Here is a 1021569-nt window from a genome sequence, read left to right on the forward strand (position 1 = left end):
TTAGTAATCTTAATTTATAATTAATTAGTAAGACTTTTTTAATAATTTTAAAAAGTCTAAGTTTTTTATAATCTAATTTATTACTTAGTTATTTCGTTTTAATATTATAATAAAAAAAATAGGCACTATTCCCCTCTTTTAAAAATAGTTCTTTAATCCTTAATCTATCTGCGTTCTTTTTTATATATTATTATATAAACTCGAGGTTTAATAAGGCTTATTTATAAATTTTTTTAAGTTTATTTACGTTTATTATAACTTTTATAACTTATAATCCTTATTATACTTCTTTATATATTATTAATTAAAATCCGTAATTAAAATAAAACAGGGATTCTCTTATACTTTTACTAATTATATTATTATATACGAACTAGGCTATTAATAAAAGTACTACCTAATTATCCTAGTTATAGTTTATATAATAATAAAAGTATATCTCGAGGATCTAGTTAACCCTTTCTATCTATTTATTAGTTTATAAATAAAATAATATTAATAATTTATAGTTTATACTAAGTTACGAAATTAGAGATTTTTAAAATTTTAAAGTAAATAGCTTATTTCTATCCGAGGTAATTTTTTTTAATAAACCGTAGTTCGAAAATATAACCTTAGTAAATATATACACTAGGTCTTTTATAGTACTAGATTCTTTATAGAGAATAAAATATATAAATTTAGTAGGTTAGTCGACTATAACTAAGATACTATTATACTATATTTTAATAAATAGTTCTCTAAATTTTAGTAATTTAATAATAAAGTCCTATATAATTAATTACTATACTTTTATTAGTAGTTATAGTAGTTATAGCTCGCTATAAGGCTTATATAAGCTATTTTTACTTTTTTTATAAGTCGCATAGTCCTTAATTACTTTTATAATTTTAGCGTATATAATAGATTTATTATAGTACTAATAAATCCGTTTTTACGTTTTAGTAACTCCTTAATAACCGTATATTAATATATTATAAATGTTTATAATAAATTTAAGAATTATTTTTTTAATTAGGCTAGTATTAATCTTTTTAGTTATTATAAAAAGCTTCGTAGTTAGTATAAAGCTATTATCCTTCTCTTATTTAAAAATAACTTATATTTTTTTAAAAACCGTAACTTCGTAATTAGGTCTTTTATTAAGAGCGTCTACTCTACTATTTTTTAAGCCTTTTTAATAAACGATTCGGAAATTATATTTAAATAGGAATTCGCTCTATTTAACTTATTATTTATTTAGATTTTTATTTATTATAAAGTCTATAAAATTTTTATAATCTATATAAACCGTTACTTTGTACTTAGTTCTAAATAACTATAGTCTCTATTTTTAAAATACTTCGATAATTATTATTAGTTCTTTATTATAGATTTATTAATTTAATTTTACTCTATAAAATATTTTAAAATAGAAATAATATAAGTAAAGCTTTTTTTATTTGTCTCGTTATTTTAGAACTACTCTTATAATAAAGTCTAAAATATTAATCTCGACTTCGAAAGGTCTTTAAGGGTCTAGTATTATAATAACTAATTTAAAAATAACTATATTCTTAACTTTAATAAATACTTTTTTATACTTAGGGTCCTAAATAAATAGGGTATCCTTTTATATTAAGTTATTAAAAAGTCTAATTATACTAATATAATCCTTAAGGAATTATTAATAAAAGTTAACGAATTTTAAAAATCCTTATACGTTTTTAACGTTTTATAGTATAAGCTAGTCCTTAACTATTTTTATTTTTAATACTTATATATAGATTTATCTTAGTATAATAGTATATTTTAAGAAATTTATTTTTTATATATAGAACTCGTACTTAGAGAGTTTAGTATATAATTTAGTATTTTAAAGTTTTTAAAATACTATATAAATATACTTTTTATATATTTCGAGGTTAAGAGAGAAAATAAGAATATTATTAATATAAATAATAATAAAAATATCGACGTACTCTTAGAGTATATAGTTAATTATTATTTAAAAAGTTATTAAAGTATTAATAAGTCCGAAGGGTATAACGAGATACTTAAAGAGTCCTTTACGAGTTTAAAATACCGTTTTTTATTTATCTCTTTTCTTAATTTAAATTTAGTTAAATACTTTTTTAAAATTTATAATAGTAAACTAGTTAGCTTTATAAAATAGATTTCTAAGCTTAGTAATAAGTAATAAAAATAATAATTCTTTTTTATAATTTTATTAAGTTTTTTATAGTTAATAATAGGTCTTAATTTTTTACCCTTTTTTAGTATAAAGAATAAGGGGAATCTTATAAGAGAATTCGATAGTCGAATATATCCTTTCTCGAGTTTCTTATTAATATATTTATCAAAATATTCCTATTCTTCTTAGTTTATTAAGTATATTAAATAGAACTTAGGTTATATTCCTTTTTTAAGTTCGATTTTTATATCCTAGTTATTATATTTTAATAATCCTATCTCTTTAAGTTCTATAAATAGTTTTATATATATTTAGTACTCCTCGGGTATAGTTTAGAATCGTTACGATCCTCGATCGTTAATACTATATACGAACTTCTTAAAGCTTTTTACCGTCTTAATAAAAACTATATATCGTATTTACTCTCGTTCTTTAGGAATTATTAAAAATCTATTTAAATTCTTTTTCTTTTTAAGTTATTTAATAACTAGATTTTCTTAAAGGACCTAGTTAGTAATTTAATTTATTTATAAGTTATGCTTTTATAATTACGAGATCTTTAAAATAATATTAATATCTCTAATTTTTATAATATTATATTATAGTTATTTTTACTAATTATTAATATATATTAAGAAGTATACGGTCTCTCGATTAATATATTTATAGTTATAATTAACTCGTTCTCTTTTTACTGTTTATAATTAATATAAGTTATCCTTTTATACTTATAATAAGTTAAGTTTATTTACTATTCTTAGTAAAATATAAGTTTTTTATATATTACTATTGATAATAATATTTAGTCCTTATTTATAAATATTAAAGTTAACTCGTAAATATACGTTATTATATTATCTAGTTATATATAAGAACTTTTCTTCTATTTTTATTTTTCGTCGTTCTTTTATAATTAGCTTTCTTAGTTTTTTATTATTTATTTCTTTAAGTAGTTCTTTTATTTATATCTCTCTTAGTACTCTCTCTATACCTTAGCCTTTTTAATATAATAAATTTAATATTAGTTATATCTATAGTCTTTCTATTTTATATACTCGTTATTAAGGCACTTTATAAAAAAACTAGGATTTAGGTTAAATATTACTCTATTACTATTATTAAAACTTAGTAATATCTAACTAAGTAGCTAGTCTTCTATATAAATATTCTTAATAAGTTTATTATTATATCTTTACGAATAAAAATAGCTATCTTATTTATATACGAGGTATTAAAAGTATTTATTATTTAGATATTTTACTTAAAATAATTCTTTATAAAAGGGATTTTTAAAGTTAAATAGAGAGTAGTCTTTATTTATATAGGGGGTTATTACGACCTTCTTATATTCTCTAATTTTATAAAACTAAATAGTTTAGTTATCCTTAAATAAATAAATATATTTATATTATAATTCGTTATTGTCCTTTTTAAAACTAGTATTATTAACGCTAAGTAGTACCCTATAATTAATCTCTATTTAAATACGTCGTTAAGTAACGTTACGAAGTTTATCTAAATTATAAAATAATTCTATTTTATTAAAATAAAAAAAACTAGTTCTTATTTTAATATCTTCTTTTTTTTTTAAATTAAAATTAATTTTTCTTTTTTTTATAACTCCGAAATTAAGAATCGGTCTCTTAATTACTTCGATCTTATTTTTATATAAAAGTTCTTCGAACTATTCTTTAACCTTATAAATAAATTTTCTATTAGTATCTACCCGTCGTATTATATAAATAAATTTAATTAGGATTTAGTCCGAATTAAGTTCTTTTTTAAACTTAGTAAATTATTTTTAATTTATATAGTTTTATTATACTATATAAATAAGGCTATTTATAATTTTTTTTATATTAAGTCCTCTTTTTTTAAATTTAAAAAGTTACTCCCTTATACTAGCTAAGAGTTTTTATTTAATTCGTTTTTTAAAAAAGTAAAATATATCTTTTATAATAGGGTCCGTCTTAGCTTTTTTTTTTATATTTTTATAAGTCTAAGAAAGTATAATAATATACTTAATATTTTTTTTTTAAAAAATATAGGGTTAGTAAGCGGGTATTTTTTCTTTTTTTATTATTATTACTAGCGTTTTAATAAATAGTATAATATTATATTTAGATTATTTTATATTCTTAAGTTATTTTAAGTATTATCCTATTTATTCTTTACTATCTTAGTAAGTAAGGTAGCTATTATCGTAATAGGCTATTTATAAAAGTTATTTATAAGGGGCTTTTTTATTTATAATATTAACTCGTTTTTTTAAAATAAGTTAGTATTAAATACACTTAGGTTATTAATAATCTCTAGCTATATATTTTAGCTTATTATAGTTATAGTATTTAAAATCTTTCTTTTATTACGGTTTTTCGTATTTAATAATATAAAGGTTTATAGGTCCTCCGTATTATTTATAAAACGTACTTCATTACTATTAGTTTCTTAAGTTATTTTAATAATTACTTAGTAGTTTACTATAGTTCTAATATTTTTTATTAAAATTAGCTTAAGGGTATCGTACTTCCCTCTTTTTTTTACGTCGTTTATATAATTAAATATCGATCTTAATAATAAACTCGACGTATTATAAAAATTTTATTAATATTTCTATTTTACTAAGTTTATTCTTAACTTTATTTTTTAATCCTTAATAAAATAAAAAAATACGAGTTTTTTAGTAAAATTAAGTCGTATTATAAGTTTTCTAAACTTAGTAGTATAGTACGAGGTAAACTTAGTTTATTAAAAATTAGCTAGGTCTCTTTTAGCTTATTATTTTTTATTAGGGTTTTAAAATAGGGATTTAAGGGTACTTTAAAATCCTATTATATTATTAAAAATATTTACGGTTTCCTTTTTATAATAAGGTAAATAGCTATTATTACTAAAGAATTCTTTTTAAAAAGGTTCGAATTATTCTAAGGCTCGTTTTCTAAAAAAAGTTATTATATTAATAACTCGTTTAGTCTTATTATAGAAATTAGTAATATAAAATATTTAATAAGTTCTAATTTAAATTAAAAATCTTTTAAAACGTCTAATAATTCTATTAAAAATAGTAAGTACGTTAAGCTTAAGTTTTTCTTATCTATCTATAGGGGTTTTAATAATATTAATAGTAGCTCGGAGGGTTCTAATTTTTTACTTTAAGTTATTTACTTCTCTTTTTTTAATTCCTAAGTTAGTTATAGCCTTATTAACTATATTTTAAAAAGTAGTAATATTTTTATTATTTTTAATTAGAGTTATAGCTATCTAAGTAGAGTTATTATTAAAAAGCTTTATAAATTCCTTATTCTACTTATTACTTTTTTTAATAATATATCGTATTTTTTTATAATTTACTTTTTTAAAAACCGCGTTATTATTAAAGTTATAAATAATATTAAGTATTTCGTCGTCCTCGACCCTAACTAGCTCGCTAATTAAATTAATAAGTTATTTAAAATTAAATAAGGGGGTACTTAAGGTTTTAAAAAATATCGTTATTCGTTTTATTACTTAGTAAGTCTCGTAAAGTTAATTTATTAAATAAGAGTAATTAAAATATTATAGCTAGCTAGTTATAATAAGTATATTAGTAAAAGTTAAGGCTATAAATACTAAGTAAATAGTATTATAATTATAAATAGCTTCCCTAAAGCTATATTTATAAGTCGTAAAATAAGTAAGGCTTTAGTAATTAATTATAGTCTTATTAAAAAGTTTTTTTAATAAAAATAGCTAAAAGCGATTATAAAATTTAATACTAAGTTAATTATTAAAAAAGCTATAAAAAGTTTATTTTTAAGCCCGGCTTAAATCTATCCTATATATAAGTCTCGTTTTTAAATATATTCTTTATTTATATATTACTTTAACGGGCCCCGTATTTTAAATATATAGGCTCTATATTTTAAAAAGACGGAGTACGTATTTTTAATATACGGACTTTCTTATTTCTTATTACTATATAACTTATTTTATAGTTCTTTTATTCTATAAGAGTTACTTTATATTCCCGTATTTTTATATATATAATATACTATAGCCGCTATAAGACTGCGGGGCGGGCCTTAGTTTTAGTTATATATATTAGGTCGTAATATTAGGATAAGATAAGGTAAAAGTAGAGTAATAGATAATTAAGCTTATATAGATTTTTAATAATAGTAGTTTCTAATCGGTAATATACCTATAGGATATAGTATTATTTCGGCACTAGTTGTATTTATTTTCTAGCTACTATTTAAAACTAGCGGATCGGGACCGCTAACTAGGCTTAAGGCCGGACGTAGCGCGTGCACGCGCGGGACGGAGCGAACATCCCTAACAGCAAGTAAACAAAGCTTCCGTTAGGATAAAAGCATCTATACATCACGTTAGTTAGTAATCTACTTCTATTAAGCATCTAACCTCCTAAATACGTTTGCTACTCTAATATAGTTTAGGAAGCGTCTGAGAAGTAAAGTTGCTATCGTGTTTGCTAAAATCATATATGCGTCACTGCTAAGTCCACTGCCTTATCGCTCTTGAGGTCCCTAGGTAAGCCCAGACCACTTAAAGTCCAGCGGGGCTATCACGTACATAACGCGCCTCGACCATCAAAAGACGCGTCGCGCCCGGCACTCCCTAGCATCATTCCATCTCGCATACTCAACTTGTCACAGGCAAATGGAGATATTCCATTCGATCTGATCCCCGTCGGCCTGTACCATCCTTTCCCGACTCTGATACAAATACAACATCGTCAATTCGATCATTCTGCCCCAAATATCTCAGGCAGCACCGAAATTACTGCCTTTTATTTTCCAAGAGTTCTACCTGGATCTTCAGACAAAGATGGCTCACAAGCGCAAGCGCTCCGAATCCGAACTCGTCACCCTCTTCCCCTCGCCAGCTCGCTCCGAATCCAGCATCGAGTCCTTCGAGTCACCAATCTCTCCAAGCCCCATCTATCCTCGCGCACATGCGACGCCATCGCACCTCTCGAGTCGCACAATGAAGCGCTTCCGCGACAACAGGCCCTCGGAGGAGCAAATCCATCGTAAGTCTGGTCCATGGCGTCAATCAAGAAGGGCAACATAGTTGACAGCATACCTCAGAACGTACTCTGAACATGCTTTACTCCGCACAGCAACACAACCAGTACTCAGCCGACGCAGGCCACGAGACGAATCAGTCCGAACCCACACCCGTTCCTGCCGCCCGCAACTCCCAGAAGTCCCTTCACAGCTTCTGGAATATCAAATCGGCCGAGCCCAGGTGCCCCGCCTTGGCCCCGTCTGTGGACCAGAGTGCGCTGTCGCCAATGAGCTGCGACGACTGCGGCGCTGGTCTTGGTGCGTCGGATGGCGCTGCGGACGGGATGGATATCGACGATGGTTACAGCTACGGTGTTGATCACTCTTGCGGTGCGTGCAGTAGGCACGTGTGCTCGCATTGCTCCGTTACAAACCTCGGCGAGCAGCGGCGATGCTTGAGGTGTGTTGGAGTTGCAGCGGGGGCGGCACGAAACGGCTCTGGATGGCCATCCTCTTCGATGTCTATTTTCTAAGTATCCTAGCCTGGCCGCTTCTGGGCATCATTCTTTTCGGTGGCGCATTGGGTTCTACACGTCAACGGCATGCCACGCCATGGCAGTCAGCCGTGTATGGTTCTGGTAAAAGGCGTTTCTGGCTTGCTGTGACATGATTCTCTGGTGTTGGCGTTGGGGTATTTTATCGTTCAGGAGATATCATAGGACATCGTGCATCACAATTCAATTTCAACCTGCGCATTCACTCAATAATCAGCTCATACTCAGCCGCACGAGCAATTGACGATGCTACGTACTGCGTCTAGAGCACCATGCATGATATGGACCGCGACTCTTCAGGGGATGCCACATAAGAGTGGCACTTTGGCAGCGTGATCCAAATCGATCAGCACGAAGGTTCTCAGATAACCAATCACTTTATTATTCAGGTGGAAACGAAGTCGTTCAGTCCAATGATATCCAGTGAAAGGCCAGAAAACCCGGCCAAGGCGCGTGGCTAGGTGCAGCCGCCTGCATACGACGTTCTGAACCAACAGACGACGGCAGCAGCCTATCGCAACAACCTTTGCCGCAGAGATCCGTTCTTTCCCCTCTTCCGAGAAACTCCTAGAAAGCGGCTTAAACCTGCAAAGTTTCCAACATAAGTGACGGACGTTTGCTATTCGATCTCGTGAAGCAACCAGTAGACAGAGCCCTACTTACTTTTGCGCCCAAGGCGCCTGCGTCACTCATATTCAGTTTATACCAACACAAGATGGCCGAAGCGATTGGTCTCGCGACAAGCGTTATCGCCGTTGCCGAAGTCACAGGCAAGGCCATAGGTCTGACTCTCAAAATCAAATCGCTCTGGTGCGAAGTCAAGAACGTCCCAGCCGCTCTTCTCGAAAAGGCTGAAGAACTTCAAGATTTAGACGACTATCTCAAAGATGCCGAAACTCAGACTGCGAGCAGTCCTGTATCTAAGTCGGTCGTCGACGATGAGATTATGCAGAAGTCGCTCCGGCGAGCCCGCGCCGCATTGGCAGATATACAGAACACCATCGATGACCTCAGTCTTCAGATGTCTGATCCGCGGAAGCATCGACGCAAATTGACTGCTGCAAAATTTGTCTTGCAGAAAGATACAATAGAAGACATGGAACGAAAGCTCGATCGAGCTTTGGAACTTTTCAAGGTGGCTCAAGGAATCTATTGCACGTGAGTTGAATACTGGATGTTTCGGTACTGGATTCTTTCTAGAGCTCGGCTGATCTGAGGTGAGCAGAAAATTGACTATGCTTTCCACGGCCATCATATTGGAACGGCTCCCGAATTGTTTGAGTCCTTCGGAAGTCACAGAGAAATCATCCCAAAAAGTCGAGGTGGCAGAATTCTTTCACCAACATAAACCAGCTGTTGCCAACATAGCTGGCAAGGACAACCTTGATATGGCTCAAGGCACAACCGCTATTGGAAGGTTTCGTCTTGGGTTTGGAGACGACGTCTTCCAGATTTCACTCAGATCACCCAGTTGGCTCGGCAGCAAGGTTTATTCCGCCATGTGCCACAAGAGCATACTTGGGTGGCAAATCAATCTTAGAACTTATGTAGTGATCGAGAACTTCTCCAGCTTTGAAGACGCGGTGAAGTCCGATGATCCACAGGCTCTCATGCAACATTTGCGATCAAGATCGCTAACGCCCTTTGTTCAAAACGAGCGCGGAGAAAACTTAATATCCGTACGTGAACCCAAATACCAGATTGAAGAGAGAGAGGCATTTGACACTGATCTGAATGAAGCTTTGCGCCCAAAACCGATGGGTCAACGTTGCGAAATGGCTTCTCACCTTTGGGCTGTGCGCTGATATCTATAGCGGTGACCCAACGCTGAGGTTCATCATCCTCAAAGTCTGTCGTTTCATCGACACTTCAGTGCTGATTTATTACAGGTACCCGGATTCAAGTCAACTCCTTTTCGACGCTGCCAATCAGTGGATGCATCCTCCAACTGCCCGCTCAGATTCTCCATCCGACTTAACTCTCCTTTTCGCCTTACACGCGCTAGATGGAGACGCTAGTATCTCAGTTCACCTCATGGTCTTCATAGCAGGCCTCGCAAACTTTGATAATTTTACGAGACTGCTTCATTCCAAGTCTCGAGTGTCGGATCCAAAATGGTTCTCTCTTAACTCCAGAGTCTCATTTGCATATTCTGGAATCCGGGGCTCTGTCTGGACCTTGAAACAAACATCTTCCGTGGTTCCGGAACTCCGAAGCCTCACTAGAGAGCTCCTGATTTCATGGCGACTCGGAAGACATGACCCAGTTGTGATGACCTTGGCAGCAGTGGGAATCGGGGCTTCGTCTGCTCGAGCACCCCGTGGCGATCCCGCCCAGTCGGAATCCGTCACTGAATATGCGCGACTAGCCGACCAAATTATTGCACTTGATCCTGACAGTCTCATTAAAGCTACCAAAGACCAGTGGAAAACGAGTCCGATGCACATGTTCATGTGGTATATGCTTACCAACATGCAGCCTTGCTCAGCAGATCAGGCGGACAAAATCATACAATCGGCTTTACTTGTCTGGGTGACGACACTATACCGCAACAAGGTGGATCTTATAAATCATGGGCGTCAGTCGCAAATGACATACAGCGTGCGAAGGCGCTTTGTGCTCCCTGGTTGGTCGTTTCGGATGGTTCAAGATCTCTCTGAGCCACGTAAGCGTCATCAGAAACGTGGACGATATTATCGAGCTGAATACGTCGGCATCACTTACGGTTCCTTGCCGAAACATTGGAAGATATGGTGGGCGGTTGAATATGAGTGTTATGCGGGTGATTTTTGGAAAATGCTTGAGGATTCTGCCACCCAGATTCCAGGTAGCTGGGTGGATGAAAGAGTTTTTGACGACCACAAGCTTTTGCCATCGTGGGTGCTTAAAGAGAACCGCCCGTTGATTTGGTCTGAATATCGCAAGACCAGGCCACCTACATAAAAGCATATTGTTCTTGGAAGCGTCATTTGTCACTCTACCTCAGCTTCTTGAGGCATTCACTCAAGCTTCAATTTTATGGCCTCACGACATGCAATAGTTACGTTACTGAAGTCAATGACCTTCTCGCAACGCAAGACCAAACCTCTGACCACGCAAGGGAATTAACACCACTATTAGTTGTAGAGAATGGCGCCTACTAATCAGTTCTAAGTAATCATACAAACGTTCTATTCTAGCAGGGAGAAGATGGAAGTAATTTACTGAGGCATTAGTTCCGCCTCGAGATCGACCACTGGGATCACATTCGCAGTGCTTGGAACAACACTAAGAGCGAATGATCTGAACTTCTCGGCCATACGATCATGGTGTAAATTCCCCTCCTCTCACATTATTTAGTACCTCTTATTATTTATTTTCATATTCTTAGGCACCTGTTGAGATACCTTATATAATACGAGGTGAATACGGAGCAAAGGACTCAAGGACAACACAGGCGCGTGGAGCAGACAAGGTCTTAACGGAGGGGAAGCGAACTACCCTGGCTTACTCAGAAATCTGCCTCTAAAAGACGTGAGGCTCAGCCACATCAAAGAGTTGCCTTATGTCTGCCCAATGCCGGTGCGACCAGGGCGAAGCGATCGAATCAAATATGGAGTGTCTGGACGCACCCATGTGCTTGGCACACCACGCTAAACCAATGAATCCAGCCTTATCTCAAGACACTGTGATTCATAAGGCTCTCGGCTCTGTCCTTCCCCTCTTGTGGAAACGACCCTCTCCCTTCTCTCTTAGGATCTATGTTCCTGAGCTAGACAAAAACCCGAAATAGGCACTCTTCAACCGTCTTCTTCTTATTTTATCCCTCAAACTCATCGTCTCCTCTCTCGCATGGTCTTCGTTAGCAAGAGAGCCCAATACTCAAACTATTGGACCCTTGCCCGAGCTATCAGCCTGTCGCCATGGCGGAAGCTCTAGGCCTGGCTGCCAGCGTCATTGCCGTGGTTGACATCACCACAAAGGTCGGAAGCGCCACCTTCAAGCTCATGAAACTATGGGCTGAAGTCAAGGAAGTACCACAGATGCTTTTGGAGAAGGCAGAACGAATCAAAGACTTAGAAGACTTCCTCCTTGATGCCGAAGACTACATTAAGAACAGTCCGCTACCACAAGCCTTCTGGAACACAAATCACCGCTTGCGACAGCATATCGAAAAGGTCCGCCGCGCACTTGACGACGTTCAAGACATGGTTGACGATCTGCAAACCAAGTTAATTTCTCGGAAACATGGCTTTAGAATCAAGTTACTTTCATCATCCAAGGTGGTGTTCCGGAAAGATGAGTTAAAGGCTCTGGACAGGAAGCTTGAAGCGGCACTCTATCTGTTTTCCATTGCACAGATGCAGTGGATCATGTAAGTGCTGCCTGTGCTGTCCCTGTGTCAAGAACGATTCTGAAACCATATTTAATCTAGGGCAATGTCGGCGTTTCGGACTTCGCTGAGCACCGAAGAGTGGTCAGGTGGAGGCACTGCCTCGAACGCGATGCAGGCGGAAAAGATCAACAATGCGCCAGTTTCCACTCCACCAGTACTCTTCTACATATGTAGCCCAGCTTCGGTAGTTCCTACCTTTCGATTTGTTTTTGGGAAGAATGACAACTTCCAATTCTCCATTCAGGCGCCCAGCTGGCTCACAGGATCTGTCTATTCAGTCATGGCCCAGAAAAGCTATCAGGGGTGGCAATTTAATCTCAGAGCTTATGAGGTAGTCAAATACTTCAGCAATGAGTTATTGGAATGCATTGGCATTGACGACCCTTCCGGGATGTTTCGAGTGTTATCGCAGCATAACATGACTCCCTTTGTACGGAACAGCTGTGGCAAAAGCTTGTTTGAGGTAAGTCTGCTCATTTAGAATAGTTGGTGTTTTATAGCTGACTGGGCCGAATTGCCTTAAGTTCGCTGTCGAATACAGGTCCCTCGACGTAGTGAAAGCTCTGCTTGAGAGAGGGTTTGCCTATCTTCTACGAGACCAGTTGAGCAGCCAAGCTTCGTAAGTCAGATGCAAGATGGAGTGGGTCTGTCTAAAGGAGTACAGAGTTGCCTTCCTCCTATACGAGCTTGGGAGCATGACCATATCACCACGCCGGTACGATCTGGAACCGACATTTCAGAAACTATTCCTGGAAGTTTTCCTTGATGACTACCTTGACGATCCGGCACGAATATTTTGGCTATTCAGTTACGGCATCGGGTATCATTCATTTCAAATGATACTGAAACGTTACTCGATTAAATACGAGTCGTTCCCGCTTGCACAAAGGCTTCAGCATCTCAGGTTCGTCGTAGCTACATGTAGCTGGGAGACGCATGAAGTTTGTTTTATCCTTACTGAAACCAAGAACGATGACACATGGGCATCTACACTCGTATCATCCCGAAGCATGAATGGGCTTGCCCTCTTTCATTCATGTGCCATTGGGATGGCTAGCAACTTCGTAGCAAGGAACCGCCACCCTAACCCTGATCAGTGGGCCGAAACAAGACAGTCATGGGTCAAGCTACTCCGTGACGGCATCAAACTAGACCGTCAGAGTCTATACCACATAGATTCGACTTTGAACTGGTCGGGCAATGGAGCAATGAGCTCACCCCTGTGCAGCATCATCAATTCGATAGTTGACTCCAGGCCCTCGGATCTTAGTACGGCTAGACAAGTATTAGAATCACTTATGGCAGCACTTGCAGAATGGATTTCTATAATTTCTTCTAGCGACGTGGAGCTCCTGGACTACGGACGTGAGGAAAGCCGTATGTACAAGCGAGGGCTTACAAGTGTCTGGCAGCGTTGGGCTCCTTGGCATGGAGATACTATTGGTACAACTCGACTTTCTCTTATCGGTATTACTTATGGTTCTTGCCCAAATCATTGGAGTCTTTGGTGGTCGGATGATTATGAAGATTACGCCGGAGAGTTCTGGACCATGGTCCAAGATGTGGTCGGCAAGGTTCCTGGTGCCTGGGTTGATGAGTCTTGGAGTCCAGTGGAGTATGATCGCGAGGAGTGGGATAGGTGGCAAGCCTGGGAGAAAGAAGAGCCTACACCGTTAATTTGGACCGAGTATCGCAGAACTCAGCCGCCCATCTGAGCTGCCACTCGATTCAAGATTCAATGACCTAACTGTTCAGACACGCAGCAGTTCCCTTCTACTTCCATCGCGGTTCATAGAACTTTGAGTGTTTCTCAGTGCTCATATATTGCTTTTCCCTCTTAAAATCTGGCTAGCCAGACAACCAACGATGTGCCTGGTTCCAGAGCTTCGAAGGTTGAGCATTGCAAGACCTAAATTATGGTGTACCAGTCGATGTTGGCCTACAAAGACTCTGCACACGGCTAATGGGTTCATCTGGCGCCGAAAACGACGGTCTTTGTGACTTTTTACACGATCAGTCCCGATTTCCTTCAATCCAGACTACTACGAGTGAGGTAAGCTAGACATCGAGGGGTCTAGGCAAACAACCGCCGTATAACGGACTGTGGCCTCATTAATTGCATTAACTCACTTAGCTGCTGGAGGCGGAATGCTACATCTGGAAACGCCGTGCTCATTATGTAATTTGGGGAAATGTTTCGCTACTCGGAGCCCCTAAATCCTAAGCTTCCGAACCATTTGAGGATAGTGTTTCTCAATTTGTTGGCTAAGACCAGGTTGAGCTCTGTTACCTTTCTATAGCCGTGGTCATTGCTTTTTCAAGCTATTTTCTAGATTTTCTTGACTTTTTTCTGCGTTCGACCAGTCTAATAAGGCCAAATTTGGAGACAATTTAGCGTCACGTGCAGCTTGTCGGCCTGACGATCGCACCTTCCTTGCTGGGTACCTCACCTCAGGTACCTTCCCTGAGCTAAGGTACTGCCAAATCTTGGAATCGACTTCTCGCTCCTCACATTGTCTCATACAACAAACTCACAACACCATCCGCTCGCTCACGTTTCTTCCCTCCTTTCTCGATACCCACCGACCCGTACTGGCCATTCATCATCCAATTCCGCTCATTTTCCCCCCCTTTGCCCCTGGATTGAAATTGCGGATCCAGGCCACCAGACTCCTCTACCTCAGCTTCTCTCTATCCCTCTGACAGAAGACATCCACAATGCTCGGCTGGTGAGCTTTGCCAACAAAATTTCTTGATGTCTCAAGCATTGTATCGCTAAAAACTTCATCTCTAGGTATCAGGCAAGACTTGCGGCTCGCCCGCTGCTCACCCAGAGCATCACCACCGCCATCCTCTTTGCAACCGGTGACATCACCGCCCAGCAGCTCGTCGATAAGCGCGGCCTCGAGAAGCACGAATGGGCCCGCACAGGCCGCATGGCCCTCTACGGCGGTGGTAAGCTCCACCTCACCTCACCTGCACTCAGAGAACTCACACGCGACGACGCCTTCATGGCCGACCTGAGCTGTGGCCGATGAGTTCAACCTCACTAACGAAATGCTTCAAGTCATCTTCGGCCCCGTTGCCACAACCTGGTTCAAGTTTCTGCAGAACAACATTGTCCTCAAGAACAAAAACGCCGAGATGCTCGCCCGTGTCGCCGTTGACCAGGGTGTCTTTGCCCCTGTTATGATCAGCGTCTTCCTGTCCTCCATGGCCACGCTCGAGGGCGGCTCTATCAAGGAGAAGCTCGACAAGAACTATAAGACTGCGCTCACGTCCAACTACATGCTCTGGCCGTTCGTCCAGGTAGTGAACTTCAAGTTCGTGCCGCTTCACCACCGTGTGCTCTTTGTCAACGTCATCAGCATTGGCTGGAACTCGTACCTCAGTTTCTTGAACAGCCAATAGATGGCTATTGGGGACTGGGTAGTAAGATGAGCTTGAGGTGGTCACCGCCAATTGAGGGAAGCAGTCTAGAGGATGGCTCGAGAGAACTGAGAATTCGCTGTGATTCCAGCGTCGTATAGCGATTTGTGGCTTCAGATTTCGAGCATTAGAAGCAGGATAGACGAGATTGAAGTGATCAAAAAACGGTCATAGGCAGGATCAATGGGAACATACTGCATCATTCTTATTCTATCTCAACGTGAAGAGTTGCTTCAAAGCATGATGATAGGCCTGCAATTGTTGCCCGTTAAGAAGCGAATGTTCCTGCTGGTTCAGATCGACCAAGGTATACAGTAGAACAGTCACATTGGGAAACAAAGTGTGACGTATTAACATTGAACAATAACAGAGGTATTGCCGTGGTTCAAAGACGGCCACAAGCTCAGCCCTGCCAATGAGCGATGGATGCGGGGAAGATGAGGAGCCTCAAGTTTCCTACGCTGTAATTTATATTCGTTCATCTCTTCTTAGTACTCATATGTGTCGGCAACCATATATCTGACTGGATCGTCATTGCATGACAGCCAAGTGGAAACGCTTAGCTCATAGTTCCGCGTTTGCTATCTGGCATCGCACCACTCGCAGCAATAGATAACTGAGCTACTGCCGTCCCCTCATTCTCCCCACCCTTAACCGGGATCCTTCGGCGACGGAGTCGGCCGCTGCAACGTTGCAAGTCAATCTGGCGCCGAACGGCTGAAAAGCACCTGAAAGTGTTGTCGTAAAGTGACAAAATTGAGATAAAAGTCTTCTTGAGACAAGGTATTCGAAGCAATTCCCTCTAGCTCGAAGGCACTCGATCAAAGACACTCACGCAAAGATGACCGCCTCCGGCCTGCTTGATCGCCTCAACCGAGACGGCTTCGTCGTCATCCCTTCAATCCTCACCGAAGACCAACTCAAAGACCTCCGAAGTGCCACTCAAAACGCTACAGCACTGGCCCGCGCCGGAAAATGGCCAAACGTGCGGACGCTGCCCAAGCAGTTCCCGCCGTGGCCGGTCGCCACCCCGGAAGCGCCCCCGGAGGGCATCTGGGGCGTCCAGGGGATGATGCACCCCGACATGCCCAATAACGCCGCATTCATCAAGACGTACTTTTCGGATGCCGTGGTTGAGCCGACGAAACAGCTGCTGCAGTGCACCGATGACGATCTTGTCATGGAGCTGTTCAATTTGCTCATACGGCCTGATGAGGACTTTGAGCTGCGGTGGCATAGAGATGATATCCCCGCTACTGCTACCGCCGAAGAGGAGCTCGATCGGCTCAATAAGCCGGCTTATTCGGCGCAGTGGAACCTGGCTCTCTACGATGACAACAGTCTCATCGTCGTCCCAGGCTCGCATACCAGAGCCAGGACAGACATTGAGCGCAACGCTGATCCTTATGAGAAGGAGATCCCTGAGCAACTATACGTGAAACTCAAGGCAGGCGACATTGTCTTTTACAACAACAATATCCTTCACCGCGGCGCATACGTCGCGAATAAAGAACGCATGACACTGCATGGGAGCGCGGGACATGTCAACGGGAGCACCCTCCGAGCCCGCAATGTATTGCAACATGGGCTCAAGGGCTGGGTGGATAAGGTTGATTTGGGCGTGTTGGATGAGAAGGAGAGGGCGAGGGCTGAGAACATGCGGAGAATGCTGGTTAAGCTGGGCCAGGAAGCGGGGGAAGTGGGATATTCACTCGAGGGGTAGTGAGATAAGGCCGTTATGGATCTTCTTACTAAAGACAAACAAATGCATGCGCGAGTTTACTTCCAAGGACAAGAAGTCTTGGGGTGGTTTTGTTCTGGACCAGTCGAGCGGTGTGTAACAACAACCTGGGCGGTGAATTGGGTGAGTCTGCCCGGACTCTGCCCGCGGTCATGTGTGGTGGGCGCTTAGCTATGTGTTCCCGTGACGGGGCGGAGTGAATCAGACTGGAATCCCATCTCGATGATAATTAAGAGGCGCTACCGGCGTTATATCACGCTGAGGCCTCAAGCAACGTCATTTCTCAAAAAAGAATAACAATAAGCCAACTGACACTTCCTGCACTGAAAGGTTGTTTCATCTCAAGTTTCCGTCTTCCACCTCGAAAGCTCTGGGGAAGGAGTGTCAGTGGTCTGTGCACAATCGGATGCCTAAGTAACAAGGTGTCAGTGGAACCCGTGAGCTTTTCCCGTCCTGCGGCCAAATCCGGGTTTGCCAACCATCAACCGACTCTGTCGGCAACATCTGCGTCAGCCTCAACCACCTCCAAAACCACCCCTCCTCCTCCTTCTCGAACCCGTCCAGATCAATACCCCCAAAGGTCTGCACCCGGCGACAATGCTGCCCTCATCGGTGCGGCGCGTGGTCGCTTCGGCGCCGCAGTCCCCTCTCGTCGCCTCCCTCACCACCTCCGCTCCGAGAGCGGCTACGGCCACCATCACCCTTCAGCAGAGACCCGTCGGTGGCCACCAGAGACGATGGTCCTCCTCGAGCCCCTCGAACCCGAATAACAACGGATCCAAGGACATTCCTGCCCAGGGCCAGTCCGTCCATGCCTCGACATCATCGAGCTCCAGCAGCAGCGGCAAGGCCAACGGCGAGAAGCGGAAACGAAAGACCAAGGACAGCGCCGATAGGGAGGCTGCGCAGAAGCTGCCCAGCGTGCCCAGCACACAACATGTTTCCCAAGAAGGTGTGCAGTCGTGCGGAGTCTGGATCTTGTGGAAGAAATGCTAACTGAACCATGCGCAGCTCTCGGCTTGTCAACCTTTTTCTCGCTGCACCGGCCGATATCTGTGACCCACAGCATGCCCAAGTCAGTGACGGAAGAAGCCTTCGCCGCCATCTTCAAGCCCCGGAGCAGGGCGAACAAGGTCACCGATGTCATCTCAACACTATCGCGGACGACCGACGACCTCGAGGGCGCCATGGCCAAGATGACCATCGGCCACCAGGAGACGGATGCGTCAGGCGAGCCCGTCCAAAAGATCGACTTCAAGAACCCCGACGGCACCGAGTCGAGCGTCTACGTCCAGCTCAACAGCATGGCCGGCCAGTTCGTTCCCTTCCGCCCTCCTCCGGCCCCCGAGGCCATGGGCGAGACTGCCGACGCCGCGACATCCCACGCCGCCGCCGCCGAGTCCGCCGTCGAGGACCTACTCGACGAGACCCCCCACCACCGCGTCTACAAGGCCATGTTCACCATCGAGGAGACGACCGACGCCGACGGCCAGGTTCAGGTCCTCGCCCACAGCCCCAAGATCATGCAGGACGGCGGCGACGCGCCCCGCTCGTTCCTCGAGCGCATGGCCCTGCGCCAGATGAAGTTTGACGAGGCGCAAGGCCACGATACCATGCACGCCCTCAGCGTCAAGCGCCAACGCAAGCTCAAGATGAAGAAGAAGAAGTACAAGAAGTTGATGAAGCGCACGCGCAACCTGCGCCGCAAGCTGGACAGAATCTAAGCTCGGATTTGGGGGGGTCGGTTGTTTGGTTTGTATATAAAACAAACAAAGCCCCGTCGGTCTCTTATTTTCTCACATCCTTGTGTTTTTTTCCCCTTTGGACTCGGCTTCTCCCACTCGAGCATATCTGGGAAAGACGCGGGTGTTTTTTTTCTCCTCATAATTGGTGTTCTCGGCCGGGGCATTCATCGCTGATGGTATTTCATCTCCTTTTCGCGACTGTGCACACATTTCTCGGGCTTCATATAGAGAAGAGAGGGGATAGCTTTGCATCAGATAGCAATCATCCAACTGTTTGCATCCAGAGCAATCACTCATGACCGTGCCGCGATACCTACTGAGAGCGAGAGAGATGCAAGAATCAGGGACGCTAGAAATAAGAAGGAGGAAAAGACAGACAGAGCGATATCATGTACAACAAAAAAGTGTATTACTAGTTCCATCAAACGGAAATAACTCAAGGCCTTTACAGCCCCCTTGAAAATCGTCTTACCATACCTATTCTACAGTATTCATACACCAAACCATTTTCTGAGTGACTGGCAGGCCTTTGATTTTTAGAGATCGTCCGAGGGGGGTGTGGCGTTCCGCCACGGGCGTGGCCATAACGAAAAAGTTGCGGCACCCCACCAAGACGCACCCACCTCGAAAGCCCACCGCCCGGCAGAAAATGTTCTCTCCGCCAAATTTTTGGGAATTTCCTCGACGTCTAAGAGCTGGTTTGCGCCGACCCGACTTCTCAGCAAGCCCGCCTTCTGCCAATTTTCCGCCTTCACTCCCCCTCGTCCCTCCTCCCCTGCGAGCTCTGTTCAAGATGTCGCGCAAGGCAGTGTGAGTTCTCGTTATGATATGAACCCCTACATGTATTTAATTGCTGACTTTAATCCAATACAGAGACCAGCGGATCCCGAGTCTCATTAGCAATGGGTACCAAGAGAAGAAGCGCAGCTTCTTCGTGGTGGTCGGTGACCACTCCAAGGATGTCATTGTCAACCTCCACTACTTGATGGCTAGAAACATCAAGCAGAACAAGTCTGTGTTGTGGGCGTACAAGACCAAGCTCTTGGGCTTCACGAGGTGCGTCTTCCGGCTCGAGCAGGGCTCACTTACACAGCAGACACGGAGAAGCTAACATGCCAACCTCTTCCTCGAAATCCAGTCACCGAAAGAAGCGCGAGAACAAGATCAAGAAGGAAATCAAGCGCGGCACCCGCGAAGCCAACGACTCCGACCCCTTCGAGCTCTTCGTGTCCCTCCACAACATCCGCTACGTCTACTACAAGGAGACGGAAAAGGTCCTCGGACAGACGTTCGGCATGTGCATCCTGCAAGACTTTGAGGCCATGACGCCAAACATCCTCGCGAGGACGATCGAGACGGTCGAGGGCGGCGGCCTGGTGGTCCTCCTGCTCAAGGGCATGTCCTCGCTCAAGCAGCTCTACACAATGTCCATGGACATCCACTCGCGCTACCGCACCGAGGCGCACGACGACGTCGTCGCCCGCTTCAACGAGCGCTTCATCCTCTCCCTGGGCGGCTGCGACTCGTGCCTCGTCATCGACGACGAGATGAACGTCCTGCCCATCTCGGGCGGCAAGGGCGTCGTGAAGCTCCCGCCCACCGACAAGGACCTCAACAAGACCGAGGCAGAGCAGGAGCTCGAGGACATGAAGGAGTCGTTGCAAGATACCCAACCAGTCGGCTCCCTGGTTACCCTCGCCAAGACGACTGATCAGGCCAAGGCGCTGCTGACGTTTGTCGACGCCATTGCCGAGAAGACCCTGCGGAGCACCGTCACGTTGACGGCCGCAAGAGGTCGCGGAAAGTCGGCGGCCATGGGTGTCGCCGTTGCGGCTGCTGTCGCGCACGGTTACAGCAATATCTTCATCACCTCGCCGTCCCCGGAGAATTTGAAGACGCTGTTCGAGTTTGTCTTCAAGGGTTTCGATGCGCTCGGGTACGCCGATCACGCCGACTACTCCATCATCCAATCGACGAACCCCGACTTCAACAAGGCTATTGTCAGAGTCAACATCCACCGGGCGCATCGCCAGACGATCCAGTACATCAGACCCCAGGATGCCCACGTTCTCGGACAGGCAGAGCTGGTCGTCATCGATGAGGCAGCCGCCATTCCCCTGCCTTTGGTGCGCAAGCTCATGGGTCCTTACCTGGTCTTCATGGCCTCCACCATCAACGGTTACGAGGGTACCGGTCGCTCGCTCTCGCTGAAGCTGATCAAGCAGCTCAGGGAGCAGTCAAGGCCTGGAGCCAAGACTGGTGAGGACACAGAGGTTGCCGACAGGACGACGGGCAGAGCCTCCAAGGATCAGGGCTCGAGCCAGTCCAGTCGGTCTCTCCGCGAGATCACCTTGTCTGAGCCCATCAGATACGCCCAAGGCGACTCGGTTGAGAAGTGGCTAAACAAGCTTCTCTGCCTGGATGCCACCCTCCCCAAGGCCAAGGCCAGCGCTCAGGGGTGCCCCGACCCTTCGCAGTGCGAGCTACTCAAGGTCAACAGAGATACCCTCTTCTCCTTCCACCCCATCCCCGAGAAGTTCCTGCAGCAGATGGTCGCCCTCTACGTTGCCAGTCACTACAAGAACTCTCCCGATGATCTCCAGCTGATGAGTGACGCCCCGGCCCACGAGCTCTACGTCCTCATCGCCCCGACATCAGACGGCAAGCTGCCCGAGCCCCTGTGTGTGATCCAGGTCGCACTGGAAGGAAAGATTAGCAGACAAAGCGTCATCAACCAGTTGAGCAGAGGACAGCGCCCCTCCGGTGACTTGATCCCCTGGCTCGTGAGCCAGCAGTACCAGGACGACGAGTTCGTCTCCCTCTCCGGCGCCCGTGTCGTGAGGATAGCGACGAACCCAGAGTACGTGTCCATGGGATACGGCACCAAGGCCCTGCAGCTCCTGACCGACTTTTACGAGCAAAAGTTCACCAACCTCTCCGAGGACGCCGACCTCGCCATGGAGGAGACCCTTCCCAGAGTTACGGACGCCGAGCTGTCAAACACCTCTTTGCTCGCGGACGACGTCCACATTAGAGATATCAAGAAGCTGCCGCCGCTGTTTGCGAGATTCTCCGAGATTAGGCCCGCTGCTCTGGACTACGTCGGTGTCAGCTACGGCTTGACGCAGCCACTCCACAAGTTCTGGAAGCGCGCCTCTTTCGCGCCTGTCTACCTGCGGCAGACGGCCAACGACCTGACGGGCGAGCACACGTGCGTCATGATCCGGCCTTTGGAGAACACCGGCGCCGATCGGTCATGGCTCGGCGCCTTCTCCCGGGACTTCCAGCGTCGTTTCCAGTCGCTGCTGTCGTATCAATTCAGGGAGTTCCAGTCGGTTGTTGCGCTGAGCATCGACGAGTCCGCCAGCATTGGCGCCAAGCTCGACGGTACTGAGCCCACGGCCCTGACAAAGGTGGAGCTGGACAGGTTCCTGACGCCATTCGACTTGAAGCGCCTCGAGTCGTACGCCAACAACATGCTGGACTACCACGTCATCCTTGATCTCGTTCCCACACTCGCTGGCCTGTACTTCACTGGCAAGCTCAAGGGCGACATCAAGTTGACTGGTGTCCAGCAGGCCATCCTGCTCGCCATCGGTCTGCAGAGGAAGGATATGGACGTCATCTCCACTGAGCTGTCCCTGCCGTCATCACAGCTGCTGGCCATGTTTATCAAGATCCTTCGCAAGATCACAACGCATTTTGGATCCCTGGTCAACGCCGCCGTTGAGGCTGAGCTGCCTAGCAATAACACCATTGGTGTCAGCCGGGAGAACGCTTCTGGGGTACATGACGATGAGGTCGTTGACAAGAAGTTTGTTCCCCTCGAGACATCTCTCGAGGACGAGCTTGAGGAGGGAGGCGACGAGGCTCTTGCTAAGCTTCGCAGGAAGCAGCGCGAACTGATCGACTCCCTACCGCTTGACCAGTAAGACCCATTTCTTCAATGCGTACCTTTGAGAGCACTTTACTGACTACAACTCCCAGGTATGAGGTTGACGGTGACGCCCCCGCCTGGGCCGAAGCCGAGCAGGCCGTCAAGGACGGCAAGACTGGCGTAGTCAGCGTGAAGTCGGCCAAGTCGAAGCGCAAGGCCGGCCCTACGGCAGCCGAGATTTACGACGAGGCTCTTGGGGAGAAGAAGCACAAGAAGGCGAAGAAGTCCAAGAAAGACAGGGACTAAGTAAAGATACAGGGAGGGGGGGGGGGAATAAGTGACAGAGGAGGCATAAACAAAAGTGTAAAAGCATCTTTACTTACAGGGTGAAACGGGTATTTGTCCTTGCTTGGGCGGCCTCTATGCGGAGTTGGCTTGGCTTTGTTTTGTTAACAATTTTAAGAAATTTTGAACTTCTTGATTCAAGTACAAATGGACGGTGATGTCCTCCTCTTTCCGGATGGAAGTGTTCAGAGACTGGACGACATCTTAGATCAAGTGACTAGCCGGTCAGTCGTGATGACCCGGCTCTGATGTGATTCTTGTGATTTCAAAAGAAGGAAGGGACGAAGATGATGGAAGACATAGACACCTTCCCTTCCTCTGCCCTCCTTCCATCTTCAACATCAAGATCGTTCTTTCCTGCGTTGTCTGCTGCTCTTCCTCTTCTCAGAGAAGGTACCTTCCACCTCGACAAACTCGTGGCAGCCACCTATTGTCATCTGACGACAACACCTCGACGATTCCCATTCCTACCATTTCAAGGCTTCGACCGGAAATTGCTTTCTCCTTTTCCATACCCTCGAGACCGCAAATCAACCACTCGCCTGCTCTTTTCCCCGCCGTACAATTAATACACATCACCGAAGCACCAAGTCGCAGGTCACGCACACCATCTCTCGCCATCACAACCCCCCGAACTCGAACCGAGAAACAATGTGTACCGAAACCATCGCCCTCTGCGAAAGCTGCGGCCTCCACAGACACATGCACTACCACCGCTGCACAGCCTGGCTCTGGTCCTACCGCCAAATCAAATGGACCTTCACCACCCCTCTCTCCTCGACCCCGAAACCCAAAAACTGCCCCTTCCTCGACGGCGAGGTCAAGACCGAGATCCTCCCGGGCAGGTGTCCCAACGCGGCGTGCCCAGGCCACAAGCTGAAAGACGCCCTGGACTTGCAAGCGGTCGCTGACGGGATGTTGGACAGGAGAACGGACGAGCAGAAAATTGACGCGCAGAGGGTCAAGATGGGGCTTAAGAGGCGGCCTGGGCCGGTGCAGGCGTTTCGGGAGCCGTTGGAGGTCGGGAGGCCGCATCAGAATCAGGTGCCGGTTGTGATCACGGATGGGAGGCCCGATGAGGGACTGGGAGTTGTGAGAGGACGGGGGAAGCGGGTGGAGGGGATGGGGATGGCGGAGATGGAGACGGAGGGTGAAGGGGCTATGGCTGTTCCGTCGCCTGGTCCGGCTGCGAGGGTGCCTGTGAGAAGACATAGGACGTTCCATGGTCCGATGATGAGGCCGCATTGATGGGTGTTGTTGAGACACATGGCGGGCTCATCGATTTGACGGCATGATACTACGAATTACGAGGGATGGGAAACGAATGATGACCAAACGGACTGGGGAGGGACTGATAACGGGGACTGATAATGGGGGGAAGCGTCTATACTATAGCGCTGATCGGAAGAGTTTCTCTTCGCTTTAACAATGAGCGCCGATTTCTCAAGATCATGAGGTTCTCCCAAAGGTGTGAAAGGTGTTGATGGAGTCGTGATATCGTGTAACCGAATTGTCCAATCACAGCCAAGGCCACCGCTAAGAATGTTTCCAACTACTCGATAAGTTGGTTCCTGCATCGCGGCAAACCGGCAAGTCAAGTCCGTAAGCCCAGGCCCCAAACAGCGCGAATCAAAGCCTGTTTTCATCACCCGCTTCCCCCCCTGAACTTTGTATTTTGGAGAAGCCAATCTTGGGCAGTGGGGTTCATTCCCCCTGTCGACGGTCGACCATCCACTGAGAAGCTCGAAGGATTCACGTCTGGCCTCCACGCGACCTGGGGGATCAACCAACTTTTTTATGCTAAAATCCCGCCCCGTTCGTCCCATTTGTGGTTCCTGTGTAAACATTGGACCATTCCCCGTTCTGTCATCCCGTCTCGTCCTCCTTCTCGGTTGTCAACTCAACACCTCTCTCCCACACGTTGAGTCGTTGAATCCATTCATTTGGACGAGAGTTTAGGATTGTCAATTGACTCTCTGTCTCTTCCTTGACGACTAGACATCACCTTCGTTTCTGAGCTCTGACGAAACTCCACGCGCTCGATTGCTTGAACCCACCGGAATCGAACCACTCGCTCGTCCCTTGAAAGCTCGTGAAGCTCTCACCAACTCTCGATCCACCAACCTCTCTCCCGAACCCTCAACATGCACACGTCCAACCTCGCCCCGGTGGTCTTCGCTGCCCTCTCCCTCCTCCTCAATCCCGTCGCCGCCATCCCCGCTCCCGTCCCCGAGCCAACCCTCGTCGCCCGCGCCGATGTCATCGCTCCCACCGCCGCCTGGATCAGCGTCAACAACAAGGGCGTCCCCACGACCGTCACCCCCGTACCAACCACAATCTCCGGCACCGCGACCTACGCCTCCGCCGCCCCCAACGCCTTGACAGGTAGCGTCTTCACCCTGACCGACTGGCACCTCGTCAAGGTCACCACCAGCACGGGCACCCCGCCCGTCGCCACGGCCGACAGCAAGAGCGGCGCGGGTGCCTTTGCGCCGTGCAGTAACACCAAGGGGGACTTTTCGCCCTTTTGCGATCCGAATAAGGGGAGCACGCTTTATACCGATGGCACCTACTATGGTAAGACCTCCCATCTTGGATTCACCTCTCCCTGTACAGGTGATGGACGTGGGATATCGAACACCTAACTGACCATTCCATCTTCCAGTAACCTGGGACCCCACTGTCCTCATCAAAGGCAACAAGACCAACGTCAACGTCCAAATCCAAGGCAAATCCGTAAACGGCACAACGGTAGGCGACATCGTACTCAACGCCGACACAGACACCACGAACCCGGCCTCCTACGGCTACTACGCCTGGACCGTCTCCTCCAGCCTCATCCCCTCAGGCCAAGACAACGCCACAATCGAGCTCCTCATGTCCTACACCATCGACGGCACCGCGCAGGACGCCATCACCGGCCCGCAGGTCCTCGTCGCCAAGCGGCCAGAGTGGCACCCCGAGGCCGCGAAGATGCCCAAGGGCGCGGAGCTGTACATCGCTCTCCCCACCGTGTTTGGGTTCATCATCATTTGCGTCATTGGCGGGTGTATCTGGAACCGGCGGACGCGCAAGATCGGGCTGGGGAATATTATGAGCCGGTCGAGACACGGGTACGGTGTCGGTAAGTCGCGGGCGCAGAGGCTGGGGGCCAAGGTTAGGCAGAGCGTGTTCCATGGCGGGCGCAAGGATCGCGGGATTCAGTTGAGGCAGCGGGAGATTAGCCCCGATGGGTATGTGTACCGCGACGAGCCGCTGCCTGATCAGCAGCAGAGGCAGCATACTGGCGGACTCAACACCAATGGTGGCGGTGGTCTCGGTCATGCGAGGAGGGATAGCGATGCCCTGGGAAGTCTTGCGGGAAGCCCGGTTTCGGCTACGTTCCCGCACCATGAGCCCCAGGGTGGTAACGCTTTCCGGGAGGAGATGAGGAGGCAGGAGAGGGAGAGGTACTGAGAGGGACCATGAACTTTCAGAGGCATGCCATTTGGTGTGCTGCCGACAGGAAGCTGTGTTGTCCGGCGAGGCTACCACAGAGGGTAGGTAGTAGGCGATGACGGAAAACATGAGAATAAGTGTCACGATATAGACGACGCAAGATTCAGAGATGAGCTGATTTGGAGCTCATCTTCGACGTAATATGTAACAATAATGAAACTCATGAAGAATCTCAAGGCCAGTGGCTTGATCCAGTGAGATTGTGACCGGTGTCATGACGTGCTATATTGCTACTAGGGAAGTACAATCAGCCTATGTAGTCAACCGCCTGAGGAGGGGACCGGTGAAAGACATCATAGAGTCACTCTTTCACGTCTAGCAGTCTTGCAACAAATGTCTTCTTTTTTCCAAGCCATGAGATGAAGGTTCTTTTCAAAGCAAAGCTCGAGCTTTCATACATTCCTAAGCCCTACTGAATGCTCAAACGAAGGGCACGATAGGGTCGCACATTCACATCTAGCAGTCTTGTAACATACATCTTTTTTCTTTCATCTCAGGTTGTAAAGCGGACGTTCAATTCTAGGCCAAGTTCGATTCTCTATCCTCTCCTTATCCTTACACTCGGGCGCTATCGCTAGAGATAGCGCTAATAACGAGGACTCCAAGAATGCCCACATCATGCCTTTTTCCTTTATCTCATCACTGCCCATATCTCACATACGCCGTATGGAATATGTTAAAGATGGTAACTATTGTTAGAACCTGCTAGTACCACAAGCATCGTCTTTGGTCTAGAGGTACAGGCATCTTTAGTTGCAAAGGAACGGGCTGTTATTGAATCGTCAGTGACACATACGTCAGTCACGGGAATCAACCAGCACCTTGGCATCCAGGGATGTGGTCTGTCTTGCTTGAGTTCAGAGGTACGCTCTGGATATCTTAGTTTTTATAGGAACCCGTCGTTATCAAGCACATCGTCAGTTACGAATACGTCAGTAACGGAAAATAATCAGTATCTCGGGATCCTATCCGCATGAACCACTTTCTTGTTGTCTCAATTGCTTGGTTCAAAAGCATAAGCATCTTGATTATCTGAGGCAGGGGAACCACTGGCCGCATCCATGTGTGTCACGCGCACACAGGTTCAGTACGACCGCTGGTCCTGCTGTAGGTCATACTCTCGGATCCATATTTTATAGCTGTTACAGCGTTATCTTGGTATCTGGAGATTGAGGATGGGCTCCTATCCAAGTAGACTGTCTTCATCTTATCCTACTTACTTCGAAAGCAGAGGCCCTTAATCCCTATAGGAGCTACCCCGTCGTCACATACATAATTAGTGACGAATACGTCGGTCACGGGAAACGGTCGGTAGTACCTTGATATCCAGGGATCTTGGCTATGGGCTCTCGTCCGAACGAGCTGCTTCAATCTTGATCCAGAAACATATTCATCCTGATTTTATGAGGTAGGATCACAGAACCATTAGCCTCATCCTATGTGCATCACTCGCACATGTGTGGGCGCTACCGCTGACCTTGCTCCCGTCTCAATATTTTATAGTCTTTGCGACGTTATCTTTGAGACCGGCCAGGAAGGCAAAGAGGCATTCTGCTGAAGATCCCGATAAAGCAGGCCCTAAGACCACGTCTCCCTCAACCTCCTGCGTATCACTTCTCAAACGACTAGACAGGCGGGCGAAGGAAAGGTCATATCGGCATGTAAATTCGTAAGGTTTAATGACGCCGTCGCTACTGAACTGAGGCCTCTCGATGTCTCCATACAATTCTGGTCGTCCGACGGGTCCCCATCTACTCCCTTGATACCATCAGAAGCTGTGCAGGTGCCAGCGCTTTACTTCTTGCCAGAGCTACCGGAGCTTCCACTGCCATAGCCGGACGAGCTTCTCTCGCCGCCGGGAGAGGTGTAGGTTGAGCCGCCGTTGCCATCGTTGTAGTAGGTGCTGCCGTTGGGGTTGGAGTAGTAGTAGGATCCGTCACTTGAGATGTGCTGGTCAGCTTTCTTTCCTTGATATCTCGAATAGGAAAGGGCAAGACGAGAGATACTGATTGGAGCACTGAAAATCAGGGGGGGGGGGGAAACCCCCCTCAGACAAGCGATCGTCAACCGGGCAAGGAGGAGGAGCAGCAAGTTGGACTCACGTGTTAGAGTAGTGGTACGAGTTGGAGTTGGAAGCACTGCTACCGTAGTCACGCGCGCAGTAGTGGTTGCCCTGGGTTTGCCGGTCGATATGTCAGTCATGCACATCTCCAGCTCGAAGCTCTTGGCAGCTTCGGGAGTGAGGAATTGATCAGTACCTCGCTGTTGGTGCCGGAGCTCTTGTAATCGTAACCTTGTCCGCTCATCTTGGCTGTTTGCTTGTCGGTCTTGAGACACGAAAGTGGTTGATTGGGATGGTTTTTAATGCGTGGTATTGGAGGAGGATTGTAGAGAGATGAAGAAGAGGGGATAAAAGGGTGAGGTCACCGGGAGTTTATGGGAGATTAAATAGGTAGGTACCCAGGCAAAACACCTTGATTGATCACGCAAGGTCTATGTATGCTTTTCCGCCCCGCATCACGGATTGATTGTTAGCGGGCAGAAACAACTGGAAAGCTTCCTGTCTACCTTAACTTACCTTACTTTGTGTGTTGCTTGTGGCTTGCAAGAAGCTCTCATGTGCCTTCCCGCGGGACCCATGTCAAAGCTCCAAAGTCAAGTCAGGCAAGGACATGTGATTGCATCGTTTCTCCTTCTTATTGCCCGTTATGCGAATACCTGATCACAACCAAGTTTGTAGCGTAGAGAAGCAGCGACGAAGGGCAGCACGATGTTGGTATATTGCTTTTCCCCGACAAGATAAGCGTTTGTCCACTTTCCCCCGCTGCCAACCAAGCTGCCACTTTTGGTGACCTGGTCTGGGATCATCCTGGTACTTGTCGATGTTTGGGTGGATCTCATATCAAATAGGTAAACATCTTAGTTGACAGAAGAGCCTAGCGATCATGTCCAAAGAGACAAAATCAGAGGGACTGCGATTGAGAATTTGGGGATGGCTTCTAGCTTGCAGAGCATATAAGCAGTAGACTACTCCCAAGCGCGTTGTCGATGAATCGATGTGACCGGCAGTCGAGTGGGATGAGAGCCAGAGAACCCCTCACTCGCACAGCTATCCCCCACGTTTCAGGGATCAGCTTGCATGGAAAAAGCAAATGACATCCCTCAAGCACCAACTCACTTGTTGAACTCACGCGCCTCTCATTCCTACACTTCCGAACCGAAACCAGATTTCATATGCTACCGCATCTCGCTACAGGTATCCCAATTGCGCGTAAACCCCTAAACAACATAGTACTCATCCCATTAGAGGCAAAGAAGAAAGAGTCCAGCATCCCAATTCCAACAAATATAATCACCTAATCGCTCCGTCATCACGCATTACAATGTCTCCCTTGTCGTTATTTCATTCCAACACTTGAACCAAGTCAGTCACAAGGCACGCAAGGTGCGGAGTAAACACCCCAACTCAAGGTAAGGTTCCCTCAAAGCTTACTTTTTGCCGTACCCGGAGCATGTTCGGTATCCGCTGGCCGAGGTGTACGGTGAACCGCCGTTGCCGTCGTTTTCATACCTCTCACTCTTGGGGGTTGAGTAGTGAATTGAGCCGCTTCTATCCATCGTTTAGCAGGATTCCGTCAGTCTTTCGGTTTTTGGCCTCCTCTCACGCCCCGCGCAAAACGTACATCCCCAGATCTTGGATCGAAGACTGGGTGAGGATGATCAACAGTAAGAATGATTGACACTCACGCGCTGGGATACTGGTATGAGTTCGGGTTCGCAGAGCTGCTGCTGCTGCTGTTTCCGTAGTCGCGAGCGCAGGAGTAGTTACCCTTTTTATTCCCCCCGCAGTGAGTATTTTGCTACTTTCACGAGAACCTCGGATTGGCTTTGGGTTCTCAAATTACCTGGCTGTTGCTCTTGTACGAATAACCCTTACTGCTTGGCATATTGACGATCTTGGGGAGAAGGGTGGGCGGTGGGTTCTGTTACTTATTTTCCGAATGCTTCTGAGTTGGAGTTGGACCGGGGAGGAGGAAGATGTCGTCGGGCCTTGGTTTTCTGTTTTCGCTTTTGACACAAAGTGGAGACGGGAAGAAGAAGACGAAGAAGGCGAACTTAAGTATAAGAAGAAACTCTCACTCTCTCTCCAGTTCACGGCACATGGTACGAGATACAGATCAAGGTACATAATGGGCTGATCATGGGCGATGCGTGGTTTGAAACGCCTGCGCTACTTCACCTTACCCCGCCCCACGGGAGCTCATTGGAGAAAGCCCATAGTGAGACTTTTTTTACTCTCTAATAATTCCCGTGCCTTTACGAGTCGGGTCCATTGACAAGTTTGGATGGATGGATGGTGGGATGGGGGTGGGAACGGACGATGCGGCCAAAAAAAAGGACCAACGAGTGGATGAAATGGAATGCTTTGGGCAAGGCGTCAAGCGTTCGAGCCGCATACCGCATGGTCCCTCGTGGGTCGAGCGAGGCGACACGCATGCGCTGGCGAACGGAAGTGTCTCTGCATCGTTTCTTTGGGCGCTGGATTTTCTGGGGCATTAGGTATCGGTAGGACCAGTCGTTAGGTATTTTAAGCTTCATGTGGGGGGTCGGTGGGCTTGAAGCCTTGGGGGAGTGGTGAGTTGGAGTCTGCTCTCTGCATGAGCAGACTCTTTGGATGAGAAGGAGTCCGAGATGTGGAGGGGGGCGAAGGGATGACTTGGATTCTGCAACGACGAGCACTCGAGTTAGGTTCTAGGTAGGGACAGAGACGGGGGTACCTGAGCTCAGAAGCTTCATAAAAACTTGGGACGACACACGACCTTGTTCGCATTCCTCGATTTTTGATGAGGGAAACAGCGGCTCTTTGAATAATAACGCTGCCTCCACGCTGACGTCTTAGCTTGGGGTGGTAGTCTAACAAATATCAAGGAAAAGGAAAGGCATAAGAGAGAGCAGCTGTAACCGCAAGGATCGCAGATCCGGGAAAGCCCGGCCATAAGTAGGGGACCGACGGACGCGGTCAGGGGCATATATCTCCGAGATCTGCTTCGGTCGACTCGGATCTGACTCCGAGGCGATGGGAGAATACCACCCTTTTTTGTCTACAATGATTTTAATACGCTTGAATTCAAAAGTCTATTTTTTCGTGCTTTTTGCCGGCATATCTAGTCTAGAGGCTCTTCTATATCATTATGCGGCTCACAAATAGCCCATTCACGACTCTTCTTTTTTTTCTGAGTTTAGAGGTGATGATCTAGTCAGTTGGAAGGGTCCTTGGGGTCACCGTCCTCGAGCTCGGCGAGGTACTTCTCGGCGTCCATGGCAGCCATGCAGCCGGTACCGGCACTGGTAATAGCCTGTCTGTATCTCTTGTCCTGAACGTCACCGGCGGCGAAGACACCCTCAATGTTGGTCAGGGGCGTGCCGGGCTTGGTGACGACGTAGCCCTCCTCGTCGGTCTCGAGCTGTCCCTTGACGAGCGAGGTCGCGGGCTCGTGGCCGATGGCGTAGAAGAGACCGTTGGCCTCGAGCGTCTCCTCTTCGCCCGTGACGGTGTCCTTGACGACGAGGTGGCTCATGAGGCCGTCGTCGCCGCCCTTGATCTCCTTACCGGCCGAGTTCCAGCGGATCGTCACCTTCTCGTGGCCCTTGAGGCGCTTGGCCATGATCTGCGAGGCGCGGAGGACGTCGCGGCGGACGAGGACGGTGACGTGGGAGCCGTACTTTGTGAGGTAGAGGGCCTCCTCGGCGGCCGAGTCGCCGCCGCCAATGACGACGAGGTGCTTGCCCCGGAAGATGGGGACGGCGCCGTCGCAGACGGCGCAGGCGGAGACGCCGTTTTGCCAGTACTTCTCCTCGCCGGGAAGGTTGAGGCGCTTGGCGGAGGCGCCGGTGGCGAGGATGACGGCATCGGCGGTGTGGGTGGTCTCGGGCTCGAACTCGGTCGAGTACTTGAAGGGGCGGGAGGAGAGGTCGAGGTTGGCGACGGTGTCGGAGATGATTGTGGTGCCGAAGCGCTCGGACTGGGCCTTCATGTTGTCCATGAGCTCGCCGCCCATGATGCCCTTGGGGAAACCGGGGAAGTTCTCGACGTCGGTGGTGGTGGTGAGCTGACCGCCGGCGGCGATGCCGTTGGCCATGAAGCCCTCGTAAAGGACGGCTGGAGGGGAGAAGTATCGTCAGTGAGATGGTCCTGGAGTAGGGGGGACGGGAGGAAGTGGGAGGAGGCTTACGCTTCAGCTCAGCGCGCGCCAGGTAGACGGCGGCGGTGTGGGCAGCAGGCCCAGAGCCAATGACTGTAGAATGAGGTTAGCAAGGCGCATTGCAAGATTTGAAGCCATCACGGCTTGAGAGGCATGTTTGTCTCTGCTGTTTGGCAGGAGGGGCAACAATGCAGGAGCGGAGAGTCGTGACATACTGACAACCTTGTTGTGCATTTTGCGGGCACTTGACTTTAAATCAACAGGGTTCGTAGAGTTCTTCTTGAGGGATGTGGTGGCTGCGGCAAAGGATAGACCAGTGGCGCTTGAGCGAAGGATTGTTCGTCTAAAGGTTGAAGAGAACAGTTTGGCGGTGATATGCGCGTTCAGGAACACGCACTATCCTCTCCAAAAAATGGCGGGGTATCAGAAAAAGAGAGATATATGTACAGCAAGAGGGGAGGAGGGGGTGCCACAGGCTCACAGTACGCCAGGGGGCGTGTGAGAGAGAGGAGGGGTGAGGGGCAAAACGAATGGAAGGGGGCAGGACGGCGACGGCGACGGGGTTTGCTTCCAATCAAGACTTGGAAATTCGTGGACCGCTATCGTGACGGCAGACCCGGGATGGTAGTGGTAGCACGGAGTACAGACAGTGGTTCTGCAGCAACAGCACAGCTAAAATGATTTCTAATGGTGGTGGCCGGGATCTGGGAGACTTGATGCGTTGCGCTGCTGGTGGTGGTGGATTCCAGAATTCCAGAAATTTTTAATCGGGGCCTGCCGCACGATTCAGGGTGCATTTGATAGCGTCTTGTCAGACGGCCAAGCCAAACCACATGTGGTCTGGATGCGTGATCGGAGTGCCGTTTCTCTGTCGTGACTGTGTGGATTACCTAAGCACCGAGTCGCCGACTCCCCGTTCCGTCGGTAGCCCCACTTGCCGAGGCTCTTCCGAGTGACGCAACTCGGCTCCGAGCCACAAATCTGCTGCACGGTGTGCCGTGTATCTACCTTAGGTACCTCTCCCTTCGTCTTCTCGTGAATTGTGGACTGAGGTGGTCACCGGTGTCGGGAACTTTATATCTACAAGGGTTCTCATGCTGCTGGGAATCTTATCAATCGCATCAGCTTTGATTTGGAATTGTTGACGTCAATGAAGCTCCTGCCTCATAAGACTAATGTCTGGATTGGAGTCAAGGCCGTTGTAGTCGGCGATATTTCCCCAATCGTTGCGTTCAAGTATTTAAAATTATCGCGCACGCGATCAGAAGGATGAGTCAATATTGCACCATGAATTCTTTCCCCCGAAGATACCTTACTCATTTGCTTCATAACCTCAACCACGTCACATGCTTCTCTGAGTTGTTTTCTCACAGCTACGAGTCTGATGTTTCGCAAGTGCGCTTGCTCGGGGATATTTCTGACTTACTAATCCCTCAGGCCGAGTGAAGTAGAATTATCAAGATCCATAAACACATGCTCAACCTCCCAACCTCCTCCAAGGACGTCTGCAATACCTTCTTTCGGCCAGTGAAGAGCCCTTTCTACGTTGACGAGCAAGGTCTATTTTATTGCCATCTCAACAGCCCAGAAACGGTTAACTCAATCTGGCCGAGGGTTCGATATCCCGGTAAAGAGCGCAAGGCACAATAAGAAAACCGCCTCCAGACGAATCCTCATTCACAATCTCTGGCACACCAGCAAGGCAACTTTGCTTGTCCGCAACTTATCTTCCCTGCCTTGATAGGCAGATATGTCCGTCGCGCCTCTCTTCTTTTATGCAACCACGCCGAACCTCGCTTCTTCCCGCTCTCATCGCACACACCTCAGTCACACCTCCATCGTCCTCGAGCTACTCACTGCCGCTGTGTGTTTGGTGGCGGCTCATGGTCGAAGTCTCAAAACAGAGCCTCAGCTACCGATGATCCAGCCTTGCAGTACATCTGTAGCTTGAGCAAACACCAACAGGTTGACCTTGGATCGGCATTTTGATCATATGTCATAGGGTTCAAAGTATATACATTAAGTGCCGGCAATCAATGATATAGCCGTTCGATAGATGTCATTACTCCAGCCTCTCCCCAAACCCAAAGACTTCAGGCATCCCATTCCCACATACTCAGCCCTACGCATCCGGCAGCCCAGAAATAACAACACCACTAATAAAATCCTTGGCGTGCCCCTGCGTGTCCATCTTACCAGTACCATTCTTCAGGTAACAATACTCCCCCGGCAACTTAATCATAGCAACAGACCGACAATAACCTCCCGCCTTGACATCCCCGCTGGCGAGATTACTCCCATACGCCTGGTTATGCGCCGCACACAGCGCCATACACTCCTCAAACGTCGAGACGTACACCTTGAGGATATCGTACAGAGCCGGATTTCCGTACGCCGCGCCCGAGGGGTAATTCACCTCGCAGAGCTGGCGGAAGGTCTGCGTCGAGTACCCAGAACCGATCTTCATCGCGTTGCCGCCGGCGTCGGTGGGCGTGTAGGTCGTCGTGTTGATACTCGGGCAGCCTCCGTCCGTTGGCGCGGAGCGGATGCCCGTCGGGATTGAGCGCGTGGTGGATGAGGTGGCTGTCGAGCTGGAAGGTTGGGACTCTGTGCCTGAGCTTGCGCTTGAGGTTGTAGGCGCCGATTGCGAGCCTGCTGTTGCTGAGGCCGTTGAAGACGGGTCTCTATATGGACATTAGATTCAGTCAACTATGTTCTCGTCTTGCTCTAGTAAGTGGAAGAAACAGGTGAACTTACACTGACACCGCCGAACTGTTGGCCTTTTGCGCCGCCAAACCCCCCGCCACACCGCCGGCGATACCCCCCGCAAGAACAACCACCAGCGCAATCACCAGGCTCCAGAAGACAGGCACCGTCAGTCCGAGAACGCGCCGTCTCTCTGGCGGCGGCGCGTCTGCCGCCGCGGCGGAAGCATACGCCGGGTGATGGGCCTGCGTGATTGTCGTCCACGTCGACTTTTCCAACGGGCTCTGGAACTCGGAGGGGTCATACGGGATCGGCGCGGTGGAGTACCGGCTCGGTGCCGCTTCGAGGCCCGGCTGGTCTGGCGCCGTCGCCTCCGCGTGGGGACGGTGTTGGATTTGATCGGCCATTCCTAAAATACTCTGTCGTTTTTCCTCCCTTTTTTCTTCTTTTGTTCCGATATCCTGCCAGGAGAGTAGAAAGAGACGAGGCGAAAGGCCAACGCGCACGACGATCACAGATTGAACGGAAAGAATGGCATCAAGATCAAAAGGAATCCAAGAGCAAAAATGAGATCGGGCTGCCAGCCGAGTACTTGAATAAGAGCTCAGCTCGCCAGGGTGAACACACCGTCAGACCCCGGCTACGATGGTACTGTAAGCGGCAACCGAGCTTACCATGCAGCGCGCCACCTGGGGGGTTCACTTTTCACACGATGCCTCATTGAGCTGAGAAACCCATGTACGAACAAGCTTGTTTTGGGGATTGGGGACAGCACGAGCCTTACCTTCCCTTCTCCTGAGACAATTCTCTGTCTGCCTCCCTCGTGGTAAGCGCAAACGCGACCGCCCGGCGACGCCACGTTCCATCCCATGCAATTTAGCCTCAGCCCTAAAGCGCGAACAGTGAGAAGGGGGACGAGAGGAGGGGGGGCCAAGCGTATGATGAACGCTTCAAGTGCAAGCTGTCGCGACGGCAGGAATCCGTCTACGGATACTAACGAACCCTTTTCGAAACGGCGCCCGATGGCGATGGTGGTGAGGGCGGGTGAGCGGTGGTTGGCTGGCCTTGGGGTCGTAGCCGCCGGGGCGCCTGCATGTGCTTCGCCTCGTTGGCGCGTCAACCGAAATAACTCGTGTCTAGCCTGTGTCTGAGCTGAATCGCAACTGCAGCTGTATAGAAGTCTGATTTGGTTGGAAGTGATTCTCGTGGTCGAGTTGTAATTCGCGGTAATTCGGGATTTCCGAGGTTGAAATGACGGGCGACGATGAAGTGATCTAACTTTCCTAAGGGAGTTACAGTGACCCGAGCAGCAGGCATCTCATCTTGAATAATCATCACCCTATATGGAAGCAAGACGACTGATTACAACGACCGCGCCGATTTAGCAACCAACGATGTCCTTGGACATGTGATTGAAGCTTACGATGAAATTCTTTCACAACAGTGTCTTTTGCATCTTCTCAGCGATCTTTAACGGCTTCAGACTTACTTAATAATGGTATAACTTGAGAGTCGCCATGTACCATGGCTCTCAAGAACATATCTTAATTTCCATCCGCCGAACCCTACCAGGTGTCAGATTCGGCAGGACCGGATGACGTGACTGATTTAATCCTGCATCTTGAGCGTTGGTGATCTGGGAATATAGGAGGTGGCCCATTGGCCAACAGGATCTAGTGCACAGTCTTGAAGAGAACTACAGAGTCATGGATTTCATCGCTATGGCTACGTAGATAACCTTCCAGTTTCAGGACCTGCGGAACCCATTTCCACTCGAATATTCACCCTACCAACCCCTCCAGCCACCATCAAGCCTCAAACATCAAGAAAGCTCATGTCTCCTATCATGGTTACTAGACATCTCATTCGGCACAGGCTGTCCATGCATTTCAACCGGCACATATGCCGTCCGCTCGGACTTGGCCCATGGCGACGACGGCCCCGTTCCGGAAGAATCCACCTGGCTCGACAGCGCCGCCCTCGTCTTCCTCTTCTCGCGCAACAACATGACGGTCAGCGCCGCGATCGCCAGCGCCAGCGGGGTGCCGATGCCCACCCCGATTCCCGCCGCCGCGCCCGTCGAGATCCCGTTGCTACTACTGGACTCTGCCGCGGTCGCGGAACACGTGGCGGCGGCCCCGGTGCTTTGTCCTGCTACTGCCGCGGTCGCGGTCACCGTCGTCGTCGCGAGGTCGCCGAGGTCTGATTTCAGATACTCGTTGAGCAGCATCCGGCCCGCGGGAACGCCAAAGGTGTAGTTTGCGCAGTTGCCGGAGTTTTGACATGCGAATTTCTTGTCGCCGCATAACGCGACACCGCAATGCCGGCCGGGGACTATCGTAAAGGTCAGTTCATACTAACCAAAGGCACAGAACTCCCCCAAAACAAGAGAAGAATCTCTTCCCCGTCTTCCTACCAAGAAGTAAGTTTCTTACCTCCGCCGGTAATCTCCTCCTTGTCGCAGTACTTCGGACACCCGCTCCTCGACCAATTCTGATCCGTACACGCGCCGCGGTAGAAGCTCAGCTCCGTCTGCGAGAAGCAGAGGCCGTTGCTCATGCAATAATGATTCTGGAAGCAGCACGCCGCGACCTCGGTACCGCCGGCGACGGGACAGGCTACCGCCTGCGTCGCCTCGACGCCGTTGGGCCAGTAACACCTCTGGCCCGCCACCGCCGTGACCAGCGGCACCGTTGCGAGGAGAAGCCGCCATGGTAGCAGCGGCAGATGCATTGTCAACGATGGGTGCTGCCCCGAGCAATCCTGAAGAAAGGTGAGAGAGAGTTTCGGCACGACGGGGAAGAGAACGCGAGAAAAGCATTGGTTTGGTGCGGGACGGAACGCTGCGATTAATAACTCGCAACTCCATGCAGGCACAATGGCTATGCTTCAATTTCCTATGCCCCAAGCTGGGCATTCAAAGTCACCTTGAAGCCAGGGTTCTAGAGACATGCAGCGCTTGGCGACTGATTTTGGGGGTCGAGGGATTCGAATCCCTGACCAGCCTTAGACGCCTTGAACGAATCACGCCGCACACGGGCTTGACTAGACGGGTTTCGCGCCTCGTGGAAATGACCGCAATACAGGACTCTCACAGCCCAGTTGTCATTGACTTCTATAGTGTAAGGACTGCCCAAACTGTTTCGTAGCAGAGCGCCATAGGTGTCGTCTACTGCGAACACCTGCAGGTCCCTCTCCACCAGCTCCACGGGTGCCAGGGGTTAATTCTGTTGCCTTGCGGCCCTTACCGGGATGGCTGCGATCGTCATCGATCCCCTCATCAGAAAGAGACGCCTCTCACGGGGTCGTCTTTTACGAAACGCAAATTAGGAATAGCTCACAAAAAGCATAGAGATAAGCTTGTTGCAAATCGCGAATGAGCATCTCGCTAGTACGCTAATTGGCATGCTCATTATCATCATCAACCCCTCCTCTATCTCGCCGCCATGACTATCATGCACCTCTCATTCTGTTTACAGATTTCCATTCCATAAAACAAGCCGCAATGGTCGAAACGGCAGCCAACGGAATCGCAACAGTGAGCACCACGCGAAGAGCATCATTGTACACGGAAACCATTATCGGAAGCGTCTCAGCCGGCACAACCGTCCGGAACGCCGTCACCCCGGCCCCGATCACTGCCGGGATATCTACCCCGGGAGCCGAAGCCCGCAGCAAGTGATTCTGAAACAGCGCATTCCCGATAGACACAAAAACGGCTCCGCCCAGCGCCTGCGACGCCACGACCGCCGCCGTCCCGACGGGCACCTCATCCGGCGGCAGGACGGCCTGCACGGCAGTGAACCCTTGCTGTATAGCCATCCCGAAACCCGCCGCGACGAGGATCTCGAAGCCGATCCAGTGAGGCGTCGGCGTCTCGGACGAGAGCGTAAGGAGCTTGCCGCACCCGGCTGTCGCGATGATGCCACCGATTATGGCCGGGGCTGGGGGGTGACCCACGACGGAGACGAAGATGCCTGCCAGGAGGGAGAAGAGGGCTATCGCCGCGACGTAGGGGAGCATGTCCACGCCGGAGGATACGGCGCTCTCGCCGCGGACCGCTTGGAACCAGATTGGGAGGAAGTAGAGGTGGATGAGGAGAGCCCCGTACGTTGCGAAGGCCGCGACGCAGGAGGCGGCTACGGTTCGTCGGGTGATGATGGCTGGCGGGAAGAGCGCGCCGTCCTGTTTCCACCACTGCCATGCCGCGAAGACGATGGCCGTTGCGCCGGTGCCTGAGAGGAGGCCGATGATTTTTGTGCTTGACAAGGCTTCGCCTTGGGTGATGTACTGGAGGGCTAGGAAGAGCATTACGCAGGCTCCGAGGAGGAGTACGTTGCCTATCAGGTCTAGGTCAAGAATCTTGTTGAGGAAGGTTTTTTTGTGTTGCGGTTCCTGCCGAGGGTGGAAGAAAAAGAGAAAGACGACGAGGGTGAAGCCTGCGATGGGGAGGTTGATGAAGAAACACCATCGCCACGTCTGGGAAGGGGGTCAGTCACTTTCTCTTTTTTTTTTTTTTCCTTTTTCTTTTGCGGACATTCGGAACTGCGGGATCACTCACGACAAGGTCAGTGAAGGTACCTCCGAGCAGAGGACCGACCGTGGCGCCGAGGCCGAAGCTGTCGTTGCATAAGCGTCAATACGTCTTGAACTTCCCTCTCTTTGGATGGAGGTTTCTTACATCAATCCGACGATGGCCGTACAAACCGGCCGCACTCTCACGGGGACCGCCGTTGCGATAACGACAAAACTCCCAGTGAGGACCCCAGCGCTTCCAAAGCCAGCCACGGCACGGCCAACGATGAGCGCAAGAGAGTCGGGGGCGAGGCCACAGATGAGCGATCCAGCAAGGAACATGAGTATGGCTAGGACGTATGCCCATTTCACGGAGAAAAGCGAAAAGACTCTGCCAAATACAGGCTGGAAGGCGCAGATCGTGAAGAGCTGAGCTGAGCCGTACCAGCCGATGTCTGCGGTGGATTGAAAATCTGATGTGATCTGCGGTATGGCCTGGTACTGTCAGTTTGGGAGGTTCGTCAAACGAAATGGCCACTTACGGTTGTGAGAAGAGTTCGATCTGCCGAGATGGACAACACCGCGAGACAGATCCCAACTACCAGAACCGCAAGCCGCCATCCTTCTACCCATTGCTCCCCTTCGACCTGGTCGCTCAAAGACGGCGACATCACAGCACCATGCTTCTCCGCCCTCGCCATATCGAGATAAGTCATTTGGCGCTGGTAGTCCCCGCCATCAACATCGTCAATACCCGGCTCAAATTGTCTTGTGAAACGGCTAATCCGAGCATCAGTCTTGCCAGGATGTCTCTGTTCCGTGACAGGCGTGAGACCCTGCTGCCCCATCCCCCGCGGCTCACTACTCGATGTGGACCCGTGGAGAGACGGATGGCTCGCGAGGTGCCGGAGCTGCGGGGCGAAGATGGACGAGATGATTGACACGGACTCGGATTGCGGTGATGAGGAGGCGTTTCGTTCTACGTCGTCTGTTCTAGAGAGCATACGTGAGTCTGAGACGGTGTGTGACGGTACTCTCTTTATGGCGAAGGAGGACGCGCTTTGGATTTGCGTGGGCGAGATCGAGTCTTCGCTAGGGATCATGCGTACGGCGCCAGGTTGTCGTAGAGATGATATCCGTCGCGGGATTGGTGGCGGTCGTGGCCCGTCGGTTAGGGTAACTGAGGATCTGATGGAATCTTGGCGGCGGCATTGGTTTTCATTGTAGAGGCTCTGATATGCCATCGAGAGTTCGCTGTTCCTCTTGCGTGTCTCTTCGTCTGTCACATCCGTCGCCCTCTTCGCCACGGTTCCAGTGGCAGAGGGATGGTCCTGTGATAGGCGAGCCCTCCCTTCCCATTCTTCCGTCACGGATTGTGGCAGAATGTCCTCCCCATCGTTGTCATTCTCCTCTGAGTAGGATGAACGTAGATTGTCGTCGAGGCCAGGTAGTGGAGTAGCGTGGTAGTGTATGACTGAGATTCGCGAGCGCTCCTCGCCGAGGAACTCTGAGGATGGCCTAGATCCGAGTGAGGGCCTTTTTGTCATGGGTGCACCGCTTCCAGCTACGGGCTCTCGCTTTTCGGCATCGTTTTCCATCTTCTTGTCATCTCGCATGCTGGAAGAGCTTTGGAAGCTAGTGTATCGGACGGCACAATTTTCTGTGTACTTGATGTTTGGGTAGGTTCCAAGTTCAGAAAAGAGGTGCTGTTGGGCATCGCAGGTCGTCCACATATCTTAAAGCTGCCGCCTTCTGCTTAAGAGGAGGGGCAAGAAACCACCCACAGTCTCTATTTAGCTTCATCACTAGTTCATACCCTGCAGTTGATTGACTGTCTAGATCATCGGCGGTACCCGAAAACACTGGTAGAACATCCTCAGCTGCGCGCGAATTGTCATTAGCTCGATTTAGGAATAGCCTCGCGTTAAACGCACCTACTACCCAGGCGTTCTACGGAGTAGCTGAACGTCAGACCCCAAAGTGATGGGCTGAGCTAGCAAGCAAGACTGCCCGATGTCGGTAGGTATGGGTCTGTAGAGAGTGTCGGTTGTGAGACAGGAGGCAGCATGCCATGTGGCTCACGGGCAAGACTGGCACCGCTTGCCAGATCAAGGACTAGATCAGCCAAGTTTCAGTGCCATTACTAGCACACCATTTCTGACAGCCATCATCTTTTGATGAACCGCGGGAATCCCCCGTTAGAACCATGGGGCTGGTGAGCTGTTGTTGAGGATCGAACAAAGCACAAAGCAGCAGCCGAGGGGGCGCTAGCACATGGTGAGGGGAAGTGTGGCGGAAGAGGGTGCCATTCGCGGCGCCGTCGCCGTGGAATTTCAAACTAGACGGAATTCCGGGGCCGATGTCTTTGTTTATCGGGACCGAAGACAATGAATTGGGATGGGAACATGAAACATGGAGTCTAGAGAAAGCAGTTGGTGGCCTCGTCATTATCGAAGAGAGATAGGACTCTGCAAATCCATCGCTTTCTTGGCCTATCCGTGCAGTTGCAGTGCTTTTCGTCCACGGAATGAATCATGGGAGTCTTCTGTATCCGTATGTCGTTTCGGGTCAGCAGTGAGGATAGACTTCGATGCAGCCTTGGTGATGGATCAAAGTCGAGGAGAGCAGGTCGGGTGCTCAAAGGATGACATCAGACTTGTCACTGGTGGCTCATAGGAAGCAACTGCCTGACTCTTCGTCAGTTACAGAAACAAAAGGGACTTCGGCCCAGAAGCTTAAGATGATTATACCCCTAATCCCGAAGTGCAGCGCTACCGCTCTCTGTAACTTTGGCCTTCGAATCCCCATGCAGGCATTCTTTTTCTCTAAACTCTTTTCATCTTATCACTCCATTGTTTCTTCATCATCGACATTTACCTTGCTTCAGTCAAGTAGCCGACGGATTCCGCTACGCCGTCCGGTCATTAGTGGCTGGTATTGTCACGATTGCCCATGTCTCATAAGCCATGGTACCTGCTTGTTTCTGCCAGATTACTGGATTATTTATCACGATCTTGGTGCGGGAGGTTGAAAGAAGTTCAGGGTTGAAACAAGGGGAGGCTTGCCCGCGCTTCGTCACTTTGATGCTGTCCACCTAAAGCAAGCCGCCCTGCTGCCGGCACTTAGGCCAAGAGCTTCATCGGTTGAACTCATCGCAAATACAACATACGCGTGGCCAAAATGAAGATACCGTCAGCTTTAATTGCATGTGATTTCCGTCAATTATCTTCCTCCGAACTAAGGCGCACAAACCTCACAACACCACTTTCATGGCTGCGGCATGATGGCATTATGTCAATAGTTCCGGAGGCGCGAGGCAATTGATCATGCCAGTAATACATTTTCCATTCATTCTTAGTGCCACGCATGATCCAAACTGATGGACAGAAATCTAGCAACTCAAGTGCTCGAGAACGCTTGTTGAGTGAGAGGAAAGGAAGAATGGCCTCGAGAGTCAGCATGTTGGATTTTGGTCGTATTCGTACTAGCGCGATCTGCTGACCAGGATTCCCCAGACGATCCGACCATACCTTGAAGGCCCGCAATTCTAAATCCATCGACCCGCCTCACTCCGGCAGACCGCAGGCCGCACCACTTCAGATGTTTCCTCCCCATCTCACCCCATCCCACCATCTTTCACCATCAGACATGGCATTTCACTTTTGCATACAGTCAGACATGGGCACACTCTTGCAATAAACTCATGTCATTTGTTCCACAATCCGGAGTAAACTCCCGCCCTGCTTTCGAACCTCAACCAATACTCAAGCCCACCAACATCACCGTCACCGCCACCAATAGCACCAATAAGGTATCTCGTCTCCTCTCGTCTCCCCCTCACGCCTTGAAGACTCTGGCCCGAGCACCGGGCTCAATTCAAGGACCACCCGACCAACAATGCTTTCGTGTCTATGGTATTCTATGGGTTCATGCTTTGTCCAAAATAAAAACGCAAATGAAGTTAAGCTGAGTTGTGAAACTTTATCAGGTCTCGAGCTCAACCGTGGCGTTTTTACCTCCCAAGGTCACTGCCGCCGCCAAAGTCTGCTTTTCGTTGAAGACGGCGGCCGGGTTGGACTTTTTCGACGCAGGTGCGGCCGCCTTGCTGCGACCGCCCTTCTTGTAAGTTGAAATGTAGAACATGATGAAGAGAATCAAGTACGACGTCAGGATGGCGCCGCCGGTCACGGCTGAGTAGAACTCGCCGCCGCACCGGCCGACGTGGGGGAGAATCTCCTTGAAGTACGTGTCTGCGAAGACGTCGTAGAAGCCAAAATAGACGAAACCTGTCGGCGCAGATTAGCATCGGTATGATCATTGTTTGCGTCAATGGCATGTCGAGTGAGCTGGGGGAAACCGGTTTGACTCACCAAGGTCCAACACGAACTGGGTAATCTGCAAGACGGTGATCCACTGCTTCCACCACACCTTGACGCCCCGCGCGGTCTGGAAGTAATACCAATACATGACAACGTGTACCGTCAGGTTGAGCGTGATGGGCACCCAGGATAGCGGGGTGCCTCCGATCAACTGGCTGAAGCAGAGGAGGGCGGTGGCCGGGTGGTGGTAGCAGTGGAGGAAGGTAAGAGGTTTCTTCTTGAGCATTAAGAAGACGGTATCGATGAGCTCGTAGTACTTTGTGAGGTAATTGATCTGCCAGGAAGAGTTAGCTTATGTCCTTAGTTAGAGGTGGTTTGAAATACTACTCACGTAGTAGAGAACGACCAATTGTTGTGTCCAGCCTGTTGGTCCGCAGATGCATTCGTAGATGCCCTTCTGCCACAGGCTTGGTGCGATCTGTTCGACGAAAAGAACCAGTAGAGCTCCGCTGAGGAGAGACAGGAAAAAGTTGTGGATTTTGAAGAGCGTGTCCAGCTCCAGCGGTTTGCGGTTGCGCATCACCTCCCGGCCGCCAAAAACGACGACGAGATACAGCACCACCAGAGTCATGGCTTCAGTGAAAGTCGAGAGCGGTGTCTGTCCGTAAACGAATTCGAAATCGCTGGCAGGGTAGCCCATAACCGACTTGTAGACCTTGTCGAATGTCGTCCATGGCGAGAGAAGCGCTGCGGATGCATCTTTCACCACCATAAACCCGGAGATGTTGCCGCTGGAGGTGAGATTATCGGGAAACATGATGATAACTGGGGGAGAGAGTTTGAAGAGTCTTGAAGAAAGAAAGAAAAAAAGATTCTCACGTAGAGAGAAGGAGAAGAATTGCAATCGATTTATGCTAATGTGGATGAGTACCTCAATGCATGACCAAGACTTTACCATGGGAAAATGGGGCCGCCGCTCTACGCCCCAAGCTCGACCATCTCGATGCCTCCGTTTCAGACCACCAACTCAATTGCTTTAAGCACACCAGCCTATGACGGCATTTCTTTTCTTTACGGTCCTCGCGGGTACCCAATGCATGATGAGCGCGAGCCGCAATTAGATTGTCCATTCCCCGTAGCTACCCAAGCTTTTGCCAGCTCGGTACCAATGCTCCGAAAGCTCGTACCCAGCTTTACGTGCAGCTACGACGGACCTTGACGGACGTGTCTGATACCCGGGTTCGCTTACATCCCACACGGGTTATGCCTTAGCTTTGAGAGGCGTTACGTGGTCCTCTAGCGTGTACCCGATTTTAACCCCTCATCAGAATCAGGCTTTTTCTATTGAAGTTAAAGATGGTATTTGCTTCTCGCTTTCAGACACTAGGGGCAGTGCAAACTAACCAGTGGAAACGACCTTGTTGGTATAGCTAACACGCCAGATGAGAACAGCGTTGAGAAGGAGATTGAATTGGTACTGCCAGCGGTTGGCCTATGTTAAGTCACCGGCCATCATTCAAGCCAACTCTGCTTTACTCAGCAGTACACTCGATGGGATCTCAACAAAGACATCACTTCAAGATGGAAAGTTGTCTCTCTTCAACCGCTGGCACGAAAATGTTGGAAAACTCCTAGCTCTGAGCTCTAGTCCTCTACGATAATGGCTACAATTGAGGTGGGAACTGCAAAAGTGTGTCGGAGAAACAGCGTCCAGATTAGCATACTTTCTGGTTCCTGCATGGGTTTCTTTCATTTGAGTGGATCTTGGTTCATCTGACTCCCCCTAGTGTCTCAAGAAACGCTTCGTATGCACACCCGTTCACAAGAAACAACGAACATCTCTCTCACGCTATCATAAGTTTTCACATCTAAGACAGAGATGATGATATCGGACTCAACCCAACTGACACTTCACTCTCTGGCTCTGCTTGCTACCCAGTATCCAAGGTCTCTTCAGCTTCGATGACTCAACCCCTGTATCATTGGCCCGCCCCTTCAAATGTTGGGGAGTGGTCTATCCATACACTCTCACCACGCGATTTCTACGTATAATACTCAATATTGAGCTTTCATCATCTAGAATGATCCTCATGCGGCAGTGTTTTCGAAGAGACTTTAGTATTACGCTTCTTCGCAGCTTGTGTGCTCGCCCGCCATCTTTCAAGTCAGTTCAGCATCGCCGTCGCCTTCTCGATCCTTCATATCCGTGCTCGGCATCATCTCTTCTTGACTCATGTATCGGGACTTAATGATGCTGACACCATCAGCGAACTCCTCAGAGACAACTCGAGAGCATAGCCTACAGGCGCTGCGAACTCTGCTATTATTTGGACTGGTAGTACGTCCCTGTACGAAGATGGGATCTCGAAGAAAAGCTGTAGACCTATTTCAGCGCCCGACCAAGCCTTTAGAACCTCCAAGATGCTCAGCATTGACAGTATCGTAAGTTCTCGATGCGGCTGGCTATGCATCAAGATGAGCTGTAGTGTGGATTAGACGCCACATTGCCCAAGCGTGGACTTCGAGGTCTAAGGAGCGATGTGCTGGGTATTTAATAGGCAGAATTTACGACTTACTAGCCCTTCAGATCGTTTACACGTCCCTTCTCTCTTCTTTACACGACAAACCTACCTTATCATGTGGGGCTAAGGGTATATATATCATCCCAACGTCGTTCCTGTCACCATCACAGCGGCGTCCGTTTAGGTCGACGGGTCAGGTCAAGCTGTGTGCCTAGTGTGTTGATCAAACAAATGCATCAATGAAGTCAAAGTTGAGGTTGACTGAGGGGCGCGCTGTTCGAGTCCGGGCAGGGGCGTGTATAACAAGATCAATATAATATAGATCTAGATATACCCCTCCTTCCGTCCCAATTTCTTTTTTCTTGTTTTGCCGGAATTTATGTCTGGCTTTCCGAGGTCTGCACAGACTTTGAGTTTATCAACGCTATATTCACTCTGGCAAAGCCAGTACGTGTTAGATATCCTGAATGGTACTTTTCCTGATAAAGTAGATGGCTCAGGAGCGGACGCTTCTTAGATGCAGAGGTAGCGACTGGGTCAGTGACGGGCTGATCACGTCGAGTTGAGCGCTTGTCCAGAAGGCGGTGCTTTTAAGCAGAGGAAGAATGGGATATTTACACGTCGAGACTAATCTTCTAGCCTATCGAAGTGACTTTTGTTGGTCATAGTAGCCTTCAGGTCGGATTTCACTTGGGCAAATAGGACAAGCAAGAGCGGGCAATATCGGAGTGCAGATTACGTCGAAGGCCCGTCTGGTGGTATATACAAGCAACTCTTCTCCTTCTCTTTGGAGTTATTTCCAAGAGGGAGGAGTCATCGTTATAAGCATCAAGAAGCGACAATACAGACGTGCTGCATGCCTTAAAAGCTACCAGCTCACACGCTTTGTATTCAAGTGGTTTCCGTTCCGGCAGGCAACATAACTTAAAGCCATCGTCAAATCTACTTTTTCTTAACATGTCAGGTGAGAGTAGCCAGCGAGGATCACGAGCTGAGCTTTCCTTCCTACGTGCACCATTGCAGGGAAGCCTTTGCCAAATGCTGTGAAAGTGAACCATAAGATTCAGTTCGCATTGGCATCGTTGGTCTTCGAGAAGCCAGCTTACGTTGCCCTCACGGTCATCGACGACAAAGAAGTTGATGGAACTTTTCGTACGGAGTATGCTGTTGCCAATCTCGACGAAGCGTGGCATGAGCAGACGAAGCGTGACTTAACTAGTCTTCATCGCGGAACGAGTATACATCCCGGAATACTACACAAGACGCTCTAAGCTGGGTAGGACGCCTTTAAACTATTATTATTTTCAGTAAGAGACGGTCCTTCTGCCCATCTAATAAAGCTTATTAGAGACCCCGATGAATACTTTAGATTGTGCGATTGCTTCAATCAACAATACGCCCTCATCCAATGCGAGACACTTCACGACGTTGGAGGAGATTAGACAGTTCTCCGTGTTAATGGACGCTCTTTTATATTGTGAAATTGTGTACTATGCCACTTGGTCAAGACGTTTCTGCTCATAAGTTTCATCAGCAGTCGCATGATACGCAACTTGGTGTTTCAGCAAGACTTTCTGGCTTTGTCCACTCAGCGCCCAAGAATGGTGCCAAAGACGGAGAACAAATTTGGCTTGAGGCCTTCGCTACTCTGCCGTTAGTATGCAAGCGAGCTAGCGGCTCTGCGCCTGAGACAACGTCAGCTGCAGAGCATCCAGCTAGCGCCTGAGAACGCAACGGGTCTCAAAAGCTAGTCTGTGTCACGACTGGCCCTGTCTTTAACGGCGTCGATCTGGCAGATCGTGGCGCCACGAGTTCCCGTGTTAGCCTGGTGGAGGCCATCAAATTTCCACGTGCGAAACGTTCTTCAAGACGAGCGGCGGATTGCAATCTTAGAGAAAACGTCTGCGCATTAGGAAGGGTTTGGGCACATGAAGAGTTGACGATATAAGTCACTCCACCGTGGCATTGAAAGACTCGTCCAGGCTCGGCATTCACTTTGGCATGTTCATTCCGAAGGCGAAGTAGCTAGGGAACCTATCAGAGAAGCAGCTTGTCAGCGAATCGACATCACGTCTAGATATCTCGAGTCCGCTGGTCCCTGATCCGTGCCTAGGGCCTTCTAGCCTTCGCTCCGATGCCCAGGCGTGCCAGGCAAGTCGTCTCTGATGAAGCCAAAGTAAAGAAAGAGGTCAACACTGCGACCAAAGCTCCATGTTGTTCCGCCTCCACCAATCATGCAAATCACGTATCGATGCATGGCTCTCTCGGAATATCATTGGGCGATGGGGATGACATCAGCTAGAAAGCCCGGCAGAGAACAAATTCACATGCGCATGGAGGGAGGCTGCCCCATCTGTTAGGACCAGACCATATCCCATCTACTCATGTCACCCTCCTTGAATCCCAGAGCACTGCCACAGGAGAACACATCGCCAAAAGCCCTGCATAGCTGATCCCGAACTCAAAACTACCCTCCCCAATCACACGAATCCCATAAACCCATGCCTCCGTCACCAGGAATCATAGCTCCAAGAAAGCCGATCTTCAACTTCGGTATGTGTTCCCCAACAAGCTAGAACAATGTCGTCAGCCCCGGACGGCCGCATATCCCTGTCTGAGACGACGTGGTGCCAGCGATGTGTGATGTCAAATCTGACGACGAAAATGTGGAAAGGTGGAAGCTTTGATAGGTGCGATTCACACCCCCGCCTGCCTGATCAGATACCGGTACCTAGGACAGGGGGGGGGTGGTCCCTGAGCTTTCCATCCCGCACCTGCACCTCTGACGTCACACTGGAACAGCCCAGACGGGAGCTCACATCACCTTCCTTAACCACAAAGCGATCCATCAAATCATTCATAAGAAGGGGCCTCAACCACTTCAACCTCGTTTCCCATCTTATTTGATACTTCTTCTTACAATCAGAGGCAGACGAACCAACCGCATGCCAACCTTCAACAAACAACACAACCAAACCAAAATAAAAGACGTTCCCCTCTTAAACAAACTCGCACCCGCCTCCCAACAACACAAACCAATCTTCCCCAAAATGCCCGTCGGAAACAGCGATCAGAATGCAGGCGTCACGGGCGGCGCCAAATTCGTCACCTCGGCCCTAGGCAACACCGTCGGCGGCGTGACCCGCACCGTCGGCAACGTCACCGGCGCCGCGACCCAGGGCGTCGGCGACACCATCACCAGCGCGACCGGGTCCGCTGGCCGCCCTGTAGGCGATGGGCTTGCCAACCTCGGACAGGGATTGTCGGGCGCGCTGAATTCTGTCGGCAAGGGCGCTGAGGATGCTGGGCAGTGGAAGAGATCCTGAAGAACGATTTAGCATCTGGATGGGATGTGATCATGGAAAGGAAAGGAAGACTGAAATAGGATGATGATGACTTGGGAGGTTCTTTTGATTGTGTTATTAGGAGCGTTCACGCCATGGAGTCACCATGATGAATATGGAATACAATAATATCCCCTGATTCAATTGTCCAAATCCTTATAAGTGGTGTTCTATCGCGTCTATCCACACCAGGCGGCCACGGCCGTTAATATTGTTACAATAAGATGATTTTACAAAATAGTACAGTATGTGACAGTGAACGCGTACCGCCGCAAAGTGGAGAAGAGTGAGAGTACCTCAACCTGCTCATTCCTTCTTGCGGAATTGCAGGTTATACGTCAGCAACTGCTCCTTCGTCATCTTGCCCGGCCCGCCAGCAAACTCGTCCACGCCGTTATTATTCTTCGGGAACGCAATCACGTCCCTGACGGAAGACGAGCCGCTCAACACGGCCACGAACCGGTCGAACCCGATGGCGAAGCCCGCGTGCGGCGGACACCCCGCCCTTAGCGCCTTGAGTAGGTGCGAAAACTCTTTAATCTTGTCCTGGCTCATCTTGAGGATGTCGCGGAAGATGAACTCCTGGATCTCGGCAATGTGGATACGCCGGCTGCCGCCGCCGAGCTCCACGCCGTTGAGCACGAGGTCATAATGGTCGGCCTTGGCCCGGAGCGGGTCCTTGAAGAGCAGCTCAAAGTCCTCCTCGGAGTGCGGGGACGTGAAGGGGTGGTGGGTGGCCGAGAAGCCCGAAGCGCCGCCCTGACCGACGTCGCCTTCTTCTTCCGGGGTGAACATAGGGAAGTCGGTCACCCAGAGGAACTTGAAGGTGTCGTCCCTGTCTAGGAGGCCGGCCTCCACGGCAGCGTGGTATAGGGCGATTCTCGCTTCGCCGAGTTTGGTTGAGCCTCCTTGCTGGGGCTGGTTCTTGCGTGCCTGGAGGAGGACGATGTCTCCGTTCTCGAGCGACGAAAAGCCGGCTTCCTCGGGGATAGAGCCTAGGATGCTGTCTAGGCCTTCGGGTCCAAGGGCGGAGAAGCCGTTGAGCGGTTTGCTGCTGTCGAACATCAAGGCTGTGGGAGCGCCGTCTGGGTTTTGTGATAGGCTTTTGGGCAAATTCTCCATGAACTCCGTCACGAACTTCCACACGTCTCGCCTATCAGCGTCTTCGTGTGGGCTGATCTTCCAGACTTCGACGATTGGTGCGTCGAGATCTGTGATCATGCTGACAAAGTCCTTGTTGAGGCTTTCGTCAACGCGACATATCTGGACGCTGTTAGTCTTGTGATGCTTAGGGGCGTCCATGGGACGCAACTGACCCTGTTGGGAATGCGCAGATCCGGCTTGTCGGATCCGTACAAGTCCATGCAGTCGGTGTACTTCATTCTGAGGAACGGCGCAGAAATGGCAGGGTATTCTTGGTAGAGAGGTGCTTTGGCGTCGTCTTTCATACTGTCCTGAACACATTGTTTCCAGTCCTATTCTCTGTCAGCTCTTAACTCTACTTTGCTGCATTAGGAATGGAGAGCGATCGCATACCTCGAGTGATGCCTTCCTGACCGGCGCGAATGAGTCTTCTCCCACTTCCATGACGTACTGCTCTCTCACAGCATCCCACGCACGGCCGACGACATATTCTACGTCCTCCATGATGGTCTTGCCCGTAGCAAATGACTTTTCCATATCCAGCTGTCATCATGTTAGCTACCTGTACTCATTAGCAGCACGAGCCACGCACCTGTGTGAATTCGGGTTGACGGTCTGCACGATGATCTTCATCACGGAAGCACCGCGCAAATTGGTAGTAACCCCCCATTCCAGAAGCCATAAGGACCTGCTTATACTGCTGGGGGCTCTGGGGCAGCGCATAGGCATATCTGGGTCGCCGCGTCGGCACGATGAACTCTCTTGCGCCTTCTGAAGTCGACTTGAAGAGGATGGGCGTCTCGACGTCCATGAACTCCCTGTCCACCATCGCCTGCCCCATGGACGACTTGAGCTGCGCACGGAACCGCAGCCTCTCCTTCAGCTCCTTGTGGAAGCGCAGCTGGAGATGACGTTGCTCTGGCGGGAAAACGGTATCGGGACCAACGATGATGTCCTTCGGGAATGGGTTGAGGTATTGTATCGAATCCATGTCAATTTCGAATCGTGTCGCGCTCGATGCGTCTGTCGTTACGCCTTTTGCCAAAACGGCGCTGAAGGGACGAATCTTTGCTAGTGTAGCCGCATTGTCGCCCTTGGCACAGATTTGACCAATTCGTTCCCCGTTGCGCTCCAGGTGGGCGAATGCCAGGTTCTTGCCGACCTTTCTCGTTCGGCCGATGTGTCCGCTCACGATGATCGAGGAGCCTGGTTTACTCCATGTATCGGGCGACGACATTTGAGGGAGTGCGACTGTTGTTTTCGAAAAATTAGCAGAAGCTTCAGGAGTTACATTGGTATTCTTGAACTTGCTCACAGCACTCCTTGAACTCCTCTGACAGCTGTGTGTGTTTTGACTCGTCTTGCGCCTGCTGAGGTTTCGCCGTTGACAGGTGACGAGCCTGACGGCCAGGAAGACTTGTCTGACTACATATTGAGATTTGAAGAAGAGAGAGACTTCGGCTAAGGGGTTGCGATTGTGATGTGCGCGGACGCAGCGCAGCCAACGCTCTACTGCGACAGCATTGGCGAAGCATCGGGAAGGTCTAGCAGGGCTGATTGAAGACAAGCGACCGCGCAAAAGCTTGGAGTGAAATTTGGAAGGTGCGGCGATCAAATTGAAGCTCCGGCAGGGCACAATGGCGTGATCAGAAGGAATGATGAGTGGGTTGAGATCAGGTATGATTTTGTGACATTTGAAGCTATCACAGCTTAAAGTCCCTAGCTCACTGCAACAAGACGGTGGAACGATGTCGGAGCCCACCCATCCAATGCGACACAGGTGGGCTGCTGCAGCATGGCGCCTTCCTCAGGTCCCCCAGCCGGCGCTTGCTGGCACCTCAGGCAGAAGGTCCCCACCAAAAAAGCGATTAGCGCGGGGCAGATCCTCGCGTCCGTATAAAAATCTTTCAGAGAGCTCCCCAAAATTTCCTTCCTTTCCTCTTTATGATTTCTCCATTTCAAAAAAGTGTATGTTTGGTCTCCCCCCAATCTCTCTCTCAGCGCAACTGCGCATACTCAAAAAAGAAAAAAAAAGACGACGAGAATACTAATTGGATATTTTGCAGGTGATGATAGCCACGTGGATAACATGATGCTGCTGCCTCCGTCTGAAGCATCCAAGCTCTCCCCTTCTGGTGGCTTCAGGGCAAAGGTGTCGAGGGCGGAGGGGGCCATGACATAGGCGTTCGACACGACCTTGTTACTAGTATCGGACGCGATGAAAGGCAAATCTGATTTTTCACGAAATGGAAGAATTCTGTGGGCTTGGCGCCTTTTTGTTTGTTCGACGACAACAGGGAGCATCTAGGCTTCGAGTGAGGCCTAGGGGGGTTCTCTGCCTTGGCGCGAACAATATTTTCCCCTTGTGATGGCGCAGCTTGTGGTCGGATACGTTGATACGTTCTTCCTGACACGGCTACAGCCAGAGAATTTGCGGTCGGCTTGGAGCGAGAAACATCGGACGGGTCTCCCGCGTCGGTGAAGCTTTCGGGGCTTTGCAGGCGCGGTATGAGAATGGACGAAGCTGAATCGCGACTGGCCGCCGTCGGTGGCGGATGGGATACACCAAATCTTGGACAATCTTGTTGTATGGTAGACTTTTTTTTGACCTCGTCAGTGCATACACACTGACGGGGATGGCGCCCTGAGCGGCTCGCCAGCCATTCCCAGACTGGAATGAATCAATCAAGACCCCGATGACGGGCGAAAGAAGAAAATAAAGGGTCCGAGAACTGACCATCGTGCCGCTACGCTCTACTCCGTACATGTGGAGGAGATGGATGTCTCCGTTTGATGATTCAGCGAACCCCATGTTTCCCCAAAGTGTTTCAATAACTCATGGTGCCGTTCAAAGTTTTGAAGTTACGCCGAGCACGAGGGGTGAAGATTGAATCAAGAGCGTTCAGTATAAATCGTTGGATAGGAACGTACTGAGGTACACAGCTGAAGGTAGGCTTACTGATGAAGCTATCAAGAAGATCGGATCAGTGAAGCCCTCATCAGACCAGATCCATCATCAGCAATGGCAGAATACAACCATGCTTGCTTCACCAGGCTCGGTCTCTGTTCCCCACACCCACCCACAGCCTACAGGTCGTAGGAAGATCCCGGCTCATTGGGACTGCCAGTGTTCGTCCGTGTCACGAAGCATGGAGCATCAAGGGGGAAAGACGGGACAACGGCAGCATGCATCTCACAGGTCACACATTTCTATAAGTCACAGGCTTACAGCTGCATAGCCTCGACGCCGGTGGAGGGTTTAAGGGTGAGATGGCTTGGCCCCTAGGTAAGGGCCAAGGCAGATGGTGTTCGGGATCCCGTTCTGCGGTCCACCTCACACACGCCAAAAGAGACGCTAAACTGAATCAACTCGCTTTCTGCTGTCTGGCGTCTGCAAGAGTGATGGAATCGATTGAGTGATATGCAGGAGACTGCCTAGGGAGAATGGAATCTGCCCTTGGAGAATCTCTTTAGCGGTCATGTCGCAGTCCCAATCGCACCCATCAACGCCAAGGCCACCTCACTTTGATACGTACAAGTTATACATTTCATTGTTGCCAGTTGGAACTACCTAGAAGCTGCCACGGGGACGTTTGCCGAGTTGCCAGCAGCATCGTACTTCAATCCGTGCTTCAGTACGAACGCAAGGTTCCAGGATTTCCAAAGTAAGGTATTAACCAAGAGGTATCACCGGCCTAACCGAAGGTACGTACCCTTCACCTGCACTTGAGGTGGCTTCCCGTTGGACCAGCAGAACTAAGGTACCCAAGAACTGAAGGTGTCCCAGCACAACTTCACCAGCATCGCGGGCTGTCAAACGGAACTCGCTAGAGACAAAGCCGGCCACTCACACCCGAACAAGCGCACGTTGAGCCAGCAGCACGGCCAGCACAGCCAGCGGCGGCACCTCCTCTCTCTCTCCCCCCGTCTCTCCATCCTCCCGCCCACCTCCACTACCACGACACCAGTGACCACTGTCCAGCAACCTTACGTAGGCTCAGCCCAGCCCAAGCCCGACCAGCCGACCTCTCCAAATCAAGACCGTGGCCCGTCCTCCTTCGCGGTCCACCCCGTCCATCTATCCCACCACTTCCCGACCAACGTGGCCATCGTCAATACTGACGCTGTCCGTCCTTCATTTCCCGGCCTACCCAACGAAGCCAAATCAGGCCTACGTTACGATAAACGATATCCAATCCTGTATCCTTAATCCGCTTCCCCATCCGCAGGCCCTCCAACACCTTGTCATGGCCATAGGTCCATACTCCGGATCCGAACTATCCCTCTCGCATTGAAGCTTGCTGGGACCCAATTTCGCCCAGTTGAGGGTTTCCCTGGGCTGCAACCAAACGTCGTCGCGCCCCCGTTACCACCGACGCACCCACACATTCCTCCTCGCTGTCGCCAGCGACCCAATATCACCCTTTGTCGAGCTCGTGGTCTCTGCTTGTTGGAATACCCACTGAAGGGGTCAGCTCTATCAAGGACATTTGATCGAGGCCCGTGACGGCCGGACTCTTCCATCGCCGCTTTCCACTTTCGTGCGACTTTCATCCGATCCGACAACCACGACTACCCTCCTCTCTGTCGCCAACCTTATCGACCCTGATTATCACAGAAGTTCGACTTGATTGAACTGTTTAACCGAGCGACAAAATGTCGAGCTCCTTCGAAAAATCCGTCAAAGGGGCCACCAAGATAAAGGTAGGTCAAAGGGATGCTGGAGTCCACGTCGGGCAGCTCAGCGCGTCTCTCCCAGTCATGGTGCTAATCCCATCTCCTAGGCCGCGCCACCCAAGACGAAATATATCGAACACATTCTCGTTGCGACACATGCCGGCGAAGCGGGCGTGGGGGAGGTCTTCCGCGCCCTGCAGTTCCGTCTACGAGACTCAACATGGACCGTCGTCTTCAAGAGCTTGATCACCGTCCACCTGATGATCCGTGAAGGCTCGCCCGATGTCACACTTGCCTATCTGTCGAGGCACCCGAACACGCTTGCTATCAGCAGCTTCACCGACGGTTAGTCATTCCTGCAAAAATCAAGTACTGGCCGAGGTTTGTTGGACTTGTTTTCTGAAGTACCCTACAGCCCAGACACAAGGACGGAACATTCGGCATTACGCCGGCTACCTCGCCGCGAGATCCAAAGCCTACCGAGAAACCAAGTGCGATTGGGTGCGGACGAAGGAATCTAGACTGGAGAAGCTCTCGGTCGACAAGGGCCTCCTGCGAGAGACGGAGATTCTTCAGAGTCAGATTTCGGCCCTTTTGAAATGCGATGTTAGTCCCCGACTCGGTTTTGCGAAGCGTCTCCAAGCGCGACAGTTGCTGACGCCACACAGGTTCTCGAAGGCGAAATCGAAAACGAAATTACAGTCACCGTCTTCAGACTGCTGGTGCTCGATGTGCTGGCTCTCTTCCAGGCATTAAACCAGGGAATGATTAACATTCTCGGTAAGGCGACCCATACGCCGTAGCATGTCCTTGTAACTAACATGAAAAGGCACCTTCTTTGAAATGTCCAAGGTCGATGCCGAAAGAGCCATGGCAATCTACCGCACTTTCACCAAGCAGACCGATTTCGTAGTGCAATACCTCAGCGTCGCACGCCAATACGAGCACCAAACAAGGGTCGAGGTTCCTAAGTTGAAGCATGCGCCGGTTAACTTGGGCCGCCAGCTGGAGGAGTACTTGAGCGACCCGGATTTCGAAGTCAACCGGAGACAATACATTGCTGAGCAGCAGGGCAAGAAGAACAAGGTGGGAGGAGCCTCAAAGCCGACTAGCGCATTCGACTCAAAGCCTGCGGCAAACAATCCTTTCCCGAGCAGCACGTTCCCGAGCACGAATGGCCTGTCGCAGCCGAAGACCGAGACCGCCAAGGGTCCTGCCCCCGATCTTATCGACTTCTTCGAGTCTATCGAACAGAACCAGACGACGATGGCGCCGAACGCACAACAGCACCAGCAACAGCAGCAAATGCCGATGCAGACCGGTTTCGCCAACAACAGTCCCTTCCAACCGCAACCCACTGGATTCCAGCAGAATGGCTTTGCGCCTCAGCCGACAGGATTTGTGCCGCAACAGACAGGCTTCGCTTCTAACCCGTACCAGCCGCAGAGCACAAATCCGTTCGGCCAGCCTCAGCAGCAACAGCAGCCGCCCCAGCAACCACAGCAGCAGCCAGCGGCTCAGCCATTGCAGCCCAGCTTCACCGGAGCTGGGTTCGGAGGCTTCTCGCCTCAGCCGTATCAGCCAGGCACACTTGGTTCAATACCGCAAGACTCTGTGGCAAGCTTCCCGACAGGCAACACAGGCATGTTAAGCCCTCAGGCCGGCCAGCAAATCACCAATCCTTTCCGGGCATCCATGTTGATGGCCCAGCAAACGGGCTTGTCTACGAACACGGCATTTCCGACCCCGGCGAGCCCCAACATGCAGAGGCAGTCTACAAACCCCTTTGCCAGATCCTCACCTCAAGCCCAGCAGCCATTCTCACCGGCTCCTAGTAATTCACCATTCCAGACTCAGCCTCAACCTCAGCAACAAACACAGCAACTTCCCACGATTGCTCCGTTGCAGCCAATGATGACTGGTACCAACCCATTCGCTAAGAACTTCACCGGCTCTCAACTCCAGCAGCAGCGGCCTGCAACCAGCTCTGGAGCCATCGTGCCTCAACCAACAGGCACCACAAACCCCTTCCGCCAGGGCTCCTTTGTCAACCATCAGACCGGCATGGGCTGGCAACATAATCAACAGCCAATGGGTGGCGGACTGGATAATCTCGAGACGACGCCCGTCTTCCCCCGACCCATCCAGCAAAGCCCCTGGCAGACATAATAGCAGTGCTCTCCCAAAAGCTCTGACCAGCTGTTCCCAAATACACCAGCCCAGTCCAACCCCGGGGTCACTATTTCTTCAAATCTCAAATCAAAGCGTGGCGTTCACAAGGGTTTTTTTTCCTGCTTTGTACAATCGAACGATGCTTAAGGTAGACGGGCAACAGGGTTATCACACGAAAACTAAAAGCTCCAAAGTTGGGATGGTGGGACCGGTGGAGGCCGGCGACCGTCGCAGTACGAGTCTGAAAAGATGTATTATTTAGTGAGCCATAACTTAGATGTAATTCTTGCATACAGGTACACACTTTCCCGTGGCCACACAACTTGCTTTGCTACCGATTTTGGGTATTTATTGCCCCTTTAACCCGTCTGTTTCTAAGATGTTTATCCTGTTTTTGCATGTAGTGCCCCAATGAACCCCAAACGCCATCGCTATGCATCCCAATCCGTTCCAAAGCCAGTAGAATAAGAGGTCAAATGACAGAAGAAAAGTGCAGAAGCTGTCTTCGTATTCTTCAAAAGACGTCGTCCACATCCATCTTCTGTGTCGTCTGGCCCGTACTCGCGACCAGAGCCGCCTCGGCAGTAGCCACCTTTTCAGGCCCCTTTTCATCCTCAATAAACACAGCCAACCCGGAAAAGGCTTCGAACATGGCCCGACCGAGGTACTCGTCGGCGCTGTACCCGCCGACCACGATATCGTCCTTTTTCCTCGCCTCGTCGACCCACTGGTTGCGGTACTCCTCCGACGGCCCCATCTTGTACCTCTCCATGTCGAGCCTGAGCCCGCCAAAGGGGTCGTAAGGCTTGTTGTCCTCGACCACGCGCTTCTTTTGCTGCTTGAGGCCGCGAATCGACAGGCCGCCTGCGCCGGTGGAGGTGGCGTCGGAGAGGGATCCCACGGCGGACTGGAGGCGGTTCTGGCCGCGTTTTTTCAGGAGAACGCGATTGAGCGTCTGCTTGGCCTCGCCGGCGTCGCTGCTCGCTAGGCCGTTGAGCATGTCCTCGCGCATCCGCTGCTCGTTGCGCTTCTCAGCCGCGTCTTCCTGCATCGCCTCGGCGCGGCGGAGACGCGCCTCTTCTTTTTCGGCTTCGAAGCGCGCGACGCGGTCTGCTTCGGATTCTTTTGCGAGTCTGCGGTTCCGCTCGATCTCGGCGCGGTGGGCCTGCTCCCAATCCATCAACCTCGCCTCGGCCGCCTTCTTCTCCGCGTCGGTTCCCGAGATGAGGTCAAACGTGAGCGTCTCGACCCATTCTAGGTACTCGTTGTAGTCGGCCAGCGTCTCGAAATCGTCTTCGACCTTGTTGAGGACGGCGGCGACGCGGCGACGGATGTCGACCTCGCGCTCGACGGTGAGGTCGCCGAAGTAGGCCGACTTGAAGCCCTTTTTGCGGAGGGTCTTGTGGCAGCCGGCGTAGGGGCACTGGTTGGGACCGTCGGAGAAGATGCGGGCGACGCAGTTTGCGCACATTGGGTGGTAGCATTCTGGGTTGATGAGGAATTCGAGGTCTTTGTTGAGGTAGCGCATTGTTTTGCAGACGGGGCAGATGTCGTTTGTCGAGGAGGGGGCTGGGGCCGCTGTTGCGGAGGTTGAGGCGCGGCGGGTGGCCATTTTTGGAGGACGGTGGTGATGTGTCGTCTGGGAGGAGGGTTCTTCGTGAACGGTGGCCGGAGAGATGTGGTCTCCTGGGGAGGAGACGGAGGAAGAGAGTCCGGGCAATTGAGGCCTATCTCAAGGTGGCATCGGACATCAAATTCGATTAATCCGATCTTTTCAACAGCAGGAAGGAAGATGTGGCAGGTGTTGAGAAATGGAGCCTCTTGCTCGGGCAAAGACGATGATGCTTTGTCTGCAACCGCGATAAAACTGAACGACAAGTTGACGTGCAAGGCTGACGGGGAAGGATATATTAAGCCGAGGTGATTGGTTGGAGCTTCTAGGTAGACCACAGCAGGGGCGGGAGGGGCAGGGGTCTCACAGCTAGCAGCTACCCCTCCAAATATTCCATCAGCCTTTCTTGCGCTTGCGTTCCATTGCCTTCGACTGTCAACACCACTTCAAAGAACTGCAACAAGATGGCTGACAACGACAAGCCAGGTACGTTTCTGCTTACTAGAACATTTTTTATCAGATATTCAAACTCGAAAACAAATCATCGTTACGAATTCCGTGCTGACAAATGCTGTTCAAACAGAGCCCACACCCGCCGAGGAGGCCGCTGCCCGCGCCAAGGAGACGGAGGAGCAGAATGCGCTGCCGTACAAGTGGCAGCAGACCATTGCCGACGTCGACATCACCTTTAGCGTCCCCGGTAACTACAAGAGCAGAGACCTCGTCATCGACATCAAGAAGACCAAGCTCTCTGCCGGTGTGAAGGGCCAAGAGCCCATCGTCAGCGTACGCCACAGTTCCTTCGTCCTTTCTTCTCTCCATCTTCCCTTGTGCCTACGTAGCTACAGCAAGTACGACGCATGAAAGATAAGTTCGCTTACACAACGATAAAATCACAGGGCGACCTCTCCCACCCCATCCTCGTCGACGACTCAACCTGGACCTTATCCTCGGCGCCCGACGGCACAAAGACGGTCGAGATCCACCTCGACAAGGTCAACAAGATGGAGTGGTGGGCGCACGTCGTCACCGCGGCGCCCAAGATTGACGTCTCCAAGATCACCCCCGACACGAGCAAGCTGTCCGACCTCGATGGCGAGACCCGCGGCATGGTGGAGAAGATGATGTTTGACCAGCGCCAAAAGGAGCAAGGGTTGCCCACCTCGGACGAGCAGAAGAAGTTTGACATTCTCAAGAAGTTTCAGGCTGAGCACCCAGAGATGGACTTCAGCAACGCCAAGATTAGCTAGACGTTGAGAGATCCTGCTTTTTCACGAGAAATGAGTCTAAATCAATAAAAGCACACATGTTCATGACAGATTGATGTAGGGAAAGGTTTATGCTTAGAACCGCCATGATCTTGTATTGAATCCTATCTAAATGCTTCTTCCGAGCTGAAAAGCTATGTCAGGGGTGAAACGAAGAGCCAAAACCACCGAATGGCGAAAGCCATAGGTTACGGCATCAGAGAGCCCATGCGTAGACCATTGCTCTTGGATCCGCTAGTAATGGTGAAGCAGATTAATTGCTGCGACCCATCAATTGTCAGATTGATAAGCGGTCCGTTTCGCAAACTAGACCAATTTCCTCCCAATCGATGCACGCTAGTTGGGGGAAGACGCGCAACAAGTTCGCCCACGACATCACAGGAAACCAACACTGTAAGAATTAGTGGACAGTAGCAAAGTATGAGAAGCAAGACACGACAGGATTCATGAACTACAGAATCGCTGACCGCGTGGGGGAGGCCCAAAGTAAGGTCTCTATCAATCCAATTTGCTATCCGTTCTATCCACCTCTCCGCGTCCGAATGGATGGCGTTGCAGGGTCAGATCTGGACGGGAACAATGGATTGGGGGACAATCAGTAAGTGTGATCACTGGATTCGGGAACTGCAACGTTTCGTTTGTTAGCCGTGACTCTTGACGATGAAGTGAAGTGCAAACAACAAAGTAGCAATAGCATCGAGATCAGAAATTAGAACCATATCCACACATTGGAATTGAGATAGGGATAACTGTATAAAAAATTGTCTTGGTCATCAGGTCGAGGGGGAGGAAATGAAAGCTAGTAAATATTCGTCTTACCTAGCATGATGTGTCACGGCGAGCTGAGCCTGGGACATCCAAGGAGGTACGAATGGTGAAGCTGGCGTATCCTGTGGTAACTTTGCGTCTTGTTAGCCAGATTCCTTGGACAAGATCGTCAAACGTGAGTAGCAGAAAGAAGGAAATCAGAAATTAGAACCGTATCCACATAATATTATTGAGATAGGGATAACTGTATAAATAATTGTCTTGGTCATCATTTTGGGGAGGGAGTTGAGGTTAAGAAAACAATCAGCCACATACCTATTCTTCTGGGTCCGACCAGATCACTGCTTAGAGAGACGTGCAGCTTTGAACTTGCTGATACGCTGACCACCATCAGCTTCATCAAGAGGCCGGACCACGGACGTATCCTCTTGGAGGAAGCCACCCTGTTTCTGGATGAAATTCCGACGTTGTCGGTGATACTCGTCGGCGAGATCCTGGTCGATGAAGTCCTCGTCAAAAGCGTTCTCGTCCTGAGGTTTGCTCTCCTTCTCGACGACTGCGTCTGCCAGTGTCTTCCCCTCAGGTCCCGTCGGGGCGGTGGGCCTGTCTTGGTCGATGAAGCGTGACGGCACATCGCGCGGGCCCATGGGAACGAAGCCATCATCAACGACCGTCGGCGCTGCCTTCTGCTTCTTGAACCGAGACACCTTGCGGGTTGACTTGGCCTCCGCTTGTCTGGCGGGGCCGGTACGCTCTACAATGTCGCTGAGAGGCTCCACGATGGGCTCTGGCGGTGGTTGAGGAACAGTCGGCGGCGCGGCAGCGGTGTCCGAAACGCTATCTGGGGCGACATCCAGGCTCTGTGCGAACCGGACGCTCTTCTTGCTCTCGTCCGCGTCCGTCGGGGAAGAGGTCCTCAGGATGGACGTCGTAGGGACAGGCGACGGCTTGGCAGCTTCGACCGCCTTGCCCTTGTCACCTGAGTTAACGATGATGCGACCAATGCCCTGTTGGTCTTCGTCTGACTCCTGGTCATCTGCTTCTGACTTCTGAGTGAACCGAGACTTGACCCCGAGTCGCTTTTCGAGCTCTAACATCCGCTGATGATACCCGTCGTCTAAGACGCTGGAAGTAGACCGACCAAACTTGTCTTCTTCATCGTCGTCCTCGAGATCAGAGTACTCATACTCCCAGTCCTCGTCATCATCGGCAGAGCCATCGCCATCCTCAAGGTTGAGTTCAGCCACGACTTGGCCCACCTCTTCCATGCCGTATTTCAGCATCTCTCGGCGGAGAAAGGCATCTTCCTCAGACTCGTCTTCGGGAATGACGGGCGCTTCGCGGCTGATATTTTCCTGGCTCCTGGCGGTCTGCATGATCTCTTCCACTCGTTGAGCGTTCCTCGAGACCTGCTGCTCTGCCGAGGGCTTGGTGTCTTCGGCGAATGAGACGGACTTCTTGACTGCCACAGAGTCGTCAACCTCTGCTTCGGGAAGCTGCTCCTTCACAGACTGCGCGGGATTCTGGGCTGCTGATGTTGAGTCGGATGCCTTAGCCAAAGGCTCGTCGGTAACGTCTTCCACGATGGGCCCTGTCTTCTCCGTCTGCGAGGGTTGGCCGGTTGGGATGTCCTTGACGCCTGCCTTCTCCAGGATCTCCCTGATCTGAGCGCTCGAATCGCCAGGCTGCTGCAATCGGCTGGAGAGCACATTACCCTCTTCGTCGAGCTCCTCGATGATCTCCGTTATAGGCAAGCCATCCTCATCCCGCACATCAGGATTGCTGAGAACGCTGGCGGCAGCGTGCTTCTCTTCCGCAGTCTCGAGCTGCTTCTCAAGAGTGGCGATGTTCTTGGAAACATAGTCGATGCGACGCGAAAGCAGGTTGACAATCTGGTCGGCAGGCTTCAGATCAATGCGCCCAAAAAGGTCGTTGATCTCTTTCTTGTCGACAACCTCGCCCTCGAAGTCTCTGCGAATGCGCGCAAGAGCCTCCCGACTGGCAGGCTGGGGAACCGACTCGATTTCCTCTCTCAAGGACTCGTATTCAGCGTCCCATTTTTGCCAGTGCTGCAAAGCCTTCTGCAGCTTAGCAACAGAGTCTTCAAGCTGCAGGCGATGCTTTTCCAGGTCCAGGAAACTGTCTCTGACTGCTGCCATGGTGAAGGAAAAAGAAGGGGAGAGAAAGGGAATTGAGAAGTTCTCGGAAGCAAGATGAGGAAAAGGGAAAAAATTCCCTGTCGGAAGGTAGGGGTTCGGAGCTCTAAGAAAATTAGGTAATCTTCTCAAGTGCAGGTTGTTACGTAAGGCCCACTTAGCTTTCCAGCAACGCGCCCCTGTACATACGCATACCCGTAAGGTACTTTGGATTCACCTCCCCTGCAAAAGGCATTGCTGCAGCTTTCACTGTTACCCGTCGATACTCGACGGCGATAGATACCTCACGATTCACTAACGTATTCAGTTCTTATGAAACAAACACGCTCAGCTATAGGAGAACCTCGCCTTTGTTATACCGTGAACGCGCCAAAAGGTCGAGATTGAAGTCAAAACGGTTCAGACTTTCATTCTCACCTGCTTGCGCCATTCATGATGAGTGGATGGATTCGCGCCTACTGATACCAACCAGGGACTAAGATAAAGAAAATGTGTTACATCAAATGACTATAATATCATCGTTTCGATTCATATCGAAGGCTTTGGTATTCCGAACCAGAATGCTAAGATTTAGGTCTGATGCCAATCATGTACTTTCCCGCTTTCAGATGAAGGACTGTGAAATGAACAAGTTCATGAGACTGATTGGGGATTAGAGACAGGTCGTACCGTCGAAGTAGAGACACAAGGGTGAGCCGCAGCTCCGTCCACGCGAATCTTCTCACTTTATTAGTACCAGGCTGAAAGTGAGAGCCATTGGGCGGCTTACTGTTTTCCAATACAGTTCCGCGATCCCGCAGAAAAGGGGTAGTATGCCGTTCTTTCGTTGGCGGCCGTGCCCTTGTAGTCAGACAGCCATCTCTCGGGAACGAACTTCTCTGCGTCAGGCCACTGCTTCTCATCCCAGTGCAGTACGGTGGTGTTTGCAGTCACTCTAGTCTGTTCGATGTCAGTCAAGCTCCGGGAAAGATGGACTTTGACTTAAGTGTCTCGTAGGAAAGGCGGCTTACCCCAGCTGGGATCAAGTGATCAGACAGAATCGCATCTTCATCAGTCTGTCTTTGAAGCCCTGATAAACTGTCAGTTATTCATACATCAGACTTGAGGAAAGAGGAATCCTACCACCAGTTGCCGGAGGAGCAAGCCTCATTGTCTCTTTCAAAACAGCGTGCAAGAACGGCAAGTCCGTCGTTTGGTCGTCTGAAACCGGCGAATTCGATAACGGAAACCTCCCCCGAATCTCGTTGACAAGTTTTTGGTAGGAAGGGGGGTCATTGAGCAAGAACATCATTGCGAATGTGAGCGTGCTAGCGGTCGTCTCGCTGCCCGCTAGCCAAAAGACGAGCATCTCGGAAAACACCTCGATACGCGACAATGTCTCTGGGTTCTTTTCATGTGTGTCGAGGAGGAGCTGTAGCAGGTCAGGCTTGGCCAGCTTGTCGGTCGACGCTTGCCTCTTTTCGATGATATCACTGATGAGTTGAGCAAGTTCGGGATCCCGGAATTTGGGTAGGAAGGGGATATACTTCAAGAAGGGCAGGAGTTGATACTTTTCCCCGCCAATCGTTAGCCATTTCGTCTCGCCACCAATTGGAGTGACACTTACAATTGTGCCCCTCTTAAAGCTCTCAGAGAACTTCTTGCGGATAGGATGCTCTCCATTCTTCACCAACTCAAACGAGCCCCCAAACGCAGTTGCGCTCATGATGTCGGACGCCAGGCGGCCCATGAGGTTCCAAGCATCAATGACGGTTTCGCCTCCATCCCGGGCGCACTGATTGTCGATGAACTCCTCGAGCGCCTCAATACAACTCAGCTTCAGCGGCTCAAGGCCCTTGAGGTAACTGATGGAGAAGCCATGAGAGAAGAGCCTTCGCCGGGTGCGGTACTGCGCCCGATCTCGCATGGTGAAGAGCGTGACGCCGTCTTCGTTTTGGCTGAACTTTTCATACAGGACGCTCTTTCGGAGGTCCATTCCTACTAGAATCTGGTGGACGGACTTTTCGTCAGAGACGAGAACGAGATCGGGGGCTTTTCAATTAGGTGTCGGCAAAGGTCATCATGTTTAAGAGACGTGTATTACAACTCACCGACTCGGACAATGTCACCGTATTTACGGTTGTAGTTGATTCCCTTCTCAAACGCCTTGCCTCTGACGACTGCCACCATCCAGGGCAGAGCCGTGAACCTATTGAGCCACGGCCCAGGTATCTTGGCCAACGGCCCTGTGAGGCCATTCCATAATGCCTTGAGGACCTTCAATGCTCCGTAGGCAAGTATGAGGAATAGACATGCTGATAAGAGAGTTTTCGCATCCGGGTTGCCCAGCCGCACGACAATCAGTTCGTTTGAAATTCCCATCACAGTGTAGAGCTGGCTTGTAAGGTAGCCGGTGTTGATGTGCAGGAATACCGACAACCTTTCTCTCTTAGTCGACTTTTCGAAGCCAATGCTGACTTCGTTCAGTAATCCATGAAAGTTGTTTGAATGAGTTCTTTTAAAGTTTGCGGTTCCCCATCCCATATATACTTATCGAAGGGTTGCTATTAAAAGGCCGGATCTGCTCATGGCTGTAGCTTTCCGCCGCCCCCGCTCCAGACCGGAGGTTCAACATGAGCTGGAATGTCTACGTCCGTGTAAGACAAGGCCAAAAGCAGAGCCGATTTATCGATCTGCAGGCATCCTTCGTGGCGTAGACTCCGTAAATACTTGGCTTTCCATCAATAAGCACTAAAACCGGCCTACCATATCTTCTTCCTTCTTTCTACACATGACACAAATGAAGTCATCTCGAAGAAACTAACGAATTTGACAAGTCCAATAGCCCCGACCAGTGGAATGTGTATACTCGTTCCTTCGATGCCCCTTGTTTTCGAATATCGCATCATTTTGCAAATCAAGCTGTCGAGCCATGTCTCTGGTTCAATTCACGTCGTACACGATACCCGAGACAAATCTAAAGATGCCTTAATCGAGTCGCCGAGCATACTTCGCGCCCATGAAGTAGATTGTACCCCCGACCGCCAACATAGAGACGGAGACGAGCCACAGATCCCAGTTCCTAGCCTTCCACACCGGCATCCGCATGTCTGCCGTCTGAAGGTGCATCGGTCGCAGCGCTCTTCCGCCTACCAAGCGCAACTCGTGATCAAAGATGACCTCCTCGACTATGTCGACAGCAAGTTCCTTACGTCGGGATGCTACGCGCGCTATCCTCTTCATACGCTCAACGTTCCTGCCAAAGGATCCGTCAACGTCGGATACGATTCGGCCGATCTTTTCTGAGATCTCAGTGGTAGTCAAGTCAGACTTGTCCAGGGCGAGACCGACTCCTGCTTTGACGAGTCAGGCGCTGTTGGCGAGCTGTTCGAAGAAGAAGCCCAGCATCAGAGTGGGAGTTCCGTGAAATAGGGTCTCATTTGCGCTGGAACCGCCTCCGTGAGTAGGATAGAGTCTGGTGTTGGGATGATCGAGAACGGCTCGCTGGGGAGCGAAAGATGGGACTCGGATATTGGCGTGCTTCTCATCCATGATATCACCGACTGGAAGCTTGTCACCGTTGGGTGATTTGACATGTGCTGATCTGTCGAAATTCTGCCTTGCTGACTTCCCAATGGACCATATGACGCCGTTGATATGCCCTGCATCTATAGCCATGACAAGACCGGTGAGTATCTTCAGGAGCTCTGCTGGTGGAAGTACAATATGAGTGCCTAGAGCGACATACACCGTCTTATCATAAGACTCTAGAAACGCTCGGTAGCTTTCATCGAGCGGAGGGTACTCATCCCCCAAGATCGGCCCAACCACTTGCATAAGTGGTGGCAAGTCTTTGGCCGGCTCAAGTCCAAAGAATGAGTTGGCAAACACAAGGTGGTTCGGTTTAGGCGCCACTGGAACCGAATGCTTCACGACTTGTCGTTTCCGCACCTCCCGTGTCCAGCTGGTCCACGCAAAAACATGCGGCAGCGCCCAGAACAAGACCATCTCATTCCTGATACGCAACCAAATCGAAGCCTTCTCCGATGTGGGCGTGAAATCGACCTGGAAGCCCGGCTGGCCGGGAATATAGCTCACAGGCGCCAGGAAAAACGGCATCTGCGGCCACATGATGGCAATGGGGACGCCAAACTCAATCATCATATCCTTGGCCGCGGCCTCGACAAAAAGTCTGCGATAATCATGTCAGGCTTGATTTCTGTGTCGAGCATGAGTTCGCGTAAATGGAACCAAGTGCCCGGCTAGTAGGAGTCAAAGAGATACTTGGATTCCATGATGGATCCGACGCCGTCGCTGGGCCGCCACTGTATCATGTGCACGTAGTGCGCTTCGGCGTCGGCGTCTGGCATGGCTGGACCGAAGCTGTGGACGCGGGTGATGGATGGATAGTCTGACTCCCAGTGCTCCTGGCCGGAGATGGTTCCGAAGTGGACTTCGTGGCCGCGGGCTGCGAGTACAGCGCCGAGCTCGAGGACCGGGGCGGCGTGGGTGAACCCGCCGACAGTCGAGCATAGCAGGATACACCGCTTGAAAGAGCAGTCTGGTCGTTACATGACTGTGGATGTAGTTTCGTTCATATATAGAGAAGTTCATGCTGTTTCTGAATAGACACAGCTTCTGGGTGGCAAAGCGTTTTTCTGAGTCTCGACGAAGTCATTGTAAAGTGGGCTGATTGTTGGTAAGATTGAGCTTATTGTGCCGCAATGCTTCGATATCCCTCTTTCCAATTTGTTATCCCTGGAGCGGCATGGAAAAAGAAAGCTACGTGAGTAGTCAGGATCCATTTCAATTTCAGTTTGAGGTAGGTGTCATTAGCAGCTTGACCAAATTGCTGGTCGATATAGTTGATAGCGAGTCATCATACTGCGCGAGGAGTTATCTCAAGAATTGAAAACCACAGGAGTACACAGAGTCTTCGGTTCCAGGCGAAAGTAGTCTCACTGCTTATGACGTCCATTTAGGCCAAAAAAAGAAAGCATGATTGTGAGACGATCCTGCGGTTTGGTCCAGTTGATGTGACTTATAACCGGTTGTGGTCAAACGCTGTGCCTTAGCTGACACTAGCGATGTCCGCCTTTGGCCAGAATGGAGATCCTTCTTGGTACATCCTACTAACGTGCTGTGTTATGCATCCTCTATTGAAACTTTGCCGAAATTTTAATGTTATTTTCTTACATTATGTCTCAGTTGACATAGCATCCGTTGGCTGCCGGAAGCTGGACTGTGTAAGTAGTCTCCGAATACGGACGGCACTCTCTCTAGGCAACAGTTATTGATACTACCGAGTCGACCTTTTCCGCGTCAATCTTTCACTTCTCTCTTCAACAGATGGTCCAGGGTGACAAGAACCCACTTATTACCACTGAGACAAAGTTGTAGGCTTAGAGTCGTTCATGAGGCTTAATTGACTACCAAGTACCTATTGCACGGCGTCGGCTACTGCTGATTTTATCTAATAACTCGGTCCAACTTTGGCCATGAATGACTATTAACAGCAGATAATCGAGCCAATCGACGACATGAGACCGGTATTCAAGAGATACAGAGCAGTATTCCTCGTCTCGACCGCCTCACAGGAACTCAGCCAAAACAACACCGAAACCGAATTAGCGTTAGGAGAATCACATCTCCCAAGTACCTTACGTACCAATACTCCTCCTTTGGACGGTTTGAAGTAGACTTTCCGTAAGTTGTTGATATCTACGTGACCAGAGTACCAAGTCCAACACCTCTGCGACCCCGAACGAAACGGGGTCTCTTCAAATCTCACGGCGTTTTCGAGGAGGGTCCTGTGCTTCCTCATGACCAGGCCTTGCCTTGATCCCCGTCACAATCTTGTCTCTCTCCCGCTTCAGGCCTCTTGGCTGATCGATGGTGATTTGCTGGCCAACTGAAATCGCGGGGAATATCTGCTGGAGTCCGTGTTGTATGATACCAAGATGCATAGGCACCTGTGTTTGGCCGTTTTCACCGTGGATGTTGAGGTCCAGTACCCTCGGTAAGACTGCCGAAGGCGAAGGAAGCCCTTTTCTTAAATTGGCCATGTCAGATTGTATGTTCCCGGAGATGGCCTGGCCTTGAGTCTGCTGCGCAGCTGAAAGTCCCATATTTGAGGGCTTCAGATTGTGCTCCTGGAGTAACATCTGCGTCAGTCGAGTCTGTTGGGGAGCCTCCTTTCTCCAGAACTGACAGCCCGATGATGTCCACGTTACGCCCAATTCCTGCGGGCATCCCAGGAAATGTCGTGGCCATTTGTACTGATCACCTCCAACTTCGTACGAGAGTACGCCAAGACCCAAGTACAGGGCCCTGTTACCACCGGTTATGCCATATTTAGCCTCCGCCATCTCCTGGAACTCTTTAACTAATCTTGGAGTGTACGCCTCGAATCCAGAGGCCTTGGAGACATTTTGATGCTGACACCAACCCCCTAGTCGAGCGGCTTCCAGGCGTGTGAGAAGCATTACCAGCTTTGGGCTGTCTTCCCATGGCAATAGGGTCTTCTCTTTCCACGCAAAATGCTTGAGATACTCCTCATTCACCCAGTGACAGAGAAATGTGTCCGGCTTGGATGGCTGAATAATGTCAGCGAAGCACTTCGCCACAGCGGCATCGGTGAGCATTGTTTTGAGTGGCCAGGCCAGGAAGACGTAGTGCTTGGGCTCTGCGTATATATCCCGCGTCTCGATTTCGTTGAGAAATTCCAAGTTAGTTTTCGAAGAGCTCGGTTTTGTTTCCATTTTTTCTGGATTTTTTGATAAAGAATAGAATATGACTCAAGTAATGGCTTCCGTTGTTTTTCTTACAGATCTCACTGCTTCTCGATTGCTATTCTGGAGTGTCTGGCACGAAGCATTGCGAGAGCGGATGATCTTTAACCACTGCGCAATGCTTTCTCCGGTAACTCTACGAATGTTCATACCCCAATGGCATTGGAGATACAGATTCCCAGACATTGCTTCTCAAGGTAGCGAAGGTTCATGTCCGAACAACTAGCTAGCTATTTCGACCTCATAACTGCGGTTTCAACCTTGATGTCCCTATACCATTGACTGGCGACCCCATAGTCACGATTCGCCGGCGCATTGTATAGCAAAAGAAAAAAGGCTTTCCAAGGCAGCCGCTAGGCTCCAGATTCATAGTCTTGTAAGAAGCTCATAACACTTTTTGCCGGACTCATATCTCAACTCGTAGACTACTGTCAGTTCCCTGAGTCAACATTACTTCAACGGTTTGTCATTGTATTCAGAAAACAGTGAGTAGCCCGGGGAGTACCCCACAAGCCGGTGAACCCAGCAGTTTCTACTCACCTCCAAGGAGAAGAATCCCTAGCCAGCTAGAAGCCCCAATGGTTTGCTGCAAGTCGATGGAGCTCACAAGGGCAATTTCAGCGACTATTTTATCCAATCAGTATCTGTAGAGGAAGCACATCTAGGTATAAACGTGAGGTCGCGACAAGCAATTCACTTACACGCTGCCGGGCGCTTCTTCGGCGATCGACAACCCCATGGGACGATGCGAGCTGGGGAGAGCCGCGCCGTCTGCGTAAACTCCGCAAGACTCCGCACGTTTCCCCAACTTCTGGCGCCATTCCGTCACCACATACACCAACATTCCACCACGTTAGCTTCCTCTCCCATCCCACATCAACCGCTTCGCGATTAAGTTCGCACAAACTCAGGCCCTACGGCCAACCGTAGCTTCCTCTCTTTACCCCAGAGAACGATCTTTCCTCGGGGCTAACCGTCATTCCATCTCTCTCCCCCATCTTTACCCCCCGGCATTCGTCTCTCCCCTCCGCATTAGTCTGTGCGGGGAAGCTTAAGCTACACCGCAGTCTGGCCGACGATTTTCTTCTCACGATGATGATTCGTTTTCTTTCTTCCTGTAAGACCAATTGAAGCAGGTACTCGTTTGGTAATCAATTGACTGCGACTACAACGCTACACTACTTTCACTATCGGTAGAAAAATGACGCTCATCAACTGGACGGACTGGGGAGGATGGAGGGGTATAAGAACGGCGGCGAACGCCTTTGTCTCGACGACTACACTTTGTTGGATCGCCGCCTTCCTCATCTTCTCTCAGTGTCTCTGGATGCTCTACACCCGCCGCTCAAAGCAATACCCGAGCGAGAAAGGAGAGAAACGACACGACACACAGCGCAACAACGGCAACATGTTCACCCGCGTGCCCTTTCTCCTGTCGGCAGTCGCCATCATGGCGCTCTGTGCGATGGCGAGGGTCGCGGAATTCGGGAAGCCGTTTGCACGGCAGTACCTGGCCTCTACCACGATCAGTAGCGGCCACTCGCAGTTCACCGTCCCCGCGTCGGCAGACGAGGGAGCGCATCTCATTCCCAACATTGAGGACCCGGAGGCCAAGGACCCGCAGAGCGTATGCCCGGGATACACGGCTTCCAACGTCCAGACGACATCACACGGATTCACCGCCAACCTCGACCTCGCCGGCTCAGCTTGCAATTTGTACGGGAACGACGTCGAGGCTTTGACACTCGTTGTCGACTACCTCGCAACGGACCGTCTTCACGTACAGGTGTTGCCGCGGTACCTGGGTGCTGAGAACAACACTTGGTTCATTCTTCCTGAAGAGTTCGTCCCGAAACCCGCTGCAGACGGGAAGGCGAGCTCTGATGGCTCAGACAGCGATTTGGAGTTCAAGTGGGCAAACGAGCCCACTTTCGGCTTCAACGTGTCCAGGAAGAGTACCGGAGATGTTTTGTTCACGACCACAGGAACTAAGCTTGTATTTGAAGATCAATTCTTCGAGTTTGCTTCGCCGCTTCCTGAGAATTACAATCTGTATGGACTTGGTGAAGTTATCCATGGCTTCAAGCTGAACAACAATCTGACTCGTAAGTAACTGCTGTACGGGACCAAGGCGTACCAAAACTCACAGGAATAGGCACACTCTACGCGGCTGATGCCGGTGACCCAATCGATGGAAACATCTATGGCTCTCACCCGGTCTATCTCGATACCCGCTACTACCAAGTCGATGCCGATACCAAGTCGGCCGTCTACGTCGCCAATGCCACGGACAAGAATGCCGACTACAAATCCTACACCCACGGAGTTTTCCTCCGTAACGCTCACGCCCAGGAAATCTTGCTTCGGGAGTCGAACATTACCTGGAGAGGACTGGGTGGCACCATTGACCTATACTTCTACGCTGGACCGACTGCTGACGCCGTGATGAAGTCCTACCAGAAGACCACCGTCGGCTTGCCTGCCATGCAGCAGTACTGGACTTTCGGCTTCCACCAGTGCAGATGGGGCTATACCAGCTGGGACAACCTGCAGGAGATTGCAGATGACTTTGCCAAGTTTGAGATTCCTCTGGAAACTCTCTGGGGTGAGTTAACCCGTCTCAAAGTCGCCCACGATTCAGAACTAATTGCTCCCAGCCGATATTGACTACATGAACCAATACCGCGACTTCGAAGACGACCAAAACTCCTGGGGCTACGAAGACGCTGCCCGTGTCCTCGGTAACCTGCACAAGAACGGCCAACACTTTGTCCCCATCGTCGATTCCGCCATCTACGCCCCCAACCCAGAAAACGCCAGCGACGCCTACCCAACATACGACCGCGGCGTCGAAGCCGACGCCTTCATGCTCAACCCAGACGGATCTCTCTACATCGGCGCTGTCTGGCCCGGCTACACCGTCTTCCCAGACTGGGTCGGCGCCGTCTTCGGCCGCAGTAAGACGTTTGAGTGGTGGACCACCGAAATGGTGACCTGGTTCCAAAAGGTCGCCTTTGACGGCATCTGGATCGACATGTCCGAAGTCTCCTCCTTCTGCGTCGGAAGCTGCGGCAGTGGGAACCTCACCCTCAATCCCGTCCACCCTCCCTTCTCGCTCCCCGGCGAACCGGGCAACGAAGTCCTCCAGTACCCCGAAGGCTTCAACAAGACCAACGGCACCGAGGCCGCCTCCGTCTCCGCCCTCTCTGCCTCACTGGCAGCCGCCCAATCCACCTCCTCAACCGCAGCAACCTCAGCATCTGCCACTCCCACAACGACATCAACAACCTCATACCTCCGCACCAAGCCCACACCAGGCGTCCGCAACGTGAACCACCCCCCCTACGTAATCGACAACATCCAAGGCGACCTCGCCGTCCACGCCGTCTCCCCCAACGCAACCCACCATGGCGGCACCCAAGAATACGACTTCCACAACCTCTTCGGCCACCAGATCCTCAACGCCACCTACAACGCCCTCCTCTCCGTCTTCCCCGGCAAACGCCCCTTCATCATCGGCCGCTCCACCTTCGCCGGCTCCGGCAAATGGGCCGGCCACTGGGGCGGCGATAACGCCTCCCTCTGGGCCTACATGTTCTTCTCCATCCCGCAGGCCCTGTCCTTCAGCATCTTCGGCGTGCCCATGTTCGGCGTCGACACGTGCGGCTTCAACGGCAACACCGACATGGAGCTCTGCGCCCGCTGGATGCAGCTCAGCGCCTTCTTCCCCTTTTACCGCAACCACAACGTCCTCGCCGCCATCCCGCAGGAGCCCTACCGCTGGTCCGCCGTCGCCGAGGCCTCGCGCTCCGCCATGGCCATCCGCTACGCGCTGCTGCCGTACATGTACACGGCGTTCTACAAGGCGCACACCCTCGGCGACACCGTCATGCGCGCGCTGGCGTGGGAGTTCTCCGACGAGCCCTGGCTCGCGGGCGCGGATCGGCAGTTCCTCCTCGGCCCGGCGGTCATGGTCACCCCCTGCCTCGAGCAAGGCGCCAGCACCGTCGGCGGTGTATTCCCTGGCGTTGGCAAGGGCACCGTTTGGTATGACTGGTACAACCAGTCCGCCGTCACCGGCGTCTCACCCGGACAGAACGTGACGATCGATGCGCCGCTGGGTCACATCCCGGTCTATCTCCGTGGGGGATACGTTATCCCGACGCAGGAGCCCGCGCTGACGACGACTGAGAGCCGGGCGAACCCTTGGGGTCTACTTGTTGCGCTGGACGGCGAGGGTGCTGCTGCGGGTAGCCTCTATGTTGACGACGGCGAGAGCTTGGAGCAAGAGGCTACTCTGACTGTAGAGGTAATGATTTTCCCCCTTCCATCACAGTTCAAAAACAAAGAGGTCGAAGTAGACGCTAACATGATGAACAGCTCTCCTCTTCCGACCAGTCGCTCAAGGCCACTCCATCTGGCGAGTTCAAGGACTCGAACCCGCTCGGAAACGTCACCGTTCTGGGAGTCCAGAGCGACGTTTCTTCGGTATCTCTTAATGGAAAGGCCCTGGACGGAGCGAATTGGTCCTTTGACTCGTCTTCTCGTGTTCTCCACGTCACTGGTCTGCAGTCCTTCACATCTGCTGGTGCATGGTCATCTTCGTGGGAGCTTACTTGGTCCTAGAAGCCTTGGGGTAAAATAGAACACACCTCGGGCTCGGATCTTTAGTATGTTGAAGAGTATCTGGATAATGTTGCGGTGCGTGGCAGCGAATGAGCAGTGGATGTCACACCAAAAAAGGGGGTTTAACTGTACCCGAAGACTGTAAATATCAAGAAGTAGCCGAAAAGAAGAAAAGAGATACTCGCCCCTTTAGCAAAATGAAACCATCTCAACGCTCAGAGGTCCTAGATTTACTGTATTGTTTAGTATCAAATGAAACCAAGTCGTGTGCGCTCATGGTAGTCATGACCAGCGCAAATGCAACTGCTACTCAGCGGCATTGAGTGAACAATGCTTAAGATCCCCGAATCTAGAGCAGTATTATCGATGTGAATAATAGAATTTGGTATCATTGAATACGTTACAGCCCAGCATCCGAGCAATGGTGCCACGTTCAGCCAGCTATCCCATAGCGGCCTCCAAGCCCTCGCAGACTTCACTTGACCTCGCGATCCTAGTCGAAGCAGCAAAGTCGCGCGTCCAGACATGCCCCCATCACCTCGTCCATCAAAGCCTCTCTCAGTGGCCACCACGTCCACGGTATCTCTTATTCCCGCCGCCGCGCCACCGGCCTCCACGACCACCATGCCTCCGATCTCCACCGTGCCCCCGATCATCATGCATATCCCGCTGCCTCTCCCCCCGATGTTGCTGAAACATCTCTCCCTCCTCCCTGTCCCCATCCTTCTTGATCTCCCCTTCCTCGCCTTCAACCTTGGCACTCGGCTTCTCCAAATCCGTCCTCCACCGCGGGTGCGCACCGTACTTGCACCCGGGACCCTCGGGACAGAACCCGACGAGGTAATACACACATAACTTTCTCCTCACGTGCTTCTTGCTACACCGCGGACCGAGCGGACAGAAGCCCTTGTCGTAGTGCGGGCACGGCGGCAGCTTGGACTGCGGGTCAATGTGCAGGTACAAGCACTCCTCGCCGTTGGAGCAGTAGCCGTTGCGCATGAAGAAGTTGCACTCGGGCATCTTGCGGAGGTTGTACTCGTGCAGGAACTCGCACGACTCGCCCTTTTTGCAGAGGCCGCGGAGCCAGTGCTTGCAGACCAGGGACGGCCCGCCCGTCGGGTTCGAGGAGCTGGAGGAGGCGTGGCGGTCCGGGCAGGCGGCGCCGAGGGGGCAGTGGCCCGCGAGGAAGGGCTTGCATTGCGGACGGTCCGAGGAGAGCTCGTGGCGGTAGGTTTGGCGGAGGAACGGGGTGAAGGCGAAGGAGGTTGCTGTCGCGGCGTGGGTGAGGATGTGGTTTGTTTCTGGACGGGGGGCGACGGCTGTCATGGTGGGTGGGTTGCTGGGCGCCCCGGAGAGCTGCAGGGTCGGTGATTGAGCTTGAGGATTGTGTCGCTGTCTAGGCTTGTGGAAAGTCGCGAGAAAGTAAGGTGTTCGTTCAAATCGCGTTGTCGTTCAGGTGTGGTTTGCGAATCGGATTGAATTATAAGTGCTGGGTCGTATGGGGGCTCCGTGGAATTATCGCAGCTGGGTGATGTAGCGTAGGTGTTGTGATTGGATAAATGACGAAGAGTTTCAGCAGCTTTGGGAGAGTTGTGCTTGATAGCTTGAATTGAAATGCGACACAATCAAGAGGAAGCTTGCTGGAAGCTTCAATCGATTGAGGACCCATATAATTAGTCAGCTGGCTGTGTGGTGGGGCATGTGTCTTTCGGGTCCGAGTGGGCCCGGCCTCCGGCGAGGTAACTCGGCTTCCCGTCCCGCATGTAGACTCATTCCGTCTTCTGACAACCTCGGAAGTTAACAATCATTTATGCCTGCTTTAGTTTTTTTTTTTTTTTAAAGTGACTGCAGCGATAGTTTTATGCCTATTCTGCAGATACGGAGTCTCGGAGAATGTATGAAAACGATACCTACGCTATCTAGCTTAAGCCAATGACCTCTGGCCTCCTTTAGGTTTACAATCCACCTCGTCACATTGATCCGAATGCAAGCTGGCTACGGTTCATTTGTAGGACTAGTAGTGTTTCCTTTGAAGTCTTCTTCTAATTAAGAGAAGTTGAGCTGCTACATCGGCATCTGGTGCCCTCGAAAATCAAACAGATACGCATAACATATATCAAAGACATGTCGTCAATGCATGCCACCCAATCCTTTCAAGCGTCATCCTCACCCGAAGAGCCTGCGCCAGCATCATGCTCGGGAGCGTCTTCAGGCTTTTGCGCGTACCAGAAGTAAAAGTTGAGGTACCGGTGCTTAGTCCTGTCCTCAAGCTCCTTCTTGGCCGTCGCTTGCCACACTTGACTCTCGACATTCGAGATGCCGTGAGCCTCAAAGGGTTTACCGGCGAAGGCCGGGATAGCATCGGCAACGACGCCCTTCATGTATTGCCCAATGAGCCGCATGGTCTTGTCCTTGGGCCAGGTCCCGACAGGGATCTTCTTCACCTCACAGTGGATATCCTTGAATCCTGCAGCCTCGAGATGGGGCCGCAGGTCTCGTGCAATGTGAAACATGATGCCGAGGCCAGCAAAGGCTTCGACGGTAAGCTCGTAAAATTCCTTGAGCTTGTCATCTTCAGGCATGGTACCGTCGTCGCAGTGGACTTGACCGTGAAGCTCTTGGAACTCGATCCAAGCACCGGGCTTCATGTGCCTGTCATTTCTGTGAATATGATGTCAGGAAGAGTTTTGGTACTAGACTTACTCATATGCCTGGGTCAAGACACGGTCCAGCTTTCTGAGCGCGGGGGCTACAGAACGCAGGTGGACGTAATCAAAGTCATCCCCGTTGAGCCATTCATCCTCGGCATCGTCGACAAGGAATTTTACATTCGGGGGGATCCAAGTAGGTTGAATTGGAGACAAATCGATTCCAAGAACTTCAGCGGCAGGGAAAAGGTCGGCAACTTCAAAGCCCGTATTAGTGGCCATCATTGGTAGTTCAGATAAGAAGGTTCTGGCATACCTTGAATTGCCCAAGTTCCTAAGTAACATATTAGTCAGGATTCGGAGACCGTGGTAACTTGTGGAGCTTACCAGTTCCAGTTCCAATGTCGATGATTTTATGAGGGGTCTCGCCAATGGGTGCGTAGATCAACTTTCCATCCTGGGTATCTATCGTCAGCTATGGGAGGATCACTAGACGAGCGGCAGGGCGTAACTAACGGTCAGTTCGAGCAACATGGTATGTTTCATGTCCTCGCGACTTTGCTCTGTCTCGTCATTGGGCATGGGATAGCGCCCATGGCGATAGCTGTGGTAGCGACGACCATTTTCGTACTCGTGCGCGTAGACGCTGGAGCTGAGCGAGACAGAGTCGACCGAGGACGCATCCCAGTTAACAGGCTCGAATTCACTCTCGTCAGCTGGTCCATCGGCCGCCTCAATAGCAGCAGCGGGGTGCTGGGAAGCTGGATCGTCGTTGCTGGACATGGCTTCAGGTACCTCCACGGATCCACGATTTCTTTCTGGAAGCTAGAAAAACAGGGGAGTTAGCAAGGGGGACCCAGTCGCGAGTCAGAAGGCATCACGAAATCTTACCGCTAATGCACGGCGTAGAGCAATCAGTTCTTGGCTATCTCACTGTAGTGGCCAAAAGTATAGATTTCTTGTAGGATTTTGGCGTCGTCGCAAAATCAAAGTTGTTGTAGCAAGTACACGTGGTCAAAGTGCCAACGCTCGTCTCAACGTGAGAGAAAATGAGACGTCGGAAGGGTGGGAGAGCCGAGAGTATCCTGAAGAATTACATTTGATCGGTTGGTTCCATTTCGCTCGGGTGTGCTCCATTTTACTGCGTGAGGAGACAGCAATGTCAGGCAATGCTCCAACGGACGAAACAACTCAATTGGTTGCTGGCCGAGGTCCTCGAGACCAATTGAGAGCACAGATTGGAAGGGGGAACAAGTCGATAGCAGGGGGTCTTTGCTCCGCTTCGAAAAGCGGCACAGTTCAATGTTTGTCCCAAGTTGACAGGCCTGTTGGCCCGAACCGATATCCATCTGGGCTACATGCCCAGGAATAAGATGGAGTTGGGCTCGCGGCGATCCGGCGAGGTGCAGCTTCCAGCGCTGGAGAAGAGCAGCATACTAACTTCCCTTGCGAACAAAGTGTGTGCAAGGCGACGGTTTCATAGGTTCCAACTCTTTCGATCAGCAGCATTTTGATAGCGTGGAAATGTGTGAAGCGGTCCGCAGGGAACATAATACCCACTTCTGACTGGCCATGTTCTCATTACGGAGACAGTGTTGGCGACGGAGAGTTGTGCAGTGGCTCAGCAGAAAGACATCGATTGTTCTAGGACAAGGAGACAACAACGATCGCCAAGATCTAATCGGCTGCAGGCAATGGAGGGCCAGAATACAATAAATATGCCATTACCCGAGGACATGCCAGAGCCAGAGGATAATGCGATTGGGAGGCGGCATTGCTGTCGTTCACGTTGAAATTACCCCTCCTGTTCTTCAGCAGCCGGCCCGGCGGGATCACGCAATGAGATGGGTGCAACCTTAGGAATTAGGTTTTCTCCTGCTTGAATGGAAGCGGCCGGCAAAGCAACGGTAAGGAACGGATGCTGAGTGAGGTAAACGGCAGCAAACGGCAGTAGGATTGATACCTAAGGATGGACCGTTTTAATGGTGGGATCTAGGCATGGAAAGATCGGAACCTGGTGAGGACCTGCCAAATGCTGATGAAGGAAAAGAGTTTGAAGTGGGATGGAAGGAACGAACAACCTTTGGAACACTTCCAATTTAGTCAAGTAGGGAGGACCCACCTTCTTCGGCCGTCCTTTCCTCCAAAGCCCCAAATGTTCCCAGGCCGGGGTTCAAAATCGATCCATCACGGACGGCTTAGCTCCAGGACGTTGACCCGTGCATAATGACATGCGCCTTCCTTTTTCTCTTCTTCTTCTTTTCTTTCTTCTCTTGCATTCGACTCCATCGCCGGCTCCTCTGTCCCAGTCTGTCCCAGATGGAGGAGGGACTCTGCTTGCCGATGGTTCCTCATTGTATCCAAAAGGTAAAGTACCTTCAGTGAGGTGTATCGAGTTTCTTTCCATCTTTTACCCAATCGCTTGACTTGCTTCAGTATACAAGTATCTTCATTAGGTAACTAAGGTAAGTTGAGGAAGGCGAGGCGAGGCAGGTACCTGCCGGTCCTGCCCACCTGCCCACCTGTCTGAGAACTCGAGACAGAGATGGACCCAGCCTGCGGTACTTACACCTTCCCAACTTTCTTTCCTCCGAAATCCAAACTCCAACCTCCTCCTTCCTGCAGCTGCAGGTGTGGAAAGTCACACCTTACAGGCAGGCGGAGACAAACCGGACCCTTGGTCTCCTTCCACAGTACTCCGTACTTACCTACGGAATACTGTGCCTCCAGGTTCTGGCATTTGGGACATGGAATGAGGTGGGAGCAAATCCTGACCCCGCCCCCTTTGCCCTTTGGCCGATGAAATGTTTGCTCCAACAAAGCCACAAATCCAACGACATCGTTTTTGTCGCTCTCTTCTCTTGCTTCCTTCGGCCACGCTCCCGTCTCTTCTGCCTCCTTTCAAAGGCGATTCCAATCAATAGCTTACCTAGTCACTCTTCAGAGCAATTCTCCCGTCGCCTTACCCCCTCATTTCCACTCACAGGCACCAGTTGTTATAGCGCGCTTCTGCCATGTTTTCATCTGCCATACCGCCAAGTTTAGAGGCGTGCGCCTTGCAATCGTCTAAACCAGGCCAGAATCGTCTTGGCGTCTTCTCAACCTCGAGTCTCTGACATGCTTCGCTCCGATACGGAGGAGACAGAACGCACAATACGATGCCTTCTTCAGGCCCTGACTAGAGTTTGCCCGGGATCCATCGACTTGTGCCCTCATGGCATCCAATGGCTGGAGCCGACTACTGCGACTGACTTACATATGGAGCCCTGCCCGCATATCTTCGTACGTACAGACACCAAAGACAGGGTGCTGCATGGGCACATGGAATGCCTACGGTAGGGTCACGGAACCACATCACGGATCAACGTTTGAGACCTCTATTTCACTCTTGATCTGCATGCCAGAGACAGTATGGGCACACACAATACAGACGTCCTCTTATAGCACTGTGTCTTTCGTGGGCCCATACGACTTGCCCGGCGACGCAACTCGACAAGACACGACCAGTGCGCCGGACGCACATCAAAGACAGCACTTCCATGTCCGCTTCGTCGTCGACTTGCCATTGGCCCCGAATGGCACCAACAATGGGCAAACAAGACAACAATCCGCCCTCGCATATCAGTCACACCATGCAACTGTCACCTATTCATCGATACCCAACTCGGCCATCCCTCATGCAATGACCTCATTTATCCAAATCGTCGGATTTCCCAACAGTCAGGGCCGCTTCCAATGTTCCGTCATGTGCTGCCAGCGTGGCATGCAGTCCTTCTGCACCCATCCTCCACCTCAACCCATCAACTCTGTCGGCTGTTTCCATCGTTTGGTGGGGCACATCACGCAGCCAAGCTGCTGCTACATGTCCCCCTCGACGACCCCTCCCCTGCCCATCAACTCTCGCAACTATGCTACTGGTCAAATCGCACACAGAGACGGCCGTCCTGAGAGACACAATTCCAGTTTGTCACTTATGCTCAAACCTCGACGCAGACGCTCCCTCTGCCCAGCCCGGCTTGCTCGACGCTCGACTTCACCGCCTGAATTTGATTCTCCTTGCGTGTCCGTGTGTGATTCACTGACCAGCCCCCGGCCTACCGGCGCAGGAGCTGGGATCTACCCACTTCAAAAACAACAGACACCGCCGTGCCGCCCGAAGGTTTCAGTGCATAGCGATTCGCCAGTCGATCCACTCTTTGCACGTCAGTGTGATGACCACTGTCTGTAATGGCTCAATTCAGTCCATAGCGAATTCGGCCCTCGCTCATCCGGCCACGGGCAGCAACTGACCCTGGGAGATCGGGAGCGAGTGCGGGATACACTCCTCGGAAACGTCGGTGGGAGCGTGGCACAGCATGCTACTCGGCCCATCGCAGGGAAGCAGGTTGTTTTAGAGTTTTGGTACACCACAGCAGAAATACCGCCTCGCTGTCTTGCCGCACGTCTCGTCGTCTTAGCCTGGCAACGCCTCGTGGATTCTCCAGCCATGCTTTCTTTTTTCCAGGCCGGTTTCCCTGCTTAGTTGCCTACAACTAATACGGTACTCCTAACCATGGATTCGATCAGTTCTACAGCTCGAAGCCACATCCAGGGACTGGGGTATTTTCCCCAGCCTCGGCATCCTGGCTTCGAAGGCTTCTCGCCTTTAAGCGACAATCTCCCCCAGGTTACCAGAAATATCAAATGACCGAGGAATGACCATCGGGTTCCAATGTCGCTTCGTGGCTGACGGTGGCGCTTTCCAGAGCTAGTCGGAAATAACAAGCATGTCTCGAATCTGGTTCCAAGTCTTCTGCCAGTTTCATGCCGAAATTAGTCTTGCTGCAAGTGTTCATTCACATCGCTTCTTTCCGTGGTTCGGCAACCTGATCCGCTTATGGCAATATCAACGTCCGTGTGCAAGAGCCGAACGAACTTCCTACGCAACGAGGCTGGATGGCCGGCCGTGGAGCACTCAAGATCCTCCTAGAGCGTACCTAGTTTGCCGACCAGCCCGACGTCTGATTGTCAGAGAAACAGGCACCACAACTGCTGAGCCCATCATTGCAGCTCGCTAGACCAAAGCTCTCCCCCGCTATTGCCCTGCCGCCCTGCCGTGGGCACAACGGCGATGTTCGCATTGGCGACCGAGAGTAACCACGGCAGGAATGCGGCTGTTCACTACTCTGCTCGCGCCTGAACAATAACACAACAAGGCACGGACATGGGCGTCGAGAACTTTTGGGGCGCTGGCCTGGTTCCCTAGGACCTAGGTACATCACAGCTAAGACCCGCATGCAAGGCCGGGCGAGCGTGGAGAATCCAGCTGGAAGACGCAGAAGAAGTGGACGAACAAAAACGAGGAGGAAGAGGAAGAAGGACCAAAGTAGCGGTGCGATGTGCAGGGATCATTCCTGTTCGTTGCAACCCTGATCGTCAACTGCCGCCAAGGGTCGGTGGTCGTGGCCGAAGGCCGGCTTTGAACTGAGGGAACAGACTCGCGCTGGTGCTAACTCACAGACATAGAGAAGAGAGAGTCAGGACGCCGACGAGCGAGCGAACTAATCAAAACAACGGCGCCAGTGGCCGGGCATGGCCGCCCTACTATTACGATGCCTTGCAATTTGGCTTTGGCAGCCATCTCCTCATCCTTCTCCGCCTCTTCGTCTCTGGTACATGGACGTTTCTCTCACTCGTCCAGATCTCTCATATATGACTTGACAAAAAGTCTCAACACCATCCATCCCCCTGCAAGCGCAAATGCATCCAAGTACTCACTCCCTTCGCACCCCCCCATGATCCATCCTTCACCCCCAACCCAATTATGTCATGCATCATGGCTTCAAAGTATCCTGGACCCTCTTGTAATTTTGATACCCGTCCCTTGGTCTCCACCGCCTCGAACAAGGCCTTATACTACCTTGCCCGTCCCGCGTTCGCTCACCGTCGCATTTGGCTTGTCACTCCCGTGCTGCGGTGTCTAGCTAGATATATAGACACTTCTCCATGCTGTTTGGAGCCACAGAGGTTCGCGCTTGCTGCCTGACCGAACAGCTCATTGCTCAAACATGCAGCTTTGGGTTCAAGTCCTTTTCTTCATATACTGTCCTTACTACCGTTCCCTTGTCACATTGACTGCCAGAGTTGCTTTTCTTTCCGACTTTTCGAACCCTGCCTCTCTTTCTTGAACAGTCTTATGGCAACCAGAGTCAAGATGAGTTCTTCATCGTCTTCGCGCAAGTCGCGCAGAACAACTAGCATCTCCAATGTCATGTACACCAACGCGGTCTACTTCCCCAACGAACGGATATACCAAGGCGACACGCCGGGCGCCATGAACTATGGCTGCATCAACCATGTGTATTACGCCTTTGCCAATATCTCGCCTGATGGAGGTGTTTTCGTGAGTATACCCAGTTCCGCTGTTCGTATGAGTTGACTAACTAACCCTTCGATAAGCTGAGCGACGAGTGGGCCGATGCTCGCGCACCAGTCGATGGCGTCCAGGGTGGCCTAGGGTCTCTCATGCACCTCAAGCAGAAGCATCCCCATTTGCAAGTGATTCTATCCATCGGGGGCGGCAATTCCAGTGCCGTGTTCCCCGTGATAGCTGCGAACACACTCTACAGAGACAACTTTGCCCGGTCTGCGAGAGGCCTGGTCGACGCGTCGGGCTTGGATGGCATTGATAGTGAGTTTGCTCGATTCTTCCTGCCTCTGCATTAGTGTTTCGTTAGCTCACATCGTCGATCAGTTATGTGGGAGTATCCTTGTGATTCTCAGCAGGGCCACCATTTCCTGGCTCTGTTGGCGGCTGTTCGCCTTCATATGCCCGAAAGTCATTATCTCCTTACTGCTGCGTTACCTGCCAGCCGAGCGATCTTGCAATACATCGATCTGCAACGAACGGCCGACTACGTCGACTACCTCAACCTCATGGCGTACGACTTCGCCGGCACGTGGACACACAGAAGCGGCCATCACGCGCAATTGTATGCAATGAGCAAGGACGAAACCTCGGGCGCATCAACCGTGCAGTATCTGGTCTCGCAAGGCTTTCCCTCGCAAAAGATCCTCCTCGGCATTCCCCTCTACGGTCGCAGCTTTCTTCATGCCACTGGGCCGGGACAGAAGTTCAAGGGAAGTGGCGGGAGCAATGGGACATTCGAGTACAACCAACTTCCCCGTCGGGGGACGAAGGAAGTCATTGACAAGAAGTCTATCGGGGCCCAATGCGTCGGAGCAGATGGCGGCTTCGTCACTTATGATAACCCCGATACGGTGAAGATGAAGGCTGCATTTTGCAAACAGAAGAGCCTAGGAGTATGTTTTGCCCCAATCATACCATGCAATGATACATGTGCTAACGAGTTGATAGGGACTATTCTACTGGAGCGGACCAGCAGACGCAAAGGAGAGCTCACGGAGTCTCATAGCCACCGGATTCAGAGCTCTGCATAGTTCCTGATGGGCTAATTTTCCTCAGAATGGATCACCTAGAGTGCGTCCAAGACATTCAGCAACAGTCCGCCGACACGTGTCGGCAAACCTCGGCCTCACGGGCCGGAAGGCAGTGACAGACAGACGATAATTGCATTTGCGCGGAGTAAGGGGATCGACAGCATCTGACAAGGGGGGCGACATGGCGTTCTTTTTTTTCCCTTTCAATTCGGCGACCTGCATCACGGTCTTGTTTCTTACTCGATTTTCGACATTTGCTCAGTTTTTACGAATGATTCCCCCTTGGATCTTTTTGATCGACGCATCACCAGGCGGCGGCGGCATGACTGGATTTTTGGGGGCGGGGAAAGGACACTTAAAAATTTGGGGCGGCTGATGATATCCCACGCGTGGACCAGGGGTGGCGGTGTAGCTGACTTTGCATGGCATCATATGGCTTCTCACGATTTCTCTACCCTCACGACGGTTTTGCATCATGACTCATATTATAGAAGAGAGCGAGATGAGGAGGGTGTGGCATTGGGCGGAAATATCTGGTGGATGGGAAACCAATTTGTATTTCTTGGTAGGCGTCTGGGCGCGTGGGACGCCGTTGACTCGCGTGGGCGACTCTGGTCTCTCAGTCTCTCACGGGCTCTTAGGACGAGAAAGCCGGAGGCCTGGAGCAAATTCAATGGAGCACACAGAGACCTTTTTTTGGTTCAGAATTTCTGCCCCTCCTGTAACCATCGTGAGATTTTTTGTGTGTGGTGGGTTGTGGGTTGCAGTGCTGCAGTATTGCACCCACGCACGGCATTGTAGGCTTGTAGCAGTGGGCGGTCCTCTCTCATGGAGGGGTCTTTGAGGGGCACAAGGGCACCGAGGGGAAGTCCCCCTCGGATGGGTCAAGAAGGAGTGGTGTGGAGGGTCTTGATGTGAGGTGGGTGTGTGGGTAATCATTTTCTTCTGCGGGCAACCATTTTTGCGTGGGTGTGCGAGTGAGGCAACCCACGCAGATCGGCGCGGGGCAATGATATTCTTACTGTACGTCCGCAGTACATACTGTTGCGATGCCTCCAAGTGGGAAAATGGAAGGGCAACAAGGGATACGATACCCATACCGGTACCACTTGGAGGGGGTTGGATCATGGATGGAGGTGAAGGGGGGCGGCAGCAGGGCAGCAGGGCAGACTTCGCAAAAGGGAAACAGCCGGGGTAGGGAAAGCCCGCTGGATCGGAGCCCACTCCGAGATACGGGAGACGGAAGCGATTCGGTAAGCCGTGTCTGGGCTGGGGGTCTGCGCGACCGCAGGCATACTGCGTACCGTTACCGTACCGGGTGAGGTGGGAGGGAAGGGAGGGGGGGGAGAGTGCAAGGGCCAATCCAGGGTTTCTTGTTTGTCGATCAACAACCGGGATATTGTACGGGATGTGTGTGTGTGTGTGTGTGTGTGTGTGTGTGTGTGACCGTGACGGTTGACAGAGTGTGAGAGCCATTGCTATTCTGGAGTTTAAGCGTGGATTTCGCTGTAAGGTAATGGAATTGGAGGACGCTGGCAAGCTGGGTGCTACGGCATGCGATGTACGTTAGGGTGGGGGGACTACCGTGCAGGTATATCCAATGGAGGGTTGTGGTGGTGGGATGGAGAACCATGCAGGTCGACCGATTCGGAATGTGATTCCATCATTGTCAGCCCGTTCGTCGTGCCCGTTTCTGCGACCTCTTGTTGTTTACGGGCGTTGTAAGAACGCTCGCTCACTTCCCTTTTTTGAGATGCAGTGTGTTGCTAACTAAGGTAGTTAGTAGGTCTATTTGTTAGGGGGTTTTTACTCTTTTGGTATCTTTCGTATTCATTCCACGTAACATCCAATCCAATGGAAGTACAGAAAGGTCAGTCAGATATTGTGATACCGAAAGGTGAATGTGAACCAAGTAAAAAAGTGGGTGGTGTGTCTGAGCTGGTAATTCTTCGGTATTTCTTGCTCCCGACTTCATGTGGCTTTTTGTCGTGTTGTGATCACATACACACACCCACACCCAGGCCTGTTTGTTGGCCTAGCTTGACTTGCTGTCACAGATGGCTGAGTTTCTTTTCTAATTGATTCAGCTGTGTTGGTTCGACATGAATTTGGATGGGAATTAGATCAATCGTATTTTTCCTGCACATTCAGGACAAATATGTGGGAGAGAGTCATGGTCCTGCATATGAGGCGCGCATCAACACTTCTTCATTCGACGGGGTGTCAAGAGAGCCCTGCTGTGCTGTAGGATGTGTTGGGATGTTAAATGCGTGCGCATGCGTGTCTTTCGCGGTGATGAATCTGCAATTCCCATTCGGGATCACCCAAATGGGGTTAAATGTGAGAGGTTGGATTTCGGGGGAGAAGAGGGGTGTGGGCGTCGAGTGGTACCCAATGGGAGAATGCAAGCCAGGCTGCTCTGTCGATCGGAAATACAAGAGATTGATAAGATTGGTTGCTATTTGGGGGTTTTCTTTTCCAAGTTTTCGTCTTGTTGTCGTACTTCTGTCCTATTTTGCCCGTAAGGATGGTGTGCTTATTCTATTTGCCCGATTGAGGACGTCGACCAAGTAGGTATGCGTTGTACCTTACCATATGTAGTCGCCGCCAAAGTCACAACCAGGGGTTGGGTTACAACACACTAGAAGAGAAAGTTCCATCAGTATTTTTTCTCAAAAGTGACTTATCCCAATGCTGTTCCAACGCAACAGTTGAAATCTGACCAGAGACACACCATGGTGGGTGATACAAAGACTGCGGGCTGCTGCATCGGGATGGTGTGTAATGGCTTGACAGGGGGCATGGTTCACTTTCAGGTTCGGATTTTGAGTGCACAGCAGGCTCCGGATGGAATTCTTGGAAACGAAGGGGGGGTAGCAGAGATGACGGCAGAAAGTGGGTGTGCTGCACACGTGGGTTCACATCACGGGAACAGGTACGGGGTCGTGCTGAACCAGACAGTCCACGGTCGATGACGATGGACTCTCGCCTAGTGAATTCATGGTCTCGAATAACATGGGTGTCGGTGAAGGGATGAGGTGAGATGAGGTGAGATTCCTCGACGAGAATCAATGTTGCGGTGTGTTTTGCGGTCTGGATCATGCTTCATGTCCAGAGTTGTGGTGTGGTGTATCGGCGACGGAGTAGTCGGGACGCTGGGGCACTTGTGGTGTCGGTGTGTGCTAATTAGTGTGCCTCGTGGGAAAACTTGTTCGTGGCTCGGTTTCTGCTCTTAGTCACGGCTACCATCTTCAGAGGTCTTTCTAGCCTTTTGGGCCGGTCCCAGGCGCAATCGTCTTACGTGCTAGTTTGTCGATGGCGTCGTCTTAGGTCCAGGGGGATTGAGGAGCCGTGACGACGACGGTATGTTTGAGGCCCGATATAGCACTCGGGCTCTGACGCGCGCCTCCGCCCGGAAAACTTGATCAAGGGACGCCTCGTTTCTGTCCGTCGTGCTTTTCAGGCTCATCAACCCGTACTGCCCAGGGTGGCTTCCTTCAGCTCCTGACGCTCTTCTTCTGCGTGAGGCTGCCTGGCTCCTCACTAGCCTCGACGAAAGCAACGCCTCGAATTCATCAAGGGTATGGAAGGCACCCAGCATGCCCGCCTAGCACGAGAGCGGGAAGCCGATGCGGCGCACTGACTCGAGAGAAGGCGGGTTAAGTTAGATGGCCTTGATTGTGTTTTGCTTTTTTCCACGTGGGAGAAGGGCGGGCCGCCTTGGTCTGGCAGCGGTGCAGAATCTCTGGTTTCTTTTTTCTTCCCGAGATGCGACGGCGCCGTGTTGGAGAATGAACGGCGCGCTTTTTTGGTTTGGTAGTATCGAGGTAGAAGTGGAGAGCGTCCGCGTCCGTCATGACCGCCCGGCAGGCAAAGTGCGGTGTGTTGTAGAAAGTGGTTGAGTGGGCATCTTTGGACGTCGGGCGTTGGCCGCCCCGGCCGATTGCGGGATGGCGGGGATGAGAGATGAGAGGAGGGGGGAGACCACAGGATCTACGGTGCTTCTCGGGGTTACGAGGGTATGAGAGGCCCAAGAAAGAATGGGAGGGGGGGCGAGGAGGGGCGGATTTGCCCAGATTTACATGACTCGGTTATCGGGGTCGAGCCTTGACGGGATGATGTGCTTTTTGCTGAAGAATTTCCTCGGGAAGACCAACCCGGAATGCTTAAAACGACGTATGCGTGACGGGGACGTGGCAGGTGATATGGCAGGTGACAATAATGGGGCGATATAGGACAGGGGAAATGCTGACTTGCGGCACAATGGAACCTGTTGGAGCAACAAGTCCATTGTCAGATGTGAGGAGCTAGATGCCTGCAACAAAGGTAACTAGTGCCTGTTTCCATGTTTGCGCCGGCTTGCAAGCAAGCCTGAAAGTGCAGTGAAATGCCTCGTAACCGAGGTACTTTGTGCTGACTGCTGTGTAATTTGTTTCTAGGCTCCCGTTCGCCTCCGGAGTGACGACGCCAGGAGGGTCGGATCGGAAATATCGGGGGTCACGGGGGGCGGCGGGGATGTTGGGTTGTGCCGAGCAGAACCGGGCGTGGGGGCCCTTCTCGAGGATATCGGGAGGCTGGGCTGCTCGGTCTCGAGAGACACGCTTGCCGCAAAGACCGAGATGGTGTCGAAATGAAACGAGTGCATGTGAACGCCTCGCCCTGACAGAGTTCTGACAAGTCAGACAAATGTGTTCGTCACCAGTCGTTCTAGACTGGTGCCATAAGCGGCCGCATGAGCGAGTGTCCCCAAGCATCCTTCCTGGCTGACGACTCTAGCCAGGCGACAAAGTTGACGTTGAATAGGTGGTGGTGTCCGACTGTCATCCGTCGTCTGATGTTAGCCGCCATGGTTGGTCAGTTATCAGATCGAGACATCCCTGAAATGGTGGGCAGAAACTTCGACTATCGGAACATGCGTTGGTCCGTTGTTTGGAGGTCCGTGGCTTGAGTCGGGATATCCAAGCACCAGGCAATACGGCAAATGGTGAGCCGCGTTATCTGCTGGCTGTGGTCTCCAACCGATTTGTGTGGCAAGGAAGGGGTGTTGTGATTTATTGTCTTCCCTGTTGGCTACTCATGCGAGTAGAGAATTGATGCGACACGAGCCTTTGCAAGTGGCTGGAGAGCTCCAATGTGTTGGCAGAGTAGCACCTCATCTCCCAGGACCCCCCACCATGACATGAGCTGGAAGACATGGCGCACCCCAGTCTATAGGTTGTGGCGTTGCTTCCAGCAATGCGGATTTCGGTCGATAGAGTTCCAAATGCCCTTTGTCGCGATGACATGGAGGTACATGCAATGGATTCGACATGGATTGCAGGATGTATTCGAGAAGTTTGCCATATTGGCTCATTTGGCTTCGGAGTCGTCAGCGATTATAGTATCTGTTCCCTCTGTCGAACCTTACCCGTAAGGGTTGGACAGGAATGACGATAAGCCCATGATCAATTTCTTCGACGTGGCAGCGAAACAGTGCGGATGAGTCTCGCTTTAGTTAAGATGAGCTTGACGCACTCTGAAGAAAGCTGTTCGACTGCCTCCTAGGTTAAGCCAACGCAATGGCCCGCTTGGAGGTAGTTCGAATTACCGTCTGACGAGATACCGTATTACGGAAAGCCCTAGAAACATACCAATTCGTCAATGTGGCGTGTTCCTGAAGGTTGGGCCGCTGGTTTGGTGGCACAGAAATTCGTCGCACGCCGAGTTTGTTGTGGATAAATATTCTGTGGTCGTTTGTTTTGACTGTGTGCAGACCAGGGCATATCTTCATTGAAACGGCGTGGAGGTGGCGAGAAGGAGACATAGACTGAGTGCGTAGTACTTCGTTCTCATCTGTCCAGGATAGCAAGTAATGCATGCTCATCGCCAAAGAACCGGTGCACGAGAAGCACGACGGAGAAACCTCGTGGGTCAAAGATTGTAAGAGGAAGTGTGCTTGTTGCAGAAGTGAAGAAGAGAAGTTGCTGCGGCCAGTACGTATTGCACGCGCCAATGGCCAATGTTATCCCAACATGATTACACAGTCAGGTACTACTACATAGGTAGGTAGGTACCTTAGGTAAAGTAAGGCAGGCATCATGCAAGGGGTAAGGTAGGTAGGAGCGATCCGTGTCTACCCGACCTTGGTCCTTTCCGCATCTGAACGTCGTCTTTAGGTTTGTTTGAAGAAGGGAACAAAATTCGACCTTTCTTTCCCCAGACTTTCTCGAGGTGGGCCGATCCAGAAAAAAAGGGACTGCACAGCGTCTGGCGCCTGCCACCTGCTTCCAGAACCTGAGGAGCTTCTCGGAGCGTATTCCGATTGGACGCGGTAGGTCCCGTCGCAGATCCCCCTGCGTCCTGTCCTAACACGTGACGCCATTTCGACTCGGAGCTCCCAAGACACGCAGCTCAACTCTTCAGGGAATCTGACACATGCAGCAAACTGTCCCGTCCAATCCCGCCAGATCACCATCTTCTCACGCAGACCAAGTCAACACGGGTGTTCAGCATGAACGGGACATCAATTAGCGGGAAAACATCACTCGATGCTGGTACGAATTCCACTCCCGCTCTCGCTAGGCGCAGCTCATATCTGACCCTGAGGCAGCCGACTATGATCCTATCGAGCATCTAAACCACCTCTTTCCACATCCCTCAACCGTAACCTCAATCAGTCGCGTTTCCGATACACTACAGACCCATAAAAATGATCTCGCCGTCGAAATCTCCAGCCTTGAGGTCGCCCAGGCATACGGTCCCGATTCGAGCCTCGAGCGCATGCAGTCTGCCCAAGCCGAACTCGCCCAGCTCTTCCGCAAGATCGAGACCGTGCGATCCCGAGCAATCCAAACCGAGCAGAACATCACTTCCATGACGGCCGATATAAAACGATTGGATGGCACGAAACGGAACCTCACATTGAGCATGACCGCGCTGAAACGACTGCAAATGTTGACGACGGCATACGAACAGCTGAGAGGTTTGGCCAGGTCGAGGCAATACCGAGACTGCGCGAGCCTGCTGCAAGCTGTGCTGCAGCTTATGAAGCACTTCAACAGCTACCGGAGCATTGAACAGATCGCCACACTGAGCCGAGGCGTTTCGGAGCTGCAGCGGGAATTGTTGGAGCAGGTCTGCGAAGATTTCGAGATTGCGTTTGCCAAGGGAGAGGTCGCACAGCGCAGGGGTACACTGGTAGAGGCTTGTCTGGTCATGGATGCCTTGGGCGACATGGCTCGGACGCGACTGATGAATTGGTACGTCAATACGGAACTACGCGAGTACCGCCAGGTGTTCAGGGGCAACGACGAGGCCGGGAACCTGGATAATATCGGTCGCAGGTATGCATGGTTTAAACGCATGCTCAAGACTCATGAGGATGAGCACGCTGTTATTTTCCCGGCCCATTGGCGCGCGAACGAATTACTGGCCATGGCTTTCTGTGACGGCACTCGAGACGACTTCAAGGGCATCCTCGAAAGAAGCATGCGCAAGACGGATGGGCAGAAGATTGACGTAAACCTTCTTCTGAGCTGCTTACAGGAGACTTTGGACTTTGAGCATGGCCTAGAGAGGCGGTTTGCCAACGAACCGCGCGCCAGTATCGATACCCTGAGCTCATCCGATGACAGAGCATCGAATTTCCATGGTTCGATATCAACTGCTTTCGAACCGTATTTGAGCTTGTGGGTGGAGTCGCAAGACAAGCAGCTTGCTACAATGATACCAAAATACCGAAATCAGCCTCTGCTTCCGGAAGACGAAGAATTTTCTACGCAAGCCGTCATTTCCTCAGCCATTGAACTGTTCCACTTCTACAAACTCACATTATCACAATGCGCCAAATTGTCTACGAGTGACAGATTATTGGACCTTTCCAAAACGCTGGCAAAGTACCTCGACGAATACGCACAACAAGTTCTTCTGCACATTTTGCAAAGGGCTGGACCTCAAGGTCCGCCAATTCAAGACGTCATTTTGGTGTTGAACACGGCAGATTTCTGGTCGACGAATACTACCCAGTTGGAGGAAAACATCAAAAAGCGCATCGACAATGACCTTGTTGGAAAAGTTGACCTATCATCACAAGCCGACGCCTTTCTTGGCGTGGCCAGCGCTGCTGTGCTGACGTTAGTACGTAACGTTGAGATCGCCTGCGAGGGATCTTGGCGTGAGATGCGTAATACAGGCTGGAGCACCATGGAGACTGTGGGCGATCAAAGCTCATATGTTGGTGAGCTTCTATCTTCCGTGAACGGCAAAGCCGAGGAGATCCTAGGCCTTTTAGTCAAGCAGCAATACGCCAGGGCATTTTGCGATAATCTGGTGGACCATCTCGTCAACGCCTACATTAGCAACATTGTACAATGTCGCCCAGTTTCCGAGGTCGGCGCTGAACAGGTATGCTCCAACCACACACGAGTCCTCACAAACATACTGACCCCCATTTAGATGTTGCTCGACAAGTACGTTTTGACAAAAGCATTCGAAAATCTGCTGTCATATCACAACAAGTCTTCTTCAACACCGCACGCGGCTCCAGCGGGCTACGTAAAACGAGTGAACCAGACAATGAACCGCATAGACCCTCTCCTCAAGACGCTGCAAGTCCGCCCTTCGCCACCAGAGGGCTTGGTCCAAGCATACTTGATCCACATTGCCGATCGCTCCGATACCAACTTTAGAAAGATTCTCGACCTCAAGGGCGTCCGCAAAGCCGATCAGGGCCACCTTGTGGAACTATTCGGCATCCACCGCGAGGGCAACCTCAGCGACAAGCTCGTCCAGCAATCTCCGCTGCTCACGCCGTTGATGGCAACCACAGGACTCGGCAGTTCCGGTCTTGGGGCCATCAACGCGAGTACCGCTCTCACGAGCGCCAGCAGCGCCATGCCGGGGTTGCCGAGCAAGTTTGACGCGACCTCGTTGGGTGAGAAGCTTCTGAGCGCGGCGAGGGACCTGGGGCAGGGAACCGGTCCGGGCGGCATCGCGGGTACGGAGAAGGCGACCATGAATGAGAATCTCAAGAACTTTGGCAAATTCTTCCGGAGGGACATTGGAGGTTTCGGCGCCAGGTTTGGGAAGAGGGACGATAGTGCTGACGGCCAGCGGTGATGTGATTAAGGATCAACGGATAAGCAATCCGAGTCGGATAGATGGTTGAACAGAATGATCCCAACTGCCACAGCCACTGTGAGGTCCTCTTCGTCGTGACATTGGTTCCCCTGATATATCCCACTCTCGTCATCATCACAACCCATCTCATCCGTTCCTTACCCCCCCCCCCTGTCAATGGCCCTCAATCCACCCACCCACCTCATATAAATCCTCCTCAACCTCGCGCAGCCGCTTCAAATACCTCTCAAGGCAACGGTGATTAATGCCATCGACTCCCTCGGCACCTGGAAGAAGCCCTTGGGCTCTGGGGTTCACCCAGCGAACAAACGTCTCCTTGTCTTACCATGTCAGCTTAGGTCCATTACCCAACAAACGGCCTCCGTTCTCTGTCACGTACGTTCATCGTGCAAACATTGTCAACGAATATGAGTAGGCAGGCATGCGATGCTAAGGAACATGGCTGCCTTTAGGTTGTGAAGAACATGAACACCCGGCCCTGTAATCTTGCCACCATGTGGCAGGCAACGGGCGGACAACGAGCCATTCTAGTCTCTTCTACCTTATGCCTTCATTTCTTAGCCCTCCAAAGCATAAGTTCGCTTATCTCCCTGTCTCTGGTTCGTCTTGAAAGTACATGACACTACGTAGTATAAAAACGCCTAGCCTCACGCAGCCGTTTTGAACATTCCCCAAGGTGATTAATGCTATCGACTCCCTCAACCCCTCAGCATGTTCTTGCAAAAGGGTTTAAAAGCTAGGAAGTCCCGTCGAGCAAACAGCTCTTTGTTTTGATAAACGATTCAAGGTCCATAATATGTTAACGCCCATTGTTCTCCGTGACGTACGTTCATCGTGCAAATATCATTGACGAATACGAGCGAGCGGGCGGGAAATGGTCCAGAGGACATGATCCTTCTAATTTCGAGTTTAGTGGACGGCCTTGATGAGACGGTCTTGATGATAATGATCTCTCACTCTGACGAACCCCCTCTTCTCGAACTCCTCAATAGGAATTCAATTGAGGTGGCGTCATGTCGGGCGCGTCGTCTGGTGATGAGAAATCTTTGTCTGATTGCTTGTGTCTCGTCTCTCATGATCACGAGGTAGTTGAGTACGACTGTGGACTATACCAGACCGTTTCCCGATGGCTCGCACAATGCTGTCAGCCCTTAGCCCTTCTCCCGATGGTCCCGAATCTACTAGACCTACCTGGACTGATATAAATACCGCCCAACCTCACGCAAACATTCAAAAGAATTCCCAAGGCAAACCGATGATTAAGGCCATCAACTCCTTTGGTAAAGCCTTGTGATTCCATGACCTGTCTGGCCGATAGTGAGAATTTTCCATCTTCATGCCGCTATTCCCGTAGGCGATTCCAGCAATAACCATCTCTTTATCTCAATATAACGACCGTCATCTCTCAGGCGCGTTCGTCATTTCAGCAATCGTCATTGAATACGAGCGGGGATACAAAGCATGATGAATAGGGAGATCAAGTGTGATGAACGAGAATAAAACGCATAATAAATAGGAATAAAAAGCGTGACAACTGGGGACACAAAGTGTGATGTAAGGATATCAAGCATGACGAACGGGGACGTGAAGCGGAACGAATGGGGTTACGAAGCGTGACAAATGGGGACACAAAGCTTGAAGAGTTTTTATGGTCCCTTCAAGCAATCCACCTCTATTATCTTAATATACAAATGCCTCTCTCATTATCTGTCCTGTATGCCTATCATCATGATCAATGTTAGCAAATATGGGCGGTGACAAAAAGCATAATAAACGGCACGTTTTTTTATCAAAGCTTTCCATCCCCCTTACCCAAACGCTGTGCATAGGCAAGTCATGAGAAAATTATAACAGATACCAAGAGAAGGGGTTTGAAAGGGCCCGCTTCCTAGACTACCCTTCCCTAAGACCAGCCTACCGTGTCTTTACAAGAAGTACGAAAGAACGCCTACTGGGAGGAATGGCGCCTCCAAAAGATGGATAAGCTCATCATCGGTCCGTTCATGAGTAACTAAAAGGAACGTGGTTAATAGAAACCAGCCATGATGAAACGAACTGTCAAAGGTCGGATTTCCTTCTGGCACAGTCGACACAGAAAATAATTACAGAGGGGCTGAGACTTGAAGAGAAATTTGAGAGAAGGGATGTAGCGAGCCGCAGGCCCAACCACGATACGACGTTGAATTACTATCATGATTATGTACGCTGAATCCAACGAGTAGTGATACGGATGTCTTTCCCTTTGGATACGAGTGGAGTTCGTCAATCATAAGCCTTTTGTGAGCTAAGTCTCGGTTTCGCTCGCTGACGCAGGCTAAATAGATTGCTCATAATCCTGTCGCCTAAGCGCGTCTCTCGGTAGCCCGAGTCGTCGGCTATTATCAGCCAGCTAAGGCCGTTGGCCCCTTTGCCTAGTTAAGCATCTTGCCTAGGGTTCATTCCATCGGTTGCTTGCACACCCTCTGTGAAAGTACATCCTGATGTGATGCAAGAGACGCTAGCCAAGACCAAGTCCTTCTAAGACGACTTCCACACGTTGCTATCCAACTTCTCATCAGGCACAGCAACGAAATCCTGGCCCTCGTCGTTATCACTACCGTCGAGAGACCCATCATAGGAGCTCGTCTGCCACGCCGACAGCTCGTCCACGCGGCGGATGCCCATCATCCACGAGACGAGACCGCGGGGCACCCAGCGGCCGACGAAGCCGTAGACGCTGGCGCCGAGACCGACGCGGACGGTGCCGCTGGTGATGGACCCGTCAATGACGTCAAAGACTGCGTTGTGGAGGTGGCGGAGGGAGCTGCCCTTCAGACCGCGGATGCGGCCGGCCGAGATGGCGGAGGTGCTCTGCATGACAAAGTTGCGTCCGTAGGCGTGGCGGGCGTTCTCGGGCCACATGAGGGTTTCTGTGGCGTCGGCGTCGATGCCGGGCCCGCCTTCGAGGAGACCTCTCTGGGAAGGGTGGGTGTGCTTTGCGGGCTGGAAGCCGGTGAAGTCGAAGGTGCCCAGTTGCATGTGGGTCACGGGGATGCCGAGGGGTCGCAGCTCTGCCGTCAAGACCTCGGTGAAGGCTGATAAGGCGGAGGAGACGGTTGCTTCGGGGGCGTGGAAGGGGGGGTTGATGGAGGAGATGATGGACGGCGTGAAGACGAGGACCTTGGGCGGCGTCCATTTTTCTCCGGGCGGGCTTAGGCGAGTCGTCAAGAGCGGCAGAAAGGCTTGGATGGTCAGGATGGGGTGGAGCAGGTGGGTGTTGAAGAGGTCTGCGAAGCTGGAGGGCGGGATAGTGGCGATGGGTGACGTTTGGTAGTTGAGCGATGGGATGAGGATGACGGACTTGAGCTGGAGATGGTTGGGCCTCGTCCGCGGTACCGGGGCGTGTGGTGATTGAAGGTACTGCGCGAAGCTGTCGATGGCAGCGCCAGCTCTGGGAGGCTATTACATACGTCAGTGAAGGCTTAAACTGCATACCGACTCTACTCACATCCGTTGTGTCAATGGTCAAAGGCAGAATGTCGGGCCTTGCCAAGCTGTGCACCATGCTCTCATCCTCCTCGGCGTTGCAGACGATGTAAACAATGAATCCTCTCCTCTCGAAATCGAGTGATAGCGACCTTGTCAAAGGTAGTGTCGGTGAGCCTGCGATAACGACAACCTCGAGACGGCCGCCGTTCCTGGCCCGTTTCGCCCGGCGCGTCTTCTTGCAGAACCTGCTACTCCTGTATGATCGATATGCCACGACTCCCACGACGGCGACGATGGCACCGGTCAACAGTTTGTGTTCCTTTACCCAACCGTGCAGCCTCTCGTACCGGCTCATAGCTATCACCTCGATAGGTATGTGGCGGACGGGGGGCTTCGGCCGCACCGAGTCGGGTAGCCATTCTGAGGAGGAGAGCGTCTCTCGTACGGCCTGTGCAGCCTTATCGACGGTAGGGTTGATGAGGTTGGCGAGGTCGTCGGAGTAGCCCCGGATCTTGTTGGGTAGCGAGGACAGCTGTGGGAATAAGAGGGCGGTGTCAGTAGAGCTCTCGTGATCACAAGCTTGGAGGTGTTGGTGTGGGGGCGGATGATGCTTACAACGTCCAAGAACTGCTGGTCGTCCGCTGACATCTTGTCGGTTTCAACCCAGTTATCAAGCCAAGAAGTACTGCTGGAGAGAGGAGAGTGTTGAAGGTTCCTGATCTTTGACGTCCAACAGCTTCTGGGGAGATGGGGGTCAGATAGCTCGACTCTCAGGACGAGGTAAGGTAGGTCAGAAAGTGGACTCGCGTCGGCGGTAAAGAAAAAAAAGGTCAGCGACAGACCGCAAAGAGGCAAAGCACTCAAGACCAGCGCAGCAGTGCAGCTTCTTTCCACCCAAAAACGACGTGGGGAAAAGCCTCCGCCATGTGTGGATCCATCCGTTGGCGTTTCACTGGCTGCAGCAGCACCGAAGGGTCCGGGCTTGATCCGGCCGTCAGCGGTGATTGGTCGACGTCATCGCCGAGCCCACCCGTTATCCACCGGTACCCGTGTACCGTGTACGTACCTCGAGCTTTGTTTTGTTTCCCGCCGGCTTGCAACGTCACTGCCGATGCCGTCCACACCGGTGCATGAAATCCCATTTTAATATCAATACCCATCTTCAAGCAAACCCCCTTTTGCGCCCCTTTCCACATCGATGTCAGTCTTCGGGGCATAACCACAACATAGCTCCTCATTTTATACTTCCTTACTGAGAAGATTGATTCACGGTTGCAACAGTTGTCCATGTTTTAGGCCAACTCCAATCTATGCATTCATCATTTGCTTCATATATCTATCTCCTCAGCCCCATCTGATGCTCACCAATTTGTTTTCTCGATCAAGCGATACACAGCTCATGGACTGACAGGCCTTCCTGTCGGAGCCCAGATACAGCCGGCTCTTACAACACGAGACCCTTGGTCTGCTTCATCTCCTTCAAGTTGTAATTCTTAATCATGAAAATAGCAATGAACCCAAACACCATCACCGAAGTTCCAGCGGCAAGCATCCGCGTCTGAGCATATCCGTATGCGTTCTGGATAGCGAGTCGCTCATCGCTGCCCACGGGATAGCTCAGCTGCGTATCGAGATCCGCATAGATATCCGCCAGACTCTCCAGCGCAGACTCGGGAAGGTTCCGCTCCAGAGCCTTCTCAAACGTGTTGGTCCAGATGGCCGCAGAGATGGTGTTCCCCACAGAGCCGCCAATGTTGCCGCAGACGCTCAGGAGCGCGAGCGCGGCGGCGACGTGCTGGTGGTCCACGGCCGCCAGGATAGCGACCTGCATGCACAGGATAAAGACGCTGCCACCAATGGACGTGAAGATCTGGCACATGACCAGGTATCCGACGCTCTGACCCGGCTGGCGGAAGTAAATCATGAGCCCCTGGCCAAAGGTATACAGCGGCACGCCGACCATCAGGAGCCAGCGGAAGCGGCCCGTCTTGGAGATGGAGAAGCCGACGATGAAGAGGAGCACGCCCGAGACGACGTCGAAAGTGTTGCCGACGTAGCCCGCGTTGGAGACGGAGAGATCGTTGACGACTTGCAAAAAGGAGGTGAAGTAGCTGTTCCAGCAGTAGTAGGCGACCTGGTACGTGATGTCGAGGACGCAGACGCCGATGACGGTCCTGTCGGAGAAGAACTCGAACTTGAGGAAGGGCTTGGGCGCAAGGTAGAGCTCGTTGAGAAGGAAGAGGGCGAGGACAACGAAGCCCGTGACGATCATGGCGATGATGTAGGCTGATTTCCAGCCGTCTGGGGCAGTGCTCGCGAGGGAAAAGGGGAGCAGGAAGGTGACGAGACCGCAGGCGAAGAGGACAATTCCCAGGACTGAGTGAAGCTAATCAGCAATGTTCTCGGGGCTTGAGCAATGGCAGAGAAGAAGCCCTCGTTCACAGGGGAAGAAAAAACATACCATCAAACTCGATCAGACCCCACCAAACATTCTGCACAAAGCTACGGCCACTAGGCTCGCGCACCAGCGTGCCGCGCTTCTTGGCCTTGTGAATGTTCCACTTCAGGATGCTGTACATGGGCACAGCGACGACGGGCAAGACAATGGAGAAGCAGCCAAAGCCCCAACGCCAGTTGACGTTGTTCAGGAAGCCCTCAGCGGCCTTGGGACCGGCAAACGCCGTGATGATGTAAGGCGAAGAGGTGAAGGCGAACGCCAGCCCTCGGTTCTTGACGTGGGTCGAGTCCGCCGTGATCACGTCGATGCTATACGTGAGACCGGACCAGCCGACTTGCCAAAAGACCTAAAGATTTCCTGCATGAGTATTTTGGTTGTTTTCTCTTTTCTTTGCGCCAATTTGGCGATCAAAGTGCGGGAAGAAGTTTGGAAACTTACGGTAGCGGCACAGTACGTGGCGAGGTTCTGGCTGGCGGCCAACATAATCATACCCAGCGTCGCGAAGAGCACCATGAGCAAGAACCCCTCCGCTCGGCCCCAAAGATCCAGAATCTTGGCCAGCGGGATGTACACCGAAGCCGTCATGGCGCTGGACACAATGTCGATGACGGGGAGGAGCGAGTGCGACTCAAAGTCGCTGGCGGCATACGGCGTCAAGCTAGACAGCACGGAACTCTGGAATCCGTTGGTGAGGTACAGAAACCACATGCTGCACAGGGGATTAAATGACCCTAATATCAGTCATGCCATTCCTCATGATGCGAGTCTCGCCAGGGTATGCGAGAGGTTCGAGGGAAAGAGTCCTTACAAGATGAAGATGGCAATCAGCGATTTCTTGCCCCACGTCAAGGTCAAAGCCTGCGCCAACTTGACACCATGCTGAACCTCCTGGCTGACCCTCTGCTCCTCGCCCGGCTTCTCGTCGTCAGGCGGGATCTCACCCAGTTCCTTATCATCGATGTTGTTGGCGGTTTCCGGCGCCGTGGTGATGGTCATGGGTGAGTCGTCGACCGGGGCCGGCTTGCGGCCGAGGGCCTCACGAAGATGCGAAATCACTGCCATTATGCGCTTTACACCAAAGACAAACAAAGCGGAAAGCGGCAGGAAGAGATTAATGACCAAATCCAGAGTAAGAAGAGAAAAGCGGCCGGTGGTTTGGGGGGTTCGCCTTGTAGTTAAAGACCCTTCCAGAGGAGGGCGCAAATACGTGCCGCCTTTCTAGCGTGCCACTTTTTGCGACCTCGCTAAGTTCTACACCATCCCATCACGAAGTTAGCGGCCGGAAGGATTCACCTTTGACCCACGCACACCACGTCCCCCTTTCAACAGCAGGCTGTGATCTGATAAGATGCGGCTACTCGTCCATACTTGCAGAGATCAGAGTGGAATAACGGGCACACACCACCACCAGCGCGCAGGAGACCGAAGTCGGGGCCGCTTAGTGTGCTTTCTTGCGCCCAGAAACCGAGAGGTCAGGAGGCGACCCATGATGGCGGCGGATGAGGGGCCAGATAGATCACAGGATGGATGGCGTTGGGGTGGGAAGACAAGACGGGACGGAAGAGCCCTGGAGGGGACTTTTTGCGAAGGATCCTGCGAAAAGCACAAAGCAGCTGCGGGCTTGGCGAGAGCAGACCCGTAGTGCCGGGTTCCCGACACCATTTCAGTGGGATGGGTGGGTGAAGGATACTCGGGATGGTGTTATCTGATTGATTAGATTAGATGGGCCAGACTGCAGACTTGGCCGGACTTGGCTTTGCGGGCCGGGGCGCTATCGCGGAAGGGGTCTGGCGCGGGGAGCTATTGGTAAGAGGGTATCCGAGCAGGAGGCAACAGAATTTTTTCTAAAGTCTCATCTTTGGGTTGCGCGGTTGCTTGGCGAGCTGCCTCTAGAGTCTAGAGGGAGCCTGACTGCTGGGTCTTTTCCGAGGTTAGCTCACCGGACGTCTCCCAATAACATCTCTTCTTCTCAGTGATTTAGCAGCTGCCCTCGCACCTGGATGCGTCTGACGACCCGGTCTCGGCCTCACGACTTGGGACTGGGAAACAAAGTCGGCCCCGGAGAAAGGTTTCCGGGAGGAAATAATTGATATCTGATTTCTGACTCGCACGAGATTCTCCCAAGCAGCGCCAACATGCCCCGGTCACATCTTGATGAACTCTTGGCTTCCCAGCCCTACGAGCTTTTGGCCCCCAGTTCTTGCATGGCAAGCCAAAGCTTCTTGGAAGATGGAGTCCTAGGACCACGCGCAGCAACGGCCGTAGAGTGATTGTTCCTCTGAGATAACTCTTCAAAGAAGGCAGGCATGTGAGTCGCGAGTTGGCGGCAGAAAATTCGCCGGAAGATTACGGACTCATAAGGAATGGGCTGCCAGCGGGTCCTGCTCCAAGCGAACGTGATACTTCCCTCTAGTAGACATCCATTACGTGATAAGTCCGGGAGAGCGATCTACTAGTCTCACTCTTTCCTGAGGCCGGCTTTGAAGAGTTTTTGCCTCTGGGGAGCGCCGGTCGGTGTATTCGGTATTGCTTTCCGGTGAAGGCCTCCTAAAGGCGCCAGTACCTGGAGTTAGTATCTTTGGTCTCTAAGCAGCAATATTTGAAATTTCGAAAAAACAATCCGAATCCCAAATCTATTGACTGATTCAACAAGATTTTCGGGTCGTCTTCGGAACGTGGGGTTTGTAGTTCCGCCCAGGTGGCGTGATCTGATCATTTGGTGCTCTGGGATCCCGCTCCTTCAAGAATGTCAGCATTCACCACGTCGAGGTTGGCAAGCTGATTGTTGAGCGCAGGACCGGGGAGATGCTCTTGGTTTCGTTTATTCGTATAATAAATCAAGTAGACAATAAGACGAGGGGCAAGCTATTTCCAGCAGATGTATCTTGGGTGTTTACTGGCTAGGAGTTCGAAGCAATGAGATGATAGGTGGCTACATGTCTCCATGCTCCTCGAGAATGCCATTGTATCCATTCTTCTTCGTCTTATTTACTTCACAAAACTCTGTCAGAGCAACCCTGACTACGGTTCCTTCTCTCTACATAAGCCTGAAAACTTGAGGCAGGCTGAAAAACCCTTCCAGGCTTGAGTGTGGTCCCTTGATCTCGACACCCAGTCGAGGCCATGTCCTAGACGTGTAGTCAATGATGCCGAATCATAGATTTTCAAGACACCCAAGCCCTTTGAGTTTAATTGTGAGAAGGGTAATGTTATCTGGTCCGAGAATGGGCGAATGACCGACTTGGGGTACTATTCTGGGCAGATACTCCGAGATCAGTTATCAACTCGTAAATTACCGTAGGAGTAGGTCACTCAGGGAATCCCAGCGTCTTAGAAGGGACATGAGATGTTGGTGAAGTGGCAAAGGGGTATAGACATTCTGGCTTCTTATCTCTCACGAATCTAGGTCCCCTCGCTTGGTGTATGGGTCGGCTTCCAATTTGCTATAGCTCGTCTTGCGAATAATTTGCGTGGTCTGATACCCAAAAGCTTGACCACCTGAATTCTCATGACCTCCCACCTTTTACATGTACCTTCGTTTGCTTCCATGCCTCTTGGATAGTTTCTCTCTTAAGACCCGTTCTAGTTCGCCCTGAACCTTGTCTCTATTCGATGCGAAACGACGGACCGTCATTTGTACATGAACTACCCAGCATTAAGCTTTAGATCTGAGTCCATGAGGTGTAGTGTGCTTGAAGTTAATAAGTTCTAATCAAATCTCCACAAGTGAGCCTCTTCCGTGTAAATATTTTTCTCATTTGTCTTTGTATGGTCATAGCAAAACGTTGACCTCGGGTCATCTTGATTCTCCAGAATCTGGATTGGGCATTCTCAAAGAAGCATCAAATCGGTCGTTGCAACACTCGCAGAGCTTCCGGTCAAAGTGCTACAACATAGCCTTGCAGATTGTTCGGTGCAATGATACTGGGGATAGTATTGCACTTCTTCAGGCCTACCCGTACATTACAATCACGCTGACATGATCATGTCGGCTAACTATGTTGATCATCTTGGATGCTAGCCTCGTAGAAGCCTCTATGGCTACTTTCTGTGGCATTTGTCACTTAGTACGAAGGTATGCCCCATGGAACCTTTGTAGGTACGCGGCTGCCGTCATTTGTTTGTCTCAAAAGACTCTCTCCAGACACGCGTATCCGAACTCACAAGAGAAGCCGGCAGATCACTCATGATCTAACCAAAACATGCAGCCATGGGCAATCATCACCAAATCTGGGCGCATATCTGGCGGCCAGGGGCATGGGCAGAACCAGACATCTGGCTATTGCCAGGAGATAGGAGCGGCGGTTTGGTCATGTACCCTTCAAGTATGTTTTAGGAAGTTGCGCTGGAACAAGCACTCTGGAGTTAATCATCTGCTGAAGTCTGCTTTCATGCCTCCACGGACATTCGCCTCCCCATATCTAGCATCGAATACCCTCAAGGAAAAGCCATTCCCAAGACACACCTTTGCACCAAGCAGCTTTCTTGGTGTCATATTCTTCTAAGACGACGATCAGGACTAGTTTACGTCTCTTTAGGTATGATCTGGCTACTACGTAGTATCTGTTCCGTCCCGATATCTAGATACGCAAAGAAAGACGTCGTCGCGCTTCAGCGAAGGCAATCTATCGAGTCACCTTCCTGTACTCTGCATTTCTTTGCGCAATGTCAATGCTACGTGATAGTATTTAGCAATCAAGAGCGGCACACCATTGCCTACTCGCAGATATTAAGGTGTCTTCCTTCGGGGTCTGCCGCGGACATCAACAGCGTCTCCTGGTCCTTGACCTTTTACAATCAAACGTCTCCGACAATTCTGAGTATGAGCGTTGAGTCTGAAAGGTTTCTCTCTGGTAACGTGAAGATCTCAACGGCAAACGGGAACGACGGCATAGCACTTTCTCCGAGTGCCATCCCGCCTACTCGAGAGAACCTCAACAAATAGGAGGCCAAACTCGACGAGGCCAATGGCACATCTTCCCAAGTCGAGAATCATCCAGACAGATTGCTTCGCCATATATAATCAACTTGATATTATCAACTTGTCTGAACTGAATTTCACCAATTATCAACGTAGGAGTAATGCTCAAGTGGTCCAACCCGGTCTCGACGTCAAGAAGAAGGGCATGACGTTGACCCACACATCCTCCGTCCTACCGTCTTATCCAAGCATTGATATGCTCTTCTTCTCCGCCCGAGGACACGGAAACAATCGGCGCCAGGACTCGGTCAGGTTCATACCCCAATCGAAGAAAGGCGGCACAAGCAACCCTCCCATCTAAACCCTCCTCAAATACTCTGAAACCTCCTTAACTCTCCAGCTTCACACGATCCATGGGTTTATTGCCCCTTAATCACAGGCCGTTTTCTATTCCACGGATATGAATGCAAGCAAGTACCTACCACCACGAGCGACAGTTTAGAACCTGGTCAGTTTCCTTCCAAAGTAATCACAGGCGACGCTGGTCCATGTCGACGGTAGACCCGTGCATGGTAATGTGCCTTAGCCAGGCACCCTGATAAAACGTGGGACAACGTGAAGAGCGTCCCGTCGAACAGCAAAGTTATCTCTAAAGCGAAAAGGACAAGAGCCTGCAGCTCATAACAAATGCCAGAACCTGATGCTGGCTCGCCATTCGAGCTATGGGCTCCCCTGAACGTAGTCACCATACGCCTTCCCACAGATGCCGTTCCCTCTTTGAAGGCGCAGGCACTCCAATAAGATCAGACGAACGGGGACCGAAACCATGTGGGAAATACGGCATACGACATCGATCATCTCATCTCACGCGCGTTAACCCGTAAAACGGTTCAGCACGGCTCTCCTCCAACAACGAATATCCCCGTCCCGCGAAGCCTCCCGACCTCTCAAGATCCAAGTCCCGAGAAAAAACGACTACATTGAAAAAGACTATCGTCCGGGATCCCCCCAACCCTTCTCGCCGTTACGCTCCAGCCGCCCCGGGTGGATTTTACTTCTGGATCCTCGCATCATGCCTACGATGTCCCGAATGTGACTCACCACCACCATTCAAATCCACCCACATCGCCACACATATTCAAGACGCAAAAACCCAAGCTCTAATTCACAACCAAAAAAAACCAGTCGGTCGTCAATGAAAAGGTCCAGGCCGAAAGACATGGGATTACCCGAAGCGCAACATCCCGCACCACAAGGCCAACGCATCAAACATTCAGAGTTGTCCCTTGCTTCCCCCCCCCCCCCCCCCCCCCCCCCCCCCCCCCCCCAAAAACCCCCCCCCGCCCCCACAAACCCCCCCCCCCCCCCCCCCCCCCCCCCCCCCCCACACCCCCCCCCCCCAAGGCCACCCCCACAACCATCCAAGTTTTCCCCTCCCTCCCCCCCCCCCCCCGACCCCCAACCCCCATTGCATAAAACCCGTCAATGCGCAAACACAATCCCGCCCTCCCCCCTCCATCGTCGCAAGGCAAGCCCAGATGAAGTGAAAGCAAAAAGGAAGGAGGTTGGAAACCTTGGAAGGCTAGAATACCGCAATCCATCAACCGTATCAATAATCGAACCGCTATTCTCTAGTAGGGCTTCATCTGAGTCCAACACTGGCAAGAAGGTAAAAAAAAAACAAAAAAAACCAGTCTCCAGTGATGCTAGAACCGTGAAAACTTCTCAATCATTCGACAATATTTCAATCATCACTCTTATCCCCCCCCCCCCGGCGGACATCCCCTCAAGGGTCTTAATGCTGCCTATTCAATCTTTATTTCAGCAGGCCTCAGCCAAACCCCTTTCAAAAAGAAAACGCTTACCGACAGAAAGAAAAGTCCTCCCTGAGACATGCGCACCTTACAACCGTTACACAAAAGGGAGAGAGAGACAACACCACCACCACCACCACCACTTACCAAACTGACCCTGACAACAAACCCAGCTCGAATCCCACGCATCCCAAATCTCCAACCTCCCCCCTTATCTCTACCTCAAATACCGAACCCAGAATAAGCCATCCAGCAAACAATCTCACAAGACATCAGAAGCCAGCAAAAAACCATGCCCCATGCCCAAATGCACAGCTCACATCCCGGCCCCGGCCCCCATCAAATGGGAAAGTCCACAAGTACCTCCGTACCTTCCCGTTTCCCTGCATTGAACGCCTTAGATAATCCACCAAAAAAATTACGATTATCCACCCCCTAAACAGGCTTAGCCCCGTCCTCCATGTCTCTAGTAATGTCACTCCCAAGCGAAAAATGTATCACTCACACAATTTCAGACGAAGATCAATCAATCAATCAAAGTAAGCTTTCCCAGCTTCAGATGAACCAGAACACGTCGGGTCCGGGAGGAGGGATTCAGGAGCTATTCGCATACCAATTTTTTTTCTTCTCTTCTTTCGTGAGGAAAGCAGAGGAACGATAAAAGTATCTACACAAGGAGGGATGCACCCGCTACGTAAGAATGCGTACTCCAACAAGCCAACACACAAGTGACAAGGAACCCCCCATTTAAAATCACTCGCATAATGAAGTGACTTACCTTATCCAACGCATAAACCTACATCATCACAAGAAAAGTCCAATGGTAGGCCTCCCGCCGCTCCATCCCTCGTCACTAATGCAACAGCTATGATTAGCCCGGGGAGGGAGGGGGGCAGGGGGATGGATGTGGGTGGACAATTCATTTCCCGTGTGGGCTTTCAAGAAGCTCGACCCTCCCCCCTTGTGTGTAACCATCACGGACCATAACACAGAGGCCCAGCACCAGGCTACCAGCCAAACCATATTCATCACTGAGAGACTTCATCACAGGACACAAACACAAAGACATGGCACACAATAATAGAGGGACCAGAAGATATGACGAAAAAGTAGCAGAGAATTTTTACTCTTTTATTGTGCCTTTGTACAACTACCTTACACGTAAGGGAGTCCAAATGCGGGTATACGAAAGTCTCGAGGGCTCTCGCCCCGACTGGGTAGGGAGATACCGTATCATGGTCGTCCCCCCATTTCCTTCTCTCCATCCAGAAATTTCCTTCTGGTCATCGAAAGAGAACGAATCCAGCCTTGTCTCCAAAAGTAACGTGCGGACCAGAAACCGATTCCTTTGGTATCCCTTTGCATCCATTGTCGGCCAATTAGGGGATATCCGGCCTTCAATGATCAAAGAAAAAGGAAACAATCTGTCCACCACTCTCGAAATGGTTGGCTCCAAGGTGCGAAAAAAGTAAACCGGCCAGGAGGTGTTCGTGTGCTCAGTGGCCGCATGTTTTCCTTCCTTGAGCGAGTCCAAGAGTCCTTTTCCCATCGGGTTCAAGTCCATCGAGGTCCCGCCAATCCGTCGAAAAAAATCCACTGTGCTTCTTTTTTTTCCTCCTTCAAGAATTCCCATTCGGGTCGAATCTCATCCTGAGACCCTACAATCTGACCTTCGCTGGTGTCCCTTCATTGGTGTGTTGTGAATGATGGGTCGGGGGTGTCGATATCTCGTCGCCTGGATCCCAACTTCAAATTACCGTGAAGGATGACCGCTGTGATTCCAATCCTTCACCCGTCCTGGGGTGACCATCTCGCGAACGTAAAAACTCTTCGTTGAGGTGTGTTGTGTATGTAATAAAAAGCCGCTGAATGCTGTTGAGAAAAAATAACTCGGGGGTTGTTTGGGGTATGATCCGTATTCCTTTTTTTGGGACACTTCTGCTGAGTGAAAATGGACTTTGTTGCATAAAAATCAAATCGCTCGATGCCATGACGTGTTGATGAAAAAAACCATTCTGTATGCATGCGGCAAACAATCTTTTTTTCCTTTTTAATCCACTTCCTGGGAGATCGCTCAATTGCCCTGCCACGGGTATAATGAGGGGAAAGCTTCGATTGCCCGTATCGTAGCGTTGGTTCGCTGTGTGAGACTCCGCGGGGGGTTCGACCCGTGTCAGTCGACGTTTAGGCCATGTGGTGACCTGTCGTATGTTGGTGTACAAAGGGGGCGTATTGCTGCTGCACTTGTTGTTGCGCGTACGCCGCTGTGTTGGGTTGCGGTGTCGGGGTGACCGGACATCTCGGCGGCATGGGGTATGCGTCCTTGTTCACGGTTCCATATGCGGCGCCATCAGGGGTGATGGGCGGGGTCATGTATCCTTCTACTACTCCTGCGACAGCTCCGTGGCCTTTGTGGGGGGTGCTGTAGATGTTTGAGTGTTTTGAGGCGGACTCAGAAGGCGGACTCGGAGGGACCCCCGACTGGGCTCGCGCGATGCTAGCTTGGTGAGCCATGAAAGACGCAAGCTTCTTGGCGACGCCGGAGAAGTGTGATGATGAGTACTTCCTCGCGAGGGCGACGGAGGGGCTGTGCAGGTGTTGAGAGAGAGTCAGCAGGGTGACATTCTCAACGTGGTCCCACTCTCCATCGTTGATCTCGGGCTCGCCAAGGATCGCTCTTGCCAAGGCGAGAGATGAGCGAGCCATGATGGAAGGCTTGGTGGAGACGAAGTCGCGGTGGTACAGGGCGATCTCGCAGATGTAGGCAGCCATGTGCTCAACCTCAACCTTGTCGTGCTCCTCAGCGACGATGAGCTGGGTGAAGAAGTCGACAGTGGGGTGGCCAATGGTCCACTCGAGGGTGTTGAGGACGTGCATCTCCATCTGGGTGAACATGCCGGCGTCGTACAAGCCACAGCACATGTTGTTGAGTTCGTGGATCTGGGGCACGCGGTCCTTCTTGTCACCATACTTGGCGGCGATCAGGAGAGCGGCACAACCGACGAGCTGGTAGTGTTGCTTGTAGACGACACGCTTTGAGCAGTACCGGTCGAGGAGGTTGACAGTGAGGAAAAGAGTCTCGGGGAGGAGGGCGAAGGCAGCATGGGCTTCGATGAGAAAGTCGATGAGGTAGGGTCTCATGTACCATTGAATCTCTCTTTGCATGTCGATGAGATTGGCATCAGGCATCGTCTCATCCTGAAGTCGGGTGTCAGTAAAGCCGATCCAACTGAGGCCAGTGGCTGCTCCTTCCTCTCATTCTTACCTCCATGTGCCTCATGTGCTTCATGATATCCTCCAAGTACTCGTCACCAGCTATCCGGGAAAGCTCGCTGGCGATAATCTCCTGCCGTTGCCTCGCAATCATCTTGGCGGCGTCCCGAGTGCCCATTCGCGGCCGTTGGGGTTCGTCGTGGTCCTCTGTGAAGAAGGTAGGATCGGAGTGCTGCTGTTGTTGTTGGTAGTACGCCATTTTGAATTGTGATGTAGTGAGTCGAGGGCGGGTATGAGGGGGGTTGGCTGACGGGTCGAAGTTCCGAAACGGGAAAGAATGACGATTAAGTTCTCCAGGAAGCTTTTTTGGTGGTCGGAGACGGAAGGACGTGAAAAAGAAACGGTAAAAAGTCTTCAGAATCGGTGCTGTGAAAGAGTGGAATGGTGCAACCGAGAGATTAGAATATTAGTATTAGAATGAGCGTGTTGAAAGCGAACAGGGTCCGGCAAAAGAGTGACTGTGGCTGGATGAGAAGCCGAAATGGTGCGAGACCGAGTTCCTCGTGTGAGATTGACGGACGGAAAGGTGGCCGGGAAACTGGCCGTTTATGAGAGAGGTCGAGTGGATGGCTCTAAAAGAAGAGAAAAGATTGGGTTAGCTCGCGGTTCGTTTAGACGATTGCAGGCGCTCGAGGGAGCCTAGAGTAGTGGACGAAGTGAGACAAGCAGCTGTTTGAAGGTTGACGACGGGCGCGATGAAGGAGCAACCGGCTTCTGTAAATACCGCTTGGTGCCGATCTAAAGGGGGAAGATCTCGAACTCAGATAGAGTCGCCCTGATTCGACCAGTGGGTGGTGGGGAGACGGATTGGCACGAGGGGAGATGGAGAATCATCTAGACTGGCGTCTCTTGACTGGGGGGCTAGGCAGTGAGAGGACCGTAGGGGCAGAAGGGAGTGAGTAGAGGGCAGAGGCTCAGGAACTGGGAAGGGAAAAGGGCTGGAGTGTGAAGTGATGGCGAGGCTTACCGCCACGGTTGTTGTGCAACTTTGACTGTCAAGACAGACGAAATTGAGACAATTCCTGAGGATGGGATTGGGGGAGCGACGAATGAACGTATCCCCTCAAGCTATCCTAACCTCGGACTGGTGGTGGTTTTGGTTTCTTGGTAAAATGCGGGGGGAAACTTTGTGTACGTGGATCGCCGAGTAGAAATACCACAACGGCACGCAAAAGCTGTGGAGGGAGGGAAGATGTGAAGTTTAGACACCGGGCTCTTAACAGATGCGGTAACGTAAAGGGGATGATGAGTGCTTGTAGTGGAGATGGTGGTGAACGGAGAAAGCTCTGGGCAGGGGAAGGTTTGGAAGATGGAGACGAAGGTTCATCCCGTCATCAGGCTGGACTGGTCAGGGCAGGTGGATTGATGGTGGTGAATAGGTAGGCCAGGCGCACATCTTCATCTGAATTACATTGTTGTAGTAAAGAAAAAACGTACCTTTTCACAGATGGTGCCCGAAGGACAAAAAGGGATGATCTATAATCCTGGTGGGATCATATATGAGGTATTCTCGATGGTCTGACAAGCCTTGAGAGAGAGCAATAGTGAACCAAAAAAAAAGATTCTCCTGTAGTTTTCTTTCCTTGTCGAGGGAACCTGAGATTGGGAATCCACGGGGATGAAGAATCGGGCTTCTGGAGAACGGGGTTGCTCGAGAAGCTTTGGGGCCGACACAATCCAAGATCGCAAAGGGGCTCTTGGAAGGAATGAGGGCGGGATGGCAGGCCGGCGGAACGAAAGGGAGCTTTCGTGGTAGTCGTCGGAGGGCCGAGGATGGGTGTGTGGGTTTTGTTGCGTCGTGGAAGTTGCACGTCTGAGTCGAGTTCCTTTGGTCGTCGTGGAGGCGAGGAATTCTTCAGGGGGTGATGGGTTGGTCGGATTGGTCGTCGCGGGAAGGGCGGACGGTCGGGAGAGGGATGCAAGGAACGGGAGGGACGTGGGAGTCTTTTTTTCTTGTCTTGTCTGATGAAAGAGCAGTGTAGAAAATACCAATCAAGGTCTTCTTCACTATATCTTTAAATCGAGTTCCAGTCTCTTTCTCTTTGTTGCGGTGGTCCTGCTCTCTTGTGGCTTTTCCGGTCACACTCTGCAAGCTCGAAAACCTGGGAATTGGCGAACCGTTTCCAACTGTCGAGGATTGTCGGGGAGTTGATGGGAGAAGAAGGGGGGCGTGTGCAAGATGAAGCTGGTTCGACCTTGACAGCTTTGGGCGTGGTTGGTGGTGGTGGTGAGTTGGGAGTCGAGGGAGACGAGTCGGTTCAGTCAGGGAGGGGACGTCGCCAGATTAAGTCTTCTCTCTTTCTCCTACCTTCCTCTTTTTTCCTATTCTCAATTGGGGGGGTAGAGGATTAGAGAATGGAAAGACCCTTTATTCGTTTTCGGCGAGCAAAGGAGTCAGGAAGGACTGTCTTCGGGGAGAGAGGAAGAGGAGGGAATGAATGGATGGGGAGGGACGAGGAGGAGGAGAGAAGGGGGAGGTGAGGGTAGGTAAAGGGTTGGAGGAGGGCCGAGGAGATGAAAAAGGATTGGAAGAGAACCAAGGTGTTTTAACAGGCCGGCCGGCTCGAGTACTGCGGTACGTCTGGGACTCCTCCTTTGCAGTAAGTTGGGAGGGAAAAAAGGTACTTTGGGGCCCGCTGCTGGATGGGTACAAGGACCAAGTACCTACGTAAAGGTGCAGCTTTGGCCCTTTTTCTGAGGATGTGTGTGTGTGGGCGGGAGGTGCGAATGTCTGGCTGCGGTAGGTGTGTATTTCGTGCCTGCCTAGGTATTCCCTGACGATTATTACCTTCCTGTCTACTGCATAGTATGTGTGGGAGTGAAGGAGCAGGAGAGAGGGTGGGTGGGGCGGATGAACGAGGGAGGCACGGGAAGGAAAGAGAGAGATAGAGAGACAGAGAGACAGAGCGAGAGGAGAAGGGGGAACGGGAAGGGTGAGGTGGAGAGGGAGGACGGAGGGGAGGGGAGGGGTGTGTGAGAGAGCAGGTGCGAATGAGCAGGTGGTCCTGGTGCGAATACTTGGAAAGGTACGAAATACTTGCTGCTGGTGCTGGTGCTGGTGCTGGTGCTGGTTTTGGTGCCGACCAAAGTGCAAGTGCAAAGTCCCCCCCAGGTGGATCCCAAGAAACGGCACGGTACTTTCTATTGCCGCCGCTCTCGCATATACAGCCAAAGTATCTTGTTGTGATATCGACAGGGAAGAGCCCAGGCTAGGCACAGGGAAGGGGAGAGACTGGGGGAAGCGTGAATGACCGAGAGGTAGTTCCGCACCTAATACACAGCATAAAGATACATGGAATCGACGTACCTCTTCTCCAAGACCGCCTGTCCTAGTATGACTTTGTACGTAGTAAGGTAGATAGCTTCCTGCCTGCTGAAGTTACTATTGCTGTTGGGCTGATGCGCCTTTTGTTACTTTTGATGCTGGCTGATGGATACAATCAGGAAATCCAGCAGACGACTACTGTACAAACACCTCAGGTCAGCAATTACCACTCCATACGAAGCACAAAGTCACGAAACTGAGGCTGCCCTATGCGTCTGTTCTGTAGCCCGCGCAGTGGGTGGTATTACTTGCCTGTATGGAATCCGCATACGTTACGGATACCGAGGAACGGACTGGACTGGATGGAGACGCTGGACTCACTTTACTTGCAGTGAGCCGACCCTCTTTCTTCCTTGCAGATGTGCCCTGCAAGTGCAGCTGCGCGAAGCAGGCTGAGTGAGCTAGGTTCCTTGCCGACCAGCAGTAGCACCACAATGCTGTCTCTCTTCTGTCTCTGCTTCGTCTGCCTTTCGCTGTGATGGATGCCTTGGTACGGGGTACCTAATAATGAAGCCCGCAGCGAGGGAAGAAGCGAGGGATGAGGATGACTGCGTCGACGCAGCAGGTATACAATCCAATTGTCGACACCGCTCGCCGCTCGCCTGCCTGCCTGCTTGCTTGTTCTGTCGACTGCCTCTTCTCTGACGATTGTCTGATTGTCTTGTCTGCCTTGTCCAAGCACGTTTAACAAGTACGGTACGGTCTCCTGCTGCTCGCCGTGCCTTTCGTCGTGTCTCCTGTCTTGTCTCCCGGTCGTCTGCGCGCGCCACCCCCAGCAAGCCGAATGCCTGTCGACAGCGCCGCCCGCCGAGAAAGAGCGAGCGCTGAGCAGTACCTTTTTGCTCAAGTGGATCGTCAGAAAGTGTGAAAATGAGCGAACTGGCCTTCGATTGGATCCGTCTGGTGGTGCTTGTGGTGCGCACGAAGTAGTGGTGGTGCGCAGCAGCAGCAGCTCCTGACGAGCTTTGGTCTCAGTTTGGCCTGGCCCACCCGCGAGACCTTTGACACCCTTTCTCTTCCCCGAATAATACAGGGCGACGGGGCAAGCTAGGTACCGTACAGATACAGAGTTCCAGTGGCAGTGGTGGTGGTAATCCGTAACCGTAGGCTGGCTGGCTGGTAGCAATGCCAATCCGAAATATCAAATGTCCGGTTTTGTGCAGCAGCTCCGCGCGCGTTTTCCTTGTTCTCGAATAATGCTTGGGCTTAGCGCAACTCGGTACCAATGTGCCTTTGCTCTATCCTCAACTTGAGTCTTTTCTGTCTCTGCCTCTGTTTCTTTGTGTGTCCGAGAATATGGTACGTTTCCACGTAAGGTATCACCCGTAAGATACGGCCCGCAAGAGGAAGCAGTAGCTTGTACAGGACAAGGTTGGGCAGGAGGCGTCAAGACTTCAAACGAACAAAGCCAACGGATCGAGGTTCTGAAGAGAGAGGGGAAGGGGATTGGGAGGCAATGGGGCAATGTCATTCGACGGCGCCGACCAAGTTCGATCAAAGGAACGGCCTGATGGACGGGGTGGACTGGGCCGGTCGAGGAAACCAACACCAAACAATACCGATGCTGATGCTGATGCTAGTGCTAATTGCTGCGGCAGCTCAGGAGTGAAGCATGCCAATTACAACCAGCGCCCGTCTTTGTTCGTTTCGTAGAAGCCGGTTCTGGGGCCGTTCCGTTGAAGGAACTCTAGAAGCCCGAGATGGAGCCTCGGTAACGTTCTCTTTCAGGGCTTACGGATTACCCAGAGCGAACGGAGTACAAAGCCAATTCGCTGGATGTCAGAGTCAGACTTGGCCCAGGCTGAGGCAGTGGCAGACTGGCAGCAGGGTGGTAGTCGCGCTCGGGACGGATGATTGGTGCGTATGGAATCGCCTGTTGAACAAGGTAGTTGGTTACTGTGTTGTTCCCACTGGACCAGTGGACGTCACGGAATTGAGTTGTGCTGTGCCGTTGTTGGTATGAGGTGGGAGGTTGAGGAGTGAGGACTGTGCCAATGCGTGCCGAGCGGGTGTCAGGTAGTACGATGAAGACCCGTATGAAGTACACCCAAGCAGGGAGAGTTACGTGAGTGGTGTATGGTGTGTGTGGACTGCGGGCGAGTGGACGGACGGTGGCTCTCGGGACCAGGTCCAATTCAGTCTCTTTCTTGGCGTAGAAAGAGATAATCCTGGGATATGAAAAGCAAGACTGGAGCCGCTTCTTCCTCAGATTCTACACCAAGCTTCTGCGTGTAATGGGTCGTGTTTGTGCTAGGCAAGGCGAGGCATGGATAGGTGATGGAGAGCCAGTGATACCACGCAGAGGCGTGTGTGCGTGGTGTTGGGAGCAGGGATTAACGGGAAGGATAGAACGCCCCGCTGGGATTGGCTCACGACGCGGTACGGATTCAGATGGTTTTTGCAGGGTTTCCTGGTTCGTGTGTTCAGTGTGGTGTGGCGTTCGAATTTGCTTTCACGGCGTAACCCGTGGGCTTGGGACCAAGGTACCACGGTATCCGTACACTTTGCAGCGTCGCCGGTGGATAACACGCAGCAATGTTGGGAATACTTCGTGGGACCGCCCCAGCACTGGTTTTTGGCGATATGAAGCGTTGGAAAATGACGACGATATGCCGTCTATGTGGTCCACTTCTCGAAGCCCGGGTGTACGCAGTATGTATGAAGTACTGTGCAATAGTACCAGGCGTGGATCACTTCGTGGGTTTGGTTTAGGTCAACTATTCGGAATCGACAAAGTGGCTTGTGTGTCTCGCTCGTGCATCCGGGATCGTGTCAGGCGTGTCGTGCAACGGGATGCGCAAGGTACGGAGTACGGATGCAGTATTCGTAATGTGCAATAATGAAATGGGTGACATAAGCTTTCGAGGATAATTCGCATGGCATGTCTGGGTCCGATGCCCAGGACGGCGATTGATATAATGTCCGTCATTCCACATAGCCCTTCAACGTGGCCTCCTTTCCCAGGGCCCGGGTCGTGGTCGAGCCGGCCATGCTGTTGTTATCTTCGTGGATCGTGAGACTGTTTGTTGTTTATTATTTGTTATCGACATCTCGGACATTGTGAGAAAAGAAAGCCACATTAGATCCAGGCGGTGTGTGTATGTTTGTTATGCACGTCTGTCAAATCCTCGTGCGTTGTGCATCGTGCGCATAAATTTCAAGCGCGGGCCTTCGTCGGGACGGGCCTCCATCAGAGAGAAATTGATGGGAATTGATTGAAGACATAACTTGGTATCCGTTACGTGAGGTGAGGTGGTCTGCCGTAAGAAACGCGAGATGGACAACGGAGAAGGCAGACCCAATCAAGGCTGCAGTTGTCGTCAAATGTCAACAGCACCCGCACCGGCCGTCATCCACTCAGCGGTCGAGCTTCTAGAAGGAAACACCCAACCCCCCAGCCACACTTTTGCACCTTCCCACAGTTCCCAGTGGTTGGTGGTTTCGGGACGGAGGACGGGCCACGGCGGCCGCGGCCGGGCTGGGAAAGAAGGGATGACGATGTCACGATGTATTTTTCTTTGGTTGTTGCACTTTTTTTCTTTCCTTTTTTTTTTTTTTTTTTTTTTTTTTTTTTTTTTTTTTTTTTTTTTTTTTTTATATTTTTTCCCTCACCAAACCCGGGTTTCTATTTTTTTTGTTAGGTTTATGTGTCCCCGATTGTTTTTTTTTTTTTTTTTTTTTTTTTTTTTTTTTTTTTTTTTTTTTGATTTAATGGATTACGCTGACATATCGTCGCCAACCAAACCAGCGATTGTGCAATCATATTGCGTAGGATTGAGCTGCCTCGACTGCTTCGGACGCACAATACTCTTGTCTCCATTCACTCAGGCAACCCAGCATTTTTCCTCAGATCACTTACCAGAAACGCAGATGAAGAGACGATCAATGCCAACTCACGGCCGAATCTAATCATCTATACCTGTACCCCGTAACGGAATACTTCTACTTCCCACCGGGCTCGTGATGACTACTGTGTAAATTTCACCTGCCTTGTCCCGGTCTTGGGCTTGGCTCTCAAGCTTCAAGTAAAACTTACCGCAACCTCCGACTGTCCACCACCACAAGTCATTGAGGTGCATGCATGCTCTTACTACAAAAACGCGAAAACCACACGTCCGTCACGACACTCGGACGTATCGAGATTCGAAAACGGCCCATCGTAAATGGAGTAGGGGTTCGATTAAATGATGCACGGGATTTCTTGTCTGGTGTGTGTGTGCTGTGTGTGATTCAAGACTACCTAAACCTGGGAAAAGCCAGTGCAAGTGCCAGTGCTGCAGTCTTTCTCACAGTTCAATTACCCATTCTCGGCACGTGCGCCCGGCCTACGCACCCCCAGGAAACTTGATACTTCCGGCCTTTGCAGGAACGGACGCTAAGGGGGCAAAGGGGGGAAGGATTGCTGAGACTTTGCAACTGTGCAAGAGACCTTTTTTCCAAGCTTCCATCCTGCTTCCCCTGCTTCATGTCAACGATTGGAAACCGAAAAAAGGCTAGCAGGAGACTTGTCCGGTGTCATCCAACTACCCTTTGATCGATCCATCGTACGGTCTGATCCTCGTCGCGGTATCCATTTTCGGCGAGCGCGTCTTCGCAATCCAATCTCACCACGCTCACTTTCAGCCTTCCAGACTTCAGGGCGTGGAAAGCTGAAGCTTCCCGCAGCGCGCGTCCGACAGAAACCCAACCAAACGCCTAGAGCCGCCAATTCAATACTTTTTCAATCGCGGTGGTGTGGAGCAAAGCGTTGGCTTACCTCATTAATTGGATATGCTTTGGGTTATCCGGATGCAATGGGCGTTTTTATGTTCCTCCCTAATGGCCCCAAGAGGCGCAACCACTTTACCAAGTTGCATGCACAACGATGGAGACGGTTCAAGGCGTACCGGGGGGTGAGAACACAATTGGTCGCCTTGAAGGTTGCCAATTGGTTCTTCGTTGGAGATTGGCTCTGCAGGTCCAGATCCAGCTACAAGAATTGAGGGCTTCTTGTGACTTGTCATACTTGTCCAAGTTGTCCTGGAACTCTCTGGTCCTCTTCCTTTACGGATGCAGTTGAATGCACCGTTTGCCTGTACGAAAAAGAAGCAAGAAACCAGATGCATCGTGCATATTCTCTCATTACGCGCCTCTCCTTGCCAGTTAAGAGCATGGAACCTCCCGGCCGTTAGGTACATAAGTTGTAGGCATGTCCATCACTCCATCCTATTTGCGAGGCTATCCCCTGTCCATGGACCTGTGAAATCCACACATCCTAATCCTAGGGCTGGGCACGCTTACGTCGGAGTGGAATAGTTCCTGGTTCTTCCAGCTGCTACAGCACGGCGCAGTTATGCCGTGAAAATCCACCCGGCGCTAGATACGTTTTCGGGTACCTTCTCCACCTGGTCCTTCAATGTGAGTATGTGTCCCTTTCCTGCCGAATAGAAAGGTGGAAAATGTTCGAGATGAATATTGGTTGTTCATCAATGCCTCGAGGCCTGGAAGAGTCCCTCAAAGATCTATGCGTTCAGAATCAACGGGTATATCAGAGTAATATCATATTTCCCACATGGAGGGGGTTTTGCGTAGGGAGAGACACGACTCGTCGCGGAGGGAACGGACAGGAAACGCCCGACTTTGCTTTTTTCTGCTTCTGGTTTCTTTTCTCTTCTCGAGTATCGAAAAGTCTCCACGTCGGAGGATCCTCACGCTTGCAAGCTCGCCGGTGCCTTCCACCAAACTCGGCACCACCACACTTTCGTTACCATTGTCCATCGTGATCGCTTTCCTACAGCGTGAGGTAGTTTCCATACCTTACGGCACTCACTTCCTTAGGCTCTTCCCAAAGCCCAGTTCAATATGCTATGTACCACTCTCACCTAATCTCCAAGTCTCAGAAGACGCCCTGCCCCACGCTTCCACTAAACTAAAAAAGACACGCTTTCCTGGCCCTTACAGGGGAAGGTCTTTCGATGTCCAATCAGCTCCCTCCAATTATGCCCCACCACGAACCAAGGAAGGGGAAGAAGGAAAGGGCTTCCCGAGCCCTCGGTGGCTCTCGCACTTGCCCACCAGTCACAGCGCGCCTTCCCTACCCCCAGTCGAGCAAGTGCCCCCCACCCCGAATCCAAATCTCCAAAAAAGACTTTTACCCCACACCGCGACAGTCCAATCAGACATCCCAGAAACGCGGGAGCACGCGAACGTCAAAAAGACGAAAAAGAACGGGCAGACGGGATTTTCTATTAAATATCAATGCGTCGTGTTTCCGTCCAGTCAACGGCCTTCTATCTTTTCTTAGCATCGCCCGTTGAACGCGCGTGGGCACTGACTCTTCTTTTTCTTTTTTCTTTTTTATTATGTGCCTTCCTTTAATGATACAAACTCACTGACTTTCTGCGGGTTGCAAATCTCGCCTCAGAAAAGGGGACCTGACGATCCTAGGCGGTCAGACTTATTGGTGCAAGCGAGATGGAACAATAATTCGTCATGGATGGAAATGGAGAATGGGAACCGAATGTGCCCATATGGAATAATTCCAAAGTTACCGTTGCAGCGAGTGATTCTCCAATTCCATGACTGGGAAAGTCTCAATTCGTAGATAGTACCCGCCATAACGCTACTGAAACCATTCTGGCCAGACAACTGCCCAAAAAAAAAGTCATGATTCCTTAATTGCCCGGTTGGCTCCGCAAAGTCAATGACGAAGATACCATTGGGATGATTGAGTTCCTAACCTCCTAACCACCTCCTAAGCCCCGTCCCAGAACTCAATGGTCTGAACACAATCTCAAAACCGAGGAAAAGAACCCGCTCTCGTGCATCGCGTTTTAGCATTCCAGGTTTTCTTCTTCATCAACCTAGACTTTCCCCGCGCGTCAAGATCGTGTGTCGCCGATGGTGACGGGCGATGGCGTTTCGATCCCGTTTCTCGCGAAGAGGCTCCATATAGACCAGCGGATATCACAAAAAAAAAAAAAACCACTCAGCCTCTTACTCAGTTGCCTGCATACAGCCCGCGCTCAACCGTCAACGTCACCATCGTGTTCTCTTTTACCCCATCTCACCCCCTCTCACACTGACAGACACCCGTACTCCGTACACCATTCAGCCTTGGCACAAACCTATTCCCCTTCTTCACAGCCGCATGGCGTAGTCGCAACTTAGCCTTGGTTCCCCCTTATTAAACAACCCCCCCGCGCCGGTCCAGCCGACATGGAAACGCTTCTCCCGTTTCGGCGGGTTTGGGCTCTTACTCCTCCGTACGCGTGCTACGGTACATGTCCCCCCCCCCCCCACTCACACAATGGCCAGTGCCAGAGTCTCGACAGGTTTGGCAACTAAAAGTCGTAAGACTGTGGCATCTCGGAAGCCAGGAACAGCCCTTCCTACGCGGATAGCCTATGGTTAGGTACCTCCAGGAACCACACAGGCACGACACCAGCCAGCCAGCCAGCCAGCCATCCGCAAGCAATCGAGGCTAGGAGCGGACTTCGTTCGTCAACAGGCTCCCAGACCAGATCCGCACAAGCGCTCAGCGCCAAACGAACCCCAAAAAATCGCCAATCCTTTTGAGCTTTGGCGTCACCTATGCAGCAGAGTAGCGATTGTCTCCGTTTCAAAACCTTCAACCCGCAAGAAAGAAAGACGCCACAAAATCTTTCTTCTCATTGTTCCTCTTTTAGACCATCCATTGATCTTCCCTTTCCCCCTCCCGCGCTTCCCCTGAAATGCCACGAGATCGTCGCTGTTCCTTTCTTTGAGCAACCGTCTCTGTCGGTCCACCGTTCCCCACGCGAGTCGGTCTCTGAGATGGACGTTTCTTCGACTGATTAAGAGGCACCGGACAAGCAGCAGTGACCACCAGGAAGCAGTGACCAGTGCCTCGACCTGCGAAAGTTCCCTTAGTCGTCAACTAAAAAGCCATAGCTTCTCTCTCTCCCGCTGCTATTCTCCCCGTTTTCCCGTCCAAGACGTGGTGGTTGCGGGTCCCTAGATAGCGTTCAACAAACCTCTCTCTTACTTTGCACTTTCTCCCCGTGGATAGTTGAGAATAGCGGAGACCGGTTCTAAACATGCAGACACTATAAGCCGGCCACCCAGCGGACCGTGAGATAAATGCAGTTCCCTTTCGTAAAAAAGACAAGCTATAACTTCCGGCATGCCGCGCGAGACAACCACACGGCTCATAGTACAGAAAACGAAGTGCCAAGTGCCAAGGCGATTCAAAGGAACAGAGACTCGAACCAATGGTACTGATGAAAAGAAACTTTTTGCAAAACCCGATCGCAGCCCGTTCCAGCGGCCAGCATTGGACCATGGAACACACGTACAATAAAGTTGCTTTTTCCATCCTTCTCAGATAACCACTCCATCAGAACTACCGCCCCACGCGGGATCGTCACCGCTCCAGGTCTCAGTCCTCCATCGGCATCAGATTTCCCACTCGTGGAATAGAGAGCAGTCGGTAAAAGAAAAGAGAGAAAACCGGAGCCACTTAGTTTCCCTGCCACTCGTCGCCCAATGTCTCAGCCGAGCAGAAACAACTATTCGAGACCAGCAGCAGCGAGCGAGCGGCCGGGACAAGCAGCCATTTCCGCGCTTAGCTTGCATCCCAAATGCTCTAGATGGTCAGTCAGTCAGGCATTCGTACAGCCAGAACGTGGTGGATGAACATCGTCGTCATCTGAATATCATACCCGCGTCGCCCATCACACCAAACCACATAACCCGGCCCCTCCACTGACTCAGCACAGCCAATGCATATTCCATCATCCCATCCCTATCCCCATCCGCGTCTCATCCCCGGTCTCCCCCCTTCCCCTACCGAGTCCTCATCTCGGCTCCCCTGAAGCCAGCAGGCGCCCGTCCACCCCCGATTCATGCAGCAAGCGTGTCCGGCGTCTAAATATGCCGGGTTACGGCGGCAGTTCCGACACGCGCCTATGGAGCCATCCAAATTCTACAGGCTGGTGATTTCCTTCCATTCCAGAAACATGGAATCATGATACCTATCCCACCTCCTTCCCTTTCCAATGGTTGATTTGATGTCGGTTGGCAAAGGCACGCGCATTCCTCTCTCATCCTTGATGCTGACCATGGAGGGCCCGGTGGGAGCCCTTCTCACCTGCGCGAAGACGAAAGAATCGGCTGATGATCGAGCAATCTGCCCGGGCCGTGCTATATTCCGTGTCTACTAATAGGGGCGGCGGCTGACGAACGTGCCTGTCTCGCAAAGTTGCAACATCTGAAAAACAACATCCACTTTCGCATCCGTCCGATATGAGCATCGTCAAAGCCGTGACCGCAAAAGACTCCAAGTCCGAGATCACTTTCATGTGGCATTCCCCCTTTGACAGTGTCTCGTGATCTAAGAGATTCCAAAATCTCAAATCTACTCTCAATCCTCCCTTTCCCGACTCTCGTTCAAGTTCTAACGCCAACCGCAAAACCCCCCTGACCACCCCCTGAGCCGCGGTTCCGCTTTACCGGCGCCGTTGGAGACGGAGAGCGCACAGAAAAGGCGCCAAGCGTCATCCGCGACTCAGGGCCCGCTCCTCAATCTACGAAGCACCTCCCAGTGACCAAAAAAATGATCTTCAATGATGCAAGTGGCCGCTGGAATCAAAGACCTATCAAGAACGTAAGCAAGATCGGCTTCAAAGCGTTTTGGCTTCAAACCATACCGAAAATACTTCTAGATCGGTTCCCTCCCTCTCACAGTATTCACACCCGCTTTGTCCCTTTAGAGGCCCCCAAAATGTCAAAGAAAAGCAACAGCCACCTGTAACATCAGACGAACAAAGGTCAGTGCAAGGCCCTTGCTTCTCCCCGTGCCCAATGCCTCCCCGAACTAGGTCTGAATCACCTAAGCCTAGCCCCATCCAAGAAAAAGTTGATGATGCTTCTCATGGCGTGGTCTCTGTTGGCGAATGACCACTTTACGCGGTCCTCGAAATACCCCTCGACGCGATGTCTATCGGCCGCGTTCCCCTCCCCCTCCCTCCCTTTCGCCATTGTCACCAAATCTAGATGTCGATCCGCCATCCCCCAGATTCACACTAGGTAGGCTACGCAACCTTCCCGTCGGCAATGACCTCCCCCTTTGGCCAGATTGAGAGACCATCCGCGCCCTGAAGATCCCCCAATTTCTCTGGCAGCCTATTTTCAGAGTTGAAAGGAAGAGAAAGTCATGTGTCCAATCATTTGCCCCCAGGCCGTGCCACACCACCGCGGCCGCAATCCAGTCGTCCTGTTCCCCAGAATCTGGCCGTTCTCGAACCGTTCAAACACGAGCAACCGTTCTGTTCCATGGCCGCCAAATACGGTTTGCGTCGCCTCCAGGTCCATCGCCCAACTGCCAATGGAGCCGTCACATGCACTGCACCCATGAAACCTGCCTTCTATCAACTTGACCGGGCTCTCTGCCAACACAGCAGCAGCAGTGGCATCAGTTAGCGAGCTATTCGGTTGCATCAAGTAGCAATAGGTCCTCCCGATTCGGCCAGGCCCAACCGTGGCCTTGTCAGTTCGCGTAAGGTGGCTGGACGAGTAGAAGCGCGCAGACTCCAAATCCCCAGAGACGATGGCGACAAGGACCCCGGTCCGACAAGGGGGCCTCTGTCCTCGTTTACCCCTCACCCGCAGCACCTCTCCCAACCCTGTTAAAGAGAGGCACACACACTTCTACATCTTCAGCTCAGGAACGTCGCGAACCAGCATCAAGCTCCGTACACCACCTCGAGGAAACCGCAAATCAAGGAAAACATGCAATTATTTCCCCGAACCAGCTCACCACCACCACATGCTAGCATGTCCACTGCAACTGGTGCCACGCACACCGAGGCATACCCGGCCACCTGATAGCCCGATACGCCACAATTGGATCAAACTTTCGTGACCGAATTCTGCAAGAATCCCACCTGCTCGTCTATCGCGAACTCTGGGATATAGCGTCTTGTTGGTCGAGAGATAATGCGCTTCGCTCTGCCGTTCCCACTCCACCACTTCGACTTCCCCAAGCTTCCCCCCTCGCGCCATTGGGGAGCCTGGGAGCTCCTTGTATGGCCTCTTTGGCAATTCGAGTCTATTGGCCTTTGATGATTATTTGATTGTTGCATGCGGCTAAAGCAAGACAGGATGATGTGGTGGATTGCGTGATGTTGGATCCGTCTCTCGTTGATCCCTACAGGATACTCTGTGCAAAACGTCGCGGGGTGTGGCCCGGATTGAACGCGGAGTGAAGACATGTTCGAGGTTAATGGGTCCTCAGATGCAGACGCGCCGATACGCGACATTCAAACCACCCCTACGCGATGGGCGACAGCGATCCTCGGACGAGACCTCGCAAGTTGCCGGAGCACCGGGTCCGTGGAACCCCCCGACCCCTCCCCTCAATCAATTCAACGTGGCGACGCTGTGGTGCCGCCCATTACCAATCTGGAGGGGCAGGTAAATCAAGCATCGGTTTTCTGCACGTCTTCAGCCTGGAGAGTTGACAGGCGAGCTGGCCCCATGGTTAACATGTAGTCTCCGTGGATATCAAGGCACGCAATTGAACAGTGTGTCATTTGTGATCAGCAGGACCGTCATTTTGGGGCTGGTTGGTGAATCCAAGCCTTTGATCTGCAGTTTGCAGAACGTGCCCGCATCCGTGTCGGTCTCCGTGATCTCGCACCGACATAGTTTCGAACCGCCGACGTTGCTACTGCAGCAATAGACCGCGTTTCCAGCCCCAGCAGTTGGTCTTGCAGAAATCTCGCAACTTGCTCCAATGTTCCCCCTCACTTCGCCTCGTCACCATATCTCGCGAATGGGGCTTTTGCTTTCTGTTCTCCTCCCTCTTCCTTGCTTGCATGCGAGCCTTCGATGCATGTACAAGTGGTTGCATGCACCGTCCTCACTGGCGTCAAAATCTTGTCGCCCTGTGTGCCCGCCTCCAAGGTTTCCCGACTCCACGTCCACGGTCATGCAGGTGTGGATCAAGTTCGAAGTTCCAAGGTGTTTGCTAACGCTTGTCCGGGAGCGTTTCTTCTACAATGCGTCCCCGCAGTGGGGCCTGCCAGTATCCATCACGAACTGCAAGTTTTTGAAGCCTCAAACCGGGGCCAAGGACCATGGGCCCGTCGGGAAGGCCTGGACCCTGGATTTTACTTTTGCGGGTTGTTCCAGTATGATGTTGACTTTGAGGCTCTGTCCAAAGAGCTCCATCAATGTATCAATGTGAAGCATGCGTCGTCTTGTCGAGAAAGTCATGGTCTGAGCGAAGTGTCCAACGAAACTATCACGACTCGGGGTAGCAAACGCGGTTGCTCATAAGCCACACATCCCTTCTTCGGCGCCGATCCCCGATTTGCAGGCTGCGATCATCGCGACCCCATTCGAATGTTGGGCAACAACCCCTTCAAACCCTTCTTGGTGCAGAAGTTCCTGAGCCATTTTGGCTTCAATGTTCATCACCGCTGGTTGCCGTAGGCTGCACGTCGTCGGTGACCATGGAAAGAATCTGTTCAGAGACTCCGTTTTTTCAGCCACCCCTCCAGCCCCTCATGGGCTCTTCGCTCTGCTTGGTGCTTCCGCAAGCTTCGGCGATGATCTCGACGCCAACAGGCAATCCCCAGCCTTAACCTCGCAACGACCGGATGCCACCAATAATCATCTGTGATGAACACCGGCGGGATGACTCGTGGAATGACTTGCACCCGCATGATGACCCGGAGCTTCGGAGGTGCCAGAAAGGAACCGGTGCGCTGCTGCACGACGCCAAAAAAGACTGGGGACAACCCGTGCCGCCGTCACGACCCTGGTCCGCCCCGCGATCGCGTACCGAGTCCCGCATCGTGACACTTTTTTAGCTTCTTTGCTCGCCATCTGCTTCAATATGATTTGTCAATGGCTGACAGCCTGCGGCAGCTGCGGCTCAAGTGTACACTCGAGTTTCCATATCAGAAGAAAATTTCTGCAGTTTTCTCCTCAGTGTTGACCCCATCATTCCACCGTCTCGACAGCAACGACATGCAAGCACTCCGCACAGTCTCTCAGAGATCGGGAACGAAATTTTCTTTGCCTCATGCATATGCGGCGGTTTGACCGCCGTTGTGACTCTTGGAAGTGTTGGAAGGCCCGAGGCTTGTCGGTAACTCGGTGGTCCTCCCCAACCACCTGGACCCTGGTTTTGCCGCAAACTTGTCCACTTGGGCGGCGAAAAGGCAAAAGTCTTAAAAGGCTGGAACGTAGCGGTCAGTCCGTGGGGTCTGGTAAGCCAATATTTCCTGCAATGGTATGCGTGAGGTTGCCTCGAACACCGCTGCGACTGGCCCAGAATGGCGGAGAGAACCGTGTATCCGTAGACGTCACGTCATGAGGGCCTCTGGTTTTGGTACGGTACTTCCCGATACCGTGTTAAGACGTCCACTTCTAGTACCGCTCGCTGGCTGAATGACAATACCGTGGCACGTTTCCCAGAATACAGGATTCTCGGTGGATTCAGGTCTTAGCTGGCGGCTTGAAGTGCACTGATGCTTCAAGGTATTTCGCCTAAAATCGTAAATGATAGGTTTGGCGGCAGGCTGCAACTCTCGTTCGAGCTGCCGGCCAAAGTGGGCTGAGACCACAGCAATGTGGCTTGCCGGCTCAATGCCGTGTGGCGCGACGGCCTCGCAGCCCGAAATTGCAGTTTTCTTTTCGCTAGCAATTCGGCGTTGGGCGGTCACGGATATGTATCGGCTGCTCGGAGGAAGGCTTTAGTTGTCAAGGAGGTTTGTTGGGCGATCCGTATCGGGCCCTGGCTCCTAATTCCACTTGGAGCAAAGGGATTGTTGACGTTGAATTCTCACATGGTTTATTGGTGATGGAGCCGGTGTCTTGACTAAGTGCCTTAGACTATGCCCTTGTGGACAGGCAGGTACTGGGTATCCGTAGTACGTAGTATAACGAAATGATGGGTTTGCCTCAGGGCGTCGTCGAATTGACAAGGTTGCTGCATTCGATAGTGTCTGGAGTTTCGACCTTTTGCCCACAAACGAGAGCGGTGGTGATGGGTCTCGGACATGGCGAGGCGGACGAAAAGAGAGAAATTGACAGGTCTGGATGCAGGGGTTGCATTGCTCGTGGAGTCGGCTAGAAGGTTTATGGAAGGATTGAAAGAATTGTGTATGGACAGGAATGCATTTGCATGGAATCAAGACTGACAAGTGAACGCAGCTGTCAAACAGAGACGAAGCCATGTCGTTGATTTTCCGCCATCCCGTCAGCCACACTTTGAGGCTTCGAGCTGCCATTAGGTAAGCCGTGGAGGAAGTGCCCCGGTGCAGATCCACAACTGCACAAAAGACGCGAGGCTGAACGTTAAGGCCTCAGGCGCGCTAAGGAAGGTACAAGTTCCGATTCCCGTCCCCGGTTCCGTCCAATCGGCCGAGCCATCTGTTTACTTTCGGACTAGCGCCAGATCTTGTGCACGTTGTGTCCTTGGATCCCTGGATGTCGTGTCTTAGTAATGCAAACCTTGTCCTTTGCATAGGGAGCTGTGTCTTGTGCAAATAAGACAGCTCTGCACCTGCACAGTAATGTTCTCCACAAAGTACGGATACCAAGCAACCATACGGTCCATCTATCCCATTGAATTCAGCTGTCAAGAACGTTCTCGCCAATGTGAGAATTTCAATTGCTACGGAAACTCTCGTCGTGACAAGCAACTTCCCTACTCTGAACCATTCTCAACTGACCATCATCTGCCCACGGACGTCTACTCCGAGCAGGATCAGCACGGTGTCACTGACAGCTTGTGGTTCATCCCATGACACGCAACACCGAACACCCGACGTCTCCTCTCCCCCTATGCTCTGCTGCGGACCCTGTCCCGGTAGCGCCTCCTCTCGCTGGAGCTCTGACATTGATAGTTGCGTCTCAGGCCAAGAACAGCTTCCATTTCGTTAATCCAGTTGACCCTTCGCGACCCCATCAGAGCAAATCGGATGGCACCGTCACGAAGAGATTTTTGCCCATCGAGCATCCCCTTGCTGCCGTACCGTCTCTCACAATATCCCACACATCCCGTCTCTGCCGGACATGTCTATCCGGGCCATGCTAGGCTCAACAAGATAGGAGAAAAAGCAACGACCATCGGCGAAAAGACACTTGTAGTATTCCAGCTTGGGCCTCAGCAAGCTTGGATCCTTAACAAGGCAGCTATTACTCCGTACTGCCAACGCTCTACCATTACTCCTTCGTCTGGCCTCTCAGCAACCAATCGACAGGCCTGTCATTAACGGAGACTCAATAAAAGTCTAGCTGTACAATCCGCACTTCAAAGTGGTCAGACTTGGAATCAGATTTCTACTATTCCGTAATGAACGACAATCGATACGAGGAAGCAGCAAGGACATACGGATACAGAAACACGCAATTGCGAACTCGTTTGGGCTAGGTAACCGTGGCCGCCGAGATGGACTTCGTCTCAATCTTCTTGCAAGCATCTACCATGCTAGCGACGGTTGGCCCATGAACTCATCGTGCAGAACACTTTCGACAATCAAAGCGTCACACGCTACCACTAGAAATGGGTTCAACGAAACAGCTGCACTTTGACCACCTGCCATCCCATCCATTCGACCCAATGTCAGGTTGTCAACACAACGTAGGAACCATCTCATTGCGCGCTACCCATTTGGAGCAAGCGGCGTATGCATCGTCGCCAGGAACAGGAACAGGAAGAGGAAATGCCCAAAGCTTCTCAGCAATCACCACCACTGTTTCGCCCACGCGAGCCTGTAAGGAGAGCCGTGCAAACTTAATTCACCTGCCATCCACATCCAAGTGCCTTGGTCGTATTCGCCGCTGCAACGCTTGTCTACAATCACAATTACGACTCCATGGCGTTTCAAGTCTGACGGACATTCCAAAACGATTTCGTTGACAGCGAAGAGTTGCACCACCTCCCCCTTTCAGATTCTTCCACGCCGTATCTAGTGTCCATCGGTGCATCAGTTCGCTCATCGACCCATCCATATCACATGCGGAACCCTCCGTCGAGCTCGGCACCACATCAATCAATCCGGGAATTCAACATGACTTGATTCCATGGCAGGGAGCCAGAAGCTTGGACCAAAATCGTTAGCATCAGCGAAATGCGAGCTGTCCGAGATGCCGGGTCTCTCAAGTGTTCGTCATCTTCTGATTGACTTTGGGCCTAAATGATTAGACAGATCTCGCAACTATTTCGCGTGGCTTCTTTGTCTGAATCATCACTTTTGCTTCGGGTGAAGCATCCCAATTTACGGGACCATCACCAACCGCCCAAATAGCGACTTACCAACGAACCCTGTCGAGCCTCCTAAGAAGGCCTCGAATGATTGGCTAGACATTGCGCTCGGGCTTCACCAGCGAAACTTCTGAGTGGGCTAGCACGGATTGTCTCGCGTGTCACTGGTCATTCCAGCCCCAGTGACATATCATCGGCGATGGATGATCAGTTGCCCTTGCAAACTACAATTCGTGATTACTTATGGAAGTACGAACCAAGTACCGGCAGACACGGTTTCCTGGGCTATCTCAAATTTAACAGATTGCAAAATTCCTCCCTTTCCTCACACAAGCGGTAGTAAAGCCTCACATCGGGCCGTCCAGGGTCTACGACGGGCTACATAGGGCCAGGCGAGTTGCATCGAAGTCCATGTAATGACGCGAGCCTGCATAGAATTTCCGCGAGCAACGACCAGCTGCCGAAGCTCTGAGAAAGCTACAATGAGGTTTCAAAGCAGTTCTTGAATGCGGCCATGCGGATACAGATACGGATGACACTGGGCTTGTTGACCCAGACAGGGCAACAGTCAGTCGAACACTTGTTTCGAAGGAGAAACACCTTTGCCTTTGGGGATGCGACACAATTGTACACTTGAGCCACTTGGTCTTCCTTGCTGGACGGCCAACCATGGGGTTCAATCGGGGACGATTGCGAAGCTCCTTAAGCTCCCAAGAGCTATATCCCCAGGACCAGGGCACAGTGGAGAGTTTCCTCGGGGACACCTGCATCCACGCGAGGCGTCAACCCGATTCTTGGCCGACCGGCAAACGTTGATGGCCGACACCGTTGCCCCGTGCCAGCGGAGGCGTCGATAGCGCGCAGCTCTAATATTTCGTACCCATCAATTGCAGCATTTCAAGATGCAGTTCTGACGGTTCGTTATCGCTCCTCGCTTCACCACGGAAACGGTAGATGAGATCTGCATCAAGCTCGCGCGCCGCTCCAGGTGCGGGTGCCGAGCGCACAAACGAACGGCGCCTGATTCAAATCTCCTTCAGCCTTGAGACTCCAGCCACCTTACTTTTTGAAGAACGGACGTCCGTCTCAAAACTTGGTAGTCGCCGTCATCAATCTTGACACCTACCACTTGGCACCTAGCTCAGCCCAAAAGGCATGTGCGGTGACATCTCCAAAATTGTTCAGCATGGGGCCCCCGTAGAACAGTCAGGACTTCTCACCTTTCTAGGAGAAACGATTGTCTAATTATGCCTTGGTCTGGTCGCACACGAATACGCTGTCTCAGGCTCCGTAGCAGGCTGTACGGATAGGTAGGCACGAACAGATACCACATCGTTCGCTATGGACCACGGCCCAGTCACGAGATATAGTCTGTCCGTCGACATAGAAGGTTGGCTACCCCTACTTACTCCACGGGAGTTACGAACTGGCTTGAGTCCTCCGAGACTGCCCTCAGCAGCTGGTTTCCGGCCTTGCTCAGCATACAGGAAGAATTTGAACCATTGATTTGGCTGCCGACTCTGATCGCCAATTCCTACGACCCTCTTACCCTTTGATCCTGCCTGCCTGTAGGCATCACGCAGGAGTTGTTGCATTTTTACATACCCCTCGGTCCGTGATGGATTTCTCAAGGGCCCGAATCCTGCAATGAAGACAAGCTGCATCCCCGTCGCATCCCCACATACGGGGTACCGGATGCGCCGACCGGCCTGCCTATTCCGGGTCCTTGAGGAGGGTGTCAGCCGGGTCTACAGCGCTATTGTGTAGCCAATGCTGGGGTCATCGCCTAGGCGAATTTGCCTCGGCGGCTGCAAGGAGCAATCAGCGGGCTCAGAGCATGTCTAAAGCACCGAGCATTGCGGGTGCTTGAGCAGCTGAATGGCCTCGAAAGGGCATAAGATTCGCGGCTGACGACTTCATTCTGGTTCAACTCTAGGGCACGGATTGCGGCACTAGCCAACAAACCGCGCAACCCCCTATCGCGTTGTCGATTGCTTGTTGTCAGAAAGCATATCATCTCGAAACACAAACACGGCCTCTCGTCAGGTCTTATTATGTTTCTTCACCCGTGGCAAGTCAATCACCACTCGTTCGTTGAGCCAGCCATGTTCCGGTGCACGGGGCTGAGGCATTCTGATGCCATATCGCACAGACCAAAGGGGCAATGGAACACTGCTCGGATTTGTTTGCTAGAGAAGGCTACCACGGGCATCGCTTGAGACTAGGGGCATTACGGTGACGACTTCGGCATCTATCGAAATGGTAATGTTCACGAGTATCCATACAGAGTGATAAAGATCGCTCTGTAGCCTGTGAGGCTGGGGACGTGTCCAGTCAATGCCGTTGCAAACATCGCGACTTTGCTATCTCTGGGTCTGAGAGACACTCACACTAGCTCATGCTTCTACTGCAAGCAGGCAGTTTGATTGCTTATGTCTGCCAGTTGTTCAATATTCCCAGGGGTCTCCCCTCGAGATCTCGGATGGAAATTAGAACTAGTCCAAAAGCCCATTCCATTCCTCGCCCGAGTTGCACACCAACCACACGCTAAGTTGGCGACGAACACCCTCCCACAGGGCCACAGGAAAGGACTCAATAGGGAGAACCAAGAGAACAACAAAACCACTTTACGCGTTCCCCCTCCACATCTCCGCGCGACACGGCTCCCACAAGCCGACTAGGCGGCCCCCTTGGACTGACACTGGACGGGGACGCTGAGCTGGAATTGGCAGATTTGCACTCTCGCATCTGCAAGCCACCACGCATCGTCTGGCTCCCCCACCGTAAGCCTGCACGCAAAACAAGATTTCGCGCGAACGGCATGCCTGGTTATTTGGGATACGGCCATAGGGACGCCTGGGACGGGTGCGAAATGCATTGTCCAAGGCCGCTTATTGGCCACTGGGCCATGAACTCAGAACCAGCCCCAGGCCTAGCTCAAATCGCGTCAATCCCTCTTCGCGGCCTACAATCTCCTGCGTCTGGGGCCCTTGGGGGAAAAGACTCCGCCCTAATTCTCCGATTGCGCGATACTTTGGGTGGCCGGGTCTCGGCGAGTGAGGTTCCTAGGCTTCCAGCTCGTTACTTCGGCGTTGGCGGGCTGGTCCGGAGACCAAAAGACGCATCTACTGATACTGGGGAAATTGGGCGGAGTGACAGGACTCGAGTGGATTGGAGTCCGTTCGGCTTATTCAGTCATTGTTCGATTTTCTGTGATCACTAGACCGGGGAACGACTCAGGAGCAAGCAAGGCGGGCGATTCGTATTCGACCAACAGTGTGCAAGTGGGTTTCTTGGGGGGAGCTTCGAGCGAATCGAGCCTTCGAGGCCGCCTTTCAATTCGGCCGTTGGCGTTGCTGTACTCCCCCCCCGGCAGATCGCGATGGGCAGGCCGCAGAGGCATCGATATTCCCATGTCGAAGCCCAGCCCGCCGCCTCGAAAGAAAGAGAACGTCGGACTCGAATCGGGCTGTCATCTCCGTTCCCCCTTCCGAGTCGCCCTATACTAGGAATCCCGTTCCGAACAGCCACCCGCACGCACGAGCAAGAGGCCTAAGGCAGCCGGACGGCCCCAAAAAGCAATTGGTTCTTTGTTGATGCAAGGAGGCATGGCAGAAAGTGTTTTTTTTTTTCTTTCACTGCTTACTGCGTCTGTTTGTCGGTGGATTACGGATATTATCGATGCTATTGATAGCAGATATAACACGAAGCGAGTGCCTAGCTAGTCACGTTTTGTCAACTCTATTCGTATATCCCTGGAACATCTGTCCCCTGGATTTCTTGACCGCCACGCAGAAGCCTCGTTTTCTTTTCTTTGCCTTACGGACGCATCGAATTATCGATAGACTTGTCATTTTTTGGCATTGCGTTTCCACTTTGTTCATGACACGCGGAACTCACAGAGTCACAATCGAACCCCGTGCAGCAACAGGGCGAGGCGAGATGACGGAATACCTATTCGGGGACCCTTGAGGGCGGATGCTGCCGAGATTTGCATGAGAACAGCATCAGGGGGGTTGTCGACACTCGACAATGCTTTCGGGGTAATGATTTGCGGACCCCCCCTTTTCTGAGTCCTGACAGCTTCACCGCTGGTTGATGTTGACGATGTGTAATGATGGATATATGAGTGTATGAAGAGTAGTTTATGCTATCGGTATCAGCAGATTGCGGACGTGGTACAGAGTACGGGCATCCACGCAAACTGTGTTATTTATGGAAGTTCAATGTGGACTTTTTCTTCCTCGGGTGTTTGATGTCTTTATGCCATTACCTTGGGAGGCTGGAATCATCCAAGTCTTTTGATGAAAGCAAAAGGTTTGGGAAAAGAGAGTTGGCACGCACTGTCATGAGGGAAGTGAACGGCATGTGGGCATAAAGCTATTACTCAGTATTTAATACTCCATAAGCATCTATCTGATCCATCGTTCACTGTCCCGTCGAAGATCCGGATTGTGAGGATATCTGACCTGACGAACCTGACGAGCCTGGTTGCGAAGAGCTCGGTGTTGCTAAATCGAACCAAATTGCAGGTCACAGAATAATGGCGTTGTTCTTTAACCACCTACTGAAATAATCTAACTTTCTTACGTTGCTTCTCTCGCTGCGAATCCAATGTCCTAGGCTCAATGACATGCCTCGCCCTGACGCCATTCTCATCCGTGACTGTGACCTCACTCCGTCCCTTCCATCCCTTCTCCTCAACATCAACCAAGCTTACCCCTTTCTCCCCATAACCAGAGATCGCCGCCGCCTTTTCATGTTCCATACGAAGCACCGCAGGCCTCCCGCCATCATCTCGACAGACTGTCTTCCACACTTCCCTTGGATGACCCGGGTCACACACCTTCCCCGTCCCCGGCGCCCACCGCATCTGGCCGGGCATCCGATGCGCACCCAGCACATCACGCCGGTCCTCACCCATCCAAATCGTCCGGAGCCCAGGCGTGCTCTGCACATAACACACTTTGAACGGCAAAAGCCCAGAGAGCCGGCCATAATCGCGGCCCTCGGCCATATCAACCAAACCTGTCGCCTTTTCAAGAAACGTCGTGCCACCCTCCGCCGTCGTCTTGGCCACAGCGTCCATGCCTCCACGAGGCGACGCAAAAGAACCAGTTCCGGTCTTGGATGAGCCGTTTACCATCACCAGCGTGATCCCGCCTAACATAGGCTCCTCCGCCGGCCAGACGGGCGACGACGCCGAGACGAGGGGCTCGCAGGTGACCGTGTCAACGACGGCGACTTCCATCTCGTACAGCCATGTCGCCACCGTGTCCGAGGCCGTCTCGATCGAGATGCGGGAGACGGCGGCGTAGGAGCCGCGCTCGATGCCCAGGGCGCGTGCGTCGCGGTTGTAGAGCATCGGCAGCGTCGCGCCGCTGTCGAGGAGGGTGCGGAAGTGGAGGGTCGGCGCCGAGGGGTCGCGGGCCATGTGTGGGTGGCGCGACGGGCGGTTTCGGCGGAGGGCGGATGGGGGTTTTATACCTGCTCGAGAGGAAGATGATGGCGTGCGCGATTTGGGATTTCTGGTGTAGCGAGGAGGGAAGCAAGGCAAGTCCGAGTCTGAAGCTGCGTCGAGGTCGTCGTATTCTTCGTTCTCGGCGACGACTGGCCAGTCTTTCAAGTTTGCCATTGCCGCCTCCTCGTCGTTGTCGTTGCACTCCTCGTGCTTCCTTTTCTTGGACACGGCCATGCTTCTCAGTAGCGGCTCCGCGCCGCAGTACGCGAGGGACTTCATCCTGCGGAACGACATGGTGACGCTGTAGTGACCCATGTCGTATGTCGAGTCCGTCTCTGGGAGAAAAGTACTCTTGCGCGCGGAGAAGAAGGGCGAGGGGCCGCCGCCGGCGTCACGGGCCAGAGGCGGCTCGATCCAGAGCCATCCTTCGCCGTGAAGGCGGCTGTAGCGTGCCAGGCGGGTGGCGCGGTCTGCGGTGAAGGAGGCGTAGGTCGGCGCAAAGTCGACGAGGTGGCCCGCGTAGATGAGGGTCCAGTTGGCAGAGTATGGGATGCGGGAGGCGCGGTAGAGGGAGATTGCGGCGGTGATGTTGGCATGCTCCGGGGGATAGGAGGAGTCTTGGAGGGAGTCTGTGAGGAACTTGATTCTGGAGGCGATGGCTTGGTCCTTGTGTGCTTGGAGCGAGTTGAGGGGTGTCGTTACTGGCTCTTGGTCTAGGAGAGGGACGTGTGTGTCTTCTTCTCCGTGATGCTGTTGTTGGTGGGCTGTGAGAGCATCGAGTTGGGCGCGGGCTTGTATCAGTTCTTCGAGGATGGGGCCGGCAGCGTCTGGGGTCGATGAGAGGGTTGACTCGTGGATTGCTTCCCATTGAGCGACAAGGCGACGCGCGGCTTCTACGACGGTGAGATTCTTGCCCAGCGGTGCGCCGATGACGAGAGGTGGTGTTTGGGATGATGCCTGAGAAGTTTGGGGATTGTTGCTGGGACTCTCGGCTTGCACTTGGTGACGCCATATAGCCTCGCGCTCTTGAGCATCTATCTCTATGCGGATTTGCTCGTCGAGCTCTCTTTCGCGAGCTTCGACTTCCAGATGACGGGCAGATTCTTCTGGGCCGCACACATCGGTCTCTTCGTGGATGCCATCTTCGGCATGGGCTGAGTTAGACTCTGGCTGTGATGGAAATTGCGAAACGGCGGCAGGCGGGTCGCGGATGTGAGCATCCACGCCGTCGGAGCCAGAATCATCGGGACTCTGCTGATGAGACATTGTTTTTGCCGTGAAGGGGAAGAGTCTATAGCAGAAGAAGGAACAGGTCTTTGCTGCATTGATCTACTTGCAGAAGTCTGCGAAAGCCCTTTCTACTTTTGCTGGAAGCCCATTGCTTGGAGAGGACAGGATAGAACCAAGGTTTCTCCTGTTCGATCTTTAGTATATGTGACCTGTCAACATCCGAATGTCTGGCCTCAAACCTCATTTCATAGTTGCTGGGGTTCGCGGCTTCGCGACAAGATCAGGTAGCCGCCGTTGCGACAATCGCAAAACCACACGACAAAGAAATAGACCGTGTGCTCTGTCGCAAATAGAAAACCCATTCTAGCGAGAGAGCACGACCGGAACAGGCAATGCAATATCGCGTCCTGAATGCATTGTCGAAACATTGACCGTCTATCCCTATCCTCCCTCCGAAAAAAATACCTTTCTTTGTTGTCGCCGTTGTTGGAGGTCTTTGTGGCCGCATGGAAAAACCGCCATGCCTCCTTATGATGCGCTCTTTGGATTTACCACAATGCGACACAGAAATTCATTGAGAGAATCTATCAGACTCTTTGAAAATCGTAAAATGGAAGTGTTTCGCAAGTCTAGGTGGAAACTTGAGTTCCCTTCAACTTTCTGCTTTCTCAAACTTCCCCGTTCCTTTTGTCAGGTTTTGCTCCCCAATGTCTCTATCTTGCGCAAGGTGACCATTCTTCTCAAACAGTTGCCTGCAGCGTCACAGCTCCTATTTACCTGGGAGCTTGGGCTTTTCCCTCTCAAGTCTGGCGTTCTGTTCTCTCCCCATCCTGGGTTGTTCCCTTACCTTTACCGTTATTGATTTCGCAAGTCTAACAAGAGACCTCTGAGCACAAGCAACAGCAGCCAGGATGGCGCAAGCAAGGATGCGTGAGTGTCACCTTAAGCCAAAATCGTGATGTCCACAGTCTAACCGTACTGAAGCTGAACTGGCCGATATGGTCAGAAGGCAATATCACAGGTTCCCTTCCGATACGTGGGAAGCTACACGTCTCGCACTCGATAACCCAGAACCCCATCGCCTCTTCGAACACATAGAGACACTCATCTCCACACGCAAGATCGATGCGATTCTTCATAGTAATGCGGACTTCCGCGGGCTCATGGCAAGTCTGTACGGTCAACGGTACGAGTGGCTTCAAGATGCGGACCTCGGAGACGCTCGTTGGGGGGTGATCCAAGAAGAGGGCATCGAGGATCTCGCCGCGCAAGCCAAGGCGGCCGAAGACGACGGTCGGAGTTTGGAAAACCGGAAGAGAGATATCATGCTCAGGAAGCTTGTCGAAGGCGGCGACGATCTAGGAAGGTGGGCCAAGGTCCTGGGCTTCGAGGGTACCAGCTTCTCCCGGGCCGAGATCGAAGCCGTCGCAGCAAAGATGAGGACCGAATCTGGATTGGTGGAAGGCGAAGGCCGTCCTGCTTATGGTGTGGGAGAGGAGAGAGAGGGCATCGGCGGCCCGGATACCACTGGGTGTCTGGACGGACCCGAAGGTACGTACGGTCCTTCGACGTACGCAGGTCAGTCGAGCCTCCTCGTCGACGAAGAGCCGGTCCAGCCTGAGTCAGTACCGCGAGCCCCTGCCGAGGGCGGAGAGGCACCCAGGAACCCCTTTACGACGGAGTGGCGTGCCCGCGATAACCCCGGAAACTGGAAGTGGCCGCAGACCCTTGACCCCTATTACAGCAGCAACCATTTCATCAGGAGGTCGACGAAGTGCAAGCATCCTGAACGGAACTCTCCACCAGACGATGACGATGATGGAGAGGAAGACGAGGAGGAAGATAACGAGGATGACTCAGCTCAGGAATGGGAAAGAGATGATTCTGAGGGTGAAAGGATGCCCACGAGTGCGTTAGCTGCCTTGGCCACGACTAGTCGGACTCGGACAAAGTCTAAATTAAAGACAGTAACATCAACTCAAGGCGAGGGTTCTCGCAGCAGTCAAAAAGACAAGGGCCGAAAAGGTTCATGGTTACGTGTAAGTCAGATAGACCCAAGGAGTTGCCCTTGAGAATTAAGCTGACATAGAGAGGTCAGCCACCAAAGACCAGCCGTCCGACTACCACCGAAAGACTGCCTAGAGGCAGTGAAGATGGACGAGCTTCTGTTCGCTTCTCGGGAGTTACGGAGTCGCCTCCAAAGCCTCAAGGTCTTGTGAAATCCCCTTTCGTTTTGGACACCAGGGCAACGCCTCCGCGCGATGATACGACTGCCCCCTATATCACCGTCGCCGACACATCATCATCCACTGGGCATCGTTTACCCGCAAGCCGATCTGGACGCGGCAGTCGTCTCGTGAGAAACTCTGCCCTCGCCCCTCCATCGACACAACCCCCTCGTATCTTCACTCCCGTTAGAGAAATCTATGTTTCCGAATCCGCATCGCCCAGCACCGCATCAGAGGCATCCGACGTCGATATGGTCGACCCCGAACCCGAAGATGCCGATGCTGCTGCTACCACTACCACCAGAAACGATGGCGAGACCTCTGAAGACCTCCGCAGCAGACCCTACGACAGCCAGTGGCTCATCAACTGGTTCAGACAAGACCCCGCCACCACGGAAGAGGACCTGCGCATGATCGACTACAAGGGCTGGCGCGTCCACGCACCCAAACTCCAGCTCGTCCGCATCAAAAACTTCCTCGCGGACGAGGACATTGACCGCACCCTCGACTGGGAGCGCAAGTGTGCCGAGATTGGCGAGTTCTTGCAGTACTGCATCCGCATGGACGGCGTCACCAAAAAGGACTGGTACGTCGACCTCCGCGAGGCGATCAGCATGCTGCGCACCCACGCGCTATTCGAAGAGCACCACTACGGCACGAAGAAGCTCGTCGTCGATTTCCCCAAAATGGGCGCCGTCAGCACGCGACTGCCACCCTTACTCGACGGGCGCGACATCGTCGTCGAGAAGAGGGCTAGGGATCCCGTGCGGCCTCGTTACCTCCTACACCGCGTGCCCGAGTCCGTCCAGGACGTCGACTACCAGATCCCCGGACCGCTGCTACGAATGGCATTTCTCAAGTGGTTCCGCGAGGACGGGAACCTCGTGTGGGCCACGGACCCGAACAGCGACGAGGCGCCCGGCTCGGGAGAGCGCGGGCAGAGGTTCGGGTACGAGCCAGACTTCAACATGGCGCTCACGGAAGACGAGTGGTTCGCAAAATGCATGACGGGAGGGCCCGAGGCGACCTCGGACGAGCTCCACAGCGAGGCCAACTTTTACCTCCTCATGGATGAGTACGTCGGCGGCGAGGTCAACACATACGAGCACGAGGGCAAGACGCGCAAGTTGCAGAAATTCTACCCCGAGGGCGAGACGCAGCAGCGCTTCGCCCGGTTTCGAGGCGCGAAGCGCGCGGCGCTGCAGCAGTGTCTCTCGCATTTCAACAGCGAGGAGAACGTGGCGCTCGCGAGTCCCTTTCGGAAATTGGTGCTGCCGCTGACCAAGAGGGAGAAGGCGGCTGCGCTGGCTGATGCGAAGCGGGATATCGTGTACAAGCCTCACTCCGTCAAGGCGCCGCCGCCGGGGACGAAGCTTGACCCGCTCGGTATCACGTACTGGCATAACCAGATGCAGGCTGCCCACCGCGTCCGCGCGTATACATTGTGGAAGAAAACGGTGCGTAGTCACGAGAAGTTGCTGGAGGACATGGGGGTCGACAAGGACACGGTGAGGCTCCCCGAGCAGCTGTACGGTCCCGTCACACCCTGGCATTTCTTGAGGAAGAGCGAGAGGAGGGTGCTCATCGATTTTCATCACCTGCGCATCCTCCGCGAGAAACTCACGAGTGCGTACAATAAAGATCCGCGGGAGATGCTCGAGGGAGTGATCAAGAACATCGAGTACGGGCTCAAGGGGGCGCCCTCGTGGGACGTGGAGGAGGTCCTGGCTGCCCATCGGGAGAAGAACGGCGGACACTGTCGCCCCCTCAAACAATGGGAGGTGGATTGGCTAAAGTTTGTCTGCGGGCCGTCCACGACGGTCAAGGCCCAGCAGTCGGTGCTCCCGAAGCTGGGGCGCGACTTTGACGTGTTTGTCGCGCGGATGCAGGCGCTGCTGAACGAGCCGAGCCAGGTGTGTCTCTTTGCGGGGCAGGATCGCAAGAACACGCTGCCGCGGGTTGCCGGTGCCCTCAACGACGGGATTCGAACGGGCGATTATTTCTTCACTGATGATTTGGTGAATAAGTACAGTAAGGTGCTGGCCGAATATGGAAGACTCACGTAAATCCATTCCTCATCTGATGAAAGTGTAAAAGAAATGATACTAACAAAACGAAACCTCTCAGCTACGAACGCTCAGAAACTGGCGAGGTCTCCATTAGCCGACCCAAAAACGACTGGCACCCAGAACACCGCATGAACTGGGACATAGGCACCGACTGGGCCCAAGAAACGGACCACAACAAGCTCTTGTACCACCGCCTCAACGTTCCAAACCCATTCGTCACGTGGGAATGGCCCTCGGCTTTCGCAAAGTTGGACGAGATCAACCTGACGCGCACGCTGACAAAGGAGCTCCTCTGGACCCTTGGCTACCGCCTTGGCGTCGAGCTCGCCAGGTGTGTCGTGAACCTTCCCATCATCAGCCAGCGCCTTAATCACGGCAACGACTGGGAGTACCGCAAGACGCAGCTGCAGGACGTCCTGGGCATGTGGGGCAGCAGCTTCTCGCGGAACAGGCCCGGCGAGGAGGACACGGTCACGCCGCGGGTGTCATACAAGAGCGTCGTAAAGGCAGGCGAGCCGCAGACGTGGACGGAGGAGATGACGGAGGAAGAAGCGCGCGAGGTCGTCCGGCGGGGCATCATAGACGAGCTCTCGCGGGGCCACGGGACGCTGTGGCCCAGTCGGCCGCGGTGGTTCCACAGGCGCCGGGACGACAAGCGCTTCATGACGCTGCACCACGAGCGGATCTGGGACTGGGCGTCTCCCGGCGTGTGCGGTAAGAAGAAGCGGCAATTCTTTTCGATGAACCGGTGGCCGGTGCATCTGCAGAGCAGAGAGCGGCAGGAAGAGATCAGGCGGAGCGTGACGGACGAGGGGTTGCGGAAGCAGGCCGAGGCCGACGAGCTGCGGACGAAGATGGCGAGGCTCGCGGAGAGCGTGAGACCTACTGCGGACGAGATTCGGCAGACGCAGATAGCGCAGATGCTTTCTGTGCCGTATCATGTTGGCGACGATCGGAGGACCGATTTTTTCCCTGGTGTGACGGAGTACTGGGGTGGCGATACCGAGTCGCAGAGGCGGGATCTTGAGAGGCGCGCGGAGGCGATGATCAATGGTGAGTCCTCCGAATTGCGCACACACTCATCACCGACACAGAAGTGTGATTTGATTTACTAATTCTTCTGTCTCACAGAAGAGCTATTTCCCAACGACGGCATTGCGCCTCGCGGAGCGGGATGGATCAGTCGTGAGGCGGTCCAGACGCCCGGCGCTGAAATCCCTGAATTGATAGAAATTGATCCGGACCTGGTGCCGAGAAGCGTTCCGGCCTGGGTCCCCTCGGGGCGAAGGACGTCGTCGGTAGCGGGTGGGGCTAGTGCGGAGGAAACTCAGCCGACGCCGGCGACGGGCCGGCAGTCGCTGTTCCCACCACGGCATCCACCGCGGCAGAGACAAGTACGATTTAACGTCGCGGCTCAGGAGGGTAGCGATTCGGAGAAGTAGGCCTCGTTGGTTGGGTTAAGACGAGAGGGTATCTCTTGTTCGTTGTTTGCTTGAGACGTTTTGGGTGGGAGTTGGTTACGTGTGCTTCGTACTTTTAGATCCGGGTTGTCATGAACATATCCCTCGTACTTCATTGAAATGTGCACGTTTCAACTGTGCGCTTTGTGATTGGGTGGTGTCAATGTGAATCAGGTATCGAGCGAGTGTTCGTATGCTGCATTATGTACGCAGGGCCTAGATCTATAAACAGAGCCAGATTATCGTTACCTTCCCTCCTTGTGTGGCTTGTACCTTCTGTCTCGAGAACTTATATTTTGCCGTGCATCCTCAAGGATAGAAAACATGACCAAGTAGGTGTATGTCGAGAAACTCTCCAAGTATCAGCGCAGTAGGAAGAATGATGGTCAATATCTAATGCGCTGTCCCATAGCCCGTCGACGTCCCTATGTCGCTTGATCAAGGATTTTTGAAATGTTTAGTTGCCGGCGATGCTGCTGCCGAATCATTACTTCGACCCATCCTTTTCGAATCCCAAATTGCTCCGCAGAATGGCGCTTCAACATGATATCACTCGGCCGAGGGGACTTTGTCTGGAAGGTATCGTAAAATTCATGCCCGTACTTATTTGTTTTGAAAAACCCGTCGGCTGCATTCAATGTTTGATCTTTATTTTCAGATCCGGAGCTAGTTTGCCCTTAGCCTTAATGTCATGCCCTGGCCAACCAACGATGCAGTGTAACACACGCAACTCCATGAAGAAATCCCGAAGCCGACACTTGTTCTTCTCATCTCCTCGCCGCCGACGTTCTCCCCATCATTCGCACATCCTCTAGTACTTCTTGCCCTCACGCAGGGTGTCCGCGTACTCCTCGAGAGGCGATCTGATGAGCTTGGTCTCCTTCCACAGGTTGGGGGTAAGGAAGCCGTAGGTGTTGGAGACGGCGGTGAAGGTGGCCTTGAGGGTGTTCTCGAGGGTCTTGGTGGAACCGGCGGAGGAGGTGTAGGCGTCCTCGACACCAGCGAGCTGGAGGAGACGCTTGACGGCGGGGGAGGCGACAAGGCCGGTACCGCGGGGGGCGGGAATGAGCTGGAGGATTCCATCTAGTCAGTCTTCCCATCTTCGTTTTATACGCAGAGTCGTTTTCGGGGTGTACATACACGGACGGTGACGGAACCGCACTTTCCAGACTCCTTGGTGGGCAGGGAGTGGGGGGCACCGAGGTTGGTTCCCCAGTAACCGCGACGGACGGGGATGACGCTAAGCTTGGCGATGATGATGGCAGCGCGAATAGCGGTAGCGACTTCCTTGGAGGTCTTGATTCCGAGACCGACGTGTCCCTCAGAGTCACCGATAAGGACGATGGCCTTGAAACGGGTGCGCTGACCGGCACGGGTCTGCTTCTGGACGGGCTTGATCTGCAATTGGGGAAAAGAAACCACGAATTAGCATTTCCCTCCTTCTCCAAAAACCAGCATTGATATCCCAAATGACGCCCGAGAACCCAAATCTTCATCTGCATTGGCGATTGTTGCGTCGTCGTCTGCGAAAATCGATCTCGGTTCCCGGTCGAATTGGAGTGTTGTGTGTGCGCACCTTCATGACCTCATCCTTGAGCTTGGGCAGGAAGAAGTCGACAATCTGGTACTCCTTGATGGGCAGGGAGTGAAGGTAGATCTCCTCCATGGAGCTGATCTTGCCGGCCTTCACGAGACGACCGAGCTTGGTGACGGGCTGCCACTCCTTCTCCTCGCTCTTGCCGCCGCGACGTCCGCGACCACGGCCACGTCCACGGCCACGGTCACCGCCACGAGCTCCGAAACCACCACCTCCACGGGCGGGGGCGCTTGCACCACGGTCAGCCATTTTGTGTCGTCGGGTAAGGTGTGTTGAGCGCGCGAGTGAAAAAGACTGCTGCTGCGGTTAGTCCGGATGCGTGGTGTTTCGAAGGGGGAGGAAGTTATTTCGCGATTCGGGTACAACTTTTTTTTGCGGGGGTCTGTGGTGGCTGTCAGGGCCGGCTGAATATTTTGCGATTGTGCTCAAGGCGGGCTCATTGGACGGGTTTGGCGAGCCCTAAGAAGGTGGCCTGAGCTTCGAGGCAGGAATCCAAGGTGAAGGGTGGGGGTCTCCACCTGGGTGGTTTGCTCACCGAACCACACCGAGTTGAAGCACAGTGTGTCACGCGTGCAAGCTCACTGTATTTGGGTGGTCTCACACTTCAATTGGGTAGGATGTTCTCGGCCATCAAATTGGAGAGAAATTGCAGCTTCGTCAGTTATGAACATATCCATAGTACCGGGACGTACCTTGTCGACACACATTATCTCTCCTCACTCATATGCGCACTGTAAGGCATCCAAACACACAAATTGTCCATAATCGTGATCCATTACCGTGGCCTGCTATGTACACCAGCCACCTGCGTCCCTCCCCTAAACGACCAAAAGGCTGACGAACCTCTTCCATGCGCAATGCAAACTCCAAAGCTGTGATGTGCCGGATATCGTACATGAAAACCAGAGAAAACCAGAAGTGGGGTAGTGAGGGTATCGCAACTAGACGCAACTCGACGCTGCACTCTCTCGCTCCATCTCTTATTCGTTCTTCCTGATGAGTGAGTCAGAAGGCTTGACCCGCTGTGCCCATTCACTATGAAATATGTCAGCTTATCAAAAGTCCAGGTATTGGTAAGAATTAATAGAACTTACGTCCAGCTTCCATCGTAGACTCTGCGCGTCTCAGGAGAGCCCCATCCAGCCTCCTCGAGAGCGGTCTCAATGACACAGGCAGTTACGCCGGTTCCGCAGCTCGAGACGATGGGTTTCTCAGGGTTGACACCCTTCTCCTGAAAAATCTGCTTGAGCTTCTCCGCGGGATAGAACGTCTTGGTCTCGGGATCCAGGACAGCGGTCATCGGGATGTTAATGGAGCCGGGCATGTGGCCAGACGACAGACCAGGCCTGGGTTCCGGATCGGTGCCCGCGAAACGGCCGGGAGACCGCGCATCAAGGATCTGTACACCCTCTGCGCCCTCCTTGTTGTGGTCCAGCGCAATCTCGCGCACCTCCTCGAACTCAGCGACCTTACCCTCATCCAACTTGGGGATGGGGTAGGTACAGCACTCGACATTATAGAGCTCGCCAGACTCGGTAGGAAGACCTTGCTCGACCCAGAGCTTGAAGTTGTTCAGTACGTGGACCTTGGGATGGCCAAAGATCTTGAGGGTCCAGCCGACGCGCGGGGCGCTGAAGATGCCCAGCTCCTTGGTGTCGTAGACGACGACGGTGTCCTCCTTACGGATGCCCAGCTCGCTCATGGCCGCTGCAAAGTCCTTGGCGGAAGGCAGCATATGGGGGTACTCGCTACGGCGGTCAATGACCTTGTCGAGATCGAAGAAACGGGCCTTGGGAATCCGCTGTTGACGGTAGACCTCAATGCCGGTGCGGCCATCGTTGGGAAGGAACCAGGAGGCGCAAAGGGGAATGGTGCGCGGTTCGGGGCTGATCTTGGAGGGGGGATTCTTCTTGAGGGCCTCGTCGAGCTCCTTGGGGGTGACGAGGTAGGAGGAGAAGGAGCGGCGGGCAGCGAAGGCGGCGGTGGCCTGGAGAGAGCGCGCAGTGAATTGCGACAGCTTTGTGCCGCGCGCGGGTCGTAGGATAGCGATGGTAACCATTTTGACTGTGTCTGGATCAACTGGTTCTGGTATGGGCGGGTGATGTCAGATCAGGTTGGGAGGGATTGCCGGGTCGGGAGGAGCGGTGTCGGTCGATATTAGTCGGTGACGACGACAGTGGGCGGGAGCCCGGAACGCTGGGCCCTTTACCTTTCGGAAGGGTTAGAGGGAAAGAGGAAAATCACCACAAATGCTTGAGCCGCAGAGGCATTGCATATGGTGGTTTTCAGTGCGGGGTTGGAGGTAAGGTAATTGGAAGGTAATGTGGAAGAGGGGAAAGCTCTAAATGAGGCTTGCCGTCACTACCGTTTTCTTCCCTTTTGCTGATGGTTGTTTGTTCTGGACGCCGCGGTCGGTGGTCACTACTGGTGGTGGTGGACTGGTGGTTATGGGTGGTGGTGTCGGACGGGATTTTTTGGAGAAGGAGCAATGTAGCCAGGCCGCAAGGATTGGATGGAATGGGAATGGGGTACCCTCTACCTTGGAGGGATTGTCAGAGTCGCAGGAATTCGGGGGGCGTACACTGGTTCCCAGTCAGTGATAAGCGGGCGGAGACAGAGGAGGTCGGGGTCCGGCCGGTCACCAGTGACTCCGTTTAAGTGGAGCATCGCGACAAACCGCCTGGGAAAACGAAGCAAAAAGCGACAAGGTGCGGTGGCCGACTGGCTGTACGTACTCCGGAAGTTGGAACGGTTGGTGTGAATGCGGGGAGCTTGGGCCATGTCGCCATCTGGTTCTGACATGATTGACTGGCTACAGGGCCCTTTTGCCCCGCAGTTTTCACAAGTCCCACCTTCCATGGGCAGTTGCCAGTCCGCCGTGGTCCCGCCTTCCCAACTCCAACAAACAAAAGCCCCAGGGCTAAAATCACGACAACGAGATTACCACTTCATGCAAAGAAACAGAGGGTCTCATTCAAGCATATCACTCTTTCTCGCAACAGTGTTTGTCTGAAAACACTGACGACAAACAAATCATATTCCGCAGATATCAAACCCTAGCGACAACAACATCCCTCATGAAGGTCAAGATCACCCGGTGGAACACCGTCGCGACGTGGCGGTGGGATATCCCAGAAGACGATGTCTGTGGTATCTGCCAAGTCCACTTTGACGGCACATGTCCAACCTGCAAATACCCTGGCGATGACTGCAGCATCCGTATGTTCTTTCCAACCTCCCATAACACCATTGCGTAACTAATAACAACTAGTGTCTGGCAAGTGTGGTCACAACTTCCATATGGTAAGTGTTTGTCTTTGCTTATCACCGTAATGCCTATGCTGACATAACTCAAAGCATTGTATCCTGGAGTGGATCAAGCAGGACTCAGCAAAGGGCCAATGCCCAATGTGCCGTCAAAGTAAGTTTCATCTCATATGTTTGACAAAATTCTCTTTGACTCAACACCCAACTAACATATGCTAGAATTCGAGTTCACTGATCCAAAGAATGAGACAAATGAGAGCTAGGGGTTTCTCATGGAAATGATTTGACATGGTTGGCGTTTGGCGAACTGTTTTTAGCGATACCCAAGACCCTTACGAAGGCTCTTTTGGACTGGCGGACAAACTTTCTGGTCCTGTCAGCCTCCCCATCGCGAGCCAAAGAAAAAGATTCCCACTTAGGGTTCAGAATTCTTCGGATCAAGATTGATCAATATTATAGTGTTAGTGGCAGTGACAAGCAAAGACGCTTTCAACAATCACGTCTCATTCCATTGACCTGAGACCAACGCCTGAGGTGAGAAAAGCATGGCCTTAGCTTGACTGTGCATGCGAAGAAGAAGTCAGAGGATCATGAATTGTCGTAGAATATTCTCCTATATATGTCTCTGACACGAGATCACTGTTGAGGGCAATGCAGTTTCCGGATCTTATACCTCTACTTGTTGAACTGATGTTCAAAGTTGGAGGTTCGCAATCACATGCCAGATCAGGCACCCCGCTGTCACGTGGCGATAGCGATAAGCCGTCCCCAGCAGCCTGGAACCGCTCCACCATGGCGCCCAACAGCTATCCAGCTAGCTCCCGTGCCACCCTGCAGCTCATCTTCGAGACCACCTCCGACCGCAGCTCCCATACTATCCCAGGAAAAGATGACAGTCAGCGCGACGCGAGGGACACTGTCGATACCAACACCTCAACTCCCCGCCGCCCGCCTCGCCGACCCCGACCACCCTGGGAATACATTCCCCCTCGAAAGGATCACGCGACCACGGAGGAACTATACCGTCTGACGATGGCCGACGTCCCGACGTCCCCGCGCCCCGAGGCCGAACAGCCCGCCCAGGCGCCTTTGTCTTCGTCCTTCTCACAAGGCCAGAAGGCCGCCCTTGCCGGCTCACCATCCGACAACAAACTTGGCGCCGATACAACAACGGCCATCGTCCCCACGTTGGAAGCAGATGACGCAGCTGAGAACGAGGCCGTCGACGAAGCCACTCTGCCCAAGCTCGATCCCGCCGGTTTCTTTACCCTCGTCTCCAACTCCACGGCCAACACCACCCATCACCCGACCGTCAAGTACATCTTCCTAGACGATGACCCGGATACCCTCACAACCGCCCTCGCAGCTCATCACTCCTCGAACCAAATCTCGACCCCCTCGGCCTCGACCTCCAAATCCGGGCCCGGGAAGAACCCGAACCCGAACCCGAACCGAGCCGTCCTTCTCGATGTCGTTCCAGGTGAAGACGGCCAATGGAAGGTTTCCTCCGTCGCTAGCCTTAGCGCAGACTTTGCCGTGACCGACGCCAGCATATCTCGTCAGGAGGGCGAGAAGGAGGGCGGACTGGTGCTCAAGATTGAGGGCGTCGAAAGCGAGGGCGCAACAATGATGGCTGACAAGGAGAAGGATCGTGCCGAGAGCTTGCCCAGCTCTAATAGCGGCGTGGCCAAGTCTGGGAGCGAGGAGTACGGACCACTGCTAGAGGATTTCGAGCGCAAGATGAGCGTCCTTCGGCGGGTCGTCAAGGCTGGCGAAGGTCGCGCTGAGAAGGCGCGCGAGACAAGGCCTTCCGATGCTGAGGTTGAACCGGCCGAGGAGTGATGCTGTCATCTGTGCATCTTTTGATCGAATTTGGGCCATTTACTAGTTACACAATTGGGCCTCCGACATGGTCCATGGAGAAGTCGAGACTTGTAATATCAAGGTTTAAAGGTAAGAGCCGTTAGCATACGAGCCCCGATCATGAATGCTGATGGGCTACAGAGAAAGACAGTAGACTGGCCTACTGTCAGCTCAGACTGAGGCGACGGCGGTTGAGTTGTTTTACCTTTGTACGATTCACGAGTCACGAATCATGATGGGAATCTGGAGTCCATGTGCTTTTCTCTACCAACTACCTTCTGATGGCAGCAAATATGCTCCACTTTTGAGACTGAAGCGACCATAGCTTGCAATATGCCCTTGACAGGCGGACCGAATACAAGATATATAATTGAAAGTGAAACCATGTTACACATGTTCTTGTCCAATTGATACCGCAATGGACTTTCTAGAGGCACCGGTATTCCTCCACTCTCCCTATTTTCCAGCTGCTTCCTGATCAAGTCCATGCGTAATCACTTCAGTTTGAATATCAACACGATTGTGATGAAGGAAAAGTGGAAAGCGCAGTTGAAGCGTCAGCTAGCCAGAAAGCAAGGAACGCATCTATGGGTAAGTTGTGCTCCTGGTCTATATAAAAAAGCGACTCATGATGGCCATCGATACTTTGAGATTCTTCTTTTTGGAAAGCTTGCCAGACACATGCGACATTGACTCGTTAGCTGCTTACACTGACGGAGATTCTCCTAAGAGCAAGCGGCGCATGGCTGTTGGCATATGTTTGAATGTTGGGTCGAGCCAAGACGACGGCAACGTGACCATCAGCAGCAGAAGCAGCTATAAATAAATGTAGCAAAGACTAGCAGCCTTTCCAAAGTCTCATGGCTGTTATGCGACCTTCTTTCATGTCTGGTGCTGACTCCTCCTGCGAATTGTTCTTCATCACACCAGTGATATTTGGGAAGGGCATCTTTTTGCCTGCTGTACAGTATCGGTGGCCAAGGTTAAGCACCATCGCACTCAGCCCTCACTGTAACGCATTGCTGTTCGTCGTCTCTGTATTAGCCACAGAGCCTCTAACGCGAGAGTGTGACTAGTAGTGAGGGATTAAAGGTCTAGGATAAAGCCAAAGTGATAGAACAATGCACGTTGAGGTGAATAATGCATAGGATCCAGAGGTTTGATCCCTCTTTCTCCCTCCCAAACCCAGAAGTCTAGCTCGACCTCTCTTGTTTTGAGGCCTTCACTATACACAATGGTCTTTGAATTGATGAATGCTCGTTTGTTCGACTTTTCAATATGCTTCAGTACCTATCATCGATACCTCGGGTCTTGGCTATCAGTAGCTCAAGAGCTACCTACTCCCAGAGAAACCCACCATCCCTCCTCCACAACCCAGTAGGATCATACCGCCTCTGCACCTCCCGCAAAAACCGCCCATTCTCCTCGCCATAACTCGCCTGCACAGGCTGGTTCAAAAGCGCATAATTCATATACCGCGGATTCGTCCTATAAAACGCCGCCTTCTCCGCAGACACCGCCCATTCCCCCTCAACAGCATTCGAGCTCCTCACCCCCGGCGCGAAAGACGTCGCCAGCCGGTCACCGTCCGCACTGATACCCTCGACGAACCCAAACATCCTCTCGTCGTCTTTGGCCTCCGCCCAGGCGAGCGTGTAGTCAACCCACGCGGCGTCCCCGGCGTCCGCATCGAGCCCCATCACGTTCTTGACGCCGCCGCCGGAAGCCACACGATTGCCGGCGCGCGTGACGGCCGCGGGGACGGGAACCAGTGCCATGGAGAATATGCGCGCCTGGTCGCCCGCTGCCGTGGCGTTGGCTTTGTCGCGGAAGTTCTGCCACTGCTGCAGGTAGAGATCCGCGCCCTGCTGCCCCTGGAGGTTGGGAAACGTGTGGCCGCCAATGAGCCAGCGCTTGAGCGGTAGGTTGCCATTGTTGTTGGACGTGATGAGGGCGGAAAAGTTCTGCGTGGCGGTGCTGTCTGCCGTGGGTTTGGCGGCGTAGAAGCCCGCAAAGGGGCTGGCGTCGCCCGCGGGCGGCGAGGAGGCGTTGTAGAATACGTAGACGTTGAGGAAGTCCAGCTGCGGGTTCGCGCCGCCTCCCATGCTGAGGTAGATGTGCGATTGGGGGTCGTATTTGGCGCTGAAGGCTTGCGTGGCGGCAAAGACTTCCTTGGCCTTGTCGAGAGAGAAGGTCAGGATGCCGGCCCAGACCTGGTTGGCGTGCGGGTAGGTCTTGAGGCTGAAGCGCGTGACGATGCCGAACTGGTTCCCGCCGCCCTTGAGGGCGCGGAAGAGGTCCGGCTCGGAGGTCATGTTGGCGTTGACGACCGTGCCGTCGGCGAGGACGACCTCGTAGTTGAGCACGTTGTCGCACGCCATGCCGTGGAGTCCGCTGAAGTAGCTCATGCCGCCGCCGAGGAGCAGGCCGCCGACGCCAATGGATGCGAAGCGGCCCCCGATGACGGTCACGCCTTGGGGTTCGAGAGTCTTGTACACGTCGACCCAGCGGGCTCCGGAGCCGACGAGAGCGTAGCCCTTGTCTGCTACGTTTTGGGTCTCGCTGATGGCGTCCATGGCGACGAGGACGCCACCGTCGGTGCTGGACCAACCCGGGGACGAGCCGTGGCCGCCGCTCTTGATGGCGAGTCGGACATCGTTGCCGCAGGTCGAGAACACTTTGACGATGGACGCCACCTCCTCGGTGGTCCTAGGACGTGTGATGCAGGCCGGGCTCAGGCCTCCGGCGGTTTGGCTCCAGTAGCCGTCCCGAACCGACTGATAGTCTGTCGTGTTCGGTGCCGTGAACACTTCAGGCGGCAGCGTGGAGGCGAGGATCAGGCATGCTTCGGCGGGCGAGGAGCACGAGTAGCCTTCTACTGCGAGGGGGGAGATTGATAAGAGGCCGCCCAATAGGGCCCTGGTGAACTGCTGCATCGAGTAAGAGCTATTCAGCATGACCACGAATCAAATGTTGTGTGTGTATGTATGCGACGAGGAAGATTACGTGAGACAGTGTTGATCGCTCACATGTGTTTACAGTTTGTGCGACTACGGCGAGAAGCTTTTAAGTACTACATCTTCACCGGCTGCCTCGGACGTCCATAAAGACTCCTTTGCTAGAATAGAGTTCAGCATATAAGATTGCCCAGTGTGACGTTGGGTCGGCACTTAATTGGAGGTATCCCACCGGCTTTCTTCAATGGTGTCGCTTACACCCGACAGAGTACGAGGCATTCGCAATGACGTTGACGATTCGGAACAGGACAGCTTCGAAGACCTGTACTATATAAAAGCTTTGTCGCGGCTGAATGAATTGAGTCTGTTTTCAGCGAAGTATCATAATTGTATAGTCGACTTAGCGATGCCCAAATTGTAGGATATCCGGAACTAGTTGGCTATGATGGTCTGCTCGAGAGCCAAAGGCTAGAGCCCCAACTGCTTGTCTAGGTAAGTAGTATAAGGAATTAGAGACATGTAGCCAAGTGAACATCAAAATTAAATTCAACGAGCAAGCTCCGATTGGCCCAGAGTTACCGACATGCAAGCCGTCTTCTATTTTCATATTGCTGAGGTCTTGGTAAACCCCCCCTAGGAACACGTTGAATTGTAGACGTAGTGCTGGAGTAGAAGGTGGCACTTCCCCAGCCCTCCAACCCACCTTACCGACACAATCAGTTACTCGGCTCCGACTATGTGATTGGAGCCCGGATATTTTGTCACCAATGTTATAAACATCAGTTCAATGCTCTAGACACAAGTCAGCGACGTCTGCTGGTAACGATCTGATTCCCTAGGATCAGTCTCTTTGGTGATTTTATGAAGACAGCGGATACTCCATTTATTACCAGTATATTGTCTGCTCCTCTGATACCTATGACTTAGCCTTATGTGCGAATACCAAGCTATGTGGATTCCATCTCGCCGTGAACACAGTCTAGTCTGCCAAACCTCTAGTTCTTGGGCACATCCGCCTCAGCCATCTCAGCCAGGCAACCTCAAATCAACTCCAACGGGTTCGTCCTATTCGCCGGCGGCGCAAACTGCAACGCATCCCAATGCTCAGCAGCACACCCCCCCTCGAACCGCCAGATATCAACAGCAACAGTATACCGCCCCATCCCGGGGCCCTCAACCTTAACATGGCTCCACCCGACGCTATCCGCGAACCCGGTGTTGGTAATAGTCACATTCCACTCGGCAATGAGGGGTGCAACCCAGGCCAGGCTGGCGTCGCGGTCGCCGTTGACGTTGGGGTTGTGGTTGATTGCGTTGGGCAGGATGTGTTCGCGCCCGGCGCGGTAGACGTCCTTTTCGAGATAGAATCTGCGGAGGAAGTTTGTCAAGATTATGGATTGCTCGGCGGAGGAGACGGGGTAACCTGGGTCGCAGGTGGAAATGGGACGGTGGTGGTGGGCGCGGAAACGTTGTTGTTGGTTTGGGCTTGGGCACCGGGGAGGGAGAGGAGCTGGAGGGCTGTGAGGGCGGAGAGCTTGGTGAAGAGCATGTTGGGCGATGAGATTGAGGTTGAGATAGGAGTTTGATTATGGATAGAGAGAAGGAAGATGTGGTGAGAGATGAGATGAACTGTAGACTGACGGTGAAGGTGTTGGTCTGAAGAATGAAACTTCCGAGATGCGAGAATCATGGAGCCTATAACTTGAAGCCTTCTTTGCAACTTACAGGCCTACAAGTCACGATAGCTTCAACTCTTGGCAATTTGTTCAAGTTTGTAAGCAGATTGTAATCCAGTAAAGAGGAACCAACTTTGCTTTGAAATCCAGGTAATTACGGGACAATATGTCTCTAGCGTGAACGTACATTGTGACCCCTATCACGTATCCTCGCAACATAAACATGCCATTCAGCCGTGAGCTTCGCGCTCTGGTCTTGGCGTGTCTACGAGGTAGGCTGGTACAGTAGAGTTGACAAAAGTGGCTTGGCTATTACGGATCTAGCTATTAGATAATCTCTATGTTCAGTGTCTAGTGAACAATATTGCAGTGTTTCCATGGCCTCCAGATCTCTTCAAGGGAAGTAGAGGCTTACAAGTCGTGGCGAAGCAACCGCGCGCGTGACGCAATGTCTAAGAATGTGTTTTTATGGGCCAGCGTCTTTTGAGTGCCAACGTCTAAAAAGTTGAACTCGGTTATGCGACAGTCCATAATTGTTATTGAGAAATTACGGGACTTTCTTTGGGGTTTCCGGAAACATGACCTATCCCCATCCCATTGTTGACTAAGGACGACAACTTGATGGGAAACTAACGTTATACGCTACAAAGACTTAAGGTAAAACCTAGATCACAAGGGATATCTCATACGTACCGCAGATTGAGTAGGTAGTACACTTACTTGTACTCACGGCAAAAAAAACCCCCATCGTCTCAAGTTCCAAGTCATTTGACTACAGAGTACGTCTCTGTGTTCAGAAACTTCCCATGTAGCCCTGGTCAATGAGAAATCAATCCGGGCATCTCTTGCTGGTGCGTGGAGCGTCGAGGACAGCCTTCATCGACTACGGCATCACAGCAGCTCACTTGACTTACACTTCGAAAACATGATGAACCCAAAGGATCTCCAGCCAATGCACGCCCTGAATACTTACACAATACCCGCGCGGCGTGAAAATTGGCAGGGACTACGGATACCTCTACGGATTACCAAACAACTCTGGAGGTAATTATTCTGACTATGGAGGAACAAATACACCTAGTTCTGCGCTAGCTACGGTTTGTCTTTAGAGACCACGCACAGGCTAACAGAGACGAGTGTCGACCAGTCAGCGCAAGCCATTTTGTAAACTATCCCACCGGGCCGCCAACCTCCACTCGCCTTCTAAACTTCTTCGAGTCGAGGGCTGTCGAATTTATTAGCTTGACCGAGCGGCGTTGGACCAACAGTTGGAAGATTTTGTATTTGTGTTCTGTGGTTCAATCAAAGAGCCATTTAAAGAGCGTGTGCCTTTGTAATCTTCTTAAAAATAAGACGGAGACTCGCTGGTTGTACATGAATGCCCTTGGGCCCCCTTCTTCAGCAGTGAAGGCTTTCAAAAAAGGCTTGTTTCCAGTGAAGACCAAGGGCTAGGTAATGGACTCGATTTGGGTTCTCGGTATGGAGGCATGAAATTTGAAAAAGCGTTGAAAATATTAGTACTGAGAAAATAAGTAAGAAGACAAAAGCCACTCATCTATTCGATCCCAAACGCTAATGAACATAACGGTAGGTGGAGGAAGTTGGAACAATAGTCTAGTTCAGATACAACTGGAATCATAAAGCTGGTTTTTCTTGCCTCGTATACAGTGTTCGCGTATCGAGGATCATGAGCACGTCAAATGACTTCGTCCCAAGCACATGTGTCTCATTAGCGACAAGAAAACCGAGAATTAATACAAAAGCCCTCTGGAAAGTGCACATAACTCGGATGCTCCGTCGCTGTGACTCATCTTGAGAAGGGCATCAAACCCTCATTCAGCTCGTACATACGGGCAACCTCACAAATAGCACACTCATAGTTGACCACAGTTTTGCGGAACTACGACAACGACATCCCGTGAAGACATCACTAAATACTCAAGTATTAAAAGCGTCAAGTTTGAAAAGGTGACTATATTTACGAACCACTCATGCCAACGCCCCTGATGCAACAAATAAAACTGTAAAAAAGGAGCACACAACGATCAGAGTCGCAGGCAAAAGGTAAGCTAGCTAGAAAACGCCCGCACAAGTGTGTTCGATAGTTTTTGCCTCCTCTCGAAGAATCCGAAAAAAAGGAGAACCTTTCGAATCCAAGACGCAACACAAGAAAAGAGGAAGCACGGATGGTTTTGGTTGAACAAGTAAAGAAAGTCTGGTTATGGGTATACAAAAACACCCTACGAGATAAGTTTGTGGTCCTTTTTAGCTTTGGGCTCCACAGGACTCTTTTCCCCTCATTTTTCGTGTTTGGTTTGCCCCTTACCCAGCAGCAAAAAGAGATATGAAATTAACCTTCCATATAATCCGTCCGTCTATAAAAAGCGGCGAGAAGCTCTTAATGGGTAATGGTAGTGAGAAATCAATCCAGACGTCGAGTCGGAGGGACGGTATACTGGTGGTGTTGGAGAAGCCTCAAGTGTGTTATGAGGCGGTGGATAAAGGCGGTATGGTATGATGAGTATTTTGTACAGAGTCGGGAATAATACGATGGGCCGTCTAGTTGCGGACAGCAGGCATGTCGACCTTGCCGCCGAAGCGGGCGACGACGGCGGAGTCTTGTACAGTGGCGGTCGGCTCCCAGGTAGCTCCCTGCTGAACCATGCGGCGCATGATGCGGCTCGTCGTCTTCAGAATCTGAGGGTGCGCGGCGCCAGTATCGACAGGGACCGTGTTCGAGAAGTCGGGCAGCTCGAGCATGCCAATGTTGCGCTTCGCGCGGGCGGTGGTGGCGGGAGCCGGAGCAGCCTGACCGGGCTTGATAATAGCGAAGTAAATGGCAACGATGACAGCGATGATAATGATAATAAGGACTGTAGACAATTAGCAAGATATCCCGACCACTCCACAGCAAACGTAGACTTACCACAGATACCCAGGCACCACCACTTCTTCCTCTTGGTTGCCTTGGCGGTGGTAATTGCAGTTCCGATTTCTTGGTTGCCCTTATCAAGGTTCTCAACGACCTCCTCGCCCTTCTGCTCGATCTGCGTAACGGCGGCTTCTTGCTGCACAATCAATGTGTCCATATCCTGGAACAGCTGTGCGAGCTCGTTCAGCTGTTGCTCGATCTTCAGCAGGGCGGCTTGGCGATCTTGCACGGCGTTGAGCACGGCGTTGGCCTGGGCCTGGCGACCGCTCTGCATCACGGCCTGCTGGAAGATCTGGGCACCGGCACCAGCATCCTCAACCGCCTCGCGAACCTCTCGCTCGTCGGCATCAGGGCGAACGATGCGGTACTGGCGGGCCATCTGGTCCTGGGTGCGCTTGCGGAAAGCCGACTCGACCTGCTGGTACTGCTGGATAGCACCCTTCAGGCGGCGATCAATACGGCCGACCTGCGGCGAGTTTCGGGCAGACTGGCCATCGGGCGAGGACTTGACTTGGCGCACGCGATCGGTAAGGCCGCGGTACAGGGTCATCGTCTCGGAGGAGAGGGCGTCGAGCTGGCGGACCGTCGATGAGTTTGCTGATGTGTCGGCATCGGTCAGGGTACGCTCCTGCAGCATGCGCAGCTGGTTCAGGTTGGCCTCAATCTCGTCGATTCCTTGGTCGATGGATCGGCACTCATTCAGGATGGCGTTAGGATCCGATGACTGGCCGAAGCCGCTGGCGTTCTGGGCGAGGGATTCCATCTCGACGTTGGCGCCTGGTCGGACAGACAAATGTCAGCAAAAGAGCGCGTACGACCGTCGCGGTCAGGTCGTACCATATTGGTCCCTACCCATAGCTGGTCCCTGGTTGTATCCTCTGTTTCCACCACCGCCGTAGGGAGAAGGTCCCGAGCCGAAGCCCTGCTGAGGAGGACCTCTGGCAGGAGCTCCTCCTCCGTATCCTCCACCGGGACCATCGTCCCGCTGGTCAAAGGGGTTTTGACGACCACCGTATCTATGCTCGTCTGTCAGTATTCCGCGTTCGGAGAGGTCGTACTCGTCGTCGTGTGTCCCGTCGGCTCCATGGGAGAGAGAAACATACCCGTACTGCGCCATTATGTTAGTTTTCTTCGACGAATATCGGTGGCAGGAAGAACGGTCGGGTCAATTAGGTTAGGGGAGGTAGGATGGATGAAAGGGTAAAAAGAAAGACGTCAATCGTCAACAAGGAAGAGCAGTCGAAATGGGCAAATGCAACGCAACCAGGCTGAAGCAAGTATGATGATGTGCAAAGAAGGTTGGTGATCGCAGGAAGTCAAAGTTTACGATGTTGCGGCTTCGCGAAGAGTGTGCGGACAAGGCAACGGGAACGGGATCGGGAACGGGTGGACTTTCTCGACTTCGAGAAGGGAAGGGCAACGCAGCAACGTGCGATTGACAAGAGGACGACAGGACGTAATGCAACGTTGGTAGGGCAGGGCAGCGTGCAGAGTGAGGGTTGAACAAGGCGAGGACGGGCGGGCGAAACACCGGAAGTGCGAGGGTTGGGGTGAAACACTGACACTCATGTTGCTTCTGCGAAGCGCGAAGGCTTCTTCCTTGCGCGACGATGATGCGAGGTTGGTAGACGCTCAGGGGCGAATGCAATGTATTGTAGTATTGCTTTGTTGGATGAACGTCGTCGTGGTCTCGCGCGCGATGGCTTTGGTAGGTAGGAAGATGTGTAAGGCCTTTTGATTTGATGTTTTGTTGATTGTGGCAGAAAAAGAAGCAAGTTGAGTACGGGTAGAAAGGGCGAAGGAGAAGAAGGGGGGGCGGCGGCGGATGAGATGAATTGGCGTTGTGGTTGTAGCGTCGAAAGTGACGGTGTGGTCCAGGTCCAAGTCCAGGTCCAGGTACGACTTTCACACAGAGTCGCTCTCAGGCTTGGACGACAGAAGTCTCAGGCTCGTTTTTTCTGGGTCAATGGTCGTCGACTGGGGGGCGATGAAGCGAGACGAGGCGAATGGGCCACAATCCACAATTGCACAGGGCCTTGGATGCAGGAACGTGGGCGTTAAGCGTGTGGCTTGAAGCGCTTCTTTGTAGCAGAAATTCGAATTGTCTGTTCGGAACGGGGGCGCGCTGCTTGGGGTGCCCCTGGCTTGCGGAACGATCGCCGTTTAGGTAGCTTTCTGGCTCCAGTAGGAGAGATGATTGGAGGGGCCCCGGCTTATTGGCAACAACCACACTATGGAGTAGAGAGCTTGTGTGCGTGAGTGTGCTCAGTTGTTTTTTTATTTAAACTGGGTTGACGAAAGGGCCGTTCCTTTTTTAGTGTTTTTCTCGCCTGGGGTGAGTGTGTGTCTGTGAGATTATAATTTCCTCGTTCGTCAACGGCGTCGTCGTCTCAGAGTCGGATGAGTAAGCTACAATATACACTCTTCCGAAAGAATGAGTGAGCGATGAGAGTGAGAGTGAGAATGAGATTTGAGTGTGAGTGTATTTGTGGAAGGGCGGGCTTGGCGAGGTACCTGCATGCGACGAAAAAGGTCCCAATCGAGGCAGGGGCCGACGATGCAACGCGAGGGAAAGGGGGGGGACGTCGTTGTCTGTCACTCTCTCTCACCCACTGTTGGCTGTGGTGACACTGGTGAGGTGAGAAAACCTGAAAAAAAACGCTGTTTTCAGGGCTGTGTGAGACTACCTCAATGGCGTGTGAGAATGTGAGAATGTGAGTGAGCCTGGGCTGTCTCGACTCAGGCGGGTGCGGTCAGCGGCAGGTGATTGGTCGAGGAGTGTCGAGGACTGGACCCTGAAGCTTGGACTTTTGCCTTCTCTTCTTCGGGTGCGCTGTAACTGTAACAAGCGGCGGGCGATGAATGGAGGCGAATAAACTTGAGGCGCTGGCGGGAGATGGTCCAATGCCGGCGTCCTAAAATTAATGCGACTTTCTTCAAGATTGTCTGATGTTGGTGGTATTGGCTCGATGGATGCTTCGATCAAGTGTTCGCTGGCCGGTCGGTGCTGCTGACTGAAGCAATACCTCCTTTTTTCACCCTTCTTATTCTGGAATTGGCTTCCAACGTGCAACTTGCTCCCTAATGCTTGCAAAGTGTCGCTGACTGTCCGTTCGTGCCACTGTCGGGACTCTTCAAAAAAGGCTAACCTTGAATTTAGTGAAGAGGGCTGCCTCTTCTGATGATGCGGCGGGCCTCGTCCTGGTGGCTTGTGACGACCCGTTCAGAGGCGATTACGATGGAGGTGTCGAAGGCGAAGAGGTCGACAGGTATGTTGACGACGGGAATCGTGAGCCAATCGAAATGGTTCCCTCAAAGTTCAAGAGAGTCCACACAAATGTGTGTCTTGTCTCCTCTTTCTCTTGATAGTGGTGGTGGCAGTGGTTTCAACTGCACCCAGCTCGACGGCGTTTCGTTGGCTGGTAAGAATAGAAGCAGCCGAAGCCAGATGGGTAGCGGTAGGCTTAGCTACTGTAGCTAAATCTCACAGTCGCTGCTCTTCGTCGTGCGTGGCGACGTCAGTTTGTGAGGTTGCAGCGCAAAGGTTGCGAAATGCCAATCAATCGTTCGACGATCCAGATCTCTCCACTCGTTTGGGAACCGGACACCTCGTGTTTCTTTCGCTGCCGTCTTCCCGTTTCTCGTTTTCCCGCTTTTTCTGTTCAGTCTTCGCGAACACGGGATTTTCTTGTGGGTTGCAGTCGAATAAACCTGCTGGAGCAGCAATGCCGATCAATTCCACAGCAGCCGTTCTGAACCTGTCGCTAGGGTCACAGGCAATCGAGTCTGGCTGGTCGAAGCAATGACGCCGATGATCGAGTTTAGTGGTGTCTAGGTACTTTTTTGGTGCGATGACGCCTGTGAGGAGGTCGATGCGCCTTTCCTACGAATGATAAGGTATCAAAAACAAGCAACACCGAGCAATAGAATTGGAAAATTGCGAGGAAACGTTCACGACCACGACCGCGAACCGGTAAACGGGGACTTCAGCCTCTTAAACAACCAATCCATACAAGCTCCCCAATCATCCCATCGCCCATCAACTCTAGGGAATTATCGATCCTTCCGGCCACTTTCAACACCACCCCGCTCGCTCGCTTCTCAGCTTACGGTCTCGGAAGCGCGAAACTAACACATGCAACTGCAAGCCTCTTTCCCCTCCCTCTCCCCTTCCTGTCTACGGCTGAGCTGTCTAGTCTCGCCTAGCGAGGGAGAAAGGAAAACGGGCTTCGGACTGCCTCGGGCTAGGTACTCATTCACCTCATTTTTGCTTGCGGATCTGCGGCGTGTAATCGTGTCAGGAACACTCACTCAACCCAAAGCTGCACCATCCCCCCGGCAAGGCCTCATCTTCCTTCGCCCCAATTAGACTCGGTTCCATGCAAGCCGTAAGCTCGCCATCAGGCTATCAGCAGGCTGGTTAGTTCAGCTTACAACCAGCCCACTTTCCTCAAAGCCTTCTCATTCCTTCAAGGAATCAAGGAAAACCACTATCGGCGAGCAGTAGGGAAAACATAGCTGCCTAACAGCTTACTATGGAGAATTCCAGCAAGAACAACTTTGGCAAAGTGCCAAGACGCAATCCACCGCCTCAAACAGAGACATGATATCCATGAGTTATAGACACAGAGAAAGAGGGGAATAACAAGCCTCACTCAGCTCGCCAAGGAACCCAGCTGTAGAAAACCCTCCCAAGCAAGCAATCTACTTAGTTTACACTTTTCGGCAAACCCCATCGTGTTGCCATCAACACAGCCTTCTCCTGCGATCCGTAAGCCATCCCGCCGCCGGCTCATTTTCTCTGGGCCAATCCGCATTCTACAGCACCTTCAGCCCCAGGATGACCGTCCTCCGTCCTCCCTTGGTCCTTTTTCGGTTGATCAACCCCCCAACTAGAGTCTAGTCGAGATCTGGCTTCCGCAAGAAACTCTCCTCACCGTCATCAACGGGGAATATCCTTCTCACTCCATCACGGGCCGTCCAGAATATCATAAGGTCAGAAAGCCATTATTTCTTCCAGTCATTTCTTGGCTTCACAAGCAAATAACCATATCGCGCGGGGTTCATATCCAAAGACAAACCTGGACATCACTCGGCAACCTTGCCGAACGACAGCTTGGAATAGAAACCCCCTCCTCAAGTTGAATAAGAAGCTTTAAGCCCTTCACATTCCTGCAGCAACACCGACCTAGCCTGAAGAGTCGCTGCGTTGGCACTTACGGCAAGTAACACAAGCTGCCACGGCTGCCCAAAAGATCCGCAATGCGTTCCGCTTTGGGCGGAAGCTGACACCGTACCCACCCACAAATCCACCGCCTCTGCCTCCCTTAGCGCCGCACCGCCAGCCGGTTCCGTGAAGACCGTAGGGCTGTGCTACCGAACGGCCCCAGGATTGACCCTCTTCTCTTTCTCTCTCTCGCTGGAATCTCAGTATCCGCATCTACATCATCCCGAAGCGGGCGGGGGGGAAAGGAAGGTGGAGGTGGAAGGGGAGTGGGAATCGAGACAAACGGCGGCCCTCCCTTCCGCTTCTTCGGTCCGCTTTGGATTCATGCTTTCGTCCGCAACAGGCCCGTTAGTTCAGTCGTGGCCTGCTCGTCAGCAACATCAGACCTCGAGGATTATGCATACCTACCTACTGATGTCCCCCCCCCCTCCCCAAGCATTACTCATCCAGCACTTGAAGCCATCTGGTCACCTGGCTTCCGGGCCCGTGTCTTTGACCTCCGGCACTTGGGACGGTGTTGTCAATGATCTCAATTCTAGAGCTACCAGAAGCTGAAGAAGCTTCTTTGCCTTATATCTTTCCATCTGCTTTGGGAAATGATGTGAAACTCGTGTCTAAGCCATTAAAACTCCTCTTGTCACGCCCAAACCCTCTTAGCCTTCGCCCGACTGCCATGAAATCGATACAGAAAACGCCCTCTCCTCTTCCCTTGCCCTCCCTTCATTACTGATGCTGTAATCGCCCTTATGCCTTCATACCACTGCGTAGGCGGAAACATAGCTCACACTGGAGTCCCTCGGTCGCGTCACGAGGGTACTGCGATTGTATTGGATGAACGTGAACCGGTGGTCGCCCAGCTCTTCGAGCGCCGCCATTGTCACTCCGATCGGGTGTCTTCCGCACACCGTGTTCTTGGTCTGCTTGAGGTTGTCGTAGAAGCTGCTGTGTTTTCCAGTCTTTATGGCCTCGATCGCCAGGTCATCCACCATCTTGATAGTCTCGTGGATAGGCGGTCCGTCGGGCTTGGGGCCATACTCGTAGAGCCTCTCCTTGCTATCGAGCGTCCCGTCTGGACAGTAGATTGTGTAGTCGAAGTGTCCACCCCAGTGACAAAAGTCGGAGCTGACGATGAAGGCGTTCTCGGGATCCTTGATGTACTCGGCGAGCCACTTGCCCACCTCCTTCTCTTCGGCCTTGTTGTTATCGCCGATGAGGATCGGTACGACGGGCGGGAAATTCTCGGGCGAACCGAATGTCTGCTCTAGGCGGACCCAAAGGTACGGCAAGTGCATCTCTAGCGAGTGTTCCTTTCTATCGTTGGATCTCGGGATACCGGGGATTTCGAGCTCGTCGATGAGACGGCCCGTGACTTCCTCGTCCACCTTGAGATCTCCCCATGGTGTTCCGTAGTTCTGATATGTGCTGACTGCGCAGCCTGCGAGGTAGAAGGTATGAGAGGGTCCAAGAAGGAATACGCGTTTGGCTTTGCTGAGGTCGAGAGCCTTATACGCCCAGGCTGCCGTAGCACCTGAGTATGTGTAGCCGGCATGGCTATAATGGCATTACACTTTAGTAAACATGTCCTCGTAGATTGCAATCCATCGTAGACAGGAAAGACCGGGATGTTGAACTCACGGGGCAATGATGACTCGAGCGCCAGGGACAGGCAAGCCATGATCCTCTATCTGATCGGGCACGTCGGAGAGAAAGTCATCGAGCTGCTCTCTCAGACTTGAAGGGTCGCCCAAGTACCACTCTCCCTGTTTGCCCGGCGGGCGGGTGTCTCCGGACGCCATAGCTTTAGATAAGCTAACGTGGCTAGCAGGGCACGAGAGAATCAGAGCAGAGATCGAGACGGATAATTGGCGGGCTTGATGAGTGATGCCGGATCTTGTGTCTTTGGATAAGGCTGGAGCTAGGAGAGGTTGAAGTGAGCCAATCTGCCCCGCACTGGGACGACTTGGGAGCTTGGAACCTTGGGGTGCACGAGGATGACGAAGACGCGGGGTGAGCTCCTGTCCGCCTGCGCATCTTAGTGGGGTGTTGTGGTGGGGCCGAGCAAGTCCCGGCCGGCAGCCGCGACTGCGGGCCTTTCCGCGCGGCAAATTCCCGGCGACTAAGTGGCCATCGATCCGGTTTGCAGCTTCGAGGAAGCACGTTGAGTATCGATGCGAGTATCAAAAGTGGCAAGTGGATGCATCGAGATCTCGTTGGATCTCTTTAGTCAATCCAACTACCCGGCATAACGACCCGAGGTGACTCCACAACCCTCCAAAACTCACCAGCAAACGCCTCGACCTCAACGACCCAGTGAACCCTCCAATCATCGACGTCTGGACCATAGTCGAGACTGATGATCCGCACTGGTTTCCAATATCGATCACTCCTATCAAAGGTTCTTTCCACCTTCGTCATCCACCCGGGCTCACTACACGCTTGTAGCGGGTTCCTGACCACTTTGCGGGAAAGGTTGATGGCATCGCTGTCAAAAGCCCCCTTCACTTCAGGATGTGTGATCCTCATTGTCTCAGATTCTTGCTCCCCGTACGTAAGTAGATCAACGCCCGCAGATACTAGGTCTCGGAGCCATTGTTTGAGTACAGCTTGGAAGACATCGTCCCATTCTTCCAAAGGTAGGTGAGGCGATACTCGGCATAAGGCGCCACCGAGAAGAGATATTAAGGGAGTGGCTTTCCAAACAGGTACGACGAACCAGTCCCACGGGACGACAGTCTCGACGTGACATAGGCTCATTGTGTTGGGCAAGCTTCGTAAGGTCTTGATGATAACGTCACTCCAGGCGGATGTGTAAGTGCGCGGCCGTAAGATCCGCCGGTCAAACTGCAGTTCGTCCGCGAGTCTTATCCCGGTGGCTATTGCTGCGGAATGCAACAGCGAGAAGCCGTATTCATCGCTCTTCTCAACATCGCTTGGTGAGATGGTGTGATCGGAGGATAGGAGATTTAAATACGTTGTATCCTCGCGGACGATGAAAGCGGCAAGCCTCACTGCCTCGAGACGGTCGCTCAAAGAGAAGCGCATTTGGTAATCGGTGAGAAATTTGGAATAGTATACTCGGATGTACTCATCGCCGTACGTGTACTCCGCCATGAAGGTAAATAGGCGTTCGAGGGTTAGTGTGAGGGTGCTTTGGGCGGCATTGCGGAAAAGGGAAACGATGGCCCGGTGGTTGGCATCATCATCTTTCCGTTCGAAATTGGTTCGAGATCGTACGATGACATCTATTGGGGTTCTTCAGAACATCCAAATTATGGTTAGTTGCAGTTCAAAGTGAAGTGATTATGGATAGGGATGCCGAACCCGCCGTAGCTTTCTCGCTCATCGTCGGCAAGTACGCCTTGCTGTATGAGGACTTGGCAGACCTCAAGTCTCTCGTATTTAGCCGCTACCTGAATTTCTCGTGAGCCACTCGCAACAAAGATCCGGCGGAAAAGTTTGAAGCATTCGGATTGCTTACATATAGAAGTGATTTACCGGATTCGTTCCTATCGAATGGGGTTGCTTCACCCGTCTTGAAAAGGTTTACCAGCCGCCTTAGATCTCCATTTCTAACAGTTTCAAAGACTGCAGATGAGTCTGATCTGATGTTGTAAGAGTGAAAACGATACTGCCACCCTGTCCATCTCAGTTCTCTCACGCACTGAGACCACGGTATCTGCAATGAAGCGGTCCATCCGTCGTTGCTCCTGGAGCGTTGGAATGAGTATCGCCCAAATGCTCCAGACTTCATGACCATGGTTGGTTTTCGCTTTGGGGGCGCAGGAAGCACCTTTCCAGACCCTGCGTCAACGACTTTGGGATCTACTTCCTCCCGAGTCTTGATCATATTGGCGACAGCTTGCGCCGTCTTTTTCACCACATCCTCCTGGCACGCTATGCTATACTCTCTGATTCGATCCGAGGTCTGTTTGATCACAAGCTGCTCAGATATCTCGCTCTTCGCCCTGATTCAAGTAACGATCAGTGGATCATCAGGCAGACACAGGGGAAATATAACTTGCATGTGGAAGTAAGTGATGGCAAGCTGCAAAGATTCCATGGCCCAAGCAAGCTCACTCTCCAGCATGGAAATCTCCTCTTTCTTCAGCGTTATGATCTTCAACGAGTTGACCCGCTTTCTAAAGTTGCTGCTAGGCTTCTGGATCTTCCCCTCGAGTTTCTCTACGTGAGACTTCATGGTAGCTTCGACTTCCATCGCATAAGCGAGACATTGCTGGGCGGTTGGGTGAAAGCGTAGTTCCGGGTACTTTGCAAAGTCGGATTCGATGTGACGCAGCATGGGCTCGAGGGATTCCAGCCTCTTGAGTCGGGCTCTGAGGTCGTTGGGGAGCTGCTTGACCTGCTCCCACATTCGAATGGCTCTGACGATGGCCTTTCCCGTGCCGACGCCAGCCTGAACGAAGGCGATACTGCTTGCTGCGATCTCCATGGCTGTCGATGGCCGAGCATTCCCGAACGTCGACGGCGAAGCGGTCGGAGTAACAGTCTGCAGGCGCTCAGCTCTTAAGTGCAAGCATTACGGCTGCGAGGGAGACCAGTTATACAAGAAACCTACCCTGTCATTGTCTTGCGGCGCAGTCATTAATATGCAGCGGGACGGGCCTGCTGCCTCGGCGGCAAAACTGCATGATTTGACATGGGTGGTAGGTTGCCAGCCAATGCTGGCTTGGAATCCGCAAACCGGCCGGGTCCAGGACCCAACCAACAGAATCTGGAGACTGTTGGAAACCAAACACCAATATCTACCTAGTCAATGATTCGATTACATGCAGAAATCACTCCCTGTATAAAATCGCAATAGCCTCGGGTATCATTTTGCTGTCGAGTGTACGAAAAGAAGAGCGTGAGCTATGTGATGCAGAAGCGAACTGGGCTGAAGTGTTCTCTGCATTTGTCAGTGTATACTTGTACTTAGAAATGTTGCCAGTCCCATATGTCGCTCAGCCCGTCGCATCTTGCTTACAATCCCGCGGTATTTTGCGTGTTGGTCCAAGTCACTCCCTGTTCAGGCACGAACTCAATAGACAATGATGGTATCGTTTAGCTCTCTCATGTGTATGCCGTGCCATGTGATTTCTACTCGGAGCTCGGGCTCATTCGTTTTGATTCCTTAAGCTAGTAAAGTCGGGGAGTTTTCCATTCTCATACTCAGAGCGGTGCTTTTACCTCACGATGTTCAGACCATATCAACGGCATGTGCTCCTCGAGGAACCATAACCCTCTTGGTCTCTCCTCTCGATAGGGACTATAATGATCATAATCGCACTCGTCTACCCAGCTGCCAGGGACTTTCACGTCCAGATCCACCTGATGAACCATTTCCCAAAAGTCGCCTACATAATGCTCATATTCGGCAACCCACCAAAACCTCCAATCATCTTTCGATTTTCCATAAGTAATACCAAGGAGACGTTGCCCATACGACACGTGAGAAAGTTCGTAATACGTATGCTGAAGTATCAGGCCTTCATCATAAAGCCGTCTTTCTTTGCGGCCATATTCTAAGAGATCAGTGCCATTCAAGGTCAAAACATCCAGCCAAACTGACATTATCCTCTGTATACGTTGGAGAAATGAGGGCCATCGACCGCTTGATACAAAATTAATCATAAAATGCGGGGCATATTCAAGTAGAAATGAGAACGGGGTTTGAATTCTGACAGGTGCGTAACAGCAGAATTCGGCTTCTTCAAGATGATAAAGACCAGCGGGGTCAAGTTGGAGGCAGGTTCTGAGAAGTCCGCACCATTGAATCTGTGACATTGGTTCTCGGTCAATCGCGTACGACTTAGCAGTCTGGCGGACTAAGCCATAAGCCAATGAGTGAAAGAGGGAGCAATAACCCGTTGATCGTGATGACACGAGATCATCAATGGTGAGATTCTTAGTCTCTGGCAGTAGGAAATATAACTCATCCAAAGATAACTGACCATCTGGGGCCATCCAGACTATTGTCCGGAAATGTTGCAGCCTTTTTCTGAATGGAAAAGATTGGTAACGACGGCGACCCGCATATTCCAACAAAATTCGAAACCCTGCGATCGCTGGGAACGTTTCGAAATAGATGTCAAAAACTTCAGGGCCCTCTAGAAAATCATCCAGGCCATATTTCGAAAGTTCGACAAGCGCTGTATGTATTCTCCCACAGCCTACTCTTTTAAAATTACAGAGCCATGCCAACGAGTCGATAACCCATGGATAGCTATCAATTGTCAGAGGATTGAAGTGAGATAAAGAGACGGTTGTCTTCACCTGCTATTGTATCTTGAAGACTCTAGCACACACGATCCTAGACCGCACTCTAGTAGCTTTTTGACTATACTCAAAGAGCCCTGTTGAAACGCAAACTGCCAAGAATGTCGGGTCAGAATCTTCGTCTCAATCAGGAGGATGAGAGCAGCAAGAAGCATACCTCGAGCAAAGTTGATCCATTCCCTACTCGAACGAACGGTGACATAGATTGATCATGCAATCGTTTGAACAATGCAGGACAGTCATCATTCCGGATGTCTGTAAATAATTCGCCGTCAAGATCTTCCACGACTTCGTAAGATCTGAGGCTCAGCTGCCAGCCCCATAAGCTTTTCTGCGCCAGGACGGAATATACTGATCCCGTAAGCCAACTAGGTGGCTGCGCGTGCAGTTTGTAGCCGACGTCTGATTTCCAAGATAGGCCGATCCTGCCAATCATGGTTCGTCTGTGGGAAAAGTTCGCCATTGCTGGCGCTTTAAGAAAAAGGGATTGGTTGGTGTTCGTGCCGCAGTCAACCGAGGTGTCCTCAGCTTGACCTCGACTAGCGACTTTTCCAGAGGACATCTGAATAGACCTAATATCAGACGACTGCTGCAATTGAAGCATCACAGAGTATGACATCAGTGATCTTGGTAAAGACAGTCAGCTTCCTAGTAGAGTGATTGGTGAAAGAATTCACATGCGTCAAATACTGCTCGCGAGCCAGCTTGAAAAGCTCCAACGCCAAATTGAGCTTCGAGTCCAAAGCAGAAAGGTCCTCCTTTCGAAGAACGGCCTTTGTCGATGCCAGATTTCTCTTGAACTTTCGTGGATCTGTGACCCGGGCGTACAGCTGATCGACCGTCTCCTGCAGGTCCTTCAACGCAGCCCGGGTTCTGGAGATATACTTTTGCAAGAGAGCACTGTTCCAAGCTCGTTGGGGCATAGGACTATCGGCAGCCTGGCTCTCTGTCTCCAGAAGAAAGTCTTCAAAGTCCCTGAGCCGCTCGGCCTTCTCAAGCAGCGCATCTGGGACATTTTTGATCTCTTTCCACAGGTTGACGAGCTTGATCGAGGCTCCTGCGACTTTCCCTGTCAATTCGACGACAGCGATGACGCTTGAAGCTACCCCGAGGGCTTCAGCCATCGCGAGTGATGCCTCTGTTTCTGAGAAATTTGTTGGTTGTGTGAAACAGGAGCGAGTTTTGGCTGTTGAGTCGTGAGAGGAGAAGAAAGACAAAGATTGGTAAAAAGTCGGGCTGGGGGTGAGAACGCAATGGCAAGAAATGAGGGGAACATCCGAGGGGCTATGATCTTCGTGTTTATGGGGCTGTGCCGTAACTATTGGTTGAAGCTGGGCGGTTATCCTATGCGGCCGGTTGGTCGGGATGCTGCTCATGTTGGTTTGCCCGTTGGTTGCCTGCATGATGGCTAAAGCTGACTGGCGGTGGTTCGGGATACATGCAGAGCATACCTTGTCATGCTATGCGCACGAGAAATCGCCTGCAGTACGGATAATCCAAGACTATGTCTACCGTAGGCAACGTAAGGTCAGGTAGGTTGACGTTACCTTTGGCGTCCGGACCGACTCCCCGTGGAGTGCCGCTTCATCCGAAAGTACCCCGGACTCGGGTGCTCCACAGCGGCCCGGGTGGATACATCCCGCAGGATACTATCGGCGTGAGTCACCCCGCACTTGAGCCCGAAAACGGCATCTCTTCGGCCTTGCCGCGCCAGTTCATTTTCCTCAAATACCTTGGCATCTGACATCCAATATCGTCCGATACCAAGGTCTCATCTTGTAACGAGTACTAATACAGAAGTCAGTTCCTGTGGTAATCAGGCAGAATTCCATTGAATGTCTGTCCCAGCTCAACCATGGAAACCGCAACAGAGAGTTCCCAAATCGACAACCCAATCAACATGCCCTCAAATATAATCGCAACAACATACCACTCTGTAATCGAGTCCACGACATACAACAACCTTCCAGCAGTCATAAAAAGATTCAACTTCCCCGAAACCCCAAGAACCCACCACCGCTGGCGCAAAGAAGTCGAAGCTCTCAACCTCGCCAGAGGTCACGTACGTACCATTTACACCTACCTACCTACTTACCATACACCCATACCTTCCCGCTTCCACCTCCCCAAAACATAGCCTACTTCCACCTAAAGTCACTTCCATTCCAACTTACACTCCCAAACAGCCAAATATATCCCAACTCCTAACCTCAACCCCCTCCCCACCAACGATAACCCTCCGCCATGAAGCCGGCCACAGCCTAGAAAAATACATCAACCCAAAAACCTCAATCTGCACCCTCTCCCACTCCGACGCCCTCGCAATCTGGTCCCAAATCGCGTCAGCCCTATCTCACCTGCACTCAACCTGCAACATAATCCACGACGACGTCAAACCAGAAAACATAATCTTCTTCTCCCCCTCTCTCCATCCTACCCAAAGAGAAGAACACCCACAACCCCACGCAGTCCTCCTCGACTTCGGCGCCGCCATCACCCTCCCCTCTTCATCAACCTCCCCCTCCCCCTCCCTCAACATCTGGTCCCCCTCCGGCACACCCCCCTACGCACCCCCCGAATTCCTCCACCGCCACAAATCCCACGCCTCCGATATCTGGGGACTAGGCGTCACCCTCCTCTTCTGCTTCGGATACATCCCTCTACCCACAGGCTCCTGGATCCTGCCCCACGTATTTGAAGATGAAGCTGTCAAGCAAGAAATGGTGGCGTGGTTAGATAGTATCGAGGAGCTGAGGACGTCGTTGAGCGGTAGTAGGGATGCTGAGAAAGAATTGCTTGGGAGGATGTTGGAGAGGGATCCGGCGGTGAGGATCGGGAGTAGTGAGATTGTGAGGCTTCTTGGGTCGTGATGGTAGGAGGAAGTGAGTCGCGATGAGGGCGAAGAACAAGATCGGACCTATATATATCATCCTCGCGATACATCGATGAACATATCGCCGTAAACCACACAACCCGCTCGAGTCACTCCACGGCACGCACCACCACCCATCTCCCCATCCACACTCACACTCACTCACATCCATCCACCCATCCGCCCACACAAAGCACACCGACCCAACCCTCCGGAACCCTCCATCCCAGAAATCCAAATCCATTCTTTTTATCCCCAACTCTAACCCCCCCCCCCTTCCTACATATTCGCACTCACACACCCCGACTCGAAAAGGCAGGCCCAATCCCAGAGTACCCTTCACGATCCACCCCAGCACAGCCCTGCAAACATCCAAACCTCCCACGCCAAGCCCCAGATCTCGGAAACTCTAATAAACAAAGAGTAAAAAATCACCCGCATACCTACATATGTACACCATACTCTGTTCACCATACAACGCCCAATGCCCCCCCCCCCTGCCGCAGGCGTTGACGAGAACCCCTAATCCATGCTCACCGGATCAGACTCCGAACTTCCCCCCATCCCCCCTCCTCCCAAATTCAACATCCCACCCACGGCACGCTCGGATACCCAACCCTCCGCCATCAACTAAAAAGTCTAGATCTGATCAAACACAAACTCTCACTCGGTTTCGCTTCGTTTCCCTGGGTGGACAGACAATCAGACATCCCATGGGAAAAAAAAACATCGAGACAAAAGAAATAACGACAGCGCTTCCCGAGGACCCTACACCTTCACACCTAGCAAATCCAGGGGACCAACCAAACCCCTCAACACCGTAACACATCTCTAAACCAAAGAAATGATATAGAGGAAAGAATTTCATTTGTATCAAGTTTCGATTTCGATTTCCTGTCATTATCGACTAGAATTGTACTAAGATAAAAGAACAAACCTGGGCTCGTAAGCAGCAGGCAGACAGAATCTCGTCAAGAAACCCCTCGACTCCCGTGACCCCCAATTCTATCGGTTTCCGAATATGTATAGCCACAAACCACGTCGCTCGCATTTTTGTGTTTTCAGCAGTTCCGGTTCTTCCCATTGCTTCGTCAAAATCCAACCCACCCCTATACGCCGATCGAAATGCCAAGATGCAACGTGACCTGTTCGCGTTCCCCTCTCCCTCCCCAATCTTTCGTCCTTCCTGATTTCTCTGTTTCCATATGTACAATCCTCTTGTGTGTTACGTCTGTAAGCATAAAAACAGTGACCGGGCGCGCCATGCACCTCGCTGTGTGGCAGTGAGTGTCTTCCCCCTTGGAAAGCACTTGAAAAAAAAGTAGGATGCTGTGAGAACTCTCCAATGTCTATGACCTCCGCTTGTGTTCCTCCTTTTCCAACTTTTCCACGTTTTCCTCCGTCAAGGAATCCCCGGCCACCACCGTCTGGAAGGATTCTCCCCGTCGCGGAAGCTTCTTTCCGCCGGCGGCCTCCATAAGCTTGCCTTGCTGTGCTTGCAAAGCAAGCTCATCAGTCTCGGAGCGCCTTATTGGCTTGATGGATTCCGCCACGTTTGGGGAGTCGAATGGTGACGGCTCATACGAGTTGTTCCTGGTAAGAGGCCTGGGTGTCACCGGATCGCCCCGACTTTCACGATCCGTCTCCTGGCTTTGCTCTCGTTTGCGGCTCGAAGGCGCCACGGCTTCTGTTGAGTCGGGAGGCGTAGGATCTGGGTGGTCATGTGCTACGCCAGGAATGTCGGCGTTGCTGCAGTGCGCAGCGGTGTCTGAGCAATCAGACATGGACCCATCTGATTCCCTGTATGTTGTTTGTTGCGACCTCTTCATCAAGCTCCATCGGACAAGCATCCTTTCCAGCGTCTTGCTCTTGACTGGCTTGGCGAGATAATCGTCCATTCCTGCTCGGGTGCACTTCTCCTTGTCGCCTTGAATCGCTGATGCCGTCATCGCCACAATTGGTACATCTTGTACGTAGGCCTTGTACGGTAGGTGGTGGCGCAGGAGATGTGTACACTTGTAGCCGTCAATGACTGGCATTTGTACGTCCATCAATATGATATCTGGCTTGCTGTGCTTGCCTTGTTGTGCTGCCGACATGTATTCGAGGGCGTCTTTTCCGTTCCATGCTGCTGTCACCGCAAAGCCAAGTTTCATAATCGTCTTGGTTGCGATTTGCTGGTTAATCGCACTGAGAAATGGTTAGCATATACCGTAACGTGGCCAATAGAAATCAACACTCACTTATCCTCGACGACAAGAACGCGGATTTTGGCACGTTCAGCATGTGGCAACAACTCCTCGTCCGAAGCCGGCGGTGTCCGTACCGAGAGTCGTCGTGATGGGGATTTGTGTTTGTCGGTTAGGAATTGCGAGGACTCTCCAGAGGCGGGCGGCGTGTTCAGAAGCTGTTCAAACTCGGAACTGTGGCAAGAGACGCTCATTTCAGACTGCAGCCTGTCCGGAAGAGAACCAATCTCGACAAGCGGTGCCCTTTGGTTTTGGGGCTTGCTGAAGGGAACCCAGAATGTTGCCACTGTTCCGTTGCCCAGGGCGGATTCTAGCGTCATTTCTCCATGCATCAACTCGAGAAGGTTCTTGCAAATCGTCAGACCCAAGCCCGTGCCACCAAATTTTCTCGCTGTCGAAGCATCCCCCTGGCTGAAGGGTTGAAATAGCTTCTTCCGTACCTCCTCCTCGATTCCGATACCGCTATCCTCAACGATGAATTTGACGACAATGCTGTCCGACGTCTCCTTCTCCTTCTGCACCGAAAACTTGACGTAACCTTGGTTGGTGAATTTGATGCTGTTGGTCAAAAGATTCGTAATGATCTGGCGTACACGACCGGGGTCACCAATAACAACCAGATCCCTCTCGATTTCTTTCGATATGTCGGATCGGAAGTCCAGATTTTTTCGCTCTGCAGCAAAACTCAGCATCTTACTGACATCCGTAACAATGACTGAGAGGGAAAACTGGACTTCTTCGATATCGAGACGTCCGGATTCGACCTTTGAGAAATCGAGAATATCGTTGATGACCGTCAAGAGAGCATTCGCCGACCTCTGGATATTTTCGACGTATTCGGTCTGTTCGCCGTCAAGTTCCATATCCCTCAACAACTCGGCCATTCCGATGACGCCAGTAATGGGAGTTCGGATCTCGTGTGACATCTATCAACTGATTAGTCCCTGCTTTCATGGACTGCCATACCGCATTTCACTTACGTTGGCGAGGAATTGGCTCTTGAGCCTGTTTGCTTCCTTTGCGGCCGCCTCGTTCGCCATCGCCTGCTTCTTCTCACGAGATTCCTCTTCCAAATCTTCAGCCTTTTCCTTTAGCTCACTCACGTCCATAATGACTCCGATGACGCCTTCGATGCGTGTCTCGTTGCTCACGATAGCATCCTTTGTCTTTTTGCCGAGAATAGGCAAGAATCTTGTCCGGTACCAGTGTCCGTCCATGCCGTGCTCCGCCACCTCCTCCGTCTTTCCGCCTGCCAAGATATCTTCAACAGGGCGGAGGAATTTGGGGCGTTCCCCAGTCTTGAGTTGTGGGTTGAGTCGGTTGAAGACCTCGTACATGTTTTGGCCGAGGAACCAAGTCGGTTGGTTAGCGGCAGTGTCATCCCCATTGCTGTCCCACATCAGCGCACCTTCCAACATGGTGAGTTTCAGGTCAGTGTCGACGGTAAAGATGGTGACTTGGGAATGCGCAAGAACGCTCAGTAGCTGCTGTCGGGTACTCCTAGCAGCGAGTTTGGCCTCGATGCTTTCGTTGACATCGGTGCAAGTTCCAAACCACTTTTCTATCTCGCCTGTCTCTTTGTTTCTCTGCGGTAGAGCTCTGCCCAGCATCCACCTCCATTCGCCGGTCTTGCTGCGGCATCGGTACTCCGTCACGTAAGGGTTGCCGGTTTCCAAAGAATGCTTCCATCGCCTAGCACTTTCCGGTATATCGTCCGGGTGAAATGGATGCTTCCATCCCAAGCCCATTGACTCCTCGGGAGTGAGGCCCGTGTATGAGTACCACCGAGTGTTAAAAAAGTCGTGATAACCATCTGGTTTAGCCGTCCAGACGAGTTGGGGCATAGTGTCGCATATCAGCTTGAAGCGTTCCTCGTCCCTCTCTCTGATCTCGACGATTTCTTCCTTCATCTTGGTGATATCTCTAAAAGTGACGACGCCGGCCAAAAATTCGCCGGTGCTGTCATCTCGGATGGCCTCCCCGAGTGCGTCGTAGACAATCTTGTTATTCATATGGTCAATCATACCAACGCGCATGTTGGTGAAAGGCGTCTCTGTTCTGAGGAGTACCGAAATGGGATACTCGCTCACATCCAACTCTCTCTCAAAGTCCTGGTCCCAAATTGTCCAACCCGGTAGCAAATCGAATCCGTCTAATGATTTTTCCAGGTCGCTTTCTTGCCTTAATAGTATTCGAGCGGCGCGATTCGGGAATGTCACGCTTCCATCCTTCCACATCGCAAGGATGGGCATTTCCGTGTTATCGAGCAAAGCATCTTTCATGAGAATCATCTTCTGCAGAATCGAGGGCGAGCTCGCATGGACGGCAGTAGAAGGCGGACCCATCGGCGGAAACGGACTCGACGAGAGCGATACAGCGCTCGGGCTAACGCGGAAAGATGGTGAGCTCGAGTCGTGGCTGGAACTGACGGAGGGTGGGTTCGAATTGGATATCGTCTTGCGGTCTGCTTGCTCCAGCATATTGGGTCGCGCGACCGCTTTGCGGCCCAGTGCTGGCTGAGATGGTGGAGAATTTGTGCTGGTGAAAGTCAGGGTGAAGTAGACTTGGTGATCCTCAATCTCCCATATCGTAACAATCATTTTGGCGTAAACTTGATGATCCGATCCCCAGCCCTTGGCCCGGGGATCGAATCCCGGCTTCCCCAACTCCTTGCGGGAGATAATGACATCCACCACGGCATCTTTAACCAAGCATGGGCCCGTTGGATGGTCCGGTAATGGCGGGGCGAGCGAATCCGGGGTCGGCGTCGCCTCGCCACCCTGACCTTGGCCGAACATATCCGCGGCGTCTTTTGATGTCTGATTTGCGCCCATTTCGAGAACGAGGGAATCCAAAAACGCCTCCCAGCCCACCCAAACTGGACGACCTTCCTGGATCATGTCGATACCAACCTGTGATAAGGACTGCCCTCTCAACCTCTCGGCAATGTATGAGTTGTCTTCGGCCGAATCGTTTGTCATTCCAAGCATCCTCCCCATAGCTTCGTTGGCGAGAACTACAGTCTTGAGATTATTCAGTACCAGTATCGGAACTGGCAAATACTGCATGGCGGAAAATGCGAGCTGCCCGGGCGTGATAAAAGGCATCGATATGCGAAAGGGACTAGCTGAATGTGACCGTTTGCCTTCACCGGACCCCATCTTGAAGTTCTCGCGAAAGAAGCGGCCGCTGCTGGTCGTACTCGGGGCGCCATCGCTGCGTATAGGTCCGGAATCTTCTGGTGGTGACGGTGATGCGTCAAAGTTGAAACCGCTCTCTCCGGTAGAAGGCCGTGATTCCGGAGGACTGGGTTTGTGGGATGGTACTGCAGTTTTGAGAGGTGAAACTACTGGACCGCTGTCTCGAGCATGACTGCTGGTGATAACAGGTTCGGGAGGTGGCATTTCGGCGGTGGCCAACGCATGGGAAGCTGCGGCTCGCAGGTGAACCTCGGTGTAGAAGCGTGGTATAGGTTAGGTTGGGTTAGGTTTACAGAGTTGAAGTTCGGACCGCGGGTGGGTGATGAAGTTGCAACCCTCGTCGTCAGGTGCCCACGGAGCCGGAGTAGTTGGAAACAGATTTGTCGGTGTGAGCAGGTCAGGCAGTGACAAAGACGTAACAAGCGGCGACAGCGGCGGCGGCAGAATGCTAGAGAATCGTGGGGGAGTAGAAGGCGGAGCAAAGCATGGCGCGGCGCCTTGTCTGCGTGGAGGGTGTGCGTTCTGGACCGCCGGAGTAAGGACCCGTCTCCGGCTGTACGCTTCGCTTGGGAATGTGCTCTAATTGTGAGCAGTCGAGGCGCAGTTCGGCACTGGGGGCGGACGAAAGAAAAGCTCAAGCGCCTTGCTTCTTCTTGTTGTCCGTTAGTTCACAAGCCTTCCCAATTTCGTGCGGGAAGAAAAGCGGCAGCTACGAGCAGTAATAGTGGCAGTGGCAATGGGTAGAAGCGACAACGGCGGCTGGGGCTGGTCGGGCTTGACCAAGGCGCAAACAGGGCCAGGAAGCTACCTAGATAACGAGGAACTGGGGCACCGGGCAAGGCGAAGGAAAATAGAATGTTGGGGCGCAGGTGCAGAGATTCCCGCTCGGTTTGAACTCGACTGCAAACGGCGGCTTCGAAAAAGAGGCGGCAGAGATGAAAGTCGGAGGTGGGGAAGAAAGGTGGAAGTGCAACAACAAGCAATAGCGGCCGGGGCTTACTAAGATGGGGCCTGAGATAGAGGGTGTGAGATTGAGTGTACATACGTGTGTGCGTAAGTGTGTGTGTGTGTGTGTCTCGTGTAGTAAGGTAGGTAGTCTCGGATGGATAGATGAGCGGACGAGAGAGACAGAGGATGAGATGGTCGGATGGCGGCTTGGATTCCGGAAGTGGTGTGGGGAGGTCTAGAACATAGCACAGAAGCTGGTGAGAAAGGGCTAAGGAAGCTGCTTTGAAACGCCACAGTGAGATGGGAATGGGAATGGCAAATGAAGATACAAAATGTAAGTAATTAACAAAAGTATGTAGAAAAGCAGGTGCGAAGTGACGACGAGTTGAGGTTGGGGAAGCGAAGCGAGGGGAACAATTGCCGCTCGTCAGCTACAGACGCCAGTGTGCAGTAGTTTGCAGGAGTCGTGTGCGCCCTGGGTCGTCTTGGCTCCGAAGGGGGCACACGGAATTAGAAGAGAGAGAGAGAAAGAGCGAAAGTGAGTACCTTAGGTAGGTGCAGATACTGGATCTAGGGTAGGTATCTGGATGACGGAGGGAGGGGTTCTGGGGAAGGAGAAACAACTAAAGAAGGGTCGGGGGGAAGGGGATTCAAGCTCACTCACAATGGATGGACACTGCTTGGACCGAGAGAACAAATGCGGAGAGACAGAGTAGGTAGGTAGAGCAGAGACAAACCAAAGGGTGGTCAAGTCATGGAAGTCAGGCTAAACAGACCTGAAGAGATCGGATAGACAAACAAACGGTACAGTAGGATGGAAGACAGGAATTCAATGGGAAAAGACAGGAACCGAGCTGACTGTAGGTACGAAATGGGCAGTGAATGGAAGCGTGTGTATCCCGTAGGTAGTACTTCGTAGTCAGGATTGGCAGGAAAGGACAAGGGATGGGGCCGTCATAGTCCAAACTTTGTTTGAGTGAATATGAATGGTTCCCCTTACCCTGCCCAGTGGTGTCGTCGGTGATCAAGCATCAAGACGCAGGAGGAGTGGTGGTCGAACCCATGCAACGTCTGGGGGGGCCTTGTAAGGTAGGTAGCATACGCAGTAGGTAGCTTAACAGTGCTTAGTTGCTTAGGCAGGTATCCGTAAGGTAACTCGGGGGGGAGAACATGGAGGAACATGGGCACCAAAGCTGAGGCCCGGGGGAACAAGCCCGTAAGCTACAGCAAGATGGGACCGCGACCGGGACTGGGGGGATGAAAGGGGAGCATTATCCCAAGAGGTGGCAGCAGTGGGATGAGCGGTGGGACAAATTGGGCCAGAACCGGACTGGACCTGAGTTGTGTGGATCGATGATTGAGCTCGTGGGTTTTGTTCATGAACGGACCGGGACAGTACCTACCTGCCTACCTGCCTACGCTAGACAATGAGGTAGTGACCACCTACTCTACACAGGTACGGATAGAAGCACACGAGGACAGACGAGCAGACCAAAACAGAGGAGGGGAAAGGTTCAAGGACGGGACAAACGTGGAGGCAACTTCGGACTGGGCAATGTTTCTGCTGGATGCGAATCATACCTTACCTTGGAGCCCCCCCCCCCCCCCGCCGCCGCCTCTTCCTCGCTCTCGTCTTCTAGGTACTTAGTCACTGCTGCCGTTGGGCATCCCAAGTCTCGCGAGTTCTGTGCCGGCGGGCGGGGAAGCGGGAGGCGACTAATCAGAAAAACTCTCACTGCCCGTTCCTCTGTTGGACTGATTCCAATGCGCTTGGCCGGCGTTCCAGACAGCGTGCGCGACAAGTTAGGTGCTCAGGGAGAGAAAGCGATCGTCATGCTGTGACAGCGGCGGTGGCCAGACGCCAGAGGGGGGAACGAACGGGACTGTGGGATTGGATGCGAGAAACGGGGTGCACCTTAACATACCTACCTTAGGTACGGACGGGACTTGAACGGTACGAGAACTTGTGCCCTTCTTTGCTGCATATCATGTCACGCATCCTAGGTTACTCTCGGTTTGCTGGATATCCTCGTACCCAGACCCGCCAGGTACAGAGATACTTCTGACCTCCAGCAGGCAGGCTTTTTATTTGGCCACGAGGTGGATGGGAAAGTGGATGGGGGATGCACAAGTTCAATCAGGAAACCATCGAAATCTGATTCCGACAACAGGTACGTATCTCCAGGTATCTTACTTAATCCGGACTACTAAGTACCCGCTAGGTACCTAACCACCGCAATACGCAGTACAAGGCCATCTCGATGAACGGGGACAGGCACATTGAGCGGTCTGCCCACCCATGACGCCCTCCATATCCACTATCCTCCAGTGGGTCGTCTCCAACACCTGCCCGCTGGGATTATGGAAATGGCGGTACCTATCCATCGCATACGGAGTACGCAGTAGTCGAGTGGGTAGGCAAGGCACTTCGCAGGTACAGAGTGGATCGCTCGCTCGCCCTGCGGTCTGCCCACAGCTGAGGCACCAGCCATGGCAGCGATGCTCCTTTCTGCCCAGCCCGTCAAACTCGTCATGCCCTGTCGCTGTGCCTTCTTTTCCCACTTCTTGCTGATTAAAATCGCCCGACATTTCCAACATTCAACTGCTCTCCGTGAGGGATTCCCCTTGGACAAGCAGCTGCTCGAGACACCAGGCACCACGAGCGCCGGCCTGCTTCCATGTTTCAACTCTGTCCAGACCCTTCCCGCGTGGGGATCTTCCCGTTCGTCTCTGCGGCCCAATCCATGCCATTCGTCCGTCAATCACATACCTCATCCGAGTGATGTCGCAGATTGTCATTTTTTTTTTCTTTTTCGTGGTTTGGTACTCCGTGCCCTCCAAGTACTCGCCAACTGTCGGTTTTCGTGTAACATCAGAGTACACCCACATTATGCACTAAACCACCTCACATCTTCTGCACCTCCCCCTTCCATGCGCATGGCACCATCTCCTCCCGTCTTGTTGCCGGCGTACGCCCACAAACATCCACAATGTTAATCAAGCCCGGACGACGGATTGAGGCTCCGGCCAGGTTCGTGTACGGCGTCCTCGATGTGTTGCCCAGCTGCTTCTCCACCGTGGAGGGAGAGGCCAATATCGGACTGTGATGGATATCATAATCCACTGCTGCTCTGCTGTCGTGCTTCCCAAGCCGAGGCCCCCAAATGCGACAGAAGTACGCGCCGGGCCAATATTCGCCTTGCTGCTGCTGCTGTGTGGGCCGTAAAACCACGACGGTGACGGCAGAAGAAGATCCCTCAACGGACGAAGCAAACCTCGAATATGGGACATGATGGGGTCCGGATGGGTCAACTCGAAAGAGCTAGCAAGAATGGAATATTGCCCCAAGTGAAGTAAAGATAGGCGCCCCATGCCGCTGTAGAGAAGGACCCTGACCTACTGTGTAAGAGAGGCACAGCACACACCACCACCACAACCACCTGCTTCCTGGTCGACCTTCGGGACATTCTTTTCTGTGAGCGACATTCTCGTGTGCTGATCCCTTCTTTGTCTTGCTACGATCCGCGTGTCTGGCCGGGTCCGTCAGGTGTGTCGCTCGGCACCCCCAACCGTCGAGAAATTGGTTCAGCCACTGGTTACTTCCGCCAATGTCTCAGTCTTTTCTTAATTGTCGAAACAGAATGTTGCGCTTGTTCCTGTCAGTCCCAGTCTGATTTCTAGAACCGATCCACGGTCATAATCGAGGTATTTCAGGCCCTTCGTCCCTTCGCATTGGGGTTCGACCAGGGACCAGCAGTTGGTGAACAGGCATCGACAGCTGATGGAAAACGTCTGGCGCTAGCTAAAGCCTGGGGATTCATGTCCGTGTACCAATTCGTAGACCCTGAGGGAGACGCAGCTTGGTAGCGAGCTTGCAGTTAAGCGTGGTCTTGCTCATCAACCTTGTCGCAAGCTGATCTCTTTCTCGCCAATAATCGACTGGTGGCAGATCGATTGTCGAGACTGTCGCGCCGTTGAAACTCCTTTCGCTGTTCCCATCTGCCGCAGAAATATGAGGCCATAATGACAGACAAGGAGCTGACTGCCTCAACCCTCTCTATACCCGTCGCGTACCCGGGCGATCCCGTCAGTTCGGTTTGACGCGTGTGACGTTCGCCTGTCCTCGTCCATACATCGAATTGTAGACTGTAGTTGGGTGTCCTCTGTTGAGAAGCGATCATGCTGTGTAGCCGGCGATGCTCTCCAATTGCATATTCGAGGCTATTCGGTCTTCGCTTCGTCCCTCGTGGATGCGGCACAGATCATCGTTCGGTGAGTCTTTTTCCCGCATTGGCTCATCCACTCATAAGCTCTTGATACTTGGAAGTGATGTCTACTACGCTGAATTCGGATAAACGCAAAGACTTGGGCTTTGACTATCTCCGACTGGCGTTGTCGGTGACAAATTTGCCCTGCGTCTAGACCTCACGGTCTCCCCATCGATCGTAGATCTACAGCTCGAACGGGTCTAGCCCGCAGGCACTCAAGACGCCTAGACCGGGATGGCCACAGACTCGACCAGGGCCCTGGTCGTCTTCTCCATATCGGTGCGCCTTCAGTGCCACCAGAGACTCTAAAGCTGCGTGGTACAACGCAGATCATCTGACCCTGCCCTTGGTGGTGAGAACCAATCATCCTGGTGCAGCACCACCCTTGTTTTTGACAGAGCTTCGCTGCCCGAGCGTGTCTGCGTGCTTGCCCTGCCCGTTGTTGACGTCATCCTAGCATAAGCAGTCTTGATTGGTCGTCGGCCTCTCTCCCGAATCCTCAGAACGCAACCAAACGTCGTTCAACCTCGTAGACAGAAGCAGAGTAGCTCGAGTGTAGCTCGAGGGTAGCTCGTTCGTGCCACTGAAAGATTCCATATCATGGCGCATCTTTGTCTTGACATGTGCTGGGTGCATGCCACCCGTGTGCAATCCACACAATGACTCGATTCCTCCCCGTTTACTTTGCTTCTAAGTTGTCAGCCATGTCAGCGTACCTAGCACTGGGTCACAATAGGTTGTGGGTTGCGTCTCGCTTTTCGATGTCGCGGGATATTATGTCATTCCGTCTCGATTTCGTAACGCAGCCTTACATCTGTCGCTCAAAGCAACAGACGACATGATGCAGTACAGGCATAGCAAAATCCCTTCGCTTGCAAGGGTATCATATCGGCCATTTCGTCATTTGGACCCTGAGGATCCAGAGAAAGGGCCCCTTCACGTGCTCATGTGCCCTCCTCGTTACATTGCCGCCGGAGTTCATCCATGTAATTCGCCTCTTCCCCGCTCGCTCAGACTGAATTGTCTTTCATCACTCCACACGTCGAACATGTCCACCACTGCCTTTCCATCATCGTCCCACAATACGAACATTGCCAGGTTAGGGGTTTCACTGGCTCGGGGCGTTGATTGGTGCTACCAGGCTTTCTACTGCTACTGGCTCTGAGCGGGCTACTTGTGAGATCGATAGTGGCAGGCTGTGTCGTGCTCTTCGTCGTTGCGGCCATTGATGCCCTTTGGCGTTCGCGTTCGCGTTCGCGCTTTTCAGCATTTGGTGTCCACACTTGACGCTGAGGATCCTGACCTCGTTCTGTGCCGCACGCATCGCAGCACAAAAAACTTGAAGGATTATGGAGGGTACAGACTCCGCATGTCCAGCCCCGTTGCGGAGCTGGTTGGGGCACCGGCGCAGACACAACTGGTGGCCGAGTCTCTGGCCTTGGTATCGATGGAGGTCTCGTTCCTGGTCCTGGGATCGGCGGAGGAAGACTACTGCTCCTGTTTTCGTTATCTCCCATGACGGATCCTCCACCGTTACCAGTAGGGTTTTGCGCTGTTGGCGGAATAAAGTAACCACCGTACCGTTGGCGCTCTTCTTCTTGTACCAGTTCCCAGAGAGCTTGCGCAATTGCAGCTTCATTAGCCGCGTCTTCTTCGGCCTGCGTACGGAAGCCGTTCTTCGTAGCTGTCTCGGAGATTTGTTGAATCTCCCTATCATTGTGATTCGTATTACCGCATCCCTGCAGCGTGGTGTTTCTGCGCTCTATTGCGCCCACGATGGTTCGCCGGATATCTGAACCGATGCTAGGTCCAGAGCCACCAAGGCGCTGGCCTGACCCCTTTGTCAGGGTGCGACGCTTTTCAGCTGATGCTCTAGCAAGTCGTCTAGCTTCATGCATAGGTATCCGGCCGCCTCCCAGGCGATGTCCATCTGATAAAAATCCTTCACCCGTATATCCCTTTCGAATAAGCGACTCGTGTTCGTCTCGAAGTTGGTTCCATAGCGCATGGAAGTTGCCATCGTGTGGTCCAAATACAATGTGTGAAAGTTCGTGAAGCATCGTATCAACTACGTGCTCTATAGGTAGGAAGAGTGATCGGTCATTGGGATAACGTAGACGGACGAGGATTCTTTGACCTCTGTTAATATTCAAACCTGAATACACCATAATTAGTAGATTGATGGAACTTTTAGGAGATTTACATACCGAGGAGGTTTGCTTGATCTGGATAAAACTCAGCTAGCTCTCGCACCTTCCACCCCCTAACTCGCATGATGGGCTTGACCAAGGAGGCCACCTTCTTCAGCGTTTGGAGAGCATCGGGAGCGCGCGGAAAATCCGGTAAATGTGAGAATGATAGAATAAGAGCATCGTGTTCTGGCATTTTATCGTCGTGTATCGTTGTATGTAGTCATGTAGTCGTTGCGTGGTTATAAATGCGAAAGAGGGAAGTAATCAAGACCCTAAATCATCACTAGGAAGGAAATGAGAGAAACGAAAAAAACGGCAGGAAGTCAACGAGTGACGGGGTATTGAAGAAAATCGCAGGTAGGAGCGACTCATAGATGGAGTTTGGTAGAACAACGTGGAAAGGAAGTCATTCACATCGTAAGCAGTGGCTGACACGTACGAAGACGCGTAAGGGGACCTGATGCCTTTCGGTGATAGGGGGGGCAATGGTCGGGCGGTGAGTCTTTGTGAGTTTTTGGACTGTCACTGCCTCTTGGCAAATTTCAGAAATTCAAGCAGGCAAGTGGGGTAGCGGGGTATGTTGTGGTGACTAAGCAGCATCCTGGCAGTGCCTGGCTCGGGAATCTACTTCCACCTTGAGCTTTCCACCTTTTGCAGATTTGGGCAGCTGTCAAGCCACCATTCATTTCACCTTACCCATGAACACATACACACACGCACATTCTCTCATCGCTTCTTCGATCCCTGAATCATCGGAATTCCGATGAAATGGTATTGGCCAGTCAACCGAGAGCTTGATGATGGATGGCCAATACCTGGCAAGATGAATGTGTCCCAACAGGATCTCGGACGGAAAATCAAGGCAACGACGCCTTGAAGAGATTAGCTTGCAGAGATCGACCTCGCCAAGTGATGGCGCTAATCTTCGCTCGGTTCCTATACCAATACGTTTGACGATGCCTCTTTGATACGCCTTATCAACGGGCTGACTTCTGCAAGTATCTCTAGTCGCAAACTCAAGCCGGGCTTATAAGCCATCGGAACCCGGCTGTCCCGACGTCAAGGAACGGGCAACTTCTCCTACTGTCCGATCAGTATTGCAACGACCGGCTTTTTTCCTTCGGAACAAGCTGATGTCAAATACTCACAACCGTCGCACATGTCCGGGGATTCGGCCGAAGACTCAAGTGGTGTCGTCCAAGTCACAACAGCTGTCAACAGAAGGATGGAGAGCGGTTTCAGTTTTGCATGAATCTCGTCACAGCTATGCCACAACTTCTCTGACTCCCTTGTTCTTCTCGTCTCCGTATTAGACTTTGACCGTCAAGATACGTCGCAATCTATTTCTCCCGCTCTTTTCATCGCATGTCTCTGAGCAACTTCAGATGATTGATCATTAATTTTTTGCTTTCCCACATTACGGATGCCCTCGTTCAACATCACAAGTAAAGTCTTGACCTAGCTGGATGCGTTGCGACTACAAACAGGGGTCTGGGAATCCAACAAATCGTCGCGGGAGTTCGGCATCGCGACTTGGTTGACCTTGCGGACAGGGGTCGCATGCCTGACTTACAGTGTTTCGGAAGCCAAGCATACGGCCATAGAGGCCGCCTCACAACTCCGGCGTACAGTGTCCGCAAGGAACCACGCTTGGAGTTGAGCTGAATGATCGACTGTCGCAGGTCATCTACGGATGCGCCTCTTTGGGAGACTGTCGACTCGTTGATGGCAGGCAGACTCGAACGATTCAGCCCCTGGCGCCTACATCAGGTCCTCGTCGCCAGGCCCGGAAAGTGGAATTTTCTCCTTCTGTCTCGCGATTCGTCATTGCCTGGATGGCGATCCAACTGGTGACTAGGTATTCGAGCATTTCGAAACGGCTGAGAAGGTCGATCTATGCGTTGCTACAATGGGAAGCGAACTTGGCAAAAGCTTGTGTGCTTATCTCTCCAGGACGCTCCGCGCTTCCAAGCCTTTTGTTTTCCTTGTGTCACTATCTCCATACTGTTCTGCTTCTAAGATCGTTATTTGCTGAAAGCTCTGTGAGCTTCTCATCTGGCTTCACTCCTTCGCCAGACCTTTCATCTACCCCAAGTGGCCATGCGTTTCACCAAACCAGCTGCAGTGGCAGCATTCGTTCCCTTTGCTTCTCATCTAGTAGATGCGGCACCTCGAAACTTAGAAATTTCCACTCTAGGCGGCGCGGCCTTCCGAATCGAGCAGGCTCCCAATCCCGACTTTTACTATGGAAACAGGCGAGGGCCCATCGCACTAGCCAGAGCTTATTCCAAGTTCGGGCAGCAGATTCCCGACGATCTATTAGGGCTCATCGATCAAATCCTCGGAGAGCTTGGGTTGCTGAACGGAGGCAAAGGCAATGGCGGTCGTAAAGGGGGTAAGGGTGGCGGCAAAGGAAAGGGTAAGGGAGGGAAAGGAGGCAATGCTGGTGCTGGTGGTTCCAAGGGCAATGGTACAACCACTACTCCCGGAGGTGGAGGTAACAAAGGCAATGGCACGAAGACACCTCCAGGTGGTAAGTTGATATGTCGGCTTCTTAGGATTAAGCTTACAGTCCTGAAGGAGAGGTTGCGGCGATTCCCGCCGAGTTCGACAGCCAGTATCTCTGCCCTGTCCAGATCGGCACACCGCCCCAGACTATCCCGCTCAACTTCGATACCGGGTCCTCGGATCTATGGGTCTTCAGTAGCGAGACACCCATAACCCAAGTCGCGGGGCAGACAGTGTATAACATCAACGCCAGTACAAGTGCCAAAGTCCTCCAGGGTGCTTCTTGGTCGATCTCCTATGGCGACGGTAGCTCGTCCCAAGGTAATGTTTTCATGGACACTGTCACGATCGGCGGCGTGACTGTAGAGAGCCAAGCAGTCGAGTCTGCTACTCAAGTGTCTTCGTCATTTTCCCGAAACAAGAACCAGTCTGGTCTTGTCGGACTTGCCTTTGGCAACATCAACACCGTCAAGCCTGCCAAGCAGAAAACCTTTTTCGAGAATGCAATGAACAATCTCGCCATGCCACTGTTCACAGCAAACCTCAAGAAGGCAGCTGGTAAGTCTCAAATTCTCACGTCAAGGCCCCTTCGGAACTATTCACTAATTTCGCAATCACAAGCTGGAAACTACAACTTTGGCTTCCTCGACTCGACAGAGTACACGGGCGACATCACCTTCGTCCCCGCCAACACGACGCAAGGCTTCTGGCAATTCACAGCCCAAGGCTTCGCCGTCGGCTCCAACGGCAGCGCGCCCACCTCGGCCCCTCACGCCGCCATCGCGGACACGGGCACAACGCTCATGCTGCTGCCCGACGCCATCGTCTCGGCGTACTACCAACGCATCGCGAGCGCAAAGTACGACGCGACCAACGGAGGCTTCGTCTTCAACTGCAAGGACACGATACCGTCCTTCACGGTCGACATGGGCAAGTACCAGGCCGTCGTCCCGGGTGACTTTATGAAGTTTGCTCCCGTCGACGGGCAGACGGTTGAGACTTCGACGACGTGCTTTGGGGGTATACAGAGCTCTGCGGGTTTGCCCTTTGCGATTTACGGGGACGTTTTCCTTAAGTCGCAGTTTGTGGTGTTTCATGGCGGGAATAAGGAGTTGGGGTTCGCGAATAAGCCCCTTTAATGAGTAAAGGTAGACAGACGCTGGACGTTATCTGTTTTTGTGATGATGCTTGAGGTGAAAGGTAGCGCAAGGCTGGATGGCTCCCAGCAGCGGCCATCATAGACGGCATGTTCATTTGCTTATTTGGTAGAACAGATTCGAAAAATAGAAAGTAATTTCTATCCTTTGGTGCCTCGATCCCAGTAACCTGCTCATCAAGAAGGTATCCAGCCGTCTTTCTTGGAACTTCAGGCTCCCCACCCACACATTCACCACTCCCAGTGCCGCCCCCCCCCCTTCTCTTATCCCAACATTCAAGCCACCCTTACCCGGACGGTCAACCCTTCATCTACAACATTCTTCTTCATACGAATACCTGCCCCGGGGGACGCCCCGGGAACGCATTAGCCGAGCGGTAAAAACCAGAGCAGAAAATTCCCCTAGGGGGGTGGGGTTTTCATAGGGTCGGGGTTCAACACCCCTTCTCCGAATTTTTAGGAGAAATTTTCTAGAGATTTTATCTTTTTGGGTGGTCGAATTTTGAGTGCATGGTATCAGGAGTGGATAGAGATGGTATATATGTAGTTATTTTTGTGGTTCGAGAAAGGTTGCTGATGAAGATGGTGGTGATGGTGACGTGTGTTGTTGTTTACTGGGTTGTTGTGGTGGTTGCGAGGGAAGGCGCGCGGCGTGTGAGGTAGGTAAACAATGTCGACTTCGCTCCTGCCTTGAACAGATCTGAGCACGAAGGCGAGGAGAAATATGGGCAAGCATCTTTCGTGTATTCCACCTTTCAGGTAAATGTGGAATTCAGAATGTAAGCGAGGCCTTCTCGCTCCTGGGGACCGCACCCATCTCCTTACGTTTCAACGACCAAGTATACTCGCCCTGTAGATGACCTTGATATTCTCCTAGTAAATACACCAAATATCCGAATGCTTGCGCAAAGGGAGAGATCTCTCATGAGCGATATGGTCTCGCCCCTACCTCCTACTCCGGTTCGAGATCATGAGGGAGAGTACTACTGGTGAAGTGATTGGATACAAACTCGTCCCAATCCCCAGCACCAGCATTCGAAGGACGACTGAACACCGGAAGACAGAAGCCGTTCCCAAAATCGTGATACTCAATCTTTCCGGTTTGTTATAAGAGAGAAAGTAATAGTAATTTATGTGTCTAGAACTGGGTACATTGTTCAGCCGACAAAGGAGACGGGTACTCGACTATTGTAGATCGATTATCCATGTTCAGCATCACGCCCAGCCACTCTTCTAGCCGTTCGATGCCCCCCACCCGGCTCTCCTCCCTTGTGTAGGTCATTTGGGTCAAGGTATTCGGACCGTAGGACTTGGAAGCAATCGCTCAAACCAGCTGTGCCATGCGCACGGGGGCTCGATGGAGACAGAGGACGCTCCTGCTTATCTGTCCATCATGCGATACTTGATCATGGCGACCCTCAAGTCGTACAAATCACCACTGTTTGGTGGATTCTGAGACCCTCTAATGTGTCGTACAAGCCAATCAAATCACTAAGGCGGAGAAGAATTAGACGGAAATCAAGATCGACCTACATGCGTGTGCGAAGACAGCGTTTCGGTAAAAAAAAAAAAAACTCACGATTCTTTACTTCAGGCTCAGTCTTGTATATAACGATGCACGAATAACCCACCAAACGTCCTACATCACGGTTCGCTGGCGTGACGTATCTTGGACCTGTGCTACTACACCACCGCGGCTTCGATGAGTATACACCTGCCATATCAGGGTGTCTGCCTACTACTTTGTCCATTATCCTTCGCCGTCCACTAACAGGCCGACTCGGGGGGATTCGTGCAAAGGGTTTGTAGGGGACTCAACAGAGTCAGAGTGGGATCTCAGTCCCCTCTGCCATTGATCTGACATTTTCGTCTTTGATTTCGACTTCACATGGATGTACCCCCTTTTCCCTCTCCTCCCCCCCCCCCCCTCCTGTGCCAGGTCAGTCTGTCCACGCCCACAGTAATGAAATGCCAAAACCACGGCCGGAATTTCTTAGGCAAGTCTATGTTAGTTTTACCGGAAACGACAGGTCATTCCAAGCCTCCGACGGTAGATACGCTCGTGAAAATCCGGAGCAGTCATCACGAGGAAATAAGTCACAGGATATCATGTCATATATCAAGCCAACTAGCAAGTAAAGCTGCGAGCCATTGCACACGGAGTACTCGGACGAGATTGCCTTCGCATGGAATTCGGACAGATACCCGAGTGAGCAGCTTCGCGCGGGGGGGCTTATTCCAACCTCGTTAACATTCATCTCCCCATCTCAGATACTCTCCCGTCGTCAATCTCACGCCTCTTCAAATCGTCGTGCTTCATGAGACTAAGATGACTCATGCCGTGCTGGAGAATCGCCGTGGCCAGCATCATACAAGAAAGGTCCAAACTACTGGCGCATGAACGCGGTTGATCTTTCATCAACGATGAATAGGGCGACTATCATCAAGAGTAGAAGCGGACCCTGATTGCTACTGTACACTGATATAGCGAGTAGACGTCGCCTGTCCAAGGAGCAAGTATGGAGATTACATTGCCACTACTGTGTTACATCCACGTTACATCAGCTATGGCCACTGAGTGACCAATACGTCGAAACGCACGGCTGTATTATTGATACCCAAGGTAAGGTTGCATCCTGATTATCAAGTTGAACCGTTATATTTGTAGTTTCTCTTACCTTTCGTTGGTTAAGCAGTATCGAGGTAGTACCAACCCGAGACGCATTCAGCTCAGGCAACATGGTATCTTCAAGGACCCTGGTACTTCGCTCACTGCTCACTTGATCTGGTCCATCATTCGAATCAGCAATTCCATCTCATGGTCTACTACTGCCTTGGGACACTTAGAAACTCTAATTATTGTGAACAGCAGGTTATCCGTAGTCACTTTTGAGCTATCGGTGGATACCTGACGAACAAGGATTACTGTAAGGGGTATATCAGTCTGTTGGTATACGATATGATATGTCATGTTTCGGCAAGGGACCCTAAAGAGGGAGATATATGAGGCATGCTGTAAATTTCCATACTATTCCTTGCCCGTCTCACATGCTAATGATCTCAGGGAAATACGAAAACAACCAAGGGCGTTCTCGAGGCTGTGGTTGATAATCACATGTGAAGATGTATCTCGAGGAGATCACATGGTCTATTAGGCTGATGTCCACAAATGATGACCGTGTGAATAGGGACAATTGAGCTATATTCAGGACTAACTCTGGAAGAAGTCAGTCAATATATCACAACCAGCCGATGGTAAACTCTTGTGACTGAGTCAATGTCAAGAGTGGCGTCCGCTCTAAATTAGGTGAGCAATCACCAAGGTCTGGGACCGCAGGCGACTCGGTCAGGTGAGAGTTGAGCCGCAAACTTACTAGGGCTAGTGACAACGATTCACCGGCTACTTGGTACGCGAGCCTGTGTGTCACCTCCGCAATGGTAGCGGGTAACCAGTATAAGAAGTCCCGCATTTTGCAGCAACTGCCGAGGCTTGTCTTACGTCCTGAAGCAACATTCAACATCCACCCCCATTCAAAGTGTGCCAGGTGACTGAGGCTGAGGGCGTGGTCCATCAAGTCGGCTAGACGCCGGGCGCCGACCGCTTCAGAGGCCGTTCGCGCCCGCGTTGCCGCCCATTGTCACACCTCGCTGAAGCGGCTTCGGTCGGCGGGAGGTTCCCGAGTCAGTCCTAAAGCGGAATGGGGCGATATCGGAGGCTGGCCAATCCCACTGGCCGCTGGTGGAACCATCGTCTGGCGTCTGCCATCCGCCAGCCTGCCGTTCCTTTACCGTGCGGGATTTGACATCTTACTTCATCATTGCCCAATCTTCGGCGATGGGCAGATGGGCCTCAAGGTCAGCCAGTGAGCTTCTGGCCCCGGCTCTGGTCCCATCTATTCAATGGCCGGAGGAATGCAGACCGAGATAAGTGATGAGCTCGGAGGGGTGGGGACATTGAGCTCACCGGGTCCCGACGATGAGATGGATGTGGCACCCGCTGCCCGCTCCCGCCACCCTCTTTTTTCATGTTGTGCAAGGACGGCAGGCGCCATGGACAAAGGTGGTTCGGTCCGATCCTGATGATGTGCTGAACAGTCGCGCTGGTTGGACTATTCCAAAAGTCCAAACCGACAATTTGAGAAGGCGAATTTCAATGTCTGGGGCGGTAGAGAATCCATAGCTGAGAGAGGTTCGGCTGTAAATGTTGATGTTGTTTTTCCTGCACATGCCATGCAGGCCGACAAGAACAGACGGCGCGACGGCTATCTGAAGCGCGAATCCCACCAGTATGTACGCACGTCTTTCGTGCATATGCCGCTAATCATGGACACACCTTGACTGTGCCAGGTCGTCGACTCGGCGCAGGAGAGGTCTGGAAGGACGAATACAGGCATACCGTAGAAGTGGATATTTGCCGGCTGAATGGTCAATGGTGTTTTGAGGCCGGCCCTTTGTCGATGGGAATGCCGGAGTTGCAACGTTGATACACACAATAGAGGCATAGCCACGGTGTAACTGGCAAAGGGTGGCTGGCAATTCGAAATGCGACTCTCAATACTGCCGTCTCTGCCAGCCAAGGCATCTCAAGAAGCAACGACGCGATGAACACAGCGTCTTTCACCCGTGATCCTTGCAACTGGCAAACTTAACAAGGGAAAGCATGTTTTGACTTGGGCCGTTGCATCGCATGGCCATCTGAGTAGACAAAAGCATTGCAAAACATGCAGCAAAACGTTGCGGCCTTCATCTCGTTCGAGGGGAAGTGCAGATGCAGCGGGATTGTGAGGTGGATGATGATTCGTGAATCAGGCCAAAAGAAAGAAAGACTCAAGTGCTAGTGTGGGGGGATGAGCGGAGACCTATCGGAAAGGGAGTTGCGGTGAGGCTGGCGGTATTTTCCGGTGAAGTCAGACTCATTGGTTGAACAGGTGGGCGAAAGGAGTGAGAAAGTGAGAGAAAAGATGGACGAGCATTCGGTTCTTGTTCGTGGGGCAAAAATCGGTGGATGTGACCGACTCACAGGCAGCGCGCAGCGGATGGGATATCGTGAGTGAGTAGGAGAGGTATCGACTCTGTCGAGAGACAGCTTCAGGCTGGATTGGGGCAAGTTAGCCTAGCGAGCCCAAGCAAGGTAGATGCCGACCTCAAGTCCAATCTTGCACATCCTTGAGGATAGACCAATGGGTTGTTGAGGTATTGCGTAACGAGATAGTGCTCTGATCTCGAGTCTGTAGGTTTCCAATGAATCATATTGTTCATTGTTCTCTCTGCATTGGGCTGTTGTTGATGTCCGACTAGAGCGCGGATAATTAGAAGAGGAACCGAGCCATTGGCCCAGGGCTGTGGGGGTTGACAGCCCCCGCTTGGATGCATTGGAGGTGCAGTAAAGGGTTTGGTGGTCAGTTGTTAACTTGTTGGAGACTTGCAGTTGCAGGCTTGCAGCCCGAAGCCTGAAGGTGAACCAGCGACTCAGCTAGCCGATCTTGTTACTCGGTGGGCGGAAGAGCAGGGAGCGGGCGGGCGGGACGAGACCTGACCATGAGACGAGGAGGCACAGCGTATCCGTACAGCGAAAAGTGAAGGAGACGGTGACAGGGACAGGACAGGGTCCACGTGGTGCGCATGACATGTCTTTCTCTGCCAGGCCCGGTTGGTGTTGCATCGCCAGAGTTGCTTCCCCATTGTCCTTCTCGTCATGATTTGCTCTATGGATGCGGGTGTTTTGATATCGTTCCTCGCTTCCATCAGTCAGGCAGTGAAGAGGCAGGGTTAGGCAATACGCGCAAAACGGCTGGCTGTATGGAAGGGGATGGAATCTCGTGAAGTGTAGTTTTGCGGCGACAGAGGTCATTGACTTGGGTCTCAGCTGCTGTTTGGTTTCCGAGCTTCTCCGTAGTCAAGCCGCACATGCCAAGCGGACAGGACATGGCTAGACGCCCCCTAGCCGAGACACCGAGGACAGACGTTCACACCATTCCTCGGTCGGTGAGCATATTGGCTCGTTGAAGATCATCGGCCGGGCCGCGCGACTCAATTGATGGGCTGGGCTGGGCTGGGCTTTATTGACTGGGCTGCGAATCCTGCGCGAACGCCTGGATGTCTTTGAATATCGGGCGCATCTGTTGAATCTTCGGGTCTAAGTGAGGCCATGCCAGATCGTAATGCGAGAAGTTGTCCTTGTGAATGTGTGCGTACGGATATGTGTGCATGCCTAAGACAACGGATCTTTCAGTGTCCTGGACATTTCTGCCCTGCCCTCTCCGATCCCATGCAATGGTAGTTCTACCTTGCCTTTTGACTTGGAGCTGAAAGTGTGGACACTGTCGCAGTGATGGCTGGGAGTCTGGGACGCTTCAGCAATGACCCCATAATTCTACTCGATTCAAGCATCTCGTTTAAGATCTAAGGTGGATCGCGGGGGAGAAGGGTGAGCAGACAAGAACTGGCTGGCCAAGGTAACAGGTCAAGGTACGGATGCTCTGTGTGGTGGTGATACCTAGGCTGACGGTTGGTGGTAGACTGGATTAGGTGAGGTGGTCAGGTATTAAGGTAGGCGGACGAGACAAGACGAGAAAACGCCGATGGGAGAAAAAAAAAAGACTAGAGGTTCGGAACAGAGAGCGGCGGTTTAGCGGTTTAGCGGTTTGGCGGCAAGAGCAACCGTCGTATTTCCTCTCTCACCTGCCAACCCGAGACAGGTCTCCCGTCCTCCATGCGTGCCATGGAAGCTCACCGTCGGGCAAAGTCACTTCCCTGCCAAAATGACAGCACGGAGTACCTTGAGGTCTTGGATAGGGAAGGTGTCCCCGCCACGGCGCAGCAAACTGCCCGTGGCCCATCGTTCCATCCCACTTCACACCTCGCACCTTCCCACCTTTTGCAGAATCTGGTGCGTGCGCGTGTGGAGGTGAAAGGTCACCACCCCCCAGTGGCCCCCCTGGACCCTTCCTTTGACGTGCCAGGCGCTGTTTCCCCCTCCTTCCCCTCCAAGGGTTAAGGAAAAAAAATTAAAACGGTGCCGGGTCAAGCGCTCCGCGAAGCCTGACAAGTGAGGTTGTCGACTTTCCATTTGCTACCTTACCTATTCCTGGATGTCAGGTAAGGTAAGGTAGGTAGGTAATGGGAAAGAACGCTGGAACAATAACTACCTCAATATGCAGTGGCTGGTACAAATGCGGGTGCGGCTTCCTTTCCGAGATGTTCCAAGGTCGGGTTAGTTGAGGTGAGTTGGAAAGAGTGCACCTCAGTTCCTTCCTTCCATTAGGTTGAGTGACTGAGTCCAAGTGACTTGAAAGAAATAGCATGAGGCAAAGTACCTGCCTTGGGTATATCAGCAGCCACCACGGAGACGAGGTACTTCATGAGTACATACCTTTCTCTACCTAGGTAGCCCAGAATGCAGATGCAGATGGCGATGTAGACAAACCTGAGGTGCACCATGGGGTAGCAGGTGAGGTGGGCTGGCCAGATCGAATGGAAGCTGACTTGGAGGTTAAGACTGGCACGACTAGGCTCGGCTGGGCTGTGTCGTGCGACTTACTACTGCGCACCTGCCTTTCTCTGCTCCGTACGAATGAATACCCGACGACTGCTTCCTTGAGCCCATTCTTCTCTCTCTCTCGTGCTCTGCCATAGTTTCTTATTCATTTCTTGTTCAACTTGCAAGTGCCTATCATCCTACATCCATCTCCCCGAAAAAAACGATTGAGCCATTCAGACCTCAAAGCTTGCATTGCATTGAATCTCGCATGGACGTAGTCACCTAAGGTGCAACGGAGAGTTGAGGTGAGCGAAAACCTTGTGTGAAGAAGAAAATATGATGATGTTCACACTCATCCACGAATGGAGACTTTGGTGAAGCGTGATGCTGGAAAAGAAGAGGAACCCGGTCCTCTTGTTCTTGAGATATCCACACCTGCCAGTGCAACGACTCAGAAAACTTGAGGAAAGGACCGGGGGCCTCGACTCTGCGGGGATTTCTTTACCTTACCTACCACGCGTCTTGGCTTGTGTACTCTGTCTCTCTGTGTGTCTCGCTCTCTAACTCCCTTTCTTAGCAAGCAGAGAGTAAAGACGGACGAAAACGAAGCAGCAAACATCTTCAGATACCTTGAACCATAAGACCCGGTGAACGGAACATAGAAAGAAGGCCGACTACCTACAGAGCATCATCAAAGAACCAGAGTAAAACCGCTCAGCGTCGGCAAGCAGCAGCAACACAAGAAAAACATCAGACCGAAACCCGGACCCAGACCCGCTCGATAAAAGTCACAACCCTCACCTGGATCAATCACTCAGCACCAAAGCCCAAGCATCGAAACTCTGTGAACCCAAAATCCACAACATCCACGATCCCTGTCGCAGGGTTGTCTCGTTTCTCAGTCTCGTCCCTCTCCTTCCTACCTTGCCTTGTGCTACACCTCTGCAAGTCACTCGGTTCACCTCAGTCGACGATACTCGCTCGTTACCTACCAATAAGGGCTTTTTAACCGCCGTATCTGTTTTCCGTGTATCTCTGACTGCAAGAAACTCGGAGAGAGGTTTAGTTGTACCGGCCCGGTCAACAGATTTCCATCCATCCATCCATCGATCCATCCAGACTGTAAGTATGTATGTCTCTCTTTCCACCTACGTAGGCCCAACTTCCCCCGTCCCCTTCACCCGTTCCCATCCCCATCCCTATCCCGGCCTGAACTGATCGGTACCTTGCCAGAAGTATCCATACCTCGTCGCTTTTTCTCTTCTCCCACCACAACAACAACATCCAAATCCACGCAATCGACATATTGGAGAAGGTTTTGCACCAGCCAGAGGTACCACCAGCGACCAAACCATAGTCCACTACCACCTCCACCACAACCAGCCCACCACCACCACACTACTGCGTACGGGCACTACCAGAGGTTCAGTACCACCTCACCTCCCGATCTCAATTCCCAGTGCCGTACCTTACCGGGGGTCCTGGTCCGTGCTTTCTTCGCTCTTTCCCTCTCCGGTGCTCGGTGCACGTACCCTTAAATCCTGACCGACCGACCTTATTTTTATTCGTGCACCTTGGCCTCGGCCCTCATCCTCCCACCTTCACACACCTCGAATTGAGACGGTCGTCCACCGAAACCAAGTCTGATTGTCCTTCTTTTATTCTCGACCGTCCCTGCGGTGGTTTCTTCCGGTTTCCGGGTCTCAATTGGCATCATTTGCCCTCGGCGCATTCTCTGTTTGGCTGCTCCCCGCCTCCGAGGACCCGTTTCTTTTACCCCTCACTTTTCTCTGGTCGCTCTTTCGCGTCGGTGAATCTCGGTGGGGCACCACCACACAATCTGCCCAACTTCAAAGAAAAGGCGCGACAGCCAGACAGAGCCAAGTGCGTGTGTGTATGAGAAGAGAAGGGGCGCGGGAATTCCACTAGCCACCCTCTCTTCTTCTCGAAACTCTTTTCTTCTTCTCTCTTCTCTCTCATCTTTTCCGCCACATACAATTACACCAACGTACACCGAGGATGGGTCAAGGGTAGTTGCTGCTGTGACAAAGGGAATAAGACAACACAACCTGCAAGCATGCATCCGGCTCCGAGTCTGTTAGAGGCGCCTCCGAAGAATGGCAGCGAGGAGTCTGGAAACAGACCCCAAACTGGCTCACCTTCAATGTCTCATCATGAGCTGCCTCAATCGCAACAGTCTCCGCTCCAACAACAGCAGTCATTGCCAGCGCAGCATCAACCGCAGCAGCAGCAAACGACTCCTCAGCACCAGTCCCAGCAACCTCCTCCCACCCCCGGTCAGTCGGCTTCTCCTCCACTGAGGAAGGACACCAACTCGTCCATATCAACTCAGGCCACGGCGGCATCCGCTGCCACCAATATGTCCGTGGACACAAGCAACACATCGTACAGTGCCGACACCTCTCCTAACTTAACATCCATATTCCATGTAAAGGATGGCTCCGACGTCTCTAACCGGGTCCGCGCGAGCAGGAGGCGAACCGGTCCTTTGTCCCAGCAACAGAGAGAGAAAGCCGCACTCATCAGAAAGCTGGGTGCCTGTAATGACTGCCGCAGAAGGAGAGTTGCAGTAAGTCACCCGTGACCCCTTCACGTCTTTATTATCAAAAAGTGCTCACCCCTGCTGACAATCCTGCCCTTGCCAAGTGCCATCCTAGCCATCACAACATGACATGGGAGGATGCCGTCAGGAAATATCATAGGTCTCACAGTCCCAGCATCCAGGATATCGCCCCGTCTATGGCTGGCCAGCGGCCCCTCAGCCCAGCGCCGGCCCTGAACAACAACAATGTGAAGTCAATGTTCACGCAGGACCCCGAGGAGATGGAGATAGACTCCCCAACGCCTCCTGGTGGTCACCGGCTCAGCGAGTCTCGCATTCGCACGCCACTCCCGACCGGCCCCAGGCTCGACAAGCCTCCAATTTTGCCTGGTATTGATAGTCTTAAATCTGACTTACAGACCAATGTTTCGAGAATTCTGTCTACTCCCAGTCGGAGCCGCTACTCAAGTGCGCAGGCCTTGCTTCTGTACTGGCAGGACGACCCTGATTTCAGCGTTGGAAGCTCCGTCAAAGAACTTGGAGAAGTTTTCGACCAGTATTACCGGTATACGTTTTCGATCACAACTATTCCGTCTGCTTCAGAGGCCTGCAAAAGCCCGTGGAGATGGCTCTCGCGCAAGATTACCGACTTTGTGGAGGACCGTGATCAACGGGACGTTCTAAAGATTGTCTACTACAATGGTCATTCCTACTTAGACGGCAACCGGGAAATGGTGCTCGCCAGGTGAGTACTTCTCAAGTAGCCTTCTCAGGAGGCTTGGAACCTAACGTCTTGCCAGCTCAAAAGACAAGGACAAGGCCGAGACTATCCGGTGGAGTGGTATTCAGCAGGTGCTTGAGGAGGCCTGTTCAGACACTCTGATTGTAATGGACGCCGCATTCTTTCCATCTTCTAAGATGCACCGCCAGCAAGGTGTCTTGGAACTGGTGGCTGCTGCTGTATCCGAGGAGCACTTCGATGCCCTGGATCGATGCACGTTTACCAAAGTTCTCACCGAGCACCTAAAAACACGCGCGTCACAACGATTCACGAGCCCCTTCTCTGCCGCAGAGCTTCACTCAAAACTACTGTCCAATTATCCTTCTCTCGTTCAGGATAGGAACCCTGAAAAGGAAACGATCACCAGCTTTCCGTCTCCGCTCCATATGCAAATGTCCGGAAACGCTCGACTACCCTCAATTCTTCTCGCACCTCTTAACATTGGTCCCTTGAGGACGAGCCTTCCGTTCGGTACAGAAGGTCAGCAACTGGTACTGTCATTCCGGATAGGAGACGAACCGATCGACATTGACAACTGGACCGAATGGCTGAGAATGATGCCCGAGGGTGTCAAGGATGTGAGGGTTGACGGCCCTTTTCGACCATCTAGATAGGTTTCTGGTGGATTGAGACATCCAAGAGACGGGAAGCTGGGTCACTCGAGACGGGCGTCGAAATAACCTGACGGTGCTTTGCCGCCGCATTATACGTTTTATCAATTCTCTTAGTCCTACTTCGACAAAGGACACCATCAGGGGGAAACGACGAGGCTACGGAACAGACCAGACGCTGCGTAGGTTAAAACTTCACTGTCAGGCGCCACAGTTTGAGTTACTCAATGAGTGATCAAACCGACCCGTCTCCGCCGAAACCCCTGTTCCTCTCAGAGCCCTTTGCTGGGCCTGCTTTTACGCGTTAATGACTGATTTTCACGACATTGCATCATTCATACCTCCTCGTTAGGTCTGGGAGGCGAACGGTCGGAGTCGGGAGAGTCATACATATTATTTTTCCACAGCAAACAACCGGGCGTCCTGGTCAATCTACACAGGATTTGGGAGGAGGTCCGGTATTGGGGGCGAGAGATTTCACACAGCCTAGCGAGGAGTAGAGCGTGTGGTATGCTCGGCGTGGGAAATATCACAGGAAAACGGGAGGGGGAGGAGCACAGGAGCCGTGGTTCTTCCAATGGCATTACATGCAGCCTGTTGATGCAGTCATGTTTTACATGGAAGGACGTTTGCATTAGTGGATATCCCCAAATTCGCCTTTTTCAAGACTACGCATCTCTCTCTTCTCTCTCACACACACTCACATTTCTCTAATGAGTCTTGCAAACAGAAGGTCTTGCTTCTTCTCCAGCGTCTCTGGTTTTAACCCCCCCCCCCCCCGTGTAATGAATATGTCCGTGATCCTAATGCTGACCAACTCCAGAGCAGTGTCCTGTTTTCCTGCTCTCAAGGGAGCGACGGTGGTGAAGAAGAGTCCAAACATGCCCTCCTTATCCTCAGAGGAACAATGTAGTTTCAGAAAAAAATGAACCCAATGCCAGCCGTGATGTTCCGTAATGTTGTATCAAAGAAAAGGCCGTTAATGCGCAAAATCTCATGATGAAAACCAAACTCTTAGATCGCCAGCACCAGCACCGCCGCCGCCGCACTCAACACCCCAGTCGCAAAACTGACACCGGTCCTCGCGGCGGGACTATTGGCCTCAATGTTGCCAATCGCAAAGGTGGGGTTATAGTCCACCTCGCGGGTATCGAGCGTACCGTTCCAGCAGTACCGCGAGAAGCACTGCGCGCAGGCGTCGGGCACGGTCTCGCGGGAGCGCGCCATGCTGCGAGAGAGCACGGCGCAGGCTACGCAGACGGGCCACTGGGCGTCGAGGGTCGCGTTGCCCTGGGTGGCCGAGTCGTAGCCGTTTTGGATGATTGCGTCGCGCTGGTCGAGCTCGTAGCTGGGATCGAAAGTCGAGACGTTGGAGTGTGCGACATAGGGAGCGTTGGGGAGGTAAACAACCAAGGGAGGCACGCGCTGGTTGCCCGAGAGGGTGAAGTTTGAGGCGTTGCAGCCAAAGAACGTCGGGCGGCGGTTGAGGCCTAGGTTAATGAAGGTGTTTGCGTCCGGGACGGGGGGGAAGAGGGTGCCGTTTGCGATGGGCTGGGCGACGCGGTCGTAGGTTGCGCGGAGGGCTGTGCCATTGGGCCAGTTGTAGTTTGTGTCGGCGGAGGAGTCGACGGCGAAGATGACGTCGACGGCGCGGTTGGGTTGGATCAGGGGGTGGAGGGGGATGTTTTGGAGGTCTTCGCCGCCGTCGACGAGGGAGAGCTGGGTCTGGTTTGCGTTTACGTTTGTGCGCGGGTTGTAGCCGTAAAAGGGGTTGGGCACGTATTGGGCGATGTCGTTGTTGTCCTGGTCCAGGACGTTGAGGATGGTGGTCAGGGCGGACTGGATGAAATCGGGCAGGCCGGCGGAGGAGAGGTTCTGGAGCATGAACTGGTTGAAGAGGGAGGAAGAGGTGCCCATGACGAAGCCGGCCTGGTCGAAGCCGCGGACGCAGGAGCCGTTGTCCGGGATGCGGCCGGCGGAGAAGTTGGAGGCGAGGTAGCGGAGGGGAGCGAAGCCGTAGGCCGTGTTGTCCCAGGTGCCGAGCTCAAAGGGGTTGAACTCGTAGACGGTAGCGTTGAGAGAGATGATGCGCTCGTTGGGGGCGCGGCCGTCGGCGACGAGGATAGGGAAGGGCTGCTGGCCGGACTGGAAGTCGGGCTCGTCGGCGATGGACGAGAAGGTGTAGGCCGGCCCGCCGTCAGTGGCGTTGATGAGCTGGTAGGAGAGAGCGCGGCCCCAGTAGTCCGTGATGGAAACCTCGAAGCCTTGATCCTTGGTATCGACTTGCTTGGCAACATCTCTCCAGTACTCGGCTGTGTTGAGGATGGAGAGGCCGGATTCTTTGGGGCCCGAGAAGATAGACCGATCGAATTTCCAGACCGCGGATCCCTTTGAGCCGCGCTGCAGGTCGACCACGGAGGAGAAGTTGTTCGTGAAGATGGAGCCGACGAGCCATCCACCACCAGAAAGACCGGCAACGTAAGTGGCGGACTGGAGGAGGCCTCCGATCTGGCCAGCTGATGTCGAGTTGGGGGTCCGGCTGTCTGCGGCAGCAAGGAAGCCGGCGCCGTTCATGAGGGCCCGGTACCCACCACCTGACACGGCAAGGGCGATGTTGGGCAATTGCGATGATGATGAGCTTACACGGTCAATATAGGCACCGGCATCAAAGTTGGGAATGCTGACGCGAGTTAGGAACTCGCGCATGGGTTCGACTGTGGCGTTGCGGCGAAGGGGGAGCCATGCTGTCTCGTTCGGCGACAGGGCCGATGCGGACCGGATTGTAGGACGGGCGGACGGGCAGTCGACGATCGCGGGTGCGTAGCCTCCCGAAGGCGAGTTCGGGAGGGCGCGGGGGTCCAGGGCCTCCATGATGAGCCCGGCCGCCATTGGCTTCACGGGATCAACCGCCCACACCGGGGCAACGGCAGCTGCCACTACCAAAAGGGATGAGAGCATCATTGTATGTGAATCCTCCTTTAGTCCTAGGCCTATTGGAATAGTCGAACCAGAAGCGGTGGTTTTGTAAGTGGGCGAACAGAAGGGAAGCTTGAAAGGGGGTATCAAAAAGAGGATGGGGTTGTGAAAGATATACGAATAACCCAGACTCCAAAATAGAAAAAGGATGGATCGGAAGGGACGGTAGAGATGGGCGACGGATGGACACTACTAGTAATAGGATCCAGCGATTGTCGACCTTGTGGGCATGGCCCAGCGGCTGTGCGGTGCGGCGACTTTGACGGGGATGAGGAAGCTTCGGCCTTTTTCACGGACCCGTCGAGCTAAAGAAGGTTTTCGCCTGGTGTCGGCCGGTATGACGTCGAATTGGAGAGTTTTTGAGTGTGAGCGCGGTCCTTCTTTTTAATCGGACTGAGACGTCGGGATGCCGTGGTCTTTTTTTTTGCTACAAGAGGGCCCCTTGTTGGCCAATGCTTGGTTGCTAATGGAGGAGCGATGCGATTTGACGGGAGGATCAGTTCCTGCGTTATCCAAAGTGGGTGTTGGGATGAGTTGTCAATGGTGAGAGCTAGGATTAGTAGCTGAGCTCCCAATGACCGTTCCCAGACGTGACGACGTTCTGCGAGAACGAAGTGGACTTAAGGTTCGGGAGATAGGCAGATATTCAATCTCAGGGTACTCAAGCGAAAAGAGAGCGTGATCCAGCGGCTATTAAAAGGGATTGCCAACGGCGGAGCATTCCACGATACGACAGTGGAGTCTGAGTCTGTCCGTGAACCTGGACAAGGTCTTTGATTGAGGTGATCTTTGATCTGACCCTGTGTGCCGTATCCGTAAAGTTTCATGTGTGGACTGACGAATAAGAGGGAGATGAGTACTGTGTAACCCGCAGAGCCTGATAAGCTGGGCGTGCTGGGCAGCTGGGGCGGGATGAGATGAGTACGCGGAAATTGTGGCTATGGAGCGAATGGGAAGATCCGGATCACCCGGCTTGGCTAGTGATGATGTGAGGTCAGGATCCAAAGGAGTCTTAGTACTCCGTACAGAGTTGTGGTCTGGTGCCCCAAAGAGGGAATTTGTAAAAGGCAAAAAAGGCGGCCTCTTTTTCTGGGGCGATCAGAAGCTCATTGGAAACAATGTGGAGTCGTAGGGATACGCGGGTGCCGAAGATGAGAGAATATCCGTAAAAGAGTACTACGATAGGGCAGAATTCGGTCCAAGATGCCGACGGGGAGATGAGAAGACAGTGAGCGCCCGGATCCGGATGATGCAAGGAGACGACAAACCCTGTGAGAGATTAGTACAAAACGAGAGAGAAGGGCGAGAGAGCACGGTAGCCCAGGGCGCGATGAGGTCAAGCGCCGCAGTGCTGAAGCGGCGGGTTCCACGGTCTCGGGTGCGGCGTTTTATGAGATGGAACCTGGTCACTCGGTGTGGCATCTCGCATGCCGCATTCTCTGTTCGTACAAATCATGTGCATCCGTAGAGGGAAAAGTACGAATACGTCGCCTTGCTGTCGTGTGCTCGTGCAAGTGTTGTGCTCGTGCCCGAACTGTCAGACTTGAGCACTGCCTTGAGGTGGTTAGCCATCAGTCGCAAGCCTCCTGAGGCGTTTGATGCTGATTCCCCTGCCATCGTCTTCCCCAATCCGGACAATATGTGACATTTCTCCCATCCGTGCTGACCGCAATTCCTCGGCATGCCATCGTATACAATACGGCACTCTGCCTCCTGCCTCCTGCCTCCTTTCAAAGCCCCCGCCATCGAGTAGTGGGCGAATGGCAGCGACAGATTTGTGTGGGTGAGACGAGGCATGCGTCGACACAGCAGGGCCAAGAACGGTGCCTGGAATCGATCGACGGCAACGGAAGAGGCGGAGGCTAACACGGTTGGTGTTGGTGCGATGCGTTGGCCTGCTGTGTGTGTGTGTGTGTGCCTGCGCCATCCCATTGCTGACTCTCATGCTCTGCTGCGGCTGTCATTGCTGCTGCTCGCCGAGGTCGCTGCCCAGCCCTGAGAACACACGGCAACGTAACCCCGATGGAAGTCTGTCGGGAAGTATGGAACGATATCCTACTCATGCGGACCTCTGAGTCTGTCCGAGCCCTTTCCAGGCGGAGCGCGCACTATATACGGAGTTTGTGAGGAGACGGCCTGCTTCGTACAGCCCCAGGTATGCAACTGTGCTTGAGTTTGCCATATTCCTTGAGCCTCGGGTTGCCCTATGGCCTGCATGAGCCTCCCGAGGGTCCAATGAAGGGTCGATCCCGAGCCAGCCACTACCGGAGTTTTGCTTAAGGGCCCCATGGCGTCAGAAGGTGCCGCCGCACCGCATTAGCGAGTGCTGGTGCGGGCAGACAAGCCTGTGTCTAGGGTGTGCCTTGTCAGAAGGGGCAGGCCGGAATAGAGTAGGTTGCAGATTGAGTGCGGGGAGAGAGATGCTCTCTATTGCCTGAGATCTCTTGGATACGTCAAAACGGGACGAGGATGAGTACGCCGTGCTTCGGCCAGGCGCGATTGATGATTCTGCGCGAGGTGGAATGTTTCAGCGTGGCCCAGAAGAGTCCACAGCAAGATCCCCTTTGAGCCACCTCGACGTCAGACGGTCGACACGCCGTTTGCTTGAACCAGGAGCAAGCATGGTGAGCGTTGGATAGGTGTAGGTAACAAAGCGATGCTGGTTCTAACGTCGCGACTAGCCAAATTCCATTCGTTAGAGCCTTATCAAAGAGGTTAGCGGCCTGAGGTCATCGTCACTCGCAAAGTATGTCATTTCTTGTGGATGTCACGGCGAGCGCTCTCTCGGCAGTCTAGGCTTGGCTGTTTGGTGTAGCAGACACGCATCGCTTCTGATGGATGTGGTACAGGTCGCGTGGGAGATGCCGTTGGTAAACGCATGAATTGTATCGTTGTTTATCAACAACACAATCAGGTGTTGATGCACTGCTTGCTAGAGGTCACACTGGCGTGATGGGAGATCCAACATCTTATTCGATGACGCGGTGTAGACTAGGATCGGGCGTGTTCTCGTTGTCAGCGATGTTGTTTTGACGAGCGAACAGAAGAAAAGTAGTAGACGGCTGGCAGATATCGGATCGCCAGGTGTCAAGGGTTTCCAGGGTCGAGCACCTGACATTTTGTGGAGTTTTCCCGGGAAAGGGCTGCAGCGTTCCGAAAGTGGACCCCTTTTGGAGGTTGACATGGCAACGGCAATTACGCGAAGCTCCATATCAACAAAACCCTCCGCCCGCTCTTCCCTGACTTTGAGCTTCCAGTTCAACCATCGCAGCATCATGTAAATAAACGACAACATACTCTCGACAACCACAGTGTACTAATCCAACCAGCAAACACAACCAACATCCGTTCTATCTCATCTTTGTTTTTTTTGCACTCGCCCTCAAACCCCACGCACACACAAGATGGAGCCTCAATCACCCCCTAAGCGTATTACGCGCTCCAGAGCTGCAAAGACTGCCGATACCACGACCAACACTAGAGCTACCAAGATCGTGACCGCTGCGGCCAAGGCGAAAGCCAGCGTTTCTGCCCCGACGCGATCGACCTCAGCGAAGAGAAAGACACGAGCCGATGATGCTGAGGAGGAAGAGCACACCGAAGAAGCACAGCAATCCGAGGACGCACCTCGTGCCACAAGAGCTACCAGAGGCCGCCCCAAGAAGACAGAAGAGCCTGCTATACCGGCAACAGCATCCTCATCATCAAGTGGTGTTCCTGGCCGAGCAACTCGTGCACGAGCTGCTGCGCGCCAGGTTTCTGGCACACTTCCCTCAGCTCCCAAAGATGAGCCAGTAAAGCCCACCCGTGGCCGGCCCAGAAAGGTGGCAGCTGAAGAATCTGCCTCTAAGGCAGCGGAGCCGGTGAAGAAGACGACGACGCGTACTCGCGCCGCACCAGTCACAGCAGCAAAGCCCGCCGTCAAGAAGACGGTAACATTCCAAGAACCCGAAAAGGAAAACATCGCTCCTGACGCAAGCAAGAAGACGACCGAGAAGCCCGCAGCTACCACTGGTCTCAGGGGCAGACCAGTACGAAAGCCTCCCGTTCCCAAGGCACCTCGATCGACCAAGTCCGCCGCCGCCGCCGCCTCCACCGCCACGAAGACGGACAAGACTCCTTTGAGCCCTAAGAAGGTTACTCAGGTCCCAATGCCTCGCGACTTCTCCGATGACGAGTTGGCCGGCCCGGACACACCCCCGCGACCAATGATGAAGAGCCCGACAAAGCCGCCCACTGGTGCCCTCGGATCCTCCAAGAAGCTCAACTTGCTGCCTGCCGATAAGACTTCCGACTCAGAGCAGTTCCATGATGACGAAAACTCCACCAAGCCTACGGAGAAAGAGGATGAAGTCACAAATGCTCTTGCTTCTCCCGCCAAGAGACTTCCCAACTCGCCTTACCGGGACTCGATGAAGTCCCCGGCTAAGCGTGCTGAGGGAGTGTCTCTGAAGCCTGCAGCATCACTACAGGCGAGCGGCGAGAATGGTGCCGCATCCTCATTCAAGTCATCTCTGCTTCAGTCGCCGGCCAAGCGTCCGCAGTCCGCCATCAAGCCCTTTGCTCTGCCCTCGACCAATGAGGGCGAGAAGAAGGTTTCCAACTTCAAGGCTTCTCTGCTTCAGTCACCAGCCAAGCGACCCTTGTCTCCTATCAAGGGTATGACCGCAAAGCCCATGGAGCGACTGGAAGAAATGCAATCTCCCGCCACAAAGCCTCTGTTGCTGTCCACACCCACTGCTCTGCGCCCTGTCAAGCGATCTTCCGAAAAGCTCATGGCTGAAGAGTCGCATGCCGATGCCGAGGATGACGAGGAGCTTGATGAAGTCGCCGAGGCCATGCTCAACGAGTCCATTCATTTGGAAGAGCCGATGCAGTTCCCCGGTCGCCTTTCAGCTGTCTTGCCAAGGCATGCCGACCCCGTTCTCAAGAAAAACATGCCTGTTCTGGAAGCCCCCACTGAAGAACTGAAGCCGGCTAAAGAGATTGACCATGTTCAGCAGTCAGAGGGACCTGCAGAGGATGATGTCTTTGTTGACGGGGCTACTGAGGAGGGTTTGACTTCGGACGGGGAACCTATGATGGTCGACGACGAGCCTTATTTCCAGCCTCAAGCCGCGGCTGCACCTCAGCTCACTCTTCATGCCCCCAGCGGCATTTTCGGCCTCCGCCAGAAGGATATGGACCCGTACGGCAACATGGAGTCTGACTCTGATGATGAGCTCGCCAACAGCCCCAGAGTTTCTTCAGCTCACAACATGGTTCTTGCCACCCCCGCGAACTCTCGACGAAGCATGGCCAAGTCTCGGGTTTCCAGTGTTGGCTTCACTCCCTTGGCGGACCAACTCAACGCTTGGTCTGCTGCTAGCCCTTCCAAGACACCGAGACGCCCCGTCACTCCTGGACGCTCGGGTGCTGCCACTCCTCGCGCCGAGGATTCTCCCCTCCGAAGCACTTACTTTGAGGATGAGATGACTGTGCGCGCCGATATGGACGCTCAGAATGAGATTGAGGCTGCTATTGAGGCCGAGATTTCCGCCTCTGCTGAAGCCGAAGATCCCGAGTTTGACGACCTCATGGTCACTGAGGAGGACATGGCTCTTGCGGCTGAGGCCAACGAAATGTCTCTGATGGAGCCTGAGGAGATTGATGAGATTGTCAACACGTCCAACAGCTTTGATGACACTCTCTCTGAGGCAAGCCAAGAGTATGGCGACGAGAACGACATGCCCGTTGACCCCGCCATGTTCGGCGGCGATGCGTATGTCCCCCCAGTGACTCCTAACCGCATTCTGGCGCGCGAGTTCTCCACTGTCTCCAAGGTTCCTTTGAAACCTGCCGATGAGTCGACTCCTCGTCCCAAGAAGAAGCGTGCTGCCAGCATTTCCCGACTCCCAGTCAGCCGTCCAAGCCTGAACAGGAGTGCTACCGTCATCTCCTACTCGCCTGGCAAGACTCACAAGGATGAGGACGAGCAGAACGATAACGAGCTCGACTCTGCCCCCGTCACTCCGGCCAAGTCTGATGTCTGGTCGAGCCTCGGAACACCGGCGCGTACTCCCCGCCGGGACCTCAACCCAGGTCTCCTCCGTGGTGCCGTCGTTTTTGTGGATGTGCACACCACCGAGGGTGCGGACGCCAGCGGTATCTTTGTCGAGCTTCTCGGTCAGATGGGAGCGCGATGCGTCAAGACCTGGAACTGGAACCCAAGTGCTGCTGGCAACTCGGATGCCTCAAAGATTGGCATCACCCACGTCGTCTACAAGGATGGCGGCAAGCGCACTATGGAGAAGGTCAGAGAGTCCAATGGTGTTGTGCAGTGTGTCGGCGTGAGCTGGGTTCTTGAGTAAGTGTCTTCTAAGTCCTTTTGAATGCTGTCTGGCTAACCCATCGACACAGCTGTGAGCGTGAAAACGAGTGGCTCGAGGAGGCGCCATACTACATCGACACCTCCATGGTTCCCCGCGGAGGCGCGCGCCGTCGCAAGAGCATGGAGCCCACAGCGCTCGCCAACCAGAACGGCATGCTTGTTCCCACGCCCGTCAAGGCTGGTCGCGATGCCAAAACTGCGCCCAACACGCCCATGAACCGACGTGATAGCACGGTGTGGATGCACACCCCTTCAGACGAGGCTGAGGACGACGACGATGACTGGCAGGGCCTGATCTCTCCGGTTCCCGTCACGCCTGCGCCTGAGGCTCTTGCTCGGTATGCTGCAGAGACGCCTTCGGGGATGACTGAGTATGACTCTTCTCCCACCAAGACTCTGCACATGCAGACCTGCCCTCCTAAGCAGAATACCTTTGTCCAGATGGGCGAGGGCATTCTCAACAGAGACAAGGACGAGAGCGTCATGCAGCGCCTGATGGCGGCTCGCAGAAAGAGCTTGCAGTTTGCGCCCAAGATTGGAAGCCCCTTGGCCAAGGCCTGGCGCTAGATGTTGATTATTTTGCAATTGGTTTGTGGTTCTTTGTCCACTCAGGCCTCGGTCCAGATGCGACGGGATTGGTTTTAGACGGCGTTTACACCGGATATGGGATGCGGATTCCCAAGGGACTGGATCAAGGTGTTTAGGTTATTAGATTGGTTGTACATCAGAACATACGCTGCGCTGCGAGGGCAGCGTTGATTGTCTTTGGAACACAATTTGAAAGGACTCTTTGATTGTTCGTCTTTCACTTTCAGATTTAAAGTCCCCTCCCGTTGGCAAGCTTGACGTGATGCTTGTTTGCAGTAGAGGATATCTCAAGTCCCCTGACCCTTGTCCGTATCTGGCAAGGTGACGCATGTTGGCCGCGCGTTCTTTTGATTGGGCCAACCAAAGTCCCGACGTCCCACGTCCTAGAGACCACATGCTTGACTTGACTCGAGGGTGGCATTGACTGATTGATAAGGAAGATCCATCCGACACACATGAGACTCTGAGCTTTGATACCCATTTAGATTGTGGCGAAGATGATAGTCTAGACTTTTTTGCTTCTTTTTCTTTGTTGTGATTGCTCATAGATCTCGATTTGCACTCTACAGAATCTACTCTGAAGAAGATGCGGTCACTGCGAGCCTTGACGGCGTCGCTGCTCGCTGCCCAGTACGTCGCCGCCGACGCCTTCGCGGCCGATGAGGTACAGAAACCCGTGGGTGTATCATCGTCATCATATCCGACATCGCAAGACGGACCCGGCTCTTCATCGCCCAAGAGCAGCGATGACGGTGGCCCATCGTCATGGTATGCCAGACTGAACTACTCGTCACCGGCGCCGCACCTGTTCGCTTCGGCGTACGGTCTGCTCCAGCAGTGGAGCAACACCGTGTTCCCCAACGGGCACACGATGGCGGCGGTGGAGGTTCCCGCGTTTACGCTGTTTTATCACGGGCGGATGGACGAGGAGGATGTGCCGAGTCCGGAGTGGCTTGCTTTTGATATGTGAGATTTTTTTCTTTTTTTGTCGGCAGCACTTTTCCCCATGTCCGTGCGTGGACTCTCATGGCGGTGGTGATTTTGAGTGATGTGGGTTGATGTGTAGTGTGTTCGTGTGGTCATGATGAGAGTCTGATGGGCGAAAGTAACCTCCTTCACCTGGGCTCGGCGAGCTGACACGGGAGGATCCTTGCAGAGAAATGGCCTATGGCATCATGGGCAGCACACGCCAGAGCTTCATGCTCACGTACCAAACCACGCGGCCCGTGAAAGCGCTCTACTTTGACGGTGAGTCCGCGGCGCTGATGGGGCTGGGACAGCTCGACACCCAGATGCTGCATCTCTACGGCAACGTGTCCGGCCCGGGGAGTAATGGAGGAGGTCCGTGGCGCGGGTTGGAGCCCGAGTACGAGAGGGCCATGGGGCTCTGCGACTGGTTGCTGGAGAAGGGACTACGGGGGCCCGGGTGGGGGTTTGAGGGGGTTGTGAGGATGAATACGGGGTTCGAGATGATTTGGTGTGATTTTGGGGGCGGTGGGAGTTTGAGGTTGGTTGGGAGGGGAAATGTTACTGCGCCGCAGTTGAGGAAGGAGGACGACGATGATGATGGGAAGAATAGGACGGAGAGGGATGAGGTTGAGGGATCCGTGAAGAAGGCTGGTGAGAGGTTGCATGGCGAAGAAGGGGTCCCGACGTCGGTGTACCCGCTCCCGCCGCAGCCTACACTAACAGACCGCCCCGTGAGCCCTTCCCGTCCACCGATGCCGCCCAACTGGCGCGGGATCATGGGTCCCGCCGAGCGGGAGCCGTTCCTGCAGACGCAAGGGTGGGGATGGTTCGCCTCGGCGACGTGGCACTACGGGTCCAACGGCCTCGGACAGGGTAAAGGGGAGACGCGGGCGCGGGTGCTGGGGTGCGGGATCACGAGCTGGTACGCGGATCGGTTCTGGGGGTCCGTTGCGGAGGAGGAACGGGCGAGGTTGAATCTTACTGCGGAAGGGTATTGGAGTGATAGAAAGAGTGTTGGCAACCGGAGTGAGGCGTTGGCGAAGCTTGGGAGGCGGAGGAGGATGCATCATTTGGAGAATGTGACGGCGGAGGCGGCGGCGGGGATGAGGTGGGAGACGGAGGTGATGTTGAGGGACGCGCTTGTGGGCGAGGGGGGGTGTAGTGGGATGGAGTGGGTGAGTTCCATGGGGGAGATTGTGCAGCGGACGGCTGGGCATTTGATGGTCATGGAGGAGGGTGCAAGGTTCGGCGGCGATGGCAGTGACTGGAGCAATGTGACGGCGGTGAGAGAGTGGTTATACAAGTTGCGTGGGCAGAGCCACATGTTCCTCGTCTCGTTTCTGGAGTATCCGCGCGAGATTGATCGGCAGACGTGGGATGTCCAGGGCGCGCTGTTTGCGGAGACGTATTCGCGGTGTCGGTACCGGTATACGAGGTTGATGGTTGATCTACCGCTGAGCGTGAGGGAGCGGGATCTGAGGGGCGCCGTGGGGGAGGTCATGGGTGGGATCTGCGGGGTGTTGCTTGAAGTTGGTTTCGGTATCGAGAGGGCGTGGTATGATCTCGAGCGAGTCGAGACGTCGGAGCTGAAGGCTGCGAGCGGCGAGTGGGCGGATGGGGTGAGGCGACTCCGGGCGTGGGTCGGTTGGGAAGGGGAGTTCATCCGGTGTCGGGATGTGTGCGGGTGGGATGAGCGGTGCTATATCCCCATGTGGCCGTTGTTGAGGTCCATGTGGGGTGGCAGGAGACCGAGGCCACCGCCGGAGGGTGGATCAGGGAACGGGACGGAGCCTGGATATGGTCGGCCGCCGCCGCCGCCGTATCGGGGTCGGGGACCTGGGTACGGTGGGAACCATACCGGGCCGCCTGGGCGTGGGATGCCGGGGCGGAGTCCGATATGGATGGGCGATGAGACGGATTTGTGGGAGCCGAAGTGCGTCAAGATGGAGGATATCATGCCCAGGACGAGGGGAGACTAGATTTCGTGTCATCAGTGAGTCAATGTGAATGCTGTTCATGGTTCAGCTTTGTGTATCAATGTCAGTGACGGCAAGAAGCCGACGTTCATCGAGGTGTTAAAGCCGTCAAGGGCGTAGTCTGGTTCAAATCGAATCACGCTGAGCACGCAGTCTTGGTAGAAACGAGGGATGTCCCATGCAGTCCACTTGAGAGGAAGGGCGTCCAATTCTATTTGAAGCTCGAGACTTTGGTCATCTGATCTAAAGACCATAAAAGTTAGCCTTGCCGTGGTAGGGAATTGTGCCGAAAAGCGGACAGAGACGAACCATTGAATAAAATGTGTAATCCTGGGCCTCAACAAACATAACCTAAAACTTTTACTCCGAAGTCTATAACCATGCCAGCCGTCGGCCGCCTCGATCATTCATGAGCGCAAGTACGCTTTCATCGCCTTGACAGCGTCTCCGTCGTTGGCCTTGAGCAGCTCCGTCGCCTTGGGCTTGGTGAGCTCCAATTCGTCAACCTATGTCCTTGTCAGCTTGTATCCCTTTGTCTCATTCCCAACTTTCGTCAAGTCTCAACATCCTCTCATGATGGGGGCTCCCCTCTCTCGACCGTCTTCCATCGCGCGTATCAGGTGGGTAGGTTGACTAACCAGCAGGGCAACATCGGCGGCATCGACCTTAACGTTCTTCACCTCCTTCTTGGCAGCGGTGGCGCCACCAAGACCCTTGATCGCCTTCTGGGCGGCATCGACATCGACCTGGCCGCTTCCCGAATCGTCGCCGCCGGCATCGAGGCTGGCGAGGGCGGACGCCGCCTTGCGGTCCTCGGCTGACTTTGCGGGCTGGACCTCCTCCTCGACATCGCCGGCGGTGGCACCCTCGACGACGGTGGGGGGCTGCTTCTCAGACATTTTGTGCAAGGGATTATACCGGCGATTGGATGTTCGGTCGATTCGGGGGCCTTTGGGTCAGGATTCGAGGGGCGAGACTATGATCGTGTGGTTGAAGAGCTGTGACGTTGTGTGGACAGTCGAGCACCACGCAGCGCAGAGACAGCTCTTTCCCGTTGGAATCGAATTTGTGGTGGGGCAGGTTTAGGTGGGGGCGGGGAGGGGGAGCTACCTTATAGTACGTACCTTACCTTCCGACACCTTTCCGCAGATGAGGGGAGGTGTGCGGCGTGCCGCTTACACCGATGGTGAGCGTTCGAGGTAGGTCGGTACGCCTCGGCATAGCGTTGCCCTGGAGGAGGACAATGTACAACTTTATTTCTCAGGTTTAGCACCAGACGGCGACGCACACCACAAACTCGACACACAAACACGCAGGGTTTGACGGATGGTCTGGTTCCTGAATTTGCTTTGCTCTCTTCGGTTCCGTCCCTCTCGTTTCCATTGGTCAATTTCAAGCAAAGCAAGCACACCGTTGCAGGTGAACAGGCCCTTGCCCGTTATTAAGGATTTTTCTGCTCGCATTCATCCCACTCACCGGTCCAATTCACTTCCTAGTAAGGTAGGTACAGCGGAGTATCCAGATTCGATCACTTACTGTACCATGCGCCTTTGAACCAGTCATCCAGTTTGCTGTTGACTCACCAAGGTACATATGCCAGGACTCTTGCCCTCTTGTCATGACTTTCAAGTTGAATCATTTTGAAAGCCGGTGCGAATTCTTCCCCAAGTTGACTTACCTACTCTTTCTCCAGCTTCCCTCTACGTCAGTTTTGGCGACAAACCAGCCCGGCACCACTTGACTGTCCACAACTCCATCTTGAGTCACCAACACAGTCACCGACACAACACATCACACCATGTCTTCCTCCGCAGAATGGTCGCCCGACTCCTGGCGCTCAAAGCCCATCAAGCAGGCTCCCGCCTACCCAGACGAAGCCGGCTTGAAAAATTCCGTCAAAGAATTGGGACGGCTACCCCCCATTGTCCACCCAAAGGAGATTGTCGCACTCAAACAGCACCTTCGTGATGTGGCACTCGGCGAGGCTTTCCTGCTCCAGGGCGGTGACTGCGCGGAGCTGTTCGACTACTGCGAGCCCAATGCAATCGAGTCAAAGATCAAGCTGCTGCTGCAGATGAGTCTGGTTCTCGTTTGGGGTGCCGACAAGCGCGTGGTGCGCATTGGCCGTATGGCTGGCCAGTATGCCAAGCCCAGATCGAGCCCTACAGAAATGGTTGACGGTGTGGAGATGCCTTCATTCCGCGGTGACATTCTCAACGGCTTCCACGTTGATGAGCGTGAAATTGACCCGCAAAGACTCGTGAAGTGAGTCATGCAATGAAGACAAATCATGTGTCACCACCAGAGCTAACCAACACCAAAGGGCCTACCAGTATTCTTCGGCAACCCTCAACTACATCAGAGCATGCCTCTCATCAGGCATCGCCGATCTCCACAAGCCACTGGACTGGGGCCTGGGCCATGTCCGGGACCCGGAGCTCAAGAGGAAGTACTCCGAGGCCGTCCTCTCCCTCACAGACATGCTCCGCTTCCTCCACACCATCGGCGCCGACCGAAGCGACAAGCTGGACACGGTCGACCTCTTCACCAGCCACGAGGGCCTCCTCCTCGAGTACGAGCAGCCGCTGACCCGCCTCCTGGAGACGCCCGTCCCGCGTCCCACAGCAAACGGCAACGGCCCCCGGAACGACAGCAGCAGCGGCCCCACCGAGACTAAGAAGGAGTACTACGACACCTCGGCCCATTTCCTCTGGATCGGCGACCGCACCCGGCAGATCGACGGCGCCCACGTCGAGTTCTTCCGCGGCATCGCCAACCCGATCGGCATCAAAGTCGGACCCACCACGCCCGTGGACGACCTCCTCGCCCTGCTGCGCGCCCTCAACCCGGACAAGGAGCCCGGCAAGATCACCCTCATCACGCGGTACGGCGCCTCGAAAGTGCGCTCGCTGCTGCCGGCGCACATCCGCGCCGTCGAGGACAGCGAGTACCACCGCTGCGTGGTCTGGCAGTGTGACCCCATGCACGGCAACACGGTCTCGACGGGCGGCGGCATCAAGACGCGGCGCTTCCGCGACATCTTTGAGGAGCTGCAGGAGACGCTGCGCATCCACAAGGAGCAGAAGAGTTACCTCGGTGGCGTCCACCTCGAGCTCACTGGTGATGCCGTGACGGAATGTCTGGGTGGTAGCGAAGGGCTGGACGAGGATGATTTGTCGACCAACTACACGAGTTTCTGCGACCCGAGACTCAATGAGAAGCAGGCGCTCGAGTTGGCATTCTTGATTGCGGATCACTACAGGAACGAGAGAAGACCGGTTTTGTAAAGCGGCGGTCTTGGAGTTAGCAGAAGTACATTTAGCAGCGGCATCTGGACATTCGGGAACAAAAATTGATCATGGAAAGTTCTTCTTTCGCACCTGAGATGAATTCATCTTACATTCAACGTAGCTCATGCCACTAATACCAGGCACGCTTGCCTTAAATGACCTGACAGTCATGGCGTAAATCCCGGGGTAAGCCACAAGCACCACCACTCTTTTACATACCTGCGGAAACCCGTGGGACACATGGACCTCTAAATACCACGAACCCACGGAAGAGGAATCGATTTGATAATGAAACATGCAACCGCAGCTGGACTGCGTCTCAGCTCACCTTGGACCCAACATGCGGGGAGGCCCTGGTGTTGTTGGTTGTGGTCCACCGGCTCACCGACGCGTTCACTTTCCCAGCAGGGAAGTTTCAGGCGGATATCAGCGGGCCAAAGATAAGGTGGCAGGCGAGGTACCTCTCCTCACCTTAAGGTGCCCTACCCTTAGTAGGCTCTAGAGTCTGTACAGCGCGCCTTACGCCCTTTTACCCCAGCGGCCGATAAGGGGAGCGGGGCTTCCCCGCGACTCCGCCGGCTACCCGTGACCGAGCGTGTAAGTACCTTGACCCCAACGCCGGGCTCTTCTCTTTCTCTCCTCTCCCTTGATAAGTCCCAAGCTCTCATCTTGCATCCATCGTCTTTCAACAAACCTTCACACTCTTCTCACTCGACATTGTGGGGTTTCATAGAGTTAAAGCCAGCCTCACCTTTCTCTCATAGTCGTAGTCACAACCTTGCAACACATACCTAGTACTAAGTACGCTACACACATACAAGATGGTCTATCCATTCGACTATCTCCAACACCGTCGTGACTGGTCTGTCATCCCACCCGTGCCTATAACCGCAAAACCCCCGAGGTTCAACTAACACCAAGAAAACAGCAACTTCAAGCAATCCGAACGCGCGGACAGAATCCGCCGCCTCACGGCCTACAAAGGCCCCTTTTCACAACAAGACCGCCAGATCCTGGACAAACCCATCGAGGAACTCGTCCAAGATGTCCACAAGACCGTCCTCCAGCCCATCGACATTCTCAAAACCTACGGTAAAGTAGCCTTAAAGGCCCACGAGCGCACAAACTGCCTCACCGAGGTCATGCTCGAGTCCGCCGAGAAGTGGGTGGCCGACGGCTCCGTCAACCTCAAGGGCCCGCTGGCCGGCATCCCCGTCAGCCTCAAAGACACAATCGTCGTCGGCGGCTACGACACCACCGTCGGCTTCAGCAGCTTCGTGGGCAACAAGACGGCCGCCGACGGGCCCGTCGTCCGCCTCCTCAAGGACGCCGGCGCCGTCCCCTACGTGAAGACCAACCTGCCCATCACCCTTCTCAGCTTCGAGTCCACAAACGACGTCTGGGGCCGCTGCACGAACCCGCACAATAGCCGCTACTCACCCGGCGGCTCCACGGGCGGCGAGTCCGCGCTCCTCGCCATGGGCGGACGCATCGGCATCGGCAGCGACGTCGCGGGCAGCGTGAGGGCGCCGGCGCACTTTTCGGGGTGCTACAGCCTCCGCTGCTCCACGGGCCGGTGGCCGAAGCTGGGCTTCTGCACGAGCATGCCGGGCCAGGAGGGCGTGCCGTCCGTGTACAGCCCCATGACGAGGACGCTCGACGACCTGCGGTATTTCACGCGCGTTGTGGTGGGGATGAAGCCGTGGGAGTACGACTACAGCGTTCACCCGCTGGCGTGGCGTTCCGAGACGGAAATGACGTGGCTGTCCGACAAGAAGAAGCTCCGCGTCGGCGTAATGCGCACCGACGGCGTCGTCGACCCCAGCCCGGCATGCCGGCGCGCGCTGGAGATGGTGGAGAATGCGCTACGCAAGCAGGGCCACGAGATCGTCGAGATTAGCCCGCCCTCACCCTACGAGGGTCTTAAGATCGCCGCCCTCGCGCTCAACGCCGACGGGTGCCAGATGTTCAGCACCTTCTTCCGCACGGGGGAGTGGAACGACCCGGGCGCTGCGCAGATGAAGTTCCTGATGAACCTCGCCAGTCCCTTGCGGTATCTCTACTACCTCTGGGTGAAGTACGTCCGCCGCGACGACGTCTGGGCGGGCCTCGTCCGGGACTGGCGGCCGCAGTCGGCGTTTGAGAACTGGAAGCTCGTCGCGCGGCGGGAGGCGTACCGGAATCAGTGGTTCGAGTGGTGGAACAAGGCGGATGTGGACTTTTTGATCACGCCGCCTAATGCTACGCCTGCTGTGCCTCATGACGGGATGAAGGATGCGTGTAGTAGCTGCGGGTACACGTTCCTCTTCAACCTGGTGAGTTTGTGTGACTCCTTTTCCATCTTTGTGGGGGATTGTGAGTGGCTAATTAACTATCTAGCTCGACTACACCGCCGGCGTTCTCCCCGTGACACATGTGGACAAGGACCTGGATCAGCTTCCCGCGGACTTCAACATTAAGAAGCTCAATGGCGTGGCGTACGGAGCGTATAAGCTGTACGATGCCAAGGACATGCACGGCCTGCCCGTCGGCGTTCAGGTTGTAGGAAGGAGGTTGGAGGAGGAGAAGGTGCTGTCACTGATGCAGAGGGTGGAGGATGCTTTGGGCGATGAAAAGTACAAGCTGTTGGACATTGACTAAGTTTGTGAGATTGGAGCCAATGTGATGAGGCAGACAAATCATCGTAGCTAATGATTGTGTGAATTAAAGACAAGAAGAATAAGTCATTTTCCTACGCCGGTTTCGCAACCGACGTATAATGTAAATCAGATCATTGGATAGAACCCAGTCATGAGCCCCCGAATTGGATTCCGGATATAATTCCATGTCATGTTTGTGAGCTGCAATTTTGAACGTCGGATCCCCGTGCCGTGAAGGTTAGTCGTAGGAGGGAGATGCGGGGCAGTGTGCGGCCGTCGAGCAGGTCCGATCTCGGACGGTCGTCGCATCCTCCCAACTTCACTCATCCCACTTAAACTTCAGATTGCGTGTAAGTCGATATAGACATCGAAAGTTATATAAACCAGCATTTCTCACTCTCGCAGATACCAATTTCATCTCAGGCACACACGCTTTTGGGGAGCTCATCAACACCGGTCTTTCAAATCAACGATGGCTGAACAAAAAGAGGATAAATGGTCATCCGAGGTAACCCTTACCTGCTCACCATCAATGCCTCAAGCATACCGTCCTCAATCGATCTGAGACTAACGTAAACGTTCAGGCCTACCAGCACTCCGCTTCCTTCGTCCCCAAGCTGGCGACCAAGGTGGTGCAGTGGCTCGACGTGCAAAAGGACGATGTCATCCTTGACGTCGGGTGCGGTGGTAAGTCCCTTCCACTTGACGTCCATCCATCGGACCCAATGCCAGTACGGCCGCGTAATGGAACATCAGACTGATGATCAAATAGACGGCGTCCTCGACGTCGAGTTCGGTAAGGTCCTCTCCCAAGGAAAAGGCTCCCTCCACGGCATCGACGCCTCCCCAGGCATGATCTCCGCCGCCAAAAACGCCGTGTCAGCAGCTGGCCTCTCAAACTGCGAATTCGAAGGTACAGCTCTGCTTACTCCCTCCTCTCTTCATCATACTGCCAAGACATACTGGAGCAGCTCGAACGTTGACTAACATATTACCCATACAGTCCTCGACGCAACAAGAATCACAACCTCCTCAACACCAACCCTACACACCCCAACCTTCACAAAAGCCTTCTCCAACGCAGCCCTCCACTGGATCCTCCGCCCCCCAGGCTCCCACATCCCCGTCTTCACCGCCATCCGCGACGCTCTCCTCCCAGGCGCTACCTTCGCCCTCGAAATGGGCGGGCTGGGCAACGTAGCCGAGATGCGCACCGCCATCGTCATGGCCGTCGCGCGGCGCGTGGGCATGGAGAAGGCCGTCGCCGTAGACCCCTGGTTCTTTCCGGACGAAGAGTGGTTGAAGACGGTGCTCGAGAAGGAGGTCGGCGGGTGGGAGGTGTTGAAAGTTGAGCGGGAGTGGAGGCCGACGACGGCTGATAAGGGCGGCGTGGAAGGGTGGGTAAGGTTGATGGGCAAGGAGCTGTTGGATGCGGTGCCGGAGGAGGGCGGACAGAGGGAGGAGACTGTGAAGGAGATTGTGGAGGTGTTGAGACATGTTTGTAAGATTCCGGGGGATGGGGAGATGATTAGCTATGTGAGGTTGAGGTGTCTTGCGAGGAAGCTTTAGACGAGAGGCTGGATGGAAGACATCCAATGTCGCTAGTGAGGGGATGAGACTAGCGAGTATCTACAACTCATAAGATGGCTGATAGCAATCGTTTACCCAGCTATAAAACACGTTCAATTCACTTCAGAGATGATAACGACAGGAACCCATGCGACCACTTGCAATGGTTGTAAGTAGAGCCAGTCTCAGAGGACATCAAAGGTAAGAGACCAGGGGACAAAGGTGCTAACCTCAAACGTCTCTTTCAGTTATCAAAGCTGTCTAAGGACACTCATCATCTCGTTCGCTTTGCCACGCTTTGGCTCGAACGTATTCGTTACTGACAACCACGACTTTAACGAGGGGTACTTACCAAGGCTGCTTAAGGACGCTTGCTACCTTGTTTACTTGACTTTGCTTTGGCTCGAACGTGCTACCTGGATTCGGAAACCTTGCCGGCCGTGATAAACATGGCGCAGTTCGTCGTGTTGCTAGTTAAGGTGACGGCCTCTTCTTCTTATAACAAGTTCGTCTCCTCACCCTCTTGTATATAGAAAACGCGATGTGATTCTTTAGACATGGGCGTATTTTGAGGACACAGTTTCATACGTTCACAGGGACGGAAGTCGTTAAAAGTAATTAGTTAGTATAAAAGTATTCGTTACGGATGATTGCGACCTGATAAGAGCCGCTTGGTAAAGAACTTTTATAGTCTTATTTGCGTCACTTCGCTTCGGCTCGAACGTATTCCCCACGAACATTCACGGCCCAAGTAAGGGTACGTAGCATGGGCGTTGATTGATGCTTGTATCTTTATCGATGGTGCCAAGGCTGCCTCGGTGCCTGCTGGTTCGAATTGGGACCTCCGACAGGAGCCGGTGGCTGAGCTACCACGAGCCCATCTCGGTTGTACTTTATTACTCCGAAATGTTCTGCTTCGTTCGACTCGAATTTATCGAATCCAGGTACGTTTAAACAGAGCTTGCTATTGCAAGTGTTCGCTATAGTCCCCAGGATAGAGATGTATCACTAATTACCATAAGTGGGCTCATAACAGTCTTAATCAGGAATTCTAGCCTGGCCGCACCACTAGTTGGTTCTAGGCGTCAATGCTCGTCTTTCGGGGCTTCATTCTGTATGTGGTTAGTTGCCGTCGGCCCTTATATCTTACCTCTCAACCTTAGCCATCTAACCTATTCCAAGGCAGCATGCAATACCCTGTTTACTAACTCCAGTCTCTATCCCACACATCGACGACATGGATACGTGCGAGAGGAAGTCGAACGATGCAAAAGAGACAAAGACTTAGACATACTCTATCTAATCCACTTGGCTCATTCGCACGACGTCCACCAGCATCCGCTGCTCCCACCGTCCCCGTTTCGGGAGTTGAGTATGACCAACGTGGGCCTCTCCATCACTGACTCTTTTCGAACTTTCAAGAACACTTGGCACTCATCCCATCGATATTTCTTATTCTTACTCCCCTCATTCCATAGTACGTTTAAGAAGTCAGAATGGCCTTTTTGACCTTAGCCGAGTTGGCATAACTCTTCCCAGACTTGTGCGTCGAGGCAGATCAGAAAGGTTATAGTCTGGCTTGAGCGATAGGACACGGCAGAAGACAAGTCTCTATATGGCTCTTGAGAGCCTGAGATTCCAAAGTCATCGTTGGACTTCAGTCTTCCTCCCCAAACAAGGAGTCTTTCTGGGGTGGCAGGACACCTTGAGCTCGGTCGCCTTACTCCCTTCCACCTTACTACTTTGAAGACATTGGAAAACGTATAGGCCTCATGTTGAGGACAGGGTCACATCAGAGAGAAGACTCTATATGGCTCTGAAGAGTCTTCAGCAGTCAGGCTACCAATCACTTTGTTCTTGTTTACCTCAATGGATCCTTTGTAGAGACGAAACAACTTGGTCCAAGCCATATTATTGTCGTCTACCCTTGTGCGTTGAGGCAATCGGCACGGCAAGATTTACGAAAGTGAGCTTCATGGTAGAAGAAGCCTCGTCAAAACCCATGGAACATTCGGTGTGACTAACCACCCCCCCTTCCTTTTCTCTCCCCTCTCTCCTCATGATTTCTACGTTTGAATCAAGTCTTTGTGTCCAGGAGTCAAAACGATCTATACGGCCCAGGCTATGGATTTCGCCGCCAGGGCTCATAAGTCAATTGGGAGGACCGCCTTTAGACAAGCACATGGAACACCAAGACAACTTTCTTCCTCAAAGAAGTCCTACCATCTCCCAGAAGGTATATCATTTTCTTAAAATAAGCTTTGCCTCAATTTCATTGTCGTCCAAATGTAGGTGTCATCACCTTTACGCCCACGGAGCTGTAAACACAACCCCATCGAATTAACCTATTTTACCATAATCACAGCCAGGAGGCATAATAACCTCACTCCCGAAGCGTCGTCCGTACCATCATACACGGCCCCAATCTCCCGCAAACGCAAATTAAGTATCGGTCTACGTCCTTCGCTAAATTTTAACAAGACTCAGTCTTCATTTCATCATCGGGCAAGCTACTCCCCTGGCCGAGGCAGACCAGACCATCCCAGATGAAAGCGGGAAAATGGCTAAAAATACCAACCAACGCAACCACGTAAGCTGTTTCGAACAAATTTCTCACGATGTTGGGACGGAATTTTCTCCATAACCACATTGCAAGACTAAAAGACTTCGCACGGTTACATGATCTAAATCCATCCGTCCCAAGAAGACACCTCGAGAGCACGAGCACTAGCACGAGCCCTCCTGCCTACCTACTCTGTGCCGATGGGATGATAGAAACCACCCGTATCTCTCAAGTGCGAACTCTGAAGGCCATTTATTTATCCTGAGCCTTCTCACTCAAGAGGTGTTGACTACTCAACAGCACGGCAAAGGAAGAAAGTAACAAACAAAAAACCAGAAGTGGAAAGGAACAAGTAAGGGACACGGCTAGCGACACGGAGCCCGTCCGAACTCCACCTAGACCCGGACACGATCCGTATAACCCTCACTTCCACCCGGTCCTTCCGCCCGTCCGTCCGCTCGCCCCACCGTATCCTCCCGAACGACTCGCGGCAGCAATAGTTCTAATCCTATCCATCTCATCTTCCGCTGCCTACCTCGCCCGCCTCAACTCACAGCTAAGTCTCTGCACCCAACCTTCCACGCGACTCACTCGAACCCTCCACCTCCTTCCGGTGGCGACCCCATCGGCCCACGACTGAGCTTCAGTCGAGAAAACACGTCAACGTCAACCAAAAGTGTGCCGTCACATCCTATCTCAACCCGTCATAGCCGCCGTCCCCAGATTTCCCAAACCTTCTCGTGAGCCCCCTATTTCCGCTCTACCAGGAGCTGACTACAACGCAAGTGACCTCATGGGGGACGTAACATACGACCAAAGGCGACGAAAGCAGCCCAAGTACAATTGAACTTCACTCGTATCCATCCCAAGATTAGGGCAGCAGCCCAACCATTCGAACCTTTTGCGATACCACACCACCGTCACACATACATACACAACAAATTATACACTACTACCGATAACAAGTCGGACTTTCCACTAGGTAGCCAGTCGTCCAGTCCCACAACAAAGCCACGCAACCACTCACCAGCAGTCCAAAGGGGAAAAGAAAAAAACTCAAAACATCAACGGTTTGAAATGCAACCACAACCGTCCACACCAAGCCCTGCACGTACCACACCTACCACAACACAGGAAAAGGTAAGCTGCCGTCCCTCCGTCCCTCCCAAGCTTCTCTTCCCCCCCCCCCCCTTGGGTCGAGTCCCCTACCCATTACCCATCTCCACTCGATCATCAGAGAGGGCGACCCAAGTTCTCACTTGATCACACAGACCACGATCAAGCTCATGCATCAACGCAAATATTACTCAACGGCACCAGCCCAGCGAAGACTCCAGGAGTCTAGACTCTCGCTCAACAACAACAACAACAACAACAAGACGGCGTACGGCTTAGCCGGCACCGTGAACGCTGAGGCGAGTCGTGGACCGGACGCACTCCGGTGGGAAGCTTCGCTGGAATGGAATCTCTCCGTCCTAGCTCTTCCCTGCTACTTAATGCCATCTGTATCCTCGTCCCATTGCGAGCATGCCCCCTGCTACGTTGTCACCGCTCAGTAATCGCACCTTTTTCTTGCCAACGGCGTTCACGTCATCTGATGACAGCGGTTCGCACCAGTCAGTGGCAGAGGCTGTGCAAGATCGAATGAAATCGTTATCACTTATCCTATCTACCCCTAGGCCACATGAACACTTCTTTTCCTTCTAGATCATGATAACAAGTTTGAAACCTGGAAAATAGAACAAGTTGCCATAGCTGAAAAAATGTGATATATGGACTTTGTATATATATGAGAGAACATTGACCGCCTGCCAACCCCGCCCATCGTCAAGAATAATAAGGTGAGGGCGCGGATGGCGGCAAAAAGTAATGAGATGATGCACATCGCTGAGGGGGTTTCTTAATGCATTCCAGACAACGCCTTTCCGCTTGCCGTTATTCGGCCAGTTCTCCTCTCGGAGCGCTGCTTCCCGCGGTACCACTGCTGAGAAGCTTCTGGTAGCTGTAGATGTCGTCGTCTCCTGGTATGAGACTCTCCTCCACGTACAGAACTCGAGGCTTTCGCCAAGGCTCCTCGTTTTTTGACTTTTACTTTTCATTATCTCAGCCATCTCCGAGCTTAGAAGTGCTCCTTCCAGAATCGGAAGTTGACTTCGCGGACGTCGGCATCCTTGCAAGCCTGCTTGATATCGCGAGCTACATGATTCGTTAGCAAGAGTATTGAGAGAGATGAGAGTATGATACTTACCAGCTACTGAGGGACCGCAGAAGTAGACACCGACAGTCGTGCGCATACTGCCTTCCAAGCCGTTGAGGTATGTTCTGTCCAGAATGCCATCACGCATGGTTGTGAAAAGCTTGGAGAAGTTGGGTCGACCAAAGTTCGTGCGGGACTTGAGCTCAGTCAGAGGGTCGTGGTCTGATCCAACCGAGTTGAGCACAATGTTCTGGGTGGTATCCATGTCCAGCTTCTGAGTAAGATAGGTGTGAATCTTCAGGAACTCAACGCCAGAGCTGCCAGGAACGCGAGCTGCCTCATTGGACTGCTCTTCAAGTGACGACAGTAGGGTCTGGAACCACTCGAAAGAGCCGGTGTCCTTGCAGACCCAAATGAACTCGACACGGCGAAGACGGGTTGGCGGGTTCGGGCTGTTGCGCAAATGCCAGATGTTCTTGAGAATGGAGGCCCAGGGAGTAACGCCAATACCAGTGCCGATGAGCACAGCGATTTCGTTTTCGAAAACGTCTTCGGCGGGAGCACCGTACGGGCCATCAATGCGGAGATCAGGCATCTGCTGGCCGTTCTGAAGAGCAACCTCGTACATGCCCATGGGATCAACGCCATCGTAAAGCTTTGCCTGTGCGGAACCAGCACCAACAGCGTCACCAAGAGCCCGAGTGAAGTCACCGACCTGGCGAACGTGGACCGAGACATAAGGATCGAACGGGCAAGAGGTAATAGTGAAGGGGTGCCATTGGTAGTTCGAAAGAGAAGGCACTTGGAGGAAGAGCCACTGGCCAGCCTTGTACTTGAACGAGGGCTTATTGAACTGCAGCTCAACGACGTCTGGAAATCATTTAGTATCACGAGTAGTATGAGTGGCACAGCAAAGACTAACCGTAAGGGTGGCGAACAACACGAGTGATCTTGGTGCGGCGGCGAGCGCGGACCTCACGGTAGGTACGCTCCATGAGGTAGAAAGCTCCAGTCCAAAGCTCCCATCTCCAACCGAGGTAACCGATGCAGTGGTCCCAGTAATCCTTTCCGGCAAATGGAGAGTACGGCAAGGCGGTATCGCGCACGAAGCAGCCAGTGGTGTGGGTGTACAGTCCCAAGAAAAAGGGGATGAAGAGGTGGTGAGTGTACCAGAACGTCTCGAATGACTGCTGGCGAATACGAGCGTGTGCAGTGGTGTACATCAGAAGCATGCACAGCAGCATGACATGGCCGGTAACACCACCTGCCTGGGCGTAGTGAATCTGGATAGCCGTGACGGGACGAATCTGAGTTCTCTCGACGTTGAAGAAGCTGCGCACATGTCAGTAAGTGGGTACTGTGCCGTATGAGTTTAGAACCTACTTGATGTAATGCGCAGAGGTGTGCAAGATGGTAAAACCAAGCATGGAATACGCCAATTGTCTGTGCAGCCAGAGGTTCTCGTCGAGAGGCAGGAAGCGAAGCTTAGGTCGAATCCATCGCATGACCGTTCGGCAGACCGGGAGTAGGATAAGCATTCCATCGACACTAAGGACCAAACCAGCACCTCTCGAAATCCAGACCGAGTACTGCAAAGTGTTCAGACCAGCCAGCCTCGCGTCCATTGCCTGCTTCCACCTAGATAGGGGTTAGTGTCTAGTTGTCGACAGAATACGTCGTGCGAATGGAGGCTTACCATCCATAGGCGAAAATGCCAAAGTGAAAGGTCCAGAAGAGGAAGTGGAAGGCCAACTTCTGAGCAGTAAACTGCTTCTTGACCAGAACCCCGAAGGTCAGGTCACCCGCCATTTTGCTTCGATTTCGATTGCCCTCCTATTCGTAGCTGTATTAGGGTGTCGACCTGCGACAGTACCGACGAGTTGGCGGTTGGGGTCGGGCCTTGGGTGTATCGGTAGCGGCTCGTGTGGGCGTCGGGCGATGGTGTAGCAAATAATCCCAGCAAATCCAATAACCACGTTCCTATCGATGCCAAAGTCTGTTGGTTCCAATCTCTTTACTTCTCAGTCCCCGTATTAAAAACGTCTCTTATAATACCTAAAGTGGTGCAGTCGACGAGCAAAAGAAGCGAAAATAAAAGACTCCAGCCAAGCAAAGTTGGAAAGGTTAAAAAGAATGATCTGAGCCAGCAGCGAAGGAAAGGAAGGAATCTCGTTGGTCGCAAGGGCTCGGGAATTGACTCTTGACTCTTCGACCTAAGCGAGACTCAACGAAGAAGAAGAAGAGAGAAATGAGGGTGAAGGAGAAGAGGTGGAGGAAGACGAGACGAAGCTTTCGGCGGGTGGGGGGAAAGTCATAAAGAGATGAGGCGAGTCGGGACGGCAGTCGAAGTTCGAGCGATGGCGTCTGTGGACTTGGCACCGCGTGAGGTTCGATTGACCGGGGTTGCACAGGGCGGGAATCGGTTCTTTGGCAAAGAGAAATGCCCGGGATGAACGGGGGAGCCTGGTGCTGTCGGATGGATAGACTTGGATCCGGCGACGAAAAGTGGTGGAGGGGGCTTGACGATGGTGCGGTTTGGTGCAGGATTGGATGGAGGGGTGGGTGATGATGTCGGGACTAATCTTTCGGATGTCAGGTGTCCATGAAACCTCGTCAATAGCCGTTGAACAGGGTGCCAGTGTTAGTGTTCGTCCCGCGCAGCAATGTGAATTGTGAAAAAAGGGCGATTTGGTGGCGGGGGGGCGAACTGTCGACTGTCGAGGACGGGACAAGGGGTTTGACGATGGTGGACTGGACGATTCGGTAGATCAGACGTTGGAGGGGTTTCGCAGTTGGAGGGAGCTGTATCAGTCCGATCCGAGAGGCGAGACTGATCAGACGGCAGGGCCAGGTGCGACAGGTGGTGGGCGGAGTTGAGACGACTTCTGTTAGAGGCGCTTTGACGAGGGGGCCCCGAGGCTATTCTGACGTTTCGGTTGCAACAGGGGAGGGTCCGTTTTTCCCTTCTCTTGCGCTTTTGTGTGCAGCGTTGCCTGTGTTGTTCCCTTTTGACAATGCGGCTCGAATGCAAAGTGTGGGTATGCGCTATTACGCTACGCTACACAGTGAATGCGATGAACAAGGGTCGTTTCTCTTGATCGGTACGGGTTGGCGTCTGTTAAACAAGAGTTGGGTATGGCGGTTGCGCTTAGCTTTGTCTTGTTGGAAAGTTTGTTGGAACCAACGACATTCAGACCGAAAATGGCAATAGGTTACCAGACTGCTGGGAGGAGGATGGAATGTGGATGGATCATGGAGGGAATGGGAAAACAAAGGGAAGAAAGGAAAAACAACCAAACGAGGATGACGAGTCGACGTCCTCATATCCGCATCCAATCCCCCCCATTCTCCATGCTGGATGGCCTGTCGTCTGGTTCTCCGCTGATGGGCCATTCGGATAGCATGGCATGGCATTGGCAAGGTACTTTAGCTACCTGGCCAGCTGTACGACTACGGAGCAGTATGCACGAATGATGATTTGCGGTCGGGAGGTCGTTGTCCAATTCCTCTCAGCGACGTTGTGTCGGGCACCACAGAAACTCAGATTGACGGTCAAATTGGCCACCACCTGCCTCCTTCTTGCCGCCCGCCTAGAGGAACGGATCTCAAAGTGGACAGATGAGAAGGTGACGGGAGACGCAACGGCGGCCGGTGGTTGGCTGATTTTAATTTTGGAACACGGACGCCAGACCCGTTTCGGCCGGGCCCATGTTGCTGGGCGCTTAACGGTGCTGAGGGAAGTTGCCGACCACCAGGTGAGGCGAGCACCACTCCTTCCTCCGTACACCACACCTCACGGGAGAGCTGCGGTGGCTGGATTTTGGTGACACAGGATTCGCTGGTTGCACAACGATGGGGCATTGAGGGACTATTCTTGAATACCATCACAAGGACAACCCGCAAAAAAGACACTATTAAAAACTCCAATGTGATGGCATCGTGCTACCGAGATGCGCTACAGCTGCATGCCGCTGCACTACCGATGCAATTATAGAGTGATCCGGCCACTGAAGGCGGGCTGTTTTCTATCTGGGGGTCTTTGCCCAGCTGCCCAGCATGTGGCTAGCAGGGAATATTCGATATTGCTTCCCCATCTCGCAAGGAAGACGATAGGGATGTTGCTTTGAATAGGCTCAACCATGATGTGAGGCCAAGCCAAATACATAGTTCTCATTACCCTTTTGCTGCGAATTGCAACTTTGCAACACAACGACGGGAAGCCATTGGCTACGTGAATAATTAGAGCTACCCTCATGAGAAAGCATCACCCTCGAAGCTTCCCTGGAGTTGACCTATCACGCACCCACGGCACAAGTGCACCTTCGAAAGTTGAGTTCAAAGGTCCAAACACTCTTCACCGTCTCTTCCATGCCAGATTGAAGGTTCCTTCCGTACGGTATCGACTGACTCTCTCGCCTAACTCTCTTTTCTCCCTTCAAAGATGATCCGGGGAACCCTTTCCGTTTTCCAACCTAAAATATGCATCGTGCTTTCCCCCGGTTAAGCTCTTGCCCACTCTACCACTCTACGAGACAAGCACGGTAAGGTAAGGTAAGAGCGGTCACCGCACCGCAACAGAAGGCACAGAAAAAATAAAGGACGGAAGGACAGGTGGGAGGAACGGAGGGTGTCAGGGCCCAGGGGTCACCCCCACATTCCCACTAGTCTCTTTCGGGCTTGGCGGCATGGGACAAGAGTTACACATGCGTTGAGGGTGCGGCAGGTCCCCATCAACATCGCTCCTGCGTTTTTGTACGCAGTACGTACACTACGCCTGTTGACCGAAGCGGCAGGGACAGGCCCCCTTCTCTTTCCTCCTTTGGTCGTCTTGGCCCGTGCATCACCCGCAAATCTCCAAACTTGTCATCCCAGCACATCGGCCCTTCATCCACACTTTATCCCCGTCATGAAACCTTCAGCACGCTCGCGGCTCACTCTCTGCCAGCCCGCACTTCACTCTCTCCCTCACAACTTACGCCAGGAACCATAGAACGCCATGCTACCTCTAGCTTGATACACAAGCCCGCCCAAACCCTACTCAACAGCGTCAACACCTGTCAGCCTACGTATCTTGATTCCATCCATGACCCAACCCACCTGTCGCCCGAGCAAGGTTCGCACCCAGGCAGCGTCGTTATCCTGCCATCCGCCCCCGTCTCACCCTTCCCCTGTCTATCCCTGAATCCTTCAGATGGATCATGGCTGCTTGATGGCTGTCGATTGCTCTAGCGGGAAGTCTAAGCCATGTGCAGCGCTCTAGTCCAATGACACTGCGTTCTTGGCCCAGAGTCTCTCTGCTTCCATGTCCTCCCTTCTGCGCAGCGTGTCAGACGCTCACACCTCCCAGCAAAGAAGCATTCCATGAGCCCATCCATGCGGTCTTGCACGTCAAAATCGTACGATTATGTTTACAGATCACCTGTCGTTGATTCATCCTACTCAAAATCCCTAATCAACCATATTTCGCTCCCCAGTTCAAGCTTAAAGAGTTCAAGCATCTCGCATTTATCTTCCCGCCATCAGCCCATCTAAATCTTGGCTCAACGTCCTCCTTCCAGCGAGGCTGACGGTTGAGTTCCTGCCTCGTTCTCGTTCTCTCTGGACCACCCACACACCTCGATGCTCCCGACCCCTGGCCCAACATTTGCCTTCCGGCACTCTCGGCATTCGGCACACAATCTCCAACTCTACTCCTTTTCTCACTCAATGCTGACAGACTCGGCATCTACTTTTCACACTTGGATTGACTCGCCCCCAGTTCGACTCGTTCCGCTTCGAGTATCATCGGCGGTCTGAACCCTCCAAGCCCGTCAGCGCTGTCTGGTATCGATGGGGCCTATTGCGAGACGGAAATGACGTGGGCTATCAGCCAGCTTCGCCCGAACACCCCTCGCTTTGCCTGGGTCTCACGATACCGGTAGCGTCGCCAAGCATATTCGAATTGTTTTGCTCCTCCTCTTTGCTGCAGTGGCTGTCGCTCGGAGTTTGACACTACAATGCCAGGTCCGGGTGAAACGAGCAAAGCTGGACATTGGCACGGGTCTCCGCCCTCAAAACGGCTTTCATGCCCGCATGAAGCACCAACCCTACCCACCTGCATGATCGTCACTGACACAGACATTCCAACAACGCCCAAGTCAGCCTCTTCAAGGATCTCGAGTCAATCTCCACATTTTACGCCAAGCTTTACGCCAAGTGGATTGTTTAAGCTTCCTTCGCCGAGCAGGGGTCAACTGACATCAATAAGACCAGCCAGTGAAGAGGTCGATCGCCTGTGTGTGATGCTCGCAACCGCCGGCAACAGGTATCGTACCTAGCAAACACTGCTTCAAACTCAGTTTGCGATCTAAAGTGCCAGCCTTGAAGCAGTTTGAGATCGACAAGAGGAGGGGTTCGCGAGGGGCTTCCAGGAGCCTTGATGGCTCTTGTCGTCGCGGATCCCCTCACTTCCTGATCTTTTTTCTATCATCTGAATCACCGACTCGTGTCGCACTACTAAGCTTGACAATTAGGTCGCTGTGTGGACCGTGTCAGAACGAACTACCCCCAGCTAACGAGGCATCAAGCACAGGTTTGGCAGAAAAACGCATGTGGCTTACCCTGTCACGGGGGGTCCAGATGTATCTGGGGATACGTCAAGCCTGAGATATGGTACACCGTCGAAGCAGGATATCTCTGATTCATCAGATGTGACACCTGCAGCCCGGGTCGCAAAGAGGACCCCACGATGCTCCGCTCTGACCTAGAGAGGCTGGCTCGGAACCTAGATTCATCTGTTGCAGCACTCATCTTGGTCTGATCTCATTTTATCCAGTGCCCCGCGTCTGTCTGGATTGTCTTCGGACTACGTCCTCCCGCGAGAGTGCTGTTCCTGGATGAAGAGAGATGAAACCAGTGTCCAAGCAGACCCAAGTTTTCGCCTGCATACAGATGCGCAGGAAGCGGATGAATGTCGCAGGACCCTATCGTGTTACTCGTGATGCCGATGCGTACTTACGTTCAGAATGTGAGGGTGCGAGTATGTGAGTGCTGAATTGCACCTCAATCTTGATACCTGCCGATGTCCTTCCTCGGAACTGTGTCAGCGGCTCTGATACAGATCCGAATTCCAGGATTATGCCATGCGGTATCTCCGCTCGACCCGAGCACTGTTCTGCTGGTTAGACTCTACTGCTAGATCTGAGGAATTGGGAGGCAACCTTATGTGGCCCAACATAATGTCAACGCACGGGTTTTCGGAACAAGCTCAACAGCAGCACGCTCACTCGGCGCCAGCGGTCTGGTTTCTTTTCCAACATTGTCCGGTATGATGTGGCGTAAGCTAAGACAATTGCCCAAGAGTATGAGGAAATGAATGATTGTCTTATGAAACTCTCTTAGACAACGTGACGTAGTGACCCAAAAGTAGAGGAGTTTCATGTGATTAAGGGGCATGTCTCTAGGCAGTATTGTGATCAAGGCGATTGTAGGAAGAGCGAAGACCTGCTGACTTACAATTCACGCCTCACTACAACTGTCGCCTTGCTAAAAATCATCGAAAGGTTCAAAAGTGAGACAGTCAGGTGGACATATATCAAGCCTTAGACCCACGACTGCCTAGTGTCTATCACAAAGGCAACACGCACACTGAATGTCCTTTCGATGAGTATTTCTGATTGCTAGACTTCCTCTGTTCTCATGGTGGCGGACTTAACGGCCGCGTAGGGACCACATCCTAAGCGATGTGGTTACCAGGATTGTCATTAACTGTAGCCCGCACATTGCACTAATGGCAAAGCATGCCACCACTGTCCCATAGGAGTGGTTCAAATACCCGGAAATCATAGAACTCGATAGCACTGACATTGTTGCCCCCGTGATCCTCCGCCACTTTATCCCTTTTTCAAATTCGAAACGATGTACATGAAAAATGAAAAAGATGTACATTTGAATTTGAAGTGGTAGAAAAGCAGCAGTGATCAGAACTTTTGCAATGTAATTCTCAAACCCTATGAATGCCGCATTTTCGAGCGTATAGATATTGATGAAGAATGAAGCAAGTATGGAGAATATCGGTGCTGCTATGACGAATAGTAAGGAATCGTTCCATATTTCCTTACGATCGAAATGGGCCTCGTTAAGTAGTTGGGTGATGATGAGTTGCGCTGTAAGGTACGACTGAGCGTTTTCGACCTGGTCAAGGTCATTCTGCCCATGCATGTGGAAAGTAAACGTTTGATTGAAGGGCGGCGGCACGGCATTTGATTCAGCTTGTTCTAAGATTGTTCAGTTTTCATTGCACCTTATGACAAGTTCAAGAATGCGCTTTAACATACGTTGGTCGGACTGAGATATCTCACCAGTTTGGTCGTATACACCATTGCTCTGCGAACCAACATGGCGGATTCTATCGGAGGCCAGTGGGCCACTAGGACGACTTGTAGTTGATGATGCCAACATTTCAACGGCTATCATTGTTATTTTAAGCGTCCCGAGAAGAATTTCGCAGGGGTTCCTACATGAACTAGGGGTCGAGCCAGGAGTGTCTGGACGAGATACGCGGATGCCCGGTGGTGTTTGTCGACGGGAATTCCAGGGGCGGGCGGTCTTGTACGCCACCTCAAATAGTTGGGTTAAGGGACTAGACAAAAGAACGAGTGAAATCACTTGCCCAAAGGCCCAATCATTATCCTCAGGGTTTCCCATATCACGCGTACTAGAAATGTTTAGGGTGCCCCAAATCGCAGATATAGAGATTGAGAAGACCTTGGGGTTACAAATTAGATGTTCCGTTCGCAAGTTGAAAGTACTAAAGAGGCAATATCACTCACCTCTGCTATCATGGAAGTGTATAACTGCAATAATATACACAATGTGTGGTATAAGGAAGCTTGTAGTGGTACGCACAACGAAGCTATCAAAACGGCGTTTGACGGGGATTTTGCTGATAATCTTCTCTTCAATGCGCGAAGAAGAGCTTGGTATCTGTGGTCTAGTCTTTCTTCTCCGAACCAGGAAAATATTTCGGGGATCTTTTCAAAGAGCTTGAATACCCTTATGGTATAACCATAAGTGAGTAAAGTAAGTGACACTACTAGAGAAAAGTACGATTCACTCCTAGTGATCATACCCCCACGGAAGAAGCATATTGCCGGGGATTCGGGAAGAACTCCAGGTGAGCCTGATTTATGTTTTCCGTCTCTTTTAGTCCGAAAGTTAAGTGTTACTTTCTGATCTGTATGTGTAGACTGATCAACAGGTTTACCGTCCACGGTACAAGTGTTCAGCCCAAACGTCACGCATGGGCTGCTGCCATTATGGAAGTTTTGGCTGCGTGACAGCCAGCAATGTAAGTCTTTCGGGGTAGAATTCTTGAAATTATCGCAATCGTCTGGGTATATAATAGTTCCCAGGTCGATGCGATCTGGTGTATCAGGAGATAGCCAAGATGAGAACGTATACTTAGTGATGAAGGTGAAGTGACCTGTAGGGATGAAACCAACTGACAGTGTGGTAGTGAGTAGAGACATGAGCAATATTCGCCATAAACGTGCGGCCGGATGATTGTTAAGGTACGTTCGTAAGAAAGTTAGCGCCGAGAGATGGGTCATGGTTGAGAACCATGCGAGACAAAGCACCATCTGCCAGTGGTAGGCAGAGAGGCCTTGCGTGAGGGCAAAATACCCGCTCAACATGATGGATAAGCCGGTGACCAACTGTGTATCAGCAAGTGTAAGAATACACTAGCATAATAAAAATAATGCATTAGCAAGTGACCTTCAAAAAGATACCATGACAGTGACGGACTTTGTGGAATGCTTGCTCAACACCACTCGTCTCGTCTGGGTGATATCCAAACCAACCCCTGAGACGCTTTGTGTGTTTGTAGATCATTTGATCGGCAGGGTTGGGTTGTCGTGTTGCTATCGGAACTATTTCCTCGCCCTGATTCGTCATCTTGCGATACGGATTCAGGCTTGGATCAAATCCGAACAGATAGTAAGCGATTAATATTAGGATCGTCGACCATGCTGCAATCGTGAAAGCAAGAACAACCTGAAGGAGTCGTAAGAAGCTGCTGACAGACTCATATTAATCTGAAATCATTCACTTACTCCGAGTCCTGTGATGTCGCCGTATGCTTTGAGGGGCTCGGGAATCTGGCTACAACTATAGTTCGGCATGGCTAAGAAGCAACGAAGGACATGAAGGTTGTGGACCGGATTTCGGCTCTAAAAAAAGGAAATTGTGGCTTCTTGTAGGCAGTAGTATTACGGCCATGTGCGATCTACATGCAGTCAGCTCTGGTTCTGCGCCGCATGACTACACGTAGGGTGGTCAGGATCAGGCTGTCACCAGGAAAAAAGGATAAATAAAGTACCGCCTCGAATAAACGTAGGCTAGCAACTCGACTGCACACTATAAAGAAGAACGAAGTGTCCGAACAATGATACCGTAAGCCTCAGACTTATTTTTGGCTCCTTGAACGCACATTAACATCCAGCTTGAGACAAAGGCCAGCATCTGCCTATATTACCTCTGGCTGTCTAAACACAAAGCTTTAGTCTTTTGGGGTCGGGGTTGGCTGTGGACAATCGCTATATCTCGAAGCACTTCAATAGTCATCTGATTCTGTACAACTTATAATTATTATGTCCCTTTCAGCTCGTGAAGTTGCAGATGTGTATAGTTTTGTCTCGCCATATTCGAGTTCTTTTCCTGTGTTCCTGAAATCCCACGCCTTGTCTTGTAGTGGTTATTTTTTGACAAATATATCAAGATCTTTCCAACAGCCTACTAATGAGCCAACGATTACGGTTGAGCTTATAGTGTAACAAGGACTATTACATCGAAAAGAAAAGTGTTGTAAAGACATCAACATGATTGACCATTTAACCCGATTCAATTGATTGGGTTTGTTTTACCTAAACCTTTTGTGTATCCCGATACTGGATATCGATGGGGAGAATAAAACGGTGAGATTTCGATACTTCATTTGTCTGTTCTGGAATTTTGTGTGTGTGCTTATGAGGTAATTGGGCAATCACTTTCAGAAGCACTCTGAATCACCAGAAGGCTTGCGGCATCGGCTGATTGCCAAGCATGTCATGGTTAACATGGGAACGGCTCTCAAGAGCGGGAAGAGATGGGTCTGCAATTGTCCCAGTGTCACAATCCGTTTCACCGGAGACGTGGCTGTGCCGCGTAGAATCCTGCTTGGTCACCGCCTTGATCCTGCAGCTATTGGATCGCTTACGTGAAGCAAACAAGTAGCAGGAGTCTTAAAGGAATCGTTTCGGCCAGGAAACGAAAGCCAGAAGCAGGACAACACCCCACATGTTTTGGGAGCTGCGTAGGTGGAAGCGAGAAACAAAAGAAAAAGAGCCCAAGCAACCCGACTGGCCTGGAGCTTTGACAGGTCAGCCCACTCAAGAGTCCAGGCGTTTCTATCCGGCCCACCCCCGGATCTGCACTAGTCCATGATAGGCTAGAGCACAGGCAATACCCGATAACGATAACGATAGGATCATCCTTCGACCCTCTTCTCCATGGATCCCGTCCGGGCTCCCCTCTATCTCCCCGAAACCCAGCCAGAAGTATAATCAACGAGACTACAGAGTACTCGAGAGTTTCTTTCCCAAAACCCCACGGCACAATGGTGTCGTCGGCGCCCCTGAAGAAGCTGGACGAGCTTCCAGACGAGATCCTGCTGCGCGTTCTTTCCTGTGAGTAAGCCTTTCTTATTCTGCCAAGAGGCAGGCGTGCTACCGGAATTCCTAGCTGATGGCTCGGTGCCCCTCAGTCCTAGAGCCCTACGACTTCCCCGGTTTGCAGCTCGTATGCCGAAAGCTCCAGAAGATTTCTCTCGACAACAATCACTGGCGATCGAGAACCTTTGACGAGTCGCCATTTTTAGAGGCTTTGCAAAGACGGCGGCGCATCACTTCCTTTCGCGACGACGACATCACTGACTACCCTCTCTTCAGCAACGGTGCCGTACAACTGAGTCAGGAAGAAGATGGTGACACAGAACCGGACCCCCTCTTCTACGATGAGGAGACACAGGAACAGCGCAAGCTACAGCGGTACAAGGACATGGCGAATTGGGACCCCTCATTTCCGACAGAGCCGGTCTTTTGGTATAACGAGTACATACAGCGGTATGCGCCGATTGCGACAAGTTGGCTACAGCAGCCCAAAATCCGAGACGGGACCGAGGAGGATACGCTGGATGTCCGAGGGATAGCTCTGTACACACCGAGTCGAGAAACCGACGAATTACTTGTGGTGTCGCCATTGGATGACGGCTCCATGTGCTTGTGGGACGTAAAGGGTACTAGGGGTCAGAAGGGTGCCACCATCGCCAAAAGCTCAGCGGGCATCTTATATCTCGACGGACCACAGACAATGGGTAGATCACGCAAGATCGATACCGGAGTGACAGAATGCGTCAGCGTCGACAACTTCTCCGACAAGGCCTTTGTCGCAGTACAGGGCCACCTGCTAGAGGTGGATCTCAACCGTCTCGAGGTCGTTGGCGAACAAACATTCGAATGGTCCATCACAGCCCTTTCTTCCGCCGCTCCAGGCTTGCCCTTGACCGTAGGAACCTCTTTGGGAATCCATCTCTACGACTACAGGGCGCGAGTCAGGTCGCCGAGTGAGATCATCGACAGGATAGATGTGTTAGCCGTCGATTCGCCAAGTGGGTTCTTCCAACGTAGGCGAGGCAGCGTTTTCGACGATCCGCTGCCGCCTTATGCTCCTTTATCACAACCTACGCCATTGAGCATCCTGCACCTGCCAAATGCTTGCGATGAGTACTCCTTCTCGGACGACATATATGTCGCAGGTCGCTTCTCCAACATCCTGCACTACGACAGACGCACATTCCCTTCAATCATGGGCTCGATTCATTCGGGAGCTCGACTGGCTAGTCTCGCGTCTCTGCCGTACCCATTCTCCACACTCGACAGCGAGACACGTCGTAGGAGCGACTTGACCGTTGAACAAGTAATGGAGTCGAAGACGAGGGAAGGAGGCCGGACTTTGATCGCCGGAGGCGAGTATAACACCAAGGGTTCTTTGGAGTTGTACGGCTTGTGCCCACGGCCAGGAGGTTCGTCTGCAGATCTCATGCAGAACTCCACCATGAAGAATCGTCAAACGTCCTCCCAGTCCAAGATTCTCTCTGTCGCCAACCAGGGTACTCGCATCGTATTTTCGGATGGGTCGGGACTTCTCAAGTGGTTCGAGCGCGATGGCTTCACTGAGGTGAGACGGCACAAGATCGGACATAGCGAGGTGGATGAGCGTCCATCTCTATTCGCCTCTATGCCTGGTTCTGATGACCTCGCGAGGAAGATCCTGTCGACGCAAACGCGTGGCGGACAAGATAATGTTAACGATGATGACATACTATTCTGGACAGGCGAGAAGTTGGGCCTCGTCAGCTTCTCCGGCAAGCCCGGGTTTACCGCAAGCGACTTTGAACAGCCAGAGCCTAAATCGGAGGAAGAGGCAAGAATAGAAGAGGCCGAGAAAGAGTATGGCGAGAGGATGAGGATGGCTCTGGAGCGACAGGCTGACGACGTTCGTTTCGTGCGAGGCTTAGGAATGGGGCTAATGGGGTAATGGTGGGCAATGTAAGATGGCACGTATGACGAGCGTTTTCATGACTGGCAATAGGGATATGGGTTAATGAGGATCCGTTATGAGATCCATTCTGATAAGCCGTAGCGGCTTGACGATAAAGACAGTTAGAGTGGCATCAAGAGACTTTATTCAAGATGTTGCGCAACGCCTAACCCACCAAGCCGCAAAGTAGACTTTTGATTAAGAGTGATGAATATGTGAGTGGACAGCGTGCAGAGCGACTAAGCCGACATCGGCGCGGATCGTCATGATTTCCACGAGGTGCCGGTAGTGTACGGAGTAGTAGGTAGGTAGTCGATTCGATGGCGGCTAGAAAACTCTAAGCGTGAAACAAATACTTCAGCGCAGTATTGAGCACAGTCTGGGACGAACCATGTCCAGGCCTTAAATTGACCTTATGCGCTGTACATAGACTCCAGATTTCTGAGATGGCGGGCACCTAAGATTTTATCTTCAGGCAGGTTATGAGTGGCACACACACAAAGTGACCCCTCTTCCGCCAATGGGCTGGAGGGGTATGAAAAGCTATGACCTCAGAGCCGTTATTCAGAAGAGGGACACACATCCGGATAGTCTTTTTTTGGGTAGAAGGTTCCAAGATAATCTCCCGCTCTTCTGCGGGATGGACAGGGGGGAAGACGGCTCACTGAGGTGGAGGATATGAGGAGTGGAGATTCGCTTAAAGGGCGCTAAAGCAATGTTGGGCATTACGCGGAACCTGGCGCCACCGATTCTCCGGGCTGAGGCTGTGCTTGGTCGTTATGCCGCTTGCGATTGGCTGATTGTACCTTCCAAGCCCCCCTCTAGAACTAACGGAGACTGGTCGTCAGGCACCACTTGGACAGAGCAGTCGGCCAACGTTTGGATTTGGATCTCGGGCAAGAACCAGCCACACTGCACCTGCGTAATCCCTCCGTCCGCACCGCAACGTCACCTTTGGTGCGCGCTCTTTCCAGTCTCTCACTCAGCAAGCAACAAGCCAGACGGAGAAAAAAATCCAGGCAGAGAAGCAAACCTTTCGCTCTTTCATCACCAGCGCGCATTCACGAATTTTCCAAAGCTTGCTTGCGCAAACCATCAACAGATACCGGCATTCCCTCCATTGAGAACTGCCCAGCATGGTGAGACGCTTCATGCCCCGCGCGCGCGCACCGCTCCGATTCGGCTGCAGCGACTCCAAAAATCCACGACCAACGACCACGAGAAGGAGAGAGGACTGACCGTTTACGCTTTCAATATTTCTAGGGTATCTCACGACGTCCCAAGGACAAATCCGCAAAGACTGGCCCCGCCGGACCGTCCGGAGGGGCTGGCGGCGGCAAGCCTAAGAAGGCCACATACGAGGTCACGAAGAAGAAGGAGATTGGCGTTTCGGATCTCACGTTGCTCAGTAAGGTGTCCAACGAAGCCATCAACGACAATCTCAAGAAGCGATTCGAAGGCCAAGAGATCTATACCTACATCGGCCATGTGTTGGTGTCAGTCAACCCCTTCCGGGACCTAGGTATCTACACCGACCAGGTACTCGACAGCTACAAGGGCAAGAACCGTCTCGAGATGCCCCCGCACGTCTTCGCTATTGCCGAATCTGCGTACTACAACATGAAGGCGTATCAAGATAACCAGTGTGTCATCATTTCCGGAGAGTCTGGTGCTGGCAAGACGGAAGCCGCCAAGCGGATCATGCAGTACATCGCCAACGTTTCAGGAGGAGAATCAGGCGACATCAAGCAGATCAAGGACATGGTGCTGGCAACCAACCCCCTACTGGAGTCTTTCGGCAACGCAAAGACTTTGAGGAATAACAACTCGTCTCGTTTCGGCAAGTACCTGCAGATTCACTTCAATGCGCAGGGCGAACCCGTCGGTGCAGACATCACCAATTACCTTCTCGAGAAGTCGAGAGTTGTCGGCCAGATTACCAATGAGCGAAACTTCCACATTTTCTACCAGTTCACCAAGGGAGCTTCCCAGAACTACCGACAGCAGTTCGGCATCCAGACACCCGAGACGTACGTCTATACTAGCAGATCGAAGTGCCTCGAGGTCGACGGAATCGACGATTTGGCCGAGTTCAACGATACGCTCGAGGCTATGAGGATTATTGGTCTTAGCCAAGGCGAACAAGATGAGATCTTCCGCATGCTGTCTGCTATCCTATGGGCTGGCAACATTCAGTTCCACGAAGGCCAGGACGGATACGCCGCTGTTAGCGACCAGTCGGTAGTGGACTTCCTGGCATACCTGTTGGAGGTGACGCCCGAGCAGCTCATCAAGGCTATCACCATTCGCATTCTCACTCCGCGAAACGGCGAGGTCATCGAGTCACCGACGAACCCGGCCCAGGCCGCCGCTACACGAGACGCCCTTTCCAAGGCCATCTACAGCAACTTGTTCGACTGGATCGTTGAGCGTGTCAACAAGTCCCTTAAAGCGAAGCAAGCCACGAGCAACAATATCGGTATTCTCGATATCTACGGCTTCGAGATTTTCGAGAAGAACAGTTTCGAGCAGCTTTGCATCAACTACGTCAACGAGAAGCTGCAACAGATCTTCATTCAGTTGACGCTGAAGGCCGAACAGGACGAATACGCACGCGAACAGATTCAGTGGACACCTATTAAGTACTTCGACAACAAGATCGTGTGTGACCTCATCGAGGGTATCCGCCCTCCTGGCGTCCTCTCCGCCATGAAGGACGCTACCAAGACAGCCCATGCGGATCCTGCTGCATCTGACCGAACCTTCATGCAGAGCATTAACGGCATGTCCAACCCTCACTTGACCCCTCGTCAAGGCAGCTTCATCATCAAGCACTATGCTGGTGACGTAGTTTACACGGTGGACGGAATTACGGACAAGAACAAGGATCTGCTCCTGAAGGGATTGCTCAACCTCTTCTCTGGCAGTAGCAACCGCTTCGTCCACACCATCTTCCCCAACCAAGTCGACCAGGATAACCGCAAGCAGCCTCCTTCCGCCGGTGACCGTATCAGGGCCTCCGCGAATGCGCTGGTTGAAACTCTCATGAAGTGCCAGCCTTCTTATATCCGAACCATCAAGCCTAACGAGAACAAGTCGCCCTCCGAGTACAACGTCCCCAACGTCCTTCACCAAGTCAAGTACCTTGGTCTTCAGGAGAACGTTCGCATTCGTCGTGCTGGATTTGCCTACCGTCAGACATTCGAGAAGTTTGTGGATCGTTTCTTCTTGCTTTCTCCTGCGACTTCATACGCTGGCGAGTACACCTGGCAAGGATCATACCAGGATGCAGCCAAGCAGATTCTCAAGGACACCAGCATTCCCAAGGAAGAATGGCAGATGGGAACGACAAAGGCCTTTATCAAGTCACCCGAGACCCTCTTTGCGCTCGAGCACATGCGAGACCGGTACTGGCACAACATGGCCACCCGTATTCAGCGCATGTGGCGCGCGTACTTGGCCTATAGAGCTGAGTCTGCTACTCGTATCCAGCGTTTCTGGCGTAAGAAGAGAACCGGAGCCGAGTACCTGCAATTGCGTGACCAGGGTCACAGGGTTCTCCAAAACCGCAAGGAGAGAAGGAGATTCAGTCTGCTCGGCTCCCGAAGATTCTTGGGTGATTATATGGGAATCAACGCTTCAATGGGACCTGGCTCGCAAATTCGAAACGCTATCGGCATCTCCAACAACGAGAAGGTTGTCTTCTCTTGCCGCGGAGAGATCCTGGAGGCCAAGTTTGGCCGATCCAGTAAGCCAAGTCCCCGTATCCTGATTGTCACCAGCAGCAAGTTCTATATTGTTGCTCAGATGCTTGTCAATGGCCAGCCTCAAATCTCAGTTGAACGCTCGATGCCTCTTGGTGCCATCAAGTTCATTGGAGCTTCTTCAGCTCGTGATGACTGGTTCTCTCTGGGTGTGGGCTCGCCCCAGGAGGCTGATCCTTTGTTGAATTGTGTCTTGAAGACCGAAATGTTCACGCAAATGCAGCGTGTGATGCCTGGCGGCTTTAATCTCAAGATTGGCGAAGTGATTGAGTACGCAAAGAAGCCCGGCAAGATGCAAACCGTCAAGGTCCTCAAAGACTCCCAGCAGGCCGTGGACTTCTACAAGAGCGGAGGTGTACACACTCAACCGGGCGAGTCTCCATCGTCTGTCTCCAAGCCGACACCCAAGGGCAAGCCTGTTGCCGCTCGACCCATTACCCGTGGCAAGCTCATCAAGCCTGGTGGCCCCAACGGTAGACCCTCTCGGCTGACAAACACCAACCGGACTCCTCAACCCCGACCTGCTGCTTCCTCTGCAAGATCGGTTCCTCAACCTCCTGCTGCCATCAGCTCAGCCAAGACTGGACCATTTGGACGTCAACAACCACAAGCCGCCGCCGCCGCCGCCACTTCAATTCCTTCACATACCAGACAGCAATCATCAACTTCTGCAGCGACCAGAATGCCTCCTCCCCCGCCGCCCGCTGCGCCCCCCGCCAAGGCCAAGATCATGGCCAAGGTCCTGTACGATTTCGCTGGCCAGAAGGAGAACGAGTTGACGGTCAGAGCCGGTGACTTGATCGAGGTCGTCCAGAAGGAGAACAACGGTAAGCAACTATCTCACTTGAAATTCCTCGAAAAAAAACTAAGATTTGTGACAGGTTGGTGGCTCGCGAAGAACGGTGGCGCCCAAGCCTGGGTTCCTGCCGCCTACGTTGAGGAGCAGGCTCCCGCGCCCGTCGTGGCTCCTCGCCCGCCCCCTCCCCCTCCTTCGGCCAATGGAGCGGCCGCCCGTGGCAAGCCGACTCCTCCTCAGCCGCCCATGAAGCGACCTGCTGCTGGACGCAAGCCGGCCGTTGCTCAGCCGCGCGACTCGGGCTTGAGCCTCAACGGAGCTAGCGGCTCCGACAACAGCCGCAGCAACACCCCGACTCCCAGCCTGGGCAACAGCTTGGCGGATGCTCTGCTCGCTCGCAAGAATGCGATGCAGAAGAAGGACGACGATGACGATTGGTAATCGAATTTTCGTGTGGAAGGGTCAGGGATGAGGTTGGGTCGATAGATCTGGACCCTTGGAATGATGCTTCATGATTGCACGACACGATTGCTCTTTGGACTGATGGGGGAGGAAGGACGGCGGATTGCTTTCTAGAGTGGCAAGCGGTTCACGATCAACAAAGCTGTTTTGAAGTTCTTTCAGCATACAGGATCAGGGCAACCCCGGATGGAAAGGCGGATTTGATCCTGTCTTGTGTGCACATTTTTTCTGTTTGGTAGATTCGGGAGTCAAGGGGATTCATGGCCAGCGCAGAAGCCGTCTTTGGATGCCCCCTCTTTGTTGGTTTTAGGGCGATTGAAGGTAGTATAGAACCGTGGGCAATAGTCCCCAAAAAGAGAAAATTTCTGTTTACTTCTTTCTTGATCTTGTCTATGATCAGTGATGCTCATTCCTCTCCGTCTTTTTGGAGGACTTTTCTGCGACGTAATAACTCCGCTAGAGGCACATCTTCATCGTCCGTCATATCCTCATCCTCGTCTACGCCGAAATCCTGTAACCGCTCGCCGTCCGCATTCGTCCAGCCGGGCTCCCCATCCGCGCCCTCCTCATAGCCATCATCTTCAGAGTCGCTGTCAATCATATCGTAGCCCTCCACCTCCTCCAACTCTTCCATCATTCGCGAGCGGTTGCTCTGCCACCGCCGCCGATCCGCGTCCTGCCGCGTCCTAAAAGCATCGAGTTCCTCCTCCTTGCTTCCGTATCTCGGCACCACCATATCCTCGGCGTCCCGAGTCGATGGCCAGCCTCCCTGCGCGGCGCGCCGCACTTTATCCGGGTCCGGCGGTGGCCACATCCCTTCTTTGCGATTCAGCCCGTTCTCGGGCCACTCCCATCCTACGCCGTGACCGGCCTCGCTTATGTATGGGTTGCTTGCAAAGGGGAACAGCCACAGCAGCGGGTTCTTGGTGCCCATGGCCTGTGACAAATTCGCATAAATTCCCACGTCATACGGAAATTCAACCTTTTCGAGCCGAAGCTTCTTCCCGTCCGGTCCCGTCATGGACCAAAATTCGCCAGCGTCCTTGCGGTTCCGGTCGCAGACGGCGGCGTGGCGGTCGACTTCCCAGCCTTCGATCATTGTCTCGTTGAGGACCCAGCCGCGGACGGTGGAGAAGAAGAGGATGCCGAGGGCGAGGGAGCTGAAGAAGCATATCAAGGTGTCGAGGGTCAGGAGGACGAGGATGGGGAGGGAAGGGCCGAGGTAGGAGGGGAGGAGGCGGTTGTCCCAGATGGCGGCGAAGCGGGCGTAGAGGAGGCTGGCGAGGTACCAGAGGGAGAAGTTTGTATAGGCGAGGAAGCGGAGGAAGTGTGGGAATGTCGTGAGGGAGACGCAGTTTCCTGTCCAGGGGCAGTGGTGGTCCATGCCTAGCGGGAAGATTTCGTTTGTTAGTGTACTGCATTCTGCTTAAGTGAGACTAGAAAGGGGATGCTGTTGCTTACGAGGGATGCAGCGCGCGCAGTGCCGGCAGTGATGCGCGCGAGGCGGTTTCGGGGCGGCGCACTTTTTGCACCAGCGCCTCACGAGGCCGTACTCGTCCGGCTCGGGGACCTCGACGACGGCGGCGTCGGGAAAGGGGTAGCGGCCCGGGTCGACAGTGCAGGACTTGTAGTATGTGTACCAGAGGCAGGCGAGGAGGGCGTTGAAGGTGTACGTCTCGGAGCGGGTGAGTCGCCCGGGTGCGAGGGAGTCGTCGGCGACGTAGAAGAGGATCTGGGAGGAGACGGAGAGGAAGCCCATTAGCGCGCAGGAGCCGGGGACGGCGAGGCGTTTGATGAGGGGGGCTTCGTTGATGCCGGCCATTGTTGCGCCATCTGGGGGGGAGTTGTTGTCCTTAGTGTTTCCAGAATTGAGGGGAGGGTTGCTAGGAGGTGTGGCTAGGTGGTTTGTTCGGCAATCGACGTTGCGGAATTTGAGATTGGGCGGAGGATGGTGGTGGTGTGGGATGTCAGCACATGTCGGTGCCGGGACGGACGGCGGAAAGTTGGGTCGGCGGCGGAGGGGTCGGGATTGAAGTGGAGGGTGGGAGCTTGACGCGGTTCAAGGGGGGCGGTGCTAGGGGGTAACGGGCCAGGAAGGACGCGTCTTTTGCCCTGTTAGGGGGGGATGTTTAATTGGATTATGTAAGAATTCGACAACTTGGCAACCCCTGTGAAGGAAGGACGACGACTGCCTGCCGGGAGGCTTTGTCCATCAATTCCTTCAACGACGGTGAGAAATGTATTGAAATTCCCCTGGTCGGTTGAATTGAAGACGATTCGCTTGGTTCACATTGAACGCATGAAAACACTTGAGGCTGCGTTGTAAAGCGAAAACGACCACCCAGGCTTGGGCTGGTGAAAGTCTCCCTCAATGGCACGCGATGCGCAAATACATCTGACGGCGCTGTGGTAAGAAGATCCTCAATTCTTCCCAATACTACGCAATTTCGATTCTGACACAACTACAGTGTTGTTGGTTCCTTTCTTTGGATATCTTCCAACGTTGAGGGACATTCTCTGATCGGTGCGGGCCGAGTCTGCCAAGACTTTTATTTATCCCCGTTCACCACGTGGGAAACAGGAAGAAGCTTCTCCCGCTGACGCAATGGTATTCCAGAGTATCCACGTCTCTCATCCGTTCTAATACTTCTGCTATCGGGAGGTTTGACATGGCTGGCGAGCTATCTCGCCGCATGGCTTCCTGGCGCGGACGGAAGATTCGGTATGTTTCGTCGTATACCTTGTGGGAGGATTCCCTGTAGCCGGTGCTGACATCACTTTTCAGATGAGCGTGCGGGCTCCAAGAGCACCTTTGAGCAGACAATACCTGCTAGACCGCGGCGATATTTTGCCCCGTTGCTCATCTTTTGCATCTTTCTCCGTCTCGAGGTTTTTCATCGTGTGACCGCCCAGCTACAATGCTCTGTGCCGGGAGTGCAGGTGAGTTGCGGATATGCCTCCATCGTCAGGTGAATGACGAGACTGACACGGCCCAATAGTCGTTCTTGTGTATCTATCTAGTCCTCTATCACATTCTATACTATCAAAGAGCCCGACCACCACCCCCTGAGGAAGACCCATGGGCAAGCATTGGCGACGACATTGCAGTATGGGCAAACGGCTCCCGAACGCTGGCGCTTGGAAGTGCCTGCCTCTTCAGCTACGGCACTTTTGTCGCCATCTCGCAAGATCCCAGGTCAACCTTCTTCTGTTCCGCTCTATCGGACAGCCGGATGACCACTCTTGCTTTCCAACTACTCGGACTGTTCTTGGACGCGGTCATCGTCTCCCTGTTTTGGCGCATTCTGGCTTGGACCAAGACAACGAGGCTGCGTTTGAGGACTCTTGGCACCATTCTGGCCCTCTCGGGAGTCTTTATTAAAGTCTTCCAGATCCTCATCTCACCCCTCGTTTCCGCTAGTGAGGGATATCCCACTTCCTTTAGCGGGATTAACTCCCTGTACATCTTTGACATTTTCATCGATAGCTTCGCTTTTGCGGTTCTCGTCACCTCGCTGAGCATCCTTGTCTATGAGACAAATCCCGTAACCCCTACTAGTATCATCACCTTCATTTGCGGCCTCACTGCTGCCACCCAAAACATCATGCACATTGGAAAATGGCAAATGGAATCCAGGCTGAGCGCCATCGGGCCTTTGTACCTTCTGGTCCTCGGCTACAGCATGTTTCTGTACAGCACCAACGTCCGCTCGCTCCTCTTCATACCCAGAGCATTGATCCTCGTGCTCATGGTCTCCATGTTCGTCGGCATGACGATCTACGGGCTCCTCAAGTCGGCAACAGTCAAACAGCACCCACTGAATAGACTCATCTACGATGTTCGAGTGGAATCCGATCGATGGATGCGCCATGCTATGACCAGCGACAACCTGAACGTTGCCGTCGACGTGTATCACGAGCGGCATTACGGGAGAGACCCGCCTCCTAATTTTGATAAATGGTACGAATTCGCAAAGGCTCGGAAATCTGTCATCATCGACCACTTTGAGCAGATGGAGAGCGATATCCTGCCCTTTTGGGGCGTTAAGCCAGAGGCGATCCGGCAAGCCTACAATGAGAGGGTACCAAAAGAGCCTCATATCGCCATGGTTACGATCGAGAACAAGCAGGTTTCCCACAACTACGAGGGCAATGACGCAAACAAGAAGGTTCTGGACGAGCTTGTGGCCATGATCGGGGGCTTTGTCGAGCATCTGTCCGACATGAAGTTGCCCATCAACTTGAGCAACCAGCCTCGGGTCCTGACACCGTGGTCTGAGCTCAATAGATATACACTCACGGGAATGAAGCAGAAGTTCAAGCTTCTATCGTCGCGTTCGATGGAGGATGCTTCGGCTGGAGGTTCTGGTGAAATACCATCCCCTGAAGGCAACGTTGAGAGAAACGCAGAGTCGAAGGCCGTGGGAGGCTCACCGGCGATTCCTCAGTCCAAGCAGGCGATGTACGAATCGACCAAAGCATGGCGGGACATGGAAGCCTCCGTGTGCCCGACCAACACCCCAGGAAGGTCAGGGCTCCACTGGAACGTCCGCGACTTTTGCACCTCGTGCGTAAAGTGGCACGAAGACGAGCAGTTCATGTGGAATTATCCACAGTCCAAGAGCCTCTGCGACCAGCAAGACCTGACCCGTCTCCACAGCTTCCACACGTCGGCGCCCCCTATCAAGCCGGTGCAGGAGCTGCTGCCCATCTTTGGCCGATTCAAAGCCGACGGCTTCAACGACATCCTCTTACCGCTGATGCCCCTGACGGAAGACGAGCCGGAGCACAAAAAGGACTTTCGGCAGCGCAAGGACAGCGTGTACTGGCGGGGCAAGATTGGCGAGAAGCCCATCAGCGACGAGGCGCTGCGCGGGAACCACAAGCACCGGCTGGTCCACCTCGTCAACAACGCGACGGCTGCGGAAGACGTCACGATGATGCTCGGCGCGCCGTCAAAGGGCAGCTGGTACGCGTACGAGATTGTCCGCGCGCGGGAGGCCAACGCCATCCTCCCGTTCGATATAGGCATAGCAGAGTACGCGTGCGACGTCAAGACACCGGGCTGCGGGGCGGCCAGGGCGGAGCTGGGACAGAAGCCCGTCGCCGCCTCCGGGGAAGATCCCCTGGACCACCGCTACGTCATGCTACTGGACGAGGACACGGCGCCGCCGCTGCAGATGCTCCGGACGCTTCGGTCGCCGGGCAGCGTGCCGCTCATGTCTTCGGTGTTTGGGGAGTGGTACTCGGAGCGGCTGATCCCGTGGCTGCACTTTGTGCCCGTGGACACGCGGTTCCACGCCCTCCACAGCACGGTGGCGTACTTTGTCGGGCTCAAGGGCCGCGGCAAGCTCAACGGGCGGGAGGTGGACTTTGAGGCGCGGTGGGAGGACGCCGAGTGGATCGCGACGCAGGGGGCGCGGTGGGTGGACAAGGCTCTGCGAAGGGAGGACATGGAGATTTACCTGTTTCGATTGCTCCTGGAATGGGGACGGGTGGTGAGGGACGATCGGGATAGTATCGGGTTCAAGGTGCAAAAGTCATGATTTGTTTTTTATATGTATTATCCATGTACGCTGTTGGGGGTTGTTTTGTTGATAGATATGGGAAAGGGGTTATTCACACGACTATTGCCGCTCGCTCGCTCACTGTTCATGTGTTCATCCGTTCGATGTGCCGGCCTTGAATCGTGTTTATCCTTTGGTGGCCTGAACCAGGAGCGAGATAACCTAGCATTCTCGGCTGGTCGGTCAGCAAGGCAATATGCAGCCGAAGCTTAGAAACCCAATTCATCGGGGCCCCTTTCGGTTGGGAATCCTTGATACCGTGATACCCTTACCTCCTTCTTCATCTCCACAGAAACCAAACGGGAGCTTCGATCATCCACTTTTTGCTTCGTGCAAGTTTCTCTGGGGCCCCTGACGCGTTTCGGCCGAGAAGAACCTTTTGTCTCCAATTATCTTGTTATCGAGGACATACAGGATTGCATCTTGTGTTATTCTCTCAAAAGTAGGTCTTTTCTATTGAGGCGAGGTGCCCGATAGTCAATATGGGTTGGCCTAGAAGAGGTAGATCGTAAGCAGCGGGCTGGGCTGAACATGATTGAAATTCACGCTTCTCGGATCATTGCGAGGGACAGATTCGGCTACAACCCGAGTGGGCTGCCTATTTCACGACCTCTATAACTCATACAGAAAGTGTGCAGATATTTGTTTTGTCGTTGTTTGCCGAGGCTTTGACAAAACAGGGGGGTGGTCGAGGGGAGCTTGGTTGAGGATGAAGCTCGTTTCAGAATGACAGGCGGGACAAAATGGGGGTGTGGTGGCCTCGCGACTATGAGCTCAAGAGTGAAGAATGAGTGAAAGAAAGAGAAGAAAGGGGGCAAATTTGACCCCTTGCTCGGATTCACAAACAAAAGGGAGCTCCAGAGATGCCGCAGCTTGGGGAGATCCCTCGTTTGTGACTGGTTTGCAGCTTTTTCCTTCGCAAGAACACCTTCATCCTTCATGCCAGCAGAAGCAGTGAAGTAGTACGGAGTACCTTAACTAAGGTAAAAGAAAGGGAAGAGCTCCTGGGGGGGGGGGGACCGATGACAAGTGGGGAAGACATGACGGAATGGGCATCAATTGCCTTACTCCCAGGTCCCCTCCAGCACAGGGCACTATTTCACGCCTTACAACACGCTAGACAGGGCTGCCCCTCCCCCTCCCCCTCACCCAGCTCCGGGTTGCCCCCCCTCCTCCCTCTCTCACAAGTTCCCCCCTCAGACCTAAGGTAGACAACGCAGACATCCAACGCAGCAAGCTGACCGACCTTCCCCCTCCCCCTCCTCTTCCGCTACCTAAGACTGCTAGCTAAGGTTTGTTACTGACCTACCTATGTAAGCATCGTAAGGTACTTTTCCGTACCTGACTAACATTACCTAGAGACACAGACCCCCCGTTGACATCTGCTTACACACGACTTTTTCTGAATCTGCTGGGACCTTGTCACTGGCAGCCGGCATCCACCCGTTGCCATTGTATCCGATTGTTGCTTGTTGCATTGTACTCAACTTTCCACCAACGCCCAAACTGTTCCTCCCGATCACAACCTCTTCTCCTCCCATCTCGGATAGAACCTCTTGCATATCTACAACTCTCACATCAACCCGTTGCTCAAGAGTAGCCGCCCCCCGCATCTCCCATAATCTTCATTCCAATAAACGCCTCGAAATCCTACCCCGCGCGAACGTATCTCAGAAGAAGAAGCATCGTCCCATACACACAGCAACGACTCTCCTGCCTCTCTACATCTTCCCAATCACCCAGCCCACCTTCAACCTCCATACCTTCCGCGACACAGCAGCAAACATGGTCGACCGGCCCAACAAGCCCACCGCCCTGGCCACCACGCCCGGCCTCCCGCCCCAGGCCACCGTCGACATCACCCACAACAACACCCGCGTCTCCGCCACCCTCCCCACCGGCGAGTCCGTCGAGGTCCTCCTCCACGGCGCCACCGTCCTCTCGTGGAAATCCGCCGCCGGCGCAGACCGCCTCTGGCTCTCCGAGTCCACCGTCCTCGACGGCTCCATGCCCGTCCGCGGCGGCATCCCCCTCGTCTTCCCCGTCTTCGGCCCCCCCTCGGACGCCCACCCGCCCACCGCCAAGCTGAGCCAGCACGGCTTCGCGCGCAGCTCGCGCTGGGAGTTCCTCGGGAAATCCACCAGCGAGGGGTCCGCCGGCTCAGAGTCCTCCGTCAAGCTCGACTTTGGCCTGTCCTCGGCCAACCTCGACGCCGAGACCCAGGCCAAGTGGGGGTACAAGTTTGGCGCCATCTACAGCGTGTCGCTCGACCGCGAGACGCTGTCGACGTCGTTGGTCATCACGAACGAGGGCGAGGAGGCCTTTGATTGCCAGGTCCTGATGCACACCTACCTGCGCGTCAACGTACGTCCCACCCCTCCCTTCCTCTATACCAAGCTTCTATCCCCCCAAGTCCAGAAACTAACAGCAACTCGCCCAAAACAAACAGGACATCACAAAGATCTCAGTGCAAGGCCTCGACGGCGCCGCCTACACCGACAAAGTCGACAACGGCGCCTCAAAGTCCCAATCCGGCGACGTCACCATCACCCAAGAGACGGACCGCATCTACACCCCCACCGGCGGCCCCCGGGCCCCTGTCACCGTCCTCGAGAGCGGCAAGCCCGTATTCTCCGTCGTCCGCGACAACCTCGACAACGTCGTCGTCTGGAACCCCTGGGTCGACAAGGCGCAAGGCATCGCCGACTTCGCCCCCAAGGACGGCTACAAGAACATGCTGTGCGTGGAGCCCGGCGCCGTCAAGGAGTGGCAGAAGCTCGAGCCCGGCGACGCGTTCGAGGGCGCCCAGGTCATTACGGCGAGCTCGAACTGATGCCAGGGGATGAAGGGGCGGGGCGGGCTGGTGGAGAGGGGAAAGCTGTGAGAAAGAGAGAGAGGGAGAGAGGGTCCAAGTCACGTCGACTAGGTGGGGTGCCAAAGGGAACGAGAAAGAGAGGCGGCGGGGAGGGGTCAAAGCAACAACTGGAAAAAAGAGTCTCGGGACAAACCTAACCAAAGGAAGAATTCTGAGCTTAGAAGGGATATTTAGACGGCCAGACGTGGAAGCAGTGAAGGCCGAAAGTTATCATGAACCAGCAGGCGCGCGCGTTAAGGGAAAGCAGGCCCGGAAACTACCCCTTTTGAATACATCACGCTTGATGCGCTTGATGCGCTCGATGCGGCAAAAAAAACACACACGCTCTTACACATACAACCCTTGATCACACGTGCGAAGGATACCCAGTATGCTATGACAGCTCATCATTATCTCTTTTTGCTCTCCTTTTCGTCTCTTTTCATTATCCTGGGCGGCGGTGAACCCCCAGATGCGTTTGCAACAATCTGATACGTGATAAAGTCGAGGATGGTATGTCCCCCCTTCCCTCCCCTCCTCGTTCCCTTGCCCCTCCTCCCCAACTTCAATCCAGTTTCATGCCATGAGTTTTCCCTTATACCCAGTTTCCATACAAGAATAAGTTAACGAGGAAAAAACACCAAAACCAAGTAATGTTTTTTTTTCCTTTCCTTCTTCTGCTTTCTTCGTCTTCAACTCATAAAACCAAAGATCTACGCCAACAATGCATGGCGGGTGTTGCTGACACACCCATCGTCGTCGTGAATGTACATGTATACATGGCGTGGCGGAGGCGTATTGACAGTGTCCTCGCGAGGCCAGTAAGCAAGAAACAAAAGGGAAATGATGACAAGCGGTAGCGGGTCGTTGTCGGACTTTTGCATTCCGCGTCAGTGCCGGTAGTAGTAGAACTTTGGTTAAGCTCGCCCACGAGCCTCGGCGGCGTAGAGCTCTCTCTTGATATCCATGAGCATGTCCTCCATCTTGTACACCTCCTCCCGTGACAGTGCTGCGGAGCGAAGACTGGCGAGAACGCCGCTCAGATTGTCAATCATGCTGACATCCTTGGCAGCATCTTCGACAGGAGCCTCGGGGACTGGGGTTACTTCAGCGACAGTGGTGACAACGGCGACATCAACATCCATGGAGTCTTCTGCCGTCTCGTGTGCCATGGTTGTTGTCTGCTCCAGCTCCGGCTCCTCGAATGATTGACTCGCCCGGAAGTCCGCCTCCTCTTGCTCATTAACCAGTTGAGAGTTGACTTCGGCATCCAGATCCACGGAGCGTTTCGAAGGGCTGTCGTTGACATTGATGCGTTGGCTGCGACGACGGCGGGGGGTTTCTTCCCCGAGCACCGGAGACATGGTGATCTGGGACGACTCGACAATTTCTGAGGGGCCAGTAGATTTCCTCTTCTTGTGGCGGGTATCGACGTTGGAAGCACCGCCCCTCTTCCGCTTCCTAGCTGACTTGTCCGGGGATGAAGCAGCTGAACGAGTTACAGGAGTTGAGGGTCGTGCGGGCGAATGGGACTTGCTCTTACGGGCTCTTGTCTGGACCTGTGAAAGAGCAAGCTCCGCTGGCTCGTCTTCCTCCTCTTCTTCGTCGTCCTCCTCTTCGTCATCTTCACCTCGGACTGTGATGCAGTCAAGCACAGGAACCTTTTCTTTCTTGGCGCTGCTGGGACCCTTATTAGATTTTGGAGGAGAAATGGCAGGGCAATCGTTGATCGGGAGTTCGCACCGCCTACGGTCGAGCTCGACGACAAGCCTCAACATGCTGTTTTCGTCTCCGTCACTCATCTCAAAGGAGCGGTCCTTGATGGCAGCTGCGCGCGAGGCGGACCTGGTAAGTACTGTGGGTTGCGGGCTTGAGGGCGCGTCGACAAAGACTTCCTGGCCAGATCTGGGCTCCTCTACGCCAGTCACTCGGTTGTTCTTGGGGGTTGATGGCGCAGGGTCAGGAAGAGTTTCTGCGGACGATTCCGCCATATCATGTTGAGATTGATCGGGCTGCAGCGTCTCCTTTGCGGTCTCGAAGGCAGGCGGTGGGAGCTCCGGCTCCTCCACGGCACTTGAGGGGACCATCTGAAACGAGTCATCTACTGCTGATAGATCCGGGCTACCTGCTCGGGGGACACGTTGAGAGGTTGCGCTGTCGGTCAAGTTGAGATCTGTAGGCTCATCGGTCATGACGGCGGCATCGGGAGATGGAGAGCCAGACACAGGAGAGGAACTAAACTGCCAGTTCTCTAGCTCGCTGCGACTGCTAGAGCGTGACTTGATCTGAGGCAGCAGAGGGAAAGGTCGGGGCTCCAGAGGTGAAGAAGGAGGATCCGTCATCTCCTGATCATTATCTGCCATGGCCATCGTCTGACCTCGGCGAGGTGTCGGGGTCGAGCTGACAAACTCCTCGTACCTAGCGTTGCGCTTAGGTGTCACATCCTTAGGGGTCTCGACAACCATCTTAGGGGCGGTCGACTTCTCAGTGACCTGTGGTTGTTGCTGTTGAGGGCTTGACCGCATTTCTGGGTAAAGGGCCGCGGCATCCTTCTGCCTCTCCCTGATTTCTTTCTGGCGTTCGGTGAGAACTTGAGACTCGGCGTTGACTGCCGGGTTCAAAGGAGACTTCTCAATGGGCGCGAACTGAATCTGAGAGTCGTCATGTCTCAACCGCGCCTTGGCTGCAGCGCTACGCCGGGGCCTTCCACGACCCTTCATAGGTGTAGTGTTGTCCAGCTGCTTCTTTGCAGAGAGCGACAGCTTGACAGAGCTGAGAGGCGATGATTGGTTGGACGTGGCCGGCTTCTGAGCTCTCTTTCGAGATGAGCGTGTGGAGGATACGGTGAGCATCTCAATGTCGTCCTGCGATTCGACGAACGAGCGATTCTGGTCCGTAGACGCCACACTGGCGATCTCCAAGCCTGGAAGAACGAGGGTCACAACCGGTTGAATGCCCAGTAAGACGGCCTTGAGATGTTCAGGGTACTGGATTTGTTCCGCATTCTCGTAAATCCGATTCCACGCCTCTGCGACAGAGTTAAGAATATGGCGGTGTTTGCTTTCAAAGGCAGCGCAGATGAGTTCCTCGAATGTTTCGAGCTGCACTTCTTCTGGCTTGCCGCTAGGCAAAATGATATTGGAAACGGTCTCCCAGAGAAGCTTGACCTGCTGTTGGTCAGTAAAGTAGATTTCCCCGTTAGTAGTAAGACTCACAGCTTCAGATGCAGCAGGGCTCTGTCGGGCATTCAAAATGCCCTGCGAGTCCCGGATCCACACGGCAAGCCCACTCTCCAAGTTCGATACAGTTCTGCAAACAAGCTCCGGGTTGCAGCGAGAAAGGAATGAACCGCTCGCCCTGAGAAGCTGAGTGGCAAGTTCGTCCAGATCTCCACGCTCGCCGGCCTCGTAGAGTCGTTCCATCACCTCGTTGACCAGTTTGTAAAAGTTATCAAACGGATCGAAGGAGGATGACCTAGGTCCCGCAACTGCTGTACCCCATAACCTGCGTCGAGCAGCTTCCAATGCCTGTCTGTCTAATGGGTGGCTAGCAACGGAGAGAAGCTCAGTTGTTGCAAGAAGCGTCTTTGTCGACAGCGGCAAGGCATGGTCGGCAGGGATAGACTCCCGGACGACTTTGGCAAGCGGCTCGATAGTGCCTAAAGCGCGGCCAGCTTCGCCAGTCTCCTGGTAAGACCGGGCCGACAACTTCGCGAAGAGCGAACACCAGGGTTCCCAGGGTAGATTGGAAGTCTCTTTCCATCCTCTTTCCAGGAGACGCACCACGGTGCGGTATTCTTGACCGAGTGACGGCTCAATTATTGAGCTAGTTGTTAGAGTGCTGTTTTGGGGTGAGCTGAAGGTCGCCGACAGGCACTCCGCGGCGAAGACCCATGGTGCATAGGGAAGTTGATTGACCGGGGGCGACCAGATTGGAGTGGCCGACAGCATCTCTTGTGCCAGCTCCAAGCGAGAGTTTGCTGACTTCTGGACTAAGAAAGGTGCAAAGAACGTCTTGAAGAACTCGACGTACTCCTCCCCGTCGGGGACACCCGGGGGAAGCCGAGAGACCAAGCCGATCAAATGCTGTAGCGGAGTCCGGGCGTCACCAGCGTTCTTCGCCGGCTTTTGGGACGGCGTTGACACAGGTGTGAAGGTATGAAGACGACTAAGAGAGATCATCTTCTCGGTGAAAGGCCGAAGACCCAGGGCCTCTACAGCGACTATGATGAGCTCACGAGCGCTGTCCAGGAACTTGGTCGCCATCTCAGGAGTAGGATCTTCAATCTCCGTCAAGCCAGTCTCCCAATGCTTGAGCAAAAGACCGCACACTTGGGAAATGAACGCCGCGGTGTCGACAGAAACTTTGATCTCTTTGGAGGCGGCCGATACAATGGCCCCCACCAAAGTGCGCCACAAGCGATGGATTTGACTGTTCTTGTCCGAGAGCTCGAGAAAGTGTCTATCCATGATAGGTTCCATAGTCTGAAAAACACGAGCAGCGTTGCGTCGGAGCCACTTGGGATCAATAGCTGGCAGCTCGTTCGGCCGGGCAAGAGTTGTCTCTCTAATACGCTCCTCCCTCCAAATCCGAGGTGTTGTCGAGTCAAAAAGACCGGTGAGGATTAGTGTTATCTGCCGCATATGCTCATCAACAGCGTCGGGGTTCCTTGCTTGCGCTTTGGGTGGCTCTATCAAGGGCTTGACGCAAATGTCCCAATAGGTGTCGAGAAGAGCACTGTTCGTTCCCGGCTTGAAGGCGTAGTAAAGGAGGTTGCACACACTGCCAAAAACGACCTCTCGTGTGTGTTTGTTTGTGTACTTTGACTTCAACTGGCTGCCTAGTGGCTGGTAGAGTATGGGGAGAAGCTTGACGAAAGAGTGGCCTTCGGTATGCATAGACCAGACGAAACGGTTCCATGCAAAATTCGCTTCCTGCTTAGTTTGGGGGTGATCGCTATTGTTGAAGCCCATCTGAATGAGCTGCAGCCATTGGTTGAAGAATTGCCATTTGTCAAGAGGACAGCGCAGTAAACCAATGATGACGCTCCAGATCTTGGGGACTGAAGCCGTCAGTTGCCTGTCGTCCTTGTCCTTTGCCATGGTTTTTAGCTGCTGGTGGTAATACTCTGCGAACTTCATCTCTTCAATGGATGTATCAAAGAGCTCCATCACCTTCCGAGACAGTGACTTTTCTTTCCCGAATATGTAGACCGCTTCCAGACCAAGAGATATCGCAGCAGATCGCAGCTCTTTGACTCTGCTCAGCATGTCCGTGAAAAGGTCGTTCAGCCAATCGGAGTGAAGGACCATTAACTGGCGTGACTGTTGAACCAGGCGTTTATAGATGAGAATTCGAGACATCACAATGCTCTTTCCCTTTAGGTTGTCTTCGATGTTGCGGAGGGCATTCATGAGGCGGCGGACGCGATCCGAGGTCAAGACCTTTGCGGAGAAGTCTTGCGTAGCGATAGCTTGCATTAGATGCCGAGCCACATCTTTCGGTGTTGCAGGATCCTCAAAGGATCGAATGCAGTGATCTATAAAGAAAATGCCGAAATCGCTGGGTATCGTCGAGGCAATGGCGGGGAAATGCAAAAAAGTAGCGAGAAGAGAAATAGCGTTGTTGACAAGAGGCGCATCTGGTCCTCCGTTGGTGGCATTCTTGGAGGTGATGTCTCGTTGGATGAACTGCACGAAGAGGCCCATCTTAGACTGAAGGGCGATTCGGTCTGGGAGGTTGTTGGACGTCTTCAGCGTCATGACCAGTGTTGTGTAGGCATCCCGCTTCGAGTCCCTGTCTGCTCCGGCGAGCTGCTTCACCGTTGACTCCAACATGTCTGATATGTTTGCTGATGTCGTCAAGCTATCTGGCTTGAGACTTGAACTTAGGGGACTCGGCGAAGAGGTTTGTTTGAGGATGCCCTTGACAGGTTTGGGCTGAGTCGAGGACGACGCCGATAGGGGCGATGATCGGGATTTGGCAACAGCTCGACCTGGGTAGTTTGGTGCTTCGTTGTATTGCGCCTGGGCAGAAAAGCCCACACGTTTCCTTGCTCTTCGTCCGCTCGGGTTCGTGGAGTCAGCTCCGGAAAGTGGTGAGTATACGCTCGGTGGAGTCTGGAGACTTGATCGAGGGTCTGAGGAAGGAGGGAGGACGAGGAGGTGCTTCGAAGTGGTGGCATCGGCAGCCAGGCTGGTCTCGCGAGGTGGTGTCGGTGGGCGAGGGGGTAACGACTCTAGTCGGCTCGAGACAACCTCAACAGATCCCATGGTTGCGAAGAGGTTCCCTTCGAGTGGGAAGGGATTACCAGACTCGGGCAAGCTCTGCTCTGTGTCGACTGGCGCATAAGTGCGTTGGACTCCAGGCAGGGAAAACGAAGGAAATGACGATGCGTATGCGTAAAACCAAAGGCAATATACAAATCTCGCTCACTATGCAAATGGAAGAGAGTGACGGGAGGAGGTGGGCTTTCCGGCGGAAACGAGAGTGAGGTATGGAGACGGTCGAAGGAGCGAAGCCGTGTACGGACGACTACGGAGTATGACTTGGGACACGGGGCCGGGGTTGTCTGGTCAGGTATCCGTAGCCAGTTCGCGCAAGTACACGACTTTTTGCACATCAGCACGACCTTCTCTTCTCGATATAAGGGTGGAGCGGGTTGGTTAATTGGCTAGCGCTTGAGGATGCTTAAACACGTCCACGATTTCACGTAAAAACGCGAGTTGAGCGCGAAAACCACTTAAACAAGTGGCCCGTGCATGTCGTGTACCCCCGTCGTTGGCGCTGCCTGGTTGCCCGGGGGTTGGGCCGCCGACCGTCGAAGAGTGGGGCAGTGGAATGAATGGCATCCACCGCAGTCTCCAAATTCGCATCCATCGTAGTTTCCCCGTGCCCTCCAAATGGAAGCGTTCCGCACCGTAGCAACATGGAAAGTGCCCCAGAGCTTCGAGCATGATGCTTACTAACGTAAGGTCAGACAGGCACTCCTGCCACAGGTGTGGCTTGCGCACCCCGTACTGCGTAAGTGCACGGTCTGCTCGCTCGCGTCAACTGCCAACTGCCTGGCGGGCCACCGAGTGCCCCTCTTCTTGTGTAACGACGGTGGAGGAACGGAAGGAAGGATTGCTGGTGTCTCACGGTCAGTCTTCCATCTGGCTCATTCCCCTTTCTCAGCCAGATACCTCGACATTCCACTACAGCCACATCTTCACTTTAACAAACGACAACACCAACAAATCAACAATATCTTCTACTTTGCACATTGAACAAGGCCGACTGGGTGTTGGCAAACTTACATCACCTACACGAATCGCAGCTGGACAGATTCAGCTATTTTTGGTGGATGCACTACCGAACCTAAGGTAGGCCGAAATCGTCGAGGTCGGTCAGACATCAAGCCACTTGAATTCGAGATCGAGTGCCACAATCACATCCGTTGAACCGCATATCCTTTTCTCGCCACTGCAGGAAGTGGACATCTTCCATCTTGTGATCCCCAAAAGGTAATCCAATCTTGTCTTTGCATCTCACATTCCTTTCTGAAGTGTGCTGCCCATCATGGCATCCAAGTTGAAGAGAATGCTGAGCGTCAAGGAACGTAGGGTCTGCCGCAAATCAAGTGCCCCTAGCTTTGCTCGGCCGGGCTCGCCCAAGCTCCGCTCCGTTGCCGATCCCGACTACAAGCACAGCTCCGCCCGCCGTACCATGTCACAGCCCCTCGCCATGCAGGCCAACCTGGCCGGCCCTGGTAGGTTGCCCATCCAGACCAGGCCCATGAAGTTGTCTCGCTGACAATTCTTCAGCAAAACTTGAGGCTGTCACTGCTCTTATGAAGAAGTTGGAAGACGACCTGAAAAAACCCACTCTGCTCCCTCATCGTAAGTTTGATCTACGATGCAATACTTCTCTCAGTCATCCAGCTAAAATTACATCTTAGAGCGTGATGCTGCTCTTGAAGAGCTAAAGATCTATGGGCGGGACCCTACCAACGCTGATCCTATCTTTACACCAGAGGTCATCCCATCTGCCTCCTACGAGTGCTGTTGATACTAATAGACTACAGGGTATCGAGATGCTCACAAGACATGCCTTCGTAAGCCCGTCAAACTCTACGGCAAGGGCAGCTTTAAGAGTTTTGGCCAACACGATGCTATTGAATCCTCAGGCTCGCCAAACATTTGTTGACCTTGGCTACGAGGACCAAGCTTGCAGGAGATTGAAGAATGACAGCTTCGACGATGAATTCCTTGTCTCCAGGGTCTTGTTCCTCACCACCTACGGAACCAAAATCGATCTTCTTGCTCTGATTCAGAAACACAGGTTGGCCGATATCGTGATTGAGAATCTTTCCAAGCACCAAAACCGCCTGGGAAGTTCTCAGACCCATGTATCAGCCGATCCCATGGAAGACATGGCGCTCAACGAGACTTTGAAGCTACTTTTCAACGTCTCGCATTTCTGCCCCTCCGAAGTGGCGGCATTTACAGGCGCCATTCCACACATCGTTGCACTACTTTGGAAGCATGATATTCCCTCCAACAAACCGCTCGACCCGCCATTCAATACCCTTGTCAACGCTTTGCTGGATCTCAAGTTAGAGGACAAAGATGTCCAGGGGGCTCTTTATCCGAAGAGTGAACCTGCAAAGGTAGCGGATCGCTTTATTGAGATACTAGACGCGGCTCTAAAGGCATATCCCGATAATGAACTGGAGCAGCTGGTAACGCCCCTGATAGGTGTCTTGCGGCGTGTGCACGATGGCGCTCCTGACGCTGCCAAGACGTCTATTAGGAAGAAACTTCTTCCTACTGAGCAGGATAGAAAGGAGGTTCTTGGCCGCGGTACTTCATTGACATCACGCTTATTGCGCAACTCTACCAACCCCCTGACCCCCCACCTTCGGGAGGCCATCTCCTATCTTCTCTTCGACATGTCAGACCAGGATGCTTCAAAGTTTGTTGAGAACGTTGGTTACGGCTTTGCATCAGGCTTCCTGTTCCAGAAAAACATTCCCATTCCTGCCAGTGCTGCTGAAGCGTTCAGCACGGGCGAGGAGCAGCGGCCTGTCAATCCCATTACGGGACAGTTCATTGACAAGGAAAAACACGTTGAACTTCCGGAGATGACAGAAGAAGAAAAAGAGAGAGAGGCAGAGAGACTATACGTCCTGTTTGAAAGGCAAGATGGCACTTGCCCCACGACTCGGACACATGCTAACAGATGATTAGGCTCAAGAAGACAGGCGTCGTTGATATTCAGAACCCCGTGGAGCAGGCGGCGAGGTCAGGACAACTTCATGATTTTGGAGATAAGCGAGTGGAGGAGCTCGACGATTAAGATGAAGCATAGCATAGGGACAGGCTTAACTTGTCAAAGAATAGCATACGTGCATCAGGCATTGGCGTAGTCATTCAAGGTACCTTAGCTTGAAACAACTTTTGGTGGTCTTGAATCCGCGATGGATTGATATGAGCAAAGGTCCGGCTGGCTTTATTTCTACCTTCTGATGTGACTCCCATCCAACCCTACCTGAGGCTTTCCCAGACCGTTTTCCGCCCCAGCAGGCCTGGCCATGTCAAGTTAAGGTCGCCCCTAGTAGAATTAAAGTTCAGAAGCAAAGGCGCGAGCTGTACTTGATCCCGATTTTCCAGACCTGCGTTGAGAGAGAGGTGAGCACATCTCAGTTGCTTTCGCCCGTTAGTCAGACGACAGTGAGTAGTGAACAGTTGCTCGTGCTCAGTATATTTTCACAAAGATCCCTCAAGATGGTTTCTTTGTTCCCATCCCAGACTTCTTGTTCGCCCTTGCGTCTCGCTCCCGCAGGCAAGGTACCTTCTAGTAATAAACACCTGACCAAGACTGGACGGTTCCGGTGCATTGTTGGCATCCTGGTCCTTTGAAGCACGGTGTTGAGGTAATAAACAATTGTAGGTACGAGTGGAATTGTCTCGAGGCTGGGGTACTACCGATATGCCCGTTCGCCGTGGCTAGTTAGCTTTTGGCTTGAATTATCCAATTTACTGATTTGAATTCCAACTCGAGCACTTACCAGGTGGCTCAACTGGTCAGCTCACCGGACGGACTTACTTTACATTAACTTAGAACCCCAGGCCTGGTGTGAGGAAAAGAAAGAGATGTAGGTATGCGTCCACCTTCCATCAAAATCGCCCGAGAGGATCTTTTTCCCAAGCAACTGCCTTCCTTTTCTGGATTGCCCCCCCCCCCCCCTCGGACCTTCCTCGGCTCAGTCAGGTCGTTGAGGCTCTTTCCTTGGGTAATGGTTTTCCGACTCGGCAACCTCGCCCTACTTCCAACTTGAGTAGACTGGGTGGATAGGTGGGTGGATAGGAGCTTCTTCCTCCTTCCTTCACTACCCAAGCTATCTAACTCAAGATAGACGAAGGTGCACGGGTTTCTCACTCTGACCCTTCCGGACAGCTTCGCTATATTCCACTTTCTTTCTAGACAAGGTATCCTACTCAAGAATCTCGTCACGACCATCCCCATTTACGATGTCGGTGCCACTAGTCTTCAGGGGCCGAGAGGTTGCAATGACCCAGAACGAGCTTGCCGCCTCCTCGGCTGCAGCGTGAGTTTTCGGCGCCTCTGTTGTTTCCCTCACTAACGCCAAGGTCTATACAGCAAAGCGAACGGCGCCGAGAATCAGGACGAAGATGACCTGATCCCGAAGATCGAGTCCGACTTGGTCGAGCCTGTTGGTGCCTCCGAGAAGTCGGCCAGCAGAAAGCGCCAGTCCAGCCAACCCGCCACCAGCAAAGCTAGCAAGAGACGTAAGTTGCTTGAAGGCCAAAAGCCTCTGGATGGGTCTGCTCAGAGTGTCCGAGCCTCGATCGAGAACAGAGCCGCGCCTGCTGCGAAGAAAGGACTTCATCTGGATGCTTCCGACTCTGATGAGGAAGACGGTCCCGACGATCACGGTCCTAGTGATACTGAGAGAGACGATGCTTCCCCTCCGCCGGTGCAAGCTCCTAAAAGGCGCGGTCGTCCCAGAAAGACTACCAACGCTGTCTCGATCAAGTCCAAGAAACCTACTGGTAAACCGATTCCCGCTGGACCAGTCACCAAAGGTAAGTCTAAGAGTGGATTCACTTGCGTTCTGGTGGTCTTCACCTACTTTTACCCGTTTTAACCTCTCTGATACGTTAGCCACTGCTCTTCGTCGGTCTACTCGTGCTTCTACCGTAGAGAAGGCAGTTACTGAGAAAAAGGTAGCAGTACCTTCATGCCTAACTTCAAGACCGCATTGAGATTGACACCCTGACAGGCCATGACGACATACGGCCGAGGCGTCGCTCGCCCCAAGAAAGCTACGAGGAAGATCCCTTTAAAAGGCACCTCGAGTTCTCCTACTTATTCTGAGGAATTCTACGTCGTTGAGAGGATCGTTGGCGCACGCGTTGACCCCAAGACCAAGGTGCAGATGTACATGGTGAAGTGGAAGGGATACAGCTCGAACCAGAATACATGGGAGCCAAAGGGAAACTTAAGCAAGTGCGCTGCTCTCATCAAGAGTTTTAATGCTTCCCAAAAGAAGGAGAAGGGAAAGAAGTGAATAGCTTTCTGTCGTCATCAAGATAGGCGGGTTGTTGCTGGCGTTACTGATACTTATCGGTATTTCGGGTTCATTTGGGTTTCATGGGTTCTAGGCGTTCAGTGGAAACGACATCGGCTTAGAGGAAGCTTTCGACAAGGTATGCAGAGGAATTTCCGACGAAAATCCGACGATTATATCCCAAGTTGGTTCATACGGCGAATTTGGAACTGCTCACTCGCGATTCAATGGGACTTTGACGGACGGACAGTGCTGCGCAGGGATGGCGTGGGGTGGTGTAGCTAGGATTTCACAGGCCTGAGATTGGTCAGCTCCTGCAGCTAAGCTCTCCACTTGAAATTCCCCGACTGGTTTAATTCACTGCCCCCTTACCTCCATCTCAGGGTTCACAGTGACCTCAACCCTTCCTTCAACGTGTCCGCCGGGTGGCTCTCAACATCTGCTGACTTTTTTTTTTGTTTTCTTCACTTCACTGCTCTGCTCTCCCCAGTGAATTTGTCGCAACTTCTGCCATATAGCCTGACGACACGACATTCGAAGACGGCCGACGCATAGATTGAGCCAATACCAAGTACAAGCTTGTCCCGTGTTCCCCGTCGTCAGACACCCCAGCCGCAATCATGGACGCCGTCCGCTCCGCCCTCCAGCCTGTCACCCATAACCTCCCGGCCCCGATCCGCGACCTCGGCGTCTCCATCATCGGCGAGCACTGCTACAAGTCACTCCTCCTGGACATCAACGTTGAGGATGTAGACTGCATCAAGCTCGGCCTATCCAAGGGCATCGGCCTCGGCATCGTCGGCGTCTCGAGCATTGTCAAGCTGCCGCAGATCCGCAAGCTCACCTCGTCGCAGTCGGGCGAGGGCATCTCGGTGCTGTCGTACCTCCTCGAGACGGCCTCTTACCTCGTCTCACTGGCCTACAACTACCGCAACCAGTTCCCCTTTAGCACCTACGGCGAGACGGCGCTCATCATGGGTCAAAATGTCATCATCACCGTCTTGGTGCTCAACTATACCGGCCGCGCGAGCCTGGCTGCCGTGTTTGTGACGGCGTTGGCCGTTGCACTGGGAACGCTGTTTGCCGGGAGCTTGGTCGATATGCAGACGTTGGGATACCTGCAGGCTGGCGCGGGCGTGTTGAGCGTCGCTAGCAAGGTTCCCCAGATCCTGGCGATTTGGTCCGAGGGCGGCACCGGGCAGCTTAGTGCATTCGCTGTAAGTCGATTGCTCCTCGCCCCGTGTGGGAAGCCTCAAAGGATTCAGGTGCTAATACGTGTAATCAACAGGTCTTCAACTACCTCGCCGGCTCCCTCTCCCGCATTTTCACCACACTCCAGGAGGTCGACGACAAGCTCATCCTGTACAACTTCATTGCCGGTTTCCTCCTCAACGCCGTCCTCGCGTCCCAGATGGCGTACTATTGGAACGCGCCCTCCAAGAAGGCCAAGGGCAAACAGAAAGTTCCCATCCCTGCTGCCCCTTCCACCGGTTCCTCGTCGGCTACTTCGACGCCCGCCAAGAAGGGTCCCAGCACCCGCCGTCGCGGTTGAGTGCGTGGTTCTCTCGAAAGGGGTAGGCTTTCCCCTTTGAAGGCGGCTAGAGCGTTTAGATACCATGTTGTTGCTTCTACAATACAGTGAGCACATTTAAGAACTTGTCCCACTTGCGTACCCTTCGTGAACAGCCTCTTTATTGACGTTCTTAACCTCGGGTTCCGGAGGGCTCTGTGCCGTTTGCATGTACTCGACACGTGAGGTTGCCACAGCCTTGCTCAATCGGCTGGACTAAGCAAGGTATCGTCAATGTTGTTCGACTTGGTGCAGCCAGCCCGAAGCATTATCAACTCCAGTAGACCGGGTACCCTCGGAACTTCCGTGATGAGAGAGATAGAGCTGCGTCCAAGGTTTGTGTTCCAACCCAAGCAAGGACCCGGAGCCTCGGCCTTTCTATTAAACAAGAGACCCTTGCCTGTGCAGGTGGTGTCTGGTATGCCAGAGCGCCGCTTTACATACTACAGCCTACAGGCCCACCGAAGATTAATCGATGTTACGATCCAGAGGCTGTATCTCATCGCTCGTTGCGCCGCAGCTGTTGACCTGGCTTGTTAACGTTACCGAACTTCCTTGGTTGAGGCGCTTCATGAGGCTGTTCACGGGCAGATGTGTCACGAAGGGTGTCAAACGAGATATGGGATCGACGGAATGTGTATTACGAGGCCTTCGGTGAGGTACGAGATCGTATGGTATTAATGGTGTCGCCTTCCCCCCTGTAGTCAGGGTTCTTCTTCTCCCCCTCGGCCGCCCACCATCGCCATCACCACACAATCCCCGCCCTCCATCTATCTTTTCTCGCGCCCGCCCAAAAGAAAAAGAAACAAAACCGCAAAAGACGTTGGCAAAACTAGGTATGCCCTTAGGCAGGGACCCCCCACTTCTCGTGGTATCGTAGTCTGCTATCCAAATTAGAATCCTGTTCACGAGGAGATTGAGTGCTAAGAAAAGGGGCAACTTACATGCTCGTACAAACGACAAAAAAGACCGTAGACACACTTCGGCGCTCAACCGCGCAGAGAGAGGAACGCGACCAACCCCCCCACGAAAGCCACAACCCACAGCGCCATGCCGACAAGCAGCATGATGCGCAGGTTGCGTCTCTGGTGGAACGAGAGGCCGGTGCACTCTCCGCCGGTGAGGCCCGCCAACACCCGATCCCACGACCAGACGAGGGTGACAGCCCCCACGAACGGCAGCAACAGGGTCGCCCCCATCACCGCGTAGTAGAAGACCGCCTGGCGGCGGACCGCGCCCCGCGAGAGGGGGCTCTGGTCCCGAACGGTCGCCGCCATGTCCGCGAGCTCGGTATCCGTGCCCCGGCCGCCGAGTTGACGGACGGCCTGGAGGGCACGGTACCTCTCCATCACCTCGGAGGAGTAGAGGTGGGGAGAGGCCCGGCGGCCCGCAGACTGGTCGATGGCGAGGGCCTCCGCCGCAGCTTGGTGGCTGATGTTTGCCATCTTGCTGGGGGTGGAGACTCTCTCCCTCGCCCTCGCCTGGTCGGTGGTGGTTTGGGGCCGCGACACCGACGAGTACTGCGTTGGGAAGTACTCGCGGGTCGGCCGCCCAAACGGGTGCTGTTGGCGATCTAGAAGCAGTTGAGGTTAGTCAGCGAGTTCCTGCGAGCCTAAAATGAAAAGCAAAGGACTTGCTTCGAGCGGGGGGGCTTGCTCCCCCCGAAGTATCTTCGAGCTTTTTTCTTCGAACAAAACTCGAACAGAGATTCGAATGGGATCTTGGAAGGAGGTGGGAGAGGTTTGGAGTCGAGGTCTTTTTTTGGTTGTTTATAGATTGGGTGACCAACCCTCGGTTTGGAGAGTGTTGTTTATGGGAAGAAGAAGAGGAAAGAAGGCAAGAGAGCGAGGGGGAAGGGGAGGGCTTTATGTAGATATTGGGAGGGTAGTAATGCATAGAAATGCGGAGACTGGATACTTACCAATGAAGATGGTACGGCGATCGATGCCTTGGTTCTCGGTGCGGGAGAAGAATGATCTTGTAGAGTTCTTTCTCAAGGCGAGGCGAGGATAGACGTGGCTACCGCCGTTTGAGGAATAAGGCCGGCCGGGGGAGATGATGTGTCCTGAAAGAGTATGGTCCTCGAGGCCGCTTGCGCGACGGAAAGCTTGAAGCTTGGCTGCGTCCTCACGGGGGACCAGGGGAAACGGCAGGTTGGCATACTCGTTGCGGCTGGGCTCGGCTGCCTCTTCATGAACCTGTGCTCGATGGTTCCGGACGCGATCCCAAGAGAAGTCTGGATAGGGAGCTGGCATGGGATCGAGCTCGATCTCCTCCCAGCCGTCTTGTCTTCGCTGTCTATTCTGCAGTGCGCGCGCAGGAGGCGATAGATAGGAAGGAGAGGCAGAACGAGAGGGGATCGACGGTAGAGGGGTCGACGTCTCCCACCATGCTCTCGCTCGGGTGGTGGAGGGCTCGCGGCCTTTGTGGGAAGTAGTGTGGTGAGCGACAGGATGCTGTCGTTGACGCTGAACCAGAAGTGCATCTGAGACGTTGGCAATGCTGCTACCAGTCATGATTCTGCCCACAAAGCCTGTAGGGAACTCGCGGTCATCGGTGACAGTTCGCCAGTCTTCATCTCCCTCCAAGCCAGTCCGCTCCTCTCCATCTTCTGAGGCGACTGTGGCCATGCGCGTGTGATCGATGGCGTTGTATGGCTCTGTTGCTTGCATACCAATCTCATCTCCGGTGAATGGGGCTGGAACAGGAACAGGAACCTTGATACCGGATTGGGTGATTTGCCAGTCGGGCTGAATAGCTGGGGCATGGTAGAAGTCGTTCTTTTGCTGATCAGAGCTGCTGTGATAGGGTGACTGACGTGGATTCTGAAGGTGTGAATGACGAACACGGCTGATGAGACCACTGGATGGCTGGCTGAGACCAGTGACGTGGTGAAGCGCACGAGAAACTTCTTTCTCAGCATGAGGGCGTAGAAAGACCTTCTCTTTGCCAGGCTCAGACTGCTCGACATTGTGCTCCGAAGCATGGGACGATGCGTTGGAGAAAGCATGGAAGGGGTTCAACAACTTGACTGGAGCCTTTCCTTTGTCCAGGTTGGTGACCTCATCTTCGGAATAGCCAGAGGCGTCTCCATCATACTCGGAGTCAGACTCTGATGTTTGCTCGACTGTAGGGACAGACTGGTCAGCAGGGATCGAGGGAGGGGGTAGAACACCACGATCGATGAAGATAGGTAAGTGGTTGCTCTGGTTGCCAGGCTGTAAGGCTTCGTGATCAAGAAAGATGGGATACTGAGTTCCGTTCAAGCCAGAAAGGTGAGTTGTGTTGAAATAACCAGAAGGAGTCTCTTTCTTGACGACGTCGTCAATGTGGGAAGATTGGTCTGCTTCCTCGGTATGCCATGAGGGACTTGCTGCGACTGGGGGCGAGAGAATAGGGGAAGAGGCCAAAATAGGCGAGGACCTTGGCTCGACCTTGATTTTGTTCATGGAACCGTGGTCAATGGAAGCTAGACTGTAGTCATCACCATCTTCTGGGTAGAATGAGGAGGCATCTGGGTACTCAGTGGCGGCATGCTGGCTGTCGAAAGGATCATCGATGGAATCTTGTCGGTCATGCTGCTCCTTGAACTCATGTAAGGACAAATTCGAATAATCAATGAAGGCGTTCTCATCATCCGACAGGTATGGAGAGGAAGATCTTTGAGGACCATGGTCTGTCGTCTGAGTTTGAGACACGACAGTAGAAGGCGAAGTTTGCTTATCGACCTTGCTCTGGTGGCTAGATGCATTCGGCTCGGCAAGTAGCTCGAGGCTCTTCGGCTCCTTCTGACCCTTAGAGTCTTGAAACTGGCTAGAGGAATTGTTCGAGGCACTTAAAATGTCTTCGACTTGCTCCTCCGTGAGCTGCTCTCCATCGCCTAGCTGTCCATCGAACTCAATGGGGATCTTGGGAGTTGGAGGAGCAATGTGTCGATGAGCTTCATTGAACGAAGCATAAAGGGCCTTGTTCGGGGTGAGAGACCGCTTGGAAGGTCGCTAGACAAGGTTAGTATGATACCCTCAATGTTAAAATTAATGAGCGACAAAGATATCTCACCTCTTTGATCCCTTGATTGTCAGACATCTTTTGCGACGTGAGATCTGCTTTCTGCTGAAAGAGATGGATTGTCTCAGGGCAAGGATGAAAGAAGTGGGATGAAACAGTAGAATCGTGCTTCCAAAAGAGATCGCCGATGAGGCAGGGCAGTTGTCGCTGCTGTTCGAGAGTATTCGGTTCGCGAGTAACCTCTGTTGTCGTCTGTGATGTCGCAGGAAACTCAAGCCTTGACAGGGAGAAGGAAAGCGGTCAAAAAGAGTCGTTGAACAAGTGATGGAATGTCAACTTTTCCCAAAGGTCAAGGTGAAGCGACGTGAGTATGCCGAACGGGCGGTACAAACTTGATACCTAGGGCGAATTGTTTCAATGACGCTCCTAATGTAGAAGTGCTCTGGCGAGTCCGTAGATTGCTTGACTGTCTCGCGCCCCGAGACCTTTGACGTACTGAAAAAGTTGCTTGTGCTTGAAATCTTGGAAGTCCTCAAGTGAATGCTTGAAAAGCTCAGTAAGTTGGATAAGCAAGGTGAAGGTGCGGATAGTTATGAGTATCTCTGGAATAATTTCAGAAAGGCGCACTTCCTGGGGGAGAAGGGTGAGGAATTTTGCAAGAAGCAGACAAAAGGGTAGCTCATTGACAAAAGTGATTGGTATCAAGAAAGAAGAGTGAGGAATGCGAGAAGGTTGCATGTGAGATGGATATCGTGCAATGAGAAGGGTTAGAAGGAGACGGGAGAGGAGAAGGATTCAAGGCAAGCTGGTGAAATAGCTGCTGCTGTGTGAGAGAGAAATCCAGCAGCGTGACTTCCTGCGAAGTGGGAAATGAGGAAGAATTTTTCAACGCGGTGCGATTCTGTTCTCTAAGACAAAAAACCAAAAATCCATTCAGCCGGGCAGACGTGATGCCAAACTCGAGATATCAACAAAGCCCAAGGTGTAGAATGGATGTGGGTCCCAACACCTCCCACCTCCTATCAGCAGCTGTAAACTGCCCTTCGAGGCAATCAGGCGACGAGGATGCTCTATCTTTTTTCTTTCCCAAACCTCAAGACAAGGCTTTGAATTTTCATATTTGGCATTGGCAATAAGATATTTCAGGTTATCATCCGTTTAGCATAGTACACCTCATGGTCCCATACAAGTTGGTCTCGAGGTTTACTACATCGTCTACGCGGATCCGTTTTGTACTTACGTTTTCAGCCAGGAGCAACATTAGCATGACGATGAGGATTGCGAGAACTCATAAGTCATGAGAATGTTGAGTCCACATCACGAACATGGGTAACAAACGGTCTCGAGTGTATCTTCTATCCCATAGTTGAACCACCAGCGTGTGAACAGTATCGAGGAAGGAAAAACGACATTTGAACATGAATGCCGCATATATTCTAGCTTAAAACTATGACGAGAGGCATGGTATAGCTGCAAAATTTTGTAGATGCCAGGCTACTCACAAGTACCCATACGGAGAAGACAAAATTCCAAGAAAGAAATGCGCCCAGCCCAGCCGTTACGTATGCTGCTATCCAGTCATTTGCTTGACTACCGTAAGTAGACAGAAGCCATGGAGTTCAATAGATATTCAGACAGAGAATCGAAAAAGGATGTGTGTGAGGTTTGATGGCGAGTGTGCGAGCATCTGTTGCGCGGGCAACGTGAAGTATCGCGGACTCTTATGCTGTAAGGAAGGAACGAGATGTCGTTAGATGAAGCAGGCACGACCGAATCGTTCGCAGATCCACTTATTTTCCCATGGCCTAGACCCAAAACCGTTAGTTACCAAGTCGGCGATAGGTGATAAAGATAAGCGATAAGACAGTGCCCAGGCACCTTATGATGAACCCCCTGTCAATGGACCCTGTTGGACTTCCTCCTTCTGACAAGGCAAGCCAGCCTCCAGATGGCCATTGCTTTGATTCCTTCTTCTATCATCCGTGTGTCGGCATGTCTGTGCCGAATCCACTGCTACCAGCTCATACACCTTGGCATTGATGAAGGTATTCCAGGATATCTGCGACGAGCTGAGCGCCTCAATATTTTCAGGGTCTGTCAGCCTTCAGGGACCATCTAGTGCATCGGCAACGCAGCACCCGAGACCTTGGTATCCCTCCGTCCATCATCTACCATTTTGGGGGTTTCCGAGTCCAACTCACGATGTCCAGTCGAAGCGTGCGTCCCATCGGCTTCAACTTGGCGGAGGAGTGTACGTTGCGATTTCTGCTGATCGTGGAAATCGAGCTGCTAGTGCGCAACCGATCGACGGCAGACGAAACGCACCCCCTCATCGAATTATTAATGTTCTTGGGACGGCACCACAGCATCATCCCCCAAAGTGACGAAGACCTCCAATTTCTCCACTTCTACCAAGAGGGGAAGTCGGGATATAGGTTCCATGGAGTCTCGTCGAAGCCGCAGAGAAGAGTCAAGCAGATAGAGTTCGACCTGCCCGCAGTCTGTGCTCGTCTCGTCCGAGCCTAGAAGACCGAAAAATCAAGATTGACAGGCGCAAGTAGTCAATGTGTTGCGGGCCTCATAAGCCAGCATTGCGAGATTACATCGTTCTTCGGTTGGACTTGGACTTTTGCTTGGTGGACATGGAGAGGCGAACAAGCAAGATCCTGAAAAACACCGGCTGAGACAGCAAAGATCGGCACCGAATTCAATGACCGGGACACATCCCTGACGAAGACAGGGCGAAAAGCATTGTTTCGTCCCCGAGTGTCACGTATGCACCAGCAAATGCCGCTGTCAATCAAATGGACCCTCGTTTCCTGGGTGGTCGCTGTTTTGTTGCTTGATGCATCAACAATATTTTGTCGGAATCCTTGGTGCATCGCAAACACATCGCATAGCATAGCATCGCAGCGCAGCGCGGCGCAGCCAAGGAGTGTTGTCTGGATGCAGTACGCAGGCCCGACTGGACGAGGTGCAGGAGTCAGATTCCCGGTCACGGTCTCCCTTGCCTTCCGACTGGGTTTGCATCGGAGGATGTTCCGTGGGTCTCGCCGAGCCGGCATGGATGATGGACAAGTTGTCAAGTCGGCGACAGCAACAAAACAGCAAAGGAGCGGCTGGGCGGTTGCTTCAGTGGATGGCAATTTCTTGAAAAACCGAGGGTTGGAAAGCCTCATTAAAAGGAGGCGACGACAGTCGACGTGGGAGGGACAGATGCACGGAGATGAGGCAACCAATGAGCGACTGAGACCGAGGCTGCAGAACCAATCATGGGCGGCAAAATTCCAGCCCCTTTGCCGAATCCAGATCTTGATGAACACCCGCTCCCTCGTCCTCGACTTTTTCGCCTCCTCCCCCGATGGCTTCGCCCACCTGTCACGAACCCCACCGCCCTCGCATGCCTCAACCTGGGATCTTTCTTCCAATCCCGTGTGCAGTCGGCGAACCATCGACTTGGGGCGGACTCGCAATTCCCATTGTTTGGCGGCTACGGATACATACACGCACGCAGAGGGCAATACCTATACTCCGTGTGCATACACTTCCACACCCTCATACCTTACACCGTGGGTGAGACTGGACGAGAAAGAGGAAGCGGTCGAGCTGACCGTCTGTTTAGGTATTGTTGCTGCACACAACTCGAGACAGCAGCATAACCTTACCCTGCCCGCTATATCATCATATGCATGCACGCACTATCAATGTCTTGCCTGACAAGCACCATCTCACAGTTGAGGCGGGCAATAGCAGCGGTGGACAAGGTTGGGAAGTCTATCCGTACCCAGAGCTTACTGTGTAGGTTCGTCGAGTTCCAACGCCAACCCGCCTGGAAACGCCACGTTCCTTGCACCGGTCGGGGGATGGCAGCGATGGACCTCGCACTAAATCTGCGATGCGCAACGCCGCACACGCATATCCGTCTTAGCTCCCTCACACCGCTCGTACGACGGTGTCCGCTGCCCGGCTCCCGTCCACCCAAACCTCTCGGTTGCTTCGAGTCGCCCTCGTCCCGCTGGTTGGGATTCTGCAGATGAGCAAGCCAAGGGGGGCCTAGACGGGCCATGCAACGCTGTCCTGCCCTGAGCTGGGTCTCTCCATGCAGCTATGTCTGTCCAGCAGAACAGACTGGCTCTCAGAAATCGTCCTGCTGTGCCTGTCCCTCGCCTCACTTCGTCGTGCCTCGAAACTGAACCTTTGTTTCGTTTCTTTTACATGGTCCTCCCGAGCTATCCATTCCTCGTTAGTTGCCGTACGCAACCTCCAGCCGCCGGCGCCGGGCATCCTTCTCCACCGGCCTCTTTAATGCGGTTCCGGCGCACATGACACCCATACCAACAGTGGTCGCCCGTATTTCACCTTGAGCCCCCCCCGGCCTGCCACACTTCATCACACCTCCGACCTCCCGAGGTTTGCCCTTTCCCACCATTTTCGCCCTTTCCTTCCATTTTGCAATATCTCAAGAATGTTCAATGGCGTTTTGGGTGGTCGGCGGGGAGGCAAGGCCACTTTCCCAAGGTGATGGCCACGTCCTCAATTCCGATCTCTACGTTGTGGGTGGCAAAAGGAGGATTGGTCACGCTGATGAGCGCGACATCTACGACAGCAACTTTGAGTACGCACACGACGACATGCCCTTCCAGAAAAGGGCCCGTGTATCACATTTCCCGTCCGACTCGGATTCTGCTTGTCCACCGCGGGGATCGATTCCCGTTCAGAATCTGTCCTTTTTAGTAATCCGAGAACAAACATCGCCAACGCCCGAGCCGGCTGAAGCCGATGTCACCTCATCGCAAATGGAGCGCACCGCCTCTGGCTTGTCCATCTCGTCCGATACAGACATTTACAGCGCCGCCAGCGAGGACGATTTAAGGCTACTCGACGACGATGTTGCGGCTAGCCTTGTCGAAAATCGGTTGCAGCTTTGCCGACGTCGTACCAAGGATTCTCAGCATGAACGAATCCTGAGATCACTCATCCGACCACGATCTCGGCATGCCGAGTTCTCCATCGATAATGATGCGCTGGAAAGCATTTTCTCCGCCGCAAACGAGATCTTCTTTCACAACAGTCTATCACAGCGCGTCACTTGGGATTGGTCCCATGCATCTAGCGCCCAGTACATGGACCACATCATCGGTACTACAGCCCTTCGACGCTCTAAAATGGGAGGCTTCGAGACTCTCATTGTCTTATCGAACCCAATCTTGAAGGACAAGCAGTACAACCGACGACTTCTCATCTCTACCTTCTTACATGAGCTCATTCATAGCTACCTTTTTATCAAATGCGGCGTTAAGGCTCGTCAATGTGGCGGTCATACCGCTGGCTTTCGACGGATTGCGGAGCTCATTGATCTTTGGGCTGGGCCGGACAACTTGCACCTACGGAACATGGAGGCGGATCTGGACCACTTCCGTGAGGACGAAGACCATGTTCCTGAAGGCGATGTGCACCGTATGGGCAGACCCTGCAGACACAACTTCCCCGCCTTTCAAGAGCACCTCAACCCCCGTCACCACACATACCACGACAACCAGACTTACGAGAGGTCTCGATATAGATCTCAGGAACGATGGGAGTATCACATCAATGACCATCGCGAGTACTTTCCAGTCAGCAGGGAGAGCAGTCCCACATCTACGACCATAACGACGACTGAGGAAGACTACGACGAAGTGGAGCCACTTGAAGAAGGTGAGATCCGCGAGACACGTGGCCGACTCTTCTTCCCTGGCAATTATGTTTCCAGCAGGCAGTCATCTGCCCACGAACGAAACTTTTATGACTCATACGACGGGCAATGGGCCCGTATTGATGACCGAGGGGGGATTGTCGTCTTGGGTTACGACAACGCTCCACAGCAGGCCATCCCGTCATACGTTAGGGGATGCCGAAATGCGTCTCCCACATGTGTATAGCACGTTATTCTCTTTGTCTGGATCTTATGGCGAAATGGTCTCATTAGGCGGCGAATCATATTAAGCATGGCGACGGTGTTTTACTATACAATTTTGGGGGGTGTTTCTACCCACGTCGGGTTCCTACAGGTGCATTATCATGGGTCGGCGGAAGGACTATCATAACACATTGTAATCCATCCTTCTATAACCCTCTTCATCTAGATCTGTTATTTCAAAGCCTTGCGTAGCATGGCAACTTTACCAAGCTGTCACACTATCACTCGTTCGCTGCCGACCAGTCGCGCTGACTGTTGCCCACGCCATCACGGCTTCGAACACCGCTATGAGGCAGTCTAAACTCCCTTCTCACTCTGCGACATCGCCGACGGTGAGAAAACTGGCTGACCGAGCACCCGGTTTGAAACCATGCGCCTCTCTTGGTAAACGCTCTGAGGTGAGGGGATGCGTGCTTGGGCCGCGACGGTTGACCGTTGTACCAAACAGACGCACCCAAGCGCCGTCGGGACGGGATGGCGAGTAAGTGTTTACAAAACGAACATGAAAGCGACATGACGGCTCGCTGAGAAATATTTCTTTGAACCGACAAGGAGGAAAGGAAGATTGTCCACCCGCCAACTATGCTACAACTTGACATGGCGGAATCGAAGCGGGCCAGGTTTCTACCACAACAGTGCCAACATCACTCGCGGAAACCGCACAAGGATGATCACTTACCGCAACCACGGTCTTACAACATCAACGACATTGCAATTACTCTATCCGAATCCATGTTAGGGCCGATCCCATGGTCCGCCTCCGAGAAGTCACTAAAGAACACCGTCGCCCGCGTATTAGTCGACAAGGGCACCGAAACAAGTCCCAAAGTCACTTCGGCAAGCACCGTCTTCTCCATCATGAAAGCAATCGACGATCTCTGCTTCCTAGGCTTGCTCTTCCCGACACCCCAGATCAACCACGTATCGCACCCCGTCCTTCTAGAAGTCGGACAAACGCGGGGTAGGGTGGGTTGGACGCAGCCGCTGCGGGCTAGTAGGCCCGGGGCCCCCAGCATCGTCATCCGCCTGAGCACGGTCCGTCACCGCGATGACGGCACCACCACCACCACTACCACCGGTACCGGCAAGCCGCTACCACTCAGGGAGATTGTGCAGGTTGCTGTTCACGAAATGGTGCACGCATACCTCTTGTTGCTGTCGTGTCGGAGAGATAAGTGCGATGTGGATTTTGATATTATGCACCGTGACTCTGATGGCGGGGGCCATGGGCTTGCGTTTGTTGCAGTACTCAAGGCTGTGTTGGGGCAGATTCAGAGTTGGGTGCCGGAGTTACAGGACTTTGGGTTAACTGATGAGTCTATTCATCCGTATGAGGACTTTGGGCTGGAGTTGTGGAAGAGGGGGGATAGGATCTCGTCGAGGAGCAAGGGGCAGCGTGTTTGGTGGCTCGCTGCGAAGCCTATGTAATTGGTGAGGTGTGAACAAGCCTTTTGTTTTTGGCGTTGGGTACTGGAAATGGTAGAGCGAGCAATCGCTATTGAACTTGTTCGCTTGCAAAGAGTGTCTTTGCGTCACTTATTACATCACCTTTGATAGTCGGGCGTCTTGCTTCTAACTTTGGTGGCTTTTCTACGAGATCGTAATGAAGGGGATTGACAATCTACCTCACTTACAGACAAGAATTACAAGATCATATCAAACATCGACATCAGGCTCAGCAACTGGTCTTTATTCAACACACCATCTGAATGGACACTGTCTCAGGCTTTATCTTCCATTTACTCAATTCTTACTTCTTCTCAAGAATCATCTCAACCCTGTAACTACTTGGTTGTCATAAGCGACGATCTGAGTGAGATATAACTTACTTGACAAGCTTGAGTTTCGTAATTTTACCGGGTATGGAAACTAGTCTAGCCGCTTGACTTGTAATTGCTACTTCTAGTTACTACTTAGTCGATAACCATTGCATCCTATCGCTCAAAAGACTTAGCAGCCATCCCGAAATCCACGGGAACTAAGCGGTTACTGAATTTCCACACTTTGCAAATTAATGGATTGATGTATGCGTGCGAGTGCCTTGGCGAATTGGGATGAGCGGGAGGCCTCAGGTACCAGCCCATTGCAAACGAAGTATCTTGCTTTTGGGCGATCCGAAGGAGCCTGTAGAGGTGGTTGACTCATGGCTTCTTTCCCATTCGTCTCTGAGTCTTTTGACAAAGCCCATCTGAACAAGTCGTAGATCTAAGAAGCAGTCACTCGTTCGTCATCTTCCTACCAACCCGCATTAGGCCATTACACCGCCTCAGAACTTGTCGTCTTTCTCAACCTGCATCTTTATAATCAGCCGCCAGCATATCCCGTTGCAAGTCGCCAATTTAAACATAGCTCACTTAGCCAATGGAACCACGGACAGGGTGGTCATTTTTCAGCCGACCGCCAAGACGTCCGTCTTTGGCGATTTTAGCCAGGGGTTTTTGATGCTAGCGCAATGTCTCATGCATGATCTCCTCCGTCTTACACCTCCAAGGTTCTCACCAATATTTTTATTCTGTTGCCTGTTCAGTGGAGTCCCAAAAAGAAAACAGCACATTCTACAGAATTCATGTATTTGCGACCTTTGGCACCTCATTTTGCTGTGCAAATGCCTCCTTTACAAATGCAAGAGTTGGTTTTCGATTGGCCAAGATGAATTCACCAGACGCACCGCGTGAACAACGTCCTTTGATTGCAAATCCGGCTCTGGAAGGCACAGATAAGACAAGGAAGACGCTCAAAGAACCCATTGTTCGAGAAACGACGAGTCGCGGCAACTCGATCTACGAGCCATTGCAGAACCCGGATGACGGCAATTCGGCGACGGCCCGTAGCGACAGCGGCAAGGGCAGCGATGCCGCACATGATTTCCAGAAGGTCAGCTGGACGCCGTTCGTGATCCTGACTGATATCTGTGCGGTCATACTCCCGGTTGGGTTTCTTATCTTTGCCTTCTTGGTGTTGAGCATCAATGGGCACGAGACAGACGAGGCCTCTGCTGGACAATATCGAAATGCAGTCACCATTGTACGTATTCTTTATCATACGAGTATCCTGTTTCACAGTTCAATACTGACATGGACTCTTCCAGCTTGCTACCCTCTTCCCCATAATATTCGCGGCTATCATAGGCCGTCTCATGTCCCAAATCGCCCGTTGGAAACTCGAAAGGGGCGCCACTATGGAAGCGTTGGAGCAATTGATGGGAAGCCGGACTGTCGGTGGCACGCTATTGATTCATATCCAGCTTCGGGCCGTCAACCTCCTGACGCTATCACTCATTCTGATATGGATCTTCTCGCCTCTGGGCGGCCAATCCGTCTTGCGCATGCTCGAAACCCGACCTCGAAGCGTGGTTACTCCTTCAAGCGTCGTCTATTTCGACACTGATGCCCGGTCCCAGTTTGCATCCTGGTCAGATGCTTCGCCGACGAGCTACGCGTATAACATCAATCGGATGTCCATTGTCAATGCCATGTACAATGCTCTGATTCTCAGTCCCGATGCCGTAAAGAGCGATTCCATGGATGTCTGGGGAAACGTCAAGATCCCGGCGCTATCGTCGTACGGTGATTTTGAGACAACAGAATGGCAAGACGTTCCAGCAGATAAAGAGAAGCTAGAGTTTTCATCTCTCGTCGGCGTTCCCATCACGCACGTCGCTGACGGAAACACAACCATCTTGCTGGAATCGAGCTACATGCACTTCGCATGTGACAATATCAGCGTTTCAGCGTTCTCGTACGATACCCAATCCGGCCCTTCGTTCGCCACAGCCGTCATATTCAACGAAACTTCGCTCTGTATGTCCGACCGCTGCAGAACCGTCGCCAACGGGACCTGGCAGGGTTGGAACCTCAACCAGACAACCTCGTCAGACGGCATGTCAGGATGGAACCTCGCGCTTGACAACTTTGTAGATGCGCAGTGGAATGACTACGACTGGTACAGCAAGCGCGGGCTCAGGGTCGAGGATTCCAACCGCCCCAACGTATTTACAAATGAGAAGGGAGTGGTGGCTAACCGGACGACTTTACTCTTCCAAGCGAGGGAGCAGACTAGTTCCCGCGGACCACCAGATTACACGACGTCTCGCTGCGGCGTCACACAGAAATATGTCGAGTCAAGAGTGCGTTGCTCGCGAGACTCTTCTCCTTCCACCGCTCGACAGAGTTGTAGTGTCGTGGCGCAGCGCCCTTCTCAAAAGACCCACGCCGATGAGAATATCTCCCAATTGTCCTTTACACGAGTCTTCCGCTACGTCTCGCGAAAGCTGCCTCAAGCAACAAACCACTTTGGCTCAAGCTACACGTCGGATATCTCCTTGAACTACCTCGAGAACCCATCCTCGATCACCATGACTGGTGCAAATACGCCGCCGGAGCTGGCGAGCATCAAACCAAAGGACTTTGGTTACCGGCTTGCGCAACTTGTCAACTCGTACGTTTTCCTCAGCCAAGCTTTCTCGAACGCCCCCAGTGGAAGCGTAGATGTCAATGCCACATTTGAGCCCAATTCCACTGTTGGCGTCGACGTCGAGACCTTGGTGGAGGTCTTCCACGTCCCTGGTCTATGGATGGGCCTGTATATTCTGTCTTGTATTATGCTTCTCCTAGGAGGTTTGACAAGTGCTATTGTCACGCACTTTGTTCACGGGCCGGAGATTCTGGGATATGCGTCGACTGTCGTGCGGGATTCCAAATATATGGATATTTCTCCTGAAGCTGGAAGAATGGACGGCATTGATCTCGCTAGGATGTTGAAAAATCGAAGGTTAAGATATGGGTATACTCAAATGGCGGTTGAGGGCACTGCACTTGTAGGCGTTGGGTCACAGGAGGAAGTGGCAAGAATGAAGCAGAAACATTAAGAGGTCGTGGTGGGGTGTGGAAATGGAGATTTCTATTTTCTAGAAACGTTTGAAAGCATGAACAGCATTTATTTACAGAAGTGTCTGCTTCTATTTGCCGGTGTGATCTAGTAAAGTGTCAAGTAACTCGAATGCGATGGTCCAATTACGAGGTATCTGGAGCATAGGAGGCTCAACTCGAAAAGTCGAAGAGAAAGAACAAATACAAAGACACTGAGTCGCCAAATGTGAGCAAAACGTAGATGACTGAAGTGTATTGTTCGTTCTTTATCTGTTGAGCACATAGAGTTTGATACGGCATATACCTCAAGTCCTTGACAAAGAGGCACTTTGTTTCTAGTCTCTAGGCATAGATACCAATCAAGGACTGTACATAGACAGCGTTCGCAACTCAATATGATTAGGCTTCAAGCCCACCGAGCTTATATTGCGCCGGCTGTGGTCTCTGCCCGGCTTGCGAGTGGTCTACTTCGACGCCGCCAGAGACTAGAGGGCAAAACTGTCAAGATATTGCCCCAAACATGGAAGCCCAACGACCGCGCCCTCCGAATCCTTCTGAACTATGTTCCTGCATTGTCCACTGGCATGGACTTGGACCTGAGCTACCAGGTCAGTACGGCACATATCGCCTTCCAGATCTAGTCGCCAACACGATCGAAAACGGGCAAGCCCTGGGCTCCTACACCAACCTAGAACATCACGATGAACTAAAGCATGCACTAATCGAAGGATTCCATGAACTCTATAACAATCGAGACCCAAGTCACTATGCTCACATTATCAGGGTGGCGTCTCTGCTCGACCATTACTTTTTCAGAGGATGGCTTACGGCGCGTCGACGACGAACGGGCATCGTGCAGGCGCATCTCAAAGTGTGTATTCGGGAGAATAACGAGGTCTGCCAGGAACAAGGCAGCGCTTCGCACGTGGAGGTGGTCAAGGAGCATGCTGGCTCGCTCCCCAGCGTTGACATTGACATTGACTCTGCAGGAACGTGGACGATTGCGCAAATCGTTGAGCTCCTGATCCATGAGATGACTCACGGATATTTGATCTTGTTTACGTGTCGTGGTGGCTTTGATTACGTGACCGGCTGCTCCTTTCACCATTCCGCTGCGAGAGGCCACCACGGTCTTTACCTGCGAAAGCTGCTGAGGCATGTGTATCAGACTATTCAGGAGTGGGACGATGTGTTGAGCAACTTTGGGACAGATTGTGTACTGAGCTGTCACTGCAATGATTCAGATTCTGCGTTTGAGAGAAGTAGATCAAGCACGCCAATTTAATCAAAACAGTTGGTTGAGACGGGAGAGACTGAAAGCTACAAGAGTGTGTTCAAGATCTGTAGGTCCAATCAAGGCAGCAATTCTTTGGAGGAAAAATTTCAGTTCAGCATATGGTTACAGAATATTTTGTTCTCTCCAAGCCTGCTGTTCCATTCTCCTTATCTCAATTTCGCCGAAAGTTAGAAAAAAAAAAATAGATTAAAAACTCCGAAAGATGCGGGAGGTTGCTTTGAATGGGGATTCTTTTGCGTTCTGGAACGTGAAGACGAGTCAAACTCCCTGCTCTGTCGCCAATTGAGACTATATCTGAGATCCATGACTGACACCCTAATTTAGAATTATTATCTTGCTTCTTACCGTGTAATACGAGATCGGGTTGGGCCATTAAAAATCCAAAGCAGTGGATAGAGGTGGCCCTGAATTGGACCTTGGCCTCAGTTTCATCTCAGCAGTTGCAAGTTGTAACTTGTAAGCCACCAAACATGTACTTGGCTTTTTTGCGCACCTGTATGAAAATTGAGGCAGCCAGCGCTCAATGGATCCGTTTAAAATTTACTCCGTCTTATCACAGCTTCTGAACTTTTCTAACCCAAGTTTTGACCTGCCTTATCCTCAAGGCCTTCTGTACAATGAATAGTGAACGAGACAGTGGCCATGACGCGTGAATTGCTACGACTTCCGAATGGGAGCACCACCGGACTTGAGCGATTTCAATGACACTATACAATCACCCAAATTGGAAGAAATCAATGGGAATCCAGGATGTCCTTGCTCGCCAGTGGAGCACCCCTTGGGACCCGCAAACGGTGCAAAGCTGCAAAGGCTTGGATCAGGCTTCGACGTAAGCTGGAGCTTTCTTTCGGCAAAATTCTGCCGGTTAGACCAATGTGGAGATGGATTCCACCAAGGGTCGCACTGGTCGTAAATTTTGTAAGAGTCGTTGTCTAGTTTCCTACGGCCGCTGTTGCTGGTGTGTAAGTGAATCTAAAGATTGAGGCTCACCACCATGTCCCACTTGGCGGCGGCAACAAAGTCGAACTAAGCAGATCTCCAACACTAGGTTGTGCGAGTAGCCTTAGCGCAAGCGTCGTAGAGCTGATGTTGTGTACCGTACGGGATGTCATCCTTCGTCGCCCCGTCGACATGAATGTAGTAGCGGTAGGTACTTATCAGTGACAAATGTTGGCCGAGGTAACCCGCTAACAACTAAGTTCCAGGCCGTCTTGCTGACATCAAGCCATCTGAAGCTACAGTTTCAAGCTTCAAGTCGTCTTGGAGAAAGTGATTTATGGTATTATTACTATCAATGTCTGTTGTGACTCATGGTCTGGTGGTATCCTGATGTGCCCAAACTCCCAATGCTACATTTACCCAAATTTCAGCCAGTCCCGGAAGAGATAACCCCAATTTGTTGATGGCGCCTTCCGAATGCATTATTTCATAAAGTTGTAGGTTCCAAAAGTCCCATGTTGTTGTACATTGTTATACCATGTGCGCCGGGCTCGGCCGAATCACTTCTTCGCTGCGCTCCGTCTCCACCACGTAGTTACCAAAGCTGCCGGGCTTCTCGCTCGGAGAGTTTGTCGTGTATGTCTCAACCGCTTTGGGAATGGGCGAGAGCGGCGCGTTGGACGCCGGGCTGCGGCTGTGTCGGTCGACCGTCGAGGGAACAGTCCTCGAAGTCCCCGTCCTGGTGACAAGCAGGCCCATGCGGGCTGCGAGGGCTTTGAGAGGAGGCAGGCAAAGGCATACCATTGCCGCTGAAAGCTCGCCGAGGGACCACATGGCGGGCTCCACGTTCCAGTAGGTGAAGTCTGGATTGATCTTCAGGAATTGGAGGCGCAAGACGGAAATGCCGACGATGCTAGAAGGAGAGAAAAACTCAGTCAGTCGAACTCGAGTATGACAGTATCGCAATAGCCGAAACACTTACAGGAATCCGAGGCTGAAGATGCCAAGCAGGTACAGCTTCTGAGTCCTCGGAAGTTTGAGCTGGATCAGCGCCGGCAGCGGCAGCAGGAAAATGAGAACGTCCGTCACGATACTGCAGGCCCCGAAGAGGTAGAATAGGACTTGCTGAGGAAGACACTTTGCCGGTACTGAGTGGTCCCAAAAGCCCTCAAGGGGAATACACCATATAAAGGAGATGATCACAACGCTAAGCCCCCAAGCCCCTACGAAGATCATGGCTGCGATGTAGTACTTCTTCATATAGTGGGTGACCAGTACGCGATAATACTGGAGCAAGAATGCCATCTTGAATGACAAGTGTCCTAGGCTGTAGAAGAGAACAGATACCCAAAAGCACTAAAGCGGTTGAATTTGTCAGAGCGGGTTTGATATGATTCTGGGGCAAGACTGCTTACTTTCATGAACCCAATCATTTCTTCTGGTGGAACCGTCTGTTGGTGTTTCCCGAGACCATACCGCGTCACTGTCGCCGATTAGTCTGGAGTGTTCAACTCGCATATTGCAACTTGAAATGGGCAAAAAACTCACTCACTGCCTGCGAAAGACCGACGCCTAATACCGATATCTACCACAGTCAGCTTTTCCATCAACACACCACGAAGGCTTTGCCACGGTTTGCAACCTTTGGTTCGAACTTACCAACGAGAAAGCGGCAGCCCAGTCGTCGATACCAATTCTCTTGACAATGTGGAAGCGGGTCCAGAGTCGCAGGATCAATATGCCCGTTGATATGAAGAGGCACATCGATATCACTCCCAGGACCAGGGGCGACTTATCCTCCTGCAACTGCTCGGGCGATAACTGTGGTAAAGGATCCATGTTGGGCGTATGGATGGAACGCGCGATCCGCGCTCAAAAAGAGCTTCTTGATATTTGACTTATGGGCGTGTGTGTCTCTTTCTTTCTCTCTTTCTGTCTCTCTCTTCTCCTGTCTCTCCAAAGCCTGGGTCTAGGGGTCCTCTCTCCCTTGGGTTGTGCGACGTGGAAGGGTGTGTAAGGCTCGCGGGGGGTTAGGGGGCTTGTGGGGGGACTAGCCATCCCTTATAAAGATAAAGATCAAAGACTCTCATCGAAGAAAGCCGGATCTTGACCCCAAAATGTCTCAAAGCACGGTTGGCAGCGAGGCAGTTCGATTCGCTTTCCTTGGCATTTGGGCTGAGAAAGAAACAATCACAAGACAGTGGCACCTACCTACATTCTTGGGCGGGCTGTAGCTGTAGCTGTAGCTGACGGCTGGCGGCTGTGGTCGACGATGGACGGTGGCTGCGAGAAGAGGTTGCGCCTTGGACGCATGCAGTCAATGGAGGCGCACGACAAAAGCAAGGGAAATTCCCATCCGTGCCACCCTTTTCTTTTCGATCGATGGGAACGAGTGAGAAGGGCAGCAGGCAACAAATCGGCTCTAGACGTAAGACTTTGGGTCAAGCAGTCATTGCTTCTTCTTCCCTCCTTCTCGCGCCGCAAGTGGTAAAGTGTCTCTCGCTTTCGGGAGGGCCTAGAGGCCTAGAGCTGAGACGGCGGCTGGATCATCCCGCCCCAACATTCCAGAGGGTGCTGGCTTTTGGTGGCGTTAGTCTAGCTCACGGGAAACCGCGACACCGTTTTCAAAGATCAGCTCACCCAGGACCAAAGAATCCTCTTGGTTCGGGAGTATCACGAATAAGAAAAGAGCCCGCTAGATCGAGCGCCTGAGATTGGGGATCGAAACGCCGTTCCCCCGATCTTTCTCGTATAGTTTAGCACCCAAAGGCAAGAACGCGGGAGGCCTTGTGCCGCGATGACCCTAAGTATCCGCGCCGACATTGCCCAAAGGGAAAGCACATGCGAATATTCATCGACTTGCACCTCGCCGAAGGTCGAACTCGAGAGCCGAAGTCCACGTGGCGTTGTCGTCGTGTGGTTCGCATCTGGTAAAGTCTCGCCTCTCACCCGAAAGTCCGAGGTGGCCTACTTTATTCGTCGTGAAGAAAAGCCACAAAGATCATCCCCCGTGATGATTATTCACCATCTTGGCCGTTTGCCCTGCAGAGATGGAAGTTTCCGAGACATCCCTCAGGAGCAGATGTTCTGGAGCTCCTGTGGCTGTGGTATCACGATGTGACGATAGTAGCTCAACCCTGGAAATGGAGCCCTATTGTATATATAGGCCTAGAACGGCCTGAACATTCCTCCATCTTCTCTCCTTTTCGTTTTTCGTGTTTTTTTCTGCCCATTCATTCACTCAATGCATCCGCAGATTAGGATCTCTGATGCTACCTCGGGCCGTGAGTCAGGTTTGCATATGCTCGCCCGCATGCCGTTCAACAAACGAGACATTTTTCGGAGTGATGCAGGAAAAGGCAGGTTGGAGGCTCAAGGCAAGAAAAAAACAAAACAAGACTTTGTACAACCACACTCCCCATGCAGGGTTGCGGCACGGCCGAGGCCGTACCGTACGGATGTACGTGCGTGACAGTACGTGCGTGCGTGCGTGCGTGGGGTTCGGTTCGGTTGGTTTGGAATGGTTTGCATTGGATGGGATTGGATTAATGGGATGTTTCCTTCTTCTTCTTTCGTGCCACCGGCCGGCCAAGAGCTGCACGAAAGTCCTCAAACTGGGGAAAGATCTCCACTAAACAGTGATCTGAGCGGTTCGCTTCGCAAATCGCAACCCTCTCGCTGTTTCGCTTCTTATGCCACTCTGGTTGATCGGCCACCAATTTCTCTTTGTCATGTTCCGAGCGAACAAGAGGTGCCAAATCCAACCTCACACGCACTTTTGCGGGAGGAGAGGGGAACAAGAAATTGTGGGGTTTGCCGTTGGTGGTCGGATGTTTGGCGCGGCTCGAGTTTTGACGCTATAGTTGCATTTTTGCAATTCGTATCCGTAGAGCCTCAACACTTGGTAACACTCATTTCAATTGCATTAACACACCTTTCTCTCAAAATTCAACCGTCGCACTTCTTGACACGATGCGACACAATTTTGTCACTAGTTCCCCTATTCTTTGCGTCTTTTTCGTAGGAATTGCGACTTGTCAGAACTTGCATGCATACTCGAGTCGTGTCTCGCTGCCACTTGCTGATAATAAATAGCTCGAGCTTTTGGGTGGCTGGCTGGAGCAGAATCCTGTATGAACAGAAGAACGTATTCGTAGTTGGTCAGGACCATCACAACTCAAGTGTTGTTTGTGACGTTTTATGTGCGCGAGAATTCTCGCATGATCTGATGAGCAAAACCAAAGATATTCTGCCAACTCGCTCGCGGCTTGGTCGCCATGAGGTTGGCGAAGCAGATCAGTCTGTGTCTTTGAACAAGCTAGTTGGCGTTCAATTGTTGACTTCCATCAGTTCGAGCCCTCCTGCTCTGTAACGATCGCAAAGAGCGACTCAGAGAGAAAATATGAAAGATAACAATTACGAAAAATCCTGGGGACGAGAGACTCTCCGGACAATTCGGCTCCAAGAAGGCACCGTCGTTATCAGTTGACAATACTACTCCCGGACCAAACACGTCAATAATTCCGCACCTTCCGGAATATCAACTGAAAGTGACTTTGTAGACAAAAGGTGACTTTGGAGGCAAGTACATGATCGTCGTCAAAGAAACCATCTCCAACCGTCCAACGAAGCAGGGCCAAGTAGTAGCGGTGAAGAATTATCGTATGTGATTGCCACACCAACATGGGCCCCGACAAAGGGAGCAAAATCTCCAACATGGCCAACAGCACACATGTCCAGGTTATGGGGATGGGTTCATGCTGTTGGTTTTGGATGAGTGCGTTGGTGCAGGTTGGATGGCAAGCAAATATAGTTTCAGGTTGGACACGGAATACTGGACGGAATAGAAAGGTGGTGGCGCGTGCCAAACTGTCGGTTCCCTCGGTTAAGCGGTACGTTATTTCGCAACTGCAAGACCGTCAGGGAGAGGGAGAGAGGAGAGGTTGGTTTGTCTTTCTTTGTAAGTTTCGGTCGCTTGGCCGACTTACCTAGGAAAGTTCATGTAGTACGGATACTACTCCGTAAATGTTGGAGTGAGAAAACCTGCATATAAAACCCCGGGCCCCCTGTCCTGTGTACCGTACCCTGCCCGGCTGCACTTTGCTTCTTAAGCGGAATTGCCGCAGGAAAGCTGCATGATGCGCGCGCTGCAGCGATGCAGTACCTAGACGAGCTGCTAATACTGTCCTTTTTGCGTTTCTGCAACGAACAAAATTCCCTCAGTACGTAATCCGCCGGTCAGCAGGTCGCAAATCATGCAGGGCTAGTTCTTCCGGTAACCCTTGCATCTTCGAGTCCTTGGACTCTGATGATTCCATCGATTCCATACAGATACCTGTCCAAAGAAACCAGTCTATTTGGTTGGCGATGCCTGCAGAATGGCCCCTCTCTCATTCTCCAACAAAGAAGGGACAGGCAGAGAGAGAGGAAACAGCCCCCCCCCCCTTCCTTAGGCCCCCCGGAGTATCACTTATCATCGCACAGGATCCTGCATCACACTATTGGAGACCCAGCAGGAAAGCTTCACAAGTTCGCAAATCATTCCTCGCATTTGAGCTGGCCCGCTCTCCAATCTTCATATTTTGCAAAAAAGTCGAATCATTGGGGTCGCACGACATGGAGCCTGGGCGTGAAGTGGGCGGGGGGAGGGGGTTGATGTGATGTGATGCGATGGGTGTGTATTATGCTGGAGCTTCGGGAAACGCTCCAGTTTGACCCCGTTTCGTCCGAAATTCTTCAATACCACATGGCAAGCGTACCCGCGCATTCCGGACAGTGTTTGTGGGAAGGCGGCTCTTGGTATTTATATCACGACGGAACCGTACGTTTTTTTCGTCTCGTGCGCGCGCATGTGTTTGCGGGAAGAAAGGGAACAAAACGGCCACAAGCAAAACAGAAGAAAGAAAAGAAATATGTTCAAAGATCCTGCTAAAATGAAGCTAGAAGGAACTTTTGGGTATCCTCGTTACAACGCTAAGCCCTCCTTCCGTGGAATTCCCCTCCCATTACCCCTCAAACCATAAGCCTCCCTTCGGACATGGCTTGGCAGCATTCCAGGCTGGTCTACAACTCCTGCCTGCTACAAGTGAGGTCACTGAGGTGAGTGATAAGCACTTGACCATCCCATACCCGCCTGCTACCTTGACTCTCTCGCCGGGATCCTACTCAAATCTGGATCAGAACCCCGAACATCGCCAGTATCGATGGCACGCACGCCACGCCAATTACTTGGTGTCGGTGGATCGCGTGGACGAGGTCGCCCGGCTGCTTCCCGTCTCCTTGAGGATCTGGGCCTCCTCTAGTGCCTCTCGCTTTGCAAACTCATCGAGAAGCTTGTGCGCTGTCTCAAGAGGTAACTCGGCTATCATGGCCGATAGGTTCTACGGAAACCGGGTCAGTCGATCGAGATCTCTTCATGCAGAGGTTTACGGCCGTAAGGGGGGCGAAGTAGGTGAGGCGAGCGTTACAGCGCCGGCCGGAGGCTTAGCCTGAAGGCCAAAATTCCAGAAGAACGGTACGGTGAGGTACTTACCGCGGGGAAGATGTCGGACGGATGATACTTAAATTCCTCCATCATGCGGTTCAAGCGAAGTACCTGCTTCCACGGAACAATGGTGTCTCCAATCAAAAAGGTAGGGAACCTTGCCATGGCGAGCTCTTCAAGGATCCAGCGACGTTGAAAGTAGGAACGGCCCATGAAGTCGTTGGCACCGGCCCAATGCGGCATCAGGAACGGAATCTCGCCGTCGGGACCAGGAGCCCATAGAGACGCAATGGGGACCGCCCACTTGTGAAATGGCGCGTAGTCTTCGGGGTGCTTTTCGCGGTCGCCGGGGTCGCCCCAGTGGGGCGGCATAGCGTCCTCGATCCGCGCAAGAGCGGCCATGGCCTCATCGGTGTCGTCCCTCTTGTCGCCCAGCCACCCGACGACAAGCTCCGCGTTGCGATAGATGTTACGCATGTCCGTGTGCTGCTTGGACTTTTCCACGTCGTCACGTTGGTTGACGCAGAGGAAGTCGCACCACACCCTCAAACACCTCGACTCCAAGTCACTCTGACGTGAGCTACCGAGACCGAAGAGCTGCCTAAGCCATCTCGGGGCGCCGTGAGGCCGCCTGGCCGGCGTCCTCTGGAAGCGCTGCGAGATAGTCGGATAGAAGACGGCGCGGACCTGCTTCAGTGCCTGAGCCAGATGAGCCGTGATAGTGACGGCATGGCCGCCCACGAAGATCTTTTCGGTCTCGGCCGCGTCGCCATAGAGTGACGAGAGGGCGATGTACTCGCGGGACAGCTCATCCGTCAGGCGAACTGTGACGAGCCGACACTCGACTGGATCGCTGAGGCTGCGCGCGGACTGAATCTCAAGCAGGCGGATCTCACGCCTCGAAGGGTCCAGACGCCGATATTGAATGCTCATCTTAATGGCAGCAATGCTCTGGTTCGGTTCGGCGGAGCGAGCGAGCGAGCGAGTGAGCGGGATCGGGCGAGAACTTGGCCAAGCAGGAGACAGCAACAAACAGTTGTCTCGATTGTTCACCCCTCACAGATTCTGTGTAAGATACCGGTATCCGTATGTGCTTTTTTCCTGTCTCTGATGTGCCGATTCCTGTGCTCCAGATTCGGTCTCAGGTGAGGGCCTGTTGCTACCGGTATCTCCCTCTCTCTTCTTCTCCAGTTTCTGCAGGTTGAGCTGTAGGAGAGTGGAAAGGGTGGCAGGGCAGGGGTGGGTTTCCAACACTCAGTCTCACACTCAGTTTCCGAGAGTAAGGTAGGTATTACGAAGTATCCGTACGGGTCTGCTGCTGCTGCTGCTGCTGACAGGATTTGACTTGACTTGCGGCGTGTGAGTGTCTGGGTCGCACACCAACAATGCAACGGCAGGGCGAATCTGAAGCGCGTCCAGCGCAGAAGTGAGGACTCCGAACGGGACGCCGGCGTTTATACCAAGAAGGCGCAGATGCGGGCCCAGCGGCTTGGGCAGGGGATCTCTGGGGGCATCGATGCTGTCGGCTGTTCCCAATGCCATGCTCGGGTTGAGATTTTCATAGCACAGGGGTCCAGACTCCAGCCAGACATTCCAGCGAGACAGAGAGAAGCCGAAAAAGACGGGCACGGCGTGCCAATGGGGCGTAAAGGTCGACGAAGTTCGACGGGATACGGCTAGCTTCCCCCTCCTTCAGAAGGAGACGGGCTCACGCTATCCAGGGGTCGCAGGTGGGAAGGTTCAAGGTTCAAGGGGAAGAGGGAGGGGGTGTGTGTCGTAACTAAGTCTTGATGCGTGGTTGTGTGCTTGTGGACTGGTGGTCGTGGTGGAGCGTGGATGCGTGTGGTGGTCGCCATCAGAGACATTCGGGAACATTTCCAAGGAGAGCGGCACGGCACTCGTACTGACAGCAGCGTGGCGAGCGGCTGGTCTATCGGTTCGGTCATTGCTTTGAATAGTGACACAATTTGACGAGATGGTGGACGGGGAACAATGAAGCTGGATGACAGATGCACCACGCAACCAGCACGCGAAGTTGAACTTTGTGGTGAGTTGAGCAAAGAGCACATACGTACTGTGCAGTAGACGGCAGCAAAAGGGAAAGAACCCTTGCTTGGCGTTGCTTGCCTGGTTCTGGCTTTGGCTGCCTGCTACGTACCCTATGACCCGGCATGGACCCGGTGGAGAAGGCGACGGCTGAAAACGGCCACTTCTCTGCTGCATTTGTGCAGAGACCCAACGTACCAAGAAGACCTTGTGGATTTCCCATTTACCTGTGGAGGGCAACGGAACACTTTCGTCAGGACACGACACGCACGCAAAGCCGCAAGTTCGCGTAACGTACGGAGTAAGCAAGGTGGTGGCAGGCTTGCACGCTTGGTAAGGTAGGACAACCAGACCCAGAGCATCGAGTGGGCAGAAAAATAGGTCATGGACCATCCATGGTAATTCAAATGTTCGGCGATCTAAAAGCCAAAGCAAGGTTTTTCCAGGTTTCTCGCTCCGATGCCTCGACCATTCTGCAAACGCAATCTCCCTCCTCCGACTGAGACCCCCTCCGAATGGTGAATCTGCGCCCCTCCGCCATCCGGCAATTCGCGTGTTCGTGCGCGTGTTCGTCTGATTCGAATGATTCCATACAACGGCCGCAACAGCCACATAGTCACCAAGTGAACAAGCAACTACGCCGTAACTGTCCACAGTTCCAGACCCGTACGGCTCACGGAACGCCGAAGCTGAGACGGGACCAGAGGGAATGGGACGGAACACCTAGCGAAAGCGGCAGCCATCTTTGTGTGTATTGGAGCTTTACTGCTCTGGGTTTGGGAGAGTCTGTGAGTGCAGCGTGCCACCCCGCCCACCCCAGCACCAAGGCACGAAGCCACGGCATGGCTCCAAGGCATGGCCCGCAGCCACCTACTTGGTCCTTTACGGCTACCGCATTACGGCTCTGATGGGATGGATTTCATGGATGGATTACGATTACCTATGGGTAGCCTGTACGGATACTGTGTAAGGATAGGCAAGCGGTTCGTACACAGTAGGAGAGCCCCTTTTCCACTTGGCAACCGTTGGCGGGCACAATTGGACCCGTCCTGACAGTAAGGTAGGCACTCCGTACTGGGTTGAATGCTAGGTTTGTGTGCTGGGTACGGAGTGTATGGAGGAGCAATTTGGAGATGATCATGTCATGTTTGGGAAGCCAATGTTCGCACGACCCCAGATGACCCCCACTTCCTTCTTGCGACCTGCGTGCATGGGATGGCAGGTACGGAGTAACACAGGCCCTGACAGACGCGGACGGCTCTTGCGCTCTTGGGTGGGCTCCTCTTTTATCTTCTCTTTTTCTGGGACCCGTTCCTGCCGTCCCACCATCTCCTGACTCGGGGCTACCATGTTCCTTGCTGACTACAAACTCACGTGCGTCGTCATCGCCGCACCGCACGCCGCAACTTCGCAACTCCCCCTCCGAAAATATGCCATGCTTCCCGTCTTTGACACTGCCCTAAGCCACCTCTCTTGCGGTCTTACTACGCTGCACATATATCGTCAACCCGGGAATACACCCATTTTAGGCACACTTGGGGAAACCTGGCCGTCAACAGCTTCACATCCATGGTACATGATGCGATCCGGGAGTTGATGCGGTTTCGGGATGATCTCACAATCAAACCCCCCTCCACGGAGTCGCCTACGGAGCACACTACCTCACCCACACAATCCCTTACATCCAGCACCATGACAGCACACCACTCTTGTGACCTCAAGTCTGGACTCTGTAGTGTAGTCTGTACCCGAGACTGCGTATCGGCACTCGACCTTAGTTCACTTGATATCTCCTGGCACCATGATCCATCGCCTACTGCGTGGTTGGTCTCCGTCACGGACCTTCCTCCGTCCACTCTCGCACAAACTTTGTACACCACCACCACCATCTTTCTCTTGCTGCATTGCATGGCCACGATCCTTGGGAATGCTTGCCCATTCTCCACTAACAACTTGTCAACCCGGTCCAGCCTGGGTAATGTCCTCCCTAGGGGCCCCGGCTAGACCGCGGTACCAATGCACATTGTAGCGTGTGTACACGAAAGTAGTGTACCTCCAACAACGAAGGACAAACCTGCAGCGTTGTTGAACTAGCAACTGGGACTAAGCCCACTCTGCTCTTAACCCTCTCCACATGCCACACGAGCCAACGGCGAACCGTCAAACGGTTTGGTTTGACCTAGGGATGAGGGAGCGATGGCTGGCGATCGAGGTATCAAATCGCACCGTATTTTCTCTCACTTTGCCCTGATGCCACTATTCCTTACCTCTTCCAGATCGTTGCCTCGCTCACCACCTCACCATTGCCGCCGTAGCCAAACCTGGACCGCCGAATGCCTCCTCCTTCTCCTTCGCCCCGGCACCTCGCTCGAAACGGAAACCTCTCGATGCCCTGCCACCCACATGCCTTTCATATCGACCTCCCTGTCCATGGGAGCATCTCGAGCCCATGTTAGGAATAAAAAGCCCAGGTCTCCCCCGTCAAGAGGTTTCATGGATATGGTCATTAGCTTCTTGTCTGTGCTTCTTCTAGACTAAACTCTACCTACACCGACAATTCATATCCAGTATTAACCGCCCTTACTAACCCACCGCCCTTCCTCTAGAGCTCGCTCCTCTTGAGCTCTCACTTGTTGCCCTTAATGTCCACCTCGCCCAAGATTATGGTCAGCCCTCCCGGTCTCAGCCCTGGAGGAATCAACAGCGCCGCTGTTTCGGTTGCCCAGCCGTGGCTCCGGATGCTCAGCTCCGTGTGGGGAATGTGCGCCCCGAAGCGAATCCGCCTCGAAGATGACCTGGCAAAGGAGCCCAAGCGGCTGGCTGCCCTCTGCAAGCCCATTTGCAAACAGATGCTCGAGGACCTCAAGTACCCTGGCGTCCCACGGGTCAAGCGCGAGTCCGTCGAAGCGCTGCTGAAATATATGCACAAGAGAGCCGTCGAGATCGGATGGCCACTCGATACCCCTCTGTCCCAGAAGGGGTTCCGCTTGGGCTTCTCACTAGCTGCGGTATGTATCCCACCTCCTTACCATTCATGCTACCCTAAAGCCACGTTTTGACGTTTGAATAATACCTCGTTTTTATTTTGGTATTCTCCATGGATTAAAATGTGATTGTGATAAGTAGCGTGCTGACGGAACACCCGTAACAGATGTGCCATCCCCGTCACCCGATAGAGGTACAGGGTTATGTTGGGCTCTTCACCTGGCTCGTCGTTCAGTACGACGACATCGTGGGCCAGAATGAAGGCGGCATGGACGAGGCCCAGCACTTCCAGCGGCGCTTCCTCAACGGCGAGACCCAGCCCAACGCCATGCTCGAAGGGCTGGCGGGCCTGCTGCGTCAGGCTCCTGACATTTTTGACCCCGTCATGGCCAGCCTGTTGCAAATCTCGGCTCTCAAATTCATGACTTGCAACCTGCTCGAGCGTCACGATGGCTTCCAGAACATGAAGACCACGCGGGGCGCCGGGATCAAGTTCCCCGACTTCCTGCGCGACCTGGCTGGCATAAACGTGGCGTACGCCGTCTTCTGCTTCCCCAAAGCCCAATACCCGGACGTGAGTCAATACCTGGAGGCCATTCCTGACATGGCCAGGGTGATCGACATTTCGAACGACGTTTTCTCGTAAGTCATTCACCCCCCCCCCCCGCCAATATCTATAACACACGGACACTTTTTAGTGTATGTTTGCTTTTTCTTCATCCATCGACGTATGTCTGACCGCGTGCCTTTTTATCAGCTTCTACAAGGAGGAACTTGGCGGCGAGACCAGGAATTATATTCACAACCGCCGTATGGCAACCGGCAAGGATGTCTTCGCAGTCCTCGAAGATGTCGCCACCGACACGGTAGATGCCGCCAACAGAGCCTCCGCCATCCTCAAGGGGAGGGGCACGTACGAGCAGTCTATGCAGGAGTGCGCCCGAGGCTTCCACGCCATGCACACATCGAACCCACGGTACAAGATGGCTGATATGGACTTGGCCGAGGAGCATCCTCTGGCTCCGTACGAACATCTCATGGCGGAGATCTTTGGCGGTCATGAAAAGGTGAAGGCATGAAGCTTCGCAAGCTTTGCCCTTCTTCCCCTTTTGTGACTTACACAACCACACACACTGTTTACGATTTGATGTTGTTGCGATTTGGAAGCAGCATGAGATACCTACTGGGAGGCATTCTGATTATTTATTGTTCGGTTTTGTTTCTATTTCTTTGGTACGAAGGTTTGACTATCGATCTGTCTTGTCGTTGGTGTGGCTGTTTTGTTTTTATCGACTGCATGGATGAGCACGCTGAGCGACTGAACGTAGCATTTGCAATCTTAGGTTATCGGATATCTGTAGTGCCGAGCGAGAAAGTTTTGTACTATTTACGAGAGAGAGCGAAAAAGAGCTTGTCCTTTTTTTGTTCTTTTTTATGATTTTCAACAAATGTATCCGTACAACTCACAAACTCAATTAATGAACACTACACCTCCTCCATCTTGCTCAGGAAACTTTTGTCCATTGTGTGTTTGCTTTCTTGATCTGTACATAATTTCGTTAGTGCGCCTCTCATACGAGGATTAGTGTACTGTCGTAAGAAGGATTCGATCCCCTGAAAAAGACCACACAAACTTCCAGCTTTGGTGATCGACCACACCCCCCTTTTGCGGTTGCCCAAGCGAAAAACCCCCCCTCCCCTCCGAACCACTTGTCAGCCAGCTCCGGTTCGGTTTAGTTATGCGCTTGTGCAAGGGTCCTGGCCAATCATCCCAGAAAATTCACGAGTCGGATACCGGACTAAAGAGCGTGGCTTTCGCCAAGTCGACAAGGTCTCTTACTCTTTTTGCATTACCAAAAAAGGAGAAAAAATGGGTTTGTGCTGGGCATCACCAGATCAAAAAGAAAGAGGATTTTCCGGCAATTGGTATTTGACTCATGTGACTCGTCATTTTCCTTGCAAGGCTTCGTTCGATACCCGCGCCGATAATATATCACTCATCAAACGTCACCACAATGGAGACCTGAAGCGCCCTTTTTGTTGTCTCCCTTCTCCAGGAAATTTTGGCGATGCTACCTGTATCATTATGCACATCATCGAAGAAAATCAAAAAGAGGAAAAGCCTCCCTTTTTTTTAATCTAGGGTTTTGTCCGATGGACCGACAGAGTTTGCGGGAAGAGCCGCTCCCTCGCCACGGGACCCGGGGGTTGCGGAGCTCTCACTACCTTACCCCCTTTGGACCCAGCAAACTTATTGTGCAGGGTAATTAAGTATGATCATTTGGGAAAGGGGGGATCACCACGCATCCCACGTAATAGTTGTAACCCTCTGGAAACGACGGCACAACGTGACAAAACCCCATTCTCCCAGACTTATATGCATTTTTGATACGAGTACTCCGTACGGGATGCTCTTTTCGGACATGGCCATGTTCTGGAACAATTCTAGATCAGCAGTCCCAGTCATCCATGGAGCAAACTTCGAGTTTGGCGAATTAAAGGCACACCGATACTTGAATCAGGTGTGTTTGCTTGTAATCTTGCAAAATGTTGAGTTGCCGGGCCCCCGATAATTAACCCCCAGCTTGTTTGTTGAGTTGTGTAACCGGCATGGGGGGGCTTCCGAGGATCTTAATTAGTCTCGAAAACCGGTTACGTCAGAGGCCATTGCAAAGCTTTACTAGGTATGATTCTTTAAGTGGCTTGCTTTACTCTGAAGTCGTCTAAGTCCTTTCTTTGCCTATAAGTTTTGATCTGCTGACAAATTTCGAAGCCAATAAACTTCATGTAGAAGACAAAGCAGAGCGAAACGGCACTCCGTCTCAAACGGCATTGTGTTCAAAGAAAAGCCAAAGACTTGCTCTGGTCTCTTCTTGTCTGTTTCCTAGTTGTCCTGTTACTCCTGACCTTCTCTGCACTGCGCACTTCAGCTTGCTCGTCATAAGGAAATTTCTATCTACGAAGAAAACCAAGTTACAAGGTGGTCTGAGCAGGAATCTTCAAATCAGATGAGAATGTGAATGCACTAAGAAGCGGCATCTCGAGTGGGGACGAAGCCCAAGAGGACGAGTTTGAGAACCAGGATAGACTACTATATCACTTATGACACTTTCGAATTTCTTCCCAGAACAAAAACATGAAAGCCGAGTTGAGTGTGGTCTGGCGTACCGTTTGATGTCACAATCAAGCTTCAGACCTGGGCTCCTTCGAGGTCCCGAGTTCAAGGCCATGAATCTCTTCTCAATTTTTTCTTTTCTCTTTTTGATGAACTAGAACGATGAAGAAGTCGGGCGTTATCTATTGCAGAATCCAATAGTCGCTACGATGTTATACAAAAGACGAGCACAATGACAACTTCGAGCCACTCCTTCATCAGCAACTCACCAGCAACTCACCAGCAACTCACCAGCAACTCATCGTCAACTCATCAGATTTGTGACTCGTGTACCGTAAACACATAAGTAGACAACAGCAACTCGCAACTCAGCACCATGGAATATTCGATGCCAGTTGATCAGGGAACCCGAAACCCTGTCAGAGAAGAGTCCCAGAACATAGCTCCCCAGTATCAGGAGGTGGAAAAATGTCATCACCCTCCCTTCCCGAAGCCTTCTCACATTCTCTTACTTACGACTTCCCGGGATTTACCGCCTTACCGCCCTCTGTTCGTCGGGATGTATGCTGCGACACCTCTGTTGAACCTCACCTGCAGAAGCTTTTACTGGTGCAACCAGCTTCGACCGCAGCAAGAGGTGGCTCGATGTGAATTTGTCCAACTTTTCCTAGGCGCGCTGGCCGTATCTAAAGCCTGGTATGCTCTTACCAACGAGGAGCTCGAAGCATTCGAGCAAAGTCGATACTCGCGGATGGAAGTCGAGTCCTTGGCGCGTCAACTCGAAGACTCGTTGCACCAAATGATGGTTCGCCTTGACGATTTCTTCTTCTTTGGGGCTTTGACAAGATACCCCCACAAGCCAATTGGCACTAACATTCCCAGGTACTCGCACGTGGAGTTGTGCACAGGCTTTGGTCATTTGAGAGACGACTTTGGGAAAACCTGTTTTGCAGATACAGAACGTGTTTATGAGGCGGGCAGGTGGTTTGCCAAAATTCGACTCTTTCCCAAAATACGTTACGACGAGAATCTGACCAACAGGGTCAATCGCATTTCGTTTGAGAAGAACGTCGCGTCTCTGATTCATGAGATGGTACATGCCTACCTACAAATGTTTGTTTGTCGACGTTCTCAATGTAGCAGGAATCTACTAAACACGACAGGCCTGACTGGCCATGGTCCAACATTCATGAAGATGTTTGGATTGATCATGGAAACTGTTCGAACATGGCATCCTTCCCTCGAGTACGTGGGTCAAGATAGATGCGATGAGGGCACATGTTTTGACAGAGTCAATCACGACTATGAGCAAAGAGCTATTGAGGCCTATAAGAAGACAGGCAAACATAAAGGATATCTTCCTCTGAGATCGGACAGCCCCAAAACGCTCATCCGGATCGTCAAAGAAGACCTCCCCAATGGAGATTGCTTCTTCCACGTGGTTTATTCTGACCCTCAACAGCAAATCGATCCAGACGCAGAATACGTGGACGATGAGAACGATGGCGGTTATGACGACAGTGAGGAATATGAGGAGGATGAAGATGACGAGATGAATGATTTGTAGGAGGCCACAGATGGGTATGGCTCAGTCTGGCGTGGCAGTATTAGTGCGTTTGTAAACGGAGTTGGTAGGTGCGAACTTTGCATTCGGAAGGAAATGGAGGTTTCTGGTTTTTTGGGTTTGCTTTGATTCTTTGAAATTCAGATAGAGGAACTGCGTTGTTTTCTTCCGGTATGTTTCGGAGTGTTTCAAGATCATAGTTGCATTATTCCTTTATTCTGTCCCCGCATGAATTCCCTTTTGGACCATGGACCTTTGGAGTAAGAGGTGGTGTTTCTTCTCCTTCTTTGATGCCGTCATTCAGCCTCCCTTAGCGGTTGTATTGTATTGACTCATAGTACCATTACTAAGGGCATCATTCTCCCTTCTTCATTCGTGACAGGTCTTATCTATACATCTATACAGCGTAAACATCATTTCAATCCATCACTCTATCCAAGCCGGCATCCTCCCTATGCATCCGGCACGTACACGCCATCCTTGCAGAGAACGACAATCTTCTTGAAGAACCGACGCCATTCCAGCGGGTCTCCCTTAATCTTCACGAACCGAATATCCAGCAGCTCCTGCTCCTCGGGCAGCTTGTGCTTGTCGACGTGGATCTCGCCATGCAGCGACTGTCGACGCGCGTCGAGCGTCTTGACCTTGATGATGACGATGTGGTCCGAGTACAAATTCGGCGTGACGGGCGGCAGCGGGACGTTGAGCTGGTGCAGGGCGTCGCTGAGCATTTGCACGATGAGCTGGGGCGGCACGTGAGAGAAGAAGCGTGTGAGGGACTCGAACGGCACGATGTCGCGGAAGCGACGGGCCGCTTGGGTAAGTGTTAGAGGGACACCAGGGGTCTGCGAGAACTGGCTGATGGAAGGCTCCTCTGCGAGGGATTCCATGAACAAGCGCCGGTTAGCGACACCGCTCACACTTCGGGTCAGAGGTTGTGTGGAGGAGACGGCAATGGGGTTCATGACTTTGAGGGCAGGGCGCTCCCAATCCCACGCGACGTCGTTGATGGGTGTTTCAGGCTGGGTGAAGGAGACCTTGCCGGCGCTATCCATATCCATGGGATCACTGCTGGACGGGTTGCCTTGGGAGGCTGTAGGTTGCTGGTTGAAATCGATCTTGAGACTTTCTAGCATCTGCGTGGCCAAGTTGATCGGGTCGGAAATCGTGCCGTCCGATGTCAAATGTGGGTTTTGCCTGGTATACCACGGGTGTTGTCGGATCTGTCGAAAAGAGAAGCGTTTGCTCGGGTCAATATTCATCATGCCTCGAAGCAGCGACAAGGTATCTGACGGTATCCTCCCCCAAAGCGCATCTGTGCTGCGGCCGTTCGTTCGCACGTACTCCTGGTACTCCCAACTACCTTTCGACGGCTCATCCCAGGGCGTGTTGCCAACCAAGAGTACGAAGAGAATAACACCGCATGACCAGATGTCAACGAGATCTGGCGAGTACTTGATTGCGTCCGGGGATGCCTTCTTCTCTGCCTTGCCGCACGCGAGGATCTCAGGCGCGATGTATGGTGGACTCCCGCAAAGGGTGGAACTCGTCTTTCGTTGACCCTTATACTCGAACATGGTTGACATGCCAAAGTCAGCGAGCTTCAGGCTTCCCGTCTCGGATAGCAGAATGTTTTCAGGCTTCAGATCTCGGTGCGCCACGCCCTTCGAGTGGATAAAGCTCACGCCGCTGATGAGCTGCAGAAAGTAGAGGTGAGCAATGTTCTCGTGAACGCCCACGTCTGCCTCAATCTTGTCGAAGAGGTCGCCTCCATCGGCAAACTCCATGGCAATCCATCGCCAATTGCTGTCCTCTCCCGAAGCGAACCACTCAATGATGTTCGGGTGCTGGCCGACATGTGAATGGAGTGACACCTCCATGAGGAGCTGCTTTGCCGACACGCGGCCATGCTTGACGGCGTAACCCTTGTGGATGAATTTGACAGCGAAGACGGGCGTGTTTGCGTCCAGAGGAACAGCTTTCTTGATTCTGGATGCCCACAGTCAGTGGCGGGGTTCATCGGACGTGAGGTTGAGGGGTAAATTTCCTACGATGCATAAGCCCCTCGCCCAATAGTCTTTGAGATGACCCTGAAGGGCAAGTCGCTGGGCAGAGGGTCCAGCTGTGATTGCTGCATCTTTGCTGAGTGAGACGAGAATACAGATGGTTTTGGGAGAGAGTCTGCGGCAGACTAATTCATGACTGAGACCGAGCGAGCACAGGGGAAATGGAATGGCGAGTAGGGATATCGATTCACGGTGCTGTCAGGCAAACGATGCCAGGCAAAATGAAATGGATAGATGACGTATCAAGCTAGCGTAGGGCGAATTCCGCACAAAGGGTCCAAGGGTCCAGCATCAACAAGAACTCACTATGTTGATTGAGGTGTATGTCTTGGGTCGTTTGTCCCCCCGCGGTGGCACTTTGGAGCGCGTCTTGACCGCGTAAAGAGCTTTTGGCGTGTTTTGTTTGGAGTCATGGAAGGTGTTTTATTGCCGCCTGCATCAACGCGAATTCATTGGCCGATAAGCCCTCTTATCGCGGTTGCTGCAGTGTTGGTCAGGTAAACAGTCCGCCGCCACTGCTCCAACACACCCCTCCAAAGCAGCAGGATCCCTGCACTATAGTGTCGCCGCTTTTGCGGCCAAAACTAACCTCCCAGCAAGACCAATAAGCTATCAAGTCACCTTGTAAGGTGATCACTAGCACCTCAATGATAACAGGTCTAGAAAATGAATTGCGATCTGATTATTGTATTCGCCAATCTAAGGCCTGGAAACCCCTCAGTCTCTCTCCCCTTTCCATCTCCGCCAAGAAATTAAACTGCAAGCAACTGGAGCCCCAAGCTCTCGTACAAGAGTTCAGCAATCGGATGCGGCGGCTGGTCAATTTGTGCGAATCAGTAGAACTATTCTCTCTGTTCTTTAGAACAGAATTTTCGCGTAATGAAAGAACAGTGCTCCTGCCTCAGCCTCAGTTGATCACTTAGCCGCATCAAAACGCCTGCCTAGACTCGGTTACGTCGGCGGCGCAATTCCCTGCAGAATGTTAGAATAGTAACTACATAAACATGTCATTACACTTACTTGGCCGTCTTGTTGGTCAGTCCATAGTCACATCGACAGGCCCAGCATATCTTGAAAGGGCATCTGGGGCAGGTATGGATGTGCTTGGTTTGCATCCTCTTGCAGACATCACAACGATGACCTGCTTCATAAAGCGTTTCCCACAAATAGTGGTTATGGAATCCGACCAAGCAAACGGTCGGGTCTCGCTTGTATTGCTTTGTTGTGGCAACTTCTTTCTTCTCGGCTGCTTTCTTGGGCAGAACGACCTGTCCTCCGTTGGGGCTGGTCGTATTGTGAGTTGTCTGCACATCGGGCTGAGTGTTGTTCAATGAAGGGGTCGAGGCGATGGCCTGGTGCTCGGATGAGGAGTTTGTGGCACTAAGAAGTCTTGATTGAGTTAATTTCTCAGTGAATTTCCGCCAGAGGTAATAGGAAGGTGTGACTTACGTAGTTACGCCATCTTTCTGGACGCTATCACGTTTACGTTTACAAACGCAGCCTTCCCATAAGCAAAGGTGTTTCATCTCCTCAATCGGTTCAGGATCGAACTCGATCAGATCTTCCTCATCCATCTTCTCAGATTGTCGGAAAAGCTGAATATTACCGATTAAGAATGATGGTGCGGAAAATAATGTCGGATTCCCAGACTTGTGAAGCTGAGGTGAGATAAGTTTGGAAGGTGTAAGGGCAAGAAGGCCTGAGAAGAGATGGAAAAAAAAAGGGGGGGGGGGGGAGTCGAAAAGTAGGAAGGAGCGTGGCTTCCTTCACTGCTTTGTACAATGCTAAAGCACTTTATTCTGAAGTGAATATGCTGCAAAAAGCGAGAGGTTCCATAGACCAGACTTATTTAACACTGCTTGTATTATGGGTGCTTTAGAACTATTGCTTAACAGGTGAGCACATTGCATACCTACGTAAAGAAGAAATGATCGTTGACATTAAACTCAATTTAAGTTCATCTCCTCAAAATGTGGTATATATGCCAGCTTCGATATCACTTATACTTGAGCCTGCAGAGCAGATATGAATAGGGGTAATTTTGATCTTTTAACGTGGTATCGATGCTCACGAGGACCTGAACTTGATGCCAAGAAAGGAAGGGCATGACCATTAAGTACCTACCCAAAACCAAGCCACTGAAGGAAGACATTCTACCTATTGACACAAAGTAAAGGCTCTGTACTGCAACTTTGCAGTTCAGGCGTTCCTAGTAGCTGATAATCAAATATATCATTTGCTGGAAACTTGTGTATAAGGGTACGATGCTTTCCTTTGATTGGACACATTCATTGCTCGGTGGAATAAATGCCCAACTACGCAGGGCTGAAATAGCGAATTCCCTCAAACTGCAGCACCGTGGCCTCTGCCTAAGTCACTAGGTATCACAAGGTGACCAGTGATTCCGTAAATCACAGACGGCCAATCGCAAAGTACATACTCAATTGAAAACGTATGTTCAATCCGCTCTTAGAAAATAAAAACCTTTCATAAGTCATGCTTGATTCAGAAGAAATTATTGACCCATTGAACGTGTAGAAATCGGGGTAAAGAAGGTGCGATTAAGGCTCGAATTAAGATGTAAGGTGAGGTCGTTGGTTCGTACTCGCCGTTGACTTTGGTTACGGCAGCGACGACGCTAGTCCAAAGGCGGGTGCCAAAGTCAGCGCGTCGCCCAGGTACCAGCGTCTCCGATTCCCCATCCCTGCCCTTCTCGCCCTACAGAACAGTTGCCTTCTGTTGTTCTTGACGCTGCAAGCTTCCAACCTCTCCCCTTGGTCATCTTCCCGCACATTGCATTCCCCTGCACATAAGTACTGGCTGGCCGGATATCACCTTGCCTTAGCAAACACCTCCCTGCTTCATCCCAGTTCTCATCCCAGCCTCCCAGCCTCAAGACGCCCCCTTCGCCTCGACCAGTGCTCTTTGCGATTGCTTCTTTCCATCTCACGACATTTGCGATAATGGACTACAGCATGGAGGACACCCAGAACTCCGCTCCCGGAAGCGTTCCAGCAGCTAAGATTGCTGGCGCCAGGAAGGGACCTGATGCTCAGAGCGTCACCAAGAGGTATGAATATCTCGTTGCAAGACGTTGCCGTCTCATCTACGACCAGACGGACTAATTTCATGACTACAGATTGCAGACGGAATTGATGCAGCTTATGACTTCTCCCGCTCCCGGCGTCTCAGCATTCCCTTCGGCAGACGGCAACCTCATGTCGTGGACGGCGACGATTGAGGGACCCGAACAGACTCCCTACGCCGGCCTGACGCTCAAGCTCAGCTTGTCGTTCCCCAACAACTACCCCTACGCTGCGCCAACGGTGCTCTTCACGACGCCTATCTACCACCCCAACTTCGACTTCTCTGGCCGCATCTGCTTGGATATCCTCAAGGACAAGTGGACACCCGCCTATAACATTCAAACTGTACTCCTCAGTTTGCAGAGTCTGCTGGGCGAGCCAAACAAGTGAGTTGCCCCGGCAAAAAGTGGTTCGTTTGCCAATGCTAATATGGAGTCAGCGCTTCTCCTCTCAACGGCGAGGCCGCAGAGTTGTGGGACAAGGACCCCGAAGAGTTCAAGCGTAAGGTCCTCGCTCGTCACCGCGATGTTGAGGACGAGTGAGCGCGGGCTTGCTTGTGGATGACACGAGGATGAGAAAACATTGTTTCGAGCACTGGAGAATTGGAGTCTATCATGTATGATTACGGGCCGGTTGTTTTGGAACTCTTTTTGTTAGGAATTGGACTGCATTGCATGGTCGGGACTTGGCCTTCAGGATTGGGTATATCCTGTTCATCTGCTTCTGGCAGACCGCGACCAAGACGATAAAAAAAGAAGACCCTGTTGGACGATGTGTGTTACAAGAACCACAAGAGATTGATGATGTCCCAAAAAGCCTTCGTCATCGTTCACCATTGCCTGACACATACGCAACGCTTCCTTCGCGCGCACTTTGGCGCAGACAAAAAATAACATTCCACCACATCGCGGGGTCCAATACTAGTAAAAAGTCGTCGAAGTCGTGTGGGGAATCAAGCGTTGTTCACATTTCCGTCGATTTTGTATGTGAGACTAGAATGCCGAATGCAACTCCGATGCCTTTATGCCGCCCTGAAACCATCCCAAAGAGAACTTTTTACTCCTCAACGACAACAGTCTGGAGACCCTTGGGGTTCTTGACGTTGACGGCCTGGACGTAGCTGTACAGCTTCTCCTTGGCACCCTCCTCGTCGTTTCGTCTGCGGGAGATGCGGATGCGGAGTCTGTAGGGAACGCCCTTGATGCCCTGCTCCCAAACCTTCTTGTTCAGCTGGGGGTCAACGCGGACGTCGGAGGTACCCTATACGAATCACGAGGTTAGTGAGCATTCTTATGGTGTCTATACATGTAGTGTGGTTCGGTATGGGGTCGATTGGTGTTGTTGGGTCTTGATGCAAAATTTCGGGATGGGTTCGAGAGGGACAAGCAAGACGTACCATGGCCTGGAGAGCGAAAGCCTTGATCTCCTTGATGGCACGGGGAGCGCGCTTCTTGAAGGAAACGCCGTGAAGCTACAGAGCAAAAATTGTCAGCATTGCTATGCTATGCTACCGGATCGCCATCGTGGGCCATTGAATTCGCTGTCGACGGCGGCGTCCTTTTTTTTCTCTCCTCGGGGGAATACTAACGCGCTTGTGCATGTGGACGGTGTACTCGCGAGCGACGACATCAGCGATGGCGGAACGCTGCTTTCCGGCGGGCTTCTTCTGCTTGGTCGACATTTTGGCGGTACCTCTCGTTGGGCGGTTCGGTCGTCGGGATCGCGGAGTCGAATTGTCTAAGAAGTTGTCGATGTGATGGTTTTGCGTAGTCCGGCAGGTCATCCCACAAAATGTGAAGCGAGAAATTGCAAGCCCTACCTGCTTTTCCGTGGCTGAGGCGGGGCCTGTGCTTGTGGCTGGGTAGCTGAGGTAATGCGGCGTTTTCTTTCCACCTGTCCCTCTTTTCTCGAGAGGGGGCACGTGACGTTGCTCAAGAAAGCGTCTGAGTGCCTGAGAAGCTAAGGCGCTGCAGTGAAGTGGACTCGTGTGTGGGTGGGACCACATTGACAGTGGGAAAGCGCGCTTTTTCGGAGGAAAGTACGTAGAGGTGGGTCGTATCCCCCCTGACCAGACAACCTGAACGAAATTAGTGTCTGGGTCTGAGTGCTTGCTTGATCTGCTGTTATGCCGTATCCCAACGGCATCCAAGACTCAAGCCATCACGCCTTGCAGCGCCATCGTCAATCACACTGACGCTGTCAGTTTGCGCCGTGCGCGATCCTTCCCTTCTTACGCTCGTTCAGTACACAAACCGACCTGGGGGAAGCCTAGCAACCGACGAGTAGACAGCCGCGCTACGACCGAACCTTTGCGGAGTGCACCTGCCAAACCTCATCTACGATATCCGTACCGCGCCTCTCCGACGACCAAACTTCGATTTCGCACCACCCGACGACAGCGACTCTGTCGGCCGCCGTTTCCTTCTCGTCCGACTTCTCTTCATCAATCACTACATAATTCCGATTTCGTTTCTCGATTCTTCTCGCGAATCCAACCCGCTCGATATCATGGAGGACCGATCAACTGGGGCCTCCGGCTCGCCATCTCCTCAGCCAGACCTGCACCGGAACCGATTGCCGACTCTGTTTGAGGTCTTGAGTCGTCGAACCCTGCCGCCCGTCGACCTCTTCTCGTTCTACATTTTCATGAGAGATCAGCAAAAATCCGTCGATTATCTCGATTTCTGGTATTTGCAAATGGCATCCCAGAATCACGCGTCTGTTCACTAACGAAGGATAGGCTCGATGTTGCTCAGCACATGTCCTTGTGCCGCCACTATGTGCGCGAACTCCGCAGATCCGTCCTAGTTGGAACACCTGACTTGGATAAGTCGGGCTCCAAGCGGTCTTCTCAGATCTTGGATGGACTTGGTGACATGAGCCATTCCGCCGCCGGCCCATCAATGTATGCCACTGAGAAGGAGAAGAACCAGGATGCACAGATGTCGGCCTACCTGAGAGAAGAGGCCCAAGACTCCCCTCAAAGCAGCACTGGAGAGCATCGCAGCCGTCCCAGTGGGGCGTTCAGCACTCCGCGCGACCTGACGACAGATTCCAACTCTCCCGCACACACCGTCGCGAGACAGGATATCCGGGCTTCGGCGGAGAAGATCCTCTACACCTTCCTCCTTCCGGGCGCAGAGCGTGAAATCATTCTTCCGGGCTCCATTACTCAGGACGTCACGACTTCCATTGAGGACTTTGGTAGAGACGATCCAGAGGTGTTTGACGTTGCCAAGGACTACGTCTTTCAGGCTATGGAACGCGATGCCTTCCCCAACTTCTTGAGAATGAAGGCCCTTGGCAACCTCATTCCGACCACTCTCCAGATCAGAATGATTGTTGGTCTTTTGGCCATGTTTGGTGGCTTCTGGGCTGCTTTTATTCTCATCTTCCTCAATTCCCCTCGAACTACCAGATGCTGGGTGAGTCTATGCATGATCTCATATCTGAATTTCGCCTGCTAACCTATCTTTCAGCTTATCCTTCCATTCACTGTTGGCGTCTACTTCCTCGCATCATACCAGTACTCTCTGGATCCTGTCCTCGCTCTCATCGGCCTCAGCGAGTACACGCCGTTCAACTTCTCTCGAATTCGTGAGCCCTACGTTCGTAAGCTCCTTGCTAAGCGGTCTATCATGGTCCTCGCCGTCACAATTTTAATCGACGCCGCGCTCTGTGTGCTTTTCATCCTTGTCCCCGGCAAACGGTTGTAAAATACCTTGTTTTATCCTGGACAACAAACAAAGGATGTGTTGCAATACCCCAAACACAACAACAATGCGGCCTCAGTCTACATCACGGATGTAATAATATGGACGCTTTGTCTCCCACAGTGAGAGCTTTTACGAACGTTACGACCCCCAAGATTTTGAGCGACAGAGTTTCCCAAATTTTCGGTTTTGATTCGGTCTTCCATTCAGGATACCAGAGAGGCACGGCGTAGGGACAGTCGAGGCCCCCAAGGGAACATAACCTCGCACACGGCGTTGAACAAGGGACAGATTTAATTTCTTTTCAATGTACACAAGGCATTGGTGTATCATTATCGACATTGCGAGAATCGACACTGGAATCCTCGCCACCGAAGGCAGGTAAAACTGCAAGGCGGCAGAGGAAGAGGCAGAGGAGAGGCGACAGGAGACTTTTGGCTTCGACACATTCATTCACTTTCTACATTCCCTTAAATTTTATCAATGGCACGCTAGATAGGCATCACAGAACAGGAAACGGTGGAGATTAATCTCTGTCAGTATTATCGAATTCGATCTTGACTGTATTTATTGAGTTCTCATAATGTATCGTGATAATGCCTGTGCTACTTTTCGGCTGTTTCCCCTTCAGCATATCTTATGCCGCGTCCTGACCGTCTATCAAGCGCCACCGAGCCTCCAACGAGGTCCCTGGCCGCTGGTCCCCCGAGTGTAACTCCGGGAGAAGTGTCCCCGAGACGAGACTGGAAGTACCCTCTACATCTCCAGCTTTCCCATCCACCAACTAATCCACTAAAGCTTCCGTCGGCTAGCACGCTTCTTCTCCTGCTCATCATCCTCCTCGTCCACGTCCATGGCCTCGTCGTCAATCTCCTCCGTGTTGTCCATCATGCTGGTGCTGCCCCGCTTGTTGTACCGCTGCGCCCTAGACGTGTGGCCCAAGAAGCCGCCTACCCTCTCCCCACTACTGCTGCCGCCGTGCTGTGCGTGACCGACAGCGAGCTTCCTGCCTCCCGCACCACCGGCGCCCCCCGTCTCGGGATCCTTCTTGACGTCCTCGACGAGCTTGGCCAGACGGGCGTCCTGCGCGGCCTTTTCGCGCTGGCGGCGGGCGGCGGCGTCGCGGATGCTTGCAATCTGGGACTCGAGGTCGCCGAGGGTGGATTCGCAGCGGCTGGACCAGGCGCGGAGGGCGGCGATCATGGGCGGGACGGCTCCCGGGGCGAGGTCGCGGAGGGCGGCGAGGGAGTTGACCTGGACGATTTGGCGGTGAGGGTCGAGGGTTGCGTCGAGGAGGCCGGCGTAGATTGCGGAGATGACGAGGTCTTCCAGAGCGCGGGTGGAGGGGAGGCCGAGGGCGGACTGGAGGGCTGCGTAGGTCAGGTTCGAGCGGTCGCGGGCCAGGGTCAGGAGGGAGAGCTGGCGGAGTTTGAGGGTTTGGGCATCGTTGAGCTGGGGGAGACCCGATGCCGAGGCAGATTGGTAGGTGGCGTAGGTGCCGTGGGAGAAGAGCTCGAGGAGGCGGAGGTGCGGTTCGAAGTCGGGGGACTGGGCGAGGGCTTGGATTTGCGGGGTCTCGAGGAGCTCTGTGAAGAGGAAGGTGTTTGGATTTGATGTTGCGCGGGTGACGAGGTCGGCTGCGGCGCGGGGGGATGTTGCTGACTTGCTCAGGGCCAGGAAGGGCTGTTGTTGGGAGGTTGTTAGCATTTGCGTCCGTAGATGAGCAGAATGTGTGGTTTTGTTTTGGGCGGCTTACCTCGAGAGCATTGAGAGCTTTGGTCTGCTCCATCGTGAGAGCTGCTCGTCTGTGATGTTCACGAAGCTCCGAGGTGGGGTACTACTGCTGTAGGAGTAGCTGTCGTCACTACCTGCAATAGCACAATGTGGGGTTGGGTTGACGAGGCTGAAGGTAGGTTGGTCCAACTCGCTGGGGATCGGACGAGACGAGGCTGAGAAGGAAGGTCGCTTTCGGAGGATGCTACCGTACCTCTCTGTCGTGTCGTCAGAGGTTGGCAAATCGTAAGGGTGTGAGGAAGCGAAGGGGGTTTGGTTCGTTTGTGGTGTGTTTCCTTTGGAGATCGTTCTGAGGACGAAGCTTGTGTCAGATTCGTTTGAGGTGCCCGTCCAGACAGGGCCGCTGCAAGAGCGAATGGGGACGCTGCCACAGAGGTCGGGTGCCTTAGTGGCGCGGGGCAAAGTGTGTTCGGGGGCACCTGGCAGGGTGCTGGTGGGGTCGACACATCTTACGGAGTAAGCCCAGGTATCTTACCTAACCTAACGTGTTAGTTAACCTCAGTAACCTTACCTAAGGCAAGCATTTTCGAGGCGCACCTTAAGTCGAGGCCGGATGGGGCATACCAGCCGGGCCGCTGACGGGAATTGGAATGGAAGCTCTTCTGCATTCCGTCCAGTGGTCTCACTTCAGGTTGGACAAGAAAGGAGCGTGGCAGATAACTGGTCTCTTTGTCTCCATACCGTTGACCAGGAGCCATGGCGAGACTGGCAATGATCGTTTCCTCATGAATTGGTCTGAAGCCAAAACGGCTTCGAGAAGCAACCGTGGGAAGTTGGAGCCGGAGCTTGGCGATATGATCTTACAAGGAACTGGGTTTCTTTACGAAAATCTCCCGAAGATCAATTGGCATCCGCAGCCACATGCCATCATTCTTTCACTCTTGCTGCAATACTGTTGCATGCCATTTTACCTTCCATATTCGGGTGGTTTTGAAGGATATCGAATACATTGCAGATATGGATGATGGGTTATGCAGCTTACGTTGCAGCTTGGCACAGGTAGTAAGTCGAATCAGCGTCGTAACCCCTCTCTTCAGAAGCCTGCATCGTACGTTATCGATATCAGACTGGACTTTTTTTCCTCGTTGTTGACATCAGGATGTGTATCAAGGTTTGTTGCCGGCGGTCTAGAAAAAAGAAGTTGACAGAATTGTTTGGTCGGTCCGTCGGAAACTCAAAATAAAGTCATGGTGGAAGTCGGGTCTTAGGAATGACAGACCGATAACGAGTACAATGTGAAATCGAAAGACACAGACTTGCGTACAGATTGAGTCTGACGAAGATCAGTCCATAGGAATAAAGATCAGAGCCACGAATCAATCAGATGCCGCCGTCATCGCTGTTCAGTCTTGTTGATTTGCAATTCTCATGTGTTCAGTTCAAGAGACACGGAACACGGCTCTCAGGAGCATGAAGCATAGCGCCCACAATTCCCACTCCGAGACGCGCCGGATCTAAACCGTCCAATGGAGAGTTAGGATGGACTGGTTTCTGGCGAGCCAGTCACCCAGAATGCTAGGCTGGTCTGAGGCTGAAGCTCAATCCGAATCCAGGAGTCCCCTTGGACCCTAAAAAACTGCCTCAAGTGACCGTGCCCCCCGAATGTTTCGTTAGCCAAGCTCAGGGCTCAGGTGCGTCGTCGTGTTCCGTTCCTCGCGCAGGCGCTCCCTCGACCCCGGACGAGGAAAAGCGAGGGGTGTGTCTGTGTGTACCGATAGATACGAAGGTTGTAGTGAGCGACGGAGCGTGGCAATGAGTTCTGGCACCCATCAGCTCAGCTTACCCAAGTCCAGTCAGTTGAAGCCAGTCAGCCCAGTCAGTCTTACGTGCTACCCCCAGGAAGTGCCATGAATAGTCTTCCTGTAGAAAATGCACAGCCGGACCTAGCCCTGACTCGATGTCTCACCGGTCAAGGAATGGTATCCATAGTCGTACACCTATCCGCAAAGAAGAGGTCTTCAAGTCCTCGTGGATGATGGGCAGTAAATGAACCTGTGAGCGATGTGACATCTGACAGATTGGTACTGCGTAGATGGGCGGTGCGCCAGACAAGGAGCGGATAGATATTGGTTGATCTGGACGAGTCGAGGTTAGTGCGAGGTTCTCGCGATCCCCCCACTGATCTCTTTTTGGCCCAGAAATAGACCAAGGGCGCAAAGTGGTCAAAAGGAGATGGAAGGAGAGAAGTGAGAGGGGGGCCCCGGGCCAGGTGTGGCGCCCGAGCACCGAAAGGTGCAGTGCCGGCTGGGATCACCCGTGCGAATCTCGTTGGTCACTTCGGCCACGCCCGTCGGTTCGTCGTCGACACAATTCTATCCGTACATGTGCCGTCCTTCTTTCCAGTGTACACAGAAACTCTTTCTCTTGTGCGTCTCGTTCTTCAAGATCGACTCGTGGCAATGATGCGAAGACTCGCGGCGCCGGGTGACGGTTTTGGTGTAGCCCATGAGGTAATCAGTGACCTTAGTCAGGGGCGAAGCTCGGGAGCAACATAAAAAAGAGACTCGGGGTTCAGGAGGCGTCACTGGAAAACAATTAACAGAAGCCAAGATCAGGATAAGAGCAGGGGCAAAGGTCATGTTGCTGGAGTCCTAACTGCAAAAAGCAATAGAAGAAATCCAACCGCACGAGCCCCCAAAACGAATGCAGCCATTGTCGGTCTTGGAATATGGAATAAGGAATCTGGCAACACTAAACAGTTCTGTCATGGCTGGAATTGGCGCTGAGAGCGTTGCAGTTTTGCAGTTGGCGTCGCAATTGCCCCCAGGAGTTGTTCAATGTTCCGTTCCAAGTGTCCACACACACAGCACAGGCAGAGAGACACAGACACAGGCAGTCAGACGCACCAGCAGCAGGAGCAGCAGTAGCAAGCGCACACCCCCTTCGGGCCATTGGGGCCACTTCCCTCCCACACACCCCGGTTGCCAGTCCCACGATTGCGCCAGATGATTACCTTAGATCCCGGCTACACCGCGCGCACCCACACGCCGCTGTTCCGTCTTCTTCTCCTGGCCCTGCAGCCCACCTACCTTACCTTACGGATACCTTGCCTTACCTTACTTTTGTTACAACTTACGAAGTACTCCCCCCCCCCCCAGTCAAGCAGTGTTGATGCTGGTTTGTAACTTTGCTTCACTGGCCGCTGCTACTACCGCTGCATTGCATCCTGGTGTGGACATTCCCACACTCCTTCCACTCCCACTCCCATCAGTCCCATGGGCGGCGGACCTTCAGTCCCATTCCTGCCGGTCCACGAAACTTTGGCTGACAAAAGCCGACCTTCCGTTTCCGTCCCCCCCAAGCCTCTCTCTCGCCTTCCATTCTGCCCATCGTGCCATTGATTGCCGCCGTTCTTCTTCTAGCCTCCCGGGCCCTTGATTCTTAATCCTACCTTGACCCGGCTTCTTCTTTGCGCGCTACCTTACTCAACTCACGTACGTACGCTTACTTTTACGCACCAACATACTCTCTCCGTACGCATACACGAACACGTAGATTCGTACACTCAAACACCACGATACCCACCTTTTCAGTATCCGTACATAGTACTCGGAAGCCGGTCTTCTGGAGCATTTCCCGAAAGTCTCTCTCTTCCAGCTTTAACTCGAGTCCTTGCTTCGTCTCGACTTCGATCCCGTCTTCGAATAATCTCCCGAAAAAAGACTCCCCTACCTCTCTATGGACAGCTAGCACTATCATGAAAGATTGGTGCTAGATAAGCTGTGGAAAAAGTCCCGAAACCGAAGCATAACCAAAGACCGAGGCTGGCCCTATACTCACACCGCGGTCGCTTCCTGAGCGCAAACCTCCCAGAGACAAACCGACAACATGGCTCCTCCGGCCATTAGAGTACCGAGGAAGAGCGAGAGTGGTCCTATGGCCACTCTTGCCACACCAACAGCAACCCAGTGGGCGACGACGACCCTCAAGGTCGGCGGCATGACGTGAGTTGCGCTCCGTTGCGACGTGTTCCCTTTTCGATATGCTTACCCAGTTTCAACAGATGTGGCGCATGCACTTCAGCAGTAGAGTCGGGCTTCAGAGGTGTAGAGGGTGTAGGAAGCGTCTCTGTCGCCCTGGTCATGGAGCGAGCGGTAGTAATGCACAATCCCGAAGTCATCTCTGCCGAGCAGATCGCCGAGATTATTGAAGACCGAGGATTCGACGCCGAAGTACTCTCCACCGATCTACCCTCACCAATGTTCCCAACAAAGCAAGACCTGTTTGATGCTGAGGAGGATAGCGGATTAATGACGACAACCGTCGCCATAGAGGGAATGACGTGCGGCGCATGCACATCAGCTGTTGAAGGAGGGTTCAAAGACGTACCAGGCGTAAAGAACTTCAGCATATCCTTGCTGTCCGAAAGAGCCGTCATTGAGCATGACCCGACACTACTCAGCGCCGAGAAAATTGCGGAAATCATCGAAGACCGAGGCTTTGGCGCCGAGATTGTAGACAGCGAAAGCGCACAAGAAAAGCCCAGAGCCAGCAGCAATCCCACAAGCTCTGTCGCCACTACAACAGTCGCAATTGAGGGCATGACTTGCGGCGCCTGTACATCTGCGGTTGAGGGCGGATTCAAGGAGGTGGAGGGTGTTTTGCGTTTCAACATCAGCTTGTTGGCTGAGCGCGCCGTCATTACCCACGATACAACAAAGCTCCCAGCGGAGAAGATCGCCGAGATCATCGAGGACCGTGGCTTCGGTGCTGAGATTTTGTCGACTGCTTTCGAGACGTCAGCAAACGGTGCAGGAGGAAACTCCACCGCCCAATTCAAGATTTACGGCAACCCAGATGCCACGGCCGCCATGGCCCTGGAAGCAAAGCTTCTCACCATCACCGGTATCAACTCTGCTAAGCTCAGCTTAGCTACCTCCAGATTGACGGTTACGCATCAAGCCAATCTGATCGGCCTGCGTGGAATTGTCGAGGCTGTCGAGGCCGAGGGCCTCAATGCCCTTGTGTCCGACAACGACGACAACAACGCACAGCTCGAGTCCCTTGCCAAGACCAGAGAGATTAACGAGTGGCGGAGAGCCTTCAAGTTGTCTCTGTCGTTTGCCATACCCGTATTCTTTATCAGTATGATTTTACCCATGTGCTTCCCAAGCCTTGACTTTGGCAGCTGGGAGCTTCTTCCCGGCATCTTCGTTGGCGATTTGGTCTGTTTGGCCCTTACGATACCCGTCCAATTCGGCATTGGAAAGCGTTTCTATATTTCAGGTTGGAAATCCATCAAGCATGGATCACCGACCATGGACGTTCTCGTCATCCTCGGCACCTCATGCGCCTTCTTTTTCAGTATCATGGCCATGTTGGTGTCATTCCTTTTCCCGCCGCACACGAGACCCGCTACCATTTTCGACACTAGCACGATGTTGATTACATTTGTCACACTCGGCAGATTTTTGGAGAACCGCGCCAAGGGTCAGACTTCTAAGGCCCTCTCGCGGCTAATGTCTCTGGCACCGTCCATGGCTACTATTTACGCTGACCCGATCGCCGCTGAAAAGGCTGCCGAGGGTTGGGAGAACTCGACTATCTCCGGCGAGCCCAAGACGCCCAACCGTGATGGTCACGCCGCAGAGGAGAAGGTCATTCCCACCGAGCTGCTTCAGGTTGGAGATGTTGTCATCCTTCGCCCTGGTGACAAGATTCCGGCCGACGGTATGATGGTCCGCGGAGAGACGTACGTCGACGAGAGCATGGTTACTGGCGAGGCTATGCCCGTCAACAAGAAGAAGGGCAGCTACCTCATCGGCGGTACCGTCAACGGTCACGGTCGTGTCGACTTCCGAGTGACGAGGGCTGGCCGCGACACGCAGCTGAGCCAGATTGTCAAGCTCGTCCAGGATGCCCAGACCACTCGTGCTCCCATCCAGCGACTCGCTGACACGATTGCCGGTTACTTCGTACCGATCATTCTTATGCTCGGTTTCCTTACATTCCTCGTTTGGATGATCCTCAGCCATGCGCTCAAGAACCCACCTAAGATCTTTACTCAGGAAGCTAGCGGCGGTAAGATCATGGTCTGCGTCAAGCTCTGCATCTCTGTCATTGTTTTCGCCTGCCCCTGTGCTCTCGGCTTGGCTACTCCCACCGCCGTAATGGTTGGCACCGGTATCGGTGCCGAGAACGGTATCCTCGTGAAGGGTGGAGCTGCTCTGGAGACAACGACTAGAATTACCCAGATCGTTCTGGACAAGACTGGTACAATTACCTACGGCAAGATGAGCGTAGCCAAGATGAGCCTCATCTCGTCCTGGCAAGACAACGAGTGGCGCCGCCGACTCTGGTGGCATATTGTCGGCCTCGCTGAGATGGGCAGCGAACACCCTGTCGGAAGAGCTGTTCTTAATGCTGCAAAGACTGAGCTCGGCCTAGACGAAGAGGCTACTGTTGACGGCAGCGTTGGCGAATTCAAGGCAGCGGTTGGAAAAGGTATCAATGCGCTTGTCGAACCCGCCGTCAGCAACGAACGTACCCGATACCGCGTTCTCCTCGGCAATGTTCGTTTCCTCCGCGAGAACAACGTCGATGTCCCGGCCGAAGCTGTCGAGGCGTCTGAGCAGCTCAACGCGAAGGCCAACTCCAGCTCGAAGAACACCTCTGCCGGCACCACCAACATCTTTGTTGCCATCGACGGCCAGTACACAGGTCACCTCTGCCTCGCTGATACAATCAAGGAGGGTGCGGCGGCTGCTATTGCTGTCCTCCACCGGATGAAGATCAAGACCGCCATCGTCACGGGCGACCAGCGTTCCACTGCTGTCGCCGTGGCTGCGGCCGTCGGCATTTCCCCCGACAACGTGTTCGCTGGCGTATCCCCCGACCAGAAACAGGCCATTGTCCAGCAGCTCCAGGATCAGGGCGAAGTCGTCGGCATGGTCGGCGACGGTATCAACGATTCCCCTGCCCTCGCAACCGCTGACGTCGGTATTGCCATGGCCAGCGGCACAGATGTCGCCATGGAGGCGGCTGACGTCGTCCTCATGCGTCCCACCGACTTAATGGACATCCCCGCCGCGCTCCACCTCGCCCGCTCCATCTTCAACCGCATCAAGCTCAACCTAGCCTGGGCCTGCTTGTACAACGCCATCGGTCTCCCCTTCGCCATGGGCGTCTTCCTACCCTTTGGCTTCCACCTCCACCCGATGGCCGCCGGCGCCGCCATGGCCTGCAGCAGTGTCAGCGTCGTCGTCAGCAGTCTCCTGCTCAAGTTCTGGACGCGCCCGAGCTACATGATCGACCCCTCTGCCCAGACCAAGAGACGCGGCTTCGGCATCTTGAGTAGAGTCAAGTACGTCGTGCGCAGACTCAGAGGCAAGCGGACGCAGGATCAGGGTTACGTTCCTCTGGCCAACATGGCGGACCGGGACGAGTAAAGAGATCAATTAGTCGTCAATTTTCTATTGTTTTTGTGGATACTTGTATAGAATCAGGGGGGCAAGCCTCCGTTCGAGGTGGAACTGGTCCAATGATGCCAATCCCCTCTTCTCACTAGAGAAAGAAAATATAGTTTTACCTGGCGTGTAAGCCGGACGGTTCCTTATGTCCTTCAATCCGTCCTCCGTTTTAGTAGCATAGCAATGAAGTCAAACGGGTCATTAACCCCTATTTTAAAACGATCAAGCATAATAATTGTGATCGTGTTACATTGTTGTGTTTTATGTTTCCAGGTTTCCCCTTTGAAGATATCGATTGTACAGAATGAAAAGCTACAAGAAAGGACCATCACGTCCGATATTATTAGTCCGTTGTGGCATTGCAATATCAGGAAACTCAACTCAGAGAACCACGGTAAAGAGAAAAAGAGTTGTTTCCGCTAACGCCACGCTATGCAACAAATAATGTCAACAATGATACACAAAAATTAATATCGCACAAGTGAGAACCCCGTCACCGATTCCACCATTCTAGACACCAGCAAAAGTCTTGGCGATAATCTGACTTCCCACAACCTCAGTTGAGCGCTGCGCCTCCTCCTCTTCACTCAGCATCCGACTCCACAGCCTCAGCTCGTCGACGCTCACGTTCCTCTTCTCGAGCTCCCACTTGACGCTCCCAGGTATGGACGAGGAGGAGCCGCCGCCACCGATCAAGGGCACGGCATCGCCACCAACCTCGCCGGGACCCTTGCCGTTATTCTTGGACAAGATGCCGAAACGCAGACCGACCTCGGTGACGGTGACAAGAATGGAGATGACGATAAGGACGATGATGATCCAGGTGATGTAGCTCATCTTTGCGTCGGCGACCGAGTCGGACAGAATCTCGGCGAGGTCGAGGAAGACGCGGCAGCGCTCGTTGAGGACCTTGATGCGCGGGTCGATTTCGAGGTACTCCCGGATGGCGACGTACAAGGGGTGGAGGGTGGGTTCCGAGTCCCAGAAGAAGTTGGGGACGTCGAGGATGTTGGATGCTGGTGAGGTTTGTTAGACGGGGGATTTCGTGGTTACAGGACGACGATTGTTCCCGAGTATGTCACAAGCAGGAAACAGAGGTAGGGGCGGGCGTAGGGTGACTTACAAAGGTTGATGTCGACACGGCTCTTGAATAACCGGCCTAGGATCTTGACAATTTCCGTTCTCGTCATGTTCAGCTCGCCCGTGAGTGCTAGCCTCTTGGGAACGTGCTGCGCATCCAGCATCGTCTCGCTCATGCGCTCCTCAAACAGACATAACTTTGTGCTCTGCGCGATGGCGTGACTGATGGTCAACTTCACCATGTGGTCGCTGCGCGGCAGCAGGGTAATCATGTCGTTGAAGATGCGAGGCCGCTTCACGTCGTGGCTGTACTCAAAATGGAATTCCTCCGTCTCAAAGTCCTCCTCGTCCAGCGGGCGGGTGAGCAGAGAAAGTCCGGCCTCGTTCTGGGCAAAGGTCAGGTCCGCGAGTATGTCCTTCTCCTGATGCTCTGTGAAATTCCAAAAGACGACGACGCCGTATGAGAAGAGGAACATCTCGGCAAAGGCCTTTGCATCTGGGATCCGCGCCATCGGGGATAGGTTGGGGTCGTCGGGGGATTGCTCGCGGTGATTGCGTTGAGAGGACTCGTCACCGAATCCGTTATTGCCGTTCATGGGACTCCCGTGGACGGGGCTGCCATTGTATCCGTCTTCAAAGTACCCCTCGTGATAGTCGCGCTGCTCGCTTCGCTCAATCTCCATATCTAGCACCGTCTTGCCGCTTCCGGGGGTCTTGACGATCGGCCGGCTGCGAAGGCGGTAGCCCTCTGTACCGTTTAGGAGAGGCAACGAGTACACGACGTACAGGCAGTCGTCGTAGAGCTTCGTCTTTGCGTCATGCTTGGTTCGTAGGAAGTCGGCCGTCGATTTCATCTTGTACGATTGCGCCGTACAGTACGCGGTCAGCCTAGCCAGCTTTTCCTTGCGCTGGACCTTGGGAAGACGCTCCGCGTAACTCTTGCCGCGAATACCGCCTCTCTTGCGCAGCACGTCAAGCTCCTCGTCGCGTAGCGGCCTGTTCTCTTCCATCTCAATCTCCTTTGCCATCTTGGTTGCTTCCTCGTCCAGGTCCTCGTCCGAGCCTGGCTTCTCGTCCGTTTCGGGCAACAGCACGAGCTTCTCGCTGATCTTGGTCGTGCGCGACGGCATGTTCTGGCCGCCCGTCCTAGACTGTAGATTGGGCAGCCCTGTGCTGGGGCGTCGAGCGCTTGCAAGGCCATTTCCAGGCCGCTGTGGCGGAGGTTGTGGTTGAGACTGGGGTTGAGGCTGGGATTGGTTCTGCGGTGGTTGTACTCGAGGCTGGCCGGAGGGGATGTCGTAGGCGTGCTGGAGAACGTTGTCGACGGAGATGAAGCGCATCGCAGGTCGAGCGGGGACGTTTCCGATGCCGGTATCCTGACGTTGGAGGGAACCTCTTGGAGGTGGAGGTCGTTCTCGCGAGTCGGTCACCTACCGTAGGCTCGCATTAGCATTTCACGTAGACTTGATTATGGAGACGGGGTTACGACGGACCAGCACCGACGGGCCTCGTTTTACGGGCGCCATTCCTGCGATTGTCTCGGGTGTTGTTGGAATTGAATGATTAGAGAAAACGGTGTCTCTATCGCACAAAGGGTGCAGATATCATCGAACAGAGGTTGCGATCAGAGATGTCTAGAGGTCAAAGACACCAAGTCTCATTGGGTAGTTGTCTGCGTGGTCTCGACATGACGGAAGCAGCTCAGGAAACTTCAGAGCGCTTACACCGCCACAGTTCCACTTGTGGCTGAGTGCATGTAGATACGTCATACCTCCTCTGTGGCTCGTTCAATCAACACCAAGACCTCGTTCTCACGATGATCCAACTTCCGAGTATTCGGCAAGTAAAATGAAATGGAAACAAAATAATTATACTAGAAATTTCTAGAAATTCAAAAGCTTAGCCGCCCTCACGGGCGGCCTACGAAAATCCTCAGAGACTCTTACCAGCCTCAGGTGTAACGATGTAAGGATTTTGCACGAGACTCGAACTCGCGACCTATGAGTGCGGGACAATTCAAACGGGGACATTTCCCGCTACGTCATAGGCCTGATGATAGAATCACATCTCGTTGTCTATTATAAAGGTGTCGAGGGCGGGTGATGTGCGTGAACCTGGATGTGCTGGTGGCTTATTCGCGAAGTTTAGTTGAATACACATTGGGTATTTGTAGGTCTGCCTAGCGGGTCTTCTCCAAATGCGTATCTTCGTTGACGATCGAGGGCTCTATATATCTCGGTGGTATCTAATTCTATACTACCAACAGGCTCACAAACCAAGAAAGTTAGTAGATCTTGAGCAAAGGTTTGCTTTGTTAGATCGCATTAGGGTAATGATTTTTGCCGTGATAAAATCCAAAAGTTAAATACTACCAAACAACACAACAACAATATGATTCAAGTCAATCTCACTGAGTTTGGCTCTTCATAGCAATAGGTATACCTCTGAACAACGATCGTAAGTCATAAGTCCCTCTGGATCCGTGTATCCATCCGTCCGAGTTACACATAGGAAATCTCATGATGACTTTACGCCTCTCTGGCAATGATCCCATTCAATAACCGGTCATCTTGTCTTCTCCGCTCATGTGTAAGAACTAAACCCTCAGACGCGACTGCCACAGCCCACAACAGCGCCAGTCCCGCGCTGACAATGACCAGTAATTGCTCATTGTCGTCGAGGGAGGTCTCTGTCAATATACTCGACGCCTGCGATAATTGGACGATGAAGAGTGCAACCCACGAGCTTGAGACGATGTAGTGTAAGTTCTCGGTCTAGGGAATACTGGGTCAGCTTACTTCACCCGTGTATCAACCGAAGCAGCTCAAAGGTATACGGGTACGAGGAGAATGAGAGCGCAAGACGTACCTCAATCTCCTCCAACACCTTCTCCCAAAACTTACTAACCCTCTTCTCGCCTCTATTCCGCCGAATGATACCCTCAATACGTTGCATAGGTAGACAGACAACCAACTCCTCATAGCCCCTTGCCAGAGCGTCTGCGAGCGCCACCAGCCTCTCACCCCTCTCGCGTTCCCGCCCCTCCATCTCGTCGAGACTTGACCGAGTCTCATGAGCCAGGCCACGGTAGAGGGCAGGCAGCTCGCTAAAGTGACCCAACACGGTCCTCGCTGTGGGCGGCTGACGCATAGGCAGGCGATTATACAGGTATCGGTTCTCCGCTGGGGTAAAAGACCTCCCCAACAGAACGGCTGCGGCAAGACCACGTTGAGGGGGGTCAGAATGCGTAACTTGATTGGGTTCTGTATGGTAGTCTTGTCCTGGTTGGGGAAGGTAGTCATCCAATGTTAGCTAAGGAACTTTTGCAGTAACAGGAGCCTCCTACGAGACATAGAACCGGAGTAGCCGTCTCACCGGCCCCCAAAAGATTTCTACATGAACAGACAGAGAAAGAGAGAAGGAGAGAAGGAGGCATACCTTGCTGCACCTGTTCGGCAACACCGTCAGGAAAGATGGGGGCCACCGGACGCTGAGGCTGTCCTCGGCCACCCCGCGTGTGCCGTTGGTCTCGCTGTCTATGCGACATGATGCAATATGGGCTGATGTAACGATTCGAGAAGCGATCCGATACGACGGCGCTGTACGAACTTTCGAAATGAGACATTGCGGCACGGTCAAACTTTGAGCGACTCTTTTGTTCGATATAAGAGAAGCTTGTGTACGGATGTCGTTTCTTGTTGTTTGGCGAGGGATCTCGTTCCAGCAACAGATTACAAACCTGAAAGATGCCAAATTTGGATATCTTGCGTATATTGGAGATGGATCGCAACCACGGGTTGGGAGAAATCCGCCCCGGAAGACTACGTGAAGGACGATATGAAGTGGAATCACGGCCAGGATAGCCCCGACCTTGGGAGATTGATGACGGGAGTAGACTGAAATCGCGGATGCCCAGAAGAATCCCGCCCGGAAGTCCTGAAGAAGAGAAGAAGGTGAACCAAAATCACGGACGTTCACTGACAATACCGCCGCGCTCTTGGCGAAAGGACTTCCTGCTTCCTCTCAGGAGGAAATGATGACAAGCCAGAACGTAGAGTTGGCAGAGAGGAATCCTCAGCAGCTCACAGCCCTCCAGGTACGTGGCGAAGTGCAAAACCCCAAGCCTCATCGTGGAAACACCAGAAAATTCAATTGTCGTTTACGCGTGTCGATGGACCCCTCCCCAAACGCCTGGCCAGCATGGTATCTTGCCTAGAATCACACACGAAAAAAGAAAACAACCACTAGTCTGCACTCATCCACTCCTGCAGATGGCAAGACTTGGGGACGGAAGGAGAGAGAGACCGGCGACAAGCCTTTCCCTCAGCAAAAAGCCCCAAGTCCGTTCGTCATCGCCAGTTCCTCCGGCCTTCGTCCTGCTTCTCTCCACGATACCCGAAATCCGCTTCTTCCCAAGTCCGTTCTCCTCGCGTCGTCGCGCCTTGTCCGCACTTGGACTTGGTGAAAGAACCTCCAATGGGTGAGAGTCAGGTGACCGCTCTCATCGGTACTGAGGCGGAGCTTGGCCCCAACCCTGGGGAGGCTGACCATGCACTTGCGGGGGCGGCATTTGACCTCCGCCCTTCATGGCCGTGACGTCGGGGCGATTCTCAAGCGGCTGGGCAAAGTTGCAAATGTGGCAGACAACATCGGTGTAGCCCTTGAAGGACAGGGGTATAACGGGCTAGAATTGGTAGGTTAGCTTTGAATATCCCATCTTTAGTCTCACAAAGGTAGGCCAGTGACATGAAATGAGAGTTCGACAAGGGCTTGAATGAGAGGTACACATAAGAAGGCTCATCAAGACACGGAAAGAGCACGAATGAATGTGCAAAAAGACTCACAATCCAGCAGAATGTGAACCAAGGGTGGCTCTTGATGACATGGCCAGACATGTTACCGCAGTTGTAACACTGGCAGACCATACCCTCGTAGCCCTCGACAGGCTTACGGAAGGTGTGCTCTCCGCACACGAAGAAGAAGAACATTGTGACGATTGATCAGACGTATGCACGCTCAGTTGCTGTAGCTGCAGGTCGGGAAGCAGCGGTGGCGGGCGGCGGCTGGGTTTGGGCGACTTTTCCGTCGGATGATGGCGGTAAGACTTCCTCCGCCCCGGCGTATCGCGCTCAGGTGGGCTAGTAGCGAAATTTGGAGGAGCGATACAGAGAAAGCTCTGTAGATTTGTCGGCCAGTGTTTCCTCGAGCTGCGCGGCCTGGGTAAGCGACGACTTTGTGGGACGTCGGAGGTTGCGCCAGGAGTTGAAGGAAGAAAGGGCCGTTGGACGCGGAAGGAACAGTTGACGTTGGCGGAGGAGTGGATGTCCTTAAACGGAAGAAAAGGGCAGGCCACTCATACCTTGAGGTACCTTAAGGCAATAAATGTAGGTAAGCAACCCAATCCAATGAGCGCGAGAGAGCTACGTTAAGCTGTACGGTGTGATGTATCCTGGGCTAGCCTCTGGCTTTGCTCGCCGAGATGCAGGAATCCCAATTTCTGATAGGTTCCCGACAAACCAACAAGAACCAGAAGGCAAAAGGTTTAGAAGGTGGCCCAAGCTTAAGAGGGAATTTGATCGATGGCTGGCGGGTGAGGAGAGCAATGGAGGGACGAACGACTTTCTTGCTAGCTTTGGTGTCACGGGTGTGTGCCAGTCTTGCGTGTCCCCTCGAGGCGGTGCATCCTTGGCGATCCGGCCAGTAGACTCGAGCTTGTTGACATTCTACCGACATTCACCCATTTCTCCCTGAACGAACCTTTGAGCCGTGGGAGAGTTACGGATGAGGTAGTTCAGAACTCCAGAGACCTTATTCCCGAGACACATACTCAGGGGAACTATGGGGTGCATGACAGGAGACCTGTCGTCCGTCTGATAACTCGACGACTGCAGTAACGCTTCTTAAATCCCTTTATGCCCTTTAATGCAGTTCCTTTGGGTAATTTTATCGCGTGGAATGGAACTTCATGCCCCCAAAGTTACGAGGTTCCTCCCCGTTTGGCACCTCTCAGCTGCCCATTTCAGCCAATTCGCCTGGCGGGCTGAAAAGTCTAGGATCATCCGTGGATGCCGCTGCAGTCTATGTTTTTTGCTGGCGACCAAAAGGGGGAAGGGGAAAGCTCACTGCGCCATTCCATTATTACGTGGAAACTGTGTTATCTGCCATGTGCAACTCTATTTACTGCAGTTGAACGCAAACCTTGACAGTTGCCATCACCAGTACCGTCCATCAGGGCTCTCTTAGAAAGAAACCTAGAGGACAGGAGGCTACAGCTGCGAAGGAGGCAGCCTGCCAAACCAACGAGGGCGATCTTCTTACAGGGCATGTCATCGCCTCCACTCCAGTCCGATGTTTCCGCACCCCGTTCTTCCCGCCGTTACCTCCGGCCAAAAAGCGCCCGACCGTCAGTGACACCTCAGTTGGTGGCTTGAAGTGGGAAAAGGTCACCTAAAAGGCTAAGGTAAGCAAAGATGTGTCTAGCGCCATGCAAGCCACTTTAGGCCCCACGTTCCTTAAAGTCAACCTACCCAGTAACCTTTCTGTCTCTGTGGGTGCGTCATCCCAGCACCAGAACCGAACCCCGCGGAACCAACCTAACACCGACCTCCGTCTTCAGTCCAAAAAATTTTGGCGACGCGCTGTACCACGAGAGTCAACCTCGAAGCCAAGAAGGTTGCGACAACAATTCGACCAGCAGCAACGTCGTGAGGTCGATCTCTCTGCTCTAACCCCCGATTGATCACTACGATATCATCTCAAGAAAGATACTGTGCACGAAATCGGCGCCGAGCCCAGGACAAACACCGGATCACACCAAGAAATCAGTCACCGCAAGCTCCTATGCGCCAAACCCCACGATAGCTTCATCGAAATTCTCCCAACCAACCCAAAATGCTCTACGACCTCAACATCCCGTGGTCCCCAACCACATCCCCCGCCGACCTCGCCCGCACAATCTCCTTCGCCTCCTCCCTAGGCTACACAGTCCTCGCCCTCAACCACACAATAACGCCCCCGATCCCTTCGCAAATCACAAACCCCCTACCAAAGTTCCCATCAAAGTTCCCATCACACTCAACAGCAGCAACACCACCACCGCCAACAGGGACCCCATCACAACCCTTCCAACAACAACAAAAAAACAAACAACCAACAATCCTCCACCGCGCAACAGTAACCCTCTCAGACCCCTCCCAAAACTACCGCCTCCCAACCCTCGCCCTAGCCTACGACATCCTCGCCGTCCGGCCCACCACAGAAAAGGCCTTCCAGGCAGCCTGCCTCTCCATGGCCGAGCCCTCCCTCATCTCCCTCGACCTGACGCAGCACTACCCCTTCCACTTCCGCCCGAAACCCCTCATGGCCGCCGTCGCCCGCGGCGTCAAGTTCGAAGTCTGCTACGCCCAGGTCCTCACTTCTTCTTCGTCTACCTCTTCTTCCGCCTCTGGTGGAGGCATCGGCCCCCCGCCCGACGCGAGAGCCCGCGCGACGTTCATCTCAAACTTTGCCTCCCTCGTCCGCGCGACAAAGGGCCGCGGCATCGTCGTCTCCAGCGAGGCGCGCGGCGCGCTGGGGTTGAGGGCGCCCAATGACGTTGTCAACTTGCTCGCTGTGTGGGGATTGGGCAGCGAAAGGGGCACCGAGGCGTTGGGAGTCAACCCGCGTGGCGTCGTGGTGAACGAAGGGATCAAGAGGAGTGGATTCCGGGGCGTCGTGAACGTGCTCGAGGTCGGAGGGCGGGAGAGCGATGTGAAGAAGAATCAGCAGCAGGGGCAGGGGCAGCAGCAGGGGAAGAAGGGCAAGAAGCAACAAGGCGGCGGTGCAGGTGGTGGTGGTGGTGGTGGTGGTGACAAGGGCAATGCGCAGAAGCGCAAGACGCCTGATGAGGGTGGTGATGGCGCGCAACCTACAGTTAGCAAGAGGCAGGCAAAGAAGCTGAGGTTAGCTCTCAAGGAACAGGAAAAGGAGGCTTCATAGATGCTTAGGTCAGGAACGAAAAGAACAGAAGAACAGAAGAAAAGGGCGTGAGAATGGCATAGGAAGATATTGGGTTGGGCGGAAGTCATTTACGCTTTATGATACCCCTTAGAAGAGAGCATCATTGAACCTCTGTATACCTCTGTATCAGGATATCGATATTTTCCACAAGTTGATGACGGTGACGCTAGATTCACCAATGTAAAGAGCAGTCATTTATCCCTCACACAGCATAAGAGACGCGTTATGAAACTTGACCGTCTTCTTTCCAATGCAATCGTATATAGGTTTGGGGAAAGGGGTCTAGGTGGGTGCAAGTGTTTTGGTGTTGCCTTTTTGTTTTTCGATGTCTTCAAGAAATGAATTATGTACAACCGCGGGGGGGATATGTGTGTAAGTTGGCTCAACTTCTCCAAATCCCTCTCCATCTTCCCATTACACACGCCACACCATGTGGAAGCTTTCCAGAAAACGAACCTCATCGCACGCGCGCAGCAGGTCAAGACGTGTGGTCGTAATGAGAGTGAAGGGTGGGGTTTGTCTGACGCTGCCTCCTTTTTCCACCTTCCTCGCTCTCTCGTATATACCACCATGCCAAACCGAGACCTCTCCTTCCCCTATTTCACCATTAAAAACCCCTTCCTTTCCAACCAACTTCCCCCTCATTCCAAGAATCGAAAAATCTAGGGTATTTCGTATGCCGTTGCTGAACCACTTTCAAGTCGTCAACGACGTTGCCTAGGTACGTCTTATGCATACGCAGTATATGCAACTCAACCTCCCTCCCTGGCTACCACCTCACATTCCGATTAAAACCCTTCCACAGCACTTGCATGTCGATCAGAGAGTTCGAGGAGTAGTCGGTCCTTAAGCTGGGGGCGTCGCACGAGCCTGGAGCTGGGCAGTCGCCTGCAAGAGATTACCGAGCTGAAGAGACCTTGTCAATGCAAGGCCGCTGACGGCGACCTGGGGTTGAGCGGGGTTCGCGGCGATCGGAGCGACGGGCGTTGCTGCAGCGGGCTGGTTGGCAGCGCCGTTGCCGTTGAGGCCGCCAAGGTTGACGGAGGCGGACGGCTTGCTGACAGCGGGCGCGTTGCCCACGAGGGGGGCAGCCGGGGGTTGAGGGGCAGCGGGAGCCGGAGCAGGTTCTATCCATGCATTGTCAGCCTATTCTCGAACCTGTCTTAGATCGTTCACTAGTAGAATGCCACTTACGAGCTGCTGCGGGAGGCGGGGTGGCCGCAGGAGCCGCCGCAGGGGGCGGGTTCGATTTCAAGCCAGCGAATGGATCTGTCGGAGGAGGTCCCGGAATGACCAGAGGCGCCTTCGATGCCGCAGGAGCAGCTGGCGGTGCTGCGGGGGCCGCGGGAGCTGCGGGAGCCGGAGCAGCAGGCTGGGCCGCAGGAGGAGCAGCTGGGGGAGCAGCCGGAGGCGGAGGCGGAGCAGCAGCGGGCGGCGTTTGCGTGACCAACTGCGTGATGATCTGTGGAGGCCTATATGATATGTTGGTCAGTGGTCTCATCCCATCATATTGAATAGTCCAGCGTTCGCTAGGTCGAGAAAGCTTACGGAGGAGCCTGCGTAACGAAGACCGTCAACGGCGCAGGTACTGAGGCATTCTGGTAGATCGTCTTCGTGACAGTGACCGGCGGCGGCGCTGGAGGAGCTGGAGGACAAGCGTTGTTCGGCTTATTGCGGTTGCCCTGGTTGTTTCTGCTGCCACCGTTGAGAGCGTCCAAGATGCCGGCGATGAGGTTGCCCTGTCCCGATCCTCCTCCATTCGCTCCCTTGTTCAGAGATCCAGCATTTCCAAGGTTCACCGTCTTCACTTCAACCGCGCCCGCGTTGGCACCCTCTACGTTGACGTTTCCGCTTCCATCGATGTTGATGTTTTGTCTTTTGTCGACAGCCGCGCCCTGCTTTCTCGTCAACCCAAATTCATTACCACCCTCGACGAAGTTGTCCCGCGGTATGTTGAGTGAACGCACCTGAGCGATTGATGTTAGAGTTGCCACGGCGAAGAGTAGACTATGCCTCATCGTGGGCTCGGGGGCGAAAGCTGGAGACCTTCGAGTGTCGCCAGCGTTTCTCGGTTTCGATCTTTTCCACTATTCGTATCCTTCTTTTTCACTATTTGCTTTTTCAAAGAGCGAGTTCAACAGGCCAGCCGTCGGTGAGTTCGTTGGGATCAACCCTAGGATCGAAAAGAGTGTAGTGGTTTGTGGAGTGTTCCGTAAACCTTCGCGATTACGAAAGGAAAGAGTTACGGGCAGACAGACAGCGACCTGCAGAACATGTCCAGAGTTCAAGGAGATAAGACGGCCAAGACCCCTCGAGTAGTGAGAGTGATCGAGAGGGTGTGCGGGTACTAAGAAAAGACGAGAGATGTGACCAGAAATGGGTCTGAGGGGGGGTGTGAGGACAAGAGAATGTGAGAGGTGTGAATCTTGGTCAGAGACTGAATGCCGTATTTTCCGTGTCTTTCCCGCCAGGAACAGGCACGCACACACGCAGAGAGTTTGGGTAAGGAGAGCGAGAAGTAAAGGAAAGTTGGGACGAAGCACCATCAAACCACAAAAACAGTCGAGTCTTGAGTTGCGGGAGCCGCAAAGATTAATCGAAAAGGGGACCACCGTCGAGAATCACGAATTGGCCCATGTCAATGCCTAGCCATGCAGCATCAGATTGGCTCTTCGGCGCACCGGGTGCCAAAATGCTTGCCAATGCTTGGCCATGGCTAGCCGGGGTGGGCTTCGCCGCTTCATGGTGGACGAGCAGCCAGACAGGGCAAAAAGAAGCTGGACGGGGGCCTAGAACTGGTACGATGGACGTCTTGTCGAAGGCGACAAGTCTTCTGATTTGACTGAATCGACTCTCGATGGAGCAAGGGAGACCAGGGTTTCTGCCAGGAACGCTGCAGACTCGATCAGTGCGGTTCAGGGCGGCCAAGAAACGCCAGGGGCCCGCTCCCCGCCATGCTGCATGCCCGCCTACGCAGTATGGCTCACCCCATCCATGTCCAACATTGTCGGGTCGGGCTAGGGATCGTGAAAAGGTCGATCGGAGATGGAGGCCGTGTGAAGCAAGGCGTCGTGGAGCCGCTGCAGAAGGGTCCGGGAGGGCGTCGAGAGAGGTTAGAAGCATTCCAATCATTCCACGGCGCTGGCGAGGAAGAACCCTGGGCTGGGCTTGCTGGGCTCAAGGGTGTGAGACATGCCCCAGACGAAGACCGTCTGAGACGGGGGGCACAGTAACAGAGCCACCAGAGCCCCCCAAACTCGCGCCAGGGCTCCGAAACTGCGAGAGCGCCAGACCTGCGAGCCACACCCTTCGGCCACTAGCCCAAGTGACAGCCAACGCAAGCCAACGCTAGCTTCTAGAGGGCAACTGCAACGATGAACCGTCGAGACTCGACTTCAACGATGGTCCATCCCATCCCATTGTGTCCGTGTCCGTGATGTGTGACGTGATGCTAGTTTGATGAGGAAGCCATGCGAGGGGCGGACATGATGCGAAAGACCGATGGCGGCTTCAAAATCTCGGTGGCCACGGGTGCCATAGGCATCCCACTCCATGATCCATCCTTGGCTCTCATCCCTCCAATGTCCAGTACACTACGTCTTGGATCTGTACGGATACACCAGCAACGAGGTATCCGTAGATGGGTGAAACAATGTTTCCCACGGGTATGCGGGAAATTCTTTTTGGCTTTCGTTCAATCCCAGCATGCCGCCATCAACGACGTTGCCGCTACTGCTGGAACTGCTGCAAACTGCTTCTTTGACTCGTGTTCGTGGTGACGATCGTTGAAAATAGAACCCGCATCGCAATCACGAAAAACTCTCATTTCGTTTCCCCAGACTCTCCAAGGGCCCAGGCGGCTACCGCTGCACGAAATGCATTGCGACTGGTGGGCTTGGGAGAGGTCGTCGGGTCGGGGCCCACGACAAAACAAAAAGGTGTCAGCGCTTCATCGACACTTGGACAGGCGGGACGCACGCATCCACCTTGCCTCGCACCCACGTGAAGATCAACAGCGTGGGATGGGCCTTTCAGATGGAGCATCCAGTACAGGTCGATGACAGGCGAGGTGGTCGGCGCCCATCTCTTGCTCTTGCTCTCGCTACGTGGCGAAATAGAGGGGCCAAAGACGAAAAGAAGCGCGGATACGGATGCAGATGCAGTTCTCGTAGGATGCGCGGCATTTGTGGATGACTGATGAGTGATGAGCCCATGGATGTCTTCGTCTCAACTTGCCATTTTTCCGCATCGTCCCTTCGGACAGTAGGATGAGCCCATCGCCGAGACAGCTTCTGTCGCCAAACACGTTGCGCTTGCGTACGCAGTACAGTAAGGTAGTATCTGTAGACTAGAGCAGGCTCTTTCTCTTGCTGGAAGAAGGGAAAACGGCATTGACACAACGAGGGTCGTCCCAAGGCGAGGAGAAAATGAACACCTTTGCTATAATCATGAGCTTTTCGTGCCTCAAGTGGCTGGGGCGACATGCGTGCTGAAGCAATGGGTCAAACGAGCGAGAGCCCGGGCGGCACGTTTGATGACATGCAGATAATGTGCGTTCTGGTGCATGCTGCAGGCGATGAACGTGCCACGGGCCAGAAGAAGACCAGGACCGTCATTAGCGGTTGGCGATGGTGATACCGGCCCAGATAATAGCACGTTTTGATGAGAAATAATAAGAGACCTCTCTCCGGCGTCGTGGGTGAGGTGAGTCTGTGTTGCTTTCCTGCTCGGGAACGGAATAAGGAACTGAGAGATGGCCACCTACCTTATCTCAGGACAATGGTCCCGGAACGGCAGTTGGTGTCGAGACGAGCGCTTCCCGAAGCACCGAGTTCATGTGCAGCAGTCGCAGTGAAGGTTAATGCGACTGTGCACCGACCTGAATGAGGAAGGGGGCCCCAAGACACTGTGATACATGATACCTTAGACAAACGCCCCCTTCCGACCTGTTGCTTCAATAGGATGTTGCGGTTAAGTCCAGGGATCAGCATGTCATGATCGGGAGACGGGGACGCCAGTCTCGTTCGTTTCACTCAATTCAGTGGGTAAGAGAGCCTTACAACGGTCCGAGTGCATGCTGATGTAATTCAGCCCATCCCCTCCTGCACGCAATGTGGCGGCGGCAGCTCCGAACAAGCTTAAAGACGGCGGCTATAGCCTATGGCTAATACGTATGTCTGCATTGTGGCTAGAGAATCTCGGATCTCCCTTAGGTAATGTGGCTGGTAGCGGTCTCGTACCTCCCAACGTGGCTAGAACGTGGCTAGAGACCTACATAGCAACCGGTCCTCGGTGGCCCTGCAAGTCCGATCGATGCCATAGTTCAATGTACCATCATCATACTAATTGGCCTGCATCGGTACACGGGCTCTTTCAAAGCTGAGCCAAAGCAGTGGGCCTACAGAAGTCAATGACGACAGTGTAATCCTTCTTCAACCACCAGTTGAGGCTAAGCAATGTGCAGCTACGATCATCGGGAGATTTTTTTGACGTCGTCTTCCATAGCTTCCGAAGCCCGTGATGGTGATGATAAGTTGGTTTAAGCCAGCTTGCTAAACACTCGCGTTTCTTCACATTTCTCATCCAGGCTCATCTTACAGCACCGGCGACTGTGGCCCCCGCGTGTTTCAACAAATTTCCAAGCGTCTCAGACTCTAGATCGCAGCCACAGAACAACAACAATAACTCGCATTCAAACGACACACAGAGATAGAAGGCAGCCCAAGATGGCGGTTGTACACGTCCTTGACGACTACTATCTAGCCATCACGGCTCTCATTACAGTAGCATACCAATTATTCTTCTTTTCAATAGCCTTTAGCTTCAAGTTTGACAAGCTCACCGGTAAGACCAATCCACACCCGGCCCTTCAAGGCTCATTCGATAAATCCACCAACTCACTCTACAAATGAGCAATGAACATCAAAACTAACATCTCTCACAGACTTTGCCGGCGGCACAAATTTCGTCGTCGTGGCCATAATCACCCTCGCCATCAGCGGCCACAACCATGCGCGCCAAATCGTCGCCTCCATCTTCATCATGCTCTGGGGCGCCCGCCTCTCGGCCTTCCTCCTCTTCCGCATCCTCAAGACGGGCAAGGACGACCGCTTCGATGACAAGCGCGACAAGTTCTTCCCCTTTCTCGGTTTCTGGATCTTCCAGATGATCTGGGTCTGGACCGTCTCCCTGCCCGTTACCGTCCTCAACTCGCCCAACGTCACGCGCTATCCGCAGCACGACTTTGGTACCGGCCGCGACATTGTCGGCGTCATCTTCTTCGTTGTCGGCTTCGTCATGGAGTCGGTCAGCGACGCGCAAAAGTACGTCTTCCGCAGGGACAACCCGAGCCGCGAGGCCATTTGCGACAAGGGCTTCTTCAAGCTCTCGAGGCACCCCAATTATTTCGGCGAAATCATTATTCAGTTTGGTAAGTTCACACTGCCACCCAATGCCAAGTGATACCACCTCATACAATGCCAATCTTCTCCCCCATGCTTTGTCAGCGCAACGAAGTAAACCAAGACCAACTCATGAGAGAGTCCTTGGCTAACACAGCATCCAACGTCTAGGCATCTACATGATCGCCGTCTCGGCAGCCGCCGACGGCTACGTGGGCGGCCAAGCCTTCAAGGCACTCTACGCCACCATCCTCGGCCCCTTCTTCCTGACGCTGCTCCTCATGTTCGTCTCGGGCCTGACTCTCCAGGAGCGTCCCGGCGCCAAGAAGCGCTACGAGAAGAATCAGAACTGGGAGGGCTACAAGCGCTACCTCGAGCGCACCAGCATTCTCATCCCCTTACCGCCGCAGCTGTACGTCCGCATGCCGACGTTCCTCAAGCGCACCATCTTCCTCGAGTTCCCCATGTACGTCTTCGACCCAGCCAAGCACTCCGACGCCGGGGCGCGCGCTGAGGAGGGCCAGCAGCACCAGCATGAGTCCGTTGCCAAGCCCGCGCACGGGACTGGAAGGCCGAGTGGTGAGGAGTCTCTCGTCGGACAACGTTCGTGAGTTCTGCGAATGCCGAGCAATTAAGCTGGGAAGAGAGCAGGCATATTGATGGTTTTTAATTTTCCATGTTTTGACGGCATTACGGCTTAGATGACTCTTTCTCATAGTATTCCAATTTTGGGGGATATCATAGAACCGACTAATACTACCTTCACCACCCCCAAGCTTATTAATTGTCCCAACCAAAGTACCTCTAGTGACCAGACACAAGCAAACATCATTCCTAGCACTCGTCCGACGTGACACACGCCAGTCGTATCGCTCACATCAGTGAACAATGGCCTTCAGCGTCGTCCCGCTCAGCTCACACCGCCCGTCAACCGATACCGCATCTGCCAGCGTGCCTCCGCTCCCGCGCAGGTCCGTCGGCTGATCGAGCGCCTCTTGTTGGTCGCCGTAGTCGGTATACTCTGCTTCCTCGCTGTGGTTCTCCGCGCCTTCGGGGATTGGCACCATGGCGTTCTTAGTCCAGATGTGGACGGCCGTCTTCCAGTCCAAGCCGTCGATGCAGCCGCCCTTTACGGAGACGACGTTCTTATCCTAGGTGGTCACCGAGCATTCAGATTGCGTTCGTTTTTGGAGCCTGTTTCTGGTGTTACGGAAGGACATACCGGTGTTGCGTGGATTAGTCTGGTTCCGCAGTTGCGGCAAAAGTAGCTGTCACATAACTGTCAGTTCATAGATCCCAGATTCCTGTAAGGGAGGGTGTCTACTCACCAGTAGAGCGTGGCGCCGGACGCAGTTGGCCTCCTATTTGCTCATAAGTCAGTAAGGATTTCTATATTTCCTTCACAACTCGCAACTCTCTCACTCTCACTCTCACGCTTCACAACCCCCTCCCACACCTACGACTCGAACGAGTGCTCTTTTTTTCTGTTCCTGCTCCGTATGTATAATACTCACGCGTAGACGCCCATCAGGTCAGCCTTTGGTAGCTTAAATTTGGGGAAGATTGCAGACGTCCCGAACGCGGAACCCGTTTGCCTTTTACTAGAAACCAAAAACGGCTCAAGTCAGCATGACTGCGGCCACTAATCGACGAAGGAGTGCATGAGAGTTGTTGAACGTGCCATTCTTCGCAGTGGCATATATAGAGGCGGAGAGGTTGCGGCAGCGGCGTCTTGAAGGACACGGCTCCGCATTGGCATCGGGCGTCCATCTTGGGTAGGTTGGAGTTGAAAGTTGCGTAGTACAGTTGAGGTACTCCGTAATGCGTGAGCGGGTCAATGGTGATAGCGGCAGTGTGACGTCAGATTGTCCCTTCAAATGCCGAGTGAGATCTCAACTAGAAGATTGGCAATCCTTTCAGGTACCGAGGACGTCTGGTAGGGCGGCTTCCAGTCAAGACTCAAATGGAATAAGAATAGGGAAAAGAGAGTAGGTCCAAAGTCCCACGTGTAAGTGTTGTAAGGAGAAATCAATTCCTCAGGATGATGTGTGAGGAGTCAGCAATCAAGTTCGTCCGAAAGGGGAATCCTCCCGTCTTTTATGTACCTAGTGACTCCCCCCCAAAAACCACATGACACACACAGCTAATGCATGCAAAACGACTACGGCCTATCTACGCAGACACCGATTCCTCTCTACGAACAACCCGACGTCGGGGTGGGAAATACAACTCAACACGCGTCTCAGCGCGATATCGAAAGCATGCAAGGACACTAATTGCTACGACTTGCAGCGGTGACCGGGGTTGGGAGGAGGGACGTGAGTCACGGCCGGGGTGGTGTGGGAGAGAGGAGGGGGGAGTGCGGGGCGGGCTGAGGCGGATGGTCGGGGGACCAGACAGGCTTTTGGAGCGAGACTGGCGCGAAGTCACATGGTTAGCGGCCCTGCTTGACCGGGTTTTGTTGCGGAGCTATCCGTATTTCGCGAGATAGATACTCCAAAAGTACTAACATGCCTTCGGCTTCGGGTTAGGTTGAAAGTTGACTCAGAATTTCGGGGTTATATTCGCGGAACAAAAAGCAGTTGAGCGTGTTGGGTTGCAACCGCACATAGGTAGGAGCCGCCTCGATGCTCAACTGTACAATTGACTTTTTTGGACTCAACGACCAAGGAGTACGCCGGCTCCATTAGATGGATATGGGAGACTTCAGAAAGAAGGAGGAATGCTAAATGTATATTCTGCGTGTAGTACCTCAGAACAGCATTCGTTGTTCAAGACGTCAAAGAGTCAGAAAGTAGATGAACTGCAGAGAGCCACTGACCGCCTTGCTCCGATTGGCCAATGTCTCGCGAACAGTTCCTTGCACACTGGCGGGACCTTTCCGCGCTGAGTGGATGTCCATTTCGACGTCACATCACTCATCCCAGTCGAACTAAACATTGAACCGCACCGAGCCGCGACAGAAGAAATCAGTTTGCAATGTATCAGGGTCTTATTACCTTTCTATCTCATCTGAGTCATTAGGAGCCCTTCCTTGACCAACGTCTAATGGTCTAGAGCCTCGTCAGCTCGCACGCCCGTGGGTATCTCTCTCTATAACTTTTCCGGGCTCCGAGACGATTTTGAAATCTCCAATCTATCCGTATCATCCAGGGCAGGTCCACCGACGTCGTTGCAAATATCCGTGGTCGAGTATCAGCTGCGACTAGTAGACAACCAAGATGATAGGTCTAGTGGCTCGCCCATGAATAGCGAGGTCAACCCAAATCCCGAATCTCCCCAATAGAAAACCCCCATGGCCGTATATTCAATCCATCGTATCCCATAGCCCCGTGAATGCTTTGCTGCTGAACAGTCGAATAGCTGGCAGGTCGAATGAAGTCGATGACAAGGCCCAAGCGGTAGATCCGGTTCCCAAAGAAGATCCAGTTCCTCCACAGAGTCTTTGTTCATCGACTTGGCAATGCGCCCACAAGCAAACTTGATTTAGCAAGACAGGCCACGATCGCGGGTCATGACCTTCTTCTGACGAGGGCCGGCCATTTTCATATTACGGGCTGGGAGGAACGGCTTGTACTTCTTGTCGAAGACACCGCCGGGAACCCACTCCTCCTCGGTGTGGAGACGGCTCCAGATGGCGTTGAGCTTGGTATTGTTCTCAACATCGATGCCAAGGAAGTCGACGCTGTCGCGTCTGTCGGGGGTGATGAGGATGGTGATCATCTTGGGTCCATCGATGAAGAGGAAGATCAGGATGCGGATGATGGCGACAGATAAGTAGCCAATGAGGAGGGCAATGGGCTTGACAACCATCCAAACAGTACCCTTAATGATATCGGCGACAGTCGGGTTCATCGACATCAAGAAGAGAGTGATGAGGATAAGAACCGGAATGCGGACCTCAGGAGACCAAGCAGTAGAATAGTCAATGCTGAACTCAGGGCAATGGGGATGGAAGCGACCGCGCATAATGTGACCGTTCATTTTCACTGCAAATGGTTAGTATTTGTTCAAAGTCAAGGATTTCTTCTGGCTTCAACTTACCAGATATTTTGTGAGTAGTTGACGTGAATGTAAGGTTCTCGCGATGTTCTTTGAGGGGAATGTATGTGATCTCTTTGACGAGAACACAGGAATCTGTGACCTTGTTAGCGACCCCTCATATCCAGGAATGCCACTTTTGTCGTACTAGGGAATATGGCCTTGACAAGAAATTCCTTCGTCGTCAATCGACCTAAGCAGCGCCTGAAAGTCGCAAGTAGGAGCGGTCGGTATCCTGTAAGGTGAGGATATTGTGTAATATTGCAAGTAGGCAATGCGTACAAGAAGATGATGCTTGAGGAGAAAAGCCGAGGGTCCAAGAGAAGGGGAAGGGCGGGAGGTGGAGTGGGAAGAGGAATCTCTTGGTAGCAGGCGACTGGCTGCTTTGGTGAGAGAAAAAGAAGAAAAAGAAGAGTAGTTGGATTTTCTTCGAAGTGGCAAGGAAACAAGAAGGTGAGGCCGGCAGGGTCAACTTCAGATGGAAAGACGGCAGGAGCAAACAATAGCACCTACCTTTGGTCTTGGACAGTGAATATCGGGTCTTGCCTCATTCACCTTTTCAGGAGGAGCCTGAGGTATTCATAACAATGGAAATCCCATTCCTAATGACCATAACCCTGACTGTACATTGCCTGATGCCATACTCCCAGTTGCATCCCCAGAACGCCAGGCGCTTCATCCCGTGGTCACCTATTCATTCGACTCCATCTTCGTCTTTCCATCCCATGGACCAAAAGCTTCTCTCCTCTTTCGTCACTCGTGGCTTGGACTTTGAGTGTCAGTAGCCAACAGCCATCACCCTGAAAGCCATATATCCCAGTCTATGCTTGAGTAATACTCAGCAGGGAGCTCAACACTGCGCAGTGCCATCAAAGACTTGCCTTTTCGATCCATTATCCTCCTCGAGCTTCTCAACGCACCTCACCACGACGAGGCTGTCCTCCCCCTCCTTACCGACGTTGAGCATCTTCCCAAGCTCAGCACACCACTCGAGCTTTTCCCCATCGCCCCAATCCAGCACCGAAAGCTCGACCTCCAGCCTTCTCAACGCCCGCAGCTTTCGCAGCCCTTCCTCGATCCATTCTGGCCTGGGATCGGGCCGTGTCATCTTGGAGCCCAGCCCCATGGCTTGGGCCTCTGCATTGTTCTTCAGCGCGGAAAAGGGGGCAGTGGGTTCGAATATCCCACCTCCTATCAGGATCTTGAGCCTCAGCCCCCGCAGCCCGAAGGACCAATGCTCACACAACTCAATCCACTCCTTCAGCGCTGGGCCCGTAAAGTCCCGCCCGAGCATCTCGAGCCTCGCCCACCGCATCTCATCCCGCTGCCATGGCCGCAGACCGCGCGTGAAGGCCCGCGCAGCCCAAAGTCCTGAGGAGAACCAGTTGACAAAGACGAACTCGTTCGTGTGGAAGGGGTAGGACCGGCACTCGTTGTAAATTTGCCTATTGGTCTCCAGGAGCGCCGAGGGGATACCAGAGATTGGACGGTTCGGTGATAGCAGCGATGGCTCTTCGGACTTTTGGTCTCTGTCGGAATCGTCCTCTTCTCCTGCAGGTTGGCCGATGGCTTTCACAATTTTCCCTGGTACGGCACAATCCTCAGTTTCCACTCCGGGGGGGTTGACGGGCCTCAAGAAGTACGCACTATGTATTGGATTCGGATACCACGGCGCGAGCTGCGCGTGCTCTACTGGATGTGCCACGTGGACCCAGCCGTATATCTGGAGGCGGACTTCAAGGGGCAGGCTGAGGAGATGCAACTCGTTCTTCGACACATCCATGGCGGCGGTAGTAGTCTCACCTGGGATTGCGAATGTGGTTTGTATTACCGAGGCGAATGAAGCGACGTCCAGTTGGCCATCCGTGGGTTCTTGGACAAGGTGAGAATCGACGAGATCCAGGGTCCAGCAAGTATAAGTGGCTTCAAGCGGGGACCGTGGTTGTCGGGTCCTAGATGGTTCAGTAATCACAGTCGCGAGATGTTGTGATAGTTATCACGGAATCTCAGTGGGCTTTCGGAAAACGATGGATAAGCTTAAGCAATCGAAACAACACAATGAGCGCGCCTGTACAACATATACTACAACCACCACTGAGTCTCACTCATCGCCCAAACCAGCTACCCAGCAGAGAAACGTCAGGGCTGGGCCGGAGTCCAGCGTTTGGAGCTCCCCAATGGCTCCAGCGACCGTCGTAAGCCAGCCATGTAAAAGAGGGGGAAACCAGGCCCATTGGCCCGCTGGATCAGGATCGGATTCCTTAATGGGCAGAACGAGTGAAGGACAGGTAAGCTGACACTTGCAGCAGTAGCAGTACGTACGCAACGCGAAGAGGAAAGCAACCAACAGCACAAAGGAAAGCCGGGGTGCTACCCCCGATACAGACGAGCCAAGCCAGACCGAGAGCAGACCCAACCCCTCCTGGCCAGGTCTTACATCCAACCTTGGCGAGATGTCAGCCCTACTAACATCCATCCGCGATATACTAATCGAACGCCATGGTTGGTGATCTTACGATACGGAGTGACGGCAAGAGGAGAAAGGCTTAAAGCACATGACAGCGGGGCACTCGACATAATCCATGCTCGCACTCGCTCGCAACTTTTCGTATGTTCTCCGTTCCAGGGGAAGAAAAGAGAACGGTCGTTCAAGCATACCTAGGCAAGCTAGGTAGCTTCTCCCCGGCCCCTCTTTACTTCCTCTCCTCCTCGGATTGCTCCCCCAACTTTCAAGGGATGAACCCGGCCGGCGGCTCCAACCAAAACCAACATACCAACCACAGAATTCAGGCCGATCTTCCGCGAACAACAACCCCTTCCGAGACAACAAGCTTCCACATCGGTCACAACAGAAACCACTGGTGTCGAGATGTTCGGAGAATATAGGGGGGAGTTACCTCTTAAACCTCACCGCAAAATCAGTTTCCAGACTTCTGTACAGTACGAGAAACTCAAAGCATAGCGCCCTCCCCGCACCGGTTCGTCCGCGCCGCCGTCGCACTGGTGTCCGCCGCGTGGAGAAGCCCGCTGCTCAGCTTGACGATAGTGGCATCGTAGTGAGTGTCATGTGCCAGACCTATTAACCTTTTTGCTCGTACTCAGAGCCAAAAAACCTCGGGGTCCGCCCAAGACGCCGCACCTTTCACCCATATGCTCATACCTACATCCTTCACTAATAGACTGCACGTGTATTATAAGATTGGGTTTCATGCCTCGCGAAGGGGCACTTTTAGCATTAGCTATACTTTGAAAGGGGCTATCCTATCTTTGTTCATCGAAAACGTCCTCTACAACCTCTCCCCTCTCGCCGACTATCCTGAATTACATAGCCAGGAGTGTATGTGTTGGGCGAGCAGCAGCCTAGCAGGTCTCCCAAGGACCCTCCTTTTCCGAATTCTTTCTTCGACTTCATTCGCGTGACGTTAAAACAACAGGAAAACCCACCTCCTTCGGTCAAAATCTCCTCGAATTTCCATTCTCTCATGCTTCGCGTGCAAAACTCCTCGAGCAAAATTAAACGCCCCAAGGCTGTAGAGACCGAGCGAGCCCCCATTCTATAAAACCCATGCTTGGGACCAGTAAAAAAGTCCCACAGGTGGGAAGGGTGTATAGTATATACGTCAAGTGACAAAACACGAAAAACAAGGAAGAAAAAAAAGTAGACCTCTTTTTTGTTGTCATCTTCGTCAACGTCCCAAAACTCGCAGAACACATAAATGCAAGCAAAGCCGCCCCGAGGACAGCAGGGGTATCAAAACTCTCTTCCAGTGATGAAAGAGAGGGTTGTGTGGTGTTGTCGTTTCAAGATTATACACATCTTTTGGGGGGGAAAGTTGGATTCGAAACTTTTCTAGGCCTCAAACTGAGTTTAAGAGAAGTCGTCGTCTCCATTGCTGACCATTCGGTCGACGCGCTGGACCAGCTCCTTGGTCTCCCGAGCAATTTCGAAAGCAATGGGAGGTAGGGTCTGCGTCCACATCCTCCACTCGCGATCGTTGCGCCCGGTGGCACCGACATCTTGGCCGCGGTCAATGTCCATACCACGATCGCTGGCTTCCAAAAGGCGGTCCCGGCAAGCGACAAGTCTGGTAATCATGCTGCCATTGCCAGATGCCTCGGTTTCGCCAATGACCTTGTCGACAACCTCTACGATGCCGTTGATCTCGGATGTAATCTGGTTGATGGCGGCATCGCTTCGGATGGAGCCGACCAGGTTCTGGATGTTTTGAACCAAGATCGCGGTCTGGTCCTCGAGATAGATCTTGAGATCTTCAGCCCGATTGTCCTGTTGTCGCATAGCGTTACCATAGCCATTGGTTGGCCCGTTCTGGTTCATGCCCGCGAACCCACCCATCCCGTTCATACCGTTCATACCATTGGCGCCCCGGGCTTGGTTGTAGGCGTCCGCAGACTGGCGAGGGGAGTTGATGGGGCTGTAAGCGGAGGAGTCCATACTGGTTCGGCCACCGCCAAGCCCACGAAAAGGTGCGGGTGCCTGTCCCAATGGCGGCAAAGACTCCTGGATGATCGACTCCTGTCTCGAGGCCGTTCTAGGGGAGAAGAAACCGGTCGAGTCAACGGGAGTGATTGTGCCGTCATCCTCATCCTCGAGTTCGCCAGCGGGGGTGGATCGAATCTTTGCGACTCGGAGGAGATCGACAATAGCGGCAACCAGGTGAGTGGCGGCGGCGTCGAGGAGGGAAACTGGCGTGATGCCTGCTGATGAGGCAAAGTTCTTGGATGTTGTGATGAGGTGGTTGGCCGTCGAAGAGATCTTGCCCTTGAGCTTGGAACGCTGCTGCGCGAGCTCGTCGTTGGTAGCGACACCCTCGTCGATATCCTTAGTAATTCGGCGAACGCTGACAACGACTTGCTTCATAGCGTCAATGACGGTGTCCGGGTTCTCCGCGCGCGCGCGTTGGAGGAGTTCGTCGATGGCGATCTGGAATTTGGTGACGTGGACATCCTTAACTGCGCCTCCATCCTGTGCAAATCCCTTTTCTCTAATGTACTTTGAGGCATCTTGCTCGACGGTTAGTCCCAGTGAGGAGGCACGCATGCTGCGAAGTTGTGTCTTTGTTCGTGCGTAGCGATTGCGCCAGTCGCGAACCTCTGCTTCCAGCTGCTCAATTGTCTTCTCCAGCTCCTCCTGCTTCTGCCAAGTTGAACCGCTCTGTTGCGAAAGCATCTTCATTTCGCGGAGGAATTCCCGAGCCTCGCGTCGAGCCTCTTCCGTAACCTGTTGCTGCTCCTGTAGAGATTGGCGAAGTTGCTGGTTTTCCATTTGCAGCTCCCTATCTGCATTGCCAGAGTTGGCTGCACCTGCAGCCGCACTAGACAAGCGCAACTCATCCATCTGGTCTCTTAATTGCCGAGATTCGTTAGCGTGTTCGTCCCGCATGCGATCCAGCTCCTGCTTCAACGACGCGTTAAGATCTTGAGCCTCGGCGAGCTTGTTCTCCAGGCCAAGACGCAGGTCGCTAAATTCCTTCTTCTCCATATTCGCGGCTGTTGACCGTGATCTTTCTCCATCCAGAACGCTGTTCAATTCGTCGTCCTTCTTCTTCATGGCATCCTCCATAACGTCAAGCTTTTCCCGCAGATCGCGGACTTGAGTCTGGTATTCGTCCAAAAGCTTCTTGTCGGCCTGTCATAGTTGTTAATGTCTCCACTCGATACGAGAATATTTTGGGTAAAGATCACCTCTGATGCTACCGCGCTCCGCTCCGTGACTTCGCTTCTCTTGCTACGATTAGTCGCGGTTCGTTCGAGGCCGAAAGCTTCCTCGTCTTCGTTCGGGCTGCCATCGTCGTCTTCTTCCACCATTGTACTTTTATTCGGCACGATTGTATTGCTCTGAAATTGTTTTTGCATCGGCCGGTTGTAGTCGCCATTCGGAGGCATCCCAGGTGATGGAGGCACTCCGTAAGGGTCAGGCGGTGGTGGTCCCCCTCTCATAGAGCTCGCGTCTGAGGGCCGCCTCATCCGACTTTGACTCCTGGGATAGCCATTCCCGTTGACTGTCGCCTGCGAGCGGACCGATACGGGGCTACCCACTCTAGGGATGTCTCCAGCGGCAAAGCGGGGAAATCTCCTCTCCAGTTCGCAAAAGACGTCAGTTGCAAGATCACGAAAGCGCGGGGGCCCAAGGGATGACAGTTTTTGCCTGGCCTGGTTGCGTTTGGGATGGAAGTTGGATTCGGGCATCAGGTAAGGGGGTGGCCCCTGACCGCCAGGACCCGAAGGTCGGCGACCGAGGGATTGTCTCCGCAAAAGTTCGTCAAAGACATCGGTACTGAGTTCGAGAAACTGGACAGACGATAGGCGCAACAGCTTGTCGCGGGCCTTATTCGGGGGTGTTGGTTTCCCGCCTGAACCGCCATTTAGGTAGTTTTTCAAAGCGACGTAATGCTCGCCCAGTATGCCCTCGGCTTGCTCCTCGCGGATACTTCGTCCGCTCTCGCTCCTCGCATACATATTGGTGCCATTGCTGGATCGGCCGACAGAGGGCGGCGGCGAGGGACCGCCGGCGCTCCGGGGACCGGGGGGGAAATTGCCATTCATGGCTCCGTTGGAGCCTCCTGAATTCGGGGGTGATACGATGTTGCCGCGGTTTTTTGCGTACGGGTCGTCGTTGATGTTCGGGTATTTGCCAACAGACCACTCGCTTCCACCTAGAGAGACAGGTGAGAGAGGCGCATTGCGACCATTCATGGTAGACCTGGGCAATTTTTGAGGGGGAGTATGTTCGCGCGTAGATGAGCGGCAGGCTGTCGAAAGAACAGAGACGCGGCGCAGCGAACAAAGGGAGTATCCAAATCGAGGAGGAGGCCTAGGTCGAGGTCGAGTTCGAGGGTCGGGTCTTTCAATTCGGTCGGGATAGTAGCAGCTGAACGGTTTTTCTTCTCCTCCTTCGTACTACACACTCGCCTGACGTGTGGGACAGAATGCTAATCCAATCAGGTATACGCTCGTACCCAAAACCAAGGCGGAAACCCAAAAGCCAACCTAAATACGTATTGTCGCAGAACCTTTCTCTCGCTTTCTTGATTTGGAGTATGCCGGTTAGAGGTTGGGCGGGTGTGCGAACAGGACTGCGTGCGGTTCAGGTTCAGGTTCAAGAGATGGGGTGGTGAATAAAGAAAGTATTGGAGACGGTCGAGGAATGTGTCGCAGGCTGGTAGTGAGATATTGCGGTAGAGGGGTGGGAAAGAAAGAAAGGGGTTCTTGTTTCTTCCAATCCGTTGTCTTTCAAGCGTCAATGTATGGACAGGCGGCGGATGCGACACGGCATGGCAGGGCGGGAGGATGAAATGTCGTGTCAAAGGGGGATATTCTGACGGTGGTGGATGCAGAGAAAAAGCAAATGCCGCAGAAAAGACGTGGGACAAGATGCAAAGGGCGGCTAGGTGCAGTTGCAGTTGCGGTTGCGGTTGCAGCAGAGACAAAGCGCAAGGCGAATTAGAATAAGGTATCGGTAAGGTATGGTAAGGTAGTGTGGGAAGAAAGGTTGAAAGAGCAACTGGCGACCTTGAAAGTAGAGCAGAAACTCGAGAGCAACGCAAAACAGAGCGCATGCAGCAAGGCAAACGACGTACGGATAGAGAAGCAGAACAAGAGCAGAATCCGCGACGGAGATGGTGAAGCATGAAACGTCGAGGTGACTGGCTGGGATGCCTCGACCAATGGAACCAATCGATGAAGCGGAAGGAGGAGCTGCTGGGGCCCTGCCGCCCTTGGGGTTGGGTGCAAAAAAAGGGGCGTGGATGGGCGAGTCCAGTGGATTTTGGGGGATGCACTGGGGGGAGGGGGGGGGACTTGGGAGGATCTGGGCCACGAACTACGTTGTGTGGTGTACTTTTGTGGTGTGGTTGCTATGGAAAGATACAAGTAGACAAATAGAGGACCCGCGAGTCGCTTAGGTACCTACCTTACCATAGGTAGCGGGTAGGTAGGAACCTTTAATGGACTGAACGCACTGATAATGGTTGTGGGCAGCATTTGCAGTGGTAATGGACTGCTCTGGGCGCTAGAGCTTGTCCTTACCTTAGCGCTGTCCGCTGTTGCTGGAGGGAACCTACCTCAAGTACCTTACTCCGTAGGTACTGTAAAAGGGAAGGACTGGCTAGAAGATACAAGTTACAACCACCCAAGTATCTCGAGGAAGAAAAGGGAGGAACGCACGCACAGCAACCTTAGTGGAAGGGGGAAGGGCGCCGCTGCCGGGAAGGGGCAAGGGGGGTGGAGGAGGGGAAATGACGCTGGAGAACACAGCCCGCCGTTGTCATGTCTTGTCCCTCCTGTAGATATGTACCCTTGGGTGCATCAGACACCCCATCATGGCTGGAGAATGCATCGCGTGTTACTTGCGAAATTGCCCATGATGATATTGCGACTCTCCACCGTGGTTGTGCGATGATCAATCTCTTTTGGGTCACCTCCGGGGATCATGTTGGGGGCCACTTGCCCCAATGTCCATGTTCATACTTCATCGCCCATCAGCAATGATGACTTTTTCTGGACGATCCACGCATAATGGTGGTGATAGTACCGAGTAAGGGGCTTTTTTACCGGTAGATGAGTCCGTACGTTATCACACCGTCCAACTATTCGTCCGTGGCCCAAAGCATACGTACAACCACAGCTACTGATGCGATACCTTCGAAATGGCAGCGTCCCAGCGGATGGAGGGAGCCAGCTCAGACCATCCCAAGCACCAAACACTTGTTTCTTCTTCCCCGTTGGAGGGAGAGACAGGAGCTCAAAGTTATCCCCGTTGTCGGGCCTCATCCTCAAAGACCAGCCCAAAGACCAACCCAAAGTTGCACAAGTGACTCGAGTCGAGGTTAGATAAGGCAAGTGCCGTTACATGGACGGGCAGCTCCCACAAAGCCAGAGATCGGTCAAAACAAGCTAACCCTGGTGGATACCGGAAGAGAAAAGCCTATCGCCATGGGCTAAAAGTCTCGTCCTACATGTTCATTTCCAGCTTGGAATGCCCGCGCCGCAGGTCCCTCCGAGTCCCCATCCATCCCCGGTCCAGCTGAATCTCTACAAGACTGAACTGGACTGGTTAATGTTGCTGGCAGATCGGTGTCCGGCCTGATTGGAAAAGGTCTGCAAAGGGGATAAGACACAATGGTCTTTTGCACGAGACAAATTCAAAGACACGGCACGATTCAAGACATACAGATGAATGTGCGGATATTCTACCTTGGACCCTGACTAACAAGGACTAAACGAGAAATATCCGAATGCTTCCTACTGATAATTATAGAGACGCAGAATCCTCATTCCCATCATCAAGATTGCCCCAACCTTGCTGCGCCATCAGCGTCTTGATGGGTAACTTGGTAAGTGGATTTCACTACCACATTACGCGGGTATTGGCAAGCACAGAATCAGGGTCAGGAACGGTTCATCACTGATGATACTTATACCCATTATTACACAGTATTTCGTAGGGAATTACCATACAGACTGCAGAGTAAACTGAGCTTTTGGAGGTAACCACTGCAACTTTGACGTTGTACGTCCCGGTCCGGTAGACCGCGAATGATTCGCGGGTTCATCCACAAATCCTACCTAGAACCGCCCATTCGGCAGCGGCAAGGAAGTGCTCCTTTCTCTCTTGCCTGTCACTGGCAATTGCTGTTATTGCCGAAAAACAGTCTGCAGTCCATGGCTCCTCCCACGTCTCTCAGCTGAAAGATACATTGAATACTGCATTGAGAGACATGTACCTCAAATGACCCTATCCTCTTCTACCTACCTACATCATCATTATTATCACATTGATTCCGTCAATCCATCGGCACATCCATCCCGTCCGCCTCACGTCGACATCCTCCTTCTCTTTGTTGCGGATAATGGACTTTCAGGAACCGGCCCTCATTCATGCAACCCTGCAGGCCCAGATCTCCAGGGCCAATGCAGCCTCCATCACCCCTGAGCAACTGTTCTACCCATGCCGTGATGGCGCGGCCTTTCCACTACCCATTGGTTCATCACACCTGGCGCGCGCTAGCAGCAAAATTCAAAGGTGGATTTGCTCCAGGGCCCGGCCTGTCACTCGACGGTGGCAGTGTCTGTGGGAAATGGGATAAGAATTGGAGACCGCGACAAGGGCCTCACTGAGCTTTGGGCATGGGCATATCCGGACAAGAGACGTGCCTTGCGGCTTGCCCTCCCTTCCTTCCCCTGCCCTTACTGACATGGATAGATTTTAAGCATGGTGGAGATGCGGTTTGCTTGCATCCTTGCACAAGGGGGTGCCGGGTCCAGCTCGACAGTCGCCTACCTTTTCGAGACGAGTCCTTTCTAAGCCGCGGGATGCTTGCACGCTGGCTGGCGAGCGCGACAGGACGAGGCATTAGCTTTGCCTCTGCAGCCCCTTGACGAGCTGTCACCGTTGCTTGTCGTCCGTCTCTGCCCTTCAGATTCCGCCCTACGCTGTTATCCGTACGCATGCGGACGTCTCTGACAACCCCAGACTCTTGGCTCAGCCTTTACCAGCTTCTGTGGCCAGACAATCGGGAGACTCTGAGGCAAGCAAGTTGCAAAGCCATGAATCACAACGGAAGAATGCATGTTCAGGAACAGTTCCATCGCGACAACATGCCGTTGCTTGGTGCTCGCTGATGAGCGCTCTCCCACACTTCCAGAACGGGATGTGCCTTGTACGCGTCCCGTTCAGCCGCCGCTACCTCTCTCCCCATACCTGGTTCTTCTGCCCGGACAACCGGTGCGTAAACCTCGCCGGCCCCCATGCAACGTTTTATTGCGCCTAAGATTACATCTCATCTTGCCCGCCCTGCACTTCCTACTTTGGTTCGACAAACACTCTGCTCACCAGAGTCTCGACTGGTCTAGTTCTCTTGGAATCACAAAGAGGGATCCATTCCTCTACTCTATAGATCCAGATCCCCAATCTGGCACCCATCTCGAAGGCGTCTGCCTCCACTCTTAGGCCAGCTGCCCAGCACCGTTACCGCGCCGCGATCATCCTGCCATCAGTGCTTTCCAGCGCACGCGTGCTCACGGCGACATTTGAATACACACCCTAATTCGGTACCGGTAGCATCTTGTGCTCACTCTCCCGAGCCAGGCGCTCCGGGGTGGGAGAGACCCGGCCACGAGGTGAGGCTCAAAGAGGGACATGTGACATTGCAAGGTACCTTCAGACTGCATAAACCCCTCCCGTTGCCCGACCCGACCACCCTGAGGGCCTGAGACGGGAATGAAGCTTGGCCATGCCATCGCACATTCGACGGGCTGAGATGGCCTCGCCGGGTGTTCGCTGAGTTACACGAGGAGTCGCGGATACGATCTTTACGGTACGCGGGCTCGCGTACGCGACCCCCACCGCTCCAAGACTTCCTAGCCCTGGGGCTGTCCGGTTCATCCGCCTGCAATCTACGGATACAGGCTTTGCCAGTTCCCCATGACGACGAAGCCTGGACAGCCTTCTTGGAGATTGGAATCTGGTGACACCGGAGAACAAATTCTGTTTGGGGCACAGAGTTATCCTAGTTATGACAATGCCATTGTGCGCGCAACTCAGTGCGCCGCGGCGACAGTCAACTGCTGCCGTCTAGCCGGAGGATATTCCGATTACTGTTCTACGCGCAGTGACGCAAGCTGATGAGAAGGTCACTAAAGTCCGGTTCATCACTGAGCGTTAGCAATAGTGCAGCGTATTATTGCCAGGAGGCCACCCCGAAAAGCTTCTAGAAGGCCGTGTGTTCAACGCAACCTCACGGTCCGTGGCATAATAGTCTATGGAATCACACAGATCTCCCGGGCCACCACATATCCCGAACACACACTAACTACGGGATAGTCAAGCCCCCCAGAGACGGAAGGGCTGCAGGGCCGCCGTTGGAACTTGAAGATATGGGAGGGATCGAGCCCCGGTCACGTTCCAGCGAAAGCACACACACACACACACACACACACACACACACACCCACACCACCATGACGGGTCAACTCGAAGCTTCGTGAAACTTGCCTCGACTAAGGCTAGCTCCGAAACGCGGCATCGATAGCTTAACGGGACACCAACGACGGTCCAACGGTAACGGCATGCGGGCGTTTGATTGAACTCTCGCGCTTTTGGGGCTCCCAGTCGTAGTCTGCAGGTCCTCTGCGCGACTGTGGGCACAATAAAAGGCAAAGGCAAGTTCGGCACAGCTTAAATAATCAGGATTCAGGGATCGTTTTGCTTGTCTTTGGGGAAGTGTTGTCATTAATTCGTAGTTTGTCTGTGTGTTGAGGGTATCTTATCCCGAACCTGAAGCTCCCTTCCCGGCTGGAGATTCTCCAGTCTCCCTTTCTCATGAATCGCACCTTTGACACGGCCAAGTGAGTTTGCCCGGCTTAAACTTCGCTAGCGGAGCCGCATCTTCCAAGATTCTCTCGCCGCCTCTGTTCTTCGAGCTCGGCTATGGCTTCCGTTCCACGTTGTAACGCGAGAACGATATGCTCAGTTCCCACGTCTAACTCGTCAATGACTGCCATATACCTTGTTCGTCTGATGAGGGTATTGGCATGTCAGGTCTAGTTTATATATAGAATCGCAAGCTCCATTTCCCTTTCTCCCGAGCTGCTTCCCATTTTGGAGCTCAAGTGCCCAGGGCTCGCATGGTACATCCTTTTGCCGTTTGATGAAGAGGCCGCCTGGGAAACCGTGTCGATCGATACCGAAGAGCCGCAACCGCAAGCTTCTCGCGTGGATTAAACCATGACTTTCCGGAGATCTCGTCCGTGCGTCGGGATCGGGATCGTGATCTTGATGGGCGTAGCCGCACCCGGTCTCATTTAGAATCCCGGTGGCGTGCGGTAAGTGTTCCCGAGCCTCCGTACGCTTTCCGTACCGGACAAACAATGTTTGTAGGTACTGTAGATACTGTAGCGTCTCCTTCAATCCGCACTTCACCATCTTGAGTTGTTGAGTCGGGAGTTTCTCGTTACTGTAGGACGCATCTTGGTCCCGCGGCTTTCAAGCGGAGAGGGAAACACACGCCGCCGAAAGGTTCCACCCTTTTTCAGCCAACTCTCAAAACCAAGCAAGAGTCCATACAGCAGGCAAGTGAGGCCACCGATCCTGCCACGCAGCCAAGATATCCGGGACCCTCTCATCAAAGCTCGCCCTGCCCGCCGCACTCCCGCCATCAAACGCCGCCGCCCCGACAGCCTCGCGCTCCTCGGTCGCCGCGGCATTCAACGCGTTCGCCAGATCCAGAATCGCGCGCCCGCCGACGCTGGCCTCCTCGTGGTTATCCTTGATATCGACATTAATCACGTGGACGGGCCTGTTCAGCGGACTCCCGCGGTTCATGAGGTCGTCAATCACGGCGTCCCAGCAGCGCTCCTCGCAGGTAATCACGACGTCGACGACGCCGCCCTCGACGCCGACGCTGCCGCGGTCCTCGGCGTGGGTGAGGCGCGGCATGCCGACCTGCCAGTCCTGCCAGCGTTCGGGCCCCCACTTGACGTGGCGGTTGCGGTCGACCATGTTGAGGACGCCGTTTGCGCGGTAGAGGCGCGTGTCTTTTGACTCGAGCTCTTTGAAGATGGAGTCGTACGAGGTCTTGTTGAATTGGTAGACGTTTGGCTGGGTTATCGAGGGACCGGGGAGGCGGACGAGGGAGCCTGTGCCGAAGGAGATTACGGGATAGTTTGCTTGGGCGAGGCGGAGGTGGGAGACCATTGATCTGTTTGACAGAGGGTGGTCAGTATGTGTTTTCCTCGACTTTGGGCCATGGACACGATGCGAGGATGCGGGCAGTTTCGTAATGACGTTGAAGAGAAGCTCGAATTTGCTCTCGCGTGATAAACAATCGGGCCACGGGACTTGATTGTATCGTACCTATTTTGGTTACTCGCGCACACCGTACAGAACTTGAGCTTGAAGTCGCTTGAAGAAGCAGCAGCAGCCGCAGCATCGCCGCCATTCGGAGGAGGTGCCGTCGAGTTCGCTCCAGCATTTGCGGCTGCTGCGGCGCCGGTGATGCCATTTGCGACCTCCATGACTTTCGTGGTGATCGATGGGTTTTTGTTTGTGTATGGGTTACTGCGTATGTATGCCGACAGAAAGTGACGATGTTGGGTGGGGCGGGACAAGCAAGCTCGACAGGTACGGCACGGAGTATAGGTATGTATGGAAGCACGGCGCGGGAGCTCCACGAAGGTAGGAAGTGGATATCAATGGGCGCGCGCGACAGGAAGCAGTCAAAATGGATGGATGATTATGGGAAGAACGTGGGGCCGTCAAAAAGGTCACCAATGGCGGGAACAGGCAGAATAATGTGTTTAGGTCAGCAAGAGAAAGAAATAAAAATCAGCGGGTCGGTTAGAGAGAGGGAGGGAAAAGTCGAATCGCCGGTGGTCGTCGCTTCCAGTCGTAGAGGTCGTAGCGAAGAAATCTGATCTGTGTCTCCGAATTAGCCAAATATTCAGAAGACCATGTTTTTAGATGCTCGTAGGCATTAAAGAGGTTTGAGCGCGATTTTTCAGACAAAGCGTATAAGGTAATAAAGTGTCTCAACATGGGAAATTTAGACAGCTCCAATAAAAAGAATCTCATCATGGAAAAGCTCGAAAGAGGACGGCCAGTGTTTACTCTGGCTCGTCGCGATTCTGTTTTTGTCTCTTACCTTTTGGGGGTGACTTGATCTGCTTCGATCAATGTGCTTCTCTGTCTTCCGACTGTGCCTTCCTGAGGGTTCGGGAGTGTTGACAGAGTTCTATCTAATCCTCCAGCGATGTCCTGTCGTGGGCTGTTGGAAAGCTCGGAGTTCGACGCTGAAATTTGTTGACGGTTGCAAAGATGGAAGAGCCTCAATGACGTTCTTTTTGAGTGAAGAATTGGATAGCTCGCTTTCGGCTGAATGTCGGGCCTTGAGAGCACCCCAGGGCAGGGCGTGACGAGGGCGCCATCGGATTCATGGCCTCAGGCCTTAGGTTCGCGAACCTGACAATGGCACCTTTTGCCTGAGGCTTACCTGGTTGCCTGAGCTTCCGTGCACTCGCAGCCAAAATGACCCATCTCACGTGGCTGTTTGCGATGAACCAACATGATTGGCTCTTAGGCGCTCACATACTCTGAAACAGACGACACCTTGGAGGGCACCAATCAAGACGACTCTAATATTCCCAATTGCAGCTGCCGTGCACGGCGTACATTGTCCAGAAATAGAACAGCCAATGAGTACAGAGACATCTGATGGCGTGGGACGCTCAGTCAGAGAGGAACCAGCCTCCAAAGACTCTGAGAACGGCATTAATTCGAGCCAACTGCTGGTTCTCGAACGGACGAACAAATGTCATGTGTGCACATAGTTGAAAGTCGTTGCCAGTATTTGGGTACAGCGATCGTGTGCGAGATGGGGGCCCTTGACCGTCTCGTCCAGTCCTTGAAGGATCCATGGGCTAGGCCTTCTCCCGGGGGATTGCAGTCGGCCCATCAACTATGTGTTGCGGCGCTACTCCGTACCCCTGGGAGGGCTGCCGTAGGGAAGCAGTAGAACTGGATCTGATCATCGGAGGAATATCTGTCTCTCGGGGTTGGCGGGTGGCCTGTGATTCCGTCCGTTCTGAATGTTTTGCTGCGCCCAGCCCAATGCAGCGCTCGCAACTTCCCGCTTCGCCCTAGGCCCAGTCGGGCTGTGCATTGTTACTTACGGATACCTTATTCCACTGCAGGGTCGCTTGCGTAGCCTGAGGTGCTGGTTGGTCTCTAGATGTAGGTACCTATGCGTTGACGTACGGTGTCGATGAACCAAGCCCGCCGGCAGGCCGTCCAACAGCAGTCGTTGGCGGCACTCCGACAAAGGACGGGATTCGCTGGCGAATGCAGGCGACGACTGCTTACTGCCTTACACTTTTCCCACCCTTCTCTGACCACGACAGTTCCATTGTGCTATTGGCAGTGTCGATGACCGCTGTTTCACACGTGGCCGCTGGCAGCGCAAGATGCAGCCGCTGCAAGTTGCAACAAAGTCGTGTCGGGATGTATCCTGCACGGGCGCCCGCCGATCAGCGCTCGAGTTTCGCAACCTCGCCCTATCCGTAGGCCCGTAGGGGCATTCTCATCCACCCTGGTGACTGAAGTCGATACCGCAATTTCGACTGAAGCCCATCCGTCGGCTTGTGGGTTGCCCCACGGTTGGCACTGATGATCGGGAGATGCAGCTAACGAGATAGCGCATGGTTAAGCACAAGATGGCTGTTTGTGCTTCAGGCTGTCCGTTCACTGGAGATTTCCCAGATCTAGCACCCGGCACCATAGTATAGAGGTTTTGAGCATTAAAGTCCAAGTTAGCGAACGCGAAGGAGAAGAGCGTGACGCGATGCTGGTTATCAATCTTGTGTTGATGTTCTCTGCCCTAGCTAGGTCTGTTCGCGACTTCGCTCAACAATCATGGGATGAGAGAGCGATCAACCCACTCCCAGTCAGTCCAGGCCCCCAGCAGGTGTACTCAAAGATTCCCGCTGTTACGGTTCGGACTAAAAAGCGAGACTCATGTCAGTGGACGACCGCTTCTGGATACTTTGTGATTTGCGCCGGGGACGTCCTCGCTAATCAGCTGTGGGCCGGGCTGCTGTCTGACCTTGGTGCGACCTGAACAGGAATCTACGCCGGCCTATGCTGGAGCACCCAATATTGGTTTCCTTGATGACAGCCCGGCCAAAGACCAAGAATAGCATCTGGCACCGCTTTTGCCTTGTTTGAAGCCTACTTCCTTCTGTATCTGGTGAAGATTCTAGGCCGTTGCCACGGAGAAAGAGTGGGCGAAAATCAGAGTGTCTAGAAAGAGGATTCCAATTTACATGCCCCCAGCATTCGCCCTTCAGACAAAACGGACGACCCCCTGTTTGCTGCCTGCTCGTCCGTTCCGTGTAGGCCGGAATACACGGTGGGTACCATGGGTAAGTCGGGCCGGAGGTGGTAGCAGTTCTTTGCCCAAATTCTTGCTGGACAAGACCGGAGATCACGGGCGGCTCTGGGAGAATAAAGTTTGAGCTGAAAACGAGACTTCCTAAGGGGAAGTAGGCATCCTATAGTCCATACCCAAGGTGCGGACGGACGGCCATCATAGTGTCAGGTTTGCCTAATGAAGGGTGTGAGACTGAACAACGGACGGCCGAGTCAATTGGGTATTTGCGGGCGGAATATGAAGCAGAGCGAAGCAGCGGCACACGGCCACGCGGGGAAGAGGTCTGCTTCAGCGTCCCGTCCTTGGTGTGCGCGTCCATCGGTACAGTCAGGCTCTTTAGGTTGTAACCGCACCGGCGGCGAACGCGCAGGCACAGTCATCGACAGGGAAGACGATGTGAGGCTTCCGAAGGGATCCCCTTGAGATGATGGCACCGTTGTGGGAAAAAGGGGTGGGGGAAAGAACTGAGAAGTGCGTAATGAGTATCTGCTTCGTCGCTCCCTGATATTAGGGCCGTTGGAAGCTAGAGCACGACGGGTATATTGAAGCCACCCCGACTGCAAGACAGATGCAGATAACTGCGGGAAGACGAGAACCCGTCTGTGGGCTGGAGCAACGACTGCAACCAGAGATGAGCAGCAGTCAAGTGAGGAACATGAGGCAGTACATACCAAGGTAGGTAACTACCTCGCCTGCAGTCCCACTGACAGCTCAATGTACCTTGAGTTCTGTGCGGCGGAGGAGGGCGTATTCGTACACAGGCGGGGGACATCAAGCCCCCGTGCCCTGCCCGCGCAGGCGAACAACTGAGAGCGCTTGTGTAGACGACAGAGGAGAGAGACAGGAGCAGTGGCAGACGTACTTGAGATTTGAGGTTGCCCTGGGGCGTGTTGAAGTTGGTGGTCTTGGCGTTACCATGTTGAACGGGACGGACCCCTGCAAAGCAGCTGCACAGCATCTGGAGACATGGAGCTGTTACTGTTTTTCTGACAAGTCTCCAGAACATGATATCCACGAGGGCGTGTAGGACGACGGAGGCTGTGCCTTTCTAGTTCAGATCTGACGTTGGCAACCGCAGTGTACTGCATATATACGAAATGTGACTTGTAGGGTGGTAGGTATCCGCAATAGAGAAGAAAGGAGGCAAAGAGCATCCCTTCCACACCGGATACGGGTAGAGATCCAGCCAGTTGACGCCGGCCGATTGCAGAGGATGGGAAAGAGACACCGATTGTTGGCGCTGACTCGATTTGGAGCCGAGTTGGGGCTTCTCTCATTATGGCACTGGCATCTGCTGGCTGCTGTGTCCGAGTTTCTTTGAGAGTTCGCCGCCATAATTAATATCGATCCGGATTCAGCCCCCCGCTCCTCCCACTCTCGCATCTGGGCTAGGTATGCCTTCCAATACCTGACGCACTCCTGGATCCTGCGCTGTCATTGCTCTTGTTCCCGCCTGCTGCTGTCAATCGTTTATTGCTGTAGCCTTTCCTTCCACTACCTATTTGATCTTACTAGAAGAAAGTCATCAGCCTCTTCCTCTCTCTTAGGGTTCTCCCAAGAGTCCTAATCCATACTCCCCTCTCCTTCTCCTTCTCTACCGCTCTCGGCCTCTTACTCACGCCCGTTTGTTGTGCTGGCCTTTGTCTCCTCCCCTCCTTCTCTGCCCCCCCTCTCTACCTTAGGTATTCACATCAACCACCCCTCACCCCCCTTCCCGCCAGGTCCAACTGCACACAGCCAGTAGGATCACTGCGCGACGCGCTTAGAAGCAGCAAGGTGCAGTCCCGGTGCGTTGGAGGTTGATGGTCAATGGTCGATGCCCACTGTCTGTTCTTCGTCCCTCGCTCTCCAAGACCGAAACTCAAAAAGTAGCTGGAGTTAGTGGAAGGGGTAAGTGGTCCGCTCACAGGTCCTGATGCCAACGTTGGAAAAAAAGACTCTGGTGTTGCTTGGGCTTGGCCGTACTCCGTACTCCCCATAAGGTGCTCACTGACCCAGTCGGTCCTACCAGAAGAAACCCTACGAAAACCAAGTATCCATCCACAGCTGTGGTACTTGGAGATCGTGTCATTGCTCGACGGCCACTAGAGGTAGTTGGGTACATATCTCCGTACCTCGAGGTACCACGGGAATTAGTCGCACCTTCAGTCCAGCGTGGGTCAGCCCAGAGTCCAGAATCCAGAAGTCCAAGAGTCCAGTCAAATCTGTGCTCACTGCTGCATCGTCTGGTGCGAGCAAAGGACGCAAAGGCACGGCCACTTCTACCTGAGCTCTCTGCTCTCTCTGCTCTCTCTCTGGATGCGTCGTGGGCTCTGTTGTCTGTTGTCTGCTGACTGAGGAGGTGTTTGCTTGTTGTCTGCATCATTGTAGGTACCTTCCCTGTTGCCTACTACCAGTCGACGGGACTTTCTTTTCGAGTGCCTTTACCTCGTGCACCATATCGCAATATACCTCTTATTTTTATTTTTCTCTCCCCTACTGCTGGCACCTCACCTCGCAAACCCACCACTACCACCACCTAACCTGCGCGGCACCAGCAAAGAAGCGACGGGGACACTCTCTTTCTTCGCAGCGCAGCGGCTGCCCAGCACCAAAGAAGCAGAGCAGCCAGAACGGCGCCAGCGACCTGAACCCAAACGAACTATTCCCAACCTCACCTTCCCTCCTCTTCCTCCTCTTCCCATCTTCTCCTCTTCCCACCGTTTCTTCTCTTCCTCCCCATCGCTCTCCGCATCCTGTGCTCTTCTTTCTTCCATCTTCATTATTGTCCTGCCTACCCCCGAGCGACCCCGCGAGCCGATCTCATCGCTCGTCCGCTCCCGGCTTTAAGTTCTCAACGCTCCTTACTCGATTTCCAACCCTCAGCGTCGCGTGCGACGACTTTCGTTTTGCGACACCTTGCGAGCAAGCCCGCTTGCTGTTGCTCCGCCTTCTTTTCAAACCCCAACTCTGTTCGTCTTCGCCTTGCTCGGAACTGTGATCCTCGCAGTCTGCCCGCCCGCCCGCACCTCCTCATAGGCTAATCGGCTCCGACTCGCGGCCAGCATAACTCACGATAACACTCGCGCAAACCCTCAAATTCACAGCCTTCGTCGCTCCCGACACTAGCTGTTGCCAATCGAATTCCTACTACATTTTCCGCGCGACGAGTGCGGCCGACGGTCCTACTGAGCACTTGGCTTGCTTGGTGGCACACGACGCCGCAGGATCCGCGAATCGGATGCCTGTCATCCTTACGCTGGCTCCTCCACGATTGCGATAATCTCAGAATGACCACACTCTTGTCCCAGAGCTCCTCGCCCGCGACATCCCCACCTGCAGCTGCTTCTCCCTCCACCAACCCGAATCACCCCTCACTACCGCCACTAATAACATCACCACCCAGCCGTCGCTCGACCGCACCGAGACCAATGTCGCACGCTTCCAAAAATCGCTTGTCGCAATACTCGACGGGCTCAGTCCCCTCGCGTTCGCGACCGCCTTCTCACATATTTCCAATGTTTCCCTCGAGTCTCTCCTACACCCTGGTGCGCGATTTCGCATATCCAATTATGCATCCCATGCACTATGGTCCCCCGCCAGAGCCGTCGCATCCTGCTTCTGGCCTCAGCACTCCCCTCAGCGAATCTCGTCGTCTATCCGATCCTCCCGCTGCCTGGGAAACGAAAATGACCTGGAATACTGGCTCCTGGGGTCCAGAGGGCTTCGGCAAGGCCCACGACCTGCCACCCATGGAATTCCGGGATGGCCCACCCTGGAGTGAGGATGAGGATTTGGCGAGCCCTGTTGTCAGCTCCAGGCACCGAAAGCACAAATCTTCCGCAGCAGCCCTTGGCGGCACCGCAGCCGCAGGGCTGAGAAATTCTCGCGACGCGGGCAACGATATGCTGCACCCAGCACACTACGAACAACGGGAACGCGGTTACTACGTCGGAACGAGTGGTGATGGCAGCGAACGGTATTACCTCAACCAAGGAGGTGAAGCGAATGGACCCGGCGGAGAATATGTCACCTACCCTCCCGGCGATGCACGGCATTCCAGCCACGCATACCAGCTAGGTGACCTGCCCCCGCGGCAGTACGCCGAGCAGGAGACATATTCGGATGCTTCAAGCTCCGCATCCTCTCCAGGTTTCCGCGGCGATGACCAGTCACGATATTCCCGGGATTACCAGTTCACCATCACGTCGCCCGACGAAGAAATGCACGGCAAAGCTGTCGCGCTTTTTGACTTTGAAAGAGAGAACGAAAACGAATTGCCATTACTGGAAGGTCAAATCATATGGGTTTCCTACCGCCACGGCCAAGGCTGGCTAGTAGCCGAAGACCCGAAGACTCAGGAAAGCGGACTCGTCCCTGAGGAATACGTTCGTCTGCTGCGAGATATCGAAGGCGGAATGAATAGTCTGACCGGTAATCTTGGCGAGGGCTCTACGTCCCCCAATGATGTTGGAACACCGACGCAAGCAGAGCACCACCCACAAGGTCATACACCGACCGGAAGCCAGTCCTCTTCCAACGGATACCACCAGCCCGTGGTCTCGACGTTCTCTACGTCCAGCAAGGACTTGGACCCGTACCCTACACAGCAGCTTGGCCTTCAATCCGGCCAACCTCCTCCGCAAGTGGTGCATTACCACGGCCAAAGAGGTGGTAGCCAGGCCAACACGCCAACTCTAGCTTCGCACCAGGATATCGGCATGATGCGCCGAGGCAGTCAGGACACTGGGGCGAAGAAGACGGATTCCCAAGTGAGCCCCTTGACGGAGGCGATCACAGAGAGCAAGCTAGTCGACCGATCTAGCACACCCAAAGCAACAAACCCCACCGAGAAACCCGCAGACCCCGACGCCATGGACACTGAGCGGTGATGAGAGACGACCAAGAAGCATTCACTCGCGTCTGACTTGAGGGACTTCTTGCTTGGCAGGTTCTCTTCTCCTCTGGGGACCTGTCACGAATCATGTACTATGAGGAACGTTAGGGAGGAGCGTTTCTGGTTTCGGTTTGACGATCAAGAGGCGTACAGTTGTTATATTTCGGGAGACATAAAGAGAGAAGAGCCCCTGGTCGGTCGCTTTCAGCATGTAGCTTGGATGATGGAAAACTTTATGATCAAGGGCCCAGGTGGAGGGACGCATCAATATTGAAAAACAAGGATGAAAGACGGCTTGCTTCGCCATCGGATGCCCGGGACTACGTCAGATCCCCTTTAAAGACGGGGTGGAGTTTACCGTATTTTTAAGTCCACGGCGATTGAAGCTGTCGGCTTGTATATAATAATCGGGGTGATCCCCTGTTTTCTCCTCTTGGGGAATGTCAAGAAACGTTTCTTTAACATCTCTAGCCGGTTGTCTTTGTGGACTAATTTGCCTACTGGTGCAACCCGTGAACCAGATTCACAGCTGGTTCTTGGCCAACGCTTGCGCCCAAATGTGCCTGTTCACTGCTGGCAGAGGTATGGCGCAATTCGTAATGAGCTTTTTGGAGCACGTTGTCCATTCTGCTTAGAAATGCACATCAGTTATCCCCATGGGTTTCCCACCGGCACGCCGCTAACTGTGCCCATCCCCTCGGCCAGTTCGGCGGGGATCGGACGCAGGAAACATGAGCTCACGTGACATTTTACGTCATGCACAGGTCAATGGTCGCCCGGGGAAAGCTTTCCATTGCGGGCGGCTTTGAGCTTCTGTTGCGAGTCTCGGATACCTAAGCTTCTCTCTCCCAGCAGCAAAAAAAAACACCCTTTGGTCCATTTCCCAATCACATACCTGTCAATTACCATCCAGCTGCTTGAAAACTTTCAATTGAACCATCACAATGTTTGCCAGAACCGCCTTCAGGGTCGCGCAGCCCCTCAAGCTGGTAAGATAGCTGACGCTGTTCCCTCTCTCTCCATCCTTCGCTCATTGGAAATCCTCGTTTCCCCCCGCGGGTCGCGGAGCGGTTCCCGAGTTGCGATTCCACCCGTTCAAATACATCATACCACCTTTGCCAACATCACAACCCCATCCTGGCCCCTCCCAATGAAACAATGATTTCCTTTTACCCTCTTGAGGCGATAAGCAATGCAAAGGCTAACAAATCTTCTACCATAACAGCAAGCCCGTCGCTACGCCACCGAACCCGCCGCCAAGGGCAGCAGCTCCAACACGGCGCTCTACGCCGGCGGCGCGGCCGCCGTCGCGGGCGGCGCCTACTACTTCCTTGCGGGAGGCTCCTCGGGCGCGGCGCAAAAGGCCGAGGCCAAGGTCAAGGAGGCCGTCGGCGCGGCGCCCAAGAAGGCGCTCACGGGCGGCGACCAGGGCTTCGTGTCCCTGAAGCTCGAGGACTCTGAGATCATCAACCACAACACCAAGAAGCTGCGCTTCAAGCTGCCCGAGGACGACATGGTTTCTGGTCTCGACGTCGCGAGCGCCATCTTGACCAAGTACAAGGGTCCCGAGGACGAGAAGGCTACGTTGAGGCCTTATACTCCTACCAGCGATGAGGGTTCGTATTCCCCCCCCTGGTTTCTTCTTAGGAGCCCTGATCATGCTGCTCGATACCCGAGACTAACAACACGACAGACGCCAAGGGCTACCTCGAGCTCATCGTCAAGAAGTACCCCAACGGCCCCATGTCGACGCACATGCACGACATGACCCCCGGCCAGCGCCTCGACTTCAAGGGACCCCTCCCCAAGTACGCCTGGTCCCCCAACAAGCACGAGCACATCGCCCTCGTCGCCGGCGGCACGGGCATCACGCCCATGTACCAGCTCGCGCGCGCCATCTTCAACAACCCCGAGGACAAGACCAAGGTGACGCTCGTGTTCGGCAACGTGACGGAGGAGGACATCCTGCTCAAGAAGGAGCTCGCCGAGCTTGAGAACACGTACCCGCAGCGCTTCCGCGCCTTTTACGTGCTCGACAAGCCGCCCAAGGAGTGGAGCGGCAACAAGGGCTTCATCAGCAAGGAGCTGCTGAAGCAGGTCCTCCCCGAGCCCAAGAGCGAGAACATCAAGGTTTTCGTGTGCGGCCCCCCCGGGCTGATGAATGCTATTTCTGGTAACAAGAAGAGCCCCAAGGACCAGGGCGAGCTTGTCGGTACCCTCAAGGAGTTGGGGTACTCTCCTGAGCAGGTTTACAAGTTCTAGGGCGTTTTCTTTTTGGCTTGTTAGATGGAGGGGCAGTCTAGATGTCGTAAAGAGCGTCGAGGAGAAGAACCTTGTTTGTTGTATGAGTAGCTGAGGCGATAGACGCATTAGATTCCTCAATGAATGCTGGCGGTTTGCGTATATCATATATCCTAATGGAGTGAGGACCTCGGCGAGGGCCTCGTAATGGAAGTCTATCTAATCCGGTGAATCATGCGAACTTTCCGCTCGTCGGTTCGAGGTATACGTGACTGAATACCCACATGCTCTTCCCTCGGTCCCTATCTACGTACGGCACCTGCCCTATATACATACCCTCTCAGCGCCAATTCCGTCACCAGTCAGCAGGCCCCCGTCTAGGTTGACGGGTCAGGTCAAACTGGCTGGGCGGTGGAGTGGTCTATGGTCAACAATCAAATCAATAACGCCAGTCAGCCTTACTCGACGACAGGCTTAGCGAAAAGTACCCGAGTTCGAATCCCAGTATGAGCACCAGAAAGTTCCCAGCATGTGCACCACGAGAAGTAGCCCCCAGTCCAGCACCGCCGGGGGGGGGGGGGACTCTTTTTTCCTTTCATTAACTTCGAGACTCATTGAATGCCGACTTTTGAGTATATTGAATAGATAGCTGGTCACTTGAGGGGGGTTAAATAACTAGAATAAGACGGAGATTTCTTCTTAATGTTCGGAGGATATGACTCTTTATTTTTTATTTACTGCTCAAGAATACGGTGATTGCTAAGTACAGTATGGAGTGTAGTACATTACGGCTATTTTGCAACCTATACTTCTGGGTTTCAGAGACTCTTGGTGGCGGAGGCGATGCACTCGTTGATGATGCCGGTCCACTTGAGAGCGTTGTTGAAGTCCTTGGCATCGATGCTCTCCTGGAGGCCAGGGAACACGGCTGGATCATACATGTTAGCGTTACAACTCATCAGGAACGGTCTAGGTGGCAAAACCAAAGGGAGGAAACACGGAAAAAAGGGAGCTTACCTCCAGAATACCCAGTCCACAAACCAGGCGCAAACACAACGTGCTTGAACCAGGTCCGGCCGTCAAGGCCGCCGGGGTACAAAAACTTGCGCTCGAAGCCCTTGTAAGACCTGTTGACCCAGACGAAGGCCAGGGCGAGCTTGATCTTGCGATAGAGGTTCCACCAGGGGATGCTGCCGTACTTGAGCTCCCAGTCAACCTCGCCGGCCTTTGTGTCGAGCACCACCGTCTTCTCGCGCAGGGCAGCGATGGAGGTGCGGAGGATCTGGAGCGAGGTGCGGAACTGCGAGAGGGAGCCCTTTGCGTCCGCGTCGGCGACGGCGACGGTGGCGCGCATGCGGAAGAGCGCGTCCTCGTCGGAGTCTACGTCCTCGATGGTAGCGGTGAGCTTGGCCTCGACTTGGTCGACGTAGCCCGTCAGCGCGTCGGCATAGTCGGTGGCGTTGAAGCGGATGACGGGCACGTTGGCAAGCTCTGCGACGACGAGGCCGAGGATCTGGGCCATTGTGCGGTGGTAGACGAAGCCTGGGTCGCCGAATTCCTTCATCCAGTGGAAGGAGTCGTAGTTGGAGTGGTACTGATAAACGACGTCGCCGTTCTCGCCGCCGAAGCCGAAGTCGAGGGAGGGGATGCCCGCGAAATCCTGGAAGGCGGTGAAGTCGGAGCCGGAGCCCATGGTGCTGATGCGGCCGTCCCAGACGTCGGCGACGGTCTGGCCCGGGACGGTCTGGTTCGGTGAGGGGACGAGCTGGGTGACCTCGCGGAGGACGCGGTGGAGGAGGGGCGCAGCGGAGGGGTTGAAGTTGGGGCCGCGGACGCCGACGTCGACGTTGACGTAGGCGACGGACGCTTCGGTGAGCCAGGGGAGATACTCCTCCACCCACTCGGTGCTGCCGATCAATGAGTACTCTTCGCCGTCCCAGCTGGCGAAGACGATGGTGCGGGTGGGCTTCCAGCCGCTGGCGAGGGCGACGCCGACGCCGCGGATGACTTCGTTGAGAACGGCGGAGCCGCTGTTGGGATCGCCGGCGCCACCCGCGATCCAGGCGTCGCGGTGGTTTCCGACGACGACGACCTCGTTGGGGATGGTACCGTTGACGATACCGATCACGTTCCACAGTGGTGTGGTGGTGTAGTTTTGTTCGTTGTAGAGGTTCAGGACCACGTTATCGGGAGTGGGACCAATGTTGTACTCAACGCCCTTGTACTTGAGTCCGAGATTCCTGTTCCAGTACTTGTTGAAGTCCTTGACGGAGGGGCCGTGGCCATTGAGAGCCTTGAGAATGGGGAGGGCATCAGCGTAAGAGATCGGAATGGAGGGGATGGAAGGTGTAGCATCGTCGACGGGAGCACGCGGCGCGCCTGGCTTGGAGGGGTACCCAGGAGTGGACGGGTCACCGGGGCGCTGGGAGAGGAACTGGGCGCTTCCGCGCTGAACGGCGCTCGGGTGACGGGCAGGGCCGTTGGGGTACGCCTCGTATCCGTTCTCCTCGGTCACCTTGCCATCATCGCCGGGGTCGCTGTAGAGAAGAGCACCGATGGCACCCAGCTCTTGGGCGCGCTTGATCTTGAGGCCGCGGAAGATACCGCCGTACTTTGCAATGACGATCTTGCCCTCGAGGCTGACGTTGGCCTTGACGAGGTCTTCGTAGTCCTGGTACGTGCCGTAGTTGACAAAGACGAAAGATCCGGTGACGTTACCGCTGGCGGAGTAGCCGTGGAAAGTCGGGACTCTGTCCTCCAAGCCGGAAGAGGGGTCTTCTTCGAGGACGTCCTCCTCGAGAGCAGCCTTGAACTCTACCGTCCAAGTAGACTCTTGTTCCTTGGTCTTGGACAGAAGGGAGAGACTATGGTCGATGGGGTAGTTCAGGTAGACGTCGTACGACACGATTTCGGATTGCACACCCCACGACTCCCACTTTTCCTTCGTCCATGCGGCCTGTCACACATTGTAAGATGGTAGTCCCGTAATAACGGCTGCAATATGCTTACCTGAGAGTAATTCTGGCCCGCCAGATGGGGACCGGCAGTGTAATACCTGCTCCATTCCTCGGCCTTTTCGGATGAGGGTACCTCAAAGAGGATCTTTTGCACTTCCTCGTGGGTAATGGGGACACTGTCGACGCTGTTCGTCCAGGACCAGCCGTGATGGTGGTGACCGTGGTGACGAGGAGGCTCATCAATGAAGAGCGCAACTACGAAGAAGATGGACCAGAAAATAAGGATGGAAGAGAGTGCAACGGTGCAGAACCGGCGCAGGACGTGGTTCGGGTACCTGCGGCGCGGCGCACCGATGTAGACATTGGTGATCAGCGGCGTCCGCTCATTAGACATTTTGTCGTCGAAACGCTTTCTGGATTAAGGTCAGCGTGAATATCAAAAGCATGCTCACACTACACGTTGAGAGCTCATCGACGGGCAACTCGACGATGAAATGAGTGATGTGATGTAGGTTGCCAGGCAGGAGGATGAGACGCGGGAGCACGTGTGGCTGACGAGGATGGTTGCATCATCCCGTCGCCGCCAGCCACACTAAGCTCTGGTAAGCTCTCTTCAAGCTCCTAGAGCTGCTCACAAGGACAGAGACACCCAGGCTGCAACAAAATTGAATCGACTTACTCTAGCGCCATCTTGCAATACGAAAACCGAAGCCGTCGTCAACAATGATCTCTGCGCCTTTTTACCAGAGATGTAGTTGAAACAGAGTTGAAGTTGCCATGAGCATTGCGTGCTTCGTCGATGTTATCAGCATCAGTGGTGATTTTGCCGATCGGCTGCCGCCGCCTGGTGAATCCTCCACTGGCACTGGCACCCGCAAACGTGATTGCACAGCTTCTGCTTGACGCTGGGTCTCCTTCCTGATTCGGGGGTTCAGACGAGGGGGGAACGAGAGCGGGTCGTCGGCGTCCCGGTGCCGACGTTTGGAAAAAGCCCGGAATCAAGATAGCCAGCGATAACAATTTTTCTCATGGAGAACGGCATACGGAAGTCTTTCCGGTGCGATTCGACTTCCAAACTTGCATCGACGGCCCCAGCATCCCGTCCCGTGACGCCGCATCGATCGTCGCCGTTAGCTGCGCAGCCCGGAGCTCAGACTGTCAGACATTTGATCAGTCGTCAAGGTCAACATGTTACATCATCTAGGTAAGCTATCTAAGCTTTGGCTACCCAGAAGGCTAAAGGGCGCCTTTGCCGCCTGTCTTGGATTCGAGTCAAGAGACGCCCTCTTCCCGGTGGCTGCGTGCATCGGCTAACGTCGGTGATCACGCAATTGATTGGGTCAATGTCGTCCAATCAGTCCTTTTCAGTACGGATACACTCCCTGAACAGCCAACCACCACTCACCGAATCTGCCTTCTCGCAGCGGCAGCGCAAGTACAAAGTATATCAGACGTGACTGCCTACCTTTGATTTTTTGCAGCCTCTCTCTCGTATGGCGGTGTGTTGTCTCACAGCTTTCAGCACAAATGTCTTGGGATAGCCATGTTTGGACTCATGCTTCAGGTGCTTCGTTGGCGCTGGAAGCAGAGGATCACCCCTGTCCAGTCGGCTCGTGATGATTATTCAGCTATTGTCGCACTTGCCCCGACATTCGGCCCCGGCTTCGGCCAAGTCGGCCTAACGCCGCCGGGAAAAGAGGCCCCCCACCGGCAAAGACTGGACGTCATGGCAATTGCGGGGATGGCGACCTCTTGACCTTGCGCTCCAGCACTTTTATCGCTTTTTTTTCGTTCCATCTTTTGAGGCATTGTTGGAGCCTTGGAGGAGCACCACCACCATCAGCTTTTTTTCGGCTGCACCACCGTACACCACCGGCTACAGCGAGAACCCCTGCCCTTTTTTCCGTGCCCGTGCAAGCCGTTGCATCTTGCACACCGTCACCGACTCCAACTCCCAAGCCTCTGCCGACAACGGACGTCCTTCGCCTGCGGTCTTTCAAGCATTACGCCGGCCATGCCCCCCTACGGAGTACGACGTTCCCTGCTACCACCCAATACCCGCCCGATCGCCCGCCCGCTGCCGCCGTATCGCCTGGACCGGGCCCAACGTCCTTTCGCTTCAGCAACAGGGGGATGCGATGTAGCTGGCTCGCAGCGAGCGAGCGCATTGCTCCTTGGACCAAGTCTGAAGCCGAGAAAGAGGGAGACACGGGGCACCGCTCAAGCCGAACCAGCGTCCCCTAGGTAATAGCACTTGATCGTTTCCGAGACACTCGACGTCCGCGGTCATCCCATCTTGCTCCATCACCGCAATGCAACAAAACACTTCGTTGACCACTTGATTTTGGCTCGCGTCTCGCGCTCCTCTTCGCTTGCCGTCATCACCGTCACGCACTTATCCCTCATGGCAATGCTGATGCGCACGCAGTCTGCGCTAGGTTATCGCAAGTCGTTCTTCCCATTACCTCTAGCGCTGGTTTGCCTTGCCAAGCCAACCTCTACGGCAAGCGGGAATTCCCATCTCTCAAGTTCTCCATCTAATCCCCGGGAGGCATGGCCATCTAAGGCCCCGTTCCCCAATTCGCGGTGGTCAGCCCCGTGGCCCCCTTCAAAAATGAAGCCCCGTCGGCCAGTCATCGACTAGAAATCTTCCGTCAGCAGAAAGAGCGGGGATCGGCGCAGGATCATGGATGGGGAAGGGAAGAGAAAAAATGAGTCTGGTCCCCTTGGACGCCGGGCTCATTGCACCCTTCACGCTTTATGGGGTCCCTACTAAGGAACTGCAAGAACTGCAAGAACTGGGGGGGATGACTGCGGTTCCATGAATTTGCATACCCACGCTATTCCCTGTCCGGCGCAGTGCAGCCGCAAGCCTGCAGCTGGAAAGTGGATCAATGCCGTTGGTTTTTTGTTTGCGCTTGACGAACCGTCTTTTTTCTTCGCCTTTCGCTGCCACTGCTCTTGTGACTCTTTTTGTCCTCTCCTTCCCCAAATTCTCCAATAAACTTTGCCTTTGGTTTAAAGAAGGCGGTGGCCGCCTCCGGTTCATATTTCCTGCTATTTGCCTTTGTCTCTCGACATCTTGTTGCCAAACCGCATAGCAGAACGCATCATATTACCCCGCTGCTTTTTTCCCACCTACCTTAGACTCTTGCTTCACGTCCTAGTCCCGATTCATCTGCCCTCGACCTCGTAAACTCGACGTCACAGAACTTTGACCACGCATAATCGAACCGTAGAGCTCGGATTTGCTCAGCGCGAGTTGGTTGCTCCTTTAACTGCCAAAATGACGAAACCGACAAAGCCAAAGTTGCCCGCAAAGCAGCTGGCCATTCTGGGTAAGGCAACCTCGCATTTCTGAACATGTCAAACGCTTGCTTTTTCTTTCAAACGCGCCTTCAACAGATCCGATAGTACCGGTGACAACCAAAGCGAGGCAAGTGCCGCGAGACCACGCATGACGGTCTCCGAAAAACTTCAGGGTCATGCGATGGAAGGATTGCGATTTTCTTGGGATCGCCTTGGTAGACTACGAGGTTATGGACGGGTGGAAATCTGCGTGTTCTCGCCTTGTTACCGCCACTCTGTCTTTAGACACACGTACTCCAAACCTACCTCGAAATGCGACTATAGCATGGTCTTGATCTTCCAAGCTGCCTGATCAACGTGAACCGATGAGGCCGACAAACTTTACCAAGCCGAAAGTGCTCCAGCGTGTACACAAAGCTGGAATAAAGGATGGAGATTTGACATTAACTCGACCCAGGGTGCTCTCGATACTCCATGAGATGCATTCATCATTTTTCTTCTAGGCCCCGAAGCTAATTCGATTACAGCCGTTGCGCGGTTTGCGGAGCCTCTCGCCCTCACATCCGTCTTCCCATACCTGCCCGAGATGATTCGCAGTTTCGGCGTGGAACAGAACGACGTCGCAAAATGGGCCGGTATCACGTCCGCCGTCTTCTCGCTTTCACAGAGTGTAACTGCGGTACCGTGGGGTAGAGCTTCTGATCGATTTGGAAGAAAACCAACCATCATCGTCGGCCTGCTATCAACAATGTTCTTCTTCTGTGTTTGGGGTGTTTCAACAAGTCTGCCCATGGCCATCACTGTGAGAGCTATTCTCGGAAGTGGTAACGGAAATGGTGCGTTTCCCTCTGATCTGTAGGGTTTTCATCTGACGCTGACACTGGATTAGTTGGTATCATCCGCACCATGGTTGCAGAGATGGTGCCAGAAAAGGAACTACAACCCCGTGCATTCTCGGTTATGCCTCTCATCTGGTCCGTTGGCTCCATCTTCGGCCCGGCGTTTGGCGGGTTCTTTGCCAGGCCAGCCGACCGCTTCCCCGCTGTCTTTGGCGATAGCTGGTTTTTCAAGGCGTATCCCTTTGCCTTGCCAAACTTCATCGCTGCGGTCTTCTTCTTCATCTCAGTCACGACCGCCACTCTCTTCCTCAAGGAAACGCTCGAGAGCAAGCGACACAAGCCCGACTGGGGACTCTTGATGGGCGAACGCATCACCCGCTCGTTCCGCCGCTCTCGTTATCACCATCATCACCATGCCAGAGCTCGACGCACCTCGTTTGTTGACGGCGAGGCTACCGCACCCCTGGTGCCTCACAAGACTCCCCCAACACATCCGGTCGAGGACAACAAGGCTCTGGAGGCACCCAGCATGAAGGAGGTTTTCACTGCTCAGACGAGTATCAACTTGCTTTGCTACACCTTCCTCGCCCTCCACTCCGTGGCTTTTGATCAGGTTTTGCCAGTGTTCCTCAACTACCCCAAGCAGGAGCACACCCCGGATAACACGAACCTACCCTTCCAATTTTCTGGTGGCTTTGGCCTCGACTCTGGCCGCATCGGTACCATTTTCACCATCTATGGCATCACTTGCGGCGTGATCCAGTTTTTCGTCTTCCCACCTCTGTGCAACTACTTTGGTGTCCTGCGTTGTTTCCGCGCATGTGGTGCGTATACTATCTACTGCTATGTATGTTGCATTTGAAACTGACCGTCTGTGCAGCCGTGACTTTTCCCATCGTCTACATTCTGGCCCCTTATGTGGTCCTCTTCGAGAGCACTGCAGGGCGTTACACCGCTCTCTTGATAGTCATGTTCGTCAAAGCCTGTGCCGTAATCATTGGCTTCCCGTGCATGACCATCCTCCTGACCAACTCGGCCTCTTCGCTCCGTATCCTGGGTACCCTCAACGGCTTCGCTACTATGTTCAGTGGATTCGGCCGTGCTTTCGGTCCCGCCGTTGCGGGTGCCGCTTTCAGCTGGGGTGTTGCCAGAGGTTATGTCATCACCGCTTACTGGTTCCTCGCGCTCACTGCCATCATTGGAGCCATCCCCATCTACATGCTGGTCGACTACGATGCTCTGACTCAGACCCCTGACACGAGCGATGACGAGGACGAGAGTGTTAGCGATGAGGGCTACGCCAGCGAAGGCAGTGCTGTTGCTTCTGGCAGTGGACAGGCCACCTCGAATGAGACGGCGCCTTTGTTGAGTGCTAAGAATGGGGCACCGGGATACGATTCCGTCAGTCCCACGCGGTCTTGATGTGCCTATCTACCCCTTGGTGACTAGCATGCTGCTTTCATGTTTTTCGCAAGCGCGCAATTGACGTTTCAAACGAGAATGATACAAGAAGGAAACGCTATATACGAGATCTACGGCCAGCTCTTCTGGGGGTTTTGAAATTGAGGCTGGCATTGGTTGGTGCTTTTCTTACCTTTGTGGCATATCTAGGTCCATCATTGCCTGGCGTCTAGCATTGCAGGTTCCGTAATGGCTTGTTTTGTTGTCATTGAGGGCATTCATTTTGGTTTGGTTCTGGGCGGTTATCAAAAGCATCATTATTGTTCGGTTTCGTTGTAGGCACTTGAACACATCTACATGGGCATTGCTCTTTGCGAGAAGAAGTTTCGAACCAATTATAGCCGCTTAATATCACAAACATGTCAACAATTAGTTCAGGATGGAATATGGTGTCGAGGATGGTGAGTGATGAGCGTTTGCTTACATGCTACAGACAGATCGGCCGACGCATGATGAAGATGGCCTAGTTTATCGTCTTGGAACGTAGCCCAAGTACGTTTGCGTATGGTTATACATCAACAAGATTTTCACGTGAGAACCAGTAAAGGGAACGAAGAGTCATGATCATTGAAACCAGTTTTGAATTTTTCTTGTCTCCTCGAGAGAAAGTTTTTTTTGGTATTCAGTTCGCTGCATCATCCATCTCAAGAGGCGTCTCAGGCCCGACCACCCCTTTTTCTCCCAAAGACTCCGAAAACTCCGCTGTACTGAAGCACTACCGCCCTGCCCAAAGCCCGTCTTTTGCTTCGCCCTCATCTTCGGAAAGGGTGAGGGTGTAGAGGCTGATTTTCTATTTTGTATCCTCCCAAGTCCCATTTTGCCCACTTTGATTTTCATCAACCCTTATTTTTTTGGTCCACCCATATTGGTTAAGAAAGAAGAAAATATTCCCAATTGACATCTTTGTTATCCGTTTTCTCATATCGCGTGGTAGCCTACTGCTAGTACTACTACGAGCCAGCTAGATTCTTTACCGTTTTTCAGGCAAAGAGCTTCTTCTCGTAGGACTCCATGTTGACGTTACCCTCCATCTGAGCGCTGGCGGTGCGGAGCTCGAAGCGGAGGGTGCCGTTGTCGACGGACTCGCGGAGCTCCTTGAGGGACTGGATACCGCAGTCCTGCATGGAGTGCTTGAGGCCGGCGGAGAGGTAGGGGATGAAGCGGCTGATGGGGCCGCGGTGGGCGACGGAGCCGGTGACGCCCTGGGCGACGAGGACGCTGTCGCCCTCGGAGAAGTAGCGGGCGGTGCCGGCGTTGCTCTTCTGGCTGTCCTTGCCGCCGTTGCCGGCCTTCTTGTCCTGCATGGCGTCGATGGAGCCCATGCCGCGGTAGGCCTTGACGAGCTTGCCCTCGCGGGAGACGAAGGAGGTTCCGGGGGACTCGGTGGTTCCGGCGAGGAGACCGCCCATCATGACGGTGGAGGCGCCGAGGGAGAGACCCTTTACGACGTGGCCGACGTTCTGGACGCCGCCGTCGGCGATGCAGGGGACGCCGAAGCGGGCGGAGAAGCTGCTGACGGAGTGGACGGCGGCGGCCTGGGGGCGGCCGACGGCCATGACCTCCTGGGTGATGCAGGCGGAGCCGGAGCCCATGCCGATGCGGAGGCCGTCGACGCCGGCCTCGATGAGGGTGGCGGCCTGCTCGCGGGTGACGACGTTTCCGCCGACGACGTCGAGGCCGGGGAACTCCTTCTTGATCCACTGGACCATCTCGACCTGGTACATGGAGTTACCCTGGGAGGAGTCGAGGATGACGACGTCGAGGCCGGCGTCGACGAGGAGCTTGAGGCGGTGCTTGTCCTCGGGGCGGGTGCCGATGGCGGCGCCGCAGAGGAGCTGCTTGCTGTCGGGCAGCTTGGAGGCCAGGGGGAAGTGCTGGTTCTTGTTGAGGTCGGAGCGAGAGATCATGGAGACGAGGTTGCCGTCCTTGTCGACGATGGGGAGCTTGCCCTTCTTGGACTTTGCGAGGATCTTGTTGGCCTCGGACAGGTCGGTGCCGTCGGAGGCGGTGATGAGGTCGGTGACCATGACCTTGGAGATGGAGAGGGAGGCGTCGTCCTCGAACTGGATGTCGCGGTTCGTGACGATTCCCAGCAGCTTGGAGCCGAGCTTGCCGGTTTCTGCAGACGATGGTTAGTCATGTCTGTGTGTTTTCTGGCGGGCCGCAACCCGCTGCAGTTGATAGAAAATGTGTAAAGGTTTTGCTTTGATCATAGTATAAGGTCTCCTCAGAACGACATGGTCGTCGAATTGGTGGAACGAAAGTTATAATTGAAAAAGGTTTGTAATCATGTAAAGCGAGGGGAACTGAAGCTTGTGGGAGAACAGGCTTTGGTAGGTAGGTAAGGAAAAAAGGGGGGGAGGGGTTGACAAACCTGTGACGGGGAATCCTCCAAAACCCCACTTCTCCTTCAAGGCCTTTGCCTCGCCGACGGTGGTGTCGCGGCTGATGACGACGGGGTCGATGATGAAGCCGTTCTCGTAACGCTTGACCTTGCGGACCATGTCGGCCTGCTCCTCGGGGGAGCAGTTGTGGTGGATGACACCGAGACCACCCTGCAGAGCAATGGCGATGGCCATCTCGTGCTCGGTGACGGTGTCCATGGGGGAGGACACGAAGGGGGTCTTGAGGGTGATTCTCTTGGTGACGGGGGAGTCCAGGACGACGGCAGAGGCGGGGAAGCCAATGTAGCCGGGGAGGAGCAGGAAGTCGTTGTAGGTCAGACCACCGTGCTTCTTGGTGTCCATGAGCTCGTGAATGTCGAGGCCATCGCGGCTCTCGTACTCCTTCAAGACCTGGAGGGCGGTCTTGGAGTCGAGCACCTTGGCGCCAGTGATACCGTTGGTGGAAGGCATCTTTTGTGTGAGAGAGAAGTTTTCTCGTTTTCTTACCGAGTGAACAGAAGAAAGATGAAAACGGAGTCGAAGAACTTGCTAGTAATTCGAAAAGAAGACCAAAGGCAACAGAAAAGCTTGGTCGATTCGAAAACTAAGGTTGGTTATGTCTCTTCTTCCCGTAAGAAAGAAGGGAAAAAAATTCTTGAGACGACACCCCGCAGGAAATTTTTTAAAGTGAACGGTGCGCGACCGGCGGAAGGAGGGGCAGGAGGGGCAGGCGGTGAGTGGCTACAGTGTGGCGCAACTCCCTTGAGTGTGCCTTTACTGTGTTCACCACCACCGCAGTATTGTTTTCCCAGTCCATCCAATCTATTCCCATGAGATGGCTTGTTTCGTTAATGAAGGAGATGGCATTATGTCTGGTATTCTGTTCGCTTGCGCTATACTTGACCATCTGACATTTTCGTTCATGAAAAAGGGGTTTCAAAATGCCAGACGCCCAGAACAAGTATGGAATAGTGCCGCCAAGTCAGGTAGCAGCCGGTAGATCTGACATTGCCTTATGTAAGAAACATTCGGGGTCTCGACTCGCGAGATATGACGCAACCCCACTGGGCACCTTGGTGGCCGAGAAAAAAAAACAGTCGGGATGGGGAACAAGAAAATCCAGCCAAGTGTGCTTGATATTTGCAACAATGAGAGAGAACGTTTTGGCTGTCAACTGTTGACACAGGACCTCATTAGTGCAGATGAGAATTTTCTGTCCAGACGGAACCCAAGGTGCCTTGTCGAGAAGAGTCCTGCAGAGTTTGCTTGTGTTCGTAGCCTTTGGTTGGCCAGAGCAACCGACGCAGGACAATCCTTGCTCGGGCTGCGTGAGCTGGACAGACCCCAGCGCCAGCAGAAGTGATTGCATGCTTCCGTTCGGGAGCGAAAGGCGGTGGGATGCTGAGGAAGCAAGATGCCATAGCAGCGAAGAGTCGAGTACTGAGGATTGATCCTCATGTTTTTCTTTCTGGCATCTACCTAAGTATAGCTTTCTAGCATACAGAATGATCTAAAGCGACCTCCATGCTGAGCCTCTTGTACAGTCGAGCCTAGGGGACGCTTAGGATTCATCGAATGGAATGCGCATCCATCATGACTTGGATCATATATCACCTGCTACTAAACAAAGCCAATGTGCGCTACCTAAACTCTAGAAACGTCGTTCTTCCATTGTGAGCTGAGATCGAGGGTTCGCAACAGTGACCTCACGTCAACATGAGAACAATGGTGGGCTCTGATTGGCTGTTCCAAGGTCCGTAACACCAAAAGCAACAAAGAAAAGAAACAAGACCAAACAGCGGACCACATACTAATAGCCAAATGAACGAATGCACAAATAAAAACATTTCTCGCCTACGTATCCGTACTAAGGATTACTCGGACTGTCCAAACGACTATATCGCTCGTATTGGCGGGTCCATTGACTGCTGCACGTAGGCGTTTTACAAACAGTGACATGCATCGAGCTAGAGAATGGGGAGGTGCCACAGATAAAAGACCGAGTTTTGGAGGGGAGGTATCCATCACGGCGTGTCTGTCCTGCGATCCCTCGATCGTGTTGACATCGTTCTTGCAAAGGTATTCCCCGCTGTTGTCTATCTCACAACCTTGACGTCGTCAATGATGTCTACAATCTTGGTTCATCCAGAGGGTTGAGCAATGTTCCCTGGGCGACAGAAAATTCAATCAGGTTAGATCGGACGACGTGTCAAAGGTTCTGAACGGGGAATCCGTAGTCAATGGCATCTGCCAAAAGAGGTCAGATGAGAGCGGCGACGGTTTGGCCCGCAGTCAGTGACAGGTTTTTCCAAGGAAAGTGCCTGAACATGTTGACCAGATCGACCTTGCAGCTTTGGGCCTCACCGGACCATTTATATTGTTGACCAGAAACCTTTTGGGGCAAGTTGGGACAAGTTTGAGAAGCGCCTGGCCCAGAGAAAAGCAGATGACAACCCAATTGACAGAGAGCGGAGGCGGGGCGGAGGGCCGTGCAACGGAAGATTGCTGCATCGGTCTCCACTTTAAAAGGCCGGGCGGGTGCGACGCAGGGGCCAGCAAGAGCCACAAGCCACCCGAATTTCCATGGCCTCTCACGCTCTCCCACTCGTCTCACGGAGATCCCACGGGTCTCAGTGGCCACTGGCAGCAGCGAGTACCAAAGTGGGCCACCCACCTCACCCTGTGGCACCCTGGTTGCAAGGGGGCTGGTTGCCGCCCTCCAGCTGCCGCAGTAAACAAACAAACTGCCTTATCAGGTCCCGACGCCCTCCCACTCTCACATCCTCCCCCTCCATTGCCCGACCTCCAAACGACCCAACATCCCGCCCACACCTTGTCGATTGACGAGATTGCGACCGTCCTCTTTGAATGCTGGAGGCTGGACTGGCGTCAAGTGGGCAGCACATCTAATATCTTCTGCCGAAATATTCCTTCCCATCATCATTGCCCTTGTCGCCAACGCTGTGTCGCCTTCATTGCCGACATCTTCTTTGTCTGCGCAGTGCGCGCTCTCATTTCTCCAGAGCCCCTCCTCCATTCTTCATCCGCGCTTCGCCGCGCACCATCGCCGGTCGCTTCGAATTTTCACCTTTCCCATCATCCCCCTGCTTGGTCCCGATCATTCCGCCAAACATTATAGAAACGGAATCTCGAGAGCGCCCAACCCAAGAGACGAGACCGCGAGGTCGAAACTTAATCCAACGCGCGCCGCATAACTTGCCTGCCGACGTCCGACAAAGGCGCCCTAATGTTGTCATCCGAATTCCAGAGCCCACAGATTTTCGATTGCAGCCTTCCTTCAGTATCCTAATCTTCGCCCACCATGTCGCACCGTCCGCACCCCCTCAGACAATCCCATACCCTGGATTACCCTGGCAACATCAACCGTCAGTCCTCTACTGCTTCGTCCATCGCATCTTCAGGGTACTCTCTGTACTCTGAGAATAGCCGAGCGAGTACTCAACTGTCTTCAGTGTCCAGCGGCTACTCATTACCAAGTTCTCATAAGAGGGGCAAGAGTGATGGTTCGCGATTGCATCAAGTCTCATTCGGAGGAGAGAACCTTGACCGCAAGAGGGAACAAGACAACAACATCTACTCCATGACACGGCAATCTCTACGCCCGCTCCCTCAAGCGCCCGCCTCTTCATCTCCTACCAATCCTACAAAGACAACCCCGACGGCATCGACCCCCTCGCCGCCTCGACCAAGTTATCGCCATGAACGCACCCAGAGCGTTGACAGCGGCAAGTTGTCACACGCCCAGTACGACGGCAGCACTTCCCCAACACCAATATCTCGAACTCTGACGATTCGCCCGAATTCCATGATGCTCGGCCGTTCCGACACAATCAGCCGAGGCAGCGCAGCTTTACCTCATGCATACGAGCCACCTTCCGCAGTGCACTCTGCTTCTCTAGCACGACCAGATCTTGAGAAGCTGGGCCGGTCATCCACGAGCCAGCTACGTACCTTATCAAAGCTTGCTCAATCCGAGTCTGCCGACGAGTTTGCCATCACAACCCCAGCACAAGAAGTTATCGGCCTGAGAGGTCGACGGAGATTGCAGAGGGCAGATAAGCCAAACACAAATCGAGCTGGCCAGCGCGCCGGTGGATATGGCTGGGAAGGGAGGAATTGGATGGACAAGCAGCGCCAGTTCCTTCAGGCCTACGAATACCTTTGCCATATCGGTGAAGCCAAAGAATGGATCGAGGACATCATGCACAAGTCGATCCCTCCCATTGTCGAACTGGAGGAGGCTCTCAGAGACGGCGTCACATTAGCAGAAGTTGTCGAAGCTTTGAATCCTGACCGAAGATTCCGCATCTTCCGACATCAAAAACTTCAGTTCCGGCACTCCGACAACATTGCCATTTTCTTTAGATACTTGGACGAGGTTGAACTCCCGGACCTCTTCCGATTCGAACTCATCGATCTTTACGAGAAGAAAAACATCCCCAAGGTCATTCACTGCATCCACGCCCTCAGTTGGCTGCTTTTCAGAAAAGGAATAGTAGACTTCCGTATCGGCAACCTCGTTGGCCAGCTTGAATTTGAGCACCATGAGCTCGAGGCCATGCAAAAGGGTCTTGATAAACTGGGGGCCAACATGCCCAGCTTCGGCAACATGGGAGCCGATTTTGGTGTCGAGCCTGCGACCCCTGAGCCTGAAGAGACCGAGGAGGAGAGGATCGACCGCGAGCTTGGTGAGAGTGAAGAGGCTATTGTTGAGCTTCAAGCACAAGTCCGCGGAGCCGTTGTGAGAATGCGCCTGGGAGACACCATGCAGCAACTGTGGGACGTTGAAGGATCTCTCATCGACCTCCAAGCTCTCATCCGAGGTGATTTTACCCGCCAAGTCATTGGCTACCGGCTTCAGATGCGACGCTTCGCGGTGGACTTGCAAAGCCTGGTTCGCGGATTTCTCGTTCGAAACAGGATGGCCAACAAGGAGCGCTTTTGGAAAATGTTGGAGCCCGATATCTTGGAGCTCCAGAGTCTTGTTAGGGCCAAGAAGGTCCGGGATGAGGTACGGGATAAAAAATCTCAGTTGGCCCGCCACGCCGGACCTGTGCGAAAAATTCAGGCAGCATTCCGGGGTTTCTTGGTCCGAAAGGAGTTCGTTACTCAACAGCAAGAGACGGTGCAGACATCTGGAGAAGTCCAAAACCTCCAAGCGGCTGTTCGTGGAATGTTGTTAAGAGGACGGATTGCAGACGACCTCGAGCTTCTTGACAGACAGACCGACAGCATCGTCAGCCTCCAGGCTGCTGCCAGGGCACTGCTGACTAGAGATCAGATTTCGCGAGAGCAAGAGCATCTGCAAGGCTCTGCACCAAAATGGGCTGCTCTTCAAGCCGCGATCCGAGGCCAGACGCTTCGAAACGATATTGCAGCAATCAAGGTCGAGCTCAGTCACCACATTCCCGAGGTCGAGAGTCTCCAGGCAGCAATTCGGGGACGGGAAGTCCGGACCGAAGTCGCAGCGACAGTAGAAGAACTCAGTCAGCATATTGCCGAAGTCGAACTCGTCCAAGCAACAGTGCGAGGCAACTCAGCCCGCAAAGAAGTTGAAACGACTAAAGCAGAACTCGCCAAATACATCTCCGAGGTAGAAAGCCTCCAAGCTCATTTCAGAGCCGGAGCCGTCCGCCGGGATGTCACCCAGCTGCTGGATGACCTGAACAGCCACGAGGCAACCTTCATCAATCTCCAATCACTCATCCGAGCCATGATGGAGCGCCGCCGCGTTGCTGCCGAGCAAGATGCGCTCTCCCGCGTCGAGCCCAAGATCACCAAGCTCCAGGCATGCATACGGGGCTACCAGCATCGCCAGCAGCACGCGGGACTGCTCGAGGAGCTTGAGTCTCACACTCCCGTCATTGAGAAGCTCCAAGGGCTCGCACGCGCCATGATGGTGCGAGGAGATGTCTTCAACCTCATTTCAGATCTCGAGGAAGAAGAAGGAACCATCGCCGAAATGCAAGCTGCGGCCAAGGCCTTTGTCGTCCGAGCCAAGTACGAGGAGAAGAAGCGATTCTTCAAGGAGAACATGGAGAAGGTTGTCAAAATTCAAAGCCTGGTCCGCGCCAAGATTCAGGGAGATGCATACAAGAGTCTTACTCATGGCAAGGATCCGCCAGTCAACGCCGTCAAGAACTTTGTCCATCTTCTCAACGACAGTGATTTCGATTTCAACGAGGAGATTGAGTTTGAGAGGTTGCGAAAGACTGTGGTCACGCAAGTTCGTCAGAATGAGATGCTGGAGCAGTACATTGACCAGCTGGATATCAAGATTGCGCTCCTCGTCAAGAACAAGATTACTCTAGATGAGGTTGTCAGGCACCAGAGCAACTATGGCGGTCATTCCATCGGTCTCCTGGCAAACTCGTCAATTTCTTCCGCCAACCACTTTGACTTGAAGGCATTGAACAAGAGTTCAAGGAAGAAGCTGGAGTCGTATCAACAACTATTCTTCAACCTCCAGACGCAACCTCAATACCTTGCGCGCCTATTTAAGCGCATCCGCGAGCAGGGCACTCCCGAGAAGGAATGCAAGCGTATTGAGCACCTTATGATGGGACTGTTTGGGTACGCCCAGAAGCGTCGTGAGGAGTACTACCTTCTCAAGCTTCTCGCCAGGGCCATGCGGGAAGAGGTCGAAAGTAGCAGAAACCTCCAAGATTACCTTCGAGGCAACTACTTCTGGACAAAGCTTCTCGCAAACTACACCCGATCCCCCCGCGACCGGAAGTACCTCCGGGAACTTCTTGGCCCTATCGTGCGCGACAATATTGTGGAGGATCCTGCTCTTGACCTCGAGAGTGACCCTCTGCAGATCTACAGATCAGCCATCAATAATGAAGAGTTACGGACCGGTCGCCCCAGTCGCCGTCCTCTGGATGTTCCGCGAGAGATGGCCATCAAGGATCCGGAAACAAGAGACCTCTTCATCGATCATCTCCGTGATCTCCGAGAAATCTGCGACCAGTACCTGTTGGCCCTGGAAGACCTCTTGCCCAAGATGCCGTACGGTGTCCGGTTCCTCTGTCGCCAAATGTTCGAGGCCCTCTGCCAACAGTTCAAGAAAGAACCCCAACACCACATCTTGCAGATTGTCACGAACTGGCTTTGGCGTTTCTACATGCAGCCCGCTGTCATTGCTCCCGAGAACGTTGGTGTCATTGAGAAGCAGTTGAGCCCTCTCCAGAAGCGCAATCTCGGAGAGGTCGCCAAGGTGCTTGGCCAGGTAGCCTCGGGCAGGCCATTCGGCGGCGAGAACATCTATCTCCAACCCCTGAACGCTTTCGTGGGCGAGTCCATGGAGCGTTTGGCTCACATCACCCACGACCTCATCTCGGTACCAGACGCGGAGCGCAATTTCGATATTGATGAGTTCAACGACCTGTACTCCAAGAATAAGCCAACTCTGTACATCAAGATGACGGATATCTTTGCGATTCACAACCTCATCGTAGGCGATCTTCCCATGGTATGCCCCAACCGAGACGACGTTCTCCGCGAGATCTTGCAAGACTTGGGTAGTGCCAAGAACAACGAGAATGAGATGCTCTCGGCAGGCTCTTCTGATATTCAGCTCTACCTTACGCCGAAGCTGCACGACATCGACGATCCGGATGCGGAGGTTAAGGCTCTCTTCATGGAGACGAAGCGATGCATCCTGTACATTATTCGCGTGCAGACTGGCGCCAATCTCCTCGACATTCTAGTCAAGCCCATCAACCCCGAAGACGAACACAAGTGGCGGTCAGTACTGCGCGACGACAGAGTCAACGACGCCGGCACGAAGGGCGCGTACTCGGACGCCCACATGGTGGATGTGACCCGGATGTCGTACTACGACCTCAAGCGTACGGCGCTTGAGAACATTATGCGGTTGGAGCACATGGGCCGGATCTCCAAGCACAACTACTACCAAGATATCCTCAACGCCATCGCCCTCGACATCCGGACCAAGAGCCGAAGACGTGTACAGCGCCAGCGTGAATTGGAAGGTGTTCGGTCAACTCTCGCCAACTTGCACGAGAAGGCCAAGTACCTCGAGCAACAGCGCAAGAGCTATGACGACTACATTGAATCCGCAATGGCGACATTACAAAAGAACAAGGGGTAAGTCTAGACAATTCCTTTTCGTGTTCTGCATATCACACATATCCACATGTCCGATCCCCGGATGTGATCTCCAATTCTCCTCCCCTTCCCCCACTTTCAGTCTTGCTTCCCCATAATGCCCCATATTATAAGCACGGTCCAAGTGTGTCGCCATACGCTGACTGAATCTCGTCATATTTTACAGAAAGAAACGGTTCCTGCTTCCGTTCACCAAACAGTACAACCACCAGCGCGAACTGGAACGCAGCGGGCGGGTCCCCAAGTTTGGCAGTTACAAATATAGCGCTCGGGCTCTAGCGGAGAAAGGCGTGCTCGTCGGGTGGAGTGGCGTCACCGACTGGGAGAGGGTTAACCTCACCATTTCGTGCGACGAGGTTGGCGTCTTCTCGCTCGAGGGGTCCCGCGGCCACATCCAGATGCCGGGGGCAAGCGCCCTCGTACCCATTGAGGATCTGCTGCAGGCCCAGTTCGAGGCCCACCAGTTTATGAACCTTTTTGAGGGGAGCCTCAAGCTGAACGTCAACTTGTTGCTGCATCTCTTGTACAAGAAGTTTTACCGTACGCAGTAAAGCGGGGTGGAGTTGCAGCAATCCGGTACAAGATAGACAGACGGCAGAGGAGTTCACCACAAAAGAGATATGTGAAGAGGATGGGATCAAAAAGGTACATGAGACATGGATTGATGGGATGGAATTGAGCACGCAAGCGTGTCCGTCGCTTGTGGGATTGGGGGCGTGCAGGATAATCTTTTGTTGCTTTACTCATGCCTCTGTATCTCTCAATAGGGGTTGCATGAGACGGGAATGTTTGAACTTGGGAACCCGCATATTTGAAGGGGTTTTTTTATTGACAAAGCAAGGCGAGGGTGGGCGGTTTCTTGTGTTTACATTCGTCTTCTTCTTCGTCGTCACATTATTCTATTCGAGATCGCATTGCGGGGTGACGAAAATTCAATCGATTGGAGGTTGGGGGGGGGGGGCAGGGGGTGAGAAGGGAAGCACTGAAGGAAGCAGTATTGCTTGTAGGAGTATATATGAGCAAAAAAACAAAAAGAGAAACCACACTGTTCAGACGGATTAAGGTCAATGAGGTTGTGCTGGTGGGCGGAGAGGACAGAGCGGGATGCTTTGGGAAGTTGAAGATGTAGCGGGATAGGAGTGCGATGCATGAGGAAGATTCCCCGCCAACACGTCTAGGTTGGGTGTTCATGTGTAGATAACTTTTTCCCTTTGAAATGATATACCCCGCATTGTTAAAACTCACGATGGAATGGTGGTCGCTATTGTGCCGCGTGTAGACGACCAAGGCGCAGCATAGCCTATGATGTTTCCGAGTAAGTGGTGGTGGTGACGACGATGCCGATGCACGCCCAACAGAAATCAACACATTAAAAAAAAGTCAAGGTATCCGTAGCCTCGCGGGTGTCATGGAGTTGGGGAAGAGTTTTTGGTCCCGTGGTCTCTCGTGTGGATGCCAAGAGCCGACGGCGAAACGCGATGAGTACGGTCATGTGAGTTGTTTTGATACTTCTTTTACACAGTAAGGGGGCGCAGATAGAGTCACGGGATCCAAAGGGGGGAAATCATAATGAGCTTTCCAAGCAAGGGAAGCGTGTCCTGTGTCATGGTGGTGTATGCATCTATCAGGTTGGTGGTGTAGTTTGTTGGCAAGGAAAGATTGATTGAGGCACCATTTTTGCGTGGTGTCTAGGACATGGGGAGGCGTTGGCGTTGAGATACGGGAGATATGAGGGGTCCACGGCGGCTGAGCGGGGAGACGACGATGTTCTGGCCGATCATCGATCGTGTGCCTCTACCTCCGATTCACGGGGCCGGTTGGGCGCCTTCTGGTGTGTCATTGCGGTTATCAGTTAAATGCGTGGGTTGCTGGCACTGCGCACGCGTGTGATTGACAGTGTATCAACGAGGGTGCAGATAGGCAAAGCGGGACAAGGTCTAGGTGTGCTCGACGCTCGCGGGCACACGAAAGCGCTTTTCGCCGTAAATTAATGTGCTGGATTGTTGCATGTCTTGTCAGCCTTCTCGACGAGGGAAGGTTGATTTGTTGTTCGCTGTTGGTTGGTGCGCTGGTGAACGTGACGTTGTGCTCCGGAGGGGGACCCCTGGCCAATGTCTCAGCGGAAGCAGGACGAGATGTGATTCGAGGGTCTTCTTGGATGTTGCTGCACGGTGTGCAGATGCGCGACGTTGACTAGAGCCTGGAGAGGAGGGAGGGGGATTTGTTTTGGGGTCGGGAGCAGCTTGGCATTGTTTGTATGCCACGAGTGGCCGCGAGACCGTCGACGGGATGTTCGGGGTGGAGGGGCAATACGCTATCCATTGAGATGCCAACCTTGGACGCAATGAGCCGGAGGGAGGGAATCGACGATATGCGCCAGTCATGCAATTAACGGGTGCGGAGAAGAAATGTGTGTGATGGGCTGGCTCAGATGATCACCAGTGAGCGAAGCGCACGACTCAGCCGAAAACGAGCTGGTTCGCCTGGTGCAACGTGGAGGCTGACCAACCTGAACAAACGCATGGTGGGCGGGGATGCAAGGCAAGACGGAAGCGCATGGGAGGAAAGGAACGGATCGTCGGAGGGTTTAGTCCTCGCCCTTGCTGGGAAACCGGAAGAAAGGCCCTGATGTCTGATGCTGATGCTGAAATGCTGCGTTGCCGATGTTGATTGTTATGGATGAAACGATAAATTGAGTCGGAATCCGCAGCCTAGTTGATGAAGCAATACTGGAGCGCAATGATGTGATTGCGGTATGGCTTGACCGGGAGCCGGGGCCACACCACCGGCGGTAAGCATTTATAGAGTATTACAGTCACTCACTGGTGCGTTGGTGCGTGCACCGGTGACCAGTAGATGCGAAAGACACATCGTTCCGGGACGGAGACGTCTAGACTCTAGAAGCGGTGCGAGGCAAGAAGATGAGCCACGCCCGGAGTAGGAGACCTTATTCCGATGGCGTGACCGGCCAGCCATGAGGGTAACCCCGCAAATGCGGGGTGGGAGCCGGCGGGAGGTCGGAGGTGGACGCCATCACGACATCTTCTGAGCTCGTCGATAGTGGAATTGTAATCTGGTTGATCTGCCAGGAGAATACGGATACGTGGCCCCTTAAGAGTGCTGTCAAGATGGCGCCGCCTTGGCATGGGGTGCAGATGCCAGGCCCAGATGAAAAGGACAGCCGAGAGGTGGATTCAAGAGCCAGGCGAGTCGTCGGTTGGTGGTTCCGACAGTCCCTCCCCGTGCCTGTCCAAAATTCCCCATCTGGAATCTGGAGACTGGAGAAGTGCCCCGTTCGCTTCGGTTCGCAACCACGGTGCTGGTGTTTGTGCCCTGCATTCGTACACGGGGGTCTGGGCTAAAATAATTGGGTGTATTACACATCACATGTGTGTTTGTAGATGTTGCCTTCCGGCTGCACGCACACTCTGGGTCTTGTATGAATGTGCGTGATAACTTGCGTCGGACCCATCTCGTCTCAGTGTTTGTTTCTCATGCTTCGGTTCGGTGCCTTTATCAGTGGAGGTCGTTGAAGGAGGAACGGAGTCCTCCGTAAGTTTGTCGCGTGCGTGCAGGAATGGCATGCCCCCGTTGAAGCGACCGTTATCGAAAGAATGTTCCCTTGGGCACACCAGGACCGTCCAATCGTCCAGCTAATCGGAAGAAGGCCTGTCCTTGGGTTGAGCGACGCTTATGCAGGTTGCGAGCAGGTCTTTGGGTAAGTGCCCAGCTGCAAGAGGGCGATTGGGGTATAGTCGACGAGATCCAGGGGTCCAATTAGCAGGGGACCAGCGAATGGAAAAGAATTTGTTATTCCCGCTTGAAGCATAACGAAGCTTGTTAGTGCTCGAGGAGTCTAGGGTGCCCCTACCAGTCATCACGAGAGGCCGAGATAGCACAAGAGTAAGACTAGCCGACCCATGCCCATGCTCAATGTTCGAGAAGGTGTAGCTGGCCATTTGGGTTTCCGGCGCTGTGTTTTCATTTGTCGTGGGACGTGTTATTCACACCGCCAGCCATCGATTGTCGCATGGAGTGGCTCGGGTCCAACGGTGAGAGAAAAAGCGACTAGCCTTATCGCGGAGGAGCGTTGAAGGGTGATGCAGAATGGAGCCGGATGGAGAAGAAATTGCTTCTTGTGACGCGGATACGGATCACACCAGCATGCAGAGCTCATTCATTGACAAGATACAGAATGTAACGACGAGTTGATGTTGCCGCCATGCTGACAAAGTGTTTGAGTGGCTGGTCGGTGCTTTTGCATGGGCTATTTCGCAATCGGCTGATCGGAAAACGCCATATTTTTGACGCATTGCGGTCGACCTGTCTTCCTTGGATAGAGTCACAGACTACGCAGGCGTGCCAGGTGTAAGCGTAGCGACGAGCTTAAGGTAGTGTGGTTTAGAAATTATAATGAGTTATCCGTATCATTGAATGGCGAAAGGAGAAGAAGGTGGAGGAAGCAGAGTTAAGGCGGTGACTAAACAAGTTTAGTAAGGTGGGTTGGAATTGGATGGCTGCTGTTGCTGTCTGACAGTTTTTTTGGGTGATGACCTACACGGAGTGCACGGTAATAAGGTACCTACCTCCCTTCCTTCCTTCATCATTGGATCGATGCCCGGAGAGTGAATTTGTTGAAAATGACGGGAACGGGGTCCGGGCGATCCTGCTGTCCTCTGCCACCCACATCTGTCATTGTCCCTTCACCCCGTTCCTTCCCGCTCATCGGCCACCTCACCGTATTACTCCTGGCACATGTGGCCTTGCTACCTTACACAGTAGGTACGGATACTAAGTATTCCAAGTCGCCAAGGATGGGTGGGAGGAAAGAAGCAGCTGGAGCCCCGTGACATTGCATGAGTCGGGGAAAGCCCCACCGTACTGCACAAGCCACTTGGGCACCTTCAGGCAATGCGACGGGGTCTGGGGTATCCTTATCTCAAGTACTCCGCAGATCCCTCGTTTTGTGCATATGCAGTGTCTGTGCATTGGCGTGGCCCCCGTTTGGCGTTTGGCGTCTGGCGCTGCTTCTCCTTGCCTCGCCCTCCTGTCCATCCATCCACGCCCGTCTTCTCCACGTCCCGTCGTCCCTTCCTATCGGGCTCCTAGGGCCATGGCCCATGGCTGGTCCTAGGTAAGGCAGGTCGACTGTCGAGGCGGACGGGACTGCTCTCGCTCTCTTCTCTTGGCTCACTTTCTTAAAGGACGCTTCCTCCCACATGAATTGTGATTAACTTCCTTCTCTCTTTTCTAGATCATCCGGAAGACTCAATCCACTGCGCTTTCCTCCTAATCACTGACCATCCCTTGTCCTTGGTCACTTATAAACTTTTCAATCACTGCTCACCATCGCACTTGACGCACGAGCACACATATTCACATCGGCTCTTTATCAGCCCTCTCACAAGTCACAAACATTTTCCTCCCACGCAACCAAGGATAACACCACAACCACCCTCTCCATCGAACTTGCTCAAGTTTCAATAAACAAACCATACTCGAGACCATTGGCTACAAGCACAATGGCTCCCGATCTCAACTCACTTCCCTCTTCGCCTCTGGCGCAACCCGCCAATGGCAAGTCTGCCCACGGCAACGGCAATGGCGCACCGAGCGCGAAGCAACCCAATATCCTCTTCATCATGGCCGATCAATTGGCCGCACCCCAGCTCAAGATGTACAACCCCGAGTCACAGATCAAGACACCAAACCTGGATGCTCTTGCCGCTGAGTCTGTTCAGTTCGACTCTGCCTACTGCCCCTCCCCGTTGTGCGCACCATCGCGCATGAGTTTGATCACCGGTCTTTTGCCCATGAAGATTGGTGCTTACGACAACGCCAGCCAGATCTCCAGTGAGATTCCCACCTACGCACACTACCTGCGTCTGAAGGGCTACCAGACTGCGCTGGCAGGCAAAATGCATTTCATCGGGGATCAGCTTCACGGCTATGAGACTCGCTTGACTAGCGACATCTACCCCGGTGACTTTGGCTGGGTCGTCAACTGGGACGAGCCAGACACCCGTCTTGAGTGGTACCACAACTCCAGCTCCATCCTCCAAGCCGGCACTTGCGTGCGGAGCAACCAGCTGGATTACGACGAGGAGGTCATGTTCCGCTCCACTCAGTTCCTCTACGACCACGTCCGTGAGGGTCCCGAGAAGCGCCCTTTCGCTCTCACCGTGTCTTTGACTCACCCTCATGACCCCTACACGATTGAGGACAAGTACTGGGATCTCTATGAGGACGTCGACATTGCTCTTCCCAAGGTTCGCATTCCCAAAGAAGAACAGGATCCCCACAGCAAGCGTCTCATGAAGGTCTGCGATCTTTGGGACTATGATTTCACCGACGACCAGATTAAGCGGGCTCGCCGTGCATACTACGGCGCTGTCAGCTACGTTGATGACTGTGTCGGAAGACTCTTGTCCGTTCTCAAGAAGTGCGGTCTGGACGACAATACCATCATCGTCTTCAGCGGCGACCATGGCGACATGCTCGGCGAGCGTGGACTGTGGTATAAGATGAGCTACTTTGAGTCTTCCGTCAGAGTGCCGCTGTTTGTCCGCCACCCCAAGGACTTTGAGCCCCATCGTGTGGACAAAAACGTTTCTACCCTCGACATTCTCCCGACGCTGTGCGATTTGGTCGGCACGAAGCCTGCTCCTGGTCTACCCATGGATGGTGTTTCATTGCTGCCCCATCTTCAGGGCAAGACTGGCCACGACAAGGTCTACGCCGAGTACACCGGCGAGGGCACTGTCAGTCCGCTCATGATGATCCGAGAGGGCCCTTGGAAGTACATCCACTGCCCTGCAGACGGCACCCAGTTGTTCAACCTCAAGCACGATCCGCTCGAGCTGGTCAACCTGGCGTCATCCAAGGCTATTACCAGCAAGCTGCTGGACGAGGAAGCCAAGGCAAAGCTTGACGAGTACAACGCCGAGACAAAGGCCAAGTGGGACTTTGATGCCATCACCGAGCAGGTCTTGCAGTCTCAGCGCAAGCGTCGCCTTGTATGGGGCGCTCTTACCCAGGGCCAGTTCACTAGCTGGGACTACGACCCCGTCGATGACGGTAGAATGAAGTAAGTTGTGATCCTGGCATAATGAACCGCCAGACTCAATACTAACATCTGTCAGGTACATCCGCTCGCAGATTCCTCTGGACGACCTCGAGCGTCGCGCTCGATACCCGCCCGTGGACAAGTACGGTCGGGAGGTTGACCGCGCCACAACCGGTCACAGGGTTCTTCACGACCAAGCTGGATCTCACGGCCAGTAAATCTTTTGCATATTTATGATGATAACGACACCAAAATGCATGTCACAGGGGCGTTGGGACATATCATTTGATTTACAGCACGCGATATTTTTTCTATTCTTTCTCGCAGATATCCGCAAGGCGATCAGGCGCATGGTCATGATCTTCAGGACAGACCAGGCGCCCTTTGTATATTAGCTTTCAATGGGGCCTAGGACATGAATGCTCAAGAATTAGCACATAAGCAAGTTATCAGTTGCATTGAAGGACCTGTCTCAATGAAACGTGGCACTCAACCTCTGAGGATTACTCATAGACCATTTTAAGCAGCTCGCTCGTCGTCACGAAATCCCGAATGCCTCCACTTGGCGTGCTACTCCCATTACGCCGTGCTCATTTAATGGGACCGCCTTGGCTTTTCTAACAAGGTGAGTGCTTTGCCACGTCGCTAGCTGTATTTGAATATCTTATGTCAAGCATGCAAACCCGAAGCCAATTGAGTGTGGTCGTTTCCCCGTGACCGGGAAGAGCCTCGAACGAGTCTGAGGGTGAGGGGTCGTCTGGTCTCCCTTGTATGCTTACATACCTACCTTCTACCTTGCTAACTTGGGAAAACCGAGAGGAATCCCATCCCGCGTGGCCCCTGCTCCCGGCCCTGCATCGCTTTTTCAGCTGGGGTTTGCGCCGGGCCAGCGGGGTACGCGAGGTACGTGCTGACGCCGCGATCGCTGCCCACACCCCCGTTCGACGCGGAGCTCCTGGACCCATTTAAATTACCCCCGGGCCGAGTGGATTGGAACGTCACTCGTACCTTTTCTCCCCTCCACAACCTGGATAGAGGGAGCTCAATTTCCGGTAAACTCTCAACAAAACCACACCCACGCTCTCTACTCCCGACGACGTCGAAGATTCAATTGCGCAGTCGCATCTCCTCACGACACAACTCATCCAACACCTTTTCCCCTTCTGCGACTCGCTAGGCACTCAACAATCCCCGGCGCGTCGAGTCGCGTGAGCCGTGCGACTTCCATCACCCGCTACGATCCCCAAAGAACCTCTACTTTTCTCCGATCTGCGACGAGCCGCACGAAGACGAAACAACGCACGAAAAAAAAAAAAAAAAGACCACGGGCAATGGACAAGCCGAACGCGCTCGGCATCACGGCCGATGAATTCAAGGCAATTGAGCAGACGCGCCAGCGTCTGTTCCAACTCTCCAACAGCATCCAGGGTCTGCGGATGGACGTCTTGAAGAGCAACCCGCTTCCTCCCCCGTAAGCTTTCCCCCCCCCCCCCTCCTTCCTCGTAGCTCCACATCCATCAAGACACACGATTCAAGAAAGAAGGAAAAAAAGATTTCTAGACGTGCTAACATTTTGCGCCACGACAAAAACAGAGCGTCCCTCCAAGCACAATCCCAAATCCTCCTCCGCAACCTCCAATCCCTCCTCGAGACCCTGACAGAAAACACCCACGTCTTCCAGCACCTCCACGTCTTCCCGGACGTCGCCTACCCGGGCCGCGTGCACGAGAACATCCTGCTGCAGCTGCTCCGCAAGAAGCTCGAGCCGGGCGTCGAGGAGTGGGTCGAGCGCGGGCGGGAGACGACGCGGGAGCTGCGCGGCGGCGCGAACGCCGCTCCTCCTCCTTCCTTGTCGGACGGCAGCAGTGTTGGCATTGGTGGAGGGCCTGGTATTGCTGGCGGACCTGTTGGTGCTGGCAACGGCGGCGGCGAGGCCCAGCTCGAGGCGGTGTGGCGCGACGTGCGCGCGTGGACCGTCGAGCGGGTGCAAAAGTACGTCCTCGAGGAGGCGGGGGACGTGTACACCGAGGACGAGCGGCGGATGGGGGTGGAGAATGTGAGGACTGGGCTGAGGAGGGGGCTCGAGGAGGATGACGAGGATGACGATGATGAGGACGAGGAGGAGGAGAGCGATGAGGAGGGCGGCGGCGGTGGTGGAGATGGGGACGTGGTCATGTCTGGGCAGTCGCAGAAGAAGAAGAAACCGACAAAGCCGACGGGCCCGGAGCCGGAGATGCTCTTCTGGTTCGAGGCGAGGGGCGATTTCGACTTGCCGCGGAACGTGGACTTGCTGAGTCAGGCTGGTATGAAGCGTGGGCGGTGAATGCAGGGGATCAGGGGAAGCGAGGGAGGAGGAGAGAGGGTTTGATTGAAGAGCGGGATCGATGATACCCGGCCGCGACGACGGCTTTTTTGTTTTTTTCTTGGTGGGGGGGGGGGGACTTGCGATAGGAAAAAAGACTTCAGGAGGGAGTTTATGGAGAAGAAGAAAAGAGACACCGGAACGGCAGTGAAATCATTTGGTCAATTAAAAAAGAAAAGAAAAAAGGCCAGTTTTTGGTACTAGAATATCTCCAAAGAGGGCTTTTTGCGCATTGCATGGCCCAAACTTCCATCGCCCACAAGCTGCATGTTGCCTAGTTGTCAATTCTCCATCATGTTCTTATCATTTTAACATGTTCCGATCCTGCCTTCTCCTTCCTCCTTCTCGACCCTTATCTTCCGGACTATGACCTCCAGAAGATTGGACAAAAATGCCCTCCTCTCTCCTTCGTCGTTCGCTACCACCTCAGTGGCGATCTGGCTGAAGTTCCGAAGGTGCGGGCTTTGGGAACGCGCAGGTCATGTCTCTGGAGGAGGTCGTGAAGCTTTTGACAGATGACTTTCTCAACTTTGTTTGGGTGTGATGATCAGTAATTACCGCCAGCGAACGAAACCTCCTCGGATACTAAGGCTAATCTAACCCCCCCCCCCCCAACCCCCTTTTTTTTCTTCTTCTTATTCTCTTACCTCTCTTTTTCTTATCTCGTTGTGTCGACTGAAGACATATGCTAGTCCTGTCTAGTGTGACATGTTTGAACTCCGTGGCTGCTCCGCGCGATAGTAGTCTCTATACTACTACCACCGCAGGCCCTGAGGGGCGGAAGAGCTTGACATCATTTCAGTCAGAGAGGGCGTGAATGCAACATGGCGATCAGAGAGATAGCCAGATTTGATGTCGCTCCACGACGGCAACGGAGGAGAAGGCTGATAGGTCTTCTTCTGACGTTCGTACCAGTGGAATCTCCAGTGATCTACGCTCCATAACCCCTTCTTCGCGACCAACTTGAATGGCTCCGTGTCCACAAAGTCCCCAGTGCCAAAGTTGCAACGAACTATGGACGTCCCGTCGACGATTTCTTGCATTACCTGCGGGAACTTGTCAAACAGATAACAGTTGTTATAGGCGGGGAAGAAGCCGAGTAACGGAGTCCTCTGGGTATTTCTCCTCATCCCATACGGCTCTGACGGAAGGGCGCCGCTTTGGAAACATTCTTCCATCGCCTGCTGCCACGCAGCATCGCGCAGAACGACAGTCTGGAAAATTTCCGAACACTGCGGCTCACCCTCTCCATCCAAGACCAACGTAAATGATTTGGCGGGCATACCGGCGGGGACGAGTGGCAATACCTCAATAACCCAGCGGGCGACGGCGTAAGAGATCTTATTAGCGTCTAGACCGAGATTGTAGTCTTGGTGTGTCCGCTCACCAAGTGCTTCCCCCGGCAGATGAAAAAAAGCGTTCCGCCACAGGCTGACACGTCGCTCTATCCGCAACTCGGGATTCTCTTGACAATAAGGTATCAACCCCATTGCGTGACACTCGGGATTTGAAACAGACTCCTGATCTTCAATCAGCACGATGTCCCTCATGTGCGCTCGGGTCGCAGGCGTATTGGATTCCAGGAACCGAATGGCAACAGCGGCTGCGGAATAGCGAAACATGGCACGTCTGGCGCATTCAGGGCCCATCCAGAATCTTTCGAGACCAAACTTTCTTATTGAATGTTTCCCGCCGAGCGCATCCATTATCTGTCGGAGATCATGTTGCCTTGGAATGGTCCAAGGGTTCGGCTCCATATCGAGAAGGTGTTGGGTGTCATTTATGTTGTATGAGAGTTCCGTGAAGTCGTCATTGAGCCGATGCCTGTCATTAGTGCTTAGAATGGCTCGCAAAGCGAAGCGTACGAAATCTCGATAAACGGAGTGAGGTTCACCCCATGGGCCTTGCCTGGTTGATATGCCCCACGAATCATGTCTGATCATGTCGAGAACGGGCGTGAACTCTGGGAACGCCCCCGATATGTCATCATATGTATCATCCCAGAGAAGATGCTGTGAACAGTGAAGTGCATTTTCCAGTTCTTCATTTAGCATCATGGTGACGAGATCAAAGTCTCTAGCTCTGTGGCGTTCGTCTGGCGAGTAAAAGGTTGAAACGGTAATGGTGTTCGCTTCCAGTGCAAGGCCCCTCATTTCGTCGGCAGCGCGCTTGCATGTGTACGCGAAAGCCAGGTCGATTGGTCTGCCCAGGGCATCTCTGAGTTTGTTGGTTTCGGGATTGAGGACATAGCCTCCGTCGGACATGACGTAGAGCTGGTAAATGATGTGCCGCAACTCTCGAGGGAGGTGAAAAAATGTAGCCATTGCGAGCTCCTTCCTCCCGATTACGTAGGAGTCGGGTCTGTGTGACGATTGAAGAAGATGCCAGGCGGATGTTTTGTATCGTGGGGGTTTGCGCAGGGATGAGATGCTAGCGGTTGTTGAACATGGTGTTGGGCGGCGACAGGCACGACGGGGAGAGGTGGAAGGTATTTAAGCGTGCTGGGTGGCCCGGGGTGGTCAAGGTTCGCAGGTGGGGATGGCACAGCGGAGAAAGGCAGCCAGGCAGGTAGGTACCTTGTGGTCCCCTATCTTACGGACCAAGTGCACCCGCAGAAGGCAGTCACGTGGCGCATCTGCCTAACTATGATGTTTTCCACCCTACGCCTGACAGAACGCACCATTTGCCCGCACGATATCTTTTCAGAGCTTAGTCACAAAAAGATACATTTCTGAGCACCTAAATGAGGACTTTCGAGGAGTTGGCATGCATGTGTAGGAAAGTGCCATGGAAAGTAAGGTACCTAAGGTACCTAAGGTGCAGAAAATAGGCAGGTATATTATGGAAAGTACCTATGTACCTTAGTAACCTGAGGCAACCTTCGCCGGGTCATGCATGTACCTACGCGCCTTCTGCCACTACTTTGTGCGGGCAAATGTACATTCACTGGCGGCAGTGGGTCGCGCGGCGATGTATGTAGCCCACTATTTACTGACTTGAGCCTACCTACCTTGAGGTACAAGGTACGTTACCTACTGCACTCCGTACCTACCTACCTCAAGGCAAGATAGCCCGAAAACACCAGTTACTTCCGGTAGGTATCTCAGGCTGCCTGCCCAGCTTCCACTGACAAGAGATTACTTCGCTGTGGGCCTACGGTAAGGCTTGGCTGAGCCATGGACGAGACCGCGGTGCCGCGGTACGTATTCCTACTCACTGCAGGTAACCACGACACTTGGGGAGTTCCTCGCCAAACAGCCAAATTTAACCGCCCCTCAGGCACCTTGGTGGCCTGGGCCATAGAATCCGAGCCTCTGAATAAGGAGTACACCTCTTAGAGGTGGGTAACACAAGGAACCTAGGTACCTTACCAGTCAGTCGCCTGACGCTGGACAGCCTGAAGGATTAATGCCAAAGCATACACCTGACTTGACAATTGAGACGACGAGCGATAGATCACGGCAACGGAGGGAAAATATTAAGGGACAATTGTTTTTTACGTGGTGGTTTTTTTCCGGCTTTACAGGCGCAAAAGATCGACCTTAACGGGATCACGCTTTCAAGGGAAATCACACGATACGGTACACTTTTTAACTACACAATACGCGCAATGTGCCCCAAGCACGCGCTCAACGCAATATAGTGATTTCGATACGAAAACCGCCATGCAATTCGGGATGGGCAAGCTGCCCTCTTCGCCCAAACTCGTGTTAGCTCCATGTCTCTGTTCTTAAGAAGATAAGGGAGGGGTACGCTGCTTGCTGACGACAGGCTGAGCGACATACTCACGCGGCGGCGCCGGCCGGAAAGGTCGACGGCAGAGGTCGGCCGCAAAGGTCGGAGGCGGCCTTCTGGCATGATGGGTATTAGCAAAAGTTCATCTCAAAATGGCTGCCATTGTGCAATGCATCCGTAGTAGGGAAGTTACTCACCCTCAACCGCAGAGGTTCTGAACTTTGATGGCGACGTAGAGGTTTCCGGAGAAAGGGCCAAAAGGGCCAATATCTGGCTGCTCTTCTTCCTCTCATGTCAGTCGTTGTTTGGTGCATCATGAAACTTCCATCGTACTTGCCGTACCAGAGCTCGCAAAGATTCTTTCCACCCTCATCACTTCCAACATCACCCAAAGCTGCTCTGAGGGTGGTTAGCGTCTGCCACAGGGATGGAGTGGAAGCACTTGTGACCAATCTCCATTCAAACCAAACAAATCCACCAAACAAACCCATCAAACGAACCCACCAATACACAAACCACCACCTGGACAACTAGTCAGACAACCAGTCAAGAGATTGACCAGTTGAAATACCACCTCGTTGAGAACCTACTCTGCTGAATTATGGTTAGCTTTGCTTATCCAAACACAGAATGAAAGAGAGCAGTCACCTCCCAGCATACAGTCAGCAACCAGCGGGCTAGGACTCTCTCGGAAGAGTGTCAGTGGCATTTATGAGTATGGGGGGAAAAGAAAGCGACGAGTCTCACCCAAAGATGCCCCTCGACAGGTCCCCCCCTCTGGGGCTCGACAGATTCTTCTGACAAACTCTGGTCAGCAGGGCTCATCTGCAGAGGCGTTCTTGCCGCTAAAGGAGCTAGACATCCTCATGATGTATGGAGTGAACTTACGGGCCCCCTCGACGCCCTGGCCATCGTGGCCAACGTGGGCACGCCCAAGGAGTGGCGCAGTGCCTTCCGGCGGTGCGGAATCCGGCTGGGCGACAGTACGAACGCCGTGGACAGCCGGGACGGCACGGACGTCAAGATCCCTGGGGAATACCGTTAGTTTCTGTAGTTTGGTCGAGCATCGAGCGACTTACGGCATATCGACGCCGGCTTGGAAATCACGCTCTACGGAGCCAGAAACCGATACGGGCCATATTATGGACGTGAGGGAATATATAAGGGGTCCCCTGACCCTCGACGATAAGGAGTATGTGATGCGGGATCTGGCCGCCCACGCGGGCTGGCACCAGGAGGTCTTATGTGCGTTGGAGTGGGCGCAGCTCGCCCTCTAGACGGCTGGAACTTGGAGGACTCTGTCAGACCTGCTACTGATGCCTCGTATGGGAGAGAAAGGACAGGGCGGGCATACTCACGCGGCGGAAGGTCGGGAGCTGCTTCAACACGACTGTTAGCATAGTAGAGCAACGCAAGGAACGAGCAGGCCGCGTACTTGATGAAAGGGAGACAACGGTCGAGTCGGTTGACTGCTGCTGCGGCTCGATCCGCCAGTCAGTCAAACGGCTCGCGTCATGAAAGCACAAAGCAACGCTGGGGAAGTCCACTTACTTTTGGTTAGTAGTTAGGTATGGAGCGCATTATACCCAGTTTTCCTAGATCCGTAACAGGTCAGTGAGGCGATCATGGAATGCAAGGACTGCAAGGTCACCGAAAATCTCACCCCAATACGTAATACATGGTACGGCCCCGGCGGATTGCTCCGTCGGGGGGTGAGGGCAAAAGGGGGTTGAATTGAAAGTCTGGGCTAAGGTGTGCTACTGTACAAAGGCGAGGTAGGCTGGCAGGTCGGACAGGAATGCCGTGGCACCGACCCGGAACAGAAGACAAAGGGGAAAACCAGGGCGAAGAGTCCAGGGCGAGGACGGGGGAAACAATGATGCGACGAGGCATTAGTAGCAGTCTCGGGTACACTAGATCCGAGACCAAAGAAGGTACGGCGCAATGAGATGCATAGACGTGTGGTCGACGTCTGGAAAGAATGGAGGGCACAACAAGACGAGAGAAGGGAAGACAAAAAGGAAAGTGGCCTCCGAAAAATGGTGGGTGCGGTTGGTGGGAAGCTGCGGGCCGTAATCAGCAGGGAAGCGGCATGTGTTTGCCCGTCCACCTGAACTGAGCGATGTCGAAATGGCGAATCGCCCACGCCGTGGCTACGTTGGCCTCGGTTGTGACCAGCAAATCGAAGTTGATTACGCCGACATGCTTACGCAAGCGACTGCGTTCGAAGGTGAGCTGTTTGCAATGGGCAAAGAGATGTTCGGCCGTCTGCATCGGATGACCACAGCGACATCGGTGTGTCTCAACCAACTGCAGTAAAGACGAGAAGTTAGACTCATAGCGTAAAAGAAGATGGGCCCGGTGAAGAGGCAGAGAAAGATGCAGAGGAAGAGGAAGAAGAATAAAATGACTCACGTTCGCCTTAAGCGAAAAGAGATAGCCGTTCAACCCTATCACCCCACTGCGGCATTGGAACAACATGCTACTCTGAGCACGCGTGAGCCCTTGATAGTACTTGAGACTCTCTGGGCCCCAGTTTTCCTTGAGAGCCGGAGTGTTGCGGTTGATGTTGCGGACCTTGCCGCTTCGGTCGTTTCTGTATCGATCCCACGCTAGACTGCTCCTCTCCATAGAGATGTCCTTCAGGTAGGCCTTGATGATGGCCTTGCGGCGCTTGGGATCGGCCCAGCCCTCGGCTTCTGACTGCACGGCTTGCTCGGGGTTCCAGTTTGCTCGGCAAAGCTGCTTATCCAGAACCCTCTCGCGCATCTCGAGCCAAAAGGATCCCGCCTGGCCGTAGAGGGCTTTGTAGGGATGAGCGCCCAACTCCTGCTCCGTTGCAATGTCTGTAAAGACATTGTCCCACATTGCCTCGAGGTCCCGATACTCTGGTGAATAGAGGTTGTTGATCCGGTGCCTGAGAGCAAGTTGTTCAAGATAGACCGAAAGCTGAATCATGTGCAGCTCCTTGTGGACAACTTCCGAGGCAGAGGCCTCGAATCCACCTGCAATGAATCGCAGAAACCGCGCCTGTTCCGCGTCGAGAGATTGGACCAACGTCTTTGTCAACTGGCCTCGGATCTTCTGGCCTCGACCGTCGACGAACCAAACGGGGCAAGCGTATGAGAAGATGGGAAGAACCGAGCTGACGTAAAGCTTCTTCATCTCGTGCAATGATGGCCCCCAAGTCGATCCAGATATTCTGCGAAGATGGATCATCCTCCTCCTGACTTTGATAATAACCTGTCGACAAAAAGGTCAGCCACGAGGGAGGAAAAAAAGAAAACGAAGGCAAATGAAAATTGAAAGGCGTGACTTACTTGTTCAATGTGTGCTGCCCATGTGAGTTTCGAATCCACAACAACCCCGAGCAAAAGAAGCTCTGTCTACAGACAGTTCTTGGAGAGGCCGGGAATATCGGGGAGCTCGGTGCTTGGCGGCCCATGACTACCGGATTTCCTGAAATGCATGACGAATGTCTTGTGAGGCCCGAAGAAGATGCCGTTGGGCGATGCCCAGCGCACCAAGTTGTCGTAGAGGAACTTCAATGCTTGACAGTTTCGAGCTTCCGAAGGAGACGTGACGAGAATGTTGGTGTCGTCAACGTAAGACATGGCCAGCGCAAAACTTGCGAACGGACAAGAGACCTGAAGAGCCTCTAGAATGGGGCTGGAAAAGAAGAGAAAGAGAATGGGAGACAAAGGACTGCCCTGAGGAATGCCAACATCAACCCAGAACTCTTCAGAGGTGTATCCGGGAAGTTTGAGGACAGTCTTGCGGTCGCTGAGGAACGACCAGACAAATCGCACAATTCAATCGGGAATGCCCTTCCGACGAAGAATCTTGAGCACTTCGAATCGTCTGACGTGATCGTACGCACCCGCAATGTTGATCGTCATCAATGTGGCCTCCAACTTGGCACGGCCGGTATGTGACCAACACTGCTGTACCAAATTGACGAGGTGCTCCAGGGCCTTGGTTGTGGGCTTGCCGGGCAGACCGAACTGCGTCGAAGGTGTCAAGTGGCTGTGATTTATGGCCAGTCTTTTTTGAGGCGGTTTGCAACAATCTTCTCAATCAACTTGCCGACGACGGACAGCAGAGCAGGCGGTAGGCTTTGGGGCTTGTGTAGTCATTTTTATTGGCTTTGGGAAAGATGACCGTGATCGAGGGTTTGAAAGCGTCAGGGTGATGCGCGTGTAACAGACAGGCCTGCGCTTCACGTTTGATGTATGGATGGATGATGCTGTTCACGCTGCCTCTGAGAGCTTCGTCGCCTCCACCGTAGACGGCTTCGTCGGGAACCTCGTTAAAAGAGTGCAGCATCTTCAGGGCGTCTGAGGAAACTCCATCTGGCCCGGCAGCCTTGCCGCGGGTGAGATGGGGTGAGATGTGACAGTACATCTTCCTGTTTGGCTTGCACGGCATGTATGGATGATGTTGCTCACGTAAAGTTCAGGCTGGTCGGTACACTGATTTGTAGTTCCCGGTGGACATCCATGCAAGGTGCTTGGGAGGATCTTGAATGGCAATGATATGGGGTTGTCCATCCGAGTACTTGCTTTGAGCAAGATTGACAAGATATTTCGCCCGGCTTTTGCTATTTTTCAGGTTGACCTGCCAAATGACGAGGGCTCCTTCAACCTTGCCGTTCAAGCAACTCGAGCTGGCACCCATGGCCTACACTTCAGAACCAACGCAATGGTTGGTGTCTGTGAAGCACAAGGCCACCTTGGAACGGGGCAGCTTGGCAGACAGAATGTTTCGAGGTAGGACCTTCTCCGAGTGTTTTTACTACCTTACGCAGGTCATGGGCGGTACATCAAGATGCAGTACCATCGACCATTGGTCAACACCCTCGAACCGTCGTCATCATCGTCGTCGTCGTCGCCGCTGTCGGGGTCCAATGAGAAGCAACACAAGGTTTCGACACATCAGCCGAGATTGTATGGCGCGATGGCAGTGTGCGGATATGGAGTTCCTCGTATCAGGCCTGTACTACTTCTGGTTCTGGAGCAGGATAGTTGAGTCCGACGTCACCCGTGGCGCGTCCGCGGTGCGCTCCCCACTTCCTAATTCTTGTCATATCATTAATAGTACGGATATTATATTCTTCAACACTCTGGCAACCGAGGCCTTTGAGATTCAGTTCCCCTGAACTCACCTCATGTCCTGTCCACCTCACAACAACCGCCCACGCATCAAAACGACGGCAACTGCTTCGCACTCCTCATCCGCTCCCACGCAGTAAAATACCCCTCCACCGTATCAACCCCCTCCCGGAACCCGACCTCGCGCGCCCGCGTGAGATCGTACTCGCGATCAAAGTCGCACTCCACCAGCATCACATGCAGGAAGTCCCAGTTGTATCCCCTGGCGGCGCCCTCGTCCAGCCCGTGTTCCCGCGCCAGCGCGACCCAAGCGTCGTCGTGTTCCGCGATAAAGTCTTTCATCGACGGCGGCGGGGCAGTAGATCCGGACGCGGTACCCAACCCTGCCTCGGCGTCGATCGCCGCTTCGGAGGACGGAGGCGGCGGCGGCGGCGCCACCCCGATGAGACCAAAGCGCTCGCACAACCGAGGCCACACCACCGACCATGAAATCATCGCCCCGCCGTCCGCGACGTTGAAGGCTCTTCCCCCGCCGCACCCTTCCGGATTCACCACCGCCGCGAAAATTTCCATCTTGGAAAGCACGTCCTGGTTGGTATCCGTATGCGTGGCGCGGTAACTCCGCAGCGACCCCGGGAACGGCACCTCCACCTCCACTCGGTTTCCGGACCCGAGGCCCCCGGCTCCCGTAGTAGTAGTACCAAAAACCCGCCGCCAAACAGACAGATAGATCCCAATGCCCCTCGCCATATTCATCGCGTTCGACGTCGGCGCGAACCCCACAATCACGTCCGGCCGGATCTCGGAAAACGTCCAGTTTTTCCCCCGCGACAGGTCGCGCAGCAGGTCGTGCTGCGCGTAGTAAAACACCTCGTCGGTCCACGGCCGCGGGATCCGCGGCGCGTCTTCGCGGAGCGGGGTGCGTAGCGTCACCTTGTCAGGGTACATGAGGCCGTACCCCTTTCCGCCCGTCTGCAGGACGACGAAGGCGAGGCGCGGCGACACCTTTTCGACTGCTTTGACCGCCACGGCGAGTAATTCCGTGTTGGCTGCTGCCGCCGCCGCTTGTCCCTTGGAGACGTCTACGTCGATGTAGGCTACATTGACCTCCCCGACGTTGTTAGCAAAATCCACATTTCCCAAACACACACATACACACACACACACACACACACACCCCTTTCTTGAACGCATGCATGGCATGCAACTTTCTCTGCTTGAGTACGTACCCGTGTAAAAGACGTGAGAAACAGTCTCCACGTCGGGAACCTTGTCCCTCAGCGCCGCCGCTACCTCGTCCACGCTCTTCGTGAAGTCGATACCGGACACGAGGGCCAGGCGCGGGTCATCTGCAGGCAGCCGCGCCTGTTCGAGGGTCAGAGGGCGGTTCGTGGTGCCGGTGATGCGGGCGAAGGTCGTGGGCGTGGGGTAGGTCTGGGCCTGGTTGAGGAGGGACCAGCCTGAGATGCCCGAGGCGCCAAGGATGAGTGCGTGTGCCATTTTCTTCGTTAGGCGAGGGGGGGGGGGGGGTTTCTTTGTCTTTTCGTGTTTGATTTTGGGACTTTTGTTCCTTTCTGGGGTTTTCGTGATGCCAGCCGAAAGTGAGAAAAAGGACCTGTTATATAGATTTTTCTTTTTTCTCCCACCAAGTCCTCGTGCTTGGGGATTGATGTTGCTCGTGGTGATGAAGCTGTGTGTGGTGCATGGGCTGACTAAGGCGACGAGCGAAGGAGGTCTACACGGAATCCAAATCCCGAGGGTGATTGGTAAAACAAACCCTGACGCTCCGACATGATTTAGGGTTACGGAGTGCGGTGAAGTAAGGGATCCAGTCAATTTGAAGGGGTTCAGGAATGTCTCTAGCAAGAAAACTGAAAGACGTATGTTGCCCGGTGGTTGACTGGTATCCTGGTAATATGACGAGAGGTAGCATCATGGCTTGATTTCCCCTCAGACTGAGGAGTTGATGCCCATCCTCCTCTTTCCGTAATACAAAAACGTACATTGCTTTGTATTACAAAAAGCAGTAACTACTCACCACTTTAAACTGCCTGCTGAGGTGAAGAGCCTATAATGATATTGGCTTGATAGCTTCAACTATTATCCGTGGCCTCACCGCACGTTATATTACCTTGATTATATCATCATCGAGATCTGTCCTCGCTTTTACTTTCAGTTTCAAAGGAAGCTCTACATCTAGTTCCATTTTAAACAAAGAACTATATTCTCTAATATACTTCGATAATTAATCGATGTGGCTCAAGTTGAAAAAAAACTCGGCCTGGCTTGCTATGTTGGCTACAGTCGGCCAGGACCGGCTTTGACGAGCAGCAACCCGCACTTAATAACTAGGGCAGAGAAACATCCTTTGGAGAGCTCAACTCGAGATTTATTCCATTTTCTACAGCATATTAATCCAGAGACTTCTACTCAGCGCAACTATACGAGACATCGATCTGGGCTTGCACGCCCTCAGGTATGCACTACTGACTCGGGAGAAGATAACTCAGTCCATTGTTTTTGGATTCTGGTCTGGTGAATTGAATTGCCGTTTGCCTCCTGACTGTCTCGTCTTTTGATGAAATCGCAACGGTAATCGTCACTGCAAGTGGCCTTGTTTTGGCTGCAAATCTTGCAAGCTCGAGCGCCTCCAAGATGGACGGCGCTGCACTGCGAGATCTGAACGCTTCTCCAACGCATCCATGATCTTCTTCTTACCCCCACACCCATCTTTGCGCCTGGAAATCGCTGCAGATTTCAAGCCCCGGCAGCGTGGGCTGAATGCCGCGGCCCGTCGTCGTCGTTGTGGCCATCCACGGTGCTTAGACCCGGACGATCAGCGCAGGGGTCGGAAAGATACGCAGGTGCGCCATTCCTTCTTCCGGACAGGGGTCAATTCAGGGGAACTCTCCTTTGTTGACAGAGTCTCAACTCCAGGTCACCATATGACCAATTGAGCCCGAGGATTGACATCGCATCACGAAAAATCGCCCGAAAGAACAATTGTGGAACGCAACGGACGGTTGATAATTGCAACCCACGTAATTGATTGTTACTTGAGAAAGAGAAGAAGAAAAAAGAAACCATTTCCGTCTAGAGTACCCTCCCACCCACTTATAACAGCTGTTCCAAACTCAGGACAAATAGGCGGAGCTAGGCGGCTCGTCCATGGACAACCGCCTAAGAATTATGCGTAATACTAATCAAGAAGAGGGAAAGAAAGACAAGGAAGTCGGCGGAGTAAATTCTAACGAGCTCTTCCGAGTGACAAAAGGATACCCGACCATGTTCCAATTTAATGAGGCACTCCGCCGCCACAGCCTACTTCTGCAAAGTTGACCACTTCTCGGCCCAAGATTGGGCAGACATTAGACTACCAGGCTCAGAAAAAGAGTGACTGCGCCGGCGAATCCCATGACACAAAGCTCATTCCATTTGAATCCAAATGACCGAGATGCGGAAGATGCCGATACCGAGGAGGGCCTACCAGAGCCCGCCGGGGAAGAGACTGTTGCGCCTGGCGAATTGCCATTCGAACCACCAGAGGAGGCAGCTGGTTGCCCGGCAGGGGGATTGCCTCCGGGTGCTTGACTGGCAGCGGGCTGCCCAGCGGGTGGATTGCCCCCGGGTGCTTGACTGGCAGCGGGCTGCCCAGCGGGAGGGTTACCGCCGGGAGCTTGACTGGCAGCGGGTTGTCCGGCGGGTGGATTGCCCCCGGGTGCTTGACTGGCAGCGGGCTGCCCAGCGGGAGGGTTACCGCCGGGAGCTTGACTGGCAGCGGGTTGTCCGGCGGGTGGATTGCCCCCGGGTGCTTGACTGGCAGCGGGCTGCCCAGCGGGAGGGTTACCGCCGGGAGCTTGACTGGCAGCGGGTTGTCCGGCGGGTGGACTGCCTCCGGGTGCTTGACTGGCAGCAGGCTGTCCGGCGGGAGGGTTACCGCCGGGAGCTTGACTAGAACCTGGCTGCCCGGCAGGAGGATTGCCCCCAGGGACTTGGGTGGCGGTGGCCTGCGGAGCTGCGGGGGAGCCTCCTCCAGCACCAATGGTAGGGATGGCGCAATTGCTCGAATTCTCGCAGAGAGAGATTGTTTGCGGTGGTAGTAGAAGAGTGCTCGTTATGGCGGAGTATGTGATGGATATGCCGCACATCTCAAGATATGGATCGACGAGAGGGGGCGCAGCAAGTGCAAAAGGAAGAAGCGGCAAAAAATGGAAGGACCTCATTGTGGGGGAGGTGAAGTTGGAGGTGCAATGAGATAAGTGCCAAAAGAATGGTAGGAGAGAATTTCAATGCCGAATGTTGCTCAAGGGAACGGAGGTCTTAAAGACCAAATGCAACAACTTCCAGTCTCATCAACCATCACTATCTTAAATTCATCAACAATCTTACAGAGGCAACTCGCCAATATCAAGTTAGGAATGAAATCAGAAGAGAACGGCCCCTAGTTCCTGATCGGCGCAGCTTATGCTGTCCCAGATCTTACTAGCGTCATGCTAACCCACATGCAGGTAGCGTGCAGATGAAGAAACGGGTCCGTTTAGGAAGGTCTTCGGCTTCCGTACTAGTGTGCTCGCTGCCTTTGGGAATCGATAGCCCTGTCTTCGGGAAGCAGCAGCCCTGCCCCTCCCCTACCGTTAAAGTTTCGGTCTTTTAAGGACCTAAACAGAATAGCTGTATTGAGAGAGCAACGACGTTTGCAGAACACTCTGCGGCGGAGCAATCAGATGTGTCGTTACCTGAGATATTGTTGGCGGGTTCTGCTATTGGGGCAGTGACCCATTTTTCCAGCCAATGAGAAGAGCCTTCCAGTGAAACTTGATATCTAGCGACCGCGCTGCAACTGCCATACATAGCTACTTACGTACACTACGGTCGCAATTGCCCACGGTCGCAATTACTTATGATCGTAATTAAGTATGTATTCCGGAATCACAATAAATAGGTAATTAAGACCGTACGTAAGTAATAATTACGACCTTGGGCAATTGCGACCTTAGGTAATCACGACCGTATGTAGGTAACTACTCGGAGCTAGTTCTAGAAACAGCGCGGCCCACCCGCGCCTGTGGGAAAGTACCTAGCCGAAGCAGGCGTATAAAGCCCTCTTATTGGCTGGAAAAACAGGTTATAGCCCCAAGAGGAAAACTCATGTTGGCTTACTGCCTTGGGACCAGACTATTGATAGGACGTGCATACCGGGTGGCCTCAAGCAGCTGCCAAGTCAGTTTAGCTTTACTGCTTCTGGAGGTTGGTAATGGCGACAACCTCACTGCCAGCTGGACAGGCACGCAAACAGAAGTCTTGCATTAGTGATGCTTCACGACATTCAAGTATAGAGAGCAGGATAGGGATGTACTTGCTTCGTGCTTAGCTCGCAGAAAGCTCTACAATTTGAGGAGGAATATACACAGGCTCCTCGACTATACTACGTTGTTGATGCCTGCTCGCTAGGTGAACTGCATCTGGCAGATGCCTCACAACTTGTCCTTTTCGGCCATCGTCCTTTACCTTCAACCAGCTCGGTATTGACTTGCCGTGATCTGGTCGCATACCGCTGAGATGAACCTCTCAAGAACGCAAGAGAATAAGTCCCACTGGTTTCATTGACGGTAAATGATCATGTATCGTAAGCTCTAGATGAAAACGATACGAAAAGTTCTTGGCGGGAGGCGAGGCAACGGTAGTAAGCAGACCAAAAGAAAATCCGTGAATGTCAGAACAGTTTTTGTCGCGGCGTATTTGCGGAGACTTTGAAATTTTCGCATTGCGCGTTGGAGAAACACGCTGGTTCAGGATTGGCGGTGGAAATCAAGTTAGTGATGTGACGGGAGCCAACCGACTCCGGAACGCGCCACGTACAGAGTCGAAGAGTGGCCTTTGACTTGGATCATCGTGATCATACCCAAGCGTGTAACGTCAAAAAACTGGCAGCTCCAAACTTTTGAAATATAAGCCATCGTCCAAATTCCCAAAGACTCACCTCACGACAACACACAACACCAGCTCGCCAGCTTTCTATTATCAAGTTGCATCTGACATCTCCATGTCCACAATCGTTCAAGCATCCAAAGTCTTTACTTGAAAGCATCATCGCCAAGATGAGGCGCACTTCGCTTCTCACCTCGTTGATGAGCTCTGCGGCCATTCTACCATGGCCTGGCTTAGCAAGAGAGGACTGTCCCACCACTGGGCCAGCAGCTGTTCCAACCGCTGTCCAGCCTTTCGAAATCGTTCATTGCATCCCGCTTCATCTCAGCACTTCTCTCTCTTCCAATACCGTTTTCACTGTAGCTGGCACAACCGTCAAGGTCACCAATGCTCCAACTGTGGTTAATACCGACTTCCTGACCACGATGACTATGACGTACAGCTCTGCTGTGTAAGCATTCTAATAATAGCCCACCATTAATGACTCTTTTAGCGCAGCATCTTGAATCTTCTTCTGAATGGTGCTAACTTTCTTTCTTCTCCAGGGTTACAAACTCTCCCTATAATGGCCCTTGTGTCACGGTTACTGCAAACGTTCCTGCAGGATCCCAGCCGACCACTATTGTCATCCCTCCTCAAAGCGGCCAAGCCACTGGCACGAAGTACATCTGCTCTCCTCTCGAGTCCAGCAAGCCCTGGTTGCCAGGCTCAAACTCTCCCAACGGTGGAAGCTTCACAACAGCCACGGCCCCCTATCCGGGCTCAACCTTGACGACCTTGACCATCCCCCCCAGCGGCGGCGACCCTACCGGAACTGTCCTCGTCCTGACCCCTGCGCCTACGCCGAATGCGGGAAGTCCTCCTTTCAATGGACCCTACACGACCATCACAGCTCCCGGTACGGTGTTGACTACTTTGACGTTGCCTCCCTCCGGGACCGATGGCACTGGCACCCAAATCGTCTACGTCCCACCGCAGACGGGGGGGCTGGTGACTGCCACGTCGACCGGCTCTCGGCCTGGCCAGACAGGACTCATCACCATACCCCCTGGCAAGCCCGGAGACCCAACGACGATTGTCACGATTGTTCCTCCTGCTAGCGGTGGCGTCGTGACTTCCACCTCGACCGGTACAACCCCAGGTCAGACGGGGCTGATTACTCTGCCTCCTGGAAAGCCTGGCGACCCTACCACTGTGGTCACGATTGTCCCTCCCCCAACAGGAGGCGTAGTCACTTCCACTTCGACTGGTACCAGCCCTGGCCAGACAGGTCTACTGACTCTGCCGCCCGGCAAGCCCGGGGACCCAACTACGGTTGTTACCATCGTTCCCCCTCCGACTGGCGGGGTTGTGACGTCAACGTCCACCGGCACGCAGCCTGGCCAGACTGGCCTCCTGACATTGCCTCCCGGAAAGCCTGGAGATCCTACTACCGTTGTTACTATTGTGCCGCCTCCTCCCACTGGGGGAGTGGTTACTTCCACCTCAACCGGTACCCGGCCCGGTCAGACTGGTCTGTTGACACTGCCGCCTGGAAAACCTGGCGATCCTACCACAGTCGTCACCATCGTCCCACCACCCACCGGAGGTATAGTCACTTCTACGTCGACTGGTACTCAGCCCGGTCAGACTGGCCTACTCACCCTCACCCCTGGAAAGCCTGGTGATCCTACTACAGTCGTTACTATCGTGCCTCCTCCCGGTGGCTTCGTTACTTCTACGTCGACTGGCACTCAGCCAGGCCAAACGGGCCTCCTCACTCTGACCCCTGGAAAGCCTGGTGATCCTACTACAGTCGTTACCATCGTCCCACCACCCACCGGAGGTATAGTCACTTCTACGTCGACTGGCACTCAGCCCGGTCAGACTGGCCTACTCACCCTTACCCCTGGAAAGCCTGGTGACCCTACCACAGTCGTTACCATCGTGCCTCCTCCCGGTGGCTTCGTCACTACCACTTCTACTGGCACTCAGCCCGGTCAGACTGGCCTCCTTACCCTCACTCCTGGAAAGCCTGGTGACCCTACCACAGTCGTTACCATCGTGCCTCCTCCTGGTGGCTTCGTCACTACTACTTCCACTGGCACTCAGCCCGGTCAGACCGGTTTATTGACCTTGACACCAGGCCGACCCGGCGATCCGACTACCGTGGTCACCATTGTGCCCCCTCCGGGAGGGTTGACAACTGTCACCTCAACAGGCACGCGGACTAGCGTCACGACTCTCACGCCCGGCCGCCCAGGAGATCCAACGACTGTGGTTACGTTCGTTCCATCTCCTACAGGTGGCTTCGTCACAATCACCTCAACCGGAACAGGAACTGGCCTCATCACCCAGACTCCCAGCCGCCCAGGCGACCCAACTACCGTCATCACTATTGTCCCAACTCCTACAGGTGGCCTCGTCACCATCACATCTACTGGAAGTAGCACTGGCCTGATTACTCAGACTCCCGGTAGGCCTGGAGATCCAACTACAGTCATCACTCTGGTGCCAAGTCCTTCTGGCGGGGTGACGACCATCACCTCAACCGGAACAGGAACTGGGTTGATCACTCAGACTCCTGGACGACCTGGCGACCCGACTACAGTCATTACTATTGTGCCCTCCCCAACTGGGGGCTTCACTACAATCACCTCCACGGGAACAGGAACTGGCTTGATCACTCAAACCCCTGGCCGCCCCGGAGATCCTACCACTGTCATTACTATTGTTCCGTCTCCTACTGGAGGTTTCGTCACCATAACATCTACCGGAACGGGCACGGGTGTCGTTACTCAAACTCCCGGCCGACCTGGTGACCCAACCACCATCGTGACTATTATCCCGAGCCCCACGGGAGGCATTCTTACACTTACGTCTACCAGTGGCTCAGTCACTGGCGTCACCACCCAGACTCCGGGTAGACCTGGGGATCCCACTACTGTCATCACTTTCGTCCCAACCCCCATTCCTCGGGTTACTCTCACTCAAACGGGGTCAACTACCGGTCTTACAACCTTGACCCCTGGAAGAGTCGGAGACCCGACTACAGTCATCACCCTTGTGACCGGCCCTCCATATGTGACCGTCACATCGACGGGATCCTCAACTGGCCTATTCACTCAGACTCCTGACAGACCCGGAGACCCGACTACAATTGTCACCATTGCGACTGGCCCGCCGCCCGTTACCGTGACATCCACGGGCAGCACCACCGGATTGACTACGATTCCGGGAGGACCTGGAGGACCACCAACTGTGATTACTTTTGTGCCGACACCACGTGTGACTACGATCATTTCAACAGCTAGCACGACCGGCTTGACGACTCTTCCCTACGGCGGTGACTCGGTTTACACAGTAGTGACATTTGTTACTCCCTCGTCACCGGTCACAGTCACTTCGACTGGAAGCATTACTGGTCTGACAACCCTTACTCCGGGTCCCAGTGGCGGCCCTCCTACGGTAGTCACCTTTGTCACTACGCCCGTACCAGTTACAGTCACTTCGACTGCAAGCACTACTGGCCTAACAACCCTTACTCCGGGTCCCAGTGGCGGCCCTCCCACGGTTGTCACTTTCGTTACTACACCTGTGCCAGTCACAGTCACTTCGACTGGAAGCGTCACTGGCCTAACGACTCTTACGCCTGGCCCCAGCGGTGGTCCTCCTACGGTTGTCACTTTCGTCACTACGCCCATACCAGTCACAGTCACTTCGACTGGAAGCGTCACTGGCCTGACTACCCTTACGCCTGGCCCCAGCGGTGGTCCTCCTACGGTTGTCACTTTCGTTACTACGCCCGTGCCAGTCACAGTCACTTCGACTGGAAGCGTCACTGGCCTGACTACCCTTACGCCTGGCCCCAGCGGCGGTCCTCCTACGGTTGTCACTTTCGTCACTACGCCCATACCAGTCACAGTCACTTCGACTGGAAGCATTACTGGACTGACTACCCTTACTCCCGGCCCCAGTGGCGGCCCTCCGACTGTCGTGACTTTTGTCACAACCACGGCTCCGATCCCACCGGTGACCATCGTTTCGACCGGTTCTACGACCGGTTTGACCACTGTCCCACCGGGTCCCAGCGGCGGCCCTACAACAGTCATCACGTTTGTCCAGCGTCTAGGCTTCATCACCACGCTCACTTCGACAGCCACCCAGACTGGAGTAACAACTGTGGTTCCTACAGACCCTGCTGGTACCACCAGTGTCATCACTTTCGTTCAGCCTCCTACAGGCTTCATCACAACAGTAACGTCCTCGGCTACACGCACTGGAGCGACCACCATCATTCCATCCGATCCCGCTGGCACTACCAGCGTCATCACCTTCGTCCCGATCACGGGCGGGCTCACAACCATCACTTCCACAGGTACACAGACGGGAGCTACCACCATCATTCCATCGGATCCAGCCGGAACTACCAGTGTAATCACTTTCGTTCCTCCGATCACGGGTGGCTTAGTAACTCTTACGTCGACTGGTACCCGAACAGGAGTAACTACAATCGTTCCAACGGATCCTGCTGGAACCACCAGCGTCATCACCTTCGTTCCTATCACCGGTGGTTTGACCACTCTCACGTCGACCGGCACTCAAACAGGAGTCACTACTATAATCCCAACAGATCCTGCTGGAACTACCAGTGTTATTACCTTCGTTCCTCCGATCACGGGTGGCTTGACAACTCTCACGTCAACCGGCACCCAGACGGGTGCAACTACAATCATTCCAACGGACCCGGCTGGAACTACCAGTGTCATCACTTTCGTTCCCCCCATCACGGGTGGTTTGACCACTCTCACATCGACCGGCACTCAAACAGGAGTCACTACAATCATCCCCACGGATCCCGCCGGAACTACCAGTGTTATCACTTTTGTTCCCCCTATCACGGGTGGCTTGACAACTCTTACGTCGACCGGCACCCAGACGGGTGTAACTACTATTATCCCTACGGATCCCGCCGGAACCACTAGTGTCATCACCTTCGTCCCTCCGATCACTGGAGGACTTACGACGGTTGTATCTACAGGCACACAGACTGGCCTCACTACTATTATCCCCACGGATCCTGCTGGCACAACAAGCGTTATTACTTTTGTGACCCCTAGCAGCACTAGCAGTAGTAGCTCGACCTCAACCACAATTGCCCCTGGTCCGACCTACAGCTGCGACGCTGGTGGCTACCTGATCCAGAGCACCACACTCTACCGACTAAACCTCACTACTGGGGTTCAGACCACGGTTTCTACCAATGTTGGACCTGGTGGTCAGATCAACGCGATTGGCTATAACCCCTTGGATAACTACATTTATGGCATTACTAATGTGAACAATGTGAACCGTATAATCCGCATCGCAAGCAACGGCCAAGCGGTTCTCATTGGCCCAGATCTTCCAACTGGATACTACAACGTTGGAGAAATCGACACACTCGGACGGTACTACATCAGCGTTAGCGGTGGAGCCTGGGCACAAATCGACATGAACCCCAACTCGGCGACCTTCACGCAGATCATCGCCACTGGTACTAGTACTATCGCCAATGGCGTATCAGACTGGGTTTATGTACCCGGAGGTGGCGATTATCTCTACAGTATCACAGGAGTCGACGCCAACGGTCGATTCTCATTGGCGAGATGGAGTCGGACTACTCATGACTGGTCAATTGTACGGACATACACGCGGATCAATGGCAACGAAGTGTTTGGAGCGCTTTATGCCTCGAGCGGCAACACGTTCTACGGCTCCGAAAACAACAGCGGAAATATTTATAATTTCAACGTCAACTCTGGTCAGCCAACCTTGGTCTCCGATGGTCCTGTTTCGGGAGTCAACGATGGAGCTCGCTGCGTATATGCAGCAGATCCATCCATTCTCACCACTTCCACAAGTTCTACCATGACCAGCACGACCTCGTCATCGACGAGCAGTTCCACTTCAGCCACCCCGACTTGTACTTCCGGACTGAACTGGGCGTACTACGACTTCAACCAGTCGCCTAGCAACACCACCAGCTACCCAGGACAGATTCCCTTCCACGTCGTGGCTTCGGGCGACGCCTGGGCGGACACATACAACAACGTGCGTACCGTTCTTTCAGGACAGAGCCCTCAGACCACCGGGGTGACGAATCTCGTTGGTACCACATTTGGCGGCAACTGCGCCGAGACTACAGATCCAACACCCGTCGTTTATGGCACAACAGTCAACGGCGGCTCGAGATACTGGTACATCCAGCAGACGGGCTACTTCCATCCCAACGTATCCGGCACGTATACTTTTGCCTTTGGTACGGCAGATGAAGGTGGGTACGTCTGGATTGGTGACAAGGCGGTGACCGGTTTTACAAACGCCAATGCCGACCTCACTCGATACACCCAACAGCCCGCAACCGTCCCCACATTCACGTTCACAGCCGTGGCGGGTCAATATTACCCCATCAGGTTCCTCTATGTAAACGCCCAGGGCTGCTACCAGCACTCTTTGACCGTTACAAATCCAAGTGGCGCCGTTGTTGCGTCGCAAACCGTACCGGCGACGAATAACATCTTCGTGCCTGGCGGCTGCGGTAACGCGCCCGCACAGTTCGACATCACGCCTCCTGGTACTTCGACTACCACTCCGACTGTGACGACGTCTCCGACTTCGTCGACTTCTACCACCAGTCCTGCCACTACATCGACTGATACTTTGACTTCGTCCACCACTGCTGCCCCGACTACAACTGACACCTCCACCACGTCCAGCTCGACGACTTCGTCCTCGACTTCTTGCGTGGTCTCCTTGACGAGCACGGCCTCGGCCGCCGCCCCGGCGGGTGCCACAGCCCAAGTAGTTGTTCCTGCCTGCGCCACTGTCATGCGATTCACCGTCCTCGGTGGCGGCGGTGGTGGCGGCGGTGCTGGTGCATCGATCAACGGCTCCATCGCTGTTACCCCAGGCGAAACTGTTTTGCTGCTCGCTGGCGGCGCTGGTACGAGAGTCAATGCCGTTGGTGCTGCTGGCCAGAGTCAGTACGGCAACGGTGGATCTGCCTCCAATAATGGTGGTGGAGGTGGCGGCGCTTCCGCTCTCTACCTCGGCCAGAACCTTCTTGCGGTCGCTGGCGGAGGCGGCGGCGGGTCCATCGTGGTATCCAACAACGGCCAAGGAGCTTTTGAACTAAACTACAACTACATTGGCGGAACAAGTAACGCCGGTGACAAGGGTTCTTCCTACAATATCACGCTGCCGAGCGGTACCGTCACGTCCACATCCAACGGAGGAGCTCCGGGCACTCAGATTCTCGCCGGAGCCGGTGGTACGTGGACAGGCTTGGGAACGTCGGCAAACGGAAATGCCGGAAGCGGATCCGTTGGCGGAAACGGTATTGCCGGCGCGGGCGGCAGCTTCAACGATGGCTCTGGCGGCGGCGGCGGTGGTTACCGCGGTGGAGGTAGCGGAGCCACTGGCTACTATTCGGTGGGCTCAACAGTCCAGCGTATGCCGGCCGGTGGTGGCGGTGGTTCCAGCTTCGTGGACGCCTCGGTTTCGGACTCGTTCCAAGGCCTCGCCGCTTCAACTGCCCCCGGTAGAGTTGTCGTATCCTTTGCCTAGTTATCCAAACGGGCTTCGAATGCATTGTGGTCATTTCGATTTCACCTCTTGCTTTCTTTTTTCATTTGTCATTCTGGTACTCTTGGAACGCTGATAGACACTGTAACACTTCATACTCTCCTTTACTAGGCTCAAGCTAGCCTCAAGCAACACAATTTGTCATTGCTCTCAAATTACACTTATGTTAGAGATTTACTATCCGAGTGGTAGGCTACTTATTTCAAGTACCTCCCGTCAAACTTCTTATTCATAATATCATACTACAATCATCCAAACACCCCAAAAGATAAGATCCCTCCTTCATCCTTGAAGAAGCAACAAGACGAACAAAAAAGTTGTTGGTGATTACCTAATCTACAGAATGACTCATCTGTCGGCAAAAAGTCGCTTTGCCGACGAGACCGGAGGGAGACGAAAGCTCGGGCCGCTGCCAGCTGCCGGTGCGTTGTGAAATCTGACAAAGCAACAAAACTGGCAAGCCTGGGTCACCTCGGCATCCCGACATTTCGCCGTCATCGGTGTGACGAGAGAGCCCTCTGACACATACTCGCAGTGTCCCTGACAGTAAGGGAAGGTAAGTAGGTAGGCACGCGTAATTCGTATGTTGGTGGGAAATTGACCATGGACAACGCTTTCGAAGGGATGCATCGGACTTGACCTCGTCACTTTCTTTCTTGTCTTTCTTTGTCTTCAGCCTTTACTTTACTCTCATTTCACCACCTCTTCTACCCACTGTCAGGTACTCAAACCCGCACCTCAAGACATGCCATTCCCACCATGGCGGCTCGCAACAGCCACCCATCCAGCAGCAGCACGACGGAGGCTCGCAGAAGCCCCTTTGATGACGGGCCTCTCCCGCCCATCAAATCAACCGCGTGCCGCCGATGCCATTCGCGAAAAGTAAAGTGCTCCGGCGACCAGCCCTGTCAGAATTGTCGGCATGCCGGGAAGGGTGCCGAGTGCACTTATCCGCGCCGCAATAGACAGGTCAAGGTCAGACAAAGGTACTTTAAATTTGACTTCTGACCGAGAGCCATGCAACTACACACAACACACGGTTTCTTGCTTTCCTTTTCTTTCCTTTCTTATTCCTCTTCTCTACTATGAACTACGGGATAATGATGAGCTCATGCCAAGTATTTGTTGTACAATTACAGCTACATTGACGGTCTTCTGGATGAGATTCGCCGTCTCAAGAACCAGGTTGCCTCTCAGAGCGCTTCGACCTCCACATGTGCGCCGCTAGATGACGTGATATCAACGACGACGTCGACAGCAACACCATCTCAAAACACCAGTTACACTGGCCACAGGGAGGTCTTGTCAACGCCAACGTCTGCAGACCTAGGCGACAATGAAGATCTCTCGACAGTGGCAGCGGCGGCGGAAGATGCAGTAGCAGCAGCCGGAACCGCAGCTCCAACAACGGCAACCCTCGAAGTTCGACCGTGGTTCATCAACGCCAACGTCTTCCGCACCCCGATCCTCATCGGCGAGGTCGCTGACGCCGCCTTCTCCACCCGCTTCCGCCAGGTCATCTCGGACCCCTACGCGCCGCAACCTCGCCACATGCTGCGCGTGAACTACGCTCCCGACGCCGAGCTCATGGCCCTCGTCAAGTCCTCCGACGTCGCCTGGCCCACGCCCTCGCGCTCCCGCTTCCTCGTCGAGGTCGCCCTCAAGTACGTCGCCCGGCGGTACCACGTCGTCCGCCGCAGCGCCGTCATGCGCGACCTCGAGCAGAGCATTCACAACCCCTCCTGGGGCGACCTCATGCTCCGCTCCAAGCTGTGGGCTCTCTTCGCCATCGGCGAGCTCTACTCCACAAGGTCCATCCCCTCGGAAAAGGACTTCCCCGGGATGCCCTACTTTGCCAAGGCCTCGCGCGTACTGGGTGTGCTCGACGAGCGGCCGGGCACAGATTCGATCGAGATCATGCTGCTTCTTTCCTTCTACTCGTTAGCCCTCAACCGCCGCTACAGCGCCTTCGTCATGTCCGGCACCGCGATGCGCATGGCCATCGTTATGGGCCTGCACCTCAACATCCCCGAGTCCCAGTTACGCGACCCTGATCTACGCGAGCACCGCAAGCGCCTCTTTTGGACGACATACATCTTTGACCGCATCTGGGCCTCCAAGCTCGGCCACCCGACCGCCATCCAAGACAGCGACGTCGGCGTCGATCTGCCCTCTGAGGCGGAGAATGATGGGGTGGCAGTGGTGCGGACTCACGCGACCGACTTTGAGGATACCGCATACCACGTGGCGAGCCTGCGGCTGGCGGCCCTCATCACCAAGACGGTCCGCTCCATCTACGGCCAGCGCAGCCAGGGCGAGGCGACGACACTGTCGACGAGGGTCCAGCAGGCGCTCAAGGATCTGCGGGCCTGGGTGGAGGATTTGCCTGCCCATTTGCAGCTCGATAATGCGGGAACTGGGCCGAAGCCTATTTCGCTGCACTTGTCTTTTAACCAGGTATTGGAATCTCGCACAGACGCTCACCTGAAGAAACAATCCTTTACTAACGCATGCTCCTTCAAGTGCGCAATCCTAGCAACACGCCCAATTCTCCTCCACATCCTACGAACAAAAGTCGCCTCATGGCCATCCGCAACCACGACCACAGAGACTCAGCAAGTCCCGGCGAGCGCAATCACGCTATCGGAAGCCTGTATCCGCTGCGCGCGCCACTCGATTCGCTTGCTGACTGAATCGTGGATCGACGGGTCTTTTGCGACGTTTGACTATTTTTACACACAGTACCTTTTCTCTGCGCTGACGATCCTCGCCGCGTCGAGTCTTCTCCAGGACAGTACGTCAGGGGCGGGGACAACGCCCAATGACGACAAGGAGGCCTTTGAGGAATCGGTCAGGTTCCTCTCGCAGCTGCGCGACGCGGGGAATTTCGCTGCAATGGAGTACTGTCACCACGTCGACGTGATGAGGGCTGAGCTTGATAGGTTTTATGCGAAGCGTATGGGGAGGGTGGACGCTGAGCAGCAGCAGACGCAGACGCAGGTTTCCTCTTCATCTTCCTATGGCGAGGTACTACCGCCGTCGCACGGACCCGGACCTGAGCCTGAATCCGGCCCGCTAATGTCGTCGCAATTCGGTCCCAGTGGTGCAAGTGGACTTCCAGTGCGGTCGGGGACGGGGCCCACGACGGCGGGAATGGCGCTGACGGAGCCGTCGTTGGAGGAGCTCCTTGCGCAACCGGTGTTGGATCTGCAGTTTTTGGAGGCGTCTTTCTATGATGACTTGCAGGCGTTGTATTGGCCTGATTTTAGCGCGGAGAATTGGGATACGTGGGCTTCTACCTGAAGGTCTTGCTGTTGTTAATAAGAGAAGAGGTGTGGGGGTGAGAGTTGAAATCTCAGGGCTGCCCTGTTCAAGGACGAACGGATGCAAATAATTCCGTGCCCATTGATGTACACGGTCAATCGAAATCGAAAAGACTCTGATTCGAAACATAAACGACAGATGAGATCCCGTCGACTTTGTTTTATTTGCGGGATCGTTTTCTTCCGGGGAGGTGGTCCAGGTGGGGGGTACGGACAAGGGAGAAATGGTACTTCTTTCCCGATTCGGTGGCGACAGGGGCCCGTGATTGGGGGGAATTTCTGTCTTTCTTGTTGGATTTCTTGGAACGACATGGTTACATTTTGGAGACGAAGTACGGATATTGGTACCTGCACGTCACGCAACTTTATGAAAGAAATTGTCACTCAGAGATACGAGCGAATCGGCTTTTCATGGATAAGCTGTATTGTCATCTATGTCTTCTTTTCTTGGCAGAACACAAGTTCATAAAAAGGTATTGGATGCACGGGAAACTTTCACCCAATGTAAAAAAAAAAAAAAAAAAAAGTTCACTCGTTTGCTTTCCTCTCCAAAAGGTCGTGTCATTGGACCTCCTCCAGCTCGCAAAGTCATGATCCCCTCTAAATCCAACCCGCCGCCGCTGGCGCTCCTTGCGCTCCTCCTAAGTGGCGCGTACCACACGACCGCCCGTGACATTTTCGTCTCCCCCGCAGGCACAGGCACGGGCACCCTCGATGCGCCGTACGGCTCCATCCAATCGGCCGTCGGCGCCGCCGTCGCGGGCGACACGATTTTTCTCCGCGGGGGCACGTATGCGCCGACGGCGAATATTCAGATTGCAAAGAGCGGGACGCGGACGCAGCCGATTACTGTGAGGGCGTATCCGGGGGAGAAGGTTATTGTCGATGGGGAGAATATGCCTGGGTAAGTCTTCTGTCTCCAGCTGATTGTGTAATATGCAGTAGAAGTGAGACTGTGCTTGTGGGGCAGAGAATGTGGGCTGACAGGGGGCATTCTAACTTTCACCAGAACTCCAAAGGCGTTGGATGAGGCCTTGCCCAATTCTGAGCGCGGGATCTTTCACATCCAAAATGCGAATTACTGGGCATTCTACGATTTGGAGTAAGTCAAAATCCCTTCACGTCACTTCTCTCTCCCAATCACCAATCAACACAACTGACCTGAACCAAGACTCATCAACGGGCCCTACGGGATCTACGCCCGCGACGCCTCCCACAACACCTACACAAACATCTCCACCCACGACAACTACGAAACGGGCTTCCAGCTCGAGGGCGCCTCATCCAACAACACCGTCGCGAACCTCGACTCCTACCGCAACCGCGATCCGCGCAAGAACGGCGAGAGCGCAGACGGCTTCGCGTGCAAGTCCGGGTCCGGCGAGGGCAACGTCCTGCGCAATGCGAGGCTGTGGGATAACGTCGACGACGGGCTCGACCTCTTCATGTTCGGGTCCGCCGTGGTGCTGGAGGAGGTGTATGCTTGGGGCAACGGGTATAACCGGTGGGGGTTCAGCCCGTTTGAGGGGGATGGAAACGGATTCAAATTGGGGATTACGGGGAACCCTGTGGCGGATCATGTAGTGCGGAACTGTATCGCGTTTGGGAATTGGAAGAAGGGGTTTATGATAATGGGAACCCGGGTAGTTTGACGTTTGAGAGGAACTCGGCGTGGAATAATGGGGATACGGGGTTCCTGATGCGGAGTTCGTCTTCGGTTATGCGGGGGAATATCGCGGCGTTGAATGGGGCTTCGGGGAGTGCGCAGGTGAGTTTGGTGAGTACTGTCACGGCGACGGGGAATTCGTGGAATGATGGGACGACGTGGACGAATGCGTCTTTTGTGAGCGTTGATGCGTCGGTTTTGAAGGGGCCTCGGGGCGCGGGTGGGAAAGTTGTGGGGAGTAGCTTTTTGATTCCCAAGAGTGGTGCGCCTATTGGAGCAACTACGTTGCAGGAGGTTTGATTGTGCGTGTTCGTTGGGCGTCTGCATTGATTTTGTGTACAATTCATTCTGTTCGGTATTTTCGACCTTGAACCATCTTTTGTAGTGTGCTTTACGCAGTAGTACGAAATACCGAGATGCATTAAGCCAATCAGATTCGCGCGACCGTTAGACCTACAGTAAGGTAGCTATGCAGTACGTTGGAAGCATTTCAGTTTCAGTCACCTGAAATCTTGACAAAGTGCCATGTCTTGGATGTCCTGAGCTGAATAATGTATTACTAATCTAACTTAGGTCTGTGATTGGAAGGCGTGGCATACTAGTCTCCACTAGCCGCCATCGCTCTTCATATCTCGGGTTTTTTTATGTTGAGTCTCTTCTCTCAATGGCGAGCCCGGACGCTTGACCCCAAATCTCAGAACCCAAACCCCAACCCTAGCCAAAGGCGCGCATTTCGACGCCCTCCATCATTGATGAGAACGTCCCACCCCAGTCACCACGAATCCACTATTGCACCTCAAGCCTTGGTCTCGCGGTAGGTCTTGATCTCATCTCTCTTATCAACGGGGCGATCGGCGTCGATGAAGCTCTTGGTGTCGTCGCGGGTGCACCAGCAAGCACCAGAGTTGCTGAAGAACAAGAAAAAAAACTCATGATTAGCCACTTTGAACTTCTTTTTCGATTTCTACACAAGCAGAGCGCAGACGAAGCCCGCGTGTCACTGTGTAGACTCTGTAGCAGACTTACTTTGCCGCACACCAGCCCTCCGGCATGGTGAGCTTCTTGCAGAGCGTAGGGCAGCCCTGCTCTTCGCCGGCGGCGCAGCTTCGGACGCAGTTACTGTTGAGACGTAAGATCAGGTTAGCGGGACTGAGCGACAGCTATGTTGACCTGAGTGTGAGCTATGGCTTGGAGACTTGTCATTTCATACCCGTTGAGGCAGCGTCCGGATGCGCAGCCCGAGATCTCGTTCCTGTAGCACTTTGTGGCCGGGGTGGTGGCGTGGCCGTTCCAGCCGGCGAGGGTGCCGGGGATGGCGGCGAGGGCCAGGAAGGCGACGGCGAATGATGATTGGAGCATTGTGAATTTTTAGGTTGCGAAAGAGTGGATCAAATGAGTGGATGCAGTAGTTAGTACGTCGTGTTGGTAAAAGAGAAAGATGGGGTAAAGAGTGTGGTGATGAGCCGGTGGGATGAGTTGTCAAATATGGTGGTATATATACGATTGAGAATCAATACTATAGTGTTGTGGGGATGGTTGCTGCATTCGCTTGCAAGGCTCATTACAATTTACCCAGTAGATTCGGGGTTGATTAGTCGTGCGCCTCTGAAAGTGTTGCAGATTAAGTGACTATCCTCAATGTCGAGAGCGAGTCAGTGCGGACTTTGGTGGGACGTTGTTTGAGCCGCTGGCTGCGGAATTCATCATCTCAAGAGCGCAAAACCTGGTTGCCGATGGCAGTTGAAGGCGACAACATGAGACAATGAGAGCCAAATTTGAGACAAAGCACACGTAGATCAATGTCAATTAGTAGTTGATACGAAGTGTCAATTGCTGAGTATTTAGTCTAGCAGCAATCGAGCACATTAACCAGGCCAAAAGACCGTTCTAAAGCCGTCAGTCAGATGCGACGCTATACGAAAAATTGGATAGGAAATTTAGACTTTGGAGTGCGAAATATATTCCCACTTTGTTGGAATTGCAAGCTTCCTGGTGTTGCTATAGACGAGACAGCATAGGACTATATTTGGCGCCACCTACCACCGGGCCGGTAACCTGATGAAGAGCTAGAGAAACCTTAATTGGCGGCGCGACCGATGAATGGTGACACGCGGGAACTTAGGTTGATTGGCAACTTGACTCAGTTGACAACTATGTCCTCTGGGCCCCACTTCAAATAATAGCCTAGCGGTGGGGGTGATTCTGCTTCCTGCTACGAGCGACGCACACTTTAATGTTGCCATCCTCTCTGGTGCAATGCGCGTGCGCCCTAGGTGTAAAGGCTATGACGGAGCTTCCGCATGGACCGGAGCTTGGTCGTATTCCGAGACGTTCGTCCGAAAGTGTGTGAGGCTGCTCAGTGTGGGGTTCTCCAAATGAGCTTCATGACCACTACACGGAGCAGTTCACTTTCGCGAACGGATGCTTAAATGTCCGTAACCCGTAAGGCGTTCCGTCTTTTGTGGAGAATGTGGCAGAACGGCCGTGATGGCCGCCTCGTTTGCTCAATTGATCGAAAGCTTGAAGGGATGAGATTTCTTCCCCTCATTTGAGGGAGCTTTTTATGCTATTGACTAGACCTGAGGCAGCGATTTACTCCTGCTTACGGCGTATGGCAGTTTTGTTCACCCTCGAAGCTATATTACAAAGGAGCTGAAAGCATCTTTCAGCGCCCTCAACGACATTAAGATACTAAATTGTTCATTTCCGGGTGGAAAGTAGTCAAAGTTTTGCTACAAATCTTCAAAAAAAAAAAAAAAAAAAACACCATCCCCATGCAAAAACCCCACCCATTGAGGTTTCCCCCATTTTCCCCGACTCCACTAATGCTGCATCGATCATCTCGCACATGCCATCATACATCACATCCATAAAAATAAGTTTACAAAATGCCAGAAACATCATGATAAATCCCTCTTCACAGGCGGGAGAACCAGCTCATCCCGCCCCGCGACTTCGAGGGTACTCTCCCTCCCGCGCCACAGATACCTCACGTGGAGCGCTTTCCGCCTTAGCGGCGCCGGATCCCAGAATCCCAGCAGCGAGGCCTTTCTCACCCCGGCCGGGATCCGCAGCCTCCCGTCCTCCACCAGCGCTGCTACTGCGATGGTGACGTCTGCGACTTCTTCTGCGGCCCAGCAGTCTGAGTCGCCATCGCCATCGCCCTCGCCCTCCCCGTCGCCAACCTGACCCTCACCCCTGACGCCGAATTTCGCGCTGAGAATCACGAGTCCTCCCCGCTGCCGCTCCACGCGCTGCCGCGCCTCCACGGCGCCCGAAAGCACGACGGCGATGTCATCCGCCGCAGCCCGCTTGCGGGCGATGTAGGCTTGCAGATCCGCCTCGCCAGGGTGGCCCCCGCGAGTGCGCTTTGCCCGCCCCGATGAAGCAGAGTACGACGAGTAAAAGTGCCGCGCGGCGAACGCAAGTAAAGGCACGGCAGCCGCGTAGAAGAAGACGGTGGGCGTGTACTCGGCGCGCGGAGATAGGAGCAGCGGGATGCTGAGGCGCTGGCTGAGGCGGGACCAGTAGAGGGAGAGGTGCAGACTGTGCAGACTGACGCCGAGCTCGAGGCCGAGTTTGGAGAAGCGGCCTACAGGCCAGAGGTTGCGAAGGGCGAGGTGGCGGTCGAGGAGGGTGTTTGTGCAGAGTTCGAGTTCGAGTCTGGTCGGGCCGGTGGGGTTCGAGCTAGATGCCGAGAGGAGTGCCGGCAGGTCTTTGCCGTAGCGGAGGTAGCCGCCAATGGTATCTGCCGTCAAAGAGGCGGATACGGTCCACGAGCCGTCGTTGGCGATTGTCGATTCGTGGTCTAGCCCTCGGATACCGCACTCCCCGCGCGGGGAATCCTCGTGGGCTGTGGACGGGACGCGCTCGGGCGAGGTGGTGTACCCCACTTCGAAGCTCGCGGATGTCTTCATGGGGAATTCGGCGAGGAGTTGGTTCTTGCTCACTTGCGAGAAGTCGGTGAAGAGCTTGATGGTCTCACCGGGCCAGACGCTCCAGTCGCCGCTGTCTGCGATTGCGTACGCGGTGCCGGCGCCCGTCCAGCGGTGGATCCCCAGGCCGATGCGGGGGGCGGATTGCGTCCATGGTCGGCCTGATTTTATGCTTCCCTCGAGTACTATTGGATGGGGGGCGTTTGGTAGGTGAATTGGGTGTGAGATTTTAGCTGTTAGAGATGCCTCTGGGAGAGCCTCTGTTTCTACTTCGATCGATGTCTTTGCGATGCGGTCTTCAGCTGTCCTGTGGATGATATCCTGTCGGAATTTGAGGCTGATGAGGGGACACGGGCGCTGCTCTGCCAGCTGGATGATTCGTTTCCGGGGAATAGTCAGAGGTAATAATGGTTGGTATCGATCGGCTAAAAGTGGCAACGGGACCCGGTAGATCTCCTCTACGATGCCGTACACAGATCCGGTCAACGTCACCTGCGGAGGCGGGAGATAGATCATAGACTCCCGGGGTTGGTCAACACCAGCTTCGTCGCTCTCGTTGAGCGCAATCGAAGGCACCCGCTTCAACGTAGACGAGACGCGCTGCGCCTTCGGTGCCGCCGTTCTCTCAATCCACCGCCCCAGCACCGGCAGGCCAACGGTCACAGAGTGACTCAGTGTAAAGTCGAGAGGTGTCACGGCAGAACCCCGCCACAGCGCCTTGGTCGCATCGAACCGGATGCCCAGATCCGACGACGTCTGCATCACGTCGGCCGCGCGCTGCCGCAGCTGCTCCTTGAGCGACATATCATACGCATATCGGTAGTCCTCGTCAAGAGGCACGTCAAGCGCACTCGTCACGTCCCGCAACCGGCTCGCGTCGTACAGCGCCCGTCGGTACGGGTCAATCAGCGTCTCGAACCCTCTCTGCACCTGGTTGAAGTACGGCTGCGCGACGCCGTGCAGGTTCTCGGGCAAGCCATCCCTGTGCAGGTACAGCAGCAGCCGGTGGTACGCCCGCCGGATTTGATCCGGCGTCAGCGTTGGGTCCTTGGCCAGGCACAGCAAGTCGTAGTAGTCGCCCTCGGCGCCTTCGATGTCTTGTGTCGCATCGCCGCCGCCCGTGCTCATGGCGATTGTGCTCTCGTCGCCGACGTCGGAGGCGAGCGTCATGCGCTCGAGGATGGAGGAGGCGTCGTCGTCGCCGAACTCGTATTCCTGTCGCGTGGCGGCGAATTGTTCGTTGAGGGAGAATCGCGACGATGCCGATCGCAGGGCGTGGGGAAGCTGTTGTTGCGCATGCTGCGGTAGCTGCTGCTGGTAGCTGCCTGAGGGGTGAAGGTAGGAGTAGTCCTCCCATGCGGCCGAGGAGCGAGCGGAGGAGTTTCGCGAGGGTCCGCCGCGGGTTCGGCGGACTCGGAGGCTGCCGGAGCGGCTCGGGGAATCGGCCATGTTTCGCGGGGGAGAGGTGCTGGGGAGGCGGAAGAACGAGAGACACAGCGATTGTGATTGCGACTGCGACTGCGACTGCGACAGACAAGCGACGACGGGAGCTTTAACAAAGGAAAGTTGAAAAGGCGAAAGAGGAGATGGGACAGCAAAGTTCCCAGAGGTTTACCTTAATTGACTCACTGGGGCCATGTTTACTTGCGCCGTGGTGATGGCCCGCTTGCCCGCCTCGTTGTCCAGCTCAGCTAAACGGGGCCATTGGGGCTTAGCACAGGGGTCCATCCTGGACGGTTGGACCTGCGTTTCCTGGGGCTGCTGCGGCTGCTGCGGCGAGCGGGTGTCGGTTTGAGATTCCCATTGACAGGGACAGGGAATCTCCAACCCCACCATCGTTCGACATGATCCATGCTGTCACGGACTCACGGCTGTTTGCTTCAAGTTGGATTACCTAATGTGGGATGGGCTCAGGCAATTCCTGACTTGCGCTATCTGACAGCTGAACTTGCGTGGACCTAGTAGGCATCATCAATGGTGATCAGCCCCGCTTGTGATCATGGATCTTGTCTCCACTACATCGGAAACGTCGTGTTCAAATGCATTTTCCCCTCATAGAACTATTTACATTGCTGGCTACCACGGTGACGGCGTGTGGGGTCTGGAGGTGAGGCGACGGGGGAAATCGGCCCCGTAATCTCGGCTAATCCAACGTCAAGCCCGGCCAAACCAACGTCCATCGGCCCTGAGGTTCCGAATTCCCGGTGCTCGAAACAACTACATGCGTTCCGGAATTCGGTGATTTTCAAGATTGAATGACGGCTTCACGAACCATCGCAGCACGAAAAAAATACAAGACCATTTACTTTTGAGAAAGAGAGCAGTTTTTCGCAATTGATTATTCCCAGAAAACCCCCGATTGCATGACCCAATTTAGTGGTGTCTGTCAGCAAACCGCCCCCTGAACAAAATTAGCTTCAGGGCACATCAATCGTTAAAACCCTCTGAACCCTCCCCGAACCAGTCCCCCAATACCGTCCCCCGCCCCCGCCATCCTCACAACTTCAAATGACTGTCAAATCGCCATGAAAGCCTTCTTATGACAGCAACATGTCGCTCTTCCTCACGCCCAGAGACCGCTATGCAACAGATGCAAAGGCACCGCTGGCCTGTGGCAGCTGCAAGCGACAAAAGCGCAAATGCGACAAGGCGCGCCCGGCGTGCGGGTTATGCACCCGCATGGAACGCCGGTGCGACTACGCCGAGCCCGCACCGGCCGCCCCGACCGCCGACGACTTTGCAGCCCTGCAGCTGAAGCTCATTGAGCTCGAGGGCCGTCTAAACACCGCCGGGAGTGGCGGCACACCTGCGTCCTCATCGTCGGCGGGCACAGGCGGGGGCGGGGTCAGCGGACGTACACCCGGCCCTGGTCCTGGTCCCGCATCCAACTCAAGTTCCGCATCGGGGTCCGCTGCTGGGGGAGGCATGGAGGAAACACCGTCTGCTGCATCAGTCTTCACGCCACTTGAACCTCTCTGGGAACAGCAAGCCTCAGCTCAGTACCCGCCAGATGCCTTTCTCGATCTTTCTTCCACGGAATGGTTGAACCAATCTCTCCCGAGACCCGTCATCGACATCCCAAACGTACGTGTCAAGCTGAATAATGCATTGATCTCATTACCCTACATCGTATTCGTTGAAGCTTTTTCACGAAAATCATCTTCATTACAAGCTATTGGCTTTACTCATTCAATGCCTCCTGAGCCTGACTCATATCTACAGGAAGTCCTCCAACATCTAGGCGACGGCCACGCAATCCAACACGCCGTAAACGCCTACTTCACCACAATCCACACCTGGCTCCCCATCGTCTCCAAGAAGCGCATGAACATGGGCGCCGCCCTCAGCCAAGGCGGTCCGGACCTGGCCATGCTCTTCCTCGCCATGAAGCTCGCGGCCACCAGCCCGACGGACGTCCTCGCGGGTGGTTCCCAGCACATGGCAATTTACCGCGCCGCCAAGCGCTTCATGTCTCTGCTGGAGCACAGCGGCGCCACGTCGCTCATGGTACTGCAGTCCATGACGCTCATCGCCTACTTTGAGTACGCCCACGCCCTCTACCCGGCCGCGTGGATCACCGTCGCTGCCTGCGTGCGGTATGCTGATTTCCTTGGTCTGCCTGGGTCTCACGAGGGGACTATTATCCTGGCTTCGCCTGTACGTATCAGGTTTCTGCAAAGCTTTCTCTTTTAGGAAGCACCGGAACAGCTTTGTTAACTTTGAGAGCAGACAACGTGGACAGAGTTGGAGGAGCGGTCGCGGACGTGGTGGGCCATCATCAGCCTCGACCGCATCATCTGCCTCGGCAACAAGAAACGCTACCTCTCCCCTGAGCCGCAAGATAACGAGACATATCCCGTAGACGACTCAGCATGGGTATGAACCCTCTTTTACTTTTTCCTTGACGAGGAACCGCAGTAGACTAATGCAGTACCCCATCCAGGACGAAGGCCGCGTCGGCCGCGTGGCCCATCACAACATCACCTCCCCGCCCCCGTCTCCACCCTCACCCTTCTCCTCCCTCTGCCGCTCCGCCCTCATCGCCGGCAAAATCATAACCCACGTCCGTAAAGTCACCTCGGACCGCAAACAGAACCCGCACGCCTCGCCCGCCGACGCCATCGTCGAAGCGAACGCCTTGTCGGAGACGCTGTTCTCGACTCTGGAGTACTTGCAACAGCAGCCCCCCACGACAGGAGCTACGGCAGCGCAGAGGCCAAAGCCGCTATCCCTACCCCTCCTGCCGTCACGGTGCGTCTTGCTCTCGGCAGGCGTCCTTCTCCACGACTTCTACTGCTGTCCCGCCTGTCCGGACGGCCGCCTCAAGAGCCCCGAGGAGACGGCGCAGCAGGCGCGTTCCGTTGACGTCTTGTTGAAGATTAGCAAAGACGTTGCTGTGTTGTCGGAAGAGCTACTGCTTCTCGTCTCGCGGACGAAAAGGGACGGTGACGTTGATGATGACATGGGCATGAACAGTCATGGCCACAACCGCAATGACGGACAAAGCGGTGGCGGCAGCGACATTGGCAGCGTGAGCCCGCTGATTCTGGACGCGCTCTACGGCGCCGCGAATACCCTCGCCTGGCTGCTCAGAGAGGAAGGGACGCTCGAGTGCGAGGACGAGATGAATGTCATCAAGCGGTGTCTCGAGCGATTGGGCTCACGGTGGAGGTTGGCGGGGGAGTATGGGCGGATGCTGGAGCAGCAGGATTTCGCGATGATGATGCAGGAGAAGGGCCACTCGACACTGAGAATCATATGATACTGGTTTACAGTGGATAATAACGGGGTTGATGAGACAGTCAGCTCCCGAGCATGGATTTTTAGATTTTCAAAGGAGTAATCTCATCTTGTTGAGTTTTGTAGATCATCAGTGAGAAGAGGAGAAAGGGGCGCAGATGATCCTGAGTATCGATGCCCACTTCAGATGACTCCATCACGAATACCACCTTTGCTTCCTGCCTCAAGACGCGCTGTCATTCCAACATTCAAGAGACTCGCGTCCCAAGTCTACAATCTCGGGTAACATATCCAGAATATTACAATCGCCCTACATACATAGCCCAATTCAGCTGCTATGCTTTCCAGGCATCAGATGGCTATAATGATATGTCCCCCATCTGAAACGGCTTCCTGTTGGCAATCCCTGAATAGTTCCGTCCGAAATCTCAAAACCCCATGTCGAGATTCTCCATCTTAACTCCTTCGCTCTTTACGCACCCTTTGCCGTTGCTTTCGCCAACATGGCAGGCTCACCTTATGCCCCCCTTCATGGGGCCCTGAGTCATGTAAAGCCAAACAAGCACTCTCAAATTGCGTGTTAAGGGAGTCTGTATGCAGGTGCCATTTCTGTGTAAAATATGTAGTTTTAGGTTGGGACAAGTGGCTTCTAACTGGGATACCCTCCACAATCTTGCCGGATCAAAACCATGAGGGGTGCTGGGCTTGCCCTCCTCAAAGCTTTCTACTGGAGAGTCTTCATGTCCTGGAGGAGTTCACAAGGTATCGTGAGCAAATTGCACCTGATTTCCTAAGTCTATGAAAATAAAGAAGATCGCGACTGGAAAGAGATCGACGATGACCTACAACAAGTTTTTGACAAAATAAAACTGAAGCTTTTGGGAATGCACAGGGTCTAGTGGGTGTGGCTCGTCTAGGCTACTGTGTTGATGAAGAGGAAGAAGACTAGTATCTGTGTGGTTCATTATTCTGCATAACGAGGGAGAGAAGGCGGGGATCTTTCCTGATGGGCCAGATCCCATGGATTTATACACACATTGAGAAGACTATTGGCCCACGCTCTGTTACTATTGGTAAAGCACGTCATGAGGGCGACATCATGATTGGTAGGGAGGTCAAGATTGATTGTGTTATTGGTGCGTATAGAGATGGGAGGAGGAGAAGGAGGGGGAGGAGGAGGAGGAGAGGGAGGAATTGGGTAAAGCCCACGATTTCCTCCAGACGCGGTATAGAGGTGGAAGGGTCATTTTGTACAACGCATGCCGTCCCTCCGAGATCCATGATCACTACCGAATGCTCAGAGATCCAACAATGACGGAATGAAAAATTTCTCAGATGAGAATTCCTATTGAATCTTGAAGCTTTCCAATGTGCGTCTCAGTATGACCTCTGTCTTCATTGTTCCGTCCTCTTTCCAATCTCCCACCCCTCCGTCTTAAATAATCATTCCTGCTCGACAGCCCACCGCCTTCTCTCCACCTCACTTGAGTCTTTTCGAGACGTTTGCTTCTCTGATTCCTCCATCTGTATGCTTCTCGAAATGATTGCTGTCTTGTAAACTCAAGATTGCAGAGGCCAAAAAAAAAGCAGACGGCAAAACTCGATCGCCCCCCCCCCCCCCCGCGAGAGAATTTTCAACGTTCGACGGCCAGGTACACGCAAAGAGGTTTGTTATCTTTATTCTCGGGACATTGCGCCATCAAACACACGAGTCATACATTAACAGCGAAAAAAGAACTTCACATCTGCAAAAGAAAAAAGTCCTAGCAAAACCAAGAGCTCATGTCCTCCATCCAAAATCGAATCAACATCCCCGTTGTTCCAAGGTAGTCTGAGGCTTAGGTAAAGCACCGCGACCGCACAGACGCATGTACCCAGGTACTTTCCGACTTGTAGCGCGGTACTTACGGATACGAAGCAAAAACACTGGGTCACGGCGTCAAGTACCGTGTACAAAGCCCACCAGAGTTGCCAGAACGGGCTGCGAAGAAGTTGGAATAAGCTCATCCGTCTCCACTCTGCATTCTTTCCGTCCCGTCTGCATGGTCGTGGACCCGGCGCCCAGATTCCGATACCATCATCTCCTCCCCAGACCCAAGCCAACAGCCCAACACACTTTTTTGTCCCCATATCGTTGTCATTTTTCATTTATTTTCTTTGATTTTTCGTCTTCGATAAACACATTCATACAGCACTTTCAAACGGAAGAAGAAATGTTCTCATCCGGGTTTGTATTTCATCCATATTGGGGGGGAACTTGTTTCTAGATCCAGTCCCGTTGCTTTTTATACCGTCTTTTTGAGACATTCTTTTTCATCCCTTTTTCTTTGCCCCCCCCTTTCCCTCCTTGTTTCACTCATCGGATAGGTGAGGTAATGTGAACCTTACCAAAGGAAAAACACAAATCTCAACTATAGACGCCAAACAAGTAGTACAACTCAAAACCGAAAACGAAGAAAACCAAGCATCTGAATCTCTACAACTCATTCTGGAGTATCTGTAGAGCGTTTCCAACCCTCAAATCCTGCCTCGCAACAGACGCGCTTCACGCAATCTAAGAAAAGATGATATTCTTCAACTTCTCCTTCTCACCACTCTCCTCGCACATACCCCTAAACACACCGCCCTCCTTACCCCACAGCTCCTGCGGGCTCCCGTACTCGGCGACGGCGCCGTCGCTCAGGACCAAGATGCGATCGAAATCGGCAATTGTGCTGAGGCGGTGAGCAATGACAATCAGCGTCGAGTCGTTGAACTCCTCGCGAATGGACCGCTGGATCAGCGCGTCGGTCGTCATGTCGACGGCCGAGGTCGCCTCGTCGAGGACCATGACCTTGGGGCGCGAGACGATGGCGCGCGCGAGGCAGAGGAGCTGGCGCTGGCCCTGCGACAAGTTGCCGCCGCCCTCGGAGATGGGGGAATTTAGGTTGCGGAAGACGTTGACGTTCTTTTGCTGGTCGTTCACAGAGGGCGCCGCGCTGGAGGAAGGCTCGCCGGGCGTAGAAGGGTTCGAGTCGACGAGGTGCACGCGCTGGAGCGAGTCCTTGAGGTCGGCGTCGGTCTGGTTGTCAAAGGGGTCGAGGTTGGAGCGGACGGAGCCGGAGAAGAGGACGGGATCTTGGGGGATGATGGCGAGGCGGGAGCGGAGCTCGTGGAGCTTGATCTTGGAAATGTCGACGCCGTCGACGGAGATGCTGCCGGAGCGGGCTTCGAGGAAGCGGAAGAGGGCGAGGGTGAGTGAGGACTTGCCGGCTCCGGTGCGACCGACGACACCGATGCGCTCGTTCTTCTTGACGCTGAAGGTGAGGCCCTTGAGGACGGGGGAGAGGTCCTCAGCGTAGCTCACAACGAGGTCCTTGACCTCGAGCTTGCCCTCGGTAGGCCATGTCGCGGGGGGTTCGACGCCGCCCTGGTCCTCGGTCTTGAGGTCCGAGTACTCGACGACGCGCTCCGCGGCGTTCATGTCGAGCTCAATGTTGGCGTAGTGGCGGATAGACCAGACGATGGCCTGAGAAAACTCGAGCGCAAAGGAGAGCGTGAAACCGGCGAGGGCGGCGCCCATCGAGGGGCTGCCAAGGACGACGAAACCGACGGCGGTGGAGAACATGGCACCGATGAGCGACATGCGCCAGCCCATCCAGCGGTTGAAGAGCCACAGGTGCCAGGAGGCCATGCCGTAGTCATCGAGGCGGGAGTACATGGAATCGATGTACGTTTGGGCCTTGTCGGAACCGCGGATGGTCATCATGCCGACGAGAGTGGAACCAAAGAGGTCAAAGATGGGAGACTTTGTCGTGCTCTCCAGTCTCTTGGCCGGTCTGGCGCCCGCGAGGTAGCGCATGGCGATCCAGACGGCAATGAGAAGCAGGACAAAGGCCAGGGGGATGATGAGCGGCGAGACGTAGAAGGCGGTGACGCAAATTCCAATGACGCTGAGGAAGGCGCCAAAGACGCCAGAGAGATCCATGCCGAGCCTGTTGTCAATGACGTTGAAATCGGCGGTGAAACGGTTGAGCACGCGGCCGGTGGGAACGGTGTCGAGCCATCGGAGCGGGGTGCGGAGCACGGTTCTGGTGATACCCTCAAACATGCGGCGACTGGCCTTGTAGCTCATCACGAAGAAGTAGAAGAAACGGCCCGTACCGAGAATAGCGGAGAAGGCAGAGATACCGACATAAATACCCAGGTAGAACATGGTGTCCTTGTCCATGTTGATGCTGACGGTTTCGTTGGATGGCACGTGGAGCTCGCTGTGCTGAAGGGTGAAGGCGTAGGCGTATTGGTGTTGCGGTTGCTGGCTGAAGGTCTTGATGGACTGCTCCGATGTTCCAGTCCAGATTCGAAGCCACCATGACCGTCCTGTCCAGTTATTAGCAACATGTATGTAAAGAATCAACGCGAAGGGGACTCACCAATGACAACGAATTGGTAGATGACGAAAAGAAGGAAGCCGAAGCCCCACCAGGGCAAGCCACCACTCTGGCTCAAGTACGCAGCGTAGACATGCTTCTTGATGGAGCCCTTTTCGCGAGCCTCGTCCTCGACAAACGCACGTGCAGCCTTTGAGGGTACCTTCTTCAAGATACCGCCATCTCCATTGAGCTCAGCAACCTCGGGGATCTCAACATCAGAGGCCTCTTCGGAATTGACGGCAGTGGCCTCCTCATCCGCAATCTCCTGGGAAGTCTGCTCGTGGCTCTTGATCATCTGCAGCGTTCCATCCTCAGTCAGCTCGGACAGGAAACCGGAGTGCTGGACAGTGCCGTCACCTAGCTCAACGATGAACTTGGTCCGGGGCTCGCAGAGAGCGACGTGGTGAGTGACGAGGATTCGGGTTCGGCCCTGGCAGAGATCGCCAGTGAGACACTTTTCGTAGATGTGGCGGCCAACATGAGCATCAACAGCGGAGAAAATGTCGTCGAGGACAAGAATGCCGGCACGAGAGTAGATGGCTCTGGCGAGGGTGAGGCGCCACTTCTGACCGCCACTCAGGTTGATACCGTTGGCTCCCAACTCGGTTCTGTCACCGTCCGCAAGCATTTCCAAATCCTTCTTCAGGGCGCATGCCTCGATCGTTTGGTTGTACCTCTCCTCGTCGAAGGGAAGTCCGAAAAGAATATTGCTCTTGAGTGTGGCATTCTCGATCCACGGAATCTGGCCGACGAATGAAATGCTGCTCGGGATAATCCAGTTGCCACGGTTGGCCTTGTCGTCGTTTCTCTCTTTGATCGAGGGTGGCTTCGGCGCGTAGATTGTGCCGGATAAGAGATCTGACTCACCAAGGATGGCAGCCAGCATCAGACTCTTACCGGTACCGGTCTTGCCAGAGATGACGGACAGCTCGCCAGCGGGGAAAGTGACATCGACGTTGCGAAGGATGAACCTGTCCTCGTCCTTAGTCTCGTCATCGACAGGCCACGCGATAGTGGCGTTCTCAAAGGCAACATCAGATCCCTCTGTCACAGTCTTGGTCTTCTCAGGCCCGTTCAGGTAGTCCTGCATTCTCTTGACAGAGATGTTGGCATCGATGACATCGGTAATGAGCTCGGGAAGGACGGCGAGAGTAACCTCGAGGTTCTTGAAAACACCGATACTGACAAAGGCAACAGATGGGATCAAGGTACCGTTGAGCCATGCATACACAGCTAGGGAAACGGCGGCCAGGGCAATGGGGCTGGTGATCCACATGCCAAAGAGGACGGTGTCACCCTTGAAAACCTGCCATAGGGCACCGAGTTCCTTCTCTCGCATGGCCAGGATGCGCTTCTCCCACTGAGGCTCGAGCGCGGAAAACTTGATTTGGCGCATGCCTACGAGGGCCTCGTTGACGACGGCCAGCTTTTGATCACGAATCTTCATGAGCTTATCCTGAGCCTTGGAGTACACCTTGGCGTACGAGAAGTTGATGGGAAGAAGGATGGCCCACGCGAGCAACCCGGCACCGAGGGGTCCCCAGCCAAGCAAGTAAACGAGGAACCAGATGGCGACGAGGAGCTTGGCAGCGCTGGATGGGAAGAGGAACTGGAAGGCGGCGAAATCGGAAATGCGCTTGGCGTCGACGCCAATCAAATTAATAATGGCTTGCTTCGACTTGAGCACGTTGTCGTCTTCGGCCTCTTCTTCATCAGCTTTCTTCTTCTTGTCATCCTTTGGCTTAGCATCGTCCTCCTTCTCTTCGGCTTCCTGCTTGGAGGCCGCCTTGACGTTCTTCCTGCGCATCGACTTCTCAAAGATGAGGGCAGAGAGAGCGCCTCTGAGGGGAATGCAGAGCTCAGCCCAAGACAGCCAGAACATGGTCGCCTCAACCCAGGCATCAGCCAGAATAGCCAGACCAAGCCAAAAGACCAAGATCCAGATATCGGCAGGGAGATCTTCGCCAGGCTTTCTACGTTGAAGGGTCTCAAGGATTTGTAGCGTGATCCATGAAGGGGCAAGACTCAAGAAGGCCTTGGAAATAGCAATGGACCATTGGACGAATAGAGGCACGCGGTAGGCCCAAATGATGGACCACCACAGGCTGGAATCGGGCTTGAAGTTGTACGACTTCCACGATGCAGCCGAGTCTTCAGAACGGGTCCAGTGGTCCGGCTTAGGCAGGTCAGACGCATCAAGATCCTTCTTCTTGGTAGCCAGGTCGATGATTCCGCTGCACCAGCCCCAGGTGAAGCGGCTGTAGGCAGGGACCGTCCTAAGGCGGTCGACAATTCTGTTCTCGAAGTAGACATCCGGTCTCCTGGGCAGAGTGACGCTCGTCACAATGAGACCCAGAGTGAGGACCAGGTTCGCAAGTTTGAGGCCGAAGGAAACGGGGTTGTTGGACAGAAGCTCATCAAACACCTTGGTGTCCTGCAAGATCTGGATGCCAGCAAAGATCAAACCGGAAAGCCAGAGCCACAAGCCGAGGCTGTAGGCCTGGACGGAGTCATTTGAAGCAGCGATGGCCACGGCTTGGAAGGCTAAAAGAATCTGATTCATGTCAGCATTCAACCAAAGGAGGTTTCGCGAGGAGGGAGTTTGCCTACCGAAATACCAGTTGAAAGCCATTCTGCAATGAATAAATTGTCATATTTACCGGTGTGAAGTGAGAGCGTCGCCAAAATGGAGTTTGCCAAGGAGACGGCCAGACCCAGGAAGGCGAATAAAAAGATGAAGGTCTTGGGCCAGCGGTTGGAAAAGGCGGCAGATGACTCGGCCGTGGCTTTTCCGTCCTTGTCTTCGTAGAAGTGGTCCTTGGGTTTGCGGGATCGAAGTTGTTGGACGAGTCCTGTGAGGGCCGGAACCGAAGTAAGAGCGATTACGCCCAAAGCAGCTCCGACCTCTATGAACAAGAGTGATTCATCTTGCATGATGGCACCAAAGTATGGGCGAGAAGTCTGAATGACTTTTCTTCGCTGGTCGAATTCCGAGGTTGAAAATTGACCGCAGTTGACGTTTGGGAAAATGAACCGGGTTGCAAGCGGGAGCTTACGATGCGATGCACCTTCGTTGGTGTGGCGGCTTTAAGAAAAAAAACGGCGCGAAGAGCCGGTCGGGAGATCCACAATGAGGCCCAAGTTGGTTGGTAAGCTGCTGCCTTCTGGAGACTGCAGTTCAAAATTGGCAAGGACTCTCCAGTTCCTTTGAAGCCCAAATCGGGTACCTCGAGTAAGGTACTCGACACCGCTAAAAAAAAATAAAAAAAATAAAAAAGTGCTGACGTCGGGGCAATTCTGCTTTCGGCGTCTCCAATTCGGATGGCGGGCCGGGGCTCGAAGAAACGCAGGTTGTTTGCGCTAGTCACAGGTTTCAGCGACTTGTCTGGGTGGGAAAAGCCGGGGGAAGGATGGGCTTTTCCTTCGTCGGAAGAATGGATTGCGATTGCGCAAAGGAAACACTGAGGAAACGAGAAGATTGCGTGGTTCGGCTTAGTGGGCGCCGATACGGAGCCGGTGGGGGTGATGCGGTCTCAAGGCTTCGTTTCGCTGACGTCGCTGACGGTGTCGCTGGTCTCTGCGCGCCTCTTCGACCATGCACGGGTTTTCGGTGCGGTGCGGTACGGCAGCTTGGGAATTGGAGACACGCGGGGGACGGAGAACGGCGGGGGAAAATGGGGGGCCAAAGGGAAGGGGGAAGAACGGCGGAACGGGGGAAGCCAAGATTGAACGGACGCCAGAAAAGCGGAAGCCTCAGGATTTAAGAAGAAAAATGATGAAAGGGGGGGGGAGAGAAGTCTACAATTGTTGAGTAATAAGGCATGTAACCACTGCCCTGGTAGGCAAGGTATTGTTCGATCAATTGGCAAGGTCGAGGAGAGGAAAGAGGAGCCGCTTCTGGTTCCGCGTTTTGCTTACCCATCCAATTCATTCTACCTACCTTACCGTACCTCTCACCTAACCTGACGGATAATTCCCTGGTAGGCATTTTCTCATGAAGCTCACGGCTTCACCCCCAGACAACCTCGCACGCCCCCCGATGCTGCCTGCCCGGTTGCAAGCGGCTGATGCCATTGGCCACTGAACCAAGATAGCGTGCCGCATTTTGCAATTCGCAGTTTGCATGTTTTTCGATCTAGGAATCCGGAAAGACAAGACTCAGTTCAGGTAGACACACCGCACACCATGACACACCCCAGGGAGTTGGCGGCGACGGCGTGCGGCGTGCGCGCGCATCCCCCATCCCCCCTGCAATGCCGCCTTTTTGGCTGGCTGGGATCAAGCTGGTTGGTGCGCCGTGCACTGGGATTCCAATGGATCTTGCCAACACCCCCATCTTCACATCCCCAATTCACCACACAAATGGTGCTTCGCGGTCTTGACAGTTCGCCAACACCCTTTCTCGAACCCCCCACTTTGCGATGCACTCGGGAACCCAACTCTGATCTCGCCATCCGCATCGTGACGTCCCCATCCCTGACCTGCCTCAACCCTACTGCGCAGTACCTCGACCTGCATCACTCTGCCGCGTCTTTGCAGATTATCCGACATGCGTCAGACGCGGGCATGGCGCTGTCGCCTAGCCGGGCCCTAGGCAGCCAACGTCGACGACGACGATGACAACGATGACATATCTCAAAGCATCAGAGAGAGCGACAACTAAGTTATTGTTCGCTGGCAGACGTAGCCGACGGGACACTTTAGCTCCTCTCTCAAATGTCAAACCCGCCCTTTTGAGTATACGAAAATTGATGTATGGCACCCGCGGCCTGCCACCGTAACTGCTCTTGAATCCATGAACCATGTCACCTTGTCAAGAGTCGAGGGCCTTTCCCCCCACCCTGTCGGCTACGGGCGCGGTGGTTGGCCGACGACGCCGTTTCGCCGTTTGACTCATCGGCGGGAAGGAGGGAGACAAGGGACAAGCCAGATGGTGCCAATGTGGTACAGTGGTAGTCTGGCAGATCAATTCAATTGAGAAAAAAAAATCCAAGCGATGCCAGAGGGAGGGGTGGCGGCTCAGGTGTGGAGTTTCAACTTGGCAGAAGTTCCTCTCGTGGACCCTGGGTGCTGATACGGCGGCCTGGGGTGGGTGGCCTAGTGTAGCACATCATGAATTTGTGCTTGCTCTTCCTTGCCGGGGGCTGGCAGGTGAATGAGAGACTGACTGATTGACCAAAGTACCTATTTCACGCACGAAAGGCGCAACAATACAAGTAAAGAAACAGAAGGGAAGAAGAGGCGGATACTCGTACCAATCTAAACAGAAGAGGGTGAGCCTCGCGGTTGACGTTCCTTGTTAGTGCATTAGCCCCAATGCAGTCATCCTGCACTAACATGGCCTGATGCGCATGCCTGCGCAAAAAGTTGCAGCTGCTCTCTTCCTCGGCGAACGGCAAGCCAACCTTTTGCGTGCCTAGAAGACCCCCATCCGCTTCCGCCTCGCTGGGTTGCTATCCTGGCACGAACCCCGTATTCTGTCGTCAATTGAGAAAGAGAGAGGGTCGAATTCGTTGACCTTTGTCTGTTTTTTTCTTCCAATTGCCTAGGCGCAGAGTACATAGTATGGGTGGCGCATACCGCACCTATTCGTACGACGTTTTGTGCCTTGTCCCAGCCGGTCGGGAACGATACCAAACTCGTCTGATTCGTCATCTATCAATGATCTCGATTTTCGAATTTTAAGAAGCTGCGCCTGCATCCCCGCCTGCTACCTTGCCTGCCGGCCAGCCGGTTCCTCTCGTCGAGACTCAAAGCTGAATCCGAGACTTGGTATTCGTAATCTCAAAAGACTCACAAAGTCCAGTCATAATGCTGAATTAGGAAGGAGAGTTTGGAGAGAGGGGGGCGCGCGGGTGCCAGGTGGTGGGAGTCTGGGAGGCTCTAATTTGCATGGGCGGGACTGCGCCGCAGGATTTCGGTCATGGATAATGGGGATTTTTGGGAAGGGCGGTCAGACTAGCAAATCATGGGATGTGGGTCCCCGCCGCCAGCCAGCCACGCTGGGCCCCAAATGGTTTTTGCCAGTTGCCAATTGCCAATTGGGATTCTCCACCTCATAGTCTCGAGTCCCATCATCGGGGCAGTCGTGTGATGGGAACCGTTTTTCCCGCTTCCCGCTTCCATTCCTGCCGTCCGCTAAATGCTGACTGCTCCTGCCCTTTGCTTCTGCTTCTGTCACTCGTCCCGCTAGCGTGTTTACGACTTGCAACTCGACGTTTAGAGATTTGTCGTTACTTCCGAGTCCTGAGATTGGTCTGGTCCATGGCGGCTGCAGGAAGTTTCCCCGTGAGTCTTTGGGCGGATAGAGATATGAGACCACCTCCTTTGTCTGTGTCTAATGCGAACGCAGAAACAATGACGCATAATTGAAAAGCATGGGTTGTTGTTCGGGGTTTCGTTCTTCCTTCCTCTATCGACGAACGTACTCACCTAACCCTCGAACCTGCCTCAAAAGTCATGGAGAAGGAGGTCTCAAAGTCCAGGCAGCCGCTGACACACCATCTCGCTTACCTGCGCTTCGGCTTCCATTACCGCCCTGCTACCTACATCATACATGCACCTCATTCTTATCACACTTCTTCCTTGTCCTTATTCTCTCGCCGCAAACATTCCATACGACACCGCAAGGTGCTGACTGCATCAAGGGTCGCTGAAAAAGAGATGAGAAACAAAGTACTGTGCCGCAGAATACGACGCCACATGCCAATCTCTCATCTTTTTTCGATCCCGTGAGCTCTTCTTTATCAGCAACTATCAATCAGGACCTTCCCATCTCGATTAATTCCAAGCCCAGGCTTCTGGCTGTTCGGTACCTCACTCTACCTTTGCCCAAGGTGATGGAGTGACGTTGGAAGAAGACGCGGCTACTCGGGGACTTTGCTGCCTTGCCAAGGCTGCCATGCCATCCCCCCCTCCCCGCACCGGGGCTTTTGCCTGTGTTGGATCTGGCAGCCGACGACACGTCGACCGTCGCCGTCGCCAAAGTAGTTGTTCTTCTTGTCATTTCACACTCTATTCCTCAGATATGAATACTGGGTGTCAATCTGATCCGACTCATGATGCTGCGCCTGCGACACCGTTCGGCATGTGGGCTAGGTGGGAACAGGCCGTAAAACTGCGAGACAGACGTGAGATGCGTAACATCAGACACCGGGTCGATTCCACGTTTCGAAACGGAAATGTTTTTTTTAGTGTGACATCAGACCGGGCCAATTTCTTTGCGGTGTGTGTCACGCCTCACACATCGTCGGGCGAGTGAGTCCTGTCGGCCAGAGAAAACAAGGCAACGTGTGGCTTATCCCAAAGAAAATTATCCAACATCCACTGCATACCTTACATGCGAGCGAATGCCGGCGCAGTGTAACAGCCGCGCTTCGATATGGACGCTCCCATCCTGTTCATTAATTAAAAGTCTGCGATTGGATGACGCCCGGCGACTTTGAAGCCTGCGGTGCTTGCAGTACCTACTGCTCACCGCCGACGCGGTTGCAGATTTTCTTGGCGATGTCAGGCGGCGGCGGGTTGTTATTGATACAAATTTTGTTGGCTCTTTCTGTTAGTTAATGGTAGCTGCCTGCGTTTGATGGAGGTGTACGGAGTAAGGTAGTAGCACTGTAGTGATTACATTGTGAGGCAGAGAGAAAACGAGTTGTTCCGTCATGGTTTGACTCAAACGGACGAACGCTCTCCCGACGGTTAGGTATGACTGTGCTAAGATTGTGCTCAGATGGATGACTGGGCATTGGAAGTTCCCCTTCTCATGCTCAATAGTTGAAACCGACCGAAATTTGCAAGCCATTGCTAATCTGACAAACTTCCCTTCTGGCCGCGACACTCACTATGATGGTTTTCCTTACCATTGCAACCGACGCCAATGAAACAGGGCTGAAAATCGGGTATGGTACTTGTAGGTAGCCTATGTTGTGGCCCGGGTCGTCGGGGCTGCACCATGCAGACTACAGAGTACCAGTAGTCTTTCTTGAATTTAGGGGTAAAGAGAGGAAGGAGTTCACGATGAGTTGGAGGCATCGAGCAAATGCATCTCTGGAAAAAAGCGATGCCGAGTGCAGTCCCTCAGCGTACCAATAGTTGTGACTAAGACTGATATAACGCGTGCTTCTAGAAGGGAGGTCTTTTGGAACAGGGCCCAAGCGATGTGCTCAAGAGTTCCATGGGTTCAAAGATGGAGACAAAGTGGAAATTCCCAATGAGCAATTGGCATTAGCCGTGCATTCATTGGCGGAGGCACTTCAGCCCTATGTGTACGGAGGGAGTAATGGTGCGCAGATATCTCACTCGGCATGTTGGGAGACCGATATTCAAGTAAGGAGCTATGGAGGATCGTCCAGGTACCTAGGGGCAAGATCGGGATTGTAATGCATTTCCATTGTACGATGAGATTCACTCTCTCATCTGAAAAAAATTGTCAATTGTCGAGCAATGGGTACTTGCTCCAGCCAAAACTCATTCAGAGATTAGATGGTTAGGCAGTTGAAAGAGTGAGAGTGAGTGGTGGCAGCAACAAAGTTGAAACCCGAGGGAACTGGCACAATCACCAGGGGAAAGTGGCAACGAGCCCCCAAATAAACTTGAATCAGAGAATCCCCTTTGGAATCTGGGCGAAAAGTCCCTTCGTTTCGAGGTGTTGCGCCGACTGCCTCAAACCCGCCCACGAGTGCGTCGATCCTCCCATCCCAACACCTTGCAGTGCATACGGCTCCAGCCAATCAGAACGAGCAGAAACGCATGCGATAAGCTGAGGTTGCGCCCTGAGTGACGGGTCTGGTGATGAGATACGGCTATTCCACGGTGGTACCGAAAGTTGAAAGGCTGAGGTGGCAGCCTGATTAAATTGTGCCCAATTTGTGACTACTGTTTGCTCGGAACGCAATCCTTTGCGCTAAAATACCAAGCAGAAATGGAAAGCAGAAGAAGAAGAAAGGATTCAAGTTCAGTTCAGACTCCAAGGACAGGACCCAGTCGAAAGCATCTTGGGAAACGGCTGCAGCCAATCAGACGAGGCTGGATGAGCCAAACAGTGGATTGCTCCCTCAAAGGCTTTCTCTGACGGAGCTGTCTGATTGGCTAAACACACGGCCTGGGCGCCTTATGGCGAGCAGCTTCCCTGCCGTTTCCCTGCTCACGGCTGCTCTCCCCGATTTTCTCGAAGTGCAGAGCCCGCCTTGGATGGGTAAGCTAAAATGATGCCGATGCTGGGCGCTGCAGTTGCGACAGGCTCTGCGTGTCTGGTTGCTGTAGCGGCTGGAGAACCTGCCACACCACCCAAGGGACCGTCAAACTTTGGGGAGGTTTTGCGGTGGAAAACACCAGCCTGGTATCCGTACAGGCGGACAAGCCCGCGACTGGCACCATGGAACCTAAGGTACGGTAACAATCAATGGGTGCCCTGGGAAGCCCAGCTCCTTCTTGTCCCTGCAACAGCGCGTGCGTTGGAGCCGTCTGAGCTCCTGCACGCCGAACCAAACCACTCCAAACTCCACCCTGCCCTGCTCGGGAACGACATTTCATCCATTCTTGCGCCCTCGTGACAATTCCCTGCCAAGTTTAATTGATTTTCCATTTTCGCTATTTTCTTCTTTATCCTCCCTCTTTATCCATACCGCTTCAAACACGGGACCTCGTATGTGTCGTTCCACGCGGTACTAAAGCTCCTGTCAACCCAACCCCTCCCACCCCCAAATCCAATCCGCCTATTGAGGTTTGCCGCTAAGCAGCTGCGAATCGACGCTGCTGCAAAGGAGCTGTTGCCCATCGACCAATCTCCCGAGCTGTTGTTGCCGAGCTAAGGAGAAGCTCGACCTCCTCAGCCTACCCGCCCCTCATCCAACCTCATCCCACCGCGAACGCTGCACGAAGCTTCCCGACTCGAATCGACCATCGGGTTTTTACTCCCCCGATAAGCTCTTCTCGACAACATTCAGCACGGCCCGTATTCCATCCGCCAAACTCCCCATCGTACGAGCGCCATCATCACCAAACTCAACCCGCCCACGACCGCCCACGATCCCGCACATGTCTCGAGACGGCCGTATACACACTCAGTCACGATGAAGAGCACGCCGCTTATCATCAATTGGCATGACCAGAATGCCCCAGTCTACTCTGCCCATTTCGAGCCTCACGGCAAGGGTCGACTAGCTACGGCTGGAGGAGATAATAACGTGAGAGTACGTCAGAAGCCTGAACTGGCGAGCATGCCATCTGGTCCCACGCGTGACCCTGCGCTACGATGCTAACACAAACACCAGCTCTGGAAGGTAGACAGCGATGGAGAAGATCGAAAGGTCGACTACTTGTCAACCTTGAGCAAGCATACACAGGCAGTCAATGTCGTTCGATGGGCACCCAAAGGTAAGAAGCCAATTCCGGACGCTGTATCCTGCATTTCGCTAATTTTTCTTCCTTCTTGCGCAGGTGAGATACTCGCTTCCGCCGGCGACGACGGCAATGTCATCATATGGGTCATGTCCGAACACAGCGGCCCTGCCTTTGGCAACGAGGGCCTCGAGGATAAGGAGACGTGGAGAACCAAGCACATGTGTCGATCTAGCGGATCCGAGATTTACGACCTTGCCTGGTCTCCTGATAGCTCCTACTTCATCATTGGAAGCATGGACAATATCGCTCGAATCTACAATGCTAGCTCTGGTACGTTTCCCCGCTGATGATGGCGTATTCCACACTCATATCTAACAAAGGACAGGTACCCTTGTGCGCCAGATTGCTGAGCATAGCCATTATGTTCAAGGTGTCGCATGGGATCCTTTGAACGAGTACATCGCAACCCAGTCCTCCGACCGATCCGTCCACATCTATTCCTTGAAAACAAAGGATGGACAGCATACACTGAGCGGCAACCACGACGACAAGCCCTCTAAGATTGCGAGCCATAACAAGAGTGACTTGCCGCCACGCCGCATATCCTCCAGCAGCCCTGCACCTCCTGACTTTGGCATGAGGACTCACCTTACTGTCGAACAGGCCATTGGATCCCCGGTGCCCTCCGCCCCCGGAACTCCCACCTCAATCGCATTGCCGATGAACCCGCCCAGTGTGATTAGCCATAGCAGGAGATCGTCATTTTCGTCTAGACGATCGCCTTCTCCGGCTCCGTCAATGCCGCTCCCGGCTGTAATGTCCATGGAGCCATCGCCAAAGCCTCACCCATCCGGTGGCCTTGGTATGAAGAACTCGACACTCTATGCTAACGAGACGCTCTCATCCTTTTTCCGACGCTTGACTTTCACTCCAGATGGCAGTCTTCTGCTTACTCCAGCTGGCCAGTACCAAACTCAACACAGCTCAGAAGGAAATGCGAAGCCCACATTTGAGGTCACCAATACCGTCTACATTTACACGAGAGGTGGCATCAATAAGGCGCCAATTGCGCACTTGCCTGGTCACAAGAAGCCTTCTGTTGTGGTCAAGTGCTCACCCATCTTTTACTCGTTGCGGACATCGCCTCCTGTTACCAAGCATATCACCATCGATACGTCATCCTCTGAAGATCCCATCCCGGCACTGCCTGAACCGGTCTCGAAGCCGGTGACTTCTACTTCGGTCATGGACCCGCCTCCACCGCCAACCTCGGTCCCAGAGTCCGGTTCTACACCGAGCAAGGCCGAACCTAGCGCTTCTACGCCTGGCCCCAAGCCGGCCTTTGCCCTGCCTTACAGAATGATATACGCTGTGGCGACTCAAGACGCCGTCCTTCTTTATGATTCTCAGCAGCAGACACCTATCTGCATAGTCAGCAATCTTCACTGTGCGACATTCACTGATCTAGCTTGGTAAGTATTCTTTGCTGCACCCTAAGTTGACATAACAAGGCTAACAATACGCAAAAGGTCAAGCGATGGTCTCACTCTCTTGGTTTCATCCTCTGATGGATTCTGTTCGACCTTGTCTTTCTCACCTGGTGAGCTGGGCCAGATCTATCAAGGAGACCTGCCTACTGCCAAGAATCCAACTGCTGGAAGCACAGGAGCGACATCGTCGAATCAAACGACTCCGGTCCCTGCTCCAAGCTCAGCATTCGCCCCTCCGTCTCCATTTCCAAATGGCTCGGGTCACCATCACCGAAACTCGGCGAGCTCTTTTACTGCTCCGTCGCCGCCACCCGCCGGGTTTGTCAGCCAGCGACCTCAGTCGCCCGCTCGATCGAACTCTACTTCATCCGTGGCGACTCAGTCATCGAATGTGGTGACGAATCCATCGTTGATTGTGGGCAGCGTGCCTGGCATTGCTGTCGCCAACTCCACCAAGGTTACAGGCGTCCCCATCACCACGCCGCCAGAGACGCCGAGGACCAACGCTGCCACAAACCCGACCCCGGCTGCATCGACTGCCGGTACAGCAGCAAGCGGAACCAAACGTGAGGCAAGTGAGGGAGAGAAGGAAGAGGGCAGCGAGCCCAAGAAGAGACGAATTGCGCCTACCCTGGTGGAACAGAAGCCGTAGAGGATATCGGCTTATGTATGAGTGTTCGAATCTTGTCTTGTACAATGAAACATGGGGAAAAGCGTTGCTTAGTTGGAACACATGGGAATGAAGCGAATAGTGCGAGCTCTGATGGGCGGTGTCAGCCTTGAAAGGTCGGGCTAGAGGTAACGAGAACTCGCGCGAAGGTCGCACTCGCGAACGAATTTGTTTGCATGGCAAGGCGTTGTAAGGGTATAACAAGGGCTATGTAGCGATATCTCTATAGTCATTTGAATGAAGTGCCCCATTCATGTGCTTGGTATTCGTCTGGGAGGTTTTGTGAGTGTTGGAATCATCAGATGGCGATAGCAGACTGGAGGCCGGGCCCGTCATGATCGGCATACCGGGGTGCTGACGGAAGCAAGTGGGGTCCGTGCAACGACATGCCAACTTTTGGTTGTAGTTGTCGCTTTTGGCAGCACCATGTAAGCCATCTAACAAGCCTTTCAAAATCATTGATCATCAATATTGGGCAAATGGATTTGATGGTCTTTGACCCCCCATTTATTCACTTGACAAGACTGTGATTTCGTTCTTTTCCGGCGGTGGCGAATACCGACCTATTCAATAGCTTGTCATTTTGAATCAGGCAGGTAGGGGACTATGGCATCGAAACGACTGCCGAGTGCGAGTTTCATCGAGAACCCATTTATCAAGAAGCGAAATTTAGAATGGTCGCTTGATGTGCCGGGGCCAAAGACTGAGGATGGCGGAGAGGGAGAGGAGAGTGAACCAGATGATGGGTTGGAGGTACGGGATGCTGCAGCTGACGACTGGCCGGGTCGAGATGTGGTCGTGATACTGGACCCGCCATCCCGCGAGCCCGAGCATAATCCCGAAACTGAGTCCAGGATCAAGCGCGAGACTACTACAAACCTCTCAGCGGCGTTAGAATCAGGCGTCGCAACGCAACCCGACCCGGCAGCGCACTTCTTCGCCCACCTAGCACAACGCACCCTCTCCCCTTCCCCTGCCAACACGCCGCACCTCTCCGCCGACGGCGACTTGCGCTCCCTCTTCCTCGCGCACGTGGGGTCGAGGCGGGGCGCGCACTTTGTGGTGCACCAGCACGACCACCCGATCGCGGGCGTGCACTACGACCTCCGGCTGCAGGTGAATGCGACAAGCAGCGTCAGCTGGGCGGTGATGTACGGGTTACCCGGGGACGCGAACTCCAAGAGGTTGAACCGGAATGCGACGGAGACGAGGGTGCATTGTCTTTGGAATCATGTCGTTGAGGTTGGGAGTCGGGGCACGGGGAGTTTGGTGATTTGGGACTGTGGGTGGTACGAGGTTTTGGGGAGGGGTGGGAGAATGAAAGGGAGGGGAGGGCCGGAGGTTGATCCTGATTCTGGGGGTGATGATGGTGAAGATGAGGAGGAGGATGATGGGGATGGGGGGATGACGGAGCAGGACAAGTTGGCGAGGGCGTTTGCGGAGAGGAAGATTCGGGTGAGGTTGCATGGGAGTCGGCTTCCTGAGGGGTATGTGTTGAATCTGAGGTTGACTAAGGGGGAGGACGCGGAGGGGAGGAGGAAGAGTGCGAGGGCGATGGGGAGGCCTGTGAGAAAGAGGAGGCGGGGTGGTGGTGGGAAGCAGGTGAAGAAGAAGAATGAAGTTGTCGAGACTAGTTCTGACGGTGAGTCGAGTGAAGACAGGGATGAGGATGTTGTTCCTGATCCGCTTGATGGTGATGACCGTCACGGTGGTGATGGTTATGGTGGCGAGGGGGAGGAAAACAAGTTGTCAGCTGTGGAGAGGGAGATTCGGGAGGTGGAGGACGAGTTCGTGAGGAGGACGAACGCGTATCGGGGCGCGGAGAATAGCGTCGGGAGCGTGTACCAGCGCCGATGGTACCTTTCGCTTGATCGGGAGGCGTGCGGGTTTGAGAGGAGGAGTATTGGGGGGAAGAGGGTTTGGGTTCTGAGGGACCGTGATGGTGGTGGTGATGTTCATGGTCAAGAGAACGAACAAGGTGGCAGTAGAAAGAGAGACGAGGTTGATGAGAGCGGGAGGCTGAGGTTTCCGTTCTACGTTCGAGGTCCTGACGTTGAGAGGAGCGTTGTGACGGGACGAAGGGGGGATGAGGTTTTGAGGGACGAGGGTGTTGAGGGGTTCGTGAGGAGGAAGGGGTGGAGGCCTGTGTTGAATTGAGATGTTTGAGTACATCTGGTTCATGGGCTGAGACCTGTGTAAGAAGATGAGCGTTGGCAGGTATTTATTCGGAAGATGAGTGAAAAGGGATAAGTTGGTTTACAGCTGAACCACAAGGAGGTACTTGTCAATTTCTTGGTTAACTCATCAAGTTGTTCTAACTATCCAACATTCAATGCTCATTATGTCAATCTTATCATAGTCTTCGTGAATAACCAGCCTACAAAGCAAAAAGCCACCCGAATTGAACAATTGAATTCTGCCCAGCCTCATCAAGAAACGCCCAAACACGGAAGCTTAGTCAGAATAAATATCTCCTTCCTCTCCCTCACTCTCACCGACCTCGCTCTCCCCGTCATAGACACTGCCACTACGAAGGTAGTCCCTGAAGCCGCGGCTCATCTTGACCACAGCCCGCAGGTGCTTGTCCGTAACGCAAATACGGTCGGTGCCCTCCTCCGCAGCATCGCTCTCGGCAAGCGCGAGCGCAGTCTGCAGCGCGTTGCGGATCTCGCGACCGTTCCACCGCAGAGCGCGTACATCGCGCGAGTCGTAGGCGTACTCACGCGTAGCGATCGCAACACGCACGCGGCCGTGCGAGTCCCTGTCGAGACGCTCGAAGTTGTTGGCCCAGATGCGCTCGCGGTCGACATCCGTTAGATTCTTGTAGTGTAGCGCGACGTGGATGCGCGAGGTAAAAGCCGCGTCGAACGCCTGGACGCGGTTCGTCGTCAAGAAGAGCACGCCGCGATAGTACTCGAGCGCGCGTAGGAACACCGAGACGAGGCCGTTGCGGGCAATGTCTTTTGCGCGGCGGCGCTCGAGGTAGACGTCCGCCTCGTCGAGGAGGACAAGAGCGCCGAAGCGCTGGCCCAGCTCGAGGAAGTAGGAGAGGTTGTGCTCCACGCTGTGCGAGTTGACGCTGAGGTCACCCGAGGTGAGGGAGATGAGGGGTCGGTTGGTCAGCTCTGCGACACACTCGGCGGTGCAGGTCTTGCCGACGCCCGGGGCGCCGTGGAGAAGGAAGATGCGGCCTTCGCCCTTGTTCTTGATAAAGTCGTTGGCCCATGGTGAGACTTTTCCGGACTCTGCTGCCGCGAACTTGCCGATGAGGGCCTTGACTGTCATCTTGATCTCGTCGTCTAGGACGAGATACTTGAATGCTTCACGGTCTGTGATGACAGGCTTCACGTGGTCGAGGTTCAAGTGGCCCCAACGGCGATCGCCGAGAAGGAAGGCCGGAATGATGTTAGTGCAGGCAATGTAGAAGATATCGGAAGTAGGCGCTGGCGATGTCAGGGGATTAACGTCGTCAAAGCCCGCGAACGGTGACAAGTCGGTGCGATCGGTCTCCTTGGTACATTCCTTGCAGCCGCAACGTGGAAGGAAATGCGGGAGATGGTCTTGAGCAGGCGGCGGTCCATGATGCTGTCCAGGCATCATGCCTGGGGGCACTACTTGACGTGGCGGGCCCGGAGGGCCGTTCCGGTTCTCTGGTGCACGGAAGTTGAAACGACCGAAGCCTTCGGCATCGCAAATCACTCGACCAGTCATCTGTTGGAAGTTCAGTTGCTGTCATTAATCAAAGGGACCAGGTAGGAAGACTCACATAGCCTGATGGACCACGGCTGAAGATCGGGCCCGAGTGAGATCCAGGTTGAGCCTGCACAAGCATCCCGTCATACTCCATATAGGTTGGGCGTTGGAGAAGCTCCCAGTACAGCTTCCCGAGCCTCAGCTGCTTCTGCAGCATTGCTTGCGGGTCATCCTGGAAGAAGCGAGCTGGAATGATCTTCAGAGAAGGGATGATCTGCTCGCCGGTCCATGAAGGAATTGTGAACTGAGACATCTTTCGGTTCATCCGGTTGTGTCCCATCTCAAGGACCCAGGCAACAACCTGCAGGTGGCGGTTGCGTCCACTCAAAGTGACATCCTGGTAAGTACTGCTAATGACGTGGGGCTCCCAGAGGTCATCATGATTGACATAGATGACCTCACCTGGCTTCAGAGCCATCCAATAGTTCTGGAACGTTGCAACTGGGACATTGCGACGATGTCGTTCTTGTTCAGTCCGGATAGACTCCCCGACAGCCTGATCGATGAACCTCAAAAGAACATCAATGTGGTTCGCCGTCAGACGAGCGTACTCGGTGGAGTGGCTGGCAGGCTGGTGGAATCTGTACTGTTTGAGGGCGTCGAGGTGGTGCACGATAACTCGGTAAGGAGCATCGATGGTCACCGTGTCTCCTAGAAGATTGACATTGGGGTAGTATGCTACAACCGCCCTCAATGCGTTGATGAGATGCGGCGAGTGGATAATCATCTGCGTGCGTTCGATCTTCCCGGCCTTCGCGCGCTCATCATTCTCGCTGTCCGAAGACGCCGACGTGTAATCATCGTCGGGATAACTGATATGCGGAGACCGACGACGACGCACACGTCTGATCTTGGCACTGGTGTTGACCTTCGTCACGATCTCGAGCACAGAATTGACAGTCCGCTGAGTGGTCTCGCCGTCCTTCTTCCCATAGTCGGGAATCTCCTTGAATGGATTGCTGCTCTCACGACCTGGTCATGTTAACAGAGCGTTGCGGAAAGGGGCGATCAGTGTTATTGACTCACTGTCGATGACTTTGCCACCGATGCCCAAGTATTGCAGAACGTATAGAATGTCTGACGGTGTCTCTCTTTCCAGGCTTCCCCTGGCTACGAGAGCCTGGCTTTGCTTGGTGGTGCGCCGGTAGTCAACTTCCTCGAAGCTGACTGTCGAGCCGGCATCATCGTCAATGGTCTAAAGTTTGTCAGCTAGTCTGCAAAAAAAAACCCAGAATGTGAGGTCCATCAGCAATCTTACGTTGTCTGCTTGGCCACCCATGACAGGCAATCTACGTCAGGTAAGAGTCCTGGTGTTACACGGCAAGAAGTAGGATAAGAGAAAAGAATGACAGGCTGGATGACGCCGGAGACAATAGGAGTGAAGTTGATGTGGATGAATCGATCCTTTTAACGCTCATGGCTCTTTGCGGCTCTCGGGTTCATCGGTAGGCGGCAGCAGGCAGGCTGAGCAGCCAATAGAACACTGTCTTCCATGCCAGGTCATGGTGCAGCAGATAAGGCGAGCTATCACCCCGCATCTAGGCAAGTAACATGGTCGCGAAATGACCGATTGGTTTTCTTGGAAAGAACAGTGCATTAGGCTTGCATGGGTGTGTTCCGTGGTGTAAGACAATTGAGGCAGCCGAGCGGCTTATGTTTCGTGAGAGCGCCTTGCTGCCTGAATGGCCGCAGACTGCCACCAACAGGCGTCAACCAAGGCTGACTTGGCCAGCTGCATGCAGTCAGATTGCGACGTGGGAATATTCGCAATTACGTCACGTGCTTTAAATCATCGTCCGAAAGCTGCATGTCAAGTCTCATCGCGAGATGATTGCAAGGCAGTTTATGAGTTGCCAGTGTTACATGCTAGGTTGGTCCCAACTCGAGTCTACGCTTGGGAGATGTCAGCTACGACGAAAGGGTCTCCTTGCACAAATGACGAGATCCTCTCCAAGGATCTGCAAGCAGTAGGAAGTAATAAGAAGAGAATGAATGCACTGCTTCTTGTGACCTGTTCATAGTAATACACCGTGAACTCCAAATGATACGCTTGATCTATACCTGCCAAGAAAGCCCCTCAACTCCATGATCCGAGTCCTGTTTGATATGCGTCGAATTTGTGCAGTCATTATTGATTATTCGCAGCTCTCGCGCTCGTATTCACGTTACTAGCGTGTGCAAGCAGAAATTTGCAGCACGTTAGTGTGAGCTTACACGCCTTCGTCCACCCATCATCTTGAGCAATGCCGAGCTTGATGCTCACATCCATGATCTTGTCGCCCTCAATCTTATAGGGAAGGCTAAGTGGATGGCCGTCGGCCGCCGTCTGTCGATGCACGAAAGCGCCAAGCTGTCGCACGAGTTCAAGGAATGCTACCATCGCATTGTCGAACTTGCGGTGCATGAACGTTAGTCCTAGAGGTAGATCTCCGTTAGAGAAGAGCTCCAGAACATGCTTCTTCGGAGCTTGCGGTGGCGCGTTCCGATGCGATCCTAAACGGCTGGCCGTTGGCGACGGGAGTTCAAACCGAATGATTTTTGAAGTGCTTCCCATGGGCTGCGGCTCGAACCCGTCAAATTTGTAGCCTAGCTTGTCAGCAACTGTGACTAGCAGAAGAAGGGCGTGGCCCCATGCTGCATTGATCTCAGGCCAATCAACCGGTTTGTTCGACAGTCGGCCAAGACGGAGCCCGTTGATAGTAGCAAACGTGCCGTCGTGGCTGATGCAGAACGTGTCGTTGTATACGTTTGAGCGTTGCAGCTTCTCCAACAGCTGAGCATCGTTATCGAACCTGGAATTCGTGCTGTCGCGCTCGTTTTGAAAGTCGGCAAGTTTGGTAGCAAAGGCGTTACGCTCGCGCCAGAACTGCTCTTCTTCGTGGTCAAGCTGTTGTGACTCCTCCTCTAAAGCAATAATCTCCGCGTCCACAGATGCCTTTTCCTTCTCCAAGCGTAGCAACTCAGCCATGGCGTCTGTCTCGGCCTGCCTTGCCTTCTTCAGAGCTTCCTCTTGGGCTTTGACATCCTCCTCGTTCGGCTGGTCGCTCTGCACTTGTTTCAAGAAGCCGACGTAGGCATCGCGCTCCCTCGCTGCAGCCTCAAGTTTTTTCTGAAGACCCTCTACGAGCATATCGGTACACTCGACGCAGATGGGATGGTCGATGTCGGATCGCGCGGAGAGGATTTCGAACAACTTGTTAATGCGTTCTATCTCGTGCGCCTTGCTACCGCCGCGCTCTTCTTCAAGAGACTTCTGTCCGCCCTTGTTCCCCCTGTTTGATTTCGTATTCGATGGCAGCGGATCGGGTCGGGAAAGCACTGGCTGAGCGACTTGTGACTCGGTAAGGTAGATGAAGGACATGGTCGAATCTCGTTGCGCCGAACTCGATGGCCCACTGCCATGGCGCTTGAACGTCGCAGAGGCCGCATTCTGCGAGACCTTGTCATAGAGCACCTTTCTTTGGCCATCCTGTGGATGGTATGGCCGTGATGAAGGCGTCTTCTTGGGTGACTGTTGTGAGGAAGAAGCTGTTTCGGTTAGCTACCTTGCGCGCGCCGTTTCGGATGAGGGAAAGCTTGTGCTGACCGACGAGAAGATCGTACGCCGCAGGATTCAATTCCTCGAGGGAGCTGTCTAGTCTGAGCGGCGTGCGACACTTTTGGCAAATCATTTTGCTGTGTCGCGCATGTTGCAAGCTCTGAAATTAAAGGGTTGAAGGTAGAAGAGGGAGGTCTTGTGATGTCACCTAAAGGGCAGTGGAGGTAGGTACCTGCGGATGTCCTGCAGACGCTAAGTTCACCCCCTAGGGTGCCACCACTCTTGCTGACAACTCGATGAGATTTCCCTTCCGTTCCCAGTTTGCGCTCACTTTCAGCTTAAAAACGATTCAACCTGAGCTTTCCATCATGTTTCTACTTGTTTCGATCATGTATTGTGATGAGTCGATGATATTCTGGACCACTGAAAGAACAACTGAGGCAGCTGTGGCACAGATTAGGTAGTCCGCTTGGGCATCCGTGAACCTCAACTTGATTGTTTGCGCCCAAATCACATTGGTCAACGAAGACAAAGAGCATTGATTCATGAGCCCATATTCCAAAAGCTATAATAAGAATGAGGTCAAAGTTTCCTGCGACCTGCTCAAGCCGGATAGCTGGGTAAATTGCCTCGTGGCAGAACGGATCATTCGCCGCACACTCAGCGCAGTCGTCGGGTGCCTCTGGCAACGGCAGCACCCCACGTGGCCCGTGCTTTCCACTTTACGCGAGAATTCGATGCATCCGTGCACCGCGTCGAAGCGCGTCTTTCCATGCCGAGTTCATCAAGTGACGCTTATTCAGATCTCATCATCGCCGTTTCGTTCTCCATAATCATTGATGTCCAAGCCACCGGCTTCTCCAAGCGGCATGAGTTTGGGGTTCTAAGGCTTCTGACCGGCAACATGGAACCGCCCACAAAGAGGCCAAGGCTCGATCAAAAGCCAAAAGAAGACGAAGATGACGAACTCAACTATGAGCCCGAGGAGGTGTCTCAGATGCGGGATCCCGGCTTTCGCTTCGAACAATCTCGTGCATTTGCCGCCTTCAAACTGAAATCGACCTTTGAGCACATCTTTCAAAAGTATGAAAAGGACTTCACAGGTATCGGTGATGAAATCGACCTCAGGACCGGCAAGATCATTACAGATAATGGCCACTTGGCCGGCATGAGATATGAGAGAGACACCGGAATCCCAGAGGATGACGATGATGAAGACGAGGACGAAGGTGTACTCTTGGAGGAAGCATTTGCATCTGACGACGATGAGGAGGATGCTGGCTTAGGCGAAGATGATGGGGGCGAGGATGGGAGCCCAGAGGCGTCAGACAACGAAGACGATGAAGAACGAATCTTACACGGCAAGAAGAATGAAGCATCTCACCCAGGGGCCCTCATAAGCAAGCAAAAGGGCGAACTACGGCAGCACCCAACCCGGCCGAATGTCTCGTCAGGCGTATCAACACCAGGATCCGATCAACGACTGTCCAGCTTTGCTCAACCGCGCCAGCCAGGACCCAGCACCTCGAATCCGTCCTCAGATGTTTGGGGACATGAACCAGAACCTGTCGATCCAACTTGGAGGGTCCCCGAGATCAGCAAGCCCAAACTTGGCGACGACTTGATGACAAAACTTTATGGTGCCAGATACCGCTTCCCCACCAGTCGAGGATCCAAGTCTGTGTGGTCTTCGCGGCGCGATACCGATGAGGAGAAAGCATTACCTGAGCCTGCTCAGATCGACATGAAGCAGCTCATCCGCGCGAGGAACGAAGTCCCTAGGATGGCGAGACCAATGTCAACAAAGTTATTACAGGCATTCACCGACCAAGACGACGATAACGAAGACGATCTTCTTGGAGTTGCCGTTGTAGATAAGGGGCTTAGGGCCGCGAAAAAGATATCGAATAATACGGATACCACCTTGGAGGAGGCAGTAGGCACCACTGTCAAAAACGATGCACGAGAGCTTGAACCACCTACCGAAGCCAAACCATCAAGTTCGAAACCCGCCATATCAAGAACCCTCTCGAGAGAGATTGGCTGGCTCAATCAGAACAAAACTTCTGTGAAAGAAGGCCCAAGACCGAGAAGACAACTCATCCCAGCCAAAGTTATTAAACCAGCAGAAGTTTCTCAAGAGGCAGAAGCTACCAAGCCGAGTCAACCAACCGAAAAAGAAGCTCAAGACCAGTCGTTGGGATTACCAACTGAAGTTGGAGTTGAAGCTGGAGCTGAAGCCGGAGTTGAGGTTGAGGTTGACCAAAACTCGACTAGTTTTGTGACCGAGAAGGAGTTGCAGGACAAGCCAAAGCGGCGATTTGTGATCGAGTTGTTTTCCAAGATTCCCTCCCCAGAGGAGATCACATTAGTCGAAGATCCCGAAGATATGGATATCTTTGATTCGGATCACCAACATGAGGCCCTGGCGCCCCAGCTTGCTAACCTGACCGTCTCCGAAACCACTTCGACAGCTCTTGTGACAGTGGGCGATCCTGCGGCTGGCTCGGTCGAGACGGCTGTGCCTGTCAAAGCACCAACTGCGAACCCCGCTGAGCCGCCGAAGGAAACATTTGTCAGGCATAGAATTGACTCCTCATACGACTTCTCTGATGACGAGGAAGGTATTCCAACAACTCGCATTAGAAAGCTTCGCAGCGGAAAGGAGATAGAGACTATTTCGGGTGCGGTCGAAGTGGCAGACCATGCAATAGAGGCCGCGTCCGGGCCTTTGGAGAAGTTATCGACATTAGACGACCACCGGCCATCTCGTGTGGAGTCCAATGACGGACCGTTCACGGCCAGCAAGATGGCTTCGATAGAGCCTAGTGACATCGATATCGGAATCTCTGAGCAGCAGGTCGATGCGCTCGCAGAAGTTAGCGAGGAACAGGGAAGTCTTCAAATCGAAGAAGTTAGCGAGAGGCCCATTGGGTCTGACATGAACTTCACGATCTTACCAGTGGAAGTTCTCCCTGAGATTAGTCCGATAGAGGGACATTCCTCCACAGAACCAACGAATCCGGCTGGTGCAGAGGCTCCGTCGCAAAATGAGGTCTTGGCGGCGCAGGAGCCTAAGATTCAGGAGAGCTTAAAGCAGAATCTCCATACACCCGCCAACCAAAATGTGCTTGGAGAAACGATCTTGGAGGAGGCTCAGGAGATACAGGAGCAGATTCATGACGATTTCCAGAAAGGATTTCATGAAGAGATCCAGGAGGATATCCAGGAGGAGATCCAGAAAGAGATTCAGGATAACATCAACGAGGAGATCCAAGAGGGTACCGATGAGCAAGTCCAAAAACAGGTCCAGGAGCAGGACCAAGAGGAAGCTCAGGATGGGACTCGGCAAGGCACTCAAAGTGAGCCCGAGAAACTCCAACAAATGGGAGAAACACAGCAAGACGATGACGAGGAAGTCATCGAGCCCTTCACAATCCCCCTCGGCCTCGACGACATCGACGAAACAAGCGCGCCCGAAGCCGAACCCGAATCCGAAGCAATGGAAATTGAGCTTCCCATTCTCCCACCACAATCAAGAGGAAGCCTCCTCGGGCCGCCTCTTCGAAGAGGTCGTCAATCATCACCGACAAAGTCCTCGGGAGCCGTCGACAAAACAGCCACATCGCCCTTCAAACACATGCGTCTCCAATCCAGCAGTCCTCTAAAGAAGTACTCCGTTAGCAAATCGCCAGCCAAGACTAGAAAGGCTACCAGGCCCCGCGCGTCCGCCAGCTCAGAGCGTCGAACAAAGCCGAGAAGCCACAAGTCTGCATCATCAACACTCGCAAAGTCGGAATCCCTTACACCCCCACCCTTCTCTGACCCCTCGCCAAATTTCACACAGAACCAAAAGGTCGTCCCCAGCACACCATCCTCATCATTGAGACACCACCGACCCCGAACCACGCGCGACTCGACCTCCAGAAAATCCTTCATCTCCCTCCTCTCCGACGACGAAGACGAGCTCACCCTAGACCTCTTCAAAACCCACACAGCGGCCTCGGGCGGCGGCTCATCGGCCGAACGTAGACGCACATCCTACACCTCGGTCCTCCTCGCCGGACCGCACACCAAGATCACGACGCCCATGAAGAAGAGGAGCCCGCTCGTTCCCGGGAGCGGGAACACGGGTGCAGCAGGCGCGACCACCACAGGCACAGAGACTGCCAGGGGCAAGAAGCGTAAGGCGGCGTGGGCGTTTGCCACGCCCACGCGAGTTCACTTTGGCAGCCCGTCAGGCTCACTCGTTCAAACGCCCGGCGGGAATATGAGGCGCTGTGGCGAGGATGGATTTCGATGCGACAGAGACTTCTGCTTCACTTGCCTGTAGGGTCAAGGAATCAAAGCATACTTGGAGAGCGAGGTCTTGCCATGGGGGCACAGAGGAACCTCTCTCGGACGCGCAGATAGAAACAGCAGATAGCGGGGCACTTGTGGTCTTAAGGTGAGGTCATGGAAGCCAAGTAGCTTCCTCATTAGTCGCTACATCAGATGAATACCAGAGAGCTTCTGTAAAGAAAATCATGAAAACCACGTTATGCAAAGTCATGGATGTCGAGGGGCAGTTGGAACGGAAGGGGCATGGACCTCGCAAACGCCTTATCCCCGGTGTGGTGAAACCCAGATCCTTACGCAAGCCAAAATTTCCTGTCTTCCACCACATTTCTCCATTCTTCCTCGCTGCTCCTTGCTTTGGTCGACGTTTGTACGCCTAAAATATGTGTGTAGACCACCTTTCGTGTCGTCGCCCGTGAACAGGTACCCATCTTGAAAAGTCATTTCGAATAATCATTCCATGTATTGAGACTGAGGGAGGTGGAAGGTCCGCTTCGTGCTTCTTTGTCCCGTTGATCCGAGCCATGTTCACACCTGGAGGAAGGGACTTTAGTCTAGAACCCGGGCCGGCTTGCGGTTGCAGGGTCTAGTCCCGGGGTGACCGCCTGCGCCGCCTGCAGTGTCATGCCTCTTGCGTACAGTCTATGTGCAGAGGGAAGATCCAAATTGTCGCGTGGGGTGTGAGTAGTTGCGAAACCAAGCTGGCCGACGACTTAGACTCAGTTGCTGCTCACACCTGAGGCGGTCTGGTTGGCCAAGTGCTGCTTGAAAACCTCGGGGTCCCGAACAGGGTTGAAGTAAGGGTGTGCCTGGGCCTCCTTGGCAGTAAGACGTTCCTACTTGCATGTCAGTACATCATTCTCGCCTAGTCTCGCCTCGCATGGTGTCAACATACTTGATGGTCGTATCGAAGAAGCTTGTCCAGGAAATCAATTGCTTCATTGCTGACGAAGCGCTGGTTTTCCGCGGTGACGAAAGAGTGCCAGGGCTTCTTCTGGAAACGGCCGAGGATGTCGTCATACTGCGCATCGAGCTCGATCTCGTACTTGTCGAGGTAGTCGAAGAGGTCGTCCGTACCGAGCACCTTCGCAATCTTGACAAGTTGGTCTGAGTTAGAGTTGCCATGGAAGAACGGCTCCTTGCGGAAGATCATGGAGGCAAACATGGCACCCAGACTCCACATGTCCAAGCTGTAGTCGTACTCCTGGAAATCGACCAACAACTCGGGACCCTTGAAGTATCTGGAAGCCACGCGCACGTTGTACTCAGTTCCCTGGTGGTAAAACTCGGCCAAACCCCAGTCAATGAGTCGCAACTGGCATAGTATTAGTTTCAAGACCATGATGTATTCCACCCAGCGCGATACGTACCTTTCTGTTCTCATGATCGATCATAACGTTGTGAGGTTTGACGTCGCGGTGCATGATGCCCTTGCTGTGACAGAAGTCAAGAGCCTTCAGTAGCTCATTGATGTAGTAGCGAACATCAAGATCGTTGAATTTGGGGTAGAGGCTTCGGAAGTCGGTGTTATTGACATGCTCGAAGATGAGGGATGGCGTCTTGCTCTACTCGGAAAATCATTAGCCCACTGACTTGGAGAATGATCTTACGGCAGAATTCGCTTACTTGTGAGTCTCTGACCACGTCCAGAAGAGCCACGACATTGGGTCCTCCCGCCAAGTTTTGCAAGATCTTGATCTCACGCTTGATCTTCTTCTTCTTAACAGGCTTCAAGACCTTGATGACGCACTTCTGGTAGTTAACGACATTGATGCCCTCAAAGACCTCGGAGTATTTTCCGCGACCTGTTGTTGTTGAAGACCTGTATCAGCCAAATATGCTTTCTTCGGTTCGACTCGTGCGCGCAGAGTATGCAGCGGTATGGCGCATGCGCGCGGCGCGGGGGCCACCCTCGGCGGAAGCACAAAACGTACCAATTTTCCTAACGACCTCGTAGTTTTCGAGAACCCCCCAGCCTGTTGATTGAAAGATTAGTAACTGTGAATCCGCAAAGTTGGGCAACGCATGGTAAGTAGGTATGGCGAATGCAGGTCGCATACACCTAGTCGATCTCTGGGCGAGAGAGACAGGGTAGGAAGCGCGAGTTTGGAAACCTACTAATGTTGACTGAATCGTAGTCCCAGTAGCTGCGGGGCATGTTCTGGTTGACATCTGCGTAGACCCGCGCCATGTTGGGCGACTTTTTTGCCTACAATCGTACGCAGGTTTGGACAGGGACGGGGTGGTGATGTTGCGTGAGGTTGGATTTTGCGGCGGAGGCAGGACGAGGAGGAGGGGTCTCGGCGTGGCTGAGGTAGCCTGGCTGGACGTGGAGCGGGTGGTGGTGGGAGAACGGGGCAGGGAGTAAATCAAGGTGGGATGTCTAAAATCAGGCTTAGCGGTCTAGAGCCGTGATTGGTCGTCGACCGAAAAGGCGCCTTCCCGCTTATCGTCCAGGCCGCCCGATAAGACCAAGTGATCCGTGCACGCCCCTGCCGTCCAACTGGGTGAATCTTGGTCTCGACCTGTATCACGAACCATGACTAGAGTCCCTTCGGCGCGATGGCTACAGTGATTATAAGAAGTCAGTCATGCGCTCAACGGGACGTCGCATAGTAAGTTAGGGTTTCAGACAGTCGCTGTTCATGAAGGAAGGCAGTGCTTTGGAGTAGATCACCTTCTCCTTCACTGGGGCTCGTAGATGGTTCAGGAACATCTCACTCGAACATCAAACAGACGGTTGGTTGCATATATCATTGAATCATTGTCAATTTAGCAAATTCAGGGCAACAGTACTGTTCGAAATACAAATGTGTTTGGCAATTCCAGACATTCTATATTTCCTTTTCCCATGACCAAAGGTAATCATCAAACGTTTCAGACCGACAGTAGCAAACAAGGGTATCATATCAATCATTCCTCCGCAAGACCAAGATGTCCATTCCTTTCTGTTCCGTTGAGACATCGTCTCATCCTCACGTCCTTCATGTGCAACTTCCCGTTCCCACACGACTCAAAAGGCCACTTCTGCCATCCCAATGTGGGCATTTTATGCCTCTTCTCATCTTCCTGTATGGCATCTTATGCCTCTTCCTATGTCGCCATCCGGCATCCAACACCTCTTCCATACCGCCACGAGGCAATACATGCCTGATTCGATTGACCTGGGAACCAATGTTAGCAGATGTCCCTCGACTTGAGTAATTGCAAAGACCAAGAAGTGCGAGAGAATGCTGTCAGAGAGAAGATTATTGCTCGACATGTCCAAGCTCAGTGCGACTCAGGCGCCGGAATTGGCCGGCAATAGTCAGCTCTGGCAATGGATCCGACTAAGGATGACGATACAAGGTTTTCATCATAGCATGCGGGGTATTGGGGTAAAGAGAAAAGAGAAATGAACATACCTTCAATGACAGTGGATTTTGGTGGATTCCCGCACATCAAGCCCCGCGAACCGACGGAGGCATTTGCCTCGACGTCAGCGTTCAGGTCGTCAAGCAGATATGAGAGCGTGTGTGAGGCCCCCAATTTCTGCGACAGTTAGAACGGTGCTGAGTGCACAAGGCACTGCAGCACGTTGCGCGAGCGTAGGGAAAATCCCCAGCGTGGTGGCAAAAGCTGGGAGTGCATGATCGTGTCTGTATACAAAAAGTGGCGACCTCTAGTTCTTTCCGACGACCAGAAGGTCCACGGGTCACTGACCCAATGGTTCTTTCCAGCCGCCAGAAGGTCTAGAAGTAGCACACCCCCAGTTCTTTCTGGTACCAGAAGGCCCATGGGTCAATAACCGCATGGTTCTTTCCGGCACCAGAAGATCTAGGAGTGAACACCAATGGCATACAGATCCCCAACCAGAGGCAGCCAGCCCGGGCGTTGATGGCGGTGGAATGTCAATCGTAGTCGAGGGTGTCAAGCCCCGACTCGACGACATCCCATGTGCGTTTGCGGAGGTCGGGCTTGGGCTCTTGGCCCTTGCCCTTCCCCCGTTTCTTCTTCTTGTTCTTAGCAGTTTTGCCCGGCGGGCGAGATGGCTCGGCAGCCCGAAGGGTGCCATCCTCGCCAGTCTCACCTGCCTGGCGTACTGCCGTTGAACGTCGCGCTTGCTCTCGCTTGATGGTTTCGAGCTCAGAATGGCGAAACATGGCGATTTGGTCGTCAGTGAGTGTTCGTTTGACGCCATCGTAATAGTAGCCGAGATCGTCTTCTTCCTCGAAGACGTCGCCATCTTCTTCGACTGAGGCATTGGTGGTTGCAGCGTCCGGCTGATGATTTGGATTCAAAAAATCAGCTTGGAAATTGCGGACTGCCGCACCAGAGAAATGAGCCTCGAAGAATGCTACCAAGTCGTTCTGTGATGGGAGTCAGTATGAAAATTGGAAGGTATCGATGAGGGACTCACATTGCTGACGCTTGGTGCAGCAAACGATGGCATCATTTGGGCCAGCCAGCCTGGGTGGAAGCTTGAGGTTGGTGGGTTGATGTGGTGCTTCTTGACTGTTTTTTTTCTGGTGTGGGTGTTTTATAGGAAAAGCGGTTGAATGAGGGAAGATATGATGGAGATGGGTGTTGAAGGAAGGAAGTTGGGTGGAGGAAGATTTGAGAGAAGGAAATTGTTGTAAGAAGGAAGTAGGTAAGTTGAATATTTGGATGGGAGGACCGCAGGATCAGCGCGTTGGGCGCCCGGAGCTTGGATCACGTGTGGGGCCCGCTTCACCACCATCACTCAGGGAAAGTGGGAAGGGGACGCGAACCAGCGCGCTCCTGCTAGGGAAGTCGAACATGTGTTTTGTGCAGTATTTTGCACAGATAATCAAACATTGTGATTGCTCCTCCTGTCTCCAGCCTTGAAGGCACTTAAGACTTGCTTAAGAGGGCGAGGGCGCTTTGGAAGGCCCGGAGAACCTCAGTCACTGTAAATGAGCTGTTAGTCGGATGCACTTGGTAGCGAGACAATGATGAAGGAGAACTTACTGTGTTCCTGCTTCTGAGCCATGTTCTGTTCCTCCAGATTGACAAATCTCTGTCTGGTATGAAGGCGCTTGACTGCGCGCTCATTGTCATGGGTGCTGGAAGTGGATGCCCAGACGTTGAAGTACTGTAGAATGATGGTCACCATGACTGTAAGTTGGAAAAAAGCGGGCATCGTACATACCTTGACAAGACCGTCGAATTCGAGCAAGAGCTCGCGCTCCTTCTCGTCTGCATCGGCGAGAGCCTTCTCGTACCTGGCTTCGAAATCGTCCCAGTCAAAAGCCGGAAAGACACCCGGAGTGCTGGGGGTGTTGTTGCCGTTGTCCTGACCGTTGGCGAGTTGCTGGTCCAAACGAGGCTCAGGTGTCTTCGTAGTCTGGAGGGACTTAGCCTTTTGCTGGTTGTTTCCCGCGTCGTCCATGTTTGCTGATGGGCCTGAAAAGTTGTGCAAGGAAGTTGAGGGACGAAGAAGATAAGCTGAGAAATTCGATGGTGAAGGTTGTTGTTCTTTTTTGGTTTTGGTTGTGTATGGGAGTCTTTTTTTTGGTGCGCCTTGAAAGTGTTGTTGATTTTCGGGTGTAGAGAGAGGCAGGAACTCAGGGTGTTACTACCGCTTCCAGGGAGGTAATACGACAAATGGCTCCTGTAGCGGTACCGTTGGTGTTTCCTGCCTGCCAAAGGGACGTTAGCAATCTGACTGCCAAAAGTTCAAAGTGTGGCGCTAAGAAGGAAGCAAGCGCCAAGGGAAGAAAGTGTGGCGCAGGAAAGGGACATGGGGAGGGTGCCATGGCCCATGGGGTCACCCCTGCTGCCTGTCGGAGTCCGCTTGCGCCAACACCAACGGCAGTCGAGTGTTTCCCATTCTGGCCCATTCATTGTCTCTCACCCGACCTCGTTCCCGTGACTCGACCGACGACCCAAGCGACCTCCCACTCACAGGTCGTCTGAACGCCCCGAACGCACCTTGCTTTCCGAGAGTCGGCGTATATATCAAGTCGGTGATTCCTTCCAGGGCCTTGGGGGGTTTCTCTCTCCAAGATCCACTTACCGGAAACTCAAATACCAAACGTCATTCCGAGGGAACAACGCTCTGTGCATGCGCCTCATCGTATCACATCTCGAGTCGCCGCCTGCCTGGAGTCGACCAGAAAATCGCCAAGATGAATTGCGACATATGCTGCAGGCCTCACAATGCTCAGCGTCTTCCCTTTCTCTGTGCCGTCGATGCTCGCAACCACTGCTATGAGGGTCGCATCAAGAATCTGCAGGCGCTGATGGAGAATGAGACTCTTCAAAAGGAGATCAACGACCTGCTTGCTCAGGACAAGGCAGATGATGGCCCTGGTCGAAGTGTTGTTCTCGAGTCGCTGAGTGCCTCTCAAAGATCGGCCGAAGATCGCACTGAACAGATCATCGCCCAAGCTGAGAAACTCAAGGGTGAAATTGCCGCTGCCAGAAAGGAGATTGCTGATCGCAAAGCCGCCCTCATTCGCCGCAAATCCGACCTTGCATCTGCATCGAGTGGCATAGCTGCTCGGAGAACTAGACAGCTGGAAGAGACTGAACGCTCCATCTCGGTTGCCAAGTACAAATGGACCCGAAGTGCGGACCAGATGTCGTCGACTCGATCTTTCTTGTGCATGGAGGCCGCCAAGCTGTATGGACTTCGTCGCATCAAGAAGGGATCATCTGCTCGGTACGAGTACAAGATCGGGGGTGTTGACATCGTCGATCTCTCATCTATGAATGGTTAGTATCGCACTCCAAACTTGGCGAGTGACACTTAAACTGACCTTGACAGTTATTTCGCCAGAACTCTTGTCCACCTCTCTCGCCAACATCGCCCATATTCTGGCTTTGACAAGTCATTACCTCTCGGTTAGGCTCCCTGCAGAGATAACACTGCCGCATCGAGACTATCCGCGCCCGACCATCTTCAATCTTTCCTCGTCGTATCAGCATGGGGAAGTGCCGTTTCCTGGAACCTCGCCCGTTACCAGCTTCTCTGCAGAAGAGCGCGAGAGCCAGCCGCAGTACATGCCTCGCCCGCGGCCACTCTTCGTCGATAAGACTTTACCCATACTGGCCAAGGAAGACCCTGCTGCTCATTCCTTGTTCCTGGAGGGCGTGACATTGCTGGCGTACGATATTGCTTGGGCCTGCAGTACTCAGGGCGTCTTTGTAGGAGATCGTAACTCGTTCGAGGATGTGTGTCATATGGGCCGCAACTTGTACAACTTGCTCATTGGCCAACAACTTCACAGCACCCAGACCGGTCGCCTCTATCCACCTGCAACTTCATCTCCCGGGGCGAAGCACGATGCGCTTGATCAAGAAGAGCTCGGCAAAGCTCCCTCGTGGATGGGACGATATTCCCATGGCACAGCTCACGCTTTCCTTGGCAGCGCAGAGGGATCCGAATTCATTCGCGGTTTCAAGCTTCCCACCCCCCTGAAGCTTGCTGATAGGCTCAAGAAGAAACTTATCAGTGAGGTTGCCGTTCCGGAGTGGGAGGTTCTCGAGGACGATGCTTGGGCGATCGACGAAGGCGAAGGTCAGGCGAATCGCGCTGTCGGTGGTGGTGGTACAAATGGCTGGACAAAGGTGAAAAACAGGTAATCCGAACAAACATAGCAAACTCTTCGTACGTCGGTAATCAAACGCCGCGGCAGTCGCTCTCCGTCTTCCAGTCTCTCTGGTGCTATGTGGTCGTGGTACAGGTGGATGGGTGGTTTTTTGTTCGGGTTTTGTGATTTTGAGACTTTTTTTTGGTGTTTTCTTTTTCTCTTTCATCGACTTCCTCTTCCATTATCTGCTCTCTTGATCTCGTCTCAAGAAACTTCGTAAGTAAGGTCGTACGCGTGCGTGTGGGTGGTTTTTTTTTTGGGTTTTGTGATTTTCGGACCTTTTTTTGGTCTTTTCGTTCCTTTTCTTCAATCTTGCGGTCCTCGACATCTCACTGACTTCTTGATATCGTCTCAAGATTGTTCATTTCTTCCGGGCTTCTCTGATCTTCTGAAGCCATGGGTCCATAATCTCAGCTTGTGATTCGTCATCATTAAGTACAATGAGGTGAGCGACGAAAGTTTCCGTCACAACCAACTCGGCCCATTTGTCAATGAGATCATCGAAAATACTCCGGAAGATGCTCTGTCCCCTGTTGTACCGCTTGTGTTCCATGAGCTCGCCCCATCTTCTGATAGCCAGCTGCGTGAGGCTTTTGGGTCCGTACATCTTCAACTGGTCAGAATCGATGAGGTCCCATAACGGTTCCAGAGATTTCTTCAGCTCGTCCTCCACCTCTGGGGATCCAATCACTACCACGAGCCCAGCAAGCGAAGGAGCGACGGCAAGCAATGCAGGACTGAGCTTCGACGCAGGACTAGGCTCGGACGAAGAATTGGGCGCAGGCAAGGGATTGAACTTCAAAGGCGTAGTTCGAACGACGAAAGGGGCTGGCACCATGGGAAGTGGCGGCAGAAGCCGGGACTTCGCTTCCTTCTCGTCCAACTCTTTTTGTTCCTCCTGGAGCTTCTTCTTGCGGAACTCGTGCTCTTGTGCCTGAGCGCGTTGCGTTTCCTCGTCTCCCAATCTACGCCGACGCAACGGGGCGATTTTCCGAGGGGCAGGTTCTTCGTCCTCAGACATTGCCTGGTCGTCGTCCGAGTCTGAAGGGAGTTCCGATGAGACCTCGGACTCTGGTGTTGACGATCGGGAGGGAGGAGCCTCGGAGGTTGAGGCCTCGGGAGTAGGAGCCGGCCCCAGAGCTAATGCCAAACGACGGCGACGCAGTGGCATGACCTTGCGCGGCGGGCTGTACTCGTCAATTCCTAGGAACTCTACCTCGCTGTCTGAGTCGTCGTCTGACTCGGGTTCCACCTTCTTGGGCTCTGGAGACAGGTCTCGAAGGACGAGGGTCTGTGGCGTCGCCGAGGGCATTGGCGAGGGCGGCGCTGGCCATGAGAGACCAGGAATCGTCGAAGGCGTTGCGAGGAGGCCAGTTCCAGGCACAGGCGTCTGAGGGATTGTGGGAGAGGACGAACTGTCCTTGGGCTCTCCGGGTACTTTAGACTCTGGCTCGGTGGTTGTCGTCGTTGTCGTTGTCTCGTTTTGAGATTTCGCAGGGGGCTCAGGCGTACGAGTGACGATGGGAGACGGCGATCTATCCTCAGGCTTTCCGGTAACGTCTGGCTCGGCCTCGATGATTGTCTTTGACAGCGGGCTCGGCTTGCGAGATCCGGCAATATCTAGTGGAAGGTCCGTTCTTGGCTGGGAGACTGACTTGAGCGAGCTCACTGGTAGCAGTACGAGCTTCGACCCAGTGTCCGCCTTTGCGGTAGACTTCCAGTTGTCAGGGGCCTGGACAATCAAGGCGTCAGGACTGTCTGCATCGGGTCTGGGAGAAGTATCAGGCCCTATCGCTGCCGTCTTTTTCTTCGGCCGAACCGGGGTCATCAGCGGATTCGCGGCCTTCTTGACGAACTTGATTCTTATGGGCTTCTTTGGCACCTGTGGCTCAGGAGCTGCGGCAACGGTGACCTTGTCGACCTCCACAACCTCTGCAGTAGAAGTGGCCTGGGCTGGAAGAGATACCGAAGAGGAAGATCTCTCTTCCTCGACGTTCTCCCGCGACTTTTCCAAACCCGGCTCAGGGCTGACGGGGACGGGGACCTTTTCGACCTCAACGAAGTCGGGAGGAGGACCAAGCTGGGTTACCGAAGGGGACACCGGGGGCGAGGACCACTCCCTTTCCTTGTTCTCTGGGACTTCTCTTAACTGGGACTCAGAGCTTGCGGGGCCGGGGACGTCTATCATTTCAGCCTCAGGAGCAGGTCGAAACTGGGCGTTGGGACGGTCTACCGAAGGCACGGTGGCTTCGTCCATCTCAAGCTCGCGGTTAGGGCGGACCTGGGGTGCATCGAAAATAGGTTCGTCCAGTACCTGCTGCGGCTGAGGCCCATTCGGACGAGGAGCAGGTGAGGGCGTAGGAGGTGCAGAGTCAGAGCCCGAAACAGAGCCATCTTCAAAGTCGGATTGCGAGAAAAGCTTCAGAGGAGAATCCTCGTCCATTTTTTCGTTCTCCTCGTCAAACTCCGGTTCGGCGATTTGGGACTTCTGCTGAGCGTCTATCTCCCAGTCCATGTCGCTGTCGGGCAGACCAGGTATAACGACAGGAGTTGCAATCACGGCCACGGCAGCTGCCTTCGGGGCTTGAGAAGTCACCAGGATTGACTGTGCTCCAGGAACTGGCTCATGGAGTTTCTCGGTCTTGGGAGCTTCGTTGGTCTTGGCTGAGGAATTGACAGAGACAGCGGCAAGAGGTGACTGGGAAATCAGAGGAGTCAGGGTGCTCGGCGCAGGTTCTTCATCGGGGATCGGCGCCGGTAGAACAGGAACTTCTGAAAGCGGCAGAACGACCGTGGGCTTGACGATGGCGGTCTTGATGTGGGCCTCGAATATATTGCCAACTCTAGGAGAGGTACCAAGCGAGGATGTCTTATCTCCATTCTTGAGTCGCTTGGCCTGAACCACGAACATGTTGTCTGAAGAGAGCTCTCCAATGAGCGAGGGCAACTTTTCAGCGATCTTAGGCTGGGGCTGAATAGCGATGACAGCAGCTGCACTGAGTTCTGCGGTAGATGTGCCAAGTGAGGGCATCTTCTCAGTCGTCTTGGATGGCAAGCTCAGATTCGGGGAGGCATGAACTGAGGAGTCCTTCTCGCCAAGGGTACTGTGCGAGAATACCGGAGAGTCGGGAAGGGTAATAATCTTCTCCAAGGCAGCAAGAGTACTTGGCGATGGCATTGGGCTTGCAGGCGGAGCATTCACCTTCGTAGCAGTCAAGTCAAGCTCGGCCTTGGCGCTGTCGGTCTTCTTCGGCTCGACTCGCAAGGTCGGTACCGGTGGGGTTGATGAGGAGGTGACTAGCGATGCTAAAGACAAAGGCTCAGGACTCAAGTTCTGCGTTGGCTCAATGAATTGGACCGTCTTGAAGTTAGCCGGCGAGGGCATGACCGGAGCCATCGACATAGGTGAGACAGTAATGGGCGAGAACGAGAGACGGGTGCGATCCGAAGTCTGTGTTGACTTTGTGACTTGAATCATCTTGCTCGGCGTCTGGGCGACATCTGCAACATGAACATGGGCGTTCGACGTCTGGCTTGGGACGCTTGCTTGGCTGGTGCTCTTGTCGACATCGAAAAACTCAGAAACTGGTCGCATCGTGCTCTTTCCGCGGTAGGTCTGGATCAGGTTGAAGTTTGCCATGAATTGCTGTGAGACGAGGTCCTGCTGAACCTTGCCGTACGCTTCAATCTTCGAAGCCAACACCTGGTTGCTTGAGGCGAGAGACTCGTTGCTGGCTGCCAAAGCGTGGTTGCTGGCTGCCAACGCTTGGTTGCTAGAAACAATCTCGCGGCGAACGTCGATAGACTCACGGAGGCTAAAGTCTTGCTTGCTGACCGGCTGGGGGTGGTGGACGAATCCTTCAACGCCACCAAGTCTCTTTTGGATCACTTCGGGTAGGTTCTTGGTCTTGTCGATGACGAATGTGGGACGGGGACGCTCTTTGGCGAGACGTGCCTTCAGGCGAGAGTTCTCTGCCTTTCTCTGCTCGATTGCCGCAATGTAAATCGCCCACATCTCGCATTTCTCTTCCTCTTGCTTGGCCTTTAGGGCTTCTATCTCGGTCTGAGGAGCAGGTTTGGGGTCGCTCACCGCCTGATTCGGTGGCGAGGGGGGTCTGTTCCTGTTGTCAGCATATCGTGAAATAATTTCAATGAAGAAAAGAAGAATATCGCTCACATAACAGAGGGATCACTCTCGCGCGACCAATACTATTTGGTCGACGTCGGAGAGGACACCTCTGGCCAGGTACCAGGAATCCTGGGCTTTCGCTCGATCTTGTAGACGCCCGAGACATCATCCACGTCGACGCGGAGAAACAAGGGATCATCTTTGCCGTCGTCCTTCCATCTCAGACTATACACCTCAAGGCGTTTAGTCGCGGCGATACAGAGTAGACGAACAGCAAGAACGAGTGCGCAATTGAGCGGGGTAAACGGTGCCAACTCCATGTTGAAGAAGGCGCGGAAAGCTTGGTCACCGGTGGTGAGGAGATAGGAGATCCAGTCCCAAAAGGAACCGGAAGCTCCTACGATCTCGCCCATCCACACGGATTCCGTGAAGGGTTCGACGAAGTCGTACATGAGGCTGTACGTGGTGATTAGGATGGAGAAGATCCACCTCCAGATGGAAGCGGAAACTTCTCCAGCCTCAGTCAACCACGCAAGATCCATCGTGAGGTCTTGTCGAGTAGCAGGGAGTAAGTGAGGAAGTCGTGAGTCAATTGAGAAAACAAATCCGCGGCGCGTGCAAGCATCAGCAGCCGGGAAGAAATAATGGGTGATGAATTTCGTAATCGAAGCGCGACAAAGAGGGAAAAGAGGAGGAAGTTTTTTCAAAACTTCGCCGCGAGAAAAAGTGATATGGGCAACGGGTGGGTGGTGGGCCGGCTGGCGGTCAGCGGTGGGCGGTTGGTTCGTTCGGCACGTGATGTGAAGAGAGGCAGGGCTTTCGGATAATTCACCTTCGTCTTGTCTGCTAAGGTGAAGTTCATGATAATGTAAGGTGAATATACCAGAAGGGGATGCGTATTCAGGATCAAGGTGGGTCTAGACGGGATAATGGTGGCCCGGTCTGGGTGGAAGGGGTAGTGGTTGGTCAGGATAGCGTTCTTGAGACATCACTTGTCACGTTGTAAACAAATATTCGCCCATCAGTGGGACGATTCGGCTATGTAGATGTGGTGTTGATATTGCTCTTTTGTGATGCACCTCGGTGAGCAGTCATTCACCGAGACTCAACCCTCATCCCGTTAAGCTTCAGTTGTAGGGATTATTTGCCCTGGGTGTTGCTCGTTACCTTATGTGTGTCTCATGTTTCGCTCCGTACTTATCTCATGCTGACAGAGATAATACATACTCACCAACTGCTCAAATTCAGAACCTCTGCTCTAGAATTTGCGCATCTTCTTCCATCTGGAGGAGCGGTCATTCTCATCCCGTAACCGATACTTCGTCCGACTGTGACGGCCAGAGGAAATCACGTAGAAGAAATTGCATAGGGTATGGAACGCGAGGTTTAAGTTGGAAACTCAATTGCGTTTAAATTATGCAGATAATTACGGAAGCAAAAGCAATGCTTTGCATCAAGCTCTGGGTATCCGCCATACGCGCCACGAAACCGGAAATACTGCCTCCCAAAAAACAATGTTCCACCATCGTCAATCATAACAAGATACGGTCACCAATGCTCCTCAACCTTGCTTCCTCCCTCTCGCCAAGAGCCTCTCATGCAGGTCAACAACAACATCAATCCACGAGGGCACGCTCTCCTCTTGCGATAATGCCCCTTCGCCCAAGTGGGTGGTCAAGAACTCAGCCATCTTGCCAGTGTTGAAGTGCTCTCCATAAACAACATTTGCTTCGGGCTTCAGAGTGAAGTCGATCCCGTCAGGCTTGCTCACTCCGTGAATCTCCAGGGCAATCACTACCTTGGTCTCAATCGGCGGCAGAAGAAGCGAAGACTTGACTGCGATGGATGAATCCGAAGTCCGGGAGACAACCGTGGGGAAGGTGACGTTAAGCCGGCGAATTTGGTTGGAAGTGGAATTAGACTTGTCCCACACGACATGAACCATGTGGAGGAGGTCCGCAATTTTAGTGCGGCTCTGCGGCAAGCCACGGATGTGGTCCCGGATGCATTGCAGGAAAAATTCCTTTTCCGGCGTTGAGGGCAGGGGGTTATTCTCGCGGTTTGCGGCAATGTACCACAGGTCAATGCGCGAGTTCTTCTGGCCGCGCTGGAAGGACGCCATGTCGAACACCAGCTCAATCTCGCGGCGATAAGTCATTGAGACGGTGCTTCCGGAAACCCCAGTCACAGCCCAACCATGCTGCTTTTCAAGAGAATCCACTCGGGCTGCAGACATGTCAGTCTTGGTGGGGTCAAACTTCTTCGTGTACGACAAAAAGAACTTACCCTTGAGCGCACTGATCTCGCTGATCGACCAACCTCGGCATTCCTCACGGATCTTTTCAGCCTCCTTGATGTCCTCGTGGCATTGTTGCTTCTCTTGCGCAAGTTGCTCGACGTCTTGTTCCGCCTCTTGCAGCTGCTTTCGGAGCTCCTCAACCCGCCGAGTCTTTTCTTGGACATCGTTGTCAAGCGCGGCCAAGTCGAATCTGGCAGTCTCCAGCTCTTCCGGGTCGCAATCGGCAAGCTCCTCTGCAACAGCCCGCAGGTTCTTGTGCTCTTGTTCAAGGACCTCGAAACGCGACACAATTGCAGGCAAGACGGAAGAGAGCAACTTTTGCTGTTGCTGAAGTACCTTGTCGTCGACGGCCATGCCCTCAGCGATCCTGACAAGACCCTCCCTCAGGCCCTCCTGGAGCTTCATTCGCCACTCGTACCACATCGCCTTGCTCTCGAGACGAGCATGAGTTTTTCCGTTCTTGAACTGATTGTCCAGGATGTTCTTGAAATCAGGCGATGCTGACATGTATTCTCGGAACAAGGGCGGATTCTCCTCAAATGTCTCGGACTCAATCTCGCGAACGATTCGACGGCCCTCAGAGATGTACTTCTTGAGTTCGCGGCACGAATGCTGATAGAGCTCAAGCATAGGTACTGTGCATGCACCGGCGACGACGCAGTTCTCCAGTGATAAATCCTCCTTGCCACCAAAGTCCTTGAACATATCAGGAGCTTGCGTGTGACGTCGTTTGGTGGTTGTGAGCTCCATGAAGCGAATTGAGGTCATGTTGAGGAAGTCCTGCAGGTGAATCCGCTCCTCAGCATCGTCGTCAATGATTTCAGCTTCGTCTCGAGCAGGAGAGCCCTCAAGGTTCATTGGATGCGGGACAGTGTCTTCCTCGACATCCCTGAATCGAGCGTGCCCCTTTGGTGACTTTGCCGAGCTTGCAGACTTCTGAGGCGACTCAGAATGAGTGGGCGTCGCTTCCCCTGCAGCGTTTTCCTCCATGCTTTTCCTGGCAGATCGTGTCAACCTGCGACCGGTAGTCTCGGCCTTACTGGGAGGCTGCTGCAGCTTGACATTCTTCACCGGACTGCCTTGATGGCCTTTGAGTCTCTTGATACCGTCGCGGTCTTCACTATCCTCCTCATCATCGAGCTCGGCAGGCCGCTTGCCAAGTAGACCCCGTGCACTTCCGACGTGAAGACTTTTTCGGCTTTGCAGGCGCTTCTTCTGAGGGCTCAAGCTTTCGATCATCTCCCTCAAGTTCAAGGTCGCGTCCTTTTCGTTTTCGCCACCATCCGCTTCACGCTCAAGAATTTTTCTGCCGTTCTCTTTGTCTTCCTCTTCTTGGCGGGCTCTATCGATTTCATCCTCAATGATCTGTGGTTTAGCAAAGGCTACACCACGGACCTTACCGGGAACGAACTCCTGGACTGTCTCACCGAGAGATCCCCTTCGGTCAAGGAGCGCAGCAACACGGGGTGACCCGAGGCCCGGCTTGTCCGCGCCGATGCCAGAGTGCCTTCGGGTTTGCGGTGTCAAAACAAAGGTTGGCGTCCTCGCGCCGGTGGCTGGATCTTGCTGGAAGATATTCAACCGAGTAGCGGTCTTCTCAGGAGAAGGAGTTGCAGGCTTTCTAGTTGGAGATTTTGACTTCGAGCGAGCAGGCTTCTTTACCGATTGGGGCGTCTTGACTGGAGAACTGTCGAGCGGTGTTCCAGCAGCGACGTGTGAAGGAGCGACAGACTTTGGCGGGCTGGGTGTTCTGGTTCTAGCTCTGGTTCTAGCCGGTGATTCTGACATTGAGCCTGTACCCGGCATGCTCTGACGAAGGCCTCTGCCTTGGAAAGGGTTAAACCCAGGACTGCTTGCATTTTCTGATCCTGCAACTGAGTGTCTCTTGGCCGAGGCAGCCAGCTTCTTGGCAGGTGACGCAGGCTTTGCGGACATGGACTTGGTAGGGGTGTCTGGCTTATCCACTTCCGCTTCCATGAGTTTCTTGGCGGCGAGGCGAGACTCTGGAGGTTGTGATGGCTGAATGATGCCTCCGATTGCCATGGTCATGTCCATGCCCATAGTTGCTTCATCTTGGTCAGACACTTGGGAAGAGGGCAGAATACGGCCAACAGGGAGCGTCATGTCCATTGGCGTCGTCAGTTCGTTCAATGTGTCGTCCTGTGAAGACAGGATACGGCCGACCGGAATAGTCATGTCCATGCCCATCGTCGCGTCTCCTCCGTAGATAGTCGCATCCGCCAATGGCAGTATGCGACCAACACCGACAGTCATATCCATGTCCATCGTTGCCTCCTCTGGGTTCTCGCGGGATGTCATTGTCCTACGGCGCTTCTGGGTGGCATCGTTCTTGGGATGTGATGGCAGAAGACCACCAATGGCACTCGTGAATTCCATAGACATATCCTCGTTTTCCACCCCAGTGTCGTCGAAAAGATCATCATCGGCGTTGGAATCGCGAATGGCACCGACGGCTGTGGTGAACTCCATGGTCTGGTCCTCCACGTCATTCCCAGCGGGTGTTTTGGTATTTCGAGAGAGAATGCCGCCAAGTACTCTGGTAACATCCATGGACATCTCTTCGTCTGGTTCGATGTCGCCGGCTGGTTTACCGAGGATGCCTCCGACGGCAGCAGTCATATCCATTTCCATGTCCATGTCCATGTCCAGATCATCTCCATCCTCATCCTGGGGCGGGCTATTGTGGACGGGCGGGGGAGGGGCAGTGTTCTCTTGACCTTGCGATGCCTCATCTTCAGGCTTGCTCTTCTTGATCCAACCAAAAGAGGGAATGACTTCTTCGTCATCACTATCATCGAAACCGAGCCTTTGTGTGCCAGCCTGCCGAGCAGCTGTGCGGAGTGCCTCATCCAAACTGTCATTATCGTCATCCGATGCTGTTGTCCGGCTGGACATGACTGAGGCGCTGGTAACTTCGTGATCGTCGACGGTCATCATCGTGCCATCATCATCGTCGGAGTCGCTATTCGAATCAGACGCTTCCTCCTCATCGTCATCTGCAACTTCCTCGACGGCATCCGCTGGCTCAGAGTCGGAGCTAAAACCTGTGGCCATGGTATCTTGCTCCTCATCGGAAAACTCCATGAGCGGCGCGGTGGAGCTCCTCCTGCGCTTCTTCTGATGTAGTTCTCTCTGGTTGTCGGGCGACTGCGGTACGATATCGTCATCCTGCTCAGGCGGTGTTGATGGCCGCTCCGTCGGCTCTTCATTCTGCGGGGCTGAGGTAGAGGATCTGCGGCGCGACTTGTTTGTTGATGTATTCGGGTCTTGCATGAAATCGATTTCATGGAAAGTGTGAAGGGTTGCCTCCGCGGCAAAAGATACTCTGCGATTTGCGAGAGATTTACGTCTTGCATCTCTGCGCTCGCGCTCCTTAGCTGCTTGTTGCTGCTCTTCCTCGGTGCGCAAGGCAATCTTGGAGCCTGAGCCTGTAGGGTCGGTACTGCCTGTAGTCGTTGGGGTGCTTGACCGCGGCGGACCAAGATCGATGAGGTCAGATGCGCGCTTTCGATGTGGTGGAATCTCGGGTAGTAAGGGCATTGTGGGCTTCAAGATAGAACGTGGCGGAGGCCGTGAAGGCACAGCTAAAGACTAAGGAACGCATGTTAACCGCGTGAGACGACGATGATCAAGACGACACTGCTTACAGCTCTGCGGTTCCCATTTGCACTTTTCAGGGCGTCCAGACCTCCAGGGCCAATACTCTTGCTACGCGACTTCTTCCTGCTCTCCGCAAGGGTACTTCCGACGTCGATTGTCGCATTCTCCTTGTCGCCATTCTTTCTCGACGATGTGGTCGCGCCGATGGACTTGCGTGTGCGGCGCGTAGAGGGGAGTGTCGCATCGCCGAATGAAGCCATATTGAGAGTCAGTGCCGGTGGTGGCGATGTGCTGCTATCAGGCTTCAGGTCAAAGGAAGAAGCGTGCACACGTCACCTCTTAAACTTGGGGAGAGCTACGCGACTGGAATCGGTAGTGGCGTGAATGTGCCCAAAGGATCTAGGTATGTTCCCTCGAAAGCAGGGTGGTGGGCTGTCATGGGTCTTGTTTACTGCCCACCAGGGTTCTGATTGGCTTGCAGAAAGTGATGTCAATAGACGCGATTTTGTTGCTGTGGTAGCGTCGAAAACCGCTGTCACCGCATGGACCAAGTTTGCGACCAGGCGTGCCAGGGTGAAGAATGTGTGAGTCTTTGTCAGCTGTGGCTGGGGTGATCCAAAAGTGGCTGAGAGTCCGAGTCGTGGCTGCAGTGTTAAACGTGGCTAAACACTGGTGGGGCTGGCGCCTCGCTAATTTTTTCATGTCCACAGCCCTAATGACAATTTCAGGGCAGGCCCGACCCTCACGTTCTCTCACCCCCGATTTTGCAGACTCTGGTGAAAAGTTGCGGCTCAGCATCAACGACTTCCTAACCCTCAACAGCACCCACCCCCGCCCAGTCGACCGCACCACGACGTCAAGATGGCTACCGAGTTGACCGTCCAGTCCGAGAGGGCTTTCCAGAAGCAGAAGGGTATCTTCCTTAACCAGAAGACCAAGGCGAAGTCTGCTCGCCCCGGCAAGAGCGGCCGCAGATGGTACAAGGACGTTGGTCTGGGTTTCCGTACCCCCGCCACTGCCATTGAGGGCTCCTACATCGGTACGTTTGCGAGCGAGATCGATTGAAGTGTTGGAAATCCCATGCGCGCGCGACGGACACGACATTTCTATTCCGACGAAACTTTGCGACACGAATGGAGGACTGTAAACGACGGCACAAGAGGATTGGAACTTGGGAGAACAAGAGGAGGAAACTTACGACACACGACGGAGGACTGTTGCAACGCGCGCTGGGAAACAACACAAACCAATTCAAGGGACTGACATGCTAACGTTGGACCCCCTCCAGACAAGAAGTGCCCCTTCACCGGCCAGGTCTCTATCCGCGGTCGTATCCTTACCGGCACCGTCGTTTCCACCAAGATGCACCGCACCCTCATCATCCGCAGAGAATACCTTCACTTCATCCCCAAGTACGCCCGTTACGAGAAGCGCCACAAGAACCTCGCCGCCCACGTTTCCCCCGCTTTCCGTGTCGAGGAGGGTGACCAGGTCACCGTTGGCCAGTGCAGACCCCTCAGCAAGACTGTACGTTGGCGACGCGACATTCACGATCGACGCCTGATCCCGAGGCTCGTTCTCTATCAAGAATCTGTTTTGCTAACACAACCGGCTCCAGGTCCGCTTCAACGTCCTGCGCGTCCTTCCCCGCACCGGCAAGGCTGTCAAGTCCTTCAGCAAGTTCTAAATCGGCTCATTGGCATTTACGGCGTGACTGCGGTGTGGGTTCTTCATTACATACCGGATGGGAGGTCATCAGGGAAACTGCATCCACATGAGTGTTATAGATGCAGAATCAGAGACCAAAATGAATTCGATCAGCCAAGCCACGTGGTTGTGATCTAGAGATTCTTCTCTGGCTGTCTTGGGCACACGATGGGCTTGTGATTTTTGCGGGAACGGAAAACTGCGATACGCCTCGGGTCAAATGAACGAAAAAAATGATTAGGATGGGTTGACTGTGCCACTGTAGACTCCTCGGTGATCCAGTGACATGCTGTTCCTGCGCCCCATTCGACTCTGTCACAACATCCCGCATAACGACAGTCTTTCGGACCAAGATGTGGAGAGCTGTCATGGCAAATAGTTGCCTTGATGGCAAGATACTGTAGCTATGCAAATGGAAGCCTCAGCTCGAGAATGATAGCAAAACAAGTCCACATCCAAACTAGCACCAGCACATTTGATTTACGGAGTAATGCCAAGCACGTAGCTAGGAAGACGCACTTACGGACTTGAAGGTCATCAAACGTATTCGAGAGCAGCATAATTAGAGTGACCTGATGTAACAGTGCCAGATACAGTGCGTAGCTTCAAGTATGCACAGCTGTTCCTTGTCTTCTCAGCCACCTGATTGGTCCAGGGCCACCCACCTCGAAATTCTCCCAGAGCTTCCAGTTTGCGACAAGCCGAAAAGTCCCCAAGCTTCTCAATCCTTTCCAAACTCGTCCAGGTGAAAGCTCTTGTTTCTTCTAAAGACCTTCCCCGTTCATCCTCGAGCCTCTCCGTCGCAATGGGTTGGTTCGACGGCTGGTTCGGCCCCAGCGCCTCGTCCGACGACCCTCTCAAGTCCCTCGACCCCAAGCTCCGCGAATACCTCGAGCGCGAATCCCCCGTCAAGATCCAGCAGCAGCAGCAGGTCCAAGAAGCCGAGAAAAAGGCCATACGGGTCGCCGCGCAAGCAGCGCTGGCGGCAGAAGCATCCGCACAAGCACAGGCCCAGTCGCAATCACAGTCACAAGATGCCGCCGCAGAACGGCCAATCGTGCCGAAGGAGAGCCTCTTCCAAGACGGTCGGTACGCGCACCTGTGGAAGACGTACCGGCCCTACGCCGAGGTAGAAGCCGAGACGAAGACGGACCACGAGAAGCTCATGGACGTGCTGGACGGGTTCAAGCAGAGGAAGCACAACATTGGCCGGGCGGCGCTCGAGAACTGCGCCATTCAGCAGGAGGAGTGGGTGAACTGCATGAAGAGCGGCGACTGGGAGGACAGGATGCAGATGTGCAGGCGTCAAGTGCAAAAGTTTGAGAGGTGTTATACCATGCAGACGGTGCGGATACCCCCCCTGACCCATCTTCAATTCATCTCAGCCGGGGAGGTCTCGAGAACATAATACTGACACTCCCTCCAAACAGAGATTCCTCAAGGCCCTTGGCTACCAATCCATCAACGGCCGCTCAGCCCAAGTGGAAGAAGACATCCAGATGCACGCAGACCAGCTCTACGGGCGCATGATTGAGCAGGAAGAGGCCGTGGAGGCCGCCAAGAAGGAAGGCCTCCCAGTGCCCAAGTTCGATTTCACGATACCCGTCGCCGCACCGGCCGCGGCGCACACGCCGAGGCCGGACCTGGAGACCTCGTGGAAGGAGAAGCTGGAGCAGCTGCCCGAGTCGGAGAGGGCGGTCGAGGAGGCGGCGCTGCGGGCGGACTTCCAGGCCAACGTCGAGGTGGCCAAGAACGTGCAGAAGCTGTGGGACGAGCAGGAGAAGGAGAAGGAGAGGCGCAAGGCGGAGGGCAAGGCTACGATTGTGGATCGTATTTCGGGGACGTTTGGCGGTGGGAAGTAAAAAGGCCTCTGGTCTGAACTTGGAGTGACGGCTACCTCAGGGTCTACATGACAAGAGTAACCCGTGAGAGAAGCCACATGAGATGATGGAAGTTGGAGCATTGGATCGTTAGAAGCCTCGTGGTTGGGGTTGCCGTGGGTCTTGTAGGTCACGATACCGGCCTCTGTAAAAACGACTGTAGACTACCCTGTACTTCTACGCATGCATTCCCGAATGTAAAGAAAAAAGGGCCTGGCACTGGCTCAATTCTCTCTTCAATACTTTCGCATATTGAACTTGCTTCAGATCATCTCTTGAGATACTTTCAAGCTCAAAGTGGAAGATCTACAGAGCCTGATCAAGAGATGTCATAGTGAGAGCTCAGATTGTGACGTGACTTGGCCAACCTCACACCGACGCCAAAAACGACACGGCACTTCCTCAGCAACGACAAATAACTTGCAACCTACCGAGGCCTCCTCACCCCAGTACACAGTAAATTCCCTCAACAAGGGTTAGCGTCAGCCACGAAACTCTCATCCCATCTCGTGTTCAAAGAACGGAGGATAAAGGGCCAGGGGTTCCAGCTTCCGGTCCGCAGTCCGCGGCAGTTGGGGGAGGGAGGTCAAGTTGGCAGGGGATAGGGGATGGAGGAATAAGGTAGAGTTCGCGTTTCACCTGAAGTCAGACTAGCAAATGGCGGGAAAGAGTAAGGTAAGTGATGGGGAAAATCGCACAAAATCACTCAGCAACCTGCAAAGTCTGAAACCATGACAGGAATGGGCTCGTGAACACGTCAAGGGCGCATCGACCACTGGGGAAGGGGGTGGTGATCCTTCGCGGAACCGACGGGAAGAAGACGGGACTCGGGGGGTCCATCGTCATTTCTCCCGAGTACGTGCCTCGCTGCACGGTCATCGGGCACGAATGACGACGCTGTGAGGCCCTGAAAGAGTGCGATGACTTCTACCTGCCTCGGACGATTCTTCTACGGAGATCCAATGAGCCCAGAAAAGGCGGTGGTGCAGGACAATTCAATGGCGGGGGAAGGATGAAGTGAAGTTGTTGACAGCATGGCGCAGTAACCAGCAAAAGCTGCAACAGCTGGCAAGAAAAAAATGTCTCGGCTTGCGGGCGGCTTCTGCAGCGAGGTCTGACGTACCCGCAATCCCCTTTCGCACACACTGCTGCCACTCAGCCCTTCCAAGCACCTCGCTAAGGCGTGCCAAGACTCCCCAAGAGATCTACCCGCGCACTTGAAAGCTTGGCAGCCCAGGGACCGCCGCCTCGCATCACCCCAAGACTTTTTTGAGCCTCTGTTCTTCAACGACATTGCTTGGCTCAGACATCTGAAGGTTGCAATAGAATTTGATATGAAAGTGAAATATATTCGATTGTTTATCGGTGATATATATAATAGCATCCAAAAATCTCCAAGTCGTTCCCGTCTCCTCCTAGAATCGGTAGGTGATGGTAGTAAATCGCCCCTAAACGCCGAAAAAGGGTGACCCTCAAGTTCCTCCCAAAAGTTTCATTTCCTCCACTATCATCTTCCCGTCAATCGTGGAAAGGAACTGCTTAGCAGCAAGACTCCTCGCAGCCGCAGAGGCCGCAGCAGAGCTCGCAGCCAGCCTCCTCACCACCACGGAGACCCATCTCGGGCTGGGGCTCGGCGGACTATCATCTCATTGTCAGCACCGTTGGACTCGTGATGTAGGAAAGAGGAAGTTAAGCTTACGGGCTGCTGAGTGACGATGCCGTTCTCAACGGGGACCTCCATGGGGGCCTGCTGCTGGGGAGCCTCGGGAGCGGGCATATTGACGGTTTGGTTTGTTTTGGTGGTGGAAAGAGAGAGGTGGCGGGTTGTATGTACGGGTCTATACAGACGTCTATGTGAAGATGATGGTGATGGTGGTTTGAATTAACAACTGGGTCGAGAAGAATTGAGGAGAAGGAGAGCTTCCCCCTCCCGCCTTATGTACTCGCTCACCTACATACCTCCCTCACCTTACTTACGTAGCTACGCAGTAGTAAAAGCAGCACACACCTCAGCAACCAGGAGACTGGGCGCCCTCCTCCCCCCTCGCTCCCCCAATGAGCCCAGCTGAAGCGGTCGGTGGCCGAGGATCCCTAAACCTCGTCGGGGTGACCTATCCTGACCTATCCTATCCTAGGAATCCTATCCTGTCCAAACTAGACCAACTCGCTCGGCTCAGTGTCACACACATACACCCCTCCCCCTCCTGTGGTGGCCTTTCCCGGTTTTCGCACTCCCTCCACTGGGCCCCTCGAATAAGCGCAGCTCTCTCTCTCATCGGATGCAAAAGCGGCAAACCATGATCAAAACATCCAATCATTCACCCACTCGCCGTAGCCGAAGCCCAGTTTTTTCGTCTCTCTTCTGTGGCTTCGTCGTCGGGCGAAGCACAGGGTCCAGGGGCTTGGAGGGGGGGGAGAAGTGGCAGAGTAACAGCGAAGGGGAGAGAAGTGGACGAGAGGGGAGGGGGGGGGGGGGCGTGTGATGCACGTAGGGCAGGCCGGGAATTAGATTGTAGGAACTTTGCAGGAAACGAATTGGGGACAGGCACTATTACAGGGAAGAAAAAGTGCCGTACTTCCGTGATGGGATGTCATGACACGGGCACACTGGGCAGCACGGGGAAGCTCAACCTTACCACCACACTTGCGCAGTTTACCTCACGGTTCAGTTCTTAGCAGGGTGGAAGTTACCGGGTGGCCGACCGCCACATTGCGGAGAGTGGGAACAACAACAAAAAAAAAGACACACGGGCCCGGGACGCCTACCAAAAGTGACAACACGGCCACCCCGATTTCCAGGGATCCCCAACCAGTCACGGTGGTATTCGACGGTACTATATGGGGTAGAATGACGGATGTCAATGATGGCTTAGGCCCAGCTGGCTCTTGCATTGCAGGGTAATTTACAAGAGTAGTGTACGGAAAAAGAGATCTGATAGTTAGGTTTGGGACGTGGATGGGGGAGGCGCATAGTCATACTCGAATGAGGCTTAGTGACGTCGAAATGGGGAACGGAGACCAACAAGACCAAAAATAGTGTCACTTCCAAAGAGAACGAAAAAGTTCTTCTTGGATTTGGATTTGGAAAAGAGGACAGGGAAACGGTCCAGACTCTCTTCGATTCCCTTTGGGCCAGTTTTGGATTTGCTTTGGCGTCTAGTTTCGTCTTCAATTCAAAAGTAAATGGCGCTCTACAGAGCTCCCCAAGTAAGACAGCTTTTTCCCTCTTTGGGCTGTCGTGTTATTGGGGAATAGAGTTTGCGCCAGAACGGCGTGGTAGTAAACGCCCGCCTATTGGTAAACCCCCCGTGAAGGACTGGAAGCTGAAGCAGCTGCTTTCCTTCTTTTGGCTTTCTTGGCCTGAATTATCATAGTCATCAATTGGGGAGAGGGGGGGAGCCGAAAGCCGAATCTCCTGGGTATCCCCGGCAAAGGCCACCCGTTGAACCCCTCCCTTCCTTGCCTCTTCCCCCCAAAGCCCGAACTTTGCTTGCCCCAAGCATCGTACATGAACGCCAAACTCGTCGTGAAGATCAGATATGACGTGGGCAAATACATCACATCACCATCGCGTTGGCCATTTGTTGCCTCTCTTCCGGTCTCTCTGTTGCGTCTCGTCTATTGTCTATCGACCCTCGAGAGCTACTGCGGCTCGTTCGAGGAACGCGTTGAAATCCTTCACCTGCTTCAGCGTGCCCCCCGTGTCACTGCGCGTACAGGCCTGGTCCGTAATTCTGGATATCAAAATCTCGAGGTTCGCCAACTCTGCCGTCTTCTTCTCGGCCGGGCTCAACTCGGGGGCCGCGCGACCGCGCTCCACGGCCATGTCAATGTCATGCATCTGCGAAGATAAGCTCAATTGGTTCTGTGGGCACACACAACACAACGGCCGGTTAGAAAGAGCTCATAAGGCTGAGTTAAGGTGTGTGGTGTCGCCTTTTGGGCAGGGTGAGGGTGTGACATTACCAGTGCTTCTTCCGTCACCCTCTCGTGCTTAATCCTGACGGCATCTTTCCGGAGCGCCACCTGGTCTCGCTCGGCTCGGATACGCATGATTTCGTCCCGAAGAGTGATCCTCTCTTTCTGGACACTGCGTACTCGCTTGCGCAAGCTGTGGAGCGTGTCGAGGAGAATGGTCTGAAATTTTTGAGTCAGCACGGTACGGTGGCAACCACCACCAGCCTCGGGGTGCGGATCTACCCACATGTTGGAGGAGCCGCGTCCTCAGTTCGTCCTGATACGCTTCCAGGGCCCGTTGCTGCACGCGATGCTCCCTCTTGGTGGATGCATCTTGAGCATTACGCACTCCCTCCTTCAGGGTCTCTATGCTAGTCTCGATAATCTCGTCGCACGTATGGGTCAACACGTCGACCGTGTTCACACCGCCGCGCCCGGCGAAAGGGATATCCATAGCGAGCACGTCTGCTTCGTCGTCGCCGCCTTCAGCCACTTGCACACGTTTTGTGAAGCGCTGCACGGGAATGGATACAGCCTCATCGACCCCATCTGATCCGGACTTCTTCCTGCGCTTCGGTGCAGCTTTGGGTGAGGCGTTCTTCGCTGTAGAAGCCGCCTTGCCTTTGGAGACCGCCTTCGGTCTGCCTTGCTTCTGCTTCGCTGGGCTCTCTTGAGCTTGTTTCCGTCGCCTCTTTGGCACGGGCTCTTCTTGTTGCTCCTCTTCAATCATCATAGAATCTGGTTCCGGGGATGACCTCCGGGGACTCGTGCGCGGTCGCTTCCGACCCAGTTGTTGAGCTGCTTCCTTCGCGCCCACTTCCTCGGCCAAGCTTTCATTGTGATCCTGTTCCTGCTGTAGCACTTCGTCAACGATAGCGTCCAGCTCCGGTCCCAGTATCGATTCGGTTTGGGAATTATTTGCTCTTGCTCGTTCTGATACGTCGGCAGGTACTTCTGATGCTTCTTGTTCCTCTTCCTCTGGCTCTGCTTCACCACGATATGAAAGCTCGGGAGACCTTGTCCTAGAGACAGAGTTTGCTGTTCGATCCGGAGAGAGCTCGTCCAGGTCCTCGTTGGCAGATGCGGCCGAATTACGACTCCCACGAGAGCTGAGTGTGGACCTGCGAGTGCTAGTCGTGTTCCGCCGCACTTTGCGCTCCAAAGGAGACGATATCGGAACAGTTTCTGTTGCGTTTTCTCCCGGAGATAGGGCTTCTTGTAACCTCGCGCTCGACGCGACAGCACTGCTTGTTGTGATTCTCCGCCGTCTCCCACTGCCCGGCGCATCCGCAGGACTCTCCTCAACCTCGGTGTTATCTGCTGTCATCCGCCTCGATACTGGTGAAACAAATGAAGCTGACGGGGCGGGCCGCGGTGGCGGCAGAGACTCGACCGAGTCGGGGTCGCCGGCTTCGACAACGGCATCGGGCCTCGCTGCGGGCTGCGCGACTGTGGCTTGTGCGGATTCGGTAGAGGTTTCTTCTTGGAGTTCGTAGACATCTGGCTTTCCTGGCGATTTCTGCGTCTGGCTAACATTGTCCACCTCGGTGATACCAGGTCGCGCTGTTTCGCTGTCTAGTCTGCGTCGCTTGGCAGATGTATTCGGGGTCGGCGTCGGTCGGGGCGGCGGCCTCTCGGGGCTAGTTTGCGCTTCGATTTCGGTTGTGAGGTCGTCGCCAAAGTCCAATTGAAACGAAACATCGTCAATCTGGCCATGTCTTCACATATTGCGGTTAGGCAGAAAGCATTAAAGGGGCCGGAATAGCTTACCCAGCTCCTCGCATGCGCTGTTGCATGCGCTCCCCTCGTGCTGTTGAAGGTCAGCATCTCTCGTTGGTGGGGCTCTGCGATTGGACTCACTGGTCATGACTGCGGACTAGGACGAGTTCGCAAGTGCGAATGAAACCCCCGGATTATTCGTGTGCAAGAGATATATCATTGAGGAAGAACGAGACATCAATTTGTGACTATTGTGGTTTGGAGCGCATACTTGAACGAGCTCAGGCCGATCACTACACAGGATACTGAGGGGCGGCGCGTCTACTAAAGTACTGGCCAGGCGTGTCGCGACGACCCTTTACACAAGACCCCCCTGCAGGCCGTTTTGTGGCCCGTGCACACACACGATGCCTCTGAACCATTGCTTTGTCACTGTTTGAGGATGAAAAGGAATACAAACCCTCAAAGGCATTCAAGAAAACATTCATCAAGTGGTACTTTTGACTTTGCTGAGATATATCTTAAATTGGGCAAGAAGCAGAGGTTCATTTCTTGTTTGGCCAGTAAATTGAGGGATGATGAATGCATCACACTTGCTCCCTCACTCGCATTGTCAACTCTGTGCTCTCATATGCTCCCCTCTTTCCACTCAAAGGTTCGAGATACATTTTAGGTGTAAGCTAAAAGCAGCTTTGTTACTTGGGTTCAGGATACTCAAATCCGATATCTGCTTTTTTCCGTAGCTCTTGCCAGCCAGGTCAAGTAAAAGCTCTTAACTCGAAAACCTCGACGCCATCTCAGTAAGATTCGATCATGACACAAGTCGGCAGATATTCCTGAATACTTTCCTTACTTGCACTTGTCTTCCCTTCTTTGCATGTCAGCCTTTTAAGTCTTGAAATATCAGTCTTGCCTTCTTACAGATATCATCGTACCTTCCCCCGATACCAACATTCCGCCAAACAGCTCCTCCTCGATCGTCAATCCAACTGCAGGAAACTTTTGGTATTTAATGAGAGAACAGGATATTTGCATCCTTTCTAGAGCGTCCAACTTTCAACTTGGCCTTCAACCTATCAACACAAGACCAGCCTTCGCCATTCAGACTCGGTCAACAGCAACTTTACTCCTCAGCTTCCTTCGGTTGATCGTTGCCCTCTGGGAGAGGGGGAGCCTACCTTCCCATACATCTCATTCACTCTTCCTAAATTTTCCATGAATTCATTCACTTATCTTCTCTAATCATTTTCAAGGCACAAAATCACTCATTTTCGACTTTACATCTCCAACCTATATCAAGCGCAGTGTCACATCCTCCATTTCATCATCGTCTAAATCACATCTACACGATTTAAATCTCTAATAAACACCATCTCTTAGCGGGACTCTCCCAGAATGGCTGACGTTGAGATGGCAGATGAGTCCATCGTCGAGCTACACCCCTCGTGGGATGTTGCTCTTATTGTGGCTCATAACAACACCCAGAAGAAATTCCTCGTCTCCTCTCACATTCTGAGAGTCGCATCCAAGTCCTTCGACTCCCTACTTGCTTCCAAGTTCGAGGAAGATGCCAAGACCCATTCCGGTTCGAAGCCTGACATCACCTTGCACCATGACAACCCCGACGCCATGAAGATAATCCTTTCCATTCTACACTACAAGCACCAAGACGAGTGGTACAACCTCAGTGCCAAGATGATTGCAGTCGTGGCCATACACTTGGACAAGTACGACTGTTCTGCGTCCCTGAGACTATGGGTGAATCACTGGCTCGTCAACTTTGGGCAGGTGCAGCATGGGGACGTTGGTTACCTCTTGGCAGCGACTGCGTACCTCGGCGAGTCGGCAAAGTTTCAAAAGATGACAAGATCTGCTATCTTGTATCTCCCAATGAACTTTGACTTCAATGCTTGGTATGAAGACGATATGGTGTCTGCCTTGCCGGACAACGTCATTCGTGAGTTTGCTAAGATGAGTAGGTTGAGAGGCACTTTGACTAATAGTTCTTAGGCAACATCGTTCGCAAGACGAAGTCAGTCAAGCAACGTCTGTACGCTCTCTTGCAGGGAACCATCATCGATCTTGGACGGAATCAATCAGAGATAGGCCTGATGGACACTTCCCGCTGCAGCAAGTGTCTCCGCACCTACAAGAGAACCCAGAACATCCGTTGCCCCAACTGCCCGCCTACCAGTGGTCAACAGTCTGAAGTCTGTGACTTTCCGGTCGTCTGTTCTCCCGAGACAAGAGTAGCTGAGTGCACGCTCATGTTCTTAAAGCAACAGCTGTACCCGAACGAAAAGGCATGGCGTGAGAGTACCATTGCCGACATCGCTCGCCGTTTCAATAAGATCAGGGAAATGAACACCCACCGGTGTGACTTTGACCAGAGGTGCCCCCTGAAGAAGCGGTTGGGCGAGCTAGACGACGCTGTGGTCGAGGTGATTGACGGCATCCGGGGCTGGAAGCTGAAGCTTTCTACCACTGATGATGATGCTGTCAAGGCTGACGGCGTGGACGAGCCCAGCAAGTCGTTGACGTGCGAATCAAAGTAGAGCGGTCAGGTGGTTTTGACGAATTTCAAAAGGCAAGTGGGTTAGTTGGTGATTTTGGCTTTCAGGACACGGCGGTAATTGGGCAACAAGAGCATTTTGATCTCAGATCATTTTTCCAGATCAGTTTAAGGAGTACCGGTCATAGAATTCCACTCAACAAGTCCTTTGGTATCGATATCATTCCACTGACCTTCTATGCTGCTCGAATTGTATATGGAACCGTTTGACACTTTTGTGCTGGAACAAGCAGGCAAACTAGCATAAGAAGAATCAACGGACGCTCTTGAAGCTTCCTGCCATATTCAAGTCGTCAAATGATTTTGCGTGTCAACGAACTACCTATACTACCTTACCCAATCTCGTTCAGGACTCAGGTGGTGGCTCCTTGGACAAGGCGGGTCTGACTCCCGCTCAAATACTACGGTGGTGGCAGTTGCGTTCGGGATAGACATCTCAACGGAAAGCACGAGACAGAGCACCTACTGCTCTAGAAGCTCCGCAGATAACATCCAAGCTTTTCATCTTCACTTCCTTCTTGAATCTCTCTATCCTCTCTGCCTCATCTCGCCATTTCCATACTCATCTACTGAACCGCGCTACTTTACCAATTAATCAAAAACTACCACGGCCTTTTCTACCGCGTTATCGCTTACACGTATCCCTATGGACGGCGAAAATCACCCATTTGAGAAGACGGTCAACAGCGCACAATCAACCGGGATGGTAACCCAGACAGACTCCGGGCAGCATCAGCAGCTCCACGAGGGACAGCCTTTGGGGGGCGTTCCCCAGTTCCCGGACGTACACCAAGTGAAGCACTTCACCGGGCAGTCCGAAACCATTTTCCCCCATGGAGACTTATACGTAATTCTCCTCGACTCTCGGAACACAATGCTCGCTGGCTTCCGCGTATCCTCCCAGATCTGCCGGGTTGCTTCGGCACCATTTGCGAAGTTGATCGATACAGAGTTGAGCGGGCAGGATGGCTGCAAGTGCATCTTCGTCCGTCTCTTACCTGGATCATGGAGAATTGACAGGCAAGCCCTCCGCTGCATACTTTCGGTCTTGCACCACACCAACAAAGATCAGTACATGAAACTCGACGTTAAAGAGCTTCTTCGAGTCTCGGAAACCAACCTTCTCCTGAAGTGTAACGACGCGCTCGCGCCGTAGATCGGCATCTGGTACCCAAAAGCCCTCCAGACCATTATCGATGGCGAACAGCCATCTGTTGTGGAGCTTGGAATGCTTTTGAAGTCAGCGGATAACTTTGAGGCCAAAGACGAACTCGTCAAGCTGAGGCAGTTTGCTATTCGCAATCTTCCGATACATTTCTGACAAATCTGGGCGAGAGACCCACTGCTCATGATTCTGGAAAGCAGCAAATCTCTCGGTAAGAGTGACGGAGTTACACTTTCGCTAGTCCCCGTTATCTCTTTCCTGTTCCCGCGATTTTCTGCGCCATTTAAGCTCGACAGAAGCTAGTATGTGTCGAATGCATGAAGCTAACACGATCCAGCTTTGGATAGGCTCCAGTTTGATGTCAACGAACGACTGGTACGAGCTTGCTCGCAAATTTGGTCTTTCGAGGGCCTCCTGGACACCCAGAGCGAAGGATATCTCATCGCCGGACGGCTCTGTCTCAGCTGCGGACGGCGACACCAGTTCAACGCCAAGGCCTGCCACATTTGTAACAACAAAAATCTGTACGATGATGTCTGTACGAAAAATTCTCGAGTCGGCGAGTACTTCAGGATCCTCGCGCTCCAGACGCTGTGGCCCACCGATATTTTGAACCCGGACGATGCCACTCTCTCGACGATTTCTCAGCGCGTCAGCAAATTGACGAGCTGCATCTCGCATAAATGTAGCGGCGGTTCCAAATGCCCCCTGGTTGTCCACATCCGCGCTCTACAAGGTCATTTGAACCGAAGCATGGACGATTGCGCTCAGAGTAACACTTCGGTAAACCTGGGGAGCACGACAATGTGACCATGACCGATATCAGGAAGATCAGCATGACGGAAGGTGGCGGTGCTATCGCGGATGCGGTGTTCGAGAATCTTGACGAGGACCAGATCTGAGACACGAGAGGCAGTTTGATATGGACAGCGAGGATGCAGAAACAGGTTTGGTTAGAAGCGAAAACTGGCATTTTTCTTATTGAAATCAGAGCTTTGGGTATTCCCTAACGCCACAAATGAAGACTGATCAGTTTTAAAAGCGGACACCTTGTCCGAAAGTTTGACACAAACGCCTGAGCCCATACACCTATCCGTGAAAGTCGTACAGCCGCCTATGCCTCTTGATTCAGAGTTCATCAGTAGGAACCCATTGCATCTTGCTGTCAATGAATTTATGGCTAGAGACTATCGTTAGCAACCAGTTAGTGCATTGGAGATTATGTCGACTTACTTCATGAATTCCTGATTTGTCAAAGCCTTCTCTCCATACTCGGAGATGAGCATCTCCTTGTACTTGTAAGGGATCTTGGCCTTGACACCCTCAAAAGTGGTATCAAGCAAGGGATACAGGAACGTATCGCGGAACTCGTGGCCATTCTTGGTCGCCAGCACACCCTCGCCCTCGGGGTGGTCCTCGACATAGCGAACGGCCGTAATGTCGATGAACAGCCCATTGTCCATGTCGATCCAGCGGGCGTCAATGACGTTGTCCTCGTCAAAGCTGTCCTGGCCCCGGTGGACGTAGTTGGGGTTGACCTCGAGCTGGAAGTAGCGGCCCTGCGGGATGGTCGGATACTTGTAGTACCAGGTGGTCATGTTGTAGTAGGCGGCGAGGAAGTTGATGCCGTTCTCGGTGACTTGGACGTCGGCGTCCGAGTCCCAGGGGAGCGTCTGCTTGTTCCACCACCAGCCGAGGAGGGAGCCGTGCATGAGCCAGGTCTGGACGCCGAGGTCGCGGAGGGTGGCGAGGTAGGTCTGGATCAGGACCTGTACTGCTTCGCGCTGGGCTGTTGCGTTGAGGGGTTTTGTGGCGAAGCGGGCGTCGTAGTGGATTGAGAAGCTGGTGTGGGTGTTAGTGATACCGTTGAGAATAAGGTACTAGGTCGTGAGGAAGGTGTTGGTGTTGGTGATCTTCATGGGATGGTTTATTAGAGTTTCGGGAAGACGCTTGGTCGCTTCTTTCATCTCATCCCCCCCCCCCCCCAAATATCATCGTCCCAAAGATATCGAAAAGGGCACAAAAATTGGCGCGAGAAGCATTTGATGACTTACTCTGATTCCTGAAAGTACTTGGGTGCTTTGCCCCGCGATTCCTTCCGCTCTTGCACACTAGGGGTTGAGGCTGAAGTTTTGTCTTGGATCGGTGTGGCTTGCGCGATGGTGAGACCAACGACGATCATCGAAAGGAGGCGTCCGATTTGCATTTTGGCTTGATTTTCCGCCGTTTTACTTTGGCTGATATCGACTTTTTGAAAGCTCCAAACTTTGTGCGACTTTGGCTTGTAGGGTATTTTTTGAGAAATATGAGTATTGGAGAGCTCCGGAAGTTGCGGTCGTTTAATTCCTTCTCAGTTCCTGTTCGTCTGAGGTGGGCAAAACGTCATCGAGAGGTGCGGTGCGGTGCGGCGATAAGCAGGCAAGCTTGAACAGGGAGCAAGAGCGCTTGATTCCTTCTTTCCCCCAAGTCCCTGCAGTATGAGAGATTCCGATTTTGCGGCGAGGTTGTCGAAAGTCGAGGGACGTCCGTCCAGGTGCAAGCCAAGAAAAACTTTGAGAAAGCAAAGCTCGACAGGTACACCAATCACTTCTTCCACCAGAGGAACAGCTCAAGAGAAGAAGGGAGGGGAGGGGGCCGCACTGGTTTTATCTACCTCTAACTATTCCCAATAGACATACGCATATGCATTCCTTCCATCCTCCCCCCATCATCCCGTAGTGTATGTACTGCGTGGTGTACGTACGACCCAATCCGCCGAAGAACCCGATGCGTGCTCCCGGTTACCCATCCAGCGACGGGACGGGGTGAGAGAGAGAGAGGGGCGGCGAAGGCGCCAGACCGGGGTGTGTGTTCAGTTCCAAGGGCCGAAGCAACAGGTTAGCAAGAGGAAAAGCATGCGTAAGACCCCCCAAAAACCTGATGTGATCAACAAGCTTAGCCTCCTCCGAATTCGAACGCAAGTTGCAAGCCCCCAAACGGCGCGCGGGCGGTATTGCGGCAGAGACTATGTCAAAAACCCATGTTCCCTTCTAATCCCAGTTCACCCCCACATGTACCTACGTACGCGCCGGCACTGCGACAACCGCACAAACGGCCGGACCAACACAGCAAGCCCTGGCTGTGTCCTACGGGCAACAACAGAGCAGAGTAGACGGAACCATCAGCGATGGGCGTTTGGTGGGCCGACTTACCCGCCATTGATGGCCCGGGGTGAGCTTGTACCGCCTTAGAGAGCGCCGAAAATGCTCACCCAGGGCCCAGGCATGGGGTGTGGGATGTTGGGTTTCCTTTGACGTGACGGTGTAGGTCCGTAGCAGTGTCTCTGTTGGTGCTTTTTTTTTCGGCTGGGCCGCGTCATATTGTGCCCCCCCATTTCTCCCACGGTGCCGTTTGGCGCTGCCGTGTGTCCCGCACCTCTTCCCGCACTAAAGATATCGCGGGCGGACCGGCATTGGGTGGCCCTTGCATACGTTGGGTTGCTTTTTTGGAATGGGAATATCCTATGGTGCTATGGTGCTATGGGCGATGACTACCTGACTGCCGCCCACATCCCGAGGGGGGGGGGGGGCGACTCCACGCAGCGTTAACAATGTGCTTACGACGTCTTTCTTAATTGTCCTTTGCTGCGCGCGGCGCAATGCTGTGGAATTTAATGAGGCTCAAGCGGGCCCAAGGGGGATACTGCTCCGATTGCTTTTTGGCTTCGATCTGTATCCCCATTTGGCTCATTTGGGGGACCGCTGGAAATTGCACATAGGACGGGATGGAGCTTTGTGGTTTTGCGCTCGGGTGGCCGCGTTTGTTGTCTCATCGTCGCCGGAAGCCGTTTGGCTTGATTGTGATTACAGAGTGTCATTCAACGCGGTGAGATGCGTGGCCTGGTTATTGGTCATTGCATTTCATTCCATCATGATAAGTGGCATGTGGGATCTCGGTAGTGCTATGGGCGATCCGACTCATGAATTTCGGTCAAGGCTCGAGAATGAGATCCTACTATTCTAGAGCATTATCCTCTGTCTGTGCTCAACATCCTGACTTGTCCATGAAGTGAAGATACAAGTGCAGCTATCCTCGTGGGTAGAGTTGATGGTAGAAAAGACTAAATTCCGGGAATTAAGCTTGTCAGCAGAGGTAGCTGGCACACTAGTCCCCGAGATACGTTATAGCCTGGGACGACATCAGAAAAAAGGCCATCGGTTGCACCGAGTCCAAAAGATGGTAATATCGAAGTTCATGCTCAGAGTCACCTCGGGCCCTACCGAATTTGCGGTACTGACACACTGAGTACATAGCACATAGTGTGGAGCGAATGCGATCGTCGACTTCTCGTCTCTTAGCACCTTACCCAGCTTCATTATCGCACAGTGGCTTCTGATTTGACAATTGGACAAATTCGTTGGAAATCTTGGCCTTCGTCGGCGACTAGCGCCATGAACAGCTGCGCAACCCGGTCGGCCTAAGAAAGCACGGCCGGCCAGCTTTTGTACGAATATCCGTAGACCGGCGCGGAAGCAAGCGAGACCAGGGTCCCCGCCAAAAACAACAGCGCCGAGCCTGTGCACTGACGACTCTGCAATACAACACCATCCTGCTAGATGGCCATGAGATCGACTCTGCGGGAACTTGGGAAGAGGACTCCGCTCGCGCTACCAATATAGACCGACCCAAGCCAGCGGGTAAGGCAGGCCCAAAATGGCAGCCTCCAACTATGTCACCAGGCAGTACGCCTCTGAAGCTTTTGTCGAGAGCTGTGGCGCAATCCCCTTCGACTTGTCCCAAGACCCGGCAAGGGTCTGCCTGATTCATTACCTATCCACAGACGAATGGCTCCTGGCCAAGGGCAGACGCAATTGCGGCGAGTCGAGGCATGAGGCAGCCTTACGAGAGGTGCTTGAGGAGACGGGCTTCCGCTGCCGACTTCTGCCTGTTGATATGGCTACGCGGGCGACGGGACCGGATGACGATGCGAATATCCCAGATCAAGCAGCCGCGCGTCGAGGACTCACGGAGCCGTTTATGCTGACGATGCGAGACGTTGATGGGGGATCTGGGGTGAAACTCATCTGGTGGTATGTCGCGACTCTTGAGGAGGGAACTGCGGAAGAGGCGGTCGGTGGGGAGGCTCAGTTTAGTGCGAGCTTCTTTGGTCTTGATGAAGCTGTACAGAGACTGACCTTTGAGGACGACCGAAACGTTCTGAGGAAGGCCATCCAAATCGTCAAACAAACAACCCTTGTGTCATAGGCAGCCAAGTTCGGTCAATAAGCAGCTTCTTCTACCTTGCTCATGCCCCCCGCCTGGAGATGCATTTCTCAATTGGGCATGGCCTTTGCAATACGCGCAGCAGCGCAGGTAATGTCGGGGCAATATCCACCCTTTCTTCACTGGCGCTATCCCTCAAGGTGGGGGTTACATAAGCGACCCTGCCAAATACGAGCCAATGGAATCTCTTCCTGTCAGGACAACGTGGCTGGGGGCCTGGGGCTGTGGTCACCTTCCCCCAGCACGGATAAGGCGCAGGCTCGAGCTGATAAGGCCAGCTGGTGCAGGTGCAGCTGGGGGGCGCAACTGCGTGACTGCCCGCGCGGCGTAAGAGCTGAATCTGGAAACTGGCAGGAGGGCACCTCGAGCTTCGTAACCTTCCCGCACTTTCAACTTGGAAATAGCTTCATTCCTCGGCTTGCTTATACCCATCTCACCCCTTCCCATCGCCGAGCTTCGCTTCAAACGGATCCGGCCTCTCCATCGGAGATTCATCCGATTCTATTCTCCCCCTTCCAGCGTGGGCAGCTCGCCGGCCTTCGTGTGATGTGAAACGGAGCTGCCGTTCCCTTTTCCCGTCCGTTCTTGTTTGCGTGTCGCAATCGCATTCCCCGATTCCCTCACACCAACCACATCACAACTTCTCTACACATCGGAATACGCTGGAAGCTCGACTTCCCATCCGGCACCATGACTGCGTGGAACGTACGTGCTGCGTCGACCTAGATACGTGATTCCCGAGGCAGTCCGCTAACTAGCTGGCCAGGTATTTCGTTTCATGGGAGACATCTCCCATCTCCTCTCCAAATGCATCCTGATGATTGCGATACATCGCAACAGGAGTGCTGAAGGTACGCTGCCCGATTTTATACCACGAATGCCTGTTGACTGATGGTGTCTGCGCAGGTGTCTCCCTCATCACCCAGGGTTTGTACGCCTTGGTCTTCTGCACGCGCTACCTCGACATCTTCTCCGAACAATCAGCATGGAACTTCATCTTCAAGATATTCTACATTTCATCATCCTTCTACATCATCGGGGCCATGCAGTGGATCTTCCCCCGCACCAGAGAACGTGAGCTCTCGTGGAAGGTCGGCGCCGGCGTCTTCGGCCTCTCGCTCGTCTTGTCTCCCTTTGCCATGCTCATCTTTGAGAGCTACTGGAGCTTCCGCGTCGTAAGTAAAGACCTCGCACGAAATGCTAGTCACTGCTGGTCATACAGCTGCTAACGTCATGCCAACAGTGGCTTTGGGACTTCAGCCAGATCCTCGAATCCATCTGCGTCCTGCCCCAGCTGCTCCTGCTTCGCCAGACCACCGTTCCGACCGTCATCGACTCCTTCTACCTCGTCACTCTTGGCTCGTACCGTGGATTATACCTGATCGGATGGATCACGCGCGAGCTCGATATCAACGACAAGGCGCCAAACACGGTCTCCGTCATCTTCGGCATTATCCAGACGGCGCTGTATGTCGACTTCGCCTGGGTATACTACACTCGCCAACGCGTCAAGCTCCGCAACGGTGGCATTGTTGATGCCGACGACCTGCGTAGAGGCTGGCTGCTCAACAGAATCTTTGGAAAGCGCATTGATGCCCACTCCGACGACGAGGAGAGCGCCCCTGCTCTCGGCGACGACGATGGCCAGGGCCGCCGCGGTGGTGGACGGCCCAAGTGGGGTGCCCGTGGCATCTCAGTCAGCGCTGATGAGGGTGTTCTGGATACCGACCGGGACAACCAGCGCCGGGATGAAGAGCTCGAGGAGGGTGTCATTGACCCCGATGCCAAGATGCAGGATCCCGACGAGCTCGCCCGTGTGCTGGACGATGATGATGACGACGATACGAACAAGGCGTCCGGAAGCAATGGCACACCCGCCGGGATCGACAACGGTTCTGAGTGGCGCAACTAGCCCTCGGGCCACATACTTGTCCCGTTGCTCGAACCTGGTGGCCTGAATATCTACATTCCTCGACTCACCGCGTCCCGTAAGGGCTCGGCTTCACACACTGACGCCTCGGAGAAGGCTGTCTAGCGCTAAGTGGACACGAGGCCACCGAAGCGGGAAGCGTCGTGCTAGCAGAAGTATTTGTAGTGAACAGCGTACGAGGGCCACAAAGAGACGGTCTTCAAAGCGGAGTTTTTGGACATGGTTCTCTTTTGAGGGTATAAAATTGTTGTACGTTTTACGAGAGAATCAATACACAGTTGACTTTCCATGATGTATGCAGTTTCCATTCATGTTCCTTGTGTTGGCAGCGTCATCTATAGTCTGCGCCTGGTGCCTCTTGCGTATATTTGCGGCATTCCAGACACATTCGTCCAAAATGCTGGACACTACTAATGAGCTTATACAACCATGTCTCGTTCGTGGACAGGCACGCCTTCTTCGCAAGCTGTCACTAGTCTCGAGTCAGGGGCTCGCCGTGCCTTCCGGGCGCCTCCCATTTCGTAGATCAAAACATCGCAAACTTGGGAGCTCCCTTGTCATAAGCGCCTCCAAACTCGCTCCAAATTCGCTCGAATATATCCAACACAACGCTTCGCCAATGTCATCGCTGTATATTATCGCAAATGTTCCTTCCCCAAAGAGTGAATTCGCACCAGGACCAAAAGTCAGACCAAGAGAGAACAGCGTTGACTCTTGATGAACGGTTCCAGGTGTTGAGGAGGGTCGATAAATACTCCAAATCGCTTCAACCAAAAACACAGAATCCCTCGTTTCATTACACGGGAATGAAGTATTGACATGAAAATCGCTCCAACAATCTACCGGGACGTCGGTTCGTCGTTGGATCAACCGGTCGTGGCCGTTGCGGCTGCAGTCGTAGTCGTAGTCGCGTTGGCGCCAATGACATCGTCAATATTCCCGCCAAAGGTTCGAATCTGTTCCACGCTCGTCAGGCTGGCCCACTGGCCCGAAAGCACGGCGCTATCGACATCGAACCCGCCAGACGCGGTGGTCTGGTTGATCCCCGTGGCGTTCTGCAAGTGACAGAACTGCGCCGTGCCCTTGACGAGCGCGACGCCGACGCAGATGCCGCCGCCGTCAAGGAACACGTCGTCGCCAACGGCGTCGCTGTAGCCCTGGTTGTACTGAGCGCAGAGCGTCATGCAGGTGAGCATATCCGGGACGGTCATGACGAGGATGTCGCGGAGGTACGGGTTGATCCCCTGGCGCATCGGGTAGTACGTGTTGCAGAGGACGTCGAAAGACATGACCTCGTCGTTGTTAAAGCGGATGGGGGAACCAGAGGCGTCGTAGGGTGTTACCGTCGTGTTCACGCCCGCAGTAGCTAGCGGGCAGTACGGGTTGATCGGGGCGGGCGAAGGGACGCCGAGCTGTTGGACTACGGTTTTTGGTTCGTTTTCGTCGGAGGGGCTGAATTTCGCAAAAAGGAGGACGCTTTCCGTCAGCCTTCGAGGCTGTCATGACGAAGACGGGGGAGGAGGAGAGACAAAGAGTTGACAGGAGGAATGGGTGGAAAGGTAAGGTAGGTAAATAGTAAGCTCGTTCGTCAGACGTACCGGTTAGCCAAACCCAACGCCAGACCCACGGCGATGGCGACGCCGACGATGATGACTCCCAGTGCGACTGCGGCCCAGAAGCGTAGCACGGTCAGACCCAAGATTGTCTTCCTCGGGTGCTGCTGTGGCCCCCTCCCGCCGATACCATCAAACCTCTGCCTCCATGCCGCCAAGGTGCCGCCCTGTTGCCGTTCGGGGTCGGCAGGCGCCAGAGCCGGCGCCGAGACGCGGTGGTGGTGGCTTTGTCCTCGTGCGGGCACTGGCGCCGGTGTGACAACGGGCGCCTCGGAGCTGATTCTCGACTCTGGGTAGGGCGGCGAGGCGTCGGGTATGTCGTCCCCTCGGAGGTGGGCGCCCGGCGGGTAGGAAGTGAAGGACTCGATTTGCTGTATCCTGGGGGAGGAATCTATGGGCGATTGAGCCTCATTGTTTGGTAGTGGTGTTGTTGGTTGGTGTTGCGGTTGTGACGGTACGGAATTCGGGTCGATGGTCACGGTCCCGGGTTGACGCCGTTCGTGGATCGGGATGATGAACTTGTGCTTCTCCTCCTCCATCTTGACATTGCAGGCCCGCCGCGCGGCGGGCGGCGGGGATTTGTTTGAAAGATTGGGAAAATAACGCAAAAGTCGTCCCTCAGTACCGCACGTTCCTGGCTTCTTCTAGATGTAGTTCGTATGTTCGTGGTGATTCTTCCCGGCCGACCAAAAGAAGCACCTCACAGCTGCTGGCGCATGCAGGGGCCCGCGCGTAGGATTCGAGGTACGTCCCGTCTCTGCAGGTCCTGAGGCCCTTCTTTCGTCTTCCCAGGCGACGTTGGGGAAGGGGATAAAAAGGTAGGGTATGGGAGCTACGGTAGGGCAGATAGACAGTCGTTTCTCGATCGGCGGTCCCTCACTTTGGTGTATCCGTCGCCTGTATCCGTCGGTAGGCAGAAACGAAATTGAAAAAGGATAAGCCTGGATTAAGGCAGATGAGGCGGCGGGAAAATGGGAGAACCCAGAAGTGGAAAACCGTCCGTCAAGCAAAGATACGTGGGGGGGCCAAGGAATGGAGGACTGGTCGTCTTCGAAGGCGTTAGAGTGGCAGCCGGGTTCCCTGGAAGCAATGAATCCGTAAGAAAAAGGGGATGTAACGTGGAGTCTGGAGATGGTGTGCTGTTGTTGGTCGTCTTCGTCCAGTCTCTCTTGCCAGGGTCGTTGAGTCTTGAAGAAAGGTCGTCCTTGCCAAGTTCCCAAAGCTTGCTCTTGGATATAAACGCGCCAATGAAGGTTCCTTCCTGCTTTTTTGACTGTGCTTTCTTTCAACTGAGGAAAGTCCCAAAGAGCGGGCACTGCGCAGCTCAGCTCCTGCGATGGGGACGTGGAGGGGATAATATGGAAGGAGTTGGTTAAAAAGCCGGGATGAAGGCCTCGGGCGTTCCCCGGACAGGGGCGGGTGGGCAGCGGGCGCTTGTCCTTGAGTCTCACGCCTCTTTCTACGGAGTGCAACTCTCCCACTTTCTCAGATACTCAGACTTCTTAGTGTATGGAGCACGCTACTACTGTACATAGCATACGTCCAGAATGCTACACTCGAGCCGAGCCTGGGGGGATCGGAGCCCAACACACTATGACACTGATTGACAGACAGCGTGTTTCCGCAGTCCTGCAGCAAAAAGCTGATTTTAAGATGTGGCTGTAGCCGATACAGTAGTGGACCCAACGACATGGGTGACCATGGAACGGGGAAAAGGTCGGACTGAAAAGCTTCCCATGGGCCATGACGGCAAAAAGATCCAAATTTAACCCTTGGGGAAAACTCGACCTACGTCGTATTCCCGCAACAAGCTTCGCTGCTTCACGGCTGCTCCTCGGACCATTTGGAAAGACAGTCGACACAGCGATATGCAAAGCGTGCGAGAGATACAGAGAGAGAGAAGTGGAAGAAGAAAGAGCAGCAGCAGCAGCAGCAGCAGCAACGACAACAATGATGCCTAGACTTGGAGACCATTGCTTGGCAGAGAGCCAAAGGCTGACGCCCAGCCCTCCTTCGAGCCATTCCTTGGGAATCCTTCTTTCGGCATTTGGAACCGATGGAACGACGATTACATACGCTGCCACGAGTCTGCTTCGCTGCGAGCCTACAAGTCTCTCTCGTCCTGCAGGGGGTTGCGATAGCGATGACCCCCGTTGGGTGAAATCGATCATCCTCCCGCCTTGCGTGAAAAGGGGAGTTCGTCCGGGCTCCCACTCGGGGGAAATGTGGAGGACCTGTCTCCAAAAAGTCTCCACGCACCTCTTTTCGGTCCGCTGACGCTCATACGCTTTCGCATCGACGCAAGACGCTTGTTGAGGGGTGGGGGGGGGGGGGGTTGCACCTGCTTCTCTGAGTTTTGTTTGGTTTGGGCTGTTGAACATGAATCAAATGAAAGCTGAAGGGAACGACCACCCGGTCACCAGTCAAGTCTCCGTCTCAATGGTCGAGAGAGAACTTCTGCTTTTCTGCGCCCGCAAAGACCCCCCTTCGTCTTCATGCTATGATTGCTATCTAGGGCTGACGACGTGGTATCCGGCAGACGCTGATCGATTCCATTAGGGCATGAGATGCGAAATGAGACAGACAGACAGCCTGTTCGTCAGGAAAGCCAAAGACGAATAGTAAATACCCAAACACAAAGCGCCAAGAAGGGCCCGGCGAAAAATTGTTGAAAAACAACAGAGGTAGGGAAAAGAGGAAGAAAACGCCCAAAAAAAAGTCAACATGACTTAACGTCGGCCAAAGCCCGGAGCAGCCGACCCCTCGGGATGCAAACTGGAAAGTGGTCTGTCATCTCGGGGTCATTGTGGACTTGGTCCTTAACGTCGTGGGTAGGGCCGAGTCGACCGACCTGCCGACGGTCGACCTGTTTTTTTTTTCTCCACGGGGCAGACGGGGCGGAGGAGGAAAAAGCGGATTGTCCCGCCACGAGGTCGCGAGAGCTTTTCTTTTTGTCTAGTTTCCCCCTTGCCCCGGTTGCGACTCGCGGGGGGAAAAGATGCTGTTGTGGATTCTGGTATGATTTTGGTTAGTACCCGTAACTCTCGCCATTTTCTCGCGAAATGATTTCCGAAGATATGACGGTCACGTGCGGGCGGAAAGCTGCCAAGATGGGACGGTGCGTCCACGACCATCCAGCGGAAACTGGATTGAGCTTGCATGAGGTTAAGTCGACGACATTTGTAGTCATTTCTGCCTTTATTAAATTCGCCGTGTTATTTGATGTTGGTGAATAGACTAACAAACGCTTTTTGCAGGTGGATTTGCTATGCGGGACCAGGGGGACACCGCAGCCATACTTAGGAATAAGAGAGTACTACACTTGATGTTCAGTTCATGTTTGTGATATGTTCGGATCTTGTTCAACCTCTATCGTAGTATTCGTGTTACAGGAGGCGTGCTCTCTGCGGTATCTGGTTTCGATTGAACGCTTCATTCAGCCTTCAAAACTCGGAAGCTCCTGCTGAGGACGCAAATGTATGACAAGTTAGCGTGCCGTCCATTGCTTAAGTTTTCTTTCCTTCCATGCCTCTCGAGGTGTGTAATGTGAGAAGTGAACTACATTACACAGTTGATTAAAGTTGTGGTATCACAAGTAATACGGCTAGAAATGTAGGCAAGAGAGAACTTGTTGGCGGCAGTTCATTTCGTCACCCACTGGGAGACTTGAAGGAACGTCACTTTCCAAAGCATCAAGCTAACTAATTTCGACCACCAACACATGGCCAGGTGCTCCCAGATGTAATTATAGAGACCAATTTAAGAAAGAGGTGAGGATTAAAATGCCTTTTGGTAACCGAAACCCATTGGCCAAGCCGTTCCTGTGTCTTTTCCTTTCTCCCAACGCTGGCATTACTTGTGAGCCAGGGCAACTCGTTTTCTTCACCACAAGAAGGCTGAGAACATGTCCCTAAGCACCGCGGCGAGTTCAGATTCTTTCCAAAATATGATGAGGAGTAGGAAGGTTTACATTTGAGAAGAACCTTGAGACGTCTGCACCGTCCCAAGAACAAAAGGACTTTGCGTCCCTTACTCAACAAGAGAATACTCATACAAACTGGTCAATGTGATTTCCAAACGTCTCACTCAAAAACTATCACCATATACGAAGACTATATTCTCACCAGTCGCCGCCTGCTTCCTCCGGCAACCCAACCATCTCCAAGCTCAAAGCCCACAATCTCTCCTCTTCCCCCCTATCCCAAGCCCACGAAGCATACCCCTCGCCCGCCCATCCCAGATTCTCCCCTGTCTCTCCCTTGACCTCACAGTCCTCCAGATAAAACGGTCCTCTCCCTTCAAACTCCTTCCCCAACGCAGCCAGCACCGCCGTAGCAGCCCCTTGCGCGGGACTCTTCACCGGCTTCCACGCCGCTTTGTCCCCCTTAAGCGCCTCCATCTGTTCCTTCACCTCGACCTGCAACCCCGTCATCGCCGTGCCCGGGTGGACGCTATACCCGTGGATCCCCCCGCCTCCTACTCTGACCCCATACCGCCGGTCCACGCCGTTAGCCATGAGTATGTTGGCCGTCTTGGACTGCCCGTAGGCTCTGTACCCCTCGTACGCGCCGGGCCGGGAAAAGTTGACGTCGGACCAGTTCATCCCCTGCAGCCTGTGGCCCGAGGACGTGACATTCACAACCCGCGCCGCGGACCCGGGCGTCGATGACGAGGCCATGAGGTCTCGTAGCTCCGTGAAGAGGAGAAAGTGCGCGAGGTGGTTCACCCCAAACTGCATCTCGAAGCCGTCCTTCGTTCGGCTCCCTTCGGGGGTATACATCACCCCGGCATTGTTAATCAAGATATCCAACCGGCCACTGCGCCTCTTGAACTCCGCCGCCGCGGCCCGTACGCTGTCGAGGCTGGCGAGGTCCATTTCGAGGAGATGCACATTTGGCGCCGAGGCGAGAGACTCGCCTTCTCCCTCCTCGTTGTTGTCTAAGGCGGCCCGCGCCTTGGAGAGGTCTCGCGCCGTGCCGTAGACGGTTGCGCCGGTTGCTGCGAGGGCTTTGAGCGTCTCGATGCCCAGGCCCGAGGAAACGCCGGTGACAAGGATGACTTTATGCGGGAGTTTACCGACGAGGTCTTGGTCTTGTACGATTTGGAGGGCCGTTGGGCGGGCGTCGCCTGGCCCGGCGAGGTTTTCGTATTTATGCAGCTCGGTGTACCGACTAGGAGGAGGAGGAGGGACTTGAGACATGATTAATGTTGAAGGCTAGGTATCGAAATGGAATTTAGGCGTGTAAGTGTAGATAGAATCGCGTTGTTTTCTAGGAGAGATTAATACACCAGAAGACCGAGCTCGCGTTGAGACAGAGTTCACCAGCCCAGGAATCATCATCAAGCCATCTTCGTACATATATACATATATACTCATCTATCAATCTCTTCCACGCCAGACGACACTTTCAGGGAGGTTGCCGCAAGCCGTAGACCGTGAGAACTTCCGCCTTAAGTCCGACCATCCGGTAAGCAGCAGCAGTCAACCTATTCAATAACCTACAAGACTTCGAGGCTGCCTTGGCACCACTAGCAAGCCTACCAGACTCGTCGTCTGACAGAACAAAGGGCTTGACCATGCAAGGTGGTCGGTGTGCCCCGGAAACCCGCAGCTTTCCTCCGAGACTGTGGACCCTGCATTAAATCCGGGCCGGACCTTTGGCTGCCACGGTACGTCACGGTAGCCACGGGACGGCAAGCTCAAGTCTACCCCCTTCTCCCCGCCGAAGAATATGGAATCACTCGGCGCCGGATGGCGGCGGGGAGGTATCCGGAGGTGTCTCAACAGCCTCACAGTACCTTACAATGTCCCGTAGATGTGTGTACGTGTGTAGTCCGTCGAACCAGAGAGATGAGAGGGGTCTCGGACCAAAGGGTGAACCGCGTAACCCAAGAGCCGACCTACCACGTTGACCGCGGTGTCGCAGTGGCTCGGGCAGAGAGAAGTGCTTGTTTGGATGACAGCAAGGCACCCTTGCCGCCCGATGGCTATCTTACCCCGCGGCATACGTTACAGCATCTACTAGAATACTACCCGAGGTCTAGTTCTACCCATCATTCATGCAAAGAGGTACCACTTTCGAAGTCGACCTTACTCGGAAATCCGACTTTCAGATGGTTGCAAGACTAAGCTGTTTTAGTTGCTTGAACTTGAGGGGAGTCTCAAACAAACTCGTTTAGACTTACCTTACGTACAAAGGTTTGGCGGGTTAGCATTACGCGCCTACTCACCTTATCCAATCGTGTGTACGTAGGAGGCAAGTGACCGTGCAGAGCACAGCCAGGAGATGCGTGTAAGAGATGAAATATTTGTACATTGTTAAAAATACTCATGATAACTATCGACATTTCAAGCTGCAGACTGTTTGCGCTGCATCCGCCCTGGGGGATTATTCCCGTCCGTCCGACCTGCCCGTTTTTAGCCATGGGTCTTTCTGGCCAGCCCGAGGTATCTTGACCACGTATAACTCCTGTAGATATAACAAAAGATGAATTCAAATCAATGAACGAAGCGCTTCTCGAATTCGTCGAAGAGCAGGGGACTGATTTCGTCGCTGCTCATGCCCTCGACCTCCCAGAGAACGCCCTTCTTATCGTAGTGTTCCAAAAGAGGCTCGCTCGTCTCCTGGAACTTGCGGAAGCGCTCCTTGTACACCGCCTCAGTGTCATCCGGGCGCTGGGTGAGGGGCTCTCCGGTGACATCGTCTTTGCCGGGAATCATGGGGGCGTTGAAGGATGTGTTGTACACGCGTCCCGAGGGCTCGTGGACCCAGCGGCCCGAGATACGCTCCATGATGACGTTGAACGGGGTCTTGAGCGACACCACCAGGTTGATCGGAATCAACTTGTCGCAAACCGCCGCCTGGGTGGCAGTCCGTGGGAAACCATCCAGAATGAAAGAGGCGTCGGGGTCTTCGGATGCCTCGGGGGGCCCATGGCTGTCGAGAGCTCCGGTAGCCGTGACAAAGTCATCTAGCTGCTCTTCGTAGAACGAGTCGACTGCGGCGGCGGAAGATGACAAGGTCATAACCTGAGGCCTTCTGCGGCTGTTGAGAAGCCAGCCGTTCTTGTACATCTCGTTGGAGATGAGGCGCATAATCAGATCATCAGCCACGAGTCCGCCGGACTTCATGGTGTTCTCGACCTTGATACCTGCAAGAAGGAGAGGTCAGCATGGGTAGGAGGATGTGTAGAGCAAGCGCTGGCAGGCAGCAATAGCATGTGACACTTACCGAGGGGGGTCCGGAGCTTGACATTGTTGCGAAGCAGGTCTCCGGTGCTAATAGACTGAATCTGGGGAAACCGTTGAAGGAGTCGTTCGGACTGCGTTCCTTTTCCAACACCGGGGGCTCCGACGAGAATAACGCGGGCAGCTTTGCGGAGTCTCATAGTATACACGAATCAATGAACGTTTGGCGCAGGTAATGTGGTTGAATTGAGAGTGACGGAGGAGGGGTTGGTTCGAGGTATATCCGCAGGTACTACGTATCGGTAGCTTCGAAATTGGCGGGAATGAGATGGCGCTGGCCCCAAATTGTGCGGGGGAAAAGGAACGAGTCGGAATCGCGAGACCCAGACGGGATCGTGTTCGGAGGGTATTCAGGAGAAAGCCATGATCTTTACAGGACGACGGACGTTGGTATATAGCGACAATCTAGGGAGGGGAGGAAGAAGAAGGAGGAAGAAAAGAGAGAGGAAGCGCAAAGGTTGAGGTGGTTGTGAAGGAATGCCGAAAAGGAGGGTGGAGAACAGCGAGCGGACGTAGAACCGCGGTGGTGGGATGCAGGCGAGTGCAGCGACGGGGGGTGCGCACCTCGGACGGGGATGCTTGGAAATCGGTCGATTTGACGGATGGGTGTTGAGGGGACCCGAGGAACGTGTGTCGACTCTGGCTATGTGGCCGACGGCCGGATCTCGCTGTCTCTCTCTCTCCTCCAAAGACCCTCCGCTGGTTCTATCCGTAGAGATTGGCAGCGTGGCAGCGTGCTTGCTGGTGTCAATCTTCCTCCACCGGTGCGCCGTCACTGGCTCGACTGAATTGCTGGCTTCTCGGGGTGGGTCGGGATTCGCAACTTCACCCCCGTCAAGTTGGCAGCTGGTGCTGGACCCTGAGCCTTGGGCTGGTTGGTTGCTTCCAAGTTTGCCTCGACTCGTCGGTCGGCCGGTCTCAAGCTCTAAAGTCCGGGGTACGCTAAGGCAGCCAGGGCACAGTGTCTCCGAGTCTCGTCACTCTTCCGCTGGTGCTGGTGCTGGTGACGATGTTGAGATAAGATAGCATCTACGTACCTCGAGAAGGTCGTAGTCTGGTGCCAGCTGGCAAGGGAAAGTGAGCAGTCGAATGACGAGCTTGTGATTTCCCACCAAAAAAATGTCGAGCGGAGTCGGGAGAAAATTCAGGGAGTCTTACGGATATTGTTGAGGGCGCTTTACGGTTTGCTATTAGCAACACTACTGCCACAGCCAGCACATACGCAGTAGGCAACATTCCGATGCCGCACTTGGATTGTCCGTCAGTCATCAGTGATTGCCCAATTGTTTGCTCAGTGTTTCGCGCCACAAACTCTCCTGGTCAGAGAAAGCTACCAGTTGCACAGCGATGGAGGAGGCTTGACGTTGGCGATACAACGAGACAATATCCCTAAGTTTTCTATGTCTACTGCAATGGCTTCTTGACTCCTATTCTAGCAGTTCAAATTGTCAGCTACACAAGTAACAACAGCCCAGGAACTGTGCCAGGCTGCTGCAAATTGACCACTGCGGACGGCACTGCCCGATACCGCCAATCTGTCTCCTCCACATTGCCAAACGGCATCATCTGAGAAGCCCACGTAACTTGTAAGAAGTTCAAGTTCCAACAAAAGGCGGATGGCCAGGTTCAGCCCACAGAGTTCCTCGACAACGCACTGCCCGGTAACTAGTTGCCGGTTGCTGTCTACTAACACCGACACGGGTTAAGGGAGCGATTTGCACAGCCCGAAAGCCCAGAAAGTCAAGCTTCTGGTAGCTAAGGCCAGGATGACCCACCGATCTACAGGAGACGGCCGTCGTCTTTGGCTCATCCTTGTGGCGATGGTGCCAGACGAACGAATGAGCGGGTGGAAAACCATACAAACAGTGGTCGAAGCCAAAGCAGCAGCACACAAACCAGCTGTGCCAGCCCAGAACTGACAAGTGGCACGGGCTCGGCCCAGCATGCCTAGGTACGTATCTTCAGACAAAGTGAACCGGGATCTGAGGTGGTCCCTACAGGTCTTTCTAAGGTTCGAAGGTACATACATACAGTGCTGTGGTGCTTGCTCAGCATCTCCATCCTCCCGCAGTGCCAGCGGCCAGCCCGCCTTTCATTGTCTGCAAGCGAACCCCGAGAGAAGCAAAGGAGGCAAAACCCCGTGATCTCGCACGTGCTGTTTCTGGTAGTCTCTGGGCCCCCCCGGCCATGGGTGGTTTCGGAAGCCAGGGACAAGTCGTGGTAGCATTCCATTTGATGCGATCGGTTGCCCTCCATTCCAGAATTCTTGAGTTCGTTTCGCATCATTGTACATCTTCCACTTCTCCATCATTGTCTTTAGTTGTAGTATACTGCCCACCTCCAGATAGTCGCCCATGATCGCTATTCTTCGGTAGTCCGCTCTTTATCCACAACAACTCCATCAAACTCTCTTGATTGCCAGTCAACCGCTGCAGAATGAGCGCCTCCGCCAGTGTCGCTCGTCGGGCGGCGATTGCCAACCCTCTCCTGGGCAACGGTAAGTTCATCCCCTGCGTATGCTTCCTGCCCGCTCACCCATCTCCATGGGCTGTCTTTTTTTGTGCCGGACTGGACACGCCTGCAATTCTTCTCTAACATCTTCCAGCGCGTGCGCTCTCTAGCCTCGGTGTTTCGTCAGCTGTGCTCGGCCGGAACGCAAGACATCTTCCTCGACGAGTAAACGCCCTCGCCCTCCTTGTACCTGTCCGTCATCTGGGTACCGACCACCACAACCACGGCCAGTCCTCCGGCCCGCCGCCGGGCTTCAATGTCGAAGCGGCTAAGAAGCCCCTGCCCAAGGAAAGCACCCCGGCGGCGAAGACCGACTCAAAGGCTGCCGCCGAATCCAAAGATGCGGCTGCGAGTGAGAGCAAGTCATCCAAGGATGCCGCGGCAGCAGACAAGGCTGAGACCGACGCATCATTGTCGGAACTAGCGGCCGCGAAGGGAACCTCTGCAGATGCCGAAAAGACCGCCAAGGAGAAATTGACACTTTGGCAAAAGGTCAAGAAGGAGGCTCACCATTACTGGGACGGAACGAAGTTGCTCGCCACAGAAGTCAAGATCAGCACTCGGCTTGCCTTGAAGATGGCTGCTGGCTACGAACTCAGTCGGAGAGAGAACCGCCAGTTGCAACGTACTGTCCAGGATCTTGGACGTCTTGTACCCTTCTCTGTCTTCGTCATTGTCCCTTTCGCCGAGCTTCTGCTTCCAGTGGCTCTCCGCCTGTTCCCCAACATGCTGCCAAGCACGTATGAGGGACAAAAGTCAAGAGACGCCAAAGCGACCATCCTCAGAACGACGCGCAAAGAAGTCAGCCAGTTCTTGCGGTCCAGTCTTAAAGAGACTGGTCTGCCGTTGACTCCGGCAACAACCCAGAGTGAGGCATTTACCACATTCTTCCGGAAACTTAGGTCCTCCGGCGAGTCGCCCACCCGCGAGGACATCATCAAGGTCTGCAAGATCTTCAAGGATGACTTGACCTTGGACAACCTCTCCAGACCCCAGTTGGTTTCCATGTGCAGATACATGAACCTCAACACCTTCGGTACCGACAACATGTTGCGGTACCAGGTCCGTCACCGCATGCGCCAGATCAAGCGTGACGACAGACAGATTAGCTACGAGGGTGTTGACAGTCTCAGCGTCGGTGAACTGCAGATGGCTTGCGCTAGCCGCGGTATCCGCACAGCGAGCGTCTCTCCCGCGAGAATGCGCGAGTACCTTCAGCAGTGGCTTGACCTCAGACTGAAGGACGGCGTCCCCTCCACTCTGTTGGTTCTGAGCAACGCCTACATGTACGGCCAGGTGGCTGCACACAGCCAGATCGAGGCCCTCGTCGGTGTTCTCTCGTCTATCCCCGACGAGCTGTTCCACGAGATCTCCCTCGAGGTGTCAAGCGCTGAGGGCGCCGCTACCAACAAGCAGCGCCTGGAGGTTCTCAAGGAGCAGCAAGAGCTCATCGATGAGGAGAACAGCCAGAACGAGGAGAACGCGAGCTCTGGTTTTGCCACCCCTCGCGATATTGACAACATTGACGAGAAGGAAGAAAGCCAGTCAGCGGATGCTCAAGCTGCTACGTCTACCCAGGCCAAGGAAGCCAAGGAGGCCGAGCAGGAGATGTTGATTGCCAGAGATGGAAAGGCGCAGGTTGAGAAGGCGGAGAAGAGCGACAAATAAAGCGCTCGCAGCTGTAGACAAGCATTATCTTTTTCTTTGTTAGACGTGTATGGCATAAGGCTGGGTAGCGTGTACTAAAAGAAGAGGGTTCACAACACCCCCAGGGAACATCACAGGGCACTAGAAAGATCCATCTCAGGAAGCAAATAGATTTCACTACTGTATAATGGTGGCCGTTGTATGCGTTGCTAGCAAACTTTCCCCCATAACGACTAAAATTCTCAGACAAATCTGTCCAAAAGCCATTTAGCTCTGTAGTTCGTTTCGCTCATCTGAAAGAAGAGTGCAGCTGGCCTGAGCTTCTAGTGTTACGCTCGACGATCCGAGGCAACCCCCTGGTCTTCTTCTGTCGTCTGTTTCTAGGTTGCGTCTGCTTTGGCTGGCGTCGTCATAGCCCTCCGGAACTGGAGGTCTGATAGTGTTGCACGGCTGCTAGCGAGTTACCTCATCGCTTACCGCTTTCAGGGACAAGTGTGGGTACCTGCCATCTCCCCGCTATCGCGCTGCCCAACCGCATCAGGTCAGCTACACTAAGCTCGCAGCGTCACCTCTCATGGTTCAGCGACAGGCAGCTCTTGCCCATTCCCCACCACTGCCGCCGACACTTCCAGCCCATTGTCCGGCAAACGAGACGTTCTTTCCGCCAACTCCATCCGTTGCGACGATCCAAGATCAAGCCTCCTAGATCTGATTGTTTACAAACTTCGCGATTCCAATTCCTGTCGCTGCGTCCTCTGGCCCACCCCACGATCCTCATTCCTAGCTTCTCCAATACTAAAAGCGACTACTCCGGATCCCGACAGCAACCACATAACCCCACGTCCGCCTAGCAGGACGCCATGGCGGTCATGGATCAACACCAAGATGATTTCTCTAATGTCTCCTGGAATACGGACGAGCACACTGCTGCCGAAAGCTCGAGTTCAGTGACGGCCACTGAGTACGATGAGGATGCCGATAGAAACGGACACCATGCCTACGAAAGCGATGCACCTGGCAATGACGACGACCGGGAAGTTCTGGACTGCACAGTTTCTGAGCCGCTCAAGGAAAATGAAGGCTCCAAGGATACCTTTGTTTCCTACCTCATCACCACCAACGTAAGAAGACTCAAGCTGCTTTGTAGAGTTTGGCTACAAAGCTGCGATTATGGCTTCTTCGCGCGCTGACACGGATTCTACAGACCACATTCCCCTCCTTCCAGAGATCGCATACCACAGCCCGGCGACGGTTTACCGACTTTGTCTTCTTGTATAAGGCACTGAGCAGAGACTACCCTACCGCCGCGGTTCCTCCTCTCCCCGATAAACAGCGTATGGAATATGTTAGTGGCAACCGCTTCGGGCCGGACTTCACCAACCGCCGAGCGCATTCGCTGCAACGCTTCTTGAACCGCCTCTCCCTCCACCCCGTCCTCCGTCGAGCTGATATCCTTCACATTTTCCTCGAGAGTCCGGACTGGAACGCCACAATGCGCAGTCGCAGCCTCAGAGGATCCCAGAGCAGCGATGCCGGAAGCAGCGGCGTGTTTGACAACCTTACCGATAGCTTCCTCAATGCCTTTTCCAAGGCTCACAAGCACGACAAGCGGTTCTTGGAGGTCCGGGAAAGAAGCGACAAACTTGACGAGGATTTGGCCCACATCGAGAAGGTTGTAGCGCGCGTGGCGCGCCGGGAGAACGATCTCGAACTGGACTTCAAGGATCTGGCAGAGCAATTCCAGAAGCTCATCACTCTGGAGCCTGGTGTTGAGAGCGAAGTCCGACATTTCGCCAACTCGATCGAGGACACTGCTATGGGCCTGCGAAAGTTAAAGGATGTCACTGATGGAGACTACCTCGGCAGTCTCCGGGACATGCAAGCGTACAGCACGGCACTGAAGAGCCTGTTGAAGGCGCGAGAGCAGAAGCAGGTGGACTACGAGCAGCTCACGGAGTATCTTAATAAGAACACTGTCGACAGGGACCAGCTCCAGTCCGGGCATGGCTCCGGAGGCCTGTCCGGTGCTAGCGGCCGACTGATGCGCAAGCTCGAAGACGTGCGTGGAGTCGATCACGAGCAGGCCCGTCGCGATCGCCAAAGGAAGCTGGAGATGAACATTGACAAGCTTACTACCGAGGCGGAGCGGGCCAAGAAGACGAGCGAAATGTTCGACGACGAGGTGGTCAAGGAGGTCGCCGACTTTGAGCGAATCAAGCGAGTCGAGTTCAAGAAGCAGCTCGGAGGCCTAGCCGACTCCCACATTGAATTCTACGACGAAGTTACGGAAATCTGGGAGAGCTACGTCAAGGCGATGGAGGAGCAAGGCGTTTCGGGCACCCGCAGCACCGGTGTTGAGCCTCCTGGTCGCCGGTTGGCGGAGTAGTGCTGGAAGGACCGGGAGAACGTGGGCAGCGAGTTGAGAGCCATCATGCGTAAAAAGATTCGAGGACTGGATGAAGATTGGGCCGAACCCGCCTAATTGGGTTTATATGTTGGTATAGGATTAGCTTCCAATGGCTCCGGAGCATTACGTCGGACAGATTCAGCAGACGGGAGAGTGGGTTATGCCATCGGAGTATCGGACATACCAGTCAGGTAGAACTGGAGATAATCATGAAGATGGGGGCGTGTGGATTGTGATTAATGAATCAATACATTTTCTTCTTCTCACGATTGTGAAGTCTGATAAATGGGTGCTGGCAGTTACGAAACCAACATGGCCGACTCTACGTAGGAAGATTATTTGTCGTTCCGATGTATAAGGAGTATACTCTGGATTATTGTTCTCTAGCCGATTCGTGACCGTTTTCGAGAATGCCGTCCATTCATGCAGGAACAGGGTTGTTTGATGTGGCTCAAGACGAAATTGCCATCAAGGCGCCTCTTGCTATACTAGTATGCAGGACACGAGTCTCGGGAGGTATCTGTCAGAGTTGTGGCTTGCCTTGGGATCAGGCCGCAAAACCCAGCGACTTGGACATAAGACTACCTTAGAGGAGAAACATTGTTTGCGGATGTGGATTGCAGGCACGTCTCTTTTCACATGGAGCATGACTAGACACGCAAACGCTAGTGAAGTCAATGTCACTTATTATACATCACATTCATTCATTATAGTAGTGTACGCTGTGACGAAGGGGAGGGTATAATACTGTGTACATGAGTCTGTCTCTTTCGTAACATCGTAGGATGGTGCTACAGGCGCACGAGAGAACAGAACGAACGAGACCAGATTCCGAAACGGTTGATTGTGTCAAGCGCCAAGGCAAACTATGAGAATGCTGAAGCTCGGCCGCGAGCCAAGACTCTGTGAGGCGTGGTCTCTGATTCGACGTTTGGGCCCTTTTATGAAAACGTGCAAGTTGCAGGGTGCAATACCACAGGTACACTGGTACAGTCAGATCTGACTCTCCAGAGTCCAGTGTCCACCCCTTGTCTCGAGACCGAGGGAAGCAGAATTTCTGTTGTGTCGTATTTTGCGGGAGAACACCGTTGCCAAAGTTTCGACATATTAAATTCAGGTGGAAAGATCCGAAGCGGTCGTGGGACCGGTGTCACGGTGGGACGGGGAATGGGAGGAACTGGACTCTCTGTGCTCCTTACCTTGTGTACGAATGGGGGATTGCTGACAGTTCAAGATTGGACATTGGTTGGCACTCGCAATTTTGCATGTTTACGAACCCGAGTACGTACTTTCCCAAGCACGAGTCTTCAGCGACGGGAGGCGCAACCAGCTGCAGCAGCAGCACGTAAGGAGTGAAAGGTGAGAGGCAAAAATGGAGAGGGTCTGGACACCTTGACGAAGACATCACACGGGATCTCGTCGCAACAACGGGCCAATGAGGTGGGGCCGTGACGGGCTGCGCCAGTGTTGAAACGGCAGAGTGGGCGGTGGTGCGGCAGTGAGCCACAGCATCTTATTGGGGGCCTAACTGGAGACAGTGGAAGTGACTGCCCGCTGCCAGCCCACCTGAATCGCCGCCTTCCCTTTCGGTATAAGGTACCGTACTGCAAACTTACCTTAAGTACCTATGCAAGTATCTAGGTAGGTATCGGGTCGTTATCACCAGACACGCGCAGGCCGCAGGACCCCTAAGTCTACGGGTACGGCTACATTTGACTAGCGTTCCCAGGTTTACGTGTACCTGGGGCTGCAACCTGCTGGAGAGCACGAGGATCTAATGCGGCCGTGGCTGGAGGGAAGGGGTCTTTCGGGGGCGTTTGTCTGACTGTAGCAGGTAGCATTGGACGCCCTGTCCGCATCCTTATGTTCCTGCCGTTTTCGAGAAGGCCACGAAACAGCAGTGAGAGGGAGCATTGAGTGCATCTAGCAAGAGAGTACGGATACGTCTGCCTTGTGTTCCAGGTCACCCTCACTGCTTCCGTCAGCATTTTCCATTTCCTTCCCATTTGCTTCTGAGTCTTGAGTTTCTCATCGCTCGTTCACTCGTCGCATTTCTATCCTCACTTTGTCACCTGTATCCCCAGTATCGTCGTTATTGAGTGCTCAGCAGCTCTACCTACGTATACCTATTGGTACTTCTCGTTCTCGTTTGGGCCATTGGCGTCGGTCACATCGATATTAAAGTCCACGACGACGGAGGGAGAGACGGAGCCTCCCCGCTGTTTATTACGCATGAACTCTGGCCTTTGCTGCCTTTCAAGTAATACTTAACCAACGACTAACGCCTATCTCCATCGAATTTGCGTCGCCAAGCAATACAAACGGGTTTTGCCAGGTGATTTGCGCTGTACCAGACCGGCGTACCAATAAAGTACATAAGAGGCGTCCCGTGTATTCGAGGCATTCGTAAGAAAAAAGCGGAAAGCAGAGTCGCGCTGCAAGGGAAATCGAGAAGCTTTGGCCATCTTCAAGGGCCGCCCTTGCCACTTGCGACTCGACCACGTCTCGTCTTCCGCTGTTCCCCCCCAGCCTAGACGAGCCAAGTCCCGTTTGTTCCCTTCGTTCCCCTGATTGACGAGAGAGGTACGTGTTGTGTCCAGCAACCTCTTCTAGATTCACATCTTTTTTCTTCCCCTTCCTTTCCCTTTCATGGTTTGACTCGATTTTGATACGGGCACGGAAGCTAATTGTCGACTCCCCTTCCTCTGCAGTCCCTCCTTTCTTTGCGCATTATCAACATCCCCTCGAGGGGTCTTCGGCAGCGCATCATGAAGCTTTCCGCGGTTCTCCTCGGCCTTGCTGCTCTCGCGAGCGGTACTTCCTCTCCGCGAAACTACGAAACGAACGATTACTATGTTCTCGAGCTGGATTCGTCTACATCTCCCGGCCAGGTCGCCGACCGCTTGGGTCTGAGGCACGAGGGTACACTCGGCAGTCTCGACGGCCATCACATCTTCTCCGCTAGGAAGGTCGAGCACGACATCGTCAAGCCAGCCTTGCAGGAGCGCAAGCTGCGGAAACGCACGCTTGGCGGCTCCGACGTCCTCGATGGCGTCCGTCTTTCGCAGAAACAGCAGCTTCGGAAGCCTTGGGAGAAGAGAGTCCCCCCGCGGTCGCATGGACCGGCCAATTACGCTCGCCAGGACGCGGCCGACCCTAAGATGGTTGAGCAGATGAACGAAGTCATGAAGACCCTCGGCATCGCCGATCCCATCTTCAACGAGCAGTGGCATTTGCTCAACACCGTCCAGCCAGGCCACGACATCAACGTCGCCGGCGTGTGGAAGTCTGGTATCACGGGCAAGAATGCAACTGTCGCCATCGTAGACGACGGTCTCGACATGTACAGCGACGATCTGAAGCCTAACTACTACGCCGCCGGTTCTTACGACTTCAACGACCACCGCGAAGAGCCCAAGCCTACGCTCAGCGACGACAAGCACGGCACCCGGTGCGCTGGTGAAGTGTCTGCGGCCAAGAACAACGTCTGCGGTGTCGGAGTGGCCTATGATTCCAGGATTGCGGGTATCCGTATTCTGAGCAAGTTGATTTCGGATGCCGACGAGGCTGTCGCGATGACCTACGACTACCAGCACAACGACATTTACTCCTGCTCCTGGGGCCCTCCGGATGACGGTCGATCCATGGATGCGCCTGGTATTCTTATTAAGCGTGCTATGCTCAAGGGCATCCAGCAGGGCCGTGGCGGAAAGGGATCCATCTACGTCTTTGCCAGTGGTAACGGCGCCGCGAACGATGACAACTGCAATTTTGACGGCTACACAAACTCCATTTACAGCATCACAGTTGGCGCGATTGACAGAAAGGGCCAGCACCCTTACTACTCCGAGAAGTGCTCGGCTCAGCTTGTTGTCACCTACAGCAGTGGCAGTGGAGATGCTATCGTATGTTTTCCAGACTCTTCTAGCTTGATAGGACCAGAACTGACTTGTTTGCGCAGCACACCACTGATGTCGGCCAAAATGCCTGCTATAACGGTCACGGTGGTACTTCCGCCGCTGCTCCATTGGGTGCTGGTGTCTACGCACTGGTTCTCGAGGCTCGCCCTGACCTTACTTGGAGAGATATGCAATGGCTTGCCATGGACACCGCTGTGCCCATTGACGAGGCCAACGGCGAGTGGATGCCGACCAAGATTGGAAAGAAGTTCAGCCACACGTACGGATACGGCAAGATTGATGCGTTCAAGATGGTTGAGGCAGCCAAGGCCTGGAAGAACGTCAAGCCCCAGGCTTGGTACTATTCTCCTTGGATCCACGTTAACAAGGATATCCCTCAAGGCAAGGACGGCATCGCGGTCAGCTTTGATGTCACTGCGGATGCTCTGAAGCAGGCCAACCTCGAGAGACTGGAGCATGTGACCGTCACCATGAACGTGAACCACACGCGTAGAGGTGACTTGAGTGCCGACTTGATCAGCCCCGAAGGAGTTACCAGCCACCTCTCTGTCACCCGCAAGATGGACTCAGCCAAGTCTGGCTACGTTGACTGGACTTTCATGAGTGTTGCCCATTGGTAAGTTGCTCGGAAAATTGGCGAGACACTAGGATCGGAATGCTGACAACTAATTAGGGGTGAATCCGGTATTGGCAAGTGGACCGTTGTGGTCAAGGATTCCAACGAGAACGAACACAAGGGCACTTTTGTCGACTGGCATTTGAAGCTCTGGGGCGAGTCGATTGACGCTAGCAAGGCAACTCTCCTACCCATGCCGACTGAGGAGGACGATAACGATCACGCGCTTGTTGCAACCACCACTCTGCCAGCTGCTATCACGACCATGACGCACGCTGCCGAGAACACCGCAACTGTTGTCAAGCCCTCCGACCACCCCGAGCGGCCTACCAAGATCCAGTCTGGAGCCGACGCGACACCTACGGAGACTGGCAAGCCGACAGACACGCAAGAGACGCCTGCGGCAACGACCAGCCCGTCCAACTGGGTGTCTTGGCTCCCGTCGTTCGGAAAGGCTGGCGTCTGGGTCTATGGCGCTATTGGACTCATTGCTGTGTTCTGCTCTGCTTTGGGTATCTGGTTCTACATCCGCAAGCGCCGCAACAGCGCGCCTCGTGACAATTACGAGTTCGAGCTGCTCAACGAGGACGAGACGGAGGGCCTCAATGGCGAGAAGCGTACGCGGGGCCGCGAGCTCTACGATGCATTTGCCGGCGATGACGAGGATGACGATGATGAGACTGGGGCATACCACGACAACCGGGACCGGTCGAGAGAGGGTAGCGGCAACAGAGAGACTGACAGGCTCACTGAAAAATAAGGCGTATGACGGAGCAGGTATGGGCGTCCATTGCATAGAAATACCTTGAGGTTTCTCTTTCTTGTCACTTTTATAGCATTTGGGCATTGTGGTTAGTGTATTTTTTTCCCATGGACGTTAGACGGTGCTGTTGGTGTTGAGAGGCGCAACCAATCAATCAAATTGGAAACACTGGATAGCCCCGTTGCGATTTCCCATGTGCTCTTTGTTTTAAACTAAGGATACTCGTTGGAGTCGTTGGAGAAGACCACAGTCCAAGCTCTATCAAAGAGAAGGAGTCCTGGTCTGAAGTACTGCTCTGGAGAGTTGCGGGCACTCCCGCACCGAAGAATCCAGCTACTGCACGGCTCCTGGACGGCTTGAGAATTTAGCTCTCAAGGGTCTTCTGTTTGGTCTTGGTCTGCATTATGTCGACCTTCGAGTGCAACTTATTGTTGTCTTCACTCCTTAAACTTTGTTTCGGTTTGGACTTTTTCCCTCAAACACATAAATCTCGGCCCCTCATGTTGAGCAGCCCATGTTAGAGGCTCAGACAGTAAACGGTCTGCCTAGGCTTGGAACAACGGACCAGTCAATCAAAGGTGCCGAATCAGTTGCTTTTCTTCCTTTTTTCTTCCTGTAGGCCTTGGCGGGTAATCGAAGCTGTCGAGGTCACCGTCAGTCTGACGGTGAGGTTCAGGTAGGTAGCTCAGGTGTCTCTGTTTGCGCCAACCACCTCAATATTCGACCGCCAGTTTCGATTGTGTTCGGATCGACGAATTGACTTTTGTTTGAATTGCAGGGAACTTGATTACCGGGTGCCGTATCTGTCCCTTCCGTACCCTGTTTTTTTTTTTTACTTTTGCCTGGGGCTACCTTGCCTTGCCTTGACCTCGCTTTTTTACTCGATTCGACGATTCGAGGAGTGAACAATTACGAGACTTTCAGCCACCTTTTTTTTTTCCCTTTCCCTCTACGGATGCAATTGTCTTCACGTTGTTCTACAGATACCCTGTCCTGCAAAACCCTGCACCCGCGCCTTTCCCCGATCTCACATCTCACATCGCTTGCTGTGTCTTTCGACAGGGCCTTTGTACTTGTACGGATACATCAATGCGTATGGCAGCGAAGACTCACCGTAGCCCTCTTCCTCCCGTCCCACCTCATTGGCGGTTAGCGGGAACAAGAAGGAAAGCGGCATGTGGTAGCAAGCAAGCTGGAGCCTCCTTCCCACCTCACCCCGTGCTGCCGCGCCCCCCGTCGGCGTACTTCGTGGATGGCACGATGGAGACGAGGGGCTCTCTGGGCCTGGCTGCATGTAAGCTGCAGCCATCGGAGTCGTGGTCACTGGTCAATGGCAAGCGAGGCCATTCAGTGGCTCCATTCCGACCGCCTCTTTTCTTCTTCCATCTTCTACTTTCCCACCCCGGAGCTCCTCCTTCTCCTCCTTCTTTGACTCCCGACCTGACAGCAAGACCCGTTGACCCAGTTGTATTACTCCATAGCCCGTACTTCGTACCTACCTTGTTGACAACTAAGCCCGTCCCCTGTCGCGGCTGTTCGTGCCCAGCGGCAGCGGCATTCGATGCGTCTTTCTTGCCTTGTCAGCCCAATCGATGACACGCCTGGGTCTAAGGTATCTCTACCTTAGCGGGTAGGAACAGAGTGATAGGACACCAAAAGACAAGACTGGAACAGCTGGAACTGGAACAGACTCAAGACCCCTGGTCGACGAGACAGGGTTTCTCGCGCCTTCTCTCCGCCCAAGCCGCCCCCAACCCCGGTCGAGCATCCATCTTGCTAAACCCAACTTGGTGGGCGAATGACGCCGTAGCACAAACCAGTCAACCTCGCCATTTTCCCAGCTCTTGGTTTTCTCTAGCTTCTGCGGCCTGCCGGTGTGTGCTTGAGTCGCCAGGAAAAGTTCAAGCTCTCTCTGTCCAGTGGGAATTCTCGGAAGGCTCTTTTCTTAACCTCTCGTCTCATATCTTTCTCTTTCACTCTTGTCCGTATCTTCTTTCGCTGCCACCAATTCCCTTTCGCTGCGGCCTATCATCCCATATCTCACCTCTCGGCATCTCATCTCGGTGACCTACCTACCGCCCTCGACTTCCTTGCTCTTGCATACGGCCGACCTCATTTGCGCCCGCGTGTCTGCATCGCATTGGCTGCTATGGCAAGCCGCATATGTCTCTGACGCCCGGCCATCTTCACTATACCGCTACTTAGACTCTGCTTTAGTTTACCGAGTAGTTTGTAGGTATTTCTGCAAGTTTGCTTCCCACGGACGGCGGTACGCACGACTCACCGGTGCTTGCGCCCACGTCTGTTCCCGTCTTGCAGCTCGATTAGCGCTTCGCAAATCCCAGCGACGACGGTAGACTTTCCCAAGGGCCAAGGTAGCCAGCCTCGTCGCCATGCCTCCTGCGCCGTATTGGGGGGACTTGTCTGGCCCCAAAGCTGCCAGACGCCAGCGTCGCCAGTCTGAAGACTTTAGTCTCCCGGAGCGCATGTCACCTGAGCCAGTTCCCTCAACCGCAGCAGCAACAACAGCAGCGGCAGTAGACAAACCGCTTCCTCCTCATCCCCCAAAGTCGAATCGCACTTCCCTACAGACAACAAACACCGAGGCCTACACCGAGTCTACGCTCAGCCCCTTCGCATCGCCCACTGCATCCAGCTTCGCGGACCAAGGGCTTGCCCCGCGCCCGCCGACTTTCCCCTACGGCGAGTCTCAGTATCCTGAGGAGCCGGCCGAGAGGCGCCAGCGACGACGCAGAGAGCGCAACGGCGATGATAGGGACGAGGACCCTGATCAAGATTCTCTCTCCGCTCCCACGCCTCCAGCTGCCCCCGATGTGCCCAAGGCTCCTCCCGTGAGCTTCAGACATCCATACGGCAATGGTGGTCTACCATACACCCACCCTGCTCCGAGTCCAGCTCGAACACCGCGACAGCCTAGTCCGCTGGTCGGCCCGGAAGACGAGATGAACCCTGAAGAGTACTACAAGGATCCTGCTCCCGAAAGGCAACAGCAGGATCTCCCTCCCCTAGACCGCTCCCAGCGCACACTGGATGTGGCAACCGAGACGCGGCCACCCCGCGAACCCCGCGAACGCCGCGAACCTCAGAGCTCGTCGAGGAGGAGATCGGCCGGAGGATCAGGCAGAGATGCACAGAGGAGGAAAGCTTCCATGGGAGACTCCAGCAGAAAGTTCGCCAACGACCGCTCTCCACTACAGAGGCTTGAGTCGAAGCTCGATACCATTACAAAAGAGGAGAAGCGAGCTCGTGTGGAGGCCGCAGAGCGCCGCGCCAGGGAGAAGGCTGCGGCAAAGGCTGCCCAGAACCCTGATCTACTTCAACCACCTGAAGCTTCGCAACGCGCGCCGCGACAACATCCCAAGCAAGAGCCTCAGCGACCACTGCCTGAGCCCCCAGTCCAGCAAGTACAGGTACATCAAGTGCCTGTACAGCAGGTGCGCTTCCGCGACGAAAGATATGACGATAATCCGCATGTGCAGCAGCACGCCAACGTCGCTGCTTCACGTGGACCCCCGGCGCAATACTACCCCGAAGACGAAGCAAGATATGCGCCGCGCCAATCGCTCGACGATCGGCGACAACACCAGCAGCACATGCCCGAAAGCCATAGGCGGCATGCATCTGGCCCTTACCCGTCGAGAGGCCCCGCAATAGAGGCCATGGAAGTGAGACACCCTCCGCCCTCTTCTGGTGTTCCGCAGCGAAGTGTGAGCCTTCGCGAGCCGCCTAGTGAACCTGCCGTTGCAAACTCCGGTATTCCGAAGCGCAATCTGAGCTTCCGGGAGCGGGCCGCGAAGGACAACATGAAGTTGCCTCAAGCTGCCGATCCTCAAAATCCAGACGACAGCCCAGAGCCTACCCCGCCAGTAGCTGGTTCTAGGAGACCCAGTTTCTCTCTGACTAGGAGCGGGAGCAATAAGCTCAAGAAGCAGCCCAAAGGTGATCCTTGGTTCAGCATCCGGAAGGATGCAGAGAAGAAGTACGAAAACATTGAGTTCCGCAATGCCGCCATGGACCAATCTGCGGCCGAAAAGGGCGGTCCCCCGGTGCAGAGATCCGTGTCGCACGCAACGCGCGAACAGGCATTGCCCCCGGACGCAACAATTGAAGAAGCCAGACAGGCCAGGATGCCCAGTAAGGCTGCGAAGCTAATTGGCATTGACTTTGGAGGAGTTCAGCGACGCTCGACTGCCCCGGCAGCACAACACTACGATTCCGACTCTGACGGTGAAGATCCTCGTTACGAAGACCCTCGGCGTGCGCCTGTAGCATCTGGTGGGCGTGGCGATGGATATCCTTATGCAACCCACGGACATGCTGCGGCGCGTGGTAGGCCCACCGACAGGGAGTACTACTCTGAGGATGATGGATTTAGTGACGATTCTCGGGATTTGTATCCCGCAAAGAAGACTTTCCGTCCTGGCGAGGGCATCTACAAACCGCCTGTATACCTCGATGAGTGGAAGAAGGCGACCGTCGGTAGCCTCTGCGGCAATATGCTGGACCTCAGTGAGGAGCGGCTCGCCTCCATTGATAAGGACACTCCTTGGTGGGAGGGTGGCAGAGAAGGCGGTAAGCGCAGAGAAAGCACTTCGCGGCCGCGCAAGGCGGAAGCATTCGACGGAGAGTACGACGACACACATGGTAAGTTTCTTATAGGCCGGGCTGAGTTATGTGACGAGACTTACAGACACCCTAGCACCTACACGATTTAAGCCGCCGCTGTTTCTCAAGTGTGGTCCTTTGTTGAGATACTGCGGACTCAAGCACGAGAAGGTTCCCGCCCGTAACAGGAACATCGCTGTCAATGAGAAGACAATATGGAGAGGCTCAGTCATGATCGTCACGCAAGACAGCGACTCCTCGTACGAAATCGCGCCAACATTGAGACTTTTCGTGCAGCCTATCGAGCTCCTACCGCCCCCGCCTCAGGAGATCTCCGGGGAGCAAGGTTTACCGCCAGAATACGTGGATCCGATTGCGGGCATTCCGAAGCTGGGTAGACGGGGAGAGACCCTTTATGTCCGTCCTGTGGAGCATCTCGACGAGGCCAAGGACTTGTCCAGAGACGAGACAGACAATGGCCTCTTTGAGAAGACGAGAAGTCCTCCAGACTACACGCCGCCTAATGGCTCTCCGGATTTGCCTGGGTCTTTCGCCAGCCGCAGAAAGCGTGTAGAGATTGACGGAGAAAAGGTCTCTAAGTACAAGGACGTTCGCGGTTTCCGACTCCACGCAGAGCGCGGATGCACGTTCTGGCGCTTCAACATCGAGATCGAGCTTCGCGAGAAGCAGCAGCGGATTGCTTATAGAATCAACCGGGGCCCTGCAATGGGCTTCTGGGTTCCTGCAGTGGGACAGTCCATGAACATTATGTTCCACAGCTGCAACGGCTTCAGTGCTAGTGTCAACCCCGACGACTTCAGCGGGCCGGACCCCATGTGGCGCGATGTCCTCAACACGCACCAGTCGCAGCCTTTCCACGTCATGATTGGCGGCGGCGATCAAATCTACAATGATTGCCTGATGGACCAGAGCAAGCAGTTCCGCGAATGGCTGGCGATCAAGAATCCTCTGCACAAGCACAACTCGCCCTTCACCCTGACAATGCAGGACGAGCTTGAACGTGCTTACCTGGAACGGTACTGCATGTGGTTCTCGCAAGGTCTCTTTGGCCTGGCCAACTCGCAGATTCCCATGGTCAACATGTGGGACGACCACGATATCTCTGATGGCTTCGGCTCCTACGCGCACCACGACATGAACTCCCCGGTGTTCTCTGGCCTCGGCAACGTTGCCTACAAGTACTATATGCTTTTCCAGCACCAGAGCATTCCGAGTGAGACGGACGCCACTGAGCCTAGCTGGGTGCTTGGCAGCAAACCTGGTCCGTACATCAGCGAGTTGAGCCGTAGCTTGTTTGTCGAGCTAGGATCCAACATTTCTCTACTCGCTGTTGATGGCAGAACAGAAAGGACCGAGCTCGATGTGGTCAGCGAGCCCTCGTGGCAGAAGATCATGGACCGCTGCTACGAAGAGCTGCGGACAGGCAGAACTAAGCACTTGCTTGTTTTGCTTGGTGTTCCAATTGCCTACCCCAGATTGGTCTGGCTGGAAAACATGTAAGTCTCTCTTGACTCGTGATAACATCAAGACAAGCTAACCATTGCAGTCTTACTTCGAGAGCCATGGATCCCGTGAAGGCACTTGGCAAATTGGGTATGCTCGGCAACACTCTCAACCACATTGATGGAGGCGTCGAAGTTCTCGACGACCTCAATGACCACTGGACCGCCAAGAACCACAAGAAGGAGCGCACAGTCGTAATTCAAGACATGCAAGACCTGGCGGCTGATAAGTCTGTCAGAGTCACCTTCTTGAGTGGTGATGTTCATCTCGCTGCTGTGGGTCAGTTCTATGCCAACCCCAAGCTCGGCCTGCCCAAGCACAAGGATTTCCGATACATGCCCAATGTCGTCTCATCAGCCATCGTCAACACGCCGCCTCCCGATCTGATGGCGGATATCCTGAACAAGCGTAACAAGATTCATCACTTTGACGAATCGACTGATGAAGACATGATCCCGCTCTTCCACCATGGTGTCGATGGTAAAGCGAGGAACAACAAGCACCTGCTGCCGCATCGCAACTGGTGCTCTATCCGAGAATGGACTCCGGGCACAACACCGCCTCCTACCCCGCCTTTGTCGGCTTATGATAGAAGCCCAAGCCCACCGGCGAGCCGTGGAGGCCTCTTGAGACGATTCTCTTCAAATCGTGGCCCCGCGTACCGACCCGATGTTCAGCGCGATGAGTCTCGGTCGCGTCCTCCGATTTCCAACAACAAGGGCAAAGCTGGTGGTCTGTTCCGAAGCCTCTCACGCCGCAACTCGACTGACGGAGGTCGGCCAACCAATGTTGATAAGCCCAAGCGATCACTGTCGTTGACGCGCGTCTTCAGTCTGGGTCGCCGAAGCAGCAAAAAGTCTCAGCCCGATGATGGTGGCATCAATGGGCAATGGGGAGACGAGGATAGTGTCGACGGTAGTGTCGATGATGGATACTATGGATATGATGATGAGTACGACCGCCGACGTGCGCCTAGGTCTAGGGGCATGGGTCTTCGAGGAGGAGGAGGAGGACATGATGAGTACCAGTCCGGTGACGACTCGTACTTCACGGCTCGTCCTGCAGCACGGATGAGGGGCGCACCTATTAGGGGGGGACCTGACTCGGAAGACGAGTTCTCGCCCGGCGATGAGTCTCAGTTCACTGCTCATCCGCCACCTCGCGCTTACACTATGGGCGACGAGCGCCAGGTTCCTCGGTCGCAAGAGATTCTACCGCGGCCAAAGGCGTTCCATCGCACCCCGACCGGGCTGTCAGTCAAGCAGAAGAAGAAGGCGGACGCATATGAAGTCGACCTTGAGGGCGGCTTGGATATTTGCCTCAATGTGGAGGTGAACCAGAAAGATCCTACTGGTATTACGGTGCCTTACCGACTGCTCGTGCCGCGTCTCATCTGGGACGACGCCAAGGAGGCAGCTACAGTTCAGCCACCTGCCCCGTCTGGTTTCAAGCGAATGTTCAGCATGAAGAAGAAGGATGCTGGCGCCGTGCAGTCTCAGGTGCCGGCGTCAGAGGAGCAATTCGAGGGATCTGTCAAACAAGGATCCATCAGGCAGGGCTCACTCAAGCAAGGGTCCGCCAGACAGTCTTCAGTAGCACCTTCCGCCGGACGGGAGCCTGTCTACGATGCGCCGCCCAAGAACGCGAGGTACGAGTCGCCTGGAGGTTATGACTCGGCCCGTACTCATGGGTCGTCAGGAAGATTTGACTCGCCGGCCAGACATGAGATGCAGAGTGTGAGGCAGGGTCGGTGAAGGGAGTGAAACGCGCGACGATGGAATGAGAGTTGATGAGAATGAATGAGGGCGGGGCGTCTTTTTCCCTTTTTCTTTAGGCACATTATTGGTTCGAAGCATGACATATGGGCATTGCGACGGAGTAGGATTGCAAACGAGGATCAAAAAGTTTTTGGATTGCTAGCCTCCCCTCTCATGTGCTGGGGGGGATCAGCTCTTTCTTCGATACCTCTAGGCCGGGCGGCCTTTTACGTTAGTAATGACGATTATGACTCCTATGCTTTCGTCGAGATGCAATGTTTGTGAGATATGAAATGCGATCGGAGAAAGACGGGACTTGGCTGACTACTCGAAGAATCTCAAGCACCTTGATTTGAAGTTGACTCGCCCAATAAGGCGCTGGCGATGGATCCGACAGCCGATTCTGATTTCTGTTACATATTTCGCTCAGGTCTCAAACGAAGTCGGGCTCGGCTACCGTCGTTAAGATGACAAGTCCTCTCACTTGAATCTCGGTATTGCAGGATTAATATGATCATGTCAAACTTTTGATTTCTAGTTGCAGCCTTTACAAATCAGTCAGTATTGGACGACGAGAAGGGGGGAATAGAGAAGAGGGAAGAAGAAGCAAACCAACCTTTTCAGACTGAATCACGCATGCCGATGTGCTTTTCCCGCGAACCAGCTGGCTTGTCTTGAGCTTGGTCGCCACACATCGGCAAAGGCCAACACGCTATCGAGGCCTTCATTTCTCCTTCTCCAATCCTCCCTCATCCTCTTTATTTTCTGCTTAGGAGACTCCGATATGTGGCGTAAAATATCGTCTCAGACACCCCCCCCCCCCCACTTGTCTGCTAGCACCGCAACCTCGAGACCTCGAGACCTCGTCACCCCTCGTGCTTTGCGCTGCCGTTGCCGTCCTACTTTTTGTCGCTTCTTCTAGCGTTTCGGGAAAACAAAAATCATTCAATGTCATCGCCGTCCTTAGCAGCAACGACCTCCCTCTCGACGCTGCGGCTGCGACTGCGTCCGCGACCGCGGTTCTGAGCTCTCGCGCCGCCGCGGATGTTGTTCTGGTTGTTGTTGCCGCCCTTGCCGCCGGGCGGGGGCCGGACAAAGGCAAAGTCGACGTAGACGGTCTGTTCGAGGAGTTTCGCCTCGTGGGCGCCGTCGATGGCGGCGCGGGCTTCGGCGAGGGTTGCGTATTCGATGAGGGCGTAGCCCTGTTTTTAATGTCAGCTTCCCAGCGTTTTCCTCCCGAGGGCTTCATCTCTACGGCTTTGGAGAAGGTGAAGAGAAGGAGGCAGGGGGACGTGAAGGGCAAGGGCAAATGGAAGGGGGGGGGGGGAGAAAAGGCGCACCTTGACGTAACCGCTTCTCCGGTCGAGGTTGAGGTGCAGGTTCTTGATCTCGCCGTACTCGCCAAACATGTCCTGTATGGACTCCTCGTCGGCCTCCTCGTGGACGTTTGTGACCATGATGATCCAACCCTCGATGGAGCGGACGGCGGTCGCGCGGCCGTGAGTCTGCATCTCGGATTCGTTACGCGCCGGGGCGGCGCCGCTGCCACCGGCTCCTCCCTCGGCGACGGAGGGGGAGGGGGGGTTGTCGATTTCCATTTCCACGTCAGCCATTTTCGAGGACTAGGGCGGTGGGGTTGGGGGAGAAGGAAGCTGGTAGAGTTAGCCCTGCTGGTTTCAATGCCTTGAGAAGGGCCGCTGTGAGCTTACGATGAGGGTGTTTCCGTGGAGGTTGGGTGAGGGCGGGGTAGCCGGTGGTGAGCTTTTGGCGAGGCTGAAAGATCGTGAGAAGGGACAATGACAGACCGTAAACCTGACTGCTCCCCAAGATGCGCGGCGGGACAGGCAAGGTGCAAAAAAAGTGGAGGGGACGTTGGAATGGAGATTTCTGAGTGGAGGTACGTAGCGAATTGCGGGAGCTTGCGCACGGTCTCCCTGACGATCCTCGCGTGGCCGCGAATCTCAATTGTCCCCTGAGCACCGCGATGGGACAGTGGGTAGACGATGTCGATGAATCAACGGATTATCACACAAGGAAGGGATGCTTGGACATGTAGCAAAAGTGCTAGAGATTTGTATCGCAAAGAGTAAGCAGCATGGTGTTTGCATGAGGATATCGAAGAATTGAAGAGTGGAAAACAAGGGGAGCGAGGTAGAAAGGAACGTCTCGCTGAAATGACACCTCTGGTTCCTGGGGACCAAAACTCCTGTAACGCCCAACCCAAATTTCCATCGTCCACCTCCCCCTAAAAGCGCATCAAGCCCTACAATGGGCAGGCGCTTGGTCAAAAGGCATCCACGTGGATGCGCCATTCTGAGTGTGGAATGTCTGAAAAGTTGACCATCTGGTCATGAAAGAAGGAAAGGAAGATTCTGGAGGTGTGGCACTTCCTTAGAAGCGCGTGCACATCATCACGCAATCCATGCAGCTCGAAAAGCACTGGGCCTGTGAGATATTCAGGGCGCTCGTCAGCGGGATGTAATCGATAACGCTCAGATACGATGGAATATTCAAAATGACTTACGCAAGACCAGCTCCCTTTCTGAGTGTCCTCCTCCTCCTTGGGTTGCACCGTGTTGGGATCCATGGTTTGTCTTTGTGGTTGATCGGTCGTCATCTTGAGTGATTTTTGTCTGGGTGATTTGAGTGGTGCGACTTATTGGCAGCTTGCTTGCCTGGCGTTGAGAAAGCTCAATTCCCTAGGACGAAAGGAGTGACTGGGAATCAAACCGGCAGAGAGAAGAACAAAGAAAGGACACGAAAATTGCAGTGAAGAAGATTACTCCGATTCGAAACGAGAGAGGGACGGGATTCGTGTGTCTCCTCCTCAATTATATCTCAAACAAGCACATCGATCTCATTGCACCGGTCTCATCTCCTTGGGTGCCCAGACAAACCAGAGAGTAGGAGGGCTGTGCAGCATCCCCGCCAAGGATCTTCCCATCCATACAATTTTAAATCGTCGGCCCAGAATACGCGGACGGCTTACCACTCTTCGTACACAATACACAAGCACCAGTGACAAACACCACACGCTCGCGTTGCAGGACAACTGCGCACCCGCCAGATTAAAAGAGGGGGCCCCCAAGTTTCGTCTTGGCGAAGTTGGCTCAAGGGGTGGAGGGTCGTGTCGTCGCGCGCGAAGGAAGCGGATACCCGCACTCGACTGCTACAAGAATCACCAAAAGGGTTACATGGAAGTGACACGGCGAGGCAGCAAACCAGAGCGCCAAGTTGGTCAGATGAAAAATTGGATTCATGGGCCAATGCTGATCGGCGTCGATACGGATAGGCAATTGGCCCGTGATGCCCTGTTTTCATGTTCCGTTCTTCATTGATTGAGAGTCCCTCTCGTTCCAGAATCCTCTCTCCGAGCCGTAATGCCCGGGCGGTTGCAATTCAGAGGTTTGTGGGTGTGTCTATCAGCTATGTTGGCGAAACAGTAGCACTTGAAACAGACATTATCCCAGCTCGACTCGAGATGGCAGAAAACCGTTACCTTTCGTGGCCGTCCGGCGTTGTCCCCAACGTAGGTTTTGGTGTTCCCGGATTCCGAACGGCCAGCAAAATTGGACCTCTGGTAGGCACATGTGGTTAATCTCCCAAGCACTTTAAAGACGCGGCGGCATTGCGTACCCTTGAGCAGAGTTGCGTAGGCAGCAGGTTCGCGACTCCCCCCCCCCTATTTGCCATGCGGCACTTCTATTCCTTTTTGGTAAGGCGTTGTAAGAACCTGGTATGGGATGCAGCTGGCTATGAAATGTACGAGGCTTAGCTGTGAGATAGGATGATTCTGGGGTTGAGTCGAATAGATGACTGGTATGCTACAAAAGCCTCAATGGGCCCTGCTCACCATTTTTTCACCGTCCGGTAGGGCTGAACCTGAATCATAGGTTGAGGCTGTGACAAGCGGGAGCTTCAAACAAATCGGCCAGCAAACACCCGTCAGCTGTTCATAGATTGACCTCTTTCGCCGGGCTTTCAGTCTTGATATCTTATTCGACTTGACAGCTCATGCCACACTTGGTACTCCTCTGTGTGTTGATGCGTGCTTCACCTCTATTCTCCAATTCGTTTAGACCTTATTTCTGACGTTTGTGTTTGCTAGGTTGAAAAGAGACAGTTCAAATATTTTAGTCAAGCCGTGTAAACTTTGTCTCCATCAAAATCACCCAGCCGATATGGCTTCGTTTTCGACCCTAGAATCTCCAGGCACAAACTGACATTTTCATCTCCTTCCACATTTTACTTTGTTCAACGTAGACCCCAAGTAGTTGTTACAGCCAAACATGTACCCAAACCGCCAAACAAACAAAAATTACGGTCTTGGGATGAGCAGGTGAATAAAGCTTAAGCATTAGTCTCCTTCCCCGTATACTCGGCAGTCCGACCGACCTTCTCCCACGGTGCAAACGCCTACGAACTTTATTAGCAGCTGTGTAGAGAAACCAGAGACAGGGCTAACAGGACTTACGTTATCAACGTTACGCAACGGCGCAGCGAGCTCAGGGAAATGTCTGCACAGCACGTCCTTCATCGTGTTCTTCTGCACCCAGTCCATACCCTCCCGCGTGTACACCTCAGGACACCAACCATCGCCGGCGAGGAATCGGTCAGACTTGATGCGGCGGCTCGCCATGAGGATGAAAACGCGGAAGGCCGTGTCGCTGAACCCGAAGCCCTCAGGAAGAGGCTCGCTGAGCGTGCCAGCCAAGAGATCAACGGCCTCGATGTCGCCGTTGTACACCTCCTCTAGATCCGCCGCTAACTTTGCGGCCTCAGGACCGGGGCCGGTCAGATCTTTGAAGCTACGGACGGCAGGCATATGGAAGAGGCGGCGGAAAGCGTTGTACCTCGGCACCCCGCGCTCACGATCACGGAGGATGTCGACAGTGCCCATGTCGAGATGTCTACCCTGAGGGAACTCTTTGTCTGCGGGTAGGTGCAAATCACGGAGAAAGTTTGGCATGTTCTTCGCGCGAATGGCGCCGGGATAGTTTACGCCAAAGGAGTAGAAGACGTCGGCAAAGTTCAAACCGAGGCCGTTGCTGTTCGAGGTCTTATCGTCTAATGGTGTGCGGGCCCTTTCGAAAGCGACCTCCTTCATCGGAAGGGTGTCGGCGTGTTGGCCGCTCTTGACTTTGAAGAAGGCAATATCGTCGGGGACAAGCGGGTGCAGACGATATACGGAAACAAATTCCTCGGTCAGGGAGTATGGGGCGCCGTCTTGATCGGTTCCCGAGCCCGGGATTCCTGAGATGACCTCGGATTTGTTGTCGAAAATACGGCCGAAGACGTGCCACAACTGTTCAACCCCATCAGCGACTGCAACGCATAGACTTATACAAGAGGCTTACCTTGTCTCCAACCAACCCCCACCAGTTCGCCTCCATACCGATCTTCAATGTCGGATGCTTCAAGATAGCAGGCGTCCACTCGATGGTGTGAATCTTGGCCATGAGTGCACAATTGATCAACCTGGCCGTGTCAAAAATCTCATCACTTGTCCACGATGGGTTCGACAGCTTGAGATGGCCAGCGATAGCATTATGCTCCAAGGCAAAGAGGGTATGTAGCATCTCAAGACCAACCCACCAATTATGATGGAAGCCGGTTTTGGGGATGCCGTTCTCGCGAGGAAGGAACTGTTCACCATTCACGCGGTCGACCGCAAGCTGTCCATCATGGCAATTGGATCGCAGTTCCACGGTTTCAGCTTCAGTCGAACCATAGATCTGTGAGCCATCCCACCAGTGCGTGTTTTCGTTCTTGTAGCCCGGCGATTCATCATCCAGCTTCGAGAGAGTACTGTCAACCTTGGTCTTGAATATCTTCATCTTCTTGTCTGGCCAGGTGTCTCCCTTGGGCATCGGAACGTCCCAAGTCTCGTCACTCGAGGCATGCTGCGCCCAGTCGTGGACCTGGAACTGAATCCAAGCCGCAGCGAGGAGGTTGACGATCGTGGCGGGCTTAAAGCCACCTTCCGGTCTCGCAAGGATCTTCTCAGAGATAAGCCTCGGGTTCGGCGTGAACAGCTCCTCGTGAGTGGGCATCTTGGCATGCTCTCTTGGGATGTTGCGGCCGAAACGCATCCCGGCGCAGCCCATCTTGGGCGCCTGGAGGTCGTTATACAGACCATCTGAGTTTCTGACAGCCATGAACTTGGTGTCGGACATGGGACATTGCGCCGTTGTACCTTGGTCTTCAGGAGAGGGGTATGTGTCGTAAAGGTTCTTCTGGCGGAGCTCGAATCGCAACGCCAGGAGGTTGAAGGCGCCAATGATGGCCGGCAATTTGTGCCATGCGATGAAGACGTTGACAATTTTCCAAAATTGAATGAACAAGAACTTGAAAAGATCTTCCGCCGATTGGCGGACCTGGCTCTTAGTCGTAGGCTTCATGTTTGCTGTTAGTCGAGAGATCATTGACTTCCGGACATGACAGGATCTTCATCGGATAGGTATCATGCTATTCTTATACAGCTGTATTACCTTACATTGACGCCCGCCTGCGAGCCTCGAGCAGCAGTCACATGCCAGCCAAGACATAGAGGCTGTTCAAGGCAGTTTCTGCATTAAGCCAGCATCTCGAGCCTCGTGTAGCAGCATGTCATCCCGCCACCAGGCAGACAACAAATGGAATTTGTCTCAATCGTCAGCATCTGCCACGAATAAGAAAGCATACAGACGCGCTGCCGTTCAGCTGGCCGTTGAAGTGTATCCTCGAAACCGCCCCCAAGAACGGCGGGGTCCCATACCTGTCATCCAATATCTCGATTCAGAAGGTAGGAAACGAAGTGGTAAGTGTGTACAACTCGATGCTGACTCCCAACTTACGTCCGCCGTCCAATGAGCACTGCCGGGGACGATCTCCCTTCCCGGCCGCCTTGCGCAAGTGTCCGGCTGAGGTCAGCCAGCTGAAGCGCCTGCTGACATGTTTGTCTACACGACTGGATCTGGTTCGCACTTGACCGCGAACTTGCAGCTGTAGAAGCCTTTCTGGCTTTGAAAGGGGTAATGTATGCTGCATCTTTATCGACATTTTTGGGATACCAAACGGGACTCAAAGTCAGGAATCAAGAGAGCAGGATGCCTGCTGAATGTGAGGGTGTCGTCATCTTACGGGGCTTCACATAGGCCAATTGATGACTCGACTGGAGGCTGATGTGCATGGCATGACTTGTGGAGTCGAGCCTTGGTGGAAGGGTGGCCTGAGACATCAAGATGAGCAATGATGAGTCCCTCGTTGGCATTACGGTCTCTACTCCGGCTCCAGGTGTCATGCATCCTAGGCTGCGTCTGTTGATGGGCATTGCCTTGCGAGGTGAAGTGAAGTGTTGATTAACTCACATGCAAGGGGAAAAGGGAACGAAACTGTGTCTTCGGGACGTTTCCGCTGTCCAATTTTTTGCTCAGCATGGGAACAGATATGTGGCAGGAAGGTACGGCCAGGGCAACTTCCACATGTTAAAGGCTACGGGAAAGAGGCACCCCGTTCACCTCCGCCTCTTGAAAGGTAAGCAGGCACGGGCACAGATACGGCCTTCCCCTTCTAGCAAGCTACATATCCGCATGTCTCGCGTAAATACTACAAGGAAGGTCTCGATGAGCAGCTCCTTCCTAGAATTGCGTGGCATGAGATCGCTCAAAGGATGTGTGCGTTCAGCGAAGAACTTATGGAGTCAGCCTGCTACTGCCGCTCACTCGCGAATATCCCCATGCATTCAGCGTGCGTGTGGAGCGCTGCTCGGTCTTCATCTCTCGGCATGGTAGCAATAGTCGCAGAAAACTCTCCGGGTCAAACTTTTAGGCGCGCCTGGGTGCGTGGGACTGCTTGAGCTGCTCGGTGTAGATTCCAGCTGGTGAGCAAAAGCGAAAAGCATACCACCTCGAGCTGAACTCTTCTTCATACCATCGCGCAAGGCGATGAATACAATGAAAAGTGTGGTTGAAAATCAAAAATTGCCACAGCGATGGCCCCGAAGGACAATCGAGAGAGGTCTACTCCGCGATGTGCAATGCAGGCATCCCTCTCTGCAGTCCGGATTTCTTGATCCCCAGACTGCCCATGAAGGTAAGTATGAAGAAGAAAAAGAGGAAACAATGCAAAGGCGGGAGATTGGGTGGGATTATATAGGTGTCCAGAGGGCAGCAGAGTGGGGCCGGATTGGCCTCAATCACTCGGTGGATCCGATCATTTAACAGCCAATGAAAAGCAAGACCAGGTTGCTGTGTTTTAATTGGCCGGAAAGGTACGGAGTAAGGAGTACGTCCCTAAATCTTCTACTCACGTGACCATACAAACCGCTGGAACCTGAAAGGCAGCCGTCGGGGTGCTTGTTAATGTCTTACAGGAAAGAGCACTGCTACCAGGGCAACAGATGGAGGGCTGGGCTGTGAGATGGTCCATGTGGATTTGGCTCGAACGGCGCATCTTATTGAGTTGAACTTAGCGCCCATGGTATTTATGGTGAATGATATTTGTCACTCAAGCACTGCCTCACCCAAGTTACTGTCGACATGTGCTGGAACTTTAGCTTCCTTCTCAAAGTCGAAGGCGTATGGACCTTCCGTTAGGTATTATAAGTAAATGGCCACAAATCGGATGGAGAGGTACGTTGCAGGAACCTTGGGGACGATGGTACCTATTTGCCTCCAGATTGCCAAGGTTCTCCAGAGACAGCAATTCTCTGATATGGCAGCCCGGCAGCATCGCGAAGCATGAACTGAAAGGCAGTTCCTACCGGATGCAGATAGAGGAGTTTGTGAGCCTTACAGGCCTGCGAGAGGGAGATCGATCAGCCCGATGCTCGCAACCTTTACTTCGCAAACTTAGGAGGTTGCCAGCCGTCCCTTAGCATATTTGTGTCGATGAATCTCTTCCAGAAGAAGTGATCGACTGCTGTGACTCGTTGATGAGGGCATGCCACAGCGAATAGAGGAAGTTTCTCTGGGATGGAAAAGTCGATGAGTGCACCGTTGCTGCTCAGAGAGGTACATGAGACTAAGGCTGCGACGCGTAGCTGTGCGAAGCAGTCACATTTCAGTCTCAGGGTATTATTTGACTAGAAATGTCTAATCTCAGAACTTTTAGTGTTGTACGATACTTGGCAGTGTCAGCGTTTCTTCGTTCGTCTTACACGCTGGCTGAAGTCGACTGACTAATCAACATGTTGAGGGAAACTAGTTGGCATTCAACCTTTCGAGATGCTCAACGCAATGCCATGTTCCGCAATCTCATGTCATCTAGGATATTCAGTATCACTATACATCATTATAGAAATGTCCAACTTTGACAACGATAATAACAAATTGGAGATGCTACGGCCTGCAATCAATGGCGAGATGCTACTCGAGCTGACCCCGCGTCCAGCAATTGATGAATCAACAAATCGACCATTACAAAAGATCGCCAGAAGTAAGCGACAGAAAAGTTTCACAGGCTGCTGGACTTGCCGCCAACGCCATGTAAAATGCGACGAACAGCGACCAGCGTGCCGGCGCTGCGTTGCTGGCAAGTTCACATGTCAAGGATATGGCACGCGACTGACCTGGCTCTCGCCCACGGGAACAGGAACATCAAGCAGTGGTGGCCGGCGTCGGCCGAGGACAAAGGCCAGCTCCTCATCGCAGAACTCTTCACAATCGCCGAACCAAGGGATATCTACAGCTGTTGATAATCAAAGGACCGGCCCGCTTCTAAGATTCCGGGCGTGCGAACCACGCGTCAGGGTTGAAGATGCCTGGCAAGCTGGTAGAAGCACTGCGAGGAGGGAGCCACCGTCTCTAAACGTCCAATCGCATGATCAAGGACTGGGAATGCTACAGAACAGTAGATTGGGCGTTGAGTGGAATTCTTTTGACGTCTCCAGCCACTGGGACCTATCCCCCATGGGTAATCCGGCATGGCCACTAGAAGCACCATTAGCTCCTGCTCGAGAAAGAGAACTCATCAACCACTGGGCGACGAACCTCGCACACAAAATGATACCCATTCGCAGCCCAGCGAACCCATTTCTGACGACTGTATCGCCCATGGCTCTCAAGGGAAGCCGCCTCGCCAAGACGAGATCAACGTCAACCGTCGCTCTGTTTCACGCAGTCTGCGCCATCTCCGCGGCCCACCAGGCGAACCTCAGAGGCACCGACGACGCCCATGCCGGCTACGCAGATCTGATGCTCCGTCATAAACAGCTGAGCTTCCGCCACCTTATGCAAAATATGAGCTGCAGAGACCATGACGAGCGGATGGCGAGTCTGGCCACTCTCTGCCTATGGATTCTCACTCACTTTATCACCGGCACCGCGGGCGCCTGGCGCGAGGTCATAAAGGTGACCCGTGACCTCCTCGACGATACGAGCATGGAAACCTGGAGACAGTCGACTACCGCCGCCTTGACGTACGAGTCCTGCTCCTCCACCTTTGCCACGGTGCTTGCCCAGTACCTCGGACGATTAGACGCTCCCGTCCCGATGAAGACGTATCTGCCAGATGTCGAGCTATCGAAGAGCCAAATTATGCCGGTCAGGTCTCTCGAGCTGGTCTGTTCCTTCAACGCAAAACTTGTGCAGTCCTCAATCCTTGCAGAAGAGGACCTCGACCAACTAGAGATCGAATTCGCCTTGTCTACGCCTGAGCCTTCGGTAGATTACGACGCCAACAACGCGGAGTCGGCCATGGTGCACCACCACCGTTCGCTATTCTACCACGCGTGCTTACTCTATTTCAAGGGCAACTCTGGGAGGCGAGGCCCCGAAGAGGACGTCCAAGATCTGGTTGCTAGGTGTCTTGACCACATGGAGCACCTCGAGTCCCTGCAGAAGAACAGCAGCCCCAAAGCGTGGATCTACGCCACTGTGGCCTTCGAGGCTAGGACGCCGGAGCTACGGAATAGGGCAAGATTGCTATTCTCTAGAAAAGAGTCACTCGGGATCGCTACCTGGGATACGCTGCTCCTCGCGGTTGAAGAGGTGTGGAAACGCCGCGACCTGGCTGCCCCTGGTGTATCACCGGAGCCTTGGACGCGTGTACTTTCACGGATGCCAGAGTTTGATGTGATTCTCTATTGAGATAGTTTCTGTGAAGACTATCTAGACCTTCCACTCCTGTTTCTAAGAAACACCTAGTCTCTTACCCCTAAACGATGACCTTAGGATCCTTCTCAACCTCGGCCAGCAACTCCCTCACAGTCCTAAACTTGAGGCCAGAAAAGTACTTCTCGCGATGAGCAGCAACCTTTTCGACAGGCAGATCCCCAGCGTGACTGGCAGAGAAGATCCCATACTCTGCGATAATCCGCTCCTCACCATTCGGGTCCGGGTGGGCAACGATATCCTCAACGTACTCAGCCAGGCTGCGATACTTCACACTGACCTGCGGGTATTTCTCCCGAATCAACGGGACAATCTCATTCCAGGTCGCCTTCCCTCCCGAGATGTACGTATACCGCTCCCAGCTCGGCGCAAAGAGGAGCTTGCCCACAGCACGAACCACATCCCGAACGGCGGTCATATCCAGAGGCTCCTTGCCGGTCCCAGGAATCAGCATGCTTTTATCCGCAAGGTTGACGGGGATGGCGTCTCCGCCGTCGTTGAGGTAGCGGTTCTTGCGCGGCACAACATAGTCGATGAACCATCCGGTCGAAAGCAGCGTCCACTCCAGCCCCGTCTGCTGCTCCTCCAGCATCTTTCGAACCACTCCCTGCCGACGAGCGTAGAAGCCCGGCTGGTCTGGGAAGTCCTCCAGATTACCACCGTACTCGGCGGGGATGAAGCGCTTGCACGTCTTGCTGGCTTTCGCCGCCTCGATGAGGCGCGCGTGAACGTCGACAAAGGCCGGGGAGTAGTCCAGAATGTTGGACACCAGGGCGACGGAGCCCTCGATGCCCTCGAGGATCGAAGGAACCGAGTAATTCGTCACGAACTGGCGGACGCCCTGGATGTTTTCGAGCTCGGGTTTGAGAGAGCGAGTTAGGATGACGAGGTCGATGCCCATTGCGGGGAGCTCTTCGGCGAAGTAGCGGGTTACGGCACCCGAACCGGCGATGGCGACACGCATTCTGGATGGTGGGTATGGTTGAAGATGGGTACAGAAGACGGTTGATTTATAGAGCAAGGCGATTGTATAGCTGCTATGAGTTTGTTGATGCTCAAGATCTTTCGGCTTTTGGAAGATGGCTCAAGCCATCCTCTTATACTCGCCCTATCTGACCATTATGTAGTCGAGTCTCCAAACAAAGCATCTTCATCAACCAGCATCCGGCGTCATTAATGAGGGTCTGCTGTATTCAGGACTGACATAATCTTCCACGTTTATAAGCAGAGTGATTGTCAAGCCACAGCCAAAGCATCAATGCAGACATCGAAGCCGACGATGGTGTTGACAGCCCGTGTTAGTCTACAGATCACTTCCCGATTGGGCAATTCACAGCGAGCTTGCTCTTGGCGTCAAAATCGCTGATTAAGCTGGTTCCGTCTGTCAACCCCAAGCATCTCAACTTCTCAAGAGACGCAGTGGAAAACTCCAAGGAAAGGGGCGAGCGGTTCAATATCACATGCAAAGTAAAGTCAGAGTATGATAAAGGCATGGGGTATCCCTTCCGATTATTCTCCGCCAACAAACTGCTGTCCTCGAAGGTCTGGTATATATACAATGCGGACCAGAATGATTAAGCAGAGCCAAAAAAACAAAACTTGTGACAATTTCCTTCTCCTGAGTGACTCGAACCAGAGTCATACTCCCGTCCAACAACCTGATATCTGCAAAATACAACCCAAAACGCCATACAAGGGCAATGCCTCGCTCATAGTGCAAGCGTCAAGCCATGCCATGATCCTAACCCTGAATGCCCTCCCAAGTGAGTTGGTCAGTGATGTCCCTAACACTCAATCCGGTAATACTGAAGATAGTGAAGTCGAGCTCTTCATCCGACATATCCTGTCCAACCTGTTTCTGTCCCTCGAGCACATCATAGAGTGCGTAGATTTGGCCGTTCTTGACCTCCTGCGCGTTCATATTGGCGTCAATGTTTGTCTTGAGCTGCTTGCGCTTCGTCTCCGCAAGAGCAGGGTTGTGGTTATCGTATCGAGCCTGCATCTTGGCGTGTTCCATCTTCATGTGCTCCAGCTCATCCTCGAGACCCTTGATGACCTTCGCCAAAGCATGTCCAGGAGGCTGAGAAGGACGCATTGTGAGATCGTCCGCGGCAGTGCCCAGCGTCTTATACTGATCCGAGGGAGCAACGGGCCTAGAGATCTTCACTCGCTTCTTTCCCTCAGCAATGTCGGCAGAAGTGATCGTTCCCCGATGAGCCTTGATCCGAGTGCACACAATGCAGTTCTTACAGCTGTGTCCGGCCAAGCTATCCAGGACACGTCGAGCGTCGGAGGTCAAAGCAGGACAGTTACCCTTGACATCAGTAGTCGAGGTGTGGTCTAGCCCGCCCTGCGTAATCAGATCGACGGTAATGGACTTGTCCTTGGAAGGCTTTGTCGTGGACTTTGATGACTTCTGGCTCTGGCTAGTCAAGTTTCGGGTGGTGTTCGTTGTTTCTTGGTGGACAGTACGAGACTCCTTTTGGCTCTTCGTCTTCATGTCGATCACCATGGAGTGAGTCTGCGTCTGGGTGTGCTCGGGCGATTGCATGTTGCCCTCGTCATCGGCTTGGAACGGGTCGAGATCGGGGAGAGAAGCCCCCTTGAAAGAGCTCTTGGGAGTGGATTGGGCAGAGATGCTCCTCTTGCTACCCTTGTTGGCAGTGTTGGAGGCCTTACTGCTCTTTTCCCTCGCGCTCTTGGATTTGGAACTCGCTGCCAACCGTTCGGGGAGAGAGAAGGACACCTTCTGCTGACTGGTCGAGTCCTGCGCACGGTGGGTGGAGTCTCGTCTCTTAGAACGACCCTCGGCTGCGACGGAGCTCTGTTGACTCTGAACAGTGTGGTCGAGCTCATTAACACTGCGATCTGTCTGCTCAGTGGTGTCCTGAATCTCGGCAGCCTTCCTGCCTGGCGTCGCTTGCCTCTGGATCTTCTTCGGCTCAGGAGTGAAATCGAGAACCCTCGAGTTTTGTGTGCTGTCAATCGTAATGTCCGGCATGAAGAACGCCGAAGTCATGTTCTCCTCCGTTTCCTCGTCGTCAACTCCCTTATCCAGACGCACGGAAAAGTCATCCGTCTTTCCGAGAGGACGGCAGTGGTCGAGCTGCTGCTTGAGGAACTCAATCTCCTCCTTCAATTGCATATTTTCGTCGTGAAGGTCGTGAATGCTGCGCTCGAAACCCGAGTTTTCGCGGCGAAGGATCTTGTTCTCGTTGAAGTATTTCTCGTTGTGGCGAACGAGGCTATCGTTGTCCTCCTTGAGAGTGGATTTCTCTTGCTCCATGGTGTGAAGCTCAACCTGCAAGGCTTCGACTTCATCGCGGGCTGCCTCGAGATCCTCCTTGGCATTGGTCGTGGTCTGGCGAAGCTCCTCGTTCTCGGACATAAGCGATCGCGCATTAGCCCTCAAAGACCTGTTCTCGTTGATGAGAGATTCTTGTTCGCGCCTCAGAGAGTTGTTGTCTGTCCGCAGAGACTCCATTTCCTGTTGCAGAGTTTCCTGTTCCTTGCGAATGGTCTGGTTCTCTTCCTGAAGAGCTTTGTTATCGGCGGACTGGACCTCGTGGCTTTGCTTCTCTTGACGGAACACCTCTTGCTGGTTGGTAAACTCCAGAGTGGCATTGAGCTTATCTTGGGTCTCATGGAGTTCTCTTCCCTTGATTTCGAGTTGATCCATGAGATCGCCGATTTGCATACAGGCGTCTGAAAGCTTCTTTAAAGCCCGGTCTCGCTCCAAAGACAAGGTGTTATTTTCGACCTCGTTAATGCCGAGCCGGGTGCTTGCCTGGTCCAAGCGTGCTTGCAAAGATGTTACCTGCGATTCCAACTCTGTCACTGGTTAGATGGAATTTCAACGAGCAGTCTCATGATACTCACTCAGCTTCTGTGTCTGATAGCGCTCCTCGCCAGCCGTTTCCGGCTCTGAGCCTGTCCGGGATCCGAGGGCACTATCGATAGACTTGCGGCCCTTGATGCGCTTCAATTCGGTCTGAAGATGATCCACCTGATTCTCGAGCTCTACTGCATGCTGCTGAACCAAATCATCGTGCTCCTGAAGATTGCAAATCTCGTTCCGGATCATATCCATAGACACGAATATCTTCTCTTCATCCTCGGGAATCGCAAGGCCGTCCACCTCGGCATGGTCATTGGGCGGCAAGGTATCAATGCGGTCCCGCACTTGTCCGTTCTTCACGAAGACTGGGACGCCATTCTTCACTGCGCCATTGAAGCGCAAATTGCCGGAGATGAAGTCATTGAGGTGAGAGATATCGGGCATGAAGAAAGAGCGTGACGTGGCGCCATTTTGTGCCGGGCTATCGGTAGTGGCCGGCGAAGGGAACGTCCTTCGGATCGTGTTGAATGTGACAGGCGTAGACTTATTTGTATGGACGTTGTCGGCTGTGGTCTGCTTCGGGGTGGCTTGTGTTGGGGGAGCCAGGAAGTCTGACTTCCGTCGGTCCGTGTTGGCGGCGTAGGAAGATCGCCGTGCTGACTTGTGAGTGCCAGATGCTGATCGAGCGTGTCCTCTTGACAAGGGACTACGGTTCATCTGCTGTTGAGGGTTGAACTTGAAGCTGTCGGCATTGATATCGAATCGGAAAGGTGACTTGGACATGTTCGCTGACATATCGGACTCGTTGTCTTCGACGCGGGGCTGCATTTCAGCACGCGTCCGCTTAGAACCCTGCCAAGTCATATCCGTGGAGTCGTCATCCATGTTGGAGAGATATTTCTGGACAATAGCCTTATGGGAGACGTTGTCCTTGTGACGCAATGAGCCTGTGGACTTGGGAGCGGGGTGGTTGTGTCTTGCTTCGACATTGGCCTTCGGCTTGCCGTAGAATTCGGGCCACTTGCGGTGGGCAGCGTCCAAGTCTACTTGTATCTTGCCACCAGTAGGACCAATAATCCGAGCAATATCTTCGTTGAGTCTGCGGGTGGATTCTCCGTCGGGTTCTGAGAAAACAGAGGACATGGTCGGGCTGACGGTGCCGTGGGAGCCTGTCGAAGAAGGCGGGGAGTTGAAGGGGTTGTCGCGATTTGCGTTCATTTCCCGCAGAATGCGAGAACGGTAGCGGTTGTGTGCTGAGTCGGCCTCCATGACTGCCCCGGGACGCGTCGGGCGCGGTTTCCGGGATGGGAGTCGAGAAGAAAAAGTAGATTCACGATGGCGCCGCAATGGGTAGAAGCGACGCGTCGAATAGCTGATATCGCGCAGACAATTAGATGGTAAGACTGAATCGAAGCAATACCGAGCAAGAGAAAGGTGCTCAAGGCATAGAAGCGCGCACAATGGCTAGACGAAAGACAGAAGAAGCTGTGGTGTATGATGAAGTTCACAACCCAAGCAAATGTTGGAGAAGGAAGAAGCGTCCTAGTGCGGAAGGGCAGGGGTTGGTTTGTTTACTTTCGGAGCCGCAGGCGTAAACAATTGGCGATTGGCCGTGGGCGTCAGTGCATGTTAGTGGGGCAGCCCTGCCTCCCCCAGCCCAGCTCAGTGCCCTTGCTGGACGAATCATCACTAATAAGTCGCCAGCCTCCAGCCCTCTGCAGCTGGAAACGCGTGCTGGTTGGTCTGCACTGGGCAAAGAAACGCGCTCTTTTGTTCGCACAAGACAGGGCCGGGAAACCGTCAAGTCAAACTAAAAGGCTTCTCGTTTTGATCTAATGTCTGTATGTGTTTAGATATACGATTACTATAGTTGGCATACAAATACAGGTCCCTTAAAAGTTGTGTTAAACATGACCGGGACTTTAAGTAAGGCGGGCAAGGTCAATTAACTTAATAAAGCAGGGCACTCGGTTATTTCATCCGTCATTACGTCAGCCATCCATTCTCTTCGCCGAGGTGAAGAGACACTTCCGCCTTCCTCACCGAGCCAGTCGTCGCTGTCTTCACTTGAGACCTATAGTAGACCCGGTGAGGCAAGACACGTGGTAAGCACTTAGAGTTTCCGCTAGTCGTGCAGATGAATAAGACACCAACATCAGGAACGGGAAGAACCTTCCTCAACTTTTACCGCTCACACCAAAAGTCATCTAGCAGGTAGGCGCAAGGTGGTTGAGACAGATTCTAGCACGGTCGAGCACATCTCAACGCATCTCTAACAGACCGACTCGGTCCGTTTCACCCTAGTGATGCATTCCCCGACTCGCTCAAGCACTCACGGCACTTTTCAACGGCCGTCGACTTCCATTCCTACTTCAAGGTCAAGTCCCATGACCCGAGACATCTCATCCGTATCTTACCTAGATAATTCTTTTAGTCAGGGAGACGTTGCTTCGAGGTTAGAGAGCCTCCACAACTGTCTATACTTGCTTGAGATATGACTGCTCTTGGTTCCGTCCGTGGGCACATGGCGCGGGTCACCAGGTCCACCAACTTGGTCGCCAGATATCAGCAGGTGATCACGCCGACTGCGAGCGGTGCCATGCCATCGTGGGCGTTGGTTTTCCTTACACCGCCGAAGAGGCTGGAAAGCGTGGAACCGTTCATGCACAACGTAAGGTACTTGGTTAAGGTAGTCTCGTGCAAGGTACGTATTGCCTTGCCGTTGGTAGTAGAGAGATCCAAACCAAGCATCCTTCCGATCACCTCGTGCGCAGAACACATGGCGATGATAGTGGCAGAGGCAGGATCCATTAACATGTTTACTGCGATCTAATGTGTACAATCTTCTTCAACGGGTAGCCGAACCTCGTACTCGATCGGCAAAGGAAATGAACCGATTCTCTCTTGCCCAGGGCCCAGGGCAGCGAGGGCAGTGACAGACTGACAGGACAAAGCGCAGGGTCTTGGCGCCGCCAGAAATGCCCCGCATGAACTTGCTCTAGTGGCCGACGCCGCCACCTTTCCCGAGGGATGGTGGATAGTGGGTGGACGTGGTGGGAGGTGACCACCACGCAACGCTTGCACCATCCACTTCTGTCAGTTCTGTGACCTCTCGGTGCGCCATTCTGTGACCACTAGAACCTTGAGGGGACTTTGAGGGGTCCATCTGCCTCGTGCAGGTGGATCTTTTTTTCCAAGGTTCTCCTGCGAAAACGGGCTTGGCCTGGTCTTCGACTCTGGGCAGTCCATCGCCAAAGAGCCCTGCGCCATCACTCGCTTCCTTCCCGCATTTCGCCCGGCCGCCGTTTATCTTGCTCTTCCCCAGCTTTTCCACTGGCTTCCCGTATTGCTGCTTGCATCGCATAGTTCCTCCGCATCTTCCCTCGTCGCGTGCCCTCTTTCTTCAACTTTGCCAATTCCTCGTGCATATTATCATTGTTCAATTCCCGCTTCGGCGACTGCGAAGTCCTTCTGAACATGGCAGAGCGCTTCCATACATGAGCGGCCTTTTCTGGAGCTGATTGCTCGCCATCATTAACTGAGTTGTCTTATCTTTTGAACTCGATACCGATTCTTCCATCATGCGTCGATCAAACCCCCGATTGCCCGAGGCTTGCCTCTCGTTGCTTGCGCTTTCTTCGTGCGCAACAGCCCTTGTTGCGACTCCTCCGAATGCGCTCGAGACGTATTGCCCCATTTTCTATGCCGAAAACCAGCCTCCGACCGACTGCGAACCGAGACAGCCCACGTCCTTTCTAGAAACCCCCCAGGTTGAAAGAGATGCCACTGCTTATACGGCCAAGGCCAAAGACGAGCCACTCGAGGCCACCTTTGAAGCTCTTACCGTCATGCAACATGACTTCTTCGTATCGGATCAGGGAACATGGCCCGAAGCCATCGACTGGACTGCGGCCGTCATGGAAACGATGCTGTCAGGCTCATTGACTTCGCTCTCGCAAGCATTGGCTGTTCTCGATATTGGAGGAAGCGGTGATAAGGGGGCCAAAAGAAACCTCATTGATACTTTCTTTACTCAATTAGTGGCCTCATACTTCGGCCAGGACGACGTTGCGATCCGCCACCAGGTGCGTCTCTTACCCCCCATAAACATCACTTCCAAGCAGCGCATGCTGACCAGTACATAGGCTTTCGACGACATTCTTTGGGTTGTTCTTGGTTGGATCGACGCCATCAAGTTTATTGACATACACTCAAAGCTCTTCTATCCCCGGGAAGGCCTCAACGAAAGCGCAACGCCAGGTCTGGGAGATGCCTTGGCGAACGGGCCCTGGCATGGGCAATACTGGATACCCTCCTTTGCTCACCGGGCCAGAATCTTCTGGGACCTTGGGTCCAAGGGTTGGGACACACTACTCTGCGACGGCGGTATGAACTGGAACCCGAGATTGGAGCCCTACAAGAACGCCATCACGAACGAACTCTGGATTGCGGCTTCAATCTCAATGTACTTCTGGTTTCCCGGTGATAACAACACCACGCCGTGGATCAACCGTGCCAGTGGTGTGGAGGCCACACGAGAGCCCAAGTACCTCGCCGCTGCCATTGAAGGCTACAGATGGCTCACTGGCGTCAACATGACCAATCATGCCGGTCTCTATGTTGACGGCTATCACGTTGATAGGTCCAAACCGGGCAACACCAAATGTGATCAGCGTAGTGAAGCTGTCTTCACCTATAACCAGGGAGTGCTCTTGACTGGCCAAAGAGGCCTGTTTGCCGCCACAGGCAGTGCTTCTTACCTGGAAGATGGGCACAGGCTGATCCAAAACGTTATCAAAGCCTCGGGCTGGGATTTGACGCTCAACAAGCCAGTTGATGACTTGTCAAAGCTCCCTCCAGGTTACTTGCCCCCCTGGCGAGGCCTGGGCCGAGGAGGTGTCATGGAAGAAACCTGCGATGCTAGCGCGACTTGCTCCCAGGACGGGCAAACCTTCAAAGGCATTTTCTTCCATCACTTTGTAACCTTTTGCCAGCCACTGGACGCCGCCATCGTCGAGCGCGGCATGACTGTCAACGCAAATGCGTACAATCAAGTCAAGACGACCCACGCATCGGCCTGCCAGGCCTATCTGAAATGGGTTGAGCACAATGCTAAAGCGGCCTTATTGACTAAGGACAGGGAAGGCCGTTTCGGTACGTGGTGGGGAGCAGGCATTTTCTTGAAAAGTGCGCCGACAATGCAGACGGACGGTGTTCCTCACGACGCACCCAATGTGACTGATTACCGTAACTACGGGCTGCCGAACGACGGCGTTTGGGCCCACGGTAATCCTGACGAGGTATGGGCACCAAATGGAGAGGCGCGCAAGAATGAGAAGAAGGGCTACGTCCTGGTCGGTGATGATGAACACTCTGGACAGCAGGTTCTTGGTGGTTCTGATAGACAAGGATCTCATAAAGTGGACGAGGTCGGATCTGAACGGCACGTGAAGTCAACGGCAGCGACTGGTGATCCGAACGACCGCGGCCGGGGTAGGACCCCGGAGACGCAGAACGGCGGAATGGCTTTGATGCGGGCTTGGTGGGAGCTCGTAGCGGCGTCCAATGGTACGTACGAACCGTAGCGGCAGATGAGACGACGATGAAGATATGCATGATATGAAGTCATTTTGGCTATCTAGCTATTTGCCTTTTTGGGCCTACGAGTATAGACGAAGAAGTTCTTCCCCGTATATACGCACGCATGGCATAGCCGCCGGCCGGTTACGCCGGCCTTCGTTTTGGACATTCCTGCTTTTTTCTTTACCTCTCCCGCATTCGCACTTCAGTAATTATGGTGGTCGAGAATGCTTATTGACTGAACCGGAGACATCGTACTCAATGAGGCACCATTCACTCTGCCCCACTACCTTACTTTCAAGGGTGTCTTGCCCGCGGGACGCTATCAAGACTACGACCTGCTGCGCCGTACCTGACCACGCTAAAGTCGTACCAAATCAGCCATCATTGGTCACTTAGCCGAGTGCGAACGATGCTGACATGCTGACATCCTTCCCCATTCCCGCTGTAGCCTCCAATCTCCATTGCGTGGCTGCTCAGCCATCCATTTAGGGGGCCTGGAAGTCCAAGAACTTCGAAGGAGTGCAGGAGGCTAACGAACACCTCGCACCTTTGATCGAAAGAGGGGCACCCCCGGGGTTCGCGAGGGCCGCTTCGAGTGGTTAAACTTGGGTGGATCCGGCAGCACGGTGCCGGGCTGGACCCACTTGGGTGCCGTGGCTTGGCAGGAGATTCGCTGCTGGGTCGTTGTCCTGCCCGCTACGCCAGAACGCCGTGCGCCTCTAGGGCTCTGGGGAAACGCTTTCGAATCGACTTCCCAATGGGGGAAGAAAGCTTGGAGGGCGCCGATATGGGCTTGTGGGAATCGAGATGGGGATGCTGGGTGGTGGTCTTCCCCCCTCTTTGTTGATATTGTGCTTTGGAGGAAGCTCGATATAAAGGCTAGGAAGGTTCCTGGTGATTTGGAGTATTTGTATTTGAAAGTGCATCAGAAGCATCGAGCATCACCAAGCATCAAACATATCTGACAGCACGCTTTGAAGATCTTTCTCCCTACACACCAACACAGATCCATCATCTTAAGCATCTCAGCACATCTATCTCCAAGTCTTCGTCCATTCAACCAGCCACATCCACTATCAAGACTCGTCACCAAGCTTTCCAGCCTCCAACCTCAAACCTCAGAAGCAAAAACACCACACTAACTCACACAATGGGTCTCATCACCGGCCTCGTCTCAACCGTAGTCCACGCCGCCGCCGGCCGGAACCCCTACAGCCACAACCACAACAACCAGTCCCCCGTCACAACCCCCGGCAGTACTGGCCCCAGTACCGTCGCCGGCCCCCACGAAGGCCACAACCACACGGGACCCGACGGTCAGCCCTGCGGCATCTGCAAAGTCGCCCTCCCCTTTGGCAAAGGCCGCGAAGCCAAACGCGAGCGCAGAGCCGCGCGCGACGAGCGGAAAGCTGTGATTTATGCCATGAGGGCGCAGCAGCGCGGGGGCAGGAGGGGACGGTACGGGTATGATACTGCTGGGTTCATGGGCGTTGCTGGACCTTATCAGCAGCAGCAGGGATATTGCAACAACAACGGAAACAACATGTCACGTGCTGGTCCGTCGTCTGGGCAGGAGGAGGGCGTTGGGGAGAGGAGACGGGCTTCTACAGGTGACGATGTACCGCCGCCTGCGTATTCTGCTGCCGGACCTTCGTCTATGAACGTTGGCGTTGAGGCGAGTCGGAGCGTCGAGGTTTTGGGGAATGGTGATGAGAAGGAGCGTCCGGAGAAGGCCTGAACGTGGTCATTGGATGTTAGTGATGACTGCTTGCTGGTTTCTTTTGTGTATAAAATTAAGAGCGAGCGTGGCGTCAGGTTCTTTTAGGATAGATGGTCTGAATATTTAGGTTCACGGTTCGAAATCACACTTTTTATTTGACTCTTGGTCTTGTGTCTAATTCACAGATGCTCGGATGCTGTCGTGACGTATGCTGATGTACAATTGGGGCTTCACTTTCCTCCGCACCCCGTCTTAGACCCCTTAGCTTTTTGTGCCAAAACCTGAACCGCCCGTGGCATGGTCTGGTACGCAAACCTCGTAATTGTTTCCCCATTGCCGTGCCACCTTCGTCCACACTCCTGTGGAAGGTCATGCTTTTGTTGTCTGAGAAAGTGCAGTCCTCCTACGAGAACAGCATTTTACCGCTGACCGGAAAGACGACGGCTCTGGACCTCGCCGAGGGCCTTGGTGCCGCTCAGGAAGATGGAGGTCGCGACGATGGCGACGGCGGGCAGGGTCTGGAAGAGGGTCCAGGCGCTGTAGTACATGAAGAAGACGCCCTCCATGGCTACGATGGATCCAAAGAAAGCGACGTGGGAGAGAGGCGCGGCACCGAGGGCCTTTTGGATGTGGTTGACGTTGGCGCCGAGAGAGAGCCACTGCAGAATGGAAAGTCAGTCAATGTTACATTTTCATGCTACAGGACACATTGTTTCTCCCAATTGTAGGCGGAAACATGGAGGGATAAACACTTACGCCAATGAGGAGAACGGGAATCGTGGCCAGAACGGCAATGACAAAGGCCAGCGAGATAATCTTGGGAGGGCTGCGGGGGTCCTCGCGGAAGATGTGGCTGATCTCGGGCTGCTTGCCGTAGCGGAGGGGAGCGTCGTAGGTCGGGGCGGCGGCGCTGGCGTCGCGGCTCACGGAGACGTCGAAGAGGGTGGTTTCGAGGGCTTTGGCGGCACCGAAGGAGCCGATGACGATGCTGGCCTTGAGGGGTTCGTTGGCGAGGAGGAGCTGGACGGGGAGGTCCTTCTGGGCCTGTTGTAGTTCACGAGGATTAGTCTTCCTTACTTGCCATTGAGGGTTGGAGAAGGATGGAGAACGTACAATGTCGACAACGCCTCGGCCAGTGTCCTTAAGCTCAAGGGGGAAGGGGGCCTCGAGACCAGACTCGGTCTCCTTGAGGATCAAGAAGGCCTGATGCGGGCGCTTGGCCTTGTCGCCCTCCTTGGCCGTCAAGATGACCTTGAGAGTATCCTTGGCTCCCAGAGAAAGGGCAGTCTTGAGAGGAGATGTCGCGCTCAACCTTTTGGGCAGTCAATTCGTCAGCAATTGGAGGTTCTCGTACATCGCGGCTTCCTTCCTCCTTCCCACCCCAGAGCTTCCAGAAAGCGGAATTGGCAACAACTCACTTCTCTTTGGTGGCATCCTTGCCCTTGCCAGTAATCGAGACAGTGGCACTGTCGAATCCCCATGATGAGGCGGCCTGCGCGGCACCGGCCGCAAACAGCGCGAGGGCTGGCGTCAGGGAGTTGAGGAATCGCATTGTGCTGCTGAGGGTGCTTGTCTGTGGCAGCTTTAGCTTGTGCTTGGGAGCTTCACATCACAGGCCGTTCACTTATGGACAGCTTTCGTGTCCATTACGAACTACCGACCGTGCACGGTCCATGTATAGCGGGACCCTGCAACCAGTGCTTTTGTTGTTAACACCGTGTTTTGTACAGTACAGATAATGACATCTCACTCTTCAACACCTGGTCGCATTGCTCTGTGTCTGAATATGTAAAACAAGGCCAAAATGACATTATCCATGAACCAGGTTTGAGGTCTTTGAATTCGATTTCGGAATATATCTAAGATTCGCTTATGTTGAAGATTGTCAAGGCGATATCTGTAAAGCATTCTTCAATTTAGAGACACAATTGTACGGATAATGCCTTGAAGCCTGTTTTAGGACATGGATGAACTTGCTACTGTGAGATTGCGAAGCGGAGGGCTATCTATGTGGTCTAAACGCATCACTTCAAACAGCCTAAATCATAGCTCATCTTTGACGTCGCTCGAATCGCTAGCAGCCTCACCCTCTATCTGCTTGGGTAGGTGCTCATCCAACTCCATCCACTCTGCCGCGAAAACCGTGAGGATACGCGCCCAATCCCGTACTGTTGGTAGGTCCAGATGGGCACCGTCGTCTTCAATCTTATGCCATACGTCGGGGAACGGCGTCGGGATGATGTGCAGGATCTCGACACCTCGCTGCAAGAACGGTACATGATCATCTAGGACGTACCCACCACCGAAGCCGACCTTCTCTTTGTTCCTGTCCGTCAAAAAAGGATGTTTCGGTTTGGTTTCAAGGATATCCAGTTCACGCATACGATGTTCGATCTTTGCCATCTTCTTATACGCCCAGTGCGTGGAAGGGAAGTAAGATGGTATCCGGGGATTAGGGGCGCCCAGAAGATCGATAAGAAGGAAGAGGCTAATGGACGAAAGAGGTGTCTTGTATAGACCATCAGGGTGAACAGAGTCTTCCCAGCTCTTGGCGAGCGCCCTAGAAGACGTCAGACAGACAAACCAGTCACGCTGAAGTTCGCCAAACATACCTGGCTCCATAGAGCGAATCTGTGTCCGTCCACGACACCCATGCCTCCTCTCCATCAAGCAGAATGATCTGGACGCCCTTCTCCTCTTCGAGTCCGCTCCCAGCATCACCTGAGGCCTCCATTGCCTTCCACTTCTTCACCAGAGCTTCCTCAATGTTCCTTGCCGCGTGGAGCAGCATCGCGCAAGGCGCCGCACTGTCAATCGCCCCAATGAACCCTTCAGGGTGGTACAGACTATCATAGTGCGCGACGAGCGTCAGATACTCGACATCTCCGCCCTTGGCCCACGGCGGGTCGCGGCGGAAGATGAGGTTCGTGAAGGGTATCTCCTTATCTCCGGTCGCGGGCGTCTTAGATGTCGAGTTGTGCCACTCAATGATCCACTCGGGCAGATTGGCGCGGAAGAAGTCGACAAAGTGCTGTTGCACCTTGAGCGAGCCCGGGGTGCCGGGGACGCGGGGGATCAGGATGGGGGCCAGCAGCGAGCCGGTGTCAATGTTGAAACCATCGCCACCCGAGGGGATCGCGCGGAGGGCCTCGTCGCCGAGTTCGGTGTAGGCGGTCGTGGGGGTGAAGAGCGAGCAGAGGACTATGAGGATCGACCCGACGAGGGGCAGCTTCGGGAGGGAGCTTAGAAGACCCATTATGGTGACGGCGGCCAGGTCGGGCGCAGCAGGCTCATGCTGCTCTGGAACTGTGATCTAGGTTGTTCGATAGGTACGCGCCCGACGGCTTCTCTTTGCGCAATATGTTCAGGTTGCGACCGCCGTCATGTTGGGCGGGGAGAAATGTGTTTTGTCAAAGACCCTGAGATGCAATGCGACTCAGGTCCCACGAGGTCCCCGCCGAGTGGTCGGGGCATTTGGTGGTCGAGGTGGAAATATGCCGAGGGAGGCTCCACTCACGGAGCCAGATCCACCGCTCCGCACGCCGCCTGGGAAACGCTAGAGGAATTCTGGGGTTGGGATGTCAACATCGCGGTCGACAATTGGCACCGGCATGTACGGCCAAGCCGTCGTCGCAAAAATTCTGCTGAGGTATGTGATCAACGTCAGCTCGCAAAAGACTGGCTGGCGGCGAGGTCCAATCATCGAGGAACTTTACCTTAGTCCTACCTTAGTCCAAGTGCATGCACTCTAATCTCCAACGGATAGACCACATCGCCTATCCCCGATGGTCGGCATCTTCTCCATAAATCCTTCGGCGTTAACGCCACCTTCACTTACACTGGAGGCCGTCACGGAAACATCTCTTCATCACTGACCATAGTCCAACCCCTCAAGTTTGACGAACAAAAGACCTTGCGGCAAGGAACTTTTGACATCACTTGATATGGAACTATTGTTTCTAATCTCCGTGTAGTACAAGCCATTGATAGGCCACTACCAGACATCTATCGCCGAGTGGCTTGAATGACGGACGAATTCTATGGATCTGACATGCAGGAGGATTCTTGCTCTCTCCTATTGTAAAGCAGTTAAGATAGACTTGAAGCCTACAGATAACCGGACTATAAGAGACAGGATGGTTCCGCTTCTGTTGAGCTAAGGTGCTTCATTATCATTAACACATTCGAACCATATCTTCACATTATCTGGACTGCAAGATAAATCTGCACGACTTTTGATACTTAATCAATCTTCCGCCTTACTACTTGAATCGGAATACTTCACCTTCACGATGGATTCCCCGGTCTGGTTCATCACTGGCGCCTCCTCAGGGTTCGGCCTCGCTATTGCCAAAGAAGCTCTCTCACGTGGCCACCGCGTCATCGCAACCGCCCGCAACCCAGCTAAGATCTCTGATCTGGCCTCTGCGGGCGCCGATACACTCCCCTTGGACGTCACCGTCGATGAGGCTACCATCACAGAGACCGTCAACAAGGCCTTTGCCATCTACGGCAAAGTGACCCATGTCATCAACTCAGCCGGCTACATCCTCGAAGGCACCATCGAGGAGGCCAGCGCCAAGGAAGTCTTTGACCAATACAACACCAACGTCCTCGGCACTCTCAAGGTCTCCCGCGCAGTGGCCCCCCACCTCCGCGCCCAGGGCTTCGGTGCCGTCGTCAACATTGGAAGTCTCGGTAGCTGGAAGAGCGGTCCGGCCTTTGCCATGTACTGTTCCACCAAAGCTGCCGTCAGCCTGCTCACCGAAGGCTTCCACGACGAGCTGAAGCCGTTCGGTATTGATGTCTGCATCCTTGAGCCGGGTTACTTTCGTACCGGTTTCCTGAACCCAGGTGCACGCATCAAGGTTGAGCAGTCTGTTGAAGCGTATACCGATAGCGCAGCGGGCCAAGTCAGAAAGGTGCTGGAAACCGTCGATAACAACCAGCCTGGTGACCCGATCAAGGGAGCGCGTGTGGTCGTGGATGTTCTAACCAAGTCTGGGGTTGCTGAGGGTCGTGAAATCCCTCAGAGGCTGGCCTTGGGCACTGACTGCCTTGCGGTTGTTCGAGAGAAGTGTCAGAGCACCATGGCTCTTCTCGATGAGTGGGAGTCGATCTCCGCTTCGACCGACTTTTAGCGGCTAGGTCACTCGGCGGACTCTTTCAAGGCTCGTGAGTTGATTTTGATATTTTGATGGCCACAATGAGGGAAACAAAGAGATGTCACCGTAGCATACGAATTTGATAAAACTATGCTTGTTTTGTAACTACCCTAATTGGATGAATTCAGTGCGCCTTACGACACCTCGGCCAGACAATCTCATGATAATTGCTAATGTTGATATCTTTGCATCGAAAGTCGTAAAGCTGACACCTTCATCCCCTTCGTATGTGAAACGTGTGATTTTTTGCGAAGAAGTCATTGGAAGCCTTAAGAGAATTGGATTACCATTTCTACCTGATCTGAAAGTATGTTGGAAGGCTGGCGGGTGACATTAAAGGAGTTGCTTGGCAAATGCTTGAATCAAAGCTTATTCGCGTTTAAATCATCAACATCATGCATCTCATGACTCACGTAAAGCTATAAAGGGTCCTATTTCGCCTGAAGGGACTGATTAGACCACTTGAGATCTACGATCGGTCGCCAACGAACACTCAAAGTATGAAGTCATTATGCAAAGTGCCTCACGATTTCTACACAGCCTGGAAAGGAAAGTGAGGCCAACATCGTATTCGGGCCATATCTGCCAATCTAGCTAGCTATCTCTCCACCACAGAGTGAACCTCATTTTCGGAACATCATAGTTGCTCATGTCTGTCTAGCCCCAGATCTCGCACTTGGCGTGGCACGCGGTAGAAACGCGACCGACGCTGTAGCTGAACATTCCGCCCATGGCACGAACCGGGCCGGGCTCGCAGTAGACGCCCTCAATCGCGGCGTCCGGGGCGCCGTAGTAGACGACTTCTGTCGTTCTGCATTGGCTGCGGGTACCGAATTCCTTGGCCATCGATGCCTTCAGCTCTGCGGGGATGGGCTTGTCGCAGGTATCGAAAGGCACATAGCACTTGTACTTGTCCCTTGGCTGGTTCTGGGCCAGAGCGCCTGAAGCTGCGCAGAGGAGGACAGCGAAGGTGAGAGAGCTGAACTGCACTGCAAAGATGTTAGACTCGTGGTTTGGAGATGTAGCCAAGGCATACTTAGTACGTACTGTTGGAATTTGGGGTGATGATATCTAAGTTGCAAAGGACAAAGATTGTAAAGAGTGACAGTACTTTGACTGAGGTTGTCCTGTGATAAAAAGGGAGTCTTCTAATGAAGATCTGAGTGTACATGCACTTTTGAGGGCGTAATCTTGAGATTTATACTCAAGTTCTGTAAGCTCTCGACGAAGTCGGACCGAGGCTGTCCAGAGAATAGGCAGACTACCTTAATCATGGCGCAATACGCACAATTGAGCTCGCAGGTTAGTTCGTGGTTTAGCGGTCCTTCTGTAAGTTTCTTTCGCCTCATCTCGGCCTTCTAGATTGCCTCGTTCAATCCTCTTTTGGCATAGCATCGGCCCTGGAACAAGTTGACAAACGAGAACGACGAAGGAAACTTCATTGAGTACTTTATTAGCAAGAATTCAAGTACAAGAGTCAACCGATGATGAAAACATATTAAATGAACACGAACAGGCTAAGTGAATGTTGTTGAAGGGGACTTTTGACTCCAATGCAGTATGCAATTTCGGCCGCCTTCCTCCTTTAGGCTGGTAAAAGGGAATCTGAACCCCGACGGGATATTTCTGTATGACTGTTGAGCAGTTGCCTCCTACTTTCAACATCATTGAAGCCTAAAATGAGCTATACTGTTTGTGTTGGTTATCTCGGCCCAGCCGAACCTTGAGGGATGCTGATTTAAGCTTTATCTAGCGTAGTTGGTAATCCTTCGTCTCACCACGTAGGGTTTATTCTAAGGCAAAGACTGAAAGTTGACCTGTGCATACGAGTTGTACAGTTAGAGACACGCTGAATTGCCTAAATGCTTCGCACGTTTTAGGGAAGGTCAACTCTATGAATAACAAACCTAGATTTATGAATGCGAACTTACACCGGGATGCTTTCGAAATTCATTCCATTGGCGCCGACGGAGTGAGAATGCCGCGGCCTGTTTGGAACTTCTCACGGCTTCACGTATGAGAAACTTCATGATTGTGAGTTGAGCGAGTTCTCTTGAAGTTGTCGCCGAGCGGCTTCTAGCCTTAAAAGGGAGCCTCTTTCGCCTGCCAAGAGTCATCTTCTCTAACCTCATCACCACAGTCTCTCATTCCTTGAACACACAATCATTTGAATCTGAACATTTTACAATCTTTCAACATGCGCTTCTCTGCATCAATCTTCACCGCCGTGGCCTTGGCGTCCATGGCCATGGCTCTTCCCACCGAGCTCCAAACCGTCGACTTGGCTGAGCGTGACTTCGTTGTCGAAACGCGTGATCTCTCCGGCCCCTCGTCTTCTGACGAGCTTCTCAGCCGTGCCGCCTCCGACGAGACTGCCATTGAGATCCTTGAGCGGAGCGACTCGGACGAGGAAGCCGTTCCCAACACCGAGCTGGCCGTTCGCCAGCTTCCTCCCTCCAAGCGCAAGAATCTCTTCACGATCACCCTCAAGGGCGGAAACGTCATCTTCAACGGCGCCATCAAGTTCATTCTCGAGGCCGTTGTCGATAGCACCAACCGAGTCACTACGTTCCACCTCAACCCCTTGGTTGGCGGTACCCCTGGCTCCACCGCTTCCATGCGCAGCTACGAGTTCAAGAAGAACTTTTTCGAATCAACCATCAACCGCGTCTCTGCTGAGGTTTCCTTCACTTACAAGACCGCTTCCGGTGTTATCTACAACTTCCTCGCCAATGTTGTCTACGGAATCGACTCTCGTCTCAGCCTCAAGCTTGAGGATGTCCAGCTCTTCGACATCGAGAAGGCTACCCAGCAAATTGCTGGCAAGGCGGCCACCAACCTATTCCTTGGTTCTTACGATGATGATTACAAGGACTTGTAGATGAAAGTCTACAAGAACTTCCAAGAACTTATGGCCGAGGTCCCCCATCAATCATACGTTGTCAGTTGTTAATGAAACCCTTTTTACGCTACAACAGCTCAAGCCACCGACCGAAGTAGATGGGGGACGGCCTAATTGTTTGGATTACGGCTCCTGAGGATGAACGTGGATTGGTATCTGTCTCAATCAGTAGTCTCTTAATTTCATGTTACGGAAAGATGTTGGGAAACTTAAAGATACGTGGATAGATTTCCAATTGATTCTCTATGTGCCATTTATTTACCTTGAGTAAGATGCCTCTACCACAAACTCTGGTTGATGGAATGTTCAGTCTTGGATTCGAAGTGTGTGCTAGAATTGAAAACTCCACGTTACTAATCAACAAAGCAGGCGCCTGGACTTCTTGTCACATCCGGCCTTGCGTATAATTCCACGACTAGGTTTACAAAGCTTGGCGTCTGTTTTGCTTGGTGGATACCAGCGGAAATATTGTCACACACTGTGGAAGTTGGTAAATGCTACTAGTACCGACATTTTGTGGGCAAGTGGTGTGAACAGTGAGATCCAAGTGGCCCGCATGTCAAACTCGAATAAATCCATTGAGCCTGCTTCTCACCCACTCCTTTCATTTGGCCTTTGCATATCCTCAGCTTCACTCACAACTTGGATCCCCTCCTTTGCAACGTTGGGTTTCTTTCCCTGTTTCCAAAGCTTGACTTCTTGCGCAACTCGTTATCATCGTAGAATAGCAATCGCAATAGCCTGCGAACATGGCAGACAGGAGTATCAAAGGTTCTTATGAAGATGACTTCCGGTATCTTTCAGTTCCTCGCCCAGCCCGGGGCTACCATTCCGACAACGAACTACGGCAGAAAAAAAGGACCACACCTCAACCGTCGTCACCTGTCGTACAAGTGCGATCTCAAAGACAGAAGCATCATTCCACAGCTGTGGAGTCTGGCTACGGTAGCCCGTTTGCAGAAGCACGCTCTCTCCAGAACAAGGGGCCTATGCATCGGAACAACGTTGCATTTGGCCCCGTAGCGAACAAACCCTTGATTACGCAGCCGCGCTCTACTAGCGCATGTCGGGGCTTCGGTAACAAAGTCTATCATTATAGATAACTCGGCAGAGACGAGTTTCGTTTGATCAGAGTTCTCCCGGCAAGGACCTCCACAATAAAGCTCGAAATATTGCACGGATCCATAACAAGCCCACCAACTTCGTTACTATATCTTACGCCTGGGGGCGATCCGGGAGACACCAAACGTTTAGAATTCGATGGCAAAGAAACTTGTGTTTCTTCAGCCTTCGTGGCGCTATGAGGGCATTTCGACAACAGAAGGACGCAGTCCTCGTATGGGTGAACATACTCAGCATTGACCAACAAAACTCTGTAGAGAAGATGCAGAGAATTCAGCTCATGACCAGAATCTACAGCTCGGCCAAATCTGTCGCCATCTGGCTGGGACCTGAAGCAGATGAGAGTGGCACTGCCACAAGGGTTCTAAGAGAGGTTGCTCGGAAACCAGATGTCAGAGACTTCACGTCACTTCATTCATCGGGCAAGAGGAAGGCTGAAGTTCGCGTTGCCATCTCTCTCTTTGAGAGGGATTATTAGGATCAACTGTGTGTTGTTCAAGAGGTATTCAATGCGCGCGAGATTGTGGTTCACTGCGGCTGCGTTGTTCTTTCATGGAAAACTTATACGGACGCTGCCAGTGTTTTCCGAAGCAATAAGACGGTTTTGAACCGCTACTGTCTGGTACTGAACAACGAGAGACCTAAACAGGTCTTTCATAGAATCACTTCACCTAATGTACGCGGCAATCCTAGCAAGCCATGGCCCTTCGAGCCTTCTTAGAAGTCGACCCCTTACTGGGTTCATTTTTGGCGAGTACTCTTTGTTGGAAGTGATGAGAGCATGCAGTAATAAAGGGGCGACTGATCCAAACGATCAAGATTTTGGAACTTTGGGACTGCTCTCTGAAGTGCTACGAAACGACATCAGAGCCGACTACAACATGACTGTAAAGTCAACTTATGCAGCGACAACAGAATTTTTGGATGTCATATGCGACTCTATGTTTTTACCCACTGTACGCAAACAACGCTGGCCTTCCTTCCTGGGTCCCTGAGTGTTCACACAATCCCGGCACAAAGGCTATAGGCCCCATGAAGCTCAGCCCGAAGTTTACGGCATCTTGAGGCCAGAGGGCCAGAATTGTGTCCGATGGCAATTTGCTGGAAATAAGTGGCGCCGAAATCGATACCCGGACGTGGAGGGTATGTTTATCGAGATAATGGATATTCGACTAAGGAAAGGAAAGGGAAGAGTAATTTTGTGAGGGCCAGGGAAGAGTGATTGGCGCGTTTTGAGCAGGCGATGAAAGATTGGGAGAATTAGGACTAATAGACCTGGATCTCTGAACAAGTGTCATTGCATCATTGAATGCTATAGAACAGCCGTTGTCCGCTTTCTCGACTTGCATATGTATTCAATGAGAAATCTACTCTCAAATAAGAGAGACTAGATGTCTGTAATATTGCAGGCAATTCCAGTCTGCGTCCATGCGGTTGCCAGCATCTTTAACCCACTGCTTGCCTGTATTGATGTTAGTAAACTTTAGCTAGAGAACAGATCTAAAGATCCCTACCAGCTTTCCACAGCTTGCTAATACTGGTCGAGTCTGTCATTCCGCCAAAGGTAATGCTATCGAAGTTTCAGTCAGTACAAGGACGAATACAGCCTAGAGGATAATTTTTATAGCAGTCACTAACCGTTGATCAATGATAGGGCCATCCCAGTCATGTCGAGATTGGTACCATTCGTCCGGGTTGTTGTCCTCATCGACTCTCACGTGCAGGTACTCGGCTTCAAACTTCTTGAACCACTTGGAGGTCTTTCCAATGACTAGCCCAACGTGAACGCAGTCGGTTTGATCTATGACATACTTCAAGTAGGCATCCCGCGTGTGATAATGATTGCGATACGCCGGGTTGCAGGACATGAAATAATACACTTTGCCGTGCTCAAGTGGCCTCCCTACGACCTTCTCTGCTTCCCTCCAAGCTTTACTTTGGTCTCGAGAGAAAATGCCGGCTGAGCTGAAGGTGTCGGTGCGTGTAGCGACTGTCTGAGCCGGATTGCGGACGGAGACCTCCGCTTCGGGCGCAGTGTTCGGTACGGCGAGGCCTGACGCGATAACGCAATAGGAAAGAATGTGTAGGAACTTCATCTTAGCTTAGATTGATTGCAAGTATACCTAAAGAAGGATATCCAATCGAGAAATATGGTAAAAAAGCGACCGATAGCGGGGTGCACAAAACCCAGGACACGAGTAAAACTATCTGATGGAGTCGAGAGGTCAGGAGGCTGCAGTGCCCCTTTTATCATTTTCATCCGGCTCCATGCCAATAGCTTAGAATGTCACTGACTTCTTTGTAGACGCTTGTGAGCCTCGCGCGATACGAGAAAGACTGAACGAAAGGATACATGATTGCGGATTTGTTCTCGCACCTGTAGCAAACTCAATTAGATAGGGTTAGTTGCTTGCCAGTCCTGTGTGGGTCTCTGACAGATAGGTGCGGATATTGCCGCTGTGTACTCAACCTGCTAAAGCTGATTTATTCGGCTGTTCTTACGCTTGGCATTTCCAGGTCAAAGTACTGTTGCACAAACCCTCGGGCAGGTAGACTGCTGCCCGCAAATGCACGGCCAGGAATTAAACTTACCCATCAGACCATAGTATAGTTTGATTGCTCAATATGGACTTTCGTATCGCTCATGTCCGATGCCTCTGGAGCTTGTTCGTCTATAGAACTTCCAGCCTCAGGTCATGCACTTCTTCTGGCTTGAATAAATATCATAGTATTTCCACTTGGAGACTACTTTCATTGGAGTAACCGTCTATCCAAAGAACTCATCATAGCCCGGGTCCGCCATGACATCGTTGACTTCTTTCCTTGTTTTATCCTTACTCGGCATCGCCAACGCAACGCCCTCTCAACCACCGCCAAGTCATTGGAGGCGCGGTGGTGATGTGGCAGTCGAAGATAAATGGTTGGACCACAACAAAATAGTTGCCTTGGAGGAAATCCCTGGCTATGATCTTACCGGAGAGATCGAGACTACCTTCAGACCGCTGCTTCATTCGTACTCAGGATGCATCCCGTACCCTGCAGTCGACGCCAATGGTAATGCTGGGTACGTGAACCTTTTAGACGAGAATTCGATCCCGGTATCAAAGCTAATATAGTTACTTTGTTTTTTTTTTTTTAGTGCTGGCTTAAGACCAACTGGCAAGGCGGGCGGCGATTGTCGTGATTTTGGGCAGAGCGGTCAAGTTTACGCCAGAGTTGGAAAGTCTCACGGGAGATGGGGTGTGATCTACAGCTGGTACTTGCCCAAGGTTATGGGTAAAGAGCAGCAGCATAAACACCACTGGATCACTGCCGTCGTATGGCTTCGCGTCGACGGATGCTCCGATCTGATCTACAACTTCAAGTCTCTTGGTGTTGCATACTCTAAGAACCCCCAGAACAGCTTCGATGTCACACACAAAGACAGTGATACCATCTTTGTCAAGTTGAACGATGGTGGTTCAGCAACCAACCCTATCGTAGCATATGACAGCGGAGTGCCTCTTGTGCCCTCTCGAGAGGGCGCAGCGGGCGCTTTGAGTAACCCACTTATCGACTGGCATCGTCTCCCTCAGCTTGCACAGCAACAGCTAAACGGAATCCAATACGAGCACACGCAGGTCCCATTCAACGATGCAAATTTCCAGGGCACGCTTGATGCCGCGTACAGCGACGCTCTATACACCAACGTGCCGGTAGAGAGTGGCGAATGTCAGACTGACCCAACGGAGGCTGATATCGATCCGGACTTTGGATTACCAGAACCTTCATCTACCGCGAAGCCGGTCTCTTAACCTGAGCCAGCTGATCTGAGATAGAAGTCGAGAGTCAAGCAATAACCTAGAAGATCAGCCAGTGTTCATAGCGCAAAAGACTGCAGTTGGAGTTTGGTTCATAAACAGCCTTGGTGACAGGAGCAAGAGGTGGGATAACACCAGCGCGGGTCGCCTTGATCAGTTGAATCTGCAGACATGGCCGCAGTGCCGCTTCTAAGTGCTTTTGGTGGGCTATGCAGTGAATTTGATCACACTTTCATTCGGTATACCCTGAATTCGTGATCGTCCCCACTGTTGGCAGGCTAGGATGTTACAGAGAGGTCATACTGCGGGTTCCTCCTGAGCAAGCACCAGTTCTCACTAGTCATGAATAAACTTATACTCTGCCTCCATATCATTCTTCCAAGACGTCTACTTCGTCTATCTAATCTCTTCGCGTTTGCTACCCTGTGGCAGTATCTTCTACTACCAATGACTGATGTTGTCCCCTTCTGACGAGCACAGGCCGACGGTAGAAGACCGATCAACTCTTTGAGAGGAACATTGCAATCTATCTACCCTTTTCACAGCTTTTGGTAGGAGAGTCTTACAAAAACCCAATTCCCGCGTGGCCAAGAGCGCTACAACCGGTGCACTTCCTAGATCATCCAACGCTATTGTACTATTTGTTTTTGGAGATACAAGCTCATCAATCGAAGGTCGGTTTGAATCACCTTGAAGCAACAAATTTCTTAACCTACTAAACACAGCGTTTTTGTTGACTCGGTAAAACCAAAAAAAACCCTCAAGGACTTTTTGAAGTTAGGATAAATGTTTTAAACTTCATTAGGAAAATGGTTCTCATTTATTACTTGAATTTAAAACTTAGATGCTGTTGTATCTTAGAAAAGTCTATTTGAATAATTTTTTCTTTATAAAAGCCCGCCTCTTAATCTCTCATTCTTCATCTTAATAGATGCTATATACTAAAACCACTTCTACGTGGCCTCATGAGGGCTGTGCTCTTTTTAAACCACCAGAGACGAAAAGCCCCGAGGAGTGGACGACGGCTTCCAACCATGTCTCCACGTCGTTGCTGCGTGAACGTCTGCCTAAGATCCCTCTTGACCAAGAACTTAAGAAATACGTCAACGCTACAACAACGATCGGACCACAGAATCGACGACAATCTATCCAATAACACTTTGGAGACCATATAAGAGGACGTTGCTGCTACATCACAAGCGAGGGTCTCCTCGGGATGGATTCAGGCTACATGGCTGTCGGTGATGCCGTTGTGCTGTTTGGTTGCTCTACCCCTATCATCATCCGTCTGGAAGGGAGTGATGAGGGTTACCGCTAGGTTGGAGATGCTTATTTCAACGGCTTCAAGTATGGAATAGCGCAAGATTCAGTGGCAAATAGGGGACAGGAAGGAGCAAAAGTTCAAGTTGCGCTGACAAAAGGAGATAATAATGATGTGGTAACATCCGTAGACCACCGATGGTGGCGCATCTTGGAGGTTTCAAAGTTACGCAAGAATTGCTCTTTAGTCTTTCACAATTGTAGCAACTTACTTCTCTCGTCTCTCAACAATATTCTGCACTCGTCAAGCAACTGTCGTCTCCCCCTTTCGCTTGGAAGTCATGGCCTGAGGTTGAAAACCACCTCAAGTTGACCAATTAGACGGCAGACTTCGGAATTGGTGTTTGTGGAGAGATATCCGCTTCTCTGAAGGACCCAATCGATAATCTCTCGAGTTATTTTGCTGCAAGGCAAATCAATGGTCTATCGTTTGGACTCCACCTACCTGAAGCAGGCTTCCTCCCAAGCCTAGCTTGCTTTCGAGGTTTGCATAATTCGTATCGAATGTACTCTTAGATTCACGCTGCCCTCCTCCGGACAAAGCGCCTGCTGTCATAGATGAATTCTTCGGTGGCCTGTATCCGTGTTAACTAGCGAGTATCCGTAAGGGAAATCGTTGCACTATACGTTTGTGGGCGTCAGGCCAGCCTGGAGAACAAGGGGCGTTGTTTGGTCGAAGAAGAGTCGGAGAAGCTGGCCGCGTCACTGGCAATTGCGATGTCGAATCCGAGCTAGCTTATCAATTATTCTTCCAAAGTCGATGCTTGTTTAAGGTGTTGAGTGTAAACTCCCCTGAGGCTGATTCGCAGGCGTCCTCGTATCTTTGACGAATCTGGCGTGAGCGTGTTTGTACGGCTTGGCGTTACATGCCGCGTCGGACACCGGTCGGTCGAGGAGATTGGCGATGTAACTCACGCTTACGCGGTACAATGCCGCCGCCTCACTCGTGAACCGTCTATCCGTACTCCATCGCTGGCTCGGGTGCAAGGAAGCGGCCGACAGGGCTGCGGTGTGCAACGGAGTCCTGCAGTCTCCTGAATCTCGGTTTTTCTGATAACACTCCAGGGCGCAGCCACTGTGATGCTAGCGTCACAGACACCAAGAAGGCAGGTTCTAGAAATTGCGGATATGACGAGGAACCAATCGAAGGGGTTCCGGCCCTGCTGGAATACATTCCCGCTCTGTCGCCGGTGGGTTGGAGTCTGGAGACAGCCTCCTAGTGGTGGGTTTGGTCCGTTGGGCTGTGATTTGCGCCGCCTGCCGCCATCGTCAGCCCGCAGATGAAGCTCTTTCGATCCCTCGGGATTAGGGGCTTCTTCCTCCGCTAGCTTGTGGCAATGAAGAATGCCCCCTGAGCCTATATCCTGGTTGCAGAGACTTCCATGGAGACGTAAGGAGTGGCCAAACCTAATATGATCGAGTATGAGCCATACATGATACCGCAAGATTGATAGCTTTGATCGTGCGGGACGACCCCTGGAGTGAACAGCCAATTCTGACGGGTGTCCCAAACAAGATCACCGAAGACTCCACATATGCACAGTCCGTAGCGGCAACACGGCTTACAAATGGAGTAGGGTGCTGTCCGCGGTCTTGCAAGCGGACCCCGAAGAGCTGGAGCTAGCACTTGCGAACAAGCAAAATGTCCGCCTTGGCGGCACTGTTAGCTCTTCTCGTCACAGCCAAAATTCCCATGCCGTGGCATCCACGGCTTCATGAAAGACATCAGACATGACGTGCATCCCGTTTCGGATTGGTGTGTTCTGTTCAACTTTGTCGTTCGATGGTCCTTGAGGGTAGACTGAAGAGTCGGTGTAAGTGGATGTAACGATGAACAGGGTGAATGGGGGAGGAATCTATAAGATTTATCGGAGCCCACATCGTTCCAAGAGGTAGCAGTGTTTTTAATGTCTGTTTCGAGTGATGCGACAGTGCTTGTGCCTCATGATGGTCGAGCCATGTCGTTGTAATTCAGTGTTACACACCTTGGTGTTTGATGTAGTCAAAAAAGGGGGGTCTTGGGCGACTGAGAAGCCGGGGAAACAAAGTGCAGCAAGTTCCAAAAAATGAAGACTAAATGAACGTATGGTCTTTTCAGTCTGGACATAAGCTGTCTTTAGACGTTGGGAATTTGGACTTCTCGGAAAAGCATACGGGGTCGACGGCGCCCGCTCGGGTCGCTTCAACTTTCCGAGAGCCCGTATAATGGAGACCGCCCCACATCTCCGACTTCCTAACAACGTTGCGGACTTTTTCGTGATGATCGCCGCCAAGGGAGCCGCCGCCATCGACCCACACTTTTCACTTACACGCGGGCTGCAGGCTATGACAAGATGCAAGAATTTGGATACCTCAATCAAGCTCCAGTGCTCAACCAACGTGTCTCTACGTCAACTTGTGAGATTGTGGCATATCTGGTGCACGGATGACCCGGGGCTCTGGATCTACTTTTGAGCCTTCGGATGCTGAGATGGACCCCTTGCGTATTATGGGCCGGGGACACACGGGGAGCGAGACACTCCGTTGACATGTTGATAAATCTAGATCTAGGCTTGTTTTCATGATATGTTTCGAGTCTTCAGCCGAAAGCTATTACATGGGCTTTCCTGCCTTTTACACACCCACAACTTACGATAATACTTTCCCTCTCTTCATCTGACTGAGACTGTTCCCTCAGCGGCTATCACAACAAGCCGAGCGAACAACTGGTTGATGCTGACCGGTAGGCTTCCGCATACGTGATGTGATTGAGATATTGTTGACTGACAGAGCCTCTCGTGATAATAGGATAGCAAGATATACTTGCAACCGCTCCATCAGCCAGCCGTCTCAGGACACCCATATACCTTAATTTACCAACCGACAATATGTCCGCCTTTAACTCAGACGAGAAGTCTCGTCTGCCGACCCGTTCCCCGGCCGGCAGTCAGAAGACAGTAGTCGATCACGATGCAATTTTCACTCAAAACGCGGAAGCACTCCCGACCTCGAAGCCCAAGGACAACTCTCTGTACGAGAAAGCCGGCGATGGATCCGCTGCATCAACATCAGAAGATGACGGCAACGACACGGAACTAGAACGTCGCCAGTCGATCGTGCAAGAACTAGCTCGGGAGTATACGCGACACTCTGCGGTCAACATCGATGGAGACAGCATGGCATTGTTCGGCAGCGAGGATCCGAATTCGCCCCTTAACCCGAACGGAAAGAACTTCAGCGCTCGCAAGTGGGCAAAGACTCTTGCCAATGTCACCAATGAGCACGGGTCAGGATATAGAACTGCTGGTTTTGTTTACCAGGACTTGAACGTCTTCGGATTCGGCCAAGAGACGGATTACCAGAAGGATGTCGGAAACGTTTGGCTCGAGATTCCTGGTCTCGTTCGCAACCTCACCTCGAAGACCGGAGGCCAACGCCGCATTGACATTCTCCGCGATTTCAACGGCATCGTAGAGGCAGGCGAGATGCTCGTCGTTCTTGGACCCCCAGGATCTGGCTGCTCTACCTTCCTCAAGACCATCGCTGGAGAGATGAACGGCATTTACACCGATGAGCGTGCCTACTTCAACTACCAGGGTCTTTCGGCAAAGGAACTCCACAAGCACCACGCCGGTGACGCCATCTACACTGCCGAAGTCGATGTCCACTACCCTCAACTTTCCGTGGGCGATACCCTCACCTTCGCGTCCCGTGCTCGCTGCCCACGAACCCTGCCCCCTGGTGTCACCGCCAACCAGTACTGCGACCACCTCCGCGACGTCGTCATGGCCATGTACGGTATCAGCCACACCGTCAATACCCGTGTGGGCGACAACTACGTCCGTGGTGTCTCTGGTGGAGAGCGCAAGCGCGTAACGATTGCTGAAGCAACGTTGTCCAATGCTCCTTTGCAGTGCTGGGATAACTCAACCAGAGGTCTCGACTCCGCCAACGCTGTCGAATTCTGCAAGACCCTTCGTTTGCAGTCTGAGTTGTTCGGCCAGACCTGCGCCGTCTCGATCTACCAGGCGCCCCAGAGTGCGTATGATCTGTTCGATAAGGTTGCTGTTCTCTACGAGGGACGTCAAATCTATTTCGGCCGCACCACCGAGGCCCGCCAGTACTTCATCAACCTCGGCTTCGAGTGCCCAGCCCGTCAGACTACCCCTGACTTCCTCACTTCGATGACTGCGCCTACCGAGCGTGTAATCCGTCCCGGTTGGGAGTCTCGCGTACCTCGGACGCCTGACGAGTTCGCTGCGTGCTGGAAGGAGAGTCGCGAGTGCGCGGCTCTCAAGCAGCAGATTGAGCAGTACAAGACGGATCATCCTTTGGATGGCCCGGATGCCGAAGTTTTCAGAAACCAGAAGCAGTCGGTCCAAGCCAAGAACCAACGTCTCAAGTCTCCCTTCATCCTCTCGTACGGACAGCAAGTGAAACTCTGCCTCTGGCGTGGCTTCAAATTGCTTAAGGGTGACCCCAGTCTGACACTGTTCTCTCTGATTGCCAATTCGTGCACGGCTCTCATCATGTCCTCCCTGTTCTACAACCTCCCGGAAAACACGTCCTCCTTTTACAGTCGATCCGCGGTTCTCTTCGTCGCCATTCTCGCCAATGCATTCTCCAGTGCTCTCGAGATTCTCACTCAGTACGCCCAACGGCCCATCGTTGAGAAGCAACGTCGTTATGCTTTCTACCACTCCTCGGCGGAAGCCTTCTCCTCAGTTTTGGTGGACATGCCCTACAAAATCACGAATACCATCTGCTACGACCTGATCATCTACTTCATGACGAACCTGAACAGAGAACCCGGCAACTTCTTCTTTTTCCTGTTAACCACATTCCTCATGGTGCTGTCCATGTCTGGCCTTTTCAGATCTATGTAAGTCACTTTCTCTCCGTACCAAGAGTGACTCTAACGCCAATCAGTGCCTCCTTGTCCCGCACATTGTCGCAGGCCATGGTTCCTGCGTCGATCTTGATTCTCGCGTTGGTCATCTTCACTGGATTCGTCATTCCCGTTGACTACATGCTTGGCTGGTGCCGATGGATCAACTACCTGGACCCTGTCGCGTACGGATTCGAATCGGTGAGTTGAAAGCCCAGCTATTTTAGTGAACGTCGACTAACCTGACTACTTTGAAGCTCATGATCAACGAGTTCCACAACCGGAACTTCGAGTGTGCCGCCTTCGTCCCCAGCCCTGCAGTTGCCGGTTACGAGAACATTACCCTCGCCAACAGAGCCTGCTCCACTGTCGGTGCCGTTCCTGGCGAGCCGTTCGTCAACGGTGACAGATACATCAACTCCCAGTACAAGTACTTCAACTCTCACAAGTGGCGCAACATCGGAATTCTCATTGCTTTCATTATCGCCCTCCACGCCTTGTACTTCGTTGCCACCGAATACATTGCCGCGAAGAAGTCCAAGGGAGAGGTTCTTGTCTTCCGTCGTGGTGTTGCTGCCCCTGTCAAGGGCAAGGACGACCCCGAATCCTCTCTTTCTGGACCCGCTACCATCGTCGAGAAGGGCGGACAAGGTGCCTCCGCCAACGAGGGTGCGATCCAAGGCTCCACCAGTGTCTTCCACTGGGGTAACGTGTGCTACGATGTCAAGATCAAGACCGAAACCCGCAGGATTCTGGACCATGTGGATGGCTGGGTCAAACCTGGAACTCTTACGGCTTTGATGGGTGTCTCTGGAGCTGGCAAAACTACCTTGCTTGATTGCCTGGCAGACCGTGTCTCCATGGGAGTGATTACCGGAGAGATGCTGGTTGATGGAAAGATCCGTGACCAGTCCTTCCAACGCCGTACTGGCTACGTTCAACAACAGGATCTACATCTCGAGACCAGCACTGTTCGTGAGGCATTGGAGTTCAGTGCTCTTTTGCGCCAGCCAGCCACCACCCCTCGCGCTGAAAAACTGGCATACGTCGACGAAGTCATCAAGCTTTTGGACATGCAGGACTACGCTGACGCCGTTGTGGGTGTCCTCGGCGAGGGATTGAACGTCGAACAGCGCAAGCGACTTACCATTGGTGTGGAACTGGCTGCTAAACCCCCCTTGCTTCTTTTCGTCGATGAACCTACCTCTGGTTTGGATTCGCAAACGTCATGGGCTATCCTGGATCTGCTTGAGAAGCTCTCAAAGGCCGGCCAGTCTATTCTTTGCACTATTCACCAACCGTCTGCCATGTTGTTCCAACGCTTCGACCGTCTGCTGTTCCTGGCAAAGGGTGGCAGAACCGTATACTTTGGCGACATCGGCGAGAACTCCCACACCCTTACATCCTACTTCGAGAGGAACGGTGCCCCTGCCTGCCCTCCTGGCGAGAACCCGGCCGAATGGATGCTTTCTGCTATTGGCGCTGCCCCCGGATCACATACCGATGTCGATTGGCACCAGGCATGGAAGTCTAGTCCCGAGTATGAGGCTGTTCAAGAGGAACTTGGCCGCCTCAAGACTCAAAGCCCGCCCCAAGAGCACTTGTCCGCCGAAGAAGAGAAGTTGGCACACCGCGAATTCGCCGCCCCGTTGTGGGATCAATTCCTGATTGTCACTCGCCGTGTCTACCAGCAATACTGGCGTACTCCCTCTTACCTGTACGCCAAGTTCATTCTCTGCTGCTCCGTTGCCCTCTTCATCGGTCTGGTATTCCTCAACGCACCACTCAGTATTCAGGGCTTGCAGAACCAGATGTTCGCTATCTTCAACATTCTTTCCATCTTCGGTCAGCTCGTGCAACAACAGATGCCGCACTTCGTCACCCAACGATCTCTTTACGAAGTCCGTGAAAGACCTTCCAAGACTTACAGCTGGAAGGTGTTCATGATGTCGCAAATTGTTACTGAGATCCCGTGGAACTCTCTCATGTCCGTCTTCATGTTCATCTGCGTCTACTACCCCGTCGGTCTCTACGAGAACGGTGACCCAAGCCAGAAGAGTGAGCGCGCTGGTCTCATGTGGCTCCTGTTCTGGCAGTTCATGATCTTCACCTGCACTTTCGCCCATGCCTGCATCGCCATCACGGACACTGCTGAGATGGGTGGTAACCTCGCCAACGTCCTGTTCATGATGTGTCTGCTGTTCTGCGGTGTCTTGGCCAGCCCTGACGCCATGCCTGGCTTCTGGATCTTCATGTACAGGGTGTCCCCGTTCACCTACCTATTGTCATCAATTCTCTCAACAGGTCTGGCAAACTCCAAGGTGACGTGCTCGACGAACGAGTACATCCACTTCGACCCGCCAAACAACCAGACTTGCGAGACTTACATGGAAGGGTACATTGGTTCCATGGGAGGCTATATCAAGGACCCATCTGCCACGGCTGACTGCCAATTCTGCTCTATCGCCGACACCAATGTCTTCCTCAAGGGTATCAGCTCCAACTTCGACAACAGATGGCGCGATTTTGGTATCGGCATGGTGTACATTGTCGTCAACATTGTCGCTGCTTTGGGTCTCTACTGGCTGGTCCGCATGCCCAAGGGCAAGAAGAAGGCCTAAGCCACAACAGAAGCGCTTCAGGAGAAGCCAATCATTCCGCCACTTTACAGTAAATGACTTTACCGCATAGCCAGTCTCTTTCCTTAATCAGATGGATTTTACATCGACATCATGTACCTTAGGGGTAATGGGCATCATAGAATTTTCTAGTTTTTAGGTTGAGGTTACATATTAGAGCTCTCGCAAGACTTCCATAGTCCCAATCAAATCAGTCAAATGAATTAAAGCTGTCCTTGCCTTTGCCTCCTTGTGGCCGAAGACCCATCTTAACGCATCATGCCTGAAGACAATTGTAGAAACAATATCATGAACACATATGCAGGTTTCTATTCAGTTGGTCGCTGTGGGCTTTCGGCAATGATGACTGAGAAGAGACAGCCTTTAATACCCCGGGTGCGTTTAAGCACGTCTCAATGCAAGGATTGCTTCGCCCGACCTCCAAGCATCTGATGTCAGTCGCTACCCCAATTATTGACTCAACCCATCAGAGTCAATGTCGCAAAACATTTACAAAATACAAGGCTTACCTTGAGACGACGGGTAATCATTTCCACAACTCCTCCCATTTGCCACTGCCATTATTTGATACATGTACGTACAACTTACCTCGGGGCCAAGCAATGATCCCCCCTCACGCTCTTCCCGCGGTCCCCCGCATCATCGTTGCTTTGACACTCGGCATTTAGAGGTCGATTGCTTATAAGTGCTCGGTCGGATGTTCATTGGAGCAAAGTGTTGCGATGGGGGATAACATTTAACTTGACCTCGTCATATTTTCATCAAACGACAGCTCAATCTCACCATTTGTGGTCACTCGCTCAAAAGTATCTCGAGCATTCATGTAAGCGATGGCTTTCCAAGTGAGACAACCCAAGAATCGAGAACTTCTCGGCGGAGACCTTCTCGCTCAGTCCCTAGCTCATCTGGGCGCGACAACTGCGTTCGGTATACATGGTGAGTTTCTCTATGCAATAAACCGTATCGCTTCTCGAGGCTAATGCCCAACCCATAGGGGGGCACCTGGACAGCTTCCTCATCGCCGCCGTCGAAGCCGACATCAAGCTCATAGACGTGCGGCACGAGACCGTCGCCGTCCAGGCCGCCGAAGGCTGGGCCAAGGTCAAGGGCAACGACGCCCCCGGCGTATGCTTCATCACAGCCAACTCTGGCTTCTGCAACGGACTACCAGGCCTCAGCACCGCCTTCGCGGACCGCTCCCCGGTATTCTGCATCACGAGCTCGCCGCCGCTGCGCGATGCGGAGACGAATACCCTCCAAGGGTTCCACGACCAGGTCGTCCTGGCGAAACCCGTAACGAAGTTTGCGCACCGGGTCACTAACGGCAGCGAGATCCCGCGCATCGTGAGCTTGGCTTGGAGAGCGACGACGGCGGGGGCGCCTGGGCCGGTACTCGTGGATTTTCCCATCGATGTCCTCTTCACGCCTGTAGAGATTGACAGCGTGGCTTGGGGTTCCATCACCGCGCCGCCGGTATCGCTTCCCGCCCCGGATGCCGGCGCGGTCGAGCAGGCGATGAGACTCTGGGGAGAGGCGAAGCGCCCCGTGATTTTAGTCTCGACTGGTGCAGCGAGGGCCGCGGACGACGTAGTGAAGCTCGCTGAAGCGACGAATACTCCGATTTTCCACTCACCCAAGTTTTCTACGACCATCAAGCGCTCGCATCCTCTTTTCGGCGGCGTGGCGACTCGGCTTCCGTTCTTGCGCGCTCAGGGACCGGCTCCGGATTTTGTTATTCTGCTGGGAGCCAGGACTGGCTTCTTGATCGGCGGCAGGAGTGGTGCGATTGTGCCGAACGAGAGTGAAGCCAAGGTTGTGCAGGTCGATTTGGATGGGAGCGAGATTGGGCGCTCGAGAAAAATCGACGTGAGATACTTTCCCTGCCCGAGATATGGCTTTAGGGGGGAGGGCCGGTTTTGCTGACTAGATTGAACACAGGTCGGTATCGTATCGGATGTCGGGCTTGCAGCTCAGGCTCTCACAGCTTCGGCATCCAAGTCGTCCGTCAGGGCCACAAGTGAGTGGGTGGAAAAGGCCATGGCGTTGAAGAAGCCGAGCGTTCACTCAGCCGGAAATGAAGAGGACCCGGTGATCATCGAAGAAAACGACCGGATTCATCCCTACCATGGCGTGAAGGCCTTCTTCCGATCCCTGCCCGAAGACAGCATTCTTTGCATGGACGGCGGCGAGTGTGGCGGATGGGCTCTGCAATCTCTGAACGAGGCGAGGGCGGGACTGTCAATGGTGACGACTGGATATCTGGGCTTCCTGGGCAACGGTTTTGGATACTCGCTTGGTTTGTAACTCATTTCTACTTGTAGAAGCACCATTGCTGACTCATAGAAAGGTGCCGCCGTCGCCGCACCAGATAAGCTAGTCGTCAACCTTCACGGAGACGGCAGCGCAGGCTTCCACATTGGCGAGCTCGACACCTACGCCAAGTTCGGCCTCAACATCCTCACAGTCGTGGTGAACAACAGCGTCTGGGGCATGTCGCAGGCCGGACAGAACATGATTTACGGGGAGAAGACGCCGCAGCGGCCGTGCGTGGCGATGAACCCCAAAGTCAAGTACGAAGTCGTCGCGCAAGGGTTCGGGTGCGAGGGGGCGGTGGTGGACGTAGTCAAGGAGAATGGCGCCAGCAATGGCCCCAAGACGTTGGAGTCCGTCAAGGTTGCGGTGACGACCTTGACGAGCGCGAGGCAGCCTTCGCTGCTCAATTTGAAGGTTTCTGATGTGCCGTATCAAAATACCACAAAGGCTATGGTGAGTTTTGTCCTGTCTTCTCCCTTGACTTGATGGATATGAAGCTCATACGGCGTCTAGGTCGGAGGAAGTAGTGATCCCAACATCATTGTTGTACCGTATTACGACAATCTTCCCAGACCGTACTATAAGAAGTCTGGGAATGGTGTGGCTGCGTCTGCGAATGTAACTTCGGTGTCGAAGGAGGAGAGCTTCATCGAAGGCCACGGTACAATTCAGTAAGAAGCCTAACAAGTATTGACTTAAGGTATTGGGAAACTAGTATATACAATGGCTTCGGCGAGAATAGTACAGAATGAGCTCTAGTCCTGTGAGGAACGCAACTTCATCGAGCTTATACCGGCTTGTGTGCCATCATAAACTCGCGTGCCGTCCTGCATAACTTTCGTGAACTGAGTGTCATGCCACGCAGCAAAACTCGCACCATATGATTGAATGAGCTCTGTTTAAACGACTTCCGGATGCTTCCAGGCTCATGGTCTTTGACGTTGACGTAAAGACCGTTGCTGTAGATATCCGTCTCGTCGCCGAGATGTACCATCCACTCCAAGTCTCTCGGGGATTTGCCCGTGCCAAAGTCATACCACAACGTCACGCGTAGCACGTCGTCGTCGCGCAGAATCGAGTAGTCGACCGGGCAACATTGGCAGTGGCCATCGTACACGTTTCCCGGATGATGCCACGCCGCCTCCATATTCTTCTCAAACACGCCCCAGTCCTTGATGCCCCAGTACCACCACGGGAACAGCTGGTGTCGACAGATCCTAAAGGATCGAATCTCGTGGAGAGCTTCGTACCCATGAAACTCCTTGATGACTTGGAGACAAAATCTGCCCTCGACGATTCTCGGTATGTGAATAATTACATTTGGCGAGCCCGACTTCCAAGATTCAGCTACTCGGTACGTCCTGTATTCGCAAGGTTCCAGGAGCTCCGAGAAGTAGGCAGTGTTAGTGCCCATGCGCCTGAACTTGAGCGCGAGTTCGATGTGGGTGTGCCGGAGCTTGTAGGATCGGCCGAGGGTATCGAGGGTTTCTCCCTGCTGGCATGGCGGCGATTGTTGGCTACGAGGCGTGTCCGAACGGTCTGTTTCGTGGAGTGCGCAACAGCGCGCGCAGACCCAGTGATTCGGCAGCTTGTAGGCCACCGCGGCCCAGAATGATATTTGTTCAGATGCGGGTAGGGCTAGCGAGGCATCCTTCCAGTCTTTTTGTGTGAGGATCCGACCGGCGCGACAGGTCCGCGAAAGCATGAACTGGCTCAGAAGATCGAGATGGCTGATGATCTCTTCCAGTAATTCAATCGAAATTCTGAGAAGGTAGGCTTTTGTGGATTGTTGTTTTGGTCCCATTACCTTGTTGACGCAATGGCTTTCGAAGGCAATAGCTCGTTTCCACAAGGGGTTTCGAGGCCAAGTGGAAGGCTCGTCGGCCATCCTGGCTGGTTCAAAATGACAGGATGGTGTAAGTTGTCATACTGAGGCTGGACGTCGGACCCAAGTTGAAAGTGCGGCATGCCAAGAGTAAGAGTAACCGGAAGATATTAATAGTCTTGGGGGCAATCGCGCTCAATGTAAACCCTTTTTTAGGTTCAGTCGTATCGTTGATATATGCACGAACGCTCAAAAGACTGTTGAAACTTGGCAGGGCTTTTGCTCAAATGCAATGGGGTGGATCAGCCGATCAATAGTCTTCAGCCTCATTACCTCGATAATGGTATCGGACATCAAGGGACATACACATCTTTGCATGCGACTACACCTTCTGAGCTTTCGGCTAAACTCAAAAGACCATCAGAATGCTGAATACGGTAGCATTGTCCAACGGCGGCCTACGCCACTTATTGGAATATGTCATCTCTCAACGAGAGCAGACGCCCGGTCTGACAGCTCAGGAGCTATGTAAGTCGCAGACTCTTCCGGTGAAACCATCTTGAGCTCTGAAGAGCCATACAGTCAGCCTCATAATGCGCTCGAAGGATTATCTTGGAAAGAATAAACAAATCCTTACATCAACCGATAAGTGAGAGGCAACAACATAAAATGCATGTTTGTTACCTGCTGGTCATGATGCATACAACCACCAAAGATTTTTTTTTTTTTTTTTTTTTTTGCTCAAAGCTACCAAGACTATGGAAGGATAAAAGGGGAGGACGAAACTTGTCTGAATAGCACCGCTGTTGGACCGTGGAGACTAGGAAACGATCCCTTCATGATCCTCAGGGAATGGGCTTTGCTATCGGGCCGCACCTCAAGTGGGTTGCAACCCTTTTTGTAACACATCTCTTTCTTCAAAGCTCCCCCTTTAAGAAGCAAAGTTCTTAAAGTTCGCTCTGTGTCCGTGTCAAAAGAACGACAGACTTGATAGCAGAGACGCTCAGGGGGCAAAGCAAAAATAAAAAACAAGGCAGATCTCAAGCCCTCTTCAATACTAACTCTAGTGATTAACAAGGTAGATGGCTTTATATGAGATAAGAAAAGAAGAAGAGGTATAGTATTCTACATCCTAGTTCGTAATAGGCATATTATTTTCATTCACAAATAAACTCACAAGGTAGGAAACTAATAAAGAATTATTATAGCCTCCGTACCCTTGCTCATACTAGGCGTATCCATTAGTAAATACACCTATGAGGTAAGAAGCTAAGGGAGAAGCACGGTAGTCCCGTACTCTCGTTCAGACTAAATGTATCCATCAACGAATACGTTCACGAGGCGAACTATTGATAAGCCGACGTGGTAGTAATTACTCTTGAGACTATTAAGAGGCTCTGGGGAAACGCAAAGGGGTGCATGTCTCCACGACCGGGGCAGCAAGATCTCTTAGATCCGCAAAATAGGATGAGGCACCAGTACCTTCAAAGCCCGGAATGGCATTGTTGCTTGGAACACATTGCGGCTGGAGAGCTTTCGTCACGTACCTGAGGTATGATCTATATAGACGTTCGGCTCAGTGGTTCGAGGAACATGATATTGACCATGGAAGGATTTAGGCGAATGGTTTGAGGGAAGAATTGCTTCGTCAATCATAGACTACTCATTAGACATTGTCATCTACCTCTCGTTCTAAACGCTCAGAATACTGGTTTCCAAAGCAAGGCCGTGCAAGGGGGGTATAAAGAACTCTTGAAGCAAAAAACCACGACTTCACCCAATCCAGAATCCAATCAGCCCGTCATCTCCATGGATCTAAAGCCCATTCTCTCTTACCCACCGCGCCGAATCCAGAGACAAGTCGAGGCGACCTAGGCCCTTGCAGATGCAGCAGTGGGATGAGTAGCAGCAGAAGAAGCTGCAGCCGTGTCCTCCCTCGTCCTCTCCTCCGCCAACGTCTCCATCACAGGCTCCTCCCTCCCCTCCTCCTCACCCTCGCCACTCCTCTGGCCCGCCGGCACCTGAGGCGCCAGATTCAGCTTCCGCAGCAACTTAACCGCAGCCTTGTTCTCCTCCCTCTCCTCGGCCTCCTTCTCAAGCACTTTCCGCTCCTTAGCCGCGCTCTCGCTCTTATCCTTGGCCTCTTCCTCGCGCTTCCGGAACTCTTCCGGCTCCATAATCTTCTCCTTCTTGTGCGTCATCTTCTCGATCGCCTTCTTGCCCTTTTGCCGCGACTTGACGTAGACCTCAAGCCCAACGAGCACGGCGTAGGACTTCGATATCGATACGTGCGACGTGTCGACACTCGCCTCCTTGAGGTTCTTGACGAAGGCGCGGAAGTTGGACGCCGGAGGGCGATAGTGCCCGCTGAGCGGCGACAGGCTCGACAGCCGCCCATCCTTGATCTTGATGAGGCCCGCCGAGGAGATGCGGCTGCCCTGCAGGAAGCTCGAGTGCTGGAACGCGCCCGACGACTTGATGCCCACGTACAGGCGGAAGCTCGTGTCCGCGACAAAGATCCACGTGTTCTTCTTGACCGACTTGCGCAGCATCTTGTTGAAGATTGTCGCTGCTGAGATGTGCGATACCTTCTTCATGCCCGTTGCGCCGTCGACCTCGGGCGTGGCGTACTTTGCCGCGCGATCTGCTTCCAGTGCTGACTCTACCGAGGATTCGGAGCGGCTATCGTCGGCGGCTTCGGCTCCGGGCGATGTCTGCGGGGTGTTGTTCTGCGACCACGCCGGCGTCGGGTCGTCTGCGGGCACGATGCCGTGGATGCTGTCCTTGAATGCCTCGGTCGTGTCGATGCGCGCGCCATTCTTGGCCCAGCATAGTCGTCCCTCGTCGTCGACTTGCACCAGGTAGAATTGCCTCTCCTCGCGGGACAGATAGCGCACCTGTTCCCTCTCGAGACGATCGCGGGGACACGCCTCCATTTCGACATTCTTGCCACCGCCGTAATCGAGCCAGTAGAAAAAGTTCTCCGTCGTGTCGGACTTTTTCCATTCCTCGTGGTACACGCGCAAGTTGCTGCCGTAGCGATGCTTGAGGTCAACCATCTCTAAGAAATACTGCAACCCCATCATCTTGGAATCCTTCTTCCGCCTCGCTACGGCCTCCTCGCGCTTCTTCTTTTTCTCGGCCCTCTTCTCAGGCGTATCTGATTCAGACGAGGACGCAGAGGAGTCTGAGTCGGACTCGACATCATCGTGCCCCGCGCGCCGCGCAATCGTCGCCGCCTTCCTCCAATTCTCACGAGCTGTTGACGGACGACTCATGCCGCCCTCCTCGTCTCTCGAAAGCACGCTGTGTCTGTCGCCGGTGGGAGACAAAGCAGCAGCGCCGACGGAGCTCTTTGCGCGCGGCCGGTTCAGCTCGCGGAACTGCAGCTCGTCAATGGCCGAGACCCATCTCGTCGATGCGTTCAGCCCCATGCCCTGCATCTCCCTTCGCACACGATAACCCCGGTAGTTGCGCTGGATCAGCGCCGCGGCTCTGTTGATCGCCTCGCTGTCGCCCTGATCACCCTCTTTGGCTGAAGCTGGCGGTGGATCTTGCGACATTATTTGCGCTTCGTCGGAAATGTCCCCGGCAGCGTCACCTTGTCCGTCCTGTGAGCGCCGGACGTTGTGAAAGTGGTCGTGGAGGTGTTGTGTCTGGCGCTTCGACTTATTCCTCTTTAGCTCCTCCTCGCGCGTGCGCTGTACCTCTGCAATCTTTTCAAATTGATCTTGGGACGGCGGGACCAAACTGTCCATGTACTCCTGGCGAGAACTGTAGTTTGTGCTCGTCTGCGACTGCGCCAATGAGCATGTGTCGTCACTAGGGGGGGCCGTTGCAGAATCAGCCGTGTGAGTGGTGGCTGCCGTGGTGGCGGTTGTATCTGTAGTGGTAGTCGCAGTAGCAGCAGGGGAAAATATGGAGTGGGATTCGTCTTGTTCGTCGACAGGTCTTGGCACGGGGGGACTGGCCGGCGGGGTAATAACGGCGGCGGCGGCACCGTTAAAAGGAGCATCCTTTTGGTGAAGAAGAGGGGTCTTTTGGGGTGGTGGTGGTGCAGACGCAGACGTAGGCGCAGACGAGGCAGAGGCGTCGCTCGGAGACACGGCACCGCCACCAGAAGCAAGTTGCTGGGCTGGAACTGGTATAGAGTCGAGCTCGTGGGCGGGTTTCGTCATGGCGGTTGGTGGAATGGCGGGGTCCGCCCGGTCGTGACGAAAGAGTAGGGATAGAGATCTGATCCGAGAGCCGGTTGGCGCAGGCATCAGGCCTATTTCTATGTGTCGCTTTATGTATGTGTGTGTGTGGATTAGGTGAGTTGCGTTCGGTGGTCTGTTTCGTTTCGAACTATGACTTTCTTGCTGCTGGCTGGGTTTGGAGCTTGTGTTGGTTCCAAGGTTGGTGTTTCTTCGGAGACAGCAACAGCGACGTCACTTTCCTTGATAGCTGTTTGAGGTAGTCACTCGCAAGGTTGAGGGTGGAACGGAGTCAGCAGCTTGAGCGTGTAATAAAGCGCAGGAGCCATAAGATGGAGCGGAGATGGGGTTGAAGTAAGCATATAATGATTACTATCCGTACGGCTGTAAGAACATGGACGTCAAGGTACTTGAGTAAGGTAAAGCAGAACGGGAAATTTGTGCGGTCTCAAATTGGAAGAGAAGGAGAAGGAGGGAAAGCAAAAAGCAGTGTAAAGAATGCGCCCAGGAGGAGTGACCGATCGAGAATATATTGCATTCGTGGGGCGCTCTCAGATCCTCGCCGGTGGCATGGGATTAAATCTCGGCGACGCCTGAATGACAAGACAATGAACAGAGTCTAGTGTACTAGAAGGAGGAAAAAAACACTACGCAAAAAAAACAAACACTTGCCCGCCTTGCATCATGAGGTACCACGGGGGACACCCTTGCCGGTGGGGTGGAAGAGTAAGGCTTAGGGGCGACGGCAGTGCCAAGTTGCCAACTGTTTCTGGACAGCATAAAAGCAGAAAACTCAGTGATCAAGTCTGCTCAGCCGACTATCGCTGGCGTGTGTACCACACCGCGGGCTGTGACGCACGATGGACTGTTCTGCTCGGAATCGCGGATGGGGGCCGTCGGCACGCGGCCGTCTGTCTATGCGCCTATCACCGGTGCCCTTCGCAGTCCGCAGAACCTCCCGAATAGGTGGTGACCTCCAGCAGCGTAACACCAACTGCCACTTTGAGGGACCTGGAACTAGCGGATATCGTAACGACCATCCGCAAATAGCAAATCTATCCAAAGTTCCCTGTGTCTATAGACGACCGGACGCTAGGCTTAGTTTTTTCCTACCGCCGTCTTTACGAAGAGAAACGGGGCTGAGTTAGGCTTTCTTGTGTCTCGATCTTGTTCAATTTGCAAGGAAAGATCTTTGGACCCCAAAAGACCCTTGACCATTCTCACGTTTTCAACTGCCAGTCAGCAGTGACGCTCCCCAGCCCTGTACATCCTGCTGAACATTACGCGTCAATCTGTGGGGGAGCCCCCTCAAAAGCCCAACCAGCGTGGCCCGACTCACGCCGGCGGGAACAGCACATCGCCACGGACCATGTCCGGCGGCGCATCTTTACGTCGTGCCTTTTTCTGGCATCTCCACTGTACCCCACGCGGCCGCGGCCGCCGAGACTTTTCCGGCAACGGGCTTGGCGGCCACCGTTCTGATGAATTTAGTGTCACCAGCTGTCACTAATCTCTCGGTATGGGTAGATATTTCGACAACGCCCGTCCAAGAAAGATGGTTCATAGCGCAAAACATTATCATTATTGATGTTTTTGCATGGTCCAACCGGTTTGAAACCGCTATGTACGTGCAGATGGCCATCATTCTTTTGCCCGTTCGACGTCCGCGCGAGGAAGACGCCCAAAATACCTAGCCGTGTCCAGCTCTGCCAATATATCCCCAAGAAAGATGTACAAGAAGGTGAAGTAAGTTGATTTCGGTATTCGGACACTATCATTACGAGAAGAGAAACTCCTTGAGTACTGGCGACCCAGAAAACTCGGGATTCAACATTATACAACTGTGAATCGTTAGCAACCATCCGAAAGGCATCTACTGCACATGCATTTGCAGACGCACTTGAGAAAATATTGTAGCCCTGCCCTCCTCTTATCGAGGAAACGGGGCCGGAATTTGGATATCACACTCTTGGGTGGTAGAGGTGGTACTGCTGCTTCGAAATCGGGGAACGTCTTGACCAGCTTTTCGCGAAGGTCGTCGAACTCGGAGTATCGCTTTCGGATGTTCATATAGCTCCCCTGCACGCGTCTTGTCAGCAACTGCGCTCGTAACCTCAATTGTGCTCTTTAGGCCTTTATTCTTCGAGCCAGGGATATCACTGACTTGCAATGTCTCGACTCTTATGTTCCAAACAACAAATGCCCCGATGTTGGTTGCGCTGCCGTTCACCACGACGTAGTCGGTAATCTCGACACTCTTTGCCCAGCAGGCTCGATTTCGACCGTTGACGTCGCTCGCTTCGTTATCGTGCATTGTAATCGCGCCGGCGGGTAGTACTGATTCGACCGACATATTGGAAATCGAGCGCTGGTGGTGGCCGAGCCAATACGGAGGCGACGTCACTGACGACGGACTTGTCACGGACGACTCGGTTGGCGACTCTGTCTCTTCCTCTTCATCCTCCTCATCACCAAACAGTCCACCCCGTGTGTCATTATTGTTTTGACGCGAAAGTAACCCTCGAATGGCTCCGTCCGTAGCGACCTTGTGTGAAGGTCTAATATGGCCGTTTGTGCCGCCGTTAAGACCGCCGTTCGGTCGGAACTGGGATTCTATCGCCGAGTCCATGAATCCATGTGTGAGGATGGTACCTCATGGACAGCCGTGATGTTGTGTTATGTTGAAGATGCGATGTGCTCGAGGGCAGCGAAAGTGCAAGGCGATTGTGACGTATTGGCCGTATGACGATATCAAGAGTCTTAGGTAGCTTGACGAAAGACCTGTCCCGGGGCGCTTGCTGGACGCCGTTCTCTTTGGGTGGTGCCGCGTGGCTGTGCAAATCGACCAAGAGTGGAATGGCGGCCACTTTGGCTACTAAGCGGGCAGAGGATGTAATGTTGACTGTATGGTTTGTTACCGGTGATGCTACCTTGGGGCGGGGATTAGTCGGCCCGTGAGATGTAACGGGTCTGCGAATGACATCTGAGGGGTGAGTTTGGCAAAGAGAGCACAATGAGGAACGACTAATGCGACAATTAGCGCAGCTTCGTCGCTGGAAGAAATCGATTCGAGTCCAGGACAGTTGAGAGTACTCTTTAGACGAGACGGAGTAAATGTTTACAAAATAATTTCCTGCAGCTTCCCGGGTGAGATCCATGCGGATAAAGCATGACGATAAGAAAAGCTCCTACCACCAACCCTAGTATTCGTACCTTCCTGCGGCTCGTTCTTCCCCTCACATCTGCTGGTTCGTGCCAGAAAGGAAGGACCCTTCTGAGACGGTGACTTCTGTTTGGCTAATGAACAACGGTAGCTTCCTTCCTAAAAAAACAAAAAAAAAACTTGCCTGCGAAATCGGGAATAGAGGAAGGTCCGGATACAGCGAAACTCGAATGAAAATAAAGTGCCACTGCCATTAGACGAGAGTTGACCACATCATTCGTACAGGTATTCGCAATTTTTCTTCGCCAACCTTGGATAAGGTACGAGGCGATTGCAAAACTGTCATCTTCTACGCGGGAAACTGCTGCACCTTGCACAGCTGTTTTGCAACTTCTTGAGAGCTCATGCATCCTACAAGTTCTTGATGCCTGCCCCCCACACATCTACGACCGACTCTCGGACTTTGACAACATTCGCCTCAGGATCTTGACAAGGTGATGTTGATGTCTTATACCTAAGCTATCACACCAAGAAGAAAACCGGCTGAGGCGCTTAGGATGAGATCTCCGTGTACACAGCATCGGGCACAGAAGACATTGGCCATGATCGCGTCTGGTGCGACAGTAGTAGGCCCCTCCCGCGCTATCAACACGTACACTACTGTTACACGCAGCACACTCCCGAATCCAAACACATCGGTGCGGATACGAAGCAGCAGAAACCAAGCCGCGGTGGAGTTGGAGGGTTGACACCCACGACACCCTCTCGACTAGCGCATCTTGTCGAGCAGGGGGTTAAGTATTCGGCTTCCATTTCGATTCTACGTCGTCTACCCCAGTATGTCCCTGTTGGCGGCTGGTAAGCCTCTCGGTACTTGCAGAGTGCATTGTAACGACATCACGGTAAGACCTAAGACCTCTGGTTTCGAAAACCCAACCCGACATACAAGTAACATCCGCAAAGGCTCATAGCCGCCAACGCCCTGCCAAGTTGACTGGTTCAGTTGTGGCGGTCAGTTTGCCATTCTTGACATCTACCACGGGCAGCCCAATGGCACTTCGAAATTCGAAGGGCATTTTTGCCATCAACGGTGTGGTGTCAGCGCTCTGCTACGACCTGTCTACAAATAACAGAGAGAGGCATCGATGCGGAGACGTTGGGGCGCTTGGGATCGTCGCCCCGGAGGAAGGGGTCTCGGAGGCAACAGACAAGATCCGGGCGGAGCCAACCACCTCAATATCCAAGTTGAACCTCTGGAGTCAGCGAGTCATTGCCAGCCCTTCCGATTTCATTGTGGTGGAAAAAGATGAACTTCCAAACAGTCGACGTCCACCGAGCTGCTCTAGACGGCACGACCATACATACTAGCTGCATCGGCTGTCCTGCACAGGACAAGACTGCAGAATACGAGTGGCGATCAGCCAGTGGGACGCCGGGAACAGCGATAGCTGTGCTTCTTACGGGTACTCCCTACACATTATGGAACCCAGCAAGTGGTGTCAAGTCCCTCACAAAAGAGGAAAATGCTGGCGGTTGGGAGAAACCCACAGACTCACCCAGACGCTTCCCGTCAGGCCGATAGGTATAACTTTTTCACTCCTGAGTCTTGTCTCGCTACGCAGAAAGTGCATGTTGCAGATGGTGGCCTCGTAAAGTTGTGCTAACAGGGAGCCAAGGGGAGGATTAAGAGGGGCTGGCTCTGTTTGGCGGCGAAGTTTACTGCACAACAAGGTGGTCTTGGCTCCATAACTTTCACGCCGCATTTTATGGAGAGCGTCGAGACAGTTCCAGTGTTCTGCAACCTCGTAATCAACAATGGGTCTGGTCATCCGACCTGCAAAGTCGCACTTAAGTGGGAATTCGACTGGTTTGTTCTCGAATACGGAGGGATACGGTCTCGAGTCTCGATTCTCGATTACTCCGTGTGTCCGTATCTACGAATAGGCGCCACAGCTTCGAAGGAATAGCCGGCAGGCAGAATAGACACGGATTCGTCGTCGTCGTCAGTATGTCTGGCATATCGTGGGGATACGAACGAGCACAGGAATGTCTAGCTGACGCCGCTGACTGGATGAAATGCCTACCTAAGCACGGGGCAGCTTCCACAAGACCAGTAGAGGTCGGGGCTGGAATTGAGCCAGGCAAGCCTTAGAGGAGGATTGCCGTGGGATCAGCAAAGATATGGCGAATGGCGAAGGGCGGACAGGCCGGGCCTTCCAATCTCAAACGGGTCCGGGGCTGCAAATTAACGAGCCAAAAGTCGATAGAAGCCGTCACCGCAACCTCGGCAATGCTGCAAAGGCCTGCCTCTTGACACCTTGACTATTCTCTGCCATGTCTGCTGACTCTTAAGACCGGCATTTGAGGATATGCTGTGGGTACAGAGGCACAGAGAATACAGAGTATCGGATGGAATAATCAGATCGCTCGTTTCTTGCGGCAACGACGAGAGAAGGGCTCTGGAGTTTGAAGTCTGTATGGGTTTTCAGTGGGCTCGCGCGGTGCAAAGTTGCAGTTTGTGAGTTTGTGGAGAGGAGATTCATCTCCGGGCAACAATGGACACCCGATCTCGTTAGCGGCACAAGTAAGGAGACGCTAACAATCGTTTTAGTGCCATCGGTGCTGCAGACAAAGTGCAGACTGCAGTGTTGCAGCGCCGGCGACGCAAAAAGCCAATTGCCCCAGGCCATGGAATGAATCCATGGATCCCTGCAGAGAGCGGCATGCTCCCACTGAACCCTTCCTCTGCTAAGCCTCAATATCCACCGAATAGAAACACAAGACCAAGACAGACCACGGGAGAGAGAGCCGCTACGAGAGCCACCCTCGAAGAAGCATTCACACACCAACCCGACCTTGCCATGGCCTGCCAATCCTGCTTTGCCCAATATCAAGAGTCTACGGAGTGCAGATAGAGGGCTTCTCTGACTTGCCTAATTTTGAGGAAGAGGCACCCTAGGGCTCCAGAGACACAACCACAAACAACCATGCCTCCCTACCATTCAAGCGGGTCAATGGCAAGGGCGGCAAGAGACAGACATGCCAGGCAGGTTGCGGGCTGGGTTCCCCTCACGTTATCAATATCCGCCCATCAGCAACCTGTGATTTTCGGTCAGACAAAAGTGGTGACTCTTCGTTCTGGAGATGGTGGCCTGTGGAGAGGCGCGCTGCCCTCGACGTCGAACGCCTCGTACCATAGTGTACAGATGCATTACAGGTGCATGGTGGGAAAAGACATTGAGAAGTGAGAAAAAATAAAAAAGTCAATGATTCTCCATCCGATCCCTAAGAGCAGGGGACGGGTTCATCCTGTGATTGGGCATCAGGGGCGGGGGGGGGGGGTGATGGGATGCCGATGAACAGACCCCAAACGAACCCTGGCCAATTCTTAGCTCCTTTTCTCGACCCTGGGACCTTTTCTCGAGAAACGGTATCTGTACATACGTACGGAGTACGGAGCACCACACCATCACGACCGCACAACCACCAGCAGGAAATACGCCGGGTGGCTGGCGTGGAGAACGTGCTAAACCCAATTCTGCCTGTTTTTCTCCTCGGTCCTCTTCGACAATCAATCGGCTCCTCTCTATAGACTCCCATGCAAATGCCTGCCTGTGGATTGTCGCAAGAGAGGTCCCTTGGTGTTGTACCTGGGACCCCGGGCCTCCTTTATTTTGTGCCGTACGGAATACCACGGATACTTCAATGTGGATTTGCGAATAGAAGCTTCCCGACAAGGCCCTGGTCCGAACGAGCAGACTACCACCTCGAATATGTGCTAGTCAACCTTAGTGCCCGCTTGGCAAAAGTCGTGCGTCCGGCTTGTCTGCTCCTTCTCACCTTCCTCCCCACGGCTCTGTGCCCCGGGGCTTTTTTGAATATGAACCGTCAACTTCTCTGACGAGACCCATTCCGCTTCCCATCTCCTCTCTCCTCTCCCTTTTCCACCTTTCACCTCCCTCCTGAATCCCTCCGCGTGTGTCTGTATCGTCTTGTCTCGGTCTGTCGTTACACAGTTGAAGAACGTGTCTGCACATATATTTCACCCGAACCTCTTCATCCTCTCCCCCCAGACTCCTCACATCTCAGTCGCTCCAGCATAGCCAGTTGCCAACATTATACACACGGCACAAAACAAACCGATTTTCCAGCCTCACTATCGCTCCTAGTACCTTCTCGGCCAGACCAGTCCACTTTCGTCAGCAACGAAAGGGCTCCATTTTATTATTAGTGCGTAAGTCAAAACCGCCCATTCCTCAACGCCTCGTTCATAGCTCTGGCCTCCTTGGCCCGCCTGCCCGCCCCAATCACCCTAAATTGGGCCAAAAAGCCATGTGTTGTTGGCCCGAATAGGCGTTGGACATATCACCCCCTCCAGACCTTGGCCTGGCTTGGGGAGACTTTAGGAATGCAGCAAAAGGACCGCATAGGGACGAAAAGATGATGTCTATAAACATACACAAGGCGGGTTGCTGACCAGGAAACGCACTACAGTCGATATTAATATTTGAATCTTGTCAACTTTTCTTGAGAATCTTTCTCCCCTTCAACGACAACAACAACAACTTGCCCGTACATATACCCAAAAGGAATCCTTTTCGACACCGGTTCAGCATATACACATCTCCACAAATCACAATGCCTTCGTTCAAGAGCACCATCTTCGCCGTTGCCGCGGCCTTTGTCGCCACGGCCCAGGCTGATTACTACGTCGAGCCCTCATCCGTTCCTCTGGCCACAAGAAGTACGAATTTGTTCCTCCTCTTTTCCCTCCGGGAATACTTACCCGGTGGTTGGTGATTTGGCCAGTACGCTAACAGGAAACCTGCAGAGGCTTGGTGCGCCGACGAGAAGAACACATGCCCCATCATCTGCCAGCAGGTCGAGCCCCGGACGACCCTGGTGAACGACTGCGACCCTGTAAGTAACCAACGCCATCAACAGTAAAACATGGAGGAGCCAAGCTGACCTCTTTCCCCCCCACACAGGAAACCCTCACCTACGGCTGCATCTGCGGCGACAAGAACCAGCCCAACATGACCGAGTACTCCCTCACCCTGCCCTACCACGTCTGCCAGGAGTTCGGCAACCAGTGCGTCAAGGCCTGCGGCCTCGGCGCCAACCAGTGCGCGTCAAACTGCCGCCAGAACAACCCCTGCGGCGCCCAGAACCCCACCCGCCAGAACTCGACCTCCACCGCCGGCACGGCCACCGCCTCTGCGACAGCCTCCGAGACGAGCGGCGCCATCTACACCGGCCTCGGCGATTCCGGCTCCTCTTCCTCCGGCTCGTCGTCCGGCAGCGGCGCCGCGGCTCTGGAAATGGGTCGCAGCGCTGGCCTGGCTGTCCTCGTCGGTAGCTTGATCGGCGGCGCTGCTCTCCTGCTCTAAGTCAGCACGCTACCGAACTGCTTTGGGGGATGAAAGAAAACAATGAAGAGAAAAGAGATGGAAGAGGAAGAATGGTGGAGGAAGAAACGTTGTTTATTGCCGTGTGTTCTGTCACGTCCGCTCTTTTGAATACCCTCTTGCACAAAGTTTTTATCACATGCTCGGCGTTTATGGGCGAGGTGTTTTGAATCATGGGCCCTTGGATCAACCAAACAATAATGTCTTTTTAATACTTTCGGACAGAACACACACAAGCAATGGAGCGGGGATGATCTAGAGGTTGGGCAAATCTATCTTGAACGTTGTGCGTCATCTTTCGCGGGGAGCAGAGCAGTAGCAGAAGAAAGATTGAAAGAAAAAAGAATGGAATAAGAAGCGAAGAAGCAGTTGAGCTTCATGAACAAGAAAGCAGGTCCCCTCGTTCGTCTTGATATCTTGACTGTCATCCCATCATCCTCACTAGCTAGTGTTGCCTGGCGTCTCCGGTGTACCGGTGAACCGCCGATGAATACATCCGGTCTTATCTGATGGCTGAGCACGAGACCACCCGTCCCGTTCATCCCGTCTAAGGATCGTTCCCGTGATGTAGATTGTCCTAGATTGCAAGTAACATCAGATTAGTCTGCATAGACTACCATCGCTAGCAAGAGGCTCGGGATGGAGAACTGCGATGTGCGAGAGCCGTCATGTAGGCAACGTCGGAATATGCTGGCGTAACTGCATCGCGGGCACCAATGAGAGCCAGACAAACTTCAACACACACGTTCCGAAGACCTATGAGCGGGCAGGTGGGATTATCGACAAGCCAGACAAGTCAAATAGGTGACCAGTAAGGCGCCGTCCAGGACTCCAGCCGGCCTGTGCCACATGCATGTCTGATGCCGCCATACATATCGGAGCGGGGGTCACGGGGACCAGCATTCGGTATGGTCAGCGCGAGCCAGGCCGGCCCCGATCTCGACGGCTTCGATCTGGGGCTGAGCTACGGTGTGCCTAAGGCTGGTCGAGGGGAAGATGAGGCAGGGTTGCTCGCATGTCATCGTGCAGGAGTGTCGACCAGGCTTTTGCACAACTACGTAGCAAACCAACTGCCCAGTGAGATTCTTTGGGGGCCGACAACCAGACGATCTGGCACCAAACTCAGTGAACATCGGCCGGTGCAAGCTCATGTCCTGGCGGGGAAGACTTATGTGGAGGCAGGCAGGCGGGCTCGGTGTGTTAGTGAGCAGGGCCCGGTGCTACCTCGCCGATGTGCACCGTAACACTTACTGGGGCAGCTCCAGAATCCAGAGTCCAGACGGAATAAAGGTTGGCTCTCACATGCTAATTGCCGGTCAATGCGCGTATGATGTAGAGACTAAGGTAGGTAGAGAGGGTAGCATCGAGTCCTTGGGTTCCAAAGTCCAGCGGTGGAACAGTCAAGCTGCATCGGTTCGAGGTTTGGAGGCGGATTTAGGGCCGTCGGAGGAGCCCCCGGATGGTGAAATCAATGATATCGATCCAATGGTGTGCAAGGAAGGCGCGGTAAAAAGGCGGTAAACGCGAGGAGAATCCCTGCGTGAGCCGGCGTTGATTGGATGTTTCTGTCTCGGGGCCTTGAGGAGCGAAGAAACGGGTGAGGAGCTTGGGGCGTTTGGGAGCTGGTGTGTTTTAATAGGGTCCCTTTTGAGATTTTTGTTGAACGCCGAGATGTGCGGGGCCGTATGAGCGTAAATCGGCCGCAGTGGTTCGGTCGTTCGCAGTCCGTCAGACCTCCGATTTGTGCGTGTCGAGGATCAGATGGGCCCATGTGATTTCCTGCAGGGGAAATATTGCGAGAGGACGTGGATGTCTCGCAATTGGCTGTGCTATGGTTTCTGTTAATAATGTGGTTGTGGATTTGATGATGTAAGTGTCAAAGTGATGTAGTTGGCATTGAAAGCGGTGATGAACGATGATGGCAGAGGTGAAGTTGAATGCGTCTTGAGGTACGAGAATGGAAGGAGAAGACTGAGGAGGGAAATCACGAGCTTCCTTTCCCGGTGGACTTCATTCAACCTTGGTTGGTACGGAGTACTTGGGACTGGGATTTGGGGTACGTATCCGCCGACGTGCTTCTTCCTGCTGCGGCGGTGGGCTGGAGCCGCTGGATTGACGCACGTCGACGGCCGCGTACCTACGGCAAACTGAGCCTCCCTCCTTCCGCCCCTCGCCCCGGCCGCCCCAGGCCTCTGGACAAAGTTGAGGTGCATCTGATTTGTTCCCGAAAGAGAAGCTTGTGCCTGCGGTGCGTGCCATTTGCTGCTGGTCGCAACCGCAAATCCACTTCATCTGCCTGACCCCGGCCATTTTTTCACCCCTAATAAAAAAAAAAAAAGAATTAGAAAAAAGAGAGAGACAGACAGACAGACACCTAGACGGGAGCCAACGGCACGGCCTGCCTTATGATGCGAACTCAATAAGGTACTTCCTTACTTACCTTACCTACTTGCGCACCTTCGATCCCAAGTCTGCACTGCACATCAACTTGCGGTGGAAGCCGAGCAATCCTCTTGTGCCTCCCGTCCTTTTACCTTTGGCCCTCTGCTTAATACCTCCTCCATCCCCTCCTTTCCCCACGGCCGTTGTTACATCCCACTCTCCTGCCTCTGGCACTCTTCCTCAACCTTCCCCCTCCATCTCCTTCCCCCCGCCGCATTCTGAGATTCTACATCGATTTTGTGTCTCTGACGCAATTCTTCACAGCCATGGGCGCCGCAACTTCAGACAGTAAGCACGAACCCTCTTCCCCCAGAGACAGACCTCGCCATGCGCCAGGGTACCTGGATGGCCTCGGCGTCACCTTCAAAGTGCGCGCATACAATTGAGGGCGAGAGAGCTTGTCTGGGAGCTATGGTGGAACCTCAAACGTGGACGACAGCTAACAATTCATCCTACAGGAACGGCTGCCGCCGAATGCATCTCGGACGATGCCCTCATCCACCTCAAGTCCTACAAATACTCGGCCGTCGACAAGTCGCCCATCTCCAACTACATCCTCCGACCCTACGTGCGTAGCCTCTCCGACCATCTTTTCCCCTCCTACCCGCCGCTGCCCCGCGCCGTCCGAGCGGCCTCGACTTCAGCATTTCTCCAACATATTGCTAACCAAGCCTCATAGTGGAATGCTGCCGTTGAGCTTCTGCCGCTATGGCTGGCACCAAACATGGTCACTCTGCTGGGCTTCTTCATGATCCTCGGAAACATTGGCCTCTTGGTCATTTTTATGCCTGACTTGGTTGGACCGGTAAGCCAAGCTCGTGTTCCCCGCCAAAGCCAGGCGTGCGCAGGTCTGGACAATTCGGCTAATGTACGTGTCGACAGGGCCCTTCATGGCTATACTACAGCTTCGCTTTCGGTCTCTTCATGTACCAGACGATGGACAACCTCGATGGCAAGCAGGCGCGACGCACCGGAACCTCGAGCGGACTCGGCGAGCTCTTCGACCACGGGATTGACTCCCTAAACTGCACTCTGGCCAGTCTTCTCGAGACTGCTGCCATGGGCCTCGGCACTTCCAAGTCTGGAGTTTTTACGGCCCTTGTCCCGTGCCTGCCCATGTTCTTCTCGACTTGGGAGACATACCACACCCACACTCTCTACCTGGGCAGGATCAACGGTCCAACCGAAGGTATCCTGATCGCCTGCAGCGTCATGGTTGTCTCTGGAATCTACGGCCCTGGCATCTGGACCGAGCCCATCATCAATATCCTTGGCGACAAGGCCGAACAGCATCTCTATGGCTTCCACTACCTGCTGGGAGACTACTCGATTCGGGACATCTGGATTGCCATGATCGTCTTCTCGCTCTTCGCAACCCACATCCCCTTCTGCGTTCTCCACGTTATTCAGGCCCGTCGCTCGCGCGGTGAGCCCGTAGCCCCTGTCTTCCTCGAGTGGACGCCCATGACAGTGTACACCCTTGCTATTGGCGCCTGGGTCTACTCGCCGTACTCGGCCATCCGTAGCGATAACCACCTTGTTCTCTTCTGCGTCACCATGGCCTTCGTATTCGGCCGCTTGACTACGAAGATGATTCTCGCTCACCTCACGAAACAGCCTTTCCCTTACTGGACTGTCATGCTTGTGCCCCTTGTTGGTGGTGCCGCGCTTGCCAACCTTCCACGTCTGGGCCTCCCGGGCATCAGTGCTCAGACTGAGCTGTACTATCTGTACGGCTACTTCGTCTTCTCGGCCGTCGTCTACTTCCGCTGGGCCTACCTGGTCATTACGAGTATTTGCAATTTCCTTGGCATCAATGCTCTGACCATTCCCAAGGAGAAGCAGCTTGCGAACAAGCAAGCTATTGCTGCCGCCAAGGCACCGCCCCTGACCAACGGCCTGATGAACGGCATGAAGAAAGACTAAGCCAGGGTTCTTTCAGCAGCTCAACTTTGCGGGTCGTTTGGCTGGTCAAAGACTTTCACTACGACAATGAGCAAAGATGCCAGGGGTGAGAGACGAGGGTTAGAGTCGATGTTGAGATGGAGTGAAATGACGGATTTCGAGTAAATGAATTACAGCAAGCCTGAATGCGGCTTTGATGGAAAGTCGCGCTTTTTTTTGCATGGATGTCGGCGTTGCTGGAGGCTGATCCACTTTCAACATGGCATGCACTTATTATTGGCGCTTTTTGGGTGAGCAAAGCCATGGAAATTGGCATGGCTCGATTGAGTTATAGGCACTTTTCTAGTACAAGGACTCAAGCAGTCCGTTGCATAATATCAACTTCAAATCCAACTTCAACTTCATCATTATGGATTGATTTTCTTTTCGATGAGGTCACGATTAAAAGTGATTGTAGGGAGTCGAAGCCTTCCTGTGACGTGTGACTCTGATATATGCATGCCTGAGACGACTCACAGCTATATCTTGTGGTCAGGTGGAGGCTCTGGGCGGATTGTCTCTGGTATGGCATCAATAGAAATTGTAGTCTCATGATCAAAGTTAACTCAGACGACTTAGTCAAGGAAGCTAGGTCCAAGAAACAAAGACTACCTTATTGGCCACAGCCCTACCCGCTAGGGTATCTTGAATATGATTACATAGGGCTCTTAAAGACTTGTTCTTTGTCACAAGGACTTGCCCTCTTGGTTCGATCGATTATGCGGACGTATAGAGCGAATCACAGAGCATGCTAATGTGAGGCTTTTGGGGATTTGGCTTGAGAGATAAGCCTTCGGTAAGTGCCATCTTTTACCAAGTGTAAATTAACAACGGCTCCCATAGCGTTCACGCTTCCGTGGTAGTACGGTATTCAACTGTGAACACGTCCGCCACGGCCAACGACGAACGATGAGGCCCGTTCATGTCAATTCTTCTTTGTCATTATCGCTTTGGAGGGATCGCGGAAATGCTAGAGCGAGTGAGTCGGCAATAGGTCGAGATGGCCACTACCTTCACTGCAGCCTATTGACCACTTTCTACCATTGCAGTCTGGCAGGCTTCTGCTTCCGCCACAACAATGTGTTGATGCGGATATCTTTCCGGCACTGAGGATGCCATGGATAGTGTAGGGCATGAGGGAGGTGAGTAGTTTCATGACTGCATGTTTAGAAGGAGGGTTCGTAGGCACTATCTTGAGACATCAGACCGATGATAGACGCGATATCTTATTCCAGTGCGGTACTGTGGCAGCCTCAATGGAGCCAAGGCCGAACTAGGTGTTATCTCATGCTTGCTGAGTAGCAAACTTCAAGGTACTCATATCACTAATCGTTACGCTCTTTAAATAGTGCCGTATTAAGCTGCAAATACGTCTGTGGTATAGAGTCGTGAGCGTAAACGGTGGACTTCTGCGCTTCTACTGATCCCCATCAAGCGAACAACCGATGCCCTCGAGAATGCGGAAGTCGAAGAAGAGGTCAAAAACGATGACGGCGACTTTGCGCCTTGCGAGTAGCAGGCTGCCGAAGAGTCTGCTGTCGAAGATCCTCTCGCTGACAGGGTATGATTAAATTGGCTTTTTGAACACGGTCCACTGATGAATAACACTGGAACAGCTCGGGACATCACTTGCTTAACCTACTATAGCTCGCACTAGGCTCAACTTGCGTGACTAAGGGTTAGAATCTTTGGCGACCTGTGATATTTTACTAAAAGAGAGCGTGAGATGCATTTGATACTCTTTGGTGTTTCTATTTTTACTCGTTCAAGGAAAGGGATTCCGAATCTCCCTTATGGTTTGAGGGTTTTGTTGTAAAAGACCAGACCACCTCAGGTGAAAGAATTTCCCTAACCTGGGACTTGGAACAGCCCTTTGCCCTCGCTAAAGTTCCTACGTATATGATAAACTATTTAAAAAAGTAAGATTTAGAGTATCGCGACATTTTTGCAGATTTAAGAGGTCTGGGGAGGCCAGGGTCTTGCAGACATGTTCAAGGAATTGCCGTATATTCTCAACGCACTACTATGGTGCTCTGCGCGGTTACCAGATGCAGCTGCTCGGGTTGCAGTTTGCGAGCCGGTCCGCCTCGCCCACCACTTCAACCTAAAGCAGCAAGCCTAAGCCTGGATCAATTTGCCTACTTGTCTCAAAGTCCATTTCAGCTCGCTCGTAGCTCTCCCCAATCATTTCACTCAGCACAGAACTTGAAGCGGGCTGTGCCTGTGTCTCAGACATTGTCAGTTGCTGGCAATGTACCTAGGGAAGCGAGGGAGGTGAGTATTGGAAGATGGCCGCCTTTGGCCACCCGCACTCATGCTTGTGTCTTCTGTTTTCTATAAGTTCACGTTGCTGCAGCCTGCTTGCCCTTTTGAGTACCTTCAGACATTGAAACTGAAAGTAACCCAGTTCCTGCCATTGAATCATACCGGAATCATGGAAAAAGCTTGGTTTAAGCTTCGTCAGACAGACTACCCGCCTCAGAAATCAGAGGCGATGGGTACGGAGAAGGAAACGGCTCCGCTATGCCTGGGTCACTTCGTTCAAGACCTGAACCGTCTCGACTTCCCCATCAACCGCGACGATATCGAACCATTTCCCCCAAGCATGCCCATTTATTACACCAATTCCCTCAATTTTTCCTGGAAAGAAGATCGGGCTGTCGCGTACGGCGTTGAGCTCGGCGGAAGCGCCTCTGTCTTGGCTACTACAGGGGTACCTATCACGGCCAAAGCGGATGTCGAGACCATCTTCAGGGATTCCGTCTCCAACTACGAGCAGTACAAAAGGCTGGACACGTATATCATTCAGGTCACTACGGCATACATTGAAAAATGCTTAAAAAGGGCCACAATTACGAAGTACGTGGAAGATAATTCGCCGTTCGGACGCTGGTCTGTATATGTTATCACTGGATTGAAGATTGCGCGGGCTGGCTCAACATCAGCTTCCTCATCTCACGAAACCAAGTATGGATTTGAAGTTAAAGTTTATGTCATTCCACCTAAGTGATATCATTTGAATAAGATTGAGTAACTTTTGTGGCACCGCAGGGACTTGCCATTGATTGCTTCCGTCCAGGCCGAACCCAACGTTACTCGCAGCAAAGATACGACGATGGCGGCAGAGAAGCAGTCTGACTTCATCTGGGCTATACGAATTGCAAAAGTTCACAAGGGGATGCTAGTGAAAGACTGGTCGGTCGAAACGTATACGAAAAAGGCGACGCTCGGCATTCATAAAGATGTCCGGATGAAATACTACTCAGTCGGCCCAACCAGTCCCAAAGCGACGTCCATCGGCCCGTTCACGAACGAAGCGATGCTGATCCGACCGTCCACGAACCTAGTGAGGTTCATCGGCCGGAAGAGTGAGATGCATGTTGAGCATGTCGTATCAGCGGAGGGTGTAACGCCTACACGCGTACTAGAGGACGATTTGCATGATGAGACCTTTGTCATACTTCCAGAGCAGGGCCAGTTGTAATCGAATCACAACATAGGTTTCAACTTTTATTGGAGTGTTATTGTCACGGTTTATCGACTCAGTGGAAATAATAAAACCTTTCATGTGAGCCATCTCCGATTCCTATCTCGTAGAGTGAACGGCGGCTCTTGTTCTACGTGCGAGAACGCGTCCGAAACAAATCGCCGGATATGAGCCCTAGTTGCAGAATTTGGCAAATCAGAGGCTAGAAACCAGGAAAGGCCACTATGGTCATTGGTCACAGTTTCACAGAAATACTCGCTCCCAGTTTTTCTTGAATGCCAAGACCGGCTTGCAAATACCGGGATAAGCTCCAATGCCCGCTTGGAGCTTTCAAGTGAGCCCGTTTACTCATTCTAAAAAGTCCCGTTGATGTAATATCCCATTACTTCCCAGAATTATTCATTTGTCAAGCAATTACGGTAAACTACATTGAACGTGGTCTTGCAGACTACGAGAACTCGATAAGTATACGTGCCAGGAATGAATCCATGTTGTTAAACCAGTGATTCGCTGGTATACCTATCTCTAAACACATGACCTTGAAAGTAGTTTCCATTCTCTCAGTTGCGGAAATAATGCCAACATGTGACAAAGCGCATATGGTGAGTCGGACATTGTATTTTCCGTTTTCACCAGCCTCACATTGCAGGTCAGTCCGCGTTCTGTACAGCTAGCTGCCACTTGTTCCCATGATCTCAAAGCCTCCTTACTCAACTTGAGCTGCCATGTCGCTATAACGGTAAGAAATGGCGAGCCTCTCCAAACGTGGTATCTCAGAATAAATCCCTCACGGGCGCCTGGGGCCCAAATTTCCATTTTCTTGAGTAAGGGCATGCGCAGAGCAGCCCTGCTTGCCTGAAGAAGCAGACGATCTAGAGCTGACGGGCTGGTTACTAGGTCTCCAATACATGTCGTTAGGGCTAAATTTGTAAGGGCTGGCCAGGCTCGAAGACTATCTGATAGCTCAGTGGTATTCTCCGGTATATCCCTTGACGAATGCCGGAAGAAGTCTGTAGCATCAACAGCGTGACATAGAGTAAGAAACCGGAGCCGATAGCTTGCGTTGACCGCTGAAGATACAAGGTCGTCATTGCGCATCCGAAGAAAACGCGGGCTTCCATTAAGTTTAGACTGCGCTTCCCAAACATGTACTGAACTTATCGTGGAAATTTTGGCCGCACGGTCGAGTAGCATGATCATTGCCTCATCGCGGGGGAATTGTTCGTATTGAGCTATTGCGTGCCATGGCTCGTAGCTGACAGTCCTGAGACGGCAAAGACTACCAAGAACTTTCGCAAGTAATGCCTCCGACATACTTCTGTAGCAATATTGGTTTACGAAAAGCTTTCTGACGATGGGGACCTGAGCAAGCTTGAGAGTGCCGGAACTGGTGTTCAATAAGTTGCCGAGGAGACGCTGTTTCGACTTTGAGGAGTATATACGTCTGCGATCATGTTGACTCGCCTCGGCGCGATGGTCCCAGGGGTGGCCCGAATCACTCGGAGAGCTGGCGCTCAACCTTAATTTGACGCCACGTTTCGGCGTAGACCATGTTGAAAGAGAGATGAATAACTTTTTTAGCGCTTGACTGAAGAGCTTGTTGTTCGTTCTGATCGTGTCTCGGGTCTCTGGTTCGTCGAACTTGTTCACGTTATCGTATTCGTCAAGGCTGACGTGGAGTAATATCTCCTTGACTAGATCTCTTCGATAACCGTGAACAAAAGAGCTTAGATTATCGATGTCGGAACCAGGATACCGAAGCTTCAGGTGTTGGAAAATCCGCGTTTCGAAGAAGGCTTGCCATTCCCTTGAGACGCTTGCCCAGTCCGACAAATCGTGTCCTTTATATCCGATTTCAACTTGCTCGAGGATCATCAGTCGAATCTCTGTAGGCAAGATTGCCCAGCGAAGGTGATTGTTGACATATTCAAACGAGTATGTGATTTTCGAACGAAGCTTCATTTTCTAGCTAGGTTGCTCAAAGTGAGGCTGGGTTGTTGAGTGCTGGGATGTTGAAATTGACAAGAGGGAGCCGACGGACAAGTTTTGTTGCTGTCAAGGGCCCAGAGAGAGCTGTTTGCGGCAGGGAGTTGTACGGAGCGGAATTCAATCAGTGAACAGAAGGAAATTTCTTGGGCTCTTGCTTGAAATAGCAAATAAGGTTGCTCCCAGATCACTTAGCTGATCGATTTGGCCATCCGGGTCTTGCATCTCCCTACATCAGTTAGCTGAGATACTCAGTGTTGTCTAACTTTTGTGAACATTTGTGGCACAAAAGCATGATATCAGAACATGATGATGTACAAGGCCGGCCCAACGGTACGTGCGACAACAGGACCAAAGAATGAGCGCTATTTGTAGGAGCTGAACAAGATCCTGGGGACGTCTCTCATGCATTCATGTTATGGAACGTGTGTAAAGAATGGGATCAAGAGAATATTGAGTAGTTTGCAACTTTGCCCCTTTTCACCAGCAGAGGAACGCTATTATTCTACCGCAAACTGGCTCACAACAAGAAGATGGGCTATGGTAAGAGGAGCGATAGTCCTGATTGGCCAGTACACGGCGCTGTTATATCACGATCGTTTGCTGCGCCATGGTCGAATGATTACATAGTTTTGGTCAGTATGGCGGACGGGACACTTACCTTTGTGGCACAATGTCATCTTCTTAGTATCTTGCCGAGTCTTGCAAAAGGCTTCAGAGAATGGTGTTGGCGAGGCCATATATTCCCACCTGTCGACGTTTCAGACGAGAATGTGTTCACATGTAGCACTGATATTGACGTGTTACACGACCTTCGCGAGATGAAGCCTTTCTGTCAACTGGTTCGTTTAGACGACAGTCTTCCCTGACAAGTCTACTCGCTGGAATGCATGCAGACACCTCATGGTGAGTAAACAGGCAAAGAGACTCAACCGAAGCTATTGATGAATGGATAAATCCTATGTTAGGTTTAAACCCCTTTCACGTCCCATATTTGCCGTCTGTTTACTCTACAACATTTCCTATATTTTGACAACAGGGGACCGGAGTGTCTACCGCAGTTGTAGGTTCGTAAATCTTCTTTTTGCGGAATAGCAATATGGGCTGCTACAAATTGTATCGGTGCCAGAAATCGTTTTAATGTATTTTCTGTTTACGAACGGCAAAGAACGCGACTCTGCACTATGATGTAATTGCGACGCGTTTGCTTAAACCACAAGGAGCAATCTGTATCCGTACACTGAACAACATGCTGCTGCCGATGTTCTGGCAGATAGACTAGTGGCACCTGGCTTTCTAATTATTGGTTTTCGTTCAACCCAATGCATTGACATCTGCTTACGGAGTATGGCAAGGGGAATCAGGGGTGACTTCTGGCAGGAAAGTGGGAAAAGAGTCAAGGAGCTTGCTGATGTCAGGATTTCTGTCACCTCTAAAAGCGGGAGGGAGGGCAAGTGCCGGTACATAGGTTTCGCCCAAGGTTCAGCAGAAATGAGATGTACCTCGACCAAAGACTCCCTTCTCCCCCTCCTTCGGAACCGCCGATAGGGAACCCACCCACAGCGGCCTCAGCGGCTGCCCGCTGCATTCAGCAGAGGCAGGCATTCCCGTGGTGGACGCAAACACTGGGCAGGCACTTGCCAGCGTGAGATAGGTACGCCCAGTAAAAGACAGTGCAGAAGGAGGCGACCAGACAGCCCGAGGAAAGCACCTTTGGAGCAAACCACCCGTGCCACACCCCCCAAATCTGGGCCAGAAGACCACTCGCTGCCTGCCTGCCCTTCCCGCATCGCAATCGACGACGACGACACCCGACCGTGACTCTGCGACCGAGGGAGACCAAGCGGGAGGAAAAAAAATTCATCAATCGTCACCATCAATCGCCATCGCGAAGAATCAACCAGAGAACAATGAATGGCTATTCAATCGTCGCCAATGGCCTCCGTTACGCGCTCCACCCGGAGGACCAACACTGAAGGCCTCGTCCAGCAGCAGCTTCACCCCCATCCCCTTCACCATCCCGTCCAGGCCTTCGCCGCCGCCAACACGAACACTGTGACGCGCGCCGCTGCCACCCCCCAAAACATCTCCAGCTACCAGCACACGCTGTCCGGTCGCACCAAGCGACAGCTCGACCAGACCGATCATATCGTCGATTTTGAACACCAGAAACCCAAGCGACCACGAACGAGCATCGAAATCCTCATTCGCCCTGCTTTGTTATCGAGCAAGCCTGCTGTCGCCAACGCGACGCCCACGGCAAACGTCACCCCGACTCCGCATCCGACCACGACCACGACCGCGGCCACGAAGCCTCAGGTGGTCGCACCCCTAGCAAAACCCACGCCGAAACCCGCACCGCAACACGTCGCGACGGTGCATCCTCCGAATCCAGCCGCTGCTGCTGCGAATAAAAATGCTGCCCAGTTGACCAAGCATCAGGAAAAGGTCATTAATGGGATTAAACACGAGTTGGATCGCCTGCAACCCCGCGAGGTCGATACCCACACAAAGGAGGGGGGCCGCAAACTGCGCTCTCAAGAAGCCACCCGCTTCAAGAGCGAGCTGTCTGCGTATTTCCCCGAGTATGACGAGGTTATCGGCAATGAACCTAAAGAACAGCGTACGCCCCCAGTTCCCTTGAAGTTGTCTTCTGCTCCCAGAGACCGAGCAAACACATCCTTGTACACTTACTGACGATTTCCCCTTCAGAGCTTTTCACCTTCGATACCCCGATAGTCATTTTTGACTCGTACCCCACACGCCCTCATCCAGTCCTGTGGCACCGAAATCTAGGCGCGACGCCAGACCCCAGTGCAGGACTTGATGGCTTAGCAAACTCGACTGCTGGGCACAATGTTCCTGTGCGTGGATACGGCGATGCTCTATTTGACGAGCTTGTCGATGCCCAGCGGATAGACTTTGATTTCTTGGGCATCTCGCAAAAGCGAGAACCTGTTGAAGATCCTCTTCCTGATGCATCCTTTATATCTTCTCACAAGAGAGCGGAAAGGCTGGAAAAGTCCATTCGCAATACCGAACGGGGACGAGCTCAGCATGAGAAAGACCAGATTGCGCGCCTCCTAGATGGTCTCCAGGGTCACGACTGGCTCCGAGTCATGGGCGTGAGTGGTATAACAGAGACGCGAAAGAAGCAATTCGAGCCAGCACGGCAGCACTTTGTCAAGGGCTGCCAAGCCATCCTCGACAAGTTCCGCCAGTGGAGCTTAGAAGAGAAGCGCCGCAAGGCGGAGAAGGACCGCGCTCTCGCCGAGAAAGCTGAAGCAGAAGAGTCATCAAGCGGGGATGAGGATTCATCCGCAGACTCCGAAAGCAGTGAGGACGACGTCGAAGGGGATGACGAGACTGGCGATATCAGCGACGGTGACCCCCCAGGTTCTGATGATGATAATGATTCTGTGACCAAACAGATTCGTGAAGAGGCCACAGAAAGGTCAAGAGGATCGAAGAATAGCAAGAAACGTCCACGTACGACACCACAGCCACGGCCCCCTCCAAAGCCTGAACCCCCAAGGGAATTCAAATCCTTCTTCAAGAAGAGATACGAGCGTGAGAGCGCTTTGCACCGGCACAGGCGTGCGGGCCGTAAGGTGGTGGCATGGGGACATCCGTTACCAGAGATACCCGAGATCGACTTCGATCTCCCTGAAGAGTTGCGTGATGAGGAGACACTGAGGGTACATGCGAGGAAAAGACGTCGTGATCGCCGTGGCCGAACCTGACGAGAGGTAGTCGGCTGCAGGGTTGGGCTGTGACTGTGCGATACCTGGTGTGCCGTGGCTGCTTCTTGTCTTGCATCGGGGTAGTGCGATGTCTAGTTGTAACATTATCATATGTAGACTGTTGGGTTAGCATGGCTCAAGAATAAGCGTTCGAATTGTCCTATATTGTCGATGCTGAAATGAACAATATCACCCTCCCTTTGTGATTGTGAAATGCCTCCGTCAGCTACTTAAAGTAGTTAGCCTCAGGAAGTAGGCGCTTATGAGTCGCGCAATAAGTTGTGGTTTCCTTCCAGAAAGTGGGAAGAAATGGCGATGACATGGCGGCTCTGTTTTCAAGGACCTGGTCGGATTCGGGAAGGAGCTTGGTGGCTCAAGCAACAGGTGGAGCGGCACCTCGTGGAGTGGCCTGCTTACATAACCGAGCTCGAGGTAAACGGGAGTCGTGACCCGCCCAACGGGCAGGCACCTCAGGCGCAGGAGCCAAGGTGGCTCCGGCAGCTCCATCTCAGTCGCGGCGAACCGTGGGACGCGCTGACCTTGGAAGGCCTGAACTGCACCAGCTGCTGCCGACCTCAGATTTTGTGTTTGGTCGCAGCAGAACCTCTCTCAACCTCCTACCTCTCAGCTGGTCGTACCGTCGTATCGTTGGAGAACGGCATTGTTAATATTCTCAGCTGCCGCCGGCCCTTCGCCTATTCCATTTAATTTCCTCCGACGACCTCTAACGACCGATTTCCTACCTTTGCGACGCCGACCGCAGCGACAGGATGATCGTGGCCCTCGTTCAATCCTGCACCTGAGAATCTCGCGCCGGCGCACCTTCTTTGGATCGTATCCGCCGGACCTCAAATTCATCAAACAAACGACTGGGCGTTCGACCGAGCGACTCGAGCTTTTTGCTTGATGCCAAACTGCGACGTCATACTCTGGAGCGCAAACTGAGCCCACCATGAGCGCCATCGAGGCCACTGCGGCCGCCCCCGCCGTTGACGAGGTCATCGGCAGCGATTCCGAAGACGATCTCCCTCCTATGAAAGACGAGCCACCCTATCCGTATTTCGTCCTGAAACAAGATGTCGAGCTCGAGATCAACTTTCGGGCGAAGCGAATCGAAGGAAAATCCCACATCACGTTTGGCATGGTCGGAAATGCCCAGCTTGACGAGTTCGCCATCGATGCGCGACAGTCCGAAATCGACGTTAAGAATATTACGGTCACCGCCCTCAAGGACCAGAACCCCCTGGGGCCACCCAAAAAGGTGTCAGCGACGTACACGGATCCGTATAAGTTACTGGATTATCCGAAATACTATGACTGGAACGCCTCGCATCACGACCTTAGGAAGATCCGGATGCGACCCCTTATGCACACCCGAAGGAGCGACGTGCCTGCCGAGAATAGAGAGCTGGTAGGCTGTACGCCCGCTGATGGTGCCTTGCGAGTCAGTTTGAGGGATCTTAAGAAGACCAAGGGAGCTGCTAAGGAGGAGCCGGTACCTGGAGCGGGAATTGCCAGACGGCCGACGCTCAAGATTCGCGTTTCGAGCGTGACGCCAAATTCTGCGGAGCTCCCCGAGAGCGAACTGACTAGTTCAAGGGAGTACCGTGTCACGATACCTTTCAAGACCAAGCTCGTGCGGGATGGCGTTCAGTTTGTTGGCGTTGATGCTGGAGATCTTCGATATCCGCATGCCTATACTCGACATTCCATCGAGCCAGGCACTGCTTCTTGCATCTTCCCCTGCATCGACGACCCCGGCACGCTTCCGACGTGGACGATGGCCGTCAAATGTCCGAGGACGCTGGGCGATGCACTTTGGCAACCACTGGCTACCCAACACAGAAATGGTAATGCCAATGGCAACCGCGATCGCGGGGCAAACCAGTCCAAGGCTGACAGAGACTTCGCTCTTACCGAGGAAGACAAGCTTCTAGAGATGACAGTCGTGTGCTCTGGCATTTTGTCAGACGAGATCGTCGATCCTGAAGACGAGCAGAAGAAGATTATGACTTTCGAGATGGAGAAGCGAGTTGCCGTGCAGAAAATCGGCTTCGCGGTCGGTCCGTTCGAGCACGTCGACTTATTCTCAGATTTTCGCACGGAAGAGAACGACGAGAAACTCGGAGCTAGCGCGCTCAAGATTCACGGCTACTGCCTCCCGGGAAGAGCTGCAGAGGTCCAGAACACGTGTGCAGCGCTCGCCGCGGCTGCTGACTTCTTCACCCTCACGTTTGCTCGATATCCATTCGACAACTACAAGATGTGCTTTCTCGATGACATGGTGGAGGATACGGTAGCCCTCCAATCACTCTCCTTCGTTAGCACCCGCCTACTGTTCCCCGAGGACATCATCGACCTAGAGGTAGACGTCACAAGACAATTGGTGTACAGCCTGGCCTCGCAGTGGAGTGGGATCAACCTTTTCCCCAATACTCGCAGAGACCTTTGGGTCGTCATCGGCATCGCCTATTACATGACCGATCTTTTCCTGAAGAAACTATGCGGCAACAACGACTACAGGTTTCGGATGAAGACAATGTCAGACAAGCTGGTGACAGTTGATATCAAGCGACCATCACTGCACGAACTTGGCCATTTCCTGCACATTGGAGATTTCGAGATGGAATTCATGGCACTCAAGGCGCCCTTGGTGCTCTTCATTCTCGACAAGCGGTTGATGAAAGCACCTGCCCAGACCAACCTCACACGCATCATTTCCCGAATTCTTTACAAGGCCAACATCGGAGACAGACAGAGCGAATGGATTATCAACACAGAGTCGTTTCAGCGGGTTTGCGAAAAGAATGCCAGGAACAAACTGGAGGCGTTCTGGAACCAATGGGTTTACGGCTCGGGCTGCCCCAGGTTCGACGTTTTCCAACGTTTCAACAAAAAGCGACTCTGCGTCGAGATGACTATAAGACAAGTTCAGGACAAAGCCCTGACTGAAGCTGAGCTCCTGAAGAAATCAGAATTTCTTCGAGCCATCAAGGAAAAGGCGCATGGTGTCAAGACGGACGAAAAGGCCGGTCTTTTTACAGGCCCCATGACCATCAGAATTCACGAAGCTGATGGAACGCCTTACGAGCACATAGTGGAGATTCGCGAGGATGCTGCTAAGGCCGCTAAGTTCGAGATTCCTTACAACACCAAGTACAAGCGATTGAAGAGGAAGAGGAGAGCAACGGAAAAGCTCAGCGCACAGTCTGCTGCCGACCCTGACAATAACGAAGACGCACTCTTATATTGCCTGGGCGACGTTCTGACCAATCCCGAAGATATGAGGAAGTGGGATTTTTCCGAATGGGAGCCCGAGATCGAAAAGGCCATGGACCAAGAGTCTTACGAGTGGATTCGGATGGACGCTGACTTTGAATGGGCTTGCGAGATGAAGACAAATCTCCAGAGCTACATGTACGTGTCCCAGCTCCAGCAAGATAGGGATGTCGTGGCGCAGCAGGATTCGATGCTTTATCTCAAGAAGAGTCCGCCTCATCCACTGGTTTCGACGTTTCTTACCAGAACCCTTGTCGACCGGCGATACTTCCACGGTATTAGGACAATGGCTGCGGAGATGCTATATCACCACGCCGCGGATAAGGTCTCAATGGCTGGTATGACCCATCTACTGAAAGCCTTCACCGAGATGTTTTGCTATGCCGATACCTCCATGCCTCGGCCAAACGACTTTTCCGACAAGAAGCAGTACACCGTGCAGAGCGCACTGCCTATGGCCATTGCAAAGATTCGCGATGCCAACGGTAGATGTCCCGAAGCCGCACGACGGTTCCTTCTGAATCAGGTTCAGTTTAACAACAATGCCAATAACCCATACTCGGACCATTTCTACGTTGCCAAGCTTTTGGAGGCTCTCGCCCATAGCTTGATTCCAGAGAAGCGACGGGAGTCAGACGATGCCATGGAGGTGGACATGTCAGCCGAAGAGAGAGGTTTCCTTAAGGAGGCTATCGTCGAGATTGATCGCTTCCGTAGGATGGACGAATGGGCCAACTCTTACCAGAACATCTGGACGACCACCGCGCTCGAATGCAGACGCAAACTCATGAAAGCCGGAGTGATTCCCAAAAGTGCTGTGGCTTTTGTCCAGTACTTGCAGGATGACACGTGCGACTTGGTTCGACTCAAGGCTTTCGAGGCTCTGGTGGATCTGGGTTATTTGATGGATCTGCCTATCTTCCGCCTGATTCTTTCCGTCATGAGCACTGATCGGTCTCCATTCGTGCGGGATAAACTCGTCAAGATCTTCTGTACAGGTCTGGCTAGCCTCGCCTTTGGAGAGCAGTCGAAGGCCAAGGTGGCACCTGCTGTTCCTGATGGCGGACTCATGATTGTGGACAATACGGAAGCAGAGACGCAGAAGAGGCGAAAAGAATTTGCTCGAAAGCAGGATATCAACGTCGCACTCGAGGCTTTGAGGACAGAGATGGAAGAACAGTTTTCAGAGCAAGAAGCGGCACTGGAGCGAGCTTTCTGGAAGGCTATCAATTCTAACCTGATCGGGCGTTCCGAGAAGATCACGCTGCTGGAGCTTTGCGGCACCATTGTGGATGCTGCTGACCGATGGACGATTACTTTGAAGTATCCTAAACGATGGAGAGTTAATCGTCCTGTCCAGCGTCAACCTGGCAGAGTCAGTTTTTCATTTGGAGTTGGCTATTTCGTCGTTTATTTTGCTAACAAACGCGCAGAACATCATCAACTTCAAGGCGTTCTTCAAGACGGGCATACCGCAAAAGATCAAAGAGCCCGAACCACCGGCGCCAGCACCAGCACCGGTATCTGCACCTGCGCCTGCTCCTGTAGTTGTACCATCTCGGCCGCCCGAACCCAAACGACTCATCGTCAATATGAAGAGTGGTGTTGCCAAACCCAGCAAGCCTACGGTCTCCCTTCCACGCCCCGCTCCCACGGCCTCTCGCCCATCGCCGGTCTCTGCTGCACAGTCTCCCGTTCCAAGCGCCGCACCGTCCCCTATCCCTCGGGAGGCAGACTCCATTGTCGCGCACTCGAATGCCAAGGCATCTACCCCAAAGCCGTCATTCTCAAAGCTCCCCGGGTCAAGGCCGCCGAGTGTGAAGCCAGGTATCGTCAAGGCAGGCATCGCCAAATCTGTGGTGTCTTCGGCGTCATCGTCGTCGTCCATGCAGCAAAATGGCCGTTCTACTCCTCAACCAACACCCGAGCCCGGCAGCAGCAAATCGCAGAAGCGGCCTCGGCCCGACAAGATCCCGGGGGTTGATGAGGCATCGCCAGCTCTCAAGAAGGCGAAGCTTACTGTCCGACCTGACGGCACTGTGGTTAAGAAGCGCAGGATGTTCAAGTTCCGGCATCCCAACCTCAGGAAGATCCTGAAGAAACTTGGTGTCAAAAGCCAGATGCCCTACAGAGATCCGTCAAAGATTCGCAGACCTGGCACACCGTTGAGTGTTCGTGCTTCTCCCGCCGGATCACCAGCCCCTCCCCCATCTGAGAGCATCAATGCGAAGCCGGCTCGCAAACCTCTCCCTGGCGCACCGTCCGCGGCCAGTCCTCCTCCACCAGTTCCGGCATCCCTACCGCCGAAGCCTCCGCCGCAAGCATCACCACCTCCCGTTGAAGGTCAGCCTGCCCCAAAGAAGGTAAAGCTTGTCATCAAGAAGCCTTCCAGTTCGCTGCCCAAATAAACGGTCTTAAGCCGCTTGCTCATGGGATGAAGCCAGAGATATGAGTCGCCGGCAGGATATGCCAATGCGTCTCTTACCATGCCCTCAACTCACAAATTACCTCCTTTCTCCCATCCTCACAGTCATCTTATCATGCTTCCGAAATGGGGTTGCGTGAATTCACATTACATTTTAGGCGTTCTTCCAGGGCTTGAGACAGCGGAGGTTAGGCGGGATTATACATTATCATTACAACTAGGTTTTAGGGGAAGTGAAACGTGGCAAACCACAGCGAGGGGTTAAAAAAAAGAATAGGGGCACGAGAAAAGGATCGCGACGGGCGTCCCTAGCGTGCCGTGCTTTTTGTGTATTAGTAAAACAAGAAACACTTTCGGAAGGGAAGAGAGAGGGACGAGGAGGAGGAAATAGCCAACCTCAAAGTCGTAATGATACCTCCCTCAGTCTAGTATGCCTCTTCATTTGCCCATCGGTCCTCTTGACGTATTTATGCTTGAGACTGCATGTGTGACTGCGAACAACTTCTGAGCGGATGAACCGCTCCGCTAGGCATGGTATTTTCTTCCCGCTCGTCATACTTCCCCCGCATGCTGAAGACGACGCATGCGACACTGCAGAATGTTGCAACGTCTGCAATCATGACAGAAAACGGGCATAGTGGGGGTTGCGCCGCGAGTGGTGGGCTAGTTCCGAGATGGCCAGTTGAAGTGTAGGTATCCTAGCGACAGAGCATAAATCAGAGCCAAATGCTGACAGTTGTATATCGTCAGAATGTCGCCGTCATACTGTGATATCTAAGGGAGGATACCGAGAGTCTCCCGACGCGGAAAGCCCTGCGAAGGTTTTTTCGCAGGTGGTAAGTAGAAAGCCACCCGGCAAAACCGGTGCGTTGTCGACCAAAAGCCCACAACAAATCCACACGAGTTTGGTTCCCGTACTTTATGAATGCAAACTGGGTAAAAAGGTTTGCTGTGAAATTTGTATTTCTTGTTTGACTTAGCTGGTTGTACACGCCCCACATCCTGACTGGATCGCGCCGTCTTTGATGATATTAGAGCTAATGGGATATTCTACAAAAGGAAGACACAACCGCTCCGAAAATAACTGAAAAAAGAAACGAAGGATGGAAAGGGGAGGCAACGTGGGCGGCCCACCGATGTAAGCCGTAACCAAGTTGCTTCTGCCAAAACAGGATTTGGAGTCGCCGTCCCCTTCCTTCTTAGGTTCACGTGCGTGATAGTACTTTCACCCTTACCTCTGTCTTGCCCCAGTCCCATAAACGCCAGTCTTTTTGGTAGTTCCAAGTAGCAGGATAAGAAAGCAAAAAGCCTCGCCCTTGCGATGAAGAAAAATGAGAACCCCCATGGACCCTATTCAAGATGTGCCGCGCTCTATTGAGAAAAGGTGGTATTAGAGAGAGCTGTGCCGCGAACCGAATTAATGAGAGTGTCCATGGTCGTCGTGGCTGTGACCGTTGCCGTGGTCATGGTCGTGGCCGTCATGGCTATGGGTAGACTGGCTGCGCACACTTCCAGCAGCTGTAGACTCGGTACAACAGCCACCTGCTTCGCAGTTGTCTACGCACTGTAACAGGCAAGTCTGCTTTGGCGAGCCAGCAATGGCAGTGCCATCGTATTGAGTAATGCGCTCAGGCTCAGTAACATTGTGGTGCTCGTCATCGCCGCAAAATTCGGGTTGGATGGTGGCCGCGTGAATGCCGAAGCCGTGGAGACATCTGCGGGCCGACTTTGCAAGCTTCATGTACTTCTCGCCGTTCTCAGCGGAGATTGGGAAGTTGACATGGACGTGAAGAGAGGCAACAATCTTGGTATCGGAGAGTTGCCAGACGTGAACGTGGTGGCAGCTGATGACACCTTCCAACTTCTCAATGTCCTCGCGGATCTCTTGAAGGTCGATGTTGTCGGGGGTGGCCTGGAGAAGGACCTTGGAGGTCGCCTTCGTGAGGGGGATGGCGGACTTGAGGATAATGAGAGTAATGAACAGAGAGACAGCGGGATCGGCGTAGAAACGGCCAGGCCAATCGGTCAGCCAGATGATAAGAGCGGTGACAATCACACCAACGTTACCAAGAGCATCACCAATGACATGAAGAACCATGGCGTTCATTCCCATATCGCCGTGATCGTGGCCGTGGCCGCCAGAGGCCTTCTTGCGCTCCTTGTTGTGGTTGTGGTCGATGTGAAGGCTGGACTCGCGTCTCGAATGCTTGTGGGAGGATCGGCCACGGGAGTTCTCGATCATGTAGGAATGGTCGTTGCCCTTAGACTTGAGCAGAGGCGACTGCTCATCAGGCTCGCCATCCTCGATGACGGTCTCCTCGACCTCGCTCTCGCTCGTGGTCGATTCCTGTCCGTCACGCTGAGAACGGCTGGCGTCAATAATTTCCTGGCGGAAGCTTGAAGGATAGATGCTGATGTCTTCAATGCTAGTGAGACGCGAGTGGTTTCGCGAGCTGTTTCTTCGGTTCTGGCTCTTGGAGGTGGCCGATGTGCGGCTTTGGGCTCGGCCCGACGGGTCGGACTCCCCATCGAAGCGAATGCGACGGGGCGTCTCAGGGTTGGCACCGGCGGAGGCTCTAGCGACGATGGCTTCAGGAAGAACATCGCCAACGTTGCCACCATCGTTGTCGGTAGCGTGCGAGACGTGAGCGCGGCCTTCCTCGGCAGCGTGTTCTGCAGAGTGGGGGTGATCGTGTCCGTGGTCGTGCTCGCCGTCGCCGTGATCGTGATCGTGGCCGCCGCCGTGGGAGTGGCCATGGCCGCCGAGGACAAAGAAGCCGACGAGGTTGGAGGCAAGGCCGAATGCACCAACAACGAGAATAAGGACGGGGTTTTCGATTTCGGGAGGGTCAAAGAATCGGGTAATGGCCTCGAGAATAATAGAGACGCAGAGAGCGATGAGGAAGACGGCATTGAAGAAGGCGCCGAGAATCTCGGCTCGCAACCACTGCACACTCAAGTCAGCTCCACGTTGTCTTCAATCAGTGGGAGGGGGATGACATACACCGTAGGAGTACTTGTCGGTAGTAGCCTTTCTTGCGACGGCGACGGCCCAGAGTCCGACACAGAGAGAAATGATGTCGTTGAGCTACTTGAATTAGCGATGTGTCGCACGCGGCGCGGCAGGGTAGTATCGGGGCAAACGCACCATGTGGAAGGCATCGGCAGTCAGGGCCAGCGACTTGACGACCAAGCCAACAATCAACTCGACGAGAAAGAAGACGACATCGATGGCCAGCATGATGCTGATCCGCGTCGACTTGGACCACGCCATGATGGGCAAATGTCGTTTGGTCGCGGACGATGAAGGGAGAGGAAGAAAAGAGCTCTGTGAGCCCCGGACTGTATCAGGTTGGCCCAGTGGGCAGGTTGTGATAGAAGGTTACGTCGTTGTCGCTGTGGTCGCTTTTTGTCGCCGTTGCCCGTTGTTGGTTGAAGGTGGGCGGATCGGGGGACAAGGGGGGAGGGGGAAAAGAAGGAAGAGAGGGAAGGTGGAGGGGCGTTGCCGGAATGATATTTGAGTGCTGCTGCGCAGAAGTGGGAGGGTTAAAAAAGATTGAGTTTTTGGGGAGGGTGTAGTAGTGGAGAGTGGCAGAGTGAGGACGCGAGTTGAGTTTGGCGCTACGCTGTATCTTGACCTGACGGGGTGGGAATAATATCGATCTCGCTCTGCATTGATTAATTGCCTGCTTGCTTCCTTCCTTTGCTGCTTTGCTTGTCGGTGCTCAGTGCCCACTGCTCTAGCTACTGCTGCCACTCTCTGTCTTGTTTCTTCTTTTCCAGATGATGTACGGGATGCCGATAATTATTTGGGATGGGTTATAGTCGGAGGGGGGTTAAAGATAGAGAAAAAAGCCGGGACGCGGTCGGACGCGGCGATGGCACAATGCGCAATCCAACAGCGAACGGTTTGTAGAGGTAGTTAGGTATTGATGTATTCCTAAGTCAGGTAGGTAGGTATCATGACGGAATGGGGATTTCCTTCCTTTTTTCCACCCACTCGTTGTAGATTGTCTCTCTCTACCTCGCCTTATTAGGTAGTGTACGAAGTATCAATACGAATTTGGATGGAACCCATTTCTCTCCCCAACAGACGAATAACACGTGCTTGCTGTTGGCTGCTCGCAGCACGCAAAACCCAAACAAATGAGATGGATGCAAAGGGACCAGGGGGCGACTCCAACTGAACGGGAAGGGGAAAGACTCAAAGAGCATGGGGCAAGGGGGGGCAAATGGCATCTCAGGGCACCGTCAACTCAGACAGAAACATCAGCTCTGCCTTAGTAAGGTAAAAGGGGCATTTCCCAGGGAGGTCTAGAGATTTTAGGAGTGATGGAAGCAAAGAGAAGGGTGCTTTCCATGCTCGCGACTGCCTTAATGTAAGGTGAGGTAGACTGCACCAGGAGCATCAAACGCAAGGTACCCGAGCTGGGCGACAAGTTCTGATTCAAGGCCAGGCTAAGAAGCCCCGAGTGCATCGGAAATGCATCGGTCCTCCGCTTCAGCACCGGCCCCATCGCCGCTACCGCCACCGTAACTCAGTGACAAAAAGACCGAGCTTCGGACATGCACACGTATGCCCGTAAGCCTTACAGCCTGAGATCAGCCTGAGATTAGACGAGGGATAGGAACGATACTCCAAATCTGTGAAAGCTTGCAGAGTGAAAAGCCACGCTGCAGATTAGACCGTGATGATGCAGCACTATCAAAGCTTCTGGGTTTTTATCTAACAGTAGCAACGTCTTGTCTCTCTACACGCATTCTTGGGCGATGGGCTGACGGGGGCGGCTTGCGATCAGCCTCTCATTGGCCGAATGAGGTCAAGAACTCCCCCACCACACCTGCCCACATCGCAGCTTCTTCGTAAGGTATGATGTATCCAAGTATCCGGACGATGTAAAGGTCCTGCTAAACGGAGGCAAGTGCGAACAATACGTATCTCTTCCCTTTTGCTCCTTCTCACCAGCCAGCCAGCCACCAGTCAGCCTGTCTTACTCCAGCACTTGTCTTGCCTTCCCTTCCGAGTCCCGACAATTTTCTGCAACACCACCGCCGCCTACAGCTCTTCAGAGACGTACGTGCAAGTGCAACCGCAGCCCAGCTCGCCATTCGGTTCGGGGCACCACCGTACCGTTACGGTGGGAAATATCGGCTCGGAGCTTTTTTATCATCGGCTGGCACTTTACCACTGTTACACCCGACCATTCCCCAACACCCAGTCTACCAGTGACTCAATCCCCAGGGTCTGAGGTCAATTCGTCATGCGTTGATCACTCCTTTTCGGGAATCACTGACGCATCTTCTCAATGACCCCAGCCAGCCCCGATTTCGGCGCCATTCCCAAGAAAATCGACATCTCGCCCCCACGACTGAAGCTGTCAGTCGTTCTCGTTGCCGACCCTGTTCGCCCTGCGAGTCTCCCAAGCATCTGCTTCCCATCCCTGTCACCCCCGGCTGCGATACCCCCCATCGCGTCCGGTCGGCCAAGCCGGGCGCCGTTGTGGACTCTACCGCGTCGACTAAACCTTTTCGCGACTCTCTCTGGGGCTTAGACACTTTTGTTTTTCGTCAGCGGTGCTGTCTTTCCACGATTTGTATCGAAACGCGGAAGACCTTCTCACCTATCCTCCGAAAAAACCGCTGCTGTGAACACGAGAGCATAAAAGACCGCGGACAGCGGCATGGCTCACTGCGGTTGACAGCACTGGTTCCCTGATAGATCTCCGCTACCAACAGTCACGACCAGCACAGCGGCGTATCTAAGTACGATTGTCAATAAGATGTTCATAAGCTAGAAGGTTACGAGCGTCTCTTACGCTGCAGTTCCCGCGAAGATCTTCCCTCGTTTTGCATTCGTTGTCAGACCTACACACGAAGCAAACGCGATGGTAAAGGCACATATCATGCCCACTTTCGCTGACCAGCTAGACACGTACGAAAAGCCGACGATGGTTCCGATGAGCAGAGTTGCAGCGAGTGCAATACAGATCAGTCCGACTGCCACTGTGATTGACTTTTCGTTATAGCGACGGATTCGATGGAGCCCATCGCGGGACAGTTCATCCTTGACAGTGTCAGAATGACTTAAATGAGATGCTGGAGAACACATTACCCGTCCCGGCCAACAGGCTCGGAGCCGTTTCGAGAGAAAGTCGGCCTCTGCTGGCACTTTCAGGGAAACTAACTCCGTCTCGTCTTCCAAGAAGTGTCTTGACCTTCCACCAAGCACTGGCAATGGCTGCTCGAGCCAGTTCCTCACTCAACCTTCCCAAGTCTTCTGGCAGATGCACATACAGCATTGCAGCAAAGGCTGGGACAGAGTTCATAGAAGCCTTGCCCGATACAGGGGCCCAGTTCAACATTATCTCAGCCCACTTGGCTCAAAAATTGCGTCTTGAGCCCAAACCTCATACAGAACGACTAATCCAGTTGCCAACCGGGGGTGATGTCTTGTCTCCAGGCTGCCTAGAGGTTCCCTTCAGTTTCAGAGGGGAATAGAAAGTGACGAATCTGGCATGCTTCATTCTCCCGCACATCTCTCATGATCTGGTCCTCTCAGGCGCCTTCCTTCGTGCACCGCAGACGTTAAAGAAGTATAAAAGCAGGATCACCGCTGCTGTTCGTCAAGGTGGCAAACGGCTCGGCCTGCGCCTTGTTGGGAATGAGAGGCGGTGCCTGCATGGTCTCATTGATGAACAGCCTGTCGGCCCTTCCTGATACAGGATCAGACGTCATGGTTATGTCCAAAGCATATGCTATTTCCCGCGGCTTCAACATCGACAGGAATCTTCAGAAATTTCTTGATCTTGAGCTTGCTGATGGTTCTGAAGCCTTCACATGTGGCCTAGTCCGCGGGGTAGACTGGACATTTGCTGCATCACGACAAAGCGTGAAATGCGACTTCTACGTTCTTGAAGACTTGTGTACGAATGTTGTGCTTACCAACGACTTCTTGTTTGGATTAGACGTTTTTTCCACGGAATCAGAGTTCCTGTCCAAGCTTTCTTATAGCGAAGACTATTCAGAGCTATTGCTCATAAGCCTCAAGGGGAATTGTCCAGCTGAGTTGCCGCCGCATGAAGATCTGGCCAACATCGATCGTGAGTTCAAGTAGCCCTCCTTCGCTCATATTCTAGCACGTTGATATGATCATTTACTCACAAATCGCTCTCGTAGTGACCTCTGCGGATGCTTTTAGTCGCCAGCGAGTACTTGCAGAGCTGCATCATCGCGACGAAGTGGACAACCTAATTGATGCGCTAGACCCTGGCGACCAAGAAACTGCTAGAAGGACAGAATTTGAGAGACGCAGGGTATGGGAGGAGCTTCTACAGAGGCATCAACGACTACAGGTTGCTGCCCAATTGAATGGAAGCACGTCGCCAATGACTGCGCCAACCCAAGACGCACACACAGCGACGAGTAAACGCAGAAGGTGGGCCCTCAGGTTTCGCATACCTTCGTTGAGGGCCTCGAGGAAAGGGGGATAGGAATTGGCAGCGCAGGCTGGCTGTGTGAAAAGTCCTTTGAAACATGACGTTCTGGCGTAGCGGGCGAAGTTTGTGAACTGTATCTGTACCCTTTTAGGAGTGGCCGTCTAGCTAATGCGTTCTTGGTCATTGAGTTACTCGCCTGACTCCTTCCTTCTGTGATGACCTTGCCCCTACTATCGTTTTTCCAATGCCATACGACTTCTCAATTCCGAAGACTGTGAACTCACTCCAAACGGCATAGATCTAAACCTTCGACTTGCCCTTTCTGCAGGCAAAGTGATGAATGTTGTTCGCGGTTCGGTCTGCTCGACATCCTCCTAAGATCTACGTTCTCATCCATCCGCTTCCTGGATCCTCCAAACGCCAGTTTCCGCGGAATAAGAGCAGCTATGGTCGATATCGTAGTCTGTGTCCCGATACATACTCACGCGCGAACACGGTGGATCACGAGCCATGCCGCCCTCCCTGCCTGGTAGCGTCGCACACAATGTGGAAGTGGCGTCTCGTAACCTTCTTAAGCTTCTCGACATCTGCCGGTGCGATGCCTACTCTGGCTACCTCCTCAACGTGTATACTGGGTGTGAATATAGCTGGCCGATTTTGCAGCAGTTCAACGTAGTAAAGAACGAAGGTTCTGGTACGAAATTGTGGCACACCGCCACCATGGAACCCCTCACGTGCCCCGTCTTGCTGCACGATGGTTTCCCAAAGTGTATAGATAATGTTCAGGCAAGCCTCGCATGCAGTCCTGGCGCCATCATCAGCCATGGTCTTTATTTAGCTGCCATCTCGAAACTTTGAGAACAGCGTTCGGCCCGGAAGGTAAGGCGGACGTTGCTCCTTTGGTCGGGAAACCTACCACCTCCCAAGGAGCAGCGACAAAACTGTAAGACTCCCTTACTTATCAACCCTATGTTCATCTGCTACCGGCTCGAAGAGACCTCACTCTACCACCCGCATAACTGACATCTCGTACTGACAGTAGACCATCACTCAAAGGTCTCAAACCGCCTCTTCCAAAGCCCTCTCAGCTCTCCTCCTTTCCGTGAAAGTAACAAGCAACTGATCATACGGCGCAGACCTCCCCGCCACCGCGCGTTTCGAGCTCATAGAATGCCTCTTACACGCCAGAGAGCCACCACATCGACGGCCCTCGGGCAGCGGGACGCCGCACTGGCGTTCGACGTCAATGGAACCTAGAAGTGGGGAGCCCTTGCCATCAGCCACTGCACACGAGCAGACAAATACACTCTCATTATGCATTGTGGATGAATTAGAGTTTCAAATCCACATACTTTCTGTTGCCTGACGCCTCTCGGAAGTCTGAGGCGTCGGAGTGGAGCCCGCGTGTTCGTGGACTGGAGGGGTGGGTGGTGCTTGATCACCTGCAATCAAGACTCCGCTTGAACGAGCGGGGTTCATGGTTAGATGAGATTGGATGGGTGGACTGGTGCGGTGTTACAGTCGATCTCGACTGAGCTGAATAACGACGAGATACTGAAGATTCCGATATTAGCCTCTGCAAGATGGGGCAGTTCTATCATTGAGCCTAAGTACGTATATAGTAGCTACCCACTGTCGCAGAAACAATCCCAGAAAGTGGCGTCGAGAGGCCGAACCGAAGGACAGATTTCTTCGGGTGTCCAAGAAAACAAAGTTCTGGATGCTGCGTGAATCGAAGCTGGACGGCGGATGAGGGAGGGGCTTTGAAATTTCCGGATGAAAGATCTTCATTAATATGCAGGCAAGGTAGGATGAAGAGTGTAGTCACTTAAAGTCGGGAAAGTTTGAGGTCGCTTGATCGGCACGTGAGCTTCTGCCTGGATCGCGGCAGCTCGGGCTAGGTACCAACGGTGTGGTATCCACTTAAGTCCGACTCGGTCCCGGGAGACGTCGGCGGTGACCCACCCGAGGGGCCGACACGTCCTGACTTCAGGGAGTCTCTCCCGGCTGTGGGCTTTGCACACATAGCAATTAGGTCATGCTTTTTCAAGAGTAAGGTAGCTTCCACGAGTTGCTATACACCAGTGACCTAGGTACCTTGGGCTCTCAGGAATTGTGCCCTTCTCCTCCAGATCAACATGCATCTGCGCGTTTGGTTCAACCTCGATTACTGATCAATGGCCATGGATTGTATGCTTCAAGTATATAACATAGCCTCTCAACGAATTGATCCTTCGTTATCTAAGGGCAATAGTGAGGCTTCAATTGGTGGATCATCTATGACGAACGGCACTTGATCCTCGCCAAGACACGGCACGGCGGCCAATTTCGACTTGCCTGCCCTTCCTTTACGCTTCGAACCATCAAACTTTGAAACACCTGCCACTAAGTCACTTAGGAGAGAAGCCATGTATATCTAAACGGTCAAAGAGGACCTGCTGGTCTCGCTAGTTCCTGCATCTACGACGATTAGCGACTTGATAATAAGCCGTGAGAATCGAGGATGTGTGCCCCTGGATACTTGTCCAGCTTGAATGTACTAAAAGGAACATTAAATCGTCCGGCTGTGGAAGTATTCTTCCTATTGAAAACCCTACGAAAAATCGACTGGCATGAGCTCCATTTCCGCTCAGTCGTTTTCTATGACTGCAACTTCCTGACGCTCGCAGGTAGTCCCGAGGCGTCATCTAGCTCGAAGACTCTTTGACTACATCGAGAGCAATTAGAAAGCCAAAGAAGACTAACGACAGCTATGATAGCGTTAGCAAAGTGGTGAACTTTAACTAGCAGATTGCAAACATTGCGTGATAGTATCAGAGTAACATACAATCAAGAACCCCAACGCGAGCGTTGTTAGTTCGAACCCTCCGGCTAACGCCTTACCAGCAAACATGGCGTGCTGGAGCCTCCAGGCTCGGAACGCTCCCAGCAAAACGATACAGATCGAGAAGCTGTAGCACAAGGTAGCGAGCGGTTTACCCACGGCCGTATATCCGAAGCCTGTATCTGACGCCTGCAAGGCGAAGAGCTGCGCTACTACAGTCCCTAGGACAGCCGTAGCTAGTGATGTGCGAAGGTATCCTAGAAACGTTCGCTCGATCGCTTTGAGACAGGTAATATTTCTGTTAGCTATTGGCAATCCATTGATCATGACCAACGAATACGGAGGTACGACTGGTGAAATAGGGATAACGGGACAGCTTCCGGCCCAGAAGGCTGTCTGGTTCACGACATTACGAGACTGTAAGAGTTCGCGTAACACTGGCTGCCGTTGGTCCATCCGAAATGATCAGTGGCCCATCAAGCGCAACATCATGTATGCTATGCGACCTTGTCTGTACCCCAGGGAGAAGACACCCGTTTTAGTGTTGATGAGGGGGGATGTGACATTGTACATTTTTTTGGACATGATGATGCCTATATGCAGTTTCTGGCCACGCAAAGATTGCCATGCAGGGAACGGAGGAAGGTAGATGACCACGGCCGCGAGATAGGTATCAAGGATCAGGGTCTGCTGTCCTGGTATCGAGGAAAGAAACTTTCGGGATGAATGGGACGATCAGGAATGACAATCTCAAGGGAATTCTGGACGCATAGTAGAGAGGTGTCAGGGGTCACTAAACCGTGCAGACTGCTGCTTGACTGATCATCCGGTGCAAAAAGATCTGGAACAGTAACATCCCACCATCTTGCCGTATGACCGGGACGGAGTAGCAGAGCTATGAAGATGCGGAAGGGGTTTTCCGAACTCAATCTTGAAGTGCTCCTAATGCGAAACCGTGCGTAAAGAGCAGCTGGACACGCACAGAACGTACCTAGGTGGTCGCGGCAAGTCTCAAACTCCACTACTACGCTGACTTGTTTGCTCCAAAACCGCTTAATGACACATTCTTTGCTAGAGGACGGCGGGTTCTGGACCGATGATTCCGCACTTGAAGCCTCGGTGCTGCCCTTGTCTTTTCCAGTAACATTCAGAGCTGTCTCTAGCCGATGTTGGTTTGGTTCATCGTCATTTCGCCTCTCGTGATATCGTGTTGGCCCTTGCGATGTGATAGCGGAGATGTTCTCTGATGAGCGAGGCTCCTGTGACGGCATAGTGTATGTCTCCTGCTCGAAACGGGGCGGCGGTTTGCGTCACGTATTCGTCCTACCAGATGCTGAAAACGGCCCAGACCTTGCCAAGACCAACGGAGCAGCAACAAGAAGACTATTGAATAGATGCAGGAACACCGACTTGGCTGCGTAGGTTCAACGTTGATAAGTCTCCGGTTATATTGCAGCCTTGTTGTGTAAGTATTGTCTAGTGTCGTCGTGGGATGTGTTGGATTGCAGGCGATCGAACAAATTCAGGTACCATAAGAAGAGGCCTGTGGTGTCATAATCGACGCGAAAGATAACGAACAATTGTCAAACATCATGGAGGAATCAAGAGATGAATGTGCCCATCCTGACGCTCAACTGGCCGGCAGTTTGAGCTCGGCGATGACACCGGGCAGACGGCAGTCGGGAGCGGCAAACTCCCTCAACATATCGACTAAATGCGGCTGCCGGCGATAGGGACGAGGATTGGCGCAGACGTTGACTTGCCGACAGAGATAGGGCAAATGGTCGCCGATGAAAACGAATGATCCACTAGATAGACAGGGATGGCTAAGTGGTCGGTGGCTTGGTAGACGATTCGATGTTTGAGCCAGAATATGCTTGAACCAGGGTGTAGAAGCCAACGACCGGCACTATCTGCCGTGCGGGAACTTGCTACCATCTCGGTCTACTTGATTCCTCCGGAGAACAGGAAGTTGAAAGATGTGCCCCGCGTAGATTTCGCCGTTGTCCTTGGATGTTCTGGAAAGGTCATCGTACCTAGCGTAGAACTGAGCAAGGGAGTGAGATGGAGACAATGCAGCTCCTCCCCGCACTCCACTGTTCTCCAACTTCTAGATCTGCAACCTAGTTGCAGGAGCATCCACACAGAAATGGTTAACCAAGACGGTGGAGGCAGGCGGTTCCGCTACGGCGGGTTTGACGGTTGTTGTTTGGGTTGAGGTGACCTAAGATCTTGTGATGGAACGGGACGTACCAAGGAAGTTGAGGACGGGACGAGGCTCAGGTACGGCCGCAATAAGAAAACCTCCTACGGGTGTTCCTGCACTTTCTGCTCACGTCGGCGGTACGTCTACTCCACGGATCACATGTGCTTCCGAACCGAACTCAGGGTCGCATCTCTCCATGCAGGTGCATTTTCTCCGTGACTCCCGTGCCAAAGCCATCTATCCTCAGGTAAGGTACCCGAGCTGACGTGCCTTTCGCAACCCGCTTCATATAAAATGGCTGCGAATTAACATGGGAAAGCATGACGTATTACGGTTGGGGTCGACGAAACTGCTCGTTCGTGCAACACCGTCCTGTCGAGAATCATCGCCGCTTCCCTACCTTGGCCAAGACGAACCAAAATAGTTTACAGCACCGCCGCGGGACTCTCACTCGATATGCAACTGCAAAGTTTCCCGGAGAGACTTCCGCAACAGTCAGGCACTTTCCATTCGCATGTGAAGTCCCAATGAGAATGGAGTCTTGACAGGGTACATCGCTTTCCGTCCAGAGTCGCACCACATGAGACGAACGACGACCTTTTTGAGATGGACAGCCGATCAAGTACTGGAATGAAAGGACACTGCGCAAACTTTATGGCCTGATTCTTCGGGTCGTTGTTGTTTTACCTACTTAAGGTGAGAGGCTGCTTAACGGCGGGCCTCTGCAAGGTGCGGATGCAACGCAGTCATGCACCACACGCCAGCACTGTCCGAATAGCCCTTTGCTGGGGCCCTTGATTGAAGCCATTCCCGATCTAGCGCCAGGGTCAGTACTACACATCAGGAACAGGGCATCCCATGGCTTTAATACGGCTGGTCCAGGAACGCCATGGTTGTCGGCAAGGCACGGCTGGTCTGCATCCGACTATACTGCAGTTCTTACACCGACGCAACCCTCCCCGATTATCGAAAAGTTCGACGGGCGTCTTACGAGCCGGGATCTTCAGACCAAAAGACAAAACCATCTGGCTCGATATCCGGTTCATGGAAAGATGATTCCCCGCCTTCCCTGGGAATAACGATCCGCATCGATAGCTAGGATATCGGGAGGCAACGACAGAATCCTGGCTTCTGGTAATAGTCTACACCTTGCGAGGTATCATTGCAGCCGTCACCTTGGGATTGACTTCGTTGGACTATCCCCATCTCGCATCAACGACGAAGAGATCGTATGTTAGCGTGAATCCGTTTGACTCCGAGCCTGTCGGAACCTACCTCTCTATGAAAAGGACGAGTTACCTGATTCGGATGGGGAAGCTTCTCAAGAGTAGCCGCAAGCAACTCGGCGATCAGGGATCTGTCAGTGGAACAGCAGCGACCCAGACGCCGTCCTGTTGGGACTCGGAATCCGGACCCCACCTCCCCCAGTCTCGCCATGCAAGTTTGTCTTTCCGGCCAGCCAATCCGGCTCACTAAAGGGTAGGACGGGCCGCCGAGCCGTCGTTCGGTTCCTTCATCATGATCCCTAGCCTCAGGTCGCCCTGGATCTCGATAACTTATTGTCAGCTATTCAGGCTCACGTCCGCCCTTTCCTACTGGACGCCCCTTCCCCGAACGTTATTGCCACTGGGAAAAATTTGACGCGGACACATGCGACCTTTTATATTTCTTACCGTCAACGCGTTCAAGTCGCCGATCCTTTACGGTATGGACAAGTTCACTGGGCATTGAACTTGCCCATCATCCACAACCGATGATGGTAAGCCCCTCGTGCTTCTCCAGCGAAGCAGGGGCCGTCAGCCTAGCCCCGTGCTCCCAATCGGACTGTTGGGGTTTCGTCTAACGGGTGCACGGAATGGCCAATTGGGAACGCTGTCGGTTCCGATACTCCGTCTGCACCACGGCGGGTTTCTTTCAAGTGCCATGGGACGTTGGGTCGCAGGTTCCCCGGACAAGTGCAACGAAGGCCAGTCTGTCCGTCGTCCCTGGATTCCTTGACCACGCGGCGACAACTTCCGGCCTGCCGGGAGACTCTTTTAGCGCCCATGTGCAGCTCTATGTGAGATGGATTCGATACTGGCTGAGATCAAAAACTGCAATCTTGGGTTCCAAACGTTGCGCAGCTCCTGGTTCCTCCTTGAATCTTGCGTTCCATGCCATGGATTTGTGATTAACAACCTTGACCTGCGTATGCAACCAGGCGGAACGCAGCTCTCAGCAGCGATGCACCGAATGCTAACGAGATCGATAGCACGATGGCACTACAAGACTCGGGTGCCTGTTGATTAAGCAATGTTCTATTTGCCGGCTACCGCTTTGCCTCATTTGGCTCAACTTTCTCGCGGATGCTTCGCGATGTTGCAGGCATGGTAGCCTGGACAATGGTTCGGAAGAAACGGTCTTGAGTCCTTGACCAGGGGACCTTACCAGAACAAGGCCCCTATTCTCACACCCCTTGGGGAAGCTGACGTGAAGCAGAATAGGTATCCGTAGCGTAACCCCACTTGGTCATTTGCTTGCGGTCATTTGTCCGCTAACTTAACGCACTCCCTCATGAACTCCAACTGCTTCCCCGTCGACCTGCCTTGCGCCCACCGCTCGAACGGTCCGTTCTTACCGAAAGAGCCCATATCGCCCAGAAAAGGCAGCGAAAAGAAAGTACGGCGTTGCCTTTCACCAGCAATGCTTGCGCATGGTTTGGCATGGCACAGCAGCTCGACAGGGAATTGAAAAGCATCTGCTGGTCATAAAGTCAAGTGACTCGACTTGAAGCGCTCAAATCCTACATTGGCCTTGCTTGTTACCGGCGGCGTTGTGGTAACCCTTACTTGCAGACATTTGGACGCCAACCCGCTTGTCCTGGGTGGTGAGAAATCTCCCCATCCCGGCAGCCAATGTTGCCATGCACCACCGGGCTCTCCGTTTCCTATCGATGCTGGGCGGAGGATTGTCCACAAGCAGCTGACAAGTTGCCATTGAAGCTTCCGTTTAAAAGACGTACGTGGGAAAGTCCCCCTCCGTTTGAATGTACTAGTCCCCATACGTCTGCCCAACCTTTCGGGATCCTGCTAGGTTGTACTTCGTTTGTCACCCCTTCCGTGGCTCTCGTTATCAGTCCCGTTTCTTTACTTCCTTCTGCAACTAGACCCATATTGCCTCATCTTCATTGACCATCTTTCATTAAGACGGGTAAATGTCGGGCTCATGTGAGCTTTCGTGCTTGAGGTTTGCCTGCACTTCGGGTCTCATATAAGTCTTACATACGTCCATCACCATTTTCTATTTGGCGTATGCTCTATTCCACAGCCGCCTGTTCTACCATACCCTTCAAAGACTAGCCTCTGCTAGAGAGTGACTCCGGCAAGAAAGAATCACATAGCTATTGCGCTGGGGACGTTCATCAAGATGAGCACCGTGACAGACAGTCAAGCGGGGCGCGATGTTGAGGCACCCATCTCTTCGCCCGAAACCGAGACGAGCAACTCGACGCCGAACACGGTGTTTTCTCCGCCATACAGTCCCCCACAGAAGATCCAGCAACTTTTGAGAGACACAAGAGTTGCAGCAAGAAAGAAGTTAGATCAGCTGACCCTGGAAGAGAAGGTATGGCCAAAACAGTCATCCTTGGAACAGAGTGCTTCCATTAACAGTACATAGGTCTCGCTGCTTACCGCCGCAGATTTCTGGAGGACAAAGGCTATACCATCCAAGAGCATACCGTCAGTGAAGACATCAGATGGGCCAAACGGTGCCCGTGGTGGTATCTTTGTCGGCGGGACCAAGGTTTGTCGCACTTATCAACCATGTCCTCAACTGAGTAGCTAATTCTGGTAGGCTGCTCTTTTCCCCTGCGGAGTCTCCCTAGCGGCAACCTGGAACAAGGACCTACTCTACGAGGTTGGCCAACACCTTGCCGATGAGGCGAAAGCACGATCTGCGAACATTCTGCTGGCACCGACAGTCTGTATGCATCGGCATCCCTTGGGCGGGCGTAACTTCGAGTCTTTCTCGGAGGACCCTCTTCTGACTGGCAAATTGGCTGCCCAGTATGTTCGTGGCTTGCAGGATAAGGGCGTGGCCGCAACCATCAAGCGTTTGTGCATTGGATTCCTAAGGAAATCAATCTTTCTAACATCTAACAGACTTCGTTGGCAATGAGCAAGAGACGCACAGACTGACGATAGATTCTATAATCCAAGAACGTCCCTTGCGCGAGATTTACCTACGACCATTTGAGATTGCTGTACGAGAGGCGAATCCATGGGCTCTTATGTCCTCATACAATCTTGTCAACGGCGTACATGCAGACATGCACAACCTGGTACTGAGGGATATTCTTAGAGGCGAGTGGGGTTACGATGGGTAAGAGAAACTCGATCATTCCCTTCCTTATGCTTCCTGCTTGCTGACTTTGTTTTTAGAACCGTCGTGTCTGACTGGGGCGGCACAAACTCGACCGCAGAGTCCATTATCGCAGGGTGCGATGTCGAGTTCCCCTACTCCCCCAACTGGCGTTTTGACAAGGTGATTGAGGCCTTGAATGAGGGTAAAGTGACCCTAGAAGACATCAACCGCGCCGCAGAGAACGTCCTCACGCTTGTCGAGCGACTTAAAGGCGATGACATGTCAGCAGAACTGCCAGAGAGAGAAGACAATCGCGAGTCGACGCGCTGTCTGATCCGCACTGCTGGGGCTGAGGGCCTGACGCTCCTCAAAAACGATGGCGCAGTCCTTCCCTTGAACCGCAAGACAACCAAAGTTGCCGTTATTGGGCCAAACGCAAACCGAGCTATTGCCGGTGGAGGAGGAAGTGCAAGCTTGAATCCTTACTACAGAACACTTCCACTGGACAGTATCCGCGCAACTTCTGAGCAAGAGGTTACTTTCGCTCAAGGCTGCCACATTTACAAATGGCTCCCAGTAGCGTCGCCGTACTGTACCGAAAAGTCAGGCAAGCCCGGCGTCAACATCGATTGGTACTCTGGGGACAAGTTTAAAGGCGAAGTGGTTGTTGTGCAGCGACGAGTGAATACGGATTTGTTTCTATGGGATTCCGCACCCCTAGCAGAGATTGGTCCCGAGTGGTCAGCAGTCGCGACGACTTACCTTACGCCAAAAAGTACTGGAAAGCATACAGTCAGCTTCATGAGCGTTGGTCCTGGCAAGTTGTATGTAAACGGAAAGCTTGCTCTGGATCTCTGGGACTGGACCGAGGAAGGGGAAGCCATGTTTGATGGGTCTGTGGACTATCTCGTCGACGTCGACATGGAGGCTGGTAAGCCTGTGGAGCTGAAAGTCGAGATGACCAACGAGCTTCGCCCGTTGGCGAAGCAGAAACAGTTTGGCATAACGCACAAGTATGGAGGGTGCCGTATTGGCTTCAAGGAAGAAGACCAAGTTGATTTCCTCCAGGAGGCCGTGGATGCGGCTAAGGGGGCTGACGTAGCAGTTGTCATTGTTGGTTTGGATGCAGAGTGGGAGTCCGAGGGCTACGACAGGCAGACTATGGATCTACCTTCCGACGGTAGTCAGGATCGGCTCATCGAAGCAGTGGTCAAAGCGAACCCTCGTACTGTTGTCGTCAACCAGTCCGGTACACCTGTGACTATGCCTTGGGTCGACCAGGTTCCGGCCATTATTCAGGGATGGTACCAGGGACAAGAGGCCGGCAATGCCTTGGCCGACGTCTTGTTCGGCATTAAATCCCCGAGTGGAAAGCTTCCGGTAAGTCATTTGCTCCTCATATATGCATATGTGCTGACAATCGTGGGAGTCAACCTTCCCTAAGCGCATTCAGGACACCCCGGCTTACAATAATTGGCCTGGCGAGAACCTGAAGGTCAACTACGGCGAAGGCCTATACATTGGGTACCGCCACTACGAGCGAGCAAGAATCGAGCCGCTGTTCCCCTTTGGTCACGGTCTTTCCTACACAACTTTCGAGTACGGCCGTCCATCAATCAGCACAAAGACCCTCACATCTCGGGGCACAATCGAGGTCATTTTTGCAATTAGCAATGTTGGCTCGGTACCTGGTTCCGAGGCTGTGCAGATCTATGTGCGGGATGACAAGTCCAGGCTACCCCGCCCGGAGAAAGAGCTTGTCGCTTTTGAGAAGGTGTTCCTAGAAGCTGGGGAAACGAAGCACCTCACCATTCACCTCGACAAGTATGCCGTGGGCTACTATGACACCTCGGTCCCGGGCTGGGTCGCCGAGGAGGGCACCTTCAAGATCCTTATCGGCGCATCATCTGCTGATATCAAGTGAGTCGTCCAAGATTAAGCATGATGAAAACAGACTAACCCGGTTTTCAAGACACTCCGTTCAGTTCGAAGTCAAGGACTCATTCAACTGGGTCTTTTAGTCTGTGCTTCCTGGTGCTATTTGATACTCATCACACCATATCATCCATTCTTTTCCTGTATATCTGCTTGATCTCAGTGTTTCTTCGTGATCGGCTGGAGAAATTTATGTAGATAGGAGCCATGCCAATCCATCGAAGCATACGGACAAGACCTATTCTCAACGAATCTATCTTCACATCACTGGCTCGCCTACCTCAAGTAAGAGAGGCTAAAAGCTGATTGACACAAAGAACGGCTTGTAGACATTAAGATAGCTTCGGGAGAGCTAGCACGAGACTTGACTGCAAGCTTTCGCTAGCTGCGCGGAAAGTGGCTGCTGAGCCTTGGGTGCAATATAAGTCCGTACTTCTGTCTACCCGTGACCTCGGCTGTTTTGTCAAAGAGACGCCAGGGAGGTTGTCGCCAAACCAGTCGGCTGGAGGACATTTCCCAATGGACGGTACACCACTCTCACGGCACCGTTAAAGATGGGCTATTGTTAGACGGTGGAGTCCAGAATCTCGGGAGGCTTCTTCCATATTTCCTAGAATGGCTTCGTGGGCGCGGACTCTCCGAGCCTCTGCCTCACCTTATCTTGCATCGCGAGGCGGGGAAATGGGAGAACCTTGGTTTCACCCGCCTCGCGTGCTCTACTAATCTCGTTCTTCCCCCCACGTATGCGTGATGCCATACCATATCGCTCGCAAAAGTCGTCATCAGGTACACCCTTCTGTGTCATGCCCACGCGTGACTGCCGCCTTTCCAGCTCTGGAGACCGTCCTAGATACTACCACGTGTATGTCGACACCACACATGAAGAACTCCATCGTCTTTGAGCTGGAGCATTGGTGGAAAGATACGAGCCTGTCGACCGAGAAGTCATCAGGACCTTGAGCATTAGGGAAAGAGGTTAGTGCCAGAGAAGTTGGGGGTGTCTTTTTGCTGTCACACCCATTCGTCTCCCTTTATTACGAACTGGCGGTGTATATCAATGATTGCATGTGGTTGCGTGTGATGCGTCGTAACCATGGATCTCTTCTTGATGGTAAGGTCGTGTTCAGGAACCTGACTTGGAGGGCAGGATGACTTTGAGAGCGAGTCACTATGCAGCCGGTGATGGCGTCGTAACAGTAGGTAACGCTTCGATAACCGGATGAATAAGCCGTTGACGTTCTAGGTGGTCATGGGGGATGGTATTGTAGTAGGTGCCCCCCCTCCTCGCTTGTCTCCGGGGGCGTGGAAGAAAGGTGGAGGGTTCGGAGGCTTGCAAGGGAGAGACGGGTGATGTCTCGGTCCGGCTAAGTTATGGTCGGGACACGGTATGTGGCTTTGGTGTGCTTTGGGCTTGATTATCCGCCATCGGGAGCTGTATGGATGGGTGTAGGGGGTGAGACTGGTGCAAGTACGTGATGGGTGGTGGTGATGGCTTCGTTTACACGTCTGGCTGCACTTCCTGATCGAAGACTGGAACTATCTTGAAGGGCAACGTCGACTTCCTCATATTGCCGAACAGTAGCAGAATCCTTGTACGATTAGACGAGGATTAGTTGATGGGAGATGACTGGACTGATGTGAAGCCTTCAGAACTGGTGGTGTTGAGAACCTGCTTGACGATCTCACTCGAGATGTCTCAATTTTCAAGGTTGTCGGCACTGCATTCCGGGGCGCTGCGGCAATGCGATCCGTCCTCGAAGCTTGGTGTCAATGGAAGTGCAGAGGGAAAGGCACCCTCAGGGAATCCTCTGTTCGAGAAGCTTTCCGTCTTGGACTGATGTTTCTTTCCTACGGCAGGGAACCCCTCGTGCCCCTCCAAGAAGCGGCCCGCCCAGGCCTTGTTCGTGCGGGCAAGTTTCCTCGGCTGACTAAGTCGGGACAAGACAAAGGACGTTAAGCTGGCCAGCACGCAGTATGGAGTACCTATGTACCTATGGAAAAGGGGGTGGGGCTTCCTCAAGCTGTCAAAGTGGGGCCGTGTTCAGCGACGTTTCCAGTGCATCAAGGTCTTCGGGGCTTCTACGAATAGCAGTCTAGCGGGGTGCTTTTCTTCCTTTCTGGGGGGATTGCCGGGGCCATCCTGTATGAATCCTGTCGCGATTCGTGAATTGATTCGATTGTCGCCACGCGTCGACTTTCTCCTTTTCCCAGTTGCGACAAGACATCACTATTTCGTTTCGTGGCATTTCAATGCAGGTGTCTAATAGCTTGTGTGCACTGGTAGACCATCGGCTTTCTTTCTAACCATCTTAATTCGGGTTCTTTTTTTTGAAGGGTTCTGCAATACCATCTCGTCTCTAACGGTGTATTTCCGTACGAATACATAGACAAGGCTCTATTATAACCTATTAATCCATCTCCAAACGAAGCTACCGACGACGATCGCGCGCGAGCTCCCGAAGAGCCACTCACACGCCCACATACCAGACACTGGCATACGCAAGCTCGCCCACCTTTGCACGTTTGGTCGGGATTGCGGCACTGATCCATTCCAGAGGGGGCCCCAGGGGAAGTGGGAAATCAGGTAAGGGATACAGACACGGGGCTGCAGGGGAATGGCAGCAGCCCGGGCTAGCCAAGCACCAGCAGCATGGCTCCGCCTTACAGCAACGGCAATGGCTACGCCTACAAGGGGTCCAAGAAGCCTGCATCCGCGTCTGCATCTCTCCCGTTCCAACATTACTACAATGACGACAGCTTCCGCGCCCGTTTGAGACCGTTGCTCGCGGCCCTACAACGACTACTGAGAACACTTTGGGCCTTTTGGCAAACCCGCGGCCGACGATTGGCGACCGGCATCATGTGGCAGGCTGGCAGGCGGTTGAGACAGAACCTCACTGCGCGCCGCCTCCTGAGCTTCCCGCACCTGCTGGTGTGCCTCTGGGGCATCGTGCTCCTTTGGGGCGAGGGCTGGGTCTTCAAGAGCCGAGTCGCAGAATGCAAATGGAGCAACTGGGAGAACTGGGTAGGTCAATTGCTGCGCGCTGTTGCTGTGAACCGACAATGCTGATTCTTTGATAGCCGGCCGGATCGAGCCCACACCACCTCGTCTTCGTTGCTGACCCCCAAATCACCGATCCGAAATCCTACCCCGGCCGTCCGTGGCCCTTGGAAGACCTGACGGTCCTCATCACCGACAACTACATCCGCAGAGGCTACAGGCAGCTCCAATCGCAGCTACGACCTGACTCCCTCTTCTTTCTGGGCGACCTCTTCGACGGTGGGCGAGAGTGGAAGACTGCGCACAGCGACTTCAAGGACCCTCAATGGGCTGTCAACCGACGACCGAAGAACGAGAAAGATCACGTTAAGGGATGGAACGATAATTATGGCCAGAAATACTGGTTGAAGGAATACGAGCGCTTTGGCGACATCTTTTTTGGAAGCTGGGGGCTAGGCGGCTCCAGGGCCGGCGACTGGCAAAGGGGACGCAAGTTGGTGGCGAGCTTGCCAGGGAACCACGATCTTGGCTTTGGAGACCAGGTGAAGGGCTCTGTGAGAGATCGCTTCAACACGTACTTTGGGGACGTGAATCGTGTCGATGTCATTGGCAACCACTCCATCGTCTCCGTCGATAGCTTGTCGCTGAGCGCCGTTTCGTCAAAGCAAGCCGAGGTCGATTTGAAGGCGATCCATACACCTGCGGACGTATTCCTGAAGGACGTCAAGTTTACCAAGAGAAAGGCCGTGGAGCGAGAGTTGCGCTTCTGGAGGGGCGAAGTGGAAGTTGAGCCCCTAGATCATATCGTGGAGGAGCTGGAAACAGCAGACGCCAAGGTGCCGACTATTGCGCCGGGAGAAGAAGGACCCGATTTTCCTACGATTCTTCTCACCCACGTTCCTCTATACCGAGACCCGGGCACGCCTTGCGGACCGCTGCGAGAGCACTGGCCTCCTACGAAACCGCCAAAGGGGGAGCAAGCGCCTATGATGGACCACCGAAATGCAATTTCTGTCTCGGGCGGTTACCAATACCAAAATGTGCTGAACGAGGACGAGTCTGTCAAGCTCGTGAAGAGCGTTGGCAACATCGTTGGAGTGTTCTCCGGCGATGACCACGACTACTGCGAAGTTGTCCACTCGGCAGAAAAGGACAACGTCCGCGAAATCACCGTGAAGAGTATGAGTATGGCCATGGGAGTGCCTACACCTGGCTTCCTCATGGTCAGTTTGTACAACCCGATTGACGCCAACGGCAAACCCCTTCCTGGCGCACCCAAAAAGACGTTGCAAACACACCTTTGCCTGCTTCCGAACCAGCTGGCGACATACGCGAAGTATGCCGGGCTTGCCTTTGTCACCATCGTTGCGATTAGCATAAGATCGTTCCTCGTGCCGGTCCTGAACTTGACACCCTTTGCTTTGCATGACGAACAGCCGCAGGGCGCCATATTGCCGACCATCAAGGACAAGGTCGAAGATGATGGCACTTACAGCATGCACTCGACATCGGCATCTTCCGGATCTCGATTCCTTACCGGCCAGTCATCCCGGACTAGGAGCGGATCCATCCGCTCCAACGGGGCTACTCCAGCGCCGCCGCCAAGAACCAAGTTGAAGAAGCAATGGGGAGCGCCACACCGGGCGCCGCGGATCGAGATTTTTGCAGATGAGTATGGAACTGGCATGCCGCGTTTGACGTGGAAAGCGGCGTCTCAGCGGTCGAGGACGACAATCGGCCGTGTCGCTCGCGAGATCGGTGCCTCGACATGGAGGGTTGTTTGGATGGTTGTCTTGTTTTGGGCCTATCTTGCATATAAGGGGTAGAAGGGCTGCGGTGTGCTCCGCCTCTTAAGCGTGTACAATTATCGGAACATGGGACGGCATTCGAAAAGAAGGGATCCCATCAGCATTCAGCGAGTTTGCATTGTTTTAGCTATTTGACTGGAGGATGCTGGAGAGTTCTTTGGGTTACATAAAAAGAAGGTCCGTCGTCTTTGTTCATTTGTGTATCATAGCTCGGGACGACGGGCCAGAGAGTACTGTATTGATGATCCAAATTTTGATGGGTATTTTTGAAACGAATAGGCTTTGAGGAATCAGATGCTCAATGCCTTGTGCCGGTCGCTTCAATTCCTGCGTCTTCGATTCTGTGTCTCTGACATTCTAGTAGCTGGGGCTATACAAGTCTTGATCCCATAGTAGGCTGATTCCTTCTCCGTCTTGGGTTTCCCGGCAAACTTGGAGCGGGCATGGTTCGGCTTCTGTGAAAAGCTTTATTCTATCGAACCTCTTTGCTTCTCGACTACAACATATTTGCTGATGATTACGGGAGGTAACGCCAGACTGGGAAATACGAATGCCTGGCAAAGGTCACAGAACTGCCATCGAATCGGTTGGGTTTCGATCCTCACTCAAAACACCAGTCAAGCAACCCGGCGGCTGTGTGCCTCCGGTGCTTCTGTGTCGGTCAGGGGCGGAAGGCACGATGTCGGCATAAGGAAGGAGGTATCACATGGTTCAGGGCCCTTCTTACCCTTTCCACAATTCACCAAGCCTTCCAAACCAGTCGACTGATTTCTTTCCCTTCTCCCTCCTCCTCGACCGAAATGTTCGAGCGCTGCACGCAATCTTCGCATCTGACATCAAGTCACCCAAATTCCAATCATCCCGACTTCTAATCCAACGTCCGGTATCCTCCTAGGTACGTCATCCAACCTCTTCAGCTCTGATTCTTCACTTGCTGACAAAATTCAGATTCTACTGCTGCGCCGTTGCCTAGAAGCTGTCAAATCATGCCTCCGCCCGTCAATCTCCCGACTCCAGCTGCCGGCGACACCTTCGCACACAATGGGAACTTGAAGATTACCAACGCTGCAGCGAACATCTTCGTTGTGTATGACTTCGATGCAAAGAAGGCCGACCGATCAACCTCGAGTCTCACCGTAGAGTTTGTCATGGGAAACGTCTATCTCATCGACGCTTCGCTATGCAGTTACTGGGAAAGCAACCGTATTTTTGGTAGTCTCGTCAAAGGACTCGGGCTTCCTTTCGAAGGTTGGTTTGAAGGCAACATCTCTATTGACACAGTATACAATGACATCGTATGTGTTGTCGATGGACGACTCCCCACGTGCTGCTCGATCGGCACCATTGCTGGCAATTTGGTCACCGTTGCTGACCTCACCACTTCTGGTGGTTTCGGGCAAACGCAGCCTCCCAGTGTCGCAACCAACTACGTTTATGGATGCCGCCTACTCGAATCCCATCTATCATACGGCGGTGGCCTTCAAAGGGCTAGCTCTGCCTGGGCCTCGATGACATTCGCTCCTGCAAGGCCATCCAGCTTGCCCACAAAAGAGCTTCCACTCCCCATCCAGAACAGTACTTCCGGCACCAGTCATACCGTCAAGACGAGCTTCATAGATCGCCATGATGCTCCAGGATTTCGAAAAGCCGAACAGGAGGAGAAGAAGTTGAGATGCGGCGTGGACGACTCGACCTTGCGTGTTATCTCTGGCCAAACGACTGCCACCGCAGAACAAGGAATGGTTCAAGTACCAAGCTTGTACACTCAGCAGGCAGACAAGAGCCCAGCAATTCAGCACGATGGTATTTCTGATCCAAGCTCCCCACGCTTGATGTGCGCAAATTGTTGCAGAGGAGGCCACGAGGCTAAGGACTGTATCGGACCGGTGGATGTTGACGGTTTCATAGCTGCTTGCCCAATATGCAATGTGCGCGACCACATCTTTTCCAGTTGTAGCAAACTGCTTGAGACGAAGAAGAAGGCCAAGAGAGCCCTGCAATTCTTATATCTCGTTCAGCGTCGACAGAACAGGGCCCCCATTCTAGCGACCACTTGCTGGATAGCTGTTTGGGCCGCACAAGGCTGCTCCAGAATACAGCTACCTCATACGAAGGAGTTCGCCCGGATGGTTGGCCACGGGCTGATCCCAGGTTACCCAGACTGGCGAACTTATGACTACTCCGCACCTTTGTCGCCGCGAGACTCGACCAATGTCGCCTTACTTCGGGATCCAAGTACCGAGTATGAATACGGAAGACCATCTGGTCTGTTCCCAGGGACGCAAGGCATTTCCATACGTCAGGGCTACAACGCGGTCAGGGCCAAGATGCAGAGGTTGGGCATCAATCTTTTACCAAATGCCCCAAACCCGGCAGTTTTTTCGAGGAAGATGAAGAAGCAAGCCAAGCGGGATCAAGTCAAGCGAGATCATACCAAAACGACACTGGTTCAAGGAGATGGCAGCCGCTTTGCAACAGGGGCAAACTGCACCATTGTTCAGAAGTCTCTTCCAGCTTTGCCAGCAAAACCGGTCTTTACCAGCCCCACGATCGTCAACATCAAGCAAGAAGCCATCGATTAACGTTTGGACCGTCGTCACTTGCGGTCGGTCGCTTTGACATGTTGTCTCCTCATTGTATTATGTTCTAGCTCATGGAGGGAAGTTGCTCATTGTGAGAATGAGGAGGCGATAAATTGCGCCAGAGTTGGCTTGAGGATTACCGACCTAGCCATAAGTTGCTTTATGCTTGTGACTTAGCTAGAGGATATCGTACTTGTTGCGCTTTTCTTCATGGAGTTTTGATGATTGCATTCTCGATCACTTGCACGCTTCTGTGCCGTCCACCAGCCATGTCGTTAATTTCCCCAGACTGCCATAGGCGAAAGGTTCTGCATGTTCCAAAATAGGCTGTGAATTGCAATCGTGATCTTGAGATGAGAAAGTACATCAGATCAGAGTGCTTGAGAGAGACTCTAAAGACGGTCCACGTAGCACATCGGTCTCGTTAAAACGACACCTTGGGTTCAATAAGGCTCGATATGAAGAGAATCAGGGAGATAAGGAGCATCCATATATTCAAGAACAAACCGCTTACTTAAATGAGTTCATGTGATGGAGAAGAATTAAAGGAGCTAGGGGCCCAAGGACGTAGGAGGTTTGCTTTTGCTGGTAGGTGGGAGAAACATGAAGAGGGGGAAAATATGCAAATCGAACCCAGAGCCTTTGAAAAGACTTTCAAAAAGTACGCCGGTCTTGGAGCAGGTCACATAGCTTCTCTTGATTGCCTGTCCGAAGATAAAATCTGCTGAATTATTGGGATATGTGTACCCCATTACAAACGTATTTGAGGGAAAGGCAGACCATAGAGCCTTCCAAGTTGCGTGATCTGCCTCGCCACAACGGCTTTGGCCCATTCAGGTCTATCCCATAGTCCTTTAACCTTCATCTTCCACCATGATTGTGAGTCGCGCTTATATGATTTTCGCCGTAACTGCAAAGTGACTGGGCTCTAGAAGCTGGCGACGCGGAGAGGGTACTTGGCATCTGAACGGCCATCGTCAACGACATGATTCTCTGCGTGTTCGCGTTCGTTCGGCACGGCAACCGATTCGCCAGCCCTCGTATCTCGGACTGGAGAGACAAGCCGATGGCAACGTCAGCCCGGGATTACCGTCTGAAACGAACCGGCAGGAATAGATAGCTCTCCCCGGTCCCAAAGGTGTGGTCGCTTGCCGAACCCCTCACGACGTTGACTGCGGCAAGGTTCGTGCCCCCTTTTTTCGTCTGATTTGCTCTTCAGGACCACGATAATTTCACAAGCTATGACCAAGATATTCTCGGCCATTGAAACGTTGCACGATGGCTTCGGTTCAGGGATTCGTACTCGGCATGACGAACTTATCCAGGCTGAGCTGGCTGGGTTCATGGATGCGTGGTGCGCGGCGAATGGGAAAGTCTACATGAAGTTTTGCTTGTCCAGAAGCTTTAATATCTGAGGTTGTCTCGTAAATATCCGGATCATTTGCTCTCAATTTAAGTGTCTATCTTTTGCCCTGAACCGACTTGATTTGAAGTGCCGCTTTAAGAGTATGGCCATCATCAACATCATGATCCAGGCTTCGTGCCTTGGCTTCGCCTTTGTAAGTATTGTGCTCTTTATTGACAAGCCTTGTAACTCTATCGAGAATAAGATCTTTTGCCAAGTTCCTTTTCCTGACGCTGGACAGACCATACTTTACATCGTCGCGTACATCATCTACAACCTCTTCTTCCACCCCCTCTGCCGCTTTCCCGGCCCAATCCTCATGCGCGCAACCCGCGCAACATTCTGCTACCGACTCTGGTGCGGCACCCTCTCTTTCGACATGCTTGACCTCCACAGAAAGTATGGCGACGTGGTGCGTATCGCCCCGGATGAGCTGGCGTACGCGGACCCCGCAGCGTGGAAGGAGATCATGGGTCACCGTGCCGGGAGCGTTGCAAGCGGCGGCCAGGCGCCGCTCGAATTTGAGAAGTCGGAGACGTTTTACAGGCCGATTGCGGACCTGCCGAGGGATATCATCACGGCACCTGGCCCGGAACACGCTATGCTAAGGAGGACTTTGAGTCACGGGTTCAGCGATCGGAGTTTGAGGGATCAGCAGCCCGTGATCATGAAGTATGTTGACATCTTTATCGCTAAGCTGCGAGAGTTAGCAGATGTTCCGGTTCAGAAGGCGTACCGAGATGAAGAGGGCGACGAGGATTCTTCCGCGATGGACCTTGGTGAAAAGGGAACGGCAGATCTCGGGGAGCCGGTGAACCTGACGCTCTGGTACAACTACTGCACCTTTGACATCATCGGAGACCTGGCCTTTGGGGAACCGTTTGGGTGCTTGGAGGGAGGGGACTTACATCCCTGGGTGAGGACGATCTTCCAAATGATCCGGCTGGGCGTCGCACTGCAGACGGCGAACCACTTTTCGGTACTGAGCCGGTTCATCACGGCGGTGATGTCGACCAAGGCAATGAGGAACAGGCGGCTGGAGCATCAGGCTATGACGATGGATAAGTTGAAGAGGAGGATTGCGTTAGCGGAGAGGGAAGGGCCGAGGGCGGACTTGATGGAGGGACTGTTGAAGAAGAGGGAGGAGTGGGTGAGTCTAGTTCCTTTCCCATCATATTTTGTATCAGATGATAACATGAACGCAGAACCTTTCGTTGCAACAGCTCGAGGGCAACGCGAGCATCATTATCATTGCGGGCTCCGAGACTACGGCGACGCTGCTTTCGGGGGTGACGTATCTCCTCTTAAAGAACCCCGAAAAGATGCAGAAGCTAGTGAACGAAGTCAGAACGACGTTTGACAAGGAGTCGGATGTCGATCTCAAGTCTGTGAATAAACTGACGTACATGCTCGCGTGCCTGGATGAAGCGCTGCGGTTGTATCCGCCTGTGCCGACTGGTCTTCCTAGGACGGTGCCCGAAGGCGGAGCTATGATCCGCGGGGAGTTTCTTCCAGAGAAGGTGAGTTTTTCGTTATATGCTGTCCTCTGCCGAGGGGGCCGGAGGTTTGTTCCGTTCTCTTGTAGGAGTATCCCAGCTAATGCGAGATCCCTCACCTTCGTAGACGACTCTTGCTGTCCATCAGTGGGCCATGTACCATAACGAGGCCAACTTCAAGAACCCATTTCTCTTCCACCCGGAGAGGTTCCTAGGTGATCCGGAGTATGCTTCTGATCGCAGAGAGGCGTTACAGCCGTTCCACATTGGACCTCGAAATTGCTTGGGACGAAAGTGAGTGCCTCCAGAGTTTCCTCAACTTTGTCTACCTGCTAACATGGCATGATAGCCTCGCGTACGTAGAGATGCGGATCATGCTAGCGAGATTGCTTTGGAGCTTTGACCTGGTTCTGGCGGAGGAGAGCAAGGCTTGGATGGAGACTCAAAAGATTTATACTCTGTGGGAAAAGGGGCCATTGATTGTTTACTTGAAATCTGTCATACGTGACTGAAATCTGGGAGCAGAGACTCCCTAGCTCAGAATATTGAGATCTTGGATGACGCACTACCTCCTTTCAAGTCTCGACTAATCGATTGATTTGTACAAATAACCTCGGTAACACCAACTAGACTATGTTCTGCGCTTGAATTCAATCACAAGAGAGAACAAGACTCACAATTCGATGACATCTGCATAAAATTCAATAGTTTTCTTAAGAGTAATTACGGGCGTCCTTTAGGGCTTACTTTGTAGTTGTTTCCAGTGCTTGCCTTCTCTGAACTTCCTCTGTGAGCTTTCTTCATGCCACCGCTTGAAGCTATATACAAGAACCTGCATTATGTACATTACGGACCGTCCCAACTAATTAGCTTGAAAGTAACTACTCCTAGCCGGCTTCTTCGCCTCGACAAAACTTTCAGAGGTTCCATCAGTCCACGGGCGGCCCGATGAACCGCTAGAGGCACTGATCACATCGCCATGCAATGGTTGCAAGCCGACCTTCCTGTATGCTTCCCAAAGGCTCTTGGACACAGCCAGAGACTCATCGTTGTCTTCGTCGTCATTCGCCTTCAACCAGCCCTTGAACTGGTCGTTCAGCAGGCCGGGGAGTGATTCGATAGCCCCTCCCGTGATCATCTCACCCACCCAGAGGAGCATAGCCGTATAGTAGCGCTTTGTCAAATTCATTATCCGTGTGTTCGTTAGCTCTTCAGTGGGGAAGGCAAGTATGGCTGAGCGGTGGGTCGGTCCGACGGAGATGCCGAAACGGATCTCGTGGTTCTGGGAATGCACTAGTCCAGCGCTTTCCGCGATCTGGGGACCCTCTGGCCATGAGATGTGCGAGAGCATCTCAGCAGCATATCCGAATGGTAATGGAACGCTCCAATTTTCAATGTCATGAGCCTCTTGGAACGTTTTGAGATACGGGTTGTACAACGTCCATGGCGCGTGTTGTCGCCCGTACGCTTCAACGACTAGGTGATCGAGGAAGCGGGTAATGGTGTTGTTCGCGTAGGTGAAAAGAAGTTGGGTTTCAGTTTCCAGGCGCACCCAGTCTACAAACGGCGGTCGGTTCCAAGCGTCCCGAGGATCGATTTGGCCGAGAAAAAGGTATGTTGAAGGAGTGACTTCGGATGTTGTGTCAAAACCTACCGTATGTCAGCAGGAGTACATGTCGAAAATAACACCGAATTCTGCCTACCAAGCTGTCTGCGTAGCGCATTCATAAGTCTGAATAGGGTCATATCCCAATTGAGAACAGGGCCCTCATCCGCCATGGACGGCCTCGTTTGCTGGAAGAACTCGACAATCAACCTATCGATAATGTGGCCCTCCTTGGGGCGAGTGCGGAGTTTCTTCGCATCCCAGTAGAAGAACAGAAAAGCCTCCTTCCAATCAATCCGGCCAGTGTCCATCGCCATGACGCTTCTTCGGGCGGCGGATGTGGTGGAGCCCACATTCGGCTTTTGGGTCATGATTGCTAGTGGAGTTTGAGATCGAGAAGTGCGCGCTTGTGCAGGAAGGAAGTTGGAGAACATTTTTGTTGTTTTTTTGCGAGGCGCGCCAGCCTGATGGGAGGGGCATAAGTACTCCTCTTTCGCCGACTAAGTCCGGGATGATTATCGAAGGATTAAATAGTTCTAGAAGCGGTACAAGCGGGTTCAGCGTCCGAAGGAATGCTGCTTGTTGGAACCAACACGAAAGCGTCCAAATCGGGCAGCCAAAGAGATCCACTCTCGCACAAGTCCCAAACCAGCCAATTAACAAAGAGCCGGCTGTCTATCATTCGGCAAACAAACAATCAAGCAAACACTTGGCATCACCAAATGTCATCCAAACGTTTGGCCCCCCCCCCCTTTGAGAAAACAAGCCCGTTTGCTCCACCGATCCAGGGGTTTAGATAAACCGCGTAAACGCTGAATGGCCTGCTTGCCGCATCGCGATTTGACCAATGATTCACATGCCCCGCAGACGGGCCCAGAACCTCGGACTTGGATGACACTGGACCCTCTACACGCCTCCTCAAATCCGCTTTATTCCTTCTTTTTGACCATAATTAGAGCCCCTGCAACGCCAGTGGTGATGATTTCTTTCCCTGGCTCCATCCCCGCTTCGTGGAGCAAACTCGCGATTTTCCCAACGGCCATCTTGACTACATCACGATCCGTTCCGACATCATCGGGGTGCGCCTCACGCCACCGCGTCACCGGGCTGACCGTCTCTAGGAACCTTTCGACGTGATCTAGACCCAGCTTCTGCTGACCCAAGAAGAACTCCCCGTCCGGTCCGACTGTGCCGTCCTTATTCCAGTCTTTGCGCAGGAAAGCGCTCTCTTCGAATTCCGCCACCGGCGTTTCGAGGTCCCATGGCATCGGTAGCGTCTCGTACATCTTCTCCGCTATGAGGTTACCCGGAGTCATGTACGGCTGGATATACTCGTCACGGAAATCTTGTAGGATCTGCTGCATGCTCGCGGCGTTGGGCATGGATGGGTGAATGTACTTTGAGCTGCTCGTCCAGATGGCCACGGAACCGCCCGGCTTGAGCACGCGGGCAGCGGCAGCCCAGAAGCCGGGCATATCGAACCAGTGCGCCGCGGTAGCGGCTGTGATGAGGTCGACGCTGGCGTCGGCGACGGGCGGGGAGAGGTTGGACCCGAGCTCCTCCGCGGTGGAGACCTCGAAGCGGATCGGCTCCGGGGCCGATGTGACCCCGCCCAGGGCTCGGGCAGCGTCGATCATGCCCACGCTCGGGTCCAGGGCGATGGTCCGTGTAAAGCGCGGGCTGAGCTCACGGGCAACGGTGCCGGGGCCGCAGCCGATGTCGAGAAGGGAGTCTGTTTGGCCGCCTGTTGAGACGTGGTGGTCGTAAATGTAGTTGTAGATCCTTTGGTCGTAGCCCAGCCTGCCTTTGGCGTAAGTAGCGCCTTGCTCCTTTGTGTAGGCACGGAAGGTTTTCTCAACCGGGGCTGGAGTTGGGACGGTTGCGACGTCGGCCATTGTCTCTAAATTTTGGTGGCGAATTCTCCAAAGCTGGTATTAATTGTAAAGGAATAGAATCAGACGTTTATATATGCTTCTACATAATATGACAGTGTTTTCCACAAAATAAACAGCGGAAATTTGATGTGGCCAGCCTGATCTTTATAACTCACATGCGCTCAAGCCGAACTCAACATCTGAGAAGGGCGTTTGACGAACGAGCACCAAAGTCTGCCATGATTGGCGAAAGGCTACCGAGAACGGCCCACCAACATCTTTCCAAAGAGGGATAACCAAGTACAGCAGAGCCAATCAACGACCCCAAAAGACCTCACACTAATCCCGATCAGGGCGACGACTGCGAAGCTGATGCTGTCCCCGCCGACCCGCTGCCGGTCGATGACCTTTTGGTGGCTTGTAAGCCGTCTCGAATCCTTCAGAATCCCGTGTCCGTGTCCGATCCCCTTGAAAATCGAGCCTGACAGCAACCGCCGACGGAATTTCTGACATTTAGTTCAGTCAACCCCCTCGGCTGGAACGCTCTTTTCGTTGGTAGTTGACGAAGCTGACACAAGGGTGTTTGCATGCCTGGAGGCCCTCTCATCTTACCTTACCTTAGACCCGGGAGCCGGACCCGGAGTTGTCTTCTTGAGCCGAAGTCCTTCACCGCAGCATGGTTTACTATGGCGCGCTGAGTAAGGGCTGCCAGCGATGCCGTCAACGCAAAGTCAAGGCACGTGTTTTTGAAACCCGATGACCTCCTCCCTGTGCTTGTAAGTTCTACTTCTAACATGCTTTGGAAAAAGTGCGATCAACGCAAACCGGGATGTCTCAAGTGCGAGAAAGGACAGAAGCCTTGTCCCGGCTATCGGAACTTGACAGACCTTGTCTTTCGGGACGAGCGCCAACGAATCAGGAAGAAGATTGGAAATGAAGCTGGCAGCTCGTCAAAGCCGAGGAATCTGCCAATCAACTACGCGTTGTGCCTCAACATTGAAGATAGGGCGGCCACCTTTTTCTTCACCCACTACACTACTACTGGACCACCGTTCTGTGACTCGTACCAATCATGGCTTGCCAAGACATATCACGAAGAATCTCCTAACAACCTAGTCCGACATAGCATCCAAGCAGTCGGCATGGCTGCTATCTCAAATATCTCTAATGCCCCCAAAATAGTGCTGCGGGCCAAGGAGCGGTATGGACAAGCACTAAAAGCTACTAATGTGGCTCTGTATGACCCTGATCAAGCCACAGCAGATACAACTCTCATGGCAATTCTTCTCCTTGGGCTATTTGTTGTACGGTTGAAACCCCTTCTCCTTCAATAGCCACGACTAACTTGAGCAGACGATAATGTTCGAAAGCTGGAATGATAGCCATGCGTGGACGGCGCATATTGAGGGCGCAACAGCCCTATTGCACCTTCGCGGCAAGGGCCAATTCACTAGAGAGCTTGGAATACAGCTCTACATACAATTCAGACAGCAAATTGTAAGTCCAAACGTAAAGTCATTGAGCGGACCCTACTGAGCCGGTTCCCCGCAGCTTCAAGCCTGTATGCATCGAGGTGTTCCCGTACCCCCTGCCCTTGTGGAGATAACCATGCAATTCGAAGCCAGCCGTCAAGGAACACAGTACAATAGTCTACGTCCAGGGTCCCTAGCAGTACTAGGCTTTAGGCTCGTCAACCTTTCTGCAGCCATGAACACACAACAAATAACAGACGCCAACGCAATCTACCGAATAGCGGTGGACATTGGCAGTGATCTCAACGCCTGGGCGTCAAAATCCTCGCAATCTGATCGGAAGTTCCACGAGATTGAAGCAGATGCATCCAAGAAAGAAAATAACTTCAACGGGAGAGAACATGTGTATAACAGTGTTTGGGGAGCACAAGTCTGGAACAACTGGCGGTCGTTAATGATAGTGACAAACCGTATTATTCTCAACCATGTCGACAAACAGAGCTTCGAGAACAACGAACTCAAAGAGATAATGCGGTTCCACAGCATCTCGGTTATCCAAAGTCTTTCTGCCGATATATGTATATCTACACCTAGTCTATCTGGTACCCCACGTCAGTACCAACATCATCCCGAAAATCACTGCATTATGGGAATGGAGCTAACAACTATCCTAGGAGCACCTTCCATGATCTGGCCATTGCACATCGTCTCTCAAGAAGAACTAAATGTACCAAATGTACGATCTTGGGCAGTCGAGCAACTAGTAGGTATCAGAAAGTCGATGGGCATAAAGCAAGCTGCTGTTCTGGCAAACACGATGGGCTGAAAATGCTGGTTTTGGAGACACCCACTTTCGCACAGCGATAGACAAGTTTGCCTTTCATTATATGAATATTATGTTGGATGGTAGATGTAATTAAATTGATGGCCCTATTCATGGTTCAAAGTTGCAACTTCCAACATTGAGTCATCAGGTTGATCAATTCTAAGAATATCGGACATGATGCAGTATACCAATTTGAAAGCTCATTGAAAGAAGTCTGAGGATTCAAGTGCGGCAACTAGACTGCCGCAGGGTATAAGGTTCATAATTGCAGAAGCTTTATCGATAAACGAAACATCGTTTCATACTGACAGTTAATGTTGCGGACGATGAGGTAAGCCAACATATCAGTCAGCGCCGGAAGGCATAGAACCTAGCTCACCTGGCCAAGTGTATTTTCGTTACCATACTTACATGATGATTTAAAGCAGAAGATGCCGTTTGTTCTATATCTGATTCGGAATGTCGAAGAAGATATTCTGCAAGCATTGACTGTTGACCTCCAGCTATACCCCCCACAATTGGCGGCTTCGAAGCATGGGCACAAACTATAAAGAACGGCACAGGGAGAACCTGACTCGATACCTCCATCGAACGAACCAATTTCCAATCGCCTGGATTTACGGAGTGATCCCAAATGGGCATATAAACATGTTGCCCTTTTGAGACGCCCCGTGAGGCAGGAGGCGCTCGGTAAGTACGAAGAAAGAAGGCATATATATCCTCCACGCCCAGGTTCTGCACGAAGGGGTGATAGACTATTACTGATCATTGTCAGATGAACCAAACTGCCCACTTAAGCCTTTCTACGAAGCACTTTGTTCATTTCGACTCAAATCAAAGATGGGATTCACGACGATGTGGTCGGCGGCGCTCTTGTCGCTGCTCTTCAAGCTTGCCCTCGTTTTATCAGCGATTGGACTTATGAAAATTGGCTGGAAGGCTTATACTATCAGAAAAAAGTTCAAAGAAGTAAAAGCGTTGGGGATCGTACGTGCACCACATTTACGGATCCAATCAATCAAGCTGACCGTCGCAAATAGCCAATGTTCCCTCACTCTTGGATCATGGGCCATCTTCCCATCATGTTTGAGTTCCGCAAAGAGTATCCAGGAGACATCAATATTGGCAACTTCCACCCATGGATCATCAATAACTACCAGAGATACTTTCCGGAAATGGACCACTGCCCTCCAGTCATTTATCTGGATCTCTGGCCTGTGTTGAAGGCACCCATCGTGGCTGCGTACAAAAACACCGTTGCGGCACAGTTCACCCAGACGAAGAATCTTGACAAGCATCAAATCTCCCTCGACTTCATGAACCCGTTGACCAAGGGTTTAGACATCGCTACCCTTCAAGGCGATGAGTGGAAGAAATGGCGAGGCTGGTTCAACCCCGGCTTCAGCTCAAGAAATGTTTCGTCAATGGTTCCTGATCTTATCGAAGAGATTAAGGACTTTGCGGATAACTTGCAACAAAAGGCCGGCTCTAATGGATCGTGGGGTCACATGTTTCAGCTCCGCAACATGACGACGGCTCTCACTTTTGACATCATTGTGCGTGCAGTCTTGTAAGTGAGCTAATTCGTCTTGTTTGAGGTATCAGGACTGATGGATACTTACCAGAGACGAGCGTCTACACGAGCAGACAAATACAACTGCTGGCCCTCTCAGAGTGGCACTTGCTGACCAGTTGAGGCTTATGGGCATAAGGCAGGCCTTCAGTTTCGGCTACTTGTTCCCATGGCAGAACAAAGCCGTGGATCGTAACAATCGCATTGTCCAACACCAGCTTCAACCCAATATTGTACGATCTCTGGAGACCGGTCTCAAACCATCCAAGAAGAAGACGGTACTCAATCTCGCTTTGATGCATTTAGCAGAAGAGGCAGGTGGGCGCCCGATTGACCCAACTACCGACCCACTTATGATGGACACCATCTTGGGCAATCTGAAGACCTTCCTTGTTGCGGGCCATGAGACAACTGCCAGTGCACTGTGCTTCATGTTCAAGGTTCTCCAGGACAACCCAGATTGCATGGCCAAGGTCCGCACCGAACACGACGAGGTACTGGGTCTGGATCCCGACCAAGCTGCTGACATTCTGAGCAAGTCACCTCAGCTCCTCGGCTCCCTTCGGTATACACACGCCGTGATCAAGGAGACTCTCCGCCTGTATCAACTTGCCTCCACCATGCGAGGAGGAGAGCCGGGATTTCATCTCAGTGATGCTACTACTGGTCTGCAGTATCCCACCGAAGGGTTTCTTGTGTGGGATGGCGGCCCGGGTATGCAGCATGACCCGTCCCTATGGCCGCACGTTGATAAGTTCATCCCGGACCGCTGGCTTGTTCCTGCCGAAGACCCGCTTCATCCCGTGAAGGATGCTTGGAGGGCATTTGCCCGCGGTCCTCGGGATTGCATCGGTCAAGAGATTGCTCTAGTTGAGATTAAGCTGGTCGCAGCCTTGATCATGAGGAAGTACGATGTTGAAGAGGCCTGGGATGAGTGGGATGCTCTCCAGTAAGTTTGGCTATATACTAGCCACAATACTCTCCTCATCGCCATACTGTGCTAATTATCTTATGTTGCGCAGAGGGCCTAAAGCCAAGAAAGATATGGTCCGGGGACAAAGGCTATATGTGGCTGGAGACGGCATCGGGCATCCCAAAGAAGGCATGCCAGTTCGCGTGCGCCTTCGATAGAAATGAAACATGTGCCTGACCTTTGAGATGTCCGTATTGAGATCTTTCCTATAAAGTCCACATTTATCAATCGTCTTGGTTTATCTAGGTTACGATATCATCAGGTGTACGAAAGTACAGTCTAACCGCACACACTCCATAGAAGGTGACTGAAATCAACTCAAGACCATTGGTGTCAATCGTTCATAGATGGTGACTTAGCATGGCATACACAAACATTCAAATTGTATTGTTCCACGCTTGGTTGATTAGAATTATGAACAGAAGATCAAAATCCGAACGCTCATGCTCCATATTGTTCGTCATCGTTATCAATTGCTCATTGACTTCAAGTTCGCGTCGAAGAAGCATAGTAGTGAATGTCGAGAATATCACTTCTTCCAAATATTTCGGGAGAAGTTGGCTCTGATCTGATCAGCCTGTTCCTCCATCTCCTCTGTTGTTAAGAGCCTCTTCGGGGCGCTATCTCGATCGGAATTTCCCCAAAAGGAGTCTCTATAGAACAGAAGAGGTAGTATACTGCCCTTCCATACAGCCAATTCGTCTCGGTAGACAACTGTCAGACTTATCATCCATGAAAGGGCCATTATTTCTATGATGAGTAGTATCGCAGGGAAGATGAGCCAATATGGTTTGACGGCTATAAAAGTGACGAGTTGAAGTGATTCGCCGTTGACTACCGATGTGGTGTTGTCTTTTCTTCCCATACCGAATCTCATTTGGTTGGTCAAGGCAGTCGCAAAGTCCGTGAAGAGTTGCTTTAGGCTGGCAGGTGTTGATTCTCCGTGGGACCAGAGCCTTGAAAGCCAGATGGCACTCCCACAGTTGATCGAGTTGGGCTGTGTGGAGACCCAACTGCAAGTGCCATTGAAGAATTCTTCTGAGAAATACTGTGACATCAGAAGCTTGAAATTGTTGTCAATGCGGTAGATACACTCTTCGGGAGCCTGAAACGCAGAGCCAATCTCTGAAGTTCTCCCCGCGTTTACGTGTCGTACCATGGAGGGGTCTGCGCCTTGTGAGAGGTTTCCTTCGGTATATACCTTCCCTTTGATGAGGCAAGGCAGCTGTACTGCAGATAGATCCCAAGCTTGTTTGGGCGCTGTAGACTTCTTATCGCGAATATCGCAACTCATTGGGGTCTCCGTAATGGGAGTCTCGGATAGGACTCCTCGACTAATGATTGCCGAGTATGTCCGAATACAAGGGTAAAGCGAGCAAGTGATGGCTATGGCGTGTTTGGGTTTGTTTACGTTGATGTTGCCGTCAAGGGCCGTGCTTGTCAAGACAGTGACATTCGCAAATGAGACCGAAGCCCGTTCGAGCGCCTCTAGCGGTATGGTACCATTGGTCCACGATAGATCGCCTGATATAACCCTCATCCCTCCTTCTCTATCCGTGTTGATGATTGACATTCCGTTTGCCAAGCTGTGATTAATGGCCTGAAGATTGTCGATCAAGCCCCGATGATCGATCATTTCTCTAATATCAGTGCAGATATTGCAAATGCCGGTGGAAGCATGAGTAACGTTCAACCCAGCTTTGACGGAGGTGTTTGAGCCAAGACCGATGAAAGTGCAGTTTCCTGTTGGACAGGTCGGCACAACAACCGAATCAGAACCGTTGCGGCTCAAGGCGAGAGTCTGAATTGCACCCTTGATGTCTGACCTCAAAGCCATGCCTTCGTTGTCACCGATAAGTGTTCTGATGTTCAGGCCGTCAACATGTCGCGTCACCGGGATCATTCCAGTGCCAAGGCCAAGAGTTTCGTTCTTGTCGACGTGCCCGATAGATTGCTGAACGAAGGGCCCAATTGCAAAGGACGATACGAGGACAACCACAGCGACGAGAATCGATGGGCTACGCCAAGTGACAATTCTCATCAACTTCAGCGCCCCCCAGACGCCACGAGTACCATCATCGAAATGCTGCAGGTTTCCCATCCGGCGTTGAGAAGATTTGTCGCACCAGAACCACGTCCACTTCGCCTGTGCGATGAGCTCGGTTGCAATAGATACCAAGATGCCTCGAAATATGGTGGAGAGTAAATTGACAAGAGAATTCAGAGTTATGATCCGATCCAAGGGCCAGTCTCTCAGGGTGTGATCATCTTGGCCGAGGATAACCGTGATTGTCACGGCTAAGAGAGATGTGGCAAGAACGAGAGATAGAATCTCCCAAATCCATAGGAAAAGGACGGATCTGCGTGTTTGGCTGTCTTGTTGGGCCTCGCAAATATCTTCATCCTGGAATCGTTGCTTAGATACGCCCGGCCTTCGAGGGCTAAGCGGAGCGCATGGTGATGGGGTCTCGGAAAATCCGTCGCTGGCTGTAGTCCATTGCTCGAGCTCAGTTGATGTGGAGACTTGTTTGTTCAAGTCGCGATTGTCGCTTGCAGAAGTCGCCATCGACACGTTCTCACCAGTGACGTATAGTTGGTAGTTGAAGAAGCTGAATGAGACTTAAATTATGGCTCAACTGCTTGAGAAGATGAACTTGAATTTATATCATGGTTGACCTGGCACTGGTCATTAACTTGCGTCACACCAGTTGTGAATCAGACCGATGAAGCCAGGCTGCTAGTACGACGAGAGTGAGGCTCAAAATCTACGTTTTTGCTGACCTCAGAGACGAGCATAGGATCGTTTCCAACAACTCATCCACATTGGCCTCAATGCAAATACCCGAGTGGCCCATGCTTGAGCCATTTGCTGAGTTCAAAAGGTGCCTCGTGAGGCTGTGCCGTGGCCATCTGTCACACTTGAGCAACGAAGCACGGTCATATGAGACATACACACGCAATGGTACCACATGAGCTGTCTTGAGCTTTTTCAGACAAGACTATGGTCTTTTTGTATTTGTTAAATACCGCACGTTAGTCATTCTTCGGATTGCTCACCGAACTCGACCGTGAATGAGAGGGCGCCTAGGATTAGTCGGGCAAAGCAGTCATCCATGTCGTTTCTGAGAGGCGACTGCAAAGTGATAGCTTACCGATTGAATACGAAAACCCGCAGATATCCGTCTGATCGGCCTCGCCGAGGTACGGTTGCCATGTCTTCATCAAATCCATTCTTTATTTCCGTGGTGGGATACGAACGACCCTCCAAATCCAGTCTCAATGCTGGCTTTGTATATGACTGACAGCATGTCCTTCACCGAAGACTCTGTGGTAGTCGGGCCGGCGAAATGTGGTGCGTACTTCGCCATCTTGCCAAGCATGGCCATTCCCTTCTGCTTTTCTTCCTCTGTAGCTGGCAAGATGTTAGAACTTAGACGCAATTAGAACGAGGACAGATAGTAGTTCTTACCGTTGTCATACAGCCCCGTGTCGATCACTCCGGGAGAAATGCTGAAGAATAGAATGCCTTGATGGGAGTGTTCCGCACTGAATTTGGCCACAGCTGTATTCAGTGCTGCTTTGCTGATCGAGTAAGGGGCTCCGACCTCGATGCCGGACTTGGATATGAAGTCCAAGTCAGCCATACCGGATGAGACTGTGACCACCTTCTTTGCAAGACCTCTCTGGATGAGTGGTATGGCGAGATTGAAGAGATGAACATTGCCGACGACGTTCGTACGGAACGAGTCGAATAAGTCCTGTTCTAGCCGCTTCGGTTTCTCTCCCCTTTTATTTCCTTTGTCAGCCCCTTGGTATGGATGTGTCGACAATGCCTTCTATGAGATTCCGTGGAATTTAATAGACTCACAGAACGCTAATGCCATCGTAAGATGACCAGGTTGAGATGAAAGCCGCATTTGCAATGACATAGTCGATGCTTCCACCCGTGATTTCCGATGCAGCATTCACGGCTGTCTGAGATTTGGTCTTAGTGAAGATCCTCAATTTTATGCTAGGTGCTTACCTTTATCGCATCGAAGTCATCAAGGTCAGCTTGTAGGACGTGGATGTTCTTCCGCTGCAGCTCAGCGTCCACCTTCTGCTTAGTAGCCTCGGCATTTCGGACAACCCCAATGACGATGTTGTTTGCATCGGCAGACAGTTGCCGAAGAAATTCAAACTTGGCCAAATCAGCATTCCATTTGGCGACGTTGAATGCAATGGACTTACTCCAAGCCCCCTGGAGGCTCCGGTTACCAAATATGAAGACATGAGGATCGTGTTGAAGTGTGTCCGTGCTCACAGTTCTTTCCGCGTAGAAAGATTTAGCGTAAATCAAAAGCGACCAAAACGTCTCAGTCGAAGTAGCAGTGAGAGTGTCTGTATTAATAAACTTTTGAGCACCGTGATATATAGAGAATTCTATTCGGCTTAGAAAGCTATGGAACGGGGTTGAGTTCTACCGTAGGAGCAACTTCGATTACTAAACTTCGTCCGCGATATTCGGCCGGATTGTTGCACTTCCTGAAAACTAGCTTGTTTATCAAGCATGGGAAGTAGGGATTTTGGTCAGAACCACAACGCCTGGAAAACGTTTCAGTAATCGAACGGAGGCGGAGGATTGGGGTTTCAGCCTCAACTAATTCGACGTGGTTTGCAAGGAAAGAGCACGACTCCGAAAGTAATCGAAGCAAAACCTGGTCTCAAGAGTAATTTCTAACATAGCAGACAGAGAAAATCGAATGCCATAAATTGCACGTGAAACATTCCAATTGTTCAACTCTACTTTGCTAGCTTGCAACTATCACAGTAACTTTCGCTTTTCACCATTGCTCAGGTTCCGCAGCTATCTTTCAACCATGATCTTGAATAACCTGGTTCTTCTTGCAGGAACTGTGGCTTCGCTTAGTACTTCTTCTACATTACCTCATCATGAGAACCCCGAAGCTATCAACTGCTCCACATCAGCGAGCCAAGCGACACCCAGTTGGCGGCAGCAGCAGATTTTTGAGACGTTCATCCAGAGATTCTTCGTCCAAAAAGATGCAAAGGCGGCAATTTTAGCCAACATGTCCGTAAACTACACCCAGCACAACCCCAACGCTCTCAGCGGACGCCAAAACGCCATCGACTATGTTGGCCCAATCTTCGACGCTGCGAACTTCACAATCCTGCGGCACTCGTTTAGCAACAACACTGGATGGGTTCATACCAAAATGGAGATACCAGGCTTGCCGCTGACTGCGGTGGTGGATATTTTCAGATTCCAAGGGAGCTGCATTGTTGAGCACTGGGATGTTGCAACGGCGATGCCGCCTAATGCTACAAATCCTTTGGCGCTATTCTGAGTGTTGTTCACTCTGTTTCGGGGAACGAAGCAGTTGATAAGGGGATGACGATGGAGTATCTGAGATGAACCATACTATGTAATTAGCATGAAGCTCTCGGAAAAGCATGTGCTCTGCTTCAAGTTGTCATTTCTGACATGATATAGACATACAGGCATCAAACGACTTCGGATGTAGACCTTAATTGAAACCATACTTGGGGAAAGCATTAAAAGTAAACTAAAAAATGATAGTTGAACTAATGAAATTATGGCAAGCAAGACTACTCAACTGAACAAAGTACAACGCCTTCATCCACCGCATCACCAATCCTCCACTTTGTATGAAATATGCCAGAAACACCTACGATGATGTTGATCTCCATTTTCATGCTTTCGATCACCATGACACATTCACCCTTATTGACCTCCCCGCCAACGGACTTGGCAATCGACAGCACTTTGCAAGGCATTGGGGCTTTGACCTCGCTATGCTGGTCACTGTTGGAAAGCGCTTCCTTTCTCAAATTGGTATAGAACGAGAGCAAAGTATCTTTGCGGAACTCCTTCCACTCCCCAACCTGCTGTAAATGACAGAATACCCTGACAGTTTCATTGAGTGGCAGACTTTGACGACCTTCACCAATATTTGGGATGGCAAGGTATGCGCGAATCTGGTGGCCATTCACCGACATCCTCATGGATATTGGTGATGACAAAGAGCTCGCCTTCGAGACTAGCGACCGCTCGCCAGATAACGGCTTCAGCTCGACATTTCTGATGTTGAAAACAGGCCCCGACCATGCCTCTCCTGTCCGAATGGCTTGACTTGTGGCAGTGTAAGTGGCAGTCAAATTCGATGCCGGTGGTAGTTCTACCCCCTCTTTGGATGAAGAATCCTTCTCATCAAGGCTGTGGTGTGTCACAGGGTAGAGACAGACATCCCACTCGTTTTCGGCGTTGCTGGAGCTAGGTTTGGGAAGACAGGCCTCGCACCTAGTAATACCTCCAGAGGCGGATTTTGAGTCTCTAAGGGAGATGATCTCGCAGCTTTGGTGGAACGGGTCAAACTTTTGGTTGTGGAACTGACGGCGGACTGTCCGGAAGTGACGACGACCACCAACTTCCCGGGGCTCGTCCTTCTGCAAATGTTGCAGAAAGATACTAGGAATAAGTGAAATATGGGCTGGCAAGGCCGGCGTGTATGGACTTCGAAGCAAGTCGTCGATATTGTTTGGAATGAATGATGTCTTGTAGCCAAAGTCCTGGAAGGCTGGGTGCAACAAACAGCTTTGAAGGAATAACTGGTTGGTCCTGATTCCAATGCACGGAGTGTTTGCCAGCTCTCTGGCAAGTATGTTGATCGCCGCAGATCTTGTCGGTGCCCAGACAACAATCTTGCAGATCATCGAGTCAAAGTAGATCGAAACTGATGTTCCACTTTGAATCGCTGTCTCATAACGAATAACCGAGCCCGGGCTTCTTCCTGGAGATGCAGGCTTCCATAACAAGATCTTGTCATGGCTGGGAAGGAAGTCTCGCTGGGGGTCCTCCGCACAAAGCCGACACTCAATTGCATGCCCAGTCTGTGTAAGATTTGACAGCTGAGGGAGCTCTGAGAGACGACCTTTGGCCGCAACAAATAGTTGCAAAGCGACAAGATCAACTCCGACGACTTCCTCCGTAATTGGATGTTCGACTTGCAGTCGCGTGTTAACCTCAAGAAAATAGAACTTTCTCGTCGATGTGTCGAAGACGAACTCCACGGTCCCGGCTCCTTCGTAGCCTATCAACTTGACGATTCGGACGGCTGTCTCGCTCATTTTCTGCCTGGTGTCGTCATCGAGAAAAGGGCACGGCGTTTCTTCGATCACCTTCTGGTTGCGACGCTGGATCGAGCAATCTCGCTCAAAGAACGACACTACTTGGCCATACTGGTCACCAACCACTTGGATCTCAATGTGCTTACTGTTCTCAATGAACTTTTCCAGAATGCAGTCTCCTGAACCAAATGAGCGTTGAGCTTCTGACTGCGCTCTACTCAGTTCCGTCATCAGCTGCGATGGTTCGTGCACAACTCTCATACCCTTGCCTCCGCCGCCTGCGGAAGCTTTCAGCATCACGGGAAAACCGATGTCGACAGCTGCTCTTTGCAGGTCTTCAGCTTCAAGACTGGTGCCAGTAAATCCTGGGATCAATGGAACATCGGGAGCATTCTGCCGGAGATAGTCTTTGGAAGAGCGCTTGTCGCCTAGTGTGGACATGGCTTTGGCTGGAGGGCCGACGAAAATGAGTCCAGCGTGGCGTACACTGTCAGCAAAGTTTGCGTTCTCACTCAAGTAGCCATATCCTGGATGAATTGCGTCGGCGTGCATATTTTTTGCAGTTTTTACCAGCAGATCAATGTCGAGAAACGGATTTCTCTCGTTCTTCTCCATAGAACCAATGCAGATGGACTCGTCCGCATCCTGAACATGCCGTGAAACAGCATCTCTGCAAGGAAAGTCAACAAACCGTGCATCAAGATAACTCTAACGTTCTCGTGTTGTAATTTGGTTAGAACTTACTCTTGAGTATAAACCGCTACTGATGCTACATTGACTTTCTTGCAAGTAGCAATTATTCGACAGGCAATCTCGCCCCTGTTCGCGATCAACAGTTTTCGAATTCGAGGGTGTCCGTCTTCGCCGAGCGGAACATCGGCCACAAAAAGCTCTTTGCTGGAAGATCGTGCTCCCGTTATACCATCAGTTTGCTGGATAGCTGCCATTGTGACGGGGATGATGCAGGATTTTGGAAATAGGAAGACTCGCTCAAGCCCGTTTCTCGAGACTTAATACATGTAACAGTGACTTTGGTTGATTAAGCTATTCTAGGAGCTTCAAAGTCCATTTTTGATAATGGGATTGGCCAACATCATAGGGCTTTCGGATCTCGGGAACAGTGAACCGCGCTCCGGATAGTGTCTGTGACACGGCATAGATGCCCTTGCCGGCGGGTATGCTCGGGAAAACTGCAATATTAGCGCCGGGAAGCGGTCCGGACAACAGTACACTGTGTGGGCCCTGGCACCCGGCTCCTCGGAACTTCAACCTGTTGAAGGTGGCAAAGCGGCAGAACTTACCACAGCAAAGTTCTCTGGGTTTTCGAGACGATTTGATACTGTAACTCTGGCAGACGAAGTGTTCCACTCAATAGGAACATGAGCAGGCAGTTTATGTCTCACTGTGTTGCATTGCTCTAGCGTGTGCAATCGCCGACTTGGAATGATACTGTGAATGGAACAGTAAGCGCCATGCTTGATTCTATATTGATGATGCAATGACAACTTGGTCAATTGAGCGATGTTTCTTTACTGAAACTGCAAGGGGCGTGATTGCATTCATTGAGATTAGATCAAACATACACACCAGGTTCGCTCGTTTGTGGACACCCAAAATGCAGCAAGTAATGTGCAGTATTTTGCAAGTCTGAAGCGAAATGAAACAACGGTAAGTGAAGCTAATTCTACAACTTTGCCTTCCTTGCTGACTTGTTGAGCAGCGCGTCTCCCAAATCTCGTATGAGATGCTTCTGATACTTTCCACTCCCAGTCTTAGGCAGACTGGTTCCAACATCAGGGTGACCAATCCAAAACACATGCTCAGGGGCCTTGTGCCGTCCCAACTTCTCCGTAACCCAAGCCTTGACTTCCGAATCAGTCAGCGTCACAGTGCCGTTCGCCGTCTGCAGAAAGCTCGCGACCACCTCGCCATATCTTTTGTCCTGGAGGCCAACGACACAAGCCTCTGAAATAGCGGGGTGGCTGAGCAATCGATCCTCGATCTCAGTCGGAGAGATGTTCTCGCCACCTGCCAGATGTTTAGTTGAAGTCTTCGGAACTCAAATTTGAAACTTACCACGAATAATCAAGTCCTTGATGCGTCCTGTGATGTGAGCATAGCCATCAGCGTCAATCGAGCCCTCGTCGCCTGTGTGCATCCAAACCACTCCATTGTCGTCGACCTTCATCACTTCTTTCGTCTTTTCTTGATCTTTCCAGTAACCCTTCTGCAATGCGAAACCACTGGTGCATAGTTCTCCTCGAGTTCCATATGGCACAATGGCTCCTTGAGCATCTACCACTTTGGCCGCAGTATGTGGAAGGGCCTTGCCCACGGACGCATTTCTCTTCTCATGAGCATCCTCAAGGGACGTGATAAATGTAACTGGGCTGGTCTCTGTCATCCCATAAGCGATCAGAATGCCCTCGACGTGCATCCTCTCGCGAATATCGGTCATCAATGCGGCTGGCACAGGAGAGCCTGCGATGAGACCTGTCCGCAGGGTGTTGATTGGAGAGCCTGACTGCTGGAGCGCCTCCAACTCGGCAAGAAACATGCTTGGAACTCCAAGAAGGGCCGTCGCCTTCTCGTTCAACACAGCGGATAGTGTTGCCTCTGCATTGAAATTATCAGAGGGAAACACGATGGAACTGCCGTGGCAGAAGGAAGCAAGGAACCCCATGATGAGCCCGAAGCAGTGGAACAGAGGTGGGGGGCAGCACACAACGTCTGCCTCGGTCAGTCGCATGGCGTCCCCCACAAATTGAGCATCATTCACCAAGTTGCTAGACAGTTCATCAGCTTGGTATTTCTCACTCAGGGCTTGGCGCGGTATCTTACATATGAGTTAGAGTAGCGGCCTTCGGGCGACCCGTGGTTCCTAGAGGATGTTGAGCACGGGATGGAATCTAGATGGTAGCTAAACTCACCGGAAGTAAACTGGAGGTTCAGTACATCCGAAGGGCGAACCTTGCGTGCTGCTCGTCTCAAGACGGAGTCGTTCATGAAAATTGACTGTCCGCGGTTGAAGAAGAAACTGTAAGATTCAAGCATGCTACCCTGAGGAGCTTGTTCGAACTTTTGCAGGTAGACAATTTGTTTGAGCGGAGACTGTCCTTTGTCAAGACTCAAGAGACTTTCTAGGTGCGCCGACAGCGACTTTGTCCCTATTTGAGGCGACATCAAAAGGAGTTTGCAGCCTTCGGCATTGTGAAGAATTAGTAGAGGAACCAATTTTGAGATAATCACCTTGGTTTGCTTACCACTGGCTAACACGGCATTTTTCAACTCGTCGGGCGAGTACGTATTGTTGAAAACTACGTAGGGGCATCCAATGCGAGCAGCCCCAAGAAAAAGCTCGATGTACTGATAGCAATTTCCCGCAATGATTCCCACACGGTCTCCGTGATGGAGTCCAACCTCAAGGATTGCTTTGGCTATAACTTTGCTGCGGTCTGCGAGTTCCCGATAAGTGAGCCGTGTAGACTGCCACGGGACAATGACGGCAGGGCGGTCCCCATACTTTTTCGACTGTTCTTCAATGATTGAACCAAGCGGCTTAAGGATAAGAGGCGGCGAGGCAGGCCCCTGAACCAGAGAGAGCGATGCATCCACCGAAGGCGACATGATTGCGGAAGGTGAGGTAAGGTACTTGACGATGAGAACGATGGCCAGAAAAGACAATCAGTAATATGAGCCAGATGCGAAATTTCGTCTATGAAAACTAATCTACATACCATAAGTCATAAATACTGTTCCCCGGATGTCTGATAGCCGACATCGAGGTGGGCCAACCGGGGCCCGAGGGGCACGCGGGGATCGGTCCGGGAGAGCGCCAACGCCCCGACCCATACTCAGAAACCCAGTACTTCTACCGAGTCACACGCGACCAAGACGCAACTGACTCTGCTCGATATCCACAGCTTTACTTCTTCCCTCAATTTGATCAACATGATTGAGCAGCTTTTTCCCATCGAGAAGTCAACCGTTGACCTCACTGCATCCAACTTCCAAGCGAATCGTCAAGCATGGGAGCCGGTTTTGCAAGAATTTGACAGTTATCTGAAAGATGTGTCCTCGGAAGGGGATGAGACTTCCACATTGAGACACCAAACGAGACACCAACTGCTGCGTAAGTCGCTTTTTGGTAATTAACATATTGAGACAATTGAGCTGACTAGCACGGTCCAATGAAGCACGAGACAGGATTGCGTTACTGCTCGATGCAGACTCGCCGTTTCTTGAGTTAGGATGCTTCGCGGGGTTCAGGATCTCCGGGTCTAACTCCTGCGCAAATATCATTGCAGGTATCGGCCTTGTTAGGTGAGTTTACTTGGGAGCACTGGTTATCGATCCATTTCTAACAGAGAACGAGTCAACGGCCATGCCTTCTTATGTCGCATATCCCAACGCAGAGTGGAGGAGCTTGGAACGAGATGACAGGTGAGGGCTTATTCTCCATTTCTCTCGAGGCCAGACTCCTAACATAAGGGCAGTCCTCAAGGTCAACCGTATACTTGAAATAGGATTCGAGAACGATCTGCCTCTAATCTCACTGGTTCAGTCGGTAGGATTGCCATCACCAAGCGGAATGAAAATATTCTGACTATCAAAGGCCGGTGTTTTCTTACCTCAACAGTTTCGAGTCTTCCATAAAGGTGGCCAACTCTTTCGTGATCTAGCGATACGATCTCAGCAAGGCAAACCTTCGTGTGCCATTGTCTTTGGCTCCTCAACTGCTGGAGGCGCCTATCATCCTGCGCTTTCTGATTACACCATTTTCGTGGAGAATCAGGCTCAAGTATTTCTGGGAGGACCTCCACTAGTGAAGATGGCCACTTCCGAAGTGGTCACTGCCGAAGAGCTGGGCGGGGCCAAGATTCATGCATCAACAACCGGACTGGCTGATCAGATCGCGATGGACGAGTATGGGACTCTCGATCTTGCTTCGGTCTTCGCCTAACTGACACCATTATGACAGGTTTGATGCTATTCAGAAAGCTCGCGAATGGGTTGCAACACTTCGCACCTCGGAGCCCAGTCGCCTACTCCCCAATACGTCAGACCCTGTACCTCCTCGGTATTCTATCGATGATCTCCTCTATCTGGTGAACACCGACATTCGTAAACCATTCGACATGCGTGAGGTGTTGCTCCGACTTGTTGATGACTCCAGAATGGCTATCTTCAAGCCGAGCTACGGAACGAATATGCTGACGGCTTGGGCGGACATCCTCGGTAAGGAGCTGTTCATCACCCAATCACCTTTCACAAACAAGGTTCACTGATACATATACAATGAAGGGTTTCGTGCTGGCATTGTGGCGAACCAGACTCCTGTGATCCATCCACACGAGGCCCTCAAAGCCGCGCAGTTTATTCGGCTTTGCAACCAGGAGTAAGCCTCTTAAGCTCAGAACTTTTCCTCGTTCTAGCTGACCCAGCTTTAGAAATACGCCAATCATTTTCCTCCACAATGTCACTGGCTTCATGGTAGGTACTAAAGCAGAGCATTCTGGAATCATCAAAGCAGGCGCACAACTTGTGTCCGCGGTAAGCTGCTCAACGGTCCCTCATATTAGCATCATCCTTGGAGCATCTTACGGAGCCGGCAACTACGCCATGTGCGGCCGATCATACTGCCCAAGATTCCTCTTCACGTGGCCGACGGGGCGATGCAGTGTCATGGGCCCAGATCAGCTTGCAGGTGTTGTAGAAACCATCAGAACCAAGTCAAACGGCGGTAGCAAGCTCTCCCCAGAGCAGGTCAAAGCCCAGGCAGCGCAGTTACGGGAGGATGCGTACAGAGATTCGACGAGCTATGCAACCAGCTCGATGCTTATCGATGATGGTATCATTGACCCGAGGGACACTCGTGATGTTCTTGGAATGTGCTTGGAGATTGTGGGGTTGTCTGGCCAAAAGAGTGCTGAATCACATCGTTTCCTAGCAAGAATTTGATCGTATTTAGGTTATGCTATGTATAATTATATGAACCATTTTCCGAGTCCTCTCAATCTGCGCATTTAATTTTGTAAAGTCTCCCTTGCTCCAGCATTAAGGGTAGCAGCATCACTTTGACCAGATTAGACCTTCACCCTCATGCTCAAATGTAATGGACGGCGATCCTCGTGTTCTAAGCCCGTTCAAATGCGACCATGCACGTGGAACGGTATGAGGTGTAAGCTCGGGGTCATGAACCTTAACCACGAGGGTGTGGATCCCAAGGAGAGGGGATTAGAACAATTGGAAGATGACAATCTTGAGTCATCCAATTGGGTACTTGGGGTGGAAGTCAGGTACCTATCCAACCTTAGCCGGGCGGTCCGGAATCCCGGCGTACCCCAGATTTCCAGCCGAGGTGGCTATTAGGTACGTACCAGGGCCCACCCGGTCCGGGACCGACCTGGAGAGCAAAGCCGACGGGAGCATTCTTGGATGGGATGGATGCACACGAGGGCTCCTGCAGGCCACTTACAGCGATCTTTGGTATTCTCTTCTACTGCTAAACCTCGATCCAATATGGCGGGCTCCAAGACTGTGAGAATCGTCGAGGTTGGGCCTCGTGACGGCCTTCAAAATATCAAGACGGTGGTGGATACGTCGACGAAGCTGGAACTCATCCAAAGATTACAGGATGCAGGACTCCAGAATGTCGAAATCACGTCTGTCGTTTCACCAAAGGCCATACCGCAACTTGCAGATTGCCGCAAAATACTTTCCGCCCCTGTTGTGAAGAGGTGGCAACAAACCAATGGTACACTGCGTATGCCAGTTTTGGTTCCAAACACCAAAGGCTTACGCATCGCCCTCGAACATGGTGTTAGGGAAGTGGCTGTCTTCGTCAGTGCGACAGAAGGCTTCAGTCGAGCAAACATCAACTGCACTGTCGATGAGAGCTTGGAGCGTGCCAAGCAGGTGGCCTCGGTGGCCAGTGCAGCCGGGGTGCTTGTGAGGGGGTGAGTTCGTTTTTCTTTCCTGGAATGTTTGTTGGTCTTTCAGGCTAGATATACAGTCATCTAACTTCGTTTCTCTTATGGCAGATACGTCTCTTGCATCTTTGCCGACCCTTTCGACGGTCCTACTCCTTTACCTGCAGTCTCCCGCGCTGTGCGAAGCTTACTCGATATGGGCTGCTACGAAGTCAGCCTTGGAGATACTTTGGGTGTCGGAACACCACCAGACGTTCGACGGCTACTTGAATATCTCAAGGCTCAGAACATCCATACCGAGAGATTAGCTGGCCACTTCCACGATACCTACGGGCAAGCTCTAGCCAATGTGTGGACGGCGTACGAATGCGGTCTACGAACCTTTGATAGCAGCGTTGGCGGCCTAGGCGGTTGCCCTTTTGCACCAGGTGCTAAGGGAAATGTGGCTACGGAAGATGTTGTATATTTGTTTCAGCAAGCTGGGGTTGATACCGGTGTAGACCTCCAGCAAGTAGTTGACACCGGGGTTTGGATCTCCCAGGCCCTAGCGAAACCCAACGACAGCCGGGCTGGAGCGGCTCTCGCCAGCAAATCGAAGATCTCATCAACAAAATCATCGAAGATCACCGATCGGCCAAAGGAGGCGTTGGAGTGGTCAATCTTGGAACAGTCTGACAACGTTGTCGTTCGGCGGGCTGGAGCGAACGGTAATATCGTTCTCAACAAGCCTCGAAACGGAAATACCCTCACTTTTCCGATGATATCCGAGATCATCCAGGCATTCAAGTCATTTGAGAGCGACGCCTCAATATCTCGTGTTCTTATTAGCGCAAATGGCAAATTCTTCTGCACTGGGATGGACCTGAGCCAGGCTGCACAGGCAGTCGGCCGGGGCGGTGACGCAAGTTCGAAGCTGTTCCAGGCATTGACAGACTTATTCGAGCTCATCGACAACTCTCCAAAGGTCACGGTCGCCTGCATACAAGGGCCGGCTTTCGGCGGTGGCATTGGATTAGCATTTTCTTGCGACATCAGGATTTCCATCAGCTCGGCAAGCTTCACATTGTCTGAGGCCAAACTTGGCATGTGTCCTGCCGTAATTTCGAGATACGTCATCAGGGAATGGGGATTTGGACTCTCGAGGGAAGCCATGCTCACAGCACGGTCTCTGACAGCTTCCGAGTTGAAGTCTGCTGGCGCCATCTCGATGGTTGCTGACACGCCTTCGGAACTGGACATCATAACGAAAACCCTCCTCACGCAACTTCGACACTCGTCGCCCGGGGGTTCAAGCATGTCGAAAGAATTAGTCAAGTTAAGTTGGAGACACGCGGGAATGCCAGAGCAGCGGGACGGGATTTCCAGGCTTTTCAAGACCATGATGGAGCCTGGCTCTGATGCCGTCCATGGGATAGCAGAATTCCAGCAGAAGCGTAAGGTCAACTGGGATTCCCTAAATCAGGTTCCGCGGGCAAAGATCTAGTATGAAATATCTAGTACAGTACTAAGATGCTTAGTTCAATTGCTTTGAGTAGATACAATGACAGTGACATGTCGGCCGCAACAACAAGCTACAACTTAAAACCAGCTGTAATACCCACAACCAGGTTGGCTCATCCGGATGAAAAGAATGGGGAAAGCGATGGAAGTGAACCCACTGCGCTGCTGCGGGCCGTTAATGCCCCCACGCAGACATACATAAACCCCGGTTACCCCGCATTACGGCTCAGCATTACCCCGTATCAATGCCCATCGGTCAATTTCACTTTGGGGCGGATGAGCGCATCTGGGACCTCAGCAACTATATTCATTACATCACTTCGCCCTGCCCGAAAACTGTAGACAACATCAACATGGCGGAGCCCGCGGAATCATCCACAACGAGGCCAGAGAGAAGTCCGGAGTCGAGGTCACCACCAGCCACCGCAGGCATCAAACGCATCCGCCAGGCCTGTACCAGTTGCCGGTAGAGTTTCAAGCCCTTCATCCCTTCTTTGGCGGAGGCCCTATCAAAAGCCAAGTCGCGTGGAAGTCGCAGAGAAGCTGATATGTCGGCATTTGTCTTAGGCAGAAGAAGATCAAATGTTCCGGGGATCGACCAAGATGTATCAATTGTCGACGGGTGATGCAGCGGTGCCAATACGAACCCTACTCGGCAGTCTCGGCCTCCCTTTCTGGGAACTCGACTGCATTGCTACTTGGCTTGACTAAAGATGTAATCACTGTTATAAGTGTTTGGCCCTAGAAGATCAGCAGGCTGACGACGTGACCCTGTCTAGACGGACCTTCTACAGAGAATTTCTATGATTGAAAGCAAATTAGCTCAGTTGAGCGACCGCGAATCTCAAGAATTCAGGTATGCCTCCATCGTCAGACTTTTTAACCTAGGATTGTCGTGCTAATACAGCTCAGTTCCGCCGCTTTCAACGAGGCCAATCTGCCTATGGAAGACCACAACACTGTGGAAGAGCAGCCTCAATTCCAATCAAATGAACAAGAAGATGTTTTAGGCGTTCCTGGTTTGGTCAACCAATCATCACCCAACATGTCAACTACCTGGCGTTCAGGAAGCTCGCAGTCCCAGTCAGTCTTCTTCGGCGCCTTTGGTAGCTTAAGCACAAAGGACTCCAAAAAAAAAAAAAAAAAAGCTAACATGACGGTTCAGAACATTCAGTACATTTCCGCCGGATTCGGTAACACAGTCGCTGGTCGACACTTTCTTTCAATGGTGTCATAACCAGCCATACTCTTATTTTCACGAGGGAAGCTTCCGGCAGAAACTAGCGGATGGCCAGCTTTCGAAATGCGTGCTTCTGGCTGTCTTAGCATCTTCCTTGAGGTTCTCAAAACACGAATACTATCGAGACAACAGATCCAATGCCATTGAAGCATATGCAAGAGAAGCATGGTTATCCGTTCTGGGCGATCACATGACGGTGGAAGATTCTTGCAACCTTGAGGTCGCCCAAGCCACCAATATCCTGGCCATCATTGACTTTACCGGTGAGTATTTTGACAACTGGGTCTTCCTCACTAACGCCTTTGTCAGCCGGCCGAACCAGCTCCGCGTGGCTCAAGATTGGGATGGCGATTCGGATAGCTCAGGATCTCCAACTGATGAAGGAGCCCAGTGAAACTCTTCCTCTGGTGGAGCAGGAAGAAAGGCGGAGATCCTTCTGGTCAATCTACCTTCTCGACAAACTGGTCTCCCTCGGCAAACACAGACATTTCGCCATCTTAGACGAGGACTGCCATGTGCGACTACCTTGCGACGAGCTGACATTTCGTTCTGGCGGATGGGGCCAGAATGTGACGCTCCGTCAGCTTCTCGATTGGAGCACCGATGTTGGCGTTGAGAGTGGATTCCCAGTAGCCATCTTGGCATCATCCGTACTCGCTCGCTGCACACGAAGGCTTCTTCACGACCGCAATACCGATGAGACTCCCCCTTGGGACTCGAAATCGGAGTTTGCATCAATCACATCGCTCCTTCTCCTCGTCGAGTCCCGCCTCCAAGTCGATCAACATCCCATTAGGAATGTTGTCGATACTTACAGGCTTGATGATGGTGTCATAGATCACCCCGCAATGGGCCATGTCATCTTTGCACGTACAGTATTCCATGTCTGCTACTGCCTTCTGTACCATCCGTTCCTTGTGCGAGAGCAAGTTCGGAGAGTCAAGTGTCAAGTTCCATCAAGTTTCATGCGCCTCGCCTCACAGAAGAGCTATGAACATGCTCGGGATCTGGTCAATTTGTTGCACGATGCAGAAGCAGTAGGGTGCCATCTAGGTGCTTCATTCTACGCATATTCAGCGTGCCTAGCTGGCAGCATTCTCTCGCTTCACATGCACACCGAGAAGGATACCGAGAGCCAGCGTCACTTGGAACTACTGAGTGCAACCCAAGACAGCATATCAATACTTGAAGGAATGGCAAAGTTTTGGGATCATGCGTCCAAAATTGTAAGTTCTCAATTGCTCGGTGAGTTGGTGTATTTCAGCCATGTATGGGCTAACATTAGTATAGCACCATCGGCTGCTGACTTTCAATGCGAACGCTTATCTTTTCGATTCACTCCTTGACACGCAGCTGAAATCAGTCATGGATCCGGGATGGGAAAGATCCCTCTGGTCGATGGTTGATTACGGGGAGATGTGCCGCGAATCAAATCTATCTATCCCAAGTCCGAAAATACCAGCGCCTTCGGATTCTCCGAGCTTTCCAGACCTCGAACTAGAAAGTGAACAGATGCTGGATTTGGGACTTGGTGTACAACAAATATCACAGATCGACGACAACCTGATGAACTTTGATACTCCTAACATCAAGTATCTTCTTGAGCTTGCTTCTGGCGGAGGTTAGCATAGCCTCAACTCAATGCAGCGGCTCATCCTACCTACTTTTGCAAACGAATATCTCGCTGGTTGTGGTCGCCAAGGGGATTGTCATGTTAATCGGACACACACATTCATAGTGTGGCTTTCTAGAAGTGGCCTTAAGCTACTAGGTCCTGTTGAAAGAATCATTATGTTAGATATAGTAGCAAGCGAGCAGTAACGCAGGAGCGTACCTCCCTTAGTTAGGGCAATTCAGTTCCATGGGTAGTGAGGAAGTTGACGTCACAGGGAGGAAAGAGCAATGGAAAGATGAAATTCGACTGTCTAAGGTATCCACCCAAGGTGTCTACTTCATGTGCATCTTTCTTGACGAGCATTGAAGGTACCTAGTACTAGGCAGTACTTTACCTAGGCAGGGTTGCTTCCACAACTGACTTTTGTTTGTCCCTTTCACTCCGCTCTTTCCTCTTTGTCACACACACAGTGCCACATCTTTGATCGAGGTCAAAAAGGATTCATAGGCAGGCAATACCTTCACTCAGTCTATTTAATCCCCCCCACCCTGCGAAGACTTTTCTTCCTTCCATCACAGCACACCAAATCGCCAACATGGACACCAACAAGATCAATTAGAAGGATGCGTTCTTTTCTTCTACTAGGATTTGCACGATGAAGACACCGATTCACTTATCGCAGGCAAAGTGACATACGACAACTTCATCGTGGAGTCTACGAAGGGAGAGCGCTTACCTCTCAACACCTTGTCTCGTCCCCGGTCGTGGAATCCCCTGCTATGGCACCTCATACGATCCTCTCTGTATCAGAAAGGCAAGCGGCTACGATGTTGCGTTTCATTTTCTAACCTGAAAGTTAGGCCTAGATCTTGGAGAAAATAGCAGCAAGAGCAATCACGATTGGCTTCACGGTTCTCCCCCCGAGACTCAGGAGCCTTGGGCGAATCGGATGTAACTCTTTGACATCTACAGCGGACAAGTTGACTATTACGAACGAAGTGATTACGAGAATGACCAAAATCAGATATTCTGGGTTCTGGAATATTTGGAAGACCGCGCATTCCAAAATGTCGCCTGGAACCTGACAATGACTGAGGCGTGGATCAGCAGCCCCTATCTCCTAGAATTCGAAAACTTTCAGGGTCATCGGCTTGACTGGGCGGTGTCTCTTCCCGTCAATGGGGCTTCATCAAGCGAACTAGGTTTGCCGCATATTCTCGATCTCGAGGAAGGATTTGTCATCAAACATGAGGTTGGCTCGAACGTAATTCGTCTTCATTCTGATAAATGCCGGCTGAGAGATGGAGACTTACTCAGCTTAGCATACTTCCATTACACAACTATGCTTCGCTGGGCTAACCAAATGATGGCAAGAGGCGGCGTTACGAGCATTCAAGACTTCTTTCAAAGCTGGTCGGGAAATCGCCACTGGTCGAAACCGAATAACGCCGTTGATAGATTGATCATCTTGAAGGAGCTGTGGTAGTGCATCAGGATGATAAGCCAATCAGGCTAGTGAAGGGCTTCGAAAGCCTAGCGAACTGGTTTTTGAGAGAGGAAGGCAGGGGTCATTGAATGAGATGAGACTCGAGATAACGATTGGACATAGGATCTTTGGGAATCTTGAGCGAGACGGTCGCTGTAGTTTCAGGATGGGGATACTGCTCGATTTTAACGAGCACTACAACGCAGCAGAATGGGAGAGTTTTTTCGAGAGGAAATAAGGTATAGCTCAATTAATTTCTTTCTAGAATGGAACGTTGTTCCGGGAGTGTTGGCTTTTTCTTCATGACATACTCAAATCTTAAGCTGAGCGATAGTACCTAGTCCGACTCAAGGGCAAACCTGCCACATCCATGAGCAACCCAGTGGAAGGCTCCCCCATGTTATTGGGTGCGTATCGTAACCGCTAACTAAGGCAGGTTCGGTAAGGTAAACGGGCGAGACGCACTACCTCCCGTCCCTGGCAATGCTCAAGACGTTGAGGTTCCACTTCCTTCCCTTCCGTCACCAGGAGGGCAGGAAGCCTGAGGCGCACCTTCCGCAAACGCCACGAGAAGCCCTCATATACTCCGTCAAGTCCATTCCTGTCACCAGCCAGCAGGCGCCCCCCTAGGTCGGGGGGTCAGGTCAAACTGGCTGGGTGGTGGAGAGGTTAATGGTCCAACGATTATACGCCAACCAGCCTACTCGACGACAGGCTTAGCGAGTACCCGAGTTCGAGTCCCAGTATGAGCACCAAGAGATGTAGCCCCCAGTCCAGCATCGGGGGGTGAACTCTTTTGCTTTTTGGTGCTTTGGATCTATTGATGTGCTTACATGATCGAGGCCTAAGCTACCTTACCGCGCTTCATTGACGACTGCTGCTTGCCTCATTACCAGTCCCCTCGCACTCACCTTGGAGGAGAAGGCCCGTTTCAGGCTCCAAACATAGACCGTAACCTGTATAAAGTAGCTCAATGGTGTCTCATCTTATTTTGAAGTAAAATGCGTCACGTCGGTATGAAACTAGGTCATTCCCTTCTCTTTCTCTTCAAAGCGAAAGAGGTTTCATGTGTAAAAGATAGGGCCGCCTCCAAGCCGTACTCGACGACCCAAAATCAAACGCATCGTGACATGAGAATAGAGCTTCACGGAAAACCTGACGAGCTAAAAGTTTCCCGCAGATTAGCAGTTGCAATGTATTGGTATATATATATCACCTGCTCAAGAAGCATCAAAACCAAGGTACTCACTCCTGACATCGACCGACATACCACTCAGATCACTGCCATGGGATTGATGACACTAGTCCACGTGGTCTTTCTCTGCATCGCGCTTCACCAGTTGTTGAAAATCATAGCCATATGGCTAATAACTGGCAGTTGGCACAATCTCTGGAGAATCATACCGTGTATCGCAGACGACGAAGAGTCCAACATGTCCGACCACGAGTCTTCACTCAACTGGGGCGACGAGTTTTCCTTCCTCATCTTCGACTACTCACTTCTCTCTGATGAAGAGGCTTTGGTTCAGCTCTTCCTCGCATGTGTGATGATCAGGCACCAGTCAATCAGAAATGTAGACGAGGAACAGGATGTTGATCCTTCTCACTGGGTGTACTTCCCCTGGCGGGTTATGGAGGCCATCAGGCCGCGTTTCGGTATGTATTGGGCATCTCTAAGCTTCAGACCAGACATTACTCACGCGCTCGGTGTAGAAATTCAAAGCGAGGACGGGTTTTCAATCAACGTGAACTCTGAATCCGTACACGCTAATTCAATGCCCATTCCCGGCGTCGATCAGCACATCGAGCAAAGTAAGTGGCTCACACAGCCGCCTCACGACATCGCCCTTCCCTCTCCGCGAGATGATTCAATGCTCGCCTGTCTACGCGCCGAGTTCGACAAGGGGAGCGCAGTTACTGGTCAACCTTTCAACATCCGCTATGAGCTAGGTATGTTCCACCGGGACCTCTATCAGCAACTCACGATGTACCGCTACCGCCGCCTGCGCAGCATCGGTCCCATCACAAGACAAGTCGTCGCTGCGCGAGCCAACAGCCTGTGGGCGAGTAACCCATCCCTACGCCGATTTGAAGAGCAGCACGAGACGGTACCATGGGGCGTCCCAGTGCCCTTTCTAACCTTCCAATTTCTCAACTTTCTCCCGGCGCCCATCGACCCTGGTCCGGGTCTGGAGCGGTCGTGGGTCAGTCAGTTCCAGATTGTCTGTAGTCCCGTCGCCCGCATCGCCTACGTCCGGATCAAGCCGGGCCGTGCTTATAGTGTGAACGGGATGACGGTCGAGGAGGCGGAGTGGATGATTGGCGGGATGAGGCTTCTCCACGTGGAGATGCTGCGTATCTGGGGTCCCTGTCGTCGCCAGCCGATGTTCTGGTCGGGTGAAGATTTGGCCGCGTTTGCGCGGGATGTCTTTGATGGTGCCGCGGTGAAAGGGAGAGTTCATCTAGATGCGATCTCGAGTGCCAGGGAACATTGGAGGTTTATCCGAGAGATGGAGGGTGTTTGATCTCTCATTGGCTTCGTGGGTGGACTGGGAGAGAGTTTCATCTGGGGGATCTTGTCATTTATTGTTGCTTCCATGGATTAAGGTAGATTTCTTTCCGTCAGTTAGTCCTGGTAGACTTTAGGCAGTAGGCTTTGGTTGGTAGATGCCCGAGTATTCAATCATCATTTTTGTGTTTCTGTTGCTATCCCTATCCCTATCCCAAATAGGGTGGTTGGTTTGAACCGTGGGTAGACGAAGAGGTTAGTTGAACTATTGATCTTCTGCGTGAGGTGGAAAATGGAGGTTCCAACCAAAGGTTGGACAGGCCACGATTATTGTAAGTATGGTCTGTAAGTGGCCCCTGTACGGGCCTGCGGCCTCGAGGTCGAATTGGACTTCCAATTCGACAGTTTCAACTGAGGAACTTGCAATCAGGGTTTGAAGAATACAAACATCCCATTTGCTCGACTTATCGCCATGTAGGATAGGTAGCGGCAGATGACCAACAGATGAATCGAAGTAGGGGTTGAAACTCGGATATGGAATCGTGTTTACCCCTGTCGCCAATGCCGGACGGATCGTATTGGCATCGGTGATCGTTCGTCGGCCAAGGAGGTCAAGCTCCGGAACATTGAAAATCGTTCGCTTGGCGAAACGGGGGCACCGTGGTGGCGATCCACTTCGTGACCAGTCCGTCGAAAGTCTGCCGACCCGGTCCGTAAGTCCGGAGGGCTGACGGGGCGGGCAAGCCTTTCAAAAGGATTCTTCGCTCGAGTCTCTGCCTTCTTGTCTCGAAGTCCACGCCAAGTGATCAAAATGTTCACCGCAATTGCACACTTGCGGTTGTTTTTCGCGGCGGTCGGGCGAGACTGTTTTTCCTCCTTCGCGACGGGTTACCTGTTCAGGCTCTATGCATCCAGCAACGGGACTTTCGGTGGGTAATATCGTGTGATTGGCCGCTGCAAGGGATTGGGAAGGGAGAATCGTATTTTGCATTCACGTGGACTCGTGGAGTCTCCAGACCCAGATATATCGCGAGGTGGAGGAAAATGGAGGGAAAGGTGGAGGATGTGAAGTTGGAAAAATATGTTACATAATCCCTCACCCAAAAAGCCGGGCTCAACCGGAGAGTTCACGGACACTCCCTACGAGACGGGATGCTTCATTGGCTAATCTTGCAGGATTATCTGGATCTGAGTTACTGAATTATCATGATACTGGAGCGGTCGGCAGATTGAGGAGGGGAAAGGTAACGTTGACTACAGGCGTACGTGAGTCGTGAGGCGATGTCGTACGAGGCATCCACATGCAATGAACCTGAATGGCGGCTGCAATAACCTTGGTCAATAGAGAGAAATGAAGGGGTTTTATTCAATGGTTGGCTGATAGAGAGCTCGGAATGCTTCAGTTGACTGCGTTTCATCAACTTTCGGGCCGTCAGGAGGCATCCGAATCTTGGCAGCGTCCAGGCGCCGGTTGAGGCTGCGGGAGTGGCTGATCGTCTAGTCCTCTTTGCTTTCACTTTGACTAGGTAGCTGGCTGAGTAAGAGTTTGGCTGCGCATATGATGTCGTTGAAATACGAACAAAGCAAGGGCTTAAGCTGGCATGGCTCATCCAAAAACTCTGTTTTATCCCTCCCTTGCCTAATGCCATTATTGCTTCATCGCTACCTACCTCGAAGTGGTAATCAGACATCAAACAGATGGTGTTGCGGGGAGTGGCTGGATAACTGGAGATGGGATGGACATGTGCGTGGGAGCATCCCATGGAGAGAAAGAAACGAAGGCTGGAGAGAAGCTGGAGAGAAAAGACTGGACCCAGAACGGCTGGAGACGGCGCCGCACACTGCATCCAGTTCTGCGAGGGCGAGGTTCGGGCCCACCGGCCCAACGACGTCATCCGTTGGTGCTATGCATCCCGCTTTGCCCAGTTTGGCAGCCCGGAAAGGTGACTGCCTTTTGGTGTCATTGGGGAGCTTAAACAGAGAAATGGAGATGGCCTTCCCAGAGCAGCTAAGCATGGCAAGGTTAGCGGGAAATGGGAATAAGAAATCGGGGAGAAGTAAAAAAAAGTTTACGACCATGATCGTCATTGCTAAATCCTTGCGGATCTCTGTTCCTTCTGGTGTGCCAATCATGGTGTTCCTTGACTTTGCCAGGTACAGCTGAGGGCTGCCTGCCACTCCCGTCGTCAACTGCGACGCCACTAGAGCCGCGCAGGACAAGGTACGTTCGTCAGTACGGAACGGTGCGTGTGTGGTAGGTATTTTCCACGGGCAAACAAGCTTTGGAAGCCGCCCTTCGCCAAGTCTGCTGCCGCTCTACCGCAACTTGGCACCAGCCTCAAGTACGTACCTCCCACCTCTGACGCTTCTCTGGTAGGAGCCGAAGCGCAAACTTCCACACATCACCAAAACCTGCGTCCGGATGGGCAGCGTGACTGGAATTTGACAGCACAGGAACGGTGTCGACGAGTTCAGCCATCAAAATCTCACTAGAAGAAAACGTTTCCAAGGGCAGCGTCAAACTCAATTACTCCACATATTGGCTAGACTGGCACGCTACGTTCGTTCCTTGTGGGCTCCTCGCAAACCACTACATTTCGACCCTCCTCCGGACTCCCTCCGGCGAATCCACATTGTCAACGATCCGCACCCGTCCCCGATTTTTCACCAGAATTGTCCTGTGACCGCTCGCGACTACAGCTCCCATCGAACGGTTGACGCTACCTTTGGTGCTCAGTTTGCTTACTACGTTGCCCTGCTACGGTACCCTTCTGTCTTCCTTTCAACTCGCCCGCCCCCGTATCCCACACACCCACGCCCCTCCAACGCTACGTCTGGTTTAAGTGGGACGTGCTGCGCTAGAGGTTGCCTGTTTCGCGCCACCAACAGTGGACGGTGATGTCACGGGTGGGCGACTGCACGTTTGGGAAGCCGACTGGGCATGGCTCTACGTCGACAGCAACAGGCGCGTTGGGTCATGGCGGCAGGGTCTGCGTCCCTCGGCTTCCGTCCGAAGTTGACCGCCCCATTGATATATCTTGAAGCCTCGCCCGAGCAGGCAGGTTTGGCTGATCCCTTGGTTCTCCCGAATCATCCAGACTTTTGGTCTATAGAGGTTGTCCTTACGCCTAATCATCTCTCTTATCCTCCTTCGTTGTCGGCTGGCCTCCCGAAAAACAGGAGCAAGCGATACCCTGACCTTCTGTTGACCGTCCTGCACCTTACATCTGCATGACAACAGCTCAACATGGCTGGCACACGATTTGCTGAGGAACCGCCTCAGGTCATCAACCAGGCTGACCTCGAAGTCGCCAACGAGAAGCTCGAGTCCCGCGACGAGCGCAACGTCATTGACGGTACCAGCGCTAGCGATACAGCAGCTTCAAAAGAGCACGACCCAACCATTGATCACTCGGAGCACCTGAACGGCAACGGCGCCCTCAATGGCAACGGTAACGGCGCCAAGCTGGAGAAGCTAGGCACCTATGACAAGTACGAAATTACCGAGGACGACTGTTACGAAGAGCTGGGCTTCTGCTTCCCTAAGTGGAAAAAGTGGTACATCCTCACCGTCATCTTCTGGGTCCAGGTATCGATGAACTTCAACACCTCGCTTTACTCCAATGCCATCGGCGGCATCTCGGAGGAGTTCAACGTCAGCGCCCAGGCCGGTCGCTGCGGTGCCATGATCTTCCTCGTGCTTTACGCCTTTGGCTGCGAACTTTGGGCCCCGTGGTCAGAGGAGTTTGGCCGCTGGCCGGTTCTCCAGCTTTCGCTATTCCTCGTCAATATTTGGCAGATTCCCGTGGCTCTGGCGCCCAACTTTGCGACCATCATGGTTGGTCGCGCCTTGGGCGGTTTGTCGTCCGCTGGTGGCTCCGTCACACTCGGTATGATTGCCGATTTGTTCGAGTCCGACAAGCAGCAGTACGCTGTCGCATATGTCGTCTTCTCCTCAGTCGGAGGATCCGTTCTTGGTCCCATCGTGGGTGGCTTCACCGAGGAATACTTGCACTGGAGGTATGTGGCATTTGACTAATATGATATTGATTGATGACAACTAATGTATGTGCTTAGATGGTCCATCTGGGTCCAGCTCATTTTTGGAGTTGCGGTCCAGGCTGTCCACGCCCTTACCGTTCCTGAGACACGCACAACTATCATGATGAACCGCATCGCCAAGAGGCGCAGAAAGGAGGGCAACTCCAACATCTGGGGTCCCGACGAGCTCGTCCCCTTCAAGGACCGCTTCTCGGCCAAGGAGGTCATCACGACCTGGATCCGTCCCTTCAAGATGTTCCTCACCGAGCCTATCGTTCTGGTGTTGTCACTTCTCTCCGGTTTCTCTGACGCACTCATATTCATGTTCATCCAGTCGTTCGTTCTCGTCTATGGACAGTGGAACTTCACCACCGTTCAGGTTGGGTTGGCCTTCATTCCCATTGGTATCGGCTATGTTCTCGCATGGCTCCTCTTCATCCCTGCCATCAAGCGCAACATCAAGGAGCGTGCGGCCAAACCGAACGATGATAGAGCACAGTACGAGTCTCGTCTTTGGTTCCTTCTGTACACCGCGCCTTGCTTGCCTATTGGCTTGATTGGTTTTGCCTGGACTATTCAGGGACCTCCCATCCACTGGATCGGCTCTATGGTCTTCGCAGCCATTGTTGGTATCGCCAATTACGCCATCTACATGGCCACCATTGACTACATGATCTGTGCCTACGGACCATACTCCGCGTCAGCAACTGGCGGCAACGGTTGGGCCCGTGACTTCCTTGCAGGTGTCCTTACCGTCCCTGCCACGCCCTTCTTCACCAACATTGGCGCAGGTACCGGAAAGAACCTTGAGTATGCTTGCACGATCCTGTTCTGCGTCTCATTCATTCTCGTCGTCGCTGTCTATGTCATCTACTGGAAGGGTCCTACCTTGCGCGCACGCTCGCCGTTCGCTCAGAAGCTGGCCGGCGCCAGAGATGATGCGGGCGGTCGTCGCGTCAGCCATGTTGGAGGTGCGGACAGGCGCGCGAGTGTTGCCTCCGGCGCTTCTGGTGCTGAGCGCCCTGATCGTCCGGCGTACGGACGTTCTTACAGCCAAAATTCGCGCTTCTTTGGCGAGAACCGTGTGACGCCTCGCGGCACTCCCAGAGGCACTCCCTCTGCGAGCAGACGTAACAGTTATGTTGGTACCAGGCGCCAGGTCGCAAAGTAATGTCTACTCCATATGGGGCCCCCGGGCCTTACCTGAGCTCCAAAAGTTGATTTCACGATCCTTGATACCCTAAACCTTGTCTTATCTACTAGCTAGACATAGTCATAATAAAGTAAATCACGAATAATGCAATGATCACTCTATGGTCCACCTGTCATCAGGCGTGGGCTCATTACTTACCCTGTCAATACTTCTGTCAGGCCGAAGTCTTCACACGGTGCGGATTATCAGCCAGAGCAGCGCATCTCCGAGTATGGTAATCATTCAAAGATCCTTGACGCGAAACTACTGATGTTGATAGCATCATACCAGTTCTCTATCGTCACAACCATCTACGGGAATGGATTATACTCGCCTAACCCTGTACACACACCATCCATCTCAACGCCATCAATCCGCTCCACCACTTTCCCACCCGCTCCGAACCGAAGGACATCTCCCCCAGTCGCCTCACTCACAACCCGTGGTTCCCATCCGAACTTCTTCTGCGGGCCATGATATGGATCCTCAGCAAACGCCATGATGCGATCCTGCATCGCGTGGCTCACCTCAACCTCGAACTCCGTCGTCGGCGCAATATGATTCAACAGCCCATACGTACCAAACACTAAAGGTGTCTCGCTATTGTGATACGCGCCCAGCCAGTCATACACATTCAAATTAGGGAACTCGGCCGCATATTGGAACCGGAACACAGGGGCCTCGGTGGTGCTCAGCTGGTTCCGCGCGACGGTGGCGGCGTACGCCGCGCACACCCACACGACGTCGGCCTCCGTGACCAGCGTCTGCCAGGGCCCTTCTGTCAGGTTCTCCTTCGGCCAGGGGACCAGCGAGGAGAATTCGTTGGCTGTTAGGGAGATGAGGACCGGACGGCGGGCTAGTTTGCCCTCTGCTGCGCGGGCTTCGTAGTCGCGGAAGATGATGCGTTCGTCCTGGACCAGGGAGAAGAATATTGCTGGCGCTTCGCCCCGGTCGGTGTATTGGCCGATGAAGTTGCTGATTTGTGTGGGTGATACCCGGCGCATGCAGTCCAGCTCCGCCGTGCCGTCCTCGTCTTCGCAGTCGGCGCCGCAGGGGGATCCGCAGCCTACGTTCTGCGCGACGAAGGTAAAATTAGAGAACGTCAGATCCGCTTCGATTCCGGACTGCACGACGCCGGATTCCATGTAATATGACTGGGCGATCGGGTCGTCGTAGTACGCGTAGGCGTGGATATCCGCGCTGACTGACCCTGCGGACCGGCCCCACTGCATAATGCGGGCCGGGTCGCCGCCAAAGGCCGCGATATTCTCCTGTACCCATTCCAAAGCTGCGCGTTGGTCCAGTATGCCTAGATTCTGTGATATGCCCTCCGTGGCTAGCCCGCGCGCGTTGGGGAAGCCAAAAATGTTGACGCGGTAGTTGATCGTCACGATGATGGCCGACTGGGAGCGCTCGACCCACGATGTCGGGATTTGCCAGGGGAGGTCGATGCCGCCCATGATGAAGCCGCCGCCCGTCATGAAGAAGAGGACGGGAAAGCCGGCTTTCGTGGGCGGCGGGGTTGTGGGCTTCCAGATTGCGAGGTAGAGGCAGTCTTCGGAGGTTGCTTCGCCCTCCAGGCCCGAGGTGTCGTTTTGGGCGCCGTTGTAGATGAGGTTTCCCTTTGTGAGGGGCAGATTCCACATGGATTCTACGGAAGATACGAATTGAGGGCATGATGGCGGGAATTTTGTGGCGTATTGGGATCTGGTGGTGTTGTTGCGTCGGAGCTTTGCGGGAGGGAGCCAGCGGCGGGATGCGACGGGGGGTTCGGCGAAGGGGATGGAGCGCCATTGGAGGGTGTTTGGGGCGTCTGGGTCGATTATTCCTGTGAATGTGCCGGTTGAAGTTCTCACGGTGAGAGGGTTGTTGGGGTGTGAAGAGTTGGTGTTGCTGGCTGCTGCGCGGACGCTCGCGACCGAGGCGAGGAGGGATAAGATGGCGAGCTTCATCTTGAGATTGGGCATATTGCTACCGAGAGCTTTGAATCCGTCTGGAACGAAGCATTTGGATCTCAAGTAGATATGAATTATTTCTAGGTTCTTATCTACACTTGGTTTTGGTTGCCCCACCTCGCCCGGCTTTGGTGACCTTGATCTCATTCTAGAAGGTAGTAATGCGACGCGCATGTGGTCAGCAATCCTTTGAGAGGAAAACCGGGCAACTGTTAGCGGGTGATATGACGAATTGAAACTTGGCTATAAGCACTTAGCCTTGAGGTGAAATAAGGGGCGAGTCAAATAATCATGTCTGATCTGCTCTCTAACTTTTCTTCTCTAGCAGATGTCTGTGATGTTTGAAGTTGACTATCGTCAGAGTCGCAAATAATGAGGTGTAACGATAATCGCTTGACCCAATTAGTCGTCAAAAGAAATCGACAATCTCGCGGTCTCATCACAATTTATCGGAACTCAGATCTATCGAATATTTCAAAGTCCTCGTCACGTAGCTTTCCCCTTTTAGGGTAATCAACACAAGCTTACTACAAAGTTATGTCGCATGATCGTTAAGGCTATGCTGGAACCTCCTGGCATTTCAGTCTAAGTTCACCATCAAGAGATTTCCATTGTTCATCGCAAGCTTCCTATCAGTAACCTACTGAACCACTACAATAATTCAGCTGCGAGGCGCAATTTGAATCAGTTTGCTGATGCCATCATTCTAGCTCGGTCCCAGTTCGACCGTACTGCGATTAGCAGTCTAGCACCTATACCAGCACAAGAAGCTATGCCCAGTCTGCCCGCTCGGAGGCGTGTAACACTTCCCGCCACCAACAATAGCGTTTCCAGTCTCGCCAATCTGGTTCTGGCAGTTGCTGTCATAGTACAGGTGACAGTTAGTCCCATAGGTCCCGTCGCCGACGGCCCTAAGGCTGGCGATGGCGTCGGAGGAGGAGTAGCATTGTCCGCTGCATCTCTGTTGGGGTAATCGAGGTCCAAGTCAGTCTCGTGTCTTTCAGGGCTTCTTTCGTTATGTTAAGTTGTGACGAGGGAGTTTGGAAGGTGGTACGGGTGCTAGGGAGGAGGGATTCAAAAAGATGAGACTTACGCCGGGCCCGATTGCTCCGATTTGGTCGCTACAGCCGGTGCCGCGGTAGTACCGGCCGCATTGGCCGTTGACAACGCCGGCTGCGGCACAAGCAGCGCGGCGCTGGAGGTCCGTAGCGTCGAGGTTGATTACATCTGACGAGGTGCCTACGGCGACAGCAGCGCCAGTGGCAAGGTTTGCGGCCAGGAGAACTACAATATTGGCGAGAAGCATTTTGAGAGGCTTTGATTGGGATGAGGTTTTGTGGTGGCTGTTGAGCTTGCTCCAAGAGGTTTGCAAACAGCGGTTTCGGTCTTCTTTATATAACAAAACCAGCCTATTGACTCCAGCCGTGCTGACTATGAATTTGCTGCAAAGACTCTGTTCCTTCCAACTTCATCCTGATCTCAGTTGGAAGTTTCACTGTGTCACGACCTCGCTCACTAGGTTTAGTTACGCATTTCAACGCATGAGCTACAACGTTCCAGCCAACATCGTAGCGGTGTAAGCCACATCTCACGATGTCTGTCTTTGCCCGCTTCCCATGTTTGGTTGTATGAATCAAACGCACGCATGCAACAGTAAGCCCTGATGGATGGGAAGACCAATACCTTTCTTAATCTTGAAGCGGCACAGACATGTTGTATGACAGGACAATAGCCTATTGCGTACAACGGGAACGATTGTCCACACGCATGCATCTTGTTTGGTCATATTACTGGTCTAGCACCTATCAAGTGACTATAGCTTGGTCAGACTTTGCCATATTGTGATAGCTGAGACACAGTTATTCTCACATTCGGGTGACAACTTGTCAAGTAACACATCATGATGCGGACCAAAGTTGCCATTATGCTGGTACTGTTGGTAAGCCACTATTTTCAGTCTTTCCAACCTGAACTTCAGCTATTCAGGTTCTTGATTGGGTATCGAGGCGTCAGTCTAGGTTCTGTCTCACATGACCGGTCAGACGAAATGTAGAAGTGAGTCGATTTGATAGGCCATGTTTGATAGCCTATGCAATGACTTTGACATTTACCAGTGAGAAAATAGTATAGGCCTTCACTGAGATGACTATGTTACCTACGGTGATTTAGGGAACGTGTTTCGGCAACCCCTCAGCTGTGAGCAATAGTAAAATGAGACAATATCGTAGGAATGCGCCGGGTATTGACTAGCTTAGTGGAGGTCCCTTACGGTCCAATAATACTTGCCCAGCTTTGGAATTCCAAGTCAATTTGAGTGTCTGCCTTACTCACAATACCTTTTCACAATAATATGTGGTAGCAGCAAGCATGATCTGAAATGAATTGCATGCAGACTTTCGTTGGACGTATCTTTCCTTTCGGCGCGAGTAGAGTCGCTACATCGTGAGGTATGACGAACAGCACCAGGTGCTTGTATGCGTCGATCTTAAGCAGCTCTATCCATGTATAGAGGCAGAATGGGACTGTCCGTGGTAAATGTTGCATTATAAGGTGGGAATGGAAGTTTCTTGAATTAGCCATGTTCCGTACTCATAAAGAAGATGTCTCAATATCAGTCCATCAGTAACTCGAACCCGATATCATACATGAGAAGATGATAGAACACTCAGCTTATCCCTGAACCACGTTGAGAGTCTCTGCTTCCTTTTATTTATTTATGCCTACCTCAGCTGTCCGTCTAGGAATACTGGGTCTAGCACACACATGTCTTGCGGCCACCACCGGTGACAAGTTGTCGGGCAAGACACGTCATATGATGTGTCCTGTGTTCAATGATCTACTCACCTGACCACTCTTACTCTTTCAGAAACAACGAGGCCCTGTTTGGTTGAATTCCATGCTTTCTTCCTGAAGGTAAGTCTTGCTGACGGCGACGGATTTTGGCCGGACTTACATGACCAACCACAATAAAGCTTCTTGCTTCATCTTCATAAGTACATGTCAATCTCGAGGAACCTGTTGGAGCCGGGTTGGACAGCAATTCTAGACTCGAGCCATCAATGGCAAAGAGTCTAATATGTGGGATCCGTGGGGGAAATCCGAATCATCATCCTGTTGCCTGGATGATGCGTCAGGCGGATCATGGATGTATGGAGGAGCTGCGAGCTTTCAGAATCAGGTCCACCAAACCATCTCCAATCCCGACCTATCCTTTGGTATCGCTATCGTGGCAATGTCATCAATCTGCATTGACATTCGATCCCTTCATCTTCTGTGAATGCCTCTTTCTCTTCAATCCCGGCGCATCCCGCCGTCTTCGCCGAAGCTGCCGAAAGCTTACTCGTCGGAATCGCCCCCCGACTCCCGGGCTAGTAATCCGGGGCTTCCTCGCTGGATGATTGTCAATGACACCGAAGTCTGGATCACGCTGTTTTCAAGAGCCGGATGGCGCGGTCATCGTGAAGTATCAGAGACAGGTAACCTTCTCATGATCATGCGCCGATAACTGCAGAGATTTTTCGTTCGTGATTGTGGCAAAATTCTCGGGTCTGGATGCTGTCGAGTTCCTCATGATCTACCCGATGACTCCGGCCGAGAGATGCATAGGCCGCCGCGAAGCGCCCCCTGTGACCCGCGCAGCAGGTCCCGCCGGAACCGAGAACTCTCACGTTTGACGGTTCAAGCTAGTCAAATCCCGCGGTGTTTGCCATAGAGTCGCCTGTTACAACATTAAGCCTGTGAGGGAGAAAAAACAAGCGGTCTGATGCGCTCGTGGAGTTGGAGGAGTTGTTCCTCGGCTGCTGCCCAGGCGACTTGATAGTTGGGGCTTGTCGAGTGCCAAGAGCCAAAAGCAGCCTTATCTTTGTTGCCCTACCGTCTGCACAACTTCGGAGCTTGCCGCATTTTCCTTGATGAGGCTAGAAGTCAAATCTATCGGTGAGGCCAGAAGACTAGATAAAACGAGGTAGCATCTACGTCCTAGGACTTGGCCACTTATTCAAAGTCAAGTTGGGTTTCTGGTACGAACGAAGAGTTGACTCGACGCTCTCAAAAGTCATGTGAGATATTGAGAATACCATTGGGTGTATCACGCTTTGATTTGTTGGATGATTGCATTCGGAATACTTAGAAAGTACGAAGTATGGAAATTCCCTTAGATGAGGCTGTGAAGCTCAGAGCCAAGACTTGAAAAGAGCACTACAATGCGTGGGGTAGGTAATGAAGAATGGGGACTAGGACTGTATTTGGTAATTTTTGGCGCTTCTTAAAAGTCTCACAAAGCCCACGCGCAGAATACTCCAGATTCCTTAGATCCGATTTACGGTTATTGTCTTACATTGCCTCAGAACGGACGCCAATCGCGCTAAATGAGGCTGGGACGTGCTGTTCGGCTTTCGACCCTCGGGTCGTAAATTTAAATCTCAAGATACGGGATACTAGAAAGGGGCATGTTAGTCGAGGTGCATTTGAGGAGATTTTCTTCGTAAAAGGCTGGGTCTGTCCGCTCTGTACCGCTTGGCTTAGAATGGGCTCATCGGCAGGCTCTTCCGATGCGGCTTGCCCGCGCCTTTTCAGAGTCTGATAAGTGGAACAGAGTGTCACAGACAAGCATAAGGGGATAAGTAATAGAACGACTAGTCGAAACTCTCTTAGATCAAGTTGTAAAGCAATTGGCCCCAATTGGTGCGCCCCGCAGAATCGCACTTCGTAGAGACTCTTCATCACGCTGCCTGAAACTCCCGTCGGAGTTTTCTGCGCGGATGATGGAGAGTACTATATGTTATGCTGTCGTTTGGGATTTGATGCCCTTGGGCCTCGGCAGGGCGTTATTGGAGAACATCTGTGCGTAAGTCTTTTCATGTTTGCCGTTCAACTCTCCGTAATAAGGATCAGTTGATGGTTCTTCATATACCCCAAATACATACTGAAAGGCTGTGCTTTCATCAATTTAATTTTGGATCGCCGATTCATTTTGGTGATGACGGGGGTTCCGCCTCAAGATTATATTAGTTTGTCTTTGCTGGAACCGTACCCTATGTCCCGGAGAGTAATATGCCTAGGGCGGTGCCGCATGGATCACCGCTGTATAACCAACTGACATTACACCTACTGGCGCGGACGTAGCAGTCATGGACGACGGCGCGTCGGAGTAATTATGTAGCAAGGTATTTGGACTTGAGAATGTGCTGGCAAGATGAGTAATCCTACGGGCGAAAGGCATCTTACATCGAGGCACCATGGTAGTGCTTCACTCGGGATAGTCGGTGCCGATCAGTATCACGGCCAAAGCCGGTGACCGTTGGGACTCGAGCGCTGCTGGCGTGCTCACTGCTGGCGGCGTAATGCAGTGATGAGATTACGGTATTCGTCCGCAAAGTGACAACCATTTGTAAGCTAGGCGGTTAGTGGAAAGGCAACATGACTCGTGGAGGAGATTGATGGTGGAGATGGCTAGATTGATAAAGTCGCGGCTGTTTGAATTTTCCAACGTGAAGGTTTGCCCATTGTCATTTGGGAGAGTCTGGGATGATGAAAGATCAGACGCAGGACCGTGACTATGGATGCAGGGCTAGATAGGATTATATATTGGCTGTTGCAGTTTTGTAGAGAGATACCTTTAAAAGTCACATCTTCGTATTGTAATTACTGCTGCCCAGCCCCGGTGAAAGCATCATTTCGTTGAAAATCGCGGTCCGATCTTCGGTGACGCATCCCAATACATCCCCCACCCGCGGAAGGACGACCCAAAAATGAAGAAGGGCCAGAGATTAGAGTTGGGCGATTAAGCTTCGCCCCTAAAACACCAGACAAGCACCAGGATGCGTCGCGGCCACAGGCAGACAATCACTCATTATAACCACGGAGACACCCCTTGAAATCCGCGCACTCCGACGGACTACGATTATTTCCGCGCCAGCCGCCTGGTACCAGACACTCATCACACTCATACACTACTCACTCTCAATACTCGTATTTTGCATCATTGCGACACCTGCTCCGAGACTTACACGACGGCATAGAGGGGAAAGAAAAGAGAGTGAGAGGATCCAACAGACAAAAGAAAAGAGGATCGAGACCAGAGGCGCAGGAACCACCCGTGTACCGAGGGCGGGCTACTTGCCCAGTTGCGGGAAAGAGAAGAGAAGAGGGCGTAACGTTAGGGTGTAGGAACAGCTGCAAGAAAAAGCCAGGCACACAGGGCCGACAAAGAGAAAGAGACGCCAGGCAAGTTGGAAGGAGAGACTCTTTGGGAGGGGCCTCTGCGGCACGCCGCACATCCATGACACATTTGCACATGCGTCTTTCTCTCACACACACAAACCACAGCCTCAACCCACCACGTTCGCGGACACAACCCATTCCAGCCCCCAAACCTACCTAACCATTCCCTGTCCCCCCCTCCCCTGAGAGGAGAGCTCAAGCCCAAACACGCACCGGAGCACCACCATTCTCGCTCGGAGACCCTCGCAGGAGAGAAGAAAAAACCGCTCTGCTGGCATTTTTTCCCATCCTCCTACGAGTCAATTGGTCCCAACAATCCGGTTCATCGTTCTTGGTTCCCACGTTTGATCCAAGGAAGACTGAAAGAAAGTTGTCCCTCCATACGGGACACGGAGCTCTAATATTCTATTTTTCTTCTCTACCCTACCGCACTTGTATCAGTCCGTCTCCTTTCGACGCCAAGCATCAAAGTTATGGAGCAGAGCCCCGAAGACCATCAGTCACCGCCAGACGGACAAGCGGCCAACCGCGGGTCCGACGCACTTCCGAGACCGCGTCCGTTGGCTTGCACTCCATGCCGGCGCCGCAAGGTAAGGGTCCAATTTCCTGTCCCGGTGGGCTGGTTCGCCCTCGCTCTTTGGAAGGATGCTGGATGCCGTTGATCTTCACGCCTATCGGCGCGAATAATTCAACCCCAGCATTCGTGAGAGAGAGAGCGAGACCGAGCAACTAAGCGTGTGGGGTTCATCTTGGGCTAACCGTCGGGACGGCTCGTCGTTGCAACTGCAGATTAGATGTGACCACAAGACGCCAATTTGTTCAAACTGTGTCAGGTATGGGTTGGAATGTGCCTGGCCAGAAGGACGACGGTCGTCGGGACGTCGCCAAAGACCGTGAGTGAACCTCCTCATCTCCTTCCCAGCGAATCACTCGCTGCCCTCATCCTGGCCCTCAACTCACTAGTTGCTGTCGAGGGGAAAGGGGGGGTCGATGTGACCCTTATCTCCGATCTATTCTGCTGGCTCGTGGATGGCTGACACATTCACTATGGTGTTGCCTTCAACAGACTCTATGAAGATGTAGTTTCGAGACTGGCTCAGATGGAGAGGCTGGTGGAGGAGCTCCAGAAGCCAGACCAGGGACCGACACCTCCACAGCAATATGTTCCGACCGCCAGTGAGGCGGCAAAGGCAAGTGCCTCAAATGCCTCACCCCTGGCGACGACGTCGTCAAACAACCCATCGCCCCTGTCCAGGCGTAAGGCTAGTAGTGCAAGCCCGTCTTCCGGAAACCCTGACAACTATCCATCGCCGCCATCAGCTACTTCGTCAGCCTCGACCGGAGCAAGACCGTATTACATTGGGGCTCCTGACGAAAGTACGATAATCGCAGCAGGTACGTAATGATGGATTCTTCTTGCTCATGCCATTGGTCCTTCCAGATCGTGGTTGTTGACAGTGTTCATATGCCAGGTGCTTGCTCCCTACTCTCGCCGCAAGGTCTGGGTCAAATCGAGCTTCTCATTGGCGATTCGAGGTTCAGCAATGCCTTGAAAGCTATGCAACCAAAGGTCGTGTATGGCAATGTTCAGCCGTATCTTGAACCTGCCGACACGAATCATCCTCTACCTCCAAACCATGTCATTATGGAATGTGTCAACGGTAAGTTTAGCCAGGTGGTTCGAGCGATTTTGACCGTCTACCCGGGTTCAAGTGGGTCTCAGTATCAAAACGGTGCAGTCACTGATTCAATCCAACCTAGATTATTTCGTGACCATGAACACTGGCATACGACTGTTCCAGGAGCACGAGGTACGAGCAGCTCTCAAGTCTTACTTCCAGGGCCAGCCGCCGGCGGATCCAGGTTGGCGCATGGCGGTCAACGTTATTATTGCCCACACCTTACGCAAGAGGAATGGCATGCGGAATAGGGAAGAGTATCAAAAATACATCCACAATGCGCTGGGAATGGTACCCAATATCATCTTGCGCACACCATCGCCTCTGGCGATTGGGGCATTACTGTCAACAGTTGGTTCCCCTACGCTGCCCATGTTCCCCAAGGTTACAAGAACTGACCCCTTGCGCAGGTTCTTTACTTCAGCTTCACATCTGAGAACCATATTGCGCTCACCCTCATGGGTCTCACGGTCCAGCTCCTCTTGATGGCAGGCTATCATCGGCCAGAGCCGGACGTGACTTTTGCGCGCCCTCAACAGCTCATCCCTACAGAACACCTCCACCGCCGTCGTCTCTTCTGGCACGCATACGTGATCGACCACGATCTTATGCTGCGGATCGGAAAGCCTGCCCTCATTAGCGATGACTTCCTCCTGGACCTCCCCGAAGAGCACCCATCCGATGGGTACAGCATGTACTACTACCCCAACGACGTGACGCTCAACTTCTTCCTCGAGCAGGTCCGCCTTGCCCAGATTCAGGGGCGCATTTCCACGACGTTGTACTCTCGCAGCGGCCTTCCTGCGGCCGAGCTTGAGGCCGAGATCCGCCGTCTTGATAACGAGCTGACAGAATGGCGTCAGAGCATCCCTCCGATGATCCGCGCCGACAACGTCGATGCCCTGCTTGACGGCGACTACTCTAGGCTGGTGTGTCTGACGACGTTGCACTTCACCTACTTCCAACTCGTTGTCGCGATCCATTCTGCGGCCTTCCGGCTACCCACGCTGGAGGATCAAGAGGGAGTAGAAGCCGGTGATATAGGCCCCAGTCTGGCGCTTTGCGTGAGCGCATCGCGTGCTGCCATATCTCTGCTGAACTACCATCAGATCGAGCACCCATACACGCCGTAAGTGTCCTCATCTCAACCATGTAATGAATGATGCAGCTCATACTCGCTTTCTAGCTACCTGCTCTATCAAATCGCTTGGAGCGTTGACATTTTGTTCGTCAATATTCTCCAGAACAAAAGCAACCCCCGAGCTCGCCGTGATCTCGACCTAATTCGCACTGTCATTTCCTTCTTCGAAAAGTACGACCCGTACCACCAGAGTGTCATCTCGTATCAAATCATCAAGGTCATCGCCGATGTTGCGGCTACGGTCCTGGCAAACACCCCGACCTTGCCTCCACACATGCTTCCCGTTCAGCAAGTCCCACTCCCGGCCCCGAGTATGCCGATGATGCCCGGCTCCGCGGGTGCGATGCAGGGAGTCTTCTCTCCCCAGATGTCCGGACCAGGAACGGCCCGTAGCGGTAGTATAACCGGAAGCACCCCCGATGTCCTCGGTTCCATGACAAGTCTTTCCATGGCGGACCAGCAGCAGCAACAACAAACGTCACCATTCATGGACTTGTCAACAGGATTAGCGTCGCCCAATGACGGTCAGCTCTTCCCCGGATTTATGGATATGGCCGACTGGAGACTACCGATGGATTATCAGCCAGAGCTGTGGCAATACGACAATCTCCTAGACAATCGGTTTCCCAACAACCAAAATTAAGTCGTAGTCGGACCGGATCTGAGCATTTGCAGAGGAATAAGTCTTGGCGTCATCGGGTCCACTCTCATGACGGCGGCGGCGGATCACTTCCGGCCATCCGGCGGTAACCGGCGATAAGTCCGCAGGCCGTCGCATTTTGGGCCCACCTTCTCCGGTTGCATCGCCGAAAGAAACTACCCGATATCGCGCACTCTAGCGCCGCCATCAGAGGCGAATCAGGGCTAGCCACGATCGTCAGGCACGCGAGCTTTTGCCTAAAACTTCCATTTGGAATCACTCATCCACGGCTTCAATGACAGATTTCGCCGAGGTCGCGTGCCGAGAGGAGAGGAATTTGAGAGGCCAGGAAGGAAAGAAGAGGAGGAAAACAAAAAAAGAGGCCAGACGATGCCATCCGGGCTCGCGTCGCGACGAAGGATTGAGCTCGAGATGTCCGGACGATGGCCGGATGGGCGGTGCGCCTCACCGTAGCCCTAAGGCCGTCGAGCGAGAAAGAAGCATGTGGGAGGACGTGGAGTGGTAGAGAGAGACAGATGGATGCAATACCCGAGCGCCGAGGCATCCAGCAATTGTCTCAACCCTACAGAGTACAGCCAATTGGAATTGACTTTTTTGGGATTTTTTTCCACGCTGAATCCCTTTTTTCTGGGCATTCCTGTGTGTTAGTTGAGAAGCGCATGCCCAGCACACGGATCAAAAAACACATGTCTCGCTGAGTGAAACCTACGTCGCCCTACGAACGGGAATCAAAGCACCCACGTTGCGAATACGATTATCTCCAATTGGAGACCCCAATGGGGGTGGGAAACGGATGCCATGCGATTGCCAACTGGGACTTGACTGTGTCTGTGATTCTAGACTGGATTCTGGGAGTTTAACCCTTGTCGATAACGACAGCCCCCTGCCCGCTCCTCCAAATTCCCACAAGTGATGTGCGCGCGTATTCTTTTCAAAGAATCCGGGGTTTTAATTGTCAATGGCAGTTTTCTCCCAATGACGTCAGGCGTCCTTTCCGGACTCTTCGGTTTCACGTTTTAATCTCACAGCCCCCTTTGACCACCAAGCGAACAGAAAAAGTCAAGCGTGCGGCGCGCGATTTGTCCTGGGCCCCTTTACCGTCTCATTGTTTTTCCCTTTAGGGTTCCTGCATACTTTGTAGACACGCGCCATTAGGAATGCGAAGCCCATCTTAGCCCCCAATTCCGATCCCTTCCACCTACTTACTTACCTTAAACCCGGGACCTCCCTCCTAGCTGTGTCTCCACGCTTACCCGTACCGCCATGACATCTAAATTCCACAGCAACCCACGCCCTCTCGTTCGACTTCCCCGTCAACGGGCATAGGATATCCCCTGCACCTCACTCAACTCTCGCCTCTTTGAGACCTGCTGAGCATCCTTCCGATCCTGGCAGGTTGAGGACTTTCTCTCTCTCTCCGACAATGGGTTCAGAAACCAAGAAGAAGGCCTCAACCGAGGACAGGAAACGGCGATCCGACACGAACCCGCCCAAGACACTCAGAGAACGTTTCCTGCACTCTCTCCCCTATTACACGGGACCCTACGGCGTGGGATTCCTCGAGATCGAAGCACCGGTCCGTCAACCGCGTACCTTTTCGGAGCTCAGGCGCCACAACGTCCCGCTGTTGAGGCTCGATACCGTCCTCTTCGCCGTCTACTACCCGTGCAGCGTAAAGACCCAGACGGACGACCACGCCGCCCCCGATCATCACCATGACCAGCAGCAGCATTATCATCACGGCAAGAAGAATGGGGAAAAGGCCGGCGGTACCAAGAAGCCGAAGCTCTCACGGGTCGGATGGCTCCCGCGTCCGCGGGTCCTCACCTGCAAGGGCTACGCCAAGGAGTTCAGCATCCCGCATCTGCCCGTAACGGCCTACATCGCCGCCACCTCCATGTTCACCAAACTCCCCGCGCTGAGGAACGCGAAGCTCGCAGAGCATTGGCCGGAAGAGATGCTGGGCGACGAAGGTCCGACGGGTCAGACGGCGAGGAACGAGGAGTCGAGCTCGTGCAAGAAGCCAAAGTTCCCAGTCATTATCTTCAGCCATGGCCTGGGCGGCTCGAGGATGAGCTACAGCTCCATATGTGGAGAGTTGGCGAGTTACGGCTTCATTGTTGTGGCAATCGAGCACAGGGATGGGAGCGGTGCGAGGACCTATGTGAACCTCCCGGAACATCGGGAGGTGTCCGATAGCGAATCTTCCTTGGAGACGGTCAATGCCAAAAAGATCAAGAACAAGAAGAACGGAAAAGACTCTGGGCAGCACTACTGCGTAGACTATCTTTTCCCCAAGAATAACGAGCAGGACACGGCACCGAACAACGAACAGGGCGTTGATATGCAGCTACGCGCTGCGCAGATTGAAATGAGAATGACGGAAATCGAGGAGGCCTTCCGCATCCTTGGATACATCGACAGTGGTCGCGGGCACGAAGTTGCAGCCATGAACCTGAGAAAGAAGGGCAATGTGGCGTCGAGCTCCAAAGGGCTTACAGGCATCGTATGGGATGACTGGCAAGATAGGATGTTTCTCGACAATGTGACGATAATGGGTCACTCGTTTGGCGGAGCAACGACGGTCGAAGCTTTGCGGACCGAGTCGCTTAGCTGGGTTGGTCAAGGCATCATTCTTGACGCTTGGGGCCCGGCGACGCCACGCGCAGGAGAGAACCCCAGTCACCGGGTTAAGAAACCGTTGTTGTCGATCGGATCGGAAGCCTTTATGCACTGGCAAGAAAACTTTGACAGACTTGTCGACGTCTGCAACGAGGCCAGGGGCGAGAACGCGCTCACCTGGATGATGACGATCCGGGGGTCAACCCATCTCTCCCAGACAGACTTTGCAGTTCTGTACTCGACTTGGACAGATCTGTTCATGAAGACGTTGGTGAATCCTCTGCGAGCCATCTACCTGACGATATCACCGTCGCTCGAGTTTTTGAAAATCACGCTACCTCCGGAGCAGACAAAGTACAACACCTGGGTAGACGAGGAAATTTTGAAAACAACAGAGCCACCAACAGAACCACTTGCTGTGGTGACGCACGATCACCGACCGGACGACCAATGGATCGCAGTTCGCCTCAAGGTGGACAACGAAGCAACTCTGCGGATCAAGAGATGGTTTCGGCACAAGAATCGGGTCTTGATGGGTAAAGGCGATGGATCGGGCATGCCTTCGGGACTGATCAGCTGGGAGAAGGGCAATGAGGTTTGGATGCACGTGAGCCCGGACCCTGAGTCCGTGGAGGAGCAAATGCAACGGAACGAGCGGACGACGAGCCGGAATGCAGCGTAGGTAGGCTCGATTAGCATCGCGATGTGCTTTGTAGACCTGCATGTTCTTCATGGGTTGGTTTATTTGGGTAACGATTTTGGACATTGGCGTTTACGAGGCGTAACCGCATCCATGGTGTTGGGATGCTTTGAGCACTTGCGGTGTCACTGTATAAGTAGGGTGGTAGGTTCGTCAGACAGGACACAGCCTGCGGGCCTCTGCTAATCAAGATACAAGCGATTTCTTATTGCAAGTCGCTTGCATATTTGCGTGGAAAAGTTGCGTATGGTCGCTCAATTCAGAAACGTGATTCCAAGATCAGCAATTACTGGGCAACAGCTCTGCAGGCTATCGGGCGGTCGGACGGCCAAGCCATTGTCGATCCAAAGACGGGCTGGTAGGGTGCCTTTCGGCTTCAGCAAGAAGGTCCTAGACCTTGCTTATAATCAAAGCCTGTGCGCTCTGCGCTTTGTCGTGAGAAGAGGGTAGCTTTGGTTTGAGGTATAAGGCGAGGCTCGGACTCCCTTGCCGAAGTGGACTAGCTCCAGGGACGCCGATGAACAGCAATTTTGATCGATTGAGCCAGGGGTTGCCCGGTACGGTGACGTGTGGAGAGCGATGGTGCCGCGACGAGGGGGACCAGGATTATGAAATCCACGAGATTGAATTGTTGTTTGACCACCACGTCCGGCTGTGGATAACGTGGACGGTAGTGTAGACGCAGGCAGTTGAGGGCAGGCTAGCCTTGTGTGTCATTCTGGCGTGGGTGTATGCCACAACGTCTCCTCGACTATTTTTGTCTCTTTTGGTTCGTTTCTCGCTTGCGTGCCGGCACCTTCTTTTCGGACGAATTCGCTGTGTGAGGGCTTTGAGGCGAGCCAAGAATGGAAGACAGGGAGCCCATCGATCAAGGCATGCAGGTCGGGGTCAGCGGTGGTGGTGGTGGTGTGGGATTGTTTATGAGTGGACAATATGCAGGCGTCAGTTGATGGCATGGTGCAAAATACGAGTTGTGCCGTCAGTGACCACTGAATTGTGCGTGATGGTTTGTGCCGACGAGCTGGTCTTGGGTCTATAGCAGAAATCATAAACTTTGATGACGAGAGACAGGTCGGACGAGGGACTGATGTTCGTAGAGGTCTGTGATTGAAGTTTAACGGGCAGAACAGTCGCCAAGATGTCGTCGGTCTGGTTGGGTCCACATACATGGTCATCCACAGCTTCAAGTTCAGGTGAGGCGAGGGAATGGGAATAAGGTCAGGCTTTTGGCGGCGGGACGAGGTGGGTTGCGGGCAGAAGCCACAAAGGACGCTACGCCAACGGCCGGGGATGCCCTGACTGCCTTGTTTCTCAGGAATGGAAGGCACGGAGGGAAAACGCTCACACGATTGTGTGATCACTAAGGTAATGTGTGGGGGAAACAATGAACACCAGCGTTCCTGCTTGCTTCTTTCTTACTGCAAACGAAGTTCAACAGCCAGGGGGAAGAGCAGAGCCCCCCGCTTGCTCCTTCTCAAAATAGCCGGTGGGTGTTAAGCTAGCCATGTCCCGGTGCTGATCGCCAGGATAAAATCGCCGGTGTTCGCTAACAGTGGATACCAAGGGGTGGCGTCACTGGCGTCTGCAGCGGTCCCCGGTCCAGCTGGAGCTCCTCCAACCGTCCAACGCACCTCAAAAGCTCGTATCGAGTGTCGCAACTCAAAATTCCCATGTGTCTAGAGGAAAGGGAACCCTCCCGAACACCACCTCTCAACAAGGCCTCGCATGGCAAGCGGCATGATAACCAGCCATTTAACCATCTTGCTGCGGTGAAGGGGCAATCGAAGACACCTTCTCCGGCTCGCTATTGGATAAGTCCCTTAGTCTCGCCGCCACAACCACTGCTCCGCTGTGTAACACCCCGCCAACGGATAGATGACATGCAACACCCCGATGGCTCTCCTTTGTAACAAGCAATATGACCATCATGACATGACACGGCAAGGTACATTGTTCTAGCTGCCTGCTGCTAAAGTGCCTGCTACAGGTTCTGTTCCCGTCCTCAAGCAACAATGTGCGCTGAGCAGGTCCTGCCGATACCTAGTTGCCAAGTTATTGGCGCATCATGTCTCTTCGGTACCTTACTTGCTTAATCTTTTTCTTGGGTACTGGGTTTTGCCTACATCATGCAGCTTCTCTAGGTACTGTCCAGCTGAATGTGTGCCGGGACCTCTGCCCTGCTGCACCTGTTCTCGCTCCCGAACCTCAACTCAGACGTGCTCTGGGATGGTAAAGGGCTGATCACCATCCCATCTCGCGTTGCCCTGACCTCTATGGGGTAAGCCGCCTGGTGTAGTCTGCACGATGTCGGATGAGAGCGGCTCACCTTAGCTAATATGCGCGTTGGCTACCTCGCGCTCACACCAATTGCCCATTGAGAAGGCATCCCCATGGTAGCCATCTCATTACGCCTGTCTGTGTCCCGCTCAATGGCCATGGCTCTTCCCGGTTGTTGTGCAGGCAAGACCTGATAGAATCTGACCATAATTTGACTTCACTCAATGGTCCAAGGTGGTTGCTAAACGTCTGTGGTGTCGTTGCCATCTTGTTGGCCTTGCCCTCTAAGATAGGTCAAGGTGCTTGCGGTGTTGTAAACAAGCTCCAGGTCTGCAGTCTGCATAAGGTGCCTCCGATGACTAGGATCCAGCTCATCCCGATCTGCAGTTCCTTCTAGGTATTCCTTTTTCCCGTCTCTTACCAGCATCAGCATCAGGACCAGCATCCCGCATTCGAGAACCCCTCTTAGTCTCAGCGAACCCCGGCTCCTTCCCAAATATCAACCCTACCCTGCTCTTTCCTCCAGAATTCCCTTTTCGTAACTGTAACTGCCCCTCGCTAGACAATTCGAAATTTCCGACTTTCCTTGGATTCACGACGACAACGTTACTTTGTCGCACTTTCTCTCGTTGGCCTTAGCCTCTCCCATACCCAATTCGACCGTCTGTTGATTCTTCCGTCTCGACTTTTACGGATACGCGCCCACCTTTCACCGTCTTTTTTTTGGGTCACACCTCGAATTGCGCGACGACGTCTCTACAACGTCAATTCACCGCCACGCCCTGGGGGTTTTCGGCCGCAATTACACTTCGACAAATTGTTTACTGCATCACCTTTTAGTCTGTCACTATTAGCAAACGCCATATCAGCATCACGAAGAAATGACAACGCAGAAACGCCTCCATTAGCAACGCATCATCTTCTCTTCACCATCTGCCACACAAACTAGCTGGCTATCCTCTCCCACTTTCGACGCCACTGCTCCACTTACGATAATCCACCTCCAAATACGCCTCGAGACAAGCACGACAAGATATCCAAGAATGACTGCAACGGGGGCTCAACGCGAGTCGACCAAACCGCAACGCGGCCGGTCTGACAGCCTTCAAAAGATGTTGGAGCTGGAACACATTCGGAAGGTAGGCCGATCCCACCCTAACCTGACGCCTCCTACCACGTCGCATCCACACCCAATTTGGCTATGTTAGCTCCCACCCACTAACACGCTTCAACTTGTAGCTCGAGCGTCTTCAGGGGCATCAGTCCATGCCTGCGGCGACCCATCCCTCTCACCTGGCGTTTCAGCAGGTTCTTCAGCAACAGCTTAATCATGGCCGACCTGCCCAGTCACCTCCGAAACTGAAACCTTTTCCTACAGTTCATCCCGCTCCGCCTGTGAAGCCTATAGCTCCTCTCCAGTCTCGCCGGAGGGAGTCATCAGCTCAACTTCCCACACAGAAACCGGAGCTACCACCTTCTGCTATGAAAGCAGTCCGCCGAGCAACAGCGTTGCCTTCTCTTTCCATTTCCGTTCCGCCGCCCTCGAACGTCAAGTCTGAAATCGATCGCGGGTCGGAGCGCAAGGAATCGGTAGAGCACAAGCACAAGACAGTGACCTTCCTCGACGTCGATATGGTCGACGAACCAACTGCCGACGACGCCTCCTCGATTTGCCACTCACCGAGCTGGGAATCTTTTGGTCAGAACAAGAAGAAGGAAAAGAGAATCGAAGCCAAGATGCGCAAGAAGGAAAAGGAACAGGCCGAGAAGCAAGCCGAGAAGGAGGCCAAATCTGTGAAGAAGAAGTTGGCAGCTAAGCTCAGCAAAGCTGGACCGAACACCAAAGCTTCCCCGCCAAGACCTCCAAATGCATCGAGGTCAATCTCTAGCCCAACCGTGTTCGTCAATGAGCATCTTCGGTCAGCCAGCGCCCAGGCATTCTATGAGCCACCACCTTCAATCCGTCCTCAGCATGCCAGACAACGGTCAGACTCGGTAGCCATGCAGCTAAAAGCTGCTTTGACAGGCCACAAGACCCATAATCAGTCTCACAACAACGATGACCAAGGCTTCATTGGCGGCTTGAAGCTGGAGCAGAAAAGACAGAATGACGCCGGCATTCCCTTCAGAAAACCTAATCCGCCTTCTTTCCTGACCGGTCAGAGATCTCACTCATTTGGACCTGAAGTTAGGGTAACCCCGCCAGCAATGACACCTTCAGCGTTGCCGCGTTCTTTCTCATTCGATCCGCAAGGAGAGCGACCTGACGAGTACGACGAAGACTCATACGGGCCCAAGACCCCACGATCTGCTTCTATCAACACCTCTGCTTGGTCTCAGCCTTTAGTCTCGCCCACAGCACCGCCTGTACCTGATGTGAGCAATTTTCACCAATGGATGAACGGCACGAAGCAATCGCAAGTGCCCGCCAACGACGATGAGTTGGAGATTCATAACGGACTTAGCGAGGTTGTGGTTGAGCAAGAGCGAGGACGAAGAAGAGAGAGTTACGTTCACCAGTCTCGCCAACAAAGCAGAGAAAGATCCATGAACGGCTACAGAGACGAAGTTCGCGTCTCTGCCAAATCTCACTATCCTCCGGCCTCCAATCGTCCACTACAGTCTCGAGCATACTCCTCTTCTTCAGAGAGCAGCCCAATGGGCTCCAACTTCCCTCCACGTAACGGATCGCTCTCTAGCCTCGGCGGCTACAAAGACCAATCAGCCTCGGCTGAAGATTTCACGCTCACATTCCGACTTCCTTACACACCGCCAGCAGGCAGCCCGGGACAGCAATCATTCGACCGGTCCACGTCTCAGGGACCACCCATGTCTAGAATGATGTCTAGAGAGATACCTTTGCCTCCCGAAAGATCGGCATCGCGTGAGAGGCATCCGGCTACCCCCGGAGCAGCCATCAGAAGCTTTAAGGATGCAGCCAAAGCCGCATTCCAGAAAGTGTCGACTCCGGGATCATCCAAGCCGCCTGTCTCCAATTATTTTACCAGAGCGGCGCGCGATACTACCATGACACCCGACTCAACGTCAAGCTCTAGGTACTCAACCGACGAGCCATCCCCTTTCACAGCCCCGCCTCGTCCGTTTGCCGAGTCTACTGAGTCGACTTCGAGAGACTCATCAGCACGCCCGACACACAGATCTTCGATGTCTTCATGCGACGAGTCCTTGCCTTCTCCGTCACCCGCCACCACTCCTAATTCTTCAAGGCCGCAATCCGAAAAGGGGTTGCCGCCTTTGGACGGAGAACTCGGTCGGGTCGACAACGAGACAGTGGTTGTTACGAATGACACTCGGTCGTACAGGCTTTCTCACAAGGCAGCGATGCAGACAGCCTCTCCAATTGCTACGAATCAACGGATCAGCCTGCCCCCTCAAATTCCGGTCCAAAATCATGAGGCTCATCTCAACGAGCTTGAAGCCTTGGTGACGGAGAAGTTTGGTAGGAAGGCTAGCGTTGCTGATGCCGAGGACAGCGACTCGTCGCAGAGCTATCCCACTCCAATACACACCGACAGTTCGAAGACATCCGCGATGGCAACCCCACTGACATCCGCTTCTTTGACGAGTCCATACGATTATGGGAAGAATGGGCACGTTCAGGAAATTAGCAGCACCAACATTGAACCGGTACAAGAGGAAGTTCATAGCGTCGTCCAGCGTCACCCGAGCTTGACTAAGAGCCGCTCGAGTCCTGACCTCGCACTTGACACTAGTTTCCTTCCGAAGCTCAAGCATCAACCTCTCGTGCCCCGGTCTCTTGTTCCGCCACCACCGCCCCGCTCATCAAAGCGTGGCTCTGTGAATAATTTACACGCCAAAGCAGCCTCGCAGTCTTCATTCCCTGCGGATGTAGCTTCCAGGAAGTCGATTGTGTCCACCAAGGGGCCTTCGAATCCCTCACATTATCTCGAGGAAGCCCGCAAATCAATGCCGCCACCGCGATCCAGTCGCGTCTCACGTGCATCCATTGTACCTCCCAACGGCATCCCCGAGCCCGTTGCCAAGATGCTTGTGGAATGCTGCAGTTGCAAGTTCTTGCACGACATGCCGAGCAAAGTCTACGAATGTATGGCAAAGCCCGATAGCATGGTGGAGGACCGGAAGCTGGGAGTCAGCGGACTCATCTCTACGACGGTGAAGTGTCCATGGTGCGCTCACGGAATGACGACAAACTGTTGCGCAGGATATGCAGCAGTGATCTATTTGAAGGAGAAATTGCACTGAAACTAAGGGCAAAAGGAACACGAAGTAATGCAAATTTGAGAAGGATAATACGACGATCGGGCTATACACTTGCTCTTTTTGCGATTGAGCTCCTACTGAGCCGGAAGAAAAACAAGGAACGAAGGTAGACGACAGGAAGTGGACAGTAATCATACTTGCCTAGCAAGTTTGTGTAGAGAATTGTACCATAGGGAGACTACATATCATCAGCCAGCTCTATGGGTGGAGACTGACTCGAGAAACCAATACACCCACTAGTTGTTATACTTTTTTTTTTTTTAGAACCAAGTGACATCCAGTGAATGTGATCCGATGTTCTCTTGTCTTCATCTCATTATGGCCGTGCCTTGTCGGTCACTCACTCAACCAATCATGCCGTATCGTTGAGGACCTCGGTTTCCTGATTAGGCCATATCCCGGGTTCGAGAACCGCCCCGCTTCGCTTCTACATGTTGGATACGTAGTATTAGAGAGCATAAGAATCGGATTGCGACTCGGGAAAACTAAAATGGTATCTCGGATGTGCTGTGCCATCTATCTATCTTCTCAAACCCCATTATTGCAAAGGAAAAGAAAATAGAGAAGCAGGAAACCTCAAAGAATCACTGGTAAGAGCTCGACCCTCCTGGCCGGCCACTCATCTTCAAACTCTCCTCCATCGCCCTCCTCAGCTCCTCATCCTCCTCCTCATCAGCATCCGCCGATACATCGCGTCCCTTACCCTTTGACGCATTCCGTCGATACTCCTCCTCGGCAAGGCTCTGCTTCTTAACGTACTCCATCACGACATCCTCCTCCGTCAGCGCCGCGGCGTCCCTATTCTGCTGCTCTCGATGCGCGGCTTCTGACGCTTCGATTGCTTTCCGTAACTCTTCCTCCTCGTTTGTGTTTCCCTCCGCGTGCTGCCTCTTAGACTCCTCCAGGATCCGCTGCAGCTCCTCGTCGTCCTCGTGTGCGGGGGGATGCTGCTGGGCAATCCGGGACTGCTCGAGGGCGCGCTCGAACTCTTCGTCGTCGCCGTGCGATCCCTCGCCCGGCTGTACTCCCGCGGCTTTGAGGGACATGCTCTGGTTGATGGCCTCCTCGATGAGCCGCTGGTACTCCTCGTCCGTGATCTCCAGCTCGGCGCTCGTGAACGGGTCCTGGTCCTGGTTCTTGGCGTCTCTGTCGAGGGGCGCGGCCTTCTCGGCCCGTATGTCAGGAACTCCGGAACTGCGGAAGTGATTGACACTTGCGCGGATAGCCTGCTCGACCGCAGCGTCTTCTTCAGCGTTGCCGCGCGACGTTTCGGCGACGGATACGCGGATAGCGCGCTCAAATTCTTCGTCCTCGGCGGCACTCATTGAGCTAGGTTCTGAAAGCGACAGATCCGACCTCGAGGCAGGGACAACGGCCTCGACATGACCCTTCTTCCACGCTTCCTTTCGAGCATGAAGCTGTTTCCTTTCCTCAAAGGACAGTTTCCTCGTGTGGGCCCAGCCCGTGACCGGGGCCGTGAGACTCTTCTCGGGCTGTCCATAGGGTCCTTCGCCTTCGGCCCTCTGCTTCTCTCGCTGTTCCTTCAACTTCATGGCCTGGAAGTTCTTGAGGTCAAATTTGACGTTGTTCCAACGCACAACGACGTCTTCGCGCTCCGCGGCGCCGGCGCTTTCCATGTCCATTTGTCCCTGCTTCATGCGAGACGCAATGATGTAGTTTTGGACACTGCTCGAAAAGGCGTTCCGTAGAGTTGCATGAACACCTTGCATGGTGTACGCGGGGACGGACCATACAGCTGTATTAATTAGCAACAGTAATTCTTAGTATAGCAAGGGATTGAGCACGGGGGATGGCACGGATTCAACTCACCAGATGCGGGCTTGAGAATCAAACCTCCGATACCCTTGCCGAAACCTTTGATGAGTCCTATCCCACCTTCCTTCTCAGCACCCTTGAGCGGCTGAGTGACGAGTCCACCGATGCCATCAAACATGCCGTAGCCGAATTCCTTAGCAGCTATTCTGATACCGCTTGCCAAGTCCGTCACCTTCTCGGGCGGCCGGACAGTGTCATCGTTGTACAATCGAGGGGCATTCCGGAAACCTCTTGCCAAGCCGAGGCACACGTTCATCGGTGTCTTCACACCGGTAGTAACGATGCGACTAACGCTGGTTCCAGCTGCTACGGCAGCATCGACACCCACGTTTGCAGGCATCGATTCTTTGAACGACCTCTTCGCCGGACTGTTGGGTGGTCTTACAGATTGAGTCGTTGACGCATGTTCTGATGGAGTAGTTTCGCTACGAGCAATCGACGCACCATCGGGAGGGCTGAAGACCATGGAAGGAGCAGTGGAAGCCGTCTGCGACTGGGTTAACGACAGTGTGTCTGGCTGTGGAGATTGCGGCAGCGTCGGGGTAGAGCCCTCCATTTCCATGAGGCCTAGCTGTGTCGAAGACTCCGATGCATGCGTGCTTGGAGCCGCAATTGATGCCTTATCACTCTGATGTAGAGATTGCTTGCTTGAGCTCTGATGAAGAGACTGCTTGCTCGAGGAGGCTTCCGCGAGGGAAGGCGTAGAAGTCTCTGGTGTCTTTTCTCCTTTGCTACGACTCTTGAACAGCTCTCTGGGAAAATCGGCCACAGCCATACCAATACTGCTGATATCCGCGACGAGCGACGTTGAGACCGCGGAGATAGGATCCCACGGCTGGCCCTCAGTGATATACTCCTTGGGCCGATAGCTGTGAAATGTTAGTTATGACTTTGTGTGGAGTGACTAAAGGGGCGCGAGGACTCACAGCTTGAGATCAGAATACTTGATCAGGCCCCTTTCTACCAACACCGCGGCAGCCATGGGACTCAGACGGACCTTCGTCCTCCTTACACGCCAAGCGGCCGCCCGACTAGGCTCAATAGAGCACCTAAGTTCGTCGGTGTCCAAATGGTCGTGGAAGCTCTTACCACCCAAATCAGTACCCTTCTCCTCGCGAATCTTGTGACCAAGCTCCTGGGCTCTAGCCTGAGTTTCGGGCTTGACAGCAAACTTGATGGCCTCCGCGAGCTTATCTCCCGTGAGCTCCTTGTAAGGAATGGGATCTGGACCAGCACCCGCCCTCGAGACCATGGCACCCCAGAATGGCTGGTCACCAAAGAACGGCACAATGATGGTGGGCTTGCCTGCCTGAATACCTGCGGCAGTAGTACCTGCGCCACCATGATGGCAGACTGCCGACACATGCTTGAACAACCAGTCGTGGGGCACGTTGCCCAGCATGAAGACCCCTTCTGGAAGTCCAACATCTTCCGCGCCTAGGCCGCCCCAGCCCTTGGAGACCAGCGCGCGTACGCCTGTCTGATGAACAGCATCAAAGATCATCCTGGTCAAGGCATTCGGGTCATCAACCACGATAGAGCCAAATCCAATGTAGACGGGAGGGGGCCCTGCAGCCAAGAACGCAGCTAGATCAGGTTCTGGAGTAAACGCCGAGGCCAGGTTCAAGAAGTAGAATCCTGAAATATCGATCTCACGACCCCAGTCGTTCGGCTTGGGAATCAGTGCCGGAGACCAGCAATACGTATAGGGGATTCTTAATCTCGTCAATACACCCGGGGCCCAAATCAGTGACATGGGCTCCAGATCCAGCGCTTTGTCTCGGAACCTATTGATGACGTCGCCGAGGCCCTGCCATGTCATCATTTCAACCAACGCGTAAGAAACATAGTTGGTCATGACCGTATCGGTGTTTGTCGACTGAATATTGGCCAGCGGGTGAGGAAAAGCGCGCGTAGGCGTCCACGGCATAGTGAACATTAGGTGCAACGGAATACCCATCTTCTCAGCTATGTGAATATGCGCAAAACTCGGCGGGTTCGCAATAATGGCGTCAGCTACGAAGGGCTTCTGCGTCGGGTCCCCAGGTATTCCATAGTGCTCGTCCAGCGGCTGATCCTTGGCATGCGGTTTTGGTGGCGGACCCAACCCGTTGCCCGCCTCGATACACGAGCGCCAGCACCCGAGCAGAATATCCTGGATTCCCCTGCGGCGCTTGCTAACCTCTCCGCTCTTGAGTGTGTCGAAGCCGGGCATCAGACCGGGGTTCTTGACCATGAAGGCCATGAGCTCGGCGGGGTCGCCACCGATGCAGAAGAACTCGAGCCCATTCTCCTCGACAAACTTTTGGAACGTCGCGTGCGTGGCTATTCGCACGCGGTGGCCGTAGGTATCTTTCAGCACCTTGCCGAGGGCGACAAAGGGCTGGACGTCGCCTCGTGAGCCGACAATCTGTATGACGACGTTGAGCTGCGGGGGAGGGGTCTGGCCCGGCTGGCCTCCAAGGCTCGGGGGGATGTAGGCTGGAGGCAGGGGTGCCTGGGGTCGCTTGTCGGCGAGAAGCTGGTTTCGTAGCGTCGGGGCGAGGATCTCGGCCAGGCGATTGCCGCTCTGGTTGATGTTAATGTTGACTCGGCCGTCTCCTAGTAGCACTTGTCAGCGAATCTCGTGATGTGAGCGGCGTTGGTGGTAGGAGTTGAAAGTTACCCGTTACATTGGCGCCGGCTTCGAAGCCCGCCTGGTTGAACTGCAGCTGATCAGGAAGGTCTCCGTAGGCCGGCGGAGCCTCGGTCTCGGCCTCCAGTGAAGGCAAGCTGAATCCGTCAGAGACGAGGGCGTCGGGAACCTCAGCGCTGTCCGTCCTGTTGAGGTTCAAATCGCTGGGCCATCTTGGTGGCGGGGGAGGGGCAGACGAGCTCGCGCCCGCTTCTGGGTTCTTGACGACCGTCATTGCGGGGAAGGTCAACTCTTCGACTCGTCAACCGAGGGGGAGCAGGACCAGTGACGATGTCGAGGGGTAATGAAATTGTTTCCGAAAGTTCAGGTCATCACGGGGTGGCTGGTCGCAGATAGTAGCGGCGATGTTCGTAGCTATTGTAGTGGGATTGTGGACGTTTGAGAGCTTTGAATTGACGAGGGCGCCTTCTCACCAGCGCAACAAGTGACACAAAAGAGGGGCAAGCAAGCGTGGCACGATGGGCAGTTATGCGTGTGGGCAATTATCTTGCTGAACGGGATTGTTCTTGAGTTGGGTTATGGGAAGATAGAGCATAGTCAGAAGGTACGATCAGGTGCAGTGACAAGCGAGGTGCTGGAGCGAAGGCCGGCAGCATAAGTATTCAGCCCCGTTTCATCATCGGAGCCAAAAGCTGAGATGATCAAGCTCGTGAGAAAGACCCTGGAGCTTCAGTGGGTTCGAGGGTCAGATTAGAGGTGGGGTGGGTGCGGATAAGGGGGCCACTAGCGACTTCTCCGCCAGGCTTCCCAGATTCCCAGTGGCCTCCACTGCCTTGTAAGGTGAAGCAAATGGGCAACCTGGAGGAGGGAGGTAACCCATATGAGCACCGCCCTACGCAACCATCCGAGAAGTTGCATCAACAGGTTCAACGCCTCAGTTCAAGCGAGCTGGACTGGGGCGACTGGCACGGGGCGCTCCCGGCTTGAAATTCCATGGACGGGGGGGACAGAGCTATGACGTCCACCTCCCTTTCCGCAACATCATTCGTCCAATGGCTTGAGGACGTGGGGGAGAGGAGGCGTTGAAGATCCTCCAAGAAAGATGGCATCGGGTAGGCCAATGACGGGATGTTTTGATGGGACGATTTCGAAGAGGGCCAGCTGGACCTGGTTCTGGAACCCCGCACAGCCACAAGACTCAAGACCAAGAGATGATGGGTTTGGAAGACAAGGGAGGGCCCGCTCAATCAACACGCGTCTCAGGCACGAGATAATGTCTATGGAATAATCCAGTAGAGGTTTTGAGGAATGCTTCGACGTCTGAGCCGCAGGCCTAGGTTAAACGTTAGGCAGCGACTATAAGATGTCTTCCGGTTCGCTGGTCAGTTATAGTCTTGGTAGGATACTTTCAGGGGACCAAATAAAGATGGACCAGGGTCTGGGTCCCGGTCTGAGGGACGCGTGGAAGCGTGGAGCGTTGGCTGTGCGGTCATGATCCTATTCTCCGGTCCCAGGGCAGCTCTGAGGTTGCTTCCGTCGAGGCAACAATCATATGAGACATCTGAGATTCGATGTTATTGAAAGGTGACCGCCTATTTCATACCCATGAGGCGGCTGTTAAGAGTCATGGCTCTTTGCAGTTGGAAAGAGCTTTTTGATAGTAGGCGGGAGCAGTCCGAGGTGATGGTTCATCACGGGCATCCTACACAAGTAGGTTTGACCGGCGATTATTTTCCGGGTTACAACAGGTCCCCGGTTGATAGTCGAGTGGTGTAGAGTGCGGCAATGCAGCACAAAAGTCAATCAGGCAACAACAAACTCTTCAACTCCACAGGCTATACTTACAGAACCTACATCTCATCCATCGTCACCAGAATCTAGTCCACCAACAGCTTCACATATTCCTGGGTGAATACGACAAAAGTAGGGATAAGAATGAGCAACAAAAGTGATCGGTAGACACTGAGTACAAAAGCAGGAACAAAAGAGAATGAGCAGTAAATCAAGAACACCAAAAATAACTACGACAAGCTGCAAAAGATTTGATTCTCCCCTTCCAGAATCGAACTAGAGACCTTTCGATGACAATGTAACCATTACAGTCGAACGTGATGAACCAACTACACCAAGGGGAGGAAGACAGCTAAGCTGCTCTCGGTGAACTGTTGAAATTTTCCCGCAGGTTTGAAAATGAGTATCTCTCCGCAATGATTTTGTGCGCGAGTGGATAACAGAGTGGCCAACCGAGTCATTTGCGGGAGAGTGGTAATTGGTAATTGGCTTACGAAGAGAATATGGGGAAGGAGATACGGGTTAGTGGGGACGGGCATTTCCTCCAATTGCAACTTATCGTGGGCACGCGCACGCGGAACCTCTCTGGTCACCTCCCAAAATGAGTTCGGACACTGGCTTCCTCTCACGTGTTCCCGTGCGACACTAGTTGAACAGCTATTGAACCAAGTTCATTTCTTGTTAACTCGGGACACAGGAAGACTTCATTTTCTGTGTAAAGTTTCTCCGAACAATTGGTGTTTTAGGAAGACTCCTGAATATCTTCGAAAGCAAGTCGTCAACTCCATACCACAAATCATTTGCCTCCACCTCTCAGGTCGCCATTGTGGGACGGTGGATCGAGCTTCTCGCCTGAGCAGTCACCTTCCTTCCCACTGAGCTCAGGGTCGCCGCAAGGGTAGTCTGGATCAGCTGGTAGTCTAACTTACTGGAACTTTGATATCTCCGCCTGGCTAAGATTTGAAGACTACAGCTACGTGGAGGGGTAACCACTGCCCTTAGTCAGAAATAGCACAATGTTGGGTTCCAGAAGTCATATTGGACTATCTAGACTAGAAGCGTAATAAAATGTAAAAAGAGGTATAATACAGCGGCGCGCATCAGTCATGCTCTCTGCCTCTTCAACCAAAGTACTCCCCCTCTCGAGCACAAGCAGGCACTCCACTGTCCATTATCGTCAAAAGGTTGCTTTTGTGTTGTTTATTTGATGCCAGATTCCACTCCCCGCAGGTCCCAACAGCAGTCTGTGCCTTGACAAGCACGTATCTCTTTCTTTGTCGTCGCATTGGCATCCCTTTGGTCTGGGTTATGGCAGCATCACCCTGGCATTTGCGGTTCCTCGCAAAGCTGTATGAGCTCCATCCAAGGCTAGCTTTTGCATCTCCTCTAGGTGTCCTCTCAAGTCGCTTAAGAGGAGAACTTGCGGGTGAGCTTGGCAATGACTGTTGCGCCATTGGGTCAGCTAGCTGCTCTGTTTGGGAAGTGATGAATCCATGGGTCAAACTTACTGTGAAGGGCGACAACGCTGAAAATGAAAACAAGGGAAAGAACGAGAACAACGACGGGGTCGACCTTGAGACCGGGAGACTCATCGGTGTAGAGTCCTGTGTAATCCAATGGTTAGCCTTCTTTTTCTTGAGGATCAATTGAGCTCCTTCGCCTCCAATTCTCCTCGGTTCCAACCACTTCGCCAACATCCACCACACTATTTCTGAGAGATTGAAGGACACGTCATTGGGGTGGGAACGTACTCAGCATGGTGCTGCTGCTACCGCCAGCACCGGCAGCTCTCGTGCTGTTCGGCCGCGCATTCGCAATCTTTTCCTTCTGGTCGGCAGCCGCGCGGCGACGGATGGCGGTTCTGGGACCGCCGGGGGGAGTGGGCGAGGAGGGACGCGCGACGCTGGCGCCAGAAGCGGCAGCGCCGGCTCCGTTAACGGGCGAGGAAGGTCGAGGGGAAGACTGCGATGCCACAATTTCAATGTTAGCGATTTGCTCCTATTCGGCCACATTTGTAGGTCTTGCGGCCTCGGCGCGCGCGCATTGTCCGATTGCAATCAGGCGCAAACTCCAGTGTTGGCAGCTGGTGCTCGTTGCCCCAAAGAGTCGCGTGCGACGTGGTAAAGTGAAGCCACGACATGCAGTTTGGCAAGGGGCAGCTCCGAGGGACCAGCCTGGCCATTACCGTCGGAAGAAGAATAACTAACCATTGTGAAGGAGTGTGACGAGGGACAAGATCCAAGATCGCTACAGGATACTCGGAAACCAGGAGAATTCGTTCAAAAAAGCCGACGCGGGAAGAAGAATCAAAGTTCGGAAAGGATGGTGTGGGATGTGGATGGTCGGTCGGGAGGGCGTGATGATGGGAATTCAAGCTCTCTAGAGGGTCGGGGGTGCACCTGCGCTCAAAAGTGGCAGAGTTGAGGCCACAGTTTTGGAAAGGGGACCAGCTGGGCGCCGCCCAGGGGATTTTCCGACCCGACGTTCCAGACCCCCTGGGGCGGCGAACATACCTTAATGGGTGGCTGCTCAGCGTAGCGGGCTAGCGGCTCCCAGAAACTCCACTGGGCCCCTAATCCTGGCAAGACCAGTCAAGTTCACCACATGAGTTTACCTGTGGCATACATGGTCATCCTGTCATTGCGAGATGCAGATACTGTAATTCGTCGTAGCACATGCTTTTCCCCCCTTCACTCCGCCCTTTAGAAAAATACAGCCGTGCACTGAGAATCTTGTGAATGCTTTCAATTGAATTTGAGGGTACTGTATATCTAGGAAGCAGCCGCGTTCTGCAGCTGAAAGCTTCCATCTGACGGCGCCAGCTTATGCAGCGCATGGTGAAATACAACACAACGCAACGCTTTCCTGCAACAGCGCTCTCCTTATCGACAATTGCCGGCTATAAACGCAGGAAGATGAAATGTCTGCTTGCAGACTCCCGGAGAATGGTGGTAGTATGGGGGTAGTGTTAGTGGTGGTGGTGGAGGGTACGATTCAGACATAGAAAATGAACAAAGGGAAAACAAAATCCTGCCACGTAAAGGGCATCATCCCCTTCAGATTCCAACACGAGGACCCATGGTATTCCTAGCCGCCTTTTTGTTCTTCATGATGACTGGTCTTTGATAGACAGGTATCTTTCGTTGGGTTCCTCAACCGCATTATTCGAAAAATGCCGACGAAGAAGCACCAGGTGACAGAAATGCCCCAGCTGCCCCGGTTCGGCCATCCCAAGCTCCAAAGTGCCCTGACTTTTTTTCCCTTTCCGATCCCGAGGTTCTTTGATGGAAATTGTCATCCTCGCGGTCCTTTGAAATGCGGCCATCGAGCTTTGCTGCGTGAAAGCCGCCGTGAGCTGGCTCAGTGGTCTGGTACCTCCACCATGCTCATTATAAGGTAAGATTAGACAGTGATACATCTACACCTGCTGGAAACGAACCATCTCAACCCAAACGCCTGCCGCTATGATGGGACACGCGGTCCTGCAAATTTCTTCGGAGGTGATGAACGAAGAAAAGAAATTGGTATCTTTAGCTTCAAAGTGTAACGTCGAGAACCAGGCTGACGTCCTGGACATCCGACTTTGCGAGGTCTTCTAGAACGGGAATCAAGTCCAGCAGCTCATTATCGTGCGCGTCTGAAAACCAACTGCTAATGGGAACGGCGTGCTGGGGATGGAAAATGTACGACGTGGGAGAGTTGTCGATGATGATGGTGTCCTTCAAGTCTCTTCCCACCTGGGAAAGATCCTTGACATAGTTTCCTTGGTGATTGTAGCAGCTCTCGCGGAAAAGTCTGTGGTGAACGACCTTATGGATATCGAGCTGGTCTAGCAGCGGATCGCCGTACTTTGGATGGGTCAGCATACAGAATCAAGTGATTGGGTGAGGAGGACGGTCTTACCTTTGAGACTGACGCAGTAAAGACCACCACTTCATAAAGCTCGCCAACGCGCTTCATAAACTGATCCACACCTGGTCTCTTGATCACATAAACATTATGATAATTGCCCTCGATTTCGACGGGAATAGTGAAATCGGCTTGGTGGAGAATCTGCAGATTTGTGAGCATTTTTTGTGGAATAGGGCCAAAAATCAGCTTCAATGCTTACCTTGAATGAGCTGTGAACCAAGGTCTCGTCCAGATCAAGCACGAGACATTTCTTGCCCTTGAACTCAGGTGCAATGGGTGGCAGCAAGAACTTTTGCTCTGGAATGGCCTCATCGATAGGAGCTGATACCGGCGGGTTCGGAGGAGGGGGCGGCAGCTGCTGGCTAGTTGGCGCATCTTCTACCGGGGGCGGTATTTGGTGCTTCTCTTCGGGCTCGGGAGTCGCATCGGGCATCGCCTCGTCTCCCTCGGCATCCTTCTTGTCTGCTTCCAGCACTGGCGCTTCCTTGGTCTTCTCTCCAGTGGTCGACTCTACCGTGATCGCGGGTGCAGCACTACTAGCTCCGGCGTTGCTGACGACGTTTTGCTTGGATTCGCCAGCTTCTCCGCCAACAGTAGAATCGTCGGCAGTGGTTGCTCCAGACACACGCTTGCCTTTGTTTTCGGTTGCCGTCATTGGCTGCTCGGGCTGCGGCTGCTTCTCCTGGATTTGCGGCTTGTTCGAAGGGGGTTGTTGGTCCTGCGGGGTGGGCTGTCGAGACTTGGCGGTCGTTGGTCTCGCGGGCAGCTTGTCGAGCTTGTGGACAGCGTCGTCGCCGTTTTCAATCGCGTTCGCGTTGTCGGGGACACCGCAGCACCCAAGAAGGGCGAAAAGCCCTCCTTTCTTCTTCTTCTGAGGGGGGTTCACGGGAGAATTCGGTTGCGTGTTGCCGGGGGTGTTGGTAGGTTCGGTTTCGATGCCGGATCGGTGGCTGCCGACACTGCCATTTCGATGGCGTCCTAAAAAACTACCCTTGGACTCCTTCGAACGTCCGCCGATGCTGTTTCTCGAATCGCTGACTGTTGCTCCGCTCAGCCCTGTCGACGTCGGGGAGGATTGATTGCGCTGCGAGGAAGACCGAGACGGTACATGCAGGAAGCCCCTACCCTTCTTTGAATTTCCACCCTCCTCTGGCGCCAGAAGCACCTTTTCTTTGGACATTTCTTGACTCGACTGGCCGTTTTGCTGAATCTGTGGTGTGATTTTGTCTGGGTTGGATGGTTGTGGTCTCTCGGACATGATGCTGTCGAGCTAGAGCAGGGAGGTGGTTAGCCAAGACGTTCAAAGCAAGACCAACGGTTCTGCATGAATCAAGCGACGATGCCCAGGAGGGGCTGGCGAGCACCAGTAGGCTCATTTAGATCAATCATGACACTACCGCCTCTGCCTCTCATTCCAAGGTCTAAGACATGGCCGAGGTCGTGTTTGTCGACTGGTGGCCATCCGAGACGGAGCAAGCGGTGCGCGTGAACGTGGGTCGGGACCAACAGACGAGCGAGCATGCCTCTTCCCTCGGTGAGGCGGTGTGTCGCGCGAGCACGAGATTGATGGCGGATAGGGTGCGTCGAGGGCTCAAGCAGAGGTGAACATGGAGTGTCGTCACTCACCTCCTTTCTTCTTGGGGACCGGCAAGCCTTCCCAGAATCCTCAACCCCTTAAGTGAGCTGTTGTCGGCCGTAAAAGGCCGATTCGCAAAGCTCGTTACGCGGTCCGAGGTGAAGGAAAATTGTCGGAAAGTAAAAGATCGACGCGGGTGGGCGATGGATGGAATGGAAGAGGAGGAAAGGCGACGTCCCGGTGAGGTTGTCGGTCGAACGCGGAGAATGGAAGATGGTTTGGGCTCAGTCGCGCAAGAAGCGGCGCCAATGGAATGACTAGGTGGGCGAGGCAAAGTGGCTGGGCCTGGGGGGGCAATGGTTTACGGCGGCCAGTGTCAGTTGGAGTCGGTCCCAAGGCAAGGTCGTAATGGTTGGCGGTGGTAGTGCTCGAATCAGATGGGAAAAAAGTGGGCGAGGAGAAAGCGAGCGAGCGGTTGCAGGGAATAGCAAGGTACGTCGCGGAAGAAATTAAGGTTCGCTGGTAACAAGTGAATGGGTTGGCCTTTTTGGAAAGAGAAAAAAGAGGCAGATATCGAATATCGCTCGAATGTTTTTTTTGTGAGGGACGTGGCCGGCCGAAGAGGTCGGGAACAACGAGTTTGGCAAGCTTGATGATGCGTGAAAGAAGAGGGACGAAGAATGGAGCAACGGCAAGGCGTGCAAGGAGATTGGAAATTGGGGGGAGGGGGGTTAGTGGAAGAGAGGATGGGAGAGACGGGAGAGTGAGAGAAGGGTAAGTAAGCGAGAGAGCGAGAGCAAGAACGAGAGCAAGAGAGCAACAGCAGAGCCAAAAAGCAAAGCTAACAACCCCAAATGGCCAGTAGAAAGACAAGGCGTCGGCGGCGAGAGGATGAGGAAGAGAGCAGATGGCAGCCAAGGGCCCGGGGGGTGGTGAGAAGTGAGGACGACTGGCAAGACTCAAGAGAACGACGTATCAGAGGCTGAAAGAGCGTGAAAGGCACAAGCGAGATGATTTGCCTTTAGAAGCAACACTTGAATGGGGTCTACTGGGAGGGCCAGGGGCTGGCCCGTGTCTACAGGTGCAGATGAAGCTGGGGGGCCGCAGCTTCAAGGGAACGGAAACTGGGAGACGAAGAGAAAGAGAGAGACAGGATGGATCATGGAAGAGGGAGAGACCAGGGGTGCTACGAACAGTAACGAGCTAATGGATTCAATTACAACAGAGAACACCCACCGAGAGAGAGAGCAAAAGGCCTGGAAGGGTGTGTGGGTGGATTTCCCGGTGAGATTAGCCCGTCCCGTCCTGGTTAAGAAGAGGCCGGGCTCGAGAGATGGGGAGCGATAAGGGGGTTCCCAAAGATCACAGTTGACAAGACATATTGATACTGTTGACGCTTGTACAGAGGATACCTTAAGGTACTGCGTAAGGTATCTTAGGTAATGTACGGATACGCAGTAATCAATGCAAATTGACATGGATGCTAATGGCAACAAGTGAGTCCAAGTGACGTCTTTCCTGCCTCGAGATTGAGAGTGGATCCACTGGATCCTCCCACTTGCATTGACCACGTGAGTGGATCCGCACTGTGCCCTACACCAGACGACTATCGCGCCGCATCAGACGCCATGTCTCATCTCCCATTTCTCTCCCATTGCCGTGCCGCCAAGCTCATATTACAGAAATCTCCATGGTGGGAACACAAGCAGAGTCCATCCCGGCCCATCACACGCTTCGCAAGGAGCTAGAGCCTGAATTGGTCCAATTCGTAAAGTGAGATGGGCGACCGCGATACCCTCTTGGACCTCGACCGATGGGTCGCCCATTCGCTTTGGGAAGCTATTCAGCCAATGCTGGATGCACCAGCACAAATCTCGTCTTCAACCTTCGGTGATACTGCCACCAGCCATGCCATACCTGGATCGTGGTATCCAGGGTGTCGAGAGTCGAGTCGAGCCGAGCAGAGAGCTTCGGAGCTGCTGGCACTGGCACTGGCACTGGCGCGGTAGCCGTTCCTGGAAAATCCCCTCGGGCACCCTCAAAGAAGCTGCGTCTGTCAGAGAGATTACCTCGTGTCCTTGGCTCTTTGTTGAGCCCATCACTCGGCATCCCAGTGCCGTCATTTCGTTTTCTCACAGTTCAACTAACTCTTTCTTCAAGAGCAGACACACAAACGAGATAGCACAGGCAGCTTGCAAGCAAAGATAGGACCCATAAATTACGCCCCCAGTGCCCAGGAACAATTCCAACAACGACAGAAACATCAGAAAACCCACAACCCGGTCTGCGAGCTAAAGAGAAGAACAACATCCCTGGCACGCCTATCCGAACTCGTTCCACGATCCATCGCCTTCACAGAGAAAGACATTCTGAGGAGATTTTGTCTGACTGAGCCTGAGTCTCACTGTACACAACCTGAGTCTGTTGCCTATGAAGCAATTACCCACGAGTCTTGCCCCCCCCATCGTCGCATCAGATGCCTCCTGGCTTATTACATTACCACACCTGACGCCTCAAGAAGCCGCCGGCCTTGCTTGAATTAGCTTCCAGAGTAAGCACCGCGCGCAAGTGCCAAGCGCAAAGTGGGTGCTGCCGCCGCCGTCGTCTCCTACTTGGGGCCTTCGGGGGGAGTAGTCTGGTCTAACGCCGGGCCAGCGCAGGGTAAACTCAGCCGGGCGGCCGTTCTCCTTTAATGCGTGCGCCGCCCGGGTCCCCCATCAAATAAGACAATTGGAATAAAAGGCAAAGACGAAAAAAACACAGCGTCCTCGTCCCGATGCGCGACACCACCATCCATCTGCTAGCCCCCCAAGGGCCCCAGCACCCCCTCCACCTTTTCTGATGCGGGTAGCAGACGGGGAGCTCTTCTAAGATGAGTGGACGGGGGTTTCCAGACTGCGGACTCCAGAGCCAAGAGTACGAAGTACAGAGACATAGAGCTCGAAGCAATGCTAGGCGGATGCCAGCTGCCATTTGCTTAGCGCATGAGAATATCGGGCGGTTGGAGTTTGCCTCATCCATGTCGCTTTCCGTCTGATATTCCCCGTGCATGCTATTGTTGTACACAGAAATGAGAATTTCATCTGAGTGAGAGTGAGTGCTCGTATGAGATTGAGGATACCTTTCCTCAGCGAGATGGGTCTCCCGAACCCTCACGGAGCTAAGCTAGGTAGAAACACCACTACCTCACTTCTCACTCACTCGTCCTAGGTAACCAAACCTCCCCCCAAAACCTCGCCCCCCCTCGCAAGCCTCGCGATGACGGTTGGACAATCGCTTCACTCTCTCAAGCGCTCATCGAAAAGCATCCCAGACATTCCAGAACCATCACCCCGTCCCGATTCACAGCCGCAAAGAACGTCGCCGACCAACCAGCATCCATACAAGCTTATGGGGGGGCAAGATCCAGACATCCCAGACAAACTCATCCCTGGACCGCTCTATCCTCATTGGCCATGTTACCGCCCGATTGAGTGACGGATCTGGTTGGGCAGGCACAATACTCACACTCACACTCAGTGCTCACTCACTAATTTACGCACTCGCATACAGTACGGATACCAAGGTACTCCGAACCACCAACCTTGGCCCGGCTGCCTTTCTCATGCATCCCCATCCCACATTGTCGCCATAAAGTGAACTGAACAAATAAAAAGAAGAGTCCCAGCTTTCCAAGGCACTGGACGCAGGACGGCGGCATGCAGGACGCAGGCTTTGGACCACTCACGCACCGCGCAGCAGGGGTGTTCTCATGCAAAAGAGGGAAATACCGCCGCCAGGGGAAAGGCTTCCCGATTCCGCACCCGCTGCGACCTGGGGCCTTTGACAAGAAAATCACACCGGGATGACCCCCCGAAAGGTCCCCAAAGCAACGTTTTCCCAACGTGGATGTCTTCGCGCCGGATTCTGTGCCAGTCGGGTCCACCGCAAAAGTTGCAATTCCGCAAATTGGTCTTGCTCTCTCTCCTTCTCTGAGATCTCTTCCAGGTTCTCATACTGCGTAGTCGAGAGATATGTATTCCCGTATCTGATCCCCCCCCCGTTCATCCGTTGAGCAGCTTGACCCTCCCCTAGTCTATATCCCCTCCCCTGCTGGCCAAACCATCAGAGATCAGAATCGCCAGACAACGTTCCCCAAGGCGTTGCATTTTCCCAAGGAAAAAAGAGAGTGAAAAAAAGAAACAAGACACATCCACGGTGCCGCCTGCATTGACCGGAAACGGTCTCGGCATGCATCTCCCCGCCGCGCGTAAACATGGGATGACAGACTGCTTAGAGTCTTGAGCTTTCTTTCTCTTTCCCTTCCTTCCCTTCCCCCAGACCCTGTTCTACGGAAACAAGCGTCAGAGGTTCCAGAACCCAAAAGGCATTGGCCAGGACACCCACTTCAAAGCCCAGGGCACCACCACCACCACCACCACCACCACCGCCACAGCCAGCTATACATACTTCGAGACACACAGTGCAAGCCTCCCCCCCGGAGCAAACAAATAAAAGTGCTGAACAGAACAAAAAAGAGGCTCGTGTGGCGGAGGCTCATGTGGGTGGTGCACCAACGCCGGCGGCATCGGGACGGTGTGTGCGTCCCACTCATTGCCGTGCCGCCGGTTTATACGAGTAAACTTCCACTTCAATGCAAGATGCTCCCAAGGTATTGTGCGGGGGATGAGCCTCCTTCCGTAGGCTCCCCGTGTGTCTGGCAGTCTGCAGACTGGCATTCTAACCTTCTTACATCCTTTCCCGGCAAGGTGTTAGGTACCTGCAGGCCCTACACTGCTGTCTCTTCGACTTGAATCATTCGAATGAAACATGACAACCCATATAACTGGCCGCGAGTGTATATGTGTGTGTATCCCTTACTTCAATCCCAAGTAGACTATCTGCTCATGAGAGACAACTTTCTTTTCTTCGTTCAACGCCTCCCGCTTCTATTAGGTCATTGTGCAGGGAACGGCTGAGCCAAGTTTCGACTGACAAAGTTGACATTCGTCTCCATAAGACACGCACGCCGGGGACCACAGAGGAAACGCCCATGGATGGTCACGGCTTGAGTATCACTCTGGAATATTTGTACTGCTATTGGGCAGTTCTCTTTCCAGCAAGAGATGCGAGCATCACTATGGCATGGCACCGAAAGCTCTTGCGCCATATGGGCAGTTGCGGAATGGTGATTTGAGCACATCCCCAACTTCCCCCAAGGACTACGCAGCCGGCATTATACTACTCCATTGACTTGTCCCACCAACCGTACAGCCCTCACGCTCACGAACAACAGCATGAAGTTGGAGAGTCCAGTGGAAGATGGTGATATTTTCTGTTCTTGGCTACTCAGCCCACCAACCAGTCCTCCATCAAACACCTAAGTGTACAATGTTACTGTGCTGTAATGACGCAAACCACCATTCTAATCTAACAAGAGCCAGCTCCGTCTCTTCTCACCATCTTCGAGCTCTTACAGGAGACCTATTCCTGTGTTTCCTCTTGTCAAAGCCGCCCTCGGTGAGCCGCGTTCGCTGTGGTGCTTCCTTTCTGCTTCGACGAGCGTCGTTCACTCAATATAGAGCAGATGAAACCTCAGAGGAGGGCGTCTGGGGAGCACTTCCACCTAGTATTGCTCTGGCTGACCGTCGTATATGGATATCAAGCTGTCCAAAGTTCAACCTGTCTCCGAGAAACGGACACTCGATGTATTCCTCGCCCAACATTTTCCTCGTCCGTGATGAATCAGGGTCGACTCCAAAGGGACTGAAAAAATCAATCAGCTTTCTTCGAAACTTCAACGCAATTGTCGATCAAACTTACCTGTGCCACAATCGCTTACTATTTTGAGTCCACAACTGCCACTTGTCTGGGTTCCTTTCATCATCGTTTTTCTCGTCACCACCCATAGCATCCCAGATTATCATCGCTGGCCTTGCCAACTCGGTGATGATTTGCTTGACGGGAACTGCCGGTTTGATCGAAAAAACAAGTGTCTTGTCGTCAACTTCGAGGAAACCTCTGTGTCCATCGAGAACACGGATGCCCATTTGGTTCAAAATAACTCTGCATTCTGGAGAATATTCTGGTTCCTGCGAGTAGAATTCTAGGTGAGGAGTTTGCTGGCGCAACTTTTGCATCATGCTGACAGCAGCGGCATGTTGTGTAAAAGTCCTCGACCTTATTGACCTGTGTGCCTGGCAATCAGGACTACGCTGGCAGTCCTGACACGTCCGACAGACATTAGGCAAGAGCGCGCCGAGACCAAAGCATACAATCTTTGTTACTTGAATTTGCGGCGGCAGCCGATCCAACAGTAACATAAGCGTTAAACAGGTTGGACTTCGCTTCCATAAGTCTTGGTACAACGCCCACAGTTGATGGCTTTTCGACAAGGAGTCTTGAGAAAATGGTGCCGTGTGTCTGGGGAAACAGGCGATGCGATAGGCGCTGAAGGCTCCCCAGGTGCGCATTCGGCCATCAGGAGGAACTCCATTGACCATCTTTTGGATGGTACGGAAGCCTATTCTTGGCTCGTATCTGGCATTTGTGCAGTTAGTTACTCATGATACTGCAGACATGTTGTGGTCTGGCCTACTGTTCCTCCTAGGAATCCCAATCAGCCCCCGAAACAGACGCGCTTCCGTCCATTCCGCACAAGTTCACGTGTTCATGTCTTCCCCGGATCGCTTCTTCAAGGTAGAGGATGTGTTCTCTTCGGAAGAGGGGGGCTCCAGCATCATACAAGCTCTGGATGGTGTGAACGACATCGGCTTGCTCCGCCTTGGACAAGATCTTGTTGGCGAGGTCGCGCTCCAGAAAACATGTACAGTTCTCTGGGAAACGTCGGTTCTCCATGTCGTTGCAGAAGTAGTGCGTATGTGCGGGCTTCCTAAGTTGTTTGTGTCAAGGATTGATATTGTTCGCTTCGACGATACCTTTGGTCAAGCCGGTATAATCAAGCTTGTATGTGGAAATCGATGACTGGAGGGAGATATCTTGCGTGACGGAATGTTATTCTACGGGGTAACGTTGGTCGAATTGGGTCACGGCAATAACACGCTTTGTTCTACTAAGACCAGATCCTTTGGTCGTTGCTTCAGGAAGGTAGGGGCTGGATTCAATTTTCGGGCCCCTCTAGGCAACTTTCTGTCCCTTCATTGCTCATTGCTAAGTCAGGAGTGTATACAAAGAGGGCATGCCTGCCATACGGTAGGTTGGATAAGAGGCAGGAAGTGATGCTACTTTCGGCGCCCCGTAAACAGAGCAAGAAAGGAAACAATGCAGGCTTACTTTCCCAGATCACGGTCCCCTTCCCAGAAACTCGTCACGTCTGTATAAAGGTAAATTGGGAAACCACGACAGGTAGAAATTGCCGTAATCGCTAGAACTGGTGGTCCAGTCCACAGTCTTGAATTTGTTCAGCTATAACGCAGCTTTCCATCGTACAGAAGAATGCCGCGTTGCGACTCGAGTTCTTCAACCATCAAACCGAACAAAGCCAAGGCACCCAAGTTGCTAAGGTACAACGGTACCTACCTTACCCCAGACCCCTCAAAATCGAGTTCAAAAGGTGCATCATGTGACTGGGTAGAAGCTGGGGTTTACCGCCTGGCATGTTATTTGCTTCGTCCCTCCAGGTCCTGTAAGGTTAGTGTCATTCCCGCCGGAATCAGCCACTCACAGGCCAAGTTGTCTCGGGCTCTCAGCGGCACGATCCCCATTCTTGGTGGAGACTCTGGAGAGCCCCGAGAAGCGTGAACCTGTCCACCCGCAGCTTTCCCCAAGTTATCCACCGCTTCGGGTGCTGGGTGCCTCGGAACTCCACTGCCCGCCGGCATTCACATGTCGTAATGCGATCACGAGCCAGCGCCTGCTCCCCAAACTCGCCGCTTCTCCAACAACAAACGACTCAGCCTGCTAATGCGACCACGTGCTTTTCTTGAGCCATTTCAAACTACCTCACCACCTCACTATCATCATACGCGCAAAGCCAGAACGGTTCAATAGCGATCCCGAGACAGAGCATCAATCGCGTTCTCTAGCCTAGCACCTCTCAGCTCGCTCCTCTTATTCGTTCCCGCCCTGTGATGGCTGCGCATCTGTAGTAGCACCCTAACCGTGGCGAGCCTGCGCGACTCGACCTCACGACGACGTCGCAAGTCTTGAAAGACAATCTTCACTTCCTACTGCCATTGCCATGGCAGAACAATCGACACTCCGCCAGTCGGCCGCGGAGGAGGCTCTCGCCGCCTTCTTCGAGAAGTATACGACACTGATTCGCAATCGCCTCCGAAGTACTTCCCGCACGACCCGACTGCTCGGAACACTTGCCCTCGCCGCATCCATAGTCCTCAGCGCCGCTGGAGGCAGACGCTGGTGGAGGCAAAGGCGTGAGGAAAAGGAGCAGGGCCGTAAACTTGTCCGTACGAATTCGTGGCTGCACAACAAGGATGGATCACGTACGATTTACGTCCCATACAAAGATGGAACCTCCAAGGTTGTTATTCAGACCACAAAACCGCTGACCTTTGAGGCGCATCGCCGGCTCTTCCTCAACCCTCCGCGGGTATCTGGCCTCGGCGACGGAACCGTTCCCTCAGCGCAGACGAAGCCGGGCTTGAACCTGGCATTCCTACATCAGTTCCTTAGTCTCATGAGTATCATGATCCCGAGATGGTCAAGTAAAGAAGCTGGGCTGCTTTTGAGTCACAGCGTTTTCTTGATGCTTCGCACCTACCTTTCCCTCGTGGTCGCTCGACTTGACGGCGAGATTGTGCGGGATCTGGTTGCAGGACAAGGGAAGGCATTCCTCTGGGGACTAGTCAAGGTGAGTGGTGCTCCAAAACCTCCAGTCATCACGACCTCAACCAATGCTAACGAATCTCAAAGTGGTGTGGTCTCGGCGGTTTTGCGTCATACACGAATGCGATGATCAAATTCCTCGAATCCAAGGTGTCCATTGCCTTCAGAACCCGCCTTACTCGGTACATCCACGATCTATACCTGAACAACAACCTCAACTACTATAAGCTCTCCAATCTGGATGGTGGCGTCGGCCAGGGCGCGGATCAGTTTATCACGCAAGATTTGACACTATTCTGTGCTGCCGCTGCGAACCTCTACTCATCACTCGGCAAACCCTTTGTAGACCTTTGCGTCTTCAACTACCAGCTATTCCGCTCTTTGGGACCATTGGCTCTAACGGGTTTGTTGAGCAACTATTTCCTAACAGCGAGCATTCTGCGCCGGCTCTCGCCTCCTTTTGGCAAACTTAAGGCAGTTGAGGGCCGCAAGGAGGGAGACTTTAGGGGGCTGCATGCACGACTAATCGCCAATGCCGAGGAGATCGCCTTTTACGGAGGTGCCGACATGGAGAAGACTTTCCTCAACAAGGAGTTTAAGTCTTTGAAGAATTGGATGGAGGGCATCTACATGCTCAAGATTCGGTACAACATGCTTGAGGATTTCATACTCAAGTACAGTTGGAGTGCTTACGGCTACCTTCTATCCTCATTACCAGTATTCCTTCCAGCATGGGGAGGTCTGGGCGGCGCTGCTGAGCTGGCCGAAAATGCTGCAAAGGGAAGCAGGGAGCGCGGGCGTATGAAGGAGTTCATTACGAACAAGCGTCTCATGCTCTCACTCGCGGATGCTGGCGGAAGGATGATGTACTCTATCAAGGATCTCTCCGAGCTTGCCGGCTACACTAGCCGAGTCTACACCTTGATTTCAACACTGCATCGCGTTCACGCCGATGCTTATTTCTTGCGAGGGCAACAGAACGAACTTTACTCCCTCTCGGATGTTCAAGGAACCATCCAGAAGGGTTTCGATGGCGTACGGTTTGAGAACGTGCCTGTTGTTGCCCCATCGTTATGGCCCAACGGTGGTGAGGAGCTAATGGATTCCCTCTCAATGGTTGTCAGGAGAGGAGAGCATCTTCTGGTGAGTCATTAATTATCTAAGGACGGGAAATGACAGTGTACTGACGCTCTTAGATCTCTGGCCCCAACGGTGTCGGTAAGACGTCTATTGCCCGTATTCTTGCTGGCCTTTGGCCAGTCTACAGAGGACTCGTCAGTCGTCCAAAGGATATTGGTCAGGATGGCATCATGTTCTTGCCGCAACGACCCTATCTCAGCATCGGTACGTTGCGCGACCAGGTCATCTACCCTGACGGGCATCACGATATGCGCGAGAAGAGGAAGTCTGAAGACGATTTGAAGCGCATTTTGGAAGATGCCCGTCTTGGCTACCTTCCCGACCGTGAAGGTGGTTGGGACACCCGTAAAGAGTGGAAAGATGTTCTTAGCGGTGGAGAGAAACAGCGCATGGGTTTCGCCCGCGTATTGTACCACGAGCCTCAATTCGCCATTCTTGACGAGGGTACTAGCGCCGTGTCTCAAGACGTCGAGGGCCTGCTCTACGAAGTGTGCAAGGAGAAAGGAATCAGTAAGTTGAAGAGTCATTCCATGCCCTACAGGTTTTCTGACATGACGCAGCTCTCATCACCATTTCTACACGCGCCTCACTCAAGAAGTATCACACGTACAACCTCATTCTCGGAGGCGGAGAACGTGGCGATGAGTGGGAGTTTGAAAGAATCGGAACAGAACATGAGAAGATGCAGGTCGAGAAGGAGCTCCAGGACCTTCGTGAACGCCTTGAACAGGTCGAGAATTGGAAGGCAAGACGCCAGGAAATCGAGGAAGAGCTTTCCAAGGTGTGGGTGGCGGGCGGAGACGAGCTAGACCCTCCTTCCTATGCTGAGAGTGAGAGCGACTCCTCCAAGAGAAAGGGCAAGGAGACGGCGTCGCTGTCTTCAACGCAAGAGATTTTGGGTGATGCATGAGATGGGAAGGTTGATCTGCACTACCTTGTACGGATACGACTATAGGATATACGGAGTACCTGGACATGTGGGAGGAAGGTTGATTTGCGTCATTGTTGAACAAGAGTAAGAGCCATCATACCAGTATCCATTACCTGTTCATAGAAACTTCGATATTAGTGTCTTTAACACCGACCTGATTTTCATACATGAGCCCCTCATTCGACGGTGTTTCTGGTCACTGTGCAATCTGCACATCTGCACACGACGCAGATCACCATTTCGGTTCCTATCATTTTGAGCCTCTTCATCCGCCCCCCAGGGCATTTCCTACTCCCTTACTTCAACCTACCGTGTATTGCAGATAGATGGGTCAGGTTATTCGCCAATTGGTCCCTTACCCTGTTCAGAGTTAAAAGCCGACGAAAAGTTCCGCCTTCAGCATATGTACTGCTTCACACCCGCCGCCCTGAGACCCCAAGCTCGAAGTTGAAGGTAATGAATGCCAAAGAGTTTTCAGATCCCTCCTCGCTCAACCCCACGCTGACAGATCAAGGTCCCGCAAAATTTAGCCCTGGCCAGAGGTGCTCTGGTGCTGTTTGCCCATCCCCATCTGGCACCCGGGCTCAAGTTTTGGTGGCTTGACGCCGTCGAGTGGTTCCTGACAACTTCTTGTAAGTTTCCTTGTCTTTTGTGGCTCGAAGTGGTTAGCGGTATCTTAGTCTGGTGCCAACCACCAATGATGGCTCAACCAGACTGACGCTATCGTCAAGACTATTTGCTGGGCCGCCACGAGCTGGACTTCTGAAGGATATTCTCGACGTCGACGACTCCTCTCCACCTCATTGTTCTCTGCAGCCGTTCCATCAACCGTGAAAGCACGGCGGCAGGTCTGCAGCTTCCCGACCACCCCGTTTTGTTCGCTACTGCCTAGCGTCGGATTGTCGATGAGAAAATCGACATGCCTGGCTGTTCCGCCAAAGCCTGCCAGATCGAGAACCCCTGTGACATCGCGCCCGCGATCCCTGCTCGGAAAGAAGCCGTTCCTGTTGTCGATCACAGAGCAGCACGTCGGACTGCAAACGCTTCCAGACGGGCAAGTGCCAGAACCCAGCTGAAATGCAAGTACATGGGTTTGCCATGCATCACGCACCTTGATCCCACATGTTGTGTGCTCAGCCCCTAGGGTATGCCATGCGACGAGATAGGACCCCTCTCGGGGGAATCTAGACGAAGTCGTTCATCGTCCGGAGCCAAGGAGTGGCTTACACTGCGGCAAACGGGTGGGTTTCCATCTCTTGTTAACTTGAGCTTTTCAAGACACAAAATCTCAAACGTAGCATCCTTTGCTCTTGTTCCCCCTCTCCGCACCAGTTCTTTGTCTGCCGGGACTCGGTTCATGGTCGTTGACCATCACCCCGTAAACCGTCCGACATTCTTTGTTCCTCAGACGTTAGCTGAATCGCCAGCCAGAGAAAAACAAACGAGGACTGCTGCCACGCGATATTCTCGATAGCCGACTTTTCCGGCATGCTGGAGTCTTATATGAAGCCGCATGTCTGAGATCGTTAAACGGGCACCAGCACTCTAGATCTCGACATCACTGCGTAACAAACCCAGATCCTTGGTTCAGTGAGCCGCATCCGTCTCTACATTCTATCAGTTCGGTTCCTTGTAATTGGGTAGTCTTAAGTTCTTGTGCTCCCATTCTGTCTCAAGAATCACGACTCATATCGTTCTTTACGCCCGCTTTACATACTGGAGATTTGACACCATCTGCACCCAACAACGCCAAGGCAGTAGAGACGAAGAGTGACGACATTACAGCAATTTCGTTGCTGTACACCCATTTCAGCAACTTGGGAGTAATCTTACGTCGATTGTCTGTCTTGTATAACAGCAGACAGGCTGTCGCACATCGAAACCAACTATACCACCGCTGTGTAATCCAGACCCCACGACAAGATGCCCAAGTCACCCTTCTCGCCGGGCTCAAGCCGTACCGCATTCTCATCCGTTGGTCGCATGCCTGTCATTGCCGAAGACGACTCACTTCCTGCCGTCACACACCCAAACATGGCTGCCCTCCCTCCACCACCGCCATGCCGCAGCACGAAACCGAAATACTACGGCCGCTCGCCAGTACCACGAGCTATCAACTCACATCCGTCCTATCCTCCCCCAGCCTACTCTCGCAGCTCGTCTCGCGACAGTACTCTAAGCACTCTGAGCACGCGCAGCCTACTCAGCGCAGGCAGCTATGGCAGCCGTCCGAGCTCGGGCACATCCACACCCAGGCTTTCTCCCAGGAATTCTCTCAAGGACAAGTCTCAGCTCCTTCCCATCACTACGCCTGTAGGGCCATCGTCGGCTGCGGAGAAGGCCAAGACGGGGCCCTGGATCGCTCGCCGCGGCAACAGATACCGCATGATAGTTGCCCTTATTCTTGGAATTGGTTTGATTGTTGGTCTGTCGGCTGGTCTGACTGTTGGAATGCGCAGCTCGTATGCAACCTCCCTCCTCTCTAACTCACTTACATCACCACTAACACTCCTCAAGATCCCCTTCAACAACGCCAGATACCACCACCAACTCAACCACCCTATTTCCATCTGGCTCATTCGCCTTCAATACGGCTCTATTAGAGTCCAACACTGGATGCACCGCCAACCCATCGACGTGGCGCTGCTACCCATACCAAAACTACTCACAATCCGCAAACGACTCTCTCGCATCCTTCTTCTGGACAATCTCCCCGAAGAACTCGTACACCTACCAGGTCTCATCCTCCTCCAACCCGTTTGCCCCGCAGTTCACAAACCAGACAATGGTACTGCTCGAAGGAAACACACTCAACGAGCGTCTCGTCTTCAACTTTTCCCTTCCCAAGACCGTGGTTCCGTCCGAGGCAATCACCGAAGACGGACGCGCCGCGACCTGCACTTTCTCCGATACGGCCTTCCGCGCAACTCTCTGGACGAGACGCAACACGACTACGCCGCTCGGGACTGTTGCGTCTGGGGTCAACGTGACTAGCACTGACGGAAACGTCAAGTGGGAACCGTGGCCCGGCCAGGTAGAGATCGTGCAGGTCAAGAAAGGGGGTCCGGAGTGCCAGGATAAAGCTGGCAACGCTGTCACCATTGCGGCGGGGAGGGAGCAGTGTAAGTGCAGATATGCCAACTACGACTTGACTTCGCAGCAGAAGACGAGGAGAGATTGGCAGGCATAAGAAAAGTCGGTACTTTTTGCATTGAGGGTTATATGGGCTTCGGCGTTTGGGTTTTGGAGATGGTGCGGTGTACATAGCATGAGGAGTTTTGGATGGCATAGGCATCACGACTAGACTTTTGAAAAGATACCCTATATTGGAAGATACATCTCTTTTGTGTAAAAACTTCTTTCATCGTCCCGTGATATAAAGACCGCGCATACTTTCGTCTTATTCATGCCTACTGGCCTTGATGCTACAACGCACCCTGAGCCCGTCGATGTGTTGGAACTGAAGATGTTGCCAAAGCCTGATGCGCAAGACGAACCCTGAGATGTCATGGTACCAAAATCGTAAGTACCTTCATCTGGCTATGGGGAAAGCTTTCGGTAAAGCTCGAGCTCGTGAGTATTGAATCCTTGATAAGTTGTCAAAGCCTGAGCCAGGGGGCAAACCCCCCCCCCCCCGGGCATGGCCTTGTTATCTGGTCTAGCGAGTCCTTTGATGTGTGGCTAGGCACTGAGCAAAAGACGTTTAGTATAAAGTTCATCAACGTATTTATGCCTAAAGAGGCCGCCAAAGCTTGACCCGGAGCATGACCTCTGCTACGTTATTCTGATAGCTGTTTGTGGCATATTCGTGCATGACAATTCACTAATCAAACTATGCGTGTAAGCAGCCCGTGGGTGTGCGTTTTCTATCCATCCACCGTTTACGTCCGCATAGAGTCTCTTCACCACCTTATTCTTAGCCTCTGCTCGTCGGCTGCTTCGCCCATCACGAATACGTGACGGACCAAGCGAGGCCACGGAATGCGGTATTCAAGTTCCCTTTTATAAGTACAAAAGACAATCGAGCACATTGGCTTGAAGGAAGCTTCCATCAGCAAGCCTGAATTCCACCAGCAGGTGTAGTCTCGTCGAAGACCATCGAAGAACTGGCCCGGCTGCACTTGCTACAATACAGCTCGATGCATTGGGACAATGAGTCGCCCGATAGCTCGATTTATATACTATGTGCATTGACCTCAGTCCCTTCCTGTCTTGAGCGCTCCGGTAAAAAATGTCTCCGGAGGGGTCATTGGAACCTATTTAATACGAGTGCAGGATCGCAGCCAGACAGTAGTCTCTTTCCACAAGCCGAAGACTGTCCGCCCAGTAGTACTCCGAGGGAGCAAGAGAGCCTTGTCAATACATACCCCATCTGACTATAACGGTAGCGTTCGACATCACGTCGTTTATCTCTAAATTTTCACCTCCCTATTCGTCAGCTCCTTTCACGAACCCCGTATCCGTTGACGAATACGTCAACGACACAACGTTACTAAAAGAAGCGGATAGCTGAACTTAAGTGAGCATTTGTACCGAGGTGAATTGCTAGCCAATCGCGATTAGTGACCCTCTCGACGTGAACCCTTCCGACAGCTCAACTAGGTCAACCACTTCGACCCACTGACGATTCTGTTTCGAGCTCTGAGGGAGAGCCTGCCGATGACACCCAGAACTCCCAGATTATCCCTGGTCCTGAGATCCTCGACTTCCCTGCTCAGTTCCCGCATATATGTTGCATTCGGACTGGGTGTAACGACAGAGAGGCCAGCCGATCCCTCGATGATGAGTTCCCTTTGTTGGACTGTCGCTACACCCTGACTGGATGTAATCGGTGTATCTAGTGCGCAAAGAAAGGCGACAAGTGGGAGAAGACATAAGAGATCCCGAGAGGTGACTGCCGGTGGTTGAAGTGCCAGAAGATCGCTGAGCAAGTTGTCTTCTCACCCGTTGCTATGAACCAGCCAAAGTATATAGAGCTTAGTATAAAGTTAGGGTCTGCATGGTTTCATGGTGATGGCGATGGCTCGGGTCATCAAACACCCACAGAGCCTTATTATGAGATAATCCCGAGGACTCACGAGATGTAATCTTGTTGCAATAACTCTCTTGCTTTTTAATATAGCATACACATTTCTATCATCTTGTTCATGTAAATTATCTAACACCAGACGCCTGCTTCAAGCAAAGCCAAGAGCCCCAAAAGCAAGTGTGAATCTAACAACATACAAGCCAACGGTTCACCTCGTGAACATTCTTTATATACCATTATTCAATCCCGACTCTTCTTTGAAAAATGCATGTACCTATCTATAGACCAAAGACGGCACCGGCCGTCTCTATCTTCATTCAAACCACGCGCCATTCGCTATGCTAGATCCGTTACAGTTCTTTACAAAAGGCGGGAGAAATGACAAAGCTAAATGACTTTGACTCACAAGCTCACTGCTCCATGGCATCGGGGTCATTGATAAACTCTTCAAAGATATCCATCTCGTTACCTCCGATATTGTGTTGCTGAGCATCCTGGAGAAGAGCCTGCATCTGCATTTGAGGCTGCCTAGAAGGGCCAGGGTCCTGCATGTACTGATTCTGCTGTTGTCTCTGCTGTCGTCTCTGCTGCCGTTGCTGTTCCTCTAGCTGCCACTGTCGCTCTTGCTGTTGCTGCCGCTGTCGCCACTGTTGCTGCCACTCTTGCCGCGCCTGCTGCTCTTGCCGCGTGAGACCCAGTCGCCCAACTTGAGCATATGGTTCAGGATCGGCAGGCCCTTGGTGGACAGAGTTGAATCGCCAGACTTGGGCGTATGGGTTAGGATCATCAGGCGGCGCGAATTGATGCTGTATAGCTTCAGGCGGAGGGGGGTGAACATTTGGCACTGGCTGATGAAGAAAGGGCTCACCTGGCGGGGCATACGCGTTCCACGGAATCTGTCCCGCGCCCCGAATTGCCTGGGCCTGACGGTATGCCGCTAGACCTTCTTGAGCTCCCAAATCGGGATTCTGTACCATGGGATTCGGCACGGCATAGTTGAACATGTAGTTGTTGTTCATATTGTTGGGCTGCTGCATGACTGGCATCTGCGGTTGCCACTGCGCCTGCGGTGCCCCCTGAGCTCTCGCGTCGAAGCCGCCGGGTGGGTTGACGGCGGCAGGTTGGTTGTACTGGTTGTTGAGGCCGACGAATACAGGTGCGGCCGCTGCAGGTTCCTCCCTGATCATGGGCATTGGAGACAGGGCCGGATAGCCAGGGGCGACGACGGGGCCGTTGTTAGATGATTGCCCGAGAAGATTGTTTCCCTGTACAGGCTGAGGCTGTACCGGTGGCTGGAAGACGTCGAGGAGCAGCGGCTCATCAGCGACTCCCTGTTGCCTTGCTTGCACCCTCTGAACTTCCAGTGCAACGGGGTGGCCATTGCCATCGTCGACGGCACGCCGGGATGCGCCCCTTCCAGCATCGCCTTGCGCGTCATCCCCTTCGTCCTCGCGTTCACGCTTGACCCGAGGGGGTTCGTCACCGGGAACACGAGGGGTTGTGAAGAAGTCACGGGACCACGCGGCCAGAGCATCTTCCGACTCCAGGTCATTCCTGGCGAGACGATTGTTGATCGTGGCAACCAGCTCTCTCAGATCCGGGCGATCAGAGGGATTATGGGCCATGCATTTCTGTACCAGATCTTTGAGTGCAGGATCAATGTCGTTGAACTGTGCACTCTGCAGGGCGCCTCCGTAGGTGGTGATATCTCGTCCCCAAGCGTCTCTGTAAGGGACACGAATGGCAGCCTGTTGGAATGAGCAGAGAGTAATGGCGCACCAGATCTGTTCAAGCTTGTTAGTCTCAGATAACACGGTAAAATGGAGCCCAGAATGGTCAACTTACAATGATGCCCACCTGGAAGATGTTTGTATGCATCCCGTAGTTGCCAGCAACTGGCGGCTTCGTTCCATCGTCAGCCACGAAGTGGTTGATGCCATCGTCGTCGATAATGTCATTCACCTGCTCCCACTCGCTGGTAAATTGTTCCTAGATAGTGTATATTAGTAAAAGCGATTGTAATTCACGCAACGTGACCGGTGACTTACGGGTGCGTAGTAAACGGGCTTTCCTCTGCAACGACAGTGCAAGAAAAACTCCTTACTGTTGGTAGAAGAAGAAAAGTTAGTTACGTAAAGCTCATAGCAGTCCTTTGAGCATTAACTTACTTGAAGTGTTCGGGGTCATTCTCATACTCGCTGAAAAACTCGGTCAATCCGAAGTCGGCAATCTGAAAACTGTTAGTACGACCTTCTTGAAAATGAGTGAGAGGTTATATATACCTTGAAAGTCGGGAAGTTGCCGTGAAACATGGATCTATTCGCCAAAAGAACTGCGCAAGTTAGTACCTTGTTCCCGAAAGTCAGAGTTCTCAATAGACTTACCATTTCTGGGGTCAAGATCGAAGTGCACGGTTTCCTGGAGTTCGACTTTTGGGTCATCGGGGAATTCCTCGTCAATTGGCTTCTGATACTCCCAATCTGGGTGCGAAGCTTCGTAATGTTCCCTCAGAGGGTAACCCATACCAACCAGACCGAGGGCGACTGTCAAGGCGAAATCAGTAACACTATCTAAAGGTCATCAGGCAGGATATTTCATAGACTTACGACTTTGGAAGAGCATCCAGATGGCTCTCTGAGGCCAACGCTTTCCAAGACGGCTAGACTTGCTGATCCACAAGCCTAGGTCACCGAGATTGGCGTTCTCGAGAATGACAAAGTTGCGAATGGGTTGTTTTTCAAAGTCCTTGAGAGTCCAGTTCTTGTCTTGGATCTCTGGGTCGGGCAACTTGGCCCCAGCTGGGGGAGGGGGGTGGCTATTCTGGTGCGCAGTCAGGTCAGCAGCCCTTTTTGCTTGGATTTCTCGAGTGATGTCCGATATCTGCAGGATATGTTGTGCGCCTACGAATTTCTATAACACGTTAGGAAGATACTCAAAAGACTACACCATCCAGAGCGGCGGAGTACTCACCCAGAGAGCCTTCTCCTCTCGTTTCAGCGCCGACTTGTTGTGGTGACGAGACTTTTCAATCTTGATCACGCAGTCAGTATTGAAGCCCGTTTTGGGGTCCTTGTGTACGATGTGAGCTGCGAATCCGTAGCCCCCTGCTCCCAAAATACGTTTTAGACGGATATTGTAACCCTTGGGATGCTTTTGACCCCCGTACTTGGCTTGGGCCTCATCTAGATGGGTCGAGTCGAAGTAACGGGAAGCGTACCTCACACTGGGTCCATGGATCCTTGGGTCGGAAGGGGGTGGGGTCGGGAAACCGTGACGATAAGGACGGACGTTGCCGTTCATGTCGTACTGCAGATATTGCTCACCCCTCTCGGCACCCATTCTCGCTGTGATCCTGTTCACCAACTTTATTCTCCTTTGCTTCTCTACCCACGCTTGACTCAGAGCCTGCTGCGCGGCCAGGTCAGGGCCGTTATTGTTCATGGCTACCTGGACCTGATGAGTAGAATTCTGTGACATGCTGATGATACTTGATAGAATATAGTTGCGCGATGGTACCTGCCCGTTTGCTTCGATGTTGTGAAATTGGAAGTGTGAGTGATGATGCTGATGTGTTTGATGACTATGTCTCTATTTTTTTCTAATTCAAATGCCAGTGACAGTCAATTATATTATATGTATGTGTTTTCCTTCGAATGTTTCTTCATCATTCGTTTAATAGAGGACTGATATGCAGGCAAGAAACAAGGTAATCCAGTGGTTGTCTTCGAGAACAATGTGTACCGCATACTTGCGATGGCTTTGAGAGTGCGCCATTCTTTGTAGCAGTCAATGCCTTTACATGCCCTGCCACTTGAATGAAAGTATTTGAAAGCTCTGAGTTAATTGTGTCTTCGCTGGCGTAAAAGCGTTTCATTAGCAGAACGAACAACACCGCTTTGTCAGTCTTCTCAAGTCAGCGAACAATTTGAACGCAGGCACTCGATCGAGGCCACGAGACAAAGGCCACTATAAAGGTCCTGGTTTATTCTCGTCACAATATCGACAAATTTTCAGGAGGCACACAGTTGAAGCCGAGGGCAAGTAATTGTGAGGCTTTCAGTCCGGTCACTTCGGGTGCAAATGCAGTTTTGTCAATAAGAAAGCAGCGGGATGAGGCTCAGATTCATCTCATGGTGGGATCCACCCGGATGAAGTGAGGTGCAGAGGGTCTCAGGTCCGGAATGACCCCACGCGCCCACCCACGTGGATACGAGGCGCTCCGGCAAATGGGCCGAGGGTGCACTGAATGAGGTGACGGGATGTGCGACATTCCGCGTGAAGATTCGGATCGAGGCTGGTGTGAAGTAGGTAGGTAGTGAAGTACCTAGTGTTATCTGACTCCAGCCACCGTGCAACCCAGAGATCTGGCATCTGAGTGGCGTCCAAGAAGATGTGTGATTGGTGTGGTTAGCAATTGAGGAAACGACGGCTTGTACAAGGCGCTGTGTGGTATTCAGTAGCGTTGATCAATCGGAACTCGGGAGCACAGAGACGTTTTCTCTGCCGGGCTCAGCGGGTGAAGGTCTGCTGGTGAAGTTCTGCGGATAGAAGTCCAGCAAGCTGTTGACGATGGAAGAAGAGAAACCAATTAGCCGCGCCGAACAGCATTCAGGCTAAATACAAAATAAAACGGGTCTCGGCGAAATCGATTCTCCACAATAGCACCTCGTGCGGGCCCTTGAGGTAGGTAAACAGCGATGCTCGTTGAGAAGGTCCAGGCCAGGAACAGGCGGACACTTACGCTTGCGATGGAAAGAGAAAACGGTAACCAAGGAGAAGAATAAGCAGCTCCTTTCGTTCAGAATACAGGCGCACCTGAGGGGGCAGTGACACTTGCGGGAAATCTGTCACAATACGGCATTCCTGTACCAACATGAGTGACAGGGAGGCACAGCGTCAGCTGGCCGCGGATTCTTAGTAGGTAGAGTCAAAGGGAACCAGTGGCAGGGCAGGAAAGCCGCCCTGGGACCAACCAACCCAAAGGAAGGGCTGCCAAAATCACAATTCCCATGCATATTGGCTTCCATCCCGCGAAACTTTGCAAACTGGGACCCTGACCTTGACAGCCAGCAGCGGGAAGCTTGAACTCCAATTTACCCCAATGGAAGTCTCCTGGGTCGACCGTAGCTCAAGTCCTCACAGGCTGATTTAAACGCACAAATGGGCGCGTGTCATTCTGTAGCAGTGAGCCAGCAACCACCCACCCCCCATCTCCACATGAAGCCCGGCCGGCTTATCCACGCGCGCCTCTCCGTCTGAGGTGCCTCTTCCTGCCCGTAACATTACCCGGCCACTACACTTATGGATATTTCACATCGTCCAATGTCGACGTGTCACGGGCTCGGAACGACCAGCTAGCTTTCTATCCTCCGGCGGGGGCCCCCTAGCTGGTTTGGTTGGTTTTGGGGAAGGCGATCTGTGTGTCACTTTTTATCCTATCGGTCCCTTTTCACCCCGCCAGCCTCTTGAGCCCTAGATATCGCCGCAAATATGTATGGTGACGGCACCATGGGTTGTCTGGAAGCATGCAGCCGGCCGGGGACAGGTGGAGGTTATCGACGCGGGCAACGGGAAAGTCAGGAAGTTGCAACTGGTCTACTTGCCCGAGGACTCAGCAAGCTTGCCTTCCGGGCCAGACGAATACTCTACATTGCCTGGCAACCGCGTATCAGAGCACCTGACGTTGGTGCCATGGTTATAAATACGTACATCGTCCCTCTTCCCGACCCTGAGTGCTGTCTGTGTTTTCCTTCTCTCCCTCTCCTCTTCTCTCTCTCAAGTTCTGCCACGCTTCGTTGATCTTATACTCTCGAACCTACTTCCCAGAACAACGACAGCTACCATTCATCATGGCCGTCCCCAACATCAAGCTGAACAGCGGCTTTGACATGCCCCAAGTGGGCTTCGGTCTGTGGAAGGTTGACAACGACATTGCCGCCGACACCGTCTACGAGGCCATCAAGGCCGGATACCGTCTGTTTGACGGCGCCTGCGGTAAGTGAACAGCCCACAAGCACGAGCATATACTGTCAATGGTGTGGTGAGAGCGAGAGCAGGAGGAAGCATTCTGCGGCGCAACGAACCCAGCTTCAGTGACAGGCGGCAACTGCGTGGCAACCAGGAAGCAATTGGACAGGTTTCTCTTGCAGAAAAACGCGTTGCGCGCTGCCATTGATGCTGGTGTTGGTGGTCTGCTGCGTTTCTCCCCCCTCCATAATTTCTTCCTGAGAAGCCAACTATTACCCCTCCTAAACCCCACCATGGATGATCGGTGCGAATTTCTGCAGAGCACCGATGGGGATTTTCCCCATGCGCTACAACTTCACCCGGAAAGCTCTCCGCAGCCACCCCTGCACTTCATCCGGGATTCGCACCCCTCCCCCCGACCTGCCCTGTCACTTGTCACTCCCCTCACTACCCTCACCAATGCCATCCACTTACACTCGGGGCTACGCTCCCGCATTCCCCGAATCCATCACACATGGACAACTCAAATCAGACACACTTTGATTCGCCATGACGTTCAACTGTGCTATGGGAATAACACGTAACTAACGTTGTCAATTGTCCAGATTACGGCAATGAGGTTGAGTGTGGCCAGGGTGTTGCCCGCGCCATCAAGGAGGGTCTCGTCAAGCGTGAGGAGCTCTTCATCGTCTCCAAGCTCTGGAACACCTTCCACGATGGCGAGCGCGTAGAGCCCATCGTCAAGAAGCAGCTCGCCGACTGGGGCGTCGACTACTTCGACCTCTACCTCATCCACTTCCCCGTCGCCCTCGAGTACGTCGACCCCTCCGTCAGATACCCTCCCGGCTGGCACTACGATGGCAAGTCCGAGATCCGCCCCTCCAAGGCCTCCATCCAGGAGACCTGGACTGCCATGGAGAGCCTCGTTGAGAACAAGCTCTCCAAGAGCATCGGTGTGTCCAACTTCCAGGGCCAGCTCCTCTACGACCTCCTCCGCTACGCCAAGATCCCTCCTGCTACCCTGCAGATCGAGCACCACCCCTACCTGGTCCAGCCTGATCTGATCAAGCTGGCTGCCAACGAGGGCATCGCCGTCACCGCCTACTCTTCCTTCGGCCCTGCTTCCTTCAAGGAGTTCAACATGGAGCACGCTACCGACTTTGTCCCTCTCTTTGAGGAGCCAACCGTCACGGCCATTGCCAAGAAGCACAACAAGGAGCCTTCCCAGGTCCTTCTCCGCTGGGCTACCCAGCGTGGTCTTGCTGTCATCCCCAAGACCAGCCGCAAGCACGTCCTTGCCCAGAACCTGTCTGTCACCGACTTCGACCTCGAGCAGTCTGAGATCGACAAGATCAGCTCCCTTGACAGGAAGACTCGCTTCAACCAGCCCGCAAACGTGAGTTTACCCTCATCTGTTGACCCTCTTGTTATGATTGTCAGCTAACAAGACATGATAGTACTTCCCCACTGAGAAGCTTTGGATCTTTGGTTAAGTGGATTGAGTTTTACATCCTATCCATTTTACCTGATTTATCGCACTTCATAACTACCCATACCACTCCTCAGAGAGCGGCCATTTGGTAGCCTGCAACTGGCGGTGTGCGTGGGAAATCTGTCCGACATGTGTCAAACCACGTACGACGTACGTCGATTGTATCTAGATACCCTCTCCCCCGGCAAGACTATGATCTGCCGCTAAAATACAACGAAAGCCATGACGAAGCCAGGTTGGAAATCCCGCTCGCCCGTGACATGCAGCGTTTACACGCCCAAAGTCAGAAAAAGCCGCCCGCCCATTGAAGAATACATCATACCTGTCAACATGTACTCATGCTCGCCAAACAGCGTAGCTGAGTATGTGTGACCGTGCATGTGTGTGCCGAGAAATACCTCGTGTGGTGAAGAAAGGCCCTTATATGTCCATTGATGTCTGCCCTCGCACCCAGATCTTGTAATCAAACGCCTTTGTAACGCCACGCCAGCCTCGTAAGTCTCATGCTAGAACGCTGTGCCTGAAAATCATGATGTTTTGACAAAGGCTGGAGCGATTTGTCAGCAAGTAGTTTTTCACAGTAATAGGGTTTTTCTCCTGATGTACTCACTTGCATCGATCTGGGATAGTTGGGGCAACGCCAGACGGACTTTATTGCGATACACCGCAGGTCCTCTAAGCTGTAGCGGGTTGCCCTCAAAGTAGACCGTCGTGAGGTGTTCCTTGTCCTTGAGCTCCTTCTCGACCTCGTTGAAGTCGCCAATCTGATTATAGCTGGCCCAGAGCTCCTGGAGGTTCTTGAGTGGCGCGAGGCCCTTAACGCTCGCAACGGCGTTGTTGGAGATGTCGAGTACGCGCAGCTTCTCGCTCTTTTCGATACCGGCGAGGGAGGTGAGGGCGTTGTGAGAGATGTAGAGTTCCTCAAGGCCGGGCACCTCAGCCAAGGGCGCCAGGTCGCGAATGCGGTTGGATTGGATGCTGAGGAGGCGCAGGTTAGAGAGTCCGCCTAGCCCCGTGAGCTCGGTGATTTTGTTCTTGGCGACCCAGAGCTCCTCGAGTTTCTTCAGGGAGTCGAGGTTCTGAAGGACGCGGATGCGGTTGGAGCCGAGCTCGAGCGAGGTGAGGTCATCGAGCCCTTCGAGGTTTTCGATTGTGGAGATCTTGTTGGCGACGAGGAATAGCTCCTTGAGCTTGGTCAGGTGGTTGACGCGCTTGATGTGCTTGATCTTGTTGAAGCTGAGGTCGAGGGAGGTGAGGTTGACGAGGTCGTCGAGGCCGCGGATGTGGGAGATGAGGTTGTCGTAAAAGTCGAGGTCCTCGAGGGTGGGCGCGAGGGCGGCGAGGCCGTCGATGGACTGGATCGAGTTCTGGCGGAGGCAGAGGCGGACCACCTTTTGGAAGCGTTCGAGGCGGAGGGCGGGTATGGAGGAGACGCGGGCGTGAGAGACGATGAGTTCGTCTGTTTCTGGGTCTTCGCCGTCGAGTAGATCTGTGGGATGGGGTTGGGCGTGTTAGTTTTCCATGCAACACGCCTCGTCTCGCGCTTGTAGCCCAGCGCAGGAAGAGCGCGCCAGGTGAGGAAGACTTGCCTTCGTCAGCGGGTAGTTCTTCGCCCGGAAGGACGTTCTCGTCATCGGATTCCGGATCGGAGAGGACCTCGGGGTTGGCGAGGACGGCGGTACGCTGAACCCTGAGCTTGCCGTCCCATCCTTTGCTATTCCTGAGGCCTGGGCTGGTCTGGCCGTCTGTCCGCGGGGAGGCGCTGGCGTCTTCTTCTGGGAGCTCGATGCGCGGGGAGTGCCTCGGCGACGAGGGTTCTGTCGGGGTGGTGGGATTTACAGAGCCGGGCATGGTGGGCGGGATTCGATATCGTTTCGGGGCTGTCGCGGTGGTTGCTGTAACAAGATAAGGTTTCTTGGCTCGGTCGTAGCTCCGTCCAAGTGATGTTGAAGATTTCAAGAGTGGCGGGGTGGGAATGAGCAAACGAGGAAAAAAAAGGCGGTTGTTGAAGTCGGCGGTGAATTCTCGGCGGGGCGGGGTGGGAAGATCTGATCAAGAAAGTGGGATGGTTTGGAGGACCTGGAGGGAGGAAATGGGCACCAGAATAGAAATAGAGGGGTTGTTTACTGATGGACCGATAGGTAATCAAGATGCAGTGTTGCACATGCCAAGGTATAAGGTAGTACGGTATGGGGAGGAAGGGATGTGCGATTTTGCGGCGTAAATCAAGGCAACGTCCAATTTCGAGGGCGGCTGATTCTTTATTTATTAGTTACGCCCGCTTGCTCTCACACTCACACACACCGCGCACATGTGGATAAGGTGCCTTCCCCGACCGCCTGGTGACCGTATTGGTGCCGGTTCTGGGCGGGGGAGGGGAACAGCACAGCACATGCCCTGCCCCTGGGGTTTGTGAACACCTGCCATGAGGTAAGCTCTCTGAAGTTGAGAAGTGACGAGATGGCTGGGCCTGTCGTCTACTTTACACTACGTAAGGTACCTCACGGTTCATCCCCTCTCCTGCCTTTCCCATTCGTCCCGCTGCTGGATACCTGACCTTATTCACGAGTGCAGGATTGACAGGCTGGTTCCAGCAATCCATCGAGGGCCGTTTGGCTCTAGAGTACCTTATCACGTCTCAATGTTGCTAGAAAGTACCTACCTTACCCGAGTAGCAGTGGAGGCGGGGGCACTGGGTCTGTCACTGTAGGTAATGTACTGCGTACCAAGCTAAATGGACCGAGAGGGCGAGAATCATGCCGTGGAATGAGATGATGATGATGCTCTTGAAGCGAACGGATAGTGAAGCAGCAGATAGAGCAGCTTAATGACTATCTTACCACATGGGTCGACACTCGCCTCTAGAAAGCCATTGTTGCAGGCTGTTTGGCTGTCATGCTGAGATTTGTCTGGCCTGCCCGTGTCACAGAGCGGCCTTGTCTCAGACACAGCAATGTCTCTACCACATCTTCCATTTCCATCTACACACCAGATTGTGTCAATGGCGGAACCCTGCCCATAGTCCATTCCTCTTCGAGTGCCTAGGTATACCTAGTATGGTACGAGACCCAAAGAGCCCTCGAGACGGATAAGAATCACCGTTGCAATTGATGGACGAATGCAGATCGTCGACCATTGGGCTGGAATCCTTGGACCCCGACCTGCAATCGTGGTGCTTATTTAACCAGTCCGTCTTCGTTTGCCGCCAACGCCGAATTCGAACGTTGCCTCCGAAGCTCTCTGAACGGAATAGGACCGCCTGCATGCCGGCCATATTGAACCCAGTCGCGTTCGAACACGACCACATGCGCACCATGTCATGGCCCGTCACTCTATACAGTAGTCCGCGATACCTACTCCCAACCAACGTTCTCCATATTTGATTTTTGCGCAAGCAGCAGCAGCAGCCGCCGCCGCCAGGAACCGCCCCTCTTTTCAGGGTACGTAACGCTTCTGTTTGAGGTAATCCGCATTTCAGGGTCTAGTTCCGTAACCTTCAACCCAACACCACATCATCCACCCGCGCCTGATACGCGCCTCCATGTCTCGCGAGCAACCGTGATGCATGCTATGCGCGCATCCTCCATTGGGCAGCTTCTACATGGTCCTCGCCGTCTGCAAGCACTTCCCATCACGCCACCATGGCGAGCCACGTCTCAGCGGCAGTCGATGCCGAAACTGCTTGTGACGCCGCACATTGGCCTCACTCACAAGCGGCACTTCAGAGCTGAGGCGCTCTATCTACCACCGCTCGTCTTCACCGGCCTTCTGCTCACTCTGTGGACGCAAAAGTGTCTCGCAATGATCATCTTCCAGAACAAGATCATTTACATGCCAGGCCTGCCACCCAATGCACGCAGGGAGCGCATCCAAGACTACGCGAAGCAGTGCTGGGGCGTACAGTGGGAGGAGAAGAGGATCCGAGCCGCCGATGGGACGGATCTAGCCCTCTGCGTGGCCTCGGCGACATCGACTGGTGGGAGGAAGACCACGTCGCTCGACGATACTCTATCGGTGCCGTCCATCTACATCCTCTACTTTCAGGGTCCGCCTTGTCCCCGTTCCAATACCCTGGCTGGCGCATAGCTTTTCCCCTTTTGCCTCTCCAAACGATCAAAGGCTCATGCATTGGGGAAAAATAGGAAACGCCTCGTCCATTCCCCCACGGTTGCCCGACCTATCGTGGGTCCTACAGTCGCTGCAGCAGAGCAAACGGCCCGCGCGATACACATTTGTGTGTTTAAGCTACCGCGGGTACTGGACGTCGAGGGGTCGTCCCTCCGAGAAGGGCATCAACCTGGATGCGCGGGCGGCTCTGCACTGGATTGGGCGGGTGCACAGCGAGCACGACGTCCACGGGCACCAGCCCACGCCGGAGGTGATACTTTGGGGTCAGAGCATCGGCGCTGGGGTCGCCACGAACCTCGCCGCGTGGGAGGCGTTCCCGCCCACGTTGCGGCTACGGTCGCTCATCCTCGAGACACCTTTCACGTCCGTCAAGGACATGCTAGCGACACTGTATCCCCAGAAATGGGTGCCGTACCGTCATCTCTGGCCGTTTCTCCGGAATCACCTGGACAGCTGGACGAACCTAGCCACGATCGCCAGGAACTGGTCCGGGTCGAGGATCTATGAGAGGCCTCGCATTACGATCGTGGAAGCTGGCAGAGACGAGCTAGTGCCGCCCGAGCTTGGCGCGAAGCTGGTCCGGCGCTGCGAGGAGGTCGGGCTCGAGGTAGAGAAGAAGACGGTGCAGGGCGCCTTCCACAACGATGCCGTCATTAGGCTAGAGGGACGCAGAGCCGTCGTCGACTGCATTGAGCAGGTTGTTGCTAAAATCTGATGGACACTAATAATGGCATCAAGTGAGGTCTGTCTACGGATAGCTAAGCAGTGAGTTCGCACGAAGCTGCCACGGTGACACTTCAGAGCTGTAAACGTTGGTCATTCTGAAGTGGGCAAACCTGATTGGCGAATTGAATGAGTACATGGCACTGCCGAGGGAACCCTCGGCGTTCGAGTTCAGTTTGGATTTCGGATTGGGAAGCTAGGAACCGCTCCCCGGGCCCCGGCAAACCGGTGCAAGGTTTATAGAGGCGATTGATGTTCAGGGGTTAAATTGCCTTGCCTCTCTTCGCAGGAAACCGAGCCTGGTTCATGGTACCATCCCTTGCGGTCCAACATCATTTACGCCATCCCGAAAGCCTCTCTCTGAGCATCGGGCTTTCGAGATAGAACAGAACAATACGTTAGATCCCTGTGAGCTCAAATCGTCTCCAAATTGATACTTCGTATCATCAGAGAATTCCTTTGGCCCCTCAACTATTCCTAGAACTTGACTGAGAGTATTCGCCCCCTGTGCGACGGCAATGAATCCAGATGAATTGTCTGCCCCTAACATTTCTTATTCTGGCCAAGTGATGGGTACAGAAGCTTGGACGCGGCCACGCCGTCTCAACGTGGATCATCTCAGGCTGTTTCCCACTGTTCCAGGCACCTAGGCAGCTTTCGTGTGAAGTGTGAATCGTCGGCGCACCAACAGATGTGTGCTCGGCAGCCCGCAAACTCCCGGACAGAGGTACATTTTGGGCCATTGAGTCACCGCGGAGTGACCTGTCGACAGGAGCGAGGGAATCATCCAGCCCCCTTGACTTGAGCACAGTGGCACCGAACCAAATGCACCAAAGCCAACGCAAGCTTGCACACACTCTCTCCTTTTTTTTTTTTTGGCACTGGCTGCTTAAGTTGTTCCCCCTGCGGATGGCTTGGACATGGCGCGGTTTTAGAACCGGGTTCGGCCTGGTATCCAGTGCCTGCCAGTGCCCGCCAGCTTTCCCAACAGTGCCACCGCAGAGGCAGCCAAGCAAAACCCCAGCGCACCACCCACTTTCCCATCAGCGAAGTACCCTGCTGGCGTGCACGTGATATCGCATCCAAGGCGTGTGTCCCTCAGACCCACCGACGCGTTCCCCTTGATCCCCCTGACGCGTCCAATGAGGACGTTCTCACCACTTTTTTTTTTATCAGTCCGCCCCCCTCTCCCCCAGGCACAGAGTCTCGGTGCCATCCTGTTCAAAAGCAGCCGGTGCAAGGCAATCACTGCAACGTACTTCAAGTAGGGGAGGGATCTTGGGGGACCGTGCCAGGAAATCAGGCTGTATATATTAGAATCCCATCGCCCATCCACCATGAGTTTCTCTCGAGTTCTCTCTCTCTTCTGTATTCACGCATCTCGGAAACGACGCCTTAGGTAGGTCAAACACATTTTTCCATGAGAATCAATCTTTCGGTTCATCCCATAGTCATCGATAATCAATTATTCCATCCATCACCGACTCTTTCCATCACTTGAAATTTTCTCTCCGACGACGTTCCTTAGGCATCCGAGCTGTGATATCTTCGGTTCGAATTCCGTTTTCTTTTACTCGGTAAACACCATCCCAGCCATTCCGGAAACCATCAGCCAAAATGTTCAGCAGACGCTACGAACCATCACAGACTGTGAACAAGAGCTTCTCAAAGAGCCACAAGGCATCTAAATCCAGCTCATCATTCAGCAAATCCAGCGGCGTTTCGAAACATCGCCATGAATCCCGCCACAGCCGAAGACCATCAACTGCCACTACGACCACGAGCACTGCTACCGAGGATACTTCCATGAGCAAGTGAGTCTTCAACACATTCATTTACTCTGCATTCTCCATCGAAACCCATGCATGTCGCTTGGGAGAAACGTGAACCAGGCACTAACAGAACCCTCCCTAAAACCAGCAACCTCACCTCCGCAATCGTAACCCTCGTCGTCGGCACAGAACAGCGCCTCTTCGCCGCCCACGAAGATGTCCTCTGCGCATCGCCCTTTTTCCAAAACGCCCTCCGCGCCAACCTATACGGCAGCCCCGCCGGCGTCGTCGGCTCCCCGACCTCCGTAGCCTCCTCCTCGGCCGCCCCGACCAAGCGCATCGCCCTCCCCGACGAGGAGCCCGAGATCTTCTCGTCCGTGCTGGAGTACCTCTACAAGGGCGACTACTACCCGCGCTTGGTGCACAACAAGCGCCGTAACTCGTGGGAGATTGAGGCCCTTAGCAGCAACGGAGAAAACGGCCGCGGGGGCGTCGAGTCGACCGTATACCACCACGGCGTCGACGGCGATTTGCTCAAGGACACGGTGATTTACTGCGCTGCGGAGAAGTACGGTCTCGAGGAGCTCAAGAGGGTTTCGCTGAGGAAGCAGGGTCTTCGTAAGTGCATTTCTCAGTAATATTCTACCTCCATTACTATGCAACATTCTGCTAACAGATGGCCGTTAAGAATCCGGCATCCAGTGCAGCACCATCCTGGCGTCGGCCCGCTACGCCTATGCCAACACGCCCGACAGCGACTCGAAGCTGCGGGCGCACTACCTCGCCCTCATCATCCGCAGCCGAAGCACCTTTAAGCGGAGCGGCACGATGCAGCTGGAGATGTACAACGGCGGTACCCCGCTCTTCTTTGACCTCTTTGTCGCGCTTTGCAACCACGTCGACGACATCTCGACCGTGTAAGTAGGCCCTCGAAAGTGAAGTGACAAATAACGAATCCGTTGCTAATCGATATTTAGAAACTCTCCTCGCACACCCCGTGGTGGCCGTTTTTAAGGGGCACAGCCTCACTCTTTTCCCATTTCCTACACCTTGAATCTTCTCATCTCAGCCAAGGACGAATGAATACCCGGCTCATCATAACTAATGACTTTACGTTCTCACGCAATCTTGCCTTCCATTTCTTTTCTCATCTACTTTTTACTTTGTTTCACCGTTGATTGTCGCTGAAACGGGCGATTTGAAGCCTGCTGGACTCGCAAAACCCGCAAAATACCATAAACATCAGGGCGTTTGAATCACCATCCCACTGGATAGGGATGGTCACGGCGTTTGGGTACAACATTTTGTATTATTTCTGCAAATTTTCCTGGCATCTCTTGCTCGACTTCTTGACTTCTCACGAGAAACCCTTGTACATTTATCTCTTACTTTTGGCGAGACGAGAACCCCATGAGAGGCGGACAATCTCGAGGGACGGTTTCTTTCGAGGCAGGAAAACCTGTCTCTTGTTCGCCTTCCGTATAGAGGCGACTGAGAAATACGAGACCCGGATGCTCTGGGTGTAACAGAGCGGAAAGAACGAGATGAGAGACGAACGAAATTTGGGACAGATTGCGTCTTCTGCGAAAGAGATCGAAATCATTAACTGTAAAATTATCATTCTTCACACTCGCTTTCTAGTTTCTGCAAATCTACAGGAGTTGATGCTGTGAATCTCGAGCCTTTTTCCCGATGGAAATGAAGATATCCCGTCGTTGCGATATTCACAAAATCCAACGAGTGATTTGATGGCCATCTTCTGGTATCTCCAACTTCCTCCCGTGTTCTGAAACATAACCAACACGACCTACCGAAGTTTTCGACCATGAGCAAAAGTCCTACGTGAATACTCGTGAATGCCCAAGGCACCCGAATTCACAGGCCCCGATCCGGGCGAACTATCCCTGCCTATGTCAACCCCATCCATCGCCCCCCGGTAGAGTGTCCCGGTTCCTGGTCCGCCCGCCGCGGCGACCAGCCTCGCCTAGCGTAGCGGCCGTGTTTTCGGATATTTTGCCCCTCTTCGAGCTGTGAGTCATATTGGTAGTGTCACCGAGGCTGACTCTTAGCAACACTATCACCGATTCACGCACGACACAACAGCCCAACTCAACCCCACCCCTCTCCGGGAACACAACACACATACTTTCAGACCCCGGCTTTTGTCTTTTTGCTTCTCCTGAATTACCTTATCACGCTACTGATGCAAGCACTTAAACTAAAGTCAACCACCAGGAACCCCCTCTTCGCTTACTTTGGTAGGCTGCTCGAACTGGTAGGTGTGCTTGTGAGACGTTAGTCATTGTTCCGTCTTTCCTGCCCGTGTCGGGCTTGAGTCGCCATATGAGGTTACTTTTCTCCAAAGGGAGGACTGGAGGTGGAGATGGATGTGAGCCAGAGGTGTGCGTGGAGCTGCATTCTGAAATGTGGTACGGCAGATGCTCCATCTGGTAGTTGTTTTCTACATACTGAGTGATGTTGTTTGACTGTTGGTGCGTGGCCGCAGGTAACTGGTGTGATTGCAATTTTGGAAATACTTGTATGCGCCCATGCGTGATAGACTTTCGCTGAATTACAAGCTCAACGTGGTGTCACACGTACATAAGGTAGGTATGAGACAGATAGATGGCCGGTGAAATCGGAAAACCTTTCCATATGCATCAAACAGTGGATGTTGTTTCCAAAGTGCGAAGGATGGAATTTCCTTTATTTCATTCATTGAAGACCAGTCTCATAGTACCTTACTTAGGTAGGTATCGTCTCCAAACGGCCACTAGGCCAAAAATGCTTGCTTGAGGTGGGAAGCCGCAAGTCCATCCCCATCGCACCTGCCTACCTTACCTTCCCAGTCCCAAACCTTCATCTGATAACTTATCATTCCCATCTACCCGAGTCCCGAGTGGACTACACACAAAAAGAAGTCCATATAGACCCCATCAACTCCATTCTCGTCACCAGCACAGCAGGCGCCCCCCTAGGTCGGGGGGTCAGGTCAAACTGTGGCGTGGGTGGTGGAATTGGTTAATGGTCGACATCAATCACATACGCCAACCAGCCTACTCGACGATAGGCTCAGCGCATACGAGTTAACCGAGTTCGAATCCCGGAATGAGCACCATAAAAATCCCCAGCATGAGCACCAAGAGATGTAGCCCCCAGTCCAGCACCGGGCGGGGGGGGGGGGTGAACTCATTTGTGGTTTTCGATCTTTTAATATGATTATGTAACCAAGCATTGGAACAATAGAAGCAATCTGCTGAGTATCAATGTATTGATTTGCATCTACTGATTGATCCCAACAGACGGCGTCGAGATAGACTTTGCTTTTTTAATTGCCCGGTATCACTAAGATACTCATGCATCCATCTTCCTCGCACCAATGCATGCTGCTAGGTTTCCTCGCACCTTATACGAGGCCGTTAAGTTCAGCGACGCCGTGTCGCCGATGCCTATTGGGTCAGATATCTTCTCGCTGCTTTTGTGCGCACGATGGTGTGGTACCAAGGCTGTATTATCTCAAGTCATCTTTGGGCCGGTCGAAAGTCTCATGCGGTCGGAGTCCCCACCCCACCATCCCCGTCTAAACCCCTGTTCCGGGGAACGCCCCGTTCTTGGAGAGGACGACGATGCCGCGCTCGCGGGCGATGTAGCCCTTCATGAGGTTCTGCAGATGATTGAATGATTAGTCAAGTACTTGTGAATGAGGGGTTACTTTGAAATTCTGCCTGAGTAGCGAGCTTTTGTGGCAGTCGCCACGACACCGGATTCCCTTGAGCACGCAAGGTCGGTCCCGTGATGATGTTGCCTACTAGGCAACCTCAGACGCACGACAAAAGAAAAGCTGCCACGTACCTTGTAAATCATGTTTGCCAGCAGGCACTCAACCTCGTCTGGGTCAACAGTCTCCTGGCTACCAAGGCTGATAGCAGCTGTGAACTCGGCGACTGGGACTCTGGTCCGACGAACGGGAGCGGTGCCGGCTTCCTTCGCCTCTTCGAAGCCACCGGCGACAAAGACTTTGCGTAATAGGTTGCGCAGGGTAATATCGCGACCGCGCTCCAACGTAAGGTAGATTCTGCGGCGGACGAACTCCTCTTCGCCTTTTTGTAGAGCTAGGTCAAAGTTGCGCAAGTCGCCTTTGCGGATGCACTGCGACAGTGGGAGAAAGAGTTTTTGCAGCCGCGGGTAGGGCTCAAGTAGTTTGCTGCTGGGCAGGGTATGTGTGGTGAGGAGATGGCATGGGATTAGATAGGTGAGAATTCTCCTGTGATGGTTGTTAGTGGTTGGGGATGATGACTTGGGATGTGTCGAGAGTACTTACTCTTGGTTGCTCTTCGCATCCTTGTGACACAGGGACCATGCCTCTGTGAGGTGCTTTTCGGCCTGGATTTCGTTAGATCCGTAATTGAGAACTGGACTTCTCTCAGTAATCGTACCTCAACATAGTTCTCCTCCAAGAAGAAGAGCACGCCCTCGTAATACTTGAATGTCACCCGCTGTGACTTGGGGAATGCTTCCAGGGGCGGCATGTCTCCACGGTTCGTGGACAACGCCTTCAGGATTGTCCGACTCAGACTTGCCGAGTTGAGTTTGAAGTAGGTCTTGAAGAGCAAGTTGATGGTGTAGTAAATAGCCCACTTTCTTGATTCTTCGAGAGGTGCTCTGTACACAGTTAGGCCTAGCCAAGAGCATTTGGGTTTGTCGACATACCTATCGCTCAGACACAGAGTGAAGATACGCTTGAGCTGCTGCTCGCAGTCGCGCAGCTGCTTTTGCTTCTCCAGGTCCGGATCGTAGTCGTCAGCAAGCTCCATTGCGTCAGCAGTGGCATCGGTGGTGCTCCGCTCCTCGTCTGAGCTGATGGCGAAGAGTCGCAAATGCTTGCCAGCAAGGTAGAGGCACGGAATTGTCCACGCCTCGAAGCCATAATTAGTGTAGCCTCGGATGAGAGCGGTGGTGAATTCCTTCCAAGACTCATACACCTTGGTCCATGATGAAGACTGTTGTTGGTGTTAGTGGTGAAACTGAAGAGAGGGAATGGGAGGCGTATTGCGCGAGAGCTCACCCTACCTCCAGCAGCGGAGTCGCCCTCTACTTTGAGGATCTCGCCAATGGCTTTCCAGTACGCTGTGTAAACTTCTACCCAGCCCGTAGTCTCCTCATGGTCGAGCTTGAATTTCTTAGATCCCGAGCCCCGACCGAGGAGCATGTACTTGATGTCACTCTTGGCTTCTTGGACGTTGGTGCTCAGATAGATGGACCGTAGCTTGTCCGGCTTGTTGACTGGACTGAATGGCTGAAGTGTCTGCGCAAGAGAGTACCCAGACCGAGTCTTGTAGGCATTGCGGAACTCTTCAAACAGAGGCTCCATTCTGTCTATTTGAGCCCTGGTCGATGTTGAAGGGTGGGTGAGTGAGTTAAGTGGTGGAAGAGCCAAAGGGCTGAAGACCGAAGGCTCTGAAGACTCTTGCTGGAACTTGACGCAAATTCAGCCAGGTAAAGCCTGCTAAAATGGATTCAAAGGCAATCTGCCTGCCAGACTTATGATGAAATCGATCCCCGTCTAACATCAGCCAGCAAATGTAGTTGCCTTTGTGACGCTGTTGCTCAACCAGGCGGTCTGCGCTGTGATTGGTCGGAACCCAGTGACTTTGGGATTCGCCAAAGGCGACTCCTCCCTCTGACCTTTCTGGTGGACACCGACTGTTTTGCGCCTTACAATCAAGGCAGGAATGCATTGACAGACCTTCGCGAAAAACTGGGCGATCTGAGGTGGACACCCACCAGCCGCAACAGGGTGGGGTCCGGTCGCTTAGGAAAGTGTGGCGCTGACACATAGGGTTCTCGCCCTTTTTTGCATTTACCCAACTTTTTTGTTTTCCCATTCGGCTTCAGACGCAGCAGCAACCACCACGATATCGGATAATCGACGACCATCGGCCAGCTCTTCAAAGTAAGTCACCAATTACTCAAGTTCGCGGGGGATCTTCAGTTTCTAACAAATTATTCAAGATGGGTAAGCACAATTCCTCTCTCCTCGCTTGGATCTGGATCTTGGATGCGAATGCTTGCTGCGAATTTTTCGAACCCCGACCGCGACGAACAAACTTTTTCAAAGTTACTTGAGACATCACGAAGATGTCGCAGTATGGCACGACAGCAATAGCACGCCTGCTTCATGGACTCACCAACACCGACTGCCATCAGCTCGCATATCAAGCGAGACTACAGCACACTACCAAACGACGAATGGGTCGGGGCTTGGCTTGGGAGGAACAGGAAAGAGGGGAATGAGCGCAAGACCTGGCATGACCTCACGACGCAACGCGATTCTGCCCTCCCGTCCGAACCCGACCGACCAGAAAATTCGCAGCAGCTCGAAATGACACAGCTATTCGCATCCTTGAATCCAGAGATTGTGTGGCCCAAGGACGACGCATAACTGATCATTTTGCTATAGGTCGTCTTTCGGAATACGAGGTCATTGGGCGCCACTTGCCCACCGAGTCCAACCCGACTCCCGCGTTGTACCGCATGACCATCTTCGCTCCCAATGTCACGGTTGCGAAGTCCCGTTACTGGTACTTCTTGCGTGGCCTGAAGAAGGTCAAGAAGGCCACCGGTGAGATCGTCAGTGTCAAGGAGGTACGTCACCGAAAACTCGATTCTCCCAAAGCACCACAGGCAGAGACTGACTCTGCACGCTACAGATCCAGGAGAAGCACCCCCTCAAGGTCAAGAACTTCGGTGTCTGGCTCCGCTACGACTCCCGCTCCGGCACCCACAACATGTACAAGGAGTACCGCGAGATGTCCCGCACCGACGCCGTCGAGGCTCTCTACTCCGACATGGCCGCCCGCCACCGCGCCCGCTTCAGGTCCATCCACGTATGTGCCCTCACGTCGAATATCTCGCCCGGAAAGCCGAAACCCCCACTAACAAAGTCTCCAATAGATCCTCAAGGTCGTCGAGCTCGAGAAGGGCGACGATGTCAAGCGCCCTTACATCAAGCAGCTCATCACCAAGGGCCTCAGCTTCCCCCTCCCCCACCGCGTCTCCAAGCTCAACAACCAGAAGATCTTCAGCGCGAAGCGTCCCACCACCTTCGCATAAAGTGTTGGCTGTTGTGCGGCGTTGTTTCTCTGGTTTTCGACAAATGGAGGGGTGGGCTACTACTACTTGGCAGGTGTTCACTAGGTCTATGGAACTATCACGTGCATTTGCTCTCTGAAGGCGGGGGCCACCAAAAGAAATGAAATCAATTCAAAACATCATCTTTTCGCGAGCATGGCCAAAAAAGCAGCAGGGGAGGGAGGGGAAACCTTACTCAAACCGCCCTTTTGATAGATGGACGAATGATACCTGAGTACGAAGCTGTGAATTACGACTTCTTGATGAGACGATGCGGTTTACCTTTAGATCTGCTCGGCCAGAAGAGGGATGTCAAGACGTCCGGCTTCGTCTACGTAGACAAATGCCAACTCACCCTGCGTCGGTTGTCAAAGTTTTTCTGATTGCCAGTGATGTGATGCCTGCATGTCTTCAACTGTTCGTAACGTGGAGTGCTCTCACTTGGCATCTACCTTTTTCTTTCCCAGCTGCTCCCAAATGTGAAAGCACATGCAACCCACCTGAGCATGACGTAACCTCTATAATTTCGTGGTGATTAGTTGTTCACGTTCTAGTGTCCAGTGACATATCACTCTCATGATGTGAAGGCTCGGCAACAAGCCCCGTTCACTTCCATCATATGCTTACTTCGAAGTCGACATACCTTATCTTGAAGCTCTGCCCGCTTGTCTGGAACAGGAGTCATCAAGTTGTCGAGAATTATTCACTCATTTAATCAAGCTCAAGTACAATGAATTTCATTTGAGAGTCTAGATTCCTCTTCCATTCTCCAGTATTGATGGGCGTGATTCGTCATCCCTATCGTACAGCATCACCATTTCATTTCTTCCTTTCCTTTTCCCTTATTATACACCACACTTGCGCGTCAGTTCATTTGGGTATCCCATACGCCTCCTCGTCCTCCTCTTGTGATTACCTTAGTCACTCAAACTGAAATCACCCGTCGTCCCCAGGTGACCTCTCCATATTCGCATCAACGACAAACTCGTCCCACGAACTCGGATCCCACCCAAAGTCTCCGGCATCCATCTGGATCCCGAAATGCGCAATCAGGTCCTGCGGGTTACTAAACAGCGGCGTTCCTCCAAACATGGCCATGTCCTCCGGCGTCAGCCCGAACGGCGGGTTCATGGGCGCCGACGTTGACGGAGGCAGTGATGTCGCGGGCATCCCGGCCGCCGCCGCTATCGACGGGTCAACCGCCATCGGCGTGGGACCACCCAAACCGACTGTGTTTGTCGTCGCAAAAGGCATACTCGTGGGAGGCTGCATGGAGCCGCCTCCTTGCCAAGCAGCAGCGGCAGCGGTGTTGCCGCCGATACGGTCTGTTCTGAAGGCTGGGTGTAATGTTCCCATACTCACACCGTGGCCTCCCACCGCCGCCGCCGCGGCAACTGATGGCTCCTGAACACCCGTGACATCCACGTCTCCATAGCCATCATCATCACCATCCTCATCGTCATCATCATCATCCTCCTCCTCCTCTTCCTCATGCTGCGGCACCTCCACCGTCCTCCTCGCAGCCCCCTTCTGCTCCGTCGCCGCCGCCGCCGCCGCAGCAGTCACAGGCGCCCCCCTCCCACCATCACCCAACTTCAACGCCCCCATCATAGCCTCCGCTCTCGCAGCCCTCGCCCGTCTCAAAAGCTTCTTCAGCGGCCTCCACAGCGTGCCCCGCCTCGTATCCGCGATCCGCTCCCTCATCCCGTGGAAGTTCCGATCCACCACGCGCCACGCCCTCTCCACCAGCTCCCCGCGCGTCTGCACGCACAGCTCCGCCAGCGCGACGGCGAGCGGGTGCCACTGCACGTAGCTGTCGATCCACCACCCGAACCGCTCGCGGTAGGTCGCGGAGCTATACTCGACCAGCTCGATCGTGTTCACCGCCGTGCGGAGCATCGTCTCCCGCGCGACGCGGGGCTTCGCCGTCGCCGTGGAGGCGCGCGGTGTGAAGGGATATTGTGCAGATAACCACATTTTGAGGATGATGATGCGCACCGTCACGGCGGCGTGGTTGGCGGGTAGGTGCCGGGTGTCCTGGTCTTCATCGTCGCCGCCGCCGCCACCACCACCAGAGCCATCGCCGTCCGATGCAGGTGTTTTGGCCGGCGCGGTGCCAAAGAGCGCTTCGAGACGCTGCGCGTGCGCCATAATCTCATCCTCTGACGTCGTCGGCTCCGGCGTGCCGTCGTTGTCGAGCGCAAGCTGCGGGTGCCGCGGCCGCAGGTTGCCAAAGATGCCCGACGACATGCTCGTGCACAGGCAAAACGTCATCTCGGTCGGGCCCGTCCTGTCCTCGAGCGGATCCGTCGTCCCGGGGCCGAAGTCGTCGTCGTCGAGGTTGAAAGGCAGGCGGGTGTTGTAGGACTGCCGCGGGATGGCGGCGTCGGTGCCGCGGTCCTCGGCGGCGCGGATGTCGAGGACGACAATCATCCACCACAGCCGGCGGCGCATCTCGGCCTCGAAGGGCGGGAGAGGGGGGTTGACGCCGTCGCGGTGAAGGTGGAGGGCCTGGGCGAGGCGGACGACGAGGGGGATGAGGGCCCATGAGGCACGGCTGGCATTGTGTGAGCGGAGGAAGCACTGTGAGATGGTTAGATCTTGAACCGGATTTGATATGAACGTGACTGAAGAGACTTACCACGTAGTAAGTCAGCGCTTGAAGGGTCCGAATCTCAGTGCTGTTGAGATAATCCGCCTTGTGAAGCGCCCTCTCAACGCCCTCCCGGTACCTCTGCGCGAGCACGCTCCTCTCCTCCCCCAAGTTCCTCAGACAAGCCTCGTTTGTCAGGCTGGTGACGGCACCATAGTACATAGAAAAGAACAAGGCCTCCGTCGCATCATCGATGTGCTTATTCACAGCGTTCGCGAACCCTTCCAGCTCGACAGAGACCGTCGGCCGGTGAATGACCTTGAACGCCGGATCGACGTTGGAGAAAAAGATGCCGCACATGTACATGATGTGATCCCGCGGCGGGTGCCTCAGCGGCTCGTCCCCGCCCGTGACGAAGCTGGAGATGAGCCCAGACAGCGCGGGAGGCGTCTGGCCCTTATTGGCGGTGGATGACTCGGGGCTCGTCGTGCTGTGCTGATGCTGCTGGCCCTGCTGGCCCTGACCTCCTGGTTCCTCATCGTCGGACCCTTCGCTGTCGGAGGGCTGATCCAAGGCCTGTCTCATGCCCTCGACCTCTTGGCACAGATTCTCCCAGAACTCGGCGCTCATGTAGTTGGTCGGCGGGGCGGGCTGGGAGTCCCACCCCGCTCCGGGCGGCGACGGCTCCGCGTCATTCATGCCCGAGACCGAGTCGCCACCAAGACCCCTTCGGCCCGTCGCCGCCGATATGGAATGCGGCGTCGATGAGACGGCAGCCGTGAGCAAGGCCGTAGGGGGCACCGCTCCTCCCGCCGAGCCGGTTGGGGTCCCGCTACCGCCGCCCCTGACGACTCCATCCACGTTACCAGAGTCAACTTTGCTGACGATGCTCTCCAGACGGGTGATGCGATTCAGCAGCTCGTTCTGCCTCCCCTGGCGCGGCTTGCGGTTCCGCTTCCGGGAGGGGAAGACGCAGTCGAGGTCGGAGCGCTCGCACTGCTTGCACCGGGGCTGTAGCTTATCGCATTTGATCTTGCGATGGCGGCAGTTTGCGCAGCTGAGCTGTTGTTTGCTGGTGCCGCTATTGCCAGGAGCGGCGGTGTTCTGGTCGGATTGTTGTCGGGCTGCGGTCGCCGATGATGCCGGCGGTGTCATCGTCTAGTAGGGAATTTTTAGTATGAGTGTAAGGTGGTGTGGGTGAGTATGAGTGACGGGTGTGTGAGCGACCCTGACGTGAGTGAAGCTCAAGTGAAGCTCAGGGTGTGTGAGAGGTGTGTGGATGGTCTTTGCTGACGTTGACGATTTTGAGGGTTTCCCCGCTAGGCCTCTCGCGCTTGCATTCCTTGTAAGTTAAGAGCGAACGGGCGATCAACGTGCTTGTAACTCCTAAGCCCGGGCTGACGTTCGTCCGCCGTCTACGGAGTAAATAGTAAGGTTTTCATCCAGATTAAAAAGGCGGGGGAAAGGTGTAAAGAAGAGGTAATAATTAATAAGAAAAACTATTCCGCGAATCGGTTTCCGGGATTCTGGGGTTTTCGCTTGATGATGTCGTTCTGCGCTGTGAGCAAAACAGGATGAGCTGTGGGTGAGACGAGATAGGTAGAAGCGCGGGGGGGGAATATACCTATGAGGATTTGGGCTGTAGCCTGTGTGGTTCCCCACTGCACTGTTCCCCCCCAGGCCCCCGATCTGCGTTCAGATGCAAAATTTCCCAGGGGTTGCCCGAAACCACCTTACCACCCCGCTGCAGTAGGCGTAAGAAAAAACCTTAAAAAAACAAGACTAATAGCTGCCGACCACTTGAACGGGTAGATTTACGTAGAAATGACTGATATGTCAGCACGTCTGTACTCGTAGGATCACACATACATGAGTAGTCGTGATTTGCTCGGTCTCGCTAGAGATGGAGGTCTGGCTACCTTTGGTTAAGATAAAGTTTCCCGCCCGGTATCTTGCCGCGATTAGGAGAGAATTTGACAGACCACCTGGATATCGCGGATCGTGATTCCAGTTTGGGTTTCTTGCATTCTGCCCGATGGGAGCGCCAAGTCTATTCAGGAGACGAACAAAGACCTGGACAGTCAAAATCGGCGCGGCGCGGCGCTCGGAAGACCGCCGAGTGCGAGCCTGATAAATTTGCGGAACTATCCGTCCCCCGGCCAGGCCTCGTCATATTTAGTCGTACTTTCGATCAGAGATATTCGTAAGCCAAAACGGCAATGCTGAAAGAGTAATAGCGCGCTTGCGTACTATACTCTGGGGGTCCCTCACTCTTAGGGTGAACAGTCACCCAACTGAGGGCCCGTTGAGATGACTCAAACCCAGAAATTCTCCGTGAAAATGTTACAGACGAAGAAATAGAAAATGAAATCATGCAAAGAGATAACAAAACACATACAAACTTGGCTCTTTGTTAAGCCCGGTACCAAAGATTGAAGAAACATTCAACGAAAGGAAACAAGGGAAACAAAAAGAAAACATGCCCGAAATGGATAATGAACACCTAGACTTCATCACGGTGAATACCGCCCTCCCAACTCTTCCCCTCCCCCTTCTCGCCACGCGCAAGCCCGTCCTCACCGAGCGTCTCATCCTCAAGCCCGTCAGCCAAGACGACCTGCCCGCGCTGCACGCTATGCGCTCCCAGCCTGAGGTCATGAGGTGGGCCGTCGCCGGCCGCCCCGACGCGGACCTCGACGAGACGCAGGCCTGGCTGGACCACAACCTCCCGCCCAACGACGCGCACAACTACAACTTCACCATCTGCCTCCGCTCGACGGGTGAATTCGTCGGCCTCGGCGGCGTCAAGCGTATCGGCCCCAGCAGTCCCGGCCTGCCCGGCGGCGAGCTGGGCTGGCCCGAGATCGGATACCTCTTCTGCAAAGAGGCCTGGGGCAAAGGGTACGCCACCGAGTTCCTGCGGGGCTTCGTCGGCGCGTGGTGGTCCCTGCCCCGCTCCGCTGCGCCTGCGCTCCGGGTTGAGAAGAGCGTCGTCGGGGAGGAGACCCGGCCGTCCCAGGAGCAGCCCGGGTCCGAGTCCGAGTCCGAGGTGAACGGGGCGGCCGTGGTGGCGGTGGGGGAGATTCTCACCGCCGTGACGGAGCTGGACAACTTGCCCAGCCAGAAAGTCTTGGACAAGACGGGCTTCCAAAAGCTCAAGGTCTGGACGGAACGCGATGAAAAGACGCAGGAGACGACGACGCTTGTCGGCTATGGCATCGAGGCGCCGAAATAGGAAAAACCCCAACCGCAATACGATAATCGGAACGGAACACTGAAGATGAAAGAGGAAAGTGTGGGAAAGCAAAGAAATTCACCACTGACCATGCGTCGTTCGATTAAACCGCCCACCCATCCCTGGGCTCTTTGCGGCGTTCAGCTCCAGATGGGTGCGTTGCCGCAAAACCTTGTTGGTCTACCTTATTTAAGTTGGCCAAGAGAATTTTTTTTTTGTTTTTTTGGAGGCTCGGCACCACCTCAACATGGGGCATGCCCGGGTTTTCTAGCTCTCGAATGGAATTGAGAGCGCCGTAATGATGGGGCCAGCCAGTACGGCGCGGAGGTCGCAACGAGGACGGCATCGGACACGCGAGACTCGGGGTGGAGAACACAGCTTCGGACAATTTGTGTCGTCCGTGATTCCTCCGATCTCATCGGGACTAGCACCGCCGATGTTTCCCGGACTCCTTCTCCGGTATATATTAGAACAGATGACGCCAAAAAGTTAAATGCATCTCATCATACAATAGAATCACATAGAGAGACGCTAAAGACGAAATCCCACATTGCCTCATTCGTGCCGACCCGATCTCAAGTATTGCCGTCGCAACACAGTCACTGTCGTCATCCCTACCACACCAACAACTACTACCCAAGAAAAGACCACCGAAACCAACATGTCGCAACTCGGAATGGCCAACACCATTGCCACTGCTACTGGCGTCCTCGGGTGCGCATGGTGGGCAGGTTAGCAACTTCTCTTCCCCCTTCACCCGCGGGCTCCCACTCTTTCTCTTCGTGCCATCATCAGCGTGGTCGACGTCAATTGCTGACTTTTAGTCTAGGCGCGGCGGCATCATTATCCATGTTCAGCATCCCCGCCATTCTCCAAACCAGCGCCGAGCCAGGTCATGCACTGAAGCTGTGGCAACACATATTTCTGAACGGCGCGTCGACCGGCCCAAAAGTAGCGCTCGCCGTTACGCTCTCGCTGGCCTACTCTGCATACGATCGCTACGACCAGGGTGTTGCGTGGAAGCCGTTTGTTGCCGCTGGAGCTTTGAGTCTCGCCATCGTGCCCTATACTATTATCTTCATGTCGTCAACGAACAATGCGCTCATGGCCGGTGCACGGGGCATCGCAACGCTGGGTCTGTCCGAGACCACGGATTTGTTGAAGAGGTGGCAGGCACTCAACGCCGTAAGAAGCATCATTTCCCTTGCGGGCGCCGCTATCGGTCTGTGGTATACTGCTTTCCAATGAGCGTGAAAGGGTTTGATTCTATCCAAGACATATCAATCGTTTCTGTATAGACAGGGAACCGAGGCGACGGAACGGCGACAGATTCATGTAAGATAAAGATAGTGCTCGAGGTGTGCCGACCAGGCAGATGGTGGACAGCCAGTGCAACAACAGGTGGTCATCCCATTCCCGTTGGTTGCTGCAGTGTCAGGAAGTGGTAGAAATGGCACTTGGTCGACGCAATGTACAACAGCCGGTCCCTGCAAGCCTTGTTCGTATTTTTCGCCTTGTGCTCACCGCCAGATCACTGTCCCAAAACCTTGGCTGCAACTGCATCATACATGGCTGCTGCAACAATTAGAATTAGATGGACACGCAGAGTCACCACGGTAAGCCAGGGTAAAGACACTATGCCATGTATTCGTAAGGATGTACAATGCACGGCCGCGGATCACTTTCCGGTTGCTAGCAGCGTTTCTGGAAGTCTGGAAGATAGGGCGAGGGTAACGAAAAGATTGGGTGGATTGTCGAACCGCATCTCTGGTGTTTTGCAAATGCGCTCGCCGGGTTCCAGCCTGTCGGGGAAGCAAATTGGTCGCGGCGTAGGTGGACATGGTGACGCTGTCTTGGAGGTTAGTGAGTCTAGAGTCTAGGAAAAGTAGCTTCTCAGAAGTCGTGTGGTGGAGGGCCGGGGAAAGAGATGAGATGGAGCAGAATTCGACCAGCGTAACGGCGTGTGGCTGGGCAGTTCCTCTTCAGCGTCTGCTGGTTCCCTTTGGCCTTTAACTCTCTTGATTTCCGTATGAAGAGTTCAAGAACAGACGGGACAGCCTGTCGGGTTGCCTCTGGAATAGAGGGTTGCGTGGCTAGGGCCGGCTGGCGGCTGAGCGGGCACCAGCCTCCGCAACAAGGCACATCGCAGCTGGGCATGTCCAGCAGACGGCTCACCTGGGCAGACTTTCAGGCTGCATCCTGGGGGCCGAGGGAACTGGGCATCGGCATCCATCGCTTTCGACGGGCCTCTTTGGTCATCTGGATCATCTGGATAGTTGGGTCCGTTTTGCTGCCCAGCCTCACTTTGCCTTATCTTCTGGAGCCTGGAAGGTAAAGTCAGGAGTATGGATGCCAAATCATGTTGATCAGCTGGTGGGGAGTCGGGGACGCGATGGTCGAGATATTAGGCGTAACCTCGGGAGTTGAACCCAAAACGACGACAGAGTATGGATGCATCGAGATGCCGTGGGATGGTGGTGGTGAGTGGTAAGAGAGAATGTGTGTGTGAGAGGTAAGGTAGCTCGTCAGGAATGTGTGCCTATGCAAGTCAGAGGGGGTGGAGCGGTGATGTTCCCAACTAGCGGTCGTGAAGAGGTGAGATTGTCATGGGGAAAAAAGGTACATCGTGAGAAATGGAAGTTACAGGAAGAAGGCACCCTAAGGCGGTACGTACCCGACGGTTAGAGATGCGCGGAAGCCAGGTGGGAGGGGAAAGGTACTTGCAGACACAGCTCTACCACGTAGGTAAGACATGTACTTTTCGAAAGGCAGCCGACGGTCCGGCCCAAATTTGTCCCCGCAAGGGAAGCTGCGCCAGGGTGCACGTGTCAGCCCAACAGCCAAACGTTTTCCCTGTTTGATCGCTATTCTTACCTGCCACTGCCTTGCCTGCCTTGTCCTTCCCGGTCTTGCGCAGCGCTGCTGCATGTACCGCAGTACGGCGCAGACTTAGTTATTGAGCGGAAGCTGTGAAGAGCCCAGCTACGTAAGGTAAGAACAACCAGGCGGATCCATTGCTTCCCGCAGCTCGGTTCTGCCTGACGGGATGGAAAGTCCATGTCCAAGGGTAGGCAAGGTAAGTTGGTAAGGTATGTACTTCCTCCCTCGAGTCCCTTCCTTCCTTCCCCCTGGTCCCCCGTCCATCTCACCACAAAAACAATGTACCTAGAGCCCCAGAGCGGCGGCGACCTTGAACCCCCCAAAAAATGCCCATCCGTCCCATCGTGCGTGCGTCTTTGACCCCTCCAACCCCCCCCCCCCCCAGCAACAACAAGGCCCAAGTACCCTGCCCACCTCATGTTGCAGTCCGAGTACTTTAGTTACATCATCAGCTCACTGCCCGCCCGATCCTCCATCAACCAGCTGCACCGCACTCTCCCGTCGTCGCTTTCGACTCTCGCTCGACCTTGGATTGTGTTTCTTACACACATTCATCCCCTTCATCCACGCTTCACACCCACTAGTCCTCGACCCGGATATTTCTCTCCTGCCACCGGCTGCACTCGCGCGCACCCTCTCGCTCCTCTGGCGCGCATATTGACCGAGTCCTCATCCTGCGCCTACCAGCCTCGACTTGCATCCGCACGTATCCATCCGGCTTTGACTCACGGCTTGGCTTCAGCCTACTTCTGCCTCGCATCTCTCTCTTTCACACTCTCTCGTATGACGATGCTGTGGCGGCGGCCCGCACCCAAAGTACCTTGAGTTATTAGTAGCCGTTGAACCCTCAACTCAACCTTGCCCGCGCTCGCAGTCTTACGCTAGCAGCCTGAACTCTTCTCGAGCCTTTCAATATCAACCGAACTGGACGATAACTTGCGCTCCAAGTCGTTCATAATCCAAACGCCAGCTCGCTCCAGTCACTGCCTGCGAAGCCAAAGCCCTTTGCTTATCAGCAGCACACGCCACCAAAACCGTTATATTTCTCCATCCCGTCCAATCTCCACACTTTTGTCCCGGACATTCCTGCCCACAAAAACGCACCGTTGATGTAGACTTCGGCCCCGAATGGCGACGGCGACCGCAGAGGCCGACTCCAAAGAGTCCTCTGCTCATCCTCATCCTCAACCTCAGCCGCAGCCTCAACCGCAGGCCCAGACACAGGCTCAGAACCCCGATCCAAAGCCATCCTCCCCTTATGGTTATCTCTTCGGCCCAGACAAGGCTCCAACACCGATTCTCGATGCTCTCCTTCGCGCTATCGCCCAACATATTGTACGTCTGCGACAAACCCTGGCTTCCTCCACCTCGCTTCCACCCACCCATGGCCAAATACTAACTGAACCCCGCCTATCTATAGATTCGCGATATTGGCGATAGACATGTTCAAGCCTTGACCCCCCAAAAGCTGGCAGCCTTCTATAAGGCCGTTGGTGGTAACTATGACTGTAAGCCTGAATGCTCAACCTGTGCAAGGCACTCCATGCTGACGGCTCGTCGCCATAGCCCTATTTGTCGATATGCCATTTCCCGCCATATCCTACATTTGGCAGGTCACCGGCTGCCAGCACTCCATGCAGCCCTCCGACAACGACTTCGACGCCCCTTCCGTCCCAGCCTTGACCCTTCGTGGCTTCGTTCGATGGGAGTCGATCGAGATACTGCTGAGCCCCGAGGAACACGTACCTTTCATCCAGCAGGCCGTCAAGAGCTGGAACCTGAAGCATCCCGAGACGGGCGAACCCTTCCCCCCAGATCTACCCGCAGATGCACTGCCCAGCGAGCCAGACGCCGGAATCGAGAAATGGCACAAGAAATGCGCTGAAAAACTGAGGAAGGCAGCAGTGCCAGACGAGGAGCCGGCATCACCAAAGACTGCCCCTGCTCGCCCAGCAGAAAGAGACGAGCCGAGAGTGAAGGCAGCATACGTGCACGTCCGAAATCCCTACCCGCCCAAGGGATCACCGAAGCCCTCACCTCCGCCTCGTGGTCCTCAGGCAGACTACTTCGTTCCGCCAGGCCGACCACCAGTTGCTTACAGCCATGTTCCTGGGGGTCACGCCGCGAATCGGTACCCCCCATCTCGCCTCAATATTCCCCAGAGGACCCCAGACCAAGATCGATTCAGAGGACAGAACTCTCCTGACGACCGTCGACGCCGTAGCTTTTCCGACTACCCGTCTCCTCCACAGGATCCGCACGCCAACCCTGAGCACTTGCATCCCAATCGACCGCCCATGCAACCCCGCCGACACAGCCAGCCTCGACACTATTCTTCGTCCTCAACGTCTGATTCCGAGGACGCGGCGAGTCCGCGATCTAAACGTCGCCCTCATACACATCATTCAAACGAACCGCCACCACCCGGTTTCCGTCGTATGGGCGCTCCCTCGATACCCCAGCCGCCACCTGTCACTCGTGTACATCGTGCGGAATTAAGACCAGAGGATGCAAGGCGTCGTAGTATTCCAGTCGTAGATGGCATCAGGGAAAAAATCAGCGAGAAAGTGGCGTCCATTCTTCCCACTGGACGATCACCAGAAAGACATCGAAGCACCTCCGGTCGTCGAAGCGATCCACCATCTCGCCGAAGCCGAGAGCACTTGCCTTCATCTAGGCTCAACCGCAGTTGGCCCGATATTGCATCGGAGGACTCGGAAGCTTCAGACTCGGAAGAAGAGCGCCGCCGCCGATTCAAAGCCCGAGAACGTAGGGAACTGGAAGAAAGAGAGCAACGGGAAAGGGAGAGAGCTAGAGAGAGAGATCGCGGTCGAGAGCGAGACCGTAGACGCGAAAGAGAAAGAGAAAGAGACCGTGACAGAGACCCAGAACGCGAGCGTGACCGTGACCGCGTCGTGAACTGGGAGAGAGAAGAAGATATGGAGGCTCGTAAGCGAAGGGAACGGCCGGTCGTGCGGCCTGAAGCGACACGCCGAACGAGTAGCCATGCGGATGTGGACCGCATGCGAGGAAGGCCTGAGCCTCCATGGGATCCTCGGGATCCCCGCGATCGGGAACTGAGAGATGATAGAGATAGAAAGCGATGGAGAGAGCGCGGGGGAAGCCCGGTCATCTCTGGCGTTGGGGGGCGACAATACCCAGCTCCGCCGATGCGGAACTAATTCCATCATGAGGCGCACTGGGTTTAGCGGGTTGTTTTGAGCGATTTGATGAGTTTTGAATTTCGGATGGGTAATTCAGTTGGGCATAACGGCATTTCCACTTCCACTTATGTACGTACACCTGGCTCCTCTACCGAAAGAGTGCACACAGGGCAATGAGACATGATATCACTACATCGGCTCGCGATTTGTAACATTTTTCTGGTTGATCAACATAGGTGACAGCTTAGGTACACATACAAGACGCCTATGCCATTCTGGCGTTATTTCCACTGCCTTCCCAATGCCATCGCTTGATCATCACTCCCTTCATCTCCAAGCAAATTCAGTTCCTTCCGTCAATAAAAGCCCTTTGGATCAGATATCTTTCCGTTCCAATCATTGATAGTTGCGACGGGGGATTCCAGTCATGTACTTGAGCTTGGAGGTCCACTCAACACCAGTGGGAGGCCAGGTAGGCTCCGAAACGTAGTCTCCATCGTCCTTATCGGCGTCGGGCATATCCGAGTCGTGACTGTCGTAGTCAGGCTCATCTTCAGCCTCCTCAAGCTCAGTCTCTCCATCCTCCTCCATGTTATCAGAGTTCTCGGGAGGCATGTCCCACGAGAGAAACGGCGAAAGGGGTTCACTGCGATGAACCGGGCCTGGAATCGAGGACTGCATGTTACCATGGGTTGAATCGTTGCTGCTCTCGGAGACGTCGCTGACATGTCCATGGTCGGTGCTCAGGCTCGATGACGAATGAACATGACCCGCATCCGACGACTCGTCGCCCTCGGAGACGTCGCCATAATTGCCGGGGTGCGGGCTCATGCTCATCGGCGAAGGATACGCATCGCCGGGGTCCGACTCACTGCTGCTGTCGGAGACGTCGTCGTCATCGCCACCGTCGGAGCTCATGAAGACGTCGCTCGCGTCAAAGAGCTTCTTGTTCTTCTCGTTTTCGCGGACAAGGGCGCGGAACTCCTTCTTAAGGCGGTTGCGTCTCTTGCGCCGGGCGATGGCGTTGTCGTTCTCGTCGTCGTCGGTCCAGTCTGAGCAGCCGGCGAGGGGGGAGAGCTCGCGGCTCACTTTTCTGTCTTTGAGCTGCTGGCTGTTCTTTCCCTCTTGCTTCTTCGACTTTTGCGCAAGCTGAGACTGGGACTCAGTCTGGGTCTCGGTCTGAGTCTTGGTATGAGTACCATTTTCATGCTCCGCAAGCTTCTTCAGGAATGTGTCGATGTCCTTGATGAAGACTTGAAAGTCTCCCAGCTTGTGCCGGTCCTCGAGCCTCGCGGGGGCGATCTCCTTGCCTGCGCCGGTGAAGGTCAAGGGATTTTCGATGGACGTGCGGTTTTTCTTCTCCGAGTCTTGAGGCCCTCCTCCTCCTCCGTTGGTTCGGCGGCGACTGCGGGCTTGGCGGCGGGCGACGCGGGCGTGGTAGGGGCACTTCTCGCCGTCGCGGGTGACGATTCCGTCTTCCTCCTTGCAGAGGGGTGAGGCCGAGCCTTGGGCGCACTTGTGGTAGAACAGGGCGTTGAGGACGCAGCCGCAGGCTGTGTAGTATTTGTAGACGCGGCGACACATCTTGGGCTATTGGTATTCGTATACTGCAGTAATTTTGTCAAAGGGCGGGGGGTACTATTTGGTGAATCAAAACAACTTTTTTGCCCTTGACTTTGACTGCCTGATTTCGTATGCTGATCCTGTATCGTTTTTTACAGAACGTTTCGTGGCGAGGCAAAGTGTTTCGTTTTTTGCTGAAGTGAACAAAGCGGATAAGGTAAACAAGGTGAAGGTATCGTGAGCAAAGGCCGAGGTGAATGCTGGCAAAACCTAGTAGTTGTGAGCTACTTCCCTTTTTGGAAATAATACTTCTTTCCACACCTGGAAACGACTGACCTTGGATTCGGAAAAGGCTGGCTGACCAAGAATAAGGTAAAAGAATGGCGGTAGTGAATCACACTTTGTCGATTTACCATCGAAGCAACTGGTTCACCTTCAGGTTGGGGCTTGGATCACCACTCGCCTTTTGTGAAGGTGAAAAAGAGAGCGGTCAAAGGCCAGACTAAAAAGAGAAGGAATTTGAGAGGTACAACTGGTGGAAGGAGGAATAAGGCGCAAGATTGAATATAGGCCCTCCTTTTGCGCCTGAGAGGCTTCTCACCATCGAGGGACGCGGGCCCATTGTGTTCAAGGCAGCGCTCAAAGACTTGGAAGGTAGTATCTTGGGACGAATTTGAGGCAGAATGCTTCTGCTAACTCTATCATTAGTTATTAAGCAAGGGAACTATAAAAAATATGAAATATGTCCTCTCTAGAGACACCAAAGCCATAACCAAATCCCTAGGATTCCGATATTCAAGATCCAGCCCCTTATGACGTTCAAATGTTTAATCCTCATGACGGATATGGAAGTGAAAGGAGAGGCGATGTCCAGCTCGAAACTGATAGAACCCGTCTAGGGAATATCTCGCACCTCTTGCAGCTCGAGAATCAACTCATTTAGGATCTCACCTTCTGCCCCCTTTCCAGATCCCCTCCCTGGCTCTCCTCGTCCTCCTTACTCGTATCGTCGCTCGTAACCAATCTCTGGTCCGTGACGTGCTCCTGTTCCAAGCTGTACTTCTTGACCGTAACGCTGATGAGCATGCAGAAGCCGCCAAACGCAATCAAGCTAATCCAAATCGCCCGCAGCGCATCGCAATACGCCTCCACCAAGTCCGCTCTCATCGCATCGCCCTTTGGCATCCTCTTAATCACCTCGACCACAATCGTCGCGTCACGCGAGTACTCCTCCGCAACGTCCGCCAGCGAGGGGATATCAAGCAGCCTGTTGCGGAACGCATTCTGGAAAATAACGCCCGAGACGGCGACGCCGACGGATTGTCCAAACGTGCGCAAGAAAGAATAAAAGGCGGCGGCTTGCCCGTTGAGGGCGGGCTCGCAGGCGGCCTGGATCGAGAGCGCCATGGCCGGGAAGAGCATGCCCGTGCCGAGGCCGATGGGAATGTTGAGCCAGATCCAGGCGGGGACGGAGGTGTCGGGGCGCATGAGGCACATGAGGCCGGCGCCAAAGGTGATCATGACCCAGCCGGCCCAGAGGGACCAGCGGTACCGGCCCGTGACGCCGGCGATGAGGCCGACGGCCATGGCGGAGGGCGCGACTGTGAGACTTTCTGGGAGGGCGGCGATGGCGGAGACGACGACGGAGTAGTCCTTGACGGCTTGGTAGTAGAGGACTGTGAGAGAGGAGTAAGCCTGGGGACATCCTATGAAAAGGGGTAGAGATAGGGGAAGGGGGGTTGCTTACCAAGGAAGTAGAGAATCGACCAGAGAATCATGCCATGGAAAACGGTCATGATGTAGTTGGCGACCATGGTCCAGTTGTTGAAGATGCCCTTGTCGATCATGGGCACTGGCGCAAACTTCAGCTCCCAGAACCCAAAGGCCACAAGAATGAAAACGCCCAGAATCATCGGCAGCAGACACCTGAAGGAGGCCCACTCATACATGACACCGCCCGTCGAGATGCCAAACAGGAAACTCGTCGAGCCCGCCGTGAACAAGAAGCTCCCGAGCCAGTCAAACTTCTTGAGCTTGGTCCCAATGTGACCGGGCACCTTGGCCTGCTTGAGGAAGAAGAAGATCATAACCGCGCCGATGGCGATGATGGGAAGATTGATCCAAAATATCCATCTCCATGAGATATTCTGCGCGAATCCGGCGCCGATCAGGGGCCCCGTGACCGTACCGACAGACCAAACGGCCGACAGGAGCGAAAACCATTGGCCCCGCACCGCGAGCGGGACGAGATCCGTGATGATAACCTCCGTGAGGGCGAGGATCCCCCCGCCGCCCACGCCCTGGATGGTCCGCCCCGCGATGACGACGTGGAAGTTATTGGCGAGGGCGCCGACGATGGAGCCCGCGGCGAAGAGCAGGGCTGAAACGTACACGAGGGCCTTGCGCCCGAAGATGTTACTAAGCCCGGCAACGGTGGGCTGTAGCACCGTGCTCGCGAGGAGGAAGCTCGTGCCGGACCAAAAGGCCTCGAGGGCGGTTCCGCCGAGGGCGACGCTCATTGTCGGGAGGGCGACGGAGAGGGTTGTTGCGTCAAAGGCGACGGCTAAGGCGATGGCGCAGAGGGCGCTGAAGGCAAGGAGGAACTCCCGTGAGGGTTTGAAGACAACCTTGCCATTTTGGTCGATTTGGGTGGTTTGTTTTTCCAGCACCACTGCTGGTGTTTCTGTTTGTGTTGCAGACATTGGTAGAAATGTGATTGTGTTCGAAATCCGAGGTAAAAAAGGGGTCACCACCGGATCTGACTCGTCTCTAGCCAGCGGTATGTATTCTTATTGAACTGCGATAACAAGATGAGTTCTCTTGAACCGATATTGTGAATCAGTCAAGGGCCTTTCCAATAGCCTTATATGACATTCAATGTGCCCAAGCCAAGGCTAGACTGGTCATAAATGAGATTTCGCCCAACAGGCCCGCTCCGTTGGGAAGCCTTACGCCGGTGCGGCTCAACCACCGTCGAGGCCACGTTGGTAGGGCGCCGTGAATGGCATCATGAACGACCGAGTGCGAGCCGGCCGGCCTATCATTACGTCTGTACTGATTCACCATCCACGCAAAGTCCGAGCAAGTCATCATCTCTCCGCCGCCGAGGAGCCAAGTCCGCAAAAGTGCAAGGCATGAGAGTAGTCCGGCTGGGTCCGTACAACCGGATTAAGCACCGGCTTAGAAGCGGGTGTGGTGTTGTTAGCGCAAGTTTTGTTGGTTCGTACGTGCTATAGCAGGTGAGTCGGCCGAAATATTATGCCGAAGGGAGCGGGAGGCTGACCGGCATAACGTTCGGGGTGTTGTGGGGCCTAACCCGGCTGAAGGATCCGATGCATTGGCCAGCACCTTAAAGTCGTGATGCGGTTATTTCCCCCTACGCATACCTTAGTAAACGATTGCGAAAAGGAGAGAAAATGCCAGTTGATGTTCAGGAGGTAGAAGTTGGAACCCTTTGCGGACAGGACAAGATCTGCAAATAATTAGCGGCTTGCGCCATCGTGGGTGATGGCATTCCACTCCTCTAAACACCCTGAGCAGCATCTTGGGACAATACACTGCCGGGTCCTCACTCTGGTAAGTCAGGCTTGCTTTATCGTTCAGGTATCCGGACTCACCCGACTCTTACCCTCAGCATCTTGAAATTTGGTCACGTCGGGGTTTGGGGCGAAGGAGAGCTCGGCCGTTGCTGACGTATCTCCTGATCTTCTACGCCCAGGTGACTTTCAAGCAAGTACACGCCCGGCTTGTGACCGGCTATCTCCGAGGCGGTACAATAACCAAATGTGATTGGTCTGCCAGATCAGAAATGGGTATTTGCATCAAGGCGTCCAGCTCGGGCTTTTCGGGGACAGGGGAAATTCACCGAGTGGGGACTTGAATCATTCACCAGATATAATGTGTCGTCTTCTCAGGTTGTCTGATGGAGTGACTGAATGACAGAGGCTACTCTTGCTCAAGTCATATCGTGACAGCAGTTCTCAAAGCTTCAGAAATGGCAGGAGTTTTCAAAAAGTCGCTTTCGGAGCGACGTCAAGGCTCGCTTATCCGGAAAGTCAATGGGATCGCCCTGGCATTTAGATATCTAGACAGCCGCTTAGCCGAAGGGCCGGGAAGGTGAACGCCCGCTGTGAATTTTGCCCAACGTCCAAACGGCCTGGCCTAACTGGCAGGACGTTTTTGAAAGCCTTGCTACCTGACGAGTAACGCTCCTCGAATGTAAGCAGGGTAATGGCGAGAGCGGTCGTATGTTTTCATGGTATTAAGCAGGCGAATGCTGTTTAATTCGAAAGAGATAACACTTCGCTAGCCCCATTGCCGCAAATTGACTTCTCAACGAACTAGCATATTTCCTCAGATCTTGTGTTTGGCCGCCTTGTTGGTGAGATTCTAGCAGGATCGTCCGATTTATGAAAAGTATAATCAAAGCCAAATTTGCCAAGAGCCACAGAGGCATCGGTGGGCAAAACTAAGTGTCAAACTTGTCAGAGGAGAGGTTGACCTGTGGACGAGAAATTCTCCGCGCATCCCGGCGGCGTTCCGGCAAGTCCTGAAGTTTGACTAGAGAAAGGTCTGCCCACCCTCCCATATATCGGCTTCCAGGAGCAGCAATTCTCGCTCAGAGCTGACTCTGCGCCCCCTATGACGAACCTTGACTAGGCGACGAAAGTGTGCAGTTCTGAACCGATATGCTCGGTTTTCTTCCATCAACACAGTTTCCTGATTGAGAACATGCGCCAAAAACCTCGTTTAACAGGATGCCGTAACATGGGAAGCCGGAGAAGGCCGCCATGGGTCCCTAAGCTTAGGCAGTCCTAGTAACCTTGCGCATCCTCGCAAGCCTCCACGACCCTGACAGATTGACAATGACAGCCGAAAGAAGGATTTGGGGCCCAGGACCTTGAACCCCGCCGGCGGGTCGTTCATGTGCGAGTTCTTCGGAACGAATTTGATAGTTGCCTTGGCGTCGGGGTACCGTTGATGTGTGAACATTCAGACCGCAGCTGTCTGGACTCGCGGATCTTAATCGCACTCATTCGAGACTCATGTCGTGTTGCAACGCAGCTAAACAATTTCTATCGTGTTTTCGCGCACATCGAGCCCATCTCACTCAGCGCTTCGATAGTTTGCCCTTCAATTGGATCAAATTAGCAATGACTTCTCGCTGTACCTGGTTGATGAAAGAAGTCGCGCGCTGGAGACCCGCCCTCGGACCCTCGAATTAGAAACTCATAGTGACAGATGTCAAACGGCATAGGCAAGTTGACAGCGGGGAGATACGGGATACGGGATTGAGAGCGTTGCTGCATCGGTGCGTATTCTGATGCATGTCAATCTGTACGGCCATCCCAGGATGCCGTCAAAGTAGGTCAGCGACCCACGCTGACGATTGAGATGGACGAAAGGTGACAGTTTATTGAAGTCAGAAATAAGCTCGCCGCCTCCCCGACGTTGGAAGTGGAGAACTGGTAGATCCTAAGATCATCGTAGGGATCCACTGAAGACAAGCAAGCAGCAAATGGATGATCCTCGCTTCCATTAGTGCAGTTTATATAAGCAAGCTGGTACCATGTACATACATACACCTCCCATCAACATACATCCTTACTTGCCCAAGACATCCAAGAAGAAAAGAAAAGAAAACAACAACGACGACACGAGTGTCAAATCTCTCATGGAATTTGATAGCCCGGGATTAACCTCTTTCGGGCATCGCCGTGATCGTTTTCGACATATCAAGTGGACGTACTCGTGTGGATCGAGACGCGTCGGCGTTATAACACGGCGCTACTCAGACTGGACAACCATCACCCCGCAAGATGCCGAGCGGGTTTCTGTCTCTTTCCACGGACTTCACGATTTCGATTCGAGTCTGTTTCCATCACGGGAGTCAACAGGGCTTTTGACTCTACGTCGTGAATCCCGACAACCACGACAGAATTTCCTCATTAGGATGCCCATGATCGGATGAAACGATCCCATCAGCCACGATGACGAATGGCTAAATCTGCTTCGCGCCGTCAAGTGTCGCGTGTGTGTGGACAACCACCCGACAACCAAGCCGTCGGAACTGAAGATTCAGCAAACACTGATCTACGTCTGCCATTCGACTCGTCAGCAGCAATGGAACCCTGTCGACCGTAGGAACCTGCTTCGTGATATCGAGGAACTAATTAGCCCGCCAGCGGCCCGCAGAGTGTAGAACCGCTTGCAGGTTGACGTGCTCAGCCCCGCCCCGCGGAATTCGAAGATTCGCCATATCCAATGCTGACAGCCTATCTGTCGTTAATTGGCTTGCTTCCATTCTGGAGCTGGAGTCGGAGCCGAGTGTACGATGCCAGAGCAAGAACCCTTGCATCAGAATCAGTGATAACCATTACCAACGGCGGCGCGTCATCGCGATCAGACTTCGCCGAATTCTTGGTATGAACCATTTGCGTTTGATTGTTGAGATTGACAGTACTCTCAACGGCTTTCTAGTGGTCCGTCACGCGAACCTTTTGCACGACAGTCGGTGAAAGTGCCCTACAAGGCCACTACCACGATGCAGAGCACATACGCACACACAGTCGCTGACACCTGTCTGAGGTGCCATCCATCGACCGGCTTGCCGAAGAGCCGGGTTCTTCCCTACATGATCGACACAAGGACCCCAGCCGTTGACCACCTCTCACGGTACATTTCATTTGCCGTCTCAAACAATGTGCGCACGAGCGGATGGGACCACCCTTGATCACCAACTTCGACGAATCGTCAGGGCTTAGCGGTGCATGAAACAAACCTTCCGAAAGACCAGACAGCATAGGCTACAAGCTGTCCAATGCTAAGACCACCGAGATCGCCCTCCACCAACGGCGCGGTACTGATTGAGCATTTTGAGCTCTTGCTATTTGCCAACGCGTCAAGTTGCTACCACAGAGTTTCGTAGAGCGTCCCATCGGTGATCCAGCCCCTCCGCTGTTCTTTCTCCGAGCAGGCATACAGCATGTTAACTCAGCCTTAGAGGTCCGTATTCCAATGAAGGATATGTGGTTCATCGCTATGACATAGGAGCTTCTACCCCTCCATCCCGCTACCTGTCTCTGTTGTCTTCTCTTGTTGTGACTCGACAGTTGGCCTCGGGACTTTATGCTTTTGTTCCGAAATCTTGTGAAAAAGAGCTTGACCCCTCCCAGCTCACCTTCGGAGCAGCCTCCTGCACACTGTTCTACAGATTCCCTTTGCAGTACCAACACTGCCCAATACGAATATGGTGAATACGGGAAAGCCCTCCGGCGGCTGCAAGTTGTGCAGAGCTAGGAGGATCAAATGTGATGAGGGGAAGCCATTCTGCATGAGATGCAAGAAGTCGCGGCGGCAATGTCCAGGTTACCGAGATCCGTTCGAGGCCAACATTCGCGACGAAACGCAGGCGACTATCAAGAGATTCAAGAAGTCTAGAGGTGAAGAGAGTTCTGATGAAGAAGGCAAGGATATCGCGCCCGTTTGCAACAAGCAGTGCTTGAAGACGGTTGCTGGTCCAAAATACAAAACGTTCGATTACTCGAATCCCGGCGCTTTTCCTTATCACAATGACGACGATTCGACCGAAGAAGACGAAGACATTCCGGCGTCCATGTTCAATTCGCTGGATGAGCAGGCCTCTTGCTACTTCCTCTCGGAATTCATCATTGTCCCGTTTACTCCCACGGCCCGAGGATACTACCGGTTTCTCCCTCGATTCCTGAGCGGAACGAACGTCTCCAAATGTCTTTCCCAAGCTTACAAAGCTGTCTCTCTGGCTGCGCTGGCCAGTCGCCGTACGGTAAATGCCAGTGCCGCTCTGTTCCATGCTCAGGGTCACTATCTAAGGGCAGTCCGGGCCGTCAACAAAGCTATAATGGACCCAGGAGAGGTGTTGAATGACCAGACTCTTGGGGCCGTGCTTATGCTGGCTTTCTACGAGGTGAGTCTGTTAGTGTGGACATTTTATAAGACTTCACGCTAACAAGCGGAAGATTTTGACATCTTCTCGAGACTCTATCGCCGAGTACACCAACCACATGAAGGGTGCGGCAATCATCGTCAAACTAAGGGGTCAAAAGGGTCTCGAGACACCGGAAGGCGAAGAGATGTTCGCAATCACCCGGAACCAGTGCCTCTCCATTCACTGTCTTCCAAACTCTCCCGAAGTATCCGAATTCACATGGCTTCTGCATCATGAATGCCGTGGTCGTATGCAGCACGCCATCGCTAGCATGGATATCCAGAGCAGTCAAATTCGACAAGATGTTGATCGGGTTCTCGGAGCGGGGGATCGCAAGCCAGAGACAATCCAGAAGGTGCTCGATGCCCTTAAGCGCGCACAAGCGTTGGAGGCTAAATTCCGCAAACTCAACAATGATCCCAGCCCGCAGTGGAAAGTCGATACGGTGGAGTGGATACTGGAGCGATCCGACGACGAGCTCGATACGACCCCAACGTTCCCAGGGCCTGTTTACGGGTTCTTCAACTTGCCTCTCGCAATCTTGCATGTGGCCACATGGTGCTGCCATCTGATGCTCACCACAACAATCCTGCGGTGCATGGCCTGGCTTGTGTCCCCCGACGACTACCGGATGGGAGAGGAGTATGAAGAGCTGAAACGCTCGGCCATTCTGCGTATTGAAGACACCATCGCTTCAACTCCTTTCTTCTGCAAATGGAATGGCTACGGCGTGGTCGTAGCTCAGTTCCCCTGCGGCAACACCAAGCCAGACGACCCTTTGAAGGGAGCTGCTGGACTGATGGTCTTGTGGCCCATGGTCACGGCTTGCAGCAGCGACTTTGCGACTCCCAGACAGAGACGCTTCCTGAGGGGTCGTCTCAAATATTTGGCAGAGGTCGCCGGAATCAGGCAGGCCAATGTTTTCTACAATGTAAGTAGTGAAAGCTACCCCGGGAGCCCTGCAATTTGCTAATGAGCATGCCAGATGCACGACATCTCTTCTCCATCCCGAGAAATCGAGCGAGACCGCAGAACTGGCGTCCATTCATCTTCTGGGGCGGGCGCCTTGCTAAGCATGCCCTTTTGATATCACACAACACGTACAGACGAAATGAAACGGTCATTTCTTCCTACAGCGAGACGAGGCCAGCGATTATTTCAACTTTCCACATCCTTCATTCAAATCACATATTTTTTACAGTGCCAGCGTCAGCGACTCTTACATTCCTTGAATTTTGAAAACTGTACAGGATTTCCCTCACGTTGCTATGATTGTTACGGCCAAAGTTGCAGTTGGTGCGGTGTACATCATCCGAGAGGCGGCCTCTGGAGGCTCCGCTTCCCGCGCGGTGTTGATTTTCTAAAGACAGATGCTTTTTTTTTTTTTTTTTTTCTCTTTTTTTTACGTCTTTCGGGTCCATGCGGGTTTCTTTTACATCATCAAGCGCTCGTTTCATGCCTCGTTGATTCCAATTTCGTTCAATGTAAGCGGGGAGCGTAGCGTAGGATTTGGTCTCATTGTATTTCTTCTTATTTTATTGGGTTTGGACGGGTTAAGTAGGGTAGGAAAGCGATAGGCTTAGATGACTGAGCACGACTTCACGACGATTAGCATGAGTTTGATGTAAGGGCAAACTTTCGTTGCCTGTCCAGGAGACTGAGATCCCTCAGAATTTTACAGATGACATACTATGCCCAAGACGTATCCCACGCGTGACGTTCCAGGTCCTACCTCAATCTAGCTTCAAAAAGGAGACAAGGTAAACCGACATGACCAGCCACATACAAGGCGTATCCGTGGGGAAAATAGCATTCCCAAAACGCCAAACATTCTGTTATCCAACAACTGTGAACCGATACATCACCAGCCTCTCCCAACGATATCTTTACCACAACTCTCGAGCAACACTCACTCACCTCCCACGCCGCCCAACACCGATTCTCTCCTCCCTCGTCCGTCCCCCACGGCCCCCATCCCCCGGCGTAGGCGTAGTCTGCACCCCGCCGCCGCCGCGCCCGCTCTGGCCCCTCTGCGCCCTCATCATCTCCTGCTGCCTCCTGAGCAGCTCCCGCTGCTGCACCTCGTCGTACTCCAAGCTGTCGTCGACGTCGACGTCCGCCGTGAGCATGCTATCGTCGTCTAGACTCTGTTGCTGCTGCTGCTGCTGTTGTTGCTGGAGGCGTTGCATCTGCTGTATCTGGTGGATCTGAGCTTGCGTGTACCTTTGCTGGGGATGCTGCGGCGAAGATTGCTGCGGCTGCGGTACGGGTGACGAGAAGGGATGCTGCTGGTGCTGTGCCTGTTGCTGCTGGAGGACTCGCTGCTGCTGGAGCTGCTGCTGTTGGGCGGCGAGGGCGGCTTGGTGTTGTTGCTGCTGCTGGGCCTGGACGAGGACCTGCCTTTCTCGGACGATGGCCTCGCGGGCGCGGCGGTCTTCGTAGGAGGCGATGTCCTCTGCCGTTATGGCGAGGGTTGTTGCGGGGCGGCGGAGCATGACTTGTGTGTGTGAGATGGGGCTGGCGTTGTATTTTACTGCTTCTCTTCTGCGCGGCCTTTTGTTGACCGGAGATGTGCGATGAGGCGGGGGGTTTCAAAGAGGCGATTCAGTGGGTGAAGGAATGCGCGAGTGAGTGAGTGAGTGACAGGCACCCGTTTGAATTGAGCGCGGGATTGTGGGGGCGGGAGGTGGTTTAGGGTGCCGTGTGTATGTGATGAGATGTGATGAGTGATGTGAGGCCGGTGGATGATGGAGCTGTAGCCGGGCGGGAAGAGAAGAGGGGGTGCCTGGCTCGATCCTTTCTGCGGGATGAAGGGTAGTAGACTGACGTCCCGGAGCTGAGAATTCGGGAGCGTTGTATTCGGGAGCGTTGTATTCGGGAGGAATGAGAGTTCGTCCAGAGGCGATGATTGATAAGGTAGCCTAGAGTCGTGGTGTGCGTGATAAGTGACGAGTGAGCGTCGTCGGATGAGTCCGTCAAAGTGCCAAGTGAGTTCGCGGCACGGGGGTGCAGCTGAAGACGACGACGGGGGCGGAAATCTGCAACGGGATGTGATGCGATGGTATGCAAGGTACGGAAGTACGTAAACTCGGTGAATCGGTTCGTGGGGGTGGTGCGTTAGTTTCTCTCTATGTAGCTGAGAAAATGTCGTGGAGCTGATATGCAAGTCGAGTCGTTGAGATTTTGGGTTTCCTCTTTTGCTAAAGTTCAGCGCGACCCTGGCGGGACAGGCGACGGCGCGCGTTAAAAAAACATCCATGAATGGTTCGGGTGGATCAAGGCTCAAGCCGGGGCGATCCGTGGTGGTGGTGGGGGGATGCGTGGGTGCCTTTTTCATAGGGGCCGGCGTTGGCTGCAGTGAGCTGGGTCCACTGTTCCGGCTCAAGCGGGGGGGGGGGGGGCTCGGCGGCGTTGGATGACGCCCAGGTCCCTGTGCAGGTGGGAGGAGGGCGGTACTGTAACTGTATGCAAGTCAGCCCTAGGGGATTCGAAATATGCATCTCGTTGCGACGTTGCGATGTTGAATTGTTGGTGCCTGTTTGACAGAAGTTCACTTTGGTGATCTTCTTAGGCAAAGGAGATGTCAGTTTCCATGGGATACCGACAGAGGATGAGAGGGATTCACAACGCCATACAAGGTAAGTTGGTTGTAACATTACAATACTACTTTAGATACCTAGGTGTTCAATTTTACTCTAATCCTGATCCCGTGCCGGCAGATGTCGCTCAGTAAATGCCCGTGGCATAGACATTCTCCGCCTCCCATCGCAAGAAATCCCCGAGGTCGTGTCCCAAATTGTATCCCATAGGCACAACCTCGGGCTCCCCATCAGAACCTCTCATCATGACCAGGTCCATCATCGGACTAGGCGGCAGGCTTCCGATACTCTCCCGGTTCTGCCGTTTGGGGTGCTGTTGCTGGCCCTCCATCGTCCACCGCCGAATGTTGCACCCTTGCGTCAGGAACTTGGACACGTTGACGTTACCCTCGTTCCAGAACCCAGTAGGGTGCTCAGCCTTCACAGGAATGGGCAGGTCGCTGTCCCGCGAGACTCTGCCAAAGGACTTTGGCGAGCAGTCCACGGTGGACGCGCGGGACCTTTGTTGCAGCCGCCTCGTCGGCTCATCGGCGTCGCTGGTGAGCAGGCGACCGTGGCTGTCGAAGCCGAAGCCGTCGAACCACGCTGTAAGGTCGGCAATCTCCTCGGCCTCTGTTCTCTGCAAAAAATCTGCGGGGTCTGAGAAGAGGTCGCCCGCGCCGCCGAGGATGGCCATTTGGAAGGCCGTCCAGTCGAGCGTATCATCGGGGTCGATTTTCAGCCCCTTGACGACTTCTGACTTGGGAAAACGTATGTTGCCGTGTCTGAAGCCTGAATGATTGAACGTGAATGGTGTTGATTGGAAAAAGATGAAATCGTCTTCGTCAACGAGTGCGAATGTTCGTGCGTGCCTGTTGCTGTGTTTTGCTGATTGGCCTCCTGCGTCGGGCGTGGTGACGACTACTTCGGGAATCGTCGGTAACAGCGGCGCCTGCGGCCTAGGAAGAAATCTCGCCGGATTCTTTGCTGGTGGAGGAGGAGCAGCCTGCGTCGGATCCTCAGCCTCGTATTCATCCTTGGACACAGGCCTCCTTCTCCGCGGTGACTTTTCCTTGAAGGGCAAGTCTCGTAGTACACTTGGGTCGAGAAGCTCGGGTGGAGTCATAGCCTCAGAAGGCGTGATGAAGGTCTTTGCCCCAGCTGCTCCAATGCGAGAAAGGAGGTCTTGTAGGTGAAAGGGCTCAACGGGCGTCTCGCTTCCATCCGTGCTTACAGTCCTCAGAGTATCGCTCGATCGACGTGGCTGTCCTTGAGACTCCCTCTCCACTCGTAGTGCATGGAGACGGTCCGGTGTAAGAAGCTCATCAACTTCTACTTTACGGAAGAATTGTCCAGTGAGGATGTCGGCTACATCTTCTCCCAGCTGCCATCGGGCAGACTTCTTCGATCTCATCTTGACCCGTTTTGATTTTTTTGACTTTTGTCTCCTCGGCTTCGAAGAAGATGACACCGAGGTGCTCAGCGATGGAGGAGGCAGCGCTGGGGTGCTGTTTCGAGACTGTAGACCCAGCAGTGGAAGGCTTGGTGAGTCAGGCTTCGCCATGTTAGCAGGGGTTGGTGATGTCGACCCAGAGCCCGTCTCGATATGTGACGGGAAAGTTGAAACGGCCATCTTCGCTTCTTCGATTGCTGTTCCTACGGCCTTGAAGGCTTCATCGGTTTCTCTGATGAGTTGCTGGACATTGAGGGACCAGCGGTCCAAGTCGTCGTCTTCTGGGGTAGGTGGAGGGGTCATGGCCTCTCTGAGCGCGGGATGTTCTGATAGATCTATGTCGCCAGCCTCTTGAGCCTTGATGACCGCTTCTGTCGACAGTGGTCTGGGCTTTCTGCTTGGAGGTGGTGATAGAGGGGAGATGCAGAGGTGTCGACGTTCGGCGAGACGTTTCGGGGCCGTTGATCGAGAGGGCCTCTCTTGGAGTCGAGGGGAACAAAGAGTGCCATAGCTGGTGTTGGTCGAGGATGTGTCTGTATAACACTCGCAACTGCACAAAGAACTCGACGACGAATGTGGTGATCCCTGTGGGCAAGATGGCCCCTCTGTCGGTATCCTCTTGATGCTTTGTGTTCTTCGTACGAGCGTCTCCTCCCTCGATGGTCTTCTGGGCTTGGGGTTGGATGGACGCCTGACTGGCGCCCAAGACTTTGATTTTTGTTGTTTCCTTCGAGACTTGAACAGTGAAATATCCTCGCTTCCAACAGAGTCTCCGGAATGACGGCGCTCATCTATCGTCTGAGACCGGCGAGGTGAGATAAGCCTCCGTATGCTAAAGCTCGACCGAGACATCCTGTCGAATACTTGGGCGTACAAAGGGAATTCATGCAGCAGTTCAAGAACAGTATGGGTTCACCACGTCTAGTACATGCCATATATGATAATACGAAAGGGGAGGGGAGGGAATATCTTGCAGTCCTTAACGAGTGACGTGACTGGGAAGGAGATCCATGACCGGGGGAGTGAGCCCAAGGACAAAGGGGGAAGGAATAATAGATGCCATCTGGAGACATGGGCAGAGACCGAGGACTGGCTTGTATGTATGTTGTTCTGGATCTGCGCGTAGGACAAACAAAAGCAAGCGAGTCGGGGCCATCTTGGACCAGCTGATGATTGTGCCCGTACCCAATACAGTACCTATCATGGTCGGATTGGGGGTGTTAGTCAGGGAGACTATCAGCTTGGGATGGGCAGATCTACTTACCCATGGACAATGACAGGTAGAGGGTGGTAATGGAAGTGGTCGTGTGTGTGTGTGGTGCGGTGCGGTGCTGTGTATGCATGTTGCGGCGGTGCAAAAAGCCAACCTGGCCCCTGTCTGGTCGTGCAGGCAAACTGCGTGAGAGCGGAGGCTGCAGAGTCGTGTCTTGTCAGTCCGGCCGGGGGTTGCTCGCTGCCCGGCTCCCGTTATTTTGGTATTCAGCCATTGGTTATGTCTGTGGGTTGCTATTACTGGCTTTTGTGACTTTCAAAAGTACAATTCTTCTCGAGGGGGGGCGGGAGACTTCTCCGGAGGGATCTTGGGGTGGTAGGCGGCCCCAGAAGGAGGGTGGCATCGCATCTGTTCATCGCCGGCCTTTCCAGCGTGAGATATGTGATTGTTGCGAACAAATGAATCCATATTGCTTTGCTGTTATGTTTGGAACACCTTGTCGCCCTCTTCAATCTCGTCTTCCATGTTTCCCTCCCCAGTCCCATCGAGCATCGTGCAGTCAGCCTTATGAAGTGATTGACAGCGAAGCCATCGAGACAATATGGAACATCGTGGCCGGTACAGAGCGCGGGATTCAGCAGGATTCGCTCCATCTTACTATTGGCGCTGGTCGTCGTACTGAACGACAAACCATCGGTCAGCTGCATTCTAGAGCGAGATGCAACTCGATAGAAGTACTCGCCGTACGACGACGCGGGCGGCGACGTGCAGAGAGGAGCAACCAGTTGGATGTAATCCGGCCCGTAACCCTGGCACCTACTTGCCAGCCACGACCGAGGGTTTTGCGAAAGCTCGAAAGTAACGAAAGCAGGAGAAATAGCAAGCTGTTCAACGTCCTGACAAGGAAAACGACGGCTGGTGCCCAGAGAGCACAACATATTGCCAGCGGAAAACGTCGAAACGGTAACAGCTCGCTCCCAGGAAAGCCATGGAACCGGGCCGTGCCCTGCTCGCCTGGGGTAGCTAGGATTGACCGGCCATGCCGCAATCTCGAGAATGAAAAGTCGGTGGTTGCCAGCGAACTGCTGACCGATGACGATCTTCCGGATGGATGCCTTCAAGTGCCGAGTCTCACCTCACTCTCACCGACCGGCGACCGGTAAGCACTTGCTTGGCCGCAGTTGAGACAGCAGCGACTCGCTGCTTCCAACGAGTGACTATTCCCGTATCTTCCAGGTTGGTGTGGGCAGCGCAGCCCTCCAGGACAAGCTGCAGGAAATCAGTCCCTCATCGAGAGGCCCTGAACCCGAACAATCCAGATTCCAGGTAGGGAACTGACGGGGCAAGGCAATCCCCAGGCTCGCCAGTGTCAATCATTCGGCATTATCCGCGTCCACCGGACGCACGCCGAGAAGATGCAGAGCCTCTAGTACCGAACGAGGGGTAGGACGCGAATCGATACTGCCGGGGGGTACGACGCGGAACTTGGAAGATGGAGACATTGGCCTCCAGGCCACGTTCTCCTGCGTATTCCCGCTGACGCGATGTGGGAATGGATGAGTATTGAGGGGTGGGTTGTTTCAGGAAACAGCATGCGTTCGAGGACAGGAAGAGAATCTTCACCCATCATAGGTTGAAATGGGTTTTGTGGATGTCCCCGAGTCTGCAGAGTCTTCTCATCCACCGTTTGTTAGTCAGACAAGCCAAGCGGGCGTGGCCAAGCTGAAGAAGGGGGGGGGGGGGCTGAAGACTGCTTCTCTTGGTCTTTCCCCATCCTCTCTCCCGGCGGCCGTAAACGGGCAAGCAGAATATCAACCGGTGACGTCCATCGTACATGGCATGCCGATGTTGGTTGGCTGGCTCGTCGGCCAAGGCGGTGATGAAGAAGCAAAGGGTTCGTGTTCGTTACCGTCCAGTAGCCAGTCCAGCTGATTTGTGGTGGCTAAGTTGTGCGGTTGCCAACCGCCTAACCAAGGTTCAGATGCGTTGCGGATAAGTTGGGCATGGGCTCTTAGCGGCCGCTCATAAGGTAGATTGCCCCTACAGTTGCCCGCCAGCTGACATCTAAACTGAGTTGAACTTGCCAGGGCGCCCTGCTCTCTCTCTTTCTCTCTCTCTTTCTCTCTCTCTCTCTCTTTTTCTGGTCCCTGACATGCTGGTAAACACCCACGCGCAACACAAACACCAGAGACACCATTAACCTTCCTGGCCCTTGCAAGATCTCATACTTGTGCCCTGAACTAGCCATTCAGTCTGGGGGCCGCGGCGGCTGCGGAGGGCTGCCGTTGGTCTTGGATCCTTAAAGCTGTTGTTGGAAAACCTGGCTGTTCAGAGAAGAATCAGGCGAGCCAACTGCCCATTTCCACTCTCGTCTGCCAACCAGCACCACCGCATTCAAACAAAGAAAACGTTTGCTCTTTTCTTCTGCATTTTTCAAGACCACTGAACAAACCTTGTCTCACTTGATCTCTGCTGTTTCGCCCCAGGCGCGATTGCCGCACAACTTCAACCTTCCAACAACTCTGCTCGATTCTTCATTTTTGACTTCTCTTCTGGGAAAACAGGCTTTGGTTGACCTTGCCGATAAGACCGTTCAGAGTCAGGAAGCGAGTAACACACCTAAGCTCTACCAGGCCAAGGCCAAGACACGATAGCCTTAGAAGGCTAGCCGTTCTATTTCCGACCTCACGAATGGCACCTTGAGCCGGCAGCTTCTGCCCTCCTGCTACCAAAAAAAAAAATAAAAAATCCCCTGTCCTTCTAAACCCCCTGCCATCCGCCCGCCCGCGTTACATTGAACGCCCCTCGAGGTTGGCGGTTCGCATTACACTTACAGTGGGAGCTGAGACATCGTGATTCGTTCTCTCCAGCTTCCCTGAGGCAGGCTTGCTTTTTCCTTTCGAGTCTTTTTCTATTTCATGTAGAAAAGCTGTCGGCCTCGGTGATTTCTGGCCCCATGTCCTCCACCCTGGCTGGTAAACCCCATATCTATCGTCTGCCGTCCCGTCCGTATTTACCATGGATTTACCTTGGTGCTCCTGCTGTTCAGTGCGTGTGGCCCGTGGAGTCCGTACGGACGTAAACACGCACAAAGCCTCAACTTGGCATCATTCGATTCTGTTCAGCAGCTCAGGACACTCTCTAGTCTTTGGGTTTACCTCCTAGATCCGATCCTGCCGAGAAAAGGTCCGCAATGGAAGTAATATAATGATTCTTAAGGGTGGAGACTGCATACGGACGTACAGTATTACAGATCGACGCGCGCAAAGGCACGATGAGGTCCGTCAGTGGCGGCAGAGAGAGGCCCTGCCTGGCTTGCCAAATGCCAATTTAAGGTACGATTGCAACTAGACCCTCGTCTCTTTCGGCCGGTCAGCGTCGGATTCGCGAGCCGCTGCCAAATCTGGCTCTTCAGTTGAGTTGTTACGAGCATATACGGGCGGTATGTCAGCACGGGAAAAGAGAGTCACGTTGGAAGGGTTTTGATGTAAAAGGTGTTGGGTATTAATCTGATTGGCTCGGGCTGCCGACTCCAAATCTTGCTATTAGTTGTGCGATGTCGCGTCGCTAGCATCTCATCCTTCTAACCTCATCCCGACTCTACGGCCCTTGTGTTGGCCTTTTTTATCTGGTAGATGATGATTCCTTCTACAAAAGAGAATATAGGCTCAATTCGTGGCCTATTCCTGGACGTCTTCTAACCGCCCAAACTTTCTACCCTTGCCAAGTGGCAAAAGGCGAGCAAGCGCCGTTGATAATGACTGCATACGAGTGCGTCGATAATCATTCGAAATAGGAATGATCGAGTAAATAATGTTATTTGACTCAAGGGAAGAATATGGTAATGAGCTGGTATAGTCTACCATCTTGATGGACTCTTTGGAACGTCGTAGTCTGACGACATGGGGCCTCCTGGAGGAGGCCGAGTCCAAGAATGGTAACTTTCCGGGTATCGAATGTTGTATTTTTGGAGTTTTTGTTGTTTGCATGATCGGTCATCCGAGATCGGTGATTCTTCACATAATCTCGCTTTGCTTGCGGATCTCCTTGGAGGTAGTCGTCTTCATGAACGACTTGGCCGCGTGGCGGGGCACGTAAGCGGCCTGCTTCGGCTGGTCACCCATGAGGGACTCTTGCTCCTCCATGGTGCCCATTGACGTCAAAGAGGCCAAGGAGCCGCTCCGGCTGTTGGAGCCCAAGCGCGAGGACAGAGAGAAGGTGGCAGACCGAGGCGAAGACGGGGCCGATGAAGAGGCAGTAGAGGAAGAAGAGGTGGAGGAGCGGCGACCGGGCTTGAAGGCATCGAGCCAGGAGCCGACGTGCTTCTTGGACCACATTGGGAATGAGTAATCGACGATTCCGAAGGATCCAGGGGTGTTCATTGAAGAGAGTCTGGGAGAATGTAGTCGACAAGGACTATTGTTTGAGTTTTTTGATTGTTGGAAAAGGCGTTGAGAGCGTTGTGCTGCTGAGAACGGAAATCGGGATGGATGGGCGGGTTGTACCACGATGTTTTAAAGACACGAGAGCAAAGAGATGAGTCTAAGATTGGTGATGGCGAACAAAAGAGCAGCCACGCGGTAGGATCGAATTGTCAGATGGACAGGACAGATCGAAGCCGAAAGAATTGTGGGATTTTCGAGAGGCGTTCAAAGGAAAGTTGAGAAAAGCGCAGTAGGGAAAAATAAGATGGAGCTTTAACCACCACAAGTCGAAGGATATGATATTTAGTTCAGGACCGGTTCACGATGGTACGTCCGCAAAAGGCAGAGGCGGAGCAGGATGCTTCCGCAAGCGGACGAGAGATATATCTACCGGGTGGGAAGAGAGAGAGCGGGGAGGGCGACATGGGCAAAAAATGTGGCCACTGTCAACACACACACGCTGACTGACAACGCCCATGATGGGATCAGGAACGACAAAGATTCCAGCCAACATGCCCACGCATGCCCCCGCGCAGTCCGCGCAGCCTCTGCGCATACCTCAGCCCGACTGAGACATCAACAAGTCCGTCGCAACGCCCCGTCAACGCCCTTACTGTTTGCGAACAAATTCCTCACGGCCACATTTCTGCCTCGGCCGGCCCATTGTGTAAGCCCCGGCCTGCTGGGAACAGGCTTGCCAGTTCTCGCTGTCCGGCTCCACGGTGGCTTGGCCGATGGCTGGAATGCTGTGAGAGGAATGGACGTTCACTAGACTCCAAGCGCGTCATGTTCTCTCAAGAGCCATCACATCCCGCAGGACAGGCCACCTGCTGCCTCTACCAAAGGCAAAAGCTACAAGGCTCCCGCGATCGATGCTGTTGGCAGCAGACCGGCGTGAAGACAGTGGGTCAACAGCCGAGCTGTCATTCTCAAGGGAGGCGCACATGGCGTATATGCGGACTGGGAGCCAAATTCTTCAAGGAAAGGCTAGCGCTACACATTGTTCGCCCTAGCTTCGGGAATGCAGCACGGCCTATTGTCAAAGTTGACGCAAGCGGAATGTATGCGAAAAGCCAGAGATAGCAACGAAAAATTCGAACCCGTTGCGATACCGGTAACCCTGGGAAAATTCCATTATCATTCATCTATGTGCTAGGGCAGGTAGCGCAGGGCACCCCGTTGCCTTGAATTACTCATCCTCATCCTGTCCCTCTTCGTCCTCGTCGTCCTCGTGCGTGATGAATGGCACAAATCGAAAGTCCAAGAAGCTGACCCCGCCGCCCTCCACCTCAACCATGAATTGCAAACTCAGAACGCCTTGGGCATCGCCGCGGAAGCTAATTTTGCTAGCAATCCGCATCGCCTCGCTCGAAGACTTGATCAGATCGAATTTGTAGGTCTGGGTCCATCGATCCTGGATTGAAAAGGTCTCCAGTAGCTCGCGGCCTTTGGCGAAGTCCACGCTGGACGACCCCAGGTCGCCAGCACCGGAAAGGGAAAGGTAGGGTTGATTCTTCGAGGCTGATATGGTTAGGCGGCTGGGGCCGGTGGGTGCAAGCTCGGCCAAGGCGTCAAGAAGGTAGCGAGCCTGCATAATGATTTTGAAAGACAGGTTTTCCCGGTCAAAGGGTATCTCCTCTGGGATTTCCGGCAGATAGGTTGTGAGGCTAGCGGTAGTCTTGACCCCGCTTTCCTCGATGATAATGTTGAATTGGCCGCCCTCTTCGGTATATACCAGGCTACAAGTCCCGCCAATTCCCAGAGTCTGGTTACTAAACGCATCTGGTCGGTAATTGCGGAGATTACTGCGGTACGGGTCCTGCTCGGCCTTTTGCGTGCGCGTCGCAATGTCTACGGCGCCGAAAATCTGAAGCGTCTCGAGAAGTGCTGGGAGTGTGATTTGAAAGTTGGGCAATGGCTCGTCCTCCGCAAGATTCAGAGAGTAGGACGTAAATAGTTTCTTGTCGAGGAAGGCAGTACCTAGACGATGGTCAGTCATCCTGTCCACTACAAATACCGGTCGCCAAACTTGCCTTGCATAACCCTAGACAGATCGGCAGCAAACCTGATGCCATCTTCCTGGAGTTGAACATGGACCTTGTTGGAGAAGCTGATGGTCCTCAGCAACTGGTAGAGCGGTCTCGTCGAGCTGGCCACAGCGCGGAACAGCGGCTGCGGTACCGCACTGGGTTGGGGAAGAGCAGCCGACATGACTTCTACTGGCGCTGCAGAACTGTGTATTTGGAAAGTCACCCGATATGGAGAGATTGGTGAAATGGAAGTTCTTGCTTGTTTTCTAAAGTACAAGGTCGCCGCCGACTCGAAAAGCTTCTTGGGGTATCTTAGACGTAGACTCCGACCGCGCAGAACATGTATACCGTGCCGAATCTAAGTACGATATTAGTACAGGACCTCGACTGGGAAATGAAGGCCGTCTGGCTTACGCAATTGCAGCTGAGGCAGGCACACCAAGCGCTGGGATGTTGATGAAGGAACGGTCTGCATTGCAATATTAGGCGATGAATTTCGAACGAAGGTGCTCGAACAAAGCTTACTCAGAGCGAAGAAACCAGTGATAGCAACACCAATGAGGAGGAGAAGGAACGCAATGAAGAATTGGGAATCCTTGGCGACGGCGGGTTGGAACGGCGTGCTAGCAGCAGCTTGCCAGACCTCAAGCAACGAGGAGTCCATCTGCTGATCGGGGAGAAGACAATTGATTGTTCTTTCGTGTCTGAGTCGTTTGCGTCGATGTCGCAGAAGATGGTCCGGACCGTTGAACAAGGCTTGCACAGAGTCGTGAATGTCCAGATGTATCCGGAGAGTGCTGTCAATGGGAGATCATGAAGCGCGGGTTGTAGCTTCCCCCAAACGTGTTCTGAGCTCCAAAGGGTCCCACCGTGAATTGTGGCCTGAACCAGAAAGGGCTTAGCTCAATCCCACTTTCCCCTTGTGCATCGACCCACTTGGCGCCATCCGGCAACGGAGAAACGGCAGAGCCTAGCGCGGCATGTCATCAACCATCCAGGAACCACCTCGACATCATCCATCGACAAGGTTCATCGAAATAGGCCTGCGAAGGCTCGCGATCGAGGTCAAAATGAAGGAAGAGAGTAAGTCGCATGGTCGCTGATTCAACATATGACCTTAGGCACGCGCTAATATCGCGTCACAGCCACGAAGCGCAAGGCTGAGGAGGAGCCGTCCTCCCCGATCGCGAATAAACGGGTCAAGCACAATGAGTCGGCCGAACCAGAAAAGAAGCCGGCAATGAAGCCCATCCCCTTCCCCGAAAAGGTGAGCTCTACTCCTCAAACTGCGTCGCGACCATCGCACAGTTGATGCCCGCTACGCGCTCTCCATGCGCGTCGTCCACCTAGACCCGCCGAAGCTGACCATGATTTGCGACAGCCCGCCGTCATCGAAGAGCGCACCGGCGAGATCGAGTTCCGGGTAGTCAACAACGACAACGAGCGCGAATCCCTCATCATCCTCACCGGCCTCAAATGCATCTTCCAAAAGCAGCTCCCCAAGATGCCGAAAGACTACATCGCGCGACTCGTCTACGACCGGACCCACTTGTCCATCGCGATCGTCAAGAAGCCCCTCGAGGTCGTCGGCGGCATCACCTACCGCCCCTTCAAAGGTCGCCAGTTCGCCGAAATCGTCTTCTGCGCCATTAGTTCTGATCAGCAGGTTAAGGGATACGGCGCGCATCTCATGTCCCACTTGAAGGACTATGTCAAGGCGACCAGCGACGTGATGCACTTCCTCACGTATGCTGACAACTATGCCATCGGATACTTCAAAAAGCAAGGTTTCACCAAAGAGATCACGCTGGATAAGAGCGTATGGATGGGTTACATCAAGGATTATGAGGGCGGTACGATCATGCAGTGTTCAATGCTGCCCCGCATCCGATATCTCGAAATGGGCCGCATGCTCTTGAAGCAAAAGGAGTGCGTCCAGGCCAAAATCCGCGCCTATTCGAAATCGCACATCGTCCACGCTCCGCCAAAAGAATGGAAGTCTGGCGCCAAGCCAATCGACCCGCTCACCATCAGCGCCATCCGCGCATCAGGCTGGTCGCCCGATATGGACGAGCTCGCCCGCCAGCCCCGCCACGGTCCCAACTACAACCAGCTTCTCCACCTCCTCAACGACCTGCAGAACCACCAGTCTGCCTGGCCCTTCCTCGTGCCCGTCAACAAGGACGACGTCGCCGATTACTACGAAGTTATCAAGGAACCCATGGATCTTAGTACGATGGAGACCAAACTCGAAGCAGATCAGTACGCAACGCCGGAGGACTTTATCAGGGATGCGAAGCTCGTCTTCGACAACTGTCGCAAGTACAATAACGAGTCTACGCCGTATGCGAAGAGCGCCAACAAGCTGGAGAAGTACATGTGGCAGCAGATCAAGGCCATACCCGAGTGGTCTCACCTTGAGCCGTAGAAGGGCTCGATGAGACCCGGGAAGGGCGATCCAAGGCATGTGACGCCGCAGCAAGAAACCCCAAAGGTTACCGAAAATCCTTCGGGGGGGTTGAGGCGGCGGTCGCATAGGGTGCGTCGTGTGTCGTAGGGCTTGGTTGGTCACGAAGTAAGTGCAACGAAAAGAAAAATATCGGATTGGGGCGGGTTTGAAGCTTCAAGGAGTTGGCGTTGGGTGGCGACTGTAATTTTCTCTACTCGATAAGGGACTATCAGATAGAGCTTTTCGGAAGATTACCAGCAGTGTGCTTCTAGTCAGGTCGGGTCGTGGCGTTAGGGAAAGGCCGCGAGGCTGCTATGTCAAGCCAACGACTGAATTGAAATGTTTTACCAAAAAGCCGCATCCCTCAATCGCATCTGAATCATGTCCACGAGCATGAGACTTTTACTGACATGGCATGTTGTACACGTAGGTAGGTAATCGAGCAGGGTTGTCACCAAAATTAGCACTTTTATAACTAAGGTCTCTTAGTTAGATACAAACGGCCTCCCTGGAAGCGGGCCTCAAAATGCAGAGAGTTCTCGTTTCCTCATAATTTCTTGTGCTCGCTCATCCAATCCTTTGCAATCCTACAGAAGCATAAGAGCAACCCTTCCAACGCCGTATGGGGGAATAACCGAGTGATGTGTAGTGGGTAGTCGCCTTGTTGGGGCGATCCTCCCTTTGCCCAAAAACTCAAGGAACTCTAGTATTGAAAAATTTGAATCAGACTAAAGAAATCGCCTCTTCGACTGAAGATGCGCGTCGAGGCGTTTGAAGAAATCCAGCGGTATACCCGCTGCCGTGATCACGGAAGTCTCGGGTCTTCTCCGGTCGACAACGGGGCCCAGTTCCATATCTGGCTCCAAGTGCTTGGGTCGGAGTATACGAAAGTTGAAGGGTAAGGGCTGGCCCATAAAGCATGGTAAGCGTCGACATCAAACTCGCCGGTCAGCGGGTTTATGATCGGTCGATCTATTGTTGGTTGACGTCTGGTGGGCAACATAATCTCATGCACAGTTCGAGATAGCTCTTCCCCGCTTATCACATTCATTTGGTCAACGAATGTTTCATGCCCACGAGAGGGAACGTCAGGCGCCGAAACTTCCTAGGCCCCGGGTGCCTGTGCCGTCCTCTGCAAATTCGGGCTAGCTGCGCTGTCGCCGACAGGGAGCCGCAAATCCGAATATGTACGTCTCCAGTTTGAGATTCCGCCAATGTGATGTTCGTCAGTGCCTCTGCGTTCCCGTGCCGCATTGCGACTTGAAATAGAGGGCAAGCGAGGAGGTGCTGCAGTTTCCTCGCCACTGCTCGAGTTCTGGTTCTCAAGCGTACGGCGAATAATGTCGTGGAGGAAGTCGGGTATGTCTTGCCACTGACCAGCGCGAGCAGCGCTCAGCATGCGAGGGGGGAAGAGTGCTTGCGGCACAACTGCAACCGCTGCCGGATCAGCTCTCGATGGTGAGATGTCGTCGTTGGAGAGATATGGCAGCTCGCCACTCTCAATAACGTTCTTTAGCCACTGCTCCCATTCCTCGTCCAAGACCGTAGACATGTCTCCAGCCTCTCGTCGTGCTGCCCTCTCTCTCAATCGCTGGTTCAGAGCAACACCGACGCTCTCGAGTTCCTCGTCACTCTCTTCACCGTCCATGTCCTCGTCTCCAGGATCGGTGGCATCATCTGTATCCACAGACCTTGATCGAGGGTTTCGAACCGGGGCCGCTGGACGATCTTCCGGCTCGATCCAGTCAGGGAATCCATCGCCGGCAGTATCTCTAATGGAGATGCCTTGTTCCTTCTCGTAGCGCTCCTTAGCCCATCTTGTGCCCTCCCATTTGGTCAAACCCGCAATCTCGTTAGGGGTCAGATGGAGGTTATCAAACGCTCGGAACAAGCGGCGGTGCCAGGTCCAACGACTCAGACGAATACGGTGGATGGGGTTGCAGTAATCCAAGCCCGGGTACTTGGCTTCTTGAGTATCGAGATGGCCGTAGAAGGAGTGAACCTCTTGACGAACCTCCAAAATCAGGCTGCGCTGCAAGAGAGCATGGAAATTTTGAGGGTCGCTCGCGCGAGGCTTGGGAAACATGTGCTCATAAACGAGCTGGTCAATGGGACGGCCCTTCATTTTCGGGATCGGCTGAGAAGAGTGGAATTTGCAGCTGAATTTGGCGCAATAGGTGTGCAATCGGGTGGTATATTCGTAGCAGCTCGCAACAGATAAGACAAGCGTTGGTAACGCCGCCTCTGCACTGTGCTGTTGGTCCGCTCACAAATTGCCTGTGAAAGGTGGGAACTGATATGCGGCCGTGGAAGAAGTCGAGGCGTCTTCGTCAAGGCCGATGGAGGGGAAGTCGTAGAATTTGCCGTCGACCGGTTTCTTGAATCGTACGTCACGGCTAGAGAAAGAGGGGGGTTCGGGAAGGAGCTAGGGGCCGATCTGTCGCTGTGTCGTCTGAAGAAGGGACTTCGAACGGTGAAGCGGTCTGCGCTTGAACGTAGGTTATTGTTGTTGTCGTATTGGCGTGAAGGATGTTGAGGCCAAACTTCTTTTCCAACGAAGGGCAGTCGAAAAAGGGAAGAAATCGTGAATATGGGAGAGTGTGAACGGGAAGAAGTCGGAACTCAGCGGCGAGAGGCGGGTAGGGTGGGAGGGCGAGGCAGGCGAGGCGAGGGTGTGTTGCGTGAGCGTTGGTGAGGTGTAATGGGGAATCCAGGTGCAGGGTGTGGATATTTGATCGTGGGGCCTTTCGAGTGGGACGTGGACGTGGGACGGGGATTCAGGCGCGGGCTCCTTCAAAAGAAGGTACGAAGACGAAGTACTGACAGAGTACCCCAACCTTGAGGTAAATAATAAATAGTGCCTGAGATGGTGCCCTTTCCCCGGGTACGTCTGCTAGGTAAGGTGTGTGAGGTGTGTGCAGCGGCGACTGCGGCGACTGCGGTTGGAGTGTCAAAGGAGGGAAGGGGAAAAAAAAAAACGGAAACAAAAACTAAACTGGCACTGGAGAGCTGGGATTGGGACTGGAGGACTGGACTGTGGTGAACGGGGAATGCCTTGGCTGACAAAAATAAAACAGGAGGCACCACCCATCATCATCCCCTTCCCATCCTTCAAGGAAAACAACCTATCTGATAAATGACCAGCACCTTCTATGGTACCTTTAGGTAGGTATCTCGAGTCGAGAGTTCCCATCTCTTGATATTACTGGACCGTGCTAAGATTTTGGTGCCTGCTTCATATGCTACGCCTCATGGTCCGTAGCGCCTTCTCACCGTGCCTACCGCAATGCACCTTGCCTTATTCTCACGTACATGGCCCGAAATGGTAGCTCAGCGAAGGAACTGTCTGCACGCACGTACCTTTTATGGCTGGCAGCTTCCTATGATTGACTTTCTTGAGATCACATTAGGGATACCCTCAGACGTTGGATTCTGGAGGTTCACGGGCAGTCTTGCAAGGCCCCCGTCCCAAATCCTAAATGTCAATATGTCGGGCCAAATCGCGGACTTTGAGCCTTTGAGATAAAATAGCCCCGCACTTCCATTCTCTCAGGTCTGTCACTGCTGTGCCCGGTACTTGGACCCCTAAGGTATCTTTCCTCCCGCTGCTTCGCTCGAGGTACCTCCATCCAACCACGGGTAAGCCAAGGTATATTTCCTTCTTCGGACTGAACATGCCGGAGCAAACTACTAGTACACTGCAATACCTAGTACACTACGCGACTACTACAGCACAACAATGGTCACTGATTCGTTCTACACTTTTCCAGAGTCCATTGGTCGTGCAGGGCCTGGAACGCGCGATCGTCAACCTCGATTCCGCCGTTGGGATGGTGGGCGCCTCGTTTTCTCGCAACCGGTCTTGCGTCTCTCAAGTTTCATACTGTCGCTTTTTCTACCTACACTACCAGTAGAGACGGCGGACTTTGGATTTGAGGAGTCAAATCAAGGCAAATCGGCCCCTCTGCCTCTCCGGGTCTGTCAAAAACCAGCAGCTGTCGGACAGGGGCAACCCGAGTCATTTTCCACCACACGCTGGAGCGACAATCCTTGGCCTATGACATCCGCATCGAGCCAACTCGTCGCTCAACCCGGGAAACCGCAACATGACGGACCGAAATGGCGAACCCGGACATCACGGGTGCCTCCCATGCTCTATACTAGACCGACTGACAAAAGGTTGCTCATCTGCTTCCTGAGGTGCACAGGCTTCATCACTTCCCCTCTCACAAAAACCCCTCGGTGCATCACCACATCCTGCAGGGATTGAGGCCACCAAAGGTCAGATTCAGGCCTCGACGAAGACCTGCCGGACCTGACACAGGAGAAACCCGAGCCAACGGCGCGCTTCTTCGGTTGTCCTTCGCAAACACACACTCTTCCACTCCGCGACGGCCTGCGCACTTTGAACTTGCCATCAGCCTCCTTGTAACACCGCTTGCCCTATGGCCGCAAACCCCTCCGGCCATGGGCTCATCTGACCTCGACTGACCGCCTCGACTACACAGACCCAACAGCCGCCTTACAAGCCCGTCCCCTACCGTCTCAGGAACAGGGGTCCTTTTCATCGCAGCCAATCACCTTTCCAAACCTCCCATCCCTGCGGTCATCCCGCCCTTCCCTGCCTCCGCTTCATGCATTCACGCCAAAATCTTCTCCTTCGCCCCATTCACTGCCATCCGCAATCTCACTGGTTCCATTCTTCTTCTTCAACGACCCTCAAGGCTTGGACCTCAATCTGCTCGGTGCAGAAGGCGAGAAAAAAGTATAGCTGCATTCTGGAGTTGCTGAGAATCTGCATCATATTATCTCCGTCAAAAACCGTATCATCGAGCGGGTCCCGTTCGGCTGCATGTCACTCCCGAAAGATGCATGACGCTACATCTCCGAACGGGTTGCCGCTTTTTGGCGGAGCTTTTCGTCGCAAATAATCATTTTCGGGTCCGTCTAAGCCTCGTCAGCGAGACCTGACTTTCCACAATATTAGACTGATTAAAGACCCAGAGGAATCCTACATCTCAGCATCGGGAGCGTCTTCACACGCTGCTTCTGTCCTAATAGTCTCAAGTGGCCCAAAGTTTAGTTCAAGCAAAAACCTGCAAACCTACAACCACTACTCCGCACACCCACATCGATACTGCCGTGGCATTTGGCAGATCTCTTGGTTATGGAATGCTTTCAATTCTGCCCCACACATGTTTTGTTGCGTAAGGCAGCTTCATCGGAACTTTGAGCGGGGGAGACAGCAGACGATACATGGAAAGCAGAACCCAATGGAGTGGCGAGGAAACCTCGTGATCGCCAGAGTGCCGGCCTCTCTCCATCTTAACTTTGTCGGCCGCGAACCGTAAGCTTGTCCATGCAAGTTTCGCATCAGACGCGACAGGGCTTGCACCCATGGCTTCCACTGGCTTGCGATTATGGCGCGCTGTTCATGGCTCAGCTCTGAATATGTGTCTGCGTAAGGTAATCATGGCTGTGGCTGGCTGACTTGTCAGCTTAGCCCAGTCTCACGTAGCAATGGCGGTGTCATATAAGACAAGTTCTCTCTTGATGTGTAGGTACTCATGGTGACGGCGTCCCCCTTGACATGCTGCAAGCAGTTGGTTTAGTATCGAATTTCCTATCTAGGTCATGGTTCTACTAGCTTGGACCACATACACGCCAAGACGATGGAGCAATAACGTTGCTGTGCATATCATTCATGACCTGAGTAATCAAGTAGATTGAGATGCTTGATATTTTGTGTGACTATAGTACAATGCATCCTATGACATGGCTACTGCCGTTGAAGCGTACATATCCATGAAATCAAATGAACAAGCGATGAAGGAAGGCTTGCCAGTCTTTCTCTCGTCTTTTTTGATTCACTTCCCACGAAGTAAGAACAGAATTTTTTCATCTATTTCTTGAGGGGAGCATGCAGTCTGCCATCGAAGCATCGATAGGTGACAGATTTTCTGTTGAAGCAGCCCGAGTGGCTTCTTGCCAGCTTGTTTGCTGTGAAGGATGACTTGACAAGTGGGTAAGAAACAACGTGTTCCGACCCACAATATACGGTTGGTATTGAGACTGTATATCTAGCAATAATCATATGAACCTGAAGAAGTATATACATTGTAAGTCTCGAAGCAGACGATGTCTAGCTGACTCATGTTGGAAGGGGCCGGAGCTTAGAACCCCATGCCTTGCTCTGATAACAGTTGTATGCGGTACCGGCACGTTCAAGAGAACAGTAGGGTCGTACTCAATATGTGTTCGAGGTGAAGGTAAGACACCCTCGATAGGAGTAGGAGAATAGGAGCTAAGAACGAATGGGAAAGTCAGTTAGTGAGCACCTTTAGTCTCAGTAACGTTTTCTGAGTGATGTTCTTACAGCAAACAGAACCCGTACTATAGATGATCAAAAATTGGAAAATAACGTGGATCATGAGAGTTTGACGTGGTTACGCTGTTCATTATAATAGATGAAACATCAAACTTATACTGGATATGACGGATGAACCTGACCACATTGTTGTCACTTTGGCGCTGAGCTCCGAGTCCAAGAGGGAGGGCACTATAAAAATATCGAAAGACCGATTTCTAAACTCTAGTCTCTTCTCCCAGCCAAGGCAAAGTGACCTGTCAGGATTCTCCTGGAGGTTAGAGGCAGGGTGAGATCGGAGTATGGAAGGGAGGAATCATATGTTGAAGACTTCCGCGGTTTTGTTGATCTTCCTTTTCACGTCGAAGGCGGTGTGTTCTCCAGAGCTGGCCGGAGACTGTCGGGCGTCTTTTGTGGATGCTTCATTACTGAATACACAGGTGACAGCGGTCAGAAACGAACGATATCTCCTCGGAATTTCCCTTGGCGAAAGATTCTGGCGGTGGGGTCGGTGGGATGATGATACTGCAAGCCATCTTGAGCCATCCAACAGAGGGATCGACTGTCGGTATGTGAATTCCGCACATTCCGTCCGGTTGGCTCGGAGTCGGCAATACTCCAAGACATACAAGGACTCAAAGCGGGCTTATTGCGACATTTGTCGCAACTACAGTTGTCGAATATCTCAACGAGCTTGAGTCTGCTAAAGAGGAGGTACAACTCTCTGCGTGGGGAGCGAGCTTAAATAGGCAACACTCAGCTATCTATAAGAGAATTAACCAATTTCCATAGCCAAGTTGTTTTACAACTCATAGGATGACCGTTCTTATAAAACTTTATAATACCCATGAGACATGAATATCCCAAAGAAGTATAGGTTTAGCCGTATTGATTGAAATTGGAAGAGTTTGACGTGGAATTAGAATGTCCTTGCTTAAGAAGTACTGTATTCCTATTGAACGGCCAACTTGGCGCATTATCTCTGTTCTGCATCTGGTCTAGTCGTCCGCCCTCAAGGGCTCCGAGTAACTCGTCATGTCTTCATTGTCAACCAGCTGAATTCCCTTGAAGCTCTCGTCATCGCTATCATCATCCTCTTCCTCTTGAACAGGAACAGGGAAGGTCTTGGGCCTGATTGGCAGTTCCGGACGGCGGTGCAAGTCTATAGCACCATCGCTCTGGAACGAGTGGATGGCAGAAGGCCTGGGAGGAAGCTCTGGTTCCTTGCCCGGCTGACTTGGATCATTTTCGACAGCAGTAGGAACTGGGTTTTCGTTCTTTGCCCCCAGAGCCCTGAGATTCAGGGGATCAGCAGGCTGAGCGCTTCTCGCCTCTTGTTTCTCAGGAGGTGGAGAGCCTAGACTACGGAGCTCCTCGTGGTGAGGCGACCGCGGTCCCTGCTTTGCCTGGCCAAGACTTCTCAGGTTCAAGGGGTCGCCGCCACCGCCTCCCAAAGGATCGAAAGACCCCGAAACGGTTGCACCACCAGATCTAGAGACCTTGTTCCGGTTCGGGTTCTTTTTCTTCTTCTGTTCAGGTGGGTCAGGATGTAACGGGTGACGCAGCTCGTTCGGGAACCTGGCGGTCTGCTTGGCTCTGATCGGCTGCGGCTCCGACTCCGGATCAGGTTGCGCCTCGAGCTGGATAAGCTCGCCCATCTGCGAACCCGCCTCCTCATCCGTAATCTTGATATCTAGGTCTTCGTCCTTTTCTATAACGCCCTCGCCGCCCTTGACATTCGGGAATCCGCATCGTGTCAGGATCTTGGCGATCAAGCTCGGGTAGCGGAGGTGCCCGCTGACTTCTGCGCTGAGGTTCAGGTTCTCGACTCTTTCAATGTCCTTGACTTCCTGGAGACCCGCGATGCCTAGCTGGAGAGAGGTGGTACGGTATAAGAAGCCGAGAATGTAGTCCGTTTCCGAGTACACGTTGACGATGCGGCCCGACACCACGGACCGCAGGACCTGCCAGTGCTCCCGGTTGGACGGCACGGGGGCACCGATGAGCACCACGGTGTCGACTAGCCCGAAAGCCTGACGTTCAGCGAGCGATCGCAGACAAGAGTAGATGACGCGAGCGCCGAGCGAATATCCGACCAGAGTCACGGGTCTTTCTCCCTGGACCTTGGCGATGAGAGCATCAGCGAGAACGCGACCGGCCTTGTCTGAACGGTTGCGGGCCAGGTTGAAGGGGTTGTCAATCTTTGAAGCGGCGCTGATGAGGTAGGCGGGCCACAGAGCAGCCCAGAGCGAAGCAAGGACAGTGCGCTTGAGGATCTCAATCTTTACATAGTTCCACGCGTACGATGAGACGAGACCCTCGAGCTCAGCACCGAGGGCGAGAAGTGACTTCATCTCGTAGCGCAAGGCAAAGACTTCGGACTCATCACCCAAGCTGCGCCACGGCTTCGTCACGTCGCTCTCGTCATTTAGCCAGCCGTTGATGCCAATCGTCACGCGGAGGCGGGCACCCTGCTTGCCGTCCGGGTCAGCGCGTTTATAGTCCTGGCCCCATTCGTCCTTGAGCGGGAGGAAGCGGAAGTCTTCCACCTCCTTGGCGTAGGTATCCATCATCTCGCCCGTCATCTTGGCTCCGAACGCGCCAAAAAGGGTCCCGACCAGCGCGCCGTTCATCCAAAAGATGCCGAGGAAGCTCGCGACGCCTCCCAGGCCGACGCTGCCCATGATGCCGCCGATGGCGCCGGCGACCACAGGGGCCGCGAGACCACCCGTGATGCCAATGACGGCAGCGCCTGCCACGGAGGCCAGGCCGACTTTCCAGAAACGGCTCTTTTGGTTCTCTTGTCGTCGCTTCGCGGCCTCGGCCTCGGCGGACATGGTGGCCTTTTGACCTTCGGAAGAGGTCGCAGATTCAACCAGAGACTTTGCGATTTCCGTCTCCTCGGCGATGAGGGCCGAGAGAGGCAGACCGAAGGCGGACGTGAGATAAAGGGCCAAGACTCTGGAGTGTGCTGAGTAGCAACCGGTAGACAAGATGAGAACCAAGAGGCAGCTTAGCACCTCTTTCCTATCATTCGCCGGGATCGTGGTGAACCGGCTCGGAATGGGATGGTAATGCTCCTGCAGTACGGCCACCTCCTCGTCGACCTTGTTCGCCGCCGGAGAAGAAGAAGCAGTCTGAGAAGCATCTCCAAAGTTGATCAAATCCTCTCCGACGCCGGGAGACTCTGCGTTCAGCTTCTCCTGCTCATCTAAGCGCTTCTTCCTGGCCTCGAGGATCCTGTCATCGTCCTTAACCGAGACAATTTCCTTGACCTTCTCGAGGACCTCCTTCCGCCACCCGTCAAAGTGCTTGAGCGCCGCCCTCCTCAGGGCCCGCAGCTGAGCGCTATGCACGCCGGAACCGCCGCGGTCCGGGTGGCTGGGGCTGCTGCTGCGTCCGTCGCCGCGGTCCGGGACGAAGAGCGGGGCGTTCCTGTCCTGGAGTGACGGCGATGCCGGATTGCCGCTGGAATCTGCTGCTTGGTCGTCGCCGTCTTTGAGCTCGAGCTGCGAGCGCATGTAGCCCGTGATATCGAAGAGGAGGGTATAGAACGCTTTGCGGCGAGCCGGGTTAAGGACCACCACGAGCTGGCGGGGGTCTGCGGCCAGGGGAGCCATGATTGCGATGGGCTCACCGCATCCAATGAGACTTATTGATGGGGAGGTGACCGGATAAGAGAGGTGTGCTTCGGTATCGAACAACAATCTTGAGGAATAACAAGTCGAGGTAAGAGGCGGGTAAGATGTAAAACCAAGAACACGTGAGAAGAGATGTAGTCGAGTCACCTGAGGTGAGGAGAATGTGCATTAGGTGTCGGGTTGATCTGAAGTTAGGCAGACATCTATCGGAAAGATCAACAGGGACTCTCAGCTGCCTGTGCCGCCGCACAGAGATTCCCTACAATTGCACATCTTACCGGAGTTTAGGTGTTGATGGAAGCCCCCAAATCCTTCCCCAGCAAAAGGCGGTCTCAGTGTCCGGTCCGTGCTAATTTCCAGTCTCCATCCTTGCATCATCCATGTGTAAATCTTCCCAGGGTATATTTCATCTGCAAACGGCTTGCAAGCAGGCCGATTCTCTCTCAGTCTAGACCAGCGATGGCCAAGTGTATGAGACATGATTGTAATAGTAGACAGCAGTATTCAATATAGGAGACGCAGAGTGGTGCAACGAGGACGCTAGATTTGAGGGCTACAAGCCTCCGGATTATTCGCAAATGCCTCCATGATATAACCTAACACCAGCGTATTTAGATTACGCCCTAAAAACACTTTTGCATCTCAGATCTTCCTCAAAATCCGCAACCTACTCGTCGTCTTCCATATCGTCATCTTCATCCTCTTCCTCCTCATCCTCCTCGATCTCATCGTCATCCTCGGCCTCGTCGTCCATCAACTCGTCGGCGTATTCCTCCTCAGAGTCGTCTTCTGCGGCGTTCTCCGCAACCGCATCCTTTTCCTCCTGCTTACGCTTCTTCTCGTCCTCTTTCCTCGCGTCCTCGAGCGCCTTGGCTTTCTGCTCTCTAATCTTGCGCTGCACGACAACGTATGCGCCGAGGGGCGTCTTCTCCCACTCAAAGTCGCGAAGGAAGGCATCCACCTGCGCGCGATCCTTAGGCGCGAACTCCACCTTCGCACGCTTCTCCTCGATGAACTTGGCGTTGGTCTCGAGCTTCTGCACCAGTAGCACAATCTGCGAAATGACCTTGTTGTTCTTGTTGCCCGTCTTAATCTTGCGCGCTCCCTTGAGCCAGCGCTTCAGCTGAATGAGAACGGGAAGGGTGAACTCGGGGAAGGCAATGTTCTTGCACCAGATGGTGAAGTATTCGCTTAAGAGCTCAACGACCTGCTCGGCGACACCGTCCTGGTAAACACGCGTGCGGAGGTATGACTTGGGTGCCTTGTAGGCAACATGGAAGTCGAGGGGCTTGATGGACGAGGCCTTGGGGAACCTTCTCATGTCGGCAGACTCGAGAACCTCAATCAGAGCTGAAGCGAGAGGAATGTAAGTGTTGGTAGCGCGGGAAAGACGAAGGATGGAGCGGATGAGGTGGAACCGCAGGGGGAAGAAAGTCGGCGAGGGGATAAGGCGCATCGCTCCCAGAGTCACTTGCACAAGGGGATAGATCAGGAGCTTGAGCTGTCCCTCCTTGCCAGTCTCCGCCTCCTTCAGGGGGCTGCAGTGCTCGGCAAGCACGCATGACCAGAAGTCGAGCGAGTGGGTGTATTGCCAGTTGTAGATGATCTTATGGGCGTCCTTCTCCTTCTTGACGATGCTATTTCTGAGGTGAATGGCGAGTTGGCGGATAAAGGTGAAGGCCGTGGTGTAACCGACGTTTTGGTCAATACCCCAAAGCTCAGCAGCGGAGTTCTTCAACAGGTTGATGCCCTGGATGGTGTTGGCGTTTGTTGTCCTGCAACCGGAGACGAGTCCCTGGTACACCGTCTTGAGAACAGTCTCGCGAAGGCCCTTGTCGCCGATAACGACGAGTTTCCGCAGGACCAGGAAGGAAGTGATCTTTGTCGTTTCTGAACTGGCGGGTCTGGCCCAGTAGTTGACAACAGTCTTGATGAGAGCCTTGAGAAGCTTGCGGAAGGACATGAGGTAGGGGACGAGGGGCTCTAATGAGCCAATGGTGAGCTTGAGAGTAGCATCGTCGGACAGTGTGCCGAGAAGGTGAATAATGGACGCAGTGAAGGTCTTGATCATGATGGACAGGGTGTGGAACTTTTTCGAATCGGTAGGCACGTAGATCTTGCCAGACGCAGACTCCTTGATGGGCAAGTGGTGCGAGATAATCTCGGGTATTTGCTTCAAGGCAACGATCAAGATGTCGTGGAAGACCTCGGGGCTGGAGATGGTGTATCTCTGGGGGGTCGAGTCGTCGGCGTCGTCCTCGTTGAGATGGGCGGCGCAGCGGAAAGCCAGGACAACCTGACGGGCAGCACGCAAGCTCTGCTTCTCAGCGAGAAGCTTCTTCCACTTGCCCACCATCTCGCGCGTCAGCTCATTGTCCGCAGCGACGACCTCCTCGATCTCGGCCTTTTTGGAAGCCTTCTTGCGCTTCTTCTTCGGTTGTTCCTCCTCGTCATCGTCGGACTGATCGCTGCCGGCGCTGAGCTCGTCTACTTCAGCAAGGTCTGCGTTCTCGTCAAAGTCGAGGGCCTCCGGGTCGTTTTCCTTAAGGAACTTGTAGAATTCGGGGTCGTTCTGGGCGAGCTTGTCCATGGCTTCCTTGGTCATGCCAAGGTTCTCGTCGTCCTCATCGCCCTCACCGTCTTCGCTGTCGCTTCCAATGGGCTCCTCCTCGACGGAGAATTCCGAGCCGCTGCCCTCCTCCTCAGAGTCCTCTTCCTCTGACTGCTTGGCGGGCCCATCGCGCTTCCTCTTGCCGAGCTTCTTTGTCGCATTCTTGTCCTTCTTGTCGATGATTTCCTCGAAGCCGCCCTGGAAGAAGTCGTCGACACTCATGGCGCTGACCTTGGTGTCCTTCTTGTGGCCATTGGCCTTTGCCTTGGCAGCGGCCTCGTCATTCTTGAAGAATTCGGAATCCTTGGTCTTCTTGGTCGCCTTCTTGGCCTTGACCTGGTGGCGCTGCTTGATCTTCGCCGTCTCCTTCCTCTTGTCCAAGACACCCTTAAGCTTGTTCTTTTCAAACTTCTTGGTCGCCTTGAGGTTCTTCTTCTGAGAACCCATGATGGAGTATGGAGCCGGGGTTATTCGGTCCTGTGGTTTGGGGGGGTAAAAGTGAAGTTTGGACTGCAGGGACTCTGGGAAATGGACGCGGGAACCTCGAGACTTTCTCAATGGCAGCAACTGCATGGCGTCCGTCCAAATTTTTTCTGAACGCTTATCTTATCAGAAAACCGCGCTAAGCCACCTTTGGTACTGGTTCCTCAAAGGTTGCCCCACGTTCTACCTTGGGCCTGGGAACCTGCACACCCGTGTCTTACGTCCTTGACTGTGGCTCTGCGACACACCTGTCTGCACCACCACTTGCTACCTGTGAGCTCCAACGACAGCTCAAAAGCTGTCTGACGACCATGAAGCCGACCACGATCCAAGCACAGCTGCGAAGATGATCCCCCGGCAACCCTATGCGCCGACACCGCATAGCTATATTCCCAATACCACGCTATCGGCAACCATCAATCTCGATGAGGCAAGTTAATTAAGCCCAATCACCGTCACCGTCATCCCCTCCAATAACTGCCCCGCCCCCGCAGGCAAACATCCATCTAACATGACGATGCGTCACAACAGGAGGTGAAGCTAGCCGACACACGCGCCGAGCGCGACCTGCAAGACTCGCTCGCCGAAATCTTTAGCATTATTGTCACTCTCGACGAGCTCGAGAAGGCTTTCCTGAAAGATGCGATCCTTGAGGCCGATTACACCGAGATCTGCGAGCGCTCCCTGAAGCAGTACAAGTCCATCTTAGCAGACGAGACCGTGGCAAAAGCCTTTGTGGGCTTGGAGGAATTCAAGGCAGAATGGGATGTTCGTCTACCACTTCTCTATACCAGCCAGTATCGCACACGTTGCTGACCATGTCGCCCACTTCCTACAACAGCTCGAAGTCCCTCGCGCAACAGAGCGCATCCGCGTCGGCATGCCCTCGACAACCGTGACAGCCTCATCAAGCGCTGCTCCGGCTCCCACGGCCGCCGGTAATACGAGCGGCACGCTCATTCTGGAAGCGACGCAGGAGTTCATCACCTTCCTCGACGCCGTCAAGCTGGGCCTGCTCTCCAAGGATCAGCTGCACCCCTTGCTCTCCGACGTCATCCAGTCCGTCAACAAGGTCACCGACCGCGACTTTGACAGCAGGGGCAAGATTGTGCAGTGGCTCATCACGCTGAATCAGATGAAGGCCACGGACGAGCTGAGCGAGCAGCAGGCTCGCGAGCTCGAGATGGACATTCAGCAGGCTTACCAGGGGTTCAAGAGTACTCTCACGTAAACAAAAAGGTGGAAGGTTTCGAGAGAGGAGAAGTGTATGTTGAGAGGAATATCCTGTTCTTCCTTGTTGATGGATACCAATGCAGAGCGAATCCCACCAGCTCTTGACTTTTAACCAGCCGTTTTACTTTTTTCCCTTGTGCCTATGAAGAATGCATGTCATACCTCGTGAAGAACGCCAGGTCGATCAACCACCCCGCCCCATCCAAACCCATTCATCTTCCTAAACCAAGAATGTCCAGAAGCTGGGATACACAAACTCATTCTCGAATATCCGCCTCACCTGCTCCAGCACAAACCTCTCTACCTTGCCCACATTCTTCAAGCTTTGCTTGCCCCCGTCCCGGAGGCCAATCTCGCTCTCGACCTGGATCTCCTGCAGCAAGCCGCCGAACCTCTTGCCCGGCTCGCTGGGGCCCGCGTCGTCCGCGCCCACGGCCGTGACCGCGTCCTCGGGGCTCAGGAAGCAAAATTGCACCCTCTTCCGGATATGCGCCATCACGCCGACGCCGTCAAACGTGAGGCCCGTGACGCTGAGCTGCACGGGGATCCCTACGAAGCTCGGCATCGGGTAGTCGAGCAAAATCTCCGCCGTCAGGCGCAGCCTCACGTCGCCGGCGTACCGTATGCGGAACACGGCCTGCAGGTCCTCGGGCCTCGGCTCCCGGAACCGCGGCGCGTTGTTGTTGCTGTCGTCTTCGTCTTCTGGCAGTACCTCCTCGTCCTCCTCCTGGATCGCCGACCCCGCGAGGTGTGTGTCCCGCGTCGGCGGCCTCGACGCACCCGCCGACGTGGGCGCCAGCGTCGACACACTCGACTTTTCTCTTAGCTGCGCCAGCGCCGGGTTGAAGTCGCTTACGGAGATGGAACTCTGCGAGGGGTTCCGGCTGTGGCTCGGCGAGGAAAATCCGTTAGGTGGCGGCGAGCCGACAGGCGAAAGCACGGCCGAGGTGTCCAGCCTGTTGCCCATGTGCGCGCCCGCCACCGCGGCGAGGGGCGTCTGCGTGCCCGACCAGCCGGTGCCCAGGTGCGACTGGAAATAATGCAGGTTCGACGTCCCGCCGAGAATCCCCGGCGTCGATACACCCAGAAACGGGCTGGGGAAGTCCCCAGACTGGCCACGGAGCGCGTGCGTGCTCAGCCTCGGCGGCATCGACGCCTCCTCCCTCTGCCTCCTCCTCTCGCCGGCGCTCAGCTGACTCCTGGGCCCATGCTGCTGTTGCTGTGCCTGCTCCTCGAGGATGGCCTGCTCCTCTTCCTCGTCATCCTCAATGTCGGAGTTTTCCTCGTAGAATTCTGGTAGCGGGTCGGTGATGTCCTTAAGTTCTAGTTCGGGGGCGATGGTACCGAACTCAAAGTCGTGTACTTTGACTGACTTGATGAAGCGCGGCAACGGCACAGCCTGGAATTTGGTGTGAATGAAGTCACGGATGCGGAGGGCGAGAGCCTCTCCGTCGGGGCCCGTCGTGAGCGTCTCCCAGTTGAGGTCTATTGACATTAGAGCTGTGGTCTTGTGTGACAAGAGGAAAGATAAGTGAGGACTGAGTTGTTGATCAAACGAGGTAGTGAACTCAGGTGAGGTGCGCAAGGCAGTGTGCACACAGGGTCGATGATGGATACCTTACCCTCCACTGTAGATTCTCTAAAGCCATTGTCTACCTAGTGCTGGGGCTCAGTGACCTCCAGGTGGCAAGGCACGGGCTTGGTGGGGTGGTAACGGCAGCATGTTGCGCTAAATTGGCTTTCTGGTGGACCGAGTTGCTCGTTTCCACAGGCGTACTTGAACCCGTGGATAACATGAGGCAATGCTCATGGCCTTACTGCCTGATAGATCTCTCACCACGCCTGCTCAATTATCGTGGGGGGCTTCATCATTCGTTTATGTGCCATTAGAGGGTATTCGTATTGTGAAGGCCGTGATTCATCGACGCCATAATGCTACTTTAGGTCATTTCTTTTTGCGGACTCTAATACTTCCGTCCACTCCCTAAGACTAGAATACCTCCATAATCATCAATCCATTCATCCTTGTTGAAGGAAAACGCCGGCAATGCAATGCTCTCTTCTCTCTCTCTCTCTCTCTCTCTCTCTGTGCTACAAAAGTTCAATTAATTACAGTCGAGTAACCATTGGCAGGTAATGTTCATGGTTGGCCGGAGGTTCAATCGGCCTTTGCATCTGATTCGAACCGTGGCCTCATGCTGTTGTTGAGTTGAGGCACGCCGAACTGATGCCAGCAATTTGGTGCTTGGAGTATATATCTGCATAGCGTATTAGCCGATGACCGGGAGAAGCCTGTCGAAGATATCTGTCAAGAACATACCTGGCCATCGCCTCCCGGAAACGAGACTTGTATTCCTTCGGACTGGTCACTGTCGGGCGATTTCTGCCACCGCCAGCAAATCCTCGATCTTTGATCCAACTCTCGAGTTTCTTGTCCCATGTGTACGTCCGGATACAGTCAATGATACCAACAACCAACTCCTTCTTAGCTTCGTCCACAGCGATCATCAATGAGTAGTCCATCACGTTCTGCCTTGCGAGGAACAGGGTGTCGTTCCAGACCTGCCCTTTTGTTAGTATGCGGCTTCTAATGCCTTGTTCGGGAACTTACGGATGCTCTCAGAAGCTTCTTGGAATGCTCGCGCGCGAACAAAGGAGATTCGTAGATAAATTCAACCATGTTCTCGTCAAGAAGCACCTCGTTCTGCTCGCCTGTGGACTGGATTTTGCGATTGCGCATTGATCCCTTCAAGTCGAAAAGACGGGTCGGGCCACGATCGTAGAAGAGATTCTCCATCAAAAGAAGGTCTAGCTTGATCTCAACGCCGGTGACTGGGTTTTTGATAATCAGTTGGAAGAAACCTAGCATCTTGGCAATGACAGAAGGCAAATCATGGAACAGAGCCTCTGCCATGATGCCGAAGTAGGCTGGAGCGAATCGAAGGAAAGCCGACGTCTCAATCGGCGACAAGCCCTGCATGTACGTTAAGTCATGATCTGGAGTATGGGAACACAGTGAATGGAGCACCGTCTTACCTTGAGTACCAGTCGATCATCCAGAGTCTTGAGAAAGACCGACTTCGTTTTCCCGCCCTTCGAGTCCCACTTCAGGCAGCGGGAAAGAGACTCGACAATGCGATCTGCAACACCGCACTTCCGGCGAAGCGCATCGAATTGCTCGGCATAGAAGATCTTGCAGAGCATTGTCGCAGAACCTTCCTTGAATTGATACTTGAGATGGGTACCCGTGGCTCTGAGCAGACTCTTCTCTAGGTCGCCCTCTTCCATCATGAACTCACCACCAGTGTCAGACATACCAGAAGACTTGCCCTCGAGATTTGATGTCTCATAGTCCTTTTGTATGGCCATCCGCTCTTGACGGCGGATATCAGCCAGCTTCGTGCGATAGTCATCAGAGCTTAGCGCAAAGGCAATAACGGAGGAAGGCTCGTCCTCTCGTACAATCACGTCCGAGTCGAGGAAAATATGGTCGCTGGCATTGACCGGGTAATCCAACTGAGGCCAGCCACTCGCAGATCGCTCGGCCCAGAAGTTTGTAAGCATCTTCATCAAGCTAGTCTTTTGATGCTTGGGTAGTTCCAACGGAATCTCGGTGCTGGGCTCAAGTGAGTCTGCAAGCTCCTTCACATCGGGCAGCAAGTCGCCTAGTATGGATTCTTCGTTGTCGCTTTGCCCTTCGTCGTCCGATCCACCGTGGCTGGCAGTAACCGTCGCAGTGTCGTCAGTCTCTCCGCCAACGTGGTGCTCTTCAGATGCGGCCGGAGCTTCTGTTACAGGCTGTGGCTCTCCCGTAGGCGGCATTGTGTCGGGTTCCGTATGCACAACACCTGGAGGTGCTGGGGTTACGGGTGCAGTCTTTGGCTCGAGAATCTTGATCTCATTGTTTTGTTCAGTGTTTGACGGCCCGGCCTCCTGGACGGCATTGTCAATGTTGTGATAGACCTCCACAATGGCCTTAGTTGCTGAGCGTGGCAGACCGGCACGAGGTTGATGTTTAGCTAGGCGCTTTCTGCGATCTTCCCTTTGCCTTTCCTTCTCGAATTCGCGACTCAGTTGTTCAAAGTGCTTGGCAATCCTAGATACCTGAGACGACACGTGCGTATCCTTCTTCTTCGTGATTAGCCGAGGGATTGAGGAGGGGCCGGCCTTTCTATGGCTCTTCATCCCCAACGCCAGCCGATCAAACGGTTTCTTTTCCACTTTGAAGGATGTCTCGCTGGAATTCTCGCTGGGCCCTGCGCCATCCTTTGGCAAGATTGACTTGGCAAAGCTTGACTGCGATCTTGGTAGCGTTTGGGCGGGCTGAGATAGAGTTCTAATCATCGGAGCCCTGCGAGCCAAAGTACGCTCCGGATTTGCTTTTGGTGCCTCGGCGGGCTCGTTGGCCAAGGGCGTTTCGTTACCCATGACCTGTTGCTCACGTCGAAGCTGCTCGACTTTTTCTGAAAGAGAAATCCCTGTGGAGGTCGTAGTGAGTGGAGGTCTGGTAGTTGGTGAAGTTGGCTCGATAGCACCCGAATCACTCGAGGTCTCTCCAGCTTCATCAATGGCAGCAAAAGAGAAAGGATTCTTCCCCTTTGGCGAGCTTGGAGTAGCCAGATCCAGAGGCTCGACTCTTTCCAGTACGGATTCAGCCGGTGTACCAATTTTGCTCGTCTCTGAGGACTCAGGATTCTCGTCTCCGGTAGCAGGCTTGTCTTTCAAACCGGGTCCAGACTCTTGCTCTTGGGATGGCTCCGGTTCTGGAATTGGCTCCTTTTCTTTGAGCTCTTCAGGCTCATTCTCTGGATCGCCTTCGTTCTTGGTCGTCTCCGAGGCACCTTCCTCGCTAGGTTCAGTTGGGTCGGTTGGTTGAGTCGAAGACTTCTCATCAGCATCATCTGAGAAAGTTTGAGATGGAGGTTCCCCGGAGTCCACGGTGGAGTTACCATCTGTGGAGGGAAGAGACTCTCTCGATTCGTTGTCCGAGAAGATCTTCTTGAGCTGAAGCATCGTCAACTGGCGCAAATCTTTGTCCGGCAGAAAATCGGTCTCGAATTTAGTGAAAGAAGCATCCCAATCGCCAGCCTTTTCCAGCATCTCTCTGACAATGGCATTGAACGGAATAACTTCGTAATACTTGGAATTGACGTAAGTTTCCTGAAGTCTGCGGGTCAATGCGACTTGGTCATCCTGGGCTTTTTTGGCAAGTCGGTCGACTTCGGTCTTACACGCATCGGCTTTTTCAGGCAGAACGCTGTCGATGCGGATGCTTTTGATCCTGAACTTGACAGAGTTGATGAAGCGGACCCATCGTTCCTCAATCTTGTTGAAGATCTCATTCTTGAGCTTGAGGTCATTTTCGACCTTCCACGTAATCCGAGCTCGGGGGACGACAATTTCGAGAAGATCGATGGGATCGTAATGGATCCTTACCCAGGTGTCACGGTAATGGAAGTACCGGATATGGTCGCGGTGATGGTCGTGCGGGCACCCAGAGAATTCGTGAAGCCGCAGGCCCCTGCTCCAAAAGAGAAGCTCAAGGTACTTGCCAAAAGAATATTTCCATGTGCTGTCAGACATTCCCATCTCAGGAGAATCCTTCTTGCATGTTTTGCAGTAGCTCCACATAGTGATACCGTCCAAGTTGCGTCTTTTGGCCGCCGGCTCAACGAAAATAGTGACTCGTGACTCATCATGGACGTAGGTGCGATGATGCGCCGTCATCTTCCGGTCACAGCCATTGGCTGTGCATATCGAGTCCTTACTGATGCATAGGTCTTCAATGTACTGACCGAGAGTGCAATCCGGATCCATGCTTCCGCTCTCGTCGACATGCTCATCGTAAAACGCAATTGCAATCAGCCCGGGCTCTGAGCACGGAATTTTGGTCTCTGTACAGATGACTGAGTACAGAACGACAATATTCTGGTGAGAATAGGGATCGAAAAGGTCGAGATTGCCCTGGATGTAGTTTTCCCATTGCCGGGTCTGGACCTGGTAGTTGTAAAGCGCCTTGTCATATTCGGCATCATGCACGGCGTGCAAAATTTCCATAACTTGGCGAGGCGCCTTCTGCCCGATAGCGTGGACCATTTCAGGCTTAATGAGCTGGAACTTTTGCGACTTTGACTTCTCGGCGTCAATCTGTTCCTCAACAACATCTTGATCCCTCAGCCGTTTCAAGTAAACCAATCTCCGTTCTTGCTCTCGCGCCTTCATGAGCAAGTAAGGCTGAGCAAACTTGACGAACGGAGAAGCTGAGAGGATCTTGGTCTCGTATCTCGCAACCATATCGCTATAGTATGTTGGCATCGGCACATCTTCTGGTACTTGGGACTCAGGAGACGTAGGCGGAACGTGAGAGGCATGAAGAGATACGAGTGGAGGGCGTTCTTCTGCAACATGCTCTTCAGTCTGATCTGACGATACTGTACCCTCTGCAGTGACCAAAGACGTGCCATCACTGGTTTGTGTAGGGAGTTCAGAATCCGTGGGCGAGGTCTTCAATATTTGCGGTCCCGTTTCTGCGAGTTCAGTTGACGCGCTGAGAGATCTAGGACCATCCTCGGGGTTTTGGCGGAGAGAAGATGACAGAGAGGACGATTCCTCAGGCTCTGCAGGCAGCTGAATGTACTCGTCTCTCATCAAGCACGTCTCCAGCTTCAAGTTGTACACGACATAGACCATGAACTCTGTGATCTTCTTCATCCTTGACAAAACCTCAGTTGAGTCGCCGCGGAGAGCGATCGTACAGCCAAGCTTCTCAGAGCACCCTGAAAGGAAGATGTAAGTCTTTTTCTTTCCGGGATAGTTCTTGTTGACGTATGTCTTAACTTCGAAGCCGCCAGATCTTCCGACCTGGACTTGCAAGGCCAGCATGTCCAGAGAGGAGATGATGTCTGTCTCTGCGCATCTCGACACGGCTTCGATGACCGATGGCTTGACATTGTAGGCGACAGCTATGCCTGCCTCGGAGAGGTACTGCAATGCAACACCAGACACAGATTTTTCACAGAGAAGTAATTGTGGGCGCAAGTTGATGATGCGATTGACGACAATTCGTAAGAACTCCTTCTCCTGCTCGATGACAGGTTGAAGACTCATAAAGTGTTGCTGGTGCCGCTGGTACTCTATCGGGAAAGAGACGATGACGATACGGGGATTGAGGATGCGGCGTGGCATGCTCTTGAGAGCAAGGTTCTTTGTGAATATGACACCTGAGACGTAGCTAGTGTCCCCGGGTTTTCCGCCTGGTATTTTCTTTAGCTTGACGTAATGTCGTATGTCCATGTCATCTCCCACTCTAATGTCGGGTGTAACGTCGTCGGTGCACTGGAGCAAGATGGGAACTAGAGCCTTTTCCCATGCTGGCACATTGGGTATGCCGGAGTCTTCGAGCAACTGATGCAAGAGTCTCTTGACATGCAACATACTAGATGGATTGAGCTCCACCTGTGGCTGCTTGTCCGCTTGCATCGAATCGCTTCTAGTCAATTTCGTGGCTTCGATAGCAGGATTCTCAATGGTGAAGACGTTCTCGTTGGACGCGGACGGACCCTTGAAGATGCCAGATTTGGGGCGCGGGGACCTCATCTGATGGCTCACATTACTGAGATTGCGTCTTCTCGCGGGGCGGCCATGACCGATAAGACTTCCCGAGCCGGCATTATCATCTATTCCGCGACTTGTGAAGCTCAACCCGCTAACACTCTTCTCCCCTCGTCCAAGTCGGTGTCTCCTTCCCGTGCTCAAAAACGGTCCGAAGCTTGACTTCTCATGGTCGTAGCTTGATGGTTGCAGATCAGCGTTTGACATGGTGGCAAATATGCTCATCTGTTCGTCACCGCTGGACTCGTCTGACATGTAGGCAGCCAGTTCCGGGTCGATGATATTGTCGTCATGGAAAGCCGGATATTTCGGCTTCTTGGCCATCTCTTCAGTGATTCCCTTGCGGAACGGGGCTCTATCGTCTGGCATTGGCTTGAACCTTGACATGAAGTTGTTGTGATGCTTCGAATGATGTCGTCTGTGACCTGACGATTGCGGCCGATTCGCGGATGTTAAAGACCTGAGAGAACGTGAGGAGCTCGGGCGGCTGAGCTGCGGTGCATCTATTTCTAGAATGGCAGAGTTTCGGTTAGAGTCATTGATCCTTCTGGTCGCAGGAATTGCCATCATAGGTGTCTGGACAGATCTCGCGTCACCCAGGTCCTCCATTCGATCAGCAAAACTCGGTTCTTCAACCTCAGCCTCTGCTTGCGTCGCCTTGGGAGTTGCCTTGGTTTGACGAAAAAGAGCTGGCAAGAATGAGTCGTCCCCAGAGTCGTCAGAGCCGCTCCCTTCATACAGTCGCTGGTTGATGACTTTTAGGCACGTTTTGCAAACTCTGAGGGTTCCTGTCATTCCAAATTTTGAGGCTGGGATGATGGAAGTGCATTTTGAATCAAAGATGCACCCGCAGGTTCGACAATGGTGCTTTCTTCTAAAAGCTGAGAACGGCTGGCCGCATATGAAACATTCTTTGCAAGTTTCATCGGCCATCCAAAATTCTTTGCTCAGAACCTGACGCCGCATCCTATCAAGCCTGGCATTGACTTGTTCAGGGGCACCTTCGTTGGTCGTTGTGCCAGGAATGCGCAAAGCCCCCGTTCTTCCATGTATGGGCTGAGCAGCGTGGGCGAAGGAGTCATGGTATACAGAGTCGTGGGCAGTCGTACTGATGGGGCTGGGTTCTGCGGTGACATGTTCCATCGATGAAGATCTTGAGGGGGCATAGCCAGGTGACCGAGACCGACTAATGCGATCAATGACTGCTGGTCGTTTCGGAACTAGCATCATCGACGACGTCGATAATGTAGGAGACCGGGGATCCGCGGTCTGCAACTTAGGGAGCTGTGGTGCGCTGGTCTTGATTGGGCTCAGGGACTTATCCGAAGGACCGTCGACAGCTGTGTCTTCGCGTCTGGGCCGGGGAATAATTCCATGGGTTCGCTCGGGGAGGATTGCGCTGGGTTTAGGCTCTAGGACATCGAATTTGTGATCATGCCCGATTCCAAACAGCCGCGGATCAGGGTGTTTGCTGATACTTCGCCTCCCAGACGTTCGAACTGGGCCATCCTCCATGCGAGCTACGCTTCTTGTTGCTGTAGCTGGTGCGACCTCAGGATTTATGGCCGTGACTGCTGAGGCTTTGGCCACGCTGGGCAAGCTTTGCCGGCTGGCAGCGCTCGATTTAGACGCCGTCATTGCGGAAATGGATGTCGCTTTCGATGACTGAGGGGGATGTGACTGGCTGTCAGACATGATCGTGTTCATTCCTGACGAGGAAGTGCCTGTCATGGGACCGTCATGCGTTGTCCCCGAGTTGAATGAAGAGCTCGTAGCGGCGGTTTCGACGCGGGTGAGGGAAGCGATGGGTATTTTCGGGGTTGTAGCCGTGGTGCTAGTGCTGCGTTTCGATGCAGCATCGAAGCTGTCGCCATCGTCGACGTCTTGCTGTCTCGCCCCGCCAGCGCCTACCGCCTCTTTGAGCCGACTGTAGAGTCCACTGAGGCCATTTTGAACCAGCTCTCCTGCCAGAACCTTTGTTTCTGTTGCCGGAAGAGATGAGGGAGGAGGAGCAAAGTCGTTGAATGTCGTCAAAGAGTCAGACTGGCTCGCCGATGTATGGATTCTGTTCAGAGTATGGGCTAGCTGGTCCTTATCGGCCTGCGAAGCGGTGGATATGGAGTTTATAGAATCATGGCGGCTCCTGAAGCCTGGAGGCGTAGATAGAACTGCCGGAGAGTTTGGCTTCGATGTGTTGTTGCTCGCCATCTTGCGCGGACACGAATGCGACGAGTGGAGGACTGAGCTCGTGGTTGTCTATAACGTGTGTAGGGCTAGCATCTTTTCATGTCAGGTTGACATGATGGACGATCGCTGGATGTAGTTTATTCGCGGGATGTCTTGAGAAATCGAAAGCTTCTCCCCGTAGTCAATCTTGACCTAATCGGACCAAGTCTAGCTTATGTACTCGTGGTTCGTAGAAGCGAGGGGTTCGCTACCGTCGGTAGGGGTTTCTTTGTCGATGTCTACTAGGGGAGTAGAGCGTGGTGTATATCGTTGTAGTCTCGGAAAGAACGCGGGCAAGATACAGTGTCTGAGAAGAGCACAGGTGACGAGGAGAATCGACGTGGCAAAGGTCAGGCTCTGGGTGTATGTGTATGTTCGGGCGAAGAAAGATTGGGTGTGGGATGTCGTCGTAGGTCCCCGCGTAAGGTTGTCTGCAATGCTGCAGAAACAAGCAGTCTTGGAGACGGCGCTGATGGGTTTTAGAGGGCGGACTATCCGTAGACTACTGCGAGCCAGGCAGCGCTATCCCATCAAGGTCTAGGCCCGCGTGGCCCTGCGATGACCAAGTCGGTACAATTGTCAAACGTGGGTGGGATGACGCAGCGACGCAACGAAGTTGGGGTTGGGTTGAGCTGGCACTGCGCAGTTGGCAAATCCTGGGGGGCTGCCGTAGGTACTGCACAACGCAGCAGGTACCTACTCCAACGTTTTGCAGAAAAGTAGGCGTTAGTGTTGTCTACGATACCTCGGGAATGGCTGCTTTGAGACGCCCTTCGAGCAGTCCATATGAGAGCCCGTTGCAGGAATGCAAGCTGGGCAAGGCAAAAGGCGGTACGGAGCACCTACCAGGCTCAAGGTACCTGTACTTGATCTTACTTTCTCTATTGCGGCAAATGTGGATGTACCCGGTACCCGTTCCCTTCCCCGGCATCAGCAATGCCAACAGGTACCTTAACCCACCACCAAAAGGAAGATAGACACCTTAGCTGGCCCACCCACACTCAAAGCGCCTGGGTCCTGGGTATTTGGGGACTTGGGGACTTCGAGTTACGAAGCTCGGACCACTATCCTGTCTTTTCCAGCACCACCCAGGAACCCCGCAGTTGCTGCCACTTTACCTTGGACACCCAGCATGGGAATTCAACAGGGAGCCAGGGACACGCCGAAAAACGCGTTTTCTCCAAAGTACCTTGGTATCTTTGGCGCGTTAATCAATTGACATCTTCTGGTGTTCACCATTCACAGCAGCCCTGTTCCTGCCATTGATTACAACCGTCGGCAAAAGTCTTATTGATTCATCACCATTCATTCCAAGATTTTCAATCTTCCCTTGAAGGCATTGTCTGCCACCTTGTCAGTCGCCATCACAACAAACACCTCGTTTTAACACCAAATACTTCTTGTTACACCAGCTAGCAACCCAGTTGCGAATGCGGAAATTCACCATCCCAGCTCAAGGCTGCGATCCTCACCACCACCATGACTAGTTCATCGAGTAGCTCGGAACAGTCCATCACGTCTGCACCCTTTGGTCTTCGCAATGGAGCTCAAGTGCCTCGGAAACTCGTGAAGATTCCCAAGGATCAACAAGCAATCTTTTCAGACAGTGGAAGACAACCGTGGATCTCAGCTCTCAAGAATAACCCACAACAGAATGCCGCCAGAGTCCCGCCAAAGGTCCTTGAACAAATTAAGTATTTTCATACCTCTCGGACACTACCGCCACCTGCCCAGAAGCCAAACGCGGCTGTTTCCAGTGGACCAACTGCATCAGTCTCGGTCTCTGAGAGTACGCCCATCCATCAGCAAGATGATGGATCAGACTCTGAGCCAGAGGTGCCCGTCAGCTCCTGGCCGGAATCTCCCCCACGACCACCCCGTGGAAGAGAGCTACAAGAAACCCCCTCTCCAGCGTTTTCTATCAGGTCACAAGTCATCATGACCCAGGCCCAGTCTGGTGTAGAACGAATTATCTCCCAGTCCCCACCGCCGCGAACGCGAAGCAGCCCTCAAATTCGGTCTTCACCACCGATGATCCCAGCCACCAAGCGACAGTTCTCACCTCCTACAGGCGCCAAACGTCGCCGCCCAGCTGAAGTGTTTCCGTCCAGCAGCGCCGGTGTGGAAGACGAGCTGGAAACCGCCATCCCAGGGGCTCTTTGCGAAGCGACACCCCCTGTCAACAGAAGAGCCGCGCGTTTGACTACTGTATCTCAGGCTGTGACCAGCCCTCCCTGCGGTCAAGGAAGCATGGTTCCGTCCACTTACAAAGACATTAAGAGCTCCGACAAGGTGGAAGAACCAGTTCACAAGAAAAGAAGGATGAAGGCAGTCGAATTGAGCTCCCAAGAAGTCGAAGAAGAGCGCCCTTCGGCAAGAGTCGATCCAAAATCTGTGGCACCACTTCCTCAGACTCATCAAGGGGCTCTACACACAGCCTCAAGCTCTGCACCTGCGTCAGCGGTTCTTGTTACCGACGAGCAACCGAAACTGGGAACACCCAAGGTCGTCAAAGATGCCCCCAGTCTTTCTGGAACTGCCAGCGTTGGTCACAAGGCAGGTGAAACATCTCGTCCAGATATTACGACCTCCAGAGCACACGTCCAACCAACTCTGGAGAGTGGGGGTAAGGCAAAAAACAATGTTTCATTGGCCACACGTGGAGTATTGTCTGAGGGCGATAGCCTGAAATCCTCGATGGAAGAGGTCCAGCGGCAGAAAGCAATATCATATCTCGACGAAACGTGGAAACGGAATGGTCTTGATTGGATTCCGACCGCTTTCCAGCATCTCCAGCCAACTCTGACAGCTCACAGCCTTGGTGTTCTGGTCGCCATCACCCATCAGGCATTAAAGGACGGTATACAACTCGCAAGGCTATGGTCGAAGCCTGATGGCCCGCTTCATAAAGCGGCTTTGAATGTTGCAGACGGAAAACTGATCTTCTCCGAAGAAGTCGCCGAGGCATCACTCTATTTCTTGGAGGCAGAGAAGTCGAAAGCGGCGAAGACCCGAGGTCCAGCCTCGGGTGAAGCAAGAGCAGCACCTGTCGGAAGCTCATCGAGGCCTGCAAGCCGTCACCGGACAGTGTCTCAAGTGACACCCATCAATTCTTCACCTCCACCATCACCCAGCGCCATGCAAGGTATGCAGCCGACTGCTATTCCACAAGTGCTTCAAGATAGTCGATACCAAACCTTCGATGTCCATCATTCAGCACAGGACTCGGTCAAGAGGCCCCCTTTTGCACAGGATCCGCTGGTAGCTTTCCGCCACGTATACCCATCCTTCTCGGGCAGCGTAGATGACTTTGTGAAGGCTTGTTTCACGATCAAAGACCTGCGTCGGAAACGACTGCTTCCCAAATGGCTCTACGACGACTTCATCCGCGCCTTCGTGGACGGGTTCGTCCCTTACATCCAAACCTTGGACGATGACGAGGAGCCGCTCTCGGCATATCAGTGGTACGTCGAGTACGTGGACCGGCCAGCATATCAGGGCGGTGTCGTGACACGCGAGAATCTGTATCTGGTTTTCAAGATCTACCACAGTGAATTCAAGTCGGCAAGGGAGTCTGTGTTGGAGAACGGAACCCCGTTTCCAGAAGTCGCACAGAGGCGTCTCTCTGAGCAATCAGCGGCCTTGAACCTGAGCGTGGGTCCTAATACGCCAGTTGCGCAGCAGAGCAACCCCATCCCGAGGCCTCATATCGAGACACGCACATCGGACGGCACGCCTAGCAAGCCTGCTTTCTCCCCCGTGCGTGCTTCACTCAGGGAACAGCCGATTGCATCGAAGACGAACGGCAGTGGCTGTGTTGGCGAGCAGCCTGCTAATGAACCTCATACTCACAATGCCTTGCCTCCTGCATCTGACATCCCCCCTGCCAATGGGGAGAAGGCCAAACAGCGAGTGACAAACAACGCGGCATCAAGCCCTCGGAACCCTCCGGCATCTGCCCCGGCCATTCAACGACACACAAACGCTCTGCAGAACGACGAGGACGTCACATTCACATCCAGTACCCCGCGCCCCCGTACCGCAAACCCTTTGGAGGAAACTATCAAGACGGAAAGCAACGATAACGGCACCACCGCCACCGCCAGCACCACCACGCCGTTGCCGCAGAAGGCAGTTCCCAACCCCCTACTATCTGAGCAGAGGGTCCCTTTATTCTCGAAGCCCACCAAGGACGCCATCATCGCAGAGACCCCGCCGCGCAAGACAGCCGGTCCGCCCAAGCGGACTACCCAGCACCCAGCGGTACGTCGTAGCCTGCCGGCCTCTTTCTCCGACGGCCGACCGCCTCCCGCGTCGATGCCGATCAAGGCCTCAGTACCAGTGACGACGAGCCCGGCCGCGAGCCCTGTGCAAAGCGGTACGCCAAGAACCGCGTTGGGTTCCTTTTTCCAGGAGAGCCGCGTGAAGAAATCCAAGCAAAAGACGGCCATGACGGAGAAGGAAAGGAGACAAGCCGCTTTGGCCAAGATGGAGAGGATGTCGAAGGAAGGACGGTATAAGCCCCCGTCTAGCACGATGCCTCCCAGGTCTTGAGGTCTTGAGCCAGAGGCCAACGTCGTTCATTTACAGTCTTCACTTGAGCCGTTGTTTGAGAATGGGCGAGGATATGGGCATCGAAAGTTGATCTTGTGTTGAGTAAAAGGGGTCGAACGATGCGGTTCTGTAGTAGCTGACGGTCGAGGTTCATTTCGTATCGGTCAGCACTGTCTATTGGCCTGCAACATGGATATGGAGATGAAGCATAACGACACACGTTGGGCGGAAAGAGCAAGACTTGATTTGAGTATAATACCCCTTTTGTAGCGAGTTGGTAGAAGGTATCAATTGTATTACACCACAGGTGCGATGAGGCCACAAGTGGCAAAGCTGATGCTACTCTCCAAAATAACAAGGCCAAGGTTCTAGATTGCTCTTGCAATCAATCTGATCTGTCTAGACTGGATCTAGTTGTGCTTTTTCGTGCCCGGCTCTCTGGAGAGTCTTGAATGTGTTCTATGTTCCCTATGAAAAAAAACATTTCGCCAAACCCCAAGATGCTTCCCGTCGTATCCTGTTTGCAAATGAGTTGAGGGTGGTGGGTAGGTGGCTTGAAGGTGGGGGTAGGTTATTTGGGTTTCCGTGTCGCAGCAAAATTCCGTGAGCCGACTCCGTATAGGTGGTGTTCACAAGAAGAAAAAAAACACCCTCTCTCTCCAGTGTTCCTCCATAGTTGTTGCGCTGTGATTTCCCAATATTCCGTCATGTGTCAAAGGTCGTATCTCTCGTGTCATTACACCCCCCCAAGGTCGCCCCCAGAGTGATGTTGTGTTGTGGGTATATGGTTTTATAGTATCTGTAATTTGCTCAGGTCGAGTCCTCGGAAGCTTGGGCCTCGGCGGCCTTCTTGGCCTTTTGTCTTTCTTCCTCTTCGGGGGTGAGGGTCTTGAGCTGAAGGGCGTGGATGCCACCCTCGCGGGCCATCTCCTCGCGCAGGAGGGCGTAGACCATGCGGTGGCGGGCGGACTGCATCTTGGACTTGAAAGACTCGGAGGTAATAACAAGTCTGCGTGACGACTGTTAGTCAAAAGAGGTCTCGTACTGAGGAATAGCAGAGTCTGATTTGCCGTACCTGAAGTGTGTTTCCTTGGAGGTGCTACCAGCCATGGCCTTGTGGTGGCTATGGAGGTGGGAGTCGTTGTAGATTTCGAGGGTGGTGGGGGAGAAGGCGGCGGTCACCTGGAGTCGTTCGGTCAGCAACGTTGGCTCACAGACAAGAAGACTGTCTCAAGGGCAGGATATCGTACCTTGGACCGAATAGCATCCTCAACGGGGTTGGTGGAAGCCATGGTTCCGTGGGGTCTGGCAGCGCCCGAGAAGCCGAGGGCGTATCTTCGCAACATTGGTGTGTGTAGGTGTGTAGTTCCTCCGGTCAAGCTACTCCCAATCCTGCCGACAATGGGGCGGAATGTGTTCATGGGGAGTAGAAGAGGAGGAAGGAAAGAAGAGAAGAGGGAAGGAGGTTTTCAAGTAAAAAAAAAAGTAGGATGCGACGGTCTGCGGCGTGCGGCAGCGTGCGTCGACCGAGAAGCGGTAAGGAGGTATAGAAACTGGACAGGGGAGAATAAGAAAGCTGCCCTTGCGCTGGTGTGTAGTGTACGGATACCGGTGTGCGGTGTGGGTTGTGGTTTGCTGTAATTTGCTAGCCCAACAGCTTTTTTCGGTTTAGGTAGAGAGCGACGAGAGCGGGAAGCAGAGGAATGGAGCCGCTGCGCTGCTGCGTGTGCAAAAGGTACGGTGTGCAAAAAGTGTGACCCTGGAACTTGGGACTGGGAGCCGAAGCATGGATGATGGGAGATGGGGGTGGCGCTGGTGGGTTTGACGCTTGACAGAGGAAGCGAAGCAGAGGAGGGGAGAGACCGAGAGAGGAGAGGAACGACGAGAAGGAGGATGAGTGGATGATGGAGAAGAGACCCCGGCCCAGGTAAGGTACGTCGTGGAAAAAAAAGAAGGTAGAGAAGATTCGGTGTATCGGTGAGAAAAGAGCGGACATGCGGGATGGGCTTGGCAGGCAACATGGCACCTGCGTCCCGGCCAATCAGCAGGCCGGGGGCCTTGCCTCTGTCCTTCCGGTTGGTAACCGGAGGACCCACACCGGGGAGGCACTTCCAAACTTCCTTCCAGCACCACTGCACCACTGCACCAGACAGCGGTGCGATGAGACGGCCAGCATGTCCCATGGAAGTTCCTTCTCATCCCACTGTGCAGTATCTGTACATTCTTTTTCTCCCCTTTCCTTTTCCTTTTGGTCTGTGGTAGTCCATGTGTTAAGGTAGGCAAACCTTGCTTACCCTACGGACGCCTCCTTCCTCGTATTTTCTGCACTTTCCTCCGCGGACACGCGCACAATGCTACAAGCAAGTAAGATGAAGAGGGAAAGGAGAAAAAAAGAAGAAAAAGAGTCAGCCGTTGCCACTCATCTTCCCGGTTGGGTTGTATTTTTGGCCTCTCATGTTTTGGAGACATGACTGACTTCCAAGTTCCTCGCAGATTTTCCCCGCCGACCTCGTGTCAGTGTGTGAGGTGGTCGACCAAGTTAGCTTTGCTTTTGCAGTAAGTGCGTGTCAGTGACTCTGTCTCTCTCTGTTATGCCCACCGCCCTTTTTTTTGTTTTTCGCTTCCTAGAACCACCCACGCTGCATACTCCGTACACCTAGCTTACCAGACCCCGGGAGGCTTTACCGTCCCATGTTTCTGAGTGGTCCGAAGACGCTAACGCGCGTTGAGATTGGGTGGACCAACAAGAACACCTAGAACAACTGGGGAACGACGGAACACAGAGCAAGCAACAACAAACAGCACATGGGCACCCGACACACCTCCAGCCAGGTCCTTGGATGACTCCTCAGCCCTCGTGCCCTGCCTGTTGGCTCCATTCTGCTCACCGCGTGTTTCCTGAACGATGCCACAGACGCCTTTTGCGGCTTGCCATCCGTATCCATACCCGACCCCCAAAATTCCAACCCCCAACCCTCGTCACCACGCATCACAAAAGGCCAGAGGCGGTCCCTCTTCTTACTCGATAAGTACGGATAGACTTGGAGTGATGGAGCCTTGAGCCACGCAGCAAGTGGCAGGGCACCCATTCATCATTGGGCACCTGATCATCTAGATCTCTCGGTTCCAGAATACCAGCTGTTCGCTCACAATGTCGCCAATGCATGCGGGCGGGGAAACCAAGAGGACTCTTTGGGGAGAGCTTCCAGGCACCTTGCATGCATATCGAAGGTAGTGACGTGTGGTACGGTAACATTGTCGGTCGGCAGCGGGCAGAGATGCAGCAGACTCACCACCCTCACCACCACCAGTGACCACAACCAGTGACCACCACCACAACAGCCTAGCGAGGGAGCAAAAAAGTCGAGAGGACCGCAAGTATCTTTACCTTGGCACGCTTGAATACCTGTCATTGCTGTCAACCTCGGAGGTTTACCCACACGCTATACAATGGAGGGACGGATAGGTAGGCAGATGTAGGTGCCGCTTGGGAAACGTCGGCCGCTTCGAACGGTTCCCCCACCGCTAGACATCCTAGGGCCAGGAACGGATACATTGGACGTGAATCGACGCATCACGGCATCTAAATACCAATGCCTGATCCCAAGGCGCTGGGCCGTGAAAGCGCACCAACAACCCACGGTGCCACAGTCCAATATCCACGCAGGCGCACACACCATCTGACGGGTTTCCTCTCCGTGTATCTGGTCTTCACACCTTCAACTCCGGAGCTCCATAAAAGAGTCAAGCCTCAACTAGAGAGAAGGGAGCTGCTAGGATGTCCGGGCAAGCCACACTCAACCACCCAAGTTTTCCGTCCGGTCTTCGGCAGATCCTGCCGGCGGTCCTGCAGGGAGAAGTCCGATCCGGGACCTGACAGAAGCCAAAAAAATATTACCAGTTCATACCACACACACACGCACTCACGCACCCAACCTGCAATCCCACGCCAACAGCTGCCGCGACCAGATCCGAGGGCAACCATTCGCAACTCCCGGGGTCCGTTCCCCCCTTCCCCCCAATACCCACTCCGTCACAGCGCCGTGTTCCCGATCCTCCTTTAATCATAACGCAATTGATAACGACGCATATCTATTCCCCTCCTCCCCCCACCCCCATGTTGGCCTCCGGTTTGCGGAATGTAGCTCGACGGCCCGGCTGCTGCTGCTGCTGCCGAATATCCCCTTTCTCAGCCTTCGCCGCCGCCGCCGTCGCCGGTACTACAGCTACCGCAAGCTTCAACCTCTCCCGTCCCGTATCCCGATCCTTTGCTGCCGCGCGCGCTTCGCAATCCGCAAGAATGGCTTCAACAACGACATCCCTCCCAAGGATCCCTCTCTTCGAGGCCATTTCCCGGCATGACCCCGAGTCCACGGCTGTAATTCACTCCTTATCCGGCCGCCGCTTCAAGTACGGAGAGCTCCTGGGTGACGTGCGCCGCACGCGGAACAAGCTCTTAGACTCAGCGGGCAAGTCAGATCTTAATGGCGAGCGCATCGCATTCTTGGTAGAGAACAGTTACGACTATGTAGGTAAGCCATGTCGCATACCCCTTACACAACAGCTCTTAGACTCCTTTGGCTGTGACCCAAACAACGCGCCTCAATTCTCACACTTGCTTGATTTCTAGTGACCCTCCTCGCTGCCTTTGCCGCGCGGTCAATCGCCGTACCTCTTTCTCCAGCCTTCCCCGCCGCCGAGCTCCAGTATATTCTAAACCAGAGCGAAGCGTCGCTGCTCGTGTCTTCGGCCAAGTTCGCCGCAAAAGCAAAGGAGGTTCTTGCTACAGAGCTCCTCTCAAGCCCGACGCAAGTCGAACTACAGAAGCACCTCGGTGGCAGCGTGCATGAGCAAGTTGAACTAGATAATTCCGATGCCGACGGCGCAGGCATGATGCTGTACACTTCAGGCACCACCAACCGACCAGTTCGTTGCCCCCTTTCTGAACTTAAGTGGCAGCTCCGAGCATGATCGCTGATTCTCTACATTAGAAAGGTGTCCTTCTCCCCCAATCCGTCCTCACGGCGCAATCCAAATCCCTAATCGAAGCATGGAACTACACCCCCGCGGACCACCTCCTCCATGTCCTCCCCCTACACCACATCCACGGCACGGTCAATGCTGTCCTCACGCCGCTCCTGTCAGGCTCCACGATCGAGTTCATGTTCCCCTTCAACGCCGACGCAGTCTGGAAGCGCCTCGCCGCGCCCTACATTACCTCCAACGGTACAAACGGTACCAACGGTACCAACGGGGTCAACGGGGTCAACGGGACCAACAGCACAAACGGGACACACAAGAACATCGCAAAGGAGAAGATTACCTTCTTCACCGTCGTGCCAACAGTCTACTCTCGCCTCCTCGCAACCCACAAACTCCTCCCTCTCGACCCTGCGGAGCCCACACGAGAAGCCGTCTCCCCGCGCAACATGCGCCTCGCCATCTCCGGCTCAGCCGCTCTCCCGACGCCCATCAAGGAGGCCTGGAAGACTCTGTCCAAGGGCAACGTCCTCCTCGAACGTTACGGCATGACGGAGGTCGGCATGGCCCTCTCCTGCGGTCTCGATTTCGCCGACCGCGTCGACGGCAGCGTCGGCTGGCCCTTGCCCGGCGTCGAAGCCCGCCTCGTCGACATGGACACCGGCTTCGTCATCCCTCTCGGCGAAGACGTCGACCCCAAATCGGGCCGCGAGCGCTCCGGCGAAATCCAGCTCCGAGGTCCCACAATCTTCAAAGAGTACTGGCGCAACCCCGAGGCGACAGCCAAGGAGTTCGTCGAAGGCGAGGACGGCAAGGGGAAATGGTTCAAGACGGGCGACGTCGCCGTCCGGAGACCGGTCCCGAACGCGGGGCTCAACGCCGCGCAGGCGTCCTGGGCCAAGGGCGACATGTACTTTATCCAGGGCCGCAAGAGCGCCGACATCATCAAGACGGGCGGCGAAAAGGTCAGCGCCCTCGAGGTCGAGCGCGAGCTGCTCTCCCTCCCCGAGGTGGCCGAGGCCGCCGTCGTCTCCGTCCCCTCGGGGAAGTGGGGCTCCAAGGTCGGCGCCGTTGTCATCCTCAACACGGACGTCGTCCCACACTGGTCCCCGATGGCCATGCGGAGGGCCCTCCGGGATCGGCTCGTCAACTACAAGATTCCCCAGGTGCTCAAGGTCGTCGACCACATCCCGCGCAACGCCATGGGCAAGATCAACAAGAAGCAACTAGTCCAGGCCGTCTTTGAGGACCAGTTTAGCGGTGATGAATTGTAAGAATAAGTAGCTACTGGTGCGCGGATACTGCTCCACTCACCTCACAGTGTGAGATGCACATTTGCTTGTTTGACTAGGACATGGAGGAATGTTGCATAGAATTTAGACAAAATAATACCTTGTTGAGCATTTGACCCTCACTGCGCAACCTTTACGAAGTAAGATTGTAGTGATGAGGTAGAACTCAATAGGCAATGTTTTGTTATGAAGGAGAAGCATAATTAACAACCTTCATTTCATAAGGGTGCGTGCACCAGGGCATTCTGGCCTAAACCTAGGTATCTATTCCGGATATCTCGCATCCGCCTATGTACTATCGATCATGGCCGTCTAGAAGTTCCATAAAACCCATTGATCTCTTTTTTCGTTCTCAGCAAACGCCTTCGTCGAGCTCCAAGGACTGTCATAAGAGAGAACTTTTTCCGCCCCAGAGATGCGTTATCATCGATGCATAGCGTAGCATTGCCCCGTATTCCCCCCACTGGCATCAGGCAAAAAATAAAAAAAAGAAGTCGGCTGAGAAAGTGCAACGAGAAGTGATATCGTGCAGACGGAAGTCGGCCTTCTCGATAGGTAGTGGAGCCCATCGGTTCCAATAAAATGCGTTAGTGAGCATGTGGTGCAAGCTTGTGTAATTCGTTTCTGTGGTTCTTTTCAGAGGCTGTGTCCATCGCTTTAGACAGTGTGCTTGGCCTTTGCACGGCTGCTTCCGCTGTGTGCGCTGTCCGTGTGGCCGGAGAACTCGACAACCTCGTTGGCGGGGAGGTTCAGGATGTCCTTGAAGCGCTTGCCAATGTTCAGGAGGATGTCACGGCCCTTATCCTGCGAACGTCCCTTGCCACCAGCCACGTCTCCGTCACCACGGCCAGGAATGCTCTTGCCAATGGTACGGGTCCAGACACCAATACGGAAGAAAGCCTTGCGGACGTTGACGACAACACCCATGACCTCTCCGTCGTCTTCAGCCTCGAGGGTCTCGCCAATAGCGGCCAACATGACATGAAGCCAGAGATCGTCGATGGGGATGCTACGCTTCTCCTTGAACTGGTAGGACCACTTGCCGCCGTGCTTGTTCTGAGCATCCTCCCACTCGGGACGGACGCCGGCCTTGAAGAGATGGTAGTCGGACTTGAGGGCAAGCTCGGAGACAGGGGCGATGTTGTTCTGGTCAATAGTTAGTGAGCGACAAGAGGGGCCACAGGGAAGGAAGGTGCACGTACATAGACACCCCAAAACTCCTCGACTGAGTTGAAGGTGATGACCTCCTTCAGAAGGTCATTCCAGTTATCGCCCTACTCCACGTTAACATCTCGCCACGTGCCGTTCCCAATCGGGATAGACGAACCTTTCCGCTGGGTGGCTTGGTGAACCAGAGAGTCCACTTGTTCTGCAGAGGGTGCTTGACGTTGAAGTTCTCCTTGTCGTGGAAAACGGTAACGGGCTTCTCCGAGTCGTTCTCCTTGGTCTCGCTCTTCTCACCGCCCTCGGGGGAGATGGGAATGGTGGAGAGGTCGACCTGCTGGTCGGGGTTCGTGGGTGTTTGCACAGAAGTCGCCATCGTGAATGGATTTGTTGTGGTGCTTTCGGGCTGATTGCGGATCGGACCGATGAGGGGTAGAATAGGTCGTCAGAGGCGCTGGGAAGCAATCTCTGGAGGAAAAGGCGAGTTAGGCTATCTCGGAGGTTGAAGAAGCCAAAGGGAAAAGAGGTCGCTGGTCGCGGTTGTAAGGTGGAAGAGTTGGAAAGTGGGAGGGTTCCGCACGAGAGTGGCTGAAGGTTGTGGTGACGACGGTTGCTCGCTTCACTATTGGGAAAGTACTGGAGGGCGATTGCTTCCTTCCAGGTATTCGGATGTGGGGGAGATTCCGACGTTGCGCCAGGCAAGTCAGCAAGGATCGGAAAGGGCGGATTAGAGGAAAGATTAGAACGGGCGGTGACGTTCTGTTTTTTTCGTGGGGAGACGACGAGGTCGAGAAATGGGAAGTTGCGATGGGTTTTGCACTTTGCGAGGGATTGCGCGCAGCAAACAGAAGTCTGAGTCTGCGAGCGAGAGCCTTTCCAGTCGCAAAAAAATGCCCAAGCGGGCTTGGCCAACGGGAGGGGAGCAAGGCGTCGGAAAAGTGGGATACATCAAGGTGTACCTCAGTACCTTCTTGGTGGGCGAGGCCTAGGTTTTTTTTTTATTTTTTGCGCAGGGCACTTCACAATTACGACCTAGCACAACTGCCACACCAAGCACGTAAGGCAGATGCCCGCCCACTCAGTGAGGTGCGGTCCCGGGGTGCTAGTTAGGGCGAAGGAAAGCCCCCGACATGAGTGGGATTCTAGGTGAGCCCGGGGCCCGTTGCTCAAGGTGAGAGCGGAGGCGAGGTGAGCCTAGCCTGACGGGTACGGTCCCATTACCTCAGGTTATTCAAGAAGCGAAGGAGACGAAAAATCCAGGGCAAGGTCAGTCTGGTCCCATTCAATACCAGGTTTGCGGAAGTTTAAGCAGCCCAGTGGATGTCAATTGCTCCAATAGTAGCACTTGTCAGCCTACACACCTTGTAACTCCGTGTCGTGTTGTGAGGCTTGTTGAATGTCTGTCTTCAACGCCATGCAGTCCGTTTCGCCAGTGTTGAGTTGCCTTCCCTCCCTCCTGTCTTTTCAAGACTAGCGGTCTAATAGAAGTATTGAACTGTTCATGTTGACTTTTAGCTTACGTTGCCTGTCATTGCTCAAGGCTGATAAGTCAGATAACTTTTCTTTCCTGCCTTCAGATTCGACCACGTCCAACAGCTCAGACGAAGCTTCCGACTCCTGGGGTTGTGCTTGCTACTTTTCTGCACCTGTCATCCGGATTGTTCCTTTTATTTCCTGTTTCTATATCTCACCCATCTACCAGCTGTTTGCAGCCTTTCGCAGTCGTGACGGTCCTCTCCATACTCGGCCTGAACCGAGCGCCGCCTCCTGACCCCTTCTCCTTGCCCCTTCCTACGCCAAAAGACACATCCTTGTTTCGACATCACGCTTTTATCTGGCCTCGAAGCACTGCCATCATATTTTTGGCTTCAACCTGCGGGGGACCTTTCCAGAAGCTTTCCCTAAATCCTTCCGTTGCCAATCACATTCAATGACTTGAAATGTTATCATTTCTTATGAAGCTCCCATCCCCCTCAGCTCAGGTGACCTGCGAATTAGGTGGCCTGAGCAAAATTCCTTCATCTTGAGTCAAGCAACACGCAAGCTAGGCAATCTTTCCCGTCATCCCCTACCACCCTCTTCTGCAATCGAAAACTCAGGCGAGTCGAGCTCGGCTTGAAGCGGTGATGGCTCTAGGGTTCGTTTCGGCCAGGTCGGTCGCTTGTTTCAGTCATTGGACACTCTGCCCCACATGCGTCGAGGCTCTATTGACGTCGTCTCAATGAATAGAGGGACGGTCATTTTAGGAGAGCTGCATTGTGCTCCTGGACTTGAATGAAAGAAACAGGACACTTGCTCTACTTACTCTCATACTTTCCCATTACACCGTCGGCCAAGAGGTAGGAGGGGAACGCAGGGTGGAAGACGGATACGTTATCTTTGTTCAGCTACGTAGCTGCTAGGCGGCTGTATGCATCGCCTGTATCTCCTTGGGAAGTTCTATAATAGGCCCACGACACCAGGTGTCAACCTGTTGGAGACAAACAACAATGACATCGATGATAATGGTCGAGTGTTCTTTGTCCCGCGTCATCCCTTGGACTCTCAAAAGGACAGCGACCGGGAGTATGGAGCACAGCGGCCCGTTTAGATTGCAGAGCATGCTCGTATGACAACGCAGTTGAGCAAGCAGCGTGATACTCATAAAACCGAGGCGGCGCTGCGTGAGATGCGGTCGCGATGTACAGATAGCTGATGATCAAGGGCAACATCGTTTCTTGAGCAAGCTATCATAAATTGACGGTTTTCGACCATCTAGAATTTCTTCGACCGATCCATAAACACCCGTCAAACCTCTCGAGCATTACACTACGTTTGAATCGATCCTCAAAGCACTCCAGATGACACCAACGTACCCAGGTTCACATGGCCCGAATTGTAGCGAGGCTTGCAGTCCGACGGCGCAACAGAACAGGAAGAACATGAAAGCAAATCCATCAGCAACCAGAGCATTTGCGTCCAAAGACCTCAAAGAATTGAAAGGATTTTGCCCCGAACGACTCGTCCTGCAATGGGGCCTTCCACGTTCTTCGCTCACAGACGACTTCTTTACGCATCACTATGCCGCCATCATATCAAATATCAATCTCCACGCCAAGCAGATTTTCGAAGTTGGCGATGTTCCGCCTCCAGGACCCGTATGGTCCGTGGTAACTGGCGACCAGAGTTCGGAATTGGAACGTACTATCGAGAAAGTTGCCCGGCCAGATCCGCGAGACAAGAGCCCTTGGGATGATCTGATTGCCTGCGACTACAAACGGATAGTAGTCATGAGGGCCTTCTTCTTGAAGCTTTTCGAGGAGCAGATATTTTCACTTCAGCTATTTGGCGCAGACAACCAGCAGCGACTTTCACTGCTCCATCAGGACAAGCAGTTCATGAAGCACGAAGGTTGGTTCCCCCCCTCCCCTCCACCCTCATCCACGCAACCCCGAACAAGACACAGCAACTAACTGTCTACTAGGTTTCAGACGATCGGAGTTGAGAGCAAAAACGGTGAATATGCTACTAGAAGAGAATCATGGCCTGCCACCTCTGTTTTGGAAGCAAGTCGACTATTATACTATGAAGACCTTCTTGCTCATAAGGCCAATCCTGACCTGGGTGAGAATGACCTGGCCTGAGAACGGCCCGAACCCTTCTATCCGGTCAATTTTCCAGATGATTCACCACGACGTGGCTTACGCGGCTTGGCTTTCCGTCAACATTCGTCTGTCTCCCGAGGTTCTTCACTTTGAATGGCGCGAGCCCGACGAACTCTATGTGCCGGGTGACTTTGAGATCCCCGATCCAGGAGTGCTGCCAAGACCATCCAACGCCTTATTGAGCCCGACGTCTACTGGGTTTATCGTTTCGACAAGTCGATTCAGAGAGCCGCCGATAGAGCCACCGTTGTCGAGAGTGCTGATTTCCTTTGTCCCCGTCGTTCAGAGAGTCTCGCTCGTCGAGGGTGCCAATGGAGAAGAGCCCATTGGTAGCCAGAGGAGAAGGTTGTTGGAGTCTCGGACGGCCTACTATACCCTCTGGCGCCACACGGATGAGGTTGATTCATCGCCGCGCTCGCTTGTCGACCACGCATGTGAGATGAGGCGACCTAGACCGACATACTTCTCTGCGATCATCCGTCCATTGTTCTGGCAGCTTCTGATGTACATTTTGCTCATTCAACTCTTGAGATACGTCTATCAACTGCGGGATGAGTACAACAGGCGAAACCATGAGGGTGGGGCGGACTCTGCATACGATCCGTCGTCCGGTCGTGCTGGGACCTATGAGGGTGTTTAGGAATTTGGTTTTACCAGGTAGCTTTAACTGGGCCTGGAGTGGTGAATTTTCGGCGTTGATGGCGTGGCTTGTACATGAGGATCAGGCGGACCTCTGTTTGAGTTGACAGCTGAGCGAGCAACACAATGTGAAACTCCTTTCCAAATATCACTCAAGGGGCCAGACAGACATGTGAGCTGGTGTTGTTGATTTAGGGCAACACTGAGGAGGTTTGATGAAGAGGATCACTGCAAACTTGTAATGACCAGCTCTCTTAATGACCATGAACAAGAAAGATTAAAGATGGTCTCAGGGACACTCTAGTCGCCTCACTCAGCCAGCACTTCATCCAAGAAACAAAAAATAGACGTCCAGACTGGCTATGAGGTAAATTTGGCAAAAGAGATGCGTCGAGGGGGAATCGAACCCCCGGCTCCCCGACGCTGCTTTATGGCAACGGAGAATTTTACCACTAAACCATCGACGCAGATGATCAGATATCCGGAAATTGAAGCCGGACGAGCTGGTTGGAAGTCTGGTCGCGAGAGGGTAATTATATCCTGAGGGGTAAAGATGGCTATTGTGTGTGGGGAACGAGGGTTCGTGCATGAGGGTTTCTGTGGGCTCGCGAGTTGCGGTTTCCGGGGCGACTAACAGTTGCAAGCGGCGGCGGCTCCACCCGTCTTTGGGACTCCAAAGGCGTCGAAAAATTGTCCGACAAGGACAGATTGCCGCGGTTAGAGTGATTTGCGCAAGAGAGATGCTTAGATTCTATCTCGGCCGACATGTTCGGGATATTGTCGGGTTGTTTCTCTGCGTGAAAGACGTCGGCCGTTCGTCTGAATGGGCAAGCGAGAGCCAATCGTTTGGCAGGCATTGGCAAGTTGGGAAGGACCCCTCCAGGAACTCTCTGAGGGGCAACGAAATATACGTGCAGGGGGACCTGAGTTGGGGACGGTATCACGGCCAAAAAAAAAAAAGGAATACGCTTTTTTCTGGCTGGGCAACTGACCGACCGACTTCGGGGAGCCCGACATATCTGCATGAAGGTTCCTCTTTGACCGAGCAGTCGCGGAGACTGAGAACAGTTGAGTAGGTAACCACGACCACGGCAACTTGAGACTGATTTGCCGCTGGAAGGAAGGGGTCTCCCGTGGGATTGCCACAGAAAGCCGGGAGTCCACTGGTAGGCATCTGGGTTGCTTGTCCAAGTCGAGTCAGGCGGTGAGAAAAGCAATGTCATGGATGATGGACCAAGTACTTTCAAAAGCTGCTAAGCGCCGGTACCTGCACGAGGGAGGACGAGGAGTAGTAAGGTAAGCCCAACAAGGCATGTGGACGAGAGAGACGAGGGGGGAAGTTGCAGGTTGTTGAAAGTTAGGATGGGTAAGTATTTCAGTATCAATGACGGAATTCTTTGTCCGGGTTAGCAAACTATTACTTGAAGCCAAAGAAGACAATGTCAACAGCTTTTGTTGCTTTTGCAAAGTACCAAATTACAGCCAGACACCATCAAGAGGCTCTCAAACAGTCTCCCGAGTCGGGTGCAGAGCAGGTGGTTGCAACCAGCAGTTAACTCAACTTCGGCTAGGTACCTACCTTGCTCAACTCACAGTGACAGAAGAGAGTGGCAGTAAGCGAGAAAATGGCGGGCCGGGGTGCGATAAGATAAGAGACAGCCCACCAGCAAGGGCCACAGCGGGATGAAATGGCAAAAAATTCCTTCGCCGCCCTCGAATCTCTCGAATTTTTGTGGCATGGCCCGCGCGCTAGTAGCATGGTCTCAGCGCTGGAGGGGGTAGTCGAGGGTGGTCGTGGGTGGTTGGTGGGGCTAGGGGGACCCAGAAAAAAAGTCGAAATTGATTTTTTTTTTTCGGCCTTCACAAAAATCCTGTGTTGAGCGACTGGAGCGAGAGAAATTCTTCTTGAAAGGACCCCACGTCGCCCGCCCGCCCTCCTTCACATATCTTTCTCCTCCGCGCAAACCTCCCAACCTTCAATCCTCCCCCTCCCCCATTCACACAGGCCTTTTTTTGTCTTTGTGCATATCAAATCTCTCAAAATGGCGGACGAGGTCTACGATGGTGCCATTGGCATTGACTTGGGTGAGTTTTATTTTCCTGTTGCTGATGGACGATGCTTTTTTGAGAGGGGCGTTATTTTGTGGCGATGTCGGTCGCCGCTCAACTTTGAGGGGTTCGGTCACTTCAGGCATCACGAACAATGTCACTTCCGCCAACGCTGCAAAATATCGTCAAACATCAATCAACTATCACGGAAGGAGAGACTCGAGGAGGAGTTTTACAACCATCGAAAGAACGTGTCAGGCTGACCGAGTCCTCTCATCACAGGAACTACCTACTCTTGCGTTGCCACGTACGAGGGTACCAATGTCGAAATCATTGCCAACGAGCAGGGTTCGTTCACCACGCCCTCTTTCGTTTCCTTCACCGACAAGGAGCGTCTGATCGGTGAGGCCGCCAAGAACCAGGCTGCCATGAACCCCGTCAACACCGTCTTCGATGTCAAGTGAGTAGCCTCGCCGTTTTCTCCGTCTGCTGTTGCTCTAGATTCCTACTTTGGCCGGGGTGGGTGAGAATTTTCCCCGCCCAAGGAGGGGTAATCCGGAGCAATGGCAGAGAGCAGAAAAAAAAATTAGACAACTACAAATCGCTGACCAGCATTCTCTCACAGGCGTCTCATCGGTCGCCGCTTCGATGACCCCACCGTCAAGAAGGACATCGAGTCCTGGCCCTTCAAGGTCGTCGACGAGGGTGGCAACCCCAAGGTCCAGGTCGAGTACCTCAACGAGACCAAGACCTTCTCCCCCCAGGAGGTTTCCTCCATGGTTCTCCTCAAGGTGCGTTTTGCTCTCTGGTGATGAGACCGGAAATGAAAAGCCGGCGTCGCACAACTTCTGAAAATACGCAGTTTGCTAACCCCCTCAACAGATGAAGGAGATTGCCGAGGTCAAGCTTGGCAAGAAGGTCGAGAAGGCCGTCATCACCGTCCCTGCCTACTTCAACGACAACCAGCGTCAGGCCACCAAGGACGCCGGTGCCATCGCCGGTCTTAACGTTCTCCGTATCATCAACGAGCCCACCGCTGCCGCCATTGCCTACGGTCTTGGTGCCGGCAAGTCTGGCAAGGAGCGCAACGTCCTCATCTACGACTTGGGTGGTGGTACTTTCGATGTCTCCCTCCTTAACATCCAGGGCGGTGTCTTCACCGTCAAGGCCACCGCTGGTGATACCCACTTGGGTGGTCAGGACTTCGACACCAACCTTCTTGACCACTGCAAGAAGGACTTCCAGCGCAAGACCAAGAAGGATCTCTCTGGCGACCCCCGTGCCCTCCGTCGTCTCCGCACTGCTTGCGAGCGTGCCAAGCGTACCCTTTCCAGCGGTGCCCAGACCACCATTGAGATCGACTCTCTCTTCGATGGCGAGGACTACACCACCCAGATCACCCGTGCTCGTTTCGAGGACCTGAACGCCAAGGCTTTCAACGGTACCCTCGAGCCCGTTGCCCAGGTTCTCAAGGATGCCTCCATGGAGAAGTCCGGCGTTGACGAGATCGTCCTCGTTGGTGGCTCCACCCGTATCCCCCGCATTCAGAAGCTTCTGTCCGAGTTCTTCGACGGCAAGAAGCTCGAGAAGAGCATCAACCCCGATGAGGCCGTCGCCTACGGTGCCGCCGTCCAGGCCGGTATCCTCTCCGGAAAGGCCACCTCCGCCGAGACCGCCGACCTTCTCCTGCTCGACGTCTGCCCCCTGTCCCTCGGTGTCGCCATGGAGGGTAACATCTTCGCTCCCGTCGTCACTCGTGGGCAAAATGTTCCTTGCTTGAAAAAGATATGTCCCCCTTGTTTTCTCATCCCGTTTCCTGACTTGCTCAACTTTCTCGATTTTTTCTTGGTGTTTTCGCCCATTCGCGACTATCGTGGTGATGGGCACTCTGCTGGCGATGATACCTTCCTCATCCGTGGCAGTGCCTTCCCTCATGCGTCAATTGCATGGCAGGAGGAGAGCACTCTTCTTTCCGCGTTCTATTGACCCGCTGTCAAGACTAAAAAGCTAACATCCCCATTACAGAACCTTCACCACTGTTGCCGACAACCAGCAGACCGTTCAGTTCCCCGTCTACCAGGGTGAGCGTGTCAACTGCGAGGACAACACCTCCCTGGGTGAATTCACTCTTGCTCCCATTCCTCCCATGAGAGCTGGTGAGGCCGTCCTCGAGGTCGTCTTCGAGGTCGATGTCAACGGTATTCTCAAGGTCACCGCCACCGAGAAGACCTCCGGCCGCAGCGCCAACATCACCATCTCCAACTCTGTTGGCAAGCTCTCTTCCTCCGAGATTGAGAACATGATCAACGGTACGTTCTTGTCGACAACCACTGCATGATGCACATATTAATTCCTCCCTAGACGCCGAGAAGTTCAAGACCAACGATGAGGCTTTCAGCAAGCGCTTCGAGGCCAAGCAGCAGCTTGAGTCCTACATTGGCCGTGTTGAGGAGATCATCTCCGACCCTACGCTGTCCCTCAAGCTCAAGCGTGGCCAGAAGGACAAGATCGAGCAGCAGGTCTCCGAGGCCATGGCTGCCCTCGAGATCACCGACAGCGGTGCCGACGAGCTCAAGAAGCAGGAGCTCGCTCTCAAGCGTCTCGTGACCAAGGCTATGTCCTCCCGATAAATACTTCAAAACATGTGAGAAAGATCTCTAGTGTTTTGTTCGCGCGGAGGATGTTTACGGCTTTGATGAGGCCGCTTCAATGCGGTGTATCTGGTTCAACTTTCTTGCGTTTGGGTGGCCGAGCAGATTACGGCCAGGCAGGATGCGAATAATTTGGGTCAGGTGATATCAAAAGGCACTTAAAAGTTCCTCCTTTCTTCCCGCCGCCTTCCTCCCCATATACCTCCACAACCCCTTCACACACACACGACACGACACTGGCATGACTCTCGGGCGAGTATGAATGCCTACCAGGTGCCGTCTTCTACGGCTTTCATAGAACTGTAGAAAGGATCAGGGCGACATGAAATGAAATTACGTCTTACTTCAATTTGGTCCGACACCATGAATGATGCAACGACGTGTTGCGACGTGACATGATTGTTGCCAACCAATCTGCGTCTGAGATTTACTAGTCGAGACATTCTCATCGCCATTCCCTTCAGTATCCTCGTCATCACTAGTGTCCTCAATGGTGTTCCCAATGGTTTCCTCATTGGCGTTCTCATTGACGTTATTACCAACTTCCAACATCGCTGATGGTTTATTCATTAGTGAACATTCAGCAAGATGAGGACACTCGTCCGAGATGCCTTCTAAGGTAAGGTAGTGTCAAAGAATGGCCCTTGAATACGGTAGTGGATGACGGAGGGATATCAAGGTAGTAGCACGCGGTGATACATGTATATCGGCGATGAACCGGTATGTTTTCTTGTCCTTCTTTCAGTGGTGGTTCTTGTACGGCCACTCTTTATATTAGCATGTGTTGATTAGGTCGAAGCATGTCGATAGGCGTCTGTGAAGCAAAGCAGCGGCCAGTGTAGTCCGTTGTGCACGTTATAGAAAGTTAAAGGCTTCAGTGTGGTCTCGTCTAACGCGGGATCGGTTCTCTATACTTGACGATTGAGGAAAGCGCTCTGGCGATTGGGCCTGATGACGGACAAGCTGGTAATAAGGGGTCCGGGAAGCTTCATATTGAGGTTGAATGTTTTAGCTACGGACTTTCATCAGAGACGATTGCCTGGTGCATCGAATTGCCCAGGTAAATCATGTTGTTTGACCTGTTCGTTTTGATATCGTCTCCCGCTTGTGGGTGTTAGGTTTGCCTGGACTACGCTCCCTTCAGAGGAGATGCGCTGTGAGTTCATTCGTTTCTGGTGAGAAGCCGCGATGCAAGGTCCATACAGAGCAGCCCCAGTGCCTTTCCGTCGACCTTTCCATCAAAGGATATATCCCAGAACTATGATCAATTCAAATTTTGCCTTGCGAACTCGCTGACCCCGGGCGACGAATCATATTACACGCCTAGACGGATACTCTTTATCACCAAATCCGCCACAAATACCTTCAAGTACGACCAAGAATGAATGTGGGCTGGGCAGGACATCTCCCTTCTCTGGGATGGACATGCCGGTTTTCGAGCGTCCCGTAAGTCAAGCCATACACGCGCAGACAAGATTCAAAGATGCCCAAATGTGGCGGATCAGAAATCGCGTTCGGGCATTTGTAGCGGATGCAGGACTTGCTTATCGATTGGTTAAGGCTAATGGAGGGAAGTGGTGGTGTGTAGGTAGACAACTTGTCGACGTGGGCAGCGAACTGCTCGTCTAGTCTACAATGATGAAGAGCTTGAAATTTTAGGCCCAGATGATTCTGGCGGCGACGCGGACGCGGAGCTTTTGATTTGAGCTCCGAATAACATCGTGCCATAAACGGGGCCTCTCACGCGATTGAAGATGCTCGCACTTGCAGCGAAACCTGACAGTCTTGGCGAATATCCAGCTTTCCTTCATAGCCTCCTCTGCAGTAGTGAACTCGTCGTGATTCATCTCGCCTTAGAAGTTCCCACGTACGATATCCAACGAGGCTGTTCACGGGAACTTACAGGCTGGCAGGTCGGGAATGAAAACGGACGTGGAAAATAGCTGAGCCATTCCAAATTTAAGGGCTGTTTCCTGGGAATCGTAAGTCGAGAGTTCGAATCCCTCGGGAAATCGCTGTTGGCCTAGATCAGGGATAATGTGCTTGATGCTACCTATACAATTCCCAGTAACACCACTCCATGCCTTAGGCGACAGAGGAAGGTTCATAGGGACCAACAATGCTTCCTCTGTCACCGACCACGAGTCGAGATGCTTGATCGGGTGACTGCCTCGGTGATGCTCCCGAGGCTTTCAGGCGGCGGTGTTTTGATTCATCATGTGGTCAACCAAACTTCTCTTTTCTTTTTTTTTCACTTCTTTCACAAACGGAAGGTGCGAAAGGGAGCTCGGTGTGGTTGTACCTTAAAATGGCGAAAATAGACAGCACAGATAGATCTAACAATGCGATATCTGCTTGGATCGATTGTCAACAGAAGAAGGCGCTAGGTATGTTCCAAGTAAATGTTTCTTACACCTCGTCCCAAATGTTTGTTGCATCGACGCCGTCTTATACCACAATGTGTTGCTCAAGTATTCCCCGCTCATCCGGAATATAGTGCTCTTCCACCTTAAGAAGCCAGCAAATGAGGAGATTATATCTATTATCATTGCCTCCCGTAGACTCTCGATGCCTCTGAGCTCCATCAACGACATGCCACATAGGATGGTGTGAAGTCGAAATAGAACTGACCAGGGCAGAGGCACGATGGCATGGAGTTCGATCGCCACAGTGGGGCCGACTGACCTCGCAGCCAATCACGTAATCAATAACCCCATCTTCTGCCAGTCCCAGTGTCACTACTACCCTCATTCCTCATCCATACGACATCAGCATCAGGAATACCTAGTGTCTTGCCGATCTAATCTGATAGAAGGCTTTTCTTCTAGAAGTCTTTCATGAGGCTACAAGGCATCTCCTGTTGATCTTACCTTGTCACCGACCATGTCGGGAACCCGCCAAGATGGCCTCCCGCACCTTCGACCAGTTCTTTGACCTTCCCGTCGAGATCCGGGACCAAATCATATCCTACCTCTGCGTACTCCCAAATCCAATCCAGATAGGTCCCACAGAATCCTCCGAGATCCCCTTCCCGCACGACCTGCTTCTCGCCCACCCGCTCCTCTACGCCGCCGGCTCTGCCCTCTTCTACGAACAGAACCGCTTCATCCTCAACCTCCAAACGGGGCCCCGCGCCGCCGTCGAGCGCGCCATCTGCGACGGCGGCAGCCCCTGGCTTCTTGGTAATCCCCAGGCCCGCCGCCGTGTGAAGCACCTCGAGCTCTCGCCGGGTCGCCTGGGCAACGTCTTCCAGACCCACGTCTCCCCGGCCGTGGCCGATATGATCCTGAACGGCTCCCTGCGGCACCTCAGGCTCGTACTGTATCCTACGAGCGCCGACAAGATTGTCTTCAATCAGAGTGCCGCCGACGCGCAGTCGCGGAGGGCCGCTATTACGCGACGTGACGACGCTTTTGCCCACTCCAGGCCGTTTCAGGCTCTGTTGCGGCTGCTGGCTGATCCGGACTTGGAGACGGCTGATCTCTACGTTGACCCTATTCATCGCGACTTCTGGTGTGAATTCCACGAAGGCGTGGCGTGCTGTAAGGGACAGCGGAAGGGGCCGTGGCAGCTCATTTCGATTGACTGGAGAAGGCTTGCCGCTAGTTACGGTCAGGATCACGAGCTCAGCATCGTTCGGGTGGTTGTTTGATTGCTCAGTGGCATTTTGGGAACCCTGTCTTCAAGATTATGACGGCTGGGATTGTTTTTAGTCATTCGGTTGCATCGGTATCACGCTGCAAGGCGCGAGTTGTATCAATTTGCTCTTCAGAGTTGTCAGCAAGAATAAAACTCGTCCATCGACGCCTACATGATTAGGCGCCAACTTCCTTCAATAGAATGCAGTGCGACAACAATACTTTGAAGCCATCTTGCTTCTAGTCCCTGGGGAAAGTCCAGGGTTTGTGCTTGCTGGAGCTTGCGTGATAAGTCATAGCAAACGGTCCTCGAAACCTCGATTCGGCGGAGGTTCTGCCTTCGAGTATGGAGATGCGGCTGAGCACACGTATCCACGGCCTAAAGTACACCAACGAAATGCAAGACTTATTTCAGGCAGCAATCAAAGAAAAAGGCAAAAAACAACGGGAGCCGACCGAGAATTGAACGCAGGAGTCCTGAAGAGTACGGAGCATCACGCACTAGTCAGCATTTCACGGCTTTCACCACTCGGTCACCAGGCCCGATATTTGTTATTAGAATGGAAAGGGAATATGTTGCCTATAATGACTACGGCTTCGAATATTGAGATTGAGGTAGGACACAAAAAAGAATAGGAAAGGGACTGGGGTATATACTCTTGAGGCAGGCAGGCACCATGGTGAGCTTCCTATCTAGACCGGTGTAAAATTGGGTCCTCCACGTGACGACGTTCGTTTTCTCACCACATCTCAATAGTCTGCAGAGCCCTCTTTCCATCTCTTGCTAATTTTGAGTACTGGAGACGAGTGCTTTGGCTACCGAGAATTCGAAATTCTGTTGAGGATACTTCCACTCAGCAAATGCTTGCAAATAACCTCCCCATGGCCATAACAATAGCTGTCGAAGGATCTAAACACGAAAATGGGGGAAACATGTGTATCTTATTGATATCCATGACTGTCATTCACTAAGCTCAAGTTTGTGAAAAAGACCTCGACGCTGGTTTTTTGACAATAAGATGGTTGACTGCACCATGCTGTTGGGATACCAATACTGCAAAGGTAGAACGTCATGAGATGAGGTAATCTTATTCTCCAGTTTGCTTTGCGATCTTTGTGTCGTTGAGTTAGTAGACGGATGTTTCTATCCCATTGGAATCGTTTACATGCAGGATTCAAATCTCATCTGACAACATTGCAGCCCCCAAGGCTTACCTACAGCTGCTTGACAAACGGAAGTCGCGCCTTACGGGCTATGGTAATGGCCCTCATCGTGACGGGAATCCAGATGACGAAGCTCTAGAACCTATGTTGAATTTATCAATCCGAACGAGGTGATAAATGAGCTCTATAATGAAGCACAACCAAGTTCTTAAGCAAGCTCTCGCATACGGTTTGACCTAGTATTCATTCTCTTAAACTTTGATCCGGGAATCTATTGACGCCACACGGAAGGCAGCCACGTCTGCGGCCGGAGGAATGTCGCCTGGTGGAAGAACGCTGGTTCTTCCCCATCGGAGAAACTCACTCGCCAGGGGATTCGGGAGACTTCCGCTACTGATTCTATACCATCAAGGACAGACACCTTGCCCTTCGCCTCTCTGAGAACCGCTCGTTGCCGAGGTTTATTCGCACCGTATCAAGCACATGAGGATGACGATTGAAGACTGACTGTATAACCCATTCGCCGTGTCGATTGGTCTGGGTGTAGTATAGTTAGGGCCAAGTCCCCTACTAGCGACACGAAACATTCTCCTGAGAGCACCCTCGTTTTCGAGAAGCCGAGCGGCGGTGTGTTGCTGGTCTCCTGCTGCCTGCAGTTCACCAAGGAAAGGTATGATATACTAAGGAGAAGCATAAGACTGTTGACCACGCTGAGGTCGCACATACAACTGTTGTTGCCATAAAGTACCTCGATGGGGCACAACACACAAGAATTTGACAATCCAAACCCTTCTCTGTACATTGGTAACCCAGACGGTAAAATTGGTACATCACTTTCAGTAGATCCCAGTCTGCTCTTTAGGAAAGCAGAACGCCTCTTGGATTTACTACCTTGAGTCTTGATAGTAGGCGCCGCGGTAGGCTAGCTACGAGTAATCTTTGCTACCCATACTCTGCCTAAAAGTATCCCTGCATCATCTTTCCGGCCCTGGCAGCGTTGATCAGTTCAAGGCGAACGTAGCCAGACTGAACTCGCCGTCCCAGACACATGTGGTCTAGAGAGACGGCTTATGCATGCTCCAAGCGAGTTCACCGATGGCTCTGGCCCGGGCCCCGACCCCGGCATGGCCCCGAGTGGGGCCGTGATTATTTCCGGAGCGGCCTATTTTATCCATAGAACTGGCCACGGGCCATGTCTTCCCCTTCCCCCGTCTCCAAAAACACCAGAAACCCCCCCGACGGCCCCCCGACCCCCCGAATCCACAATTCCGTTGCCTCAGGTCTAAGAATGGCCCCCGAAACGAGGGAACGAGCCTCACGCCGTGTCCGAATGCTACGCTATCTCCTCTCCAAGACGGGAGGATCTTTACATAGAAACAAAGATCTCCCCCAATGCTCCCTCCCTAGGTAGTCATCAAGTCCACCCCCCTTTGTTGCGCCGCAAGGACCGTTTCGCAGAGGCCAGCGCATCCAAACCGCCAAGAAGATAGATTGCTTCAAAACCTTGTGGATCAGCAATACATCCCACCCCAAGAAAAAGGCCCCCCCACGCCCTGGCTTTCTCGAGTCTCAGTGTCTGGGGACCCCCAATTGCCATTGTCGCTCGAACAATAAGTCAGCTTGGCGTGAAACCTCACGAATCGGCTGCTGTCCCGGGGGGCCTTCCAGTGGTTATAGCGCCTTTTTGCCTGGTCATCGCGCTTCATCTTAGGTTCTCTGGTCGGCTATAACCGTACGGACGGACTATCGTGCACCTCGCTGTAAACGCTTGCTACTATTTCGATAAATCATCAGACAAGGAGGCACGGTAGACTTGGGACGACAAGCGGCCGGCATTGCACATCTTTCGTCCCGTCCAATCTTGGCGCGTGTCGGAGGGCCGGGCCCGGCCCGCTCGCCGCTCGAGTTTGCCTGCCACGCTGGTCTTGCCACCGCGGTTGGTCAGGTACACTGCGAAAACCCCCCATTCTCGAGTTGCAAACTGTATGCTTCCTTTCAGCATCTCTGTGCGCCGTTCAAGGGGCACCTTGATAGGTGCAGTCGTCAAGTCCCAGATAAGATGCCACATGCCAACGAGTACCAGCATATGTTTGGACAAGCAGGCAGGCAGGCAGGCAGGCAGGCACACAACTCGTCTCATCATCGTTTGTGACGTCAACAGAGGCTCAGATTGTATCATCCACGGACAATCCGTAGAGCTTCTCGCTCATCTCTTTCTCGCCTATGGTGGCCTCGGGTGCTAACCCTCTCAACTCGACTCAGTCGCGGGTTGTATCAAATCTGAAGCCCAAGGACTTTCCAGAAGCGGTAATTGCGAAGCAGGGTTGGAGGGCTCGGCAGGCCTGCCAAGGGCGGTCACATGCCAGATGCAAAGCCCCGTCGATCTTCCTTCTCGTCCCACCTAAACCTTTTCGCTTTCTTCATTTACCTGACATCGGTGACAGGTGACCAGCGTGTCGGAGATTGAGCAGAAGCCGACAAACAAAACATGCCAGTGAAATACGTGTGTGCGCAAAAGGGCAGATTGGGCGCGCATCCCAAACAATCTAGCCAAAATTGCCAGACTAGATAGGAAGCAAGGTAAACCCCAAGTTGGTCACGCAAGATAAGAGCTTGACTCGCAGACAGGCGAACCAGATATGACGTCCGCATAAGTGCCAGAGTCGTCTCCGAAACTCTCTCAATTGTCTTCTGGCACTCTTCAGCAGCAGGACCCTCTCTCCTTGGGAATTTCGCGAACCAAGTCCGAGTCTCTTGCGCGACTGCGATTAAACTCCAGGTGCTAGCAACCTCCCCCTTCTCCCGAGTCCCCCCCCCCCCCCCCCCCCTTCTTTCATAGAGAAACTCTAAGGTAGACTAGACTCTGATACAACCCTTCTCTACCCACGCCAAGTTTGCACGTCATAATTACCACCTACAACAACACCACCTTTATGGCACATTGTGAGAATTGAGAAGAATCACCAAGGAATCAAAGAGAAGGGGGAGAAAACTAGTCTGTGAAACTATCGAACCCGCTCAGCCTCGGCATAGACCAGGAAATCAACGCACCGTGACACCCCGGTCGTGATACCCAGTCTCTACCCCACGTGCGTCTCGTCGAAAGCAGATGTCTGTCTCTCTCTCTCCCCCGCCTCCCAGGAAATCGACCCTCGGTGCCCCCTCCCCCTCCATTCCACCCGCGCACTCTCGTCGTGGCAACGAGTCCAAGTAATCAAACAGGGCAGAGAGACTCGATAGCAACAACGTTTGCGTTTCTGTTCGTTCGTTGTCATTCCACGCACGCAAACGTTGCGCAAATCAAGGCAAAAACCGTGCCGGCTTACTCCAATCGAAACCATCACCCCACACCCTTTGAGAGGTCTCGCAAATCAAAGGCTGTGCCGATGAGCTGTCTCTGAGCTTTGAGAGATGTCTCTGCCCCCCCCCCTCGTCCTCCCGAGACTTTTTTTCGTCTTTTTGCACAATCAGCAATCATTTCCCCAATCCGCCAGCCCGGATTAACAAAACACGACGCGTTCTACTGCATTCCACTTATCCCACCTTGGTCAGCGGGGGGTGGTCGGTTTAGCATGTCAGATCATTGCATGAAGAGCGGCCCACATCACAGAAGCTTGGTCTTTGCTCCCTTTCCCTCCCCTCTCTGTCGTGCATTCCCATTCTTTCTCTCTCTCTTCTCTGTCTGGAACTTGTAAGTGCGCGCAGAGATAGTCATGTTACAATGACTGTATTTCCAAGCAACCTCCAGGGAGCAGGGGATGTCTCGGCGAGTTGGTGTCCCCCGACTTTGACAGCTCCAAGCCTCCTGGCCCTCTCTTCCCACCCCATGTCGCTCTCGCTCCTCAAAGTCCTTCCTCCTTCCCTTCCCTTGATCCGCGTAGCCCGGCAATGTGTAATGTACCTACTCGTAGGCTTCCCAAGAATGCGGCACGGCCAAAGACAGACTGAGGTGATGTGCCCACCACGCCACCAGCCGTCCCCTCAAATCTCTGTAGTCTGGGCTGCATGACGAAGTCTTTTTTCTTCATCCGCTTGTTGCCGACTGTATGTTGTAAGAGAAGAGACCGGTCCGGTCCAGTTCAGTGGCTTTTGGCAGTCGTACCAGACTCACATAATAGGATTCTCAGCACATGCGGGCATAGCGAATCTTCACGTAATGATCTGTTTCCGTCAAAAACTCCAATGTAGTATTCTTTTTTTCTTCTTCTGTGTGAATTGGTCCCGTGTTCCGTCCCGTTTCCCCAAGACTCTATAATCGTATGGGGGGTTGTGAAGTTGTTCCTCCCGGCCCAAGAGACAATCTGCCCTACTTTCTTCAGGTGTTGTACTCAACGATGTAAAAAAAAAAAAAGGAGAAAAAGAAAAATGATCCAGCGCCTATTTCTCATCCTCCCAGAGCTCCCCTTAGCTCGTCTAATCGCTTGTTTTTGGGCACAAACTGCCTTGTTGGTTTCCTGCACCTTTGGTATCCAGACTTTGATGGCTTGATAAGATTTGGAAAAATCATGAATATGGCTTGCTTTAATGATGTGGAAAAAAAAACAATTCAAGGAAGAAAAATCATCCTCGTTAAATGAGCGTCCTAGCCGAGAAGAGCAGGGTGCCAGTCAGACTTGTGCTCGTCGGGGTGCTCGCCATAGTGAACGGGACCGAGCTTGAGGAAGCGGAGGCCGTTGCTGCCGTCGCTGCTCATGCTCGAGGTGCGGCGTTTGAGGGGCGCCGGCTCGGTGGTAGTGGCGGTGACGGCAGCGGCGGCCTGCTGCTGCTGTCTGAAGGGGTAGGAAGACGAGGTGGTGGGGGCGAGAGAGAGGAAGACGGAGTTGTCGACGGGAGAAGACATTTTTGTATATGTTGTTTTTTTGGTTGTTGTTTTCTTTTGGTGCGGGTTCGGGTTGGTTGCGAGAGTTGGCAATCGGCGTGTGGGAGAACAGATCAACTGCTTTAAAAGACACTGAGAGTTTTGGCGAGTAGAGTCGAGGAAGGATGAGAGCGTTGGGATACAGATAGAAAGAAAGGTAAGGGATGGGAGGGGAGGGCCGTCCAACTTTATAAGTTTGGATTGCACCGGAGGACACGGGAGGTGTGAGCCTGGCTGACCTGGTCGCAGACCACCACCCCTTCCACCCGGCCCACGGGCAAGACTTCAGAGGTAAGGTGACGGGTGACTTGCCGAGTCACACGGTGGGTGCCGTCTCAAGCCGGGTTTGCTCACAAAAACAGAAAAAGGTTGATACTGGGGGTCCTCGGTCGCAGATGGAGAAGGGGGACAGGGAAGGGGGGGAACGGACGATGGACATGGAGGGAGGGAGGGGGAGGGGCAAGGTCACCGCATCGTATCGTATCGCACGCTGCCTATCGTGCACTACTCTTGTCAAGAAATGAGAAATTGTGTATGGCGCGCGTCGTACGCAGCAAAGGTGCATCTCCCGGATCGGCCGTCTGGGCAGAGGGCGACTGTGTTTGGACGACGCAGCAGGCGGTACAGAGACACACAGACCAGAGACATCATGTTACGGTAACGCCATGGTAAGAAGTCAGAGGAGGGCGTGATTGCGGCGGGCAATACGATAGTCACAGGTCCAGAACGAGCAGGCATTGCACAAAATAGGAAATGCCGGGATCTGGCGTTTCTCGAAAGCCATGACACATGCACGGGCAAAAATGATGTGCTATTGTTATGTCCATACTCCGTACCCGTCGTCGTAGAGAGTTGCCTGAGACTCTTTGCGGTGGGTAGTAGAACAAACTAGTAAGGTGCCATAAAGGGTACGAATCAATTAATTAGACCGAAGACTCTTGCGCGCGACGTGGGTAGACCGGGATGGTGTTGTATTTTGATCTTCTCAAACAAAAAGCTCGTCCAGCCAAGAGATCTAAATTTTGATTTTCTACTCCGCAAGGTGTGTTTCTCTGCGAATGGCTCCGCTTTCGACCTTATCGTGCTTGAATTGAGGTGTTCTGCAACAGATGGATGGGGGTTGGGCATCCGAGCGTCTCAACTCTCAGTCACTCCTCGGGGCGGCCATGGGGGGGCGTATTGTGGCTTTGCTTCACGCATTTAGATCCAGAGAAGTTTCCTAAACCCGCCAAGAAGCATGAGATTTTCGGATTAGAGTCCTCGAGATAGTCCAGGTCCAGAGACAAGGAGGAACCAAATGAGACAAAAATAATAGGAAATACGGGCCTCCACAGGCTTTCTGCTGCGGTCGCTTCTGAAACCCTTATCAACCAAGTATCAAATCGGCCCTTGTTGGGGAGGTGGTTTTAATAATTATTTTGGTGGCTTTTTCTAGAAACTTGCATCCAGACCCAGAAGCTAGAGACATCCTGAAGCTTCCAGAGCGGGAACGTTGTTGCACGTGGACTTGTAATTGGCTGAGCTCCATGTCGCGACAGCAGCGCTGTAGAAGTTTGTAAGTAATGTGAGAAATGCTCGGGTCTCTCTTGCCTTATCCGCAGCTGACGTGGGGTTGGTGCGCTTGAGAGCGAGAGAGAAAAAAAAAACCGCGAGACACCCGCCGCCGCGGCCGCCGCGAAAAAAGCAAACTCGCTGCTAATAAAATAAAAATAAGTAAAGAAAGGCGCAGGGGGTTGGTGCAGAGTGTGGGTACTCCAAAGTCGTGAGTGGGCGTGGGGAACATGGGAGGCGCGAAGGCTTGCCGCAACCTGCTCAAGATGACCAAGTTTGTGGTTGTGTTGTGAATGCCCTCGCCATCACCAGATCTGATATCGAGAACAATTGGGATATCCGGGGAAAGTGGAGAAAGCCTCGGTCGGCCCCAATTGAGGCTCTTTCCCAATTCTCCAACGTCGTTCGAGAATGGATTGGGAAAGTAAAGGAGGAAGCCGAAGGGGGCCAAGGTTCTTGCCCCGGGTCCCGGGGAGCGGGTGGCTCCTCATTGGCCGCGTCGGAGGCCGCAAGAGGATTTCTCGGAAGGGACCACGAGAACCGGCGCTGGGGCCTTCCCTCCTTCCCTCCCTCTATGGGCAACAGCGAACGAAACCCAGATCCATCGCAAGACAACCCGACCACAAATTGCCCATCTCATGATCCGGGGAAAAGGAGCCAACGTCACTGCATGGATCCTTTCGGATGCGACGCCGAAGTGGGGGGAAATCGCGGGGGACGCCGGGGACGTTCAACGCCGTGACTTTCCTCATCCTTCCGCATCCGAGAACCTTCGGCAACACCCTCTCTCTCACTCTGTCACTCTCCCCCGCACATGGTTGGCAACAAGAAATGGATACCTCGTTTTCCTCTTGGGCCTCGGTACAAGGTATCCAAGCGTAGGTATCATACTCTGCCTGGCTCGCACTCGGCCGGGCACAGTCTGCGGCAAAGTGAACACAACACCCCGAGACTAGCCGGCCCGTCATCACCGCCGTGCCGCTGGCTAGAACCCGCCCGTTGGTTCCTGCTGTGCCCCGGCGGGAAAGCATACACACACGCTGTGGCACGGCGCGGCGCGGCGCGAGAGCGCGGGCGCGGGCGGGTTCAGATCCTTCTGGCTTGGTCTTTGCCCCTTCAGCCATGTGCCATGTGGTGTGTGTAGTTCGTAGGATTTAACGAGCGTTTCGGGAGGGAAGAAGGCAAAATCCTGAGATCGCCATTGCTTGCATATTCTCTAGCAATAGCATTTTGATCCTTCCGCGGGGTGCAGTCCAACGAGTGAGTGTCTTGCTCATGATTTGGTGTTTTCCCCGCGATCAACGTTTGACTTCAAACGTTTCTTCTTGTGTTAGCCCTGATGGTGTTCTAATCCCGCCTGGGCAGACAGAGGCCTTTCAATGTAGAAGGCAAAGGAAGAGCAAAGAACAAAGCGAAAGGGAGAATGAGGCAAACGCCGGAGGAGAAGGGAGATACCATGGCATCCTGTCTTCTGGATGGTGAAGAGAAACGAGCTGAGAGGTTTTCGTACCTTTTACTCCTTGCCATCAAGGAACAGACACCGCCCCGTTTGACCCATTCGCTCGTCATGTTTTCCAGACTTTCTTTCGACAACAAGGAGGACGAACCCTGACGTATTTCAAACAAGACTTCTCTGGACAATGCCTTGTTTTCTGCTGCCTTCAAACACAGCCCGGGTTTTGGAGACAAAGAATATGCTGACTTTGGGACCAGACTCTAGCGAGCATTCCTTAGGCAAACCTTTGCCTCGTTCCACCGTTCCCCCCTTTCTCCTCGTCTCTCATCTCTCATCCGGGCCGAAGGTACTCTCATCCCCTCTTCCGCAAACGTGTTCTTTCCCTCCTCGACCGCAGCTCCAAAAGGCAAATCATTTCCCCAAGAGGCCCAATCCGTTGCTCGATATCTTTCTGTAATCTCAGAGGGGGTATTCCAACAGAGGTCGTCGTGCCAGAGAAAGAGAGCCAGGGTTCCTTGAAGTCAACCGATACGACTCCGCTTCTCGATCGAGCTTCAAGCCAAGCTATCGAAGGCAGTTGGCGAAGAAGGGTGTCGAAGCCTGCCTCGTATGCGACCGGCGGGCCGCCCGCAGAGTCCATCGTGAACCCTGGCATGGAGAGAGAGGTGATTGCGGTGCGTGAGGTAACACGACATGGGCTGTGGTGGTGTGTATGGCGTGTATGGCGTGTGAAAGAAGCGGTGATGGGGGGGAAGCATCGAGACGTTGCATGAGAAGACGAAGTGTTGCCACCAACACGAGAAGGCACCTCACTGCCTGCCTGCTGCTTCTGCTGCTGCTGCAACTCTTCCCCTCAAATCTTCGTCACAAATGCGCCGCAGTTTGGGTGATTCCAACTTGCATTAGTGGACACATGATGGGAAAGTTGCGTGTGGATGGCCAAAGTACTGTACGAAGAAAGGGACTTCGCGAGAATCGTTCCAGGGATGCATAATGGCAGTCCAGCTTCCTTTCCGTTCCTGGAAGGTGTGTGGAAACCTTCATCAGGGGGAGAGGCACATCCATCCGCGGGCTGTGATGAATGATATCCACCCTTGATCAGGGTTAGTACCATGTTGATGTGGTCTTGGTACGGATAGGGGGCAGGACAATCGAGGTAACTTACATCGGGATCAACGGCCCATAGAATGAGTTTGACCGCTAGAACATCCGCAGTCCGTCTCCTACGGAAAGGTCCTTCCGCATATGCTTCATCAACGCTAGGAGCTGATGACATCCGGTTGGTGACGGGCACCGACAAGGTGCAGATGTCATCTGGACCATGCCCGCATGCCCGGTCAAGACCTACGGATTCCTTGACCTTTCCTGATCTCCCCTCCATATTGTCCTGTCGAGGGGACTAACACCCAAGCACCCCTGTCGAGTGACCGCTTTCGAAGTATTGCGTTGCAACTTGACCATCTGCAGCAGTCACGCTTTCCGCGTGAGATTCGCTGGCAATATTGGCAAGAAGTTGAAAAACGGTCGATTCTTGCGGCAAAAAGCGTGTAGGTCTGGACGAACGCTATTGAATTTGAGCCGCCGTCATGGGCGGCTACCGGAAGAATGAGTGGTCGTCAGTCAAGTCGGGCCAAGCCGCGAGTCCCACGAGGCGCTTATAACAGGGGGGTTCGTATTGGTGATTGGCTGGCATGCGACTCAATCACACCTCGCCCGCTTCGTCGACGGACAGTCCAACAACAACATCTGCGCCATGCTCGACTTCGCGGGGCATTCTGCTTATTTTCCCGCGATGAACCTGTTGGAACGGTCGACAATGGCGCCTGATGGTGCCGTCTTGCTTTCATGCCGCGACAGTGTTCCAGTTGGTTGTGAATGGCGGCACCCGTAATCATAAACGAGCTCTGCCCAGCCGCCACTTGCATGCTCACTCGGACAGGGATGTTGGTACATCTTGTCAATACTCAACTCAATACCAGTCGTGAGTGAAGCCCAGCAAAAAGGATATGCAGCTGTGCAATAATTCGCAAAAACACCCCTGTATCTGCTCTCCAAGTCCTAGAGAAGAAGTTGCGGAGCTCGACTGTGAAGTGATGGGATAACGTCTTGCCCTTTCCTGATGTGGTCAAGAACGTGAAAGATATGCCTGTCGAAGGCACTCGGTTGTCAAGTCGTCCCGATGTCCGTCTCGTTGCCTGGTCATGACAAATGTATGCCCCCTTGTCCAAGAGAGCGCAAGCAGGGAGTATTTGAGTTGATGCAGAAACTCCTTCATTGAGATGTCAACTCACCTTTAGAATGACCCGTAGCTAAACAGATCTCAAGCCCGTCATCTAGATTACATAACAAACAAGTCTACCTACAGGGGCTGACTGGACAGGGTCTGGCCCGAATATGAGCCCGTTGGGCTGCGATGGGCTTTTGGAATTGAAGAGATCTCCTGGCTCAAGATGTCGTATTTCTAGGCGGGTATGAAAAGGGGGAACGAGGTCTGTTTCACCGCCATGAAATCGGTGTACCTAGCTGGACTAACCACTCGGCTTCCCACAAGTGACATGCCCAAGGGGGAAGTTTTCTTGGCTCAAGAGGAGGACGGCAGTCCATCGAACATCGATGGAAGTGAGGCGACCGGGACCAAGGGGTGCGGTACCCCATTGTTCGGAATGATTGGCAGGCCAGATGGCCATGTGAGGTATGCTGCAGGCACAAGGAGTGTTGGGGTGTTCAAAGATGCTTGCCTAGTCAAACTGTCGGTAATGATAGGCCGCGCGCAAGGCCGCATGAAGACACTGTGGTGTGTTGGAGTCCCGTATGTTCCAGTGGTAAGGTCCTAGCAAGCTGGGAACCCCAGCAATTGAACCAATACATCACCTTGACTGTGGGCCAGAGGGTCTTGCGGTGAAGCAGCTTCTTCTCAGGACTCGGACATAGATGACAGAGCCAGTGCTCCAGATACATGGTATCCACGGGGTCGGGGTTACTCTTCATCAACGGTGGTTTGCCATGATGTTCGCCTCCAGACGACCATGGAGGAGACTAAGTGGACGAGCGCGCCCCCTCACCTCGGTTTGCCCGGGACGCAGGAGCAGGCATTAATGGTTCGATTTACGAGAAAGAGGGTGTGGCTTGCAGGCTCGAGGTACTTTGCCAGCTCGGACTTGGAGTTGAGAGGCGCCACCGTTGCGACTATTTCGCATTGTGCCTTAGGTTGCGACGCCGTTGACGATGAGGTGCTGTTGCATCAGCACGCCACGCCGATGAAGAGTCCCTTGACATTTTCCGAGAGGCGCAGAAGACGGGAGAGTGACGAGGTATGATGGTGTGTATGATTCTGACAAGCCCCGTTTGGCATACGGGGCCGTTGGCATCGGAGACGGAGTGAAGACTGCTCGAATAGCCGTCCAGCTCTACAGTAGGCTTGCCATCAACAGGCTGAGCGGGCAGTCGACACTGTACCAACGGCCGTATTATAGTGGCTAGCTCCAATTCGGCAGGGTCTTTGAAGAGATTTAGACTCGAAGAACACTGAAGGACAAGTCGAGGCAGCTTAGCCTACGGAGAGGGAGTTGGTTAATCTAGCATACGGACGTATGTCGAGGTGCACTAAAATAGTGCGTAGCTAATCCGACTAGCTGGAGACGTTGGCGCGATGACCTCAACTATATGGTATAGTCATTCATCTCAAAAAGGCTAAGTTGCTACCTAGTCCTCCTCATTCGATGGTGGCTTGCATTCTCTAACGCAAGAAACCTACACATTTCTCAACCGCCTCAAACACAAAGAGAAAAGGACAGTATACGTACCTTTTTTCTTTTCGCCAAATTCAACGACAAGCCATCGAGTAGAAGCTGGAGATGAAGGGGGATTTGGACATGAGTGAGTAAAGGGATAGAGAGGTAAGGGGGAAACGAGGGCGACATAGGGACGCAAAGCATAGACGTGGAGCACATTGTGTTGGCATCGTCTGACGGCAACAATGGAAAAGGCGGAGACTGGTTTGCTTCCGTGCCAATATTCGAACTGCAATACTTTGCCGTTGGGAACTTGTACGAACCATTCCAAATGGCAGGATGGGATGTTTGATGGCAGTTTGAAAAAGACAGCAAACGAAATCACTGTGGTCGGTGATGAGAAAGGAAGTGGCAGGCGAGATGACAGGGACGAGCAGCAACATTCGGGAGATGCAGGGAAGGAAGAAGCAGAGCAGAGCAGCAAAAGAGTGCTCAAGGAAGAAAAGAGGGAAAAAAAAATTCAACAAAATCACATCGAGGTCATTTCACAAATGCAGTTGCCCAGATCTGTCACTTGCTTCCTTGTCCACTCGGTCAGTTCCCACCAACACCGAACCAACGCCTCATGCAGTTTTCGCACTGTCCTCTCACCGTACTTTACAATATATCTTACAGTGCGTAGTCTGTCCCGAATTGGAAACTTCATTTCGCCTGCTTTACTCTGTTCTGCTCCCGTCTACGGATACTCCTCCATTTTCTCTCTCTCCCACACTAACGGCAACACCACACATCCCAACCCAACCCACCGCTACCTAGTTCATCAACTCAACCCGGTCAGTGGTTTCTCATTCCTTGCCAGCCACAGCCCAGGAAACGCCATGTGCCCCCCGATCAAGCCATCGGGCTCTTTCGGACACTGTCGCTGGCCACGTTTATGGCCGGCTTAGCTTCCTCGGGCCCTGACGGCGGGCATGCCCTCCCTCTCTGCATCTCATCTGCGCAAGGTCAAGGTTTCTCCTTTTTTGGAAGCATCGCGCTTCGGGTTTGCACTCGCCTCGCCCTCGCCGTCCTTGGCTACAAGGAAACCTCCCGACACCTTCAGACGGGCACTTCACATCCTTCGCCCCTGCACTCTCACATCACACCGTGAGCACTCCAACGGACAAATCTGGCGACCCCAACCGAGCCGAGTTTCGCCCGCTCTTAGCCTCAGCCGGCCCATATTTGAACCTCATTAGGCTGTCCTGGTCTTGGCCATAGATCTATGTGGCGTATTCTGTCCTCCGCAAGGAGCAACAAGAACATGGACCGATGAGGGACGTGACGACCTTTCCTCTTGGCATCTTCTCCTTGCAAGGGCCACGCCTCAGATGTCGACTCCACTCTTTTATGTGAACCCCTGGTCAATCGTGGCATTCGCTCTACTACTGTCACTATGACCTGTTCCAGCGCCCGTTCTCATCTAGGGAACTGTCCTGTTCTCACAATTCTGCTGTCTTCAATTCGTCACGAACATGATGGACCGTCTAGGGTTTGGTGCGAGACGACGGAATACGTCTAGGTGGAAAGGCGTCCCGCCGCCGAACTACCTTTATTACTCCACGTGGACTCAGTTTCGCCTCAGGAACCCTATGCCTATCCCGGGACCTAAACTTGGACGCGGAATTGGACCTGGACCTAGGCCTGAACATGGACTCGGCTGGAGCAGGGTTGGCAATCTGGTCAGGGACATTGATGCGGATATCGATGAATACGTCGACCGGCAGCTCGATCGACCATTCTACTGACACCTTTTGTCTCTGCTTCTTTGATCCAATTTGAAATGTAGCCAGACGGGGTCATAATCAAGTACTTCATTTGAAAGCGGCCGCTGTTCTACTGTGACTTCCTCATGCCGCTGTCGTATGGCTGTCTGTCCCAGTAGCATGCTTGCTTTGACCCCCAACTTGCACTCTCCGCCGTTCCAACTCGGAGCGGAGGAGCATCTCAGTGCCTCTACGCCTGCCTGTGGTGCGGCTCCATCATTGAATTGGATGCTCGTGTCTGGACAAGCTGATGTTCAATCTAACGTCTTCCTTGCGGTAGCATTGCCCCTGTGGGTTGGAGTAACTCCGGCAGGGAGAGTTAAATCCGCGAGCGATCTAACGGTACCTGTTCGCCCTTATGATCAGGACAAGGTGCCTAGAGAATCGGCAGCGCATTATGGATAGATGGGAAATACCTTAGCTTTGGCGGACACAAAGGGCGCCATCAACGGAACGGTCTTGCCCAAACTAGACTAATAAACAGGGCTTGACGCGGATCGCTCATGTGCGACATCGTCTGAACGATCCACTCAACACAGCGGCTCATCTCTACGCTTGACAGTGAAGTCGGCTTGGGACGCACTAGGAACTAACTGTCCACGAGGGGTCTCCCGACACCATCAGGTCGAGGACAATCACAACTCAAGACAGGGACATGGGTCACCCATTCTTCGTAGGCACTTATGCTTGCCCTACCTCACGCTGGGGGGACTGACCATACGGCGCGGCACCAGTAGGCCCTGCACAGAGCTCAGTGCTGGTTGCTGCTGCTACTGCTGATGCTGCCACGCCAAGCTATCCCTGGTCGAAGTGGCCGACGTTCTGTGTTCCCACGTTCCCCAATAGAAAGTGCGGCCAGTGGGTGCCATGCGACAATGGGAACACACGAGAGGTGCACCTACCTGCCCTACCCTGCCCCGAATACCCGTCACCAGTCAGTCATTGAACCGGGCGGGGCGGCTGAGGACATGCGTCTTCCATCTTTCTCTTTCTCTGTCTCTCTCTCTCCTACACACACTTTCTCGCTTCCTCTTTCTTCCTCTTCCAACCTCTCCAGAAACTACGTTTGGATGACATTGTCATGCCTTGGCAGCCCACCACAAAAGACTCTTGAAGAACCACCTGCCAGACGTTGAGCCGGCTCAGTAACGTAGTCGTCGAAACCAACATCTTGGGTCACGCGTTGCCCATACAGCACTCGAGACGGAACACCAGAAAAACGAGACATTGCGTCAACAGACCCAACTTTGGCTGGGCTGCGCCTCTGAGGTGCATATTGGGGGCTCTTTCGTTCTAAGTGGATATCACGTCCAACAACACCCATTGTCTTCCAGAAAGGCCGCCTGCGTGATACCCTGGTCTTACCAACACAACAAGGCGGGACAGTACCCGGCTATCACGTCTCATTTCGAACTAGCGTACGACTTATCAAAAGGGCAAAAAGACAGGCCAGAATCTTTCACCCAGTCGACCAACCATTGCACCGTTGTGCGTTGGAAGTACACGGGTGCTTGTTAGCCCTGTGCGGGAGAGCCAACGGCCTGAGCTGAGTCGGATTAGGCTGGTTTCTCCACGGCCGCCAAAGCATCTCCACAACCAGGCAGCTTGTCGACCACCTCCTGCAAAGGGGCGGATCAAACAACCCATCTGCCCGGTCCGCACCCGCAGCCAGCATCTCTCCCAAGTACATCGACTTGCAAGGTACAAGCCATTTTCACGACCCGTTGCATCTTCCACATTACTTCCCTCCACCAAGTTACAGCCCTCCCTTGCGTCAACTTGAAGACTTGCCAGACAGACGCTTGACGCACCACTATCTCCCGACTGGCATCTTCCAACACCAGAACAGAGAAACTTTGACGCGTTGGCGAGCAACCAACAGCCAAGCTGCGTCTACTTACATTTGGCATCACCGGTGTGATAGCTACCTGTTGGTCCTCCTTCGCTTGACTGGCAGATTTGACGATGGCAAACAAGTCAGCCCACTCCCGACAGTCGATTTCAAGCCAATAGCCAGTCTTGAGCTTGTGTCACGACGATATATAAGACAGACGACATATCCTGACTCGAGCTTCCAAACAATACACTCTTCATCCAGCCAGAAGAACAACTATACAACATACGAGACCATCCCTCTTACCAGTCACCTCTAAGAAACCAGTCCTTCGTCTAGCTTTTTCATTGCAAGACGAGTCTTCGCCCGTCACTATCGAGCTTTACACGCAGAAAAAACAAAGCCTCACTCAGAAGCCCACCGCTCGCGGCCTAAGCGACCTTCTCACAACAGCTTCGACTCTTCTTCTCTTTCTTCTCCCTCTTCCTCTTTTTTCCACGGAGAAGATTCCTTCTCTAGCCAAAATGTGCTCCAGAGTTATCATCACATGGGGTTGTGGCTGCACCGAGACACGGCCTGTATATGCGTGCAGCTCTCACGGCCATTGCGGAGGTGTCGTAGACAAGCCGCAAAGCCAAGATGGCACTTGCTTCAACTGCCAGAAGCAAGGGAAATCGTAGGTCCGTTACAGACTCATCACTCGGTGAGACGCCAACTAACGGTCTCTTGGGCATTAGATTCGACGACGGCCTAAAAGTAGACATAAAGCCGAGGGAAAGAAGACTATGAAGAGCTTCTTTCTACCGGACTCGACCATATTATGAGGCTCACGCCTGCCGTTCCGCTTCTCTTCTGTGGCATTATCATTGCCAACGACTCCAGCAGAATAGAGCTTTGAGAGACACCATGATCTGTTTCTATTATTCCGTTCATCAGTACGCTGGTTTATTCATCAACCTTTTTTTTTTTTTTCCTTCTTAGCAACCTACGATGATGGAGTATCGCATGCGGATTTTTCTAGACTGCGTGAAGCAGCAACCCAGTTCGCAAGGTCGGGCATCTCGACTCTCACGAACACTCTCCCTGTCAATAGCTCCTCATTGTGGAGATATCAATTCAATCATTTAAACTCTAATCCGCGTGCTTTGCAAGTCGCTACCTGCCTTAGATATGCAAAACCAATGTCGGTGATTTGACTGTCCATGTTATGCAAGATACGAGAAAAAGAGTTTTCACTGCCAGACAGCTTGAGAAAGCAAATTGGCAGGGCAGGCTCAGAATTTTTCTTGTGTCCCCTGTCATAGTCAAGCCACATTCGCGGGATACTTGCATTTGATGTCGGGCCGCACTCAAGCATCCCGTTTTATTCTTCTGTTCTAACAATGCCTCTTGGACCCCGAGAGATGGTTTCAAAATGGGGCTGGGGCGGCAAGAAAGAACATCAGCATGCGACCGAAAGTTTGGCCTACTGGACACTTGACTACCAAACCTGTCAAAAGAAGAAAAAAAATCGACAATGTGGCACGGCAGTGAACACACGGGAGCGGTCCGCCTGCGACAGCACGTTGCCTCGTCCGACGGGCAGCAGCATTCGGTTGGGTGGATGTTTTGGCCTCACAAGACATGTCGGCCCCTGTCGGTTCCCGGAAGAGGCGATTGATTCACTTGCACACGCGCATACACACACACACACACACACACACACACACATACACGAATTTGTGGCTAGCAAGACACACAATTTTTCACCCTCAGAGACTGCGCCCGGCAAGCGCTTGATTATCCTCCAACGGCATTCATAAGGTTGTTCGAGAAGGGAGGGCGAACCGCCTAGGCAAGCCACAAAAGACGCCCCAAGCCAGCATGAGGCTGGAAATAGATGGCTGTAGTTACGGCGCGTAGCGGGTAGGATTCCCACGACCCAGCATGAGCATTGCGTCATGTGATGGCAAGCGAGTAGTTCAAGCTTGGACGCGAAATCATTGACGCGAAGCATACGCGCGACAAGCGACAAGGTGTTTATTTGCCTCGGAACAGAGTCAAATACTGTATACCACCTTTTCTTCATTTCGGGTTTTTCGAGAAAAAAAAACAAAATCCGCCGTAACAGATGCGTATAGTGCTTGATGAAAGTCCGGATCTATCGTGTCAGCAAAAGGAATGGGGGAGGGAAGGGGACAGGGGTGAGAAACTAAAGAAAGCAGATTAGCGATATCTATCACGAGAGAGAAGAAAAAATGAGAGGGAAGTAGAATAAAAAACAAGGGGGCCTAGGCTAAGGAAGAAGAGAGAGGGAGAGAAAGAGAAAAAAGCCATAGAAGCAAAGAGGAGGGAAAGAGAGTGACGCTGGATTGACAATATAAGCCCAACTCGCAAGCCAGCGAGCGGTAGGGCAGAGTGCAGACAGACATGGAGAAAACGAGACACCATGCCATCAAGCTTGGACCAATACTACGCCACGCTGCGTTAGCGTAACGGCGGAGACTAACGTCAACCTAACTGTCCATTGAGGAGAGAGGTCTGGAAGGTACCGTGCTTCGCAAGTTCGCAGATGGGATGGCCTCTTCTCAAGGTAAGGTACCTAACCCTTGTTCATGGTCATGTCAGTAATGGAGGATATCCATAGATGTGTATGACGAAGCCAGCGGAAACACACACCGGCCCGGTCAGGCGTCCCGGGTACCAAGATGCTGTGAGCAGCCGAGACTACGACCGCGATAAATGCTCGACAGGGAAATTGAAATTCAGCGAAGAAGGGATATTTCGGCGCTCTCCTGTGCCTGGAAGGGAGTATGATGTACCCGCACACAGTATTCCGTATGGATACACCCCGTGATCCTGGACTGAGCCAAGGCAAGACACCGCAGGATAGGACGAGATAGGACGCTCTCGCCGGATGCAACCCGCCCTTCCTCCCATTCAATGCGTGCGGCGTGCGGCGTGTCTCAAAGCAGAGCGAGCGAATGCGTCGTATATTGACGAGATGGAGAGCCTCTCGAGACAAGGCAAGGAGAAGCGAGGTGAAGTGGGCAAAAGGCAGGACAAGGCGAGAAGAGGAAGGGAGGAGGATCATGGATGAAGAAGAGAAAGTTGAGGAGACGGCGGCACAGAAACAAAAAGATGAGATGAGGATGGAGACGAGGAGAGAGGGAGCTGCATGAAGACAGGACCAGGGTAGGAGCCTCCAGCAGACTAGCACTCCTGCCAGGTACTAAGCTAAGGTACGTGCGTACCTTCCCCCTGTCATCCGTGTCCGCAAGTGGGTCGGGAGATTGACACCTCTTTCCGACTTCCTAGCTCCTTCCTGCCTCCCTAGCTCCTGCCTCCATACCTTACCCCAGTACGGAGTACCTACGTAGTAAGGTGCCTACCTAAGGTACCTAAGGTAAGATACAACGGTACCTTCCTTGCCTCCTGCCTGTGCTGCACTTCACCTCATCCGAATCCAATGGAACCCAGGGCCACCAAAGATGATTGCACTTGCATAGATTGTCTGTCTGAATGTCTCCTCTTCTCTCTCTTTCTCTTACACACAGTTCACTTCTACTCCTCCATGCTTGCTCATGCAAATCTCATCCCCCTTCCCCTTCCTCCTCTCCCATGCTCAACATGGCAGGGAACATGCGTACACTGCGACCTTCCTCTCCAAAACTTTGCCCTGCCCTGCCTTACCTGCATCTAGGTAGCCCTGGCCTTGTTCCTTCATCTTGGCAGGGCATTCACACAGCATCACTGGAGCAATTCAAGCTGCGGATGAAGTCATCAAGACCGACGACCGGGGACAGAAAGGCAGCACGTCTCATTGAACGCGCCCCCCTTCCTCTCGCCCCAGCCAGCTTCGCTCCAGCTACCTGGCGTCGAGGGCCCAGAGAACAGGTCTGTGGAAGGACCATTGCAACTAGTTTGCCAGACATGCTTTCCTAGTTTCCACCCCGAGAGACCCTCGCCCTCGTATCTGACCCAGCATGTCGTTTCTCGGAGACTAGAACGAGAACCAGGAATTAGAATCAGTAGGCCCAACCCAAGATAGAAACTGACGCTACCTTACATCTGCTGCTGCTCCCGCTTCAGGTCCCAAGAACTAACATGTGGAACAGCAACTATGAATAATCCCGTACGAACGGATACGTACCTTGCCTTAAACTCGCCAGTCACGATTTGGTGTGATAGTCCAGCCAGAGGATAGACAAACCGAATTATGGGGCGAGGGCAAATATCTCAAGTATACAAGGTCACGGATGCACCAACTCTACTTTATGCTTGTGTTCTGCCGGCATCACAAAGCGACCTACTTCATCGTACCGCACCACATTCCTTGCTTGACATGCGCCGTACGACATCGGACGGACATAGGCACGCGCTCTCTCCTCAACGGACACGTTTTTATCCTCTCACAACCCCCTCAACCTCCATCTGCTACAATGCCCGGCTTGACACGCGGCATGGCAGTGAGACTCCGTCTTGCTACTGTATGCAACCTTGTACAACCTGGCCGACCCCCAAAGAAGGGGGCTGATGTGGTCTCATTCCCGCGTCATAGAAACGCAGCATCGCGACGCAGACGGCGTTGGTTCCTGGTTCTTGCCAAGCGGCGATTTCCCTCGTACGCCCAACGCCGTCATTCACTGCCATCTCGCTTTTGGCCAGGGACCCCAAACCAGCTCGGTAAGCTGGCCTTCCAAGGGGGTCAAGTTGGCAAAGCAATATGGCTGACTGGCGATGCGAATGGGTTTCCCAATCTGCCTTCCTTCGTCAAATCGACAGACATTTCCACCGGAAAGTGGAGTCGGCACAAGACTGTTAGCAATAACCACCATACAGAGTACATAGAGCTGTCCCTGGATTTTCGACAAGGGCACTTGTACGCGACGGGAGCCCGTCCCTTTCGCACTGGCCAGCTCGTGGTCGAGGCACAAGGCAAAGCAGACGGTCCGTTTTTGTTTTAAACGACAACCCTGATATATCAAAGCTGATCATGTTTGGCAGAGGGCTTAGACAAGAGCAAAGATTCAGTTTGTCCAACCATTTCGAGGTACGGATAGTCCGCCACGAGGACAATAGCCGAAAAGTTTGTCACGTCTGTTTTCTCTCTTCTCGCCCCCCCCCCCTCCCCAATACCATTGCCCATGACTTCGGCCCGCAAGCGCAAGTCGCTGTGCGCAAGAAGCATAACACAAGTAAAGACTCCCTTGCCGTTTCCTTCATCTCAAGGTTGAGCAGTGACACCAACCACGGCTACATACAGACGAGGTGACCGGGGGTCATTGCTCATCTTCACTTGGCCAGCCAGTACTTTTCCGCTTGTTGCGGATCATCGGCCAGCACTGGGGCACCCCTCCCTCCTCAATTCCCCCATGTGCCTTGGGGGCGCAGAATGAACTAGCATTGCTGACAGGCCCATCGCGCCCGCCCGCATGGTCTTCGGCGGCTATGCACATCGCTTCAATCCTACATAACACCAATCATTGACATTTAAAAAGTTCACAAACCTCATTGATTGTGCCACAGTGCTGCACTTTGGACTTCATCTTCCGCTCGTCGAACAATACCAGCCGCGCCGTCCACCTGCGTCAAGTATACCTGCGACGCTCACTACACTACCGTGTCTCTATCAATTCACGATATTTTATGCCCTTCTCGAGAATCTATGGAGCCAGTGAACGGCACATGAGTCTTTGCTCGCCAGTCCGAGCCACAATCAGCGACGGGAAGCGGAATCCAGTCCGCAAGCCGGCTGCTAGCGGTTGAACGAATAACGAGGGTGGCACGGTTGGCCGCTTAATCCCCTCTTCCGTTTCCTTCCATCCCTGCATGGACCCATCCATGCCTAGATGGCCGGAGGATGAGGAATAGTGTGGATGAAGAGACCTGCTCGAGCTCTCAGCAGCAACTCAGCTCGCGGCAATCCCTCGCCCCCATCTGCAAATCTCAAGCCTCCACCCAATGCCTCCATAACATGCTAGGGGCAGGGCAGTCCCTGTCTTGATCGATCTTTGAGTCCCACGGTTCGAAGTTTAGCGCTGTGCCCGTGTCCCGCATCAGCTTGAGGTTCCATCCTTGCGACTGATCGATTGATACTGCCCGTGAGCTTTGGTCAAGACCAGAGGGGAGCCTAGAGACAATGTTGGTTTGACCACGCGCAAGAACCGCCTCATGATGTAACCCGAGTCTGATGCTCTGTTTTCTCTCTATTTCAACTCATTTCGTCCCAGTCATCAGTATTCAGGCCACAACAAACAATTCTTTCCTTTCCGCATTCCCGGCTCAAGGCTCTTCTTGTTGGGGCCCTTGCTCACCGGCTCCGGCTCCCTTGGCCCGTTGACCGGGTTCGTGTACGACCCGAGACCAACAAGCACGATGAGAAATCCATCGGACCCTCACCCCCTTTTTTCTTCTATCCGTTCTTGAGATCCGGAATTCCACGCTGCAGCATACAATGCTCGGCAAAGGCGCCTGTGGGAAACAGTCCTTCATCAGCGGACGAATGAGAAGCCAAAGGCGTAGAACTGGCTGTGCTCGTCGGTCGACGTTGAACGCGGCCATGGTTGGACACTTGGAGCCCGCCGGTCCAAGCGGCCTGTTCGGCGGGACTTTTTTTTCTTCTTTCCCCTTTCGCAACTACATCCAACGCTCCATCTACCTGGTAGCTGCACCCCGGCGTTTCTCGGGCCTCGGGGGTAGCGGCACACCCTTCGTTACCTGCGACCCCATAAGGCACTTTTCCTTCATTTCGTTTGTCTCTGGAGTACGGCGTGGAGGAATCGGAGAATGGGTGTGCCACACGTTATGCGTGTGCGTATGTTGGATCCAGACAAGCCAAAGAGACGCGGCTTGGCGTCTTCACACGCAGAGCGTGAACGAATCCGCGAATCACAAACGAGTTTGTCGACCGCTTGTTGGTGTGGCCTTGTAAGCGAGCGTCCATACACCCATCCAAGCGCCGCCGTCATTATCGTCATCGCTGCTAGCAATGAGAATTCCTTTCACCCCATGCGCCCGAACTGATTCGTAGATTACCTACAGAGCTATGGCTGATGACTCGTGGGGCTTGAGTCGTTGTATCCGTCGATGTGATGAGACCGGGATTCGAGAGGCGAGATGGAGAAGAGGAAGGGGCCCCGTCCGGAAGAGGATTCGAAGAAGACGCGTCTCGGACGTACCCATGGTATCCACGATACCCATGAGTATCATCATGGGCCATGATCCATCCTGGAGATTTTCCCACCCTTTCCCTGTTCTTTAGAGGAAGAGGCAAAGCCCGTCTCCGTTCTTTGCATCATTGCTCCTCTTACATACTGGGCCCCTCGTCCACTTATCCTGCCTTGCCTATCCGCATCACGAGGGGGAAGGAACAACAAGAATTTTGGAACAAGGAAGGCGTGAAATGTTTGGATGAACGCCTTGCGTGCGGGTGGCGCCGCTGTCGCCCGCGCCGCCCACCGGGCTACGAGTTATCATGTCGAGCGAGCTTTTCCCATTGCGTCTTGGTGCCCAGTGCCTCGTGATGTGACGTGTAACTTTTTGTTGCACGCCTTCAAACCCCCATCTGTCTGCTTCCTTGTGCGCATGCCTGGAAACGTATCGAGACAGTCTGAAATTAAACAGAGGCAGTCAGTACAGGGTCGACCGACCGACCAACATCCTACGTGACGATCCCGGTCCCCTCTCCAAAGGCCCAAAGGGAACAATTAGGTAGTGAAATGATGACGAGGTGCAGATCCAGACCCGGCCGGGTTGGCTCTCCTATTAGCCTCACACCCTCTCTTTTCTTTCTTCTCTTATCCTTTTTGCTGCCTGTCTTGCCCTGGGCATATGCCAATCTTCCCCATCCGTGCTCTTTCGGGGGGAATCCACACACCTGCTTTTCTTTCACTCATCTATGACAACTCCTGCGATGGGTGTAAGTGCGCAGCATCTCCGGGTCATGGGGTCGGTCGGAACTTGGAGCATCCGTGAGTGGGAAAGGGCTGCGGCGCTGCGGCAGCGGAGTCGGGAAGCAGGCAGAACTAGGCAGGCATAGGCAACAGCAGCACATCACGAACGTACAACAAGTCGAAACGGGCAATGGCAGACAACATCATCACGATTCGCAAGCATCGAGCTGACGACAAAAGTGTCTCATAATCTCGTGACTGCAATGTACGTTGTGCACCAACAAGTCACAAACCAAGCCCCGAGGGGGCGGCCATCCTCTTGTGATATCAGTCTGGTCCAATTTCATGAGGTGGTTCAATCTGCGGCAAGATAGAATAGGAAACAAGGGACTAATCATCCCCCCTCTCATCGCGAGATAATTCCAATCTGTGTTTTGTGTGTGTGTTCTTCATCCTCTCAAGAAAAGGGGTTCCCAGGTATTGCATTGCTTCTTCGCTCTCTTCTCTCTTCCACACATCAAGCCACCAGGAGCCAACCCCATTTCCTTGGTTTCTCATCGTGCCAGTCCCCAACCGCCCCCCTTGCTCTTACACCCCCTTGATCGCCTTATTGTACAAAAATCAGCTTTTTACATGATTCACCGCAAGCCTTTTTTGCTTCTTTTGAGTGATTTTTTTTGGTGGATGTTGTTTTTGTGTATGAGGGTATGGTTGCTGTCCTTGCTTCTCCCCAAGTCTGGCCCCTCTATCGTCTTTGCGTGCAGCAATCTTGCTTTGTGTGATGTTGCTTGTCTCTGAGAGCACTTCTATAAATGCAATATTCCTTATTCTTCACGCGAGAAGAGAAAATGAAAGAGGCAAAATCTCAGTGACAGCCTGCGTCTGTAATGAGATGCGATATTCCAATCGACTAGAACCAGTTAAGCCGTAGAATCATTAGTCGGCATATTAGGAAAGTGAAGGATAGTGGCGAACCGAGGACGCGATTGGATGCTTCTTCGTAACTCGGCGCACTATTAGTTGCCGGAGCCGCCGGGTCCAGGTGTCCGGGGAGACCAAGAGGGAGACTAGATTATGTTAGAACTTGCTCAAAAACATCAGTCAACAGAAGAGTAGCTTACAGTCGGCGAATAGCTGGGGCTGGTCGGAGACTGCTGGGCTCCTGGAGTCTGTTGGAAACTCGGGCTTGTAGGCGAATACTGAGCCGGTGAAGTAGGAGACCACGTCGGCGACGCAGGTGAGTACGACGGTGACGTGGGACCAGCCCCATGGAGGTTGGGGGATGCAGGGCTGTAGTTGGGACTGGCTGGCGAGTAGCTCGGGGAAGTGGGCGAAGCATACTGCGCGGGCGATGTCGGGGAGTAGTGCCTAGGTGAAGAGGGCGATGCCGGTGAGTAACTTGGCGATGTCGGGCTGTAGTTGGGGCTTGCAGGGCTGGTGGGCCGGAGCATGGGCGATGTTGGCGAGAAAGAGGGTGACGAAGGACTGAACTGCGGCGAGGTAGCCCCGTAACGCCCAGCAGCACCGTCGATGAGCGGCGATGTGGGTGAGTAGCCGGCGTTGGGAGACGACGGCGAGTATCCGCCATAACCACTGCTGAATGGCGACGTCGGGGATGTACTGAATGGGCTCGTCGGCCGCCCAGGACTGGCGCTTGAATAGGGGTTGACAGAACCAATGCTAAATCCACCACCATTGTAGTCGGTATTGAAACCGGTGGGAGAATCGGAGCCAGCACCAACAATGGGGGAGAAGTTGCCGGCGGCAGGCGAGCTGAGAGACATGTAACCCGAATCCGCCATGGGAGACCCAGAGTCGTACGGGGTGGCAGCACCGCCAGCCTCGCCGCCCTTGACCGGCATGCCAGGCATGAGACCCATGCGCGAGTTGTCGCTGATGACAGTCTCCAGCATCTTGGGGTCAAGGAGAACGTCAAAGTGACCAGTTCCCATAGGAGCCATCTGGCCAAGCATGACGTTCTCGGAGATTCCACGGCAGTCGTCCAACTCACCAACAGCTGCAGCCTCGAGGAGAATTTCCACAGTCTCCTCGAAAGAACAACGCATCAGAGCACCCGTGTCGGCTCTGTTGATACCGTGACGGGTGACGGCAGAGATTGTACCTCTGTATGTCATCACGTCACAGAGAAGAGCAAGATGTCTGTGGTTGACGTAGGAACCGTCGAAGGCAAGCACCTGAGTCAACTCACGGATAAGAGCCGCTCTGGCACCCTCAATACCAAAGACTTCGACAACCTGCCACAAGTGGTTGGTGTACGTGCGGTTGGAATCGACGCCGTCGACTGCCAAGACCTGGCGTAGAGCTGTTCCAGAGGTATCCAGGTACCACTCTGAGCAGCGCTCGTCAGCCTTCGCAGCCAACAGAGCTCCATCCTCGGTCTCGATGAGCTTAACCTCCTTGTTCAAGAAGGCTCTCTCGATGCCCTTGACACCACGAAGAGAGAGAGTGTCGAGCAAATGAGTTTCAAGTCTCTTCAGCATGACGTCGTCCTCAATCTTCTTCTCACCATCTTCGTCCTTGTCATTGCCTGCATGCATGGGACGAATACGAATGATTTGCTCTTCGGCGTTGTTATCACTGAAGATGACAGCAAGATCGTTAGGGTACTCCTCCTTGATGCGCCTAGCAACGTCCTCAACAGTCAGCTCCTTGTCAAGAAGCTTCTGGCGGTCCAGAGTGAGACGAAGCAGCCATCTGGATTGGTCTTCCGTCTTGTCGTGCGACTCGTCGGGGATAAGGTAGTAAGACTCAACCATATCCAGATCATCGGGAATGTTGGTCGAAGTGATCTCAGGGTCGTAGTAGATCTCGGTGACAGCCGTGACGGAGCGCAGCGTCGTGTGTTCGACCGTGCTTCGAAGTTGCTTGGCAGCTTCTTGACTGGCGTTGTCCTCACCACTCAGATAAACAACCATGGAAGGAGTCTTGATGTTCTGGGCCAAGTTGAGAATTTCCTTGAGACGAGGGACACCGAGAGTGACGTTCTTGGAAGAGACACCAGCGAAATGGAAGGTGTTCAGTGTCATCTGAGTGGCAGGCTCACCAATAGACTGGGCCGCGATGACACCAACCATCTCACCAGGACTGACAAAGGCTCGGTCCCAGCGGGCTTCAAGCTCTCCCAAGACATGCTCGAAAGCCATCTTATTTAGGCGTTGCTGGCAAGCAATACGCTTGAACGCGAGTCGAGAGCGGATCTGCGCCTTGAAGAGAATCGTGGCACTGTAATCAGCCTCCTTGGAGATGTCATCCTTGCCACGGACGATGGTCATTCTCTTGAGCATCTCCTGTACTTTGGGGATGACATCTTGAGGTCGCAAGTCGCTTCGCTGGAAATCTTCAACAGCAAAGAGCTTCTTGGCAGTCTCCATAAGACGGATCAAGTTCAAGGGCAACTGCATCGACTCATCATCCTTCCTCTTGAAATTGATCTCGCGAACCTGCTTGCGATCAGAGAGCAAAGCTTCGAACTCTTCATCAAGAAGCTGCTGAACGGCCGGGTCGCCTGCCATCTCGTTGCCGTACTCGAGCCACTCAAGCTCTTCCGGCCTGTTCTCGTCCATGACATCCAGACGGAATCGGTCGGCGAACTTCTTGTGGGACATGTTGAGGTGGTCCATACGCTGCTTCTCGATGTAGATGGCATCGAGACCATCCTCACCGTACAGAAACTGTAGGATATCACCCAGAGAGTTTCTGACGGTACCATCGTACTTGGCACTCACGTCCTCGAGCGCCTTGACAAGACGACGCTGGATGTAACCGGTCTCGGCGGTCTTGACAGCGGTATCGATCAAACCTTCTCTACCAGCCATGGCGTGGAAGAAGAATTCACTAGGCGTGAGACCACGGAGATACGAGTTCTCGACGAAACCACGAGCCTCGGGCGAGTAGTCGTCCTTTGTGAAATGCGGCAAGGTGCGGTACTTGAAGCCGAAAGGAATGCGCTTTCCTTCGACGATTTGCTGTCCGACCAGGGCAGTCATCTGGGAAATGTTGATGGATGAACCCTTGGAACCGGACGATGCCATGGTGACGGCATTGTTCAAATCCTTCAAACTCTTCTGCGTAGTTGTACCGGCCTTATCACGAGCAGTGTTCAGGGCCTTCGAAACCTTGCTCTCGAAAGTCTCACGAATGTTCATACCGGGCAGAGGCTCCAGCTCGTTAGCAGTAGCTTGTCTTGTGAACTCCTCGACCTCGGCCTTGTGCTCGTCAATGTGGATCTGGACCTTCTCAATGGTGATCTTGTCGGGAATCGTGTCGCCGATACCGATACTGAAGCCGTTGTGTAGCAGCCAGTAATTAACTGTTTGCTGGACACCAACCAAGAACTTCATGGCCGCTTGAGGTCCATGCTCATTGTAGACAATATGGACGATACCACCACTGGCAGCACCAATGTTCTTCTTGGAAAGCAGACCGTACATGATCTGTCCTGACTGAATCAGGAGACCCTCATCCTTCAGGGGGTTCTCCTCCTTCGAATCAGGGGCGCTGTGCAAGCTGACAATGTTGGGAACTGCCATGCTCATGATCTGCTTACCAGTCCACCTTGGTCGGGGCCGGATGATGGCGGGTTGGGGAATGTTGCCATCCCAGTTGGGAACCCATAGCATGATGTTCATGACCTGCTCCTTGGTGAGGAACACATCACGACGACACAGCTTGTAGGCACCAGCAAGAGTGTCCTGCACGATACCCATCAGAGGACCGTTTCTTTGCGGGGAAACGATGTTGATGGGGACCAAGCACAGCTCCTTGACTTCAGCCCTCGTCTCCTCACTTTGGGGAACGTGGAGGTTCATCTCGTCACCGTCGAAATCGGCGTTGTAGGGGGAGGTGACGGACAAGTTTAGACGGAAAGTTGAGTAGGGCATGACGCGGACTCTGTGACCCATCATAGATTCCTTGTGCAGAGATGGCTGACGGTTGAAAATGATATAATCGCCCGTGATCAGATGACGCTCGACCTTCCAGCCGTACTCCAAAGAAATTTGTCCAGCTCTGCGGTGGTGGCGCAAGTCAATTCTTGTACCGTCGGAGCGAATGACGTACTTGGCTCCCGGATGCTCGTTGGGCCCGTTTTGAACAAGCTCGTGCAGCCTGCCGATGTTGTACGGAGTAACGGTCTCGGGGTAGGTGAGAGTTCTTGCGATACTGCGAGGAACACCAACCTCGTCAAGAGACAAGTTGGCATCACCAGTGATGACAGTACGTGCCGAAAAGTCGACACGCTTTCCCATCAAATTGCCACGAAGACGACCCTCCTTGCCCTTAAGACGTGCACGAATAGCCTTGACGGGACGACCACTCTTTTGCAGCGCACGAGGTTGGCCGGCGATGTCGTTGTCCATGTACGTAGCCACATGGTACTGCAAGAGCTGCTCGAAATCTTGCGCAATATGAGCAGGTGAGCCTTCGCGAATGGCCTGCTTGACGTTGCTGTTGGCGCGAATGATATCACCGAGTTTGTAGGTCAAATCGTCTTCGTTTCTGAGTCCCTGACCGGTTCCGTCCATAGAAATACTGGGACGGACAGGCGGGGGCGGAACGGGAAGAACGGTCACGATCATCCACTCTGGGCGAGCGTACTCGAGGTTGAGGCCCATATCTCTCAGATCGTCGTCACTGATGCGACGCAGGATGTTGTGGGCCATCTCTGGGGTGATTGGAGGCTCCTCCTTCTTCTTGACGCCATCTTCACCTTGAGCTTCGTACTTTGCAATGAGCTGCAGAGCCTTGTGCCGTACCCTAGGCTGAATGTTTCCACAGCCGCCGTGGTTGACGGGAGCCTGCTTCATGTTCAGACCGTACTCTCCATCATCAGGCTTCTGCTCCTTGACCTCGTTTTCGCAACGAGTCTTCTTCTTGCAAATGTTCCAGATGCGGTTGAAGCGAACCTTGGGGTCTCTCGTGTTCACAGCTTGGAGAAATTCAGGGTCGCTCTGAGAAGCCAGGTTAGCAAAATCAAGTCAAGGCGGCTGTCAGACATCGTAGAGTAGACTAACTCTGTCGGCCAAGACCTTGCTGCAGTTATGGCAGACAATCTCCAAAACCTTCTTGACTTTCTTGATAAAGCCAGGATGGTAGACGGGCTTCGCCAGCTCGATGTGGCCGAAATGTCCAGGACATTCACCCATCGCCTGGTTGCAGGTCTTGCACTTGAATTGACGATCGATGGAACCGAGGAGAGGATCATTCAGACCGCCGTCGCGGGGCTTTGTCCGCGTCTCGTCCATGGTCTCGGGGTAGACACAGTGACAGACACTCATGTTCTTGATCTCCTCAGGAGCCATGAGGCCGAACTGAATCTCCTCGACCGTTTTGATCGGCGCACTCGAGTGCGTGAAGTAAAGGTTCGCCATTTTGATGGTGTTTTCGATGTCGTTGGGAAAGAACGTGTCGACGGGAGATCACGGGGTAAGGTATCGGAAAACAGACAGGAGTCGCCGATAGTCGTTACGCGACCCGGAAATGTCGCAAACGAGACGCAATAAAATCGGAAAGCGAAAATCTATCGCGCGAAACGCTTTTCGAGATGAAAAAATCGGACAAGGTCGTCTATCGATGGCGCTCTTGACTACACCAGTCCCCGGCCAGCGGCCCAGGAGAAGGTTCCACTGATCCTCCCAATCGCCGCGACCGTAAGTGTGTCGAAGAATCGAAAAAATATCGCGATCGTATCAAGTCGTGTATCGTGTCGGAAATGAATGTGCGGTCCAGGGGCGCGATTTCCGACGCGCGTGGTGATTGTCGATGCGTGGATTGGCGGAGTTGTAGAAGTCAAGACCGTGGAGGCGAGAATGAGGAGCGAGGTCAGAAACAAATCTTGCCTCCAGGCGGCTGGCGCAGCCGGCAAAAGCACGCTAGCCGGATTTGGCAAATATCCTCCTTTACCTTCCTCAGGCTGGATACGCGTGCCCGAGGTCGAGGGTACCCACAAAAGTCATGAAACAGCAGGAGCAATCGCCGACGGACTTAAGTACTGGGTACTCAATACTCTCCGTTCTGCTATGTACATTTCCCATAGTGAATCGCTCACTGTGCGAGAAGAAAAAGTCCTGAGGAACTTCAGCTGCAAGCCTGCATCACGCCGATGAGTCAAGAATTCCTGGGGGAACCTTTGCAGCGGTAAAGATGAGATTGGCGTTGACAAGACTTGATGGCTGAGGATTTTTGAGACTCGACTCCCTCGCTTTGTCTAGCATTTCCCCCAATGGCTGTCGAAGTCTCGTCATTATTAAGCAGCCACCCAGCTTCGAGGGCTCTTAGAGTCCTGAATCATTCTGGTTTACATCACTACAAGCCCCATCGCGCTAAGTCCGAGCAAGGGTCCGCACACCAACGAAGCTCGTCCCATGGCGACGCGATCCAACGCCATGTCACGCGTTTTTGGTGTTCACGCTTCAACTTTAGTTCATTTAGAAGCCTGCCTGTCAACGCAGAAACCATCGACGCCTCGGGGTATTATATTCTTCATCTTCTCCGACCTTTGCCACCAATCCTACCCTTTCGAGAGGTCATCTTATCCTCCACGACTTCGCTGTCCGGTATCTCACCGTCCGCACCCGGACTCCTTCTCCGCATGGTACCGGTAGATACCGCAACGAACTCTTCCTCGCTATCGCTCTCTCCGAGGTCGAAGAGTATCGGCATTCGGAAGGCTCCAGCATCGCTAATGTGCCCATTGATAACCGTGGAAGTAACGACATCCACTTCCTCATCCTCCGCGTCTAAGCGTCTCTTTTGCAGCTCCTCCTGGCCATATATGTCGAATTCGTCCTCCAGTTCCTCGTACTCCTGGTTCTCCTCAACCTGCGCAAAGTCGGGCGCAAGTCTGGACCACTTCTGCTCGGGTATGACGGACCAGATGTATATTCTCCCCGTCTCGAGGCCGCACGTTGCGATGAAGGGTCGATCCGGGTGCCATTCCACAACGCCTTGCTCTTCCTTGGGGCCGTCCAGTATTCTGATCAGACCTGTACTGCCCATGCCTCTGTCCCAGACATAAATCTCGTGGTTGTTGTACGTTGATGCCGCGACGTACTCGGACGCGGAACTGAACGTGACGTGGTTCCATGACAGCCTGTTAACTTGGTCTGAGAACTTGTGTTCTTCTGTGAAGTGTATGGTATCGAGGTCGAGGTCCTCGGCCGCGAGATTTGGAATATGGAAGGTTCTGACAATGCGGTCTTGGGCGTTGATCAGGAGAACCCTCCCCGAGTTGTTCAGGCGCAATGTTGTAATAACACCGCTGCATGGCTTTTCTGAGTATATCGTCTTCCGAGTCTTTGCGTCGATGACGTTGATCCATCCCTTGTTGGTTCCCGCAAGGATATGCTCTCCCGTAGAGGTGAATATCGTGACGGTGGTCATCTGTTTGGCGTCGTCTTTCAACTGTTTCTCGGTAGGTTCGCCGTCGATGTCGGGGCGTTTCGGTGCCGAGCTGAGGGGGTATTTGACATCGGTCACGTCTGACACATCGACGAGGATCGGCTGATCCTCAAAAATCGAGGCCACAAATTGGTGACTTGCCAAGTTAGCAAACTCTCAACTTCACGGATATTGGGGCTATCCAACTCACTGGTTGAAGGGATTGAGCTCCGCGATGTATGCCGGAGCCCGGAAACGGACCTCACGATACCGTTTGCCATCTTTCAAATCCCATAAGACAGCCTTCCATCCTTGGCACGCTGACAGTAGATACCGGCCGCATCTAGACCAACTCAGCGAAGTGATGCTTCTGTGGTGGCCGCGCATCTTCCTCGCTACGCCCATTGTTTCGATATCCCAGATGACCACTGTGCCGTCCACCCTCCCAGAGGCCAAGAGGTCGCCCGATCGGTTGAATCGTAGGCATGTTGAATGTCCAGATCGGATTGTGTTCGTGTTGTTGATCGCGTTGATAGCTTCGACCGCGGCGATGGCCTCATTCTCTTCATTACTGAGAAGGAAGTTCATGGTCACGGGAGGCTCAGCTGCTTCCGCAAGCGGGCAAACTAGCCAAGCTTTGCGTGCGTTGGATTGAGGGGTGTGATGGTGTAGGTCGCAAACTTGGGGTGGATTCGCAGAATAGGTAATTGTTGGAGTGCAGCCGTGCGCATGCGACTGCCTTTCTTGCGCCTACAAGGCTGAAGCGCTCCAGGGATCGGGCCCCACAACGCTGCCTGCCACCGGAGTACCTCAGATATACCTATAGCACCTTTCCGAGCCTTCGCATATGTAAATTTGAAAGAGGATCTCAGACAAAAGAGGTGTAGTTATAGTACAACGATTCAGGTTCTATAAAGAGCGACTTGCCGCTGAAGATCGATGATACTTAGTGACCGAATATCGCTCGTAGACGCTGATTGCGCGTCGCAATTAACTTACAGTAGGCACAACCAGGAGAGGACTAGAGGACGGAGTCGTCTCTCCTGTATATTCGTTCTACTTCCTTTATGTAAGAACAGTGGGAGTAACTTCCCCATTTGTATACTTTTATAATTCGCAGAAAATTTCAAGTAGAAAAACGAATAATACAGCTTGTCTATGGTGGGATACATGATGGGGAGCATGAAAGGGGACTGCTGCCTTTCCACATCCCTGATCCTTGCACACATTTCAGCTCAGATTTAAACCCCCCTGAAGCAGCGGCAGAACAACCCCTCCCCCGCCATCCCGTCTGCTGGGCTGTCTGAAGTTCGTCTCCAACAACACTGCCTTGCAGTAGACCTCAGACGGTTAGTTCTTCCCCATCTTCACAATGGCGAACTCCAAGTAAGAGTCCATGGCCAGTTTACACCGCCCTATTGAATTTTGATCTGACCGCCTCTCCAGATTTGAATACGTCAAGAGCTTCGAGCAGCCCGACTTTCTCTTGCCAAACACTTGGATCGTCGTCCGCATAGACGGGCGAGGTTTCACCAAGTAAGTCAGGAGGGTCGAGGGGAAATCTGCCTTTATCGAAGTTGCCTTACACCACGTAGATTATGTGCAAAGTATGGCTTTGAAAAGCCCAACGACAAGAGGGCCATCGACCTCATGAACGCCGCCGCGAGGGTCGTCGTCACCGAGCTCCCCGATATCACCATCGCCTACGGTGTCAGCGATGAGTACAGCTTCGTGTTTCACAAATCATGTACCCTCTTCGAGAGAAGAGCCAGGTAAGCGAGTCGCCCTCTCGGAAACTCCTCACTGGGTTTGCTCCCAATATTTCAAGCTGCATTTGCTAAATTTCTTTAGCAAGATCTCAAGCACAGTCGTGTCCACGTTCACTGCCAATTACGTGCACTTATGGTCGCAGTACTTCCCAGATACCCCGCTCACCTCGCCTCTGCCGAGCTTTGACGGGAGGGCAGTGTGCTATCCTACCGTGTCGAACTTGAGAGACTACATGAGCTGGCGCCAAGTCGATTGTGAGTGCTCTATCAACGTAGTTTTTCGTGCTCTGAGGAAACTAACCTAGTAAAAGGCCATATCAACAATCTCTACAACACAACATTCTGGGCTCTCATCCAATTAGGTGGTCTAGACAACAGAGAGGCAGAGAAGCTCCTGGCAGTGAGATTTCCTTGACCAAGGCATACTCATGCAAAAATGATCTAACTATATCACAAGGGCACCCTATCCGGAGACAAGAACGAGATCCTTTTCTCAAAATTCAAGATCAACTACAACAACGAACCCGAGATCAACAAGAAAGGCAGTGTAGTCTTCCGAGATGTGAGTCATGCCAAGCTGTCTCATTGACAGGATGCGTGAGACGCAGAAATTTCCCTGACCAAGATATCATTTTACAGTACGAGCTCGTCGAACCAGGTACGCACAACGCCGCGCAGGCGGCAGATGCGCTCGCGGAACCTGTCCAACAGAGCAAGACGCAAGCGGAGAAGGACAAGAAAAAGCGCACCAAGGCCCGCGTCGTTATCGAGCACCTCGACATTATCAAGGACGACTTTTGGGATAGGAGGCCGTGGCTGCTCTCCAACAAGCCAGGGAAGACCCCCAAGGAGACTTGAATGCCTTGAATCTCTCGGATGAGAAATCTTGACTCTGCTATCGGCTGGTCTAGGAGCCCCTCTAGTCTACACGCCGTAAGAGGGACATAGATAGGTCTGAATCCGCATAGACGGCAGACTGCTTAGAGAAGGACGAGGGGGTGGTAAGCATGAGATAGAGCTACCCATAGGGAGATTCCATATCTAGCTCAATTCCTAACGGCTCTTAGAGGGAGATGAGTTATACATCACTTTACAAGGCTGAGGCCAAACTGCAGAGAACAAGAACATCATGAATTCTGGTCGATGATCTAGCCATCCGATATTTAATCTACTATCGTCGAAATAGCAGCCTGTAACTGCCACAGAGCCCGTTTGCTCTGACGTCCAAGTAGGACGGTGTGGCCTCTATCTTCTATCAATCAATGCTTTTTGGATATACCTTTGCGCCATATGATAACATAGTCACCCTGATATTGACAAAATCGCCTTTCCACGGCCCCAGCCCTCCCATGAAGCCGCGAAGCCAGCGGTTGATGTTCATCGACGTCGGCGCCGCACAGCCTCTCGCTCTTCGGCGAAGTAGCCACGGCGACGGGGTCTCGTTTTCGGGTTGGTAATGCGTGGCGGAACATGTCCACGTTTGTCACCCCTTTTCGGTCCAGAAACCCATCCTCATCTCAGCCCACAACATCAACCAGACACCACCTTCTTCGCCTTCTCCGCTTTCCTCGCTTCCCTCTTCGCCTCCTTTATCTTTCTCCGCGCCCTCTTCTCCTCCTTCAACACCTTCTTCGCAGCCCGATCAACCCTCCTCGCTTCCCTCGCCGTCTTCCTCGCCGCCTTAGCAGCCTTCCTCGCCCTCCTCTCCTCCTTTGTCTCTCCCTCTTTCCTCTTCCCGTTCACCTTTGTCGTCGTCGTCATGTTCGCAATACTCGTACTGAAACTCTGAGGCGCTACAGCCCCAGTGACCTCCCCCACCCTCTCTTCCACCTCCCCCTCCTGCTTCATCCTCTCCAACCCCTCAATCGTCCCCTCCAAGAACCCGCCCTTGACAAAACTCGCATACAGCATCCACTTGCCCCCCGACACTTTCTCAATCTGGTTCAGCCGGCCCGCCGTCACCGTCTGCGTCACCTGTCCCGGTTTCGATGTGTCCAGCCCCTGCAGCTGCTCGTCAAAGGCGTTCATCCACCACGTGTCGCTCGTAAAGTGCGCTTTCGTGCCCAGACCTTTGGTGTTGTCTTTGCGGTTCAGGAGGAGCGGCTTCGCGAGGCCGATGCGGTCGTCTGTCGCGTGGAGGGAGTGGCCGCTTCCGCGCCATCCCTGCGATTGGAGGAGGGCGCGCGCGTCCATCTTTCTTTTCCTTTTTCTTTTCTTTCTCTTGACGGTTGTGGGAGTTTGGAGGGGCTCTGTCTTTTGATCGTTTTCGATGGGAGATTTCGATTTCGTTTTCTTAGATTCGTGACCGGATAGAGAGAAAAGTAGTTAGGGCGGTATACGTCGGTAGGCTCGAAGGTGTCATGAGCGCATGGGGGACGTTTTCATGGCTGAGGATTTCATTAGATTTGTCTTCGTTGGGCGGCTGCAACTGGAGGGAGGATTGCGACCAAGTACTCTGCCAAAAAGTGGTCGGTGAACTGGAATTTTTCTGTTCTGCCGCTCTTATCTTATCTTATCTTATCTTAGCCTCACGCCGGCCATGGAACCCAGCCCCACCAACATCAATGGTCGACCCAGCCGACAGCTGAGCATTTCATATCATTGCCTCGATGATGGGAAGCGTGGAACTCTTTTCCTAAGGAGCAACTGATTCATGTTACAGTTATCGATCCCTTGATATGACCGAGTACTGATCCACGTATCACGCCTTGGTGGCTCCCTCTAAAAATGTAGAAACTGTTGGTGGTCGACAGATCCAAAAACACTGGCGCTTGAGAGCTAAGCGATCCAATTGTGTAATACCGTTTCGACTTTGAACGTTTCTTCGTTGATGAGGTATCTGAACTAAACACTTTTGTAGCTCTCCCCTCTATGATTGTACAAGCAGATGCCCCATTTTTTGGTGTCCCATATGCATCCCGGAAATGTGAAAAAAATTTACGCCTTAATCTTCTTAGCCGCGGGCTCCGCGGCAGCCTCATCCAAAGCACGCTTCTCAGGCTCGCCAGCAAGCTCTCTCTCCGCCTTCTCGAACTTGGCCTGCTCCTCAGCGGTCAAGTTGGGCAACAGCGGCTTCTCCTCACCTTCCGTAATGTTCAAGTGGAAAGTACGGATGATGGAATCGGCATCGTCAATGGCAATCGGCCTGACGTCCGCCAGGGCCTTGATCTTCTGAGTGACAACCTTGACCTGAGCATCGGTCATGGTGAGACCAAGCTGCTCCACACGCGACTTGATGGCGTTCCAGCCAGTCAATCTTGATGCGAAGTGGACGTATCTGCTCATACCGAAATCGGCGGGGTTGATGATTTCTGCACATGAGTTAGCCATGTCCCCCGTTACGAAACAGTCCCAATGAACATACCGTATGTGCTAGGGTTGTTAAGGATGGCCTTGGCGTGGATACCGGCCTTGTGGGTGAAGGCACAGAAACCGGTGATGTAGTTGTTGAAGGGAATGTTGATCTCGACGGCCTCGGCAACGAGATCCTCCAGCTCCTTGAGCTTGTGCAGCTTGTACTTGGACTTGGTGTAGTCGGGGGCGGCGACGATCATGCGAGCCATCAGACCACCGAGAGGGGTGATACCGTTGCGCTCACCGATACCGATGACGGAGGTGTCGACTGGAAGCAAGATGTTAGTGTGTGAGAAGTACATAGCCGTCGAGCATTGAACTCACTGTGGGTGGCACCGGCCTCGAGCGCGCAGTAGGCGTTGGCAATGGCGCATCCCGTGTCGTTGTGGAACTGTTCAGGTGTAAGCATTAGTTATGCGCCGTGCTCACTCGGTCCAAAGATGACTTACGTGAGTCTCGATGTCGCAGCTGACAACACCTCTCAGGGTGCGGACAAGGTCGTAGACTTGTCTGGGGCTGGCGCAGCCAACGGTGTCGGCAATACCAACTCTGTGAACGCCAACCTTGTCGACGGCGCTGTAGACGGAAAGAAGGTCGACGAGGTCGGAACGGAAGGAGTCCTCGGAAGAGAAACGGATCTCGAGGCCCTTGGACTTGACGAACTGAATAACCTCGATGGCGGTGTTGATGATGTAGGTCATGTCCTTGCCGTGGGAGTGCTCGCGAAGGTATGAAGAGGTGCCAATGACGACATCCACACCGTCAACACCGGTCTCGACAGCGAGGCGAGCATCATCCATCTGTGCAATATTAGCCTTTGCGTTGTTTAGGCGTGCGGATGCGGAGAGCTCTTACGTGGCAGCGGACGTGAGTCAGGATCTTGGACTTGAGGCCGAGCTTGCAGATGGCCTCGCAATCCTTGCGGGACTGCTCAGAGGCAGCGGGCGAGGTAAGCTCAATGTAGTCGACACCAAAGTCGTCGAGGGCCTTGGCAATCTTGATCTTGGTCTCGGTGTCGAAGAAGGCGTTGGCGAACTGCTCGCCCTCTCTCAGGGTGGACTCGACTATACGTCACACGTCAGTGGGGGTCACTCAAAAGAAGCCCGTTCGGCAGAACACACTAATCTTGTATCGGTCAACGTTGCTGAGGAAGTCGCCGACCGGCTGGTACGGGTTGCTGTGCTTCTGCTTGGTCTATATCGTCGAGGTCAGAACAGTTCGTCACCGGAACCGCGAAAGCGGTTTTCGGAGGCGATTGATGGTTCTTACAGGAATGGCAGTGTAGCCGGGGTGGTCTAGACGCAACAAAGTCAGTCATCAATTGACGTCGGTGTAACGCGCAAGAAGCTGCGAAACTCACCAGCCTTGTTGGTGCCGTTGGCAGCACCATTGCCGTTCGCATGGCCATTGGTGCCATTTGCGTGGCCATTGGAGGCCGGGACATCAGGAGTAGGGCACATTTTGTATGTTCATGCACCGTATGTCGTATACTAAAGTGGTTTGTTCGAGGGTGAATTGCTCAAAGCTCGGGATAATGGTGGGATTTATAGACGGAGGTTTAAGCAAGTTGAGTCACAGTTCAAAGACGGACTGGGAAGATGGACGGTAGGCCAAGAGTATATGTAAGGAAAAACTGGAAGTAAAAAAAAAAAGCACCGGGCGAGGCGAGGCGGTACGCAACAAGGTGTGGATTGGGCGGGATGGCCAGTGATGACCGAGGACGGCGTTCGCTGTTCCCAAGGTCAGCCAGTCAATGAGCGGAAAAAAAGAATTTTTTCCACTCTTTAGCCCCGCTCATGGCACATCCCCGACCGCGCTGTGCAGCACTGTGCCATTGACTCTTAATCAACATTTTCCAAGGGCCGGTCGTTACGTCTGTCCTGTCTGTACCCCGCTAGATGCCACCTGAAGTGGGCTGCATTCGACCTCTCTCATTGGAGAAAGGCCTCTCCACACAGCTCGTAGGCCAATCAGCCCCCCGTTATCGGAAGATCGATCTCCCACTTGGAGGTCCACGCTAAACCTCACGCGGTAATTCCACATGCTGCAGCTTGCCTGGGTCCATGGTCCGTGTCCGTTTCTGTGCCATCCTCCCGCGCAGTCCTGCCACCTGCTGATGGATCATGGTCCTGCAGCAGTGATGGCCCTGCGTGAAAAGACACCGCCTTTCGTCCTCCTCGTCGGATCCTGCCCCCCAACATGATGTCTCTGCAGCCATTGTTGGCTGATTTGTGAGCGGCGAGAGGGGCCTGGCCTACCCATTGACAAGGTTCCTGAGAGCTGCAAGGTCAGCTACCTGGGCGGAGCGCCGACCTCTTGCCGCAATGCAAAGAGACTTGCGTTGTCGCAATGGTGCCGTCGGAAGTCATGACCTGACCGAACTGCCCTTGGAAGCTTCAATCAACTCTTCCCCCACGAATTTGAATGGCGCTAAGCATCAAAGACGACAACTGGGACGAAGTTTGACAGAGTTGGCCCGCCTGCGCGGTCCTCCTCGTGGGTTCACGAGCAGCACGCTCATGAGCCGAGCGTGCCTCGCGCCAACCAGCTACCATGTATTAAACATCAGACCAATTGCCGCCAGCCCGACCTATACTAGTGATGCAACTTGCCGTGCTTAATCCGGACCCCAGTCGGATATCTCTTCAGAAAACAACGATGATGCGAGGAGCTGTCTATCTTCATGCTCGTTGATCAAATCGAACAAGCAATGGAAAACGAGAGGATTGGCTGGGCACTCGAGGTCGTCGTCGAACCCTATGCACCGCGACGCCATAATATGGTTAGGTCGCTTTGTCGGATCCTCCGACGAGCCCCCCGTCCGCATTACCGACATACTCACAGACATCATCTGGCTGCCGGTTGCTGGGTGCTGGGGTAGACGCTGCTCCAGTTTTCCCACGAGGGTCCACCCTTCAATAACGGATCCCCAGACGACGTCATGCAAGTATGACTCCTAGAGTCCTTGCAATATTCCTACGGATTGGATAGGTATTGTAGGTATTTCAAATTATTTGATCTACTGTCTCCGCATCTGCTGCACTATACCTGCGAAAGAACAACAGTATTTACAGTGAGCCACTACGGGTTTGCAGCCACACCTTGACTAGATCTCATAAGCCGGAGAAACCTATTTGTCTGGTGTTTCCGTGATTATCCTCAACGTGAATCAATTCCTCATTGCGTCCCGTCTCAACGAGTCGAGATATATGAAGGCAACTCGGTGACAACGAAGAAACCAGCAGTTCATGCCTCGGTTTTACTGGATTTGGACATACAACTTGGTGTGTATATAAGTTCATTTCCTATCTAATGATAGCGATTTACTCTACAATGGAGGTTCCATGGCGATACTATGGCGGCGACAAAGCCATCCCAAGCCCAGAACCGAGAAAGAGTACCCAGACGGGTACGAGGCGCGAAAGCGCACAAGTCCATCCCAGAAAGTGAAGCCCACGAGAACCAGAAAACCCCTATCACCCCAGCAAGTGCTTAGATATCCACCAAGAACATGTCGCCGCTTGAGGCAGAATGGATGTGGCCCCGCAAGAAGGCATGGCTTGGCCATCAAACAGACCAGACGTACTCACCATCAGGGTCGCCCTCCAGCGCCGGTCTCTTGGGCTGAGGACCAGCGATTCTCTCGCGCTGCCTAATGGCCATCATCTCAGTGGTCGAGTAGTAGCCCATGTAACCGTAGTCCTCTCGGGTCACTGCCACGTACTTTCTTCCATAATGCTGGCTCTCAAGATCTCGCAGCGTCTGGGCCCCTTGCTTGATGACCTTGCCCACCTGGTTGCTGATGGCCGCGTTCTGAGCATCCTGACTAGGCATCTGAGTACCCTCCTGTTTGACTTTCATCTCGGAGCGCTGCTGAGAACGATGCGGGGACTGCCGGTACTGAAGATGCACTTGAGACTGGAAATGCTCTCGAGCCCGGCGGTCATTCTCCCGGGCAATCTGCTCCTGCTGAAGTTGCAGTCGCATGTTTTCGCCTGGCAGTCCGGAGTTGACAATGCGAAGTTGCTGCGGTAAATGACCATAGAATCCATCGGCAGCTTGCGCACCCGGGGCCTGTTGTGTGGCGTGTGGAGGCTGGCTAAAGCCCGCGTTTGGCTGATTATTGTGACGAGTCTCTGCAGCATGAGTCTCTCTAGTCGGTGTTGACGCCATGTATGCCTGGGAGGCGGCTTGACCCAGGGGCTGAAGAGCTCTGGAAGACTGGGGCTGCCCCGAGTCACTCAGAAGGGGCAGATGCTCTGCCTCTTCATACATCAGCCTCTGTAAGCGGGAAAATATACGAGATCCATCCTGAGGCGAAGCAGCTGGATGATCGTTGTTTCCATAGTTAGGAGTCGTCGCCGGAGTTGTCACCGGAGCCATCGCTGCGGGCTGTTGAGCTGTAGGCACTTGCGGCGACACATCATCGTCTTCAGGCCAACTCGGGATGGGCGGATAGAAGGTGGTCAATCCTTCATTCGTGATGTACTCCCGAAACCCGAGTGGGTTCGCCGCGGAAGCAGCTGTCGCGTCCCTAAATCCAGCTTGATCCCAGACGTCTTGCAAGGTGATTGGAGGCAGTAGAGTAAGAGCGGAAATACCCTCATGCGCCTGACGGTTCTCAGAACGCACTTGGTCGATAGGCTGAACGTCCGCCTCGTTTCCGTGGATGCCCGAATAGTCGTCAGACGGAACAGCTTGACTAGTGGTATTGGAAGACTTCTAGTTCCGGGGCACGTTGGCAAGCAGTGTCATTGTCTCCACCTCGAAATCGGCTCCATTCGGCAGCTTTTGTCCCTTAGGCAGAGCAGCCGCGACGGAGACGTCGATTTCATTGACCATCCCAGCCTGGAGCTGAACGTCAAAGACTCTAGCGTTGACGGGGAGCACCTGACCCTGAATGGGATGAGATTGCTGTACAGTAGACCGGTTTACCTGCACCCAAAATCGCCACTGACGTCCTTCCTTCTCAAGGAATAGCGGCAAAGTCGCAATGACCTGAAGTCTCAGCTGGGTGGCGGGGACATGAACAGTCACAGACTGCTTGCACTCTCTTTCGAGGGGACTTAAGCTCATGTTGAAGCGACTTCCGTGAGTGATCATTGGATGAGCCTGGATAGTCAGATTGGTGATGAGTGCATCGGCAGCGCCTGGGAGCTTGATTAGTGATATAGTCATTTTCATCTCTCTCGCACTACACGTACTCTTGCCAGGCGCACGGAACTGCTGATCCCACAGAGGTTTCGGAGGCGGCTGTGGGATGGCATTCGCCTGCGGTTGAGGCTGCACAATTCCAATGGGTTGGAACGTCGCGCTGGATAGGTTTGCTGTCTGTCCCGCGGGCGGCGGGAAAGCAGAAGGCGTGCTGGGTTGACCGGGAGTCACTGCAGGCGAAGATCGTGCTGCGTCCTCGCGCTTGATGTTGTTCGTGACAGAGGGGCTCGGGGATGCGACCGATGTGCTTCGGAGTCTGTCCATCGCAGCGGAAGCAGCTGGTAGTCCACTCTGGCGAGCGGTACCATTGCCAAGTGGCGCCTGATCACTGACGGCGGCTCCGGCTGCCTGGGGAACTGTGGGGGCCGGCGAGTCCGCGGAATCACTCTTGCCCCCAACATGGATGGTGATCTTCTTAGATGTGGACGGCTGCTCAGTGGCCGACTGCTGGACCTTAAGCTTGATCTTGGGCTGCGAAGGCTCTGGAACAGCTGCCTTGGCCTTCTTGATTTCAATAGCGAAGAATTCCTACACCCTTGTCAGAAGTTGATCTCGTAGTCGTTAAGGTGAGGCATACCTGAAGTTCTCGCGCCAGTTCATAGATTTCGCTTCCTTCTTCGTTGTAGTACTTGGCGTTATCCCACAGCAAGCTGGCTGCTTCTTCGAATGCCGCCCAGCTCTTCAAGTCGCTAATCCCGGTGGCCTCGTTGCGTCCATGAATGCCCTTCGTGGCCTTCTGAAGCTTTCTGAGGGACATGGGATCCTTGACGACTCTGTAATAGTCTTTCAAGGCTCGTGGAGGAAGGTTGATGAAGGGTTCAAAGTAGGCCTCGTCCTCGCTAGGCGGCGTGTTAGCATGATCCATAGGGATGGAGAGAAGGGTTCACTTACTCAGCTTCTTTCTTGCGAATCATTTCCTCCACAATCTTTTCTTGAGCTGCCTGGAAGTTGAGGCCCTTGTACGAGACGCCCTCGTAATCATAGTCAGGGCGACTAGGCGTGGCATTTCGAGCATGCGATTTGCGAGATGTCACGGCCCTGGACGATGACGATCTACCCGGTCCTCTGCGGCGGATAAGAATAGTCGGCTTGGAGTTCTGGCCTCCCTCGTCATCGTCCTCCTCGCCGTCCGCATCGTCATCTTCCTCTTCATCTCCGTCCTCTTCGTCTGCTTCAGCTTCTTCTCCCTCTTCCTCATCATCTTCCTCAGCATCTTCCTGTTCCTCAGGGGATTTTGCGGCACCCTGTGGCTTCTCAATGTCGTCGTCTTCGGCTTCGTCCACGCGGTGGGCGGGTAGAACGGTCGGAACCGCAGTATAGCCGCCTCTAGCATAAGCCGGGTTGGTCTTGGTCATGAAGTTGCTCAGAGCTTTGCGAACTCTCTCAGCGTCGTCAAACTGGGGAGTGCTCCTCGAGTAGTAGTCCTTCGCGTTGGACACCATGCGCTTGAAATAGCTCTCGAGTTCGGTGAGAGTCGAGAAATCGCCATTCTTGAGCTTTCTTTCGATTATCGAGAGCGAAATCGGCATCCTCGTTTTCTTGTAGTATTCGGCGTTGCCCTCTCTCGGCATCAGCTTCTCGAAATAGACTGCGACCTTGCGACCACTAGAAGAGTTGGAAGATTAGCACACGCCGCTGTGTCTGATTTGCAGATGACACCACTGCAATCAAAAGTCCAAGACACATCGAGTCGATGTGGAAATCGACTTGAGCTATGCCATAGCTAAGATGAGTAGGTAGGTAGACTCACTTCTTGTCTTGAGTCCGACGGATCTGCTCGAGGAAGAATAGGCCATGTTCGGTGGTTGACTCGACCGTCTCCCCCTTGCTGAGGTCATACTTCTGCGAGGGAGGAAGAAATGTCAGCTATTTTGTTGAAGAACAGCAGTGTCTAGGAGTCCAGAGAAGAGAGTGCGCTGAGAGAGTCTAGAAAATTTGGGAAACGGCCGAAAATGGGCATGATGGAGGGAAGTGCAAGCCAAAGGATGCCCAGGCCAATGTCACTTATTGCGGTACCAATGGATCGCAAGTCAGATTCCTCGTGAAGCCCTGTGAAGGACGACACAAGCAGAAAAAGCTTCCGTCGACAGGTGAGGGGTGCATTTGGGGGTGTAAAGGACAATGGGAGCTCACCTCAGTCAGTCTCTGGCGTTTTGCAGCGCGTTCGTCAGCTTCATTCGCGCCATTGACGGCGGATGATCTCCGCTTGTTGTCCATCAAAAAGGTGAGGACAATGGTCGCGGACGCATGCGCTTTTTTCTGAGAAAGTAAGAAAGAGCTGTTTGCTGTATTGTGCCTGCAATGGGTGACGGCAGGTGGCAGCCTTTGTGTGGGTGAGGTGGTGGTGATGCTGCAATTGCGACTGGATTGCAGAGACGCGTCGGGTTGGAGATGGAGACGGAGCGGGTAAGGAAGGCAGGTTCGGGGCAAGGTTGTTGGCAGACAGGGCTGTAGACGGAACCTCGTAAGGTAAGGTACGTAGCGCAGACCGAAGTATGGAAGGTACCTAAGGTAGGTAGGCAGGTCCCCGGAAGTGATGCAGCTCTCCCCACGTTTTTTTCTTTCTCGGGTTGAGATGGGGGTAGCTCGAGATCTGAGATACCGAAAAAAGCCCAGGCACTCAAGTGGGATTATTTTTTTCTGGCGCGATGAGCTTTCGCGCGAAGGTGCAGGTGGCAGGTGGTGAGTAGGTAAGTCTTTCAAGGTTGGGGATGCTAAGGGGATTTCCTCTGGGAATTTCGGGACGGTGGTATTGACCTTTTGCGCTGGCCACTGAACAGCAGGAGCACCCAGAAGGAGAAGGTACGAGGACGAGGTATCTCTCTCGGCGACTTCCTGCCACTTTGTGCCTCAGGAACCCATTACAAGGTGCGTGGGTGCCTTTTTCTCAAGGCGGATTTCCAACTCTAGCCAGACTGAATTGACGGGCTGGTAATAGTGCTGCCAGGTGGCAGGAATAGAATGGGTCCCGTCTACGCCGTTGAGAACTGCAAAAGGGTAAGGTAGGCTGCAAAAGTTTCACCGCCCATGGCATGGACTGTGCTCATTCTCAAATGGAAGTAGGTATCTGGTCAGTGGAGGGGAACTTTCAAAATTGCAGTGAAATCAGCTGAAGCTGGACTGCATGCACAGCAGCACAGCATCCCGAGTACAAAGTAGATTTAGATGTCTTTCAGGTTATTTAAGGCATGTAAGAATGCAGCACCACAGCACTTGAGTACTTCTTCCAGGCCAGGCCAGACCGGGCCTGGGCGGAAGTTGCCGGCAAAAACGCCTCGGACCCTGGGGGCCAGCAGATGATGGCAGCGCTGGGGTTCAAAGTACCTCAGTGAAATCCAATCCGACTTTTGTTTACTGCTCCGTATCTTTGCCCACTCTTTGAATAATAACCCCTCGATGCTGCGCGCGCCAGCCTCCCTCGAACATCATATTTCTGACCTCGAGCTCCCTCGTTACTTCCCATCTCCTCCTTCGAGTCAGTGGTGCAGCTGAACCGTTGTTTCAGTGCCAATTCCTGCCTACCCCGCCTGCATCGTTGTTTACCTTTTTTTTTTCTCTCTTCCTCCCCTTCCTCTTCCCCTCCGACTTGGCTTGGTGTGTGTGGTCGCCTGACCTGCCGGAAGAACTGGATCTTTCGCGCCCTCAGACTCCTCTTCTGCGCCCGAGAGCATATCGCCAGTCTCCGACAGCTTCGCCCGTCGCTTGACCCCTTCGTCCATCGCAAACGAGCTACCCCGCCGATCGCGTCCGCGGTTACGTGCCGAGACTCGACGCCACTCTCGATCCCACAGACGCACACCCCCATCACAAGACAGACGAACCGCTTCCGCCATGGATATCGACATGAGCCGTCGTAACAAGGTCCCGCGGGCTTTGTCCGACTCAGAGAGGGCCCGTTTGGACGAGTTCATCGACTCCATCCACTACTCTGCACGGTAGGTTATCGTACTGTTTCTCATCCTACCGCAATTCCATTGACCGTGGACTAACTTGCTTGTCTTTTCCCTTCTAGATACTCTGACAGCGAGTACGAGTACCGGCATGTGCAGCTGCCCAAAGCCATGCTCAAGGCCATCCCTAAAGATTACCACGACTCTTCCCACGGAACACTGAAGCTGCTCTGGGAAGAGGAATGGCGAGCGCTCGGCATCACTCAGGTATGCCTCGCGGCCCCCATGAGGCCCCTCTGCAACGCACAATAGAAGGCTAATATTAGGAACATAGAGTTTGGGTTGGGAACACTACGAGGTCCACGAGCCTGAGCCGCACATTCTACTCTTCAAGTTGGTATACCCCTCAATCCGATCAGTTGTGCGTATTACTCACACCGATCAAAATAGGCGCCCACTCAACTACCAGCCTCCCCAGTGAGAACGGCATAGCGAGAAACGTCTCGTTACCCTGCAATCGCAGTACAAATTCCCGCTCCCCGCCCAGCAGACTTCTGCTTGGGCGATGCTCTCAACGACACGAATGACGGCCAATGATGATGGAACTTTTCTCTTTAGATATTCAGGAGAAGAGGTTGAGAGATAATGATACCTCGTCCTTGCAGACCACGGCACACGGTATAAAGACGGCGCATACCACTATGGTTGTTGCATTTTCTTTTAGGTGGTTTGAGTCATTGGGGATCTGTTGGTGTTGGGTTGTTTGCTGCATGTCTGGAAGTTGAGAAATGGTCTCGTCTGATGAGAGGTTTGTTGTCCTGCATCACGGCCATCGTCTATGCCACGCTGTCGCTGTTGTAGCGGACACTCGGTCTCGCCAATCGTTGAGACGAAGGTCATCATGGACGAGTGAATGCTTCGTCTGAAAAAAGAAGGGGCGGCGTGTCGGTTGTGTAGATGGTCGCTGTTGGCTAGCACCTGCATAGCTGGACCAACGACAGTAATGAACAGAGCTCGGGAACCAGGAGATAGATACTTGAAGCTAATGCAGTGTTACAAGATGCAAATAGTCTCCAAAGAGCATGGTACCTGTGGGTGGTAATCTCACAGGCATGCACACAATATGAGCTTCGACCACCTGTATTGAGACATAACAAGATGTAGTAGTGTAAGCGAGGCACGCGCATGGGCTTGGGTGAACAATCTACGGATCATAACTACGAAATGATGGCACCACTGCACTACGATGATTAGTCGACATTTTAGACCTCCTAGATCTTGAGCAGTGCTGCACGAGGCTTTCGGAGTGCTACCGGTAGTGCAGCAGAGTGCTATTGGACGTCGCTTTGTCAATGCGGGAGTGCGAAGAACGGAAGCATTTTAGTGCTTTTCAGGCATCTGAATGGGAGTGCTATCAGTCGGTCGACACGTGCAAAGTTGCAGGGAATGAGCGGAGGCCAGGCGTATGACAGAAGCTCCGTGGTCTGCAATCGGCAAGTCGGCGGGATGCACCAAGCCGGAACGAGCTGAATGGCGGCGGCGGCATCCGAGAGACGAGCTGGAACGGCGGCAACTTATTTTGGCGCCAGAGTGGTCCCAATTGGCTCCTACATCTGCTGATTTTCCACCCCAAAGAAGGACACCTTTCAACCATTCCATGGGGGCTGGAGGTACCCGACACCAGTGAATACCGGACCGCCCTCGCTCTCTCAAATTAGCGTTTGGTGCCCCGTAAGAGTTAAGACAGCATGCCGGCATTAAACACTTCGGAGTGAGGTTTAAGGTACGGGAAGCTGGAGTGCGAGGCCCAGACATACCAGGATACTTTGATATTAGTAGCAGGTCCCAGTGGTCGCATTTCAGGATCAGCCAATCCTCGCCAGATAAAGTAACACGATAATTACCTCGAGGTACGGATACTTTGAGGGACCCCTCAGCTGCATATTAATCAGCTCGGGGGTGCCATTGCTACTTCCACGTTTGCCTTCCTGCCATATTCGTATACAGTTGAGGACAGATTCGCATGACTCTGTAGCCTGCCAGCGTCCTTTGACAGGAAGCGTCTAAAAAGGCCCGACAGTCCCGTTCTTCCAGAACATCCCACTTTACACTAACTCTGTCCTCTCTGCCCTGCTTACATCACCTTCTTTAATTCCTTCCTTTCAGTTGCTCCCGTCGAGCAAGGAGAAGAGAAACGCTCGAGGCCCCAGCTCATGACATTGATAGGGAGACAAAGACGACGCCACTTCTGCCACTTGCATCTCTGGTCTAAGACTTGAGACAAGAAACTGGATCGCCTCCCCCCCCCCCCCATTTTACCTTTCAATTAACCTCCAACGTCCTCGGCCGTTTCTCCGAAACGAACCTCACCGAACCTAACTTGACCCTGCTTAAGCGCTGCAGCATTTCCATCGCAGCCTACCCAAGGCTCGGATCTGCGCTGCAGGAGCCCGGACACTCGCAACGTTTCAGCCGAACCTTTGGAAACTTGTCAACTTCACCAACGATCTCCGTTAGAGTTGCGCGAGCAATTCACAAGCTGGCAACCGCCTGTTCTTGCTTTGCAGCTGCATATTAAACCCTCCGATCAGCCACCCGTTCCGCGAAGCTGGGACCTTCGTTTTGATCACCATGAAGTCTGCCAGCAGATTATTCTTCCTCTCTGTGTTTGCACTCTGGGGTTCTCCAGTTCAATGCGAGAGCGCCCAAGATGATTGTGCGGTATGCCGCCGTTTATTTTCTCCTTCTCTTCCTCTCGAGGGCCTACGTCACCGCCGCAGTGTCTGAGTACCGAATTTCTCTCTCTAACTCGTCGTACCAGATCTCCCCAAAGGCCATTGTTTCCGACGCATGCGCCTCGTACTCTACCCTCGATAAATTAAACACCAAGGTCAAACCCCTAGTCGACGACCTGACGAGATCGACCGACTTCTTCTCACACTACCGACTGAACCTTTTCCACAAGAAGTGCCCTTTCTGGAACGATGAAAATGGCATGTGCGGCAACATTGCCTGCGCCGTAGAGACGCTCGACAATGAGGAGGACATTCCCGAAGTCTGGAGGGCGAGTGAGCTCGGAAAGCTGGAAGGACCGCTGGCGAAACACCCTCCTCGAAAAGTGCAACACGAGCGCCCCGAGCGGCCACTACAAGGAAAACTAGGCCTGGAGGTCGGCGAGAGCTGTGTGGTGGAATACGACGACGAGTGCGACGAGCGAGACTACTGCGTCCCCGAAGACGAGAGCGCGAGCTCCAAGGGCGACTACGTAAGCCTCCTCCGCAACCCCGAACGATTCACTGGATACGCTGGCATGGGCGCCGCTCAAGTCTGGGACGCCATCTACCGCGAGAACTGCTTCCAGAAGAGTTCTTTCCCGCACTCGGCATCCCTAGGACAGTCGCAGATCCCCCACAAGGGCCCCGCGGCACAGGACTTCCGTCAGGTTCTCGAGGCAGTCGGGCGCCAGCAGGCCCTGGATCAGATGCGCGAGACGCAGCCTAATGCTCCGTTTGCAGCCCAGACTGGCCTAGAGGCCGGTGACGAGTGCTTGGAGAAGCGTGTCTTCTATCGTGTCATCTCTGGCATGCACGCGAGTATCAGCACCCACCTCTGCTGGGATTTCCTCAACCAGACCACCGGTGAATGGCAGCCCAATGTGGCATGCTACCGCGGCCGCCTGCACACCCATCCCGAGCGAATTAGCAACCTCTACTTCAACTACGCCCTCGTCACCCGCGCTGTCGCCAAGCTCGGTCCCTACCTCCAGGGTCGCGACTACACCTTCTGCTCGGGCGATATCGACCAGGATGCCGCGACGCGGTCCAAGGTCCTCGAGGTCACTGAAGGAGCGGCGAGCGTGCCTCAGATCTTTGACGAGAGCCTCATGTTTAAGAACGGTGAGGGTCCGTCGCTAAAGGAGGACTTCCGCAACCGCTTCCGTAATGTCAGTCGCGTCATGGACTGCGTTGGCTGCGATAAGTGCCGTCTCTGGGGCAAGCTGCAGACCAATGGCTACGGAACCGCGCTCAAGGTTCTGTTCGAGTTCGACAATGCCAGCGAGGATATTCCCGTCCTGAAGCGCACCGAGCTGGTGGCGTTGTTCAACACGTATGCCCGGATCAGCAGCTCCCTCGCGGCCATTAACAAATTCCGCGCGATGGTTGACTCCGAGGAGGCCCTCGCCGCTGCTGCGGCAGCCAAGGCGTCCAGCCCGATCCCCGACCGGGCCAAGAAGCCGCACAACGTGGTGACCTCACCGGACGCGGAGCCCAAGAAGGTCGATCCCGAGGACGAGTACGGCGAGGAAGAGCCTCTCGAGGAAGACACCCTGGCGGACATGTTTGACGAAGAGTTTGGCCGCGTTTACAAGGCCTTCAAGTTTGTTGTCCGCCGATGGGTTCAGGCTCCCAAGACTATGTAAGTTTGAAAACATCACCACAGAGTAAAAACGGCGGGGAACAGAAGACTGACAACCGGCAAACAGCTTCAATGTTGTTATTTTCGAGATACTGCGATTCTACCAGTACTTTGTCGGCCTGCCCCTCACACCTAGAACTTGGCACTTTGAGCGGCCGGACGTAGACGAATTGTAGATGAGTTGTAGATTGGTCGGTTATTCCATTGTTTAGTTTCCGTTATTGAACATCTTACCATGGCATATCATTATACTTTGCATGGCCGGGCGCGGGCAAATGGCGTTTTGCTATTCTTATTTTCACGGAGCCAGAATGCTCCTTAGACTAGTATCGTGACCAGTTTGTACATACAAATCGATGCCAGCACCTCAAAAATCGGCTTCCGTTTCGTGGTATCATGCAAATGTCTATGAATGCTTTACTTGTACACGCCGTCTTCGGTGATACTGTTCCTTCCTTTCTTGGACGAGTTATTCAAAGGGATGTGAGTGACAACGTTGCCAATTTTGGCCTTGACACCCGAAACATCAATCTGCCACTTTCGAATACCACGGAACTGCGGCGTCTTCAGCAGGCCATAGGTGCGCAGACACTCGTCTTCTTCGGGGAGCCCAAACGCCCAGCCGATGCTCACGTGGAACGCGTCGTCGACCAGCTCCGTCGCGTGGGCTTGGTACAAGGGCGGATGGCCGAAACGGACGGCGACATCGTTACATTTGTTGAGAAGCGTACGGAGCTGCGGGTTGCTGCCGGTGGTGCTGGTGTCACCTTGCGAGGAGGCGGCTGGGCATGCTACGCGGAGTACGAGAAAGGCCCGGTCCGAGTCTGGCGACTTGAAGAAGCCCAGGCCACGGGGCGATAGACTGAACTCGCCGGTGGCGGAGGCCAATGAAGACGTCAAGGCGGAGAGGAAGACGTCCTTTTGAGCCGTGGTCAGGGACAGAGGCCGAGAGAGCGAGATGTGGAGTGGCAGAGGGGCGTTGAGGTCCGAAGTTAAGAGCGAGGTCAGCTCCCGCGTGCCAAGCAGAGGCGCGATTTCATCCAGCAGAGCAGTGAGGAGAGAATGCTGGTCCGCAGAGGGATGCCCTACTCGCAGAGATTAGTTGTGATGATTTCAGGTGGGTGTGGTAATGGGAGAATGAAACAGTCGAGACTCACACTCAACGTATACGTGAGAAGGCCAGTTGCCGACAATATGGGGGATGGTCCTCTTTCGGCCCTGGTGCAGGGCTGGGTTGTCGGCAGTGGCATTTCGGACCGTAGAAGCGTACAGGTCGTGGAACTCGGCTGGGAGGGGCGGAAGCGTCAATGTGCCGCCAATTGTCTCCTTCGTAGTCGATGAGGCCGGGGGGCTGTGCCGCGTTCCTTTTTGACCGCCGGCGCCGGCGCCAGATGCAGAGCCGGCTAGCACGGAGCCATCAGTACCCTCTTTGCGCCGCTTGGCCGGAGGTGACCCGACCTCTGAAGCTGAGTCAGAAGACGAGTAGTCCACCAGAGCCATTACCGGGTGCCAGGGACCGACAAGAAGAAGGCCGGAGAGAAGATCCTTGTGATGTGTGTTTCTGCGTCAGTGACAAGGTAATCGAGCCAATAGGCATTGAGCAAGTCTTGATCCAGCACCTCGTCGCCTGAAAGCGTCTAATGGTGATTGGGAAGGGTGGCAATACAGGACGAAGGCATTTGGTGCCCGTATGTGGAAGAGGGTGAAGCGGGCACCGGCCGCAGCGGGCTGCCTGTGTTGAGAAGCACAACACGGCCGAAGCTTTGTTGCAAGATCTCGATCGAGGTGCGCTTAAGCACGCAACGCAGAGCAACGCAGAGCAACGCCTTTCCACCCACTGGTGCCAGGCATCCAGGCTACAGAAGGGCTTTTCTTGCCTTACAACGTGTTCACGAATTTGGGAGGTTCCTCTAGCACATTATCTGGCAATACTTTGATCGCGAGTCTCTCTCTGCTATGAGTTCGGCATAAGGTTGCGCAAATGAGAGCCCCATTTCTCGATTTTTCTTTTGGCCTGTAAGGAAATGCCGATGACCGTAATTTTAAGCTCATTGCTCTTAGTTGCTGGCGGTGAAGGCCGTGCCCGGTTGGGCGACGTGTTCCCTCCAGGTATCGCGAGCAAGCATTGCCCTGACAAGAGAGGCGATGGGACGTGGACCGGACCCTTCCCGTATGCCCCCGTTGGGCGGCCTGAATATGCCGCGAGTCCCTTGCGTGTTGAGTGCTTACAGAGTGGAAACATCGAGAGTGGACGCTTCGACCACGGAGGCTCCGTTGCATCACCGTCCCTTTGTTCATACTGGGTGCCGGTGTCGGTCCCGTTTACGTCCAAATGTCCGCGCAGTCCGACTCTATTTTTGCGCAGCACTACCAAGACTAAGTCTGGTTAGTTTTCATGATTTTGCGGCTGCCACATCAGCCCTGCGACATTAGCGGGATACCAGGAAGCTAAAGGGTACATAGTGTACTCCGTACAGAGTAGAAGCTAGGTGTATTGGTGGAAAGGTGAAGTGGGATGTTGCGGTTGCCGATCCCCTGGCTAGAGGACTTTTTTACTTTGCCAATGGCATGACGTAGGGCTCAGTAACCAATGCGATGTCCGACTACTGTACAGCAGACGTTGTTCAAGGGTCCGCGTGTCCCGTTGTCGGGTGCCTGTGGCTGAGCTAAGTCAATTTAGCGGGCAAATGTTTCGTTTACTCTCGTGTCTTGCCCTACCTATTCGCGGTCCCTCGAGGATGCCGTTACAAGACCCTGCAGGGATCGTGACAGTCTGAGCGGAGCCGCTGAGGGGAAGAGGAGAAGATGGAACCGCACGTGAGATATGTCGGAGAGACTGGGGGACAGTACGTAGAAGTGGTTCGGCGCCGATCTCGTGATGCTGGAGCAAGGGACAATGCGAAGTTCTTGATCAGCGAACATGTCGAGGAGAAAGTGGCGATGGGTGCTGATATTCTTTCTTCAACCTGTTCAGGAAGAAGGCAAGATAATGCAAGGTACGGCAGCAGGTATCGTACGAGGGAGAGCCTCCAATCATTTGGTACTATTATCCTGGACAGTGACTTCCCGTCCTTTGAGAAAATTGCCCAACACTGCAAATGGAAGGCACCATCGGACAGTAAAGGTAAGGTAGGTAGCAGGTTCCCCGCCGTCTCGCGTACTTGCCCACACCATTCAGTCATGCGGTCTCGGTCCAGTCCCTTTCTGTCCCCTCCATCCCCTCCCCTCCTTCCCATCAGACATGAAAGTTCCCAAGTCCAGGTCCTTGTCACTGCAGCCACAAATCACAAAAAACACCACAAACGAGGTTGCTACCTTATGCAGTAAGGTACGTAGTGGGTGAACAGGTCACCAATGGAAAGCTCAGCTGCCCCAGTCAGCGCAGGTCCCATGATGGTCACTTCCCATGCTGGCATCTTCCCGGAAGTCCAAGCAACAAGCGCAGAATTCTCTGCGCTTGCTGCATTCGCACACTGAACACACTCACTTACTCACATTCACCTACCCTTACTTTACCTTGCTATGTACATCTTAAGGTACGAATGCTTGTAGTCTCACTCACATGCAGCCGACCTGCCTTACAAGGACGGGGTCTACAGGTCCAAGGTAAGAACGGGCCTAGACTGGCTCTGCCTGTCGTCGGCATCTCGCCCACCCTCATGCTCATGACTCTATTGCCCCTCGCCTGGCAAGCACCTTACTTCTTTCCCACCAAACGGAACGACGGACAACGCTGGAAACTATCAAAAAGGCACCCGCGCCTACTTTGGTGCGACCTGGGTTTCCGCGTTCTCTCAACTCTCGTCTCTTGTCTGCATTGCATTGCTTCGCTTTGCATCTCGCATGCTTCTTTTTTGACACAACACCTCAACTGTCCCACTACCATCAGCACACCCACCTTCGGTGTGTCGCATACACCGTCCACACCGAGATCACTTCATTGTCTTGGCAAAGGACGGACTCGCTTTCGGATCATTCGAAATAAACATCGCAATCTCCAGTAAACGAGCTGCCGGCCTATTTCGAGGCGCCCGCTAGACCACTTGCTCATCTCTATCCCTACCTTGACTCCGTCTTCGCGACTTCGCCTGTGCACCGGGTAACCCGATTACCTAACCGTAAGGATACACACCCATTCACCGATATCGTCGCATCGACGTCAGTAGCCATGGACGGATCCGACAAGCAGTGGGTAAGTCAATGGCCTGGACAAACTCCAACTCACTTCCATCTACCCCAGCGCAGCGCGCACTATTACAACTGCCAGTTGCTGCTGTTGTCAATATGATCTTTCTGCTCATTTCCCGACTGCGCGCTACTGCCAACATCGTCATCGCCCACGGTTCTTTTTCTGCTCTCGCGTTTCTCCACATTTCCGATCCCGTCACCGTCGCATCTGCGGCCTTATCATTGCCCTTCTAGCCCGTCTCCCAACGTTCCAAATTCCGTCACTCCCGGGCACCCAAGCAAGTCTCGGCCCAACCAGTCAGCTTGTTCAAGTGTCGTCAGCCTTGGTCGAAGCCGATCGTCCCGTCTCGCCCATCCTTTCTATCCTGTCAGGGCACCCGACGGCCCCAGCTGCTTGCGCCCGAACTTGTTCTTCAAAGCCACCCTCTCCGTCCAAGCTACCCCTGCCAACTTAGGTGTGCTGGTCGCTAAGGTACGGACGGGTCCCCTGCAATGCACGGCTCAAGCCACCCCGACCACGCTGCTTTGGAGTCCCTTGCGTCACTGCCCATCCAATCTGCCGGATTTCCAAGAACAGCTCCGAACTCTGCCTCACATCATTCGTACTGCAGCTAAGCCCTTGACGACGTAAATAATACGGGTCCCTCCACACAAGCATGCGCGGCCTCTGGTTGCTCTTATACTTCCTATCTCCTCATGTTACTTGACCTTGACTCACATTTGTTCTACCATTCCAAATCCAACTCATCAAATAACTCAACTCTTGTAGGCTAAAGCATACTTGCTCGACCCTCTTACTGCTCCCGAACCAAGCCAAGAAACAGGTCCCGGAAGTTCTTTCATAAACCCCGATCCACTGCTTCGAACTTTCTCGCAGAAGAAGAAAGGCAAAGAACCAGTTCAGAATAGCAACAAGAGCCAGACCAGCCCCAAAGCTCACAGTCGTACCTCATCGTATCCCACTCCGCCTGCATCCGCAAGCCCAACGCGATCCAGCTTTCATTCATCCAATCCATTTTCACCGACTTATCAGCGCGCTTCGGTGTCCCTGTTTAGAGGACCTGCTTCCCCAACATCACCGTCTTCGCCAGGCCATCCCCTAGGCCGCAGTACCAGTGTTCGAAGCAACGGTCTCCGAAGCCCGTCTTCGCCAAGCAATCGCTTTCCACCAAGCACAAGTGTCACTCGAAGCATCAGCGCACGCACTCGCTCTATCGCTGAGGCAAACGGAACCCAAGCCGATTCTTCAGTTCAGCGCAGCAAGAGCGTGAACTCACACCAAGGCTCCAGCGGTCTCAGACGTTCCAGTTCCATCAACCAGAGATTCCCCGGCGATATGTCTCATCGACCTCTAGACATGATCAAGCGCGAGCAGCGCGCCGCGGACCGCGCGCCTCACCTTAGAACGCGCAAATATGGCCCCGTGACGGACACCATTGACTCGCTCGACAGTATTGGCGGCGTCTACCATCACGGCGGTCCCTATGATGCCACTTTGGCATCCCGCAACCGCAACAAGAAGTATGCGCCTGTTGAGGCTGTGAGGGAGTCCAACATGGAGGCCTTGAGGGCTACGCCTCGCGAATACATTCAGGATTCCCTGGACAAGCATGTGCCTTTGCAAGGTACCGGTCTTATTCCCGCCGGTGGCACTGACATGAGCGGCAATGTTATGAACTATGAGGAAGGAGCCGATCTCATGCGTGAGCCCAATAACCAAGGCGGCGCTTACAAGAGATGGGATGGAATCGTAAGTCGACACCGGCCCTGAAAATTTGCAACGCGAGTTTGAGACTAACGATAGACAGCAATATCATCCTGATGATTTGAAGGGAAAGGGAGAGCCTTCTTACACCTACGAGAGAGACCTTAAGGAGAAGAAGCGCATGCGTAAGGCTTCTCTCGGCAACAGCCCCGCAGAATACGAGATGCGCTCCGGCATCAACGCTCAGTCACGTAAGGACAACGGGGCAATGGTACGTCAGCGCAGTGTCAGCAATGCTGCAGACGGAAGACCCGGCCCCTCCGAGTTGCCTAAGGGACATTCCAACAGCGCCGACGTCCATCGCCACAACAGCACCGGCAAGCATTTCGGCGACAGCCTGAAGCGTCGTTTCGGCAGCATCCGTCGCAAGAACCACGCTGCGGCGTAGATGTCTTTCGCAAAGACGATTCGATTGTTTTCTACATGGCGTTAAGACTTAATGATTTAACAAACGCCGACTTTCACTAGCATTTCAGTTAGTGTCGCTTATTGCGGCACGTGTACGATTTAGAGGTTTCGTACCCGAACGAGGATGCCTCATGGCGGGAAAACTGCTAGAGTGAGACAGAGTGCGCAGTGTGCATTTGACTGTCAATGAGCAAAGACGTTGATGGGGCCGAGTTGGCATCAACATTCTGCCAAACAGCAAGAGCTTGCAAATGGCATACCGCATCATCAAAAGAAGCGGAAATTTTCTTAGTTTAAGTAAATAGTATACCCATCAGTATGAACATTTTCTACATCTTCTACACCATGTGCGTCAATAATCGTCCCACATCCTAATGTACTCGCTGTGATAACATTATTTCACAAAGTTTTGTCGATCGCAAAAATGACGCCTTGGAATGGAGGATAATACACGAGTGGTACGCTTTGCTCTATCTTGGATGTTTGCTTATCCCTAGTAAGAGAACGCTGCCAGAAGACCAGAAAACCCATCAGCAGCTAGCTCCTTGTCTTGCTTTTCGTTCTCGACCCCCCATTCTGTTCTCTCAAACATTCGCCTAAATTCCAAATTCTCAGCTCATTTTTGGATCTATCTAAAAGAATGGCTGAAAAGTTTCTGCTTCTTTAAAAGTAGGCCATGCCGCTCCATCCCAAGACACCTTCCAACTCGCCCCTGACCTCGAGGACGTCGCCGTAGCCGCCTTTGCCGGCGACTTCGAACCGGCGCCCGGCGCCGAGCTCGTTCCAGCGGGCGAGGAGCGCGCCGTCGACGATGCTGCGGCCCGCGCTGGTGTCGACGCCGGGGGTGCGCGCGTCGAGGGGCTGTAGGCGATGGGCTTTGGGGTTCGTCGCCGCGGCCTGGGGCACGGCGCCGGCGATGCTGTTGGCGAGGGACGTCAGGCGGCGGTAGGCTTGCTCCCCGAGGGGATTCAGGGAGGCGAGGGCGCCTGTCGGGGAGGCCAGGAGGAGGGTCGTGGGCGGGTTCTTGGAGGCATTGGCGGGTGACGGGGATGCTGAGGTTCGGGGGAGGGAGAGGGTTGCTGTTGGGTGGTTTGGTGCCGCAGAGAAGGAAGCACGGTTCAAGAGGAGATGACCCTGGAGTGATTTAGGATCTTTAAAAAGTATTAGTTTCTGAGATTGTGGACGGCTGGATAGTGCTCAAGAGTTGGACTTACGCTCTGGATCGAATTGCATCACGTGGATCACGCCATCCTTGTCGCAGACAACAATATGCAGCTCATCGCCGGCAACAACAAAGTCGGCCGTCGACACCTCGAACTTGCCCGCGCTCTTGCCAAAGAGCATCATCTTGTACGGCTCCTCGGCGTACCCAACGAACCAGACACCCTTGAAAGCGTCCGTCATGAGACAGTAACCCGTGCCGCGGACCTCGCGGACCGCCGTCACGTAGCAATTCATGTCCATGAAGGCGACAGGCAATAGCGTGCCGTCCTCCTTAAGACCGCGCACCATGCACTTCTGTCCCTGGGCGACGAGCATGAGTCCTTGGGAGCCCACCTCGCAGATAGCGGTGACGGCACCACGGGGAATCTCCTCCTTAGCAACGAGCTTGAGCTTCTTGTTCGTCTCCGGGCGGCCAGGTTGCGGGACGACGGGAACGACATCGTAGACGAGGATACGGCCGCGGATGGGCAGGTCCTCGCCGCGGTTAATAGCGGTCCCGATGGTGATGAGCATACGGCGCTCCTTGGTCTCTTCGGAGACTTCTAAGTGAAGCGTCTTCATGCACATCGCTACCTCGTGCTGCTCAAGCTCTACCGTGTCGATGACGGACCAGGTGGTAGGACTCATGAGCTTGATGATGCCGCGTTCGGTCCGGGGGTATATAATTGTGGTTTCCTTAGCCCACTCCTTGTGGTAGTCGTCGTCCTTCGGCAGCTCAAAGGCCTCAGAGACACTGCACGCAACGGCGTAGGTTTCCATTGGTGGATGATAGGCAATCAGGCCAACCGCATCTCCCACGGGAATTTTGCGCACAGAAACGCCCAGTTCGGCAAAGTTCGCGTCCGTGGGAAGCTGTGTGACTCGCGTTTGGCCCTCGGAATCAGCGTAAATGAAGCCACGCTCGCAGCCTTCTGTATGGAATGAGCTCATGCCGCGCACACCAATACCCTGCAAGCCGACAACCTTCGGACTGCTCTTGGCGGATTTGATGATAAAGGACGGCGAGGCGCCAGGCAAGAAGACGGTGCTGTAACCGTTGATGTCACTGCAGGCCCGAAGTGGAACAAACCGCGGTTGCTCGTTGGCATCGTCATCGGCAACTTCGACAGGACTCTTAGCAAGAGAAGGATTGTTGACTTTGCGGAAATGAAGAGTTTTGGCCAGACCAACGGATTCGTCCTGTTTTGTGAGACGAATCGGTTCATAAATAGTGAGATCGTCATTTGCATGACGAAGCTTTTGTTACAAAAGATTAGCGGAAGCTACCATCTCCTTCAATGCGAGAAACCTTACGATGAGGTGTGGTGAAGTTGCGGTAGCGTCCCCCAGGTCGGCCATCAAGATTTCAGTCAGCGTCTCTTGTACGGTGCCTCTTCGGACGGCATAGTCTGCAGAGAGGAATGGGGGGACGTAGGTCAAGCCAGCAGCAACGTAGACTGGCTTGGAAAGGTCAGGGAGAGCGTATATCTGTCAATAGGTTAGCAAAATGTGCCCCAGCCGGATGATGTTTGATACTCACATAGAGAGCCCCTGCCGCGCTCAGCAAGAACATGAAAATGTTGCGGTCTTCTGTCGTGGCCTCATTTTTTGTCTTTTGGCCAAAGAGGTCGTGGGTGTCTTTATACAGGCATCCGGCAAGCCACTTCGTAGAGAGAAATGTGTCGTCTTCTCGTTCCATCTCCTCCAACTCACAATTGCTGTCTATCTGAGCCACCATAATGCTCGAGTCGTCCCGGATGAGAAGAAGGTAAGGGTCAACGATGCTGGCGCTGATCACCCGTGGCTCAGCACCGGTATCCTCATCGAGCATCGGAAGGATTTGACTCAACCCGAGATCTGATTAACGTTTAGCGACGATGGCGAAACTTCAGACAGAGTGCAACACAACTTACCTCCATCGTAGCACCGTACTTCCGATTTGAGAACCTGAATGATCCTCAGATGTTTTCCCATAGTACCCGCCTCCACGGTGAAGCCAGCCGCGGGATCAAATTCGGTCCCTGACAACGCCTCAAAGCCTGCACCAGTAAGAGCATAAACATCTGACGTCTCGTATCCATCTAGATCGACTTTAGAAACAATCATGAACTTGTCGTATATAGATGAAGCGTCAAACTCGCTGCCAACTGCGGCATTGGCCCCCTTATCGCCTTGCAAGGATTTCGGGATGGGTTTCTGGACGCACATGGTCCAGAATCCTCTAGCCTCTGGAAACTCGAATTTGCCGATGACCTTCGGCTGGATGTTTTGATTCATGATAGCAACAGCGCCAGCGTTGCCCTTACCCACCGCACAGGCGAGCTGCAGGTCAGATACGACACCGATTGAGTTCTTCTCCTCCTCACTATCTGGGACGAACGCTTGCTTGCCTGACACCATATCCTTGATAGGCGCTATGCTCAGCAAGGAATCATGGATGCGGAAACTCAAGTCTCCTCCTTTAGAAACCCCATTGGCAGTCGAACCGTGTTGAATCGTTGTTGTCGTCGTTTCACCGTACAGATCGTCGTCGTCGTCATCATCCATATCCTCATCGTCCAGGTCGTACTCGAATGAATCGTCGACCAACCGTGTTTTTTTGCGTGCATTCTGCGCCTGCTTTCGTGTCCAGCCGAGAACAAGCGAGTCACTTCCCGTAGTACCTAGGAAGAAAACATTCTTGCTGAGCTTCGAGATGGAGGAAACACTGCATTGAACAACATTGCCGCCAACTTCGGCTGGGACGAGCTTAACGCTGACTCCTGAGACTGTGCGTCCATCGATCTTGAAAGTGATGATGGCCAGTCGCCCGTCGCTCAGGACCATGAGCAACTCCCCATTCTCTGCAGACATGAGTTCAATGTAGCAATTCTCGAGCCGCAAATCCAGATCAGACTGATCTGCAAGAGGAAAGTTTGTGGTTTCCTTGGTGAAGGCATTGACGGCCACACCGTTCGGCTTTCCAGACTGATCTATATGGATCAACTCGTTTGTGCCGACGAGTAGAGCGCCACCGACGGGACCTGGCAGGGCGATGACTTTGAAGAGATCCTGGGGTAGGCTGTTGACGGAGAGAATCGCGGTCGAGGCCCTCTGCTGCAAGTCGAGCGTGAAGACCTTGTAAGAGAAGTGGTCCTTGCGAGGTAAGGTGTGGGAGCGGCGCTGTGTCGAGGATATGATGCCAAAGGTGGGCTCTCTGTACTCATGCAAGAAGGCGAGGTGCACAGGATGAAGGAGACTGGGATCAAGCTGCGGTAGAGGGAGGACGTATGATGTTGAGTATGGTACATCTGCTATGTTGCTAGTTCCATTTGTGGCCGCTGCAGCTGACGGCTCTTTTGCCGGCCGAGGTCCATCCACATCTTCATCCCAGTCATCCATATCTATGTCCTCATCGACTTGCTTGAAGGGTAGAAAGGCGATGTATCTGGGGCCAAACCTGAGGGCGGCGCATCGCGAACCTGGATCGGCAGCAAGATATGTGCGGTAATTGTTCAATGGACCATCGAATGGCGAGCCCTCTAGTTCTTCTTTCTCGTAGTAGTGAATGGAGATATCCTCGAGTGCGTGTTTCTCGGGATCCCACTGGACCAAGCTCAGCCTGGCAACTCTTGTAGCAATCAAGAGAGCTTCACCCCCTGACTTGGAGTGTTGCAATTTTATTCTTGCCAGTCCCGTTACAATGCCAAATATTGGGAATTCGGCGACAAGCACGAGCTTGGTGTTGTTTGATCGGTCGGCGCGAACCAGCATGCCGTCGCCGCCCAGGAAGGAGGACTCGAGGCCGTCATCGTCGTTCAATCGGCGGTCGTAAGGCTCTTCGGCTCTGGAAGCCTGCTGCTCTCGGGTCTGTGATGTGTCGACTTCGGAAGAAATGGTCTTTGTCGAGAAGATCTGTAGTAAAGAGCCCCTTGCGACGACCAGATTGTTGCTTTGCGCCGTGATGAAGGGCAAGCTGAGACTGTACTGCACACCAGTGGGTGGCGTGAGCTCTGTATAGCACTGCATCTTGACAGTCTCAGTCAATTGCCTCTGGTATCCTTACTGTCATTAGTGTATAGGGGCGGTGTATAGGATCGTGGACTTGCAGAAGCGCAAGGCAGGAGGTTGTCTGTCGCAAATCAATCGAACAATAAGATAGCTCCCGTCCTTCCAAGAGCTCTGGTCGCGCAAAAGCCCATGAGAGCGTGTCACTCATTCTGATTGGTGAGATTTGGGCAGGCGGATCAAAGAAAGAGCCGAAGCTCCGGGGCGTCCAAAGTTGCTTGTGCAGGTGCTGCCGTACATAGGCCCACAGCGATCTAGACTTCAGCACTTGCAGCACTCAGCAGCTTCCCGTGCCCCCTATCAGCATTGTGACGCTCAGGTGCAGCACACTAAGGCAGGCAAGCTACCTTCCTGCCTACCTTGAGATTGACTGGCAGCTGGGGCCTCGCTAAACCTGTCGCCACGGCAGGAGCTAGCAGCTCAGGCAACTCTGCTGCCCGTGTTACGTCACCCGGCGCAACCTCTACTGAGGCATGCTAAGCTAGAGCTCCCCAAGCACCGAGGAATTAAGCAGTGAAACAATGACGATGCCCACAGCTCTGCGCCAGCTTTATTGATTCTTCAGAAAACATCAACAAAGGTCTACGGTCCAAAGAATCGCCATCGAACGCTACAGCCATACGGCCAAACCACGATTCATCATGGCCAACGCAGGCCTGCTCCAGACCAGTCTCATCTGGGTGGCCTACGCCGCCGCAGTCGTCTTCTGCCTCCTGGCTGCCATCATTACCACCTTCACCTGGCAGACACCCCGGGAGCGATCCGCTATAGTCAGCATCGTCGCTATTGTCAGTCTGACTGCCCTCCTGGCAACCGTTCTTCTGCTGCCTGTCGACATCGCTCTCATCTCGTCCACAACACACGCATCGCTTGGCGTGAAGAAGGACTGGGCTACCGAGGCGCGAGTTCACGACATCCTTCAGACACTGCGCATCGTCTACTATTCCCTTTATAGCTTCGATGCTCTGCTGTGTCTCTTGATCATCCCGTTCGCCTACTTCTGGCATGAGGAATACGATGAGATCGAAGTCGAGGAAGGCCGCTCATTCGGCAGCCGCCTCATCAGCGCGCTGAAGTACACACTCGTCTTCGTTGTTTTGGTCCTGATCCTCTTCTTGGTCGGCTTCTTCGTACCGGCAGCTGGTGATCACAACGGTGCTCACTGGGACCTGGATTACTTCAAGCGCATCTTGGTCCAGAATAACGGCCAAAAGGCGCTTGCCTTTGCTCTTGGACTCCTCGTTACCCTCGGAATTCTGCTGTATGTCATCTACACAGCAGCTGGACTCGCCTTGCTTCCCATGTCCTTCATCAAGTCTGCGCCGTCAATTTCTGCGCCCCAACTTACTGAGAGCACCGCAACCGCTTTGGAACAAAACCGTGAGCGCCAGCGCCAGCTTGAAATGCGTAATGCCGGTCGTCCTGAGGGTATGTCGTCCAAGGACAGGCGTGAACTTGAGGCACTGGTTCGCGAGGAGCGCACTTTGACGCGTCGCGAGAGGCTAGCAGCCGAGGCCTCCGGAGAAGGTCGCAGCACCATTTACAGATTTTGGCTCAAGGTCTGCGCCGTCTTCCGACCCATCAAGCTTCTCGGTGGTATCCTACTGCTCTTGCTTTCCGTCCTGATCTGGGTTTCCATGTTGATCACGGGTATCGACAAGGCGAAGAACTCCTTCTGCAAGGGCAAGTGCGGATATATCCTGGGTCACATCAACATTTTCCAGCCCATCAACTGGATCTTCATTCAGTCCGCCAAGGCCTTCCCGATTGACTACGTCTTGATGGCCCTCCTTGTCCTCTTCTTCTTCAGCAGTTCAATTACGGGCATCGCCACGATCGGCATCCGATTCTTGTGGGTTCGCATCTTTCAGATTCGCAAGGGACGTACTGCGCCGCAAGCCCTCCTCATTGCGACAGTCATGCTAGCCCTTATTATTCTTGCCATCAACTACACTATCGCGAACATGGTTGCTCCCCAGTACTCCATGTACGGCACTCAGACATACTGCACAGCTCCTCACCACGCTGGCGAGACCCCCGATTGCAAGGACAGACCGGATTATTTGGTACAGTGCTCTGAAGCGCTGGATCCCGAGGCCCTCAAGGTCTGCACGCCTTCCATCATGGCCGAGTTTCTCAACCGCATCGCAATCACGTGGCCCTTCTTTGGCCTAGTAGACTTTTGGGCCCAATTTGTCTTCCTCGGTATCTTCCTCATTATTTTCGTTACTGGACTCTTCCGCGCCCCCAAGCTCAACGTGTCCGAGGTTGACGAGGACGCCGAGGAAGACGAAGAGGAGGGATTGCTGGCAAGCACCGGTCGCAGGTTCGGAGCAACTTGGCAGGATATCACGGGACGCACGAAGAAGACTAGCTACGGTACGCAGGAAGGAAACAACGGTGCCGGATCCTCTGAGGCCTAGTTGAGTTGTAGGAATACCCTTGATAACAGAAGTATCGTGCCGAGCATATACGGGAAAGGGTTGTAAAACAAGCACATTGCATATCATCGACGGTATGGGAAGCGTGGAATTTTGTATTGAAACATGGGTCAAGGCACACACACGATGACAGGAAGGGAACTGGCTGGGTCGGTAGTCTTTTATTTTTCCTTTAAGCGATACAGAATGCACAAACATTGTTTGCAGGTTCTCCTCATGACGCTCCCAGCATAACCCGTCTTTCGCTATCCTTACCCGGCTTGACAAACCGAACAGCCTTGTGCGTCCGGTCATCAAAGGCCGCCGCCGGGCCGACGTGCATCTCGTGCCAGCATCTCGTGCAGTAGACGTCCTCGCAGCCCAAACACTGCAGCGTGCCGTCCTCCAGGCAGACCGTACACCACGTCGCGGCATCCTCGTCGGTGTAGCCGGTCTTGGAAGTCAGCCGCTTCTGCTTCACAGAGCGGTCTGCGGGCTGGAAGGTCGGTACGGAGGGTAGAGCCATGCCGCCGCCGCCGCCTGACGAGGGTCCCCCGAGACCGCTGAGCGCGGCCATGCGGGCCGCGATGTCGTTGTCAAAGTCTGATGCGGCAGCGTGCTTGGGAGCGCTGGATGGGACGGAGGGAAGTCCTAGGTCGAGGAGGCCGCTGCCACCGCCGCCTTGGGCTTGATTGTCTGCTTTGGGAGCTGCGATAGTCGAAGGAACCGAGGGGAGGGACAGCTCCGTGCCACCCTCACCTACACCTTGATGATCTTCTTCCTGCGAGGCATCTTGGCCCCCATCGCCCGGCGTTGGTGGAATGGGCTCAAGCCGAGAGTTGTACTTCGCCTCCTCTAGAGCCTGTGAGAGCAGGTCATTCACCTCGCGGCCCATTTCCCCGCCATCCGAGTCATCATCATCATCGGAGTTGTCCTGCCCATTGCCCCGGGATGGGTCCACCGAAGTCTTCGAGAGTTCTTCTAGAAGGGCGTTGACCCTGGCGGACTCATCTTTGTGGTCGGATTGCCACTGCTGCGGCGCACCACCACTAAGGTCCTCATCGCTGAGCAGAGCCTCGAGTGTCCGGTCATCTGTTTGAAGGAGGGGATCGACGTCATCATCCCCCGCTTCTACCGTCGGAGCCGCCGGAGCCGGAGCGGTGGTGGACGACGGCGCGGGCGATCTCGAGGACTGATGCTGCTGCTGCGGCTGGGACTGGGGCGGTGCTGCTGCTTGTGGTCCGCCCGTGTGGGACCATGCCCGAGATGGGGACGCCGGAGACTGCTGGCCGAGACGAGAGCTCGCTGGTGTGGTGACCTTTGCGGACTGCTGGGGCGGTTCCTCGCGCTCGGGTGTGTTTCTCAGAGACCTCAACCGAGCGGCCAGTGCATCCTCCCTCGAGGGCGGCTTTGCTGGCTCGATGCCCGTGAGGGAGACATTCAGGGCACTTGTGATAGAAAACCTTAGCAAATTGGTGGTCCCGAAGATGCCGGTGGTCTTTTCTTCTTATTTACTTTGATGACCTGTCCAATGACACTCCGGGACTGCCGCCTTTCAGCGCGCTCAAGCGGTCTAGCAGACTCTTGTCGGGGCCGCTCATGTTCAAGGCCTTTTCTGGTTTCCTTTGAACCTTTGGAGTCTGACCGAGACCGAAGGGGTAGGTAGGACGCGGGTATAAGGGTAATAAGAAAGAAGACTTTGGTCAGACAAATTGAATCAGAGTAGACGAGACCCGCACATCGGTGTGATGAGTTGAATCGAATGAGCCTGTATTGATGCGAGGGGGTTTGAGGTGTCCGCCCGATTGTGGAGGCAACAATACTATGCAGGAAGCACGAGGTCCGAAAGGTTCGGAAAAGTGGCGCAAGGCAACTCGCGAGGCATCCAGGGACGAGAGAAGCAATGCTGAAGAATATGGGGCCAAAAGTTTCACCTCAGTCTTGTCTCTGGGGTATGAAGGTCTGGCACTGATAGGCTACATTGATTGTACTGCTAGTACCAGTATGACCAGTATGACCGTGATGCAACAAGGTTGGTGAGCAAGTTAGATCATGGGAGTTAGAGTGAGAGGGTACGATTGCCCGTGATGAGACCTCGTTCCGATAGCAGGCACGTTGACCAGTGAGTGACGAAATTGAGATGAGAGGCGAGCAAGTGCGAGCTGTCCGCTCCGCCAACTGGGGCGGGCGGAATGTGATGCACTGCATGCACAGCCTCAATCAGCCTATTGGAGTCATTGCTGAACGTGACAACCACAGCATCGAATAAGCTTGAATAAGCGAGATGGGTGGGAACATTGTCATCCCAGGGCTCTTATTAGGCAGAAACTTGTGTAGTGGCGGGCGGATGGCTGTGTGCCAAGGTACCTTTCAAGCTTGCTCCAAGTCCCCAAGCTAGTCCTTTTAGCATCGCCCGACTTTGCTCTGCTGGAGATTCTCGCTCACTAGATTTCTAATTACTTGTTCGATTTTGTCGATTTCGTAGAGAGGCGGCAAGGCGGTAATAAGAACCAAACGGCGCAAGGGATGATCTATTGAACTAGACAGGCGATCATCCATCGCGGTTCGTGGCGTAGCTTCTTTCCACTTTACTTTCAAGGGAGGCACAGAGGGCTCACTCTTTATGTAGATACCCTGCTGGAAACAACCTTGGTGACTGCAAACGGGCGGCGGTGTGCGGTGAGCAACTGCGTTTGTCGGTATGTTTTTTGATATCTTGTAAACTGTGGATCGTGTACCATCGCAATCGATGCTCGGTGCCTTGGTGGTGCATAAGAAAACGCCGTCTCCGAAGCTTATGTCAGGGCTCAGGGGGCGCCAGCCATGGATTTTCTAAAGAGAAACAGCCTACGGTGAGGTTTACGATGGGAGCAGATCCATAGGAAGGATCAATCGGCTGTGCCGCAACCTTTTGGCTTTACCAAATCCTTATTGCCTGCCTATCATGATGTAAGTTGAAAAAGGCAAGCGGCATGCTGCCTCCACTGTCTAGAGTTATAAAGATATCCAAGGCTTCCGCCTTCCCCCTCGTCATCGTTCCTTTCAAGACCTTCGAGAACACCCTCTCACCAAAAGAACCAAAGAGCCTTCTTACTTTACCAACTTTACCAAGCGACAGGCAACGCCCCTGCTTGCATCATAGACTGCGGCACCCCTACATCCCAAGAAAGACACGCACCGACCCCAATCCTTCTTTCAACGGCCTGACTTCATCGCGCATTCCAACCGCCGCATACACCCAGGAAACTCTTACTGCGCCGATCCCAAAGTACCTTCCTTACCTTACCGGTAAACCGAACTCCGTTTTTACCCAAATCCTACCGAACACAGCCAAGCTATCAAGAGCGGAAGGAGGACAAGGAAAGCAACCACACAACTTTCAGGGCGTACCAATTCTTCCGGCCCTCCGTCATACTTGGTAGTGTGGTGGCAACCAGACCACACAGTCCATTACACATCACATAGCCCATCGTCTGACGGCATATTGGACCAGTCCGAGCATCCCTGCCAGTGTGGATAGACCGTCACACTTCGAATCTCTTGGCACTCTGACACGCCCTGCCCATCACTCTTGAAACGGGAAAGAGACAAAATTCCACTCGCTCCCACTTCCGCCAATTCCTGCAACCTTCTTCAATCTTGCATCTTGCTCATACCAATCTTATACTTTGGCCTAATCACTTTCGAGTCGCACACGAGACTTGCACGGCCTTATCGCGTACTGTAGATTGGCATTTTTGCAGCGTCGCATTTCGATCAGCGACGCATACACACCTACTTACCTTCCTACCGAATAGTCGGGCCTAGCAAAACACAGCCCACCGAAAGCGGAAATGAGATTAGATCTCGCAGTCATCGCGCTGACGCTGCTCGCGCCCGCGTGGGCCGCCGCCGTGGAACCCGGTCTCCACGGCTCCGACGTCGCATTCCTCGCCCCCAAATCCGAGCGCGACAACACCCAGCAGGACGAGAAGCTGTGGAAGCGCAAGGGCGGTGGTGGCGGCGGCGGCGGTCGCGGCGGAGGCTCTTCTTCAGGTGGGTCCCGGTCGGGAGGTGGCAGTCGTTCCGGCGGCTCCAAATCCGGTTCTGGTTCTTCAGGATCAAGCTCATCAAAAGGCGGTTCATCAGGTGGCTCAAAAAGTGGTGGTAGCAGCAGTGGTGGTTCCAGGTACAGACCCCCGTCTTCTTCCCCTTCTTCGTCAACCGGACGGTGGAGGTGGCCGTTCTCGGGCAGAAGCAGAAGCAGCAGACAGCAGACTAACACGAAATCAAGCACATCGAGAGGCGGTTCTCGCGATAGCTCTGGGGGATCGACAAGGACGGGAAGTGGACCGGTCCCAGCATACGGCGGTGGCAGATACTATGGCGGCGGCGCGACGGTGCCTTATTCGGCCGGCGCAAGGAGGGGCAACATGGTGCCATTCCTGCTCGTTGGTGGTGCCCTGGCCTTCTGGCCTGGTCTTTGGCTCGGCGCGCACATGTATCCCTACAGCCACCCGTACCGGTACTACAACGAGACAGCCCGCCAGAACCAGACGAAGCCGGTGCTGTGCGGTTGCCAAGAGTATCAGCCCTGCGGTTGCGACGAGAACAACAGCACCGAGTACATGAACTCGCTCCTCGGCAACGGCAGCTATGCCGCGCTGAACAAGTCCGTGGTCAACATTGGCGAGTACAACGGCAACGAGACAATCCTCATCAACGGCTCCCTGCCCAACGGCACAACCGCTGCCGGCGGTTCCGACGAGGTCGGCTCCGCTGCCTTCCGCACCGCTGTGGAGACACTCGGCTTCTGGCCCGTTGTTGTGGTTGTTCTCGCTACCGTCTTCGCGGCATAATGCGCAACCGATGTTGGATGTATGACCGCACCTTTGTATACTAATGATGGATGGGGTTACATGCATAGGGGTCGGCTGTATTGGTTTTTTGGGTTTCTTGGAGTTTTATTATGGAACAAGATACCCTACAAACGACGCTGGAAGAGTCCCATGATCATGGGGACGGGTTCCATCGCTGGGGTCGGCAAAATGAACCATTAGTTATTGATGAACGAATCAAATCAAGTATGATATGCTAGGTGGCCGAAACTATGCTGAGTGAATCTGTGCCAAAAGCTGCCGAAATGCCATTTTAAAATAAGCCGACGTCGGCGTTGACAAACATCAACCCCCTACTACTTTGTGAAATCGCTGTTACTGCCCCAAGCAGTCGACACCGCTGTTGACCGCTGCCCTCAAGCATCGGCTTTGGCCTCTCTTTCAGCCCGTCTTCGCTCACACCAAACACCCAACTCTCTCCAAATCCTCTCCTTCTCAGCCGGGCGGAGCGATGCAGCAAGACCACTCGTGCTGGTAGCAACAAAGACCTTGGCGCCAACCCACGCTTCAAATGCCTCTACACCATCTCCTTCGATTCCCTGATCCCGCTCCCCCTTCACAACGACACCCATGTTCTCGTTCTCGTCCTGCCATCCGTACCGAAACTCCTCCTTCTTGATACCCCTCCCGTGCCTCACCCGCCAGATGCTCTCCCAGATCGACTTGCCCACGATACAGACAACCTCGGGCCTGCAGCCCCGAACCTTCTCCTCGAGGGCTCCGACGCCCTCGTCCATCTCCGCCTTGGAGAGCTCGGCGCCGTTGCGGCTCGGGCGGGCAACAATGTTGGTGTTGCCCAGCCCGTACAGCGCTGGCAGGTCGCGGTCCTCTGTCGGGGCGCAGAGGCGCGGGGTGATGCCCGAGGAGAAGAGGAGTTTCCAAAAGAGGTTGGAGGGGTGGGCGTAGACGTGGCCGATGGCCGCGGTGCGGAGGCCCGGATTGAGGCCGACGAAGAGGACGAGGAGGTCTGGTGCGAGAATGTCGGTTAGATGGGGGAGGTGGGCGTATGTTGAGGGTGGCGCGTAGCCTCCGGCGGCCTTGCGTTTGCGTTTTGGTTTTGGTTTTGGTTTTGCCGTTGACTCTGGCTTTGGGCTTGGTTCGTTGGAGATGTCTTGTAAGTCTTGTTCAGCTTCTTCGACTTTGAGAGAGATGGATGTTGAAGCGGACTCGAGGGCTGGCGATTTGGTGCGGCCGCCGGCCGTCTGCTTGGTGACTCGGTTCGGGGACGGGACGGGGCCGAGTGGGGTCTGCTTTCGTGGACTACGACGGAGGGGCCGCCGCGGGGAATTGCTGGGAGATGTGGGAACGTTGTTGGCAGTAATAGTACTGGCGTTACTGGTGCTGGGCGGTTCGCCGGTCGGGGTGAATATGAAGTCTTGCATCTGAAGTCGGCCCTTGAAGCTCGCGGCCTTGGGTTGAGGCTCCGCATCAAAGAAGGGCGACTCCATACCTGAGATTTGATTGTTGAACTTTGTAGAAATGACTTCAGATTCCAGTCCGTATGGCGGGCTGGGCTACCCTGTCAGGTCTCAACCGAGCCGGCCGTCTCATCAACAACAAGGGCCTAGGTGTGATGTTTGTCGCAGCCACTATTGTACATTTCTGTACGAGAGTTGAAGTGTTAAATCTGGTCGATGAGGGAGGAACGAATCACGCAGCCTTAGACATGCGTTGACGTGCTGTGCTATGCGAGGTTCAAGACGAAAGAGTTTGGGTAATAGGTATTTTGATATCGCGAATGCGCCTCCAGATGTGCTCACTTGCAGCACAACGATCCTATCCCTTGATGTGCTCGGCAGTGTCAAGCAAAGTATGACTCGGGCTAATGAGGGTGTCCTTGAAGCAAGACGATAAACACGACACACCGTTAATGGGATGGGGTTTGGGGAGAGGTAGTTCGATTTTGAGTTTGAGGCAAGTTGAACTAAACGTTGCATGACAGCTCCTGGTTAGAACCTCGCCACTATATTAGGACGAAGTTGCGTAAGGTAATTTGATTCAGGGGTCCTGCCTTCCTTTGGCGTCATCCGTGCTTCTGGGCCCACAAAACCTCTACTGTTGTTCAAAGGCAGGAGCTTTAGCTTGACTTTCATACAGTAACAAATCCATAAAGACTAAAGTAGTTCTCGTCAGCATCTTCATAAGTCAGCGGAAAACTATCATCATAGAGTGACGGATGTTTCATCGGAGATTTAATGTTTAGGCCTATCAACATGTAAAATCACACCATCCCGCCCAGACAATTCAAGTGTACAACATGCAATAAAGTCGCAGAATGAAAGAAAAGAGATAAACGCATGCATCGGTGGAGAAAGCTTGATCAAAGTCCGCCAGGCAGATGCTCTCCAGAGGAAATCAAATGCTCAGGCTTATTTTTGTTTTTTCACATCACCAACATAAAAACCCGGACTTGCTCTAACGGCTAAAAATCGAAACTGCAATTCAACTTCAATTGACCAAGCAAAACGGAAACTCCTCCACATATGGTATCTATCATGCACCTCCAGACCCGTATATACAATGCATCGCTATGCTCCAAAAGACCATGAACCTCCATTCGACGGGTAGCACCCTCTCCTTTTCTACTCTGACGGTATCGTTACCCAGTTTATAGGACAATGATGTTATCCACCCTCCGCCCTTGGGTCTCAATGAAGTACTTTCTCCGAACCCCCACACCGAGGGCATTGCCAAATTTCTCATAAGCCTCTGGTCCACCACCGCGAATCATCACCATAGCAATGGGGTGCGGCCGCCGCAGCCCCGACGGTGTAACCTGCTCAACGTCCAGGTGAGGCTTAATCATCTCATATTCCCACAAGTCAGGAGCGCTGAACACATAGTTGGTCTCGAGCTCCTCCTCGTCGACAATGATGACAAGCTGTAGAGATCGCGGCGAGGGTGTGTAGGAGGGAATGTTGGCAATCTTTTCACTGAATGAGCAGCCCCCACGGCGCAGGACAATAACCTGGTGATTGCGAGGCGCTTCGTCAGGCAGGCGACCGTCACACCCGAAGCCTGCTCGATAGACTGTCTGCCAAGAAAGGTTCGGAGGGGTGTCGTCACTCGGGATAGAAGCATCAGTAACATCGGGAAGCGGAACGGCCCCTTTGCCCACTGCCAAAGCACCCATGTAGCTCTCAACATGGAAGTTTGCCTTGGCACCAGCGGGGAGCGGCGCCGGGGTATTGGTGGGATCAAAGACAGAGGTGACGGCGCGGATCATGGATTTAAGCATGGACCTGTAGGCAGTGTTCATACTTTTGCCGGAAGTCTGATCTTCTACGAGCTCAGATTGCGCCTCTTCAGTGAGCTGAACTTGATCGTCAAGGTCACTAATCTCAACCTCCAGCCCCTCGGCGGGGGCAGGTGCACTGGCGTTACGCTCTTCCGGCTCCCCGTGCATCATGATGAGCTCGACAAAGCCATTATACCGAACACGATTGAATAGAGGATCGGAGATGCCTTTCAGGAGGTCCGCGTCAATGTGAACTGGCTCATCTCGTCCCAGCGGCATATGATTGACTTGGGTGACCCTCCATGTATGATCGTATGCTGAATCAAACGAATCTTCCTGAACAAAGTGGACTTTCAATCCACTCAGAGCAGAGATCCTGACGCCTACAGGTGTCTTGAAGGCGGCAGTGTTGGCGAACAGGCTATTGAAGGCGCTCCCAACGCTGCCCTGTTGAATATTGGCCGGAAACTCAATGACTAGTGTAGGCTTGAAAGGCAGGGCGGCACAGGTGCCGTTGTCTGGGATGAGCGTGCGTGGAAGTGTCCAGGGGAAAAAAGTATGGTTTGCCTTGTATCTCGATATCGAGCCATTGCTGCCTTTGCCGGCGGGAACCAACTCAACTCCACTACGTGGGTTAGAAATGGTGTGCAGGTTGACGAAACTCGCTGCATGAAAGACATCGGGACGCGCAGCCAGAACAGAACCCGTAAGAGGAACTTGCTTTGGGATAGGGCAGGTATTCGTAAAATTCTCGTCGTAATAGACCTCGACGTTGCTGTGTTGTTTGCGGCGTTCCTGCTTCTTTGTTGGCCTCGTTCTTCTCCGAGGGATGATCAAAGGATGCGCCTCCGTGGTGAAGACATAAGCGGCATCGAGCTTGTTCAACGGGTGGTCTGGGTCGAAGAGCAGATATAGATACTTGGTGGTCTCGCCAAGAAAAAAGCTCTGCATACGATCGGCCTTCTCCCCAGTGTCGACATTCTGGAGGCCGGACCAACCGCATTTCGTGTAACACAGTCTCTTGATGTCACTGAGGACCATCTCTCCGACGTGCACATACCAGGGGTCGTTCGTAGCGCGATACAGGTAATAGTTGGACTCGATGAATTCAGGGCGGCCAGGCCACCAACCAATACCTGAGTCGACTTGTCTCTCACGTACAGACCATCTCTCGGGCAACGCCCCGTAACGCGTCCATAAAGCTGTATATAGTAGATTGGCTTCCTCGGCCTCCTCAATCTCACCAGCCATCGCAAGCAAGCCAGGATAGAAGGCTGCTAAGCTGTCAATCCAGCTTGTGAAAGCGTACCCGCGAGTTCGGTGACCAGTCATGTAATATGGGTGATGCGCGTCATTGTATAGGTGGCGCTTGATAGCTGCGTGTGCATGGTGCCACGCCTCCAGGAACGCCCCAGCAGAGTTCTCCTCAGGCGTTAAAGGTGTGTCGTGTAATGTATTGGGATCGAGCCACTGCCGATCAGTGGGTGGCTCTGAGGCGGTAACGTTCGGCAGCTCATGGCCAGACAATAGAATATGGCTTTTCAGTGCATATTCAAAGAAGCTGTCAACGCCAGCGCCAATCCCCGAGTCAAAGCTGACCCACTCGCCCTTTTCAGGGTCAATTGCATTACCAACAAGACCAATGTCGCTCTTGGCCTTCCACACTGCCCAAAACGCTCGCTTCGCCAATTGTTCGAACCTTGAGTCGCCTGTGAGTCTACTAAGAACGGTGAATTCTAGGACAAGGCTTCCGGCGCCGGCGCTACACGTATCCGTCTTTTCGTTCGTCACTCGAGTCGAATCCGGGTCATCGCGAGACACCTTGTGCAGTGGAGAGTTGACGTAGAAAGGTATGCCATGTCGTAGGTTGACTCTCGGATACGGCAGCCCTGTGTTCGTGTAGAAAGCGGGCAAGAGCCGCTCTGCAAGGTCCAAAGCCAGTCTGAGAAGCTGCCCATCGTACTTGAAGTTGTTTGGCCATGCTATGGGGTGCAACTCCAGCGGATCGGAATCATCATCTTCATTGAAAGTTTGACCCGGGTTATAGCCAGGTATAGGCAACTCTCCGATAGCAAACAAGTGCGCGCTCAGCAAGCCGCCGACTCCTCTGATGACTGTCTCGAAGACTTGAACTTTGCTGTCAAGATCAAAGCCTCGCGCCCTTCGCCCTTCCCCAGACGGCCCGCGTCTTCCGTCGCCATAGTATTCGACGAAAGCTGCGACGCTCTGCTGGAACTCCTGCAGAGCCCAGACAGCAGTATGTTCATCAGAGGGTGTCCCTGCGAGGATAGCCAGGGTCGAAAGGCTGTCGATGAGTGTGAGGGAGTAGTTGCCAAGGACATCGTTCAAATCGTAGTTTCCGGGGTTCGCCGGGTCGCGCGTTAACGGTGTGCAGGATATCGGGCGCAACTAGATGCAAAGTCAGTCTGTTTCCAATGCCTCGCAGATGCTAGGTGTTTGCGTACCTCGTCCTCTGGGAATGCAACGCGCATGTAGTTGTCCCAGCCATGGTGGAAGACTTGAGTAGTTGCATTACGAAGTTCGGCAAGGTGAGCGTGACTGAGTGCAAACACAACTGTCGGCCATAAAAGACACAGGTAGCTTAGGGTGGATGATCGCGATAACATGGTGATGCTATCTCTTGTGGCGCTGGGCAGGGTTCCCATCAATCAGCCGGCTGCCAGCGGCAGATGCCTCTCGATTTATGCGGGACTGAAGTCGAGGTTCTTCATGGAATTTGGGCCATCAAGCAAGTTGTTCTTTGAAAAATAACATGGGTATCACCGAAAAAGGACGATATTCGCAGAGAAGATAAGGAACAACGTTGAACTGAAAAACGTAGCCCGCCCTCGATAGGTCTCGTGTCTGGCGTCGAACATCAAAGTGGGATGCGATGTCTGTCATCTTCCTCCCATTGGTGGATCTGCTGACTCAGCATGCCTATAGTCGGTGCGTTGCTGCTGTAGTGCTGCACCTCAACTTCTGGCACTTGCTGTAGTGTGTAGTCAGATTGGACGAACGTATCTTGAGTTAGTTGTCGATCAGGCTTCTTGAAGGTGCCGATAAAGTCGTGATGTTATTCTCTCCCTTCTAGAGTTTCGGCCAACGGCAATAAAGTCTTGCTCTCACTTGCCGTTTGCATGAGGCACACAATCATTTCGCATCTTTGGATATGCTCGATCAGCAGAGATAGAATACCCGATGATTCCCCGAGAACGTAGAGCAGCTTGGAAAATGAAGAGCAACACGAACTGGGGTTTATGCGGTAAGGTATGGAACTGAAAAGGATGATTGTACTTGCTGGGAAACGTTGCGAGATCAGCTGACCTTTGGAACTCCTATCTAGGTGGTGACTTAAATGGATAGAAGGCATAGGTAAGCTTCGTAAGAGAAGCTTTATCTTGATCAGGTCGAGGAGGAAGAACCGCATTTCCCATACGCTTTAGTCCTACCTTACGTCGAAAGGTTGTACCTGCCCCTCTTATCTTCCTCATCGCAAAATCTTACCTCATCACTGAGAACAAGGTGTGGCCAGTGCACTCACCACCGTTCGCGCTAACTGACGGGAAGCTTTCTTTCTTCCAACAACCCCACAACGCCAAAATCCTCCAAAGTCAACCTCATCGAAGGATGCTTTCTCGAAGCGCTTCTATTGTTGGGCGACAGGCGCGCCGCATAAGCGCGAAACCTCTTCTTCTACATGACCAAGTTCCAACCCACAACTTCGAAGCTATTTCATGAAGACTTCGACACGATGCACACTTGCCTCACGCCCAGGACCGATGATAGTCAATGTCGGAGCGCAGCGGTCCATCACCGGTGCTGCCCCCACAACGTCAAGCCACTCCGATCAGAATCGTGCCCCAGTTTCAGGCAGCATTGAGGGGAAGCGAGCTTCAGCATCGACTTTGTCGGCGAGGGCCATATTGGGACAGAGTTACCGACAAGCTGTGACGTCTGTTCGGCCCACTTGAACTTCTCGTCCAGCCGGTCATCACCCCTGGGTATTTGTGATGGAACCGCAGCTGGCCGCCAAACGGGCCGCGCACACCGCCAGGCCAATTCGGCAGACCATGGCTTCAGCCTTCCGCGCCCATCTCGCAGGCTGAGCAGTCGAACATCAGCCACTCATCATGGTCGTTCACCAGCTATACTCCAGCCTCGATACTTCGCGCACGATGTTCCGCATATTAGTCGTGTCTTCCAGGGTAGTGAACGTGTCTCGAGTAGGTGAAGTTCCTCTTTGAGCGCGCGGGGTATGCGGCTTGACATACACTGATACGCGGCTGAGGCGACGCCGCCTGGACACCAAAGTTACTGCGAGAGTAGCCCGCTACGGTCTACCATCATGACTTTACTATAACGCCCGTCGGCCAGGATTACATCTCGCTTCACAAAGGTACATCCCACATCTTCATGTCTCGGTGGTACAGCAAGCATGAGCCTCTTGCTATGTGCACCCTGTCAGTCAAGGTGCTCAGCCCTCGAGCTGCAGATCTCCTTTGACAGTCTGCGGCGTAGTTCCTGTCTTCCCCCGATTCCAAATCAGAGGAATTTTCAGAGAGCTCTAGATCACGAAAGCGGATCTCGGGGTGGATGTCGCAAAGTAGTCAATGGAAGTCTGGAAACCTGGAATGCGGGCGCAATCTTCCACCCCCGTTCCCTCTTCCTGGGAAACGTTCGACGCCATGTCGATTGCCAGACGGCGAGCCATTCAACTCGGCACCGGGTCTGTTTCGAACATCCAAATGAGGCAGGAGCACATCGATTTGGATTCCTTCCCTGAACAAGAGCAATATTGTCTTCACCGACTTTGGACCCGATGCTCTGGAACGAGGCCTGCAAAGAAAGAAAAACGAAGCAGAAGCTGCAGAAACTCTGGACCAGAGTGCCTGTTTGCAGTCATTCCATTGGCAGTACGACGGAAACAGAGCGTCTACTGGTGGAAAAGCGGAGAGCAGGGTGAGCGATTGTCTCCATGACGCTGCTGGATGGCGCGATTGGCTTGCTTGCTGTTCTGCTTGTACGGATGCTGCGACTCCTCTGCAAGGGAAAGGCTATACCCGGCAGGCGGTTCTATTCTGCACTTCTGATTCGTCCCGAGAAGACGGATAGCCATTTGACTGGCTAGGTTTCGCATAAGTAGTGGCTTAGCCGCTGCAGATGAGAATCACCGACCACTCCTTCGCCCGTTTGGCGGTGATCTAGCAGGCTCATTCCGGATATAGTGCATAGCAGATGTGATGGATGGCATGATCGTCTCTTCGGCCTGGCACACGCGCTTCGCGCTTCGCAGCTTCGCCGTTGGATCAAGAAGACCGGTTGGAACAGGCGCAATACGGGTTTTGGACGCCTACGAAGACCAGAATCCGGGGTTGACACTCTCCAAGTGTGACTCGATGTCACACCATAACTTACTGGGCTACTGCGACCAGAATCATGGGTTGAACAATGGGCTGCGCACACCTACGACCCCATGATACCACCCCATGGAGGCGGCCGCCGACAATGGCGTGAGATAACAAACGATCTTGTCCTGGAAAGATCATCGGAAAAACGAAGTGGACGACCTTGACGTGTGTATTGGGCAAGGTTAGCCTGTCTAGGCACGGCAAGTTGCAACAAGGGGCTACATCGCTTCGAGGATGGCAGCTCAGCCCAGTCAAGCACCCCCAAGTTGATCAACACTATCGGGAACCCCATGGCTGACAGTGGCCCGTGAGCCAAGCAAGAGGGGGGGATGCTCTCGTCCCCAGTTCCACTCTCTCTGATCATTGGGGATCATTGGGGCTGCGGTGTCTCTAGACGAAGCAGCGAAACGGAAGACCACGGACGGCAGCCGAACAATGGCAATTACGAGAGAACAAATCAAGTGAAATCTCTAGCGTTGAGCTCGACTCCGCGGGGGACCCGTTGAAGGACAAGGGAACAGGCACCAGCGGCCCTCTTTCTCTTGAGTCCACCCACTCCTCGTCGCCTCTCAAAGATACCCGGCGTAGGCAGGCCGCAAACATAGTCTGGACAAGATGAGAGTTTGCGTTTTTATCGCGCTGTCTCCATCCAATTTACCGAATTCCTGGGACGGTTGATGAAGTGTCTCTGCAGACCAGACCGGACGTGGACTCGAGAGGGTGGGGGCTGGAAGAGGAAGAGAGGTTGAAGGCTCCACACCCAAGGCGCGCGAGCAAGGGAACGTTGCGACTGCGGAACGCCTAGTGGTCCATGCAAGCCTAGCACCCGTTGCCGTACGGAGACGAAAGAGGGCACGGTACGGAGTACGGAATACGCACGCACCATTACCCGTGATTCGCACCATGGGATGGGCTTTCAAGGCACACCCCCTCCCCCGGCGAGGGCTGGTGTCTGTCTGTCTTGCGAGCGTGCGCTTTTGTGGTGCTTCAAGCAAAGCAGGGAGGTTCGTCGCTTCGTCACCCCTTCCAGGCCCCTGGTCGCGGTGGTTCCCTCTCCTCTCGCCGAGGGCTTTCTCTCTTCCCGGATTCTGGAAAGCAGAGGATCAATCACGGGTCCGCAATCGCATTCCCGTCACACACCCGCACCGGTCAGCATTCTAGGTCAGGATGAGCATCCCATGAGAGCAAAAGAGGGAGGGGGAAAGGATGGGGGGAAGAGGAGATTCCCTCCGACCCGTCAGCCGTTTCCTTTCTTTTGCAACATTCATTCAAGGGATCCCCCCGCTCGATCAGATGAGACGATGGATCATGAATGCGCTCCATGAATGCGGTTGAGATTGTGAGATTGCGCGCGCAATCTTCGGGCCCGCACTCGACTACGACGCAAAGACGACGACGACGACGACGATGATGATTAAACCATTCATGGACACCAGGAATTGTGAGACAGCATTAAACCGAAGCGGGTTGACGTCCGTCCCCGCGTCGAGCCGGCTGCGAAAAGAGAGAGGAAAAAAAAGGATGAAGAGATGCTCCACTAGACTGGACGTAGTCACGTCCGGACTTGATTGCATAATTCCGGCCTGTCTAGCGTTCACTTTTTTTCTTATTCACATTCGCCTATCCACGCTATCCTACCCGATGCCCAATGCTCAATGCCCCATTGATCGGGGAGGGTACTCTCTTCACCCGTCGTCATCTTTGCCTCGGATCGAACCTATCCCGTCAACGGCCGAGAGCTTGGTTTGCTGCCAGCCTGCCGCGCCACTGCCGAATTACACGGAATAGCTGCTTGCCCTCTTATACAACTTTTTTTGTCTTTCTCATTCTTCTGTGCTATACTACCTAAAGTTTTTCTGTACTACGTGACTTGATTACTTGCTTTGACTTTTTTGGGGGAAGATATAGAGAGATGGGTTGATAGGGGAGTCAGACGATCGATGACTTACAGGTTCTTATTACCTACCTTACCTTACTTTACCTGCCGCATTTGAACTCCCGGCAACTTCACACAGGCAGCCAGGGCAGGACAGGGCAGGACAGGCCCCCGGAAATTCGGAATCTCTCACAGCTTTCCCACTTCACGTGAGCTCAGCGTCCGCAAAAGCAGCTCGCGAGATTTTTGGAACAGGAAATGGGCAAAATGGGCAACACAATGGACAAGAAACCTTACTCCGGGAAGCCGAAAATGCCAGGACTTGGCGGCAAAGGGCGACAATCACAAAGTGCGCGGAAGCCGCTCTGCGGGGCCGCCGGCTGGGGTACCCACCACTCGCCGTCTCTTTCACATTCTGCCTCTTTGAGTCTACCTTACTTGTTGTGTACTCCGTAGGGAGAGAGACGGAGAGAGTATCGTCGTCCTGACGTCTCTCCGCCCCCGTCTCCTCCTCTCCCTCTATCCGTACGTACTCCGTACACATCAGGGTCCAAAGCGGACCATCACCAAGGCCGCGCGCAGGCAGGTAAGCAGGCAGGTAAGCAGGCACTGGGAGTCTGGCAGGCAGAAAAGTGTACCTACTCCGTAGCCTACGGGGATGATGCCCCGGGGAAACATCAAAGAGGGTACGGATACTTCAGTGAAGTTCTCATTTCCTTCTCGTCTCCCATCTTCCCCCACCCGTGCCACCCTTCTTTTGCCTGGCGCGCGCCGCCGCCGCCATGCTTGTCCCTGCCCTTTTTTTTCTTTCTTCTGGCCCTGCGCGGCGTGCCTTGTGTCCCCTTGTCACAAAGGCACCGCGCTAGGTATGCCCCCCTCTGCGACAGTGCAACTAAATCCCCCCATAACCTTGCAATGCCTCTTTGCGGTTACTGCAAAAAAGCTATGGGACTCTGACAGTTGAACCTCCCTCTGTGATCCTCTTTCCTTCTCCCCTCTCTCACTCTCAGTCTCTCAAGCCCCCCCCCCCCCAGTGATGGCCTCTTTTAAACACTTTCTTGCTACGATCCATCCCTCCCCCCGTCCCCTCCCCTTCCCCCCTTGACCCTGAACGGACCCGATATCCACTATCCCGTCTGAAAAGGGTAAAAGTTTCGACTTCTCAGGCTGCGGAAAAGCAGCATGTCGCATCCGGGCCAGAAGGGCCGCAGACACGGCCTGGCTGTGGATGTTAGTCGCTCTGCTCATCGTATGAGAACTCGAAGCGGGTGCTTTTATAGCGTACTTTTCTTGCCGGTGTGGGTATCCACCACCACCCGCGCCGCCGTTGAGGAAAAGCCACACCCGCAACCGCAGCGCAGGGCACATCTTTCTTCTCTCCCTCCATGCCATCTGGTCTGCCTTTCCTGGTCTCCGGGTCGTTCATACCCTTCCCACAGCCCAATCACCCTCGCCTTCGCCCGTTCCTGGGCAGTAGGGGGGCAGGAGGAAGAGAGGGCACGGACGGGGCGCCCGTTGAAGAGGGCTAGCCCCCCCCCCCCCGGGGACCCTCCCTTCAGCCCGACATGAAGCATGAACATGGATTTGATGTGACGAACAAGGCGTACTAACTCGTCTCTCAACGTCGTCGTAATTGCTGTTCGACGGTGGTGTAGCAGTAGAAGAGGAGAACAAGTTGCTTTATTTCTCTTGGCGTATCCTGATGACGATGGCATGAATGGGCCAAAGTCCGGGTAGATGAGCTGTCTTCCCCCAGTCCATGGTCATGAGACGACTCCGAGCGTAGTCTCGTTACATTGGGCGCGTCGGCGAGTGCGAATGCTGCCTTGGTCCCGAGAACTCGGAAATCCTGCCTGGAGATAGATGAGTTGCGAGTTTTGGCCCATCCCACATTGTCATAACAGGCAGGCGAATTGGACGGCGTCGTCGGGTAATAGCATCGGTAGGTATCAAGGCAGCCTATTCGTAATGGCTGAGGACATCGACATGGAAGATTCGCGACGATGGCGAAGGAAGCTCGCGACTGATGTAGTTGGCCTTGTGTGCACAGGGGTTCAATGTAAGGTGATATTTGATGAGTGTATGTTTTTAAATAATTGTTGCAAATGGCATACATGAATATAGACAGTGAAATTTAAGGGTACGCGAGATAATGATATGCGGAACGCAGAAGAGCCCTTGCCGCCTGTCGTCCTCCTTTCCCTCCCAGGATGAGAAACCATACGAAATGAGTGGTATCTTTTCAGCCAAAACAAGAAATCCAAGATCAAAACAAAAGGAAACAGAATGCAAAATGACAAGGAACAATCTATACATCGTCACAGCCGCTTGGGCTTGGGAATAGCATGCTAGGGCCAACCTCGTAGGAGGCTACCGTCGGAAGAAGTGAAGGTCACCATCACAGGTGGTGTTGATGTGTGCGTCGTAGATTTTGTTTGAACCTCGACGATTCTTCAGGCCAACTTGGGCTTGGGTGCCATGCGTGCTCTGACAGCCCTAGGCTTTGCTGGTGCTCTTTTCTTGGCAGGCTGCTTGCCCTTGGACTTGCTGGACGAGGATGCCGTCTCTTCCTCGGGGCTCTCCTCCTCCATCTTGATCTCTACTTGGCGGCCGCGTGGGCGAGCTCTGGCCACCGTCTTGAATATGGGTTCTTCGTCGACACCGTCTTCAGGATCCTCGCCGCGGTACTCATATATTTCATCGAGTATCTGTTGTCGCTGCTCTGGATTCTGCTGTAAGTCGACTGTGTCGTCAAGCAGGACAGCGCTGCTCGTGGCGAGGTTTCTCAGGCGGGTTTTCTGCTTCTTTGTTCTCCGCGACTTCCCCGGCTGAGTAGTAGGCTCGGCTGTGTAGCCAGAATCTACCATGCCACGCTCGACTGCCAGGTACTCAACGTCGCTTGCGCCCCACGCAGTTGTTTGTCCGCCGCCGAGCTCCTTAAACTTGCGATGGACCATCTTGAAATAGTAAGCATCGACGTGATCGAACGCCATTTTGAGTTTATGTCTCTGGTATCTTGTTAGTTATATTGCTCACAAAAATACCCCAACACCATGAAGATGACTTACATCTCTGAGTGACCACTCCAGAAAGTTGGATCTTCCTCTGGTCACCTGCATCTGCAAACGTGCAGCAGAGCTTGTCATCCCGAACCTCTCTCTATGCTCACCCGCAATGACGTCCCACATTCCGGTGCCCTTGTTACCTGAGAGAATCATGTCCCTTTGACGATGGAAGAGGAAGGCGACGTCTTCAGGGCATTCCGGCTTGACGACGAATTCATCAGGGAGCGAGTCGATATGCGCCATCTCGTCATCGGCAGTCGGCTCTTCAGATGATTCTGCCTCGGACTGTTCCCCTCGACCTCTAACGCGAGGAGATCTTTGGCACCGGCCCGCTGCTTGTTGGTTGTTTTGACGGGCTCGGGTAGGTCCTCGAACGACCTCGGGGCGTTGTATCTGTGTGCTTGGAAGGGCGTATCCCATGTAACGTCTTCTGGTGGCTTCAGACTTGAAGGATGTGATATCGGAGTCCTCTACCCAAGTGTGAGTCGGCGGCTGGGCATAGTACTGTGCCTGGGCTTGCGAAGGATGCGGAATTTGTCCCATGGACAGCTCGCCCATGATAGGCTGCGGCTGCATCATTTGCTGCTGAGGTTGAGACATGTAGTAGCCGTGGGGTGGCATCTGAGGGGACATGGAGCCCTGGTCCGATTGAGGTGGCGCGGAAACTGTGTAGTTACCAAAGTAGTAGTCTTCGGGAGGTTCGCGTTCGTGCTCAGGCTCTGCTTGGATGTAGTTCATCTCGAAATGACTCTCGGTTGTGGGAGGGTTCATGGCCATCGGAGAGCCAACCTGGCTCTGGGGAGCACTCATGGCAACAGTGTTATGCCAAGCCATCCTGGAGGATCCGGAAGGACTGGACTGGGGCTGCATAGGAGCCATCGCTGATGGGTACTGGGGAAGAGTTGTTGTTTGTTGCATGCAGGGCGAGCCGCCACCAGATACTGGAGTCAACATGTGGGATTCACCGAGTTGCGGCTGATGGTTGAAAGTTGTGACCTTGTATCTGTCAGACAAGCCTGAGGAGCCACTCAAGGATATATATGTCGACTTACAGCAAATGGAGGGCTTCTGAGGTCTGGGTAGATTGTGGTAGGAGGCTGTGCCACTGAGGTGCGCCTGCTGGGCATGGGGTCTGATATTCCGTCTGAATGCATAGTGGTTTGTTCGACGTAGTTCTGGCTCGTCATGATCGAGTGGATGACCAGGAGGAGTTGTGGACAATCGAGGTAGGTGTGGAATGTGAAAGTGAAAGTGTTGAGGTTGTAGAGGGCGGTGTGTAAGTGGCAATGGGGATATTCCAAAGACTTGGATGTGGGCAAGAGCTCTGATAGTTTGTGGTTGTGTGAAGCTTGTCTTGTCTTATAGGAGGATAAGAAGGGGGGAGATGGACCGTAATAAAGAATTCAAAGAGTCACTGAAGTCTGCCTCTCCGTAATTGGACTTGTCAAATGGGATGGATGAGAAGAGAGCCTCGCGAGGACGAGATGGCCGCGGCCTATTAATGACGAGCGAAGTGGACAGCGATGGTGCCGATCCAAAGGTTTGTATTTTTTCGCAAGGGGAGCCTGCCAGTCGAGACGATTTGAACGAGTGCCACTCTCCAGGATAGAAAGCAGCGGGGACCATCGCCAGGGTTCGAGAAAAGGGACAGGGGGAAGGATAGTGTACACGAGGTACATGAGGCCGTTGTAGTCTGGAAGGTAAGGTAGGTGTAGGTAGGGCCGGCACACAGACCAAGAGAGCAGGAGACGAGGAAGAGCAGGAGGAGGGGTTAGGCATGACAGGCAGGACAAGCACAGTACAGCAGAGAGAAGAGACGGCGACAACGATAGAGGCAGAATCAGAGACAGAGACAGAGACAGAGACAGGGACAGAGACAGAGACAAACTTGCATGCGGGGGCATGGGTGTGGATGGTTCCTCGCAGACGATAGCCGCCCGGGGCTGGTATGTACGGGTACGCAGTAGTGCAACTCTGTAGATGCATGTCGATTCAGTCGGCCGAGCAGCTTTGGGGTCTTGTCTTGGGGCTTTGGGGGGGGCGTGTGTCTGGAAAGACCAGATAGAGCGAGGGAAAGAGAGAAAAAAGGGCATGGGGCGTGTGTATCCACAACTCCATGGATGGGGGTAAAAGAGAAAGAGCAGGGGATAGAGCGAAAGATTCTGAGAGCCTACCATTGCCAGCAAGAACCACACCTCACACATACCTACATACACGATAGAGTAGTAGCAGAGCAGCAGCAGCAGTCCCAATGACATGACAGTCACACTCGCAGATGCAGCCCAGTCCAGCCCAGTAGGCTGTATCCGTAGCGATGTTACAGCTCACCGGAGCAGGACGTCTACCAGTCTCCCAGAAACTCGTCCAATGTACTCCGTACGCAGTAGAGTGGTTTGCTCTGTCTCGCCTCTGTCTCTTTCCGTGCGGCCGCCTTACAGCGCCTAAATGGGTGACAGGTGTGGGACGGGTGGGGAAGAGAACGAGTGATAGAGCAAGGCTCAGCATAGTAGAGCTTGATAGTGAGTCCGAGCCTCTGAGCATACATACCTACCCAGTCTTGCACTTCTCGATTATTTGAAGGTACCAATGAGAGTGGCGAAGGGTATAAGTCGGCCGCAGTACAGAGTGAAGAGGACAACCGCTTGTTTCTATGGCCTGGCTCGTCCGACATTGATACGTCTTTGTTTTCTGGAGCCTGTGTGCTTCGACATCCAGGCCTACCAGCATCTTCCTCTTACTCGGCTACCTGGACTTCGTAAAGTAGAAGGAGCAAAGTTATTGGGCGGATTTGTACTTACGTGAATGGCGCGGACAGGTAGGTAGATGGGGTCTAGAATATATTAAACGTCCATTGGCGATGGAGACGCTCGATATGTGATGCTCCTCGTTCGCGGGCGAAGAATCCCAAAGGAGGGGGGGGGGGGGATGAGCGTTGACCTGCGCCAGATGTGCTGCCTTCTCTGATGGATCTTAGATCGTACGGGTGCACGGTACACAGCTTCTCTCTCTCTCTCTCTCTCTCTCTAGCTGTAAGGTAGAGCATGTCAGGGATTAATTAGTATCGGCAATGGGGTCTAATTCAGCGTGGAAAAAATAAAACAAAAACCCCCCTCGATTCCGCTGCTCTGATTCCCTTGAGCCATGATGAATGTACTCGGATGGGGGCGGGAAGCATTGTCTACCTAGGCCATGATCCTTGATAGCATTGTGTACTGGTAGTCAGTATCCGAGATGACAGACTTGGGCAACAAGGCGGCATCAAGGAAGTAGTGTAGCACGAAAGCTGTAGCAGAAGAAGCGACACGGGCACAGGCTAACTCCTGCTGGGGTTGTGGGATAACTTGGCTCTTTCTTCCCCCATATACAGTACGAGGACCAGTTACTTGGGACAACCCCGCCAGCCGGAGGTTACAGTGGATGGTAGGGCTCTCGCTGTACTTTGGAAAGTGCAGAATCGAGATGGACTTACCGGAGTTGTGTTGTCGAAAAGCAATGTTATCAAGTCTAAATGCTGGAAGGGTATTGTGTTTGGTGTGGGAGAAATACAGACTTGGATTGAAGTGTGGGTGACTGTAGCAGAACGGGTGACATTGTGACGTCTGGGAGCTATCAATCTGCGTCCGAGTTGCACATTACGCACGTAGTTACGCACGTAAAGGACCCAGATATGCCAAGATTGACGTGGACCATTACAACGGGGTTGCCCCGGGACGGGACTGATACGGGTTTGCTCCCGTGGTGGATTAGTTGATAGACGAGGAAAGAGGAATCAAATCGATCTTGACGCTATATTAGTGGGTGAACTCCCTGCTCTTAGTGCATCTCTATCCGATTGGAGAGAGATGCGGACAGAGTATAGCATTGAGGAAGTCTTAGAAATGTTAGCCATTTACCGGCGACGGCAGGCATGGCAATGCGAGTGCCAGTCGGTAAGGTGTAGTGATATGTGTCAAAGAGAGGCGATGGCGTATTATGTAGAGTTCAATTATTTAACAAGTGTGGAGGTTGAAGATGTCGGAGCATAACTCCGGGGCTCAGGTAATGCAATGACCATCCGCTTACGGTAGCTGGAATGACCCGGTAATCAAACTCGCGAAAAAAGGCACAGTAAAATAATCAACGAAGAAAAATAAAGAAGTTGTGAAGATGTGCTACACTCAATGTCGGGAGCTGTCCCTGGTCGGCGTTTCGGGTCCGGGTCGAGTTCAAAACGGGGGTTGGTGAAGAGAGAAAGAGGAAGAGAGGGAAGGCAAAGGATGTGTGAGTGAGGTGAGCATGGACTCTGTCTGTACTTCGGGGGTCGAGCCAAAGAGACTCAACAGAGGACAACGGCCGAGTCCACGGGTGTCATTGCATGAACCGTGTGATTGGCTCCATGAGCGGCCGCAACGGGGTCGGCAACCTGGGAAAGCCGGGGGTAGGAAAAGGCAAGTGGGGACGTTCATCTTGCGGTACGTATCGTGCGTGTGCCTGCCTCATTCTCATTCTAATTCTCATTCTGCTTCTTATTCCCATTCTCGTCCAGGTCCTGAGTGAGTCTTTCCTTCCGTCCCGACTCCCTGCGGCCTTCCTGCCTTCTTGACTTCCTGCTGTGCGGCATACCTGCCTTCCATTCGACACATGCGACGTACCACACCTATACTTACCCAGTAAGTAGGTACCTGCCTACCTACCTTACCCGTCTGTCTGCGTGCGTCACTGTGCCGTCCTCGAGCCGGGTCCGCTCCTTCACCTTCTCCAGTCCAGGCAGATCCAGTTTCCTGGAGTTCAGAATTCAGATAACTGACTCTTCCTAACCGGCGTATTGTTGCCTTGATTTTAATCATCACACGGTCAATGAGTCTAAAAGCTGACCTGTGTCTTTACCACCAAATCCTTTTCCACTTGTGAAAACCTTGACTCAATGATAGGTCAGAAACTTAGAATCTCTTCCGGCGACACTTCCCAAGGTACATTACACTGTGACTCTCCTCTCATGTCTGTCACATTTGCCTACTTGCTATCAGTTTCGTGGGCGGGACCCTTACGATAGCTAAGGGTACCGTTGCCGAAATCTGCATTGCCCTAAGGTCTGGTCACCTCAGGCCCGCCCTACGCCAAGAGTCGCGGAACAGAACGGCCAGTGCCCAGCTGCCCCCAGCACCACCAGGTGGGAATCTTCTCGAGACAGGGGTGGCGGGGGGTATCCCTAGGATAGACCTCTGATATTTGGGCGTGTGGGTTTTGAGGCTGCAATTCCTCGGACAAAGCGGGGGCTCAGTTTTCGTAGGACTCGCTTGTCGACCTTTACTCCCTGTCGCTGGGTGTGACCGGGACGCGTCCCGTCAACTTAGAGTCTTGGACATTGCTTGAGTGGGCACCGAACTGTACCGCACTGGAGTGGGCTGGAGTCACTGGAAGAACCTGAGCCCTTCAGGATGGAATTGCTTAAACTGTTATCCGAGAACTAGGTACTCGTCGTTGAAATTGCCTTCTTTCTGGACTACCTTGCTCTTCTCTTCCCAGCGTCCAGAGAGACATGCTCATGTCAGGCCATGGCTCGTTAGAAAAAAGAAAAGAGTCAGGGGGGCTTCCCTTGCCCGTGCAGAACTTGTTGCAGCATCGGTAAACACGCGCCAGTGGAACAAAGCTTTCACATTGTCTCGACTCTCGCCTCCCACCATGGCATTGAGTCTCCATGTGATTCCCATTCCTTGGCCACGGCGATTATTATGCGATCAAGCCACTGTCGATCAAGGCAAGCATACATGCTCCGTACAATGCCAGGCCATGCACCCTGGTATACGCACCTATCCAAACTAGCATAGTGAAGGCAGTGATGGCATACGGAGTACTCTGCTTTGAACTGGGCAGTCCCCACGAGCTTGATGGACACGGGACCAGCAACTTCACAATAAAGGCGACAGAGGATTGGACACACGAGCGGGAAGAGGCGGAAACGGTTCGATCTGGAGGGTCCATAAGCATAAGCTGCCGCCCGCCACGATCTGAGATCCATTTCGTGCCACGAGAGGGTTGCCGCATAATCTGGCTGACCGGCACAGACACTGATTTCTTTTGTGAATACTCGGAGTATCCCGCCCGTACCTTCGTACAGTTGATGTCTTACTATGGGGATGGAAGCCGGATTGGGGGGGGGGGGGTCCCGATCACAGACTCGACTCTGAACTTCTGAAGAACCGGTTGATGCCATGCCTGCCCCACACAGCGGGCATTCATGCCCTCCCCCCTACCTGGCTTGAAGCTCGTTCGAAAAAGGGTGAGTTGCCACAAGGCAAGGGAAGAATGGGCTGATATCGACTACGGTGCATGCAACTTTGAGACCCTCGACCATGCCTTTTGATTGAGCAGGAAAGAACAATAGCCACGTATGGCCGCCGGTGCGAAACAAGAGGAGAGGAACGCGACTTTGCTGCAGAGAGGGAGGGGGGAAACGGACGCTGAGCCAATACGCTCAGTTCTCATCTCTTTGGTCGTCAGGGATATCCTTACACAGTACTAGCGCGGACCCGACAGACTGGTTCGCGCTACTTTAGCGTCAGAACTAGATAGAGCCCACCCTCATTAGAGGCTATCATTGGCTCGCCTCGGAGGCATTTCGTCAGGGCCACCGGGATGAGTCTGAAGCCTGAGGCCACGATTATACTACCCATCACACCCCTCCCCCCATATCTCCCCCTCTCACTTTGGGTACGTACTCCATACCTACCGTCGATTCCCTTCTTGTTCACCCCACCCCTACCGTGCCTTCTCCACTTCCACGAGCACACCTCACTGGTCAGAAGCCGATCCCATTCTTCGGACTTAGCGCGCGTCTGTTCTTTCGAATTGAAGCTTAAGCACATCCAACCACTCATGGTGTCGCTAGTGACTCCCAGATAAACCATTTTCACCTCCAACAAGCGGCCAGACTTCATCTCCAACAGCGCAAGGTCAACAGAACGCAACTTTGTCAACTTTTTAACCGCGATATCACACACCCACCCACATTCTTCCAGACTTCACACGCCGCTGCCTCGTAGCTACCTGCTATCACACGCATTCTTCCACACCACCTGCGCCTTGCTGCAGAAACGTGCCCCAACTTTGTTGCTCCTGGCCGCTCCCTTCCTCGATCCCATGGTTCCAGATGCGGGTACTGTACCGGAAGCCATGACGCATCCTTGATGAGCCAAGTCAAGCTGAACCTGTACGTTCTGCCTCGAGGGGAGACGATTGAGGCCGTCTGCCTTCGCGTGCCGGCCCTTCCTCACGTTCCTCAGACCGATGGTACCTTGCAGATCGCCGTTCTATGGATAGATGCCGAAACAGAAGGCTGAGGTGCAGTCTGATCCTTTGGCCTTTCTAAGCCCCCCAGCCCGTGCCACGTTGAGGTACGAGGAGACCGCTGTGCCGCCTTAGCCTCTCAGTCCCACTCTCTTCGACATGTCGTTACCATGATATCTCCCATTCGGTTGTAGGAACGACCGCTTGATGAGTCCGGAGGTGCGGCATCAGAAGCAGGCGACATGGCTGTGAGCCCGAGTTCAACTCTCTCTGCTCATGGTCGCTTCTCGGGTCGTCGACTTTTCAATGGAAAACCTTACCGGCCGCAAACAGCCTAATGAGGAACTGGCCGTATCCCCATTCCCTGAAATTTCACGCTCTTAGCGCCCAGGTCGCATAGTTCGTCGCCCCCATTGGTCGTCACTGCCTCATCACGCCGTTGGTCGCGTCTGTAACTGTCCCTAACGCGGTTATGGGCGTCCATATTCACAACCTGGGTCCAAATCAAGCCAACACTGCCTCTTCTTCGCCTGGATTTCTGGTTTGCGTTGCATTGCGCATTCTCATGCACTTTGAGCGCTTCCGATCTCTCGGGTCGCGAAGGCAGCTGGTCTCCGGCAAGCGTCCTACTGGATATGCCAGGAAACAGGTATCCACCGCAAAGCATCGTCTGCTAGGGTTTTGGTACTGCAAATTGTCTTGGTCCGTCTTCAAGCAAGTCAACACATTCTGGCGGTAAAACAGTATCAAACCAGCCGGAATTAAACAAATTTCCTTTGGTTGGACGGGGTGACAAACTGTCTGGACGTGGCAACCTCCATCTTCATGCCAAGCCATGCTATGGATTCGAGAACCCTGACCAGAGGTGTCCGTCCGAGGCACCGAAGTACGCTCAGACTGACAGCGATCTTGCCGCTCGCCATGTGAGCTTTCCGTCCGAGATTTCCAGTGGGCAGTGGTTCGATGACGCTTGCCATCGCTGCACCGTGCAGCCCCGAGACTCCACCATCCATTGCAATCAACGAAGTCTAACGCCCCCCCTGGACGAGGATTTGCTGGTCATTCCTAGGGCACCGTGAGAAAAGCCCGAGGGTACAAGGAAATACACCAGGAGATTTCTTCCACTCTTTCAAGGTCTCTCCCGGCCACACGCGGAATAGAGCACGCTCCACGCTGGGTTTTTGGGCATCCATTCGGCTTCAAGGGCATGAGCTTTTTGTGGCTAGAAGCGTGTATCATGGAAATCCGTACTTGATCCTAAACCTTGGGCAGCTTTATTCTCACTGAAGAACTGCCCAGTGAAGGCAATCACAGTTACTCATTCTGGAAAAAGGCGCAGCGATGGTAGCTGACAACTGGGTAGCCGGACGGCCTCGCCCCCCCGTCGGACTCTGATCTGGAAATCCCCATAGCCAAGCCCTGCTACACCCACGCGAGGTTTCCATACACACAAATACTTCATGGGGGACGGCGCCTTGTATTTGTGGTGTCTGCCTGCTCGTCAACCATTGGAGAAACGAGGCAAACCACCCATCTTCAGTGATGGCGGTCCTCTTAACACGGTAACCTGCTGTCGCCATCTTCCCCGGCTCCCGCAAATCAAGGACGGCACAACCGGTCCGCGGCGTGACGAGATTCTGCAGTTGTCATGGATTGACATTCTCCGGGACTTCGCCGTTCAGGAGAGGGGGTGGACATACTGGAAGCCGCGGTGGTTCTGTGGAAGAGCTGCCAGGAGTGGTCCAGTGTGGACAAAGGTGGGCGTTGGGCCCTCCGCCGGTTGCGCCCGTAAGAACATCTTTCTCCATGTCGCATCTGGAACAGCGGCAAAACGGTCCCCGAGGAGAGAAAGGAATCCCTTCTGCCCCCCTTTCCAGGGTCAAGCTTTGTGGTTGCGTGGGAATGTCGAACCAGACAATGGTCTGAAAGATTCGCAAAAGGCGCAGCCGCCACCACCACTACACGACCTCATCCATCTGCAGGATGGGCATACGAAGAGGGGGAGAATACCATCTCGAAACCTTCGGCAATTAATTTCAGCCCCCAATGCTGCTCATCGCTGTCCGGTATCATGTCTCTACCCGAGCCGTTGACTGCGAGGCTACAACCAACGGCCGTAACGATTGCTCCGGTCGTTTCAAAAGCCGCTGCTGGTGTGCGCGCTCTCGCTACGCCTCTGTGGGGATAATCAGCACTCTATTCTGTACAAGAAGCTCGAGTGTACATTACCGGGGAAGCTCTCTCTCTCTCTCATCCGATCTCGAGTTGTGGGCAGGGCGGTGTTGAGTCAATTTCCAGTCTAGCCCACTCCCAGCACTGAACTGGTCATCACTACGGATACTACCCCTCGTTGAACGAATATGGTTACGTCGGCACAGTTTGGTGACGGATTTTGAGCGATGTTGTTCTTGGTAGAGGATAACGCCTCGCAAGGCATTCTCTTTCGATTTGGTCTTCTACCTTATAGCTCATTGATCACGTTGTTTTGACTGGTCGTTAATCCACGAGGCCACAACAGAGGCCCGAAAAGGCGGCCAAGTGCCTGCAAAGCCCCCTCCTTGCTGCCCCGGCGACTCCGGGTATCGGCGAAGGAGAACTCGCTGCCAAGAAGAAATTTTTCATGGGCAATCCAAAAGTGTACAGTTTTCGCGGTCAACTTCAGAAGCTATCGCGAGGGCGTATTAGGGTGCCCGAGTGGTCATCGCCAGCAGCCCCTCCAGCACACACGTGTTGAGGCCTTTGAGGTCTCTCTCTGCACCCCAATATTTCGGCCGCAGTATTGGAGCTGATGTCGGGGTGCAGAATCCTTTGCTACTTTTTGCAATCCTCCTCTTCCGCAACTACAGCATTCCCGGAGCTGCAGCTGCGCCGCTTCAGCGGTCAAACGGGCACTCTCTTCAGCTTGTCTGCAGGAACAAGGCATTCGAAACGTCATGTCAACCTCCCGTCAAACTTGTTTCTATTTCGTATTCTGTCTATTCTGTCCTATCTCTATCTTGTGGTAAAAAAGCGTTCCAAGTGGCGGAGCGTCGAGCCCCACAGGTGAGGCTGTGAAGCCCTTTTGTGTGGGAGAGAAACACCATTAGCCAACAACACCAACACCCAAACAGCCCCCAACGACTTCCGATCACGCCCAAAGCAGAAGACAGAACAACCCCTTCGTGCTCCGACCAACGATAGACGACGGAAGCGCACCAGGAACCCGTCATCTTCTCCTTTCGTATCCACAAGCATCAAACAAGCGCAGAACTTCCCATCAATACGTTACACACACTCGAAGCCATCGTTTCCGCATCCACTCGACAGCCCCCTTCCCCCCTTCTTCCTCCATGCGGTCGAGAATAGTAGCCAGACACGACACAGCCCGCCATCATCTAAGGTTAATCCCGGCCGCCACTCCCGTTGCCACGGGCGGCGCAGAACCACGAGAGAGACAGAGACGTCCACGGAGCGTTTACCGCAGGCTGTTGGTAAAGCCCATCATGACTGGTTCTTTGTTCGCCAGGCTAGGATACCATCACCCTAGAGGAACGTGCAATGATTCGTCCCCTCTCCATGATGACTCGTTTGCCTGATATCGTGCCTCATATCGATCCCTTCGCCAGAACGAAACGGACTCAGTCACAGGGCGCAGGGCCGAGCGAACGAAAATTGAGAACACGGCGAATCAGAGCAGCTAGACCAACATCCCTCACGCCTTCGCCCTGGTTCGATTCTCTCGTCACCTCTTGGCCCCCCTTATTCCATGAGTAGAAAGTTGACAAAGTAGACGAAAGGTGTGTGTCTAGACCGGTGAAACCTATCCATTCTTGCCTTCCTATTCGACGGGGAGTGAAAAGAAGGCATCTTTAGTCCCTGCTATGATGGAGATACCGGATGAACGCCCTCGCTTTCGTCCAAGCGAACCATGGCCCCCCTCCCCTTCCCCTTTACCCCATGATCCCATCATCTCGCCGCCCCTCTCGCCAGCCCTACCCTTTTCTTTCTAAACGATGAAACAAGCGACGATGGTGATATTTCCAACGCCCTCGAGAAAGAAAGATACTTGTCAAGCTTGTACCGATACAAGATGCAAAGCCCAGAACCCCTCCTTGACTATTTGACTCCTCGATGATACCCCCCTTCCAGTACAACAGGCAGGGCGGAGACTGTCACAATCGTCAGATACTTGCTTGTCCTTTCCTTCTCCCCACCGCCGCGCCATTACAGCCACGTTGCGGCCGTCGAACAAAACATGAATGTAGAGGGTAACCTGGCTAGTGTGCCTATACCATTGATCATACATCATCAGCCTGGCCTGTTGGGCCGTCACATAAGCGACCCGCGGCTCTCTAGCGAATAGGAGCTACCTCCGAGTTACTTTGAAAAAGACTTCAATCTCCCTTGGTCAATGGAGCCCTTTACGAGGCAGAGGAGAAGAAGGGGCCTAGAGGGGAAGAGAGTCCTCGGGCTTTCTCTCGATACCCGCTCCAGTGTGACTCTCATTGCTCCATGTGATGATTGGCACTCGAACGCTCTCAGGTCTAGGAACCTATCATTCACGCGAACGTGCCCATCATCATCGTCGTCGTGACCATCGTTCGTCCACTTCGTAATCGTGAGGCGGAACTGGGGGATATCATCACCCCCAAACTGCGTTTCTGACAGAGGGGAATGAATGGGGCTGTTGACGTTGAACTGTTCGCCTGCTGACGCCCGCTGATGCCTGTTACGCTTGACAGCACTTGGGGCTGATTGATTCCCATGTGAAGGTCCAATTAGGAAGGACATGATCATGTGTTCCTACGCATTGTCTACAGTCTCGGTGTCAGTGAGGTCATGATTATACGTAGTCCGAAGTAGACTCAGAGGGGGCCATCATCTGAATACTGACTCACCGCTGGACACGTGTCAGACACCTCACTCATACATCCCCATTGTTTGACGACGCATTCAAGCATTGGAGAGGGTTGTCATCGTATGCGTGAAGTGTTTTCAGTCTTCTCAGACACAGGCATCGACAGGTGTTACGGCAGAGAATTGCTTGAATTAATCTTGTTTATTTCGGAATTTCAAACAAAGCTACAGCTAATCACAGCGTTCTTTTGCGCAAGTGTGTGCCCATGGAAAAGAAACCTACACCTTCACCCGCTATTGCCAATGCTTTGATGATCCCAGAAAGGAGAAAAGAAACCAGACACTAGAGCCTCCGAGGAAAGAAATGAAAACGTACAAAACGACCGCCGAAGCCGAAGCCGCAACCCGATGTCGCCTGATCATGTCGTGGAGCTCATTGTCGAATATACGCGTAATTATACCGTCATCAACAGACTGTGCTAGGAAACCCGAGATGTAAAAAAAATAAAAAATGAGGCAAATAAGTGTAGTGTACCAACGAGAATCGCTTGTTGGTCGAGAGCTTCCATTCTGGGATACCAATGGCAAAAGCAGGTGTATAACGTAATAGAAAGAGTTCCGTCTTTCGCTGGTCCAAATATATCCGGTTGCAATGAGTCGCAAAGCAGTAATGCTGCGCATCTCGGAGCATGGAAGGATCGCTGAGAGCTGCAAACCTAGTCACTCATCCCCGGACCCCAACGGAGGGGCCTAACAAACGTCTGCCGAAGGGGCATTCACTCACTCCTTTCTGGCAAGCTGTGATCGAGCTGTCCGCTGCTTATCTGCAGATCTTGAAACTCGCCCCAACGTATATGCTCTGCCTTCATTCGCACTCCTGTGGGGATGTTATAACGCAGTGGCTCTCCCATATTGTATCTCTGTCGACTTCTATGCACCCTCAAGTGGTTGCACAAAATTATAGTTGAAGTCCAAGAGGCCGTCTAGCATCCAATGCTGTGGGTCAAAGAAATCGTAATTGGTCTCGCCGTAGCTCATGCCGCTCAGCATGCTGTTGCTAGGTGGTTGACTTCCGATCCCGCCAGAGTTGCCAGGAGTAAGGGCTCCATTGGCAGCGAGCAGGCTGTTCGCTTGCAGTCCTTGGGTTGCCGGCATGAGAGTGCTGTCCAAATGGGTCGATGACGCTGAGGACTCGTTCGCTGAGTCTGGATTAGTAGGTTGTTTCATGGCTATGTCGGGTGGCACGTAGGTCAGTCATCACAGTCACACCGAAGAGAGACGTGGATGCAATGGCTCGAGCACTGGGTGGGGAGGGGATAGAGCTTTATAATTACCATCAATTGAACCTCTTCCTTGGGCTTGGTATTCTTCCCTCCATCGCCAGACAGAGTCGAACACAAGACTCATGCTATGGCGGCAGCGCACCTTGAGCTGTAAGGTGTCGTCAATGAGAAGTGGTGAATCGTCGTTGTCGTAGGAAGCCGTGCTGTTGTTATCGAGTCGAGCTCCGTTCCACATTTGCACCATTAGCTCTGCTAGACGCCACTGCAGGTCGTTGTTTACGACGCTCGTAGCACGAATGGCATTGATGGTCTGGTGGAAAAGATTGCGGCCACGATCGAAATCAATCGTTTTGGCAAAGAACGACCGCATGAGCTTGAGTAGGGCAAAACCCGCCGCGATCAACATCTGCTGGATGTAATTCGTCGCATAAAGCAGAATTGTTCCTGGGGAGTTCTGTCCGGGTGATGTGACCTTGTCGACCTCAAGAATGTTATCCAAGAAGCTTGTGGTAGCCCTCCAAAGACCCATCAGATCATCGATGTAGCCAGGTGTGGTACTTGAGTCAAAGAAGCCAGCTAGACGCAAATGGAGTGCTGCGGCTCGCATATGTAAGTTGACGATTGGCCCCAGATGCTGCGAAAGGACCGACGCCTGAAGTTCGTTAAAGTCCTTTCTGTAGACTCTCATCAACATGGCTCGATGTTCGTCACCGGCAACCCCGCGAGGATCACTAGCATTGCTGTACATTTCCTTGGACACTTTGTCGCAGAATCTTTCGACTTGAAGTCTAGCCTCCAATTCCGGCGTCAATCGGAAGGGACCATCTTCGCCTCGTCGAACAGCCAAAGTCCAGTCGTACAGGGTCGATGCCGGCTGGCCGTAGCCAGTACCAATGGTCTGAGCCACAATATTGCAGACAGCCCATGTTGACACACGGTCATGCAGCTGCTCTTTGTTGAGGTCGACCGATACTCTGGAGAAGTCTTGACTGTGGTTTGGTCTATGTAGGCCAATGCCCGTCGCAACCTTCATCATAACACCACAAAGAATGTGCGTAGGATCGGCACTTGTCGTGCTTGTTGGTAGAGGCCAAGTGCATAGCAGACACAGAGCTTTGACGACAAAGTAGCTGCTGGGAACATCTCCAATGGTTGACCACAGCAATCTGGTCAGAGGTCCAGATATCGAGGTCAACAACGTGGTATCTGCACTATATCGGCGAGCAGCGACCGAAATGATGGACCAAAACAAAAGGGCGTGTTGTTGGAAGTACTGGTCAGGCGTCTGTTGCGGGTTAAGGAAAGGCAAGAAAGGGTGGTAGTATGCGAAGAATTGGCTGAAAAGCTGATTGACTGACTCCTCGGTCAGGCGTACGTTCTCCAGCTCGTGAGTGTAGCGTGGTAGGCTGTACGACCCTCCTCTCTTGAGGTGCAACAGCGAGGATACAGCTTCGTCGGAGCCCATTAGGGAAGGGTTTCTAGTGTGTGTGTACACGCTTGTCGCAACCGGGGATTGAAGGTCTTGTTCGTCCTCGTCGACAGTGTAACCCTGATTTTGGGCGCGTGCAATGTTGCGTCGCAACCTGTCGATTTCCTTCTCCATCTCGGCGTGCTTCGACCGCTTGCCTATGCGCTTGAAGTTGGACTCAATCTTACAGGAAAGCTTGAGGCGGTTACACCGTGAACAGCTCTGGAAAGGGTCTTGAACAACATCGCATCGCAACTATTCCAGAGGAAGCTTGGTTAGTGGGGGTGACTCATGTCATGATTCTGGCCGGGGGGTTGACTCACTTTCTGTTGTCGACACTCGTTACATGCGCGCTTGACGCCGGGCTGGCGCTTTTTGGAATCAGGCTCGCCATTGTCATCGTCGTGACCGGCATTGCTGCCCGGACTGCTATCGAGGGCCATGCTGCTGTGCTTCCTCTTGGGAGGCCCATTGGGCGCATGACGGGCGCTCATGGGACTTGTGGGCGAGACGGGCGTCGCCCCGCCGGCAGAGACGACGTCCATGCAGGGCACGGGGGACGGACAGTCGCGGTGAGACAAGACAAGACACGGCACAGGCGGTCGCGGGTGACCCCTCCCGGGCCGGGCGTGGCGTGAGGTGCGAACGGAGCTCGCAGGAAGATCTCGGCAATCGGAGATGTCCTGGACGGTGAGCGAGACTCGCTGGGGCGGCGGTCCGGTGTCGCGAGGTGCGTGTTGGAATTGTTGATGTGAGGTGGGAGCTGGCGCGGCCGAATGCGGAGGGCGGGGAAGAAGGTTGATTTTTGACCTGAGGAGCGAGGCAAGATTTGCAGTGGGAAGGTGGAAGGGGACCTCGTTGCGCCTGCCCAGCCGTTAGACTTTTGGAGGGGGACCAACGGGGGTGAATGGCTGGGAGGTGTCATCCCATTGGCTGGCTCGATCTGCATTTTCCCCGCCCTTCACCTTCTGTGCTTCTGCAGCGGGCGGGGTGGGTGACAGAGTCTGTGAGAGTACTGAGCAATTCTGCCAGTTTACACATGACAACTTCCCAACCGGGAAAGGCGCATCGGGAACTCGGACCCGACTTGTACCGGTTCTTGTTTGTTCTTGCTCTTCCAATCTGCCCAGACCGTGCCCGGGCTGCTGTCAGAATAGTGCACAGACAGGCGGGATACTCCCCGGCACCCCAACTTCCAAGCCTCCGACCCAGGAGATAGCAATCTGAATTGACAGAGATAGCCAGAGTCGATATTGACGATAGCTGCTGGTCCGATATCGTCCTCTTTCTCTGCCTTTATCCACCCTCACTCGCCCTGCATCTGGGTACCTGTTCCCACGTTGTCCACTGCATTAATAGAGTAGCCAAGAGGAAGTCTCCATTGATGACAAGACAGAAAACCCAAAAGTGGAAATTCTAGGTGAAAATTGGGTCACCAAGCAGGTGAGCACCAGCCTAAGTGGCTGCTCTGAGGTCAAAAGGCGTGGGACTGTGACTAATCATATATGGTGGCCATGGGATGGGTAGGTGCAGTGTGCAGTTGCTGCTGCACACACGTTTGGCCCTTCCTCCCTGCCGTGGCCGTGGCAGAACTCAAGATTAACCTGCCGAAGAATCTTAGAAGCTCATGATCAGACGAACACTCGTACCTGAGCAATTACGTGGAGAGACTGACTCGCGGATTTCCAGAAAATAAAAGTTGCTTTCCTTCTCAGTCGTCGTTCCCTTTCGTAAGTGCTCATCTTCAATATCGCCCATATCGCATCACCACCTACAAGTTGTAGCAATGCCCGAATCCGAAGCCAAGAAAGCGGCCAAACCGCCTCTGAAAGTCGAACTTGCACTACCCTCCGTATACCAGGGACACGGCTCTTACACTGAAAGCTCGAAAGGGGTCCGGGACGTCCAATTTGTGATGCCGGGATCACGGCCTAAGCAAGGTGAGCGAGGCTTTGTTTCTCGATGCCCATCGAGGCAACCAGATCGCAACTGATCATTCTTGCAGTCGATGTTCTCCAAGTAGACTCAACGGCTACATCGCAACCCTTCATTGACCCGGCTGTCTTTCAAAAATGGAGCGACAGGTCTTGATATCTACGTCGCCTCAAGTAGTACTATAGAAACTCAACCCCGATCTTATCGTATGCACTTTCGGGATTGCGACTGTCCATCACTGTCTTGGCAGAGATGCTTCATCCCGGATCCGAGCGCTAGGTGGCTGTTCCGGAACCTTTTTAGGCCCGGTAACAAAGCAGGTGCCTCTGCCCGCCGCCATCTGTCAAACTCGAGGCGCTCTAGCAAATAAAGTTGGGGAAATATGGGCACGCGTGCGCTCCGGTAACTGTGGCCGGCATCTCAAAACCCCAGAATTCCTCCCCGCGGCTCAATCTCGACCACTCTGGGATCCGATCCGGTGTCTGGTCTTAGGACCGTTCGGCTTGAGACCTGCTTGGCCATGATCCACTCTTCAAGGAAGACTGATGAACGTCGGAATTCACGTGGGGCCAAGTCCTCGGATTTGGAGTTGCAACAGTCCCACGTCCGGTCAGATCGATATTATCACACAGAGGTTCCGTCACAACTTTCATCCCAAATTTGGAATTCATCCAGCGACGGATAATTAGGATTGGATTTGCTGCATCGCCATCACTCTTTTGAGCACGAAAGGATTCGCGACTGCACACAGGACGCTAAAGTCTCACATCTGAACAAAGTCCCAACTTCCAAAGTCCCAATTCTCAAGCACTTCCCGCGAACACCGTCAGCACAATGCGGGCTATCGGCCGGGGATGCTGCTCGACTGGGCGAGAAGTGTAGTATCCACCCTCCGGGTCCCTGCCCGGAACCGACCCACCATGCCCACTCCAGCTGGGGTGAAACGGGGGACATAAGCCAGCTTTATACGCAGATTTCAAAGCAATTGGTAGAATTGGTTTCGAAGGATCGAGGGTGAGCATTTCCCTAGTCAGGTCGTCTCAGAGTTTCTCCCCGCGTCCACTTTCCGCGTGCGGGGTTCCGGGCACTAGAGAGCGTGGCGTTGACCATCGGCATGTCGAAAAGGGCATGGGTTTGGAATTAACAAAGTGTTCCACGTAGGTCGGGTGGCTACCTTTCACAACAGTATAAGAATCCAATGCTCAGCTGAATTTGGTTCAAATTTGCCTGCCCTTGAACCTACCTGCGTTCTCCCATTGCCTCCATCTACCTTACCTCAGTTCCGATACCCTTATCAAGAATCTCGGCTCGATTCTCATACTCTTTTCAAGCCATGTCGACGCAAACAAACGGTGACACCCCAGCTGGGGACTACACTGTTCCCTTCTTCCTGGATGGAGAAAAGGTCATCGCAAACAAGACCTTTGACGTTGTATCACCCGCTACCGGAAAGGTCATTCACAAGTGTGGCAGCGCAACTGAGGAAGATGCCTTGGCCGCAGTTGATTCCGCAGCCAAAGCCTTCAAAAGCTGGAAGAAGACTACGCTCGGCCAACGTCAGGAGATCTTCCTCAAGGCTGCTGCTATCATGGAGTCTCGGAAAGAGGAACTGGCCCGCGTCATGTCTGAAGAGACGGGTGCTGCTGCAGGCTGGTCAGAGTTCATCTTGGGTCTAGGCATCGGCTGCCTCAAAGACGTCGGCGGACGCCTCCTCACCATCCAGGGCTCTCTCCCAACAACCAATGATCCGAACGTGAGCGCAATGGTCCTCAAGGAACCCTACGGGGTCGTCCTCGCTATTGCCCCTTGGTCAGTATATCAGCTATACTTGTAAGGGATTAAACAGCTAACACCCAATCAGGAACGCCCCGTACATCTTGGGAGCAAGGTCAATAGCATTCCCCATCGCCGCTGGCAACACTGCCGTTCTCAAGGCCTCAGAATTCTCCCCTCGAACCCTGGTTGAGATGGTCTCTTGCTTCCACGAAGCCGGCTTGCCCAAGGGTGTTTTGAACGTCATTGTTCACGAGCCGGCCAACGCTGCTGCAATTACATCATCGCTCATCGCCCACCCTGAGGTCAAGAAGATCAACTTCACCGGCAGCACAGGCGTCGGCCGCATCATCGCAAAGCTGGCAGGTGAGAACCTGAAGCCAGTACTGTTGGAGCTGGGAGGCAAGGCCCCGGCCATCGTATGGGATGACGCCAACCTCGAGCTGGCCGCAGATCAGTGCGCAGTTGGCTCTTTCCTTCACGGAGGGCAAATCTGCATGAGCACTGAGCGCATCATTGTCCACAAGAAGATTAGCGAGCAGTTCCAGTCAAAGCTGTCGGCCTCGATCGAGAAGATCTTTCCGTCGCAATCCGATGCGCCTGTGCTCATCAACGCGGTGGCTGTTGAGAAGAACAAGAAGCTTGTCAAGGATGCCGTCAGCAAGGGCGCTGCCCTCGTTGCCGGCGACGTTGACGCTGAGCAGACGTCAAAGACAAGACTGCGGCCCATCGTCATCAAGAACGTCACAACCGACATGGACATCTACAAGACGGAGTCTTTCGGCCCTTCCGTAGCGCTCTTTGAGGTAGAGACCGAAGAGGAGGCGATCAAGCTCGCCAACGACACAGAGTACGGCCTGACATCTGCCGTCTTCACAGAGGATCTGCGGACAGGTCTCCGCTTCGCAAAGGAAATTGAGTCGGGCGCCGTCCACATCAACAACATGACGGTCCACGACGAGCCTGGCCTGCCCCACGGCGGAGTCAAGTCGAGCGGGTTTGGCAGGTTCGGCTCCTCTGGTCTGGACGAGTGGGTGAGGACCAAGACGATTACCTTCCGGAACTGAAGTTTGGTGGTGTGCTTTTCATAGCGTCTAGATACCTTGACCCTGTCTGAATGGAAAGAAGGGGCTTATTTCACGGCTCTATCTGGTTCCGATGCAAATGCTGTGTATCCATCAATGACTTATTGGTTTCCCTCGCATCTTGCGGCACGATTGTATGACAACACTGTTACGAATAGAACCCACGTATCTCATAGACCAGACACTACTCCGTAATTCCCACTATCTGAAAAATCGATGAGGTGTCAATAGAGTGGTGTTGATCGTTATCAGCCAATGACGATCATGGGGAAGCATTGCCATGTGAGTGCATAGTTCGACTTTGGCTACCTCGTTGCGTTACACGATCGGCGCATTCATATTTTGCCCCTCCACCCCTCCAGAATATTGGGCAGTTCAATTCCGCGGTCGATCATAGGTGGGAAGCCACGTCGGCAACGACGGGAGCCGCGACAACACATACGGGAAGTTTCGCTTGGCGCAGGTAGGTCAACATGGACATAGCTTTCAATGCCCCAATTGACTTTCAGCCACTGGCGGAAACTGAATTCTAGCATGCTGCATAAAGACGGGCGGCATATTGCTGACAGCAACACTTCAATCATTGGTCTGCCATCGCCAGTACGCCTCCTCCCCGCAATTGCAATTCTGGAGTCAGAGTTCGAGGGGAATTGCTTGCGGCTTCGTTGCAGTGGGTTCAGAAACGGAGATTTTGTCCTGCCGAAAAGTTCGCGACATGTCACAATGAATACGACAACTGCGCACCTTGATTCTTAACTCCCCGGGTGAGGTGTGTGCCCCTGAATAATGTGGTCAGATGGAGTAGGACCCTATATCCCCTAACTCCCCTAATACCCATGTGATATTCAGGGAAAGCGCACGTTTCCAACGCAAGAAGTGAAGCTGGGAATATGGGCCGAGTCTCTTCTCGTGGACTCTGTGTTGAGATGCGCCGGCAGTCTGATACCCAAGTGTGTAAATGGGAGCAATGAAGACATAATAGAAAGGTCAAAATGCGAGTGATAAGACGATTGGGCTGAACAGCAGTCGTCCGTGCGGACCCTGTCAAGCTCCCGATAGAATTGACGCTAAACCCATTTGGTAGACAAGCTCTCGGGATCCTTGCATCACAAATTCGAGTCGCATCTTGAGAATCTTCAAGGCCGACTGACATTCCCACTCGCGATTGTCAGCAATCCCGCACAATGCTTCCCGCACGGTCTCTCCGATCAGCCTTCCGTGCGGTACCGATCTTCTTCCGTAGCCCGGCAGCGGCACCGAGACCACAATGCCTCCAGAGACGATGGTACGCCGAACAGAAAGCCGCACCACCACCACCACCACCACCATCACCGGCCGCAGTCGCCGAAGATGACCTCCCCGACCACCGCAAGCTGGGTGTTCAGCAGGAGCTCTTCACCTCTTCCATCTACAGCCCTGGCTCCCCGATATTCCTCCCGAACGGCACGCGAATCTTCAACCGACTGGTCGATTTCCTACGACGGCAGTACGTCCACTACGGCTTTGACGAGGTTATCACGCCAAATATCTACAAAAAGTCGCTGTGGGAAGTGTCGGGCCATTTACAAAACTATGCCGACGATATGTACACCGTCACCAGCCGCGCGCGCGCCCCCGAGGAGAAGACGAGTTGCTGCGGCGGTGCTCACGGAGACCAGCCTCACGAGGGAGCCAGCGGCGAGCAGGCCACCAGGCAAGCCGAGGGCGAGGACGATGACTACGGCCTCAAGCCCATGAATTGCCCGGGCCACTGCCTCATCTTCGCCTCAAAGAACCGCAGCTACCGCGATCTGCCCATCCGCTACGCCGACTTCAGCCCGCTGCACCGCAACGAGATCTCGGGCGCCCTCAGCGGCCTGACGCGCGTGCGCCGCTTCCACCAGGACGACGGCCACGTCTTTTGCCGCCCGATCCAGATCCAAGAAGAAGTCTTCAAGACGCTCGACTTCATGAAGACGGTCTACGGCGCGCTCGGGCTCGAGCAGTTCGACTTTGCCCTCTCGACCAGGCCCGCGGACCACTACATTGGCACCGACGCCGAGTGGGCGCGGGCCGAGTCGCAGCTGCGCCAGGCGCTGGAGCAGGCCGGGTTGAAGTACACCGTCAAGGAAGGCGACGGCGCCTTTTACGGCCCCAAGATTGACGTGATGCTGCACGACTCGCACGGCAAGTCACACCAGGCCGGCACGATCCAGCTCGACTTCCAGCTGCCGCAGCGCTTCAACCTCGAGTACCAGGCGCCCGCTCCCGCGCTGGAGGCGCAGGGCCTGCCGCTGGACGGCGCCGACGTGTCGGCGGCGGACCTGGAGACGTACGGACCGGTGCCGCCCGTCATGATCCACCGGGCCATCCTGGGGTCCGTCGAGCGCCTGATGGCGCTGCTGATTGAGGAGTACAAGGGCCGGTGGCCGTTCTGGCTGAACCCGCGGCAGTGCGTGATCCTGACCATCAACGACACGGAACCCGTCATGAGCTGGGCGTCCGAGGTCAAGGATATCCTGACGGGCCACGACCGCGTGCGGGACCCGGCGAACCCGCGACAGCCGCGCCCGACGGGCTTCGCGGTCGAGATCGACGCCAGCGCGCGGTCGCTGGCCAAGAAGCTCAAGGAGGCGAGGGAGAAGCAGCCCGGGTTCATTTTAGTGGTGGGTAAGGGCGACGTTGCGGCCAAGCAGGTGACTGTCGAGGCGACGGACGGCCCTTCAGAAGGCTCGGGTGCGGGCGTCTCGAAGGGAGCTCGGCAGCAGATGGATCCCCTGGCTTTGCTGGGGAAGATGCAGGAAAAGGTGGCGACGTATCAGTAGATGATGGTTGTTCGTGCGCGCGTCCGCCCATGTAAAACAGATGTAGAAATGTACACTACCACTACAACAAACGCCGGCTTAGCGGGTTTTGTATTATAGTCATGATGAACGCAGGCCAAGCCTCCTCCAGCCTTTATTAGTCGTCTTAGACGACGGACCACCTCCATTCACACTTCCGTTCCCAAGGTATATCCTCACCGGTCATCCTCAACTCCATGAAACAATCCCATTGAAAGAACAAAAAGTCAACAACGCAGCACACACACCGCCCTCCCGTTCCATCACCTAGTCCTATTGGAAGTGCTGTTCGCCTGCTGATGGAACAGTGGTCTACAACAGACTTTAGTATGTGAAAGGATCATCGCATTATCGGGGCTCACTCACCGCTTGTACTTCTCGTCAACCTCGCCTCCAGAACTCTCAATGCGCTCGACCAATTCCTGACGCTGCCTGAGCTGCTCCTTCATAAACTCCACAGTTTTTTTCAGAACGAGACCCTCAGAGCGGCCCTGACCTTCGAGGCCGGGGACCAGCTCCGTCAGGCGGTCGAAACCCTCGCGGATGGCCTGGCGTCGCTTTTGCTCTGCCAGCGAGCAGTGCGTGTTAGCGGATTTCGTCGAATGCGCTGAAAGGGCGTGAAGGGGACAGTAAAGGCGTGTATGCGCGCAACGTGTATGAAAGCTTTGCAGTTACTGTAAAAGGGGAGATCGTAAAGACGTACCGGATGCGATGTGGTTCTGCTTCTTCTCAGCCTCGGTCAGGCGCGGCTTCTCTTCTGGCTGCTCGGCATCCGCGGCCGCTGAAGGGGAATTGGACTTATTTGGGGAAGACATTGCGGCGGGCACATTCAGTTTCTATAGGCGCGCGGATGCAACAAACGAGGGGGGTATTATGAGTGGAAGTGCTCCATGTATAACAAAGCTGTCGGTGCCTTTACTAGGGAGTTGACGTCGAAAAGAGAGGAGACTGGGGTATATGTGAGTGTGTGTATGAGTGAAGGAGTTTGTGTGTGTTTCGCACGATCACATGCCGTTTCGCACCAAAGCTCTGAGATCAGATCCCCCTCCAGACTTTCCTCCGCATTGCGATTTGCGGGATTCGCAGAAAGCCACCACCACCCCTGTCCCGTAAGGTTCCTGCAGCACGTTTGTTTCCGCCCGCAGGGCTACGGATAGCTGCCACTGGGAACAGGAGCTGAACCTGTCGCCCAACGCTCCTTGGGGAAATACATACATGCCATGCCTCATCTTTTCACACCTTAAAGCATGGTACCTTAAGTACCTACCTAGCGCAGAAGGCACACAGTAAAGACAGATAAGATAAGCCCAAGAAATCACCATGGAACTGCGTGGATCTGGCGGGGTCGGCACGTCCCAAGCTTTCAAGGCTGTGTGACCTCATTGGCATTGGATCGGGATTGATTGCTCATTCAGAAATTCTATAGCTTGCCGGCCCACAATCCGCTATCCGTACGCAGTCGACCTCCTTTCTTTCCGATAGCTGCACTTTAGCCTTACAAGTACATACTCTCAAAAGGAACAAATCCAAGATTCCTTCAGAACACCCAATTGATACCGAAACGTCTCCAACTTCCGCACAGATCAAGCGCTTCACTCTCCACACAAAACACACACCTAGACGCCCACCACCAACACCGCCATGGCCGACGTAAAGACCTCCTCCGACCCCCCACCCGACTACACAAAGGCCACCGAGCACCTCACCCGGCCACGAGCACCCTCCGCCGCTGCCGGCGGTCCCGGCGGCCCACGAGGGCCGCTGCCCCTCAACCTCCCCGTCCTCTCCTACCTCAAAACCAAGCGCGTGATCCTCGCCTCCGCCTCTCCGCGGCGGCGCGCTCTCCTTGCCCAGATCGGCCTCAAGGACCTCGAAATCACACCCTCTACGAAGCCCGAGGACCTCGACAAGTCAGCCTACGGCCCTTACGAGTACGTCTCGGCCACGGCCCGCCAAAAGTGCCTCGACGTCTACGAGACGGCCCTGCAGACGCACCTCGCCTCCATCCCGGACCCGGACCTCGTCATCGCCGCCGACACCGTCATCGTCACCCGCGACGGCCGCGTCCTCGAGAAGCCGAGGAGCGAGGCCGAGCACATCAAGATGCTGCGCCACCTGCGGGATACCCGCGTGCACAGGGTCCTGACGGCCGTGTGCGTCGTCGCGCCGAGGGAGGACGCCAGGTCGCCGGGCTACGAGATCTGCCAACATACGGAAGAGACCAAGGTTTACTTTGCGCAGGAGGCCAACGGCCTGCCGGACGACGTCATCGAGGCGTACGTCAAGACGAGGGAGGGCGCGGATAAGGCGGGCGGGTACGCCGTGCAGGGCATGGGCGGCATGTTGCTCGTCGAGAAGATTGAGGGCAGCTTCGATAACGTGGTTGGCTTGCCGGTGCGGCAGACGCTGGCGCTGGCGGAGAAGGCCATCTTCAAGCAGGATGAGGAGGAGGTCGCAGAGGACGAAGAAGAGGACCTGATGTGAGAGGTTTGCCCAAAAAGAAAAATAGAGATGGAATAAGAAGACCTGCTAAGTACCCCGGCCGCCTCCTTAATACGAGGAGGAAACACGTTTAGAGAGGGCGCGAAGTTGGCGAGATGCCCTAGTTCATGGCCTTCAAGTTAGATGATGAAATGAGCTTCATCTCGACATACAGCTAAAAGCCGGGTATACTGCATAATAATAGCTCATGAGTGATAAACAATTGACGCGGGCTCACTCGCCAATCCCAAGCACAGATTACACACACTGCCAATGAGTAGCCACGTCATTGAAAATGCTGAACGACATCAACCTCAGTACAGTGGCTTTCTGTCACCAATGATAACGTAAGGCAGTCTTCTATCATCGACTAGGTACTTTTTCGCATTTCCTTCGCCGAGTCAGTAAGTCTACTGGCAAACGTCAACAACAGAACCTTGCTATCGATTATCTCTTCGTGCAAAATAACGTATCTAAATCCAAATAGACGTGCTACTCAACCTTGGTTTGGAAAACTGAGTAAGATAAGCCCTTCCTTTCTGCCTCCTTGATAGCTGGGTGGCACTTCTTCGTGGCTGAAGATTCTAAAGTCCATCCTTCGATGCCTAAATGTTTCCTGCTTCTGTGCTTTTGTCACAGTACTAGTTGGCTATTAATGAGAATTCAGAATTTGGCGTCACTCACACAAAGACCTTCAAGCAGCCAACCAGCATCAAATCAGCTTGTATCAACCCTCATCTGCACGACCCATATAAGGTACAGAGGGTAAATTAGCCCAGATGAAAGGACGACGTACCGAGGCTACTGTCCCCATCTTACTCGAGCTGCTAGTCACCGTCTCTGACAGCAATGTGGGCTTGGAACCTCAGGGAGACTGTGACTTTAGGGAGAGCTGACCGGCATCTTTCTAGGCCCGTCGTCTGCTGATGTAAGACTTCGATCCGAAACGACTCTCTGAAATTGGTTGCGCATCCTTACAATGGCCTTCGCTTCTCATCTGAGTACTTCTTCTAAGGCTGCTATTATTTTGATCCGGAATAGCTGGTCGTTTTGTGCATCCATACTCCACCAAACCTCAGCGATATGCTGAATGTCGGCTTTCATGAATATACTGTCTAGAGAAATAATGGCTGGGCGGATCTTATTCACGGAGCCACACGGTCTGAGTCTGATAAGACGGAGCTGTACCTCCTAGGTAGTTCCAGACGCCAAGCATAGCACAAGAGTCTCGGGGGCTGAAAAGCCACGAGCCCCGAAAAATGCTTCCTGCGGGAACGGGTATCACGCGCTTGGCAAGGGGGGGAGGGGGTCCCGTAGGTAGCCTTGGTAGCTGACCCGGGCCGATATGTAAGGGGTCGTCTGGCGGGCAACGGTGAAGAGAGACAATGATGGCGTCTGCGCTAAGTGTATCTCAGATGATTCAGAAACATTACCAGGTGCTTGTGTGGTTGTGTAACATATACAGGGCGTTAGACTGACGCGATGGGCTTGGCATGGAATGGGAATATTCTTGTGTAACCATCTTATGAGGACGAAATAATAAGCCATTGAGGGGGGTAATTTGACTGTAAATGTGTAGAATTTCCTTGCCAAAGGGAGGTACGGTTGGTATTTGGCTGCACTCAGTAACTTATTCTTCCTTGACTTTGAATCCGAGGGCCATTCGTGTTCAATCGCGACGTCGTCTTCTGGAATGCCCCTAAGTAGACCTCAAAGCTCTGATCATATTGTGTATAGTGTTTATTCATGTAAAGAAAACTCCCTGACTCCTAGGTAACATTCAACGTCCCCAAACACGTGCACTGCGGGTATTGATGACTCCAAGATATCTGCGATATCATCCGTTGTGAAGTAGATGCCACCATCGGGTATTGCGTGTGCCTGTAACATGCCTCTTGGTATCTTTCCCAAGGGATCGCCTATTAATATTACTAACTGATCTGTCACATCTCTGCGTCATCGTGAAAGTCTTCCTCGCTTCAAGACTTTGTCGGCCGTTTGAGGGGATGAGCCTCCGTGTTGAAAACCCATTCATCCAAGTTCAAAAGCTCCGGATCGGAGAAGATGAGGTAAAAGTACTTTAACGTCTCAGCAAAGAAGAAGCTCTCCATGGTATCCTCCTGCCGCGACTGGCTGTACGTCACATCGACGACGACAGCGTGGGCGTCGTCGGTCTGCGTAGCTTTTTGGACGGCCTCAAACATGTCCCACGCCATATCCAGCAGGTCCGCCTTGCCGGTGACCCGGTACAGCACAAAGAGGCTCTCAATGGCCTCGGGACGCAGGTTGTAGTGAGCATCGTCGATGCGCCAGAAACCCCTGGGCGCGTGCTGGCTGCTCTGCGCCACCCACTTCTGCTCGTCCCACTCGCACACCTCGACGGTGTCGCACTTCACGACCTGGGATTTTTCGGGCATGAGACCGCTCTTGAAGGACTTATACGCCCACGCGCAGCCCCGCGCGAGCTTGTCGCCGAGCTCGACGTCGTCGGGTATGTCAAAGAGCTTGCCCGCCATGGCGAACATGCCGCCGGCGAAGCAGGACAGGTGCTCGAGCTCCGAGATTTGGTCGATCTTGCGGAGCTTCTCGTTGACGATGGCGGTGCCGAGGAGCAGGATGTCGTCCTTTTTCGGCGTCATGGGCCGGTAGAGGAGGTGTCCCTTTGCTGCTTTCGCCGCGCCCCTGTACATCTTCTCGTACGCCGTGTCCAGGCCGCCGAGGAGGACGTGCATCTTGGGGAGGTACTCGTAGAGCGAATCGCCGTCTCCGCCGAGCTTGAAGACGTTGTTGGTGGTCTGGAAGTCGTCGCGAACGTTGATGAAATTGGGCCACATGCCGGGCAGTAGCGTCTCGTCCTGAATTCGGTCAAAGGCCTTCTTGATGCGCTCGATGGCGTCGTAGAACTTGAAGTCGCCGGTCAACTGCGCAAGTCTGGTGAACTCGAGAGACATGCTGCCGATGGAGGCTGCGCTCTGGTAGGGGTCCGGCAGGACTTTTCCAGCGCGGAGCTCCTCGAAGCTGAAGCTGTAAGGAGGGAAGCGGTTCGGCGTGTCGAATGCCGCATAGAGCATGTTGGCGAGCTCAACGGCCTTGTCGAGGAGGACTTGCTCCTCGCTGAGATCGTATGCGGATAGAAGTCCACCGAGGTACCGGACGTTAGTCTCGAAAATGTTGCATCTCGTCTCCGTTGCGTTGTTCCAGTCAATCGTGCTGATGTATTGGACGGCGTCATTGAAGTCGTCATACATGCCCATCAGCCAAAGAGTGTCGAGAGAGTCAACCAGGGTGGCACCCCATCCGTTGTAGCGATTCTTTCCCCTCAATGAGAGGGGTTGCAATTCGTCGTAACCCCAAGCGTGCCTGGTGTATGATTGCCAGCTCTTCTTGAAGGCGTTCCGTACTTCATTGCGACGGGAGGCCATGAGGCCAATGTCGAGGCCGATGTCTCTCTTCTTCAGACTGTCTGAACGGTCTGCGGCGAACTCATATTGTATCTTCGGAAGTGAGAGAGGTTGGCCGTTGGGGAGCCTCGTCATCTCAGCCAGAGGGACTGGATGCCTCTGTGGATGTGTAGACCAGTCATAGCTTTTCCTGATTGTAGGTTTGGCGATATCTTCGTTGCTGCTAAGAACTTCCTCAACCTGCACCGGAGTATCATCCCGTAAAAGTAAAACCGAGAGCACTACAAAAACGACGAGCAGCGCGAGTACCCGGTAGGTCGGCGGGGAGTGGTTTCGCAACTGAAATTTGGCGACCATATTGGACGAAGAATGGACAAAATCGAGGCAGGAGTGACATACGGAGGACCACGGGCGGCGGGAGAGGAAAAAAGGCGTGGCAGACATTATGTAGTAGGAGCTGACTGTCGTCACTCGGATATCGACCGTGAGAGAGGACCTTTAGGGAATTTGGAGCTCCTGTTGCTTCTTGCGGCGCTTGACGTCTCGAAGGTTGGCTGTCACTCTGATGCGTCCCTTTCCATGAAACACGAGGGGTGACCCATGATTTTGTGCTTGACTGCGTTCTTGGATTGTCTGTGCAAAGGGATTAAGGGGGGGTACTCCTGTACGGATGGAGGGGGAGTAGATCACTCGGACTGTTAAGGATTCAACCCGTGTGTGATGCTATGAATTAACACGCGATTGGACCTCTTTCCCTTTGGGAGGCTGAGTAGACTTGGTTCGAACTGGAATGACGTTTGGCTAAGATCGAGGCTAAGGCAGATAGCTCTAGTCAACTCCGCGAATGATATGCAACATGGCTCCCTAAAGCGTTGCACAAAATGCTTCCGGAAGAGACAACTGTTTAGGGAAGAATCCAAAGCAGAATCCAAAGGGAGGACCACCCATGTCATTATGAATCGTTGACTACTTCTTAGAGGCCGGAAAAATGTGCCATTCCAACTGCCTTAAACCTAGATAGAATGCTCACCACGAGCCGTCGCATTCTGACTAGGCAGGTAGGTGGAGGTGATGGCTCAAGCCAACAAGAGCGCGTCGTTTCAAGGCACCTGACATGTTTCAAGGAACGTGGGCTTTGGGAGGAAACTGACTTAACTGAGTTGACGTCGGCCGAAGGCGCATACGGAGTGGAGAATGGGAAGTGGGAAGAAAAGGCGACTTGTGGGGGAGAGTGGCTGAAAACGGCGGTCCCGAATCTGAGACAGTTGGCATACCCCACCGGGCCGAGCTTTTTCGGTCTTTTCCACTTTTTGACGGAAGCAAATTCGGGGGCCCGTAGCCGTCAGCCACACTCTGGCAAGCCTGTGGCTGGAGCTTTACCTGCACTACCTTGCTTGACCGCCTAAATTTTTCAAATTTCTGCCGCATCCCACCTTGCCCAGGCGGCCCAGGATCGTCGGTGCACTTTCGTCGCCTCCAGGGAACGGCCGAGCAGCTTTTTTCGCGAAAAGAGATTCTGTTGTTTGCACAACCTCAACGCCAAACAATCATGTCTTCTATGCGTAATGCTGTTCAGCGTCGCTCCCACAGGGAGCGCGCTCAGCCTCTGGAGCGCCAACGTTTTGGCCTCCTCGAGAAGCACAAGGTTCGTCGTCTAAGACGCTCTACAACAACTGCTTGTCGAGATAGTCTTACTAACTACTCATTCTACGCCTATAGGATTACTCCCTCCGTGCCAAGGATTACAACAAGAAGAAGGCTACGATCAAATCTCTGCGCGAAAAGGCCGCCGACCGAAACGAAGATGAATTCTACTTTGGCATGCTCAGCCGCAACTCCATGGGTTCGCGCCTCAAGGACGGCAGGAAGTGGTCCGGTACCGTCGCTGGTGACCGCGGCAACAAGGCCATGGACATGGACACGGTGCGGCTTCTCAAGACACAAGACGTCGGCTACATACGCACCACGCGCAACGTCATCTCCAAGGAGGTGAGACGTCTGGAGGAGCAGATTGTCCTAATTGGCGGCATCGATGCGGCGAACCACAACGGCGACGACGACGACGACGACGACGACTTGGACTCCGACAGCGATGCCAAAGAAAGTGCCAGGAAACCCACTGGACCGAGAAAGATTGTCTTTCTGGATGCTGCTGAGGCGGAAGCCAAGGCAAAGTCCGCCGAGAAGGCAGCGATGGACCTGGACGACGAGGACGAGGACGAGTTTGACGGGTTCGGTGACGCCGAGGATGGCGATGACGACGAAGATGCCGCAGAGAGCAGGGAAAAGCAGCTGTCGCGGTTACGGCTGCAACTACAAAATGCCAAGAAGAAGCTCAAAGTCTTGACCAAGGCGGAGCAGGGTCTTGAGATACAGCGGGCAAAGATGGCCAAAAGTGCAACCTCGGGCGGCACGACGAGAAAGGGCAAGAAGATTATGGTCCGGGCACGCAAGAGGTGAAAGGTTTCCTACAAATTCAGCGTCTTTCAAAAGAATGGTTGGCGAACACAAAAAGCATGGTTGAAAATTGGGGTTTTTGGTTGTTTTTTTATCGTGTCTTCATTTCAAATCCTAACATTCTGAGCGGCGGCTACGGGGAAGGATGGACCTCCTCCTACCCTTGCTCAGAGAAGTCGTCATGCGATACCCAAGGACACCCCGGAGTATAGATTTACATGTACAAAGAAGGAATATCATCGCTCCCTATCCTATCCCTGGATAGGGGTCTCATAAGGAAAATTCCCATTATTCCATCAACCCCTTAAACCCTTGAGAGACGAAACCAGTACGAGAACAATGCATCAGCTCAAAAGTGGTATCTCATCTCCTTCCTCATCATTCCCGTATTCATCATTTTGCTCTTTTGCTCGGAAGTCACTTGGACTTGACACCAACGCACCTGGCAAGCCCCTTGACAATGGCAGCGAGGGCTTTGAAGCCAATCGTCAGCAGCCAGACGAGGCACTTGAACAGCCCAGCCACAACCTTGAACAGCGCTCTTAAAGGCCAAGGCAGCCTGTCGCGCGTCTCCTTGCCGACCTGCTCCAGCTTCGCGAAGCTGCTGTCTTGGCTCTCGACGTCAATCTCAAACTCCTCCATCTTGCCCCTGCGCGCGGCCGCCGCGGCCCTCTTCTTCTCCTCCCTCTTGCTCAACCGGCTGTCGCGGCCGCTGCCACCGACAGGATCGTGCGGCGCCGGGGGCGGCTCAAAGGTCTCGACCTTGGTGTTCTTCTCGTCCGCCGCCGCGACGAGCATGAGCGCCGCGACGGCGACGTCGACGATGAAGAAGCTGTCAATCTTTGCGGCGATGGCCGTGTCGACCTCGAGGTAGCCGCCGCCCGTGCCGTCACGCGTCAGCTTGGCGAGGTGCTGCGGCGACTCGTGGTGCTCGAGCGTGTACTCGACCCGGCTCCAGGCGGGTGAGCGCTCAATGGTGACGCAGAAGGGGGTGGCGAGGGCCGGGTGGACGAGGAAGTGCGAGCGGGAGTCCTCGTCCCAGACGAGGCGGGCGCACTCCGTCTCGGCCGTCATGATGGCGTTCATGTCGCCCGGCTTGTCGAGGGCCATCTTGGCGGCCGCCAGCGGGTAGAGGAGGGCGACGAGGCCGTCGTTGGGCGGGTGCTTGCGGGATTCCTCTTCCAATGTGGTGGTGAGGACTTCCTGCCAGTGCTTGCTCTCGGCGCCTTTACCGTTGTTGCTGCTGTCCTTGTGGCCGACGACGCCGGAGAGGATGCTGCTCGCTGACGAGCTTGCCATGGGGTTCGGGGCCTTGTAGACCTTGGCCGGGTCGTGACGGCTGAGAGTGACGTATGCTGATGCAGATGTGGGGTCGAGGCGGATGTTGTAAAAGGGCTGTGATGTCGAGGAGAGTGTGTACACGGGTGCGTCCTTCTCCTGGGACAGCTTCATGCAGTACACTCTGCCTTCTGAAGGAGGTGCTTTCCATCCGTTGGAGACCTTCCACAGGCTCTTCATGTGCTCATTTGATGAGACACTTGGGATGATGGGAGGCTCGATCTGTCTCCTTGGCCATCTTTGCGCTGAGCCCCCGCTCAGGGGACTCCTCATGGGAGGACTCCTGTGCTGATCATTTTGACCTTCCGCTTCTTGGGGATTCGGATACCATGTTGTCCGGTTGATCACAGCCCGTGGGATATGAGTTGGGCTTGTTTGCGTTGGGAAGTAGTCTTGTTGGTTGAGAGGCCTTTCCGGGTTATACTGAGGGAAGATGGATCGGAGAGCAGGCTGTTCTTGTGAAGACGACGAGGGTTCCTCGGGGAACGGAAGCTTTGCTATCGAGCTTCTGGACCGCGTGCTATTATTCCGTACAAGCGTATGTGCTTGTGAGAAGGCGGTATCTGACCGGGGCGGGATATCGGCGACGGGAGGGGGCCTTTGGATGGGCGAAGCCTCCGTGGCCGACGGCGGGGGCAGGGCCGGCAGCTCGCGACTACGCGGCGAGGGATGTTGATATTGCTGCTGTTCACCTGATGGGGCCTGGCGGATGCTTTGTGGAGTTTGCGATCGCTCAACCGGTGTTTGGACTCTCTGCTGCGGCGTCTGTCTTCCGTGATGCGGTGGAGACGCTTGATCGACGTGGTGAACGCTCTCAGGAGACACAGCCCGGGGCCGCTCACGCGATTCTGATCTTCGAGTTCGAGATGCCGGCCTCCTTATTGTTGGGGGCTTGGAGTTGGGGTTCGGGAAGAGTGAGTACCCTCCAGAGGGTGGCTGTGTCGACGACGACATACTGGGCTATGCTGGGGCGGATTATCTCGAATCGAATGTTGTCGTTGATTTTTTTCTCCCCCGGCGTGTTAATGATATTTAAGTCTGGTCACGAAATATGGGGGTAGGGGGGAGTGGCCTGAAAGGAATGAAGAACAGGTAGTCCAGCTGCTACCGATGCATGATATCCAACCCAGTGGGCACCAAGCAAACAACAAACAAGTTTATTATTGCAGTACTAGGTAGACAGCACAGATGAAAGGAAGAGAAAAGCCGTGTAAACATACGACTACCAAAGATACCAAGAGAGTGTATATACGAATTACCTTACTCTCCTCCCCCCTTTGAAACAGCGGCACTATTGCGCGTGGTACAGGGCGGCAGGTCACCCACAGGAAGGCCAGTGTAAGCGCTGGGCTTCTCGACAGACGGGCCGCGGTGAGTGGGTGAACCGTGAAGCCAAAGAGAGGATGGAGGGGCGGCCGGAAGGGGGGAAAGGATGGTGGTGGTCGAAATGGGTAGACGAAAATAGATTGTGAAAGGTTGCAGGCTGGGCCAATCAGCCAGACAATCACACTGCATTCTAGGCGCCGAGACCAGGGTGGTGAGAGACAGGCGCGCGGGGTTGGTTCGGCGGGAGACTTCGTGCCATTGGCTAAGCTCCCCAAATTGGCTGGTCACTCTATTGATCTTGTTGAACTCTGACCGCCCTTGATGTTTCCTTTGGGCATGGGGTTTCTGGGGATTTGCGATAATGCCGACGGTGCAAGGTCTTCGGGCATCGAAGCGAGAATGTAACGCGGGAGACTACCCTGTCCCAGCCGGGGCCGTTGAGGCACATTGCATCCGCCGATCGTGTGGGAAGTGCTCAAAGTGCGTGTCCACGTTCCACATGGCTTCGAAAGAAAAGAATCATCGACCCATCTCTGTTTTTACAAAGGTCAGCTTTTCGGTCCAGGAAGTCATGGGTCTGCCCGTGAGACAACTTATAGGTTTCGGTCTTGCGTCTTGTGGATTGATGAGACGGTCATAAGCAAGCAACATTTCCAAGGGTGGAGGTGTCTTGGGGTACTGTGGTTCAGCGCCTAGCTCGAAGGTTGCCGTGAAGCACCAATGGGTGGGAGGAAGGTGAAGGCGATCGGGAAAAAGACCGGCCGTGATCGGTTGGCTAACTAGAGATTCTGTCGGTTTCTTGACCGGAGTCCCCGGGCTCGGGCGATGCATCTGGGGCCGGGCGTCGCCGATACTGTCTCCGATGGTCGGCGCACTATATTCTATTGTTGGTGGACCCGCCATCCGAGTAGGTCGATTTCGCTCCGTGTAAGAAGCCGACTTAGTTTTCATGGTACTACTCACAACTTTTGTCATCGACCATTTTGACACGGTTGACGCCCCCTCCCCCCAGTATTCAGCAGGTTTATAATTTTGCGAGATGGCACAAATCGTGGTGATTGGGTACCAAAGCACCCTTCCTCCTCTTCAGATCTGAGTGGTCGCTAACATAAGACAGAGCCGGTGTGATCGGGTTGAGCACTGCTGTAAGGCTTCAGCAAGAGGGCCATAAAGTAGCAATAGTGGCCAAGGATTTCCCGAGTCCGTTTGAGACCGTTGACAGCAAAGCTTCAATCAACTACACCTCACAATGGGGCGGCGCTCACAACCGTTGGGTCATACCGGCCAACGAGATGGAACAGCGCGATCATGCGATGGCCCTCAGAACGTTCCGGCACATGGAGTCCCAGGTGAAGAGCAATCCTGAAGCCGGTATTACTTTCATGCCTGGTATTGAATACCTCGATGATCCTCCGCCACAATACCAAGCTCTCAGCGAGGAAAAGGCCCAGAGCTTGGGACTGGTAGACTTCCGGCTCCTGAACCCAACCGAATACCCAGATGACAAGGTGAAGTGGGGATGCGAGTACAAGACATGGTGTGTGAACCCCATGGTCTACTGCTCCTTCCTCCTTCGCAAGTTCTCCTGGAATGGCGGCCAAATCTTCCGCAGAGAACTCAGGGATCCCCGTGAGGCTTTCTCACTGAAAGAGTTGCCGAACGTGAGACATGTAGTCAACTGCTCTGGTTTCGGATTTGGTGACCCAAACTCATTCATCACGAGAGGTATATCGGCCACTGACATCCAACTTACTTTGGCGACTTTGCTGATGAGGTTCTTCAGGTCAAACGTGTGCTGTCGCCAACTTCAGCCCAGCAACCGTGACAAGACAGAATGCTGATGGATCTTGGACATTCTGCGTGCCTCGAAATTTCGATGGCGGCACGATCGTGGGTGGCACAAAGGAACCTGACAATTGGGACACTGAACCGTCGCCAGAAGTGCGGGAGGAGCTCCTCAAACACTTCGCTGCTACATATCCTAAGATCCTTGGGGACGATGGTGAGTTTCGCGTCCTCAAAGATGTCGTAGGCCGACGGCCGACTCGAAAGGGCGGCATGAGGCTGGAAAGAGAAGAGGTGGGAGAGAAGCGCACCATAATCCATGCTTATGGTCTGGGGGGCAGGGGGTTCGAGATGTCCTGGGGTGTAGCTGAGGGTGTACTTGAATTATTGGGAGACTCAAAATTCATGCCGCGGCTTTAGATACGAATGCACCATGCTACCTTAGAGCATCGGTGTAGAGACTGAATACCAAATCTAGACAACGTTGATTCAGGAAACCTCGATCAATGTTTTCTCAATGTACAATACCTATGCATGGTCATCAAGTGCCATGGAAAGCATGGAAATATCAAGGTCAAGCGATATCGGCGATTCCGTCTGATTGGCCCATTGGTGACCTGCCCGAAAGCGAGAGAGCGTTGGAGACGACGGTGCAGCTTCGGCCGGTACCTGCATGGCGTCACCCGCTGCTGCGTGAGTGGTGGAAGTTCATGCTTGGCAGAATGTCGCCAAAAAAAAAAAAAAATGAGAAAATAAAAAATCTCATCCGTCGGAGGCAGAGATTCTATTCGCCTGGATGGCCAAACAAAGAAGGGAAGAAATTGGGTTCACCTCACTGGCAACTGCCATCCCATAGGTACCAGGCCTACCCCGCGCTCCGATAAGCGGTGAAATAATCAGTCCCCTACGGATACAGGACAGAAGAGTCACACACAAGGTGGGATGTTTTGGAGTCATTGCCCCACACTCAACTTTCATCATCCTCAACCTTCCCGCCTCGAACTTTCGTAGTTTCCTCTCCAGCAACAGCAATCAATTGTAGTCGCAAACATTTCAATCCAAGTCGCAAACATGGCCCACACTATTCTTCACCTCCGATCCGAAACCAAGGTGTGCAATGATTCTGCAAACCAACATTGACTTTGGGTATTCAGAGATAGCTAACTTTTGACGTCAGCCCTTGGAACACAGGAGCGCCCTCACCCCCACCACTACTCGCAAGCTGGTTGAGGCCGGCTACGAAGTCAGAGTTGAAAGGAGCCCCGTACGTTCTCGCCGATGTACTATCTGTCTTTCGCGAGGGACGAATTATTGACCCGACGATCCCCAGGTTCGCATCTTTGACGATGCCGAGTTCGAAGCCGCTGGCGCAACCCTTGTGCCCGAATACTCCTGGGAGTCAGCCCCATCGGACGTGATCATCGTCGGTCTCAAGGAGCTTGAGGAGAAGGAGTTCCCTCTCAAGCATGTCCACGTCACATTCCTCCACGTCTACAAGGTATACAAGCCCCAATTGAGCTGGATACCACCAGAGAGCTCGCTAACCAAGCTATAGAACCAAGGTGGCTGGGAGAAGACACTCGGCCGTTTCCCCCGTGGCGGCGGCACTCTTCTCGACCTCGAGTTCTTGGCCAACGAGTCCGGTCGCAGAGTCGCAGCCTTCGGTTTCCACGCTGGTTTCTCTGGCGCTGCTCTTGCTCTCGAGAACTGGGCCTGGCAGCTCACCCACCCTGGCGAGCCCTTCCCTGCCGTCGAGGCGTACCCCAATGAGGATGCTCTCATCGTCGATGTCAAGAAGGCCTTGGACGAGGGTATTGCCAAGGCTGGTCGCAAGCCCAGAGTCATTGTGATTGGTGCTCTTGGACGTTGCGGTTCCGGTGCCGTTGAGATGGCCAAGAGAGCCGGTGTTGAGGATATCGTCCGCTGGGTAAGTCATTCCCAACTTGGTCATCGCAACACGCACTAACATGAGCTGCAGGATATGGAGGAGACCAAGAACCCCGGCCCTTACAAGGAGATCACGGATGCCGACATTTTCGTCAACTGCATCTACCTCAGGTACGTCTCTTTGGGAATAACCCCAATTTTGAGCTTGTACTAACACATGTTTCCCATAGCCAACCTATTCCCCGTATGTTACTACCCTTTCAATCCGGTGTCAAGCATCTGTTGGCATGCTCTCTTGGAAAAGGAGTTACGTGATCAACTCGTGGAGTCATGATCATGAATTGGTTGACACAGCGTACGATTGGCGGGGCCGTAAGCTGACAATACTTTTCTAGCTTTCCTCAACCGCGAGTCTCTGCAGGTCCCCGGTAGAAACCTCAGCGTGATTTGCGATGTTTCTGCTGACACCACCAACCCCCACAACCCGAGTAAGTCACCTTTAGACGGCTCTATCAATTAGACAATGCTGACAATGCATTTACTCATAGTCCCCGTCTACACCGTGGCTACCACCTTCGACAAGCCCACCGTCCCCGTCGAGGGACTGGAGAACCCTCCCCTGAGCGTCATCTCCATCGACCACCTTCCGTCTTTGTTGCCGAGGGAGTCTGTAAGTTTGGCAACGCTGGAAATGCATTCGCGGGAAGTGAAGCTGACATGAATGACAGAGCGAGGCCTTCAGCAACGACCTGCTGCCTACCCTCCTGAACCTCAAGGACTGGCGCAACGATTCCGTCTGGGCCCGCGCCGAGAAGCTCTTCCAGGACAAGGTCGCCCTGCTCCCCGCCGAGCTTCAGAAGAGAGAGGCCTAGTGGACCCCTATTCGGTCGTACTTTTGTTTCTAGAATGGAATTCGGCGTTTTCAGGGGTGGAGGATCTTATGAAGAAAACGGGCATACCCAAGCCAGGTTGCCAAATAGATCAAAAAGCTTAGATCATGAGCGAACAGACTCGAGGAATGATACACCCAGCTAGAGCTGGAAACTTGAGGCCATTTTGGTATCCGTGACAATGACCGCCATCTCTAGGCTTCGGCCCCCCTTTTTGGATTGATATAGTCTACATGATGTGAAATGTTGTGTTTGTGTGTGTATTTGTACAAGCCGAATGGCCGCGCCATAGAGCAGGGTGTCCCAAACCATAAATCCAGAACGCCCAACATATGCATCTCCCTCCCCCTTTTCTTCCTTGACACGGGCAAAATCCGCGCCACCTCCCCGAACGACCTCCTCTCCCATATCAGTCAGTCCTCCAGCCATCACCGCCTCTCCTCCGCCGTAACACTCTTCCGATCCCTCGCAGCGTACCCGCCCACGCGCTCGCCCAGCCTCATCTTCTCCTCCTCCTTCCTCCTCGTCTCGGCGTCCTTCTCGGGCAGGCCCCACCACTCGCGGATAAAGTCCTCCTGCTGCGCCTTTTTCACGGCCTTGCGCTCGCGCTCCTTTTGCCGCTCCATGCGCTTGGCGAACCATTCCTCGCGCGCGGCGTCGTGCTCCTCCGGGGTGGCGTGGGCCTTCATGCAACCGTTCATTGCGCGGAGCTGGGTGCGGCAGACGAAGGAGACGGTGAAGGTGCGGTTCAGGGCGCAGTCTGCAAAGGCTGATGGTTTTTTGTTTGTTAGTGTCTATATTTTTCCGGCGTTTCTTTCTTTGCAAGGAAGCTTCTTGACGTGGAGGATTTGCAAGGGACGGGCTATGATAGGCTTCGGGAGAATGGGGACTTGAAGGAGGGCATTATCTCCGGAGAGAGTTACAGAGAAAGAAGAGAGGACAACGGTATGAGGTGACTTCAGGGGAAGAACGAACCCTTGATCTCGGGTGCGCAGGCGTTTCGCACGCGCGCGTGGTAAATGTCTCTGATCTGCGCCTCTTGGGAGGCCGAGAGGGGGAGCGGGTTGCGCGAGGGCATCGGCAGGCCCGCGGGGGCGCCGCCGGTCGGGTTCTGAGCCGCCATCGCGGCCATCAATTGGCGGAAGAAAGATTATGGGAAGTGAAAGAGTGTCCGCTTGCTCGGGTCGGCCGTCTGGTCGGTCGAGGGATCGGGGAAGAAAGTGTTGGAAGGTGGACGGCCGGCGTTTTCGGAGGGTCGGGCGGCCCGGTTTGTTTCTTCCGATGACAGTTCGTAGAGAGATTGTTGTACGGATTCGTCAAAACGACAACGAGGCTTTGAACTCGATTGTACGTCCTCGTTGGATGTATGACGACAAATCGTGTCACTTGAATTTCGTTCAATGGTTCCGTCGGCAGATTCCCAGAGGGCGGCGGGTTTGCGCGGGTGGTTCGATCTGGGTGGGTAAATCTACAGCTACCCGTTCGTTCCTCTCGCGAAATGTGACCCGTGCTTTCGGAAGGAGCTTGGCAATTGAGACTTTCTGCCGCCGGCTGTTAGGCTCACCGCCTACCTTACTTGGTGTCAATGTGAGTGAGCAAACGTCAACGCAACACCTAGACACTAAGATAGCAGCCGCCTGAACAGCATTTGGCGTAAGTATATTGAGGTTTCACAGTGCTCCGTATTACTCTAGCCAAGTGTTACCCAAAAATAGTAGATTGGATGGGTATCCGGTCATTTTCACTCGATTATCTGTGTCTGAGACAATGTTGCTTTTGGAACGCCTAATCTTTTATTTTTACTGATTTTTGCAAAACACTACATCGCTTCGACTGTCTGACCCCGACAGATCCGCTGGATTCACTCGTCTTTCTTGTCTTCTCCCTCGACCTCGCCCTCGGGGGTAACCTGGTGGAACTCAAGGCTTTCTCGGTTATCCTTGCCTTTCTTCTTCATAGAAAACTTACTGCTCCAGCCAGAAATTCTGCTTTCCTTGGCGTCTCTGGATTTGGCAGGGCCTGCGGATGGGCTGCTGGTGACGCTTTCATAGCTTCGTCCAAGCAACCCCTCCTCGCCAAAGTCGTCAATGTCACCAAAGCTGGATCGATCCGCAGACAAGTTCTTGTCCGAGTTCGTAGTGCTCCCAGGCCCTTTCTTAAAGAGACTCGAGTCCTTGCTTAGACGAGACGAAAGACTGAACTTGCTGGAGCTGCCTTTCCTGAAGAGCTTCCTGTAGGCGTTCTCCTGGTCCTTGATATTGGAGTCAGAAAGTGTATTGGAGACTGCCCTATCAAGGGTCAAAGACTCCCGAGATTCGGTGACCGATGCCTGTGTGTGGACAGAGAAGGCATCGCGGGACTTTCTGGACTCTGTTGGAGACGCATCGTAGCCTTGCGGCAGGTCTAGGCTGGGCGTAGAAACATCCCTCGTCTTGCCTTTTTCCTTTGCGTCCTTGTCTTTGGCTTTGTCCTTAGTTTTGTCCTTGGACTTTGACTTGTCCTTCTCTTTGCCTGAGTCACTTTCTTTATCCTTACTGCGGAATAGTCCCCCAATAGAGAAGGTCGGCGCTGCTGGGTTCAAGCTCTTGCTCAACAAGGATTTGTTGTCTGAGTTCTGTTTACTGGCTGGTGGTCGACTGCCAATGACGCCAACCTGACTGGGCGAGACTTGAGGATCATTCAAGGCTTCATGATCCAGGATCTCGTCTTCGGCTGAAGCCAGTGTCGTTTTGAGAGCCGCTGGCGAGCCGTGGAGCGAGGGTCGTCTAGATGGAGTTCGTGACGCCCAACGCCCGTCAGCTGGTGACCAAAATCGGTTTCCTCGATCAGCTGGATGATTCCAAATGGATCCGCTGTCGGTGGACGGTCGTGGCAAGTCCGCCGAGGCCATGGAAGCCGGTCTAGGGCTGCTTGGATCTCGGTCCCCGTACGAATTCCATGGTATCAACCTGCGAGCCGATGAAAACATGCTGCGTCCCAGGTTCGATGCACTCGCCGCCTCAAGAGTGTCAGGTCCAGCAGAGTTCCGGTTCTGGGTGTAGGATGAGAAGCTGGTTCGGCGTCGATTGGTTCCATCCAGTTCATCGGTCTGCCGAGGGAAGGACTGACTCTGGCCATGCTTTAGGCTACCCAGCATGGGGCCACCGTCATCAGCAGCTTTAGAGCCTTTAGTTCTGTGCCAATGAATTAGGTCCGTGAACCGGTGTCCATTTGCAGCTGGCGATGGCTGTCCCCCAGGCGAGGACGTAATGTCTTTGAGAGACGAGGGATCACCGTTGTCGGGTGCAAAGGGTGGGAAAGCGGTGACATGCGATGATCCAGGTGGGCTAGAAGGAACACTATTTGAGCGTCTGGACGATCCTGGCGACTGAGCGTCATCTTCGTACCCCGGAACAAACGGGCTTCTGCGCGAGAGAGAGTCAGGGCTGCTAGGTTCGTCGTCACCCAAGATGCCAGAAGGTAGCAGGGCAGCCGCCGTAGGGCTGAGTGGTGCGTTCCCTGTGAGAGCCCTAATATCAGCATCAGAGAATTGGTCGCTCGCAAAGGCCTCGCCTCCGGACATATCCAAGAAGTGCGAGAACGGGGCTCGACTGGTGAACCCGATCGGAGGGTCGAAGGGAGAATCCGAGGCTGAGAAAGGGCCCGTGGGCGATGCGACGGTGTTGGGAAGAGCATTGCCGGTGCGACTTCGACGCTTAATTTGTGCCGAGGCGTTCGGATCAAATTCGACGCCGGAAGAATTCGCCTGATTGTAGAATTGCATGCTCTGTTGGTTCTGGGCGTAGACCTGAGCATGTAGGACGTGGATGTGACCCTCAAATTGTTGAGCCTTCCTGTTCTCCATGATGAGTTGACTCTGAAGTTCTCGGCGCTTCATCTCGAAATCTCTCTTCATTTTCCGGTCATCCTCTCGCCAAGTGTCGTCTTCCTCGCCACCAGGCAGCTTTCTGCGTGCATCCTCAAGCTCCTTGAGTTGTTCCTTCTTTTCCTTGTATTCGGTCTCGAGTTGGGAATATTCATCTTGCAAGGCAGAGTTCTCCTCATCCAGGTGCTTGATCTTGAGATCACGGCTCTGCGCAAGACTTTCCTTTTCCGACGCAAACCCGTCGCGAGTTTTGCGCATAGATTTGGCTTCAGCAACACATTTCTCGATGTTGTCCATCGCCTTCTTGCGCTTTTCTTGCTTCTCCTTCAATAGGTTCTCCTTCCGCGCCTTCTCCTTGGTGGCCTGTCTCATCTGTTCGCCGGTAGACTTGACTTTTTGCCTCAACTGCGCGGTGTTATCGTCCTTCTCTTTCTGAATCTTCTTTTTCTCCTCCTTTTCCTTTTTCAACCGCTCTTCGAGCTGTCTAAACTCGCTTTCTTCGGTTGCATGTAAGGATGCTGTCTCCACAAACTCCTTCCTCGACCGTTCCAAGGTGTCGGCAAGTTCCTTGAGCGACGCCTCAGGGTGGTCGCTGGAAAAATCCTTGATTGATGGTTGCTCCTGACTTGCTATGGACGGGGAGTGCCTGCGATTGACAGTGTTGCGCCTCTGGCCGGAAGTGTTGTCTCGCGCAGCGGCGGATCCGCCTTCGAGAGACGGCGCCGCTTCGATGGTGGGCACCTGGCTACGACTGCCATTGTCTTCAACGCACGGAGTTTGTCCTGGTCGTGGGTCTTGATCTTGGAAACTGTCGGGTAGTCTCGAGTTGCCCAGTTCTGGCCGTCCGTCGGATCGATAGGTACGCAGTCTTATGACCTGGCTACCTGCCTGGAAGTTATTCGGTCCAACGGCAATGACTCGTATATTATAGCAGTGATTGGGCCTTAGACCCGTAACAGTAATAGCCGTCTCCTCCTGCCTCGATTCGCCAACTGTGAAGATATGTCAGTTTCGTACTCCACGACCACCTAAGGCGTCTAACAAAGACCAACCATTTACGCCATTGACCTGGATCAGAAATTTCTGTACAGGTCGGTTGTGCGTCGGTCGCGTCCAGTTGAGAGTCGCCGCGTCGGGTCGAATTCCGGCCAAGGATACATCGGGGGCCTCGGGAACGTCCACTCCAAGGATGCTGATGAGATCGGTTGTCGGTTTCCAAAGAGTCTGCCAGGCGCGATGGAGCAGCCTTCACACTGTCAGCAAAATGTTGCCAGAGGAGTCACACGTGTCGAGATGACCGCTAGCGAACAGCAGGACAAGGCGGGGAAGGGGAAGAGGCGCGTGGGTGAAACTGACCAAATGACCGCGGCGAGAGTCACCAGCATACTGGCATGCCGCACAAGCAACTCATCCAGACTCCAATAACGAATACCCTCACGGGTGTAATGTACGGACCAAGCGAGACAAAGTTGTGCGTAAATGGGAGCGATAACCCAGAATGTTGCAAGGCTGGCGGCGGCCAGAACGAACTTTTGGAAACGGCTATTCGGTCGCTTGAGCCACCAGGCGATGAGGGAGCTTACGAGGAGGAATTTCATGAACAGGGTCCATAACATCGCCGCTGGCAAACGGGAAAGAAAAGAAAGTGGAAGTTGCGGAAGAGTGGAAGAAAAGCGAAGGAGGAAACCTTTCGCTAGTCCTCTCTGGCGCGGTCGGTTGGGAGGAAGGATATGTCGGTCAAGAAGGGAATAAGAAGGAGGGATGAAAATCTCGGCAGTTGTGTTCTCAGCGGCGGCGATGTTGACAAGCCCAGGCACAAGTCGTACTAGCAGTATTGCAGACTCGTCAGACTCTGGCGCTGCTGTTCGGTTCACAGTGGCACTGTCCACCAGTCCCCTGTACCGTGTATCGCGGCTAGCGGCTGATACTGTGTGGATGGGGGCAATTGGGGGGTTACCTGACACTGACACGGAGCCCTGGCGGCATGGCAGCGGCCAGCTAGGGGGAAGCTGGTACTGCTCGACGCTGACGCTGGGGGAGATGGAGGGGCGGTAAGGCAAGTAGTGCCGGCCGCCTCGAAAAGATCGGGATGGGGAGGGGCATTGCCGCATTGCATTGGACACCGGCAGGGGTGCAGAAGGGAGGCACGAGAGTCTTTTCCCCGTGAGGAGCGATGACGGACAGAGAGAGAAAGAGTGTGCTCTATTGTTGTGTGTGTACGATGTACCTAAATGATGTGCATTGTTAGTAAATGTGTCTGGAGGAGAGAGTGGCAGGGAGGGAGAAGACGGGAAACACAAGGTCGATGAAGAAGTGACGGGATCTTGTTGATTTATATCTCTAATTCACGGCATGTATCTATCTACAATTATGGTTTTAACCTCGTGGCATTCGAACGGAAATCAAAGGTTAATTGCCTATATCTTGCAAGGTGCTTGTTCGTCTTTCCTCTAAAGTATGGGGAAGCTGCCTCGTTTTCAGCCCTCCATGCACCCACTCGAAAGGAGTAGCTAAGAGAGTGTAACGTGCCTCCGAGCACTGCAATGGAGCACAATATCCATATGACAGGCTGCCATGTCTCCGTCTCATTGAAAGCTGGTGATGAGGGCCAACGATGAGACTGTGGTGTTGACGTGCCCAGGATAGTTGCCGTTGCAAGCGTCTTGACGTACCTTACCTTGAGCCTCAGATCCTTCATCTTTAACCTGAGGCGCCGTATCTTCCGTTACACATGGCACGGCGCCTTCCATTCCCCTGTCCGCCCGACCACAACGCGTCTCATTCTCCCTAATCGACAACTTCAAGTGTCTACCTTAGTAACTCTGGTTGACTTACCTTACCACTTCATGACATGGCCAAAATGCCAAGATTTGCCTACAGAACTGGGGCGTTTTCTGGTTTTCGGTTCCTGGTGCTCCTAAGTCCTCGCTAATGAATTAGATTCACTAGAACCCAAGGATGAACGCCACGTCGCACAGCCCCGATTCCCACACCCGACGTAGCGCCCATCGTCAAGTTTCTTACGTGAGCCGAGTATTCAGCTTCATCATCATCATCATCAACAACAATAACAACCCGGAAAGCTTTTGCTCGTATCCGAGACCCTCCCACACCACTAACTCTGCCTCTCCCGCCCGCAGGATGTTGCACTTGAAGACGCCTCCAAGGCCATGTGCTGATGTGGCTGGTTGTTGAGTGTCCCCTGCAAACGAGTTGGAGTGAGGGGCAACCAGACGAAAGCGACCTATCATGCCCTGAAGACGTCTTGCGGCCTTGGAATGAGGGGGTCCCATCCCACCAAGTCTGAAAGCAACCCGACTTGTCCAATTCATCACACCAGGCATTTGGCGGGTACCTTGTCATCCCAGCAAGCAGCTCCCACTCCCTCCAGCACTATATTTGGACCATTGAGGGGTCCTCGGCGGGGACTACAAGTAAGGTGAGCTATCTTCCTGGCGACCTTACTTGTTTGCTTCTACTCCGCCTTTTGCTTCTCCTGTTTATTTCCACGTTGAAATCGTAGCTTTTATCAAATCAGCTCGTCCTCTGACCATTCTCTAGCTCTAATCGCCGTGCTCGAAACCTCTTCCACCGCGATATCCTCCTGGCCCATCATGGAAGCCATCAAGTCCGCTCTCAACATTGGCTCCAGCAAGCCTACCGCTACTGAGCCCTCTGCCGAGCAGCTTACCCAGCTCAAGGAGAAGTACACCAAAGCTGGACAAGACCACGTCTTCACCTTTTACGATGACCTTCCTACCTCTGAGAAGGCAGCTCTTTTCGAGCAATTGTCTGGCTTCGACCCCGAGCACATCAACAAGATCACCGACCGCGCTCTGAACCCTCCCAAGACCGAAGAAGATGTATCCGCGCAATCCGGCCTCGAGCCGTTGCCCGAGTCTGCCACCGCCAGTATCCTCGATTCTAAGACCGGAGACATTGAGAAGTGGTATCAGTCGGGTCTCGAACTGATTGGACAGAACAAGGTGGCCGTTGTGCTGATGGCAGGCGGTCAGGGCACCAGACTGGGCAGCTCAGCACCCAAGGGCTGCTACGATATTGGCCTTCCCAGCCAAAAGTCACTCTTCCAGATCCAGGCAGAGCGAATTCGTAAGGTCCAGGAGCTTGCCGCCAAAAAGGCCGGCACCAGCAGCGCTGTCGTGCCGTGGTACGTCATGACCTCCGGCCCCACTCGCGGCCCCACGGAGAAGTACTTCCAGGAGAACAATTACTTTGGCCTTGACAAGGCCAACGTCTTCATCTTTGAGCAGGGTGTCTTGCCTTGCATCTCGAACGAGGGCAAGATTTTGCTCGAGTCTAAGGGGAAGGTTGCCGTTGCCCCTGATGGCAACGGAGGTATCTACCAGGCGCTGGTTGTGTCAGACGTCATGGGCGATATGCGCAAGAGGGGTATTGAGCACATCCACGCCTACTGTGTCGATAACTGCCTGGTAAAGGTCGCCGACCCCGTCTTCATTGGTTTCTCGGCATCCAAGGATGTCGACATCACCACCAAGGTGGTGCGTAAGCGCAATGCCACCGAGTCTGTTGGTTTGATTCTGCTCAAGAATGGCAAGCCCGACGTTGTCGAATACTCCGAGATTGACAAGGAGACGGCCGAAGCCCAGGATACTAAGCAGCCCGGAGTCCTCAAGTTCCGCGCTGCCAACATTGTCAACCACTACTACTCTTTCCGCTTCCTCGAGAGCATCCCTCAGTGGGCGCACAAGCTTCCCCACCACATTGCGCGCAAGAAGATTCCCTACGCCGACCTCAAGTCCGGCGAGACTGTCAAGCCCGAGAAGCCCAACGGTATCAAGCTGGAGCAGTTCGTCTTTGACGTCTTCCCCATGCTGGACCTCAGCAAGTTCGCCTCCATGGAGGTGAAGCGCGAGGACGAGTTCTCGCCGCTGAAGAATGCCCGCGGCACGGGAGAGGATGACCCCGATACCAGCAAGCGCGACATCATGCTTCAGGGCAAGCGCTGGCTCGAGGCTGCCGGTGCTGTTGTGACCGGCGCAAGCGAGGAAGATGGCGTCGAGATCTCCCCTCTCTTCAGCTACGTAAGTCGTCACTTTCTTGACATGGTGTATGCAAAAACTAATATTCATGGTTCATAGGGCGGCGAGGGTCTGGAGAAGCTCAGCGGCAAGGAGGTCAAGGCTCCTGCCGTGTTGGAGATGGAGTGAATATGTAGAGCGTAATGACATGGGATGATAGGCGTTTACGACCGAACCGCGGGTTTTGATAAACTATCCGGGTTGATAGGCCAAAGGCTGCACAATGAACTGTGCTGCTTCGAATTCTGGAGCATATATAAAAGTATTGATTCGTTGCCAAGCTAGAACTGGAATGAGTGAAGAATGTTCTTGTGCCTCGGCAACCAACTATTCTTCTCATACCATCGTAGCACGCATGGTTGCTGGTTCCATTCCCCTTACATTGATGATTCAATTTTTCTCGGGTTCTGCTTGTTATTACCAGGGAATACATCTCCAGGGCAGCCAATCGAATGAAATGCAGACGGGAGGCGTAATAAAAAAGGGAAAGAATGCAGGGCGGCAAGATTACCTTACCTTGCACCGTTGCCAAGCATTCCGAATCCAGATCTTAGGGGCATCTGGAAATTCCTTAGACTCACCTCAAGGTTTGGGTATGCCTGCCAAGGCCTGACATTGGGTGGCTTGCAAAGACTTGCACACTGTGCCCGAGTTCCGGAGAATAGGACTTTTGGCTGCGTGGGAAATTTCATCTATGTAAATCGGGATTGGATGAACGCACACACACCAAAAAAAGAGAGGCAACATGGAAGGGCCCTTGACTGAGGTTTCTCCTTCTGAACTACGGATATTTACCCTAGAAGCCTCTTCTCTCTTGTTCTTCTTCTTCTTTTTTTATTTATTTTATGGAGAACGAATAGTAGAAAAAAGATGAATACTCCGTGGACAAAGGGGAAGAGGGAAAGGAGAGCATGGGCATTGATTCATGCGCCCACTTCAACTTTTTGCACAGGTGACCTCGGCTCCTCGGCGGGTGTAACCAGGTACCTAGACCTGGGGGAGGGAAAGCCTGGGAAGTACGAATACACAGTAGGTGGATAGATCCATCTTGACCGGTAACGAACGGAGAAAAGTGCCCGGGTGATGAAGATATGACGGCAGGATGGGATCAAGCCCAAACTTTTTGGAGACAAGAACGGCAGAGGAGAGCAGACCGTGGTAGATTTAGTTGCCTGGCTTTTTTTGAGTTACAGTGACAGAAATGGTGGGGAGGGAAGGAAGGCGTTTCGTCTGGCTCTCCGTGTTGTCGGGTGAAGGAGAATCGGTCAGAGACTTCTGGGAGGATGGAGGGGTAAATTCTTGGGTTATGACATCAGCAGACAAACAGAGAGTCTGACTGGACTGTTTTCGCTCCAGTGGTTTCTTTCTGTCATTTGACGAGGGGGGAAGAAGAGCGACGAACTCAGTCCCCAGCAAATAAGAAAGAGAGAAAAAATGTGTCACGAGTACTTTTAGTTACACCGCCGAGTCAGGCGGCTGGCCCAGTCTAGGGGGAACAGGAGTGTGGAGTGTCGTATTCGATCTGTGCAGAGTACGAGGGTGCTTGCTCTGTATTTCCGTGAGGTGAGGTAGGTATCTGTAGGCAGGCAATTAAATGGGAGAAGTTGGTGCTGAAGATATTGATATTGATATTGTGTTCCGGTCTGCATGTGAAACCTTTGAGGAAGTACTCAAGTCAGGAACCAGTAGGCACGGACAGAGGGAGGAATGGCACCTCAAGAAAGCACTTCGTAGTTCAATCGTGTTGCCATCAAATTGAACGTGGACTTGCAGAAATGGATTCCTCCAAGTAACCTGGAAGGTACGGATAACTATTAGTAGGTAATTACCTAGGCATGCCACTTGAGTGAAGAAAGGCCTCGGCTGAAGGTACCGGGCCCTTTTTCCTCGTGCCACGGAATGCCAGGCCAACTCATCGTTCTCGCCCGATTCTCTCAATGCCGGCAATGGCGGCCATGTTAGCGTCCATGGTCCCTTTTTCGAACCTGAGCCCGGTCAAATGCGGTCCATGCCAGTGAGATTTGTGAGGTGAGTGCGGCGCGCCGTGGTGGACCGTAGTCCTGAGCAGGAGCTGGGCCGACCAGGGGTTGTTTTTTTCCATTGGGGTAGTTTGGCCGTGGCGCTCCTCCCCAAACGGTGAAAGTGGTCCGGGGGTTGTCCTTTGGGGGGTTGAAATCTTTTTTTTCTGGTCATGGTCGTAGGCGGTCTCCCCTTTTGCTGGGCAGATGCAATCCAATGTCCACATTCACATGATCCGCGGCAGCCAGCGTTAGGTAAGGCGGGCAAAGTAAAGAAGGAAAAAAAAAAGGGCAGCCTTGGCCTGCCGTAGCTTGTTGGGCCCGGCGACCAACGAGCAGGGGTTGGCTGCTGGGCTGCTGCTTCCCCCCGCCCCTGTCCGCGCCAGGTCCTGCTCCCCCCGTACCTCACCCTCACACTCCCGTCCAGGTCGCTCCTCAGGATCGCCCGCGAGCGCCGCTCGCCGCCGCCTTTCCTTTTAGCTCCCCGGCCTATGCTGCTACTACTAAGGTACCTTACTGCTGCAGCAGCTGCCGGTCTACGAATAGTCGTCCATCCCCAAAGGAATCAGCTTCGTCATCTTTGCACCATCCCATCCCATCCTCTCCGAACCGAACTGCTGAGCGTGGGCATATACGGATACATATGTACTGAGGAAAGGCTGCTTGAATGCCTCTCTTCTAAGCCCTTTTCTTGCCCTTCTCCCCTTCGCCTCCGACCCCGCGAAACCCCAAACTCTAATCGTGATTCACTGTACCTATCCTCTTCGACTTAAACAGGCGTCCTTTCTACCTGTGATTCTCTCAGCCCGACCCATCCCTCGCGAGCGAACGAACGAACGAACGAACAACCACTCTTAGCCCCCTTCCACTCCCTAGCTGTGTGCGCGCGCATCTCTTGAACTCAGTCAGCCTCTATCGACTTACGGATACTCACACATCACTGTCGCTCTCTCTTTCGCCCCTCCCATATCCCTTCCCACCCTCGTCCCCTGCATCCCAATAATAACTATCCACGAGCTTCCCCAACAATTACGCTTTCGCCTCCGCACACCTCGCGGCACAGCTCAACCCAGCTACCCGACTACCGGCCTTGACTAGGTTCGAGAGACCACAACATCTCGGCCAAGAAAGTCAAACCACTGTCGTCTCTGTCCCTACGTTCCGGCTCACCTGCTTCAAGATACCCGCCCTCCAACCTGTTGCAAACGGCGACACAACTCCTCAGTCGCCATGCAGTACGTACGGAATCTCAGCGCCTCCGTCTCTTCGACATGGAACTCTATAAACCCGGCAACCCTTAGTGGTGCCATCGATGTCATCGTCATCGAGCGGGAGGACGGCTCTCTCAACTGTTCGCCTTTCCACGTGCGCTTCGGAAAGTTCTCTCTGCTGAGGCCCTACGAGAAGAAAGTCGAATTCAAGGTCAACGGCGTCAAACAACCTTATTCCATGAAGCTCGGCGAGGAGGGAGAGGCCTTCTTCGTCTTCGAAACAAGCGATACTATCCCGAGGGATCTGCAGACTTCGCCTTTAGTCTCCCCAGCGTCAAGTCCTCCCTTGAACCCGGAGAATCCCTCTTCGCCTGGACTCGGGGAGCCAGAGCTTCTGGATCTGGATTCGGAGGCTTCAAAGCCTCGACGACCGCCTCCATCTGTCCTGCACGCAGCAACATTCGGACCCGGACCCCATGGTTTGTCCCTCACTTGCCCTACCCTTATTGATCTTCTGTACGGCAGCAAATGCTAACTGCTATAGGGCTAAACACACCTCTGTCAACCTCCCCTGACCTTTCATCCCACGCACGACTGCGATCGGAAGACTGGGATTCCTCAGCCGCCCAGCGCCCTTACAGCGATGATGTCTTGCGCAAATCAGCTCGTACGAGCGACCGAGTATTCGGCGAAGGCCTGACCGACTTCGCCATGTCCGAGCGATCACAAAGCCCTCCTCCGTTGGCACCCAAAGAAGCGCTGGAACGCGCTCTTATGCTTTCCAAGGAGCTATCGGCCAACAACATTCCTAGCCATGTGACCGAGAGCGGTGACCTCATGCTTGACATGACTGGGTTCAAGAGCAACGAAGAAGATGTGTTCCGCGCCGAGATTCTTGCGCGAAAGATCCTCTCCGAGGAGCTCGAGGGCCCGTACGATATTGGTTCGCTTTTCGGCATGGACGAGCATGGAAATATCTGGATCTACAGCAGTGAAGAGGCCAAAGAGGCTGCGAAGAAGAAAACCATGGAAGCTGGCTACCGCCTCCATTCCGTGATCGCGGCGGATGCTGCGTCCGACCCGGGATACCAGAGCGACGGTAGCGATGTGACTACCACCGTGCCTCCTCCAAACCACCGAAGGACCGAGTCAGACGCCGGTGCATCTGGCCTACACACTCCTCCTACGACACCTCCTCAATCGACGGCTGGAGACCCAAACTTGAATTACGCAAAGACGTTGAGGTTGACTAGTGATCAGCTGAAAGACCTGTGTCTGAAGCCTGGAGAGAATACTATGAGCTTCACCGTCAATAGAGCAACGTGCCAGGCCAACATGTACTTGTGGAGGCATGAGACGCCCGTTGTCATCTCGGACATTGATGGCACGATTACCAAGTCGGACGCTCTGGGCCACGTTCTCAACATGATTGGCCGTGACTGGACGCACGCTGGAGTAGCCAAACTCTACAGTGACATTGTCGCAAACGGATACAACATCATGTACCTGACCAGTCGATCAGTGGGTCAATCCGATACGACTAGGGCGTATCTCGCCGGTATTCAACAGGGAGAATACCGGGTGCCGCGGGGGCCTACCATCTTGTCCCCAGATCGGACCATGGCCGCACTCCGCCGCGAGGTCTACCTCAGGAAACCCGAAGTTTTCAAGATGGCCACTCTTCGGGATATCCGCAATTTGTACGGCCCTGATCGGACACCATTTTTTGCTGGATTTGGAAACCGTCTCACGGACCAGATTTCGTACAGGACGGTGGATGTTCCCAAGAAACGTATCTTTACCATCAACTCCAACGCTGAGGTTTCCCTCGACTTGCTCACGTTGAACAAACTCAAGCTGAGTTACATCAACATCAATGAGGTCGTCGACCACTTCTTCCCTCCCGTCAGCACTCTGGTCAAGGGTGGAGGAGAAGAGTATACGGACTTTTCATATTGGAGAGATACCCCATTGGATTTGGATGAATTCTCTGCGAGCGATACAGATGACGATAATGAGCAAGCTGATCTGGAAGAAGATGTTGACGATGACGAGGAGATTGGTGATGAGATGGGACAGAGCTACATTTCCCGAGACTCGGTCGACGATTACGGCGATGAACGCGAGAGCATCCTTAGTGGAAGCATCGACGGCGACGACCAGCTGGCCGCCTCCATCCTGGAGGATGATGACGCCGATGACGAGGACGCCGAAGAGGAGGACGACGACGAAGAAGACGAAATGGCTGAGCTCGAAGTGCGAAAGCAACGCGAGCGAACGCCTCAGCCCAGCGGCAAGGAAACCAAGTCTTCCACACCGGCACCAACGATGCTTGTGGAAGACATTGGCGCCGAGTTGATCACTGGGGTAAATCATCTCACCCTTGAAAAAGGCGTGCAGAAATAGTGTGCTAAAAGTAGGAACAGGCTTCGGTTTACAATCCTAATGTTAAAGCAGGTGCGAAATAATATCTCCGTGTCGATGCGCTTTTCTTGTACAAGACCCGGGAGTTTTCAGAAGATGGCTTGGTGGTTACGAGCATGGTTGACGGGACGGGTTTGGGGGGTTTAGGTTTCCAGGAAGGGAAGTGTTGCGTTTGCATAGCGGGAGGCGTTTGGACTTTGATATCTCACTCGATAGTGATCTTGCAAAAGACGCTACATCACTCAACTCTGCCGTTATTCTGGTTCATGATACTTGTGGGATACTTGTGATTGTCTTGATTTTCATCTCTATTGCAGACTAGCCATGCATCGAATTTTCCCAGCAAACCCAGGTTCTGGGCGGCGGCATCCTCTTGGGCTCGTCTCCGGAGAGGCGGATATGACGCCCAGAGAGCCTCTTGTTCCTCCGCCGGACGTTGAGGGCAAGAAATTATATCATTGCGCGTCTAATCGACCACAAACCAAATATGTATTCGTGGCGACCTAGGCTTCAAATCCTGATGCTTTCTCCCTGTACCATAAAAAGCCCTCAAACCATGGTAGTTTTAGTCGCCGTTACTGCCAAGGTCCCTCATTCACCCTGCCATTAGGCACCTGTCCGTGAAGTACGTCCATTGTGGACTCCGAGTTCTCCGATTTCACCGAGTGGCCCGAGTCCTAAGAAGTGCCCTCCATCTCCGCATCCTCGTCCACGTCCTTGCCAAACACGTCCTCCATTGTGCCGCCCTCGACGCCATCGCCGCCGATATCCTCTTCCGCCGTCGCATTCGTCGCCTCGACGCCCTCCATCGCCCCGTCACCGCCCGGTGCAGCAGCAGCACCGTCCTCGTCGTCTTCGTCTTCGTCCTCTTCCATCCCGGCTTCCTCCCACGCTTCCTTGAGACCCCAGCTGACGCCGCTCAGAACAAAACGTTCGCTCGGCAACCTGAGACCCCACTCGTTCTGCGCGACCTTGGGCAGCGCCGTCTTGTTACGCTCGCGCGCGAGCTCCTGCAGCCAGTCCTTGCTGACGCCGCCGGCGCCGCCGCCCCCGCGGAACTGGTAGCCCAGCCTGGCGGCGATGGCGAGCTTGACGGCGTTGGCCGTGACAGCGGCGTCGCCTGCCGCGCCGGGGATCGAGCCCGCGCCGCCGCCGCCGCCTGATGCTTTACTGCCGGCTTGGGAGGTGTAGGGGTCCGCTGAGAGGTAGATTGCGTCGGAGAGGATGCTCGAGGTGTGGCGGTAGGCGAAGTCGAGGAGGAGGAGGGGCACGCGGGACTCGTACGATGTGACGCCCTGGGAGGTGAGGAGGAGTTCTATCATGCGGGAGTCGCGGGGTCGCGGGGCCGAGGCATTGGGGGCTAGAGGGTTTGATGATTGTTGCTGCTGCTGCTGTTGTTGTTGGCCGCCCTGTTGCGCATTTTGTTGTGATGGCTGTGAGGTTTGTTGGGTGGATGAGGACTGGGTCGGTTGGGTTTGGGATGGGGGTTGAGAGCCTGCTGTTGACGTCGTTGCTGTTGCTTGGGTGTTCGGTGCGGTTTGCGAGGCTGAGGCGCCTGAGGAGGGGGGCACGCCGTTGGTTTGCGGGTCAGCGGATTGCGAAGCCATGATTGCGGTGTCGTGTCGTGCTCGTGGCGGCTATGGTATTATCTCGTTATGAAGTATTAATGAGGGTTTGATGGCGGGATGGCATATCCCCGTTTGGGACACCGTTCGAGGATTAACGATCGTCAACGCGACTAAATAGTAGCTGTCGGTTTTGTGCAGATGGTGCGTGGGGTTGGAAAGTCACCCAGACGAATTGATGTAGCTCGTAAGATCGTTTATAAGGCTCGCGAGGGTTCGAATGGGAAGGCGGGGCCGGAAAGTCGGGGGTATCAAGGTTAGGGGAGGTAGTTGGCTGGTTAGATCGCGGAAAGAGCTACCTACCTGGCGCGTCGAGCGTGAGGACCTGAGTTGCCCATCTGCACCTCACCTCAGCTCCGAATTCTTGACGGGACTTTTGTTGATCCGTTCCATCGCCAGAATCCTAGCGCACTGACCACAGCTTAATCCCACATGGACCGGGGTGTCTGACGGGCAAATCGGCAGGGCGTGGATTGGATGACCTCCAAAAACTTGCATGGAGGGGCAATTCTGCTGCGTGGTAATTGTTCTGCCCCACCACCACACCCGCCGATGCAGGACATGGCTAGAGTGGTGGTGTCACACTCTGAGGATTTTTTACTTTTTAGTGGCGGTTCCCTTTCCCTGAATGAATTGAGTCACAGTGGGTTGTCTACCGTATCTCGATAAACAAGTGACATTCCACTTTCCTCAATTGATCCTTTTGGCAACTTCATTTCCTATTGTTGCCTCATTTCTCAACGCTACCCTCCTATTGGGCTCTTTTGACTTCCATGCGAGTGAGAGAGAGATAAGAGAGAGCATACCTACAAGATTACCCCTCCCCCTCATACGTTACACATCCATATCCAACAACATACACACAATAAGAACGGCCATGGAAACAACACTACCCTTCCCTTTCCTTATCAGTGTGGCCGTTCCGCCCGGCCTGGCCAAACTGGATGGCCTCGACCGCGAGCAAGTCTCGATCCTCGGAGCCCCCTTCTTCGAGGCCAACGACCAGACCCTGGACAAGTTTCACAGCTTTCTGAAGCAGCACAACGCAGAATTCCGCGGCTACTTTGACGTCACGGGTATCACAGCAAAGGACGATGTAGTCTCCCTGCTCGATGCCGGCGCCCGCATGGTCTTCGTCTCTCCCGAGAGTCTCGCTCAGTACGAGGAGTTCGGATCCCGTGTGGGCTCCATTCTCACCACCGACGATGTCACGACGAAGCCCGCCTCCAAGCACGCCGTCCTCGTCAAAGACTTTGATCCTACCCTCTGTAACCTGGGCTCCTTCATCGAGCACTGCAAGGTGGAGAAGCTCCCGAACCTGTTCATCAAGCCCGTGCCCGAGAGCAACCTCGAGCACTTTGTCGATATCGCCAAGCAATGCAACGCCATCCCGGTTCTGCCGTCTGACGGTCTGACGGCCAGCAAGGAGGAGTCCAAGAAGCTTTCCCTTTCCAAGCTCATTGCTTCATTCTGGAAGTCGGACCGGCCGGATGGCCTGATCCCCACCGTCGTGTGCGACGAGTCTGGCACCGCGATGGGCCTCGCCTACAGCAGTGCAGAGAGCGTCGGAGAGGCCCTGCGGACCAGGGCTGGCGTCTACCAGAGCCGCAAGCGTGGTCTCTGGGTAAAGGGTGCCACGTCCGGTGACACCCAGGAGCTCATCCGCATCGCCCTGGACTGCGATAATGACACGTTAAAGTTCGTCGTCAAGCAGACTGGCGGTTTCTGCCACCTGGATCAGCACGGCTGCTTCGGTGACCTGAACGGTATCCCTAGACTCGAACAGACGTTGCAGTCTCGCAAGAAGTCCGCGCCCGCGGGCTCTTACACTGCTCGCTTGTTCTCCGACGAGAAGCTTCTGCGAGCCAAGATTATGGAGGAGGCCGAGGAGCTCTGTGACGCAAAGACTCCCCAAGAGGTTGCCTTTGAGGCTGCCGACTTGATTTACTTTGCTCTCACAAAAGCTGTCAGCGCCGGCGTTAGCCTCGCTGACATTGAGAGAAATTTGGATGCCAAGGCATTCAAGGTCAAGAGGAGGACGGGAGATGCCAAGGGCAAGTGGGCTGAGAAGGAGGGCATCAAGACTACCACAGCACCCGCCCCTGCAGCGGCGCCGGCACCGGCACCAACAGCAAAGGCTGAGAAGTCTGAGAGAATATCGATGCGCCGCTTCGACCTGTCCAGCTCTTCCGCCGCTGAGATTGACGAGGTGCTGAAGCGCCCCTCACAGAAGTCACCCGACGCCATCCTGAACATCGTCAGGCCCATCATTGACGAGGTTCGCAACGGAGGCGACAAGGCTGTTCTGTCCTACACACACAAGTTCGAGAAGGCGACATCACTCACCTCCCCTGTGCTTAAGGCTCCCTTCCCCAAGGAGGCCATGCAGCTCTCTCCCGAATCAACCAAGGCCATTGACATTTCCTTTGAGAACATTCGCAAGTTCCACGCCGCTCAGAAGGAGGACAAGCCCCTGAAGGTCGAGACCATGCCCGGCGTGGTTTGCAGCCGCTTCTCTCGTCCCATCGAGAGGGTTGGTCTTTACGTCCCTGGTGGGACTGCCGTTCTCCCTTCTACTGCTCTCATGCTCGGTGTCCCCGCCATGGTCGCCGGCTGCCAAAAGATTGTCTTCGCCTCGCCTCCTCGCGCCGACGGTAGCCTAACCCCTGAGATTGTCTACGTCGCTCACAAGGTGGGCGCCGAGAGCATCGTCCTCGCTGGAGGCGCCCAGGCCGTCGCCGCCATGGCGTACGGCACCGAGAGCGTGACAAAGGTCGATAAGATCCTCGGACCCGGAAATCAGTTTGTCACAGCGGCCAAGATGTACGTCAGCAACGACACCAACGCCGGTGTCAGCATCGACATGCCGGCCGGCCCCTCCGAGGTTCTCGTCATCGCCGACAAGGACTCCAACCCCGCCTTTGTCGCGTCCGATCTGCTGTCACAGGCCGAGCACGGCGTTGACAGTCAAGTCATTCTGATTGCCATTGACCTGAACGAGCAGCAGCTCCAGGCCATCGAGGATGAGCTGCACAACCAGGCCATGGCCCTGCCTCGTGTCGACATTGTTCGCGGCGCCATTGCCCACTCGGTCACCATCCAGGTCAAGACCGTGGACGAGGCCATGCGCATCAGCAACGACTACGCGCCCGAGCACTTGATTCTCCAAATCAACGATGCCGAAAAGGTGACGGAGAAGGTCATGAACGCCGGCTCCGTCTTCATCGGCGAGTGGACCCCCGAGAGTGTCGGCGACTACTCTGCTGGCGTCAACCACTCTCTGCGTAAGTCCTACCCACATCAACGATGAAAGATATCCCATGACTGACCGATGATTCCAGCGACCTACGGATACGCCAAGCAGTACTCTGGCGTCAACCTCGCCTCCTTTGTGAAGCACATCACCAGCTCCAACCTGACGGCCGAGGGCCTGCGCAACGTCGGCGAGTCCGTCATGCAGCTCGCCAAGACGGAGGCTCTCGAGGCTCACCGCAGAGCCGTCGAGATCCGCATCGACCACATGAACCGTAAATAAGTGCATTCGATTTTTGACGTTGACCATCAAAAAGAAAAGTCAAGATTATTGGATGAATGGCAAGGGGGGTTTTATGATTTTATGTAGTTATACCAAAAATGTCATTGGACATGTAGAGAAAAAGAAAAACCTTCTTATATTGGAATCCAATGCTGAGCATATTCGTGACCTATTTTGTCTCTGAGATGGTGACAAGTATTTCAGACCGCGCAGTGACGCCGTCCTTTGTCATATCATTCACTCTCAGTCCGCTTAGCCATCAACATTCTTTTGCACCCATCCCATTTCAACGTACATGTCGAAGACTTGTTAGAAGACGGTCATGATGTAGCAGGATATGACTCCGGAGCTACGTACCTATAGAAAGACCTGACACTCGTCTATTTGCAAGAATTGCATCAAGGTCTTGCTAAGTGTGAGCCCCCGAGGCATGAACACTGCCTCTGCAATAGCACAACTAAGCGGATGACAGTATTTCGGGGGGAAACAGCTTTCCCATCTCGGTCCGACCTCACCCTGTCGACTTACGAGCTTAATCTAGGGACGAGGAAAAGATGAGTTTACTTCTAGCTGGAACTTTGAACCGCGGCTGGAGAAGATAGCGATGTCGGAATACTCAAACGTGGCTTAATCTTCTCTTTCGGCTTCCCCCGGGGCGGTCATCCTCCCTTGCCTTAGCCATTTAGTGACGAATCAGGGTTTCTGTCACTTCGAGTTCATTTTGATGAACCCAGTCAAGACCGTCAGGACCAACTACAACGTCCGCTGGGCCCCGTCTTCTACTACTCATCTCAACGCAAATATTTAATGCTGAGACGGAAGCGGCAATGTTGCTAAGGGGTCTCCTCACAGTAGAAAGTAGGGGTGCAATCAGGGTCAGGCCTCGTCACGTTATGCTCTGCAAGTCTCATCGAGTCCAGGTTTAAACCAAAAGTGTTGGATGCTTACAAAAGTACATAGTAAAATTAGGTCGTCAAGGTGCTAAGCTTGCGGTTGTCACAGACATATGAACAAGGGAAGTCTTTATGATACACTAGCCTGCCTGTAACGGTATCTCATACACTCTATACCCTAATCTCCCGGAAATCGCCAAAAACCACACATTTAGTACTTGGGCTTCATCGTGGCCCTGAGTCTGGAGTAGTCAAAGAGACCCTCGATGCTTCCGACGGCGGAGATGGCAATGTCCTGATCCCAAAGCTTCCTGCTGGCAAAGTCCATAACGTCCTTCTCGGTGATGGCGTCAATGGTGCGCTCAATCTCGGCGGGGCTGGCGCGGCGGCCGGTGGTGACGAGCTGGCGACCAATGTCCTCAGCAATGGCGGTGGTGCCGTCAAGGGAGAGGAGAATGGAGGCCTTGAGCTGAGCCTTGGCGCGCTCGGTCTCGGCCTCACTGACGTTGCGGGCAAGGCGCATCCACTCGCGCTGGGCGAAGTAGACGAGATCGTCGATGCGGTCGTGCTTGTCGGTGACGAGGTAGATACCCCAGAGACTAGGATGTGTTAGCAATTCCTCCTCCTTACTGCGTGGAAGCTACTTACCCAGTGTCGCTGTAGCTGGTGGAGAAGCTCATGAAGCTGTTGGCAATATCGTGCTTGTGAACGAAACCGCTGAGCTTGCTGCCCTGGTGAGCGGCGTTGCCGATAGCCTTGTCGTAGTTGCCGACAATGGCCTGGGCGACGAGGGCGGTGTAGTAGTCGTCGTCGTTCCAGCTGACACCCTCAACGGCAATGGCGATGTTGGCGGTGGGGATGTTGTCGTCACGGACACGGACATCAGATCCGATGAAGTCGGCCTTCTGCTTGGACAGGAGGTAGGCCGAGGTCTGGGGGCCGGAAGTCGGGAGGCCGCTGAAGTTCTTCTCGGCGAGCTCAACGAGCTTCTCGTGGGGGATACCACCAGCGCCAACAAGAACCATGCGGTCGGCAGTGTAGTTGTTCTTGATGTAGTTGGTGAGCTCGGTGCGGGTGATGTCACGGATGTTCTCGCGGGGACCAAGGATGGTGCGGCCAAGGGGCTGGTGCTGGAAGGCGGTGGCGTGAAGGTGGTCAAAGACGACCTCCTCCATCTGCTTCTCGACCTCCTCGGACTCGCGGAGAATGACATCGCGCTCACGCTCGATGGCGGACTCCTCGAGCTTGGAGTTCTGGAGAATGTCGGCAAGAATGTCGACAGTCTGGGGAACGTCGGAGTTGAAGGCCTTGGCGAAGTAGACGGTGTTTTCGCGCTGTTTCAATGTCAATGGGAGGAAATTTTGATGATTTCGGTCGACGGGAACGAACCGAGGTGTAGGCGTTCAAGTGACCACCCATGTTCTCGATCTCGAGCTCGAGCTGCTGCTGCGTCCGGTTTGTGGTGCCCTGAATATTCGCATCAGCAGGTGTATCTCATCGCATTGTCGTCACTGTTTGGCCTACCTTGAAGGCAAGGTGCTCGAGGAAGTGTGCGGTGCCATTGGTCTCGTCGGTCTCAGCCCTTGAGCCGGCGTCAATCCACACGCCGACGGTCGAGGTCTGGGCGAAGGGCGAGTAGTCGGTGGCGACCTAAATCTCAACTGTCAGATGGAATTCGCGACGCGGTTTTCGAGGCCAATTGAGCCATATAGCGGATGGGTAGATTGGGATTGCATACCGTCAGTCCATTCTTCAATGTTGTCGTCTGAGTCTTGCCGAAGGGGGTGTTGGAAGGCGTAGCGAAGCCCCGGGTAATTGGGCTCGCTCTGGAAAGAGCAGCCCGGCTTCGCAGCCCCTGCGAGAGGTTCAAAGCTAGTCTCCGGGACGCCATGGCGGAGTTGTGGAGGATGGGGAGTGATATGAGGTGTTTGATGAAATCTTTCGATGAGGTTTCGGCTCAGAAAGCTTTCGCCTTTCGAAAGGCTGTGTGTGCCTTGGAATCGAGGCGCGAAATCGGCTTCCGGAATGCCCCGGCCCAGCAACTGGAGCCAATCAGAGGAGGTACGTAACTAATCTGAGGCCCCAGTATCCTGGCACCACCAGATCCACCGTGTGTTCAATTTATCTTTTATTTTGTCATTGACTTATTTTACCCGGAAGCAGCTAAAGAACAATTGTGAGAAATCAGCTTACACTAGCTTAGAGAACTTGATTGAGCCTGCCTTCGTGGCATTTCACACCTCGATTCTTGTCTTGTTTGAGTTTACGCTTCATGGCGCAAAGTTGTCCCATTCAAATCGATGAATCATCCTCCTTCCCCTTTTGTCCGCAAATGCAATTGGCCAATTAAGCGGATCCTGTCCTGTGCCAGGCGACAGCCGCTCTTGCGTCAAGTTCCTAGTCGTGCAGCTGAGACCTTTAGGATGAGCTGTTAGTGCAGCAGGTCGGTCACAGGACTGCCTTTTTGACTTCACTGCATATGCCAGTCTCACAGACTCCTACATAGGATGAAAGCATGCTACAGCACTTCAACTTGAGCAACTGAGAAAAAGCCTCTTACCTTTCCTCACTTCAGTTGCCATCAATAAGACATTCATCAACTATTGCCTCGTCACTTACACGCTTTCCTTGTAGTTCGTACCCTTATGACATCAAGATGCCATCAGACAATTACAACTTTGCCGAAGTCTTCCAGTCTCTCTTCGTCTCAAAGCAAAAACCAGCCCCAGAAATCATCGCCGATACCATGAAGGCCGTCATCCAGAGCTACCCACCTCTTGGGCAATACACGCAGATCCCCCATGGTGGTCTTCCTATCACCGCAGTTCTAGAGATACCTGCTTCACGTGCGGGCGAATCCTGGGAGGTTGCGGTGTGGCACTCGAGTGATGGAGCCGACTGGAGCGAAACTGCTCTTGCTCGCATCGCCGACGAAGACGCTCCGACGACCTTGCAAGCTGTCCCAGATGATGTACGACGGTTGTTTTATTCCGCTCCTGTTCCTTTCAAATCATCGTTCCAATTCACACTCAAGTTCCGACACTCGTCAGACAAGCCATGGAGATGGACTCGCGATGAGCTAGGCGTTGGTGATGGCACTGTGGTGCTCAACTCGAGGCCCATTCTTGAGACTGTTTCCGAAAGCATTGATGACGTCGTGTCTGATCTGAATCCTGCATGGAAAGTGAAGCCGATGATGAGCCAGTGTCCCGGAACTCGGCTTTGGTCACTTGAAGCTACTATAGATGCCGTTGAAGGAGATGAGTCGAAGTTTGCCGACATCTCGTTAGGCGTGCCTTGGGGAGGGTTTCTGAGGTATGTCTGATTTTTAGAAGCCCGCTCGCTATCAGGATCAGAATCGTCTTGAGGACTCGCTTCCCTCCGTTTCAACTTCATCTAGCGGAGTGGGATGCTGACAAGAATAGGTGGTTTGCTCTTATCCGTATTTGGACGCCATGGCTGGCCCCTCGCCATGGAGAAGACTCATTTCATCTCGACAAAGACGGCGTCCTATGCTCATTTTTGAATTCCGAGGGCAAGCATCTTGTTTTCCTCGCAGTAAGCGGAGGCAACCATGTTCTGCCCGTTTTCCGCCATGGCGAGTCTGGGCAATTGTCTGTTCACGTTCGTCGCTGGACCCCATCCTGCTCGGTGAGTATAAAGCTTACTGGTCACAGGCCCGTAACGATAGTACGAAGCCAGAACCTGCTATTGTCTTGGTTGGAACAGGAGACAACTTCGAGAGCGCAAATGCCTGTGTGATGTATCAAGCCAGACAGTACATTCTTCAAGAGAAGAAGGCCAGTGATGAGCTGTTGGCCGAAATGAAGGCTATTGAGGAAGGGGTTAAACCAGAGTGGATGGAGAACTGGTATGATGGACTCGGATACTGTAAGTTTGTGACGTTTCACACCATCAACTCTCCCTAATCCCCTGATTAATGTCTAACGCGTTTCATAGGCACCTGGAATGCTCTTGGGCAACGCCTCACGGACGAAAAGGTCTTTGACGCTGTCGACAAGCTAGCCGAGAATGATATCAAAGTCTCCAGCCTCATCATTGACGACAACTGGCAGACAATCGACTACAGAGGGCATGGCCAGTTTCAGCATGGTTGGTGTGAGTTCGAAGCTGAACCGAAAGCTTTCCCTCAGGGCTTGAAGGCCACCGTGGCGCACATTCGCCAGAAACATCCGCATATCCAGCACATTGCCGTCTGGCACGCTCTTCTAGGTCAGTCGTCTTGTTGCATTTCAAAGCACAGTATATGCTGACTGTATCAGGATATTGGGCGGGCATTTCACCGGACGGAAAGATTGCTCAAGAGTACAAGACGATAGAAGTGATCCGGGAGGATGCCGAGCGACGCAACCTACCACTCGGAGGCAAGATGACCGTAGTCGACAAAGACGATGTTGACAGGTTTTATAACGACTTTTACAAGTTCCTCATTGACTGTGGCATCGACGGCGTGAAGACGGACGCCCAGTTCATGACTGACACCTGGGTCTCGGCCAGCGCACGCCGCGAGCTCATCGACGCTTACCTAGATGCTTGGACCATATCCTCCCTCCGGCACTTCAGCATCAAGGCCATCTCCTGCATGTCGCAGACGCCGCAGATCATGTTCTATAACCAGATGCCCCGGCACAGGCCGGCGATCCTCTGCCGCAACTCGGACGACTTCTTCCCCGAAATCCCAGCCTCCCACCCCTGGCACGTCTGGACAAACGCCCACAACAGTCTCTTCACGCAGCATCTCAACATCCTGCCCGACTGGGACATGTTCCAGACCGTCCACGACTACTCGGGCTTCCACGCCGCCGCACGCTGCGTCAGCGGGGGGCCTATCTACATCACCGACGTGCCCGGGCAGTACGATCTGGACCTTATCAAGCAGATGACGGGCCCCACGATCCGCGGCAAGACCGTCATCTTCCGGCCCAGCGTCGTCGGCAAGACCATTGACCCCTACACGGGCTACGACGACGACGGCCTGCTCAAGATTGGCAGCTACCACGGCGCCGCCGTCACGGGCACCCCGATTCTCGGCGTCTTCAACATCTCCGCGCGCGCCCTAACGGAGATCATCCCGCTCGCTGCCGCCTTCTCCGGCGTTCTCCCCTCCATGCGCTACGTCGTCCGGGCGCACTCGTCAGGCAAGGTCAGCAAGCCCGTGTCCTCCGGCTCGGCCGCATCTTCGCTGACGGTGTCGCTGGACGTGCGCGGATACGACATCTTCACCGCCTACCCGCTCTCCGGGTTCGACAGCGAGACCAAGGGCAAGGTGTGGACCGCCAACCTGGGTTTGGTGGGCAAGATGACTGGCGCGGCCGCCATACTCAATAGCGACTTTATGCTGCGGCACGACGGCAAGGTTGAGCTCAAGACTCGTCTCAAGGCGCTCGGCGTTTTTGGTAAGTACTTGGTGGTGATGTTTTCCTGAAAGGTATAAGAGCAAATCCTGACGAGACCAAAACAACAGGTCTGTACATCTCGAAGCTACCAGAGTTGACAATCGAGGATGACTTCCTCGTCACCATCCAGAACTCCGTGATCCCGGTCCACACGGTGTCCCTCAGCAAGGACCACGATTGTGTCCTGGAAATCGACATTGAGAAGGCGTGGCAGGAGATGGGTCTTCACCCCGGCTGGGGCAACGAGGTTGAGATGACGGTTGTATTTGCCATTGATCACGAGGAAGCCCAGGAAGTGTAGATGCCCCATCTTCAGTCCATTCGATGTGTGAGCTTGCCCCTGGTCATCAAAATCATCGAGAAGAAATAAACTCTCCATCGGGGTTCAAGGGCATTCTTTCCAAAAAGTATCCCCACACAATGTCGTATCAAAACTAATAAGCACGCTCAACTTCACTGCTTCTTCTCCTTGGGCTGAATGCCCAACTTCTTGGCCTCAAAAGCAACCGTATCAGCAATATCCTCCCTCAAACTCCTGCTCTCCGCCTCCCACCCAAAATACTTGCGCGCCCTCTCCGCCTTGCTCTTGGAATTGAACCCCCACGTCGCGTTCGCCTTGCCATCGCTCTGCAGCACCTCCTTCATCGTAGCCTCCTTGGTCAACGCTGCCGGCAGAAAACCCTGCTTGAACGCCTCCTCCGCAACCCATCCGGCAACCTCGCGCCACGCGTGCGTCCCGCTCTCGACAAAGTAATACGCCCGCGGGCCCAAAATCTCCGGGTCGGCGTTCTTGGACGCGTCCTGCGTCGCCTCCGCGAGCTTTACGAACAGCTGCGAGAGATCGTGCACGTGGACGTTGTCCCACTCGGCCTTGCCCGGCGCCACGATGGGCGCGAAGCCCTTTTCCAGCGTGGCCTGCGCGAGGGAGGGCACCTGGATCGAGCGCTGGTTCGTCGGGCCGCGGCCGCGGCCGTAGATTGTGGGCGGGCCGACGATGGCGGTGCGGACGCTGGGGGAGTTGCTGCCGAGGACAATCTTGTCAATGTCGCGGTGGATGGCGTCGTCGGGCAGGGAGAGGATGCGGTCAATATCGCGGATGTCGTGGTAGTCTTGGTCTGGGAGGGGGGCCTCGCCGTAGCGTTTGTTCCTCATGTCGTACTATGGTTGGGGTGTTAGTGGCCATTTGCTTAGGTATTGGAAAAAGAAGAATATCTCTCTCTCTGTGTGTGTCTCACCCATTGCAGGATACCGGTACCCGAGATGTGAAGCCAGAAGCCCGGCTTCTCAGGCGTGTGTCCCTCTGCCAGCCCCTTTGCGATGGCTTTTGCGGATGGCTCATCATCAGCAGACCCAGCGGTGTCTTAGTCCCTCGTTGTTAGCCTCTCATCCCATCGCATTTTCGCTCCTCAGTCAACGACATTTTTCTTGAAATATGTTCAAGGGAGAAGCATGAAACGGACGGCAACATACGAATTACTACATCAGCAGCAGCCGCCTCCTTTTCGATTACGCTCGCGTCTTCCAAACCGCCGAGTACTATGCGAACCTTGGGATACGCCTCCTTCACGGGAGCGGCACGCTCTTCATTGCGCACGAGGAGTGCGTACTCGTATTCCGGGTGTTTCTCGTAAAGGGCGTAAAAGGCGTCGCCGCCAATGTAGCCTGACCATTTGTGTTAGCAAGAAGATCAAATAAATCGTTGGCCTCGGACATTTGCATGTCGGGAATAAAGGTCACTTCGCACCTGTGACGCCCGTCCTGATTTAAACATTAGCTATGGGATTTTTTGAGAGAGCATGGACACTATGGGCATGCTTACAGAAAGATTTTGACAGTCATGTTAGATGGTTCGTCAATTTAGCAGTATCTGTGTCTGATGAAAAGGATTCAATACGTCGAAAGGCAGTAAGACGATGCCAAAAAAAAAAAAAGAGTCTACAAACATGAAGAAGTTTGCCCGTCTCGTAGCTTATAAACTCCAAGCAACCCCGCCTCCGTTGGACGTCGTTCCTCCGAGAGTTCAAGACAGCTTATTAATTCCACGCGGAAACCGCTTAGCAACGCACGCCGTGGCTCCCCCAACAAGACAGCTATCCCAATTCGGTGACAATCAAGTACGATCTCAACATGGATGTCTAGAAACTTGGGAGACTACCCGCTCGTGCCCGCCTAGCTGCCGTTCTCGCGTGTAGAAATGCAGTGGGGTCATCCCGAACGACTGTGCCTAGAAGCAATTGAGGGGTTGCGGTCGACAGGTTGTGACATCATGGATCAGCACGCCTTTTTTCCCTCTCTGATGGCGCCTTCGTCCCGCCTCTTTGTTTGCTGCTTAAACTGCGAGCTGGTTGGAGCTTGTCAATGTCGTAGTGGTTGTGTTGTATTGTGCTGGTAGATCCGGGTCGACGATCCGTGGAATGGTCTGGTTCATCGGGCCCCCGCTTCTCTTGCTGCCCGCATACGGGCATCGCCAAAGGGACTCGCTGTCTCAAAAGGAGACTTCGTCAGCCTGGAAGTCAATGTGAATCCTACCAGAGAGATATAGGATCTTGTAGTGAAATCGGGTGTCACTTACCCTAAAGAGCTTCTTAAGTAAGTCGCCGGCTCAGTATATAAGGTAGGTCAGGTACTGGCAATGAACTGAGGTCATTCCCGGAATATCAAGCATTTCGCGTAATATCAATGTGACTCACAAAGTATCTATGGATGCTGCTCCCATCTTCTCAGCCTAGCTTGCAGGTGTTTCTGCACAAACTCACCGTGCCTCCTGATCCGGACGAATCAACCTCAACTTACACGACTTATACGACCCCGCGAGCTTGTCTCAGACATGCATATCAAGCATTTAGATGAGAGTGAGCCTTCAAGAGTACCTACCGGCGACTTCAAACCACAGACATTGGGTATGGGCACATTGGCGAAAGTTTTATGCTGGTGTTTGCTCGTCATTATATTTGAGGGCGTTCGCGTTGTTAAGAACGCGAACGCGCCCATTCGACTACGGGTTCAAACCCGAGTCTTTTCATCTCATATCGTCTATGTGTTGTCATCTCTCCAACCAGTTTGCCATCCAACTTTTTGTAACCCAAAACGCCGACGCGATGTCACTCTTCGCGCGTGTCCTTGTGTAAGGAAATCGAAATAGATCAGATTCCAAGGAAAGAGACCACTTTTCGTTGATTTTGACACCTCTTTTGGTTGGTATCAAAGCCTGTCATCCCACGACAGGTATCTATGTACTTTCGAGAGCTCAGGCCGTGCCAAGTTGAATCGGAGACAACAGCCCGCCCATCGAAGATATGTGCTGATCATCGGGCTTCTATGAAAGGCCCATACGGTCCACTCCCATAGTGTCCTTTATGCGTCTTCGAGGAGGATGACGGTCTTGGTGTCGCCGAGCTTCTCACGGCCGTTCAGACCGGGGATTTCTAGGATGAAGAGATAGCCGACAATCTCGCCACCGAGCTGCTGGATGAGGTCGGCCGCAGCCTTTGCGGAACCACCTATTTCGTGTTAGTGGACCTGTACGATCTAGCCTCGGGGGAATGTTGCGCATTTCAGCACAGAGTATGTAGCTTACCAGTAGCAATAATGTCATCGACGACCAGAACCTTCTGGCCAGGCTTGATGGCATCCTGCTGCATCTGGAAGAAGTCGGAGCCGTACTCCTTCTGGTACTCGGCGGTAACGCACGGGCCGGGCAGCTTGCCCTGCTTGCGCACCGGGGCGAAGCCGGTGCCGAGACGGAGGGCCATGCCGGGGCCAAAAAGGAAACCACGGGCGTCGAGACCGACAATGACGTCGGGAAGAGTCGGGAAAGCCTCCTTGACCTGCAACTCAAGGGCATCGCCGAGAGTCTGGTGAACGGTGGGGTCGAGGAAGAGGGGCATGATGTCGACAAAGTCGATTCCCTTGATAGGGAAATCAGCAAAGTGACGCAGAGCGCCCGTGAGCTTCACCTTCCCACTGGCGAGTTCGGGGGAGGCGGCGGAGGCGGCGGCGGGCTGTCGTCCCTGGGCATCTTGAGGGTGGATGGGGTGCGCGGCCAAAGGGTTGATTGTAGCCGCAGAGGCGTCGTTTGAGAGGGGGAGTTGTTCGGAGGACATTGTGAAGAGAGGAGAGGGGAGGAACAGGCGGGTTAAGAAGGTCTTCTGGGCGGGTTGGAAAGCAATGATATGAGTCTGTCTGTATCTAGGTTGGCAGAAGAAAATTTTGGGGTCGGATCCCGGAGAGTAGACTGAGTGTGAGCGAGAGAGGAGGGGTGTGGGACACGAACAAGTGGCAGGTGGTAAAAAACAACGGTAAGGTTAGGTTGGCTAGCACGCAAAGGTAGACAAGGTGCTGAGGGTACGTGGAGATTGTATTGGAGCTGCTAAGACAACGGAGTTACTAGGTACCGGTTCCTTATTTTGACCGAGGGGTCGTGGAGGGGTGAGGAGGTGTGCGTGTGTGCCAGTGTGTGTAAGGTACTTCGTACCCATCGGGACTGAACTGAGGTGTGTGAGAAAAGAGTGTGGGAAAGAGAATGGCAGGCTAGTCCAGCTCGGCTCGCCGGGGGTGGAGAGTAAGACAAGGCATGAAATCACGAAAGCAGGCTGGCAGACGGCGTGCAGGAAGGTGATAAGATACCTTAGGTACAGAGTATCAACTGTGTATGGCCAGGGGTCATGGAGGTAGCAGAGGCGAGAAGAGAAAAATAAGGAAGAAAAAATCTACTAGAGCGACTGGGTAGCGTAGACTCCGGAGAGTGGTAAGAGTGAGTGTGAGTGTGAACGCGCCATCGATCAGGAAGTGGAGAGTTGTGATACGGGTAGGGTGTCACTACGTGTGGTGCGAAGTGGGCAGGTCGATTCCAACTTGCCCAAGAGTGGTCCGCGACGAAAATGACAGCGATGGGGGTACATGGCCAAGCTAGTCCAAGGCTTGATAGGAAAAGCTCATTTAAGGCGCTTCGGGATATGCCTTAGATAGGATGGCGAGCGTTCATTATCTTTACTTTTCCTTTGTCTCTCCTGACTTCCGAGCGCTGCCTTTTGATGCCTTCTCTGCCTCTTCATTGCCGCCCAACTTGGGAAGCCCATTGTGTTGAAACATATTGCTCAAGCAAGTTCATGTTGACTCGGAAATACCTCAGAGAGATGCCGTGGTTTCCGCAGATGAGCGGCCAACAGATGCTGGGAAACACTTGATTCCTTTCTGGGCTGTTTCTCGTCCCTCAGGTCGCGCGATATCGTATCTGGCTGTAATAGCAAATGGTAAGCCGGCAACGGCGCAGGTGGGAGGTGGGATGTCTTTCAGCCAGAATTGATTGCCCCTCCATCGTAGCAGCAACGACCCCTCCATATCCCAAGGCAGGGGACCTTGGACCATGGACGAACGGACGAGGGAGCGCAAGAAGCAGTTCCCCACTATGCCACCACCTCCGAGAAAGGGACCATGACACAAGCTGTCTCTGTCTCACCCTCGCCAGGCAGCCCAGCACAAACGTCAGGAAGCCTCTGGATGTTGCATGGCACGTTATCATCCGAGCCGTGAATCAATGACAGCAGCATCCCTTGTCTTCTCCTTCTTGTCGTAGCCCTTTCCCTCATCAAGAACGGTCATGCACATACCTAGATATCATGTCACGGCCCTGAAGGGTGTGAGCTAGTTTTCGGTGAGTAGCTTCGTCAAGCGCTGCAGAGAAAATTGTCTAGGTAGTCTGCAGGTCGACGACATGAACTTTGGTTGTGAATATGGTTTGCTCTGAAGAGACGAAGTACCAGAACCGGAAGACATTTAGCCTTGGACCAGGGCCCTTGTCTTTTTTCCCTGTCCAACACCGATGAGGAGGAGCGCAGCGATGAATGGCGAATGTGGTGCAGTGTCCTGCATGCGCGTGTAGGTGGTACAAACATGCCATGCTATTTCATCACCGCAATACCTGTACAGGCCCGTACGGATAGCACGAGGCAAAGCAGGCGCGGCAGGCTGTTCGAACTTTGAACAACCCGGAGGGCTGTCAACGGCTTGGTTGCACATACAGGCGCCATGGCGAAGTTGCGGCGACGGTGATTCTCAATACCGTCAGCGAGAATAGCATTGGTGCCGATTTCTGTGGATCATGCTACCTTCCAGGTTAGTGACTGAAGCTTGAAGTAGGTAGGCACTAGGGCCCTGAAGACCCGATGATACCGGAAACATCTCAGCTTGTTTCAAACGTCCGAATTATTGTGCTTTGGGTGAACAGGTCAAGGGTGGATGATAGGAGAGGCACGAATGTGGTGATGTGGAGCAGATGAGCTGTCGATGTGGCAGAGGAGGTCGAGAAGCTCGCTCGAGCACACAGCGGAAGAGGTACCAAGTGATTATGAAGCAAGTACTTTGGTAGGGGAAATAGAGGGAATGCAGAGTACATATTTGGTAACAATACTGGAGTGTTGACTTGCATAGGAACGTTCTTACCTAGGTATGTTCCGCCCGAGGCATCTAAGGTAAGGTAGGTAGGTAGGGACGTGCCTGACAACCTGGAAGATTATCCTCATCCATGACAAGCAGGAACCACCCAAGTAACTAAGGTACCTCGAGGCTCATGGGCTCTTTCCTGCTCCATTTGGTCTCGAGGCAAGTAGTTACTGCTGAGGAGCCTTTGCTAAAGGTAAGGTCGGTATGGGTGGTACTCTTGCCTATGTACAAGACTCTTCGAACTTGCTTGCTCCTTCAAACGGTCCCCAGCTCAAATTAAACGGGCCGCTTGAGGCGAACTGCGGCTTACGGGCAGCTGTCCCTCCACTCCACCCATTTTCTAAGGTAGAACATACCATTCCTGCTCCTATTTTGCTTCTAGATGCATTCAGCCCATGCATTATTCCTCTTCTCTGCAAAGCCAATCATAGCGTACAGACACTACAATGTCGGCCCAGTGTCTTGGCTGTACATACAGAGCACGTCCTTGGACTGCTAACCTAGCTTCGTCCTCTCCAGCCAAGGGAGTGTACTACGTACGGCAGCCATCACAAAACCTCCACATATCGAGACACTTCACGGCATGGCCTCGATAGAACACTTTGCTCAGGCCCAACAATGCTCAAACCTGAGCCAAACCGGAACGATCAAATTGTTACGGCAGATTTTCAGGAGTACTCCTAAGTGCTGTATCTGCACCCACAGCTTGTACTTGTACTTACTTAACTCACTCGATTCTGTTGAGGGCTTATATATCACAGCCCACTTGTCCGGTACCTGTCTGACAGGCAACATGGTTCCGCGTCCTCTCACCTTACTGCGTATGTATGAGCTTCGGCCACCAGCAACGATGGGGTCCTACCGCTGTGCCATTCCGTCAATTATCAGCTTCCACCCCACCCACTACGTCGCAGGGTCTCGCCCGTTCACTGTTCCCATCGAGCCAAAACGTTCCGAGAGACAGACAAACCGCCGCCGCAACATCCTGCTATCACTTCGCATTGAGTCACGGCCGCGGCCAGGGTCGCCGTCGAATCACACTTCAAAGATCCCCTGTGAACGACATGTGCCCCCGCGCTCTCGACAGGAAACGAGCCGTATCACTTGGGATATCCCGTTGATCTCACGCGCCAATGCATACCGCGATCCAAGCAGCCGCCGACTCATCCCACTACCACACCACAATGTTGACCACCCGCGAATCCTGCCAAACGAGACTCGGCACCTCAGTGAACCAATGCATAGTACCAACCTTAGTATCCGCATACCTACATCTGCCTCTACCAGGACATACGAAGGACTCAGCCCTGGCATGGACGGGTCCATCTTCTTGGCAACCCCATCAGATTCTGTCCGAATGTTTCGAGACCATCTTATCCGATCATTTCCGCCCAGCCGTCCGTTATCCTGGAACCTTCCTTTCCGATTCCTAGCATGTCACCGATGGCCCAGTCTGGAACCTGAGCTTCGATCCTGTTTCCCGTCAACTTTCGAAGATCTTCGTCCGTATTTCGCCTGGAGCTTGGGAAAGCTGGTGAACGATGTACCTGGTCGATAGAGTCTGGATCGCGACCGCTGCTGCCGTTGTCTCCACCGCATCACTACCTACACGTCCTACAGCCATGCGATTCCGATATAGATACCAAGTGGTAAACTACCTTATAACACACGAGAATCACTGTCTATAATCATAGTACATGCACAGACATGTAGCGTCCCATCCCAGGTCGGAAGCCATTCCGCCAAACGCTTTTAAACAGTGCCACCCCTGGCCCTTCTGCTGAGTGGCCGAAACCAACATATTTTTTTGTCATCGATTTGCCATCGGGTCCCGTTCAAGCCAAGGACGAGACGCGGCCTCCCCGCGGACAGTGGAACTCGATTTCATCGGGCGGCTCGGACAGAGATGCCAGCCGCTGTACCGTGGTGTCCTTGCCGGGCAAACGGTCTCTTCTCGGGTTCTTTGGAACTAATATGCCTCTGTAGAATACTAAGGACAATTGCCTTTCCCAACGAAACATAACAGGCTCTCTCGGTCATCCGGTAGTCGTCAGGAATTTCCTGCAACAGGCCAACACTATGACTGCGGAACAAACTGTGGAAGCACTTCCTTCCATACGAGCCGGGGATTATCGTAGCCGCAACATGAGACGGGAAGGTTCACATGCCCGGGGCCAGCGGCGACCAAAATTGGGTGCATTAGCGGCGTCCAAAACGCTCCGGCACAGGTGGAAACGGACCGTTGACGCAACCTCACGGCAGCAGGTTTTCACAACCGGATGCCTTACTGACGGCCCCTACCCTTTCCGTTTGGCCTTGAGAAGCTTGATGATGCCGTAGCTCCGGCGCCGCTAGCGGGTAGTCGATGCAAATGAGTCAGTCTTTCATGGCCGACCATCGAGCGACCTATCCCTCACCGCTACTGTCCAACTCTGGTATCATTGGCTCCGTGATCTGAAGAAAGAAGGGAAAGGCCTAAGAGAAAAATATGCAACTGTGGGTAACTATTTGCTGACGTCGCTCAAATCTTTGTAGGGAAGATGCAGCCAGAGACTATCCGGGTCGATGTCCTATTCGTGCCAGGTGGCATTGGTATCTCTGATGGCTGTTGGTCGGCTGCAATCAGCCCCCATTCCAACTCGTCCGGGGAAAGCGGCTATCCGTGGACCAATTCTGCGCGCTGATGATGTTTCTTTGCTTTTTTCTCTCTCTGCCTGTCAGGTATTGTCGTCGTCTCGCAGACGCAACCACGGTTACCGCTGTGGCCGACCCTACCCAAAACCGGAATGAAGCTCGCTGGTTCCATGGGATCTGTCGGGATTCTGCAGAGACCGTTGAGCGGCTTCAGTTTCCTCGAGTGGCCAGAGCGAGCCGCACCAAAGCTTGACCGAGTCGCGATGCTCTGGATGAAGAGGGTGTCGACCGCGTGTGTCAAGGCTCCAAGACGGAGGAGTGTGGTGGTAGGACGACATCATGCAGGTAGCCGATTTCGATTTTGACGGCGCCAATGAGATTCCCAGATGGCCGATTAAATGAGGATCTTTGGAGACAAGAAGCAGACTGCGCGACTCAAGGGCTTTGGCAGTATCACGTTTTCTCTTTTTCCAACTCTGCACTGGATCTAGTTTACTCTATAAGCAGACTGTCACTCTTGTTAGTTCGCCTCTTGTCTTCCTGCAGATCGTGTGTATCTACCAAGGAGGCCGTTATATAAAGCCAACAAAAATGATTGCTGAGTCGTCTAACATAATGATCATTAATCTCTACGTATTAACATTGAATCTCTCTTTCTACCCCCAGAAAAGAAAACTAATATCCGATCTTTCGTAACCATCATGCCAAGGAAGGGAATTGATGAGTGTGGTATCTCTAATCTAACGAAACTTGGAATAACGTGAGCGAGCATGGGGTATGAAAAAAGAGGGAGGAAACGAGACGAGGAAGAGGGGTATCTTTCTTAGTTCTTTCCGCACCAATAGCCAAAAAAGCAGACGCGGCAAGAGAACAGAATAAAGAACAACATGTACGCCCAAGGTATGCGAAAGAGAAAGAAAGTTGTTCGTTATCCATCCAAGAAAGAAAGAAAAGGTGGTACGCCGGCTATTGTTGGTATCGCTCGATGCTGAGAGAGAAGAAAAAAGTAACCCAGGATGCCGTGTTACACACCCTGGACAGAGTGCAATCTCTTGCCGAAAGAAATGAAAGCGCTCAATGAGTTCGGATAACGCCTCTGCAATGGGGGAAACAGTTTGATGGTTGGATGTAATGGTGATAAGATAGGGCGATATCGGCATGTAGGAGCCGAAGAGAGAGCCAGCGGGAACCAGCCGAGCTTGGGGTTGAGGGCGTTTGCGTCTGATTGTTCCGCTTCCTTTCCATCAGTGGAATTGTAGCCGGATAATGGAGAAGAACATGTTCTGCAGGACGTGGAACATGACAGCCACGCTGGTCGGGAGCAGCTCCGGCCACACGGCGAGGTCGAGCTTGCCCTCCATACCGACATCGACACCGAAGAACCAGCTGATGAGCCCGCGTACGATGACGGAGGCGACGAGCTCGCAGGCCCAGGTGACGGACGAGGCCCAAAAGGTGAGCCGGAAATCGTAGTCGTAGTCGTCGCCCGTCACTTTCCCGTCAAAGGCAAAGTACGGATAGACGTCCTTGTTGGGCCCAAAGTGCAGGACCAGCACGCTGCCGAGGAAGGCGGCCATGGAGACGTTCTCGGCGAGGAAGCGGATGAAGACGTTGCGAGTACACACTTTCTGGTACGAGGCGTAGGACTGGTCCGTGAAGTTGAGGGCGACGGTGATGCGGTGGTAGAGGCGGGACATTGTGAGCGGGGTGAGGATGATGAGGGTGCTGCTGGAGAGGATCTGGAGGTAGATGAATTGCTCCGGGGAGCGGAGGCGCGCGTATAGAGCGCGGACGTAGGTTTGGTAGGTGAGCATGAAGTATCTGGATGGTTGGTGTCAATTTGATGTTGAATCACTCTTCCTAGACAAGAAGTACTCACAGTTTGAAGACCCAGCTCAGGGGGTAGCTTCCCACTCGCTCGCCCTCGCGGATACCCAGAAGCCAGCCCGTGAGGGCATCAAGCAGGTGCACCGTGATGATCCAGCTGTAGACGTACACGATGGTCTCCAAGTTGTTATGAGGCAGCGTGCGCAGGTATATCTCGGCGTAGGCCTCTCCTATGACGTACGCCATGAGCCCGACAAAAAGGGCCAAGCAGAACCAAATGAAGCGGACGAAGCTGGCGGGCAGCCACCTACGGCGCATCCTGACGCCGCCCATATTGCGAGACTGCTCAGCGGCGACCTGGAGCGTCGTGTCCGGGTCAAAGGCGTCGCTGCTAAGATTCGGCCGCCGGCGGTTATCGCGACGGGGGATGCTCCCTTCGGCCTCGCCTGTCCACCAGGACGTGGTGAAGATGCGTTGGGTCTCGGAGAGCGACTGGCGCAGCTTCAGGTGACGCTGGGAGGTAAGAAGGATGCAAAAGGCAATGGCAACTGGCATGGCCATGACGATGAAGGTCCAGGAAATCCAGGCCGTGTTGTGGGCGGTGAGGAAGCGCGTCTCTGGGACAAGGTAGATGGGGATTGGGACTGCTATCGAGATGAGGGCGATGATGGACATCGTAACTGGAAATCCAAAAGATTGCGGCCACCTACATTTGAGTATAAGCATATCTGTGTGCTTCTGAGGAGCGTGAAAGGGGGTCTGACGTACCAATTCAAGCTGTACAAGTTGAAGACCTTGGTGATCCATACCAGAGCCGTAACGTTATAGAAACCGTAGTACACGAAGAGGAAGAACCAAAAGTTGATCTGTACTCTTGCTTCTCCGTGGCCGGGTATCTTACGCCCAGACCCTGGCAGGGGATCACTTCGATCATCGTCATCCTCACCGGGAAAGGAGTACTTTGGGAACGGTATCGCACACCACGCAATAGCCTAGGTTTCCCTCCCGTGTTAGTCCCAATCACTCGCCAACTCTTCGATCCGTCCGTCCTATTGTCAAAGGAATTGCCAAACATACCAGAACAGCAGGCATCAGCACCAAGACTCCATACCGACTCCACCACACGTCGACAACGCCCTTGACGGCACTCTGCTTCGGTTCGACCCAAACGTTGGAGATCTTGCGCCAGGTGCGCGCCCACGCGCCCAACTCTTCCCAGTCGCCGCCCCTTGCAGCATCATTATCGTGGTTCTCGAGCCCCGAGGCGGACAGGAGCGCGCCGTAGCCGACGTATACGCTTCCACGGTTATTAGACGTGAACAAGCCGAGGGTGCTGGAGCGGCGACGGCGGCCGGGGACGTCGGATCGCGGGGGTACGGCGCGGAATCGGCCCAGCAGAGGGGAGGCGTCGCTCGTGAGGCGGGTGCGGGACTCGTTGCCTTGGGTGAATTGGAAGAAGCTCGGCATCGCTTAGATTTGTGAGGTTCGGTGGGTAGGTCTTCTATCTTTGCGACATTTGGGGTGTCTTGTTGTTGTTGTTTTGGTTCTTCGGTTTGGGGAAAAGTCTCGTCATGTGCCTTTTCCTTCTCTGATTTCCAACTTTGTTTCGATGCGATTTCTATGTCCTTTGAAGAAAAGCAGTTGTAAAATCGTCTAACACGTTGTTGTCTCGAGACGCTCCGCTGAATTACACAAATGCACAAGGGCGGATCTCGAATTCGTCGTGTGGGCGTCGGAAGCTCGTGGTGGGAGGTGAAGGAATCCCGGACAACAGTCCTGTGTAAATTGGGATTTCAGTGCGCTTATGACGCTAAGGCCGCCATGTGCCTGGGACGGTCCCTGGAATCTCGGTGGGCATGGCGGATCCAACGTCCTTGTACAGCGGGCACTAGCACGTATTGGGCGGAGCATGGAGTGCGTTGGCAGTGGGGGCTTCGGCCACGTTCTGCCTCCCGATGTGCCCCCGGCCCCAGGCTGATGGCGTAAGAGGACGGATGCATCAATTATTCGCATACCAAACGGAACAGGGGAAATGAGCTTGTAATGCGATGTCAAGATGATAAGACGATAAAGCCTTGCATTCGTGACTTCCTAGGGGTTGGGCTACTACCGCATATCCATCCATGTCTCTAAGGACTGAGCAACTCCTTGCGTATGCGTATTAATGATCGCTTGCTTGTGCTGTCTTCAGATGAAGACGCTGCCTAAAAAGACGAAGACCTCATGATGCCGGTGCTAAGTCGTGCAATAGTGTACAATGTGGTTATTTGTAGCCTTTTTACTCGTCCTGGTCCATTGTCTCCTCGAACCCTTCTGAGTCGCCAGTATCCGTATCGTCAGAATAGTCTTTATCCTGAGAAACATCAATAAACTCGGTGCTATTCATGCCCTCGCCCTCTTCGCTATCAGCGTTGCCCTCCGTGCCAATTCCACTTTGGGAATCCCTGGCGTCATCTAGAAAGGCCACAACTTTGGCAGTTGGTGACTTCTTTGGTGGCTCTAAAACGTCGCCGCTCCATGGCTTGCACTCTTTGACGAGCTCGCCACACTTGAGACACGTCCAGCCTTCACCTTCTTCGCGCTCTAGTCGCGTTGCGATGCAGACAAAGCAATAGATGCAGCCGCAAGGGATGGTCTCGTAAGGATTGGTGATATCGGTTTGGGATGAGCCGATAACACCACTTGATGCGGCCGCTGCCATGATCTCGGTCTCTGTACTCGCAAGGGCGTTCTGATCCTGGTAGCATATGGCACATGTGCGTTCGGGCAAAAAGCCCAGTTCACCATTAGCCGACTTATCTTCGTCTCCCTTTGTGGTGATGATCTCTTTCGTCTTGCGCCATGTCCTTGAAATCCACCTCCTCCACCGGTTGATGCCAACAAGCGGCAATATGAATAGCAGAAACTCCGTGAAAGCGTGCCAAACAAGTTGTCGGTTGAGGTACTCAAAAGAGACCTCTCGGCTCACCTGACTGGTTGGTGGAGCCAGGCGCATTCGTAAGACTCTATCGAGAAGGGTGCGATATCTTCCCTGCAGTAGAAAGACGAGAAACGAAACGAAGGCTGCTCCAGCGTGGAGCGTCGTTATCCGAGACGTCAGCCGCGACAATTTTTGGAGTCGAGGGTTGGGCTCATCGCTGTAACCATCGTCGTTCTCGAGCAACCAGTTCTCCCACTTCTCCCAGCCGTATTTCCCAAATACGGTGGCCAATCCGTATAGTGACTTCTGCCACCTAGATGGCGCAACGAGGACGGATCCATCTTTGCGCGCATCCGTGTATTTCAGGTTCTGTAGAGCTGCTCCATATGTCGCGTCGTTGTCCCAGACTGTCAACTTGAATAGGATGGCGCGAAGTGCAAGAAGGATCTCAGCAGACCAGTCGTCTTTCAGGTGGCCGCCAGCGAAGTACTTGAGTGCATCGCCAACCTGGCCGCGAAGCAACTCCAATAGTTCGTCATCGAGTAATTCTGCGTCGACTTGCCCGACCCTGAAGGCGGGGCGAGTGCCGTCTTGCGTTGATATCGAGTCCCATGCTGAACCGAGGCGACTGAAAGGGAAGGGCAAACGATCAATCTGGGCGCGGGCGCGTGAGGAATCACGCTGGGCGGCGAGTCGTGCTGCGTTATCGGCTTCGCGAGCTTGTCGTCGTGCTGCCAGGCGCTGCTGCGCTTGCGCAAAATTGGTCGATGTCATCTGGGCAGCATTGGGTGGTGAAAGGTGGTGGTGAGGTGCAAATTGCGATGCATCACACCTCTTCCCTCAAGTGGCTGATGATAAGGTGACGGGAGGTCTGGCACCTCAAGAGTGGTAAGTGGAGGAAAAGCCGAGGTCCGCTCTGCTCACCTGCATCGGCTGCCACCAAACCCGTTGCGCTGCTCAAGTCCCCGAGGCCCCTGCCTGCCGCGGATGGTCTGGGGATTATTACCTGAGCCATGACCTGGGCGGGAGTGGCCTGAGCCGAGAATCGGCCGGAGGCTGGAGTCTGACGTCCCGGGGCGCCCGTGCCATTCCAGTGGAGGTCAGGTCCCCTGTCCTTCTTGTACGACCACGGCTTCCTGAGCCTTCGACTCTTATTCATTACCTTACCAAAACAACTCTACTTTGAGCAAGTTGGCTGTGGTCTTACAAACCAATATACATCTCTGTCATGCTGTTTACTGATTGCTCTGCAGATGCGATGCAGAAGACAGGCTTACATCAGACGGTGTGTCACCAACCTGGACCCCTGTACAACCGCAGAGCGGGAGGAGGTTGAGTGCTTGAGATGAACGTGCCTCAATCACCAACCCTTGCCGCCATAGGGACGGAATACTACCGCAGATAGTCGTCGTCTCCGCATCTCTGCCATCACTGAAGGTTGTCGGCATGAACACGAACGGACATACCCGACACACCATGCGCCATTCTATAGCACTGTGCTGAGACGGGGAGGTGACCCTTGCCTTACCCGCAGACATCTTCGCAGCTTTGGGGTGTGACAAGAAGGAGAGAAGAAGGAAATCTTGCATTCGATTCGCCAACGTCCGGCCACCACAGCTGCAGCATCAGGTCAAGCTTATGTCGACTAGCGCCAACAACCCATCTTATCGGCCTTACGAGTCTGAGAGGCTTGCAAGGCATTCTCAGGGCATTCTTCGCTTGTCAAATTCTTGCCCTGTTGTCTCAAGCGTTTTGCGATTACGCTGAATTGACATCTTCAAGCCTATCTTTCTCACACGGAGCTAATCTGACCGCCGGAGTTGAGCGAGGCCAATGACGCACATCGTGATTTGGACGTGTATGAAGCCTTCATCACATCACATCGTCGATGGTAACGTTACCCAGTAACTAAAAGCCCGTTCAACCTCAGTATACACAGCGCCCCGGGTTTGACTTGGTCGTACTACACAATCTTTCAAAACTCGTTGATCAAGGGCTACAGTCAACGAGGAGCTCGCCTATCGTGACGAGATCTATCTTTCTGTTAGCATTGTAGGCCGGAAGAGTAAGGAGTAGAACACCAACCTCGTGCCTTGCGCTAGGAGCTTCCATCAAATCTGGCTGCCTACTCAAACCTGCTGGAGATGCAATGAGAGTCTATCTCTGGCCGGATCCAATATCGAGACAACTGAGAACACTGGTTCTTGGTTCGACAAACGGGTAGAGCGGGAGGCTCAGACTAGACATCGTGCAGCGGGCTTGCTAGGAACCGTATACCTGCATGAAGGCATTCCTAATTCGGAAAAAGTGTACACCCTAAGCATCCTCTGCCCAATCGACCGGGACGCAGGCGTGGCTCAACACGGCTTTGACGCAACCCGGCCCATACCTAGCTTCTCACAGTGGTGCTTACCAAGATGCTTCTATTTTCACTTATCGCTTCAGAGTCACTCACTCACCGCGCTTTTTTGTGGTTCCAGCTCCAGAAACAGTGTCCGAAGAGGCTCGGAGCCTAGCAAAGTGGCGGGCGGACCCAACAACCAGCGCGTATTGAGAACTACGGAACGCTTTTCTGTTATGTCATCTCTCTTCACCCATTCCCTTCCCCGGTCGATGTCTTGCATGCCCAAATTGGGCTGGTCAAGATGTGAACGTGACATTGAGGCATCCAGTCTACCGACAGGGGCAGAGACGGTTAAGAGTTCGTCCATCGTCAGTTGTCAAGGCAAAGATTTACATAAACACCAGCAGCGTCTCCTTTGGCCTTGGACGATCCGAACACAGAGAAGCAATCTGGCATATGTACAAGATCAGATCCTCCTTCACAACCAATCACGACGTCAAACTAAGCTCACTGTAGTTCACGATGGAGCTCACGCCAAACACCAGCCCGAGGGAGGCCAATAGCCCGGGAGATACGCAGCAACGTGCTGGGGCCGCCAAATCAAAAGCCACCATTAGAGCATCTCTCGCCTGTGTGCCCTGTCGATCAAAGCACGTCAAGTGTGACTCGGCCTTACCAACCTGCCTAAGATGCCGCTTGGAGGAGAAGACCTGCTACTACGCAAAGTCTCGCCGAGGTATTCGGGATGCCAAGAAACGCAGTCTCATCAACGATCCTATCGCACCTCCTTCAGCCTCGCCGGACACGCCAGTCTCTTTCCCATCTCCCGAGGTGGCGAGCTTCGATATTCCCATTCACGTAGTCGACAAGCTACCCTGTGGATGGTCTCTGGCCAGGAGCTCTCATCTCCCTGACTTGAACACCGCATCACCGACTTCGCTGCTCTTCGACCTTTACTTCACCAACTTCCACGATACCCATCCGTGGCTCCTGCCCAGGAACCAGCTCCTGAGTCGTATTCGGTCGAACCCTGAGCCTTTCCATTTCCTCACAAGCTGTATCACGTACGTGGGATCACTCTTCTCAAATGCTGTCTCATCAGAGGAACTTCGAGAGAAAGCATTCAGTCTCGCAAGTGGCAGCTTGCCTATGACTTGCTGGACTGTACAGGGTCTCCTCGTTCTCAGTGTTGCTGCTTTTGGCGAGGGACGATTCGAGTTGAGTGCGGGATGGATGGACGCTGCAACTCAGATGGCTCTCGATCTCGGCATGCAAGACAAGTCGTTTGCAGATGCTGCAGGTGATCCTTTCGTTGCAGAGAGCTCACGAAGGACCTACTGGGCGCTTTACTGGCAAGGCAACATGCGAGCGATGCGCGAGGACTCGCCCGCTTTCGTGTTGTCCGGCGTTGTCGCAACAACTGAACTTCCATGTGAAGAATGGGAATATCAGTCAGGGGTAAGTCACTATTACCGCCAATCTGATGTTGGTACTAACAAAAACCAGGAGATTCCACAACCGTTGTCCCTTAAGAAGTACAACGCAAGAGATCCTATGGATGAAACGAGCCATTCGTCGTGGACGTATCTCATTGATCTGTGCCGGTTGAGCACGGAGTTGATACTCCCTATGCCAACACTGCCACCAGGACTATTGTCTAATACCATCGATAGAGCCGACTCCAGATTGGTCAGTTGGCTCATCAACCTACCTAAATGGAAACAACAGTTGGTGGACTCGGGGGGTGCAGTTGACATGGTTCTGTTTCACGCGATGGCCTACGCGTTCAGGTGAGTATGCTTTATCCATAAAGTAGTCTAAGGCTGCATAATACTAATCGAAAGATAGCCTGAGGATCAAGATGCAACTACCCATGGAAGCGTCGGGATTTGGGATTCGGGACCTGCTCACGCTTGGCCCGCTCTTCAAAGCGCGCGACATGACCTTACCTCGGATGCCGCGATGCTCCAGCTCGACTTATCCATGGCTCGAATGCTCAACCGCCCTACAAGCAGGCCTGTCGACAATCGGTCTCTTCAACTTCTCGCTTCCACCGGCCCGATACAGCCCTGCATGCATCATCGGGTTGCGACGGGCCGCTCTCGCACTACTCGATGCGAGAATGTATGGCGGATCAGATTCACCGGCTCTGCGTGAGAAGCTTGATCTCCTGCTCGGCGTACTCAAGGTTGCCGGTGAGATGTGGCCCGTCGCAAGAAGCATTGGCAATGAAGTCAGCGAAGTGTTGAGAGAGCTTAATGTGACCAACAATCGCGACAGCGTCACTCAGCTAAACTCATGCATGGATGCTTTCATCACTGACATGTCAACGCCTGCGGTGGCCCCAGATTCTGGCATGTTTTCATTTCCTGAGCCAAGAACAGTGGAGGAGATGTTCAACTGGAGCACCGGAATCATGAACATGGGATTGTGAGATGATGATAGCAGTGGGATGATGAGCTCGGCGCATGGTTGTCTCTTTAGGATGTTCTCACCAGAGGCCCAGCTACGCATTAGGAAGAGGATCAAAAAATGATTGGTAGTCATCGGATGATTCGAGGAAGGCTTGATTTTCCTGTTTGGTTTCTACAGCGCTTAGATATCCCTGCGTCAATGATATGGTTTCTCATCTTTGTCTCCGCCTAAGAATCATTTTCGCCTAACCATAGACAGAGGAAATTTTTAACTGACGTGACAGTCGAAGCAAAGCTTGTGGCACACATGGGCAAACGTTCGTTGTATGAATGCTGCTGCATTGCTGGAAGCACATGCTTCTTCTCTTGGCCCTGTGGAATGCCATTGTACAGGTAACCTTATTTCACCTTGTAAGGTGTGTCGTCAGGACGGGAGAGTTTCTCAGGGCGCTTGGAGTGACATCCTGCGCTTTCCAACAGCGAACAGCGCCCATGCTCCTCAAACGCCCCACTACCCCGCGATGGACCGCCCTCTACAACAGTGCCCCGCCACAGCGATAAGAGGGCCTGGGTCTAAATTTCCAACCGCTTCTTCGTACTTCACGCCGCCTTCTCGAATACGAGACTTCAACCTCTCGACAACACCAACCCGAAACTCCTTGGGACCGAAACGACTGTGGCATCGACACCTTGGTCGCCCACCAGGAAGACCACAACATGAGCTTCGCGATCGAGGTGCCCGGCGATGCCAACCCCCTCAGCCTGCAGGAGCTCTGCCGCGTTCTCGAATCCGCGACTTCGGCCGACTATGCGCGCAGACAGGCCGCTGGGCAACAGCTGACATCATGGGAAACGGAGAAGGGATACTTCTCTTCCCTTCAGGTATGTAAATCCACCCTTTGTGTACGATATGATCAAGTAACTCACCGACGCCCTATCCCTAGACCGTTTTTCTCGATAAATCCCTTCCTCACGAGCTTCGATTCCTAGCCGTCATTCAGCTTAAGAACGGCATCGACAAATACTGGCGCCTGCTCCCCCACGTCAAAGGTGGACTGGACCCGGAAGAGAAGAATGTCGTCCGGCAACGCTTGTTCCAGGGCACGCTCGAAGAGGAGGAGACAGGACTGTCGCTGCACAACTCCCTCGTCACCGCCAAAGTCATTAGGATTGACTACCCGCAGCACTGGCCGGAAGCACTCTCGCAAATTATCGGCTTGGTCAGGTCCTCAAAGAACGGCAACCAGCAGCATCTTTATGGTTCTCTCCAGATCCTCCTTCGCGTTGTGAAGGAGCTGGGCACCGCTCGCCTCAGAAGATCCCAAACCGCCCTCCAGTCTGTCACCCCCGAAATGGTGTACTTGCTGGGAGAGATTTACACCGAAAAGTCAGCAGTCTGGGTTGGTTATCTCACGAGTGGTCGTGGCGAGGAGGATGCGGCCGATGCGGCTATGCTCAACAGTCTCATCTCTCTTAAAACCATTCGACGGTTGCTCGTGGTAGGCTATGAGGCTCCTCATAACGACAAGACGGTCGAACAGTTTTGGACCGTGTCTCAAAATCACTTTGGCCAATTCCTTGGCTTTGTGAGCCACGACTCGCCAGTCCCGGCACCCCATCAAGATACCGTAGGAAAGCACCTCCTGCAGTTTACAAAGCTGCATATCGACATGTCCGAGGCGCATCCCGCCAGTTTCGCCGTTTTACCAAATTCTTTACCCTTGGTCCACGCCTACTGGGATCTCGTCGCGAAGTTTGCCGAAGTTTTCGAAAAGTCAGGTGGCATCCGGCAGTCTTCCGGTGATTCGGGTCCATCAGAGTCAAAGTCAAAGGTCGAGGGACCCTTGCTGGAAAGACTGGCCCTGAGGGGCCTGCTGCTGATGAGAGCATGCTTGAGAATTGCATTTTATCCCAAGCAGACGTTCAAATTCCGGAGTGCGGAAGCTAAGAAGGACGAGAATGATGCTGTTGCGCTCATCAAGCAAGAGCTTCTCAAGGATGATTTCGTGGTCCAGATGGCGAATATCATCATCACACATCTCTTCGTCTTCCGGAAGGCAGATCTCGATGCATGGGAGGAAGACCCCGAGGAGTGGGAACAACAGGAACAGAGTGAGGGCAACGCCTACGAATGGGAAGTCCGCCCCTGCGCTGAGAAGCTCTTCCTTGACTTGCTTGTCAACTTCAAGGATCTCATGATACCACCTCTGCTTTCTTACTTCCAAACCGCGTCAAACTCACAGTCAGATATCGCTACAAAGGAAGCAGTGTATACGGCTATGGGTTTGGCTGCACCCAACGTCATGAACGCGTTCGATTTCGATAGTCTCCTGGTCTCGACTGTTCTTCAAGATGCGCAGCAACAAGGGCCCTTGTATAAGGTTCTCCGCAGACGCATCGCAATCATGGTCAGCCAATGGGTTACGGTCAAGATTGCCGACAACAGTAGACCACTCATCTACGAAATGTTCCGTCACTTTCTCAACCCCGCGGACCCGAACAACGACATTGTCGTCAGAATCACAGCCGCGCGTCAGCTGCGGTGGATCGTAGACGAGCTTGCCTTCAGCGCAGAGGCTTTCCTCCCCTACGCAGCCGATGTGCTTAATGAGCTACTTCAGCTCATCCAAAATGTTGACGTGGACGAGACCAAGCTCGCCGTGCTGGAGTCCATGCGTATCTTGGTCACGAGACTAGAGAATTACGTCTCTCAGTTCGCAGACTTTATCATGTCAAGCCTACCGAGCATTTGGGAAAACTCTGGAACGGAGGAGTACATGATTAAACAGGCAATCATCGCCATCTTTGCCGCGCTGGTTATGTCCATGGGCAGCGACTCTCAGAGGTATCACCACCTGATGGTCCCGTTGCTCTCAGAAGCAGCCAAACCGGGCTCCGACCTGCACACGTACCTGATCGACGAGGCATTGGAGCTATGGAACTCTGTTCTCATGCAGAGCAACCCGCCCTTATCCGCAGATATTATGAGCATCGCTGAATTATCACTTCCCCTGCTGGAGTATCAAACAGAGACCGCTGCGCAGGCGTTGTCCGTGGTTGAGTCCTACATTCTCCTTGGCACACAAGCTGTCATGGAAGATAGACTGCGGCGTCCATTCTTGGTCGCTCTGTCAGGCGTTCTCGACTCTAGAAGCCGAGAGCAGGTCAGACTCGGCACCGTGTGCATTGAATATCTGATTCGGGCCGCCTCTGAGCTCGGCGGAACCCAGGTGATTATGCAGGATCTTCTCGAACTTGGTTTCTTGAAGAAGATTATGGAGGCTCTCCACGATGCTTGGGAGGCACACCAGACGACCGGACCGAACAGGAAGGTTAGCAAGCTCAACACGATAACAGAACGCGACTACTTTGCAATTCTCTCACGACTCCTTATCGCCGACCCGACACTCTTCGTCACCATGCTCACATCTTTCGGGCCTCTAGAACAGGTTTGGGCCTGGCTCAGCGGCGAGTGGTTCTCTCACCTCGACGGGCTGGATCATCTTCCTAGGCAGAAGCTGTCCCTCCTGGCCCTGGCGCGCCTGATGGAGCTCCCGCAGCCCATGCAGAACCTCACACTGAGCAAGTTGCAAGACTATTTCACGCTGTGGGTTGGCACCATTGCCGAGCTCCAGGACGGCACGACGGACGGCACCGACTCGCTCATCTGGGGCGAACTCGAGCCCACGGATTACGATACACCCAAGAGCATCAAGGAGACGGAGTTTGGCGCCAAGGATCCCGTCCACACGATCAACGCCATGAGATTCGTCAAGGAGAGGCTGCAGGATATCGTCCAGCGCTCCGGTGGAGAACAGCAGTTTGAGCAGGAGTGGGCTGCCAATGTGGACAAGGACGTTTTGCAGAAGTTTTGGTCGTTGACGCAGATCACGGGCGCTTAGGGAGCCAGTGCTGCTGCAGCAGCAGCGTTTGCGTGAGCTGTTCGTCGGGATTGAGCTGTAATAGACGGGAAAACATGGGAATGATTATGATTTCATGACGAGGCTGTCAGATAGAGAAAGAGAGGTGCTCATGGCGTATCTCCTGGCAATGGGCAAATGTGAATACAAGAACGATTTGACGCCTAATGGCGGAAGCACCCGTCCAAAGAGAACTAGTGTTTATTGAAGACTTACATTAGTGGCATAAGTGACTGATTCAAAAGTCGATCTAGATATGCCTCGCTGTAATCGCCCAGAAAACGACACTCTCGCAGTAACATGGTTCTACAACTTGCTCTGACCATCCTGCGGGATCTTGACAACGACCTTACCCCAGGTCCCCCGGCTGCCCAGAGCAATAAGCGCGTCCGGGATGCGCTCGAGCCCGACAAACTCCTCGTCGGTGAACTCGGTGCCGCGTAGCTTCCCCTCGGCGACGAGCTTCATGATGCCCTTCCACACCTCGACGACGGTCTCCTTCTCCTTGACGGCGTACTGGCCCCAAAAGATGCCGACGAGGCTGATGTTCTTGAGGAGCACCTTGTTCATGGCCACCTTTTCAATCTTGCCGGCCGCGAAGCCAATGATGAGGATGCGGCCGTTCCAGGCCGTGCATTTGGTGCTGGCGTCGACCATGCCGACGGGGTCGTAGACGATGTCGACGCCGCGCCCGCCGGGCGTGAGGGCTTTCACTTTGGCGGGCCAGTCGGCCTCGCGGTAGTCGACGACGTGGTCCGCGCCAAAGGCTTTGGCGACGTCGAGCTTGCGCGGAGTCGAGGCCGTGGCGATGACGGTGGCGCCGAAGGCCTTTGCGACTTGCACGGCGGCGAGGCCGACGCCGCCGGCCGCGGCGTGGACGAGGACGATGTCGCCGGGCTTCACGCCGGCGCGAACGACGAGGGCGCCGTAGGAGGTGGGCGCGGTGATGAAGAGGCCGGCGGCCTCGGTGTAGGACCAGCCGTCTGGGATGGGGAGGAGCTCCTTTTCGCGGGCGACGCACTGGGAGGCGAAGGCGCCTTGGGTTGCGCCGAAGACGCGGGCGCCGACGGGGTATTTTGCGTTTGACGAGGGGGCTTTGAGGACGATGCCTGCGAATTCGCAGCCCGATGTCCAGGGGAAGGCTAGGGTATTTAGGTTTAGTATGGTATACTGAAATGTATGTGTGCTAAGTCTCTGAAGGACAGGAAGGGGGGACCGTACGAGGCTGAGTCTGGTATTTCCCTTGGATTTGGAGAATGTCAAAAAAGTTGGCGGCCGTGGCGTGGACTTGGATGAGGTACTCGTCATCCTTCTTGGGGACGGGGTCTGGGAGATCCGTCACGCGGAGCTCCTTGGGAGACTTTTGAATCGTTAGATCGAGTGCTCATTTAGGGAGAATCGTTCCTCAATGGTGATGAAGCTCACCTTGACATATTCCTTAATCTGAATGCCGCGCATTGTGAAGATGGATTCTACTGTGATGTCTGGTACTCCTCGTAGGTAAGGTACTTGATTTGAGATAGATTGAAGGCCAGATGTGAGGTAAAGCTGGCCGAAGTTATACGTAAGAAACTACCGTAAGAGCCGGATGAGATGGAAGATGAATATTGTGAGTTTGTATGAACCTAAGATTGAGGATCTGAGCTGTCGTTAGTCTCGAGCTTCTCTACACGTTGTTACCCCGGACCGGGGGTCTTGGAGACGCCGAGGAGGGGGAGAGCCGAGGCAACGTCTGTGGCCCCTCGTTGGCTAGATTTGGGGCCTTTTCGGTGTGCGAATTCCGGGGATGTGGAGGAGGCTCGGTGAGCAGCAGAGAGAGACATGGCCCGAGCGCCTGCCTTAGAGTCCAAGATCTAGATGCAGATTGGAGGTTCTTTGGCAGGTACCTAGGTAATCAGAGGGATCCAGCCCACCGGCATCAGCTGTTGTCGTCATTTTGGCTACAAATGTGGCGTGTGGATGGCCCTAGTAGATGAATTGGTTGCAATAGGTAGTTGCTTATGCTCTGTGCATCTGATTGAGGTCGTATTTGTATCTGCGCTATCAATACTCCGTACCTATGGACTACCTGAATTGTCATCGACGACTTCACACATGTTGTGAATGTTTGATTGAATGATACTGCTCCGTTACTCGAGGGTAGGCACACTTCCAAAATTGGCCACAAACTTTCCCTTCAAGAGATTAGGTATTGCAGCTCCAAGCCCTTGTGGATGGACGCCGGATTGCTCGCGCGCTATTTGTTGCCGAGTTGTATCGCCATCGTGAATTAGAGGTAGAAGTCAATGGATGACAATGGAAGAGATGACTGTGGTTATGACCTGAGGCTACTTTTAAGTTGGGGTCGTCCAGGGGGGGCGGTCGTTTGGCGCATGGGAATTGAGGGACGTGGAATTCGATACCTACACCTAATCCTGACAATGCGGCTTGGTCGATCATCGCGGGCGAGCATTGATTTCTTCCCCAATAGAATCATTGCTCTGCCCTTGATGTCAGAGATAATAGAGTGCCAATGTAGTCCCTGCGGATTGTCTTGCATCAAATGGGAGGGAGTGCGCCGCCAGCAGAGACGTCGATTCTGACAGCGCTGTCAAAAGTGACCTTAGCTGAGAACCCCCCTGTTCTTACCTATACCTTACCTTCCGCTCCCACCAGCGTTAGCGCGCTGCGGCAAAAGGTGCCTAATTCGACCTGTTCCGTTCGTGAGGCACCTGCTATTGATGTTACCAACCTACCTACCTATGGACTACCATCCTTGAGTCCAGGCTGCCAGGACCACGAGTCACCACCCAAAGTACCCGACGCCGCACAGCGACAGCACCCTCAGTGGGCACGACCCAGCGCTAACCGTAGTTATCTCACTCTCCCGCTCCATTGCGTAAGGTATTGGATCCGTTCCGCCGCACCTCGTAGAACTGGCCCATGCTTGCTTCTGGGCACCTCATTGCCTCCAGTGCTGCTGCTCGCTGCTGGCTGCTGCCCCTCCCCGACGCCATCATTGGAGCCCACCAACCGTCACCAACGACACAAACACCCAATCCTGCGCAACTCCCCTCCGGCCACCTACCATATTTCACCTGCCTAACTGACTTGCACCTTGCCCCAGCTTGACCTCGCATTCGGTCGTCTTGTCCACATACTCCCAACAACTTCTCTCTTTCCCTCCAACATCTCACGCCTTTGCCTCTCTTCCACCCCTCCGAGCCATTCTCAGGCCTTCCAGAGACCAAGTCGTCGTCATATACTAGGTACACATCCAGACATTGCCTGACCACCAAGCACCTCCACCGATCGCGCCCACGCACCCGCAACACACAAGGTCATGGCCGACAACGCAGAGGGCACCGCCGATGCCCAGGTCACCTTCAAGGTGAAGACGGGCCAGGATAGCAACCATACTATCACCATGTCTGAATCTGCCTCCGTACTCGACCTCAAGACCAAATTGGCCGGCGAAGATTTCGAGAACGTTCCCGTCGAACGCCAGCGTCTTATCTACTCTGGTCGCGTAATGAAGAACGACGACACACTCGCCACCTACAAGATCAAGCCCAACAACACCATCCACATGGTCAAGAGCGCAGCCAGCAACCCAGCTCCTCAGCCCGCAACTTCAGCCTCCACGCCTGCCGCACCCGCCGTGCCCTCCAACATGGCCGCTGGCACTGCCAACAACATTCTCGCTGGCCTCACCGGAGCCAGATACGCCGGACACATCAACCTGCCCAGTCGCGAGACATTTGGAGCTGACGGAGGAGTAAGTTTCTTTCAGTGCCGCGGCGAGTCTTGCGTGGCATAAACTAATCTTACGTTTCCAGATGGGTGCCCCGCCATCCGACGACCAGTTGGCCCAGATGCTCTCCGATCCCTCCATGCTCCAGACCATGAACGCCGCCCTCGACAACCCCGACTTCATCAACTACATGATCCAGAGCAACCCACACCTGCGCAATGTCCCCAACGCACGAGAGATCATCCAGTCGCCATTCATGCGCCAGATGATGACCAACCCAGACATGCTTCGCAATGTCATGAGAATGCAGCGCAACATGGCCGGCGGAGGCGGCAACGCTGCCTTCCCTGCGCCTGGCGCCACCGACACTACTCCTGCCGAAGCTGCGGCTGCCGGCGGCAACACCGGTCAGCCTCCCAACCCGTTCGGCTTCCCCGCAGGTTTCCCAGGCTTTGGTGGCGGCGCTGGTGGAATGGGCATGGAGGGACTCGGCGATCTCAGTGCGCTCTTTGGCCCTGGTAGTCCGTTTGCGCCTCAGCAACCCGGTGCTCAAGGTGCAGCTCCCGGTGCGGGAGCGGCGACTGGCGATAGTGCCCAGACTACAGCTGGTGCCGGAGCTACTGGGACGACAGGCACGGCAGCGGGTGGACAGGGCGCAAACTCTACAACGAGTCCACCTCCGGCCAACCCCTTTGCTGCTCTGTTCGCCCCTCCTCCTTACGCAGCTCAGGGCCAAGCTCAGGGTCAAGGCCAAGGCCAGGCACCCGCAAACCCCTTTGGCGCCTCGCCCTTTGGTCAGATCAACCCAGAGATGATGCAGCAGATGATGAGCATGTGGGGTCTCGGTGCAGGCGGCGGTGCTGGTGGAGGCTCTCCGGCTCCCCCAGACAACCGTCCCCCCGAGGAGCGTTATGCCGAGCAACTGCGCCAGCTCAACGATATGGGCTTTTTCGACTTTGATAGGAACGTAGCCGCTCTGCGTCGTAGCGGTGGCAGCGTGCAAGGCGCGATTGAGCATCTTCTGAGTGGTTGATTATGACTTGAAATACATGACCGGGGGGTAGAGAGAGAAAGAGAGAGAGAGAGAGAGAGAGCAGAGTAGTAGCAGGAAGCGTCTCACGAGGACGCATGACTTAATGCCCTGTGAACAGGATACGGAGGGAAGTACATACCATACCTAGTTGTCACGCGCTTTGGTTCTGGCAGTTTCCGAGGCGATATGGAAATTATCCAGGCATGATGTTTATGAAAGTTCACAACCCAATATCTTGGATCCTCTCGTGACTAAGGAGACCACGTGAAGCCTTGTTATTGACGGAAGTAGAAATACGGAGAGCGTTTGTTATTAATCCCGATCAAGCAAACGTCTTGTATCGCGCTTAATGATATAAACGTGGTGGCTTGATTGAATGGTCGTTCCCAAGCTCCGGCGCGATCCGGCTTAGATCGGCCCCGGATGATTGAGGTGTGCCGGCCCAGAAATCGGCGCCGTAGCGTCTGCAGGCTAAGGAACTCAACTCACCACCAACCACAAACAGTGGTTCATGGCGGCTTGAGTCTATCAGCCTTCCTCCACAACAACGTGTTCGGATAAGATGTAGCGAAAATGATTCAAGGAATCTTCTATGCTAGGTTCTTTCCCAAAGAGGGTATGTATCTTGTTTTTTTCTTTTTTCCTTTTGAAAGAGGCTGCAATGCGCTCGCTCTTTTAAACTTCGCAGAAGGTCAATACTCAACGACGCACCTCAAACTAACCTCCACGATGTAGGCCCGCACATCGTGGCCCAGTCGCCGCCGGGCTGCATCACCACGCCGCCCCCCGGCTCTGGGGCGACGGCCGCGATGAAGCCGCCGCTCATCGACTGGGAGGTGATGCAGGAGTACATTGTGCCGCGCAAGGCCTTTTTCAACCGGTACATGACGGTGCAGGACCCCGAGGGCAAGTACGCGGTGCTGGGGTTCCCCGTGCTGATCCCGCACCAAAAGTACCAGCGCAACGAGTTCATCTTCAACTTTGGGCTGGTGCTGGACGCCGACGCGGATTTAGCGCAGTATGAGCCCGTTGTGCGGCGGTTGGCGGTCACGTTTAAGGAGATGGAGAAGCAGAATGAGTATTTGAGCCAGGAGGGCAGCGGTGGAGGGTCAGGAGCGGCTGGGATGAGGGAGAGGAGGCCGATTGAGAGTTTGTTGGAGATTGTCAAGGAGGATTTGAACAACTATGGCGAGTGCATGATTCCTGTTGGTAAGTTACACACTCTCCCCTTTCTTGCTCTCCGGTTCCGCGCATCGCCAATATCTCGAGACATCGCTGACCACAGAGGGCCCCAAAAGACGACGCAAACACCATCAACATGAAGCTCTTCCCGCACCACGCCAGCCCGCCCCAGGTCCGCGGCTGGCACGTCCCCGTCGCCAAGATGAAATTCGCCGAAATCGTCGACCAGACCTGGGACCTGACGATGCAGAAAGTCGTCGCGCACATTGACGGTGTGAACGACGTCCGCCGCATCGCCTGGCTCGCCGACGTCTCGCTCGACCTCGCCACGCTGGCCCTCCGCCACCTGCTGTATTACGACACCGTCCTGCTGCTCGACATGTTCTTCTTTGGCAGCTGCTACGCGCCCCGCCCCGGGATACACGACTTCGTCGCGGACCGGGACGGGATCGTGGACGAGTGCGCGGCGTACGTGTGCATCCACGCCCGGCAGCGCGTCAGCAACTTTATGCTCATCAAGCTCATGACGAGCTTCTGTGTGGGCAAGAGCGTGATGGAGTGGCTGCGCACGCACCAGGAGGCCGGGTTCGACGTGCTGAGGTACGTGGACGTCAGGCGGCTGGTGCAGTTTGGCGTCATCAAGGGGTGCTTGTACCGCGTGCACAAGTACGTCGTGTCCAAGCAGTACCTCGCGGGACTAGCGACGGGCCAGGCGCGGCCCAGGGCTGGTGGCGGGGGAGGGGGCGACGCGCTGCAGGTGTATACGGACGGGTGTCACTCGTTTGACCAGATTATTACGGAGAAGAATCTCACGGATGGGGAGATTATGGAGAAGCTCAAGGCTTTGCCGGTGCCGAGCGGGGATCTGACTGTGTTTTATCGTTGAGGGTGTCTTTATAAAATGTTGTCATAAGCATGGTGGTTTTACATTGTTCTAAGTTTTTGGTAGTGTACAGGTCATTGTACAGATATTTGCACATGGTATCGGATGTGATACATCAAAATATTTCGAAAGACGAGAAGGACTGCGGCAGTCTCTCGTTTACTCCCGCGATTTGCCCTCCTCGAACGCTTGCTGGCGCTCGCTCTTCTTGGGGAACTTGATATCCGGGTTATTCGCAACGGTAACCTCCTCCTCCTCGGCGGCCAGCTTCTCCTTGACCATCTGCTCCAGCTCGCGGCGCGACAGCTTGCGGCCCTCGGCAGCGGCGAGCTCCTTGAGCTGCTGCATCAGCACGCGCGTCTTGCCCTTGAAGGGCTCGCCCGGGTAGGCCTTGCCGGTGTCCTGCCACTCCTTGTCACTGACGACCTCGATGATGCGGACGTTGTGCTTGCCCTTGCGGATGATGAGCACGCGGCCGTCAATAAGGAACTTGGGCACGTCCTGCGGGTACCAGAGCTTGACGGGCGTCCAGTCGAGGTTTCCGGGCACGAGGCCGCGCATGTCCTTGCCGGGCGCGGCGGCGACGTAGGCGCCCTGGGCGCGGGCGATGCGGTGGCCCTCGCTGACGGAGGTGGCGAGACCTGCGGCGTAGAGGATGCGGGCGATGCCTTGGTTGTAGATGAGGTTTTCGGGGAGCTGCATGTCCATCTTGGGCGCGTTGTTGAGGGTCGTCGGGTGGCCTTCCACGGCCTTGTAGGGGGCCACGGTGTTGTCCTGTCCCGCTTTCTCGGGCGAGGCGCCGGCGAATTGGGTGCCGGATCCCTTGCTGTACATGAACTGATGCTGCTGCTGCTCCCTGATGGCAACGTCGGCGCCGTGGACGAGAGAGAGCACCTCGAAGGCGAGGGTGTGCTGCGCGACGCGCGCGGGCGGGTTCTTTGCGTGGTCGACCATGAGCTTCTCAATGTTGGCGGTGGGCAGGAAGGTGAAGAGCTTGAGGAGCCGCTCAACCTCGGTGTCGGACCGCCGGGCGAAATAGCCGTAGAGGTCAAAGGCGCTCGTCATAAAGGGGTCGAGCCAAACGGCGTTGCCAGCGCTCTTGCCAAACTTTGCGCCCGCGCTGTCCGTCAGGAGGGGCACCGTGAAGCCGATGGGGTCGTCTCTCCAGGTCTCGGGCATGCGCATGTTGGGGTTCTCTTCAGACGCGCGGATCGTCTTGACGGCCTCGATGCCCGTCACGATGTTTCCGAACTGATCTGAGCCTCCGATTTGCATCTGGACGCCGAGCTTGGAGTACAGGTGCCAAAAGTCCCATCCTTGCATTAAGGGGTAGGTGAATTCTGCGAGGGACATGCCGTCGCCCTTTTCCATCTTGTTCTTGACTCTAGACAGGGGGTCAGCAACTCTGTCGAAAAGGGGTAGGGGGACTTCTCCTATATGAGGACTCACGTATCGCGGCCGAGCATGGGCCCTATCCGCATGAAGCGGCCCAGTCTCTTCATGACATCGTACAATGGCAAGCTTTGCCACCACATGTTGTTGTTCACGAGATGTCTCTTGGCCGCCCAGTCCGCCTCATGGCCGTACTTTCGCCCCAGGGCTTCCACATTTGCCCAAATCTTCTTAAGCTGGTAGTGGATCTTTGTGATGTTCATTGAGACCTCGCTATTCGCCATGACCTCGCGCGTCTTCAGTCGGTCCGTCGGGTCACCTATCCTGCCCGTCGCGCCTCCGACCAGCGATACGGCCGTGTACCCGTTGAGGTACATCCAGAAAAGGGGCATAAAGGGGAGAAGGTGGCCGACGTGGAGGGACGCCGCCGTGGGATCGACGCCGACGTATGCGCCTATTCGTTTGGTCCGCAAGAGTTCTTTGACCTGCGGTGTGCGCCTTGAGTTCGGTCAGGTCAGCAAACATTATCTCGAGTAGCGACAGCGAAGGGGGGGCGCCTCGACTCACCCTGCGACGTCCTTGACGTAACCTCGCTCCTCAAATACATCCCAGATGTTCTGAATTTCACCCTGCTCAATTGCTGTGGCGCGTCTTGCCCACTCCTCCTCTCCTGTCTTGCGCTTCTCCACGACCTTTTGTGATACCCATCTCGCTTGGTTTTGTCTGAAATGGGCTACTGGGAGCGCAGCGCATCGAACGCAAATATTCCGCCGTAATTCGGGGAGGCGGGCCACCAATGTCGACGACATGATGGGGTATGTGTGTTGGTAATTAGAAGATCTGTAATTTTGAATGCATTGAAGAAAGAGCGGCAAAGAAAAGCTCAGCACTGGATAGGAGTCTGAGGATGTGAAAACCAACCCTGCCAGCAACCAGAATGACTGACACAGGTCACTCAGAGCTGTCGCGCAACTGATCCCACTCCAAGCTCCAAAAATTTCCCTTATCGCAATGTCGATAAGACTTGTCACGCATGTACGTTGGCCCGATGGCCGGCCCATGCCGACTTTCTTCGTCGCCCGAAATCACGTGGAGCCATCGGGGTGCTATTAGCCAATCACAGCCCTTCCAATGTCAGACGCCCGTCTTCGCGATCCGGAACCTGTGCCTACCCTCGGCTAAGTGGACATCATCGATTCCGGCACTCTAAACCTAGCTCTCCTTCTCAACTTCCAAGCCTCCAAACAACGACATCCTGCCTCCCTCCACCCGCGAATACCAATTGAACCGCCCGTGAAATACCAGCGATCACCATGGCTTCGATTGTGCGCCCTGCTTTTCTCCGGCAAACAGCCACGGCGGCCCGCATGGCCCAGGCCACCCCGATCCGTTCCGCCTTCGTCAAGAACTCGTCAAGAGTCGCCGCCTTCCACACAACCGCCAAGAGGGATCTGTTGCCCGTCGGTCCTCGTACGTCGCAGTCACCTTGCATGCTATACATTTATAATCGAACCGTTGCTAACCTATTCACTGCAGAGGTCATTCAGGGTGGAGGTACGAAAACCCATGTGAAAGTCAAAACTTGGAAAAAACGCAAGACATCCTAACCCGTGATAACCTCTAGTGAACGACCCTGCCCCCGTCCCTCCCCCGAGTCCCGCCCATGGCTCCTACCACTGGAGCTTCGACCGCATTCTCGCTGCCGGCCTCGTCCCCATCACCATCGCCCCCTTCGCCGCCGGCTCCCTGAACCCGACAACCGACGCCGTCCTCTGCGCCATGATCCTCATCCACTCCCACACCGGCTTCCAGAACATCATCATCGATTACGTCCCCACCAAGCACTACCCCAAGTCGCGCAAGGCGACCATGTGGGGTCTCAACGTCGTCACCGCACTGGTTGGCCTCGGCCTGTACGAGTTCGAGACCAGCGACGTCGGTGTTACTGAGGCTGTCGCGCGTCTGTGGAAGGCTTAATTCAGGGGGGAGATGGGAGAGAGGTGTCGTTTTGTCCTGTTTGACAGCAAATAAAAGGCTGGTCACCTGGGAATAATATCCGATTGAGGATGCGACAGAGGAGGCGGAGACGTCGTGCTAGGATATCAGTACCAGAGAAATGGCGCTGAGGTCGGCTTACTGTATGTGATTCGGGGGGCGCCAGGGTTTAGAATTGGGACGGCCAGTGTATAATCACCAGTCTAGGCAAAATTGGATTCTTTGTCAATGAACCTGGTGCGACATTTCTGCAAGTGAAATTCAATGTGAGTCGGCTCTAGGATGACAGCTTAAATGTTTATCCGAGACGGATGAGGTGTTCGATGTTAGGCAGATCTAATCACCGCAATGCGGTGTGTAAGGTCGGTAGCAATCAACGGAGGAGAGAATCGACTGAACAAGTAACCGCAGTGACAACTTGCTAGAGATCTTGTTCTCTCGTGCAGATTTTGCGTGTGTCAGCGAAGCCTTCGAGAGTCTAATCTCGTATTGAGGTGCAGCTTTCACGTTTCTTCGCAAAAAGTCTCTGAGAAGCAAATTCAATGCTGAAATCACCAACCTCAGACCAAAAACGCGCTCGGTCAACATTGAAATATTCCAATAAGTAACATTGTTAAGCAAATTAATGTACGCTAATTCATGTTCGGGTCACATATCTCGAACTAGTACTTACCAACAACCAGCCTACTCATCAATCATCACTTTTATCTCGCTCGCACTTCTTTCCCAAGACGCACTTCTCCTACACTTAGAGAGAGAAACTGGTGATCTCAGAACCTCCCATATGGTCCATCTCAGGGGTCGGAGGTGGAAGGTTCTCAACCTTGGTGTTGATCCAGCATGACGCATACATGTTGACACGGTCAATGCAGGCTCCGTCCGTACGAGCTCCGACCCTCTTGGGCGAGAAGCCGTGGGCCTCAAAGACCTTGACGTACCAAGGGCTCAGCGCCGACGAGCGAAGCAGCACCCGCCCGCCCATCTTGAGGGCACGGTTGAGCTTGGTGATCTGCGCCGCCGCGGCCGGCGCGCCGGGGTCGAACCAGTCCATGCTGTCCATGATGACGGCGACGGTCAGCGTTCCGGGGGTGATGCGATTGATAACCTCGTCAATCTCGTCCGTGTGGATGCGCAGGCCGTCAAAGGCGTTGGCGCGCGAGAGCTTGGCGTGGGCCTTTTCCGAGAGGTAGTCTGGATGGCACCGCCGCGTGAAGTCGCCCGTCATGCAGACGTGATAGTACGGGTTATTGGCGGCGATGTGCGTCTGCTCGGCCACGGGGTCCAGGGTGTCGACCATGTAGCGCCAGATGGCGTGGGAGCGGACCTTGCGGGCGGTCGGGGAGGGTCCCCTGACGGCCTCGCTCTCGGCGTGGTCGTTCTCGATCATGGCCAGCTGGTTCTTGGGGACGCCGAGGGCCGCCCAAAGAAAGCTCTCCTGGCTGACGACGAGCTTGCAGACGAGCTTGGACAGCAGGGCGGGGCGGATCTTGGTGCGCCAGACCTCGCGCTGCTCGTTGAGGGTCTTTGTGGACAGGAGTTCCTTCACGGCGGCGCGGCAGCCAAAGACACGTGAGATCCAGCGGAAGACGCGAATGGCATGACGGGAGCCGCCAGTGTCGTAGAGACCGTAGCCCTTGGTGTTGGTGAAGACGTGAACGTTGTAGAGCCAGTACTGGAATGCACGGCTGGAGAGGTGGGGGGAGAGCTTGTTCAGGAGCAGAGAGCGGAAGTCAGGGTGCTTTCCCTCTCCAAACAGCTTCCAGAAATCCTCGTAGGGAAGAGAAGTGTAAGACGCAACCTTGAGCTCGAGGAGATGGTTCTGGGTAGGGTTCAAGTCGACAGCGTGGATTCTGGCAGGGCTCTGCATTGCGTAGGAGAGGATATTGTCGCCGGCGCTGGTGATTGCCAGGACCACGTCGTCAGAGCCGAGCTTCAGAAGGTGCTCGTCCACTCTCGAGTCTTCCCATGTAAACGCGTAGATGTATTCATCGTTGAACTGAGTGTGTTTCTGAAGCTGATCATCGTAGTATATGCGCCAGTGGTGGTTCTGGTAGAAGAAAGAGGGCAGTGGGAGGCTTGCGGACAAGTTTTGGATGGCTGCCATGAAAGCCTTGGAACGGATCTCGGGGGCCGATCGATCAATGGCGCGGGTGAGAGCATCGCCCGCGTTAGCAGGCAACAGGTACGGCGATTCTGTAGCAAGGGCATCGATCTTCTCAATGATCTCATGCGGCAGACTGGTAGCTGAGAAGGGCTTCTTGTGGCATCCGACCCAGATGTAGTAGGGAATGTGACCGAGGCTGTAGTTACGGGTGTTGATGTTCAGGACGCTGCCAAACTTGTACTCGAGATAGTCGCGGCGGCTAGCCTCGAGACCAACACGGTCGAGGTCGAACCAGGCGCGCCAAAAGGTCCTCAAGAACCAGTTGACGTGACGCCCAACCAGTCCACCAGTGAAGTTGCGGAAGGAGAAGTCGGTCTTAGACTGCACGTAGAAGTCAACAACTCCCATGATGCCATCTGGAGATAGAAGTGATGTAAGAGACTCGACAACGGAGTAGTAGTCGGGCTGTTGAACACATTCAGTTACAGTCATTTCAGAGAGTACGTCTTTAGGTGACTCACGATCATGGACAAGCTGTAAGACATGGTGATGAGATCCGCGCCGCCGTGCTCGGCACGCTTCTGAGAGAAGTAGCTCAGTACAGGTGAGCGAGGAGGAACGCGATTACTTGGGAGACCATTTTCATAATCTTCCAGTCGGAACTTCCTCGCGTCCTCACATACAACCTTAACATTGTTCCAGCCAAGGCGTTCGAAGCGCTGTCGGGCGACCTCGCATAGAGACGGGGAGAAGTCCACGAGGTAGACGCTTGTGAAGAACTCGGGCACATTGACAAAGCTAGACATAGCTTCAATGTTCCACCCCGTTCCTCCACCAACCTAAGCATTGTCAGTCGAGGTTCGACAAACATAATGTGACTGCTAGGATGACTTACATCAACCCAGACTCGCCTGGCCTTGTTGCCCTTTTTGGGACCTTTGGCCTTCAGCTGTGCTGCGACGAGCGCAAGCATGTCCTCTCTGCCTTGCAGGAGGACCTTCCTGGTAGCATCATACGCGCCGGCTTGCTTCTTGTAGAAGCTTTCTAGGGCATCCTGCTGGTTGCCCTTCTTGTCGCCATTGTGCGGCTTGATGAAGCAGGAGTAAAAGAAGAGCAGGAAAGACTTGAAGAGTCCGGGTGCCTCTAGGCTTTCCGCGTCATTCTTTGAAAGAAGCTTGGAAAAGAGCAGGCCGCTGAGGGCTACTGCACTTAATCCAGCAAAGGTAGTCTTGAGATCAAGGTCGAGGGGCAAAATGTTACCACCAAGAGAAGCCATGGTATTCTCTCATTGCTCGAGGCTAAGAGAAGATTGCGTTGAAGCGGTTTCGAGACTCTTGGCAAGTTGAATTGTTAAAGAAAGCGTATACGTTGAAGAAGCAAAGAGCAGCATCTAACAAATCGCAAAAGGACAGCAGCGCTATATAGACTTCTACACAAAACGGCTGCGTTATATTTCGATGGTCACTCGACCGAACATGTTGTATGGTGTACATTGGATAGCGTTGAACAATACAGCGGAGGGTGAAGTAGTATCTACGTGAGTCGCTCTGGAAGCGTGCAACGAAACGCTGGTACCATAACCGCAGTGTTCAGGAGAAGATCGTGGTTGAGGCCTAGGACCCTGAAAGAGGGAGAACCCCACCATGAGCTTCTCAATTGAGCCAACCCCGCCAGCTCGTTGTCGAGCTCCTAGCGCGGCCGCGTGGGTGAGGTAAAACACGGCTTGTCCATGCCAGCGCCTGTGGACCAAGTCGTGTCGACCAATGGCCAGAGCACATGGGCAAACCATCTGGGCATCAGCCTCTGGTGCTCGTAGAATGGAATTCGCCAGAGCCAACACGCCTGCGCCAATCCTCTGTTAGTTTACTGGCACGGGAGGTTGCGAGACATATCAGTCCTTCTGCTTCCGCTCCCATGGGGCGTTGGGTCTTTAATGCGTGGGGACAATGACATCGCCTTTACCTTGCACTCCTATGCATTGCCTGTGACGAAGGCCTCAGTGTTCTTATCAGCGAATATATCACCTAGAAGCCAACTGCTTGAGAATTCAGCTAATTAGCAGTGATTTCGACCCTGTTCAAAGTTCGAGTAAGTTGATTTTCATGACGAATTTCTGGAGTAGAGTCAAGCGAGTGATTACTCTGTGAGTACCATCTCACAATCTGGATGATTTCAGTGGGCAAGGCTCCTGCGAATGAATGCTAGTTTTCCAGATTGTCTTTAAAGCCACTCAATCGATGGACGACAGATCATCCGTTCGAACCAAACTAGGAAACTACTTGTTGCCATGCATAAATCGGAACGTAGTGTTTCGGTATGTGCAGACCACAGATTATCTGGGGTTGGGTGAGTACCATACGATGCCAATGAGAGAAGCGCCCCAGAGCACATGGCTCCATCGACCGCCACTCAGGAGCTCATAGGCATCCTCATCGCGCGAGAATCCCGAATCTCTTGTGGAGCTTCATACTACCTTGATGATCATCAAAGAGTATTGAGAGAGGGGTTTTAAGTTCCGCTCTTGGACACTACCGACTCAACCAGACGTGATAGCCGGGTTTCCTGAAGCCATCTGCGAACGCGTAGCCACGCCGGCCATTGTTGACTTATTTTTGCACTCGCAAGAAGCGCTTGATGGTCCTCATATCGATGTGTGGCAACCCTGCCATGGGCCTCAGTTTCGTCTGCTCCGTCGCTCTTAACCCGCGTCTTTATCAGCCCATGGGGGGGTCTCTGGCCGAAATATCACCGCCTGTGGCAGTACTTCCAATATTGCTATCCGCGACCAAGTAATCCAAAAGTGTGAGGAGAAGCTTTGATGGTTTTTCTTGACAAAAAGATTGAATAAGCATCAGCAATTAGCAAATTTGCGCTTGGAAGTGAGAGAGAGCTGTGAAGTTGGGGCGGCTCTTTCACTTTTCTCTATTGTCTAAATCGCTAGATAGGTCTGCATCGCATAGTATACTCAATGCACTTTCGCTTCTTGGGAGCAATAAGATCTGATCTAGCAGCATTAGAACACGTACAGAAGGTCACGGACGTGGTAATTCGGCGACCAAAAGATTCAAATCTAGACTTATTGGCTTGAGAGACTTCATGACATACGTGTAGCTAGATGTACCTACCGTACTTTGGTGAACAGGTTCTATCACACCTTGAAGTAGTGCCTGTTGGGGTAATCTGCTCGCAAGGCCCAGGAGCATCATAAGCAGGGCTCGCAACATAGAACGAGAACGAATTGAGATTCAATTTTACTTCTATGGGAAGTCATTTGAGGGAAGAATGAGAATGGCCTTCTCGGCAAAATTGGACTTCTTCAGGTAGGTTCGTCCACGAGCTGCATTATTAGAGAAAGAAAGACCTGAGAGACGCCTTCTACTCGGACAGCGTACCTTCATTGATCAACTCGCCTTGAGGTAGATTGGATAGTCCTGATTGATCAATGAGCCATGGACAAGTCAACACAGTTCTCACTTTCGGTTGATCTTGCCCACCCATCGAGATCGTCAAACTTCTTAGATGGGGAACTACATCAGTATGCAGGAGCCTTCTTTCCTGTAAACCTGGCCGTGTATGCCCTCGTATTCACGCTTTTCCCAAGATTATCTCATGTTCCATCGTAATAGAATCACCGCTATAGCCAGTTTCTGTGATGTTGGTGGTCGATGGCGGCATGATATGATATCAGCACTGTTGCCTACCCGTGATCATTTGCTTTTGTGCTCCGGTGTTATGAGAGAGCATAGCATTTCACTCCAAGCGCTGGGAGTAACGATGACTAAGGTAACATTACCAAGAGAGAATCAACCTGGCTCGCAAAGATGGCAATGCGAGAAGTCACATCATGGCTATAGACCAATACTTTACTGATCTAAGAAAGGGGGTACTTAGATCTTGATCCTTTGGATGGGATGCAAGATGCCGGTTTCGTGAGATGGCAGTTGATGGAGCTGAGGCACTGAAGCTTGCCTGGCCCTTGTGCTTTCCTTAGGTAAGGTACCCGGTTCACAGAGACGCTTCCCATTTTGGTGCTGGCGGAGCACTTTCCACAAGTACCTTCCCCCAGACTTCCGCGGGTAACCCCAGGGTGCGTGCAACAGGCGAGCTCGGGCGATTTGACCCATACTTCCGCGACCGGTGACCAATCCAGTAAGCAGGTTAGGCGTACCTTACCGATACAGGGCGGCGCGATCTCGAGTGCCATTCAGTCGACGCTTGACATCAAAGGCCCAACCTTCACTTCGACATATCAGATCCATCTCAACCCTCGACAAGGACGACGCGCAAGATCCAACCTCATCAAAAGCCATACCAAACCTGCGAGCGCTCATCACAGGCTGCCCGCGATGCCGCCTGCTGCGAGCCAAAAGGGCACCGGCAAGAAAGCCGGGCCCGGTGCTATGCGACAGCGCAGCCGCAACACGACCCCGAGCTCCGTCGTGCCCTCCGCCAGCTTGCCTCCTATCGAAGCTGTCGACACCGAATATCTCGAGCTACGTGTCGAGCAGTTCCGTAACCTCAACTACGATGACCTCGTAGACCAAGGCGCCTCCAATGCCGTCATGCCCGACTCCAAGAGTCTCGATGGCATGATTGCCCGCCTGCAGCGCCTGCAGGAAACCATCGACAGACGAAGCAATTTCTGCGATAGGGGTATGCGCATATTAGCCAGCACGCGCAAGCAATACGTCGACGTCGACGAGCCTGCTGAACCCGCCGCGAAGGCCGAGGGGGACGGCAAGAAGACGGGCAAGACCAACAAGAAGAAGAGAAAGGCGGCCGATACCCTGGCACCACCCCAGGAAGGGGGAGTCGGTAGGTCACTACCCTTCTTTGGCCCTGTGCGGTCTAGTGCTCTTTCACGCTTTTTCTTGGTTTGTTCGTGGGGCATAGGATGCTCACCGAATGCTCACCTCGTCACCGCACGACTAACCTGGATTCCTCGTATTTAAATCTGAGTACTGACCTCGCCTGCTACCACAGAGCGATCATCCCCGCTTAGGGAATCCACTAAACCACGAAAGCTTTCGCGCGACTCGGCCAGTTCTTCCCTGTCACCCGTCGCGCCTGCAACACCATCAGCAATGGAAGTCGACGAGAAGAAGAAGAAAAAAGAAGAGGCCGAAGAGGAGGAGGAGGAAGAGGAGAGTTCGGAAGACGAGGGCGCGCCGCCCAAAAAGGCCCAACCCGCTGCGCACACCTTCGGCGACGATCCCTCCACCTTCCCCGACCCGACCGTCTACGAAATTCGCCCGACACACTCAGGCATGCCAGAGGACGAATTGAAGGAGATATTCTCTGTCGCCGTCTTTCCAAAGACTGATCTGGCGGATCTCATTGCTGGTGATCCTCCTGACAAGGACTTTAGTAGTGCCAAGCCCACGAACCAGATCAGCTTTTCGACCTTCTCAACGTACATGGAACCCTACTTCCGGCCTTTTGCTGAGGAAGACCTCGGCTTCCTTCGAGAACGCGGCGATCGCGTCACACCTTTCCACATGCCTAAGAGAGGCAAGAAGCACTACACTGAGATCTGGCAAGAGGAGGATGGCGCCATGGCACTCGACAAACCTCAAGGTGCGCGCGAACAGTTGGCGCCCAACCAGGCTCGTGGCGCGATTGACAACATGGACGACGAGGTTGCCGAGACCGATAAACTCTCTGTCGGCCCCTTATTGTCGCGATTGATGCAAGCGATGCGACCCGAGAACCGACCCCAGGCAGACGAAGAGAAAGCACCTAACGGCATCACCAACGGAGATACTGTCATGAATGGCGGCAGCGTCAACGGAGAAAATGGAGATACGCAGCAGAGCTTCGTCGATGATAAGGCCCCGCCGACTGTGCCGCCTGCATCTTTCATGCCCGAATCGAACTCCGAGGCATGGAAGAAGGCTTCGCATCCAAAGTTGGAGTACACCCAGGTCGATGAACGAATCAAGCAGGAACTGAAGCACATTGGCTTCCTTCCCCAGGAAGGTAATTTCGAGACGGAATACGATGGCGCATTCGACGATGAGGTGGCAGCACGATTGCGCTTGCTGCAAGGTCGCCTTCGAGAGCAAATGCTCATCAACGGCGCTCGCAAGTCTCGACTCACGGAGCTCGTCAAGGAGCGCATGGCGCACCAAGAATACCAAACAATTCTGGAGGATCTCGACACGCAAGTGCAGGCTGCCTATCTCAAGCGAACCCGTACAATGGGCAAGAGCAAGAAGAATAAGCGACCTGGCGGCGCTGGAGGCGGTAGCCACGCGGTCGGTGGTGCGGCTGGTATGGCAAGACCAGGCATCGGCGACATGACGAAGACACTGATGGAGCGCCGGAAGCGCTGGATCGATACCATTGGATCTGTATTCGACGACGAGAGCCTTGGCAAGGTGCCGCGTGGCTCAGATCCCGAATCCTCCATCTTCAAGGCTCCCGTCATGGCTGATCTGATGAAGAGAGAGAAGTCGCAGTGGGACGAAGAGGTCGAGGAGGAATAAGGTATTCAGCTCACCCGGCTGAGGAAAATGGGATGATTGTCAATATGTCACGACTAGCACTGGTACATGTTTTGGTATCCTGGGTTCTCGGTTTTGGGAGGTAAAACTTTGGAGTGGCAGTCGACCATTGGACTGGACTCGGTGGACGGCGTTAGGAACAGCATAGAGGACTGGATGTGACGAGGCCTCGCCCTGGAGTTGATGAGGCTAGCCTGTAGCCAGATCAATACTTGGTTGTGTGAATGAAAAGACTGAGATACCAATATTTTCCCTGGTCTTACACGGCCATAATCTCCATCAACTGAATCATAGGAAACGGGTATCTCTGGGTACCTGGGTGCCTTTCTTGAAATCCAATAAGTTAGCGCACAACTTTACCCTATAGCGAGCCGTGTCCAGCCAACCGCGTCCTCGCTTTCTCCGAAACGTCAGAGGCTTGATTCTCATCAACCAAGATGTGATATCTGATCCCCAGCAAATTGCGCTTGATGGTTCGAGCGTAGCCATCCGGCGCTTTTGAGCTTCCTCACATCTATACCGCTACTGCTTAAATTCACACAATTAATGTTCTCGCAAGGTCTCTCGATATAGACTACCTGAGCTACGGTGCCCTCCTCACCGGTCTCAAGAGCGCCTCTGTCCACGACGCCGTTGCAGAGCGAGGCTATGATATACAAACCAACTTCCTCGGCATCCCGCCCCACCTCGGATTCTTCTCGCAATGGGCACCTTCTCACACGCGCCGCGTCGAGGTGTCCATGTTCGTAAGATGGGCGCAATTCTTTGTGTGGGCTCTGTCCTATGCATTGGTCTGTAGGCTGCTGGGAGGAGGAACGAGCTTGCTGAGGCGGCAATTTTTGCGAGTTTCATCTTTCTTCAAGCTGCGAAAATTTGGGTACATATGGTATGTCTAGTTAAGGTAGTGTGGGAGTTTACGAGGATCTAAACAGTTGCCGACTTGTCATAGTACCGTATATTGGAAACCGTCCCTATAGGTGAGTGGTGACGTGCGTCTGCGTACTAAGTCGTTGCATTCAGTTCCAGTTTTTTCTTCACCAGACAATGTAGGATTCATGAGGAACCTCAATTTTGAGAGGTCAGTTTCTGATCATGACTGGAGTCACGAGACCAACTTCTCGTGATGAGGCATACAGACTACAGACATCCCCACGATGTTGTACCGGCATTTGCAGCGGCTCGGTGGAACGGCAGGGGAGTTTACATACAATTCTGCAGGTGGTTCATATGGAAGTCTTCTTGGTTAGCTTATCGCCTAAAATTGGACGTAATGCCTATTAGACAAACGAGAGCCTTGTATTGGTCCGCGGGCGGTTTGGCAGTCACTTCCTCAGGGACCTTCCTTGTGCGGGGTAGTGGAAGGCCAATCAAGCCTCCATTTGGGGGGGACGTATCCCAAGCGGCCGGGCCTTATCATCATCCCACCTTTTTCGCAGGTGGCCGCCGGTCCAGGCCCGTGGGCGGCGCAAACGGCCGCTTCCTCACTATCGAAGACGGCCACCTACCTGTAATGTCTAACTACCCTTTTGGCGCCAGCGAGTCCTTCTAAACCCGTAATCTGTGATTTTTCTTTCACCAACACCTACAACTGCTCATGAAGACGAGTTGAACTGGCCGAGAGTCACCAACAATCTTGTCAGGATGCATCTCGTTCCTAAGGAGGTATGTACTTTTTGCCCATTGTGCCCAAAGTTTCCCTCTTACATATCCCTGTCGCCTTGGCAGAATTTGGTAGAGACAGTAGTGTTAACGCCGCACGTCGTGATTGTAGCTCGATAAGCTCGTCATCTCTCAATTAGGCTCCCTGGCTCAACGGCGGCTTGCCCGGGGCGTCAAGTTGAACCACTCTGAAGCAACGGTACGAATACCTTCTTTTGCGGTGCTATCACCGCACTGAGAGTTTGTATGCACTAACACGACTCAACCGCAGGCACTCATCGCCAGCAACTTGCAAGAGCTCATCCGCGATGGTAACCACACCGTGGCCGATCTCATGAGCTTGGGTGCCACCATGCTGGGGAGGAGGCATGTGCTCCCCACAGTCTGCAGTACCCTTCATGAGATTCAGGTCGAGGGCACCTTTCCCTCAGGGACCTATCTCGTGACTGTTCACAACCCCATCGCAACGGACGATGGTGACCTGGCGCGCGCCTTATACGGCAGCTTTCTCCCCGTGCCCAGCAACGACCTCTTCTCGATGCCCGAAGTCGCGGCGTACGAGCCCAAGAAGGCACCCGGCGCCGTTGTCACCGCGGTGCGCAAGGTCGCGCTCAATGAGAAGCGCAACCGCATCAGGCTCAGGGTGAAGAGCAAGGGGGACCGCCCTATCCAGGTCGGCTCGCACTACCACTTCATCGAGACAAATCCGCAGCTCGAGTTTGACCGTGAGAAGTCGTACGGCTACCGGTTGGACATCCCCGCCGGAACCTCAGTGCGTTTTGAACCCGGTGACGTGAAGACGGTGACGCTCGTCGAGATTGGAGGCCACAAGGTCATCCGCGGTGGCAACAAGCTCGCCTCAGGCGGCGTCGAGCTCTGGCGCGCAAAGGAGATTGTGGAGAAGCTTCAGCTGGCCGGTTTCGCCCATGCGCCGGAGCCCGAGGCTGTCATGAACTTTGCCGAGGTCTACCAGATGGAGAGGGCGGCGTACGCGACAATGTTCGGTCCCACCGTGGACGACCTGGTCCGGCTCGGCACCACCGATCTCTGGATCAAGGTGGAGAAGGACTTCACCGTATACGGCGACGAGTGTAAGTTTGGCGGCGGCAAGACGTTGAGAGAAGGCATGGGTCAGGCAACGGGCCGGCCGGATTCGGAGTCTCTGGATATGGTCGTCACCAACGCGCTCATTGTTGACTGGACGGGCATCTACAAGGCCGACATTGGTGTGAAAGACGGTATGATTGTGGGTATCGGGAAGGCGGGTAATCCGGATGTCATGGACGGCGTGACCCCGAACATGATTGTCGGTAGCTGTACAGATGTCGTCGCTGGCGAGGGCAAGATTATCACCACCGGCGGCATTGACACTCACATCCACTTCATCTGCCCACAACAGGCAAACGAGGCCGTCGCGTCAGGAATCACCACCATGCTCGGAGGTGGTACGGGACCAAGGTGAGAGAGCGTTCCCCTGAAGAGCAAGTCAGCTTGTTCCGTCGACTGACCAACCTCCTATAGTGCCGGCACGAGCGCCACAACCTGTACGCCCGGCAAAAACTACATGCGCGAGATGCTTCAGGCCTGCGACACGTTGCCCCTGAACATTGGCATCACGGGCAAGGGCAACGACTCGGCGCCCGAGGCCCTGCGCGACCAGGTCATCGCCGGCGCCTGCGGCCTCAAGCTCCACGAGGACTGGGGCACCACGCCCGCGGCCATCGATACGTGCCTCAGTGTCTGCGACGAGCTTGACGTGCAGTGTCTCATCCACACCGACACGCTCAACGAGTCGGGCTTTGTCGAGTCCACCATCAACGCCTTTGCCGGGCGCACCATCCACACCTACCACACGGAGGGCGCCGGTGGTGGACACGCCCCCGACATTATCTCCGTCGTCGAGCACCCCAACGTCCTGCCGTCGTCGACGAACCCGACCCGGCCCTACACCCGCAATACCCTGGACGAGCACCTCGACATGCTTATGGTCTGCCACCACCTTTCCAAGAACATCCCCGAGGACGTCGCCTTTGCCGAGTCGCGCATCCGCGCCGAGACCATCGCGGCCGAGGACGTACTCCACGACCTCGGCGCAATTAGCATGATGTCGTCCGACTCGCAGGCCATGGGCCGCTGCGGCGAGGTCGTCCTCCGCACCTGGAATACGGCGCACAAGAACAAGGTCCAGCGCGGGTTCCTGCCCGAAGACGAGGGTACGGGCGCCGACAACTTCCGCGTCAAGCGCTACGTGAGCAAGTACACCATCAACCCGGCTGTCGCGCAGGGCTTCGGTCATCTGGTGGGTAGTATCGAGGTCGGCAAGCTTGCGGACCTGGTTGTCTGGGACCCGGCGTGGTTCGGCACGAAGCCCAACCTGGTCATCAAGAGCGGTCTCATCGCGTCCGCGCAGATGGTAGGTTTCCCTCCCCCTCTGATCTCTCATGTATTTCATCGAGAAAAAAAAGAAGAGAGAGAAAAAAAAAAAAGGATCAACTAACCAATCCCTCACAGGGCGACCCCAACGCCTCCATCCCGACAGTCCAACCCATCATCGCGCGCCCCATGTTCGCGCCCCTCGTGCCGGCCTCGTCGGTGCTCTTCGTCTCGGCCGCCTCCATCGCCTCGGGCGCCATCGCGTCGTATGGCCTCCGGAAGCGCGTCGAGGCCGTCAAGGGGTGCCGCACGGTCGGCAAGAAGGACATGCGGTTCAACGACAGCATGCCAAGGATGAGGGTCGACCCGGAGAGCTACACCGTCGAGGCGGACGGCGAGGTGTGTACCGCCGAGCCGTCTGATACGCTTCCCTTGACGCAGGCGTTTTACGTCTACTGAGCGTGATGATGATGACGACGGCGGCGGCGGACTTTTTATGGTGTTGACGGGATGGACATCAGAATGGGTGTTTGAGAGGTTTGGCGTTGATGAGAAGATGAAAGTATGATGGGAGGGCACGTCGTAGTGAGGGGGAAGGGAAGAAACATTTCAAAGCATAGCGGCATACGGGCGGGTAGTTGGGATGGGATATTGGGCGGTGCTTATTATTAATGACATATGAGAGAAGCCACCTTACCTTGGCTAGGTTATGAAAGGTTTCCAAAAAAGCAAAAGCAACAGCATTTTCTATTACATGACTAACAACCAGAACGTCAGAAGCATGCAGTACAGTGTCAGAGTGTTATGAGGGGGGCGCTTAAGGAAAGTCTTGGCCGTCGTTCTGATAGAGTAATGCCAACACCCTCTCTCGTTTCCCCCAAAAGCCTACAGGGTCGACGGACAGATTCGACGATCCACGCGTCGCATTTACGTGTCCATGTATGGGCTATGTGTGCAAGAGACGTACTTAGAATCGTGCTTAGGTGTCTGATTGTTTTCAGACTTGTCGAGCAGTGAACTTCGATAGGTGAGATATATCAACTTCTTTTGGTAACTTGAAGGGATACGTATCTACTACTTTATACTGCAAAAAAAACGTAATTATGTACAAAATTATTGTCAACAGGGTGAGCGTTTCTGCGTACTTATGCGTCTAGAGTTTGATTGAACATTGAATACATCAACGTGACAATTGGACGTATTGAATTCTTGACTCTGCCGTACAATAGGCCTGGTAGAAGCGTCTCTGCTTCAAACTCCTTCCGCATACATTGGTCCATGAGGCTATCTTCTCAGGGCAAGAAGATACACACTAGATCTCGTCACGATACATGTCACATTCTTCATCGGAGGCAAGCACTGTCAACGTGAAGATCAATATTGTTTGATTCTCTCATGTCCGTCATTATACATACAGGACTAACCGGAAAACAAGCAGAGCCAGCCCAAACCGAAAGCCCATTGGATCCATAAACCGCCCACACTCAAGTCGGGAGTTTTGTATTCCTTTCTTTCTCTCACACGTGTTGTGTCCGTTGGAAAAACCGTCCCAAAACCACACGCCCTGTGAAATCATACACACCGCGTTCGCGCGCAGTAGGCACACGCAACGACAGAGGACCGAAGTAGATGTGGTCCTTCCTTTTTTCCCCCTCCAGTCAAGAACCTCACACCCCCGTGTATATCTGCGCCAACATAGGGACAGTGAAGGGGGTAAGGATCAGCGACAAGCCGCCGCGCAACGAGGTATCATCTTTGCAAAAACCCAGAAACCTAGAAACAAGAAGAAATGAGTAGAAGGAGGGGGGGGTCGAATGAAGCAAAATGCTTAGTTCTTGCCCTTCTTCGCTCTGCTCTTCTTGGCAGGCTCCGCCGACTCAGTGGCGTCAGCGGCCTTGGTGGATGTGCGGCGGCGCTTCTTGTCAGGGCTTGCGGGAGTGGCAGCAGCCTTGGCCTCGGGCTCAGCAGCGGGAGTGGCAGTCTTGCGCTTGCGGGTAGAAGCGGGCTTCTTGGGGGTCTTGACGGGGGCAGGGACTTCCTCCTCCTCTTCCTCTTCACCAGGAGCATCGACGGTGTTGGCCTGGTTGAGCTGCTCGGCGATGGCATCCTCAACATCGGGGACAACATCAACAGGGTTGATCTGGATGTTATGCTCCTCGGCGTACTTGAGAGCGCTATCATCGTCCATGTTTCTGGCCTCAAGGTTGCCACCCTGCTTGTAGGAGTGGACACGAGCCTGGTAGAGGCGGAGGTTGTACTGGTACGCGTTATTCCAGCCGGCCTTCTCCTGAAGGTTCATGGCCTTCCAGCGGCGCTGGCCCTCTTCCTGAACAGCACCCTTGGGAGCGGCATCACCAAGGTCATTCGCAATTATGGGACGGGCGGTCTGCATGTACAGGAAGTAGGGGGTCAGGGGGCGCTTGGGAGCATTGGGGTCGTGGGTGCGCTTCTTGCGCTCCTTCTTCTCCTCAACAGGGGCAGGGTGGTAGGCAACGCCGGGCTGGAGACCAAGGGCCAGGGGAGCGATGCTCTGGGCAGCATGCTCCAAGGTGTTCAGAGGGTGGTCAATGCCCGGGATGGCCTCGTGTGCAGACTCGCCAAGAAGCAGGCTGGTCTGGCGGTAGTAGTCCTCGGAGAAGTTCTTGATCAACTCCAAGATGGTGATGAGGCGCTGGTGAACCTGACAGTGGTGTTAGCATTCTGTCTGATCAGATACGCTTGAGCAAAGAGTGGTAAGATGCGTAAAGTGTGTAGCAGGAAAGGTGTAGTGGGAGATGGGCAGCCAAGCTTAGCTGAGCTGAGCTTGAAGAGCTTCTGTGGGTCACAGCTCCCGCGGCAGACGCGGGGTCACATTGGTCCATGTAAACAAAAACGAGTGTTCTGACGCAGCGTGTTTTTCCCCCTGCCATTTTCTCGGAGCACATTTGGCTTATCAAATGCAAAATGTGCCCGTTTCGTCTTTCGCGGTGCCAGCTTTGAATCTGAATAGATAGCAAGCACACAAGCACGCGCGGCTGACAGTTCACGCCGAGAAACGCGTCGAAGAAATAGCAAGACAATCAGATGCTTGGGATTCTGATGGCAGTAGAAGCCAGTGAAGAAACTGGCGCAATATCGACTCCAGGATAGCCAGCTGGGCCGTGGTGGAACGGAGAGTGAAGCTTGGGAAACATGGCGGCGGAGAATTGAGGTTTTGAGGGAATGGTGGAAAGGGTGTATCTTACCGAGTCGCGGACGCGAATGAAACCCTCGACATCAATGTGTCTTTGGGGGATCTGGAGGGGCTGCACGGGCTGAGCAGGCGCGACGGGAACGGCAGCAACGGGTGCGCTGGGGGTGGCGGCGAGGGCCTTCTTTGAGGGGCGAGGCATTGTGATGGTTGTGTTTTTTGGGTGGTTGCGGTGAGGTAGAGAGGATTTAGGGCCGATGGGCGCTGTAAGTCAAGTGGTGCTTTGACGCGACGATGGCGAGAAGCAAAAAAGGGTGTGCTGGTGTTTGGTGGAGTTGTTGTTTTTTTCTGGCACTCACAAAGTGGCGCAAGGTTGGGAGGAAAGGGCGGTTGAGATTTGGGGGGTTTGGTGCCTGGGAAAGTGAAGAAATGGGGGAAAAAGAGGGAAGGGGATGGGAGGTTTGGGGGAGGGCCTGAGCCGAATATGTAGTGCAGACGGGGTGGGAGGGGTTTGGGAGTGATTTGGCACCTTTCCGGGGGGGCCAAGTGGGAAGGGGAAGAGGGGAACAGAGAAAAAAAAAATTCAGGCACTTCGCTCTTGCCCGGCCCAAAAAAAAAAAAGCCAACTGGACGAGTTTTGGGGGGCCTGCTCTGTCCCCCCTCTCTTTCACCTAAAATATTCCCATTCTCTTGCCCTGTTCTTTTTTCTCCCCCCAAGGCTCCAGCAGCAGCAACAGCAGCAGCAGCAGCAGCAGCAGCAGGCGATCCAGCCCACAGCTTGTACGTTTATTCCCCCTCTTTCCCGGTCTTCCACCTTGCTGGCGAATCCGCGGTGATGTCGCTTCAGTTGTCGCCCGTGCCGCCAGACGGTTAAACCGTTAAACCACAACTGCTCTCTCCCGTCCCTTTCGGGCGGGAAGTACAAAGTCTCCACGTCTACCGTCTCTCACTGCATACTTTACCTTAGGTAGGTTGTCTACACTGGTGCCACCTAATGCAAACCTTGGTTCCCATATTCCCACACTCTCTCTGCGTCAATATTGAATACCCTCTGAGGCTCTGAGCCTTGAGGTAAGGTACCTACCTACCTTAGCAGCTCCTGTACCTTTGGCACCTTCCCTCAATCACATCATGCGACGCGTGAAAAAAAAAGTTGCCCGACACCCCTGCAACACTCAAGGGGATGCATCCACCGCAGCGCTGCTAATCAGTAATGGAAAACGAAAAGGCTCCTCTCCAGCCTGGCCCGATCAGTCTCGCCCACCTCAGCGCGCCTGGCCAAGCCAGCTGGCTGCTGGAGAGGTTATGCCATTCTCAGCATCATCTTTTTGTGCACAAATGTGGTAAGCACATTGCCTCTACCAGACCTTGTAAACTCTCAGGGCAGCCCAGGGCTTCCAGCGTTTTCCACTGTCAATGACGGCCGATGGGACACTTTAATCCACTCTACCAGAGCCGTAAAGCAAAATAAACGAACACTTTCACGCAAAGAGATGATACAGCGCCCGCCCACTCAGCACCGGCCGCCAAAACACGAAAGAGGCATCAGAAGAGAGTGACAATTTGAACACAAGAGAGGCCACATGTCATCCATACCTTCCTTACCTTAGGATAAGTAAGGTAGGTACTTTACGGTCTACAAGCTTTTCCTCTGCGTCCCGCCATTCCTCTCCTCGTTCCCTTAGGTTACCTTACCTCACCGAAAAAGGTACCTACAAAAGGTACCGCTGGCCATCAGCTCCCCCCCTCGGCATCGGCGCTCGTCTTGATTGCCGCCCAGCACAACTGGACTCGACCTGAGTATATATCGAGCCTCGTGGATTGTCTCTTTGCTGTACTTTACTATTGTCAGTCAATTGACTGGTCGTCGAGTAAACCTCTTTCTTGGGAGCAAGGCTATGCTTTTCTTGCTACTATATTGATCCCCGACCTGTTCTGAGCATCTGCATGGCTTATTCGCGGTCGTTGCGGACACTGTAGTGCCCCAATCGCGCTATCTGGTGCGCTGCTTGTCGCTGTGATGCTCTGGCGGTACTCTCACTGTACTTTTAGCGACGTGGTATTGGATGGTGACGGGATGCCTTGGAGTTTTGCACCCTTTTCTTCCTCCCTCGATCGCTGATTTTCGGCGGCGGGCGCCCACATTTTTCTTGTGTGTGAACCTGCGGCGTGCACCGTCCATGACACACACACCTCGCCTCCCCATCATTTAGCGGTAATGCCCTGTCGCCCAATGAGGGCCCTGCAATCGGGGGCGCCCACTCGCCTCTCTGCCCAGTGCCAGCGAGCGAGCGTCGGGTCCCGCCCGTTTTCCCAAGCCACCCGTGGGCCTCGTGAGGAAAAGAGCACAACGCCCACAGCGTGCCTGCATTCTGTGCACAAGGGGGGGGAAAACAATGACCGGGGGGATGGGATTCCTCAGGTAGGTAGGTACCTTACTCCGTACCGTACCTTAGAACCCGTCGGTGATTGCACTGCCCCCATCCCCGACCGACCATCTCTGACTCCCCTCATCCACCTCCCATTACTCACTGATTGTGATCCCTCACTCCTCTCCCTCTGTCAGTCGGGCTGTCCTCCATCGGCCGGCTTGACAGGTTCACAGTGCTGTGCCCTCCAGGCTGTAAAAGCAGCAAGGCTTCTGGGGACTCGGGTGCCTATCCCCGCCTATGTCTGCCTGAAACTGACTGGGCACGTCCAGATCACCTCAAGTCCTGGACTCCCAGGTGCAGCAGCAGCGGCGGCACCCCATCCATCACCGTACTCTTCCGCACCCCCCGCCGTTCTCAATTCGCTCTGGTCCCCGGGAACTTCTCGTTCTTCTCCTCGTCTGTCTGCCTCCCCCGACAGCGGCCATCTTCTCAGGCCTTTCCCCACTGCTTCGCCTGAAGATCCCTCATCGTTGCCAACTTCAGAGCTTCTGCCCCCGTTATCGCAGCTGGCTCTGTCCGACTCCTTTTCAGCTGGCCTGGACCGCCAGTATGGACTCTGGACTCTAGGCTGCCCACCCATCTCATCCTCCCGTCTGCTCAGAGCCTGACTTCAGAGTCGACACCGAGGACGCTGAAAGCCTGCTCCAGCCGAGGTCCCCCTCGTGTTTCCCTTCCCAAATCACGGGTACCTTCGGCCAAATACCAGGAACCCAGTCATCATCAGTGAGGTGGTCCTGCCAGGCACTGACGTGCTGAATTCTCGCCCACCACTGCCGCGCTTCTCACACTTGGTTATCGTGTCGGTCGTTCAGCAGCCATTAGGCCTCAGAAGGAATGAGACCGTGGACGTAGTCTCGTCGGCGGTGTTCGCTGGACCCCCAAGAAGTCCAGCACGGAGGGTTCCCCGCTCACTCGCACTCAGCACCGAGCATCTCGGGTTACGTGTTTCCACCTCCAGCGATGACAGCGAGCGCTCTCTAACCGGCCGCCCAGCAATCCATTCTGGTTCTCGGGCAGTCTCAGTTCTCATGAGGCTATTTTCCCAGCACTATTGGAGTGGCCGCCTTTTCCCCGCCATCGCTTCAGCTGGTACACCCGCGACTTGTTTTCATGTCCGAACAGTCCAAGGTCACCTTACCCAGTGTGCTCTCTCGTTCATGAGAGACTGGACCTATCCCTCGGTGCTTCCCTGTAATACTCCGTCAACGCCGTTTGTACCTAAGGTAGTTCCAGAAACCTGCTTGGTGGGCAACGGCTCTAGCTCTTCACCAGCCTGGGGCACCATCATCACCGGTGGTGTTGTAATGACCCTGAACCAACTGTCTCCTGGCCTGAGAGGTCTTCATGCGCTGGCAACTACTGGAAAGCAGAAAAGCCCTGCTTGAAGCCAGGTGCTCTCGTCAAGACTCACTGGGCACCTAGAGAGTTTTCACAAGCAATGTGGCCTTGGCTATTGAGAAGCATCTCCCACAAAAGTCATTCAAAGGCTCACCGTCATCCAGCAAGCATTTACATTGACGCACTAGAAGCAAGCACTTGTACGGACACCTGGGACTTCGGACATGATGCTGTTCTATTCTTTTGACAACTGCCCTCGTTCTACGGAGCTCAGGCGGCCACCATTTTCTTGAGGCCCTTAGAATGAGGTGTCGGACATCCATCTAGACTCCCATCCTCTGGTCTTTCTCGGGAGGTGTAGCCCCGACTGGACGACCACACGGTACTCGTCCACCACCGGTGTCCAGCTTGCGATGGTTTACCCTAGAGGCACGAGAAGCTCTCGCACGATACCTTATCAATTTGCAGAGCTCACCCGTTCCTATGTTGAAGACAGCGTGACGGGCTTGTCTTGACAAGCATATCAGCATACGAAGAGTACACAATACCCAAATGTGTTGATGAAAGACATGCCCATCTGCACCACGTACATCAAGTCAAGTCAATAGGGCCTCCTACACACTCGTGGCCACAGAATCGCCTTCGGCATGGTGTTGTTGCAGAGCACCCATTGTAAACGGCACACCGAGCCCAGACCGAAGACTCCGACGGGCCTCATAACGAGCACACATGTGCCGTTCATGAGGCTCGAGAGTGAACAAGTTTCAAGGCACGGGACGTGGACTTCTATTCACTAGATCAAGTATGGAATTGATCCAACTCAATCTTTGTATCGGGGAAAGACACTAGAGTCTTGATCTCACGTAAAGTCACAGGAGATGCTGATCCATGAGAATGAGCAGCGGAATTCTGACACTGCAGCTCGTGATTGTTTGGCATATAAAGGATCGATTTCCAGGTGGGATGAGCAATGTACACAACCATTTCACGGCGCACGAGAGACAATGTGAATCTACGTTGTACTAGATGGCAGGTCTGACCAGTGATCAGAAGCAGGCAATGCGGGACTGCCCATCCATAGGTAATCCAGTTGCTTTTGCTGTGGTGAGTCGCACCCCTGCGAGGCGTTGATCAACGGCTACCAACGCGTGTTTCTCGCCTAATCATAACAACTCAGACGCGACTTTGTAGACGTTCTGTAACGGCCTGTCTCATCCCAACCTGTGCAAT

The 1021569-nt window shown here is 53.3% G+C and overlaps 354 protein-coding genes across 354 annotated transcripts, besides 1 other annotated feature; 176 read left to right on the top strand and 178 right to left on the bottom strand.

Moving 5' to 3' along the window:
- Positions 1-2121: 2121 nt before the first annotated feature.
- On the bottom strand, positions 2122-2295 carry CPAR01_00945 (uncharacterized protein; the record flags this gene model as incomplete). Its single annotated transcript, XM_060485235.1, has 1 exon — positions 2122-2295. A coding segment is annotated over one exon (174 nt), but the record flags the coding sequence as incomplete, so codon positions are not given.
- A 4705-nt stretch (positions 2296-7000) lies between these two features.
- On the top strand, positions 7001-7715 carry CPAR01_00946 (uncharacterized protein; the record flags this gene model as incomplete). Its single annotated transcript, XM_060485236.1, has 2 exons — positions 7001-7205; positions 7264-7715. The coding sequence occupies 2 exons, from the start codon at positions 7001-7003 to the stop codon at positions 7713-7715; spliced, it is 657 nt and encodes a 218-aa protein (XP_060356093.1).
- A 616-nt stretch (positions 7716-8331) lies between these two features.
- Positions 8332-10679, top strand: CPAR01_00947 (uncharacterized protein; the record flags this gene model as incomplete). The annotated part of the gene is made up of 3 exons (XM_060485237.1): positions 8332-8894; positions 8962-9415; positions 9477-10679. Coding segments are annotated over 3 exons (2220 nt in total), but the record flags the coding sequence as incomplete, so codon positions are not given.
- Positions 10680-11638: 959 nt separating this feature from the next.
- Positions 11639-13826, top strand: CPAR01_00948 (uncharacterized protein; the record flags this gene model as incomplete). Its single annotated transcript, XM_060485238.1, has 4 exons — positions 11639-12090; positions 12151-12574; positions 12612-12730; positions 12776-13826. The coding sequence occupies 4 exons, from the start codon at positions 11639-11641 to the stop codon at positions 13824-13826; spliced, it is 2046 nt and encodes a 681-aa protein (XP_060356095.1).
- A 1003-nt stretch (positions 13827-14829) lies between these two features.
- On the top strand, positions 14830-15522 carry CPAR01_00949 (sym-1; the record flags this gene model as incomplete). Its single annotated transcript, XM_060485239.1, has 3 exons — positions 14830-14840; positions 14906-15066; positions 15179-15522. The coding sequence occupies 3 exons, from the start codon at positions 14830-14832 to the stop codon at positions 15520-15522; spliced, it is 516 nt and encodes a 171-aa protein (XP_060356096.1).
- Positions 15523-16381: 859 nt separating this feature from the next.
- Positions 16382-17263, top strand: CPAR01_00950 (phytanoyl-CoA dioxygenase; the record flags this gene model as incomplete). Its single annotated transcript, XM_060485240.1, has 1 exon — positions 16382-17263. One exon carries the CDS (start codon positions 16382-16384, stop codon positions 17261-17263), a length of 882 nt encoding a protein of 293 aa, XP_060356097.1.
- A 615-nt stretch (positions 17264-17878) lies between these two features.
- On the top strand, positions 17879-19005 carry CPAR01_00951 (uncharacterized protein; the record flags this gene model as incomplete). Its single annotated transcript, XM_060485241.1, has 2 exons — positions 17879-18233; positions 18293-19005. The coding sequence occupies 2 exons, from the start codon at positions 17879-17881 to the stop codon at positions 19003-19005; spliced, it is 1068 nt and encodes a 355-aa protein (XP_060356098.1).
- Positions 19006-19675: 670 nt separating this feature from the next.
- CPAR01_00952 (uncharacterized protein) lies at positions 19676-23209 on the top strand (the record flags this gene model as incomplete). Its single annotated transcript, XM_060485242.1, has 4 exons — positions 19676-19836; positions 19900-20082; positions 20123-22954; positions 23014-23209. The coding sequence occupies 4 exons, from the start codon at positions 19676-19678 to the stop codon at positions 23207-23209; spliced, it is 3372 nt and encodes a 1123-aa protein (XP_060356099.1).
- Positions 23210-23632: 423 nt separating this feature from the next.
- CPAR01_00953 (uncharacterized protein) lies at positions 23633-24472 on the bottom strand (the record flags this gene model as incomplete). Its single annotated transcript, XM_060485243.1, has 1 exon — positions 23633-24472. One exon carries the CDS (start codon positions 24470-24472, stop codon positions 23633-23635), a length of 840 nt encoding a protein of 279 aa, XP_060356100.1.
- CPAR01_00954 (uncharacterized protein) lies at positions 23900-24496 on the top strand (the record flags this gene model as incomplete). Its single annotated transcript, XM_060485244.1, has 1 exon — positions 23900-24496. The coding sequence occupies one exon, from the start codon at positions 23900-23902 to the stop codon at positions 24494-24496; it is 597 nt and encodes a 198-aa protein (XP_060356101.1).
- An 896-nt stretch (positions 24497-25392) lies between these two features.
- Positions 25393-26704, top strand: CPAR01_00955 (uncharacterized protein; the record flags this gene model as incomplete). The annotated part of the gene is made up of 2 exons (XM_060485245.1): positions 25393-25825; positions 25914-26704. 2 exons carry the CDS (start codon positions 25393-25395, stop codon positions 26702-26704), a joined length of 1224 nt encoding a protein of 407 aa, XP_060356102.1.
- A 1836-nt stretch (positions 26705-28540) lies between these two features.
- On the bottom strand, positions 28541-29052 carry CPAR01_00956 (uncharacterized protein; the record flags this gene model as incomplete). The annotated part of the gene is made up of 3 exons (XM_060485246.1): positions 28541-28685; positions 28849-28919; positions 29005-29052. The coding sequence occupies 3 exons, from the start codon at positions 29050-29052 to the stop codon at positions 28541-28543; spliced, it is 264 nt and encodes an 87-aa protein (XP_060356103.1).
- Positions 29053-30235: 1183 nt separating this feature from the next.
- CPAR01_00957 (uncharacterized protein) lies at positions 30236-30935 on the bottom strand (the record flags this gene model as incomplete). Its single annotated transcript, XM_060485247.1, has 3 exons — positions 30236-30356; positions 30430-30606; positions 30652-30935. 3 exons carry the CDS (start codon positions 30933-30935, stop codon positions 30236-30238), a joined length of 582 nt encoding a protein of 193 aa, XP_060356104.1.
- A 1069-nt stretch (positions 30936-32004) lies between these two features.
- On the bottom strand, positions 32005-33183 carry CPAR01_00958 (thioredoxin reductase; the record flags this gene model as incomplete). Its single annotated transcript, XM_060485248.1, has 3 exons — positions 32005-32906; positions 32980-33042; positions 33165-33183. 3 exons carry the CDS (start codon positions 33181-33183, stop codon positions 32005-32007), a joined length of 984 nt encoding a protein of 327 aa, XP_060356105.1.
- A 1888-nt stretch (positions 33184-35071) lies between these two features.
- CPAR01_00959 (uncharacterized protein) lies at positions 35072-36062 on the bottom strand (the record flags this gene model as incomplete). Its single annotated transcript, XM_060485249.1, has 2 exons — positions 35072-35633; positions 35707-36062. The coding sequence occupies 2 exons, from the start codon at positions 36060-36062 to the stop codon at positions 35072-35074; spliced, it is 918 nt and encodes a 305-aa protein (XP_060356106.1).
- Positions 36063-37172: 1110 nt separating this feature from the next.
- On the top strand, positions 37173-38373 carry CPAR01_00960 (uncharacterized protein; the record flags this gene model as incomplete). Its single annotated transcript, XM_060485250.1, has 3 exons — positions 37173-37229; positions 37389-37855; positions 38028-38373. 3 exons carry the CDS (start codon positions 37173-37175, stop codon positions 38371-38373), a joined length of 870 nt encoding a protein of 289 aa, XP_060356107.1.
- On the bottom strand, positions 37478-38388 carry CPAR01_00961 (uncharacterized protein; the record flags this gene model as incomplete). The annotated part of the gene is made up of 2 exons (XM_060485251.1): positions 37478-37989; positions 38091-38388. The coding sequence occupies 2 exons, from the start codon at positions 38386-38388 to the stop codon at positions 37478-37480; spliced, it is 810 nt and encodes a 269-aa protein (XP_060356108.1).
- Positions 38389-39108: 720 nt separating this feature from the next.
- Positions 39109-41786, bottom strand: CPAR01_00962 (major facilitator superfamily transporter; the record flags this gene model as incomplete). The annotated part of the gene is made up of 4 exons (XM_060485252.1): positions 39109-40134; positions 40217-40274; positions 40337-40665; positions 40713-41786. 4 exons carry the CDS (start codon positions 41784-41786, stop codon positions 39109-39111), a joined length of 2487 nt encoding a protein of 828 aa, XP_060356109.1.
- A 2368-nt stretch (positions 41787-44154) lies between these two features.
- On the bottom strand, positions 44155-45306 carry CPAR01_00963 (GNS1/SUR4 family protein; the record flags this gene model as incomplete). The annotated part of the gene is made up of 3 exons (XM_060485253.1): positions 44155-44456; positions 44541-44823; positions 44881-45306. The coding sequence occupies 3 exons, from the start codon at positions 45304-45306 to the stop codon at positions 44155-44157; spliced, it is 1011 nt and encodes a 336-aa protein (XP_060356110.1).
- Positions 45307-50061: 4755 nt separating this feature from the next.
- Positions 50062-50337, top strand: CPAR01_00964 (uncharacterized protein; the record flags this gene model as incomplete). Its single annotated transcript, XM_060485254.1, has 1 exon — positions 50062-50337. One exon carries the CDS (start codon positions 50062-50064, stop codon positions 50335-50337), a length of 276 nt encoding a protein of 91 aa, XP_060356111.1.
- A 324-nt stretch (positions 50338-50661) lies between these two features.
- Positions 50662-52735, bottom strand: CPAR01_00965 (tRNA synthetase class II; the record flags this gene model as incomplete). The annotated part of the gene is made up of 4 exons (XM_060485255.1): positions 50662-51618; positions 51672-51830; positions 51892-52041; positions 52091-52735. 4 exons carry the CDS (start codon positions 52733-52735, stop codon positions 50662-50664), a joined length of 1911 nt encoding a protein of 636 aa, XP_060356112.1.
- A 1179-nt stretch (positions 52736-53914) lies between these two features.
- On the bottom strand, positions 53915-54310 carry CPAR01_00966 (uncharacterized protein; the record flags this gene model as incomplete). The annotated part of the gene is made up of 1 exon (XM_060485256.1): positions 53915-54310. The coding sequence occupies one exon, from the start codon at positions 54308-54310 to the stop codon at positions 53915-53917; it is 396 nt and encodes a 131-aa protein (XP_060356113.1).
- Positions 54311-56154: 1844 nt separating this feature from the next.
- On the top strand, positions 56155-58344 carry CPAR01_00967 (ANTH domain-containing protein; the record flags this gene model as incomplete). Its single annotated transcript, XM_060485257.1, has 5 exons — positions 56155-56202; positions 56283-56520; positions 56591-56781; positions 56844-56955; positions 57005-58344. The coding sequence occupies 5 exons, from the start codon at positions 56155-56157 to the stop codon at positions 58342-58344; spliced, it is 1929 nt and encodes a 642-aa protein (XP_060356114.1).
- Positions 58345-58861: 517 nt separating this feature from the next.
- Positions 58862-59959, bottom strand: CPAR01_00968 (CDK-activating kinase assembly factor MAT1; the record flags this gene model as incomplete). Its single annotated transcript, XM_060485258.1, has 1 exon — positions 58862-59959. The coding sequence occupies one exon, from the start codon at positions 59957-59959 to the stop codon at positions 58862-58864; it is 1098 nt and encodes a 365-aa protein (XP_060356115.1).
- Positions 59960-60423: 464 nt separating this feature from the next.
- Positions 60424-61209, top strand: CPAR01_00969 (CS domain-containing protein; the record flags this gene model as incomplete). Its single annotated transcript, XM_060485259.1, has 3 exons — positions 60424-60445; positions 60543-60745; positions 60859-61209. 3 exons carry the CDS (start codon positions 60424-60426, stop codon positions 61207-61209), a joined length of 576 nt encoding a protein of 191 aa, XP_060356116.1.
- A 1124-nt stretch (positions 61210-62333) lies between these two features.
- Positions 62334-64154, bottom strand: CPAR01_00970 (uncharacterized protein; the record flags this gene model as incomplete). The annotated part of the gene is made up of 1 exon (XM_060485260.1): positions 62334-64154. The coding sequence occupies one exon, from the start codon at positions 64152-64154 to the stop codon at positions 62334-62336; it is 1821 nt and encodes a 606-aa protein (XP_060356117.1).
- Positions 64155-64916: 762 nt separating this feature from the next.
- Positions 64917-66512, bottom strand: CPAR01_00971 (uncharacterized protein; the record flags this gene model as incomplete). The annotated part of the gene is made up of 4 exons (XM_060485261.1): positions 64917-65090; positions 65162-65220; positions 65274-66182; positions 66242-66512. The coding sequence occupies 4 exons, from the start codon at positions 66510-66512 to the stop codon at positions 64917-64919; spliced, it is 1413 nt and encodes a 470-aa protein (XP_060356118.1).
- A 984-nt stretch (positions 66513-67496) lies between these two features.
- Positions 67497-68500, bottom strand: CPAR01_00972 (uncharacterized protein; the record flags this gene model as incomplete). The annotated part of the gene is made up of 2 exons (XM_060485262.1): positions 67497-68322; positions 68415-68500. 2 exons carry the CDS (start codon positions 68498-68500, stop codon positions 67497-67499), a joined length of 912 nt encoding a protein of 303 aa, XP_060356119.1.
- Positions 68501-69910: 1410 nt separating this feature from the next.
- Positions 69911-70891, bottom strand: CPAR01_00973 (uncharacterized protein; the record flags this gene model as incomplete). The annotated part of the gene is made up of 1 exon (XM_060485263.1): positions 69911-70891. One exon carries the CDS (start codon positions 70889-70891, stop codon positions 69911-69913), a length of 981 nt encoding a protein of 326 aa, XP_060356120.1.
- Positions 70892-72122: 1231 nt separating this feature from the next.
- Positions 72123-75547, top strand: CPAR01_00974 (glycosyl hydrolase family 31; the record flags this gene model as incomplete). Its single annotated transcript, XM_060485264.1, has 4 exons — positions 72123-73026; positions 73077-73526; positions 73579-75230; positions 75302-75547. The coding sequence occupies 4 exons, from the start codon at positions 72123-72125 to the stop codon at positions 75545-75547; spliced, it is 3252 nt and encodes a 1083-aa protein (XP_060356121.1).
- A 558-nt stretch (positions 75548-76105) lies between these two features.
- Positions 76106-76873, bottom strand: CPAR01_00975 (uncharacterized protein; the record flags this gene model as incomplete). Its single annotated transcript, XM_060485265.1, has 1 exon — positions 76106-76873. The coding sequence occupies one exon, from the start codon at positions 76871-76873 to the stop codon at positions 76106-76108; it is 768 nt and encodes a 255-aa protein (XP_060356122.1).
- An 827-nt stretch (positions 76874-77700) lies between these two features.
- CPAR01_00976 (methyltransferase domain-containing protein) lies at positions 77701-78978 on the bottom strand (the record flags this gene model as incomplete). Its single annotated transcript, XM_060485266.1, has 5 exons — positions 77701-78199; positions 78251-78452; positions 78512-78529; positions 78583-78652; positions 78712-78978. The coding sequence occupies 5 exons, from the start codon at positions 78976-78978 to the stop codon at positions 77701-77703; spliced, it is 1056 nt and encodes a 351-aa protein (XP_060356123.1).
- A 1536-nt stretch (positions 78979-80514) lies between these two features.
- CPAR01_00977 (uncharacterized protein) lies at positions 80515-80951 on the top strand (the record flags this gene model as incomplete). Its single annotated transcript, XM_060485267.1, has 3 exons — positions 80515-80576; positions 80699-80895; positions 80926-80951. The coding sequence occupies 3 exons, from the start codon at positions 80515-80517 to the stop codon at positions 80949-80951; spliced, it is 285 nt and encodes a 94-aa protein (XP_060356124.1).
- A 3437-nt stretch (positions 80952-84388) lies between these two features.
- CPAR01_00978 (glycosyl hydrolase family 18) lies at positions 84389-85642 on the top strand (the record flags this gene model as incomplete). Its single annotated transcript, XM_060485268.1, has 4 exons — positions 84389-84577; positions 84634-84865; positions 84929-85497; positions 85553-85642. 4 exons carry the CDS (start codon positions 84389-84391, stop codon positions 85640-85642), a joined length of 1080 nt encoding a protein of 359 aa, XP_060356125.1.
- A 4300-nt stretch (positions 85643-89942) lies between these two features.
- Positions 89943-90389, bottom strand: CPAR01_00979 (uncharacterized protein; the record flags this gene model as incomplete). The annotated part of the gene is made up of 1 exon (XM_060485269.1): positions 89943-90389. One exon carries the CDS (start codon positions 90387-90389, stop codon positions 89943-89945), a length of 447 nt encoding a protein of 148 aa, XP_060356126.1.
- A 1736-nt stretch (positions 90390-92125) lies between these two features.
- On the top strand, positions 92126-94731 carry CPAR01_00980 (uncharacterized protein; the record flags this gene model as incomplete). Its single annotated transcript, XM_060485270.1, has 3 exons — positions 92126-92168; positions 92225-94017; positions 94069-94731. The coding sequence occupies 3 exons, from the start codon at positions 92126-92128 to the stop codon at positions 94729-94731; spliced, it is 2499 nt and encodes an 832-aa protein (XP_060356127.1).
- Positions 94732-97269: 2538 nt separating this feature from the next.
- Positions 97270-98868, bottom strand: CPAR01_00981 (uncharacterized protein; the record flags this gene model as incomplete). The annotated part of the gene is made up of 3 exons (XM_060485271.1): positions 97270-98190; positions 98240-98752; positions 98836-98868. The coding sequence occupies 3 exons, from the start codon at positions 98866-98868 to the stop codon at positions 97270-97272; spliced, it is 1467 nt and encodes a 488-aa protein (XP_060356128.1).
- A 796-nt stretch (positions 98869-99664) lies between these two features.
- Positions 99665-101740, bottom strand: CPAR01_00982 (MFS siderochrome iron transporter MirB; the record flags this gene model as incomplete). The annotated part of the gene is made up of 4 exons (XM_060485272.1): positions 99665-100596; positions 100682-101024; positions 101117-101387; positions 101487-101740. 4 exons carry the CDS (start codon positions 101738-101740, stop codon positions 99665-99667), a joined length of 1800 nt encoding a protein of 599 aa, XP_060356129.1.
- A 315-nt stretch (positions 101741-102055) lies between these two features.
- Positions 102056-102340, bottom strand: CPAR01_00983 (uncharacterized protein; the record flags this gene model as incomplete). The annotated part of the gene is made up of 1 exon (XM_060485273.1): positions 102056-102340. The coding sequence occupies one exon, from the start codon at positions 102338-102340 to the stop codon at positions 102056-102058; it is 285 nt and encodes a 94-aa protein (XP_060356130.1).
- Positions 102341-109597: 7257 nt separating this feature from the next.
- CPAR01_00984 (cyclin domain-containing protein) lies at positions 109598-110885 on the bottom strand (the record flags this gene model as incomplete). Its single annotated transcript, XM_060485274.1, has 2 exons — positions 109598-110611; positions 110679-110885. The coding sequence occupies 2 exons, from the start codon at positions 110883-110885 to the stop codon at positions 109598-109600; spliced, it is 1221 nt and encodes a 406-aa protein (XP_060356131.1).
- A 7326-nt stretch (positions 110886-118211) lies between these two features.
- On the top strand, positions 118212-118508 carry CPAR01_00985 (uncharacterized protein; the record flags this gene model as incomplete). The annotated part of the gene is made up of 1 exon (XM_060485275.1): positions 118212-118508. A coding segment is annotated over one exon (297 nt), but the record flags the coding sequence as incomplete, so codon positions are not given.
- A 1054-nt stretch (positions 118509-119562) lies between these two features.
- On the top strand, positions 119563-120294 carry CPAR01_00986 (uncharacterized protein; the record flags this gene model as incomplete). Its single annotated transcript, XM_060485276.1, has 1 exon — positions 119563-120294. One exon carries the CDS (start codon positions 119563-119565, stop codon positions 120292-120294), a length of 732 nt encoding a protein of 243 aa, XP_060356133.1.
- Positions 120295-134815: 14521 nt separating this feature from the next.
- CPAR01_00987 (uncharacterized protein) lies at positions 134816-136978 on the bottom strand (the record flags this gene model as incomplete). Its single annotated transcript, XM_060485277.1, has 1 exon — positions 134816-136978. The coding sequence occupies one exon, from the start codon at positions 136976-136978 to the stop codon at positions 134816-134818; it is 2163 nt and encodes a 720-aa protein (XP_060356134.1).
- Positions 136979-137853: 875 nt separating this feature from the next.
- CPAR01_00988 (uncharacterized protein) lies at positions 137854-142681 on the top strand (the record flags this gene model as incomplete). The annotated part of the gene is made up of 6 exons (XM_060485278.1): positions 137854-137872; positions 137927-138850; positions 138911-138981; positions 139032-141232; positions 141298-142292; positions 142371-142681. 6 exons carry the CDS (start codon positions 137854-137856, stop codon positions 142679-142681), a joined length of 4521 nt encoding a protein of 1506 aa, XP_060356135.1.
- An 829-nt stretch (positions 142682-143510) lies between these two features.
- Positions 143511-144545, bottom strand: CPAR01_00989 (40S ribosomal protein S2; the record flags this gene model as incomplete). The annotated part of the gene is made up of 3 exons (XM_060485279.1): positions 143511-143768; positions 143840-144097; positions 144276-144545. The coding sequence occupies 3 exons, from the start codon at positions 144543-144545 to the stop codon at positions 143511-143513; spliced, it is 786 nt and encodes a 261-aa protein (XP_060356136.1).
- A 731-nt stretch (positions 144546-145276) lies between these two features.
- Positions 145277-146355, bottom strand: CPAR01_00990 (rhodanese-like domain-containing protein; the record flags this gene model as incomplete). The annotated part of the gene is made up of 2 exons (XM_060485280.1): positions 145277-145331; positions 145391-146355. The coding sequence occupies 2 exons, from the start codon at positions 146353-146355 to the stop codon at positions 145277-145279; spliced, it is 1020 nt and encodes a 339-aa protein (XP_060356137.1).
- Positions 146356-147373: 1018 nt separating this feature from the next.
- Positions 147374-147826, top strand: CPAR01_00991 (uncharacterized protein; the record flags this gene model as incomplete). Its single annotated transcript, XM_060485281.1, has 4 exons — positions 147374-147515; positions 147568-147599; positions 147654-147717; positions 147783-147826. The coding sequence occupies 4 exons, from the start codon at positions 147374-147376 to the stop codon at positions 147824-147826; spliced, it is 282 nt and encodes a 93-aa protein (XP_060356138.1).
- Positions 147827-148355: 529 nt separating this feature from the next.
- On the top strand, positions 148356-149405 carry CPAR01_00992 (uncharacterized protein; the record flags this gene model as incomplete). Its single annotated transcript, XM_060485282.1, has 1 exon — positions 148356-149405. One exon carries the CDS (start codon positions 148356-148358, stop codon positions 149403-149405), a length of 1050 nt encoding a protein of 349 aa, XP_060356139.1.
- A 1358-nt stretch (positions 149406-150763) lies between these two features.
- Positions 150764-152383, bottom strand: CPAR01_00993 (uncharacterized protein; the record flags this gene model as incomplete). The annotated part of the gene is made up of 1 exon (XM_060485283.1): positions 150764-152383. The coding sequence occupies one exon, from the start codon at positions 152381-152383 to the stop codon at positions 150764-150766; it is 1620 nt and encodes a 539-aa protein (XP_060356140.1).
- A 1040-nt stretch (positions 152384-153423) lies between these two features.
- On the bottom strand, positions 153424-153932 carry CPAR01_00994 (uncharacterized protein; the record flags this gene model as incomplete). The annotated part of the gene is made up of 2 exons (XM_060485284.1): positions 153424-153751; positions 153799-153932. The coding sequence occupies 2 exons, from the start codon at positions 153930-153932 to the stop codon at positions 153424-153426; spliced, it is 462 nt and encodes a 153-aa protein (XP_060356141.1).
- A 2686-nt stretch (positions 153933-156618) lies between these two features.
- CPAR01_00995 (SNARE domain-containing protein) lies at positions 156619-158108 on the bottom strand (the record flags this gene model as incomplete). Its single annotated transcript, XM_060485285.1, has 3 exons — positions 156619-156932; positions 156986-157768; positions 157829-158108. 3 exons carry the CDS (start codon positions 158106-158108, stop codon positions 156619-156621), a joined length of 1377 nt encoding a protein of 458 aa, XP_060356142.1.
- Positions 158109-162970: 4862 nt separating this feature from the next.
- Positions 162971-166668, bottom strand: CPAR01_00996 (uncharacterized protein; the record flags this gene model as incomplete). Its single annotated transcript, XM_060485286.1, has 7 exons — positions 162971-163769; positions 163854-164241; positions 164501-165471; positions 165540-165628; positions 165697-165820; positions 165881-166183; positions 166223-166668. The coding sequence occupies 7 exons, from the start codon at positions 166666-166668 to the stop codon at positions 162971-162973; spliced, it is 3120 nt and encodes a 1039-aa protein (XP_060356143.1).
- Positions 166669-167387: 719 nt separating this feature from the next.
- CPAR01_00997 (uncharacterized protein) lies at positions 167388-168380 on the bottom strand (the record flags this gene model as incomplete). Its single annotated transcript, XM_060485287.1, has 1 exon — positions 167388-168380. A coding segment is annotated over one exon (993 nt), but the record flags the coding sequence as incomplete, so codon positions are not given.
- Positions 168381-169072: 692 nt separating this feature from the next.
- CPAR01_00998 (uncharacterized protein) lies at positions 169073-169618 on the bottom strand (the record flags this gene model as incomplete). The annotated part of the gene is made up of 1 exon (XM_060485288.1): positions 169073-169618. One exon carries the CDS (start codon positions 169616-169618, stop codon positions 169073-169075), a length of 546 nt encoding a protein of 181 aa, XP_060356145.1.
- Positions 169619-170349: 731 nt separating this feature from the next.
- CPAR01_00999 (uncharacterized protein) lies at positions 170350-171364 on the top strand (the record flags this gene model as incomplete). Its single annotated transcript, XM_060485289.1, has 2 exons — positions 170350-170556; positions 170681-171364. The coding sequence occupies 2 exons, from the start codon at positions 170350-170352 to the stop codon at positions 171362-171364; spliced, it is 891 nt and encodes a 296-aa protein (XP_060356146.1).
- A 1351-nt stretch (positions 171365-172715) lies between these two features.
- On the bottom strand, positions 172716-177019 carry CPAR01_01000 (hsp90-like protein; the record flags this gene model as incomplete). The annotated part of the gene is made up of 3 exons (XM_060485290.1): positions 172716-173556; positions 173610-174541; positions 174596-177019. The coding sequence occupies 3 exons, from the start codon at positions 177017-177019 to the stop codon at positions 172716-172718; spliced, it is 4197 nt and encodes a 1398-aa protein (XP_060356147.1).
- A 464-nt stretch (positions 177020-177483) lies between these two features.
- CPAR01_01001 (uncharacterized protein) lies at positions 177484-177858 on the bottom strand (the record flags this gene model as incomplete). The annotated part of the gene is made up of 1 exon (XM_060485291.1): positions 177484-177858. One exon carries the CDS (start codon positions 177856-177858, stop codon positions 177484-177486), a length of 375 nt encoding a protein of 124 aa, XP_060356148.1.
- A 2395-nt stretch (positions 177859-180253) lies between these two features.
- CPAR01_01002 (uncharacterized protein) lies at positions 180254-180760 on the top strand (the record flags this gene model as incomplete). The annotated part of the gene is made up of 1 exon (XM_060485292.1): positions 180254-180760. The coding sequence occupies one exon, from the start codon at positions 180254-180256 to the stop codon at positions 180758-180760; it is 507 nt and encodes a 168-aa protein (XP_060356149.1).
- A 2281-nt stretch (positions 180761-183041) lies between these two features.
- Positions 183042-184416, bottom strand: CPAR01_01003 (WLM domain-containing protein; the record flags this gene model as incomplete). The annotated part of the gene is made up of 2 exons (XM_060485293.1): positions 183042-184186; positions 184239-184416. 2 exons carry the CDS (start codon positions 184414-184416, stop codon positions 183042-183044), a joined length of 1323 nt encoding a protein of 440 aa, XP_060356150.1.
- Positions 184417-186323: 1907 nt separating this feature from the next.
- CPAR01_01004 (endothiapepsin) lies at positions 186324-187870 on the top strand (the record flags this gene model as incomplete). Its single annotated transcript, XM_060485294.1, has 2 exons — positions 186324-186756; positions 186804-187870. 2 exons carry the CDS (start codon positions 186324-186326, stop codon positions 187868-187870), a joined length of 1500 nt encoding a protein of 499 aa, XP_060356151.1.
- A 4040-nt stretch (positions 187871-191910) lies between these two features.
- Positions 191911-192198, bottom strand: CPAR01_01005 (uncharacterized protein; the record flags this gene model as incomplete). The annotated part of the gene is made up of 1 exon (XM_060485295.1): positions 191911-192198. The coding sequence occupies one exon, from the start codon at positions 192196-192198 to the stop codon at positions 191911-191913; it is 288 nt and encodes a 95-aa protein (XP_060356152.1).
- A 1162-nt stretch (positions 192199-193360) lies between these two features.
- CPAR01_01006 (uncharacterized protein) lies at positions 193361-193738 on the bottom strand (the record flags this gene model as incomplete). The annotated part of the gene is made up of 1 exon (XM_060485296.1): positions 193361-193738. One exon carries the CDS (start codon positions 193736-193738, stop codon positions 193361-193363), a length of 378 nt encoding a protein of 125 aa, XP_060356153.1.
- A 1243-nt stretch (positions 193739-194981) lies between these two features.
- Positions 194982-195191, bottom strand: CPAR01_01007 (uncharacterized protein; the record flags this gene model as incomplete). Its single annotated transcript, XM_060485297.1, has 1 exon — positions 194982-195191. One exon carries the CDS (start codon positions 195189-195191, stop codon positions 194982-194984), a length of 210 nt encoding a protein of 69 aa, XP_060356154.1.
- An 884-nt stretch (positions 195192-196075) lies between these two features.
- CPAR01_01008 (uncharacterized protein) lies at positions 196076-196905 on the top strand (the record flags this gene model as incomplete). Its single annotated transcript, XM_060485298.1, has 2 exons — positions 196076-196493; positions 196601-196905. Coding segments are annotated over 2 exons (723 nt in total), but the record flags the coding sequence as incomplete, so codon positions are not given.
- Positions 196906-197444: 539 nt separating this feature from the next.
- On the top strand, positions 197445-199325 carry CPAR01_01009 (uncharacterized protein; the record flags this gene model as incomplete). The annotated part of the gene is made up of 3 exons (XM_060485299.1): positions 197445-197957; positions 198035-198675; positions 198731-199325. 3 exons carry the CDS (start codon positions 197445-197447, stop codon positions 199323-199325), a joined length of 1749 nt encoding a protein of 582 aa, XP_060356156.1.
- Positions 199326-200336: 1011 nt separating this feature from the next.
- On the bottom strand, positions 200337-202283 carry CPAR01_01010 (lysophospholipase; the record flags this gene model as incomplete). The annotated part of the gene is made up of 1 exon (XM_060485300.1): positions 200337-202283. The coding sequence occupies one exon, from the start codon at positions 202281-202283 to the stop codon at positions 200337-200339; it is 1947 nt and encodes a 648-aa protein (XP_060356157.1).
- Positions 202284-203474: 1191 nt separating this feature from the next.
- Positions 203475-204095, bottom strand: CPAR01_01011 (uncharacterized protein; the record flags this gene model as incomplete). Its single annotated transcript, XM_060485301.1, has 3 exons — positions 203475-203700; positions 203767-203832; positions 203956-204095. 3 exons carry the CDS (start codon positions 204093-204095, stop codon positions 203475-203477), a joined length of 432 nt encoding a protein of 143 aa, XP_060356158.1.
- Positions 204096-205702: 1607 nt separating this feature from the next.
- On the top strand, positions 205703-209235 carry CPAR01_01012 (uncharacterized protein; the record flags this gene model as incomplete). Its single annotated transcript, XM_060485302.1, has 2 exons — positions 205703-208644; positions 208698-209235. 2 exons carry the CDS (start codon positions 205703-205705, stop codon positions 209233-209235), a joined length of 3480 nt encoding a protein of 1159 aa, XP_060356159.1.
- Positions 209236-209842: 607 nt separating this feature from the next.
- Positions 209843-210226, top strand: CPAR01_01013 (uncharacterized protein; the record flags this gene model as incomplete). The annotated part of the gene is made up of 1 exon (XM_060485303.1): positions 209843-210226. The coding sequence occupies one exon, from the start codon at positions 209843-209845 to the stop codon at positions 210224-210226; it is 384 nt and encodes a 127-aa protein (XP_060356160.1).
- Positions 210227-210416: 190 nt separating this feature from the next.
- CPAR01_01014 (uncharacterized protein) lies at positions 210417-212204 on the top strand (the record flags this gene model as incomplete). The annotated part of the gene is made up of 1 exon (XM_060485304.1): positions 210417-212204. The coding sequence occupies one exon, from the start codon at positions 210417-210419 to the stop codon at positions 212202-212204; it is 1788 nt and encodes a 595-aa protein (XP_060356161.1).
- On the bottom strand, positions 210669-210890 carry CPAR01_01015 (uncharacterized protein; the record flags this gene model as incomplete). The annotated part of the gene is made up of 1 exon (XM_060485305.1): positions 210669-210890. One exon carries the CDS (start codon positions 210888-210890, stop codon positions 210669-210671), a length of 222 nt encoding a protein of 73 aa, XP_060356162.1.
- CPAR01_01016 (uncharacterized protein) lies at positions 211292-211888 on the bottom strand (the record flags this gene model as incomplete). The annotated part of the gene is made up of 1 exon (XM_060485306.1): positions 211292-211888. The coding sequence occupies one exon, from the start codon at positions 211886-211888 to the stop codon at positions 211292-211294; it is 597 nt and encodes a 198-aa protein (XP_060356163.1).
- On the bottom strand, positions 211925-213100 carry CPAR01_01017 (uncharacterized protein; the record flags this gene model as incomplete). Its single annotated transcript, XM_060485307.1, has 4 exons — positions 211925-212200; positions 212288-212444; positions 212625-212707; positions 212840-213100. 4 exons carry the CDS (start codon positions 213098-213100, stop codon positions 211925-211927), a joined length of 777 nt encoding a protein of 258 aa, XP_060356164.1.
- Positions 213101-213999: 899 nt separating this feature from the next.
- CPAR01_01018 (3-deoxy-7-phosphoheptulonate synthase) lies at positions 214000-215488 on the top strand (the record flags this gene model as incomplete). Its single annotated transcript, XM_060485308.1, has 2 exons — positions 214000-214466; positions 214525-215488. 2 exons carry the CDS (start codon positions 214000-214002, stop codon positions 215486-215488), a joined length of 1431 nt encoding a protein of 476 aa, XP_060356165.1.
- An 824-nt stretch (positions 215489-216312) lies between these two features.
- CPAR01_01019 (amidase) lies at positions 216313-218131 on the top strand (the record flags this gene model as incomplete). Its single annotated transcript, XM_060485309.1, has 3 exons — positions 216313-216353; positions 216420-217806; positions 217871-218131. The coding sequence occupies 3 exons, from the start codon at positions 216313-216315 to the stop codon at positions 218129-218131; spliced, it is 1689 nt and encodes a 562-aa protein (XP_060356166.1).
- Positions 218132-218602: 471 nt separating this feature from the next.
- Positions 218603-219699, top strand: CPAR01_01020 (methyltransferase; the record flags this gene model as incomplete). The annotated part of the gene is made up of 4 exons (XM_060485310.1): positions 218603-218638; positions 218715-218817; positions 218903-219043; positions 219134-219699. 4 exons carry the CDS (start codon positions 218603-218605, stop codon positions 219697-219699), a joined length of 846 nt encoding a protein of 281 aa, XP_060356167.1.
- Positions 219700-223965: 4266 nt separating this feature from the next.
- On the bottom strand, positions 223966-224373 carry CPAR01_01021 (uncharacterized protein; the record flags this gene model as incomplete). The annotated part of the gene is made up of 1 exon (XM_060485311.1): positions 223966-224373. One exon carries the CDS (start codon positions 224371-224373, stop codon positions 223966-223968), a length of 408 nt encoding a protein of 135 aa, XP_060356168.1.
- An 8-nt stretch (positions 224374-224381) lies between these two features.
- Positions 224382-226268, bottom strand: CPAR01_01022 (ferric reductase like transmembrane component; the record flags this gene model as incomplete). Its single annotated transcript, XM_060485312.1, has 5 exons — positions 224382-224458; positions 224511-225329; positions 225382-225791; positions 225843-226097; positions 226156-226268. The coding sequence occupies 5 exons, from the start codon at positions 226266-226268 to the stop codon at positions 224382-224384; spliced, it is 1674 nt and encodes a 557-aa protein (XP_060356169.1).
- A 5849-nt stretch (positions 226269-232117) lies between these two features.
- CPAR01_01023 (uncharacterized protein) lies at positions 232118-232898 on the bottom strand (the record flags this gene model as incomplete). Its single annotated transcript, XM_060485313.1, has 3 exons — positions 232118-232173; positions 232559-232714; positions 232775-232898. The coding sequence occupies 3 exons, from the start codon at positions 232896-232898 to the stop codon at positions 232118-232120; spliced, it is 336 nt and encodes a 111-aa protein (XP_060356170.1).
- Positions 232899-234203: 1305 nt separating this feature from the next.
- On the bottom strand, positions 234204-234622 carry CPAR01_01024 (uncharacterized protein; the record flags this gene model as incomplete). Its single annotated transcript, XM_060485314.1, has 2 exons — positions 234204-234494; positions 234554-234622. 2 exons carry the CDS (start codon positions 234620-234622, stop codon positions 234204-234206), a joined length of 360 nt encoding a protein of 119 aa, XP_060356171.1.
- A 1472-nt stretch (positions 234623-236094) lies between these two features.
- CPAR01_01025 (F-box domain-containing protein) lies at positions 236095-238073 on the top strand (the record flags this gene model as incomplete). The annotated part of the gene is made up of 2 exons (XM_060485315.1): positions 236095-236164; positions 236242-238073. The coding sequence occupies 2 exons, from the start codon at positions 236095-236097 to the stop codon at positions 238071-238073; spliced, it is 1902 nt and encodes a 633-aa protein (XP_060356172.1).
- A 1139-nt stretch (positions 238074-239212) lies between these two features.
- On the top strand, positions 239213-243077 carry CPAR01_01026 (uncharacterized protein; the record flags this gene model as incomplete). Its single annotated transcript, XM_060485316.1, has 3 exons — positions 239213-239215; positions 239340-242667; positions 242722-243077. 3 exons carry the CDS (start codon positions 239213-239215, stop codon positions 243075-243077), a joined length of 3687 nt encoding a protein of 1228 aa, XP_060356173.1.
- Positions 243078-243504: 427 nt separating this feature from the next.
- On the bottom strand, positions 243505-244920 carry CPAR01_01027 (DHHC zinc finger domain-containing protein; the record flags this gene model as incomplete). Its single annotated transcript, XM_060485317.1, has 2 exons — positions 243505-244484; positions 244560-244920. The coding sequence occupies 2 exons, from the start codon at positions 244918-244920 to the stop codon at positions 243505-243507; spliced, it is 1341 nt and encodes a 446-aa protein (XP_060356174.1).
- A 549-nt stretch (positions 244921-245469) lies between these two features.
- CPAR01_01028 (capsular associated protein) lies at positions 245470-248644 on the top strand (the record flags this gene model as incomplete). Its single annotated transcript, XM_060485318.1, has 5 exons — positions 245470-245507; positions 245567-245622; positions 245716-245820; positions 245884-246038; positions 246098-248644. The coding sequence occupies 5 exons, from the start codon at positions 245470-245472 to the stop codon at positions 248642-248644; spliced, it is 2901 nt and encodes a 966-aa protein (XP_060356175.1).
- Positions 248645-250450: 1806 nt separating this feature from the next.
- CPAR01_01029 (aldose 1-epimerase) lies at positions 250451-251498 on the top strand (the record flags this gene model as incomplete). The annotated part of the gene is made up of 2 exons (XM_060485319.1): positions 250451-251029; positions 251115-251498. The coding sequence occupies 2 exons, from the start codon at positions 250451-250453 to the stop codon at positions 251496-251498; spliced, it is 963 nt and encodes a 320-aa protein (XP_060356176.1).
- A 938-nt stretch (positions 251499-252436) lies between these two features.
- Positions 252437-257791, bottom strand: CPAR01_01030 (uncharacterized protein; the record flags this gene model as incomplete). Its single annotated transcript, XM_060485320.1, has 1 exon — positions 252437-257791. The coding sequence occupies one exon, from the start codon at positions 257789-257791 to the stop codon at positions 252437-252439; it is 5355 nt and encodes a 1784-aa protein (XP_060356177.1).
- A 1288-nt stretch (positions 257792-259079) lies between these two features.
- Positions 259080-260858, top strand: CPAR01_01031 (guanine nucleotide exchange factor synembryn; the record flags this gene model as incomplete). Its single annotated transcript, XM_060485321.1, has 5 exons — positions 259080-259269; positions 259325-259399; positions 259459-259535; positions 259585-260690; positions 260750-260858. The coding sequence occupies 5 exons, from the start codon at positions 259080-259082 to the stop codon at positions 260856-260858; spliced, it is 1557 nt and encodes a 518-aa protein (XP_060356178.1).
- Positions 260859-262033: 1175 nt separating this feature from the next.
- Positions 262034-262671, top strand: CPAR01_01032 (chromo domain-containing protein; the record flags this gene model as incomplete). Its single annotated transcript, XM_060485322.1, has 2 exons — positions 262034-262110; positions 262164-262671. The coding sequence occupies 2 exons, from the start codon at positions 262034-262036 to the stop codon at positions 262669-262671; spliced, it is 585 nt and encodes a 194-aa protein (XP_060356179.1).
- Positions 262672-263714: 1043 nt separating this feature from the next.
- CPAR01_01033 (uncharacterized protein) lies at positions 263715-264646 on the top strand (the record flags this gene model as incomplete). Its single annotated transcript, XM_060485323.1, has 2 exons — positions 263715-264311; positions 264383-264646. The coding sequence occupies 2 exons, from the start codon at positions 263715-263717 to the stop codon at positions 264644-264646; spliced, it is 861 nt and encodes a 286-aa protein (XP_060356180.1).
- Positions 264647-265653: 1007 nt separating this feature from the next.
- Positions 265654-268750, bottom strand: CPAR01_01034 (uncharacterized protein; the record flags this gene model as incomplete). Its single annotated transcript, XM_060485324.1, has 3 exons — positions 265654-266237; positions 266586-268662; positions 268724-268750. 3 exons carry the CDS (start codon positions 268748-268750, stop codon positions 265654-265656), a joined length of 2688 nt encoding a protein of 895 aa, XP_060356181.1.
- Positions 268751-271459: 2709 nt separating this feature from the next.
- On the top strand, positions 271460-272389 carry CPAR01_01035 (uncharacterized protein; the record flags this gene model as incomplete). Its single annotated transcript, XM_060485325.1, has 1 exon — positions 271460-272389. One exon carries the CDS (start codon positions 271460-271462, stop codon positions 272387-272389), a length of 930 nt encoding a protein of 309 aa, XP_060356182.1.
- Positions 272390-273144: 755 nt separating this feature from the next.
- On the top strand, positions 273145-274593 carry CPAR01_01036 (uncharacterized protein; the record flags this gene model as incomplete). The annotated part of the gene is made up of 1 exon (XM_060485326.1): positions 273145-274593. The coding sequence occupies one exon, from the start codon at positions 273145-273147 to the stop codon at positions 274591-274593; it is 1449 nt and encodes a 482-aa protein (XP_060356183.1).
- A 620-nt stretch (positions 274594-275213) lies between these two features.
- CPAR01_01037 (uncharacterized protein) lies at positions 275214-276059 on the top strand (the record flags this gene model as incomplete). Its single annotated transcript, XM_060485327.1, has 1 exon — positions 275214-276059. One exon carries the CDS (start codon positions 275214-275216, stop codon positions 276057-276059), a length of 846 nt encoding a protein of 281 aa, XP_060356184.1.
- A 1221-nt stretch (positions 276060-277280) lies between these two features.
- On the top strand, positions 277281-279498 carry CPAR01_01038 (uncharacterized protein; the record flags this gene model as incomplete). The annotated part of the gene is made up of 2 exons (XM_060485328.1): positions 277281-277655; positions 277720-279498. The coding sequence occupies 2 exons, from the start codon at positions 277281-277283 to the stop codon at positions 279496-279498; spliced, it is 2154 nt and encodes a 717-aa protein (XP_060356185.1).
- A 521-nt stretch (positions 279499-280019) lies between these two features.
- CPAR01_01039 (uncharacterized protein) lies at positions 280020-280784 on the top strand (the record flags this gene model as incomplete). Its single annotated transcript, XM_060485329.1, has 1 exon — positions 280020-280784. The coding sequence occupies one exon, from the start codon at positions 280020-280022 to the stop codon at positions 280782-280784; it is 765 nt and encodes a 254-aa protein (XP_060356186.1).
- A 1482-nt stretch (positions 280785-282266) lies between these two features.
- Positions 282267-283574, bottom strand: CPAR01_01040 (uncharacterized protein; the record flags this gene model as incomplete). Its single annotated transcript, XM_060485330.1, has 5 exons — positions 282267-282648; positions 282718-283091; positions 283151-283218; positions 283284-283320; positions 283395-283574. 5 exons carry the CDS (start codon positions 283572-283574, stop codon positions 282267-282269), a joined length of 1041 nt encoding a protein of 346 aa, XP_060356187.1.
- Positions 283575-285255: 1681 nt separating this feature from the next.
- On the top strand, positions 285256-286107 carry CPAR01_01041 (uncharacterized protein; the record flags this gene model as incomplete). Its single annotated transcript, XM_060485331.1, has 2 exons — positions 285256-285722; positions 286086-286107. 2 exons carry the CDS (start codon positions 285256-285258, stop codon positions 286105-286107), a joined length of 489 nt encoding a protein of 162 aa, XP_060356188.1.
- A 1852-nt stretch (positions 286108-287959) lies between these two features.
- CPAR01_01042 (heterokaryon incompatibility protein) lies at positions 287960-289761 on the bottom strand (the record flags this gene model as incomplete). Its single annotated transcript, XM_060485332.1, has 4 exons — positions 287960-288115; positions 288268-289225; positions 289280-289425; positions 289528-289761. The coding sequence occupies 4 exons, from the start codon at positions 289759-289761 to the stop codon at positions 287960-287962; spliced, it is 1494 nt and encodes a 497-aa protein (XP_060356189.1).
- Positions 289762-289959: 198 nt separating this feature from the next.
- On the bottom strand, positions 289960-291008 carry CPAR01_01043 (uncharacterized protein; the record flags this gene model as incomplete). Its single annotated transcript, XM_060485333.1, has 2 exons — positions 289960-290684; positions 290936-291008. The coding sequence occupies 2 exons, from the start codon at positions 291006-291008 to the stop codon at positions 289960-289962; spliced, it is 798 nt and encodes a 265-aa protein (XP_060356190.1).
- A 1899-nt stretch (positions 291009-292907) lies between these two features.
- On the top strand, positions 292908-294329 carry CPAR01_01044 (longiborneol synthase; the record flags this gene model as incomplete). The annotated part of the gene is made up of 3 exons (XM_060485334.1): positions 292908-293273; positions 293417-293892; positions 294008-294329. The coding sequence occupies 3 exons, from the start codon at positions 292908-292910 to the stop codon at positions 294327-294329; spliced, it is 1164 nt and encodes a 387-aa protein (XP_060356191.1).
- Positions 294330-296741: 2412 nt separating this feature from the next.
- On the top strand, positions 296742-297932 carry CPAR01_01045 (uncharacterized protein; the record flags this gene model as incomplete). The annotated part of the gene is made up of 1 exon (XM_060485335.1): positions 296742-297932. One exon carries the CDS (start codon positions 296742-296744, stop codon positions 297930-297932), a length of 1191 nt encoding a protein of 396 aa, XP_060356192.1.
- A 449-nt stretch (positions 297933-298381) lies between these two features.
- CPAR01_01046 (uncharacterized protein) lies at positions 298382-300066 on the bottom strand (the record flags this gene model as incomplete). The annotated part of the gene is made up of 2 exons (XM_060485336.1): positions 298382-299918; positions 299981-300066. 2 exons carry the CDS (start codon positions 300064-300066, stop codon positions 298382-298384), a joined length of 1623 nt encoding a protein of 540 aa, XP_060356193.1.
- Positions 300067-300936: 870 nt separating this feature from the next.
- CPAR01_01047 (uncharacterized protein) lies at positions 300937-301569 on the bottom strand (the record flags this gene model as incomplete). The annotated part of the gene is made up of 3 exons (XM_060485337.1): positions 300937-300967; positions 301016-301384; positions 301445-301569. The coding sequence occupies 3 exons, from the start codon at positions 301567-301569 to the stop codon at positions 300937-300939; spliced, it is 525 nt and encodes a 174-aa protein (XP_060356194.1).
- A 1389-nt stretch (positions 301570-302958) lies between these two features.
- On the top strand, positions 302959-303623 carry CPAR01_01048 (ubiquitin-conjugating enzyme; the record flags this gene model as incomplete). The annotated part of the gene is made up of 3 exons (XM_060485338.1): positions 302959-303065; positions 303135-303467; positions 303521-303623. The coding sequence occupies 3 exons, from the start codon at positions 302959-302961 to the stop codon at positions 303621-303623; spliced, it is 543 nt and encodes a 180-aa protein (XP_060356195.1).
- Positions 303624-304137: 514 nt separating this feature from the next.
- CPAR01_01049 (50S ribosomal protein L31e) lies at positions 304138-304762 on the bottom strand (the record flags this gene model as incomplete). The annotated part of the gene is made up of 3 exons (XM_060485339.1): positions 304138-304341; positions 304478-304552; positions 304670-304762. 3 exons carry the CDS (start codon positions 304760-304762, stop codon positions 304138-304140), a joined length of 372 nt encoding a protein of 123 aa, XP_060356196.1.
- A 409-nt stretch (positions 304763-305171) lies between these two features.
- Positions 305172-306797, top strand: CPAR01_01050 (uncharacterized protein; the record flags this gene model as incomplete). The annotated part of the gene is made up of 4 exons (XM_060485340.1): positions 305172-305279; positions 305368-305768; positions 305822-306506; positions 306561-306797. Coding segments are annotated over 4 exons (1431 nt in total), but the record flags the coding sequence as incomplete, so codon positions are not given.
- Positions 306798-307586: 789 nt separating this feature from the next.
- On the bottom strand, positions 307587-308583 carry CPAR01_01051 (PCI domain-containing protein; the record flags this gene model as incomplete). Its single annotated transcript, XM_060485341.1, has 2 exons — positions 307587-308477; positions 308551-308583. The coding sequence occupies 2 exons, from the start codon at positions 308581-308583 to the stop codon at positions 307587-307589; spliced, it is 924 nt and encodes a 307-aa protein (XP_060356198.1).
- A 2317-nt stretch (positions 308584-310900) lies between these two features.
- On the bottom strand, positions 310901-311167 carry CPAR01_01052 (uncharacterized protein; the record flags this gene model as incomplete). The annotated part of the gene is made up of 1 exon (XM_060485342.1): positions 310901-311167. One exon carries the CDS (start codon positions 311165-311167, stop codon positions 310901-310903), a length of 267 nt encoding a protein of 88 aa, XP_060356199.1.
- Positions 311168-312416: 1249 nt separating this feature from the next.
- CPAR01_01053 (heavy metal translocating P-type ATPase) lies at positions 312417-315976 on the top strand (the record flags this gene model as incomplete). The annotated part of the gene is made up of 2 exons (XM_060485343.1): positions 312417-312532; positions 312592-315976. 2 exons carry the CDS (start codon positions 312417-312419, stop codon positions 315974-315976), a joined length of 3501 nt encoding a protein of 1166 aa, XP_060356200.1.
- Positions 315977-316507: 531 nt separating this feature from the next.
- CPAR01_01054 (uncharacterized protein) lies at positions 316508-318603 on the bottom strand (the record flags this gene model as incomplete). The annotated part of the gene is made up of 3 exons (XM_060485344.1): positions 316508-317013; positions 317121-318507; positions 318571-318603. The coding sequence occupies 3 exons, from the start codon at positions 318601-318603 to the stop codon at positions 316508-316510; spliced, it is 1926 nt and encodes a 641-aa protein (XP_060356201.1).
- A 1002-nt stretch (positions 318604-319605) lies between these two features.
- CPAR01_01055 (uncharacterized protein) lies at positions 319606-320702 on the bottom strand (the record flags this gene model as incomplete). The annotated part of the gene is made up of 3 exons (XM_060485345.1): positions 319606-319851; positions 319946-320358; positions 320516-320702. 3 exons carry the CDS (start codon positions 320700-320702, stop codon positions 319606-319608), a joined length of 846 nt encoding a protein of 281 aa, XP_060356202.1.
- An 876-nt stretch (positions 320703-321578) lies between these two features.
- On the bottom strand, positions 321579-322065 carry CPAR01_01056 (uncharacterized protein; the record flags this gene model as incomplete). The annotated part of the gene is made up of 2 exons (XM_060485346.1): positions 321579-321761; positions 321922-322065. The coding sequence occupies 2 exons, from the start codon at positions 322063-322065 to the stop codon at positions 321579-321581; spliced, it is 327 nt and encodes a 108-aa protein (XP_060356203.1).
- A 1903-nt stretch (positions 322066-323968) lies between these two features.
- CPAR01_01057 (RNase P subunit p30) lies at positions 323969-325054 on the top strand (the record flags this gene model as incomplete). Its single annotated transcript, XM_060485347.1, has 1 exon — positions 323969-325054. The coding sequence occupies one exon, from the start codon at positions 323969-323971 to the stop codon at positions 325052-325054; it is 1086 nt and encodes a 361-aa protein (XP_060356204.1).
- Positions 325055-325420: 366 nt separating this feature from the next.
- CPAR01_01058 (uncharacterized protein) lies at positions 325421-325741 on the top strand (the record flags this gene model as incomplete). The annotated part of the gene is made up of 1 exon (XM_060485348.1): positions 325421-325741. The coding sequence occupies one exon, from the start codon at positions 325421-325423 to the stop codon at positions 325739-325741; it is 321 nt and encodes a 106-aa protein (XP_060356205.1).
- A 180-nt stretch (positions 325742-325921) lies between these two features.
- On the bottom strand, positions 325922-327093 carry CPAR01_01059 (uncharacterized protein; the record flags this gene model as incomplete). The annotated part of the gene is made up of 3 exons (XM_060485349.1): positions 325922-326202; positions 326270-326547; positions 326624-327093. 3 exons carry the CDS (start codon positions 327091-327093, stop codon positions 325922-325924), a joined length of 1029 nt encoding a protein of 342 aa, XP_060356206.1.
- A 69-nt stretch (positions 327094-327162) lies between these two features.
- Positions 327163-327621, bottom strand: CPAR01_01060 (uncharacterized protein; the record flags this gene model as incomplete). Its single annotated transcript, XM_060485350.1, has 1 exon — positions 327163-327621. The coding sequence occupies one exon, from the start codon at positions 327619-327621 to the stop codon at positions 327163-327165; it is 459 nt and encodes a 152-aa protein (XP_060356207.1).
- Positions 327622-327667: 46 nt separating this feature from the next.
- CPAR01_01061 (uncharacterized protein) lies at positions 327668-328198 on the bottom strand (the record flags this gene model as incomplete). Its single annotated transcript, XM_060485351.1, has 1 exon — positions 327668-328198. The coding sequence occupies one exon, from the start codon at positions 328196-328198 to the stop codon at positions 327668-327670; it is 531 nt and encodes a 176-aa protein (XP_060356208.1).
- Positions 328199-330801: 2603 nt separating this feature from the next.
- On the top strand, positions 330802-332744 carry CPAR01_01062 (uncharacterized protein; the record flags this gene model as incomplete). The annotated part of the gene is made up of 4 exons (XM_060485352.1): positions 330802-330919; positions 331020-331505; positions 331648-332079; positions 332359-332744. 4 exons carry the CDS (start codon positions 330802-330804, stop codon positions 332742-332744), a joined length of 1422 nt encoding a protein of 473 aa, XP_060356209.1.
- Positions 332355-333246, bottom strand: CPAR01_01063 (glutathione-dependent formaldehyde-activating enzyme; the record flags this gene model as incomplete). The annotated part of the gene is made up of 5 exons (XM_060485353.1): positions 332355-332627; positions 332699-332744; positions 332805-332837; positions 332991-333077; positions 333128-333246. The coding sequence occupies 5 exons, from the start codon at positions 333244-333246 to the stop codon at positions 332355-332357; spliced, it is 558 nt and encodes a 185-aa protein (XP_060356210.1).
- A 376-nt stretch (positions 333247-333622) lies between these two features.
- Positions 333623-334062, top strand: CPAR01_01064 (uncharacterized protein; the record flags this gene model as incomplete). The annotated part of the gene is made up of 2 exons (XM_060485354.1): positions 333623-333909; positions 334008-334062. The coding sequence occupies 2 exons, from the start codon at positions 333623-333625 to the stop codon at positions 334060-334062; spliced, it is 342 nt and encodes a 113-aa protein (XP_060356211.1).
- Positions 334063-334962: 900 nt separating this feature from the next.
- On the bottom strand, positions 334963-337300 carry CPAR01_01065 (uncharacterized protein; the record flags this gene model as incomplete). The annotated part of the gene is made up of 4 exons (XM_060485355.1): positions 334963-335465; positions 335521-335613; positions 335666-335721; positions 336438-337300. The coding sequence occupies 4 exons, from the start codon at positions 337298-337300 to the stop codon at positions 334963-334965; spliced, it is 1515 nt and encodes a 504-aa protein (XP_060356212.1).
- A 2085-nt stretch (positions 337301-339385) lies between these two features.
- On the bottom strand, positions 339386-342231 carry CPAR01_01066 (uncharacterized protein; the record flags this gene model as incomplete). The annotated part of the gene is made up of 2 exons (XM_060485356.1): positions 339386-341164; positions 341221-342231. The coding sequence occupies 2 exons, from the start codon at positions 342229-342231 to the stop codon at positions 339386-339388; spliced, it is 2790 nt and encodes a 929-aa protein (XP_060356213.1).
- A 245-nt stretch (positions 342232-342476) lies between these two features.
- On the bottom strand, positions 342477-343166 carry CPAR01_01067 (uncharacterized protein; the record flags this gene model as incomplete). Its single annotated transcript, XM_060485357.1, has 1 exon — positions 342477-343166. The coding sequence occupies one exon, from the start codon at positions 343164-343166 to the stop codon at positions 342477-342479; it is 690 nt and encodes a 229-aa protein (XP_060356214.1).
- Positions 343167-345984: 2818 nt separating this feature from the next.
- Positions 345985-346158, top strand: CPAR01_01068 (uncharacterized protein; the record flags this gene model as incomplete). The annotated part of the gene is made up of 1 exon (XM_060485358.1): positions 345985-346158. The coding sequence occupies one exon, from the start codon at positions 345985-345987 to the stop codon at positions 346156-346158; it is 174 nt and encodes a 57-aa protein (XP_060356215.1).
- A 2418-nt stretch (positions 346159-348576) lies between these two features.
- Positions 348577-349550, bottom strand: CPAR01_01069 (RNA polymerase II subunit A domain phosphatase SSU72; the record flags this gene model as incomplete). The annotated part of the gene is made up of 2 exons (XM_060485359.1): positions 348577-349234; positions 349390-349550. 2 exons carry the CDS (start codon positions 349548-349550, stop codon positions 348577-348579), a joined length of 819 nt encoding a protein of 272 aa, XP_060356216.1.
- A 5102-nt stretch (positions 349551-354652) lies between these two features.
- On the top strand, positions 354653-355439 carry CPAR01_01070 (uncharacterized protein; the record flags this gene model as incomplete). Its single annotated transcript, XM_060485360.1, has 2 exons — positions 354653-354757; positions 354924-355439. Coding segments are annotated over 2 exons (621 nt in total), but the record flags the coding sequence as incomplete, so codon positions are not given.
- A 289-nt stretch (positions 355440-355728) lies between these two features.
- Positions 355729-357330, top strand: CPAR01_01071 (SH3 domain-containing protein; the record flags this gene model as incomplete). The annotated part of the gene is made up of 1 exon (XM_060485361.1): positions 355729-357330. One exon carries the CDS (start codon positions 355729-355731, stop codon positions 357328-357330), a length of 1602 nt encoding a protein of 533 aa, XP_060356218.1.
- A 445-nt stretch (positions 357331-357775) lies between these two features.
- CPAR01_01072 (uncharacterized protein) lies at positions 357776-357970 on the top strand (the record flags this gene model as incomplete). The annotated part of the gene is made up of 1 exon (XM_060485362.1): positions 357776-357970. One exon carries the CDS (start codon positions 357776-357778, stop codon positions 357968-357970), a length of 195 nt encoding a protein of 64 aa, XP_060356219.1.
- Positions 357971-358279: 309 nt separating this feature from the next.
- CPAR01_01073 (oxidoreductase NAD-binding domain-containing protein) lies at positions 358280-359597 on the top strand (the record flags this gene model as incomplete). The annotated part of the gene is made up of 3 exons (XM_060485363.1): positions 358280-358324; positions 358561-358951; positions 359029-359597. The coding sequence occupies 3 exons, from the start codon at positions 358280-358282 to the stop codon at positions 359595-359597; spliced, it is 1005 nt and encodes a 334-aa protein (XP_060356220.1).
- Positions 359598-360394: 797 nt separating this feature from the next.
- CPAR01_01074 (PA domain-containing protein) lies at positions 360395-363223 on the bottom strand (the record flags this gene model as incomplete). The annotated part of the gene is made up of 4 exons (XM_060485364.1): positions 360395-360504; positions 360594-362532; positions 362586-362946; positions 363213-363223. 4 exons carry the CDS (start codon positions 363221-363223, stop codon positions 360395-360397), a joined length of 2421 nt encoding a protein of 806 aa, XP_060356221.1.
- A 930-nt stretch (positions 363224-364153) lies between these two features.
- CPAR01_01075 (uncharacterized protein) lies at positions 364154-364342 on the bottom strand (the record flags this gene model as incomplete). Its single annotated transcript, XM_060485365.1, has 1 exon — positions 364154-364342. The coding sequence occupies one exon, from the start codon at positions 364340-364342 to the stop codon at positions 364154-364156; it is 189 nt and encodes a 62-aa protein (XP_060356222.1).
- A 595-nt stretch (positions 364343-364937) lies between these two features.
- Positions 364938-365177, top strand: CPAR01_01076 (uncharacterized protein; the record flags this gene model as incomplete). The annotated part of the gene is made up of 1 exon (XM_060485366.1): positions 364938-365177. The coding sequence occupies one exon, from the start codon at positions 364938-364940 to the stop codon at positions 365175-365177; it is 240 nt and encodes a 79-aa protein (XP_060356223.1).
- A 642-nt stretch (positions 365178-365819) lies between these two features.
- Positions 365820-368103, top strand: CPAR01_01077 (major facilitator superfamily transporter; the record flags this gene model as incomplete). The annotated part of the gene is made up of 4 exons (XM_060485367.1): positions 365820-365871; positions 366370-366678; positions 366732-367505; positions 367562-368103. 4 exons carry the CDS (start codon positions 365820-365822, stop codon positions 368101-368103), a joined length of 1677 nt encoding a protein of 558 aa, XP_060356224.1.
- A 1019-nt stretch (positions 368104-369122) lies between these two features.
- Positions 369123-370997, bottom strand: CPAR01_01078 (inosine-5'-monophosphate dehydrogenase IMD4; the record flags this gene model as incomplete). The annotated part of the gene is made up of 2 exons (XM_060485368.1): positions 369123-370261; positions 370517-370997. 2 exons carry the CDS (start codon positions 370995-370997, stop codon positions 369123-369125), a joined length of 1620 nt encoding a protein of 539 aa, XP_060356225.1.
- A 2851-nt stretch (positions 370998-373848) lies between these two features.
- CPAR01_01079 (GTPase-activator protein for Ras-like GTPase) lies at positions 373849-379231 on the top strand (the record flags this gene model as incomplete). The annotated part of the gene is made up of 2 exons (XM_060485369.1): positions 373849-378659; positions 378847-379231. The coding sequence occupies 2 exons, from the start codon at positions 373849-373851 to the stop codon at positions 379229-379231; spliced, it is 5196 nt and encodes a 1731-aa protein (XP_060356226.1).
- A 4971-nt stretch (positions 379232-384202) lies between these two features.
- Positions 384203-385964, top strand: CPAR01_01080 (choline-sulfatase; the record flags this gene model as incomplete). The annotated part of the gene is made up of 2 exons (XM_060485370.1): positions 384203-385767; positions 385823-385964. 2 exons carry the CDS (start codon positions 384203-384205, stop codon positions 385962-385964), a joined length of 1707 nt encoding a protein of 568 aa, XP_060356227.1.
- A 1113-nt stretch (positions 385965-387077) lies between these two features.
- CPAR01_01081 (RNA polymerase II mediator complex component Med8) lies at positions 387078-388069 on the top strand (the record flags this gene model as incomplete). The annotated part of the gene is made up of 2 exons (XM_060485371.1): positions 387078-387217; positions 387340-388069. 2 exons carry the CDS (start codon positions 387078-387080, stop codon positions 388067-388069), a joined length of 870 nt encoding a protein of 289 aa, XP_060356228.1.
- A 794-nt stretch (positions 388070-388863) lies between these two features.
- On the bottom strand, positions 388864-390432 carry CPAR01_01082 (uncharacterized protein; the record flags this gene model as incomplete). Its single annotated transcript, XM_060485372.1, has 1 exon — positions 388864-390432. One exon carries the CDS (start codon positions 390430-390432, stop codon positions 388864-388866), a length of 1569 nt encoding a protein of 522 aa, XP_060356229.1.
- A 2222-nt stretch (positions 390433-392654) lies between these two features.
- Positions 392655-393243, bottom strand: CPAR01_01083 (uncharacterized protein; the record flags this gene model as incomplete). The annotated part of the gene is made up of 3 exons (XM_060485373.1): positions 392655-392871; positions 392923-393083; positions 393202-393243. The coding sequence occupies 3 exons, from the start codon at positions 393241-393243 to the stop codon at positions 392655-392657; spliced, it is 420 nt and encodes a 139-aa protein (XP_060356230.1).
- A 676-nt stretch (positions 393244-393919) lies between these two features.
- Positions 393920-396520, bottom strand: CPAR01_01084 (zinc knuckle; the record flags this gene model as incomplete). The annotated part of the gene is made up of 6 exons (XM_060485374.1): positions 393920-395086; positions 395164-395177; positions 395238-395626; positions 395720-395869; positions 395937-396251; positions 396315-396520. 6 exons carry the CDS (start codon positions 396518-396520, stop codon positions 393920-393922), a joined length of 2241 nt encoding a protein of 746 aa, XP_060356231.1.
- A 524-nt stretch (positions 396521-397044) lies between these two features.
- CPAR01_01085 (uncharacterized protein) lies at positions 397045-398454 on the bottom strand (the record flags this gene model as incomplete). The annotated part of the gene is made up of 2 exons (XM_060485375.1): positions 397045-398051; positions 398184-398454. The coding sequence occupies 2 exons, from the start codon at positions 398452-398454 to the stop codon at positions 397045-397047; spliced, it is 1278 nt and encodes a 425-aa protein (XP_060356232.1).
- Positions 398455-400322: 1868 nt separating this feature from the next.
- CPAR01_01086 (WSC domain-containing protein) lies at positions 400323-401177 on the bottom strand (the record flags this gene model as incomplete). Its single annotated transcript, XM_060485376.1, has 1 exon — positions 400323-401177. The coding sequence occupies one exon, from the start codon at positions 401175-401177 to the stop codon at positions 400323-400325; it is 855 nt and encodes a 284-aa protein (XP_060356233.1).
- A 1875-nt stretch (positions 401178-403052) lies between these two features.
- Positions 403053-410469, top strand: CPAR01_01087 (uncharacterized protein; the record flags this gene model as incomplete). The annotated part of the gene is made up of 2 exons (XM_060485377.1): positions 403053-403333; positions 403428-410469. The coding sequence occupies 2 exons, from the start codon at positions 403053-403055 to the stop codon at positions 410467-410469; spliced, it is 7323 nt and encodes a 2440-aa protein (XP_060356234.1).
- Positions 410470-411246: 777 nt separating this feature from the next.
- Positions 411247-413790, top strand: CPAR01_01088 (fungal specific transcription factor; the record flags this gene model as incomplete). Its single annotated transcript, XM_060485378.1, has 2 exons — positions 411247-411473; positions 411627-413790. The coding sequence occupies 2 exons, from the start codon at positions 411247-411249 to the stop codon at positions 413788-413790; spliced, it is 2391 nt and encodes a 796-aa protein (XP_060356235.1).
- Positions 413791-414400: 610 nt separating this feature from the next.
- CPAR01_01089 (uncharacterized protein) lies at positions 414401-415462 on the top strand (the record flags this gene model as incomplete). Its single annotated transcript, XM_060485379.1, has 3 exons — positions 414401-414714; positions 414820-414912; positions 414982-415462. The coding sequence occupies 3 exons, from the start codon at positions 414401-414403 to the stop codon at positions 415460-415462; spliced, it is 888 nt and encodes a 295-aa protein (XP_060356236.1).
- Positions 415463-415509: 47 nt separating this feature from the next.
- CPAR01_01090 (uncharacterized protein) lies at positions 415510-415776 on the top strand (the record flags this gene model as incomplete). The annotated part of the gene is made up of 1 exon (XM_060485380.1): positions 415510-415776. One exon carries the CDS (start codon positions 415510-415512, stop codon positions 415774-415776), a length of 267 nt encoding a protein of 88 aa, XP_060356237.1.
- A 496-nt stretch (positions 415777-416272) lies between these two features.
- Positions 416273-416835, bottom strand: CPAR01_01091 (uncharacterized protein; the record flags this gene model as incomplete). The annotated part of the gene is made up of 3 exons (XM_060485381.1): positions 416273-416384; positions 416503-416595; positions 416687-416835. The coding sequence occupies 3 exons, from the start codon at positions 416833-416835 to the stop codon at positions 416273-416275; spliced, it is 354 nt and encodes a 117-aa protein (XP_060356238.1).
- A 1541-nt stretch (positions 416836-418376) lies between these two features.
- CPAR01_01092 (DnaJ domain-containing protein) lies at positions 418377-420860 on the bottom strand (the record flags this gene model as incomplete). Its single annotated transcript, XM_060485382.1, has 1 exon — positions 418377-420860. The coding sequence occupies one exon, from the start codon at positions 420858-420860 to the stop codon at positions 418377-418379; it is 2484 nt and encodes an 827-aa protein (XP_060356239.1).
- A 1101-nt stretch (positions 420861-421961) lies between these two features.
- Positions 421962-424173, top strand: CPAR01_01093 (fungal specific transcription factor domain-containing protein; the record flags this gene model as incomplete). The annotated part of the gene is made up of 4 exons (XM_060485383.1): positions 421962-422495; positions 422634-423068; positions 423141-423287; positions 423343-424173. The coding sequence occupies 4 exons, from the start codon at positions 421962-421964 to the stop codon at positions 424171-424173; spliced, it is 1947 nt and encodes a 648-aa protein (XP_060356240.1).
- A 2532-nt stretch (positions 424174-426705) lies between these two features.
- CPAR01_01094 (ABC transporter) lies at positions 426706-431497 on the bottom strand (the record flags this gene model as incomplete). Its single annotated transcript, XM_060485384.1, has 3 exons — positions 426706-428510; positions 428564-431117; positions 431174-431497. 3 exons carry the CDS (start codon positions 431495-431497, stop codon positions 426706-426708), a joined length of 4683 nt encoding a protein of 1560 aa, XP_060356241.1.
- A 1251-nt stretch (positions 431498-432748) lies between these two features.
- Positions 432749-433183, top strand: CPAR01_01095 (uncharacterized protein; the record flags this gene model as incomplete). Its single annotated transcript, XM_060485385.1, has 1 exon — positions 432749-433183. The coding sequence occupies one exon, from the start codon at positions 432749-432751 to the stop codon at positions 433181-433183; it is 435 nt and encodes a 144-aa protein (XP_060356242.1).
- A 4583-nt stretch (positions 433184-437766) lies between these two features.
- On the top strand, positions 437767-438114 carry CPAR01_01096 (uncharacterized protein; the record flags this gene model as incomplete). The annotated part of the gene is made up of 1 exon (XM_060485386.1): positions 437767-438114. One exon carries the CDS (start codon positions 437767-437769, stop codon positions 438112-438114), a length of 348 nt encoding a protein of 115 aa, XP_060356243.1.
- Positions 438115-438633: 519 nt separating this feature from the next.
- CPAR01_01097 (WD repeat domain-containing protein) lies at positions 438634-441046 on the top strand (the record flags this gene model as incomplete). Its single annotated transcript, XM_060485387.1, has 5 exons — positions 438634-438753; positions 438835-438937; positions 439001-439234; positions 439290-440376; positions 440434-441046. The coding sequence occupies 5 exons, from the start codon at positions 438634-438636 to the stop codon at positions 441044-441046; spliced, it is 2157 nt and encodes a 718-aa protein (XP_060356244.1).
- A 624-nt stretch (positions 441047-441670) lies between these two features.
- CPAR01_01098 (uncharacterized protein) lies at positions 441671-443221 on the top strand (the record flags this gene model as incomplete). Its single annotated transcript, XM_060485388.1, has 1 exon — positions 441671-443221. One exon carries the CDS (start codon positions 441671-441673, stop codon positions 443219-443221), a length of 1551 nt encoding a protein of 516 aa, XP_060356245.1.
- Positions 443222-443518: 297 nt separating this feature from the next.
- On the bottom strand, positions 443519-446096 carry CPAR01_01099 (ATPase; the record flags this gene model as incomplete). Its single annotated transcript, XM_060485389.1, has 4 exons — positions 443519-444775; positions 444831-445789; positions 445844-446012; positions 446076-446096. The coding sequence occupies 4 exons, from the start codon at positions 446094-446096 to the stop codon at positions 443519-443521; spliced, it is 2406 nt and encodes an 801-aa protein (XP_060356246.1).
- Positions 446097-446945: 849 nt separating this feature from the next.
- Positions 446946-448488, bottom strand: CPAR01_01100 (autophagy protein Apg6; the record flags this gene model as incomplete). The annotated part of the gene is made up of 2 exons (XM_060485390.1): positions 446946-448345; positions 448404-448488. 2 exons carry the CDS (start codon positions 448486-448488, stop codon positions 446946-446948), a joined length of 1485 nt encoding a protein of 494 aa, XP_060356247.1.
- A 639-nt stretch (positions 448489-449127) lies between these two features.
- CPAR01_01101 (uncharacterized protein) lies at positions 449128-452688 on the top strand (the record flags this gene model as incomplete). The annotated part of the gene is made up of 1 exon (XM_060485391.1): positions 449128-452688. One exon carries the CDS (start codon positions 449128-449130, stop codon positions 452686-452688), a length of 3561 nt encoding a protein of 1186 aa, XP_060356248.1.
- Positions 452689-453412: 724 nt separating this feature from the next.
- On the bottom strand, positions 453413-454884 carry CPAR01_01102 (casein kinase II subunit alpha; the record flags this gene model as incomplete). Its single annotated transcript, XM_060485392.1, has 6 exons — positions 453413-453529; positions 453589-454008; positions 454064-454258; positions 454320-454498; positions 454628-454669; positions 454812-454884. 6 exons carry the CDS (start codon positions 454882-454884, stop codon positions 453413-453415), a joined length of 1026 nt encoding a protein of 341 aa, XP_060356249.1.
- A 1699-nt stretch (positions 454885-456583) lies between these two features.
- Positions 456584-457128, bottom strand: CPAR01_01103 (uncharacterized protein; the record flags this gene model as incomplete). Its single annotated transcript, XM_060485393.1, has 2 exons — positions 456584-457042; positions 457093-457128. The coding sequence occupies 2 exons, from the start codon at positions 457126-457128 to the stop codon at positions 456584-456586; spliced, it is 495 nt and encodes a 164-aa protein (XP_060356250.1).
- A 419-nt stretch (positions 457129-457547) lies between these two features.
- On the bottom strand, positions 457548-458085 carry CPAR01_01104 (uncharacterized protein; the record flags this gene model as incomplete). Its single annotated transcript, XM_060485394.1, has 3 exons — positions 457548-457603; positions 457665-457788; positions 457846-458085. 3 exons carry the CDS (start codon positions 458083-458085, stop codon positions 457548-457550), a joined length of 420 nt encoding a protein of 139 aa, XP_060356251.1.
- A 739-nt stretch (positions 458086-458824) lies between these two features.
- Positions 458825-460283, top strand: CPAR01_01105 (uncharacterized protein; the record flags this gene model as incomplete). The annotated part of the gene is made up of 2 exons (XM_060485395.1): positions 458825-459413; positions 459466-460283. 2 exons carry the CDS (start codon positions 458825-458827, stop codon positions 460281-460283), a joined length of 1407 nt encoding a protein of 468 aa, XP_060356252.1.
- A 369-nt stretch (positions 460284-460652) lies between these two features.
- CPAR01_01106 (uncharacterized protein) lies at positions 460653-464962 on the bottom strand (the record flags this gene model as incomplete). The annotated part of the gene is made up of 2 exons (XM_060485396.1): positions 460653-464406; positions 464514-464962. 2 exons carry the CDS (start codon positions 464960-464962, stop codon positions 460653-460655), a joined length of 4203 nt encoding a protein of 1400 aa, XP_060356253.1.
- A 1019-nt stretch (positions 464963-465981) lies between these two features.
- On the bottom strand, positions 465982-470600 carry CPAR01_01107 (Spc7 kinetochore protein; the record flags this gene model as incomplete). Its single annotated transcript, XM_060485397.1, has 2 exons — positions 465982-470331; positions 470388-470600. 2 exons carry the CDS (start codon positions 470598-470600, stop codon positions 465982-465984), a joined length of 4563 nt encoding a protein of 1520 aa, XP_060356254.1.
- Positions 470601-471201: 601 nt separating this feature from the next.
- Positions 471202-472027, top strand: CPAR01_01108 (ribosomal protein S17; the record flags this gene model as incomplete). Its single annotated transcript, XM_060485398.1, has 3 exons — positions 471202-471379; positions 471629-471867; positions 471959-472027. The coding sequence occupies 3 exons, from the start codon at positions 471202-471204 to the stop codon at positions 472025-472027; spliced, it is 486 nt and encodes a 161-aa protein (XP_060356255.1).
- An 825-nt stretch (positions 472028-472852) lies between these two features.
- Positions 472853-473909, top strand: CPAR01_01109 (uncharacterized protein; the record flags this gene model as incomplete). Its single annotated transcript, XM_060485399.1, has 2 exons — positions 472853-473392; positions 473478-473909. 2 exons carry the CDS (start codon positions 472853-472855, stop codon positions 473907-473909), a joined length of 972 nt encoding a protein of 323 aa, XP_060356256.1.
- Positions 473910-475466: 1557 nt separating this feature from the next.
- CPAR01_01110 (uncharacterized protein) lies at positions 475467-475704 on the bottom strand (the record flags this gene model as incomplete). Its single annotated transcript, XM_060485400.1, has 2 exons — positions 475467-475565; positions 475627-475704. 2 exons carry the CDS (start codon positions 475702-475704, stop codon positions 475467-475469), a joined length of 177 nt encoding a protein of 58 aa, XP_060356257.1.
- Positions 475705-477552: 1848 nt separating this feature from the next.
- On the bottom strand, positions 477553-479751 carry CPAR01_01111 (AT hook domain-containing protein; the record flags this gene model as incomplete). The annotated part of the gene is made up of 5 exons (XM_060485401.1): positions 477553-477768; positions 477807-478064; positions 478132-479602; positions 479655-479694; positions 479745-479751. 5 exons carry the CDS (start codon positions 479749-479751, stop codon positions 477553-477555), a joined length of 1992 nt encoding a protein of 663 aa, XP_060356258.1.
- Positions 479752-480998: 1247 nt separating this feature from the next.
- CPAR01_01112 (uncharacterized protein) lies at positions 480999-482158 on the top strand (the record flags this gene model as incomplete). Its single annotated transcript, XM_060485402.1, has 2 exons — positions 480999-481560; positions 481614-482158. The coding sequence occupies 2 exons, from the start codon at positions 480999-481001 to the stop codon at positions 482156-482158; spliced, it is 1107 nt and encodes a 368-aa protein (XP_060356259.1).
- Positions 482159-482821: 663 nt separating this feature from the next.
- CPAR01_01113 (uncharacterized protein) lies at positions 482822-484242 on the top strand (the record flags this gene model as incomplete). Its single annotated transcript, XM_060485403.1, has 3 exons — positions 482822-483308; positions 483678-484123; positions 484171-484242. 3 exons carry the CDS (start codon positions 482822-482824, stop codon positions 484240-484242), a joined length of 1005 nt encoding a protein of 334 aa, XP_060356260.1.
- A 226-nt stretch (positions 484243-484468) lies between these two features.
- On the bottom strand, positions 484469-485546 carry CPAR01_01114 (uncharacterized protein; the record flags this gene model as incomplete). The annotated part of the gene is made up of 3 exons (XM_060485404.1): positions 484469-484520; positions 484574-485182; positions 485395-485546. 3 exons carry the CDS (start codon positions 485544-485546, stop codon positions 484469-484471), a joined length of 813 nt encoding a protein of 270 aa, XP_060356261.1.
- A 2486-nt stretch (positions 485547-488032) lies between these two features.
- Positions 488033-488584, top strand: CPAR01_01115 (NUDIX domain-containing protein; the record flags this gene model as incomplete). Its single annotated transcript, XM_060485405.1, has 1 exon — positions 488033-488584. One exon carries the CDS (start codon positions 488033-488035, stop codon positions 488582-488584), a length of 552 nt encoding a protein of 183 aa, XP_060356262.1.
- A 708-nt stretch (positions 488585-489292) lies between these two features.
- Positions 489293-490514, top strand: CPAR01_01116 (ER lumen protein retaining receptor; the record flags this gene model as incomplete). Its single annotated transcript, XM_060485406.1, has 4 exons — positions 489293-489307; positions 489369-489453; positions 489509-489777; positions 489825-490514. The coding sequence occupies 4 exons, from the start codon at positions 489293-489295 to the stop codon at positions 490512-490514; spliced, it is 1059 nt and encodes a 352-aa protein (XP_060356263.1).
- Positions 490515-491398: 884 nt separating this feature from the next.
- CPAR01_01117 (uncharacterized protein) lies at positions 491399-492684 on the bottom strand (the record flags this gene model as incomplete). Its single annotated transcript, XM_060485407.1, has 2 exons — positions 491399-492008; positions 492131-492684. 2 exons carry the CDS (start codon positions 492682-492684, stop codon positions 491399-491401), a joined length of 1164 nt encoding a protein of 387 aa, XP_060356264.1.
- A 3581-nt stretch (positions 492685-496265) lies between these two features.
- CPAR01_01118 (uncharacterized protein) lies at positions 496266-497345 on the bottom strand (the record flags this gene model as incomplete). Its single annotated transcript, XM_060485408.1, has 1 exon — positions 496266-497345. One exon carries the CDS (start codon positions 497343-497345, stop codon positions 496266-496268), a length of 1080 nt encoding a protein of 359 aa, XP_060356265.1.
- A 1299-nt stretch (positions 497346-498644) lies between these two features.
- On the bottom strand, positions 498645-499534 carry CPAR01_01119 (adenylate kinase; the record flags this gene model as incomplete). Its single annotated transcript, XM_060485409.1, has 2 exons — positions 498645-499297; positions 499378-499534. 2 exons carry the CDS (start codon positions 499532-499534, stop codon positions 498645-498647), a joined length of 810 nt encoding a protein of 269 aa, XP_060356266.1.
- Positions 499535-501830: 2296 nt separating this feature from the next.
- Positions 501831-503573, top strand: CPAR01_01120 (uncharacterized protein; the record flags this gene model as incomplete). The annotated part of the gene is made up of 2 exons (XM_060485410.1): positions 501831-501891; positions 502000-503573. The coding sequence occupies 2 exons, from the start codon at positions 501831-501833 to the stop codon at positions 503571-503573; spliced, it is 1635 nt and encodes a 544-aa protein (XP_060356267.1).
- An 839-nt stretch (positions 503574-504412) lies between these two features.
- CPAR01_01121 (PX domain-containing protein) lies at positions 504413-505938 on the top strand (the record flags this gene model as incomplete). The annotated part of the gene is made up of 2 exons (XM_060485411.1): positions 504413-504673; positions 504757-505938. 2 exons carry the CDS (start codon positions 504413-504415, stop codon positions 505936-505938), a joined length of 1443 nt encoding a protein of 480 aa, XP_060356268.1.
- A 2789-nt stretch (positions 505939-508727) lies between these two features.
- Positions 508728-511255, top strand: CPAR01_01122 (subtilase; the record flags this gene model as incomplete). The annotated part of the gene is made up of 3 exons (XM_060485412.1): positions 508728-509864; positions 509921-510495; positions 510553-511255. The coding sequence occupies 3 exons, from the start codon at positions 508728-508730 to the stop codon at positions 511253-511255; spliced, it is 2415 nt and encodes an 804-aa protein (XP_060356269.1).
- A 2396-nt stretch (positions 511256-513651) lies between these two features.
- Positions 513652-519162, top strand: CPAR01_01123 (uncharacterized protein; the record flags this gene model as incomplete). The annotated part of the gene is made up of 3 exons (XM_060485413.1): positions 513652-515923; positions 515979-517401; positions 517452-519162. The coding sequence occupies 3 exons, from the start codon at positions 513652-513654 to the stop codon at positions 519160-519162; spliced, it is 5406 nt and encodes a 1801-aa protein (XP_060356270.1).
- Positions 519163-520106: 944 nt separating this feature from the next.
- On the bottom strand, positions 520107-520778 carry CPAR01_01124 (RNA recognition domain-containing protein; the record flags this gene model as incomplete). Its single annotated transcript, XM_060485414.1, has 2 exons — positions 520107-520367; positions 520506-520778. The coding sequence occupies 2 exons, from the start codon at positions 520776-520778 to the stop codon at positions 520107-520109; spliced, it is 534 nt and encodes a 177-aa protein (XP_060356271.1).
- A 2737-nt stretch (positions 520779-523515) lies between these two features.
- Positions 523516-525566, bottom strand: CPAR01_01125 (uncharacterized protein; the record flags this gene model as incomplete). Its single annotated transcript, XM_060485415.1, has 3 exons — positions 523516-523581; positions 523640-524470; positions 524523-525566. 3 exons carry the CDS (start codon positions 525564-525566, stop codon positions 523516-523518), a joined length of 1941 nt encoding a protein of 646 aa, XP_060356272.1.
- A 205-nt stretch (positions 525567-525771) lies between these two features.
- CPAR01_01126 (uncharacterized protein) lies at positions 525772-526017 on the top strand (the record flags this gene model as incomplete). The annotated part of the gene is made up of 1 exon (XM_060485416.1): positions 525772-526017. The coding sequence occupies one exon, from the start codon at positions 525772-525774 to the stop codon at positions 526015-526017; it is 246 nt and encodes an 81-aa protein (XP_060356273.1).
- Positions 526018-528446: 2429 nt separating this feature from the next.
- On the top strand, positions 528447-530234 carry CPAR01_01127 (uncharacterized protein; the record flags this gene model as incomplete). The annotated part of the gene is made up of 1 exon (XM_060485417.1): positions 528447-530234. The coding sequence occupies one exon, from the start codon at positions 528447-528449 to the stop codon at positions 530232-530234; it is 1788 nt and encodes a 595-aa protein (XP_060356274.1).
- Positions 530235-530301: 67 nt separating this feature from the next.
- On the bottom strand, positions 530302-531222 carry CPAR01_01128 (uncharacterized protein; the record flags this gene model as incomplete). Its single annotated transcript, XM_060485418.1, has 1 exon — positions 530302-531222. The coding sequence occupies one exon, from the start codon at positions 531220-531222 to the stop codon at positions 530302-530304; it is 921 nt and encodes a 306-aa protein (XP_060356275.1).
- Positions 531223-531999: 777 nt separating this feature from the next.
- On the bottom strand, positions 532000-535365 carry CPAR01_01129 (uncharacterized protein; the record flags this gene model as incomplete). Its single annotated transcript, XM_060485419.1, has 2 exons — positions 532000-534089; positions 534138-535365. The coding sequence occupies 2 exons, from the start codon at positions 535363-535365 to the stop codon at positions 532000-532002; spliced, it is 3318 nt and encodes a 1105-aa protein (XP_060356276.1).
- Positions 535366-537094: 1729 nt separating this feature from the next.
- On the bottom strand, positions 537095-537460 carry CPAR01_01130 (uncharacterized protein; the record flags this gene model as incomplete). The annotated part of the gene is made up of 1 exon (XM_060485420.1): positions 537095-537460. The coding sequence occupies one exon, from the start codon at positions 537458-537460 to the stop codon at positions 537095-537097; it is 366 nt and encodes a 121-aa protein (XP_060356277.1).
- Positions 537461-537677: 217 nt separating this feature from the next.
- On the top strand, positions 537678-539681 carry CPAR01_01131 (glycosyl hydrolase; the record flags this gene model as incomplete). The annotated part of the gene is made up of 2 exons (XM_060485421.1): positions 537678-538181; positions 538242-539681. The coding sequence occupies 2 exons, from the start codon at positions 537678-537680 to the stop codon at positions 539679-539681; spliced, it is 1944 nt and encodes a 647-aa protein (XP_060356278.1).
- A 1148-nt stretch (positions 539682-540829) lies between these two features.
- Positions 540830-541417, top strand: CPAR01_01132 (uncharacterized protein; the record flags this gene model as incomplete). The annotated part of the gene is made up of 1 exon (XM_060485422.1): positions 540830-541417. The coding sequence occupies one exon, from the start codon at positions 540830-540832 to the stop codon at positions 541415-541417; it is 588 nt and encodes a 195-aa protein (XP_060356279.1).
- Positions 541418-541818: 401 nt separating this feature from the next.
- On the bottom strand, positions 541819-542951 carry CPAR01_01133 (uncharacterized protein; the record flags this gene model as incomplete). The annotated part of the gene is made up of 3 exons (XM_060485423.1): positions 541819-542058; positions 542156-542711; positions 542818-542951. The coding sequence occupies 3 exons, from the start codon at positions 542949-542951 to the stop codon at positions 541819-541821; spliced, it is 930 nt and encodes a 309-aa protein (XP_060356280.1).
- A 491-nt stretch (positions 542952-543442) lies between these two features.
- On the bottom strand, positions 543443-544655 carry CPAR01_01134 (peptidase family M28; the record flags this gene model as incomplete). The annotated part of the gene is made up of 2 exons (XM_060485424.1): positions 543443-543959; positions 544012-544655. The coding sequence occupies 2 exons, from the start codon at positions 544653-544655 to the stop codon at positions 543443-543445; spliced, it is 1161 nt and encodes a 386-aa protein (XP_060356281.1).
- A 1036-nt stretch (positions 544656-545691) lies between these two features.
- CPAR01_01135 (short chain dehydrogenase) lies at positions 545692-546540 on the top strand (the record flags this gene model as incomplete). Its single annotated transcript, XM_060485425.1, has 1 exon — positions 545692-546540. One exon carries the CDS (start codon positions 545692-545694, stop codon positions 546538-546540), a length of 849 nt encoding a protein of 282 aa, XP_060356282.1.
- Positions 546541-547221: 681 nt separating this feature from the next.
- CPAR01_01136 (uncharacterized protein) lies at positions 547222-547735 on the bottom strand (the record flags this gene model as incomplete). Its single annotated transcript, XM_060485426.1, has 2 exons — positions 547222-547553; positions 547612-547735. 2 exons carry the CDS (start codon positions 547733-547735, stop codon positions 547222-547224), a joined length of 456 nt encoding a protein of 151 aa, XP_060356283.1.
- Positions 547736-548761: 1026 nt separating this feature from the next.
- CPAR01_01137 (uncharacterized protein) lies at positions 548762-549445 on the top strand (the record flags this gene model as incomplete). Its single annotated transcript, XM_060485427.1, has 1 exon — positions 548762-549445. One exon carries the CDS (start codon positions 548762-548764, stop codon positions 549443-549445), a length of 684 nt encoding a protein of 227 aa, XP_060356284.1.
- Positions 549446-550215: 770 nt separating this feature from the next.
- Positions 550216-550569, top strand: CPAR01_01138 (uncharacterized protein; the record flags this gene model as incomplete). The annotated part of the gene is made up of 1 exon (XM_060485428.1): positions 550216-550569. The coding sequence occupies one exon, from the start codon at positions 550216-550218 to the stop codon at positions 550567-550569; it is 354 nt and encodes a 117-aa protein (XP_060356285.1).
- Positions 550570-550766: 197 nt separating this feature from the next.
- Positions 550767-551066, top strand: CPAR01_01139 (uncharacterized protein; the record flags this gene model as incomplete). The annotated part of the gene is made up of 1 exon (XM_060485429.1): positions 550767-551066. The coding sequence occupies one exon, from the start codon at positions 550767-550769 to the stop codon at positions 551064-551066; it is 300 nt and encodes a 99-aa protein (XP_060356286.1).
- Positions 551067-551961: 895 nt separating this feature from the next.
- On the bottom strand, positions 551962-552684 carry CPAR01_01140 (uncharacterized protein; the record flags this gene model as incomplete). The annotated part of the gene is made up of 3 exons (XM_060485430.1): positions 551962-552050; positions 552103-552158; positions 552227-552684. The coding sequence occupies 3 exons, from the start codon at positions 552682-552684 to the stop codon at positions 551962-551964; spliced, it is 603 nt and encodes a 200-aa protein (XP_060356287.1).
- Positions 552685-553389: 705 nt separating this feature from the next.
- Positions 553390-554382, top strand: CPAR01_01141 (necrosis inducing protein; the record flags this gene model as incomplete). Its single annotated transcript, XM_060485431.1, has 2 exons — positions 553390-553652; positions 553728-554382. The coding sequence occupies 2 exons, from the start codon at positions 553390-553392 to the stop codon at positions 554380-554382; spliced, it is 918 nt and encodes a 305-aa protein (XP_060356288.1).
- A 2683-nt stretch (positions 554383-557065) lies between these two features.
- Positions 557066-557143: a sequence feature (Short protein (CPAR01_01142, KAK1547175.1) was converted to a misc_feature.).
- A 1432-nt stretch (positions 557144-558575) lies between these two features.
- Positions 558576-563196, top strand: CPAR01_01143 (ABC-2 type transporter; the record flags this gene model as incomplete). Its single annotated transcript, XM_060485432.1, has 3 exons — positions 558576-560569; positions 560617-560776; positions 560833-563196. The coding sequence occupies 3 exons, from the start codon at positions 558576-558578 to the stop codon at positions 563194-563196; spliced, it is 4518 nt and encodes a 1505-aa protein (XP_060356289.1).
- Positions 563197-564044: 848 nt separating this feature from the next.
- Positions 564045-566202, top strand: CPAR01_01144 (benzaldehyde lyase; the record flags this gene model as incomplete). Its single annotated transcript, XM_060485433.1, has 5 exons — positions 564045-564150; positions 564209-565080; positions 565153-565510; positions 565562-565980; positions 566041-566202. 5 exons carry the CDS (start codon positions 564045-564047, stop codon positions 566200-566202), a joined length of 1917 nt encoding a protein of 638 aa, XP_060356290.1.
- A 112-nt stretch (positions 566203-566314) lies between these two features.
- On the bottom strand, positions 566315-567415 carry CPAR01_01145 (uncharacterized protein; the record flags this gene model as incomplete). Its single annotated transcript, XM_060485434.1, has 1 exon — positions 566315-567415. The coding sequence occupies one exon, from the start codon at positions 567413-567415 to the stop codon at positions 566315-566317; it is 1101 nt and encodes a 366-aa protein (XP_060356291.1).
- Positions 567416-569223: 1808 nt separating this feature from the next.
- On the bottom strand, positions 569224-571530 carry CPAR01_01146 (IQ calmodulin-binding domain-containing protein; the record flags this gene model as incomplete). Its single annotated transcript, XM_060485435.1, has 1 exon — positions 569224-571530. One exon carries the CDS (start codon positions 571528-571530, stop codon positions 569224-569226), a length of 2307 nt encoding a protein of 768 aa, XP_060356292.1.
- Positions 571531-573325: 1795 nt separating this feature from the next.
- Positions 573326-574177, bottom strand: CPAR01_01147 (PX domain-containing protein; the record flags this gene model as incomplete). Its single annotated transcript, XM_060485436.1, has 3 exons — positions 573326-573389; positions 573449-573627; positions 573713-574177. 3 exons carry the CDS (start codon positions 574175-574177, stop codon positions 573326-573328), a joined length of 708 nt encoding a protein of 235 aa, XP_060356293.1.
- Positions 574178-575313: 1136 nt separating this feature from the next.
- CPAR01_01148 (uncharacterized protein) lies at positions 575314-576293 on the top strand (the record flags this gene model as incomplete). The annotated part of the gene is made up of 4 exons (XM_060485437.1): positions 575314-575337; positions 575385-575569; positions 575683-576007; positions 576102-576293. 4 exons carry the CDS (start codon positions 575314-575316, stop codon positions 576291-576293), a joined length of 726 nt encoding a protein of 241 aa, XP_060356294.1.
- Positions 576294-578309: 2016 nt separating this feature from the next.
- CPAR01_01149 (uncharacterized protein) lies at positions 578310-578612 on the top strand (the record flags this gene model as incomplete). Its single annotated transcript, XM_060485438.1, has 1 exon — positions 578310-578612. The coding sequence occupies one exon, from the start codon at positions 578310-578312 to the stop codon at positions 578610-578612; it is 303 nt and encodes a 100-aa protein (XP_060356295.1).
- Positions 578613-579349: 737 nt separating this feature from the next.
- Positions 579350-580101, top strand: CPAR01_01150 (uncharacterized protein; the record flags this gene model as incomplete). The annotated part of the gene is made up of 3 exons (XM_060485439.1): positions 579350-579455; positions 579543-579631; positions 579700-580101. The coding sequence occupies 3 exons, from the start codon at positions 579350-579352 to the stop codon at positions 580099-580101; spliced, it is 597 nt and encodes a 198-aa protein (XP_060356296.1).
- A 2726-nt stretch (positions 580102-582827) lies between these two features.
- CPAR01_01151 (CDP-alcohol phosphatidyltransferase) lies at positions 582828-584487 on the top strand (the record flags this gene model as incomplete). Its single annotated transcript, XM_060485440.1, has 4 exons — positions 582828-582849; positions 583020-583129; positions 583241-583366; positions 583444-584487. 4 exons carry the CDS (start codon positions 582828-582830, stop codon positions 584485-584487), a joined length of 1302 nt encoding a protein of 433 aa, XP_060356297.1.
- Positions 584488-586939: 2452 nt separating this feature from the next.
- On the top strand, positions 586940-587989 carry CPAR01_01152 (uncharacterized protein; the record flags this gene model as incomplete). The annotated part of the gene is made up of 2 exons (XM_060485441.1): positions 586940-587472; positions 587557-587989. 2 exons carry the CDS (start codon positions 586940-586942, stop codon positions 587987-587989), a joined length of 966 nt encoding a protein of 321 aa, XP_060356298.1.
- Positions 587990-589224: 1235 nt separating this feature from the next.
- CPAR01_01153 (uncharacterized protein) lies at positions 589225-589954 on the bottom strand (the record flags this gene model as incomplete). Its single annotated transcript, XM_060485442.1, has 2 exons — positions 589225-589256; positions 589309-589954. 2 exons carry the CDS (start codon positions 589952-589954, stop codon positions 589225-589227), a joined length of 678 nt encoding a protein of 225 aa, XP_060356299.1.
- Positions 589955-591892: 1938 nt separating this feature from the next.
- On the top strand, positions 591893-593721 carry CPAR01_01154 (uncharacterized protein; the record flags this gene model as incomplete). The annotated part of the gene is made up of 2 exons (XM_060485443.1): positions 591893-592601; positions 592691-593721. The coding sequence occupies 2 exons, from the start codon at positions 591893-591895 to the stop codon at positions 593719-593721; spliced, it is 1740 nt and encodes a 579-aa protein (XP_060356300.1).
- A 952-nt stretch (positions 593722-594673) lies between these two features.
- Positions 594674-599408, top strand: CPAR01_01155 (uncharacterized protein; the record flags this gene model as incomplete). The annotated part of the gene is made up of 2 exons (XM_060485444.1): positions 594674-598375; positions 598434-599408. The coding sequence occupies 2 exons, from the start codon at positions 594674-594676 to the stop codon at positions 599406-599408; spliced, it is 4677 nt and encodes a 1558-aa protein (XP_060356301.1).
- A 1434-nt stretch (positions 599409-600842) lies between these two features.
- Positions 600843-602699, bottom strand: CPAR01_01156 (cation diffusion facilitator; the record flags this gene model as incomplete). Its single annotated transcript, XM_060485445.1, has 3 exons — positions 600843-602372; positions 602430-602513; positions 602574-602699. 3 exons carry the CDS (start codon positions 602697-602699, stop codon positions 600843-600845), a joined length of 1740 nt encoding a protein of 579 aa, XP_060356302.1.
- A 2960-nt stretch (positions 602700-605659) lies between these two features.
- On the top strand, positions 605660-606539 carry CPAR01_01157 (uncharacterized protein; the record flags this gene model as incomplete). The annotated part of the gene is made up of 2 exons (XM_060485446.1): positions 605660-605867; positions 606031-606539. The coding sequence occupies 2 exons, from the start codon at positions 605660-605662 to the stop codon at positions 606537-606539; spliced, it is 717 nt and encodes a 238-aa protein (XP_060356303.1).
- An 823-nt stretch (positions 606540-607362) lies between these two features.
- On the bottom strand, positions 607363-608340 carry CPAR01_01158 (uncharacterized protein; the record flags this gene model as incomplete). The annotated part of the gene is made up of 3 exons (XM_060485447.1): positions 607363-607623; positions 607963-608144; positions 608214-608340. 3 exons carry the CDS (start codon positions 608338-608340, stop codon positions 607363-607365), a joined length of 570 nt encoding a protein of 189 aa, XP_060356304.1.
- Positions 608341-609548: 1208 nt separating this feature from the next.
- On the bottom strand, positions 609549-610012 carry CPAR01_01159 (uncharacterized protein; the record flags this gene model as incomplete). The annotated part of the gene is made up of 2 exons (XM_060485448.1): positions 609549-609611; positions 609689-610012. The coding sequence occupies 2 exons, from the start codon at positions 610010-610012 to the stop codon at positions 609549-609551; spliced, it is 387 nt and encodes a 128-aa protein (XP_060356305.1).
- A 353-nt stretch (positions 610013-610365) lies between these two features.
- On the bottom strand, positions 610366-610956 carry CPAR01_01160 (uncharacterized protein; the record flags this gene model as incomplete). The annotated part of the gene is made up of 1 exon (XM_060485449.1): positions 610366-610956. One exon carries the CDS (start codon positions 610954-610956, stop codon positions 610366-610368), a length of 591 nt encoding a protein of 196 aa, XP_060356306.1.
- A 4340-nt stretch (positions 610957-615296) lies between these two features.
- CPAR01_01161 (glycosyl hydrolase family 3 N terminal domain-containing protein) lies at positions 615297-618256 on the top strand (the record flags this gene model as incomplete). The annotated part of the gene is made up of 7 exons (XM_060485450.1): positions 615297-615494; positions 615549-615674; positions 615726-615984; positions 616034-616253; positions 616313-617615; positions 617665-618155; positions 618208-618256. 7 exons carry the CDS (start codon positions 615297-615299, stop codon positions 618254-618256), a joined length of 2646 nt encoding a protein of 881 aa, XP_060356307.1.
- Positions 618257-620820: 2564 nt separating this feature from the next.
- Positions 620821-622997, top strand: CPAR01_01162 (calcineurin-like phosphoesterase; the record flags this gene model as incomplete). The annotated part of the gene is made up of 2 exons (XM_060485451.1): positions 620821-621195; positions 621252-622997. The coding sequence occupies 2 exons, from the start codon at positions 620821-620823 to the stop codon at positions 622995-622997; spliced, it is 2121 nt and encodes a 706-aa protein (XP_060356308.1).
- A 968-nt stretch (positions 622998-623965) lies between these two features.
- Positions 623966-625561, top strand: CPAR01_01163 (uncharacterized protein; the record flags this gene model as incomplete). The annotated part of the gene is made up of 1 exon (XM_060485452.1): positions 623966-625561. One exon carries the CDS (start codon positions 623966-623968, stop codon positions 625559-625561), a length of 1596 nt encoding a protein of 531 aa, XP_060356309.1.
- A 1508-nt stretch (positions 625562-627069) lies between these two features.
- CPAR01_01164 (cytochrome P450) lies at positions 627070-628974 on the top strand (the record flags this gene model as incomplete). The annotated part of the gene is made up of 5 exons (XM_060485453.1): positions 627070-627120; positions 627208-628116; positions 628172-628486; positions 628590-628756; positions 628812-628974. 5 exons carry the CDS (start codon positions 627070-627072, stop codon positions 628972-628974), a joined length of 1605 nt encoding a protein of 534 aa, XP_060356310.1.
- A 350-nt stretch (positions 628975-629324) lies between these two features.
- CPAR01_01165 (uncharacterized protein) lies at positions 629325-630502 on the bottom strand (the record flags this gene model as incomplete). The annotated part of the gene is made up of 2 exons (XM_060485454.1): positions 629325-630112; positions 630166-630502. 2 exons carry the CDS (start codon positions 630500-630502, stop codon positions 629325-629327), a joined length of 1125 nt encoding a protein of 374 aa, XP_060356311.1.
- A 495-nt stretch (positions 630503-630997) lies between these two features.
- On the bottom strand, positions 630998-631963 carry CPAR01_01166 (methyltransferase domain-containing protein; the record flags this gene model as incomplete). Its single annotated transcript, XM_060485455.1, has 1 exon — positions 630998-631963. One exon carries the CDS (start codon positions 631961-631963, stop codon positions 630998-631000), a length of 966 nt encoding a protein of 321 aa, XP_060356312.1.
- A 773-nt stretch (positions 631964-632736) lies between these two features.
- CPAR01_01167 (uncharacterized protein) lies at positions 632737-634240 on the top strand (the record flags this gene model as incomplete). Its single annotated transcript, XM_060485456.1, has 3 exons — positions 632737-633246; positions 633296-633439; positions 633494-634240. 3 exons carry the CDS (start codon positions 632737-632739, stop codon positions 634238-634240), a joined length of 1401 nt encoding a protein of 466 aa, XP_060356313.1.
- An 840-nt stretch (positions 634241-635080) lies between these two features.
- CPAR01_01168 (VerA protein) lies at positions 635081-636944 on the top strand (the record flags this gene model as incomplete). The annotated part of the gene is made up of 4 exons (XM_060485457.1): positions 635081-635227; positions 635281-635810; positions 635866-636762; positions 636836-636944. The coding sequence occupies 4 exons, from the start codon at positions 635081-635083 to the stop codon at positions 636942-636944; spliced, it is 1683 nt and encodes a 560-aa protein (XP_060356314.1).
- A 371-nt stretch (positions 636945-637315) lies between these two features.
- On the bottom strand, positions 637316-641058 carry CPAR01_01169 (short-chain dehydrogenase; the record flags this gene model as incomplete). The annotated part of the gene is made up of 6 exons (XM_060485458.1): positions 637316-639395; positions 640090-640198; positions 640256-640572; positions 640655-640761; positions 640811-640966; positions 641017-641058. The coding sequence occupies 6 exons, from the start codon at positions 641056-641058 to the stop codon at positions 637316-637318; spliced, it is 2811 nt and encodes a 936-aa protein (XP_060356315.1).
- Positions 641059-641645: 587 nt separating this feature from the next.
- Positions 641646-642134, top strand: CPAR01_01170 (uncharacterized protein; the record flags this gene model as incomplete). Its single annotated transcript, XM_060485459.1, has 1 exon — positions 641646-642134. One exon carries the CDS (start codon positions 641646-641648, stop codon positions 642132-642134), a length of 489 nt encoding a protein of 162 aa, XP_060356316.1.
- A 262-nt stretch (positions 642135-642396) lies between these two features.
- Positions 642397-644882, bottom strand: CPAR01_01171 (carbamoyl-phosphate synthase subunit L; the record flags this gene model as incomplete). Its single annotated transcript, XM_060485460.1, has 2 exons — positions 642397-644605; positions 644680-644882. 2 exons carry the CDS (start codon positions 644880-644882, stop codon positions 642397-642399), a joined length of 2412 nt encoding a protein of 803 aa, XP_060356317.1.
- A 737-nt stretch (positions 644883-645619) lies between these two features.
- Positions 645620-647675, bottom strand: CPAR01_01172 (4-coumarate-CoA ligase; the record flags this gene model as incomplete). The annotated part of the gene is made up of 5 exons (XM_060485461.1): positions 645620-645963; positions 646012-646721; positions 646777-646816; positions 646866-647586; positions 647673-647675. The coding sequence occupies 5 exons, from the start codon at positions 647673-647675 to the stop codon at positions 645620-645622; spliced, it is 1818 nt and encodes a 605-aa protein (XP_060356318.1).
- Positions 647676-647886: 211 nt separating this feature from the next.
- CPAR01_01173 (carboxyl transferase) lies at positions 647887-649896 on the top strand (the record flags this gene model as incomplete). The annotated part of the gene is made up of 6 exons (XM_060485462.1): positions 647887-648067; positions 648432-648502; positions 648551-648861; positions 648917-649173; positions 649240-649333; positions 649386-649896. The coding sequence occupies 6 exons, from the start codon at positions 647887-647889 to the stop codon at positions 649894-649896; spliced, it is 1425 nt and encodes a 474-aa protein (XP_060356319.1).
- A 561-nt stretch (positions 649897-650457) lies between these two features.
- On the top strand, positions 650458-655233 carry CPAR01_01174 (3-hydroxymethyl-3-methylglutaryl-CoA lyase; the record flags this gene model as incomplete). Its single annotated transcript, XM_060485463.1, has 8 exons — positions 650458-650894; positions 650979-651953; positions 652233-652300; positions 653190-653223; positions 653280-653450; positions 653740-653870; positions 653917-654833; positions 654898-655233. The coding sequence occupies 8 exons, from the start codon at positions 650458-650460 to the stop codon at positions 655231-655233; spliced, it is 3069 nt and encodes a 1022-aa protein (XP_060356320.1).
- Positions 655234-656210: 977 nt separating this feature from the next.
- CPAR01_01175 (uncharacterized protein) lies at positions 656211-656708 on the top strand (the record flags this gene model as incomplete). The annotated part of the gene is made up of 1 exon (XM_060485464.1): positions 656211-656708. A coding segment is annotated over one exon (498 nt), but the record flags the coding sequence as incomplete, so codon positions are not given.
- Positions 656709-658141: 1433 nt separating this feature from the next.
- CPAR01_01176 (uncharacterized protein) lies at positions 658142-659233 on the top strand (the record flags this gene model as incomplete). Its single annotated transcript, XM_060485465.1, has 1 exon — positions 658142-659233. One exon carries the CDS (start codon positions 658142-658144, stop codon positions 659231-659233), a length of 1092 nt encoding a protein of 363 aa, XP_060356322.1.
- Positions 659234-660410: 1177 nt separating this feature from the next.
- On the bottom strand, positions 660411-660908 carry CPAR01_01177 (uncharacterized protein; the record flags this gene model as incomplete). Its single annotated transcript, XM_060485466.1, has 1 exon — positions 660411-660908. The coding sequence occupies one exon, from the start codon at positions 660906-660908 to the stop codon at positions 660411-660413; it is 498 nt and encodes a 165-aa protein (XP_060356323.1).
- Positions 660909-661294: 386 nt separating this feature from the next.
- On the top strand, positions 661295-662237 carry CPAR01_01178 (uncharacterized protein; the record flags this gene model as incomplete). Its single annotated transcript, XM_060485467.1, has 5 exons — positions 661295-661371; positions 661423-661438; positions 661498-661590; positions 661667-662060; positions 662107-662237. The coding sequence occupies 5 exons, from the start codon at positions 661295-661297 to the stop codon at positions 662235-662237; spliced, it is 711 nt and encodes a 236-aa protein (XP_060356324.1).
- Positions 662238-662464: 227 nt separating this feature from the next.
- Positions 662465-664429, top strand: CPAR01_01179 (major facilitator superfamily transporter; the record flags this gene model as incomplete). Its single annotated transcript, XM_060485468.1, has 2 exons — positions 662465-663237; positions 663295-664429. The coding sequence occupies 2 exons, from the start codon at positions 662465-662467 to the stop codon at positions 664427-664429; spliced, it is 1908 nt and encodes a 635-aa protein (XP_060356325.1).
- Positions 664430-664761: 332 nt separating this feature from the next.
- CPAR01_01180 (fumonisin esterase) lies at positions 664762-666402 on the bottom strand (the record flags this gene model as incomplete). The annotated part of the gene is made up of 1 exon (XM_060485469.1): positions 664762-666402. One exon carries the CDS (start codon positions 666400-666402, stop codon positions 664762-664764), a length of 1641 nt encoding a protein of 546 aa, XP_060356326.1.
- Positions 666403-667150: 748 nt separating this feature from the next.
- CPAR01_01181 (uncharacterized protein) lies at positions 667151-667711 on the bottom strand (the record flags this gene model as incomplete). The annotated part of the gene is made up of 2 exons (XM_060485470.1): positions 667151-667366; positions 667499-667711. The coding sequence occupies 2 exons, from the start codon at positions 667709-667711 to the stop codon at positions 667151-667153; spliced, it is 429 nt and encodes a 142-aa protein (XP_060356327.1).
- Positions 667712-673462: 5751 nt separating this feature from the next.
- On the top strand, positions 673463-676090 carry CPAR01_01182 (fungal specific transcription factor; the record flags this gene model as incomplete). Its single annotated transcript, XM_060485471.1, has 6 exons — positions 673463-673520; positions 673711-674022; positions 674127-674288; positions 674341-674657; positions 674717-675435; positions 675493-676090. The coding sequence occupies 6 exons, from the start codon at positions 673463-673465 to the stop codon at positions 676088-676090; spliced, it is 2166 nt and encodes a 721-aa protein (XP_060356328.1).
- A 1441-nt stretch (positions 676091-677531) lies between these two features.
- On the top strand, positions 677532-679412 carry CPAR01_01183 (platelet-activating factor acetylhydrolase; the record flags this gene model as incomplete). The annotated part of the gene is made up of 1 exon (XM_060485472.1): positions 677532-679412. One exon carries the CDS (start codon positions 677532-677534, stop codon positions 679410-679412), a length of 1881 nt encoding a protein of 626 aa, XP_060356329.1.
- A 3338-nt stretch (positions 679413-682750) lies between these two features.
- On the top strand, positions 682751-685952 carry CPAR01_01184 (uncharacterized protein; the record flags this gene model as incomplete). The annotated part of the gene is made up of 2 exons (XM_060485473.1): positions 682751-682846; positions 682947-685952. 2 exons carry the CDS (start codon positions 682751-682753, stop codon positions 685950-685952), a joined length of 3102 nt encoding a protein of 1033 aa, XP_060356330.1.
- Positions 685953-686554: 602 nt separating this feature from the next.
- CPAR01_01185 (glycosyltransferase family 28 domain-containing protein) lies at positions 686555-690715 on the bottom strand (the record flags this gene model as incomplete). The annotated part of the gene is made up of 4 exons (XM_060485474.1): positions 686555-687726; positions 687801-688675; positions 688733-690407; positions 690472-690715. 4 exons carry the CDS (start codon positions 690713-690715, stop codon positions 686555-686557), a joined length of 3966 nt encoding a protein of 1321 aa, XP_060356331.1.
- Positions 690716-692046: 1331 nt separating this feature from the next.
- On the top strand, positions 692047-692217 carry CPAR01_01186 (uncharacterized protein; the record flags this gene model as incomplete). The annotated part of the gene is made up of 1 exon (XM_060485475.1): positions 692047-692217. The coding sequence occupies one exon, from the start codon at positions 692047-692049 to the stop codon at positions 692215-692217; it is 171 nt and encodes a 56-aa protein (XP_060356332.1).
- A 1422-nt stretch (positions 692218-693639) lies between these two features.
- CPAR01_01187 (protein transporter SEC61 subunit beta) lies at positions 693640-694442 on the bottom strand (the record flags this gene model as incomplete). The annotated part of the gene is made up of 4 exons (XM_060485476.1): positions 693640-693674; positions 693741-693836; positions 693984-694194; positions 694302-694442. The coding sequence occupies 4 exons, from the start codon at positions 694440-694442 to the stop codon at positions 693640-693642; spliced, it is 483 nt and encodes a 160-aa protein (XP_060356333.1).
- Positions 694443-695768: 1326 nt separating this feature from the next.
- CPAR01_01188 (NLI interacting factor-like phosphatase) lies at positions 695769-697402 on the bottom strand (the record flags this gene model as incomplete). The annotated part of the gene is made up of 3 exons (XM_060485477.1): positions 695769-696080; positions 696136-696285; positions 696344-697402. The coding sequence occupies 3 exons, from the start codon at positions 697400-697402 to the stop codon at positions 695769-695771; spliced, it is 1521 nt and encodes a 506-aa protein (XP_060356334.1).
- A 5870-nt stretch (positions 697403-703272) lies between these two features.
- CPAR01_01189 (uncharacterized protein) lies at positions 703273-704557 on the bottom strand (the record flags this gene model as incomplete). Its single annotated transcript, XM_060485478.1, has 3 exons — positions 703273-703465; positions 703523-704239; positions 704445-704557. The coding sequence occupies 3 exons, from the start codon at positions 704555-704557 to the stop codon at positions 703273-703275; spliced, it is 1023 nt and encodes a 340-aa protein (XP_060356335.1).
- A 1342-nt stretch (positions 704558-705899) lies between these two features.
- CPAR01_01190 (ABC transporter transmembrane region 2) lies at positions 705900-708554 on the top strand (the record flags this gene model as incomplete). The annotated part of the gene is made up of 4 exons (XM_060485479.1): positions 705900-706529; positions 706592-707647; positions 707701-708154; positions 708205-708554. The coding sequence occupies 4 exons, from the start codon at positions 705900-705902 to the stop codon at positions 708552-708554; spliced, it is 2490 nt and encodes an 829-aa protein (XP_060356336.1).
- Positions 708555-710498: 1944 nt separating this feature from the next.
- On the top strand, positions 710499-711765 carry CPAR01_01191 (uncharacterized protein; the record flags this gene model as incomplete). Its single annotated transcript, XM_060485480.1, has 2 exons — positions 710499-711037; positions 711093-711765. The coding sequence occupies 2 exons, from the start codon at positions 710499-710501 to the stop codon at positions 711763-711765; spliced, it is 1212 nt and encodes a 403-aa protein (XP_060356337.1).
- Positions 711766-714014: 2249 nt separating this feature from the next.
- On the bottom strand, positions 714015-717081 carry CPAR01_01192 (uncharacterized protein; the record flags this gene model as incomplete). The annotated part of the gene is made up of 8 exons (XM_060485481.1): positions 714015-715388; positions 715450-715593; positions 715653-715707; positions 715773-715834; positions 715887-715936; positions 715989-716147; positions 716211-716514; positions 716575-717081. The coding sequence occupies 8 exons, from the start codon at positions 717079-717081 to the stop codon at positions 714015-714017; spliced, it is 2655 nt and encodes an 884-aa protein (XP_060356338.1).
- A 2372-nt stretch (positions 717082-719453) lies between these two features.
- Positions 719454-721064, top strand: CPAR01_01193 (aldo/keto reductase; the record flags this gene model as incomplete). The annotated part of the gene is made up of 3 exons (XM_060485482.1): positions 719454-719598; positions 720177-720967; positions 721029-721064. The coding sequence occupies 3 exons, from the start codon at positions 719454-719456 to the stop codon at positions 721062-721064; spliced, it is 972 nt and encodes a 323-aa protein (XP_060356339.1).
- A 574-nt stretch (positions 721065-721638) lies between these two features.
- CPAR01_01194 (protein phosphatase 1 regulatory subunit SDS22) lies at positions 721639-722914 on the bottom strand (the record flags this gene model as incomplete). The annotated part of the gene is made up of 2 exons (XM_060485483.1): positions 721639-722454; positions 722594-722914. The coding sequence occupies 2 exons, from the start codon at positions 722912-722914 to the stop codon at positions 721639-721641; spliced, it is 1137 nt and encodes a 378-aa protein (XP_060356340.1).
- Positions 722915-724061: 1147 nt separating this feature from the next.
- CPAR01_01195 (uncharacterized protein) lies at positions 724062-724379 on the bottom strand (the record flags this gene model as incomplete). The annotated part of the gene is made up of 1 exon (XM_060485484.1): positions 724062-724379. The coding sequence occupies one exon, from the start codon at positions 724377-724379 to the stop codon at positions 724062-724064; it is 318 nt and encodes a 105-aa protein (XP_060356341.1).
- Positions 724380-724624: 245 nt separating this feature from the next.
- On the top strand, positions 724625-725906 carry CPAR01_01196 (uncharacterized protein; the record flags this gene model as incomplete). The annotated part of the gene is made up of 2 exons (XM_060485485.1): positions 724625-725108; positions 725206-725906. The coding sequence occupies 2 exons, from the start codon at positions 724625-724627 to the stop codon at positions 725904-725906; spliced, it is 1185 nt and encodes a 394-aa protein (XP_060356342.1).
- A 1625-nt stretch (positions 725907-727531) lies between these two features.
- CPAR01_01197 (uncharacterized protein) lies at positions 727532-728700 on the top strand (the record flags this gene model as incomplete). The annotated part of the gene is made up of 4 exons (XM_060485486.1): positions 727532-727728; positions 727817-728304; positions 728375-728603; positions 728664-728700. The coding sequence occupies 4 exons, from the start codon at positions 727532-727534 to the stop codon at positions 728698-728700; spliced, it is 951 nt and encodes a 316-aa protein (XP_060356343.1).
- A 2566-nt stretch (positions 728701-731266) lies between these two features.
- CPAR01_01198 (PCI domain-containing protein) lies at positions 731267-733057 on the bottom strand (the record flags this gene model as incomplete). The annotated part of the gene is made up of 6 exons (XM_060485487.1): positions 731267-731350; positions 731539-731950; positions 732008-732069; positions 732123-732348; positions 732397-732686; positions 732752-733057. 6 exons carry the CDS (start codon positions 733055-733057, stop codon positions 731267-731269), a joined length of 1380 nt encoding a protein of 459 aa, XP_060356344.1.
- Positions 733058-733698: 641 nt separating this feature from the next.
- Positions 733699-734128, top strand: CPAR01_01199 (uncharacterized protein; the record flags this gene model as incomplete). The annotated part of the gene is made up of 2 exons (XM_060485488.1): positions 733699-733803; positions 733853-734128. The coding sequence occupies 2 exons, from the start codon at positions 733699-733701 to the stop codon at positions 734126-734128; spliced, it is 381 nt and encodes a 126-aa protein (XP_060356345.1).
- A 92-nt stretch (positions 734129-734220) lies between these two features.
- Positions 734221-734799, top strand: CPAR01_01200 (60S ribosomal protein L20; the record flags this gene model as incomplete). Its single annotated transcript, XM_060485489.1, has 3 exons — positions 734221-734331; positions 734397-734573; positions 734641-734799. 3 exons carry the CDS (start codon positions 734221-734223, stop codon positions 734797-734799), a joined length of 447 nt encoding a protein of 148 aa, XP_060356346.1.
- Positions 734800-735753: 954 nt separating this feature from the next.
- Positions 735754-738565, bottom strand: CPAR01_01201 (fungal specific transcription factor domain-containing protein; the record flags this gene model as incomplete). The annotated part of the gene is made up of 2 exons (XM_060485490.1): positions 735754-737400; positions 737459-738565. 2 exons carry the CDS (start codon positions 738563-738565, stop codon positions 735754-735756), a joined length of 2754 nt encoding a protein of 917 aa, XP_060356347.1.
- A 1324-nt stretch (positions 738566-739889) lies between these two features.
- CPAR01_01202 (acetyltransferase) lies at positions 739890-740645 on the top strand (the record flags this gene model as incomplete). The annotated part of the gene is made up of 1 exon (XM_060485491.1): positions 739890-740645. One exon carries the CDS (start codon positions 739890-739892, stop codon positions 740643-740645), a length of 756 nt encoding a protein of 251 aa, XP_060356348.1.
- Positions 740646-741306: 661 nt separating this feature from the next.
- Positions 741307-741893, top strand: CPAR01_01203 (uncharacterized protein; the record flags this gene model as incomplete). The annotated part of the gene is made up of 2 exons (XM_060485492.1): positions 741307-741376; positions 741475-741893. 2 exons carry the CDS (start codon positions 741307-741309, stop codon positions 741891-741893), a joined length of 489 nt encoding a protein of 162 aa, XP_060356349.1.
- Positions 741894-742114: 221 nt separating this feature from the next.
- CPAR01_01204 (uncharacterized protein) lies at positions 742115-742525 on the top strand (the record flags this gene model as incomplete). Its single annotated transcript, XM_060485493.1, has 1 exon — positions 742115-742525. One exon carries the CDS (start codon positions 742115-742117, stop codon positions 742523-742525), a length of 411 nt encoding a protein of 136 aa, XP_060356350.1.
- A 2128-nt stretch (positions 742526-744653) lies between these two features.
- CPAR01_01205 (uncharacterized protein) lies at positions 744654-746707 on the top strand (the record flags this gene model as incomplete). Its single annotated transcript, XM_060485494.1, has 3 exons — positions 744654-744860; positions 744946-745033; positions 745092-746707. 3 exons carry the CDS (start codon positions 744654-744656, stop codon positions 746705-746707), a joined length of 1911 nt encoding a protein of 636 aa, XP_060356351.1.
- A 378-nt stretch (positions 746708-747085) lies between these two features.
- On the bottom strand, positions 747086-748273 carry CPAR01_01206 (uncharacterized protein; the record flags this gene model as incomplete). Its single annotated transcript, XM_060485495.1, has 1 exon — positions 747086-748273. The coding sequence occupies one exon, from the start codon at positions 748271-748273 to the stop codon at positions 747086-747088; it is 1188 nt and encodes a 395-aa protein (XP_060356352.1).
- Positions 748274-749191: 918 nt separating this feature from the next.
- On the bottom strand, positions 749192-750954 carry CPAR01_01207 (major facilitator superfamily transporter; the record flags this gene model as incomplete). Its single annotated transcript, XM_060485496.1, has 2 exons — positions 749192-749958; positions 750000-750954. The coding sequence occupies 2 exons, from the start codon at positions 750952-750954 to the stop codon at positions 749192-749194; spliced, it is 1722 nt and encodes a 573-aa protein (XP_060356353.1).
- Positions 750955-755585: 4631 nt separating this feature from the next.
- CPAR01_01208 (uncharacterized protein) lies at positions 755586-757305 on the top strand (the record flags this gene model as incomplete). Its single annotated transcript, XM_060485497.1, has 3 exons — positions 755586-756197; positions 756250-757149; positions 757204-757305. The coding sequence occupies 3 exons, from the start codon at positions 755586-755588 to the stop codon at positions 757303-757305; spliced, it is 1614 nt and encodes a 537-aa protein (XP_060356354.1).
- A 683-nt stretch (positions 757306-757988) lies between these two features.
- Positions 757989-758429, top strand: CPAR01_01209 (uncharacterized protein; the record flags this gene model as incomplete). Its single annotated transcript, XM_060485498.1, has 1 exon — positions 757989-758429. One exon carries the CDS (start codon positions 757989-757991, stop codon positions 758427-758429), a length of 441 nt encoding a protein of 146 aa, XP_060356355.1.
- Positions 758430-759944: 1515 nt separating this feature from the next.
- Positions 759945-761552, bottom strand: CPAR01_01210 (uncharacterized protein; the record flags this gene model as incomplete). The annotated part of the gene is made up of 1 exon (XM_060485499.1): positions 759945-761552. The coding sequence occupies one exon, from the start codon at positions 761550-761552 to the stop codon at positions 759945-759947; it is 1608 nt and encodes a 535-aa protein (XP_060356356.1).
- Positions 761553-762542: 990 nt separating this feature from the next.
- Positions 762543-763625, top strand: CPAR01_01211 (uncharacterized protein; the record flags this gene model as incomplete). Its single annotated transcript, XM_060485500.1, has 1 exon — positions 762543-763625. One exon carries the CDS (start codon positions 762543-762545, stop codon positions 763623-763625), a length of 1083 nt encoding a protein of 360 aa, XP_060356357.1.
- Positions 763626-766478: 2853 nt separating this feature from the next.
- CPAR01_01212 (uncharacterized protein) lies at positions 766479-766844 on the bottom strand (the record flags this gene model as incomplete). Its single annotated transcript, XM_060485501.1, has 1 exon — positions 766479-766844. One exon carries the CDS (start codon positions 766842-766844, stop codon positions 766479-766481), a length of 366 nt encoding a protein of 121 aa, XP_060356358.1.
- Positions 766845-767408: 564 nt separating this feature from the next.
- CPAR01_01213 (uncharacterized protein) lies at positions 767409-767969 on the top strand (the record flags this gene model as incomplete). The annotated part of the gene is made up of 1 exon (XM_060485502.1): positions 767409-767969. The coding sequence occupies one exon, from the start codon at positions 767409-767411 to the stop codon at positions 767967-767969; it is 561 nt and encodes a 186-aa protein (XP_060356359.1).
- A 106-nt stretch (positions 767970-768075) lies between these two features.
- CPAR01_01214 (repair protein Rad1/Rec1/Rad17) lies at positions 768076-769580 on the bottom strand (the record flags this gene model as incomplete). The annotated part of the gene is made up of 5 exons (XM_060485503.1): positions 768076-768866; positions 768984-769071; positions 769265-769274; positions 769331-769385; positions 769442-769580. The coding sequence occupies 5 exons, from the start codon at positions 769578-769580 to the stop codon at positions 768076-768078; spliced, it is 1083 nt and encodes a 360-aa protein (XP_060356360.1).
- Positions 769581-769896: 316 nt separating this feature from the next.
- Positions 769897-771344, top strand: CPAR01_01215 (uncharacterized protein; the record flags this gene model as incomplete). Its single annotated transcript, XM_060485504.1, has 3 exons — positions 769897-769999; positions 770062-770183; positions 770298-771344. The coding sequence occupies 3 exons, from the start codon at positions 769897-769899 to the stop codon at positions 771342-771344; spliced, it is 1272 nt and encodes a 423-aa protein (XP_060356361.1).
- A 1126-nt stretch (positions 771345-772470) lies between these two features.
- On the bottom strand, positions 772471-773490 carry CPAR01_01216 (uncharacterized protein; the record flags this gene model as incomplete). The annotated part of the gene is made up of 1 exon (XM_060485505.1): positions 772471-773490. One exon carries the CDS (start codon positions 773488-773490, stop codon positions 772471-772473), a length of 1020 nt encoding a protein of 339 aa, XP_060356362.1.
- Positions 773491-775104: 1614 nt separating this feature from the next.
- On the top strand, positions 775105-775856 carry CPAR01_01217 (uncharacterized protein; the record flags this gene model as incomplete). The annotated part of the gene is made up of 2 exons (XM_060485506.1): positions 775105-775565; positions 775625-775856. The coding sequence occupies 2 exons, from the start codon at positions 775105-775107 to the stop codon at positions 775854-775856; spliced, it is 693 nt and encodes a 230-aa protein (XP_060356363.1).
- A 2178-nt stretch (positions 775857-778034) lies between these two features.
- Positions 778035-778430, top strand: CPAR01_01218 (uncharacterized protein; the record flags this gene model as incomplete). The annotated part of the gene is made up of 1 exon (XM_060485507.1): positions 778035-778430. The coding sequence occupies one exon, from the start codon at positions 778035-778037 to the stop codon at positions 778428-778430; it is 396 nt and encodes a 131-aa protein (XP_060356364.1).
- Positions 778431-778730: 300 nt separating this feature from the next.
- CPAR01_01219 (YSIRK family gram-positive signal peptide) lies at positions 778731-781352 on the bottom strand (the record flags this gene model as incomplete). Its single annotated transcript, XM_060485508.1, has 1 exon — positions 778731-781352. The coding sequence occupies one exon, from the start codon at positions 781350-781352 to the stop codon at positions 778731-778733; it is 2622 nt and encodes an 873-aa protein (XP_060356365.1).
- Positions 781353-782040: 688 nt separating this feature from the next.
- CPAR01_01220 (Noc2p family protein) lies at positions 782041-784431 on the bottom strand (the record flags this gene model as incomplete). Its single annotated transcript, XM_060485509.1, has 1 exon — positions 782041-784431. One exon carries the CDS (start codon positions 784429-784431, stop codon positions 782041-782043), a length of 2391 nt encoding a protein of 796 aa, XP_060356366.1.
- A 382-nt stretch (positions 784432-784813) lies between these two features.
- Positions 784814-785698, top strand: CPAR01_01221 (VPS28 protein; the record flags this gene model as incomplete). The annotated part of the gene is made up of 3 exons (XM_060485510.1): positions 784814-784901; positions 785012-785235; positions 785309-785698. 3 exons carry the CDS (start codon positions 784814-784816, stop codon positions 785696-785698), a joined length of 702 nt encoding a protein of 233 aa, XP_060356367.1.
- Positions 785699-785920: 222 nt separating this feature from the next.
- CPAR01_01222 (uncharacterized protein) lies at positions 785921-787195 on the bottom strand (the record flags this gene model as incomplete). The annotated part of the gene is made up of 1 exon (XM_060485511.1): positions 785921-787195. One exon carries the CDS (start codon positions 787193-787195, stop codon positions 785921-785923), a length of 1275 nt encoding a protein of 424 aa, XP_060356368.1.
- Positions 787196-787858: 663 nt separating this feature from the next.
- CPAR01_01223 (phosphatidylinositol-4-phosphate 5-Kinase) lies at positions 787859-795519 on the bottom strand (the record flags this gene model as incomplete). The annotated part of the gene is made up of 4 exons (XM_060485512.1): positions 787859-787958; positions 788021-788262; positions 788312-788674; positions 788737-795519. The coding sequence occupies 4 exons, from the start codon at positions 795517-795519 to the stop codon at positions 787859-787861; spliced, it is 7488 nt and encodes a 2495-aa protein (XP_060356369.1).
- Positions 795520-797016: 1497 nt separating this feature from the next.
- On the top strand, positions 797017-800091 carry CPAR01_01224 (uncharacterized protein; the record flags this gene model as incomplete). Its single annotated transcript, XM_060485513.1, has 1 exon — positions 797017-800091. The coding sequence occupies one exon, from the start codon at positions 797017-797019 to the stop codon at positions 800089-800091; it is 3075 nt and encodes a 1024-aa protein (XP_060356370.1).
- Positions 800092-800901: 810 nt separating this feature from the next.
- On the bottom strand, positions 800902-801512 carry CPAR01_01225 (BolA-like protein; the record flags this gene model as incomplete). The annotated part of the gene is made up of 3 exons (XM_060485514.1): positions 800902-801100; positions 801167-801273; positions 801342-801512. The coding sequence occupies 3 exons, from the start codon at positions 801510-801512 to the stop codon at positions 800902-800904; spliced, it is 477 nt and encodes a 158-aa protein (XP_060356371.1).
- Positions 801513-804391: 2879 nt separating this feature from the next.
- CPAR01_01226 (AMP-binding enzyme) lies at positions 804392-806345 on the top strand (the record flags this gene model as incomplete). Its single annotated transcript, XM_060485515.1, has 3 exons — positions 804392-804623; positions 804722-805017; positions 805083-806345. The coding sequence occupies 3 exons, from the start codon at positions 804392-804394 to the stop codon at positions 806343-806345; spliced, it is 1791 nt and encodes a 596-aa protein (XP_060356372.1).
- A 675-nt stretch (positions 806346-807020) lies between these two features.
- On the bottom strand, positions 807021-807903 carry CPAR01_01227 (eukaryotic initiation factor 4E; the record flags this gene model as incomplete). Its single annotated transcript, XM_060485516.1, has 3 exons — positions 807021-807509; positions 807566-807637; positions 807691-807903. The coding sequence occupies 3 exons, from the start codon at positions 807901-807903 to the stop codon at positions 807021-807023; spliced, it is 774 nt and encodes a 257-aa protein (XP_060356373.1).
- Positions 807904-809992: 2089 nt separating this feature from the next.
- CPAR01_01228 (uncharacterized protein) lies at positions 809993-810238 on the bottom strand (the record flags this gene model as incomplete). Its single annotated transcript, XM_060485517.1, has 1 exon — positions 809993-810238. One exon carries the CDS (start codon positions 810236-810238, stop codon positions 809993-809995), a length of 246 nt encoding a protein of 81 aa, XP_060356374.1.
- Positions 810239-810367: 129 nt separating this feature from the next.
- Positions 810368-811811, top strand: CPAR01_01229 (uncharacterized protein; the record flags this gene model as incomplete). The annotated part of the gene is made up of 2 exons (XM_060485518.1): positions 810368-810917; positions 810991-811811. 2 exons carry the CDS (start codon positions 810368-810370, stop codon positions 811809-811811), a joined length of 1371 nt encoding a protein of 456 aa, XP_060356375.1.
- Positions 811812-813852: 2041 nt separating this feature from the next.
- CPAR01_01230 (hsp70-like protein) lies at positions 813853-816489 on the top strand (the record flags this gene model as incomplete). Its single annotated transcript, XM_060485519.1, has 6 exons — positions 813853-813895; positions 814142-814319; positions 814485-814650; positions 814742-815796; positions 815885-816168; positions 816221-816489. The coding sequence occupies 6 exons, from the start codon at positions 813853-813855 to the stop codon at positions 816487-816489; spliced, it is 1995 nt and encodes a 664-aa protein (XP_060356376.1).
- A 2923-nt stretch (positions 816490-819412) lies between these two features.
- On the top strand, positions 819413-820162 carry CPAR01_01231 (uncharacterized protein; the record flags this gene model as incomplete). Its single annotated transcript, XM_060485520.1, has 1 exon — positions 819413-820162. The coding sequence occupies one exon, from the start codon at positions 819413-819415 to the stop codon at positions 820160-820162; it is 750 nt and encodes a 249-aa protein (XP_060356377.1).
- A 1625-nt stretch (positions 820163-821787) lies between these two features.
- CPAR01_01232 (uncharacterized protein) lies at positions 821788-822036 on the bottom strand (the record flags this gene model as incomplete). Its single annotated transcript, XM_060485521.1, has 1 exon — positions 821788-822036. One exon carries the CDS (start codon positions 822034-822036, stop codon positions 821788-821790), a length of 249 nt encoding a protein of 82 aa, XP_060356378.1.
- A 1050-nt stretch (positions 822037-823086) lies between these two features.
- CPAR01_01233 (uncharacterized protein) lies at positions 823087-823455 on the bottom strand (the record flags this gene model as incomplete). Its single annotated transcript, XM_060485522.1, has 1 exon — positions 823087-823455. One exon carries the CDS (start codon positions 823453-823455, stop codon positions 823087-823089), a length of 369 nt encoding a protein of 122 aa, XP_060356379.1.
- A 2439-nt stretch (positions 823456-825894) lies between these two features.
- CPAR01_01234 (uncharacterized protein) lies at positions 825895-826152 on the bottom strand (the record flags this gene model as incomplete). The annotated part of the gene is made up of 1 exon (XM_060485523.1): positions 825895-826152. One exon carries the CDS (start codon positions 826150-826152, stop codon positions 825895-825897), a length of 258 nt encoding a protein of 85 aa, XP_060356380.1.
- A 3377-nt stretch (positions 826153-829529) lies between these two features.
- CPAR01_01235 (uncharacterized protein) lies at positions 829530-830006 on the bottom strand (the record flags this gene model as incomplete). Its single annotated transcript, XM_060485524.1, has 1 exon — positions 829530-830006. A coding segment is annotated over one exon (477 nt), but the record flags the coding sequence as incomplete, so codon positions are not given.
- A 24-nt stretch (positions 830007-830030) lies between these two features.
- Positions 830031-830558, bottom strand: CPAR01_01236 (uncharacterized protein; the record flags this gene model as incomplete). The annotated part of the gene is made up of 1 exon (XM_060485525.1): positions 830031-830558. One exon carries the CDS (start codon positions 830556-830558, stop codon positions 830031-830033), a length of 528 nt encoding a protein of 175 aa, XP_060356382.1.
- A 1361-nt stretch (positions 830559-831919) lies between these two features.
- On the bottom strand, positions 831920-833127 carry CPAR01_01237 (uncharacterized protein; the record flags this gene model as incomplete). The annotated part of the gene is made up of 3 exons (XM_060485526.1): positions 831920-832213; positions 832532-832729; positions 832981-833127. 3 exons carry the CDS (start codon positions 833125-833127, stop codon positions 831920-831922), a joined length of 639 nt encoding a protein of 212 aa, XP_060356383.1.
- Positions 833128-837071: 3944 nt separating this feature from the next.
- CPAR01_01238 (uncharacterized protein) lies at positions 837072-837227 on the top strand (the record flags this gene model as incomplete). Its single annotated transcript, XM_060485527.1, has 1 exon — positions 837072-837227. The coding sequence occupies one exon, from the start codon at positions 837072-837074 to the stop codon at positions 837225-837227; it is 156 nt and encodes a 51-aa protein (XP_060356384.1).
- A 1901-nt stretch (positions 837228-839128) lies between these two features.
- Positions 839129-839620, bottom strand: CPAR01_01239 (uncharacterized protein; the record flags this gene model as incomplete). Its single annotated transcript, XM_060485528.1, has 1 exon — positions 839129-839620. One exon carries the CDS (start codon positions 839618-839620, stop codon positions 839129-839131), a length of 492 nt encoding a protein of 163 aa, XP_060356385.1.
- Positions 839621-845437: 5817 nt separating this feature from the next.
- On the bottom strand, positions 845438-850810 carry CPAR01_01240 (DNA-directed RNA polymerase II subunit RPB1; the record flags this gene model as incomplete). The annotated part of the gene is made up of 3 exons (XM_060485529.1): positions 845438-845488; positions 845543-850390; positions 850454-850810. The coding sequence occupies 3 exons, from the start codon at positions 850808-850810 to the stop codon at positions 845438-845440; spliced, it is 5256 nt and encodes a 1751-aa protein (XP_060356386.1).
- Positions 850811-851921: 1111 nt separating this feature from the next.
- On the bottom strand, positions 851922-853406 carry CPAR01_01241 (WD domain-containing protein; the record flags this gene model as incomplete). Its single annotated transcript, XM_060485530.1, has 2 exons — positions 851922-852975; positions 853030-853406. 2 exons carry the CDS (start codon positions 853404-853406, stop codon positions 851922-851924), a joined length of 1431 nt encoding a protein of 476 aa, XP_060356387.1.
- A 784-nt stretch (positions 853407-854190) lies between these two features.
- Positions 854191-855445, top strand: CPAR01_01242 (tRNAHis guanylyltransferase; the record flags this gene model as incomplete). The annotated part of the gene is made up of 7 exons (XM_060485531.1): positions 854191-854204; positions 854265-854354; positions 854414-854590; positions 854670-854842; positions 854899-854987; positions 855045-855149; positions 855227-855445. The coding sequence occupies 7 exons, from the start codon at positions 854191-854193 to the stop codon at positions 855443-855445; spliced, it is 867 nt and encodes a 288-aa protein (XP_060356388.1).
- A 672-nt stretch (positions 855446-856117) lies between these two features.
- Positions 856118-856780, bottom strand: CPAR01_01243 (uncharacterized protein; the record flags this gene model as incomplete). The annotated part of the gene is made up of 1 exon (XM_060485532.1): positions 856118-856780. One exon carries the CDS (start codon positions 856778-856780, stop codon positions 856118-856120), a length of 663 nt encoding a protein of 220 aa, XP_060356389.1.
- A 744-nt stretch (positions 856781-857524) lies between these two features.
- CPAR01_01244 (homocitrate synthase) lies at positions 857525-859401 on the bottom strand (the record flags this gene model as incomplete). Its single annotated transcript, XM_060485533.1, has 8 exons — positions 857525-857898; positions 857952-858209; positions 858266-858332; positions 858391-858741; positions 858797-859005; positions 859063-859135; positions 859211-859236; positions 859302-859401. 8 exons carry the CDS (start codon positions 859399-859401, stop codon positions 857525-857527), a joined length of 1458 nt encoding a protein of 485 aa, XP_060356390.1.
- A 2107-nt stretch (positions 859402-861508) lies between these two features.
- On the bottom strand, positions 861509-865372 carry CPAR01_01245 (uncharacterized protein; the record flags this gene model as incomplete). Its single annotated transcript, XM_060485534.1, has 7 exons — positions 861509-862663; positions 862706-863091; positions 863146-863683; positions 863733-863994; positions 864047-864760; positions 864906-865021; positions 865289-865372. The coding sequence occupies 7 exons, from the start codon at positions 865370-865372 to the stop codon at positions 861509-861511; spliced, it is 3255 nt and encodes a 1084-aa protein (XP_060356391.1).
- Positions 865373-866986: 1614 nt separating this feature from the next.
- Positions 866987-867526, top strand: CPAR01_01246 (cyclin-dependent kinase regulatory subunit; the record flags this gene model as incomplete). Its single annotated transcript, XM_060485535.1, has 4 exons — positions 866987-867090; positions 867180-867312; positions 867380-867438; positions 867496-867526. The coding sequence occupies 4 exons, from the start codon at positions 866987-866989 to the stop codon at positions 867524-867526; spliced, it is 327 nt and encodes a 108-aa protein (XP_060356392.1).
- Positions 867527-869755: 2229 nt separating this feature from the next.
- Positions 869756-871637, top strand: CPAR01_01247 (endoplasmic oxidoreductin-1; the record flags this gene model as incomplete). Its single annotated transcript, XM_060485536.1, has 2 exons — positions 869756-871461; positions 871529-871637. 2 exons carry the CDS (start codon positions 869756-869758, stop codon positions 871635-871637), a joined length of 1815 nt encoding a protein of 604 aa, XP_060356393.1.
- Positions 871638-871878: 241 nt separating this feature from the next.
- Positions 871879-872961, bottom strand: CPAR01_01248 (uncharacterized protein; the record flags this gene model as incomplete). The annotated part of the gene is made up of 2 exons (XM_060485537.1): positions 871879-872546; positions 872619-872961. The coding sequence occupies 2 exons, from the start codon at positions 872959-872961 to the stop codon at positions 871879-871881; spliced, it is 1011 nt and encodes a 336-aa protein (XP_060356394.1).
- Positions 872962-874805: 1844 nt separating this feature from the next.
- On the top strand, positions 874806-875465 carry CPAR01_01249 (uncharacterized protein; the record flags this gene model as incomplete). Its single annotated transcript, XM_060485538.1, has 1 exon — positions 874806-875465. A coding segment is annotated over one exon (660 nt), but the record flags the coding sequence as incomplete, so codon positions are not given.
- Positions 875466-875629: 164 nt separating this feature from the next.
- CPAR01_01250 (uncharacterized protein) lies at positions 875630-877802 on the top strand (the record flags this gene model as incomplete). The annotated part of the gene is made up of 5 exons (XM_060485539.1): positions 875630-875653; positions 875707-875822; positions 875884-876121; positions 876419-877399; positions 877458-877802. The coding sequence occupies 5 exons, from the start codon at positions 875630-875632 to the stop codon at positions 877800-877802; spliced, it is 1704 nt and encodes a 567-aa protein (XP_060356396.1).
- A 683-nt stretch (positions 877803-878485) lies between these two features.
- On the bottom strand, positions 878486-883033 carry CPAR01_01251 (CPSF A subunit region; the record flags this gene model as incomplete). The annotated part of the gene is made up of 5 exons (XM_060485540.1): positions 878486-878973; positions 879037-880282; positions 880340-880513; positions 880566-880882; positions 880939-883033. The coding sequence occupies 5 exons, from the start codon at positions 883031-883033 to the stop codon at positions 878486-878488; spliced, it is 4320 nt and encodes a 1439-aa protein (XP_060356397.1).
- Positions 883034-883713: 680 nt separating this feature from the next.
- CPAR01_01252 (LMBR1 domain containing 1) lies at positions 883714-885495 on the top strand (the record flags this gene model as incomplete). The annotated part of the gene is made up of 1 exon (XM_060485541.1): positions 883714-885495. One exon carries the CDS (start codon positions 883714-883716, stop codon positions 885493-885495), a length of 1782 nt encoding a protein of 593 aa, XP_060356398.1.
- Positions 885496-885727: 232 nt separating this feature from the next.
- CPAR01_01253 (uncharacterized protein) lies at positions 885728-887093 on the bottom strand (the record flags this gene model as incomplete). Its single annotated transcript, XM_060485542.1, has 2 exons — positions 885728-886940; positions 887008-887093. 2 exons carry the CDS (start codon positions 887091-887093, stop codon positions 885728-885730), a joined length of 1299 nt encoding a protein of 432 aa, XP_060356399.1.
- A 2232-nt stretch (positions 887094-889325) lies between these two features.
- On the top strand, positions 889326-890330 carry CPAR01_01254 (uncharacterized protein; the record flags this gene model as incomplete). Its single annotated transcript, XM_060485543.1, has 1 exon — positions 889326-890330. The coding sequence occupies one exon, from the start codon at positions 889326-889328 to the stop codon at positions 890328-890330; it is 1005 nt and encodes a 334-aa protein (XP_060356400.1).
- A 395-nt stretch (positions 890331-890725) lies between these two features.
- Positions 890726-891817, bottom strand: CPAR01_01255 (mismatch-specific thymine-DNA glycosylate; the record flags this gene model as incomplete). Its single annotated transcript, XM_060485544.1, has 1 exon — positions 890726-891817. One exon carries the CDS (start codon positions 891815-891817, stop codon positions 890726-890728), a length of 1092 nt encoding a protein of 363 aa, XP_060356401.1.
- A 1160-nt stretch (positions 891818-892977) lies between these two features.
- CPAR01_01256 (glycosyl hydrolase family 47) lies at positions 892978-896234 on the bottom strand (the record flags this gene model as incomplete). The annotated part of the gene is made up of 2 exons (XM_060485545.1): positions 892978-896016; positions 896073-896234. The coding sequence occupies 2 exons, from the start codon at positions 896232-896234 to the stop codon at positions 892978-892980; spliced, it is 3201 nt and encodes a 1066-aa protein (XP_060356402.1).
- Positions 896235-899021: 2787 nt separating this feature from the next.
- CPAR01_01257 (uncharacterized protein) lies at positions 899022-899156 on the bottom strand (the record flags this gene model as incomplete). Its single annotated transcript, XM_060485546.1, has 1 exon — positions 899022-899156. One exon carries the CDS (start codon positions 899154-899156, stop codon positions 899022-899024), a length of 135 nt encoding a protein of 44 aa, XP_060356403.1.
- A 2752-nt stretch (positions 899157-901908) lies between these two features.
- On the bottom strand, positions 901909-902085 carry CPAR01_01258 (uncharacterized protein; the record flags this gene model as incomplete). Its single annotated transcript, XM_060485547.1, has 1 exon — positions 901909-902085. The coding sequence occupies one exon, from the start codon at positions 902083-902085 to the stop codon at positions 901909-901911; it is 177 nt and encodes a 58-aa protein (XP_060356404.1).
- A 1262-nt stretch (positions 902086-903347) lies between these two features.
- CPAR01_01259 (uncharacterized protein) lies at positions 903348-905146 on the bottom strand (the record flags this gene model as incomplete). Its single annotated transcript, XM_060485548.1, has 3 exons — positions 903348-903902; positions 903963-904955; positions 905012-905146. The coding sequence occupies 3 exons, from the start codon at positions 905144-905146 to the stop codon at positions 903348-903350; spliced, it is 1683 nt and encodes a 560-aa protein (XP_060356405.1).
- Positions 905147-905362: 216 nt separating this feature from the next.
- CPAR01_01260 (uncharacterized protein) lies at positions 905363-906052 on the bottom strand (the record flags this gene model as incomplete). The annotated part of the gene is made up of 2 exons (XM_060485549.1): positions 905363-905760; positions 905812-906052. The coding sequence occupies 2 exons, from the start codon at positions 906050-906052 to the stop codon at positions 905363-905365; spliced, it is 639 nt and encodes a 212-aa protein (XP_060356406.1).
- Positions 906053-906155: 103 nt separating this feature from the next.
- On the bottom strand, positions 906156-906500 carry CPAR01_01261 (uncharacterized protein; the record flags this gene model as incomplete). The annotated part of the gene is made up of 1 exon (XM_060485550.1): positions 906156-906500. One exon carries the CDS (start codon positions 906498-906500, stop codon positions 906156-906158), a length of 345 nt encoding a protein of 114 aa, XP_060356407.1.
- Positions 906501-911026: 4526 nt separating this feature from the next.
- Positions 911027-911964, top strand: CPAR01_01262 (uncharacterized protein; the record flags this gene model as incomplete). The annotated part of the gene is made up of 3 exons (XM_060485551.1): positions 911027-911148; positions 911420-911444; positions 911626-911964. Coding segments are annotated over 3 exons (486 nt in total), but the record flags the coding sequence as incomplete, so codon positions are not given.
- Positions 911965-915273: 3309 nt separating this feature from the next.
- Positions 915274-916001, bottom strand: CPAR01_01263 (uncharacterized protein; the record flags this gene model as incomplete). Its single annotated transcript, XM_060485552.1, has 2 exons — positions 915274-915490; positions 915586-916001. 2 exons carry the CDS (start codon positions 915999-916001, stop codon positions 915274-915276), a joined length of 633 nt encoding a protein of 210 aa, XP_060356409.1.
- A 990-nt stretch (positions 916002-916991) lies between these two features.
- On the bottom strand, positions 916992-919761 carry CPAR01_01264 (uncharacterized protein; the record flags this gene model as incomplete). The annotated part of the gene is made up of 4 exons (XM_060485553.1): positions 916992-917260; positions 917396-919067; positions 919136-919622; positions 919667-919761. 4 exons carry the CDS (start codon positions 919759-919761, stop codon positions 916992-916994), a joined length of 2523 nt encoding a protein of 840 aa, XP_060356410.1.
- Positions 919762-920598: 837 nt separating this feature from the next.
- Positions 920599-920903, top strand: CPAR01_01265 (uncharacterized protein; the record flags this gene model as incomplete). The annotated part of the gene is made up of 2 exons (XM_060485554.1): positions 920599-920752; positions 920818-920903. 2 exons carry the CDS (start codon positions 920599-920601, stop codon positions 920901-920903), a joined length of 240 nt encoding a protein of 79 aa, XP_060356411.1.
- Positions 920904-922080: 1177 nt separating this feature from the next.
- CPAR01_01266 (aldehyde dehydrogenase) lies at positions 922081-923587 on the top strand (the record flags this gene model as incomplete). The annotated part of the gene is made up of 2 exons (XM_060485555.1): positions 922081-922556; positions 922609-923587. 2 exons carry the CDS (start codon positions 922081-922083, stop codon positions 923585-923587), a joined length of 1455 nt encoding a protein of 484 aa, XP_060356412.1.
- Positions 923588-924789: 1202 nt separating this feature from the next.
- CPAR01_01267 (threonyl-tRNA synthetase) lies at positions 924790-926409 on the top strand (the record flags this gene model as incomplete). The annotated part of the gene is made up of 1 exon (XM_060485556.1): positions 924790-926409. One exon carries the CDS (start codon positions 924790-924792, stop codon positions 926407-926409), a length of 1620 nt encoding a protein of 539 aa, XP_060356413.1.
- Positions 926410-926690: 281 nt separating this feature from the next.
- On the bottom strand, positions 926691-927242 carry CPAR01_01268 (helix-loop-helix DNA-binding domain-containing protein; the record flags this gene model as incomplete). The annotated part of the gene is made up of 3 exons (XM_060485557.1): positions 926691-926739; positions 926794-926992; positions 927131-927242. 3 exons carry the CDS (start codon positions 927240-927242, stop codon positions 926691-926693), a joined length of 360 nt encoding a protein of 119 aa, XP_060356414.1.
- An 826-nt stretch (positions 927243-928068) lies between these two features.
- On the top strand, positions 928069-928911 carry CPAR01_01269 (uncharacterized protein; the record flags this gene model as incomplete). Its single annotated transcript, XM_060485558.1, has 1 exon — positions 928069-928911. One exon carries the CDS (start codon positions 928069-928071, stop codon positions 928909-928911), a length of 843 nt encoding a protein of 280 aa, XP_060356415.1.
- A 1976-nt stretch (positions 928912-930887) lies between these two features.
- CPAR01_01270 (glycosyl hydrolase family 47) lies at positions 930888-932666 on the bottom strand (the record flags this gene model as incomplete). Its single annotated transcript, XM_060485559.1, has 1 exon — positions 930888-932666. One exon carries the CDS (start codon positions 932664-932666, stop codon positions 930888-930890), a length of 1779 nt encoding a protein of 592 aa, XP_060356416.1.
- A 1192-nt stretch (positions 932667-933858) lies between these two features.
- On the top strand, positions 933859-934769 carry CPAR01_01271 (uncharacterized protein; the record flags this gene model as incomplete). The annotated part of the gene is made up of 2 exons (XM_060485560.1): positions 933859-933954; positions 934029-934769. 2 exons carry the CDS (start codon positions 933859-933861, stop codon positions 934767-934769), a joined length of 837 nt encoding a protein of 278 aa, XP_060356417.1.
- Positions 934770-935183: 414 nt separating this feature from the next.
- CPAR01_01272 (uncharacterized protein) lies at positions 935184-937058 on the bottom strand (the record flags this gene model as incomplete). The annotated part of the gene is made up of 1 exon (XM_060485561.1): positions 935184-937058. One exon carries the CDS (start codon positions 937056-937058, stop codon positions 935184-935186), a length of 1875 nt encoding a protein of 624 aa, XP_060356418.1.
- Positions 937059-938548: 1490 nt separating this feature from the next.
- On the top strand, positions 938549-939635 carry CPAR01_01273 (uncharacterized protein; the record flags this gene model as incomplete). Its single annotated transcript, XM_060485562.1, has 2 exons — positions 938549-939155; positions 939214-939635. Coding segments are annotated over 2 exons (1029 nt in total), but the record flags the coding sequence as incomplete, so codon positions are not given.
- A 651-nt stretch (positions 939636-940286) lies between these two features.
- On the top strand, positions 940287-941974 carry CPAR01_01274 (alanine dehydrogenase/PNT domain-containing protein; the record flags this gene model as incomplete). The annotated part of the gene is made up of 9 exons (XM_060485563.1): positions 940287-940325; positions 940393-940479; positions 940546-940713; positions 940771-941142; positions 941194-941273; positions 941333-941346; positions 941498-941590; positions 941651-941772; positions 941831-941974. 9 exons carry the CDS (start codon positions 940287-940289, stop codon positions 941972-941974), a joined length of 1119 nt encoding a protein of 372 aa, XP_060356420.1.
- Positions 941975-942133: 159 nt separating this feature from the next.
- CPAR01_01275 (fibronectin type III domain-containing protein) lies at positions 942134-947968 on the bottom strand (the record flags this gene model as incomplete). The annotated part of the gene is made up of 5 exons (XM_060485564.1): positions 942134-942761; positions 942968-943267; positions 943858-946849; positions 946910-947103; positions 947214-947968. The coding sequence occupies 5 exons, from the start codon at positions 947966-947968 to the stop codon at positions 942134-942136; spliced, it is 4869 nt and encodes a 1622-aa protein (XP_060356421.1).
- A 1503-nt stretch (positions 947969-949471) lies between these two features.
- CPAR01_01276 (UTP-glucose-1-phosphate uridylyltransferase) lies at positions 949472-951046 on the top strand (the record flags this gene model as incomplete). The annotated part of the gene is made up of 2 exons (XM_060485565.1): positions 949472-950920; positions 950978-951046. The coding sequence occupies 2 exons, from the start codon at positions 949472-949474 to the stop codon at positions 951044-951046; spliced, it is 1518 nt and encodes a 505-aa protein (XP_060356422.1).
- A 3119-nt stretch (positions 951047-954165) lies between these two features.
- On the top strand, positions 954166-956552 carry CPAR01_01277 (uncharacterized protein; the record flags this gene model as incomplete). Its single annotated transcript, XM_060485566.1, has 2 exons — positions 954166-954625; positions 954691-956552. The coding sequence occupies 2 exons, from the start codon at positions 954166-954168 to the stop codon at positions 956550-956552; spliced, it is 2322 nt and encodes a 773-aa protein (XP_060356423.1).
- A 695-nt stretch (positions 956553-957247) lies between these two features.
- CPAR01_01278 (transcription initiation factor TFIID subunit 9) lies at positions 957248-958177 on the bottom strand (the record flags this gene model as incomplete). Its single annotated transcript, XM_060485567.1, has 1 exon — positions 957248-958177. The coding sequence occupies one exon, from the start codon at positions 958175-958177 to the stop codon at positions 957248-957250; it is 930 nt and encodes a 309-aa protein (XP_060356424.1).
- An 895-nt stretch (positions 958178-959072) lies between these two features.
- Positions 959073-961730, top strand: CPAR01_01279 (histidine biosynthesis trifunctional protein; the record flags this gene model as incomplete). The annotated part of the gene is made up of 2 exons (XM_060485568.1): positions 959073-961479; positions 961537-961730. 2 exons carry the CDS (start codon positions 959073-959075, stop codon positions 961728-961730), a joined length of 2601 nt encoding a protein of 866 aa, XP_060356425.1.
- A 1104-nt stretch (positions 961731-962834) lies between these two features.
- Positions 962835-964514, bottom strand: CPAR01_01280 (mitochondrial-processing peptidase subunit beta; the record flags this gene model as incomplete). Its single annotated transcript, XM_060485569.1, has 5 exons — positions 962835-963222; positions 963272-963957; positions 964013-964090; positions 964148-964273; positions 964362-964514. 5 exons carry the CDS (start codon positions 964512-964514, stop codon positions 962835-962837), a joined length of 1431 nt encoding a protein of 476 aa, XP_060356426.1.
- Positions 964515-965279: 765 nt separating this feature from the next.
- On the top strand, positions 965280-968341 carry CPAR01_01281 (raffinose synthase Sip1; the record flags this gene model as incomplete). The annotated part of the gene is made up of 6 exons (XM_060485570.1): positions 965280-965938; positions 966049-966247; positions 966301-966514; positions 966584-966856; positions 966907-968040; positions 968109-968341. 6 exons carry the CDS (start codon positions 965280-965282, stop codon positions 968339-968341), a joined length of 2712 nt encoding a protein of 903 aa, XP_060356427.1.
- A 152-nt stretch (positions 968342-968493) lies between these two features.
- CPAR01_01282 (uncharacterized protein) lies at positions 968494-969879 on the bottom strand (the record flags this gene model as incomplete). Its single annotated transcript, XM_060485571.1, has 5 exons — positions 968494-969198; positions 969276-969400; positions 969511-969702; positions 969785-969798; positions 969860-969879. 5 exons carry the CDS (start codon positions 969877-969879, stop codon positions 968494-968496), a joined length of 1056 nt encoding a protein of 351 aa, XP_060356428.1.
- A 1515-nt stretch (positions 969880-971394) lies between these two features.
- On the bottom strand, positions 971395-972143 carry CPAR01_01283 (adenine phosphoribosyltransferase; the record flags this gene model as incomplete). Its single annotated transcript, XM_060485572.1, has 2 exons — positions 971395-971540; positions 971618-972143. The coding sequence occupies 2 exons, from the start codon at positions 972141-972143 to the stop codon at positions 971395-971397; spliced, it is 672 nt and encodes a 223-aa protein (XP_060356429.1).
- A 3131-nt stretch (positions 972144-975274) lies between these two features.
- On the top strand, positions 975275-976039 carry CPAR01_01284 (uncharacterized protein; the record flags this gene model as incomplete). The annotated part of the gene is made up of 1 exon (XM_060485573.1): positions 975275-976039. The coding sequence occupies one exon, from the start codon at positions 975275-975277 to the stop codon at positions 976037-976039; it is 765 nt and encodes a 254-aa protein (XP_060356430.1).
- A 2320-nt stretch (positions 976040-978359) lies between these two features.
- CPAR01_01285 (uncharacterized protein) lies at positions 978360-980409 on the bottom strand (the record flags this gene model as incomplete). Its single annotated transcript, XM_060485574.1, has 4 exons — positions 978360-978936; positions 978995-979648; positions 979711-979934; positions 980020-980409. The coding sequence occupies 4 exons, from the start codon at positions 980407-980409 to the stop codon at positions 978360-978362; spliced, it is 1845 nt and encodes a 614-aa protein (XP_060356431.1).
- Positions 980410-981220: 811 nt separating this feature from the next.
- Positions 981221-982636, bottom strand: CPAR01_01286 (Pex2/Pex12 amino terminal region; the record flags this gene model as incomplete). Its single annotated transcript, XM_060485575.1, has 1 exon — positions 981221-982636. One exon carries the CDS (start codon positions 982634-982636, stop codon positions 981221-981223), a length of 1416 nt encoding a protein of 471 aa, XP_060356432.1.
- Positions 982637-984728: 2092 nt separating this feature from the next.
- On the top strand, positions 984729-986640 carry CPAR01_01287 (uncharacterized protein; the record flags this gene model as incomplete). The annotated part of the gene is made up of 3 exons (XM_060485576.1): positions 984729-985664; positions 985713-985996; positions 986055-986640. 3 exons carry the CDS (start codon positions 984729-984731, stop codon positions 986638-986640), a joined length of 1806 nt encoding a protein of 601 aa, XP_060356433.1.
- Positions 986641-987337: 697 nt separating this feature from the next.
- CPAR01_01288 (importin-beta domain-containing protein) lies at positions 987338-990522 on the top strand (the record flags this gene model as incomplete). Its single annotated transcript, XM_060485577.1, has 2 exons — positions 987338-987502; positions 987565-990522. The coding sequence occupies 2 exons, from the start codon at positions 987338-987340 to the stop codon at positions 990520-990522; spliced, it is 3123 nt and encodes a 1040-aa protein (XP_060356434.1).
- Positions 990523-990846: 324 nt separating this feature from the next.
- Positions 990847-991998, bottom strand: CPAR01_01289 (zinc-binding dehydrogenase; the record flags this gene model as incomplete). Its single annotated transcript, XM_060485578.1, has 3 exons — positions 990847-991682; positions 991762-991900; positions 991966-991998. 3 exons carry the CDS (start codon positions 991996-991998, stop codon positions 990847-990849), a joined length of 1008 nt encoding a protein of 335 aa, XP_060356435.1.
- A 1864-nt stretch (positions 991999-993862) lies between these two features.
- Positions 993863-995306, top strand: CPAR01_01290 (ubiquitin family protein; the record flags this gene model as incomplete). The annotated part of the gene is made up of 2 exons (XM_060485579.1): positions 993863-994297; positions 994359-995306. The coding sequence occupies 2 exons, from the start codon at positions 993863-993865 to the stop codon at positions 995304-995306; spliced, it is 1383 nt and encodes a 460-aa protein (XP_060356436.1).
- A 573-nt stretch (positions 995307-995879) lies between these two features.
- CPAR01_01291 (nitrogen permease regulator 2) lies at positions 995880-997374 on the top strand (the record flags this gene model as incomplete). The annotated part of the gene is made up of 3 exons (XM_060485580.1): positions 995880-995922; positions 996042-996515; positions 996605-997374. 3 exons carry the CDS (start codon positions 995880-995882, stop codon positions 997372-997374), a joined length of 1287 nt encoding a protein of 428 aa, XP_060356437.1.
- A 156-nt stretch (positions 997375-997530) lies between these two features.
- Positions 997531-999572, bottom strand: CPAR01_01292 (tRNA synthetase class I; the record flags this gene model as incomplete). Its single annotated transcript, XM_060485581.1, has 3 exons — positions 997531-998755; positions 998821-999261; positions 999331-999572. 3 exons carry the CDS (start codon positions 999570-999572, stop codon positions 997531-997533), a joined length of 1908 nt encoding a protein of 635 aa, XP_060356438.1.
- A 504-nt stretch (positions 999573-1000076) lies between these two features.
- CPAR01_01293 (CybS protein) lies at positions 1000077-1000740 on the top strand (the record flags this gene model as incomplete). The annotated part of the gene is made up of 3 exons (XM_060485582.1): positions 1000077-1000233; positions 1000300-1000317; positions 1000388-1000740. The coding sequence occupies 3 exons, from the start codon at positions 1000077-1000079 to the stop codon at positions 1000738-1000740; spliced, it is 528 nt and encodes a 175-aa protein (XP_060356439.1).
- A 766-nt stretch (positions 1000741-1001506) lies between these two features.
- On the bottom strand, positions 1001507-1004138 carry CPAR01_01294 (uncharacterized protein; the record flags this gene model as incomplete). The annotated part of the gene is made up of 3 exons (XM_060485583.1): positions 1001507-1003327; positions 1003384-1003701; positions 1003758-1004138. 3 exons carry the CDS (start codon positions 1004136-1004138, stop codon positions 1001507-1001509), a joined length of 2520 nt encoding a protein of 839 aa, XP_060356440.1.
- A 2568-nt stretch (positions 1004139-1006706) lies between these two features.
- On the top strand, positions 1006707-1009350 carry CPAR01_01295 (histone acetyltransferase subunit 3; the record flags this gene model as incomplete). The annotated part of the gene is made up of 3 exons (XM_060485584.1): positions 1006707-1006745; positions 1007044-1007677; positions 1007846-1009350. 3 exons carry the CDS (start codon positions 1006707-1006709, stop codon positions 1009348-1009350), a joined length of 2178 nt encoding a protein of 725 aa, XP_060356441.1.
- A 560-nt stretch (positions 1009351-1009910) lies between these two features.
- Positions 1009911-1010345, top strand: CPAR01_01296 (uncharacterized protein; the record flags this gene model as incomplete). The annotated part of the gene is made up of 2 exons (XM_060485585.1): positions 1009911-1010254; positions 1010318-1010345. Coding segments are annotated over 2 exons (372 nt in total), but the record flags the coding sequence as incomplete, so codon positions are not given.
- Positions 1010346-1011009: 664 nt separating this feature from the next.
- On the top strand, positions 1011010-1013859 carry CPAR01_01297 (urease; the record flags this gene model as incomplete). Its single annotated transcript, XM_060485586.1, has 5 exons — positions 1011010-1011030; positions 1011140-1011226; positions 1011299-1012485; positions 1012549-1013440; positions 1013539-1013859. The coding sequence occupies 5 exons, from the start codon at positions 1011010-1011012 to the stop codon at positions 1013857-1013859; spliced, it is 2508 nt and encodes an 835-aa protein (XP_060356443.1).
- A 1369-nt stretch (positions 1013860-1015228) lies between these two features.
- Positions 1015229-1016771, bottom strand: CPAR01_01298 (HMG box protein; the record flags this gene model as incomplete). The annotated part of the gene is made up of 2 exons (XM_060485587.1): positions 1015229-1016080; positions 1016625-1016771. The coding sequence occupies 2 exons, from the start codon at positions 1016769-1016771 to the stop codon at positions 1015229-1015231; spliced, it is 999 nt and encodes a 332-aa protein (XP_060356444.1).
- A 2016-nt stretch (positions 1016772-1018787) lies between these two features.
- CPAR01_01299 (uncharacterized protein) lies at positions 1018788-1019568 on the top strand (the record flags this gene model as incomplete). Its single annotated transcript, XM_060485588.1, has 2 exons — positions 1018788-1018991; positions 1019290-1019568. 2 exons carry the CDS (start codon positions 1018788-1018790, stop codon positions 1019566-1019568), a joined length of 483 nt encoding a protein of 160 aa, XP_060356445.1.
- Between the last annotated feature and the right edge of the window lie 2001 nt (positions 1019569-1021569).

Source organism: Colletotrichum paranaense (genome assembly GCF_030867605.1).
Source record: "Colletotrichum paranaense strain IMI 384185 chromosome Unknown Scaffold_1.1, whole genome shotgun sequence".
NCBI classification, from domain to species: domain Eukaryota; kingdom Fungi; phylum Ascomycota; class Sordariomycetes; order Glomerellales; family Glomerellaceae; genus Colletotrichum; species Colletotrichum paranaense.